Raw genomic sequence first — 1,153,433 nt, forward strand, 5'->3', positions numbered from 1 at the left:
CCTCTTTTGACTTTGAATAATGCCAAGAAACAACAAAGACAAAAGCAAGAGAATTAACCAGACTTTCTAAAATCTAAGACTGAAGAAAGGGACGTAACTAAAGAGCATAAAGTAAATAAAGACTCTTAATTTCCTTATTAATATTGTATTTGTTTTTTGTAGATAAAATCAGAAATTTAAATAAGTTTGTGCTAAATTGAAACAGACTCAAAATTTCTAAAAAATCAAAACAAATGAAAACTAAAAATTGCTTTAGAAAAGTAAAATAAATTAAGTTTTTGTTATTTTTAGGGAAAGAAACAGATGCAGGCTGCCTGATGGAGCCTCTCTAACTAGCTTATACAGAGTCCTATTGAGTTAGAGACTTTCCCTGCATAATGGAAATAACCTAGAAATCAGTCAGCCCTGCACTTGAATCGTTTCCCTGCATTATAGTTCAAAAAGCAACGGCAACTTGAAATACTAGTATACCTGGAATGACCTTTGAAAATTCATTCCATACAAGTTAAACAGATGGGCATAGAAAACTTGCTATTTTGGAAAACATTAGTTTAAATAAAACATTGCCTTTATAGCAAATCCTGATTTTCCAACAACTATACACAGCATAATGGTCCAGATAAGCTCTCTGACTAACAGAAACTGCTCTCTTTCCTCCCATGTTTTCAAATTCCAAAATAAGATGCAGAAAAGAGAAAAGAAATACCTGAAGTATGATGAAAGGTATTTAATAGTCTGCTATGAGAACAGATATCTGTAACTAGGAGAGAAAATAACAGCTGCGTTGGTTTAAAAATTAGGATGATGTGCTGTTTGGCACAACTCTCGTGATAACACATACAAAAGATCTGACATTAAAATGGAGTTGGCATTTCCAGGCTATTTCTATGTTTATACACAGTACTTACAGACATACTCATGCATGACACTTTGAGGTGAAGCCTTAGCAAATGTGTCATTTGCCCAATTTAGAACTAAAGACGTGTGGAAGAACTCTGCACGGAATCAGAATTTCCAGTGTATTGCTTTATCTCCAAGACTATGTTTTGTTTTTTTCCCATCTCAAACAGTAACATCTGTTGTGCAAAAGGTGGAGGGAGGCCTTATTAATCAGCCACAAAGTACATTAAAGAAAACTGTCTAGGCACCCAAATAACTTGTTTATACAAATGATCTGCCTCTCTGTAAGCGATGAGGTCAAGAGTCCCATTTGTTGTGGTGTGCCATTTTATTGATGCGGCAGGATACATTGGGAACTGTAATTTTGTCACGGTCTGCTCTCCATTCCTCCAGAGGGTAATAATTCTTTGGCTGTCAGATGAGTCGAATATCCCAGTGCATGTTGCATATTTGATAGAGCACTACCTTGGCCGTTAATCATGCATGGAGTTAAATTTCCTCTGTCAATACTGTAATTCTGCAAGGACAAGACTATGTTATCAATTTTTATTGAAGAAATGACAACAAAAAAAAAAAGTGGGTCAGTTTGAAGTTTCTTTAAAGCAGTTCCCTAAAATTAATATTATACTCAATAGTTAAAATTCATTACTCATAAATAACATGATTTAACTTTAAAGTATTTTCCATATCCTATTACCCACCAAGTCCCAAGGACTGACTTTTTTTCCCCCCAGAAGTGCCTCCCTTTCTCAGAACGTAATATCACTTCAGGCAGAAAAAGGATGATTTTAAACATTATCCCATGACAAAATCATTGGCTATGGCAATAAAAAAAAAATCTCTAGATTCTGGCAGGTTTTGGAAGGCATTTTAGAAAAACAACTATTATGACAAGGACACTTACAATTCCCCCAAACTTTCAATAGTCATTCAGGTTATCAAACAGAGACAAAGACTAAAATAAAGGAATATGAAATATTTTAGGTAGTTCAACTTCATGTTCCTGTATTCATTCAGTATAAGAGTCAAAAAAGGTTGTGAAAAATCAGATCAACTTCAATAACATCAAAATTCAACTTACAGAATTATGGATGATCAGTATTAACACAAAGATTTCTGAGGGAAGAGACCTCTGATCTAGCAGACAAAAGCGTAATGAGATACTATGGCTGGAATCTGAAGGTATATATTCAGAACAGAAACAAGGGACATTTTTAACAATGAATGTAATTAACATTGGAATATTATACTTAGAAAAACAGTGGATTTTTTATCACTTGACATTTTGGAATCAGTCATTTTCTAAAAGAAACGCATTAGTACACTTTGAGGTTGTTATGAGCTTGATACAGGAATCACTGGTGGGGAGGGAAAAATAGGTGGGTGCAAAGCATCTGTTAGAAGTTGACACAGTATCCTGTTACTAATTAAACATTTATTTTTCCTTGTGTATTCTGCTTATTATAGTGATGAAAGCCACCACCCATTTTGTGTTTTCCTTATTCCTTTTAACTGACATAGCAACAGAAGAAGGGTTAATTCTATCAAAGATACCTCATATTTTGTAGCTAAATTAAGGAGCTGTGGTAAGGGATACAGTTATCTGTAGGAGCACTGTTCCATTGCAACAAAAATAGTAACTGACATTTAGTACTGGTGATGATAATACACAAACCTTAGAGGATGTATTTTTTATTTCCAGGAGAGAGTAACTAGCTTGTAGGATAGGTTTGGGAGGAAGGGACCTTAGTAAATAGGGTAAATGTCATCTGCAGTAATTAAATTAAGGAGTGGAGATTTTGTTCAGAAGAAGAATTGCTTCAAAAAATTGTTGGTTTGTTTGTTTGTTTGTTTTTTCCTCCAAGAATGGTTAACTGGTGCATTTGAAGACCCTCTGCTCATCTTCCTGTAGAACATTTGAATCTCAGCATGCAACATTTCCATTTGCAGTCTGTGAAGTTATGTACAGAAGAAAACTCATGTGAAGCAAATAAAATATTTATTTTGATGTTTATTCTTTCTTACATTCTCTCTGCTTTTACACTGAGATACTAGCCAACGCTAAAGAAATCCCATAGTTTCCGTTAAAATAGGACAATTTAACCCCCCCTGTAGTAGATCTCTCCATGTACAGGGCCATATGCATTTTCATCAGGGTGAGGAAATACTAACAATTGCTGAATTCAACTTGAGTATCACAAAAGATGAACAATACATTATGCTTTATTTAGTTACATAGCTGATAAGAGTTTCATGTATGAGAGAAATACAGAAGTTTTCAAAATTCCTTAAACATAAGACAAGAAAAGATGAGGACTGAATGTGGAATTGCTTATTTTGGGAAGGATTCTTTGTTTTCCTTTGCTTCTTAGTTGCCCCTGTAAATTATTATTGAACCAGAAGTAATACCTGAGAGGGTCGCAGGCTTGAACTGTTTTCTCTTTACATATTCCAGTTAACACTTCTTTGAGTGGGGAAAAAAGTCAGTGTGCTGATCCCAGGGTTGAGCAGGATTAGATTGATGCCTCTATTCTTTGCCCTAGCAAGTGACCTTAATTCACATATTCTATTTATTTTAATAAATTGTATTATTTACTGCACTGACTCAATACAGTATTTTTAAATATTTATGAATGCAGCCTTTACATACAGACCACATGTTTGTCCTTGGACTGCTGCCAGAGAATGAGCAGTGTATGGCTTGAACAATGAGTTCGGATTATGCAGTGCTTATTCCTTTTCTATTTTATCTCTTTCATACAATAGACAGCAGCTTTCATCTGTTACAAAGTACAATACTGTTTTCTCCACATGATAGTATTACTGCCTTACTAGATTATTTTCCTAACCCACCCTGTCATTTCTGCTTTTGAATCTTCCTTTATGCATCTACACATCTTTTTTTTTTGTTAATAGAACACAAATATTTTACTATTTTCTTGACATCCCATGTTCCACTAATATTTTAAGAATGTCACACTCCATTTAAGTATCAGGATGAAGACATCTAGTGTAATCTTTTCTTTCTGTAAGTGCTCCTGACTTCTTTTTTTGTCTGTATAATTCTGTCTTGCAAGGAGCCTTTTGCAAACTAATGTTCTTAAGAACACCGTAGATGAAAACTACTCACCTATGGCATTATAAAGAAATGAAACTAGCAATGGGTGAATACCTGAGGAAGTGAGATATCAGAAAGAAAAAGAGCTAATCTAACAACAGAGAAGCAGTCTAAAAGCCCATAGCTGAAATGTAGGATAATGAATTAAAAATGAGTAATACGTATTTCTTCTAAGTGAGCTAAATTTTGGTTAGAGCTACCAGACTGACAGTTCTGAAGAAATTGTCGGCGAAAAGGATGCTAAGACTAGAAAAGTGCAAGTTTTTCTCCATCACTGAGCATTCGATCTGGCCTAGGAAGGTCTTAGTAAGGGCAAAGGATGCAGCTAGTTTTCTGTGTGTAGTCAGTCTCTCTCTTCATGATTTGGATCTATCAGACACTGATCAGCAATGACCAATCAATTTCACATAAAATTACCTTCAGGTTGTAATTGGTGATGGTTATTTGCATCCTACTGCACGGATTGGTGTCTCCTATGGAATGCCAAATCTTTGTCTAGGTACAGAGAAACAGGAACAGAATAACAACGATATATGGCTTCATCTAGGAAGAGCTTTGGGGAACATCTTCTCAGTGTAATAAAGATCAGTGGATTTTATGTTAGAAAACCATAGTTTTAAATTCACCTATTAATTTTATTTATCAGGCTTGTGCAAGACATTCAAAGGAATTTTGATAATAACACCTCAAGTTTTAACATCTCACCATAAAAATGTAAAAGTGCTTGATACACTACGATAACTTCCTGTCTATGAAAAACAGTATCATAGTAAAGTAGTGATAATATTCACATGAAGGTACCTGTAGTTTTACAGTTTGAAACTGTGGGTAATTATTTCACTAAATTTACAAATCTGTGACTGTTATTATTTAGCAAAGAAAAATTTGCCACTGTGAAAATTGCATGCAAAACCTACAAATACATTTTACATAATTTCCTGGAAAATAATATTCAGTCTTGTTGGAATGTGTTTGTATTTTCACAAGACCCATCAGGATAGAAGTTGATAGAAATACTACTTTGGGCATAGTACTATTCATACACTTCCTTTCCAAAGAAAATAGAAGAGGAGATATTAAGGGTTGATAGAAATAAGCTGAAGATTTGCAAGAAGACATTGAATAAAGCAGGCTTTAAAGAGTGTAATTAAGATAAATTTTGTGTGTGTTTAAACACTGCAGGTAGAAATTATCAGTGAGTTCATCCTTTCATAAATAAAATTTGAAACTAATGAAATAGTAGTAAAAATAATTATATTTTCACAGGCATCTTCGGAGTGACTGTCAGGGATAGGGAGAAACAGGTCCTTTTTTCTCTCTGGTACATTGATCATTTTCAGTGTAATTTAAACCATCTTAATGTTGACAATCTGAGTATGCGTGTTGGAAACATTTCAATCAGCAATGAATAGGTCAGTAATTTCTTACATGAGACCTACAAAAATACTACTTTTCTTCAACATCCTGAACCACACTCTGTACAATTGATATTGTATTGCCCAAAGCATAAAAGAGAGAAGCTGCAGAAACGTATATAAAGCTAAAATCTTGCCCCTACCTCCAGGCAACTAGGTTGTCTCGAACAATGTATTTATAATTGTTCTTCCTCGAACACTGACCCTGACTGATACCGATATTCATCCTATATAGTAAATGTGATCTTATTCCTTCTATCCACAGATTTCTGCTTTTTATTCTTCTGACCCTGGGAGCAGATGAACTGACATCCAGTATGAACAGAGAGAAAAGTATTTTTTTTCTTTAAGTTTTCCCCATCTCTCCCCTTTAAAAAAAAAAAAAGATTCCTTAGGTATTTTTTAATTATTAAAAGCAGCTAAGTAACAAAGTCCAGAGAGCTAACAACGTCTTTGCTACATGAAAGAAATGTTATTCCACAAGGATGCAATAAACATACGTAAGAAATTGTGCAGCAAAAGGCCAGAACCAAAATTCATGGCTTAGGCATAGTAGGATACTTTATTTTATTAAGCTTAAAGCAAATGGCTTCTTTAATTCTAGTTAAATTATAAAAAGAACAATAATCTTTCAGTGATAAATAGCATAACCTTGTAGTTTGTAAATATACATTAACGGAATTCTAAGCTGCTGTTCATTTTTCCTTATTCTCTTTTACTCCTTCATTCTGTTTTGGTAGGAAAGGAATCAATTTAACAGTGGAAATCAATTCTACATTTGCCTAAAATCATCCACCAACGTCATTTTTAATCCTAGAATTAGATGTATCTTGCAGTTAGGAACTGCAGGAAGTATATTTCTGTGTGTAAATAGGTACTGTATAAATTAACTACTTTATGAGTTAAAATAATCAAAAGCAATAAATTGAAAGGTCTACACAGCAGAAATATTTGATACCTCCTATCCTTGTATAACTTCCATCACCATGCATCAGTTCAAGATAATTGCTCTTCATTTTACAAGTGGAGTCATTTATTGCAGCTAGAAGAATAAAGACATCTAGGGGGAAAAAAAAAAAGTCATTTCCATCATCCCAAATAAAAGGAAGGCAAGGTTTCCCCTCTTTTGGCTTACTTTTTGGTTTCTTCCTAGCCATTAAGTGGTTTTTGCAGCCAATACTCCATAGAATGTATCACAGATGCTGCTTTCTACCTGTTAGCCATTGGGAAGAGGGGAATGGTAACAGTGCATCCCTGCACGTTATCCTGGGATGAGATACTTAGGACGTAGCAAGTGATGATCTGGCCAAGCAACTGGGACCTGAGAAACATTTCTTGGTCTCCAGTGTAGATATGCCCAATAAGAACAATAATTGGGAATTGGAGCATACATTTTAAGATTATGGACAAATAAAGGGGAATAAGAAACTAAACAAAATGTTTTCTCAGTGATATTTCTGAAGGAAAAAGGAGAAAAAAAAATCTAGTCTACTGTACAGACAGTGTTAGGTTAATTCAGTGTGGAAATAAGGAGAAAGTCTTTTTAAAAAAATGTATATAATTTATTGTTTTGGGCTAACCCCAGCAGGTAGCTAAACTGAAATTAGTCTTAGAGTTCATGGAATTTATAATTTGAAATGTTTCTATTTAGAAACAATGTTTTAGATAACCTAAAACCAATTTAAAGGCTACAGGCATGCACGGTGCTGACTTGGATGTGCTTTAGATTGTGGCATCCACAAACTTAATCGAAGTTTTCTTCTGTCCTGAAGACTTTGCTGCTTTATTTTTTTTGTTTGTTTGTTTAGTTCTGCTAATAATTAAAATTCTGTAGTGGATCCATAAGCAAAAATCCTTACTATTTCAGATCGTATACTGCAGGCCTACTTGTCTTTCCTCATATAAACACATGCGTGTAACATTAACAAGTTCAAAAGTATATTTATTTATATGCCTGGACCCACACTGGTGTAAATGTGCAAGAGTCAAGACTACCACTTTACCTCCAGGAAGGACAGGAGGAAATGTCCTCCTGCCATCACACATGCTGAACCAGAACTTGTCTCACTGAAATAGGAATGTCTAAGCGGAGTCTCATTGAAACAAGAATGCCTTAGAGTGCCACTAACTTTGAACATTTAACCTAATAATTAGGAATATGTTTGCAAAAAAAAAATACTAAGAACATTAAAAAAGGAAGACCTCAGCTTTTAGTACCCAAATCCTATTCCATCTATTACTATGGTTTATTGACCAGAGGCATGACAATAATAGATTTTGAGCTTTCTGGTGGTACTGTGGGATAGATCTGAAAAAGAAGATATAGCCTGGATTAGTTAGAAAAGTAGAGGGGTACTGGAATATGATAGCATACTCAAGGCAATATCTACTTCAGACAACTTTACTCTCAGATGTATTGACAAGGCAAAGGAAAGGCTAAAGCAGAAGTATTTTCTGTTTTTCTCTTTATAGTTGATAAGAAATGTCACCGACTGTGCAGGAAAGCTTACAAAGCAAGGGATTTTTAAGCAAAATTTTAATAATCAGAAGTTATCATTACCTTGGCTACTATTGTGAAGAGTATCATTACAGAAGCAACTACATAAAAAATGAATAAGTTGCTTTAAATAGAAGAACCAAGCCTTACAATTCCCTTGTCATGTGCAGGGTTACCATCTACACATAAATATCCTACAGGGAAGCACTAAGTGATCTCAGTCTGATCATGTTTTATGGATATACACCATATGGATGAAGGGTAAATGTCTACATTGACAATAGAAGCCACTGAACAAACAAGATGTTATCTCTGGGGCCCAAAGATAGAAAAATTTACATAAGAAATGAGTTGCACATTTTAAGAAGGTTAATTAGCCATTTCAAAAGTTCATCTAAGAACATGATCAGTTCCGTCAGCTAAAGTCTCCAAATCAAGATTAGAAGCCTTTTAAAGCTATATTATCTAGTTCAACCAGAAGTTTTTAAGGTATTAATACAGACATCACTGAAAAAAATGTTTTGAGCAGAGTATTCTGGCTTTAGGGTCTATAAATATAAGGAAAAAAGCTTAAAGCTAGTGGGTGATTTGTCAAACAAGACTCCCACTGATACGGAAAATGACCCCAAAAGGAAATTGCAAACAAAATACTACATAGCCCTTGCCAAATATTTGCTTAAGTTATGTCTTTTCTTTGGAAAGAATGTATTAACATCTCTCCGGGCTATCTTCTACAATTCATAAATAAGTACTCATGAGCTATAGAAATAAAGATAAATTAAGCAAAAATTAATCTGAATGCGCTCAGAGTGAGTGGGCTGCAGCTTTTCATGCTTGCCTATCCCTAGCTATGATTAACGATATAAGTGAATCTGAGAAGGTTTACTGAAGTAAGCATGCAAACATTTGAGTCTAGTTGAACCTATCTGTAACAATCTGATCCAGAAATAGGGTTGGAAGCATGATAAACAAGCTTTTCCATGAGAGCTTCAGATTTCAGTTCCCTAATATATTTTGCCATGCCCTATTTATTATTTTTTCCATGCTTAATATTCAAAATTTGTTCTTTTTTAACTTAGTACTTCTAAAGAGTATTTTTTTTTCTGATATATACTAACAGACTTCTGTATTTGGACATGGAAACTGTATTCCTCCCCCTGGTATTATTACAGATGCATGACAAAGCTATATAAATGTAATCTAAGTCTCAGAGGACCATCTACGCTGGTTTCTTGAGCCTATCTTTGCTCCCTAAAGAAAATCAAATTAGGACTGCTAGAAATGACACATACAAGGAAAGCAAAGAAACCAGCAGGGTCTCAGCCATAAAATGCATGTGAGTATTCAGCACCACTTTCTAATACTCATATAACAGCGCTTTGACTTTGGGATCAAGCTCAAAGCTGCTTTTGTATTTTTACGGCTCTACATGCTTGTTTCAGCCTGCCTCACACTTCGGCTTTGCTGCTAATTTTCCCTGCAGTCCACGCTGATATCTTCCATATTTCTTAGCACGAGACATCTCCTGATTCTTCTACTTTGTAGGATTCTGGAAGAGCCTACCCTAAATCTTTTTAGAGCTTTAAAAGTTGTTAAATCACACAGCCAGATTTCTATATACCACAGACCACTTAACGCCATTGGATTATCTTTTGACTGGCAGCAATCACTTTTTATTCCATACACTTTGCAATTTTGAGGATTTCAGGAGACTGAGAAGTTATCACTGTTTTTGTAGTTTACTGCAATTATTTTCCATGTTAAAGCTTTGTGCTTTGTTTTGAATTTGTATTAATCTTTCTAAATTTCCACCATTACACCTGATTAGAGTAAAGGTCTTTTAGCACTTGGCATTTTCATCAGAGAGTGCATTTATGTGCTCTAATGAGGCCACCTCTCAATCTCCTTGTGAAAAAACAAAGAGACTGAACTTATTACATTTATCACTCTATGGCATTTCTCAAGTCTTCAGACTCCTTTATTTGTACCTCCCGTCCGTTCATTTTTCATCTTTTTAATATCCTACTAAAATCACTGGGCACTCAGTGAATACATGGTATGTCAATACTGGGTTCACAGATGCCATATGCAAAGCTACTGTTAACTCTCATTTTTAACAAACTACTCTGTGCTTTGTACATGAGGAATCACAGTCACATTGCAAAAATCTTGATTTTCTTAACTACTATAATGCTTAAACCCGTATTCCTTCTTACAAACTTCCGACACAGTCTCCCATTCTGCACAACTGGCATTAATTTTTCCACGATCTCCAACACTTTATTCAGCTGTGCTGACACATACTTTATTTTAGAGATCCAAAGTTACCAAGTAAAGCAAAGTTCTTCATGTAATTGGTACACCTTTTTTTTTTTTTTTAATTTAACGTAACACAAATCTTTGCGTCATCTCTGAATTCTATCAGGAGTAATTTCAGATCAACATATTTCATATTGCATAGGAGTATTTGCTGTAAACATCTCCATCTTGGTGTTTCCTTTCACCTCAATCTTTTTGACTGGGAATTTAACCTAGAAGACCTTCAAGATTTCTTTGCTCTGATAGCAGAATCACACAAGAGATTAAACATTTGTTGAGCTCTCTCTCCAGATAACATCACAATGATTGATAACTTCACATTTGCATTTTTATAAAGACTGAGAAGAATTTGGCCCTTTCTACATAGCACTTATCTCAAACCAAAACAAATAAGATCCTTTCTTGACGAATAAAGCTGGAATTCATGTATGAGATCAATAAATACACATAAACACATTTGCTTCACAATTGCAACCTTGGAAAGAATGAGAGAGAAAACTGCATTATCAGCAGCTGACAACAGGTGGAATCACAACACAAGTCTGTTTCTTCTGAATTAAATTTACTTGCATTACAAGTTGATCTAATGCTGCGTCACTGCAGTCATGAGGCAAATCTCAGGCCTGCTACAGATTTTTTTTTTGTTCCATAATTTTATCATTTAAACCTCAGCCATCAGAATCCACAAATGACCTACAAATATGCAAGTCACAGAGAGCATCTGGCAGCTTTGTGCTCAACCACCCTTCACAGCATGCATCATTTGCTAAATAATATAGGCATACCTTAGGGCACTGCTGTTCACACCAGCAGCTTCGTCAATGTTTCTATAAGGAATACAGATTTTCATGAATTTTAGTAGGCTATAAAACTTGCTATACTGATGCAGACTCACTATCATGAAGAAGTTTTTTTAAAAAAAAATATTTTAAAAAGAAAATTAAATTAGAAGATATTAAAGAAAAAGAGCACCAGCTATATGTAGGTATTGATATCAGATAAGTTCTTAAATGCAGTACACAGTATAAAGCCTCAGTTACATGGCATTTTATTGGTTTCTTTTCAAGATGCAGTGATTTATTTATTTTTTTTTTTAATCAACTGTTCTACAATCACAGCACAATTCTAAATTTGCTACAGTGGAGTGGTTCTCTGGACTGCCGTTACACTGGTTTGTCCAGTGAAAGCACAGCCCGCGCTCAGACTAGGACACCCGAATTCACCTCTGTATGTGCAGGTAGTTACAATACTGATAAGATCTGCCCTGGCTGAGAACTTAACAGAGCCTTAAGCGCTATTTGGTGAAGGTGTGTACTGAACGGTCCTTTACCTGAGCTCCATTGGCTACCGTGGCAGCTTAGAGTTCAAGTCATTTGCCAACAGCATCTAGTGTCATTTGAGACACTTTGGGACATCCTGCATGGCCTGCAACTGCCAGTCCAGAGGATGCATGTTTTCCACCAGTCATCTCTCACACCTTCAAAACTTGTTGAGATGCCACAGATCCACTGCCGTGTTTGAAATTGTTCCAGATTGCTGGTTTTCAGCACTGACTCAAGGCTCTCACATATAAGAATCTACATTTGGATGTATCAGAATCTGCAAGCTGACTCCCACCCTTAATTTTCATGTTTCTTCTAAACCAGGAGAAGTACTAAACTGTACAGTGATAAAAATAACAGAAACTTTTGGCCTAATTCTGGTTGCAGCCTGATTTTGAAGTCAGGAAGTGTTTTATATCCACTTTTCCCCACTGAATATTTGGAGCAAGGGATATTCCAGATACAGTCTGCTATTCATTGCTTAATCTTAATTAAGAAGATTCACTCCACAGCGGCTGTGTGTCTGTACATTTTGTTCTGGTTGAAGTAACTAAAAAAATAGTCACTAACAGATAGAAAACACAGTATATTTGGTTTCCTTAAATGAACCATCTTCCTGGAACATTTCTGAATAATCAAGTAGTCACAGTATGTTATTGTGACTAGTAAGAAAGCTGAAGAGAACTTTCATTAAAAAAAAAAAAAAAAAAAAAAAAAAAGATTTATGAGTGAGCCTTCTTTCTGGACTGTTGCATGGCTAGGATCTTCCCCAGAAATTCATTATACAAATGACCAGCAAAGTCACATGTGAATAAAGAGATGAGAGACAAGGTTATTTTAGAGAGTTTAAAGTAGAATGTTGGTCTTCTCTATATAACATCACAGTTCAGCAAATCAAGCTATGGGAATCTGCAGGAAAAGTCTTTCTTTCCTTTCTTCCTACTCTCTTCTCACTTGTCTTTCCATAAAAATCCTCCAAAACTTCACTGAAGTTAATGAAATGTCACCAAAGTAAAAGGAATCAATTTCAGGCCATTTATGTTGTCTCACATTTGATCTTCTTGATGTTTTACTTGTCTTTGTCTTCCTTCCTTATTTCCCAAGAGAACAAAATAAGGAGGGTCAGAGCCCAGTTCATCACTGGATTTTTATGCCAGTAAAAAAAAAACCTAACTTATTTCAGTGCTTTATACAGGTATGAAAATTGATTTATAGTGTTTGGATGTGCACATCCACAAAGCAATAATTTACAAAGGAAACATGCTAGGGAAAAATTAATGAACTGAGATTCATTATGTTATTTTTCAACCTAAAGTTTGTTAAGGATTTTTTTTTTATTAAATGTCTAAGAGGTAAGGTATGAAATTTAAGATTTCAGAACCAAAATATAGAAATATCTTTAACTGTCATGACAACAGCAGATAAAGTATCAAGGATTTCTGTTTTGAATACAATCTAAAATGGAACTTCTTTCATTCCATGATACAGTTCATAACAATGCAAAATAAAACATTCCACTAATGTACATTCCGTATTTCTGAGAATAAATATGATTTCTTTGATGAACAACCTGGAAATTGGCACACTTCATGTACAGAGACGTTAAAGTACGCAATGATTTACAATCAAAGACAAGAACTCCAAATTAAAATTACAGTATTAATACATTCCATTGCCTCTGCCCATTCCTTATGTTATTACCTACAAAGTTACATTTTTCGTTCGTTTTGTATATGCAGTTTTTGTTTATGTTTAGGTACTTTAAAATATAGTTTCAGCAATATGTTCCAAACACAATTCAGCTTTGATGTCCCTCAGAGGCACAACTCCTCTGAAATATTTTTTAATAATTTGTCTTCCTAAAGTATGTACAAACAACGACACATCCACTGGTGTTGGCTGCGTCAGTTACACTCAGCATTGCCAGAATTGTATTCAGAGTAAAGTCATATTTAACCAAAGAAGTACAACAACTATAACAAAAATGACAGTTGGACTTGGAGATCTTAGAGATCTTTTGCAACATTAACCATCCTATGATTCCAACAAAATTTATCTACAGCTGTAACACATCGCTCTATCTTAAGGAAACAAAACTGTTGGATTTAGTTAATATTTTAAAAAAATATTTCAAAGAAAAACACAAGATTCTGGGATGTAGAAAAGCTTAGCCAACATATCCTGAATAGGTTTTTACCTTCAGAATCCAGCATGAAGCATGGAGTTATGCAACATGAAGCTTTTAAGTATATGTGTTCAGGTAGACTTTTGTTGAAGTGCTTTACACTGCATTTTGAAGGAGAAAGAGGACAAGCAAGGTTTGTAACTCTCATCTTTTCACAAAATCATGTTTAAGTAATATAGAACAATCATTTGAAAAAAAAAAATTTAGAGAAATTATCTGATAACATCTAATATTCTGCCACTTCAGAAAGGTCAATAATTTTGAAATTAAAACTGTAGAAAACTTTCTTTGTGTCATGGTTTAGCCCCACTCAGCAGCTAAAATACCACTCACTACCCCCCTCATCCTCTCCCTAGTAGGATGGAGAGGAAAATTGGGAAAGAAAAGAAGGCAAAACTCTCAGGTTAAGATAAAAACAGTTCAAGAGGACAACAGAAGAAAACAAAACAGAAATGGAAAACAAAAACAATAAGAGACTATACTTTAGCACATAATTTACAGTACAATTACTCACAGTGAATCCTGATGCTTGGCTCCCTCCTGAGAAACAGGAACTTTCCTTCAGCACCATCCCCACTTAATATACTGAGCATGATATCACATGGGACGGAACAGCCCTTGGGCTAATTTGGGTAAACTATCCCAGCTGTTGGCTAATTAGTAAACTATCCCAGTTGTGTCCCCAGCCACAGGTGCCACCAGCTCCAGCTCCAGCTCCTCTCCCAGCGCAGGTGAAAATTAATTCTGTCCTAGCTGTAACCACAGCACTTTGAATGTCTGTATTGAACTGGAGGATATGTTTTGTCAAACATTTAAAACTTATCAAGCAAATTAACTCCTCCCCCCCTCCCCCCAAGGAGTAAGGTAGAGTTTCCTTAATTAAATTTATTCTGGCCCTAGGGCAACTTGGCATTTAAACATAAGCATAACTTCAAATACATGTTTAGTCTCCTTAGAGACAATAAGACTTCCTACACGCTTGAGTCCCTTACTAGACTGGGACCTATAGGCCTAGTCCAATTTCAAACTGTCTTTTCATTTATTTTAATGAGTAATAGATTAGATGCTGTATGAATTTATTTCAGTATTGTCATCTTCCAGTACTTTACCCTGGGGCCTGAGTGCAAATATTTGAGATTCAACATGTGTTGCTCATCACTTTTGGTTAGAAAATATGCCATATTTCCTATTTTTCTGTTCTTTGAATGGAAGAACACAGAAGGACTTCCCACAGGATGCCTTCCTGTGCAGATTTAAATCTCACCTTCTGCAGATGCTCATATGAGGCTTTGAGTTTCATTTGCTGTGAACATTTGAGCCAATAGAAGTTTATTGTCTGGATGTGTGCATAAAGTGAACACAAAAGACACATGAGCATCTGAAACCCCTTATTGCTAAATGTTTTTTACATCTTTCACTGTGGCTGATGAACAGATGAGAGTTGGCTACAGGAACCAGCCAGAGTAAGTCACATTTTTTCAATGGATTATCTGAAATCTTGTTAGAGTGCTGAGAACTGTATGAAAGCCAACATAGAATAAAATCTTTCAAGAAGATACCAGGGTTCAGTTCAGAGTGACAAGAGAGATGGCAGTGCCTCACACAAAGGAATTTATGAAACTAATGACAGCTGACAGAAAATGTTTGAATATGCATTAAAGTTGGGAAAGTAGTAAGGCCATTTTCTGTTTAAACTCTCACATTGCATAGATGAGAACTGTTAAATAGCTTCCACGTTCAGCCTTAGTGGTTCAGTTTCAGTGGTGAGAAAAGTGCCTGTCAAGTGTTGTAAGCATGCATGAGTTATATGCTGAATGATTATATTTGATGATAAAACTTGTGAGTAAACACATTAAATGTTTGCAGGAGAAAAATCTGTCTCCAATACAGGATTATATGAGATAGAATTTATATTTATCCCTACATGCAAATATAATATATTATAAAGTTCTATAGAAGTACTTACAAGCCAAAATAATAAGTTAACTTTACGGATGACCTCATAAATCGTGCAGTGAAGACGTTTGTGTCTACAAACAAAGGAAATTCCCTTCACACTTGAATAATTAGACACTGGAGAGTGAGGGCATACGTTAGAAGAAAAGATGAAGATCTATTTCCTGTGGAAATAATATCCTAAAAGCTGGGTTATTAATCCAATAGGACAGATTCACTAATACAATAGCTACCTTTTAAATTAGCACCTGTAAATTAACCAGCTCAACTAAACATTGGCAGGATCTTACCATCGTAATGCACAATAAAGCCTACATTATTAAAATTCCACTAAAGAAAACTTAGTGTGAGTTAAGGCAGACATGAATGATCATTTAACATTAATCCTGATGACAACAATTTCCACTTCGCTATTGAAATTCCCTCCTTCCTACATTTTCATTTCCAAATACAATACAAACAACATGCTCTAATCAATCACGTATACATCCACCATAATTTTTATACAAGGCCTTGTAACTTAGACATATAAGCCATTGAAGATGATTTATCTTCCTTCTTGCTTTGCAGTCTCACTAAATGAAAGGAATGACAGAGAAAGGTAAGGTGGTACACAGAAGTAGCAGGTAAGATATAGAGTTTTAGGAACTGCAGGTAGTTTTAACACTCAATTTGCATTCAGAATTCATTTAATGATGAATCACAGATGTTGGTAATAGTCAAACACAGTCCAGTCCAAAACAGAGCTCTTTGTCTGGCACAGCATCACCTGAATGCATTTATGTTGCTTCCACACTAGGCCTAAATCAGAATGAGTCGTCTTGATCATCTCTGCAACATGATTCCAAGTCTAGATTTGTTTCATATGGTGTCAGCTTGGTGCTCATGGTCCTGAATTCCCCTCCATCCCTACGTGTAAGGAATAAGTTAAGATCTTAGTCATCACAGGCTCTTTGTAGATGGTGGATGTTGGAGAAGTGGTGCCTGCATGGTACAGTTCAGATCACTTGTGGTTTAACTGGTCTGTGACCATATTTTAGTTTGGTGTTTGAGACAGACTAGGATAGCAAAGCTTCTGGTTTATAACATATATTCAGATGGGTTAGATAGTATAAAGATCTATTCATAAATCTGTTACATTTGCATTAAGCAATTGCACACACGGCCTACTTTTTGGAGGGAAATTAACAGTAAAAGTAGTTAGCACTTAACATCTCCAAGAGTAAAAATACATCAGATCACATTGGGAAGTTGCCAAGAGCTGTTTTAGTTGTCTGGGGTTGGAATGGTGATTTTACTAACCACCCAAAAAAAAAAAAAGCTTAATTTGTCTGCCATAAAACACAAATACATATGCATGTGGGTGAAAGCACCTAAGTGTCTTCTCCCACTTCACCCTTAACATTCTAGGTACTCTTATTTCAACACCTCAGCATAATAAAATCTCCAATTTATAACAAAAAATATAGATGAGAAATACCTTATAAAATATGAGTTATTCCTAAAATGTATCTATATAAACAATTTCACTGATCTCTAAGGAGGTTGACATAATGGAGAATAGAAAATGGCACGTTTCCTGAAAACGCTTTTTTTTTCTGAAATCTGCCACAGAGATCACTGTAAAGTATAATGGTGACACCAAAAATTTTGCTTAGAACATGATTTGATAAAAATGTGAGTTTCTTTCATTTTTTTTCTTTCTTTTTTTTTTTTTTCTGGAAAAAACAATTTGACATATCTACTGCATGTAACACTTTTCTAAATCAATATAACATTTCATTCAGTCTCCATGAGAAGATGCAACTGGAGATTTCAAAAGTTAAGCAGAGTATAAAACAAGAAGGAAAGAAAATACATTTTTATCAGAATTCACAGTGATAATAGAAAAAGATGTTATGGAAAATATATGTAAAATGATTTGAAAATTAAGCATATATAAAAATGACTCTGAAAGAAACATGAACAAAGAACTACAATGAAAAAAAGGGAGGATAAAATGCATGCAAAGAAGAACAAGGGTTCAGTCAACTCATGCAAGTGCAAATCAAGACCTTTAACATTTTGAAGAAGAGCAATACAATGCAGCAGGATGAATTTATAGACAATAACACATCCTAGGGATCTGATGAAGCAATTTCCACCTGAAAAGAAATTCACTTATGTTAACCTCAAAAGAAATATTTAGAATGAGTCAGGGCTCCATCTGACTTCTCTGCATATAGAGCAGGTATTGGTAATCATGAACATTTATACTTAAAATATGAAAAGAAATAATCCCTGTCAAAGGTATTCTGAGTATACCTATAAGAAGAAAACTACGCAAAAAAAAAAAAAAAAAAAGAAAAAAAAAAAAAGCACGTGCTTTTACTAGTTGCAGGCATGCCCAGGAATTTAAGTCTTACAGTCTAAGTTCTGTGGTGCCAGAATAAAACCAGAATCAAAATTTTCTTAACACTAAGAAGAGGAAATCGAATGGGGCTGTTATATCTGTACTGTAACCAAATATTAGAAATAAGACTAGGGAACAAAGTGGCTGGTTAAAACAGATCCCCAGGAACTTTCAAATATTTACCTTTCAGTAATCTGCTAGTTATTAATAAACCAATGAGTTCATACAGCATTGCTTTGTGACAAAAAAAAAAAGAGATGATCACCTCTCTTATTAGATAAAATGCCTTTATTACCAAAATAGGATTTGATGCAATTTTTGTACTAGAATAAACAGTTATTATTATCCCCCTCCGTGCCCTCCAAAATGAACAAGGCTGTAAAACTCTCATCTACTTCTGTGCTGACCAAGGCATGTGCAAAAGGCAGACTGAATGTGTGACTTGGAGGCAAAAAAATGTTTTGGGAGAAAGAACAGATGAAACAAATTGAGAAACAGTTTCCGACAGCACATAGGACGGCCAAAAAAAACCACCTACCCAGACCAGGAGTATCCAGATCTTCTTCAGTGAACAGATAAGATCTTATGTCCACATTGACTATCTTTGAGTTATTCAAACTTTGGTCAATATGGTATCATCACAGACTGTGTATATGCCTTAAATAATAAAAAATCTCAGTGTCACAGTTGAATATATCCGTGTCTGCTAACCGTCTCTGTGATATATGCTTCCAGTGGCAGATATATCAGACTATATGCATTTTGTCCGGACTAGCCTCACACTAAGCTGCTTTCTTCTGTAACACCACAAGGCACCTTATCAGTCAGTTATAAATACTATGAGGCTTTTAATATAAATATTATAATGTCCTTCTTTCAGGAAAGGTATGTGCTTTTCAATTCCCTGTCATTAGAATACTGCGAATCCAAGCTTCTTGGTACCGAGTACTCTTCACATTTATTCGGTTTTAAGATCTCATATATTGAGATCTCTTCTGTTACATCATGCCCTTACTCGGCAAATAATGTCTCACTAAATTATTTGCATAAGAACAGATTACTGTTGCACTTGGAAGGCACAGTGATTTAGCCCTTATAAGATATCTACTTTCTAACTAGATATTTTTTTCCTTCCTAATTGTTAGTCACTTATTAATAGTTCTATATAGAGAAGGTATACTTCTGCCTTATTTCTTATGTTTTATGCCTCCTGCCTACATATTCTTCTGATTTTTTTGAAGTTAGCTAATGTCTTTCAGACAAGTTTGGCAAAAAAAAAACCCCCTCATTTATAATTCTTTGCAATTCTTTTAAAGAGAAGACAATTTTTCTTTAAAAAAAAAAAAAAAACCACAAACAAAAAAACCCCTAGCAGTTTCCATGGAACTTAACATAAGGAAAACATTTCAGGCTGAGATACAATTTTTTTTTTGGCCAAAATGTTCATTGATTAAATAAATATATTCATGCATAAACCATATATAATATAAATGCCAGTGTATTTATTTCTTATCTATATATATAGATATAAATATATCAACAGGTATTCACACAAATATATATAGAGAAAAAGAAATAAAGAAACCAACTAATCAGTAATTTGATATTTTGCATACTGACTTCTATGGAAACTGCCTTTCAAAACTTGTTCTAAATCAGACCTGTCTATTCCAGGACAAATATCCAGGATAGAGATAAGTTCATCTTAGATGGTACATATATTTTCTTATTTCTTCTTGTTAAATCATTAAAGTTTTTGTTTTCTTCTCAATGCAGAAAGGATTTTTGTTTTTAAGATGCTACTAACTTTCATGGAAAATAAAAGTATTTTTCCTTTCTCTACTATTGAGCATGGTGCCTATGTGTAGTGCTATGTTAATGGACAGCACAGCAAATTTTGACCCCTTCTTCCTACATTCCTACCCTTTATTCTCATCTTGCTGTTTTGCATTATTATTTTCCAAATTCAGTCAACAGTGAGGAGTGTTATTTAAACTAGGTACTATTTTGACAGTATATTTTCTTCAGCATGTCACTCCGTGAAGCAAAAGGGAAATAGGTCATGAAAAACAAACCAAGCCAAACAAGGATCATTTAACTAGAAATAAAAACTTTCTAAATGGAAAAAAAATATAATTTTGAGTTAATCTAAAATTCGGCAAAACAGGGTTGCAGATATAGCTGCAAACTATGCAAAAATATCCTCGGATTTTTTTTCTGTGTGACAAATTCCTGCACTGTCAGAGAGTGGACCTATCTTGTTGCTACCAATGTGGATGTTCAGTCTTACAGGATGCACGGCAGCTTGCAAAAATGTCAAGATACCTCAGTGTGAGTAAACTAAACTAATCACTGCAAGATAAATTTCCCCATAGTTTGATATTTTATTATGATCCATTAAATATCAGTTAAGTTTCACACTCAGAGAGGTCTCCAGGTGAGTGAACCTAGCACCTTGTTAAGAAACCCAGTAGAGCAGGAACATAGCATTCAAACCCAACTCTAGGAGCCCTTATTCCAGCCTGGCTTCTCAGTAGCTCCGTAATACGTTATAAATACTTAAAATTAATCCATCATCTGGAGCAAAGCAAACTCAATTGGGAGATGATATGGAGAAAGTCAGAACTGCATACAGACTACAGAATTATTTGATCAGCTTATAAATTAACGCGCATAATTTGAGAAGAGGTTCAGAGGTATTTGCTTTACGTGTCCCATAATATTGGAGAATAGCGAGGCTTAAACCATTAAATACATGCAACTAAATGCTATATTTAAGTATTATAGAAACAATTTCAGCTTCCAGCATCTCTTAGGGCTAGCAAAATTCATATCTGCAAAACCACTAAGAAAACTTAATCTATTACAGAAAGAGATGCAATCTCCATCAATAACAGTTTCCTCTCCCTCCTTTTTAACTTCAGATATTAAGGATTACCCAATGGAAAATAAAATTCTTCTCATCAACCTCTTGATGAATATGTATCTTCTCCATCCATTTTATGCTACTCATTTCTCCCATCAAACATTTTGTTGAAACATGTTTTCACATTGTTTTGAAATCAGCATGCAGATATGGAATAAAAAAAAAAAAACCCAGCCAACTACATGCTGTTATTTTTACTGTTTTTCTTTGATCACCTCTCCATGGGTATTTTTCTAGGGTCATGCAAAAGGTTGGACTTGATGAGGAAAAAAAAACCAACATAAAAAGGAGACTATTGTGGCTAAGAGAACAGGAAACAACTGGGACATCCAGTATCAGTTTCCTCTTTATTAAAAGATGGACACATTCCTGTAGGCAAATTCTTTAAATGAGACATTCTACAAGTGTTTTATTACCAGCATCTGGGGACAGACGCTCAAATGTCCTTCATAAATAGAAGGCTATAAACATTTGAAAAAAATCAAGCCTAGAAGTTTTTTGTAACTTCGATTTTTCAAGCTCAATTCTGCAGTCTTCCTGCTTGAAATCTGTGGGAGTTGAGGATACTTAGCTTATTCCAAAATCACATTCTGTCTCTTTGTTTTCCCTATTTGTAAAATAAAGATAAGAAAATACATGCCCTTCAGCACTGTGCAAGGATGATATAATTAAAACTAGGAATGATTTTTAAGATTTTTGTGGATTGAAGGTTCCTATAACTACTGTAATTGAGGTACATATCCAAAACCAGCTGAATTCTCTAAGCCTTCCAGCTCTCTAAATGTCTCAAGGTATTTGTTTGAAATCTCTCTGAGTCTCTTTCAAGGCCTTTGACATGGTCTCACACATCTTCGCTGGTAAATTGGAGAGATATGTGGATCTTACGTGTAGGGCATGTTAACAGTGTCAGAAAAAAAATAGTATTAGGGCTCTGTTCTATAGTAATATTATTTGTATTATTGTTTAAATACAATAATTACAAAGGTAAGAAAAAATAATGTATCTCTATATTTCAGTGTTTAAACCTGTTGAATTTTTGTAGGATAATCCTCTAAAGCAGGGAGTTCTATAACTTATTTTTTACCTTCTCTCTGCTTTTATGCCCTTATTTCTTGCACTATGAATGAAGTACAAAAAGAAGCATGCAAAATTGTGATTATTAAAGTGTTTAGGTCTGTCATTCTGCTTCACATGACATCTATTTGGTGTATCAAGGATATATCAAATCAAGGATAGGACCTCAAGTGAGTCTATGGCAAATAACAGCTAATAGAGATATGAAACGAGTGTCTTACAGCAAAAAGGACTATTATGCATTTCTTGTCCGTAAGAGATCAGAGGTAATATGTGATACAACTTTAAAGCTAACATGAACAGATTCAACTAACATGAATAGATGTTGATACAGGATCAGATGCATTTAGGTCTCCATGCCTCTAAGCATATTTGAGATCCTCTAAATTTTTCATTGCTGTCTTAAATCCCCTATGTGCAGCCCAGCTGAGATTTGAGGTAGTTCACTAGGCCTTTCCTAAGCACTGAGTAATCCTTTGATTAAAGAGAGATTGATAAATGTCAGCGTTACATCTGCACTGTACAATCAGATGTTTCTGATGATCTCTATTACAAAAAACAAAATTCAGAAGCAAACAACTCTGCATGTTGCAGTAAATTTCTGTAAATCCTGTAGGTCACTGTAGGTCGTTGAATACATGTCACATATTTCTTACAAGAAAATTGTGAGTTTATATGTCCAACAGACTGCTAGGTAAAGTTTAGAAGTTTCAATGTCTGTCCAACTATGCTAAACCAGTCAGGTTGTTGTGGTTTAACACATGGGGAGAGAATCGGAAGAGTAAAAGTGAGAAAAATTGTGGGTTGGATAAAGACAGTTTAATAAGTAAAGGAAAAGCCATGTACACAAGCAAAGCAGAATAAGGAACTCATTCAACACTTCCCATTGGTGGGCAAGTGTTCAGCCATCTCCAGGAAAGAAGGGCTCCATCTTGCATAATCGTTACTTGGGAAGACAAATGCCATGACTACCTTTCCTTCTTCCCCCAACTTTATATGCTGGGCCTGACATCATATGGTATGGAATATCCCTTTGGTGAGTTGAGGTCAGCTGTCTCAGCTGTGTCCCATTCCTACTTCTTCTGCAGCCACAGCCTCCTCGCTGGTGGGGTGGTGTGAGAAGCAGAAAAAGGCCTTGATTTTGTGTAAGCACTGCTCAGCAGCATTGAAAACTTCTCTATATTATTAATACTGTTTCCAACTCAAATCCAAATCATAGACCCATACTAGCTACTACAAGGAAAATTAACCCCACCCCAGCCAAAACCAGCACGTATGTTAAAAAAATAAAATAAAATTAGTTGTGGAACAGTTGATTCCTCGCTGTGAGGAGGCACGTACTCTCTTCAGTGCATGGGAGAGATCTGGACTGTTTCCCCTTTCACAAGCTTCACCCAGCAGTTCCAAGGGAAGTAGATGAGCTTCAGCAATACAGACATCTTTTCCCAGAATTACAAGGGCTATCACCTTGTATAGCTGAATTGTCTGAGATAATTTCCCATCTCTTTTTTTATATTTAGTTATCTCTAAAATAAGAATAAAACCCTAATACTTCACAAGCTGCTTGTAAACAGTATATAGTTAGCATATAATGTTTACTGTACTTATAGCACAACAGACTTTTGTGATCACATTATTTTATTCCTTGAATAACTGATTAAATTTGTCCGTGCTTATGAAATAACACTGTCTATAATACTAGTGTACTAATACTAATTAATACTAGTTAATATCTTTAAAGGAAACTGTAGTTTAGTTGGGGGCCAGGATGAGGCATTTACTTTACATACAATAATTTAAAAAGAACCTAACAAACAAAAACCAAACAAAGCCACAGCTTTAGTAATGTTAATATGCTATAAAATATCAAAATCAGTAAGTAATACATGATTGTGCTATCCATTATTAATTAACCCATTTAACCAGTGCTAAACAATGATCAAGCTTCTTCTGCCACCACTCCTACATACCAAAAGAGTTGGTTTGTTAATCAAAAGCACAAAAGTGCTTTTTATAACTTTTTTTTTATGCTTTATTTGAAAAGCTGTAACCCTATCCTCATCACAAAACATTTTGCACTGTATAGCAGTATAAGTCTCAGTATGCTATTTACTTTCTTCAAAGAGAATTTATTAAGATGTAATGTATTTTTTTTTTGCTGGACATTGTTTCACAGAAGCACAGCAAGCAGCAATAAACAGCATACTGTAAACCTACAAGCAGATTACAATGCACCAAACTATGGCCATTCAATCAAATTGTAACAAGATTTGTATGGTCCTTAAGAGAGTTTTAGAAAGAGCAGTTGCAATGTGAAAAGACTTCAGTTTGTTTGTTTCACTGAGTTTTTAAAAAATTGCAAAAGTCTTAGATGTCTTGCAGTGATAAAACAAATATATCAGCATTGTTTTGGGTGCTTTCTGATATTCCCTCTCCACTTTCCTATTCTGCACCAATTTTGTTGATAAACATGAATGTTGCTGTTTTTCAACAAATGAATCTGGTTCAACATATTTTGCTCTGCCCTAGGGAAGATACAGCTCCATATACCATCTATATAGAAACAAAATTAGTTGGGCTTATACAGCATTGTATGTGAAATGTTCAGTTCCTTTCATCCAGATGCAAAGAATTATTCACTAAGACCTGCGAAATTAAAGGGAAATGTACTTGTAAAAAAAATAAAGATGGAGTGAGGCCACAAAACCCATGGAATTGGGGAATGATTTATTGAACTGGTTTTACAGCAAGTATCTTCCATTTAGTCTGTCAAGATGGGATACAGCCTTTTCTGCGGTGCTGCCACAGTTTAGCAACCGCTATGATGATAATTAAAACAGACTGAAACAGTAACCTTTATAAACAAAAGTAAAACAGCATCTAAGCTGATTATATTTCCTCGTTTTATTGTGATTTTGACACAAATGAGGCCAAGATATATTTTATTCATTTTGTGTTTTCTGTTCATGGTTTGCTTTATGACCCTTAGGGATACAGGACTAGGAATGTAAAGAAGTCTATAAATTAAAACAAAACCATGTTTCACAGTAAATACTACCACATCTTTATAATGTGTTAGCTTAATGTGAACAAACAACCGTTTTCATGGTAGTTTATTTGCATTTCTTTCCTTGTGGGTTCCCAGGTGTTTTGAGGTATCAGTACTTAGCTTGTGGAAACTATATAGTGAGGGGAAAATTTTAAAAAGGCACAACAGCATCCTCTAAGCTTTTTCATCTCAACCATTTCCCTTCAAGTCATTTTACATCATTCAGCTATATTTCTTCCCTGCCAACAGGTGGAGATGGAGTCTCTGAATCTTTCTGAAACCCACTGCTCATTTATTGTCTGTTGGAATATGGAGAATCCGTCTGGAAAAAGTCCTGGGTTTGGGTGCTTATTCATAAAGTCATAATGTTTTTAACTCCAGATGTCAAAAGTTATCATTTCATATTCTTAACAGCCGTGTACTGTTCTCAATGGATTATTATAGACAGTCTTAAAAGAGGGAAATCATCTGATGATAAGAAAAATTATATTTTTCCCTTTCTCTAGAACTGTGCATAGAATCTCTGCATCAAGGATGAGGATAGAAAGCTTTTAATTTGGGGGTTTTGTTTGCTTGTTTGTTTGTTTTAATTTTGCAGTTTAATAGATAGCAATCTGTCTATCTATGTCTTTATTCTGCTCTTTTATTTGTTCTCCTTATCATCTGAGCACTTCTTTGCCAAAATAAGTAACAGCAGATGACAAAAGTCTTACCAGAAGTTGCGCAGTAAAAGATGCCAGAGATATCCCTGCATCCCTGAAAAGACATCTAAAGGTCTCTGAATGATGTTTAAACATAATGAAATTGATATTTAAACTCTCACTGACGTCAAAGGGAGAAGGATATCATCCTCTACCTTCTGCTGGTAGACATCATGCTCAGCTACCTAGTGCAATATCCAAAAATGTAATATATACTATCACAAAGAGCTTCTATTGGACAGCCAGGTCTGCGCTTTGTAAGGCAGATTTCATTTCACCTAAGAAGAATGTGCACATCATAAATGGTATGCATGACACGCAGTTATTTAATATATATACTTGTACATCATTGTATAATTCCCTGTAACACTCTAAGACTTAAGCAGTAAATGCAATATTACTTTTTTTTTTTTTTTGTTGGACAGAAGACCAGAATACAGAACAACACTGACTGTTTTAACAGTCTTCCATTATTCTTTCTCATATGTTTTCCTTCTCATTTTCCTGAAAAGAACTACAAATGTGTCTGTACATACACACACATGTACACTGTTCACATGCACACACATGCAAAGATATATATATACATATGTAATACGTCTTACACAAGAAAAAATGGAAAGAAAATTAAAAAAAAATTACTAACACTTTACTGTATCTTTCATAGGTGCATTTCTCTTTCCTGAAATACTCTAAAATTTTCATACACATATTTTTGTGCCAAAACCATTGTCATTATGCCTCATTCCTCCTATAGAGATGATGGAAAGAAAAGCAAATGTTTCATCTCCATATTATGCAGAAATTAATTGAGTGGAAGAAAGTTCTATTGATTCTAGCTAAAAATACTCTTCTTTCAGTTGTTATCCTCAAGTCATATGCTTTTTAGGTTCTCATGCCAGTGCATGAGATTCGTATACACCCCATTTAATCTGATCATGATTGCTTGCTATTTTAATTAACCTTTATTGGCATACCTATACTGCCAAGAAAATATACTTTGAGAAGCCCCATTAATAACAGCATTATTTGTTAGGGGTTTTTTTCAGTTTCACCCATCAAATTTTTTAGACAGATAATAAATCTGTGCAGCCTAGGATTATTGGTAAGCTGTTTGTTTTGTTACGTGTTTTAACAACACATTTAAAAGTTAATTTTCTGAGAAAAAGATGCTTAAGAAAATAATTTCACTCCTACCTTACAGAGAGGAAAACTGAGGCAGAGATTACATGACCCTGAACAGCAGGTCTAATACTGGGTTCAGTCTGTGTTATATGAGAGAGAATTGAGGTAATGAAAATGTTTAATTTCAGTATTTTGTGATCGTAGCCTCCCCACTTTACATCCTTCCTTGCCTCCCGTTGGTATATCCCTACCTGATTATGGATTGGATGATCCTGCCTGGGCGCAGGGAGATAATCGAGATCATTGTTCACTTTCAACTCAATCTTTTTTTTTCTGGCTACTAGGTCTGTATCTCAATACCCTTATTAGCCAAATCTCTGAATCTTTCTGCTTAAGTCAGAGACTGTCTGTCCACAAAAGCACCTTCTGAAGCTTCCAAGACAGGTCCCTCACCATAATGGAGTAAAACAAGACACGTTATTTTACACTCACCCAGAATCATGATACAATTTGGTGCAGCCATTGAGGCACCGTGATGGCAACAAAGCATTTATTTCCTTGAATGGCATATCTACAACTAATCACCACTAACCTGAAGACTTGTCACCAGGAAAAATGCAAGATCAGGTGATCAGTTAATCCTTCTTTCTGTGCTAAGGCAGGACTCTGTGCCTCCCTGTGTTTTCTGACACAGAAAATGAGTACCTGAATGCTGTATTTTGGTAGATTTTCTAAGATCTTCAAGACATCAGAATTTTTCTTCTTTTCTGCTATTTTTCTTCTTTGGCAACAGACTCTAACTCCATATGTTGCTTCCTTCTACTATAAAATTATTAAAGAAAGCTCAGCAGACTCTCTCCCACTCTTAATTGGATCCCTTCCACTTTCCCTGGGAAGACAGAGTGCTTTAGATGATATGTAGCTGGTTAGTTGTTCTCAGTGGAGTTTGAATGAACTGTCTTTACTATCACCTTGCTCTTTATAAGCACAGTCTTAGCTCAGCAAGAGTAACGTCCTCTGCTCTGCATCCACTATGGATTGTACGCTTTAAAGAATTAGCCTGGTCTCATTTCCTTTTTTTTTTTTTTTTTTTAATAGCCCTGGTAAAATACATGTGTTGAATTGGGATTTTTCCAGTTGCTGCCATTTGAATCATAAACACAGCCCTCCACGGAAGTATAAATCACAGCTCTGGTCTTATGGGCTACTCCTGAAACTGCCTTGTGAATGAGATATCACAGCACATCATAAATCCTATTCAATGTTGAAACACGTGCAGAAATAACAAGGAGAGAATGAGTTCTGTTTGTTCTCAGTTATACTATTACATTTTTGGCTGCTTATCCCTTGACAAAAAAGTAAAATATTTTGTACTTCAACCATGATCTGCAAGCAGAAAAAGAAGACATAATTTAAGAGACAGAAATACCACGGGTACCTCTTCAGATTTTCATGGTTTTTTGAGTAATGTTGCTTATAAGCCCTTCTGTTGTTGTCTAACATTAGATGAGACATGAGACGAAATAGTTTGTAGTAAAATATCAAATACGAGAGAAAGCAATATTTTCCCTAACTGCAAATGCGGGGAGAACTGGAGATGACATGATGGGGGCAGAAGAGAAGGAGGAACCAGTGACAGTTCATTTTGGAAGTTCAGTGTTCTAAATCTACTTTGCCGAAGTTATTTCTCAGTTTCATTGTTGATGCTATGAGAGAAATCTAATTAATACGAATGGAAAGGTATCACTTGGTTCAAAAGAAATTTGAATACCAAATCAGCACAAGCCCACTGACAAAGCGCTGAATAACCCTAAATATTTTCCCCATACAAATCAAGTGCCGTATGCCATACTGTAAGAGGAAAAGCAACTTGCTTCTAATGCTAAACAGTAAGTTTATTAGAATAAACTCTGCTCACTGTAATGCTTATGGCTAAAACCATTCACCGGGGGCCTACAAGAAAGATGGGGAGAGACTGTTCAGTAGGGTCTGTTGTGATAGGACAAGGGGTAATGGTTTTAAAATAAAGGGTGGTAGATTTAGATTAGATATTAGCAAAAAAAAATTTACAATGAGGGTGGTAGAGCACTGAAACAGGTTGCCCAGAGAGGTGGTGGAAGCCCCACCCCTGGAAACGTTCAAGGCCAGGTTGAACGGGGCTGTGAGCAACCTGATCTAGTCAGTGATGTCCCTGCTTCTTGCAGGGGGGTTGGACTACATGACCTTTGAAGGTCCGTTCTGACCCTAAGCATTCTATGATTCTCTTCTGCTTGGACACCGCCTACAGCTTTGAAGAAACTGTATGTGTTTTACTTCACGTGCTTCTCTTTGCTGCAATTAAATATACAGGAAAGGAAACCATTAATTTTGAATCAGTCTCCTTCAGAGGGAACTAATTCACAGGAGTCTCCTTATGTGTCTTCTGCCCCTTAATTCTGAGGTTTTCCAAGTACAGCCTGTCCCTACCAAAGGGGGATTTTAGGAAAATGCAATGGGACCTATGTGGTGTACTCAATATGCTACCGCTCTGGTGATACATAAGTAGACATCTGGTAGTAAAGACTCCTTCTGTCTTCTTCCCTAGAAACTGTGACTAGGAGTTCAAATGTCTATGATCATAAATTATTACCTGACAAAGTACTGCGAGATGGATATTTCATGAATTCTGTAGCAACAAATAAAAGTAAGTGTGCTTTCAACAGTAGCTCTTGTGGATCTTGTAGTATCATATTTCTCATTTCATAGACAGAGAAACTGAGATACAGACAGTGAATGATTTATGTAAGTTCAAATAATGTATAAAAGCTAAACCAGGAACAAATCTAGAATGTCTCATTCATACATCTGGGTTTTGATCACCGCAATATGCTTTTCGTATATTTATATTTTAGTAGGAAGAGTATTAAGGCCAGAGAAGACTCCAAAAGGTCACAAATTGGATCAGGCACCAATCCTCATTTTCTTTGAAAAAGTGCCTCTGCAGCCTTCCAGTGCTAGACCACCACAATTATGTGTATGATACTGGATCTGAACCTCTTTAGCAGGGCATTGTTTGAAACAGAGTTAATTAACCATACTGCAGTGCTGAGTAAATAGCTTGTTGTTGAACTTCTTTCTACATGCTTAATTCCAGCAGAGAAAAGATTTTTCATTGGACAACGCCAACAGGACCATTTCTTAATAGCAAGGAATATTGAAGAGTTTCTTGGATGGACCATTACTCAATTAAAGCATCATCATTCACTTGTTCAATTCTCTCTTCTTTCAGCTGCCACTAGCTGTTTAGTGTTTTGCCAAATACGGGTTAACTTCTATGTGTCTGCTGAGTGATAGATGGTGACTTCCAAATAAAAACAGTTTCAGAAAAGCTTGCTCACAATGCAGTGTCCAACCTTATGAATAATTATTGGCCTCATACCAGTAGGTTCACATATAGCAGCCTGCAGAACTTTTTTTTAGTCTGTTCTAGAAACTGCTTTAACAAAGATTTAGAATCATTAGATCACAGAATGGTTCTGTTTGGAAGGGACCTTTAAAAGTCATCTAGCCCAACCCCCCTGCAAGAAGCAGGAACACCTTAACCAGATCAGGTTGCTCCAAGGACCTTGCACTTGGCTTTGTTGAACTTCATGAGGTTTGCACAGGCCCACCTCGCAAGCCTGTCAAGGTCCCTTTGGATGGCATCCTTTCCTCCAGCATGTTGACCGCACCACATAGCTTAATGCCATCGGTAAACTTGCTGAGGGTGCACTCTATCCCACTGTCCATGTCGCCAACAAAGATGTTAAACAGGGCCCATTCCAATACCAACCCCTGAGGAATACCACTCATCACTGGTCTCCACATGGACATTGAGCCGTCGACCACCACTCTCTGAGTGCAGCCGTCCAGCCAATTCCTTATCCACCGAGTGATCCCTCCACCAAATCTATCCCTCTCTAGTTTAGAGACAAGGATGTCATGTGGGACAGTATCTAATGCTTTGGACAAGTCCAAGTAGATGATGTCAGTTGGTTGTCCCTTTTCCACCAATGCTGTAACCCCGTTATAGAAGGCCTCCAAATTGTTCAGGCACGATTTACCCTTAGTGAAGCCATGTTGACTGTCACGAATCACGTCCTTATTTTCCATGTGCCTCAGCCTGGTTCCCAGGACGATCTGCTCCAAACTTGCCAGGCACAGAGGTGAGACTGACTGACCTGTAGTTCCTCAGGTCTTCCTTCTTTCCCTTTTTACAAATAGGGGTTACTTGAAAGCAGATGCCTAAATCATGTATGCTTTTATGGCAAACTCTCTCCCAGTAGAAAGTAATTGCCCACTCAGCCTAAGAAGTTTTTGAGATTTGGTTCCCATATGTAAACTGAACATTTCTAGATTCTGCAGCTAAGACAGCAAGGGTTCCTTGCCCTCTGCCTGCAGAAGATGGAGGTAAAGTAATAAAAACAAGAGCAAGTTCATAGGAAATCAAGTCTTGTCAAATGCTGGCTAATTCTTTCAACCCCCATACGGTTATGCAAGTTCAAAAGAGATTGTAGGAATGTAAATATTTCCTTTTTCCTGCCCACCTCCCCCCATCCCCCCTGGACCTAGAGGATTTATCTAGGTCCACAAAGAATTGCATGAGTGGAGCTCTCCAGCCCTGCTAATGTTGACACTTTATTGACGGCTCATCTGGCTGTGAAATAATTTAGCATTTTATCCTAGTTGCTTTCTAGTAGCACTGATCCAAATCTGGCAGTATGCCAAGGCATAAGGACGGGATAAAGAAATAAATTATAACCTGAGGGGACTCTGGACATAAAAAGCTATATTCTGTATAATAAGCTATTGCTATTGCTGTTAATAGTTTTCCAGTGTCTGGAAATCCTAGCCCTAGACCATGATCACACTCTGTTAAATACCATAGTTTCGACAATAAAAGAGTGAAAGAGAACTAACTTCTCTTCAGGGACAATACATACTATTTTATTTTTTAGGGGACATTTTCTTCCTTTTGATAACATCTACTAATAAAAATAAACCTCCAGAATCTTAATTTGGGATGGAGGGACTGCCGCACCTTGTTTCCCTTGACAGGAACCCTGGGGAATCCAATTTCATGTCAATGCAACGACACACTAAGTCCTAGCCGATTTGTCTGTGTTCCTGCTACCTGGGAGATTTCAGCTTTACAGATCAGGAAACTGAAATAAAGAAAGGAATTACTTTTCCAAGGTCACAGGGCAGGTTCTGGCAAAAATAGGAATAGAAACTGTGGGTGGCAATTCATATCACATGTTCTAAATAAAAGACCAAAGTGTCTTTTCATTCTCCAGCTTTATATAATGCATCTAGGCAATTATGGGGCAAAATTAAAAGGGTATTGTACCTTGATTTAAGTTCTTTGTTATCTTTTTCTGAATTAAAAAAAAAAAGACAACTTTGTTTAGATGTCATTTTTAGTTATGGAAGATTCTTTGTATTTCTTTTGTTCAAAAGGTAAGGAGGGATCAAAACAATTCTATTTAATTACTGCTGTAATTGTGCTTGCTTAGTGTAGAAAAACGGTTTGTCAAGTTGATGGGGAAGGAATTTGTAAACCTAATTGTTGTACTTGGAAGAAAAAAAATAAATCACTTAACAATTAAACACAAAGAAAAGTTCTGAATTCTTAAAATTGTGCAAAAGCTTGAAATACAATGGAAAATAATGAATTATTCCTAGATTCCAATAATGGTATTCCTACTTTTCCATGCTAATGAACACTGAAAGAAAAATATGTCACCAAAGTATAAGAAAAGCTAGCTTATTTTGTAAATCATTGACAACGACAGAAGTAGAATTTGGATTTTTTTTTTTTTCAATCTCAAACTAGTACTTCAGTGAGACACTGAAGTGCACTGCACTAAAAAAGCTAATACTTACCCAGAAATTTTACAAATGCAAATATACAATATGTCTCTCATTTAATTATATTAATATAAGCTCAGTACATCAGCACAGAAGTAAGAGAGAGTCTGTAAACCAAAATAAACAGTTCCAAAATTGCAAAGTAGAAAATACAGGTTACATAATGTATTTATGCTGCTTGAATAATGCTTTACCCTCCATTGGTAGGAGGTGATCGACTGAACAGGGATGTAAGAAATACACTGGCTAATCAGAACCCTCATTAGCTGCAAAGTGAAGTAGACTTGTGAAGGAAATCAATACCACCTCAACATCAGGATAATGACAGTGAACCTTCATCTGTAAATGCTTATTCATGGCAATTGAGGTTTCTCAGACAGCTGGTCCCTATTAGAGTAAAAGTGACTAATATCACAGTAAAGATTTATAGGACGAGATCCACAATGGAGTTTTCATTCTGGTTTTGCCCATAATTAAGAGTCTTGAGTCTCAAGCAATCATTAAAGCAAACCAAGCAGGTGATACCATGAGGACAGCTCATTTTCCTTTATTAAATGGAAAGAATGAGATGTGAAAAGGACGAGCAGATTTAAGGAAAAATACTGGTCAATCAGTCAGTATGATCTCGCCTAAGCAGGTCTAAATGAGAAGCATTAAAATGAAAAGATTAAGAAATTTTCACGGAGGCATCTTGTTCTACTAGTACATACAAATTGGATTCCTGAGGGCTGACAACTGTAAACTTGTCAAGGATAAAAACATCTAAGTATTTCACAAACATAATTCAGATTCATGCTAAGGGAGTCTAGTGTATAACTGATCTCTATAGGCTTGAACTATTAGCAGTGAAGTATATCTATAATTAATTAAATTATTTATTCTAGATCCTGGGATAGTTAAGGAAAGGAACTATAGGCATCAGGTTTCGTCTTGAGGGCTATACATGTTAGGGTGGCATTTATCAGAATTTCATTACAATATTTTAGGTGTGATAACTAAAATAAAATAAATTTCCTTTTGAGAATGAGAGTAACAGTTTACTTTTTTGATTGATACCTACCAAAAAAGTGGTATTCCTCCTTTCTACATCTCAAAGGTAGCATGTGATACATAACTCTGCCTCTTTTGTTTCATTTAGGAACAAAGCAACCAAGATATATATATTTTCTGTAAGTTGGAACTCCTTTATTTGTCACCTCAGAAATATATACCTGGAAAACAAACTGATCTGGGTTTACAGGATTATTTTAATATTGATTTTTCAAAATAATACATTATTTCACAAAAGGATAACCGTATATAATTATATGTAACCTTTTTTTTTTTTCTTCCATCTGCTATCATAGTTTGTAATGGATGTAAGGGAATACCACAAAATGATTTAGTGAATTTTGCGTTGCTATCTCCTTCAGTTTCCATCTTCAGGAAACAGCCATAGGCTACGAAAGAAGGTTTGTGATAGAAATTAATTCCAATCCTAATTGTGCTGCTTCGATGCATAGAATTCTTTACTAGAACTTGTATTAAATTCTGAGGCTCTGTATGGAAAGCTACAGAACAGTCAAAATTTATTTCAGCTTATCACTGACCCACAGTGAGTAAGAATTAGAATTACAGAATTAGAAGTAAAATTACCCAACATCTCTTCACAATGCCTTGTACTTCAGAGACCAATGCTTGTCCCGTACCATATTTTCACTCTGGGTTAGAGGACCTATTGGTTGTATTAGTCCCTATTTCTTCTTGATCACATTGTGTTTTTTAAATAGCAGACAATAGAGCAGTTAGTCCTCATTGGAAAACCAGACCACACTATTGCAAAGCTTAATTCTTTCCTCATCATGCAGAATTAAAATATGGCCCATTGACAGTTACATCTATTTTATTTTAAATAGCTTTTTTATTAACTACCTTTGATTTCAAAGCTAGGTTGATTATAATCATTATGTTGGCTTAATATTAATGAAATGATTGCTTCTAATTTACCTTATTTCTCATAGGCCATTTCTGAAGGGAAATGCAAATATGTCATTAGAAGTTCTACTATATCTGACACCTCAATTCAAATCAATCCATTTTTAGTTCTATAACTTTTTTATTTCACAAGATTCACAAGACTAGACTTACAATATTCAAGGTAGACACTTTCTCCTACCCTACATTAAAAAGTTCTCATTTTTTTGTAGCAGCCTAAACTAAAATTCAAGTGTACAGAAAGACATGAGGTATTCCAAATAGTGAGAAAACAAGAGAGTCCATGACATGTCAGACCAAAGGTACAAATAGATTATTACGCTGTTTGCACTAGTGTGTAACAGTGGATGCTTAGAGAGTGAAAATAAGAAATCAGGCATCTTTAGTATGAATATTCAGCATTATAACACCTAAATTCTAGTCCATGTAGAGGAATAAATGATAGATAACATTCTTTTATGAGTAAAGGAGATGAAGAACTGTCAGAAAACCTTTCTAAGATAGCAAACAGGGAAGCATAAGCTAAAGGGAAGCAAGTCCTGGTGAAAAGCAGTATTTGAAGCAGAACCTAATCTGCCATTTCCATTCACCGAAGAATCAAAACTTCGCCAGCTTTTGTGAAAGATGCCTACAATGCTTATGTTGAAATCCAAGTGCAGGACATGGATGTCTCCTTTCCAAGGAGTCATATAATGGTGAAAGTTGGAAGGGATTTCTGGAGGTCATCTTGTCTTAGGGCCAGAGAACGTCTCCAACGTCCAGAGACTGCTCCCTTGTTATGACCATAACATAAAAGTGCTGCATCTGGTTTCTTCCACTGCCTATTGGAGACTAAGAACTGCAGCTCTCACCCCCTGAGAGAGGACTTCAACCATCACCTCAGGGGTGATTGACACTGGAGATGGAATAATTTATTTTGAATAGGACAGCTACAATCCCTAGACCAAAAAGGAGAAAAGAAAGAAAGGAGAAGAAAGAGCAAATACAACAGTTTTCAAATATGATCATCCAAATTCTTAAAATCCAAGCTTAAACTTAAGCTTAAACTTAAGCTATTTGTGCATTTCAGACATCGATAACCCATTCTAATTGTACACAGGGCACAGACTCAAATGCCTGTATACTCACCCTACATTAACCACTAAGCCATGGAGGCACATTAGAATATGCTCTTTCTTCCCCCTTCCTTGCCAGATGTATACAAATCCTATCTAAAACGGTAAACACTCAACAACGTGCAAAATTTCAAGCTGTTCCCCCATTTGCTTTCAGTTGGAATAAAGCACCTAATTTGTCATGATACCCAAAGACACGGTGAAGTTCCTATTTATATATTGCTTAAAAATATTTATTTATGCCTTAAGATACCTGACTTCCTGTGAGAATCTACCCTTCCTGCTTTTTGCAAGACCAAGGTCTGTAAGAACGTCAGAAGACTGGACGAAAAATCACACACCTGCATAAAATAAATATTATTCTACATTATATTATACTATATAATTCATCATAAACTGCCAGAAAAGTGACAGTTTCAGATTACAGAAACAATATCTTTGTCCTCTAATTTTTTAAACTAAAGAACAGCTTGATATATAACTGGAAGCTGGAAGCAAGAGATGTAATGCCAATTCTGTGTTAGTTTTGTATGGGATGGAAATGTTCCGGGAAAAAAAAAAAAAAAAAAAAAAAAAAGTCTGATATAGTAACCTTACAGGAAATTTCTCATTCTGAATACTTTAGGCAACATTTTTAATTTCACAGAAATCTTAGCATCTGGTCAGAATATTTGTCAGTGTGAAGTCAAGAGGGTGATTATTTTTGACTGTATGATTTTTTGTATTATACAGCACTGTGTAAAATAAAGATGCATTCATGTTACTTAGACATAGATGATCTGAGAGTTCCTTCTTTTACAGATGCAAAACACACAATAGGATTTGTATTGTATGTTGAGGGGAATCACTCAAGAAAATTCACTTACTAGCCTCATGAAATGCACAGTTTAGTGTAAAGATGAGCCCTACACGAAGATATTAAGAGATTTCCTTTACTTAGGAGTTTTCCAGAATGACTCAGACTGGTCATCAGAATTTATCTTGCTGTGCTACCATTCATTGGCTCAAGCTACTTAAATAAGTATTGGTGGAAATTTGTAGGGTTGTTTAACTCACTGGTATTACAATTTTTCTCTTCTATGCAACCTAGATAAGAATTATTGCCTTTGATCTGCTAAACCCCGTTTTATTTTCTTGAATTTTCTTGATGGGAGGGGATAGATGCTTGCACAAATAACACCGTTACATTCGCAAGAAGTTATTTATCTTCCTTCCACCGCAAAGGTGCTTTCTTTGTAACATAATCTGTTTTGCTTCGGATGCTTGTACCCTCTCTAGACGAATCAAAGGATGAAAAAGAAAAAAAAAAATAAAAAGAGACGTATCTGATAAAGTTGGGTATAAATTTCTAGTCAAGGTTGTAATGAGAAAATTGAAGTTTGGATTAATTAAAATCTTATGAATTACTGATGAACTCCTTAGTTAAAAAAAAAATCTTTTCATTGCTTTTCAGAAGTTGAATTCTGACTTTTTGACCTAACAGTGCCGTTTCTCTATCTTCACATATTTTTGTCTCCATTTTTATCTGAGTACAAAGTATTACGTTTTTGTTAAAATGAACAAAATGAATTTCTCAAATGACCTCATAAAATGAGTTTTTAAAGCTTAATACTCTGCTTAAATAGGTTAATCTAAAATTAAAAAACCTCACAATCCTGATTAGTCAATTAAATTAACATTAGAAAAATCTGTTACCAACACAGTTCCAGCTGCTATTCAGTAATAAGTGCATTCTTGACTATCAGTTAGTTATGAAAAAAAAAGAGTTTTCAAATGAAACATTTATTTTGCAGGAAAGAAGAAAGATGTGAATGATCAAGATACTATTTCTTAATTTAAACATGTTAAAATATGTAAAGTTTAAATGATTTGACATAAACCTTGCAGGGAAAGCGATTGTGACTTTAAGTAAAAAAAACACCCATGTTCAATTCTCACTATGATAGATGTAATTTAAAATGTCAAATTCAGGAAATCATGTATGCATAACACAAGCTCATTAAAGCACGTACATGCTCAAATTTGGTCCAAATGTTGATAAAATTTGTTCTTAAATTTTAAATTAGATTATATTTATTAAAGAATTATTGTAAATCCCTTTATTAATTGCACAGCTTCCTGGAATGGATAGATTTCACAATTTAAGGTACAAAACATGTAAAATTCATTTTCTGTCTGATGACATGTTTGTATCTACTGTGTTTTCATCTACCTCAGCAGCATTCCTATTGATTTTGACCATTTTATCCATGAGGAAGACCAAAACAAAGGTCTATAATTTCAAGGCCATTCATTCTGGAGAGATGTGTGAGAATACATATTTCTATTCTCTGCATCTCACTTTCCCCATGAGATGTTACAGACTCAGTTGAGATCTGTAGTTCACAATCATGTTCTCTAGTGTGTTCTCAAACCCAGAAAGTTTTTTTTTTTGGTGAGATGCTGATTACAGGAAGACATATCCACCTTCAGCTCCTGTGCTAAGTCTCTTTCTAGCCAGTATAGTTTAGGTGGATGTATACTGAGCAACCCATAGAAGGAGGGCAGGGTTCTGGGCTTTGTCTGAGAGAGGAGACCATAAAAATCTCCATTTATGACCTACTTGGAGGTGAAAGCAATTAAAATTTGCCTCCAGCATCAAACCAATAACATAGCAACAAATGTTTATGACATGGGTAGGAGATATGGGGGGGAGGGGCCAGAAGAAAATTAAGAGAGCTAAGAATGCTTAATATAATTTTCCTAAGATCAAATCCAAAGCACTCTCTTTCCCTCTTTGTGTCTAGCTGACATATTGTCGGTTTGCTCTACTCCCATGGCCATGTTCTCTTGCCCATTCTGTCTGCTCAGGTTGCTATAACGGGAAACAGGCTCTTGGTAAATTTTGCTAGTTTTTATGTTCAATCCTTTTCTTGAATCTCCCTGGGGTTCCATTTAGATTAAAATCCTCCTTCCTCCCACCAAGTATTATTGATCTTAAATTTATTCAGGAGGCAGTTTCGGCACTCCCTCTCCCAGGTATTGACTGCCCTTACTGCCTTGGAAATGATAATGGCCCTTCAGAAAAATAGGTGCTATTTCTTGTACTTGAGTAGATGTTAGAAAAATATTACCAGCTCTCCCTCATTTGGATAGACAATGAGTAAATCTCTTTGCAAAGCTTTTTCTATACACTGAACCTTGTATTTCATATTAACACGTAAACTTTTAATCATACATAAATGGAACTGATTGTTGTAGCCGGTACTTAAAATGTCTCTTGTTACTGATTTCACATCACCCATGTTTGATTCAGTTGCCCCATTAAAAATGGTTATGAGTGCTGGCCCACACATCTTAGTGACAGAGAAAGTTAAGGTTTATAGTTGCATTCTTAATTTGCTAAGCCAAACATGAAAGCAGCAGATAGAAATCCCACACACCTGTACACGGTGAAGAAGAAAACAAGTATAAGAAGAAAAAGCCTACCTGTCCTACAGCTTCTGGTCAATGTAGCTCATCTCCCCAGTTAAGAACCAATACTACAGACACAGGAAAAAAAAAATAACAACAAAGAAACCAAATCCCTATAGTCTGATATTTTGTCAACATGCAAGAAAAGGTACCTGATCTAAGGAGCTTTAAGTTATGTTCAGGATCATTTTGAGGTAGAGCAGGAACAGGATTCAAAATCATGCAAAATAGGTGAGGAAGGATATTGATAGGATTTTTCAGCCCTGATATTAGAGCCTTTCAAACTGAGGTTTTCACCATTGCAATTTAACAGCTGTACCTTTTCCAAGGGAATAAAGGTGCTGAGCTCATACTCAGTCTGGAGAAGCGGTACATTGCTTCCCACTCCAAATCCCAGCCCTCAAGCTGTCTGGGCTGGGAGATGTGCTGACAGCAAAGCTGTGAGTAGCATAACTTCCAAGATCATAAAATATCCTCAAACCTCCACTAAATCAAAGGCGCTCTGAGAGTCAAGATGGTAGAGGAATGGTACTGAACAAAATCAAAATGCTCCAGATGTGATTTATTGGTTTAGAAAAGAAAAAAATGTCACAACCTTGAAAGAAAGGAATGAGTGCGAGTGGAAGGAGCAACCTGTAAGCTTCTACAGACCCAGGCAGGAAGATATTCCTGTGAATATCCCCAGCCACGGTATCACAGAAGGAACAGTATCGTGGCTTGCACGCAGGGCCTGCAGAATAACACAGAAATCTCACTACGGAATGATGAGTCACGGTTTGAGCCCCAGGACAGGTAGGTATAAGATAAGATGAGCAACCAAAGAGGGAAGTGTCGAGCTGTACAAACTCCAGAAGTGATTACACATGGAAGGAAAACGAGAAAGGGAGATGCTGCAGGGGTTTGGGCATATTGATAATACTGCAAAGAAACAAAGCAGCCTTCCCATAGCCTCTGTTCCCAGGTTCCCTCCTTCTGACATTGAAAAGCATTTCAAGCATTTCAACAATAACAGGGAGAGGACCCAACAAATGTAAGAAAATTTAGGAGTCTAATGACATAAATGATTTAAAGTTAAGTTTTTAGAAATTATCTGTTCTGTAGAAAAGCAGAATTACAGTGCTGAGAAGACAGAAAACTCAAAATAGGACTTGTTAGCTATAGATTTAAGCTTAGAGTCCTTGAACATACCACTTAATCCCAGATCTCAAATCTTAAAACTAAATGGGATTTCCCACTGTAATTAGATGCTTCTGCTACTTTGAAGATACAGGCCTTCGTTTTTTAACTGTAAATTGGAAAATAAAGGTAATGTCCTATGTTACATAAATTCTGAGGTGAATGACAATAAAGATTATAAATAAAATCATGTAGTATTATAGTGGATTCCAAGTAAGAACCGTGAAAAATATGTTTTACAAACTCCCCACTGTATTTCCAGCACAAGCAGACATTATTCTTCAGACTCCAGGTAAGATACTGAATTTCAAAAATGAAAACACAGTATGTAGTACCACGCTGAGGAAAGAGCCTATCTGGACTATAGCATGCAGAAGTGACTTGAGAAGAACATACAGTACAGTCTAAGATAAAATGTTTGTTGTTACCTCCCTGGAAGTTGTAGAAAATCAATATACCCATCAGTACCAAGCCCACTGGTTCTAACAGGCTCAGCCTTGCTGCAAACTTTGATTTTTTACGTTCAGTCTGCATCAGTAGGGAATGAAGCACTGTGTGTGTGTCAGTGGATGCGTACGTGTTCATGTGAGTGAGAGAGATGTGCAGCGAGCTGGAAACCAATTAAACTGTAGTGTTAGATAGGTGACAAAAAGGCCTCTGTAAAAGCAGGATGGTGCCAAAACCTAGAGTTAATATAGCACCTGGCATACAGTGAATAATAATAACATTAAAAATCTTCTGAACTAATTTATTTGTAGGGAGAGTTGGAGTGAAAAAAAAAAGAAGTTTGAACAAAATGTCAAGTTCAGGCAATAAACCTGCAGGAAAAGATAAAGGAATGTCACATTCGATGCTTAGAAAAATCCTCAATAGTATAAAAGAGCAGTTAACAATTAAAGGCTTGCGGACTACCAAATACTGACTGCCAAACCTCCATTAATAACAATTCTAAAATATTTAGTTATTGCGATAAAGACTGCCATTAAGTGTGGTGAGGGGAGTATGAGTCATTACAGCTACTTTGCCCAATCCCTTCAATTTATAATAAGTATCCTCAAAGGATACTGATCCTCAAAATACACTGATCCTCAAAAGCCGGTGTTGCTTTTGGGCTACTGCAAATGAAAGCATGGTACGATCTGTCTAGACTTTTGACTGACTCCACTATACACTTCGAGGCTGCTGCACCTTCATTTCACTTCCCTTCATTCATGGAGAGAAGAGCCACAACTCCTGCTGCCTTCTAGTTAGTGATGTGGAAGGCAATAGAGACATTAGGAGAGGGTTTTACAATTTGCTTTCAGCTACGAAGTCAAATGGCCATGGTCCATTTGCCCGAGGAAACAACTTGAACTGTCAAACCTGGAAGCTTGATCATCAGTGGAGACATGTCAATGGATACACCAATGGAAAGTCACCTCCAGAGGGTGACTGAGGTTATAGAAAACAACTTGATCTTGTTTTTCATATTTTCTCTCTGTCCTTCTACCGTCTCATTTTGCTCTTCTCAGTTGTAGGCCAGACTGGGCTACAACTTTGACACCAAAAGAGCTGCAGCACTGTTCCCAGAGAACATCTTTGCCTCTCGGACTACCACACTCATCAGCTGTATAGCTGGGTCAGGCACATCCACCACTTAATTTTCTGAAGGATAAATAAAATAAGGTGCTATCTATTGCCCCAGACTTACAGGATGGGGAGAAGGGAGGAAGAAACCTTTCCTCAGCATGTTCAGTCCTCATACTTATCCACAGCTCTTGAAAACAGAATGCTCAGTGAAAGCACTCAGAAACAACTCCTAGCTCTGAGTTGCTTATGGTGAGAAGCTGAATAAAAAACTGAACCAGCACAGTATCCCTAAACAAGATAATTCCAGGTCCTTTTAAAAAAAAAAAAAGGCAAAAAGCTAAACATCCCCTTGCACATATGTACAGCCACACAGCTACACTTCCACGCTTGTACAGAACATACAGACATGTGTACACTAGGGAACAAAAATCTCTGGGAATTACTGGACTGAACATTTCTGCCATTAGAACAATTATTTGGAAGCAAAACCACACAATATGCACATGCACACACCAAAAACAAGACAAGAAGGGGATCTTTGTATAGACAATAAATGGAACTGTAACTAAACCAGTTGGAGACCCTTGTTTTTATACAGCCAGACTAATTAGCACTGTTTTGAACATTTGAATAAAGAAAGAGTGGGGGGTGCAGGGAAGTCAGCATCCTTAATTAGCATTCTACATTGAGTAGCAAAGACATTTGCAGTAGGTTGACAGTGGTCATTTTGAAAGACAGAAAGAGGATAAAGGCTGATTGCTTCGCACCTCCAATTGTACCTGTTGCAATCTCACAGGACTGCACTATCAAAGAAATGGAATTAAACACTGAATTAAGCTCAAAAATACTGGCAAAATCAGGTGAAATTCTACACAGTATTGAAGCTTCTCCCTCCTCAGTTGCTTTCATAAACATTAACAAACATTTTAGGCTTTTTAGAAGCTTTATTTCTCTGTTTTTTTTTAATAAGTGTATTATAGCATCTGTGTTCACAGACCTGACAGTATCAGTGCCCAATGGCTGGAAATCAAAGCTCCACTGATTTTTCTTAATTCTGTCCTAGTATTGACACCTGTTACCTTCTGTGCAAGGTAAATAACCATTACTGAAATCAACTGGGGAAAAAAAAATAAATCCCTCAAACCCAGAGAATTTAAAATGAGAATCTGGCCTGTATCAGTGAAATGAGAATTAGTCATCCAAATCTAAATTTGGAGCACTTGCAATCAACAATGGTGCTTCAAACTTGTGCCCGCATGAGAGTGGCTTTGCTTTATTAGAATCTTCCAGCAAATGCACAGGCTTAAAGAATAGTCATATTCATAGGTTTTGATGTGGTTTCACTGGACAAGCTTCAGCATAAGACTGAACAGAAGCAATTAAAAGTAACACTGGCGAGTTGTAAAGGTAAAACACCTTTGCAGGTCCTTGTCTTTTCAGGATGTCTTAGTAATGATGTTCCTGTTGGGATATCCATTTAGATATCCTAAAAAGACAAATCTTCAAAAGCATAAATGACCCCATTTCACTCCCACAGGTTTGCAAGCTGAATAGCTAACTGTCATATTCCTTTGAATCTCTAAAACTTAATAGACAAATATAGGAAGACGGAAAAAAAAATATTCCTTCTAACTACAGTAGAGATCCAGTCACCATTCAGCAATAACTATTCCATGCTGAATCTCTCAGCAAGACAGATGCGACACAACAGGATTTCACCAAATTTATTATAACGGTCGAATAATTGGAATAAGTCTACCAGAACACCTGAAGGGACCGGTGGAGTATAAATACCGTTTCCATCAGGAACTGGGTATGAGTCAAGCTCACCTGCCAGCCAAAAAGCTCTCACATCTGTGTAGGATTTAGCTATGCCTGGTATCTCCTTTTTTATTTTTCTGACAGTCAGTATTATTTCTCCTTACATGACGTGCAGGCTTTCTTTTTCTTTTTTTTTTTTCCCCTTTATTTTAAATGAGGATGTAGGTTATTTTTTATGCATGGTAGGGAATAATGCAGCCACCTTTCTGTGGAATGAGAAGCACAGTTCATGCAATTTGACTGGTCATTATTTCAACATGGTTCATATAGACTGCTATAACAGGCTGCCAAATTGCTGTTCCTTCATCAGCCCCATTTTGCGTAAACAGTAACACGGGAAAAGAATTCAGTGAGGCTTCTCTCTAGCTGTGAAACATTTGCAAGCCAGTCTTCCCGTCCTCTTTTACACACAAATAACTAATCTAATAAAATATCACAGAGCACAACAATGGGGGGGAACTAATTTTGAAAAGAAGTCCCTTTTGAGAAATTTTCAGTGCTAAGACACTGTAAGGATCCAATGCACAAAGCTGTTTAAAATGTTGTCTGGATAGTTAAATACAAACCCTAAGATCTCAGGAACTCACTGATGACTGAAAACTTCTCCTGAGTAACAAAACAAATAAACAACACACAAGAAGAAAGAAAAAAAAAAAATAAAAGAAGAAAGATATCGTAATCTGTTGTCAAAACATCAGCGAACTAAAATTGAGGTGACTGTTTGGGATAACTCATAAAACTTCTCTAGGTCCCTGCACTCCAAGATAGTCCCCTATCCTGCAGGAAAAACTGAGTTCTGTATTCCCAAATGTATTAACGTACCCCAACATATCAGAATATATTTTGGTGAATTGTGATCATTTTCCTGGACATCTTAATCATGCGAGCATTATTTATATTCCAGCAAAGTGTCTGCTGTACTCATGATTTGACAAGACACAGGTCATTAGATATAGGACTGGAACCCATGAGAAACAATTTCTTTAATGACATCTCCCTGTTAAGAACTTAATTTGAGATCTGTCTATTATAAAGTTATTAATCCACCTAATGTTCTTTGTTCATTCTATGTATGGAAAGTTTCTTTTATTCAAGTGTCAGACAGTCATACATCAAATGCTTTAGAGAAAACCAAAGTGTCTCTATCACAAACAGACCTTTTCAGCTAGACCTGAAATTCTGTCAAACAGAACATGCTCTTGTTTTACAAAAACTTCTTTCTTTGAAGCTATACTGACATTAATCTAATGTTTTTTTTTTCTTCTTCTATGCCTTTGCTGCTGGAGTCTGCTTCCATATTTTGCTAGTTATGTTACTTTATCTAGAATAAATCAACTGGTTGATGCAATATATTCTCCATAATATATTCCAAACTATATATTAGTTTTTAGAATATATTCTCTACTTAATTAGTTTTAGCCCTTTTCACTATTGAAATTGTAATCTTCCTAACTTTGGAGTCTAAACTTGGTTACTAACAAACATTCATGATTCAGAGGGTCCCTTGGCTAACTCCTTTAATGCTTATGAATGAAGTTGCCTTGGTTTTCTGGTTTATTAGGGTTTGCAGGTTTTCTATTCCATCTACAAGACCAGAGAAAGCTTGATTACCTTTTGTAGCAGAGATAAACAGCTTGCAGCTGACACATGACAAGGGAACAGCAGCCTATTTTTCTTTCTCACACTATTTAGGGAGGTATCAGTATACGCCTCCATCATTAAGGAACAGCTATCCACTCTTCCTGCATAAGCAGTAACATCTGTTTCTCCACTTCCACCTCTCAAACTATGCCTGAACAGGTAGACTACCCCTTCCCAAACAAAGCAACAGCCTATCTCTGCACCTGCCATCATCATTTGCACGCCATTTGCATTTGACATAAGCTGCTGCCCCGCCTCCTGCATCAGCAGTTGTCTCCTCTTTACTTGCTAAACAAGTGCAAGCAGTCCTCCTCTTCCTGTCATCCCCAGACTTGGGGGAAGGCAAATCTATTTTTAAGATGTCCTCTTTCATAGTTTTTTAGTCTAATGTCTGTTGTAGTTCACCCCTTCCTTTGATTTCATTTGTAGCAATCCCACATTTTGTTCTTGGCCACAGATTCCTTGCACAAAACAAGCCTGACCAGGCAATAATCATGGGTTAGTTGCAGAGTTGCTGTATTTTAAATTAATGCTTAACTTTTTACTGAGAATATAAAAACTATCCCTTGCTACAAGACTTGCTATATTTCTGATGTTTTGAGAATTAAGTAAGTTTTGTTGCAATGTCTAATTAATATTCTCCAGCTAAAATTGCTCAATACAATTTTTAATGCAGTATAGGTCACTCTTTAGAGAGATTAGGTAGTCTATAATAAATTCCTACCCAGCAATTTAATTCCATACAACTTTAATGAATTAGTATTTAAAGTCCTGTAATTCTCAGTGGTCTATGATAATCTGATACTGACCCCAGCAATTCTCCTTGCATTCTGATTCTTGAGAATCAACAGCTCGGGCACATTTCCTTTTTGAGAATGGTGTTGGCAAAAGTGCATACATACTTTGTCAAGAGTAAAGAATTTCCAGTTCAGATTTCATGCCTGAGTATCCACATATGACTCATCCATTTTTAACCTTCTCCCTCTTCTTTGTTTAAAAGCCTCTTGGTTATGAAAAGATTTAGATGAAGGCCATCATATTCCTACAACCTACTTGCCCTATACTTGGCCCAATATTCCTTGGTCAAAACTATCAATCTCTTGTTATTTAAACACTTCATTTCTGTGTCACCTGGCTCCTTTCCTTACTATAAATTTTTCCCAGAAAACCTACTATACTGTAGTAGGTTTTCTGGGAAATTCATGGATAGCCTAGATATTTTTAACTTTCAGCTTTCTACCCAGATCGTTCAAGCTTTCCAGACTCTGAGGAACAGCACCAGATGCTCTGTCTCTGAGTCCAATACAGATGGAGCCAAAGGTACCCTCAGTTTTCAGCCCTACAGTCTTGCTGATCACTGAGTCATGCTGTTTGCTTTCATTCCCAAAAGGCAACAAATTGACTCGATATCCTCCCAACTTTACACCAAATTCTGTCCGCTACTCTTAGCACTCTTTCCTTTATGACAATTGCCAGTTATGGATACCCTGTTAGTCGTATATGCACTTTATTCTGTTTTGAGTTGGGCTGTTTTGCCTATATGTCAGCCATTAGAAAACCTCTGCCAAGAGCGCTCTCAGCATATCCTTCATTAACACAACTGTGCCTTTGGAAGGGGAAACAGGCTATGACTCACTTCAGCATCTGCCAACACCATAAGGAGATCTGAATGGATGGGTGGGTGGGTGGATGGATGGACAGAGCTTTCCGAATTCACCTGCCAAATAGACAGAGGAGTCTTTCATTTCCAGTGTCAACTTCTGAACATGCCATCTCCCAGCTTTCCTACCCTCCGTTGGCAGCTAAGTTGAGGACCTGACCCATCAATATGTTACTTTCACACTGAAGTTTAAGGACAGAAAAAGAACAAGATTGTGGAGCTTTTGGCATTCATAATTATTTTGATTCTAACATCTTCCTGGCGCTGCTCAATGGGAAGTTAAAAGAAACGACACTCCTTGTTCTCAGACTTTCTCTTCCTTGCCCTCCCACGTCAGTGTGGACTGGCATGTAGGACACAAGGATAGTGGAATCTAGTGCAAAGTGCATGAATTTTTCCCAATTATTAAAAGGGACTATTATTTAATTTTTAAAAGGGATTATGAAGAGGATGGTGGATAACAGTCACTTGAACGATGAAGTACGGCACTTTCTGCACAAGAGTTGCACACTTCAGCCCTAATCAACACAGAGCATCAAATTTCAGAGCATCACTGAGAGCCAAACAATAACTACTTCCAGGTCGCAAAGTTTAATGGACTGAAAGAAAGAGTGGGCATCGATAAGACTACAAAAAATATCTAGAGCTATAGTAGTTAATGCTAATAAGTTCTGACAGGTTATTAAGCACCATCCTTCAGTTTTATTACATACTTCAAGTATTAGAGGTTAGCAGAAAAATGTAAATAACAGATTACTACAGTTCTGCCCAGTATGAAATTCTTGTATCTGAGATATCTAGTACTATGCACTGCAGGACACTGGATTCTGTACTGGACATCTCAGGTTTGAGCCTATATTTGCTTGCTAACTTGGCTGTAAATATTCCCAGCTGCTTAAGAAACAGCACTGACGGCCTTTAAAAGGGAATTTCTCTATAGAAGGAAAGGGAATTCCTTTGAAAAAGAATTTCCCTATAGCCCCTGTCTAGAAAGTGCTGCCTTTTGGGGAACCAGGACTCAAACCAAGAAAGGTAGGAGGTTTTTTTGGGGGTTGTTTTTTTTTTGTTTGTTTTTGTTTTTTGTTTTTTTTTTTCAGAATGCGACGTGATAACTGTAAAAGCTGACAGATGTAGAACTGGGAGATGATAGAAAAGGTTTAGAGACATGAAGGGAAAATTTCTTAAAGACTAATAATATTAACTTTTATAGACATCCTTTCTCAAAGCTATTTACAAAGATTGTTTAGACATCTGAGATTGTTGTATCACATACGTCCCTGGGACTTTAACAGCAAGAGTTTTACAGGATTCAGTGAAGACCTTTGGACTCCTGAAAATTTCAGTTAACCTGAGCCAGTCATCCCTGCAATTAGAATAATTATTAACTTAATGATATAGACTTGAAGACTGAGGTAGAAGAGTTGTTTTCCCCAAAAAAGAGTATGAAGTTTATTCCACCCTGCTGTCTTGAAGGCCTTTATTTATTTAACCTTGCCACTATTTTTCTTACTTCTTCACCTGATTCCTATGAGCATGGAATAGTCACTTTTATATTTTAATAAATTCAATCTGTTAAGAAATCCTCTAACAGAAAGCAGTAACACAAATTACAAACAATGACCACATTTTCCACACCCTAAGTCTTGTTGCTGTCTTGGGGTTTACTCTTTCCTCCTAAAACTTGATGGTAATCAACATCAACAGTGCTAGCATAAAAGCATTACATCTATGTTCAAAGATTCAATGTTTCTAATTTAGCTAGACTGTACACCTAGAATGGTGAAAACCATGGATAAATAGGTTCCATATATTCTGATTAGATTTCAAACTAGTCAGAAAGTTGCCTCTTTTCTTAGTGAATTTGAAAAAGTTTGTCAAAAATGAACAAACTGGATATTAATTTTAACCCAAACAAGAGTAATTGTTTTCAATTATATTAACAAATCCATCTTGCACATTCTTTGAATCTGCTAAAGTGTTATACATTTAATATAAAATAAGTGCTTGGTCAGAGCTGGATTTCATTTCCCTTGAGTATGGGCTGCAGGAAACCAGTCATGGACTCTGCTGAAAGCTTTTTATATTATTTGCTGATTTTTTCCTTTTGAGAAACCCACAACATCCACAGGAAATGAAGGAAATAGTGTTCAGTGGAAAACATTTTGAAACTTTTGCATTTTGAGCAGCAAATAAAAATGTCTTTTAACGGCTGATACACTGGGCACATAATTCAAACTGTCCCTCATTACAGACCTAAATTTATCTTCCATCCCACACAGATTTCTACTCTATCACACTTTTTTCTGCTCAAAATTATTCACATCAGAAATGTAGGCTCATGAAATGCAGGGTAGCAAAAGTGTTATTTATGCTAAAGAAACCAATCCCACTTCTTATTTAAGCTTTCTGACAGTGGGCTTATTGTGTCCTTCCTCTTGGGCTAAGTCCCATATGGTATCTCACATTTGCACCCAAGCAGATTGAGAATATGGTGTCTTTGCCACTGAGAGCTTGAATTAATAAACTGGGACTCAGTCATAAAGTACTATAAAGAGCTAGAGGCTTTATTGACTTTAAGCTATCTGGATGCATTTTTGCTATATGAATTAAAGTCCTTTGCAAGCTTCCCTGGGGCCTTTTGAAAACAAACTCACAATTGCCTTCAAATATGCTGTGTCTAGCCCCGCCTTAAAAAAAAAAAAAAAAAAAAAAAAAAATCTTATTTCTCTAAACACCGTGAGTTCTGGCAGCATCTACCCACGTCTGTGAGGGAAGTGGAGTCCAACAGTAAAAAATTTTCAGACCAATATACAGTTAGAAGTAATTTTACTATAAATGACTGGCTTTTTTTTTTTCCAAGATAGTGGATAGAAAAATTTCTGCTAATAAATATAGTTGTTCTTATGGCCTGTCTTACTTCTGTACACAAGATTTATCTTCATAGGGAGTTCATATCTTCATATGACAAGAAATGTTATTTGAGAGCTGCACATGCATGGCATTATGTGGTCATACAAGTTCAAAAATACTTAGTTTTAGTTAACTTGCATTATATCTATTTAATAAAGTCACCATCATTCAGAAATTATTTCAGAATAATAATAAGATTTTCATTACACAGTCTTTTTCAAGAATAATTTCTCCATTAAAATAAACTCAAAATTATATGGGGCACAGGAATTCATTATGAGAGTTCTGATAATAGAGTCTGATGATTACCCCAAACAATGCTTCTGGGGAAATTTGTTCCCAAAAGCTTTTAGCTAATGAATCCAAGAGTTCAGTCTTAATATTATCTGTAGGAAATATAGCAATAAAAAAGCTAAATCACCACCAATATGCAGATGAATTACGGTTCTAATTCTTTTTTCCATCAGATACCAGTGGAAGCATTTTTATTTTTTTTCTGTTCCTGTAAACTGAAGCAACACTATTTATTTATAGCTAATGAGGAAATCATGTTGTAACACATCAGCCACTTCAGGACAGACTGAAGAAGCATCACTACCCTGGTTTATCATCTTTATTCCTCATCTCTGTTCTTCATCATCTGTGATGATATCAGCCCTCATTCAGGCCCAGATAGAACTTCTTCATCTGTCTCTACATGCTATGCCTGCCTTCCCTTTTGCCATTTTCCTTTCTCTTTCTGAATTTCTGTCTCAGGAAGGATTTGTTTAATAAGTTCATCCAAGTCTTACCGGGGAAAACCTGCCTTGACTTATATTTGTTATGCACCACTTGCTGTGACAGTCTCAATAAATAATAAGTATTGATAACACCGCCACGATTACCCCAGCACTTTGCATGAGCTGACAACTGTGACACAAGCTGCTAACAACACAAGAAACCACTTTATTCACCAAACAATCTTGACATTAACTTCTCCAGCAATAAATAATTATCTAAATTATTTGTAAAATTGTCATGTAGCAACCTGCATTTTCCTTTGCAGATCCCATTTATGTGATGAGATTTCCATTTGCAGCACATTACAATATTTAAATTGAAGTGTCTTGGATGTTTATAAGACTACTCCCACCCTGAAGAAAGTTCCTTACCTGATGCACTTAAGATTGCTTTCTCCTTTGAAGTTAATACTAGATAACACTAGACAAGTATCTAGTCTACAGCTTTAGTAGGGCTCGAACTCAACGTAATGAAAAATCTACCTATTGTGTCACAATTAGCAGAATTCTTTCTTCCTTGCAGATAATTCTTGGTACAAAAAAAGTACACTACCTTAAGTAACTGTAAGATAATGATAATTTAATCTCATAAGGGATGTGGATTTTTGAGATTCCTAGATTTTGTGCAATTCTATTCTAGGGCTAAAGACAAATTGTAAAGGTATAATTAGAAATTCAATAAGAAGATCTCATTTCATCCTAAATTGAGATAATCTGGTACTGCTGTCTCCAGAGAATTAGTCCAATGACATCTATTATGAGGAATTTGTTTTCTAGTATACATTTGCAGTAATTTCCATACTCTTCTCTTGAATTCAAGTTCTGATTCAGGAAAACACATAAGTGTGATTCTTACTTTAATGTTGGAATTTTTATCTCAATCAAAGACAAAAAAAAAACGCTGTTATCTTGCAGGTCTATATTTGCTTCAAAAAAATCACTTATGGATTTTCAGAATATTTCTAATAATGTACTGATTCTCAAAACTGTCTTTTCAGTGTTCTGAAAATAATTTATAACTGTGAAGAAAAATCAATTTCTCCTTTATACATTAAAACTAATCATTAGGTAGAAGATTTTGAAATCTTCCAATATTGTAGTTTTTTTGACTGCTAAGATTGTTAGACATTGAGCAAAGAGGTATTAGGACAGGACAAACCACTGGGAAAACATTTCTAGTTCTTACATTCTTCTAGCAGTTGAACTCCACATGTATCTGCAAGAATATACTAATTATTTTTCTAATAATGTATCTGTATCTGGGAAAACTGTTGGGGGAAAGTCTCTCATTGAAAGTAAAAACAATTATAAAAATTAAAATAAAAAACTGCACTAGGAGGAGTGGTTCAGAGGTTATAAAAGTCAAAACACCAAAGTCTGCATGAGGACTTATCAGCCAAGAGAAAAAAAAAAAAAAACAAACAACATTTCCCACTGATGTCCTCAAGATCAACCTCCTTTCCAAAAACCCCAATCTCAGACAAACTCAAATCAGCACTTCAGTGTTTCCAACTGATGTAATCTTGAAGAATGAGTCTTTTTATCAGAAGTTTTCTACTTCTCTCTGTATCCTTTACTCCAAGAACCTACCTAAGTGGGAACCCAGAAGTCTTTTACAAATTCTTTCCCAAAAATATCCAGATTTACCACTTACACTCAAAGGTGCATTATCTGTCAAAAAATTACTTGCACCAAAGTTAGAAAGCAACTTGGTTTGGATCTCAATCCAAGAAGATTGTAAGGAGAGTATGCGTTTCAGACTTGTGAGAAAGGAAAAGCAACATTGCTTCCCAACTTAGAGACAGAATAAACTCTAACTATAGTTTTGTTTTGCTGTTGTCTACTCCACACTTAATGCCTAAACAAGACACAGGAACAATCCTATTCCTTCTTGTGCCTGAACAGTCATATCATTATCTGAGAGCATATACAACAGAATCTGCAACTATTTTGGTCTGTGTTTGCTTAAATTAAGAAAAAACATCTCCAGATATTTCTATAAATAATCATATCAGTTCTTTTTTTTTGTTTAAGTAAATAGGGAATCAGTTCATAAGTTAAATTACTTAAATCTTTCTTCATCATAGAACCTTAATGAAATTAGAAGATTAAAAATCCTTTAAGGTTACAAAAGTCTGATTTAATAAACAATACATTCTGTAACAACATGTTCTAGACACTGTTGGGATCATCTATGCATTGAACTTCTGTCTCAGCAGCGCAAGTGGTGGTCTCTCATTCCCCTCTCTTTTATGGCCTATCATTCACCTGTTTAACTCATAAATAAAACTTATATTTTGCAAACTCTCTACCTTCATTTAGCTGTTCAGTGAGCTTTCACTGGACCTGAACAGCTTAATAGTCTCTTAAGTGATGCAGTATGACAGAACCTGATGACAAATTTGCATATTAAACTGTGAACGTGACTTTAAATTGGAAAGGTACAGAAATAAGTGATCAGAAATTTGGGAAACCATGCTCATAAAGATAAGTCCTGGATCTCTCAGTAAGAATTAACTATCAAATCACACTGAAAATACCTATTGAACAGCATATAATCTCATTACCTAAAAGAGAAAATTATATTCAATTCTTATTCTCCGAAGGTATGAGTTATAATAAATCCTACTGACATACCAATGCATGGGCCCAGGAGCTGGGATCTATTATAATCTACTTACCCTCTGAGAACCTAATTTCCACTTGAAATAATAATTAAAAAAACCCTTTTAAATACATTGACCTCTAAGACATTAAAAATGTTGGAATAAATCAAGTAGCAGAGTTAATAATTGACTCTTTACTAATGTGCTCTTATGAAAAGAAAAGAATTCAATATGCTTAGTGCTATCCCTAATTTGGAGCTCTGTCTAATAGTCCATTCTTCATATTATTCATCCTGCCAATTTCCAAGGTAAACCTTTTTAAGCATTTGCAAGAGGGAACAAAGGTGAAATAAAGGCATAGTTGTAGCTACAGTACGGTGGTTCGAAAGTGTACATAATCCATTATTTTATGTCACATTTCCCACAGCAGATAAACAATATTTGTCGTTTACCTTGCAATATAGAATCACAGAATCATAGAATGGTTAGGGTTGGAAGGGACCTTCAAAGGTCATGTAGTTCAACCCCCCTGCAAGGAGCAGGGACATTGTGGCAAATATTATAACAAGACATCATGTTTTAAATAGGTGAGACATAAGAGCAAAAGAGATCAAGCCACACTCTCCTCGTTTTAGAGGATGAAGTACAGCATGAACACTCAGAAGAAACTGGGAAAAAGTCACATCAAAACCCTGAGACAAAGCAGCAAGTGAAGGCAATATGTTCTGTCTGTTAATCAAGCAGTCTACGTAAATAAGCATCTTCTTTCCCTATCATTTCAATGGAAAATTATCTGCATACTGAATGTAAAATGTGCATACACACAACCGTTCTCATTCTAAAGTTACAAGAGCCACTGATTAAAAAAAAAAAAAAGATAAGCTTATCTGTTAAGTAAGACATTTTCAATATAAGTAATAAACAGTAAGAACTGTAATGTTATATCATATTTATTGTATTATTTGTATCAAGGTGAATAAGACAGAGAACATTTGAATATTTTGGGGAGGAAACTCGCTTTTCATTAGACATATCAGGATTTTGTCCAAGGTACTTAAGAAGGGAGGGAATTATCTACATTGGTTCTTCAACTGAGTTTAATGTCAAAGTGTATTAAGATGCAATACCTATGATATCCTTGTGAGGTGTAACAACATAGCAAGTTATTTGGGCTGGTAACTTTGACAAAAACAAAACAAAACAAAACAAAGCAAAACATTTTTAACATGTAAATGTCAATAGAGGTTTTTCATTGCAATGTTTTCTGGCTGAATAGTAACACAACATACACAAAAATCAGTAATGATGCGTTCCAATACAGTTACTTTTATATTCCTTTTTTCCTTCTCTTTTTTCATTTACATGTATTGCATAGATGAAACAGATGGGAAAATTACATTTCCCCTTGGAACTGGAGATGTTTAGGAAATCATATACATTCAAAATTCTTCAAATTCAGAAACAACTGGATAACATGAAAAATGTCTGTTAAGTACCTGGGATACTATCCAACAACTTCCAATTTAAAACCTTTGTGCATTCATCAAATAAAGGCATTGTAAGGCATGGTAAAATTCTTAACTATGATCTTCCCAATTATGATCTTAATTGATTGTACAGTTGCATCAAAAACTTTATTATATTTGCAAATGCACCAAAAGCCAAGAACAAGGGAAATGCCTTTGATTATCTGTGTACACGTTTTATGATTTTATCATAAGATTTTAATTAAAAGCTTCTGGAAAGCATGTTTCTGCCATATCTGTGAAAGTATATGCATCACCTTGTCTTTAGCTTTTTTTTTTTTCATATTAATTGTCATATAATTCTGTCTAATGTAGCTCTTTTTGACTTTTACTAGGCATGAATAATACAAGCTCCTTGCTTAAGATCTGTAAGTAAGGGGGGAAAAAATATTTCTTTAGGACTCAGTTTCTCATTATTTTTCAGAGTAACTAGGTACCTGTTGATCTGGTTAAAAGCTCTTCCATGGATCTCCATTTGTTCAGCTTTGTTCAACTTGATCAACATTCTTTATTTGCTTACTTACAATCAAATTCTGTTGCCCAACAGACCCATCAAAACCATCTAAGTTACTCCGGAGCTTTGTCAACTTCAAAGAAAAATATTTTGATCCCTAAATCACGGAAATGCTTTCAAAAATGTGATTGCAGAGCCTGATATCTCAGTTTCTGGCAAAAATATTCATTTATTGAGACCAGCACCTATTGCACAATAACCTTTTTATGGTAGTAGTATTTAAGTAACTAAAGCATTTTACCTTCTACTCTGATTTTAACCTTTTCTTCAAAAGACAATGCTTTCAAAGAATGAACAGACTGTATAATGAATTAACGTATTTATATTTCTAACCTAATCTAGGTATTATTTCCTAGATAAAGTGTTGCTCAGGCGTCTACTCCATCATTCTCTTCACAATAGCCACTTGACTACTCTGAATTAAGAATATTTAAAGACATATCAAATTGCTAGTAGATTAATGATCTATGACAAAGGATCACAAAGTATTTTATACCAGCTGGGTAAACCTGCAACTCTGACTCACTTGAGTTCATTAATTATGTCTTTCCCTGGCATATGCTGATATTGAAATCCATGTATTCAGTGGTAATACTGGAGGAGGACTTGTCACATCAATATGCTTTCAAGTTTAATTCTCCCTACACTGAGCAAAAATGTGCACTGGTGCATGGACACGCAGACAATGCTGGAAGGTCTGGAGTGAGCATCGCCTAAAGAAAGCAGAAGTATGAGACAGACCTGTGGTCTTTTCTTTTGCAAGAGTATTGACAGGAATCAGCACTCAAGTCCAGATGCCAAACATTCAGAAGTCAGATGACAGAGACATATTCGACCAGCTCCTGACCTGATGGTACCACAGAGTATAACCTTCAGGACGGACAAGGTGATCAGGTTTGTGAGTGTGTGGGCTTCATATTTGTGAGTGTTGGTGTCCTCTAACAGGTTGATGTGAAGGGACAAAAGAGAGTGGAGAGTAAGGTGACAGTGTTTGTATTCCTGCAGATGTGCAATCTTGCAGATATTTCTGCAAAATGTGGTAATTTTATGCATTTAGCAGTAGGAAATGGGAAGGGAGTAGTAGGTATCCATCCATACCTTTGCTGTTCTGAGTCGCTGGCTAGGTGAGTAAGCTATGTTAAAGTGGATCCTCAGAAACCCCTCAGAAAGTAGGTAAATACTTTCTTTATGTTTTCAAAAGCTTTGACTTTCTGGAGCTTCTTTTGGAAAATAAAAATTATCCCAAAACTCCTTCTTGTGCAAAGCACAGAGTTGTGGATTAGCTTTCCTTACTCATTCATGTAAAGTACTGTTCCTCCAACACAATTCTTTGCACCCAGACATTAATTCCCATTGCCAAGCTGAGAATGTCTATTCCTAATTAAATTAAATCTATTCCTATGTCTATGAGACAAGGTCTTCACTTTTTGCCTTCCTGCTATCTTTGAGGACTGATAAATAAACTTGAATTTGATTTTATACTAACCACAACTTCTTAGAATTTTTATTAAAATTAATTTATTTCTTTTTTATTATTATTTTTGATGCTTTATAGGATTAAATTTCCTTTGCTAAAGCCTGCAACCTCCAAAAATTACAGTAGTGAAAAGGGATATTCAGAAAGGCATTAATTTCAGGTGATTTCATATCCATTTGCCTATTTAAACTCAAAAACTAGCACAGATTAATGTAGATTCAAGTTTGTTACAGTATTTAACATATTGCACAGAGAATCTTGCATTGTTCCTTCCTCTTTAAACATTTAACTTCCTGCTACTCATCCTAAATCTCTGTTGTGATTTAACCCCAGCCAGCAACTAAGCACCACAGAGTCACCCACTCGCTTCCCAGCAACGTGATGGAGGAGAGAATTGGAAGGGTAAAAGGCCAGTTAAAACAGTTACAGTCAGTTAAAACAGTTGCAGCACATCAGCATCTTTCAAGCAAGGACTGATATTTGGAAAAATAAACTGTTAGAAGTATAAATTCAGCAATCTAGAAACATCTTACTAATTACTTGTACAAAGGAAATAAACTATGGCTCTTCAGGGAACAGAAATTCAGAAGATGATCAGTTACACGCCATGTTTAGGATGACAACAGAACAATCTCTTTATTAAATGCTACCATAGACCTATGAACATCGGTAAATATTTGAAAGCTAATTCAGCTTGTCTTTAGAACCATAGACACTCTTTTCTCCGATTGGTGTAAATATGGTATGCTACAGCTACTGTTTCACAATTATCCTTGCAGTAAACTTTTATTATTATGTAAGTCATTATTTTGTAATTCATACGCAGACTTACATCCTGTTACTTTTTAGGAGTTTCCATAATGTAACCCATTTGTTCTGCCTGGATCGATATGTATTTCAGCACATCATAGATTTTTTTCTCCCAGAATTATTCAGAAGGTGCCTAAGGGAGACCAGCCCAAGCACACCAAGAAAACTGAGCAAGTTGGAGCCAATTTTTTTCTCCCCTTTGAACTTACTGTTCCTCTGATGATGCTCTTCCAAACCAACAGGACTGATTTTGAAAGGAGCAACTGAACTGGTCAAGGTTTAGAGGACAGAACTCCCTCTTTCCTTCTTGAAAAGACCTCCGAAGTAGTCTCATTGTAACTGCAGAATATCAAAGTTACTTCAATGAGCAGAGAAATGCTATGATACAGTTCTGATATAAGGTATATTCAGGGTCTTACAGAAAACAGAGTAGACTCTCTGCCCTAAAAGCTGTCCTGAAAAGACTCTTCTGTAAATAGTTAGATTTTCAAGACTTCAAAGCTAAAGTTTGAAGTTAATACAGGACAGACAGGCAATGGAAGACGGAAAGTGAAAATATATATATATCTATACCATCCATTAATTATTTGTAAAAATTGTTGTAGATTAGATTCCTCAAAAGTGTTACAAATGCCCTTTATATAATCAGTGGGAGGAATCTTTGTCACTCAGATACTTTGCAGGCCCTAAAAGTGGCCAGGCAGAGAGCCGCCAAGCAATGACACAAGGAGATGACTTTGTAACGAAGAGTAAGTTAGCTTCATTTAAGTAACTCAGTGATAACATAAACTATATCACAGGCTTCAGCAAGTAGAAGAAACATAAAAGCAAAGCTAATACTCCATACAGGATATGATAAAGTCTCTAGATGAAATTACCTCAGCTTCTTATTGATATATCTATTAAAAACCGCTGATGAGGCTTAAGAGAGGTGAAGAAAACAGAGAACAGACAGTTCTAACCTAAAAAATGTAAGAAACAGCACAAGTGACAGCACTAGGATGCAAGAACATGAGAACCAATACTCTCTTACAACAAAACATGAAGTCTCCTAAGACTTATCTTAGTGCGGCACTAGGGCACCAATGGGGCACATCTAAGTCCAAAATCCAGGGTCTCAGCTCAGGCAAGACCTGCAATGATCTGCTTAAGAATTAACTGAAACTTGTTTGCGTTTGTTCACGGGTGTTGGGCATAATTTATAAAAGAGCAAAACTCTGGAACTTTTGTGATGGACAATATAACACAGTAACTGCTTTTTACCACAGTAAAACAGCTAGAGTGTATTGATGAATCTAACCCACTTCTGTACATATTTTATAACCATCATCTAGTCCATCTGCTTTCATAGACAGATTTTTTTTTTTATGCCAGATACTTTAAGTCTTTATTTGATTTTTAGACTGCTTCCATAGTCCAATAAGCATCCAGCCCAGGAGATGTATTTTTCCCTTCCCTGCATGTATATTTCAATGTGTTTGCATTTGTCATTTGCTAAATGCGTTATGACACACCGTGGCTTTGATTCCCTGAAGAATTCCTCATATGATACAACGATTTGGAAAGCAGCTGATGAAGGCACTAGGCTTATTAAGTTCCTAGTAATAGCTAAATCCACACACTTCAGTAAGGTAACAGCAGATGTTAAAATGTGTTACTGCCACCAGATAAGTATAGTTTGAAAAAATAGTTTCCAGTAACAGGCTTCCAGTTTTCAATTGCCAGCACATTTATTCTGGTTATAAAATATATGCAGAATGCTTTGTAGAAATACGTTCCCTAGGTATGGAGGCATTCCGGAGCCCCTTGATCGCTATTTTACCATCAGGATTAATTTCTGCTTAGTCCAGCTGCCAGACTCTCTTGAGACTATCTGAAGAACAATGAGGCATATCTTCAACTTAAATGAATCTGGTTTTAAATGAGGAGAGACTAGAGGGAACAATTCTGCTCCATGACCTAATTGCACCTTCCCATTCATTACTCCTACAATTAAGCCTATGCAACAGGCAATCAAATTCCGCTATCAAGACTCCAGAGTGTATCCAAAGTGACTCCAAAATTAGTACACAACTACTGCAAAACGGTTCTTGTCTTGGTGAATGAAATCTCAAATGCAGACAAAGATTTATGTGCCATCATACTCAATATTAGAACACCTAATTTTAGGGGACTTCACCTTCATTACCCACATAAGGAATCTACTTGGGCTGCCAATTGAGAGACAGCTTTTGATATTTGCACCAAGGAGAGCTTAAGGAAAAGTAAGCAGGGCATTTTCAAAAATGTGGGGAAATATCTGCTCCAGCTTACTGTGAGACTCTGAAGCACAAATAGAGTAGCATGCCATTTCACCAGTATTTCATTATCAAAGACGACAGGATACAGTACATTTATTTAGCAACTGCTACAAATTAGCAGAGCTATAATTAAGCGAGATACTTCAAATGTTATTCATCACCACAGGGGACTGTGGGTCCTTGTGTTGTTTCTTGATGTTATTAGGTCAGAACCTGCTTCCTCCTGTTTCCTTCTTAATTTTCTTCTCTGATTTTTAACTTGCTACAGACTTACTTCTAGCTGTAAATGTGGAACAAATTTCTCTGTTGGAATAGAGGCACTTTCAAATTCACCTTTGTCAACCTTTTTTTCTCACTTGTGTTTTTGACTGTCACATCATCTGCTCATTTTTCTTGGATTTCCCTGCCTTCCCCTTCCCAGTTTCCAGAGGACCATGCTCCGGCTCTGTAAAAATGGTCAAACAATACAAGTTACGCTTTATTACAGTGTAAGCTTTCCTGCCAGTTCTTTGCCTTCCAGCTCTAAGACTGGATTACTTTAGGTCCTGCACTAGAAATAGGGTGCCTATCTAATTAAAATCTAACCACTCTCCAGGACTTAATTATTCAAATTGAAGAATTTTTTATCACTAGGTATCAACAGCACAAACCTTTTACTAAAGGTAGGCCTTTGTGAATTTTCTTTCAAAATCACAGCAGCAGACATGCCTTATTTTTTTACAGGAAAAAAAAAAATAGAAGGAAATGGTGAGAAAAATCTCATTTTAAATAAAAGCTTATTTGGTTGCAACTGTTGTATAGCGAATGGCGGGAGGGGACTTCTCACACCTCATATTGAAGCTATTCCACCCTTCATGGAATGAGAAAAGTTTGAGTGAAAGGTAGCTTTCCTCTTCAGTCTGCTAAGATATGCACCTATGGGGTTAAGATGTCCAGCCATCGTGGTCAGACAAGTAACAGCTCTCACCCTTAGGTGGTGAGCGTGTACTTCCTATGCTGGCCACTGACTCAGCCAACTCTGAGTACCCAACTCATGTACCCAACTCTGGGTATATGAATGTAAGTCTAATATGAGGCTCCTGATAAGACTTAAATACATCCTGTTGAGTGAGACGCTCAACAAAAAGGGTGAGAATTAAGATAGTACCCGGTGTAAGTTTAGCAAAGATATGTTCTCTGCAGCCAGTATTGAAGCAGATTCATGACCATTAACCTAATGTTTCTCTAAGCCGCACTCAAACACAAAAGGCAAAATAACGCTAGCAGTAATACTTTCTGAAGCAGGATACTATCCCAGAGGTGAGATGTATGCATCTAGGTTGTTGATGACATGAGAGCTTTGGGAGTCCGGTCACACCAGGAAGTGGAACTTCAGGTGCTTGCGAAAACAACATTGAAAAGTAGTTTCAGAGCACGTAGGGTAAAGTGGCACCTGAATGGAAGAGGTTTAAGGATTGCAGTTTTGGTTTCAGATGGCTAAAACTGGAGGTGGGCTGCTGCTTATGAATGAAGGAAAGATAGCAGGAAGAAAAATAAATAGATACTATATATATACGTCCGTGACATTTAATAATTACAAGAATTAGAGTAAGCTAATTCCATCCATCTGTCCCACAAACCACCATTAGTCAGTAGATTTCTTATAACTCATATCAGAAAAGGCTGTTGAAACTTTTTCTATCTCTTTTTTTCGCTTTCCCTTATGGATCACACTAATGAATCACTATTTTTCCAACTATTCTAATTTCTTCTCCAAAGTGACACTTCAGACTTCTTAATTCCAATTTTAATTATCTCTTAAGGAAGAGGCTTCACTATATGTGATTTATTGTACATGTGAATTAGAAAATAGACAAAGTCCATTACTTAATTATTTCCTTCTTGCATTTTTCCTACACTGAATTAAAAAGTGGAAGGTGAAAATTGATAAGAACAGTCTTCCAATACCTACAAATTTGGTGCCAGTCTTACAATTTCTTAATGTACAAATTCACTGTGGCTTTGTGAAAGAATAAGTTAAAATAGTAAATTAGCTATGCGATTGCTAAAAACAGAACCGATACATTGGTAGATGATGTGTATATGCATATTCAAATAACAAAAATACTATATTATCATAAGTCTCTCCCTCTCCTAATTTAATGCAAAATTATTTTAAAGCTAGAAATATGTAAAATTATTAACTATAAATGCAATTGCAGGTCTGATAAGTGGGTAAGTCACTGCGTATTTTGTTCTCAATTAACTTTAAACTGAAATACTAAATGGTTATTCTATCCATTAGAATTTTTTTCCAAACAAATTCAAATTCTATGTAGAAGATGGATCTTGGCAATAAGTAAAATCTTGTCTCGTTCCTAAAACTACAGTAAATGCCTATTTCTGTCATGTGTTGATTCAGGCAGAGGAGATCATCTATTTGACAATAAAAGTATCTTTTCTCACTGTCTTATCTATAAATTATCACAGTTTAGACACTTCATTAACTCAATGTTTTGAATATTTTACTAGAATTTTTCTCCAAGCTATTCTGACATCAAAATTAAAAACTTGTACTTGACCTAGAATGTCTTTTAGAAAGTAATTAATTTTCAATTCAAAGAAGATAAATGATAGAGTTGTTGTCGTAATGACTAATGATACTAATTGTTAAAATTGTGCATTTTAAAGCATCTTACGCTTTTTTTTTTCTTATGGACTAAAATGCTTTTACTTTCAGAAGTCTGCTCTCCATGTGAATTAATTTAATTAGAACATCAGTAGGTCCTCTCTTAACCTTCATTTGCTAAGTTAAATGCTTGAATGTTTTATGTATTTATTCATTTGTTACTGTTAAGCCAATTTTCCAGAACAACTATAGTTTTTTTTCTTGTTCTGAAACTTTCGGATTCAGCAATGTTCATACTTTGTTACTTTATCTAGAAGCAATAATATTTTCAAATTTGTAGTCAGTGTTGTCTTGCTTTTACACACAGCATGGTATTTGCTAACTTAATGATGACCTCATCCTCTAAATTGTGTTATTTGCCTTATACAAAGACAATAAACTTTTTGTAAGAATATACATCTTTCCTTTAACCTACTCCTTCCTGTATCACATCACAATTTGAAATATGTTTTCTGAAATTTCAAAGTTCCCTAAAGTAGAGCAATAGAAAGATACTCATAAACACTAAGTTAAAGAAATGAAGAGTGAGATTTATCTCACAGACTAATGTGCTCGAAAGAGTTCTCTGCAAGATCTGGAAACGACTCATATCTCTTTGGTCAAGTAATTGGAGATCACAGTGGACATCTTAGGGTATTTCTAGTGACACTAGGAAGCTATGTGTGGACAACTGAATTCAGCAACTATCCAATACAGTAAGTGGAATCTAGAAAGCTAGAGAGCTCACCCAAATGTACATTTATTGTGGGAAGCCTGAACACCCACACTGACTGTGTTGGCTAGATCTCCTGCTACTATAGTACAAGCTTAGACATCCTAAACTGGTAGATGGACCCACATTGGCAACTAGTTTAGGTATCTAAATCTTGAAGTTGAACATCATCTGAAATGGCTAAATTGTGATGATTTACAAACGAGAGGGTAGAAGAAAGAGCTATTTCCCTGCTGTTTTGCAAGGGAAAATAACTAAGGGGAATGGTATTTGAAGTACTAGACATTAATGGAACACTTTTTTTTCCTGTCTTATAGTTTATGCTGTATTGTAACCTATGGACCATGCTGTACTTATCTTCACCTTCGAAGCTATATAAAGCTCCTTAAGTAACACTGCCTTATGCGTGTTACAAGGAATTACTCTTTCAGATTTTTGGTCCAAGTATTTATGGTCCAAGCTAAAACTTGTAGGTGAACTTCCTTTTTTAAGTTTACTTTCTACATTTGGTGCACACAGCTGGAACTGAGTTCCATGTGAAGTCACACTGTCCTCCTTTAAATGTCAGAGCTACTGTTACTGGAGTGAATTTAAGGAAGCTGAAACTACATTGCATTTTTAAATTATGTTTTACTGAGAAAATCTGGAGAACAAAAAAAAAAAAAAGATTGTATTTTACCATAGTTAACCAACTAAGCTAAGATTTAAATCTTCTATTTTGCATGGTGGTATTTTTGTACCTGCTTATCTCTCTAATGACAGGAAGGTAACTTCAAATGCTTTTCTTACATTACCCAGAAATCCATTAGAGTCCATGGTCTTATAGACATCTCTCACTCAAATTCCAGGTATAAAGTGACCAGAAATGTGGAATCTGGCTCATAGCAGCACTGCACCTGATAGCAGCTCATCAGTTTCAAACTTTCATGGAATAGCATAAGGTTAAGTGAGCAAAACATTGCTCACTGATCTGGTAATAATCAGAAGGTTGGAATGGTAAAATGTGTCAGGGCGTGGAGCTCCCAACCATTTATTTCCAAGCCTATTGTTTTCAACCAGGTGTGTAATTACCCATATACCACAAAACCAGTTTTAAAAAAAAAATATATATATATATATATCAGTATTAACCCCTGGTGTTCAGCTCAATCTCTTATCCCAATAGTTTAAAATGCTGAAATCCTGAATGACTTTTAGCACCAGGACAGAAAGGAAAGTAATATGTTAACAAAATCACAGATTGTGGGTGAAGAAGTAAAATCACATAGGAAACATATGCAAGAAGTTTGGTCTACAGAAACAGTGAAGTGCAATTCTGTGTGAAGGAGACATGGTTTTGGCATTTTCCTCGGTCCTCCCACAAATCCAGAGGGAAAGCAGCACTGTAAAATGTGCTTAAGTTTCTGTAGATCTGAGAGTGTCTTTGAGAACAATACAGACATCCAAGCACTGCTGTGCTCCAGACACTTGGTAGGGTTCCATAAAATAATGAAATGTCACGCAGATGAAAGATCATAAGAATCACAGTGCTCACAAACTTCATCCATCTAGAATGAGTCACCATCAAGATCTCCAAATGGTAGCAGATGGCTACTTCTAAGTGCAAGTGCTGTGCTTTGTACCTGAAGGTAGTTCATTAATGGAATAGACAAAAACTGAGATCTACGATATGTTATGAAATCTTTCATGAAGAATGAAAACACTCTTTTGTGTCCTGGGTTGAATTGCATTGCTGGCACAAGCGTTATTTCAAAGTTTGGTACTAGCTTCAGAAAAAAAAAACCAACATAAGAATCTCTGTTACCTGCTTTGAAGCTACAATATGGAAGTTCCTGTCATGAACTGAAAAACTTTCCAATAGGTAAGTTCTCTTATTGAAATTTGTTAAAATAAGAAGAGTAGCAATTTAAGTCTTGAAGCTTATCAAATCTGTGTATAATCTTTGAAGAAGGTATTTTGATACAAATCTATTAAAAATTGGATTGATTCATTTTATGAACACACTAGATAATCTATTTGTTCTTTTTTTTTTATGCAGGAGTTCCAACTAGACAGTCGACAGTTAATAACAGTGAGTCATACAGGCTTCAGAGTCTATCCAGTTTAATCACCAGCCTCAGTAAGTGGCAGTTCAATACTGGAATCGCTCTTAAGAAAGTCACCTGTTTTTTGTTCAGAATGAACATGAACTGGGAGTATATTATATTTTTCTCTGACTGTTCAAAAGCCACTTTGTACCGTCCCTGTGGGTGGCTTGTCCAGCTTCTACCTTTGAGCTTCTGTTAGTTCAAAGACCTCTCCACTGTCAGATACTTTCTCACTTGTGTTGTATCTTGTACAGCTAATTATATTGATCTTTATAAAAGTCTCCAAGCTTTTGAGCAATTTCTGTATCTCCTTCATGAAATCTCCAAACCTCTACTTACATTATGTATGGATAGCACAAAATTCACAATTTCATTTTATATTATAAGAAAAGATATTAACAGAATTTATAATCAGATTTATAATTGGTCGCTTGAGGACTGCAATGGACAGACCATCACTAATACATGATAACACATCACTTTCTTTAAAATTGTCTTTTGAGGTCTAATGTCAAGCCAACTTTTAACATGTTTCATGGCATGCTGGACTGAATTATCCTGAGTATTACAAACTTAAAAAAAAAATTAAAAGTGTGCTTTTCTTTGAAAAAGAACTAAATAGTTGTGCAAAAGGAGAAAAACTGCAGTCTTTTATAGGGATGGGATCACAATAAGGGTAGTAGCCTCTAAAAACGTTTAATCTAATGTAGCTCATCAGCCTTGAAATTTTAAACCCTTAAAAAGAAGAATATCAGCTTACAAATGTGAAGCACCTCCTTTGAGAGGAAAACAGCTTTCTGATTATCAGTTCACAGTCACACTTCAAACACAAATATCATTGGACAGGTCTCTTACTTTTAAGTGCTAAGAGCAACCTATTATTCACAATTTCACTTCTAGTGACAGAACTTCCCTAACTGCATTTCTCAGATCTGTCATTCAAAGTGTTCAAAGATCACACTCTTGCCACTCAAGAATAAATTTATCTGGAGCTAAAGACAACTTATATCACAAAGTTATCACATCAAGGTAAACTATTCAAGCAGAGGAAAGAGGCTAAAAAAAAAAAAAAAAAAAAAAAAGCTGGAAGGAGAGCACATGCGAACTCCAAAACAGAACACCTACACATCTGCAGGTACATGTATCAGGATATAAATGTTGGGGTTAGCTTAGAACATAGAATCATTAGGGCTGGAAGGGACCTTTAAAGGTCATTTAGTCCAACCCCCCTGCAAGAAGCAGGGACATCTCCAACCAGATCAGGTTGCTCAGAACCCCGGCCAACCTGGCCTGGAATGTTTCCAAGGATGGGGCATCCACCACCTCTCTGGGCAACCTGTGCCAGTGTTCTACCACCCTCAGCATAAAATAATGTTTTCCTTCTATCTAGTCTGAATCTACCTCCCTCTATTTTAAAACCATTACCTTTCATTTTATTACAACAGGCCCTACTGAAGAGTTTTCCTCCTTCTTTCCTGTAGGCCCGCTTTAGGTATTGGAAAGAATAGGTAGGTCCTTGTGCTTACAGGACTGTAAACACCTACACAGGAAAAATGAGATGATACATCTGAAGCATCCAGCCATTAAAAATTAAATTTCTGTGAACATTAAAACAAATACCTGTATATGTAAAATTTGGAACATAACTCAGGAAAAAAAGAAATATTCCAGGTTAATAGAGAATTTTTTCCTACTGCCTGGGTTGGTTAATTAACACTTTTCCACAGTTGCTGTGATGGAACCTGGAAAGACAAGAAGAACTTCTTTGTCTTGAGACAGCATCCTGATGGACACAAAGAAGATCACTGCTTTGTAATGAAAAACTCTATTTAGGAAGACTGCAAAGCTTGGACATTTAAATATACAAAATCCCCAAACAAACCAAACAAAAAACCCCAACAAAGCTTAGTGGAATCTTGTCTACATTTTACATAAGATGAATTGAAAGGCAAAATCATGAAGTATATTCCCAAGGCTATGCAGATTAGACTAGTAAATGTGTGGTCTATGTAATAAACACAAGTGAAGGAGCCCAGTTTCCTGTGTCCTAGCTCACTCCAGTCACTAGTGAACTGGCATGGAGCAACTCAAGCGCCTTATTTGAAATGATGGAGATGAGGCTATGACAAGGAAATGCACTTTATAACTTCTGCTAAGGAATATATAATAATATATATAATATATATTAATAATATATATTATATATAATATATAATAAATATAATTATATATATTATATATATAATAACAGATATTCATTTTTTCCTACATACCAAATAAGCAAATTTATGATTTTTCTGTTTACCACAGTGGCATTGCATACAATCAGCTATGCAACACATTTGAATTTTGTACTGCTCTAAAACCCAGGCCAACTAACTGACACCCAGCTCCCAGAATCTACAGGCTGAACTTGTCTTCTAGTCCAGAGCTATTCATAGGAGAAAAGTCTTTGCACTTTTACTTATTACCAGCATTCATTTCCCAACCAGTCACACCATTCCCCCTTTTCCTTAGTCAAATATGGAGTCTGCTCATAAACAAGAAAATGCTATTTCTAGACACAGTCCGCATTATCTTGGAAAGGGAAGCACAGAGGTATTTGACAATAAACCAAAGTTGGTATTTCAGTTTCTGTGGGTTCCAATACACAAACCAGGCAGAATACTGGATAAGCTAAGCTAAACAGCAGTCAAAAAACCCAAACATCACCAATGAAGCACACTTAAACTCTATACATTTTTTTGTTCTCGCTTTATGACATACTTCATCCAAGGATCTCAAAACTCCTAAAAATATTTATGAAATCTTACAGCACTCTTGAGAGGCAAATTATCATGAGTTGCCTCTTTAAAGAGCGGTAAACTGAAATTAAAAGCCAATTCAGCACTAGAGCTAGGAAAAGAATTTCACACATCTAACACCTTCCCTTCACTTCTGAATAAAATGTATAAGTTGTGTATAACAGCAAGTACTCAGAGACACCCTGCCAGCTCTGAGAAGACTCACGTATGTTGTCTATTAAATTACAAAAATAGATGTTCTGTGTTAATTTATTTTTCTTCTTGCTATCCCTTCTCTATTCTAAACAGCCAGTTAAATATTACAGTTCTCAAAACAGAAGAGAGATCTACCTCATCTCATCGAATGTCTCATGAGAGGTGGCTGTGAAGTTAAATTCACATAAACTTGAGAATAATGCTGAAAAACAACTATACAGGACCATTCATGTCCCAGTACATACTATTCTGCACTTGCAAAACTGATTGATTTCAACTCTTGTTTCAGTGAGGAGCTTGATTAAACATCCAGTGTCACACGATGATACTTTCTTTATCAAAGAGTCTCCCAGAAAAAGCGTGCAAATGAAATTATAAAGTTCACTGAAACTGAATGAAACTGGGATAACTTTACAATATTTCCACTGATTTGGTTGCAGTTCCTGTATTAGCTCAGAGCAGAATATGGCCAAAAACATTTCATTAACTGAAAAGTTCTAAGAGTACTGATAAGTGAAACCCAAGAAGGAAGAATTCTACTGAGGAGGATGGAATATGCTACACTGTGGCCAATAGTAAGTTAAACATGGCTTTGTGGTGGCTCATTGCAAATGTGATGGAGAAATGAGTAAATCTTAGAATCTTATTTCACCATCACGATTATCCTGCTGTGTTTAACGAGACAGTAGATGTTTAGGAAAGGGACAGCCTCTTTATGAATTTTGCAGATACACAGCCCTGATGTCCATGTTTATCATTGGAACTGCAACATTAACAGCAAGACTCACCCTCAATCATGGTTAAAATACTAAAAATATTTTCAAGTATGCAATATACATAGTCCCTAAAGGGAAGTTTTCATTGATCGGCAATGGTGGGGTTTTTTTTTTTGCTTTTGGTTGCTGTTGTTTTTTTTCCCTCTAGGCTGTTATTTGGACAGATAAATTAATTCAACAAATAGTAGATATTCATGAATTGAACTAAAGTGAAGAAAAATGGGAATGTTTTCATCTAGTGCTTCTTGCTTCCTTGTGCTATTTTAGGTGTGAACAGTGCATAACTCAGAACCAGCTAAGGCTAACTGCAAATTATACGGCTGTGCTTTCATCCATTCTCAGTTTCAGAAAGAACAGAGTGAAAATGAGGGATGGGGTTTTTTGAGAAGTAAATACTTTTGGGGGATTGTTTGGCTTTTTTTATTTGCTTTTTTTTTTTCAGATTGTTTTTCCTTTTTTTTTTTTCCAAATAAGACTCATTCTTTCTTACTGGGTACTGGAAATGCACACACTTTGTCACGCTTTAGCATAGAGTAGGAATCAATGAGATGTGTAAAGTGGCTGGACACAAATTACCCATTATGCAGCTCTCTGATTTGTTATAGTGAAATCTGAGATCTAAAGGTTGTAAAGGGAAAGGATAACGTGCTTTAATTTTTATTTTATTTTTAGGATTTCTTTCCCTATAACTCACATTTAATACTTACAAGGGAATTCTTTCCCTACTGTGCTAGATGTACCTCAGGAACAAAATTACGTATTCTGTCTTTGAGGCTGAAAGTGTTCTCAAAGAGCTGTTCCTGTTACTAAGAGGGGTGGGGGACGATCCTTAGAGATCACAACACTTTACAGTTTATCAATCTCAATCAATGGAGCTAACTGTCCATTGATTTACTGACAACCCTCAAAAAAAAATTTAAGAATGATGGCATATCGTGGGGAAAAAAAAATACTGTTCAGAATTTTTCAGCCCTGAAGGGCATATTTTTTAATACTTTAGACTCTAGTGCACTCCTTACTGTTAGCGTTAAGGCTCAGTCTTAAATCAGACCTGCAGACTTGTGGATATTTTCTCTTTTATTAGCAAATGTGATTGCAAGGTGTCGTGGTTTTGTTAGTGAGGGGGGGCCTAAGGTGGTAGCTTCTGTAGGAAACTGCTAGAAGTTTTTTCCCCTTTGTTCAGTGGACTCGGCTGGGCCTAGGGCGGACCTGCTTCTGGCCAAGGCCGAGCCGATTGGTAGCAGAATGTTCCGTGATAACACCTCTGCGATAACATATTTAAGAAGGGGAAAACAGAAAAAAAGAGAGAGAAGAGAAGATGTGAAAAAGCTGAGCGGGGGGCAGAGGTGCAAAGGGGGAGGCGCAGGCCTCATGGGCCTTGCAGGCCTCACCCTCTGGCCTCCCGCCAGGCAACCGACTGGGCCCGACTCGGTCCAGCCCAGCTGCAAGAAGTGGAGAGGAGATGAGAAGTGAATAAGATGTAAAAAAATATCCTGAGAGACATCTACCAGCCTGTTGTGAGGAACGGCTGCAGATGCCAAGGTCAGTTCAGAAGGAGGGGGAGGAGTAACACGGCTCCTGGCCAAGATTCCCCTGCAGCCTGTGGTGACGACCATGGTGGAGCAGGTTGTCCCCCTGCAGCCCATGGAGGTCCACAGAGGAGCAGAGATCCACTTGGAGCCCGTGAAGGACCCCACACCGGGGGAGGTGGATGCCTGAAGCCAGCTGTGGCCCGTGGAGGGCCCGCTGGGACAGCTGTTCTAGAGGGACTGCACCCGTGGAAGAGATGACCCATGCCGGAGCAGTTCCATGAAGGACTGTGGCCCGTGGGAGGGACCCCACGATGGAGCAGGGGAGGAATGTGAGGAGTTCTTCCCCTGACCATGAAGCAGCGGCATGAAACAACGTATGATGAACTGACTGCGACCCCCATTCCCTCTTCCCCCCTGTGCCGCTCGGGAGGGGAAGGTAGAAGAGATAATGTTAAGCTTGGGAAGAGGGAGGGGTGGGGGGAGGTTGTCTTGTTCCCTGTCTCATTATCCTGCTGTTTGTAGTAATAAATGAATAGTTTTCCCCAAGTCGAGTCTGTTTTGCCCGTGACGGTAACTTTAAGGATCTCTCCCTGTCCTTATCTCAAACCTCGAGCCGTTTTTCTTATATTTTCTCTCCTTGTTCTCTCGGAGGGTGGGGGGAGTGAGAGAGAGACTGCATAGTCTGGTCCTGATCGGGGCTAAAGTAGAACACAAGGTAATCAATTCGTTTGTAGCTCTGCTACTAGCCTGACTTCCTTGGATTGACAAGCTAAACAAAGTCAGGACCTGTTAATATTTAGACAGAAGACTTATAGCTTATTAAGATGCACATATCTACAGGAGTTACCTACAAGGTAGCTGTTTTAGAAATTATTTTAGTTCTGAGGTAAGGATTCATCTGTCAAGAGCTGTGCTAGAGTATATCCTCTTCTTAATTGCTCCTTAGCACCCATTCTTCTCCTACACTTTCTCAATCTATGATAACAAGTTCTGAATATCACATATTTATAGAATCATAGAATCATAGAATGGTTAGAGTTGGAAGGGACCTTCAAAGGTCATCTAGTCCAACCCCCCTGCAAGAAGCAGGGACCCGACTAGATCAGGTTGCTCAGAGCCTCATCCAGCCTGGCCTTGAACATTTCCAGAGATGGGGCATCCACCACCTCTCTGGGCAACCTGGGCCAGTGTTCTACAACTTGCATTGTAAAAAATTTTTTCCTAATATCCAGTCTAAATCTACCTCCCTCTATTTTAAAACTGTTACGCCTCATCCTATCACAACAGGCCCTACTGAACAGCCTCTCCCCATCTTTCTTGTAGGCCCCCTTGAGGTATTGGAAGACCGCTATCAGGTCTCCCCGGAGCCTCCTCTTCTCCAGGCTGAACAGCCCCAACTCTCTCAGCCTGTCCTCATAAGAGAGGTGCTCCAGCCCTCTGATCATCTTCATGGCCCTCCTCTGGACCTTCTCCAACTTGTCCATGTCCTTCTTATGTTGAGGGCTCCAAAACTGGACACAGTACTCCAGGTGGGGTCTCACCAGGGCAGAGTAGAGGGGGAGAATCACCTCCCTTGACCTGCTGGCCACGCTTCTCTTGATGCAGCCCAGGATGCTGTTGGCCTTCTGGGCCGCAAGAGCACATTGCTGGCTCATGTTGAGCTTCTTGTCCACCAGCATTCCCAAGTCCTTCTCCTCAGGGCTGCTCTCGATCCATTCCCCGCCTAGCCTGTATTTGTGCCTGCGATTGCCACGACCCAAGTGCAGGGCCTTGCACTTTGCCTGGTTGAACTGCTGGCTGAACCTTGTACCTTTTGAGAAGGAAGATCTTATCTTTTTGCAAAGAGATGAGGTGACTTGTCCTTGACTGCTTAGACAAAATGTAGACTATAAAGTGACTCTAGAGCTCCTTAACCTGCCACAAAGTCACAATTACCCATGGCTAAACCTCCTTCCCACGTGCCTGCCAAATAATTGTCCTCACATGTTGACCCACACTGTACAGATCCTTTCTTTCCACCCAATTCAATCTCTTACTTTTTTTCCTGTTCTGTCTCTAAATTTCTCTTCCTCTGTGCCCCCTTACTATATGTTCTGCTCTTCCTGATCGTCCCATAAAACTGAAATCCAGACTCCATTATCAGCACATATTCTTTGCTGTGTCAGCACAAATGGCCTACAGGATCTCAAAGACTGGCTAGACCATCACCACACAGCTCAAATTAGTGTCCTGTACATCTAGTGCATCTGCCCAACAAAAGTGGAATAGCTTTCTTGGTTATGGACCCTACTTTTTGAAATTGAAAGAACTGACACCATGATTGGACCTTAATTAATGTCCTCTGTTATGCAGGATTATGGCCATTCCTGTTGTGGAGCACTGGCATTTCATATAGCATGGGTTCTGCAAAGAAGTGGTACACAGACTGCTTCAGCCCTCTGAAACATATGCCAGACCACTAACAGTGATCCACTGTACGGAGCTCATGGCCATCTGTTACAGAGGCTTGTCACTTAAATTAAAGAGACATTTGTTAGCTATAGCTATATTAAGCTGCAACTACTTGAGGAGGACGTGCCTAATGGACTACTCAAAGAGGTGCAGCCACACACAAGCCAGATGTGAAATGGCAATCATGAAACCCCAGAAAGTGGTAGAGGAATCCAGCTTCCCATGTCATCATGGAATTGGGAGAAAATAAGGGAAAAGAACCATCTGGCACCTTTTTTTTCATTGCCCTGGTGAACCTTTAGAAAAACAATATTGTTATATTAATTAGGAAGAATTGTTTAATTTATTGATTCATCTTTAAAAATTATGGTTGATGTTGTGTACCTAGTTATGACATCCTTTCTTAATTTGATGCAGTAAGCAATGTTATGTGCAGTTTCATTAAATGATCTCCCTTAATTATGACAATGGCTAACGATCGTCATTAAAGTAGCGACATTTGTCACCATCAGCAGTGGCAAGGATAATGAATAATGAACAAGGCAAAATTTCCACAGAGACTTTATAGTCTTATTTTCCACCTACCAGCAGGCTAGAAAAACACAGAAACTGGATAGTTCCCTGAGGATAAAAAAGTTTGGGAAAGCCAACAGAGAAGCTTCCTCTTAAAAATACTAAAACAAACTAACGAAGAAAAATATGTATTAATGATGCTGACTAAAAACCACCAAAACTGCAATGCTATCACCCTATATATTCTTTTCATAAAGAAACTCAAACCTGTTTTTAATGCAGTTGAGATGAGAAACAGCAAAAAGACAGACAGCAGAAATACATGTTACAGTACCTGGACACCCTGCAAGACTGGGCTAGCAGGAACAGTATGAAATTTAACAAAGACGCTCAAAGTCCTCCAACTGGGATGGAATAACTAGAGATATTAGTACAAGCTAGCACCTGTGTGGCTAGGGAACAGCCTTTCTGAAAGAGACCTTTGGGTCCTGGTGGACAGTAAGCTGAACAAGAGTCAGCAGTGCCACACTGCACGAACAAAGGTAAATCAGATTCTGGGCTGCCTCTTCAGGGGCATTACTAGGAGAGACAGAGATGTCATCAACTCGCTCCACCTGGAGTACTCAGTCCAGTTCTGGTCTCCACAATTCAAGAAAAATGTGGGCAGATTGGAGATGGTCAAAAGGAGGGCCACAAAGATGATCAAAGGGCTGGAGGATCTGTCCTATAAGGAAAGACGAAAGAAGTTGAGTCTTTTCTCCCTGGAGAACAGAAGGCTCCAGGGGATGTCATCACAGTATTCTAGTACTTAAAGGGTGGCTACAAAGAGGGCAGAGGCTCTCTCTTCACAAGGAGCCACATGGAGTAGATAAGGGGCAACAGGTACAAATTGTACCAGAAGAGGATTCATCTTGATGTATGAAAATTTTTTTACAGTGAGAACAATCAAGCACTGGAACAACCTCCCCAGAAATGTGGTCCTCATTGCTGAAGGTTTTCAAGATGTGAATGGACAGGGTGCTAGATAGTTTCATCTAGGCTGCCTTTCCCACAAAAGGTTGAACCGAATGATCTTTCAAGGTCCCATCCAATCTCTTCTATGGGTTGTTCTGTGATTGTACAATTTTTTGTTGGATCCCAGAGGTCGTTAAAATCCTGATCTTGAACTAAATAGGAACTGAGTTAAGAACCAGGCACGTATTTTGAGACTTAGGAGGATTATCTTTTTGTTCACCTACAAAAGAAACTGACTCGATCTGACAGTCCTACACCTATTTCTGTGATGCCTCCTTATCTTTCCTGCATATAAGTACAATGGACTCCAAATACAACAATCTTCTATTTTATTTTTTACGTGAACATCCAATGCATATGCAGAAAGGTACTGCACATGTGTCTTGCAGTTACACTTTAAACTCTCCCATGAAGGAGGTAGATTTTGATCAGATATAAGGAAGAAATTTTTCACAATAAGGATGGTGGAACACTGGCACAAGTTACCCAGAAAAGTGGCAGATGCCCCATCCCTGGAAATATTCAAGGCCAGGTTGGACAGGGCTGAGAAACCTGATCTGGTTGGAGACGTCCCTGCTCCTTGCAGGGGGGTTGGACTAGGTGGCCTTGAAAGGTCCCTTCCAACTCAAACTCTTCTATGATTCTATGATTAGAAATGCAATATTGCATAGTGTGTATTTCTGTCAAGAGGCATGAGGAAATGTCTAGGGTAAAAAGCCCAGGTAGTCTTAAATTTCGTACTATAAACACCACCAAAACTGATGCTATGCTCATTTTCATCAAAAGGAAAAAGGGTCTAAGCACCTTATTAGTGTTCATTCTCTTTGCTCAGATTCTCCATCCAGCTATAGGACAAGGCAAGAAGCATATCTAAACTGAATAGGAACAGTGACTCCAGCTTAACTATTATTATGCACAATCTCTTCTATTACCTGCAGGACCTATTGTCCATTTAAAAATTGGCAAGGAAAACAATTAAGGCTGCTCTGACATATGCTTTTCAAGGACATGACATAGCTTTGCTGATTTAAAATGAAAGTACACTTTATAATAAAAGCCTTACTAGCTTTTAATCAAATGATGCATTATTAGCAAAGATTAAAAGAACTAATTATGTACAGCTCGGTTGAATGATGGCCAGGGGGAGAGAGAAGATAACTATCTCTGTGTTTTTGAAGACAGAAAGAAAAGAAAGGAATTTTAATTTTTCAGGCAGCAGAGGAGGGATAGATCTCATTAAAACAACCCAAAACAAAACAAAAAACCACAGCTGAAAATTCAGTAAAGACAATTTGGGGTTCAATATCAAAAGGCTATTAGTCTGCAGACTGAAGTCCTCAAAGTGACTATGATATCTCTGCAACTTTGGCTAAGAAAAACTCAACAGAAAGTATTTGAGAATAAATCAAAGGACTGACTGTTGAGTATGGAAACCAGATTGCTTGGATACAGTTTAGACATAATGGACAACTGTGCCAGGAGAAAGGTCACACTCTGGGCAGTGGGAGTGACGATTCCTCACGCTACTCACATTTGGATGTGATTTAGCTGTTATCATGTGGGAGCCCACAGCATATGATATGAAAAAAGATCACATTAGAAGACCATAATATCATTTTCCTTACATACAAATCTGTGAATCTCAGGCTTCTTTCAAGCACAGTTTTGACATCATTTTAAATAAGTGGTTTAGAAATGAAAATATTTAAAGCAGACTTTAAATAGCAGGTGTGACCACTGAGGTAGTCACGTCATCTTTCTATTAAGTGTGCTAGAGCCATACTGAGGCTGTATAACTATATTCTAGAATTTAAAAAAAAAAAGTATGCTTTTAAATGAAATAAATGGCATAAAAACTGTTGAATTGAAACCTAAAAGATTTGAGCATTCAGTGTAAGGATTTTAATCATTTGGTGTGGCATGGATAAAGCATTTCACTAATTTCAGAATGAAGTTTGCCAATTTTAACTTTGCCTGTGAAAGAAGAGGGCTCGGTGCAGTGTCCCAGGAGATCTCTACCTACATCCCATGGACATGTCACATGCAGAAAACCTCTCACAAATGGAGCCTCAAAAGCAATGGGAGTTGAAAACCATCAACTATCTCTTCTGGAATGCAGTATATATATCCCCATGTACCGCTAGGCAGCATGGAGAAGAGGTGGAATAGAGTTTCAGTAAATGCCCTGTTCTCTTTATCAAGGGCAGTAAAGCATTTTCATTCACTGTTTCTTTTTCCCATAAACTATTGTTAGAAACAGGCAAGACTTAACGATGTTCTTTCCCCCTCCTCCCCAGCCTTCTCTCTCCAAAGAGCAGAAGAAAAGTGGAAAAGTTGATGCTATTACACCCAAGGCAGGCTCAGTCCGTTAGGAAATCAAAATCAAGTCTATGAATAATGTGATTAATTAAAAAAAAAAAAAGAGCTCCTTCAGCTTCAATAAAACTTTTTTTTTCCCCACCATTATGAATGTCTTATTCAGCTGAGGACAGTAAACAGTCTTATGTTCAGTGACAAATGTTACATTCAAATGGACTAGAAATGTGACGAACTATCCTGTTTTGTCCCACAAAAGCTACAGGAAGTACTGGAGTGAAACACTGAGAAAATGGCAACCAACCAGCCTAGATTTATGAGCAGTCCAGAGGATATAGGATATGGAACATGATCAAGAACATAAAATATCTGAACTTCTTTAAAATATTGAACCTTTAGAATATTATGTACACTAAATAAGACTTAGTTGACAAAAAAAAAAAATTAACAGGTACGAACCCTATGTGGATTAACTCGGAGATGGTTTACAGATGAGTGAACAGTCCAGAGTACATATTCTTTGCTCATTTGGAACCGAAAAAGAAGAAATAAGAAAATTAATTAGACTAAAATTACTGCTTCACATCACATTAAAAAAAGTGAGTAGCTCAGTAGAAGCTAAATCAGAAAGGACCTTAAAACAAACAAACAGATTATATTTGGTGCGGAAAAGGAGGACTCGTGAACACCTGGGAAAAAAAAAGGTAATATGATCAAAGCAATGAGGTAGGAAGAACATCTCACAGGAGCTTTTCAGGTAAATTGTAGGGGTAAGACAAATATGTCCAGGGCATGAGAAGAAGAGGTAGTGGCAATGAAGAATCCAGACAATGAGGTTTGTGAATACTACTTGCGATTTTCAATCAGCTCTAGCACAAATGCTGTGATCTATGTAAAGAACGTAAGAAATTAAGTTTGGAAGCACATTCTTTTTCCTCTCCTATGGTATGACTGTATTTTTTTCTTTTAATATATATTGCAATAGGCTTAGTGGGTGGGAGATAAGAGGCAATTTGCTTTATTTCCTGACTGTAATGTCCTCTTTCCCAATCAGCAAAGAAAAAACAAAACCAAACTTAACTATTTTATAGCTGGTCTCCCAGGCTGAGAAATTACTAAATCTGAAATCAGAACAAAAGCATACCTTTGCTGACTTTCCTATCACAATGTTTCCAAAGCAGAATAGAGTGAGTATCTCAGTTAAATCTGACTTAGTCTCCATATCAGATACACTCCCACATCACAATTTTTGTTATACATGACAAGAGTTCAATAGTCTTTCAGAAAGTTGGCATCAAAACTAGGAGTTCAATAAAAAAAGTTTAAGAACCAAGGTTGGTTATTAATACAATGGGTATATTTAATCTGAGTGCCATTTGTCTGATTTTAATATGGAGCCTTACTAAAAGCTGACTATTAAAATGTAATCGGAGTTTATGCTGGAAGTGTAAAAAAAAAAAATAAATAAAAAAAAACCACCCAAAAAATCTCAAAAAAAATCCAATAAAACAAGGTAAATAGAATGAAATTGTAAATGAAGAAACATAACAAAACTGGCAAATGGAAAAATTCATGACCAGTGTATTGCCACAAAGACAGAAATATTAGCTAAGAGCAAGATGGTATAGGTAGAAATCTTTTGTGTACTGTATTCTGTGATGTGGTAGAATTAAGATAATTTGGTTTTTTATGATTAATGAAGTCACAATCATTAGCATGTGTTTTTTCCTACAGAGAATGAAGTAGATGGATCTGTCAGGCCTTCATAAAGTTCAAATTAAAGATAAGGATTTTCTTCTCCACTGTTCTCCTTCATTCTATGGAGGAGGGCCGTGAGAAGGAAGAGTAACTGCTATTTCTTTGATCAAATCAATTCAGGATTCTGCATGAATTCTGATTAAATCCTAGGTGACTTTTTTTTTTTAAAGTAGTTGGGTTTTCAAGCACGTTGTTCTGGTTTTGTTAGTGACGGGGGGCCTAAGGTGGTAGCTTCTGTAGGAAACTGCTAGAAGTCGCTCCCCTTTGTTCAGTGGACTCGGCCGGGCCTAAGGTGGACCCGCTGCTGGCCAAGGCCAAGCCAATTGGTAGCAGAATGTCCCGTGATAATGCCTCTGCGATAACATATTCAAGAAGGGGAAAACAGGGAAAAAAAAGGAGAAGATGTGAAGCAGCTGAGCGGGGGGCAGAGAGGGGGAGGCGTGAGCCTCATGGGCCTTGCAGGCCTCACCCTCTGGCCTCCTGCCGGGCAGCCAACGGGGCCCGACTCGGCCCGGCCTGGCTGCAAGAAGTGGAGAGGAGATGAGAAGTGAATAAGATGTAAAAAGGATCCTGAGAGGCGTCTGCCAGCCTGTTGTGAGGAACGGCTGCAGATGCCAAGGTCAGTTCAGAAGGAGGGGGAGGAGTAACGCGGCTCCTGGCCAAGATTCCTCTGCAACTCGTGGTGACGACCATGGTGGAGCGGGTTGTCCCCCTGCAGCCCATGGAGGTCCACGGAGGGGCAGAGATCCACCTGCAGCCCGTGGAGGACCCCACGCCAGAGCAGGTGGAGGCCTGAAGGAGGCTGTGGCCCGTGGAGGGCCCGCTGGGACAGCTGTTCTGGAGGGACTGTACCCTGTGGAAGAGATGACCCACGCTGGAGCAGTTTCACGAAGGACTGTGGCCCATGGGAGGGACCCCACGATGGAGCAGGGGAGGAATGCGAGGAATTCTTCCCCTGACGATTGCACAGCGGCGTAAAACAAAGTGTGATGAACTGACTGCGACCCCCATTCCCTTTCCCCCCCCGTGCCGCTCGGGAGGGGAAGGTAGTAGAGATAATGTTAAGCTTGGGAAGAGGGAGGGGTAGAGGGAGGTTATCTTGTTCCCTGTCTCATTCTCCTGCTAATTTTAGAAATAAATGAATAGTTCTCCCCAAGTCGAGTCTGTTTTGCCCGTGACGGTAAGTTTAAGGATTTCTCCCCGTCCTTATCTCAAACCTTGAGCCGTTTTTCTTATATCATCTCCTCCTATTCTCTTGGAGGGTGGGGGGAGCGAGAGAGAGACTGCGTAGTCTGGTCCCAATCGGGGCTGAACTATGACACAGGTAAACTGTATTTTATTCCTTCTCAATAAATTTATATTCTTATTTCATAATAAGCCATTCCCAAAAGGCTTTCAAGACAGTTGCATTGCAATGAAGCCTTATTGCTATACAGTTGTATTGTCACTAGAATTTAGTCTCTGGCTCAACAAAAGGCCTATAGGCAAAACTAAATCAATTTAATCCTACTTAACATCCTCCAAAGTCTTTCAGCAGAGGTATCACTGCACAGGCATTTAGGATCATTTTATCTTATGCAACTGTAAATCAGAGCAAAATACTCACACTACTCTCGGGATTTCTAGAACAGAAATACTTTCCCAAGACATGCACAGCACACGTGTAGCGACCTTGTTTAACATGTATGTCCAGCCTTCTTAATAGATGCACAATGACTTTTCCCTATCAGATTTACTAATCATGACAATTGATGTTCTGGAGTTTCTTGATATGCAGTTGTCACACTGCTGTAGCTCTTACTCTGTTAAGACTATCAGACTTCCAAATATTTCAAACCAAGGCAGGAAATCCTCATATTTACTCTAAAAAAATTTCTAAATTGAAATAAGACAATGTAAAGGTTATGTGCACATGCAGACTACTTACTCAGACTAATATTAGTGGAGATGCTTTCTCACACTCCCATGGTCTCTGAATTACAAATTGCCTCTCTACAGGATTTTTAATAGCTTCCAGGTTGAGCAGAGAGACAGATATGACATTTGATAAGCATAAATTTGCCTGTCTCTAGGACACAAGCGTCCACATGGCAAACTGGAGACCTGCGATCTAGGTGATGTTCTCAGAAATGCTGTCCCACAATGATGCCCAACATTTCCCCAGTGGAGGCTGTTGCTTCCTGGAGTTTTGGGAGTTCAGCCATGGAAAGGTCACAGCTCATGGAGCCAAATCTTCTTGTTTGTACAAGTAAGCGACAGAATTGCCAAAACCACCTGAAAGCCAGAGGAAGCCTAGTGATGACCTTTTCTATAAAACACAGAGAAAATATTCCTGGAAGAAAGAGCTTGAATTCAGGTTTGCCCTATCTCAAGGAAACAAGCCTTTGCTGTCCTTTGATGTTGAAGTGGGCTAAAGTTGCAGTATGGACTAGGTGTGTAGTGCTCAATCCAGTAGTGTATTAGACAGGCTCAGACGGACAAGATCAGACTCTACAACAAACTTAGGCAGAAGTTATTCAACTCTGCTCTCCAGTAGTGCATCCAGACAAGAATGAGCGCTAACCTAACATACATATTAGTTCTATTCCTGGCATTAATTCATTCACAGATAGCTCAGGGATCTCTCTGCAATACTGCATCAAACCACACAAGACAAACTTTAGTAAATTGGCTGCGAGTTTTGAGGACGCAGGCAGCAAAACACACATCAAGTACGTCAGTACTCTCATGTATATTGCCCTTTATCCTTAATTCAAATACTTATCTCCAGTCATTTGATTTGGAGATCTTGGGTCCCTTTCTGTCACCAGTCTAGAACTGGTCATCATATAGTCAGTCTAACACAAAACTGAAATCTGACACCAGAGACTGGAGTAAATTCAAATTAATGGGATTTATCTGGGATTAAATAAATACTTTGTAGTAATTAGAATGCTTTCCTGGACACTATCTGCTTAATCACACATCAGTCTGCCTGATTCATTAATTGAATCCACTTGATTAATTTTCTACTGTCCACTACCCCACTTTTTTTTTCTAAAAAAAAATACTTCCCAGCAGATTTCAAACAAAAATTGCAGAAAATCTTTTCTAAAACTGTTCTGATAGAAATCATCTTAATGAAAACTTGATACAAAATTTAAGCAAAATATGAACATGAAGATACTATCCCTATCTCCCATTTAAAAAAAAATGTGCAGGTTTCAATGTCATCTCAAGCAGTTATCTAAAGACTTAAAGACTTTGTAGAGATACCTGTCTGCAGTACTAGGCTATGTGTTAAAAGAGAAAGAGAGCCTGCTGTAAGAATATAAACCTCTAATAAGATGAGAGGCTTTTACTGAGCCACACATGCTTGGAGTCTATTGGAAGATAATCTTTGGTACAGTACTTCCAGAAAAGCAGTGAATTGAAATCAATGTCCAGTAAAAAAAAAAAAAACAAAAAAACAGACTAAAAGACCAAACAAAAGAAATAGAAGTTGCTCAGCAGAACAGACACACATCTTAAAGATTATCTTTCATCATGAAAGCACGGGGGCTTTTTAGCTCTTGGGAGAGAACAATTTCTAAGGATGAGACCCTACCTCCTTTTCTCTTTCTCTGAAGGTACAAGCCCTATATATTACAATGCATTTTAAATCTCCACAGTTTAATTCCAAAATACAGTGGGCAAAGCCAAAACAAGGTTCAGAGATCAGCTGGTCATGGGGATAAAACCGATTTCTGTGCAAAAAAAAAAAAAAAAAAAAAAAGCAGCTTCTTTTCACTCACACATTTGAATACGTCTTTGTCTTTTCTCTCTATGGAAAGAGACAATTTATTCTTGAGACGAAAGATGGTCTTGCAGCTGGGAAACTCCATGAACATTCAGCAAAGTGAGTTTATTGCCAACTTCTTCAGAGACCTTTTCCCAATCTAATTACTTCATGACACCATTCCTAACCGCAAAACGTCGAGAGTAGTGGCATGCATGCTTCCTAGTCAAGTGGCCAACGCTTTGGACCTGCCATAAACTCTTACTATGAAAGTAGGTATATAACTTCCTAACACAAAATTATGTGTATAGTGATGGTATTCTATGATTTCTCTTTCAATACATTTAATATTAGGCTCCTACTTTGCCAAGGTGCAATTTGCTTTTGTTTCCCTGCTCTTTGCTGTATGTCAACAAAAACAATTCATATTTTCATTTTCAAACTGTGAAACCTGGGAACACACTTCTTTAACCTTCTAATTACTACTATTAAGATAAAAAGACACAAGACCCAAAGCATCCTAGGGATGTATTTACAAAAAGTCAGCAGTAGAGAAAGACCAAATATCTTAACAGAAATTGCAGGTGGCATGTTTGATTTCATGTCTGAAAGATTAATATCAGCAAGGGAAATAAACCCATTTTAGTAGATAGCATAGTTACTTATTTCCACTGTGGCATAGTTCAAATCCTGGTCTACTCAGGACCTACTAGAAATTTTATATAGGGAAAATACCAGCAGGAATTAACAATAAACTATATTTTGCTCTTCATAAAAGTGTATTTAGTATTGAACATTGTTTTAATATTTCCAACATACATCCATAATTTAAGTCCTTATTCAACAAGGAGTAACTCATAACTCCCAAGTAACACACTTGAAAATAAATTCAGATATGCAGTCCAACTCTACGTGTTTACTGCTGTAAAAAGGAAACAGTCTTTTTAAAACACATGCCACCAAATTTGCTTGTTTTTCTTGTTCTCTGGATTATTTTTTTTTCTGATTTTAAAACTTTCTTCTGACACTTCCTAGAAAAAAAAAAAAAGTTGTTTTTTTTTTTCCACTCTCTTCCCTGTCCTTTTTTTTACCTTTAGAGGAAGTAAAGGTCTAAATATTTAAACACATAAGAGCTGCCCACATCTTGGCACCCTTGAAATCCTCCTTCTGCTACAAACATAGATTGTTTGGGGGTCCAGACATAGATTGTCCATGGGTCCGGATGAGATCCATCCGCGGGTCCTGAGGGAACTGGCGGATGAAGTTGCCAAGCCACTGGCCATCATATTTGAGAAGTTGTGGCGGTCTGGTGAGGTCCCCGATGACTGGAAGAGAGGGAATATAACCCCAGTTTTTAAAAAGGGGAATAAGGAAGACCCAGGTAACTACAGGCCGGTCAGCCTCACCTCTGTGCCTGGCAAGGTCATGGAGCAGATTCTCCTGGAAACCATGCTAAGGCACATGGAGAGCAAGGAGGTGGTTGGTGACAGCCAACATGGCTTCACCAAGGGCAGATCGTGCCTGACCAATTTGGTGGCCTTCTATGACGGGGTGATGGCATCGGTGGACAAGGGACGAGCAACTGACATCATCTACCTGGACTTGTGCAAAGCTTTTGACACTGTCCTGCACGACATCCTTCTCTCTAAAATAGAGAGACATGGGTTTGATGGACGGACCACTCGGTGGATAAGGAGTTGGCTGGATGGCCGCACTCAGAGAGTGGTGGTCAACAGCTCGATGTCCAGGTGGAGACCGGTCACGAGTGGCGTCCCTCAGGGGTCCGTGCTGGGCCCGGCCCTGTTCAACATCTTTGTCGGTGACATGGACAGTGGGATAGAGTGCACCCTCAGCAAGTTCGCCGACGACACCAAGTTGTGTGGTGCCGTCGACACGCTGGAAGGGAGGGATGCCATCCAGAGGGACCTGGACAGGCTGGAGAGGTGGGCCCATGCCAACCTCATGAAGTTCAACCAGGCCAAGTGCAAGGTCCTGCACCTGGGTCGTGGCAATCCCAGGCACAAATACAGGCTGGGTGGAGAATGGATTGAGAGCAGCCCTGAGGAGAAGGACTTGGGAGTGCTGGTGGATGAGAAGCTTAACATGAGCAGGCAATGTGCCCTTGCGGCCCAGAAGGCCAACCGCATCCTGGGCTGCATCAAGAGAAGCGTGGCCAGCAGGTCGAGGGAGGTGATTCTGCCCCTCTACTCTGCCCTGGTGAGACCCCACCTGGAGTACTGTGTCCAGTTCTGGAGCCCCCAGCACAAGAAGGCCATGGACCAGTTGGAGAAGGTCCAGAGGAGGGCCATGAAGATGATAAAAGGGCTGGAGTACCTCTCCTATGAGGACAGGCTGAGAGAGTTGGGGCTTTTCAGCCTGCAGAAGAGGTGGCTCCGGGGAGACCTGATAGCGGTCTTCCAGTACCTCAAGGGGGCCTACAAGAAAGATGGGGATAGGCTGTTTAGTGGGGCCTGTTGTGATAGGACGAGAGGTAATGGTTTTAAAATAGAGGGGGGTAGATTTAGATTAGAAATTAGGAAAAAATTTTTTACGATGCAGGTTATAGAACACTGGAACAGGTTGCCCAGAAAGGCGGTGGAGGCCCCATCTCTGGAAGCGTTCAAGGCGAGGCTGGATGAGGCTCTGAGCAACCTGACCTAGTCAGGGATGTCCCTGCTCCTTGCAGGGGGGTTGGACTGGATGACCTTTGAAGGTCCCTTCCAACCCTAAGCATTCTTTGATTCTATGATTCTATGTTTTCCTTTCCAGGACTGGGGTTTAAATTTGCTATACTAAGGTGAAACTTCTGCCACCATGTCCTTCCTTCCACAGCTGCTTACCTACAGGTTTGAATTTGAGGCAGCTGGTTATAGTCCAAAGCAACAGAATACCCACTCTGAAATGAGGGAAAATGAGTCCCTTGCATCAACAGCTCTCCAGCTGGGTTTTTTTTTTTGTGTGTGTGTGTTTTTCTCCTTGTGCTCTCACGACCAGGCACATTGTCTAAAGGTGACACACCCAAAAGACTCACAGAAGAAGACATGCTGTCTTCACTTAGACTTGCATAGCAGCTCTTCTCTCACTTTTTGACCCAACAGGCTGATGACAGAGGCTCACATCACCATTATGGCTTCATACAAGAAGGGCAAATTCCTTGTGTGTAACTCAGTAAGTCAACCTCATATTGTAGGTGCTCAGCGACAGATCAGCTTAACCTAGCTGCTCAAATCTGGATGGTGATTGATTAAAATGACTTTGCAAGGCAAACATACTCTAAAATAAGTAAACATTACAAAGATCCCAGATAGTACAAACTAAGGAAATTGCACCACATCCTTATGTCTATGTGTATGTGAGCTTTTTTTACTAACTAGCACTCAAAATCATGCACGTACATTTGCTGATGTCAGAAGGTAAAATATTTTGGAGCTTTTCAGCAGGAGACGAGTCCTGAATAGTGCCTGAGAAGGAAAGTGGAAAGCAGGTGTATATAAGACAGGAAGAGTTATGTGTAATCACAATTTAAGTGTTTCTGCTTCGGTACATAGTCATAAATGTCAACTAAAAGTTAACTTTGTTGTTTATTAAATGTATATTAATGATGTCGTTGGAAATCTAAGCGCTCTATTGATTGCAAATGTAAATTGGCAATGCTGTGGTCTCTATCTGCCAGTCAATCACAGCAGTATGAGTTAGTGAGGTAAAAACAGAATAAGGAAGCTGATTACAGAAGACGTTGAAGGAAAAGATAGGCTGCAGAGAATATTTTTGTATTTAGCAATATCATCAGACTCCCTACAATATAACTCTTTATGCAGCAGCTGGTAAAGATCCAATTGTTATAGCCTGTTTCTTTCAATTTAAAGCTCATGAGACACACATAGACCCCCCCACCTCCTTTAGGAAAGAGTGAGAAGTAATGCTGGGTTACAGAAGACAGCCCTTCAGGAAGCACTATCTAGACTTACAATGGCTGGACGGGATTAAGGAATCCAGGAACACTTCTCTTCCCAGCCACACATCTGCTTTCAAGAATGGCACACAACTTTTCATGCTAAAATCAGGACACTTCCAAAGGAGTGATCTTATGCAGAGTAAATACAGAGTAAATAGTAGCAAGCACCTAACCACATCTCAAGAGGGTGATTAAAAAAAAACAAAAAAAACAAAAAAAAACAAAAAAACACTTTCTTTGGGAAGAGAGAAGATAGTCAGCCTTCTTGTAAAGATGGGCTAGAGTTTCAATTTCACTTTTCTATCCAGGATCTACAGAGGTTTTGGCAAAATCCTTGTTAAAAAAATGTAAACTCCTTAGTATTGCTTGGTTTTTGATACTGACAAAAATTCATTTCATATCCACAAAGACCTGTTAAATGCTAGAGTCAACAAGCACTTAAAAAGCCTTAGAATCCCAGCTATCAAACAGCATAACATTATTTTGTAAATAGTCTATGAAAGTCTCCCTATATTGCTTACAATAATAAGGCTTGAAATTCCTTTGAGCTCCTAATTACCAGTGTAGTCTGAGTAACAGTAAATCAGAACCACATTATTGTGGTGTTATGCAGAAAGGGTCATCAGTGCTGTTTGATTGACACTATTTGTTTCCCGTACACAAATGAGAGTTTCCCTCTGAGCACAGCAGATACTGTCTTGAACAATATTGTTATGGATACAAAGCACTGCGGAGACATCTTTTAGAGGAGAATTAAAATAACTCATAAGGAGCTGAACTGAAGAAGCCTTCTTTCCTGTGGATTTGAGTCCTATCTCCTACTGCTTTCCCTCATGATCTGATCCCAAAATCTTTTCCCTATTGCAGTATTTGGTACAGGGCAAGCCACTGCAATGTTCCCTCTTCCTTGTCATGGATCTGGACTATTCCCTGGGGAACTATACCTAGTTTTAAGGTACCCATACATGAAACAGCAAGCGCCAAGCATGTGTTGATTGGTACACTGGCTGGCCAAACAGAATAGACTGAGATTATATAGTTTATCTTGGACTGGAATGACTAGTTTGGGTGGTTTACCTACTCAGACAGAATTTTTGCAAAGCATTCTGGTTTTTATCTCTACAGATGTTGCCACTTCAGACAAATGGAGCAACAACAGCCAACAGATTCAAAAAGCATAAAGAGGAAATTAAGTATCAGACACACAAAGAACTTGATCTGGTCAGCTTCATTTACACACAAAATTATTCTAGGCCTCTTCTTCAAATCTTACGTTTCAAAGATTTATTTCAAACTCCACCAAAACTGCTAAGAGTCAGACAAATATCTAATAATCTGCTAATAATTAATTTAAACAAACATATAATCTGCTAATTTTAGACAAAAGCAGAAAATAACAGCATGCCAGATTTCTAATACTGGAAAAAAAAAAAATCCCTGATACAGAAAAAAAGCAGTTTTGTTAGGTACAAAATAACAATGCTATAAAAAAAAAAGCCTGAAGTCTTAAAATGTCAAGTGACAAATTATTTCATAAATGACTATTTAAGTCAAGTAGTAGTTGATTTGATTTTTTTGAAGAAACTATAATTGAAGTACTTTACAAATTTTTTTTTGCTGCCTATATAAAATAAAATAATTGCATAATTAGCACATAATTGCTTTCAGGAGTGACTAATTTTGGATTCTATTAAGTATGTATTAATTGCTAGGTTGGCAACTGAAAAAAAAAAAAAGTCAAAAGTTAAAAGCTCTCCCTTGTCAAGGTCAGCATTTGCATTACAAGACAATCAAAATACAGTTAAATCAGTCAAATAGTCCCATATTTAATGGCTACAAGGCAGTGAAGTGGAAGGACAATCAGAGGATTCATAAGACATTACTGGTAGAATTCAAATTGACTTCAGACTCAAAGGTCTGTTGTCGCACCGCTGTGAAGACATATACTTCCCATGACCTTACTGGTGCAGGATTAGTTCCATTGACACGTTACCCATTGACCAATATTCACTAGCTATGCGGAGTCCACTTTGAAACCTCTTGTTCATACTCTATCATACATAATTACCTCTATTGGTCAGTCCAAGGAGTTATAGAATCATAGAATCGCTTAGGTTGGAAAAGATCTTTAAGATCAAGTCCAGCTGTTAACCTAGCACTGCCAAATCCACCACTAAACCATGTCCTTAAGTGCCATGTCTACACCTCTTTTAAATACCTCCAGGGATGGGGACTCAACCACTTCCCTGGGGAGCCTGTTCCAATATTTGACGACCCTTTTGGTGAACAAATTTTCCTAATATCCAATCTAAACCTCCCCGGTTCAACTTGACACCATTTCCTCCTGTCCTACCAGTTGTTACTTGAAAAAAAAAAAAAAAAAAAAAAAAAAAAAAAAAAAAAAGAGACTGACCCCCACCTCCCTACAACCTCCTTTCAGGTTGTTGTAGAGAGAGATGAGATGTCCCCAATTCTCTTCTCCAGGGTAAACAACCTCATTTGCCTCAGCTGCTCCTCATAAGACTTGTGCTCCAGACCCTTCGCCAGCTTCATTGCCCTTCTTTGGATGCACACCAGCACCTCGATATCTTTCTTGTACTGAGGGGCCCAAAACTGCACACAGTATTTAAGGTGTGGCCTTGCCAGCACCAACTACAGGGGGATGATCCCTTCCCTACTCCTGGTGGCCACACTGTTCCTGATACAAGCCAGCTATTTTATGAAAGATAATTAAGTGTCTAGCTCTTATTGAAGTTACTGGTTTTATTTCATCTGTGAATGAGAACAACTAATAGGGGAAATGCACTGTGAGTAATAAAATAAATTGGCCCATGGTTTTATTCCCTGAAATCAAGAAGAGACTCTTTTCATTTACTGAGAGCAGCCACTTATCTTTGCTAGTAACCAGCTGCATTAACTAGCAGACTGAATTAATTGAGAGAGGAGCCAGTAACCTAATTCAGCAAAATAAACTATCCCACTAGAGACCAGAATCTAAGAACTACGGGTTCCCTCCACACAATATCAGTGCTTTAACCTTTCTAGATATCCTATTTTTCATTTCAGCTACTTCAGTAATGTCCAGTTTTACAGATCACAACAAATGGTACTGGAAAGGCAGTTTCCAGTACTGTTCTTTCTTTAAGGAAAACAAGAGCTCTAGAAGAAGTTGAAGCCAGATATGACTTGGACAAAAAATGCCCTTGTTTTCAAGAGTAAGTAGTTGCATCAGCCCAGCTCATTTTGTCTTGCAAACCAGACAGGATGCCCCATCAGCCAGTGGAAATCTGTAAATTTTTAAGCAAAAGGCAGAAAATTCCAACCTCCAAAGCATTTGCCAATGATTTAGTTCCCTTTGGTCTCACAGCTGGAAAAATTTCCCATAAATTAAGTGAGCTTTTAAAAAAATCTCACCTGAAACACCTTGATCCCATGCATTTCTTAGATTATAGAGTAGAATAACGTATAGGGTACACACCTTAGTCCAACATGATTGTGATTACAGGGACATGGAAATGAGAAAATTACATAGACTCTTTTTTTCAAAGCTTAGGTTGATGCTCTTGTTTGCAATTCCATTTATAAACAGGTAAGTGTATGACATGTTTTTGACTCCTTTCAAAACAAACAGTAGACAATCTTTGGTCCTTTAGCACCACAAGAACAATTTTTGCACATAAATTTTAGCTTGTCAAAAAAAAAAAAAATCCTGTACCTCCTCTGCCTCAAATTTGACCTGAAAATGCGTTTAAGGTTCTTAATTTTTTTTTCTTCCAATCAGCTGCCAGATCCCATGCTCTGAAGATGTTTCAGAATAGTTACTCAGCATGGGTAGTTCCTGTCTTTTTCACCCCCTTTGCCTAGAAGTTTTTATGTCACAGAGTGCAGGAATAAATACAAGTATGTAACTGGTTTTCCCTTGGCTTTGAATAAATCATGACTGGTGGTTTTAATATGTACAGGTATCATATTTGAAGGCTCATTTTCTTTCAGTTCACACACAAACTGAAACTACTACTGAGTTTGCATTTGAGATTACCTCAACGCTGCTTCTTCTAGGTAGTCCAAATACATAGAGCTGAAAACTATCTGAAATAATGTTAGAGGACATTGATGCATGCTAAGCTTCTAACTCGTTACATATTTGGCTTTCAAAAAAAGATTAAAAAATACCTCAGCAACCAAGGCAGTGTTCCTCATTCACATTTCTTTACCATCCTATGCCACTTGACATTGTGGGCAACAATTGAAGTGTGAAGTTAAATTCACAATTCATTGTTAGAGCCAGGAAAAATTGAGTTAATCACTGGCAACTTCACAAGTAGCCATTTTGAATTTGTTGTTGTTTTTGGGGCTTGCATCTCAGATTTTCTGCTGGTCTGGACAATTGTTTTTTTTTTTTCCAGTTATAATCACTCTGCAATTACATTTGCAATGACAATTTTGAAGGGAGCAGGATCACCCCCACGGGTGATAGGTGGACTAAAATCCCTCTGTCTTCATAATGCAATGCTTTGAAAAAAAAAGGAAAAGATATATAAACTGATCGGGCCAGGCAACAGTTTTCAAAAACAATTATTCTTATTGAAAAGCAGAAATATGGCCTTAAACTAAAAAAAAATACCTAAGCTGAACACAATAGAGAGAGAATTACTTTGAAGATGCTTTCTTCTCATTAAGATATCTTGCATTATGAGAAAAGAGATTACTTCAAGTGCACAGAAAGCAGTGCATTGAACAGTAAAGGGTAAAGATGCTGCTGTATTGAAGAGAAAAAAATAATCCTTTCCCTTCAAGCTGCTTAATTTACCAAATCATATTCTTTAGTGATAACTTCTGTCCTACACAGGAAAAACCTATGTTTGCTATAATTAAGAAGAGAAGGGTTACAGATAAGAAAGGATTTTTTTTTTAAGTGTCCTCTCAGCTTTCTTGATTTGAAGTGGAGTTGGATAGCTAAGTTTGTTATGCAAAGTAGATTCTCTGTCATTTGCAAAACACAGCCTCCATTATTTTTTAACTAAGTTTTAAGTCTCTACTAAAGATTTCAAAAATGTTACATGATGAAGTAAATATGGTAATGAACTCTCTCATTTCTCTGTGGCAACATCTATACATAATCAACAAACATTTTCCTTTGGCCTAAATTAATTCAATTCAAAATGTTACGGAGGCATAAATAATTCAGTCTGATTTTCAAAGACATTGAAAAAAGCAGGACCTTTGCTTCTAAATGTTGGAACTCTACTGAAAACGCTCATTCCTTTATTTATGTTTAAGAGAAATCTCTATTTTTTATGGATGGGGAGTGTGTTAAACTTTGTAATATACATGGAAACAGTCTGATCAGCCTTTCATACTTATTCCTCCATGTTATGGCAAGTTGAAGTAAGGAGAAATGATAAATAAGCAAAAAATTGTTCTACTAGGTGCTACCTTACCAAATAATCTTACAGCTGTTCATATATGGCTCTAGAGTTATGATTCCAGTAATACGATATAAGTAATGGTAGCTGAAGGTGGCCAAATCTTTGAGAAGCAGGTTATGGGAACATCTGACCGAATTAAGTTTACCAAAGACAACTAGGACTTGAAGCTGCTCTCTAAACTAAAAAAAAAATCAGATTTTATAAAGCTGCTAGAGGAGCAGAAACAAGATCTTCCACAGCTTAGATGCAAAATCTGGTATGCTGCAACTCAGGAATGAATGACAGCGTGGATATTCCCTGGACTAAGGGGAAAAGTGAATAAAGGGTGAGAGTTTCAGCACAGTTTCTCATTGTGGCACTATTCCAGCCAGGGTTTATAGGAACATGGTGACTTGGCCTTAACACTCATCAGGAGTGTTACGTGAGCTGATCCTGAAAATCACGTTCCCCGAAGTGAGGTGCCTCATACATTCTGCACCCATCTCTGAATCAGCATTTCAGAGAAAATCCTCAAAAACTTACAACTGACTAGAGACTGAAAGAGTAAAGTTAACCTACCCTGTGGTCTATGCTAGTTTTTCAGACTGTTTTCACATCAGTTTTAACTGAAGATGTGTTTGCTTGCTGCATATTCAGTACAAGCCCATATAAAATACAAGCATGATGTTTCTCTTACGTTGCATCCTGTTCAGTATCTGCTTACACATCACCATTGAACTTTGATGTTTCTAACAAGTGCACCCTCAGCAAGTTTGCTGATGACACCAAGCTCTCTGGTGCAGTCAATACGCTGGAGGGAAGGGATGTCATACAAAGCGACCTTGACAGGCTGGAGAGTTGGACCCATGTGAACCTCATGAGGTTCAATAAGACCAAGTGCAAGGTCCTGCACATGGGTTAGGGCAAGCCCCCATGTCAATTCAGGATGTAGAATGAAAGAATCGAAATTAGCTGTGCCGAGAAGGACTTGGGGGTACTGGTGGATGAAACGCTCACATGAGCTGGCAACGTGTGCTTGCAGCCCAGAAAGGCAACTGCATCCTGGGCTGCATCCAAAGAAGCATGGCCAGCAGGTTAAGACGTGCTTATCCCCCTCTACTCTGCTCTTGAGACACCCCACCTGCAGTACTGTGTCCAGCTCTGGAGCCCCAACATAAGAAGGACATGGACCTGTTGGAGAGGGTCCAGAGGAGGCCACGAAGATGATCAGAGGGCTGAAGCATCTCTCCTGTGAGGACAAACAGAAAGCTGGGGCTGTTCAGCCTGTAGAAGAGTACCCTCTGGGGAGACCTTATAGCAACCTTCTAGTACATAAAGGGGGCAACCGGCTGGAGTGTGTGGAGCTCCACCTGGGGATGGAGGAGGAGCTGACAGAGAGCTTATGGGTCAAGATTAGAGGATGGGGACGGACAGGGGACGTCACGGTAGGGGTCTGTTACAGGCTGCCTGGCCAGGAGGATAGAGCAGACGAAGTGCTCTATAGGCAGATAGGAGCAGCCTCACGGTCACAGGCCCTGGTCCTCATGGGGGGACTTCAACCACCATGACATCTGTTGGAGAGACAACACGGCAGGGCACAGGCAGTCCAGGAGGTTCCTGGAATGCATGGATGACAACTTCCTCCTGCAGGCGATAGAGGAGCCGACAAGGAGGGGTGCCATGCTCGACCTTGTGCTCACCAACAGGGAGGGGCTGGTGAGGGATGTGAAAGTAAAGGACAGCCTTGGCTGCAGTGACCATGACATGGTGGAGTTCAAGATCCACGGGGCAGCAAGGAAACTACATGGCAAGCTCTCTGCCCTAGACTTCAGGAAGGCGGACTTCAGCCTCTTCAGGGACCTGATAGGCCAAGTGCCATGGGAGGCGGCCCTGGAGGGAAGAGGGGCCCAGGAAAGTTGGTCCATATTCAAGGAGCACCTCCTCCAAGCTCAGCAGAGGTGCATCCCGATGAAAAACAAGTCGGGCAAAAAGGACAGGAGGCCGGCGTGGATGAGCAAGGAGCTCCTGGACCAACTGAAAGTGAAGAAGAAAGCCTATAGAGGGTGGAAGTGGAGACAGGTAGCCTGGGAGGACTACAAAGAGGCTGCGCGAGTGGCCAGGGATAAGGTAAGGAAGGCCAAAGCCCTGGCAGAACTGAATCTGGCCAGGGATATAAAATGTAACAAGAAGAGCTTTTATAGGTACGTAGGGGACAAAAGAAAGTCCAGGGTAAATGTAGGCCCCCTCCAGAAGGGAACTGGTGTCCTGGTTACCCAGGACATGGAGAAGGCTGAGGTTCTCAATGACTTTTTTGCCTCAGTCTTCACTGACAAGAGTTCCTGTCCCACCGCCCAAGCTGTAGAAGGTGCAAGCAGGGACTGCGAGAATGAAGAACTGCCCATTGTACTCGAAGAGCAGGTTCGGGATCATCTGAGGAACCTGAAGGTGCACAAGTCCATGGGACCTGATGAGATCCATCCGCGGGTCCTGGGGGAACTGGCGGATGAAGTTGCCAAGCCACTGGCCATCATATTTGAGAAGTCGTGGCAGTCTGGTGAGGTCCCCGATGACTGGAAGAGAGGGAACATAACCCCAATTTTTAAAAAGGGGAATAAGGAAGACCCAGGTAACTACAGGCCGGTCAGCCTCACCTCTGTGCCTGGCAAGGTCATGGAGCAGATTCTCCTGGAAACCATGCTGAGGCACATGGAGAGCAAGGAGGTAGTTGGTGACAGCCAACATGGCTTCACCAAGGGCAGATCGTGCCTGACCAATTTGGTGGCCTTCTATGACGGGGTGACGGCATCGGTGGACAAGGGATGAGCAACTGACATCATCTACCTGGACTTGTGCAAAGCTTTTGACACTGTCCCGCACGACATCCTTCTCTCTAAACTAGAGAGACATGGGTTTGATGGACGGACCACTCGGTGGGTAAGGAGTTGGCTGGATGGCCGCACTCAGAGAGTGGTGGTCAACGGCTCAATGTCCATGTGGAGACCGGTCACGAGTGGCGTCCCTCAGGGGTCCGTGCTGGGTCCGGCCCTGTTCAACATCTTTGTCGGCGACATGGACAGTGGGATAGAGTGCACCCTCAGCAAGTTTGCCAGTAACACCAAGCTGTGTGGTGCCATCGACACGCTGGAAGGGAGGGATGCCATCCAGAGGGCCCTTGACAGGCTGGAGAGGTGGGCCCATGCCAACCTCATGAAGTTCAACCAGGCCAAGTGCAAGGTCCTGCACCTGGGTCGTGGCAATCCCAGGCACAAATACAGGCTGGGCGGGGAATGGATTGAGAGCAGCCCTGAGGAGAAGGACTTGGGAGTGCTGGTGGATGAGAAGCTTAACACGAGCAGGCAATGCGCCCTTGCGGCCCAGAAGGCCAACCGCATCCTGGGCTGCATCAAGAGAAGCGTGGCCAGCAGGTCGAGGGAGGTGATTCTCCCCCTCTACTCTGCCCTGGTGAGACCCCACCTGGAGTACTGTGTCCAGTTCTGGAGCCCCCAGCACAAGAAGGCCATGGACCAGTTGGAGAAGGTCCAGAGGAGGGCCATGAAGATGATAAAAGGGCTGGAGCACCTCTCCTATGAGGACAGGCTGAGAGAGTTGGGGCTGTACAGCCTGCAGAAGAGGAGGCTCCGGGGAGACCTGATAGCGGTCTTCCAGTACCTCAAGGGGGCCTACAAGAAAGATGGGGAAAGGCTGTTTAGTAGGGCCTGTTGCGATAGGACGAGAGGTAATGGTTTTAAAATAGAGGGGGGTAGATTTAGATTAGAAATTAGGAAAAAATTTTTTACGATGCGGGTTATAGAACACTGGAACAGGTTGCCCAGAAAGGTGGTGGAGGCCCCATCTCTGGAAGCGTTCAAGGCCAGGCTGGATGAGGCTCTGAGCAACCTGACCTAGTCAGGGATGTCCCTGCTCCTTGCAGGGGGGTTGGACTAGATGACCTTTGAAGGTCCCTTCCAACCCTAACCATTCTATGATTCTATGATTCTAAGAAAGATGGGGACAAACTCTTTAGCAGGGCCTGTTGTGATAGGAAAAGGGGTAACAGTTTTAAACTAAAAGAGGATAGATTCAGACTTGATAAAAGGAAGAAATTCATTATTGTGAGGATGATAAGGCACTGTTACAGGTTGCCCAGAGAGATGATGGATGCCCCATCCCTAGAAACATTCAAGGCCAGGTTGGATGGGGCTCTGAGCAACCTGATCTGGTTGGAGATGTCCCTGCTCCTTGCATGGGGGTTGGACTGGATGGCCTTGAAAGGTCCCTTCCAACCCAAACTGTTCTGTGATTCTATGTCCGGGCTCCTGGGCTCCAACATACACACACATCACACAACATAAGCCCTGTTCTGTCTTAACATCTATCAGTTAAAATAAAGATTTTCCTGTACATCTTAACTGTGTTTTGCCTTGATGACAAAGTAAGTTGGAGAAAATACATTATCTTTTTTTTAAATAACCAAGTGCTCCATTCACTGAGCCACACTGATTTGTGAATTGTTGTGTTGTTAAAATGATTTGATTGAACAACTTTTTCAAAGAAAAAACCAAACAAGCAACCCACACATGAAACAAGTGTATTTACTTACCATTTTTGCCTCCTAAGACATCAGGAAAACTTAACATGTTCCTACAGTCAACTAAATGTATGAGCACTGCATGCATGTCTGACAAGGCCTTCTTTAAGAGGAGATCAAATACCATCTGGTCTTTGAAACTGGTTCATTTTTCTTTGTTTCAGCTTTGATAGTATCACCTCTCTCATGATCCTGAAATCACCCAAGAGAGTCAAAGCACTGATAGTATCAAATATCCTGTTTTAGTCACCTCTCATTACTATCTCAGTTAAAAAGCCCCAAGTTACTCTTTTTTTCTTTTCAAAAGTTGCAATACAGAGACAGGGTTGTTTTTTTTTTTTTTTTGCATTACACTCATTTAAAAGAAAACAATATGTATTTATCTGAAGTATTAGAAGGTCTACTTGCATATTTTCAGCATGATCCTGCTCATATTAGCACCAACCTTACAGTTACTTGCAGGCAGCTGTTTTTATCTCTGCCATTCCTATATTTACTGCTCTGCATCTCATCTGTATTTCAGGTATCTTAAAACGATAATTAGCTGTACTGGTCAGTCTCACCTGTAGATGGACCACAAGTCATATAACTGGCTGATGAATAATCTAAATATCTCAAAAATCCTGAAAAACAGGTCACTGCTAAAGAAGTTTGGTAGCAATAGAATGAAACCATATGAGTGAAAGACTTTTTGCAAGCCTTTCATGGAGAGAGAACGTCAATGTACTCAGATTGTGCGAGAGAAGGCAACTCCTGCCAATGACATTAAATTGTCAAAGTAAATGAATTTAAAACCTTAGTTTTAACTGTCTACCTATTTACATATCACATGGAGTTGAATGATTAGCAAATTAGACACAAATCATGTGCAAATCAATGCAAATTGCTGGTTCACACACAATGTAAACTTCATTTTTCATGTTGGAATGTAGCCCGTTCCTAGTTAACAAGCATATGGATTTCAAATCTGGGGTAAATGAGCTTCTCTGTCACAAGTCAAACCTTCCTCTCTCTTCCATCTTCCTCCTCCCACCCCATTCCTCCACTTGGCACAAAACCACCAGACTTCTCATTGAATCTACATAATTCAGTCAATACTTGCCCTATGTCAGACTTCATGTAGCCAAGTAATAACTTCTAGAGTAATTAAATTATGCTATATTTTCTCTGATTTGTGCTGTTTGGTTAGATTTTTGTGGTCACTTACACTAAGTAAGAAATGCTTGGTTTATTAACAGAAGGTATATATATGTTGGAAAGCCCCTTAAGATAACCAAAGTGTTTATATGCCCCTGCAACTTCTGCTTTCTTGACTTTGGTACTATGTTGTACATAGCTACTCTCTGCTGAGCTGACAAAAGCCCTTTGAGGGCTTTTCATGACTGAAAAAAAACATTGCATTCACTGCTTCTCCAGGGCTACTTTTTTTTTTCTGAAGGGATCTCCTTTTCCCCAGGAGAGATTACATACAGTAAGAGTCACAAAATTGGTCAATAGTTGTGTCTGGAAGCAATATCAGGAGGTTTGTTGTGCAAATTCTTGCTCAAAGCAGAAGCAAACTCAACAATAAATCAGATTCCTTGGGACATTATGCAGCTGGGTTTGGAAAATCTACAGTGTCTGTGACTCCATTCCCCCATTGCTGTGCTCCTGTTCCTGTGTGTAAATATTGTGATGGGGGGAAAAAAGAACTTCCTAATATCCAACTGGAGTTTCCATTGCTGAAATCTGTGGCCTTTGCCTCTTGACCTTTCATTGTGCAACCCCAAGAAGAGTTTGCTTCTACCTTCTCTCTACGGCCCCTTAAGCAGTGGAAGGTTTCTATAATTACATTTGCATCTTCTCTCATCCCATCCACAAACATCCTGTGCTCCAGCCCCCAGCCCTCTCTGCTGTACTTGCACCAGTTTCCCAACATTGAGGGATCCTTTAAGGTCCCACAGACCCCTCGGTAGCAGTTAAAATCTACTACTGTCCATTGGTGTGCTGCTGCCAATTATCTGTGAAGTCTGAATAGTAAACGACTTATGCAATTACCAGCCACATTTTTTCACCCTTTCAGCAAATCTGCTTAACAGAGACCTTCCTTAAAAGCCAGGTAGAGAAAGGGGCACCTGGAAAACTAAGTGTTTCTCACTGTCAAACTAACTTTGTAGTGTTTCAGATAGGGAAGATCAAATCAAGAGAACATGCCCACTGGCAACTTCCAATCCTTAAAACATCAGTGTGTCTCAAAAAACCCCACACAATATGTATGAGCAGCAGAAGTTGAACTAACCATTGCTGAAGTAGCAACATCCATTAAAACTGCCTCAGGCTGGAGAATCTGACTGGTTATGAGTTATCTCAATCGCTATCAGATGTGAATAGCATAAACTATCAAAGAAATATGTCTTCTCTGACGACCCTTAATCACTGCAAAGAAAGAGATGCTGACCTTGATTAACATTGTGCTGCTGAACTTCCTATGAGAGATCCCATTGATCATGGTTTCAAACAACCAGGGACATCTAGACCCTTTATTTTCTTTGCTGTATTTAGTACTTATGGCATTTAAGGTATGATAGAAACATTATACAGGCTACATCCATAATTTTCTGCTCCCTCCTGAATATGAAGCTCTTACCTTTTTTTGTATGAGATAACAAAGAAATACTTGTATATATAACTAGGGCTCAAGAGGAAATGCCATCTGAGTTTCCATCATAATGCATGTGCAGGAGGACAGAGTGACATTTCTACAGGTAACTCTGTAGGCAACATTTTTATGATTATTGACCATTGCCTCTGTAACGTCTACAATCTGAATTAATGAAACATGCAGATTTAAAAAAAAAAAAAAAAAAAAAAAAGAAGTTTCTAGCCTTAAGAGTCAGCCTTTAATCAAAAAGGTGGTTTAGTGTTCTGTAGAAGTACCGGCACTCTTCTACAACATATTCAGAATTATTAACAATTTAAAAAAGCATACAATTAAAATTAACACCTTTCCCATGAGAATTTTTTTTTAAGGTTGCTCATGTCACAGCTCATCCTTCTCCCATCTAAGTTATCCTTTCTTTTGCTGCTTGCCTTGCTGCCCAAATAAATTAATTCTGTTATGCCCATGGTTTTGCATGTATAAAACATGAGATATCAGTGAGCGTTCTCTGACCTTCTATTTCTTTCAGAAATCTGTTCATTATTCTGTGGCTTCAAACAACCAGGTACTATTCATATTTTTTAGACTTCACAATCATCCATCTGATGCAACAAATGTTTTAAGAGGCTCAGCCAACAAATGTACAGCAAGCTGAAATTTGCAGAAAGCAGTTATAGCCTGAATCTCAGGAAAAAAAAAAAAAAATGTCTACAAATAATTACTGACTTGTAGTGACCTCTCTCATGAGCCCCAGACATAGTCAAAGAGATTATGGTTACAGCAATATTCTAAATTCAGCATTTCTGGTAACACAGCACAAAAAGTGGAAAGGATATGTGGCTGTAGGGTCTGAAAAATGATAGCTGTATGCAAACTCTTGGGAATGACCTCAGCAGTGTCCTCACTCCTAAATCATGCTCTGAATTTGCTTCACAGAAAGCTTGTTAGCAAGTTAGGGTCCAGGTTCAGGTCACCCCTTGGATGTAACCTATGGTCTAGGTCCTGGAGGTAGCAGAGGGATGGTACGTAACGGTTAATGATTTTTAACAGTAGTCAGAAATTGTTTTATAGTGCATTGGAATGTGAACATGGAGTTACTTGCAGCTTTGGGTACTTAAGTCCCTTTTGAAAGCCTGCCCTCCTGCAGATAGTCACTTTTGAAAACACCTCAATGCTTTGGGTTTAGGAATTAACCTACATGGGGACTGCAGTGACAGTATTACTTCCTCAGCTGGGAGACTTCCTCATTTACAGCCCTGCCCTTGAGATTTTTCCCCCTGTTGCAGTATATAATAGAAACTCATTAAATGAAGTGTCTGCGAGCGACTTGCTTTTTATCTCAAAGTAAGATCTGCGCCTTATTTCCACCATGTGATCAATCCAAGAAGATGTTTCTCTTAAGAACTCAAAATGTACCATCATGAACATTGCACATTTTTACCTCAGAAACCATATGGATTCACAGAGCAAGTGAAAAGGTTGCAGTTTTTTCCCCCCTCTTCTCTTTTCCTTCCCTTTAGTTAGTTTTTTTTTTTTTTTAACCTCTTAAGTCTGGACATCATAAAGGAAGGCTGAGCACTAGACTGCATCCACATAGCGCACACAGCAGTACCCAGGTCTGGCTTCAATGCTTCTATTGAATCAAAATAAGCTGACATAAGCTGGATGACAGAATGACTGGTTTTGTGCAGTCATAGCTTTTAAACTGCTGTAGAGCTCAGGCTGCTATCAGACTGAAGTCTAACAAAATAAAGCAAAGAAATCTGCCTGAAACAACTCTCTCTGGCCTTGAATGGATGCTATTTTTCACTGGCAGACTTACACCTTTCTTCTATGTGTTTATTCTCTGCACTTTATCTGCTTCCAGGATTGCTTCATTGTAAAGATGAAGACGAGTACGATACTGCTCTGAGCCATAGTTCCTTTGGGAGGATCTATCAGGGAAAGCCATTGCTTTCTCAGCTTCTGCAGAAAATTCGTTCCAAATATATATCTCATATTAAACACATTTGCTTTTTTCTTTAAAAAAAAAAAAAAAAAAAAAAAAAAAATCTCCCTCTTTCCAAGTAAATGCAGCTTCCATTGTAGCTCAGATGTACAGCCTTGGATCTGAAGCAGGGAGAATGGTGAACAGGCTTACCAGAACACGGTGACTTTGAGAGTGGCTTCCATTCCAAATTAGTTGTTTTTCCCTCATAGCTGTTATTTCAACCTTTTCCACAGGTATCACCTCCAGAGAGTTTTTCAAGTATGTAGTTATTAGTTTTCTGTGTGAGGCATTTGAATTCTGTGTTTCCCTTGATACAGTGTTCTTTAACAGTCTGGTACCAATATGATGTTTGAATGCAAAAATCATTTCACTTGCACCCCAAGTCTCCCATATATGTCTTTCAGTTGCCATTGCAGGTATGCCATTTGTTTGATTCTTTTCCACAGTTTCCCATCTCTCCTGGGAACGGAGGAGCAGGAAGGAAGTTTTATCTCATGCTCCTAGTGACTGTAGGAAGTCTCAGAAAGCATAAGGATGAAATAAAACTGGGGCAGAATTATTAGAATCATTGAATGGTTTAGGTTGGAAAAGATTTTTAAGATCGTTAAGTCCAACCATTAATCTAACACTGCCAAGTCCCCCACTAAACCACATCCTTAAGTGCCACATCTACACATCTTTTAAATATTTCCAGGGATGGTGACTCAACCACTTTGATGGGCAGCCTGACAACCCTTTCGGTGATGAACTATTTCCTGATACTCAATCTAAACCTTCCCTGGCACGACTTGAGGTTGTTTCGTCTTGTCCTATCACTAATTACTTGGGAAAAAAAGACCAACACCCACCTCACTACAACCTTCTTTCAGGTAGATGCAGAGACCGATAAGATCTCCCTTCAGCATCCTTTTCTCCAGACTAAACAGTTCCAGTTCCCTCAATCATCCCTCATAAGGCTTGTTTTCCAGACCCTTCACCAGCTTCGTTGCTCTTTTTTGGACATGCTCCAGTACCTCTATGTCTTTCTTGTACTGAGGGCCCCAAAACTGAACACAGTATTCGAGGTGCAGCCTCACCAGTGCTGAGTACAGGGGGACAATCACTTCTCTAGTCCTGCTAGCTGTACTACTTCTGATACAAGCCAGGATGCTATTGGCCCTCTTGGCTAGATCGTAGGTTAAGAAGTTAGAAAAATATGTTGACTGCAAAGTAGAAGACAGACAGCTTATGGGAGACTTGAACAAAGTAAATCAAGGCTACAGCACAGCCTGGGAGCTGATGAGCTGGAGAGTATCCCAGTAGAGAAGTTGAACACGTGCGAGCGTGTGCCTTAACCACAGTGATGGTAAACAGCATAGGTAACTATGTTTGAAAGAGTTTGACCGGTCTGTTAAGGGAAATTATTATTCTCCTTTTCCCAGCATTTGGAGACTGTATCTGCAGTACTCCCTGGACCTTTGTGCCCCTGTGCCAGTGAAAGACAGATGGAGAAACTGGAGAGATGCACAGAAAAGAATGAGGAAACAGGACTTGTTTAGCTGGGAAGAGAAAAAACTCTAATAAATTTTAAAGTTATCTTTATCTAAAAGAAGGAACATACAAGAATATGGAACAGAATAAAAGCACAAGAGGCAACAATAAATTTGTGCAAAAAAAAAAACAACCCTCTGGTTGGGTAGAAGGGGGAGTGGGGACACGAAGAGAGAAAAAAAAAAAAAAGGTTTTCTGTATGGGACTGATTAAATGCTAAGTCCAAAAGAGGTCCAACAGAGGTCCAAAAGAATGGTTTCAATCTTCATTGTTGGAGATTTTCAATACTCAGCTGAACAAAGCCCTGAGGAACATGCTCTGACTTTGAAGTTAGTCTTTTTTTTTTGAGCAGGAGGTTGGACTACAGACCTCCTAAGGTCCCTCACAATCTTTTTTAATGATCCCTTTTTTAATGATTACGATACATAGACTGTATAAAGGTGCCAAACAAATGTAGGATTAAGTATGTGCAAATTAAACAAATGTATAGAACAACTTCTTTAGACTTTTAATTAACTCTGTATACTGTTCTTGCTCATTGACTTCAACAGAAAGGTGGGCTGAGATACAGGGCAGTGTCTGCAGGTGGTAGCATTTCATTATGCTGTTATTCAGCAGAAAGAAGGAGCTGATGGCATTGGTTTAAGTTCTGTGATTTTAAATAACTGACAAGCCAGGCAGAATCTGTGGATGGGTGTTTTATATTACAGTCAAATCAAAACTAAATAATATAGTTAAGGGGCCACGCAAACTGTTTTTGTTATTGTCATATCATTACATGGTTTCTATTTCTGACAAACGTTACTTACATTTAAAAGCATTTTTTTCCCCAGCTTTCCATATGTCAGCTACTATCAAAATAGACTACTTAGAGTTAAGTGAAAAGAAAATTAAAATGATTATTTTTCTAGTCTCTGATCTTTAAGTGCTCAAAGAAAATCCCAGACACTGCAATCTGTGCTGAGTGGCCAGTTCTACCTACAACTCTGGGACCACTCCTCCTATCTCCAAGGATTGTCTGAGCACTGGAGAATGACAACATCAGCCCTGCAGCAAATTATAAACCCATACCTTTCCCAGGCATTGCTTCAGTCATTCAAAACTCATCTAAAATAGAGAGCTTGAGGTGGGGGTCAAGATTCTCCCATTTTGTGTAAATGCTAAATATATCTGTCTCTTTGGAGAGATAACAAGCTGTTCTATAGCATTAATATACAGAGTTAAAAAGCAGAAAATAAGAAATCAAAAGGAACAATATGTAGTCATATACAAAGTGACTCTGTGGAAAAAAATTAGGCAGAAGTAATTTGCTGGATAATTATTCAGGCCCTATACCTGAAATGCCAAATTAAGTTCAGATCAGTCATCTCTTCATTGTACGTGAAGGTACAATCATAGAACAGTTTGGGTTGGAAAGTACTTTTAACGATTATCTAGTCCAACCCACCTACCATGGGCGGAAGCAACTTTCACTAGATCAAGTTGCTCAAAGCCAAGTCCAGCCTGACTTTGAACACTTCCAATGATGGGGCATCCACACCTTCTCAGGCAACCTGTCCCCATTGATTGCATAGGCAATCTAAAAAGCGCATTTTGAGACCAAAACAAATATGAAACTCAATTAATCTCTAATTCTTCTTGAACTAGCATGAAAAAGGTTTTTACAATTTTTGTAGTCACCCTAACTCAAAGCTTTGCTTACAGTCTCCTTGTAGTAAGATTTCCTTAATACAGTTCATGCAACAAAGTAGCCTAAAATCACCATCCCAAATCAACACTTATCGGATAATTTAACAAACCCGTGGCAGCATCCCAATAATAGGTGCAAAATTTACTTAATTTTAAAGAGAACATTCTATTTTCATTACAGTCACACAATACCTGACAAATTTTTTTTAAGAAAATAAGTACAATGTGTGCTGTGTATGGCAGTATGTCCAAAGAGCCATTTTTGAAGGTGGTAATACATGGTATAAATGATTAGTCTGAGAAGTTACATGAGCACATAATCACATATGGTCTTTAAAGTTTCATAAGAATGAGCAAGAATTGCTTCTAAATTGCTGTTTAAAGCCAATTTGAGGTCATAAGAAGGAAGGTATCCATTCAACATGCTTCCATTTAATCTAAAACCAAGCTCCAGGGAGCATGAACAAACACAATAAGGACAAAGTGCTGAAACTATTGCAGTTTTAAAGAAGAAAATACTTTTTGCATTAGCAGAAAGGATATTATTCTAGAGTTCTCTTGACCTATTATGGAAAATGGTTTCTGAAAATTCAGGTAAGTGGTAGGTAGTCTAGTGGGCATAGTGCTAGGGAAAAGAAATCGCTCACTGTAATTAGCAATATAAATGCAGATTTCAACAGGTGAGTGACAAGCAATTGCTGAAGTTAGATGTACTTTCAGTCTTAAATTCAGATAGTAATATGAGACTATGAGACAGCTACAGCATGTTAATGTAAAAAGCCACTCAAAAAGTTAAGATGAAGGTTAAAGCCTGCTTTGAGTATGTACACTTCAGTTTTAAATTCATTGATGAATACAAATAGAAGAACAGTTTACTCATACAATAGCTTTAACAGTTCCTGATCTCATGTAAGAAAAAGCATTAGTGCCAACCTGATGCTAATAGATTGCAGAGAAACAAAAGCAAAGCAAAAGATTATTTACTTTACTGCAAGACTTAGACTATAATACTAATGGGAAATTTATTTTAGACAGGTTTACTCCATGCAGTTAATAAAGCACTGAGTTTGCAAGGTTGTGCATATGTGAGCTCACAGTGAAAATCTGGCCAACAAATCAGTTGTAACCTTGAGTTTGTCACTAGCTTCCCATGTTTGTTTCCTCTCTGCAGAAGCTTACATTATATATTGTCTCCTCTTTTCTACAAGAGATAACTGGATGAATCTGGGTTTTCTTCAGAGGCAATGTTTCTAGATTCCTTAACACTCTTACTGCTTTCTTCTTCAGCTGATCCACATTAGAGTTGATTATTTCTACTTTGAACTTATCTCTGATGAATCTCAACCCCCTTTTTTCAGGCCATTTCTCCAATTTGTCAAATCATTCTGAATTCTCATCTTGTCCTCCCATGCACTTGCAGTTTCTCCCAGTTTGGTGCAGCCTGAAATTCAATAAGTATTCCATCATCTGGATCTTAATGAAAATATTTAACAGCATCACACTAGGACATATCCCTGCAGAGCCTCAGTCGATTCATGCTTCCATTTCTGCCTGTGACTCATTCTAGATACTCGCTGAAAACAGATCTTTAGCCAGCTTTGCACCTCACAATAGTAATTTTATATACCAAGGATTCACAAATGTATCTTTTATTAGCTTAGAATCATAGAATGGTTTGGGTTGAAAGGGACCTTTCAAGCTCATCCAGTCCAACCCCCCTGCAAGGAGCAGGGATACCTCCAACCAGATCAGGTTGCTTAGAGCCCTGTCCAACCTGGCCTTGAACGTTTCCAGGGATGGGGCATCCACCACCTCTCTGGGCAACATGTTCCAGTGCCTCACCACCCTCACTGTAAAATATTTCTTCCTTATATCAAGTCTGAATCTACCCTCTTTCAGTTTAAAACCATTACCCCTTGTCCTGTCACAACAGGCCCAACTAAATTCATTGTTATTTCCCTCAGGTACAGGTATGAGTCATGGAAGACAGTACTATTAGAAATAACGGTAGTGGATGGCACCAATTCTGGTAGTTACCCAGATCGGGCTTGTTTATGAGAATGAAATGAAATATTGAAAGTAATTTTATGAAATATTGCTGCTTCTTCCTGCTGATACCTCTTTTAAAAGAAAAAAAAAAAATCTGAGAATGAAGCATACAGCAGCCCAGGTTCATTAAACTCAGCCAATCCAAATATGTATGTATTTTTTGCTTCATATCCCTCTTGCAGAAAGAGAACTTACTATCTGTTACAGATGCCAATAGATCCAATTGCATTTTTCCTTCCCAGAACAGCTGAGGCAGAAAAGGATTAAACTTTTGAGCCTACTCCTCCCCTATCTGTAGATAGCATTTCGTCTTCTACAAGTTGTGGACCAACAGCTTCATTCATTTTTTCCTATTACTAGTAATGAACCTCTCTAGAAAGGTATCTTGTTACCACTCCCAAAGACCACAAAATGCCTCTACGTTTGGCTTGGGCTTTTCCAGGCCTACCCTTATAGTCAGTCCTGAATCAACAAGACTAGTTTCCACTTTGTTTTATTTAAAAAAAAAAAACAGGAGCTCTTCACCAGCTTAATAATTTAATTAAGTTAATGTCTCCTGTCCTTCTGCTGCTTTGGACCACTTCTACTTATGTTTGTAACATGGCCAACGCCAAGAACTGAAGGGGAAGAGTGGAAAAGTCTTCCACTAATGATCAGGACGGCAAATTCTTGACATTATTCAGTGAAAAATAGTATTAATGGACTAAAAATTAACACTGTGAAATGCTCCTTTTCTAATTATATATTAATTATATGGAGATTGAGAAAAACTTAAGATTCCTGAGAGGTAAATGACTTACAAGTTACAACTTTACCTTAAATTTAGGCATATCGTTTTTTCCCCCCCTCTTTTTTCCTTATTTTTTTTTTTATTTTAAAGGCTTTGAAACAATTAAAAACAGTTTTAAATGAGCTGATTCAATCAGTCTTTGTTCTAGACAAATTAGCATAGTGCCAGTGTTAAGGGTTTATTTTTATTTTCACGAACAATTACACAAACCTCAACATAAAATGCCTTCTAACCTTGTACCTTCTGTGAGCTAAAATACCTGATGTTTCTGTCAAATACTACTTCCCTCTCCCCAATATATATCTTTACCTATGTAGGCTTTTATATTTACCTTTATCCTATTGCACTGACCCAGCCGAATGAAAGCATCTACGCGTCCTCACGTTAGAAACAAAATCCAAGAAGAAAGAGGTTGTTAATTCACTGGACTTTTCCTAAATCTACAGATTTTCAATACAGTTACAGCTAACCTTGAAACTTTATCTCACATTTGTGGCCTAAGAGATAATGGCAGAAGTGCTGATAGACTAACTAGTGTTCTGGGATATGAATCTTTGTTGAGTTTACTCCTGGTAGCGGTACATCATTCTGTATCTGCAGTACTACTTATTCTAGTACTCTTACCTCTGTCAGCACTATGAGTAGTTATCTCCCTCCATATCATTAAGGGAGAAAAAAAAAACCTGTAGAGTGGCAGGAAACAATTTACACTTTGGAACAAGGAGGGGAAAAAAAAATAAAAAAAGATAACACAATTTGAGTGCAAGTCATAAGCTGTGTTGCAGTGAGAAAGGACTGTAGTCTCAAAGACTGATTGAAAACAAGGGTCTGTTTTTACTTTACTATTACAAGAGATTAAAACAATCTTAAGACGCCCCAAAGGGATATCTTTTAAAAAATTTCCAAATAATTCAAGAAGAACACAGATTATCTTACTCATTTTCTCAAAAACAGAAAATAAGGGGTAAAACTAGAATTTTCAAGCTTTACCTGTATGAAATTAGGTTATTTTAGTGGCAGGTGATGTGGTCAACGTATTTTCAAACTATATAACTTACCCTTTAAAATTCCGAGTCTCAAATTCTTATGAGAAAAAAGTCAGCTGAAGTTCAGTTTAATTATTGGGACCAGATCATGAAAAGAGGCATAGTGATTTGCATGCAGCTATGTCATCACATCAAATGATATACCATCATTTATTGAAAGAGAACAAAATAATGCATAACATATTTTTATAGCCTAGGAATCAACTGCTCACACCAGAGCATGGGCTAGCAAAATAAAATCCCCCCCCCCCCCCCCCCCAAAATAAAAAAAGAATTGTAAACCTCTAAAAGATCATATGGCACTTCTGGATGCTTGTAAGGGACCATGAGTTAGAGGGATTATTTCTGGAGTTAGGAAGTTTGATGTTCATGGCCATCCAGAACTTGACAATTCTGGTAGGAAAACGAGCACAGAAATCCACTATTATCAGTCCCATAATAGTCTGAGGTAGGTATTTGCTATTTAAAAAACAGACCGAGATCTCTGACACTCAGCAGACAAAACTGAGAAAGGCAACAGCTCTTGTACAGAAAGGATAGGAAGCATTTTGTTTAGGCATCTTCCATAAATATGCCAAGATCTAAATAACTGCCTACATTGATTTCCAGTGATCCATGTCTCCTGGAAGTGAAGGAAACTTTTATTCAGAAGATGCTAACTAACCCAAAGAATCTTCTAAGCAAAGGACTGATGATGCTATGAGACCTAAACAGAGGCACAAAGCTTCAAAATTCAGCCTGGAGCAAATTGCAGTTGTGTCCTCCAAATATATATATTCTGTACAGTGAAAACCAAGTATCCAAAATGGGGATAAACAATATTGAAACGAAACTTTGAAAAAATGGACCAGGACATAGAAAATACATTACAAGTTGCACATCAAGACGACCAGGCAGGACAATTTTAAAGCAGCCAATATTCACACAAACCTATGTGAGTCAAGGGAACAGGTTTTTAATCAATAAACCTGTCTGACACACTGCCAAAGACATGTTTGTACTTACAAATATTCTGAGAATTATTTGTAAAAGTTTTGCTACCAAAGTTTGTTTTTAAAACCTATAATATAATCTAAATACAGAGAAAAAAAATAAAATAGGAATATTTGAAATACTCCTCGAAATGAAGCATGGGATAAAAAAGTTAGTTTCCAGATGCTGAGATTAAACTGACCAAGTGTATCTTCATGTTCCCCTGTTTGTGAGAAGCTCATGAGGGAGGACCAAATCAGCCACCCCAGATAGTCACATCGGCTGAGAGGGAGGGAAAAGAAGAAAACACAAGGCCTCCCAGGCCACACTCAAGTGACTTGGGTCGTGGAAAAATACTGAAAACAGTTGTAACTATCATAAACAAGTGAAACTAATATAAAACTAAGTTTTCTGTTGTCAGGCACAGCCATGAGTTTGGGGAGAGGGAAGGTACTCTGGAGCAAAGGAATGGATGTTGCTAGGTAGATGCTCAGCCCAGCGTAAATATGTAGGAGATTGCTACTATCAGCATATGCATAGCAGAGAAAGCAATTGCTAGGAACTATTAAGTAGATTCACAATGCCATGTGGCTAACTGGAAAAGGTGCCCTCTAAATGAAACTGGGCAAAGTTACATATAATGCTAGAATGATGATGGAAAACGAGGAATATGCCAGCCTTCCTTCACATGCTTGATATTATTGTACTCACAAAGCAATACTTTCCCTAGTTCTTTTTCTGACTAAGTTTAGGAAAATTGAATTCTAGCCTATCCCCACACATTAACTCTGTTCCACCAGTCAGATAACTTTCAAACATATCAAAGCACAAATTTTAACTATCCTGTACCATAACAAATCGGATAAGTCTACTGGAGGTAAAGCATAGAATCATAGAATGGTTTGGGTGGGAAGGGACCTTCAAAGGTCATCTAGTCCAACCCTCCTGCAAGGAGCAGGGACATCTTCGACTATCTGCAATCACAAAATAGCTGCTTTGCCAGTGAACAGGCTGTTTAGTCAGGACCCAAGCGTCTCACATTTTACTTTTTGCTTTGTGAGGTGGCCTTGGGCCATTACTTTGTTTCTTCCCCCAACCTCCCTTCCCCATCTCTGCAAAGGAAAATGATCTGTTTCTAACAAGTGCTGCAAGAGATGTAGATATTCCTTGATTGTAAAAGTCATGTAGTCAGGTAATGATACCTACTTAACTGACCCTTATCTCCCAAAGCAAATATTATTTTACTGATAAGAAAACAGTAACGTGGAAAAAGCACCAACAGACTTTATTAACATGGAATTAAGATTACCCTTATGTTCATCCAAGATTGCCGGAAGCCATACTTTTCCAGCTAGGGAACACAAATTATATGGCAATGAAATCTTGACTCTGTGCTTACTGAGAAGCTCAAACACTTTGTGCTTGCAGATTACACACTTTTTATTAAGAAGGTCCATGATCATTATTGCTTACTATGTAAATTCCCTCTCCCTTGAAAAGAGAAAAGCTGTCTGCCTAAATCCCACTGAAGAAGACGCCTGCCATAGTCTGAGTCCCTAGCTTTGTCCCAGAATCACCTTCAAACCTCATTTGCAACCCATTTCCTGTTATTCCATGCTGTGCTCTCCTCTCTAGAACTACAGCTACAGACTGCAAAATTATCACACTTTACCATTGACAGTGTCAATGGCAATACTCAGGAAATAAATTCTGAGCCACCCACTATTGACAAGCATCTTCAATCACAGGGAAAGAGCAAAGCATCACCAGTAGCTGCTGGCACAGCTTTCCTCATCTCACACATCACTGTTTGCCACTCTCCCAGCTTCCATTTCAGCTGCCTTGGACAAAGAGAAAGCAGTTTAGCGACTGCAGGTAGACACCAGGAGTTATCACTAGTTTGGGTGTAGAAAGAGTCTGCATGGCATTAGTATTTATCATTTGGGTATTTTTTCTTTTTCGAATGTTTGAGTGTCACTGCTGATGTTCTGGAAAGGCAGATAAAGCAGAAAACAATCTGAACTCTACTTAACAAACTTGTATTAATGAATAAAAACCGGTCTATAGTGTGTTCTTTTAAATTTAAGTTTTTAATTTTGTTCTAATACCATTGCAGTTATCAGAAAAAAATCTCTTTGTACTGAGAAAATGGAATTCGTATTTATAATCAGATTTGCATTTTCATTTGTGAGCTAGAAAGAGAACAGAGTCTATAATATCATATTGTTGGTGTGCTTCCATATTTACTGCTTACTTATTTCCCAAGAGCCTAGGACATTTTTACTTTCACCCATAAAAAAAAAGCAGCAACTTCCCCTGATATCTTTCAGGTCATACAATGTCCATATTGAGGCCATCATGTGCTGGTTTTTTTTCATCTGAAGTGGATTTTTTTTTTTTTTTTTAAGAAGGTGTGGTGTGTGAAGAGAGAGAGGGAACAGTGTTTGAGAAGGAGCTGTATAACTGAGATTACATCCTCCAGCTGTCAGTCAGCAACTCCCAGGCAAAAAATTCTGCATCCAAGACACTCAATTTTAAATGAAGATTTAATTACTTGGTTTATGTTGAAAGGGAAAAAAAAAAAAGAAGAAAAGAAAGCATGATTAGTCCAAATTTTGGTGATTAATTATTGAACCATAGTATGATTTAATGTATCCTATTCCTGTTTCAGCCTGGTCACTTGCTCCTCAAGAGATTTATATGGAAACCAGTACATAACCATTAAGAATTTGTCTTCGTCTGTCAAAAAAACATACATGCCACATCAAAAGTGATCTTTCTGTCATTCTTTCTGTATATGCAGCTGACAATTGTCACGTTCTGGAGCTTTAAATGGCATAAAGGCTTCACTGATACTGTATTTAATGGATTAACGCACTTCTGCATTCACATTAATATTTACTGCTAATTACTGTTGTCAATACAGACCAAGGAAACAAATCGTGGGATTCATTTGGATTTCTGAGTGAGGCTAGCACTTCATAGCAGTATCTTAAAGCCTCAATATGTCTCGTGAAGTTTTATCAGACTTGTGCCATACAGCATAATGGAAATAAATGCCAAAGGCATTAAAAACACGGTGCCGTACTGATCTTCGAAAAACTGACTCGTGATCACATTATAGCATAGAATGTAACTTTGTACTTCAAATATTTTTAGTTTCTGTCTGTGTGGATGAGTGCATTGATAAGATAGTGAAACATAAAAATAAGATACAACTGAACAGCTTTCCTGTATGTGCAGCTACGCAAGTTGAAAAGATCAAAATCAGCAGCAGGAGTAAAGCAGCCAAAAATCACAGTTTGTGAAGGTCTTATGGGAAGATTATTGCATTTCCTCCAGTACAGAAGAGATACAGATCTGATTTAAACCGATTCCAAATCCATTTGAACTTCAGAATAGTTTGGAATGATCTGGTTTGTTCCATTTTGCTGTGAGAGCTCATCTTTAAATGTATACTGTAAATAAAATGGTTTTAGAGAAGCATGAAATACCAACCAGCCCACCGTCATTTCCCTGGGCTGAATCAGCCCTACCTCACTCAGTTTTGATCAGAGCCACCTGCCACATGCAGTGTTGTGCTGTAGTAGAGTAGAATCATAGAATGGTTTGGGTTGGAAGGGACCTTTAAAGCCCATCCAGTCCAACCCCCCTGCAAGGAGCAGGGACATCTCCAACCAGATCAGGTTGCTCAGAGCCTCATCCAACCTGGCCTTGAATGTTTCCAGGGATGGGGCATATGTAGACCCAATAGGATCTGGATATTTATAGGAGGTGATAGTGGTCAAAGACATAGCTGATCACTTAAAGCAAGCTCCAGAAAAGTTAAATTCAATTTTATGAAGAACAAACAGAAAATCAGAACACATCAAGATCTTAAATTGAAACAACTTGAACCATACATGTTATTCAGTATTTCCTGCCAAATTCAATGAAGTTTTGTCACTAGCTTTCATCCAATTAGCTTTTTCTTTCATACCTCATTTTCCCCCACTTCAATCCTCAAATTCCTCAATCAAGTGGTTAATGGCTGACATGCTTTCAGCTAGAGGAAGCAATGTCAGGTGTGTTACTGATCCTCACATGGATTTCGCTTACGAGCTCACCTTAAGATCACTTCAAGAGTAAAGTTCACTTGCATTAAGTTTATTAATGTAAGACTGACTGCTGAGCTGAATGCATTACTGCAGGAGAAAAACAAAATGATCAAAACAGAACAATGTTTTTTTCTTCTCTTCTTGAGAAACACTGCAGTCTGCTAAAACCATTCCTGCTGAAGTGCTTCTTATCCTGAGAGGTTCACAAATAGCAGGTTTTATTCTCTACGCTTACAAGTGGCAAGGTTGGTCGTTTTCAGATTTCATCTTTCCAGCAAGGTCATTTCCCCTAGTGATTCAGCACTTCGGCATTTCATTTTCTCTCTAAAAACAGGAAGACAACGTCTAGTGGGAGCACACAGACACACAATTTTTTTGAGACAAGATAGAGAAGAAAAGGGTCAGATGCTTTCTGCTGTGCCAAGGAAATGATTACGCTAACTGCTTGCTCTTAATTACATTGACTTTTGAAAGCTTTGATTAATTACAATACAGGGCAAAGGTTTTGAGCAGAGATGCCTATGTCAGATGGCAGCTACAGATCCTGACCAATTTAAGTTGGTGTTTACAGCATTTCACATCCCATAATAAACTAGAGACAAAGCTGTCACTAGCAAGATTGTAGATGTTAAGGAACATTTATGCTAATCAAAGAAGCCCATGATTGCAGAAAACTAGCAATCTCTTTATTTATTTATTTTAATTTGTGGAGCTGAATGAAAGAGACACTGGATCAGTCATTGTAATGAAAATAAAACACATTAGATACATGTATTTAATGTAGAGATGGAATTTTGCTTCCCTATTGAAATTAAAAAAAAAAAATGTTTTGGTTTTTTTTTTTTTTCAGGTTTGGAAAATTTATTCACCATCTGGGGACTGCTTTTGTCCCTGTGCTGAACTGCCAGTATTTGAGAGCCTATGTAAACTGTACAGGCAGTCAGATGCTTTGCATCTCTCTACCGCATTTCCATCAAAACCCTCAGTGGCTTTCAGAGGTTGGTGCCCGGTATCTATGGCACTATTATAAAAAATTATATGCTTTCCTGAGTTACATAAGAAAAAAATTTGCATTAAATTCCTCAAATAGCCATCGAAGGTTCACATGTCCTTGAGAACATCACTTAAAGTGGGATTCATTGAAACCTAACTGATAGTCAGACATTTCAATGGCTTTAGGAAGCCAACAGAGGAAAATTGAATTGCCCTCTGCTGTCTCTCCAGGAGCTATGGATGGGAGCTAGATGACAAGGTTAGACTAGATGCAGAAAGTTAGAGGACCTGTGTCTCTCTGCCTCATTTTCTACACCTTTAATTTCGTAATGGCAGCAATTCCCAGGGCACATATGCCTCACTGTATCAGGGCACATTCATTAACATTTCAAGTCCTGCTACTAATGACAAGCCTAGGTGAAAGATTTAAGAGAGTGACACTGGCTTCTTGACTGATTTTGCAGTGCTGATATTTGTGGCTTCTTAAATCTTACCGTTGCAGCCATTCCTGTCTTCTCTGTGTATAGTGAGTTTTTTCAACCCCCTGATAATTTCTGATACTTTTAATCTCCTTTATCTATATGTCCTTCTCTTTTGATGTCAATACAGTGATTACTTTCTATTTAAATGCCCCCTAGAAAAACACATCCTCTGCTTTTTTTTCCTGATAATCTGATATTGCTATTTTTTATTATATTTCCCTTTAGCATTACTAGTTGAGTTGTAGACTATAACCTGCAGTACTAGTTTCAAGACTGAAATGTAAGTCTATTCGAATTAGCTTTATATGACATTTTTCTTTGTCACCTATACTGTTACTCCATCAGCCTTCAGACAAAAGCTTAGTGGGAATAGACTGTACTACTGTTAACTCAGGCTTCTAAATCTCTCTGCTTGAATTTCAGGCTCTGATTAAATCTGAACTACTCCCCAACTTTTAAACTGCTGGTGGGAAGCAGGTCAACTGAGGAAGAAAATAGCATCTCAGGAGAGCATACATCAGCAGCTTTGGGGGTCAGGCAATATAACACAAGAGACACAGAGAAAATTCAAGAGTCAGCTCATGATGTATTGCTTTCCTTACTGCCTTTGAAATGGGGTTCTATCACAAGCAGTACAGTGATATATTGATGCTGCATCTTCCTTATCCACCCCACCAACTCTTCTCTTCAGATCTGACATGACTCTTGAAACAAGATAGAGCCTACACTTTTTCTAAACTAGTCTCTGGTCACCAGATTGTCCCTCTACTTTAGGGAAAATTTGCCACTAAGAGTTCAAGTTCAGAAAATAATCTACTTGCCCTCACTGGATTTTAGGGCCAAGCAGTCATGGGATACTGCAAAAACAAAGAACAAGTGATGTCCTGATGGGGACCACACCTTCAAGACCTTGTAAGAAGTTGCCTTCAGAGAAGGCATCCGAAGTGTACATTTTCTACCTGTACTGGGGCAACAAACATTAGAGGAGCACAGTCAACACATAGCCCTATGTGTTCTTCAAAGGCTGCATCTCAGGCACAAATTACAGAGGAGTAAAGGGCTCATAGCAATGATGATAATCAAACCGAGCAGCCCTGAAAAAAAACCAACCATCACTCAAAAAATCACAGTCCCTACTTCAAGTCATAGTCATACACATAGCTTCCTAATCTGACATTTAGCATTAAACAGAATATCTGATATTATATGTACTCTCAATGTACGGAAACACCTGTATAGAGAGCCAGCCACAGGGCTCTCTCACAGCACACATAGCCAGGGAGTTACCTGAAGTAACTTGAAGATATGCAAGGACACCTAAGTGAAAGCAGAACTCAGACTTCTCCGCAATTAGACCTTCCCCTTAGCACACAGGATTTTACTTCTGACAATAAAGCTGTAAGCATCTTCTAAAAATTAAGAGGTCCAACCTTTCATCTACAGTCTTAGTTACAGGAACAAATTTTGCAGTTTAACTACAAACATCAAATATAATTTCAACAAGCAGTTCAATGAAAAACAAAACTATTAAAGCTTAATTATTTATAGCTTTGATTTAACAGCCGAATAACAAAACCTACCTCTCTTCCATCTTTCCTTGCATAGACCTTTGCCAGCATAACACCCACGAACTCACCTTCTCCTCCCCCTTCCTTTTACTAGGGGACAGAGCGGGCTGTTTACAGGCCTGCCCATCCCGATTGCTTGAGTAGCTATTTTCTCCCGGCTACCACGTGGGCACTACATACCACAGTTATGTGTGATATATTGCACCTGTTTTGACAAACGAGTCAACTTGCCATCCTTTTGGCAAATTTGTCCAATCTCTTCTGCCTTCTCTCCACAGGGTAATAGGCTCATAAAAGAGAACAACAATTAAAGCACTGAAGGATGCCAGGTCCTCAGGAGTACTGCATCAGAAATTCTCCGAAGGGGCAGAAAACTCGCTTTTCCTGATGGCAATTATCTTTAAATTACTGCCCTAATTAAATATTTCCCAGCCTCAATTCAGAAGTTTTTAACCAGAGATGGGAGTATGTATTTCACGAAGGGCTGTGCTACAGCTGTAGCAGAAGAGTATCCTCCTCTCAGTTTCTTGTGTTGTGTGTAACTTCCCTCCCTACCTCCTCCTGATATTGTTTGTATCTATGTCCCCAAAAAGGTAACTCTTCCTCACTCATTCTTAACCCACTTCTCTCCATTTCTAGAGCAAGGCAAACCTAACCACAACACTTTTTGATTCTTTTTCCTTTTCTATGAAGTTTCTGTATTGACTTTTTGTCCTTACCTCATCTGTCTCAAGCCTCTCCCTCTCTAACATCTATGACAGTTCTTTTAGAAAACTTATTATATTCCCATCAATACTTACCTTCAGTGTGACACTTTGTAGCCACTGCAACAAAGACAGCACAAGTGACCAGGCTCCAGAGAACAAATTCACACAAAATGTTACTCGTGCTTTATTACGAGAAGGACATAAACAAACCAAAAATAAAATGAAGCCTTCTAGGCTGAGATTGTCAAAAACCACCTTGAAAGTGCTGTCGTCCTCCAAGTCTCCCTTAAAATTAGTGAGAGTCAAACATTTGATAACACATTTTATTTTATACTTAATCATCAAGTTCAGCAAAGGCAACGTCTTTTTGCTTTGGGTTTGCACAAGACTTAGCACAGTGAAGTCTAGAATTGCTCCCCCTCTGTGCCACAAATGATGATTATAGTCTGTCTTCTCTAGGAGTAATTTATTTATATTTTTCTAAATGATCATTACTGAAATATTATTGAACTCATAAGAAAAGGAATGAAGGATAAATTATGTTCCACTAACAAAGACATAGTAAGAGATTCAAGTTTTTCTATTTTGTATCTCACATTCCCTTTGTAATTTACCAGAAGAAAGTTTGATGTAATACCTCATTAAATTTTATTTAAAGCCTACATACTAGCATATATATACATGCCATGTAAGCTGAGAAAAGAGGGAAAATAAGAAGAAAATATATTAAATAGAGGTGCAGCAGCAGAAGTAAAGCATCTAACAAAATACCAATACCAATTACGCTGGACCCTAGAACTACTCAAGATTTTCAAGTGCTAATGAAATTTCACTACTAAAAGTAATTATTTTCAATTGGCAGGAAATAATTTGATGATACTTCAGTAAAATTTTCTTCCTTGTGTTGCTTTCAGCTACTTATAGATCTTTCAGATGGCTTTCAAATTTCAGAAAAAAAAGAAGGGACAGTAAACATTTTTAAACTAGGTGTGATTTTCTCCTTTTAACTTGGTCTGCTCTATTAAATATCTTAATTACATAATCTCAAAAGAAGAAATGAAAAAATGAAAACCTGTTTTCTTAATACTGCTGAAATATATAAAATTTAGAAAAGCTGAAAACACACAATGGGGCAAGAACATGCAAAAGAATTTTTTTAACATTTGTGAAATGCTTAAATCCTAAATCTGCATTTTTTTTTTTTAAATTTTAGCTTGTCCCACAGTGGAAGAGGATATTTTTTTCCAAAGTTCTTTTAAAGTAATTTATGTCATGACCAATGTCTTGACTTTGAACTCATGCAACATAAAGAATGGCAGCTTAAGATCTCAGTTCCTGTTTTACCAGCCACATTGCACACTTTGCTTTGATCTCAACCAAATTTAGCTGACCTTTGTGACAAAACCAGGGCAGAATCCATCCAATTGCATGAAAAATTTAGTCTTCTCAACCTAATTAAGGAAGAGGAGGAGAAATACAACCACTTGAAGGATTATTTAGATCACAAACACCACCAAAGACCGAGGAGAAATTATTGAGCTGTAGCCAGTCCTATTCTTAGTATCACCTTATCTTCAGCTGAATCAATTAAATCAAAGGATTTGGTTTTTGTGTTCATGGAAGTATGTTGTCACTAGTGAGTTTCTTTTATGGCACCATTTTTTTTTATCTTCAGGCTGCCCACAATATTGGTTCCTGTAATTGAACTTTTCTTAAAAGTTCATTGCTTTCCATTTTTTTTTCCCTTTTATCAATGCAAATTTATTTCAGAAATGCTTCTTAGCTCTTCCAGCCCTCCTTTCTATATGCTGAAAGAAACTTATTCTCCTATTCTGTGGTTACTTTCTTGCCTCCTGGGACTCTTTCATAGCCTTTTCCGCAAAGATGTAGGATAGAAAGAACTTAAAGCTTTAGTCTCTTTCCCACAAAGCAAAATAATGCATTTACTCTGGGTTGGTTTTTTTTTGTGGTTTTTTTTTTTTTAACAACTGCTTAATTTCTCAGGTGTATATTGCAAGTCATCTTGAAAATGCAGCTAGAAAATCACACCGTTTGATTATATCTTTCCCAGGATAGCCTACCACAGATGTGAGGTTAGACCAAACAATGCAAGTCTGCTCACAAACAGACTTTATTACCATCACCAGGTTTAATTGCATAACCCATACACATTAGTCATTCATAGGAAGTCCTATTTCACTTTTAGACTATGATCTCAAAGTAACTTAAGAGCATTCAGAAATTTCATGTCAGTAGTAATTCTTCTGTAAATTACCAGCTGTGGAGAGCGATATGGGACCTGGACACTGATTCTTCTCTCCCTTCAGTTGTCAGAAATCAGTTTAACTTGGTGGAATTGCATTAGTGGAAAACCAGATAATGGTCCTAACTCAATAAGGCACATTATTTGAGTATATTCCAGAATAGCAATGCTGTGTGAGTTAGGATTGGAATATAAAGCTACTTAGCCTGAATACTTTCCCCCTAACCTAACATAGAACTATATGTTTATAATGCAGGAATCTATGATTTAGGAGAGAGAGAGAGAGAGAGAGGAGGAGAGAGAGAGAGAGAGAAAAAGCTGACATAAATAACTTCATTGATGTGCCTCTTATAGAGGGTTTTCTTAGAAATGGAGAATCATTACATAAAATGGCCAAATTACCAGTCAGTGTCAAAGGAGGAAGCACTGAGAAAGAAGATTCCTAATTAAGAACATCAGTGAAAGATTTATAATTAAGAAAACTGAATTTGGACTGTTGATCATATACTGACTGCTACAAGAAGATACTAGGCTATAAAAGAGACTCCTGGACTCTAGATCAAAGTAAATAATTAAAAAATTGATAGGGGTTGCCTAATCTGGTAGCCTGATAGGCAAGATTGCCATGGGTCCAGCCAGTGAGGCTAAATGTGCATTCCTAAGAGGCACTCATACACACATGATACACTGTATATACATGTAAACACACTTAGACACGCAAATTAACACAGAAACTCTCATGCACACACACACATATGCAAACAGATCTCTCAGTTGATTCCCAGACCCCACAATGCCTCCTATACTTGGCTTTGATCTTTCTGATCCCATTAGTTTTCAACTTGCAGACCCTCTGGTTTCTCTAGTATCTGTCCCAGACTTAGAGTTTCCCTGACAGTCTGGCTCCTAGGTAATCCAGCCTGATGTTCACTAGCAGTTGTACAGACTTGTGCACCTGCTCTATATGCATACATTCCAATTACTCCAGTTACTGGGATCACAGGCATGCAACCCCTCTGACCCATGGTCTGACTCCAGTTGCTGGAACTCAGACCCCCACATACACACACACGCACACAGAAGACACCTTCTTACCTTGTGAAATAGTTAGAAATGGAGTTTAATGAGAACACAAGCCAGATTGCACTGATCGAGTGCAGCCAGACAGACACACTATCCAGTAATCCACTTACAGATCCAGCTCCTTTTATCCCCTTATTACAATGCTTGCTCCTCCCTAAATCACCTTGATCCCTCCCTTTCTCTGTCTTTACTTCTTCCTCTAAACATCGCACAATAAGTCTTGTGCAAGCTCAAATATTCTCATAAAGTGTCCCACATCACCTAGTTAGTAAGTGTTCTGGATGGGTAAGGTGGTCTGGAAAGCCTCTCCTGTTGACTTGCCATGATGGGTGTCACCTTGGCCAACGGGGCTGACAGCTCTTCTGGGGTAGCCCTGGGATGTCTTAATCCTGGAAAAGCTGGAGGTAGTGCAAAAATGCACCAGATAACCCAATCCTAGAGTGTAAACAAACAGTGCTATGTCATGCAGACACAACTATGCAGGTCTCAAAAGAATATCTTATCCTCTGAGCATCCAAAAACACAGTTCACCTGGTTCTGCTGTTTTGCTACGCTTTTGCCCCAAGATTCCCTGAACGTTTCCACTGAACAGTACGGAAATGCCCATGGGAATGCTGGTAATAAAAGGAAATTTATGGTATAGAACCTTTTGTCTCACGTTCGTTTAAAACAGAATAGTCCACTCAAAAGTTTTATGTGTGGTGCAGACAGAAATGCATTGGCTAAATGAGGCTTGGCTTACCATGAAATGCTGATGAGGCTAAAAGTTTTGTTCACATTTCTGTAAGGTGTCTTCATGAGTGACCACAGCTAGAGCTGGACCTAATGTTTAGAGTGTTCTTTCCTTCAAGAAACCCTGAATTAGCTGTAATGGAAATGGAAACTCAGAATGAAAAAAATGCCACCACCAAATATCTGGGAACAAATCTGACTGTCAAGAAAAACAAACAAACAAAAAAAAACCACAAAACAACCATAGTATGTAAAAACAGTGAAGTAAATAGTACATAGAGTGGCAGAAAGCTGATTACTTCAAACACTTTTAGAAACCCTAAATTAAAGAATTGTTGCTGTAGAGAACTATCAGGCATTGAAAGTAAAACTGGCCTACAAAATCTGGAGCATGTTACATTTTTAATTTCAAAAGAGTAAATCCAGCTCTTGTTTGCACCTGTCCAAATCTAACACACTTCAGCTAATTCATCAGGCAAGTTAATTGTGCAGTCCAGAGCAAAAATAATAATCTGAAGAAAATAATATCTTCAATAGTTATTCCTCATCAATTTAAAAATTCCTCTTAACATTATCCCCAAATTAACTGACAATTATTATCAATCTAGAATCTATTTGGGAAGAGTTCCCTTCCACAGGTTGGTCTTATTTCATAAGACTCATAGTAAGTCCACACAATCTTCAAGTCACATGAAGAACTGTGTTCTTTTAAGGCTTTTAAGCCTTCTCAGACAAACACAGCTGACTGCCTTATCTCTGTAAGTACTTAGACTATAATAAATTGATAGTAATTTATGTAGGTGTCCAAATAATGGGATATAATGAAGCGGAGATTAGAACGATGTAAAAACTGTTACATACTATTTTGGATTAATACAGTCTCAAGACAGATTACCAAACTAAAAGAAAAATATTTTTATTTCATTCACTGTGATCAAGATTTTGTCTGCTTTGGAAATGCTGAGCAGTTAAACTGTATCAGTAGAAGCTAATTTGTGAAGGAGCTCTGAAATAATATAAAAGCACAAAAATCAAAAGCCTGCAAGATTTTTCAGGTCTCTTTTTGAAGCAGGGAAAAGAAGAATACATTTATATCGTTACTAGAAGAAGGTGTGAAGATTCAAAAGTCAAACTCACTTTTTCTTTTCCTAACATAAAGCCTTCTTGAATAATAACAAATGCTAAAAAGTACAACTGAGTCTTTACTGTACAGAGGTTTTAAGTTCCCTTAGGACAGCTGGAGGATGGTTTGAGCTTTGCATTACAACTTTTGAGTCTGTTTCTCAACAGACTTTCTCTATGACTTTAAGACCTTATCTCTTATGCCTCAGTTCCCTATTTCTAAAATAAGTATAATAGCATTTTTCAGCTTCTCAGGAACCCTGGGTGGATCAATACATTAAGGATGCGAGGCATTCAGATATTGAGGTGATGTGGGCTGTACATCTTCTAGATGGATGGCAGCTGAGTGGAAGCCAATACCCAAGTTTTCAGAATATCAGAGATTTATTATTCCGGTCTTGAAACAGCATAGAGCTGCATGAAGAAAATGTGACCTTGAAATTCTGCAACTCCTATTTTGATTGCCTCAGTGCCCAGAAAAAGACTGTAAATTAACCCAGACCCCATAAATTTTCTGCTTCATTTGGGATTCCCGTTAAGTGACCATCCACCTGCACTGACCGTTACCCTCTTACTCTGTTAGTTAAAAGGGAAGAAAAAGTATCGTTCCCTTAATATTGTCATGCACCTTGGCCTGATATGATGACAGAGATGGTAACATAGAATGCAATCTGGTTATCCTCTTGGTCTATAAAAAACTTGCAATCTCACAGAGGAAATGTGTGTCACGTACACATTAAAGTATCATTCCTCATTTAGCAGTGGCTCTCATATACTGTTACCTCTCAGTTCCCCATAAACCACAAAAAAACCCTCACACTTAAAAAAAAAAAAATCTTTATTTTCTTCTATTCCATCTTCCTAATCCATCAAGATATTCCAGCAAATGCTACTGCAAACGTAGATGAATGGAATAAACTTGTGAAAAAAATGAAGATGGATATGGTCTTACTTGGTTTAACATTTTCATTGCACTTCAAAACATTAAAGCAAGTCTACCAATAAGGCCTACCAAACTCAGTACATATCTAGTGCAATACCAAATGGACAAAACTCTCTCTTTGAGTTAGAGAACTATTATAGCTGAGCAAGGATTCAGTTGAGGGTCAGAAAGCAAAATTCAGATCATTGATTCCTAAACAGATAAAATGGAGGCAGGGATGTAAAAATCCATTCCTGCAAATACAGAAATATGGCTAGAAACAGCAAGTGAGAACAATATCTGTGAAGGCAAGGTGCTAGAAGTTCAATTTTTATATTCCTAATTTTAACATGAAGGAGGATTAGGAAGTAGTATTACTTTCCTCGTGTTCATTAGCAGAACACTGCTAAATCAGCAGAGAGAATTTTTTTTTTTTTTTTTTTTTTTTTGCACTGAGTGAACAGAAGCTACGCAAACTGAATAGAAGTAGGGTACAGAGTATATTTTGATCTTAATTAAACACTTTCTTATCACGTCCTCAGGACAAAGTTCATCTACTGTCACAGAAATACACTCCTAAACAAAAGAGAGAGGGAATGAGTCAAAGGGGCTGAAATCTCAGATAATACAGCATGAATGGTTACTAACTTCATTTTCTTCATCCAACACCTAATGTATGCAGTGTTTATTGATTCACTTGACCAATACTTACGCTACACGCATAACAAATAAGATGTCAGGGAAAGCAGTATATTGTTGTCTACTGTTTATGCTTAAGCACTCCAAGGATTCTCACAAAGCCTTAGTACAAGATAACTCAAGCACCAACATAGCAAATAAAATATTTTTGTAGTTAAGACTAGCTGGCCTGGCTACCAGAGCATTTATAAAACAAAAACATAGAAATTTCACCAAAGGATTACTAAGGTCACAGAGTCAAAAACCACAAAAATCAGCCAATATATTCTAGTGTGTATTATAATAGATTTTCTAATTACATGAGTTCATGCTAATTCTTTTATGTTGCTTTCCACAGTGGATAGTGCTTAATTTCCTCCTGAGTTTTTCAATGATGCTTTTTACTACAGTAACCAAATGCTCCATAAACATTAATTAATTTTCAAACCATTTCTGGGCAATTAAAGCTGTTTGGACAAAGTTCTGGACAACTGGCTCTATGTGGCCCTGTTTGGGCAGGAGCTATTGACCTGATGACTTCCAGATGTCCCTTCCAACCTCAACCATTCTCTGATTCTGTGAAAAATATTATTGTCCTTATTTTGTTAAAAGAGAATTGAGGTAGAGGGCAATTGCAATTAAGACTTCTCTTTTTGGATCTCCTGCTCAAAACATCTCTGTGTAATGTTTTTGGTATACTTGCATTTGTCTATTCAGACAAACAGCTGTCTCTTTTTCTTCAAGTACCAAAGAACTGATGGTCTCAAAACTGAACCAGCACTCACAGAGGTAGCAGCTAGTAAACTGTCCTAGTATTACCTGAGGTGTTCTTAAGATTTTTCTTGGGGATAATCCATCTCCAACAAGTTCCTAACCCTTTTTGATAATGAAAAAATATAGTCAGCTCCATGTTTCATTTGGTAAATGCATCCAGGAACAGCTTTGGGTTAATTTTACATCTTGCACAATGAATAAATTAGTCCCAAGAAGGTGCAAAGGGGAGTGTCTCCATGTCTTATCTTAACTTATTGTAATTGTAGTACATAAATGCACAGAAACTAATTTAGGGTTGCAGAGACAACCACCGTCCTGACAGTTTCTGGCTTTTGTGCTTGAATTAAGATACAGGATGCCTATGTTAAAATAATAAATAAAATTTGCAATTTTCTAGTGTTTATAGCTAACTATAAACAACAACAAAAAAAACATCCATTGCCAGTATAAGAAATTATACTGACGTTCACATGGTTCACAAGTGTGCTTGGTAACTCATTTCCATCACACAGCTCCCTGCTAAGTAGGCTAGCAAAGTTGGTTACTGACAACCCTAGGGGATATTCATCCTTTACAGGAATCGATAGAAAAGCAGAATGGAAACAGTGCCTTTCTCAGATATTTGCTGAAAATAGAACTCTCCTCAGATGAGGCTTGAAACCAAGCCAAGGTTTAAGATGCCTTACACCCCCGGATACAAATGTGTTTGCTCTCAGACTCGAGTTCTTCTATGATCTCCCTTTTCTTGAATCTTCTTGAATGTTTATTGATACCTTGTTCATTAATCAGGCCATCCATTCCCATTTTTGTTTTCTATTTCACCCTCCTTGACAGATTATCTTCCCATTCTCCAGTCAGCTCTTGTTTTCGAGTGCCGCTCTTCAGGAGATATTAGTCTCCATTCTCTGTTGTCCTGGTTTTGACTGGGATGGAGATAATTTTCCTCCCAGTAGCTGCTGTGTTTTGGCTTTAGTATAGGATTTGGTATGTGAAGAATGTTGATAATAAACTGATGTTGTTGGCTGTTGCTAAAAAGACCACGGACTTTTCTCAACTTCACAGCTTTCACTAATGTGCAGATGCAAGAAGCTGGGAGGAGTATAGCCAGTACAGTTGAACCAAACCGGCCAAAAAAAGTGTTCCATGCCATAAACATCACGCTCAGTATCTAAGTGGAGGTTGGCCTATGGGCTGCTCTTGCTCTTCCTCTCACTGTTAGGGATCATTTTCAGTTTTTATTTCACAATCGCTGCTCAGGATGGGCTGTATTGATCATCCGGTCATCGAGTGGTGAGAAATTGTGCATAATTCATTTTGTATATTTTATTATCCCTATATATTATTATTATTATCATTATGAATATGCATATATAGTTATTTCTTCCTTTGCTATCCTAGTAAACTCTCCTTTTCTCTACTCCTGAGTTTTCTTTTCTTCCCAATTCTCTCCCCTATCCCCTGTGAAGGAGGACCAAGTGGCTGCGTGGTACTTTATTGCTGACTGGGTCAAAGCCACGACATCGGTCCAACTAGTCAGTTCTCAATCCTAATAAAAATCAATCCCAGATCTTTCGTTTTTCTTATGTGCTCTCCAGTTCTCAGGATGCTCTTTTTAATCTACTGATCCTTAAACCTCAGGATATAATCCTATTAAGGTGCTTTTATCAGGTAGTTTTCTCTAAATTAACATGTCAACATTTTGTATTTACCGTAGGGAAAAAAGGCGGAGAGTTCTGGGAGTATCCTTCCTTCTCCAAAACCCACCACAAAAAGTTTAACCAGCAAGAATAGAAAACTTCAGCTCAAAAAAAAGACTAAATCTTGGAGAGTTATAAACACTTGAACACACAGCTTTACAACAGGGAGAGTCAAGACACAGTATTATTGAGTCACTGAAATATAAAACAATACCTCTTTTATTAAATGTATTTTTTGACTGGTAAGTGGGTTATGCATCTGGACGCAAACAGTGCACTGGCTGAATGTGAAGAGCATATTACAGTGCATTCCTCATGTGATTAAGCAGATTTCTGTCCTGCTCTCTCTCTGCTTTGTGTATTGAAGTGAACTTCTTATTCAGTCCACAACACAGGGACTCAGTGCTAGAACCACACCTACAGCATAAGAAAATGGGGGTTGCCTTTTTTCCCCCAGATTGTTGAATCCCAGATGTAGAAAGGTGGCTGTTACTTTCAAAACATACCAGCACCAGAATATCTACCTATCATAACAATCTGTCAAGTTAGAATTGGAGGTCATTCCAATGTGAAGGAGAAAAACGCCAAAGACAAACAGGAGTTTTAATAAGAGGAAAAATATCTCAGAAACAGATACCTAAAAATTAGAGTCCTGTACAGACAGTTTAGTTCACAAGGCATTTAGCTACAGCAGCTTCATGGTAACCTGTTCCCCAGTTAAGTTACAAATAGTCTAAATTAGGATGGGATTTTATACCAGCTGAGCTTCAAAGTTAAAAAGAAGCTTTGGAGTATGAGCCGTTGCCTAAAGTTTGGATTCTCTAGGTGGAATTCTAGGAGCTAATGAACTTTATCTTGCCTGACATCACAACTGAAATAAAAACAGTTGGCATTACACCAAGTAATTCAAGGACTTTAATAGACCCCTGTCAGAGCCGGGCTTCCAGCCTAGGGTCAGAATTACAAAGCCAGCAGCCCCTGCATAAAGCAAGCTCCAGTGTTGTGCTGACTTTTTCTAGCTAGGCAAAGCTTTGCAGGTAGCTGGATCCCAGTGCTGTACAACTCCAGCCATTTGGCAGGCAGCAAACGACTTCATCAAATTAGCCCCATTGAGTCCAAGTCATTAAACCAGCCCTCAGAAACAGCAAGAGATTAGCTATCACAAAGTTCCAAATGTGTTATTTATAGCAACAATGATAGCCAAATAATCATGTTTTTGGGAGTTCGTACCCTAACAAGCGCACTTGTTATTTTTTTTCAAAGTTATGCTCATGCCAGACTGAAAATACAGTAACAACAAGCAGGAAAAGCTCATGTCTTTCCTGTTTAAATCCCTATTTTTCTTTCTAGATCTTTCCAGCAACTTCCTATCTGCTCTTTAACATCCCTGCTTTGGCACCACCACGTCAACTTCCAGCAAGCCCACACTCATAGTGCAAGCTCCTAACCCCTATGACATGCTCTTTCCCATCTACCAGTTTCACTGGGATATGAAGAGCAATTCCATCTACTTTAACAGTTCTCTTCACCTAAAGCATACAGCTGGGTCCAGCCAGCAACATCTACGCAAGGAACCTGGTAGAATTCAGCAACCCAAGCAGAAACAGCTGATGAGATCCTCAATATTTTCTCAAAGTGCTGACGACAAGCTCACAGCTTTGAGTAATAATGCCAGCAGATTAATTAAATGCTGATGAGAGTCTAAGAAGTAGGACCAAGTGAAATAGATATTGTTGCAGAGGGGACAGAAATACAGAGTAAAATGTTTGTCTGGGTAGTTAAACTCCAGACTGCGTGGAGCACATGCCTTATCAACAGTAGAGCCTCTATGGCATCTTTTCTTCCTGCATTGTCACAGGCAAACAAAAACATGAAGAGGAGGGGTAAAAAGAACTTGCACCTGGTAGAAAAAATGAGCATAAAAGTAGCTAAAAGGAGACAAATATCTTATTCGTTTACTGAGTGGTATCGACAGTGTTGGCTGAATTTCTCCCGTGTTGATTGACTATCTACACCATTGTCTCTCAGTCCCTTCTCACTGAGGCCACTCCATGTCCGTCTGTCTTACAATCCTCACAGGATCCTGCTCAGTTCCCATTATTTCCTTGTTCTTAAAGCTATTCCTTGGCATAAATGCTGTTGTTGCTGTTTATGCCTTTACTATTTGCCATGACCAGAGCTTTAACATGCCCTTTACTATTCACTTTGGTCATGCAAGAGCTAGGTACTATATCCTCTGCCCATCTTGTTTATTTAAGTGACAATTCTTCAGTGTGACTCTGGTTGACATCTCTGGGTTTGCATAAAATTTAGCACTAGTTGCCATATTTTTAATGGCTATTATACCACAACACAACAAAATACACAAGCCGTAATAGGAGGACTTCGGAACTGAAAATAAGAAAAGGGCTAGAAGAAAAACCTTCAGGCTTGTTCAGTCTTGAAAACAAATTAAGAATGGAATTTGTGGCATTATTTAGGACAGCAATAAATGTGTGCAGTAAGATCCTATGTTATTTTCATTTTTTGGACTAGCCGTGATTGTATAAAATATTACTTCTTTTACTGTGCAAAGTTAGAATCTAGATAAACCGAAGATCAGCCTGTGCTTTCTTGGAATTCTGTAGAATTATGTGTGATACTGCAAAGCCCTGATTCTTTGCAGGCTTGAGGCTCAAAACTTCTCTAAAAAGACAGAAAGTTTTGGAAATTACATGGAAACTGAGTGTAGCTTCCACTGATTAGAAATTGCAATGAATCAGGTTAATCAAGAGAATGTGTACATACCACATTGATGTCAAATCTGTATTCTATTTCACATTTAAAAACCCCTTTTGAGAAAGACTGACTTTATTATTCCCATTTTATAGACAGGACTGAGTTACAGAAAGAAGAGCCTATTATACTCAAAATCTGCAGTAGGGTCAAAAATTAAAATCATGGTACTGTTCAAACCACAAGACTGTGCTTCAAATACAAATTTCTAGACAATAAACATTTTTGTGAAGTATTAATTGATTATGCAGTACTGCCGAATGTTGCCTTTAATGGACTACAGATGTTTGGATACTTTACACATTAGATTTCAAATTGTTCATAAAACAAATGACCAGGTGTAGAGAACCTCATAAGAATATTTAATGTCTTAGCTATTACCTTTTTTTTCTTGCAGTTTCATACAGTGAAGCTAAGTATAGCAATATATTTAATTTTCTTTCTCCTTTAATGTGCCTTTATAAGTTATTTAATTGTGCAAACATATATGCAGATATACAATATATATGCATGTGAAAAAGAGCTCTATGGTATCATAGAATACTAATGTACCCTGCAGCTTTTTTATTACTAAGATGTGAATTGTACCTAGAGAGACACTGAGATTGTTGATGCAGAAAGCAGCACTTTCTCAACCTAGATCTATTTTTTTAATAATCCGGTGTTAAACCTACCATTTTCTCCAAGGCATTCATCCCTTCTGCAGTGATGTTTTTTCCTTATGCAAAATGTCTTCACAGCTCTATTAGAAATATTGAAACACTAGTCCCATTTGGGATTTTGTGCGGGGGCCAGAGCTGTGTCCAAATCACGGAATAGGGGGCTATTCAGATTACTTGCTCTGCTGCTGACGCCCTAGATGCCCTTTTAGTCACTTCATATGTACTTAAACATTAACATTCCCAAATAAATTTCGATATGATATCAGTTTACCTACTACACTATTTCAGGGCAGGCAATTTCTTGAATAGTTTCGTGAGCTGGAACTGCGGAGTTTGCGACAATCATCTTGTCCTGTCGCTATTGTGAAAAGTGACAGTAGAAGACATCAGAAGATTCAGCAACCCATATGTGTCAGATCTGTTAAAGTTTTGTAATGGATTGGGCTTGGCAGAGAGCCTGTTCTTGATTTGCACATGGAGAGATAAAATATCAGTTCTGATGTTTGGCAGAGAACAGGACCACTCATGGGTAAAGGAAAAGGAAAAAAATCTCCAAGGCTGAAGGAGAGGAGAGAAGACATATGTATGTCATTTCTGTATTTTACCCTGTTTAGATGCTGCACAGAATCATGGATGAAGCAAAAGGATTACAGAGAAAACCCTCCTCCTTCAGGCCGGGGACACAGGGAAAGTATCTTTCTTGAAGTCTGCAGTTGAGCAGCCATTCCACACCCCTCATTTGCTACTGAAATGTAAGAAGTAGGACCAACACAGCAATTAAGTATCAAAAGTCTAAGTGGATCAAAGTGCATTTAAGAACAGAAAGCAAATATTTTAATCTTTAGAATTAAGACTTTTAAATAGTGAATATATGTAAGGATTAGGGTATATATAGAAATCCTCCACATTTCCTAAGGAGCTTTCCTTGATGCTGTGCATAAAATAACTGCCTACTGTACAGTATTTTGCATTATCTGCCAGCCACCAACAAGCACTAGATACTAAAGTAAATGAAACTTCTGTGGTAGCCTGATGGCAATTCCTTTTTTCATAAATAGCAACCCAAATAATACAGTTCTTGAATTTCCATCATGGATATTCAAGTACCTATATTTTGTCATTGTGCGCTAAGCCAGATGAAGACTGAAAAGAAGTGTAGAACCTGCACATAATTTTAACATAATCTTGTTTTCTGAAGGTTGAGAGATAAAAAGAAAGATCTAGTTAAATCTTAAGATGAGAAATAATTATTCCATTCAAATAATCTAAATAGAAGGGTGCAATTTTAATTATTATAACAGGATGTAATTACGACTAAATTGAGAAGTTGATTATTCACAAAATAATTGTGCTGTTCTTCTACAAATAAAAAGAGACAAAGTGAATTTTGTGATTCAGAAGTTTAGCTAATACTAATGCAGTTACTATATTTACTGATGTGAATCTTATTCAATAGTCAAGTGAGTTCCAATCAATTTTCTCATATAAGCTGCATGTACAAATTTTAACTGGCAAATTAGATAGATGTCATCTGTTGGCTCTTTTGGGAAACAAGAAATCCCTCCACAAGATCATCAAATTAGTTTTCACCAATTGTATGAAATTATATGAAGTAATATCAGGCTATGTTTTATTTATTCAAAAGTCTGTGTCAGGAATTGATAAGTCAAACCCAGCAAAACAATCCCAAGTGTAATTTTTATGAAAATGTCTATTTCAAACCATTGAGCGAATGTGACAATTTTTAATTACTTAGGCACGTGTATGACTCACAACCTCTGTAACAGATAAGGAGACAAAGCTAGATTACGTTCCAAGTGAACCATGAGAAACTCAGTGATCTGGAGGTATAACCGGGTGTAATCTGCTCCTTCTTGATGCGAAGCACCAGATTTTGCAGCCATTTTAAATCATCTGATGAGAGAGATTACCACCCAGCAGTAACCAATAATGGAGGGACAAGAAAGCCTCATAGATCTTGCCAGCAAATTTTTGCATCATATAGTACCGCTTTTAAAACCCTTGAATACTTGATTACAAATAAGTCAAATCCTGGCATTTTCATAACCTCAACCAGAATCCTAGACTATCTGAACTAAACAAAAGCTTTCACGTCTCCTGTAGAAACCTAATATAATTTACCAAATTAAGTTGCTGTAAGATATATGACCATGTATGTGTATCTATTAAAAAAACCTCATAAATTACATCAGAATTATTTTTGTGTAAAGATGGAGTGAAATTTGAGATCTAAGTTTATAACAACTGTTTATAACTAATGAGAAGGGAACTCCGCAAATAAAGACTAGGTAAGTAAACAATTTTCTAGTGGTGCGACTAAACCACTTAGGGATTGAATAGGATAGACTTGTTTTGCGGTCATGTAACTAAAAATTATCTTCTTTTCCCACTTTCCATAGTTTGAGCTTTCCCTTAAAATTAATTGTTAATCACTAATATCAATTTATTTTAATGCCTATGCCAATCCAGTAATTGAAGATTTTTAAACTTATTTTGGTTAAAATTACTCAGTTTCAGCCTGGACTCAAAAATACTTTAGTTACTCAATGCCTATTTGTAATACTCATTAAAAACCCAACCAAACCAAAGGAACTAACCCTCCAAAAAAAACCACCCAACCATCTCCCTAAAAAAAAATCTTGTGGATTTTCTAGAATAAGTGTGATGAGTTATCTCTCCATGCAGTCAATGGGGAGAGGTAGGTACCTCCAAAGGAGAAGTCACAGCACAAATTACAGCAGACGTGGATAGTACAGTCCCTCTACTTCCCTGGAAACATTCTAGTCCAGGTTGGCTGGGGCTCTCAGCAACCTGATCTAGTCAAAGATGTCCCTGCTCCTTGCAGGGGAGTTGGACTAGATTATCCTTGAGGGTCCCTTCCAACTCAAACCATTCTATGATTCTATGGGCCAGATCAGTGAAGGATGTCCTGACAGTACCCTCTTGCAGCTTAACCCCCATGGAAAATAGGAGGAGGAATTTGTTTCTCTGGTATGGTATTTCATAAATGCACTATGCATTCATCTAAGAGTAGGCATTCAGGCTATTTTTTTTTTCCTAAGATTTTGAAAATAATATCTATCTATATCCTTCCTAACAGTGCTGATAGATCATTTCAGTATCTGGCACCACTTACAACCTTCTAAGTCTTATGCACTACCAAAGACTATCTAGGATTTTTACAGCGTGCATTAAATGACACTATTCGCTAAGAGTTTGTAGGTGAGGAATGCACGACTGGAATCATGCTTCCAAGGGACCCTGAGTACAACTGACTGTCCACAGGACTGGGACCAAATGAGACAGGGAAGAGCAGAAGGTGTGAAAGAGCCAACTGGGGTAGCAAGAGAAACACCCAGTGGATTGTGTTCCTCTTCAAAGGCTCCAGTTAACTTGTTCTACTTCTATTTTATGCCAATCCCACACAGAAAAATGATATTCACTGTGAACATAATGAATGCATATTGAGAGCTAAGTATAAGTAAACGTGTAAGTGTTTTCTAAAGATACAGCAAAAATTACACAAACAGTGCAATAACTGGGAAAACAAGAGCTATAAAAGGAAATTCTGAAATACAGTTAATAAAAAAAAGTTGCTATTTTTTGCAAAAGTGTTGGTCATACAGCACATAACTAGAGTTCCTCAAATAACTTAAAAGCCATTCTGACAGAATATTCTAAAGGGAGATGACAAATAAACCACCTTTAAAGGAATATTTATCTGGGACAACAGCTAATAAGTAGCAGCAGATATGATCTTCTTGTTCTTAAATTATATCACTGTAGCCTAAATTAGTCAAGGAGATGCGACCGCTGAAGGTATACAACGGTTGGTTTTAAAACATCTTATCTTTGTGTATAATTATGAATTCTTATACAGGAAATGAAATATGTAAGCTGAACCATTTATTCAATAAACTGTGATACATGTAATCCATCTATATGTGGTGAAATAAATCACAAAACTCCCACCAACGTAAATGAAGATATGTATATATAAAAGATACATATATAAATGAAGAAATGTATATACACACACGTATATATGTGTATAAAACACCTTGTACAGATAGCCAAAGCACTGGTTACTAAATAGAGACTTGCTTCAGAGACAGATTTGATACTTTAGTCTTATCCTCCTGCAAAAGGCCTAGGAAGATAAATTTGATGTCACCTTCAACTGGCTTTAGAAAGACTCAAGGAATTGTTCTGGCATAACCCTTAAAGCTTAACTGTGTGCAACAGCTTCGTATCCTTCACTTTGGCAAAACTTACTTCTGCTTGCGTGGATTTAGTGATGCAGCAAAATGTCACCGAGTATTCTGCTTGTATAAAGATTCAGCATTTCAGAGTGAAAAACTGGCTGTGCTACAGTCAGAAGGAGTTTTTCAGTATTTAAGCTTTCTTCCTTGCATTTGAAAGTTAGGCAAAAGACTATGGCTGCTGACTAAGCCCTGGCTTGAGGTTAGGGAAAAAAGGAGCTCCTGATAGCATTGGCAAGTACTTCAGAACTTATACATTAGGCAGAGAAGGGAGTATATCAATCACTAATAAGATTCATCTTTTTATTAGGATATAGGTTTAAACTCATTTAAGCTCACTGAAATTTTTCTAATGATTTTAAATTATTTATCTGAAATAAGTTTTTAGATAAATGGTATGATCTCCAAAAAAATTCTAATTTCGTTAGATTCCAAAGGTTTAAAGAGTTACATCATATTTCTTAAATAATTTCAGTAGGAAAAAAAAAAAAGTACATTTCAGAAAGGCCTAAGTATTTTAGTTTTATGTACTCAAAGCAAACCTATTCAGTTTTGTATGTTGAAACATTCCTTTCCACTATACCCACAATCAACATGAAAGAGTTTAAAAGAGGTAACACACAACTAGATTTTTTAAGGAAGTTACCTGGAACCGAACAGAAACATTTTTTTTTCCCACAGCTCCAAGTATGAGTTGTGTATTCAGGCAGCCCTGAGCAGCAGGCTCAGCAGGAGAAATAAATTAAAGTGGAGAATGAAATAATGACCTTCTCATCATGGTCCTTCCAGATCACTCCTGAAGTTCACAGAAGTTTTTACTGCCTTCATCTATTCAGTACTTGCCTGCTTTGTCATTAAATAGGCAAATCAAACATCACAGGTTCTGAATTAGTTGGAAAAATATTGGTTAGAGGAGCTATGCCAGCTCAAAAGAAAATGGCCCATTGACTTCTCCCTTTCAGTGACAAAGAGCAGTGTTCTTTCAGTAACAGGCAGAATTGATGGCCTTTTCCTCTTGATTATAAAGGTCAAAAGTCTGAAGAAAAATTACAGCAAATGGACAGAGAAAAACTATCTTTGCTAAAAAGCCCATGAATTATCAGTGGCATTGAATGCTTTGCTTGAGTTTGCATTGACACTTTCAACAAAGTTCACTAACTGCCTTCTTCTTGGCCTTATTTACCCAATACTTGTAACAATATATTAAGGATACTGACTCATCTTTTGCTGCAAATACAATTCCAAATTTGAGAGCCTTAATCTGATCCTTTGGATCAATAAAACATCCAGAACATGTTTCCATACATCAGTACAGAAATGCAGCAACAGGAAGCACGGGCTGAAGCACCACTGCATGTGTGTGTTTTCCCCAGGTCGTTTCTGAACAGACATGATGGTCTCTTGCTGCTTGCACCAGATGAGGCATGAATAATCATCCTCTCCTTTTACAAGAGGAACTGACAACATTTTAAGGAGATTGTGGGGTTTTTTTTCCTATGGTGCTGCAGTATGGATGATGCTGAGCACACACTGGAGTCCAGGCTCTTTATGTAGCCTCAAAGCTGCAGACTCCCCATCATTTTTGCCCACTACCTCAAGCACCACAATGCTTCTAATCCAAATTTCTGTAACAGACTTTTAGTCTTTACACTCTTTGTTCTTCTTCTGCCTGGTATTGCCACCTGCATGTCCACACTTGCACTTTAGTTCTGGTGTGCCTTATGACCCAGTCTGACAAGCTGGGAATCACTGCTATGGTAAATATGAACTGTACACTGTCCTTCTTAGTATTTTGAGACTATTTAATTTGGGCTCCTTGTTTTGTACTGGAGAAGCCTGTATATCCTCACAGAACAGCAGTATATGTATGTCCTATGAGGACAGGCTGAGAGAGTTGGGACTGTTCATCCTGGAGAAGAGGCAGTTCCAGGGAAATCTTATAGCTGTCTTCCAGTACCTCAAGGGAGCCTACAGGACAGATGGGGAAAAACTCTTCAGTAGGGCCTGTTGTGAGAGGACTAGGGGTAACAGTTTTAAAATAGAGGGACATAGATTTAGATTAGATACTAGGAAGACATTTTGTAGAGCACGGTCCCATGTTGCCCAGAGAGGTGGTGGATGCCCCATCCCTGGAAACATTCAAGGCCAGGCTGGATGAGGCTCTGAGCAACCTGATCTGGTTGGAGATGTCCCTGCTCCTTGGAGGGGGTTGGACTAGATGACCTTTGAACGTCCCTTCCCACCCTAACCATTCTATGATTCTATGTGTATTGGTAGGCCATGTAAGACTGTATATTTTTTAAATGTGTTGTGGAGCTTATATCAGTTGCTTTTTCTCATACAACTGCTCAATATCTTTTCGGTGCTAACCCTGTGCAGAAAGCACAGGCACAATATGTACCATCCTAGCCAGGTTTTCTGGGAGCACAGAAATTTCCTTAAGCATATCAGTTTATATGCAACTCCAAGTACGTGTTAATCTGAACTGTTTTATTGATGCCAGCCTCTCACTCAGTGCATAGCAGCAGCGGCATCACATTAAAGGATTCATAATGTGCAAATAGGGGTAAATGACTCTGCATCCTGACATCTCTTTTCTCATCCCTGCTCCAGGTATTATCTTCTATGCTAGCCCTTGGGCTCCCCTATCTCAGGGAGTACCACCGTGTCAAACCTGGAGTGGGCTATCCAGGGGGAGCTGGGAAATCTTGTTTGCACTCATCTCCCCTTTCCCTAGCACCCACAGAGGGTCAGGCACAATCAAGCCTGTTGTGTTTGAACATCTCTTCTATTCATTTTTCTCCCCCTGGGAGCTCACAGCTTGAGTAAGAGCTTATCTTTTATCTGGATGAAAAGAATACCAGCCAAATTTAGCAGCTTTTCTTGCATCTAGCTTGCACTAGGGGGTCTGATCTGAAGCCTATGGTAGTTTTTCCAGTTATTTCTAAGAGATTGGGACTGTGCTTTTAGCAACAAGATTATCTTCTGATGAACCCCATTGTCTCGGAGAGGCTGATGAGGCGCAGGCAGCCAAACTGTCCCAGGCTGTCATTGCCACTCACAAGTTGAGCTAGGTGGCCCTGTAAGTACACCTAAGAGAATGAAAAGTGTACTGTGACATTTTTCCAAGCACTGTGATATCTGCAGCCAACAGAAGGATTATTTGATTTACGCAGAGTAAAAAAGCCAGTCACTGGACCAGTGTGTACCGAATCGGTAATTTATTTCAGTAACCTCTTGATTCCACTACATCGAGCAGTAAATAGAAACCAAGGATTCATTTAGCATGTGCCACTCAGCCGCCTTCTAAAATCTACCAGTAATTATGGGTGCTATCCTGGAGATAACATCCTGGAGAAAGCTACTCCACATTAAACAGGTAAGTCTTGATTCAAAGGCAGTTTTTTAAGAGACTTACGTTCAAGTAGCCCCTGCTTTGTGCAACTTATTTTAGGAATATGAGATGACTACTGATTCTCTTTGTATACACAGCAGAAGAGAGAAAAACGTATTAAATTTCCTATACATCCACACGATGGCTTCCAGTTTTAATGTTTGGATGCTTCAGGTCTGCATCAACCTAATATGAATAATTTCTTTGCAGAGACAATTTGGTAGACATTTGGTCTGTACAGAGAAAATTTCCATACCCCTTAGAATAAAAGAAACCATATAAATATAACTTTTCTAAAGACATCTTTTATAAAAAAACATTAGATGATTTAGACACAGGACACAGAAGATCTAGAATATAAATCCTCATTCTTTTCAAGGGACATCTATTCCCTTTGGTTTACTCTCTACTAAATTCTTTAATACCTGAAATTTACTTTGAAGGGAACCTAGCACTAAAGAAATCTAGAAAAATCCCCCGCCCTTTCTGCGGGAAATATCAGTAAGTTGTGACATTAATTCCTTCAACAAGTGTCATAAGGAGAATATAAATCAGAGAAACCACAGTGCCTTCAAAGAGAAGAGCTTAGTATGCTGAGGACATCTGAAAACCAATCCTGCTGTATCCTATTTCACAGAGCTAGCCATTGATTTGTACTTCCCATTCTATAGCACCAGTACCATAAGATTCCTGTAATTCTTTATTTCTATGCCTTTGAAAGGGATGAAGCTCACTGTGGCATTTTTACCAGTTTGTTTATTTTTTTTTTTTTTTGAAGGTGTCTGTCTAATCAGGCATGTAGATATTCAAGGCCAGCTTGGATGAGGCTCTGAGCAACCTGATCTGGTTGGAGATGTCCCTGCTCCTTACAGAAGGGTTGGACTAGATGGCCTTTGAAGGTCCCTTCCAACCCAAACCTTTTATGATTCTATGATTCTATGTCTAAACAGACTTTCCAGAATCGTCTACCTCTTGCTGTATGGTTTGATAAAAGGAATAATATTAAAATACCTGACAAACATGGACACCTACCTGCTTTTGGTCATCTTTCTAGATCCCTTCAGGCACCCAAACATGCTGACAATTCAGGTCTTTCACTATTGCAAGTAGAAAACAATATAATAGATAATATCACTGTATGTTGTAACTATGACAATACTATGCACAAACTTTATTTCCATTCACTCTGATTTTTAGTTCACCCAGAAGGAATTGCATGGCATAAACAACACTGGCCCACTTAATCTGGGATGTAGAACTTAACTTGTATTACTTTCTGGCTCAAGGTAAAAAAAAAAAAAAACACAAACCAAACAACAACCCCTCCACAATTATCTTCAAAGTAGAAAAAGACATCATTACTTTGTATTTGTATAATAAGCCATACTAAATGCAAGCAATGTTGAAAATAAACTGCTTTGGAATGAGTCATTCAAGACCCATCACCTTAAGAATCAGACCTAGAGATTTTCTTGCAAGTGAGAATACTGTTTCAGATTTGTCCTGGTCATCCCTTTTCCAAAGCAAATAGCTTACAGCCCCAGATTCAGTTAAAAAATTATGTCCCAGACTAACTCAAGCACAGTTCTACTATAAGACTAAGTTGCACAGAAATTGTGCTGTAGGCCCTAGGAGAATGAGTAAGGATTTCTGTCCAAGCCATTTGTACAGCAATATAAGGAAGGAAAAATAAAAACCAAAACCAAAAACATTACGTAGCCTTGTAGTGCTTGCATCTTTGTCAGCAGCGTGTACTTGTGGGAGGTTTGGGGGTTTTTTTTGTTTGTTTGTTGTTCGGTGGTTTCTTTTGGTTCTGTTTTTTGGTTGTGTTGTTTTGTTTGGGGTGGGGTTTTTTTGTTTACAGAGAGTGGACAAAATAAATCTAAAAAAAAATAAAAACAAACCAGAAAACAAGCACATAAACTGCTGATTCCATTTTGTTGATACAAAATGGAGCTAAGCCAATCTGAGTGAGCATGTAAGAACTAAGCCATGCCAAATAGAGAGCTGGCATAATTTTCTATCCTCCAGAGCAAGGATGAAGCAAGGACCAAGGTTTTGAACCACTGGAGTTCAGCATTTGGATGCAGCTCTGCTTGCTAGGCAGCAAAAATGTGCATAGACCCAGTAAGGTCTGGCATTGCTTCCATTACCTGCCCCTGTAGTTTGGTTAGCGGTATTTAAAAGCATTTTGTACTCTTACAACTCAGTAGGCAATACCATCTTAGAGAAAGAGTAAGTATTATATTGTCAAATTGAGACTAAATAATACAGAAACGTTAGAAGACATGTCACACATTTCCAATACTCTACGACCTTACATTGGAAAGAGCAGAGCTAATGCAATGCACTATGTTGGTGAATAACAGCTCTGAAAATTGGAACATTTCAGTCTTCAGAAACCTTAAGTCTGATGCAAATAAATAAATGAATAAATAAAAGTCACCTCACATATACCTGCACTTACATTCAGAGGGCAAGACTGACATTTCCCTACACATCAAATACAGAAATTTGTGCACTAAAACGTCCAGCTCCACAGTGAGAAGTCAGACTACTCACGGAAGAGACAGAAGAGTGAACCACAATGCAATAAGTACTATTACCCACAGCAAGAGGAAAGGAGGATCATGATTTCAGAATGGCCCAATTTCAGTCAGACTGCTAGTGACGCAAATTAATGAGGGGATGAACAAGTTGGTTAATGTAAATGGGTTGGCTTATTTGTCAGTAAGAATGACTCATGAGATTAAAAGGTCTTATCCCTACTAAGTGCAGAAACTTTATTATAAGTTACAGAAAGTGTAGAGATCCCTTTTATTTTAATATAATACTCCTTTAATTCAAAATTATTCAGTTGATACACACACATTTCAGCTACTGATGTGCTGTTGAACATTACATTCTGCTGTTGTTCGTTTCTTCTGTTGTGCAAAGAATAAACCTCACATATCTGCCTAACCGTGCTCACCTTTCTTATTACTTTTTATTCCACCACATATATTTATAGTGATTCAAAAAAAAAAATTTCTTACTTCCCCCCCCAAATCTTTCATTTGCTCTCATATCACTGTTTTCTTTCTTGCATTAACATCAAACAGTTCATCTGTGAAGACAGTCACTCATCAAAATCACATTCAATTTCACACTGATCACGCAGATCTGAAACCTCTCCAAGCAGAGATTTTCATCACAAGAGAAAATTTGGTCTCCTGTTGGAGTTGTTGGTATTTCAGCTCTGTCTCTTGTTAGCTCTTGGAATAGATGTGTCATGGGAGCTTACCTACAAAATTGAATTGATTGCAACAATGATTCAGGATTAAAGAAGATTATGGTATTTCATTCCAAGGAGCATTTGTGCAGCTTTTTTTTAAATTTTTTTTTCTCTCTTCTTTTTCATTTTGAAACATGGCCTTTTTGAAAAATATAAAATCAGTTTCTAGATTTGTCCCACCTTCTTACTGCTTCTTTTGATCATCTTCTTATGTTGTTTTTATGTTATTAATTATGTTGCAGTTGCACCTGAAGTTCTCAGTCAAGACCAGAGAAGCAGTGATGACAGGCACTGCACAGATTGTGAAGACAGGTTTCTGATACAAAAACAAAGGCATAGAAAGCAGAGTAGAAATACAGAATGCATTTCTTAGGATCTATAAATGCGCCCCAGCTCCTCTGAATTTTCTGGCCCTGCTCTTCTGTCATACTATTGGCTATACACAGATTTGCAACCATCTTCTGTAGACTGTGAGATTGTTGGTACTGATGAAACCTAGTTTTTGTATGTTTGGAAGCCATCATATGAATACAAATCATTAATTATACATATAGCACAATAACTGAGATGACTAAATTTTATCATAAGAAAATATTTAACTTCATAAAACTAACCCAAACCGATTAAATATGTAAATTGTGAAGTCATTCTTCTCATTAATTCTTCAGAATAGAAGAATATTAAATGGTTTAGGTGTTATACACATTAAATGTTCCTTTAGATTTTGCAGAAGTATTTTTGTGTAACTTAAAACATTTTGGACATCTTAGATACTCTGATAGCAATCTGAAAGAGACACTGTTGATTAGCTCACCAGAAAGATGAAATTCAAGAGCTATCTCAGCAATATTATTTCAGAAAAACAAGTGGATCCTGGAGAGAAAGTATGAATATTAATCTCTCTTCAAAATTCATCAAGAAATATTAAAGGTAAACAATATATCAATTTATCCCACTTTTTAAAACTTCGAAACTGGCACAGGTGAAGTTTAAAAGCCTGGACATTTATTCAAGCTTATTCTATTTAATGAAGTCTTATCTTCTTTTTCATGCATCTCCATACTTCAAGGGAAATCTTCAGCCTCTATTATATTCCAAAGATCTGGCTCTGGTGAGTCTCTCTTTTGCTCTTTTCTGTAAGTTTTCTTTTTTTTTTGAGGGAGGGGAGTTGTAAGAGTCCTCTCTGGACATAGATATGCTGCAAAATAAATTTTGCATTAGGTACAAAACAAAGTTTGCTTTATGTTCAGTTCTTATTTGGCATTTTGATAGTATTGTCTGGAATCACAGGAAATACTGAAAGTTTCTGTAATCCTCTCAGGGATTAATAAATACAGATGACGTATAAAGGTGTCCAAATTCATGTAGGTAAGAATCACAGGGGATGCACACTGCTGAATCCAGACGGTGTGCAACCTAGCAAGCCTTGTACTCTTGAACAAGAAATGGTCCTATGGGTAAGGATACCTTCATTACATGACTTTTGCAGGTAATGACTGTTTATCTATCATAAGGCATGAATTACATCTCTCCTCATCAGATCATAACCTCTGAGAGACTTCAGGTGTTTGGAGAATAAATTAGGAAGGTTATAAATGATTTGGTTTCTAGTCTTGTAAATTAGAAATTATCCCACAGACCAATATAAGTATATTCAAAACCACAGATTGAAGGTGATGATCATAAATTGCAGAAAGGAAAATTCCAATTAGATATTAGAGAAAACATTTTCACCACGAGGATATTCAAACACCAGGACAAGTCCTGTGGAGAAGTTGTGGAATCCCCATCCCTGGACAAATCCCGGGACCAGGCCTTGAAAAACTGGTCTAGCTTACAAGTTAGATGCAACTTTGATGGTCTAGTCTAAGCAGAAGGCATGTCTCAATGACTTCCAGAGGTCCTGTCCAGGCTGCATGACTGAGTCTTTGATGTTGAGTTTATCCCTCAGCTCTTATTCTTACCTACAGAAGAAAACTGCCTTCATTTTCTTTAACAGCTCAGAACTTAGTGCACTCAGCCAGGATGTGAAATACATGCCTAATTTACTCTTTCCCTGGGAGAATTCAAACACACATCTTCCTCCAGGAGAATGCACTAACTACCAGACTACAACTATTCCAGGGTGAAAGGTACAAAGCAAATCCTTGATCCCTTCTGTTTGGGTCTGTTTCATTTCATATAATGCAATTAAAGATTCATTATGTTAGAGGGAGAGAGAGTTTTAATCTCTAGCCTAGTGGTTGATGACTTCATCAAGAAAAGTTCAGATTTGTGTTTTCTGCTCAAAAGACTTTTACTGTATTTTATACAGTAACTGTTTCATTGAGAAGACATCAGTCTTTGGTGTTTAGGTACTGGCAGGAAGAGGAAATTACTTTATAAACAATAGTGCGATTCCAGAATTTTTCTCTTACTTACAATCCCTACCCTCTCAGATGAATCACTGCTTTCTGTATTTCATATGGAAAAGGTTCAAGAAGACTTTAACCTTACGTTTAGATCATGGAGGCATCAAGATGAAGGGCAGAAGGGATTACCTGCCTTTCTTCCACAATATCTTGAGCTATATGCAAGGGCTTCACCTCATCTCCTCTCCTTCAGTGAAGGCAATGGTGGCTACTGTGACTCCGTTAGACCTTGCGATGTGAAGAGAGCTCATTGCAGGGTGACCTCATCAGGGCCTTCAAACAATGACAGGCAAAGGAATTCCTACTCATTTGTGACTTCTGGTAGAGCTTTGGAACATCAATGTTTGATGGTAGACAGCAATTATGAATTGAGCCTTGGGAGCTAAACCTTGCGTAAAGCTACCTAGGAAGTCTTCGGGGAAAGTTGAACCTCACTTTTTACAGACCCACATTAGTATCACCAGTGTACTATCCCTCTACCACCTACTTTCTAAAGTACATGTGTATGGGGGTAAGAATAAAAAGAACAAGATATATATATCTAGTTTAAATCTTCAGACAATTCCTCACATCTCTGTGGTATTTTTTGTGACATATGGCTAATTTCAGCCTCAGATGCACTATATGGGTAAAACAAAACCTTATACCTCCTGTTATCTCTTATTTAGAATAACCGCCTACCAATATTCTGTTACAGCATAATTCTTAATATATGCTCGTCTTCTGTTCCATATGACCTGAATAATCTTCTAGTAACAATAACCTTAAAAAACAGATCTTCAAACCACATCTCAGTATTATCTGATTTCCAGTTGAGAGACTGTTATATAATGTGGTGAATAGGGAAATATTTTATATGTATTTGTGTGTGTACATATATATAATGAAATATTTATCTTCCTAATCTTTAAAGATTAGAGAAGAATAGACACAATCAGGAAGAGAAAAAGCTATATCAACTTAGACTGCAGACTGAGACATATTTGTCCTGTAAAAAAAAATAAAATCAGAAAACATATTAGGAACCATACGTTGTTTCCAAGTGATAAAGTAAGCAGCTCTTTAAATGCTGGCATAGGGCTCTCCTCTTTTTAATTTTTCACACTCCTCTCATCTTCTGGAAAATATTGCACTAAGAAATGTTGGACTTAAAAAAACCACAAAACATTGCAGTAGTACTAATCCTGGCCTCCTTAGCTGTGGAAAGGCTCGAAAAAGCTAAACTATTCTCACAAGATGGAACATACTTTACTCATCTATGTGCTCATCAAGCTTAATTTATCCTTCAGTGGAAGAGTTGATACAAAGTTCATTTTCATCTCAAAACAGCCTTGACAGGCAGGAAGAACCACATTTTTTTTTTTTAAAGTTCTCATATTTCTTATTTAAGATAAGGCATTGTGGTTTTTTTCTTCTTTTCACTAACAAAATAGTATTAGTCTCTCACCTGCCTATGCATTCCCTAATGCTCTCTTTCTAGTGTGTGTAGATAAGAATTCACATCTCATAACTTCGTATACCTTCACACCTGAGCAAATCACCTCAGGTTCCTTTTTATTGGTTAAAGGATAAAAAAAAAAAATTATCTTAGAGTGCGATTTGCTTGACCAAATGTAGATGTCTGCTTTAGGATGTAGTTAGCAATACCCTACAGTTGCTTGCTTGTTTTCTTTCACTATAAGAGGAGTCTGTAATAATTTAAATATCTGCATTGTAGAGGTCTATCTTTGGTCAGAGAAATCTTATCCCCCACACCAGACTCATACAATGCATTTTTAGCCAGTTAAACTCTGAGTATTTAATCTTCTCTGATCATTTAGGCTTCTTCTCGGGACATCAAGACTTAGTATGCTAGGAGTAAATCAGCTGGTTCTATGCTGTGCATTTGGTGTAATGTCTGTCATTCAATTTCTTTGACTTAAATACTCAGGTAATACAAAAAAAAATCTGGAGAATATCTGAATCTATCAATAGTTTCCTTTTCCCAAAATATCACAGGACTTTTTTTGCAGGGGACAGAAGCTCTCTGCAGAATCAATCCCAGTGGTGCCAATATTTGTTCATCTCCCCACGGAACATGAGATAATAGCAGCTGCCACATTCCCACAATACACAAGAATAGCCAACATTTTTCACAAGAGAACAAATCAACACCTTCATAGTGCTGAATGAGCACAGCACTGTGAGGCCCTTTAGAGCCTCTTATTTTTTGCTATACGTTATTAGCTACTCCTCATTGTATAGCAACTTCCTTAAAGGATGTAGTTTCACCAAATCACATTACATGGGCATATAATCTACTTTCATTTCTTTACACAACACCAAGCCCTCATGTGGCTCATGTCTATAGAATCATAGAATCATTAGGGTTGGAAGGGACCTTCAAAGGCCATCCAGTCCAACCCCCCTGCCAGCAACACAGACATCTCCAACCAGATCATGTTGCTCAGAGCCCCAGCCAACCTGGCCTGGAATGTTTCCAGGGATGGGGCATCCACCACCTCTCTGGGCAACCTATGGCAGTGTTCTACAACCGTCGGTGTGAAAAAGTTTTTCCTAATATCTAATCTAAATCGACCTCCCTCTATTTTGAAACCATTACTCCTAGTCCTGTCACAACAGGCCCTATCTGTAAGAATACAGGGTTATCTTTCAATTTTTTTTTCCCTGTAGAATTCAGATTTCCTGTGTACTCCATGTCTCCAACAAAAAGCTGAGCAGAACAATCTGTTATGCTCAAGGCTGAATCCTTTCATTGCTACTGACAAGTGTAAGACTTTCATGATTAGGCAAAAGGGGAACAGAAAACAACAGAAACAGGTCTTTCTGTGGTCAAAAGTATGAGCTACAAATTGCTAAAGAATTAAAGGAATAACTATTTAATGGAAACTTAAAGCTGTAATAGCAGGTCATAAAGCTTCTTTCAGCATAACTAGAATCTTGTTGTCACAAAATCGCACAAACAATTATGACACCATTAAGGGAAGTGATGTTGTCAGAGTAGGTTTGAAAATGTAGTCCTCTGGTTTTCACTTTTCCACTCCTGTCAAGAGTCATTGATTTTTTTCCCCTCTTATCAGCTTTTCTCTAGTGACCTATTTATTAGGTAAGAAAGATTCCTACCCTTTTACCTTTTTTTTTCTTTTAATTGCCTGTGATTATTAGGGCGCCACTCATTTTCAGTCACTATTCTAGCACTCTCAGCTAAAGATTGTGGTTAACTCACTTTATATTACAGCAATTTTACACACATCAGAAATGTCAATAAAATAAGAACAGGTGTTTATAAGCTTCCGTCTGTTTTATCGCATGCTGTATCGATGCACTGTAAAAGGTGTTCTTCCCTGTAAGAGCTGGAAACTGATAAGTTGCTGATGTTTAAAGAGAGGAGTCCACGTGGTCTAGGAGAGATGTGCTTTCAAATTCGAAATGTTGATTAGAGACCTCTGAAGCAATGCAAGGAGTTTTGTTATGTGTTCACAGATTGTCAGTTACCATTAGACAAAAAATCTCAATACACCTCGAAGTATCTAAATTCACCAGATAATTCCATCAAAATCTCATCTGAGAAATCCATTCTCTCTTCAAACCAGCAAAGCTATTATTGAATTTTCAAACTTAAACATCTTATCTTAGGTGATTTATGCCTCTTTATAAGCACCATTCCTTGAAATTAAATTTCAGATAGTTCACATAGTTAAATGACCTGGAAAAGGCAGAAGCAGGACTTGTGAGATGTAGAAGAGCTATTGGAAGAGTATGAAAGGCCAAGAGGAGTCAGAGGGTTTGGGGCTATTAGAGTTAGGGGGCACATAGCTGGGAACCAGGGATTTGACTGCTGTCCCCTTGTCTTCACATTACCTGCCCACATGTGTAACTGCGACAATGTTGGATCAGGGAATTTTATACTGTTTATCCTTATGAAAATACCACCTGCATGAATTGCATCTCAGGGAGGTCCTTAACACTCTCTGCAGTCCTTGACACCCATCAAGGACCCAAATTATGACCCAAAGCATTGAAGCCTTGGTGAAGTCTTCCTAAGTTCTCTTCATTTATCAAACACATCCAGATCCTGGCCATAAACACCACTAGTTTAAACTGGCACAGCACAAGAAATGAAATAATTTAAAAAAAAAATAAATAAAATCAAAATTGTTCTACACAGGGGTGGGGTTAACCTGAGAGCACATTACTATCTCCTAGCCATTCTCCTACAGTGTTTCTGAAGCATGACGTTTTATTCCCATGATCACAAATGAATTAAGAGTCAGGGCTGTACGTGGGAAATCAGCGTTACTGAGAAGGGATTCCTCTGTGAAATTTTCCTGCCAACACACAAGTGCAACCTCAACACTGCTAGCACTGCCAGGCAGCAATGTCAGAGCCTGGGTAGATAAACTGGTAGATTAAATTGAAACCAGTTGAAGCTAATGGAAGTTGGATTCACTTTTTAACTGGCAGAGGCCTTCAGCAATTTGAAGATTCAACTACAGAACTGATATTGATTCCTTAAAATGAATACCAGCAATAAATTTTTTTTTTTAAAAAAAAAAAGACGCATACAAGCAATCAGACAGGATAGGAAGTGCGGGTGGAGCAGATGGGGGATAGGGTGGAAAGAGACCATCTTGAGCAAGAACAAGCAGTTCTGAGGAAGGGGAATGCTAAATTATACATCTTCAGCTAGTCTGTGATGTCTGATAGATGTTTCCTGGGAATTATGTAACACAGTAATTGCTGTTATGTTTTTGATACCACGCTGATTTTATTAAACCATTCAGCAAATGCTAATTTCAGAGTAGCTTTTCCAATTAGTCATGACATTTCACAGGTACTTCTGCTCATGAGCAGATTCTTCAACCTTTGCTCCCACCAAGTAATGTTTTTACCCCCTCAAAGAGTACCTTGTGCTTCTCAGGGTGAAGATGTTAGAATCTTCCCTCGACAGTTTACTTTATAAAAGTCATTTCCTTAGTCTTAGGGTCAATGGAAAAAAAAAGATGACTCTTCTATATGATGCTCTCTATAGTCAACAGGAAAATCCTATCTCCACCTAAATTTTGATAGATGAAACATTTTTGTTTGTTTTAAACCAGGACTTAAAAATTACAATATTTCCAGAGAAATGGAGACAAGAAATTAGTACTTTTCCACTTGAACTAATTTAGATGTGACTCTTCCCAATATGCAGATTTTCTTCCAAAAGCTAAAAAAAAAACCCCTTGGTAATTATCACTATACCAAAAAACTCACTCAAACCCCCCTTTTGTCAGATTGCTGAAAACAAACTTTAAAACAAAAGGTCCAATGGAACATTTTCAAACAGCACCAAGAAGTATGATCACAGCATGCAATTCATTCTTTTTTGCAGGTAGATATTGTACTGAAGAATAACAACTCATCTGGCACAAGGAGAAAGTCTGATCTATTGTATATTTTACCAATTGCTAGTTTATTTTATTCAGCAATGAACATGAATTTCTTTATGATGCACAACACTGTGGAAATGGGATTTTATGATATGTGACTTTGTAATGTAACTGACCTCAATTTCTCCATTTATAAAACAGAGACAATGGTTGTGCTTATTTTCTTTCTTCATCTTTTTTCCCCCTTTTCAAAAGTAAAAGCCCACTGGTTAGAAGTTTTATATGAGAATCGAAGTTCTTACCCCTGAAACATTTTCAGTACAGTTGCATTTTGGTTAAAAAAAAAATCATAATCACTATTTACAACTATTGTAGGACAGGATTATTTTCATAAGCACACTGCATACATGAAATGCTGAGGATTTGAAGTGCATCTTCCTTCATAACATCTCTCAACATTCCAGTAGTTTATCATAAGATCAATCTTATGCCTCTATTACTAGCTGACCCAGCCTCGTTCCTTGTCACATCACAAGAATGACTTGATAAATAAACTTGTATTTCTTAGGGACAGAAAGTCAAGTAGTCAGCTTTACATAGATATTGTTAATACCTAAACTGTGTCTGCATTGGTGTTTTGCTCTGAGATTTAATTGTCTCTTTCCAGTGTTCAAGTAAGTTTAAAATATATTTTCTTGAGTGAAATGCTTTGCTCTTTTTTTTTCCTCCTTTTCTAGTTGATAAAGGTCAATTCTGAATAATTTTCAGACTATTTTAATAAGAAAAAGTAATTTATTTTCACACAGTAACAAAATATTCTAAAAAAAGATTTCACAATAAAATTCCATAGAAAAAGTGGTCCAATTTTACACTTACCTGATTTCTCAGGACAGACAAAAATCTAATTGGTTTTGTTTCCCATCTCATTCACAGAATAGAAAGGACAATGCTCACTTAATGAGCTGCCACTTGATGCTCTCATCTTTTAGTTTATTGGCCCTTTCTTTATCTGCTTTAGCCAACTCTTGCTCCAAAAACATAATTATTAATTTCTTTCTGAACCTTCTAGGGTACTCATCACTATAGAAACCAAGTACTTTATAAATATTAATTACGTTATCCTTGCTGGGAGGCAACAATATCTCCATTCTACCAACAGGCAAGCAAAGCAGAGAGATTCAAAATCAAATACATACAACAATTGAGAGTGTCCCACTTTAAACATCCAGAATGTTATTTTGGGTCTTCCCCCCCTTCCCCCCCGCAAGAACAGTACTCAATAACTTTGGCTGCTACTACAGGAACTACAAGTCCTGCCAAGTCACTATGTCAAGTCTCAAGGTAAGAGACCAGGAAAAGAGGAACACACTATTAATGACCACTTGTGCAAAGTTTGGTTTAAGTGTCTTTCTGTGTATCATGCAAGTTGAAGGCAGAAGTTGAAATATAATTAACTCCCCAAAGCAGCATGCAGCTACCTCACCATGAGGCTATCTCCTCTTTCTGCAGTCTTTTGACTTCTTCAGTACAGCTTCTGACAGAAAGTGAGGATGAAGTCTGACAGACAGCCTCCTTTACTATGCAGCCATGATATATCCCCTAAAGTCCAGCATATATGTGGAATAAGACAGGATCTTGTGAAAAAAAAAAACACAAAAAAATTGTCCATGCTTAAGTAACTAAAGATTTTACCATAGTCTAGACCAACCAGGGAATAGAAATTGGGATGTACAAGAAGCAGACTTCTTAACTTTTGAGTTTTGCCTGATTGTGCAGTGTTAAAGACGTGCTGTTAGCTATGTGTTGTATGCGTACGTCTGAGCTGCAGTTTCCTCCTTGGCAGTCACTAATCACACTACATTTCCCTAAGCAACATTGGTCAGCCAACAGGTTTTGGTCTGCTTCCATTGCCCTATTTACCTTCTTTGAACAATATTTAATTTGAGAAGTTGACAGTGTGGACACCTAGGAGCAAATCATCCTGAACTGCCTTCATAACCAACAGTGAGAATCAGGCGCTTCAGAGAGCTCAGTTAATATCACATATTTCATGATTATATGTTAGGATATAATGAACTTCAGCTCAGCTGTACCTACCAGTGTCATCTTTGACTGCAAGGTTTACGCATCCACACTAGGCAAGATGAATGTCTGATTTCCAATCTTTGAAAAAATAAATCTGAAGACACAGCAATCCTGTATGCCCTGTATCCACATTCTTCAAACGGAGATTGTGTTAGTATTTAGATAAACCAAGTAATTACAGGCACACCAGCCTGACACTAGTTTTGAGGAAAATAATGGCTGACATGGGATGTAGCAGATAAAGATCATAGGAAGGCACTATAATTCGCATTTTCTTCTGAAAGCAGATCTTATCAAGCTAGTTTGATACTTTCTTTCATGAAATTGAAATTGCACATTTGGTTGATTGCAAAAGTTTATGGTGTCAGTTCTGCACGGTAAGATTTCTACAAGGCATTTTTAATGTGATCACACACAATTTGAGTTTAAAAAAGTCAGAATCATCTCACAGGAAGAATATTTAACATGTAGAACACCAGCTAGCCAATAGCCTACCACTGCACCAAAATGCAGCTGTACATGAAGAGTCATCACTGCAAGGATGTGCCCTAATAGAAAGCTGCTCTTGTTTCTATTACCCACGCTTATTTTCTCAGAGCCAATGTGAGCATCTCTACAAAAGCTGTGCTGTGTAAAACTACTGTAGAAGCCATTTGAGTTAATGACACCAATGGCAGATTGCCATGCGCCATTTACACGGTGAAGGAAACATGGCTCATGCTGTGGTCCTCAAAGATACCTACTATTCACAGGCAAAGCAGGACCAAGGATGGTGGGTTTGGCTGCAGAGAAAATCCCTTCTCCAGGGAGACTGTGTTTACCCAGAACAATGCAATACTTTTTTTTTTTTCCCTCTAACCCCATTCTCAGCTGAGACAGAATCGTTCCGGGTGATACCTTTTTTCAGATGGTTCATAAACACACAGGGCAGAAAACGTCAATCCTAAGGGCTATACCTTGGCGAAACAGCCAGTGTTCAAAAAGTAGGACTTTTTATTGTGTAACTGTTCCAGTATGCAGACCCTGGTGAATCCTGCCTATAATACTGCAAGAGGAGAATGCAGTAAACCATCATGTTGTTACAATCCTACCAGGTAATAAGTTATAAGACTTTAAAGAGATTAACTTCTGATGTCAGTGTAGCTATTCTGGCTTAAATCAAATGAGGATCTGCTCTGTGGAAAAGTCTGATTGTCTTCAAAACAGAACTAGTTGGAAGTATATTGTTAAATTTCTCTTCCACAGGAAAAAAAAGTTGTTTGTTTTTTTTCCATAGAGAGCTTTGTTTGATTCAAAATATGACAGCAGGAAGATCAGTTGCTCACTGTAATCCTTCAATGCCTGAGTATAGATTTTTCTTACTGAGAGTGGAAATATCAAATCTATTTTGGGAAACTATAGTTATTGGATTTTTTTTTCCCCCTAAATGAAATGCTCAGAAAGTATTTATGAAATAATATAATAAATATTTTTAAAATGTTTGTCTCTTTTTGTATTTATTTTGAGGTGGATTTGACAAGAGAGAGGGAGAATTTTGCTTAAGTATACAGTATCAAAATAAAGAGGTTTACTCTCCGTTATAGTACTGCTGTTCCTACTAGGAAGATAAGGAGCAAAAAAATTTTTCAAAGCTTGGATAAACAAAACCTTCACCAGTAGCTCTTAAAATATTATTGCAAAATTGTTCTTCTTTTCTATAGCAGAGGTGTTGACATGGCACATCTTTTGAATAATATCTTATTTCTTGTCCTCCTCCATAAAAAAATGAATATCCAGGCTCTGCCTAATGGGGGCCAGAGATTGTCAGGGGGTGCTCCAGAACTGCCATGGAGCACCAGAACCAGATGCTCCATGCCATGCTGGTTCTTGCATGGAGCATCACAAATCTTCTGTAACTATTCTGGAAACACAAAGAGTGGCAAGAGGCTCCTCAATTTGCACTGCTGCTAAAACCAAAGCTCGATATGGTACCATATTCTGGTCCTATTTGCATCAAGAGAAGACTCAATTTGTACAGATGTACAAGTTTACAAGTGTAAAGAAAATGTACACAAAATTGTACATTGAAGTTGGGTCTGATGCTGCGTTATTCTAGTTAAATATCAGTATTTAGCCCTTTCCCTTGGAGAGGAGCTCAGAGTTCTCAAGTTGTTTTACATATGGAGAACTCAAAATGCATAAGACTCATGAAGTTGATGACTTCTTTAAAGAGAGTCATTGAATACATTGCCAGAAAAAAACTGCAGGGCTATCATTTTGAACATGCTCTGCATGCTAGGCATGCCTGCCACGGTGCAAAACAGTCCCTTAGCTACTCCTACCCAACAGCTTCCCACCTTCTTACTCCGGTGTTTCATGGGCTTCTTGCATAGTATGGATTAGTCACCAGGTTACGTAAACTTATAGCACGGCCCTCTGCCCAGCAAGAGCAAGCAGCCAAGCTCCAGTGGCCAAACATTCCCAGGACTGCCTGTGAAAGATGCTAATGGAAAACCTAGGCTAGCATTTTAAATTTCATAGAAAGAAAAAAAAGCAACAAAACATTAGAACTGCAACAGAATTCCAAAAAGGTAATGAGTTGTCATTGATTGATGTTAAATTGAGTGAGGTGAAGAGAGAAACATTCTCTTCTCTAAAAATCAAACAAAACAAAAAAAATAAGCCCCCATTTTGTGTGGAAAAGATGTCCTTGCTAGTGAAAATTTAAATCTGGGTCAAGTCACTATTGTTAGAGAAAACAGATGTTTAAGAACAAGATCTTTATTCAGTATATTATAAGCTAAGCTAATTTATGACTGAAAGGTCATTGTGACAAAATAATTACAGGCAATTTATGCTAAAGAGAGGGTATTTTGAGTTTAATTTGTATACATAAGGGATACAAAGTCACTTTAATATTACTGCACAGAACAAGAATCTATAGTTATGAAGCATTTCTATTACAAAATGATACATGGTTTCTTGAACAGAACCTCAGGCAAAGATAATTAGAATAAAGGATGTTTGTGACAATTTCAAATAAGATTAATACAATCTCCTGATAGAATTATTCACAAGGGGTTGCAGTATTGGCGATATGACTCATTTCTTTAGTATTAGCCATTCTTCACTGGTGTCTAATCTGCCAATGTTTGGATTTTAATATAGAATTAATTGTGGATAAAAGATTTTACAGAGCATATTTCTGAAGTTCTTATTTTTTTTTTATTTTCTTACCTTGATACATATGTGTGATTTCAGAAGTGGGTCTTTTGCAATTTTGTGATCACTTATTGTCAAATTTAAATTGTTTTCTGAAGCTTCCGTGCTCAAGTGGTCTCGTACAGACATACAGTCAGATCATGCAGGTTAATGAGACAGGCAGACAGAAGCGAGAATAAAAGCAAAGCTAAGAGTTAAAACAACCTTCGCCGAGATTCACACTATTACACACAGGCTGCTGCTGGTACCCAGCCCGCTCAGCCAGCTCTAACGCTCTGTGCACTGCAGTTGTGGATTTATTCTGAACACACAGACCAGGCAGCACAAAAACTTCAACACCAAATTTGATCACGAATGGCAACCTGAAACACCTCCATTTAGAGCAGAACTTCTGAGTGTTTTGAAGAGATCAGATAAGCTTCTCTCTCACCCCTACTTTACAATGATGGTTTGGTTTTCTTCACCACCTCCAGCACTAGTTCCCACGTCTGCCAGACTTCTATTTACTTTTTTAAGCAATCTGACACTTTAGGAAAGCATCTGAAAGCTAAGTTGCACCTCCAAATCCAATCCAACCTGATTAATTATGTTAGATGCCCCAATAATGTCTTTTATGCCCTACTTGCAGAAAACAACCCAACAGTTTATTGTTATTCAGCATACATGGTTTTATACTTCAGACTGCAAACAAATTTCATTAAGCTTACGAACAAAGGCATTAGCCTAGAAATGGAGCCAAGATGACTGTATCAAATACATCCGCACTTCAGGGTCTGTCTGTCCTTACAAGAGATTAAAAGCCAAGAAAAATAGATTTACAAGCAAAGTTCTTACTAAGAAAGCCAATGCTGAGTAGCTGGTTGCCACAGTAAGAGTTGTCCCATGCAAGACAATTTCAGTTCAGCAGGAGACACCAAAAAAAAACCACCCCAAAACCCAACAGAGCCCAAGTCAAAGAAAACACAGTCCAGTTTCAATCTTGAAGTAGCTAGAAGATGAAGGCTATCCCATAAGTGTATGGAATTGCAGAGGAATAATAGGCTGCTTCTTTTCTGACATTACTGGCCCACAGTGGGAAGCCTCTTTGGTGTTTTCCTGGTGTATCCCAACCAAGTTATTCTCAGTTACCTGAACAGCACATGGAACAAGACGGTTCAGAAAAAAAGGTCTCAAGGGTGACTGCGGAGTACATTATAACAAGGCAGTACAGAGAAAATGATTAGCCCTTTTCTCAGTGTAATCATCACAGAGTGTATAATTGTGGTTTAGCCCCACTCAGCAGTTGAAATACCACACAGGCGCTCACTCACTCTCCCCGCCTCAGCAGGATGGGGAGAAGAAGCAGGAAAGAAATTCATGGGTTGGGATAAAAACAGTTTAATAGAAGATCAGAGGAATAGAAAACAGAGATGGAAAGAAAAAAATAACAATAGAATATACTTACAAACTTAAATTAAAATACAATAGCTCCCAGTTGATCCTGAAACACTGCTCCCTCCTGAGTAGCAAAACCTGCCCCTTACCACTGCCCCCACTTTATATCCTGACCATGATGTCACATGGGATGGAGCAGCCCTTTCGCTAATTTGGGTAACCTATCCCTGCTGTTGGTTAATTAATAACCCATCCCAGCTGTGTCCCCTACCCACAGGTGGCACCAGCTCCAGCCCTTCTCCCAGCTCAGGTGAAAATTAAACTTATCCTAGCTGGAACCAGGACAATAATACAGAAGGAACATTTTGCTTCTGACAAATAACACTTTGAAAATGATCTGGGATAGCCCTGCTTTGGACAATCATTATTCATGTACCTGTGATGGAGAGGACATCTTCACCCTACAACAGAGCACAGGACAGAGACTCTCAAGTCAGCTTTGAGTAGACAGAGAAATGCTGAGAAAAGTGATGGGGAAAAGCAGATCCTCCCTGGAGACAGGGGGAAAATCATATTCCAGAATGGGGCCAGAAAAAAAAGGGGAAAGACAAGCGAGCGTGTAGTTCAGAGAAGGGCATGTGTGCGATGCAGGTAGTAGATGTGCAGTCCAGGCATTGAAGGAGATAGGAAGGGAGATTTTTTGAGGACTGTGTTTGCTGCCATTCAGAAAACCAGCAATTAATGGAAACTAAGCCTGAATGCAAGGAATCAGCTGCAATAGTGCAATGGACAAAGGAAAGTTGTTCATATTGCTTTTTTTTTTTAATTACTATCCTGTTTGCTCAAGACATTTTTGTATTTTGTTTATGTTATGAAATATTACGGCATATGTTCTAATGAATCTTATGGTTGTTTTGATCTCCTTTGGAAAGATTACTATAGAGAAAAGACGTCATTTCCGTGTTGAAAACATGAATAACTTGGACTTTTTTCAGATAATGCTGCTTATCAATATTTTCCTTATGTAGAATATGGCCGTGATGCAGTTGTTGTACTGCTTCTGGTTTCAGATGCATCTCAGTCACAACCAGTGTCATTATCTCCAAGTCATGCTCTGTGGCACAAGACGGACACACTCTCAGAAAACAACACAGAAAATAAAGAGAAACTAGGCTAAAGCCTAGACCCCTCTGAATGGTGCAAGATGAAGATCCATGAGAATTTCCTGCGTCATTGAAGCCTTTGTGCTGTAGAGGCGCTTAGTCCAAGCTTCCTCTTGCCAAAACATGTGATATAGAATAAAGATATTTGAGAACCTTTCCTGCACCCCAGGCTACTGAAAAAGCTTCCTGATGTTATCACAGAGGGGTATTATAGGATGCCTACCTAATTGTGGATTAGTGTAAATAACGATGCTTTCTCCTGAACACAAAATGCTGAGGTGTGGTGTGGTGGGAAGAACTCATAGTGGCTATACTCGAGACACAATGCTAGAGAGTTTTAAGCCCATAAAATCCTCAGTAATCAAGTATTTATTTAAGCAGGAACAGAGCTTTCAGTAACTTGACTGCAGACCTAAAATCCTGTGGCCTTGGCAGGAGTGAGAAGAATCTGAAAGCAAAAGCTAATAAGAAAAGTGTTCTGCGTGATTGAATTAATAATGTAGAAAGGACTTCCTGAATAAGAAACATCAATCCTGAAAGGAAAAATAAAATCTTCTGCTATCTCAGATAGTTCATCAATAATAAATAAAATTCACTTTTGAATGAGTTCTGTTAGGTCATTGTTTCCTGTAGAAATGCTGTGAATAGAGATTACCTACCACAAGCAACTCTTGGAAAATATGTATTCTGCTTTCCAGCTGAGTTATATCTAACAACCTGACTATGAGCCTTTGAAGCCTCTGTCATCACCTTTGCAGCAAGCAAGCCCACAAACCAAACAGTTTAATGTGAAGGTCTCTCTTACCAATAGCCATACCTTTACGACATACGCTCAGACAGGAAGCACCTTTCATTCAACTAAGCAGGCTTTTACCAGAAAAGTCTCAGGAGAAGCAATTAAATTTAACAGGAAGCACAACTCCTAAATAAATCCATCTCTTAGTCAAGGCATCAGGAAGCAAAGACCAGCTTGCCCTCTGCAGCATGCAAGATACTCTTAGACATTCCCACATCAACTTCAGAATTTCCATTTCTCTTCTGAAGTTTAATTTATGTCCTCATTTCGTAATAAAATGTACTAAAGCAATAAGCCTTGATGAGGAAGGCATTATCATGACACAACTTAGTATGCCCAATGCATGATGCTCTACAGGTCAATTATAAGGTCAATTAACAAACCATATTCTCCGTCAGACATTTTTGGTAGTAAGAACAGTATAAATTAACAGGCTTTGGAACTGCCCTAGTTATTTATTTATTTATTTATTTATTTATTTATTTATTTATTTATTTATTTGAAGTCTGAAAAGCATTTGAGAAGGAGATTAAGGGAAAAAAAAAAGTCATTTAAGGAGTAATTTCTTCACATCTTCATTAAACCAAGGCAGTAGCTTCTGAAAGGGAGACAAATGCCAGTCTTTTACAGTTATATTTGAGTCTGGAAGCAGCTTTCTGCTTTATCTTTCTGTAGCTGCAGGAAAGAACTTAAAAATCATTGTGATTAGTTATGCACTACTACATGATATGGGAAGATAAGTCAGAACATTTTTCCTAAATCTAATTTATATTTTCACCTTGATTCAACCTGGCCAATACGACTCCTAATGTAAAAATCTTTATCCCTTAAGTCAATTTGCATGTGTCATGTAATTTCAGACCCAGACTTGAAAATTTCCCATAATCCACAAAATTTGGATCTGGAAAATTTAAAATACTTTTACTTTGAAAGATGGTGACCACAGAGAGTATATCCCTTTAAGGAGGTGAGTTGCAAGTGTTGTGTGTTTGGTTTATACTATAATATTGGTAGATCTGCTATCTGGAAGAATCGAGAGATAACTAAATATGTATTAGATTGTTCTTTTTGTTTTATTTTGGTTTTCCCTTTTTTTTTTTTTTTTTTTTTCCCTGAGTGGTTTTTATTGACTTAAGCTTGACAGGAAAAGAAAACCACAAATGAATTTTTTAAATTTAAAAAAATACTCTTAGAAATCACACAAGATAAATAAAAATTAGCTGCGAAAATTGATGGTGGTAAAGTAAGGTGTAGTAACAATATATGTCTGAAAATCCAACCCACGATAGTGAAAAAAAAAATTTGTTTTCACTGATGAAAATGTTTAACACATTAACACAGATTGCTGGTTTACATGTGAGTATCTATGTGGGTGTAGACTTAGATTAATACTTGACATTCAGTTTTGTTTTTCTTACCATCAACTGGGTTATGGGGGTCAAGTGGGAGTCTCTGTTATCTACTTCTCATTCAGGGGAGACAGCCACCATGGTGTTTTAGGACTTTTTTTTTAGTCTGAGAATTTATATAAAACTTTTGCAGACTTTTTTTTCACTTTTATTTTCTTATCAAATATATGATAAACCATATTTGCCCTGCCTGTGGACCTGTGCTATTTACACAAAGTCAGATGGGAAACACTGCATCAGCCTAGGCAAGCATGATGTGCTCATCCGACTGCTGAGATCACCATCGAAAATCCGCAGGACAATGCAAAGGAGTGGAGAGAGACACTGAAGATTGATTAAAACCTTATGTTTCCTACATTCTTCCTTAAGCTTTATTACATTTTAAATGATAAAGCCTCTGTACACCTTTACTTCTCTTTAACATCAAATAAGCCACATCCAAATAAATACTGCTCTAAGGTTATTTTAACCTTTTTTTTCTTCACTTATTCCCTAGGAAACAGACAGTTTTACAGGACCCTGACAGAATTTTGAGATTACTGTACCTGTTCATTTCCTATTTTATCTCAGGATTTGGTTTTCAGGCTTCACTCCAGAATATCTTTTCAGAGACGCTAGTGCAAAATTCTTACTCTCCTTCCCCTCCCAAAGATACTCATTTGAAAGTTTTCAAGGTACAAAGAATAATGGCTTTCACACAAATGCTGTCATACAGATATGGAATACAAATGCCTTTTCACAACTCTTCTAAAAGTAAAGAAATTAGAAAAATGATTGCTTTCATTGTGCTAAACTCAAATGCCAGTACCAAAATTTTAATATGTCAAAAAGAAGTTATCCAAGTCCCCTCCAGTCATGAGGCTCACCTCTGTTTCAGACCTCTATATGAGCTCTCCTGTCCATAACAAACACTTGTATTTACACTTGCATTACAGCATCTTTGTGCTGAAGTGATGACAATTTACCTGTAAAAAGAGAAAGAATAGGTAGAAATGGAGCAGTCAAAGTAGGGAAAAAAAAATATAATGAACCAAAGAAAGATAAAATGCAACCAGCAGGGTCTTACCCAATAAAAGTTTTGTGAGTCAATAAAATACCTATGATTTATGAACTTGTATCACTCCTTCCCCTTCCCACAGATATTTCTTTCATATTGTGTAAAAGCAAAATAGGTGCTGAGATTAAGTTCCTTTTTTTTTCTCCACTTAATCATTTGGCAAGTCACTGTTGTAGCTAAAAGAAAAATAAATATGATTTCTATGAGCAATAGAATACCTGAAAACGCATACACTGAGAAAAGCTGAAATGTTTTCCTACGGAATGGTGACAGATATTCAATGTGCAATAGAGCTGATGTGTAAGACATGTGTAGCACACCCTATGGTCTCAGACAAGGAATGGTTCCACCAATCTACACAAACATAAATCTGTAGTTTAAACTGCTCCCAGTGAAAGGGAACTCACGTTAGATCTAGCTAATGTGATTTTTGAGATATCATTGGTAGCAAATAAAGATCATAAATGTCCCCCCTGCCCCACTACATACACAATTGTGTGACCACAAGCAGCTTAGATCAGGGCAGTTGGGGAAACTGGAGGAGCTTTTCTTTACAGGGTGAACAAATGGCTCACTGAAATACCACGGAGCTTCTCTGAGCTCTTAGCTGTGCATACCGCAGATTTAAAACCCTGTCTTAAGGAATAAATGAAACTAAGAGGCATGTAGGCCTCATACAGCTCCATGACAAAGTCTGGCGATCTTAATTTATTCCACAATTACAGTTCAGATAATGGATCTTCCTTATGGTCTCAGTTGTAGAGCAGGGCCTAATTAATAATGAAAATTGTATATGACAACTAACAGGGTCTCTGTCAGCTCCTGCAGGTTTCAGACACCGGGCTGTGTCACCCTGACTGATGCTGGGCAGTATGGCTTCTGGCAAGGTAATGAAAACAAGGAGCCTATGTTTTAACTGAACCAGGCTTGACTTTCATATAGCTAAATATATATATATATATATAAAATCATATATATATAGATACATCTATAGGTATATATACAAATATACTTTTGAAAAGGCAAGCACTGGGATCTTCAGAGAGCTTAAAAACCGATACATCTCATACAGAACGCCACGTGACATCCTTGTGATAGTCCAGCTAAATAAAGGCAACACCTGCTTCCAGGGCAGTAGATTGCTACTTGGTAGATTTTTTTTTGCCATCTCAGTCTCTGTATATCCTGGGAATTTTAGTGTGTGCATGTACACACGCACAAAGTACACATAAATAAAAGCAGACACAGTTAAAGAAAAATCATCAAGTGGATTAAGAGAAAATAAGATTTTGAAAATTGATTTTTTTTTTCCATTTATCCTCTTGTTAGCAGCTAAATCTGTGGTTAGGTGAGAAGATGGAGCCATTAGGACAATTTAATATGATCTCCTGGAAATACAGGCCAAAAAAAGCCCTTTTTAAAAATAATTTCTGCATGAAAACTTTTAGGGAAAAAAAAATAAATCAAATACATCCTTCTAGCAAAGTCATTACCTCTGAATATTCTATGGGGCTTTAGAAACTTTACTTTGTTTCTCTTTCTTCCTTCTACTTAATTTTTAGCATGCTAGGGCAGAGCAGGTTAAGTGTAAACATTTCATGTTCTGCAAAGATTTATCTCTTTTCAAGTCCATTATTATTCAGGAATCACCAAACAACACTGGAATTTTGAAATTTAAGCCAAAGGGAGAGGCTAATATTGGGTAGCAACTATTCACCTATGACACCTCACCTGACATTATCAGAAGAAGGAAACATTGCTCAAGTAATTAAATATTTATTCCTTTAAAAGTATAACTAGAGCACAAAAATACATTTCTATCTCCCACAGCTTTTATCAAGCTGTCAAATTCTCCATAGCTTGGTGTTAACTGAGTCATAAAGGGAAAAATATCGAAGGCAGGAGAAATGTGTGAACCCTCGCCTGAGGATGCACTTGGTCCTTCAGCGAGAAACCATAAAAATTCTTGAGACTATTTCTGATCTATGCAGGTGCAATTCAGCAGGAAGCTCAGTATGTGCTTAACTTCTTCCAAAGTGCTTAACTTCCAAGTTAAGTGCTTAACTTAACTTCCAAGGAGTGCTTAACTTCACTGCTAAGATGACATGAGATTATCTGTCTGTCCTTGGACACAGCTTCAGCTGTGACCTTTCTCTTCTGGACAAACTATTGATGAGGTTTGAACAAAAAAAAACTTCTCCTCTTCCTCTCTTCCAGCTTCCTTCCTTCTCCACACACATATTCATCCTCTGCCTCGCAAAATAACTGCAACCAAGTCTGATCTGAAAGGTTGTTTGAAGGTATATTTATAGAGTGAAAGGAGATACATTGCCTTATTTCCATTATAAGCCTTTAATTTAGGTTCTTATTGGGGGGTCATTTAAAAAAAAAAAAAACAAATCAATCGCACTTGGTTTCTTGTTTTTTTTTTCTTAAAAATCCCATGGAAATCTACATTTTTATATGCAAAAATCTAATTTTAAACCTATAAATATACATCCCTTTTATTAAACTCAAATTTCATAGAGACACAGGAAACTCGCTTTGGCCAGCTTTCATGTGGAGATGTAAAACAACGTGCTAGACAGAAAAATATCCACCTAGTATTTTTGTCTTTGTCGGATTATTTCCCACTACATTTCCACATCTTGGTCCACCTCTTTTTAAGATGTAGAGGAACTGAACTGTCGATCGATATTTCACACTCAAAGGACACAGTAGCAAGAAAATACAGGATCAAAGTGAATCTGTGCTGAGCTTTATCCCCTGCTTCCTTATTATCAAAGCATTTGTTCGAAGCATATGAATAGTATCATTTATATGCAGCCAAGCACTTAAACTCATGTATAAACTTAACGATGTAATTGAGATCACTGGGGATTAAGGATAAGAAAGTGCTATATATGAGTAATGTGCTAAGATATTTGACTATACTCAGGTTTCATTTCTTCACGCCATCCAAAACCTCTTCCTTTGTAATAATATGCCTCGCTGAGTATCGCCTTGACTACTAGCTCCTTGACGTAGAATACGTATTTAGCTGTTTTAATTCTTCTTCCCAATTAAAAATTCTTAATTTAATAAATAAACCAGCACAGAAAAAAAAATAATCTTCAGAAAATGATTTTGAAAGTTACCTAAAGGTTCTCAAGCTTCCTGTTTTCTTTGACTTCTTAATGCAGAAACTGGCTGCCATTCTTGTTGAAGAAGTATATTATAAGCTGAAATATTCTGCTAGCCCTTTTTCTATATTTTATTAAGATGGGAATTAAGCCAAATCCCTTTCTCTAGCCTTTTCCTCACGGCTGCAGGTCAAAAGATACAGCCATTTCTGGAAGAAGCATATAACTCACTCTCGTAAATTGAGCTTCTAGTTTCTCATCAAGAAGAATCAAATCCTGGCATGTGAATAACAAGAACAGTAAACACAGCACGGAAGACCACACTAGGATAGAAACTGCCCCGAGCTCAGGGATGCCTGTGTGGCCTCTACACTGATCTTCAAACCAGTCATTTGCTGGACATTCATCTGCTGGAAGCAAAAAAAATATTTTAAAATAACTACATTGTCTCGTCAAGAAACATATAATTGTAATTTCTAGAAACAGCCATGTAATTGCTTCTCTTGCATTGTGGGTATAATTTGAAAATAAAATTTTCCAGGTTGTATGTATACAGGGATATGTATGGTAACCATACATTTGGCTTGTGACCCAAGGTGATAGTCAGGAGAAACAGATGTGGCTTTCTGATCAAAGCCTGTGAAGGTTCAGCAGTTCTTCCTTACGCTGTGCTGGTGATGTGAGCTCCCTTACGCCAGCGGAGCTCTGGCTGTAGTGAAAATTTCCAAAACCCACACACATTATTTTATGCCTACACTTAATACTTTTGTGCCTAGACTTAATACTCTAAGATTTCAAGATGGAAAGTGCGTGGGTTGAATTCTTGGTTGGTGTAGTCAAAGGAATTGTTATCACTGTGGCAGCTGTGACATTGTGAAAATGAATTCCACAACTTATTTTTTTTTTTAAAAAAAAGGTATTTTTTTTCTTAATATTGAACTTGCTGTTTGAGAATTCATTGTGTCACCCTTAATTTCTGAGTTATAAGAACCAGTGATTACTTGTTCCTAATTTATTCATCTCATAGCCTCACTACTGATGACCCTGAAGAAACTGGCAGCTCTTACCTTATTCAGTCTCTCCTTATTCCAGACTTAGTAACCTTTCTCATGTTTCCATGTACGTTTCCAGCCTACACAGTTTCTTCTTTCAGACGAATTGATAAAAACTGCATGACGTATTCAAACGTACGCACATCCCTGATGTATAGTATCATCCAATATTTTCTTCTTTTTCTATTTAACCTCTTCTCATCAGTTTTAACATTCTGTTGGCTTTACTACATGAGCTGGACACTATGTTATGGTTGGTTTTTGGTTCTTGTTTTCATGAGCATTACATTTCATTTATCAACACTACATTTTATCATGCTACCATAAAGATATTTAGAGCATAGATGGACTCCTTCAAAAGGCAAATAATTCATCCTGAAGTAGGACACTAATTCATGTGAACTAAGTTGCTCAGTATCATTCCAGGTTTTACCTTCACAGACTAATTTTCCTTCACATTTTGCAGTCACCATCACTATGTTGACTGAGTGACTGATAATGGATTCCTTCTATTACAGTCTGCCTCTCTAGCCAAAGAGCCTTAATCAGCGAACACTCTACAAGACATGTTGTCGTGGTTTTGTTTAATGGGGGGGGGGGCCTAAGGTGGTAGCTTCTGTAGGAAACTGCTAGAAGTCGCTCCCCTTTGTTCAGTGGACTCGGCCGGGCCTAGGGCGGACCTGCTTCTGGCCAAGGCCTAGCCAATTGGTAGCAGAATGTCCCGTGATAACGCCTCTGCGATAATGTATTTAAGAAGTGGAAAACAGAAAAAAAAAAGAGGAGAGAAGATGTGAAGAAGCTGAGCAGGGGCAGAGGCGCAGAGGGGGAGGTGCAGGCCTCATGGGCCTTGCAGGCCTCACCCTCTGGCCTCTCACCAGACAGCCAACTGGGTCTGGCTCGGTCCAGCCTGGCTGTAAGAAGTGGAGAGGAGATGAGAAGTGAATAAGATGTAAAAAAGATCCTGAGAGACATCTACCAGCCTGTTGTGAGGAACGGCTGCAAACATCAAGGTCAGTTCAGAAGTGAGGGGGAGGAGTAATGCAGCTCCTGGCCAAGATTCCCCTGCAGCCTGTGGTGATGACCATGGTGGAGCAGGTTGTCCCCCTGCAGCCCATGGAGGTCCACAGAGGAGCAGAGATCCACTTGAAGCCTGTGAAGGACCCCACACCGGGGGAGGTGGATGCCTGAAGGAGGCTGTGGCCCATGGAGGGCCCGCTGGGATAGCTGTTCTGAAGGGACTGCACCCGTGGAAGAGATGACCCACGCCGGAGCAGTTCCACAAAGGACTGTGGCCCGTGGGAGGGACCCCACGCTGGAGCAGGGGAGGAATGTGAGGAGTTCTTCCCCCAACCATGAAGCAGCGGCGTGAAACAACATGTGATGAACTGACCGCAACCCCCATTCCCTCTTCCCCCCTGTGCCGCTCAGGGAGGGGAAGGTAGTAGAGATAATGTTAAGCTTGGGAAGAGGGAGGGGTAGAGGGAGGTTATCTTGTTCTCTGTCTCATTATCCTGCTGTTTGTAGTAATAAATGAATAGTTTTCCCCAAGTCGAGTCTGTTTTGCCCGTGATGGTAACTTTAAGGATTTCTCCCTGTCCTTATCTCAAACCTCGAGCCGTTTTCCTTATATCTTCTCCCCCTGTTCTCTCGGAGGGTGAGGGGAGTGAGAGAGAGACTGCGTAGTCTGGTTCTGGTCAGGGCTGAACTACGACACATGTTCATAGATCTCATTGTCTACATGCTTCTAAACATCTCTAAGTTTCAGCTGGCTCTTATAGCAACAATATAATTTTAAAGCAACTCTTCATTTAATCAATTACTGTTTTAGAGCAAAACACTTCTGAAAAAGTGCTACTTTTATTTGTGGGGAATTGTCTGTTTTCTTTTTTTCATGCACCATGCTGGGACATTGTTATTTGTCTGTTAATTACTACATTTTCTTTAAACTCAATATTTACCTTTAGTCTCTGCAATTTCATTTGTAAAGATCCCAGTTACTCTTGATAGTTTATTGGTACCACAAGTAATACCAGTCTATGCCAGACTACAGAGCACTATAGGGTGTCCTGGTTTTGGCAGGGATGGAGTTAATTTTGCTCTCAGTAGCTGGTGTGTTTTGGATTTTGTACGTGAAGAATGTTGATAAAACACCCTGATGACACCAGTTGTTGCTAATGAGACCAAGGACACTGTCCAGTTTGCCAAGTCTTGCAGATGCAGGAAGCTGGGAGAAAGACAGACAGAATAATTGACCCAGACTGGCCAAAGAGAGTATTCCATGCCATAAACATCATGCTCAGTATATAACTGGGGGTCCCCCATGGTAAGCGGGGCATCCACCTTCCATTTTTCCATCTTGCCTCTTTTGCTTGCTCGCTGGCATCGTTCCCTCAACCTTGCTGGCTCCCTCTCCCTCCTTTCCTTGTTGCTCAGTGTCATTTCTGTGATCGCTGCTCGGGATGGGCAGTCATTAGGACATTGGGTGGTGAGAAATTGTGCATTGTTCACATTGTATATTTTAATATCCTTATATTCTGTTATTATTAGTAGTTTTCCTTTGCTATTTTAGTAAACTGTCTTTATCTCAACCTACGAGTTTTCCTTTCTTCCCAATTTCTCTGACCCATCCCACTGGGGAGGGGGAGGGTGAGCAAGAAACTGTATGATGACTGGGGCTAAACCACCACATAGGGAAAGCTCTTCAAGGACTTCCCCACATCTTCCAATGTATTTTGACCATGTGTACAGTCTTCAGTTCTGATCGGGGAACCTTTTTATTATACAGTACAACTAAGGAAAGCAAAAATAGTAATTTTCTAAAAGGCCTCTGAGAGTACATTTCTTTATATAGATTGTGTAGGAGGGTAATAGAACAAAATTTGGCGATTTGCTGTTCTGAGGAACAACCAGCGTATCTGAGACAAGCATCCAAACATCTCTCAAAGACTCTGTAAGGGTTATACATGTCACTTAGGGTATGCCTCAATGAGTATCACAGTGTTTCAAATCCCTTATGAGGTTATGAATGTTCTCTTAAGTTGCTAGTATTTAATTATAAGAAAAAATAAATACATGCTTATTGTTTTATTTTCATATATACCAAGACCTTTTCATAACAGTAACACAATCTCTGTAATTAAGCCAATTGTTGGGGATAAAAGGGAATAAAAGTAGATAGTGCATTTCTTTGAGTGGTGGTCTTTATACAAGTCTATACAGTATGGCACAATAGATGATTTACAAGGTTCTGAGATGCCAACCTTCTAAGCTTAATAAATTGAACTGTCTTTATACTGTTTCTATGGTGTTGTATTTAAACAAATAACTTCATCCCACACTTGACACATGTCTCATATGTATTGAGGATTAAAACTGTCTCATATTTAAACTCTGTTTTTGACTCACTGACCATGTTTGGCTATCCTGGTTATAAAAAAAAAAAAAAAAAAGAAAAAATGAATATAATGCTGTCTTTCCTTCACCAAACAAAACCAAGAAAAAATAGGAAGCCTGAGGCAAAATTAGTCCCTGTCTACATCAACTATGATGCAGGAGACATCCATGCATTAAAAAAAGACAAACCATTCTGAGGATTCCAAGGTTAAATGAGTTTATTGAGTTAGTGGCTACAATGGTATGTCAGATACCTGTAATCCAAGCTACACCTACATATTTGCCTCTAAATTCTCACATTGTCAGATTTCGTGTCTCTAAACATTCCACCACCAGGTCTTCTAGTACTAATATAATAAGAATAATCATAATATAAAAGGCAATGTCAATCACCATATTGTGCTTCATACTCCACCATAAGGAATTCAATTGGCAAAAGTAAACCTCTGGTCATATTAATGGGTTTAATTGAAATGTGAGCAATCATAACACTACTAGAATATAAAGAATGAAATATGGTTTAAAAGAAGCATTTTTAAGATGAATTAGTTTGTATTTGTTTTAAAAATTCACATACTATAATGAAGATGACTTAAAAGTTATATCATTTCATTATTGGGCCACACATTTAAGCATATTGGCTAGTACATTTTTGCACTGGAACAGAAGCAATACAAGCTTTATGGTCTACCATTACAATTCCACTTTTTTTTTTTTTTCACTTAATATACCTGCCAACCTAATGTTTCTTGCATGCATAAAAATTTCTGGGTTTAGACTTGAATTTATTATTTAACCCACACGTTACCTCCGTGATGCAAATTCTTTGGCCAATTTAATGCTATAGTTGAGTTTAAAAAGGAAGCTTGGAATAAGTTCATTTAACATCAGAAGAGAATGCCCTAAATTTTGGCATTGCAGAAAGTTAGTTACTTCAACAGAGTCTCAGGTTGCATGCAAATTGACACTGCTTCCCCCCACCCCATGCCAGACGCATACAAGTCGGCAGGTATGCATACAAAAAGAATATAAAACCCTCCTGGTAAAGCTTAGTGTTTTAGAATGAATCCATAGCTTTAAATTCACTTAAGGCCTGTACAGGGGAAATATGTTTCTTCTGGGAACCTCTTCTCACTCTTGTCTGATATTCTTCTGGTTTTTCTCGCTTTACTAGAGGTTTCTTCTCAGGGGCCTTCATCTTCCAAGATACAACTGGTGAGTTCACTGCGGCAGTACCATAGACCTTCTGGTATTTAGTAGAAGCCACATATGATGCTTTCACTGTAAGGACCACAGCGTTCATCAGATTTTTAGCTGCCTGGATGAGAGAAGTGGCACTGTCCAGCTACAAATATAAAAGAAAATGAAATACAGCAAGGTTATTCCATGACTGGTTCACCGGACCATTTCCTGACTGAAGTCTGGATACTCTCAGATGTTGTTAAAGATGAAATGCATCCTCTCCCTCAGGATTAATCAAGCAGCTTGCAGTAACAAGCACCGCCAACAATATGCACCCCACTGTAAAGGTAAGACTGGTACCTCACATTAATTTTTTTAATAATTAAAAGGAAAAGTTTGTGTTGTCTGGGTTTTTTTTTGTTATTGATTCTTTTTCTATGGGTGAAGAAGTTGCCTCTTTTTTCACAAAAAAAAAAAATTACTTCTCATTTAAACCTTTAAAAATTTACTTTTACATGACAGAAACTGCAAAACAGGTCAACAGGGATTTTTCCCAAGTCTTCAGGTTTGTTCTAATTATTCCTATTAAGCCCAGGATAAAACCCCCAATGATGTCTACAGGAACAGTATGAGGCCAGTGCTGAGCTTGTTAGAGAATCCCATCTGAAAAGATGAAAAGAGATTTTGAAACCCCTAAAGAAATAAAAAGATGAAACAGTTAACTGGAGGTTTTTGTAGTTACTGTAATATGTGAGCTACTTCTGTTCACAAGGAATATTACTTTGCGATTACCAGGCTTTTCGTACATATACCCTTGTGTTTCTCCCATGCATGAGTCTGTCTGAAGTTCCAGGGTCCTCTGGAATTTATTGAACTTCAAACCATTGGGAATTCCAGTCAGCAAGCTTCCATCATACACTGAAATCAAGTGTATACCCTGGCCAAACGTTTCAGAAGGATTTAAGCATATAATGGGACTCCCAAAGCAATGTCTCAATGTTCCAAAACATGAATCTGGCACTTGCCAAATCCAACTAGACGTCCTCATAGGTGCTAAAAATAGGCTTTTAAGTACTGTAACAAGCCAGGTTACTATTTAGGATGTTCAATTAGCCCTCCCCGAAATACTGACAAAGTGGGATATACTCTTTGTGACAAAGCCTTTCACTTCTATCATGGAAGCTGCCTCAATTTTTTATAAGTCCTTCCCAGTTTGTAGAAACAATTTTGGATGTAGTATTAACGCTTTAATTCCACCCCACTTCCTCAGTAAGTTCTTAGCTATTTTTAATTAGTACAAAAGGCTTGTCTCTCTCCAAACCTTTCCTGCTTCATATTTTGGAAGCATATGATTCCTTAATGTGAATTCTAAGCAAGGTAACCAGGATAAATACTCATAAGGCAATAACAAAAAACATATTATACTTAACCTTAAGCATTTTGAATCATTAACAGAAGAAGAATTCAGGAGAAACCTCTTTCTGGAGTGTCAGTGACTGATGTCAATAAGAATAGATGTTACAGAAAGCCTATGTCTGGAACCACATTAATCTATAGACTTACCTGTTATTTTTTATTTCCTCAGCTGTGGCCTTATACTCATTATGATTCATTAAATACATAAACAGCTACACACAGTGAGGTGAAAAACAAGAAAGCATTTTAATGATTTTCACGTACTTGGTGCCATTCCCTGAAACGCATAGTTAATTGCCTGCCCCCAGTAAATATTTTTCATCAGGACTCATTTGTATTTTCTGTTAGTAAAAGAAACTAAGTTAAAAGATGGAAAATTACATTATATGGCAGAAACATGACTGCTCAATAAGGAGTAATGAAATATAATTCAGTATAGTATTATTCTACAACCACACTACTGCATGATTTATAAGGCAATCTGTACATTTGTTGGCAAATAACAGATCATATTCTATTAAATTAGGATATTCTAATTCAATGCAGAGATCTGCAATAAAGCATTATTCATTGTTAAAATATTATTTCTGAAACACTGGTGGATTGATATTGAGTATAACGTGAAACAATCAAATAGCATTTACTTCATAATCAATGTGGATAAACTGACTGGGATCAAGCCTGCATTGCACGTTCCTGAATTAATTCTACTTGTTGAAGTTTTCTAATAGCTTCACATTTTCCAGTATTTCTTTATGAAAACAGTTCTGTTCGCTGTTTTATGTAGGGCATATATTAAGGAACAGAATGATCAAAGGGAGCATTTTGAAATTAGGAGGTACCTCAAATAGATGCTTAAAACCATACAAAGGATGCAATCTGCATCTTTAAACACATGAGTAATTTTATGGAGTGTATTGATAAGGGTGTGCAGAAGCATGTACTTCTGCAAGAGTGGATGCAGACTGCAATGACGTCTCTTAGAAAACCACGTTAGATATTTTAATGTCATTTTAATTATCTCTGGTTTCAATCTGTTGTTATAGTGGATAAAAGCTCCCTGTTTTCACCATTATTAATCACATTTTAACATGCAGATACTTAGTCCTTGCCCTTAATATCCATTCATATTGCAAAGTGCTTTCACGTCTTGGAAGCAGAATCATAGAATCATAGAATCATAGAATGGTTAGGGTTGGAAGGGACCTTCAAAGGTCATCTAGTCCAACCCCCCTGCAAGGAGCAGGGACATCTCCAACCAGATCAGGTTGCTCAGAGCCTCATCCAGCCTGGCCTTGAATGTTTCCAGGGATGGGGCCTCCACCACCTCTCTGGGCAACCTGTTCCAGTGTTCTATAACTCGCATCGTAAAAAATTTTTTCCTAATTTCTAATCTAAATCTACCCCCCTCTATTTTAAACCCATTACCTCTCGTCCTATTGCAACAGTCCCTACTAAACAGCCTATCCCCATCTTTCCTGTAGGCCCCCTTGAGGTACTGGAAGACCGTTATCAGGTCTCCCCGGAGCCTCCTCCAGGCTGAACAGTCCCAACTCTCTCAGCCTGTCCTCATAAGAGAGGTGCTTCAGCCCTTTTATCATCTTCGTGGCCCTCCTCTGGACCTTCTCCAACTGGCCCATGTCCTTCTTGAAAAGAGACATAAAAACCCGATAACAGTATTAGGCTCTGAGTGTTCTCCAAAATCTCCTGGTAGCCATCCCATGCACCCAATTTGACTACCCAAGCACTTCCAGTGATTTTCTTATTGCCTCCAGCTCCTTGCTTGTATCATGGCTCAGTAAACTGAATGAACATCATTCCAATTAACATTTAGATCTTACTACACCCCCGTGTTACCTCAGTTTTAAGCTGTGCTTTGTAATCAGCAGAGCTACAGCGGCGTAAAGCTGGAACGAGGCAGCAGTGAATCAAGCCCTTGGTACATTAATTCCTTACAAAATCTGGGCACAGAAACATATGGACTTTTCCAAACAGATAATGTTAATAAAAAAAAAAAAAGGAAAATTAGCATTTCATATAAAAGTACCACTAAGAAATTATTGTGCAGTACAGAAGGCAAACTTCACTGCCTAGCAATGGTTAAGGAATTACGAATATAACGATAGCTTTCCATGCTAACAGCCAACAGAGCCTGTGACTTGCTATACAAAGTAATAGCGTTCGGCTACTTAGATCTCTTTGCAAATACATTTGTCTCCATATAGGAAAAAAGCCCTCTTAAACATAAGAGATAAACTTGGGTTATTGGCCCATAAAACTCCAAGAACAGAGAACGCTAGGGAAAACTCAAAATTCATAAAGAACCTAAGAATCACTGCACTGGAGCCGGTCACTTATACAGGTTTCAACTGCCAGATACCCAAGGAAGAAAAAAAAATTAAGAAGATTTTGCTACAAGCTAACTTTGCAATTACTGAATGCAAGGTTGGAACACTGGAGCAGCAGAGCCTATTATCTGCCAAGAAGATAATTTCAGGGTTCCCCCTCTGTTCTCCCTGCATTGTCACACCACTGTAATGGGGAAGAATTATACCACAGTTTCTAGAAAGAAAAAAATTTAATTTCCAGAGGTATCTTCATATTTATAATCAGAAACATACTACAAAAAGTAAGGGAAATAGACCAAAAAAAAAAAAAAAAATCTGTATTTCCAGTGAGCAAGTATATAGTATATGTAGTTTCAAAAGAACTGGTTGTTTAAGAATGTTTTATATTATTATTGTTGATTTTAATGAACCTTGAAAAATTAGGGAAGACATAAAAAGAATTGTAGGTAGTTCCTAGTCTGGAAATATTTGAGCAGTGCAAATAGAATGACCTGTGAAATTATTGGCCAGTTCAGCTGACAGTACTCTCAAATAAAATAATGCAATGTCTATGACAGAATCCACAAAAAAAAAAGGGAGAAAAGAAATGGTTTCATGGGTAAAAATATTTTCAAAGTAAACTACATCATATTTTGATGCGATTAAAATTTGGATTGCTTAAAATAATGCTGTTGATATAATTGGACCTTTTGAAGGTGTTTTGCTTGGTAGTACATGACAGTTTGATTAAAAACTCAGCTGATACAAAATTAACACTGTACATACAGAATGATTCAAAATTCCCTAATAGCTAAGTTTCCAAAAGTATGTATACACAAAAAAAAAATCATTGCTAAACAGTGACTTTTGCAGTGGGCTCTAGGAGAAACCATTTTTCAACTTTACAGTACTAATATTTCTATTAAAAACCTGGGAAAAAGTCACTTAAGTGATGGAATTTGCAGATAACAAAACATTTGGGAAAGTGGTAAATCATAGAGGGCAAGTGATTGACATCTAATAAGCTGGTGAAAGTCAGAAATGCAGATTTAAAGGTCCCTTCCAACCCTGACTGTTCTACAATTCTATTATTTCAGTTTGGCTGAGTTTATAGCAGATGATACCTACTTCTACTTTTATTCCTTACAAGAAGGAATTTTATGCTATGCAAAATCCTAGGAAATCACTCCTTGAGTATACAGTAAGGAGGACACTGATCAAATAAGTTAATTTATCATATTCAGTTTACAGTGCATCCACAGTTACCGACTACTGAGTCCTCAATACAAGACCAACACTGAGGAATTGGAAAGAATTTAAAGAACCTCAAAAACAAAAGCCATGTTTTATGGGAAAGATTCAGTCAGCTCTATTTTTTCCATTAAGGAAATGCATGATTAAAAAATGAGTTCATCAAAGTCAGCAAGTCCATAGTAACAGAATGCTGATAATATTTCAAGCTGAATAGATCTGACAAAGAGAAAACAGAACTTAATGGCAGAAAGGTGAAGCAAGTTATTAGTTAGCTGAAAATTTTTAGCAGCGATATTAATTAATCACAAGAACTCAGGAAAGATAGTGATTCTATCTCTAGAAATTGTGAAATCAATATTGGATGTTTTTTGCTTAATATGTACACTCCAGTTTAAGCAGAACTATTGGACATTTTTAATGCACATTAATTCAGGGAGCCTATGCATCAGTTCTGCAGGGAGAGAGCTTCGATGATAACTATGGCCCATACTGACCTTGAAATGTATGAATACGAAAAATTAGTAATTATTGATAAATAGAATTTAGTCCAGTTTACTTTTTACAGACTGGGAAGAGCAACTATCATTTATTTAACAGGTTGAAAAATAACCTGTAATCCTTTGAACACTCTTGGCTAAGACTTGATTTGTATGCTGTTAGCAGGCAATTAAGGCATTGCCAAGCCCGGCTATCTGTGAATTCTGGGTGCATTCCCCGCTTCTCCTACTTTTCAAAGCAGGTACAGTTGCTGTTATCACAAACCAAAAGTCAATTAACATCCTCTAGAGTAACTAAGGTTACACGAAGTAATTATCAAGCCGGAGGGTGAATCCTGAAAACCATTTTCCCAGCTGACATTCTTATGAAATAGAACATTTTTCTCTCAGCTGTGCTTAATAGTAAATCCAGTCCTACATACGTATGTAAGATACATGTAAGTAAAAGATCTTATTATTAATACTTGTGTCTTACATTTCTGTGGCACATTTCATGCATAAAACATGACGCTATTAGTGACAGCCAATGCAAGAACGGCCTGTTTGCTATTCAGATGCACTCGTCCCTGTGGTAGGAGACATCTGCTATTTCTCAGCCCTACTACGCAATGGCTGAAGCCATATTTCAGTCAGTCACTTGAAAATGGCATAAGGTGTTTTCTAGATATGGGTCCATTGTGAGAAAACTATCCTACATATTTGAAATTCTATTAATGCACAAATGTCATTATTTGGAATCTAACATGGTCATAATGGTGTTAGACAGGAACCTGTGGCTACATAAATAAAATAGCATTGTCTATTTTCACATTTGATTGCAATTAACTTGCTCCTTTATACATGTTGAATATTTAATTCACTCTGGGGGTAGTTGTGTTTTATACGTGGCCAATTCACTGAATAACTGTCCTCATCTGCATTTTTTCAATTACAGGTAAGAAACCCAGAGGGATTCCCAAGCCCGTTTGGTTGCGTTTAACAAAGGGTGACATCTCTGAGGACAACAAAGCACACAAGTATACCAAGAACTATGAGTATCTTCTGTGGACTACTGCCATTTCAAAACACATGTTTAATTTACAAGGTCAACAGGTTACCAACCGCTTTATGCCAGTTTGAAAGGGTATAAACATACAAAAATACTCCCAATACTGACATTCTGGGTAAAAGCTAAACAGATATAATACAGAAAATTTGTAGAGATGCATTTATACAGCTGATTTACTTATTCCAAGCTATTTAAAAAAAAAAAAAGGATAAAAGATAATATGATATACAAGTTCATTTGCTTTGATGAGAATTCCTAATACGAAACTAAAATCAATATAGATATAATCACAAAATACAATTCAACACTGGATATCACTAAAATTGGGGGGGGGCGTATACGTCCTTCACTAAATGAAGAGATTTGAAGAAGTAATCTAAGTTTATAATAAAATAAGAGTATTAACCCTGTAAAATTAAGGAATACCACCTAAATGCCCTCAAATGTACCCAGTACTCCTACCAAAAAAACTTTAATTTTATTGTAGAAAGACATAAAGGCTACTTCACTGAAACACCAGGAGCCCTGCATCTCTTTCGTATCTCCATAAGCATCCAAAATGCTACTCAATCCTTTTTGCAAAATAAAATCATTACTGACTACTCTCCAGCCTGTTAGGTCCCAAAGAATAAAAATGTATTTTGGAATTTCTGATAAATATTAAAGTTTTTCTATTCATCAACTGTATTTACAGTCAAAAAATATTTATCCAGTATGACATTACTGCTATAACACAAAATTTACAATTTTTCTTGTAGATACCAAACACAATGTAGGTTATTTCCTCAATATTTAGTATTAAATTAATATATTGTTGCATTCTATTCAGAATTTAATGGGGGAAAATATGTTGACCTGTAATAAAAAAAAATCTCAGAACCTGTTCTTTTTCTTCTGCTCATTATCTGGCACCACATAGCAGGAAAAAGATGCCAAAACAGTACAATTCATATCATATACCAGAAAAACTCTAAGGACAAGCAATCACATATAGCATTGAATTTTTTAAATAAGCTTGTTTTATCAGTCATTTTCATGCTACAACAATGCCTCAAAACTTTCAGAGTCTGTTACTGAATTAGGATATTTGACATCAGTCTGAATGTCCAGACATCTGGAACCAAGGAAGAAATCCTCAGACAACAAAGTCAAAGGAGTTTTGTAGATGGGAACAGGATTTCACCCCACAACTTTGCCAGCATTATGATAGCATATACTACTTTTTCTTTGCTAATTTTGAATGTAGAGGAAGAAACACTCTCTACATCAAACTACAATTGACAAACCAGGGGATGAGTCTCCTGTCATGATGGCTCCAGGGTTTTTTCATCTAAATCTGCCTCATTCCGCATAGAACTAATGCCTGGAGGATGATGTCTACATTGGAATGTCATGGACAAAAAATACGATTGCCATCACAGTTGCAAAATTAGTACAATCACATTTACAACTTCAAAATCATTCTGTCCCATGGAATGATCTGAATTCTTGGATGATTAACAGGAAACAGAATTCCATATGACTGGTTTGAAGATAGGCTGCTACCTAATCTTCAAGGAGAAGATAAACCGGCTGCAACAAAGATGAAGTCCAAATTATATTTGACAGGATAGGCTAACTGAAACTGTAACTAAGATTTTTTTTTTATATATATTGCCATGAGGCTTACTGAAGAAAATTAGAGTAAGATGTCTGTCAGAGCTCAGTGTCAGGCCTGATAAAAAAGTCATTAATGCAAAACTTTACGTAAGTGGCTTGTGTATCACCAGGATTCTATACACCATTTTAAACAGGAATTCATACGCCAGAAGCCTACACAAGATATGACATTGTCTGGATCTGATGTCACAGATAGAAAAGTGCAGACAGCTCTCTGTCAAAAGCATCTCAGTACAAATTTCCACTTTCATATCCAATTGCAGTTAAATCTGAAAGAGGAAATATAGGATATCAAATTAGTCTGTGCTACTGATCTCCCTACTTCTGACTTGAGTTCTAACTTGTATGTAATTTGAAGATAGGTACCATTTTTAAAAGCCCAAAATAATCTAATGCTCTTTCAAATTGAGTTTTGGAAGCAAACTTTTTGTTCTTTATCTAGAGAATGGGTATAATAACAACAACAAAAAAAGCATGTAATTCTTACAGTCTTACCTGAAGGGAGTCCAAATCATGTTTGGTTGGCTGGAAATTGTACTCTCAGTCATAAAATGCAGGAGATTTTGGCTTAAAAATGTCAATAAAGCATAGAAACACTATATTCTTTACATGATAATGTGTTATTTCCTGCCATTCCTCCTGATTTTGTCACAGTGAAAACAAAAACAAAAGCAGCATAATGCAGGATTTCAGACTGCAATGCTGAGAAATGTGATATTTTCCCAACTTCTTTTTTAATTTGTTAAAATTTCAGAGTGTTATCTGTATGTGATACAGATACTCACGTATCTGTATGTGAGTTATCTCCCTGTCTTCAGCTGTGAGGATCTGCCATATTTTGAGGCAAATTTGTTCCTTCAGGTAGCTTCATATCTCTAAAGTTACTCTGGCCCAGGTCAGCACCGAGACACTTTGAAGATAGCTGCTGTACAGACATAGGTGGCTTTTCTCAGGCAAGGACTTGGAAACAATGCATCAAACAGAGTCAAAATGAATAAAACAAAATCCTCTTGTAGAATGGAAGATAGTACCAGGACCATCGTTCCTTGCTTCCTAACGTTTACCTGCTGTCATTCATGTATATTTTATGTCTCATAAAAGCAGGTAAAGGGCTTGATCATTCAAGATATTGATCACTTCTGAGGTGCTAAAAGGCTTTTACTTCCTTGGAACTGAGGGTCCTTGCAGTGTTGCTCAACTCAATCAGTGAAAACACTCCTTTCTCTGTTTGATTCCCCAGACTTCACAACAGTATGCGATGAAATAAAGAAACAAAATTGAATCTCCGTGATAGCCTTCAAGGGAGATGCCCATTTCAGCTTTTCAGGAAAGTCCAGCACTGACAGAGCTAGCTTAATAATACTTGGCAAATAATTTCTTAAGGAAATTCTAACATTTTATTCCAAATATATTACTCACAATTAACTGTTCTATTTATTTGACCAACTCAATCAAGGGTTAAATAACATTCAGTAAGTGTTCCTTACTAGAGAGTAAATGTTCCTCATTAGAAGGTTATTTCTCTGGTCAATTACTGAATGTACGATTTGTGAATGCATTTGTTCATTACATTTTTAACCTTAGCTAGCACTAAATGTTATTGAAAACTAGCAAAATAGGTAAGAATTACTGGACACCACAAACAAATGAAACTACAAGAAAACAGAAACAACGGTTAAAGCTGTTGCAGTTCACAAAGAAAAAAGAAGCAAAGATGACTGCAAATTAAGGACAAAATAGAATGAGCAAAATCTTGTCCTGAATTGTAAAGGCTCATTTTTATTACTCACATTCTATTATGCAAATATTGATGTAATCGAAGAATACTTTAAGATTAAAAGAACCTTATAAGGTCATCTAGTTCAATGCCCCATTCAAAGTAAATTGAATTAGACGAGGTTGCTCAGGATTTTGCTCAGATTCAGAGAATGTTCAAGGATGGATAGTCTCCCACATCTCTGGACTAGAGACCTCCACCCTGTACTTGAATTTCACTACCCTTGAGGTAAAATGGTTTTTCCCTATATCTAATCGGAATTCCCCATGTTGAAATTTGTGTTTGTTGCCTCTTTTCCTGTCACTATGCACCTTTGTCAAGTCTGGATCTGGCTCTTCCAGATCCTTCTGTTAGGTAGTTGTAGAAAATAGTATCTCCTCTTAGCCTTCTCTTCCGTGTACATTTAAATGCACCTAAGAGAGTAGTGTAGATGATACTGCCAATCTCATTTTCACTGTTACAAAAGCAAGCATCTTATCCGAAGGGAAAAACTGAATAACTGTAGAAGGGAGGAAAAAAATATCATAAATTATTGACAAATATTTAATAGCTCACTCAAGCTGGTTAAGTCCTGTACCACTATCTTCAGAAAATTCATGTTAGGAAATCCTCATTACTCGATCTCTGTTTTCTCCTGCGATTCAGTACTGTAGATAGCATTATTTTCCCTGAACAACAAATGCAAAAGTACTCATAGCCTCAATGATTCATATAACCCAAACAGTTTCTGTGCTTTTCACCTCAAGACAATCTTCCCTACAGAAAAACAAATTAATTCAACCACATCTCCAAATCTTCCCTCTAATCCAGAATTTCTGTAAAGGAGATGAAGGTATAAATTCAGGTGTTATTTAGAAGAATGGTGAAAAGAAAAAGCATTTGCACCGGCTCTTCCCTTACAAAGCTCTTACCTAGCTTAAATACTGTACGTTAGTCATGATTATCTATAGATTTGTCTGTACTTACTTTGCATCAGAAAAATTGTGACTGAATGTCTTTTAATATTAGTCAGGATCCAAGAACTGTTTATAGTTGGTGGCACTAGAACCTCCAGAAGCATTTTTTTCAGATGTCTATAATGGAACAGTTTATCTAGGAATGCAGGCAAGGCGTGCTTATAAAAACCATTGAGATGAGGTGTTTGGTGACCTAAGCAAGGTTTTCAGAGTTTCCATTTCTATAAATGAAGTCTTATCCTGCACTCATCCTACCTAATTCCAGGTGCTGGACGATTGCATTCCAGGCTCCCTCTATGCGTGGTGGAGAAAAGCAGGAACCATGGAGCACTTGAAACCTTTCATGGGTTTATTTCCTATGGAGATGGGCCAGAGTACCTTATCTTTTAAATTATATGTAGAGATCCTAAACTGCATTAAAATCATAAATATAGTACACTGAATCTGGAAGAGGTGCTCAACATCTGAAAAAAAATTGTCCTTGGATTTGACTCAGTAGTCCAAGAATTCAAACAAACTTAATGAGTAGTTTTGAGATTGTTTTCCTTAATTCTTCTCTTTTGGTCCCCAAGTGTCAAATGGGAGGAAACAACGTACTACAAAACATATCAATCTCTCCAGCCTACAGAAAGTAATGAGATTAGGGCCCTGAGAGAGCTACTTTATATAGATAGATCCTCCTTATAAAATAATTTAAATATTTCTGTCTGGGGAAAAAAAAAAAAAAAAAAAAAAAAAGGCAGTTTCCTTTCTCCAGCAGCTAAGTTCAAAGAAAGTTTACATCACTTACATATTCATATATATCCTCAAAAAACCCCCAAGGCTAAACCCCCTGACTCTCTGCTTGTCTGAATACATGATTTAATTCACCTGTCTACGCCTCTGTAATTTTATAAGATGTTACTAATCTAACTGGTTGTCAGCACCTACCTGAAACGAGAATATCTGCTCTCTAGAAATGGCTATTGATCTCTACTAATTATAAAGGAAGCCTGGAGTGAGCGTCTCAGATGTAGATGTTTACACTCAGATAGATGAATCACTCTCCACTTAGCAATGGAGATAATAGGCAAAAACTCTTCAGAATTCAAATAAAATCTTTCAGAACAATAAAGTGCTCAGTTTTCATCACACTATAGACCTGCTCTCGTGTTTTGCACAGCTTGAGTGGGGTAGCCTCCCCCTGTTACTGCAAGATTTCTTCCCAACTCTATCATTTTCAAATCACGCTTCTTAATTATAGTGAACTCTTTCTCCTGGTTTTTTTTTTTTTTTTTTTTAGTTTTTTAAATTTTATTTGGTCATCTAGAGTGGAAACTGGAAAACAGAATGGAAGACAGAAATGCTTGCCTTGAAAATTGTCTGAGCCTTGAAGGAGGATGTATATTTGAAACTCATCATGATTCTATAGATCTTTTCTGCCTTGAGTGTGGCTCATATTCTCATTTGCAGAGAGGAAATAATGACAAAATTTGCTCCTGTTTTCAGTTTTACGAGGGTATACCATCATGTCTACTTTGAGACCCTCAGATGGAACTGATAAAAATCCAAAGGATTATGATTGAACAGAATCATGTTTAATGTCTTTGAGATGCAACTGCCCCAGAAACAAAAAGTCATAGAATCATAGAATGGTCTGGGTTGGAAGGGACCTTTAAAGATCATGTAGTACAACCCCCCTGCAAAGAGCAGGGACATCTCCAACCAGATCAGGTTGCTCAGAGCCTCATCCAACCTAGCTTTGAATGTTTCCAGGGATGGGGTATCCACCACCTCTCTGGGAAACCTGTTCCAATGTTAAGGCAGTCCTAGTTTCCTCCAACCACTGTACTCAGTCCAAATACTATTGAGCATTTTTTGTTGACAATTCTAATGAGCTGAGGTCGAAGTTAAAAAAGATTGCAATCTAAATCAACACAAAGAGTCCTCTAGAATGCTGTGCACTATCATTGCGACTTCTTTTGCTTAAACAAGATTAAACCAAAAGTAATTCATTTGAGTCAATGGTGTTAAAACTGCAGTAAGAGAGGGCAGGGTGATGCACATCTATCTGCCAGCTGACACGGTTTGTGAACAGATGGTGCATTTCACAGCTCTCCCTCACTTCTCATATAGAAAAAGAAGGTAAGAACCAACCCACAAAGTTTTAATTCAACTTGTAAGAGAAATCAGCCTGGCAAATACGGAAAATTTGGGAATTTTATATAGCTATCTTAATCATACTGGAAAAAAATGTTTGATCCCTTTATGTGATCTTACATCATTAAAGTATTGCTCACCCCTTGACAGTATGACTGAGGAACAAATCTGTAATTTAAATGGTGACCTCCTTGAATACATAGGTATAAATATACTAGTTACTGGTTTGGCTTTGAGTCAGTAACACACAGTGTGCTTGCAAACATAAAACAACACAATTCTTAAGAAGCCTTACGGTAAAGTAACTTTCAGTTTGCAAAACACTTATGAGGATTTAACTCATTTAAATTAGCATATATTGGAAGAAGTTGCTCAGATATTTGCTTTAAAAGTTTTCATATTACACACTAAATAAAATCAGCTGAAATCTAAGCCTTACTATATTTTACTTTAATTTATGTGGACGCAAATCATACACAGTTAAAACAAACATCGCAATTGCCTGAATACATATTTAAGCCAAAGCTGTAAAATACAGGAATCCGTGCATTTTAGATATTTTAATTTTTTTTTAATCACAGCTACCAGTACAATAATTTCACAGGGGAATTAGCTCAGTAAATGTAAAATTAGGCTATTTATTCTCACAGTGTTAAGTTGCTCAGGCAAACTCACATCCTGGGGTTGCATGGACAAAAATCTGTTGTCAGATTTGGCACAGGCAGATTCCAGGTTAATTATTGCAATAGTTTATGTCATTCTGAATATCATTCCGTCTACAAACTCTCCTCCACGTATAAGTCAGCCAACTGCTAATTTGCTCATCTTACCAGATACATTTAGAGAGCAAATTTCTCTGGATTGATATCCCTTCAGTGCTGATCACTATCTCTAATTCACCATAATTGCTGAATGATACCAATTCTGATTTCCTGTTCCCAATCCTTATGGCACTTTTAAAAAGTTTCCTTCTCTATGCCACCAACATGCTTTCATATTATTGAAGTGAGTTTAGGGGCACTGTACAGTTGGTCCTTATGTTTCACCAATTCTGTGCAAGAATTAGTCTCCTGTATTATGCGAGAATAATTATGTGCAAAGATAATTTTGTAAACTCATCAGCGAAAGATGTGCTTTACCTCAAAGCATTTGCCTTTGAAAAGAACAAACCTTAAATTGTCTTTAACAGCAGCAATTGCTATAAAGTTTTCCCAGGGAAACATTAGAGATTGACTAATCTGCTTTTCCTTTCCTATTGAAAAGACCAAAGTTTGCAAGGGAAGCTAACTTTGCTAGACAAGCTCTTGGCTTTGCAAAGGAAGATTTGGAGACCTCAATGTTTGGTTCACTAAAGGAATAAGCAGTAATAATAAAACCGCTTGCACACATTATTCAAAGGTAGAAAAGTACCTGTCAGGGAGATAATTTTTATATTCTTTGTCCTTATTTTCTCTCTGACAGGAAGGGAAACAGTCATTGGTGAAAGTTTTCGTAGCTTTGTAAACAAGATTTTCATCCTCCCAGAATTTCATTCAGATTTCCTATGCATTGATACAAAGGGCATCTCTGAGTCTTCAGGGAGGAATCCATCACTACTGACCAATCCCCAATACATGCCACTGACCAGAAGACGGAATGCTCTGCATCCTATACCCAATTCCTCAAAGCCACCTGGTCACCTGAAAATAGAAGTACTTCATCAATCAGACTGTGGACCACCTCTGCTGAAAAGGCTGTGGTTGCACTCCCTTTGTCTTTGTCTTTCACTGAGATATGACAAGACCCCATACGGAGCTGGTAAAGAGCTTTAAATGAACAAGAACAGCAAGATTTGTGGTATCCCCAGGGCCCAAAATCTTCATATGATCTTTCTTCTGCCCTTTAGTATGAGAGCTTTGACATCTTGACAGCTTTAATAGATACCCAAGAGGCAGAATAAGAAAGGAAGATCTTCGTAGTCCATCTTGTCTTTTTTAAAATGCTGAGGGATATTAAAACAGTGAAGCAATAATACTTTGAGTGACAGGAAATAGGTAACAAGATAGTGCTTTAAAGTAAAACAGTAATGTTTAGGTAGTGATATGAGAAAAGACCAAGAAATTCAGTTAGCAATATCCCTGCCTATCCTAAGTTCTTACGACAGAAAAAATCAAATGCTTTGATTTAACATTTCAATGGTTAAATCTCAGTGACATCCCCTGGGATTTGATTTCCCGCTTGATTTTACATCTTCCACAATTTACTTTTGAATTTTATTTCATCTATAAAATAGGCCTTATAATTGGTCTATTGTCAATACATAGCTTCATAAACATTCTAGATAAAGCACATAAAAAAGTAACAGAGAATATAGAAAATAAAAATCTTGTCCTGTATAAGCAGGCATTATCCACAATTAACAATGACAAATATAGAAATAACACCATCTGTCTTGAATCACAAATACTTTAGAAAAATGATGGCCCAGCACTACTGCAATTAAATTCATGGAAGATAAACAATTGCGATCAAGGGGTCCAGAGTCTGACTTTTCAAAATGCAAGATAAACATTGCAGGATCAGTTTAACCACCAGCAAATGGACCCCCTCTGCAAAGAAATGCGATCATTGCTTTACAGATGACATTAACTCTAGGACTTCAGAACACAAAGGAAATGATTCTTCACAGGTGACTAAGACAACACATGCAATTCATTCTGTGAGCCCTATGGTTAATTTAACAAAACCAAACAGCTGACAAAAAATCCCCCATTCTCACGTCTTTTCCCTCCACCCCCAGATCTATAGAGAGAGTTAAAGATATAGATGAGACAGGAGGTTACTCACCGTCGAGGAGTCACTGCTTCCGGTCTCAAGTGTAGCTCCCTCAGCACAGGTGGGTGGGTGGGTAGAAAGTTGACTAGCCCTGCCCCCATCTATGACATCACACTCTACCTCATAAAAGGTAGTGAAAGTGCTCTGAACTCCAGTCTGATTTCCGAGAGATACAGAAAAGAGATAGTGAGAGAGAGAGCAAGAGAAATATTGTTCCGTAGCGTAGAGGTGAGGAGAGAGGAAAACGTGTGCTGAAGGAGCTATGCTTGGTCAAGGAAACAGGGACTCTTCCACGATGAGTAACCCTGCTGTCTGGTGGTTCCTCTCACTTGCTCCCACAGCACAGGTTGAGCATGCAAGCCCTAAAGGGTTTGCTGATAGGGAAAGGGGATACCTTTTGATGAAAACCAGAAAGGAAAGAAAGCTCTGTCCCCATTAAAAGCTGGTTGACATCAAATCGGGCATAAATTTGGTTGATAGACTTCTGTGTAGCATTATTTTGTGTATGGTTTTGAACAGCCAAACTGCACAGAAATATTAACACTGATGCAAGTGGCTGAAATTTCAGTGACTACAACTGGATTTACACTTGTGGCCACCAGTGCTGAATAAACATTACACAATCCAGCCCTCTGGACTGACCCTTGAATGGAGTAAGCCAGAGGGCAGGCCACTTCCACCACTATATGAAGGAGGTCAGGAAAGAATTACATTTTTCTCACATTGAAACTAGGAACTGAGAAACTGTGCTGAAAGAACAAGTGAGGGAAGTATAAAAATTCTAGGCATATATTTATTTACAGAGCACACTTCCAGAAAATATCAACAAAATTTCAAAGAGGTGATGTTTTAAAGACTGTACATTTTTAGACAATTACAGCCTTACAGGCTGAAGCACAGTTTTTAAAAAAAAACTTCCCAAGAATTGAAACCGGAAGGCTTAAAATGGGATATTTGTTCTAATTTATTGTAAATGGAATTTTTATCATCCAAATTCTGGAAAAGTAGGTTTGAGAGTAAACATAATTGCTTATATTATCCACCGGAATTTTCTTAAAAACCTAGCTGTATACTAAATTGGAAAAAAAAAATAGTACATTCTGCTAAACCTAACTCCACTAAATCAAACTACTCAGAGAATGGGGGACTATTCAATGGCAGCAAAGAGTGCTAGCATAAGATCCTACTTTTTGGAAGATGAAAAATGAATGCTCCTTAAATATCTTTTAAGAATATGTATTGTAAGCACACAGAGCTAATATTGACGTTTTCCCTTAGGCTTTTTGTTGCTACAAGGTTCATGCAAATTGCAATCTAATCATGATTATTTTTCCAGTCTTAGTAATGATTAATGTGTATTCTCTGCTCTGTTTGTGTGCTCTTTGTTTTTCTCTCCTTTCCTTCTATTCAAAAAAGAAAGTGTATGACTAATGCCTAGTACCAGTCACTTCACCCAAAAACAGAAGTCAAGTATTTTTCTTCTTAACCTTCAAAACTTTTATCATAATCTACTCCTGCAGTATCTGCAGATGCTACTTTAAACTAGTATACTTGTGGATTTGAAAACTCAACAAATCGGCCAATTCATTTGACCAAATGAAGAACTATTGTGACTGTTAGAGATGATATATAACTTCAGGATCACAATGCGAAACTAGGTTGCATCTGAGCAATGCAAAGCGATGATAGTGCTGTGAATTTCAGTTCATAATTGAATTAAACATATGTCTATCTGATTTCTCATTACATCATCTTGATTTCAAGCTATTTACATGTATGGAGGCAGACGAGGAAAACCACCTCTGGTGCCCTGTATTATATCTTTTCCTTATTAACATGTATGTCTACTAGTCTGCCAAAGAGAAAAGAAAAATCCAACATTTCAAGGCTTTTATGATAAAAGGTACGAGGTAAAATTCAGTTAATTCATGACTTAGGTAACCTATGACTCGCTTATTGCACCACAGTTGTTTTTGCCAAATAAAGTAGGAATATATTGTGAATATATTCATGAAGCCTAAGCAAGCTCACTCATTCTGATTAAGAGAAGGATGTTCAGAAGATATATCCTTAAATATGAGAAATATACACTTGTAGTAGCAGTTTTAAGATCTCCTAAAAAGAAATAAACTGTCTTTTATTGGAATAGAAACAGATGGAAGTAGCACAATTAAATTCCGGAAGACAGAGTATGGCCAAGAACATTCTCCAGTGACAACACAAGATGTGAAATATGGAGAAATATGGTAGATTCCATCATGATAATATGATATAAACAGTTCAATAGATTAGGTAGCAGATAATACCCGAGATGGTATTTTGGACTAGCACTGCTCAAATCTGAAATCTTGTTTTGACCTGCTTAGGTCATATCTATAGATGATAAAGAGAAAATTAAAGGAAGAACAAAAAATAAGACTGATTTGTGAACATACACTAGAACATGTTACTTGCCTAAACAGTCAAAAAGAGCAGAGAAAGAATATACTGAACTGAAAACATTTTAAAAGTGTATATACATTCAAGAAGGGAGAGAAATCTTCCAAGTATTCCAAGGAATATAACTAAGGTTAATGAAATGAATGGATGGAAGTGCAAAGAGATAGTAAATTAAGACTTTAATGCTCTAAAATATTTTCTTAGGGGACATAAGTTAAGCTTAACAGCATAAGAAAACCATGTAAACATAGATTAGGTTTATTGATTTAACCATTTGCACTCGGGCACTAGAAATCAAGTTAAAAAAAAAAAAGTCCATGTTCAGTTTGACATCAAAGATCTGTTGGAAAAAAAACACCAAAGTGCTTGCTTTCTTGCTTAAAAAGATGGACAGACGATGGGGAATGGGCAGGCACCATTAAGGTACCGGTAGCTGCTGTCTATGAAGTTTGGGCACAGTAAGACTGTGAAAAGCTGAAGAGTATCAAGGATGCAGAAATATTATACGTACTACTGGTATACCTACAGAAGGTAAAAATTGATATATTTTCAGAAAAGGAAACAACTTGAAAAGACCATGTAAAAATGCCAAGTTGACACATATCATAAAAGTTTAAGACCCTAACACTGACACGCCTTTGCCCCAAAGATGTCCTGTTGCTGTAGAGGATCAGCTTGATTGATGAATGGAAAAATCTTTTTCATTCATTATCTGTCATAGCTAGGGAGTTATGAAATATGTAACATCCCCTCTCAGACTGAGTAAAGCTGTAACTTCTCTATTTTTTGACAATGGGCACATTGAATCCAGTTGCAGGTATGAAAAAGGATGAAAATGTTTCTGCAGCCTTTTAGATCAGATATTGATGCTCTAATCCAGTTTTATAGAGTTCTAACTGGGTCTTTGATGAGATTTAGGACAAATCACTTGTATGTTTTGTCGTGTTTTCTAGTCATACTATTACCTACCTGGTAACCTAGTTCACAAAGTATTTTGTTGACGTATTAGTCAAAATTAGAAAGGAATTATGTTAAAAGAAAGCATTTGAGAATAACAGAAAAAGGTTAGGATTGATTTTTCTGATACTGGCTACTTTTTCCTTTGAAAATATCAGTGTATTGAATACATTATACAAAACAAATCCCTTTTGTTGATGCAGCTGCTTCTCAGTTATCTAAGATTAATGATGTGATGTAAGAACAGACATATTTTTCCTTTTCTCCTATGAGGTTCATAAATAATAATAATAGTAATAATAATATGTTCCAAGTGTGGAAGAAAATATCTCAGAGGTTAAAGATATCAGGCAACTTTTAACCTTCCTCACTCAGTTTGATCTCTTCCTAAAGGCTATAATTAATGGACATACATTCTCATCGTTAGTTTTATTAAAGACTTTGTTGTAAGCTGTTTTGTTTAGTATTTACAATTGATTCTGCTCATGCTAGGAAAACCTGTTGATGTTTTTTTTTTCCCTTGAGGTTATGTCTCCTTGTCCGTGTTTCTATGTATGTGTTACTCATCTGCAACTCAGGTTGTCAAGAACTATAATTAAAGTGAAAGAAATTTATGAATCTGAACTGAACTTGTTATTCTTTTAACATCTGCAAAAGCAACATCTGATAATAGTTTTAGAAGTGAGATTAAGTGTCACCACTATCCAAATCAAGAAGTTAAATAATTGCAAGAGCCAAAGATGTACTTCTGCACAAGAAACAGTCCAAAAACTCCTATTGTGTCTTAAATCTGTGATTACGCAAATTCAGTTTTCCATATTTGCATGTGGAAGAAACAAACCTGATTTTTATTTAAAGCCACAAGATATACCTATTAGCAAATCTGTGCTATGCACTAAGGAGGCCAACTGAGAATGCCCTAGGGGCAAGGAATTCTTATTTAATACAAAATGGTGAAGTTTGGTCCCAAACCATCTCCTTTAAAGGCAGTAAGACAGGAAAAGAAGTGAACATAAGCTAGCACTGAAGTCCTCTCTTTACAGTAATTTTAGTAGGAATAGTCCTTTAGGACCATACCTTAGGGTATGTAAGAATGCTCTCTAGGCCTTGCTAATTATTGGAGGGCTGGTACAGTTTGTGTATCAGGAAGTCATAATATTCTCATTTTCTTCCCATCTCATTCAGCATGGCCTGGAACAGGAAAACAAGCTGGACTGAAGCCGTAACTACAGTATTAGGTGAGCTTTGGATTTCAGAGTGGCTACTATTTTTAAAACAAATGCGGTATGTAATGAAGCACATACATTAGTATTTCCTTCAATTCTCTAATCTTTTTCTATCATCATATTTGTTTCAAGCCTCAATCTTGAATTCATAACACTCTGCTTTGTTCTCATGGAATTAAACGGCATAATATTATTTGTTATCAGAAATGCTTTTCTTTGCAGAAAACTCTTCTAATGAGAAATTTCAATAAATGTAATCTTCAGAAATTCATTAATATTTGCTACCTGATAAAGCACAAGAGCATGTTCCCTGTAGCCAAAATGCTTTTTAATAAGGATAAAAGTCTGACTTGTCTCAATTTTAACCTACTAAATGTAGACATATAGATGCTGTGCGTGCTTCTTGTCTCCATGGATATATTCTAATGAAGACAAGTGCAGCGTGATTTTGCTTTGCAAATGAAATTCTAGATAGTATCTTTCCATTTACGCAGGATATATAGTTTCACATTTATATGTATGTGTGTTACATGTGCATTTATACACGACATATTTTCTTAGTCCTGAAAATAGTCTTTTATTAAAACACTGTAGTTTCTAAAGAACTGAGATGGTTTCATAAAAAATATTTTCTCATTGAATTTTTTAGTTATGTCTTAAGCTTCATTCAACTACTTTTCCTTACATAATGTAAACTCTGCTCACCACCAATACACCTTCACTCAACTACTTTGAAGAAATAACCATAACACTAATAAAAATAAATCAATCTTTCCAAAGTCTTCTGCGCTGTTCTTTATGTGGGTCATCCATATGATCCCCTGGATGCCCAAAGCTCAGGGTATATACAATTGTCCAATCCAGCAACAGTTATAAAGGCAAAACCATATGAACTCACAAACATAGAAATAAGATCCTATGAGATCTTTCACTTAGCTGAATCAAAACACTGTGCAAACATCATTTGAAAGGGATCTCTGGAGGTCTCCTGTACAACTTCCAACTAGAAATGAGTTGATTAACAACATCAGAGCTGCTCAGTTGCTCCATTGTCTACCTGAGGCTTGAACCCCTCCAAGGATACCAATTGTATAAACTCTCTGGGCTCCTGGTTCGAACTACTTTTGCTGGGAAGCAATAGGTAAGCTTTATCTAATTAACTAAATCTTTATTACTGTTCTGTATTTGGAAGAGGTATTGTAAATGGCTTTAAAGCCACTATAGATACATCTATTTATGTCTTTTTTTTTTTTCTATTCGTCTTTGAGCTGTTTCACAGGAAAATTAGGAATTATTCAGTTTTAACTTTCAGAAAGTTTCCATAAAATACAACATATATAATGGATATATGACCATGAGGGATTTTATCAGCATGCATTTTGATTAACCGGCATAACTCACTGATGCCTTTATACTTCAGGAGTAGTAAATTGACTCAATGTCAGGATGATAAATTTTTTATGTTACCACATCATCAGGTAGTCCAGTTCTTGGACAGTGTATTGAGTGATATAGCATGTGCCAGCAGGAGTTGGAGATTCCTGGATTAGTCACAAAGAAAAAAGCTCAATTTGTTCCAGATACAGGCTTATCAAAACCTATATATATAAGTATAATGTGCTTCATACAGCCATATATTTTGGAACACAGTACACTTACTATGGCTTTATTATGCCCTCTCATATATCAATATGTCTATATACACTCAAACACATATGCAGAGGTTACTTAAATATATCTCCATTCCAAAAGGCACGGCTGAAACATCTCCCTGTATTTTCTTTTGTTTCTTCCAAAGTAGATGACAGGAGCTAGTTGAATATACAGCATAAATCAAGGTCTCTCACTTTCACCACCTAACCCCATCCTTCCTGTCGTGGAAGCTGTCATTTTACAGTGGTATCTTCAGAGCCAAAATAAGGACTCAAAGTTTTTATTTTCTCTCCTTGCTTGTTCTACTGGGAGTATTAGGAGAGTAGAGATTATTGTGGAGCCCAACCAACTTTACGGTCCTAACTTTATCTCAGTCCTTTCCCATCATTACAATTATTTGATTTCATATTCCTATCTTGCTTTTGGTTTGTTGGTTTTGTTGTTTCTTTTTTTTCCCCTGACCCTTTCACATCTCATATTTCAGGCTCTTTGGCTTACTTCCTTATTATTTCCAGTCCTCCCTTACCCACTGCTTTCATTTAACGTCTCAAAACAGAACTCCATCTTAAACAAATATCTTTCCATGAGTCCGATCTTACACTGTTTTCAGAGCATCGTTACATATGATACACTGCTCATATTTGCAAACTCCATTTTCGGCCATTCTAAATTCTTACAGCAGTCTTGTAGGTGAAACAATGAGTAAACATGAAAATCAACTTGCAAAAAAAAAAACAACTCCTAATTGAAAAAGGAAAATAACAAAAGCCAACTTACATTCTTAAGCAATTTAGTAACTATCTATCGGGTTCCTGGGTCAATCTTTTACTTCTCATTACTAATTTGAGTATATTAACTTGTGTTACATCCAGTTTTCATGTATTACCATAACTCAACCCTAGTTTTGCAATGATGTCAGCTTGGACATAGGGCTATACAAGTTCTTTGTGGTACGTAACTCTTTGAGCACTCACTGTCCAACAATGTGAACACAGCAATTATTTAGGAATAACTTCTCTTACCCTCAGCTCTAAGTAAATTGAATCACTAGCAGATAACACACAAAATTTCTATTAGTGTTATCTATTAATCATTAAGTACACCTAGGTCTTAGGTCAGATTTTTTTCTGAGAAAAAAAGACAGCTTGCAAGTCCAAGCAGCCCAGCCCAGAAATATCTACAAACCCTGGTTTGTCAGACTGTTTCTGTGAGCATACTTTATGGAGTATTCTTCCATTTCTTTTATAAATTAATAGCAAAACTTATTTTGTTGCTAGCTAAGCAACAGGCGTAACCTTTTTGCACTCCTGAGAATCTTGAAGAAAAGGAACCCAACCGTTTTGCCAACTCTCCCTTCAGCCAACTTTCTTTTATATAACGCTAAATTCTTGCCTGATTCAGGAGGAATTACAGTACGTTATTTACCAAACTCCATTTTCTCCATACTCTTAAGCATTTTAACCACAAACGTGATCTCTGATTGCCTACTTGAAAACAAAGGAAGAACTCTAGAAAGGCTTTGTGATGTGAGGAAATTACATATCACATCAGTGGCTCTTAAGTAACTGCTTATGCATAGGCTTTTAATCCAAATTCAATGAAAGATGGCCTTACTCACTTTAACAACAGGTGAACTTTAAATTACCTGACTTTACTTTGAGTCTATATAATTCATAAGTAGCAACTTGATACTTCACTGCCCATATGCACACGAACTTGCTTTTACAGTACAAGATAATTTAGGGTGATTCAGCCTTAAATGAAATAAGAAACCTTTAAACCATTTTGTTTTACTAGATGTAAGATCCACAGGTGGAATTGATAGGGAAATTGTTTGCCAGCTCACTTGAAATAACTGCTGGATGCACACTTATTCCATGATATATAATATGAAGCTCATTATTTTTTGATGAGGACTACCTATTTCCAGTTACCTTGTTCTTATCACTGATCAAGAATAAACAGACAGACAGTTATTCTGCTGTCTATCGCACATCTGTTAATATTTTTATGTATCCAGCCTCCCAGTTCAGGTGTTATGGGAATTTTCATAATGTCCTACCCAAGGTTAAAGGGGTGGCTTTCATCTTTCTTCTTCTCCCAAGGTCTTCACTTAAATTCACCAAGTAAGAACTCTCCAAGCAAGAACTAAAGTCACAATCTTAACTAACCTGTCTGGTATCTTCAAAATCTTATAAGAAGCCTTCTCTTAGTATCATAGATGAGCTTATTATGCTAAGATAAATTGGCCTTTGAAAATAATTGGAAATTGGACTCAGCTAAAGTAGGTGTTTGGACTGTGCTTTGGCTATTGATTCAATATTTTTGGACAGTGTTCAAAGGCACATGGCTGTTGCTCGGCATGACACTGCGTATCTATCTGGCTCAGAAGTTTAAGACTCTTTGGGCAATTTTTCTGATAATACAGGTAATTGTATCTGTAGAGTTCTAAGTCAAACCTGAAAACAACAGTGGGCTGCCTTGGATAAGGGATTTTCTTAGATTCTGTTCAATATTGAATCCCTATGGGTAAAGATCAGAGGAAGGGCTGACAAGGCAGACATCCTGGTGGGCGTCTGCTATAGACCGCCAAACCAGGATGAAGAGACAGATGAGGTATTCTACAAGCAGCTGGCACGAGCTGCACGGTCGTCAGCCCTTGTCCTCATGGGGGACTTCAACTGCCCTGACATATGCTGGGAGTACAGCACAGCACAGAAGAAGCAGTCTAGGAGGTTTTTGGAGTGCATAGAGGATGCCTTCCTAATGCAGTTGGTCAAAGAGCCCACGAGAGGAACTGCCCCGCTAGACCTGCTGTTCGCAAACAGGGAAGGTCTGGTGGGAGATGTGGAGGTTGGGGGCTGCCTTGGACAGAGTGACCATGAAATGATAAATTTCTCAATTCATGGTGGAGCTTGGAGGCGGAATAGTAAAACTGCTACCTTGGACTTCCGGAGGGCGGACTTTGAATTGTTCAAGAGATTAGTAGGGGGAGTCCCCTGGCATTCAGTCTTAGCGAACAAAGGGGTCCAAGAGAGCTGGTTGCTCTTCAAGAAGGGAGTCTTAAGGGCGCAGGAGCAGGCGGTCCCCCTGAGCCGCAAAATGAGCCGGTGGGGAAGAAGACTGGCGTGGATGAATAGGGAGCTATTCTTGAGGCTCCGGGAGAAAAAGAGAATCTACCGCCTGTGGAAGGAGGGACAGGCAACTGAGAATGAATACAAGGAAGTCGTTAGGCTGTGTAGAGGTGAAATCAAAAAGGCAAAAGCCCAGCTTGAATTTAACCTGGCCACTGGGGTGAAAAGGAATAAGAAACTCTTTTATAAATACATTAACAGTAAGAGGAGGACAAAGGAGAATATCCACTCTTTGCGGGATGAGGCTGGGAATGTGACCACTGAGGATAAGGAAAAGGCGGAGGTTCTGAATGCCTTCTTTCTGTTTGTCTTTAAAGGTCAGACCAGTTATCCTCAGGGTACTCCTCTCTCTGACCTGGTAGTCTCGGCTGGGGAGCACACTAACCCCTCTGTGATTCTGGAAGAAACGGTCAGAGACTTACTACTCCAACTGGACTGCCACAAGTCCATGGGGCCGGATGAGATCCACCCAAGAGCGCTGAGGGAACTGGCGGAGGTGATAGCCGAGCCGCTTTCCATCATCTATCAGCGCTCCTTGTTGACTGGTGAGGTCCCGGAAGACTGGAGGATTGCCAACGTGACTCCCATTTACAAGAAAGGTTGTAAGGAGGATCCGGGGAACTACAGGCCTGTTAGCCTTACCTCGGTTACAGGGAAGGTTATGGAACAGATAGTCTTGAGGGAGATCATGCGGCATGTGCGGGATGGCCGGGGGATCAGGCCTAGCCAGCATGGGTTCATGAAGGGCAGGTCCTGTTTGACCAACCTGATGTCCTTTTATGATCTAGTGACCCATCTGCTGGATGAGGGAAAGGCTGTTGATGTGGTCTACCTAGACTTCAGCAAAGCGTTTGACACTGTCTCCCACGGTATTCTCCTGCAGAAGCTGGCAGCCCATGGCTTGGATGGGTACACTCCTGGCTGGGTAAAGAGCTGGCTGGAGGGCCGGGCTCAGAGAGTGGTGGTGAATGGAGTTAAATCCAGCTGGCTACCGGTCACAAGTGGTGTTCCCCAGGGGTCGGTGCTGGGGCCTGTCCTCTTCAATATCTTTATTGATGATCTGGATGAGGGCATTGAGTGCACCCTCAGTAAGTTCGCAGATGACACCAAATTGGCTGGGAGTGTGGATCTGCCTGGGGCTAGCGAGGCCCTCCAGAGGGATCTGGACAGGCTGGAGAGCTGGGCTGAAGCCAATGGGATGAGGTTCAACAAGACCAAATGCCGAGTCCTGCACTTCGGCCACAACAACCCCAGGCAGCGCTATAGGCTTGGGGCGGAGTGGCTGGAGGACTGTGTGGAGGAAACGGACCTGGGGGTACTGATTGATGCTTGGCTGAGCATGAGCTGACAGTGTGCCCGGGTGGCCAAGAAGGCCAACGGCATCCTGGCTTGCATCAAAAACAGTGTTACTAGCAGGAACAGGGAGGTAATTGTCCCCCTGTACTCGGCACTGGTGAGGCTGCACCTCGAGTACTGTGTTCAGTTTTGGGCCCCTCACTGCAAGAAAGACATTGAGGCCCTAGAACTCGTTCAGAGGAGGGCTACGAAGCTGGTGAGGGGTCTGGAGCACAGGCCTTATGAGGAGCGGCTGAGGGAGCTGGGATTGTTCAGTCTGGAGAAGAGGAGGCTCAGGGGAGACCTTATAGCTCTCTATAACTTCCTGAAGGGAGGTTGTAGTGAGCTAGGGGTCGGCCTTTTCTCTCGTGTAGACAGTGATAGAACTAGAGGCAATGGTTTCAAGCTGCGCCAGGGGAGATTCAGGCTGGACATTAGGAAATATTACTACTCGGAAAGGGTAGTCAGGCACTGGAACGCACTGCCCAGGGAGGTGGTGGAGTCACCGACCATGGGGGTGTTCAAGAAACGTTTGGCTGTTGTGTTGAGGGATATGATTTAGCTGAGAAGTATTGGTGATGGTTGGACTGGATGATCTTTTAGGTCTTTTCCAATCTTGATAATAATTCTGTGATTCTGTAATTCTGATATAATCCTGCAGGAAAGACTGTAGCAAAGCTACTATCATAAACAAAAAAATTTAAAACTGCAAGTTCATTGCCTAAATGAAGAGTAGGTAAAAGAGCTGATCAGCTTCAGAGCAGCATTAAACAGAACAAATAAATATTTATCCCAGGGTAAGAAATGAATATATAGATGTGTTTCATTGTAACGGTCTAGCTAACAAGAGCCAGACAGGAATATTAAAAAAATAAAGCAGCCCTAGAGTTAAAAGTCTGAATTGTCATCCAAATAACAAATATCATGGTTAAAACTAACTCTATTCAACAAAGGTAGCTACCACAAAAAGCCTATCTATTAGCACGAGCTAAGCATATGTAAATAGTATTTCCTTCACTGAGAGTAGCATATGCTCAGCACCTCAGCACTCCAATACAATGGTGCAACTGATTATGAAGTAAACATACGTTATGTTAAATAAGCGAAGGCAAGAAAGACAATTATTTTGAAGTGCTTTTAGGCTGTGGTTTTACTAAAGGAAGTTTATTCTTAGAGGGGAATTAGAAATTGAATACTCAAATTTAGAAATACAGAAACATTTATCTGTTTATGGACTAAGATGGAAGAGACTTTTATTAGGAACAAGGATATCATCTACACAGATTAGATATTTTTAAAAAATCTGCATTTTTAAATATTAATTCCTTTTTGCTTTTATGTATCTTCCGCCTCACTCATTTTCTTTACTTTCCTCCCTGTAATCTTCTTCAAGATTACAAGGCTCCTCAGTGAACAACAAGCACCATGTGCTTTTTCCTTATTTTAATTTTCAAAATTTATTTGGAATCAGGAATTAAACAGTCTCACCTTGAAACATAAAGGGCCAAGTCAACAGATAGTCTAAATTGGCTTTGCTCCATTGATATTAATGAGGTTAAGCTGATGTATGCTAACTCTCAATTACCAGACCTTACTTATCTGGGGAAAATAATTTTGCTATCTGCATGCAGGGAATTGATGGGAAAGATCAAAGGAGAGAAAGAGTTGGGGGAAAAGGAATGGACGAAAGAAAGGGAAAAAGAACAGTGGGTTCTTTCCTTTACTGAAATAATTTACACTTCAGGAGTTTGACATTTTCTTACTTTTTGATCTGTTTGCAGCAAAGTCAATGATGCCAAAAAGAACTCCTTCATATGCTATGCTAGTATCATATCAATCTATAAAGGAAAAAGCAAACAAGATCAGCTTTATGCTTATTTTGAGAGATAAGCCATATTGAATCTCTGAATCTTGTGGGGAAAAAAGAAACAGAAGTTTCGCCAACAGATACATAGCACATTATACCGTATGTACACAGTATTTCTGAAGCTGTTGCAACGCATTTTTCTCTAACAGAACTATAAGAACTGTGGGGTAGCTTTCATCTGTCTTTTAGGTTTTAATTGGTTTTATGTCTCTTTCCTTTTTACATAAATATACACACGCCCACACATAGATTCATACATACATATGCACACATTCATTTCATTTATAAATATTGATTAATATTCTTAATAATGCAATAATTCAAGTAGAGATTGTAGTCCCCATAATAGTTCTGAATCATAACTCATCTTTTGGATCAATCTGTATTATATTGTGGTTCTTTGTAAACAGAGTAGTAAATTACAATATTGTAATATTCATCCTGGTGCTCAATATTTACTTCAAAACATTTGAAAATAGTGCATTCATATAAACTTACTTCTTTAGTTATAGGTTGGGAAGCTTGAAGTCTATTGTAGTTCTAACATTGTACTGTATGCAGGTTGCCAAATAATGGTATTTCATTTTAATGAAAATAAAATACTGTTTATTTGTAATCGGCTATCCAAGAGGAAATGAAGAAGAAGATGGAAGAAGCAGAAGCAGCAAATAGACAAGCAGATGTAGATGTGCACTTGGATATCAGATCTCTGGATAGCAAAGGAGCATACAGTACCCAGCACCTTGAAGATAAACAGCTTGGAAAACACTATCAGGAAAGCACTGTACTGTGTTCTACCAGCTAATAAGATAACGCTCTCAAAAAGGGATGCACAGGAGTTCAACACTCTGTATCCCCTCCTGTTCAGACCAACAGCAGAAGAAGCAAGCTGGGCAATCTTAAACTTTTCTGTATGTCAGTACTACTGGCTCTTTGGAACAGACCCAAACAATTTCTGTGATTGAAGCTAGTTTTGCCTTTGTCTGCAACTGACTGTAAAAACCCAACCAAACAGAAACACAATGGTGATGAAGCCCAATAAGCAGCAGATGCTAACAATGCCAGACTGGAAATGATGAAGTCAAGCGGTTCGGCCACTTAAATTTCACAACGGATGGTGATGTTCCACTAACGAATAGATGCTAGAGATTCACAATGGCTTATTCAGCATTCACATACACTGAATAAAGAGACTTGAAAAAGAAACACACACAACCACAAAAGCCAAGCTGGTAGAAGCACTGATTTGGGTAACTGTTATAGATAGATGAAAATGACAACTCAATGGATATGAAAAGCTGGACCCAGATGGCAGTAGGTAAGAAAAGATCATAGCATTTACTATGCAGTATAGCTGTCAGCGAAACAAGGACAGATCACTCCATTAATATCAGGAAAAAGGAAGAGGATCTTTTCATTGCTGTGGGAAGATCAAGGTATTAAAATTACATATGTACATATGTCAAGAAGTGAAGACCAATTGCAGGACAGACACAGCAACATTTTAGCAGCTCCTTTTAGGATTGCATATGTGACTTCAGAATGTTTGATCCAAGAAAGCCTGACAAATGTTTAAGATCTTCTACAGTGCTTTGTGAAAAAATCAAAATGTTATGTAGTGGAGAACATTTGCTCTGACTTCTGATACGTTTGAGGAAGGCCAGTGATTTCACTGGGGAATCTTATGGATGAAATGAAGGGCACAAGTTAGTTGTCCTAACAATCTTCGTACTTGATTGGGCTTAAACAATGAAAGGGTGCTTTTGCTAAACTGTATTTGAAAACAATCTTGTTTCCAGTATCTAGAGTCTCACAAATCACCATCATTTAAAAAACACTCTCAGGAGAGTGAAACATATTATACATTCACATACATACGGTCTGTATTTGAGTTATAAGATAACAATGGTGTCATGGGGCTAAACCTAGGGTGATTAATTAAGAGAACAAAACAAGAAAATGATGAAGAGCAGCAATTGCTACTGCTTGGTTATAGTAATCTCCCAGAGGCACAGAGTCCAACATTAGGAGAAAGAAAGAAAATATAGTTTAAAAATGTAGAAAATTAATTGTTTATAATATTACTACTGCTGCATATTCCTGTTTTTATTTCTAAAAAAAATATTGTGTGTAAAAAGTTTGTTGTGTTCATTGAAAATAACTGAAATAACTGGATGGGAATTAGAGTATATAAACACTGTGCTTGCCAATAGTACTTGAAAACAGCACGTGCATCAAAAATTAGAATATTTTGCTGGCCTTCCAGAGTTTTTGCTAAACCTAGTGTGCATTGGAACCTGAGTGAATGGAATCCCATTAGTCATCACCATCTTAACAATATGCACTTCATACAGAGCTGGCTTCTGCACAGAGGAAGGAAATTACCAGCACTAACAAAGGAAAGAAGATTTATAATGAGCAAATATACAAAAGCTCCAAATAATTATAATATTCACAGCTTGGCAATGACTTTCTAGGCTACAAAATTACTTTTCTTTTGGAAGAATGAAGATTTCACAAGGTTAGTATAAACAAAGGGTAATTAGAAAATGAAATTGCTCTACACAAGTTATTGTAAGGTCTGGAATAATGGCGATAACATTTTAAAAAGCTTGCTTATGAATCACTATATTTTTGTTTTGTACATTATTGCCATGCAAAAATGCTCCCTTTCAAGTGCTACATAAGAAACATAAACAGCTAAATACAAATATCAGCTTACCCCTGATACAATAAGTTCTCCTCCCAGGTTCTGAACTTCTGCCTTCACTTTGCTGCAGATATTGAGTTGGTGGCAGTAGAGGGCAATGCGCTGCAGGTAGGCTAGCAGATCCTGTTTGCAGGCTGAGTCTGGGCACTACAGACAAAAGAAACATTTGATTAGATGTAGCTGAGTTTATATGGTTATAGAGAGGTAAACAAAGGAGACAGTGGCAATGCGTGTGTATTAGATGGATCCATTTCACTTCATCTTTACAAGGCAAACTTGATGAAATGTGAAAATTCAAACTCCACCTTTCATTTAACTCAAGACTTATGAATTGTTACCTGAAGATGCACTATACCTTTTTGCAAAAAGAAGAAACCTCTCTGTCAGCCTCTAATGAAAGACAATGAAAATAATATGACTGCTATGTTTGTGGGGGAAGTCCACTTACGATATCAGCTTGCACAGAACAGAAGAACCAAGTGAGCAGCCAAAAGACACAGTTTGACCCGAAACTCCAGGTTGTCTGCTGGGTGTCCAGGTTAAGACACAATACGGACCAGTTAAAGTCCAGATAAACCCAGTTCTGACTGATTACATCCACTCTACTGCCAGCTCTTGACTGTCTTGCCAGCTGCCCTGGCATTTGTGCAGACTTTCAGAGGACTCGGCTCTTCTTCAGACCTGGCAGAAGTCAGGCCCCTTACTGACACAGTAAAGACTCAAAAGGCAGAGGTGAGGCTGCTTGGCTGTGGTATTGACAGATTTGTCAAGCTTATTGCTAATGTATAAACACCTTAATCTGTGCCAGAAGGAAATTATTTACTAAAGTGTGACATATTACAGAGTCTCTCAGGAGATGACATCACTCTTGCAGCCCTTCTCAAGAACACAATGAGGTAAGTTGGTCCCCCTGCATTTCTAGGGATACCTCTTCATACTAGAGGGAAGGCTGTCTACAGTCCTGCACCATTTTGGATCATTGAGCCATAGAATCATAGCACAATTTGGGTTGGAAGGGACCTAGTCCAGCCGTCCTGCAAGGAGCAGGGACATCTCCAACCTGATCAGGTTGCTCAGAGCCCCGTCCAACCCAGCCTTGAATGTTTCCAGGGATGGGGCATCCACCACCTCTCTGGGCAACCTGTTCCAGTGTTCCACCACCCTCAGTGTAAAAATTGAGATGCTGCATCTCAAATTTGTTTTGATACAAATTACATTAGGTTAATCGTGGCAGACTCAGTGACGGTTTGATAATCAATATAACTAGAAAACGCTCAAATACAATTTATTCCTGTCTTTGGGACTCTTAATAGAAACTACATCATCCCCCACAATATCAGCAGCATAAAAACCAACACTTTTGTAGTTCATAATCAGAGCCTTGCCTCAAGAGAACAGACCTCAGTAATTCATTCTGATGAAACATTGCTAAAGAAGTCCAATGCTAACAGCATGTCTCTTTGGGGCTACCCAATAATGTCTGACTGACAATGTTCTTTGAATGTATAGCTTGGAGAACAAAGATTTAGGGACTTCTGAATATGTCTTTTTAGCTTCTTACAAAGTTTATGTGCAATTTTTGTAAAATATTATCAGAGCACTCAAACAAAAAGTGATAGAAGAAAACACATACAAGTCAACAACATCACAACCTCTGGCTTGAGATGACTGCCCTAGCCCCAACAGCTAATGCTGGCAAGGAACATGTTTGTGCTGAAATAGTTGCCTATACTGCCATCTATAACCCTGAAAGCAGTCACTTTGTGTTTTTCTCTCCCTTTAAAACTACCAATAAACAAAGCTGGAGGTTCATTGTGGCTGTTAGGTTTAATCTGCTCTATACTTATGGCAATGCTATAATGCCTCTCTTTCTCAGACAGGAGCCACATCTTTCAGTCATGAATACCCAAGAGAACTCTTCTCCCTACCGGTGACAATTTAATACAGAAATATTTACCCTACTCTTGAAGTCTATGAACCGAAAGAAATGAACTTTAAAGCAACACTTCTAGAGAGCTGACAAGGCTTTAAGTACAAGTATCTCGGAACGAATGAAAATGTAAGATCTGTCTCGTTGGAACAGTAATTAAAAACGCAACTGTCCGTAAAAAGTTTATATTGCATGAGTGTCTCCAAAGTCCTGTAAAATGTCATTAAAGAATAAGCACTAAAAGAAACACTTCATTCTTATAGTGATTTTACTGTTTACTATTAAAGTGTGTATGTTACAGTCTTCTGAAATTTAAAATGTGACTTAAGTCAATACACTCTAGGCATAGCATGCCTCTACTTTGTGTTTCTCTCTAAAATATTCCACCTCTGCAGATATTTTAGACCAGGAATTTCATCAGCCGACAGACAGATTTCTCCTTTCTTATGCTAAAATGAGCAGATGCTATATTTAAAGGATGGGAATGGGTTAACTACAGGGAAAAATGCTTGCTGACAACAAAGGAAACCTAAACCCAAAATTTCTGAGGTTATAGGAAAGTGGGCAGCTTCAGGTTTCTTGCCACTCTAGCTTGCATTCTGTGGCAGGATGTATTACACACTAGTACATGCTTACTCAAAGAAGAAAAAAAATACTTATTTTGAAGAGAAAGACTAGAAGCAAGGAAGTTATAGTTCCCACTTCCAGCAAACTTTTTCCAGATGCCAATGAAAAGAAAAAAACTATAGGAAGTTTACAAGGGAAAAAAATAGTCAAATTTAATTTGCTTAAATTTAAATTACCTTCCTAGAACCTAGATGAAATTTGGCTCTTAACTTTTAATACAATGATTCCTCTTACCCTCCAGTTGGATAGATAAGCCAGTCTGTAAGAAAGGGGCTGAACATCGCAAGTTCATCTTTCTATTTATGACACGAGTTTGGTAGTGGGACTGAGGGGACAGACCCTAGAACACGAGCAGGGGGCCGTAAGGTGTAAGCACGATGCCCTGATGCAAGGCAGAAGAAAGGGAGTCAGGGAATCTTGAAAAAGTGCAATATCAAGTGAAACTGGTGGAAGAACGAGCTGAAAAGAACATAAGGGTTCCTAGGCATGTGGCAAGGGTAACAGAGCATCCAAATCTCAGCTGCTTTCATAAAAGCAAATATATCAGTCTAATTCTAATACAATCTCTTGGGTCCAGAAGCGAGGTCGTGGGACAATTCAGGTATTTCTGAAATTTTGAGAGACTCATTTATGACTTTCCTGTACTGCAAAAAACAAGTTGATTGGTGTAGAAGAAACAACTTCTATTCAATGGGGAGATCAGTGTCCAGGCAGCACGTTTCAACAGGTAATTGTCTGCCAAGTAAAAATAACCTTTTCCTGCAAAAGGCAACTCATTGATAGAGGTTCTGTTATATTTCTGCTCATTTTTGTTGTTACCTGATCAGCTACCGCCCGTGCCAATTTGTCCATCCTCGATCCTGCCTCTGCAATCTTCTTGGCCGCATTAATGACATCTGACGTATTCTTCAGGGGGCCTTTACCTCTGTGAAATACAATACCATCAGACACAATCCAAACAAATCATGCAAGGCAACAGTTTTAGTGACCCTGTTTAGTGTTTGATTTAAAAATAGTAACATGAAGGACTTCTTAATTTGTTACAACTTCACCTTTTAACTACTTTATAGTACACCTTGATTAAGATATCAGTCTGCCATATTTTCTCTCTCTCACAAAATGCCTCACTAGCAATTTAGTTTGATGGTGCCTTCAAGTACACGGATGATACTTTATACTATAGGCATTTTTAAGTGCTCATGAAGCCAACATTCTTTCTAGAATACACAGCTATTTCAAAATTATGTTATTCCCAAGCCAGTGCTAAATATTAACCCTGACATGTCTAGATAAAGAATATCACATTTTAGAAAACTTCTTTTGGTATATTTTTGTCAGAAAACAAAGATACTTGAAGCATAATCCTTATGTTACACTTAATTGTTACAGTTAAAATACATATAATTAGCTTTAAGACTGATATTTCACTCTTAAAATGATGCACAAAACTCATTTTAGTAATTAAAGTTACCAAAATGTATATAGACAAAAAGTAAAAAGTCACTGCAGACTTTTCTGAGTTTGCTTCAGGATTATAACGTTAATCCTGTTTGTAATAATAAATTAGCTACTGCTCCTGAGAATGGCCTAGTTGGAATTGAGCTAATTTTCCTTTTTATTTTCCCTTTTTTTTTTTTTTTTTTTAAATACTATGTGGGAAATACAGCCTCAGACAAGACTGAAAGAAAATAAAAATATGATCAAACTTAGGGTTTTTTAAACTAAGGCCAAAGGCACTTTTCTAAGCACAATATAGCATTATTTTTGCATTTTTTCATTTATAATGCCAAGAGGAACTGAAACGTATTTCCATTTTTATCTTCTTGCCTAACTTTCACTTCCACCTTAAATAGATGTTGAAATACAAAAAGTATCCCACTTTTGTTGAACTTAAACTGTAGCGGAAATCTTTCTTAGTGACCTCGTATGCTCCTACATTAATTACATCAGCAGATCTGACTGTCACAAACTCCATGTATCTGAAAAATTATTCTATTTTAGCACTGCTGAGGATACAGTCAACCAAAAAAATGTGAAACGCTTTGTTCTGTTTTAACGGAATATATTAGACAAGTTTTTATTGAATCTGATGTAGATAGAGGTGCACTTCGATTTTTTTTTTTTTTAATTTACTTCAAATGTGACATTAGTTTGCTCTCATTCTCCTATTAATTCTGTTCGTTTGATGGTAGGAGATGTAATTACAAAACATTCAATTTGATACTCAATGTATCAAATGTTGTCCAGGAGGTTGCAGAATTTGTTCATGCTCTAGGCTGTTGCTTTAGAACATTATTTCTTACTTCCATGAAATGAATGCAAATGAAGGCAGAAGGATCAGAGACCCAAAGACAATACAAATACAAAAGCAATTAAGATTACTTTAAAATATTTCCCTTCACAGGAAGTTCTACACTGTCATTTGGAATACAGGAGTGATGAGTCTACTGCAAAAAGAATAGTTGTAAAAGCACAAACTGAGAGAAATACAAACAAGATGAGAGAATGATTACTTGGAAAGAAGTATAGTAGTAAGCTCATAAAGTAAACAAAATTTCTATATGCATACTTACAGTTTAAAAAATATAAAAATGTTTGCTGTTGCTTATTAGCAATTAACTACCTATACAAGTGCAAATAGTCAAGTTATTTGCAAATAATGGTATTTATACACACTCTCCCCCAGCAAGGTATGCGCAATCCCTATATCTTCAATGCAGAGACTCTCCAAAATGGGTTGAACGCTCCAGACACAAGATGTACACTCAACTAGAGTTTAAGAAATCTATTTTAGTATCTCAGTGAGATAAATAAATGGATGTCTTATTTTAATTCTCAAGAAAAATAAGAACACATTTTGATAAATAACATTTAAACTTTTGAACTATCATTAAAAATAAACACTGAAAAAAAAACTTTAATCTATTATGATGATTTGTAATCCAAAGAGTCTTCTAAAACATTCTCCCTGATGTGATTAACAATATGACTATATTTAAACAAAATATTTCTGTTTATATGATATCATTAATGACTGGCCTTTTGATGCTTTGCAATTCAAAAAGAACAAGACATCAATAGAAAAAAAGAAATGAAAGCAAAAAAAAAAATCATTACTGACAGGCTTCAATAAAGTATCAGATCAAAACAGTTCCATTTCATCTGGGATTTTTTTTTTTTGAAAGAAGTTCAGTGTTCAGAATGATAGAAATAGTTTTGCCATTATTTTTGATTGACACAAATTGTGTTGAAATGTTGAAAGTTCAGAGAGGCACATGCATTTAGATGGGTACTAAACAAAATGTCAGCTGAGTGTCTGTAAGGTCACAGACCACCTTTGCGGCTGAAATTCAAGACAATCTGCAAGTAAAACCAATTTGCAAATAGGACAAAAACTTTGTGTGATTAATCCCATTTGTTGAAATATCCAGAGCAGTCATGTGTAGAGAACTGTATAACCCATCTCGTTATCTACGATGCGTCCATCGCATTGCATCGATGGCTCTACAACACCCAAAACACTGCACATCACCTCAATAGGCTATAAATTGTGATAAAAAGGAAAGATGTGGGATGTCTGAAGAACTCCTCAGCAAAGGTTATTTTGTCTTACCTGGTAAAGTCTGTCATTTCCATCATAATCATGCACATCTGCTTTGCCAATACAATGATGTCATTACCACTGTCATCCCACTTGGCCACTTCCGCATCCAGTTTGCTCTTTTCTTGGTGGAATATCTCTACCTGCTCGGCAATCTTAGCCTTCTCCTCCTGGGGAAGCTGAGCCATGATAGCCTGGAGAAAAAATGGGAGTCGTCAGGCATGAAAAAAGGAAGCTAGAAACTACACGCATTTCCAGTGATTCCAGCAGCAGGCCCAACTTCCACTTTCTTTTTATGGGAGTTGAAGATGCCAAGTAAAATCCAGTAGACATTTGATTTTGGTTAGGATGAGCAAAACCAAATTCACAGGATGTTTATGCCCATCTTATAACTTCAAGAATTTAAAAATTATATATGTGATGGCATGATACATAGATTATTCACCAGTCTATACAGGAAGATTTAAGGAAATTACTGTTAAATCTTAACTTTTAGGAAGAATAAAATGAATGAAATCTATGGAAAAAGGCAGAATGAATTGCCAGTACCTCCCCCAGTCTCATTCTCTGTCAGAAACAGAGGTTTTCTATTTAACCTAACATTAAAATAAGCTATGACATGCAAGATAATAGAATTGAAGTGAATTGTAATTAATGTACCTTTCAATAATATTTAGTGGTCTAATTGACTCTTGGAAGATATGCAAAGAGGCACTAAACAAGTTGATATTAATCTGCCTTGCCATTATCAACAAAGCAGAAAGTTCCCCGCCCCCCTCAGAAAAAAAAAGAAAATCCTACAAAATTATAATAATTACTTTTGAAGATCAAATGGACACTTCCAAAAATGATTTCCAAGTTGAGCTACTATTTGGCTTTAGGGGTTCTAAAGACAGCATTATGCATTTAATGGGGTGTGACACATATTTAAAGTGTCATTACTTTTTTTTCTTGTTTATGTCACTTTCAATCAGCTGAAGTCTTTCTCTACATATTCTTAAAATGCTCTTGGCTTTTAAAAATTCATAATTGACCTTTTCCAAAACTTAAATTAAAAAAGGTTATAAACAGTAGATCAGAAAATGAGAAATTTGCAAGTTAATCAAATTAAAATTCAAGACATGAGCTTTAATTAGCCCTTATCAATGTAACTGAGCAGTTTCAAATGCTAGCATATTAGTCTTTCCACAGAAAAATGCAGTGTCAGTCAAGCTAATAAATAAATATATATAATATATTATTATATATAATTATATAATATATTATATATATAATTTATATGTAATAAATAAATATATAAAATACGCATAGAACATTAGAACAGACGAATTAATTGGAATTAAGAGAATGTGCTATGAGTAGTAAAATTAGGAAAGCTGATCTGTATGTCTTGCATGTAGTTCCTCTCTGTGGGCAGCTTCAACCGCACATCCTTTAAATTGCTATACAGTGTTTTAACATTTCTATTCCAGCTGCTGATGTATTTTCATAGCAGCTATATCCTACAGCAAATGCAGTTCGTATATTCCAGTTTTATTTCTTTTGAAGACCAACACAAATCTTTCTACTGCAACACTAATAGGTTTGTGGAGTAAGCATATTAAACATATCCATTACATTTCACAAATAAAATTCCAGCTTTTCTACAGAAAAGGTTCAAATAAGACACTATTCCGCATAGCAGACTCATTTCAATGAGTCACTCAAGACTGTTGACTGGGCAGCTTCTGCTTAGCATGTTTTCATTTTAGTTTTCATCATTTGTTGCTTCTTGTGACATACTGCATTCTACGTTACTCAGGAATGGGACCGTCTTTATAATATATTATGTTTACACAGTGTGTAGCTGATCAAAGCAGAAGTGCAGCAGTGATAATAACAATAATAAATGCAATAGAATTTAAGACTCCTATGTCCCTAGGTGAACTAGATTCTGAGTAAAAATACTACTGCAGTGTTTACTTGGTTTTCAGACCAAGAAAAGATGAAATGCTACCCAATCCTAGATAGGGGTAAAAAAAAAAAAAAGCCTGTGAAGTAACAGTATTGTATTTCAATACTTCTGTACCTGAGAGTTACTTTAGTAGTCAATTCTTTGAATATATTACACAGGACTTTATGCTCCTTAAAATACAAAAATCCCTCCAAGATACTTAACTGCATCAAGAACATAGTTCTGTCATCATTCTCAGGGTAAGGCACCCAGGTATTATTCTGCAGTTCTCCTGACTGCATGGTTTTCACTGCCAGCTCCTGGTCACCCAGCTCTCTGGGATGGGATCTACAATCCATCTGCTCTTCACCGAGGTGATAATGATACATATACGTCCCTGACATATGAGTGCAAAAGTTTTTGTCCTTGGGATGCAGTGATAGAAAATCGGCTTTTCTGAAACATAGAATGGTTTACTTACCATCTGTACTCAACACTCAAGGAAATTAAGTTAAAAAAAAAAGAAACCTCTGGCCATTCCATTGTATCTGTGTCTTACATTCCTCCCATACCTCTAAGTAAGCTCCATTTAGGTTTGCATTATTCTACTGTTTCTTTTCAGGCTGTAACATACTGTCAGTCTTCCTACAGCAGCTGAAAACTCCTCCTTCCTGGTCCTCTGAACTGATCTTTCAAAGCTTTGTTGTTTTTTGGTCTTCGGGTTTTCAGCTGTACAAATCCTCTTCCAAAACTCAAAGTAAAAAGTCACTGCTCATTAACCAGCTTTTGCTACAGTGTTTGATTGTGTGTGTGGAGGATGCTTCTCATTTAGTCCACTACCTCACTTTTAGCACTTATCAGAAGAAACTGCAGCCACAAAAATAATTCAGGTAATTCCCAGTTCCCCACTGGTTCTGTGACGAAAAAATTTAAAGCTTTTCTTAAAACTCTCTTTCGAGTCAAACATATTTTCTTGATGTCATTTCCTCCCCTCCCCGCAAAATATATTCTGATGTTGTTGTTTTTTGTTGTTTTTTTTTTATAATCTGAGCTGAGCAGCCTATTTAGTAAAAGGTGAACCTTAATCAGAAGGTAGCATAGTCCTGAGTGTTAACAAACTTCACTTCTCCAGCACCTGTGACCCCTGAAGCACTCATCAGCTTAATTTGTGATCCCCATGCACAAGCTAAGGTCGCAAATCACAATGCCTTGAGTTTATCATGATGTAATTACCCTGCTAAAATTGCACTGGCTCAGTTACAAATGTATTCAATTACAGTTAAATTACAGGGACTACTCAGTAGCTTAAATAGATCTTGACAGGTTTGCACACTGGGAAACATGATGAATGTAAGATTTCTCTGGATATGGCACATGGTGTCCTGATGGGATCTTTTTTTTTTCTTTAATTAGCCAACTACTCCCACAGTTACAGTACATTCCATGGCCTTCTTGGAGAAGTAAGGAGGGGGGTTGGCAGAACTGCTACCTGGGACTTTTGGAGGGCAGACTTTGGCCTGTTTAGAAGACTTGTTGACAGAGTTCCTTGGAAGGCAGTCCTGAAAGGCAAAGGATTCAAGGAAGGCTAGACATTCTTCAAGAAGGAAACCTTAAAGGCACAAAGGCAAGCGGTTCTTATGTGCCAAAAGATGAGCCACCAGGGAAGACCACTGGCCTGGCTGAACAGAAAGCTTTGACTGGAACTCAGGGGAAAAAAAAGGAAAGACCTTTAGAAGAAGGGACAGGCCGTACAGGAGGACTACAAGGATGTTGTGAGGTTATGTAGGGAGAAAATTAGAAGGGTCAAAGCCCAGCTAAAACTTAATCTGGCTACTGCTGTAAAAGACAATAAAAAAAAAGTTTCTATAAATACATTAGCAACTAAAGGAGGGCTAAAGAGAATCTCCATTCTTCATTGGATGCAGGGGAAAAACACAGTGACAAAGGATGAGGAAAAGGCTGAGGTACTTAATGCCACCTTTGCCTCAATGCACTTGAGTCACAACAACCCCATACAATGCAACAGGTTTGGGGAAGACTGGCTGGAAAGCTGCCTGGTGGAAAAGGACCTGAGGGTGTTGGTCAAGAGCCGGCTGAACATGAGCCAGCAGTGTGCTCAGGTGGCCAAGAATGCCAAGAGCATACTGGTTTGTATCAGGAATAGCGTGGCCAACAGAACTAGAGAAGTGATTGTGTACCTGTACTCGGCACTGGTGAGGCTGCACCTTGAATACTGTGTTCAGTTTTGGGCCCCTCAGTACAAGAAAGACACTGAGGTTCTGGAGCATGTCCAAAGAAGAACAAGCAAGCTGGTGAAGGGTCTGAAGCAGAAGTCTTATGAGGAGTATTTGAGGGAATTGGGACTGTTTAGCCTGGAGAAAAGGAAGCTGAGGGGAGACCTTCTCACTCTCTACAACTGCTCAAAAGGAGGTTGTAGCAAGGTGGGTGGCGGTCTCTTCTTTCAAGTAAGAAGTGATAGGACAAGAGGAAATGGCCTCAGGTTGCACCAGGGGAGGTTTAAATTGGATGCTAGGAAAAATTTATTCACCAAAAGGGTTGTCAAGCAGTAGAACAAGCTGCCAGGAAAGTGGTTGAGTCCCCATCTCTGGAAGTATTTAAAAGATGTGTAGATGTGGCACTTAGGGACATGGTTTAGTGGTAGACTTGTCAGTGCTAGGTTAACGGTTGACTCAATGATGTTAAAGGTCTTTTCCAACCTAAACAATTCTATGATTCTATAAAACCTGCAAGGCCTTCTCCTACAGCACTAGCTGGAGCAAATGGCTGATATAAGGCATCATAAGCCTAAGGAAGGTCATTCAGTAAAGTCAATGCTTTTTGAATAGGTGACACATGAAAAAACTTTCAACATCTAGGTTAACTTACTCTATCCTTTCTTAAGTGACCCCAAAGATTCGAAATCATTGCATTTGCTTTCCAAAGGATAGCTTCTCATTTGTAGCTGTACAGACACTGAATGTAGTACGTGGGTTTTATACTCACCCTTGCACTCTGGCCAGCAATAAGCTGGTCATCTTCAGTTTGAACACTTGTTCGGCTGCGAACGTCATAATCTTCCTGCTCAAAGTCTGAATCATCCTCTAGCTCTTCAGGGGTCTAGAAAGAGAGAGAGAGAAAGGGAGAGAAAGCAAGAGAGAGGAGATCACAAGCTTATAAAGGACACAGACCTTCATAATTTCCCTGCTCCTTGCAGGGGGGTTGGACTAGATGACCTTTGAAGGTCCCTTCCAACCCTAACCATTCTATAATTCCAATGTATACTAAGCTCTTATTTCACCGACTACCTGCCCAGGAAAATCTGTTTCTCTTTCCTTCTAAATTAACTTGTCTGCCCAAGAAGTTGAGAACCGTAATTGAATTTTCTTAAAAACTAAGTTGTTTCAACTCTAGTTTTCTTAACAAATGGCATTTATCATTAGCTTGCTGCAACTTTTCTTAACTCTGTTAACATGATGAATCCAGTTCCAGGAAAAAATATCCTTTGGAAACACTAACAAAGTGAATACAGTATTTCAAAATAATGTTATTTCCTATATAAATGGATACTATATTACTGGAATCTCCCTGGGATCTTCAAAAGAGAAAGTAAATACCTGGGAAAAAGTAACTAACATCTTGGAAGAAACAGTTAGCAAAGCAAATAAGATATTTCCCCTTGAAAGAAAATGTAAACGATGTCAACTGGTTTTGACACAAATGTAAAGTTTATTGTCTACTTTTGTTTATTGGTTCACATGGTTCTTCTCAGATACAGACCTTTGGAATTTGCCTCATCCCCTATACTGAAACCATGTTATCTCCATTGCTGGTGCTATGCATGATGTGTGTCTTTCTGGGTAGATTGATTAAATCTAGTTACATACGTGCTGTCTTCAAGTTGTTTAAAATGTTGGAGGCAGGGAGAAAAAAAGATAACTAGTGGGTCTGTTTATTTGGTATTTTCACCTTCTAGCAAAAAAAAAAATTGGGAGAAAAAAAAATTCCTTATGTATACATGGAGAGCCAAAGAGCCTATTTTAAATAATTATTTAGTACTATATGTAATATAGATAATGCAAAACAAGAAATAGGCTTTAAAAGGAAGATTATAATGCATTTTGTGCTTGAATAGCATCTAGTACAATGATCTGGCCACTAGTAACTTCTGTAGGTACAATATATGACAGTGGTAATGGAAAAAGAATATCACAATAACTGTGCAGAGAAATCCTCACCTTGCTGGACAGCCATATGCCTCAGCATTAACCTAGAGGGGCAACCACTACAAAAGAAGTCATCCATGCTGGCATTTCATGCTTGGAGGCAACGCCAAGTTTGCTAGCAGAGGTGCTACTCATTGCCAGTTGTCATTACAGCTCAGTCTTGAAGATGCTCAATCACTAGGAACTGGTCCAAACCCTCTAACATAACGCAGAGAAGTCTTTTGGTGATATTTATATTACAGCCTGGTTTCCAACATGAAATGCACATCACTTTGTAATGGAAAATCAGCTGCTTTGCTACACAGTGAAGTATGCACGATGGGGAGAGTAAAACACAGTCATCGTCATTTGGCTTAAAGAGTATGAATCAAATACGTGTTTTGATGCCGAGCAGTGCTGGAGGAAGAAATAACCAAGTATGACCAAGGTCTCAGCTTTTCATCTGCCTAGGCCTTACTGTGAAGAAGAGGGACAGGGTGGAGACTTGCAACCCCTTCTTCAGAAACTAGCTGGCTCTTCCCCATCCTCCAAGTCCATTCAATTGGCCAGTTGCACTGGTCATTGTAAACCCAGCACCCTTTTCCCCACAGGTACACTCTTAGTTTCTTCTGTCTCCATTTTTATAGATCTGACTATAAGAGATAATGTGCGGCCCTTTCCCAGGCTTTCATAGTCAGAGTTGCAGTAGAGTAAGGGCATAATAATAAAAGTATTATATCTCAACATCGTAACCAGTAAGGACATGAGGATGCCTCTTAAAAAGTCAAAATATTCTGAAAATTTTGTGTTTCAGGGATTTATTCTTAAAGAAATATTCATTAAAAATGTATTGCTGTTACTGCTTGACATTCATAATCTTAAACTTTGTGGTCTTTAAAAGATTGAGACTTAATGAGTATATAGACATTGAGCTTTGAGACTTAATGAGTATATAGATATTGAACTTGGAGAAAATGTAATGTAAATCAAAAGGACAAGTTAATGCAATGTTAATAATATACTACAAATGCAAGAAATCTCAGTATTCCCCACCTGTAGAAGTGAGATCTAACTCAAAACTAACTTCCAGATTCACTCACTCAAGGTTCTCAAGTGTGGAGAATTTAACACCCTCATTTTATTTCAAAAATAGCTACATTTTTTGTTAAGATGAAGAACAGTAGTTAACTTATCTATATGCTGCCATTTCAAGCATGCTGCATGCTTTGCACCACTGTTTTGTTTTATCTGATCTCTTAGGGACGCAACCCATATAGAATAAGCTCTCCTATTTCTTTAGGCACAAAGGAGAAAAAAACAAGTATTACGTTGAAGTACTTTGACTTAAAGATTTTTACGCTTAGTGAGACCTTCTAAACATGTCACAACAACTCTAATTTTTGTGCACAACTAACAGGGCCTTGGTATTTGAAACCGAGTTTCCAAGACAACAAAGTCTGGGACTGAAATTATCTGTGTTGGAAGACAGAAGGACTGAATCAGTCTTGCAGACACCTGAACCTATGCTCACACAGGTGTAGGAAACATGGATTTGAGATTGGAGACAGCTTCCAAACAAAACTCTGACAACCACCAGTGACAGGAAGAGCTAGTGTAATTTTCAAAACAAATAGATTTTAGGAACTCATTGATTTTCACAGAAAAACAGACCATTTTCACATTTTCATAATTTTAATCTCCTGTTCTGTAGAACAGGCCACAAGACTTCCCTGGACTAACTTTTTTTTTTTTTTTTTCAAATACAGTGTCTGTACTACACATAAAGCTTATTCTTCACTTCATTCATCCAAGTCAGACAAATTCTCCCAGTGTAGAAGAATCCTTCACAATCCTGCATAAATCACTCAGCAAATATATACTTTCTCTTTTAAGATGTATGTTTTATTTCTAATATGAATTTTATGACTTTCAGCTTCCAGTCATGGGTATTTTTTTTTTTTTTTAAGATCTCTCTGGCTGCTGGACTGAAGATCTTGCTGTAAAAAAATATATCTTCCATCAACATAATTTTGTTTTATCTTTTGTAACTGCCATATTAAAATGGGAATTATGCATGTATAAGTAATAAAATGGCATATACATGCAGATTTATAAATGCTGCTTGTTTAATATTTCACTAATTCAAATATACTTGACAAAGACGGAAACCCCACTATGCAACAGTGCTGTATGCACTTAATAATTGTAAGATGCAATTATAAGAATTTCAGCACTGTAAAATCAAGTCAGGCTAGCCTTGCAACAAGAGGAAAGACTGAAAAGACGTTCCTCCGGTTTTTTTTTACCATGAAAATATATTCTAATTCTAAAAGCTAAGGAGAAAAAAAAAAAAGCCTTTATAATACGGTTTTCTGTTCAACTCCATGCTATTCTGTACATTTGTTTTTGTACAAAGACAGTTGCAGCCTGAGTGACTCAGGCGCTGCAAGGAATATCTGAGTGGCAAAAACAGAGAACCTCTCTCACAGCAGGTCTTCAGCAGTTCAATGACTTATAGTAAAAACTAACGCTCTAAATTAAACCTGAGAAGCAAAAGGCAGTCAACGTAGACAACAGACCCCATAGCTCCCATTGGAGACAGGCTGTTTAAAGAGATGATGGGATTCTGCACCAAGTCTGGTTTTCCAGAGGATCTGAGATGAAACAGCACTTTGGATTTCACCACAGTGGCTACACCATAGGCGACCACAGTTAAGCCTACATTGACAAGTGTGGAAGAGTAGAAGAGCATTCATATACCCAAACATCTGGGGCTAAGGAATCCACATTTGCACTACCCTCATTTCATTTTTATTCAGACTCACTGTAGTCTTCTTCCATGGAGTGAAAGTCCCTCAATGATAGAAAAGAGTAGAATAGAAGTATGTTTAAGATGCTCCTAGAGCGCAACTTCCAGGATCACATCCAAGAATCAAGTTTATATGCTCTAAGACTACTCTGTGACATGAACTAAAACATGGTAAGAGGGCACAACTGGAGGCTGGCTCCAAAAGTGCAGTCCTGATCCAAACCAGCATAAGACATGCTAAGGCAGATGCAACTAACTGCGAGGCTGACAATAGCAAAGGCCATGAGTGAAAAGAGAAGACTGGCCTCAGAGATACGCAAGAATGAGAAAGGTGCCATTTGGATTCTTCCTAACTGTAGAGAGAAGGTTTCTGTTTAATAACTGAGGGAATTTCATAAGTAGCTATAAAAAAAACCAAAGTGTAATTTGATCCCTACACAGTAATATATAAGATGTTGGAACTAAGTTATTATTTTCCATTTTATTTTTAGGTTCTATAATTACACTCCTAAATTTATTAATACTACTTCTTAAGTTATGAAAGAGATTTTTTTTTCTCCTATATAGATCATAATAATAGTCCCCAATGCAAAAATGAGTCTCCTTTCTCCTCCAAAGGGACAATAAAATCTCCCCTTTTCAAGGAAAACAGAAGAACAGAGATTATACCTCTTTCCTTCAGCTTACTAAAAGTAATAATATCAACAAAAATTAATTTAAAAAGTCACTTTATTTCCTCCATGGAATGAGAGAATCATTTCAGATAAATTCAATCCTTCATGGTATGCACATGAACAATTACCGCCTGAAAATAATTGTTTGTGTCAGATGGTCTAAAAAGTTTGCAAGGTTTCTTTTTGTATATATAATCCCACAGGAAGTTTTATAGCCTGAATTAAGGGGGTGCATGAGATTTAATAGATTATTAGATAAAAATATTTTTAAAACTGTCTTTTGTAGCTTAACGCTCATCCTTTAATGATACATTCCACTTCAGTGTGAGGTGTCTGGATGGAAATGGTAACAAGTGTCTCAAACTGAAACTAATTTTGTTTTCTACAGAAAATAAAGTTCTGATTCAGCAAATTTTTGTCTATGTAAGTTTATATATGTGGATTTTCCAAGTTAACCGACAAGGATAATGAGTCCATTTATGTACTTTAGTTCTCTGCCTGAATAAGAAGCACTACATTTAGCTCTATAAATAAGTTAATTGTCTGAATGCAAAAATACATCTTCCTAATCTGGGTAAGCAGAATTCATTAACTCATATCATACAAGAAGCAGAAAGTGGCAATGGCAAAAGTAACCTGGGATGTTTCTAAGGAGACTGCAATGCCTGCATGCTGATCAACTTTCCAGGCTAGTGGTTAATATAACTGTAAGACAGCAATGAAATAAATGAATATGCCTCCAGAATTTAAAATGGTGCATTGTGCTTAGCAGAAACATCTCACCCAGTATGGATGGTCTCATGGTAACCTCTCTGATGTAGAGGGGGGTGCTGGAAGCCAGAACTCTGCATAGGGGACAGGAAAGTGTGGGTCTACAGCAGATCCCTCCTGATGATTATGTCTCATGGAGCAGTTTAAAATGCTCATGAAAGACTATAAAAGATTAAAATGTGCTTAGAAGTGGTTCTTGTCCTAAGAGAAGTTTGGGAACCACTGTTACAGACTAAGGAACTGGATAACCAAAGGAAAAATGGAAATTCTTTACTATGCAGTTCTTTAGCTTCCATCCCAGTCCAGAAGAGTTGCAAATACACCAATGTCGCACACCCAGAAAACAAGACAGGTTTGCCCCCACCATGAATTGTGACTATAATTCAGGCTGAGACTGACGCTGGGTACAGGAATGGAATTTATGTTTTGCAGTTATAAAATTAAGCCTGTCAAAAGCTTTTTCTGTAAATGCTAATACATAGTGACAGATGACTACAATGAAGCCATTTTGGAGTGCTCCAACTGCCTGAAGTTTTACATCAGTACCATCACATACTCACAATTACAAGTGTATGTTACCTGTTTGCTCAAAGGGATGAGTTGTTGTTTTAGCACTGCTTTTTCCTTCATAAGTGTTCTCTGTGATTTTCACCATAGCTTTATTTGTATGTGGCTTTCACTGGGGCAGTAATTCGTGTTTCATATAAGAGTTTCAATTGCTGAAGAGATATCCAAACTCAATTTGGTTTGTTGGGTTTTAAAAAAATATTTGACTGTAGTCTACATTGAAAAGCAAGATATACATCTACTCTAACAATAATTATGTTGTTCTGCAGATTTTTTTTTATTATATTTGTTTGTTTTTTAAAAGATGCCTAAGCAAATTGAATCAACTGGTTAGTCAACACTGAAATTACAGATTATTTACCTCAGTAAACATTCAAAACCATCCCTGCAGAGGTTCACTGGAGCAGCAAGATAATTTATTTATTAATTTAGATTTTAACCAGACTTACCTCACATCCTGTGCAGCACACATACATTAGGAAGAGAAAAACCAACAAAATTCTACACAAACTTTGAAGATCTTAGCAAATTAATGCTATTACTGTGGAAATAGTAATGCAATTTGCATCTATTGGTAGTTGCGATCAAATCTTCTCCTAGGTGATTAACAAATTAATTGTGGTTCATCCCCTAAGATACACTCGTCTCTTTATGAACAAATTCATTTTTACTTGCACATACTTTGGTTTCATGCTTCTTTCAATGTCAAGCTTTTCTGGCTTATTGTGCAACAAAGTTGATTTCAAGAAGCTTTTATATTCTTCTCATCCAATGTGATACTTTCCTGTAAGTCCCAGCTTTCATTTCCCAGGTGCCTTACATACCCTTATCATCAGAACAGCTTTTCTGATGTCACGAACTCCATCATAAACCAAGCGGGAAGCATCTATGAACTCATTCTCTTCAAATGGCTGTGGGACATTCGCACTCAAAGCTTCAATGGCAACTTCAACTTGCTCAGCAAAACGTGGCATAACTAGATTAAACAAAATGAAAGGCAATAAGATTAGACACCTTCTATCGTGAACATTTTCTCTCTGCCCTTGGGCATAAATATTTTCCAGTAGACATGGTACAATCTGTTGTTACAATTTCAAGACCCAGGAAGGCTCATGGGGTGGGTTTGTACCGACTGTACGCATGCAGAGCTCTGGCACATTTTCTGACAGCATGAAAATAGCCATCTTCCTATTCTCTTCTCCAATTGCATGACAAAGAATGTAAAACTTCTTTTAAAAAGTGAGATTTACTAACTTTTGTAAGACTGCAAGCTGAGCTATTAGTAAAGTACATTTAAAAGCTTTACAACTTGGAATTAACACAATACTTATTTATACCAAATGATCACAGCAAAATGTAGCCATTATGCCTACTAATTTCGATAACTAACGGCAGTCTAGCTCAATTTGAATAATAATAATTGTATAAGGGACAAAACATGTTTAGAATGTAAAATCCAGCAAATTACTTTTGTGACGGCACATAAATGTACATTCTGTTTCTTCGCTATCGTCATGTATATAACACAAAAAATAGCCATCGATATTAACTAAAGGTATTATAAACTGCAGTATGAGCTTTTAAAATACATATCTTAAAGCTATTATTTACTTATATAAATAGTTTAAAAGCACCCCTTGAAGTAACCTGAGGCTTTTCTTAAAATTTTATACAAGATTCCTTTGAAGGTATAATCACTTTCTCCGTATTACGTATGCAGAAAGATAAATGTTCCCCAAATCAGTCCTTTAACTACTTAAACCCAAATCCTACAAACAGGAACAAGAATATTAGGTCTCACTAATTATAATGCACCTATACTCCTGTACTTAGTCACTCCTATTCTTCAATATGTTAACATTAATGCTGGAGGATTGGGCTCTCATATACTACAGGACAAATTAAATAAATGTTTCATAGAAACCTGGATACAAAATCCATTGGGATTAATTCTTACAAATTGAGGAACTTGAGTCAAGCTTAAAATTTATAGATAGTCATCTTTTCATTATATTCACATCATTTTTCTTATTTGCTTTCTTCTAACATCTAGGTATCCAAATCATGTACCATTGGCTTTATTATTTTGGCACAATAATTGGAAGAATGGGAAAAGATTGTCCCTAACTCAGACAGTTGCCTTTTTTGTTATAATACATTTCTTTACAATCTTTTCCCCAGACTTTATTTTTAATACACTTTTTAGTAGCTTGATCTCAACTGATGAATACAAAGGAGAATTTCCAGTGTCATTTTCATCCAGAGCAGTGACAACCTTTCCTAGGAAGTAAACTGTCATTGTGGCAGGAAAACACGTTTTCTTCTTGACTTGACTTTAAATACATTTTATTCATAATAAAAACTATGTTTTATGCATCTTACTATCTGATTTAAAGTAAAAAAAACAACAACAAAAAACATTATTCAAGACTAGTTTACATTTTGAAGGATAACAGACAGCAACTGTAAGCTCAAACTCTCTGTTCGGGCTTTTAAGTGTTACTCATTGGATATTAAAGGGGAACTTTTTAAAGGGATCTATCTATTCAAATCTTGTTTATTCTGCCTATATATATACAAATATACAGATATGTTCATGTACACAGGTGAAAGAACAGAATTATATCTTTCCTGCAGATAATGTTCAATAAGTGCAGTGCATGCTTTGGATATATCGGAGAAAACAAGAAAAAGTGCCAGCAACCATAGACTGTAAAAAAACTAAACATTAACAAAACATTGCTAGGTGGAAGGGAAACATTTAAGTGAAAACGGAGTTTGAAAAAGCTGGAAGTTTTGGAAAGAGTATTATTAAATGCATATATCAAATAATCTTAATTAATGGAAAAATTGAAAGTGTAGTAGGAGAGTAATATGATTGCATAAGGAAGTCTCTAGCCTGAGAATCAAAAAGCAATAATTAAAAATACAATGAAAACAAGACAACATACAGAATAAAAGAAAAATTATTTAGGGTCGTAGAGATAAAACAAGTAAAGCTAGAGATGCAAAAATGGGAACAGAAAGGGAGGCAAAGAACCTTAATATTTAGAGTCCTTAAATATCTGTTTAGAAATTCTTAAATAGCAGAGGTAGGTAGGTATTTAATGAAATTAATAGTAAGTGCAATAGCCCTGAATTGGGAAAGGGCAGTTTGAAGAACATCTACATAAAACATAAGGAAATGTGTCTATTAAATATGTTTACAACTTAACAGAGCATAGTAAAATTTACCCTGCAGTTCTTAACAAAATAAGAAAGAAATTTCAGAACCATCTTCGAGAACTCAAGAAAAACAATAACAGTGAATGTTGCAGGAATTTGGAAAAAGAAAAAAAAAAGTACATAGCTATGTTATATAAAGGTAGAGAAGAAAAGAAGGAAGGATTACAGGGTATTCAACCTAATTTCAGCACCCAGAAAGAAAATTAAACATGACATAAAGCAATTAATGTTTAATTATCTTGTAAATAATGAGCAGATGTCAGATAGGCAACGGATTTGTCAAAATTGGTTGCATCAAGCTATTACAATCTTTCCCTTGACAGGGCAACTAACTAGTGGGTTGAGGGAAGCAGTAGATATGATACAGCCTGACGTCGGTAAGATTTTTGACATGGCCACACACGACATTCTTAGAAGCAAAGCAAGGGAAATGTAAATTAAATTGCTATAAGGTGGACATGGAACTCATGAGAAAAAGCATCTCAAGGTGGTACATTGTCAAACTAGAAAGATATGTCAAGTGGATTCTTGCAATGTCTCTAACAATATGATGCTATTGTAAAAAATGCCAGAGGCCAATATATAATTATAAAAATTTATTAAAAAAGACTTGAGAAAAGATACTGTGAAGTTACACAGTAAGGCCCTAGTTGGAATACCATGCCCATTTTTAAAGTACCCGATTGAGATTTTTACAGTTTGTGTACAAGAAATATATATATATATATTATGTTCCAATAATGTAATTTAGTCCCAGTAACATAAATGCTTCTATACTCTTTATCTAGAAGCTATTTCTGATTCATGTTTAAAATACTGAAATGAAGGAACTTCCACCAACTCCTCAAGGAAATTATTCATAGCCTGATAGAGTTCACTGCTCTGATTTATTTCCCAAAAAAAAAAAGTAGATAAAGATGCTTATTTCAGTTGACCATTGCAATTGATTTATCTTCTTGCAATATATAATTAAAATATACAAATAATATATGTATATAAATATACATAAATATAGGTATACATTTTCATTTGACACCTAAAAATTTAATATGGGCTACAATTATTGTTTTCCAATTTTTTTTTTAACCTGACCTATGAATATGAAAGAACACAGAAAAAGCAGGCAGGGATACATGCTGTATTTGTTATACTAGTCTGCTCACAAGCAAACTCTCTGAAGTTGTAGTCTTAGGCCCAGATATCTACAAGGGAAATAAAGAAGTGAAATATTTTAGGAGATTATTTGCTTGCTAAATCAGAACTCCTACCAGTATCACGGAAATTGCTGTTAAAGTATTTAATAGGCAGCTATATGGTCTTTGTTCAGCACCAGATCCTACAAAATGTGCTACGATGAGAAACACTCCTCAGCAGAAATAAACATTTAATTTTTATTAGATGTTTTAAACTCATATATTACTTTACTAATACAATACTACTGGACTTAGGCCCGCATTTTGCTTGAAATGGATGTACAAGAGGAATAAATAGGCAGAGGTCAAAGCAGAGCTCAATTGTCAAAGGATAACAGGATCTTCTATATTTTTCCATCTTCTCTCTCCACAGGATTTTTCCCTTTCTACCTACATTTTAAAGTCCTTCAGCTCAGCCGTTAAGCCTTAAATCAATAAAGTTCTGGATTGAAGCCCCATAGGTCATCTTTCTCACTGGAAAGACGCCAGTGGTCATCACTCCATTTGTTCAATTCAAGTAGCAGCAGTAGGAGATTCATAAGCATCAGGCCATGAGGAGGAGATGGAAAGTTACATTTTATTTGTTTTGGTGACATTAAGTACTCATTCTTGACCATAAGTATTACCACAGTGACTGCCCATTGGGTGTGAAAGTTTCTTTCAACAGTTTTGACCTTGTAGATCTGGCTATAATTTAGTTCTTAAGTTACATTATTACACGTGAACATTATCTGCTGCTTCAGAAGGGAAATATTATGAATTGCTTGCTTGACAACTGCATTTTTTACATGAGTGCTCATTTTTGATTAGATAAGCAAGAAAAAACCATCTTAAACTAATAAGATGCTATTACTTATAGCTTCTCCAAGAATATGTCAGCATTTAATGCAATAAAGTTTCTGGAAATGAGGTAAGAGCTGTATTATTCTCCAGTTAAGATTATTGGGCCACACTTGAGGAGCTCCATGACAGTGATGTATGGGGCAATACCTAACTCTGTTGCACCCACAATACCTCCAACCTTTCTTAGCTGTCACTTACTGTCCCAAGAAGGATATTCTTATCCTGACAGTGAAAGAGCTACAAGCAAAATTCAGGCAAAGGCATAAAATCTGTATCTGAAGTTGAAACTTGTAAATGCATCAGATAGAGACTGGTTCATTTATTACGTACAGAGAAATTGGCTATGAATTTCAGATTCAGAAGCAAATCAATACTTTGGGGAAAAATGAAATATTGGTTTCTTAGTTTGAGCTGTGGTCTTGAAAACAGTTATGCATGCACTTAGACTGAAAAATGTGATCCATTAACACCTCTCAGCCTAACTACACAAATTAATTAGACACCTGCATAAATGTTGACAGAATCAGGCCCCAAGACCATAGCAACACTTCTAATTTACCGACTTTCTAGTTCTAACAAATAAAGATTTTAAAGCCTTTTTGTAGATTAGTTTTCAATGGCATTGAACATAAGATCACTGCCAACAAAATATAGGTTGAATGGCTGCTGAAGAAAAACTGGGAATCAGCGAAGTTAAAATTACTTAAATTTCACCTATTGATTCATTTAATTTTTTTTTTTGTACTATCAGCATAATAGAGAACAGGCACAATGCAGCTCCTCCCGAGCAGCGATCCCGGAAACGAAACCGAGCATCAAGCAAAGGAGAGAGAGTGAGAGAGAGCGCTTGAGCACATGCTCCACCCCCAGCCAAACCCCACTTGTATACTGAGCATGATATTTATGGCATGGAATACTCTCTTTGGCCAGTTTGGGTCAACTGTACTAGCTAAAACCCTCCCAGCTTCCTGCACCTCCACATTAGAGAAACCTGGGAAGTCAGAAAGTGTCCTTGGTCTCTTTAGCAACAACTCATAACATCGGTGTGTTTATTAATGTGGCTTATGTACCATCTCTCACACTAAATCAATTTTTTACAATGAGGGTTGTAGAGCACTGGCACAGGTTGCCCAGAGAGGTGGTGGATGCCCCATCCCTGGAAACGTTCAAGGCCAGGTTGGACGGGGCTGTGAGCAACCTGATCTGGTTGGAGATGTCCCTGCTCCTTGTAGGGGCGTTGGACTAGATGACCTTTGAAGGTCCCTTCCAACCCAAACTATTCTATGATTCTATCTCAAGTAGAGAATCTGTGCTTCCCCTAAATATCACAGTTATGTATTTCACATAAATAAAAAAAAATATCCAGGATGATTGGTGATATTGTAAGCTAAGGGTTATCAGAGGAGATTAATACAGCAAAAATCCACAAGTGACCCATTACATTAAAAAAAACCCGATGTTCTGCTAGGAAAAAAAAGCTCTGCCATTATGCAGATTTAAGAGGTTTCTTTAGTACAGGAAATTTGCAAAGCTATAGCTTAAAATGTCAATGTTTTGAATGAAATTTTGTCTAGATTTTTGGTTTAAATTATTTATATATATTAACCCATTATATTACTTAATTGTGAAAATAATACAGTCTACTACTGGGAAGTTTAAGTATTTTAAACAGATATTTAAAAATAATTCTTATGGGATATCTGTTGCAGATAGCACAGTTTCTCAATTTAGTCTGAAGGATGAATAAGGAATAAATATGACACTTTATTTAGCTTGAAGTGTTTGTCAAAGTCTGTTTCTAGAAAAATTGTAAATTTCCTTATCAGAAGATTCTAAATATTTCATAAAATGTTTGTTAAACCCTGGTTTTGTATAATCATTTACAACATTTCAGTCGTGATTATTATGTTGCTAATTGAAAAGCTTTATAAAGCTCTATTGAAATATTATACAATATATAACAATATTAGAGCAACTGGTTTTCTGAGAAGGAGATTTTATTTAAATATTTTGTTGCTTGGGCTGATATATGCTTCCATCTATGTATCTTTGTAGCTCACTGTGCATAGATATATCATGTATACATATACATATATTAATAATATTTTTGTTGTCATAGATGAAGAAACGCCAACATATAACCATGTCTGTGGTTTACGTCACTGGACTGGATTTTCAGAGGGTTTACCATTCTGTGCTCAGAGAAGCGGTCACTGATTTCTGCTACAGCTAAATACTCATCAGTAAAAACGTGAATCTTATCCTGTGGATATAAAACCCTACGTGTTTCAAAATGACCACTCACGAAAGATGAAAAGGCAAAATTAGGGCAAAATTTACAGCATGCTTATTTAAGTGCTATGGCATAGAAAAGGATGAAACATCACTATCTGAAGCATAAGACTGTCTTTTCTCTTCTTGCTATTTACTGATCAGCTTTTCCCCAACGAAACAGTTAACAGATAGATGTAAAATGATGAATACAAACACTCTATAGCATTTTACAGCAAACACAAGACTTCCAGGAAGAATCAGCCTTCACTGCCAATATACTGCATTACCCATTTAGCAGGGACCGTAAAACCAGTGTTCTCAGGGGGCCTGGAATTTATGGCCAAGTCCTGACCCTTTGGCCCATGTGTTAAGCACGTCTCCTGGCACTTCACAGAAGGCTTCTATTTTACCTGTGGGTATATGCAACTATGCAGGATAAATATGGTAGTGCAACACTTTGAGGAAATGTTAGATTTGCTCATGTGTGGTACAGGTGAGCCGTACATCACAGAAATTAATGGGATGTCTGGTGTTAAATCACCAAGTATTGTGACATATAGAGAAAAATGAAAGAAAAAAAAAAACAACCCCTTCAAACTTTGTCCTAATTGAATTGTCATTTGCAAAAAGATAAAATGTCAGGGGAGAACCAAGGTAAGTGGTGTCTGCAGGGAGGTGCCTCGTGGCCAGCGTAGTAGGCAATCACGTAATGAAAGGGTACATCACAAAGCATACAGAGGAGGATAACAAATGACAGCTGCAGGAACATATGTGCCTCACCAATTTCAGCTGTCTCTCTCATTCTCCTCTCTACTTCTGCAAATAAAGACTGCATACAGTGAGGACCCCCAAAATATTATTAATACTTAAATGGAACTCCCTTCAGGTTAATACTTCAAATAAAAGCTAGCTGCAGCTCTTTGAAAAATCCCTTCAAGAAAACAGTTACATGCTGTTGGACACAAAATGGCTTATGTAACACAAGCAAAACACCCTTTCTGGCTTTAGTTAGAAGTTTGTGTATATCTGTTCGTAGGTGTGCGTAGGCAAGGGGATGCAAGGAATGCCAGTGTTTTCATTTTAAAAGATTATTGTACAGTTCACACTTATAGTCACAACACATTCTGCTGGAGTCAATATTCACTGCATTTTTCTGCCTGTATTTCCTAGATTTGGTATACAATTTTTTTTTCTACCTTCACAACCATCCTCCTTACATTACAAAAAAATGGTTCTTAAGAACACAAGATGTTTTTGAGAAAAGATTTGAACAACAACTAATAATGGTTTATGAAAATGGGCACTTCTATTATACTAACCTACTATTTATTATTTAAGGTATCTGGCACATCCAAAAAAGGTAATCTGCGTCTTTTTAAACTGCTCCTTGCAAGGGGGTCAGACCAGATGACCTTTAAAGGTCCCTTCCAACCCAAACCATTCTAAACTCTCCTGGAGTTAATTTGCCTCCAAATCACCATATTTCTTTAATTTTGTCATTTTTATCTTGACCTTCTTCCATTTCTGGAAGATCTGGAGGTTGTGGAGATCAAAGCCGAAACAACTATTTGGGACATTAGGTGAATATCCTCCTTAACATACAGGCTAGCATCTTAAACACTGATTTGAGGGCTGTTGTGTATGGAAACGGTATCTTTGCCCAGCTGTCCAAAATGATGCCATATTTTTTTTCTGAGAGGATGAACTAGCTCAGAACCTTCCTGTCAGTATAGATAATATAGTATATATATTTTTTTCCTTTTACGTAGAGAAATCACATAAAATTCTCTTCCAGTATTGTCTTTCTGATAAGGGAACTCCCCTACTCCCACCAGCCAAAACAGTATTTTCCTATTGGCAAACTGTGCTTCTGTCTATTCCCCTGCTAATTCATACACCATACAACACCAACCACAGTGCTGACCCCTGAAGCATCACAGGATTTATCTTTCTGCCTGCTGAGAAATGGTCATTTATGCTTTGCTTGCGCTTTGTAACCAGTTCTTAATCCATCAAAGGCTTTAACATTCACCCCATGGTTACCCACTTCCCAAACAGCTTTGTGTGCAGGACTTCATGAAAGCCTTTGAAAATCTAAATCAATTACGATAGAGTCTCCTTTAGTACTATATTCTATGTATAAACTCTAAAAGCAGAGAGAAAAAGAAATAATGTTCAAGCTTTTAGACACCATGGTAATTTATTCATCTCTTATGTGTCGCATTTAATTGCTTTATAATATATTTTAGGTGATTTCTCACTGTATTCCTCTGCATATTGAAGGCAGTCTCTCTGTTTAAAAATTCTCTGGATCAAATAAAGCACTGGTGGAACACACTGTTGGGTATTCTCAATTTTTTTTTTAAAAACACCTTTTCTACTTTAATAATACATTAAATATTTTTTGTTGGTGATACCTTGACCTTTGGATTTCAGTTTAGCAAAACTGCTAAAGAAAATGCTCCAGTACTTTGTAGAATAAAAGCCACAATTTCATCAAAACTCCTGGATAAATGATTGCGTATTCTCTGGATGATGGTACCCATAAGTTGTCTAGAACTACCTGAAACTCCCATAAAACTTGAATTTAACATAATTTAGTTTTTAAACAGGTTCCATTTTGCAATTTTTAGCTCTCCCTCAGATTCAATATGTTTTTTTTTTTATTCTTGCTATGCTTAAATTCATATTCTTGCTTCTACATTTTGTTTTCTTTCATATCACTGCTGAAAAATCCATCTTTCCCACATTTTACTATGAGCTTTGATAATATCATTGAGCTGCCTTTTCCTAGTGATAAATATCTTTAAAGTTTGTCCTACTCACACTGATAAAACTCTCACAGGCTTATTTCTGGATTGCCAGTAGAGCTGGTTTTGAACTTTAGCCCATTCTGATAAAGACAAAATACAAAATCTGAGTCAAAACAGCAGTCAGAATGACCTACTTAAAAACAGCTAGTTACAAAGTTACGAGGATAATTTTAAAACATGCTAAAAGCTGAAACTCAAATTTCTGGTCTGAATGAGTTTATTTCAAATTTTCAGAGTTCTACACAGGAGTGAGTAACCCAAGGACTACCGTACTGGCTCTTCCAGGATGTTTTCCACACTTAACAATGCAAACTGAAGGGAAAAAAAAAAATAAAAAAGGCAGAAAGTTTTCACAGCCCTTCCCAGCCAGTTCTGGTCCCATTTGTTCTGCTTTTTCTCTTTCATTTCCCATTCATTCCCTTTCATTACAACCCTGCAAAGTGTACTCTAGTTTTTCCAATTTAAATTCAACCCTCTGACCTTTAAAGAATGTCACAGCTTTTTCTCCTTCCTGCATCTCAGAAATCTTGAAAAATAATATTCAGCCTCATTGCCTGTTACTTGATTTCTTTCTAGGGATAAATCTTTTAACTTGTTTAGAAACTCATGATTTTTCCCTTCAGTTGTTACAGCTTCTCAAGCAATTGCTGACAAGACTTCAGTCTCCTCCTTACTAAAGTCAATGGGACACTCTCAACTGGCCTGTGGACCATCTGTACTAGGATAATTTCATACTTATGAATACTTCCACAAATGCTGAATTACAGAATCATAGAATGGTTTGGGTTGGAAGGGACCTTCAAAGGCCATCCAGTCCAACCCCCCTGCAAGAAGCAGGGGCATCTCCAACCAGATCAGGTTGTTCAGAGCCCCATCCAACCTGGCCTTGAACATTTCCAGGGATAGGGCATCCACAACCTTTCTGGGCAACCTGTGCCAATGTTCCACCACCCTCAGTGTAAAAAGCTTTTTCCTCATGTCTAGTCTAAACCCACCTTCTACTTTAAAACCACTACCCCTTGTCCTTTCACAACAGGCCCTGCTGAAGAGTTTCTCTCCATCTCTCTTGTAGGCCCCCTTGAGGTACTGGAAGGTCGCTCTAAGGTCTCCCTGGAGTCTCCTCTTCTCCAGGCTGAACAGCCCCAACTCTCTCAGCCTGTGCTCAGAGGAGAGGTGCTCCAGCCCTCTGTCATCTTCGTGGCCCTCTGGACTCACTCCAACAGGTCAACCAATACTAATACAACATTTAACAGGAGCCATCAGCATGGCCCTACCAACCAATCATCCTTGGGCTGTGTCTGATCCTGGTTCCCCTCATTGGGCCTGATCCTGACCCCACCATCCCTGTCCCCACAGAGGTGCCTGAAACCCAGGACTGGGGCTGTCCCCAGGAAGCCTCCGGCCCTTGCACTTTAGGAAACCAAGCTAAAGATATTAGTAAAACTTTATAGTGCTTAAAAAAAAAAGCAAACAAAAATATTAAACCCTGAAGCTCTAGTTTACTCCTGCACACAATTAACATCCACTAAAATCCATGAGTTTTGTGTCTGTTCCCAGCAAGCCCCGTAGACTTTCTGGTTTTATAGTTTTCATCTTGGATTTATAAGAAAGTCAGCAAGTGAGAATCAAGTTTTTATTCTGGTTTTAAAGGAAAATAAAAGTGCGCAATTTTAAAAAGACATTAACCAATACCTCACTCCCTAATACTGCTGACAGAGATAAGAATCAAGCCTTTACCAAGTACTTGGCTATAAAAGCAGTGGGTTAGGCAAGCACAGGCAAGAAAGCACAAAAACATTGAAAAAATCCATCCCATATATTCCAAAGGCTGTAAAGTCAAACAACAAACAAATAAAATTTTAAGGTGAAACCAGTTATTAAAGTAAAGTTTGCACAATTTCAATTTCTCAGAACCTACCAACACAACTTTAATTCAAGATTAATTTTCTCCCCTCAAAAAAAAAAAAACCATTAGCAAGGTGTTTCTCATTCCAAAACAATATATTAATATTTTTTGACCTGTAGATCAAGCCCAGTACTCATATAACAATACAAAATCCCTGGAAAAGTAGGGTTAACAGAGGCTTTCCTTGCCTGAGCTGATAGTTGAAAGGAAATCATAATTATAAGAGAAATGTAACGCACTTATTTCCCTTCCACTGTCATTTAACGAAGTTCTTCCCAGCTTTCAAAAACACTTCATTTAAAAATAAAGATTCAATTAAAAACAAGGAAAACAAAGATGAAAAAGATAAGGCATTCATCATCAAAATCAGAGAGATTTTGATATGTGCATCTGTGGGTGGAGCCTGCCTGTCAGTAAATCACTGTCATTATTCAAAATCTGCGCAGGATCTCAAGGTCATTAATAGAATGAATATATAAATATATGCAGGTATTCACAGACACCTATATCTCTATATCCATAGCTACACACACGCATATGTAGCCAGAGACCGGCTCTGGGGGAGAGGGCAGAATACAAAACGGCAGAGCACAGAAGGGTGTAGTGTGGCCTAAATGCCATTTTCACCACTTTATTCTAAGGTGACAAAATGACTCAGTAAATTCTACCTTTTTAAATCAACAATCGCAGAGAAATAATAATCAGTGCCTTTGCAAACGGCCGGAAAAGCTGCCAATAGAAGTTGTGCTGTAACATTAATGATCCGCACTCATGTTTGGCATAAATTGTTTTAGCTTCATCAGCTCCTCTGAATTTAAGCCCATTCCATCTTCAGAACTTCTGTTGCACAATTTGTACATGATATACAGTTCTTAACATTTAAAATATGTTTTTGCTTTTTGTTTTATTACTCACAAGTTTACTTACCTTTCACAAAACACAAAATAAGTAATACCTTTGAATTTTAGAAACAGAGATTCAGTCTTAAGTACTGAATCCCAGCATTAACAAGTTGATTTTGTCAACTTGTTCTTAGTCCAGAGCTTCCAGAGTTAATTATAAATTAAATTATAGCAAAAAGTGCATTAAATATGGCATTTAAGTATTTACTGTGCCTATTATCGATCTATATAATGGTGTCTCATAACTGTCAGATACTCTGTTGAAAAATTATTAATAAAAATATTACAGAACATTAGGTCAGAATTTTAATTGAATATAAAGCCTGAAGATATGTTTTGTTTTGCATAATAAAGAAATCTTAGTGATAGGAAGAATTACTCAAAATCTCTCCTTTACCAAAACAAGACTTTAACACAAGTTTGCAACAAAATATTTTACCATATCAAATTCAACACATTATTTTCTTTCTGTGAATTCATAATACTATTTTGTAGACTTTTAAAAATAAGCTAAATTTACAGTACTCAATTCCATTGATCTCTTACTGGGTAGTAAAATACAGAGGGACTAACAAAAACAATTTTCAGATCCACTTTTGAGCACTTTTGCTTTTATGAATGTTGCATAAGAAATAGCTGTGTAGAGCCAAATGGAGCATGTACCACAGGCTGAGGACAACGTTACTGATTTCTGACCTCTCCCAAAAAATGCCTGTCTCTGCAGCTCACAGGAAAGATACTGTGAAAGTTAATTTTTACCAGTGCCTAATCATTGGTGTGAATTTACAAGCATTTCGGGTGTTCAAGGCAAAACTGTCTAGTCATGATCACTATCGAAAGCATCCACACTTTACCTATAATTTCCAATAAGGTCAGAAAAAGAATAAATTCTTGATTTTGGTCATTGGGATTTATCCGTGCAATTAGGGTTTGGGGTCCCTTTTAGCATTAAAAGACTATAAGCTGAGGACAACAATAACATAACAAATAATATTAAAACATTTCAACATTTTCTTTTGGCTCAGTGTCGTAGTTCAGCCCCAATCGGGACCAGACTACGCAGTCTCTCTGTCATCCCCCCCACCCTCTGAGAGAATAGGGGGAAATAATATAAGAAAAACGGCTTGAGGTTTGAGATAAGGACAGGGAGAAAATCCTTAAAGTTACCGTCTCGGGCAAAACAGACTCGACTTGGGGAAAACTATTCATTTATTACTACAAACAGCAGGATAATGAGACAGAGAACAAGATAACCTCCCTCCACCCCTCCCTCTTCCCAAGCTTAACATTATCTCTACTACCTTCCCCGCCCCGAGCGGCACAGGAGGGAAGAGGGAATGGGGGTTGTGGTCAGTTCATCACGTGTTCTTTTACGCCGCTGCTTCATGGTTGGGGGAAGAACTCCTCACATTCCTCCCCTCCTCCATTGTGGGGTCCCACCCATATGCCACAGTCCTTTGTGAAACTGCTCCGGCGTGGGTCATCTCTTCCACAGAGTACAGCCTCTCCAGAACGGCTGTTCCAGCGAGCCCTCCACGGGCCACAGCCACCTTCAGGCATCCACTTCCCCCGGTACGGGGTCCTCCACGGGCTCCAAGTGGATCTCTGCCCCTCCGTGGACCTCCATGGGCTGCAGGGGGACAACCTGCTCCACCATGGTCGTCACCACAGGCTGCAGGGGAATCTTGGCCAGGAGCCGCATTACTCCTCCCCCTCCTTCTGAACTGACCTTGGCGTCTGCAGCCATTCCTCTCACAAGACAAGTTCTTCACAACAGGCTGGCAGACGCCTCACAGAATCTCTTCACATCATCCAGCTCATCTCCTCTCCACTTCTTGCAGCCGGGCTGGACCCAGTCGGGCCCAGTCGCCCGCCTGGCAAGAGGCCAGAGGGTGAGGCCTGCAAGGCCCCCTCTGTGTCTCTGCCCCTGCTCAGCTTCTTCACATCTTCTCTTCTCTTTTTTTTTTCCCTGTTTTCCCCTTCTTAAATATGTTATCGCAGAGGCGTTATCACAGGACATTCTGCTACCAATTGGCTCGGCCTTGGCCAGCAGCGGGTCCGCCCTAGGCCCGGCCGAGTCCACTGAACAAAGGGGAGCAACTTCTAGCAGTTTCCTGCAGAAGCTACCACCTTAGGCCCTCCCTCACTAAACAAAACCACAACACTCAGTTTGCTGATTTCTCCTCTCAAAGCCAACACAGAGTCTGTCAGAGCTACAACAATTTTTGCCTTTCTACCTCATAGGGAGATGTCTGGTTGTTTTGTCTCAATGTTACATTTGCCATGTCCTGAATTGGTGCATTCTCAGTTGTTCTTTCTAAAATAATCTTCATGATTTTAAAGCCCAGATGAGCATGTGCAGCCAGAGAGGAGAGGATTAGCTCAAATGTTTTCAGATGTCTACACTACGAACATCTATATCATAGCTGGTCACTTGTCCACTGAGAGGCAACTCAGTCTATAAAGTCAATGAAACTCAAAGCATCATCCATCCAAACCAATGCAGACCACTGCTTTAAGATGAGAGCACTTGATAGTATTGCTTGCACTGAACAATCCGGACGCGTATAGCAACACATAACACTGAGTATAACAGAGTCTAAAATGACCAGCATAGACATAATCATCTATGCTTAGATTAATCCAACTCCTGCTCTATGAAGGCAAAAACAGGTTAAAAAAAAAAAATCAGTGTTTTTTTCCCAGTCTATCCATCTAGCAGACTTTTCTATTTTACATAATCTACTTATTTTATATGATCTATATATTTACATAATCTACTAGAATTTTATATTTTTTTATCAGGTGATATATTTTAAGTTGCTCAAGTGTATTTTCAAGGAAAAATTGTTTTGTTTAGAAACACAACTTCAGTCACTCACAAGTATATTCACCCACAAAGATCACAGAGTAATGTTCGTAATGATTCTCTAGAGGTGCATAATACTTAATCAACCGACTTGGAAAGAATTTGAAGAAAAGGCTGTATATTATTTACTCAAATAATTAAAACTTCGATGAAGTAGAGTAGCCTTGATGGGTTACTGAATCTCTTATCTTATATGACTCTTGTCAATATGACTGCTGCAACAGCATTGAGTAGAGGAAAAAAAAAAACAAAAAAAACCACCACTCATGGTCATTAATTTGTTTGTTGATATCTTGTTTCCAAGCACAGGTTCCCCTCAGAGTTACAGATTTCAGAGAAGTAGCTGAAAGTTTTAATATTGAAAAATATATCAAGTAAGCTTACCAGTTTCAGAGAGCAGTTTGGTAGCTTCCAGTACCTTCTCAGTATAAACTCCAGTTTCGTAGTTTTCCATCTCTGCATTAATGATGTGAATAACTCTGGCTGCACGGCCTCGGATGGCACCCGCCGTTCTGTCCAGCGTATCGACATCCCCCTCTTGGAGAGCAATCACACACTTATTCACATCTTCCAGAATATGGTTTTCTGGAATGTAGGAAAAAAATAAGGCTCATTTCATTTTGTTCTCCCTCATAGCAAAGCTTACTGATTTGGATAAACAGCAAATGTCAGTATGTTAAAAAATTGATATCTGTTCTTACCCAGTTCTGCAAAACAAATACCATTCTGAGATACTATGCCACATAAAAGTAAAAATCTCAAGTGTGATATTTATATTTAAAAGGGACTGGGCTATGTACTGTCACCTACGCTGCAAGTAACAATCTGTAATACTTTAAGAAATGGTCATATTAATTTCAAATATCACACTGAATTTTATTATAATGAAAGTGTAATAAAAATCAATGCAAAAAGGAAAGTGGTTAGATATTATGCAGATGCCTAATAAACAGCTGGCCAATTTTCTGAAGACGAATTTACACATTCCTATAAACTTTTAATGTATTTGGTTCATTTGTGTCTAAATAAGTTAGAAAAGAAAATAAAAATGGCCTTTTAGATAGCAGAGAGCCTGTTTGTGCACAAGCAGTTCATCTCCTTTACTCCATCTATGCCAGAGATTAAATTGTGAATTTTTCATAACACCCAGTACAATCATAGGTGAGTATGCATACTCTGAAACAGAAGTTGACAACAGTAAGTCTGCTCAGATTATGTAATATCAAGTAGGTTTACTGAAGTTTTGGGAGCTGCATTTTTTTTTTCTCAGTTCAGAATCAGGCCATCTACTCTCACGTGCTGCAGTATCAGAGTTTATGTAGTATTCTCACATACAGAACAGAAGCAGATTTTGAAAAGCTGCAGCCAGTACAGTTAAAAAATCATTTTAACAATAAAACTATGACTGAATTTCATATTTGAGCAATTACACTCTGAGAAACTCAGTGACTCTAAAAAGCAACTTACTTTCCTGCCACAGACCCCACTAAACTGAAAATGAAATGCTGTTCTTTGCAGCAGTAATAAATAAACCAGAATCAATCAGTTCACCAACTGCATTTTGTTAATTATCCTTGGCCACAAAGCCAGAATGACACACCACTCTTCACTGTTAAAAATCCCAAGGTTGGTTCATTTGAGGGTTTCAGAAATGTTTTACATGATGTCAAATTTTAAGCTGTAATAATTCTAAACGAGAAATTAAAGTCCCCTGAGCTGTGATCAGAGTAACTTGCAAGGCAAAATTCTTTGTTTAAAAAACTCTCTATCCACATTTAAAAAGCGTTGCTTTGCTAAAATATTTCTTCACTATTTCCTCCTCACAATCTCCATTTTCTTTACCATGGCATAGCCAAATTTTGCCCCACAACAAGTACTTTCTGAATATGAACAGCCACTGCATTTGAAATATAAAGTAACCACTAAAATTATGGTTAGCCTTCTTTGGGTAGCCACTGTATTAATAAAACATACTGGCAACTGTGCCACTCAATATGAAGAGGTGGAGGTGTCATTTTATGAGGTATGTTTAACCAGACACCAGTTCGTTTTGAATGCATCACTGGTTTAACATCCCCCCAAAAAACTACCTGAGGCTTACAAGCTTACAGCTAGCAGCAACAGGCTTTCTGGATACATTACATACACAGGAAAGATGGGGAGAAACTCTTTGCTAGGGCCTGTTGTGACAGGATGAGAGGTAATGGTTTTAAAATAGAGGGAGGTAGATTTAGATTAGATATTAGGAAAAAAAATTTGTACAATGAGGGTGGTAGAACACTGGAACAGGTTGCCCAGAGAGGTGGTGGATGCCCCATCCCTGGAAACATTCAAGGCCAGGTTGGCCGGGGCTCTGAGCAACCTGATCTGGTTGGAGATGCCCCTGCTCCTTGCAGGGGGGTTGGACTAGATGGCCTTGGACGGTCCCTTCCAACCCTAACTATTCTATGATTAGTTATTTTCTCATTTTAATAGATAGAGATGTCTATGGACAGTTTTAGAAAGAAATCTAACACCAACAGAAGAACTACTTCTCCACTGCCTTGAGAAGTTTGGATCTAAGTCAAGACTATGTTAGATGAAAATATGACTTGAGAAAAAACAAAAATTAAAAACACGTCATCCATTCAAATAACTCCTGGTTTTATGGACACAAGTGCTTAGAGTGAACAAAATCCTCAAACAAACAACCAATTTTTGCCATCTCTTTGGCTTATGAACTGCCTCTGCAGTTTACAGCTTGATCTGCCCTTTTATTCTGAGAGTTTATGTTCATTTTTTTTTTTGTCATGGCTTGCAGTAAACACTCTAGCAGTCGTGTTGAACATTGGAGTGTAATTACACTAAACCAAACCATTTCCCTGTTACTAATAATAGCGGGATACAACCAAACACAATAAAGGGGAGGGAAAAAAAGAAAATTAAGATTTTTTTAAAAGGATAAATAGTATTTTTCTCTGAAGATCTTAATTTTTTATTAGGGAACTTAGGAACCAGCAAAAAAAAAAAAAAAGAATGTAGAGTGAAACATAAAATTAAGGCTAAGCTGTCTTCTGAAATTTGGCTCTTCTGTGAGTAAGCTAAGCACACTTGGCACACTCTGTGTCCTTATTCATAACAATTAGATTCACCCTTTTCCAATCATAATAGGAAAATGAGTTTTCTGCAGCAGACAATTAACCCAAGACATACAGCACTTGGCAATTACAGTATTCATTGTGTATAACTAAATTATAACAATACACTGTGCTACAAGTTGTAGCACTTTACAAGGAGTCAGTGACAAGAGTCAATGTCCTTCTCTTCTCCATCCTTTTTTTTTATGCAAGGAGTATGATAACCTGTCCGTTTTGGTAAAAGAGCTTGCTTTGCATTGTAATCCTTCCTAGCAAGGTCAGAGAGATGCAAAGATTTGCTATTTTTTATGCTGCTTTACTGCTTCTCTCCATTTGGTTGCATGGCTACACCCTTAACTCTGGGACCCAGAACTGTTTCCCAGATCTCTGGAAATGTACACACTGGGCATGTGCACTAGCCAAAATCCTACTTTGTGCCTGAGTTAAAAAAAAACTTCTCTAGAAACAGAAGCACAAATAGGATGCTGTTTTCTGGAAGACTGAAAGTTAGCCATTGCTATCAGGGATTAACTGGCATGACTTGGTTGCTCCTCCTGAGTATAGAAGATCAGCATTCCAATAAGGATGGACTAATGGACTAATAATGCTGTAGTAATTACAGCTTTTCTGTGCTCTGACCCATTATTTTAATTTAGCAGTATATTTTTAGAAGAGTTCCTTGATCCCAGTACCTGAAACAGAGAGGAAATCGTCCACCGAAGTGATGTCATCAACAGCTTCAGTGAGAACCCTCACTTGTTTCTCCCACTGATCTTTAAAGACGTCCATGTTGTCCTGTGCTACTTTGCTCTGGGGTCTGGCGGCCAATGTGAGCGCAGCATTTATCACCTGTTATTCAAAATTATTTGTTACAAGGAGTGGCAACACTTTTTTCACAAGGGAAAGAACAAACAGATTACAAACTGTGTTAAAAATACAGCATTACACACATTCGATATGCAGGTCTCAAAATATGAATGTATTTTTCACAGTTCATGGAAAGCAGACAACAATGCAAAATGACAAAGGCAAGGCTATAATCTTCATCTAGGCTTTTTTTTTCCCCTCAGCTAACCGATGTTTTTTAATGCCAAAAGTGTTCTTGAGAACTTTTTAACAGGAATCTTACTTACCTGTGGGCAGAGACTATCAATCTGTGTTGCTGCCATACGGACTAACTTCACACCTTCTTCGTTATTCGAGATGGAACACGCCAGATTTGCAACCTGCAATGAAATCAGCAGGCTGAGAACCAAGTTTTAGGCAATCAGGCCATTTTATACCTTTATTTCTTCTTCTTGAGCCTTGCCTAGAATGAAGGAATTGTACACAAGAGAAATGATACAGCATCTTCTGTGCTGGTGAACAGAAACCCTTGCAGATTATGTCCCTACTAGCAAGATCAACTACCCATCTTCATGAGATGTTTTTCAAAATCTTCCCTCATTGTCAAGTGCTTCACATCCGCTTCCATAGTTGAAAATAATCTTCTGAGAAGCCATACAGAATATGCAGAGCATTCAGATAGTTATCTATACATTTCCCTTCCTTAGTTTCTTTTTCCTTTTATTAGCTATGTCCATTATGAATAACAGTAATCAGGCTCATCCACATACTCTGAGCTTTGCAAAATAAAGAATCCTTGATGTCCTAACAGAGGGAGTTGTTCTTTTCCACCTATAATAAAAACTCTGATACCTTCACTGATACTGGGAAGTTACATTTTTTTCAAGTACCTTCATTGTTTCAGATCTTGATGGTTTCATGGTGTTAAAATTGGTTTAATTCTTAGATGGACCTGTTTATTTCTATGCAATTGTCTGCCCTAGAGTCAAATGTCCGTTAGCAAGAGTGTCATAACTTGGTCATGTGAAATGTTTCTGTTGAAAGTCTCACTCTGTAATGCATGCCTGAATATCTCACTCAGGGGTGTAGGTATCTACATGTGCTTGCTCTGGCACAGCTCTGGGAAGTCTGAACTTCACAAGACTGCAGGCTGTTTGGATAAGATGAAGACAGGGGAGACTTAGAAAGACATCTGAATGAGACCTAGCAATCAGACCATGCCTCCAGACACCACAGAGCTGCATCCCTGTGGCTTAGATGCAAGAGGCAGAGCATGTTCATCCAGCTCATACAATGCTTGCAAAACATCCATTCCCAAAAAGCTTTGTGCCAAGTCTATGAAGCTCCCACGGGTTTGCCAAACAGCGATTCATGTCACAGTGTGCATCATTAACCTCATCACTGATATTTAAATCACAGAGACACATTCTGGGAGGGAAGAAAACAATATTTTTTTTTTAATAATTCAAAGTATGGCTCTTCATTCTAATCTACATTAAAACAAACTTATACAATTTTAAACATGCTTCCTTGATATTATTCACTGTGCCTGAAGGCATAACTATCAGTTGGAAATGATTCATGAATTAGTTCAACCTCCCTCATCTTTCCAATTTTCCTCCAGTCTCCCCTTGTGCTATTAATCTGTTCTCATCTCCAGTGCACATCACTGTCTTAGCCCTGGTCCATCTGTTCTGCACAGAACCTATTTCACTTCGCTGTTCTGTAGAACGCGGTTTGCATATATCACAGTGCCAAAGCCCAGGGAAGAAAAGAACCTAAGGCTTCAAAGAGTCTTGCAGGCATTTCCTAGTCAAGATTTTATCATAATGTTGTGATTTTTATTTTCATTTCATGGTGAGACAAATGAATTAGTCTGTTTGTTAACAGCCTTACAGCGCTCATGTCAAAAATGTTCTCCTAAGCTGACATCTTCCAATTAATTTACCATTTTCTGTAGTCACTTCTTTGCACACATCAAACAGACCACTTAAATCTTTGTGTGAAACAAAAGCTAAGCAGGATAATAATTAGAATGCAGTAACATGAGTGGAAATTACAGGCCTTAAAAACTAGCAAATGGTATTAAGTTCAGCAAAAGCCATCTTCCTGTATTTTAAATAAATGGTTTTTCAGATTGCCCTTTCATTTTGTGATTATCATCATGAAAATAGTCCTAAGGCTCCAGAAGTATCATATATATTACTTATTCTCAGATAGAAGTGAGATATGTGACTGAAAGGGGCTGGGTGTCATTAAATGGTAATCAAATTATTAAGCAGGTCTTTAGACCCAAGAGTTCTCTTGGAAGATATCTTTGAAGGAAAAAAAAAAACAAAACAGTGAAAACAAAACTTATGTCTTCTCTGTCTCTGTTAATTCCTCTTTCAATAGAATCTGATTAAACAATATTTGAGTATTGTAAAGCATCCTGGTTTTCCAAGGAGGGATACAGACATAACCAGAGAAAACTTTTTGTCCTTTTCTGTAACATAATTTAGAGTTCAGTACATTGTTTTGGATCTTACTATCAATACAGAGGAGCACAAACGTAATCTATGGCTACATTAACTTTGCATCCAAAGAGCATTACAGTTATCTGTTGAAAAAAAAAAATGATACGTATAATGTATAATCCTAATCTAAATAGTTCCTGTGATACATTTCAAGTCTTGCACAAATATAGCCCTGTATCATCAGCAGCCAGACAGGAATGCTGCTTTCACAATTCATAGGGAGTATGCCAGCCTTTACCATGGGAAGATCAGATTACATCAAATAAGCACAGAGATAAGCAAATCCTACAAAGGTAGATGCAATCTGGATAAAAATGAATTTAGCAGTACAATCCAGAAATACCATGGCTTTAGCCAAAATTAATTTTTAAAACACAGCAAGAAATAAGTCATTACTTGCAAAAGCTTGCATTTCAGTGCCGTCATGTAACCATGGATCTGTGAAACAGTACAAGTTTTAAGTACACTCAATCACCAGATACAACACTATGTAATAATTTTCATTAACTTTGTTTTCAAATACACAATCAAGTTACCATCAGTTAAGATTTTTTTTTGTGCAGCAAGGTCCACATGCATTCTCGTAGCTGATAGAAACTGTCAGGTAATTGAACATGCTTTAGCCTACTATAAATTCACCAACTTCAGATATTTTTCCTACCTAAAACTATGATTAAAAAAAGCTTAGATCCAATTCCACCCCACTTACCTGAGGCATTTTGCTTAGGTGCTAAACTGATTTCTTTGGATAATGGATAAAATGAGATAAGTACTTCTAGAGACTGTTGTAGGTCTTTAGCTGACTATCTCATCCCCTAGATGTGTCTAGTTTATTACTTAAACTTAGACTATAACTGACCTTGACAATTGTTGAAGAAGGTATTGTTGAAATAAAAGAGGTTTTAATGGCGCATTGTAACTTGTTTTGTATGTGCATATTTAATACAACTGTTTTGTGAAGATATCCAAACTCTTCAAGGTTGGGAATTTGTTTAATATGCCACTCCTGAGTTGGATGGAGAAGATAGCTTGGAAAAGAAAATAAAGAGTTATCGTAGCTGCCAATTAGCCAAAACTTTGATCAGACAGCCTTTAACTTTACGCTTCAAGTGCCCTGTCTCCACCAAAGCATGGAAGAGGAGATTTCACAAGAGGCTGTGGAAGTAACCAGGTAATTAATTTTTCTTATTTTTTCCTATTTTTCTGTTTACTATGTACTTGGAGCATACTGAATTCACTGATAGCCTAATCAGAACTTAAGTTTGTATTAAGATCAATGTGAACCGTCTGAAGAGCACTTATATGAATTAATATTTTAAATACTAAAATCACTGAACTATGAATCATCCTCAAAATGCGTGGAGAATTTAGAAAAAGTGAAGCTGCTGTGTAGACTAACATTATCGTCCAGAATTTCAGGTCTGCTAAGCTACTCTTATACCATCAAAACAATTGCTGAACACCTTAAATCTGTCCTGCAAGAGCAGAGAAAAGTAATGAGCAAAAAAATAAACACTCCAGCTCCAGTGAGGCTGTATTTTTCTGCAATCACCAAAACCATTGAACCAATCCCAGAACTGAGGAGGTGAAAAAGTGTGTACTAACTCCTTCATATTAATTTCCTTTCACTGGCACTGATAGCCCAACATGCAATGCTGTAGCTTGCTAGGTATCTATCCTTAACCATGCAAATAGTCCTGTTTATTTCAATTATTCAAAATATATGCAGGATCAGTCCCAATAAAATGTATTCACATCTATTTGGTTGCATTTCAGCCTCAAGCAGTTTTCTGCTGTATAGCACATGGGAGTAGGGAAGAATTTTTACTATTGTTGTTGAAAGAACATGCCAAGGACAAGATTTATCCTAAAGATACACTTATATGGCAGCTGGAAGTGTCAGCACTGTATGTATAGGCAATGCCCACACTAGTTTTACCCTGGCCAGCAACTGAAGTGTGGATTAGCATTTTTTCATTGCTTTTGCTATGCATACTACCTAGGACGGAAAAACTTTACTCCTGCCATGAAATTGCACTCAAACTTACAAAATTAATCAAGGATCTTTCATACCAATTTACTTTATTTTTACACTGATGAAACGCAGGTCTAGCTACCTTTCATCGTGTATTTAAATTAGATTATTTCCAATTTTGACTTGAGCTCTTTGTATTATTGAAGGTAATTATGACAATCAAAATACATTATCATAGAATCATAGAACGGTTAGGGTTGGAAGGGACCTTTAAAGGTCATCTAGTCCAACCCCCTTGCAAGGAGCAGGGACATCTCCAACCAGATCAGGTTGCTCAGAGCCCTGTCCAAGCTGGCCTTGAATGTTTCCAGGGATGGGGCATCCACCACCTCTCTGGGCAATCTGGGCTGGTGTTCTACAACCCTCAGTGCAAAAAAATTTTCTCCTAGTATCCAATCTAAATCTACCTCCCTCTATTTTGAAACCGTTACCCCTAGTCCTGTCACAACAGATCCTACTGAACAGTCTCTCCCCATCTTTATCTGCTGGTTCAAACTTAAATTCAGAGATTTAACATGACCATTCTCAATACAATGTATGTGAAAAGGTCCAAAACCAAAATCCATTGCCTAGAGCAAAAATGTAAAAAAAGGAAGCAGTATACACTATAGCAAAGGAGCAATATCAATGCAAAGGCTGCAGAATATTGCAGCTAATGTATGCATTATAGTTTTTATTTTTTCTTTTTTTTTTCCACCATAGATTGCTTAGAAGAAACAATACAAAAAAAAAAAAATAACTCTATTCAGCTTCCCCAAGCATTTAATCATTCTAAGGTAGAGAATGCAATCTATTTATATTTTAGTTTTGCGTGTTCTTTATAAATATGTTTTTTATTTACTTTTGTTATACATATCTTTCTTATTTCTGCCATTTATTTTTTCATTTTAATTAACTGATGGAAATATTAGGAAGAAGATTTAAAGCAAGTTATTTCTTTTTTTTTTTTTTTTTAGGGAAATACAGAATAACTTCAACAATCTAAAAACACTGTCAAACTTACCTGTCTACACCACACATTTGAGAAATGGAAACTTTCTGAGTTAATCAGCTTGAGTTGAAGGTGGTTTAAGTAAGAGTCTTCTGTAACATTCACAGTGGACTAAATCCAAGCAAATAATCAGTTACTGTGTTTCAGCTGATGAGTGGTAACTTTCTGAACTGCGGTATTTTGACTATTTGTAATCATTAGTAATTTATCCAGATATTGTTACAATCTCCAAATCTTTGACATATATTAATATTGGAACTGCTGCAGGCAGCTCAGTGATATTCATGGAGCCACAAGTAAGAGATTTGTTCTCAAGGAGAACACAAAGTTGAAGCCAAGTTACCCAATATCTTCAACTTATTTATCCTCCCTCTATTCACTCAAGCATTATATTACAAGCAAAACTCTATTTATCATTAGATGGGATGTTTTTGCACATACACAAACAAGTGCAAAAATCAAAATGTCACTGAGGGCACATATTGCAGCAGATTCCTCTTCCTCTTCATGCAGTGCGTTGCCAGTTGTACCACCATAAAAAATATTGGACTGTGGTCTGTTTATCAGTGCCTGTTCCATACAGCATGGGGGGACTCTCATTCTGGATAACATTGCCAGATGTCCCTGACATTTGCTATGAAATTTTTTTAATACTAAACCCTGAACATATTTAACATAAACTGCTCAGATACTTACAATACCCTGGACATATATAAGCAGGTTGGTAACAGTAGGTCTTTTGAAAGCTACAGAGAATTTTAAGCACAACCATCGAATATTTTATTTCACGTCCTATATGCTGCCCACTGAACCTATGAAAAACTCTTTCCACTTCTCAAAAGGTCAACAGCATATTCATTCATACTTATTACAAGAATAAGGCTTTTCGACTCACTCAAACTCCCTTGAGACTTCCTCCATATCAGATTTAGTTGAAAGGGCCTTAAGAGATTTCTGCTTTTGGTAAAGTTCGAAGTTACTCTGACTTGAATAAATTCAGTGGGTCTTGGACTGAGATTTTTGAGAGCAATTTAAGTGTTAGAAGCCTCGTGTACTGAAAGCTCAATTCAAAATGCAAAAATCCTTGCTTCAGACAATTTCACTGAAGTGATCTCAATGCAATCTGAATCTCCTCAATTGCTAGGATCCTTCTGGTACATGCCATGATTATTGCCTATAGGATGGAATAGAAGTGTGATAAAAAAATGAAACACCTTGAAAAGTCCTTCTACCTGAATATTTTCATAACTGAAAAGAATACATTGGTTCATGCTCAATTGTAGTTGCCAGTGAAGAATAAAAGAAAAGGATATTGCATTATGTCTGATGTCCTTTACCTTAAATATTAGACAATAATAATATTTTAGATAGGAATAAAAAATGTATTCCCTAGGAGTAAACACTTACTCTTTATTTTTTTTCCCCTTTCTCTTTTTACATGGAATTTGACCATACAAATGTCAAGCTTCTACAACCCAGCCATGATAAATATGCCTGGTGGCAAGCACAAGGAACTCCTTGCTGTGGTCCAAACACCTACTAAAACAAGAGGGGTACGATGTTAACATACATCTGCGATTTCAGACCAACTTTCTAGATTATTGCAATTTCTCAGGAGAGTTAGCCCAAGCATTCTCTATGGAAAACAGAGGAAAGCAAATTGACTACAGAAAGGGCAAGTGATTGCATGAGAGCATTTTTCCAAATGACATCTGAGACAAATAATTCTGGAAATCTCTTAAGTTTCCTCTGTAAAATTATTCAAGCAGTACTGTTGGGTGCTTAAAGTGGCGCAGTGCCCAGAATGATCAACCTATATCCTCAGCTAGAACAGGCTCAGAGCTGTTCCAGCTACCATACGTGAAGATCTGATCCCACAAGTAAAAGTCTAGGCATACATCTGTTAGGGGTTCTGCATTCCACCATAACTCTAAATAGCTTGAAATTCAAGGACTTTAGAAAAGTGGGTGCAGATGTTAATTCCCAGAGCTAAAATCAATAGAAATGGTTTCTGCTTTGACAAAAACTCCCTTAGGAATTACAGGCTCAAGAATACAGTTAAGACCAGATTCCTGCTTTAATTTTAACTGGTCTTGAGCAATATAGCATTGAACTGATCAAACGTAGCAAGTCTTTCTCCTAGAAGAAGGTAGCTCGTGAAGCTGTAGGGGATCTATTCTCTCTTTTCCATCTATTCAAGTGGGCCATGAAGCAGATTTCCTGTTCTAAACCACATAGCTAAGACGACTGCCGAGTCTAGGTAGTATAGCTAGAATTGATTAATTTGATTTACTGATTTTCTCAGTTACAGGTATAAATGCATTTTACATTGCAACAGTACGGATTAATTTTCTTCCTTTCACAGAAAGCAAATGTAAAACGTCAGACTACAAGAATTCTTTCTGCACAGGTTGGAGACCAACAACCCATCTCAGTGCTCTTTTACCTTTGCTAGCAGGATCAGGTTACTTTTCTATTTAATTTGGCAATAAGTAAAGGCTTTCTTACACTATTTTTTCAGACCTGGCCTATTCATACTGAAAAAAAAAAAAACAGTGGACAAAGAATATAGAACATTGAAACCAACAGCACCATCTCTGAAATGTCAGACAATAGAAACATAAACATAAACCAAGGCACGCAAAAAAAAAAACCCAAAGCCAAACAAATTTATTATATACCAACAAATGAGGAAGAAATTCAAGGTGTTTGTGTATTAATCTTTTCTGGTCGATCTGCAAAGCCACTGCTATTAAAAATCATAATGATTTATGAACAATGTATACTGAAATACTCAACGGGTGTGAGGGCAGTTGGTGTTCTAGGGAAACAAGATTTACAAGACTGCAATGTGTATGAGTTGATCCCAAAAAGTAATTTTGACAACATAGCCTTGGTAGTGCTATAATTAATAGATACTAATAAGAAGTAGTTACCAAAGTAATCCATCTATCTAATAACAACCCACTATTTTGTCAAACTATTGAGTGACCCTAGAACAGGGATGCATGCCTGACTGCGCTGTGATAATTAAACATTAGTTATATTATCAGGAAGCTCTATTTTGACAGTTGCTGGAAAAAAATGGGATTGTGGTAGGAACTCAAAAAAGTTCATGATAGTAAGAGAAGCTTTAAAGATATTAACTCAGTGTGATATCAGACACCTCAGGGTATAAACAAATCACAAATTATAATTACTGATCCCTAAACATCTCTTGTGAGTTAGATGGAACCAATTTTAGGGCTGAAGTTGCACAGATAAAGAAATGGATAACAATCTATTAGGGCTGCTAGAGATTGATAGCACAGATGGGGTTATATTTAATTTCTATACAAGCATCCAACAATAGCCACTTGTTCACATGAAAACCTGGATATTGGCTACACAGAACTAGTCACCTTGCTATCCTGCATTGCTATCTAGAACACTGCCCCAGGTTCCCCAGAGAGGTGGTGGATGCCCCATCCCTGGAAACGTTCAAGGCCAGGTTGGATGGGGCTCTGAGCAACCTGATCTGGTTGGAGATGTCCCTGCTCCTTGCAGGGGGGTTGGACTGGATGGCCTTGAAAGGTCCCTTCCAACCCAAACCATTCTATGATTCTATCTATGTAAATATGACTTTTTATCATTAAGGGGAAATATAACTCTAGTCCTTGTGCTTCATCCATGACCCTGCCTTTGAGGCAAGGTTAAGATTTGTGACCTGGTCATCCCCTAACTTATATGAAAGTTCACATTGATGATGAGTCTCCCACTGAGGACGCTACTTTATAGTCTGGAAGCACTGGTCAGCACAAACACTTATGCAGCCGCAGCTCATGCCGCGTTTATCCAGACATCAAAGGAAACATAGGTAGGAAACATGGAAGGAGGCTTTGAAGAGAAGATGAGGAAGTAAATGGGAATGAAAGAATACGTACATAGACAGAAACTGGAGACATTGCAATAGCAGAAAGAATGATACACCATCATAAGGAGGGAAGAAAAACTGTAGGTATTGCATGAGAAAGAAGATTGTTAGGGTGAAAAAAAAATTCTGAGATTATCATGGCATATAGAATGCAAAGGTATTTTTAAGAAATCAAGACCTATTCATTCCATTGCTCACAGACAGAACCCTGTAAAATAATATGCCTTCACAGGGGTGACAGAAGAGATTTTTATTTAGAGTAATATTTTAAAGGCTTAAAAAGTCACATTCAGAGAAAGACTGATTTTACATGTATCCAATATTTGTGCAATAATGGTCTATAAAATGTTTTTACCATAATTTAGTAATGCAAAATGATGTCATCTGCCCAGAAACAGAATGTGTAGACAAGGCAACAGGACTAGATGTTCCTTTTTCTATTCCTCCTGTCAGTATGCTTTAACCCTGGCATGGAGAGAGCTCATATTGGCTCAAAACAACATTTAGTTTACTCATCTGCTTAGTAGCCCATTTTTCTGCTAATACATCTCATCTTCTCTTGGAAATAACATATTTATGATAATTATTTTTACAATATGAGAGTCTGACACCAAGAAACAAAGACCCAGAGTATTTAACAGAAAAAAAAAAAAAAGAGTATGTGGATATAAGAGGTATTTTCCTATTTCTGTATTATAAAAAAAAAACCAAAAACCTGATCAGTCAATTACTCCATCCATACTTTTTGTATGATCAGAAACAGAGAGATGATTTACATAGTTGCTTTAACAGCAGCTGCATTTATACCAGTAAGCTAACCACAGTCAAGACACAAATCTGCACACTTTTTTCAACTGTTAGCAGAGTTTTAGCCTGAACTACCTCATCTCTATAACACATGGTGTCTCTTATATCTATTAAAAATATGGGGGCAAAAAAGATGGCACTGAAAAACTTTACATCTCAGTGTGTTCTTACAGGTAAGTGAAGGATGAGGTGAGAAAAACTGCATCTGTATTTAGAGCACTCTCCTCTTCTGACAGGGGAATACATTAAAAAAAAAGTCCCACAAACTACCATTAATTATTTAATATGCTGAAATTCATATCCTCAAATTATACTTAAGACTGCATTCTTATGGGTTTCTTTCATAGAATTTTGTTTTGTTACCTTACTAATAAAAATGTGGAAATTTTCTTCTTGGTTGTAAACTCAATCATATGGTTTATTTGATTAAAAACCATTACATTCTGCCTCAGTCTTACATTTTATCCCAGTTCTCACATGTTCCCAGTTCTATGCTTGAAAATTGATTACCTTTTCAAAGGACTACCATTAGCTCATAACTATCCCAAACCACCTGAACAAAATCAGGATTATATCTTGTGTATTAGAGTGCTGTTCCTAGCTTTTTCTTTGACTCTTCAAAAAAAAAAAAAAAAAAAGTTTCTCATATGAATCCAGCTCACGTGTAAATAGTTTTTAATAATGAGTTTTTATGTCAAGAGCTCTTCATGTGACTTTTAGCATTAAACATAAAATGGGAACAAACATATATCTAAGAAATCAAAACAGATGTCAAAATTCCAAACAGGACTGTAGATAGAGATCTTTAATTCACTGTGCTCTGATTTATGGTCCTCTTGGCGTGCAGAGATCACTATACCAAGGAGATTGTCTCTGCTATTAGACTTAATGGCAATTTCAGTTTGCATTTGGGCTCCTTTGTAAACTGCTAGTTCAAAGTCTGTGATGCAGTCTCTCCACCAGCCCCTCTTAATAATTTTTTAAGCTTTTGATTAATTTAATTCAAAGTAACATAACTTTGTGTCTTCGTGAAAATTACATTCCTAAAATTTTAATGAAAACAGACACCTGTTCTGAGGACACAAACCTTATTAGCCTCTGAATGCCTCCCTGAGGAATGTTTATCTGGTAACCCTCAGTGAGGAATTCAAGCAGGTGGGAGATTCCATAAATTCTGTGGGAAACGCCGCAGCTGGATCCGACACTCGACCACAAAATAAAAATCTCTAAGAAACCAGGATTCATAATAGCTAGTGTTTACAGAACTGCTTGTCTAATAAAAGACATTACTTCTTCCTACAAACTATAGCAAGAGTTGGACATCTGAAAAACCTTCAGCTAGGAAGAAGAAGAGTTACTGTGTTTTCTTGGGGTTCCATGTCGGTTAAGAGAAGACAGAATTGTAGTAAGATCTTGTTTTAGGCTTTTATAGGGAGTCTTGATCTTTATCATACATTTAAGCCAACACTATTAATATAGCTCCGGACATATAAAACCCTAGGCTGGGCTGAGGAGTTGCTCTGCACTTTTGTTTCTTTTTTTTTCCCTAAGAACTTTTCAGTAAATTACCTTTAAAATTAGCCACAGGTGAATGAATAAGTTATTAAACTAGATTTTTTTTTCCCCTGCATTGATCAGGAAGCTATCCTTCATCAAATTACAGGTCATCAGTCAGTTTTCCAATAGCTGTCTTTAGATGAAGTGATTACTTAGATGATATCCTGGGAAGAGGAAAAAACTGAAAAACATAGAAAATGCAAGGACAGATACAATAAAATGGAGCATTACTGAGTGTCCTCTCAGGCCCATTCCATGCTGTTTTAAGCAGCAGCAATTGCACCCATGAATATGTCTAGATAAGGTGATGGACTGCTAACAGTACTTTTTTTTTTTTTTTTTTTTTCTAACCAGTAGATTGTTCATCTGTGGAGCAGATGAGCAATAACACCTCCCTATGTTCTTTAGGAGTAGGTAAATCAAGGTTTGTTTGTTTGTTTGTTTTAATTTTGGGAACATTCTGGCAAAGTTTATTAAATTTTGCCAGGATGCTAGATACCACAGGAACATCCGGTCCACTATGCCAATAGTGTATAGAATATAATATTGCTACGAGTCATGGAAACTGGAGCCGAAAGGAAACTTGACAGATGATGCTTCTGTCTGAAGGCAGGATCAGCTGTAGCTAAACCACACCTGGCAGATGTTTGTTTCACTTAGCCTCACGAGTATGCATTGATACCAATTGTATGGATTTTTATTCCTATACATGAAACATTTAATTAAAGAAAACAAATAACAATACTGTGTGTCGAGGTCAGATCTACTAAACCAGATGCAGTGAGTGTGCACTAATCTGCGCTCAGGGCTCATTCAAATACATATTAAGAGATTAAGTAATGACAGCAAGAAATAAAAAAAACAAAACCACAACAAACCCCATTTTCCTTTCCTTTGCATATTTCTTCTTTGCAGCTTCACTGTTAGCTAAAATCTGGATCTGAGCTATTAGACTTTGAGTGAAGAGAAAAGGAAAAATTTATCTACTGCACAGCAGTCAGGCTATTTGCATCCACTAGAAATAACTTGGCACGCTTCTAAAATTCACACAACTTCAGTACCTTAGAAAAAACCAAAACAAAACAAAACAACAAAAAACCCTTAAAATGGGATCTACCAAGTTTCATACATCAGTGTAGGTGACACTTTTAGCTGAAAAAAAATTTGACATCCCTTCACACTGTCTTTTCTGCATGCACATTTCTGTGCTTGAAACACCACCACCAAAGATTATTGGTTGAGTCTAAACAATTAATCTTGTAAATTAAATTTCCACATATTACCCAGGTTCTTACGATAGCTTTATGCACTTGGAAGACCAAAGGAAAAAAAAATATTAAAACATATCTTTGAAGGATTTTTCTTTCTCTGACAAGTTATCTTCAGAACAGGTGACACGCTGGTTCCTCTGATCTGTTTAACATATTGTTATTGCTGCCTCCGCTCAGATGTCTGCAGTATCTTAGACTCCCTAAATAATGTAAAAATAATGATAATTTTTTTTATCACTACTCGTGTCATGTTTTTTAAAATGCACCATGGTCAACTCAATTCTATTTATTTGAAAACCAATCCCTGTTTCTCACAGTGAGAGACACCTACAGAAGCCCTGAACGCATTGAAACATGCTAGTAAATTTTTAATACAAATTCTTTAAGTTATGTGTGTAAAAGTAAGAGATGGAATGTGTTCAAGTACAGCTATAAACAAAAACAGTTAAGCACTTGCACAGTAGGAACTGCAGACCTCATTCAACATTCTACTCAGTGACATAATTCTGAAGTAGAAACACAAAACTCACCAACTCTAACATAAAATGCTCAAGCCTCTTGATTCAATCCATCCGATGAGACAAAGCTTAAGATCCCCGGCTGATGTACAGCAGCTTTGTTCCACTTTAGCAATGCTTCAGTGATTTACACCAGCTTTGGCTCATATAACACATATTTCGGTCAATAAATTGTAGCTTTGACAAACAAGCTAGAAATGAATTCCACAATCAATCTACCAACGATACACAAATGGCAGTAAATGTTGCTCTGTTTTCACTTCTCTATATGTACAATGGCATTCCAGAAATTGTTTATGGGACTCTGTGTAGGAATGTTTCTGTAGTGCTGGTCCATGTATAGGAAGAGGTAAATAACTGATTGTGAAAGCTTTTCTTTTACTACCATGAAAAATAATGATTGGTTAGCCAAAGAATGTGCTGTAGTCCATATAAAAAAATGTACATAACATTGCTACCAGAAATATTGAGTAATGTATTACAAAAATACATTTTTCCTATATCCTTTTATTCTTCTAACTTGCATCTTTTTAATGGTTAATTTATTATGAATTCACTGAACAACCATCAGCATTTATTTGCACTGCTACAAACTGGAATTTATTCATCTAGCTGCACCTCTGGGACTTGTTTAGTTATTGGGGGTCAGCGAACATGAAACACAGTTTTATAAACTGATATTGAACAGGAAGAAACTGCATTAGAATGAAGCCAGAATAACAACAAGCCAAGGAGTCAGGTGAGTATTTCTTGCTCCAGCTGTTATATACACGTATTTTCTTCACTGTCAGGAAGCTGATGTGGGGGTCTTTGTTATTACCATTTTCAAATCCTTACTTTCTTTCCATCACAATTTTTTTTTAGTTCTTTAAACCCCTTGGCACCTACGACGGTGACAGCCTCCTGCCAGCTGAAAGGGCAGGGGAAGGAACGGCACAAGCAGTCTGTCGGTGCGTGGCTGAGCCCAGCGTACAACGGGCTTTTGTCCCGGAGACAGCGATTCCCAAACGGCAACAAAACGCATTGTAACTTTCTAGTGCTAAAAGCTTTTAATACAGCTTTTCACTCTGTCTGCCTTCAAAAATTACAATTTGCTATAAAATCATTGATTCTCACCTTTCCATACATTTAGCATTATACAGTCACCAGTTTCCGTAGAATTACTCCTGATTTACATCAGTGTGAGCGACATGACAAAGGAGCTCATGAGTTTGAGGATAACAACTGTTGAAAGTGTTTATTTGCATAAACACATGAAACCAATTCCATTTCTGAGTCAATGGAAACATAACCTACCCTAAGCTGTTCCCTTCTGAGAAACTTCCTTTCCTAAGAGAGCGACAGTCAACAGTCTGCAAGCTATTATCTGCTACCCATTATACCAACATTATGCTCTAATCTTGAGAAATACATCAAGAAACGATATAAAATCATACAGTAAAGTAACATGAGTGCCATTTGAATTAGGTTGTGAATGTTGCTGCGATGTGTGTTCACCTCTTTGGTTAAAAACACAAAAAATAACATAGCACACACGGACACAGATACTTACACAGCTGATTCTTTGATTATGAAAACTTTGAAGAAAAAAAAAAATATTTTTCAGCTTATCAATCAGGGCCAAACCTCCTAAATTTTATTTTCCTAGCTGTCAAAACCCTATATAAATAATTATAAATGGACTTGTGCTGAGGATATTTGAATAGAACATACATTGAGAAAGCACTGGTGTACTTAAGATCAGCTTTACTCATTTTAGGAGTTCAGAGAAGAAAGCTGATTTTTATATTGTGTTGTTCCCAGTTTAGGCAAGCATTCCATTTGCAAAGGGAGCACAGAGGTGATTTACATTGAATATCTCGATCTCATTTCAAGAGAATGGCTTAAACGCCAATATAGTCAAGTTGAAAGTCTTAATGTTCTACTTGAATTCACATGATTTATGGGAGGGAAAAAGCCCTACACTGTTTCAATAGGCTGAGAAATGCTAATTTCATCTACATGGATGAAAGGAACTCCAATTCAAACAACAGAAACTCAAACTAACATTTAACACTCCAGCTGACATTCGACACTGACATTCAACTAACATTCCAGCTAAGAATAAATCTTCTTTTGAAAAATCCTAAATATAAAATAGGGCAGATACTGCATTCATCTGTGCTGGTATAATTAGACGTACTGGACTGAATTCATGTTCTTACTCTGGATTTACGCAGTGTAATTGAAGCTGACCCTTCAATCTTCAGACAAATGCCAAATAGGCCGCTGAGAGTGCTCAAGTGACTGTTCTTTCTCCTCAGAAATATTGTTCAAATTGGAATTAAGAAAAAAATGCCCAAATATATCAGTGCAAGCTTTCAGCATTATCATGAAAGATTCTGAAGTATTTTGGAGCATTTTTATCCATTTTCAGAATCACTCGTTGGCTTTAGTGAGCTGTTCTTCACATTTGAACTGCAGTCTTATCTCCAAATGGCATATAGGGAAGTATTGCTTTTCCTTTTTCATTAATAAATCTCTATTTTGCAAAAGATGGCAGTCTCTGCTTTCCAGGTCTTTACATATTCATCTCAGTATATGCAAGGTGACCATATAATGGCAAAAGTTGACAATCCTTACTTGCAGTTCTGTGCTTTCATCTCCACCAGACCCTTATGGTTCCTTGGATGTCTAGGTCAGACAGTGAGCAGGAGCAGTTAGTCCTTGCCACACTGGTATCAAATTGCTAATTACTCACAAAGCCAATGAGTATACACAGACTGATGAGCTTGCTTTCCAGACAAAAGCTAGTATATCAGATCACAGGCTTTCCATAAAGCTCCCTAAATGTGGGTGAAGAATAAATACTAACATCACAAGTTTCAAGCAGCTCCCTGAGAGTCTACCTTTTAGAAGGTGTCTAGCATTCACTTGGCAGAATAGAAGCTCTTTATTTATGAAATAAGTACACAAACTCTAATTTTTTTCCACCTTAATTCTCAGGGAAACTCTTTCCTTTATACAGTGGATAAGCCAATAAAAAAGAATTGCTACTCAACCTAAATAACTGTTCTATCAGACCTGAGAACAATTTGTGAGGATTTGTTGGACAAGATGTTACTGCTCTAGATTGCTGGTACACAGGTTGTTTTCAAATTAACTAAGATAATAATCTTCTTTAACATTCACTGTTAGCATAGCTGCTGCTATCAAGCAGTTTTCTTCTTTAACAAGCTAAAACCTCGAGTCCACTGTAAAAAGGTAGATAATGTACAATTAACTGGTTGAAATGTGGAGAGTATTTTAACTTATCAGTGATGTCTCAACTCTGCTTTACAGGGAATTTATCTTTTGTCTGTAAGAAAAAAAAAAACAAAAACCACCAAACAACCGTACTGATAAAGATGAACCAGAGATGGTATCATAGCTTTTTGCTGCTACATTAGTTTTTCCAAGTTAGTTCAATACGTCAGGTGGTTATGAAGGTCTATGCGAGATCAGAGGTGAGGAGCAGGGAGGGCTCAGCTTCTGTGTATCATAATACAAATTTGAAACTCAGTTGCTGCAGCTGATTAAAAACTTACATACCCAAAAGATATTATTTTTTCTCCAACTTTATCAATTTATTTAACAAAATCTAGAAAATTATTCTCAGTCTCTCAGATCTAGGCTACTATTGCTTTCTGTAGCCAAAGGAACACTTAGGTTTTTAATTCAGCATTAGCAGTGAAAACTGGCTTCAAGATCTCTGAGCAACTTGTAAGAAATCAGCTTTACAGAATCTCAAGCTGTTTTTGCTCTCACAAATGAGTGAACCAAGGGAAAAACCTCTGTACCAAAGGCTCACAGCTGATAACATTTTCCAGGAGGTGAGAATGTATTTATTTCCTCTCCCATTCCACCTTCCCAACAGCAGTGGTGTCTCCTTGATTTTGAAATAGGTTGGGAAGAATGGTTAATACATTCCCATCTTTGTAGAACAACTTAATTTTTAGACACCTTCAACTATTTCTACTCTGCCTGAAGGTGCTCAAACCCACAGCTTTAACCTCTGTAGACAATGCTCAAACCACCAAGCCACAAAGTATGTATACTTGCTGCCTTCATATCAAAATTCTAACACTATGCAGAAAAACCTTAAAGATACAGTGAAAAATCTAACTAAGATTTTATTCTGAACCTAAATATGGTCAATTACACATAATTCAGACCGTCCTTCAAATGGAGTTTTAAATAAACCAGTGTCATCCTTTGGTAAAACTCGGGCTAAAGCATTTAAAAAAGCTAATGTAAGGAAATTCTAGTTCTCAAAATAAAAGTAATCCTACCCATTCATTTATGCCTCAAAAAAGAAAAAAAAAAATAATCAGCATTTCTTTATTGGTTTATTTCTCCAACAGTTAGCAAAACTGTGTTTAACTGAGGACAGTAATTACCCACAATCTTTTATGTCTTGAGTATATGAACTTGCATTAAACTGCTACAGGATTTAGAAATATTAACATATATACTTCTTCTGATCATTATAACTTAATCTTACTTTTTTTTTAAAAAATAAGGTAATGCATTCCTTCAGCATAGGAAAATACATAGAGTCATAGAATGATTTTTACAGGATTTCCTTTCTATCTGAAATTATGGATCATGTATCTCAGTCCATTGACTTCCAAGTAAAAAGGAAAACAAACATAAAAATAGAAATACTTTAAGTTGTTTCCCTTTAATGGTTCCCTTGCTCCTGGCCAACTGTGACTCACTGAACACCTTAAAAAAAAAATAAGTTTACATGAAGAAATAATCAAGATCATGTCATCCTGTTACACTAATTTTCCCCCCTAATGTATGAATTAAATACAGTGTTAAGGTAAATTTTATTTTCTTTAATATCTATATGCTATTTTTCATCAACTTATAGCTAATATTTTTTTTGGTCTTTCCAGAAAAAAAGTCTCATGGCTTTTATAATCAAGTATATCTGTCAATTCCAGGCTTTGTCTTAAGAAGGAAACAAAGGCTATATTAACAAACCAAAAATGAAGGGGATTGAGTAAAATAGTTCCAACAGTAATTAGTCAGGGCACTACGTTTGATATTACATACTACTGCAGGAAACATGACCAAGTTTCTAAAATATGTGAGAATTTCCACACAATTTCAAAAGATATTATCAAAACATTAATTTATCCTTGTGTCTTTCCTCCAGATCATTACTGTTAGCTAAGCAGAATACGTATATGGGTGAGACTTGAGATTTATTATAAACATATATGACAGATTCAGGAAAATTCTTTCATAATAAGAGAATAAAAATACAGAAACTGTGCCAGACAGACTCTGTATGTGAAAAGCATGCCAAAAAATAGAGCTGTTAAAATAATTTTTTTTTCTTCTGTTCAGGGGCTCTAATGAAAAATAATCACAAAAAAAAAAAATGTTCTCATTAGTTGGTTGGTTGACACCAACTATATTTCCATTGGCCAAATTCAGTAAAATTTCACAAGTAGTTTATGTTGACCTAAAACTCCAAGTTTTCCTAGAATAACTCAAACCTGTAATTACACAATATGCATTTCTGTATTTAATATCCTTAACGTATATTTGTTTTGAGGGCTCGGAAGACTTTGTGTTCAGCTATATGGATTCACTGCATCAGCTTCAGAAGGACTCCACCCATTACCACGCAGATAAAAGGACTACTTTTACCTGCCACCTACAAGCTTTACCCTTTATTACCAAGGTGATTCTCTTAGTGTTTAAATTAGCATCTGACACTGCCAACAAAATTTAATGAGCTGTCTTATTTTTAATTGGAGAGCTCTTTTCATTGAAAATTTCTACCGATTTTTTTTACAGAACTGACATTTTGCTGCACTGTCCTGCCATTTTTCAGCCTTATATAGTCACACACTGTAGATGTAAAAGTATATTTATCAAACAATTATCATCAACTACCTGAGAGTTTGAGCTTCACAGACATTTGATGAATTCCCAAGATTTTTCAGGGTACTGACATGACAAAATACATGTATGTATGTTGCAAAACTGTTGAAACCACACAGCCAAAAAAATAAGGTGGAAAAAAAAAAAAGTACAGATTAAGTAACACTTACTGCTGCCATTATCATTATCATTCTGCCTGTGCAGACTGCAACAAATAGTATTCTGGGAAGGAGCCGCTCTTTGCAAGATGTACAATCTCACAAGAGTTTCCAGGCACAAAGTGATTTCCACAAATGATTAAGCATTGTCTCTCTGTCCCTTTAGATTATATATGTTCCCAATAGACCCTTCTTCTCTCAAAATGTAACTCACTCAAGTAACAAGGGATGTAAATGGTTGCTTTAAGAAAGAGATGTTATGCTATGTCTATATTGTTAAAAAGAGAATCCCACTGAATTATCTCAGCTCTTGCATTACCTCTCTGATCCTCTTTTATTCAGAATTATAGATGGACCTATGAGGCCAAAAGGCCTGGACACAGATTACCTCAACATCTATCAGACCAAGAAACTGCAGAGCATGGACAAGATTAATCAGAAAGAGAAATTATACTGCCTGATCAATCATAAGGAATTGTAACAACTCTGACAGGTTACAAGCACAGATGATAATCCATCACAAGAGCCATACTTGTGTAATCAATTTTAAAGACTAAACAGATCTGATCAGAGTCAAAGCATGCAAGACATTGCAGTAAAGATGCTGAAGACAAAAAAAAAAATAGTGATAATTTAACAAAATATATTAAATTCTTAAATACAAAAAATTACAAAACTTCACTTAGAACAGGAGCAGCCTGAACTGCACAAGCATAGAGTTTCTAGGCAGGTTAGGGAAATTGAACATTAGAAACTGCAACAGTGTTTTACAAAGGCATCTGAGGTAAGTGCTTGGATGGAAATAATAACTACAGCTCCACATTCTGATAAGTTTTTCAAAATGAAATTTAGAAGATTTGTGATCATTATGGGAATGAAATTCTGGAATCATCTTCCAAATAGCTCTTTGACATAGAGCTTGAATGTTTCTGGAATTTATGGATTAGAAATCGGACTGGAGTTAGAAATTAGACTACGCAATAATTAGAGAATTTTATCTGATGATTAACCATTCTTGATTGTCTGTCTTGCACTTCATTTCTATAACATTCAGCATATAGGCAGGGTTTTCAACAGGACCAGTTAAGGCTTTTTGACTTTACAGGCAGCCTCCTGCACCTTCATAACAAGTATTCTGCTCTCCTAGTAAGTGCAGGATCTCATACATCCTGTGAGAAGAATTTAAGATAATACTGCCCTAAATGTCTTCTAACACAATAAAAGGTTATCTTAAACAGATATCGAGATGAAAAAAAAAATGTTAATTATCATGTAAGTATGACAGAGTTGCAGAATGAGGTATAAACAAAATTTAATTTGATCACAAGAATTTTTTGATGATTATTTATATAATATACATATATATTATTAACTTTGTAATAAAGTTTCTTATAAAATAAAAGTAGAATTTCAACTCATAATACTTTTCCATTATTTCTCTCTCCTGCAAGCCTTCTACAAATCATCTCAATAAAGATTAAATAATTCCCTCTTGTAGGATTCAGATTTCTATTTATGTACAGAAATACAGATGGACTCTTATTTTTCCAAATCAATATTACAACATAAATGTCATAATTACAGTGTAGGATACGAAAAAGAACACAGAAGAGATTGTTTTTATTTATTATATTACTGAAGGAAAAGGCAAGCAGGAAGAATGAAAACAAGTACAAAAACCTGCGCAAAAAAAAAAAAAAGATATAGAGAACAGGATCAGTGAGTGAAAATATGGATTTCTGCCTCTCCACTATAATAACTGCTGTGAAAGACATCCTTATTATTCAATTGCATAAAACTGTTTTGTCCTTTTTCTTTGAAAACCCCCAAATTAAGCCATCTTAAACAGCATGCTCCCACTTGGTAAAAGAACATCAATTTTACAACATCTGCGTTGTTAGATCATCGCACAGTTACAGTTATATTCGTAACTATGTGTACAACATTTGTAGTTGGTATAATTGAAAAAAAATCATACGCAAAAGCCTTTCTGCAAAGCACATGACATATTCACAGCAGGGCAAAAGGAAGTAAGTTTTCAAATACATTGCTGTGCATCTCAGTCTTTCAGATTTTTTTTTTTAAAAACAAGTATGCCATAAATACTGCACATTTGGAAAGACTGCACCAAACATTTTTCAATATATGTCTAATAATTTGATTATGTAATTTTTTTTCTACTTTTTGAAACCCAAATCACTGTTTGCCAAAACGTGAGTTGATTCAAAGGCATCCGCACTTCAGCCCAAGGAATGGGATAGGAGCTGGAAGGATGGAGCCTAAATTCATGTATGAAAAATGAATCCCAGACATGGGAAGGTGTAATAATAATCAGCTCTAAAGACAAAAAGGTGTTGACAAAGGGTAAAAGTTGTTAAGGACACCTTTATCCCTCTGTCAGAAGCCAAAATGTATGGGGCAAGCATCCTTTTTAACTGCTTTTTAATAACTACTGTCTTCTAATCCTCACTTTATCATAGATACATAAACTTAGTGTTTCTTTTACTTGAGGGGATGGTATTCTGGAGTTTTGCAATTGTGTTCTTGAGTTTCTCCAGGAAGTCTCTGGCTAAAAATAAAACCTGGCCTGATAAAGATTTAGAGGTGGTAGTTAATGGTGTTACAATCCAGCCTAAAAGGAAGAAAAATGACTGGAAAAAAAAAAAAGGAGCATCAGGAACTGAAATCAACAGAACAATGATACTAAAAAGAACACCTTCTGAAGAAAGTGATAGTCTTGAGGTGAAGTATGCTGACCACTTTTAAGCACCATTTTTCAGTTCCCAATGTTGCAAGCCCTGTCTGTCTTCAGTCTCTTTGCAATTATACTGGAAAACAAGAGTATGACTTTGGAAACACATACTATTGAAGTCTGCATGCACTACTAACCGTGTTATTTTGTGTTCCTTTTCCTAGTGAGAGTAAAATGTAAGTTTTCTAGGCATTTCATCCTTATGGTTCTTATTAAAATCAATGGAAGTATCTTTCAATCCCATAAAAATTATGAAAACTGACTTATTCATCTATTGCAATTACAGGATTGCAACAGGCACTTGTTAGCTTGGTCTACAGTGTAAGAAGTTCTTGGGAGTTTATTTTATGGTAATAAAATCAGTTTAGCTATTTAAATACTGAAAGCAGAGGTCAGCCAAGCTGCACTGTGCCCCATCTGTTGTGTTACAGTTACGTGCCAAGATAGCTTTCAACATACATAAGATGGGAAGAGGAGCATCTTTGACAGACCCTGCAGACTAAAATAAGCTCAGAGAGCTCCAATAAGTTAAGATTCAACCGACCACAGGCAGGGGCTGCAGGATATTATTGTTTTATGGCAGCTTAAAATAAAATATTAGAGAAACATACCTTCAGTGTGCATGAGGTGGGAAATGTTGATGCTCCTTTTAGACACATGTGCCACTGGCTGTCTCACATTAAAAGAGACTTGATATTACAGTGTTATTACAAGGGAAAAAAAATGATGTAAATGAAGCATTCTGGGCTTTCATGAAAAAGTAATTATGAGAACATAACATCCCCACTGCAAGTAACTGAGGGCAGAATTAGAAGTACACCACAGACAACAGCAGTGACTTCTACAGTACAAATCTTTTACCACAGACGTGACTTCCATCAGTACAGATAGAGGTTCACCACACATCTCTCAACATTAGTTTTCTAAAAGGCATTTATTGCCACCTAATTGTCTAGGATTCCTACAAAGTTGCACAAGAGAGAGACAGGTATTCAGAGTCAATGTATCCCATGTATTTTGACTGATAGCCCTGTTTGGGATGGCAAGAAACACCTTTTAGAGGTATATCTCTCTACAGCCATGACCCAGAGGGTGTGGACAACAGTCATCTAAAAGGCTAAAAAAATAGTCTAAGGCAAAAGTTGGCTAAAATTGATTTTATCTTGTATGTTAGAAAGGTTCTAGCTATTTAAAATTAATCTTGAAATTATACTATGTTTACTTTTACTGGCTTATATATAGTGAAGCGTAGGCTGTATCTAATGGCTTCTAATTGCTCGAAGCTTTTTGCTCACTTCTATCTAGTTTACTATTTTAACTCATACGTAAATAACAAGTCAACCAAAATTCAAACAATAGTAAGGTTAAAAATCTAGAAATTGGAACAAGGAGTGTGAAAGTCTCACTGATAGAAAATACAGTGATCATGTTCTTTTTCTAGATCCGCCACAGGTCCACTAATACACTGTGGGCAAATCATCTCACCTTCTAGGATGTCATCTACAAAGCAGAAATAATATTAATGATTAAATTGAAAAAGTATTTTGAGTTAAAAAAAAAAATTCTGGTGTAAGACAGACTTTTGGTTCTTTTGAGCACAAAAAAAAAAAAGTATTTGAGGCAAGAAACATCATCCAAATCCTCAGACAACCTGAGCTGTTGCTGTTCTAAGTTCAGTCAAGGTAGAAGCCTTGGATTTACACCTGATTGATGGATTGCACCTGTGCAGATGGAGGAAGACTTATCTTGCACCAGCTGTGCATCTGGTTTTACATGTTTACTTATGGCTTGCAAAATACCAAATATTTTTGTGTTAAACATTACAAAATAAGAAGGAATAAAAGTTGCTGTTCTCCAGCTTTGAAGATATGGGAAATAATTCTTCTCTAAAAGAGAAAAGTCTTTATGAAGGTAAAAAAGGCAGGTAAAGACAAGGAATGGGATCAAATATAGTAAGAATATTGAGGAAGATATTTTTGTATTTGTAACTTTAATTCACAAAAATGATAAATCATTCTAATGATTGCTACCAAATATGGGGATATTTGGATAATATTGGATAATGGATAATTGGATAATTCATTTGCAAATCAGAAAATTAAAAAATTGGGAAAGAGAAGCAAGTTTCTCAGCAGAATTCTGAGTTTTACTAAAAATAAAATGAAAGTAAAAGATTATTCTTGGCCATGATATGGATGAGAAAGAAGGTAACTTCTGCAGAAAATGGCAAAGATAGAAAGATATAACAAAAGACTTCAGGTAAAACTGTACTTGTACACTGCACTCCAGAGCTCCTACTGCTTTCTGGCGTTTTGCCATCTCATTCTCTGTACATCATTTCAGATGGGAAAACTGCTATCATTGACTTTCAGAAATGAAAATACATGGTGTGACTCAGAAGTTCCTCTCTGATCCAAAAAGGGATGGAGAGGCGAAAAAAAGATTTCTACCTGGAGTCAAGGCGGGGAAATAATGAATACTGGAATATTATAGTACATTTGAAAGATTCATTAACCTCAGTTTTTAATTGAGCAGGCAGTAAATAAAAGATAGACTGAAAATAATCAGATTAAAATAATGATTTATGGTCTTAATGCTTTTATCTGTTAGGCTTCTGAAAATAATGTGTCACAAACTAGCATAATTAATATTTTGCACTGATGTAGAACCTTTTGTATAAGGTTGGCAGAGATCTATTAATCCTATTTACCATCATTCAATGAAATGGGCAAAGATTACAGGAATATCAAGATATTTGCTTGCAACCCAACATACAAAATTTCACAACCTCTTGCTTTCTTTTACACAGACTGTGAATGTGAAATCTAACAGCTTCCTGCTTGTGTTAAGTGTTTGACTTTCTTTAAACCAGTGGATGTCAAGGCAACTCAGTGATTAGTTCCAATACTATGTATGATTAGAGGTTTAATGTAGAATCATAGAATGTTTGGGTTGGAAGGGACCTTCAAAGGCCACCCAGTACAATACCCCTGCAAGGATCAGGGACATCTCCAACCCGATCACGTTGCTCAGAGCCTCATCCAACCTGGCCTTGAATGTTTCCAGGGATGGGACATCCACCACCTCTCTGGGCAACCTGGGCCAGTGCTCTACAACCCCCAGTGTAAAAATTTTTTTCCTAATATCTAATCTAAATCTACCTCACTCTATTTTAAAACCATTATCCCTAGTCCTGTCACAACAGGCCCTACTGAACAGTCTCTCCCCATCTTTCCTGTAGGCCCACTTTAGGTATTGGAAGACCACTAAAAGGTCTCCCCAGAGCCTCCTCTTCTCCAAGCTGAACAGCCTCAACATAAACCAAGAAAACTACCAAATATTCTTTTGTTAAAAGGGATGTCCTTTGATATCGTTATTATCTGAGAGGGATAACACAAAGCCTTAGAAATTTTCCTCTCCTACATAAACTCTACTCAGCTTTATTGGCATACTAGGCAAGAATAATTATTCTGCTGAGAAAGTTACACTCTGAGTCAAACAAGGTATCATTACTGCTTCTTTCTCATTTCCCCTCCCCTACCTAAAAACTTTTGTGTGTTAATTTCCTTGTTCTTTTTACTAATATACATTGCTGAGTGCCTTCATCGTCCTTCTGACATTATGTCAATAGCAATTTTAACAAAACCATGGCACTTTTCAGTCACATCTGAAACAGTGGTTTAAGATCTTACGGCTGTTCTTAACTGTTTCCTTGGGCACGTTAAAATTTACAAATCCCTTTAAACTACAGAATAGTAAGCACAGCGTGTTGGAAAGGTAATAGCTGATCTGCTACACATTACATGGGTAAGAATTGTACCTATTTTCCTTACAAGAAAAAACTTCAGTCATTTAACTGATACCCCAAAAAGAAAGACTATGTGTTCATGCACTAGAAGGAGACATGTAACACTGCCATTTTGGGTTCTATGATAAAAAGTTCTCATTATAAAGCATGTTTCCGAAGCAGGACCTCTATCCTACAATCATTTGACTGCAAGAAATACGGGCATTGATAAAATCTTGATTCTTCCTCCCTTCCCTATCTTGTGTTTTTCGAGCGTGACATTGTGAAGAGATTGAGGCTTACAGAACTTCTTTTCCTTAACTTCTGAAGTCTTGGGAGCACTTCAGCATCACCAAAACACAAGTTTTATAACCTGTGTACTGTAAAACTAAACTTACTGTTGAGATTACACTTTCATGCTAAAATCCTTTTCTCGGCTACTTATAAGATTCTTAAGAAGTTGTCCTCAGGCTGAAGTTCCTCATGCTTGCTCTGAAGCCATAGGAAAAGCTTTCTGGAACCTTGAAGAAAATCCACTTAATTATTTAACTCAATTTTCAGAACTCTGAACTTGGAAAATAAACCGATAAAAACAATGACTTTTCATGCTAAGCCATGAAATCAGTCTTCGTTTATTATCACCAGTATCCCAAAGGATTTTCTACTGAGATGTGATCCACATGTTTGTTACGCTATTCTAACAGAGTAGTGAGGTTGTTGGTTTTTGTTTAGAAACTTACCTCCAAATTAAAGTATAAAAACATTTTCAAACACTAAGGAAGGATTATAATATTTTCTTAGCAATATCTAGTTTTTTTTTTTCTGAATAAGTTTAGTATTATATTTAACTAATGAGGTATAACAGGGTAGTACTATAGGTTTTCAAATGTTTCTTTTCCTTCATCACTGAGCTCAAGTTTTTACCTAGGAAGCTTATGACAAGAATACTTACTTTCTGGATTCACAACTGCAAGATGTGTTGAATTCTCTTGTTGAATTCATGGGTTGTCAGTAGGTTAAAAAATATAATAAAAATTTTAAAAAGAGTAAACTCTTAAAAAAAAATGTAATCCCATATGCATTTGACACTTAGCAGCAGCATTACAAATAACTTCACTGAAAAATCACCCCAAAATCTTCTCTTCCCCCAGTAGCCCACACAGATGCTTATTTCTCACAGTCTCCTCTGTGTCCATTCATAGCATCACCCTGATTTTTGTTACCATTTCCCTCATGCTCATTCTGTAGTAAAAGCTTCCAGCAAGACATGGAAATTTTGTCCAAATAGCAACTGTCCTGGAAGAAACACAGATGTAGTTTGTCTGACTCTGCTGGCAATCTTGAAGATGTATTTTGACAGAAAAAAAATATTTTAAAGCCACACAAACCATCCAAGGCTTAGACTATACACGTGAAAACATAATAACAACAGTTATTGAACTTATCTGAAATGGCAAAAGGTGCATTTCATTACTGAAAGCACCTGGAATTCCCGGAAAAGACACAAAATATACTGATGTGACAAGTTTTTTTCATTCAAAGCCACAAAACACTATGCCTATAGGTATTACTTCCATCTAGTAAATGCTAAGAAAAAGTAGGAGATTTTATGTTGGTACATAGGCATTCTAGTGAAATTGCTGAAAAAACAGGTGGTATAGAGATAAGTCACATAGGTAATTAAACTTTTGGGGAAAAAAAAAATGGCTTATAGGAAGAGATCAAAGGATCTCATTTAACAGCCTAAAAGTCTGGGAGTTGTTGGATCAAAATTTGCAAGTATCTATGTGGAGTACAGATTTATTATAAGAAAGGTCCTGCTTAACAAAGATAAGATGTGGAACAAACTGCAAGGGCTAAAAATTATGAAAGACTCATCTTTAGATAAAGTAATAAACTTTAGTATTGAGGGGAATTCACTGTTGAAGTTACTTGACATAATTAATTACAGATGCAGTATCAGTGAAAAGTTTCTAAACAGAACCTAGGATGGAGGAGTTTTAATTTTCCTAAATAATAAATACACTGGAATATTGAGAATATACCAAGGGAAATGGATGCGAGTGCCACTTTGAACACTCAAACACAATTTGTTGCAAAGTTCCCAGCATACCCTTCTGCCACAGGAACTTTGAAAAGCCAATACAGCCAGCATCACTGACCAGGAATATTTAGGCAATAAGGATTATCATTGACGTTCATGCACGACCAACTAAATAGCTATGGTCTTGGCACTGTAGTAGAAGCAGTAGGATATACCTATGATGAATGCATCATCATAAGCACTACACTTGTTAGAATCTAGCTAATAGGATACAGGAAAAAAAACAAAACAACAAATAAACAGGATAGAGTACACTATGAGACACATAATGCCTAAGCTAAAGTAAGACAAACACTCCAGTACAAGTCTAGTGTACCTATGATACTAGTATGTGGAGACGATGATTTTTGCATTTGAATACTTTGTTCTGGATTAGTAAACTTTATCACTCAAGGACCTAGATTTGAAGTTTTGCCATATATATATATTAATTGCAATCTTTTTAAAAATCAAAGCTGTTATGTTTTTTTTTCAAAATAATGAGATTTCTTGATTACAACTTCTTCTTTTACATCACTTTGAAACTCCGTCATTTACCAAGCCATTCTATCCTCAAGTCTTTGACATGGCTTTTCCGTGTGCATCTTCTGCTGATATTTTTAGCATGTCTAAATGCTCTGCTTTATTTCTGACTCATTATTTTCTTGCAAATGCTCTTTTCAGTCTCCTCAGAAGTACTTACTGCCTGTACTGAACTTTTTGGCTTCTTAAACAGGTCTAGCCCCTCTGCCTCTGTCCTGCATTCTGGAAATAGCTCAGTCATGGACAATAAATTTCCTTTCTGTATAGTAACATAACCTCTTTTTTTTTTTATTTCCTACTTTGTTGGGAGTTTGGAATACCACCATAGCTTCTTGTATTTAACAATTTTTTATATTCCCCACCATTCCCCTTATATCTCTTGAATTTCATGCTCAAGGGTTATTTGATTAAACTTTTCCTTCTTAGAGTGAAACTTAAGATGCATATGTAAAAGCACATCTCTTAATATTAACTGATTGAAATACGACCATGCTAACACATCACAGAATAAAGCCCAAGATGTCAAACATTTTACATAGTAGTAAAATGTTAACCTGTCTTGAGTAGCAAAAATTAATCCAAACAAACAGCTTCTAGAGTGTACACTGAAGTACCCATTTTAAAGAAACACAAAGAAAAACATCAGTTATGGTTAGAGCTTGTTACCAGACACACAAATAAAACACCTTGTAAAATAAGATATGAGAGTAAAGATAAAGAATGATGATAGTAAGGTGAGGCTGTCTAGCAAATATCACCTTTGTATAACTAACATGCCAAGGATCTCGTTCTCCCTGTCTTCAAAAGCACATACTCCCTTCAGATCCTCACAGTCGGCAGTTGGAATTAGGAAAGATGTCTCCATTACACAACACATTGAAGACACTCACATGAAATGAAGAAATCAAGAAACCAATGGAAATTCAGTCATTCTGAGTATTTAAAACCAGATTTCTCAAGGTCAACATAGTATTAAAAGAGCTTTGATCTGCATTTACCTTGAAAACTTATCCATTGCTTTTATTACATCCAAAACGGGTTGAATGACGAGGAAGCCAGAAGAAGCCAGCTGTGGCATCAGTTATATTTCTACCCTAACCAAAGGATATCCTGCTAGACCAAACAGATAGGTTTGCTCAAAATTAATCTTTGGCCCTTTTAGCTCCAACTATGTATCTTACTACAGACCGCCCTACCTGCTCTAACAAATCCTTCTTCCAGTTGCTAGAAAGAAAAGCCAGTAAGAGAAGAAAGGGTAGTCTCATATGTGATGCCTAGCTGACACATGAATAAAGCAAGTCATGTCATATGACTATCGGAAGCCAAGCAGTTACCATCTTCTTTTATTAACCTCTCTCAAAGATCAATACCACTTGATCCCACTTTCAATCGCAATTCATTTTGGGAGGTAAGAGATCACTTTTTTTCCACGTTCCCCAAAAACTAACAGGTTGGTCAGTGCAAAATGCCAGTAATAAATTTCATCTGCTAAGTGAAGAGGCTTTCATCTTTGCTGTTCAGCAAAAAAAAAAAAAAAAAAAAAAAAACCCAAACCAAAACAAAACTAAACTAAAAGAAACTGAAGGTAGGTAAACTACACATCTGCCCATACTGATTTCTAGTTGTTAAACAGAGGAGGCTGAGCAGTCATTCAGCTGGGAATTTTACACTGTGTCATCACACAGATGCTATGGATTCATCCTGACAATTTGAGACCAATGCCTCTGATAACTAGTTTTACTTCTCTCATTAATGAAGGAGTAATTAAGGAAGGCTTGTATGTGTCTCAGGAGCTTCCACTTACTTCCATCTCTTCCCTGATGGAAGAGATACATCTGTAAATAAAAATCACATCTATCAGAAGTGTTTAAGTTCAAAGTAAAAGGACATTTAGGTTCCAGAGGGGCCCTTCCAGTAACAGGTTCACGTATTCACTCCCTTCAAAGCAGTCCTGCCCATGGAAGAGTGAGGGGATGATTTCCAGCCTACATGTTGTATGGCATCCTAGTGTACTAAGGCTGCAAATTCAAACCACTTGTTAAGAGGAGCTAAATCCTTAATTTATGTAACGCATTAATTAAAATGATACCAAGAGCTCTTGATTGTATTATTAACAAATTTTATATCACAGACTGCTACGTGATTAGATTGTATGAGATAATAGACATTACTGGATACTAGAGTTATTTTATTTTGGGAAAACGTACCACATGAATCAAGTAGTACATTAGCGTGATTAGACTGGAGCAGTGAGTCGCTAGCTAAGCAGGTGTTATTCACTAGAAAAATATTTAAAAAAAAAATTACTCAGTGGTTAAAAAGCGAGTAATTGGATTTAATCTCTTTTACAGAGCAAGTAAACAAACATGGTTAAAAGCTAACTATCTTTAAAAAAAAAAAAAAAATCAGCTAACTGGAAAATATTGGGAATAAGGTTTTCCGCAAGGAGAAAGCCAGGTATTTCTCATGAAAATCATTATTAAGATGTAAAAATAAAAGATAGTTTAAAGAATTACAAAAAAAAAAAAAAAAGTGAAAAAGTGGCCAAAGTACATTTTCATTTCCAGAAAATCCTCCAGCATTTTTTTTCCAACGTGTAAAAACATGTAATAAAGTAATCTGCTAATGAATGATGACTTATAAGAAATCAGGCAACAGAACCAACACATCACTGGCTCTATGTCTACATCCCAAAGCTAGAGACGCATCTGAGCTGACATGCAGATTCTGCAGGAATTTACCACTCTTTTTTTGTTTGTTTGTTTTTTTCATCTTGTAGTCTCCTTCTGGGAAGGTGAAAAAAAAAAAAAAAAGAAAAAACATTATTACCCATAGGTTGCCAACTTTATGTAAGATTTGCTTATTATGTACGTTGCAGAAATGTGTGTGAACAAATAAAATCAGCCTTCCACCCTTTTGGTGTTGCTGTGAGATGTAGAAGCTTAGCAATCAAAGAATAAAGAAAAAGGACAAATGAATAGAAAATGATTACTCAAGATAATGTTAATAGTCTCAGAGTTTCTGGTGCACTTGTTTATCCAAGTGTTTCAGTTGGAATAAATTTTGGAAATAGAACTATGTTGCCAAAGTGGCCATGAGACAAGGATGAGGATGCTCCTCCCCTTCCAGTCATCCTGGATTACTGGGTTTCACCAGAAACCTGCTAAGGGCAGATGTTGAATGATCAGCATCCAGGGCCTTGTGTATCTGCTGTAGCCAAGTTCTCCATTGCCAAATTGTTTAATCTCATCCATGTTTCTGTCTTAATGATGCAGCCCTGCAGATCACAGGCAGGTTCTGCAACTGCTTTCTCCTACAGTAGACTTTGTAAGCCTCAGAGATGGACTCATACTGCCTGAAGGCAGAGATGGATTCTGGACAAAAGCAATCCTGAAAATGTAGACAATGATTACTTAAATCCTTTAATAACCTATCTTCTTCAGGGACAGGTACACAAGAGGCTCACAAACTCACAAAACAGCAGTTACTTCTGTGCCTCACCTTTTCTATAAGGCAATTTGATTTCATTTAAGTGTTAATCTAGAAACCAGAAGATGAAACTGGCATAGATCCCAGTAAACTACCAATATCCAGTGGCTAATGTAAGTAAAGTCAGCATAAAGAGTTCACCAGTGACACAACATTACCAGAAAGTTTTATCCTGAAAAATATTTGAGTTTGTTTTGCCTCAGAGACATACACACCTCCAAGTTGAAGAGATGGACTAAGTAGATCTGGCTGCAGCAGGGACTGGGAAGAAAAAAATGCAAAGAGTTCAAGCTTTTCATGCTTTCATTGCAGATAATTGGACCCGTGGTTTTAGCTATCGTCAATATACTCATGATGTTTACTAGGAATTAGTAACATCTGTTGACCATGCAGGGAAGAAAGGCCTGAGACGGAAATTAAAACTAAAATGAGCAGATGAAGCACTAGGACACAGAGGTAGCCCATAGCTGTAATTTCAAATAAAATCTCTCAACTTGAAGGGCTTGATTTAAACTAATCTATGACCTTCTTACCACTCCTTGATTAGAACCAAGGATTACTGTATTTTAAATATTATTTCTTATCTATTTTAATGTCAACTAAAAGAAAAATACAAGAATAAAAGCTGATCAGTCTATAAGAGGAAACCCAGGTATGCATACATTTTTCATGATGGAAGTTGGATACAGAAGCTATGAAAGAATATTGACACTTTTTCTTCATTATCTGAGGAAAACAGCTAGTTGTATACTCTGATAACGCAGTGGTGTGCACTCAAACAAAAAAGAATAGAACATTTCAAGTATGGACTGTATTTGTGAAATATATCAGTAGGAACACTCTTTGTTTCTTGAACTAAAGTTGCAGAAAGAAATGAGCCAATTTTTTTCCTCTTAGGCTTCTTACTCTGGGTTTGGTTTTGTCTGTCTTAATTGAAAATCTGACTCAGTTCAGGATTTTATACAATATTTACAAAAGCACAAACAAAATACTGTTTTGTATTCCTTATAAAGGCCACTAGTCCCTCCTGAAACCTGTCAGAGCTCCATCGATCTCAAGTGGGTTGCAGATGCACAGATGATCTTCACTTCCTAATGCTACCTTTGTGTTTCTGAGGGACCAAACACTCTGCATGCTTTTCTGAAACATGATTTTGGAATGACAAAATACTGAGTTGGATATTAGTTCTCTTACTGCTGATATAAATCTAGATTAAGTTAACTGTCGACCACAATAGTAAAATTTTCTTTAACATGTTTTCCTCTCTCCCCTTATCATCAAATTAAGCAAGCAGGGGTCATTGAGCAGGTCCAGGTTCTGGTTTTGTGTGCTGTGCACTCTAGCAGTGGTTTTTTTTCCCCTCCTGTCTTCTGTGTGCAAGCTTATTCCTACATTTATGATGGGAAAACATAGAATATGTGTGAATTAGGGAGCTACAAATAATATAGCTCTTGGAAAATGAAGGGTAACTTGCGTTGTGTCGTGTAAAGAAGTTCAAACACTAACTTTTTTTTTCCCCTTGATGTTGTAAAAGAAAAAAAAACAGACCCCTAAACTCCCAAAAGTAACCCCAGTATCCTCTTCAAAGTGGCAATTACATGGTCAGGAAAAAGTTAATAAAAACTTCTGCAAGCCTAATGGACAAAGAGACTATAAAACAGAAACAGAAATGCCGTGGGTAGGTTTCATCTGCTACAAATTACTGTCCAACCTTGTGATACTATTGATTTGCTTGCACTATATCAAATTTTAATCACCATAAACCATTGCCTAACACAGCTCTTCCACTAGCCAAGTGTTCTTAGAAGATCACTTTGATCATTTTGGGTGTCTCCAGAAATCTTTAAGTTTGTATGAGATGAAACAGACAGATACATGTAGGCTCCACAAAATAAATTAAATTAATAAAAATTAATTCATGAAAAACTGGTAGGGCACTGTCTTTTCAAAAAATTATTTTTATCTGTTTCAAATCTGGTGCTGCATCAGTTCATGGTAGAGAATAAGAAACCCGTTCATTCTAGTCTTGTTGGAAATAAATTTAAAAGAAGTATAATGCAACTGGATTTAACTCTTGTAAATGTTCACTGATCACCAAATGGTGTATTCCTTCCATAAAAATATCAAAATCCCCTAAAACTGAAATCATTAGCAAAACTCTGTTGGACTTTTCTCCATCCTTATGAGGAGAGAAAGCTTGATCCAATTCACTAAATTAACTAGAAGGCCCCATAATCTGAATTTTCACAGTTCTTAATCAAACTTCAAACATGTTGATGTTATTTCACATTATTTCAAATTAAATAGAGCTTGCTATCGTGGCTTTTAAGAGTTTACTGGATGCTGAATTTCATCTCCCAAGAAAACTGGTCAGATATAGTAATTTAGTTTTTCAAGGAACAGTCCAGAGGACTAACAGCAAGTTAAAGCAAGGAAGCTTTACTAAACAGAATAATAAGAATTAATTAATTAATTACCTGACATACAGTGCTTTGGCAGATGCATTGAATGAATCTAAGCTGATTTATCAGTTTAAGTGCTTTGGGTTGTAGGTATTAGAATTATCTGTCATTAACCTTATGCTACAAATGAATGTACTTGGATACAGAAGTTAAACAACTTCCCAAGGTCACATTTGAAGTTGGCAATTCAACTTAGGCATTTACTGACTTTCAATCATTAGATATTAATGTTTTTTTAAAAAACATTAAAGAGATTCATGAGGAAAAGATTATGACCTGGAAAGGCATCATCACTTCTCTAACTTCAGTTTCAGAAGGCAGAAAATTTGAGGGATGACAGCTGAATACCACGACACCATGCAAGGCTGGAATGGTACCATCTACATCCAGGGTTTTCCTTTTTTTTTTTCCCTCCCCCCCCCCACCCCCCTCAAGTATCTGTATGACAATTTGAGTCTTTTTGGATGATTCACATCATAGTTAAGGTAGGTCTTACTCTTGACGTGCTCTGACTTCTTGTACTCTGGAGGGAGCCTGAGACAAGAAGGTTTCTAAACATAAGTACCACAGAAAAAACACCTCAAGTTTCATGGGTTGACACTTTACTCTGGATTTCAAACAATCCATAGATGAAACTTGTCATCAGTGAATGTCTAGAAAAATGAGAATTCATCTTTGTGGTTATTATTCTGAAATGAGGCATATCACAGCAAGTCAAGTGAAAAGCAAAGAACAAAATGTTATCATAAGAGGTGGGTAAGGGAAAACACAAATAATAAAAGCAGCTCTTAAGAGAAGATTTAAGTATTCTGCAATGTCAACTATAAAAGAAAGTTAACTTCAATAAGCCTCATTCTTACAGCATGTTTTTTTTTTTTGGAAATGTATTGACTATGAAAAGAAAATGTTGCCATTTGAATTCATCAAACATCAAGAAATGCATTTTCCTTTCTCAAAACAGTAAAATGCAGCTTTTATATAAAGAAATATTAAAACATGGGTTATTTTTCCTGACCTTTTGACAGACTTTCTATTGAACTTGGTAAGACATCCAAGAAATTCAGATTCTGATTTTAAAATTAATGATTAATATTATAGATTTATCACACTATTGGATTCGCAGTGCCAAATTCCTCTAGCATATGCAAGTGCAACTCCACAGGTTTCAGTGGAACAGTGTTTGCACGTATTACCAAGTGATTCTGGCCCTGTGCCTGGGAAAGGATCTTATATCCCACAGTCACTTGATTACGCCTCATCTTTAAACCACATTTTACTGTTTGCAAAATACTTGACCCACAAAACCATAGAAGCTCATCTGCTGAGACATTCATAGAATCATAGAATGGTTTGGGTTGGAAGGGACCTTTAAAGGTCATCCAGTCCAACCCCCCTGCAAGGAGCAGGGACATCTCCAACCAGATCAGATTGCTCAGAGCCCCGGCCAACCTGTCCTGGAATGTTTCCAGGGATGAGACATCCACCACCTCTCTGGGCAACCTGGGACAGTGTTCCACCACCCTCAAAGTAAAAAGATTGTTCTTAATATCCAGTCTGAATCTGCCTTCTTCTATTTTAGAACCATTACCCCTCGTCCCTTCACAACAAGCCCTACTGAAAAGTCTCTCCCTGTCTTTTCTGTAGACCCCCTTGAGGTACTGGAAGACTGCTATAAGGTCTTCCCAGAGCCTTCTCTTCCAGTTGAAGGCAGTGGGAGTTTTTTGGGGGTGACAGGGGACTATTGAGTTTTTTTAACTATAGTCTTTAATAGCTATTTTTCCTCCTTTTATGTCATCACCTCTTATTATTTTTTTAATAAGATCTACTTAGTTATTTTTAACTTCTTAATAATGCTATTAGACCCGTAATTGCAACACTTAGTTGCAAATCTGTGGAGGAGGAGACTGCTATAATACTAACCACATATGTTCATTGAATAGTATGTATAAGGATACAACCCTGACTGCCACTACAATATAATTGTGAATACTGTAGAGGGGTTTTCAGTTTGCTTGTTTTTTTCTCTCTTTATATACCTACTGGCTATTTTCTTTTTTACTGCCACAGCTCCAGTCAGCAGTAACAAATCTTTGTATAATTCAGAGGAGTCAGGACTGAACGCTGATGACAGTCCTGTGCTCTTCTTGCAGTCAATGGTAATAAACCTTACTGTATTCACAGAATCAGAGAATCATAGGTGACCTTCAGAGGTCATCTAGTCCAACCCCCCTGCAAGAAGCAGGGACATCTCCAACCAGATCAGGTTGCTCAGAGCCCAGTTCCAACGTGGCCTGGAATGTTTCCAGGGATGGGGCATCCACCACCTCTTTGGGCAACCTGTGTTCTACCATTCTGATTGTAAAATTTTTTTTCCCCTAATATCTAATCTATATCTACCTCCCTCTATTTTGAAACCATTGTTTCAGCATTGCACAGAATCCAGCCAGAGCTTTTAAACCCTGGGACCTACCTTTAAGTGCGTATATGTTAAGTACTACAGCAAACACCTCACTCCCAGACCCTGAATGAGGTATCTTGCCCCCTGTTTTGTACATGGGAAGAGTGAGATGCTCCAGAATGGCACCTTACTCCCACTAAAAATAGCCACCCCTCCATTTTGTTAGGGAATTGTCTAGCTTTAGTCAATAGTAACAAGAAACCCTTACTCCTTGCTTCAGCTCATGTACTAGAGAAGTAGGATGATGCCTGTTTTAAGAACAGAAGTCATTCAAAGGTATAGTTCAATAACCGGCAAATCAGAAGTTCCCTAATAGCACTCTTCTCTGCTAAAGAACACATGGCATGGCTAGAGAGAAAGGATGTTGCAAAGGGGCTACATATTCTTCGTAATAATGGTACTACAGAGAAGTTAATGTCACATACTAATATCAAGCAAATCACTGAGTTATATTTGTCTTCAAGAAACACAAGCATTTTTCTAGTTCTTGATCTCTGAAAGGGCAAATTGAGACAAATATTATCATTACTTTATTAAAAGTCCATTCAATGAACATCCAGTTTTCAATCACTATATTTTATACTTCTTATGGTAGAACAGAGCTCTTTCAATATCATCCCTGCCCTGAAGACTTGAAATTATCATTTGACTTTACACAGTAGGTATCTTCAGAAAGAAAAGATACTATATATATATATATATACACACACACACACACACATATATATATTTGTAACACAAATATTTCAAGAGTAAATATGGCTTTAAGGCTATGCCTTGACTGTATATTCTTTTCCCTATTTTAGTTCAGGATGACAGGATCTTAAGTCTAGAGAAACCTTTGGCCAATACCAGACAGAGCAGTGCAGAGCACCTATCTGGCTTTCTACCTAATAGAAATTAAGATCTATAGTACTGTCAGTAAAACTAAAATGAAATTTACTTCTTGTTGCTCATGACTTTTGAAAAAACAATGGAAATACCATTTTTAACATGCTCAACTTCTTTAATGAACTACTGAAGTACAGCATGTGCCCCTCTCTGCCAGTCATCCAGACATTTGCTGTGCAATCACTAGGATAAAGTTGACCAAAACTCCTGAAACCTGTATTACAGAAATGCTACCTCTAAAATTTCAGCCAGTATATATTTTTTTCTTACTTCTCCTAAAGAGGCAAGATGGAAATCTGGCTGTGTCAATAAGGTCACTTACCTCAACTAACTTGTTGGCATGTTCACGGAAGACCTGAGCATACTCCTTCACTTCTTTCTCATTACCGCTTTTTGCAGCCTCAATGAGAACCAGTAATGGGACATTGGTTTCCAGGAATGAATCCGATATATGATCCATTACTGCCTTCCGTAGCTGTGACAAAAGAAAGCAGACCAGTAAATAAAAGGAAAATTATCAATATACATTTCCACTGTATTCATTGGCTCCTTATATTTGAGCATTGACGTGTCGCATCTCACAGAATTATATGGGAGTTTGGGCTTTTTTCTTTCCTTCTTCCAAGTTATATATTTGCAGCAAGCACACAAATATCAAACACTTAAGGGCTTAGCATTGCAAAACCCTCCCGAGATCCATGCTGACTCACACATCTAATCCTACTGGACTGAATGGATCTATATGGGACAACAGTGATTACCCACATAATGCACTGCAAATTGATGAGAGCTGAAAGCTGCACACTACTTTAAAAAACAGTTCTACTCACTTAAAAGCCAAATATGGATTAAGGAGCTTAATTTCAATCAACCATTAAAAATATTAGCCTGAATACTTCTCTAATTCCTGCACTGAATAGCATTCTATGCAATAATAAGTATTTTGTTTGGCACAAGCCTTGTGTTTCATATTCCTTTTCAGATACCTCCAACAGGTATAAACAGAAAACCTTTCTAAGCATTTTCCAGGCAGATTAGAAAACATACCACAACTTATTCCAAAGGAAAAAAAATAAATCCTACAATTTACTGAAGACTGAACACCAGTTATTTCATAAAAAAAAACATGTTTGAAACAATATTACTGTAAGAATGATGTCACTAACTTCTTCTCTACCTTGCTAATAACCACTAATTAATGTCAGGCTTTACTAAAATTTGAAAGAGAGCCAGAAAGATGACTGAAATCTTAAGTAATTCTTCCTAGAAGCTTAATTGCTCTATAGAAGTATAGATCAGAAACATTTTTAGCATGATTTCTCCAGCTTTTTGGTTGTTAAGAGTGAAAAACTGTGGACTCAAATACAAGCTGGGAGCTCTTCAGCCTAGAGGTCTGGCTACCCATTAATTTCCTCAAATCATGCATTTGTAGCTAGATGAAACATTAGGAAAGGTAATTTTCTCTATTTTGCAGTCCAGACAAGAAAGCTCTAGCTAGACAAGGTGTCATCAAAATATCCAATCACACTGAGAACTGGTATATTGTTAGGCACCGTAAATACTTGATCCAAGATGCATCTGCTGTTTCACGGCAGCAATTGTCAGCTCTATTTGAATAAGCAGAAAACTAATATTGAATATTTCCATTCTGTCCCTGAGTGGTGCAGTAAAAACAAGCAAAGCAAAATAGCATATATGTGTTTGCATGAGGTATTCTCTTTATTTCTATTACAACTAAAACAGCCCATGTATTAAGAACAGCAATTCTTTATTCCCCTTAAAAACTAATTCTGCTCAGATTCTACCTGGAAAGTATTTTTCCACTTCAAAAATTATTCTAAAGTACTTAGAATAGCTAACATAGTGATACACACAAATGGTGGGGGGAAGACAAAAAAAAAAAGACAAGAAGAATGTATCACATTTAAAAGAGACCTGCCAACAGTTAGGAAGCTGGTGTGTCCTTGCTACTACCTACCACACTGTCACCTTGTATTCTTTCTGTTTTTGTTTTTTTTTTTTTTTTCTCTAATCAATCTGTTGATATCCACTTGCTGACTCTTATTTTATTCTTATGCTGAAAGGTCTTTCAGGCCGTCCTTTGGGTCTGTTTGTACAGCATCTTATACAATGAGATCCTGATCCATGAATAGTTTTCATCAGTACCATCTCACTACAAAGATAACACTAATATTGCTCCAAATATATCAAAGTATTGCAAAAAAAAAATACACTAAGATATTAAGAGGCACCAGCATAGAACTCTGCATTACATGGCTGATAGATTTCCAATCCCTATGGATATCAGTCCTACCCTACTAAATGAAGGAGTTCATCTACAGCCAGCGTTAAGGGAGAGATACTGCTAGGGATGGTTTGTCTAACATCTGCTTGGTCACCCTCTGCAGACGTCCATCTCCTATCACTTGCTGAGAAGCTCTGCTCTCAAGTTAGATGCCTCACTTCAGTATCTACAGTTAGAATTTTTGAAGTCCTTTGGACTGAAATATGCGAAATTGTGGCGTTTCCAAAGGAACACACAAAGGTTTTAAAATTCCCATGTTGGATCTCATTCTCAGGGAAAACTCTTAAAAAAAAAAAAATCCACTTGGTCAAGTTCATAGAACAATAGAATGGTTTGGGTTGGAAGGGACCTTCAAAGGTCATCTAATCTAACACCCCTGCAAGGAGCAGGGACATCCTGGACTAGATCAGGTTGCTCAGAGCCTCATCCAACCTGGCCTTGAACGTTTCCAGGGATGGGGCATTGTCCACCTCTCTGGGCAATCTGTTAAGTTCAATGCCATTATCAATGAAACCTGCCGTTCGCTGCACTGAAAAAAAAAACAAACTACTTTAAGTGTTAAATGAACATTGACATTTTTCTGTTTATAATGTTCCATGAGGAGGTATCTGTTTCAATGTGTTGTGTTCAATGAAGAAGCAATTCAATTTTTAATCAAGGTTAATGTGGTATTGTAGATCCGATTATAATAATATTCCCCATGGAACTGTAAGAAAAGTCTTAAGGATGTTTAAGTACACAGCTTATTTTCATTGGTATTAAAAACCTTCTGTTTACAACCACATATTAGAAACCCATAACAAGCAGAGAGCACCAGCTAACCAGCAAATTGGGGTTTTTCCATTGTAAATATTCAGTAGAGTTATATCTGAGTAAAAATTAATTAATAAAGCAGGTATCTTGTTTCTTCTGGTAACTGGATGTTGCAGCATCTGAGAAAAAAAAAAAATCTGAATTCTGACTGTCACAGGTTTGATAAACATAAAATTAACAAATTCTTTTTTCCTATGCTGTGTTAATCACAGATGTCAGTAGCATATTTCTGACCCCTCATGTAAACATGAATTATAATTTCTTTAGAAATTGGTTATTTGAGTTTTAGGACGCCCTTGCATTGAAGTTGAAAGGTGTAGTTAACGGGTTTTATATACACAGGAGAGCACAAATTTTGCTATCCATCATCACAGACTATACTATAAAGAATGACTTGACAAAATCGTTTGTTAAATGTGACAGGGGTATGAACATAAGACATTCTTCCAATAGCTGAAATGGATACATGACAAGGTAATATTAATTGCACAAGACAAGACATTTAAAAGTATTAGTTCAGCATTACCAGTCTATTTGCTCCAATTAGGGCTATTCATCAAGGTAAATAACTACTGGAAAACTAATCTTGTACATTCCTCTGCATACTGTAATGAAGTCCAGTCAAAGTGATGACTTATGCATCCACAGCTTTTCCTGTTGCATACAACCAATGTCAGTACAGAAAAAAAAATGGGAGAAGTCTGTGACTTGAATTTAAATGGTCATAAAACATCCAGCAAAAACATGTCAAGTTTTATTCTGAAAAAAGCATGAGGTCTTGCACTCATACGTACATTAACAAATGTCTTCACAAAGTCTTAATTTACCCTGCATTCTGATGTAAATATTATGACACAAACTGTTACTCATAAGACAATGCTTTAGGTTTTTTTTTTCCCCACTGAATTTTTAAGTTAGACATGACTTCAAAGTGTGTGAAACTATTTGTTGGAGGAGAAAGCGCACTAAATAAAGGTCTTGCTTAATTAATTTTGTCATGGAGAAAACTTTATTAATTAACATGTAGCTAAAATAATGTTTGCCAGACCACTGAAAGGATATAAAAGGAAAACATCAAGACCTGCAAATATTTTTCAAGTATGAATGATGTAGCACAAGGCAGATTTTACGTCTTTCCAGTTCCGTCAATTTACCCAGTTTATGGTGCAGAGTCACTTGCTGGTTTTGATAGCATCATGTTCTACTGTCCTAAGCACTATTTAGGGCTTTTTTATCATCGTTGGTTCACAGCTGTAATTGAGCTCCAAGAGGTTAAACTGCCCACTGAAATGATGTTTTCCATGGCTGTATAACAATTTTAGAACCAAAATGTCTCAGTGCTACTTACAGTCTAGTAAAGAATTAAATGTCTAATCCTGACACTGGAAGGTAAAGTCACAGGAGGAGATTAATGACTCTAACAGATAGTTAAACTTCATAAAGACTGGCAGTATAAAGCTATCTCCAACAAAAATTTACCAAGGAACACCTTGTTCACCATTTCCCATTTAAACTGCATTGCAAGCTGAGCCCAACTCCAGTTTGCTGCAGCAGAGCACTCCCAAACAGACATTAATTTAATTGAAAAAGATGAAAAAAAAGCCTTCTCCACTGTAGTTAAAGTGTGCCTCCTCCATATTGCGAAATGGAATTCTGGAGAATAAGACAGTGACTATTAGAAGCTACTGCAGTCGGGTGCTAAAGAGAAAGTCTCAGTTGAATCTGCACGCTACGGCCCATGAAGATGTGACAAAAAAAATCACAGATTGGGGAATGTGGACGCTAATGCCATAAACTATGTCCTGAGACATTAAACAGCAAAAAGATTAACATTTAAAGCATGTACCACACTCGGACATCCCAACAACAGATTTCTGGAATATACTACATAAAAATATTTAAGATAAAAATTCAGGGAGAAACGCTGTTACAAAGACTGATCATACTTTTCCATATATTTTTCCATGCATGAGCTTTCTTCTCTCTAAAGAGAAACTTCCCTAGTCAGGGAGAGACTGGGGACGAATTTACCAATGGAAAGCAACTTGAACTGACAAGTTTTGACCAGAAATTTGAAAGAGAATAAGATACATATACAAAAAAGTTCCTCGTAGTTGTAGGTCACTACAAAAGATTCCTCAAAAGGGTACATGGCCAGAAGCACAGTAACTAGGTACTGAAGTTCGTAGGTACATAACCCTCATTGTGGGTTTTTCTTTTTGTTTGTTTAAGGTGGTGGTTTTTTTTTTTTTTGTTGGGGCAGGGGTGTTCTATCAATTTTTATGACTTAGAAATTTTATGCTGCCTTTTCAAAAAAAAACCTTTTTTTTTTTTTTTTTTTCCTAGAGCAAGCCTCAGACTTGATAACAACATTAGTGTAGCTACATAAAGGCAGAGGAAAAAAAAATACAAGCTTGGGAGAAGACATCCACGTACTCCCCAGACATACGAGTATTATCAGGGCAACAGCTCTGTCTTGGTTCAGATCTAGATAGAACTATGAAATCCCAAGGCCAATTGGAGTCCTGGGATAGTACTTAAATAACAATAAATAATTACAAAGAGCATTAAAAAGGAAGAGGACAGTACAGAGATCACCATCAAAAAATGCTGGAAAAATAGGAGGACAGAAATACTAGCAGGGACTAAACAGTCAGTGGAAAGCATCAGTGAAGTAACAATAATCCAGAAGTGAAAGACAGTGATTAACTTTCGCATTCTGTATGACCTGGGAGGCTACAGTGGCGACAAGGAGAACATGGGAGGATGAAGTTGCAGAACAGGACATTACATGTTGGAACTAAGAAGACGAGAAAGATGGTCAGAGGTTTCCCCAGTAGACAGGACTTTGGAAAATAGCCTTGTGAAAACTGAATTGGACTAAAGTGTCAAAAATGTCACCAAGACTGGAAGCTTAAGTGTCTGATGCAAAAGAAGTGTGACAAAGAGAAGGGTAATAAGGAAGAATAAAACCCCCCATGGATTAAACAGAGAACCACAACAAATTGTGTATCTTCATGTGTTGGCTCTGGTTCTGTTGAAACGATATTTAAATCAAGTTGAGTGGCTTACGGTTTTTAAAAATAGAGTAAATAAAAATAATTGGAGACAAAACTGTTTTGGGGAGGTTAAATAGCTATTTGATCAGAAATGGGAAGGATGTTGTCTATGAAAACCAAAACAGATCCTGCCCCATGGACAGAGATGATTGATATGCAATACAATCAACTATGATCCATGCTTTTCAAAAAGCCCTTACTGCAGTGAGATCACAGCCTGTTGGGGTTTTTTTCTTGGGTTTGCTTTCTTTTGTTGGGGTTTTTGTTTGGTTTATTCTCATTTTGTTTTTATTTTATTTTGTTTTCTTCTCCTTTGCAGAAATTTCTGCAAAGCAAAAACTAAAACCAAAACTTTTTGTATTTCTGGTTGCTTAATAACAAGTAACATTAAAGACATTTTTTAATACTTTAGAGTGTTGCTGAACAAAATTAACATTAAGAAACAAATGCAATGTTGAAATCCTATTTGGAAATTAAATTCTATGTACTTTGCCACTGTTCATAAATCCGTTAGGAGGACAGAATTATAGAAGTCTTTGGAAAAGGACTATGTTTTCCTCTACTTTTATAGTGCTCCCTACCTCATGCTACTGCATTATTGATAATGAACATCAAAATTTGAAGCAGTTTTTATGAATCCAAGCTTTTATAAGTTTCTTCAGTTGATGTGATTATAGGTCATTCTCTGGCTAATGCTACAGAACACTGAAAGCTTCTTTATGTAAAGCTATCGCCAATAGAACGTTCTTTATGTAAAACTATCATCAATAGAAATTTCCTGGAATAGCTTTTTGGGTTATTTTTGTCTTAGGTTGTTTTTTTTTGTTTTGGTTTTGGTTTTTTTTGAGTAGTAGTTTTTTTTTTTGAGTAGTAACATTACATACTTCTGTTGAGTTTCTCCTACATTTACAATGTCTCTCATTAAAAAAAGAGTTTTACAAACTCCATACTTTCCCTCCAATGATTACACAGCTAGGCATCTTCTGAAGTTCCTGGAATGAGTACAAAGATTTGTTGAAATATGTGAGCTTTTAGGAAGACTCATTATTTGAGGAATAATAGACAGACTTTGTGCAGTAATCTACTCTAAAGCAACATAGCTGTTACTGAATTTTGCCTCATAATTCCTCACAAGCCATTTCAAAAGGCCAACTGTGCTCACAACTTCATTCAGATTGAAGAAAAAAAAAAAAAAGAAAAGAAAAAAAAGTCAAGTCCCTATTTCAAAAAGCAAAAGCAGCTATAGCTACTACACTGTTTGGATTTTGCCAGACAAAAAAAAAATCCATCATGAATATTATGTTGCAGATGAAAGTTTCCTTCATTTGATGAAAATGTTACATACTGTAGCCTTACACAAAACTACCTGATGTGGGTATCGTTTCCTGAAATACGGCACCATATGTGCATCAGTAAACATTATGTGTAGAGTAAATTAAACCGAGCCTTATAATTAGGCAGTAAGGAAATTACCGCAGACCTGAAAGAGTAAATGAGCAATATTAAAACACTCTCCATTTCCTCTGAAGCACTTCAGAGCACCATAAAAATCTCAATGTCACAGTGAAAAACATCTACAAGAAACGCATTTTGAGGGAGACAAAGACACATGCATTCAAATAAGTTCAAGTCAAAATCACGTTTAAGTGCAGTTTAAATAACAGTTCATTGCTTCTAACTTTTTAGATCAGATTTCTAGATATTTTTCTAAAACTCCTTTCCTAAAGTAAATATACCAGTTAGTCTATCAAAAGAGAGCAGACAAAAAGTGGATGCAATATTGGAAAGCATGCCATGGTCTTATATTTCTTTCAGTCTAAGCTGGTGAAATTCAGAGTACGCCTACTTCTACTGCTTTAAGGAGTGGCTATAAATTCAGTGGAAGCTGAAAGAACAGAGGACTTTGCCAAGTGCAGTGTTAGTATCTCTACTTTATAACCCGCTATTACACACGATTCTTGTCTGATGCCTTTGTACAAGCTGCCAGAGCAAACCGGTAAAGATGAATTGATGTACATACAACGTGGCACGCCTATGTTAAATGAATACAAGAAATAAACACTCAGTGCTGGCACAGAAATAAATCTGTATTAGCATTTGATAGTCTGCTTTCAGAAAGCCAGCTTCCAGATTTCCATAATCAAGAGTACTAGAGCCACTGCAGGTGAGAACATAACCTATTAAGCAACAAGGAAATGAGTAAGGGTTGATGCCACAGGTGGCCTTAGGTTCAAAGATATTTAGATTGGCTTATGGGTGGCTCCCTTTAAAAATTGCCAGCATTTTGTCAAGAAGCATTTTCATGCAACAGAATGAGGCAATATCACCATTCACACTGCACTTTTCCTTGGGAACAACCGATACCTCATCTTTGATAATACAACACAACCTTAGCAAGACTCCTATGGATCATCTATTTAAGTATGACCTTGCTTCAACTTTAACTTTGCAAAATAAATCTTTAGTAAACATTCACGTAAGACTAAATTTTTAAGTTAAAACCTTCTTGAATGTTCTGCTACAACTTCACACTTGCATGAAGTTCTGCATCTTCAAAACGCTGCATCAACTGTCTTACAAATTCTCAGTTATGTGAACTAGGTAAGGTCCATGACCCTCTCTCTCTATGTTCTTTAGCCCTTCTTAAATTATACATATATTGAATTTTAAAAAAAGCCACCTTCAGAATTTATAATCTTAACCAGTGCCATCTTGTCTGCAACAAAGGGCACCTCACAACTTACTTTTATGGTAATGTGAGGCAGAGCTTCCTTCCCCAAAATTCCAGGAAATGCACCTATTGCTGCAATGTTGACTGGCTCTATAGCGTGAAAGTAAAGGGTTTTTCATACAAACCTACCTTAAGGCTCCTATCTTTTGGGTGCCTAAATTAGGAAGCCATTTGTTCATATATATATATATATATATATATATATAAGAAGAAAGATGAGCTTTTTGCAAAATATGTCCTTGAAACCCCAAACCATGCTCTGAAAGTGAGCTCTCTATCGACTATAGAGGAGATTGAAGAAAACCAGCTTCCTTATATTACCACCCAATTTCCGTACTTGACATCAGCTGGTGTGATGTGAATTCTCAAGGTTCTCTTTTTTTCTCCTCTCGTCCCCTCAATATGAGTTTTTATTTCTTTTGGTGTACTGAAAGGAGCTGAAAGGAATTGGTTATCTAATATCTGTTAAGTTTGATTAGAACTGAGTTCAGTGTTTTCTTCTGAAGATCTTAGTTTTGTTTTGCTTTCTGAGCACTCACACTTTCCCTTGGGCTTATATCTTAATGTGTAGATGCTGTGTACCTCTTCAAGCTGGTAAAACACAGAATATCTAAATTGAGGCAGCTTCACCTTCAGAAGTAACTTTATTTTTCTGCGTTTCAGATTATTCTTCTGCAAACTGGACAATAAATCTTGCTTGTCTTTGTAGAGCATTTTAGAAGAGAGAGGGGATAAACAAAAAAAAAAATTTAAGTCAGTAAATCATGACTCACGGCAGCAAGATTTAATTTCTAGGTGCCACTAGCCTTCCCTACAGCATTTGACAAGTCATCTGGTCTGTACATGAGACAGTAGCTTGGCTGCAAAATGACGATGATAAAATTTCCTCTTTTGGAGGGGGTCCTGTATTTTCTCCAAAGCATTTACATACTGTAAAGAAGCAAGCTATGCATATACTTGAAGAGAGAGAGATTTCAGTCCACAGACTGAAAACAATATGTGAGTGTCTATCCATAATATAATTTGCAGTGTATGAAGTAGCTGTGATAAAATCTGTTCCAACGGAACATTTTTTTTTTTCAGTTTTAGGTGTCCCTTTAGTCTAACTGCATGAGCTAATATTAATGTTCCTTATTCTAGGAGTCTCTCTAGAGTCTACGTCAATTTTTGGCTGATTTCAAAGAGTTAAACAATTTTTTTTTTTTTTACCACAAATAGCACTCATAAACAGTAGTGATACAACTTAATCTAAGTGGAAGTGACTGACATAAAGAGCAAATGGAGATACTCTGCATCTCAAGAGCTAGAAAGAAAAGATATGACAAATAAGCCTAAGAACATTACAAAGCCTGTTATCTAATTCAAAATGTTGTAACCCATATTGAAGAAAGTACTTTCATAGACCTGTGAAGTAGGGAAAAACTGAGTATGATCAAAAGTTCACTCCAAGATCTTTGTTTTACAAATTTGCATGAATAAATTACAGAAGGTGTTTTTTTTTATCTACCTTTAAACTTTCATAAGCTTGACTTGTAGCCTAATTTGAGTCGTGGCAATCCCAGGCACAAATACAGGATGAGTGGAGAATGGATCGAGAGCAGCCCTGAGGAAAAGGACTTGGGAGTGCTGGTGGACGAGAAGCTCAACATGAGCTGGCAATGCGCCCTTGTGGCCCAGAAGGCCAACCACATCCTGGGCTGTATCAAGAGGGGTGTGGCCAGTAGGTCAAGGGAAGTGATTCTCTCTACTCTGCTCTCGTGAGACCCCACCTGGAGTACTGCATCCAGCTCTGGAGTCCCCAACATAAGAAAAACATGGACAAGTTGGAGAAGGTCCAGAGGAGGGCCACAAAGATGACCAGAGGGCTGGAGCACCTCTCCTATGAGGCCAGGCTGAGAGAGTTGGGGCTGTTCAGCCTGGAGAAGAGGAGGCTCCAGGGAGACCTGATAGCGGTCTTCCAGTACCTCAAGGGGGCCTACAAGAAAGATGGGGAAAGGCTGTTTAGTAGGGCCTGTTGTGATAGGACGAGAGGTAATGGTTTTAAAATAGAGGGGGGTAGATTTAGATTAGAAATTAGGAAAAAATTTTTTACGATGCGAGTTATAGAACACTGGAACAGGTTGCCCAGAGAGGTGGTGGAGGCCCCATCCCTGGAAACGTTCAAGGCCAGGCTGGATGAGGCTCTGAGCAACCAGATCTAGTCAGGGATGTCCCTGCTCCTTGCAGGGGGGTTGGACTAGATGACCTTTGAAGGTCCCTTCCAACCCTAACCATTCTATGATTCTATGATTTGATTATTTGGAGTGTTGTTGTAGATAACAGAGAAAACCACAACAGGGCCATAGTCTTGACCACAAAGGCTTTTGTTCCTAGATTGGTTTTCTGGGGGAATAAGGTTTATTAAAGTAACTCTGACATTTTTCTCAAATACATTTTAATCTTTTGGCCAGTTTTAAAACCATCTGACAGGCAGAAAAGGTCTTGAGGATGCTAAATAGTTGAAGTTTGATGAAAAATTGCCTGTGTAGGAGAACAGTGACTCGAATTAGAGTCCTGTGGAGGGAAATTTGTACTGTAAAGTCAGTAGCTGGCTGGCCAGTGTACCAACATGGGTAGCAGCTGGCCGACCACCACGCAGGTACCAGCTGGCCAGTTGGCAGAGCAGGTGCCAAAACCATCCTCACATCTTCCTGCATTTCACGGACCAGCCTGGAGTAACAAGAGAGCTACAGCAGAAGAGGCAGTAGCAGACAGGAGCAGGATAGATGTGAGAAAATGAGAAGAAATATGGAAATCGGAGAGCATGAGAACAAGCACAGGTATTTTGAGTCCAGAAATGTTGATGGGTTTCCATATTCACAACCATCATGCTAACTACTAACTGTGTATAGCTACTAATAGGATGTTGATGTTATTTTGCTTTTTATGGTACCTATCCAACAGGTTGAACTGAACAACAACATATAGTCTGAGGTCACTAAAACGTAATCAGATGGCAAAATACACCTTTTGATACTGCACACATAAACTGAGATATCTAAAAGTAGCATTAATTTCTCTTAGACATTCACTCCGTTAAAACAAAAGCCCAGGACATGAGTTTAAACATTCAAAGTACAAAATGTATTAATCAAAGTGCAACTGGTAATGGTGTTATTTCTGGACTTTCCAGTTCACCGTTACTAGTAATATATTTTATAATAAACTTTTTGCTGCCTAAAACTGCAAGAAGCACCAGAAATCCAACTTTAAGAAACATACAGTACTTTTTAATTTTTGCTTTATCCTACTTTGTAATGAAACCTAAAATTATCAAAATTATCAAAATGCTGTAAAACAATGGAAAACTTTCTTGACAAGTCTGAAAATATGTTTTTAATTTTCAATATGTATTTGTATGTATATATTTATCTTTGAGATGCCAAGCTAAAATAAACTACTAATTTTAAAAATGAAAATTTGAAACTACTGAAAAAATCCATATGTGACTTTTCAACATCATCAGGCTTTTTTTTTTTTTAAATTTTCAAAATTAAATTTCTGGATAATTTCTGATGGTTTTTGGTTTTAAAGAAAATTTTCTGTTGAGCATTTATTTCATAATGCATTTCTAACTTGCTTTAGTAATGACAGAAACCTAAATCTGCAGGAGGTGGATGAAATGTCCTTAAGAGCTATATGAGAGCATCATTTCCAGTATGAACTGAGAATCACTGGTGAAAAATCTTCCTATTTCTTTACCATTCCTTCTCCTTCCATGAAGTATTAGTCTAGCTTGAATGGACAAAAATGAAGAATTACTTGATTTGAGTGTACTGTATAGAATAATGCATACAGGCTGCTCTGCTAAAATCAATAGCAGTTCAGATCCCTACTCTTTAAGAGAAGACTAATGGTTTTGGTTATGATACCCTGTGGGGAAACCGACTGGCTAATACAGACTGAACAAGCTCAACCCATCAACTGGAACAGGACACAAGGCGGAGAGACGACGGCAGCGGGGCAGGAAGAAGCGGCACTGACAGGTGGGCCACCACTGACGGCGACAGCAGAACAGCTAGTGCTCTGCTCACACAACTCCAGATGATCTACAGACCATGTTGGTCCTCGCTAGGCATCCAGCTTGTGTGTTGGCCAAATTCTTTGATGTGTCCTTCCTGCTTATCTTTATTTCAATGTCACTGCAGAGTTGTAACACTTGAAACACTGCGGGTGCGTGCTGCTTTATGATTAGTTGTAGTATTCAAACTATAGGGTTAGTAATTTTTTTTTTTCTCTATGGAGGTAAAACAAACAAACAAAACTGGCATCAAGAAGGACTCTGCTGCTGGTCTACCTTGCTGTACCACACAGTGAAATGTACTTTTGTTTAGCTTTTAGGTTTTGTACTTTTTTTTTTTTTACAACAAACTTGCATACCAGGGGAGAAAAAAAGACCCCATATCCTGCCAATTGGCACAACTTGTTATCAGACACAGAACTCTACACTTTTTCCAAATTGTTCAAAATAAAGTAAGAAACAGCAGCAGTAAGCCATGGGCTGGTGAGATTTGTCTGCTCCTAAGAACTTGTTCAGTCTTACTTAGGTTGATGTTCTTGCTGGTGGTTTATATTAAGACATAAAATTAGGTCTCCATAATAGTTTTTCAATGCCCAGGAGAGTTCAAATGATGAGTATAAAATATGTACTTCCATCAGAATAGGAAATATTGATGTGACTGTAAATTGTGAGATGGAATTTTAGCACCGTGTATCCCAACCGCAATCATTTCACATGTCTGCATGTTCTGCAGATAATCAAATAAAATCTCAGAAATAAAGACCTAAATAACCTCGGGAGAGAGAGAAAAATCAGTCTTAGATGGCTGACTACTGAAGCCTTGCAAGGGAGCCTGACTACCAAACGAAATACATATACCTTCTTCATTACCAAAACATATTTTGTAGATTTTCCAGTTTTATGGTGGTAACATCAAGCTTCATAAATCTGACAAGGAAGGCTGCTTTAAAATGGATTCATTAAAAAAAAAGGCATTATGGTATTCAAAGCTGGTTCTCTCTCTCATGATTTAGCCCAAAATAGAAATATTGAAAAAGTGTAACACTGCAAACTCAACTGGGGTTCATTTCTTCTTAACCTTCAAGCCCCGCTCCCCAGCCACTAAACTAAGCCCTCGGTGACATCCTCATACTCTGAAATGTAGCAGGGGGTGTACAGGCAGGTCTGGGTAGACACACACATGTATATTGTTGATCACACATGTGATGAAGCAGAACATTGATTATGATTCTGAAGGATAATGATTTATAGTCAGAATACACATTGTTGAAAGCAGAGACTCCATCTTCCTCCCTGCTTGTGCAAACCCTAGCATGATTATGATCTAATCTTGATTAGTTTACTAGCAAACTGACAAAATTTAATAAACATTATACCTACGTGATTAACTTTCATAAATATCAGAAACTATATTAAAAGCTTCATCTCCAAGAGTTCCAACCTTTCCGAGATTGAATTCAACACTCACGGGGCTGAATATATATGAGAAGCAGACAGTTTATTAAGAAAGGTGCCATTTTTATATCATGTTTCAGAGTAAATTTGGCTTTAGAGATGAGTAATTCAGGCAACTGCTGAGAGCCTCACACAGAACAGCAACTCATGTGTTAGTCTGCTACTTCCTTCATGCAATAAGAACAGAGGTGGGAGGCAACACATGGTACAAGCTCCACCACAGAACCTAGGATCCCACAAATTTGGAGGTCAGAACAGCGGAGATCTTTCTTCTGTCATTAGCTAAGCAACAGATGTGATGCTGGGCTTTCTACAGGAGAGTGAATGATTCATATTGTCTGTAAGTCCACTGCAACATTTTTATTATTTGGAGAAAGAGGCTCTGGGACAAACACATTTGCTGAGAGTTAAGGAAGCAATGAAACGAGCTGAGTTTTAGCAGTGCAGATTTCAAAATGCCTGTAGGGGCCACTCTTTCTGCAACTATCATGTTGCAAATAGGTATCTGATTAAAGCCCTTACTTGGTCTTGCAGATATGTGGATTTTGGATCATGTTCAGAGAGCAACCTTTAATTGGCCAGGTAGTCTTTTTCTTTTAATTGTTTTACAGAAAATACAGAATTAGGATTATCTCAAAGGGAGACAAAAAGACGGAAAAAGAGACAATCCCTCCTGCCTTAACTCTAAAAGTGTAAAGAGAAACCTATAGAGGGTTTCTGCCTTTTGTTTTCCAATCTCCCTTCATTTTTTTTTCCATATCAAGCTCTTTGAAAAAAACTTTCAGTCTTATAATCTACAATGATAAATGTAATACAAGAAAGTCAACTTTTACAGTTTAAAATATGCCTTACGGTTATTCACAGAATCATAACATAGTTTGAGTTGGAAGGGACCTTCAAAGCCCATCCAGTCCAACCCCCCTGCAAGGAGCAGGGACATCTCCAACCAGATCAGGTTGCTCAGAGCCCCGTCCAACCTGGCCTTGAATGTTTCCAGGGATGGGGCAGCCACCACCTCTTTGGGCAACCTGTTATTTATTAGCCTTCTCCGTGTTTTCACAGGATCTTTATTTAATACTGTACCTTAGAAGTTTTCTTTGAAAATATTCTGCTTATATAAACTTTTTTCATATCCTGCTCATCATTCCTGTTATTTCAATGTGAGTATTCAAATAAATACAAATAAGCACATATGCCAGTGTTTTTATGACTGGGGTTGCTGGGCTACAAAGACAGTGAAGGTCTGCCCAATCCGCCTACACTCCCACATAGTAAGACCATTGGAGGTTACACTTGGAATATGTTTCAGTGTCCCTTTTTTTTTTGGTACAGGAAATACTAGTCCTTTGCTTAATGTCAAGTGTAATGTAGTAGCATATCTAAATAAGGACACAAATTCTTTATACCTCTACAGGTGGCAAAACCAGCCTGAAGTTGAAAAGCAACAACTTCTCTGGAAAGTCAAGAAGCATTATAAAAATCATAGATTACCTGTCTTCGAAGGTCTCGTGTTTTCTTGGTCATCTTGTCAATGGCAATGTTGAGCGGGTCCCCCTTCTCCTTCCTTCCAGTCTGTTAAAAAAGAAATTTTGGAGTTAGAGAAAAACACTCCAGAAAATACACACTTTAAAAAAAAAAAAAAGGTACAGATTTATAAAAGGAAATCTATGCATCACTTTTTGTTTGCTTCCATCACGTTATTTCCACTGTAATATTTTTAACATGTTTACATGTGGGTGGCACAGCAGATTATTTTAGAACAATCCTAAAATGATAAGAAAAAAGATTAAGGTGACTCACTGGAGAGTTCAGAACTTTTCCACCAATAAATTATGTGCATATATTATAGCCCATGCTCCAAAAATCTGGCAAGACCTTTCACTATAAAACGATTATTAAGAGTTTCTAATCTCCATCCTGCCAGGCACTGGGAATGTTAAACATGAAAATAAGCAGCAACACAGCTTGAGGACAGAAGGGAAATTGTCCCTACGCCTGTAACAGGAATCATATTGGCAGACATTATGTGCAGTATAAAGAAGACTTCCACTTAAAACACTTTCCTGCAGGAAGTCTCAAAGCAAAAATCCTCACAAAGATTAAAAAGATTTTTGTGGCTCATAAAGAATTAAAAATTACATTTTTTTTAGGTTCAATGGCACAAAAAAAAACATTAAGTGACTTTGGCAGCCCTATTACCTTTCTCTTAAGAGAAAACCACTTCTTTAAAGATTCGTCACATCTCTTACCCCACTGCACTCTGTTTGATAGCTTTTCGTCAACAATCAAATTGATCTTCCATTCTTTCTGGCAGCACTCTTTTCTTCCCAATGCTGTTTTCAGATACTCCTATTTAGAATTGCTCCTTGCATATGATTAAGAGCGATTTGCTATCTCCAGCTGAGTCTAATAGCACACGTTTCTGGGAATTATTGAGAAGTCACTTTTGGGTTATGATGGGGATTAAATAGACCCTTTCAATCATGATCTCTGAAAAGTACAGCACTGTTATCAGCTCTACATGGCCACCTTGGCAAGTGGAACTACGTTTGAGTCTTTTGCTTTAAGCATTCATTCGAGGGAATGCCTGCTTTCTATTATTGTCTATAATTCTAATTATGACATGAGGCCAATGCATTTATGATCAGTTAGGTATCTGTAAAACCCATCCCCTTTTCTTATTTAGGAATTTAAACATAAAAATATAAAGTGACACCAGAATTAAAAAGATAAATTTACCTATTGGTTTTTTTAAAATAATCCATTACAAATTCTGGAGTTAATAATACAAATTGACATCAGAAAATAGAGAGAGAAAGAACGAACAATGGCTCTTTAGCCTAAGCAATTTCAGCACATGCTTTTATTTTTTGACATCCTGAATTCCATCCCTGGTGTTTTGTGCAAGACAGCAGCTGTCATATGTGCACACAATCTATACTTTCTCAAGCTGGAATTTCACAATAAAAAATGAGGCCGATATGAGTTTGGTACAGGAAGCCTCTCTGAACGGTTGAAATGGTGCAGCGGGGACTCCCAGATGAGCTAGTCTCAGCCAGGTTCCCAGTCTTTTAGACTACAAAGCTATATTCCAAGAAAAGTTTAAATTACTCTGGCTGTGTGCTGTGTACCAGCTGAACCCAGTATCCTTGGTGACATTAGCGTTCTGGGATGCTTTATTTTCCCAGTCAAATAATTTTATCTCTGTAATATTGTTTAAATTCTTATCTTCCTTTTCATTGTTTAAGCTTTAACACATTGGCTTAGAAAGATACCTAACTACACCAAATGTTTTAAGACTTTTTTCGCTGGGGCAAAGATAATTTTTTTTTCTTCCCCATAAAATCAGGGAATAATTTGCTAAACTGTGCGCATTGCAGTGAATACTAACACAATGTGAATAATCAAAAATCAAACACTGTGACACTTAAGGCTACATCGGGATGGCATTTTGCAGCTCTCAAACAAAACAACTAGTTAACAACGCTTCTTCACGGATCTCATGCAGGGCAGATGCATTTTGTGTTCACTACCGACATGCAACATCAAGCACTTAATGTTCGGTATTCATTTAAGGGGTCAGAAAATTGTCCTGAGTGGGAACTTGGGACTTCTTCCAGGGTAGTCAGCTATGGGACACAATGACACTGAATAAATCAGGCACCTGATAAACTGCAGTGTTTGGGAGCAAAGGCTCCTGACATTCCCTAAACAGTCATTGGAACAAAGTAGAAATTTTGAAATTGACTTAAAAGTTTGTAATTTAGGTTCCTAACTTGTGTGTTCTGTATTGCTCACAGGAGGAAACTCTCACTGAAAGTAGGCCCATGGTAGCCTACATCTAGCACCTCCCCTAAGCCTCTCTCTCAAATTTATCCTGTAACTTTTTTAGTCTAGTTTTAAATTACATAAACAGCGGCCCTTAAGGTACATTCTATTGTGAAACACAAGACAACTGGAAACCCTTCTGTGACCCTTAGGCGGGACAACACAAACTGTCAATATCCATCTGGCCAGCCCCTTCTCCCTCCAAAACAGAGAAAAGCCTCATTTGTATGGCTTACTGAAAAGCCTCTGCTCTGTGCAGTTGCCCAAATCATGCCCATGCATGAGATGCTAACTTGCACGGACCAGTCTGTGCTGGAAAACAGACAACCAAACCAAGTGGACAGAGATCCAGTTAAGCCCTCTCAATGGCAATATTTTAATAACACATATGAATATGGATTAACTCATAGAGATGCTTCTCATGTTCCACACAATTTTTTCTTATCTGGGAATTCTGAGTGTCCTTCACTCATTATAAAATGGCTACTGCCTTTTAATCTGGATACCAAACCCCTTCTTCACTGCCCGATTTCAAAGAAGGAGAAATTTGTTTAGTAAATCACATTGTTGCAAAATAAATAGCGTGGCATGTGATGTTACATAGCTTCAGGCAGGTCTGTCAAACACCATCTGCTCTGTGCTGAAAATACAAGTTTATTAAAGTTTATTTATTTAAGTCCTTAAATACTCATATTAATGTTGCTTTGAGATAAATCTTTGGCCTTCATTCTTAGAAGGGATAGAAAGGAATTTAGTGGTTTCCTCTGTTTCCGAAAAAAAAAAACCATAAAGCTTGGTATTAAGCCTTATAACATTTCTCTGTTAATCTTTTTCTGCAAAGGGAAGACGAGATACTTTGGAGATGGGATAAAAAGGAAGTGAAAATTGCTACTGGCATTGGGTTAAAAGGAGAAGGAGGAGAAATGCATCAAATTCCTTGAATGTCAAAGTACTGGTATTCAGAGTTCCTGTGGATAGAAATACACCTATTCATGGAATAATAAAGAGAACTTTACTACAGGAGAATATGTTAACCAGGTCTCTGATTTCTAGTGACCATTAACAGCATCTGCATACTGGTTTTACCCAAGATATTTTCAAATAATTCTCTCAATTTTTGTTACTCCCATTCTAATTTCCTTGGAGCTTTTCCCTGCCTGTTTGATTTATTCTCAGTTGATCAGGATGAGCTGATTTCCATGGGCTCTTGACCAGGGGCTGTGGAGTCCCCCAGGTCAGGAATGGGTCTTCCAGTGCCCTCCTACCCCAAGGCTGCAGTCTCCCTCCCAGATCACGCAACATAAGATCCAGCTCCCTGAATATATTTTTCAAGCATTTTTAAGTCTGATTGCCACCTGGCATGAGAAGTTCAGTCGTTTTTCAATATATCCATGTCCAGTTAGTGGAGGAAATCTAGGTACTATCCTTTTACTCTAGAAAATGCCCCAACTGCTGCCAACAATATCACTTGGATGATAAAACAAATACAGAAAGCAATCATTGGCTTCCTTACATTAAGCAAAGTCTAAAAAGCTTCACAGCTAAAACTGCGTAATATTAAGGTACGCACTTACACAGGGAACTTCACCTTCATTTACTCAGGAAGAGAAATAAATAATAACAGAAAACACTTAAAGATGATAAGAAATTTCAGCGTCTGCTGTAATGATCTCTGCTAAGATATAGCACTGTTTTTCCTTTCGAAAAAAGACCTTTTTCTCTCCCTCCTTTTCTTCTTTTTGTGAGCTGTTGGCGGTTTATACTCTTGGAGTGAAATAAAACATCTCCCAAACTATTTTTCATAACTATTAAGGACATTTATATCCCACAATTTGCTTATTACAGAATTCTTTGGATCAGCAAAGGTACTGAGGTACATAATGGGACACTCTTTTCTTACCCTAGAATATATCACAGAATCAGGACATGGGCAGTCAGGCCAATCAGCCTAGAGACATAGCATGTGTTGGATGAGATGCAGTCAACCGTGGGAGAAGGTGCTCCAGACTCGAACTGTGTTGTTAGTTTTGATTAATTCCAAATATCACCAATATGGAAATAATAAAGCTGCAATTTCAGCACACAAAACAAATAAAATTGCTACTGCACAAATTATTATTATAAAGAGGGCTTAGATATGATGGTAATGAATATCCTTATATTGAAAAGATACGATTACTTGCAGTTGTGTGAGATGCAAACCCACTATTTTAAGCATATTATTAAAATAAAATTATAATCAATGACAGACGAACATGGTCAACAATAGTAACCTACTAAAGAAGGGGATGGAATGCCAAGAAATACACACAAAGTGCAGCAACGGCAGACTTACAGTATGATGTCACATACAAAACCCCAATGTGTATGACAATTAAATGAAGGATGTTAGAGAGAACTATTGTCCATTTTCTCTCAAGTGCATAATTTAGAAACTCAATGTTTCAATTTCCCAGTAATAACGATAACAGCCTAAAACTGTGTAAGAAAATTTGGGACCACTGTTTTCACACGATCTTCTGTCTTCTCTGCTGCTTTAGATACAAGCCAAAATACCTGGGAGAGCTCAGTCTCGTAACATATTACATGTTACACGTCCAAGACATTCTCACTGCCATTAATCGAGTAATTTAGCCTCCAGGAGACAGGTGGAAAGATTGTCTATTGATCCAAAAGCTACCAAACCTTGATATACTTTTATATTTTCATCATCCCCTAGGTAGATGGTTTCATTATTTACAGTTTATTCAGAACTTCAATATCACAATGTTTTATTAAGGCGTAAATTGCTGCTTAAAAATATATCTGTCCTAATATTTTATTTTAAATGTGGAACAACATCACTCTTTAAAAACTATGCTAGTGTTCAATAGCCCTTTTAGAAGTGATGAAGAGAAGCTTAGTACTAAGAGGGAAAACACTTTGAACAGCAGACATAAGCTGCATCAGTGCTTTTAAGCAGAAAGCTAGGTTTAAACAGACCAATACATAGTCTCGTTCTGACAGGTTAAGACAACTAATTTTGGGTCAGGAAAAGGCTAAACTATATATCCCAGCAGAAGTGAATAGAGACTAAATTTACCTGGAAGTTGAAAATCCTGGCTATTCGCTAGGGAGATGGGTCAGGAAAACATATTTTAGAAAACCTGTGTGTTTCCCTTATGGATGAGCTCAAGAAGACATCTTAGAATAAATAAACTTTTTTAAAAAAATTGAATGGTGAGAAGTCTCTTAAGAGCATGGTGTGAACATGAATTACTGTTCCACTCAGCTCAGTGATTTCATCCACACTTGATATTTATTCCTATAAATTATTTTGGTTTTCATCATTTATTCTAAGTAACTACTTTGGAGGCTCTGCAATCACCTGTTTTCCATCTTCAATCTTGCTAGAGAATGACCTAATGTGAAATGAAAATTTGTATGTTCCCTTTTCCTCTTAATCATTCATTTTTTTTTTCTTGAGGGAAAAAAAAAAAAAAGAGAATTTTGCATAAATGAGGGAAAAAAAAAGTTTCCTTAGATATCTTTTTTTCTACTCCAGTTTTTGGCCTTTGTTTATGCAGTTCCAAATGAGAAAGGTTCAGTCACCACAGAGAAAGGACAAGACAGAAAGACCCCAGTATGTATACTCGATGGCAGTAAACACTGAATTACAGGCTTTTTTCATGGTACTTCCACAATACTACTCAGTTCTAGAATGTCATTCACTAAATAACCTGCTCATAAATGTATGTTACAGACAAGAACTTCTTCTAAAACAAAAGAATTGCTTTCAGCAGTTTTTAATTACCTTACAAAATTGTGACGAGATCACAGTGAGTGTAATTGATTCCGCTGTAGGATAAATAATCACAACTACAGAGAAAACTGGGTAAGCCACATCCTTGCAATCCCAGATAGTAAATAAAGTCAATAAAATATAAATGAACCATGACCAGGACATGATATCAGCACCTGAGGTGCACAAATCTTGGCCTTGGCCCATTTCCAAGCAAGTTCTATCTAGATCTGTACATTATTAAAACTAAGTAGTAATGAAATAAAGAAATGAAAATGGAATATGTTGAATAAGGTGATTTTTTTTTCTATTTTATGTGTGTTTTTATGCAGTTAATTGATGAATTAAGTGGTGTGTTTAATATCAACAATATGTGGTTTCTTCTGTCTTCTCTGAAGAGGGAGAACTTTTGTGTAGGGGAGTATTTTATTTTGGTTAATTTGTGGCTATTGCTTTTCTCCATTTTGCATAATTCACTGTTGTAACAACTTCTTGTCTTTTAGCAATAACTAAGGATTTTCAGAAACATTATTAATGACAGCAGTTGATTTGAAAGACCAGTTAGTATTAGGGCTTGATCTTACTAGTTCCCAAGTGGCAGCTGCTACTGTTAATTGATATTTACCCATAATCACGTACTGGCATCTAAGCTTCCCTAAAAAAAAACTGCCTGAAGAATTTATATTTATAATTATATTAGACATTGCCTAAAATGGAGAACTTTTTCAATCATGGGAATTAAGAGAGCAATTTGTTGGGTTTTGATTGTTTTGTTTTTTTTTTAATTTCTATTTCTGTGTATTTTTTAACTCGAGTTTTGAAGATCACTATTGTGAGGATACAGCCCTTATCTTCTAGCTACTAGCCAGGACTGGATTTTACAGCATACTGATGTACCAAAAATGCAGAAAAGGCGACTGGTGGGACTTTCCTAAGTTACCAGCGCAACATACAAATTTCATTGGTTTTTGGTATAGTAAAACACATGCATTGGTTCTTTTTTTTTTTTTTTTTTGGAAGTGGAGGGGGAAGCAATGCATCTGTTATAAGTTCTTGCCCAAGGCAAACATCCTGCCACAATTTCAGATTTGTGTCATTTAATTAAATTTAATTAAATTCAGATAATAATGTAGCACAAACTTCCATTTGAGAAAGCAGCGATAGTTTTCAGGGTAGGACTATCTCATTTAATTTTACCATCTAGAAATACTGAATAAAATCTAGTTATTTTAGCTCCTTCAATATTCAATATATAGTGATAGGCAGTTTTAAAGCACCCATCTGTCTTACATATTTATTTTAATATGGGATACTTATCGCCACATGGGGTTGCTGCTCTTCATTGACAATGGAGAAGGTCTTGCAGTACTAGAGTTACTTAAACAACTGAGTTACATGATATAAACTCCCTTCCTAATAACCACAAAGGTTGTCCAGCCCCTCTAAGCATCAGGCTAGAGACTGCATCTTGGACAAATTATATGTGTTTTGGATTATTTTCTACCAGAGAATTAAAAAAAAATTAGCATTGTAAGGGCACCTTTTTTTACAAGCTTCCCAAAAAACATTCCTGTACTTCCAGGTTGTGATATTTTGAAGTCCTGTAAATAATTCACTTTCTTCTCACTGTCTAAAAAAACTCACACTTTATAAATTTTACATTCAGCACTGGATCTTAACAATCTTGCTTCTTTCTCCGTGCTCATTTTCACCCTTCAAAACCCTTAAAATACAAACATACACACACACCACTTTAATACTTTGGTCATCACTATCAATGGCCTTAGGACAATGCTGTGTAAAAACTGTTTCTTATCTTTGTAATTATAGGTGCAATTGCAAGAGACAGAGAGTTGCTAGTCACAGAAGCTTCACAACCTAATCAAGAAAATAACAACAACAACAAAACAGTTATAGCTGGATTTCTCCAAACTCAGCTTTGCCAGATTAAGACATATGCCAACATTACCCTAACTTGGAACTGAGGTTTGCTGGTAATAGGGGAAAACAAGGAAATATAGTTCATAAAAATCATAGAATCACAGAATGTTTTGGGTGGGAAGGGACCTTCAAAGCCCATCCAGTCCAACCCCCCTGCAAGGAGCAGGGGCATCTTCAACCAGATCAGGTTGCTCAGAGCCTCGTCCAACCTGGCCTTGAATGTTTCCAGAGACGGGGCATCCACCACCTCTCTGGGCAACCTATTCTACAGCCGTCATTGTAAAAAAAATTTTTTTTGCAGTTGGAGGAGCCAAGATTGATAACCCGAGACAGGTTTTCTGATATGTCCTCAAGAAAGCTCTCCAATACGTATGTAATATGATGTACATCACTGCAAATGCAGGTGATACAACTGTTAGCATTCAAGTGTACTTCTAACCCAGAATTCTGCCCTAATAACCCCGAGAACTGATGTCTCTGAAGCCTCCTCTCATTCCTTTCTGTTTGTAACAAGATGTATTAGAATATCGATCTGCAGAATATTTCTTTTAGTTAAAGAGCATCACTTCCTCTGCAAAGCTTACTTAGAGGACTTAAAGAGGAAAACATCAGGGTTTTCATCAAATAAACTGCACATTTCTATTCAGAAGATGTCAGCACACAAAATTGATGCTGTTACATTTAAATACATACAAGCCCCAGAATTTTAGAGGATAGAAATGTGGATGGTGTAAACGGTTATAAAATCATCACCTTCACTGAAGCCACGCTAATTTATACCAGCTGAGAATCTCCCCACTCATCAGTTAAATGAAATCTTGCAGATGTTTCCATTCAGAAGGTCAGAAATGTTTACTCCAGAGTTTCAAATTATTCTAATTTCTTCACAGACATCCACTTGCAAAGGGTCTACTACAAACGCCTCATTTAAACACCAACTGCTTTCCAGCTGTAAACTGCAATCTACTTTTAGATCACTTCTGGATGGCTTCTCTTAGTCTAAAATAACTGGAAGAAAAGGAGATACTACGCATTTTTTCTTTCCCTTCAGATATGGAAGCCCATAGTAAAGCTCTATGTACATAAGAAGTGTTGAAATTCACTCATTCACTTTAATACAAACACTTTACAAATACAAATACTGTACAAATACACTTTAATACATCAGAAAAGTGTATTCTATTATTATAAGCACAATTAATATTACTAAATAATGAAAAAAGTTATTTTTAAAGCCTTCTATTTTATATTAAAATGCTATATGTTAAAAAGTTTAATACTAGGGAACTAAGAGAAGAGGAATGGTAGAGAAGTTTAGGACATCTTACAACATGTGGTGAACAATACCTCAGGCATCTAAAGTCAGAAAAATTTATTGAGTAAATCTTTGTTGATTAGTGGAAATACTTGTTAGAACTCTTAATGGAAGTGATATTGATGTCTGGTATGACCACTGGCCTCGTTTTTATGTCTCATTCACTAGAAAGCACTTGTAGCCAATATCTTCCCAGTTGGTTTTAGATGAAAGGTTACATTATGAGTCACAGGGATGAGTGTTATTCACTGAATTAAATGCAAGACTTCCTGAGATGTCTCAAAAACCCTTGAAAACATCCTTTTAGTATTTTTCAGGTCTCCCTGTTGAAGGAATAGGAGAACTGCATAACGTTATTTGGTTGCAAGCAAAGACGTTTTTGCTTGTTTATGTGTTTAAGAAAAAGGCTCCACTTGACTAAAATGTTGGTTTCTGTAGTGTGAACCTTTATGCATTTTTTTCAGAAAGGATCTTTTTAAACAAACAGACATCTCTGACAAATGACGTGAGCATTGGAAGTACATAAAATAATTCATGTTTACAGGTATTAAAGGGACATTTCTAATGAACATATTGAAGTTCCAAATATGCCATTCTATTTAGATGCAGAATTGTTGTTAATGGCATAAAGATAGGTATTATACAGCCTTAGAGTCCAAAACCCCCAATCTTGCCTGTCTGTAGGAGGCACAGGATTGTCTTGACTGCGCTTACAGTGCTTTGATTATCAAATATCATTGAAAAATAGGATTTCAACTAGCTGGTTGCATATGCCACTATCTAATAGATCTCTTTATGAGACGTGTATCAAGTATTACATCTGCATTTCTTTCTTTTTAAATGCATCACCCTCATATTCCTTGGATGATCCATTAAGAATTAAGGTCTTGTTTATTTCCTGTCATAAATGTCTTCATCAATGTATGCAGCTGAAAGTCAATCCTAATGCAATATTTGTATTTATAATAGATAATTAAGTACTTTTTCAAATTAATTGCTACCTTCTTTTCCCTTATCTTCCCACTTCCCTCCAAATCACCCAAGTGGGTTTTTTGTTTGTTTTTTGGTTTTCTCTTTATCTTCCAAACTTGTCTGAAAACTTTCGATCACAGTCTACTCCGAAACAATAATTGAAACGATGTCGGTTGACGTTTCTTGCAGCCAGTGAAACCACTGCTGCTTTCCAGCTCTGACGCCCTACTTGGCAGTGCACCGTGAAGCCTACACAATATCAGGTTAGTGCATGTGTCAAACTTTTTGAGGGCAGTGACGTGTGTCTGGCAGCAGGCTTTTCAGTCTGGCACATCTCCAGTGAAAACCCCACCTGCAAGCAAACAATGCGTGTTGAGATTTAATTTGACACATACTGTAACTTCAGCCACCGTTCTGAATGAATGGAGATAGAGGAAGGCCTGGGAACAAAAATAACTCAGTCCTCGTTGCAGTAATTAATCAGTCTCTTTGAGTGATGGCTTCTTTGTGTCCACGTGTTCCTTTGTAGCACATCACAACCACGAGGCATTAGTGATGAAATCAAACAAAACAAAATAAAAAAAAACTATTTAAACTCCAACAAGACATTCAAAAGAATGCAAGAGCAAAGGACCAGCTACTTCTATTTTTACAGAGCAAAGCTGTAGTCTATTCCTGTCATCACCTCAGATCAATGTGCTAAGTGATATCCATTCAAATTACTTGTCAGCTTAATCAGAGGAAGTGAAACACAATTACAGGGCATTTGTATAAAAGCCAGCACAAAATAATAGAATGCCCATGTGGGATATCTGAAGCAAAAGCCTGTTGAAAATAATTGTGACATTTTCATCAATAGTTTATTTTCAGAAAAAAAACCCAGAACCTCACATTTGTAAATGCTATTACAAACTAATTAGGCATAAAATAATGCTTAGAGTCTATAAACTGATTAGAATCCTTATTTCTCCTTGTAGATACATATGATTTTTTTTTTTTTGGCTTTTGTTCTATTCTTAGAAAAAACCTAAGTGCATAAAGATAAAGACCTTTACTGAAACAATAACTGGTGCGTTTACAAAGCCTCTCTGTGCTCCCTCTGAAGTCAGCAGGAGTTTTACCATTATTTCCATTGAATGACTGGAACATTCACTTTGCATGGACACTCCAAATTTCCACTGAATAAAAGCTGTATTTTGGAAGCATTGAACGGATGACTTGGATTAAGTGGATGAAACGGGAGCAGGGAAGGGAAGGAACTCTTCCTTCTCCCCCTGAAGGCAGAGATGCAAGACTGGTGGATTCAAAAGGACAAGTAAATGCAAATCTGCCCGCAAATCGTCGCATGGGGTCCCCAGATGGGATATGCTGGAGTGGGCTCTGATGCCTCTACCTTTTCATCCCAAGCTGTACCACAGCTCAGTTTCAGTGGCATAGGTAAAAATATATACCCAGTCCAGAGGCATAAAGGAAATAAAGATCTGTGAATTCCAATAACAGGGAACGAGACCACGGCCTCTTACTTCTGGGGTGATACTCAAATACTAAAAAAAAAAAAGACAGATAGGAGGCAAAATAACCTATGTGTGATTTAGATACAAAGGAACTTCACTTAGTCTTTTTTGAAAAATAACTACCAATACACATCTCCAGGATAGAGTATGAGCTGCAAAAAGCCTTCTCCTTCCAGCCCTAACCTGCTTTTTAAGATGCAGAAAGCATGGAGACTCAGACTGTATTCAGCACAGTTAATCCCCTGGATTGAGATGACTGCACTTTTTTTCATAGTCACAATGCATAGCCCAGGTCCTGGTACCTCTGTGGTAAAAAAAAAAAAAAAAATCACTTAAAATGTTCATATTGTAATTCTGAGCTCATAGACACTGAGGTCTTTAATTGGATTTGGCCCTTTATCTTCTATATTCATAAGAGTGTAATTAATTTGACCATCTCTGCCTGGTCCACAGGGTAATTGAATGAATAGCTCTGCACATCCACATAAATGCCTCTAAAAAGAGTTATTACGATGAATGTGCAATATGACAAGCTAACTCTGCTATGTTGATAATGATGGCATGGAAACTGTTGAGGTAAGTGCCATTGGAGCCCATCTCACAGTTAACGGAAACGGAAGAAAGTATATGAATATGCAACACATAAAACCACTGTAAAATTTACACTCTGCTGAGCTTTTTCAAATAAAAAAATATGAAGGTAATTCTATTTTTAAAATTTTCTTGATATACCTTCATCTTCTGGCACAACTAAAATCCCCAAAATATTGCAAAAGAGGTTAAAAACAAGATAGTTCTTTTGGTAGATTGCCACAAAAACTTCTTGTAGGAAATGAAGTGTAAAAAAATTAAAAAATGTTAAATGAAATCACAGCAGACTGAAACCTGTGGTTCCAGTGCAAGACCTGAAATAACTCTGAAACAGATGCTAATTGGCACCACTTTCATTCTGATGTTCATAAATGAAACTGAATGAGCCTCCCAAAGTGCCAAAAGAAGACTAGTTGCCCAAAGAACATTAAAATGTGCTTGGATTTCGTTTGTAAGCTCCAAAGTTATTTATATCCTACTAAGCTATTTAGATGCTTTTGAAAATTCATCCAACAAGACAAGTGTGTACATTTTCAAAAGAGTTGAATTTCTGAGGAATTTAAATTCTTAAATCAATTCGGATATGCTTGCGTTATCACTTAGTGTTGGCTTTGGAGGTGAACTACTGATCTGAAGTTGTACTGAGTTATTCGCTGCAGGAGATTTTTTACTGGGGAATAGTTCATAGTTTGTACCGAGATAAAGACTGTTTGCTCAGTACAAATCATGCACTATGAAAAGTTATCCACAGACATCTGCAGCTGTTCAGAATACCTTTAATGACAGATGCATACAGAAACTATTTAAAAGTGCCGACTGACCTCTACATTTGGTTTTCCTCTTTCCCTCCTAAATAACTCAATCTTTGATGTTCCAAATTAAATCTATTTTTAATCTATAAGGATATCAACTATTTCAAATAGTATTATTCTAATAATTCACTAATTTGGCTCAGCAGTGATTTCAATCACAATTTCAATAGTAATACAACATAGCATTCCACACTTCCTATTTATTACTTTTAATCAATGCTCTATAATTTCATTGGCATTATCTACAAAACTACGATTAGATAAAGGTTTCCTATAAAAATCAGTGATTTCAATAAAACAGGAACATTTGTAGGCATTCTGCAGGTTCCACATGGTCATGATGTACACCAACAAGATAGCAACTGCCTTCACAGTCTATTGGAACAAGAGACTACTTCCAATTCCCAGGCCAGTTCTGTTTCTAATAAACTATATTTTAGCCAACTTTTCTTTAGCATGGCAATTAGCATTACGGGTGAGTCAATTCCATGATGATCAAACACCTAAATAAATTTTAAAAAATAAACTAAAGGCTGGCAGGAGAAGCTCTGCGGCTTGCCACACGGCATGATGCTTTTCTCTTCAAAACTACTAAGGAAATTACTGAGAAAAAGTTACTGTGAATAAAATGGGCTGCACTGTGTTAAGTAATTATTTCTAAAGTGTGAAATGGGTAGGAAGTATCTCATCTTAAAGTAGTGCCACGATGCATTTTACCTCTCTAGTATAAAGCAAACAGTTGTGGGTTTGGGTTTTTTTTTTTTTTTTTTTTTTTTTTTTCCTTTATCTTGCAGTAGCAAGCACAGGAATGAAAACTTTATTTTCTAATGATCTTTCATGTGGGAGAGAAGTGTAAAGACTCAACCTGTGAAACTCTGCTGTGCTCCGCTATTTGTACCACACTAATGTCTCTGGAAGAATCTTCTAGATTTTCACAAGTTCTCAGGAAACGCCCAGCAAATTTTAAATACATTTGGTTAATGATCCCCATATTTAAGACATGCACGATGGAGACATGATCTCCTATGTTAAAGACCAGCATATCTGGGATGCTGGTCTAAGAGATGCTCCCCAGTTAGGATGTAATTTGTGGAACAATGAAGAACGCAGCTCGCCTTTAAGTATATCTTGCAAGTAGGTCATACCGCACACCCATGTTGTTCCTTGGTCTTGAAAACCCATGGTAAGAGAAGGTAATTTTAACAGAAAAGCTATGATCACAGCAAGAGTTAGGAAAATACCCTTATGATGCTTCTGAGAGAACAGATGGATTCTTGCAATTAATACTTAGACGCATAACAACAGGCTATTTCGACAAGAAGAAAAAGTTATTCTTTCTCTTGTTCTGTTTTTTTGTTTTTGTTTTTGTTTTTGACAACCGTTATTAAAAGTTGCAGGGACTAAGAAGAAAGACAAAAACCTCATAAGAATCAAAAAAAGAGCTTTCCCTAAGACAAAACGTGACGTAAATTGATAGTAATGAATTGTGTATATGAGTTGGCTAAAATACTGCTGTCCATTTAAAGGATAATTACACACACAGTTATGCAGAGTTCATGTGAAATTCAGTCCCAGATCAAAACCAAGAGGCAGAAGAGATTAAATAAGAGAGTATTAGTCTGGGTTTAATGGCAAAATTTAGAGAAAATTTTTTTTTTAATAATCCCTTTCAATTACAGGAAACACAGGCGCTTTTTTTTGTTTGTTTTTTTTTTCTCATATACATAAGCGATTCATTCCAAAAAGATTTGAAAGGGTTATTTTCTCAGATTAAATATCATACGGATATAAAAATTATGCTTTGCGAGGGCATGACTTCTGAACATACACTGAGCGGCTTAGTGACCCACTCAGGAGAAAGACCAAAAGTGTATCTACAAAGCGTAAACTTATTTTGGCCTCGGTCCTGAAACTATCTTTGAAGTTTGACCTTCAGAAGAACATGGCATAACACAGATGGGTTGACTAGGGTTGGCCATGGGAAAGTGTTTAACAAGTCAGTGTTGCAAAGTGCTCTGTAACGATGCAGAACAAGCCTCTAAATATATCAAGTGAGGTCTCCTCTGCTGAAATATCTACATGTTCCTTTGCGATCAGGAAGTGTTACCTCCAGGAGGGGAATGGATAGGATACAATAATTCAATGCAAAGCTTCAAAATTATATTTTATAATTAATTTATAAATAATTTATCATTTAATTAATTTAATAATGTTATAATTTAATTTAAGATTTTAAATAATTTTATAAATTTCCATACTTTCAAATGCAATCATTGTAAGGTGGGGTTAGTCTGTACTTAGAGGTAAACAATGGCCAACGCCAAGTGATTTTGGAAGCTTCCCTATAACATGGGAAAATCAGGCAAAGGCAACAATACCAAAGTAGGACAATTGTTCTGGCCACTGTGTTACACTCTCTGATGGTTGCAGCCTGTGGATGGATAAGCCAAGGAGCAGACAGCCCTAAACCCATGACCACATCAGGTGAAGTACTTACAAACATTTCTGGTGAGCCTGTTTTGCTGATATCACATGCTCACACAAAATAAAAGGAACTGTGTTTACAAGATTCATATTTCGTAGGCTTCTCTTTAGACAGAGAGCTACTTCTTTTGTTGTTTCAATACTTTAAATGCACAACTATGTGCACACATTTACAGATATTTTTATACTCAAGGATGAAAATTAATTTTGTAGATAACTTCCTAAACCAAGATAAGAATGTCCATCCATCACCTAATACATCTAAACAGTAGAAATCTTGGGTAAGAGTAATTTTTTTTTTTTTAAATGAGGCTAGTTCATTTTGACTGATGAATTCTAGAGCAGTTTATTACAACATATAGCATCTCCTAGTAAAATTCTCTACTACTAATATAATTATGCTCTCCAAAAGCATATATTTTTGACACCAGAAACAAATTGCAACAGCATGCAGAAGAACAACCTGTTGTCTTAGAAAGCTATTTCCCATATTCCACATAAATTCAAATTTTATCATGGCAAAAAGAAAGTTGGATGACAAATATTTATTAATTTCTACGTGCATATGTAATATTTTATCCACTATATTTTACCTTTATACAATCAAAATAAATCAAAATTCAAAATAATAATGATTTCTTGACTGACATATTTACTGTTTTCAATGCTAACAAGGGTACTGCCCAATATTATGCATTATGTTAAATACTTTATTTCAACTGCCACTTCTTTTTTGAATGCCAAAATTTGTTCAAATTGCAGAACCACACACTCAAGAACAAAATACTAATATTACAGCTGCCTGCTCAGTTAGAATTTCCCCTGATTTTATTCACACATGTTATTGTACAGTCCTCAATTACATGATCAGATCTTAATTTTTCCACAGGAGCTCTGCTAATGCACACAGGATAGATGAGCCTCATTTGTTGCTCAGTTGTTTATGTAGCTAAAATATGTTGTTTGCAAAATTAATGTAGATTAATGTAGTAGTCTAAAAATGTTGCTGGATATTTCAACAGTTTCTTATAAAACCAAACCCACAATTTATCTGTGAGAAAACATAATATTTAAGATTGTAGGCATAGCAGAGGAGAACAACTTTTCCTCTTGAAAAATCAGAGAGGATGTTTCTATAGGTTGGCATTAATATGGGATTTAAAAAGTAATGTGAAGTGTCATGGTGATGTTCAGATATCATGTTTGCTCAGACCTGTTTGCACGTTAGAACAAAAGGATGGTCCCCAGGAGTGATGGGGAGAGAGTGTGGCTGTAGTGATGCTGGACTGAACAGTATCAGGAACGTATTTAAAACTCATGAAATTATAAAATTCATTCAGTATTTAAAAGTAATGAAATATTTTACTATTAAGTAAATATCTCCAGAGAAATGCTGTAGCACAGCAAAAAAAAATTGGTGTGGAAAAATATTTTCTTCTGAATACAGACTATCACAAAACATTTTGGTTTAATATCCTCATGATTGTGACTTAAATTGAATTATATTCACTTAACTGGCTTTGCTATAATTTCTGTAAAAAGAGAAATATTATTATAATTGGTTCTTTTTGCAAATCTTGAATCTAGCATGTTAAATGTGACCCTGATTCTTCCCTTCAGAAATGTATCCTAATAACCCAACTGTATTTTTATCGGCCTATTACATAGTAGGTTCATGAACATAGACCAATTTTCAGTTTCTTGGACTAAAAGTCATGATCATATCTAATCTCCTGTGCCTCACAATAAGTTTATGATGGTGAGTGGAGAAGCTTGCTGACTTCAGAGGTCACTGAATGAGATCACAAAATATTTTATACAGCATACCTATTAGTAAAATAAATAGATAAATATACAGTAGTAAGAATAACAGACAAATGACACGCTGAAATCCAATACAGGATCTCACAGTAAATGGAGGTTGTTTTTCTTTTTTTTTTTTACCCCACAAGTATTTTAGAAATATTAAAACTCAAATTTCAAAGTTGGACACCCCACCCCTGGGGTTTTCCAGGCCAGATTGGATGGAGCTTTGAGTGACCTAATGTAGTGAAATATATCCCCACCCATGGTAGAGGGTCTGGACTAGATGATCTTCAGAGGTTCCTTTTCCCCCCAAACTATTCTATGATTGTACAATTCAGCAAGACTTTTGTATATATTTTTATTCAATATTTTTTTTCATAGTCAGAATCATTGACATTAATCAAATTCTGCCCTTTCCATGACCTTAATGAAAATTAAATAACCAATCCAATGAACAAAATTTATACTTCTGAAAATGTCTTAAGTTTCTTGTCTGTATTCTCCTATACTATATGGAGTATTTGTGTAGTAGCTGTGAGATCCCACAGCTGTGAGATTCCCACAGTGGGAAATGATGAACAACAGCGGTAGGATCAGCTGGGTAATTCAGTGAATTGGAAGGAGAATTTGGCCACCAGTAAATAAGAGACTTATCTCCACCTAAACTGTAAATAATATGAACAGCTACTTTGTGATTTCCTGTGTAGATACATATCATAAAAATTATTAACTTTGAAAGTAATGCACTGTATTTAATTGAATACTGTAAAATCAGTATTTAGATACAATAATCTTTGTAAAAGCATGCACTGAAAATGAACAGACATGTTTACTGCTTCATAAATAGAAGGTGAAATACTCTGTTTTGTAAATATGATCTGCAAATATTCATTTTAAAAAGCCAATAACCTAAACATTCTTCTACCCAAGTCTGTTTTAAAAAATGTCAATTACCATAGCATCAGAAAGCAATCATACAGCTAAATGACACTTCAACCAGCTTGCTCTGATAAATGTTCTATGACGGCAATACAGTATCTATTAAATGTTTTACATTTGATCCAGTAGTAGGTCTTGTGTTGAACTACCAAACCAGGAGAAGTGGAATAAACTTCTGTACTGACTCCTAGGACACATAATATAAAAAAAGTAGGAAAATGTTAACAAATTTTGTTATTTAATATCTTTCCATAATTCTTTTCTGAGCACCCTTGTGGAGTGACTCCGCTCTTTATATCCCTTGCAGATAGCATTAGCATACTGTGTGGAACATAATAAAGATATGATCCCCAGACATTAAAGTGTCAGTCTGAAGAGTTTAAAATCATAATATGAACTATGAAAACAAAATAATGCTGCTGAAGGTACACAAGCTTATAAAAAAATAATACTTCTTTTGTGTTATGCTTATTTGTCTTCTGGCTTTATGTTTTAAAGAATGGTGTTTCTATGCATGCCCATTGGTTAGAAGTTTCCTTTATTAAAACAAAATTAAGAACACTTTGCATGAAACAAAGATACGAGAATTTAGAGAAGAATTAAATATTTGGAGGTACAGAAACAGAAGAGTTAGCTACAGTAACTACAAAACACAAATAATATTTGCAATCTTAATTATCCTCCTACTCTCTCATGTCTTCAAACCTCTTCCACGTTCTAGGGCAGTAACCACCTACTCCCTCTAAATCAATTCAGTGAAGCCTGCAAATGCTATCTAACATTTATCTTCTGTTACACAAACATATGCAAATGCTTATCCATAAGTATAAGCATATAGACACACCTCCAGAATAAAACTCAAATCCCTTCATCAAGGTCAGTGTCTGTAGACTCGTAGCTTCCATCCCAAAGACTCTAACTGAGATGTGCATTCCAGTGAGTGGGAAAGGGCAGGGTGAAGGCAGATTAAGAATAGTAATAATAATAACAATAACAATACTACTACTACTACTACTACTACTACTAATAATAATATTGTCATGAAGGCTGGTTACACGCATGATAGTTCGACGGTTTAGTCATTTGTCTCTTCAGTTCCTAGATTCTTACATCTCCTCTTCTTTTTCTTGGCCACATCAGAAGTATGATTCAAGGTTTGTTCTTGTTAATGGCACTTCTGTTGCTTATTGTTTAATTTATTTCCACAGAAACAATCTCAAATTGACTGCCTACCTAGCGTTATGACTAATTTGCCTTACAACAGAATAAAAATTATCTTCATGGTCCTTATCATAATTCCATTTTCTCCTTTCCATACATCCACCAAAGAAGCTGGGTTTTGTCTGCTAGACAATATTTTGCAGAAGACCTAAGTGTGCTCAAGAATTTGCTTCAATGCCACAACAACGTGGTTTTGTTCCCTGAGTTGAGATGCTACCATGGTTCAGTGTGCTTTCTTATGCCTCCTTGCTCATCCAAGTAATTCTCTTTCGCCCATGAAATAGTTTCTGGATTTGCGACCTGCCAACACCTAAAGACTTCATGAGGCTTCGATGGAGACACCTCCTGGTTTGTTAAACCACTCTGCTGAAAATGCAGTCCCTCAAAATATCTCAGTTAAAACCCCTCCTCTGCCTTGTTGCTTCCATTTCTTTACTCCAGTGGTGCCCCAAATTTTTGGACCAACTGACTATTCAACCTTCAGTCTCTCCTGCCACAGAATAAAGAATTATTTTGAATGGCAGGCTTGAATGTTGTTCAATGACTAGTATGACTGCCTTCATAGATACACGAGGGGAAAGGGAAGGAAGCAAAAAAATGTATGGAAACATTCACAGGTCTAGGAAAATATTATTTTAAAAATTTGAAATTCTATATATTCTTTTCCAGCTATTTAGTACAGCGATTAATATTACAGATGTTTGTATTTGTGCAAATATAATGAAAATAATTGAAACACAAAATGTAGCAAACTAAACAAAATAAAAGCATCAGTCATCTCTGAAATCTTTATCACACTTGAGAAAGATCATAAAATTCAAGCGTATGGGACTTTCCTGGAAATTTCCCACACACTTTTTAAAGACATCTGTTCAAAGTAGAAAAGTAGGGTAAGTTCCTGGAGGGGAAAAGACAAAAAAAAAACCCCTGTATCTCCCTTATTCCCCCTATAGATTACACGATTTAGAGCAATTTCTTTGGGGCATTGTATGACCTTTTCCGCTTCCATGAATTTCTCCTAGGCTCTGGGGCGCTCACAGAGAAGCCCTGAATCAGCTTTATGAAGCTTTTCCATGAGAACAGAAGTGGACTTTTAGCTTGGCTTTCTGTGTCTACAGACACGGACCCATATTTAACTCGTTTGTCCCACTTAAATCAAGCGCTTGTTGTAAAGGGACATCCTCCACCACCCACAAGAACCTGATGCTCACTGCACTGTGAATAAATTTCCTTTCTATGCTGATATAGGGACAGCATATTGCACTGATCAAAACCACATTAAACACTGCCAGATTTACAAACACAGGCAAGGATTTAATTTAAATGTCATTTTAAATTTCCGCTATTAGACTTCCTCACTATTACTACTCTCTTACCCCCCCCTTATTCCAAAGCTACTGAGTATGTTTATGTTCACAGATTTTAATTTTAATTGCGTACTCGACTATCCCAAATTATTAGGCAACATAACAAGGTAGCAGCGAATTGGCATTATAGCGTTTTCTCCATATGCTAAGGAAGGTCAGACTGTATCACCCATATGCTATATTCCTCTCTGCTGTTTTTAAACCCAATGAGTATGGTCTCTGCATCTCTACAAAAGACTGCGGAATTGCTTCAGCAGATCTTGAGGTACCAGCACCAGTTCATAAATCAGTCGTATTGGACATATTTTTCTCCTAAGATTACAAACTTTAGATCATTAGACATATATATTCATATAGCTTTTGTCTCCAAAATTAAACTGTTTCTACCAATCCCATTAAATTCCTGCAACTTTCTCACAATATCAGTACCTGTAAGTATATGGGGTTTTTTTCCTGCCTTTGTCCAATATTGTATTTTTCCATATCAATAACTTTCTGTTTTAAATCCTTCTGAATCAATTCTGCCTCTATTTTCTCTCTTCTCTCATTACTCACAATCTTGACCTCACAAATTGGCAGCCTCTACCTTCCTGCCTTTAAAAGCCAGCTGCAAATTTGGACTCTTCATTTATAAGCCATGCTTTAGCCCAGCTCCTCACAAAAAAGGCAAGGAGCCTTGACTAGCTTAGGTTTAATTCTGGCCACATGAATGTCTGAGATTCACAGGAGAGGAGAAAGGGTTATGAGTGTTTTCAGTGGTGCCTGCCTTAAAATTGCCAATTTACAGGTGTTTTGTCCAGCTCTAGCTCTGAGATTCCATTCTGGGCAGAAACAGAAGCATCTCAGGTTGCCTAATTTGGGAACAAAAATACAGGATGCAGAAAAGGGAGCTTAGAGAAAGTACTGAGTAACCCATAAGGAAGGAAGTTCATGCCCAAAATGCACACTCATCTGCAGGGAAAAATGGTCCTTTTGGAGGTGGTGGTGGCAAAACTCCTCTCAGCCAAGCTTTTCCTATGTTTGTGACACAGGTAGGTGAAGCAAACAAAATACAGTGCAGAGATTTGCTTCTTTATCTGTAATTTGTGACAGTGAGTGAGTACAAGACATGATGCATATGAAAATACTCAGCTGCCATCCAGGAACTGGTCTACTTCCCTTTCCTAGACCAGTCAAGCAAGACACGGTGCAACACGAGACAGTCTGCATTACCTGTTTCAAGGGATATGTATTCTCAATGCCTTTGGGATTGCTCCTGCAAATGCTTCTGCATAGCTGATGCTCAGGTGCAGAAAAAATACCACCTCACACCTGTGGCCACGTGGCCACCTCCCACTGCAACCCCCCAAAATAAAGCAGTAGGATTGGCTCAGGCCCTATGGGAAGGAGTAGGAGCAAGATTAAATTAGAAGAAAATCACAGTTAGTAATAGAGATGATAGATTTTACCACATTGGGGAAAAAAAATTCCCTTAAGCATTTAATAAGGGACATGAGATTTGAGGCTGCGCTGGGGAAAAATTCATATTATACAGAGCATTCAGAAATTGTGACATGATTCAGCAAAATACTTCTGTAGAGATTTTAAGCCTCTGATATCAAAAGGATTGAGCAGAATAGCTCAGAGTCCACCTGCTGCCAGCTGTTGGCAGACCCCATGGTGGAAATGTGTGCCTAGAAGACAGCATGACTTTTTTGGTCTACCAAGGGCTGACAAGATGGGGCATGTGAGTGCCTGCATGTTGGGATGGTCAATGAACCAGCCCATATGGGACAATCGACCTCTTCTGAGAGGCAGGTTACAATGAAACAAAACCTGAGACAAAAGTAAAAGATCGAGAAATTCACAAGCATAGACCAGGTCTGGACAAGCTATTCTTTTTTTTTCTTTACAAGGCTCATTAAGGCCTTACGACCTCAGAGGCATGAAAACCAAATCACTATGTGGCGATGAGCTGAGAACCATGCGTTTTATGCAACAAGCTACAGAAGAAAGAGGTTGGATGCCTGGGGTGCCAGTTTATTACTTCTGAAGCACAAAATCTCTGCTTCAGCTCAAGATTCCTGTGTGGTGTTTGTCATGTTACTTTAATCTCTGTCTACCTTCTCTATCGATTTATAAGCAGGAATATTTCACACAGATAGTTTGAAGATTAACGACATAAAGAAAAATACTGGCGGTGCAAAAATACTATTGTACTGGAAGCTACAGAAGTACTTAAGATAGCTAGAAGTGTCTAGTATCGGACAATTGTCAAATACATTGAAAGTAATAATATAATAGATTATTCCATATGAGCCAACGCTTTTAATATATTCCTGTGAGAATAATGCTACTGAAAAATGTAACAGAAGCTTTATTTCAACTCAGTAAACTGAAGCTGTAAAAGAGAGTCTCCTCATCAAATATATTCTGCAAAAATGAGGGTCACTAACTGGGATGACATCAAGGTTTTACAGTCTAAGGCAGGCAAATGCACATGCAACTCGATGGATATAATATACTCCAGGACTTGTGGAACACCGGCACAGGCTGCGCAGAGGTGGTGGATGCCCCATCCTTGGAAACATTCAAGGCCAGGTTGGCCGGGGCTCTGAGCAACCTGATCTGGTTGGAGATGTCCCTGCTCCTTGCAGGGGGGTTGGACTAAATGACCTTTAAAGGTCCCTTCCAACCCAAACCATTCTATAATTCTATGACTTCACTGAAATAGTTAATACCTTTGAGAGTCCTCAGGGGCACAGCTGTCCAGCTCCATGAACTTTTACACATAATGCTGGTAATCAGTAATTAAAATGTTACATCGAGCTCATAGAGACAGGACATATGAATGCAGTACGCCTTCTCATAGAAACTTTACAGCTAGAAACGAGATGCGTTTATTTCCATAATAAAACATTTACAAAATAAATAAAAAAATCTTATTCCATATTAAAATAAAAGTTAAGAAGATACATAATTCTGCATAAAGCGATTTGTGCATTTAAAGTGAAAGCTTAGCATCATCCAGCTGTATGGGAAAGGCTGTTACACAATCAAAACGTCAAAGATGGGGTTGAAAGAAAATTCCATTTATTTTGAGTCCTTGCAGGTTTCCTTATTTAAATTACAGAGTTTATTCCTACTCTACAGACTTTCTGGGCAGGCAGAGGAATGAAGTATGTCTTACATTGCTTACAAGTGCTACCAAAACACAGGACTCTAAAGGCCCAGCTCAGCCCTAAAGGGTGAAGGAGAAAAACAGTTTTGTTTTTCCTGTGCCCTGCCTGTGAGCTTTAGATGGTAAAGAAGCAAAGCCAGGTAACTTCAGCTCAGGTAAAAATTGAGAGGAGGAAAGGAAATCTTGATGTAGGAAAGTTCTTCTTGCGTCATCACTGTTAGATGCGGATACTTCCTTACGCTACACTGTTTCATTAATATAATATAATTATCCATGCCATATAATTAGTTTGCTACCTAAAAGCAATTCTTTGACTCACTTAGAAATGACACAGAAAGGTCTTTTCTGGGTCCATCAATGTTTCATATTGTCATTAATGACCTAGGTGATAGAAGACGGGATACGCTTATTAAATTTGGAGGTGACACCAAGCTGAGAAGCACTGAAAATACTCTGGAGGGCAGAATAAAAATTCAAAATTATGCTGACAAATTGCACTTATGTCCTCAAAAAGAAGAAAAAAAATAAAAAAGATGCTATCCAACAAGGTCATCTGCAAGATGTTCACTCAGTCAGGAATAACCAGCTATAAAACACAGAATGAGTAGTAGCTATGTAGAAAATCTGCAGAAAAGGTTTCAGGGGCTTTTGTGCATCACAGACTGAAGATAAGTCATCAATGTCACCCAACTGCGGAAAAGGCAAGTGTCGTTCTCAGGCAGAGCAACCCAACTGCAGCCAGGGAGATGCTGTTCTCCAAACAAGCAAGGCCTCAGCTCGAATACCATGGGATTTTTTTTTGGCACCATGGTGTCGAGAGAATGTGGACCACTTAGAATGGATCCAAAAAAGACCAAAAGCAGTTCCCAAAAATCAAGAAAAGACGAGCAACAGTAAAAGCTTGAATGCACTGGGCTTGCTACAGTCTCAGAATTTGAAAAGTGAAGCACTGGAAGAGATTTCCTTGAGAAGTCTTCAGTTCTGGAGTTTACAGGAGGAGCTGATGTGTCAGGAATGACAAAACTAATACTGCCTTAGAGAAAAAAGACAGACCAGGCAATTTCTTAAATCTGTGGTCCTTCTATGAACTCAGAAGGTTTATGTCACAATGACTTGCTCAGCTATAACCTACAGAAGGAATCACATTAAACAGAGCAGAGGGGCTTTTTAACTCTTTTTCGTACTGGTTTATGTCTTCATTTTAGTTTACAGTCTTTAAAACTGGGATAGATGGGAACCTCCAAGTAAAAGATTAATTACGAGGAGGCTCCAAAGTACTGCTGGGTCTGAATGTCAAAGTTTTAAAGGTACTACGACATGATTGTGGTATGGAATCCATTTCAGGTCCATAGGATCTTTAGAAGATTAGAAAAAAAATATATTCTTAAATTTTGTCTATTCTCAATTTTTTAAAATAAGAACACCAAAGTTTAACTTATTTTAGATTTAAAGTAAAAATATTTTTAGAAGAGAAAAATAAAATAAGCATCTAAAATAAGCTCCACTATTGCATCGGACCACTACTGTTTAAAGTGGAAATTAAATGGAGAAAGTTCATGCAAAAGGTGATGTCTCATATCTTGCCTAAAACTCAGCATTTTTTTTTTTTCCCTGGGGATTAAATGCAACAGAAGAGAAATGGATCAGAGGGACATGGTTTAGTGGAGGAGGACTTGGCAGTTTTAGGTTTACGGTTGGATTCGATGACCTTAAAGGTCTTTTCCAACCTAAATGATTCTATGATTCTATACATATTGCATCTATACTTTTTCCCCCTATTTCTTAATATTTTGATTAAGCTGACTGGATTGTAAATTTCACATGAAGATTTTTTTTTTTCTTCTACTATGTGAAATGTTGTTTCAGCCTTACAAATTATTAAGAAAAGCTTACCTATACACAAAATTTATCCTTGCCATGATGTTGCCTAAAACGGTATTCCCTAAAATTCCAATACGGAATAAACACATTGTAAGAAAGCAAATATATTTTTACAGTCTGCTGTAGTTGCTAAACCAAGTCTATTCTGTTTTGTAGAGAAATATCTGGAAAATCTACTTTGGAATGAAAAGTAAGGAGAGTGATGTATGGTATACAGCAAAAGGAGAAGAATTTTTTTTTTTCAATTCCTGCAGTTCTTAGGATGGAAATAAACTGTGGAAATGGTTAGAAGGAAAGAGTCACTGTATATATAAAAATAATTATTTATACTTAATATTAGGCTACAGACATAGCATTTGAAGTGCAATATCCATCGTAACAGTCACCATTTAATTCAGATTTTAACGGCAACTCTTAGGCAATATTGCATTTGAAATGTCTGAACATTGCACTCGGGGAAAATCCAGTCAGCAAGAAAAAATAAGATGAGAATGTGAATGTGCTTGTGAGCTATCCAAGTAACGTGCTGGAAGACTTCGTCCTTGACAAGCACAAAGAAAAGCCAAACACCTGTCTGCCTATTATCCATTACCAATCTCTTTTTAATATCAAACACCTCTGCATTTCAACAGATACTTCAGCCTGTAAAAACACTGAAAGGAACAAATGCTTCTATACTACTGTATTTTGTAAACTTCACACGATCAGTTTTAAAAACCAGACCAGTAATGGGAAAGCCAGGAGTTTGTTTTTGGGATCATAAATCCAAAGTCTTTTCTAAGTCAATATTTTATCTTACCATCAATGTGAGCAGATTTTCCAAACCTAATAATAATAATAATAATAATAATAATAATAATAATAATAATAATAATAATAATAATAATAATAATAATAATAATAAAAAAGTTTGTTTTACTTATTGAGAAACTGCATGTTTCAGAAATACTTGCTCATATGAGCAGGGTAGAAATTTTAAGGAAGAAATTTTTTATACTGAGGGTGGTGAAACTCTGGCACAGGTTCCCCAGAGAGGTGGTGGATGCCCCATCCCTGGAAACATTCCAGGCCAGGTTGGACGGGGCTCTGAGCAACCTGGTCTGGTTGGAGATGTCCCTGCTCCTGGCAGGGGGGTTGGACTGGGTGGGCTTTGAGGGTCCCTTCCAACCCAAACCATTCTGTGATTCTGTGATTCTATGTTTCTATGATTCTGTGATACAGTAACAGGATAAGCAACTCTGATCTTGATCGGATTATTTACGAGCAAGGACTTGCAGGAGGAAATGGTATTTCCACGCTACTTCTCTCATAAACACAGTGCTCACACCAGGAAAATGAGCTGTAGGATTTTAATGGATTTCACCAGTAGGACCACCACAGAAGTTAGCTCAATGCTTTGGTTTTACTCTATATTTTAACTGGAAATAAGTGGCAACTATCTCCCTGATGCACGAGATCCTCAGCATACATTTCCAAATCCTGTTTTTCACTGATGTGTGTGGCAATTCAATGGGTTTGCAGCGGAGAAAAACATACAGTCATGTAGTTTGGGTGTGGGGGAAGATCTTCAAATATATGGTCTGCATTTACTAATAGGAGCACAAGGTCTTTTCAATACTGGAAGAGAATTCTTGATGAAGTGCCTGGTGGCGAATTTGAAATACTTGCCTAGGGGCCCCAATGAGACATAATTCATTCCAGTAGCTAGAACAAATCTTGCTTCTACATCCATTCCTCTAAAGTCATTATTGACCCAAGGGAAAATGCTAGCCTTAAGCAAGTTTTAATAAAGACTGGTGGAGTACTTTCTGCAGCACTAAATGTGATAATGAGAAACAAGCCACTTAGCTGCCATAGACCCAGGACCTGTATATAACCTGAAAGTCAGTTTTCTGAGGTTCTTGGGATTATTTCCAGAGATGAAACAGGCATCCAAAAGAGATTTAATTACCTTGCTCACTAATTTGTTACATAAAAATCAGTCAGGCTTAAATGGACCAATATTCTGCTTGTCCTATATGAGCATAATTTATTTTAATACTGTTTCTGTGAAGTAAAAATGCCCACAGACTAATCAAGTCTGGATTCAAAGCCAGGGTTTTTACTAAACCAATAAAAATGTGAACATCTAAATCCGGCCTTAAACATTGCTCTGCTGTAGAAGTTTTTACAGCTTGTTTTAAACAATAAAAGCATGTATCTGTTTGTGACCGTAAGATCTAGTATCAAATAGCATCACTGATGCTACAGACTGTGGCAGTTTGCGTTTCTTATGTAACTACTGAAAACTCTCTATGGATGAAGGAGGCAAACACCACCAACAAAACCTGAGAAGTAGCCAATATTCTTCTGAATATAAAAATTAACTGTCCCTCACTCTGCCCCTTTGTAACCATCAGCTTCAAAACAGAACCTTGATAGATACAGTGGAAATCATTTGAAAATTGAACTACTGTCTTGACACAAAGATACAGAGAAAAGATCCTTTGTGTGACTGTTGTGATCATTAGCCTCCAGCCCAGGCAGAGCAATCACAATCTTTCATGCCTGTTGTTGACAGGTGGCATTCATTCACAGAGAGATGCTTTGTTTTGTGTCTTCAAATTCTACAGGCAAGTATTTAAGTTGTGAAAGTCAGCAGAGGAAAACGGAGAAATAGACTCCTCTGTGTTGATGCTTTGGTAATACAACTGATGGGATGGAAGAAAGAGCACAAATAATATCGACTGAATATAGCAGCACTTTGAGCAAAACAGGGAATTTGAGAATATTCTTATGTCTAATAGAATGCAGTAAAGCCCTGGTCCCACTCTTGCCCTCACCCAAGAGAAGCCTCATCTACATATATCATTATCAAATTCACAAAGAAACATAATTTGGCACTTTTTAAAAAGTCTCATCAAGTATTTACTGTGCTTAGCAAAAAAAAATCCTTAAACACTAAGGATGGGGAGGTATGGACTACACGCTTTACAGTCAAACCATCAAACTTGAAGCCACTATGCTGTATTTGCAGCCAACCCATTCATTTATTTCACGTAAAGAGAAGTTTTGGGTACTAATCCTTTTTATGAAAACTCCTAAAGTATTTTTAAAAGTTATGGGGGAATCAGTGTGTGCTTTATGATCCAGGAGGACTGGTGCTTACGGGGCTCCTTTTTTTTTTTTTTTTTTTTTTTTTGTACCATTTGAGTTCAAATCAGATACTACGTGGTGATTTCAATAAAAGCAAAATTGAATCACGTTTCTGTGAAACTCTTAGCCATTTATATAGATGAGATGTGGGGGGGGTGGGCACAGAAAATATTTCTAGTTTGAATGGAGATTAAATGTCAAGAAGACTGGAGTTGCCATCTACTGGAGTCTGCAAAGAATGACAACTGACATGCAAAAAATCCTGAACTGAAAGCATTATAATGGTCTAGGTACATTGTATATTGCTCCATAACTAAAAAAAAAAAAAAAAAAAAAAAAAAAAAAGCAAATCTCCAAACACAAGGAATTATTCTCCACTCTTAGCTTTTGAGAAGTTAGAAGATGCACAAGGAGGCTGTGTCAAAACAAGCTCATTTGCCTACGCCTTTTACCCGTGTTCAGCAAAAGATTATATTTATCGCTTCTCATCAGAACGCAGATAATTCCGCTTTCCAACTTCAAAAGCACAAAACAATGCCAGAATCTGAAAAGGAGAGGATTTTAAATTCTTCAAATATGAGAATGTAATCACTGCTGCATTTTCAAACAATCACTTTTTAACACAAGGTAACATTACAGGATATCCTCAGCTGATCAAACACTGACAAACATAACAAAAACCTTCCTAGAGTTGCTTATCATCAGTGACAGTTACTCAATATTCACTTTACAGTTCCAATAGTGTGTAATAAGTCCACACTCAAGAAAAAAAATATTGATTTTTATGTTTGCAGATGATCTAGAGTTTTTATTTCCTACATACAGGTCTTGCAAAAGACCAATTATTTACATAAGCAAATTAATGAAATAAGTGTTTACAACAGGACAGATAGACAAATCAGACCTCTCCGGGACAGTTCAGAGGAGAAAATGAAGGAAAAAAGTCCTTGAAGTGTTACAAAACTACACAAAATTAGCAGGAGATGTGATGTTAATGACAGTTACAGCATGGAAATTCAGTGCATTTCTAAACATGTCTGATCTCACAAGACCGAAACCTAGCTAAAAAACTATACACACACACTGGGGTTTTTTGAAAGCAGTTTAATATTTAGCATATTTAGTGAAGATGTTTATTAGTCTCTTGCTAAATGTAGAGTATGAAGTGACTGGACAGAAGTAGCTGACGTGAACTATGTTCTGATTAATGGAGTTCATACATAAAGGGTTATTTCTCTGGAAAACGTCAGATTGAATAATTACTGGAATTAATCCCAAAGGGCTTTAGAAAATTTTCTGCCCAGTTTCCAGTCACATTTTTATCACATTTTTCTTTTGACTAGAGGGCGATCATTAATTGCAGTTTTAAGTAAAACAAGTCCTGTAAGCAATTCATCAAACATTATGAAAAACGATGTATTTCTCTAACAGTCCTTGGAAGTAGCTAATTCACTTTTACCCTCATCTCTAGGCAATAAAGCAAAACCCAATCAATAAATAAACTAGTTTTGTTCTGCCACTGAAACAAAAAATAATACTGCCCCAATTTTTCATGCATCAGGCTAGGTGTAGAATATCCTAGAACTGATATATTGGAATATTACTGGCAATATTATTAAGATAAGTAGGGAACAGATGATAGCATTATTTGGTCTCTTGGATTTCGCAAATCTAATCAGTATTTAATGGATGTGACGGTGCCAGAAAGTCAGAGAACACATCTCAAAAGACTCAGAGCAGAATGTGTTTCAGGGAAGTACCCCAAGGTCAGCATTACTTTGCAACGCTGCAGGTGCATCCGACAGGCTCCATGATCCAGCAGACTGAGGACCAAGACCAAGCAGCATGTATCAAAGGGATTTTTTTTTTTTGTGATAAAAATACATTTATAACTGCTGCCAATGTGATTTTCTTTGGGCAGAAGGCAAGTAAGCAAATACCTCACAACTTAATCTCTCTGGAACTAGAGAATCTTCTTCCCACTACATCTTCAGTGTCTTCTGATGCTCAGTGCCTTCATGGCCCTCACGGCCATGAAAATACCTAGAAGTGACTTCTGAGGACCTAATATCAGTGCATGGTCCAAGCTCAGTTATCAAAACAGACTGCAGAAAGACAACACGACCAAACATCAATTGTATATATTACATATCTGGGACAACTGTAATTCACTAATTCTTGTCAAATAATTATTGCCTCAAACAACCAAGCTGTGTTGGTTCCCTGTTGATTTCAGGGAAGAGACAATCCCTGAAATTAGGAGCTGGAAATAGAAAAAAAAAAAACAAAAAACAAAAAAACCCAACCCTATATGTAGGAAGAACAAGGACATAGAACAACCCCAAAAATTACAATTAGAAGAAGCAAAGTGAGGATCAGGACACATAGTATTGCTTCTAAGATTTTTTTTTTTTAAACTATGCATTTTTAATGCCTCTCTGCTCAGACACTGCTAGTTGCATTTTTTTTTAAGATGTCCATTTGCCATTCTTGCTCCCCTTCTGATCTCTGTTGGCATATTTGGCAATGACTACCGTAGCTTGCTTAACCAACTTTTCTCCCCTACCTGCTGATTCCCCAAATGCGACCCCATGGAGCAAGGCACATGGCGATGTCAATACAGGTTCTGGGGGCTGAAGAAGGATGCTGGGGGAGATCTGGGAACAGCTCCTCTGCCCACCATCCACAGGGCTGGGGACAGAATTGGGATTACTGGGTGAAGATGCCACGGGACATGAACCCTCAGCCAGTGGGACCACACCAGAGGTGCATAACTCAAGAGTTTCACAGCAATGATTGCCCACATCTTTAGGATGCCTGTTAGGAACATTAACAATGCAATTACCAAGACCAGTTCTTCTTCCACAGTCATGCATGGAACATACAGTCTCCACTTAAATACAGAAACACCTTTTCACAGACAAAAATCTCTGAATAATGGGGAAAGAATTATAATATATCTTGAGCCACAGGCATTCCACAGATACTGACCTTTGATTTTGATTTAGAAGCTCTAACTAATAAAGCTTGGCTCTACATCAAATCTGAAGAAGAAAATCAAGCACTCTCTTGTCAAATTATAATTAATTTGCACTACAAAAGAAAAAAAAGAGTAGAAGTAAGCCAAGTGTTCTTTAAAAATGGTCTCTAGAATTCAAAACACACAGTAAAATGCCCTATATCTTGAAAACCAAGCTGATCTTTTCCTGTCTTCTCGAGTTGATTACGCATCTTTCCACTCATTTAAAATATAAATTGAGTCTTTAGAAACAATAAGTTCTTTGTTTCACATGAATATTAAAGATTTAGAAATACAGCGGTAGGAGAGGAAATATGATTCTGAAACATATCTGAAATGAACCTTCCAGCTTTGTTAGTATTTGCCCCCCAAATCTATTGTTTCACCTTTATAAACATACATAATGTGAGGATAATTTACATTCATATTATTGCATGTATGATGAGAATGTGGTATACATATGCTTTCTATATCTTTGCAGGTAAATTCAGGATCTTTGGATATATTATTAAAACTGTCTACACCTTTCTACACATTTATTGAGAGTAAAGGAACAATACAAAGTTTCGATTCCACTGTACGTTTCTTCCTTATAAGACACAAAAAGTCTTTAGCACAGACACATAAATACATCAAAATAAAACCGAACAAGAGCCAGGAAGGGACATTTCAAAGACTGCCATTGGATCTCATAGAATTAAATTAGCTGTTGAGCAAAGCTGGGTTTCTAAGATTACACATACACCACACACAAACCACTCCTACCATATGAAACTGTTCAATATTCTTTCAGTATTTTTAAGTTGGGTTTGTTTTTTTTTTTAAAGGTCAGGTTTTTCTCTTTTTTTTTAGAATGCATGACTATCTTTTGTAATGCCTTTAAATAAGTCCTTCTGAGACTCCTGACCCGTGATTATTTCTTGTAGACATTACATCAGTTGCAAATAATACGCAATGAAGCCATAAATTTTTCAGGTAGTCAACAAAGCGTCTTCTTTAAGTCTGCAAAAATCACAATGACTTCTAGCTGAAATATGAGTCTTCAACCTGGCTTCTACATTATTACTTCTGTGTATGAGGTAATAATCCAGATTTTCTCTAATTTCCCAATAAGATGCAGTACAAGAACAACCATGATTTCAATCAATTTTATCCTAAGTTTTCCTTTCAGATTACAGATACCGTCAGAGCAGAAGCATGGAAACACAAAAATCCTGCCTTTTCTAGCTGCCAAAATATACCAAGAAGCACACATAACTGAGAATAATACAGTCTGCCAAAAATCCGATCTCCTGTTTGCTATAGGCGCTCTGCTACAGTCCAATACCTATTTCCATGACTACGTAATCTAGCTCATCTCATTCAGGTCTTCAGTAATTCCAGGAGTCCCACCTAAGAATATTTCCAGTTATATGATTTCCAGGTAATAGTATCCAAAAGCAGAGTTTCCCTGTAAAACTCCCTTCGCAGTCAATTCAAATGGTACCTTCTGTGGTGGAAAAGAGTTCAATAAAAGTCTTTATTCAATTTCAAAATACTAGCTTAGCACTGAATTTACCACCACCTTATATTTCCTGCAATAAAGTATCTACAAAGACCAGCATGAGGTTTATTATCTTTTCTGATTGTGCTTTAAAACACATTTGGAAAGCAGCAAAAGAAATGGATTAAGAACAACTGATTGTCTAATACTGAGAAGAATGGATTTTCTACTCTGGGAAAACTTTCCAAGAGCAGTGCATCCATTTGTAAAAAGACTTTCCAGGAGACTGCCAGGAACAGCTCTTAACTTGCTCATCCTAGCTTTAGATAATTGATTTCATAAATTCCTCCAACTCTCTCTACTTCCTGCACCTTAAAGTCTGAAAAGTGTTTACTGCCACTAAAGTTATGTCGTTGATAGGAAGAGTGAACTATTTTGCATCAGGAAGGCCAGCCCAACATAAGACAAATGGGCCATAACTGATTTGGCTACAGGAGAGATTTTTCACAGTCCTAACAAATCTTGCTATTCTGTAACTTTGTAGTGTATTCATGGTTGAACCATCATCCAACCTCTAGCCGGCTTGATGAATCTGAGTAAATACACCAAGATAACACAACCAACCAACCAACACAAGATGTAGTGGTGTCAATAGTCATCTTGGACTAGCTATATCCACATAAGAACCTAACCCCTTCAGTGAAGAGGAGACGTAAAACACAAATACAAGACCATTTAGGGCTATAGTTGATCCAAAAATAATCCTTACAGATGAACTATGAATAGCAGAAGAGGACAAAGTATTTAAGTGTATGGATAAGCTGTGGCCATCTTTGCTCTTAAGCTAATTGGAAATCAATTACAGTTCATTCGCTGGCACCTCCAGAAGTGCTTGGGAAGGTCTTGAGACAAACCTTTCCGGAGTGTCAGGCTTACTGTTTATGAAAATGGAACTAACTGATTTCCAATTACATATGACTAATTAAAACCTTTACAATTGCTAATCATTGTACTCTACACATGCTTCCTTCAAGACTTCCCAAGACATTTTTAGAGATATAAATTAGCAAGAGTTAATTGAATACCAAGGTTTAAATTTCCACTTTCCCCATAAACCAGACGTTCCAACAACCCAGTAACCTGACCAGTCTTTGCTTAACCAGGATGCTACATGATCTTCAGCAATGTGTTGATTAATCACAAAAGGATAGATTTTACTTGTCATTTTTCCACTGTACTTGGACATTCACAACCAGTAACACTGTCTACAGCTTTGACAGCACATCCAGAAATCCATAGGCAATTTCACAGGTACTTAAGAGAGTCAGTAACTCTTTAGCTTATTTAAGTATTCTACCAGTAATGAATGGAGGAGAGAGACACTTCATCTTACCACTGATATATTTTCCTAAAAATTGACATTTCCACACTGCATTGACAATTCTGCACATAGGTCTTTATAGAGCTGTGCATGGCTACCTGCTATTGATGCTGAGAATGGAGTCACTGTAATGAGAGAGAAAAGTGTTTATCACATTGTCAAAAACAATAAGATGATTTGCATAAGAATATCTTATTATTTACAGGTAGTAACAAATCCAATGTGTCTGCTCTGCGCTGCAGTAATTTAATGGTAGTCATCACTATTACTTTGACATCTTGAATCACCAGAAGTATTTTGGTCAAAAGCTTGGGTAATATAGTGCATTTTTATATTTACTAAAAAACCCCGTTATATAGGTGATGGACTTCTTATCAGCAAAAACTCTGAATTCTATATAGAAAGGACAGCCAAGCAAATGCCAGGGGTGACCGACATATAAGTGCTAGAGAAAGAACAGATTTAATTTGCTTTACTTGAAGTCACGTCTTTTCCTTCCCTTCTCTGTTTTTAAATGTTTCTGTTATAAAAAATGCCACGGTTCAGTGCACTTGAAAATTAAAGACTACAATGTAAGATCAAGGTTTAAGTCTGTCCATTCATGAAAGGAAATTAAAATCACCACTAAGAGTCCCACTTTTTATTATACTGATAGAAACCACTCAGAAAATACCAGAAGGAAGAAATATTATTATTATATTTAATATACTGGTTTGCCTTTTTGTATTAAAATATATATGCACAGTTAGACATTAGTGGCCAGATTCTGATCTTATTCACTCTGTCCTAACCTCTGGATTGCAAACTCAGGTGGGTTAAATATCTAGGTAGAAAAAGTAGTGTCATGCCATACATTAGCTAGTATGAAATGATTCTGAGGCTGGTTAAACGATATGTGACATTAATCTGAACACAATATTAAAAATATGTAGACTAAATACATTGAAAAATGTTTTCCTTTGTCAATCTGAGTAATTTTGACAAGCACTGCAGGGTGTTGCCAGTGAATTACACTTGCCGTGACTCCAAGGAATAGCTTCCCAGCTAAACTTCCTAAAACTTTACTCATGTTGTTCTTCTGTAACCTACTTTACATTGATTTAATCAATCTCCCTTAAACACACATAAACTTAGTTTGCGCTTCTTAAAGTGTTTTATAATAGCACATTTAATAAAGCTAATTTAAATCCGCTAATTTATAGAGATTTGCCAGAGGCTTTGAAACTTCAGAAAATGTGTAAACTTAACAGTTTGGCTCTGATAACAGCTCAGACAGTGGAAATTAAGCCCTTTGCATTACAGTCATGTTCAAAGTGTTTTCCTAGTTTCATTGCAAAAAAAACCAAAAAACCCACACATTTAAAAAATATAGAAGAAAACTAAATTTTTAAAAAAGATATTTCAGGTCTAAGACATATATTCAACCAAGAGTGTCTTTTCAGATCCATGTGCCATAGCTTGAGTTTGGTCACTACTCTGCCTCAACTTCATAGCCCCAAACCTACATTGAGGTGTCTCACCTTAAGACTACCTGGATTCTTTTTTACAAACAAATTTTGGACAAATAAGAGCAGAGTCTCTCATGCAACAGACCTCTGCCAGAGCTGTGAGATAATGTGCTCAGGGCCATTAATTCTGGGTCTCTAATTCTAGTTGTCAGTCTTCCAGCTGATGTTATATGGCTTTAGTGCTGTCTGCTCTAATTTCTACCTCTGGAAACCAAATGATAACAGATTATATGCCAGTGTGGGAATAGGCAGATTGGTTAGGATCCCAGCTGAATCCCAGGTGATAGCAAGAAGAAGCAGTAAAAAAAACAACAAAACAAAACAAAACAAAAACGTATTCATGTCTTTGCAGTGATGTATCAAGGAGTTTCATCTCTGCTAGAGGAATTCCTCACTTTACACATAGCATTTAGATGGTAACTAAGTGCTCATTGTCATCACCTGATTTGCAGAAAATAGATTTACTTGAAGATATAGTTGAATTTTTTAGGGCTACTGTTGCAGATCTCTCCCCAATGGGAGAGGGTATTAAGATCTACTCCATGAGGACTCACAGGGTGACTGTCTTTTAAAGGCTACAGCCTTATCATTTTGAACCTTTTTTTCAGTATCTGTAAAGTTCAAGTTTGGTTTTTTTTTTTTTTTCCTGCTAATTGCATCAAAATATCTGGTAATGTAACCTGGGATATATTCTCAGAGCAGGTTTTTTTACTCTTTTCTCCTGCTTCTGGGCATTTTCTCCTGGTTCTGTCATTGCTTTCCCTCCTTCTTTTGTGTACTGAGAAACAGAATTAAGGTGGACTGCAACCACTGGACGCTTGCATAAACAGCCTGCTTTGAATAAACCAGCACGATCCTGGGAGGGGAAGAACACGTTCAGCTTTCTTGCTCAAATGCTAAAACATAGAAGAGGTTCACATACTATGAAAGTATCACATTTTTCTTCGAGACCACTGAAATTCAAGGGCTGTGAATAGCAGAAAAATGTTAATAAATTGAACTGGGAGCATAAAAACAGCCCCCCCGCCCCAACCACCCCAGTTCTGAAACCACAGTCAAAAGTGTTTTGTATCTGAAATTTATTTAAGATTTTTTTTTTTGCCAAATACATTTGCAATGAATCTCCCTCACACATTTTCATGCACAAAAGCTTAAGTTTTCCAGGACTTCTGTAAAACAACTTTTACTGCATTAAATGACTGCATTCCTTCATCTCTACCAGCGCACGCTCGCTAGCCACGCTCAAACACCATGAACAGCTCTGGGACTTCAGAGATTTGCAACAGATACTTCAAAAAGAAGATTTTTTTTTTATTTTTTAATTAATACGGTTGTGATAAAGAAAGCAAATGTAACGGTTTTGCCCTGCCTCCAGCATTTCACAGCCACTTTTGACGTGAAATTAGCACAATCTTCTGCAATGCTTGTATTTCCATGTGAAACTTCTTCAGAGAGAATTCATGCAGAATCGTGAGCTGTCAGCTCTGATCGCATTCACCAGCACACAGGCGTTAGACTCTGTTTCATAATAGGAAAAGATCGCCAGCGTTTTCCTGACAGAAGTATCGTCTATTTTTCAGTCAGTAAAAATTACAGAGAGAGCTCATTGTCGATGCATTTCCCATAGATAATGAGGACTGCAAATCATCAGGCACGGATTTTTTTGGGTATGCGGAACAAAAAGCAGCACAATCTGCAGAACTTATTAACGGATTGGGTTTTAAACCCCTTCTTTGCATGCTGCCAACATGGTCAGAGTAAACTATAGGTTGATCTTATTCCAAAAGCACAGTAATCTTTATGCTGCAAGAATGATAGTTTTGTGTGCTGTAGCGCACACTGCAAAAAAAAAAAAAAAAAAAAAAAAGCCTTTAGGAAAGGCATGTGCTGAACACACAAAATATGCAGGATGGAAAAAGACCAAATGTAATTAAAGCTTATATGAAACCAGACATTCCTATTTGCAGAGCTCTGGCTGCATTTCTATGAGAAAGAATGCACAGAATTTCAAATCATGCTCAACTTAGACAATATCAGAACAAAACCACATTCCCTCCCCACTCCCCCACCCCAAGACTCTAAAAGGCAAATCTCCTCATCAGAATTAGAGAGAAAAAGCAATCCAAAGATACTGGTTTACTTATTCCTTCCCAAACCAAGAAATCAAGTATCTCCCTCTCCCGGCTAATAGCTTATAAATTCAGACTTTAAACAAAAGCGGAAAAAAAAAAAAAAACAACCCAAAAAAACCCAACACCCCAGAATCCTAATTCTCCAGCTTCCTACTTAGCACTGCCTCGCTCTTGATGATTTGCGCGGCTGTGTGTGCGTGCCCGTTTGAGAAATGGCGAGATAGGCTTAAAGTCTTTTCCATTTCATCAAAGAGCGGCTCTTACTTCCCTGGTTCGCCCGACTGTTGGTTTTATGCCCACCCCTTTTCAATCTGCCCATGTCTGAGATGCACGGTGCAGGCGTACAATCATGAGCAGCTTACGACACTCAGTGAACACTAGGTGCCTCTGCATGCTCTAGCAACATACTGCTCAGCTGAAGGGAAGGGATTCTTGCTGTCTCTCTCTGCTCTAAGCATCATCTAACAAGCAAAGCGAACAAAGAATGGGAAATAAAGCCACCCTTAGCCGGTCAGTGAATGAATGGTAACCTCTCTATGGAGTAAAGGTTGTGGCGGTCAATGGTCGTTGCAAATGACGGACATAAACCAGACTGACAAATCCTGTGGAGTCGTTAGTAAAGAGTTTGGAGTTTTTTTCACGCCACAGTGTTAACTGCAGAGGAAAGGACAGAGGGAGAAGGAGAAGATCAAGCTCATGTACATAGTTCTGAAACTTGCAGGTCCTAGGAGTCAGCTAAAAAGCTAGCTGGACAAGCCTTTCGCGCGTTGAGCAGAAGCGAAGTGAGACATTGTGAGCTTGCCAGCCTTGCACAAAATTGAAAGGGACTGAATTTGTAGCACAGAGGGGTCTTTTTTAGCTCTGCATATAATTAGTCCAAACACAAAGGAAGCAACTGAATGGAGGTTGTCACTCTCTGGAAAAGGGTGGGTAAGACACTTTTTAATTAAATTCTTTCATGAAGAAAGATTTTTTTTTTTCTTTGCTGCAGCATTTAACATGAACGAAATCACTATCATTTTACCTTTGAATGTCTGTGAACTTTAATGCTGCACAGCTCCTGCATGCTGTAAAGTGAAATATTTGCCTCTGTGTTTGTTCCGTTTGCTGTTTTGCTTTGGTTTTCTGGCTTTGTTTTTTTTTTTCTTTTTTTTTTTTCCTCCTTAAATAAAATATGATGTAGAATTTGAAAAGATTCAATGGACATTCTCAAGCATATTTGGAAATATTCTTGCTAATGGATTTCCTTCTTATTGGTCTCTGTTTAAACTGGCTGCTGAGGAAGCCCCCGGGGTTGATATTGTGTACGCTGGGTATCTTTTCTAAAATGCTTCCAGCCGTGAATAGTGGGTGTCCACAGCTATGTCGGTGTGAGGGCAGGCTTTTGTACTGTGAATCACTGAATCTTACAGAGATGCCTCGCAACCTGTCGGGCATGATGGGCTTGTCTCTGCGGTACAACAGCCTTTCAGAGCTGCATGATGGACAGTTCACAGGGTTAATGCAGCTCACGTGGCTCTATCTGGATCACAATCACATTTGCTCAGTGGAGGGGAATGCCTTTCAAAAATTGCGGCGAGTTAAAGAGCTCACCCTGAGTTCTAACAAAATAACCCAACTGCCCAACAACACTTTCCGACCCATGCCAAACTTGCGCAGTGTGGATTTATCGTACAACAACTTACAGTCTTTGGAGCCTGACCTGTTTCACGGGCTGAGAAAACTAACAACTTTGCACATGCGGTCGAACGCCATCAAGTTCGTGCCGGTGAGAATTTTTCAGGACTGTCGCAGCCTGAAGTTTCTAGACATAGGATACAATCAGTTAAAGAGCCTGGCTCGAAACTCTTTCGCAGGCTTGTTCAAACTCACCGAGCTGCACCTCGAGCACAATGACTTGGTGAAAGTGAATTTAGCCCATTTTCCCAGGCTCATCTCCCTGCACTCTCTCTGGTTGCGAAGGAATAAAGTTACCATCGTCGTAAACACTTTGGACTGGATATGGCAACTTGAAAAAATGGATCTCTCCGGCAACGAAATCGAATACATCGAACCTCACGTTTTCGAAAGCGTACCTCACCTCAAGTCCCTGCAGCTGGACTCCAACCGACTGACCTACATCGACTCCCGAGTCCTTGACTCCTGGAAGTCCCTCACTAGCATCAGCCTTTCTGCAAACGCCTGGGATTGCAGCCGTAATGTTTGCGCCCTGGCCTCCTGGCTGAGCAACTTCAAGGGTCGCTACGACAGCAATCTGCTCTGTGCCACCCCTGAGTACGCCCAGGGCGAGGATGTTTTGGACGCCGTCTACGCTTTTCACTTGTGCGAAGACGCGGCAGACCCAACGAGCGTTAACACCTTCTCCCCAGTAACGAACAACAGCGACCAAACGTTCAGCTACGGCTCTGCCACCGCTACGTACGACGTACAGGACGGCGAAGAGGACCAAACGACCTATGCCATAACTGTGACCATGCCCGGCGAGAACTCGGAGAACGCCGTTCAGATTCACAAAGTGGTGACGGGGACCATGGCACTGATTTTTTCCTTCCTCATCGTGGTTTTAGTCTTGTACGTCTCCTGGAAGTGCTTTCCAGCCGGCTTAAGGCAACTAAGACAGTGCTTTGTAACACAGCGCAGAAAGCAGAAGCAAAAACAGACCATGCATCAAATGGCTGCCATGTCAGCCCAGGAGTATTACGTTGATTACAAACCCAACCACATTGAGGGAGCCCTGGTGATCATTAATGAGTACGGATCTTGTTCCTGTCACCAGCAGCCAGCGAGGGAATGTGAGGTGTGATTTTCCTTGGGGATTTAAACAGTGTGCAACCAAATAACAGCGTGCAGGCAGACGGTGGCACGGGGGGGGGTTGCTGTGCTTTGCTGGTGGTTTCTGACGTGCTCCTCTGCCGAAATCGTTAAGAGGGGCTGTCTAAAAGACTTGATATTTTAGCTTTATGGTGTCTTAAAAACCTTCAGGACAGTCAATCTTAAGATTTCATATGCTAATACTCCCTTTGAAGATCTGTCAATATTCAGGAATCTGAGAGTGTAAAAAGGTACCAATTATTGATCTTTTGTAAACTAAAAAAAACTGTTTAAAATAAAAAAAAAATAGCATTCACAGTTTTTACAGACTGGTGTATATTACATGAATTGTTCCCTGTATACAAAATGCAACAGTTTAACCTCTTTTTTTTCTCTTCATACTGAGTGTTGACATGAAAGTCTAGGAGCAAAGAAGCCACGTAAAATAGCAAGCTTAAAATGAACCAGAAGGCTTCACATTGTAATTAGCACACATTCACTTACATCATGTTACTGAAGGTATGAAGCATGACACTGGAATTATATTTTTGTTAATGTGCTACCTGTAACTGGATGTCAGTACAACAAGGAGCCAGTGCACCTCAGAAAGGCTCAAGTTTTGCCCATGTCCCTGGGACAGAGTTTCTGAGGATTTTTAAGTACAGCTCACTTGTTAGCTGCTGTAAGATCCATAAAAACTGTATCACGACCCCTAAAAATATTTTGCATCAAAAGTGCTCACATTGCAAAGTCTCACTAAAAAGAAACCTCAATCAATTGAAACACTGCCAAAAAAAAAGTGCTTATCATAATTTTCTTGAAAACAAACAACACAAAAACCTGAATTTAAGGGCTTTTACTAGTGTTTCCCACTTTTATGCTTGTTTTGAGCTAGGCTAAGGGCACAGAAACCCTTGCTTTGTGCACTGTGATGCCATGGTGAATGGAGAAGAGCAAAAGCTATTCGGTTCTCAGTGGTGAAACCTGCATGTGTTTCAAGAGTAAAACCTCAGCTGTAACATTCTCAGAGTGAGACAGAGAGTTATTAAAGCATACTTCTGGGTCCTGTAGTAAACTGCTAGCAAAGCCAATCTCGTGTCCCTCCCTTACACCACCAGCCTTCCATAACAAACCAACTCTAAAATCTCTGCAGAGGCTGAAAGTAGACGAACCCTCCTCACTAACCATTGATAAATGGGATTGATGGATATAAGCAGTGATTTAATAATGTAGAATCACACAGCTCTTTTATCTGACTGCCCTTAAATAAAGGCTTCCTTTCCTTGTATTCTGGATTTTTCATTCCAGTATCTGAACAACCTACTGATTGATTTTTTTCAACAACTCCTCTCGTACTAATGAAGAAGAGGTAGCTTTATAACATCAGGCAGAGCAGCTTGAAATTTTCTTCATACAGCATTACATGCTAATTAAATGTTACTGATAATGTATTGGGTAACATTTCTAGGCTTTGTACATACTCCTCTATCCTTAAGTTACCATCAATAGAGGAAAATTTGAAAAATCTAACATATATGTTAATTTAACACAGTTTTTTTTTTCTTTTTTATAGCATCAAAGTGCCATCTACTCTTAAAAGGCTACAACAGACTTATAAAGCAGAGAATAGGCACAGAGCAAACAATTTTTTTTCCTGCATAGCAGGTTTTAGCCATTAATTTTAAACATAAAGAGTGAATTTTATTATTTTTTTTTTTCTGGCTGATGCCATTTTTAAAGAGTCACAACTTCTTTTCCTGTATTTGGTATACCTCCACCTGTTTCATTTTAAATATGAGACAGCCTCCTAACCAAAATTTCCATTTAGTGAGACTACAATTTTAGCAGTGAAATCAATGAGAACACATATTGGGAGAGGACTTTTGTCATAGAACATTTAATGAAAATCAACTGCTTCTTTACTAAAGCCACTGAAAATTCACCCACAGTTTTGAAACAAGCTAGCACTGTTAAAACTAGGCTTTTCTCTCTTTAAACAAATGCACATTTCTGTTTCTATGCCTCAAACCCACAAAGTCCTGATCCATCCTGAAACTCCCAAGTAACCTGAGAGGCTGGGTGTCCACGTAGGAACCTAACAGTGAGGGCAGGGAGTAGGAAAGGAGGCCCTTGTCTCTTTGGGTGCTTTTAAGACAAAATACTCAATGCCATGCTAACTGAGGGCCAAAATATATCTATTTTCCCCATTAAATCCTTCTCTGAAATCAATAAGATATTGAACTCTGAAAAACTGGCTTTCTAACTTTGGACTACGTTCTGTGCTCCTCAAATCAACGTGCAGCACTGCAAACAGAAGGACTGATTACAAGTAGTTGCCAGGAAGCTTTCAAATCCACCCAAGATTGTTACAATATTGTCTGCCTATGCTTAAAAAAAATAATGAATTAGCTTTATTTCTATAGTGACCCCCTGTTGCTATAAGGAACCGTATTAGTGAAGTCATGGTTTTGCCCCTGTAAATCTGATGCAAGACTGATACCGACAATCAATCATCCCGTGGTTGTATTTCTATGTATTTTTAGCATATTTGTGGGTTGTATTTTAAACACAGTAGTGATTGCACCCTTCTGGAATTATTCTTGCTGTTTATTGGTGTTAGCAACCTCAAGCTACGTTGGTAAAGACGTGAGTAATTCCGCCTTTGGAATTTATTCACCTCTGTGCTTCATGCATCTCGCATTGACAGCTGAGGGAAACTGAACAGAACATTTTTCTTTAAAGGTGCAGTGATTTCCTAAGTGAGAGCTGATTTCTTATTGCCTGTTGCCATTTCTCCTGAAGAGAGGTAATGACCACCAACGAGTCGCCACCCTTAGCAGGATGATGGATGGACCCTCCATGTAGAGCACAGCAATTACTAAACTTCAGAAAATTAAATATTTCAAAATCTTAATGCAGAAATCTTTTCTAAAGGTAATATCTTCTACAGACAACCTCCTAATAATCTCCAGAGGATATCTGGAGATCTGGATACTCTCTGAATATCCACTGGTGGAAAATGGGGTGTCACTGCTATCACATGGCACGAAGGTACTCCACAGGGTGCCCACATCTATTCTGAAAGTTCCCATGACAAATACATGGACTGTACAGAAATAAAGAAGCAAGTATTTCATTTCAATCCAGGTATTGCAAACCCAGTTATCCATCCTGCTCCAGGCTGCTTGCATTGGTATAGATGAGAGTTGTTAAATTTATATTGCATTTATAGCAACTGCAGGGACAAATTTTCCCTGACTCTTTCTTCCAAATTTCATGTTCTCCAACTGTCCAGAGATATGTCATTCCCTCTCTTTTGATGCCCTTATTCTGGCTTTACGAAATGGCTCCAGAAAAAAAAGAAAGAAGAAGAAAAAGAAAAAAAAATGCTTTAGGGGTTATTTGTGACAGTTTGTTGTTCAGGAGATGCTTGGGGAATATCAAAGGAATGAAAATATTTTAAATATTTCCCTTGTAATGTTCCACTTAACAGGTCTAATCTCCCTTTTGTACTTAAGTCATTAACATTATTTTCTTTTTATTTAAGTGTGTTTTAACATACAAGACAAGGTGGAAGGTGAGAAAAACAACTACCATTTCTGAGAATGGTTAACACTACCAGTGTTAGAGATCTCTAATATGCAATCTCTTGCTGCTAACATCAATACACACTCACAGTGCACCCAGTGATGAAGGAACTGTTGCTGTGTATGCTTTGAATGTATATAAGGGATGATTTCTTTTCCTTTCTGTCTTTTTTTTCTTCCTTTCTGTACTACTTAAAAAACAAAAAAGTGATATGAAACCACAGAATCAATGCTAATGTACCACATTCTGTTTCTGGCCTGAATATATAAAAATACAAAGAAATTCTGTGTTAAAGCTGCCAATTCCCTCCTTTACCATGCTGTTTGAGTGCTGCAGGGGGTTAGACCGAGGGGATGACCTGTTCCTCCACGCACACAGCAATAGCCGGATGCTCCGTACCAGTCTGAAGATGCAGTCCCATGCCTGGTCCCTAACCGCCTCGCATACGTGTGCCAGAGCAAGATCATTAATGATACCTAAGGATATTTTTGTATGCTTTAATATCTTCTGTATGTTTTTATGGTCAAGGCATCGAGGGGTACTTGAAATGCACCTATGTGATATTTTTTTCTTTGGTTCTGACAAAAAGCCCCTCATTTGCCTTTGAGATGGACTAGATTTGTTTGTTGTATGTGTCTCATTCTGCTTTAATAGCAAGACATTCTGAATACCCCTCCCCTTCCCCCCAGCTTCTCCAATGGTGTTCAGAATGGCAAATAAGGAGTATTTCATCAGGAAGCTTATTTCTAGTGCTATAATAGCAATAACAGTAACAACAAAATAAATTAAGATGAGGAAAAAGATGAGAGAAAAGATGGGAGTTACGACAACTAAAGCAGGTTGTTGCTGCTGGCTCCCTTTTTCTTTTCTTTTTTTAAAGACGGTAAATCTAAAGGACTAGCACAGATGTAAAACCAAGACCGAAGGTGGGTGGAGAAAGCAGTTTTAAAAACTGAGCAAGCAGAGATGAAACAGCTTCTGGCAAGGAGGGTATAACACTAAATAGCTTCATTGAGCAAGAGAGAGAAAAGGAAAGGGTGAAGGGACAGGATGAAAGGGAAGATGAGAACCAGTGAGAAGGCAAGGGGACCACTGAGCACACAAGGGAAAAGAGATTTTTCAGTGCCTTCGCCTCCCACATCGAAACTGTGGCAAGGACAACAGCAGAGATTTAAGAAAGATACCCAGCATCTCTCCCTGCCTCTCTTTTTCTCCCTGTCTTTTCAAACTCACAGTCACACACACTCTCTCTCGTTTACAGAGGCGCAGCCGGACACGCTTTCCCAAACACACGCGCACGCAAGCCCGTCATTTCCTCTGCCACCTCCCTGTTCCCTGGGAGCACAATGTCCCCCTCATCCATCATTTTGCTTGCTAAACTCCAGCACCGTGCCTCCACCTTTTTTTTTTTTTCTTTTTTTTTTTTTGGCTGGACTTCTTAGCTATCCTAGTCACAGGTCACCACAGACTTTCTAGAAAAATCAGACTTTTCTGCTTCTAATATATCTTTTTTTTTTTCCCCCATTCTTTAAGAAACCCTCATTTAGGGAGAGGGATGATCTTGAGCTACAGCAGATTCTCCTGCTAATTATATCCACACTCATTCTCCCTCATATTCAGCTTTCGTATTCACAACTATTATGACAAACATATCTGAGATATTTTCTGTGTTCAACTTTTCATTATGCACCAAGGTTATAGTTTTCCTTGACCTGCTCAACCCTGGCTAATATTAACAAATTGAGCATTTATTCAGATTCCTTTCCAAGCATGAAGTTGATTAGGAATTTAGGAAATGCTGGTGATTTAAAGATTAACCTTTCAGATAATTACTGACATGAACCAGAGCTATTAAGATATTAGAAACAACTATTCAGAGTATATTCTATGTAAAAAAAAATTAAAAATCACATTTAGAGCCATGCAAAACACTTTCCGTACCAGCCTATTTTGATATTTTTTTTTCTTTTACAGCAGAAAAACCTGGTAAAAGGAAAGGAGTAAGCGCAGTCTACCTCTAAAGTTATGCAGAGGAAAGCAAGGCTACAAAAATATTACAGAAACCAAGCAACACTCTTCTGCTGGCAAGACACAGCCTGTAATTGGGTGGGTGGCTGTGAAGATCTGAGATGAATGCTGCAGAGCACTGTAATTTTATTGCAAAGTGTCTGCTTTAAAGCGAACATATTTGCAATGAAATCTGTATTTCCGTGAGAACAGGGCAATTGTTTTTGCTAGAGAGATAACGTCACTTGTTGGCATTCAGACACAATTATTCAGCCTTTAAACCAATTGCTGTTCTTGGTTTTTGCTGGTGCCGTGCTGCGGTGAGACAGTCGGATGTAACAGGCTGCACTGAATGGAGTTTGCGTTCGAAGTGCCCAGATTTGCATTAAAGGAGAAGAAATTCAGTTTAAAATAAACATCAGCTTTTCACCTTTTCCAAAATCCAAATATGTACATCACTTACAGAAATTAGAGATAACTGTCAGTGGCTAAAGGACAAGATTATGTGCGCCTGTGCTTGGCAAACAGCACATACTCTTCTGCTAAGGCACTTTTTATTTTAAACCATTTTGCTGTTCTCATGTTCTTCACATCCTCACCAGACACAGTAACCGCCGCCAGAAAGATGTCTTTCAACACCGGTGCTATGGGAACATGATCAATTCGGTTCCATTTCTGAGCTAACAAAAGACTAAATCCAAGATTTCAAAGGTAATAGGTAAGTACAAAAATCTACTTCATCACTGACTTACCATTTTTAGCACAGCAGATTTCTCTGACTGACATGCTTAGGCACGAAGCCTGCTCGTTCATTTATTACAAACTTTGTTCTGGCCTTTTTCATGATGTACCTTTTTCCTAATAGCAAACCAGAGCACGACACCAAAGAGAGGACTAAAAATCGTGTTTTCAGTCAAATCTGAGATTAAAAAAAAAACATGCACGGACATATCAAATTGATTTAAGGGCTTATCCAATGAAGGCGATGCCGCTTGTATATATGGAATCTCCCTGAGCAGCACACCTCTCTACTCTACGGCATGAACAAAATCCTTCTAATAGCTGGGGGACTCCAAACTGAAAACAGATTAATGAATACCTTCTACAATACATACTTCCCCTCTATTTTTTATCCCTTCTTACACCTTCTCCCATTTTTCATTCCCAGAACCACACAGGCAGAGTGAATCAAAAGAGGGAAGGGGGGGAAGAGAGAACCCCCGAAAATCCCAAACTAAACGGCAAGAACAGTGCACAGCTACTGAAATCCAGAGGTTTTGATTCTTTTAACAACTGCCAGCCCTTTGAAACACGTCTGCTATCAACCCTCTTTGCAAGACGAGAGGTAAAGTGAGCTCCCAGGAGTAAACCTGAATGTGCCTCTGTAGTTCAGTGCCTCTACTGACAGCCTGGCTTGCTAAAAAAAGCCAGGTAAATATTAAAGAATGTTAATAATAATGAGATAAACCATCTAGGGATTTATTCCCTCTCCTTTAAAAAAAAAAAAAAACAACTTGGCTCCATACTAAAGTTTATCTTGACACAAGATTTACTTCTCCTATCCAGATTATTTCCCAAAGCAATTTTTCGACAGCAAACAGAAATTCGTGGCTGCTGCTAAAGGTTTGCAAAACCCACGCTAAAGAGGCCACCGTGTGTCAGATGTTTACCTTAATTTCATGCAAATGTCACTCCGTATTGGACATTCTGTATTTCTTTACCGGCATACGCACCTGCCCCCATCTTCACCAACCTTCCCCTTGTGCCATAACTACCTTTCCAAACAGCCCAGAACCCAATGTTATTGTCAGATCACATTCCCAAAAAACAACTGGATGTAATGGATTTACTATGTAATTGCTGTAGTCTAATAAATGGAATGTGAATCCTATGGGTGAAAGACAGAGAAATAATGGAGACAATAAATGAGTAGAAGAACTGCATCTGACATACTCTCTGTTGGGAAAAAAACTCCACAAAACAACAACAACAAAAAACCCACCCAAACCACAAAACAAAAAAAAAAAACAACCCACTGTGTGTGACAATCCTTAAGCTTGCAGAAGGTAAAGGGCATTGAGCATCAACTGCAAAAAGGTGAATTACGTGAGATAGAGAAAATCATCGCTACAAAATAAAGGGAAAAATTGCAAAAGGGACAGTGCCTGTAGCAGATTAATCAGAAAGAGAATTAGGTGATAACTAACATAGGAGAAATTCGTCAAGGGACAAAAAAGCACTGTGCTGGTATCTGACAACAAAATGAGGATAGTCAAACATTTTGCAGTGGGGAAACAGCAATCCATGAAGTCCCATGAAGCTGAACCCTCAGCCGATTCCTCTGTCCATCTTTGCTCCATCAGGAGGGGCTTTTTGGTATGTTTTTTTTTAATCTTAATTATTTTATTGCTGTTACGCACAGAGTTGGACCCTTGGAGACTGTGCTTTTACTTTATACGAAATATGCTAAACCAATAGTTGTTTTTTTGATGGGTGGCACTTCCAGGCTGAAGTAAACCCTACTGTTTTGGGTTTGCGTATGTATTTCCCTGATTCCAGCAACGGTTAGGAATTACATTAGGTTATTCTACCTGGCACAATGAAGATTTTCCCAAAAAGTTCCCCCTAAGTAGTTTTATGAAGTTACACTGTGCGTTTTTCATTAAAAAAGGGGGTTGAAAATTTTTTTTTACGCTGGTTATGTTTTCCCATCATGTAGAATACTCTAGCCTCAATCTGTCATTTTTCATTAGCAAAGGAGTCAAGCTATGGCTGTTAATGATAACTCTTAATGAGGATTTGATGACTAAGTCCTGGAAAATGAAACTTGAAACAAATACTAAAATCGATCTCAGATCTATTGTGTCCAGGTAATAGAGATGTTAGCAATTGGGAAATAGAAGTGAGAGTGTTTAAAGCAAACTAGGGCATTCAAAACAACAAATCAGTAGGTCCAAATAGTGTTTATCAAGAACTTGGAAAAAAAAAAAAAAGTGTATAAGGAGCTGGTAATAAAAGCAGATTTCTAGTAAAAGTAACTGTTGTACCAAAATCTGAATAACTAAAATTCACTGCAGTTCCCCTAATTAAGAACTGATTAGAAATGATCATAATGGACCAGTAAGTCTTACACAACAGGGATAAATTGACTGGTCATCTGTGGTAACATCATGCTTCTCTAATGACCTGCAGTCCTGAACTACCATAAAAATATAATTTTGTATTTGGACTTTTAAAGAGCTTTTGACAAAATGCCTTTTAAATATATTAAGTCGCTCATAAATAAGACAAGCTCTATGGTCATAGAAATCTAGCTCAGCACCCAAGAATACAGTGGTCTTTTACTCAATACAGCAAAAAAAAATGGAGCAGAGTACGGTCCCAAGGCCAGGGCTGCTGAATCATCCCAGCTACAATCAGGAAATAGATGGCATTTTTCGAATGACAGATTATTTATATTGTAAAAAGTAATGAAAATCATAAGGATGTGCAAAGGGACTTCCAAAGGCTGAAGATTATATAAGCTTTGATGGACGAATTTCTGAATTGTCAAATACAAAGCAAAAGACAAGATATAAGGAAAATTGTTCATCCACGCCTCGGAAATGCAAGTTATATGCGACAATTGGACAACTATCTGTCTGGATATTGCACTGATTATCTCAGCTCAGTGTGCAGAGAAAAAAAAAAAAAAGAGGAAAAAAGAAAAGAAAAATAACATCTGAAATGTGTATGTAACAGAACAAGAAACTAAACACCTTGATATAAATCACTGCTATGCTTTCAGTTAGAAAACAGTCCCAGTTCTGTTAAACACAAGCCAGGGAAAGGATATAGGTGCTAGATAAGGCTTAGCTGCTGACAAGTGAAAGGCTGAATGATTTGGGGAAGTTTGTGTGTGAGGAGAGAGGCAAAGCAGCCGGACCTGCAGCTGCAGCGCCCCAGCAGAACGTGCATCCACCCCCCTCTAGTGGCCACTGCACGCAGGGCCACTGCAAAAATCAAACCACGGACGGGAAAGGCAATACACTGGCAATGGATTTCTTTTTTATCCCCCTTACAATTTTATGTTGCTTCACTTTATATTGTTACTATTTGCTATTCGGCATTAAACTGCCTGCTGTAGTCCTTTGTTGTTACTTCCCACTACTTAGCACAAAAGCTGTTTTACAGCAGGCGTCATTTTTTTGGCGATATGCTTGTCCCTACCTGCAAAAAGAGCGTATGAAGAAATAATCATAAATTTAAAAAAAAAAAAAAATTGGAACTCATTGGAAAAGAGAAAAAAATAGGCATTAAAGAAAGGAACCATGGTACAGAAACGGGAGCACTGAATTCATTTTGTACATAGATCCTTAAAACCTTTTAGATTTAAAAAGATGCTTTTTTTAGGAACAGCATGTGGGACAAAGCATACCATGCAGTGCAAGTGGTCTTTTTAATCTTATACTCATGGACCAGTCACTGAATTTCAGTGTTTCCAACCACCTTGCACAGCCACAGTCACCTGGAGAAACTGAGGCCGGATGAACCCTTCACAGCCCAATGTTTCAAATACACACAGGTTCTTCTTCATCAGGCACTCCTGCTGTCTTCTGTAGGATATTTGCTAAAATGGGAAGAATCCCCATTTTTTACTGATTTCTCCAAATAATGCAATGTAACAGACCATTTTCTGTTCTTATCCTTTAACAATCCTACCCTAGAACATTTTGTGGTCTGAAGGAGCTGGGATGCTAAGCTGGATGCACTGAGCGGTGCTGCTGAGGACTGAAAAAAAAGAAAATCTGGTGGCTTGGAGCAGAAGTGAACATCCTTTGGTTGCACTTCCAGGGAGCCTACTACATCCTCAGGCTAATAAACTGGTTTAACAGGCTCTGGCCATAGGGAACACAAGATGTACTAAGGGATTCAGTTCTTCTCTTTTAAAATCTTACCATCACTTCAGTTTTCTTGATCTCTGCTTCAAATGCATCCCTACTAGTGTTTTTTTTTATATATACGTTAATTTATGTATCAGACAGACAAATTAAGCAACCCTTTCTACAAGTGATTTGCTAAGAAATTGCCCAAGAACGCGTTTCTAATTAAGGCTTGCAGCACACTATGCATTCTTGCATGCATTTTAATAATTAAAGCAAGGTTACTGTCCTTCTACAGGTTATTCTGAAATTACCTGCTAACCAGTTAAGACCGTGCCTTGTTGTATCTTACGATAGCTTTTGTCGAAGACCGAATACCAGTTTAGATGGAGTTCAGAGCTGGCACTTTTCTGTTAATTTTAATATGTTGTTATTAATTTGTTCAACTGAAACTAAAGAATACACAGTAAACAAGGCACAGTTTGACTTCTCACATCTTAAATTTAAAAAATGAAGCCATTTCTAATGTGACTTAGATTTTACCTAATTAAAAATATTTAGAAAACAGAATATTCAAATGATTTGTAAGCAATTTGCTCTTCCAGCATAAAGTCAATTCATTACTATCCACAGTCAGAGTAAGTTTGATAGTCTGTCCCTTCCTGATGCAATTTCAGACCACACTTGTATTCATAATGCCTGCTGTCAAGAAAGTGTCAAGAAAAAGAATATAAATAACTGTACAGACAATTTAAATAAATAAAAAATGGCACTTGAGTACTATGGGTGCAAGCAGAAGGAAAAGCTTATAAGGAAATCTAAAGAAAACTGATTCTCTGCTCAACATGGAAAGAAGACATCCAGACTGATCCACTAAAGACATTGATTTTTCCATCAATACTTACATGAGGCATATATATATTTCTGGCAATTACAGAAGTGATTGCAAGTGAGTGACTTGGAGCACTTTGTGTTGGGTGAGAATTCTTGACCTGTTGCTTAAGTGCAATGATACGCTTGGTTTCGTATAGGAAATGCATATTTTCATATGTAGAACATACTCTTCTCAGTCTTACCCTGCCAAGTAATAATTTTTTTTTCCTAGGTTCCTCCTCACAGAAGACAAATACAAACCCTGATTTTTAGCTGAAGAGCCATAAGTTTCTACAAATTGAAAAAAAAGGGCTTCTCCGGCATGACAGCCTAGTGTAATCTGTGATTCCCCTTGAATGCTACTACTGGGGTATATTAAGTGTCAGGTTCCAGACTAATTCATCACTTACTAATTAACAATATCAATGATTCTTTTTTAATTACAGATAACACATTTTACAGATTACCAGAAGCACTTTTTATTACTAAAGTTATCTCAAAGGCTCTTCCACAATATCTACCACAATTAAAAAAAAAACAAAAAAACCCAGAAAACATTCAGCTGTAATTTTAATGACAGATCATTTTTCCCTTCACTAAAATTAAATCTTAAAAGCCATTTAATTAAACTGAATGATAACTGAATGACTTTAACCATGCAAAGTATTAAATCTAAGGATGCCCTCTCCCCAGACACTAAAATATGTCATGCCAATGTTTTACCACAAGGAATCAAACCTTTACAAAGCAAACTATTCTGAGCGGGTATTTCGTATTTATAAATAAGACTCTTCTTCAATAACCTAATTTCTTTGTATTTTAAATTGTAAATTTTTACCTGTGTCTTTCTGTAATGCCCAGAATGACAGGTTGTTCAGGTCTGATGATGTGCTCTTAACAACAGCAAAGAGCAAAACTTCCAAACAAGGTTCTGTTTGATGTCTCACTCATTTTAGCAAAAAAAAAGGACTAAGTTTTATACCAACTACCTGCTTAAATCTCCTGGTGTGCCTTACAAACACTACTCGTCTTACGTTATTAAATCAGCCTTGCCCCAGCTGCAGCTTTACTATTTATAGATAGATGAACATTTTTTTGTGCATCATCCTTAAAGACTGTTTGCAACCAGCAGCAAACACTTCATTGGAGCAATTTCTTTTTCTTTTTAAATGGTTTATCTATTTGCTCCTACTTCAGTATTTTTAGCTAACCTATAGCTAACCTTGCATGAGTTTGTTTTTCCCTTCCAGGAGTTAAAAAGAGAAAGTTTCTTTATATTTCAAATATAATTTGCTAAGTCTCTTATGTGTGTATTTTGTGCTTCCAGAGGATTAAAGAATAAATTTTATCACCGAAAGAACAGGAAAATAGATTTGCAGATGTAGCAATCTTGTTAAACCCAGATATCAGAAAAACATTCGCACAACCATCAAGAGGAAAAAATCATCTCCCAAAATGTCCCAAGTCTCCTCCTACAGAGACTAAAAGGACAATGATGCAACTGCTGCGTGACTCCTTTCAACTGCTTGTAACAACAGACCAGCTTCAATTCCATTCCTGTGATTATGCTCTCAAGATTCTTTCATGCCTATTTCTTGGTTCCTATATTCGTCGACGTTGGGCATTTTTTCCAAGGTGAACACAAGTTATTTTATTCAGAGGTGTGAAGAACTGGTCCTTGATGCATTACTCGGGTTTCCATCACTACAAAGTAAAGCATCAGTTTGGATTAAAACTCCAAAAATCACATTTTTTTGAAACTTTTGCCAACTACCTAATTATGCCCCAAATGATTTTGTGCCAGGTGGTTTGGCTAACAGATGGAATGGTATATTTGTTCGCTCTTCATAAACCAAGCTCCACTCCAAAAACTGAGAGCCAGAAGTATCTAAATTATTGATTGACAGTTACATGTGCCTAATAATTAATTAAACTCTAGCTACAAATTGCAATGAGTCCTGTGAGCAATTTAGAAAAGAAAAAATCATACAGAAAATGTGTGATAGTGTCTTTACAGTAACATTTTTAAATCATGGCAGCTAAAAATAATCTGCACTACAGACAAAGGAGTTGTGATATGAAGCATCTTAGAAATGCTTAAAGCAGGATATGTTATATAACATTAAAATTTGTTCATGTAAGATTATTTTTTACAATTCCAGATTTCACTAAATGCTTACTGAAACCAGCTTGGAGTAGTGACCAGACCTAACAAATGCAGTCAGGTTCAGAAGACTCTTCCCAGACAACGTATACACTATATAATCACCTTTAGTCATAGAATAATAGAAATATTAATGCTCTGGAGGGAGAAATCAAACTGAGATCAAACCATGAGACAGCCATTACTTCATACATCCTGAATTAGGAATTATCTGAGGCTCATGTATTTCTTTCCTGCAAATCTCAGATGGAAATATGGACACCTTTGTCATCCAGTGCATGGCCAAAGAGTCCATTTCATCTGGAAATGTCAAAATGATTGTGCATGTGCTCAAGCAGCAATGAAGGCAAAGACAGTAAATCCAGCGTGGTCTGAAGGTGTTGGACTTCCAGCATGCATGCAGATTACTTGTGCTGAGGATGCATGGCAGGCATTTCAGATTGATGAATGGCACATGTCATCAGTCATTTTCAAGCTGGAAACAGGATGGATTTTCTGCTCTTGTGTCGATCAGCTGGGCCACAAAGGTACAAGAAATCTACAGCAGAGTTGACCCTGTCCCATTAAACATTTTCCCTAAATGTCTGCAAACATCACTGATTTTCCAGCCCATACAACGTCCTTCACCAAAATCCCACAGAGCTGAGAGTAACACTGGATAAATTTCCCACCCAGCCCCCTTCCCATGGGAAAACAGTAATTAATTTTAAAAAATAGAAAATGGAAAAGCTTTTTGTCCTAGGATATTAATATCCCTACTTTTGCTATCACAAAGCTGTGCCAGAAGCACTGATTTAATAGGCACTGCAAAGCAATTACCATGCAAATAATATTAGCCAGCAATTTATTATTTTCTAAGTAAAGTCCTTGTTTTGGCTAGCAGACCTCGGTAACAGATTCCAATAAAACTGGGTAACTGAATGAAATTTAAAGTATCAAAATAGCTGTGACACCAAACCTATGAAGCAACAGTTCTCAGACTGGCCTGTTGGTTTGCTTGGGACTTCAAGTAAGGACTAGCTGGGGAGGTGACAAAGGAACAACTTAAACACCAAAAAGAGAGCGTTGAAGCAATGGGAAGGAAAGATATTCAGGAAAACCCTCTTTGACTAGTGACATTAGCAAGAGGACATCAGAGAATAATGCAGAGGGTTTTAAGCCACTTAGAAAAAAGCATTCCTGCCACAACTCCTTCCTTTGCCCCTGGTCCTCACAAGAAACTTTTTATTTGGAGGAAGTCAGTCTATCATTTTAAGTAACATATACTCATCTATTTCTAGCATAGGATTGGAAAATTGCTTAGATTCACTGAAGTGCTAAGCTCCATGTCCAGCTTTAGAGGAGGGCTTCTGCAAGAAGCTGCTAGAAGTTTCCCCTTTGTCCCATGGACGCAGCTGGGCCTAAGGCAGACCTGCTGCTGGCCAGGGCCGAGCCAATTGGCAGCAGAACGTTCCCTGATAACGCTTCTGCCATAAGGTATTTAAGAAGGGGAAAAACAGAATTTAAAAAAAGGAGAGAAGATGTGAAGATGCTGAACATGGGCAGAGAGGAAGAGGCATGAGCCTTGTGGCCCTCACCCTCTGGCCTCCCGCTGGGCGGCCAACTGGGCCCAACTTGGCCCTGCCTGGCTGCAAGAGGTGGAGAGGAGAAGAGATGTGAAAAGATCTTGAGATGCATCTGCCTGAGCCGATTGTAAGGAATTTCTTGTGAGAGGAACGGCTGCAGACACCAAGGTCAGTGAAGAAGGAGGTGGAAGAGTAATGCAGCTCCTGGCCAGAATTCCCCTGCAGCCTGTGGTGACAACCATGGTGGAGCAGGTTGTCCCCCTGCAGCCCATGGAGGTCCACGGAGGAGCAGAGATCCCCCTGCAGCCCATGAAGGACCCCACACCGGGGGAGGTGGATGCCTGAAGAAGGCTGTGGCCCATGGAGGGCCCGCGCTGGAGCAGCTGGTTCCTGAGGGATTGCATCCCATGCTAAAATGACCTGCACTGGAGCAGTTCAACAACAAACAAATAGTTTTCCCCAAGTTGAGCCTCTTTTGCCCATAACGGTAACTTTAAGGATCTCTCCCTGTCCTTATCTCAAACCTCGAGCCTTTTTTTCTTGTATTATCTCTCCCTATTCCCTTGAAGGCTGAGGAGTAAGAGAAAGACTGCGTAGCTTGGTCCCGAGTGGGCCTAGAATACAACAATTTCACTACCAAAAAATGAACTAAGTTGTTCACCACACACCAGAGTGCTGTGACATTCACTGTGAACATTTAATCTACAGTGAGTGGACAAAACATGATGGTTCTTCATCCTTCTCACCAACATGATTTTGTTTAATCAAATTAGTGAAATAACAGATTTGATTGTGTGTTATCTCTGCAACTAAGTAAAAGTTAATTAAGATTCAACTTCCAGATACATGGCAAGACTAAATATATTTTACTGATTCTGCTGATTAAATAGCATATAAAAATACAGTATAAGAACAGATACCTTTGCTATGTTTCCCTGACCTCTTTAAAATTCAGATGCTTCTTTTTATCAACAATCTAAATACTCCAAATATAGAAACACATTTCTGTGTACCTTATGAGGAGAAAAATAAAATCAACACCAGCATGTGTCCTAAAACTTCTAAATATTTTGGGGAGGAACAAAAGAAAACTACTTTCTAGTTAAACTGATGAATATACAAATATTGACATTGTTGTGCTCAAGATCAAGTACAAATTGAATCTGTGGTTTCATTTATGGAAATAGGTAAGCTGGGAAATGCAATTACTATCTATAAATCATTTTGCTATAACCTTCTACTTCAATATCCTTAAATAGCAAAATGCAACTGAAGCTATTTTAGTTAAAGCCTGAACAAAATAAATCCTTGTGGCAACACTCATCTGTCAGGGGATTTGATGTTCTCCAAAGCACTTGTTGGTATTAAGCAAGCAATCTCTCACTTCTAACAGACTTTCTTATTGAAATGTATGAGCTAAGTAGTTTATTATTTATAGTTAAGTGTGAAGTGATATGTCAAAGAAAAACACAAAATTAAGGAAACTGCATATTACAAGATCTAAACTATTTAATTCTCATACAAAATAGCTACTGACAGTTGTGTAGTTGGAGACATAATAACATGGCTAACAATTAAATAACACCTCCTAGGAAATCTGGGATAAGAAAATATGTCACGGTCAAGTCTGTTATCCCTGGAAAGACCTATGAAGATGATCATATATGCACACACTTTTATCCAGGCCCAGCAGAAGCCGGAAAGATCACTGGAAAGCTACTAAAAATGCCAGTAGTAAAATAGATAAACAGTTTTTACATAAAACTTTCAAACTATTTGCTAAGGTGAAAATCTCATCAAATTTCCAGCACTCCCTTCACTACAAGACTGAATCAAGAAGCAAGGTAATGATAATGGGAAGATCCTACATTGTGTAATGCAGGTTTATGCAGAAGCTCGGTGCCTTTTACTGAATCCATTTTAATATAAGTGAACAAACATGAATGTCTATAAAAGAATATGCCTTCTTTGAAATAAATACCAGTCTTATTAATTTATTTATATCTCTAATAATCTTACCTTAATCTTATCTTATGAGGATACCTCTGCTGGTTGATAATTGAATTAAAATCAATATCTGCCTCATTTCCTCAACAGGTCTTCAGGCTGCATGGCAGCTGACATGACAAAATCAGGCAGGAACACATTTGGCATTTGCCACAAACCTATATCAAGATAGATAGTCTTGACTCCCTAGCTTTGCCAAGGAGTAGGAGTATTCACAGGCAAAGATCCCAGTTTTAGACACAAGACTTTAAATACAACATTAGTGGTTAATAAAGCAGTGTCTATACCTAAATTCAATGCACAAAGCTTCTACGTATTTTCAAAAATTGGTGGATCGTATTGCTGGACTGATTCTGTCACTGTTATTTCAGACTTTTTTTTTTTTTTTTGAGTATAACACCAGGGTCATTGATGAGAAGCTGCCATTAGCATTGCTGTTTCCATCTAATGTGAACAGCAGGACGTCTCCCTATCCAAACATGGATCTAGTGCTGTGGTTTCCCAAGGAATGGAGGTTGGCCTAGAAATGCAGTAGCATTAACGTCTGAAATCACAATACCTGTAGGGGAGTTGATTACACTCCTTACCCCAGGAGCCTTGTAGGAAGCCAAGCTAATTGTGCATAACGGGAGCTCAATTGCAATCTCCCTATTTGGTGTAGGTTTTCATAACCAATAGGTTATTTCTAGACCTGTCCTAAGAAGTTGGTAGCTCAGCTGAGTTAATTTCAAAGTCTGATTTTATCACAGGAATTTAAAAGATTGACAATTACACCAGTATCATGGAGAAAACCAAACCTCTTTGGTTACAAAGCTTTTTCCCTTTGCCTCTGGTGGGAGTACATCTCACTTCTACGGATGGGAGCTTTGTGTTGATGATGCTGATTAAACTGGAGCACGTCTGGATGGATCCAGAGAAAGATTTATTTTTTTTTTTTATTAGGCACATGACTCCATCAAGGGCTTGGTTAAATCTCACATCAGTCTTTAATTCTCAGCTATAAATACTGTGCTCTTAAATAACATTGTTGTTGTCTTGTTTCACTGTCAGTGGCTACCTTTGTTAGTGCTTCATAGCTAATAAAATATAAATGTGGATGATTTGACCATTCTCTAAGAACTCTGTGAAAGAAGTTGATTGTGGCATAAAGACATTTTAAAGAGATTTTATCAGAGCCATCAGTGAAGAAAAAAATACGATTTTTTTTTTTGCTGTTTTACTTCTGCCATGTTAATGAAAAGGCTTGATTCTCAGATTACAGGCAGTCTGGTTAATCCAGAAGGTTTCCACTTCTCTAGTGATGTTACAGCCTTCATTTTGCTGGAAGTTTCTGCTAAATTTGTGAATTCAGCTGGCTGGCTTCAGATTTTTCAAAGACGAGCAAAGTTTCCCAAGAATTATGCTGGCAAGTATCAGCTGCTGAGTACCAGCTCATCCCTCCAGAGATCTGGAGGGTTCTTGAGAGTATGAAGCCAGGATTATGGACACAACACTTCCTCACACAGACAAAATGCATGGACTCCTATTTCAAAGCTGAGGAGGAACAAGTCTACAAGCCACACAAGGACACACATGTCCCAGCAGAGAGGACAACAGTTTGCTAAAAGTTACTTTAAAGAGCTGCTTCCAGAAGTAGCCATAATTTTGACAACAAATTCCACTAAAACAACTGAAATCACCTCCAGCAAGGTCCTTTATCTCTGACTGATTGCATAACACAAGGTTCCCCATCAGGGCTCAGGAATTGCTGCTCTCTAAATTCACACCTTACTTCTGAGTAATTGTTTCAGGTAGGTAAGTAATGTCATTTGAAAACAGATTTGCTTAATGTCAGGAAAGAAAAAAAATAATTTATTGTAATAAGGTACTGCCATGGGCATATCAAATGGCTGAATTAAAGCAAATTGAATACTTCCAATTTCAGCTAGTCCAAACAGCCAGTAGAACAGCATCAGATGATATTCACAGGATAAGAAACTATTCTAGATAAAAGCAGCTCTGAAAAAAGACACAAGGTTTTCAAATCTTTTGTAACGGAAATGGTGTTCAATTGTCTTCTATGTCTACGTAGGGTAACATAAGAAGTAATCACCACAATTTGTAAGAAAAGAGATTTGGGTTACATATTCTCTAACTGTAAATACAGCTCAGCATAGAAGATGAAATAACTTTTATTTGTGCCAACAATTTGGGCATTTTAATCCTTTATTGCAACTGAACTGTATTAAGAAACTTCCAAATAACTGTTCATATTATATTGCTTTAGGAACAACTAGAGCACGTTGCATTTTAATTTGCAAAATTAAGACCTTTTTCATTTACTGTCATCTCAACTTAAGCTTATACACACAGATATTTAAGTGAAATATACATATGCAGGGAATAACTAACCTTTACCTTACAGCTAGGGTGTAGAAATCCATACATTTTGATTAGTACATATATCTACACCATTTGGAACTGTGAAATTACTGAGTGGACATCAACCTTCAATCAGGAAAGCAGGCAGCTGCAGTGAGAATCTTACAGCGACGTTTGATCTAAAAGGTGGCATCACTCATACAAGCACAAACTCCCGCTTTTCATTGTAAGTGCATCTACATATTGTCACTAATACAATACAGTTTATTTTCTTTTTTAGATATTCAGGACAGACTTAACACTACTTATGCATAACATAAAGGTGGGGTAGGACAGAGGTGTAAGTCCCTAGTTTTATTTTATTTAACTGCAAGTTTATAAATTGGACTACGTTTGATCTCTGGATTTTTCATTTGCCTTTCTTCTTTTGCAGTAGTTTAAAGAGGAAAGACTGCCAGGAGAAAGAACTAACTCAGATTTTTCATAAACTAAGGTTTTTCATATTCAGGACAAGACTAAAATTTGAATAAGTCCAGAAGGGTTCAACAACAGAGATATGGTACAGTTTAATTCAGCAATGATTTTATACTTTCATTTTCTAAAATATTGTAAACAAGTGTACTAAATATTGTCATTTAGATGCTAAAATTATGGAAAAAAAATCATTGAAAGCATTTTAAGAAGCTATTTAGCTCACTTTCCTACAACAAGGCAAAATCAATTGTATCACTCCTGAAAATATTTGGCTATTATGAAAGCCCTCCACAGATAAGGATTTTGCAGCATCCTCAGGTGATATTCTTCTGTGCTGAACTCTCTTTACTCCTAATTCATTGTCCTTGATTCTAATCTGAATCTTCCTTGCTGCAATGTTATTCCAAAACTATTTATATTGTCCTTCAAGAAAATGAAACCTGGTTATCCCATTCTACTTTGCAGCAACATTTTACGTAGTTCAGGACCTAGAGGAAAAATGGCAGCAATTTTCACTTCTCCAGACAAAACAACATCAGTTCACTCAATCTTCTCTCATGAGTCATATTTTTTCTAGGTCTTTGATCATTATTTTTACTTTCCTTTTCAATCAGATTTAATCTCCCTTGCAGTCTGTATCCCAAATTGACACAGCAAAGGCCTTACACATGGGGTTAGGTAATACATCCCGCTTACACGCGGCTGGCCTATGAACAGATGATGGTGTACTGTAACTCACCTACACCCTTTTCTGCAGAATCTCTGCTGCCTTAATGAGTTGTTTCTTTCTATAAGATGCATATTTTGTTATGTAAAGATATTTAGGGATAATAAGTAGAAGATCAAGAAAATATATTTAGGATTTTGCTTTCTTATGTATAAATACTGAAACTATGCATATCCATGCTGACAAAAATTAAAAAGAACATCTTTATTCCTCACTATAGTCTGTGCTTGTTTCAATAGTATCTCAGTTGCATTCATAGTGTATGAATATACTATGCAATAGTATCTCAGTTGCACTCATCCTCTGGTGAGACCCCCTCTTGGAGTACTCCAGTTCTGGAGCCCCCAACATGAGAAGGACATGGACCAGTTGGAGAGGGTCCAGAGGAGGCCATGAAGATGATCAGAGGGCTGGAGCACCTCTCCTATGAGGACAGGCTGAGAGAGTTGGGGCTGTTCAGCCTGGAGAAGAGGAGGCTCCAGAGAGACCTTATAGCGGTCTTCCAGTACCTAAAGGGGGCCTACAAGAAAAAGGGAGAGAAACTCTTCAATAGGGCCTGTTCTAACAGGACTAAGGTAATGGTTTCAAAAGAGAAGGAGATAGATTTAGATTAGACATTAGGAAAAATTTTTTTACACTGAGCGTGGTAGAACACCGGCACAGGTTGCCCAGAGAGGTGGTGGATACCCCATCCCTGGAAACATTCCAGGCCAGGTTGGACGGGGCTCTGAGCAACCTGATCTGGTTGGAGATGTCCCTGCTCCTGGCAGGGGGGTTGGACTGGATGGGCTTTGAAGGTCCCTTCCAACCCAAACCATTTTATGATTCTATAAAGCTCAGTTCTCTCAATACTGTGTACTTACCAAACTACATTCATTTTAATGAAGCAGCTCATTCACCTAAATTGACCACGCATAAATACATCTGGACAAGCAGGGCAGTTAATTTATCTGCCTATTTCAGCCAGGAACTTAACCATAGCTTTAACTGGAGATATACTTTACGATGACCTAAAACTGGGAATAAGCCAGTTATTCAATATAAAATAATAGATCATTCCTCTCATAAACTACAGTCTGGAAATATATTATATTGGTACTTTTAAAAATTATTTGAAGGCAAAAAAAATTGTATCAGAAAATAATTTACTCATCAGAATTATGATATATTGGACAATACACTACTAAGCAATATTCTTTTTAAAAGTATATTGAGATTTTTTTTTTTTGGCATATGAAGACAGGGGTTTCATTTTCTTACACCTTCCAGAGAATGGCAGCTCTCCTGACAGCACTGCAGTGCTGCTTCTGGATGTGACCCAAGTAAGCTGACATTTGAGAGACACCACAGAGCTGAGAGGAACTACATTAATTACTATGAGAAGTCAAAGCTGTTTTCAGAACATCTCAAACACCATGTAATTCAGTATTGTGCAAAACACGCTGGGATTAAATTACAAGCCAAATATTATCTTGAGCTCCGATGTTTGTTGTACATAATTAACCACACATCAGGAATAATCCTTTCATGAGAATATGAATATTTGGAGGGGACATGTGCATCTGTTTACCTGATGGGTACCCTAAAGTGCTTTAATGTCCTGACTCAAAGCCCATTGAAACAAACAGAAAGCCTTCACATATCAATCAGCCCAGGATCAGCCTCAATGGTCAATAAACACAAAGGTACCTCACACAGACTTCTGATTTTTGTCACAAATTCTGTGCACACACAAATCTGCCCTTCTCTCTATCTCCAAGGCTAATGACTTTGGGTTCTTCACTGTTCTTATGCACCTTCCCATTTAAACAACGTTCATTCCACTACATTTTTCTTGGCTGATTTTTTTTTTTCTGCCCCTTCTTGTGTGTATTCACACCTGGCACCAGCATCTCTTCCTTGACTCTATCGTCTCCAAGTCTATCCTCTTCCACATTATTATTAGCAAAAACATCTTCATATGTGCTCTTAAGAAAAAGCCTCTCACTATGCATCTCCCTTGGCTACAGACCTGATTTTTAAGACTAATTTCTCATATCTAACCACATCCTAATTTTTTAATTTTTCTCTACTACAACCCTTCCTCTTTTTTCTTTTTTTGCTAATCTGATGTATACATTCCCTGCAAATGCATCACATCCTCAAGGCTCACTGTTACTCAATGTGTATATTAAGCTAGAGTGACTTCCAAATATATCAGCTTTCCAAGCATATCTGTGATATCAGATTTCCAGGCATTTGATCCAGTTTCTCTTTGAGTTGCACTCTCTTCGGAACATATTCTTTGTCCTCATTTGCATTCTGTACATAACACTTGATAGATTATTGTTTAAAAATATTATTTTTGTTGTCAATTGTGGCTTGAGCATTAAAACTCTATCATAGCTAGTAGATAGAAAAGTTCAGTCTTTAGAAAGTTTCTATTCAGTCCTAATTCAGGCAAAATTTGACTGGATTTAATGAAATCCCTGACTAAGTTCAGACTGACGTAATACTTAGATCTGTGAACACTGGAAGATTTCCATTACGTAAAAGAATCCAAAGAAATAATGGAGAGACACATTATGAACAAGAATACATATATATAGAATTTATTGCTAAAAACTATCTGATTGGATATACTTTTTTTTGTACATGCACATATGAGTAACCATAGCCTGGTACTTCCTGAATTTTACCACTTTCTCATTACCATTATTCCTAAAAATGATTACTGTGTTGAAGCAGACAGAAATGCTGATTACCACACATTAGACATTTTATTTTGTATATTCAGGATTAAATATATTTTTAATGAACATTATTTTTTAACTACCTCATTTTCAGACTTCAGAACAAGGACTGCCAAGAGTTTGAATTCCATCCATTTATTTGGGAGGTCGCGTGAGAAATTTGTATAAACCATTCTTATATTTCACAATGTGAAGAATTCCAAGACTGTTAAAAGCAGCAGTTCATCTCTTAGCTCCAATGCAATCACTGGCTGAATTAATGAATTCACAGCTTGGCCTTGACACTTTGCTATTTGCTTTAGCACAGGCAGGGTAAGCACTATATATAACCTCTCCCCACCACCTCCCACTCTCTATAGGAGTATATATAAACTTATGGAAACTATATATACATACAGAGAGGAAGAAATGGATATATATATTCATCCTGACCAATATTTCTTTTCCAGTCATACTATTCACTATTAGTCATTATAATCTCACAGAATCTTTTAAATTACTTGTATTGCATTTACAATAATTTAATATTATCAAGGAGTTAATATTTATCAGGTCTCTTTGGAGCTCTTAGAATTAATCTTACCAGTGAAGCTAAGAGACTGCCCACCCTGCTAAAAATACAGATGCAGTGAAGAGAGCGAGCCGTTAGGAGAGTCTCTATTGTAAGGACAGAGAAGATACTTCCTTTATTTTCTTCTTATTTATTTATTTATATTTAATTGATTCTATTGTTTTGCCTTTTCAAAACTTATAACCTTAGTGAACGCCCACCAGTGATTACTAGTCAAAATTTGGCAAAGGTCCTAAAGAGATCTGCAATCTTATCAGATAATAATGCTGCTGCTCAAAACAAGCATCTGCTCATTTACTTGGATCATTACATGGCTTTGCTAAAACATTTTTCTTTCTGACTTGTCAGCAGCCAAACTACCAAGACTTCAGTGACAAATGATCTATTTAACCCTCCAGAAAGGAATCCCGATTTGTTTTATTTTTAGGACAGTTTTCATTTTTATGTCTGAAAGATCAGACAAAGACACATTACCTTTCAAGGAAAGCGATGATGCAACCTCAGCATTTGGAAAATAATCTTATTCCACTTAAGTGTTTTTGTCTTTTCGTTTGATTGCTTTTGGAGAAGGAAAAGGATATATGCAGAACGTAATAAAAATCTGATCCTCAATAGCAAGATTGTCCTAAATTTCTGAGATGCTATTTCCCTAATTCAGTTGAACAAACAAATTGTCTATGTTTTTAAGAGGCAGGGTCTGGAACAACCACATATCTCCATAGATCTTAAATGTCATCAATGAGTTGATGCAATGACAGAGTCAAAGCAAATAGATGTAGATGAGATCCCTAGAGGTGATCCACTGTTTCCCTTTCTCCTTGGCCATTGTTTCATAACCCTATGCAAACCAGAGGAATTTTTTTTGTTTTGAATTTCAGACTTGTAAATAAAGTGAGTTTGCTTTAGTTACTAGCTTTACACTCAATGAAAGGCAGAGAAAAAGATTTGATAAAGACTTACTTGGTAAGAGATGTCTTTCTATCAGGGAGACTTGTGTAAAGCAGTCAATTTTCACAGATGTATAAAAAATGTACCAGGAGATATCTTCAAAGTCATCTAGTCTTTACACAACTCCCAGAGAGGGCAACAATATGTTCTTACTGTATTAATTCCTTACCAGGAAATTATTTTTACCCATAAGTAAACCATCGAGGGACTCTACTCATTACTGTTACTGAGCATGGAGTAATTCCTCATTTGTTTTGACCCTCTTAATCAAGACATTGCTGATCTTCAGCCTTAATCTTTCTTGGATTCATCTAATTTCTTTTCTCCAAGTTACACACCACCGGAACTAACAGTTACATAATGAGCTTCAACAATTCATCTTTTCTTTTTTTTTCATATCCATGCTTTTCAAACACCTACATACATAGCACATCCTCCTTAGTTGCTCTAGATTCAATGTTTTAACTAATTCTTCATGACAGGATGTCAATGTCAAGTATTATTGAGCCACAGACAGAGCCAGGGATTGCCAAATGTAATATTCAGGCATCTTCCCAACCACTTTAGAGCACACAGTTGAGAGCTGACTGTAGGGAAGGCTTGATTCAGCTGCACTTACCTACATTTCCAAGAAAAGCTTTTTAACCTCTTTTTTTTTTTTTTTTTCTGTAAGGTGTGTTTCTGCTGCTTTGTTCTGAACAGTGCAATAGTCTATTGCTGGAAGGGCTTACGTGCAAATTATGTTCTATTTTCATTATTGGAGCAGAAGCGTCTATGAAGCCAAGGCACAGCAAAGAAGCTCTTGACAAATAATGTGTGGTCTTGTTTCCTTTTCCTTTACAAACAAACCTAATGGAAATGATATGATGGTGCAGTTCACAGGAATTTCTAATGAGGTCTTTAAAAATAAACATGAAGCTTAAATATGTCTTCAAATTTTGAATTAAATGTCCTTTAACAACCATTGTAAAGGTGGATGATTCATAAATGCATGCTATCACAGGAAAAGGAAAACAAAATAGTGGAAATTAAGTGGATTTATTTTTAAGATTGCTACCATACATTGCCAAACAATTTTTACATATACCTCTTAAGAAAATAATAACAAAAAATCAAGCCAGGCCACTGAAATGGAAATCTGGTATAATTATTACTCTTTTGACAACTGTGAAATTACTATTTTCAATTTGTAATTCAGCTGAGCTGATGACAGATTTCTCTTCATCATCATTGATTTATGAGCTCATCTTGTCAACATTTTCCCCCTTCCCACATTATTTACACAAGTTGAGGCAGTTTTTTTTTCTCTCAGAACAAATGGCAACATTTCCAGAAACGCTATCAAATTGTGTAAATCCATAACTGTGAAATTAAACAGATTTTGTCTGGATGCTATAGCTCAAGTACAACACTAGGAAATAATCAGAAAACAAAACTAACACAGCACCATATAAAGTCCGAAAGTCTTGAATGTCTTTCCTTTTTTTTTTTTCTCACTCTGAAGACTATAGTGGCTCCTACCACAAGCAACTTCACTAGGACCGAGTAGATCACAACGAGGATGAAAAACACATCTGAATAAAACAATACAGTCTTTCATTATATGAAGATTTTTAGTTTTGGTTTGTGGTCTTGGGTTTTTTTCCAGATGAAATCTAATAATGTATTCCTTTTCTATTTAAATAAAAGGATTTTTATGAAAAGCAAGTGAGTGGTTGGGTCATTAATTAATACACTGCTATTGAGCATATATGTAATAAAATGAGCAATAATTCATCTGTTATATTATCAATCCAAAGAAGAGCAGTGTTCAATAAGTATCTATCTCCTGTATTTATAAAATATTAGCCGCTAATGAAATATTTCACATTCCACAGTAACAATGAAGATATGAAACAGGAACTCCAATGGCAGTTGGAGATTGTAAATCAGCAGTTGGAGATTGTAAATCAGCATGTTTAACTGATTTGCATTAAAGAGTCTTAAAAGAGCTAGATGGTCAGTGCTCTGGGATGTAAGTGGAATAGGTACACGAAGAAAAGTGGTCCTACAAAATCAAAATGAACTTCAGAAGTCAAACCAGGCAGAAGAGGAAAGGGGATTTCTGGAACATAGTTATTTTGGGGCTGGAATTTTTAGAATTTTACTTTTCAGGCAGTGAAATCTCACTGAACATCTGAACTTCTTTCCAAACTTTTCAAAATCCCACCAGTTAACTTCTCAAAATAAAACATATCACCCAGTTCTTCTTGTCTGTCCTTCTGCAATCTCCTACAATTTATATAATCTTTTTGACCTCACACCTTCAATATGAAGGATAAGAGTTGGAAGACAGAGTGCAGACAAGTAATTACAATACTTGTGTTAGTAAATATTATATGTCCTTGTGTGAAGTTTGGAAATGATAGAAGGTAAAAGTGCCTTCTTGATTCTTTTGATTAGCTGAATAATCAAGCTGTTGTTTCTTCAAATGACCTTTCCTGTTATGATACAGCTTATTATCAGCTTCTCCACATTGCCTGTTCTCTCTACTGTAATTTCTTTCTTGACTCAGGAGAATATATTTTCTCCTTTACTTTTCTTCTGTTGAAATTGTCAGCATCTCCCACAATGCTAACTCTTTGACCAAGATCAAGATATTAGATCAAGGTAATTGAATGCTTATCTTATATTTAAATGTTACTATTTAAAGTCTCATATTAATATCAGTCTTATTTCATACTACATATAATATACACAAACTTCTGTAACCCTGTTAGTGTATGAAATTTCTTCAGAAATTCCAGGGTTGACTAATGCTGTCAATTCACTTGCCACGAATTGTACAATTTCATTTTGCCTGAAATACCTACAGGAATTACATACTGTTAATTGTATTCAGATGTCAAGCTCTACAAAAACCTTGTAAGAAGGATCTTGTGTGAGACTTTCTTGGGTATACGGTCTGGTAACAGTGGCATGGAAAGGTCCAGTGTCTTTAAATAACAGTACTTGAAAAGAACAAGTATGAATAACTACCAGGTCCATCATTTGTATATTCTCCTTTTCACTTATGGTCCTACAGACAATTTGGTTTACTTGTCTCAAATTCTGGAAAAAAAAATAAAAAAAAAGGTGCAAATAGTTTTTCTTGATGTAATTCATGGAGTTAGTTTAGAAAAAAACACATAATGTCAGCAAAGGGAGCTATTTTTATCACAGTCTATTGTTTAACAACCCTTCACGGTCATCAAATTTAATACACCTATAAAATGCAAGGCAGCTGGAGAGGATGAACCAGCAGTTTAAAAATATTAAAAAGCCAGAAATTATCCAATTCCCCATATCCTCGACCCACTAATACTGTTAGTTCTGCACAGAAGTGATGTGTATATACAGTATTTACAAAAAGTTACCAGAGTTCTAAAATTAGACAATTTGAGGAAGTAATTTAAGCAATTATTAAAATTAGGAGAGTGAGTGACTGTCCAGAGTTACAAGCTGACTTAATTTCCTCAGAAATACTTTCTTTTGAATTAAGCAGTGAAGTTCTTATAACCCTGAGGTAGGATTACCACCACTGAAGTCCACAGAAGTACACTGGTGTCAAGCCATATGCAGATCACATCTAGAAGGCCAAATTCGCACTTAATGTGAGCTGCTGAATTTCATTAACTTCTGAGGAGCTGTGCTAATTTCCCTCACAGTAACACAGAAACCAGATGCATAGCTGCTAATGACCCACACACTCATAAACCAATATGTTATAAAAATAACATTGTGAAGTTTTTGATCTTGGTTTTGCTTTGATCTCTATCCTGATGACACATGTAACAATTAATCATTGTGCTCACTCTCCAATTTACTGGGGAAAAAAGAAGGCATTGCTCAAAAAAATCCTTGTTTGTTTGGGGTTTTTTTTTGCCAGTTTCTTTAGCTTTCATCTAGCCTCCCAATACTTGGCTCCGCATTAACTATTCTTGTCTTCTCATTCAATTTCTGCTGCTGTCAAGCCCATATCCATTCTTTCCCCCAACAAAACCTCCACCACCAGTTCTGCCCTTCAGCCTCCCTACCTGCTCCTCTCCCCATCACTCTTTCAAGATTTCATCACTTCTCTTGGAGTCAAAGACACAGCTCAAAGATTCAGGAAGAAAAAAAATACTGCTGTGAAAAGTTAGCTAAAATCCTAAGGAAGAGAAAAATCACAAACAGGAGTTGGAAGACTGTTCCAAGGAGCAATGAAGGAGAACCTTTCCACACTTGGCTGAAAACCTCCAAGCCAGCACTGGGTATGGCATTGGGGCATATTAATGCTTAGCTGAGTAGTATCTAGGTTAGCAATCCACTGTGTAGTAGCCAATAAACATTTGCTCTGGTTGTTCTGTACTCTTAAATTGTGTGTATACTGCTTGCAGAGTCTCCCCATACATGGCAAAGTATTCCCAAACAAAAGTGGTGCAAAGAGGCAAAGATACAATGGCAGCCAACTAGGATTTTCCTCATCACGGCACGGCTAAATTTTCCCAAGGATTTTACTAGTGATAGAGCTGGTGACCCATGATCTTATATCACTGCAATGATAATCCAGTCCCAGCCAAAATCCCACCATTCCAGAGAAAGACCACATCCATTGTCAACATCTTGCAGCAGCTTGATAACTACTCACTGTATTTATGCAGACTAACAATTCAGTTTTATTTTCTGAATGCTATTTTATCTTCCATTTTGTGCTGAAACCTTCAAAAAAAAGTCACAAACACCCTGCATCGACCACAGCACAAGATGTAAAGAACAGTAAGAGTCTGTGAGATGGTTGAGTTTTCATTCAAATGGAAACAGCATGGCACAACGAGCTGGCCACCACACCCCGAGGAAACAGTCCTGCCAGGTTGCTTTGTAATCCTTCACTCAAAGATGGATCAGCTGCTCTGCTTTCGGAGTCATTTTCAGCGAACGTTCCCTTATTGCAAGGACCCAGGAGCAATTTTTAATGGTCCATTGTACTTGTAGCTTTTGGTCTTTCCCAATGGACTGAAATTTCTTCGAGGGTGTTCAAAAGCACGTCTTTGAGTAGGTGGCCTATGAATTATCCTCCTGTGGATAATTTTGAACTCTGCCAAGAGAAAGTGGTTTTGGTTGTACTTTTTTTTTTTTTAAAGAATAGATTAAAATCAGGAGGAAAAAAAAAAATCAGCAGGAGAAGTAAAACAGGAATATCTTAGTTCTTAAATGACCTTCCATAGCCTGATTTTGCTACAGAAGTCTAATGCTAGTTAGTCATATACTCCACTTTTTTCCTTTTTTTTTTTTTTGAAAAGCATATCAAAGTGACAAAACCTATTTAAATCTGACAAAAAATATAGCAGACATAAAGTGCTATTATACAATGGTGTGCAGTTAACTCTTCTCCTCACGTCTCCCCTTTGGCTGTAAGTGGGATTTCTACATATTGGAACCCATTATTGCTGCCTTTCAGATCTTAGATGTCTCTTCTCACATTTTGCAAAGAGAAATTTGTTTTCAGCTCTGAGGGCACTCTAAAATCAATCAGCCATTGTTGATAACCAAAAGCCAGAAGTTTTCTGTGTCTGTTGGTCTTTGAATTCAAAACACCTACATAAAAATCAGTCTAAAAGGAACAGCACGGAATTTCACTGGAATTTTTCAGGTAATTCATCCAGACAATGTCAGCCAGTTATAGTATAGATAGAGACAGAAATATTACCAATTAACGAGTGTCAAATTTACACATATATAAGCTTTGGTCTTATCATCCCTGAATTATGTAGTCATCCAGACCTTTCAAAAATGTTGTATTTCTCTCTGTCTTCCATGCCACAAGACAAATAAGTCTTTTCTATTAAGGAAAATATTTTCCATATATATAAAAATACTACAGTTAATAGTACATAAAAACAAATGGACATAAGAAACAACAACAACAAAAAAAGAGAAATCCTAGCATAAGGAATTGGAATATAGGATGTTCAGGAGGAAATCTGGTCTATTGAGGAAAGGGTTGATGTCGGCTGGTAGCTGATATTAGAATGGGACGGGTTTCTGTAAATCAGGGAGCCCTTTCCTGCTCCCTACTTTCTAATCCTGTGGTCTTGTAATGGGTTCAGGAGGAATATTGCATACAAGCATACAACAATATGCTCACCAAGATTGTAGATGTGGATGCTCAACAGCAAACACTTCACGTAAGACTGCAGAACAGGATCTGCTACAGTCCTGTTTCCCCATACTCCTAACTGCTGCAAACCTTCATGCTCCTCATATTTGTTTTTGTAAAGAAGAGATCTCCACTTCTTTGTGTGGAATAAGTAGTTGCAATAAGAACATAAAAACCAATGACAAAATAAAATGAAAACAAAACCAGAAAATAAACGTAATGTAGCTCAGCATTATAGCTGAAATCAGCCTGTGTGTGAGAACCAGAAGGGACACAGTGTGAAAGTCCTCTGAATATAGCGACCACAGCTTTGAAGATAAATTGAAATCATGACTGTGAGGAAAAAGAAGTGGTTTCTTCACATTTTTTCAGTGCTATGAAGTATTCTATAAATTCAAAGTGTTCCTGAGATAATTTCAGAGTTAGCCCTGCAAAGCCATGTGCAGTGGAATACCCATCTGAAATTAAAATAATTTAATTCACTCATTAAAATGGGCAAGATCGTTACAGCAGAAAACCATTATTCTCAGCTTCCTCACTAGCATTATTATTTACTTTTTCTAGATGTGTCCATGATACTCCATCTCTCAAGCTAACAGGTGACAATAGAGCTCGTCTAGGAAGATGAATCGATCTACAGACACACGTTTTTTTCCATGCTAATCTTCTCCCTCGAAAAGACACATAAACAACAGTGCTGAGAACGCCTACATAAATCACACGACTCAATAAATTTTCCACCTGCATATTTTTCTACTGTTATCTGAAAAGATGCTGTGATCTTCCATAGCAGAAAAAGGAAGTTCTTTGTCTCTGTAAATGATTTGCAAACAGAAAATAAACACCAGAATAGATTGCCTAGAGTCAATGTTTGGGAATTTTTTTTTTTTTTAAATAATTAGAGAATCCTAATTCATCAATATTTGACAATTTTGTCCAGACTTTTCTTCACTCTCCTGAACACACTCTCTGGAAGGAAGAAGACAGACATAAAATCATTCAGACAGACAAAGGGCAGAATAAATAATTCCTCTTTATGTAGACTAATGAATCTTTAATTCTGTATACAGACAGAAAGCTGCAATGGGAGACACTAATTCCACACTCTTATGGTCCTGGTAATTCTTTTGATTGCCAGGCTCAAATTCTTCTATCAATTCCGGTGCAGCAAAGCCTGTGTTTCTCAAGTCTTTCATTTATTCTGTGTTAAAAAAGTGGTATAGGTCCGTGTTTCAAAATACCTTTTGCATTCTATAAGAAAGCTTCATGGCATAAGAAATAGCTTTTTACCCTAACTTTCAGCAATTTGTTCTGGTATATAGATGCACAAACACACACACATGTGTGTATTTACACGTAGATAAAAGAACAAATGCACTATGCAAATGAAAGGCATAACTGAAAACCACAAAGAACAATTTATGAAATGATGATTTGATTTAAAATTATTATTTTCATTATTAGAACTAACAGTCCACTAATACTAATTTAAGCCCAAATAACTGCAATGCTTAAGTAATGCTTAATTAAACTAACTTAATCAAGCAATGAGCTTTTCTTGAATCCTTTCAATAAACTATTCCAGACCATCAAGGCTGACATCTCTCATGGCTGAGATGTTAGGACAGCAAATCATGCAGAGAGTTGGGTTTTATTTTTCCTATATTCTTTCCTCAAGGCTGAAAATATGTATTTTCAGAAGATGGGGAGAAGAGCACAGTGGGAGGCAATTCTGGGAAAAGCAGGCTAGAAAACTGTAAAAGTGCAATGTTACACACTAATGAATATAATTTCCTTTTAATTTTTTTTAATAAGGTGTATGCATTTTGCAACATAGGCATTTTAACGTTAAAAAGAAACATTACAAGAAAAAGCTTTCAGATGGTACCTGAGCTGAGATGATGTGTAACCAAAACAGAATCTGATTGAATTGATCTAAAAGACTTAACGGTTCTCCAACCTACGCATTTCTTTTTCATTTAACTCTGCTTGGTGCCAGGTACCAAAGGGATTATGGTTTTGCACCTGTTAGAAATAATGGATTTAGGATAAGCAAAAGTCTAATTCTAAGCATAGCAGTGATAACCAGATGTGGATGCAGTCCACAGAGAAATACGTGTTCTCTGTATGAATAAACAGTGATTTAGGGAAAATTAAACCTGGACACTGATTCTGAAGCTGCTGAGAAAGATGCCCAGACATGGAAGGGATACATCAGTGATATCAATGTCATTCTTAAAAGGAATTGTAAAAACCTAAGGATTTTAGGGAAGGTTACAGAGGGAAGTCCTCTGTCCATACTCAGAAGGCTTTCAAAATTGTTTAACTAAGCCCTAATAAAGCGCAGACACTAGTAGGCATGTTTAGGCTAAGCAGCACAATAAACAATTAGAAGGACAGAAAATTCAATATAAAGTGTATGCTCTGAAAACCACACTCCCAGTAGTTCACTGGTGCATACCACAGAGACCATCGCTAAATGTGCTGATAAAGATCGAGTGTCATTGAACCAGATGCACAGTTTCTTCCTCTCACCCTCCCTCCACCTAGGCTCAGCTTTTATTTCCCATTCTCACCACCCCTGGATCTTTAGAGGCTCTTTTCTCACCCCTTAATTCCATATAAATATTTTCCAGGGGCTGATTCAAATGTGAAAAAAAAAAAAAAAAAGAAAAAAAAAGGAATACTTGCAAATGGAGCAAGCTAACCAATCTAAACACTAAATTTAACCATTTTATTTGCAAGGAAGGCATTTTTTTACCCACACTGACTTACCTAGTGTAACTTAAATGCTTCATGGCAGAGGCTGTCTCACATCCTGACTGCCTATTGCTCCCTGCAAGACGATACTTCATCTCAGACCGTCTCCTGGTAGCTTTTTTATTGCCAAATAAGTAACAATAATAGCTGAAAATAAATCAATCTATTCGCATTGATTGAATGAAGAAGGATATAATTGAATTAAAAAGAGAGTTAATGGCTTCTAGTCAGTCATAAGAATGAAAAAGAAAATTCATTAGAAAAATTTCTGCAAAGAGTCACAATTTTTAAAAAAAGAAGTTTGATACACATTTCTGCTTCAGAAGCCTCATAAGAAACTTATACTCTACAATGTATTTTTAGTAATGATTAGGTATCCAAAGTGAATGTGATTTTTTAAAACTTATTTAGAGAAAACTATTTATATACTAAATAGAGATTACTAATTTAAGAAACTAATTTGAGCACTTATTTCAAATAAACTCAGATTTAGAGGCTAAACCGAGCTTCTTACTGTAAAGTTGCAAACTGTTAGGAAATCTATTAAAAAATGGGTTTTTTTTGTATCCTATATAATATCTATCATCATTAATGAGTCATGACATTCAGTCCAAAAGACTGAAAACTAAAAGGAAAAGAGATTTTGAAACAAACAACATGACCTTCCGTTCCTTACCACTGAACAGAAGTTAAAGTAAAATTACATGTTCCTAATACCCAGATAGCAATAACATTTTCTAAAAACTACTGAAAGCATTTAAAAGAACTCCAGAAGAATTTGATCCCTTAAATTTTTAGAATCCTAAAAGTTTGGATGATAATATAGGATGCTTATCAGAATTATATTAACCCAACATACTTTAAAAAATATGTAACTGCAGAAAAAAAAAATCTTTTTTTTTGGCATCTATGACCTTCAGTAACTCAATCAATAAAACATCATAAATACACCAAAAAAAATCCCACCTATTATCAGTAAGAAACAATGGTAAACACCAGGTATGGTAATTTACAACCTTCATGCTGTCTAAGGATAGATTGCAAACCGTCACCCTATCAAGATCATTTCCCACAGAAGTACTGGTGCATCAAGGCTTGAAATCAAATACCGCTCCCGTGGTCAACACACCATTTTTCTTCCTAGTGTATAATTTGGTGAGACTGTAGAAATGTGATCTCAAAAATGGGAAAACCTTGAGTCGTAGATTATTCCACACCTTTGCCAACTGGATAGGTACTAGAGCAGCTGGAAAGCTTAACTATTTAATCCAGTTTAATGCAACAATGAAAGCATGTTGACATCCCTGAGCCATATATAGGTGCTTAGCCTGAACTGGATGACTTTACAACTATGTTTTCTCAATATGCAATAGTAACAGAATGTAATAAAAATGTTAATGAGTTAAATTAAGTGTAAGAAGTTAAATGATGCTGATAATATCATAACTTTGTGTCAGCTATCTTGTGCATAACTGAGTTAAAGGAAGGAGGCGGTGTAAGCTATTCTTTGTATCAAGCATGACAGTTTTTGAAACCTAAACACTCTTCTCAGATAATGAATTCACAACAGAAAGCCAGGAAGAAAATATTTTTTTCAGTGGTGTGGAATATCCTTTGTTCAGACTTTAATTTTCCATTTGTTTTAGACCTATTAAAATACAATTTAAAAGAAAGAGAGGAAATAAATTAACACAGACAAATACATGCCAAATAGAAAATAGATTGGATATGTACTGGTGTCGTAGTTCAGCCCCGATCAGGACCAGACTATGCAGTCTCTCTCTCACTCCCCCCACCCTCCGAGAGAACAGGGAGAGAAAATATAAGGAAAACGGCTCGAGGTTTGAGATAAGGACAGGGAGAAATCCTTAAAGTTACCGTCACGGGCAAAACAGACTCGACTTGGGGAAAACTATTCATTTATTATTACAAACAGCAGGATAATGAGACAGAGAACAAGATAACCTCCCTCTACCCCTCCCTCTTCCCAAGCTTAACATTATCTCTACTACCACCCCCCCCCGAGCGGCACAGGGGGGAAGAAGGAATGGGGGTTGCAGTCAGTTCATCATATGTTGTTTTACGCGGCTGCTTCATGGTCGGGGGAAGAACTCCTCACATTCCTCCCCTGCTCCATCGTGGGGTCCCTCCCACGGGCCACAGTCCTTCGTGGAACTGCTCCGGCGTGGGTCATCTCTTCCACGGAGTACAGTCCCTTCAGAACAGCTGTCCCAGCGAGCCCTCCACGGGCCACAGCTGCCTTCAGGCATCCACCTCCCCCAGTACGGGGTCCTTCACGGGCTCCAAGTGGATCTCTGCTCCTCCGTGGACCTCCATGGGCTGCAGGGGGACAACCTGCTCCACCATGGTGGTCACCACAGGCTGCAGGGGAATCTTGGCCAGGAGCTGCATTACTCCTCCCCCTCCTTCTTTACTGACCTTGGCATCTGCAGCCGTTCCTCACAACAGGCTGGTAGATGTCTCTCAGGATCTTTTTTTACATCACTAACAAAACCACGACAACTGGTGATAGCAATCCAGTTTCTTTCTTACTCTGTGCTTCCCAACTATTTTCACAGAAACTTGAGTGTGCTTGAATTGCCATGTACCTAAGTTGTAGGATACAGTAAGACTCCTCTCAATGCCATAATTCTCCTTTTGGTTCAGTCCTAGAGGAGTAAAATGACAGGCAGAAACTCCAGATCCTGCTGCTGACTCCTCTGCGCCTCTGCCCAAGCTCACACAAGCCCAGAGGAATATCTGAATATCAAAAGGCTTCAAATTCTGCTTGTAAAGTTGAAAGTAAGCTGCCTCTGATTTCTAGAAATGTGGAGCACCTCAATGGTCCCAAATGACTGAAGTTGTCCAAAATTGGAAACTCAAGAAAAAAAAAAAAAAAAAAAAAAAAAAAAAAAGGCACTGAAAATATTCACTCCTACTGAAAATGCTAGCCAAGAACTCTGGGTTGCTTCAATGTACTGTAAGAATTTTTGCAATTTCACAGCAAGCATCAGCTTCACTGGACAGAAGCAAAATTTACATTTTATAGCAATAAACTGCAAATTTCCACTTTCCAACTCTGCTCTAAAGTATGTATTATTGATAGTTTAAGCACTACACACCTTGCGCTGGGTAATTTCTTGATTCTACAACTAGACTGGTTCATTAACAACATAAATACTGGCATACATTCCATAAGTGTATAATGCAGTATATACTGAAATGCTGTATCTACAGTTCTACTGCAATTCTATACATCCCAGTGTGTGTATATATGTGTATAATTTTTTTCCTTGTCTTTGTTTGATACTCTACTCACTTGCAACCCAAGTTCCTTCCTCTTAGCTCTATGCATGCCACTGCACCCTGTTTTATCCACTTCCACAGTTAATATTCCTTGCACATGTACATTTCCTGACCTGCGGGGCACAGGGTTATCAGTACAGAGTTCAGCACAAAGACATGCTACTGACTGACATCATATTTTAATTTATTTCCTTTCAAGAGCACTCAAGTGGCTCTCAAGCAAGAATTAATTCCGGTTTATTTTTTCATGGTTAGATGAGGCTTGACTTCACATTGATGATTTTTCTCCACCAGAAAGCAGCCTAGAAGGTCTTTGAACTGCTTCTCTCTAGTTTTATTTGACTTTCTTGCACCAAGCTTTTCTATACCTGCCTGGCTCTAACATCGGCCCCTCTTTAATTACCATACTACTATACTTCTTCTATAGTTCTCTACTAGACTTAAGTCTGCTCTGCTGTCCTAGGTCTATAGTTGCTCATCAGAGCCTCAGCTGCTGTCTTTCCCAATCTACGTGACTTTTTGAGGGCTGAACCATCAACTTGTCCATCTCAGTTTCTTGTTTCCTTTTCTGTATTAGGCTGACAACACAGTCTCATTGTCTCTTAGCAGGTTCTGTCTCCTTTTTATTACTTCTATGTTCTATATTTCTGTTATTCTAGTATTGCTCTTTCTTTGTTATTCTGGAATTTTCATCCTTGAGGATATTCAAAACTTGCCCAGTTAAGACCTTGAGCAACCTGATCTAAGATGATAGTGGCTCAGACCAGGGACCTTCATGGGTTCCTTCCGACCTAATTATTCTGTGATTGCACGTCTCACTATGCAATGGGTGACTAAATGGGAAGCAGAAACCAGAATCTGGGTTGTCCAGTCTGTTTCAGCACTGAGTATTATCCCTGGAATTTGTATAGTAATACCCAACTTTGCTCTAGATTTTCTTGACTTACTTTCTTTTGTATCGAAGTCTTGCTTACTTTTTTTCCCTTGGTAGCAACGCCTTTCGTTACTTTCTGGATATTCAGATGAAGTCAGCCTGTACTCAAATTCCATGTATAGTGCTCTGTCCTTTTATTTGGAGGTGCTTCATTTGCTCGGATTTGCTTTTCTCAGCAAATGATTCACAATTCCCATGAACACTCCTGCTTCTAATTAGAGATTTGTTCACCATTTCCAAGGCTATTCCCAGATATCACAGTTCTAACACTGCAATGACTACTCTTTTACTTTTTTATTCCAAGTAAGCTAAAATGTATAGAGCTCACGAACAACGATTCCAGCCCACCGAGGGCAAGAGCCATCAAAACACATAATAATTCCTTACCTTAGTGCCTCTAAAATTTCTCATCATATTTTCTCCCCAAAATAGAGTAAAAATTCTTAGTTCTGAATTTGTCATTTTCATTGACTCTACACACTCAATGCATTTATATTGGAGGCCTGACCGGTGACCCTGGTAGCAATACTTATGGAATCCGTTTGCTTGTTGGTCACACCTTCCACATTTTATGATTCACCAGACAGTGATCAGTTGGTTTAGCTTGTTTCGGTCGATGGCAGTTAAAAGACTCCGCACAGGCACAATGAAACTCTTGCTTCATAAGTGGGCACTGGCAGATATTCTTGAAAGTTGCCTTCAAGACTGACTTTCCTTTGTCTTCTTCAAACGTTTATTTCCTATACTGGACCATTTCTCCAGCTTTAAGATAGATCATTGTAATTGCATAATTTTAAAAGATGTTAAAAGTTTGCACAGGGAATGTTGGGGAGCAGAGATTCACAATACATTGAGCTTTAGAATATTTGGATTAAGAAAAAAAAATCCTCACTTTTGGGAAGGACTTTTTTTTTAATTAACTGAGTTTTTAATTCAGCCTCATATAATTTCACTGAGAAGTGCATCTGGAGGGCAGCTTTGCACAGCATGAGTGAATATGAACAACTGAGGAGAACTGAAACTCTTGATTTTTTTTTTTTTTTTTTTTTTAACCAGAGAGTCATGTGAAGCTCTCCCCTAAAGGAAATTCTTATGCAAACCAGAGTGGATTACCAGCATGGCCCCAGCTGCTCTTTTATTAAAACATGTATCTGCAGTTGCAAAAATTAGAATCACCCGGAAATCTCCTGAAACTGATATAATTAGTATGATGCTATAAAGGACGCAATCTCAGAACCACATGGTCTGATCAAAACCCTACCTATGTCTGAGAAGTGTCTTACTGATTTTTATAAGATTTGATATACTTTTTATTGTAATAGTAGTTACTTTATTGCTAGAGGAAGACAGGTTAAATTGTTCTGCACTTATCAGTTAGTACCATGCCTTGAAAACTTCCATTAAAAAAAAAAAAAATCAGTTACAAACAACCTTCTGTTGGCTTATCCCACTTTAATTTCATATAGATCATTCAGCAGCAAAACCTCATTTACTGCATCATTTTTTTTTCCCCCTGATATTTTCCTAATAAGAAGGCAAACTCTGTAACGGAGTTGGCTACTTTCACTATCTGACTACGAAGTTGTAGATTTACACTTAGGGTTTGTGTTACAAGCAGCAAATGAAATAATATTTAACAGCAGCAATGGAAAAATCACAGCTGAACACTAATTTTCCTTGCAGCAACACAAAAATAAAAGAAAAAAACAGAGGAATAGAAGTGGAGCTCAGCCATATAAGGTAGTTTAAGAAGAATATTTCTGGAGTAGTCAAGTGAAGTTAAATCTTCCCTACTGAAATGAAACAACGAAAACTATGATTGCAAAACATTCCTGACTTAAATGCATTCCTGAGCATACTTCAGCTTTAAGTAAGACTCTCAAGAGAGAAATACAATTTTGTCTATTAAAAAATCTCATTTTTAATTTCCAATTACGATGAAAGATGGAGAAAGAAGAAACATAGGAAAATATAGATTAAAGAAAAAAAAAAAACATCTTGGGGCTTAAAAATAAGATACAACATCTGTTTTCATACAGTTTTTCTGTATTACTATTGCACATCGCCCACACAGGTTTCCTCCCTTTCGCTTTTTTTTAAATTAGCTTTCTCAACTCTATTCTTTGCTTCTTCACATATACCATCCTTCACTCTTCTGCCTCACATATCGTTCTCTCCTCTCTGTTTTCTTTTCCCTGGCAGATAATCATGTGGTGTTGCCCTTATGGCCCAACCTACACAGCACTGCTGCTACCCTTCTCCATCTAGTGGGATTACTGCTGCAGGTTCTCCAAAACCCTGTATCACACTGGAAAAGAGATTAAGAGAACAAAAACCACAAAAACGTGGCTAGATTTAACTCTAAAGTCCATAGCTTATTTAAAAAAATGTGGAGCACATGCCAAAATGACTACTTGTATTACCTGAATATCATAGCAAGCGTTGCACTTCTGACCACCTATGGATTTTGACAGCACATGGCAACTGGGTTTTTATCTCACTTATATCAAACAAAAGTAAATGCACATCCACAGCTTAATATTAGCGCCTGAAGAGCCAGTCCTGCCTCAAGATTTATGACTATAGGAAAGATGGGGCCTACAGGAAAGATGGGGAGAGACTGTTCAGTAGGGCCTGCTGTGACAGGACAAGGGGCAAGGGTTTTAAAATAGAGGGAGGTAGAATCAGATTAGACATTAGAAAAAAAAAATACAATGAGGGTGGAACACTGGAACAAGTTGCCCAGAGAGGTGGTGGATGCCCCATCCCTGGAAACATTCCAGGCCAGGTTGGCCGGGGCTCTGAGCAACCTGATCTGGTTGGAGATGTCCCTGCTCCTTGCAGGGGGGTTGGACTGGATGGCCTTTGAAGGTGCCTTCCAACCTAAACCATTCTATGATTCTATGACTGAAAGGGAAAGGTCTTTAATTTGTTTTCACTCTAAATATCACGACCAGCACCAGTGCCGGAAACTTGATTTCCAGTTATGCTTTTAATATCAAGGCTTTTGTGATCTGGTGGACCAGGCAAGACTTACACCTTCTGCTTCTTGGTGTATTCACTACTCTTGGAGCCCCGAAGCGCTGACTCGACAAAAGTCTGCCCTTAGCACACACTAAATAAATACAGATCCCATTGTCGGGCTCAGATTTACTCGTGGTGGTGACAGCTGAGTCAGTGTCTTGGGTGAATTTGGAATTTAAGTTGTTCAGGTTTGAAGGCCAGTAGAGTGACCTCGCCTGCCTCTGTGCCCAGCCAGGAAAAGGTCTGCAAATGGATTTGCAGAGCCACCTCTTGGAAACTGACGGCAGTGTCTTCTACCAGGTAATGTGACATTCAGACGAGATAAAAACCTCAAGAACATGATCCTGATGTTACTGAAGCTGGGAAGACTTGTGAGGATTGAACACAAACCCCTAATTTTAGATTTTGTTTTATGGACCAAGCTCCTGGGACACTGAGGCTGCCTCCTCCATCTGATGTTAAACACCAACTCACTCCTGGGCACATGGCACACATACACCCACTCAAATGCAAAATGGCACAGAAATAAAGACATTTATTCACCAGTGCAGTATATGCAACTGCTTTAAGTTTGTGGCAACTTCCAAGTCAGACACGCTGTAGTGAAGACAACACTCATGGCTGCCTCTTGAGGAGAGATGAGGTAAGTTAACAGTTCTAGAAATTATTCAGCAGGATGATTTTGAAAGTGTTATAACCTTTTATCAGTGCTAACTACATATGGTTGGTACTACCAAACCCTGACATGGAACATATAAATGGGTATTTGCCATCTAACTTCAGGCATGTAATATACCTTGTGTTCCTCATAGAGAATCATGGAATGGTTTGGGTTGGAAGGGATGTTCAAAGCCCATCCAGTCCAACCCCCATGCAAGGAGCAGGGACATCTCCAACCAGATCAGGTTGCTCAGAGCCCTGTATAACCTGGCCTCCAAGGATGGGGCATCCACCACTTCTCTGGGCAACCTGCGCCAGTGTTCCACCACCCTCATTGTACAGTTAATGGAGAACGGGAGGTGCTATCAGAAGGCCATTCAGAGCAGAAATCAAATTATTGTCTGCCATATGTGCTCTAAGCCCTCCCAAATTAGGTGCTGAATGTAACATGACTACCCATTGGTGCTCTCCATGAATGCTTTTGTACAATGCAACTTCTGTGCCTCTGAAAGTAAAATCAGCTGCCTCCGTGAGTGTCCAAGTGTATTATTATCTCAAAGCAGCCCATCTGCTCTGCATTCACACCCAGTAGTATGTTAATTTGGAGTCAGAATAAATCATATCTGTGATGCGGCCATGATCCAAACCAAGTACAAACCCGGTTCTGTGGTGAGCCTGCACAGCCACACACGTTCCTTGGGGATGGCCATCGCATATGGCCATGAGTGCACTGTACGGCACAAGAGTACACGCCGTACAGTGAGCAGCACCACAAGGGATGGCGGCTGTAGTCACCATAACTTCCTCGGGATACACTCTGCCTGTATGTTAAATGGCGTTTACTCTTGGGTATCTAACAATCTGTGGTTTGCATTTTGATTAAATGACTGAAGTTCCTATAGAGTCAATTAAGCACACTATAATGAATGCAAATCAATGGATATATTAAATTCTTTCCCTTCTACTGCATCAGAATGACTTTTTTTTTTATTTTCTGAGCATGCATTTTAAATCAACCATTTCAAGAAACTTGAGAAGATACAGATGTGCGAACACCATCACTTTCCAACTGTCACATTTACCATTTGCAGAGTAATTCAATATTCTTGTTAAATTTCATTATAAAAGTTGCAGCACATCTACAACCACCCCATAACCAGAAGACAGAGCATGGCAACTTGGACTGTTCTCTTGAGTTGCCTACTGATCTAAGTGGTTTTAAGCAGTTTTGGAAGCCCATGCTTGTACTGAACGCAGTATCAAGAAGGATACATGGTGAGACCATAACAAAGCAGAGACTACTGGAGTCATCGTTTTGCTGTGGTGCATACTTATGTGTTTATTTAATAATTCCAGGAGTTATTCAGACTTCAGCACCCTGCAGTCCCTGACCCAATATGCCATTCCACTGGATATAAAAGCCACATTCTCAGCCACAGATTGGCTTGCAGTTCCTGTTAGTAGTAAAAAGAACTGCTTTTGCAAGTCCCATCTGCTGGGAGGTCAAGATTTCATTATCAGAACCAGTAAACGAGAGATTAAAATGGACTCTGGCCAATTTAGTACATCTGCCATGGAGGAACATCAGCCACCAGTGCTTTCAGGGGAGATGGGTTATGAAATGAAGTTTCCCCAGAGATATAAAAAGTATGAAATACACAATAATGCATCAGCTGCCTCTCTCTGGGACAAATCTTCTTCCTGATCCACCACCCCCACAAACATCCCTGAATTATAACCCTGTATGTTCACTGAGGTGACTGTGCTCCCACATCTACCCTGTTAAGAATTACAGACGTAACTAAATCAATACAAAACTTTCTGGCACATACCTGCTCACTTGACGATCAGACCCAAAACATGAGTTTTCAACAAATTTTTCAGTGTGGCCCATGAACAAGTGAATACAAGAGACATGAGTTAGACATATACTAAATTTAAAAAAAAATGGAATAACATCCCAAAATAGTATAATTTCCAACATAAACCCAAAACAACTTGGAAACAGAAACCAACATATATCCACAAAGCCAAGTACATGCATACTGGTGAGCATCTGACACTGCAAAGGGTGGTTCTAGTAATTTGTTACTTCCATTTTCTTCAATAAGATTAAGAACTGAACCGTATTTTTATTCGGGAACCAAGTTTGCCTATAAGATGCTTCTTTCCTTAACCCTGACGTATCTACAAAAAGAAGGAAAAGGTATTTCATATTTTTCTTTCCAGGTGTCATAACGTGGCAGTAAAACAACACTTAAGGCTCCCAATAAACGCATAACTTAAAAGAACCCCTATAAAACATCTCCTCAAACTGAAGAATAACTGAATTTTTTGGTCAGGTGAAGCCCAGTATAATTAATTTGCTATCATTTGGCGTAATGGCACTACACCTTGAGAAAGACTGTGATAACAGCCACATACAACAGATACTCCATTCTTTGTCAGAAAAAAAAGCTTCTATTTTTTTCCATAGTATAGTTTGGTATATTGATTCCCTCGTAAAGATAAATCTATTTTTTTTTTAGCACTAAAAGTAGCTAAAAATACTGTATTTATAATTCTAAATTCAGCAACCTCAAGAAGCAGAGCCTGTTGTAATAAAACAAGGGGTAAGGGTTTTAAAATAGAGGGAGGTAGAATCAGATTAGACATTAGAAAAAAAAAATACAATGAGGGTGGAACACTGGCCCAGGTTGCCCAGAGAGGTGGTGGATGCCCCATCCCTGGAAACGTTCAAGGCCAGGTTGGACGGGGCTCTGAGCAACCTGATCTGGTTGGAGATGTCCCTGCTCCTTGCAGGGGGGTTGGACTGGATGGGCTTTAAAGGTCCCTTCCAACCCTAACCATTCTGTGATTCTATGATTCTAAGTATAAAATAATACTGAGTGGAAAAGTATAGAGGCTGAAAGGCTCTGTGCTCCATCTTCTTACAGTCCCATTGTGACTATAATTGTTTAACAGGAAGAAGAATTCGGTAATGACACAAAATTCTCATATCTGTAACTATAACAAGAGGAACAGTCAAGTTCAACAGCTCCAGGAATATTTTTTTTCTTCAATCATGAAGAGTTTTGCAGGCCGAAGTACATTCCTGTAGTTAATGCCAAACTCCACTAGGTGTCATCTACTACTGCATTTCTACAGGGACTAGGAAAACGCTGCGGCCTAAGATGTCTGGCGTTAATATTTCTATATATTAGTCATTCCTTGTGTTAAGTTCTTCGGATGTATCTATAAATTCCCATTCTATATATTACTTGTGCACACATTATTATTGCAACCACTTCTGCTGCTCTTAATTAAGCTTATTTGGTAAGAAAATGTACCTTCTAAAAGGTATGGAAAGCTGTCACGTTTTCAGAAAAAAACATATCCAAACTAACTCCAAAAGGAAAACAAAACCTGTTCCATGCCTTTTTATATGACATTCCTTATGCCTGAACAGTGCTGTTTCTGGATGTACACACCATTTCTGAGATACAGCAAGAAATTATTTCAGTCTTGTAATAATACCACCATGGATGGTGCTGAGAGCTTATCATTCAATCTATATTTTTGAATATTCTGACAACACCATTAAAACTGTGCTGCTGAGAGCCTGATATTCATCGAATAAGTAGCTGAAGCAGGCTAGCTACTGTAAAACCCACATTAGTCCAGACACACTAAACTATTTACCTTTAGCATTGACTTTCTATACATTAAGACAATCTTTACAAACCCGCCTGTATAATTTGAATCTACATCTGGTCAGAGTCAATGCAAATAAAATGTTCATCCGAGACTTGAGACCAGCAAATAGCAAGATAAATATGGTTTTCAGATGTATGATGGAGCTCATGTATAAACCAGTATAGAAAGGTATCATTACTGCTGTGTGAGGCATTGATATTGAAACACAATAAAAAATTCCGTCATTCCTGTTCAAACCCCAAATATAAGTGCTGAAAGAAAATTGCTGCCGGAGCACTCGGAAGTACTGTCTAGGAAAGGAATGGGGCCCCAAGGAACTTGCTGCATTTAGAAGAGCAAATAAAACCAGAAGGACATAGTATTATCAACAGCCAATGCCTGTAGAAGAAAGAAGCAGCAAGGAGTGATTCAAGCTAGAGGGCAATTCTGGCCCAAGAACAATTAGATATGATAATCAGTTAATTCAGAAAATATAAATAGCCATTAAAATGTTATGGTTTCTGAAATGACTTCTCACTTGAGAATAGTTGCTGGCCATCTATTTTTAAGGTGAACATTTCTCAGTTTATCAGAGTTATATGATACAATTCCTGTTGGAAGAGGTTAGGGGAAAAAATAAATATTAACGAATCAATGTTTCTCTGAAGCAACTGAGCTAATATTAACTTTTTATTCACATTGTTGACAGAAGCCATGGAAATAAATGCATACAATAAATTTAATTTGATTTGACTTTTATTATGCTCAAACATTTTGCTATCTCAAAACATTTCATGGATTTTCTCCCTCAATGAAACACCACATTATAATGTAGTAATAATTTATCTGTGATAAGGAACCAGATGGTACTAGTCAAGAATAATTTTCATTCCTTCTTACTGTATTATTTGTTAGGAACTTACGTGTGAGCAGCTACCAGTGGGGTTCTAATATATGCTAATGAATTTATTTACATTTGTATATACAACACTGTATTATAACTTATCTTTAAGTATACTGTGTTACTAACTAGATGTCATAGCAATATCATAACAGGTTTATAATCCTAGGCCCGTACGCTACAGTTTTTAAAAAGTTGATTTTAAATACTGCAAAATTAATAGTTACCTTCTTTCACACAAACTTCATGCTATACACCTGACATTGGATTTGCAGGATTTATAGGTCAATATAGCTCTTTTGTGATTAATTTACTCCTCTAACTTCCACATTACCTTAATGCGTGGCACACACACTGAATAGTTAAACTAGGAGATATCTTGATTTGTGCGTTATGCGGGTGCTAGGCACTTAGAAAGAGGAAAAAAAAAAGGTAAATAAAATAAAAAATAGTATTAATATAAAAAGTATTACAGGCAAAATTCAAACATGAAATCTTGAGGTTGAAATTTAAGTATTGGTAAAGAACAAAGACGCCCAGATACCAAAGATGGAAAATATTCTATAAAATTAAGCAGAATTTTCCCTGGCACTGTATAAGACTGACTAGCTGTGTTGATGGGAAACGGTGCAACTCCAAATACTGTCACATCAGGAGCTTCAACACATGTGCGCCCCACCAGATAACGTTAGTGCAGGCAGGAGAAGGCAAGGCTGCTCTCTCCTCCCATTACACGAGCACATCTGCTGTCACACTCTTGAATCACAACAATTTATTACGAACACAAAATCTCCAGCTATATTTTTCCATGATGTTTCACAAAAGAGGCAAACTGGTAACTTTTCCGAAGTTTCCAACTTCACAGTGACTTCTGGGAATCATATTTAGTAAAGTAACTCAAAGAACAGAAGCTTGGGGGGGGGGGGGAAGAAAAGCTATCTCTGTAGAGATTTAATTTCTTATTTATTGTAAATTAATCCATGTAATCAGACAATGTTTAACTCAATGGAAAATGTTTCCTTTATTATTAATAAAGGTGCTGCCCGCCTGGGTGGCTTTCTATACAGGTCTCTATTGCATTTCTATTCCTATAGTTTCTCTTTACCTAGCAACAACTTCCTTCATTTCAGTCTTTGTATCCAGAACGCCTGTAAAATATTGGTGTGTTGAACAAATAATGCAGTGTCACACCGTATATTTGTACTTCAGATTTCGTATGCTAAATTCGCAAATGAATTTTGCAATGGCCTCTCTCAATACTCACTGAGCTTTCTATAGCCCACAATCAGCTTAAACTCCTAATATTATGGAAAGCTTTCCCCCCTCATCTCCCCTGTAATTTCTTTGTATGATTTCCATATAAGTAGTGCTTTACAAAAGATGCAGTAGTTGGGCTGCTGAAAACACTTGCCTTTCAACAAAATCACACTGTTACCTGTGATTTTAGTAGGAACAGCCAAGTCAGTCTTAAAAGCCACTTTTTTTTTCCTCACAATAGCCCTGCACAAACTCCTCAGGATGGGAAACCCACATCCTAATTAATGGCTGGTCTTGTACCGTTCCCCCTTTTCCCACTTAATCAACTCACTAGTAGCATTAACCAAAAACATCCCAAATATACTCAGTATTTTGCCATTTCCCAGGCAAAACCCAGAAAATGCACGTGCTTCCCTCTGATCTTTGGGAGACATTGGGAATTTTGAGGTGTGAAGACCACAGTCAGTCTCCAAAAAGAATGCAAGAACACACAGGAATATGTAACAAATTTGAGTGAACCACTGAAAATCCAAATTATGAGATAAATGTAATGGTCCCAGATGAAAGTATAAAGAAAAAATTATTCTGTTTGCAGCTTGGCCTTTCATGCCCTGCCTGCCTCTCAAGTACAGTATTCACGTCATATCCATGACTGAGACCATGTATTTTTGGTATGAAGTTGTACATCCAGAAAAAGCATGTCTTGCTCTAAATACTATGGATTGGTTTTAAAAGGGAAGAGAAAGTGCACCTTGAAAGATATTTTTAATGAAGAAATGTTTCCACAAACCCTCATGTGAACCAGATCCTGTGATACCTTAATGAGCAACACTGAGGCCACAAACTGAGTGACGGGTTTTCTTAACATGGAGCATGAACGATGAAACTTTACTAGAACAGAATATCATATCAAGGTGAAACATTAATCTTGTATGGTGAAGACCTGCTTGTAGTTGATTCTCCAGACACATTGTACACGGTCTACCAACGTAATTATCAAGGTGCAAGAATTCTTTACACCCCCTTCCTCGTTGAACCCAAATCCTGCATTGAGAAGGGTGAGACTAGAGCAGACACCTAGAGCAACAGGCTAACAAAAAAGAGAAAAAAGAAGAGCAGTAGTTATTTCTGTAATTAAAAAAAATATATGCACATCTTTAAAAAGTTAAACCCTAGGTGTGCCATTACAGAGGGAATCTAATGGAGCTTCTGATTTCTCAGTTAACACTTTCCATATGCAATGGCAAGGGCAAAATTGCAAAATTTCTGCTTTGCACTGAAGACACCACTCTGTCAGCTTTGTAGCTATCCTCAAAAGTTCTGGCAGCTTTGGTCACAGAAATAGTTCAAACAGCCATTATTATGGGGCTTAGTCTGTATAACAATAGCTAGATAATGGTAGATTTGGTCCAGGAAAGGTTATAAGTTACACAAAGAGATTCCAGACCTCCATACTGCCGCTCACATGAAAATGTCCGTTTTATTTTTGTAGATAAATACACAACAGCATTTGAAAAGTTTCCAAATTATTTTATTTTCTGGGGAGAGAGAGACTGTAATTGGGTGGGCTGTGCAAGCTCATTCTTCCTTCTGCTAGTCTAGGCACAGACATTCATCTTCTCACAAAAGAGCCCAAATTGTTCCCATCTGCACCGTATGTTTTGTTGTCTCATTTTAACTGACCTATCAGAACATAAAGAGCGGAACAAGGCCTTCGCATCTCTTAATTGGTGTCATTAGGAGCCGTTTCTCATTTCCCATGAAAAGGACTAACATCTCCTAGAGAAGAACTGAAAGCCTTACAGGCGACCTCTCAGATTTGAAGTCAGGGCAATGCTGATTAAATATAATTCTTCATTAAAAGATACGAAGTAGCTGGGACTGGCTTTTTGAGTATACAGACATTTCTTACTAAGGTTCAAACAAATAAATATAGTCTTGCGGTTTTCTTTACCCTGCATTATTCCCCTCTCAGCACAGGCTGCCGGCTCACTGTGAAGGAGAGCAGCAGAATTATATTCACATGACTCTGAAGTTTCACCTACATCTCCCAAACAAAATACTTTATTTCCAATATACCCGCTGTCAAAAAACCATATATCAGCTGAATGCTTTGAAACTTCAATTAACAAATGACCTGTAGGCAGCGTTGCCTCACCGTGGTCTGTGAACACACATAAAGCAGCGTATTAAACCAGTTCCATTAAACAGCTTCACAGAGCACTGAACACCTGAAGACGCCCTGTTCTCTTTCTCCTGTCATAAAATACTTTGCTCCTTCACCAATACTGCATGATACAAACTGTTCCTAGCAAGATACTGTGATGGCCAAACACAGCGCTGACGTGAACTGATGGATGCTGCAGAAGGACGTTAATAAAGCTGCAATCCAGTTACAAGTATTTAACAAGGGTGTTATTTGCCGTGAATAATAAGGTCATCACTACTTGCCTGGTGTTATTAATAAAGGAAACTCATGCTGGCTGAATCAAGGTGGTTCGAAGGATGCAGAGGGAAGCCTGGGAGGGGTGAAGCCCTGATTGCTACGGCCAGAGCCTGACGGCTGTACGGACACAGCAAAGCGGTGGCCAAGCTGTGCCGCCAAAGGGGATACAAGAGCCAATAACAGACTTAGAGATATTTGGTGGCAGCAGTGAAAAGGCCTAAATGTAAGATAAATTGCCTACCACCAGGCACATTTTTCAACGTTTTCCCTGAGACTTGCTTTACCAATTTTAGCGTTTATACTGGGGAACAAAACAGCAACTAGAAAATCCCATAATGTATTCAAGTACTGGATTAAATTATACCATGTAACAATTCTGTTGGATTTTCCAGGGCTGGTATCGGGCACTATATAAAGCTCTTTCATGGAAACATACTGCAGCTCTAAAATTATTCATTAATTCTCATTCCAGAGGTGGTGGGATCTATATCTCTAATGACTTTCAGAAGCGTATCAGGAGCCTGCTTCCTGACTATCTTACTAATTTTTCTAATTTAAAACAAACAACAACATAATTTTTGTTGATATTTGGAGAAGGAAAGCTTTCTCTTGGTTGCTAATGATGCAAATAATAAAAACAATCTGGAGTTTAATTTGCCCTCTGCACAAAACTCTTGCAGTCACAGACATTTTATTCACTCAGTTAACAGCAGAATTTCACTTTCAGTTAATAAATAAAAGCACTTGTATAATATAATCATTGAACTAAAAAAGTTGTAGCACTTCTGTATGTCTTTTCATCCCATGCTATATTTTAACAGCTCTTCAAATAAGACTGACATACTGTTCCTTGCTAAGGGTTTTTTTTTTGTTTCAATAACCATCTGATGGACCACAGGCACAGTGAAATCCTGAATATCAAGGTGATTTCTGTTCTGTCTTGTCTTGTCAACTTTCTTGCCCCTTCACTGCCCGGCAAACTTCCCAGGAATCGATGGATAGCTGGGTCATCAGGTCAGCTAGCTCCCTTCAACATCCACATCCTACACTTTAAAATATCAGCCAGTAAAGGAACATGAGGGGTCATCTAGCCCAGGGGCTGCTTCTGCAGGAAGACTAGAAATAGGGGAGATGGCAAAAATTCCAGGTATATGTGGTTCACACCTTGTTTTTCTAATAGGCATTTTCAGTGGATTCATTATCCCTTAGCAGAGCTATTTAAGAAAATAACTGAAAACAACAGTCCCAAATGTGAATGTCCTTTCCATTGACCAGGCTGGGAGTTGGCCATGAATTTAGGGAAGATGCCTAAATTTAAATGGTTGAGGCCAGTTAGAGTAAATGCCATGCATTACAGAAAATTTAACACCAAGATACACTGAGAGAAGAAACCAGCATGAGTATATTAATATGCTTTACATATATTTAAAATAGCTTTTCAGATTCATTGATGAAAAATGTCTTGATATAGAAGGGTCCATTATTACACCAGAATAATTTACTAGTCTTATCTCTGATCATAATAGTTGTTCTGAACACATTTTCAGCATGTCTTGTGAGTAGAAAAACTGAACTTACGGGCTGCTTGCTGATAAAAGCTGTAGTCCTGCTCCTGTTAACATCAATGCAACTTGATTTGGAAAAAACTTAATTCTATACCAAAATTTAATTCCCTAAGAAGAGAGAAAACTAACTCTGTAACAATTTTCTTGGACTTGTTTTAATGACATTTGGTAATTAATCTCTGGAGAGAGGCAAGTTAGCATTAACAGGGATCATACATCCCCATACAGATTAAAAACCAGAAAAAAAAGGCTCTACTGAATAGCTGTAGGTAGAATTGAGGCACTGATAACTCAGTTGCTTTCCCCAAGACATTTTATAATCTTCCGGTGGAATATTTTGGATATTTATTTTGACAGATTGACTCAAAAGCAAAAGCCTACATACAGATAGACTCATCCCAGATACCTCACACACTTCAGATGAAATGCAAACAGCGTGTCCTTCTGATCCAGTGTCATCTTCAGTTTTACCCCCTCTATAGGAGGAAAAAGATTCTGACTCCACCTGCAATGGCTGATAGAGATATATTAACAAGATTCAACACCTGCCTATAGGAGCTAAACAAATTCAGAACACCAACAATCTCTATAGTGAGAATAACAAATTCAGAAGAAAACCGATCAAGACTCAGTGAAATCATAAGATCAAAGCTGCCTGGGAAGGGTTTGTATCAACTAATTTGAGCTACTTAAAGTACAAGGCCAGTCTAAACCAGAGTACAGGCAGTGGGGATAGAAAAGATCCCCAGTGGGTAACTCAATTTATTAAGTTTTAAGTAACTGAACACATGGGATGCATCTTTCTTTTTTCCCACTTCCTTAAGAAAGCTGAGACTATATGACTACTTTTCCAGAGAAGTGAAGTTAGGCGAGCCACATTATTCATCACCTTTTAAAGAAGCACTGGCTTAATCATCAGACCTAATGCAGGTGAAAATGTATGTCATATGTTACGCCGAAGGTCAGATTACAGCTAATCAGAATGGTCCTTTTGACTTTAAAATCTATAACCGTTATAGATTAGGAACAGCTCCCTTGAAGGCAAGGCAGTTACATGGATGGGGAATTGATGTGAGATGAAAGTCACTCATGACAACTCCGTTATATTTCTTTTCAATAATGGATGTTCATAAAGAACAGCTCAGTTCATTTTTAAATGACTGAACTTTTTGAAGCGATCTGCTAATGGCTCCAATGACATTGACAAAAGCTGAACAACATTTATCAGGTACATAAAGCTGAGAACATGGTTTGTACCTTGCATCAGAGAAATTTATCCTAAGCTGTCCCACACTGGCTGACATCTTTTTTAAAAATGGCTTTTTTACCCAATAAATATTAATACTGTCTCAAGGGACAGATGATATAAAATTCTTCAATTTCCCAACAAACCAATATATTTTATCTGATAGAATATTGCTTTTTCCCTTGTGTCTGGAAATAATGCAAACAAGCACTTTAATAAACATAATAACTCCATTGAGTGTGTGTGGCGAAAGATGAGTAACCTCAGATTTACATCCTTTTTAAATAAAGATTATCTGACAAGGTTATAATATTTTACCCCATTTAGTTTGGATGTTTTCACTGGGATTTGCCAGATGTGTGCACCTAAATAAGCAGGAATGAGATATAACTGTGTACAGGACTGGAATTTACTGGTAAAATAGATACATCACATTAGAATCAGAGAACATATTTTCTTAAAATGTGTCCTATAAACCCTTCATATTTTGGCATCTTCATGACTCATATTTAAATATAATTATTTTTCCCAGTCAGAACAATAAAATAGATTCTCTTTCTCTCTCTCTTTTTTTTTTTTTAATGGCAGGAGTTCTCTGTTGACAAAACAGAATGATGTACAATAGCCATATACTGACATTTTTATTAATACACTGACATAACAGAAAGAAAATAATAAACCACAAGAGAAATGACTATTTAGCATGGCTGCGAAGAGTAGAGATGCTCAGTGGATAGTAGAAGAGAGATCTTATAGCTACAATTTTCTCTGAAGTACTGTAAATATAATGTCATTTCTCAGCTATTTACTTATCTGAAGATCATCAAGAAAATACTATAAAACAAAAATTAGACTCTCAGAAGAACTTCAAAATTTAGAGTTGAACTGGACCACTAGGTAGCCTGCAACTGCATCCTCATGGATTATAAAACACTTCAAAAAACTCCCTACAATTAAGTTAATGTGTAAATTCTGAGTGCAAAAGTTACAAGCAAACTCAACAGCAGGTAGAAAACATGGCAGCTTACAACCATCACCATTGTCCTGGCTCCCTTAAACCATATGGATTACAAGAAACAAGGCGGTTCCAAGAAGCAGACCAGACAACTCAGCCCCAAAAATCCTTGTTATTTTTTTCTAACAGAGAAAAAAAAATTCTTACTGAGCCTGAAACTGGTGACTTTAACATCCTTAAATAAAATAACTTAATCTCAGTTCTTTTACAGTTCTTGTTACAGACAGGAGCATCCTGTCTGTAACACATGTCTAGGTGAGACTCTCTAATTGCTTATAGCAGGTCAAACAGAGACAGAGAAATGATGAAAACAAATTAGGAGGAAGAATAAAGTCTTAAAGCCTTGGGTTTTAAGATGAATACAGTATAAAAACACTCCAAATCTTTAGTATATCAAAAGGTTGTATTTTCAAGATAAATGTTCTCTGAAAATAAAAAGTCATCTTATTATTATAATCATAATCACTGCTAGGAAAATGAGTAAATAAAGTACTTTAATAGCCATCTTCAAATTCTGATTAAATTTATTCAGATTTAGGTTCTGTTTCTCTTCCACTTACTATCAAAATTTTATTACTTGATTGTACCAATGAAGATTTTTAGTCTGTTAATCTCTCCATATTTTAATGTATAAAGTTAGAGATTTTAAGATGCAGCTACTGCAAACAAACACATCACCAGGCACGGGTAGATGAGCAAAGTAAAATTAAGATTTTTAAGGCAGTTGAACAGCACCACCACATCGGTAGGATTTTGTAACTGATTCCTTAACAAAAGTTCTATAAGAAACTATTTGGTACAAGGGAAAATTCCCTCATAGATTTGTATCCTGCTAACAGATCAAAACCAGTCAATTTTTCCAATGAGGGCAAGCTATCAGCAGAATCCCATGGGGATCTGCTTTAGCTCTTGGCTCATCTTCATGTCCATAATAATGTCCATAACACTGGAACAGGTTGCCCAGAGAGGTGGTGGAAGCCCCATCCATGGAAACGTTCAAGGCCAGGTTGGATGAGGCTCTGAGCAACCTGATCTAGCTGGGGATGTCCCTGCTCCTTGCAGGGGGGTTGGACTAGATGACCTTTGAAGGTCCCTTCCAACCCTAACCATTCTATGATTCTATAATTGATCTAGAGCTGGTGAGGCCATGAAATCTGCTTATAATACCAAAATATTCAGCATAGTCAAAACTTATCGACAGCATGAAAGGTTGAAAAACCAGCTATAATGTTCTTGGATGATCAAGAACACAAACAGAAGGAACAGTTTTGAAAGGGCTGGAGAACAACACAGACCACTGACATGAAACCATAGAGACGTGGGGTGCACCTGTGCCTGCAATGCCACAGGTGAACCAAAAAATACAGACAAAAGTAATAAAGGTATAAAAAATCTTCCATTCAAAATGAGCTTTGTGGAGAAAGTAGGGGAAAAAAAAAAAGGTAGATCTTATGCATTTATAAACTCATTGTTCTCATTATACAAGTCCTTGAGGAGAACTGCACTGAATGATTAGACAGAAGAAAATAAATACTTTCTCACATACAAACATTTGTCATAGATATCTTGGAGCCATATATAAAAGGACTCAAAAAGCAATAAAACAAATTTAAAAATTATTACACAAGATATCCCAGATGCAAGTCTTGTCTCAAAAAAATTATTGAATACAAAATACAAGGATCACTCAGTACTTGCTCTGCTTTATTGTTTACTTAAGCCGCTGTTAACAGCTACTCTCAGAAACAGATCTTTGGTCTGTCTACCTCTGTAGATATAACTATGTTCTTACTCTGTGGCAAACACTAACTTCTCTCCACTCCAACATTCTTTACTCTGAGTTGCCAACACGTCCCAGCATCTCAAATTGCTCTCCACAAAGAAACCATGACTCTACGCTGTTCCCAGATCCTCTTTCTGTCATTCTGCCATCTCTTCCCATTCAACATTCTCAGCCTACGATGGAGCCTGTCCACCCCAAAACTTTCCAGACAGCCCTGAGCTCTTCCCACACTCCTGTCTCATGTCCCTTAACCCAGAGAGCCCTTTCTGGCTGCTCTGTTTGATGAGGCCCTAAATTGTGCACCAACAGCCACCGCTGTTGGCTACTCTCTGATGCTGAGTTCTCCTACAAGTTTCACTATCCCTGGAGAGGTAAAGCCCTTGCACTTGCTCTCACAAAGATCAAAACGCAACAAAACCCCTCAGGCAGAAAGCTGTTATCAAAAAATGACTTGACTCTGGAAGCCAAACAGGAGGACATAAAGGACAAAACCAGGTATAGCTTGTTTCCAGGCAGAATAGGCTATGGTGACTAATTTTCAGCACATTTGTTTCTCTTTTCAGTGCTCCATTTGGAGGGAAAAACATCCTGCGTCATTTACGAACACAAAATGCTCTTCTGAACTGTGAATGCTTAGTATCTTTAACAATCAGCCAATTTATTCAAATGTCTAAAAATGGATATAATAGAAAAATATTTCCTGTCAGCTTAAAAAAAAATAAATAAAAATAGTACACCGAGATTCAATGGTTTATATACTGTTGTATCTTACCCTACAAAGGCTTAAGAAAAAAAAAACAAAAAACAAAAAACTTGAGAACTCCACAATAAACCTGAAGATGGGTTAGACTTTTGTGTTAAAAATGCTTCTTTTCCAGAAGGCATAAATAATTTGTGGGAGAACGATCATAAGTCTCATCCAAAGTCAGTAGGAAGACTCCTACTGCCATCCTCATACCTGGATCAAGCCCAAATTTGTATTATAGCTTAATGCATTTTTATACTGGCAACAAATTCCAACAAAAATAAAGTTTTAAAATGTTAAAGGGGAAAGAATAGGTTACACTGCTAAATCCAGGGAAATTGTGAAATGGATGTGCTTCCTACACACAGACCATCAATTCTGCTCTTCTATTCCTGTCTACAACAACATAAAAGTCCCAGTAGGTGTAAAAATCTTCTCATAATGCTGGCTCTTTTTCAATACATACAAGACAAAATGCACTCCTTAAACATATTTCCCTTCAGAAACTGTTAGTTAAATAACAATTTCATCTTCTCTCCTCCTCCTTATTTAACTCCCATACGCGCTTCCTCTAGCTCTAAACATTTAAAGAGCTTTATACTGCTGCTGATCCCTCTTTGATTAAATTTGCAAGGCTGCTGATTTCTTGCAGTGATTTGAGAAACAATCTATCAATGGAGGTCTGAGCTTCTCAATAGAACATACTTGGGAATATACTTGTAGAATATACACATGCTCCTTTCTTTCGGGGATAAATCAGTTATTCAGATGCCACAGCTTAACTCAAGCTGAGAGGCAACTAAATCAATGGTACCAAAATCCTTTCAGAAAGTTTCTTACTGCAGGGAGAAGAAAATGTTTTGATAAAAGAAGTTGTATCTTAAGGCAGAAACCTTTACCTACAAACACAAACTACCACCAGACCAAAAAATTAATCCAAAATTGAGTATGTTCCTCTAGGGATTATTAGGGATTTCATATTTTGCACTTTCAAACCATGCCAGGGGAGAACTGGTGAGCATATTTACAATAATTGATTAAAGCTGTAGAGATGTTATGATAGAGAACATGGGAATTATTTCATCAGAGAAGAAACAGCAGTGAAATCTCATTCCCTCACAAATGTCGGGTCAGCTGGGATCATGAATCTTGAATCTGAGCACTGTTTTTTCTTACAGCACGTCAGAAGCAGCTGCTGGAATTGGGATGCTGTAGTTGGTTTGTGATCCTGTGCTGGACATCATGAATTTATGAATTTCAGAGTGGATTGTTGTCTGAGAGATGAAAGACTGCAGGAATAAAAGATTAAGGGCAAGAGGGTGTGAACTCATCAATATTTGTACTTCTAGAGGATCTGAACCTTGGCCACACACTCCTGCAGTGTTACTGTACGGTACATGATGTAAACAGCACTTTTTTTTTCCCCCTTGCTCAGTGAAAAATGGTGGTAATTATATAAAACTGCATAGCCACAAATAATTTAATTTTGTGCTTTAACAAAACAGAAATTAGGCACCAGCACAGCTTTTCTAAATGAGATTCACTTCATTTCCCTGTCTCCTAGACAGAATACTCCCTCCTTCCAGAATAAAATATGCAGAAAACTACAATAGCCCAAGGGACTCTCTCTCAACAACGGATCATCTCCAGAACATGGGCTCATGTAGAGAAATAGAATCATAGAATCATAGAATGGTTAGGGTTGGAAGGGACCTTCAGAGGTCATCTAGTCCAACCCCCCTGCAAGGAGCAGGGACATCTCCAACCAGATCAGGTTGCTCAGAGCCTCATCCAGCCTGGCCTTGAACGTTTCCATGGATGGGGCTTCCACCACCTCTCTGGGCAACCTGTTCTAGTGTTCTACAACTCGCATTGTAAATTTTTTTTTCCTAATATCCAATCTAAATCTACACCCCTCTATTTTAAAACCACTACTCCTTGTCCTATCGCAACAGGCCCTACTGAACAGCCTCTCCCCATCTCTCTTGTAGGCCCCCTTGAGGTACTGGAAGACCAGTTGGGAGGCTCCAGATAGCAGGATGAAGGAAACCCAAGTCCCCAACCAGTTAATCTTTCCCTTTCCACAAATTTGAATAGAATAAATTTTCATCTTACCCTAAGTCTACTAATTCCTCATCGGCTTAATATAAAGTTTCTTCAGATGTAGGTTAAATATTTTTCAGCTGGTGAGCTAAGGCACACCTGTAGATCACAGTGGGATCTCTATTTTTGCTGGTAAATGCAGCAAACTGAGCCCTGTGGAAAGACTCAATGGGTAAGAGCATTCCGTAAGCAACTCATAACTTCACCAGTAACGTCAACATGCCAGATTATGCCATATTTAATTGCTAGACACAGAAGTAGAATATTTCAGTAAAAAAGGGCTTGTAAATAAGGACTTAAGCACCGGAATTTGGGCTAGTTTTGGACGGAAGACCAGGGGAGACTGTTGTTTTGTTTTTTAACTTGACCAAACCCATTATACTCTAAGTGTGAAAAAAAATACAGAAAAATTACTGAATGTGTTACTGAACAAATCTAATAAAGGGGATCATACTTTAATGTCACTATTGCACTGTATTTTAATTTCTAGTGTCTCAATAAAATCATCTGAAATGCCTATGCTTTCTCACATAAATTATCTTGCAGCATTTGTTTGCAATGAATATTAATGGCCTTTGCTGATCTGATGTCACTGATATCAGCATTTATTGCAGTTTTTGATTAGCTCTGCTATTGCAATTCTCAGAAAACAAGGCACAGCACAAATAAGTAATGCTGTAAATTGCTACAGAAAGCAGAAGCAATCAAGTTCCTACCAAGGCAAGTATTTCAGGCCCAGTTATAATAAAGCACTTTGTTGTGCACATAGAATAAGCCCATCTATATGTGTTAGGTGGACACAGAATTTTACATGCTTCATCACATCAAACCCAAACTTCCAGGTATGTGAATGGAGGAAAGAGAGGTTATTATTAAAAAGAGACTTTGTGCTACAGTCAGCACTAGGTTGCATGGGAGATATGGAAGCTCACCTGGAGTACTGCGTCCAGCTCCGGAGCCCTTGGCACCGGAAAAATGTGGACCTGTTGGAGGAGCTCCAGAGGAGGCCACAAAGATGATGAGAGGGCTGGAGCACCTCTCCTGTAAGGACAGGCTGAGAGAGCTGGGGCTGCGCAGCCTAGAGAAGAAAAGGCTCTGGGAAGATCTTACAGTGGCCTTCTAGTACCTAAAGCAGGGAGAAACTCTTCAGCAGGACCTGCTGTGACAGGAGAGGTGATAATGTTTTAAAACTAAAAGAGGATAGATTCAGACTCGATATATGGAATAAATTTTTTACACTGAGGGTGGCAAAACACTGGCCCAGATTGCCCAGAGATGGATGCCCACCTGGGCATTCCAGGGTGGATGCCCCATCCCTGGAAACATTCCAGGCCAGGTTGGATGGGGCTCTGAGCAACCTGATCTGGTTGGAGATGTCCCTGCTCACTGCAGGGGGGTTGGACTAGATGACCTTCAAAGGTCCCTTCCAATCCGAACCATCCTGTGATTCTGTGATTCTATATCAATGTTATTTGGAGCAGTCTAGGAGTATGATACCTCCTGGAGACTGTTCACGTTGTTCCAGTGGCCAAAATACATCTACTTATTGAGAGAAGTCTGAATAATACATATCTATGTAAAGTAGCTATGTAGACTGATAAATCTCCTGTCAAATCTAACCGAAAAGGAAACTAAAATCTTGCAGGTTTTGGCAGAGCACCTGATTCTATAAAATAATAATAATAAAAAAAATCATGACGTAACACATCCTGAAGTTTCAATTTTTTTTAAACAGAGTGAGTATGTGGTGTGTGTAAACCTTTTTTGAAGACCGGCATTTGTCCCAAGCTGTGTCAATGTCCCAAGTTGTGTCAATGAGCGCTGCAAGCAATCTGAAACGCAGCGCTACTGCTTCTCCACCCACATCGAGGTTTATGAGGTTTTTCAGACAGTCGTGCGTGCTCAGATGCCAAACCCATTTGATTTTTCTGTCATCAAGCTCTGCATGACGCTTTAATTATTCATTACATGGCAGGCATAGAAATATAAGGGTGCTTAACTTAGTGACAGAATTATAATGCAAGTTATGTAAAATTTATTCCCCTTTTAAATGCCACAAGTGTAAATTATCAAATTATGCTACAGGTGACTTGACTTCAAGTATTTATTTACCTGTTTACTTATGGGCAGAAAAGAGGAGTGACTGGTAAATTTATAAAAACAAAAATTAACCTGACATTATTGCCATGTAAATATTGAAGAAGTTCTACACAGGTTTAAAGGAAGATCACTTGCAGAACCAGACTCATTCCGCATCTAACACTGGTGATATTTGGTACACTGATTTCTGGAAAATGTAACTTAGTGTTAGAGAGATTTCATTTAAAACTGTTATAAAGAGCTTGGTTCATAATGAAGCAGACAGAAATTGTAGGGAAGAAAAGACCAGAAACCAGTATGTGAGACTGATTAAACATCCTGTAGAAGTCAGTTTTATATCATAATGGAGAATCTGCAAGCAAATTTCCACTGCAAATGTCATTTATCTATGAATATTAATGCTTAAATAATAGCTACAGCTATTTCGTACAGCTAACTTAATGCAACTTGTATATCCATGTTGTAAATAAAATAGTTTACTATTTTCAATTTTTTTTACTTGTCAAACAAGATTTCTGGACACATTTTATGTAGCTAAATTGCATAATTAACGAAATAAAATTACAACACCATGTGCACAGGATGGACCATGAGATTCATCATCACAGGTCTGCTTACACTTCATAGGAAAAAAACTGTGACTGCATTAAAGATAGTAATAAAATGTAAACTTCAATGAACAACATCATATTGCCTCTTAACATATACAATTAAAAATGTTCTGTAGATAACTATAATACTATATAACACAAGTTATTACTATAAGCATAATATTGGTTGAAGCCCATTCAAAAAGATGCCTAAATCTTCCCAAGCTCTGCCAAGTGACGTCTGCTTGGAGGTGGAATGCACTCCCAGGATAAGAGGTAGGAGACCTTGGCAAACTTCAAAACATCAGAGTAGGAGAAAAATCCAGATTTTGTAGGACAACTGAATTAATTACCTAAACCAGCACTTCATTCATCCTTCAAAAACATTCTCAAGAGATGGAGCAAAATTATTGCCCAATTTGGTAATGCTCCCCCGTAAGTGAACAAGAGTGGGTAAGAATAAGGAGTTCTCATACAGATTTGGGATGGACATTCCCACAAAAGAGAGCACTGAAAGCAGGACATCCAGTACGGACATGAAGGCAGGGGAAGGGAAGGGGCACAAAATTTATCTCACCTGATGTGAGCCACCCTAAAATTGTGCCTGTAAACTACATTAGACGGGAAAGAGAAATGGATATTCAGAACCTAATTCCTCCCATCTGAAGACAGGCACCTAAGGCAGTGGATAAAATTATCCTCTTGCCTCCTTTTGCTGACAACATGGAAAAAATAGAGATGCTTAATTTTAATTGTCTAAAGAGCGGGTGAAGTGCAGAAAGGGCAGAGCCCTGGCTGTGTACCTACCACAGCCCAGCTCAGTTGAATCAGCACTGGCTGGAGATTAAGAAGAATGGCCTATAAGCAATATTTTGATTAATTTTCCTCGTGCATGTAAAGAACAACATAGGTAAATTTCATCATAACTTCACTCCTGAAATAGCACAATTGCAGGCTGCTCCTTTTTCTGGGTGAAATACCTGAGTCTGCCCCAAACATATGTGGTTGTCATTCTTTGGAACATGCATAACAGAAAACAAATATAGGAAAGAACCGTGGCAGCTTTTCCTGTATGGCATGAACCGAACAACACTGTCACACTGTGGAAGCTGGTCTAAGCGCCATGTTAACTGAATTAGGAAAAATATGTCAGGTGATCACTTGGCATTGATTTGTGTTTGATTCAGTCTGTTAGAAGAAAAAAAAAAATATTAACTTCACTCTATGTATGGTGTACAATTAAGGAATACATTTTTACCTATTTAATGCTTTTCACTGTAGACTGTGTTTGTTAAAACCAGATAAATGTACCAGCGGAATACAATGTACCTCTGTGATAAAACCAAAGTCTAGGTGTTAACCTAGTCTTTGCAAATAGTTTAACAGACAGGAATTGCACATAAATGACCAATTCATTTCATGCATACTTAGAAAACGCTTGAAAGGAAACCTACAGGAACAGCAGTGACCAAAAATTGAAATAATTCCAGATGAGAACAATTCCTTCAAGCTGAACCAATCAGTTATTTTCCAAATCATAACCACAGCATAATATTAACTAGATTTCTTACTTACTTGTACCTTGTACATGGAGACCACAACCTGACTAAACCACACTCTAATAAACATTGTATAAAGTTGTATTAACTTGCTTACTCTAAGAACATACAGAAGTATTTTCCAGACTGCTGTGGAGGGTGGCGTCCAATATAATTTAATATTTTTCCTATCATTCATTAACCGTTATCTTCTTAATTGTGGACAGGGAAAAAATGAGGGGAATTTTCTACAACAACCAGGCCAAGTGCAAGGACCTCCACACGGATCAGGGCAATCCCAGGCACAAATACAAGCTGGGCAGAGAATGGATCGACAGCAGCCCTGAGGAGAAGGATTTGGGTGTGCTGGTGGATGAGAAGCTCAACATGAGCAGGCAATGTGCACCTGCAGCCCAGAAAGCCAACTGCATCCTGGGCTGTGTCAAAAGGAGCGTGGCCAGTAGGTCGAGGGAGGGGATTCTGCCCCTCTACTCTGCCCTGGTGAGACCCCACCTGGAGTACTGTGTCCAGTTCTGGAGCCCCCAACACAAGGAGGACATGGACCAGTTGGAGAGGGTCCAGAGGAGGCCACAAAGATGATGAGAGGGCTGGAGCACCTCTCCTGTGAGAACAGGCTGAGAGAGCTGGGGCTGTTCAGCCTGGAGAAGAGGAGGCTCCGGGAAGACCTTATAGCGGTCTTCCAGTACCTAAAAGGAACCTACAGGAAAGATGGGGAGAAGCTCTTCAGCAGGGCCTGTTGCAATAGGACAAGAGGTAATGGTTTTAAATAGAGGGAGGTAGATTCAGATTAGATACTAGGAAAAATAAAAATCCAGTGGTGGAACACTGTCCCAAGTTGCCCAGAGAAATGGTGGATGCCCCATCCCCGGAAACATTCCAGGCCAGGTTGGATGGGGCTCTGAGCAACCTGATTTAGTTGGAGATGTCCCTGATCCTTGCAGGGGGGTTGGACTGAATGGCCTTTAAAGGTCCCTCCCAAACCAAACCATTCCATGATTCTATGACAATAAAATATCAAATAGTGAACTACGCACTGGTAACCCTAAGGCGGACCCAGTTTTAATACCTGGTAATCTCTCCATTCCTGTCCCTTCTGGGGGATGCAGATAGTTGAAGCATCGTATCCTGCAAATCCCCCAGAAAATGAGTGAAAAATAAACTTATTTTATTTAGTGTTTATTCAGCTTTTTCCTACTGTAACTCCCTATTTCACTAATGAGAGAAATGAGATACAAACAGCAAATTCTGAGAAAAGCTGGGACTATCTAGACCTATGACTGGGGTTAGCATTTTTATATGCACTGTGCCTGCCACTGGTACTGTACTTTTGCAAGCGGCTACTAATGAAGAATTTCCCATTGCCTACACAGGCAACCATTTGCATGATCCAAGAAATTTAAAGTCACAGTCTTAGCTATCTTATGATAACTTTCTAGAATCCAAACAATTCCACTGAATAAATAGCTGTGAAATAAATACCACCATTTGATTAAGAAATAAAAAATGCAACAGCAGCAAGATGCATCCAAGATTCTGTTTAGGAAAAATACATAAATGAAGCTATTGCTTTAGGGCAGGAAACGTAATTTTCTTTCAGTACAGAGCATTTAGCATCATGGGATCCAAATCTGGCTGATAATCACATCTAGCCAAATAAAACAGTCTTTTCCAGTAAATCTGAATACTTTTAATCAACTTGTTTATCACAACTAAATATTTATTTACTAATTAAAATCTTAAACACAGGGCTTTTAAACTTGAGAGAATTAAACACGGTAGATCTGTGTTTCTTGAGTATGAATCCTATGCTGTTTGTAGTCAGAAGTCTCATGCAGCTGGCGTTTGTGCACTCATTTGTGTGGCTCGGAAACCATCTGCAGGCTTTTGCATATGTACATGAATTGAAACACTATCCTAGAATCATAGAATGGTTTGGGTTGGAAGGGATCTTCAAGGCCCATCAAGTCCAACCCCCCTGCAAGGATCAGGGACATCTCCAACCAGATCAGGTTGCTCAGAGCCCCGGCCAACCTGGCCTTGAATGTTTCCAGGGATGGGGCATCAACCTCCTCTCTGGGCAACCTATGCCAGTGTTCTACAACTCTAATTGTAAAAAAATTGCTTCCTTCTATCTAGTCTGAATCTACCTCCTGCCCCTTCTTCTTCACTGACCTTGGCATCAGCAGCCATTCCTCTCACAAGAAAAATTCTTCACAACAGGCAGGCAGACGCCTCTCAGAATCTCTTCACATCACATCTCCTCTCCACTTCTTGCAGCCGGGCCAGGCCAAGTTGGGCCCAGTCGGCTGCCTGGCAGGAGGCCAGAGGGTGAGGCCTGCAAGGCCTCGCACCTCACCCCGTCTGCCCCCGCTCTAGCTTCTTCTCTTTTCCTTCCCCACCCCCCCCCGCCTCCTCTCCTAAATACCTTATCTCAGAGGCGTTATCAAGGAACATTCCGTCACCAACTGGCTCGGCCCTGGCCAGCGGTGGGTCCGCCCCCAGACCTGCCAAGTCCACTGGACAAAGGGGAAACAACTTCCAGCAGCGTCTTACAGAAGCTGCCACCATAGCTTCCTCTCACTAAATAAAACCAGGACAAATATTCACCAGGGAACACAACCACAAGCTCCCCATATCCCTAAGAGGCAACTTCAGTAGTTCTGTTTTCCACAGAAGTGTTTATTTTTCCTTCAGTCTAGGCTAGATTTAAAAGTAGACAACCTATGATGTAGTTTACTTAAGATGAGATGTCAAAAATCTTTCAAATTCAACATGGCTAATTAATTTTGCATTTAGGAATGAATTCTTGTCTGTCCAATGATGCCAATAGTAAACAGAAAAACAGAGCTTTTAGTATTGGGCTTGGTCCAGTTCCCATTAACATCAACTGAAATGTTGCAATTCATTTTCCTTTATGGAGAATCAAATCTCACTTCATTAGCTGTACACTAACCACCATACTTTTTAGCATTTTTTTCCTGTATTTTGTCACTGCAGATATTACAAAAACCTGTTAAATACTGAAATAATATCAAAAGAATAAAAACTGTAATACTGAAGTATCTTCAGTGGATTTTTGCTTCCTCTTCCCAGTTTTGCAGGACCAGTCAGCGCTTGATCCTGCTCATAATTCTGAATGGCTCTTGGAGTTGCTGCTGTTATCTCACTAATTTTTATTAGAATGAGAGGAGGTTTTTAAATTAATTCCTCTGTTTATCAGGGATATGTTTTCTTGGGTAACTTTAGCTGGTCCAAAGCTTGTTGGGCACATTTTGAATCAGACTTAAGTGATCTTAAGTTCTGCTGGTGATTTTCACTGTCAAAGGATTAGTGCTCAAGCCATTCAGTTATGCAAAGAACATTTTCAAAATTCACGTGGCTTGATTTACAGTCAGAGTAATGAGCAGTAAACCAAGAAACTATATTAGAACAGGAACAACCAATAGGTCATCCTGGTTTAATTTTTTTCCTAGAACCTCCCTGGCTAAACAATTAGGAACTGGTTTATCTTTGATTTTCTACTCAGTCTGCTAAATCTTGTCATTTTCTAACATTTTTAGCCACTACTGTGGAACAGGATTATCAGATTTGATATACCAGAGTATTATCTTATGAATGGTACAAAACATACCCAATACTTCATGGAGAAAGGAGGATGAGTGACTCTGTACTGGCATTTTCCACGCCGTGTGGAATTCTCTCTTCACCACTCCCCTCTTTTCCCCAAATACCCTCTATTAAACCCAATATTGCACATTCCCCCCAAAAAAAAAGAAGAAAATGCAAATCAGAAAAAGATCAGCTTTTGAAAAGTGTATTTATTAGCCAGGGTAGAAGTCATCTTATGCAAAGTTGATTTAAAAATGTACATAGAGGAGAATCAATATACGAGCAGGGAAGTCTTTCTATAATATTTTCCTTAATTCTGAAAACATATCTAAATATACATATACAGAGAGAGATACATGTGTATTTCACACACAATCGCTTAGCTCTGAGTGCACTTCAAGCTCTTAATAGCACCATATGATTTTGTTTGCCGAAGCAGTAAGGTAGTCGGTAGCAGTAAGGTAGACATTCACTCTGGTGAATGCCATTGCTCCTAAGTTTAAAGACAGGTATACATTAAACACCTTTCTGGTAAGAAACCTGAATAATAAGAAACTAAATATGCTTCTGGTGCCACATATTTTTGCCACAGTTCAAATTGTTTACCATGCAAGATTTATACAGTCATGCCCCTGTGTTTCTCTCTGATTTTTAAACAACATGTGCACTTATAAGTTTGATGCTAAACTATACCTTGAACATGCAATTCAAATGTAACCTAATGCCTCCTTCTTTTGCTTAAATTTCCTTCCTGTGCTTTTGATTCATCCCCTAACCTCTCTTCTTTTCCTTGGAAAAAAAACTCCCTCATGCTTGCACTCTGTCTGACTTCGCAGATTGTACAGCGGGGAGATCTCAGCTTTACTGTCATGAAATTATTTAATACAACAGCAATATATTCAGAGAAGCATTCCCAGGGAAAAAAAACAAACAAACAAAAACAAACAAAAACAAACAAACAACCAAAAAAAAAAAACCCCGAAAAACAGTCCTCCTTTACTCTTTCTGGAATGGGCTTCTTGCAGCACCTTAACAGTTCTTTGCAAAGGAAACATTTCAAGTGGGGCTTGGGGAATACACTGCTACTGAAAACAAGTGGAAGCACCATATCTTGCCAGATCACATACAGAATCACTCATACAAACAACGTTATTATTAAAAAAAAAAAAAACAGATAGGTAAAATTAGACTGCCAGGATCCCAAATTCAGAAATGTAATTAATGTGAAAGCTTGAAGAAAATCACCCAGTCATGGAAATCCAGTTTCCTCTGGGACCCGCTAACGTAGATGTAGAAAAAGAAAATAATGAAAGAATACTACTAATAAAAAACATCCAAATCTATGCTAGTTGAAAAGGCAAAGTATGTTCAGAGCTATTACTGTCCATTTTGTGTACATAAAATGGCTGATATTTTCATATTCATGCAAGCTGCAGCATAATGCAACTCAAAACGAGAACCTTCCTAAACAGGTAACAGCAAAATCTCTTCTTATTAGGTGGGAATAAAATTTATCATGTAGAAAATGGTTCTTACAGTTTTAATTCCCATAATACAAATATTCAAAACAGATATAATTATAAGACAGCAATTAAGAGAAGGGGAAAAGAAAAAAAACAAACATATTTCAGAATGTTATTTGAAATAACTTCATCCCCATGTTAAAACTGAATCTTATTAAGTTTATCAAGTCTTTTAATGAGACCTTCTTCGAGCTAACACAGAATCGATGTCTGAAGCGAAGTCCAGCTCATCAGGCTGCGCCAGCAATACTTGCTGACATATTCTCCCCTTAATAATGCATTACCTTGACTTATACTGTATAGGAGTTGTCTTGTCTTAACAACAGTAAATACAGCCAGAAAGGAATGAGAAGTACCAGCAGGATGATGACGCTAATTGAACTGTCTTGACTTGAATTAAAATGGTTGAACAGTAAATGAGATTACTAGCCTAAAGATAATCTTAATTTAAATGTGCAGCTGCATTTATCTCATCTTGGATGCAATTTTCCAAAGTGCTTACAAAAAAAAAAAAAAAAACAAAAAAAAAAAAACCCAGGAGTCACCTAATAGAAACATTTATTTCTGAAGGTTTTAAAGATAATTAAGTGTCATTATATGTTTTGTTCTATTGCTGTATTTTAGAAGCAGTCATCTGCAGGTCAGAATACAAAAATCAGGTAATTTCTTAAATTTCTGTAACTTGTCCTGCCTTTGGTACTGTCTTCTGATTTTTGTTGGACATTTCCAACATGGAATGTCTTCGACAAATAGAAGATCAAATAGTTAAAATAGGTTAAATTTCACACACTCATGACTTAGAGGTAGTCTAACCTGAATCATACAACTTTCTTGTAAGCACTGTAAAGCATTAGAAAAGCTTTGTGAAAAATAATTTAGAAATATTACTTAGCCAACCAATTCTAAATAGCAGTTAATGTGCCATTTTTTTCTATTAAATGATTATGCTGACAAGCTTAATTAGAAGATTCACAAACAGAAATTGTGCTTTCATTGTATTTGCATAAACGTCTGTCCCCAGGATAAATGAGACTTCTCTTAAAACATATTATTTCTTTTTTCTTTTTTTTTTTTTAATTAACACTAGACAATATATTGAATATATGCAATTAGTAAGGGCTCCTACACTCTGCCACATATTTGCAATCCAAGTTTGTTTGCAGATACTTGGGCAAGAGGGAGGATCCCGCCTGACACACTGCAAAGCCTCAAAGTAAAAAAAAAAACAAAAAACTAACCCAAACAAACCTCAAAGTCATCCAAGAGAAATAATTCTGAATGAATAAAGTCTTGCTTTAACATTTTAAATGGCAGATTTTCATCAGATAAAAGAAATAACATCTTTGTGAAAACATCTCATGCCTTCTTCATGTTCTCTTCCAAATTTCCTAAACCCTTCTCACTCTGAAGGAATATTTATTATTAGTTATGTTACTTTACACTAGTTAGAGAGTATTTTCTATACTCCATAATTCCTCAAGCACTTTTATTTCCAGTGTAAATCAGCTCAGGGCTGCATGTACCCCCATTTGGAGTGGAAGATATTATTTTCAACTGCAAAGACTCCTTACATAAAACTACCTGGAGCACAGATGGTATATTAAAAGTTTTAAGGGGTGTGCAGACTACCATTGCTTGAAATTTTTTTCCACAGATAAATTCATAATTGAATTTTACGTCTGTTAGTGTGATAATTTTTCTCACACTAAACACCAGCTTGAAGAGCAACAATCTAGGAGTGCTAGAAAAAGGAGTGCTATAAAACAGTGGAGGAATGCAGCATTTATTAATAAAAAAAAAGGCATTTTAATCTGAGCATAGAAATATATTAACAGCGTAGATCTTTACTCTGATAGATGTCTAAAGTCCCTATACAGGGAATAGGGACTTTTAGGGCACTATAAACTCAGTTTCACATAAATGTGTAAAATGCATGAGCTGAACCACCCACTAAAATATTCAAGTTTTCCCACTAACTACTGGAGTGTTATAACCAACTTGGACTTAGGTTTCCACACAGCGAAAGTTGAAAGTACGGTGCGAAGACTCCTACTTCTCTTGCAAAGGACTGGTGGCTGTGAGTTTTTGGAATACTATATGACCTAACATCTACTTTGGGGTCAAGTATGCTACTACGTATCCACTAAACCTTGACAGGTGAACTTCACTGGTGTAGTTGCATAAAATCCTCAAAAGATGGCTTACGTCATCATCTTATCCCAATATTCCTTTCCTGTTAGCAGAGCTAGAAACTACAAATATTCTAGTGAACGTCTGCCTTTCTGTGAGCTACTTATCTCCCAACAGGTTGCAATGCTCATGCACAGTAGAAAGTGGCCTCCTTCACCCCGCCCATTGCTCGTTCTGTCAGAATACAAATACTTCCCTGCATTCCCGCATTTGAACGCTTTTGTGTGTAGCCCTGCTTGTCTCAAGATGAGAATTTGGATTGATCTTCATTTGAAAGACAATTCTTTTTATAATTTATAATCTTTCATGCCTTCATAACTCCAGGCTGGCATTTAAAAACAGACTCCAGCAGACTGTGAAAGTGCTGAAACGTAAAGGTCAAGGACAAAACAGAAGCTTTCATGAGTCGCAGCTCTCACACCATGTTCCTTACAAACATGTTTTTTGAATTAGCAAGATCTGTTGATGCTGATGTAAGACAATGGACCTGTTTTGTCACCTGAGTTACATTAAATAAGACATCTTATTCCACCTAGCTCAGAACACCTTACTGTTCTGTCCATCCACAGTGCTGGCCTTGAATTTGCCACCTCTCATACAACACACATCCCAATTCTGAAACATTTACTTCTCATAACTTGTAAAAAGTAGATGTCAGCTATATTCAACATTATGGTCAAATATCCCAAGATGGATGAATCAAGGTCTGTAGCAAAAATTTATGTTCCTTTCTCTACCTTTGATGTTAAAAGTGGTTGGAGGTTTAATCAATAGAATCTCCTCTTCTCCAAATGTACACAAACATTGAGGTAAACTTATCCCTTCCTCATGACAACCCACCACCATCCCTTGAAAACTAATAATAAATCCATCTATCTCACCCCTCCCGGGCAGATTCAGGTTCTCTCCACAAGGATCAATCCATTTGCAGTCTAGATTTACTTTTTTTAAAAAAACCTCTTCCCTCTGGGTAGATAAAAGCAAAAAGAACTAAACTAAGAAATTTTTCCAGTAAAATATTCAGTTATTAATACTGTTTGCTCCCTTTTTTTCCCATCAAAACATACATTTATAAAGTATAATCATTATTCTTTAATTCTACTAATATTATGACATCCAATTATATGTTCTAAGCAAATGCAAGCAGTCTCTTAATTCAGCACAACTGCACAATATCACATGATTTATTAATGCTAGTGACTTTATATTTCTCCACTTTTTTATAATGATTCCATGAAAGTTATTCTACTAATTTTAAAAATGTAAATGTTTGAAAGTAATCCTTGTAGATATTATGACTTACGTATAAAACTGATATAAGACTGATGTTATCTGTTTACAATTTATGGAATTCGGTGTGGAATTTGAATGCTTGCATGCATTCATATTTTTTCTTTCTTTATATTTCTATTGTTGTTATACATTTCTAAAGTCTCTTCTTTCTTGCTCTTTTCTTAATTATGAGGGGAGTTTTTGTGGATTGCTTGGTTTGTTTCCTTTTTTTTTTTTCTTTAATAATTCCTAGCAGCATTTTAGTATAATATATTTAGAAGACTCCTTCCATTTAGAGATCTAGCTTGTGGTCTTTGAATAATTCTTTCATTCCTATTTGTAAAGATAAACTCTATGGTGAATCAAGTATATGAGTAATCTAATTAATAGGCATAAAGTGTCATAATAAAGAACTTAATTCAAAACACAGAGTCTTTCAAACTGACCTCCTTCTGTACGAGTAACGTCTCTAACATATGGGGCAACTGGGAGTTGCTAGAAAGAAGACTAACAAATGGAAGGATGGAAGAGGAGATGTAAAACACAAACAGAAATATAAAAATCTTTCAATTTCCTTGAAAAAAAAAATACAAGACTAGATAGTCTTTTATTATTTTCTTTCAGGAAACGATGGAGGCTATATTGAGTACTTTTGGTCATTACAATTTCTGAAGTGTAAAATGTAAAATACGATTATACATAAACGTTTTTGCTTTCTGTTTCACTAATTACCTATCCTGTTTCTCTTCTTTATGACTCCTGAAATCCTATGTAGTTGTAATGTTGCAACACAACCAGCTCTCCGTGATGCTCCTAAGACTATAGAACCTGGCTAAGGCAGAATCAACAGAGTATTGGTCTCACGAGTCCTTTACCACAAGAACCTTTCCTGGGCAGTCGTATGACTCAAATGTTTTCTGTAACAGACAGACCTAATGCATCACACAGGACAAACAAATAGTCAATTCAGTTACCAGAAATGGCATTTCCCAAGTAATTTGGCTAAGTGGACAACACAGTTGACCCATGTAGATATTTCACAGAACATGGTTGATTTGCAGAGATATATAAAGTACTCAGAAGTCATTCACTCACAAGCCATCACGTATTGAGCGTACAGACCTGTATTTAGCTGGTAGGACCCCACATTTCATGCTTTCTTGAGACTGAGTAGAAAATGTGAAAATAAAGTTCCAGCTCCCCATATAATGTGGTCAAACTTTAGGAAAAGTTTGGAAAAGACTGAAAAACTGTGGAGCTTAAAAAGAAAGAAATATGTTTTGTTTTGTTTTTTTTTTTTTTCAATTTTATGACTACTTGTATATATCCTTTACCAAGAACAGTAGAAAAATGGAACCTCATTTTTTTTTATCCTTTCTTTTTTCTTAGAATTCCCTTCACACGTGTTCTTTTTTTTGATTGACCCTATCTATGTCTGCAATGAAATTCAGGTTTCAAGAACCTTCCTCTCTTTACCCCAAAAGTTTCTAAAAATCATGGTAGAAATCTTCCATATCCACTGACTAGAGTACTCCCAAATTGTTTTTCCACAGTGCTACTTTTTATTAAAAAAAAATACTTTAAAATACTTTTTAAAGTATGCTTTGTAAGAAAAAAAAAAGATGCTACTTGTTTAATAAGGTCCATTATCCCGTTTGAAGAGCTAAACATAATTTTCATGGTATGTGATAAAAAGTATCATGGCTTAGTAGATATGCATTAGAAATTGTAGATGAATCTTTCATGAGGATCTTGTGTTGCAGATGAAAATTTTCAAAAACTGTTGTTTTGATTACATTGACTCATGGAATTTCATCCACTAACATGCAACTGTAAAGTAGAACACGTGTTATAGAAATAACACAGATATAATAATGTCCGAGTCAGTCAGTTACTGAAGTGAAGCAGAGGTAGGCTAGGCTCCAGAGAAAAAAAAAGGATTCTCTCTGTGCTGACACTTCTGCAATATCCTCTTGTATACTTTAAGTTATATGACACATATACTCTGATCTTGAAAAATAAGGGATACTCTCTGGACAGTAAAGGCAATCTTGAAGAAAGAGCATCAAAAACAATATTACATGGACTTTGTTTCCTTTCTTGCTTGAGGAAGAAGCCCCCATCAAAGACAGTCTTCACAACATACATAAAAACACATGCTTCCCTGGGGCTACAAAAGGCAAGTTCTGTTTTACCTTTCCCTTTACATCAATTTTCTAGCACTATTTTGCTTTTTTTTTAATTTTATTTCTTCTTTTTCTTCTTTTCTCCAAGCTCAGTCTCCTGGCTGCCTTTCTTTTCTCTCGGTTTCTTGATCTTGAACTAACGTAACAGTCTTTCTTTTATATTTTATTTTACAATCTCCTCTTGTGACTTCACAAGCTCACCTACTACTACAGTTTTGCTGAGTCAACTACTGCGAGACATGAGATGGACCAAATGTTCCTCTACATCTCTCATCTTTACGCTATTTTATTATGTCTCTCATTTTTATACTATTTAAACTGTTACCTCACTTACATACCTTCATATGAGAGTGAAATGGTCTATGAAAATATCTTACATTTTCCCTGTTATGCCCTGAGCTTTGACTGTATTGAGATCATCTTGTTTCCCCCACATATCTTTCGTCATTCCCATGCCGTCTGTAAACACATGCCAATAATACCCTATGGGTCTTCTATTTTCAAATCCTATTTCTATTTACATGCACTCTGTCCAGGTTGTGAGGATTTCTCCTGATTCTGTTTGGCACACTAGACTCACTGTACAGGAGGGAACAGATTCACCACCATGCCTTCAACTACTGCATACAGCAAAGGCAAGAGTGGAATGTCACGCATGCATGGAGTAGCCTAGAAGCAGTCAGTACTTACACAGAAAGCCTCGAGAGCAATCAAGGGCGTTGCAGGAAACGATGGTGTTGATGTGAGATTGCAGCTGGCCTGCTTCTCTCCATGCCAATAGTAAACTAAAGACTTAGCACAAACTGAGACAGTGGTGAGCTAATACACGTACTACTATCAAATAGCATAAAACCAAATAAAATCTGAACAGCTAAAGGTCAATGAAGATGGCAGGGTAAGTTTTGCAAGAAAAAAAGACAGAAATCGTGATGGTGTAATTAAGATACTCCGCTGATGAACAGATGTCTTGTGTGACTTGGGATATCTCATTAGATCTCTGAAGGAAAGACAGTGCTGTTCAAGTTAACTGTGATTCTACATGATGGAAGTACTTGTGTAGTAAGAAGTTATTTAATGGGACTATCAGCAAAACGTCTTCTTTCCTGTAGCTTAGCTCTTCATAATTAAAGTTAGACTGATAAAATATCCTTTATTCATTGTTTACTTACAGCATATGCTCTTTAGAGCAGAATTCTTTCTTTAGGATGTCGTGATGTCTATTGCCATGGGCCTCCAAAGTGCTTCTGGTAAATCCAATAAAAATCCCTATTTTCACAACATTCTGATTTGTTTAATTATTTTTCTCTATCTGCAATACTTCTATATTTTCCAAATGCTGCTATATCTTTCTGACACTGCTACAGCCTTTTAAAGGATGGCTGTATTGTGGCAATAGCTAAAAAATTACTGCAAGTGAAATGTTTTCTATGTTTTGAAGGGAAAAGGGATGCATACAACTCATCTTTTTTTTTTTTTTTTTTTTTTTTTAAGTACATCTTAGGAGGCACATGGAGATATTCTTCTGCTGTTGTTTTAAACCTAAGAAGAAAAGAGAGAGGGAAAGACACAAAGAAGGGGGAAAGGAAAAGAAGACAATAACAAAGAGAAAGAGAAAGTTAAGTGAAATAAATAACATGAAGGTGACTGAAAGTGGCAGGAAAATACGTGAATCTCCAAACATCACTTCTAAAAGGAGTATAAACCTCACTCCCTTTTTTCCAGACTTCCCTTTCTCAGTTTCTTTTTTCGCTTTTTTTTTTTTTTGGGAAAAAATCCTAAGCTTTTCCTGGTTTGGAATATATATCCTCACAACTTAATATTCCATCCTCAGTTTTGCATGATGACTTTAATTTCTTTCCCATTCCCCCCATTCCCCAGTTCTTGAGAATTGTCAAAGGATATAAGGAAATAGTTACAATCCCTTTATTAAGGTCATTTAACAATCCTCATGACATTAATTTCCCCAGTTGTTTTCTTAATAACTGTAGTACTTTTATAATTTGCAATGGCACTTTGAAATTTATCCAAGAGTTAGCAGCCACCAAGGAGATGTCCTCACGCTCACTTGTTTGTACTGGGCCAAATAATAAGTTTCAGAAAATCATTATTTGCACTCTTCGCTGTAAGAGCTTGCCAGCAGCATGCTGCTAAAACCTTTCAAGTTTATCATAAGGTCTATAATTTTCTGCCAACTTGATGTGATTAGACTTTGTTTGTCAAAGCACTTATTGGTGGACTAATCTTCCCAAACTCCAGAAACTAGAAAAAGAATGATGTTTCTAATATAAGAGCAGTGTGTCATGCAAAAAACTATGTCCTTATAGTTTCATGGTAACTGAAACGCCCATTTAAAAAAAAAAAAAAAAAAAACAAAAACAAAACCAAAACCAAACCAAAACAAACAAAAAACAAAAACCCCCAAACAAACAAAAACAAAACCACCCAAAATAATGGACATGCAGAGGAGAGTATTTTTTAACAGATATCACATTTCTCATCATGTGGAAATGCCACAGTTTTTAAGGAAAAGTCAAGTCACCATTTAATTATAAAATATTTTCAGTCTCCCAGAGTTATCAGAAGTTCTCTCATTGTGAGCAAGCACTGAAAAAGTGACCAGGGAGCTGGGACACCTCATGAAATCAGAATTTAGCCAAAACTAAGACTTTCAATCTCAATATTTCCCAAGTAAAAGATGTTACACTGGGAAATTTCCAATCAGGTTGGGTTACCTTCTTTTCAGAGAGCTCAGTAACAATGCAAACCAAAGGGGAGACAGATCTAGAAGTCATCTTTCCTTCGGATCACACATAAAAATCAGAAGTAACCATATTATCATTTTCAAAGCAGTTGTCAGGATTAAAGGACCTCAGTCTGGGTACTAAGAAAAGGCTGCACACCTTGAAATATCGCACAAGAGTTTTAAGCAATTATTTACCATCAAAACTGAAGGCAGGACACTGAGGCTTACCCATAAAGTATCTTACAGTTTTTCTTTTGACTTCTCACTGACTATTCCTGTTTCCAACTATTCAACTCATACTGTTAATGAAGCTAGGAGCCCACAGAAGCAACCTCATTCATTATATAACACAAATTTCTCTCAAAATATAAGCCACTTATCAGTGGTTATGATCAAAAGCATTAATATTTAACTAAAAGACAAGTTAGTCAATCAATCCCTGTCATCTAACCTGAGAGCTGAAAATCATCCTTTATATTCAGCCATTCACTTGAGGAGTTTTCTGGGTTTAATTTTTGAGGCCCCTCCTCCCAACTTAATCTTTTGTCACATATATTTTTCACAGCCAGGTCTTTGTAATTCAGCTTTGGTAGGGTGGAAGAGTGAAATCCTGAGATCTTTCCAGCTTGTATTTTATAATCATTGAATTTCTTTATGTTATCTATTTAATAAAAACAACGTTAAAAAAACAAAACAAAACAAACAACTATGGCACTGGTTTGAAATCATAAAAGCAGAACTATTTGATGATAAAAAAATCAAATATTTATTTATTCTGTTTAGTATATATTCTTTAAGCTTAACTAGAGAGCCTGCAAGAGAAGAAAATTAAATAAAATTGTAGAGACTGTAAAATCGAGAACTGAAACAACTGCCAGCTAACTGCTAAACTCGCCTAACGTACAAAATAGACAGACATCACTATTTTAGATCAAAGGCAAAGACATGTTGTGTAAAGCAGTATTAAAAAGTGAAAATGGGACATTATCATTTTGCATTGCTTTACCTTAGGAGCATTCTATACCAACTTAATAGTTGCATCCTTTCTGTTAGGAAAAGAATAAAAAATACAACAAAACCCAACAAAAACCCAACAGGCCATTTCTGTACAGCACATACACGGAGAAGAGATGGATGATTTATAAACTTGAAATCCAAGTCAGCGGAGGGAGTTTTTATAGAGCAAGTGTAAAACTTCACAAATTCTTGTTTAGTCAAGTCTTTCTCCTACAGCATACAAGTTTTTAGCACTGTATATTTTTTTCAGTTTCTTCCTCCTACATAATAAATCAGCAATATTTTCTGGCATTTTCAAGGGACAACAGATGCAATGTTTACACTGCTTTCAGAGAATGCTGAAAAGTACCTTAAGCAGTAAATATTCAACTCTGCTGTAAAGCACTCTGATTTTCTATTTTATACATATATTTGTACTTTATGTACAAAAATTTCCTCACATACACACACACATTTAGATACATCTATGTTTAAATATTTATTGAAAGATAACAACCCAACTTTTAAATGTTTATTTGTTCTTGTTATAAAATGCAGACATTTAAGAAAATATTACTATTTTCTTAAAATATTTTTTAAAATTTCAATTTTTGGCATGATTTATACAGTCCTGTATAAATCTATGGACTGGAAATCTTTTCATACAGTCTCTCAACCAGTTTGATCTGGGCTGCAAATTTTCACAGTCTGCCACTCTAGCCTGGAGCTGATTATGCAAAATGAAACCAAATTACACGTTTCAGGTGATGCTTTTCAGATGCAGCTCTGATCCAGTTCTCACTGTAAGTAGGACAGATGAGTTGTGAAATCTAACTTATGAGCCTCATTACCCTGTTAAAACTGTTATTTTTACTAGCAACTTGAGAACTTTTTCGTTTCTTTTTTCCCCCTAAACTGTAGCTATTGATCTTTTAAAACTATTTAAAGAGTTTGAATTCCACAGAGATATCACAGTTCCTAATGATTCACAAAGTGCTGGATAAGCGATGTGATTAGGGAACATGAAAAATCCTCACAGATAAGGATTTTTCCAGAAAATAAAAGACACTGCAACTTCACAGGAAGGCTTGATTAGGTGATACATGTGTACAGACTGTTGTAAGAAGATTTAATACTACATTTTGTGAGAAGAATTAAGATTCTCTTGTGGTCAAAGTAAAGATTCTTCTTGTAAAATCTGGAAGATTTTAGGGGAATAAAAAGTACAAAATAGGGTTAAAGCATGATAATTTCTGTGATAAGCATCAAAACACTAACAAATATCATGAGAACCACAACAAATGCAAACCATTAAGATGAGTACAAATTTATCTTTTGCTTTCTTTCTCTTTTAAAAGTGCCTTCTCATTTTTAATACCAAAATGCCTTTGTAAAATCTTTTCTAGCAAGTTCTGCTTATTGCAGTATTTGCCCTTCAGTTGCAGAGTACCAGAAGAAAGGAAGTTAAGAGAAATAATTAAATACAAAAGATATTTACTTAAATGAAAGATAAAAAGAGGAAAAACTCTACAGCTATCACACAAAGCACCTTTGATAGTGATGAAGTACAAATATTAATTTCACCTTTTAAAAAGAGATGAGTAAATGTTTCTCTAGGACCAGGAACAGGCTAAGCGTTCCTGGCAAGAGGAAAGGGTGCTAAAAGCTCATTCTTTCCTTCTTATGCTGAAAAAAAAAAAGCATGAAACAGTAATTCTGAAAAGCATCGATTTGAATGTGACCCTGTGAATGAGAAAGCCATTTAGAATTTATTATTTTTTTAAAAAAAGAGTGCTGTAGATTTTATACGTGGTTCACCCTAAAGTTATGAGTGGTAATGGAAATCCAATTTGGGTTGAAAAATTATTGGAATCAGCGTGTTCCAATGAACAGGGCATCAGACATGGTAAAATAAGTTGGGATATTACTGTAGTCTTTCTGTAGACTTTCAGTAAAATAACAGACAGTACTTAGTTTCCCTATCTGCAAAATTCAATAGTGATACTTCTTATCCTTTGTCAGGTATTTTGACATCTCTAGATCAAACGCATAAAGGAGGATAAGTAATATTAAATTCTTTATTTGTAATGAATATAATTATCTTCATCCACACAACTTCTATGACTTCTTTTTTTTTTAAAAAAAATGAGTAATTAGCTATAGAGAGTTTCAAAATCCAACTTTATATTATGCTAAGTGATAATACTTTAAAGAAAGAAAGAAAGAATAAAAGATCATTCCACTTGACAGTTCCAACAGATAATTCATCCCATCACAAATAGGTGTCTTAAATAGTCTATGACTTTTTTTTTTTGCTCTGTGTATCTCCCCATTGACTACAGAAGAATGATTATCTTGCAGTAGGTGCAAAACTTTTACATGGCTGCAAGAAGAACCCTATAAAGACAGAAAATCAGAATTTAGGGTGAAATCTCACAGCTTTCGGTTTGTAAACTACAAAAATGCACAGTGTTTATAATAAGCAATGTTGGAGCTAAACACATAAAAAAAAAATTTAAGCATGAGCCCTCTTTACTTTTCCAATACAATTAATGTGATGATATGGGGAATTGAATTTTACTGCTGCTGTGTTACAAAATCATATATTTTAATTGGAGGGGGATAAAAGCATACTAGAGATGATGATGTAGGGTCTTGATCTGTGTATTTTAAGAGTTCATTGCCAATATTTCATTTTGGCTATGGATTAGTCCTCTCTCTTAGTTATCTAGAGGAGCTATTGATCTCTGAGCCACTGCTCCAGAGACTTCTGTGAAATCAGTGTGCCAGTTACTTTTTTTATGAGAGGAATAAAAGTAAGCTTGATATCATTATTTGTGAGTGAATCTTAAACTATCTCTAAAAATTCCATTGCTTTATGTTCTTTAATTAAGTTATAAAAAACACACAAAATCCCCCATATTCCTGTTTCTCTTCTTACATATAGCATTGCGGCTTCTCTTTAAAATCATTAAAAAATCCATCTGCATATAGGTAGGTACTTAGGTACCTATATTACGTCCCTCACTATTTAGTATCAACTCACTTCAGTGGAAAAAAAAAAATGTTCAAGTGAACTATCTGGATATAAACCCTGCATACTAATATATGCATAGGAACTCCTTTATATATAAACCACACTTTTCCACTCGTTTACAAATATACATAATTGGCCATGCTTAGAGTTGTCTTCCCTTTCGAGCTGAAAAGCAGATATAAATAGTTTTCTCCATACAGTTCAGCTACTCAAAATAACAAAGACATTTTAATATGGCTAATCTGGCTAAAGCCAAGATTTGTTCTGCAGCAATAGCGTATGTTGTTTTCTTCTCAACATTATTTTGAGCTGTTATAGAGACATCTCTGTATTAAAAATAATGGATTTAAAATTAATTCAACATTTATATTCTGATCACATTTTCTATCATATATCTGAAAGGATGCATTCTGCTGATGATAAAGGGCTAGAGGAAACAATACTGATTATTTTGAATTAAAATGGCTAAGTTGAAGCTGTTTTAGGCTGAAAGGAGCTTATTGATGCCTTTATTTGCTAGGTACAGTCAAATCACCAATACGTGAATCAAGTGGGTGACAACTCAAGGTCTAAGTGCCGCAGGACTGGGTGTTTGACCTTCCCAGTGCTGAGCAAGGGTGGACACAAGTCCTCGTGCCTCTCGCTGCTCCCCAGGGGCTGCACTTCCCATGGGGTTAAAGTCATCGCTGCCAGAGTTAAAAACCTGTGCCTGCCCCATTAGCATGGTCCTGACTTCCTCCTCCCTTCCCCAGCCACCTTTGCACAGCAGCTAGAAAAGCTCTGGAAACTTCATTCTCCTGTTTTTAATTAGACCACTGCAAAGATGATGATAGTAAATAGCTGTATCTGAGAGCTTTGGGTTAACTCGGTCTCATATGCACTGCCCCTACACACTGGCAATCAATAAACTTTAAAAGGACACATATACAGGAGGGATAAATGATGAAATCATAGAATCATAGCCTTTTTTTCTCCCTACAGATGACATTTTGACAACTCTTTTCAAAAAGTATAAAAGAGGATTCGAGAACTTCCACTTCAGAAATTGTCATGTCCTTTTATTACTTCTGAATTTTTCTCCACCACAGAAGATTTGTAGTCTTCTACACTGCTGAAGGTCATGGATGGTTTTATCACCCAGCCAAGCAAATAACCAGAATTTGGCCAGGCAGCAGAAAGTCATTTTTCAAGTTCTGCAGCTGCCTGCCACAGAAAGATGATCAGGCCTGGAGACTTCATTTTAATGAGTCTGTCTTCTCCCTCAAGCTGATCTTGTCTTGATTCAAAAAGGCGCAAAAACTGACCTCGACCATGACTGCAGAAATTGTTTGGAAATTTTAATAATTCACCTGAAGGTGGGATTAAGTGCCTCAAATCTTCTCAAATGTCAACTACATACTTTGTATTCAGTTAAGTGGGGGGAAAAAAAAAATTAAAAAATCACATTATCTTTACTTTTTAAGCTGTTCTTGCTCCATGAGAGAAATCTGCTACATATATATCCCTTCAAATAAATGTTTGTGTGACAGTGAAAGTCAGTGATAATATAGTATTTTGATTCAAAACATATATCTGGTTTACAAAATCACCTCCCTCAGTTAATTTCCATCATCTAATTATGATTCTTATGACACATGCTCTACTTTACGATTAACAGACTCATCTAACAATGGCAAATAGCCCACAGTGACTATGGACTGGCCTTCCACCAGGTGCAAGCAATGATCCTCTACCAGAATAATGCTTTTCTAGGTCAAAATAAAACAAAGTAATGTGTAATTCATCCCTGTGCCCCTGCTAACCAACTGAAACACCTCTAACTGTTATCAGCTCTTCCCCACCATCCAGCAAGGTTTGACTTTCAATTATCGCCTACAATTGTAATTGAATCAAGACAAGTATCTCAAAGCAATAACAAAAAAAAAGTCTATCTAATTAAACTTAAATAGAAGTAATTTTCCAGTGAGTTATATAGTCTAAAACTCATGGGCAGCTATTAGTTCAGGAACTTAACAGTTATTTTTCCTCTGCAAAACCTGTAATGAACTTTCTCCCTTCTTGCCGGGCAAGAAGCCATCACCCTACTGGAAGCTCTAGCTAAAGGAGAGCAGCGTAGTGACCAGCACTGATTTCTGGGCTGCAGAGGGAACAGCAAACCTGTCCTTCGCTCCTGTAACAAAGGTAAAACTCTAAACTGCAGGAGATAACTTTTTATCGCTCAGCTTGAAACTATAGGGGGAAAAAATAACCACAGAAAATAATACAAATGTCTATGTTCATTAAAAATATAGAGAAGGCTAAAGAATATATGAAATACACAGAGATAAAGATTAAGCTATAGACATAGGAAGATGAGGAAGCAGATATGGAGAAGAATATAATGAAAATTAAACATTAATAATGCAATGCTTATCTTACAGACAAAAGTATTTTTACTCTGAAAAGGATCAGAGGAAGGATAAATAGTTCATTGCAGCTGTTTGACATATCACTAAATATACAATACTGGAAAATACTCCACTACAATGGCAGTGAGATGGAAGAAACAAAAGCTCATAAGCATAACAGCAAGAAAATTTAGGGATTTCAACAATTGGTCCTGTTAAAAATAATTGGCATTTGAAATTTGACTGCATGAGTATAATTTACTCTTTCAAAAAAGTATTCATTACGACATTGGTTGCAAAATTCTCAAATGCAACAGAGCTATAAAGAATTGTCATTTTGAAAAAAAAAAAGCCAAAACCAACAAACCCACCTGATTCACAACAAGGTATTACATATGCCAAAAGTAAAATAAAGTGGTTGAAAAAAAATATGCCTGTGCCATTGTCGTGGTTTTGTTAGTGGGGGGGGCCTAATGTAGTAGCTTCTGTAGGAAACTGCTAGAAGTTTTTTCCCCTTTGTTCAGTGGACTCGGCCGGGCCTAGGGCGGACCCACTGCTGGCCAAGGCCGAGCCAATTGGTAGCAGAATGTTCCGTGATAACGCCTCTGCGATAACGTATTTAAGAAGGGGAAAACAGAAAAAAAAAGAGAGAGAAGAGAAGATGTGAAGAAGCTGAGCGGGGGCAGAGGCACATAGGGGGAGGCGCAGGCCTCATGGGCCTTGCAGGCCTCACCCTCTGGCCTCTCGCCAGGCAGCCGACTGGGCCTGACTCGGTCCAGCCCGGCTGCAAGAAGTGGAGAGGAGATGAGAAGTTAATAAGATGTAAAAAAGATCCTGAGAGACATCTACCAGCCTGTTGTGAGGAACGGCTGCAGACGCCAAGGTCAGTTCAGAAGGAGGGGAAGGAGTAATGCGGCTCCTGGCCAAGATTCCCCTGCAGCCTGTGGTGACGACCATGGTGGAGCAGGTTGTCCCCCTGCAGCCCATGGAGGTCCAGGGAGGAGCAGAGATCCACTTGGAGCCTGTGAAGGACCCCGTACCGGGGGAGGTGGATGCCTGAAGGCAGCTGTGGCCCGTGGAGGGCCCGCTGGGACAGCTGTTCTGAAGGGACTGCACCCGTGGAAGAGATGACCAAGGACTGTGGCCCGTGGGAGGGACCCCACGCTGGAGCAGGGGAGGAATGTGAGGAGTTCTTCCCCCGACCATGAAGCAGCAGCGTGAAACAACATGTGATGAACTGACCGCAACCCCCATTCCCTCTTCCCCCCTGTGCCGCTCAGGGAGGGGAAGGTAGTAGAGATAATGTTAAGCCTGGGAAGAGGGAGGGGTAGAGGGAGGTTATCTTGTTCCCTGTCTCATTCTCCTGCTAATTTTAGAAATAAATGAATAGTTTTCCCCAAGTCGAGTCTGTTTTGCCCGTGACGGTAACTTTAAGGATTTCTCCCTGTCCTTATCTCAAACCTTGAGCCGTTTTTCCTTATATTTTCTCTCCCTGTTCTCTCGGAAGGTGGGGGGAGTGAGAGAGAGACTGCGTAGTCTGGTCCCGATCGGGGCTGAACTACGACAGCCATACATTACATGGTAAAGAAAATCCAACTTACAAATCTGAGGTTAAAAATTATCTGAATGAAGCACTGACATCTCCAGCAGACACTTGACCTTCCCTGTCTTCACTTTGAGTTTTATTTTTTTTAAACCCCTTACTGAAAAAAAAAAAAAAAAGAAATCGGTGAGTGACTTCAGGTGACTGTAGGTGTAAGCTGAGCTGTGAACTGGCTGGTTCAGCACTTCTCATTGTCCTTTGGGTTGGTTTTTTGTACCGACCTTTCTGCCCACATCCAGAATTTCATCGGCATAGCTGTGCATCAGACAAGGCTGCTGCTTTTCCACTTCTCTTTGGCACACAGGCCTATCTTTTACACCAACCCCAAAAACAGAATCCAGACTGACTTTACTGGAGTAAATCGCTTATTCTACCTGGCTAGCAAGCATTTACTGGCAGTTCAGACACTGGTGACTGGGAGCAAAGGACTAGACTCGTGTTCCAGTTTTCCCTATAAGCTGTTTGAATTAAAAGAAGCTGTTTTCCAAACCATACTCTTTCATCATTCAGTATAATAAAATCTCATTCAAAAATACATCATTTTTGTTGTTTTTTCTTAATCTGGACTCCTAAATGAAGTCCTCCTGCAGTTAACTCTAATTTAAATTATCTTTCTAATGTGTCATAGGATTCATCTACGTGAGAACACTGTTTCAATTTAACCATTCACAATTTGATTTAGTTGAATACAACCTTGCTCTATTTCAATTTATCTTGTTACAGTTTAAGTTAATGGGGAATTGACTGAAGTATTGGCTCAGCTGCACAGAAGCAAACAGCTGCAGTGATTGAAGATGTTCCTGTTCTCCAGCTGCTCACGCTGTCCCTCTGCCAGATAATACTGTCCCTAGAAATTCGGCAAAACTGAGCCTGTGCCCAAGCCCTGGCTGCTGGAGCTGACACCTGTGCATATTGATGTAGAATCATAGAATCATAGAATGGTTAGGTTTGGAAGGGACCTTTAAAGGTCATCTAGTCCAACCCCCCTGCAAGGAGCAGGGACATCTCCAACCAGATCAGGTTGCTCAGAGCCTCATCCAACCTGGCCTTGAACGTTTCCAGGGACAGGGCATTCACCACCATGTAAAAACATCTTCACACGTTTTCTCTGCTGAATCTACTAAAGGAGCAATAACCTTCAGAGAAAGGACACAACAGTGTGGACACGGTCACATTTGAAGATGGCTTTCTGCTGCTCACCTCTTGTTGAACAGCACTGTTTAACACCCCACACAGGGGACTTCACTGAAACTGTCCTTCCACTGACATGAGAAAAGTACTCACATTGCTAAGTCTCCCAAAATTTTCAAATATTTTGCATATTTAATAGATTTATCTGCATGCACTGGTCTGCTTGAATCCCTTGCTCTCATGGAAACTACATGTCTCATATCTGCCAGGCTCATTTCAGCTCTTTTCAACACCAAAAATGTTAATTGATTAAAACAATGGTGTGAGATTAAATTCTTGATTCCAAAAATGGGAAACAAAGTTACAGAAGATAAACACTTAGCACATTGTCATGAACCAATCTCCCTGTCAAGATGCCAAACGGGACTTCTTTGTGAACTCTCCAGAGACGGGAAGGCAAGGGGATGGAGCAGGACTCCATCTCTGAGCAGCTACCTTTCACAACTGGAAGGAAGAGGGTTCTCATGTACTCAACACTAGCTTGTTTTGAAAAGTTTTGTGTATCTGTATCCTTCTTTGTTTCCTTGCTCAAGACAAAAGCCCAGAAACACATTGGTAGAGGAATCATTTTTAGAATATTCTTCCTGCCCTTCACATTTTCACGTTTGCTGGTGTATTTTTATAAAGTGAATGTGTATCTCTCCCAAGTTATTTTGCTGTCAGATCCCCCAAAGACTAGTCATGGCATAGTACAGGTGATAGCTTATGCAGGCCAAGTATTTTCTCCAAAATCATCCTCCCACCAACATTTTGAGGCTCATGATGTCATAGCAACTACCTAAACTTCCGCACAGCCAGATCTGCCTTAGAGCCCATCTGTTAAAACTCCATCTAAAATTAAATTCGTGTCTCTTCTGAGAAAACAAGACAATGTGAGACGTTGTAGCATTTAACAATTCCATTTTCTTTAATAGATGCATTGACTGTTTGGGCAAAGTCGTAGGAAAGTGGAACAGAAGACCTAAAATGTCTAAAGATTTTTATATTGATTCTAGCAACAGGTGACTTGTGAAATGCAATTAATCATCATGGTTAAACATGCTGTTAATCACTACCTACCAAAATCTCCTGATACTACAGTAGGCTTCAGGTTTTCTTTGCTTCTTTTTCCACTTATTTATATTTTTGCCTTAGAACTCAAAGGTTATTTCATTTTCTACAAAGCACCTTCAAGTTATTCTAGGCATCCAACTGCACTGGGGCTCCAGCGTCACTTCACACTGGAGTCTGGAAAACACTTGCTCTCTGAGGGCTATTATTATTTAGGTTTTACAAAACTATTTATTGCCTGGAGTTTATTTTATTAACTGATTATGTGACAAAACTATATTGTTCAGAAAAAAACTCAATCAAACAAACAAAAAAACCCACCTAACCCTCCTACTTTTGCTTTCAACTATTTTTAAAACAAAGGTTATTAAACTTTAATAAAGGTGTTTATTACTGTGATTCTTCCCTTAAAAGTCCAAAAGCCAAACTAGAAATCCTTTAAAAGCATCTCAACATCCCTAATATATTTTTTTAATCTTCCAGCCCTGAACATTTGCTTATGTTAGATATACGAGTCCGTAAAATAAAAAAAAAAGAAAAAATAATAAAAAACCCCTTTTTTAAAAGATATTTAAGACAGCAGCCTTTTGTGAGGCGAAGAAGGAGGAAGGTTTATCTTTTGTCTTCTCACTCCAACAATAAATAGTGCTATCCCAAGGACTTGTTCCAGCCTTTCTCTCATTGCATGGTTTATTAACCTATATACAATAAATCAAGAACTATCTCTATCCAGCACTTTTCTGCTGACCACACTAGACTCAGAGTCAGAGGAGACTTTGTTTTCTTGCTTTTATCCACCACCTTGATGAGAAAGACTTTTCCTAAGGTACTAGCCAAATTATTTAGCAGAAAGTTCTTCACGTTGTTGGCTATGGCACCTCAGCATAAGGTAAAATATCACAAACTGCATATCTGCATTGAATAAATGCACAGTACAACAACATCTGAGTTAGCGTGGAACCAAGCTGGAACATTTAGACAGTGAAATACAGTAAGATACAAAGGTGTAGTTGTTTTTTCTTGGGTGGATAAATCTTGCTCCTTAAACTGACTGACTCCTACTCAACATAGAACTCTGATAAGGTCTATCTGCATAATCCCAAATTATAGAGACAGGAGCTTTGATGAGAAAAAAAAAGCCAAACAAATAATTTGCAACATAAATGGAACCAGTGTTACTTTTGCATTAAACCACAAGTGCACTCCTTATATTACAATGTGCAAATTATTTAATATGACAGGTAAAAATGACAAAACATTAAGGATATTATATAGTGCATATGTCTGAATAAATATATTTATGTACAAAAGCACAAATTCCTACTGAAAATTCAGGTTTCCAAACAATGTTTCAAAATCATTCCATCCATTCCGCCTGTAATGTCAAAAACCCCTATAGAAATGCTAGGAACAACTGGAATTTAATATCCAAAAAAAGGTGAAGAAATCAACTGATTTCTTCAACACATCCATGCCTACAGATTCGCCCTGCAAGAAGACAGTTCCACCCTTCCTCTAGCCCATGTATTTCATCTTCTGGTGCTTTACTTGTTGCAAGCAGAAATGAAGACGGATTGCCAACGCTCAAAATTAGGGAGGCTGCCCACGTCTTTCTACTACAACATGCTAAACGGACTCTTAGGTAAAATGAAAATGGAAACGAACACCACCACAGTGTACCACTGAGAAAAGCAAGTTCTGTTCAGCTTTATATAAAACAGAAGAGCAAACTGACAATTTAACATGAAAGACAATTTACTGAGAAAACTGATGCAATTTCATGAGTGGCTAGAGGGAGGAAACAGTCTGGTTAGTGGACTAAAAGACCAACTGTTTTTCAGGAATCTGACAATGTACAGCACTAGATAAATGTTTAATGCTGTTCAAAGGAATCAATTATTTCCAAACCAGTAAATACGACATAAGGTTTTAGGTTAGATACACGTATTTGCTTTATATGTACTTCAAGTATTTTCATAGTAACTTTTTCTACAGCACACAGGTACTTAGATATTGAAGACCAAACTTCATCCCAATTCCCCAGGATAGTATTAAATCCCTAAGTCCTCACCAGCCATCACTGAATTTCATTGCACTTCATCCAGGTTTGCAACTGGGTGTAGAGAAGAGGGAAAAAGAAGCAACAAGGAAGGAGGATGATTTCTTTAGCATCTCCCCACCACCTCTCTTCCCACCTGCACTCCTGAACTCCTGGAATGGTGAAAACTTATTCCAGACCACAAAGTTAATGAATCTTTTCCTCCTTTTGTCAAAAAAGACAGAATCTGATCTGCAAAGCATTTAATAATTTTGTTTTCCTAAATGCAAAGAGAAAATGGATTAGATACCAATAATTGCTTAACCTTGATTTTTTTTTCAGGGGGAAAAAGAGAAATGCATCTAAAATGAGAAACTGTGATTGAGGGGAAAATAAACACTACAAATCATCTCTTCTAATGTTTGGTGCAGCATTTCAGCCATCTGTAAACCACCTTATAGCCTCCCACTAATCTGACTTTTCTAACATGCTGCAGGTTGAAATCTATTGGCACCAGACTTTAAAAATGCTTCAATCAAGATCTGTATAATCCTCATAACTAAAATGTCTTCGTTCTGCTTTACGATCAAACATTTCTGAAAACAGAGCCACCAGTCCTAGCAAGCATTCAAGATTCTCACAGGTGAGTTCAGGCACAATAAAAAGCAGTAATCTAACAAATCTCCTTGGAGAATGTGTTGTTTATCACCGTGCCTGCAGACTCTTGTGCTACAAACGGATTGGCAACCATTTCTAGCGATCATATACAAAGACATGAATGCAATTTGAAAAGTTTAGAGATGCACAGAAAAGCAATCAACAGCCTCAATAGGAAATTTCAGGGAAAAACTAAAATGATTTAGTAAACATGAATTATTTTTAAGTCCTTCAGATGAAAAATAGGGGAGAACTGAAGAAGCAATGACCTTTTGTACCCATCCTTCCAGTAGTAGTTTTCAGAAATTTTTGTATTGCCCATAATATCAGCTGGAAGATAAATCTCACTATGGTGATTTGCTCTTTATAAGTCCAAAGCCAACGTTCTGAGTTCTCACTGTATAATTACTTCAATATAGATAAAGCATGAGTCATCTGTTCTACTCTAACCTTTGCATTTAAATTTGAATTTTATTCTTGCTTATCTTCTCTCCTAAATTGATATTACTGCCTCCTATGTTTATTAAAAACAACTCAAAACCACAGTGCATGTCATCTCTGCACTGAGGCACTATTTTTTGTGTTATTTTAATTAACGTGTCTCAAGGAGATTACAATTCTAATCATTTCTATTAACTATGTTGAAGTTTTCTTTTTCTTAAATGTCAGATTTTGTTCCCCATTTCAGATTATGACTTAATATCCAAGAGGCTTTTAGTAAATGCTCTGCACACCCAGGTATGAAACTCAGAGGCACTGTCTTGTTTTCCTGCTAACTCAGAGGCACTGTCTTGTTTTCCTGCTAACATCACAACCATGGGTGATGAAGCAGTGTCCTTAGCAGCTTCCCAAATTTGCCCCCTCTGGATCTGTTCCTCCTCTCCCATTCTTAGTGAGAGAAAAATTCTATGATGCAGAATTCAGAAAAAAAAAATATAGGTGGGAAATAAAGCACTGAATGGTAACTCTAGTATTTTCTAAAACCCAGGAAATACATCCTTGACACAGAATGAGACCAGCTGGTACCTCCTCTAGTTTCATTACTGAGATCATCCTAGAGCAGGACCAGACTGAAATGGAAATTACAAAGTCTCCCACATCTAGACTACAGTGACAGCAGATTTTAAGGTTAAATACTTGGTTATCTGTACATTTTTGCCCAAAACTTACCACAATCCTTCAAACACATACTTGGGTTGCAAACTGGACCTCAATGTACTTAGGATGAGCTGCTTCAAGGACGAAAGATTCAGTGAATACCTTGTTTAAGTGAACTTCTTAAAAAGCTTGGCCCCAGATACCTATCAGCGGCTCTAAGCCTGAAAGAAGAAGAAAAACCCCACCTTCTTACACTTCAGGGGGTTTTAGTGTTTTTTAATGATTCCATTTTTAACCCTCTCCCATCCTTTTCAGCAACCCAATCATGGCATCTATTATTTTTCCCCAGCCATTTTGTAACAGCATCGTAACACTTTCTGCTGATCTGAATAACTGAAACCATGGCATTTATTCAGCATTTTGATTGGGATTCCCTTACTTCCTTAAATACTCTTTTTTTTTTCCTATGACCGATGGATATGAGCTGATGGGAAGAAGCGCTACTTCGCAGTGAAAGCTCCGTGCTCATCACAGCTGTCAGGCTCCTCTGCAGGGAGCTGAATCTGGAGAAGGTTTTGCAAATTGCTAGCAGAGAAAGCAGACAAAGGCACATGTCAGTCTCAAAGACTCCCACGCACCACACTAAGACACTACATTAATAACTTTTTTAATGTCCTTTTTTTTTTTAATTAAAGAATGAGTGGTCTGTTTACTACCATCAAGACAGTTTCACAGCCTGAAAGACTACAAGTCTTTAAGCTCTTGGTTTTGAGGCAGTGGGATGTACTGACATGTGCAATCTCACTACGGCTAATTAAATTCAACACGGCTGTCTACCTGTTCCTTTAGAAGTCTAAACAAAATTAATTTACTTTATATTATATATTTTTTTTCTTAGTCTTAAAAAAAAAAAAGAAAAAAGCAGATAGAGATTTGGTAGTAAAGTCAATCTTAAGATAGTCTGCTTAACTACTGTGCAAATACGCAAAAGTAGACTGTCCTCTGGAGATTTTAGTAAGGGTCTTCTGTATAAGCAGAAGTTGGGTTCTTTAAACTGAAAGCGGGTAAATTTAGATTAGACATAAGGAAGAAATTATTCGCTGTGAGGGTGGTGAGGCACTAGACCAGGTTGCCCGGAGAAGCTGTGGATGCCCCATCCCTGGTAGTGTTCAAGGCCAGGTTGGACAGGCCTTTGAGCAACATGGTCTAGCAAAGGGTGTTGGGGGGGGTTGGAACTAGATGATCTTCAAAGACCCTTCCAACTCAAACTATTCTATGATGATCAAAAGACTGAAGCGTTACCTATGAAAGAAATCCTGAAATCATTACACAAAGCTACAGTCGTGCAATGCAAGAGAGATTTCAAGAAAAAGCCCATTATTATGCCTCTATCTGCATCCTTCAGATATGTTTAAAACCAAACAAACTCCTTTAATTCTACCCATCTTATCTTTTCATTCTTACTTCAAAGTATGGTATACTTTCAATACTCTTAATCATTTCAATTTTTTTTGCTCAAGTGCTACAATCCATTTTCTGTTGTTCTCTGAATTTGCTGAAATATGCTGATCCAAATAATCAGAGCCCTACCATTATTAGGAGGAGTCTAGATGGGCTTTCACAATTATTTTTCAGTGCTTTCTATATCATAGTAGGTATAATCTGCTGAAATCAGCAACATAACACTGCAGAATTGTTTTTCCTAAGAACCAGACTCTCACAATTTTAGTCCAGATTTTGTTAAAACACAAGAAAAGTCTTTACACCTGATCAACAAGTAAATCTTGCACTTCAGAAGAGGTTAAGGTAAAAAAAAAAAAAAAAAGAAGGAAAAAGAAAAGAATATTAAAAAATGGAACAAAAAGAAAAAGCTTTCAATTCTAAACTTTTAGGACAAATAACAAGGGAAGCATAATGCAAATACTGTAAAGGCTCGTGTTTCAAATCTGTTTGCAGAACAAGAGCTGAATGGGAACACGGGAACAGAAGAGAGAGAGAAGCTAAGGAAGAATTAATCTAGGCAAATTATTTTCTGCCCAAATCCCTCAGTTTAGCCTTCAGTGCATTTGTCCACGCATGACTTTACCAAAGCTTGGAACATGATGTAGCACAGTGAGACTAATAAATAAGTTTTGGTGTTGTTTTTTTGTTGTTTTGTTTTGGTGGGTTTTTTGGTTTTTTTTTTTGTGTCACTGCTGATCCTGAAGCAGTTTCCAGATTGGTGGCACTGACCTGCACCTACAAGGTACAGATAGATTTTGGCATCCTTTCAACACCAAGTTAATTCTTGCAAAGGAAAGGTAAAACACTGCTATAAGTTGCCAAGTTTGGCAGAGTCATATAATTAATGCCTTGTTGCTTTTCCCTATTTGGTCAAAGTTTTCAAAATAACGTGATATGAAATGAATTATTTTTGTTTGTTTGGCAGCTGTACAGCATTTAAATAGCAGGGTGGCTGCCGCGCTCAGGGTTGAATTGTCCCAGCACATTATATTTGTACAATTTAATCTCTGTAGTACACCATCAGGCAAGGGAATAACAAAAAATGTTTTAATATTCTGTCTTTACAACAAGCAAACAACCCAGAAAAGTGGATTTCAAATTTTGGCTGGGGATTAACAAACAAATGTTCTGAAAATTAAGAATGTAATTATGTGAAGTCAATTACAATTTTCAATTACATACTTCCTAAGGCTTTATATTAAGCAGTGTTAGGCATCCTGGGCTTGTAATTCCTCTCAGTCCTTTGCATCATCTATCAACAAAGAAATACCACAACCAAGTAACTAAAAAAAAAGTTGTTAACAAATTAGCAGGTAAGCAAAAGGAAAAAAAAAAGTTGTGAGTCTCCACTTAGCAAAGTATATGGGGTGGTCTTGGGGCTCTTGGCCATCTGAAGTTTTCGTTATGCTGGTGATAGCAATAGAAAACTGAGGACTCAGATGTATTTTTTCATTCTTGGATGTGTTTATTTTAGGGTTTAATTGCAATACAAAATAAAGTTGGTGATTAATACAATAAATGTGTGTGTGCATCTTTCTCAAATTTTATTCACAGTTCATAAGTAATAAGGAAGTGGGAAGTCAATTAACTGTATTGAATGTAATCACAAGGCCATGAATTATTTTCACTGTATTGAGTTATGGTTTTGCATAGTAATAGCTCATATTATTTTTTTATTTTTCCCCTAGAAGTTTTCTGTGCCACATGGTAATTTCATAAAATGTAGCATTCTTTTTCAGTGGCTACTGGAAAAAAAAAGTAGTTATGGGTTTTAAAAGAATCATAGTTTCTTTGCTTTTAAGAGAGTCTCACATCTGTACACCCATGCATCAGACATTCAAAGGGAGCACTGTAGGGAAATATTGGCCATTTCCAATTACTAGAGAAGTCAATTCAAGTATTTTCTGGAATTAGAAGAATCAACAATAAAGACAAACAATGACAAAGGAAAGGTGACAGTGGCTGGGGAAGAAATTATCAGATAAAGCACTGAGTCAATTAGGGCATAATATTTTAAGATAATGGAAAATTTCTTGGAGAATGTGCAAATGGAAACTGCAAGCATGTTGAAGAGCTACAGGAAACATCCTACGAGAGAAGAGTCTTTGTTGACTCTTAAGAAGGAAAAAAGGATGGATAGTTACACATTAGTCAAGTACAGCATGAATAATGTCAATCTTGAGATGACCTTAACAGGCTAAAATATTGTGTTTTGGAGAGGAACTCTATTTTATCCTGCCATCAAATGAGAAAAAGGGACAGAGTGGTTTCTTTAGGTGTCTTGTAGGCAATTCCATGATTCTTTAAAAAGAAGATGAAAAGGCAAATCTGAAACTGAAAGAATCCTTAAACTATTCCATCTGTGTTTTTAAGTTCTACAAAATCTTAATCAACTTCCATTTCTAGGTTACATAAACCATAATTACCTATATATTTGTTACATGATTATAAATATGAGAAAAGTATTTAAATTATGCATGGTGTCGTGGTTTTGTTAGTGAGGGGGGGCCTAAGGTGGTAGCTTCTGTAGGAAACTGCTAGAAGTCGCTCCCCTTTCTTCAGTGGACTCGGCCGGGCCTAGGGCGGACCTGCTGCTGGCCAAGGCCGAGCCGATTGGTAGCAGAATGTCCCATGATAACGCCTCTGCGATAACGTATTTAAGAAGGGGAAAACAGAAAAAAAAGAGAGAGAAGAGAAGATGTGAAGAAGCTGAGCGGGGGCAGAGGCACATAGGGGGAGGCGCAGGCCTCATGGGCCTTGCAGGCCTCACCCTCTGGCCTCTCGCCAGGCGGCCGACTGGGCCCGACTCGGCCCAGCCCAGCTGCAAGAAGTAGAAAGGAGATGAGAAGTGAATAAGATGATGTAAAAAAAGATCCTGAGAGACATCTACCAGCCTGTTGTGAGGAACGGCTGCAGACGCCAAGGTCAGTTCAGAAGGAGGGGAAGGAGTAATGCAGCTCCTGGCCAAGATTCCCCTGCAGCCTGTGGCGACCACCATGGTGGAGCAGGTTGTCCCCCTGCAGCCCATGGAGGTCCACAGAGGAGCAGAGATCCACTTGGAGCCTGTGAAGGACCCCGTACCGGGGGAGGTGGATGCCTGAAGGCAGCTGTGGCCCGTGGAGGGCCCGCTGGGACAGCTGTTCTGGAGAGACCGTACTCCGTGGAAGAGATGACCCACGCCGGAGCAGTTCCACGAAGGACTGTGGCATATGGGTGGGACTCCATGATGGAGCAGGGGAGGAACGTGAGGAGTTCTTCCCCCGACCATGAAGCAGCGGCGTAAAACAACGTATGATGAACTGACTGCAACCCCCATTCCCTCTTCCCCACCTGTGCCGCTTGGGGGGGGAAGGTAGTAGAGATAATGTTAAGCTTGGGAAGAGGGAGGGGTGGGGGAGGTTATCTTGTTCTCTGTCTCACTATCCTGCTATTTGTAGTAATAAATGAATAGTTTTCCCCAAGTCGAGTCTGTTTTGCCCGTGACGGTAACTTTAAGGATTTCTCCCCGTCCTTATCTCAAACCTTGAGCCGTTTTTCTTATATTTTCTCTCCCTGTTCTCTCGGAGGGTGGGGGGAGTGAGAGAGAGACTGTGTAGTCTGGTCCTGATCGGGGCTGAACTACGACACATGGCTATAAGAATTGCTGCATTTCTCAAAACAAGTTACTGAATACCCATAGCACATCTCATAAATGTCTCTATATACTAACAGCCAAACTCATTGCTAGTGTTACTTCTGCTACTTGCTCATTATAGTCCAGTTTCAGTATATAAAATGTGCTTAATAAAATAAGGGTTTTCATCTGTTATGTACAGCCAGCTAGAAAAGCAGAAAAAAAAGAGAAATTGGCCATTTCTATTTCATATTCCTTAATATCCATCACTTTAATGGAAATGAGATAAAGTAGATAATGATAATAAGAATAGTATTAGCAGCACATACATATATTATGTATTTCTCAGAAGTACCATTGTTGTACCATTTACATTGTTAATATTAAAATGTCTCGAGCAGCACAACCCAATGTAACCAATACTATAAATATTACCTTTCATATAAAAGAGTTGAATGAGCTTTTAACCTTGAATTTGATATAATGTTGAAAATAACTTTTACACTTATATGACTTAGCTCGTGTGAATAGTTAAGTACTTTTTTCCCTCAAATAAATCTTTCTTCAAACAAAAAATTCCCTGGACTATTCTTAGCTGTAATACCTGTTGCACATTGAGCAATCATAGACCTTTTCTGTACTTCTTGTAAGTGTAACTCAGAGCAGAAATGTCAATTTAGATGAAGCCTTTGTAGGTAATATTAAATAGAAAGAAACACTTTAAGAAATGTTCCATTTTAGGGTTATTTCATTAAAGAAAAGTGTTCAGGAAGGTTATCCACAGGTTCAAACATCCTGAGTCCAAGCAGAAATGTGATTTTAAATGGTTTCTGAATCCAAACACTTTACCAAAAAAAAAGAAAAAAAAAGAAAAAGGGAGTGGGTGGAAGACAAACGGAGGAAGTGTTGATTCTTCAAAATAAGCAGCATTCAGATCTTAGAAACATTCAGGTTGGAAGAGCCCCCAGGAGGTCACTTGTCCAACGTCCTGCTCAAAGATCAGCTCTGAGAGATCAGATCAGTCTTCTCAGGGCTTCTTCCAGTTCATCCCGTGTATTTGTGCTCTGATAGGCTAAACACTGGGGAGAGGAATTAGAGAAGGAGAAATGCATATTGCATGCCAAGTGTAGTTCTGTGCAAGCAAGCCTGTGAGGGAGCACATCATGTCTTCGCTTTGCGCATCCAAAGGCAACAAGGTCAGGAACAAGGAAAAAAAATGGAAGTCTGAGCACAAAATAGTAACAGCAGGGTTAGAAAGAAGGCAATTGTTGGATCCTATCTGCAGAGTGTTGCAATATGACCGAGGAAGAAATGGCAGAGCTTGGGCAATGAAGAAACAGAAAAATCAGGACAGGAGAGAAGTGAACTCACTGCCAAATGCTACGAGCAGGAGATGGACATAGAGAGTACATGCTATCACCTGACCCAGGCTGCTGGCCTGATTATTTTTATCAAAAGATGGTTGAGAGGTTGACATGGCATATTAAATTTCCATTTAACTAAGTAACTATGGGGGAAGAAAAAAAGGAAAAAGATTTTTTTTTTTTTTAATAAGCATAACACACCTCAATTTAATGTAGATGAGACTAAGCAGACAATACTGTCAGGTATACATGCTGCCAGTATTGAAATTTGATGATGCTGAAAAATTTGACAGAATTTTCAATACAAATTTGAATGACTATCACTGTGAAGAACTGGATAACCATGAGGTTTAAATATAAGACATAGGTTAGAAATTAAGAGTATGAAGCTCAACTTCTTACACCAGGGACTACTGATAAGAATTTGTTGTAAGGCAGATAATCATTAGGTGCAAAAGGTAATGGAGACAAGACTTATTACTCTAAATAAGTACAATCTACCTGTATAATGTGCCTGTGAATAAGGCAAATGCAATAATAGGAGTGTCAGGCAACGGGACACAGGGAATATATTAATGGCATTGAGTAAGGCACCGTGAGTTTTCATTTGGAAAATTGTGCACTTCTCATCACTGATGTTAAAGAAAGGAATTTAAAAGAGCCAGGCAGAAAAACAAAGGAGTTAGGACAGCTGCTGAAAAAAATAAAAAAGCTGGGATTGTGTAGTTTTAGTCAAAGGAAGGCTGTGAGGGGACATTGCAGGACTGCTCTGTTGAAAGATATCATGAAATGAAACTGTACAGAGTAAGATTTATTTAAGATGAAGGATATTGTTGGCAGAAAATTAATCAGGTATGAATTGGTTAGGAATAACTACAATCCAAAAACTATAAAGTGTCTGACAATAACAAGGTACAGGTTACAAAAGAGCCCTTCAGGAAGCGCTAGGGCAAAAACAACCCTTGATTTTAACAAGAATCTTCACGGACTCACAAGCAGGATTAAGAGACATGTCTACAATAGTAGAGGTTTGGTCATAAGAAATGTAAGAGGTTTCTTTTTTGGCTAGTATTTCCTCTCTTCCAAATCTATATATAGGTATGGATCAATTGTTTATCAATGTGGTGCTTTCACTCCTGAGTTGAACACACGCTGAGAGAAAACTTCCTGTCACCGTGGTGCAAGAGGAAGAATAGGAAGTCCGCTATCGAAAATACAGGTGCCACTTTATTTTTCATAAAATGCTATGATGGAGTCACACAGCAAGCAGGAAAAAACATATTCAACTTCAGATCTCCCAAAAATGACATTAAAATGTTAAGCAGCACTTAGGCTCCTTTAAGATGTCATTTCTGCTCAGTGTAACTGTTTGACACTTAATCCAGATAGATGGGCTAAGCAGAGTCTGCAAAGACAAAATTTCCTCCTTTCCATCCATTCTAAAAGCTTTTAAAATCTCTCTGTCAGGAACAATTTGACTGCATATCAATTGCATTCCCCTACTACTGCAAAACTTACAATAAGGGAACATCACAGGGAAGAAAACCCACATTTTGATAACTGACAGTAAAATGAAACACTGTCAATCTAATTGGCTGGAAAGCTGGGACCGTACATTAACCTCACTTTGCTCATTAAAGTTCTCATTCAATTAAAACAGCAGCTGGGATACTTCTGAGTGATGCCACACTGCCAACAAGTTCATTTCTGGCGTTTCTCTATTAACCTCGCGAAGAACAGGCTCTGGGACTTGAAAGTTTTTCAGAGTGTCCACAGGGTTTGTCATAGAGATCAGCTAACAAAATATAATCTGGAATAGGTCTTCCTACCCATTCTTCTTTTTTTTTTTTTCTCTGTTACTTTTCTTTCACAAATTAGAGAAGGAGAAATACAAAGTGCAAAATTTAGCCTGGAGTTCTCAAAAGAACAACAACAAAAAAAAACAAATTTATCCACAATATATATCTATCAACATACTACAAGGAGCATAATTGAATCATCCTCCATATATATCTATAAGAAAAATCAAGGTGAGAGGCATCATTTCCCAAATGCCTATATTCTATGTATCAGTAAAATTATATTTCTCCTCATATATTCTCCATTTAGCCCATAGTTTTCATAATGCCTCTAATAAATAGCAGCGATGGTGGATATCTCCAAAGGACAAACTGGTGGCTTCATTCTCGGTTCACAATAACCACTTAAGCAAAAGCAAAGGTAAAATACACCCTAGACATGCAAGAAAGACTGGGAGCATCTCCATTAAAGTCAATAGTTGCACATAAAAATACATAAAACTGGGGAAAGAAGAATATGAAATGCCTTTAGATAATGCATGAGAATCGCAGTGTGAACCCTCAGCAGAGGTACATCTACAAAGAGAAGTTAGTCAGGAGAACCAATTTTTAACTTGCCATTTCAAGCTAAAGGGGAAAAGAATAAAAATTTCATAGCATCAGCATTGTCTGAAGAACTCTTTTGTGCTTAAACAGTATGTCCTGAACAATTTGAAGCTCAAGTATGGAAATTAGGATCACAATCCATTGCATCTACTGCTTTCATTCGTGAATTGAGGTTGTTATTTAGTAGGACTGTCATTTTGGCATCTTCAGCGACCAATGCATTGCTTAAAAAAAGTAGGTCTTATTAGCCCAACATAAAGTATTTGCATTGTTTTCAAAAGCTTGAAAAAGTGATATTTTTTTCATGGTTTAACAAATTTGCATCTTCAACTTTCACCCCTGGATCAACTCAATTTAGTTAGAAGGAGTAAAAAAAAAAATTATTTTGTCAAGATTCTATCACAAGTTTTATTTTAAAGAGATCGTTTATGAAAATAACATAAAGTTGCAAACAATCAGGATTAGCAATAGCAATGCTGATAAGAACTGCAAGACATCAGTGACACTTGTAAAATACCTATTTTGACACACTCTTCCACCTTCTGAGGAATACATGAGAGACTACATGGAGTTTATTCAACAGAAAATCACCATAAACCCTTGGACAGGAAAGCTGGGCTGGAGGAAGGAATCTACAAGGACAGAGCAAACAGGGAGACCGATTTCCGAAATTAATTAAATGCTGCACTATGCCCTTTGAATCTTTTCTACTTGTATGTTTAAAATTACAATATTCTAGTTTAGTATTTTGTGTTCTTAAGGAAAAAAAAAAAAAAAGAAAAAAAAAAAAAAACAAAGCTTGGTAGATTAGAAATCTCCTGGTATATCTCAGCATACTTTCACTCAATACAGGTAGTGATCATACAGCTGTTGCCAGCTCAGCATCTTCTCCATTTTACACCCTTATCTTGACAGCAAGTAGGACTTATCTAACCAAATAGATGTTTCCAACACAGACATGTCTATATTAGAGCCAGCTGTCCAAGATCTCTTTACACTCAAGGAAAGGCAAACAAAACATTCAGGTTACAATACCCAAGTGGAGACCGGTGACAAGTGGCGTTCCACAGGGGTCAGTATTGGAACCAGCCCTGTTTAACATCTTTGTGGGCAACATGGACAGCAGGATAGAATGTACCCTCAGCAAGTCTGCTGATGACACCAAGCTATGTGGTGTGGTCGACATGCTGGAGGGAAGGGATGCCATGCAGAGCAACCTTGACAGGCTGGAGAGGTGGGCCTGTAAGAACCTCATGAAATTCAACAAGGCCAAGTGCAAGGCCCTGCACATGGGTCGCAGCAATCCCAGGCACAAATACAGGCTGGGCAGACAGTGGAGGGATTCAGAGAAGCCCTGAGGAGAAGGACTTGGGAGTGCTGGTGGACAAGAAGCTCAACAAGAGCCGGTAGTGTGTGCTTGTAGCCCAGAAAGCCAACCGCATCCTGGGCTGCATCAAAAGAAGCGTGGTCAGCAGGTCAAGAGAGCTGACTCTGCCCCTTTACTCTGCTCTTGTGAGGCCTCACCTGCAGTACTGGAGTCCCCATAGGTACATGGACCTTTTGCAGTGAGACCAGAGGAGGCCACAAAGATGATCAGAGGGCTGGAGCACCTCTCCTGTGAGGACAGGCTGAAAGAGTTTGGGCTGTTCAGCCTGGAGAAGAGGAGGCTTCAGGGAGGCCTTATAGCGGCCTTCCAGTACCTAAAGGGGCCTTGAAAGATGGGGAGAAACATTTTAGTGGGGTCTGTTGTGATAGGATGAGGAGTAATGGTTTTAAACTAGAGAGAAGTAGATTCAGACTTGATGTATGGAATTTTTTTTTTTTACAATGAGGGTGCTGGCACAGGTTACCCAGAGAGGTGGTGGATGCCCCATCCCTGGAAACATTCCAGGCCAGGTTGGATGGGGCTCTGATCAACCTGATCGGGTTGGAGATGTCCCTGCTCCTTGCAGGGGGGTTGGACTGGATGGGCTTTAAAGGCCCCTTCCAACCCAAACCATTCTACGATTCTATGATTCCAATACTTGGCTTTCTAAAATATCTCTAAGAGAAGCAATGAGACTATTTAGGTCCTTAAGAAAATTTATTTTCTTCTTTGCCTAGACAGTAAGCCTAAGGTGAGAATAATTTCAGGGTAGACGGATCTCATCCAGAGTGGCTTGTAGATGCACATCTGCATGAAAATATGGGGAGTGTCCTTTCTGTTCCATTTTTCTTGCCAAAGACAGTGGGTAGCATTGAGAAAAACTGCTCTACCATAAGCATGACTATATGTGATTCCTGGATGAGTATACTCACGTGGCTCTAGCTGTGGTCTACTAACAAGGTCTGCTTCCCTTCTCCAAGAAAGGAGAGAACATTTGTATTGCCTGTGACGATCTCCACTGCTCTTCCATGATGGGCTTCCATGTCAGTGCTAGGACAGCCTCACGAGAAGCATATTCTTCACCAGTAATAGTGAAGAGCTTCAGACATCAGGGGGAAGATGAATAGATTTTTTACCACCATGACAGAATCATCAGATACTACAAGGAATAAATAGAATTATAAAATGATTTTAAAAAATAAATACATTTTAATGGATTTTGGTTTTTAGGTCCCAAAAGGTTTTTAATCTTGGAATTTTAATCTTCTGTCTCCTTAAGAAGATGAGAGCTACACAAAAGATGTTTTAACATAACATGACTCTTCCCTGTTTTGTTCCATGTGCACGATTTGATCTCATACTTGGTCATCTCTCTTTTTGATTTATTTGTTTCCAAGGTCTTTCCCTTGGCAACTAGTAACTGCATTCACAACAGCTCTTCACTGTTTGTCAGGCACTGCTACTGAAATGCTGAAAATGTCAGACCTCATAAAACCAAAATCTTAGAGCAATACAAATTATTTTTGCTAGAGAAAAGCCAATTTAGCTTGGGAACCATGTGCTGCATTGTCTCTTCTCTCCAGCTTCCATGTAACTACCCCGTATACGAGTCCCAGTTTCTTCTCTCTCCTCCATCCACCTGCTCTACCTCCTCCCTTTGCCAAATCAGCTGACTGAACTTGAACAGGAAGAGGGACATTCTCCACTGTTACATCACTAGCACAGTGGATCAATTACAGTAGATTGCCCCATGCAATGTTCATGAGAGTGCAACTCAAGGTACAGAGACCCTATTCCCAGTTCTGTCATTTGCCTCATTTCCACAATGGAGTTATTAATACTCAATATTTTATAAAGTAATTTGAAGTCTACAGCTGAAATAAGATACTTTTTTTTTTTCTTTTTAATCATTGATCCCTCTGGTTTTCTAATTTATTTTAGTCCCACTCTTCATTCTAAGTTCGGTAGCATGTTGAGTTATAGTCTTTCTTTCTGAGCCTTTAAGATGTATACTCAAGGTTCAGGGTCCAGGAAACTCAAGGAGTAGTTACATGGTGAACCCAAACTGTTTAACTTTAATGCATAGATTCAAGCTTTATGGTGCTGCAGATGCTCATCAAATAGTTGCTTGCTTTTAAGCAAGACTTTTTAAAAATAATACATAGACTGAATTAATAAAATGCCATCTCTTGCTGCATGTTTTTCACAGCTCTTACCTAGCAGTTCAAAATATTTAATATATTTGTAATGAATGAGCTGCATGATGCTTTTACATCCTTTCACACCTGATCCCCACCATCTGCACATTCAAGATTCGACACGATCCCTAGTGCACCTTGCAGCGAACGAGCCTCCAGCTCAGTGGTTCTGATAAATTTCTCTCACCAGTCAAACACATCCCATGCACCTACCATCACTTCATGGCACAGAGACTCGGCTGAGTCAGAGAAATGCATTAATATTCCTTTGCAATTATTCAGTACCTGGGAGAATTAGACTTTTAAATTACTCATAAATTGTTATCATATAGATGTTACAGGTTTTCAGGTATTTTAAAATTTTATAACTACAGTTTAGTGTCTGCATATCACCATATTAGCACAGGGCCTGACTTCTTATGATACTATACTTAGAATTTAAAATAGAAGTTAGATTGCTCAAAATAATCTGGGTACAGAGTATATAGAAATATCTTTTAAAGGTCAGTTCAGAATGATCATTACGGTTTTGGCGTTTTAGATTATTTGAAATCTTAGTCCTAGAGCTATTTGCACAGAAAAACAGGCAATGCAGTTCGACAATTCTAAATTGTACTGTATAATTCACCTTTCTCATAATTCGAAGATACTTCTGCAGCTTTCATTAATATTGCAAAGTTAGCAGCGGTATTCTTGGCTATACTGCCTTTGAAGTCATTATTATCTCTGGCTGCAGAATCAAACAATAAGCTGGCATATCGGCTCATTAAATGCTGTCTCCTTCATTGTTGTTTTTTGGGGTTTTTTAAAAAACATTTTTCTAAGGAACAGATTCTACAGTCCTTTTTGTGTGTGTGTGTGTGAGAATTAAAGCCTGAATAATGCAGTCCAGCATTACTGCCCATCTGATCGACACCACAGTCCAATTATATAGCTACTTTTGTATGTAGAAATTTAAGAAGAAAACTAGGGTTACCAAATAGTGTGTTTGTTTTTTCTTATTGAACGTGTATAATTCAACTGAAGAGCACATGAAATAATGGTGATCCAGCCCCAAACCTAGGGTTTTATCTACATAAACTTAGATTACCAGCATAGAGCCACTGTAAGTCAATATGACAGCATCCTTTCAATGCTACAACATCAGTAGATCCTCCCTAACTTCATGGCATGTTCCACACCCCAGGTGGGACTGGGACAACAGTTTTGCACTCCAGTCTCCATCACAGGACTGGATTAATTCAAGTGGTCACACAAAGCCAGGCAAAAAGTGCTTGAAGCTGGTCCTGATAGGCAGTTAATGCACAGCGGACGTGGATCTGAGGGATGGAAATATTCCTGCATCCTTCTGTTTAGTTACATCTTTAAGTCTTAGATATCTTTTCTGTCATGTATTGTTGTTACACTGGAGTCCCAGGTGCACACTGAATGGGGAGTTAAAAGACAAGCTCTGTCGTAAGAACAAGCTACTATTAGAATAAGAAATACAATTTTAAAAACCTACAGGAGTTTTCAATTAAATGTAACAACTCCCTTCCTCTTTAAAAATTCTGGCTCTCAGAGAAGCTTGAATCTATGGGAAATACCCATTTTGTCCTACGGTATTTTTCTTGTTACTTTCTAAATAGTGAATACTTTTAAACAAGAGAGAAAAGAAAATTGTAATTTCTGCCCTGGGAAAACACCTCTATTTTTTTTTTTTCTGAAAAGCAATGAGCATGGTTATCTTCTCCTGAAGTACAAGAATAATATATATTAATAATGGCACTTCTGCTAATTTCATAACCCTTTCACCTAGGTGAGTGAAACAGACTTTAATCAATGACTTTCCATGAATTCAAGCATTTGAACACCAGACAGTAGCACCACTGCCACAGCACATCTAAACGGTGCAAATATATATATTTAGCTACCTGCAATACGTAATAGCTTAACTATATTTGCACTCCTCAATAGAAAAAGCTCTTTAAAAGAAAATTAGCTTTTAGAAAGAATATTTCAAAAGAATCAGTAAGCCCATATAGCTTGGGAAAAGGTGACGCAAAGTCTGCAGTAATGTATCTTGTCATTCCCTTTTATTACCTTCAGTGATTTTTTCCACGGATTTCCTCATCCCTAATTTTAGAAAACAATTCTCAGTTTCTTTAATATAAAAGAGTGATTCCTAGGAACGTGAAATATGGATGTCAAAACCCTCCATGTACTAGACAGAGTTATCCTCTCTCAGAAGTAATCATAAGAAAGCAATGAGCAGTGACAAAAAAAAAACCTGGTTCATAGATCTGAAATTTAATAGGAATTGTTCTAACAAATGGGAGTCTTCTTATTCTTTGACCTACGTAAAATGGGTCAACTTACAATCTTTCTCAAAGTCAATGTGCATCTGTTCAATACCCATACAATAACACTCAAGGTACCTGAAGCTTTACTGTACCACTCACATCCCAACTGAATAAAACTTTCTGTCAACTTTCATCCTACATTTCTGCAAGTCAAGCTGGAAACTGGTTCCCTGGAAACATTCAAGGCCAGGTTGGATGAGGCTCTGAGCAACCTGATCTACTTGGAGATGTCCCTGCTCCTTGCAGGGGGGTGGGACTGGATGGCCTTTAAAGGTCCCTTCCAACCCAAACCATTCTGTGATTCTATGTATCTGTAATCAGGAAGACAGTGCCACTGTTTTCATACAAACATTGGTCTGTTGAACACCAAGGAACTTTTCTTGAGCTGTCAAGAAAAAAATACCTTGGCGTAACTATTTTTTCAAGAACTTCCAAAGGACATTAGGGAGATGTGGAATGGGAAAGGACCTGGAAACAGGAGAAAGAAGGACAAATGGATGGTGAAACAGAGTGGTACCAGAGACAGCTGGCTAAAAGAGGTGGATATTTGCAGCTGATGTGAAGTGAATGAGACAGGCTTCCTGCCAGATGAGAGCATATGATATTATAATTAAATATTTACCATAATGAGGGTTCACAAGGGAGTATCCATATGCAAAACTCATATTTCCTTCTGACTTCTTGGCCTCGCAACCCTAACAATGTTCTTTTAACAACAGGGTATATGTGTGTGCGTATTAAATGTAATTATACACACACCCACTTCACACCACACATCAGTTTTCATATGGGGATATCAACATTCCTTACAGATTAATTAAGCCTAACAAGACACCCATAATTAGACTGCTAAGCTGTATTATTTCTGTTTTACTATTGGGAAATAGACCTAGTGAGATTAAGTGCCTTATCTAAGTAAATGAAACTCTAAATTATGGTGGAAACACAGTCCAAGGACCCTGATTCCCTATCAAATAACTGCTTAAACGCTGAAGGTCCTGTGCATGGGCATAAAACAAATTTGTCTCCGCTAAGTTTTGAACATGTCCTTTTCCAGACGAAACACTGCTTCTAAAATTGGATATTAACAGTAATAGTTGTGAATTATTTCCTTAAAAAATTAAATCAATTGAACTCCTTTCTCAGCTTCCTCTCATGCTCTTAATTTGTATGTGTTTGCTTTCAAATGACTTTCAGCAACACATAGTCCATTTTCACTCAACTCTGTGAGATGTGGGAACAGTGTCTTTACTAAGCCACCGGTCTAATTAATTTAGATGTTTTTGCAGATAGACAAATACATTAGATAAATTACAGTTTTTTCCATCTAGCTGTCTGATCAATTTAGACAGGAGCACATACATGCATTGAAGCATCATCAGTGTGTTTTTTTTGTTTTTTTTTAACCTTCAGCTATACACGACTTGGTAAAAAGCAATGAGTTTAGGGAATTATTCTTCTTTTAGATAACAAATAAACACTAACTAAAGTACTGAAATATGACCTTGAGGTGACCATCATTTTCATAGAATATTTCTAACAACCACAGACTAAGATACAGAGAATTTTTTTTTTACATCTATAAGTAATACAAGTTGAAAGACTACAGAGGACCTGAAAGATCATTAGTCTAATCCTAAGTAGCAGTTCCGACATTCCTAATTAAAAGAAGCCATATAACAATCTAGACTCAAATCTATTAGTAAAAGTAATGACCTACTGACCTCAAATCACATTTTCTTACTCTCCGTTTAATTGCAAGATCAATGAAGAACAGCGATTTCAGATCATCTGCATCTATCTCCTTATAAATCTTGTACATACAGGTGAGCCCTAACTGGTCCTCCTGATGGATCCCGTCACAGAACATGTCAACTTACCTTTGCATGCCATTCCAGAACTTGAAAGAAAACCAGACAGTTGTCTTTTCAGGCTTGAAATCCCTCATTATCGATCAGTGGAACATTAATACATTTGATGGTTTGTTTGTTCCATAAAAATAGTAACTAGATTGTGTTAAAATGTCACTTTTTAAAGAAACAACAAAACACAAAACTAAGACAGACAAGCCTCAGTGAGCAATTAGGTTCTGCTGATGTTCTTGGAAAAGGTCAAGACTGTCAACTTCCACTTCAGAAAAGTCAAAGTAAGTGATTCCTCTACAGCCCCACAACACTGAAATATTTGTCTCAGCTCTGGGCACCAAGTAGACTCTTCAAAGCATATAGAAACATTCTCCGCTTTGTGGGAATCTCATGTTTCCTTAAAGCTCCAATTTGAATGAGTTCTGTTTTTTCTCTCCCCCACATCTACAATTTTCCCAGTGCACAAAACCTGTCCTGGCCTTTCATGTTGCCTTTTTAGATTCCCCTGCCTTCTGCCAGATAGTGACTCTGCACTGTTTCTTTCACAGTGACCAAATATGACAAAATGTACAAATAATGCCTGTATCACAATGATTCCAGAAAGAGAAATCTGAATTTGTATGCTAAGTAGCTGTATCAGCAATTTTATTTTTTTATTATTATTTTTTTTTCCACCCCATTTTGTATAACTAGCCTTGATTTCTCCTGCTGCCAAAGTGGTAGGCACTCCATAACCACTCTGTTGCTCTCTTCTTGCCAACGTATCTTCAGTCGTGACTTACTGCTCTCAAAAGAGCCTGGCTGGAGATGCAAACACACGGGAACTCAAGAACGACCTCCACCAGCAGTACCGGGAAGCAGAATAATTTTGACAAAGTGCAAGCACAGCATCACCTTGTCAAACACAACAGATAATGAGCTTGGAATCAGCCTCTAAGCTACTTGAACCAAAAAAGATGAAAGCTGGCCAAACGCTGCTTAGTTATTACAAAGTGTTCAAAATCTGTCAGTCACATGGGAACTTTTGGACAGGTTATACCTTTTCCCACTCCTAAAAATGGCAGATAAAATGTAAATATCAAGAGAGAAAGATTTTGTTTACTCAGCTCTCCAACCTGTGAGTTGACAAGGAGTGCCTGGAAGTCCTCGGGTTTCTCTCCTGATCTATAGAGCCCCCTCAGAAAGGCTCCAAAGTCATCTGCAGACATCAAGAGTTATCAACCACTTCAGCTACTGGCTCCCCTAGCCTACTGCTCTAATTCTGGCCCCAGAAGAGGAAAATGGGCTAAGCAGTAGACAAAAGTATGAGAATAAAGAATTACTGAATGTTGAAACTATCAAATTCAGACAAGAAATAAGTATATTTTTTAAACAATGAGAATAATTACTTGTTAGAAAAGCCTGCTAATGGTTATGCTACCTTCTTCATAATGGGCCACTTTAAAATGAAGAAAGGATTTCTCTCTGGAAGACCGCTCTACTTTGAACAGGAACTTAATGAGGGAAATTCTTTGCTCTGTGTTATGCAGAGGTCAAAACAGATGATCAAAATGATCCTTCCTTGATTCACTGTCTGTAAATCTCTGTCTGTCTTCCACTTCAAATTGTATTTATGTGCTTCTGAAGGAGGATGACAGTGAAAGATAATTCACTAAGGCAGAATGAATTAAAATCATAAGAAATGTTACTTGTGCTGCACTGCACTCCACACCAATGACAGCAAAGTAACATTTTTTTGTTAAGAAAATGTACTGTGTAAAGGCTATAGTGCATTTACTATAGTCAGTGCCAATTAAAGTAAAAGTAGCCTAAATTTGGAAAAATAATTTCAAACTGTCCATAAATCCTTAGCTGTTGAAATAGCAAAGGGTAAAGTGGTCTTTAACTTAATGTGGTATGCAACGGTACACTAAATAACACGATTGTAAGACATACAGAAACATACAAAAATAGAGTAAACTAATTGTAGACGTAATATGTGGTGACCCGTTTTATAATTATAAGATTTATAATATCTTTATGATGTCCATTGAACTTGTGCATAAGATAACACTGACTCCTACATTCTGCTGCATGCCAACTCCCCAAATACACAAAAGTGCATTTATTTTAGAAGTTAAATGTAATTATGGCTTCTTAGTAATGTGGCACTGGTACTGCTTTGAGGATTTTTTCCCCACCTGTGGTACCTGGGGTACTACTGGTTTGAGGGTTGTTTTCATTTGTGCAGTTCTCAGTGAATATAATCTCAGACATTATATTCTACTTAGCCCTCTAAAATTTTTTTCATAGAATCAGAGAATGGTTTAGCTTGGAAGGGACCTTCAAAGCCCACCCAGTCCAACCCCCCTGCAAGGAGCAGGGACATCTCCAACCAGATCAGGTTGCTCAGAGCCCCGTCCAACCTGGCCTGGAATGTTTCCAGGGATGGGGCATCCACCACCTCTCTGGGCAACCTGGGACAGTGTCCCACTATCCTCAGCATATTTTTTTTTTCCTACTATCTAATCTAAATCTACCTCCTTCTATTTTAAAACCATTATCCCTTGGTCCTCTCATAACAGACCCTACTGAAGAGTTTCTCCCCGTCTCTTAGTGTAGGCCCCCTTGAGGTACTGGAAGGTCAGACTTATTGTGGAAAAGCAGAAGCCAACAGTATCTTTCTTCTCTGCTTGCTAACAAGCTTACTTCTGAGCAATATTCTGCGTATTGATATTTTTTTTCCATACTTGAAACAAAAAGCTGTCAGAGCTTAAGTTTTACAAACAATGTGCATGACATTCTTCTCATATTCCCCTTTCTTTTATTCTCCTTCCTCATTTCCCTTACTTTAATTGCACAACCTACATTTTTTAATATATCCACTCTCCTTTTCTTTCTCGCTGTCTTTACTTTCTCTAGCAATCCCTTTTCACCCAGCAGGCCGGCACTTGCACTGTGTGGATGGAGGGGTCAAATCTCTTGGTCAGTTTATCAAAAGAAATAGAAATACAAAGTTTTTTAGCTGAATGATGACGCTTACACCAAGAACAAAAGCACTGTAAGTCACAGAACTGAAGTTCCTATTTTGGAAGAATTAATGTTGGAAAAGAAAACCTTGAATTTCCTAAACAAATAAACAAACAAGATGAATTTTTGATTGTGGGCCAAAAATAGTGTAGGGAAATATCATGCAGAGTGAGGATTTAAATGCTGTGAGATTTTCAAAACAACACTTCATTCCATGATCTAGAGCTTTGATACTCCCTGTCTGAAAATTCAACTTATGGTGGCATTTTCTTCTTTCTCTCCCGGTTTAGTTCAGCTGTGAATCACCTGTTCTGCTGCTCCTGGGTGCAAGATGCTGTTAACAATTTGACATTCCTCCCGCTGTGCACTAACCGCATTCCAGCTCCTGCTCCTACTGACTGCAAACAGAGCACAGGGATCTCTCAGCTAAAGATATTTATTATGCTATCACAATGCACAATTACACTTATCTAGCAATAAAAATCTTCGGAATAAGCAACTCTGACACAGAGCACAGAGACAGGAGATGAACTATTTATATCTAAAATACAGAATTGTCTACCAGTGGATTCGTATTTATTGCATATTAAATCCAGATGTTGTAAAGGACAGTAACATAGTTTTATCTCAAAGTGCTTACAATCTGAAAGACAAGAGACATGAACAAACACAGAGTGGTGGAGAATGATGACACAATAAATGTGATCAAATTATAATTGCAAATATGAATGGTAAATGAAATTATGTTGTTGTTAGCTAGTCTTCATGTCTTCTATCAAAAACCCGGCGTTCTGAACAACAGACCGGATCCACCAAGTAATTCCAGTATATCTAATTCTTACTTAGTTATCTACTTCTACTTGCTTCAGAGTTTAAATAAGTTTGTCTTCAAATTCCTGTATTATGTCTTGCTTAACAAAAAAAAAAAAAAATCACATGAAATCTTTGCCTCGGTTTCCCTACTACACACGACTGGAACAAAAAATAACAGCTCATTTCCACTGCACAGTTACGTTCATTCTGCAATCATCACTAATGACCACCTTGCCTTCTAAAAGATCAAGGGTGGTGAAGGTGCGTGATATAAATATACCTGGAGGTGTAAAAAAACTGGCGGAGAGATATTGCAAAGCAGATGGAAAAAAGAAAAACTTGACAGTTTGGCTTTTTTTCTGTCTTGGTGGGGCGGGGAGGGAAGTGAAGACAATAAACAGAATACTAAAATTATCTTGTTTATGAAAAAAGGGGAAATATGCATGTGAAAGAGGTGACAGTGGCTGGTTTTGCCTTTGTATAATTCCAAATAACTCAACACTTGGAGGAGATTTGGGTGCATTTGTTTTTTTTTTTTTTCCAATTCCACCCCTTATCTCTAGTTAAAAGACAGACTAAAAAAACCTGTCGCTGTTAAATGTATGGAAACTTTAATAATGATCAGAATAAGTGTGCTAAGTATAGATACTAAATTAAATGCTAAAGGATAAAATAGAGCTATTTATCACCCTGCTTTTACTTTCCCATTCACAGACACTACATACATACATACTTTTTTTTCTGTATTTTTTTTCCCATTCTAACAAACATGGGGATTTTTCCATGCTCTGTTCTGTGCTGAAGAACAGAAACATTACACTCAAATCTATCATTCCATGAGCTGATTCTGCAAACATCACACCATTTATAAATCATGACCCAGAAATCTGTCTTTAAAAAAAAAAAAACAAACAAAAAACCACAAACAAACAAACAAACAAAAAAACCCCCACAGTATAGAGGGCAGCAGCTGAAGGAAACCAGTCTACCATCCACATCTCTTTATACCAACTAAAACTGTCCACAAGGAACATCATTTCTCTTTCCCGGACAAGTTTCCCAAGCGCTGGAACCACAGCCATCACACGGCAGACACCACACTAATACCATAGCTGCAGATGTTGACAATAATGGGTTTTCTTTAACCTGTCATGGAGAAAATGCCTCATTTCTCCCCATCTCTCAAAATGATTCTCAGTTTCTTTAGTCAGACATGATGATGCCATCATGCGTGACACCATTCTTACAATTTTGAAGGGAACTGGAAAAAATTCCATAGCGTGAAGAAAGGGACTCGGCTTATTATACGCAAGGAAAATAAATCTCTAATTAATAAGCAAAACATTGCTATTTATTTTCACAGGCAGGGAATCGGGAGTCAGAGATGACTTTAGCAAAATCATGAGAAAGCTCAAAAAACAGCACAAGCATTACGTTCAGTCGTCACTGCTTCAAGTCCTACACAACAGTCACTGACTGTTATCTCTTCCCTTGCTCAGTGTTGCAGGAATATAGCTGCTTATTCTACAAAGGGCTGGAAACAACCACCTAGATGATGACATTTGGATCCATTTCCTGCTGGACATGGTAACCCATCCCATTCCCAATGTTACAGTCGGCTGACAGCACCCCGAGGGCTGCAGGAGACACCGACGGCTTTGCACGTCTCTGCTGCCAGTGAGCACATGGCTGGTGAATGTAAATTAAAAGCTGATAGTAACATGAAATAAGAATCCTGTAATTAGTGATTACAGGAGAGGACTCTGCCTTGGCACGCACTCCTCCTACTCAAGCTGTGATGCTCCCTTATCTCTTCACGTGCAGTCATAGGGTTCAACTTACAGAATTTGGAAGAAGAGATTTACCTATCACATAAGGGAAACGGTGGCTTCTCTTATTCATTTAAACCCATTATAATCCAGATATTATTTATCTATGGGCTATTATCACACAACTAGAAAGAAAAGTGCTTCAGTGCATAAATGCTATAGCTACAGCTCTTCCTCACATTCCTTCTTGTGGTTTTAATTAGTTAAGAAATTTGCGTGAAAATTTAAGAGGACACCTGATTCACATGTACAGACACTTACTTTTTTTTTATTTTACCCCATTCCAGCTGTTGCTTAGTGAAATGATAGCATATATAACAAAAGCAGCAAAGCAGTAGATGGTTACAACTCCACTAGTAAGAGGACAGATGTGAACAGAGGACCCCGAGTGCAGAACATTATAGCAGATATGTTTTAATCACTGTTTGTGTTGTGGCACGTGCTTCAGACTACACCAAAACCAAAGGGTGGATCCCTACCTATTATTCATTAAGCCTATTTCCTTACACATAATAAGCTATTAAGGTAATAACAGAAAATCCTACAAAAGTAATTTAAGAAAACAGGACAGGACAGGACTAGGGGTAATGGTTTCAAAATAAAGGGAGGTAGATTTAGACTGGATATTAGGAAAAAAATTTTTACACTGAGGGTGGTGAAACACTGGCACAGGTTGCCCAGAGAGGTGGTGGATGCCCCATCCCTGAAAACGTTCAAGGCCAGGCTGGATGAGGCTCTGAGCAACCTGATCTCGTTAGAGATGTCCCTGCTCCTTGCAGGGGGGTTGGACTGGATGGCCTTTGAAGGTCCCTTCCAACCTTAACCATTCTGTGATTCTATGATTCTGAAACAGATCAGATACATACCGCAGTCAAGCCCTTTACTGTAGTACATTAAACTTGTTTTCTACTTCATGGGGTATCCACAATTTTCACTTTTTCTTCCACAATGAACTTCACAAGGAAGCCAGAGTATTTATCCTAACTTCACTCACTCTCTCCACACAAACATAGACAGAAAACTAAAAGTGTCTGCTGTGGCATATTTTCTTCTTAAAAACCAAATTTCTGGCAGTTTCAGCAAGAATGTAGGTTCTCGTGGAATGCAGTTAACCTCTTGGGCAAAACAGTAGTTCTAAGTATACCTCCATAAAGTTGGAGACAACAAAAAGGCAGTATAATTTTGTGCTGGCTTTGAAATACACAAAAATATTTTATTGGACCAACGCAGCTTTTGGCACTTCCTCTCTGAAGTACCCAGAAATGCAGAAAGAAGAAAAGAGGCAAAGCTAGAATTCATCTGCTCTAGCACCATAGATGGGCTTCAGCCGTTTACATGGAGTATGGAGTTCAATTTCTTTCAATTCACATGTATAATTATGTTCCATTTTTGTGACACAGACTCCGTAGGAAGGATTTTGTTGGTGGGTGCTTTTGTCCTTTTTTCTTCATATCTTTCGTGGCTCACAGGAAGACAGAGGTCATTATGAGAAGCAGTAATAAGACTTTTTTTTTTTCCCCAGACAAACTTTTATCACATCAAAATAAAATGCAGTTTCTGTTTTTAAGCCTTAACCTGTGTTGGCATGAGATATAGTTAAAAACTAACATTCAACATGTCTTGCAGGATATAAAGATGCCAAGCTAAAACCTTCAGACATCAGGTACTGCTTTAAAAATGCACATTTCTACCTCAAAGAGCTTTACCTCCTGTTGGCATTTAAAGAATCATGGAATGGTTTGGCTTGGAAGGGACCTTCAAAGGCCATCTAGTCCAACCCCCCTGCAAGGAGCAGGGACATCTCCAACCAGATAGATCAGGTTGCTCAGAGCCCCGGCCAACCTGGCCTGGAATGTTTCCAGGGATGGGGCATCCACCACCTCTCCGGGCAACCTGTGCCAGTGTTCTACAACCCTCAGGTTGGGAATGGGAATGAAGGTGGGAATGAAGCTATGGCTTCTGCAAGCTTGTTCCTCAAAGGCAAAATCCTACATATAATTATAGCAATACAGCGTATTAGTCCATGGGATCTACCCTACTTTTAAAGCCAGGTAATTACAAAATATCCCTTCCCTTTCTCTTTTAAAACCAAGTAATTAAAAAAAAAATTCAAAAGTTAGCAAAGAGAATCAGAGGAAGATATTAGCCATTCCATGTTAAAGATGAGTGAAGAGAGACTTCTTGTGTGACCAGGTATCAGTAATCAGTAGTTTTCACTGACTTGATCAAATCATGCGTTTTTAACATTTATTTAGTTCAAACTCAACATCTGACGCATGGTTGCCTTTGATTCAAGACATTCAGAGTGACAAGAAAAAAAGTTTACTGTTAAAGATTAATCATGTTCTTCTGTTCCCACTCTCCTTCTGCTCTTAGTTTTAGGAGAATGCACTCAACTGTAGCTTTATTTTCACATTGTAAAAAAAAAAAAAAACTGGTTTAGATTCCATTTATTTGTAATTTATTCTTCCACGTTTCATACTCAATAGACAAAAGCATACATTTTGCATGTAATAAACACTAATTCCATTCATTATTTTTGTACTTGACTGATAAAAATGATGACTACTTGCACAAAGTCCTTCTGTTTATCCATGATTCTAAAATGTGTAGTTTGTCTTTTTCTTCTTTGTTCTTCGCGCCTTTGAAATGTCCTTATGGTCATTATCTCTCAATTTAGTATCACTCAGTAAAATTCTTACTCCTGCCTTCCTGGTTTTGGTATGGCAGGCATGGCTACTTAGCCTTCCTCACCTGTTTTAAGGCACAGCTCCAATCCTCATCATGCTGTAAGAAAACTGCATGTGCTCTTTAACATACATGATTTTTATCCTCAGACTAGATATAAGAAAGATTTTTTTTTTTTTTTACATTGAGGGTGGTAGAACACTGGCCCAGGTTGCCCAGAGAGGTGGTGGATGCCCCATCCCTGGAAACATTCCAGGCCAGGTTGGCCGGGGCTCTGAGCAACCTGATGTGGTTGGAGATGTCCCTGCTCCTTGCAGGGGGGCTGGACTGGATGGGATTTGAAGGTCCCTTCCAACCCAAACCATTTTATGTTTGTGTGATTGTATTATTTTCTCCTTTACTCTTCATGTGAATCTTCATTATGTATAAAGTCTACTATATTAGAATCACATGATCTGTCATTCCAAAATTGACCACGTTTATCCAATCACATTCATTAATAATATAAAAAGGAAACAAATCCCATTTTTTTGTGTTCAAAATACCGGGTGCATTTCTTCTCCTAAGCTTAACAAAGCCATATTTTCATGGTAAGTAGCAATACTTCCCACACAATTCCCATCAATGTCTACAGAATTCTAGCTTTTATTTTAAATTATATTAAAAAGGAGCTTCTGTCATTTATAGTCGCAAAGATAACTGCTGAAACATGAAAGCGAGAATATCAATGCCATCGCTGCCTCCAAAGCCTGACAGCTGCAGTGCCTCTGCTACTGCTCAGAATGAGCAGCTACAGTGAAATTACAAAAAAAAAAAAAAAAAGAAAAATAATTTAAAACAAAACACAAAACCAACTTTTCTCACTTTTTCTGACTGCCTCCTCCCCACTTGCTGTTGCTCCTAACGAACTTGCAAGCAAACTCCTTTCTTTTCTGCTGTCTAATATGCCACTTTCTGATGATAAAAAGAGACAATTAGAAAGAACCGGAATTGAAGAACTTTCCTTTTTCTAAAGGCAAGCATAGTGTCCTGCACAAAGGAAAAGAGAGAAAAAGATGAGATCAGAGGGGAAAAAGGGGAGGGACAATGGATTGCTTAGTTCCACCTTTATGTTCACTCTGCTATTGCAATGTTTTTTATCTTTTCTGGGCTTTCACTAACAGAAGCCCATTGCCCCACGTGTAGTTTTTCAGCTGCAGGCAAGTTAGCAGGTACCCCTGACCCGAAGGATGGAAACACATTTGTGCCACCTCTACATATGGCACCCACAGTCATCTGTTCCACCGGTGAAGGATGGAATGGCTGTGACACCAAACGGTAGCACTCTTCAATAACGCAATCTGCCCCACTGAGAAAATGGTAACTCATCCGAATCTAAGACTTAAAATTCAATTCTAAAAGCATTTATTTCACCAAAAAGGGTACATTCTCTTTCAGCATGGAGATACTCACTTTGGTTTCAAAAGAGAGGGAGATAGATTTAGATTAGATATTAGGAATTCTTTTTTTTTTTTTTTTTTTTTTTTTTTTTTACAATGAGAATGGTGGCCCAGGTTGCCCAGAGAGGTGGTGGATGCCCCATCCCTGAAGATATTCAAGGCCAGGTCAGACAGGGCTCTGAGCAACCTGATCTGGTTGGAGATGTCCCTGCCCCTTACAAAGGGGTGGGACTAGATGACCTTTGAAGGTCCCTTCCAATCCAAACCATTCTGTGATTCCATGATTCTATGATATGTCTGCTGGTGGGTTTTACTCAATTCAACTACCATTAGGAGGACAGGTAAATATATTGGTGAGTTGAGACTGTTGAAACAGTGCAACATCATAAAAACATCCTGTGTCACATATCAGAAAAATCTTGACAGTCAGTGGGTTAACAGTAATACTAAAATGAAAGATATAAAAGTAATCACTTGTTATTGTCAATTATTTCCAAATGTGTAGGTAAGTGAAGTAAATTAATGTAGCATCTCCCTTTCAATAAACTAAATGCTGGATACCACATGTCACCAGTAATTAGACAATTTAGCTTTATATTAAATGAATGAAGTAAATATAGCAGTATGAAATACAATACCTCTTTAAAGAATGAAGACAGTTTAGTTCCTACAAAAGGAATAGGCAACAGTGGAATTAGAAGTGGGAAAACCTCTGTTCTACAATTACAGCAACCCTACAGAGTTAGTTATTGCCCTATGATTGACTAAATCTTTCTGTGGTAATGGGCTTTGCATTCAGAACTGAAGGATGATATTTTATGGACTGCTGGAGGCTTTTAATTCCTTTATAGCACATTAAAATATAGTCAGTCTTTTAGCCATTTTAACCTTGTTTAGCACAAATGGTTGAACTTGAAATTCATCGACTTATATGGTCCATGGAAGATATCGTTAAGAATTGCTGTACTGGATTTTTTTTTTTTTTTTAATGCTTGTAATGTATTTAATTATTAATGTCCCTCTATCATTTATGGCCCATTGTTTTTCAGATTTTCCACATCTTTCACCTTATCTGCTCAAAGAGTTACAGGGGCCATAACATAATATTCCAGATATAAAGACATTCACTTGTTATCACTAGACCCTGAATTAGTCACAGGTGTCTGTACTTTGAGTTCTGGTGATTATACAAAAATCCAAGGTTAAGCTGAATAAAGAGCTGAGGGCAAAGCTACCATAAACACAAGTCAGTCAGTTTAGAGACACTACATGCTTATACTGCATAGAATATATTTTTCATGCATATATATATATATATATATGCATTATTTTAGCTACTATTCCTTTATGATAAGACAATCTCTGAAAATAATTTTATGTACGTTTCTCTGATCTACAGTACATATTCAGGAAAACAGGTTAGCTATCTGATTTCCAGTAACAAGAGGGCTTGTAACCTTCACAGGTTATTAATTTTCATAAGTTTGCCTTGAACAACTCCAGGGTTGTTAGATTTTAATTTGCGATCTGCAAAAGCTGATCTCCTGTCTGCAAAATTCAACAGCAGAGTGACGAGCAGGACTTGCCTTTAAAACAGGAAAAAAAAAAAAAAAATCCCATACAAACCAACCCCATTAATCTAGCCAATACTTGTCTTTTACTTCTATGTGTGCTAAAACAATGATTTCTTTTGGACCATTGCTGAAGGATTCAAGGATAGTCTTTTTTTTTTTTTTTTTTTCCTCTGTACAAGAGGAGAACTGTATCAATAAAACACTAAACAAAGACTTCTTATTCGTCTTTCCAGGAATCATTAGCTATTAGTCACTGTTTTGTAAATGAAACTGGACCAGATCTTATGACAACCCTCTTCCCTTTTGTTGCTATTTCCCAGTTGCACACTAAAACCTAAGTTCTTGTCTGCCCTCTCAATATAATGTACCCCAGGCCTATAAAAGCAACCCCAAATCAAGGACAGTGCTATGAGCCTCACCACATTCTGATGACCTTCAAAGGGAACAGTCAGAGCCCATAAGTGGATCTGGAGAGAGTGAAATTGCTGTAGAAGGGAGCAACTGAGCTGAAGGAGTAGTTGAATTTAAAATATATGTGTTGATGTTCTCAAGGTGACTGATGGCCATGGAAGTTCAGGTTAAGAGGGCTATTGTAGAAGGTGTCCACAATTTTTTCAAACTTGTGTCAATGCTACATAACCCATTTATAGCCACAAACACTATTCCTTTGGGGAAAATAACAACAAACCAAAACCAGAAGGATGACATTGGAGGAAAATAAGGGAATAGTAGAGATAGGAGCCCAAAACTCTTCATATTTACAAAGTAGAATCACAGAATAGTTTGGGTTGGAAGGGACCCTTAAAGGCTACCCAGTCCAAGTCCCCTGCCAGAAGCAGGGACATCTCCAGCCAGACCAGGTTGCTCAGAGCCCCGTCCAACCTGGCCTGGAATGCTTCCAGGGATGGGGCATCCACCACCTCTCCAGGTAACCTGTGCCAGTGTTCTACCACTCTCAGTGTAAAAAAAATTTCCATATATTAAGTCTGAATCTATCTCCTTCTATTTTAAATATTAGGGGTTTTTTTTTCCTTTCATTTTTCTTTTTACCTTTCTAAGTTCTTTATAACTTGTTTGTGATGCTGCTCGATAACCCAATGAAACAAATAAATCCACTGACTCTTATGAAAGGGAAAAATCACATGAATACGTGAAAAGCAACAGAGCAGAGACATTCAAAAATATTTCTCATTGCACAGCTCTGTACTTTTATGACCTATGCCTTTCAATAAAGATATTTTTTCTACTAAAAAAAAAAAGCTGAGATAAGAGTAAAATTTAACTTCAGGACAAACAAATCTAAATCTGCTTAAACATTCCAAATATGACACTAAGTCAGCATGAATATGGGTCTCCTTTTTTTCTAAAAACACATGTATGGAACCACCTTAGCAATGAAGTAATGAAAATATTGTTTTATGCATCCTGCTACAAATTTGGAATTACTTACCAAAAAATACAATAAAGAGTAACAGTAGGAAGTTAACCACAACAGCTCAGAGCTGTGCACATTATATACACTTTTTAAATATCTGTACAAGAAAGTATTGGAAATAAAACTTGTCCCTGAACTTTTAACAAATGTGTTTTCATTTTCAGTCTCATCTTACTTCACGAGCTGTGATTTAGCACAGGCTGGGAATGCATTCTAGGGATCCATCAATCCACACTTCTTCTAGGGATGTATTTTTGTCCTAGGCACCTCCTGTTGCCTATGCTGTTCTACATTGTCACAAAGTGGTAGGAATCTTATTAAAAAATATTTTCTGAAGAAGCTATGCAATTCATTGGGCATATTGAATTACAGAGGAGGTAAAAAAAAAAAAAAAAAAAAAAAAAAGGAAATGCAAGAGTCTAGTGCTTTAGGCTTCTTTCAGAGCTGGGAATACAGAGGCAGCAGCTTCCACGTGTGAAGGCTGCAATATATGTGTGTGTATATATATATACACACATTTATATATAAAAGTCTGGTAATTCAGTACAAACAGAACAGAATGTATTTTCTATCCAGGAAGTCCAAAATCAAAACATAAGTAAAACCTGCACAGTATGGTCACAGAATAGACAAGTATAGTTGTAAAATTCCTGCATAGTAACAAAGAGAAACTACAGCTTTCAAAGTAAAAGAACAACTTTAACACAATACTTTTCTTCTTTTACATTCAGCATCACATTTTATGTCCACGCAGCACTATTATAACAATACCAAATCAACAACTAGGGCTGCTGACACCACCCATTCCGATTTTAGAAGAAAATACAGCTCTAATCCTGCACGTCCTCAGTGAAGAGTGGGTAGGCTATATATTTTATTGCTAGGATTTCTTCAATAAATAATCCATACTGATCAATCAACACAGAATGATAGGAAGTGATCTAGAATACAGACAGAGCATTTCCTTCAGTTTTTCATTTCTGAAGTTTCATTGGTTTGTGGCATAATTGCTCTGTTACCTGTATTTATCTCTCCTACTTGTATCTGGTAATAAAAATGTAATTACCAAGATATCTGTATTTAGAGTTTGACATCTATATCTAAAATGGCTGCTTATTCATTACTTTACCTAAATAACACATTACATCATAAAGAAACTCATCTGTAACAAACAATGGAGACAATTGGAGACAATTTTTCCTCATTCCTCATTCATTTTCCACTTATAATGATTGTCATGCAGGAAAATTTTAAATCCATTGAGAATAAATTGTCTCCAGCTTCCCAGGGGCTTAAGATTAACATTTTAAAAATGCATGCAAGCTCATTTCGATATGTTATGGTCCTTAACAATAAACAAGTCATATTGTTTCTCAAAATTATAATTAAATTTATTTTCTGGTGTTTCTGTCATTTAGGATATTCCTATAGCATCTCAACAGACTGCCTAGTACAGTAAACACTTACTCAAGGTATATCACCCTTACAAAATTCTGTTATTCAAGTTCACAGGCCTAGGAATGGTTTGCCACATTACTCACAAGTGTGTGTACAGCTAGTATGTAAACTCTAAATTTAGACAGGTCCAATATATCATGTGACATAAATATACATATACAAATAGGAAAAAAAAAAAAAAAAGAACGAAAAGAGTAAACGCCTTGTCCAATGTTCCTAGTACGAAAAAAAAAGTCAAATTGGAGAAGGAAGGAAGCAGTGATTTTCCTTTTTTCATCCTAGATGTTCAAGCTGTATGGATCATCAAGAGTGGCTGCAAACTCCAGTAGAATAAATTAATAAATTATTTTTACTCTAAGACAGGAAGAGTAACAAGCGCAATGGTTTTCTGGTTAGATTACTGTATGGGTAGTTAGGAAGCCCAACTCTGCTCTATAGGAACATGGAAACATAGGAACTTTGGGAAACATACTTCTGCATGATCTCAGAAGACAATAACAACTTAAAAACCATTAAAGGATATGGATAACTTCAGACTTGCTAGGAACAACAAAACTTCTTTCCTTTTTTTTTTTTTTTCCTTCCCTTCTGCTGTACAGTTTGATGCATCAGAGATTTCCTATGTTTTGGATTCTCCCAGTTCTAGAAGTCATCCAATTGCAGATTACTCTTTTTTATTTCCAAAGGGATAACAAAACAGAAGAGCTGCCTCATCACTTGTACTGCAAATCAGTTATAGCCTATAAGAAATTTCAGGTAAATTTACTTTCTCATCATATAAAAAGCAAGAAAGCCAGGCTATATGACCACTAGCGAGTCCCTTTTCCTGTTACACTTATTGTCACCTGAAAATTTCTCCATTTCTCTCAATTTCTCACCTAAACTGTCTTGCTGTTGCTGAAGTGTGTTTCTGAGAGGGAAATTACTTGATAGTTCACATCCTTTGGTCAAAATGTGAGATAAAGATTTTCACTAATGTCAGTGAGATTACTTGGGGTTATAGAAATACTGTATTTTGTGTTTCAGTCATCCAAAGCACTAACCTATTGACTTGGGGTGAATCAGCAATGACAAATGCCAAGTTTCACATGTCCTCCACAGAAATTACAGGCCAGGTTATGTAGCACATGGAACTTCTCAATTTAGTATTACTTAAGAATATCAGAAAATAGCATTTTGGAAATGCAATTTGTCCACTCTCATCAATATTAACAGGAGTTCCTCAAAGCAAAGCATTACAGGCCTTGCGCTGAACATTTCCTTTCTCTTGATTCAACTCTTAAACCAAAATGAACTATTAGTTTTTGTACATTATAATCCAACAAAGGCATTATAATCAGGCTCATTGTGTGTGTGTGGGAGGGGGAAAGAGGAGCGTGCTTGGGTCTGAGTATATTTAAAGGAGAGCCGAGAAGTTTTCTACTGAAAGGCTCTGTTGATAAATGGTGGTTAGGAGGAGAAAATTGGTTATTCAATGAACAAAGTGGTGTGTAATTTATTTTACTTCATTAGATGTTGAATTCTTCAAACACTGCTAGGAATTAAAATGCTTTGAAACTAATTATTGTGAGTACATTTAATCATAGCTTTGAAGTTACTTTCCACATAGCATGCTCTTTTAGATTAAATTATATCTTTCTACCATTCCACTGCAACTACCCTGTTCAAGGGCAGAAGAGGAGCAATCAAAAAACCTGTTAAATGTTATCAGTAAACATAACTTTAGTTTTGCCTTGTTTTTTCAGAAATATTTCCATAATCTCCTGTTGCTACAAGTGTACCAGTTCCCGCAGAAATTTGAGTACAATTTTGAATACATAAACATCATAAAATGAAACAATTATGTTATTATATAAAGTGTAAATAATTGCAAGTAGAGAAGTAAAATAGCAGGGAGCACAAAGATGAACAAAAATGCACTTGCAAGGTGCATGGATTTGCTGGAGCAAAAATTAAAAGGGTTTAATATACTGTCAGGTTATGAGATGCTCCAAACTGATACATTTCTTCCTCACTCCTTACAAACTGACAGAATTAAATGCAATAGGAAGCATTTCTGCCGCAAATACCAAAATCAAAACGCCACATAAAAAGGGACTTGAATTCTGTTTGCTGTGTGTCATGTAATTAGGAATATGATTTTAATAAGATTTTAATTCCTAAGCCTCTGAAACTGCTAAGTTCTAAAACAGTAATATACCACTTTTATTGCTTCCATGCCATGTTTTTAAAGTAGCAATATTCATGTAAAATATGCCACTTTATACATATTGGTATTAAATGAGTTTCTGATTTATCCTCTTTATTTTTTTTTTAGTTAACTACATCATATTTACATTTTACAAAGCCAACTTCTCAAATGTATCCATTTTAGATAGCTAATTGTAGCAATTGCATATTTCTAAATTATATTGAGGTTTAACACAAAACATAAATTTAGAAAACTTATGGTTATACCTAATATTTTTTCTTAAAGTCTTTATAAATATATGATCTTCACTTTGTTTTGGTTCCCTTATATTATGGTGTGGGAAAGCAGGATGAGCTTTTTGGACAGACTTACTGGAGTCTCACTATTGAAGATCTTGCAAAATTGTAACTTAAAAATTTCTACACTAGATAACAAAATACTCTGTTTAGAACTGTAATTACGTTCCTTATTGCAAATACCTAAACTCAGGGTTTTTTTCAGAAGCATAAGCATGGAGAAAATGGGTACTAAAACAACTCCAGACAAAAAGAGGAAGAGAACAGTAGTAAGCTGCAGTAATTTTAGGATGTCATCTACAGCCAAGTAGATGACAATATATAAACAATGCAAAAAAGGTTTTAATAGTTGGGGTAATTTTCAAAATACATATATCAATGTCTGTAAAACTTAGAAAAACCCAAAACCTTATGATCCTTTTAAAGGCATATGTAGCACTCCCTATAATTACGATCAGCATTAATAATAATAATCATCCTCTTCCTCCAATCTATTTTCGCTGATTTCACACATTCAAAATTTTTGATATTATTCTGATCTGGATTTTCTTTTTATTTCATTATTATTCGTGAGGTATTCTTCAATGTTTTGCACATTCCAAGTTTTCATATTTTCTATACCAATTAGTATTGTCATATCTAGAGGTTTAATTTCCCAACATAATTATAATGGACTGCTAGTCTGCTAAACCAATCTTGCAGAGAATCATCAACAACCAAATAAAGGTAGTAAAAGAGATTTCTAGTTTAAAAAAAAAACAGAGAAAAAAAAGGAAGAAAGAGTTTAAGACATGTAAATTCTTATTGTTGATGGAATTAGTTTAATTTTTTTTTTAAATATGTATTTTGTTTGTCTATCGTGTAGATTGATATTCCAATACTCTAAGAGCTCTACAACATGGCATTATGCCTAGGAAAAATTCACCATGTTAGGAAGCCTGACAATTCAGTCTTTTACTCACTTTGGGGAAAAAAAAACAAAACAAAACAAAACAAAAACAAACATCCTAAAAGTATTATAAACAGCTGTGGGTTTTAGTCCCACACTAACTTCAAGACTATGACCTTCATACAAAGACTCAGTACAACTCATCCAGGATACCAAGAAGACCCAGTGATGGTCAGCACTGATTAATTTTAAAATGACTGATTCCATTCAAAATACAAAATCAAATTTTCACTGTGCATTTTCTTGCGCTTTCCAAGGTTCATAAGCTAAATTCTCTTTGGTAATTAAAGAATACAAACAACGTTTTAAGAGACACATTATCCTACAGTAACCACGCCAGGTAGTTTACAATCTGGCTTAATTTGTAGCAATGATGTTCTTACTGTCACTGTAATGACAAGAGTAAGAATGGAAAGAATAAGCAACAAAAATGAATAAACATGGCAGTGTTAAAGGAAGACTTAACAATAACAACATTGTATGAGGTGAAATGTTAACGTTATAAATTCAGCTATTATCTTAATTAAACATAGTACCAAGAAACTTGAAAATATATAGCAGAAAAGTACAATTAAGAACAGCGTCATATGTTGTAATATATCTATGATGGCTATGTGAAATAATCATATTTTTTAAATTGCCCTCTTTGATGTGGCAGTTTTTAGAAGTCAACAAAACCAAAAAGAGTACAATCTTATCTGGAAATAATAAACCCCTCAAAAATATACTATTAAAGGCTTAGAAAAGAAAATAGCCAGGAAAAAGTTTGACTTGGTATCAGATACGCCATTATACTACTGTGTAGGGGGAAAAAAAAAAAAAAAATAAAAATAAAGCTATTCAGCTTGCTCCTAATTTATCATCTGGAGTATGGCAAACTGACCATACTCCGGTGCCTAAAATAAACCGTTTGAGGGATATTTTGGTTTTTGATTTAAAAATACATTTGTGAGAAATCAGAAGAAACATAAATATTTAAATTCCCGTTAGGGCTTTACAAAACCTTATCTTACTTCAGTAGAACAAAAGAAGGGATTGTGGGTACGAAGCAGTGCTCAAGCCCAAAAACATGTCCAACCTCCATGCTTTCGTGGAAATTCACAGCAACTCAAAGAAGCAAGACCCTCAAAGGGACCAAGCCAACATGTAACCACACTACTGCAAATTGGATGAACCAGGCAAAAGCCATCACTTAATTCAGCCTCAAATATCCTATAGATGTTGCCAGTTACTGACAGCTCTCCCTACTTGACACCAAGGACTCCGTATAAACTTTGCTTGTGAATAAGCAGTCTTGTGATTAAATAAAAAAAATAAAAACAAACAAACAAAAAAACCTCTAAACTTTGCAAAATATATATAATATTCACTCATATAACTAACATTTTAAATTACTATGGTCAAACTTGATAGTATAATTGTGCAACAAGGACCGTCACTTACAAAGACTACTGAGATTTTTTCATTCTAATATCTAATTGTAACTCTTTAATGAAAGTAGAATCATAGAATCATAGAATGGTTAGGGTTGGAAGGGACCTTCAAAGGTCATCTAGTCTAACCCCCCTGCAAGGAACAGGGACATACCCCACTAGATCGGGGGGATTCAGCTGTCTAAGGTGAGACTGTTATACAGACACTCAGCCAAAAAGAAAAATCCAATTTTTCTGCCATGCTCATCAAAAAGAAATCCAAGTGAAAAAGATCAAGATCACCTGGCAATAGCAGATGGTTTATGATAGCTCTTGTCATAGAGTTTTGCAGTATTTTTCCAAAAAGGGGAAAACCAGAAATAAGGTAATCACTACTGATTATTCTCTTAATCATTATTTATACTGATCTATACTTTTTCATCTTTCACATATAGGAAAAAAAAATAAATAAATCCTTCACTGCCGAGAATCAGTACACTGCAGATTTATGAGGGCCTCATATTTCTACAGAAAACATCAAAAATACTTCACATACCAAAAGTTAAAACACTGTCTACCATCTACTCACTTTAACAGATGGGCTGTTTGTAGTACAGAAGAAGGGAAGGAAGGAAATGAATTACATCAGAGCACAAACTACAGCATTCGAGTGCCCGGCTGTTCGGTGGCGCATTGAGTTCCAGATAACATACACATCGCTCCTGCTCGCGTTCTAGAATATTCAGGTTTTTTCAGAACAGATTTGCCACTATTTCTGGGAAATTATTCTATGAGTAAAAGGAACTTCTGCTCTTCTATTGTCAACAGTTTTCATGCACAAAGAAGAACATATAGCTTTGCACTTCCAGTCCCTAATATCTAGTTGTAACTCTTGTTTTTATGTACATCTTCTAACAATACACATGTTAAAGATCAGTGTTTCAAAGTAACTAGTTTACTTATTGCTTATTTTCATGAGTAATGTAAAAAAAAAAAAAAAAGTGTTGGTATGTAATTTTGCAGTTTAGACACAAAATACGTCTCAGCTGGTGATGGTTCTACTGCCTCCAAGAGCCGATCAACAGCAGCATCCGAGCTGCATGTACACTAAAACCCGTTTGTGCATCCTAAAAATTGCTTCCATGATTCCAGCGCACTGTGTCACACAGAGATACCTTCAGACTCACCATATTTGAGAGCATCTGTGAGTCTGTCTCAAAGCTCTCTACCACAACTGCCTCAGCCTCCTTGCTCATCCCACAGGCTATGCATGCCCATGGTTCCTGGTTTTCCCAAGGTGGAATCGGAAGAAGGACCTGCAGAAGAAGCTCAAAAGCACCTAAAAGGGTTACATATGTTCCCAATCAGGACAAATTCAAAGGTGCCCAGCATCTAGAACAAGCTTTGTGGAAGAAAAATAAAGTTTTGTAACATTATAAGGGGGGATAGAGCACGCAGGTGTCTAGGGCACAAGAACTTTATTCTTGGCAAGTGCAACTACCTTGGGAATGTTCCATAAATAACCTCACGAAAGAGGCAGGCCAGCACAGTTGTACTAAAAATAACATTTACAGAGCCCTGACATCCTTTGACAATTTAGGAAAAACAATTCCATTTCTGAAGCTGCCTTGAAGTACTCTAAAACTTACGTATTAAAGGGAAAATAACAGCCTGCAACACACCTCTGCAAATTGCAGTAAGCCACCACTTGATAGAACACAACCTGAACCAGGGGTTAGTCTTGATGGGCGCTAAGAAATGCTCCTAAACTTCAGAGTTTGTTTCTACTGATAACGTTCATGTCTGCTGCGTGGGTCTAACTTTTTCTCATAGCTTCGAAAGTTCCTTTTAAAGCAGATCATTAACCGAGAGCTTCAGAACTACTGTGATATTTCTTGAGCTACTTAACATCTCACCACACAAGCTGATAAACCATCCAAAGCCACAAGAACATAAGTAACTGTGATTTAAAATTAAATGTCCAAGAACATTGTGTCATATCTACTTTAATAACAAAAGCAGATTTCTTTGTCCTAAGTTGTTTTTTTTTCTTTTTTTTCTTTTTTTTAAAGCACAGCCTCAAAGTACAAAATAGCATTGGGTCACTCTCCGGGCTTTCAAACCGTGCTGCACGCTGCTGTCAGACCATCAATAAACTGTACCAGAAGAAAATTATAACGCTTTAAAAAAAGTAGCTTAAGGAAAAGCCTAGGCTGCTGACTGTTCTATGCAAACTCTGTTCCTGAATAAACAGCCTATGACAGCTTTTTTTTTCAGGTTTAAAGCTACCTTACTAATGAGAAAAGTGTGACTAATTGGAAAGTCAAACTTCCCACTTACTTTGCTTTACCTATTGCCTTTCTAATTAATTTCTAGATTTTCACATTTCTATTTGCATTACTTAAAATGGCAAAATGATGTTTGTGATTGGACAAGTGTCTTTCTTAATATACCATACAATGTGGTATAGTTTGACAATATTTAACAAGAAAAGATCTGCTCATTTCTGCAAATCCCCTGTTGTCCAAGACCTTGTTAAGACAAAACATTTCTGTGAAATTCAGTGATCTAATTAGCCTGTTTGATTATTTGAAATAAAATTAAGTCTCCAAAATTATTAAATCACTGTGTACTTTTCCATCACATTAATTTGCTCTAAGCAGAGAAAATCTGATCACTTCTGAGCACACAAAAAGAATGACAAGTCTATGGATCTACACCTGTTTGCCCATTTAAAACATCTCTGATAACTTGTGATGAGTGGTCCATACCCTACTTAAGGCAATGGGTGACAGGAGATTCCTGTCACATGAGGGTCGGGGACAGACTGAAGCCTGGGACATCTCTACTCTCAGCTCTTTACTCTTCCATCTCACACAGGGGGCCAGCAAAAGCACCTCATACATAGAAAGCTTCCAGAAGCACTTGCAACCCTTCCTCTTTACCTCGCACTCCTTCCTGCTCTTCTTATGACAGTCATTCTCCAATGGATATACTACCATCTTGATAAGGTTTTACCTTATAATTTATTTTAGGGCACAGCCTCAGTCTTTACCATGTTCAGAAAGCATCGTGTGTGTGACATACTGTTGAGTGTTTCTTGCCCATGATCTCTCTTCACTGATTTTGTATTTTCATGATGCTCCGAAGGCACTACACCATGCAGTCACTCACAGGGAGGTTTCATTCCCTGACCTCATCTACTTAGCAACTGCATAAAGCCATAGGAAAATCCATTCACACAATGGATTTTTTTTTTTTTTTTAAGAGGAGAAGAATAAAAGATGGCATGTTCCAAATAAATCCACTTTGCTCTTCCATATTAAAATTCTGTTGGGACTCCCTCCTACTCGTGATTAATCTCATTATTCTTCAATTAATTTGGGAAGATCAGCAACTCATTTTACACTACCATAATTATTTCTATAAGGCTAGCAAAAGCAAATTGCCTTAATACATTAAAAATAACATACGATGGCCAAAATTAAAGTTTTTTTCCTCTAAAAAAGAACACAAGGATTAAAGCAATTTAAGCAATGTGCTTAATACTGCAAACAAATCTAGGCAAAATGAAGAGAATGCACGTCAAATCTGCAAACTTATTTTCCCCATCATCACATCCCATTAAACAGCTAGCTGTAACTTTATTAGTCTCTCTCATTTTTTTCCCAAGCATCCAGTTCTTATTTTGATCCCTTGTTTATTGTTAAAATGGCAGTAATGCTTTACAGAAATAACCTAAAATTAAGGCACTGTGCTTATTGCTGCAAGTTTTCAATTCCTTCATTGACATCCTTTTCCAACATCACAATGAAATCTCCCGAAAATCTAATTTCAAGAGTAATTAGCAAATTGTATTAAAAACAAATTAAACCAATCCAGCCTGATTTGTCAATATTATTCAGCTGTAGCTAGCTGTCAGCCAAATGTCACTCAAAGACAAAGAACTGGGTAACATCAGCATAAAGTTGTCATGTTGTATTGCAGGGATGCTCTTGGCAGATGCGAACACCGGAGTAGATACTCTCTGGATACTCACCACCCCAGTCCGGTAGCATTTTCTTACTAACAGCACGGCCAATTCTAAGAAAAAAAAAAAAATCTACCAAAATGCTTGCTGACAACGAGCTCTGTAGAGATTTGGATTTGACCTCGTTCTTTTCAATTCCGTTAAGATGCAAAGCAATTCTCTAACTGCCCACTGAAGGTTAATAAGTTGTACTGCACGACTTATCACAAGATCTTTCTTCAAAGATATTATTCAGTTCAATACGAGCACTGCCTCCACATTTTTAAAATCTACTTATTAAATAGCACCAAGTTACTAAACATTATATGAAAAAGGATAGGTTAAAAAGAAAATCATAGACACATTGCAAGACCAGAGTATTCTTTCTTTAAGAATAAAAAGACAAAACAAAACATATATTTGAGGGCTTGGCCTCTCTTTAGAGACTAGTCAACGCAGCAGTTCAGGTTCTAAACAATGAAAACAGTCATTAAGTCAGCAAAAGAGGGAAAGGGAGAGATCATTATTTTGTAACTTGTCCACTAATCAATAAATTGGGAGATCTAAAATAGAATAATCAGGTAGGATATTTAAAATGAACAACAATAATTACTACTTCATATGATATCTAATTAATTTTGGAAACTCATTGTTGCAGGGAAGCTCAGACACGAATGTGTTCAATAAATCATTAGAAAAATGGGTGGATTATAGGTCCATTGATGGCTATTAAAACAGTGATTCAGATACTAATTGCAGCTCAGGAAGTTTCTAAATCACAGCTGAGTGGAAGCTTGGAGGAGATAGCAGCAAAAAACTCACCCCACGCTGTCCTTGCTCCTTGCACTCTGCCAGAGCCTCTGCTACCGGCAAATATCAACAACAGGACAGTGAGTTAAGGTCTACTGGTCTGACCCATTCTGACAGTTGTGTACTGGTTTTACTTTTTCTTTTTTTTTTCCCCCTCAAAACCTCATTTCTCTCTTTGCAACTTTTTTTTTTCATTGTATATTTTTTCCTTTTAAAGATAAAAGAAATATACTGAGCCCTTTGTCTTCTAATAGCAGGCAAAACCAACATGTTCTCTGATTCTCTCTCTCTAAAAAAAAGTCTGCTTATTTGGGTTTTGGTTGTACCTTTGGAGTTAGCTGATGAACAAGTATTTTCTGCTTAATTTGACAGGTGGATACTCTCTCAAATATTTCCCAGACATGGTTCTCAGTTTTCAAGCACAGACTTGCCTCCTTCTGTGGGACGCTCCTGGCTCACGTGGTGGTGTATATAAGTAGACAGATTTTTATCATTTTCCAAATACAACTCTTATGATCTTCCTAAGTAGGAATCAAGGTTTCAACAGTAAAGGTCACAGACACACAACACAAAATTACTAAAAAACAAAGTCTTTTCTTGGGAGTGAGGTGGGCTTTCTGCACATTTCTCCCATCAACAGCAGTGAAAAGTATATTTAAATCCAAAAATTCCACTGTAATTTTCCACTCTAACTCTCCTTTTCAAAGATATCTTTTGTCTATGTTATTTTACCAACTTTGACATTAAGTTGACAGTGATGCTGACAATTTCTATCACTTTTACATTCATTCTGCGGTAATAAAATGCTGAACAAATTATAAAAATGTTTACAAAAATTCAATCTCCTCTACCGTTTCATCCTATAAATAAATATTGACATATCCAATAAAGTGGTAATAATGACTTTTCAGTCTGTGTGAGAGAATTATTACCCTCCAATTATATAGAAACTCATTTTAGTTTTATTTATATACTGAATGTTGGGTAGCCTATAGTCGGTAAGTGAACCCTAAATTCACTCTGGTTTAATTAAACGTTGCAGTGAACAAGAATGACACACAAGATCTTTGTTATAACATGTGAGATTGTAATTTTGTTTTGAACACTTGAATTAACACAGACAATATCTGCTGTTGGTGATAGTAAAAGTTCTCACAAAATCACATTCAATAAATGAATTAAAATAGTATATGACCTAAATACTTTTTTTTTCAAGAAAACATAACAATCAAAATGCAAAGCACTACAAGTAAATCTTTACTATAATAAATTTTCAGTACTTTGTTAGTGTGATTAAATTCTCTGGTTAAGATGGAAAAATAACTATCCATCAATACCAGTGGTTTTTTCCTGCATGCATACTCCCATGACAAAGTAGAGTATTTCATTTAATTTTGGAGAAGACTACCACCTACCAAAAAAAGAAAAAAAAACCAAAGAATATAAAATGCAGTAAATCAAATTATGAGCAATAACACTGTCTTTTCTTTTTTTTTTTTTAAGTATTTTCTATCTTTTTTTTTTTAATTTTTGTAGTGACAGCTTTCTAAAATGTAATTGTGTTATTTGAACATTTAAGAAAAAAAACACCTGGCACTTAGAATTCCATATTATTTGTGAATTCTTTTGATAATAACAATGATTTGATTCATGGGCATCAAGTGAAAACTACTAGTCATAACATGACAGCAAAGACAAAAATGTTTAACCAGATGAACAGAGTTGTAAGTGACTACAAAGCTGGAGTGGGGTGGAGATTCATCCGCCCAGATATCTCTTTATAGATAAAACTCCACAGAGGAAAAAAATTGGGAAGCAAGATTGACTCTACATCTGTGTTTTAGGATTGTGCAGCTGTTGGTTCCCATTTACTGCACACTGGTTCGTACCATGGCATGGTCATTAGATGTATGGACTGCACTAATTCCAGATAAAACCAAACCAGCTGGTGAGATCCAGGAGCTCCAGCCACTGCCAGGTGTTCACACCATGAGTTCAGACTAGTCCTAGGTCATCACAAACCCTTCCAAAACGAGTATGATGCAGACGTCAGGTCCACAAATACACTCCTTTTTCTACAGGTTTGCTCCTATCACACAACTTTCCACCAAGTTTTTCTCAGCTCTGACACCAGTCTTGCTCTACCCTAGAGTAACATGAATTTTATTTTGTGATCAGTTTGGTGAGGTGAAATTGGTTCTGTGACTTTGTCACTCCAAAGGCACAAGGAAATTCTTTGTTTTTTATACAATCTTACCAGCAATGCTCTTAGAGTAAATCTTGAGACTGGCCAGATAGCACTTTGAGACCTTACACTTTCGGTAAGGTTGAAGTTGATTTATACTAGCAAAGCTATGCAGAGGAGTTGTTAACCCTCACTCTATAAATAAGTATTTAGCTGACAAAAATTCAAAAATATGAGTAACAGATTTACCAAACTGTGTTAAATTCTTACCCCAATGCTCAACAAATAATTGTATGCTGCTTACTATCACCAAAATATACACATACATACTGCTTCACACATTTTACAGTATTAGCAAATGGAGATAAACAAATAAGGCAATAGTTAAAAAAAAAAAAGTGTTGGGTTTTTTTTTGTTTGTTTGTTTTTTGTTTTGGTTTTTTTACCATTACATAAGTTCTGCGCCATTCTACTGTTTGCTTGCTAACAGCTCAGTTTATGTTCTACGTCCTCGTTCCCTTTCCATGATGTCTCAATTTTTCATTTCCCTTAAGGTTCATTTCAATACGTCCTTTTCTTTTGCCACTGACTCTTTCTCCAGCTTTTGAGGAACATAGGGATAATGAAGGAAAACAGACAACCTAATAGTACTGAAGGAAGCAAAGGAATCAAATTAAGTAAGGAGAGGAAACTCTCCCTTAAACATTTTACTTAGAAGAAAGGCACTTCCAAAGAAAAGTACATTTAGTGATACCAGTATGGCTGCTTTCTATTCTGGGGAGAAGTAAATTGAGGAAAACCAAAGAATGGGAAATAAAAAAAAAAAAATAAAAAAAAAGTCAAAGCAAAACCCATAAGTAATATACATGAGGTTTTGAAAACAAGTGAGGAAAGACAAGCAGGAAGCAAACAAAACAAGATATTTCAGTGAAGAAAATAACTCAGTTAAGCATTTCATTTGAAATGTGAAGTACGTACAAATAATAAAGCCTGTATCCTGATCTTTGAACAGTTTCAAAACTAGCTATTAAAACAACCTTGAATGGGTTACAAGTTGCACTTGTGAAATCCGAAGCTCCATTTTGAAGGCTAAGCAAAGATAAAAGCAAAATTTGTTTCAATGCATTGCTTGTCCACTACTTCTGAACCACCGTAATTGTGCTTACTCTGAATTCCTGCATGCAACACTGAATCCATCAGCCTGCTGCCAGCTTTTCTTTCCATATTGTCTATTACTGAAGTGCAAAACTGCTGAATGTGTTCCAGTGCAATTTTAATCATCTTATAGAAAATGTTCCAGCCTGATGAGATCAAATGCCTTTAATTATGGCAATCAAATATATTATCAGTTTAATATTGCTAACCCATAGTTGGTACACAGAACCCACCCTGAACGACGCATAGAATAGAAGGGTCCACTATTTAGACATGACTTATTTCAACCTTATGGCTAAATGCCTCTTTCAGTTTAGGTACAAATATTCCTGTCTCTCATTATTACCTTAGAAAAAAATTACTTTAATAGAATTGTAGACTTTTTTAAATTTTCAGAAAAAAAAAAAAAAAAGCTAATTTCATGGAAAATTCACAAAACAAAATTCTTTATCACAGATTCCTGAATACAACACCACCCAGTTCTCGTACAGAAGTTGCCGTCGGTACATCTCCATGCATCCTAAACAAGAGACCAACACCATGATCATGCTCATGCATATCAAGCCGAAATGGCAAAGGGAGCTGTCTTTAAGTGCTTAGTGATGCAGCGGTCCTGGAAGCAGCAGACGTCCAGGTGCCTGTATGGGATCTACAGAGACACATTAACTCTCTGATAGAATAGCTACTGCAGTTATCCATACTCTTCATGTTGTGTTTTTACATATTCTTACAAAACACAAATGAAAACAAACAAACAGAAAGCTAACGATGGGAAAACTACCGAGACAAATTTATAAACTCAATAGTGAAGAAGCCACTACAAATCTGTAGGGAGACAGGGAGAAAGCATCTCTGGAGAGGACTGCGCCAAAACTTTTGAGGCAAATGCAGAGCCAAGCACCTCCTCACACACTGGACGAAGCTCCAGTAGCTAAATTCACCCCATCAACAACAACTGAGTTTGAGTGATGTCCGTGTAAAGCTCAAGATATTACTAAGCTAAAGTTGTCCAAAGAAGCTGTAGCGTTTCCAGCCTCAAAGATATTCTAAGTGCGAAAGGACAATGCCCTGAGCAACCTGCTCTAACACTGCAGGCAGCTTTACCTCAAGCAGATTTGAACCAGATGACTTCCAACGGTTCCTTCCAGCCAAAATTATTCTCTGATCCTGTATTACTGCAATAATGGTTGTTCATAAACCTCAATTCTATGTGCTCACGTTGAGGAAAAAGAACCTCTAATGTTATTATGTTATTGAGAAGATAATTCACAGTAAGAACTTCCAAGAGAGCATTAAGCTTCCTTGTTAAGTACATTGAGTTTGATTATTTAAATAAATCATAATTTCTTACTAATCAGACAATCTTTGCAGCACAATACAAGAAGAAGCTGTCGTAGTTACATGACTGAATCAGTTTGAGGGGGCTATGCAAGTAGTCATGATATTAGGAGTTCTATTTAGAGAAATAATTATCCACACATGATGAAAATGATCAATCACCTCAGAGTTAGTAACAAATGTGCACTGTTATATGGCTCATTAGTATCCATAATGCAGATACAAAAAACAGAAAGTTTCTTTGTCACTGATAGTTATAAGCACTGCAATATGTTTTTGCTTGATTGAAATAGATACGAATTCTGCGGAAGAAGGAAACATCCTCCTCTTTTATCTCCAAAATAGCGTCTGGAGTCAGGATTCTTGCACTGTTCCAAGGCTATAAAAGGAAAAGCCTCACCACCTGTGATACACTCAGAATATCTGGCAGTATTGTGAAGGTAACTGCCCCCTCAGCTAGCATGAAATAATAGACGTGTCTGGCAGGACAACTCAAAACGTATGGGTGACACAAGCACTGGAATATTCACAATAGGATAAGATCAGCAAGCCTCTCTGAGGACCTAGTGCTGGATAATTTTAGCATTTCGAAGACAGGAAAGGGATTCATTGACAAGAGTGACATGAAAGACTGAGTCACTGACAAGGACTCAGTCATTGACAAAGATTTTTAACTATCTCCCCAGTTGCATTATGCTCTGCAGTTGCACAGTTTGAAAAATCATAGGTCAAGAAGAGAACTGAATTTAAACAGATTGGGATAAACCTTGGGATATCGGCACCTGAATATAGAAATAGCATGGTTACCGGTGAGAGGAGCAGTATCTATTTCTCTTCTTAGCACAGCCAAACCCCTGTCTTTAAGAAATTATCTTGTTTGTTATTAAAGTAGTTACCCAATTACAAAGACAACTGTGTTTCTCTGTAATGGTCCTGATTCATCACATGAATTGACTTCAATCCACAATTTATTGTCTTAATTACTTTTTTAAAGTGTGGGAATAGGTATTAAAACGTGGCTACTGAACATACAGTACCTCTTCCAGATTCAGAACCAGTTTCTCCATGAGACATTAGATTCATGTTTTCCTTGAGGGAGATCGTTTTCTGGTGATTTTCTCCAGAGCTGGCTGTGTCTACATTAGTAAGTAGTGTAGTGTAATAGCAAGAGGAGAAACTGAGACAAATGCAAGATTTCCCAAGGCTTGTGAAATCCTGAATCGAGTAGAGAAAAACTTCAAAATCAGGGTCTTAAGAATTTTAAAACAGGATATTTGAAATCCTAATTTATTTTTTTAAAAACAATTACAACTTGTCCAAACAAAAGTAAACATAACAGTAACTTTTGGAGAGGGAAAAAAAAATGCCATAGTTGACTTGTCAGCAAGATCAAAACCTGTTGATACACAAGTTTTTTGGGGTTATGTCAACATCAGAAGAAACATAGCATCCTTACTACTTGCAAGTTGGACATTGGCAAACTTTACCAGAAGACAGATCAGAGTTTACATGGAACTGTCCATGTAAACATCCTTAAAAAAAATCAAATTCAGGCCTCAAAACCCTAAAAAACCCAAAAATAATCATTGATCCATGCCCCAAAGTTGTATTTGGATTTGTATGCTGGGAAGAATTAGATATTGATTCTGGACTTTTATTCTTACCTCCAAGAACTAGCACTGCTACCACTGCTGCTGAAGATGTTATTGAAGTGTGCTCGTTAGAAAAATTACAAAAGCTATAATGAAAGATAACAGCCAAATATATAACTTTATGAGCTCAATTGTTTATGAAAGAATGTACATTTAAATACACTACCTTAAGGCAAGATTATCACCAAAAGGTCAAGCATTTCAACTCAGATGTTTGGCATTTCTGAATTTATCAGTTGGTATTACTTAATTTCTGGGTGACAGTCTGCACCTCAAAATGTTGTCTGCTGAAATGTGTTTAATGAAAATCTTTGGACTAGATTATCTGACCCTGTACTCTGCAAAGTTAAAAACAGAAGTGTCATAATTTTTTATAAATACCATGAGAAAAATGAAAGAGGAAATGCAGTTTAATAAAAGATCACATAAATTAAAGCTCCTGCAACCACAAGAATATCTACAACTGAGCAAGGTGCAGTCCAAACTTCCAACTCATGAAAAAATAGACTCGAGAAAAGAGAGTGAACTGGAGATCAGCAGTGGAAAGAAATGAGCACCAACCAGACTTGTTATCTTCAGCTTTGACTATAAAGCATTTTTTCCTTTAAAACACAGAAGAACAAGTCAGATACAATCTGAAGAAGATAATAACTTATCACTCAACATATTATTTCTGTTTTAGTAGGAGAAAGCACAACGCAGCTACCCTTTGAGGTAAGCTGCATTGAAATGTAACAAGGAACAATGAGAATTTAAGATAGTTTTTAGACTTTCAAATATTTTCCTCACAAGCTCTTTCCCTTAATGTTCATTAACTTGCTATTCGTTAAAGAGTTCTACTATTTGCAGACTGTCTCAGAAAACTCATTAATCACCTCCTAAAAACTCTGCGCCAATTAGTATGTATGGCACCTACCATAACGGAGCTCTGAACTGTGGTGGTGTTACCTACTTCCTTCTGTAATAAACTCCGCTGTCATCATCATTACTTGTAACGGCGACCAGTGTAGACATTTTACAACACACTGGTAAAACAGCAGGCTTTAAAACTGTCACCTCTTTAGGAAATGATTTCTTTGAGATCCAATTAAAAGAGGGGAAAAAAAAAAAAAAAAAAAAAAAGATATAGGTTCACCAAGTTAATAAACGAGTTCCACAAATTTAAAACTCAGTGCTGTTTTTCTCTCCTTAATAGAACTAGCTAATATAAAGAGGAACTCATACATATCCAAGAAGATATCTCTTTAAATCTTGCTTTAACAAGCAGCATTGACATGTAGGAGACTCATATGCAGCACATCGAAGAAAGAATTTCTCTGTTTTGCAATTAGTGTGAGTTTGGTTTTTTTTAGAAAAAGAAAAAAAAAAACCTAAAGATTTAAAAAGGATCATTTACTGCAAAGATTTAATTCATTTAAAGGAATAGACTATAATGCCTTCGAAATAAAAGCAAAAATCCTAATACTAAGTCTTAGTTCTAAAGAGAAATACAATCTGTATTTATTATATTATTCACAATTTCTTATATTATTCACAATTAGTAGTGACCTACACTACCATCACAATTGCAATAAAGCCTTTCTTTATGAGAACATCTTTCATTTCCAACTAAGAATGTAAAAATATAGTACCTTAACTAAAGTATGAATTGCATCATCTCTAAAAATATAGTGGTATCTATAGGTGTTCCCTTCACAGAAGAAATTCTTAGTGATATAACCAGGCAGTATCCCAACAGCTCTTTCAAGAATTAACAGGACGAAGAAAGGGGCAAAAATATCCATTTCACTTAGGTCAGGCAGCTTCACGTAGCATTGTATGATTTCTACAGGCTGCCAGGCAACAACACACTGTCAGGCAATTCTTAACTCCACTTCCTAAATTTCTCAAATTCAAGGAGCAGAACAGTAGGAAACGTGCATTGATGAGCAGAGCATTCCCATTTGTGTACCTTCCTCCCCAGTTCCTCCCACTGGTTCTCTCCTCGAACTCACTTGTTTCAATTCTTGCAGTTTCTGTACTTTTAAAGGTTAAATTCTTGGAGTAAAAATAAAAAGGGAAACATAGAGAAAAATTCATGAATACAGTTCAGTAGTAATTCAACTGGTATAGCCCAAAGGACTGTGAACAGGTATTCACTGCTTTCAAAAGATCTTTAAGTGATTTGAATATTGCTTAGCAACACTAACACTATTTAAAGGGCTGTGACAACAGCACATGTATGAGTAGGTCCAGAGAATAACGGCTTCATCACGTTCATACCAATGCTTTATCCAGAAAGCAAGGTTCTTCTGTGTTTTGTCCTTCCCTTGAAGGAGCAAGTTCTCATCCCAGAACCCAAATAAGATTTATAGCATCTGTAGTTAGACGACTAAAATAACTTTGCCCAGACCATGCACTTCTGGCTTTAAAATGGTTAAGAACACAGTTCTAATAAACAGGTTATCACTAAACTTATCACTTCAGCTTTGGTAGAAGAAATTACCACATTGTCAGGCTCTGTCTGTCCTGTGATTATTAAACCTGAGAACATAGTTTAAAATGGATAAAGTGAAGCTTTGCTTAATAGATAGAAATAAATAAGGAAAAAAAAGATGCAGTGGGACTCCTGTTGCTATATCAGATTATGAAGAGGGGACCGGAAAGGTGATACAGAGATGTTCAGGCCACCCTAACTTCTCACAAAAGCCTACTTCATTCCCACACAGAACTGGACTACGCAAACAAGATATTGATTCCCCAAAACATAACGGTGGCAGCAAGTCACGTAACATCCGTTTTTTAAAAATAAAGCAGAGAATGGGTCTGTGTACACTGTGTGGCTTCATCAGTTTAATGCACTGTAATTGCTGCATGTGTTTTAGAGTTAACTCACAAAATGGGATTGAAGAACAGATCCCAGCAAAAACAACAAAAAAACAGACATACATTTTACTACAGAATATAATAGCAGACATCATCATAGGACAAAAAATATATAGAATGGAGATTTGGGGACATTATTCTCTCCAAGTGGTAAATCACAGGCATGAAAGGGATGAGAACTTCAGAATTTTTGCGAAGAGTTTTGCAAAAGAAGCCATTTGCAATGCACAGTAAGTTTTGTTCATCCTACAAAATCCACAGCCAATGCTGCAGGGCTGCCACCTGCTGGGACTCCGTCAGATACTGGTATAAAGACAGGGCTGATAAATTAGTGACTGCTGGGTGGAGAAAAAAAAAAAAAGAAAAAGGAGAGTGGCTGGTTGCAAGGAAACTGTGATATTTATAGTAAGTGCACCCAGATAAAATTGGATTAGATCCACGCATCTGAGAAAAAAACAATGATGCACTCTCTAAGTCCTTCAGACCAAATTACATTTAAGGATCCAGACTTCAGTGACTTCTCCACACTTACCGGGAAGGTCTTTTTTTCCAAAGGGTTTGGGCAATGGTCCAAGACATGTAACAAAAGACAGAAGAGTAAACAGAATGCACATCCTAGCCCAGAAGCATTCACCCTAGTGTAATGCAACTCAGCTGTAAACCTCTGCCATGATCAGAGCTAGAATACTATGAAAACATCAGAAAATACATGGATTGAAGTGGTTTTTTTAGTATTTCTGGTGAATGAAAAAAAAAAAAAAAACAACCTCTTATTTTTATACAAATTGATCAAACTAACCTGCATGCCAGGACTAAAAGGTATGGCTTTTCCAAACGTGACAGAATTTCTGAACCAAAACAATATCTAATTATCGATTGTCTTACAACTAATGAACTCTCGCATGCCTTCTTTTTCTCTTTACTGTTCTGTATCTCCTTCTTTGTCTACCTTTTCATCTTCTTCCTACAGTTTCTCTTACTTTTAGTGTTTCCATGGCAATGACAGTAAAAGATTATGTATCGTTTGTGTATTTCTATCTTTTTTTACATAAAATTTTGAAAAATGACAAAAAAAAAAAAACAAATCACAGATCCCTCAGAGAACGATGCAAGAGCCAGGACAATAACTCATTATGCAATTGCGAAGATTTAATAGCTAAGAGCTATTTGTAAGCTCATCTTCACAAACATTTAAGCTAAGAATAACAGTTCTAAATATATCACGTTAAAAAAATGAAGGGAGAGAAACTAAGAAAGTATAATCGAGTGGAGAGCAAAAGTTTATCTATTTAGCTAGAGCTCTTCAGCGTTAGTGCTATCGTGTACCTTCAGGATAACCTCCAAAGTGCATTCTTATTTTTTTTTGCTGAAGTCCTTATATTATGACAAAAAAAAAAAAGTTGCAGATCCACAGTTAAGCATAAACAGAGTTTTGCATCTGAAGTTAAAAACCAAGGAATTCACTTGGAGGAGCCTATCCAACATCTGATTTTATTTCTTTTTTTAACCCTTTTCAAAGCATAAAATTGTCCTTTATTAGCTCATTAGTTTGAAAGGGATTTCTGCCACCAGGCTGCAATTGCCACAGCTCAAGAACCTGGCAGATGTACTAAACTGAGATTGTATGTTACAAAAAATTTAGAATTTAACAAGAATGAATTCATTCTATTTTTTTTTTTAAAATCGTCTCCTGAAGCACCCATGGATCAATACAAGATATTCCCAACACTTTCATGTTAACAAAGACACACCATATGTAATCAATATAACTCTTAAAAACACATACAGATGTGTATGCCAATGTAACCTAAAAAGAGAAAATACCATTTGGGGAACTCCAACTACAATACATTCACATTTGCAAATGTGAAAGTTCAGTAAATCTGAATTTTCCTTCCCTCTGTCCCACAGCCCCTCTGGTTTTGTGAATATATTTCCTCTGAAAATGGAAGGTGGCATACACCTAAACTATTTGTGAAATTGCGTAAAAGTGAATAAATTGATGGAGTTTAGCTGATTTTTTTTTTTTCAGTGAGATAAAAAATTCCGAAATTAAGACACTGACTGTAAAATGGTTACAACATTTTGTTTCAGGGTTATGCTTCACTTGAAAAGATTTCAGAGTGCTAACTGGATTTTCAAAATATTTTTAAGAATTTAAATGAGATTACTTAACCTCTAAACATAATCCAGCTTTTAAGTGTTGTAAGGAAGAAGAGGAGGCTCCGGGGAGACCTGATAGCGGTCTTCCAATACCTCAAGGGGGCCTACAGGAAAGATGGGGAGAAGCTGTTCAGTAGGGCCTGTTGTGATAGAACAAGGGGTAATGGGTTTAAATTAGAAGAAGATAGGTTTAAATTAGACATGAGAAAAAAATTTTTTACAATGAGAGTTGTAGAGCACTGGAACAGGTTGCCCAGAGAGGTGGTGGATGCCCCATCCCTGGAATCGTTCAAGGCCAGGCTGGATGGGGCTCTGAGCAACCTGATCTAGTCAGGGATGTCCCTGCTTCTTGCAGGGGGGTTGGACTAGATGACCGTTGAAGGTCCCTTCCAACTCTAACTATTCTATGATTCTAAGGGACAGAAACATCCAAATTACCACACTTCTCTGTTTACATTAGTTAAAAACGGCTTAGACCAAGACTAATTCAGCTCTCCCTCAAGCTCTTCTTCTATATATCCACCTTAAAGTCCTTTGGTCCATTTTTTAGACAGAGGAATTTACTGCAAAGCTTCTCTTTCCATTTCTTCTATCAGTATTCAAACTCTGGTAAAGGCTGGTACCCTGTAATTTAGAGAACTGGTCTATTTTCAGAGGAAAAAGATATTAATATTTCTCAGGAACTTCAAGTACCAAATATATGTATGAGGCTGTACAATATATACAAGGCTGTAAAGTCTAGAAATTCCAGTTCCATGATTTAGATGAACTATTTCCCTTAAGCACTGTTAATTTAATCACAGTTATTGTACGTAAACAGAACAGAAACCATCTTTCAGAAATTCAGATGGGCTTGGAATTATAAGGCAAATTGGTTATTTCCTGGCTATGCAGAACATGTCTTAACTTGAAATGTTCAAATATCTTTTGGGCTATATTTGTCTTCTCTACCTCTAGGCCATAGAAGATCCACCACCACTTCAATCAACGTGAAACGCTCCAGTGTTTTACTCTTGCAAATTATACTGACCAAATAGGTTTGAGCGTGAGGTTTTTTTAAGTTTTCAAGATTACCGCAAAACCAATTTGATGCTTGTATATACTTAGGGCTTCAAATACAATGGAGAACACTGATCAATTCTTAGATAATCTTCTGATCCACAGGGAATTTATAAAAATAACCACAGAAACCCAAGTTTTCCAATATTAAAGTTCTGATGACATGTTTAAAGCAGCCCTTTATAAGAAAAGGATAAATATTAGAAAAGTGAACATTACTAGTGACAGATTTCCATCCCACATCTACAGATGCTTACACAAGTAACCTATTGACATGAAGATTTCTTATGAATAAGAACTTATTACTATTTCATTAATATTAATTAATTTATCTCAAAAAAACCTAAGCATAGTGGCTTGTTATTACGTATCTAACCACCTATTTCATGTGCATAATATAGTTCTTACAATTGGAATAATCCATCTTCATAGACATTTTGTGACTAATTTCATTGTTTTGCCCCCACAATTACTCAGCCAAGTGACAACAAGTACTTTTATATGGGGGGAGGGTGGGGGGGGGGAAAGATATACTGAATTCTATTTCAGAATGTAATATACAACATCACATATTTTTCGTAATCAGTAAAGTACATCTGTGTTTCTTTTTAGGTTTGGTGGGGTTTTTTTCTACACCTTGACTGTTTGTGAAGGTTATTGCAATTTATGGACAGCTTAATTTTGAAACCTTTCAGGCCTGCTTGCCCTCTGATATGAGTTTTCTGTAGATGGAACTACACAGTTCTATCACTCCTACTCGGAAATCTTCACAGTCAGAAGTCACATTAAGGAGTTTAGACTGAAGCCTGTAAACACTCTTCCTTTAGAAATCTGTGAAAAAATGCATTTCCACTAAACAAAACTCTTATTCCAGAAGCAGTTCTTTCCAAAAATAAAGCAGAATTTAATTGCAAGGCAAGCGCACCACTTCAGAAGATGAATCTTTCTTTCTTTCTAACATGCATACATATTGTCTTGGCTGTTTATTAACTTGTATACATATAATTCAGCCTAGTTTCAAAAATCTGCCTTTTGCACCCAAGAGTCTCTGCTACTCAGATCCACTCCCTAATCTGTATTGACACATGTGTCACTCTGCTCAGGCAGTTGACAGTCCTTTCTCCAGATCCCATCCCTTTTTTGCAAGATGAGTCCCTCAGCTGTCCGCTGTTTTCTGATTGCTTCCTTTGCCCCTTTTTCAAAGCTGCCACTTAAACTGTTGTGCACTTAATCAGCATCTTCCTCATAACTCATTACTCTGCTAACTCAAGTTTAAGTGTTTGCTTTCCTAGATCACTGTTTTTCACGTTAACCCATTTTGATCTGACATTACACAGACTAGATCATCATAAATAGGTAGCCAGAATGGATAAAGATAAAATATTAATGAAATAATGACACAAATATATTCACACAGGCATGGAGCTGGTCTTTGCTAGTTGGCCTGTCTTTTCTGACAAGATAGCATACAGGTCTTCTTGCACTGACAGATCTGAAGCTTTACGGATATAAATAACTGGAAAAATAATTATTCTAGAGGCAGAACAATCTCAAGCCCTTTCCTTCGTCCTTCTCGTTACTCAATATTTTTTGGTATTCATTTCTCTCTTCCCTTGGCACTCAGACTTTCACTTATGCAGGTCCACCACTTCTCTGCTCATTTATTTAAACATTAATTTTAAAACACTGTTTTATAACACGATGCAATACTATTCCTCACCTGCCAACACATTGTCGTACTGACTCCCAAAGAGACAAATAGCACACACACCTCTTAAGGCTGGGAATACGGACCCCAGCATGTGTGATGTAGCTCCTAGGATAATTTCCTCAAATAAGCTGGAGGCCAAAGAAACTCATACTCCTGTGAGAAAAGAAGTAAAGAGCTAGGAGTGAGAAAAGGCCAAATACCTATTAATAGGAAGAAGGGGATGGCTCAGCCCTAGCTGCCCAGAAGCTGAATACAAGCAGCTTTATGTGTTGTAATTCCTACCTGACACGTTATAATATCACCACGGTGGTATCAGTGATGAGGACGGATGCATCCACCAGTGAAGATAGTCATTTTGGATTATTTTAACCCAGAAAGGCTGACAAACTGATAAAAGGAAACTCTCTGACAGTGGAAAGTATCAATTTGGTCCATCATGTTCTTAGGGTATTATAATGAGTCTGAATTATTTCCCACATAATTTTTTTGAACAGGGAAATAACCTCTTGCGATAAAAATGTGTTTAATATCAGGGCACTTGCAAATAAAAAAAAAAACCCAAACAACAAAAAAAAAAACCCAAAACACAGAGCTGGGAGTATATAACAATAAACTAAGCAGAAAGAAAAACAGGGAAAACAAACATTTTAGAGAAGCCTGTATCATTCCAAAATGAATTTATAAAGGAAAACTACACATAGGGAGGTTTAAACTGCTAATTTAAAAAAAACACGTGAAGGTTGTCTATTAGAAATTATTCTTAATGCTATTTGTGACAGCTTAATTTGCCTATTTAGAATAAATATACTCCAATTCCTTTTTCAAATGTTCTTCTCCCACTCTCAAATGATAGAAGCTCATTTAACTACTGGTAGTCAAACATGTTCCAACAATAGCAAAGCAAACTGCTGAGGATTATTACAGGCAAAAATAATTCTGCCATTCTAAAAAAAGTGGCTGGCAATTAGTGATTTCAGTTGGCCTTTTCCCCACAGTGTTTAGCAGAATGTTATATTTAAGCCTTATTAACATGTACAGAGATTCTAAAATCTTAAATATAGATTTCCTTCCTAATTCTCTTTCAAAGTCAAATAGATAAAAAAAATAAATGTGGAAACAATCTTAGACAAAAGAAATGGAAGGGACATATTGGGTTACGAAAGAAACCCTTCTATTAACATACCTACATTGTATCACCTTTTGATATTCCAGTGGAGTACTTTTTTGAACAATGAGGTGAAAACTTTTTTTTCTACATAAGAGTACCTTGACACCTAACAGGGTCAAGAGAAAATGAAAATAACCACTTTTAGAGTATATTTATACATATTAAATTTAAGCTGCTGGCTTTTTTCCCCTCTAAGTTTAAACTCGCAACTCCTCATGCATCTTTTTTATACACCAGAAAATCCACTGCTTCCTTTGTAAGAAATAGTCTACTCATAATTGAGGGCCTGGAGAAAATATGGATGAACTAGAAGATTACCTGAGATTTCTAACTATATTCTCAATTAATTTCTATATTAATCTCAGCATTTATTTATATAATGTCATGGCACTAAAAATAACGTTTACTTGCTTTGTTTTTTCATCAAAATGAAACGTAGCATCTAATTCTGATTTTGCTGCTCAATCATAAAGAAATGGAAGTGGACTACAGAATGTAATATTTTTTACATGTTTTTGTCAAAAAGGAAAAGAAAAGGCAGTGAGCTAGGCTATAGTCTTAGAAGCAACTAGCACAGATTGTCACCAAAGGTTTTCATGTATGCAAGAGGAACTGGTGGGGGGCATAAAAAAAATTTCATAATCACCTTTCTACATTGTTTCCAGATTAAGACGGTTTATATGGTAGGGGGAGAAAAAAAAAAAAGTCATTGTTAATGACCCACAACTATATTCCTTGGGGCTACGCACAGGCAGTTAAAAGCCAAATACACATTCTAGTCTGTCTTCTGTGTGCCCTTACTGCACAAAGAAAGACGATTTAAAGCACTTTTTATGGTAAAGCTCCTTTAGATTCTACAAACTATACAGCCTATGTGGAATAACGAAACAATGACTGGATCCAATTAAAGACTCGTATGATATCTTTCTTTCTGATATCCCTGACAAGCTGTAAAAGAGGGAAATACCTAGCTATCTTGCACCACTTATTGCAGTATTGTGTTTTAAGAGTTTTATTACATTTCAACTCTAATGGTCTGCAGGCACTGCAGCCCGTGCTGCTCTTTACCCCACCTGCAGGTCCTTCACCCCCGAGCCACCCATGACCATCTTGTCCCTCTTCCACTCTCTCTCAATCCAGTGTGGAAACAGACCCAAACCTTACTTGTCTTCAGTGCTTCTGCCTTTGCTAACAGTGACTGTTTCTACCAACGGATGGGATGCTCATTCCCTTCCCCACTTACCGCCTTCCCCACCACTATGTCAAACTGTGGCATAAATATTAATGTAGAGAAAAGTATAGACCAGAGGGAAAGTCTGTGTCATTAACCAGTGATGAAGAGATTGCCTTCTGGAATACAAGGATGCAAAGCAATCACTGGCAAATACTTAAAAAGAAACATTTTGAACAAACTTGCAAACTTTACTACATAGAATCGTCAGCAATGAACCAATTGCTTCAATCTTTCATCTTTCTCCTTCAACGTCCTTCTCCTTAGTCTATCCTTGAACTTTGCAGACACCTTAAGCACCTATGGATTTTATTCCCCACAGAAGATACACTGCCCATCCTCTCCTCCTGAAGATGGAAAAGAACTTTTTTTTTCAGCTTCCCTGAGGCTATGGCTATGTCCTTTTTCTCTCTAGCAACGTCATTTTCCTTACTCTCAGCACTTGAAGGAACATTTTGCTTTCCCTCTTGCAGTCCAGAGAACCCATTTCCCAGACTGCTAGGCTATAAAGCATTACATTTTAGCTTCTAAGTTACATATCTTTAAGACTACAACTGCATGTTTTCAGGTGTGATGAAATAGTACACTCTCTGCCCTTTTCTCTCCTCCACATTTAAATCAAACAGACTCAAATACAACATGAAAGTCTACTCTTCATTTTGAAAAGCACAGGTAGAATTTATACAGAAGGCTTTCATTACTATCTGGGCACTTGTCCTCAGAAGAGATCCAGGTTGACACTACCCAAAGCAAGTAAGACACCTCACATTTCTCCCTGTTCCCCACACTCTCCGTGGAAGATGGAGGATCTAACATATGCAGTTTGGTATGTTTTCAGAATTGATCTTTCTCTAACAAAAAGAACCACAGTTACTGTTTTAAAGAAAACTTCTCCATGTGGGTCCAATGGAAGAATATTTCAGTGAGACATTACCTGCAAGAAAGATTTAATTAAACAGAATTGATTTCCTCCCAGATGTTTGTTCCTACTTATGGTTTAGGAACTTCACTAAACTTCACTGCACAACAGACCAGTGAAGCAAGAAAAAAAACCTCCAAGATGATATATTTGAATGGCAATTATTTTCTATTCCCCAGCTGGTTCTAGCAGTTATTTCAAAATGTCAGAGAACTCATTGCATTTTGATGAAGGCACTTGTTATTTCTTAGTTGTGAACAAGACAGTTCAGGGCACAAAGTTCAAAATATAGCATTCACAGAAGACAATAATTAGAACTACTAAACTACACTAAGATGCTATTGCAATTGAACAGCTCTGTCTGCTAGCAGTAGGGTCAGAAATTTAATGTTGCACCATTTGCTGTAATGGCTATGATAACGGCTTGCTTATTTTCACACCTAGAGTGGAAGGTAATTAAAGTAATATAATTTTATTTGTAATTAGGTGGCAGTACTCATTTAAGCTGGGAAAAAAAAAAAAGAAAAAAAAAACAAAGAAAAATAAAGGATCAGGAAACAGAAGAAAGTATCAGATTTTATAATTAGCTGGTCAGTACCTTCCCTAGCCTGAATTTATGTCAGACAACAAAATTATTTAGTAAAGGCCTAAGAATTAAATGCCTCTCGACTTTATTCTCTTTTCTTCAGAATATCAAAAAGAGTAGAGAAGGAATGGCATGTGATTTATATATTTTTAGATAGAGTTTTTCTATTTTACTCTTTAGGAACTAATTGCATTAAAACGAAAGTATAAAAAATGCATTTTTTTGTTTGGTACCTCTTAACAATTTGAGTCCACTCTCTCCCTTGGGATAATGGGTGTATCCTTCAGCATACACAGAAGAGAAACAGTCTCTGATGCACAGACCCTTTTCTGTATTTGCAAGAAGTTTCCTTTAACTGTTGAATTTCATTTCATAACCTTCCTGGCCCTCTGATGAGGTGAAAGCTTGCACTGAGATTAGAAAGGGAATCAGCATGATTTGACAAGCCATTTGATGTATTTGCCTGTAATAACTTTGGCATTGCAACCTTCAAGGGGACGGAAAGCTGACAGCCAAAGAGAGGAGACAAAGAACTTAGTTCTGTGACTACAAACCAGTCTCTAACAAAAGGCTCTGGGTTTTTTGTGAGGGAAAAAAACAGATATATTTGTTAAGCATTTTTTTTTAAACATCTCTCATCCTGAAAACAAAGAACATTTGATTGCCAGATCAAGATCAAAACTGGTAATAGTTTGAGCATAAAATAGTCAAAATGTTCTGCACACAAAGATAGTTAAGAATATCTGAATGCACAAATCAATCGTATATATCTGCTGGAGGTGTTTTGACTTTAAAATCAGATAAGACTGGAGAAAGAGTCTTAAAGAAGTGAAATTGTTTCATTTGTAATGAGGCAATGCTAGGTCACCAGAAAAACCTCAAACGCTGTTTCTTATTACTCTTCCCCCCCTTATATTAAATTGTGACAGTAAAATTTAAATTTTACTGCTTCTTATCTTGACCATGTTGAGTACTTTCAGCTGTTTGCCCTCAGAAGTTCTCTCAGAAAGGACTTCTGTCTGGTTCATCCAGCAAACACTGAAGGCAATAGCACAGAAATGTGGAAATCCCTGTAGAAGTGCACATATCTCATGATAAAATACCTTTGTTTAGTTCCTGAAGTATTTTATTCTGCATGTAATCCTATAACAACTGGCAAAATTATATGTGTAATTAAGCATATAAAGAAAAGTTCGAAAAACAGCCCAAGACAACCATTACAAAATCCAGAATAACTCTGGATGGAATTTATTTATGCATTCTCCACTCCATTAATTTGAAAGGAAAATATAAGTATCAAGACACTGAAAAAATATATTTCTTATATACGCAGATGCATCTTCCAGAATTTCCAGTCTTGAGTCATACAAGCTGTATATAAACCTTAAAACACTGAAACACCATAAACTTGTTAAGAGGGAAGTTTTTCCTCAATGAATTGCAGAAATGAAGATATATCAACTAAATTTTCTCAATTATTTCCCATCTAATGGGACTTGAAATTCTTTATATAAGCTTGACTGAAGACAAATGTTAATTCTGGAGAGAACTTCTTGAATAGAGTTACCCTAGGAAACATTAAGTATTCTGTTATCAAGCAACAGAAAATTCATGGACCAAAAAAAAAAAAAGAAATCTGTTGTATCAGCGTGGCACTTCCATAACTAGAAAAGCTTTTAAATGCATATTTAAGGAAGGATCATTTATTTCATTTAAATGGTTAGTAACAATGCTGGAATTTTAGCCAGATCTTCATATACCAGGGCTAAAAAGGGTAGTAATTTGGAATAAAAGAAATAAAAAGAAATAAAAAAAAAGAAATAAAATGGCTACCAAGATTATTTACCAATTCAATTGAACAACTAATGAAACGCTTTAATATTCACACCACTTGAGTTTATTAAAAATTGCAGTGTTACTGATTTTCATTTAAAAGTCGCAACCTTTGACAGTACACAAAATGTATGAGGCAACTTTTCTCTACAAAAAGCATGATTCCCTGTCTTTAAACACTTCCCAACTGAAGTCACAGGCTTCCCTAAACCTGCTTCCACAGGTAAAAAATCAGGTTAGAGTCAAAACATTATACAAAGAAAGATAAATAGTTTCAGAAACTATTAATCAAGTTCTTGTTTTTTCCTCTTACGTTTTCAAAACTGCAATCCTCTCCTTGAGATACAGGCACAGCTATGTTACCGAGAAACAACAAGGAAACTACTTCATAAAATACTATTTAGTAATACTGTTATAAAAACCTGTTTCAGTACTAGTAAATATCAAGCTTAGGAACAGTAAATGTCAAAGCTCTTGCAGTCTTACAGCCAGTAGTAGCTTCTGTAAACATAATTTATTCCTTCCACTTAGCATGATCTCATTTCTTACCTGATTTTGCCCAAGGAAAGAGAATCACACACTCCAGGTATAACTGAAATTACTGTCAAGACTCAGGAAAACGATTGCAAAAGTAGGGCACAGAAATGATGATGAAGTAAAAAGGCAGGACAGAACTCTATAAAAGACTGAGTCATGCAGAATGGGAATAAAAGAGTATTATAACCCACCAGTTTTAACCCAGTCTCACAAAGAAATAACAATTGGTACATAACTGGCAGTAGGATTGTACAACAATGTCTTTAGAAGGAAACATTCTGGGAGATATTCAAAACCCTACTAGACACGGACCCGAGAGAACTAAACTAGTTGGTCCTGCTTAAGTGGTGGGGTTGGACTAGAGGATCTGCAAAGGTGCCTTCCAACCTCAACAATTCTGTGATATCAGTGAAGAATGAAGAATGAGTCAAATTTACCCTATAAAACTAACTTCCACGGTTTGGTTTTTTTGGGGTTTTTTTTTTTTTTTTTTTTTGGAGTAGATGTGGGATACACTAAGGTCCAAAATGAGTTCTTTGGAACACGGAATGTTGATAATAACTCAGAGTCTAAAATTGTTGACAATCAGGTTACAGTAGATATCCTCCACCTTTATGCTGTTGAGATGACACTGTTGAGATCTACTTGGGCATTCACAGTAGATTCCTTCCCTATGTGTGAAAAGAAGCCACTGGCACCGAATTTTTTCAAGAGTCCTTGGTTTCCAAAGCTAGCCTCTGACCTTGTTGCGTAGCCCTGTGTTCTCCCTCTTCTCTAAGGTTTCCCTAAACATACTTCTTTCAGAGTAGGCTGATATATTGTAGGAGCAATCTTTTGTTCTCTCATTACATTTGTCATAGAATGCTCACATAGGTGTTTATCCTTGCATTATCAAAATTTTGAAGGAAACAAAAATAAAATATTGTTTTGAGCTCTGATTATTTTTTCCCAAAGACTAATGAACTAATTAAACAAAAACAAAACACCAGGAATACATATATTTTAGTAGATCATAGAAGAAGAATAACATCCTTGTAACTATTATTCCTCCTTACTCAATAAATGGTCTCAGTAACATTCATCATTCATTAAAAATGATTCATCTCCCTTGATCTTTATTCACTACTTAACAACTCTAATGAACTTAATGTAGCAAGTGATGTAATGAGACAAAAGCATGGTAAGAGCTCTTTCTGCCACTATAGGCACAATCATATTTCATTAAGAATTTAGTGTTAACCAAAGGTATTAGTTAACTATTGCAAACCCAAAATATTGTCTACTTTAGAGAAGTACTTTCCTCATTAACAAATAAGAGCTAGGATTTAATTGTGATCTAAAGCGACACTTGGTAAGAAGCTGCAGAAACTGGTATTATACTGCTAGTTTTAAACAGGCTAGGCTTATATTTATTATTTATAATAAAACCGAATCAGTGTTCTCACAGACATTTTTCTGGTGTGCTTAGTATTATTAAGTTACTTAGAAATTACTAAAAAAAACTAAAAATCACACAGGTTATTAATAATGAAGTTCTATTACATGATTGCGACTTAATAAAATTCAGATTCTTTAAGACTGACTTGCAATCTGTTCATCTAGAAAATAAGGCCCAACTATATTTTTAAAAGCATATTTCCTGTGCTTGAGTAACACATTCTTCCAAGTTAAGATTTTTGGTATGCTGTTAAAAATGCCCTAACATTTACCTCTAAAAGTATCCTTTAAATATTTCTTTGCTATTGTTATAACATTAAAAGCTGGAATAAAAATCCACCTTTTGCAAGACAGACTGAAAATTCTGAAGCCTATAATATTTGAATTGCTAAATTGCCATTTTCAGCCTTTTCTCTGCCCCTTACCCTCTCAATTCCCCACTATTGTGTGCATCTCTATTAGAAAAGCTTTTTCAAGAGTGAGAGTTCTGTTATGGTTAGAACAACTCAAAGGAAACAGCATAGACAAAAATTAGCACCTTAATGATCTAATGGTTTTATTTCCAAAAAAGGGTCAAGAGATAAGTATTTACAGCACTGTAACCAAAAGTTGGGTGACAATATGACTTGTTATTTGTGTGCAGAAAATAATTACTTTCCTTTAACATTTCATACCATCCTTGTGCTTTGATATGAGTTCCAGCATGAACGTGAAATGTTATAACTGATTTAATACATACATTTAATACTATTAGCTGAGTTACAGCAAACGTTTATGCCAATCTCCTGCCTGTGCATATTAATTCTGTTGAGTATTTGATAAGTCCTTTGTTCAGGATAGTTCTTGTGTCATGTCTCAAGTGCCCATGGAAATAAATAGAGGACAGAAGGCAAAATTAAATATCACTAGTGCTTGAGTACAGCTGAAGGTAAGACACTTAAGGGGTTAGATTCAGGTTTCAGACTTCTGAATTTATCTAAGGAGAAGACTTCTTGTTAGAACAAGAGAATCGAAGCAATAGATAAAAGTAGTTCTGCTGCACGGTGTCAGGGACTTAACTCCCAGTATGATGACAGGACGAGGGGTAATGGTTTTAAAACAGAGGGAGGTAGATTTAGATTAGATATTAGGATTTTTCTTTTTTTTACAATGAGGGTTGTAGAGCACTGGAACAGGTTGCCCAGAGAGGTGGTGGAAGCCCCATCCCTGGAAACATTCCAGGCCAGGTTGGCCGGGGCTCTGAGCAACCTGATCTGGTTGGAGATGTCCCTGCTCCTTGGAGGGGGGTTGGACTGGATGATCTTTGAAGTCCCTTCCAACCCTAACCATTCTATGATTCTATGACAGGTTATTCTACTTTGCAATATCCCAAGAAAGCAAACAGAAAAAGATTTTAAATACAGTATAGAGAAGGAAAATGATAAACAAATATTAAAATAAAATGAAAAAAAAATCCAGTATATTACAAACTAACTTTGAAATCCACATAAGTGAATATGCATTCAATATGCTCGTAATTTCAAGCCCATTAACTGCGTTACTGATCAAAATAAGTCTGTTAAATGTATATCAAGATATGCAAAAGTATACTCAGGTGAATAAAGAGAAAAAGAACACATGCATATCTAAGGATTCTCACCTGCAAATTCCCACAAAAAGACATAGCTCTACCCCTTTGGAAATGCATTAGATTCCCACCGACAAAAGGAATTTTGATTTACATTCACAAGTAATTCTTCTGTGTGCCTGTCGTGGTCTACACAATGTTTCCTGTTTCTTACATCAAGTGAGTTACAATAGGATGGCTTATTTTGCATAGTCATAGCACTTCATCTCACTGTGAAATACAGTGTAGATCAGTTCTAAGGAATTACATCAGTCAGCTGACAAAGAAAATGCTGCAGTTGTTCAGTGACTTCTTTCTGGTTTTGCAGGGTTTTTCGTCTGTTTATTTGCTTGTTTTTAAGAGCAAGGCAAGAATTGAAATATAACAGAAAAAAAACCCACAATATTTCAGACATTTCAGCTGAATTCACTAAAATCTCTGAATAAAATTAAACAAATTCTTACAGCACAATAAATTGCGAAACTTCTGCAGAAGGATAAGTTCCCTCGTATGACAGAAGATCTCTAGGTATTAGCTCTACACACCTGAATATCTTCCCTCTCACTACTTAGAGCACCTGTGATGATAAAACATTCCTCCCTCACATTCTTAATCACCAAGTTCTGTTTCCCTCCTTGCAAATTGTAGGGATTTGCAAGAGCTTGGTTTCTATGTCAATTGTTCTGCTGGACTTGAGAAGAACAACTTGTCTTCCTTAATCTTGAATTCGACAGTGGAAGATTCAATAGGAAACTATTCTTTGCAAATTTTCACATATTTAAAAGATCAAAAATACAACAGGTATTTATAATTAAAGCTATGAAATTAAGCTATGAAATTAAAAATGTTCTTCATTAACAATGCTGTTAGTTGCAGTAGTCACAATGTTACAGTTTGCATCCCTTATTAAAAAAAAAAAAAATTTAAGTAAGTGCTGAACTATTGTTCTGATTGTGTAATAAGTTTTATGCCTTCTTCCATGTTCCATAAAGCTTTGAATTTCCTTTCCTTTTCATCTGCCACACTGTCTTCATCTCATTTTTCCAAAAATCCTCTCTAATCTCAACTCTTTCGCTTTACAAGCAGTGCTTTATCAGTTGAAATGTTTTTTTCCTTATTTAATAAGTGTGGAACCATTAAATTGCGTGTATCTTAATAACAATGATCTCTCTCTGTCTGATTATCGGCATTTAAAGCCATGACACTGTTGTTAACTGATTTGCAGGATTCAGTGGATATTGTCACTAGATACAATTTACATGAACTATCAGACATGAAAATAAATGGTTTGCTATGCTTCCATGTTTACTTGGATTTTATAATATTTTTGCAAAGTGTTATCCTCACGAAATAAGTGCAAACCAGTATATAATAAAATCTATCATATTGATGGTAGTAAAGGACAAAATAATAATAAAAAAAAACCCACCTCAAAATCTTCCTGTTGCCTCCTAAACAAGACGTATCAGCTACAGAATCTACTAATGAGGTAAACCTAACACAAGGAATCTAAAAAGTTCATAAGAAGCCTAATAAATGTGTATACAATATTTTGAAGATGGAAAAAGATTAAGGCAGTGAGGAATGGTGAATAACTAGCAAAATGGGCAATGAATTACATGTCCACTTTATGCTTACAGTTGCTCTTTCAGCCTATCATGTCACCTTCTTTTTTCAGTAATAACTGCTGGTTACAGTGACATAAAAATAACTATAAATAAATGGGACTTTGACTTAACACGCTTTTAAAAAGAGCATGCAAATGTTTTATTATTACTTTCTTTTATCTGGCTACCTGTGGGAAATCCTTATCAGTATAACACAGTACCCAAATTACACTGTGTATTTGCCTTTTTCACAGTTAGATTCAATGTCAATGAACTCCAAAGGCTTTTTATTACTGATTATGTATGGACAAGATGTCACTTACAAGCTCAATTAAAAAAAAAAAAATAGAAAAAAACTTGCAGGTTAAGATGGTAAGTAACACACCGGGCATTTTTCAGATATACATAATAAAATATTAATCCTAAATAAATACATATTTATAGTAGAAACTTCGATCTTATTTGGGACAGAACTCATGCAAATGACATTTTCCTTATATTTTTTTCAATCTTTTTAACTGAAGGTTATGCCAGGGGCAGAATTCCATAGAAGAAAAACAGGATGTAACCCTTTTACCATCTTCTTTAGAAAATGGTATAATAAACATATACTGCACACACAAACACACACACTTTAAAACAGTAACAATGCATTGATTTTACCAGTGTTTAAGAATACTTATGAAATGTGGATGACCATTGGATACAGAAGTGGAAGAACGTAAGACCTATCGAGGAAATGATGTGATTCCTCCTTAGCCTGTCTCCGTGCAGGTTAGAATCTCTTGAGGTGATTATAGTGGACCATCAAGATTAGACACCACTAAATGTTCTACTCTCCTTGGATTTATATAATCCTCCTTTGGAATGATTTAAATATCTGCATTCAAAACATCTAAAGGCAAAGAACTGTACAAATATGACATGCAAAAGAAATTACTTATGTCTCTTTTGCTTTAAATCTGATTTCTTAAACTTTTCTCTATTTCTTTTTGGTACAACAAAGTGAATAATCATTCCCAATTTACTTTTGCAATAACATTCTTGGTTTTAGCAGATCTCCAATAATGTCTCCTTTCAATCATCCCTTAAGCAAGATCAAGAGTAACTTCTCTTTCCTTTTCATAATCATCTCTAAGCATAATTTCTATTCATCATTGTCAATCTTCCTTGAACCTTCTCTGTTCTGTTTAATATGCAAACAGAATTACATTTATTATTCAAAATACAGGTGTACTATGAATTTGTACAATGGCAACAAAACATTTACCATGTTGCTGTCTCTTCCTTCACCAATCATCCCTAATACTCCCTTTGCCTCTTGAGGTCACAGAGCACATGTTTATCCTCAGTTACTCTATTTCTTCTCTCCTTCCTCTCTGCTACCCAGGACTGAGTCATAACAGCTAACTTCCAGTTTGCAACGGGAAATGCATATTGGGTAATTTTCTCTTTAATCACGTTGCACCTCTACAACACTGAATTTACCACCACTGATTTACATCCATTCTGTTGAGCCTCTCCGTACAATGCCATCCTGACTGTTCTAAGCAATACTGCACCTCCTGCAAATTTACTTACTTTATTACTTACACATGTTCTAAATAATTTATATATATACACATTTAGCATGTCAGATAGTCAGACTTGCTACTCCTAGGTTGTGCCACTTACTCCTTAGGCCTGTCTTTAAAGCCAAGTCATGTTTGTCATCTTCCTCTCCTCTAGCACCAATGCCAAATATGCAAGAGGTTAAAAAATCAGCAGTTCAACAATTTCACAGTTAGGCTCCTTTTAGACATTCCCATGCTTACGGCATATTTGGTGCATTAGTGTTTAATACAACACAGTATCTTCTACTGAAATTTCAAACTGAGATGCTTTCATCCATTCACCCACTGTAAAGAACAGCTCTGGCATGGGAACCTCCCTGAGCTCCTATACACACAATGTGAGAAATTAGTTTAAAGGTACTCAGGTCTTCTTCTATCTCATAATTCATTTACTATCGCAGAGACATCTCCTTCATCTGCTATATTTGAAATCAACTTGTCCTCAGTAACATGCTACCCCTCTCTTGTGGTTTTATGTTCAATTTGCCTTTCAGTTATCCATTTTCCTCATTAGCATCTGATCTCAGCTTTTTAAGGAATGTTCTTTTATTTATGGGACACTTTTTCTTTGCTACAGAATAATGCAGGTGTGTATTCACTCAGATTGTGTCCTGAGAATTTTCCGAGTTGCACTTAGCTATAGTTCTATCCGTATACTGAAAAGTTCTACATAATGTAAACATGCCAAATAATTTTCTGTTCTTGTAAATAATAAGTGATTTTTTTTTTAAATGAAAATTTGAAATTTGGAGGGGTGCGCTTTTCAACCCTTTAAATACGTTTTGGCAACCATTACAAATCAACTGGCCAGTAGCAATACTTGAACAAGGTCTGGTCCCTAAGAACAACCAGATAAATGTTTTTTTTCCTCTTCTTGCTGATTTCTTAACTAGTTGCTCCAAGAACTAATGATTTTGGTGTCTAACACCTCAACATGATGTCCAGTCTATATAGAAATAGCTAAGGTCATTTCCAGAGGCTCTAATTGCCTTTTCTGATTACAGACATTTTCGCCAAAGTGGCTGGGAATTCAACAAAATAGGTCTAACACTGACAGTAGTTCTGTACCGTAAAATTCCTCTTTCGGCACTGAATTTCATTCCAGAGCTTCTATGGCAAATTTTTGTACAGTAACTCCTTTACCTGATTTGACTCAAATGCTTCTTTTCCCAGTCAAAGTGCATGGCAAGACTGAGCCTGTTATTCCTACATAATTTCCACCACAGCATTACAGAGTTCATTGTAAACTGTAAGCCCTATTGACAACAGCAGAAACTGTTTTCCAGGTGAGGAACCAGGCTAATACTCTGACAAGTTAATATATACTCGCTGATCAATAAAACGCAAAGCCAAAGAGGACCATGAGATCACCTGGAGTGATACCTAGTACAACTCACATGATGAGACTTCATCCAAATATGCTACGTAAAGACGACTTGAGCTGGGTTAAATATTTCAAATCCTCCCTGCCTTATCCTCCCAAACAAACAAAACACACCACAGAAATTAAATAAAAGAGAGACAGACAACTGCAATGGCAGAGAACTGATTAGTAGAGAGACGCAAAAGTTATGCTAGCAAAAGTGTGCCAGAGAAAGGCAAAAAAAAAAAAAAAAAGCAAGTATAGAAACTTTCCCTGCTTACCTAATCTGGAAGAAGATTCAATTACATTTTCATCTCTAGAAGTTGGCCCTGTAAATGATTTGGGAGTTACACTACAGGAGTTAGGTTTTAAAGGTACATTATTACTAGAAGACTCAATCAAAAAACTTTAAGCTTTTAGGGGACAAAGCAGGTTTCTGGCAGTAAAGTTAAAAATAAACTTTTTTAAAAAGTAATACTTAAAAGTAAACTTGAAATTTATGAATATTAAGACATTGTATATGACTTCATCCTGCAATTTGATAGCCCAGCTCCCTGGGCTATCCCCAGGAACCCATCCTGACTCACCAGTCCTCCTGTACCCACCACCTGTACTCATCCACTTCCCAGAATCCCACCGAAGGCAGACGCCTCATCGCTTTCAGTCTTATCCCCCAGGACAAACACTACACAACAAGGAAGCACATGGGAATACACAGAAAGGTTTTACATCATCGCTTTCAGTCACTGAATAAAATACAAGCTGTTACAGATAAGCAGAAAAAGCTGAACACACCCTGTCCCTTTTGGGAGTTCTCCAATTCCCTTGGGTGCTCTGAGAGTCTGTATGCACCGGGGAAGGGCAGGAGCCTCATCCACCTCCTGTAACAAGCACCTTACCATCATCTTGTACAGCAGAAGAGGACCAAAAAGAGAGGAAATAGCTCAGAGATCCCTTTTATCATTCTCTTCCTCTGTCAAATCACTGATTAGCTTCTTTCAGACAATAACAGAAGATTTTGTTGCCAAGGTGACCTAATTTCTGAGAGCCCAGATCTCTTCCAAGGCGACTACATTTCCATGCTACAGCCCTGACGGAAAAAAAAAAAAGCTTACATGCTTGTATTTATTTTAATCTCTGTACCGATCTATAATTTTTAAAAGAGAAATTAGTTACACATTAAAAAATTAATGTCTCATTAAATACACGGAGGATCGTAACGTCCCACTACATTTATAACAGAGAGGCATATTTTTCCAAACTCATGCAGGACAAAGACAAGACTCTGAGCAACAGATCAGCCAGATGCTGCTGAATGTCACTTACCTTCACCTCCGTGAAGGCAGAGAACAAAGAAACAATTCCATACATTTCAATTTACCCACTGCAGAACAGAATCTTTGTGCCTTAGACACTCACCTGAAGTGCTTGCTTTAGATGATTGGATAACAATTATTGTCTTAAAGTTGAGTGGAAAGTATTGTAAGAATGTTGAGATCCATACAATAAAACTTGTTTTTCCACAAAGCCCAGGGAAAAAAGAGGTAAACAAAGAATTTGTGATCTCTCTTACCACATGAATATGGCTTTAAAAAAGTCTTCCAGAAGCTAAAATATAATATTAATTTTATTTTTCTAAGCCTTTAAAAGTCTGTAAAAACATCACTGTTTATCTTTTGGTTTTTTTCAATAAAAATTAAGAACATGACACATACAGGAAAAGGAAATGTAAGAACAAAAGATCAAAGAATGATAGACTGATATGGGTTGGAAGGGACGTTCAAAGCCCATCCAGTCCAACCCCCCTGCCAGGAGCAGGGACATCTCCAACCAGATCAGGTTGCTCAGAGCCCCGTCCAACCTGGCCTGGAATGTTTCCAGGGATGGGGCATCCACCACCTCTCTGGGCAACCTGGGCCAGTGTGCCACCACCCTCATTGAATTTTTTTTTCCTAGTATCTAATCTAAGCCTACCTCCATCTATTTTGAAGCCATTACCCCTTGTGCTGTCACAACAGGCCCTGCTGAAGAGTTTAAAGATGTAATCAAAAAACCCCACGTTGTGCTGGAAACAGCCCCCTGCCCCAAAAACACACATAAACTTTCTACTGAATTAAACTGGTTTCAATATAAAAGTGAAAAGTGCTTTCAAGTCCACCCAAAAGAAGGGTTCCAGGTTAGCACACTGAACTGTAAGCAGGGAGGCTGGATCCTCTCCAAGCAACTAATTTTTCCCCCTCCTGGCCCCATATTCAAGTGGTAAGGAAGCAGAAAGAAGGGATTAAATGACATTACTAATCATCAGTCACCCTCACAAAAAAAAAAGAAAAAGAAAAATGAAAGGAATAACAGAGAATGGGAGCCTCTGTTTAGAGCCTGGGTTGGCAAAAAAAATGCCTTTTGGATTGAAAATAGAATTTATGAACACAGAATGAAGAAGTTCTTATTCTTGACAGTTATTTAAAAATCAAATGTTCTATTCAACATCGTGGCTCCAGTCAAACCTTATCAGTGTGGTTTGTTACACAGGACAAAAGCAGGCACAACTGTATTATTTCTATTATATATCTTTGAATGTATTTTAAAATGTGATAATTCTTCTCATCCTTGCATGGAACACCCAGACCTCTCATAATGTGCAACACATGATCAACATCTAAAGAATGTTTCAGGATTTTTATGTTCCTAAATGAACCCCTACAGTATTAAGTGATTAATTACTTATAGTACCTCCTTTACTAATTAAATACATACAGCTAGTAAAGAAGTTAAGTATGCAAACACTCACATAATAATTTAAAGTTATTATACTGTGGCTTTTTTATGAAATTAAAATTAGTGACAGTCTAATAACATGTCAATTCCACAGTAAACATTTATTAAATTAGTTTCAGTAATTTCTTTAAAATAATAAAATGTGAATTGGTTTCTTAACTAAAATTACACTCTTTTCCAATGCCACTAAGTCCACTTTTGTTTCAAATACCTGAGTCCTTTAGAAAATACTGTGGGAAAGACAAATAGTATATTATGGGATAGAGCTCTTTAAAAGCCTACTGATTTTAAACTTGCATTCTTTTTGCATGGGATTGGAACGCTCCTTTCATTTATTTTTCTTTATATGATGTTAAATTTGGGAATTTTGTTATCTTTTAAAAATATTTTTAATCTTTTTTTTCAAGGCTTACCTCACCAAAAACGAATAGCTAAAGAAAAGCCTATATTCTCATAAATCCCTTTTTTAAAAACCTGTTTCCTACAGCAGGCAGTTTCATTTTCATAGTTTGAACACAGTTTATGTGACAGTCAATGTGGTTTAATTAGGTTAACTGAAAACGCAACTCCCAAGGTACTGACACAGAATTCAAAGAACATTAATGAAAAACAAGCAACGACAAGTTGTTTTAAAGGTTCTTGATTTATAAATTAGCACGATCGAACGCAGTCTCATGCAAATCACTGTTTCAACAGCTTTGCTTTACAAATAGACGTACCGAGAAATCTGAAGCATTCACAAGGAATCTCACTTTATTCTCTTAAAAAAGATGGCCCTCATTAGTCTTTTCCTTCATGAAATACAGAGTTTGCAAAACATCATTTTCCCTAGAATATGAATAAATCAGTCTCTATTGGAAATTATAACCAGCAAAGACCTTATCTGGCAACTTTCCTTATGTTGTAACGACTTGGGTAACATAAGTTAAAAATATGTTACTTTCTTGGCTTGTAGCATTCAAGCTTCAAATTTAGGTAATTAATTTGCAAACTGCAATCATACATTTGGAGAGGGAAGAGCAGTGTTAAACATCCTTGGCAGGAACATGAATCTGTTGATAACTTTTAAAAGTAACTACAAATTGACATAGTGAAAGTTTGTACGTGTGCTTGGGCCTCATTTACACATCATTTTGTCTCACAACACGCAAAAGCAAACTTATACTCATAAGCAATGACAGAATAAATGTAACTCGCAGGTAAAACAACAAAAATCACATTGAAAAGTCTAATAAACACTTTAAAAATAACTTACTATTGCATATTTCCATTCTTTTCTTTTTTTTCTCTAAACAATTTAGAATAGAAAAAGAAATCCCCAAGTAGATAAATGAACATAAATGTATCAAGACCATTAAGCCCCAAAGTAAAGTCTGTTTATGTTAAACATAACGAGTCTATACTATTTTTGCAAAACTATGTGTCTTAAACTTTGAATAACATGTCATAAAAAACCATTCCCAATTCCTATACAGTAGATTTTAATTATTGGTACCTTACAAATATATTGAAATATATTTTTGAGGACTAGAGGACAGAATGACAAGAACTAACATATCTAGTTCCACTAGAGAATTCCTGGTTAACTTCAGCAACTTAAGACTCTCTGAGATAAAATATACACAGCCATAAAATACAAATATACATAGAGAGAGTCTTTCAGATTGGTAGAGTGATTAATGATTTTCAAGTAAAAAATCATAAAAAGAAGGTGCATTTTGTCAGGTGTTTTTAAATAATGTATATTATACTGAAGTGTATTTCACTTGTAGAAGTCAGGGTCCCCACAAAGAATGAATGCATATTTCTTCTGTACTGAATTTACTTCACACCATTGTGACATTGGTTACAGTACATGTAGTAAAGATTTTTTTTTTTAATTCTTCCTTATTTGAGAAAAAAAAAAAACCAAGATGCTACCACTATGATCTTTCTCCATTATATTAATCAGTAAGAGGAGCAAATGTCACAAAAGTACTCAGAATCTGCTTTTAGCTCAAAAATTGGCAGAGGCATGCGAGGAATCAGCTGAGAGTTAAGTGTACCTTCCTATCATCCTTCTACAAGAAATTAGTATCCATTTTTAATTAATATTCTACTTTTGTGCTGCTTCGTCAGCTGATGGGAATGCCAGTTCTACCACACTGCAAAATGCCAGAAATACAAACTGCTCTCAGCTGCAAACACGCAAGTACTCTGAATGTCAAACAGGCTGTTGCTATGCCCAAACTCTTAACTACTGTCGTGAAATAATTTGGGCTGGAAGGGACTTCACAAGTTACCCAGTCCGACCTTCTGCTCCAAGCAGGGTCAGCTATGAGGCCAAACTGGGTTGCCCAGAGCTTTATCCAGTCTGGTCTTGAGAAGTTCCATGGATGGAGACTGAACAATCTTTCTGGGCAACCTGTTCCAATCCCTGACTGCGCTCTTGGAGGAAAATGGATACTCTTGTTAAATGCCAAATTTCTTCACTTCACAGACCAAGGAAGCAGTCACAAAGAGAAGTTTACCACATTTCCTTAGAGTTTCCTGCTAGAAATTATGGGTGCTAGCTAGCGACTCAGTAAGGAAATCAACAACTGGATGATCAGCCCTTCCCATAGATGTAGACTTCTTAGGGGACTTTCCTGCTTCCTTTTCTTCAAATTCATTAGTAAGTCCAAGGCACTTTTAGCTACAAAAATTCCTTTTACCAGGTCAACAAAGCATGCACATATGTCCCTTAGCCACCTTGGTACAATAACAATGAAAAACAGATACTGATTTCCGACCCTTTACAATGCCCTCTATCCACAGAACAGCATTTTAAAAGAATTCATTCAAAATGATTTGAGGTTTTAAAAGAGACAGGAAGAAATCGGATTTTCCCGATAGCCATGACTCACTTCTGTCCCTTTACTTAGTTAACAAAACAAATATATTAAGATAGGAAGAAATATTATTTCTAGAACCTGGAGGAAAATTGAAAATATTTATAGGTCCCCCAAAACCATAACATTTCAGATATAAAATTAAAAAGAAAAAAAACCCAACACTATCATAGAGCCAAACCAGATCGGTTTATAACTTATCTCAACTACACTTTTTACCATCCTCCTCAGAGAAATGTGATCACAGGTGCCAGACACACTTCAATATCATAAAGTGACAGGCAAAGGTTGCATTTCATATCCCAGAGTCAGGTTGCTTCTGCTCCCTTTCAGCTGGGGTCTTCGTGCATTATGTTCCAGGTAGATCTTGTCATTTATACATCAGGAAATTTGGAAAGGAGACAGGGAAATGAAACGACTCTACTAAGAGTAATACAGACATCAAGATCGAGATGGAAAGTGTAAGAATCGTCCTGAATTCTTAATAACTCTTTCAAAAGGTCATTTAGCAACTCTGAGCTTAGGTCCTTCTACCAGAAAAGGAACTGAATAAACTAAAAAAGACAAATTTTAGTATTTTTTTAAAAAAACCAACTTACTAAATTAGCTAAAATACGCCCTTTTGCATCATGTGTTACATATGGCACAACACACATACAGTATATAATGTGTTTTGCAATGACACGTCACTAAATGAAAAATTCACCATCTTCCCTCTCTCTCAGTAAAGCTTTTCAGTTCACAAAAAGGTGTGCAAAAAAACAATAATGCTGAGAACAGGAACTGAAAAATTGAGCACTATAACCATCCACATATTTGTTGTGAAGTCCAGTTCTTTAAGTAGTCCAGTAGTACTTGTTTTTTCATTAGGCTATGATGTCCCCCTTCTTTCAATTCACCAAATCCAATTATAGCAACCCTTAGCAGAATGCCACGAATCAGATGAGCTATAATAAATACCTTTACAAAGGCCTTTGGTATCCAGCAAAACAATGAAACAAATGTTTGGTAGAACACTGGAATAGGTTGCCTAGAGAGGTGGTGGTTTCCAGCCCTGGCAATTTTCAAGGCCAGGTTGGAGAGGGCTCTGAGCAACCAGATCTGGTTGGAGATGTCCCAGCTCCTTGCAGGGGGGTTGGACTGGATGGCTTTTAAAGGTCCCTTCCAACCCAAACCATTCTGAGACCCTATGAAAGCAAAATTTTCATCTCAAGTGATGATTTGGATGTTCAGAATGAAATAATAAACTTCCTTCACCTGGTATTCAGGTAAAAGGTCAATAAGGAAGCCAAGGGGTTCTCCTCCCCTAGAAGATTAGGCTGTTGATCAAGGATAAATACCATGCTTAAAGAAGAGTGATGAGGGAACCAAGGAAAGACAGTAATTTTCATTTTCTTTGAGAAAACCATGTCATAGTTCAGCCCCGATCGGGACCAGACTACGCAGTCTCTCTCTCGCTCCCCCCACCCTCTGAGAGATCAGGGGGAGATGATATAAGGAAAACGGCTCGAGGTTTGAGATAAGAACAGGGAGAAATCCTTAAAGTTACCATCATGGGCAAAACAGACTCGACTTAGAGAAAAAATACTCATTTATTTCTAAAACTAGCAGGAGAATGAGACAGGGAACAAGATAACCTCCCCCCACCCCTCCTTCCTCCCGGGCTTACCATTATCTCTACTACCTTCCCCTCCCCGAGCGGCACAGGGGGGAAGAGGGAATGGGGGTCATGGTCAGTTCATCATGCATTGTTTTACGCCACTGCTTCATGGTCGGGGGAAGAACTCCTCACATTCCTCCCCTGCTCCAGCGTGGGGTCCCCCCCACGGGCCACAGTCCTTCCTGAAACTGCTCCGGCGTGGGTCATCTCTTCCACGGGGTGCAGTCCCTCCAGAACAGCTGCCCCAACGGGCCCTCCATGGGCCACAGCTGCCTTCAGGCCTCCACCTGCTCTGGCATGGAGTCCTCCACAGGCTGCAGGTGAATCTCTGCCCCTCCGTGGACCTCCATGGGCTGCAGGGGGACAACCTGCTCCACCATGGTCATCACCGTGGGCTGCAGGGGAATATTGGCCAGGAGCTGCATTACTCCTCCCCCTCCTTTTTCACTGACCTTGGTGTCTGCAGCCATTCCTCTCAGAAGAAAAATTCTTCACAACAGGCTGGCAGACGCCTCTCAGGATGCTTTTTACATCTTATTCACTTCTCATCTCCTCTCCACTTCTTGCAGCCAGGCCAGGCCAAGTTGGGCCCAGTTGGCTGCCTGGTGGGAGGCCAGAGGGTGAGGCCTGCAAGGCTCACAAGGCCTCCGCCTCCCCATCTCTGCTCCCACTCAGCTGCTTCACATCTTCTCTACCTTTTTTTCCGGTTTTCCCCTTCTTAAATACGTTATCTTCAGAGGCATTATCATGGGACATTCTGCTACCAATTGGCTCGGCCTTGGCCAGCAGAGGATCCGCCCTAGGCCCAGCCAAGTCCACTGAACAAAGGGGAGCAACTTCTAGCAGTTTCCTACAGAAGCTGCCACCTTAGCCTACCCCTCACTAAACAAAACCAGAACAACCATTAAATCAAACAAGAAATGTGTCTAGGTCAAGGATCTTTTTGCCATTACCAGGAGATGTATTAACACGGGAGCTCATTTCAGTCTCGTACCATAGAGTCTGCCGTAAAACTACTTGCCTGTGCTTGCCTGTGCAAGTACTAAAACCCAAGCACTTAAGCCTAATGCGTTCAGAGACTTCATCTGCTGCCTCTGTCTCTGCCCACTTGTCTGTTCAGGCTCTGAATCACATAAAACACATACACATATATGTCAGGATGTATGATAATGTTAAGCTGCTGCCTTAAGTAAGTTACCATACTTCTTCTGCAACCCTCTATTATTGCTATTTTCCAAAGTCGTGACAGCTGCAGCAGGGAAATAGCATTTTCTGACAAGAGCACAAGCTTTTTGGTCTAAAGAAGGGCTATAAAGTAAATATAGGTGGAAGTTTTTTGTTTGGTTTGTTGATTGGTTGTTGTTGTGTTTTGTTCTTTTATAGTTCATTATCTAAAAAACCAAATGCCCTCAAGACAATAAACAAATGACATTACTCTTCACAGGTCTCACTGCTAACCAGCGATACAACTGATGGAAATGTTTCATGCAAAAAATATTTCATACAAAAATTTTCTTGTGCCAAATTTCCAGCCCCCACTAATGTTAATTAAGTTTTCTTTCCAATTAAAATATATCTTAGTTTTCTTTCTTTTTCTTCATCTTTCTAGCTTCAAATCACTTTTCAAGTTATCCTTCTCCCATTCTCATTATTGGTCCTCTTACACAAGCCAAAATGCACACAGGGATCTGAAAATATGAACCTACTATCTGTTCATATAGTGACAGGGTATTAAAGACAGTTCTAAATAATAAAATAGAGCCTGAAAAAGACAAGGTAATATATGCAAGGACAACATATGAATTATGAAAGCTTTAAGAGTCAAACTGCTCTCAGTATCTTCATATTTGCACAGGCAGTAACATTTCAACCCTATGACTGCAAATACATAGAGGTTTGTTTTATTCATTAATTTAAAAAAAACTTACTATCACTCAGTGACTATGTTGCTTAAATGTTTAGTACTTCAAGGTCTTGAAAATTCCAGAGATACTGTAATTGTATAAGCATGAAAGCAGGGCTGGGTTTTATTTTTGTGTGGATCTGTCACCAAAAACATGAAGATATTTAAGAAACCGTGTTAAATATTTTGTAGAATATTAATTTCACAATAGTAGGGTTGGAGATACATTTTTTTAGGAACTTTTTGTTGAGAATCAAAGAGAAATTAGGTTATTGGATTGTTAGCTGATATACAACAAGTATTGCTACAGCAAACATCTACTTTTTATTTATAGCTTGTTGTAATTGAACATTATAAAGCTAAAAAACTGGTTTGTATTCTATTCTTCGTGGACGTCACTTCTTTATTACTGAAGATAAGATTTAATTTCATTTCCATCAGATGGTGTTGCACTCCAGTTATTATAGTTCCAGTGGGTCTAATGAAATGTCACTGCACTGCGATACGAGAGTCAGGAACAACATAAAAATCAATGCGATGGTTAAGCTATTCTTAGCATTCAGAATACTTATGGTTTATTTTATAAAAATAGTGAGTGCTAACCATATTAAGATTTCTTCCCCTTATATCCTTCTAGTTTTCAATTTCCTATGATACTGAAAAACTTCCAGTGTTCAATAGAATTCTGCATATTTGACTAACCTAGTGTTAGTTTAGAATCATAGAATGTTTAGGGTTGGAAGGGACATTTAAAGGTCATCTAGTCCAACCCCCACTGCAAGGAGCAGGGACATCTCCAACCAGATCAGACCCCTGTCCAACCTGGCCTTGAACGTTTCCAGGGATGGGGCATGCCACCACCAGGGCAACCTGTTCCAGTGCTCTACAACCCTCATTGTATTTTTTTCTTTTCCTAATATCTAATCTAAATCTACTTCCCTCTATTTTGAAACCATTACCCCTAGTCCTGTCACAACAAGCCCTACTGAACAGTCTCTTTCAGAACAGTTTGTTTCAGAAAATCTAATAGTCACCACCTTTTTGAATAGGCAAGACAGAAGATGCAGAAAATGTTAAGTTTAACGCAATATAACCCCTATAGTATGCATTACTGAAAGTTCCTTCTCTGTCTTTCATCGGATTCTTATTTGAGGTTCAATAATGACAATCAGCCAGGTACTCAACTAGTGCTTGAGTGGTCTGGAAAATGATTCAGCCTACACAAAGCTCTACCTGAAATCAAACCTTAATGTCTCCTTCAGCAAGCTCGCCATGCCTTGTTTCTGCTGAAAGCTGGAAATTTGGATCACCAGCTCTGTACAGTCAGGGACACATTCATGGCTTGCAAGAGATGACGCATGGCTCAAGCGCTGCAGCTCGGCACCAAAAAGGTTACCACTTACACACAGATAATGGAACTGTTTTGCTCCTTAACTTCTCAAATATTTCAACTGGCAGGTTCTTTCCTCCAAGGTAAAAAAACATTCAGGATTTGCCCGCAAAAATATTAGGCTTAAATTTGATAAAGATGATGTACATAATTCAAGGCACATACTCATTATCCAATGTCATCATGGTCTGTGACTCTATACGTTCAGGTGCGTGTGTGTGTGGGGGAGACAACCTTAAAGATATGATACAACTCATTACTGGAATGCATACACAGCCAAGCAAATGCAACCTAAAGAGCTCCTGCCAGCTTCTCAACATTATCCACAGGTTATTATCTGACTGTTTCTCTCTAATTCTCAACTATCAAGATTAAGATTGCGTCTACTATATTTTAAAGATGTTGCCATGGCAAAAAGATTGGAGTATCTCATTAGTAATTTGGACAGAAAAGGTAGAGGTCATGTTTTGACATAATAGACATAAGCAAAAGAGAAATCTCTTACTTTAATTGCTATATTTTCTTCCTCCTTATTTTCCTAGATCCACTCTAATGAACATAAAATTATAATCAACATATTAAATAAACATTCCTCCTTTTCTCCCTTGATCCAAGTTTTAAAATGACACCACACAATGAGAAATTATTTTAACAACTTCAGTACTGAAGGTCTTCTAAATCTATTTTAGCATCTTCTGAACAGATTCTCCTTTTTTAAGCATAGTCAGTGAGATTACGAAGCTGCACTTCACACAGTCACTCTGGTCCGCCTCAGATCAGAGCATGCAGACCACCACCCAAACACCTGTATGCCCTGGCTAAATGTCAATGTATTCTGTTAAAACCAGATTACCTTCCACACTAAATTATTCAATGTCATTATCCACGTTGGCCATCTGCAAGCCCAATGCCCTTGTGTTCTAAAATTTTGAGTGCCTGCTGTATTATTTTTGGTTTACATTCCAGCATAAATCCATTAAACTCAATATGTTACAGCAAACTCACAAAATCAAATGCAATCTGCTGGTCTATAAAACACCAGTTACTGAAAATCGAAAGATTTAACATAGCAACCATTTAAGAAGTCACTAAGTAGTCTTTGTGGGCTGAAGGTCGAACCACACGCTAAGTAACAAGTTAGATAATCCATGCTGTAAAACAAGGTATGTGTTTGTTATACATAGCGTGGCCTTGAACTCAGTCGTGTAGTTCATATCTAATAAAAATCTGAACAGTTGGTCTGATTGGATTTTAAGTGATGCAAATTTGGAAATCAAATAGGCAGACTCCCTTTAGATTTGCTCTATTTAAACTATAATTGTAAAGAACTGCAGTTACATTTACAGTGCTGCTGAATTCTCAAGAGATTCACTAAGATTTTTACAGAAGGAAAAGTATTTATCATTTTAAATTTGTTATTAACAAATAAAAATGTACACTGCATATGACGCTCCATCATTTTGCTTACATGGCAGTAAAAGTGTAACCACTCTTCAGTGAATGGAATGCTCTTTAGTTTTCATAGTCATTTAATTACACGGTTTGACAAAAATCAGTTATATTATTGTTGTTCTGTTAGTCTGGCAGTGCTAAGCAAAAAGAAAAAAAATACCACTTACATTTCCCAGACTACAAATTAAGGTATGATTCGGAGCCCAGATTCACGTTCTCAATTAGAAAATAATGGTTTCATCTTCACAAATAAATCTTAAAAGCAACAGTGGACTCGAATATAACTTCCTACCTAACAACACCCAGTGAGAGATTTAATTTGTCTTTGGTTAAGAGAGACAGAAGCTAAAAATATGAGATACAGGAACACATATGTCCCAATACATTGTGAAATCTGAACTCATAGAAATATGAGCTCAAATCAGGATAAACCAGAAAAAAACACCTCCTCTTTTTCACTGTGATTAGTATCTCGTCAGAAAATGACCCGCGTCCTAGTTCTTGCAGACAGGAGATTTATGAGCATTGGCAAATAACAACAGTGTTAAAATTTTCTTGCACTATCACGTCTAAAATTCATTTATTTTTCTCATGTTTTGACACTGTTTTTATTCCTCCTTTCCAGGGAAAGTTATATTGTTAATTTTTGGCCCTGATTCTGACTGTGACTGCTTAGAGGAGAACCCTTTTATTGAAGTAAAAATCCAGTAAACATTTTATAATATTTTCTGACAAAGAAAATGCATTGGCCATGGTTGCATTTTGGTCACACAGTGAAGCTATGCTGAAGCTGCTGTACTTTCTATCAGGTTTTCTTTGACCACGGCTTGTTTAGGAAGCACGTAGTAAGACTACAGGGTTCCAAGACCATCTCCCACTCCTTATCTTCACAGCTAATTTTAGGCAGATTTCCCACAGCAAGAAATCACTCTTCTTTCAAAGTTACTGGCACCGTGAGAGGCAGGTACAGGAGGACAAAGAGTAGCAGGTGGAAATCAAGCAAGCAAATCTCAATATCTTAGGCATGACAGATTTAAAAGACACCATACAGCATGTTCAGTTCTGTTTCAGTATTTGAAGCGGAAAATGGCTGCAGGTTCAAGTTGATCATGTCTACAGAATGTGGTTCCAATGTTTTAAAATATCTACCAAAAAAAAAAAAAAAAAAAAAAAAAAATCAATCTACCAAAGCGTAACAGTTTTGACATCTCTCCTTTACTTACTGACTCAATTTCTCCCCTTCTTAATTCATCCTGGACTAAATAGCTTGCAAAACTCAAGAGGGGGCAAAAAGGATTTAAAAAAAAAAAAAAAAGAAAAAAAAAGGCAAAATGATGCAAAATAGCTATTCTAGAGACTACTGTAAATCCCTTTGAAATCTTAATGCTCTACAGGCTGTGTAAGTCAGGATTCTAGATTATTCATTTTTAAACAATAAATATCACCTTTGGTTCAGGAACTCCCTGAACCATAAATTGCTGGAGGCTAAGATAATAAATTTTGCAAAGGAGAATCACAATCTCAGTATCTTTGTCAGGTTCTTAAACTCTTCTTTAGTCATCCCCCGTGACCATTGTCAGAGATAAGATACTAGGCCAGTTAAAGCTTTATTCTGAGCCATTTGTCTTATTTCCAGAAATGTAGCCATCTTCTTTGAAGAGAAGACCAATTTTCAGTGCTAAGAACCTATATACAATTATCTGACATCATCACAACAAACTCCCATAAGATATGAGCAAATCACCACATGAAGATATTTGCAGTAGCAGACACTAACAATTTGCTACAAAAAAAATTTCATTCAAATGTGGAATAGCTGGAAGGACCATAGGTGTTCATCTGCACCAAACATTTCAAATCCACTTTCAAAACCGTCTTGCTGATGTTGTCCTTTAAAAATGGGGCTGTTTTAAGTACTCTTCTCTTTAGGCCTGTTCTCTACACAGATTTTTACGTTCTTTCTGAACTTGCCTTGTGTATGATTTAGTCAACGGGGAGAGAAAGGCATCCTCAGAAAATAATCCAGGTCATTTAAAATCCGGTGTGCTTTGAAGGCATCAATCGCCTTCAACTGACTTGGGGGAAACCACAATGACCCGGTTCCTCAATTACACACCTGAAAACGGTTTCTAGAGTGATAGGAATCCCGGACAAAATGAGCAACTGTTCTTCATCATAATCATCTGACACATCTTAAATTCATAAAAATCAAGCAAAAATTGTATCAGAAAGCATATATTAAAAAGCAAATATTATTCCGGCACTGACACCTGTGCAGAATCATAGAATGGTTTGGGTGGGAAGGGACCTTCAAAGCCCATCCAGTCCAACCCCCCTGCAAGGAGCAGGGACATCTCCAACCAGATCAGGTTGCTCAGAGCCCCGTCCAACCTGTCCTGGAATGTTTCCAGGGATGGGGCATCCACCACCTCTCTGGGCAACCTGGGCCAGTTTTCTACCACCCTCAGTGTAACTTTTTTTTTTCCTAATATCCAGTCTAAATCCACCTCCCTCTATTTTGAAACATTGCCCCTAGTCCTGTCACAACAGGCCCTGCTGAACAGTCTCTCCCCATCTTTCCTGTAGGCCCCCCTAGGTACTGGAAGATCATTCTTCTTTTGCATTTTACATGTAAGTACTTTCACGCGTACTTACATATGGGGCAATAAAAACAGGTTTGATTATCTGTATTGGACTTTATTTCAACCAGTAATTAAAGACAGTCAGAAATAACTTTCTACTGAAAAACAGCTTTCAGGGAGAATAGCAGCTAACAGACTGATCATTACAAATGATAAAAAAAAATAGAAATTAATATAAAAGTCTAAGAAGTACAAGGTACCTTAACCGTTTATCTTTTCAGGCAAAATATACAGTTCTAGAGAAGGATGTCTCTCTAGCTTCTGTGTGTAAAAAACACAACAAAAAAAAAAAAAACCAAAACAAACACTTTCTGTGGAGTTAGTCATCTGGCTTAAAGGCTCATTAGCAAAGAAATGACCCTTACGCATAAAACACTTGGGTCATTCCAAGCTAATGAGTATTCAAGTTTTATTGCTTGGTGCGTACAAATAGTTGGTTGTAGATCTACTTTGTAAGTCTAGTCTTACACACTTGCAACCAAGCATAACTTTTATTTATTAATTCACTTGTTTATTTATGTATTTACATTGAAAGGGGAGAAAGAAAAACGCCTGAGGAGAGAAATAAAGCTTATGTTTGTCCAAGGTGTGGGTAGATTTCTTTAAACAAAATTCCTCAATAACTTCTGGAAATATATATATGTAGAATTTCTGCTTCAGAATACATTTCACTAGATAAACCACGATACAAAAAAAAAAAAAAAAATACAAAATTGCAAAACATTAACTTCCTCTTGCTTTGTTTTTTAAATACTTAAATAACTTAAATTTAAATTCACATTGACAAAGCGCTTCTAATTGAACACTTGGATCAATAATGTGATGGCTTTCCATGCAGAACACACCAGGACAAACCAGCTCCCATAAAACCCAAGACTCAAGCCTAACAATGTATATAATTAAGTTTTAAAACTTAAGAGTTAGCCTTACTACCTTTCCTGAGGATATCTACATTCTGGAAGTCAGGCATTTTGTATTCCGGACTGAATCCCTTACGCATTTGTGAAACGATGAATGACTCTTCAGTGACATGACTTGGCTCTATGGTTGTCATCCTTTATGCAGAAATCAAAAATATTGCACGAGGCATAAGGGTTTGTGCTCACCTACCCAGTCAGAAGATTTTGTAATGAATTAATGTGTTTAAGACTGACATCAATAGGAAGAAAAAATCTGACTGTGTCTATATAGAAAACAAAAGGAAGTTATCAGAAAAAAAACGTGATGCATCCAATAAAAATAAATATTCCACTGAGCCAAACCATCATAAGTTAAGTTTATAGAGAAAAGAAATACACAAGCAAGTGTTCTGGCCACTTCACATCGCAGCAGCTTCTGTTCTGCTCTATAAGAAACAGAAACCCTACCACTCAATAGCCTCAGTAAATTCCCTGGATGAACGGTCCCCGCCAGCTTGGGAAAACTCGGATTTGGACATTTTGTTTATTTGTTTTCTTTCCCTTCAAAATGCAATAATAAAATACAACTAATGCCATTTTCTCCAGTTTCTTGAGTTTAGGGTGCTCCAGATAATGTGGTTATGTTATTATGTGTTTATGTGATTACGTTAGACACCGCCGCTCATCTTACTCATCACTGTCAATCTCTCCCTACTCTACCACGACGTCTGTTTTCAACAAGAGAAGGCACGGTGCTTAACACAATAGCTTTAAGAGAATCAAAGGTTTCATTACATTAATATGTCTCTGGTTAATTCTGCTTTATCTACTTACTCAGCTTACCCTTAAAACCCAATTAAAATCTAATTTATCTGATCCCAGGATTCAAATACTATCTGGCAATGCATTTGACAGCCTTATAGTAACGACATTACTACACATCACGCCCCAAGGTATTTTAGATCATGTCAGAAAAGAGCTCAGTCATTGCCCACTTAAAGCTACAGAATTCTATTTTGGAGATCTCTGATTTTCCATTGAAATATATACATTTCACTGCAATGTTAATGCATCATTACAATTACAATGCATCCATCTGAGCTGTCACTCTCCTACTATTCTTTTCTTTTTTCTATTAAACTAATTGCTTGACAAATTAAAGAATATATCAAGGTAGCAGTCAATTAATCCAACGAACATGTAAAAAACCTACATTACACTTATTTTGAAAATGTGTGGTCAATATGTTACCCTAAACTTATTGTAGCTTATCTTATAAAGCAGATAAGCTTTACTATAGACAAATTAATTTCACAAAATATTTAATTTAATTTTGTTGAAGCCAAATACATGCTCAAGCATTTTGAACAGCTGCGATATCTGTTTAAAAGAAGGGTTCTGACAAAGTTTCCAAATATTAATAAATCTTATGAAAACTAGATCAATGCTTACAATTCCAAAAATAATTTGAACTAAAAGCAAAATTACTTATTCCTTCAGGTCAGTCATCTTAAAATAAATGAAACAATCCTCTTCTCCTCCATAGTATTTCACTGAGGAAGTTTCAGGGAACTGTTTACAGTAGCAATGCTGCTTCTGTCTTTCATTTCTCAAGTCATCATATAAAAATAAAGCACACATGCTGCCAGTGTCTGGCTAAAACACAATTCTGGAAAAAAATGACCAATTATTCTGTCACAGGGCATGGTGTCCTTGCATTTCTACTTTATTTTCCAAGTTGTAAGATAATTTCCCAGGTCGAATAACAAATCTCACTAAACACTGATGTATCTCATTTCACATTATCATACATTTGATTGCTGTAGAAAGCAACTTGTAAATTAACTTGTATTACAATGCATATGTTCTTGAGCTCTGCATCACACATCTACATCTGAAATAATTTCAAAAAGGCAGGAGAGGCTCTTACCCCCTGCCTGCCAAATTCCTTACTGAAAGGAAAATATCAATGCCTTTTAAAATGCAAGTAGAACATAGCATCTAATTTCTACTTGATAGTTCATACACTTACTATTAATTTCACTAAATATATATTTTTTTCCCAAAAAATAACCTTTTGAATCTATTTTTTTTTTCCTAAAGATTCTGTACCTACTAACAAAGTAACCTCTTCATTGTCTGTATTATTACGTTTTCTTTGATTACAGCTATAGCACACCGGCATGCAGGTCCTCAGTGATGCTCAAAACATTTCTGGCATGCAAGCATGCCCTCTTCTGGACATCTCATACCATCATTGCAGAGGACAGCTCTCTAAATGACACCGAATCCTTTAATCATGAACATGCAATGCCTTGGTTTCGTTTGTAAAAAAAAGTCCTCATGTAAACAAAAAAAAACCAAATAATGCAAACCAATACAGGACACAAACTGCAGTTTTAGATAAGCTACTGTAATTTTTCTAGTTTTGTAGTTTTGATTGCTAATCAAAGTGTGAATACTGTAATATTACTAATATGAAAGGAGTTTTGAGATTTGCCTGTGCTAAAGTGTAACCTTGAGTATCAAAATGATGATCTAATGTACTAAATGAGACAAATTTCACTTGATATCCTCCTATCTTTCCTCTATGTTGACGTGACTTCCTACTAGCTTTTAATGAATCATAGAACTATTAGGGTTGGAAGGGACCTTTAAAGGCCATTCAGTCCAACCCCCCTGCCAGGAGCAGGGACATCTCCAACCAGATCAGGTTGCTCAGAGCCCCGTCCAACCTGACCTTGAATGTTTCCAGGGATGGGGCATCCACCACCTCTCTGGGCAACCTGGGCCAGTGTGCCACCACCCTCAGTGTAAAAAATTTCTTCCCTATATCTAGTCTGATCCCACCCTCTTTTAGCTTAAAACCATTACCCCTTGTCCTATCACAACAGACCCTACTAAAAAGTTTCTCCTTGTCTTTCCTGCAGCCCCCTTTAGGCACTGGAAGGCCACTCTAAGGTCTCCCCAAAGCTTTCTCTTCTCCAGGCTGAACAGCCCCAGCTCTATCAGCCTGTGCTCATAGGAGAGGTGCTCCAGCCCTCTGATCATTGAGAATGGAGAAAGACAACTACAAAGTCCTCTGAGCTGACTTAATATATACCATGATGCTAATATAGTTGGCTATGTCAGATTTTGATAACGCTCAGAGGAGTTCCATAGACTTATTTCCTAAACAAGGACAAACATCCACTTAACAACATATCACTAATAGGCACTTGCACCCTTATAGAACCTAAGCCTGTGCACCGCTACTCACTTCACTGCACACCTGCAGAATAACAATATCTCAGAGAAAGAATGTGGAAAGCTAATTTACTCTTTATGTTTCCATTGCTGCCTTCAGGTTTTGCACGATTATCAGAATCTGGACATATTGTGCATACCAAAAAAAATACCCCAACCTTAAGTGAACAGAAAACGTTATGTACGCTCCAGGAGACAGAGATTTTTGATGTAGTTTTCTGAAAGCACACTAATTTCAGTAGGTCCATGCTTATTTTATTTTGATGCATTCCCAATAACTCTAAACACATAGGGAATATTTTTTTCTTTGCTTCCAAAAGAATTCAATGCACAACAATGTTAATCTGGACTGTGCAAATACTGAAAGTAAGATCCATACACCAAAAGCACATATATAGAGAGCTAATAATCATATCACCATTGGTATATTATAAAATGCATGAAAAACTTCTCTTATACTGATATTGACTTGCAGACATAGAAAAACAACAAATTAATGACCCATAAATGCTAACTTCAGTACAAAGAAAAATTACAGAGGTTATGAATCACACTATATACATAAGATTGATAAAGACCATTTCTACAGGTGAACAAATAGTTTCAACACCATTATTTTCAGATAGCCTAAGTCTGGCAAACATTAAGGCAATGCTTTCCAGCATATTAAATGCACCAATGCAGAAGTTATTATTTCTGTAAGAACACACTTTAGAAAAACCAAAACTAATTTATGTAAAATAAAATGAATGAAAAAGTGAAAATCACCAGAAGAAAATGTTTTTTTTTTTTGTTGTTGTTGGATTTGTTGTTTTGTATTAAAAAAAAAAAAAATGTGTGAATACACTGAGTTTAAAATGAGCAAACAGTCTGATAAGGTGTGAGAAGTATAGCCAGACATTTTGTATGCATACATATATATATATATATATATATATGAGGTAGAACAAAGAGTAATAATAAATACATTTGTCAAAAGAAGGCAAGTCTTCTGGAGGCAAAGCGTTGATGAACTTGGGGTCCACTTCTTAAATCATTTATTTCAAACTATGGCATGTAGGAAATTAATATCATGTTTTGTAGGAAAGCAGTTTGGTTTGTTGGTCAGGAACAAATAGAAAAATCATAAAAAAGAAATCCCATGTAATCTTCCCCACAACTGTTGTGCCCACTTCATTCTGCCCCATGCCATTCTTCTCCCAGTTTCCAGTTCAACAGGCAAACGAAAACATTTCATTATTTGCCCAGCAAAAACTCAGTACAAGCGCTGAGGAGATTCAAGTAGTCTCTAAAGAGGAAGAAATTAAATTGAGAGGAATCCTACGTCTTTGAACAGACATCATGCGCACCCTCCAATAGTCAAACACTACAATTACACAAATATTGCAATATTAGTACAGGGTTTTAGAATGTGAAAACAGCAAGGCACTTAAATTTGAATGAATTAAGACTGACATGACCTCAATTTCAATGTTGGAGTAAGAGGTCCAGGAAGACTAAGCAATATATGAGCCTAGAAAATCGGCGATAAAGGGAAAATCATTTCACTTCCAGGCCTGTGCCTTAACCACTAGCCTTTCCTTCCTACTAAGATAAATAGCAAAGAAAGGAGCAAATGTAATTTATAGAATTCTCCTGTATATTAAAATTATTTACGGGACTGAAACATCCAAACTTACATTAAAATAAAAAAAAAAATAAAAAAAAAAACAAAAAAACAAAAAAATCCTCAGTATTTCCTGATTAGGCATCCAGTACTTTTAAAGGCAAAGACAGGAAAAAGAAAAAGTGGAAAATACAGAGAAAAAAAAAGGTTTGATAGAAATTTAGACTATATTAAAATATTAATTATTTAAAAAGGTGATATGACACACCAAGCAAATAATTATTATTTAATATAATTCTTAGAAGTTCAGTTAGCTAATGCTGGATTAACTTTTATCTTCTTACGTGAAATGACAAGAATATGGAACACAATACCTCTGGCTGAACTGGTGGTTTGGAAGTTGTCAGCCCTCGTGACACCACAGAAATGGGACTGTTGATAGAATAATCTTGGGCAAAACATTTACACCTGTGACTAAATTCCACCACAACTTACCTGACTCTTAATTTTAAACATGTATAGGACATATTTTATGAGTCTATCCATATTGGCATATACCTATATATATTTTTTTATATTCTGTCCAGTGGACAGAGCTTACTCTTGCTGAAAAATATTACTGATCCTTGGCTTGTTTTTTGTTTTCGCTTTTCTACTAATTTCCAATAAGGAAAGTGGTTGTGGGATATAAAATACAGAAAAATCTGAAAAAAAAAATTATCAGCAGCAGCTGAGAACCAAATGGTTCAGATAACAGTCCCAATTATAGTATCCAAAGTAACACCAACAGGAATATGAAGTGGAACAGAAAGGATAAACATGGATGTAGTTAGAAGGAGCTCCTTCATATCTTATCAGATCTACACAAGGTGGTTTACTCTGCAAAATCTTACTCAGAAATTATTCCGAGACATTGATGTCTACAGCGTTTTTTACCCACATAAATGGAATAATATACCTGCCGCCCTTGCACCCTTTATCTAATATGATTTGAAAAGTTAAATTGGGAAGTCTGTTAGCTTGATGACCCACCATCTACTGAGACATCTGGACAGGAAAAAGTATTGGAAAAGTCTACACACATCAGTCTGCTGCAATGTTCGCAATTCCAGGGAAGTTCACCTTCTCTCCTCAGTTACAGAAATACTAAATGCATGGTTTCCAGTAATAAGTTTGTTTAGATTTATACAGATCCTTAAAAGTGCAGTTCACTTAATAACAAAATAACAATAAAGTGATACTAAGAAAGAAAATTCATTGAGGCACTGGAATGTAACAGGATTCAGACCTTTTGCCCCAGTCCTTTAGGTCAATCACTGGGCTTCATTTTAAAAAGTAAGAAAATAAGTCCTCACATGCAGGCACTTAACTGGATAAACTGGAAGCCTAGAAAATGTCCACACTAATTTGCAGGGAAATATCTTATCAGAAACATCACTCAACCTAATATAGCAATTCAGCCTTAGATTTCAAAACCCTTATGCAATTTATTTACATTTTAACAAGACATACAAAACTTTTCTCATGATATATCATGGTCTGCCTTCAAAGACAAAGAGGAAAAAGGAGGCATCTCTAAAATGTTCTTCAAGGGACAACACCAGGAAAAAGCTATCAGCACTGTGATTCAGAAACATTTATTCCCACAAATATTAATTCAGTAAATTTAAAAAACTGCTCATCTAACCAGATGAAACACCACAGGGATGTGTAAATCTACAACCACCAGAACCTGAATTCCTGAATTTAAGAAAAATGGTTAGCATATTTGTCGTTTCCAAGCCACAAAGTCCCACTTTCTCACAGAGCTTTTCTATCTGTTTCTGATGGAAAACATCAGTGTGGTTCTCTGGATCTGCTAGGAAAAACAAAACAAACTCTGAATATGGACTTGCAAAATGAGAAAATACAAGAACGAACAAATAAATCAAAACTAATTTGTGTAAACAGTGCAGCATTTTCTGTAAAACTGTCAAAAAATACTGGGCATTCCCTAAAAGGCCCTGATGATATCATCAGAACAGAAGAGAGGGAAGGTTTCTTACAAGGTGGCTCAAGTTATATTGTAGATACCATACTTAGACAGTGATTTATGTACAGTTATGAGAAATCAAGGCACTCAGGAGGGACTCGTAGATGCAAAAAAACCTAAACTGATTGAGAAGCAATGCTGTGACATCATAAAACATTTGTCCATTTGGGAACACGTCCTATTTCTCCAGTAATACCTACTGTGTTTCTACTGGGTTCTTCCAAGTTAAGAAAGAAAAAAAAACTGCTCATGTAGCCTATCAAAGAGCAAAGCTAACAGTAAAATAGCTTCTCTCCAGCTTGAAATACAGTAGGATGCTTTAAACAAGCTATTGTCCTCTAAAAATATTCAACAATGGTATCAATGGAAAAATTGTCCTGCTGCGCTGGTCATGTCTAAATCAGTCGATCCGGATGACCCAGCCGCCAATTGCTTGTCACTCATGCCTGATTACTCATCTCAGGACAGCTACGGACATTTCTCTGTCTCATAACTGTAATTTGCTGCTCACTGTCACCCAGATTAACCTTATGCAAGTCAGCACCAGCACTGAAAGGCACACAAAAATTATTACTTTTCTCTTAAATATGAATTCAGATGGAGGAGTTAAATATGGAAGCTGACAGTATCTTGAGAGTTGATAGATTTGCATTTGCTATCATGTTTTTCATTCTCCAATCAAGCGCAATAACTTCAGCTGTCCACTAAGGACATTTCATTTTCATGTATTGCAGCACTATAATTTTACTTTGAGCAATTCATATTTTTCACTGATACATTTGTGAAGAAAAAAACTGCCTGCAGAGTTGTGTTTTCTTGTTTGTTCTTCTTGTATTTTCTGTTTTCAAGATAAAACATTTTCTTCTCTGTAGGAAACAGTAATTAGAGCCTATAGCATCTCGGTTATAGTGAACAGTTATCAGGAATAGGTAGGAACTTTAGCAAAGAAGAATACAAAGAGCAAATGCTAAGCAACGTTATTTTTATGGTAATATCAGTGAAATATTAACGAAAAAAAAAAAAGCCTAGCCTGCAGTGCTCCAGTCCTCATGTCTATATGTTAAATCATCAGGAGTAATACAAGGGCTTCACAAAGGACTATTCATTCCACTTGGATACATAGAAATATTCCCTGTCCCAAACCCCAATTACAATAAAAATAAACCCCAGGCTCTTCTGAAATGTTGACAATGGCTGGGAGCAGGAGCACTGGGTGAGAGGAAAAGGAAGGTATGAGAATGAAGGTTGGCTTAATAATGAGCCCAAGGGTTTAAGAAGATATCCTTGTATTTGAACCAGATAGGAAATGTCTTTCCAAATGTGGATTTGAATTATGCCAAAAGCCAGTGTTCAAGGGGTCTTTAATGGTCATGGCTTACTCGTCAGCTGCTTTCTGAATTTCTCGTTGATAGACTGAATTTTGAGTTTCTGGAGTGTTTCTCCACTTGGCACAAAAGCCAATGATCTGAGGGAATTCAAAGCATCCTTTTTAAAGCATATTTCTCTGAGGATGTAATTTTCTTCCTTTGTTATCCTAATCAGACATTAACACAGCAGCACCTTGACGCTTTCTAGAAAGGGTGCGCAGTGTTGGGTTATATGAGTTTGGCAGTGTACTTATAATCCAGGAGTCTGAGCTTAAGAGCTGGAACTCACAGGTTTCTAGGATTTTTTGCTCCTTGACAGCCTGCAATACAAACCATGAAGTGTCCAGGAGAGTAAACCAGCAGGAAAGTAGACCACAATCAGAACTAACCATCCCCTAAATATTTTTTTTTTCCATTTAGACAAATGGAAAACAATTATATTAACAGCTTCTATGGAGCTGTATTTAGTTGTTCTCTGTAAGACAGAAGGCTAGAAATGTAATTTTATTTTGAAATAAATGATGAGATTTATAACACATACATAAGAATCTGAACAAAACTCAACCAGCTTTATGTGAGAGATGGGAAAAAAAAAGTCATATGGCCCAGCAGACTGAGATTCCTCCTGCCCCTGCTTACCAGAAATAAAACGTTTTAAAGTTCAGCTGAGTTCAGCACAGAAATAATAGACATCATGCTGGGAAAATGTTTTGACGGAGTTACCAATAAGACAAATGAAACTAATATATATTACTGGAACACAAATAATAATAATGAAACAGTTTATATCTCATCTCCATAGAATTTCTTGCAGAGGGCTTATTGTACTGTGAGACGCCAGTCAATGCAATATACCATACAAATGCATGAGTATTCATAGAACTGGTAAAGATCCTAGGGACTAATTTTCCTACAGCAATAATAAATCAAAAACCTCCCACAACAGTAATTGTGCAAATAATCTGAACTGGGAGCAGAATATCGGGATATTTGTGAAGATAGCTTAAAAAAAAAAACAAACATTAAAAATTATCCTACTGGACAAGTAGGAAATGGAACAGACTAACATTTATCTGAGAAGGATAGAGGAACCAAAACACACCTCTCCAATCACCTCTTTTTTTTTTTTTTATTTTACAGTCCTCTAAATTCATGTATGTTATGTTTCCCAAAATATTTATAAGAGAAAATAATATAATGGCAAAACCAGCATTATTTTTTACTCATCTGCATTGGAATATACCCTATCCTTCTCTTTACTGAATTGCTTTTCATATTTTTCTTTGGTTGCCAAGATTTTGAAAGTGAGTATCTGCATTTTTTTATTATAACTCATCTCTCTCTGCCTCACCTCTTGAAGCTGGGTTTCACCAATCTTGTGTCCTCACCAAACAAGATGACGACCTGTGTATCTGTCTATCTAGTTTGCTGAAGTGTAAACCAGCTTTACCTTACTTGGATAAAACTCTGGATAACACACAGAAACTTTTTACCCCTAGCCTATAACGAATTGTAAGAACATCATTATCTACTTGTTAGTCTGTGATGAATCCATAAAAAGGCAGATGAATGGGGAAAGCAACATTCTTATGTATGTTAAATTTTCCCTTCCTACATAGCAGAGAATATTGATCCACCAAAATCTGGTAAAGCATCTAGGGACAAAACAGATCTCAGGTACAGGGAAGATACCTGGAGATACAATAGATCTACTTAAAAAGCTCTGCAGGAACACAGAAGATAAGACACATGCCTCTCTACAGGGAACTTTCTAAGAAAGAGGTGGGCACAGGGAGGTGTCTGCAGGTGGAGGAGGTTTTTTTTGTACATCTTATACCACTTAAAAGGCAGAAGTTTCTACATTGTTCAGCTGGAAGCGATTTCCTTTTCTTGCACACAAAACCTGGCAAACCCCCTTTTTCTCCTTGCATTGCCTTCAGCATTCATCATTACAAACGCTAGAAAGTATGCAGCATCGCATAGCCAACCTTGTTTTTCACACAGCTGCCTGTAAACCTTTCCGTTTCCAATTCATGCCTGCGATAACACTCACTGGTGCAAAAGCAAAAGATCAGGGAAGCTTCAAGAACAACCTCTCCATTCTGAGTATGGTTTTTTGTACTCAATATTTTACTTAGCTTCTACAAAAATTTAGTGTAAGACAGAACATAAACCTCAACCAATTTCTATGGGACTTTGCAATGTAAATGCCCAACAGGTAAAAGGGAATATCTACTTTACAACCAAAAAAAACCATAAATATTCTTGTATACAGAAAGAAATTCCCCTCTGAACCCAAATCGTAGTAACAGATAACTCGAAAGAAACAATTTTAAGCTGGAGAAGGACTGAACAAGCATTGACTGTACAGCACATTGCCAATACCCTGCAATTCACTGTCTGTACCCTTAAAATACAACCACACAATATTTCATTTGTTCTATATTCTTTGTATGTCATGGAAAGCATGAAAAAGCAGTACACACATTTGATCAACAATCATCGGCCAAAAAGTGATCAGTCATTTTCCAGATATCAAACAGCAAAGAAACCAAAGCATTAACGTCTGATTAAATTTCACGAGCTTTAAAGCAAGAGCAGGATTGCAGTGATTTAAGGCTATATGGGCAGAAGATGTTAAAGATGCCCATCTCTGTCAAATCACCTCAAAGCTAACGCACTCTGACAGTCTAGCCACCTCTTGATCAGACTTAAAACCGTGTCATGTTTGGCATACGCCTTTCAGTTTTACCCTTTTGAAGCTCACTCAAGCTTTTAAATTTTTTTCCAAGTTAAATCTTCTGTCATAGTGAACATGCTTAGCATTATTTTGAACTCACCAAATATCCATCCCCAGGTTTCAAGCAAAACTTTAAATACTAAAGCAAACTCTGCAAAATGGGTGAAATTCACCCTCTAGATAGATGCTTAAAGAGGAGCTGCCTAAAAGCTAGGTATCTAATCTTCCATGGATTAATTAAGATTAATGGAGATTTAGTTAATATAGTCAGAGGAGTCTAGAGTTATTTAGCTTATCCCATATTGGATTATAACACATCTGAATGGCTCTCCAGGTTCCCTTGGCACTGTTGGTCTGATCTCCATCAATTATAACCGGAGCTTAGCAACTGAGGCTCAAACGATTTGATAAAGGTTGGAGTCTGGCCATTTGTTCTTCCCTAGAGCGTATAAAGACATGGAAGTGGGGCTGGCAGATACGACACAAGACCCATGGTAGATCCACGTGCTTCTGAGTGACAGATTGAGGAGCCTCTGCTCAAATGAGCACTGGACCATGTAAACTGGTAGTTTAAAAGGGTGCTAGGCATCTTTAGACGACTGAATTGCGGCTCTGAATTTACCTGTTCATACCTATGTACAGAAAACTAAATTTAGGTGCATTAATCTGTAAATTGAATCCCATCCCTTGTATCGGCTAGGATCAGCCTGGGAGATAACATTTAAAGAAATATTCTCAAAATCTACCATGTCAGATGTGTTTCAATTAGAAGTATTTCACTTTTCAGTAACTTAAGTAATATTCAGTTCTTAAAATGTTTACTCAATAGCTGTAAAAATAGCTTACATTTATTACATTGCAATATAAAGCAGAGGGGAAAAAAGGAATTGTGTAGCTCACACTAATCAGAACAGAAAACGTTAAAAAAAAAAAAAAGACAAATACAAAAAAAACATAATGTGGTAACCATTAAAACAGATGCTCCCACCATGGTGTGTTTAAGTAAAAATTACGAAACTATGGTAGTAACCTTCATTGTGGTCATAAACACCTACAGTCATTTAAAACTCTCATTCCTCTGTAAATGTGGTCAGAAATAAAATAAGAATGTTTCAAGTGCAAGGGCAAATTGCAACCAAAAACACCTGTGTACTTAAAAAGAGGCACCACAATCCACTCGTTCTCAGGTTTTTTCAAAGACCTTTAAAAATTTCACCTAGCAGTAACAGTTCTACAAAGCAAGATTCTGTAGGAAGCAATCCAGCAAGTCCTCTTCCACCAGTCTCATCATCTGTTATTTAATGCTCTTTTTATAATTTCTAACCCATAACACAACAGCATAACTTTACTTTCACTCACAGTACAAGCAACTTTCAGCTCTCACGTCATAAAAACCAAAAAAAAAAGCAAACAATATGTTTTTAACTTATGCACCACCAGAAACAGCCATCCCTTGAAGTGACTCTACTATATGCAATAATATATTTAAAAACATCATATTTCATTTTGAACTGTACCATAAAATGCCGACAGGATTGAAGTTTGCGCTAATGATACTGCATTGTATCACTCTAGCATGTAACTATAACACTACCAATGAAAATAACAATGTTAAAGGTTCATCCTTGAACAGTCTCTTCGACATTATTTTGATGATTCTAGCAAAATAGGATCAAAAATGTGCCGCCTGATATTCTAGTAGCAACAACAGACAAGAAACAGCAAAATACAGGATGCTCAGTTTGATATCTATTCGCAAGCATTTCCATTTTAAAAAAGATTGTTGATGCCACTTATGACTTTTTCACATATCCTCCAAAGGACACAGCGATAGTACTTACGAGTTTTAATGCACAATGTTATGAGGAGAGAACTTTCTGGGATAGGTTATGCACTATAGGTTAACACCTTGTTGAACAATTTAACACCTCTTGAAACTCTACACAGACAGCTGTATGTAAGATACTGCAGAAACGTTTCCTTCTGTGAACAGCACCAGTGCTAAACTCACTGCTTTCACGACAAATGAATAGTTAACAGCTCCAACAGCAAATGAAGAGCTTCAGTGGTTTAACTCACAGAGCAAAACCAGCCAACCTCACATGAGCATCTATAGGTAACATCCTACTAAACAAACACAATGACGAGCATCACACAGTGGAAATCACATTGGAAATTAACTGTATTCACTTTCATTAAGAAAATAATTCTCAGTCCATTTCTTACATGGAAAACCATTATTTTCCATTACAAAAAGTATTTTACCTCAAAAGGAACACGTGTTTGCTATTTGTTATCAAATAAGAAACTTTAACGCCGAAGCTATGTGGAGAACGGAGTTCCTTTGCAGGTAAAAAAAAACAAACAACATTCCCTTGAGCTTCTGATTGTACCACACTTCTGTCAAACGTTTGCAATATATCAAAAAGTTAAATAATTCAAACAGCATTCCCATTAAAAATTTAAATAATTCCAGTGGCACTACCTTTACTCCTGATATAAAGACGCATTATTGTTTGCATTCAATATTAAACTCATCACATCACCTTCAGAAAGGTTTAATCATCTCAAAAAGAAGGCATAGTAAGAGCAAATCACTTACATTATTCATGTACTCGCTGAGCAGATCCTGGAGGGCCTGCCGCACGGCATTGCACTCGGCCACGATTCGTTCCCGGCGGTCGTCTCGCGTGCACGAAGAGTCTGCCATCAGCGCTGCTCCGCTGATGATGCTCTCCAGCCTTTCTTCAAGAGACGGTCTGAAGCGGGCCTCGCTGAAAGTCATTGGGTCTAAAATAATTTTGTTCTAAAAACCAAAATATGAGTAGAAAAATTAGAAGCATGCATGGGTCTTTGGCATTTTTTAAGTGTCTCTTATCTCAGTGGTTTTGTGGGATTTTTAGGTTTTTTTTTATAAATAAATTAGCTACCAAATTCCTGAAAAATCAGTATTACAGAAATATCTGGTAGCAATGAAATTGCAATATATAACTGAACTTAAAAATAATTATGTATACAAATAATTTACAACCTATAGTTATAAAGGACTACTATTGAGAGCAACACAACTGGTTCCAATATGTACTTAGGAACCATAGAATAAAAAACTAATCAACACAAACTACTGTAGTATGCATGCAATATGCGTTTGTGTCTCTTGATCTCTATATGTTACATGTATATATTTCACCTTGAAGCAAACTAATATTATTCTGTCCTGAATCTTCTGAAAATTTCCTGGATATTCAGGAAATTCATATAAAAGGTGCAAGTTATTTATGATTGAAGAAAAAGTGGAATGTTCTGTTAACTAATTCCTTCATTTTGATTATTTTTATTTGTAGACTACACTGCTAAAATGCTACTAGATTACCTCAATATTAAATGATAAAAAATTGATTAAATTGTCATTAAGAAAACCATTATTAGATAATCACACTTAGATAAAAATACAAAATATCTCTGATTCCCATTCTGTAGTGCATCTTTTAAAAGTGTTTTTCTAAAAGCTTTTGCAAGCTTTCTTGTGTTTGCTTTTAAATCGTGAAAAAGTGCTGGATTACTTAACTAAAAAGTGAGCACTAGAGGAAGACAGCCTAAAAATGTCTTTAATTTGTCAAATAGCCTACTGGTTAGGAAAATATCTTGACTCCACTAGAAAAAAAAAAAATATTTTCCATGACTTTTTTCTATTAAAGACATTTTCATTCTTAAATTATGACCATTGCTAAACACTTGTGTACTTTATATATCAAACATATTAGCAAATATCAAATAGGGCTAAACCACATAGATTCTACCGCTCTTAGTGAAGAATCTAATATAATATTATGAGTTCTGAATCACCGCTAGATTATATTCTGACCTGCTTATCTCCCTTTTCCATTTCAAGATAACAAATATAAAGGAAATAATTGCCTGCTCCCAGGCACATTAGCAACACTGTGTAATTCAGTAGCCTTTTGCTGCAATCATGGAAAGAAGTTTCATAATTGCATATTGTCTAAAAATGCTTTGTAAGCTATGCACTTCATACTTGACATTTAAAAGAAAATAAATCATGAAATAGGACTATGAGAGGCAGATTTGGAAAAGTTTAAAGCATCCTGTTTTCTAGTAATCACACCTATTTTTTAAAGCACATCAGATTTTTGTTAACGAACCACTTTCAATTTTCACAACATTTTGATAATATTCCTTTAATTTCCAAGAGCAATCAACAAGTGCAAGCCAAATGATACAGTTAATTTGAAAAAATACAACACAATGTCTTAAAATGTAAATCAGAATTCAGGGTCATGATACATAACCAACATTTACCTTTAATATTGAAAACTGTTATCCATTTATTACGAATGTGAACATCCTCAAATAAACTTATTCCAGGACAAATTCTGATCCCAAATCAATACATTTTCTTTAATTCAGCGAAACAAGGCTTTTATAAAATGTTATCTTATTTCTCAGCAAAACTTTCAATTAGCAGTTAAACAGTAAGAAACATAATGAAGTCAGGATATTTATGAAACTCATTGTTTAATAAAAGGGAGAAATAGATTATTTTTAACCAGATAGCATGGGTCCAGCTCCAGAAACTGCTGACTTAGCAGGAATAAATGCAGCATTACCCAGAACGTAGAAAAACGTCTCACATAGATCTTCTGGGATCTATGTTTCATAGCAGTAAGCAGAGCAGTTTTACAAGTATCTAAATTGAAATGACTTATCTAAGAGTTAGCCCTATGCATATTTATGTAGCACTGCTTCTCAGTCACATGATAATACTTGGGATTTTCAGAAATTAACTATATAAATCCATTTCCACAACCCTATGTTTAATTTAGCAGTAGTAGACTGAAATTTCATCAAATGAACTATCTGAGCAATTTTCATGTTTCAGTTCTAGCAACACAACCAGTCCTTCCAGAAATGCCTCACTTGTGCTCCTCTTCCTTAAAGTCATACATGTAAGGCTATCTACCTACACAGCAAATTTCAAACAGCAGATTTACACCTTGCAGCAAGTCATGAATCAATTTTTTTTTTTTCTTCTTCGAAGTTTTTGAAGACCCTGCACTCAGTCTTCTATGAGACCCAAGGAGCTACCAAGAACGTAATTCCTGGAATATTTCCATCCTTTTCAAGCCTTGAGGATGAATGATCTGCAGATCAAATATCTCCAAGTACCTCTGACCACTGAAAGCGAACTCTCTATTTTCACAAGCAGTTATGTCATACTCCATGAACAAATTTAGGAAAATCTGTACAGGCTACATGCAAACATCATTTATAATTTAAATAATAAAGTGTGTATCATTGAGGGTGTAAAACTAATCCAAGCCAGCTTTCCTCACTGTAAAACACAGAAAAGGAGTACATTTGTGGTTTTTTTCTAAATAAGAAGATATCTTTATGACTATCAAGTGTTTGCTCATGAAGAATAAAAGCCACTGAATTGCCCCCAGTAATTATTCATCCATGTCCCACAAAACTTTTCATTTATAATTCATTTCCAGGCTTAAGAAGTCAGTTAAATATTTGTTTGAGATCTTCAGATAATGACAATTCAGAATCACAGAATAATTTAGGTTGGAATGGACTTCTCAAGGTTATCCGCTTTAAATAACTCCTTATAGCAGAGTCAACTCTGACATCAGGCTAGGTTTCTAAAGGCTTCATCCAGTCAAGATGAGACCTCTATCCTTGGAGATTTTCCAAATCTCTCTGTCCCCTGTTCCACTGTTTGATCACCTTCGTGATGTGTTGTTGTTGTTTGTTTTTTTTTTTTTTTCTCCCCAATATCCAAACAGAATTTTCCTTCAATCAGCTTGTGCCAGTTGCCCCTCATCCCAATATCATGAATCTCAAAGTAGACTCTAGGTCCATTTTCTCTACACCATTCTACCAGGCAGTTGAAGATACCAAGATTACTCCTCAAAGCTTCTTATTCTGCAGTCCAAAGAACTCCCAGCTCTGCCAGCCTCTCCCAATCTGTTGTGTCCTACAGCCCCCCCATCATCTTGCCTTCTTTTCCGGATCTGTATGAGTATGTCAGTCTTCCTTGTACTGGGAAGCCCCAAAATGGATCTGGAAGGCCTGATGAGTTTCGTACATATGCAAAAGTCACTCTCCTTGACCTACTGCCTACACTCTTACTAATGCAGCCTCATAGGTGCACAACTGTAAGGGTGCACCGCTGACTCAGGTTGAACTTGAAGCATTAAATGGGGGTTTTTTGCCCCACTGCTTTTTAAACCCTACTGCCACACAAAATGACTAGAACTAATTTTTGGACCTCTCTTAATTCACTTTTATAACAAGAACCACTGCTGTGAAAGCAAGCCTTAGAGGTTCTAAGGAAAGAAATAGAACAACTATGCTTTGTTTAAAATATTATAAATAACAATCTAGTTACTTTCTGATGGGTGTTTATAAATAAATGATATTTTAGATGTTTAAACTCTAAACATTCCTCAACTATCTTACAAAGACAACAGCTTTGGGCAAAAGAAAATGAGGATGAAAGCCTGCTACATGACAGCTCTCGCCATTCAGTTCCCAAAGACACTATTTTTTTTGCTTATGAAAGGTTTTACTCCTTTTCAAAAGAAAGCTTGGTATCAAAATGCAACTTCAGACTATGTTATTGACACATACAAAGTTCTTACGCACCTATTAACGTTAGGTTAACAAGGAAATAATGTCTTCTTGGAAGGAAAAAAAACTTAGCTGCCACGAAATCCAACTAAATAAATTCCTTCAGAGATCTCAAGTTACTCTCACTTCTTTGTAGCCAGTCAATGAACAATGAATTTAAATGAACTGGAATATTTTACATTTCTAATTAGTTAATTAGCATTAGAGTCATACATCAAGGACTGACACCATAATTCCAGCCTTAAAATTAAGTGTTTCAACCTTCTCAGCAATTGTAGACAGATTTGTGTAAATATACATCATTTTTGGCTGAAACAAAGTCCAAGAAAATTAATTTAAATATAATTGGAGACTTATTTGAAAATTGTTAAATCTGTAATAAAATCTTATTTAAGTATATAGTTAACTATTTTCTCTTGTATTCCCAATTTTTTTTTAAATTATATAAAGGTGTGTTTATACAGTAGTTGCAATGTTGTCATAAAGTATAAAAAAAAAATTACAGAAAATAGACCTCTTCACACTTATTAGTATTATAAGTCATCTTTTTCTGGCTCTAACAGGAATAAACGATCGTCAACACAAATAAAATACAGGGTACCACTTCTCAAATTTAAAATATCTGACAAATTATTCATACTTCAACTAAAAATAGTGAAAATAACCACACACCCTACATAAATGCACTGTTATTACCCCAGATTAGAATACTTTTTTCAACAATACTAAAAAAATCAGTTTTAATTAGAAATACAAAGTAAACCAAACCAAAATATTTAATTTAATTAATCATTTAAAACAATTTTATAACTCCAGAGGAACTGTCATTACCTTAACATTATGTTCATGAAAACCTGCTCATCTACTGGTTTCTGCAAGTAGAAAGTCTTAAGAAAATCTCAACAGCTTCTTCAGAAACACAGATTTGTTTACTTTTTAAATACGTAAGTAACGTAAATTATTTGGGAGGCTGGAGGGGGGGAGCTCCAGTTCTGAAAAAGCTGAAAATCAGCCAACATAAAATGCATCTAAAGTCATTCCTAACTCAACAGATAGACTCATGAACTTTGGTATTGCTCAGCATTTTGGTAAGCTTGAAAAAAAAAAACCGAAAAAAACCACAGAAAGTATCAGTTTTTCAAAGTTCTAAAGAAACTACTACTACTAGTACTACAACCACCTTAGAGCTGGTAACAGAGAGATTCTTGATTTAGAGCTCGGCTGTAACTCACTACGACAATTCAGAGAGGAAAAGGCTTGGATAATTTTTTTTGGGAGGGAATAAATTAAACATAAAAACACACCAGCAAACATGTCTACACTGTTCTCCTGTTTATATAGCGGAGTGTATGTGTGTAACAGGCATTTTTTTTCTAAAATACCCCAATCAATTAACTTCCATTCAACTACTGACTGAGAGAACAAGGAATTAAACATTTTTTCAAAGACAGGAATGGCATCTTTGAGGGAATAATAGAGTTGTGAACCTAATATGAGAAGTTGTGAGGAAAAAAAAAAAAAAAGTCGTAAATGTAAAGATTGAAAAGTATTCATAGAAGAAAATATAATAGCATATGATAAAGTAGCATTTATAAAGATACCACTGTCTAGCTGGAGCTCTGCAAGTAGAGGAATTATCCTAGATGGAACAGAAGTGTCTTTCAAGGAAGAAACTTCTGTATAAGAACAGTTCCACAAAAATTTACATGTAAGACAAGCCCAGTAAACTCAAGTCTTGCATTATGTACCATAGTACGCAGCACGGTAGAGTAGAAGAGACAATTGGAATTTAGGGCTTTGCGGGTCCTTTATTGACCCTTGTGTTAACCTGTTGTGTGACTCTCGCCACATGATTACTTCTTTCCTCTATTTCTCTTTTTACACTTTATTAATTCACCTATTTAGCATGTAAAACCATCAGGGCAGAGACACGCTTCTTAGTGATTTAGCACAATGAAAATACAATTTTTAAGGCAAATGTAATTGCCAAGTGAACAATATATCAGAAGAGGGAACCAAAACCTCAGTAACAAATGCCATTAAAACCTCAAATTGATAGATGTCTTAAATAAACAATGTCACATCCACGAGGCATATGAAAAACTACCTTTGTGTAAAAAAAAAAAAAAAAAAAAAAAAAAGCACATAATATACCGAAGGACTCAGTTTTTCAGAACAACCTGGGAGACAAGACTATAAATAAGAAGGCTGGATGTATTTCATCGTCAGAAGCGCCTGCACAACCATGAAAACAAATGCAGAGCGCTTGCAGGCTTGGTTTATGTACGCGTCCGTGTCCCCCAAAATGCTAACAAGGCTATTTAATTTCTGTTTAGTGATAAATCAAATGTTTCTACCCATCATCACTACACTGTGTTTCACAGACGTACCACACAGCTACAATATGAAGAAGCACGAAGAGTGTTACAGTGCAATGCCCCAGGGAGGAGGAGGGTCCCCCCCTTCCTTTCCCTTTTCCAGCTCCCCAAAACGCACTCCTGCTCGCTGCAGCTTTCCATGGGTCCATCTGATGCGTTACAACAACAGAGAAATAAGAGAGTATCTTTCCTTCTGGGACAGTGGGATGACTGAATTAGTAGTAGTTTGATGAGTATCACACATAGGTAGAAGTTCACAACCAAGAGCAGACAGGGTTGCTACAGCCCCCAGCAGTCCTTTCCTGACCTGTTTCTCTAAATGTAAATGGAGATATTGTTTCCCTGAAGTATGGGTGGTGTTCACTTATCACATACTTCAGTCATATAAACACCTCAGAGGTGCCAAATAAACACACTCAAAATAGAACCAAATGTGGTCTCCTTGGAAAATTTCACTTAGTGTTATTTTTGAGCTACTTTATGTAACCTGAAAAAAATTAATATATTTTTAACAGTTCAGATTTTCATACTTATTTTAACCATTAAATAAGAAACCTGTAATAAACTGAATAATAATGGAATAATTGCATTGCTACAGAAAAAAAAATATTTCTCTATAGAATTGTCAATCAGGTTTTTTTTAAAGTGTGTTTCCTTTGTGTGTTTCTACTATGTCTAACAAATTTGTTCACATTGAGGGTTCGCTACAAAAACTCCTTTGCAAACAAACTGGTTACCGTCCTACGACAAACAGGTAAAATGCATTTGACAGGAAAACACACAAAGCACCTGGTGTGTCGTCACACTGCTTCTTCTGACATCGAAAGAAGTGGTAGCAATGTGGTACGATTAAAGTTACAAACAGTAGTTTTGATTTCTATATCTTTTTACAGTACTAATAAACCACACTAGTATTTAAGGGGAAAAAAAAATAAAATTAAATAAATAAATTAAAAAAAAAAAAAATCAAGAAACCCACTAGGTGGTGCTCCTATACAGCAAATACAGCTGAGCAGCACCATTCTCACTGCTGAAGATGAATGAAGGCAACACGCCCCTAACCGCTTGTAAGGATGGGTGCTTCCCTCTACAGAGGTCACATTCTTCCTATGCACTTGATAACAAAATCCTTGCATTTCCTGTGCTGCCCCTCACACTCTGGAGCTGAAATTTCCACAATAATATATATACATTCCCATACATACACAAGCACAGATAAATATTAACCATAATGTGTCATAAAGCCACCTACTAAGATTATAAGTTGAATGAACTTCTGAAACATGTGGATTAAAACAGCTTAGAACCATAGAATCACAGAATGGTTTGAGTTGGAAGGTACCTTCAAAGGCCATCCAGTCCAACCCCCCTGCAAGGAGCAGGGACATCTCCAACCAGATCAGGTTGCTCAGAGCCTCATTCAACCTGGCCTTGAATGTTTCCAGGGATGGGGCATCCACCACCTCTCTGGGCAACCTGGGACAGTGTTCCACCACCCTCATTATAAAAAATTGCTTCCTTACATCTATTCTGAATCTTCCCTCAATCTAAACTTAGTTTGAGTTTCTTGCTGCTAAACTACTCCCTTTCTATATGGAAAACTATGGGGATAAAAAAAAAAAAAAACACAAAATTAACACACAGAAGGAGTTGCAGTTGGCAAGAAAGTGCAGCAACAGCTTGGAAGAAAAAGCTTGTTCAGACCCTTAGCACCATCAGGACCCTGAAAATCTGCTCTGCTCACTCTCCTCTCTTAAAAGGTCAGTTCAGCATTCTCAAACTTTTTTTTTTTTTTTTCCCAAACAGGTAAAGTTTTCAGGTGTAGTGTGAAATACAACATTGCACTGCTCTTCACTGTTTTCTTAACACACAAAGGATGCCCATCTGCGATTTTTCCCCACTAAGGAGAGATCCAAGGAGTGCACAGAGCGCCAAAGGATCTCACTATACTGAGTAGGAGCTTCTGCAGCATCAGGATGCAGCCTTACTGCCTTCACATGTGAAATGATCCACTGTATTTTATTCAAAGTCATATATGAGGTTACCTGAATTTGCAACGCACTTAACAGAGGCGTTCCTGTTGAAATTCAGTATATAACTGCTACTTCACAGAAACAGCCATTTGGCTGCGCTGCCCTAGACACTACAGCTCAACAAGTCTGGTTTCAAATTGCTACGTGGGACGTGCAGTAGTAATTTTGCAGTTGTTTCTTACAATTTCAATACTGAAACAAACACATTTGTATTCTCATTTTGAAGCTCACATTTTGTCCCTTTACCTCCAGCATCACAAATCACTTCTCCGAGGAACACATTTAGAAGTAAAGTGAGATTCCATAAATATTCTGCAAAATCCATTCTCAGACTGAACATCTACTACAGTTATTTGTCCAAAAAGCAACAACATTTTCAAGGTAGTCTTTTAATGATACAGCATCTCTTCTGTCTGGTACTTTTATTTTGCATTTTGACTACTGTTAATTTTATTACAAAAAGTAAAGTATATTTTGTTATTGTTAGACCCAAGTATTTTGTCTTTTCAGTTTCTATGTGACTTTTTTTTTTCTTTACACACTTATCAGACGTTTCACTCCACTTGAAGAGTACTGCATTCACTAGCCCTGCAAAATATTCCCAAGGAATTATTAATAAATCTTAAAGAAATGTTATGATGGTCTATTTATTAAGCATGAACTTCATTTTACAGCCTGGAGGACAGTAACCAGTGTCACCAGACACTTGCTTTCTCATCACATGTAGTCACCTCCCAAATGTAGACTTGTACTCTTCAAAAACTTATTAAAGACTGAGTTACTCTGCCTGGAGTTTTTCTGTTCAAATCCTCATAGCAAAAAAAAAAAAATTGTACATTTTCAGTACTGTGGGACCTATCTCAAATATAGAAACACCTCCTCTATCAAAAATCATTTTAACCATCTCTTTCAATTCTCAAACAGATCAATTTATTTATAAACCAAACGGTTTTCATATTCATTCATCACTCAATGTGATTTTGAAATCGGAGAGTAAAGAGGAGACACACAGGCAATTCAACATAACATGGATCGATGTTGTTGGTAAGCAAATTTAAAGACAAATTTATGTATGCACACACACAGAAACAATAAATCATTGCAGTACTAAAATAACATCAAGTATAGGATGTATCTGTTTGGATTAACATGTATTAAAAAGAAATTACTTTTATCACAAATACATTTTCAGAGATACAATATAATTTTACTCCATTGACAGATGCAGAACTTGCCAATTTATTACAAGCACACAACAAAACTCACACAACACAAAACTCAAGGAGAAGGTCAGCTAAGCAGACTCACCAGTTCTGATATTTTCTTTCTGGAGCAATACAAAAGATGAAATATATTTGCTTTTAGCATCAATGGAAAGCAGGTTTTTTGGTCCTTTTTTTTTTTCCTTTAGATTTCTCTTCTCTTCCCTTTCTAAGTCACAGGCTCTATTAATTTATTTTATCCTTGACTCATAATCTACCATAGACAATCCACGTCTTGCTCCAAACATAGAAATACTCCTTTTTATAGGTCTATACTGGATGCATAGTAAATATTTTCATATTTAAAAATTGTTCCAAATAATGTAAACAGTACATGACTACTTATTTTTTTCATGTCAAAATATAAAACAAAATGTTTAAAATTGTTTAAAATGTTAAGAATATTAGAGTGCCCTGTTTGAAACCCCTAGAATTTGAATTTCCGCAGTGGTTAGCACTTCTAAATTTCTGTCAGCACATCCCACTGACACAGCTATGTTTCTAGAAACTAAAAAATCACAGTCTCAGTCCAATATTCTGAATGGATTAGCTAATCATGCTAATCACCCCCATGGGTGGGTCCTGTCTCTGGTAAACACTATGACAGCTATGGGGAGAGCATGGAGGGTACCGGATGAATCAATTCTGTAACACTCAACATGGGACAACATAGCAGTTTCTTGATAACCCAAAAAGCTGAGACCTATGCAGACTTACCAGACCAAAACTCCATTTCCTCAGCACAAACAGAATATTTTCAGAATTCACAATGAGTTCTTAAGAAAGCTCTCTATGTAACTTGCATAAATTTGGGCAAGTTTCATGAGAAGAGTAAAAGGTGCATCCTTAGTTGCTGCAAGAACCTAGAAATATACCAAATTTTACTAATAAATTACTTTACTAATAAATCCAGGAATATATGGATTTTAATGTTCTAAAATTAAAGCAGAAACACTTAAAAGACAAAAAAAAAAAGAGAGATTAAACACATACTTCTGTAATCAATCAACTTCAAACAGTACTCTAAAGTAGAAAATATGATAAGAAACAGATTTGTGAATTTTCTTCATAAATTTGTGAACTCTCTTCATAAATTATCTCTGAAAAGCAATAGATAATAATTCTTTCCAAAACTTTGCTGCTAATAACTCACAGGTGACTTTATACCACAAGTCATCATCGTGTAGAGTATGACAATTAACATGACTCCTACTTAAACACAATAGCTGAAGTGCTTAAAATAGGTAGAATAATTATTTCTATTACATGTGATGATATTTTGATTGATAAAGTATTCAGATTATTTACACTGCAGTTATTTGAAGTGTTAAGGCACAGAATGCTGATTCTGAAAATTAAAAATAATGACACCTGAGAAGTGTTAAATATTATGGAAAAACCTGTAAACTTATTTTTAATACTGAAGAATTATCTTGTCATATAATACAAGGCTTACTATGCACTTTGTACCAAATACAAATTGATCTCAGTCAGTATGACTGATACTGTAAAATAAATATACTGTAAAATTATTTTCACTAGAAAATATAAATTTCCTTTCCCTTGCTGAAGTAATACATTGCCAGCATAAAAACCAAACTTCTTTCTCCACCATCTTTTTACCCATGACAGTTTCACTAGTTTGGTAATTTTTCTTGCACGTAAAACATAAGGGTAAATTCACAATCATCTCAGCATTGCAGCTCTAAATTTCAGCTTTCCGTGTAGTTTAGGGAATGTCTGTTACAAAATTAGGTGTGAATAAATCTCATTCCATGCCTAAGCAGTGAGGCAAAACAGGAAATATAGTTACAAGGTAGATAAAATTAGAGTTTCAATCTCTGTATCCTCAATAAGTCAGAGAAGAAAATCTTTCATTTCATTTTTTAAAATTAGAGAAATTTCTCAAAAAAAAAGACAGGCTGTTTTCCCCCACGTAATTGTGAAGAGAACATGATACTATGGCTATACATCTCACACACGCGCATTCATGACGCCTGCAACATGACGTAAAGTGGAAAAGATTTTACCTGAGGAGTAAAATGATGAACAAATATTCTCAGAAAGAGGCAGGGGACAGTATCAGATGTCTCGTGTAGCCTTCACTAAATTTACTTTCACTAAGCACAACAGCTCTCTTTGCATTGAACGGCAGCCTTTTCCAGAGAGCAGCAGTATCATCAGTTTGTCACATGTTTTCTCGTACTGTTTTTCAAACCTCTGTTGTCCATAACATGCAAAGTGCCACACAAAAGTCAGAGTACAATCAGACCAAATGAGATACTATTCTCAGAATCTTACCAGTAAGAGACCTGTGAGCTGAGAAGGCCCTGAAAACCATGCAGAATTCCTTATATCTTGACCCACAATAATTTTACAGGAAAAACTATAGATCTAGAAACACAGGCATTAAAGATCAGTATAGCTGATGCAGGCAGTATAATTTATTTTGTTTGAAAAGTGTGATGGAACTGGAGTCAACCTCTGGGTCCCACAGTAGTTCGGAATGGCTTTACCAGTGTTTCAGCTCCGTGTTTGTCTCTTCCTACATCAATCCACATTTTTTCTGCTGTCGTGTTTCCAATTCTAGCCCCATTTTCCTTTTGCGGTTATTTGTATACTCATTTTCCACCTTTTTTCAGTATCTTACTCATTGACCTTTCACCGATCCTATAACATCTGCCCTTTCTTCTACTGCCTCCAAAGTAGACCCAAGGACAGAGAGCCATAGATGCAGAGAAGCAGCCCAGTCCATCACGACATGAGATGAATCACCTATACTACACCTCCACTTTCAGCCCTAAATACAGAATGATCAAGTAGCTCCTGACAGATGCTTGCATTGCAACATTATGTATCAAAGTGAAAAGGGCACCATTTTCTAATTATAATTTTAACAAACCCTTACCTAAAAGTCAGAATGAAAGAGAAAAAATATATTTTCAGATATTGTCTGACATGTTTGGTTTTGTTTTTTTTTTCACTTTCTGAAGAACAGTCCTCAACTGTAAGTTAGGGAAAAATCATAAGATAAGACTGGTAATGAAATTAACAGTGAAACAATTAAGGAAGTTGCTTAAGCAAAACTGTAGCTATTTCTGAAATAGAGGCTGCAGCACTCTACCTGCAGGTTAAGTGAATAGCATCAAGTGTATTTGAAAGATGCTTTTTCCATATCTTTGATCAATATAATTCATTACGGAAGTTCAATGTTAATGTTTCTAGGTGCTTAGCTCCATCACCATGTTTATTTTCTCGTCCTGACTTCCCTTCTAACATGATTTCACCATTCAAAAAAATCACAGATCTTGGTCACAGAACTACAAAGCCAAATTAATCAGACTTTGTATTGTTTGGAATGACATAGCTCAATTTTTCAAGGACCCAAGGGCAGAAGATTACTTCTTTCTATCACAGCCACTGCAAATGAGCACAAATAACTCCTTATAATTCACGTCCATTAGCAGCAAACACTTATTCCTCATTAAGAATAACACAAATCAATGTCTGCATTTGCCTCTGCAGTTTGAGGAGATGGATCTGAATGAAAAAGGAAACTTAGTATTGTTCAAGACCCACCTAGTTAAAAGCACTGTAGATTTCATGGAGAAGCACTTCATTTTCCATACACTTCCGATACTTACATCAAATTCATTTAACGCAGCAGCCAGCTCTCCTATGCCAGTGTGCCCCTTGTTCTCATCAGTGGGTGAAGTGGCCTGGGCAGCATTGGAGATACCAGCAATTGCTTCTTGCACTTGCTTGAAGACATAGTCTCTGTTGGCCCTAGTTGCTGCAACGTCAGGGTGACGGAGAAATGCTTGGGATGCAGTGTACAACATAGTGGCGTTCTTCTTCAGGGCACCTCGAGCTGCAGCCATTTCATCCCTGCAGTGAGGATCTTTCAGTTCCTGTACAAAAATATGCAATTTTTATAGCCGTAAATGAAAGTTTTCATGTTAGACTGTGTCACCTATATGGCTTAAATATCTATGCATAAATACCATGCAGTGATTTTGGAGAGATGGAATCAAAGACAGAATCTACCACAAATCACAGAAAAAAAAAAATCCCCCTCCTGCATAGCTACAGCCGTTACATTTTGCTCACAGTATCTTCTTATCAAAGAGTCTATATGCTTCCTTTATTCAAAGACCCATAGAAAATTTATATAAAACATTTAAAATTACTCTTCCCAATTGACTGGATTCACTCTGCTGATTCCATAAAGGCAATGCAAATGCAACAATCCTGCTGCAGCAAATGTCGTATTTTTGTAAGTACTCTACCTATGTCCTTTATAAAATAATCACAAGCTGGACCTTTAAAAAAAAAAATCAAACTAAAAATATTACATTGATGAATATGCTTTTAAGTTCTTAAAGACCTAATAAATATGCCTCTCGTTATTTTTAGCCTCTCCTTCCTACTTTGTTTTATTCCTCATCTCATTTACTGTTCTCTTTAATGACATTTATTTTCTTTTGTTTCCCCTGACAACAAGCATCATACACTGTGCAATATGTTACCAGAATAAGATGACACTGTATCATTGCTATTTAATCCATTAATTTATTTATTTACTGGATATATCACTCTGTCCATAAAAGCCTTTCAAATACTGGTAAGATAATCCTAACAGTACTCATAACAAGTAACAAAACATTATTGCTTCTGTTTTAAAACGATGAACAAATAAGCCTGGAGAGATGAATAGTTTACTCATGTTCACACATAGAACCTATGGCAAAAATTAAAAAAAGAACCCAAGTATTCTGGATTTATAGGTTCAACCCATTAACTAACTTCAACCACATATGACTGACAGATAACAGTTTTCCAAGTGAAATAAATTCCTCAAAACTTTATCAGGTTGTAAAGCAGAAGAGATGAAAGGAAAATGTACAAACATCTAAGTAGTGAGTTCTAATGCTGCCAAGATTTTCCAGTTATATGGGAAACCTTACTGGCATTATAGAAATGCACCTCTTCTGGTTTTGTTTAGTGAGGGGAGCTATGGTGGCAGCTTCTGTGAGAAGCTGATAGAAGTTTCCCCTTTGTCTGGTGGACTCAGATGGGTCTAAGGCAGACCTGTGACCGGCCAGGGCGAGCCAATTTTTGACAGGGATAACACCTCTGTGATAAAAAGGGGGAAATTAAAAATAAAAAAAAAAAAAAGAAAGGAAAAGAAGCTACAGCAGGGGCGGAGAGGGGGAGGCGGAGGCCTTGTGGGCCTTGCAGGCCTCACCCTCTGGCCCCCTGCCGGGTGGCCGACTGGGCCCAACTCGGCCCGGCCTGGCTGCAAGAAGTGGAGAGGAGATGAGATGTGAATAAGATGTAAAAAGGATCCTGAGAGGCGTCTGCCAGCCTGTTGTCAAGAATTTTTCTTCTGAGAGGACTGGCTGCAGACGCCAAGGTCAGTTCAGAAGGAGGGGGAGGAGTAATGCAGCTCCTGGCCAAGATTCCCCTGCAGCCCCATGGTGATGACCATGGTGGAGCAGGTTGTCCCCCTGCAGCCCATGGAGGAGCAGAGATCCACCTGCAGCCCGTGGAGGACCCCATGCCGGGGCAGGCAGATGCCTGAAGGCGGCTGTGGCTGATGGAGGGCCCGCTGGGGCAGCTGTTCTGGAGGGACTGCCCGTGGGTGCGACTCCACGCTGGAGCAGGGGAGGAATGGGAGCGGTTCTTCCACCGAGGAGGAAGGAGCAGCAGAAAATGTGTGAAGAACTGACCGTAACCTCCATTCCCTATTCCTCCCCTGTGTTGCTCGGAAGCAGGGGAATGAGGTAAAATAGTTTGGACTGAAGTTAAGCCCCAGAACTGGGGAGGGGATGGCAGAAGTTGGTTTGGTTCTCTCTCAGTATCTTACTTGGTTTTGTTAATAATAAACTGAAATAGTTTCAAGTCGAGTCTGTTTTGCCCGTAATGGTAACTTTGAGAATCTCTCCCTTTCCTTATCTCAAACCTCAAGTTTTTTTGTTATATTATCTCTCCCCCATTCCCTTGGAGGGCGGGGGGGGGTGAGTGAAAAAAATCTGTAGCTTGGTCCTGATCAGGGCTAAATTATAACAGCACATCAAGATAAAAATTTTACAAGGTTTATAACTAAGATTTTCTGTTATGTTTTCATACTTCCAGTAAGAACTTAAGAGACATATACCTTCATTAGCTTTCACATTTTTATCTTTTTCCCTTATTTGTAGCCGCATTTCCACAAGTGAAGTGTCTGAGCATACAGAATAGCACTGTTCATATAGTGACTAGATTTTACTTTTTTTTTTTTTAATTTTCAGTATAACTCTGAAAATGTTGGATTTCACTAAAAGATACAATAGTGATATAGAAGTTAATTGTCATTACTGTAATGCAGAAAATAAAGTACATGGAGGCATGAATATGGAAAATCTGGTGTGCTGTGCTATACAAAGACTACATCCCCGTAAATGATTGGTGATATTCAAACAGAACTGAATTTGGAGAGGACTTCTGCAACTCCACAGTGACAGCATCATGTGGACTCATAAAAGAACACTATTCTGGAGAAAGTTATCTTTACTGCAAAGTTGTATAATTGTAGTCATTAAATAAATGTTATCGTGACTTTCTGGTCTTTTTTCCATCTGCATTAGTAAGGAATGAATTGAGTACTTGCTTTTTTTAAGTATCTGAAAATTAATAACGGAAGTTTTAAACTCAATGTAGATTTCTCTTTTTCCTGAATTTTAATTATACTAGACTATCAAAGCGCTCGTGCTCTACCAGCTGTCAGAGTGACCTCAAATCGGCACAGGTTAGAATTAAATGGGAATAATCATCAAATGAAAACTATCCTTAACTTTCTGAATCACTTGCCTTTTCACCCTTCATTCTGTTACTAATTGAAGCCACTGGGAAAATATTATTAAAGAAATGGCATTTTTAAAAACTTCATCATATTAAAAAAAAAAAATCCATGTGATTGAATTATACGCCAAGATATAGCAATTACTTATTTTACATTTTAAACCAGACATAAAACGCAAGATCTTCAGAACCAAGACTTTCTCAACCACTGCTTTAAAAGGTACTCACCTGTTGTCGTCGAGCAGCTACATAGTTCAGTTTTACCATCTCTTTTCCAAATTCTTTAAAGCGATTTGCTAAATCTTGCTCATTTGTTGCGTTTTTCACTGCTTCTAGTGCTTCCTCTACCTAGAACATAATACATCGACTGGGTTAGCATTTTAATCCGGGTGCACTCATTGACAAAGTCTATAATTATTCTACCCAATACTTTCTATTATATGGACCAAATTTAGCTTTCACATCCATCACTGTACAGTGGCTTTATGATTGTCCCACTAACTTTAATTAGGTTTCTTAATAAAGAAGCTGTCTGATTGTCATTCTGCCTTACTTTCCATTTACCGTACTTTGGTATCATGTGAAACGAATGTAACAGGCATAACTATATTAATTTCCCCACTCACATTTATCAGATGAAATGTTTAATATCTGTGGGTTTTAAAACAAAACAGATGAATATGTTCTTAAGGCGTGCTACAGGCTTTATGGGAAAACAAAGAGACGTTAGTAATTGTGGACAAGAAATAACTTTTAAAAAGGAAACTCAAGCTTACCACTGAGATTTCAATTTCCACTGATATATAGAAACACTGTATCTTTGTGAAATAAATGAAACAACAATAGATTCAACCCAGAATATATTTATTATGTATTTTTTTCTCAGCTCTCAGCTTTCCTTTTTCTGTAACTTTAGAACTGAGAAAAAATCTAGCACAGAAAACATACCTGCAGTTACTCAGTCATCCTGTAGCTAACACTCAAAGATATAAAACCCCAGTTATACCAACAGGTTAATCTACAAAATCTGTTGTGAAACTTTACCTTATGTACAGCAAGAAAAAAAAAATGAGTGAAGGGATAAAATGTTCTTTTCATACAATAACTGAAGGAAATTTTCCTGTGGCTAGATAAGAATTCGAAGTTGTAATTCTCGCCCTCACAAGAGAAAAATACAATTCTGAGAAAAAAGATTGAGAACTGAAAAGCTGCAATTCATCCTTCTAAAACCTATTGCTTCAATTCATGAGGACCTGTATAGGCTTTCAACAACAGAGAAATTTTCCCCTCAAAGAGAAACAGCCAATTCTGATGGGGACCTGCTCCTATGGAGGAGGACAGGTTTGCAGCTTACTCTCCCCAACGCTGCTGGGAATCCATAAATTCAGCAGTAGCTGGTGTCTAATGAATTTTAAAAGGCACAATTATGTGCAGAACCTGCCTTTTTATAATTTGTGTTGCTCTGTGTTTTCCTACCAGTGAGAGAGAATATTTTTATTGTGAGCTTTTACCTACTTACTGCAGATTTAAGAATATCCACAAATTACAGGTCAGTAGAGTAGCAAACCCAAACATTTCTATATGGAAAGGCATAATTCAAGCACATAAATCCATAGTTGCTAAGTTGGAAATTTTATAGTAAGCTTGAGAGTCCCAAGCCACACCTCTTCAATTATCTCTTCCTTTACTCTTAAAAAGAACAACTGTTTTAAAAACTGAACTGACTGCCTTAACCATTAACACAAATTATGAAAGTGTCATTGTATTAACTATTTTTTTTCTTGAAGGATTCCTTGCAAAATACAAACATCTTCCTTTCATATCAAGAAGCATTTATATTAAAATACCTGAAACCTTCATCTTTAATATGTTTGCAATGCCAAGCACAGGCATGACAAACAGGTACACATTTTGGTAAGTCCTGCCAGCCCCCCATTAAATAAAATTGCTAAAGGATTTGTTACAGAGTCCACTCTGATAATCAGAGTTCAAAAGATGTTGATCATACTGTATAGTGTCAGTCTGGGCTCAAGCCTATGAAATTCCAAAATGAAGGAAGCGGTTATGAGAAGTATTTGAAAGGACATGACCACAAACTCCTTTGTTGTTATAATTTCTTTTACAAATTCACATTGGAGCAAGTCCTCCATACCTCAAAAAAACCACAGCTGCCTTCAACTGTACAGATGTGTTCCTCTGATGAACTGGCATGTAATTCATTACAACAGACTCCTAATTCTCTATGTGCACACATACTTTATTAGTATATGCTACTTTGAGTGTTACTAATTTTAGTAATGCAAAAGAGAATCTGAAAGAAATGACCGAGTGTCCTTCTCCAGAAAGCATCTGCATACATTCACTCTAAAACATTAATTAAAATGCACTATTTCCCATGAAGTCTGAAGCGTAACTCACTCCTGTGACATGCTTTCAGTGAAAATTGATTACAGTACCTTTCAGTATAAATCAGGCTTCATAAATCTGACACGTAGAATGCTTTCAGTTTATTAATTTTATGGTTAACTTACACCAGTCTTTGAATGCTACCTTTGAATGTAAACCACAAACAGTTTTCCCCCCCTCTAAGAATTTACTTTTTATTTATCTAAAACTGATTTGCGTTGTAAAATGGTAAGATATAAATATTTACACTGTCAATCCTCAGAAATAAATTATCCTCTCTAATTTGGAAAAAAACCAAAAACAAAAACAAAACAACAACAAAAAAAAAAAAAAACAAAAACAAAAACCAAATTTAAGGTCCTTAAGTTGAATTTTGATAAACACAGAGATATCTGGCTTCTTGGAAACAGGATTCATAATAACATCTGACAAATGCAGAGATTACAAACCACATTGCCATATGCTGCCCTTGCAAATCCAGGGTGCAAACTGTGTAAGTAAATACACCCACTATCAAAACAGTATTGGACATTTCTGTTTTAAATAACATAGCACACTGCTGTAACAGAAGGAAGAAAAATCTCTGATCTGAGAACAATGTTTCTCATTGCCGATGAAAGAGCTTGAATCTGAGTTTTAATCATAATTTTTAGAAAAATCTATTGTTTATAATATTGAAGTGTTAGTCTCACTAGCAAAGGATTATTTGAATTACTGTTGCAAGGAGTATTATAGTGGGGAAAAATTAAAAGCATAGTCAAAAGGGACAATGCTTGCACTGCACATAAGCAGAGCCACGTGCTGACAATCACAAGAGCAGCATCCTGCTCGTTAGAGCAGAGCTCACCAGAAGCGGTGGAGAAAAATCTGCCGTTTTCATTATGAAAACCGTTTTCAAGCTATTTAGCTTATCTGCACGGTTTGCAAGCTGAGGGTTCTCATTGTTCTTCCAGAACATAATATCATTGTACAGTTACACTGTTAAAAAGATAAATAAAAAAGAATAAAATACTTTTTGAACAGTTATTAAAAAGCAGTAACTCTCCTCTTCTGCTAAACTCATACATGGACTCGGGCAGGCTTTAAATATTTTGTATATGAGTTGCTGCTAAATTTTATTTTGTTTTGGACGTTTTTCTTTATTTGTGTGTGCAATAAAAGTGAAACGTCCAATAACTAGGAAAAAAAAAAAATTACATTCCCAGTTTCAACTGCAAACTCCTTTAATACACCTGTATGAAAACATGGATGGTGGCAGCCAGAAGTGAATACAAATCCATCCCAAACTATCTGGTAATCTTTAATTCATCATTATTCTATTTTTTTTTCCTCTTTGATGACTGATTAGACACTTGTACTAGTCTTTCACTCCAAATTAAAGATTCAAACTTTTGATACATTCAGAAGTAATGCAGAGGAAAAATAAAAAGTAGAACAACTGTAGTACCTAAACTCTGCCACAAGATAGCAGCACTCCACAAGTACTGAGATTAAAACCCTTGGATGAGAGGTGAGTGCATCTGTTCAGTTCAGAGAGAGCTGCTTAACAGCAGTACCAGGCCAGTCATTGAAGACATCTGAAAATTTTTACTTTAACTCTCCAAAAACTAGTTGCTGCAAAGCTAGAAAATGAATGAGATTAGTGTATAAATGTGTTATCTCCCACTTCATGCACAGTGCTTTTAAAAAAAGTACTGAAATAAAGCAGGAAACGTGAACAGTGACATCTATTACTGATTTGTTCCCTATTTTTCTACACACAAAACTTGCAAAAAAACTCCATAACATTAAAAATGCGTACAATTTTCAGGTGTGACAGAAGCCTCATGACGTCAGCCATATCAGCCAGGATGAGCAAGCGGGTGACGGCAGAAAGCAAGGCACGAGCAGCCCGCACCATGGTGCCCCGTTTCACTGAAGAGCATGGGTCGTCAGCGAACTCCGAAGAGGCAATTCTCATTGTTTCTCCTAGAATTGGAGGGAAAAAAAAAAAAAAAAAAACAAAAAGGTAGTTAAAGATAAGTTTTACACTTGCACATTTTTTCTGAAAGTAAAAACAACTCACTAAATAAATTAATTGCTGTTAGGAATAAAAAATAACGGCTTAGTTAATGAATATTGAATTCCTTAGGAGAAATATTTAAAAAAAAAAAAAAAAAAAACATGTGCAGATACTGCCGTGATACACACTGTCTTTTTTATTTTATTCTCAAACCGTTGTTCTTCTAGAGAAGTCACTTGTAACAACTGAAAAGGAAACCAAACCACTAAGACAGAACGCCAAGCACAATCAGCCCAACATATGAAAACCAGCAGTGTCTGTTACGGAAATACAGAACTCTCCTGCGCTGGTAGAGAGAACAGAGCACCCCAACAGCATCATCCCAGTTGCACCCCTCTACAATTCTGCTTTCCAACTATACCTTTCTCCTTCCTTCCTGCTCCTCAGTCATAGAATCATGAATAGTTTGGATTGGAAGGGACCTTCAAAGGTCATCTAGTCCAACCCTGGATGCAAGAAGCAGGGACATCTCCAACCAGATCAGGTTGCTCAGAGCCCCGGCCAACCTGGCCTTGAATGTTTCAATGGATGGGGCATCCACCACCTCTCTGGGCAACCTGTGCCAGTGTTCTAGAACCCTCAGTGTAAAAATTTTTTTCCTAATATCTAATCCGAATCTACCTCCCTCCATTTTAAAACCATTACCCCTAGTCCTGTCACAACAGGCCCTACTGAAGAGTTTCTCCCGTCTTTCCCTCCCTTTAGGTACTGGAAGGCTGCTATAAAGTCTCCCTGGAGCCTCCTCTTCTCCAGGCTGAACAGCCCCAACTCTCTCAGATGCAACAGTATGAAAAGCCCAGCAAGACTTTAGCTTATTTAAGCTCTAAATTGGATTCAGATGAGATGGAAGTGATTCTGAGCATCCAGCAACAAAAGTTTTGTATGTGAAAATACTGGAATTTTAGGTATATCCAAGGTGAAATCACAGGCAAAGCAAGCTTGGATTTTGGAATCAGATATCTACAAACTGCTTAACTTCCATTTTGGTACAGAAGAGATTTTATGGTTTTTCTGCCAAATTACCAGTCTGTAGCTTCAGACAAATACTAATATTGAACTATGAAAGAAGGAAATAATATTTGGTAATTGGCCACTGGCATCCGGAAAGCAAGCAGGCCAATTATCTTCTCAGGCTTGACTATTCGAGGAGATACAAACAGCAAATATATTCTAAAATCGGCACTGCGGACTGAGGGAAAATACCTGGAGGGTCAAAACAGTTTACACAGTTTGGATTAATTATTTAATTTTAGAAAGCTAAAGTTAGGTGAAATAAATCTTCTCGAAAACAATTAAATAGAAAGTATTAAACTGACAAAATCAAATCATCAAATCAAAAAAGTATTACTATAAAAGTTCACAGTAGGTTATTTAAAACTGATAAAGAACAAGTAATTCACAATTTAAAATCTAATAACCTAGAAAAACAGCCGTTACTGGGGAGGAAGGATTGTCTATCTCCGTGCCAATTAACATATTTCTGTGCTTGTCCAGCAACGGCATCAAACTGCACGTAGGCCAAAGGTAATACTGGAACTACAGCTAGTCAAATTATTTTTCAGAGCAACCTTTTTATCTGGAAAAAGCCAACTGCACTTTCAGTTCTACATTTCTTTCTAAATTCATTTCAAGTTATTCTGTAATCTATATTAAATTACTTTCAGTGAAAATTAGGTCAATGCAAGAAACACAGACATCTTGAGTCATCAGGTCTGCTTCCTTGCAACTGCAGTCATGTCATAATATAATTAATAACCGTCTTGATATGATAATAACTACGCTCACAAATTTATCAAGCTTCAGTCTCAGAGGCAGCTCAGACATTTAACCTCAATTAATCCTACTGCTAGGAGGAAACTCATTCCAAAATGAACTCCAGAATCTGACAGGTTTTTTTCATTAGAGACACTTTAATTCTATATTGACTGTGTTTGTACATAATTTATATCCATTTCTGCTCACGCCCCATTTGTCCTTCAATTTAAGTTAGTATTCTTCCGCGGTGTTTCCTATCGTCCCTTCCTCACTTCATGCATTTTTGCGATGAACCATGACAGATTAAAGGCCGTACTTCAGTCTCCTCTTACTGCACAGAATATCCATTCCTGTAATCATTACAGCAGCCCTATAAAACAATTAGGTTTCTGGACTGGATGTGATAAAAACTGCAGTTTTCTAGGATGTATCATTTGCAGCCATGAGAACTACTTCACCCGATACCTTGCAGGATTCATACTTTTTTTGCTAGACGCACAGCGTCAGTCGTGTTCTCGCTGTGACCCACACGCTAAATTCTTTGGTACCTTGTCTTGAGATAAAAGCATGCAGTTAATTTACATTTTGTAAATGAAGACTCTTAGTTGGGTTAGAAAGTGATTTTTAAAACCTGGAACCTTCGGTGGAGAAAGCCCCTTTTCGCCACATAAGAAGTGCTCAGTATAAAGAAAAAGCAAATGAAAATTAAAAAAAAAAAACAAACAAACAAAAAAACACACTCCCTCAAAAAAAACCCACCACCACAAAACCTAACAGTGAAATTCAGCTTAATTTCTGAATTCTAATGATCACTGATAGTACTACTACCAGGAAATACCTGGAGGGAGGGTGCAAAGAGCATGGAGCTAGGTTCTTCCCAGTGGTGCCCAGTGACTGGACAAGGGGCAACAGGCACCAACTGGAACACAGGAGGGTCCCTCTGCACATCAGGAAACACTTTTTTGCCTGTGACTGCGACCAAGCACTGGCACAGGCTGCCCAGGGATGTTGTGGGGTCTCCATCCTCGGAGATGTTCAAAATCTGCCTGCACATGGTCATGGGTAGCTGGCTGTGGGGGTGGCCCTGCCTGAGCACAGGGGTTGGACCAAATGACCTCCAGAGGTTCCTTCTAAACTCAGCCATTCCATGAATCTGACAAGAGCCACACAATAACCACTTTCCTGTACTTGAGTAATGCCTAGATGATGCGTCCAAAGTTATTATTTAGGTTCTGGGATCTCATGAGCTTGAGAAGGTTCAAACCTACAGTTACCATCTCGCAACAGCACTATCAAACCACTTAGCTTGCTCTGATAGAACTTAACTGGGGACCCTTCTCTATTTATCCTTCCCTGAGGGGTAATGCCAGATTAGGTTTAGTCATACTCAGTCACTTTCTTCTAACAAAGCTACAGCATCTAGAAATTGAGTCTTTTAGACCCAATTCTCAAAAAAAAACAACAACAAAAAACAACCCAAACATTTTCCCTCAGATTTTCCAAATAAGATGTCATTTCAGTAACAGATCACTAATATTTACAAAACTAATAACTAGGCTAAATAACTGGCCTTTACAGGCAAGACTTCTTTTTGGGAACCCCAGGCCCCTGAGAGTAGTGGAAATGAAGGAAGGCAGGCTTATCCTTGGTCAGGGATCATTTAAATAGACCAGACATGCCCAAGTCCATGAGCCCTGATGGAGTGCACCCACAGATGCCAAGGGAGCTGCCCCAGTTCACTTTCAATTATCTTTGAAAGATCACAGTGATTGATTGGGATAGCTTCCTGAGGACTGGAAGAAAGCAAACGTCACTCCTTTATTTGAGAAAGGAAAGAAAGTGGATCCAGAGCCAGTCAGCCTTACCTTGACCCCTGTAAAACAGATGAAGCAAATATTCCTGGAAGTAATTTCGAAATTTATGAAGAGGGGAAAAAAAAAAAAAAAAAAAAAAAAAAAAAAGCCCTGTAGAGATAGATGCATTTCATTTATACACCTGAACATTTGCCAATTTTTATACACCATTTGCTATGGAAATCATTGAGTGGACTTATCACTGATAAAGAAGATATGATCAGATCTACATCTTCCAATAAGCAATTCCTATTTTAGTCTGGCATACAGGAAAAGAGTAAAGAGTGATTGCGAGGTGTTGGTTAGTGGCATTTTAATTTTTTGTAGAAGTGCATAACAATGCTGTGTTGAGCTACTAGAACTTTTAAAATTATAAATAAACTTAAAGGTAAGCATCTACCTATTAAGAAAGGAAGCTCTTAATGGTGAGGAAATGACATTTCCATGAGAAAATGACTTTTTTCCAAAGCCTTGAAGTCTTTATTAAGAGACAGAAGATGGTGGGCACAAAGCGGCAATCTAAAGAACAGCTATGATCAGTAGGGGACGCTGACAATACTCCAAGCACCTAGAAATAATTAAGGAAACAATGACAGCTTGATCGTATGTACCATTCCTGAGCAGTTCTCAAATGGAAAAAATTACTAAAGCTATTGGTCTAATTAATTCATCTCTTTTAGATTTTTTCTTTTTGTTCTACATGTCCAAGATTAAAAAAAAAAAGACATGACAACTGATCCATGATCTAATTAGAAGTGTTTTAGAGCAGTCACTTTGTAATTGAAGCAAAAGTATTGTTATGAAGCTACTCTAAAATAAAATAATTTATAGACCCAAACTGAGTTGCAGGTTCCATATAGAGCAGTGCTGACGACACTAAATGATAATGATAAATATGAATAACCCATAAGTGCTAGTAGGGTATATTTAAATTATGTAAGCAGGTTTTTAATCCTTTCCTCACGGATGCTGCCTCTTTTTGGAAACAAATAAAACCAAACCCTTCAGGATGCAAAGATCTGCAATTTTATCCTCTTTGGACTTGTGTAGAAACTCACCAAATAGTGTAGGGCCAATTACTGTCCATTCCAGTATATTGCCAACTGTCAAGTTTCTGATTCAAGAATAACGGACTAAATCCTCTCTTTGCCAGTTGGTTTCTCACTGCCTATAATCCTCCTACTTAACAGACTCATAGAATGGTTAGGGGTGGAAGGGACCTTCAAAGGCCATCCAGTCCAACCCCCCTGCAAGGAGCAGAGACATCTCCAACCAGATCAGGTTGCTCAGAGCCCCGTCCAACCTGGCCTGGAATGTTTCCAGGGATGGGGCATCCACCACCTCTCTGGGCAACCTGGGTCAGTGTTCTATCACCCTCATTGTAAAAAATTTTTTTTTGTAATATCTAATCTGAACCTACCTCCCTCTATTTTAAACCATTACCCCTTGTCCTGTCACAACAGGCCCTACTGAACAGCCTCTCCCCATCTTTCCTGTAGGCCCCCTTGAGGTACTGGAAGACTGCTATCAGGTCTCCCCAGAGCCTCCTCTTCTGCAGGCTGAACAGCCCCAACTCTCTCAGCCTGGCCTCATAGGAGAGGTGCTCCAGCCCTCTGATCATCTTCATGGCCCTCCTCTGGACCTTCTCCAACGGTCCATGTCCTTCTTATGTTGGGGGCTCCAGAACTGGACACACTACTCCGGGTGGGGTCTCACCAGGGCAGAGTAGAGGGGGAGAATCACCTCCCTCAACCTGCTGGCCACACTCCTCTTGATGCAGCCCAGGATGCGGTTGGCCTTCTGGGCCGCAAGGGTGCATTGCCTGCTCACGTTGAGCTTCTCATCCACCAGCACTCCCAAGTCCCTCTCCTCAGGGCCAGTCTCAATCATCAATCATATTGATTATTTACCCCATATCTTAAAATATTATATTTTGGTTTTAGTACTTGAAAATCCATTCTCCATAATAAGAAATAGTTCATTTCAGTAGTAATCTCTATTTGACACTGTACAATCATTTGTTAAAATTAAGGAAGTAATTTGTAGAGTACTTTCATACTGAAAAATGCTATATGCTTAGTAAATATAAATATGCATTAGAAACACTATTCAGAATTCCCAAAGTTTCACACAAATTGCTGTTAAATCTTCATTTCCCCCCTTCACTCATACTTTTCATCTAAATCTTTACTACTATGTCCCCTAAACTCATTTCCCATTTCACTTGCAGTTGGGATTTTGTTCTCTGTCTGTGGAAGAATGACCACTGTTCTCATCGTATTAATAGATTTCAAGGCCAGAATAGGCCATATAGGATCTGGCCCAATCTTTTCCCATTACAGTTCAGCTCCTAGAGCTATGTCTCTCTGGAACTGATTACACAGACAATCTCGTTCACTTAAATTTGACTCACTTTATGTTTGACATTTAGATAACGTGATAGATGATGAATCACCATGTATTTTAAAGCACAATGGATGTTCTTAAACTTTGTATGTATTTTAGATTCAATATTCAATATTCACATTTAGATTCAATAGCACACCATTTATTCACTTCATTTAATTAAACCAACTACTTCTTTCCTAAGGGACAGTAAAATACCAAGAATACAGTACTTTAAGATATTTAGGCACATATCTATGACAATTTAAAATCATTATTTCACAAAAGTTAAATTTTAGAAAGAACTTTTCTAATTAATAGTCAGATGAATATTGCATTTAAAACATCACTGATACACTTAAGTACAATAAAATATTCATTAAATTTCAATTCAAAAGTAAATTATTTTGGATGCGAGAATACATTACCATTTCTAATCCCTCTTTGTCTGCAGCTCTCAGCTGCTCTGCAGTTTAACATCCTTCAGGGATAAACTAAACAACGGATTAGCCTTCACTGAACTGGAGAGCTCATGAACATCAACAGGAACATTTTAGATGTTCAACATAGGACAAGAGGAAATGGCCTCAAATTGTGGCAGGGGAGGTTTAGGTTGTATATTAGGAAACACTTTTTTACTGAAAGAGTGGTCAGGCACTGGAACAGGCTGCCCAGGGCAGTGGTGGAGTCACCATCCCTGGAGGTGTTCAAAGAACATGTAGATGTGGCACTTCAGGACATGGTTTAGTGGACACGGTGGTGTTAGGCTGACAGTTGGACTTGATGATCTTGGAAGTCTTTTCCAACCTTAATGATTCTGTAACGGTGGTTGGTGGTAGGGAACATGAAAACACACTGGACTAAAGATATCAATAAGCACAGAAGCAAATTTAAAAATTCAAACTGAACTAAATTATAACGTGGTCTTTTCTGTATCCTGTCAAAAGCCATGCAGCTGAACTTCAGTGTTCTACACAAGAAAAGGAAAATGTGTCTTTTTATCTCAGAGTAGCCTCTGTGTTGCCAACTTGGCTCTCTCCTTGCTTTGTTCCAGCGGCCTGATAAAACAGATGGTCCATGGCTGCACACAGGCTAGCTTGCTCTCACACTCCAGCCAGGAGGGAACCCAATAACATCTTTTCTAAGGAAACTTGGGTGCACTTGTTTGAGTAGTTCTGATACTGAAAGTGACAGTACTGTCCTTCAACAATCAGTATGAAGCAGAAGATATTTTTGCCATGCAGAAGACACTGAGGTGTGTGATTCAGCACTGCAGGAAGCCTGTTGTTTCTTTGTTCAGCTACTAGTTTTTCTGCAACTTCTATATTTATTCTAAAAAACTGGGATTTCTACTTAAAAATAAGAAGCGTTCCCTTCTTTACCAGATAGCTGCAGAGCTAAGACAAGAAGCACATTCAAAATGAGTAGAATATTTCATCACATAAACAGTACAAAACTATTCAATTAACTATAGTGGCAATTGCTAGAAAAAGTTGCCATCTTTTTAGTGACCTGTGCATAGCAAGTTATTAGAATAATTATTGTAAAAAAGGATTAAAATGAATGTAAGCGACCAAAAAAAAAAATGAGTCCTAGCAATTAAAGTGTTGAATATAATAATTTAATGAGTTTCTGCATAACAATTATGAATTGTAAAGAGAATTGTGATTAATAAATTTGAGTGAAACACATCAGGTATAGAAAGGAACAACAACTGAAAAGCACACACAACTTCCTAACAGGCATGGCAAAGGATTCGCTCTAAGAACACTACTGTGGCATTCTCCATTAGGCAGACAGATTCCATCATTCTGGATATTACTTTCATTCCGGGGCTTGAAGAAGCTTACAAATACTGTATAGCCAAGCAAGTTAGTGGGTAGATTATATCTATGCCCTGGGCACTGTGAACTAAGTTAAAAATCATAATTAGAATCAGCTCCATCCTTCTCTATTATCAGATTAAAAAAAAATTGCCCAAATAAAAGTTTAGTTGAAATTGATATTTTTTGAGATAAGCTTCAGTTTCAAAGGGTTGATATTTTCCAGCAAGCCACGTTTTCTGAACAAAGTTTATCAAAAATTCCCATCAAGCTCTGAGAACAGAAGGAGCAGCAAGTTATGAACGTTATGGGAAGCAGCAGTGTGAGGAGGTGGGCAGGACTGATGGTGGGCTTGATCAGTCTTGGGGACTGATCAGGTCTTTTAAGGGGTCACTTTTGCATTGCTTTATATATCTGATAATTTATGCTTTTTCTTATACTTGGTTCCTATTTCTGAATGACTTGACAGAAGCAGCAAGAGAAGCAGGGACCACCTGGCTCTGAGCACGTTTCCAAGCCCACTGTAGCCTGGGGATTAATACAGCGAGAGTTACTGCTGCCTGCTGACCCCCCGGCTTTCCAATGAGCCTGAGAGAAAGGAAATGGGGAAACTATGAAAATGAGAAAGGCATAGAGCATATTCTTAACATCATTATTAAAAATGTGGGAAATAAACATTGCTGAAAGTAAAAAAGGCTTTCCCCAACACCCTGAGTGGGATTAAGAGAACAGGCATCTTAACGTCAAGACAATTTAGGGTTTTGTGGTCAAGACAGGAAAAATTTAAATAGAAAAATGGAAAAAGGTACTCCAGTATGAGATAGCATGAGAATGGAGAAAAGCAGACCAAAGAGGGTCAGGAAAGGTCTATGGTACAGGTTTACGATAAGACAAAAAATACAAAGGAGAGCACTTACAGGTTTACATAAAGCAAGAGACAGAAGGTACAACAGCACTTTTAAGTAATTAAGTTATTTAATCTCTACTATCTGTTCATATAATCTGCACACATTATGTATGGTAAGCTATATTTGAGACCCAATGCAGTTATTTTTGCACCATGAAAGAACTTATCAAGGATTTCTGAAACCATGCCCAAAAGCATCAATCTACATGAAAATTAAACCTATCTTTCCAAACTGGGAATTAGACCAAAAAAAAAAAAAGCTAAAAAAAAAAAATTCCACAGGCTATAATGATCTTTTATCTAAAGTTGATTTGGAAACATTTTCATACCCTCACACTTCATTGCCAGTTTCAACTGGAATTCACGTATCATACAGGTGTCAATATAATATAGTGCCTTATATAACTACGTACGATACGTGACTGTTCCAAAACTGCAAGAGCTTCTGTGCAGAGATAAAGAGATTCCTGAACTTCGTACAGTGAAATTACACTCTGGTGCAGGGATCAAAACACAAAGCTGACCTAGGGACCACCACTAACACACAGAAAGGCACCTCAGTATGTTTTGTACAATAAAAGGTTCATAAACAATACATGATTATTGTTAGATTTTTAATGAGAACAGAAAAAAAAAAAAAAACAACAGTCATTACTGAGAGCTGCAAGCATTGGTGTCACCATGGAAGTATATTAATAAATAGGAGAGACCTAAAAATTGTGCTTAACTGTCAGGAATATTCATCAATTGCATCTACTCAATGCATTTGTCAGCAGGTGTATTAATCCATAGAGATTTCTACACTACCTTAACTAGAGCAGCTCTGCTCCTTACACTTGCATATTTAGAGGTAATTGAGTATTTCCACCTCTCATTGAGCTAAAAAAAAAATACAAAATAAAAAATAAAAAAAATTTTAAAAAAAGAGAATCATAGCCAAAATGCGAAGGGAAAAAAAAGTGAAATAGGAAAAACAGGAAAAGGAAAGTGGAAATAAAGACAAATTAACAAGAAAATAAAAATTTTGTCCTACCACATAACCTCAAGGTATCTTTTGGACAGAATTAAAAATGGGCCAAAATGACTTTGTGAGTGCTGTGTATGGTCCTTACATTCAACCAGATCATGTTGTGTGCAGGAGCATGGGACTGGAAGGATTCCTACACCATCACATCTCGCTACTTGCTTCCCCCTGCAATCATAGTGTAGTCCTCCAGTACGCGTCACAAAGATTTACTCTACAACTCCCTCACCACCTTCTACCTCTGTTATAACCCTACCTGGGTCATTCTAGAACCTCTTTCCTCTAACTTTGAAACTTTTATTTCTTAAAATACAGTATTAATGATGGATTTATACCTATTTCTTTTTGTTTCAATGTTATTCTACAAATTCATCATAATTTCTGCCACATGCAGGTATCTATGCAGGACACTCCTCAGTGTGCTCACAGTTATTTTATGTACTAGCTATGCCGACTCGGAACACACACAAAGAGCGTTTTCCTGCATGGAAAGCATTCTTGGATGTAGAAGCAATAGGGAAAGAGCACAATACAAGACAACTGAAAGGAGAAAATGGAAACTGCTTCAGTCAGTGAGAAATATATAAAGATTAACTGAACAGCAGTTTAATTCAGGTAAATGTTTGTGGACAATCATATCTAGCAAGTTCGCCATAAACTGCATGATCAAAGTAATAAAATTAAGAGGAATTTAGAACCATAAGGTCCAGAAGGAACAGGTGAAAGGAAGATAGAGTTGATACATTTGCGTGTGGAAAAACAACATATGTTCCCTGAAATACTGTAAAATCACATAATAATGTAAACAGAGGATATAAACTGGATTATCTGTAATTAAAACAAACATACAAAAAACCCAAGCACAGCTCTGAAAGTCAAAGTCGGGACAATTACGGATAATGAGATTTGTAAACATCACAAATCAACATGAGTGAATAGTCTAGACTTTTATTTTTAGTAGCAATAAAAATAATTCTAAATTCCATAGGCACTACAGAACAGTCTCCTTTTCCAGTTTTCATATACAAACATCAGCCATAAGAACTTGCAGACTTAAAGTTTAAAATCTTTGTCCCTGATAAAGGGACTAAAACTGAGAAAATGAGACAGCTGGTGATCAGAAAACAATGATTTGACACTTCTCAGAGGAAAGCAGCACATGTTATTTGATTATAACATTTTATATTGCCTCACTCTAAAGTATTACTCAGAATACTGCCCTTGTAATATGTAAAAATGTACTCCAGACAAGGACTAACACCTTTTAGGATTCAGACATTAGGAAGTGTATTTCAAATTTTCATGCTGTCATTTTTATTACTTCTCTCATCTACTACCACTTTCTGAAACCCATATCCAAAATTGAACCCATATCCAAAATTAAACCCTAATCTGGATGGGAGAATGAAGCTTCTTCACAACTGCTTTTTAAAGCTGGATGACTGCCATGGAAAATGCAGTCAAAAAAAAAGAGCACAGAAGGAAATATACTTTAGGCAAGGAGGACCCCCAGAAAAAGTTTATTGCTCCAAGGATTGCTTGCATCTTTCTCATTAAATGTGTCTGGGTACGTAGCAAAATAATCCTGGTAACATGGATCAGAATCCAAGGTTCCCAATTTTTAGGTGAATTACAGCAGTATTTACAATTACATTCTGAACAAAGAAAATCTTGCTTTTAAAAATTGAAAATATAGTTTACTGCCTCATTTACAACACTTAAAAAAAAATTCATTCTACTGAGTAAGTTTGTTAGTAACCAACAGGACAGGCTAATGGTGGCAGTGTAGGAGAAAAACTGTCTTTCCCTTTGGCTGAAGGTTGGCTTTGTAACACCTCCCATTGTCCACCATCTCTTCACTACAAGCAATGTGACTGAAGCATGAAGTAATGACCAAATCTCAAGCTTATCTCCTTGACTTTCTCCCTTGGATGGACAACTTCCCAATTCACATTTCCAAGACAATGTCTCTGCGCCACTCCAGATCACCCTCCCACCCAGTTTCCCTAACCCTATCCATTGTGACATTAGACATCTGGTGAAACTCATACCTTTGCTCAGTTAAAAACTTCCATCACTGGTGCTGGAAGTTTTAGAGGGCACCTACACACAGTCATCTGAGGTGACTCACTGCCAAGTCGAAAGGAATCTCCTTCCAAATACTTTTAGTCTGACTGAGGCTGTAAAATAACTGATTTTCCTGTTCAAAGGGTATATCAAACTTTCTCTTTAATGTTGGGTTGAAGAAAGAAATTTGTTTCAGAATTGCTGCCCAATGAATTAATAGTGAATTCAAGCAATCAGCTGTGATCCAGATGATGTTTCACTAGCACGCAGCTTTAAAAAGCTTCAAAACGAGAGGCCGAGATGCTCATCCCATGGTGCTCTATAGCGTTACGGTAACAGCGTTCTTCTGAGAGGTCTACATTCAACTATGCACAGAGAGAACTTAAATACAGATCTCATGCACGTCAAAAAATCTTCTTGCAGAACATTGTATCGCAAAACTTAACTGAAAAGGTCGTACGTTTAATACTGCTGGGAACTAACTGACTGCGGACTAGGCCTACCCACTTTTGGAATTACTGCTAGGAGACAGAACGGGGCAAGATAACGTCCTATGGCACCTCTTCTAATTTGTTAGACTCTGGGGTTTTTGTTTGGTTGTTTTTTTAAAAAAATCCTAGTGAAACTATTTTCCATATTTGACCTGGATTCAGAAATTTCATGCATACTAACACTACACTGTGATGGGTGGTGGAACAAAATGTTTACCAAAAAATATGCCATAGTTAAAATCCCTTGAAAGATTATTTTTTTTTCTTTCTTTTTTTTTTTTAAACTGTGGTATATTTCTGCAGTCCTTTCTCAAATAAAACCTTTTTTTTAAACATAAATATTGCTGCTAAAGAAACAAGCAGTAATTTTAGGATCTGATTTTAGAAATCAAGTCAAATATTTCTGGAAGAAACCCCATTTCCATAACTTTCAATTTGTGAGTATAATTTAATTTTTGACAACTGTCAGAAGTTGACATTCTAAAGCAATTTCATTCTTCCCTGCTGTAGCATCACAATACTAATAAAATCTTCAATACAAGAAAGCCTTCAAGACAATAAATATACCATGAAAAAGGAAAAATCACCTAATATATTAAACTTTTTTTCAAACATATATCACTGTGCTTTTGTAAAATTTGTCTCACACTGTCATATTTGGGCAATATATCAAACACCAACCACCTTTGAAAACAAACATTTCGGGGAGATGTAAGTCGCTTAAGTACATTTAAACTAAGAGGAGCTTAAACAAAACATTGAAAAGTTAAATGAACACTAGAAAAGCTCCAACCAAGGCTGTAACAGAAATAAATCTTTTTAAAATGGTGCAAAGAATAAACACATGCTCTCAGTCCTCAGCTGGCTTTAACAAGAATCAGTATCATCTTCAGTTCAAGAGCTCCCCAACTACTCGAACCATTACGGATGTGTATAGAAAAAAAAAATCACCTCTATGCATTTCATTTTCCCTCTATTTTTAGCTTCCTGCTCAGGGATATGGGACTCACTGTGGGATACAGGGGAAGTACATTGTAGGAGTGCATAAGATTTTTAATAGGATGTTGAGGGGAGGAACCAAATATGGGGAAAAGGGAGGATCAGGATGATTTGAGGAGGAACAAGCATGTGAAGATAGAAGCATAGGGTAAGAGGATAAAAGGGACCAGTCATTGGTGATGGAATTGCTGGTCAGTGTACTTGTCTGGCCATGCCCTGGGCCAGATTTCCTAATTTCCAGCTGCTGGAGAGACCACGGTGTCTGTGGATCAATGAGGCACTATATGTACCAATATAGGTATTTCCCACTGATGGGCCTTCAGTCCTGATCAGGACAAGATGCTTGGTGCTGCTGGGCTTGTGCAAGTGCAGCGTGTCTGACGTGTGTGGTCAGTCGTGTATAGATGTCCATATGAGCTGCACATGCGTGTTTCTGCACATATGCCTACTGGGAATATGTGCTCAGCCTCGCCACTGCTTAGACCTGGGGCTGTGAAGTTGCAGTAGCCTCACCGCTGGATTTGGGACCCCCTGACACTAGTTATTGGTATAACAACTCTTTGAGATTCTGTACAATGTCTGCGTTTTCACTAGATGTGTTTTAAATCATTTTAGAAAAGGAACTTGAATGTCTTTCAGAAGCTAACTTCTCTGAGAGCTGAAAGATAATTAATGGATTTGAAAAGGGTCTGAAAGAATTAGCATTAGAGTAATTGCATAAAACGACATTTAGCATGCCATATTTCTTCAGATGAGCACTACAAGCATGAATAACAACTGAAGTCGCTTACAAATGCAACAAGCAATTCAAAACAGATTCTGAATATTTTTGAATAACAAGATAGAGTTTTCAAGCCATAGCTTCAGTGACTTTTTGAATATAAGACTTCAAATCTTCATACTCAAAGCTTCCTGTTGGACAGGTGTGAGCCACCAAAGACACTGTGTTACTGGCAACTTGTTTTCTTCCAGAATCATAGAATGGTTTGGGTTGGAAGGGGCCCTCAAGGATCATCTAAGTCCAACCCCCCTGGAAGGAACAGGGACATCTCCAACCAGATCAGGTTGCTCAGAGCCCCATCCAACCTGGCCTGGAATGTTTCCAGGGATGAGGCATAGACGCTATTGACAAAATAGTAAATATGCTTATTGTACACACAGGTTCTTTCAAAGGTGTAGACCAAGACTCATTCTCCCATCAGGCAGGACTGACCACAAGCCTCACCTCATCTTTCAGAAATGGACAGAAAGTCTGGTTTGTCTAAAATAACTACTTTTCAGTAATTTCCTTCTACACATACACACTTTTTCCTCTGTCTAGAAATAGTGGTCACTAACTTCTATAAGAAAAAAAAAAAACAAAACAAAAAACCACAACCGAGAAGTTCTCATATACTTCAGTAAAAAATATTCTACATAAACGTAGGTGCTTAAGTGAAAATACTAGATAATATTTTTTTCTACAAAATATTTCTCTAGTCCCTAACTCAGGTGAGAAACAACAGCTCAGGGTGTGTAGACAAATTCTAAGTGATAAAATATTAGTATCAGGGAGTTTTGAGCGTTTTTTTAGAAGAATTCATAATTCCTCCTTCATACTTACCAGATTCTAACCCAATATTCCTTCAGTTCATTCACTCAACTCACACTTTGGGAATAACAGTCAGCCAGAAAGACTGAAAAATGCCAAAAAAAAGTCCTGAAGTATTCGGTGCTTAGTTGTTACAGTAAGTGATACCTTTAAACACCTCCAGCTGCAGATCAACTCTTCAGTTTGAATTCTGCCACTGGGACTCAGAGTTGAAAATGGATGCAGAAATCAGACAATCCTTCATCATTAATATATTTTTTATATGTAACTTTAAACCCAAACTATGCCAGGAAAATACAAACTTTTTTTTTTTTTTTTTTACGACACAAACAACGAACATCACTATTTCCCTGGTCTCATGTATCCCCCGTTTGGGAGATCTTTGACACAGCTCTGACAATGTGGGAATAAATACCCATGCAGCAAAGTATTCAGTGGCATAGCAATTGGATAATTGAACTTAGATAGTTTTGAACTAAAGCTTATTTTCACTATTTTGGTATTTTTAAGACCTATGAGGCCAAAGTATTCCTTATCATGGAATTATTACAGGATATATACACACAATCATAGATACACAGTTATGAGCTTTATGCACGAAGTATTTACTACTTTTCATAACATTATGTGAAACAAAACACAACTCTCTTCTTGTTGTTAGCTGTTTTTTTTAGAACTCAACTTTGTAAATCAAAACTGTCGGTCAGCAGTTTCATACAGGTACCTAAATCTACTTCCACATTGTTAAAGTAACAAGCATCGTAAAGCTATATATACTTTGCATTCATGTTTATTCCAAAGTATTTTGCAAATGATAGGGTCTATTCGTTTCATACCCATCAATGGAAAGCAACTGTCTCCAGGATGAATTACAACTGTCTATGGTAGCACACAACAGCACACAGCAACGCAGGGAGGGAATGAGGAGCACACCAGAGCCAGCTGGAACTGCAGGGGACGCTTTGAGGTTGACGGTGTCATTACCCAAGCTGGGATTTTGCCAGAGAAGCAACTAGCAATACTCTGGCAAAACACAGTCTCAGTTCATTAATCCAGCTCTTTATGTCATTGAGCTAAACATATCATTTCACACCGCACCACGCTGGACTAGCTTCCACGGCTCGTGCGTGCTAATAAAGGTGTTTGGTGTCTCCTCTCTCCTAATTATGGACTCAGGTTGTATAGACCCAGAAAAGCTGTTCCACTTTTCTGACAGACTTTTTTTTCTGGCCCACAGTGTTGACAAAAGATGAATGGCTATATTGTTCTGCATAATATTAAGATTTTCTCTCTGCTTCATACATTTTTTTAAATACAGATAAAAAAAAAGAATAAAAGACTTATTATCAATTAAAAAATCACCAATTCAGTAGAGATGAAAACCAAAACTCTCCACAACAAATCCTCTCAAGATGCCTCTAGCTTTACAAAGCACAGATCTACAAAGACATCACTGTTAACTAACACAAAGCTCTCATGATAAAGAAAGATAATGAGGAACTCTGATACCATGCGAATCAATGTGGTATATTTGCCTAGATCAGAGAGCATGAAACAGTTTACATTGATGAGTAACTCAGGAGAATGCAGCAAAACTGAATCAGGATCACAGCCCCAAAGGAAGCGAGCTATAAATTCAGAGGGAATGGGGGCATTCGCCTCAGCGCTGAAGATGCCGTACTAGGATCTGACATAACACAAAATAAGTAATGTAAGCAACAGGAGACTGAAGTAGCCAACAAATTAAACTGAATGTCAGAACAACTAAACATCAGTATCAACATTCTAAGTTAAAAAAAAAAATCCCAAAGCCAGCAACAACAACAATAAAACCCAACCCACTCCCCCCACCAGAATACTGGCATAACACTGTACATAGCATATTCAGCAAATACTCAATTTATTATGATGTACTGGCAATTCAATATTAAAAAAGCCCAACATATAGCAACAGGAAAACAGTGACATTAAATATATATGTAGTGGACAGGAGGAAGAAAAAGCCTCAGGACAGAACAGACTGGAATATATGCAAACCAGTGTTTATGAATACAGGATTGTAACCCTGTCTCCTATGATCACTTAAGTCCACTTTTCTGAATTAAAAAAAAAAAAAAAAAAAAAAAAAATCATGAGTGCTGGGGGTCTAACTCACTGAAAATCAGTATTTTATACCTAAGTCCTTTAGACTCCTTTTGAAAGCTCAGTTGGAGATCTGCCAGTCTTGTTCTAAATCCCAGGACTGATGATACTGGCAGATGGTATCAGATTATAGGATTTATGATGGGAAAAACCTGAAAGGTACTTAATTCTGCTGCAATAAAGATAATTACAATTGAAGTCAATAAAAGTGAAAAGTTTTGATATGACTATATATGGAAAACACATTTTTCCCCTACCGCACATGTAAATTTTAAAGCATCTGACATACATTTTACCTCTTGAAAGAAAACCGGCAGATGATACTCATGGTATCATGTATATCCATGATATTTCTAAAATTTCAAAGCCTTATTTGAAAGTAGTTTTCCTATAAGACCAATTTAAACTTCAAATATTAAATCATGCAGGATTGCTCAATTTTAGCAAAGTGAAAAATCATGTCATTTTGTTACACAGCAGAATAAAAAGCAAGTTGAAAATGAAACAATAAGCTCTGGCACTGGGCAGCATGGCTGCTAAGTAATATTTGAGTTTACTGTTTGGTGACAGAACAGCTAAAAAGGGGAAAAAAAAACCAAACCAAAACAACCCACATCTTTTTACTAGAGTTAGGAGATTTTTTATACATATTACCATTCACAAAGGTCAGAAATACTCTAATATGGGACACAGTTTTAATTACATTATCAGAGCAGTTGATACACTTGTTTTGGAAGAAATCTTGAAAAGCATCAAATAAAAGTTGCCCACATACCTTGTTTGCGTACATCCTCCACAGCAGCAACCAATTCCTCCTTCAGATCCTGGCTCTCTTTGGCGATTTGATCTCCTTTTTCCAAAAAGTTCTGAGTGGCTTGCTCTACTGAAGCAGCCAAGACGTGAGCCTTCTTGGAGCGTCCTTTCTTTTTGCCAGATGGTCCTTTATTGCTTGTGTTAACAAGCGTGGTTACCTTTGGGAAATAAAAACAAGTTTTTGGGAGTTTGAACACTTTTTCAGCTATTAATAGCACAATAGACGGTCACCTAATTCAACACTCCCACTGTTTTCTTTACCCTTGCAATGATGTAATGGTCACATGTATTGAATAAATAAAACTTAAAATTTAAAATCCAAAGCATGACAGCACATAGAAAAAGTTCTTCCTTTTAACCTCTATTTAGTCTGGGGTAAACAAATCACAGTCAAGCAGCAAAGGAGAAAAAGATAACAGACAGAAGTGGAAGGGCATTGGTGCTAAAGCATCATTTTTGTCACTGTTTTTCATTTTAAAATGAAATGAATAAGCCGATAAACTGAAAACCTAACACACGTGGGTCAGAAAGCATTCAGAAAGCAATCATCCCTTCAGATGAGTACTGTCAGTTACATTCAAGTGGCGACAAAAACACGGTGGCTTTTTTCCAGCCATTAATGAGTGAATAGGTCCTGCGGCAAAGATTATACAGGGTAAAACTCTTCAGTTCAGTATTGCTCAGGAATATGTATCATGTATTGGCATAAGACAACAGCAGATAGTGAAATCATCCCACTTTCTCTCCAGTATTTAAAAAGAAAGAAAATCTGCTTCCATGTTTGTAGAATCTCGTAAAGGAATTCCGTACTGAGCTGTCCACAAACTAATTAAAAACTTTTACCATAAAGCTTTAAAATACAGCTAGGTGTACACCACAGCTTTTCCTGGACCAAAAAAAAAAAAAAAACCCAAACAAAAACCAATAATAAAAAAAACCTTCTATCACTCCACCAGTAGAAGGCTGCCTTTCTGTAAGACACGAATATTGAATCAGATTTTCAGATTTCATCAGGTGCTAAACACAGGAAAAACCAGAACCGGATCCGTAATGCTCAGGGATGCAACACGCCCTGACCAGGATACAAACCAGAGGAGCTGAAGTAACACAGCGGTGTGCTAACCCTGAAATTTCCTGTAAGAAGAGAAAAATCTTTGCAATAGAGACAGTGCAACACAAAGCTAAAATTTCAAAACAAAGTATAAAAATTCACTGCCATCTCATCCCTATTACAAAAAAGTGTGACAAGGCTTTTGGTGCAGTTGTGACCAAAGAGCCTTGTGTTGTACTCTTTGTGCTACTTTTTTTTTTTTTCTCTTCGAACTTTTTTTTTTTTTTTTTTTTTTCTCCTCTCAACTAAGGATTATTTCTCAAGTCACATCTAAAAACTATACACTATGGAAGAAGAAAAAAAAATATTATCAGGGCTTAAAAAACACCATATGCATGGATGTATTGACTGTGGCGGGGGAAGGTATTCCAGAGCTTTCTTTCAGGAAGGAGTCTGCCTGGCTGCAGGAAGATAATAGTCTTCCATCATTTGTTTTTTTTTCCCCACTATTTGTATCTATAAATAATATTTTCCTTATTAGTTTTCCCTTGAAATTATTCTTCATAAATGTTCCTGAAGATCCTTTTGTGGTTGATCATTGTCAATTCAAGAATTTTAGAATAAACAAACCAGGCTGCCTCTGTAACCTAACTCAGGTTTAGCAAATGGAACGGATTTGTCCAGCACATCATAAGGATGACTAAGAAAAGCTTTCCCATACAGCAGGCAATCTAATTGTTTCAGAATATGCTGAAATTCACCTGAAGATGAAGAGAAATTTGGAACTTCATCTTAACTATTTGGACTTATTGAACAAGCTCGAATTAGATTGCCAGAATAGTTCGGATAGTACAGAGAAGAAAAAGATTTGAGGTAAAGAAAAGGCGGTCAATAAATCAAGTCAAGTCAGACTATTTCATAGATCTTTATTCAGTAGATGCAGGGGTCAATACCTAAAAAAATGCTTGAAATAGCACAAAAACAAAGAAGTTGTAGCTGGAATAAGAACTGCCAAAGTCCTGTGAAGACACAGGAATTACTTGGACTGAAGACTTCTTTTGATGCTCTAAAATTTCCTAAGATTCAACAAAATCAGTGTTACTGGATTGTAAGTCTGCAAGTTTGCTTCTGTGCATGATTATCTACAGGGTGGGATTCTTTTCACCTAACTTTACCTACAGAAAAGTTCCACATCTACTATATCATCTACAAGTACTCAACTAGTGCAGCCAACGAACGGGAATAGGGACCACAGCTGTCGCAGAATAAATACGATAAATTTGTGCCTACAGATAAACAGCCAGTTAGACGTCATTGATGAGGAAGGGAACCTAAAATATCAGATTGAGAACAAGCAAATAAGCATTAGATTGCTAAATTAAATGAAATAAATCCTGAATAAATATTTTACCACTATAATCTCCAAAATATTTTCCTGGTTTATCTTCATATGTATTTTTAGATCTAGATATAGCGAGTGTGTGTGTGCACTTTAATAAAATGTTTCTACATGTTGGATTTAATAGCACAACAATGTTCTCAGAAGAGCCAACAAACCGTTTTACATACAGCTCTCATAACACAGCAATTATCTCCAGGCAATTCTAAATAAAACTTACTTAGATAGAAAAGTAAGTATCCTGATTTAATTTACACCAACTGCATTGAGTGACAAGAGACATCTTCCTCCTGAAACTGGTAAGTATGAGCCAAGTACTGCAAAATGCATTTCTTGAAAGGATAAGCATGCACCACGCAAAGGAAAAATAGTAATTGGTTGAACATACAGTAATTTTAATGCTTTTTATTTAATGGGAGGTGACTGGTCATGAGTTATCACTGTTTAGGGTTGTTTTTTTTTTAAAGAAAGCATAAGGACAAACATTCTCTTTCATTCTAGGTTAGGGAAACACCAGCAGGAACAGTTAGATTTCTCACATTACTATTAAATAATAATAATAATAATAATAATAATAATAATAATAAACTGAAATGTTTGGAACTTTAAGATAGATCTAAAATGTTTTTCCATAAAAACAAATTTCTTAGAAAGAGGGAAAAAAAAAAAAAAAAAAGGACTCTAAGATCAAAGAAAAGGTTGATGTAGATTAACGAAAAAGTCTTTCTTAATAGAAACTACAAAGAAAAGGAAAACTAATATAAGCTTCAGTGTGCACCACTGGAACATCTGAACATCTCCAGACATCTATTCTAGTTCCAGCATTATCACTCCAGTCTCTGATCTTGTACACATCATGTCTCCCATCTATGATTTAATTTCATTTCTCTATTCCAGACGCTTCAGTCTGCTGGGAAAATTATTCAATATCACATCCACCTAAATGAACTTAATAGATAAAACTAATTATTTTGCTGAATCAAGGTCCCAAACTAATTTGATCAAAATAATACTATTCATTTGTTTCAGAGACAGTCTAGAAGCAAACATTGGAGGTTAGTTTTCCTCAGGAAAAGAAAAAGAAAGCACACATTTCACCCAGATTTAATTTAACATATGCATCTTCCAGCTACTTTTAACAGAAGTATAAAATGAAATCTCTGCCACATATTATAATTGAGCACATGTAAATACATGTCCTTCAAAAAAATCTCCACATTCTGAATTTATCAATCATTGCAAGTACAGGAGTAAACATAAGCAGAATGGTGTGACCCAACAGCTACTTTCAGTGTACAGTTTCAAGTAGTAATCAGCATATCAAAACCAGATAATGGGAATTTATAAGCATAGCAAAAAAGTCTAAAAACTTCTATTGTCAGAAACTGCATTTGCAGCTCCAATTCTGAGTGAATGAATTGTATAAGCAGCTCCAATTCTGAGTGAGGTTACTGTAAAAGCTTATACAGTGACATATACAGTAAAGAAAGCATTGAGAGCAGACATAAAGAGTGTATACACACTTTCCAAAATGTAAGTATTTTCTAAAGAACATGACAAAAATTTCTAGTCTTGTACCATGAGCTGTACATCCCTACTGTAATTGCTACCGCTATGACCAGAAAGGTGAGGACCTTATTCCATGAACATTCGTGGTCATCCTCCTTATGATGCATTGAGTCAGAGAAAACTGTCATGGACATACTATACTACTGAAATAATTTTATAGTATGTCTTTTGTTCCGCTGTGCTTCTTTTTCGATGATTTAATCTACATACGAGGGCTAGCGATGACCTGGTGCTAGCGATGGAGTGCACTCCCATCAAGTTGCAGATGATGTATTGCGGGGATCAGTCAATATGCTTCAGGACAGGGCTGGCACTCAGAGGAACCCTGTAAGAGTCAAGGAGGACAAGTGCAAGTGCACCAGTAAAGGAGGAACCTGTGGCGATAAGACAAAGGAGGGATTGACTGGATGGGGAGCAAGTCTCCTTCAAGGGACCTCAGGGAGCTTCATAGATTGCAAGCTGTCAGTGTGCCCTGGCACACCCGGAACGTCATGTCCAGTTTTGGGGTCTCCAATACAAGAAAGATAGGCACAAGTTGAAATGAGAGATTCGAACTGGATATAACGAAAAACTCCTGCAATGATTTCTACAAATACAATGATTTTCATTTATCAAGCAGATTTTATTCAAGGTCACCTAAAATATTCTGTAAAATTTCATATGACAACCTAACAAAAAGAGCAAAGGAAAGGAGAAGTCTGAACTCTCCAGATGCAAAGGAGATGTCTCCCTTCCCAAGGAAGTATAGTAATCAATAAACTGTACACTAACTGGAATGATGGGATTTTCTTCTCTCTAAAATAAAACTGAACTATCACACAGGAACAGACAGAAGATTCGTGCGACCAAAAGGCAACAAGCAAGGAGAGGAATCGTTCTCTAACCTGGGGTTGGGAAAGGGCAATTCTAGATTCAAGCCTTTGCACTAACGGGTTGGGTTCTGCAAAATACACAGCCCTTACGGAAAGAAAACCACTCATAAAAACCGGAATCTTGGCATTTTGCCTACCTTTTATAAGGTTCTTTTAAATTACACTAAGTTACCAGTTTGAAATGCTAAGAAAGCGATCTCTTCCAAAATTAGAAGCACCACTAAGAAAAGTCAGTCATATTGGGGGAGGAAGACTTCTTACACCAGTAAGAGAAAAACCCAAGGCATATTAGCTACTTCCCCCTTTAAAAAAAAAAAACAAAAAAACAAACCAAAAAAACCAAAATACATCAACCTATACCTTAATATAAGTTTTATGATTAACAAGAAAAAAAAAATAAAATAACCTGTTATCTTATCACTAAGCTTGAGTTTTTCAGAAGTGTCTACCCAGAACATTTTAACTGTATTACTGGGGGGGGGGGCAGGGGGTGGAAGAAAAAAAAAAAAATAAAAAGTCAAGAACATAGCTCAGCTTTCTGGTAGAGCTCTAAAGCTAACTGGTTTATTTTAAATATCTTATCCCACCTACTCCAGTACAAAGGGAAGAATGTCTCTATCAGCTTGTATTACTAACTACTGCAGACCTCACCCAAAATTTTGTACAGTTATCAAATATATCACTTGATAATTGCCATAAGCTCATTTGGCAACCCTATAATGATCCTGGCTTTGTGAGCACACTAGGGAACCTCGCTCTCTTATTTTATTAAAGCAGCTTCACACAGTTCTAGCACAGATCTCAGCTGCAAAAACAGAACTTCATTAATTAATAGTTCAGTCCCATCCCGAATTAAGTCCTCCTTACACAGCTGCAACAGCACAAAAGAAAGGTGAGGATGTCTTTGCTGAAAGCAGAAAATTCTATTAGCATGGATTTCCCTATCGCAGAGGTCACGTGCGAGCAGGGATGCCAGAAGTGAAAGATCACACGCTCATCAAATGAATCCCCAGGCAGCAGCTCCAGCTCTGAAACACATTCCTGGCTCTGCGAATTAAACTGTCTTCCCTACAGATTCCTGAAATGCATGGGCCAAAAGTTTAACAATTGTAATACTTCCCCCCTTCTCTTTCCTCAATATCTGCTTGAATTGCATTAGGTACTCAATATTCTCCATAACATTACAAAATATATCGACAGGTTTTTTGAGGATAATATTGATATGATTTTTATTATACTACTAATCCATGTGGTTTGTCACTGATCACTGATGCCTTGTTATTATTTTTTTTTTCAGTACAGACTGGGTGATGAAAGAACTGAGAGCAGCCTTTCAGAAAAGGACATGGGGATATTGGTGGAAGAAAATTTAGATATGAGGCAGCAATGTGTGCTCTCAACCTAGGAAGCCAATCGTATCCCAGGTTGGATCAAAAGTGCAGCCAACAGGTTGAGGGAGGTGACTCTACTCCACATTTGTGAGACCACACCCAGCTCTGGAATCCCCAGCACAACACAGACATGGATCCATTCAAGCTGGTCCAGAGGAGGTCACGAAGACCATCAGAGGGCTGGAGCACCTCTCCTGTAAGGACAGGCTGAGACAGTTGGGGCTGTTCAGCCTGGAGAAGAGGAGGCTCCAGGGAGACCTTAGAGCGGTCTTCCAGTACCTAAAGGGGACCTACAGGACAGACTGGGAACTCTTCAGTAGGGTCTGTTGCGATAGGACAAGGGGTAATGGTTTTAGAATAGAGGGAGACAGATTCAGACTGGACATAAGGAAGAAAATTTTTACAGTGAGGGTGGTAGAACACTGACCCAGGTTGCCCAGAGAGGTGGTGGATGCCCCATCCCTGGTAACGTTCAAGGTCAGGTTGGACGGGGCTCTGAGCAACCTGATCTGGTTGGAGATGTCCCTGCTCCTTGCAGGGGGGTTGGACTGGACTATATCATCTATAAGGCTCCTTCCAACTCAAATCATTCTGTCATTCTGTCATTCTATGATTTTTAAATATCAATGACAGTGACTCTTAAGAGTTTTTCAGAGGGTGAACAGCATTTATCTGTTTGCTTGTTCTTAATAAGTCAAAGTAGGTAAATCATCTATGGCTATGCAAATCTGTACATTATGAAAACCATTCACACAAGTACTTTGGTTTAGTTGTGACAGGTGAAATCAATGTAAAAATTTCTCTGGGAGATCATTAATTATTTGGAAAAAAAGTCACTGTTCTCCCCTATGTCCCTTCTATTTTCAGTAAATATTACTTGGTCTTCCCAGTGGCATTTCTTGAAAGTGAACATCTACAAGTTATTCCTTTATTCTCATACACTCATATATCACCAAGCTGCTGGAAACACTCAATGACCTGAAAAACGACAGCCCTGACATTTTAGTGTAAGGGCCCTTTTACTTCTAGATACAAGGCCACACTTCCACTCGAATGCACCCTCTCACTGCCTCACTGGTTACACTAATGGTATCCCCTTCAGCGTTGTTTTTCAAAATCACCCTCTTTCTGTCCGAAGTTTGTATCATCAAAAAGAAGGGGGGGGGGGGAAATCACAACTGCCTTGAAAACACAAACTTAACTTTCCAAACTGTCTGAGGGCTGGGTTTTCCTTTTTTTACTTCCTTTGGCAGCAGAATGAAATGAGAGTGAGATCTTTCAAAACAGTTTGGGAGAGAAACGGATTGCGTTGTAGGTTAAAGCACCAGCATGGGTTAAAGCACTGGTATGGCTGTAGGAAGATTTGATTCAATTCCTTGGTCAAAATGAAGTAGAAAACAGACCTGCATGCTGTGTTTGTGACCTCCTTCACTTTGACCATCCAGAACCAGAGGAAAAACACACGGGACTTTGCTTTACATATTCCCAACTCTGCATGCCGTAAACTTACTTCATTATATGGCTCTCCGCAGTAGCTCATCAGGTAATCCTAATCCAACCACAAGATATTATTGAGCAAAATACAGTAGAAAATATTTTCAACACCTGCTGCTTCTCCGTTCACATACAAAACAGAGAAGCGGCTAACTTGAGTTTTTTTTCCATGTGTGCGCTTACTCTCTAGTACCACAAAAAAACCCCTGGGTTTTCTTCCTTATTACACCAATATAATTGTGAACACACACTTCCTGCTGAACACAATTCAGTACTTAATATAATTCCTTTATTAAATAATAATCGTTCTTCAATTTTCTTAATCAACTTCGGTAATTTGCCACTGTCCTTAGCCCATAAATCATAACTTGCATAATTAACTCTTCTACTGATCTCTGCACAATTAGCACCAGCTGTCTACCTAATTCATAAAACTAAAATTATTTTTCTATTATATATAGAAATTTGAATTTTCCTTGACAAATATAACTTTCACTATCCACACCTTCCAGTTCCCTTCAGTGTCTGTAAATACCTGGTGGTTAGAGGAATAAGAAGAATTAATAAATAAGCAGACTATTCTCTCTGATGTATAAATTATTAGCTAGGATGTAAAAAAAATGCCAGTGACACACCTGCCTTTTAGATGTGAAGTACACAGATAACTCGGGCAACACCGATTACAGCCAGTATATTTTAATCCAATGTAGCTTGAGGACAGCTAGCTGCTCTGATTCACGTTTCCACTGCCAAATACAAATTCCTGAACAAATTTGCATATTTCTATTCTGTCTACATGATGTACCTTTAGGATGTAATTTAGAGATAACACCACCCTTACTGTTAATTTATATTCTTCTTATCAGTGTTCACACCATGGGAAGAAGCTTATAACCCAGCCAATTTAAATGAATATTATATAACGAACTTTTAAAGTTCTTCAGCAAGTATTTTGAAGTTCTTCAGCAAGTATTAATTCTCTGTGGAATTTCCTACTACTTGTTATATTAACAAAAATAAGAAAAATCCAGTAATACCTCCATCACGCTGCTTTTCCTCTTACAAATCTTACTGAAAAATTATCTTTTATACAATAGACATACAAACCTGCAATATGTTTTCACTGACTCTCCCACTATTGAAATAAGAAACAGTATGTTAGGCTAATAAAATGTGTCCCTCAAATATTTTGCCTATAATTTGTAATATATTAGAAGCATTTTTTTAATTCTCCTTTTGTGACAAAGTTCTTCTGTTAATTGGTATTAAACTACCATGATGCTACTTAGAAGGCCAATATTAATTCCAGCTTCTTTTCTTATAACTCCACCATATGAAGAGTTACTTGACAGACAGGAAAAAGGATTACGTTAATATTCCACCCATGAAAGACAGCAGATTTATATTCCTCAAGTTTCCTATGGATTCATTTGCTCACGTACGTGACTCGAGCTTCCACACACCACCCAGCCAACTTGCCTCGACTGTGACCCCAGGAAAAGCCCTAAAGATACAGAAACAGTTGTTCAATTGATACCGTGCATCCAATCTCCACGCAGAGCCTGGCGAGAAGAATGTCAATTAGTGCCAGTTATGGTGGTGCCACACTGCGGCGTGGACACTTCTCAACTGGTAACAGCACTGGCACCAAGACCATCTCATGAAACAGCATTAATTACAAGATAGCCTCTCTGCCTCTGTGCTGTTAGGATTGCAAAACCTCTCTCAAGAACAAAATCACCTTCCTGCATACAGATTTCTAGTATCTTGTTAGGAATTTTGATAATTCCTGCTTCTGCCAAGCTAGAAAAGCTTAAGGAGGTGTTTAATTGGACCAATCACACAATGGGTTACTATCACTTTTGAGAAGTCTTGAATGAAACTATTGGCTTAATCCGACTCCTAAAAAATCTGCTCAATATCTTTAATGCAAGTAAAATATAAAAGTCAAATTTTAAGGCATTTCTCTGTATTTCTAATTCACTGCGGTGGTTATAACTGCACAAAAGGGCTTGCTCCCAGTCAAGTGCAACTGCCAAGACAGTATAAAATACAGATTCCCATTATTTCAGCTTTTTAGGTTACAGCAAGCAAATCGGGCTGTGCCATTTCAAAAATTCAAGTTTATCTTTACTGTTCAACATGCATGTTCTGTCGTCTATTTCTTCATTATGAATAAGAATAGCTGATGACTATACTAAGATGGATAGATGAACAGAATTATTTCCCACGTAATGGCATACTTCTAACAGGAAAACTACTTTATGTAGCCTTGAGACCAGGCTACGTACCCCAGGTGGGTACAGCATTGTTTTGGGGGGTAAGAAATGTGGGTTTGAAATACACCTCAGGCTCAGGAGACAAGTGAACACCTTAGCATCTAGAATATTACACAAGAAGGTGAGCTGCAACACTAGTGTGCTGGGTTTGAAAAGAGAACAATGAGCCCTTTTTTCACCTTGAAGGAGGACTTAGACTAACTCCAAGCAAATTTGCTGGCTAGTAGTCACCATATGACCTAAGCCCTCCTTTCCAGGCTCAGAGTTGAGCATGTAAGCTCCAGGAAGGGACAGAAATTTGAAAAGTCCACTTTCATTGTCATCACTTCCACTTGCCATCTTGTAAACCTTACTTCTAAGCATTTCTCCTCTTCATGAGTTGAGCAGGGCACCTAATCATATAACTTCAGTTTATTAATTACACTCCAGGAGCTGGGTGCCTAAAAAGGACTTGGCATCTCCATACCTTTGAGTCTTCCAAAGCTCTAAATCAAGGATGCTTATAGGCTTCATATAGCATAGATTGAATTTTAATTGGAGCAACATTTTGATGTACCAATCCTCCCCGCTTGTGATCTTGTGACCATCTTCTTTCTGTTTACCATTGTGCTAATGAGACAACATCACACACCCATATGGGAACTTAAAATATTTAAACCAGTAAAGGCAAGTTAGTTAGCTCCAAATGATCATCTCTGTGGTCACCAGTGGTCAACAGGCTACAATTTGAAAAACATTCCCTTAAACAATAAAACATGAGTTTTATCTTACATCAACTAAAATTAATCAGAAAGCTAGAGTCTACCTGATAATCAGTAAATACACATTAAGCAGTAGTGACCTCAAAGCAGACAGAAATGTCCACTTTCAGGGCTGTGTCCAATGGTCTCAGCAACAACTGAGCAGTAATTGAAGTAATTTTTTGCATTCAATAACTTTAATTTATTTAACTCCCCTACTTGCATCTGTTGTTTTCCTTGTTAACTAAAAAACTAAGCATCACGGATGCATGAAGTGCATTTTCCTGTTTTTCTCCAGTTTTACTGCTTTTTAATTCGGGCCAAAACTTTGTTACAACACTTTCATAAGTGCAAGAAAAGTCATTATCATACGCAACTTGCTGTAAGAGCGTGAAGCCCTCAAGAAAAGCTGCTAGCAATCTATGTGAATGATGAGAAATGAAATCTAACACCTCATTAACTCAAATTTCTTCAAAAACTGAATACGGAATTAATAGTCAAGCTTACAAATGCATAACATCTATGATATAAGATACGTGGAATATCTAGCTAGGTACTATTGCCACAAAGTTAAGTCTTGTGGTACTCAAATAGTATTAAAAGACTACAGGTATTATATATTATATGGGAGAAAATCAAGAAACAAGTTTCCATTTCTATACTTAGAGTTATCAGTACCAACAAATCAGAAATAAAGCCACTTTGTGCTAAATATTGGTAAATGGATTCTCAAAAATCTCAAAAAACAAGACAAGTAAAATGCACACATCTGTTCCTGAACCAGAACCAAAAGCTAACTATCTCCCATCTAGCTAATAGTCTTTTTTCTCCTAGTTCTTTAGTAGAATAGACAATAAATTCAAAGGGTGACGGACTCATTCAAGGAAGATATTTCATTTAACCACACGAGGGCACGCCACACTAGAGGAACAGAGCAGGCTGCTTGGGAAATCCCTTGTTACTATAAACATCACATACTTTCCAAAGTTAAATTCGTAGTTGATATTTAAATTATCATCCTCTAGATAACTATTTTTGGTGTGAAATGCTATTAAAAATTTCAAAGGCAGCATTATTTAAGATTTAGTTTTTGAAGGAACTCAGCCACAAAGCAAGTAACAGTTGTATTAGTTAGGAAAAAAGGAAAAAAGAAAAAAGGCAAAAGAGATGGCAACATCCTTAGTAAGGTTTTACAGCTTTTTCTAACTAATTCTGGGCTTATTTATATTGAGGGGAAAAAAAAAAAAAAAGGTTTTATTTCCCAACTTAATAGATATTGCATCTAGAATAGAAGCTTTAATATTATCTGTTTGTTTTTGTTTTTTTTTTTCCCAAATGTCTAAGACACTGTATTAGAGGAAATACCATAAGAAAATTTAAATAATACTTAACTGGATACTAAACTAAGATAGCAGGCAACTATCAAGGCAGGTAGCACTAAGTTTCTCACAGGCAGGGTGATCTCCCCAGGCTCCCACCAGCCAAAGAAGAGAAGCTGGCACTGCTGGGAGTGCCCACCATTAGCTATGGATGGAGCCTGGGAGACTGGCTCCCCTGGAGTAATGGGATTATAATGTTATTAACTCTCCTAACTGGCATTTAAAACAATGTTATACATCACTAAAAACTTAAGAGAAAAAAAAAAAAAAAAAAAAAGAAGATTCCCAGGAGTTTCAGTTTCAGCTAACGTAAAGCACTGGAAGGGAGGGAAGTAAAAATACTCCAGCCATATGCAGCCAGTTAGTGCTCTGGTTTCTCTGTTACAAGTAATAGATCTTTTTTTAATGAAAACCTTTCCCATAAAGAACAGCAGGAAACAGAAGCAAACAATCTTCCACTCTATTTATAGATCAGATTAAATCAAAATCCCCCCAAATTTGATATTATTTAATTTTCTGGGGGTTTATTTCCAATAGTATAAAGAATAATGAAATTAACTTAGTCTTTGAGTCTTTTTTTTTTAATAAGAAACAACTGGGGAAAATTATTTAAAATTACTACATAGAAAATGAAGAAAATATTTTTTTCCAAGAAGATTGTACAAACTTCTTTAGGGCAAAACGTGGACAGGTTAAAGCCAATACTATTACCATGTTATTTCAATCCTCATAAAGAATAAATTTATTTAAATGAAATCATAACTCTACAAAATTGTAATATCTGAGACAGACCAGATGAGACCAGACTATTGCATATTTTATTTTATTTCCTCACTATTTTTCACACCTACTCAACCAATAAGAACACACTCAGGTATCCAGTTTGGAGAAAGAATGATTTGAATTACAGAATTTGAACAAAATAACATTGCTGATCACAAATTTTCATATCCTGGCACATTTTACCTCCAGTCACCTATTTCACAGTGACAACAACCTCTAGGATAGGTGCGAGTACACAGGCAGAAGGAAAGAACTGTTTCAGTCTTTCCATTTCAGTTTGCCAGTTGTTTCAGTTCTGAAATAATTTGAATTGCAGTCTTGAAAGAATGGCACAACAGCATCAGTAGCCACACCTCCACCATTCCATCGCAGCCACGCTAACATTACAAACAGTGAAGAAAACACTGCAGAGCTTGCACAGAGCACCTACAAATTCTCACTCAGAAGTACAGAAGAGAGTATTCCCTGAATGAGGGATTTTTAGGCTACTTTCTTTTTTTTTTTTTTGGCACATTTCACACTGTATAAAATCTCCTTTAAAAAGTCACATTGTTATATACATCATCATAAGTTAATTTTGGCTGGAAGGGACATCTGGAAGTCTCTAGCCCAGCCCCTCATCAAAGCAGGGCCAATTTTGATATAAGAGAATGACTCAGTCCAGTGTAGCAATGTCTCGTGAGCCCCAAATAGGACTCTGTACTACAAATGTGGTCTTACACCTACTGATTACAGGGGGACAATCACTTACCTTGACCTTCTGTCTACGCTTATGTCAAGCCCACCAAAACAACTCAGTATGAGTGCAGCCTTCTTTCCCACAATGTTGCTCTCTAGTCTTACGTTCAATTTGTTGTCTGGCAGGACTCTCACATGCCCCGACAGTCCATCTCCAGCCCATGTCATGACATTAGATTACTCCATCCCACTGCAGGACTTTGCATTGGCTTCTGTTGAGCTTCATTAGGCTTCTCTCAGTCCATTTCATCAACCTGTTGAGATACTCCTCATGGCAGCCCTAGCTTTTGAGCATATCAACCTTCTTCCTAAATTAGTGTTCTCTGGAAGTTTATTGAGAGTGCATTTCACCCCATTGCCCAGATCAATGAAAAGACATTAAACAATATCAGCTTGACACCAAGCCCTGTAGAATGCCCCTGGTAATTGCTGGCCATCAATGTCTGACCACTACTCTTGAAGTCCAGAAGTCTGACCAGTTTTTGACCTGCATTGTAGTCCACTTATCCCTATACATTGCACAGAGGCTGAGAAGGCAAAGCGTGTATTTTGCCTAGGGTAAAGATCCATTCCCTCAACAAAGCACTTAGTTTCTCTCTATTATGTACCTTTTGCACAGCAATACAGGAAAGAAAGCTATATGTTTAAAAATAGAAGAATACAATTGCATTATTACAAAAAAAAAAAAATTGTGTGAGAGACTTGAATGAGTTTGTTGAAAGGTTGCTTTGTTTCTTTTTAGGGTTTTTTGTTGGTTTTGTTTTGGGTTTTTTTTTGTTTGTTTGTTTTGTTTTGTTTTAATATCAACTCACTGAGCTTTCAACTTATTACTATTCAACTAAAATGAGATCCAATGATGTCTTTAGATGGTCATATACATGGTTTATCTGCCACTACACAACCACCACCTCATCCATTTGGGCTGGGGCAGGGTCGGGAGGAGGCGAGGGAGGATATTACTCTTCATTAGAAAAAAATTCCATAAATTAAAAGGGTACTGTGCTATGCTCGCACACAAACATACTGAATTTTATTTTAAAATTTCATCACTGTGGACCTGCCATGGTAGTACAGCCTCATTCAAATAGCCTGTTCAGAGAGAAAATTCTAGACAAAGAGAAAGAGAACCTTTCTAGAAATTACCTTTGATCAAACTAGAAAAGTACTGGCTTTCTCCCAGGACTTATCAGGAACAGAAACAATCTCTGTATTCCTTCTGCTGATTTTGATTTTTTTTTTTTTTTTTTTGGTCAGAAGAATAGAGAGCAGCAACATCATCCCACACAGATCTAACAGCTACTTCTGTCCCACACGTTCCACAGATAGATCTAGTTGAGTAGATAGCAACAATTTTTTCATTGTTTCTTTCAACAAAACCATGAGTAATACATCTAATTATCCTGCTGCATATGGTACCTAAACCTTTCTAATCACCATAGGACTAGGCATTTGTCTGCCTACCTGATAACTGAATTTAGGTTTCTGGTTTTTCCCCCTATGTTAAAGAGATCAGATTATTTTCCCCTCCTGCTGCAAATGAAATAGTCCTTCCTAACCCGCTGTCTCTCACCATTACCAATATTGGCATCAATTTTCTCAATAGTAACGCTGAAACAATAGCTTTGGATTAAACTTCGCCATATGGAGAAGGAAAGAACAAAATTACAAATTTGAGGGAAAATAACCCCAACTGGCAGCCACAGCCAATAAAAGTCTTAGAGAAGTAAAAGAAAAGAATCTGATCCATATATTCCCAGCAGTAAGTGGCAACTAGCAGAACAGAACAGCAGGTGCCAAAAAGAACGCGTTATGTCTGAAACACAAAGTGACATTCAGTCAGTTGGTTTCCAACTCATTCCGGCACAAGCAACAAAGGCACACTAAACAAGCTTTTCTTAAGGAACAAATGCATTAATGAACATTAAAGTATATGGACTTCAGGCTGTATTTTTAACAATAAGCCAATTTAACAAGGATGTCATCCTTAGTAATACATAATTCCGTATTACATTTTTACACCAATTATCTCCGTGGGCTATTAGTACTGAAAAATTAAAAAAAAAAAGTAGAATTCTTTCCTCAGTTTCCTAACAAGCACCTCAACTATATTTTCTTTAATTATGAAAAGCCTTTGCAAAATGCCAAAATTCTCTAACATAGGTGGTACAGAACAGTAGTTCTTCACAAACACCACTAGACATCTGAAAAATCACCCAAGAGTCTTCGAGGATGCAGTTTCGTTTCTTTATCTTCAGAGCAATGCATAGGAGTCAGTTGAAATTTGTAAGTCTCCAACTAGAAAAAGAAAGGATTAACTTGCAAAATATTAAAAATTTTTAAGCAAATACACCGGAATGAACAATATGGAAAGTTTCTGGTAGTTAACATAGGGAATGTAAAACAGCTTGTAAAAATATTAGCTGATGTATAACCTAGGAGACTCTAGAGATTGGGAACAGAACTGTGAAGAACAGTATCTATGAGTGGAGATGTTTGTTAAGCACCACAATGAAAGCAGAGCAAAAGAACGATCATTTAGTCACACCAAACAAAAATTCTTCCACCCTGCCACTTGAAAGATTGCACATTAGGCCAAGTACTGCTCCGACTGCTGTTTCAAGGAGCGTATTTGTACTTGTCTTGGGTATTGTGTACTTTTATCTTAGATACAATGAAATAGAATTTCTTTTTTTTTAATTAACCATGTTAACTGATTGAAGTTACATTTAAATATGAATGTATCTCCTGCAGTGTTTCTAGATAACTTCTCATTTTTGCTATTTGCTGTAAACTATATGTACACTATAATCAAGGAAAACAAACAAACAAACAAACAACCATCTTTTTATGAAGCACATGGTTCTGAGTTGCTACAGAAAACATTTCCTTATAAATAAATATAAAGGGAATAACATTTATATAGTGTAATACGTAGATTATCCTAGGTACATTCTGGAAGGAGCTAACAAAAGGTGACTTTGCCGTGGAATCACAATACAACATAATTCTACAATACTGAACATCACTTTCACTATGATTTATCTATCAATGCAAATTCTATAAGTTTTGATTTATGGGAATTATCCACAAGGATGACAGAATGATATCGTCCATCTGTGACCGAAACCAAAATATTTGTTTATTGATAACATATGAAGTTCTGAAGGTGTCACCAGAGGTTCTTGAAAAAGAAGGAATAAAAGAGATAAAAGCCTAGTGTAAACCAACCCTGTTTATTTTGGAGTGTTATAAAACAATTACTTGAGGCTACATCTGTACTAGGATGATTCACTGCCAGAGCTGTTGCTGATTGCTGAATCTCCTCTTCCACCAGAACAGCTGCTTTGCCCTTTGTAGCCTCAACAGGGATTTTTTTTTTTTGGTTTTTTTTTTTTTTTTTTTTTAGGCAACAGCATTGGGCCATCATGAACAAGAGTCTATGACATAGAGCTGGTGATCCTGCTCCACCAGCAGACCAGAACCATACTAGATTTTTCACTTGGCTGAAATAAATTGTCTTATTCACAAATCCGTCGAATTAAACTGGTACCACTATGATCAACTACTGTGAATTTAAAATCAAGCATATTTTGCCTTATAGTTTTGCCTGACTACAAATGGCTTAACATACACAATAATATAACATTAGTCAGTGATATAAGAGCTCTTATGCAAATACTGATTGTATTACTTCAGTGTTCAGACACTGCTTAGGATTTAGCTAGTAAAAATTACGATTTTTCCATTCAATATAGAAAGTTCAAATCTTGGACTTCAAAGCAATTTTCCTTGTTCAACTTGACATTTAAAACACAATAAGGGTAGGAGGAGCTAATGAACTTTCTTACATATAGTACAGGACAACACACTCAGACTATTTTTATCCATTATAACACTACATTTAATATTTTAAGCAGGATTCTACTGAAAACTAGTTCTGCTCTACTATTTTTTTTTTTTTTTTTACTTTGGCTTACTACTTTTAGCCTCAAGTTCTCTAATAAAAATCCATGCAAACTATTATCATACACATAAGTTTTCATGATAGAGCATTAACTAGAAGGCATTTCATGAGTATTAGGACTAAAGGTTGAAGATTACAAATCATACTTATTTGGTACCACTTATTAAGATAAACTTTTACTATTATAAATCCCTATTTTTAAGTCTGAAGGCCTTTTTCCATCAAATTTTAGGCCAAATAAATGTGATTCACTGTGTTGACAAACTGTCAAAAAGGTGGAAAGAGATTTTAGAATTAGAAGTGGGAGTACGATATGAAAAGCACACGCCTAACAAATGTTGTTGGGGGCAGGAGGATGTTTGTTTTTAATATCTGAACTGTAAGAAAAAAAAATACGGAATGCATCTTGTGGAATACTGTTTGGAAAAGCTGGATCAGTTCTACATTATATAGTGCCAGTTACCTGTATTCCTTTGACAGCTAAATGCAGGTTAGATTTAACTAGGTCATTAGACTGTATTTGACATCATTTCATTTGCATTCTCAGTTTCATCTTATCTCAAATCACAACTCCCAAGGAAGAAGGAAAGGAACTGCTCAGTGCATACATTTCAGTCAAATAAAACTATTACCACTCTGAAACTCCAGAAATTATGAGATTCCTGAAATCTCCATGCTTTACCATGAAAACAATCTGCATTTCAATACTGTCCCAAACTTGCTAAGTAATTATTTTCAGCTGGTTGATCAGACTGTTTTTAAAATAAGAAAACACAATATCCAGAAACAAAAAATAATTTTAATTTATACTTAATTGTTGAGAGTTAGTCCACGACTTCAAGAGGACCTTGTAAAAAGAACAATCTCACTGCACTCATCCCAAGTCACATAGATCTGCACAGTGATTGTGTTCATAAATATATTAACAGAATTATTAAAGTTATTAATTTGTGAGGAAAAAATAGGAAAATTTTGCTTTAATTATTTATTTGTTAGCTAACAAGAAATTTGTAAAGCTTGACGAACATCTTAATAAACACCTTGACAACATCAGCAATTAAGAAAGAGGAGTTTAAAGAGAACAAATGTCTGTCTTGGAAGCATTTATACAAAATTAAGAAAGAGATTATACACTCTGAAGAGCAGGAAATGTTTCTTTTCAGGAAGATAAATAGATCACTGTGCCATTTAAGAATAATTAGGAAGATTTACATTTCCTGAGTGTCATCCTCTTATCTAATATTCCTCTGTGTATTCTGTTATTGTTGTTTTTAACAATTTGAAAAATTTTCGCCCATGACTGTGAATACAAATACTGTGGAAATTGATTAATTCAAACACGATCAGCAGGAAAGATTCCATTCTTCAGTAACAAAATCAACCTAAGTTAACCAGAGATATCCTCCAGTATTAGGCAGAAACCACTTATATTAATACACTCAGATTTTCAGAAGAGCTAGAAGCTGTTCAGTACTGGAATAGATATTGGTATGTTTATTCTCTCGCAAAGTCTTATTTGGCAATTCAAAATTCACAGAAAGTTTTTTATATTTTTTAATAATATTGACAACAAAGTAGGTAAGTAAGACAGAATTAAATTACATATAAATTAAAAATTGATAGAGTGTGAAAAGAAGTTACAAACAAATCTTGCCTCTAAATGAGGCAGGATATGCCTCTAAATTACAGTGGTTTGGGATTTATTTTTACAAACAGAATTCACACATAGATCTTGAATATTTCCAGTATATATCACCAACAATCAAACCTGAGGCCTAAATTTATGTAATCTGATGGTATTCTACATAGGCAAATGCCAGAGGAAACCAGGTGTTTAAGAGGCTGAAATATTCACTATTATTTCATAAATGAAACTGAAGTCACAAAAAGTATATCAAGTTACACAAATTAGAAATCCACTTTACATTTGCTAAATATTTTTGGCCAGAATATGAATTCAAGTAGTTAAGTATTCATGATCTCTTTAATATAATCATTATGAATGGAAAATTGATTTGTTTTAATGTTTGCTTGCACAAGCAAAGATTTGACATCTATTAACTTTTCAAAGCCAAAATATTTCCTATTTAACTACAGATGCTCTGAAGGATGTTTTCTCTCCTCTATTTCAACATCTTTGAAAAAATTTGTAGCTTCAGTGGCAGCCTTGCCTTTTTGTTTCAAACAATCCATACTTAAACAGCTTTAGAAAAATTCTCTACTCTGAATTTGAGAGAGATGTACACAGAATTAACAAAATCGGGAAGTAGCATAGACTAAGCAAGCAAAAAGCTCTTGAAAGTTCAAAATGTCACTTTGCTGTGAGTTTGTACAGCACGTGTGAGCTCTGATCCACAGCGACACAGGGTAGGAGAGCTACTGAAGCCCAAATACACGGCGTTATTCATTAGGCCTACAACGGTAACGCCTGAACGTTTTGTAAGGAATCACAACTCCGCTTCACTATAACTCAGGGCCACAGCTTGCACTCAAAGATAAAGTCCCCGTTTAAAATCCTGTTACCACAGGAGGAATGTCTGCTGGTTTATCTCTGGCTGATAAATTCCCCGATTTTTAAGAAGGCCATAGGTTGGTTATTAGTCTCAAACTTGAGCACTGGCTGCAGGGGGGAAGTCAGAACTTTCTTACCAAGAATATTAGACTCTTTCAGACTAAGTGGAAGGGAATAATTTATTACCAGAGTAAGAAGCCCCAGAGCAGACCTGAAACTATGCAGTCTCTAAAAATAATTTTAATTAAAACCTGCACACGTAAACACACACACTCTCTCCAGGACCACATTCCCTCTTTGGTATTTATACAGAAAGAAGAATTGCTCTTTCAAAAGATAGCAGAGAATTTTCACTGAAAAAAAAAAAAGGTAAAAGACCATGAAGACCTCCACAATATTTAGTTAAAATTTGATGGCTCCTTATTTTAGATTATCAGTCTCTGAGTGAGGACAACCCTTGTAGTTGTTTGTTCTTGACCCAGTCCTTGATCTCAATCCCAATACTTAATAAAATTCTTACAACTTTCTTAGAATAGTAGAATCTGTCAATCTTTTTCTTCTTAAAGAAAAATGTCTTGAGAATTGAAACGAGAAAGGTCAAAAAAAGCACTGTGACCTTTCCTGCTTTCTCTATGACAAAAATCTTAATATTATGCCTTGTGTTTGTTCACATCCTTTTTTTTTTTTTCAGAAAACTGCTCAAATTGTAGTAATAAACTTTTACAAATCCCAGAATAATATAACTGAATAATAAAAGTAATTAAAATGTGACAGCTAAGTTCCCTTGACCCAAGATCTTACATGCAGAGTATCTCTGTTCATCAAAGGTCTCCACCAGTTTTCTTGCTTCCTCTTGGGCCTGCGGTAGAGATTAACTGATATACTTCAGTCTTCAAATTTAGCAAAGGAGGATTCAACAGTAATTCTGGCTTTTCACATACAAATAAAATGGAAAAGAAATAGATGACACAGTATGCATAAAATACAATATTATGTTATCCATTCCCATTTTAAAGACCTTGAATATCATCCATTGCATTACTTCCTTGAGAAATCTATTTCAATGCTCCACTAGTCTTACTATGAGAAAGCTTTTTCTGATATCTTTCCAGAATTTAAGTCCGTTGTTTCTCATCCTATCCACTACAGGCATGGAGAACAAATTTCTCCCATTCCCTCTTCATGCATTTGAGAACTGTTACATTCCACTTCCGTCATGTTTCCTTAGAATAGCTCCAGTTTGTTCAATTTTTCACAGAGGGTCATGTTTTCTAGACTTCTGATCCTTGTTATTGCTCTTATCTAGACTCCTTGTTCAAATCTTTCCTGAAGCATCATGCTTAAGCTGGATATCATATTGCATCTTACTTGACCAGCACAGTCCTCCCAGTGCAGTAAAGCGTGGGATGATTATTTTTCAGGAAGATGTATTTCTGTTCTACAGCCAAATTTAGCGCGTGCTTGTTTAGTAAGTCACGACACTCTTGACAGGCTCAGCTATGATCCGCTACCATTCCTTATCTCTTCTACTGTGGCAGATCACTGATATGTATTTACGCAGTTAATTATGCCTGGCCAAGTGCAGAGCTTTCTAATTGCTAGTACTGAATTACATTCTATATTTTCAGATTATCATCTGCAATTTGCCAAAGTTACGTTGACTCCTAATTCTGTCTACCAGCATGCTTACAGCCTCCACTCTAGCTTCATGTTCTCTGCAAAGGTAGCAGGCATCTCTCCATCATCTGGACCATTAGCTAAAATACTGAAAAAAATTAAAACACCATTCAGTTGAGTCATCCATATTGTCAGCAAAACCTGATGGTAAATCTCATTTCACAGCAGTTTCACCTAAACCATAACTTCCTCCCAAGAATGCCATTTCAGGCAGTATTAAAAGTCTTAATGAAGTGAAGATACATCACCAAGTTCTCCTTAGTCAAGTCTAGTTCCTGTTAGAGCAGGTCATTGGAAGAACCCACAATTCCTGCACCCTTGTAGAAACCGAACAAAAAGCATTGCTGACTACTAGCTGAGATTCAAATCACTCCCTCCAAAAAAGATGCAGTGGGACTGGAACAAAAAAAAATGAGGAAGAAGAACGACCAGAGTGAGCAAGTCTTTCTCCCTGCACACACACCTTCATGAGACCCCAGCTGCAGTAGTGTGTCCAGCTCTGGAGCCTCCAACATAAGGAGGACATGGACCTACTGGAGCAAGTCCAGGGGAGGCCATGAAGATGATAAGAGGGTTGGAGCACCTCTCCTATGAGGACAGGCTGAGAAAGTTGGGGCTGTTCAGCCTGGAAAAGAGGAGGCTCTGGGGAGACCTTACAACAGCCTTCCAGTGCCTAAAGGGGGCTTATAGGAAAGATGGGAAGAAACTCTTGAGCAAAGCCTGTTGTGATAGGATGAGGGGTAATGGTTTTAAAATAGGAGGCAGATACAGACTAGAGACAAGGGAAAAAAAAAATTATAATGAGAGTGGTGGAACACTGGCACAGGTTGCCCAGAGAGGTGGTGGATGCCCCATTCCTGGAAACATTCCAGGCCAGGTTGGCCGGGGCTCTGAGCAACCTGATCGGGTTGGAGATGTTCCTGCTCATTGCAGGGGGGTTGGGCTGGATGGCCTTTAAAAGGTCCCTTCTAACCCTAACCATTCTACAATACCTGTGAAATCCTCATGAACTCTGTGTTCTTCTCCCTCCTCTCTGCCCCCAAGTCTGAGGCTCAGAAAGTCTTGGCTCCTGCCAGTCGGTGGTTCAAAGACAGTACTCTCTACACATTTACTGAGCCTTACATTCTCCTGTAACTATCTGCTGTTGGACACTGATGAAGACAGAAGATATGGCAAATCACAGCTCAGCCTGACAGCCCTCACAAGCATCAGATGCTTCTCAAAGCATCTGTCTTCGAGACTTTTTGCTGGTTATTAATAGGACTTTGCATCTGAAAGGGGCTGCCTGGATGTGGCAGCTATCTCTCAGCACTGATATTTCCTGTGTCAATGTGTTATAATGTTAGGAGGTTTGAGGAAAATTTCAATAGAAGCAATTAGATCTTTTTGCCACCTAAAAATTATTTCTTGGGTACGCGAGTACTAAAAAACATATTCAATCCCACCTGAAAAATCTGTTTAAAAATTGCCTACCAACTGATCATCCAACTCCACTGACTCGTTAACAAATGGTAATGTATCTGCCCAGGTCTACTCTTGCGTTTAATAGTGACGAAAGCAAAGACAGGTTAGAGGAGCTGAATGAGGAAGGAAAATATTACTCATATGTGCAGTGGCAGGATATGGCAACAAACACCTCATCTGCAGCATCATGTTTTAATTATCTTTTATGCAATCTCTGCATAACTGTATAATTTTTATTCTAACATCGAGAAAAGCAGAATTTTAAAGCTTGAATAACCGTTTTAGTAAAATACATAATTAAAAAAAAAAGATTTCTAGCTATAATGCTAGTCCTTCACGAAAGAAAGCACTTCAATTTACTCAGTCTGAATAACTTGACTTTACATTTCTCTGTAGGAATCAATTGCTGAAAGCATACGTGATTTAAAATAACTCTAGGGATACCTAGAGAACCTACACGACAAAACTTTTATCAGCCTTCATTTTTTAAATTATTTTTATTTTATATGAGATTTACTGTCAGATGTTAACAACAAAGTTAATGTCAATCTTTCAAAGCTTGACACACAACTATAAAAAGAATTAAGATTATATAACTTAAGAAAAATGTCTGTTTATTTACAGGTACCAAAAAAAAAAAAAAAACTCAACCCAGACCAGACTTTTTTATTTCCACTGTCACAAGCTAAAAGGAATTGGCTTCTTTAAAGAAAAAAAAAAACACACCCACCAAACCAAACCCTGACACTTGTCTTGTACATAACTAAAAAAGAGTGAAAATTAATCAGGTGACTGAAAGTTACAGTTCTTATCAGGAAGCCAAGGAAATACCTGTAGTCAAAAAGGCTATACTTAGCATTGAACAACTACTTAACAAGAGTTTCAATTGTTTTCATAAATCAAGTGAATAAGAACAAACCAGCACGTTGCACACAGTAAATCCCAGAGTCACGCAACAGAACGTCAAGAAACCATTGTAAATGGTTGTAAATGAGAAAGATAGCTTCTTCATCACAATATTTCTAACAATACAAACTTGTAAGAACTAGAAAGTAGAAATTTGAATTAGTCTCAGCTCATAAACAACTAGGTAGTAAGTGTTAGACCTGAGACAATCTACTACTGATAGTCTGTTTTCAAGTGTTTATAAATTTCCATGAAATACTGTCTTCCCTCTTGCTCCAGTTTCCCACTCTGGATGTACATGTCACGCTTCATGTTTGTGAATAAGATCATCAACACTGGTTTTACCATTTCCAGACCAATATTACTCAAAACACGTATTTTGCCAGTGTCCTACAGTCCTTTTGTTAAGACCACCCAGTGTCCTCATCTCTTGTAGATGTACAATTTATGAAGGCACAAAGGAAGACAAGGTTGCCTGAGAAGAACGTGGGGATGCCTGGTTTTGCTTTCACTGCCACGTTGAAAATTTTCTGAAACACAGCCGAGTGATTTCTGCACCTCTCTACTGTGGAAGTCTCAAAATGAACAATCAGCAGGAAAAATTCAAAAGCTCACAGGATCTTTTCCTAACTTCTCAGTTTTTCATCCATATTTAAAAAATAAAAATTTCACACTCCAATATCAAAATACAAGAAACCATTGCTTTAAGTAATGTAGATCTTAAACCAGCATGTTTTCACAAATCAGTAATAACAACGTAATGCCTGCAAAGTATTCTGATTTTGGATTAGCTGACAAACTTTGGCCAAAAAGAATGTATAACTGTATCCCATAGCTGAGTAACCATTCCAGGAAAAAAAAAAAAAAAAAATGCTAGTAAAAGCCTATGGAACAAACACCAATGTACCAATGTTTTTCAGGAATTTTATTTCAAAGTGCATTGGTATAACATCAGCGCAGTACCACAGCACCTCAAAACAGACCTCACAAAACAGCAATCTCTCTTTTGAGCTCAAAAAAATTCAAATTGCCTATGGCATTCTCAAAACACTTAAGGTTTTCGTTAGGTTTTTTCCTGCTTTCAAGAACTCAGAAAACTGCTCATCTGTCTCATCTAGGATTTTTTTTTCCCCTTCAGACATTTAGAAAGCAAGGTGAAAGCAGGTCAGATTTTCATTATAACTAGACGGTGCTAATCTTTTATACAAGTCTGGTAAGAGACTCAGGGACAACTTTATCATTCCTAAATTTACCTTGGGAGGATGAGTCTTAAAGTACTTTATTTTGGATGAAGTCTTCAGAATAAGTAACACGAGACTGTTCTGTGAGCACCTGTTCTATGAACATTTTAGTCATGTTTTGTTTTCCCACGTCCCCATCACTTGCTTCCCAGTACAACCAATCCACATCCCTCCAGCTGCAGATGGGCTGACCAGCTCGCTACTGCTCGCATGGGAATTGATCAGCTGGTTTATGACTCCCTGCGTGGAATGACTTGTAAAAATGAAGTATATGTTAAATGAATAAACATGATACAGCAAACTGAAATACCTCAAAAATAATGAGCAGTCATACGCACTTCATCTCCAAATAGAACTGATTTTAGAATATAAACTGTGCTGGGGAATACAACATAATATAAGGTCTTACATGGGGGGGGGGGGGGAAAAAAAAACATACAAAACTTATTTTCCAAATTAATTTAGGACCAGAACCAAACAACCTGATGAAGTAAAAATTTTCTTTTTCCTTTTTTTTTTTATTTTTTTAATTTATGAAGGGGATGACAATGACGGATGACAAAAAGGCCTCCTATAAAAGAAAAAATATTTGAGTAATGTGTGACTCTTGCCATAAAAGTAATTGAATATTCAGGGCTAAGGTGGTTAATCAGAATTGATCAATATGGTCAACAGAACACGTTGACTTGATCAATATGGAAAATGTAATGTAAATTGCTAGTATTTTTTCATATATGCACTTTATATCTTTACTAAACCAAGAATCTATTAAACCTAGATCTCTACTAAGTCTCAGAAACATTTGAAATAGAGATTTAGTTATTTAAAAGACATGTCAAACAATAATAAAACTCAATTAAAAAGCCTCTGATCATGTTATTTATGTAAAGTTTTTCAATATCTTGTATGAGATTTACTAAATTAAGACTGCAGTAAATAAATTTACAAGGACAAACAACATCATAAAAACTCATGAAAAGGAAAAAATGAGTTATGCAGTAGTATAAAATGTAATTATAAATGTTAATAAAGGGTTTATGAATATCAAGTTGCCCACATACCCTCAGTGGACAAAAATGGAACTTAATGAATCTAATATAAGGCACATCTTGATGAAACATTTGGCTTTTTGATAGTTCCAGCCTACATAAATAGAAATGCAGGAATCTAGCATAAGTTTTGCTGTTGGACTTGTGTGAAATTAGATTCTGATTGCACATATTCATTTTCTGGCTAAAGAAGCTTTTTGCAGAGTGTTCAGATAGCACACTGACAAATATATCATCTCATAGAGAGTGTGCACAGTGATGGTATCACATACCTGCAGAGCAAACCATGTAACCTCAAATTATACGTCATATAAGCTTGCAGCAACCACCAACAAGGAAATCGGTGAAGATAATGGCCTACACAGTATTGGGTAGTGTGATGGAGGAAAGGAATATAATAAAAAAAGGATATATTACATTTTAATATATATCTTCTTAGTATGTGGCCTTTGAAGCCTCAGCCTTCTGATGGCCACATCCATGAAAGACATACACACGTTAGAAGAGCACTTGACTCACTACAACTGAGTTGGCTCATAAAAAAAAAAAAGTATACACTACCTAAGTATTTCCCAGCAGTTTAATTGAAAATTTGTAATTAAATTTGGAGTTCAGACTGACAAGCATACAGAACATCTGTAGCATGACTGATTTTCCAATGAATGAATGAGATTTTTTTTAATGAGACTTAGGAAACTCAATATATAACCAGCTGATTAATTCAAATCCAACATTCTGTTAACCTAAAATAATTATCTCTAAAACAGGAAATTCTAAACCAAAAATTGCAACCCTGCTGGTTCTTGCTCGTTTCTGTAATAAAACCCCACTAGACCAAAAGCCGTGCCAGAGCGAAGAGTAAAGAAGTATCTAGGAATCAGATGTTGCCATGGGAGCATTAAGAAACTACTGACACACAGGCTGTAAAAGCAAGGACCTACTAAGAGTTTAGCAGAGAAAAAACATGGTCCCACAGAGTGTGGCCTGAAGATAAGCACAAGAATTTCTGGGTTAAAAAGAGAAGTAATGACTTTAAAGAAATTTTTAAAGAATCTAGAGGAGCCAGATATTATAACCAGGAAGAATAGGGAGGAATTAAAAAAGAGAAGAAATTATCATAGAATAATAGAAGGAGAGAAGGAGAATAATATTTGAAGGAGTAGACAGAAACAATCTGGTCAAATAGGAATAGTAAGACAATTCTGCATAAAATTACTATGGGAAGCTAAAAACTGAAATTAAACTTCTAGAACCATCACCTCCAAAGTTCTAAAACTGCTTCTCTTTACAAAATTTCCACTCCATAAAGAATGAGAGCTTAAATATTTTCAGTAGTTTGCCTTCCAGTTCAAAAGTATTTAACTACACTTTCTTCACATGCAATTCATGAGTTTTATTGGTATCTTGGCACAGAATGGTGCCTGGGGACAAAACAAAGTAATTGGCAAAAGGAAAGGTTTTGAGGGGAGGCCAGGGGGACAAGGAGATGAGAGGACTACATTACATAAACGTAAAGATCCTTTGGCTTCCCTGTCATGGCTTAGTATTTGGTATCAAGTCCAGTGAAAGCTCCAAGCTGTAGGAGTAGTAATTATCTGCAGTAGTAGATAATTATTTCATGTCAAGGTTTTGTCCTCTGTAGCAGCTCTGCAGTTGCATGTGATTCTAATATAGGAGAGAGAAATACTCTGTAAAATGATGACTTCTCTGCTATCAGAATACACATATCTGAGAAGCACAAAGGTTTTTGCATTTTTTAAAGCATTTTAGCAAGCCAAATGCTTCTTCAAAATTGAGATTTTAGAAAAAAATACTGCTCAAAACTGAAAGAGTTTGATTGTTTTTCTAAGGATGCTCAAAAAGCATACTGTGGGCACGACCATTGGCTATTCTAGTGCCCTCTCTTTATATTGCTTTACGTTGGCTGACTCTGTAAGCTCACTTGGATGCAACTGTGGTATGTACCCACTAATAAGTTACTCAACACTATGCAAAATTTTAGAACAGAAATAAAAGGTAACGTGCCAGAGAACAGTAGTCCAGATAAAAGTGCAAGTGCTGCAGTCACTGAAGTCCTTGGACTCAAGTTGCAGGACTGTAGTGAATAAGGAATTAAGGGAGTAACATGAGAACAGTGCATTAGCATGCACCTTCTTCAACTGATGATTTTTAGATACACAAGACCAAAAAGCTCTCTTGGCCAGCACTCAGGCCATGCCACTCATAGAAACTTGTACTCCGATTCCTCACAGGAGCAATGATCCCCTTTTTAAAAGGGTTAAGTGCCAAATTATTGACTACTTAATACTACTTCTATGGGCGTCTGCTCACAAGAGTATTGACAGAGACATTGCAGATCAGATCACAGCTGTCTTGGTACAATCGGTGGTGGCTTATATCTACTTCCCCAGAGAGAAAAACATCCGTCTTGTTTCCCTCACTTCCCAGCAGACTCGGAGGAAAGGCTGCTGACAGAAGACCTCTGAAGGATGCATCCTGCTTCAAGGCAAATCAGCATTAAGAGCATCACTGTTCACTGTTCATTAACAGGGAAGCATCATGTAAGCATCTTAATTTATTCTGACTAAGCTTCTGACATAATTGTTTTAGAATTTCTCTACTGACAAAAATACGTCTAAAAATACACCATTCTAACTATTTGATTACACACAAAACTCACGCCGCTCAGTGAAAACTGATACTCTGGGTCTCCTATCTCGTTTCTATGAGAGATGTAATATAAATGATATCTAGATGTTTAGTGTCCTTGTCGGCTCAGGCAGCTTAAAAGGCTATTTCTGAGTTGTAAAAGCAATAAATAAATAAATAAATAAACCACAAACAAACACCACAAACCCAAACAAACAAAAAAAAAAAAACCACCACAAAAACACACACAAAACAAACTAAAGAAAGAAAGAAAAAAAAAAAAAAAACCAACACACAGAAAAACCACAACCAGAAAAGGCAAAATCCTTCACATTAATTGAAGATACTCTCCTAATTCTAAAGAGAAAATTGCAGGGTCAATTACTTGAAAAGAGAACACAATCTTATAACTTGATTATAGCAATTTTACTCTTGAACATTTTTACTTCACTGAAAAAGGCTGAGAGGTGTGAAGAACATAAGCATTACTAAGTTCTCATTAAAAATGTATAAAATATTGTGCAGTGACTACTACATTGAGCTCAAAATTTCAGTCTTCACTTTCAAAGTGCTTAGGAACTTTTGTTCAGTAAAATTTAAACACCCACAAAAGCTCTAGGATTATGATATGATTGCAATAATAATTTCCACTCTTCTAGTTCATCTACTGCAAGAAGTCAATTTTTATAAGAGACGAAAGACCCTAAAGACCAGTACAAATCCTGCAAGTTTGTTAGCATTGCAAAGTACACACCCCATCTTTTTCTGTAACAAAAATCTCTCACTACTTTCTAGATAATATTCAAAACAAATTAAAATATGAATAAAGAGAAGCATTCACAATATGCCCTTTGAGAGAGAAAAAGAAATAGCTTTGAGTTGCATCAGTCCATTCTGTATATTATACCACAGATACCTCCTCTCTTGTTCACGCAAGCTAGCAAGGAAGTAGAAACTTCTGTCTCTTCTTTCTCATGCACATCTGCTGCATGAGAAAGCACATAGATGTAGCTCACAGCCTAGACTTTCTTGTTCTATGTCCAAATACAGACACAAATTCTATTTCCTGAATTTTTGACACTTGCAACAATGAAATTAAAAATATGCTGTGGATGAGAAGGCACGTCTACAAAGTGGCATTCATTTCTGGTTGGAAATAAATGATGTAACCCAGACACACCCTGAACAAGCAAGCTAGGATGCCATTGAATTGAGAAACACCCAAATAAAGGTACCGATTTGAGAGTGAATTTATTCTTCACATAAGTGGGTCAAAGAAGGCTTATTTTACAGGGCATGGACCACACTATAGAATGAACTAACCAATCATGATCAGTACTACACCAAGAACACACCTGCACATTTTCAGTTACTCCAATAAATACTTCAGTTATGTTAGACAGGAACTTCTCAAATAAAGCCCCTTTCCTTCTATATAAAGGACAAAAAACACTACCACTAACTTTTAAAATCCATCACATTCCAATGGTCAACAATATCACATATATTTCTTGTATTTGAAAGCACTGAGTCCCTCAGTTTAAAAAGAAATTAAAAATTTAAGTAAATTTAAGTATTATAGGTTCATGGAAGCATTCAAAGATCTCTTATATAGTAAAGGAAGCAGATTAAAATAATATGGACTGAGTAGAAGACGAAGGAAAAAATAAATTATATATATTCACATATATATGTTTGTACATACTTATATATATGTAGTGCCTTATTTTCCTCAAAATTTTTGAGCCAACTGCTTCATTAGAAAAGTGAAAAACTATGTGGCAATTAAAGTATTTCAAGCAGAGTAGTAAAAGCTTAATCGTTCTGCACCAGAGTGTAGATATGTGTAATTCATTGGGAAAAATTGAATAGCTTAATGCGTATCCCCTGGAAACAACTCAATATTCAATAGCCATTCACTACACCGCATTCATTATGCTTCTATATGAATACCTTCTAATAAAAGAACTTACTATTAGCATAAGTAGATACAATACATTTTCATTACCATAGAGCAAAATGAAATGAAACGGGAAAATTAATTCCTGCTGCAGATCTCACTTCTCCAAAATCCTTCTCTGAAAACTTGCAGTTTAACTGTTTGTACAAGCAGATAGGTTTAGAATGAGAAAGCAAACATGCCTAGCAAGACGATGCTCACAAGCAGAGGGCTAGCTTGTGACTTCCCAATTTGAAAGGCCAGTATATTATTGTATACTCTAAGGATCATAAACTGACTTTGAAAAGTTGACTGATTTCCAATCCGGTTGTTGGTTTGAGAAGATCCAGACCCCATGCAACAAGTGCCCCCTAGTAACTCAGAGAAAGTACACAAGCGGGTCTGTCAGGAAGACAAAGTCCAGAATTTGTCACTTCCTTTCCAAATGCATGCTGGCAGGCAAGACAAAGTTTGTGGGGAAAAAGCAAACAAATAGAAAAATGAAACATAAGTTGTCAAGAGTTTTCAAGGTGGGACCAAAGGTGGAAAAGTCTTCACATGTTGGATCAGATGATACAGGCCAACAGAAGCAGTTGAAAGAGTCATAGAATCATAGAATGGTTGAGGTTGGAAGGGACCTTTAAAGGCCATCCAGTCCAACTCCCCTGCAAGGAGCAGGGACATCTCCAACCAGATCAGGTTGCTCAGAGCCTCATCCAACCTGGCCTTGAATGTTTCCAGAAATGAGGCATCCATCACCTCTCTGGGCAACCTGTTCCAGTGTTACCCTCATTGTAAAAAATTTCTTCCTAATATCCAATCTAAATCTACCTCCCTCTATTTTGAAACCATTACCCCTTGTCCTATCACAACAGGCCCTACTGAAGGGGTACCCTTACATCAGTCAGGTTACATGAAAGCTGTGCAAGACCGCAGGTCAACAACTAAAGGTCCTTGGCTGTATGACAGAGCAAGGGGCTACAAAGGCTGCTGCCAAGCAATGGACAAGTAGGAGGCACCAACCTTGTTTGGGTGCAGTGCAGAGCTCTGCCACAGCTCTTCTACTCCGGGATCCACCACCTCAGGCACAGCCCAGAGCAAGGGACACAGCACAGGATGCTAAGGCACACATACCAAACATCACTGCTGCGGCAGATGATTTGGAAAAAGAGATCAGATCGAGCGCAAGCTGAAGAGTCATGTCTGCAGTAACTTTTAGCAGGTGAGGAATTATTTTGAGTTTATCCTCTTCCACATTAACAGTTTATTAAGCTAAAATTAAGCTGTATTTCTTGGTTTCAAAGGGTATGTATAATCAATTCCATCTATTTTAACCTTTAAAACTAATTTCTAAAGAAAAATACTCTCATAAAATAAGGTGTCAGGGCTACTTTGTTACAATTATACTTTTTTTGCTAAATGGCCTTTTATTTATGAGCTACTTATTGGCCAAGAGTGAAAATTTGAGCAACTAGTCCCTTGCTCCACACTGACCCAACAAACTAAATGAGAATTAAAATTATAGTAACTGACTTCATTTAAGATTTAAAGAAGACCTACTCTAAAAAAAAAAAAAAAAAAAATAATATATATATATATATCTACAAAACGGAAATTTTCTACTCAGTAGAGCAATATTGCTTGTGTATTTTCAAAGGTCACAATATCAAACGCACTAAGCATGAGTTACATATGCTTAATAATCTCATTACATAGCAGTAAAGGTTTAAGAGGTCTCATCAATGAGTCCTGAATGACTATAGTAGAACATAGAAATGTATTAAATAAGAGACAAACTTCAATACATCAAGGGCAAAATATTGATCCTTCCATTGAAAGAGACAAGTAGAAGAGGACATTTCTTCACAATCTGAGTATTTGCTGCTCAGACACATAACATTCAATGCCACCAACCACTTATGAGGTTGTGGGAAGAGATACTAAAAATTAATTTACCAAACAGGAAACTAAATATGGTAATTTAGACCATGTGCATAAGGCAAAACTACAAAACTACATTTCTAAATTTCTTCGGCTGAAAATCAATGTCTTGTTTAAAATACACCAAAACCTCAGATCTCCCTAGTTGCATACTATTGCATTTTATAAAACAAAGATCTCTAAAATGTATTTGGATATGTTTAAAAGTGCACACCTAATGGAATCAATATTGCAAAGAAGTCAACATAGGAAAGAAAAAAACAAAAGATTAAAAAAAAGAAGAAATACACCTATCCATGCCCTCAGTTCTTTGAACTGCAAATAAATAAGTCAATTTTCAGAAATGCGTACTGAAGGGAAATGGAACAGAAATTGCCATTGCTTTTCAGAACATAGATCTGTTATAATTAGGTTAATTAACACCTCAAAGCAAAATCTTGTAATTAGCGTATTCTTTCTATAATCAGGCTTATTTTGTAGCTTTCTAACTTTTGCAGATTGATGACACACAGCAAATTAAGTTAATGAAAAGTAAGAAAGCGAATAAGATTTTTACATCATTCTCCAGAACGAAGCTGAGATGAATTACAAACTTTAATATCCAAATTGCTGCCAAAGTCATTAGCAGCATACATATTTAATCACATACGTTATGTATCTATTTTCTCTTTTTCCTGGAAAATCTGACCTGTGAAAGAAAGCAAGCAATCCTACTGCTGCTTCCTCCCCAATTCATAAAGTGAGAAGCCTCATTATTGAACCAAAGAGGTGGTGGATACCCCATCCCTGGAAGCATTCAAGGCCAGGCTGGCCAGGGCTCTGAGCAACCTGATCTGGTTGGAGATGTCCCTGGTCCTTGCAGGGGGGTTGGACTGGACAGACTTTAAAGGTCCCTTCCAACCAAAACTAGTCTGTGATTCTATGAACTATTACAGTTATAATAAATTACTATATTAGCAGTTATATCTTCTGCAATAATTTTGAAGTCTTTTATTTTAGCCACTGAGGGAAAAAAAAAAAAGTGTCAAACACTTTCAATGAGTATAAATTTATAACAACAAGAATTTGCTTGTCAGTCAGAATAAAAATCCATTACTTCTTTTGTAATAAGGCTACCAGCTATTAACTATGCAATTATCTTTTAAAACAGAAGTGGTTTTGTTTGTTTGTTTAAGTTAAACTGTGATGAAGATTATTCTGTCCGTATCACATAGTGTCAAAAATACTTTCTGGTAACCCTGAACCACTAATAATTTACTAACGATGACCAAGATTGGAGAGTTTCTCAATGGATGGAAAATCTAGCATGTAACAATACAAACAGTTACTCAGTAGAGTAGCCATAAGCTTCTTCAGTCACCATTTACCGCAAACCTATGATAATCCCAGTATAACTTGCATTTCCAGCTCTGATACACCAGTAACAAATTTTCTCACCATCCCTCCATATTGGCTTGCATGGGATAAAAGAAGAAAAAGCAGCCATTGCGTTTCAGTGCTCTGAGATGAAGAACCGTTGTTCCATAAAAACAAAACACGGCAGTAATGAATGAGATCTAAAGCTCTCCGAGGCTTTGTTCTCCCTCAAGCAAATACTAAGCTGCATATGCACAAATTCAGAAGTACGAATACATCTATAAACACCTTTAAATAGTGAATAAAATCACTGTAAGGCCAACAAACTGATAAGGTCCAGACCTTACAGGACACTACATACTATAAATAGTCTACAGTTTTCAAGCAAAGGAGAATAAAAATGAAATATAGAATAAAATTTAGTTGAAAGTTCTCTTAGCCAGCACAAATGTCTCTATGCTGAGAAGATCCCAAATAGAACTGGCAGAGAGGCAGATGTTAGTGAATCCAATGGCAAAGAAGAAAAAGTGATGGTCAAACTGCAGCAGACATTTTTTGCAGAACCTGACGGATGAAAACCACCCTGAAGTAAATAGGCACCTGCTAGTTTTTAGTTCAGAAATTATTTTATGCGATACATAGCATAATGTTGGAGAAAGTAAGATGGATTCTGTTCCTATTCAACAATAGAACTTCATAAATAATGTTTAAAGTTCCACTTCTATTAGAAAATAAAAATTCCAAATTAATTTTTGGATAGGTTTTGGCTCTGACTCCCTGACATGAATGGCCATCACCTAAGTAGCCCATGTCAGAGAATACTAATGTGCAGTCCAACCTCCTGCACCCCCAGAAACGCCACAGATCTGGGAGCATTTTGGTAGAAACAGAGCTAAACAGAAATTAACTTCACAATTTGGAAAACAGTTCTGATCAAGTAAAAGAAAAATAAAGTAAAATATTATTCACCTTATTGCACAGCTGCGTTGAGCTTGAATGATGCAAAAATATTTGTATTTCTGATAGTAACACAGAAATCAGTCCATTTTCCAAATATACTCCACAAGGGATTAGTTTAGGCACAAGTTCTCCGAGAAGAAATCATGAAGCGTATACAATTATTATGACTTCCTAAATAAATTGCACTAATTAAAACTATTTGGAATTTTATCTAATAATTTGTTTATTTTATAGATATGGGTTACTTAATTTTACTGAGTGATACTTTATACCAAAAAAAAAATGCAAAATCACTGTACAATTATTTTTGTCTGCCTTAAAAGAGCATTTTTTCATTCTAAGCTACTAGAGCAGGAATCTTAAATTTACTGGGGAAAAAAAAACCCAAAGCATGCAGTGCAATTCAGAATTGTCTCTTCATTGCAAACCCAGAACAAAAACGTGTCATACTGAAGGGAAACATGATCAGTCATGAAAAATCTGCAAGAGGAACACTCACTATTATTTGTGTTATCCGCACAATTCTGAAATAATACATAATAGTCCAAAAATTAATAATTTATATATTTAAGCACAACTGTTGCATGGATCTGGTAATAAAGGCACATTTGTAAAACAGCCACGCTGCTGTTTGAAATACTTAGGAGAAACTACTGAAAAGAGCCATAGTTCAATACTAGCAAATTGAAATCTCATCAAAAGAGCTAATCTCATCTTCAAAAATTATACAACTACTTCATCTTTTCATCCATTTGTTTATACATGAGTATTTTTGGTGGTTTTTTAAAAAAAAAATTATTAATGTTGCTGTTTATGGCAGTTAAGCCCTTCCAAAAAATGTAATTACTTTTTTTTCTTATGAAAACCATCCACAGTCTGACAAATACAATTGTAATTCATTTTGGTCACTATGCATGAAAGCAAGAATGAGAGGCAGTATCCCTTGAGGACATATTTTAGTTATACATTTCCTTATAAAAATTTATATAATTAAAAATTAAGAGTTATAGTAAAAATTATTAACCATTACAAGCTTTTGGAAAATAAAACCAGCAATGAATACAATTACCTTCTACTTTTAGCTAATTGTGACATAGAAGGCAGAGAAAATAAACATGTTTCAATTATTAAGTAAAATATTGTTGAGAACAGAAATTCTAATAAATTTTTCAATCACGTATTTCTTACAAAATCTCAGTAACAGTACTGTGATAAAAGACGTGTGGCACGGCATATCTGTTATTCTTGAAACATGACAACAAGCACGGGGAAAAGGGGTACTCCAGCAAGCTCCAATACTCTGACATCTCTGACAGCCAGAAAAAGTTTTAATTAGTTTCCTAGTTCAGGGCTTCCTAGAATAAATGCAATTCTGTAATTTCTAATGCATTTTCATGATCAGTTAATGGATTTTTTTTTTTTTTTTTCCTTCTTTGGCCTCCAGCTCAGACAACTTTCCTGTTTTATAATTTGTGCTAAATCAATTTATAGGTTATCCATAATTTTTTTTTCATCTGGAACACTAATGAGCTTGACTAAAATTCAGTAATGCATCATTCTCCTGACTCACTGAGGCATTCTTTTTCAAATTTACATCACATTTCTGTATTACTCCCCAGAAGTTCTGTAGAAATCGGTGGATGTGCCATCATTTGAAAATCCATCACTCATGTGACGTGCCTACATATACACTGAATTCAGAGTCTCAGTCCCCCCGCCGCCCACACACAGAGACACAAAGGCTCGATTAGCATTTTTGGAGCCCAAAAACTTGTGTACAACTTTTTCTGTTTTTTCAAGCATTCTCCAAAATCATACAGAGCCTGGGTAACAAGAAGATATTCTAAAAATTCATGAGTGAATGCCAAAATAAAACACGGATTTGTCTTGGTGGTGCTAAAAATCACAGAATCAGACAAATTTTGGCTGGACGGAACCTCAGGATGTTAACTACTCCAAACTCCTTGCCAAAGCAGGGCTGCCCTCACAGTCAGATCAGGTTGCTTGGGAACTTGTGCAGAACAGTTCTGTCGTATTTTGTGGCCAATAAATCTCTCCCTTCTATACAGTGACCTATTTTTAATGACTTACGAAAGAACTTCACATCTCTCTGACTTCTGTGTTAAGCAGTTCTTATGAAACTACAGGGGACTTCATCGTTCAAACTGAACAGGGATTAAATATTTATGTATTTATTTACTTGCCAAGATAAACTCTCAAATTAGATGTTCTCTTTAGTGCTTTGAAACTTTAAGGAGGTCCAAATCTTTGCATGTGGAATGCACACATGGTATCTTGTGGAGGTTGTCGCTGCACAGGCAGATTGCAATCTCAGCCCAAACAGAGGTAAACAAGATACTATTCTTGACTTGACCAGACTGTACATGCAATTTTAAGCAGAAAAAAGAAAAGCCTTTAAACTGGGATGATCATTAACTTATCTAAGAAAAACAGAAAGAGCAGCTGAATAACGTAAGCTAAAGATGCAACAGATAAACACAATCTGAAGGTAGCATATTCCTCATCACGTGAATCTTTCATTATTATGTTTGTGCGGCTGACAAAAAAAAATATGCTTTAGTCAAAGCATACTTCATTGGATTGAAAGTAGAGAAAAATAAGTAAAACTACTTATTTCTCAAATACAAAAAATTAAATTACATGTTCAAAAAGGTTTTTTATAGGGCCATACAGTCTAGAAACCTGTGAAATGAAGACATCAGAATGGAAACGATAGCTCATCATTTCTCTATACCCTCTGGATTGCATTTAATTTTCTGTAGTCTTCTTGACATACTGCTAAAATAGAAATTACATTGTTCCTCAAAATATAGAGATAAGAACCTTGGGCACCTTAGTTTCAACTGCTGAAGAAATCCATGCCGTGTAGTTCAACTTGTAGTTTATTTATTTATATTTGCTGAGGCATGCTATCAAACATAAAACTAGCTAAACCAAAAGTTAACTCAAGCAACTTGAGAAACTATGGAACTAGAATGGTACTTTCACTTCTTGACTGATGTATTCTCCTATCTAGGCAAGGTGTTGGAAAATAAAACAAAGTGAAAGGAAAACAAGACATTCACTCACAGAAAACTCAGTAATTTGCTCTTTTCACAACAGATCATGGCTCACAGCAGCTTTGTTTCCTATGCCAACACCAGGATCAAAATAACAGAGAGCTCATAACCTAATTTTCAATTGCTGTCGCAATGAATTCAGGATTTCAGTCCATCTTCCATATCAACAACAGAATTATCAAGGTTTATAATGAAAGCTAATTACCATGTTATCAACAGGTATGTGAAATGAAACATATATCTCTTTGCCTTTGAGTCTGTACAGTTGTGTATGTTGTTAGAAATAGAACACATCCTTTTTGAAAAACAAATAAAGTAGAATAGGTGAAATTTCTTTGGGAAGTGACTCATTTTAAGGAGTATAGGCACCATACAAAGATATCATTTTTAGGGAATTAAAGAAGTAGTGATTTAGATTTTACCTCTTTTATTTTTAAAATAAAAACATCAATTCTGGTCTCACACTCAAAAGGCAGCCTGCATTTCTAGCCAGCAGACCATTCTCAAGATCCTCAATGTCTACGAGAAAATTGTTAGTAACAGGTGGATGGACAGATGGGGTTAGCTGGCATTCATTTTAAAAATAATGAGCATTCCTAGAAGAAAAATGACTTGTGTGTGTAATAATGGAGCTGCCCATCTTGAAGCTTACTAGATTAAAATTATGTAACCAGCATCCCATTATTAATGGCCAGTCAGGAACAGAAAGGCACTAGGCCACACAGCAAATCACACTGATGGTGACAGAAGTTTGATGTCTACTGCCATATTTCTCTGGACCACACAGCTCCTGCCCCTGTGCAGGCACTCACACAGCACATGTAAATTTGTACAGATGCAGAAAACGTGATACACAGATATACAAAGATTTTCTCTGACAATAAAGAAATCAGCCTACCAGGTTAAAAGCTGGATACCACTAATATGTATATATTATACACGTTACCTAGCACCACTTCCGTCTTCCTCTCTTGCAACTACTGGACAGACGTTTTACAACTAAGCAGTTGTTGCTACTGTATCTATGCTCATACTTGGAGACTATAAATTATTTAGAACAAGAACTTCTAGACACGTTTGAATAGAGCTTTCCACTAAAGACCATGAACAAAAACTGCTCAAGATTTATGATCAAAGACTAAGATAATTACATAAAATAAGTAAATATAGCATCAGGTAAAAGGAAGAAGCAAAAGAAATCAAAAATACTTGCCTGGGTAACAAGTGGCTCCAGTAGCCTCTCTACTGTGAGAGTCCTGATTTCCAAACTTTTGGGGTCCCATTTCAAAATGATAGGTGACGTTGCAGAAGTCATACTCCCTAGAACAGACAAAATGACACAATATCCATGAATATTATTAAGGTAATAACCAAATATTACATATAATTTATTTAGAAAATAGCATATATGTTGCTGTGGTGGGTCGACCCTGGTTGGACGCCAGGTGCCCACCAAGCTGCTCTTTCACTCCCCTCTTTAGCAGGACAGCGGGACGAGAAATTAAGATGGAAAAAAAACTCATGGGTCAAGATAAAGGCAGTTTCATAAAGCAAAAGCAAAGGCAGCATGTGGAAGCAAAGGAAAACAAAAGATTTATTCTCCAATTCCCATCAGCAGCTGATGTCCAGTCACTTCCCAGGAAGCAGGGCTTCAATACTCACAGCAGTTGCTCTGGAACACAAATGTTGTAATAACAAATGTCCCTGCCCCCTCCTTTCTCTTAGCTTTTATTGCTGAGCAGATGCCATACAGCATAGAACATCCCTTTGGTCAGCTCGGGTCAGCTGTCCTGGCTATGTCCCCTCCCAACATCTTGCCCACCCTCAGCCCACGGGTGAGGGAGGAATGGTGGAGAGCACAGCCAGCTGTGCGAACACTGCTCAGCAGTAGCCAAAACACTGGTGTGTTATCAGCATCTTTCCAGCCACCAATACACAGCACCATGAGGGCTACTATGGGGAAAAATAACTCCATCAGACCCAATAAACCTCTTTTCATTCTCCATAATCTTGCTGGTGTTCCTCTACTCTTGAGAGCTCCCAAGCGCACACCTGACACATCCACTGTTTTGCCCGTGACGGTAATTGGTAAGAGATCATCCTGTCTTTATCTCCACCTATGAGGTTTTCATCCTATTTTGCCCCCCTGTCCTGTTGAGGAGGGGAAGTGAGAGCACGGTGGGCACCTCACAACCAGTCAAGGTCAATCCATCAAAACATTAAATACAACAAATTCAACAAGCCTGTTCAGCTTTTTGAGTAAAACTTTCCCCCAGCATTCAGGATTTCTTAATTTTCACTGTATTACTATCAGACAAAAAAAAAAAGAGAGGTATATCAGAACTCCCTAATCAAGCTATTATAAATCATATAGAAAAGCAGCCCTCAGTCTCCTCTCATTTGCAAGCATTTGTTAGAAGAATTATCTGGTAATATCTGGTGTGTGCTAAAGTCGCTATTACTCAGTTTCCAGTCTTATGCGAAAAAAATCATTAGGCTTCAGGCTTTACAATGCTGAAAGCACACATAACCGTAATTAAAAAAAACTATAACAGTTTCTAGTTGTTGTAAACATGGTTAACGTGTGAGGTACGCCCATTTTTTTAAGAGATAATGTTTAAACACCTTTCAGAATATGTTTCTTTTTTATATAAAGATGGTTGCTACTCCAGTTGGCCTCTTGTATTCAAAAAGTAAGTCTAAAGTAGACAATTATTTTAGTCAATAATGCATGAGTTATGATACTTTTGAATGTGTCAAATCTAAGTTCTTTCTTTTTAATAAGCACGTTTTTCCTCACTAACTATTAACATGGGTACACAAACATACATTTCTCATTATACAAAAATATGTTCAAAGTTGTAACATAGTCCAAAGCCTGCAAAAGCAAACTAGTTTCAGTGGATGAGGATCGTACAGGTGACAAAAGATAACCCTGGATGATCAGTGGTTTCCAGAGTGCTGCCTCAGTTTCAACCTTTACTAAGAAATAGAAAAAAAAAATATCCTTCAAGATTCAACACGAAAGGGTGAGCAATGCTTTCTACTTTAAAAAGGATACATACAAGAAAAAGTCTCAATAAAAACCTACACAAAAGTTTTTCATTTGCAGTAAAACCTACCACACAGAAGCAAGCAAGTAAAATTAAGAAGTCAAATTACTGCATTTTCCGCACCATTTCTCCAGCCACTGTCAAAACAGCAATTTGAAATGGCAAAAGACTAAAAGAAGTTACCTGCCTCAGTGTATGTATACGAACACATGGCATATTTCTCCCCTGCCATTTCTACAACAATCTTCCTAGACTGAACAGGTTAAGAGGGACTGCTCAGCTGCATAAAGGAAAGGATCCTGACCATATCTTATGACTCTTTGGCCACATCTTCCCCAAACAATTAGCTTTAAAGTACTTCACTGAAAACATGAACTGCTTCTTAGATTACACCTGGCTTGGGTTGCGCAGTACCTGTGAGGAAGACAACCTGTGTGAGCAGAGGATAATGGCATAGCTTTTTTCTTATAAACACGTGTTATGATAGAAGAAAAGAGTAGTAGCCACAAGTAAGAGAGATGTCCTTTCCTATTACCTTCTACACTAGATTGATATCCATTATTTTCCTAAGTAGCTTAATTTTCTTGCTTTTCCCTGGAGTTCCCAACCACTGTCATTTTTTTAAAATACCCAGCAACACACTTGGACAACAATCCATTCTTTCTTCAAAATGTGAAATTAGGTTTCTCATATGAGTTCCAACCTCTGTAATTTAGAAACATGTTCTTTGGTATAAATCTCATTGAATGCTGTTCTTACAATTGCAGAGTTAAGAAAACATCTTTAACAGAAAGTTTCAGTGAAACTTATTCTTCGCTGTTCACATATATTATCAACTGGCAATGTGTGTTTGTTAAGTTTAAACTTGAAATTTGATATTATCAAACAAGGAAAGTAAGTTAATAGCACTGTTAATAATACTTCTACGTATACAGATTATTGCCATCCTATTCCTGAAACCAGCTCCACTTTTTTTTCAAGAGTATATTTAATGAATTCTGTTGCCTAACTGTACTTTTTCTTCCTAGAACATGTGCCAAAATATGTCCACCTCTTGTTTTAAGCTTTTACCTTCTCCTAAATACAACAAAACAGAAATGTCTATACTCAGTTCGTTAAGTATTGTTCGATGTGAACATATGTTTAGGCAATTTGTCTTCAAAGCCTATCTGTGAAGAAAGTAAGTCTTGACTAAAGTAAATAATTCATTACAATACGTTCCTATATTAAAGCCAAATTCTACCTACATCACCGGAATTTTTCATTAACACAACAGCAACCAAAAATCTAACCCTACAACCACGCTTATCGCTAACCTTTCCAAACAGCAGAATTTTACGGTTTGAAGCCCTCTACAAAATCAAACTATTCAGCAGGTGAAATTACTTGTTTGTCTATCACACTATAACAGTTTTCCCCCACAATAGTCCTGCTTTCCTTGCGACTTACACAAATGTACATTCTGATGGTCATGAACAAGTGGCAGTGCATCTCATTTCTATGCTGCAACTTAAATGTAACAGTAAAAATATTTTCATTTTACATGAGCAAAAGCAACATTTGCTGAAGCAAATTCCTGATTTTTTAGAAATATAAGCATTGCCAGCCAAGAACAGGCCTTCAGTTCTTAGTCCAGTTCACATCTGAAATGCAGAACACTGCAGACATAAAGGACAGATGTTAAACATTTCATATTGAATAAAATTCATTCTACCTGATTCATGGAAAATCTTTACAATTAATCTGGTGTAACACTAGATTGGCAATACTAGCAGCAGTTCTGTACTTCCAACAGTATATCAACTGATATATTCAACCTGATCTGGTTGGAGATGTCCCTGCTCCTTGCAGGGGAGTTGAAATAGATAGCCACTAAAGGTCCCTTCCAACCCAGACATTTCTATGATTCTATATTTGCCACTCAAAGGCAAAATATGACCTTCATCGGTGAAAATGAAAGATGTCCATCAAGGTAGAAAGTCGGTAAGTCGAGAGAAGGCAAAAGGCAAAATCATGACAATTCAGCCCTTGTTTCCAAACACTAAATTTATCATAGCCCTAATACTTCAAGGGATTTATATGGACTACAAAAAAAATAAGTAAGATTTTCAAATGATTCTCCCACATCAGTTACCATCTTGGCTTACAGTCCCCATGTCCCGACTAACAGGGCCCTTCCAGTCTGATCTTCCACAGCTGAGAGGTCAGTTCAGCTCTTTCTTCATGTTTCTATCCTTTGCACTTTGTAACACTGCTACAAATTCCATCAAGAATATAACCTGGTTGCACGCTAACTAATCCTACAAAACAAAAATGAGTTTTCTGTTCCCTGCTTGCCTTTGAAGCCACACAAGTGACAGCGCCAGGAAGAAGCAAAGCTCCGAATACGGCAGTGAAGGTGAAGGGGAGAACAGGACTGCCTTTTCAGCAGCAGCACAGACACAAACTGGCTTAAGATGACTGAGAAACTGAACGACAGACAGCTTGTGCTTTCTTGGTTTGCATCCTTAGATTGAGAACTGTGTCAAAACAAACACCTTGCTACACAGAGCCAGGCTTATGTGAAGAATATGGAATTCCTTACAGCAGGATACACAATCTCTTGAGACAGATGAAGAAAAATTCTGACTGCCTTCACAAATGTATTTATGTGCCTCACTGGGAGCTAGAAATCCAAATTCTTGAATGGCTACATCCTTGAGCTATACTCTACAGAGTATAGCAGCAGAAACAGACAATCCTAGAACCCCACCTCTTGGCTGATGTGCCTGGCAGAGGGCTGCAGTGATACCTGCTGGCATATATAGCTGAGATGCTGCTGATACCTTACATTTATCTGCATTATTCAGCAATGCAGACCTACGTTGTAACCTGACCTGAGCAGCGTAAAGTGCCATTGGAAGAGCTCTGGTACTCAAGGGAGCCTGGTTTCCAACAGTGTTCTCAAACCATTTGCCCATTCTCGGTCTCTACTATTAGAAAAACACAAGTAGAGACAGAAGGACACAGAGAAGAATGAGCGCATAACAATTGCAAGGAAGGGAAAATGCTAAGATGATGTAGACTAACAATGAGGAGTAAAAGAGCAATGGAAAAGGGAACAGAGAACATCCTTTTCTACAAATAAAAGCAGCTATCATTAGTCAATGACAGCCCAGCACAGCCCCCAGCAGATCCGGCTGAAAAGATCAGAATTGACACAGGCAGTTCCCATCATCTTGTTAAGAGAGAGAGAGGAAGAAATAAGGAATGAAAGGAAAAAACAAAAGGAAAAAAAAAATTGAGCAGGATGGTTTGGACAAATACCTATCACTGCATGTTTGAACAACAAGTTTTTTACATACTTATTTACATTGTTTTATAAATACTACTCTTATCTCTTCTTTCCTAAAACTTAGGCAGGGAAGAACAAGCCAAAATAAACCTTTAGGCCCCACTTCCAAGCTTAACCATGCAGAGAAATTTTAATTTGAGCTTTTCTCAGCTCTCAACTTCCTTTTGGATTCACAGCCTTCTCCCCTTCTGCTAACCCTCCACCTCGGGTTGAGATTCTGGTCTGGTGTCAACAAAACAAAGTTCTTCAATGGAAGCAGCCCATTATGAAAACTCAGACTCCTCACCAATAAAGCATTAAGTAGGGAGGAAAAAGGCCTTGAGGAGGGGAGGATTACCTTGGTAACAAAACCAGTGAGATGGTGACCATGGAGTGCCCTGACACAGAAACAGGAAAGCTAAAAAAAGGCAATAGCTGAGTCGTTCACACTTTTCAGTCACATTAACCAGCTCAGTCTTGGAAGCAACTGCCTACACCAAGACCTGACTTAGCCAGGAGGGCAAATTGCCTTCAGAAATCAAAGAGGCCAGGAAGAACTTACAGGGAACGTGCAAACTGCAGCGTAAGGGTCAGCGTAACAGAAAGGGTCCACCTACACCCATCCGCAGGACCTGCTTCAAGTAAAGCAGTGATAATATATTTCAAAATTGTGTGCAAAGCCTAGCTGTATGCAACATCCAAGTTGTTTTTATCCACTCTATGGCTTAGAAAAATAATTCTAGTTTAAACGCTCCCGACCTGTTTGAGCTCTCACATCAGCATTGCCTGAGATGGCCTTGAGGAACATAGTACCACGATCTGTCAGTGGTTGGACAAACCTGCATCCCCTTCGGTCCAGCACACCCACGAGCTGCATCCAGTCCCTAACAGGCCCATTTCTGAAAGAGGTTTAGACAAACTATAATACGAATCTGAGGACAACCTGTGGACACCGGGATAAAAAGCTGGACTATGAATTCAACTCTCTGGTGAGGTTTATTACATTGATGATCCTCGCTCTAGGAGGATGTTAGATAAAATATCCAATTCTTAAAACACTTAAAAATCTAATGCTTGGTTCTCCAATAATAACTGGGTGATTTCGTGAGGACTATTAGGAAGGATGAAAACCAGGGGGATTCACATCTCTTTGCTCTAATAAGTAATAGAACAGTTTGATGTGAAAAGTAATTTACTCCAATGAAAGTGCTTGAAAGCTGTTTTAAACAGCCATACATAAAATTCCTATATTCAAATAATCTTGCATTATTCATAAGAACATGCTTTTTTTTCCATTAAATACCTTTTACAGTGAAGGTAGTGGAGTTTCCTAAAATGCTCATTAAAAGAGAAAATTTTAAGGAACCTATACCAAAAGGGAGCTCAAGCCCCAGCAAACGAATTCCAAGTCACTTCTGTACAATCAAAGATTCTTCCACAAATTTCTCTGTATTCACACAGCTCTTCTGTGCCTCCTGCTAAAAGTCTTCTCAGACCTCTGGACATGATCAAAGCCTCTGAGCTCATTGCTGCTGGGATGCTGGTTCACACAGGGTCACACTGCAAGCCCAAGAAAACCAAATGATTTTAAATCAGGTCCCTGGTGCAGATCCTATGCTCTGCGTTCTCTCTCTCCATCATATTTCCCGCAAAATGACTGCGGATTTCTACTTACAGCAAAATAATACCTCTATAAGATATTTAGATTACTGTAAATATTACAAACTTACATAAATTATCCTTCTTTTTAGTAATAAAGCCATAACTTTAAAAAATTTTTCAAGTTCTGTTCCTTTGTAAGACAAACACTAATCTCATGTCTTGCAGGAAAAAAAATTTTAAACCGAAAAAAAAATCACTTTTACTCAATAAATCTATTTACCCTCTTGTTTTTTTGTATTAACTGTATTAAACTGGCATTAGTAATATAAGTTTACATTTTCCAAGAGCAGATAAACATTAAGCATCTTTGGTTTCAATAAACACACATTTTCTCCCCTTGTACCACAGAATTTATATCTCATATTCCAACAGTTCCTCACAAAAATGCTCTTAAACTGAGCTCTAACCATGGCTTTGTAAGCTTCTGCAAGTAGGGATCATCCTTTCACTGAAAGTATCCTATTGTCATGGTTTAGCCCCACTCAGCAGCTAAAATACCCCACAGTCGCCCTCTGCTCCCTCAATGCCCCTGCAGTGGGACAGGGAGGAAGACTGGGAAAGAAAAGAAGGCAAAACTCATGAGCTGAAATAAAAACAGTTTAACAGGACAGCAGAGGAAGAGAAAACAGAGGCAGAAAACAAAAATAACAAAAGAAAATACTTACATGCATAATTTACAGTACGGTTGCTCAAGGTGGATCCCAACACCCAGCTGCCTCCTAAGTAGCAAAAACCTGCCCCTCAGCACCATCCCCACTTTATACCCGGAGCGCGGTATCACATGGCACGGAACAGCCCTTGGGCCAATTTGGGTAACCTGTCCCAGCTGTTGGCTAATTAGTAACCTGTCCCAGCTGTGTCCTCCAGCCACAGGTGCCACCAGCTCCAGCTCCTCTCCCAGCACAGGTGAAAATTAACCCTATCTTAGCTGGAACCAGGAGAGCTATTTACAATTCCTCTCTCATAGTTTGGCCCCGCTCAGGACCAAGATACACAGTCTCTCCCTCACTGCCCCAGCCTCCAAGGGAATAGGGAGAGATAATATGAGAAAAAAAGCTCGAGGTTTGAGATAAGGACAGGGAGAGATCCTTAAAGTTACCATTACAGGCAAAACAGACTTGGGGAAAACTATTTGTTTATTATTAAAAACAAAGCAGGCTAATGAGACAGAGAACAAGATAACTTCCCCCCACCCCTCCCTCTTCCCAGGCTTAACATTATCTCTACCACCTTGCCCCCACCCCGACGGCACAGGGGGGAAGATGGAATGGGGGTTGCAGTCAGTTCATCACTTGTCGCTTTACACCACTCCTTCCTCCTCAGGGGAAGAATTCCTCACATTCCTCGTCTGCTCCATCATGGGGTCCCACCCACAGGCAAGTCCTTCCTGAAACTGCTCCGGCTCGGTCATCTCTTCCACGGGGTGCAGTCCCTCCAGAACGGCTGCCCCAGCATGGGGCCTCCATGGGCCGCAGACTCCTTCAGGATCTGCCTGCCCCGGTGTGGGGTTCTCCACGGGCTGCAGGTGGATCTCTGCTCCTCCATGAACCTTCATGGGCTGCAGGGGCATAGCCTGCTCCACCATGGTCGTCATCACAGGCTGCAGGGGAATCTTGGCCAGAAGCCACACTACTGCTCCCCCTCCTTCTTCACTGACCTTGGCGTCTGCAGCCGTTCCTCTCACAAGAAAAGTTCTTCACAACAGGCAGGCAGATGCCTCTCAGAATCTCTTCAGATCTCATTCACATCTTATCTCCTCTCCACTCCTCGCAGCCGGGCCGGGCTGAGTTGGGCCCAGACAGCCGCCCAACAGGAGGCCAGAGGGTGAGGCCTGCCAGGCCCATAAGGCTCGCACCTCCCCCTCTCTGCCCCCTGCTTCTGCTTCTTCACATATTCCTTTTTTTTTTTTTTTTTTTTTCCCCTTCTTAAATACGTTATCACAGAGGTGTTATCAGGGAACATTCTGCTACCAATTGGTTTGGCCCTGGCCAGTGGTGGGTCCACCCTAGGCCCCGTCGAGTCCACTGGACAATGCGGAAACTTTTAGAAGCTTCTTACAGAAGCTGCCACCATAGCCCCCCTCACTTAACAAAACTAGCATACCCTCATACCTGGAAACTACAATTAACATTACCTCTGTAGTTCCCTGCAGCTTTTCTTCATTTGAAAAAGAACACTTTATTCCACAAGATCAACTGTTACTACCTTCAAATGCAACAATTTACATTTTTTCCTATGGAGAGTCAAAGCTTTAAAGCTTTTTGCACTTTTTTTTTTTTGTTTGGTTGGCTTTTTAAGAAGATATTTCCCTGCTAGTTCCAGTACAGTAGCAGTACTGCTAGTACCATCTCCACAAGTCTTTCTCCTTCATTAAGCTTTAAATTATCTAGCTATTAATTATTTTAATTAAAAGGTTTTTGCTCTTGTTCCTACAGATGCAACACTATTTTCCTGCACAGAACAGAATCTTCTAGTTATCTGAGCCACACACAAAACCAGCCCAAAGCCTGTACGATTTCACTGTGACATACTGGATGAAAACAGTCTCCCCTCGCCCTTGGAAAGTCTACAAGCTTTGATGCTATGGAGAAGGAGCTGCTCCATTTTCCAACTCCATAATTAACACATTAAACAGGATTGTTTTCTAACAAAGCCGTGTGGGAGCACAGTTGACATTTTCCTCAGCAATTAATATTAAGGGCCATTAATAACCTTTCTGAATATTCCCACCAGCTTCTAGATGTGCACACTGTCTTGTTGCTCGTATCCACATTTGTCAATCTGTTCATTAACTGCCTCTGAGAAATTCCTAAAAATCTTAAGATAAATTTATCATCTAACTTTGTATTCACTACATCTGTTCTTTCTTTAAACACATGAAAGAAAATTGTTGTATCCTGAGTAAACCCATTCAGAATAGGCCCCATTCTGACAGAAGCTACATGTACCATTCCATAACTATTTACCACTGTTCCACTAATCCAAAAAAAAAGGAAAAATCTCTAATGATGGAAATAAATTTATGAATAAAAAGTAAATTGTTTCATTCTGCTTGATCTCTTATTACCAAAACTTTTCCTAATGTTATTCTTTTGCTGACGGATGGTTAAAACAAAGCACAACGCATAGGTAGCCATGAATGATGGTATCAAAAAACTTTTCTCTTCCCTCACTGTGCGTTCACTGGATTTGCTGCAGTTTTGTTAGTCTGGAAATACTGACATACAATGTGGCATAAGAATCACATGACTATTATACTCTCAAAGGAATTAATTTAAGATAATAAAGACTGTGTTTCCTATTCAGAACAGTCCTTTATTCAAAGGAAATAAGTAATGTAGACAATCAGAGAAAACGTACAATTCCTAATGTAAAAGATTACACTCAAAACCATAACAGTGCAGATGACAAGCTTAATGAAAATAACTTTTTTTTTTAAGGAGCAGTTCCTCTCAAAACGTACACACAATTTTAGAAAAATCTAATGGAAAGAGAGAGATCAGAGCTCCTACAATGTGTCCTCTCTCTTTACTCTATTATATTGTTGGACTAGTTTTGATTTTTCCTTACTTTTCTTTAAAATGTGGAGTACTGAAGACATTTCAGAAATGTAGGAAAAAAAAAAAAAATAAACCAAAACTTGTGCCTTTGTTTAAAATTCATAGACAGAACAACCTCAGAGTAAGGCTGTCAGTCCAACATCAACTTCTCACAAACCAATGGGAAAAGTACGCACTTGAATCTGCTACCAAAGTATTACACTGGGGTTACAAAATTACTGTTGGTATAATAGATTTATGAATTTTTAATTTAGAGCATTTTACATATAATTTTAAAAAATAAATTATTGCAACAGACTCCAAGGTATACTAAAACTCAGTGAATGAAACCTGAAATTAAACAAGTTCTTAATAGAAATAAACAGCTTTTAAAAGATTTTTAACGAGGGAAAGTATTTACAGGAAACAATATGAGGATTTTCCATCACTGCTTATTTTAAATTCTGAACAACACTGCCTCAGAGGAAAGGATTACTTTAAATAGGCCTGACTTCATTAAAAGATATGTTGTGCAGGTGATTACACTAATCGCATCTCTTCCTTCCAGCATGCCGTTCTGTCAATGTATGAAAACACACTGGTTAAAGTTTTACAGAGGGGATGCTTGCTTCAATCAAAATGTAAAATTATTACTGTATTGCACCTGGAGAATCTTGCTACTTAACCTCAAATGCATCACGAGCCATAAAAAAAACACGACAAAATAAAAGCAAAGGATGGGATCTGGCTTCATTTCAGCAAATTCTGTACAGCCACGTGAACACTTTGAAGGTCATTTTATGGTACCCAACAAATGACCAGGTTTCCAAAGAAGCCGATTCACATGCTCCAGCTGTAACTAAATTCAGCTTTTATCAAACTGAATTCCAGAACCCTTGAACTCTAGCAGTGAACACTGTATACAATCTACAACACTACTTTCCATTAAGATAAGAAGCATATAGATTTAAGGGTTCCTGCTAATTACAAATTGCCAGTACGGGTCAGACAGACCAGTAACATCTAGAGATTTATGCCCCATGGCAATGTAATCTATATGGCTGGAAAGCCACTGGCACTGACTGGTACAATCCCCTATTTCTTTAAATCTACTCATAAAACACAGAAAACTATTTGATGTGAAGACTGAACATGTTGGAATTTGTTTTAAGGAATGTTTCTCCAGCTTTAGCTAAAGGGATTACTTAGAGAAGCGAGAGATGGAAAGATAACAAGTGACAGCTGATATTTACAGTATACATACAGAGCAGTAGCATTAAAAGTTACTGTAATTGTAGCTAATTTCCTAACCACATCACTGTTTTAAAGTTTCTTCCTTTATATCTTACCATGAAAAAAGCCAATTTCAAGACAGCAAATGTATTTTATTTGGCTCACATCCATGTCTTTAATAACTTCGGTATACATTGCCAGCCATCACAATGATACACAAATGTTCCTGGGTTTTCCTACGGTCCTCAGAGTAGAATTGAAGAAAACAAAGATAAGTCAATAGCGGCAAGTGTCATCATCATTTCTCTTCATCGCACAGGCATGGAAAGTATCCAATATCACCATCTGTCCCTGGTCGTGGTATGTTCACTCTTTAAGCCTGAGTAGTTTTTTGGGTTTTATAATGTATTCAAATATATCATCAACAGATGATTCTCCTGGTCTTGCTGATCCAGAGCATCCTATCACTTCTTCTGCTGCCACGTACAAAGAAAGCTCATCCCTCGTGGCTTTTTCATTGTTGTTCAGCTGGTTTTTACTAAATGTTTACATCTCAATCTTTAAATTCCCTATTTGTTTTCACATAATTCCTCCGTGCCATACTATTTTTTTAAGAATAATTCTTATCACTGAAGCTCCAGCTTTCTAAGGCCATATATTTTGCTTTCTGTATAATATTCATAGCTATTTTTTTTTCCCCACCTCATCCAAGAAGGAAGCGTAGGAGGAGGGAAACAACCATCCCAAGGACAAACCAGAGTCTATTACTTCTATTATTTCCCTTTTCATACATTTCATGACTTATTAATTCCTTTTTATCTGAGCTGTAATTGTGTTGTCCTCTTAGCATTAATTTGGAGTCCAAGCCAACAATACCTGTAACACCTGCAGAACATAAATGGCCCTTCAATAATATTGTGCTTTTCAAAGGCCCAAGCCTCATATTTTTAAAAACAATACTTTCCTCAGATATGTGTTATTAACCAACAACTGAAATATGGGGAAAAAAAACTTGGAAAAAACCCATAATGGCAAGCCAAATTTGAAATTTTCTAGTTTTTTTTTCAGTTAATTGTCATATACATGGATATGTTATCTATAATACTAACTTCTACCATCACTTTTCTATAAATTTTTAGAATTTTTTTTTTTTTAGTTAGTTGCTCATATCTTATCTTTGATATGAGCACAAGTGAACACAAGACAGTTCCAATAAAATTAGTGGCCAGTCTAGACTACACCTGCAATTGCTAACAGATTGAGAGAATTTCTCAGATTCATCACTGTGACTGTAATTGGGGCCTACATCAACCACTACTTTGAGCTGGACCAATTTGTAGCTTTTCTTTCAATTAAGCCAACCAAAAATATTACAAGGGCTTTGAATCAATAAGACTAGATTTTATTATAACACAGCTTGGCCATTACAATAAAGAAAATTCAGAAAGACAGAATCAAAATGAAAGTAATTTATGAACAATTCTATCTCCTTTCTACTGTGTCCTTCCTGGGTAGATCTTTTCCTTTGGTCTCTCTCTCAGGTCTAGCACTTTGTGGAAGCTCGTAGTATGTCTTTGATAGCCTGAAAAAGTCAATTTTCAACACTGTTATAATATATCTTCTTGAGCATCTATTAATTACTTCTTAAGCAGGTATCAGGTTTCTGGCAATGCTATGGGTTCCAGATTTGATTCTGTGTCTCACGCCGCGTCACTCAAACAAATTATCAGTGGCCCAAGTTTTGTTACTTTCTTTTACTTTCACATCCTTTCAGCTTCCTCTTATGTTTCTGAGAAACTTAGTTACTGACAATAAATTAACTGATGTCAGGACTGAATACAACAGCTACTGATGTGCAAAATGCCAGCCCACAGAATCCAATCATTTAGCTGTTTCCCCTTTTTTCCTTCTTTCCAGCCAAACAAGAACCATGGAGCAGAATTGCTTTGAGGTTCTTCAAATGGCTATGAAAAAGATAGATTAAATTTAACTTTGATAAACCTAATGTGATAAAAAACAGGAAAAAGGACCAAGATCCTCATTACATACATAATGATGGACTCTAGAATGGGTTATTAATATCCAGGAATGCAGTCTGTGCATTATAATAGCTTTATGTAAATTCCAGCTTAACACAGTAGCAACCAAAACTAAAGTGAGGAATTATTCTAAAAGGGAAAGTGAACAAAACAGAAAATACCATTATATATCCATATAATGAATACTATTTGGCCATCACTTTTCTACAAAGGATACTGCAGAACTGAGAAATACACAGTGGCAATAAGGTCTATCAAGGACTTCAAGGAACAACTAAATAGATTAAAAATTTTCATTATGCAGAGGAAAAAACTGAGGGGGAATACAATACAGCCAACAAAATCTGAAGTGTCATGCATAAAGTGAAACTATCTTTTGCTTTTGTCTTAAGAGTCAAATAAAAAACCTACATATTAAGTTACCAGTCAAGGTTTTGTAACTCCTTATCATAGGGTACTGCAGGTGCTAGAAGTTGACATAGAATCATAGAATAGTTTGGGTTGAAAGGGACCTTTAAAGTCTTCTCCAGGCTGAACAGCCCCAATCAGCTCATAAATTAACTCAATACATTTATGAAATGGAAAGGAAGGAAAAAAAAAGGCACAAAACAGACAAAAACAACCAACAGATTGACCTGATGCCCCTGAGCTGCAAGCTGTCTGAGGCTTGGAGGGTAGTCCAGCAAAGTATCACTGAGCGCTTTCTCTACACTTCTGCTCTGAGGAATCAACCATTTCATCTCCCTGTTAAATGGAGCCTAAAACTGTTAACATTCTGGCTTACTGTCTACCTTGGTAAAAAGAGAAAGACAAATTACTTGGAGACAACCTCCAGGGAGATAAGGAAACCTCAAGGGAATAAAAGATTGGGCCAACTTTTTGGAGTGAGATAAATCTACTCCCTTTCCTATCCTCACACGACAAAATAAAACAGGGCCTGTTGTGCCAAGCTATTACAGCAGGAATAGCTTTGCGCTGACAAGGCAGATCAGGAATCGCGTAACCCAGTAGATAGTGAGGGTAAACACAGAGATGACAGCTCCAATTTGCCTTTGAAGCATGAGCAGCTTCATTTTAGTAAAAGAGGCGCATACAGGAATCACTCAGCTTAGCACACAAGAACTCAGAAAAAATGACTTCATATCATAGATCTCCAGTGGAAGTGAGGGATCAGTACTGAGAATGACATGCAGAGAGAATAACTCAAGTGTTGAACTGGTAGTGACACGGTGGTAGGTTACATACAGTACTGTGGTTCTGCTTTCAATGGCTCTCACACCACTAGAAGTCAAGAGGGAGGCTGAGACAACCTTCTATGGGCTGTTGGTGCCAAAAGAGATAGAAAGCGCATCAGAGACAACATATATGTAGACCATGTAGATGTATACACAACGTATTTCTTAGTCAAGACAAGAATCCTTTTCTTTGTCTTGTCCATAGAGGTAATGTACGTGCCCTTCTCTTCCCTGTGCTTTGCTTCAGCCACAAAATATAAAGACCCCTTGTTAGTCCATTTCAGAGTGATCAGCTCCTTACTACTATTTCAATTTGACAGTAAAATGTCATATTCAATCACATATTCACATTATTTTTGCACTTCTTCCCTTCTCTTGTCCCAGCTTTTAAAGGACCCTCAGTAGTTCACGCATTCTCAAAAGAAGCAATATAGGTTTAAATCCTCTATAATACTTTTAATCTATTATGATCGTGCACAATTATTTAATGGTAAGATAGTAGCTAATGAGAAAATTCAAAAGAAAGTGAACTCATTTCAAGAAATAGGATGCTATTTAACAGCATTTAATTACTTCCTTAGATCACAGAAAGGAACTCAAACATTCATACCAGCAATTAATTTTTTTAAATGTAACAAGGGCAAACTCTTCTGAAACCAGACATTATTAAGAAAATACTTTCCTTTTGAAATATTTTTTTTTTTCATTTCTTTGTGTCATGGATAGAGAAATATCCCACTAGAATATTGAAAATAATATAATCTGACAAATCAAATAGATGCCTTAGCAATAATTATTCCACTTCATTTCTGGATGATTTGCAATTGTCTTTCATTTGTCACGTACTATAATGTGACTGTAAAAGGCACCATTTTTCTCCAAATACAAAATTATTACCAAATTAACCCTTCAATTTCTTTTTCATGAACTGTTTCAAAAGCAAAAGACATTTTTTCTGTAATGTAATTCTAAAAAACTCCCAATATGTAAAACACACTACAATCAAAAAGACATTAATAACTACTACTGTTTGATATTTTCCTGCGCAAAAAAAACAAACAAACAAACAAAAAAACCCCATTCTTAAACTCTCACAGTGGGGGGAAAATTAATAACCCATGAGGTCATATTATGAAATCCTATCAAGTTACCCTCAATGTTTCTGTTTCTATTTTCTTTCATTCTGTTAAAGTGCTAACATGTTTAAATCCTACTAAGAAAAAACAGCTTGTGCAGTGTCCAGATAAGTTACCAACTCCGGCTTTGTTACAAGAAGAACTGTAATATAAATGCCACAAAAAAAATACAACAAAAGAAATTCTTCCATACATTTCTTTTTATTTATCTCTCCCTTAAGTCATCTCTAGTGACAGCATCTACGACATTAAAACTTTCAAAGAGTAGTAGCATTAAAAATTTACTGGTTCTTAACCAATTTTGTTCTTTATATCATTTTGTTAGAACCAATCCTTCAGTTCATCATGAATTTGAAACATTGAACCTTCCATAGCTTTGAAATTCCATGTTGTAGAAGAGCTAGATATGAATTTGGGAACATCACCACGCAGTTGGCATTGTAAGGAAACTTTTGAGCAAGGATTGGTAACCACTGATGTAATCTGGGGAGAAAAAAATTAGTTCTACATAATTTCACTAGTTTATTGCAAGTAAGCAAAGTAAATGAAAATATTAACTGAAATTAAATCTTAGCTATGTAAGCCTTGCAACAATATAATTCATCACAACAAAGATCATGTTTAATTAAATCCATAAATTAATCAGACCTATTAACATATGCAAAATTCAAGCCACTTGATATTAAAATAAATAATAAAAAATAAAATAATTTAAAAAATAAATAAAAAATTCAATCCCAGAAATCTACCGTTATTTTGTTTATCATTATCTTGTCTATCTCTATGTAGCAAAATTTGTTTACAGAAACACAGGTCTGAAATCTAGAACTACACAAGGTAATTTAAGGTAATATTTGCTAAAAATTAAAATACTGGAAATAAGATTTATGAGCCAGAGGCTTTTGCCAGGACTATCATAGAAATACATATGAGTGCACTGTTTTAAATTGAGTTAGATAGGATTTCAATTTCCTTAATATTTTTCCTATCAAAATAATAGGAAAAAATAAAATTTACAAAGAGGAAAAGCTTAACTTTTTTTTTTTTCTATTGCCACTATAATATCACATTGAAAGCCTAGGCTCAAGAAGATCAAATAATGCCATTATGGAAAATATTTCACGTTATCAGACATCTCAATAGTATTTATTTGGGAAGACTGGCATAATTTATCACATGTCCTAGTCTTTCCTCTCATCTGTACTCATCTCAGGACAAAAGGAGCATTGCCTCCAATAATATGATGACCTAAAGGGAACAGACCTTCAGCATTCATCTTCACTTCTATAGTTAGTGTCACCTTTTGCAATTTCTATACAATTGTTTTCAGACTGGGAACCACAAACTTCTTCATTAATATTTTGTGACGCTACATATTTTGTTTAGAAACACAGCATTCATCCCCAAGAAGAAAGCATAAATTCAAAAGTGATTATCTTGTGGGAAAATCAAAAGTGCATATTTTGTGGGACTAATTTTCATCCTGTCATCAGTGAGACAAGTGCCTAAGATGGAAAAAAAAAAAGACAATTTCTTAAATATTCTTGGTACAATCAATGTCCTAATCACTGCTGCTGCGTCTTGCTTTCGTTTAGACTTACCTATTCATCACCCATAGTTCCATTCTCTTAGAATGCCTTAAGATATCTGTTTCTTTTTACTAGCAAGTAACAGAGGAGTGAAAAATAGCTCAGCTTATCCTGGTCAGATAAAAGCCATACCCTGTAAGGACCCAGCTACTTCCAGTTTCATTAAAATAAACTTCACTTAATTTAAATGTAACACTTTCAAAATAAGCTTTGTACAGAGTTGACCTTGCTCTCTGGAATGAGAGTGTTACACCATCCTGTTTGAATCGCATAAATTGTCTCCTTTGTCACTTCAATTCCCTGTGGTTATGATTTTTCCTTTTCATATCCTGTCCTTATCAGTTGCTAACTACCAATACACCTCATAAATTACACTGTCTCAGAGGAATATAGTGTAAGTTTCTCCTGTTGTTGTAAACTACTGCTTAAAATTACAACTAAAAATGGATGGAAATCTTCAGTTATACAATAAATATTTAATTCATCTTCTTGTGAGATAATATTAATATACTTCTATGGCTGAAAGATTGCTGCTGGTTTAGGAATTATTTCCTCATTTTCTTCATTCTCACTCCCCCTCCAAATATAAAACAAAGTAAGTACTTTAAAATAACTTCAGAAATTCAAGTTATTCCTTCTAGGTAAAAGAAAAAGAAAAGCATGTATAGTTGTTACTGAAATTAAAAAGATCATTTTAAGAAGTTACTCTTAATTCCCACATTCACCACAGAAGAACATAATATATGGATAGGTTTTATTAGGAATACAAACCGCACAAAACCAACTTTCTAATACGAGAGACAATTCAACATTTTTGTGCCTTTCATTGTTCAACAAGGAGCACTAACTTATTTACCAAACATTTATACACTCTCCAACTCCTTCTCCTCAAACGTGGCAATTGCTGAAGTGTTTAACCATAAACAGCTTTAAAATTTTATATAAATCTTTTCACTCACAACTCTTTTTGCATTCAAAACCAGCAATTCCCTATGACTGCTGGTCAACAAAATTTTAAAGTAATTTCAACTCCAACAAAGTTTTTTGGGAGGTTCCATGCATTACCTGCCTTTCCCACTGTCCACTTTCAGCTTTCCAGTGTCTACTGGTTTTCCAGCCAGAGTCCATTTCCAATCTCATCTCTCTCAGGGCCCTGACTCGCTCCCACTTGCCAAGCCAGACAATTCAAGCTGAAATGGGATTTGTCACATGGGAATTTTTTTGTGTAGTACACAGAAAGCTTAACGCTGCACATTGCTGACCCAACAGAACATTGTAGCATCTAACTACACAGAAGCTTGAATCCAAAAAATCTGAATCATGGCTCCTGTTTACAAGCATCTGATGAGTTCTTCATGCATTTGCCTATAAGTAACCATTTCCTATTATGCACCATTAGGCAAAAGTGGTTAATTAGCTTTTCCCATATGCCAGCACATCCCTAAATTCCAATTATTAGCAGTATTAGATCATCAGTTGACACAAATTATCTTTGAATCCAATATTTGCATATCTTCCACTCTTCATATCCTCCAGATGACAGCATATATGTTTTGGAAGATTTTGTTAGTTCTTTCAAGAGATATCTGCTTCCTGATATTTAAATTGTCATCATTTGCATCGACAAGATCTTCATTACTTCAGCTGAAAAACTACAAAATTTGTCCTAGGCTCACCTATAGTAATTGAAGGGCACAATGGTGCAGTCTCACATATAACATTATTTCTGCTCAGTGCAATACTAAAATTCAGGAACATGAGAGCACTGGATGGAATTTCCAGATAAGGCTGAATGGCATTTCCAATTTCACTGAAACAAAGTAAAACGCATAGCATTCTTCCACCTCAAATCAGTGAAATCTCCATTTATTGAACTTTTACGCTTCTCTTGTGTAAAACAGACAAGCAAAAATTGTACGTCCAAAAAGAACCTGGTTGAAGGAGAGAAAGAGAGAGGAGGAAACAAACAGTTTGCTAACGGTAAACCATCCTTTGTGGTAACGGTAGTAAGTACTACATATTGAACAGTTACGGCATGGCCTACATTTCAGTCCAGCAGGATCTATGGCTGGTCCCAACGCTGTTTAGAAATATTAGCACCTGACTGCATGGTCATACCACCTGGAGTACTGCGTCCAGTTCTGGAGCCCCAAACATAAGAAGGAGATGGACCAGTTGGAGAGGGTCCAGAGGAGGTCAAAAAGATGATAAGAGGGCTGGAGCACCTCTCCTGTGAGGACAGGCTGAGAGAATTGGGGCTGTTCAGCCTGGAAAAGAGGAGGCTCCAGGGTGACCTGATAGCGGTCTTCCAGTACCTCAATGGGGCCTACAGGAAAGATGGGGAGAGATTCTTCAGTAGGGCCTGTTGTGACAGGGTAATGGTTTTAAAACAGAGGGAGGTAGATTCAGATTAGATATTAGGAAAAACATTTTTACACTGAAGCTGGTGGCACACCAGCCCAGGTTGCCCAGAGAGTGGTAGATGCCCCATCCCTGGAAACATTCCAGGCCAGGTTGGCCGGGGCTCTGAGCAACCTGATCAGGTTGGAGATGTCCCTGCTCCTTGCAGGGGGGTTGGACTGGATGGGCTTTAAAAGGTCCCTTCTAACCCTAACCATTCTATGATTCTATGAATACGTTTGCCCAAGCAGAGTCCCAAGTTATGACAATCTCTACCATTTTGAGATCAAAAGTGTATCACCACTTCCCATCTAGAAAATGAGCAGTGCCACTGGGTGATTACATCTTACCCCTTGAACCTCATCTCGAAATGTGTTCTGGCTTACTGTCACGTTCAGCATAATCAACGTGGAAGAGCATGCAGAACACAACATACAAAGAGTTTTTTAAAATATCATAATTCAGACAGATATACTACCTTAACAGTTTCATCTTTATCAGGAAAATAAGGAATGATGTGATTAATGACTCCACTAGCCATGGTGCAATCCTCCAGACACAGAACACACATTTGCCTTCATACTGGTGCCATAGCTTGGTTTTGTACGTAGCTACTTTTTTATAATCTGGGTATTGACCAGGTAGTTCATACATGATAAAATGCTCAAAACCAGATTATAAGTAAAATACAGAGTCAGATTCTCTACTGATTATTTTCTTTAGAAGGTATAATAGGAAAGGAAAAGTAGTTAAATACGCCAGCCACTGTAGGAAAGCTAAATGAAAAATACCCATTGACAGCCACACTATGGTTTTTGAGGTTTTTCATGAATGGTCTTAGGGGAGAGAAAAAAAAGCTGAGCTTTATAAAATAATCAGCAGAACAAACCAAGGTAAGATATATACATATATCATTCACTTAGGACTCTAGTATTATAAACCACTTCAGTTTTGCCTTATGCTGTGTAACTCCTACAGAAACTATCGAGTCATTTTCCTGTACTGCAGCAAAATGCATTCATTTTTCCCAACAAATCTGCTGGTTTTTTTTCACTCTGCTTTGCTAACTATGGAAGCCTAAGACTTGGGTATCAAGGGGACACCCGAGCAAGGTTTTGGATGCAAAGAATTTCAGTATCAGCCATGGATACACATATGCTTAGTCATGCCAAAGTGTTATAAAAGCATTCACTATGTAACACAAAAGAGGTAATCCTCTGAAATAAGGACCACATAGAAGACAATCTTGTACCCTAGGAAACAGAACAGCAAAGTATCTCATTTTTCACACCAGATTACACAAGCAATTACAAATTTTAAAGGTAGTATGCTAAAATGGCTACTTTCCATTAAAAGAGAAAGGATATGATTTTACAAGCATAATATTATGTTTTCACTCATAAAATCTGGGAACCGGGCCAGACCTGACTGCATACGTTCAATTTGACCTTTCAGGAACAGTTATTTCACTGCAGAACCTCCACACAAATACGTAACTTTGAATTATACCACTAATGCTGGTCACAGATATCACCTCCCAGTGAAGGAGCAGTTAATTATCAAATCCTTCTGGGATCATCACTGGTAAAGTATCTGTCCTACAGATTACACCAGTGAGCCTGGCTGTCTAATGCAAGTGATAGCTTTGGATGCTAGTGATGCAATTCACTAAATTGTGTGGATTAACACAGAATCTTGCAGTAATGGTACTGACTGCGTCCAAGAAAATCAACTCCACTTTTCTATGACTGTTCAGTTCAACGGTGCCCAAATTTTTCAGCTTACCCTATTGACAGGAGGTGGCTGCAACCACAGCAAGAGCATAGCACCCTACTTGTAGATAGACATCATCGTAGATAGGCGTCATGTAGTTCACCATGACTATTCGTACAGAACTCACATGCAAAGATGTATCCAAGACTGCGATCCTTCATCCTGACCGAATCCAGAAGCTTGTCACAAACTGTTAAGGGCAGAACACCACATGTGCCTCACATTTACCTTCTCATTTCCTCAGAGAGCTTTTGAGGGCAATCTCTAGCACGGGTAATTTTCCTTCCGTTCATCTGTTAGATACTTTGGGGTGTAACTGACACAGAACTGGATTAGAAAATACAAAATCCTATTTCAATTCCTTCCTCAGCTCTAGACTTTTTTAGTAACTTCAAGATATCACTTCGTCTGCGCCACTCTCTTTCCTAGCAATCAATAAATACAGTGCTTCCTCCAGTTCACCAAAGTACTGAAAAAAATATTTTCTGATCATGAGACGTTCAACATTATGATGCCATAACCATACTAGCTATATAGGTATTGTATTATGCAAGGAAATAGATTATATACAATTTAGAATGACAACTTTGGTGTACTCAGAGTAAGTAGACTTGGCCACTTGCAGTGACCAGCATCTCATTCATCCAGAAACTAAAAGAGGGCTCTACGAGGATTAATTTTCATTATATTTCAGATTTTCTAAACATCTGAAGCTTTGTATAACTCAACATCTCTAATATTCAGTTTTTCACAACAAAGAAATCTAGCACCAATTAATTTTCTGATAACTTTCCACTAGTAAAATCAATGAAAAGTACCAGAAAATTGGAAACTACCTATTTTGAGACACTTTCTTATTCTTTTAAATGTATCACTTTTTAATGTTACCAATTTATTGGCAATAACTGAAACAATGCACATAATTTATTAATCTTCTGAGCTATGCCATCTGAGTAGATTTATTAAAAACCTTCGCAGAATAAAATTCAAAAAATCTGACCACTTACATAGTGTACAATTTTCAAAGACTAACTAGACTTTAATTGGATTTTTTTTTTCAGATTTTTGATCATGAGCCTAATGACAAACCTAAGACTCGAATCTCAAACAATACTTTATCATTCTTCAGAGTGTTTGAAGTACTTTTAGTTTTTCTTTTTAGGCTATACTTGCTGGTAGTGCAGCCAGTCCACCACATTTAAGTTATAATTACTACTCTGAGTGCTGCAGATTAAGATAGCATTCATCAGTAGTTTGGCAATTGAAAAGACTGTGTCACACACAAAGGGATTGTAGAAGAGTGGAGATATTTTTTTTCTCCTTATAGACCATGATATGGGCTCCACAACTGTTTTATTGAAACCATTAGCAATTTTCTCTACTGCCTTCAATGGGAAAAAGATTAGAGTTCCTATTATGTAAGATTGATGATGACTACATGGTGACTAAAGTATCAAAAATTCTCAAGCATGAATTACCACCATAATCTTTTTTAAGACAATATTTTTTTTCCTTTTTTTTTTTTCTTTTTTTTTTCCCCTGTTTCCCATTCCTTTTCTATTGCATGCACATCTCATTGCTTTATTAATAACTTTTGGAGAATATTTCTAAACTTGGTTTTTCAGATGACTTTTCCCAATTCTTTGTCTCTTAGTAACTCTCAAAAACTTTTCTAAAACCACCGTTTCCCATCAATGTAGTATTTAAAAGATGTAAGTTACTTTCTGTTGATAGTTTCTGATTATCAACATTTTATTTTTGTTTGTTTGTTTTAAAGTCAAGTATACACTGGATATGGTACATTTAAGTGTTTGAAAACAAAATTCTGTACATACTAAAAAACAAAGAGATAGGAGGGCAGATAAAATTTTTATTCATTCTTGTCCCCTTTTATAAGTTGATATAGAACTTAGCAGAACTGATGTATGGATTTCAAATAATCCTTCAAAATAATCAGAAGAAATTTCTCCCTAGTTACAACATCAGACATTTATGAACCAGTGGTATGAGCAACAATCACTGTTAAATTACAGCGTTAGAGCTTTGTTTACTAACTTTTCTGGAAACCTCATAAAGTTTTAAGAGCTCATTCAGGGAAAGAAAACAATCTATTTATGAAGAAATATGCATTCCTGAGGACACTTGACCTAAATCCATTCATTTTAAAGGCCAGGGATGCAACTGGGCCTCGAGGCCTACTCCTTGTGTTGGGTCAATAGCAACTTCATTCTTCCTAGCTTTGGTAAAGCAGATATAAAAACACGAGCTATAAAGCTAATATCTAATATGGCTGTTTATGCTATTTAGGCAAAATTTCCTGGAAAATAACATATTATACCAGTAACACTGAAGTGTATAGTCAATTTGTGAACAGAATAGATACAGCAAAAAGGAATGGGTCTGTGCTAGGCAACCTAGAATTCAATAATTATTCTGAATACTCCCACTAAGAAGTTTACTTCTTTTTTTCAAACTTTCTCTGTAATTTCTTCTGTTATTTAAATGCCTTATCGCATACATAACAAAAACCCAGCATGAAAAGAATTTCCATAGCAACTATTCCATGGAATACAGTTCAGCAATTCATACTATAAAATTTTATGTACTTTGACCAATGCTTTTCTTTATCTAAATGGATTTCTTTATCTATCTTCAACTGGCAATAATAACATTGTTCATGAAGGGTTTCATATTAATGCATTATTAAAAGCTAAATTTTATCCTGAAGAATGTTCCATGATCTCTAGAGAACCTGTGATGCTAACCTTCCAAAGTTTAGCTTTTCCAAAACTCTAAGGTGATTCTAAAGACATTTCAAGCAAGAATTTGCTTTAGTATTTGAAATGTCTACAGTGACATCACATAAAAATACAAAAGGTAATTTATATAGATTTTTACATTAAAGAATTACATTTACATTAAAGAATTTTCCACAGTAAAAAGACACAGAAGCAAAGTTCTGATTAAGAAGCCAGAATCTATATTTAGGTAATTAAGTGCAAAGTTTTTTATTTTGTTTTTTCATTTAGAAATTTTTTTTTTTTAAAGCTTGGAGTAGATTACTTTTGCAAATATATACACATTGTCCTTTTGCTCTCTTATGGCAACCTATTAATGCCAGTGTACTATGTAGTATATAATCATTCTTTTAGATAAACAAATACAAAGAATTATTAAGCTACCAGCCTCAAACACCACAGAACAGATTCCAATTGTACTGTGACCAGAAAAATCTTTAGTATAATCTTAGTCTCAAAACTGGGGATTTTTAGGCTCATAGCAGCAGAGCTGTCAACACGCACATTCCAAAACAAGCTCATTTAAATGAGACTACTTACTTAACATATACCTGGCTATATTCTTCCCTATTACAAAATATATTTATATTTCTTTTCTTGATTAAAAAAAAAAATGATAGCTCTTATCAGGAGAAAATTCTTATACAACAAAATATCATTGCCTTTTCCTACTAGAGGATTCCTCTAACTTAGGGATGAAGGCACATTCCAACTATAATTATACCTTCTCTTTCACGAGAAAATTCATGCTAAGTTGGTAAATCAGAGTGAAGATAAGAAACAGAGGACTGCAAACACCTCACACGCAATTGCTTGTTTGTTTTTACATAACACACGTATGTTCTTCTGTGGAAGCCACCAGATTCATGTAAGAACCTGTCAAAAACCTCCTTATTACCAAGGAAAGTCTCATGTCATTCTTTGTTGCAATATTGAACTTTTCTGAAGGAACCTACCAGTGGAGTCCTGTATTTAAACTGCCCCTGTGATAAACAAAGCCTCAAAGAGCCTTGGAATTAGCCATGCTCGGAGCAGAATGCTATCTGAAATAGCTATTTGGAAACAGAAAAGAGCTTATCTTAAGCAGACTTTCTCTTCAAGGCTTTAGGGCTTAGCTCCATATGGACATCAAAATTCAGAACGGGCAGCCCTCTCCTACAGTAATCCATCCCATCCAAACAGGAGCAATGGTCACTCTGAATTGAGAGATATAAGAAGCAGTCCTGGGGTCTCATCACTCAGCTCAAGGTTACAAGTCTTAGAATTATAGAATCTTTAAGGTTGGAAAAGACTTCCAAGATCATCAAGTCCAACCATCAACCTAACACCACCATGCCTACTAAATCAGGTCCTGGAGTGCCATGTCTACACTTTCTATGAACACCTCCAGGGATGGTGACTCCACCACTTCCCTGGGCAGCCTGTTCCAGTACCCGACCACTCTTTCAGTAAAGAAGTGTTTCCTAATACCCAATCTAAATCTCCCCTGCTACAACTTGAGGCCATTTCCTCTTGTCCTATCACAAGTTATTTGGGAGAAGAGACCAACACCCACCTCCCTACAGCCTCCTTTCAGGTAGTTGTAGAGGGCAATGAGGTCTCCCCTCAGCCTCCTCTTCTCCAGACTAAACAACCCCAGTTCCCTCAGCCGCTCCTCATAAGACCCGTGCTCCAGACCCCTCACCAATTTTGTTACCGTTCTCTGGACATGCTCCAGCAACAAAACATCCTTCTTGTACTGAGAGGCCCAAAACCGAACACAGTATTCGAGGTGTGGCCTCACCAGTGCTGAGTACAGGGACACAATCACTTCCCTCATCCTGCTGGCCACACTGTTGCTGATACAAACCAGAATGCTGTTGGCCTTCTTGGCCACCTGGGCACACTGCTGGCTTACGTTCAAATGGCTGTCAACCAGCACCCCCAGGTCCCTTTCCAGATCTTCATACTGAATGGGAGAAAGCTGTCTGTGATACTTTCCTCAGCCCGGAGTCCCTTTTCCCTTGGAAAGTGTACTAAGCAAAAGACCACAGCCTCCTTTCCTCTACGCTCCCTCTGTCTTTTTGTCCTTGCAGCAGTAGCACTCCCCAACAATCCTTTTACAGCTGTGCTACTTAGAACAAAACGTCACGAAAAAGTTATTTAAAAAAATCTAATCCAAAAACCAAATTGCAATTAAGGATATGTAATCAATGTGATTCAAAGTACCTCAAAATTCATAATAGTCAGTCTGAGAATTTTCCGGTTGTAAGACGCTAAAGAGTACTGGTGGGTGGGTTTTTTTATTACATTCATCAATAGATAGTGACACTCAAATGCAAAGATGTTCCAGTGACATCTGAGGAAACATGCAGTAATGCTGAAAGTTTTCCAGTCTTTCAGTCTTCAATCAAAAAGTCTTCAATCAAAATCAAGACAAAGAGTATTCTTATAACTGAATGACCAGAGAAGCTGTTTGATTGTCCACAGACAAACGTGTTTACAGTTTAATAAATAATACTCAACGGTAATTAACTTCAGAACTGGTAGGGATAGAGAAGTGACTACAGATATCCGAACCTTTGCTTTAGGCCGCCTTATCATTATGAAATAGTTTTACAGCATTTAAATGGGATGTGTTAAACACAACAGAAACTCATGTAAACTTCAAAAGAAAGATCAAATAAAGTCATGGTAGAAAGGAGAAAAGGAGAGTTTGCAACATGTTTATCTGGAAGGATCACAAAGTCACGGAAAAAATAAAAGGAAAATTACTGATTGAAGGAAGTACAGAAGCTTTACAAAGAGCAGAGAACAAATCAGAGAACTTGAGAAGAGGATGCTCCAAGGTGTCCATCTTGTGTTTTAACCATGGATTAAAAAAAAAAAAAAAAATTAAAAAAACACAGAACCAAACATATCCCAAGGTATTAAAGTCCAAAGGCTTTGAACTGTAAATTATTCACATTAAAAAAGTCTATAAATAACAGTGACATAAAGAAAAGGAGAAAAAAAAAAAAAGAAAAAATACAGAAAGGTTAAAATATGAGAAGGCTAAATATAGAAAGCACAGCTTCTATTCTCGTTAATCGCATCAACCTCTTAGAAAGAATCAATTACAGGAATGCATGAATGCATGTCAAAATTAAACAAAATCCGACTAGCCATAACTTCCATAAACTGAAAACACCAGGACCATCAGCAGCAACACTGAGGTCTCCACAAAATGCAAAAATAAAAGCAAGAAAGGCCAAAAGGCTCATTTGATTATGTAAAATGTCTCATTTTAATCAAGCAATCAGCTGATTACTCTAGAGAGGTCACTTAAAAATAAAACAAACCAGAAATAAACATCAACCCATTAAAGGAGTGGAGAGGAGAGGCAGGACCAAATAAAAAAAAGTTTCAAAAAAATGCTTTGAAAACTTCTGCTCACCAGTTACCCAAGTGTGTTTTCAACAAAGGAATGCATACTTTAACCTAACGTGGACATTTCTGTGCTTCAGAACCGTGTATATACATATTGGGGATGCTTGGAATTACTACCTTTCCAATGTGTTTCGACATCTTTTACTCTGCCATGGTCTTGTTTCAAGGGAGAGCTGGTCTGCAAAAGCTTTTCCCCAGAACCTGCTACAGTGAGCTTCAACAGAAGAAAGTGAACAGATGGTTTCTTGTCAGCAGGGAGTTTATCACGGCTGATTTGCAGGTAAGAGCAGAAAAACATTTTTCCACCGATACATTTCCCTCCCCCCCCCAAATAAATTATAGAATCATAGAATCACAGAATGGTTTGGGTTAGAAGGGACCTTTTAAAGCCCATCCAGTCCAACCCCCCTGCAAGGAGCAGGGACATCTCCAACCAGATCAGGTTGCTCAGAGCCCCGGCCAGCCTGGCCTGGAACGTTGCCAGGGATGGGGCATCCACTGCCTCTCTCGGCAACTTGGGCCAGTGTTCTATTTATTATCACTATTTGTCATCAAGCTTCCCAATGTATGGAACTTACATTCATCATATTTTGGGAGGAAATAATCTTTTTTTACTAGGAGAAGCTGTTTATGGTCATAAGGGCAGCTAAAGTAAGGAAAAAAAAAACAAAAAACCTTCAAACCTTCTCCAGAGTCAACTGAAATATGACTGATTATGTCTTTTTTACTCAGATACATAAATAAAAAAAAAAAAAATCTCCCTATGGGCAAGTACCATACTGCAACTGCATTTGCTCCATCTTCTTCATTTTTGCGTAACACAGTTCTGGAATTAAGACTGACTCCACACTTCTGAGAGACAATTTTAAAATAATACAACAGGGAGTATTTGTTAGCAGGCTATCAATATTACATTAAATTCAATCTAAAAAATTAAAATTTGTAAGATGTGATGTGTCACTCAATGTCCTTGATGCCTATTCCATAACATAATTATTAAATCTGCATAGATCTCATCCATCTGAGCAAATTAACAAGGCTCTATCGTAATTTGAAACAGAAATCACATCAGAGATCAACACATTTTGGTGTTATCACATAGTACTTATGGTTTTTAATCACACAGGTATTAGAACTTCTGATCAATACAGTGCACTTTTAGCTCACAAAGATAAAAACTAATGAGCAAAACTAATTTAAATTTGCAAGTTCATCAATTCATAATGAAGCTGAGGATAAAAATTGTGGGGTTTTTTTAATCACATGTCTTCGGAAACAAAAATTTTGCTTTCAGACAATGTATGACTATCTTGTACAACTTAGCTACTGGATGTAAGAAAATACATCATTCTAAAAATTTAATCAATAATTTGGTAAAGGAACAGAAAGTTGTCAGACCAGTGAATGGAAAGAGTGAGAAGAAAAAAGGTAGAATAGAAGAATTATTTACTGTAAAAGATTTTTCTACATTTCCTCATTTTTCCAGGAATACTTTTTAATATCATATTTTTTTTTGGTTTTGCCATAAATACGATATTAAATTTTAAGCCAAGCCTCAGTATATTTATTACTCCCGTGCAAAATAATAAGCTAAGTAAAGTGTAAAACTCTATGCAGGAGTTACCACGGTCAGAACTGAAGCTCCAGCTGCATTTTTCAGTGCTATGCACATACTCTAAATCACAAGTTGGTTGTATGTTTCTACTTTAGAAGATACTTCATATAGAATAAACACATACGACACCAGGCAGCATTATAAAATTGGTAAACTATCGGAAGACAACCATCGAGGCAAAAAAGTCATCCGAAAGGAGTGATGGGATGGAAAGAAAAGAATATCTAAATATAACACAGTCCCTACATGCACCCTAATGAAAACCAAACTGCTAAAGTGGGGGAATTTGCTGGATAAATATCTGAAATAAAATTCTGCTCCTGAGGCTAGCCTTTCCAGGAGGCGCAATGATAAAACTGGTTTTGTTTCAGTCTACCTGTTTAGATTAACTCTACATCTTTTTCATTCAAAGTTCAGATAATGCTGGAAAGCTTTGTTACTTCTACTAATCTGAGCAGGCCAGCAGGTCGAGGTAGGTGATTCTGCCCCTCTACTCTGCTCTCTTGAGACCCCACCTGCAGCACTGCATCCAGTTTTGGAGCCCCCAATATGAGAAAGACATGGACCAGTTGGAGAGGGTCCAGAGGAGGCAACAAAGATGATCAGAGGGCTGGAGCACCTCTCCTGTGAGGACAGGCTGAGAGAGCTGGGGCTGTTCAGCCTGGAGAAGAGGAGGCTCCGGGGAGACCTTAGAGCGGCCTTCCAGTGGCTGAAGGGGGCCTATAGGAAAGACGGGGAGAAACTCTTCAGCAGGGCCTGGTGTGACAGGACTAGGGGTAATGGTTTCAAAATAGAGGGAGGTAGATTTAGATTAGATATTAGGAAAAAAAAATTTACAATGAGGGTTTTAGGGCACTGGCAAAGGTTGCCCAGAGAGGTGGTGGACGCGCTATCCCTGGAAACATTCAAGGCCAGGCTGGACTGGGCTCTAAGCAACCTGATCTGGTTGGAGATGTCCCTGCTCCTTGCAGGGGGGTTGGACTACATGACCTTTGAAGGTCCCTTCCAACCCTAACTATTCTATGATTTAAAAAAAACCAAACAAACAAACAAACAAAAAATCAGTATAATAACCTTAAATCTACCAGAAATCTACCATTACTAAAACTGAAAGGATATGATGAACACATACACACAAAATAAATAATTTATAACTACAGATACCATTTAAATCAGTATAAGAAATGTTAGAAATATAATATATTCAGCCTGTATATACATTTTATTAAAATAAGAAACATTTAAATGCCAGTTGCCTGCATTTTAATTACAATTTCCATTCAAAAGTTCAACAGAAATATCAGTCTATCAAATAACATTATTCAGCACTCTTTAAATGTGAATTATTTTAAAAATAAGCAAAAGAATTTAAAGAGCTCATAAGCAGACAGCCAAGGTGAAAGGCCACAAAAGAAATTTAGAAGATAACTACGTTGCGTTAGTTTGTCTTCTGCATGAAAAATACGTCTCACTGATATGCATTTCAATGGTAGTATTTTCCATAGCTATAATCTTTAGAATATTTTTTTTTTACAGTGATAGACAAAAACTAATGTTTAAATATAAATAGTGTGAAGCTTTTTGGCTTTATTTTTATTAGGAATGTAAATGACTGATTGTATTTAAACGTAAATCAACTAGTTTTAAAGGTCACTGTTCAAGAAGAATGATTTGCCTCTTAGAAAAGTAACTGATAAGGAGAAAAATAGAACAAACTTCAACTATTTTTTTTTTTTTATGACAACTCTTTAACATGAATGAGAAATAAGACAAGGAAACCACAGAACTGGAGATACATTATGTCCTTCCATTGGTGATTTGCATTTAGAAACTGTGGAAGAGACTTTTGGAAAAAGCATTTGTGATGAGAACAGGCATAGATATTCGAAAATACGGTTTAAGGGGAAAAAAATCCTGCGTTGTCAAGAAAATAATCTGTACGAACTTGACAGGTCTTTCCCCACTCTAATTGCTGGGATTTCAGGACTTGCAGATCATACGTTCCCCCACAGCAAAACAGACTAAGAAGTGTTTAGGACATAGCTCCGCTGCCTAAAATGTCAGCAATAAAATATCAGAAAAGAGATGATCTCCTTTCAAATTTAAATTGTGTCTGCCAGCAGCGTGTGCTTCTGGCGTACAGATTCACTTGTAGCATTCTTGTGCCCTTTTAAACTATCTAATAATGAAAAACAAAAGCACATAGATATCTATCTGTTCTTACTCACCTTGAAATTAAAAAGCTTTATCCACTGTATCCACTCCATACAGAAACATATGTAGAGAAATAAATACATACAGTGAACTAATAATGATGCTATAACCATTTCCAGATAGGTAAGACTTCTTTATTATTCTTTAACTACCTAAGAATACCTCTACTAAATGAAACTTTCAGATTTTCAAGTAAAAGAATTGCGTTCATGATTTATTTCCACTATTTCCAAACATTACTCTACAATCCAAACTAGTGTTTTAGGCTATTTTCAACCTTTATCTTCCTAAAAAAAAAAAAAAAAAAAAAAAAGGAAGAAATATTTTACAACACTATAAACATAGTTTTAAAGCAGTCACTTGAAGCCATTCTGGATTTAAACAAGTTGAAGTGTAACAGAACTTCTTGGAAAATATAATTGAGATAAAGATGAGCAATAAATTAAAAGTAAGTGGCTAAGCATCTTTCTCATATACGGTACCTCCAAAGCAAAGGTGGAACTAAATATCTCACTGCTGGCCTTATAAATCTGAGCTTGGCCACTTGGCATGACATTAGTTCTTTGCCCCGTGTTGATTGTGGTTGGTTTGCATCGTTGTTTCAGAGAGTAAGGAGGAGACAGATTTTTAACAGGAATGACTCAGTGATTTCAAGGCCAGGTTGGCCGGGGCTCTGAGCAATCTGATCGGGTTGGAGATGTCCCTGCTTCTTGCAGGGGGGTTGATCTGGATAGCCTTTAAAGGTCCTTTCCAACCCAAACCATTCTGTGATTCTATGAATTCCTAAAGCAGAACCTGGGGGAAGGAGAAAGAGAACTATCCATCTACCTTCCAATCATAAGAGATTCAATAATTCCAAAGGCTAAGGCAGAAAAATCCACATGTCCCAAAATGCTGGGTATGGGGAAAATGTCCTTTGGGGAGATTTTTCACAGGTCAGTAGATTCAGTTAGGGTATAAGTAATATTCTTGGATCTGAAAACTGAGCTCCATGTGAGGTACAAATTTAACCTCTAACTTTGCTTCAAAGAAAGATTCTCCTACCTGTTTAAGCTCTTTCACTTACTGGAATAAGGATGGTAATCTTGGCATCTCTTACAAAGCAAAAAGGTACATATGATTTCTCCAAATCCTCACCTCGATCTTCCATATCTCCCTATTTAATAACATCAGTCTCAAAGTTATTTTTCTACACAGAAGAAATGACAAATCCATGTAAACACACAAATGTTTCAAGAGAGTATGTATATCTGGCCCCACGTTCTTCTGCAGTGCCAAGCTGCATTCCAGAGCACCTAAACCCAGCGTGCAACAACCAGGTACCGAGCAGCAATATAAACCATGGAAATTCTTCCCAACGTGTCCAGAGAGGATGGTGCAGTGGGAGGATAACAATGGAAACACCTGCTCTTTCCTGCTTTTCTCCGACCTCAAAAGGTGGAACTCCATACAAAGGATCTTAACATTGCTGGTGCTGCCTCACCTCCATAAAGACCAAAACCAATTCATATGAGTTATTCTTTTACTTTTCATTTTTATCTTTGTGAAATCAAAGCTACTGGATTTTTTTTTCAATTTATTTTACCTTTTTAAAAATATTTCTACAGCTATTTCAGACACTCGGAGGTCAAGAAGTCGCAGTATTGAACCTAAATTCAATCCCAAAATTTCCATTTCTGAAACTCTGGAATAATACAGGAATAATCAAAACTAAAGGAGTGATGACTAATTTTTCCTTAATATATGAAAATCACTAGGCATCTATAAACTCCATATTCTACAGAACTGCCCATCTTTTCAATAAACAGTCCAAATGAAGAAAGAGAAAGCTGTCAGAGGAGAAATCGGTTAAAATGCCTGACAGAAAACCAAGGCTTTTCATTTTAATACTGATAATTACAGAAATGAAATAATGCTGGCAATGGTATGATAATAATTATACACAGAAAAGGAGCAGATTAAAGGGGAACAAAATAATTTTAACATTACTTAGAAAAGCTGCCTCATGAAAATACATACTTTCAATTTTTTTTTAATGTTTTGGCAGGAAATGGTGATTTTTTTTTAAATATACGTGATTATGGTCTATTTCATTTAGAAAAATCTATTTGTGACATCACTTACAGATTTCCGATCTACGTTTTCCAAAACCATTGGCTTCACATCCACAGTAAAACAGCAAAATCTTACACAACTAAAATAACCTCAAGGTTAAGAAAACTGCTACAGCCCCAAACTTAATCTCAATTAAAAAAAAAAAAACATTTGAAGGCATTTATTTTTCCTGAAGCAGAACTACCTTGATGTGTTGTTTAGAAATCTAAATAGAGCTCTAGTTTTATTCCTGTTGATAGTTCAAATTTATTACACACTGACATCTCAGCAAGAACCAGTTCAGCAGGGCCTGTTTGCACATAGTAATACTGCCAGAGCAACATCATGGCGCAGGAGCTCCCTTCTCTTCTCTTCTCTTTCAACGTTTCATCCCATCCCAGCTCTTTCACCATATTTCTTTACTCCATGAAGCTAGGCTACTCCAACATCCCCATCTTCTGCATCTTTGTAAGGGAAGCTCCAAAAAAACCTTATGCTATTTTGCAGGTGCTAGCAGGAAGAGGTCTACTGAGGGGAAATCTTGATTTCCTGCTCTGGCACCCACGCTACTGCTACGGGTGCCCTGACAACGCTCACCACCCACTCAACCAGACCTCTCACCACTGAGTTGCTCCTCATCGAGTAGAAACACCGGTGTGAGCTTCTTATACATCTCTGATGTGTGTTCATGTTGGCATGGATGTACTGAAAAGGGAAACCAAAGGTCTTTTCTTTTATCTCCTGCTCCCACTTCCTGGGCACAGCCTGAAGATCGCTTTCATCCTCAAGGCTGCATGTCCTGAGCCGCTCCCATCGCATGCACCACGGACAACTGCACATCAACTACAAACAGTGCCTAAATTACAACAGCAAAATACAGTGACTACATAGCTGAAACTGCACATTGCAACTTCCAATTTTTTAATTTACACTTTCTGGCATGCGCAAATTAACAACCTGTTACTAACCTGAGGCAAAACTAAGCTGGAAAGAGGGAAAGAAAAACCCAATGATTTTTTTTTTTTTAAATAAAAAAAATGGAGAATGGATCGATAGCAGCCCTGAGGAGAGGGACTTGGGAGTGATGGTGGATGAGAAGCTCAACATGAGCAGGCAATGCACCCTTGTGACCCAGAAGGCCAACGGCATCCTGGGCTGCATCGAGAGGAGTGGGGCCAGCAGGTCGAGGGAGGTGATTCTCCCCCTCTACTCTGCCCTGGTGAGACCCCACCTGGAGTACTGTGTCCAGTTCTGGAGCCCCCAACACAAGAAGGACACGGACCATTTGGAGAGGGTCCAGAGGAGGCCACAAAGATGATGAGAGGGCTGGAGCACCTCTCCTGTGAGGACAGGCTGAGAGAGCTGGGGCTGTTCAGCCTGGAGAAGAGGAGGCTCCAGGGAGACCTTAGAGTGGCCTTCCAGTGCCTAAAGGGGGCTGCAGGAAAGATGGGGAGAGGCTGTTCAGTAGGGCCTGGTGTGACAGGACCAGGTGTAATGGTTTCAAAATAGAGGGAGGTAGATTTAGATTGGATATTAGGAAAAATTTTTTTACAATGAGGGTTGTAGAACACTGGCCCAGGTTGCCCAAAGAGGTGGTGGATGCCCCATCCCTGGAAACATTCCAGGCCAGGTTGGCCGGGGCTCTGAGCAACCTGATCTGGTTGGAGATGTCCCTGCCATTTGCAGGGGGGTTGGACTGGACAGGCTTTGAAGGTCCCTTCCAACCCAAACCATTCTATGATTCTATGATTCTAAATTCCAAATTAAAATATTTGAATACCTCCAATAAAATTATTTCTTGTCTCCAATAATAGGCCCATAATAGGCCCAGGATTTTCCTTTACCAGTCTCACAGTTCTGATTCGCCGTGAAAGGAAACAAGAAATCCCTCCCTGTCTCTAAGAACAACTGTCTTTTTATTCCAGCTTTGCCTTTGCAGCCCCCAGATCAGATTGCCGAACCACTTAAGACTTCATGTCACATAAAGAAGTTCACCGTACAGATGGGAAATTCAGCATTTAGGCAACTCAGGAGCTCTTTTCAACCCAATAAAAATCTATTTTATAGAGAAAGAAGTTCACAAAAATATTATACCAATTGCCTCTCTAGTTTTTTTGTCATTTGCTTATTTTTTTTTTGTAAATCATGAGCACACTATGCTGACCTTAAAAGTATTTGAGAATAGTTTTTAATACTACAATTTCACCACGGAGGAGCTTGACTGTATTTATGTCACCTTGTAAATGGAAAATTAACTCTCCTAAGCGTGCTAATTCATATAATGGTTCTAAATTCTAATTTTTTTTTAAAGGCAAATTTAGACTGTAGAGATATTTTCAGCCCCATTTAAGCTAACATTTAAATTCTACGACCTTTTTTAAAGTTCTGCAATGATTCTAAGTTCCTTCAGTCTCTGAGAGCATCACACAAGCATATCCTGCATGAAATCTTTCACAAAATTATACCTACAGCATGTCAGACTTGGGGGGTGGGGATGGAGGGTTTGAATATCAAATATTAGTTGAATATGTTCTACCTGGTGACTTTCTGTGCCAATTTACAAGTATAACTTAAAGTTCCTTCAAAAGCATGTATGAGGGCAAAAGTTAATATATCTGATGATGTATTCATACTTTTCCTCAGCTTTCTACTAAGACTATGAATGCAGCAAACAACAAACAACTGAGGTAAATTATTGAAATTATTGGCTACTCTTTACACACATATCCATTCAAATTCTGACTTAAATCTGACTTCAACTTTAATCTATGCAGAAATCATGCTTAGCCTTGCACGTAATTTCAAGAAAACTATTAAGTAATGAAATTTTCACTTGTTCCAAGGTATCAATGTAGAATATATGAATCTAATATTTGACCCCCTCAAAAACAATAACTAAAAAAATCAATGAAAATATCTTTACTGCTACCAAAAAAAAAAAAAAAACCCAGAAGTGTTATTTAAGAATATCTGCACATCAAAGTTTAATGTGGAGCAACTGGCAGAGGCTTACGTCAACATTCAGGTGACTGATATAAATGCTTTCCTGCTTTACCTTCCTTTTCCCATGACTAATGAGCAGTGATCAAATCAAAGGCTTTAACTACCTGCTACGAGTCTGTTCCAGCACAAATGTCTTCCTGCCATAATCGATTTATCTACCTGCCTCAAGAGAATCAGTGTAGATGTTGGTATGATTTCTCAGGTAGAAGAAAATTTTTCAACCTCTGCAGGCTGGTGATCTATTACTTGAAATAAAATATTTTCCGAAGCACCTTATATTTTCTACAAAAGAAAGAATAAAATAAAAAAAAAAAAAAAGGAAAAGCAGGTAAAGTAATAAAAACTGCAAACACCGCAAAGATAAACAGACAACAGTGAAAACAGTTCAGCCACAAAATCTGAGTTTTTTGGTAAATTGGGATGGTCCAAGGAATCTGTTGCAATATTAAAAAAAATGCAAAAGCATAAAGCAAGAAAGAAAAAAGAATAGATACTTCTGAAGAGAGTTGAAATAGTGTGAAAAGGAATAACTAAAAGGTTTTAAAGGTCAGATGGAAAGCAGTAGAACTGCCATAGCGCATTCAATCCTGATACTCAGATTTTAGAGCAGTTACCAATTAACTAGAGAGGTAAAGAAAGAAGTCATGCGGCTTCTACACCTTGTGTCTGAATAACCATATCCACAGTCAAAAATGAAATTATTATCTCTCTGTCCTGATATACAGGTATTCTTTTTGGATTTCTGTCTTCGAATCCAAGCTACATCTAAATCTTACAGATATTACACCTTTACAACTTTGATTCATTCATATACCTGAAGCTAAGCTTTCTCCCCTCCTCTTCTTCATATTATCATCCTGCATCTCACTTTCTGTGCTTTCTGTTAACGGCAATCTTATTCTATCACACGCACTCAGGAAGCTATTTCAAAGAAGCTTTATGGTTTTTTTTGTAAAGTCAGTGCTTTCTCAAACTTCTTCCACTAACTAAATCACCTTTCTGCATCACACTGCTCACCTTCCCTTTTAAAGCTTTTCAAAACTTTACCTACTGGGCTGTAGCTTAACGAGCCTTTCCTTCCGCAGCAGTGGTGGTTTCAGCAGCGTCCACCTGTTCCTCACCACTTCTTCCTATCCTGGTGCTCTGCTCTGAGTTCTGCTCATACAAGTCAAGTACTTGCTCAGGTGCATAATGAACCAGATGAAACCAAGAAAAAAAAAAATCCAGGTTTAAAATAAGCTTTTTTAAAAAAAAAAAAAATAAAGTTAATTTAGCAGAGATCAGCTGTGCACAAATATTACAGCATAGCCCAGGAGGTAGGTGGTGCAAAATGAGAATTATCAACAGCAGGCGCTGAAGTTCACCTTAGAGCTGAAGAATTACTGAAAATAGGCCTTCTGCAACAGGAAGTTGACTTCAGCTATAAACATCCCATAAACCAGCCAGCTACATTGGTAAATAGGTAACTTTGCACCTTCTCAAAAGCTGCGCGTGACACCTGCAAGGAAACTCTTCCAAAGATCTGTCTGTTCATGGCTGTCTTTCAATCCCCTCCTAGTACTTTTCTCAGCTAGACCATGTAAAGAAACTCAACGGCAGTTGGGTTGGGATGGGTTGTTGTCACCAAGCCTTGCCTTGCTGATCAGTTCTAACTCAGTCTGTGTTTGCGCTCCATCTGTCTAAATCCAGCTGTTGTCTTCCATTTTGAACAGAGGGACTGAGTCTGGTTTTGCTGGGTATTTACATAGCACTTAGCACGAACAGAATGAGATCTTTGTCCGAGACTCAAAATCAAAGGTACTAATAAAATATATGAAAACCAGCCTCCCTTTTCCTTTCAAAGAATCATAAAAACCACCACTACCCACATGTGTATGAGAACTACAAGGTGAAGTTCTCTTACTTCCCTCTCTTCATTTTCTGAAACAGAAATTAAATCTGGAAGTGCTAGCACTATGGATCAAGTTCTTGCTATATGGACACTGATATAGGAAGCAAAATAAGTAAATGGACAATAATGAAAAATAGAGAAAAAAAATCTTTGCAGGGATTACTAAATAGATGTTATTGTTCAACTTAGATTGAACTTAAAAAAAACCTAGAAATATATGTATGTCTCTACGTACAGAATACTTCTACAATTGTTGCGCACTTTAAGCATACAGATAGAATTCAAGGAAGAAAAATTACTGAAAAAATATTTTTGCGTTTATAAGCTAAACTCATTTTTTCTCATCAGACAGAAAACTTTAATCTGGCATTTTCTTCTTACTGAAAAAAAAAAAAAAAGAGTCTGGATATTTTTTTGTACAATTTTTGCAAACTGCATGTCTTCCCGAACAGGTGGAAACGCTGTTTGGAGAGCATTTTTCCGCAAATAAAATTTGATTGGTTCAACATGAACCTTCCATGTAATGTTCTTATAATGAGTAAATTAGTAGGTGATATAAAACTCTGAAAGTGGAAAGGCTGTAATGAAAAGCTTAATACACTTTTTACAGTAATGCTGAAAGAAGTGATGGCATGTTTAAGTCGATCGTGTTTTTATTCACATCCCCAGGCAATCCAGCAAAAACTCAATGAGCGGTGTGATTTTATTAAAAATATTTATAATGAACAATTTTCTTCTCCTTTGAAAACAACTGACTTGAAGGAACGCTGTAGCACAGTGACTGCCAACTGACCTCTGGGTACTACAGGCTTTTCAATTCACACAGGAATTCCAATTATTGACTGCAGGTGAAAGAATCACGAACACAGAAAGAGAAGAGAAAAACCAGTCTTAAGAAGCCAGGAGCACGTGAATTTTAAACAGATAAGAAAAGTACAGCAATTTCGTAGGAGTTGGTGGGAAGCCTGCTACACTTAGAAAGCTCTTCAAGAATCCCTCTGCTGAGCTGAAGAAAAGGACGTGCAGGACACTCATTGACTTTAAAGAAATCTGCAGTCATCATAACAACAACATAAGAAGGACATGGACCAGTTGGACAGGGTCCAGAGGAGGCCACAAAAATGATGAGATGGCTGGAGCACCTCTCCTGTCAGCACAGGCTGAGAGAGTTGGCGCTGTTCAGCCTGGAGAAGAGGAGGCTCTGGGGAGACCTTATAGCTGTCTTCCAGTACCTCAAGAGGGCCTACAGGAAAGATGGGGAGAAATTCTTAAGCAGGGCCTGTAGTGATAGGACGAGGGGTAATGGTTTTAAAATAGAGGGAGGTAGATTCAGACTGGACATAAGGAAGAAATTTTTTACAATGAGGGTTGTAGAACACTGGCCCAGGTTGCCCAGAGAGGTGGTGGATGCCCCATCCCTGGAAACATTCCGGTAGGCCAGGTTGGCCGGGGCTCTGAGCAACCTGATCTGGTTGGAGATGTCCCTGCTCCTTGCAGGGGGATTGGACTGGGTGGGCTTTAAAGGTCCTTTCCAACACAAACCATTCTGTGATTCTGTGATTATGGATTAGAAACTGCCTTGGTTACATCCATGTGTACCAGAAGCAGGACAGCGCTTGTGAAAGCACATTACAAATCGGTAGAGAGAATATACTTGGCTTTCCAGATAAAAAATGCTTCTTGAGAAGCATAGAGCAAAGGAGTATCAGACAAATATACAAAAGTAACTCAACTTACTCGGTTTTGTTTTAACTCCACAGAGTAAAAAAAAAAAAAAAAAACCAAATGCCTGACCTTCTTGAAAACTCTGAAAGATCTATATGTCAGAAAAAAAGTAGCATTTAAATATGGGATCTTTCTCTCTCTCTTACATAAAGAGGTCTGAAGAACAGTGCTTGATCCTTAAAATATCTATCACTCTACATCTGTACTTTTTGAACCAGCAGACATATATAAACACACATGGGTACAGACTGTACAGTTCCAGCGAGAGAGATACATTGTCAGATATTTAACAGAAAGTCCTCAAAATTCATTCAGCTGGAAAAGTAACAGCCATATCCATACGGTCAGATAACTTAAATCTGAGATGCTTTTGGTTCTGCACTACCAAGTGCTGTAAGTAACCATTTAGAATCACAGAATCATTTGGGTGGGAAGGGACCTTCAAAGGTCACCCAGTCCAACCCCCCTGCAAGGAGCAGGGACATCTCCAACCAGATCAGGTTGCTCAGAGCCCCGGCCAACCTGGCCTGGAATGTTTCCAGGGATGGGGCATCCACCACCTCTCTGGGCAACCTATGCCAGAGCTTCAACACCCTCAGTGTAAAACATTTTTTCCTAATATCTAATCTGAATCTACCTCCCCTGTTTTAGAACCATTACCCCTCGTCCTATCACAACAGGCCTTACTAAAGAGTTTCTCCCCACCTTTCCTGCAGCCCCCTTGAGGTACCGGAAGGCCGCTCTAAGGTCTCCCCGGAGCCTCCTCTTCTCCAGGCTGAACAGGCCCAACTCTCTCAGCCTGTCCTCATAGGAGAGGTGCTCCAGCCCTCTGATCATCATTTCAAAACCAATGCGAAAATTATTTTAACAAAAAAAAAAAAAATTGGAATTTCAAACATTAAAAAATGCAAACTTTATTATATGAGATTCTGTGCAAGAACACTTTAAAGAATTAAAAGCATTTTTTCACTGATTCTATGGTGCTGTTCTCAGACAGAAACTGATTTCATCAGTAGTGGATCTGAGAAGAATCTGGAGAAGGGAATAATATCAGCTCAGAAAAAAAAAAAAAAAAAGAATATATAGAGATACATAGGTATTTAACAGCAATAAGTATCTTCCACGCCTTCAAAACCAGGACAAAAAGGTACAGTAACGGCAGGGTTGTATTTGGAATTATTTGCAACCTGTCCAAGCAATTACCATCACTATGTGGCCTGACCACAGAGAAAACCAATATATCCAACCTGTTTCTTTTCAAGTCTTCAAAACACCTTTCTAGTCTGACTATGAGATGACCCTTGCTGCAACTGAGAATCCCCTAAACTGAGCAGAAACAAAGAAGGAAAATGCATTTTCTTCTTTACCAACATTAGAACATGAAGTAACTTCTTGCATAAAAAAACATAAAAACCTGCAAATTATGACAGGATTAATTAACAAATTACTAGTATTTGCAGGCTAAAGGAAAAGCAAGAAGTAAGCAGGTGACAATGAAGCGCTAGTCTTCAAAAAAAAAGCATTTTAGTTAACGTCAGATTAATTTTTCCACATAACTTTTCTTTTCATACACAGTTTCCATCTTGATAGTGAATCTTTGATCAGTGTGCCTGAAAAAATAATCTCTGTGAAGATTAAGAGAACAAAGGAACTCAGATAAACTCAATAATGGCATCTAAACTTTTGGGGTCATCAGGTAAATAAACTACTACAGGCACCTCAATGGAATACAAATAGTTTTCATTTAGGATTATAATGGAAAGTAGTTTTAAAAAACCATGCTGAAGTTGTCACCTTATATACCTTTTCAAATAAAATAATGCATTAAGCATTAATAAAAATTGGGAAAAATCAGACAAGGTCAATCCATGGTATGAAACCAAGCACTTAAGCCACTCTTTGTATCACACAGCGAGCAGCAAGTGTGGGGCCAATCATTAAAAAAAATGAATACATGGTGATTTTACAAAATAATTCCATTGTAGTGACCTGATACTATTAATTGTATCCATTTCCTCTACAACACCTTAAATTAACACTTCAGTCTCGGACACTTTTCCTGTAAGCTCCTCTGTGAACAGCTTAGCAAGGATGCACAGAACCTCCCTGGCTTTTCTGCTGGACCTCCTGCTCTTTGACTCTGCCTTTTCTACCTCGATTGTCTCCTTCCTGGCTACCAACTCGCTGGAACACTTCTTCCTTCCAAAGGATCTGAAAGAGATTCAGAACTGGTTTTCATGTCTTGAACATTTCTGCACAATTATTTTTGGCCTCTCTTATAATATTTTTTAATACTTTCACAGTATGATACATTTAAAAAAACATTTACTGATCTAAAAATAGCTTCCTCTACTGTCCTGATTCCTCATTATCTTTTCTTCATTTTCTATTTTAATGAATATTATTTGTTTTCCTTACTGTCTTCAAATTTGTTAAGAAGAAAAACCCAAAAGAAATGAATATCATTTAGTGTTCTTTTTAATTGCTTTTTAAGTATGTCTCCCTGTATGTGTAATTCCTTTTGGTGATTAAACACCACTACAGTGAATTTAACTTTTTTTTCCCCACTTCTTAGAAGTCTTTGAACCAAAATGTCTATCATCATTGATTCAGATGTTTTAGTCCTAAGCCCATTCAAAACCAACAGTCTTCCTCTTCTGTGATCCCTGACTACAGCTCAGTAAAGCTGTCTTCAGACAACTTCTGCCTCATCGTCCATAAGCTTCTCCTACTTTCGTGCAGAACTGCCATCCATAACAAGATAATTATATTGCCTATTGAAACAGTTAACTTGTTTATCTGACTGGATTCTAAGCTTACTAGAAGGTAAAGCACAATCTCAGATCCTCCCTACATAATTTGTAGAATACCACCAGTCTGCAGGTTGAATTTCTGCCACCACTTGGAAAAAAGGAGATGAGGAGTGATTATTTGCTAATGATGAAAAAAAAATAATAATAAAAGCAGAATACTGTAGTATAAATCTCACTACCTGAAACTGCAGATCTTACCAAGCTCAGTGACCAGGGGCAAATGATGGCAGATGAAAACGCATTTTCCACCTCTACAAAATATGGGGAACAACTTAGGAAAACATGGGGAAAACCAGCCCTACTTTACATGAAGTTAGCAACTGATCCTGGAGTCACAGTTGGAAACCCTCTAAAACTAGCAGTTCCACACAGCTTTGTTAAAGAAAGAAAAGAGAGGTTGGGGAAGAATACTTAAATGTCACAGGATAAATCTATTACACATGTACATCTTCAGTGCCATGTCCCCTTCCACCTCCAGAAAGGTCTGGTAGAACTAGAAGAGGTATCTATAGAGTCTCCATGATCAGAGGCATTGAATGCTTTCCACAGAAGAGAGTTTAAACAAACTTCAGTCTTCAATTTTCAATATAAATCACAGAGAAGAAATACAATTAAAATCATGTGAAGACAGCACAAAGATGAAGAGAACGCACAATACTTCCCATGATACACGAACTTAAGTGCACCTCTAATCTTCAGTCATCAGGTTTCTATAGGTACCAAATCGGCAGCGCTTCTTCCCTCAGATTTGTGGGACCAATTACAGCAGGATGTTTCAGAGATGAAGGGAACGTTAACGAGAGAAGTTATCAAACAATAACACATCTGTCCTCCCTTAAAAAGTAGTGTCCAGTTGCTTCCCCGAGATGCAGGAACTCCAGGAACAGCCGGCTCTTAGAGGCTAGGATGGGATAACCAGGGATGAATAAACCAACACATCTTTGTTTCCCACTACCGTTACAGAAAGAATACCAGATTTTGTTATTAACTTTGCCTGTGATCACCATGTTTTATATTTTCTGAGTTGCAGAAATCTTTGTACAACATACACTTGGATTATGCAGACTTTGGCATTTCATATACATCAGCAGATCAACTCACGTTTCTGCTAAAATCCTCTATTTGTTCTAACTCAAGCTAATTCATAGCCAAGGAGCTTTATCCAGCTTTTGGCGCTCAGTTCACTTTCAAACTTTGTAGGCATCCTAGTGTTCGTGTGTAGGTTTAGGAATCGAATTTCCTTAAATAGTGTCAATGAAGGCATCTCCAAAAATTATTCAGAACATCTCAAGCAAATATTCCTACTTCTTGTAAACTTCTTGTTTAATCAAGTCCTACTAAATCAAATTCATCCCAATATTTGCAGATTTACAAATGTGTAAGACAGCACTTCCCAAGTCCAATTAAAACTTTCCTAACTTGCACATCTATTAAAAGTAAAAATATTAAAAAAAAAAAAAAAATCCCTCAAAACACAATAATAACAAATGCCATGCTCTACTTCACAAAGCCGGATTTCATTCACAAATGCATCGGGTTTTATTCTCAACAGAAGATGACTCACTGCATGTTCGCTCCCTTCAATCTTCAAAAATTTGTTTATGTATGAAGGAAACAGAGTTGCAATAGTTTGCTTATGAAAAATGAGGGGTTTTTATAAACTAAGACCTTGCAAAAGACGGAAGAATTCTACTTGTACAGAAAAGAATATTTAGTATACAGTAGAATATTTAGTAGCAAAGACACTTTCATAGGGATTTATTCATATCTCACAGAATAATGAAGAAATAATAATAATGAGGAATTATTGCTATATCAAAGAGAAATTATCGAGTAAGTTTGGCCCAAGCCTAGAGGGAAATATCAACCAATTTTTTATAATGATTGACTACGATTACCATTTCATTGGCCTGAGAAATGAACAGAAATAAAGCAAGCCACAAAAGCTTACTTTTAGTCTGAATTTTACAACAATACACTACTCTTGGCCAAAATGTAATGGAGAAGGTGAGAATGCTGAGAACAGTAAAACCAGAATTTACTCTCAGGCTTTCATCACAGTCTATTTTGATGGTATTTGACAGGAAACCACCCTAGCAGCCCCTAAAAAGTAAGAACATCACAAATCTTAGTTTTATTGCCCTTTTTATAGAAAGTTCTTCAAAAGCTCATGTTCCATATGTCTCCTTACTCCACATTTTTTTACTTTAATGTTACCTTTTTAAACATACAGGTATTTTGAACTGCCACCCTTGTATTTCCCAGTTGCATGTAACAGCATCTAACCTCTCTTTCGTAAGTCAGAATTCCTTCTACTCATTTTTATTTCTTAACGCAAGCCAGAAAAATGCCTCAACTGCTTTTTAACTCCCCATTCTGTCCATAGCAGAAATCTCCGATTTCAAATCCAACAAAGGAAATAAAGACAGTTGTAAGAAACAAGACAGCTCCTCGCAATAACAGGCAAAATATATACCGAGATCTCAGTTTTTCTCAAAAGCACTCTGACAAAGACCTATGATTTTACCTCTTCTGGGGAAGAAATAAACTCTGCAATTCCCCTAAATCAGGCCATAGGCTACAGCCTGTATTATCAATCATAACTATTACTCAAATCCAACTTATTCCAACATCCACAGGATTTCTCTTCAGGCACGGCTAGTAAAAGCAGTAAGACCATTTTTCAAACTGAAATACTGCTTAATGCTAACAGTATCAGATAAGAGAGAAGAAATTAAAATCAAATAAGTAAAACACACAATACAATACTACAGGTCCTACCATCCTGTGCTAACTGATAAGGCTGCTCTTCCTCCTCCTAAATCTTCAATAAACTCAAAGTTTACTTCTGCTGGCGCACAGAGTTGGCAAAAACAACTCATAAATGGGAGCATGGAACAAGGATGTTAAAATTCAAGGTTTTTCTGTAAGTAGCCTCCACCATATTTTCATAGAATCAGAGAATGGTTTGGGTTGGAAGGGACCTTTAAAGGCCATCCAGTCCAACCCCCCTGCAAGGAGCAGGGACATCTCCAACCAGATCAGGTTGCTCAGAGCCCCGTCCAACCTGGCCTTGAATGTTTCCAGGGATGGGGCGTCCACCACCTCTCTGGGCAACCTGTGCCAGTGTTCCACCACCCTCAGTGTAAAAAATGTTTTCCTAATATCTAATCCAAATCCATCTCCTTCTATTTTAAAACCATTACCCGTAGTCCTATCACAACAGGCCCTGCTGAAGAGTCTCTCCCCACCTTTCCTGCAGCCCCCTTTAGGCACTGGAAGGCCTCTCTAAGGTCTCCCTGGAGCCTCCTCTTCTCCAGGCTGAACAGCCCCAGCTCTCTCAGCCTGTCCTCACAGGAGAGGTGCTCCAGCCCTCTCATCATCTTTGTGGCCTCCTCTGGACCCTCTCCAACTGGTCCATGTCCTTCTTATGTTTGGGGCTCAACATTTTCTTGAAGGCTGTCCTTCTAGAGCTACTTGGAATAAAATGGGAGACAGATTCCAGCTGACTCTTCCCTTATTCTTACTAAATGAGTTTATGATCGTATTCTGGTCCAATGTCCTTCGGCACAAAACCTTTTTTCTACAAGATCCGTGTTTCCCCACCTCAAAAGCAGTCTCAACTAAGGCAAGATATGGTAGCTCAGCTGCAAAAGAGAGAACCTGACATTTAAGATTATTGTTACGTTCTAATAGCCTGAACCAATTACTTGATCTCCACAGGCCCAGATTCAGATTATTTTAAAATATTCCGGTAGTAAACCAAAACAAACAAAAATCCCTCTAAAAATTGTCAGAAAACTGGTCACTTGAGCTGCAAGTAATAAAAATCTGATCACAAAGGGCTCTCATTTTCGTTGTCTCTTAATTACCTCAGTCTTTGAGAGAGATGCCACACAACTCTCAGTGAAGAAAGAGACTTGCTGTGCTGTGGGGAAAACTGTTTTTCCCTTAAAACCAGTTCAAACCATGTAATCATTTTTTAAAATATATCTATTTAGCTGTTTCTGGTTTGTCACCTCCTAGGTTTAAACGGAAGTAGAAAGAGGGGCTCTTTGATCATTACAGAATGTTTATGAAACCACACAGCAATAATTCACAGTGGTGGACTGCGCCAGCAAAGCTGTTGGGAAGCCAGCAATAAAGGAGACAGTGATTTAATTCCAAACACACCTCAGCAAACCGTAGGTGGTTGCTACCAGAAAAAAGGAGAATGATCTTTGCTGACAAGACTGCTTCAAGCTCCCCGTAATCTTGGGCGCTGATTTGGGCAGAAGGGCTATAAAAACCAGGAGTCATGGATAAAAAATGACATTCTTTTTAGAGGACAGGCAGCTGTTGCTTAGAAACTGTTTACAGACAGATCTTGCTGGTATATCTAAAAAAAAAAAAAATAGGTCATTCTTCACTCGAGGTAGGGGAGATCTTTATTGATGTAAAATCCTCTACACCTTCTCTTTATGTTTACTGTCAATAATTAACAAAGCTTTAGGAAGGCTGCTTGGATGCTCTTTTTACCAACGACTGCACATTCCCAATGGCAGAATTACCAATTTTGAAAAAATCTCGTGGCTAAACAGCGGGGATTCACATCACAGTGCACTCAGGGGGCTGAGCCCAGGCATAGACTGGACGATCTTAGAAGACGACTGGCACCAAAAGTGAAATCAAAAGAGGGGGGCAAAAGTGTAGTTCATCTTCTCATCCATCTCTCAACTGTTGCACAGGAAAAAAAAAAATACAAAAATTAAGAAAAGAACATGTCAATAGTACTAGACCAAGAGAAATCTCAGTTCTACTTTTTAAATGTGTGGTGAAACCAGATCTGCTAAAAATGGAAAGGGAAAGGCCATAAGGCTTCTCTGAAACCATGAGGGAACAAAGTTTGCCCTGAAGAACAGAAAGTAGGGTTTGAATCGGATCATTTTATCAAGCGAAATGGTACAAGGAGCTCCTAAGTGTCTAAAACAAAGGTGCAAGCATATCAAGCACTCACCGCACGGAGAAAATAAATTAGTTCAGAGAAGATGGGAAAGAAAAATTATATCAATCCAGAGCCAGTTTTCTCCCCTGCATAAATAACCCATGCTTGAACAGTTTTTCCCCATATAAATAACTACCTTTACAAGAAGCCCTTATATCATTAGTCACTTAAAAACCACTCCAAAAATTCAGAAAAATCACTGCTTCCTAACTAAAAGAAAATAAAATGCACAGCTTGTGGCAATAAACAGCTCATTGTCATCATTCCAGAGAAAGCAATTTTTTTTCTCTTCACTTAAAAATAAACGTAGTAGGGGCTTGTTTTCTTATATTAAGGAAATCACACCAGGAGAGAGTCAGTACCACCACACGGCACCTCAGGTAGCGACCGTCTAGATGCAGTAGTGATAACCCCCAAAACCAAAGCTGGGGTTTTAGAACAAGTGCTCTGGTTTAAACGTCAGGGGCAGATCTCAAAGGCAGTTAACAAAGCATACATTCTCTGTGGCGTCAACATCAGGTCACTCTTTAGGCAGGAAAAATAAGGATCACGAAAGCACGCGTAATTTAATCACCGCTGCTTAATTCATGGGCAAACACAACTCTGTGTTCTGACCCCAAGAGTGATAAAGAAGCTCTCTTAAGATGACTTGTGGAAGCTATAGGTGGGGTTAACACACAAGATACACGTTTGGGTTTCGAGGGTTATCACAACGCAACGCAAGTTCAAAGTCTGTGAAACCTGTTTAACTCCCTCCTCCAACACACGGCTTCCCGCAGAAGGAAGGTGGCTAAAGGGGTAAGATCCCACTCTCAAATGCTAGAAGTACAGACAAAAACAGCAAAAAAAAAGAAAAGCCGCTTAAGAACTACAACTATTATCATCTACAAATTAATCTAGAAATATACGTTTGATAAAAATAATCACACGGAGAATGTTAATTATTTACAAAATTGAAGATAACGTGGTCCATTTCCCAAAGGTTCCTAAAGCCACGCAGGAGACCTCTGAAGCGTGGAGGAGAGGCCAACCTGATTTGTATTCATGTATTTCTGTGCTTATCTACATGGAGAACAGAATTATTTTCTATTTAGCCCTCTGTCAGGTTTTTCAGGTTTTAAAATAACCGTTAATGAAATCACAGGTCTTCACCACAAAAAGCAGTAACAGAAATAGCAATATGACAGCAAATATTGGACTGTAGCAACACCAAGCAAGCGTGTAGCAAAAAAAAAAAAATCTCCTTACATTCCATTGTCTTGCAATAAAACACAAGGAATAATAGATTACACATTACTGAGGCCTCCCTACAACGACAAGCATTTGCTAACGGCTTTCGCACAAATACAGCTCCTAAAAACTACTGTTTGCCGTTGGCTTAACAACACTACCTAGCATGAAATAGTTCCACGCTATTCGTTACAGTACCACATATCACATAAATTAGAGTAACTGCTCATTACATTAACACATAAGGTATCCAGAAATCACTCGATGCTTACATAATTTATTGTAATAAAAAAATAAAATTATCTATTTTTCATCTTTTCCACAGTATTCTGCAAAATTCAATTTTAACACATCCAAATGTTTTTAACTTTAAAAATACTACCAACACATAATTTCATTAAATTAGTTAGAACTAGAGAGACATGTACTTTTTGGACTGAAGTTTAGGATTGACAATAGACAAATACTTTATTTAACAGAAGTAAAATGCGGTAGGCTTTTTGTTTTGTACTTTCAAATGAGAAGGTCTTGATAAATATGGTTAAAAAACCAACACTTTCTTTAGTGGTGATTAAACATGTGCAAGGACTGCACATGGTAGTATCACTATTGTGACGAAAGAAATCTAAGTGATTACAAACCTTCATCAGATTCATCTGTTTTATTTAGAGAGATCCAACAATGAAAAGGCAATAGTCGTTCTTCAGACACCCAAATTTCCTTGGAGAAACAAACGATGAAGCGTTTCCAACCTATTGACAATGATCCTTGACATATCTTGCATCTCACCTTATAATATTTTCCATAGTACACTCTGTATTTAGTAACGCAGGCTCACAAGAAATTTAGATTCTTTATACAGGATACTCTGCATATGAGATACATACACCTAAAATACACATAATTTATAAACAACATTCATAATTTTCCTTATTTCCACTTATCCAATGGATCTCTGAAATTCCAGCACTCTCACCAAACTTCACAATTATTTAACGCATGTTGCTACACTAAAGACTAACTAAGAATTGTGGTTCCTCCAGTGGTGCTCTTCCACTCACGTTAGAACCATTTGAGAGAATCTAATCAAACTCATAAAGTAACAATGCTCTGATACATTTCAGGTTGGTTTTTATCACTGAGATGAGGTATAGAACCGTAGAATCACAGAATGGTTTAGGCTGGAAGAGACCTTCAAAGGCCATCCAGTCCAATAATCCCCCTGCAAGGAGGAGGAACATCTCCAACCAGATCAGGTTGCTCAGAGCCCCGGCCAACCTGGCCTTGAACGTTTCCAGGGATGGGGCATCCACCACCTCTCCGGGTAACCTGGGCCAGTGTTCCACCACCCTCAGTGTAAAAAATTTCTTCCTTATATCAAGTCTGAATTTACCTCTTTTAGTTTAAAACCGTTACCTGTTGTTCTGTCACAACAGCCCCTGAACCCAGGATATTGTACAAAAGCAAGGCAGCAGTGACGGATACAATACTGGACCTGCATGAGACCCATGACCGAAGTGAAGAGCAAGCTGAACCCTGTCAGGTGTCTACAACGATGTCCTACGAGCTCATGTTCAGCAGCTGAGTCCATCTGTAATGTTTTGTTCTAGTGGCCCAACATGACAGAGCGAGTTTCTCACTTCAGAGGAAAAGCTGTCTTTAGATCAAGACGGGAACAGAAAATAGCTCATTAAAATAAAAATTTGAGCAGGGTGTATTGTATATTTGCAGCAGATGAGAAATCAGATGCAAAGAAGAGCTGACGCACTGGACGCTTGTTACATTATTTTCTTTTTAACTGTTGAAATGTTAAAAAAAAATCTGCTTGCATAAATCATCGGCCTTCTAGAGCACGTAACAGACAGAGTTAGTACTCACAACAGCTCTGCAAGGTAACACAGAGAAGCATTTGAATTTCCCAGAGATTTAAACAACTTACCAGGTAGCGTTGGAACACCACACAGGGCTGGCTCCTGCTACACTTTGAAGACACAGACACAGTCCACAGCCAAAGGCAGAGCCAACTCTAGAAGTATTGGGTAAGAGCTTTGCAAAATTAATGGAAATTCTGTAATTAACGTTAAAGGATCAAGGATTTGATCTTGCATAATCTGAATATTCAAACTAGTCCCTTAGCTAAGATATCCAGAAACCCATCTGCCATGCTGGAAGTGACCTCCCGTAAAATAAATCTTTCTGCCTGGTCATTGTGAAGTCTTTCTCAAGTTTTGCACGTTTCTTGAGATCAGAGAAACATATTTCAGATTCGGGGCACTTAATTTCCTACAAAAAGAGTATTACATGAAGACAATTCAATATGGGTGGGGTTTTCTTGGTTTTTTGTTTGGTTTTTTTTAATGCATAAAGGAAAACCACCTACTCAAGACATAGGTTTGAGTTTGGGTTGTTTTTTTTTTTTTTGTATTTACATACTTTCCTCTTATTTAAAGGATCTCTAGGTACTTGAAGCTGTTGGAAAGTCTTCCTGCAACACACCTTTCCCACAGCAGCTATACTTTGACTGTATTTCCCATACCCAAGACCTAATAGCTGAGAGGTGACTTCAATTCTAAGCATTTTTAGTAATTTCTAATTAAAGTTAGGTGGAAATGATTAAAACTACATTTTAAAAATAATTATTTCAAAATTCTTTTCTCGCTTACATGATCTTGGTTTCACCTTAATGAAAAAAACTACTTAATGAAGAACAGCAATGGAAGAGAAACATCCCAACCAGTGCAGCCAAGAGCTGAGTGGACAAGGTCACTCAAAATCTTAGAATCATAGAATCATAGAACGGTTTGGGTTGGAAGGGACCTTCAAAGCCCACCCAGTCCAACCCCCCTGCAAGGAGCAGGGACATCCCCGACTAGATCAAGTTGCTCAGAGCCCCGACCAACCTGGATCTTGGAGATCCAGGTTCAAACTCCCAGTTCAGACCACTGATTTCAAGCACACTTGAGGTGAGTTTAAACTCCAACATCTTATTTCTTTGGGGAACGTGGCTTTCAGTTCTTCTTTAGAAGCTGTTTCCCTTGTGTAATCAGATAGTAATCACTCTGATCCACCCATGTCCTAATCATTACAGAGTCCATCTCGCTCATGCCCTGTTTCAAGTAATACCTAATTATTGTGGATTAGCTGCCAAGGGTCGATCAGGAGAGGCCTTAGCCATCACAAGGCCTGCAGCATCCTTAGTGTACAACAAATCTTTCTTCTGGATATCATGGGAACAGAACGAACCTCACCATCTCCAACACTTTTATGGTGCAGAGAATGTGAAAATAAGAGATTCCAATTTTTACATCATCGCGGAAAACTGATTTTAAAAAGAAAATAAATAGCCACCTCTAGTGTTTCGCCTTCCTCCTAACTGATCTTTTTATGGAAAACCATCCAAGAAGCTGGGGTATGTAATTTTTTTTGTTTGTTTCTTTTGGCTGACTGTCAACCACCCAGCAAAAATAAACTCATTAAGCTGACAGGAGACCTGAATACCCTCACGTTGTCAGTGCATCTCAGCATCATCCTCGTAAACCCAAAAGCCATAAAGCAATTAAAACAAAGTTAAGCTGACTCCACCCTTAGGATGCAACAAAGTTATGAAGGATCTGTCAATCTGAAGTCAGTCTCTCCCAACATCTGAGCTAAAGGGTACAACTTCAGCGCCTGTCAAGCCAGAAAGGTCCTAAAACGAGCAGCAACCAAGGAGAACACAGAGTGTGAAGCCTCAAAAAAGCAGCTACATTTGTGTCATCATTACAGCTCTCAGCCTAATTTTGTTTGCAAGCTGGCTATTTTTGCATCCAAACCATACTGCTTTTCACGTGTTGAATCTGTCCACGCATCTAGGATTTTCTCCCGCTGCCACCAAATTTGTAGCTTGCTGAATGGATACCCATCTCGCATGAAGGCTGGGAACCAGGGATTCTACTTAAAACAAAAAAAAAAAAAAAAAAAAAAAAACAAAAAGTCACCATGCCTACTATGGTCACACAGCTTTCTCAGCTACTTCAAGGCATTAATTCTGAAGGTTTTTTGGCCATGTTTGCACAACAGGTATGCTTCCATATTACTGTCATGTAAATTAGGTTATGCTGCAGCATTTGAGATCACCTGGGACCATACGATGCCTCTGAGCAGCATTCCAAGATGACTCCATAAGAATCATAGAATCACGGACTGGTTTGGGTTGGAAGGGACCTTCAAAGGCCATCCAGTCCAACCCCCCTGCAAGGAGCAGGGACATCTCCAACCAGATCAGGTTGCTCAGAGCCCCGTCCAGCCTGGCCTGGAATGTTTCCAGGGATGGGGCATCCACCACCTCTCTGGGCAATCTGTTCCAGTGTCCCACCACCCTCATTATAAAAAATTTCTTCCTTATGTCCAGTCTGAATCTACTTCCGTCTATTTTAAAACCATTACCCCTTGTCCTATCACTACAGGCCCTACTGAAGAGTTTCTCCCCATTTTTCCTGTAGGCCCACTTTAGGCACTGGAAGGCCGCTCTAAGGTCTCCCTAGAGCCTTCTCTTCTCCAGGCTGAAGAGTCCCAACTCTCTCAGCCTGTGCTCTAGCCCTCTGATCATCTTCATGGCCCTCCTGGACCCTCTCCAACTTGTCCATGTCCTTCTTATGTTAGAAGCTCCAGAACTGGACACAGTACTCCAAGTGGGGTCTCAAAGAAGGAAACGTCACACGAAGGAAATTATAATTAAATATATTAAATATAATAAAAACTAATAATAAAATGCTATTTCTTACCCTGCCAACTGAAGGTAAATATTGAGCGTAGATACCCCTTATATTTTCTGGTTCGTAGGCTGAATTTGTAAACAAAAATACTGTTGATAGTTAGAGCAAGGCAAGCCGAAATGTATTTGTAAGGCTGTAGAAAATGTTCTGGAAATGCACTTATGTTATTTAGAAGATGAGGAAAGCACGCAGGGGACTGGTAATATTTATATAAGGTTTGTTACTGGTTTTCACAGACACAGACCATCCTGCTCAGGACTCACGTCCTGACTGCTCTTCAGCACCCATACAGCTCCATTACTCTGATCTGCACTGACCCCGTATTCCCTGGGCTCAGACCTGAATGCAAGGGTTTGAATTTGAGTATAAAAGGAAAAAAAAAAAACTTTGTTCAAGGGTGCAATTTGGAGTGCAAAAGCAGGTAAAAGCATCCAGGGATCCAACGTGCTGGCTGCCGTAGCCATACACCGAATTCTCCCACAGCCACGCAAGTAAAATTAAATCATAACATAGCAACAGTTTCTCTCTCTCTCTTTTTATTTTTTTTTCAAATGTTCCTTTTCTTGCTAGATATCAGATGTGACCCAGAAACAATATTTAGCAAGTCCAAAAGTCCAAAACATTTTGTCGGCTGAATGAAATAGGCTGGAATTTTAAGGAAAGCCTGGGCAGCCCACCCAAGTACAAGCGACAGCTTTGCGTGCCGCTCAGCCCTCTCACTGGTGCTCCCAGCCGCCTAGAAAATTTGTTTGAATCTATTTATTCCTATTCTACCCCTACACAGCCTCATTCTCCTTCATTCACAGGCTTCCTCACCGTTTATTTTTCTTAGAAGTATTTTTGTGTAGCATCTAAGCACTGGAAATGTAGATGACAGGGATAATAGATGCGTTTAAAAATAGACAAGGCAGCTGTAATTCTGAATTTGAATTTCTGACTCGATTATAGTAAGCACTCAAGACTATTTGTGTAAGAACTAGCAATGAGTTCTTACGCTGCAATAAAAATACATGGATCTCTCTCACTTTGACCCCAAACAAAAGAAAACTGGGTAACAAATGGCAGTGGTTTCTTTGTTCTTTCTTTGCAATTCCATAACTTCATTTTAAAGATTCACCTGGGGATTTCAATTGCAAGAAGTAAATTAACCGTCTTTCCTATATTTTACAAACAGAAAAACTATTCTCCTCCTTCCAGATGTAATCTGCTAAATTATTTCAAACAGGACTGCTAATGCTGATGGGTGATAGTCTACTCTTAATCAATAACAGGAAAAATAAATGGCAATTGTTTAACGCCCAGCTTGGCTACGTGCAAGCACCGCTGGCCCTGAAGACAGAGGTATTTTTTGATCCTCATCTGTAAAAAAGCAGAAGAGAGATGCTCAAAACATGCATCCTTCCTACTCTGGATGGTTCTCGCTTGACATTTTAGTTGCTCTCTGTTTTATACCGTTCCTTGAAAGGCTGCACGGTCTTTTGTTACCTAAACAGTCAATATTTGTAGCCATTGGGTAAACATTTTTTAAAATTTTTGATAAATTCTCTATCAAAATCAAGCACAAATGATACAATTTATTTTACTGAAATATTCTGGCACAATTTTAAAAAGTTAGAATTCTGGCACAATTTTAAAAAGTTATAATTCAACCTTTTTCTATTTTGGTAAAAACAGAAATAACCATTTTCATGATAGGACTTTTTTAGGAAAAAAAAAACAAAAAGTCACTGGCTTCTATATTCAAAGTTTCTCAATAAATATGGTGGCAAATACTAAAGCGACTGCAGCTTTTGCTTCCAGGAGTTCAAGCAGATCTAGTCATCTTAACAGGAAATACCTATTATGTTTCTTTTATCTAACAAAATAATCAGATGTTCGAGTACCCAACAGGGGCCATAAACAAATTTCACCCCCGTGCATTAGCCCCACCTTGCTTACAGATGCAATATGGCATCCAGTGGGGACAGGTGATGGTCAGGTACGAACTCACATGAATTAACCCTGGGTAACTTCTCACAGTGGATCACAGCATCATAGAATGGTTTGGGTTGGAAGGGACCTTCAAAGGCCATCCAGTCCAATCCCCCTGCAAGGAGCAGGGACATCTCCAACCTGGCCTGGAATGTTTCCAGGGATGGGGCATCCACCACCTCTCTGGGAAACATGTTCCAGTGTCCCACCACCTTCAGTGTAAAAAAATTTTTCCTAATAGCCAATCTAAATCTAGCTCCCTCTATTTTGAAACCATCACCCCTCGTCCTGTCACACCAGGCCCTGCTGAAGACCCTCTCTCCATCTTTCCTGTGGCCCCTTTTAGGCACTGGAAGGCCGCTCTAAGGTCTCCCCGGAGCCTCCTCTTCTCCAGGCTGAACAGCCCCAGCTCTCTCAGCCTGGCTTCATATTTTATATCAGAAAGAGAGACCACTCCATAAATGTTCAAGGAAGACAATATTTAATGACAGAGGACATCACCTCTATTCTTAGTTATCTTCCTTAACTTAATTATTCTCTATTTATTTATATTCATTAACTTATTTATTATAATCTCTAAATTGACTCAAAAGTTACAGAACACTCAAGAGGGCATCTTTATTAGACCAAGCCACAAAAAATAAAATGTTTTTCCACAGACAGCAAAGGAGGAAAAACAAATCTCATCAGATAAATAAACCTGCCTCAGATTATTTGAGCAAGTTAAAACTGCAAATAATTTTTATGCCTCTTTTCAAGAGGTTTTATTAATGTTTGTTAATATGGTTCCTTTGGAAAGGATACAAATATTCCTACCAATATCCTGATATTACATTAGAAATAAAACCGGCGCTTATTAAAATTTTGTAGCAGTATTTCTACTCCATAATCTGACTTGAAAGTCAAAACTTCAGGAAGAGGTCTTCTGGAGTTTCTTTTGATGTTAGGGAAGATTTAGAGAACTGATAAAAGCGGTTTTCTCAGCTCTGCGCAGGACGGACATAGTTTCTGCATTTAAAATATGAGGAACAAAATATTTCCAATTGATCCATTTCTAACAAGTGAAATCTAGAGAATGGAGAGATTTATCTGCCCCTGCTGTGCTGAATGGGCTTTAATGGAGAATTTCCATAAAGACATCAATGGAATATAGAGAGTGGCTTTTGTTAGTAAACAATAGAGTATTAAAAATTAAAGTTGATTAGTTTAGAAAAGGACAAACTGATTAATCCACTTACAGGAAGCCTTAAGTAACTTAAAAGCCTAAGTCCCATTTGCAGAAGTCACTCAGGCAAGTTGGAGCCTGGCCTGACTGAAACCACCTCTACTTTCTACTTATAAAAGTGTATTCAGAATTTAAGTTCCACTTACATTCAAATTTTCTTCTGTTCTAATATTCTTGTCTATTTTAAACATAATGTAACATTTACGTGTTTTTAAAATGCACAGCTTCAAAGACAAGGACAAGTACACAGGAGAGAGAAATGTCACGTAATAATTATTTACCACCGGTGACAACAAGAGATTGGACTGCCTATAAAAATAGCTTTTGAATACTCTGCGTACAGAGATTCTTTTGTATAACTTCAAAATCTACTATTTTTCTTACCTCTCAAATGAAAACCCTGTGAGATGTTCTTACTGTTACAGGATTCAGCTTCACTTAACTGAATAATTCTCGTTACTGAAGGAGCCTGAAAAATTGGGCAGTCTCTCTCTGCAGCGATATTGAAAATGTTTCTCTGCTGTTCTCAGTACTGGAATACTAATGCAAGGGGTGATGTGACTGAGAAGTGGAGCTAGCCAAAAAAATATTCCAAAGGAAAAAAAAAAAAAACCCAAGTCGCTCTTAGAGAATGCTGATTCAGCAGAGTTGAAGTACTTCAAGGAAAGGTGCGCTTTGTCAACCCATCCAATGAAAAACTATTGAAAGCTTCCCCCCTGCTCCAAATAAAGCCCAAATGCTTTTTCTGATGATAGGGTATGAAATTTGAAACAAAATATGTGTATTGGGGGTTGGTGGAGAGTGGTGATATTCCTACTTGGGGAAATAGAAAAGATGCGGAGAGACCCTTTAGCAGGGCCTGTTGTGACAGGATGAGGGGCAACGGTTTCAAAATAGAGTGAGGTAGATTCAGATTAAATATTATGAAAATTTTTTATACACTGAGGGTTGTAGAACACTGGAACAGATTGCCCAGAGAGGTGGTGGATGCCCCATCCCTAGAAACGTTCAAGGCCAGGTTGGCCGGGGCCCTGAGCAACCTGATCTGGTTGGAGATGTCCCTGCTCCTTGCAGGGGGGTTGGACTGGATGACCCTTGAAGGTCCCTTCCAACCCAAACCATTCTATGATTCTAAATAATTTTCATTTTTGCTGGAAGTTTTAAACTTCACCACCTTGTTCCAATGGAAAGTAAAATACTATTCCCAAAGACAAGGATTTTCCATAACATGAAAATCCTGACTTTCCATCAAGTCTACTGGTAAGTGATGCTCACAACAAGTTCATTTCCTAGGGCAGCTGATGTTTTGTTATGTAAATAGGACTTCAACATATCTTACTGTTTGAAAGCTTTCAAGAATGTCTTCCTATATACAACCATTGTTTGGAACCCCATACCTTAGTACTCTCTGAATGGTTCATGTATGATGTTGAGGAAACCATTTAGAAAACTGAGATGTAGCACTTTTATCCAGAAACCTGAGACAAAATTCATTTGCATCCATAGAGTGCTGAGCCTCCCCAAATAAAGACTCACTGCAATACTGTTCTCACTCTTTGAGCTATATTTAGATGTATTATGAATTCCCATCAGATAATAAGAAGTTGAATACAAGAATAACTTAGTTGTTAACCACTTCTTTCAATAGGTCAAAACTTTATTTTTGTTCCTTGTAGTCATGTCTTCAACTTATTTCTTACAGCAGTCTTAAGCAGTTTTGTCTCTTTAGCTTCCAACAGTGCTCAAGGCATGCTAGACTTTGAGGCAGTTTGATCACAGGCAGGTTCACGGTGCTGTTGACACAGCTGGAGGACCTTACCCATCACTAATGGAGATCCACAGAGGAACTGGAGTCTTGGCCACCTCTGTTTCCTGCAGGAGCCTGCTGTGTTGGAAGCCGTGCCTTGGGAAAGTTCTCTCGCTGGTCAAGTGATACACTTCATTGTTTATCTAATTCCTCAAGAAAGTTTATCCTAACAAATATTATGTTTATACAAAATAAACAAGTTTATTTTAGTCAAGAAGCAGCTCTTAGTTAGCCTCTAATACACAACTTTCTTTTTGTCGCTTTCATCTTCCCCTCCAATCCTGTTCTTTTTAAATCTTCTCCATGCATCCTACCCCAAATTAGCTTTAAAGGAATAATTTCTACAGACTTGGGGCACAAAAACTCCAATCAAGTTTTGACCTAATATGCTACTGTAATTACTATTAGTTTAATGTTGTTATTCTTTATTCCTGTATGCCTGCCCTTAATATTTCCAGCTACGTATTGCATTGTTGTGGCTTCCAGTGCCTAAAGAGGGCTGATAAGAAGGATGAGGAGAAACTCTTTAGCAGGGCCTGCTGTGATAGGACTACGGGTAATGGTTTTAAAATAGAAGGAGGTACATTTAGAGTCAACATAAGAAAGACGTTTTTTACACTGAGGGTTGTAGAACACTGGAACAGGTTGCCCAGAGAGGTGGTGGATGCCCCATCCCTGGAAACATTCCAGGCCAGGTTGGCCGGAGCTCTGAGCAACCTGATCTGGTTGGAGATGTCCCTGCTCCTTGCAGGGTGGTTGGACTGGATGGCCTTTAAAGGTCTCTTCCAGCCTAAACCATTCTCTGATTCTATGATTATTTATTTCTGTACACTTGTCCTTCATACTTCCACTACCATTTGGTATGATGCCGAAAGTCAAAGTATGTCCTATGCTTTATGCTGCCTATAAACAAAGTATGGAGAAAATAAGTAAAGAGCTTAGCTTTCTTTAGCCAAGCCCTGAAACATGCTATATTAAAAGCAAGAGCCTACTCTGCTCTGAAACGTAATAAATTGTATGGCTGTGTCACTGTACACAGAAAAAAAAAAAAAATTAAAAAATCTCACACTGGCATGTTCAGACAGCATGTCGTACCTAGAAGGCATTGTCATAACTATTACAATTTGGCAGCAAAATAGATTTCAATAAATACTGCTATAAGAAGTAAGAAGCCCTACACAACAAGAAAAAAAAAAGCATTAAGGGATAACAAATTACACACTTTTTGAATCAGTAAGTGTAAAAAGTTGATAGGTGAGAACGAAGACATTTCTCAGCAACAGGAAGAAAAGGAGGGGGAGGATTTGTAAGAGCAAAAGAAATCTTAGCCCTCACCCAGGTGTGCTACTGAACAGGCACTCCGACCTACACTAAAAGTAGAAAAGAGCAAACACATTCAATAAGTAATTTGGTGTTTGCAAAGAAGTGGGATGATTTGCTCGTACCTCCTGAGAACGACGAATTACAAGTACAACGTTAAAGCAATATTGCTTTGCAACAAACATTTTTAGTCAGCAGGACCAAAGATCACCATGGAAGAGGATTCTCACAGAAGCGTCCAAGGAGATGTCTATTCCACCAACAGGAATTCCTAGCAATTCTGGAAATCCCGGGGAAATTTCAGAAGTCTGAATGAACTGTACTGCGACAACCACACTCTAAAAGAGCTGAGCTACTGAGGCAGCATTTAGAGCTGTAGGAGGAACGATAAATAATAATTTTTAAAAATGATATGAGATTCAACTGATACATCAGAGCTATATAACAAATAATACAAAGTAATGAAAATAGATGTTCTTACATTAATCTGGTTTTATTCTTTGATATAATTGACACTTCCACTTCCACTACCTGTATGCATGTGTAAACTTTTACGGCACTTGGAGTAGTATTCTATGACAGCCCTATGACAAAACACCGCCAATTAAACAGGTTAAGAACTGTTAAGTGACATCTCAAAAAGAAAAAGAAAAAAAAACCTTTAGAGAAGACTGCATTACAACACAACACAGAAGAACATGGAGTTCCCCAAAGGTGGAGCCACTGCCACAAAACACTTTTTCAAATATTTGTAAGTCTACACGACCAATCTTGCCAAAATTTGCACAAGCTATAAATTGATGGAATGCAACAGAACTGAGATAAACCAGTTACAAAAAGTGATCAGGAGTGTTTGGTACAGTCAACCTACACTAGAAACAAAATTTTTTTTAAAAAAAAGCCATGTACCAAGTTATAAAGCGACGATCAAGAAACACATGCTTGTCTACAGAACGATGAACTCCTGTGGAAGGACACAGTCCTGCGAAGGGTTTGGCACAGGGAGCGTACCCAGTGAAAAGGAGATCAAAATGCAGTGCTGCAGGTGAAGGGTTAATATGTAAATGTGATGTATAAACAGGAGAGTAACACTAGAGTGGTAATGTTTAAACTCACAAAACACTCTTGAGCCAAGGCACCGGCATGCTGCATCCAGCTCACGTCTTCACAAAAATGCTGAAAAAGTGGATTTGGAAAAAAAGCCGCAGAAACTGAGGTGTAAGGAAAATGTATGCTGTGATAAATTTAAAGTATTTCAGTCCACTTTTTTTTTTTTTTTTCCCAAATAGAAAAGGGAGGGATTACTAGGTTACAGCAGGTAAATGCCTCCATGGTAAGAAAATACTTTGAGTTCTTTAGCATTGTGGAGAAAGGCACATCAGTAACCAGGGACTGGAAGCTGAAGCCAAACAACTTAATAAACACCAGATTCTCTACCTCTTACTGTCTTCGGACCAAAATTCCAATTTCTCTGGAAAATACGTTTCAGCCAAATGCAAGTTATTGGACTCAAAAGGAACTGGATAAAATCCAACTGGTTATAATAGCCAAGGGGTCAGAGCAGAAGATCTAATTGCTTCCTTTGGCTTTAAAGTTGTGGTTTTCAGTGGTTCAAAGCATTCCAGCAGTACCATACCCGACCAACACTAATATTAAAAAACAAGCCTTCCGAAATCTGCATAAATGAGAGTTGCATTTCATGGTAGGGGCTCAAGTGACGCTTGGAGCTTTCCCGTGGAGGCTTTTGTCATCCACAGAGCCCATTAACGGAATTACAGCTACCGCGTACGCAGCTGAGGTGGTATTTCTGTGACAATGATTTACACCACTGAGCGCAAAAGTTCATCCTTCAGGTCAGTACTTTTTCTCCTCTAGAAGGAATTCTGTTCGACCTGGAGTATAAAAAGCCTGGTACAATAAATAGTATCAGTCACAGACGCTATAGGTAAAAAGGAAAACCCAGCAGTGTTGTAAAAGCCACCAAGCCAATATGATCTGTTGTTCGCATCAGCAGAGATCATTTAAGACCACCTCTAATTATGCTCCTTATTTACCTTATCCTCCAAAACACGCAGCACTCGCTGCAATCTTGACAAGTTGACAGAATTAACATTTCTTAGAGAACACATGCCAGGATAGCGTACAGCATGCGCGTGTTTATATTATTCAGGCTGAGAGAGTTTTGCTGTAGTATCGGCAGCTATGGTATCTACAGATTTCTAAAATAACAGGGGTCTTGAAACATATCTATCCAGATGAAGTACAAACAAACTTCTAATCCAACAAACAGAAGCTTGAAAAGGCTGAAATTATGAGAAGCGTGCGAACAATCAAGTAAATGTTCTGCCACTGCACAACCGATGAAGGGAGAAACACAACCACCAGCTGATCATTGCAACCGAGGGAGCATCACCTTAAGAAGAAAACAGGCATCGCACACAACCGGCGAGACACGAGGGAGCGCGTTCACCCCTCCGATCGACGGAGAAGCAGGTGCGTGCTCCCTACTCCTCAGGCTACATCGCACCGTAAATACGTAAAAGTTGCTTTCCCGAACCCACGGGGTACAGATGCTCCCCTAAGCATCCACAACGCCAACTCCCAAACGGGCAAGGCAGCCAGGGAAGTCTGGCAGCAGCCACGCTGCTCCCCACCACCACCACGTCAAAGCAAAAAAACTTCTTCCACTCCAGAAACCGTGCAACGAGACGCTTTGGCCGTCGCCTTTCAGCCACCGTCCACGCAGCTTTTCACCATCCCCAGCGCGCTCCACGTAAAGACAAAGCCGCGTTTTAAACTTTGACTCTTTGCCACCGGAGCAAATCCTTTGACGGGAGCTGGTACCTTTCGGGCTGGATTCCGGCTGGGACGCGAAAGCGGGTGATTCGAAAGGTCTCACACCCTGGAAGAGGCCTAGAGGGAAGGGATGGAGGAAGCCGCTTTCTGCCGGCGCCCACCGCCCCCTCCCCAGCGCACAGCACCGCTCCCCGCGCCCCTTCCCCAGCTGAGACAATCGGAGCAGCAGCGACTGGAAATTACAGAGACGCGCAGTGGATGGATAAAAGGGAGGAAGAAACCTCTGATGCCTGAAGAAAGGAGAATAATTTATTTAAAAAAAAAAATTAAAAAGACTTATAATAATACAGAGCTAGGTTTCACCTCGAAGTGATGCTGGGTATATAGATGAATGAGTGAAACAACACACCTTTGACCCTTCCTTTTCTTCCCTAAATATAATCCCCCTCTTCCCATAATACACACATCACAAAATGACCATTAATTCAAATCCATTCTTTAAAGGAGGGGGGATTATCCCTGTCTGTGACCGACCCTGTCTCTTTCCCTCTTTCACTGGCTGAGAATTAAAATTGCATTTTAAAAAAAGGAAAAAGAGGAAAAAAAAAAGAAAACCAGACATGATTGTTATTTCTGGTGGGTGTGAAATGTGGGCACGGGGAGAAGGAGTCTGGGGGATGGGGAGGAGTGGAGAAAGGTGGCTTAGGAGAGAAGAGAAGAAAAGAAAGGAGGACCAGGAAACACAAGGAAGGATGAGGGGAAGGAGGATAAGGAAAGGAGGAGGATAAGGAAAGGAGGAGGATAAGGAAAGGAGGATGAAAGGAAGGAGCTGGGGCGGGGGAAGGGAAGGATGAAAGGGAGGAAGGGATGAGGGGAAGAAAGGAGGATGCTTTGCCCCGGCCTCACCTCAGCTCGGTGGGTGGGGGTGGGAGAATCTCTCGCCGCTGCCGCCGCCTCCTCCTCCTCCGCCGCCGCTGCCGCCGCCTCCTCCTCCTCCTCCTCCCCAGCAAACGACGGTAACCGGCTGCGCGGCGCGGCTCCCCTCACACAGCGCCCGGCCCCCCGCCGCCGCCGCCGCCGCCGCCTCCCGCCGCCGGCCCGAGCCGCGCTCGCTGGGCTCTGAGGGGACCCGGCCGCCGCCGCCAGCCTCCCCGCGGCAGCCACTAGGGGAGGAGGCAGCGCGCCTGCGCCGCCGCCGCCGCCGCCGCCGGGCGCGGGGAGCTGCCCGCCGAGGGGGTGACGAGGCGGGGCGGGGGGGGGGGAGGCCTGGCTACCGGTCCCGGCGGAGCGGGTCCTCAGGCCGGTCGCCTCAGTGCGCAGTTGCTGTGAGTATGGAAACGGCGTTACCAAGCGGCCGGGAGAAGGAGGGAGGGAAGGAGAGGGCGGCGCGGAGGAGGAGGAGGAGGAGAAATGGGGCTGGGGGTGTGCGGGGCCTGCGGGAGGCGCCCCGGGGGCTGCGGGGTGGTGGCTGCTGGCTGGGCCGGGGTCAGGCCGGTAAGGCCTGGAATAGCGGGGAGGTGAGGCGAGGGCAGGCCGGGAGCGGAGGTGGGGGCACCCCGGCAGGCCGGGAGCTGCGGGGCTCGGCGGCGATGCGGGTGGCGACCCTGTCCGGCGGGGCCAGGTGCGGTTCAGTGGCCGTGGCGTGTCCATGTTGTGCGGGGGGTAAGGCAGAGCGGGCCGGGGGGCAGCTGCAATGTGCCTGGCAACGAGGGCTTCGCGAGTGCAGCCCTAGGATGTGACAGGAGGGGCCGGCGGACAAAGAGCCGAGGGGGGTGTTTCGGTGGGTTTATTTGCGAAATGATCTCTCGGGCTGCTTCAGATCCCGCACAGGGGGAAGACAAGTGCTGTGTGCGTGTGCCATCCAGGCCGACTGCCAGAACTTCGGTTCTCCTGTTCTCTTGCACTGCAAAAACTTGGCTTACAGCTTTCCTGTTACTTGGGTGGTGTACAGCCCTACGTTTTCTGCACCAAATCTCAGGGTTTGTCCCTCTCTCCAAAGCCTTCTTTTTTTTCCATTACATCGCTTATATTGCTAATCTTACCGAGTTTAAGCTTTTTTTTTTTTTCACAACGCTACAGCACCTTCTTCTGCTATTTATTTTGGATGGAACATGCTGCCACCATCCTGCTCCAAAATCGCTGAGCCTGAAGTCCCGTAAGCCCCAGTGCTGGAGGATCCCTGTGGAGTAGGTGTCGCTGAAGGGACTTTGCGATTTTGAGGCAGTGTGAATCCCACTTAGGTGCTGTTGATCCACTCATCCTTCGCACTTCTTGTGGCATCCATCTGCTTTGCCAACTTCTACGTAAAGTCACACGCAACAAGGAGGGGAGGGGGATGAATCCTTCCACACTTTTACTTTTTCTTGCCTGTTTTAGGCTTGGAGGGAACTTGCCAAAACAGTTTCCTTGCCTCAGGCTGTAAGGGGATGATGTTAGTAGTACAGGTATCTATCAAACCTGAAATAGAGGCAGCAGTTGCCAGTCTTCTCTCTTCCGCAGCCTGACAAAAATATTGTCAGGATCTACATTCATTTTTTACAATGAAAAAGTAAGGAAGGGAGCTGAATTTGAACCTTAATTCCCTTTATCAAGGCACAACAGAGTTCAGAGGAGAGTTTGAAGCACAGGAAACAATTTATAGAATCATAGAATCATAGAATGGTTAGAGTTGGAAGGGACCTTCAAAGGCCATCTAGTTCAAACCCCTGCAAGGAGCAGGGACATCTCCAGCCAGATCAGGTTGCTCAGAGCCTCATCCAGCCTGGCCTTGAATGTTTCCAGGGATGGGGCTTCTACCACCTCTCTGGGCAACCTGTGCCAGTGTTCTATAACTTGCATTGTAAAAATTTTTTCCCTAATATCCAATCTAAATCTACCCCCCACTTGCCCTTTCTTAGGCAAGAACTCATTTATATATGAATTTTAATATGGTCAGATTCATCATGCCACATACTTGGTACAGCCATATAACAGATGTAAGTAGTCACAGTCAGTAGTATGCAGAAATATTCTGAAGTATTCTAACCTCACGGTATCATTTAGGACTGAAACATGACCTATTCTGCATGTGTAAACAGAGACCGTGCTAGGCTGGCCCGCCCTTTATGAAGATGTGTAGATTTTTGCTGTAAGGCAAGCTAGGCATTTAGTTCATGTCTTTCATAGGCTTTCAAGTTGACTCAAATTATTTGTCAAGGTACTGGCATTGTCTTTCCCATCCTACTGAATGGGGTCGTGTGATGTTAGGAAACCTTTACGTACAGACCTTCTGTGTATCACAGTGCATTGCATCACTAATTGAACGTCAGGTAAATAATTCTCCAGGCACTTGACTAAAATGAGCATGAGCTATAGTGTACATATAAAGGCTACAAATATTAAATAAGCATGATTATGAAAAATTATATAGCTGCTTCCCTTCACCAGTAACTAAGCTGCAAATGCATCCCTTGTAAATTCAAACCAAAGGACCCATTCAACTATCCCTGTGTGTTTCTGTTTAAAGTGTGTCAATGGAAGAAACAAATCAGATTACTTACCTAGTCCAGGTTACTTTTATCTAAGACAGAAGACATGGATTGCTGGACTGTTGCTAAGAAGCCTGCTAGACTGCGATAAAGAAATCTGAAAATCTGGAAGAGCTGTATGAACTTATTTTCTTTCGTGGGCCTGAAAAAGGGGCTCTGTCCGCTGTTTAGACATTTCTTTCTTTCCTTTAGGTTATTAACTGATTTTTTGAAACTGCCCTTGTTTTTTATCACTGTTAACTGTCTCAAAGAAAAGGAAGAAAACTGAATTTGTTACCACTGTTTACTAAAAACTGAGATGAGCTGCTCTGTAAATGAGTGTAGCCCTTACCAACCAAGGGAGACCAACTGACGGCTCCTAACAAACGCTTGCAACTGCTGTGGGATCTCCCACTGCCAACATTCAGATACGTGTAGAAAAGAGACATCACCAAAGCATTGGAAATATTCGGCACTTTGATTAGCAAGACAGACAAAAAGACTATTCTGCTTAAGTGAAACATGCATGGATGCTTTTTGTAAATACACGTTGGGTTTTTTTTTAGTTCTGTGCCAACTGTGGAGCTGTCTGTCACCATGTAGAACCCAAATATTAAGCACATACATGGAAAATAATAATGATTAGAGTAAGATCTATAGAAAAATACGGAGTATGCTTCACATTTATCAGTGAGCCTGGTCCCTCTTGGCCATTTAATCTTCACCTTTGCTTTACTTATTTTCAAGTTGAGTTCTGCAATACATCGTTACTCAAAGGAGTAACTAGTCAGATACAAGTTGCATTCACTGTAGCTTCTGCTGGGAGCAGCTGATTGAAGTAGAAAGGAGATGTGCACAATTCAGGGGGAAACACACACTCAGAGATGTATAAATACACAAAAGGTCCCAGGGGAGCTGGGGTTCTTGAAGCAGCATCCCACAGCCACATCCTGCCATGTGCTAGATGAACTCTTTGTGCCCAGTCGCTTATCTCACGTGGGTGTAGCAGCTCCTTGCTGCTTTTGAAGAACTCAAAGTTGCGTGGTCCCTGGGTTAAAAGTGGAGGAAATCAATGGGTTTTTAAGTTTCTCTCCTTCAGGAACTATATGTTGGCATTAGTAGTTACATAGGCAGATTGTTGGTTCTAGGCATAGCAAATTTCAGCACATGGTAGCCCTTGAAAATTGACCTATAGTTTACTGATGCCCAGACAGATTTGAACTTGACTTTCTAAGTCATCTGTTGAATATTTATCTATAATTTCTTTTTTTTTTTTTATGACAACGTTAGATAGCAAGAACCTTGACATGATGTAATGTACTGGCAATCATTTTATTCTGCATACCATTTAAATCTGTAGCAATCAGGCCATAGACTGTTACCTATAGTAACAATAGCTGTGACATGATATCTAGCAAATACATGTCTTCTCCGTAAAATTACATGTTACAGGTGTTTTCTGACTAAGTTATTTTTGGATAGTGGGGATAATAGTCCAGAATTTTTATATTCTCTGGCATACAAAAAGAATTTACACTGAGGGTAGATCTAAAAGTAATATGACCATATTTATACATATAATCACAATATTATATGTTAATGCTAAATCCAGCTTTTTTTTTCATTTTTTACTTTTTTTTTTAATGTAGCAATCAGTTTATCTTATTTTTTCTCCGCGTTTGTATTAACTACTGGGCATTAAGCTTTTGCTATAATGTATCTGTCACGTCATTTAGCTCTTTTTCTCTACTTCTATTTTCCTAGTATTCAAATACTGTACAATACCAACTTCTTCAGTAAGACCTAGTGTTTGACATGTTTTCAGTCTTGAAATAGGTTAGTCCACTTCTTGAAGTATTACAAAGTATGTTTTTATCTTTCCATCTAGCTCTCATGAAGCAGGAATTATCCCCCTTACCCTGGCATAAAGTCTCAGCATTGTGTCTGCACACACAAACGAAACCCTCCACACCTTTTGCTCATCTTTTCTCTTGTAGAACATTCTTCTGCATGAAGAGAGATTATTGCTAAAAACAGTCTCGATTGTTTGCTTCAAGAACGTGAACTTTTTTGAGCTCCTCTTTACTCAGTTGTGATCTCAATACGTCTTTGTGTCTAGATGGACTTTGTTTCTTTCACCACCTAATCCTGAACCCCTATTCCTATTTGGACAACATCTGTGCTTTATTGAAAAAGAGAATTTCTGAGAACAGGAAAGCTAAGACTAGCAGGGTTTTTAATGGAAAGAATCAGTTAACTAATATCTAGGTGAGAGAAATTGAGGAGGATCTCTATCTCTTAGACAACTCGAGCAGACTTTGAAAGCTGCAGGTGGAAATTAGAATGCTTTAAGCTTCTTTTAGGCTCAGTTATCTTTAAAGACAAACGAACTCATAGGTTGTTTCTTTGAAGTAGATTGTTGCCTGGCTATGCCGGAGGGAGATGGTCAGCAGCTCTGAAAGATATTTCAGTGCCTTATATTAATAAGACGTTACCTTTTAGACTCGATTGTCTGAGTGCACATAAATATACAAGGATTGACTAAAATCATTTTGGTTTAGATATGTTATTTTTGGCATGTTTGCTTGAGCACTGGGTTGCGAGTATTTCTTGCTTCTCTGCAGCAAGGCACTTCTGCGCTAGATATTAGCATGAGCAGTGCAGTAAGCAACAGTAAAGCCTTCACACCCTGCAGGTCATTTAAATTGGATATTGTATGAAGAGTTGTATGCAAGGTGAGTTCTGACACTAAGAGTCTCCTGCCAGCCATGCCCTCTGCCACTCCTTTTGACTGTTTTCTCTGGCTCAAAAGAATCTGCCAGTCAGAGCATCCAGGGACTTAGCCTGACTTGTACCTCTGAAGTAACTGGAAGGCAAGTAGCAGGTGCATTTATTTTGGAAAAAAAAACCACAGGGAGTATGTCTATCCACTTTTTTATGCTGGAGAGGATGGGTCATCTACCTTTAGTTCTTTCAGAAAGCTGACTTTAAAAATTCGAAAGAAATGTAGAAAAGACGTCTGCTCTTTGCTGTTGTGAGACTAATGTTGACTAGATTAATGACCACCACAGCAGACTATTATAAGGGCTTTTCCTTAAATGGTTACTTGTCAAAACCACAGGAATAGATTTTAATTTTTGTTAAGATTTTATTTTGAACTTCAATTGATGGCACCTATTGGCAGGGCAGAGGTGTGCGTGTGTGGAGGTCATCTCTCATCCTTTACTTGCAAGAAGGGCAATGTGTGGTAGATTTATTGCACCTCTGTATTTTGTAAGGTGGTAGAGAAAAAACAGTCTAGAAATCTTGCATATATTCAGAGAATGTGCTATGAACTTTTGAATATTCAATTCAAATGCCATAAAATCTCTCTCTCACATTTATAAAATGAATCATGTGTTCTACCTGGACAGGGGTAGCAGCTAAAGAAAAAGAATGGGACTCGGGAAAATGTACCTTCTCAACTTTTCCTCAAGCCTCCTTGAATGATTGACTTGACTTGTTTTAAAGCTGCCTTAGTTTCTCTACATCTAAGTTGTCTTAATTATACGTATATCAGGAAAAAAAAGCATTTTTTATATCTTTCCTTAAAGCTCTTTGCTCCTACAAAAGCCTTGATCGGATAAGCACCTCTTAAGGGGAGAGTGCTGCTTTTCATGTTGACCTCCACCTCCTAGCAGTTTCCCATCTGTTGTTTGTAAACACTCCGTGTCTTGTGCTGCTGATGTTGTTAGCTCCTTGGAAAACAAGTTCTGTTTTCTTGTGTTTGCACACTGCATCAAAACAACAGGAAATCTGTCCATGACTGTATCTTACGTGATGCCAGAATGTATTTTTTTCTTGCTAGGGATGTAAATTAGTGAAATTTATCAGAGGTAAAGAATCATGTTGCAAACTGTAAGGCAGTGTAGTTCATATGTACACAGAGTTAGATGTCCAAGTAGTTTTGTCTGCGGGGGAGAACAAGACAAGTGAGAGGCAGACCAAAGAAGGGAGCTGGGCTGAGCGTGTGAGAGAGGGGGCAGGAGATGGCAGAGGAACTAGGCAGAAGGTGCACCGATTAAAAACTGCAGTATGTATTTTTGTCTCATGCCTTTGCAGAACTAATTGAAGTTGTCTTCTGGAACTGCTCTGTCCCGAGAATTCCTTTCTTTTCCTAACCAAAGAAGGGCCTAGGGAGAAGCATTAATATCCGGATCCTAATAACTGTCACACACTAAGAATGACTCTGTCCAAAATTTTCAGTCTGAGGAACAGAAGTGTTTTCTGTGCTGCCATGGCTCCAAATGCAGTTCATTAAGTATTCTTCTGTTAAAGAAAACAACCAATGGATTCGCTTTGCTTAAGGGAAATTACTCTCCTCAACTTTCCGCTTTTTCAGTTATTACATCCTGTTGTGCTTTCTGTACCTATGAGGTGGGATGGAAAGCTGTCTGGTACTTCCTCATTCACGTGGAAATTGCTGGATTCCTCCACTGGATCATAGTACTTCTCTGCAATGTAATTTAAGAGTATTGGGCTAAACTTAGGTCATTTCTCAGGCCTTATTATACAAGCTCCTGTTGTCTTTAAGAGACTTTTAGTAGACAAAACGTGACAGGGAATATCCATATCTGACATTGCGTTTTGGTAATCTAGAGGTAACTAATTGCAGAACTTTCGGTCTACAAGAAAGAGAGACTTGTTTTTCTTTTAATTAGTCTTTCTTTTGGTTTAGTGTTTCTTGTTTGCACTACATTAAAGATTCTCTGTACTTAATTAAGGTTTAAAACAGATCCTTGTGATATATTACTTGTTAAACAGTTTTCATCAGAAGACATGCAATCCCTTATATATATTTTCTGTCTTGTGGGCACAAAGCAGTGGTGAGATAGAATCATTATTTGTTTTAGACACAATAATGTTTACAGAAATTACCTCCCACATTCTGAAGTATGTAAAATTTCTAATTTTTTTTTCTTTTTCTATTGACAGAAGCCCAAGACGATGCATCTTTCCATTAACATCTGTAAAAATGCACAAAATACTTTTAACTAAGACACGGCCTGAAGAAAGTTAATGAGGTTGTTAGTAGTCTGCGTCACAAATGAAAAGACTATGGATGATTCTGGTCTTTTCCTTCAGGCCTTGATGAATCATGAGAATGACAGAAAGCTGATTTTTCTAAAGGAGCAGCAGCTGTAAGTAAAAAAGAAGAGAAAAATCATTAAAAAAATTAAATAAAGGAAAGCTGATGACACGAGCTACTGTGACCAGTTTGTTGCAAGCTGAAATTTCCTTGCATCTTAATGGACCTTTTGACCTAATTTACAGAGTCTTTCTTGTTACTTAGCTTTATTAGAAAGGTCAAACCTTTTTTTTTTCTGCTAAAGATCATGTACTTCAACTAAGAAATCTTTTATCATCTACAGTAGCAAAAAACTACCACCATTCTGTTTTGGAAATGTCTCTGACAGGCTACTAGGATCCATTCCATTTCATGATTTCTTCCTGCAAACTACATAAAATACTTTGTAAAACTGAATAATTTCCACAACAGAATTTTGGCAAATTAAATCAAAACAGGTTGCATGACAGTTCCTACAAATATTTCTATTTTAGCTTTGGTTTGTATTATAAATATGTCACAATGAAGCCATTTCTGCCAAAACAGAAACTTTTCCTCTTGGGAAAATTTTCCAGGCATTATTTCAGTGCCCTAATTTTCAATATTTGTCAAAGTCAAGATGAAAGCTAATTTCAAATGCTCTAACCTACATCTGCATGATCATAAACCCAGGAGAACAAAGCTTTAGTCTTATAAATGAGTAATGTCATTAGATACAGTATCATTAGTTTAATTGACTTTGTTTACTGCTCTGTGTAACAAGTGACTGAAAAATAAACGACATTTAACATTAGCTAAACCGTTTCTAGTGGTTTCTAAAATGGAAGTCAATGGTATAGATACGAGCCATTGCCAGAAGATGTTAACAGTTCTGGTTTTTGTTCCTTAGCACAATGCCAAGTGAAATCTAAGTGGATACAGGGGATTGCATCTAATCCTTTGTAAAAAAGAAACATAAGAAACTTGTTTAATATTGGTGCCAGTGGACCACTGTAAGTGTTAGACAATAGTACAAGTAAGGTTATATTAGAAAAAAAGAAGTGTATTTTTATGTCAGTGCATTTATCTATGTCAGTGCATTTACAGCAGGATAAAGAAGAAGACTCAAAGTTTTTGTGAGAGATAGTTTTTACCACATTGGGAGCTGAGTCCTCACGTTCAGATATATAGAAAGAGCTGGGTATTTTCAAGTTTTAGATTTTTTGACATTAGAATATAAGAACTTTAGATTGAAGAAAGAACTGCCAAACATAGAGCTCATAGTGTAGGGCAATAAAGTTGATAAATCACTGCTAAAGATATTTCTTTAATTAAAATACACAGATATGCCTCCTTGAAATTAACCCAGGTGTGTCCTATACACGTGAGTTAATCACAGGCTTTAAAGCAAAGGGGTTTTTTGGGGTTATGAATTGGTTGTATCTCCTAAGCACGGCTGACATCTATATTGGTTTATGCCACAGTCTCTCAAAATGTGATCCAAGAACTACTACATGGCAGCAATGTATGCTTGAGTTCTGTCAAAATATTAGAAATCGTTTGATTAATGGCAGCTTATTTCTGGTGCTCTGAGGTTTCTAAGAAAGAAGGAAAAGGAAATGTTCTGAAGCAAGGAACAAGATAACTGGAGTACATACTGAAAAGGAAAAAGGGGACCGGCAGAGGGTATAATATTCTGAAAAAGCGAGCAGAAAAGAGCTTTTTTAAGGTTGATGAGCTGAGGAAGTGCAGGAGCCAGTGCAGGAGCCAGTGTTACCTGCTTTTCCTTGACATACATTGAAAGGCATTGTGCTTGAAGGGTTAGAACACAGACTTTCCTCTTGTTCTTTTCTCCCTTAAACCATGGAGTTGTCTCAGAGATGTTAAGCAGTTGGGAATGGAAGAGAAGGATTGTCTATATAACTGTACATGAGATGTTACGTGGTCCTTCGAAAAATTATTCTTATCATGAAATGTTAGAGAAACTCCTTTTTTTTTTATATTCAAACACTACCTAACTTCACTCTTTCCTCCCTCAGACACACGCTAAGATTAATAGGACTTTTGCAGTTGACTTGCAAGGAGCAAGATAGATTTATTTTATGCTTTTATTTTAATGCTTCAATGTTTTTGTCCTGTTAGCAGGTTATAAATGCGTATGGTTTGGGAGAGCTTGTAGTAATAGGAAGTGAAAAGGAAAGTGCTCCTGGGAAGTTGATTATTTGTTTAAAGCTGATGAGAGAACAAGTGCTTTATGTGAGGGCTCTGACTCTGTTAAAGCACATTTGGCTCTAGGACAACATGCTTGTTGGCACACACGTTCAGGTGTCTCTGTTATTACACTATTTTCTACTGCACACAGAAAACTAGCATGTATCAGATGCTTTTTGTTATGTATCCTTGCTACACATTTCAGCATATATTGGGAATATACAGACTTCTGCTGTTAATCAGAGCCACCGTGCTGTAGTTTATAGGGAGGGAGCATGAAGGGAGTAAGAGGTAATGGTGTTAAACTAAAAGAACATAGATTCAGACCAGATATAAGAAATAATTTTTTACACTGAGGGTGGTGGCACACTGGCCCAGGTTGCCCAGAGAGGTGGTGGATGCCCCATCCCTGGAAACATTCCAGGCCAGGTTGGACGGGGCTGGGAGCAACCTGATCTGATTGGAGATGTCCCTGCTCCTTGCAGGGGGGTTGGACTGGATGGCCTTTAAAGGTCCCTTCCAACCCTAACCATTCTATGATTCTATGCATTCACTCAGGTTCTAAAAATGGAAAAACCGTGTAAAACTGAGCGTCAGGATGCGTAACACAACTTGTTAAAGACTCAAAAGGTGTAAATTTATGTAGTTGTAAAAAGGACGTAAGAACTAAGAGCATCTACAATTAGTACACCTGCTATGAACATGTTTGAGGGAGCACAATCATAGAAATATACCCATCGTAAGAGCCAATGACAAAATACAAATGACAGTACAATGTGGAAAGGTAAAAAAAGAGAAAGTTTATCATTCAGTATCTGATTTTCCAAAAGTTTTCCAACACGGGCCATCCCATGAAGGGCACTCCACCTGTATGTTATAGATAGTTTCTCAACTTACTTAACAGTAAAAAGCTGTCAGAGTAGTTCAAATCTAAGATTTATATAACTCCATAAGCTTTTTAAAAGTCATACTGATGATTTCAGAAAAAAAGACTTGCAAACAATCATGAAAGATCAGCAGTATTTAAAAATAAATATAGGTGCCTCGACCCATTTAGAAGTATTATTAAGAAGTATTCTACATTAAAGTATTGAAGATATATTTTCATTATTTATTGAGCTGCCAAAAATATCTTATGTGCCTTTTAGGTAGTGTGCAATAGCACCCCTTTCCTAGAAGTGAGTCAAGGCTTATGTAGCTTGCCTTCCCTACATGAGTGCCTCTTAAAAATCCCAACCGTAGAGAAGGAGCTAACACCATGAAGGGTCCAGATCTTGTACGTCTTAAGTGAGTATCTCCTTTGACCTTGATATGCCTAAGCAATAACCACAGGATGTGGTCTAATATGGATTAATGACAAACTGTCTTGAATTCTTTTTGTCCTCAGTGCCGCAAAAAAAAGCCATTATACCGGCTCCTTGGTCTGCCTCCAGATGAAACTCTTGCATTTCAAGAACAACAGGGAGGGTCTGGTGGTAGGAAGGAGGCTGCCAGGTTACTGCCTACAGCACAAGATTGTGTAAGAACAAAGGAGTAGCACAATCTGAATTTGACATAATGAAGCACAGAATGCTGATAACAGCGGTGAAAAGGGAAGGAGTGAGCAAAGGCTGTTATCACAAGATCCTTTATTTGTGCAGTTAAGACCTTAATTGTTGTACCTTTTATTAGTCAGAGGGAATTATAAAGATGTAAATTACAAGGTAGTTTGATGAGTTATAGCTGGGTGGACATCAGATCTAAGCTGAAACTGTAAAAGTAAGATATTGAGCAAATCAGCTTTAATACTACTGTATTATGCATCTCACCTCTCCCTCCCAGAGTTTTTTGTAATGTTATTTCCAAACAGTATGTTTCAAGAATATTTTCTTAATGAGCAAATATTTAGGTATTCCAATACATTTGAATATGCTGAGGGCTTTTATTTTATAACAATCTTTCTTTACCTTTATAAGGTGACAGTGGATCTCTCTTGAAAAATTGCCTAATCTCTCTTTTATCTCCAGATTCTCTCTGAAAACTGTATCATTATACGTTATAATGAAACTCAGAAAGTGACCAGAATAGTAATTGAAAGAACATTTGGCATCTTCAAAATGAGACTTAGATGCTTAGATAAATGTGGTGGAAAAGAACTGAACTGCCCTTCAAGAAAGTTCAGAGTGGTCCTGGTAGGTGTGTGTTATGTAACACAGCCATTAAATACAGTTCATCTGTAAAGACAGAAAGGAAGGAAGCAATTTAATGAGTCAATCCAAATTACTGAAGTAAATGACCATAATGATGGAAAATTATGTCCTGATAGGACAGAGGAAATTAAAAATAAAGTGCTAGCTATGTGGAACCAAAGTGTAAACTGAAGTAAAACTGCTGCCTTTATTCTGAAGCAGCGCAACAGGAACAGAGTGCTTGGACGTGGGACTGCAGCACAGGAGAGGAGGTGCTGTTTTTGGCTGTTATGCAGACCTCCCGCGTGTTGGCTCATATGCGCCTTCTGAGCCTCCTGCGTCTTTACATTTCATCCTAAAAGCATTTTAGTGTCAGGAAAATGGAAATTAGAAATACCATCTTTCCAATGCTAAAGGAAAAGTGAACTGCAGACCAGTAGACTACACTTTCAGGACATAAATGTGTTCCAGGTTCTTTACTTCTCATACTAAATAGCAGAACTGGGGGCTGGTCCCCTTCCCCTCACCTCCTCCAATCTACTCAGTGAACAAGAAGCCTCTAGCAAATGCTACAAAATTAGGGTTCCTGACTTTTTTTTTTTCTTTTTCATTTGCAGAAGTCCCAAAATTATATATTTCTGTATGTATGTGCCCAGGTTCAGCTACAGCAGAACAGGCACTTTCAACAGTTACGACAGCACTTCCAGCTTTGTGCCCACTCCTTGGAGTGGGAACTGTGGGTTTGGAGTCCCTCGGACAGCCTGGCCTGCAATCCACATCTTTCCAGGCTCTTAAACAACAAGTTGGCTTGGCTTTGCCCTTTTACCAAGGAAAATGGCTGTGACTGATTGCTGCTTCTTGTCCCACCCATCCTGTGCTGCAACACATCCACCAGCTCAGGTTCCTCAGGTAGTCCAGAGGTACGTTTCTGAATTGAAAATAGCCTTGGGCTGCAAATAGCCGCTGATGCGATCGGGATGATCATATTTTGTAGAGTGTAGTAGAAATTTAGGTGGTTTAGTAAGTTCTCTAGGGCGAGGATGTTTGAACTTAGAGCTTCTTAGGAACCAAAGTCATTATGCTGTAGCAATATCCCTCTGTAGGAATTGGGTCTTAAAATTAAGTAAACATGTAAGGCACCCAAAATCTTTATCACCTCTTCTTTTGCCAAATTCTTCATGGTTCTATACAGGCAAACATCCTTTCCCAGACAAAAACCTGTACTAATATGAATGGGGACATCATTTTTTTGCGCTGCAAATGTAAAGCAAAGGAAGAAAAAGTTTTCAACCATGGACTCCTCTGTACTTACAAAACTAAACTCAAAATTATTTAATTGTAAGAGATACTAAGATAGGCAAAATATTGCAGCTTCTCTAGGAAAGCTTGTGGTAAAAGGACCCTAATATTCAGTTTAGTGCAATAAATTCTTCCATGAATAGAGTTAAAAGACTTATCTTTCTCTGAATTTCTGTCCTATATTTTCTATACATGCTCTTCAAATTCTTAAAGTATCCCCAGCTTTTGTTCTGTCCAGGTTTTTGACCCCCTCGTTGCAAGAAATGGCGCATGTTACATAAAGCTTTGCGTATGCTGGTTGTCCTGCTGGTACACATATCCTGTCAGACCAGCTGGCTGTTGGCAAACAGCAGAGGTAAATGTCAAGTTCTTGTCTGTGCCCCTACTATGAGGACAGCACAGAACTATTCCTCTGTAAACAGCACAATATAGCAATAGTCCACTGATTCAGTTTTGTTTACATAATTTACAATATTGCAGAAACTAAACAGCACTAAGAGGGTCAGACACGTACAGAAGGAAGCACACTGCACTTAATTTCTCCTGAGAAATTTACTTTTTTTTTGGTTTAATTAAGTTTTCCCAACTTAATCCAAGTGATGTTACAAAAGAACTGATGAACAGACTTCAGAGCTAATTTTTTTTTCTCTGTGTCTATAAAAATGTATTTATTTCTTACTAATGAGAAACAAAGGACCAAATCATCAGATGGGAGAAAGCTGTGTTACTCCACTCAACTAAAAAGAGAGCAATTTGTACCAGATTTATATCTGGCACTTATTAGTTCTGGTCTGCTTATATACCTTCAGGTTTGAAAGGCAAATAAATCCTCCTACATGATTTTGTCAGACCTGTCTTGTTAGGGATGAATTTGACCTCCTCCTCCACCATTCACATTTTGGAGTTTTTAGCCAAATCAGGGCCATCAGCAAAATGAGAGAGTTATGGAATAGTCAGGGAGTTGTGCTCTAAACATTTTGGGGGGTTGTGCACAGCTGCAGGATGAGCAAGGACAAATGTTACTGCAGTGTTAATCGTGGTTCATAAACCTGGGATAGAAAATGTGTTGAAAATATTTGTTGTAAGAAAAAAGAGTCAGGAACGTTCTTGCTCCCGTGGACTGGATGCGCTGTACAAGACATTCAGAATAAATGTGGTTGTTGAGCAGCTAGTGACACTACATGAAAAGAGCTTTAGCAGGGGAACAAAAGCGATACTGTTTTGTCTTTACTGCTGATTAAAGTCTGTAAGTACCGTATCTACAAAATTATGCACATTTTAAACAAAAAGCTGCAAGATGTCACACACAAGAAAAGCGAGTCACAGGGTGCAAGGCAAAGCTTTACTCCAAGGCACTGGTGTTTAATCGGTCTGCTGTTACTGTCCCTCTCTCACAGTGACTGCAGTGTCATCTGAGTTGTGAGCTTACTGCGTCGTGCCAAACAGTTGCTATATAATACAGCTGTTTATCACTTTCCGATGCGATAAATGCTAAGTCTGGAGTAGACAGAATGGTTTTTAAGGGTTTTTTTTTTTTAAGGCTGATCATTAAATAACTCACCCTACCTAACATCCTCTCCAAATATGAAAAAAAAAACCAAAACCATACGACCAGGCGTAAAAAACTGTGAAAACAGAATGTCCTAGGAAAAATAAGAAATGATATATTGTTAAAGAAAGTCGCTCTGTGGAACGGATTTAGTATAGCAAAAATCAGTCATAGTTTTAAACAGAGGAGTACATAACATTGAAGGAGATCCGTAGAAACTCTGGAGAGATGTTTACTCAGTACTAAATGATGAAACATCTGTACATTCCATCCATCACTGATTATGTGGAAGAACATTTGATTCGGTAAATTATACAGAGGCTTAACCCTCCAGCTTTTACAGAGAAAAAAAAAATAGAAGGAACAGGTTATACAACCTTGAAAATATCAAATTTTTCTTTTGTGTACACAGAAGAAAAATGATGTGCAGTTTTTTGTATACTAGGCTGCTTCTGAACAGCTAGTCATTAAAAAATCAGATATGTTCTCCTAGAACGAAGAGCTTTCAAATATACCAAGGAAATCTGTTTTATGTTTTTTAAAATATTTATTTAAAGATAAAACAGCATGTTCCAATCCTTACCTATAAAGAGCTTCAGATCTACATTGCCAAACTTGAATCGTTCTTACAGTTGTAGTCCCAACTTCTATCAAAAACTGTTTTTTTCCATCCATAACATTGACCCTCAGTAAAGTCTTCCCTATCTTTATCCATTTCATATTACTCTGGTCACATTTATTACCTTTTTTTTTATTAAATCATTTTCCAAAAGCATCTTTCTTTACTAGTTTTCCACCAAAGCAATTTGATTATGACATCTGGCAACAGACCCTCCACTAGACAAGGCGACTACAAAGTACCACCTAATTCTGTAAGTTTTCAGTCTCATTCATAAAGTAGCAATGGTCCTGAATTTTAAGTTAGCCCACAGCCAAATCTTTGAACATTACTCAAAAAGCAGTCCTAGCCTAAATATTACTTTCCTTGGTCTGATCTGTAATGTAGTGTTCCTATCCAAGAGGAAAGTCTTACAAGTTATAGTATGACATTTCATAGAATCATAGAATCATAGAATGGTTAGGGTTAGAAGGGACCTTCAAAGGTCATCTAGTCCAACCCCCCTGCAAATGGCAGGGACATCCCTGACTAGGTCAGGTTGCTCAGAGCCTCATCCAGCCTGGCCTTGAACATTTCCAGGGATGGGGCCTCCGCCACCTTTCTGGGCAACCTGTTCCAGTGTTCTATAACTTGCATCGTAAAAAATTTTTTCCTAATTTCTAATCTAAATCTACCCCACTCGATTTTAAAACCATTACCTCTCGTCCTATCGCAACAGGCCCTACTAAACAGCCTTTCCCCATCTTTCTTGTAGGCCCCCCTGAGGTACTGGAAGACCGCTATCAGGTCTCCCTGGAGCCTCCTCTTCTCCAGGCTGAATAGCCCCAACTCTCTCAGCCTGGCCTCATAAGAGAAGTGCTCCAGCCCTTTTATCATCTTCGTGGCCCTCCTCTGGACCTTCTCCAACTGGTCCATGTCCTTCTTGTGTTGGGGGCTCCAGAACTGGACACAGTACTCCAGGTGGAGTCTCACCAGGGCAGAGTAGAGGGGGAGAATCACCTCCCTCGACCTGCTGGCCACGCTTCTCTTGATGCAGCCCAGGATGTGGTTGGCCTTCTGGGCCGCAGGGGCGCATTGCCTGCTCATGTTAAGCTTCTCATCCACCAGCACTCCCAAGTCCTTCTCCTCAGGGCTGCTCTCAATCCATTCTCCACCCAGCCTGTATTTGTGCCTGGGATTGCCATGACCCAGGTGCAGGACCTTGCACTTGGCCTGGTTGAACTTCATGAGGTTGGCACGGGCCCACCTCTCCAGCCTGTCAAGGTCCCTCTGGATGGCATCCCTCCCTTCTCAAATACGATAGCCAGTGGCTTGGCAACTTCATCCGCCAGTTCCCTCAGGACCCGCGGATGGATCTCATCAGGACCCATGGACTTGTGCACCTTCAGGTTCCTCAGATGATCCTGAACCTGCTCTTCGACTACAATGGGCAGTTCTTCATTCTCGCAGTCCCTGCTTGCGCCTTCTACAGCTTGGGCGGTGGGACAGGAACTCTTGTCGGTGAAGACTGAGGCAAAAAAGTCATTGAGAACCTCAGCCTTCTCCATGTCCTGGGTAACCAGGACACCAGTTCCCTTCTGGAGGGGGCCTACATTTACCCTGGACTTTCTTTTGTCCCCTACGTACCTATAAAAGCTCTTCTTGTTACATTTTATATCCCTGGCCAGATTCAGTTATGCTACGGCTTTGGCCTTCCTTACCTTATCCCTGGCCACTCGCGCAGCCTCTTTGTAGTCCTCCCAGGCTACCTGTCCCCACTTCCACCCTCTATAGGCTTCCTTTTTAACTTTCAGTTGGTCCAGGAGCTCCTTGCTCATCCACGCCGGCCTCCTGGCCTTTTTGCCCGACTTGTTTTTCATTGGGATGCACCTCTGCTGAGCTTGGAGGAGGTGCTCCTTGAATATGGACCAACTTTTCTGGGCCCCTCTTCTCTCCAGGGCCGCCTCCCATGGCACTTGGCCCATCAGGTCCCTGAAGAGGCCGAAGTCCGCCTTCCTGAAGTCTAGGGCAGAGAGCTTGCCGTGTAGTTTCCTTGCTGCCCCGTGGATCTTGAACTCCACCATGTCATGGTCGCTGCAGCCAAGGCTGTCCTTTAGTTTCACATCCCTCACCAGCCCCTCCCTGTTGGTGAGCACAAGGTCGAGCATGGCACCCCTCCTTGTCGGCTCCTCTATCGCCTGCAGGAGGAAGTTGTCATCCACGCATTCCAGGAACCTCCTGGACTGCCTGTGCCCTGCCGTGTTGTCTCTCCAACAGATGTCAGGGTGGTTGAAGTCCCCCATGAGGACCAGGGCCTGTGACCGTGAGGCTGCTCCTATCTGCCTATAGAGCACTTCGTCTGCTCTGTCCTCCTGGCCAGGCGGCCTGTAACAGACCCCTACCGTAACGTCCCCTGTCCGTCCCCCATAAGCTCTCTGTCAGCTCCTCCTCCATCCCCAGGCAGAGCTCCACACACTCCAGCCAGTTGCTGACGTACAGAGCGACACCCCCTCCTCGTCTCCCCTTCCTGTCTTTTCTAAAAAGCCTGTACCCCTCCATGTTGACGCTCCAGTCGTATGTGTCATATTTCTTCATGCCTGTGCCGTTGTCCTGTGAAGGAACTAAGCCAACACAGAGAAGTTTGATTCTCTTTCATTCTAGGATGGCTTAAGTCAAATTAACTTGCCTTTGCTATGGATGCAGGGACTGTAAACCAGAATTCTGTCGTACGTGGCTACATGCTGAGAAGTTGGTACCTTCACCATGGAGCTTCACTAGATGTCTAAGAAATGGAAAGCTAATCAGCAGAACATCGACTAAATGTGTCTGTATAACAGGCTTCCCTAAAGAGCATCTTCAAGATTGAAAGTCTGATTAGTCTTTACTCAATCTGACATGAAGCTGCGTTGCTTGAAATTGCTTTTTGACCTGAATAAAGGCTACGATACAAGAGCAATATTGTAGCAAAGACATTTTGGAGGAGCGTCAGGAAAGCATCACCTCAAAGGAATTGCCAATTATTTTTTCCCACTTCTACAGTGTACAAAGTTCAAGACAAAAGTTGCTTTGAGAACTTGAATCAGGTTGTAACATTTCCAAAATGCATGTATAAGCAAGAAATGTCATTCACTCAGGCCATCACCGAAATGTTTCTAATTACACCCCTGACTAATTACATTACGCTATACCTTTTAAGTAGTAGTTTTTAAATTACAACACTTGGCTCAAAATTGATTCCTTATTTTTAGGCAATTCTTCCTATCAGCATGAACCAACAGTGCTTAATCAGATGATAAGTTTTCACAGAGAATTGCTGATTATAGTCCCAAACCTGCAAAGTGCTGAGGATCAGAAGAGAGTTGGAGGGGGAGAGAGAAAAAAAAAACGAAAAGAAAAGAAAAAAAAAAAAGAACAGGATCACTTCATTCTATAATTCAGCCAGGAATAATTAGTACAGTTATATTATATTATATCCTAAGGACATGCTAAAACTCTTTCTCCTTTGTGTGATATCAGGGAAGGACACTGCGGATTGAAAATAGGCCAGAAATTTGAGATCATTGCTCTCCACTATTTCTGCCATTGAATGGGACATTCCCATAGAGCTAGGAAGTCCTGAGTCTGCAGAACACGTCATATACTTTAGCTGGGGAGCACAGGAGACAAATCTTGGCAGGCTGAGAGAGTTGGGGCTGTTCAGCCTGGAGAAGAGGAGGCTCCAGGGAGACCTGATAGCGGTCTTCCAGTACCTAAAGGGGGCCTACAGGAAAGATGGGGAGAGGCTGTTCAGTAGCGCCTGTTGCAATAGGACAAGGGGTAATGGTTTTAAAATAGAGGGAGGTAGATTTACATTAGACATTAGGAAAAATGTTTTTACACTGAGGGTTGTAGAACACTGGAACAGGATGCCTGGAGAGGTGGTGGATGCCCCATCCCTGATAACATTCAAGGCCAGGTTGGATGAGGCTCTGAGCAACCTGATCTGGTTGGATATGTCCCTGCTGCTTGCAAGGAGGTTAGGCTAGATGACCTTTAAAGGTCCCTTCCAACCCAAACCATTCTATGATTCTATGATCTAATGCTGTGCCATTATCTTTTGTTTCTAAAATAGTCAGTTTGGCTATGATGGCATGAAGACGGTAACCATCATTCCAGAAGCCTACAACAACTTTGCAGTGTCCAGTTCCCAGGTACAGCCCAGGAGTGAGTGCAGAGCACCAATGGCTTTGGATAGAGGCAATCTGTGAGAGCAAATCCTGACTCAGCAGGAATGTTGTCTTTCCAAATGCCAATTAAAAAAACAAACAAATACATATGTGTATATATATATGTCCTCTACCCATTTTCCATCTGACTGCACTGCATCCCAAGGTTGATAGTGGATTGCTCCTTGGTTGAATGTTTTGTTTTCTCTTTTACACACATCTCCCAACAGCAGCCATGTGCAGTCAACTCAGTACTCCACGAGTAATTGCACACTTGTGCCCAAGGTTTGGCTTTGAAAGCTATTCAAAGCATACCAAAATGTGAATTTTTCTGTCCAAAGCTTCTCTGAAAAAGCATTTTTCAGATCTTTAAGCTGACACCTTAACTAATTTTCTGATGTTGTCTTGCTAAAGGTTTAAACTAACGGGAACAGATAAATCCTATAAGGAATACATAATCTCTTGCCAACATTCTTGGCAAAATTTATCCTCTTATTAATAGTTTTATACTGATAAATTAAACAACCCTTAAGTGCTTCCACTTGGCTATAAAAATATGATTACTTTATTCATGTGAATATTTCTGTTCAGTATATTTGTGGTGAGATACCTGATCTAAATCTAAATCTGGAAAGCCAGGAAAGGAAGGTCATTTCCATCCCTTACTGGGATTTGATTTGGACTATAAAGAAAAAAGCCGTACTAAGGTCCAGACTTCTTTTTTGGCAGATGTTGCACAGACACTAAATGGAGGCATCATTGCTCAGCAAACTTTACAGATTAAGACACTAACACATGAAAGAGGAGAAGAAGGCTGAATTTGCACGTAAGTGAACAAAGCAAAGAAGTGTTACGATGTTTTCTGTTCCATTTATGTTTCTGATTATGGAGAATTTTTCCTATTGAATCTTTTTAATGAAAACAAAAAGAAGCTGAGTCATGGTAACCAAAATATATGCATACTATTTGAAAAAAGGAAAAAAAAAACTAGAAAAAAATCATTTTTAAATAACAATAGTGTTTCAAAAAGTCAATTCCTTTATGATAAAAAAATGGACCTTAAGAAATGATTGCAATTACTTTGTTTAGGGTCAAACAAAAACTTTTTCAATTCAAAATAATTTCATCTTTGTTTTTCATTTCTGCCAGACTGACTATAAGTTAAAGCAAAATGAATTATCAAAATAAAATATTGATTTTTTTTTTCATTTCAGTCAGTGGACAATAACAAAAAAAGAAATAAAGTATTTACACATTTCTAGTATTTTTGTTGTTGCTAAGTAAACAAGTAACAAAAAAGGAAGACGTGAGTAGGTTACAGGAGAGATATGAACTGTAAATCAGGATTTGAAGAAAGATAAGGTAATGGATGCTTGGATTTTAGTATGGAGCTTTTCCCGTGTTTGAACAGTAGTACAAGGGAAAGTTGACAGCCACAGAGTAAAGTCTGAGAATATTTGGAAAGGTCAGCGTCCTACCAGGTTAACGAGTCAAGGAGGGTGGAGCTGACTAACGAAGGGGGTGACTTTAAAGACAAGAAGCTATGATTTGATATAGACGTGTAAATGGAGCTCACATCTGAGTTATTCGAATATTTGGCAAGCTCCCTCATATAAGAAATGAAAATACAAAATGTTGTGGGTTTAAATGTGCTCCATTCGTTTTCCTCCCTTACTCTGGCTTTGCTGTCAAAAAAACCCAGTGGCATTGTGCTCCCCAGGGTGCTGTATAAGGTGTATGGTTTCAACTGGCTTTTCGAAGTAGTTCTTATGTGCCAGAGGGGAGAAAGTTTGTAAAAATCATATTTCCAGGACTGTTTCTATAGAACTAGAAATGTACAGTGTAATCTGTTATGTCCCATTGCCACCAAGGTCACAACTATCTGGCCAAAAGCCTGGATTAGAAACTATGTTACCTCACATATTTTAGCTGTTCAGAATTAATGATTGTTTTGCTGTAGTGTGGACAAAGATCACAGATAATTTATTTATCTTTATTACAGTAAATTTATATATTGATCTTTACTTCTGCAGCACTGGGGCAGTTCACTGGAGAAGAGGAGGCTCTGGGGAGACCTTAGAGCGGCCTTCCAGTGCCTAAAGGGGGCTGCAGGAAAGATGGGGAGAGATTCTTCAGCAGGGCCTGTTGTGATAGGACAAGGGGTAACGGTTTCAGAATAGAGGGAGGTAGATTTAGATTAGATACTAGGATGAAATTTTTTACGATGAGGGTTGTAGAACACTGGCCCAGGTTGCCCAGAGAGGTGGTGGATGCCCCATCCCTGGAAACATTCAAGGCCAGGCTGGATGAGGCTCTGAGCAACTTGTTGTGGTTGGAGATGTCCCTGCTCCTTGCAGGGGGGTTGGACTGGATGGCATTTGAAGGTCCCTTCCAACCCAAACTATTCTATGATTTTATGGTTCTCTGTTTAGCATCCGTACTCTATCATGCAGGGCTCTGTGCAACTATCAGGGAAAAATGCAGGGTAGGTAATATAGCACAATATATTTATATAGTTATATATATAACATTTAGAATGATATGTAATACAGAATTATATATGTATGAAGAAGATTTTTTTTTTCCTAGGATCCCATTGACTGTAACATTTAGAAAATACTTTCTTTGGAGTTTTTTTTTCCTCAGAAAATTTCTACCTATTATAAGTAAGTCTCTAATTTTTTTCTTCTTTTTTTTTTTAATATTCTCACACTTTTTTTGCGTTTGGAAGGATATCAAAATACTAAAGCAGCCATGCTACTTTCACTGGCACTTCCAATGAAGAAAAATATAGTCAGACATAATAAATATATGTAGAAGAAAAATTAAGTACTATTTCTCAGAAGAACATATAAAAAGTGAGCCTATATATATAGGTTCATGGCATAGATAAATGACTTGATGCATATTTTTATTTTAAGATTTGCAGGAAGATGGATACCAGCCCATTAAAACTAAAATTTCCAGAAAGACAGGCACTCTGAGATATCATCTGTTAAGGTAAGAGTACTGAGAACCACTAGCTGACTGATATGATGGATTTTCACTTTCTTACTTGCTTTTAGAAGGAAGAAAGTGTGGAGCTGAACAGCTGGTAACATTTGCTAAAAAGATTATGGTGCAGAGATTCTCATTTAAATTTGACTCCTTGGCCATAAACACATGAACAACACATGAAATGTTCCTATTCCTTAACGTATTTTCACTTGAGAAGAATTACTTCAACTGCTTCCTATGTAAAAACTGATTAGGACTAAAGAGCAAAGAGGTCTCCAACTGAAAAAAAAAAAAAAAAAAAGATGTGTTTCCTGTAAAAGGAAGTCGCTTTAAAGGCACAAAGCTTTTTTTAGGGTAGCTGCTACCACCTTCTGTAAGACTGTTGAAACACATGTAAATGAGAAGAAAGGTTAAAAAAAAATTAAAAAATACTTGGCAATATAGTAATACTCTTCCCTAAATTGTCACCTTTAGGCTTAGAGCTACAAAAGCCCTTCCTCGTACATCTGACAGAGTAACCAAGTCAAACTATCTCTGACTACTCCACTGTATAATGTAGCTTGGAAATATTTTAGAAAAGATGTGAAACTAGCCCATATGCTGTCATAAATACTGTTAGCACCTCTCGTATGTGCAAGTAAAGAAAGTAGTCTGTGGTATTTGCAGCCTTTGACCAATCAGTATCTAAACTAGCTATTTTGGTAAATTTTGGAGGAAGGTATTTGTTCACTATAACTAGACTAAGACCTCTAAATCTGTTTAATTAAAAAGAAATTCATTAGTAAATCAAGTCATAGAATCATAGAATGGTTTGGGTTGGAAGGGACCTTCAAAGGTCATCTAGTCCAACCCCCCTGCAACAAGCAGGGACATCTCCAACCAGATCAGGTTGCTCAGAGCCCCGTCCAACCTGGCCTGGAATGTTTCCAGGGATGGGGCATCCACCACCTCTCTGGGCAACCTGTGCCAGTGCTCTACAACCCTCATTGTAAAAATTATTCCTAATATCCAATCTAAATCTACCTCCCTCTATTTTAGAACCATTACCCCTTGTCCTATTGCAACAGGCCCTACTGAAGAGTCTCTCCCCATCTTTCTTGTAGGCCCTCTTGAGGTACTGGAAGGCCGCTCTAAGGTCTCCCCGGAAGTCGTAGTAGTCTCCAAGCTTTGTCATCAGAAGTTGTCTATGAAAGCATCCAGAAATGAAAAGCTGAGCCAGTATGTGGAATTGTGATAAAAATATATACAAGGAAGAAGACTTTTATATTTTCTTGAGAGGAGTCTTTGCAAGCATAATGTGAACCTAGTAGATCAGAAATCTCTAAAAACCTAAATAAAATCCTAATCATAACTGTACTGCACTGTAGGCATAAGTGATCAGACGGCATCACTACACTAATTATCAATGAGATCTTTGAGTTACAAGAAATAATTACAATGAAGGGCTGATTTCACAGAGCATTGTGAATCATGTGATAAGGTGGCCTGATTTAAGCTACAGAAATTTCAATAAAACCAGAAAAATCATACAAATAGAAGCAGAAAATATGTCAGATATTTCAGATATGAAACCGCATCTTGCAAAGAGGAGAGTCTAGGAGAGTGTTTGGATTTATAGAGGTCTGGAAAGACTTCTTTGCAGTCAAAGACTAAACAAGATCAATTTATTTAGTTTATCTGAGAAAAGATTATGATTAAGTCACCTTCTAATCTGTAAGCAGGAACACGGAGAGAAGACTTCTGATAATGCAAAGCTCTTTAATCTAGCTGACAGATGCATGGCAAAAGCCAATGGACAAAATAAGTGAAATAATTTTGGAAACAAAATACACATTTTTAAACTGTGGGGGCTCTGTGTAACAAATTACTAAGGCGTGTTACTGATTCCCCATCATTTTAGCTCTTTATGTTGGAATGTTTTTCTAGGAGAAGAGTCCTAACGCTGCCAAAAGTTACGGCCTTGATGCAAGAAGTGCTCAGGGAAAGTATGTATCATGAACTGTACCGAAGGTCAAATCAGGTGAACATAGGGATGTCTTCTGAGTTTGTAATCTATAAATCTTCAATTTTAGACCACAGTTTATGCAGTTCTGTAGCATCTGTGATAAGTTGCATTGTCCTTTGGGGAACATTAAAGTAGATACTTCTATTGTTTTCTTTTCCTTTTCATTTCATGGCATCTTCTAATCTAGCTGGCTGGTTTGTGCCTGCTGAAAAGGAGAGCTGGTATCATTTAGCACTTCACAAACATGTGGCATATGTTCCCGGGCTTCATTTTCTACAGTACAGCTCACTGACTCTAAGAATTAATATCTTGTGTCCTTCATTCTCCCACGCACCTCACTTTTTCTTTTTGTTTGTTGTTGTTGTTGTTGTTGTGTCTGATAAGTAAGAAAGCCAGAAAACTTCCGGCAAAGCAACTGCACCTAAATACTCTTATAGGCTTCATTTCTGTGATATGTTGTGTCATCTCTGCATCTATTGCCTGCAGCTGAAGTTGTGGATGCGGTTTTAAAAGTCTTGAGATGGAGAAACATGTGTGGGAATATTAGAGGAAGTTGCTAAGAAGAAATATATCGACCGTCAGATCAGTTTATTGAGCAGCAGGCAAGAATTTAACAAGTTTGCTAATATCAGTAGTTTATAATTTTTTTTTCATAAAAAAAATTTAAAATAAGCTCTTTCCATACAGCAGAGTAAATGCAGATATTCAGCTGTACGGGGGTGTGTGGAGGGTGTCTTACATTAAGTCGTGCTCATCAAACATTGAAAGACTTTGTGGAGTGGAAGTTTGGAAGCAGAAGTCTTCAGAGAGGGTACAGCAGTGCTAGTAAATAGAGCTGGTAAGAAGCGATTTTTAACAAATAATGCAGGAAGTGGCAATAATTTTCACAAACAGTTCTGCTGGCCGGGACTGACTCACTCCAACATAGGAAAGACTTTGTTGTTAGAAGTACTTTTCCTCACATTAGGTTCCTGATTACCTGAAATCATTCCAGAAGTAATGGACTGCTTTCAAAGAGCAGGAAGCATTAAATAGATTGGCCAATCCAGGGCAAATAACCATACTAAAATTTATTGAAAGTCTATTCACCAAATAACATATTCTGCAGTTAAATTTGGTGGCTTTTGGTCTCCACGTACCTGGACTCCAGCCGGTGATTTCAACTCGGTAGTATGATTCTGTAAAATATGTCTTTGAAAGACTGTAAAAGCAGTAGGCATTTTGGGGCAAGGGCTACATAAAGACAGCAGCAACAACAAATTCTTGTTCTATAAAGAGAAGGGAGACCGGTACACCAACAGTATGATTCATCCTCCTTAACTTTAGCCATGCAAAAGGTAGGTGTTGAGTCAAAGTTAGTCATCCCTTTTTTCTCACTTGTGGAGGAAGATATATCCTGCCTGCTTTGGGAGCTGCTCTTTAGAAAGATTTCCCTCTCTCTTTTGCCGGTGGAGGACATCCAGGGGAGCAGCATCTGGAAAGCTACATCTTCCAACCTAAATCTAGACAAGAAGTCTCCTCATAAGGTCCACTCTGAGCTGAAACCAAGGATGTGGGGTTCAGTCTGTTCAAGGTACGCTTACAAGCGTGCATTTATTTCAGTACATACACAAGTTTCAATTAAAATAACGAAATAGAGGAGAAAGCAAGGGAGAGCCAGAGGCAAAGTAAAATTAGTTAACCACAAGACCTCAAGGATCACACTTGCCTCTTCAGCCTGTAGCAAAGATAAGAGTGCGATCCTAATCTCGGTTAATTGAGACAAGGAGAAGAATTGTGTCCAAGTGAGGTGATTCAAACAATATACTGTCCTGGTATTGTTGGGGGTTCATAAAAAGATAAAAATCAGCAGAGAAAGTATAATAAAGCAGTGAAAGAGGAGTTTGGATTGGCATTTCACTTTTTAACAGCTCTCTGCTTCAGAATGATCTACTGCAGGGTGTGTATTGATTTACAATTATTAGACAGTTATTGTAATGTATGTTGATAAAGCAATAAGAGAGTACTGAAAATATTTATTAAATATGAGAAACTCTGTAGCGCTTGGGCGTTAATCAAAGTTGATCATCTACAATATATGTGCTAATAAACCATTAGCGAATATTTAACCTGCAAACACAATATGACAAGCTGATAGATTACCTCTTTCAGGAACAGATAGACTTCATGGGAATTTAGAATTATTTAGCGTGTGACACAGCACAGGATTCAAGGGTGGGAAGCAAGTTTGCTGTGCGATATTCTTCTTTAGTGTCCAAGTTCCTTAAGAGTGCTAGAACTAATTTTATTTCTTCTCGATTTAAACATCAGCTATCCAGGGTTTTGCAAAAAAAATCTTAAAGATATTTATAACGGTGAGTCAGATACTCTACTGTGTAATGTAATCAGATGGCCTTCTTTGTTTTTAATGCAGAAAGTGTAATAAAACTTAGGTATGAGAACAAGTGCATGAGAAAAGCCCAAAGGACCTGAGGCTTCTCAGCACTTTGTTGCGGGTGTCAGAGAAAGAAGTTCTAGGGGTCAGTTTAGCACTTACGTAAGCGTCCTGATTAATCAGAGATTAAATAATCATTTGTTCAGCAAATGGTGCAAGAGACTGGGCAGGCTTTTCTGACCAGCTGAGCCAGTCTCATGCTAGGCAGGTCTTCAAGTTAGGGGACAAGTTTTCATGCTCGCCCTGTCCTTGAGATGGTGGAGGGGTGCTGGAAAGGAGTTAATCCATTAACGCCTCCTGCTTGATTCATGTTCTGCTTCGACTCATTTTAATTTTCATTCTCCTTTCAGGAAAGGCATTTGTAGAAAGGTTGTCAGCTTCTTGGAAGGACACACCAAAGCCACCAAGCACAAACGTAGCCCACTTTTCTGAACGAAGTGAGGTTCAAGCAGCTGCAGACACATCCTGGCTTCATTGCTATGAATGGGAGTTTTCCCGTCAATGAAGACCAGAATTTGGCCCTAAGCTAAATGTTTCAGCTCTGTGACATGCACGTTGCAAGCATTAAATAACAGTTGCTTTTAAATTAGGAATAGGGAAAGAAGGAAATGGGATATTACAAACCATATTCAGTCATGGCAGGCCATATAACGAGAAGCCAAGGGTAGCAGCAGAGTGCGGTTACCAGGGGAGCATAATATGGGATGTGAAACATTAAGCTTTATAGATATGCAGACTCACTACGCAGAAGTTAGAGTTATAATTACCAGAGGAAATGATAACATTAAGGCAGATACCGAGGACATGTATGATGCATTTATGAGAGAGAAATTACTATGAATTGCAAAGGTTCCCCTTAAACTAAAATAAACGCCTTTCAAAACTCCCATTAACACCTCTTCTATGCAAAGGTTCACCATGCATTAAAGATTTCTTCTGCAAAGTTTCAATCTGTGAACCATTAAGATTTCCTTTAATTTCGCTTGTGTGCTATTTACCCAGCAGAACTGACAGCCTGTGTAAACAGAGCTGTTGCAGGTAGTTATCCCATTATGCGGAATGATTGCTTTTGTTATTCCCCACCACACCCCCCCCCTAGTTAAAACCGCCAGACGATACGGCTTATTCACAGGAATGAGTCTTCATGAGGATTTTTGTTTCCCAGCCACAATATTGATACAAAATATATTCAGTTCTTAGGTGGTATTCACGGCGTGCACTGTAACGGTCCATCTGTTACTAACACCCCGCTATGCATAATGTTTAAACTGTGTGGCTTAGGGATAAGAATTGTTTGTTTTGGGGTTTTTTTTTGAACCATACCTATTGTTTGCTTAGCACAGTGGGCGTGGGAGGAAGGAGAAGCTGGCTTGGCTGATATGTAGGTGCTGCTGAACTGTGTGTTTTAATATTATCAGGATGAGGTGCCATAGCATGTAATACATAGTACATGTAATACTAATATAATCAAGCGCAGCTGCAGATTAGTGGAACTGTTAGCAGAGATCTGGTTTTAAAGGGCAGAGATGTTCTTCTATAAGGTCTCTGAGGACCCTGCTCACAGCTGTAATTGATGGTAGATGTACAACCTGTTTGTCTTATTATGTGTATGTCATGTCTAGTGACAGCAGCGCCAGTGGTTCCCAAGCCTTTTCCTACACCATGTTTGTGTTCATGATTCTTTCACTTTATACTATTTAGTAAATAGATTTATAAACCAATGCAAAGCTGCAGAAGATTATTTTTTTTTCCCCCGGAAGAACCATTTATCCAGAGCTTCCATCTATGTCTCTAGATATGCTGGGGAACGGTGGTGAGAAAAGACCATGTAGGTACATCCAATGATTTTTTCCATGGTGGCATTTAAAAAAAGAAAAAAAAAATTAATCCAATACATACTTCAATATGGTAAATTTTAAACACAAATGCTGCTTGCCCCCAGTGTTTTTATGAGTTCCAGGTGGAAGTCCTATGGCTTCAATGATTCAGCAATATCTGGAGATAGCGCAAGCCCATCAAAGGTACAGGAATTATCCCAACCCTTCCTTTCTGTTGCCAGTAGAATATGCAGCTAGCAATTCCCAAAGCCTCCCTCCAGCGTTTCTCTGTTGGATTCGCATAACATGTCAAAGAAATGATTTTTCTCTTTGATTACTGCAGTAAAATAAAAAGCACTGAAAAAGCAACATCTCAAAAAACTTACATCGCAGTTACATGAAAAATCCAGCTCCCTGTAAAAAAAAAAAACATAATAACTAGGGAGTCGCAGTTGTTACTCCTTGTTACAGCAGTTTATTATTACCATGCCATTTTGAGACCCTTACGGGATGAAAGTAAGAAAGGGCAAGTCAGCAATCAACTTCACAGGCCAATAGACTAAGATGCATCAACTCCAGCTTTAGAGTAGTTGGACTCTGTGGAAGTTCTCTTTGTCGGCTGAACTGCGGAGACTGGAGGAGAACAATGTTTTTCCTCCCTGTTGGCTTTTTCTACCTCATTCCATCCTGCAGTGGCACTTAGTAGGTAAAGCAGGAGATGGAGTTCTGGCTGTAAAGGTCTAAGATTTAGTTATTGTCTTCTTCAGTATTCATAGAGAAATATATAAATACATCTTCAAGTGTATTTAGGTGCTTAAATCTTACTAAAGCAATTTGGAATTAGGCAACTAAATACCTTCCAGAGGCTTACAGATCCTTTTTGAGTTCTGCTGCTGCCTTTTTTCCCTTCTTTTAAATTGCTAAGACAACAAGAAACATCTGTGCTACAGGCTTTATTTTCAGCGCTGCCAGTTATGTGCTGTTCTAATTAGAGGCAATGAGAGGTGTAGGCTTTTACTTCCCCTGTAAAAACATTATCAAGTGAAACAGGGCATTTTATTTCAGCCTTCACACTTGATTCAGCGCGTCACAGGTGCAGGGTGGTGAAGATGCGAACACAGGATTTGAAGACCTGAGAATGAGGAAAGCAGGAGGAGCTGATCTTGTGCGTTCAAAGCACTGCTGCAGCCCTTTGATTACTCTGGTTTTACACAGGTAAAGGTGGAACAAGGACATGCCGACCCAGAGAGCACGCTGCTCCCATGAACTGTGCAGGCTTTGCTATGTGGGACCATAAATACAAATAAAAGCCCTTAAAGGACTCAAGATAACCTTAGCCTACATTTATAAATAATAATGCAACAACTTTGCAATTAGCATGGTATTTTCAATGCAGAAAGACATTTGAAGTCAAGATCTCAGTATCCCCTCTTCAACACTTACAGTTTCTCATTCTCCCCCCAGCTCCCATTGCTGCTACTGGACTCGGCTGGCTCACACCACACTGAATTGGTATTGTTTTTCTCTTTGCACTGAACCACAAATTCAAAAAACAGCCGTGTGTATAATGGATAAAAAGGCAGGGAGAGGATTTAAATCAGCTGGGAAATTCAGAGATTGGAAATGCTTGTTTCTAGCACAGGGAAACTAATGGGTCTTACTGAGCAGAACAGTGTTCCCCTCTGCTGTCTCATCCCTGTTACCCATCAAATAGGACTGGAGTTACGTATTTATATGAAGAAACTGTGAGTAGAAAACAAAGAGCTTGTTACAAGACAAAGATTAGCTCATGTTGTAGCCCAGACATCTCCCTGGAAGCAATATAGTCAGCAGAGCGTAAAACTGTGGTTTACTGTTCAAGGTGCATCCAAATACTGTAGCAATAGCAGAAAAACACACAGCTTTTAACAAGGCAGCAGAATAACTTAGTTTTCTTATTTAGCTGAGAGATTAATATACCCACAGCCACAGTTTGCCAGATATTCAATAGGAAAGCAGATTCCTCCAGGGAGTTGTTTGTCCCATCAAAACCCAAAGGATTGGATTACCTTTGGGAGGCAATCCTCGTCCACCTTGGTGAGTGCGTTGTATTCCAGATGCCTAGTTTGGAGATTGATGATTAACTTGAGGAAATACAGCATCCTTATTCTGAAACAATGGTGAAGTTACCAATGGAAAAAGATCTGGCTGGTGTTATACATTGGAAAATGCCCAAAAATGTAAGTCACTAGTAGTACACATGGTTAAGATTTGACATAGAGTGTCAGTAGAAGAGAGAATGCTATAAACGATCATGCAGTATTATTGATTTTTATGGCTTTGGGAGGATTTCTAATTAATTACCCAGAAAAAAAAAAAAGTAGAAGAAAACTACTCTTTCCCATTGGAAATACAGAACAAAGTTATTTAATGAGCCACCATAAAACGTAAGTTCAGTTGGCATTATGCAGATAAACTCAAAGAACTTTTTCAAGATAATGGTTTATAAAAGGGGCATACTTCAGAAGTTATAATAACATTACCTCACAGTCCAGCTGTTTACATTGTGCTTTCATCTTCTTTGAAATGATGCCAAAATAAAATAAATTTGAATATTATCTGCAGAGAAGTTCTCCATGGAATAATCACCAGAATGCTTTTCATTATAACACAATTATATCATCAGCGTCTAATGATCAGAATGCAGAGCCGCTGATTATTTTCATAATGCAATTACTTCATAACATTTTAGAAAACTCAGCTGCATGCAAACAATTCTCTCCAAATACCTCATTTGTCTGCTTAGTCGTACGATGGGAACTCCTTTCTCTTGCCCCCTTCTAAACGTTCACCTGTTTTCACCATGCTTCCAAGAGAACTTGGTCACTACAATAACAAACACTTGGGAGGAAGGAGGAAGATGGGTTATTTCTCAAAATACACAGACCAATCCTAACGGGCAGATTTTCAAAGTGAGGCAAATGCAATTGTTCACAGATCTTTGCCGTTGCCGTTTTTTATGTGTGCAGACCCCAAGGTATGAATACAAATCAAGTATTTCTGCATGGGTTTTATTAGCTCACAAATGCAGATAGCTGACGTGATGCTCCATGGTATGCACACCCGAGTTCTTGATGGGTCTAGTGGGTATTTTTATGTACAGACATCTCCAAATAGCTGACTTTAACCCTCTGGTCCTCGCTGTCAATACGAATCTCCAAGGCTTTTGCTAATAACTGTTGTCTTTCATGTATTTTTTAGAACAACTGTAATCCTAGTGGAACCAACCACAGAAGAAAATATAAAAGGCTGCAGTATTTGATTGTTCAGCAAGATCATTTATACAAAGACGCTGGAATAAAGATAATTAACACTTCTAGGGACTTTCAACCAAAGATCTGAAACCTTATGTGTAAAAAAAAATGAGTTAGTCTTATATTTAGTCCATTCCTTTTGCAAAACTCACTGATTTAAATAGAGAAGATACATGTGGGCCATTATCCTGTTTCACTATTGAGGCTTTTTTTTTTTAAAGGTGCTTTGCTAAAGTTAAATGAGAAGGCCAAGAACAGGACTACATCTCCAGCCTCTCAATCCTTCTCCTAGATAGATAACCATGTTACCTCTGAGGATCAACAACATTCTCAGAAGGTGAAAACTTATAGAAGAAAAGATTTCAGGCAAGTCTATTGCAACCTAGACATAATAAGCATGATATTTACTTCACAGAGAATCTGAATTAAATGCACATGTGAGAAACAGACTTATGAGATTTTAAAAAGAAAATTATTGTAACAATTATAATGGTAATAACAATGCTATTAGAGATAAACTTCCTTTTGTAAATGCCTCGTGTCATTTTGGGTGAATAATTTATCCGCTTTCATTTCCTTAGACTGAAAGTATGCAGATTATCGGCTGTACTCAAAGGAGTTTCTTCGTCATTTGGAAGGGGGAGAAATTTGTAAAATTGCAGCTACTTAAGCTTAAAACCTAATTACAGTTAGAGAATCCCCTCTGCCTAACATTTTATGCCATATTGATCCAAGTCACATATTCCACATCTGGATTTCTCTACAGCTATTACCACCTCTGCATTTTAATCTCACTAGGTAAGTGGTGAACAGCAAGTCTAGGCTAGGTTTTTAAGCAGAACCTTACACTGAATGCGTTATTACCATTTCCTAGTTAAGAAAGAAAAAAAAAGCCAGTGATAAATATTCCTGCCTATGCTTTATTCTGAGAAGTATGGACCTGACTTAGGAAAAATAATTTGTTTTACAACAGCTTACACCTCCTCCCTGAGCGTTTCTGAAAAAAACAAAAAAAACAAAAAAAACAAACACTACTTGTCAATATCTAGGACAGATTTTCCCTGCCTCCCACAAAATCCCCTTCACTATGTGACACATCGTTCTGCCCAGTGGGGGACATCACATCAGGAGCATAAAACCAAATAAACAGCTTGTTTTATCTGCTGCTGGGATTCCAATCCGATGCATTAAACAAGTTGAACTGTCTCTTTATACAATTCAGTTATAGATCGGAAGAACCTCTGTAAAGGGGTTTACCTAAAGCCAATGTAATTGGGAAAAAAAAATTGCAAAAGAGTAGGAAAAAAAAGAAAGCCAGATAGAGTTCAGAGGGAGTTTTGTCTGTGCTGTAGGAAGATATGTAGATCCTTGCTGGGTGGCTTTTAATGGATTATTAGGATGCAGAAAAGCATTTTAGGGAGCTTTCACTAAAGCTGGGGATGCTCATGACTAGAGCTGTGGAAGCTACAATCCTTTTGTCCTCAATGAGTCCGTTGCTGGGTTTCAGGCACACATCAGGAGCCTTGCCTATGGAAAACATGTCCTGTTGAATCAGTAGGACATACACAAAGAATCATGGAATGGTTTGGGTTGGAAGGGACCTTCAAAGCCCATCCAGTCCAACCCCCCTGCAAGGAGCAGGGACATCTCCAACCAGATCAGGTTGCTCAGAGCCCCGTCCAACCCAGCCTTGAATGTTTCCAGGGATGGGACATCCACCACCTCTCTGGGCAACCTGTGCCAGTGTTCCACCATCCATATTGTAAAAAATTTCTTCCTTTATTTTTCTAATCTAAATCTACCCTTATTTATTTAAAACCATTACCCTTCATCCTATCCTAACAGGCCCTGCTAAATAATTTCTTCCTGCCCTTCTTGTAGGCCCCTCTTTAGGTACTGGAAGACAGATATAAGGTCTCCCCAGAGCCTCCTCTTCTCCTTCCTAAACCTGGAGCCAGGCTGCCTCTGACCAAGCAGTAGGCAAGATGCTGCCTCTTCCCTCCATGTACTGGCAAGCAGATTTGGTAAATATAGAAAGAAATTCTTCAGGATTCTCCTTCTTGGGGTTCTCCTTCTCAACTGCTCTTATTCCTAGCAGCTCTGGGAGGTTGTTAGTTGAACGCCTTCCCATTTTCTTCAGCACTTCAAATCAAGCCATTTTGTGTTAGTCATTTTTTACACTGTTTTTTAAACACATTTTCACCAAAAGACTGGCTGAATTTGTAAGAGAAAACCTACATTTGTGGCAAATAAAGCATTTAGAATATCATGTTGAAAACATCTAAATTAAAAGTACATGTTATTAATAGTTTGAAGGGCAGAAACTTCTCATAACATTTAAGGGAATCGTAAAGTCTTTTGAATCTTCCCAAAATAATGTGGGAAATATTTTAATGTTATGAAGTAACTTCACATCCTACATGACAGGCTAACATACAGTAAGAAAAAAAGTGTCTATATCCTTCATTAAGTACAGTATGTGCATGTTGTTTAATGAAGCATGTCACTGCTCGTGTACAAGGGAAACAGTATTCCATGCAAATCTCTCTTTTCACTCAACTGGACTTTTGCCACTGGTTTCAAAGACAGCATGTTATCTCATAATTAGAAGAAGCCCAGCAAAACCAGAAAAATAGGTCATCATGTTCAAAACAACTATGATTCGATGCTTCTGGCCAGTTATTTTTGTACACTGTGATTAATTTAAATTAATTTAATTTAGCTTGTTTTAATAATTGCATAACTTTTATCTGGATGCCCATGCCAGATGGCTCAACCAGTCTGAAAACAGGAAAGAAGCTGTAATTGTGGCAGCGTAATAACATTTATTTACTACGAGTCTGTGCCTCTGATGCTCATCAGAGCTCTGCAGTACTGTACTTTGCAACATATTGCTTCAGTGCCTTTCACTTTTATTCCACACAACCTTTTTCTTCTTCAAAATTATTGGAGTAAATTTGTGGGTTTAATGCACTTTTCCCTTTTCTGCTTCTTGTGACAACTCCACCAGGTCTCCCAGTTCCGGATTCCGCCTGCACACCACTGCAAATCATCAGCGTTACTTCAGGGTTAAACTGATGTCAGACTCAATTCCTGGGCTAATCATTGCCTCGATGACGTCTATGCTTCAGGAATTGTCTCGTAACATTGGACGTTTAATACATCTTCAGGTTGTTAATTCGATGATTCTGAACCTGGGAGGTATTCTACCTCTAAGTTCTTATACAAAATCTTTCATTTTTAGAGCTGGAAAATCAGGAGCTTTCTGCTTCCAATCAAGCAGCATTTCCTTTGGCTTATTTCTGCTTATTTAATTTACATTTGCACACAGCAGGAAGCAAAAGGCATTTTTAACCTCAGATTGAACATTCGTGATTTCCAGCGTTCCTCCTCTCAGACTTACAAGTGCGAGTCTCATTTGCCCATGTGCACCCCAATATTCATGTCAAAACTCTCTCATCATTGTTCAGAGACTGAGCAGTGATGTGGGAAAGATGGAAATGTAACCGAATTAGCTCTTTTGAAGGGAAATGTCTAAATTTTGGAGCAATCTTTGTCCATTCAGGTTAGTTTCTCTTCGCTACTAATTCTTTGTAATTACTGCACCGCAGATCATCTGCCCTGGTGCTGTGCTGACCCATCTGGATGCTCTTAGGCTGAGAGAGGACGGGCATCTCCCAAGTGCACTCATCTGCCAGACTTATGCATTTGTGCAAATTACCGGTGGCTCTTGTCTTGGAGGAAGTCATATATCAAGTCTTTGCAAGCTATGTAGACATACCTGCCATTCCTGCCCTCAGAGAGGTCATGAGAAAAACCAGGATCAGGAGCCCAATACCCTCAACAAAATACTGATTCTATCAAGCCGCGTGCAAAAGTTATAGATTTTCTAGCAAAATCAAATGGTGCTGCTGGTTTGCTATGCTAATGGAGAAAGAGAGAGTTGTAAATACATATCGTTGAGTAGGTTGATGCAAACCTTTTGTTTAAATAAAATAAATCCATCAATATGCACTTATTTGGCCCATTTGATGCTGTCATGCCCATCTGTGTTGTGCTACCAGAGATCCAAGTACTTTGGCAAAAACAGAAACGCACATCAACAGGTCCTGGAGAGCCAAGAGCCATAATTTTTTCTCACCTCTTCTGTATGTGACAATTTCATACTGAAATAACGGATCATTTTAATGAAGGTTTTTAGGTAATGAGGCCAGTTTTTATTGGTGAAGTGAACCAAATGCTTTCTTCAGGAGAACAGAAATCTGTTGATTTGAGGAGAGAATTCATTAGCATGGACCAAAACCTGTTTTCACTGAAATCAGATCAGTGGGAAATTTGCTATGCATGATCAGGGGCTCACATTCTAATTACAATTAATCAGTTATCCGGTGTATTTGGCTGCTTTTTTTCTGTTCACAAATAATCTGCAAATCACACTGATTTTCTTGCATACTTATTTCTTGTTTGTAGTTGTTCAATGACTAATTTAAGCAAACACATTTCAGCTCATGCTGTGTTCATGCACTCTTTATTTAGATTTCAGCATTTTTTGGTTATTTGTGAATGAGACATGCTACTCTTCTTCCTTTGAATAGATGTCTGAAAGTTTCAATGTGGGGATGATTAAGAAAGAAATGATCATAATTCATTTGGAACACTTGTTTATTGAACAAACGAAATGTATTTGGGTTTTCATTTTGTTTCCCTATAATCTGTTAAAAGTCATGGAGGAAAGAAAGATAGGGAAAAATAAAGATGACAATAATCAAAAATACTAGTGTGTCTTTTTTTTTTTCCTGTTTGAAAAACCAGTGGCTGCAAAGTGCTGGGCAAAGTGAAAAATAGGACTCTTCGAGAAATGGTAGTTTTGTAAAAAAAAATGAAAAAAAATCAGTGATGTCTCATGGGAAGATAATGAATAATGAATGGCAAATAACAATAATATAATGTTGTGCACATAAGAATATAGGAGCAGAGCAGCTGTTCCTTGGGCAAATACTTGATTATACAGTTTTCAGTGATAAAACAGGACAGAGGTTTGGCTGAACTGAACAACCATTCAGAGTCTAAATGAACGTTTGTGAATGCTGATTTTCCAACAGTTAGGCAGCTCTGGGCTGGCTTTCTTGGGAACGGATAAATTGAGATGTGATCCAACGCCAATTGAGTGTCAGTGGAAAAATTCCCTTTGATATGAACGGAGTTTGGGTCAAGAAAGGAAATATTGAATGTAAAATGAGAAGAGTTAGTAATATGGGAAGCAACTGTTGGGGCAAGTAAAGCCAGTCCGTAGATGGGCTCCTGTTTATAGATACACAAGCCCCAATTCGCTAAACACCATTTGGAATAGGTGTCAATGCTGGGGGACTGGCATCCCATGAACGCTTTGCAGGGCATGAAGAAGAGACCATTAGGTTTTACATTTTAACCGGGCTGAATTCTCTCACCTCCAGTTTACTGCATGAAGCATGTCATTTAATAGATCACCTTCGTTCCTGGCATCTTCACACTTTTTATCTAAGTCATTCAGGAAAATTTACAAATGAACTTTCCAAACCTGCTATATCAGATACCCCATTTAATTTGTCTTTATGGTGTCCCAGGCTGCTTAATTATCTTCTGTAAGTGCTACATGTGTCTCAGACTTCTGTTTTACTGAATTTTTAGTGTTACCTCTTTGTTGCCTGAGTGTGCACCTGCTTCTAATTATATGCAGATGATATACAATTAGATCTTTAGAGGGATTCAAATGACAATGTTTCCCTGAGTTTTAGTGCTGCCTTTCTGACATAAAGCTCTGGTTTAGTACAGGTATTAACAAAGCTAAAACCAATTAATCATATGCCTTGAAATACCTTGGCTTAGGCATTGCGAATAAAAAAAAAAAAATTGAAAGCTAAGACCTCTTAATTATGTTGGATAAGTATCAGGGGAAGATTGCATGAATATTTTAATTCTAAGTGCTTTTAAATCACTATGGTATTTCCTCTTTAATAATTCCCATTCTCACAGACAACTGTACCAGCAGAATTTTGGAAATCAGCTTAAAAACTAGTAACAGCCTCATTAGAAACTTAATTCTCTGATTTACAGTCATCCAAAAAGTGATTTTAAGCATATAAAATGAAGTCTTTGAGCATCACCGAGTCTTTGAATACAGAGCCATTACAATCAAATGTTGACTGATAAGCCATAGAAAATATTCACCTATGGATACAAATAATATTTTCCAAAGAAATCATAACATGGGTAATTCAATAAACAGAAATAGATAGAATTCAGAAAACACCTTTTTTTTTTTGCTTATTTATTTCTTCTTATCCTTTTAGTAGATATCTAAGTATTTTCTGCATGTTGGTGGCATGTGTAGAACTAGGACATGTCAAAATGTGTGTGTCTACAGAAGCATTTACTCATTACCTACTGTATTACCACTGCTACTCTCAAAGCAGAAATGCATCCATCCTACGAATACCTCCTAATTCTCTCCTCCTGCCAGGTGTCTTCATCCACATGTTGCCAGATCTGCAGGCACGGTGCCAGGACAATATGTCATGCCAGCAAATATTGCACTTCCACTTGCCATCTCAATCTTGACAAGTAGAGATTAATGGATGCTTCAAGTCGATTTTTGATTTACATAAACTATTTTTGAGTGACTTGATTAAAGACAGCAGTTTAGCCAAAACCATGGATAAGTTTTTGTTATTTGGTAGCTCTGCAGTATCCTTAGTAACATCAAAAAAATTAAGGTTGTTAAGAGCATATGTAGAATGGTAAAAGACATCCATTCCTGGTGCAGAACAACAAATTTACTGACAAACTAAAAATACCTGTTGCACTGGTTTTGGCATAACTTATTTATACTTTGTTTATTAGCTAACACAGAAAGATAATTATCTTTCGTGGCTACCCTAGACATGAGAGAGAGATTCCTTTACTTCATTCAACTCAAACATGAATATTTATCTGCAGGGTCTCATAGCTCACACAGACACTACAGGATTGATCCAAAAATTCTGGGTGAGGGTCTTGTCTTCAAGTGGAAAGAGGTTGATGAAATCAGGTACAACAGCCACAGCTTAGTGGAGCCTAGATAGCGAATTTTGTACTGTGTGTTACATTAATACATATCATTTATTCTGTTCAGCTGGGAAAGACATGCACAGACCTGTGCTTTAAGAGGATCTGGCTCAAATGAAGAAGGAAATGGTTGTTTCATTATACAGTGGCTTCTGTCATTTCATGCCTCTTGGTGAAAATGCTTGCAAACCTCTGGGCTGAGTGATTGCTAAGTGATACTTTCTACATCTGCCTTTCTATTACACTCTCTGTCCATCTTTTCCACTTGTCACAAAGTGTAGCTGAGGCTTTGGAGTTATTCGTTATTATTTTCAGTGGAACACAATTGACCTTGTATTTGTAGAAGGCTTCTTTTGACCCATCCACTTTAAAGAAAAAAAAAAATACCTCCAATCAGTTTATAATGGAGAACCAGAGGGAGAGATATATTGGCATTGATGAAATGGATACAAGAATACGTAGGATGAATTTTAATTCAGTCATGGTATGGTTTGCATCTAATAAAATTCCTCTCAGGACATATTTCAAGCTGACCTCTTCAACGTAAATCACAGCATGGTTCACGGTACACCACACAGCCAGTTTTTATAATCACAGTGTGTGGGATGAAGTAAAATTGCAGTGAGGCATGCAACTAGAGGACAATTGCGAACTATGATCCCATTAAAAATGAGTGGAGAAATTCAATTAATGTTCCACTTTTTAAGAAGAAATGGTGAGGATGCAGTGTATTTGTTCAGAATAGAAAACAGAATTCAGAATTTCAGCATTCAGGTCCTAGCACTACCACCATTCCTCCAGAGGTGATCTTTCTAATGGAGTTCCTCTTTAGCTGTGGACTTTTGTGGTGGTCTATGGCCATTGCTGCATTGCCAAGTAGTGTGATACTCTAAGAACAGATCTATAGCGTGAAATAGTTGGCACTGAGCACCCAGTGTCCAGCTGTCTATGTTTTAGGTGTTTTCATGCTGGAGTAACTCCAGTCCTTCAAACACAATGTGCAGCAGCTGCTCCAAAGCCAGTCCACGATATCATAGAATCATAGAATGGTTAGGGTTGGAAGGGACCTTCAAAGGTCATCTAGTCCAACCCCCCTGCAAGGAGCAGGGACATCCCCGACTAGATCAGGTTGCTCACAGCCTCATCCAACCTGGCCTTGAAGGTTTGAACTAACATGTGCTGAGTGGGCACTGTTCAGCTCTAAATCCAGTGGTTATCCAAACTAGACATGCAATCTTTTTGGGCCTGAGCTGAGAGGATAAGCTGATACCGTCCATGGATTACAAAACATCCCGTCACATGGCAATGCTTAAACAATGTTCAAAGTGCGCTTTTTGATTCTGTAAACTCTGTGTGAATTCCACACTGGTGATCTGAGAAGAAGACATGAGTTTTAATGCTGAGTTTTACACCGTAATATGATTTGCAATAAAACCACTTCAAAGAAGAAACAGCTTTAAAATCCTTCTTAACTTAAGCTCTTCTTCCTTCTCCTCAGGATTAATGCAGTTTTATTGACTTTTTAGACAAGGATCCACTTATAGGATGGTATTGGATGGTTGCCTCAGACGGGCTCTGTTGAAACTATATTTGCTTGCTGCATATGCCATGTTACGAGGCTTAAGACAACTTTTAAAGGAAGAAAAATCAACTGCAGTTGCTGATATTTTCAACCGTATGGTCCTAATTTCCTCAGATTCAGGGATAAAAATGCGGAGGGAGAGAATTCTGAAATAGCAGACTAATTTATAAATTTTATAACAGCAAATAAGAGATAGAAAACAGATCCTCACCCGCTAGAGGTCTGAGTGCAGGCAAGGCAAATAAATAGATGTTGAATACAATTTTCTTCTAGTGAAACTGCATAGACAAAAGGAAATGAGAAGACACAGATCCTTCTCTTCCTCACTCCATTCAATCCCTACCCAGGTATCACTCCTCACCTTGATGAGAATGGCTGAATCCTGCTTTTTGCAAGGAAAGGGACATCGCTTCAGTTCTGTTCCACATCAAACTGGAAAATATCTTTTGAAACTTGAAATTCCTTCCTGGGTAGCTTGAATTGATTACAACTGGGGCTGCTGACATATGTCAGTTTTCTTCACATTAAAATCAGACTTTTTTCCACCGAGACACTGTGGGAAATACGCAAAAGAGCCTGTGGGAGTACAGTCAGACTCCAGAAAAAGAAATGAAAACAACATCATAGTTATTTATAGGGAAGTTCCCGATGAGTCTGGAGTCATGAGTTGGACTGAATCACTTTCTCGTATTTTTTTCACATCTTTGCTTAAGTTCCTATTGCCTCATGTCCAGTTAGCTACATCTGTGACAGATGGTAAAGGTGTTTGATTTGTCCTTTCACAATTTGCTCTACTAGCACATGTCCACTTTTCAGTCTGTTTAAACACTGAGAGGGTGGGCGGTTGAGGAGAGGGCTGCTGTTCCTCTCCTGATGGCAGCTGAAGATGTCCAGGCTGGAGAAACAGGATGGAGCTGTGACAGAGATTAAACTGTGGTTTATGGTCAGAATGAGAGACCTCTGGGAAGCATGATCTTTTTGGAAGGGACCCAAAGTTAAGCTTTGCAGTTGGTAAGAGAAGGAAGATTCCTAAGAGAACAGTTTTTCAAAGCAGGTAAAAAAATCAAAGCTGGATATTAGTACTGGGGAAAGCAACCTGTCCTGCAAGGACATAAGGAACAAGGAATTTTACAGTCTTCAGTATCACATATCTCACCCAGCAATTTTGAGATTTCTCTATGTATGGAATTATCTTGTTCTAGTTTATTTGGTTTACATTACAATAAACATAATAGTAGCACTTATAAACTTTTAGGGTCTCTTCTTGTGAGTATGATGCAAGCGTGTCCATGTATTTGTGTAAGTGAGTGAGAGAGGAGATGAGTTTCAGCTCAGACTAGAACTTTGTAGATAGCCCTCAGCAAACCCCTGGGAAAGGAGGAGGTCATCCTTCCAATTTGCGTGAGGTTCGTTCTCCTCTGTACTCCTTTAAAGGTAAGAACTGCAACAAACACACAACAAGGGAGAATCAATATCCTTTGCCATTTTTCTTATTTATTTTTCTTGTAGTTTGGTTGCATTCCTGTCTTTTCAGCTTGACTTCAAAGTACTTTTTTTTTTTTTCAGAATAATTAGTTAACATCTAGCACATGTGTAACATTGCCATAGCAGCTAGTGACATGAGATAGAAGAATGTAGAAGACAAACAGAATGGGAAACGCAAGACTGCAGAAAATACCCTGTCACAGGAAGAAATCCTGATCTGCGCAGGTGACTCATCACAACACAAACATTCTCCCACGGGAAAATCGGGGGATGTGAAATGATGGAGGGAAAAATCCACAAACACACCTGCACACATAGACTTGCAGATACGCTGGCCCACACTCTTTATTTTCTTGAAATATATATTCATTTACCGTTGTGCAATGTGTGGATAAATTGGTAGCAAACCAGGATGGCTCCCCGAGTCACCCCTGCAAAGATGCCTAATTTGGCCATCCCGGTATTCTACCAATTTCTCTGTTTTATTGATCCTCTCTTGCCACGGAAGACACTCACATCATTGTTGATGCCTTGCAAAATTATAACAATGCCAAAGCTGCCCCAGAAAAAAGACCTGGAAAAAATTAGGTCGTTGCTTTACAGCGAGTTTTTATATTAAAATAATTCACTGGAAAAACAAAAATTGTGAGGAATATAAGCAGCCACTAAAACATCCAACACTTTGTTTTTGTAATCTGTAGTGCTACATACTCATAGAGACCCTTAAATGTTTCAGATTATTGATTTTATGCTTATTCTTGTCAAAGTGGTTGTGCATAACTGAGCTTTCATTAAAAGCAGAATTTCTTTCATTGTGAGCTTTTTAACACTTTGACTTGAATTTGGAAATCTTTATATGCAATCAGCACAGAACCTGTTTTTACCAAGGCTTTCTTATCACTAATTCTTCTTTGTATTCCTCTTTATCGTGATGGTTACAAATCTCAAAAGAACAACGTGGTGAACGCTTAGCTGCCACTGGATGTGATCACAATTTAAGCAGGAATGGTTAGCACGAAGATCTTCATTCTGTGTAGAAAATAAATAAATTTCCACATCCATTTCAGTGCCTGCCAGAAATCCTCTTTCTATTTACAACTGAATGACCTGAATTACCTTTTTATGCATACAGGTGAAGCAAGGCTCTGTAGGTAATCAAAAGACCATTGCACAATTTTAGAGGCTGATCTCTGAAGTAGAATGGCAAGAAGTCTAGAATTGTGTTTAGTGGAAAATTCAAGTTTCAAAAGATATTTTCCAGTTTGATGTGGAACAAAACTGAAGTTTTGCAAATGTGTTACCAGTTTCATCCACAAAATAACCCTTTGCCTTCCCTAGAATAGCTGACAGCCGGGTGTTTAGAGCCCTGGTCTGAGGTGTGGGATGACTGGATTCAGATTCATCATCTGCTCACATGGGATAGAAAGAAGTGATCCTGGGCATTCACGTTCTCAGAGTCTCGTGGATTATTCTGTTATTATCCTATATTGAACATTGTCAGGGTGAACACTAAGAAAAATTTCATTTGGGTGCAGTAATTTTTTTCACTGAAGTAAATGCATTCCTTGTGAAAGTTTTCATTTGGACAAGTGATTTCAAGTTTTGTGTACACATGTGTGTGAAGGTCCTCCTTTCCTCATCGCCTTTGTGCACACACTCTGCTTTCTGCTAACCCAGTGTATCACTCTGGGCTTCTGCTGGCGCGTTCTTCTTCAGACAGAGGCAGCAGTGGGGCAAACCACTCATGCTCTCCCCAGCAAGGCTCACTAATGACTACGGCCTCTGTGCCTTCATGAGATGTGCCTCTGAGCTTGAGAAATTCTCATTAAAATTTCAGATATCCACCACACAACTGTTATTATCTGCGAATTCCCCAGTCAGCTCCATTCCGACAAGTTTCGATATCATGTAATGCAAATCACATATTTATCCTTTTATAAAAAAAAAATATAGCATATTGACTCCCATCATCAGGCCATACTCTGGAACTGATGAGATTGCAGCTGTTTGTGGCATGCATCACCTAAATTTTATAGATTGCCTTCCACTCTTGATTTTCAATTGCAACAACCCACCCAAGATGCACTGTTTCACAGCTCGGGGCTCTAAGTCACAGGAGTTAAAGTGCATATTGGAAGAGTAAATTGGGTTTTTTACTTTAAATTGAAGGAAAGTCAGAGTTGGGGTAGAAAAGAAATAGTAAATCTGCTTTCTGGAACAAATAGCAGCTCTCATGGTTTCCAGCAATAAAATCAAGAAGAAAGGCCTAAAGACATGAACATTTAAACAAACAAATTGAAGATCTTAAAGAAGAAATGACAGTGGGAGCTCTGAACACTCTTGCCAACTTTCCAAGAAAGCCTCCTTTGTTTGTTTGTTTGGGCTTCTTTTTTTTTTTTTTTTTGTAGAGGAAGAGAGAAAGCATTTTAAATAAGGACTTCCTAACCCCATGGGTTGAGGTAGGAGACTATGCTTTCATACTGGCTGCATGCAGAGAAATAGTTATTTTAAAATTTTAAAGGGGAAGCTGTTAAAAAAATGAACAAGGGACAGAAAAACAGAGAGTAGTAACAACCTAACAGCAGAACCTCTGAAATTTGAAGCTTTGGGGAAGAGTAAACAGCCAAAAATATGTCACTAGTAGATGTTTCCCTACCATAAAAAAAGTTCAGGAAAAGGACATTGCCCAGATCTCTTATTCATGCCTTCTGTACTCCCTGGTGTCTACAGACTCAACTATATCCACAGACGTACCTGCATTTCTCTTCTGGGCAACATGAGCTTTGGTTCTTGGAGTCTGTGCTTTATAACCTGCAGTGCATCTCTTTCCTTCATGCTCCTGTGATAGCCAAAAAGCCATGCGTAACCTTCTGTCTTGGATGTTGATCAGCCTTCCTAGGTTAAATGCTTAAAGAAGGAAAATACAACTATATTGCAGGGGAGGTTTTGCCTCTTTGTCTCTCTTTGTTTAATTTATGACCATTTTGCAAGTTTATGCCAAACTTTTATCCAACAGAGGTTCATCAGAGACATCTCTGTTAGGGACAGGGCCTGTCATGAAACCAAAAACACTTCACAGATGTGTGACTTATTTTTCACATCTAATGTACTTTATTTGGAGGCTGAGCAAAACGGACCAGACTTCACTGTAATATTACATTAACTTTGACGGCGTGACACCACTCCTTTGGTGTGCTATGTTATTTAAGATTTAGCCACAGACTCCACTGTCAAATGCCAGCATTCTTTCTAGAAAAAACACTATTCATGTTAAGAATTCACATCGCCATTTAATTATTAATTGTTCTTTAATTGGCTGTCATAAATTCATTTGCCCTTTTATCTGCAACAATGATTCTTTGGAATTATTATGACTGCCTGCAAGCATGAGTAATGAGTTTGATTTCAATGCAAAGGTGTCAGAGCAGTGGTGGTGTTGTTTCAGCTGCGGTGACTGAAGGAAGTTGAATTGTGGAGGCAGTGAGAGAATGGAGAAGCTGCAGTCTTCTGGCATTTCAAATCATAATTATTCCACATCAGAGAACAGGTAGGTGTAGACCAGCCAGCCAGAATAGTGACTACAGTCTACCCAAGCATCTATTCATGTAAGTGAAAATTAACAGAAAATAATAATTAAAAAAAAAGAAAAGAACAAAGGAACTAAAAGGTGCTGCCTATGGAAAAGATGGGTTAAGTTAACAGAGAGCTTGAGGTAAGCTGGGAGGTTGTTGTGCCTCGTTGAACTTTCAGGCTGAGCCATAAATCTGAGATTTCTTAATGCAATTTGATACTAACACATAATATAAATCTTTCAGGTAATGCTTTATAAAAGCTGCACATTTTCTGAGTGTATGGCCACAGCACGCTGGAGTTAGCGAGAAGAACAATTCAGAAAGCAATCCTGGAAGAAATGCTCTGTGCTCAGAGTCCAGTTCCCCCAGCGCGGGCAGTCTGGCAACAGATTCCTGAGCCCAGCAAAGTCTCACATCCTTTCCTGTCACTCCCGCACATCACAAGACACAAACTCCTCCATGAAACACCCTGTAACAAACACAGACACTTGCACAAAATCCCAAAAGCCACAGATCTATATCGAGGTGCATAAAAATAAATCTTTTTAGCTGTAATATGTAACTATGTATATATAAAATTTGTAAAATAATATATCATTCTCTGATTTCCCTAATAAGTTTTCCACTGGAAAATGCATGCAATGAACAAAATAACGTGTCCCAGGCCAGTACTAGAACCAGCTGCTGAATTCTGTACAAGCAAGTTGGCGGCAGATTTGATCCAGGTCAGTAGTTAGAGCAAGAACATCCAACTGAATTACATAACTTGGCAAACTCCTTCCTTTTCTGATCTCCTGCATATTCAATGTACCTTACTCCTAGCAACTTGAAAGTACAGGCTTTGGGGGAAGATTTAGCTTTAACTTTGAATTTTCTACATCCTGCTCTGAAATAACCTCACCTCCTATCATTGTGTCCTACACGTTCCCTTGAAAGAAGCTCCTTTTACACACTGCAGACTTTTTCCTTGCATGGACCCAGCCAAGCTGAGGGCCAGATGATACCTGGCTCTGCTTGTAAGAATGCAGCTTCCCCTCACACTTGCTGCTACAGACATTGCTCTCCATCTCCGAGGAAACAGGCAGGGAGAGACGCTTTCATACTCCAGCTGCTTTCCAGCGATGCTGCCCAGGAGGGATGGGGGTCCTCTCTCCGGGGTAACGAGCGGAGATTTTCACATTCTTTCACCAGTGTTGCTCCCAAGCTGTTACGTGACCTTGGGGTGAGCCATTTCCCCCTCTCACTCTTTGGCATTTTTAATTTTTAACTCACTCAGGAGACCTCTTCCTCCTTTTTTTTTTGTTTCTTATTTTCCCTTATATTACATTTTTTAAAAAAAATTCAAAACACTGTAATTTTACGGCATTCTGAAGTTCTGCTGCTGTTTCTTCTTAAAAGTGAAAATGAAGGGAAAATAATAAACTCTCTAATGTCTGTCATGGGGCATCTTCAAAAAGCATCCCTGGTATTCTAAAGGAATGAATAGATCTAAATGCCAGAGGAATCCAAAGAAAGAATGAAACTCCATCCTGCTACAGGATTTCTCTTTCTTGCACCCAACGGTACTGAAAAAGTTCCCAATTTCTTTATGCGTCTATGTGTGTTGGGGGTAGGGGGGAGTTGTTTTTAATTTCATCTTTAAACAAGAGGGTCAGCTTGACAGAAAAGATTTGGAGTTTTTCCTCCTGAGACACCTTACCGGGTGTGTTAGGCAGCTTCTGCCTCCAGCCCACCCGCCCGGCACACCCCTGTGCACTCAAATAAACGGCGCTCACCATTCTCATGCCTCAAAGTGTCGCGAGGCTTCTCTCCTGGCAATGGCAGAGCGGGGGATTCATACCTGAACACCGCCAAATGATGGGAAGAGAGAAAAACCCCACAGAAATACCAATAAAGAAGGAGCAAGAAATCCCCCTCTGACCCTAATCTATTGTTCCAGTCCCAGAAGGAAAACAAGAGATGTCAGACAGCCCAAACCTCCTATTTCTGGCTTGCCTCACCTTTTAAAACCTTGATTCTCCATGTAGAAGATGGAGATGATCCTCAGACCAAGGGGATGCAGAGAATGAAATGATACTCAAAAGGTGCTTGCAAGAATGTCAAATATTTGGAGCAATGAAAAAATAAATACAATCTTGCTGTCTTTTGCGGGGGATACTGAATTCATGAGGTAAAACTGTCAACATCTGTTGGGTGGGGTAGCTCTTCTGATTCAGTCCTTTCCCCTTTCTACTTCTACTCTGCATTGCATGTGTGAGAACACATTTTCACATTTGACATTTTCACATGTCCCCACTAATTATGACTGCCTCTATTCTGGGGCATCTATTGCTTTTACTGGGTTGTGAATATCTGCAGACTTCACTGATTTCAACTAAATTTGTTGACCAAATTGAGTATCTTTGGAAACTGGCAGCCTTGTCAGTGTTTCATGGCATCCAGGACCAAAAGGTTTTATTCTAGATTTTTACAGGTTTAATGATTTGATCAAAGAAACATAGAAATGATGGTATTATAAAGCAGGATAAAGAATCCAGAGTCCAAGCTCCCTGATTTAAACTCAGAAAAGTATTTTTCTGAAGTATTTCTAGTGGTATGGCACATTTACTATTTTATTTAAAGGAGAGACAGCATATTTTCATTACCAATATTAAAACTTTTCAAATTAAAAAGAAGCCACGAATGCACATCCTTCTCCCCCGAAAACTCCCTTCATTTAAAGCAAGTTTTACATAACCTAACTTTCCTGTGCTGCTGATATCTGACTTTATTCTTTAGTAATTACTGGAAGTGCACACAGTCATTAAGCATTAGTGCTTTTTCATCTCTCCAAAGGACTGAAATTTCCATGTCTAGGATAAGCGATATTCTTTGCCTTTGATTCATTGAAACGCAAAGCGTTTTGCACTCAGAGCAAGTGCAAGAATTTAAACAAAGTGCTTTTTTTCTCAGCTAAGTCTCGGAATCACTGGTTCTGAAAGCCTCAGAGATGCACGCTGTCTCAAGCAGCAGCTCATATTAGCATCCCGTGGTCAGTCACATTTGCTTGTGTTATTCTCTCTTCAGTTTAGCCTTACATCACCTCTTCATTGGGAGCCTGTGGGCGAACTTGGCTGCGAGTCGCCCACCAGCAGCTGAAAGCTGTTCATCTCCATCCCAGCCTTCACCCTGCTTAACCTTTGTGAGCTTGGAGACGTGGAGAATGGGAAGCGACGATTCATATAACTAAAAATGAGATTTCGTATAGTTGTACAAATGCATTTGAGTTTACATGGATTTATTTGCAGTTTGTCTTCACGTTGTGTCAAGCTTCCTTCAGGTGCAATATGTACTTTTTGACATTTCTTTTCAGGCCAGATTTAGCTGCCCTCATTCCCATCATAGAATAGAATTATAGAATCACGGACTGGTTTGGGTTGGAAGGGACCTTTAAAGCCCATCCAGTCCAACCCCCCTGCGAGAAGCAGAGACATCTCCAATCAGATCAGGTTGCTCAGAGCCTCATCCAACCTGGCCTTGAACGTTTCCAGGGATGGGATCACTACATATGTGTTGTGGCTGAATTTATGGGATCGGTTTCCAGAATAAAGCACTATTCGGTGTGAGGAAAATGGGCTGAATGACACTTGCACGTGCTCACTCACTTCAGCCCTGCATCGTTCCATCAGTAGACGAAAGCCCCAGGGTCAGTGCTGTAAGCCTCAGCGTTGCCTCTGCCAGCTACAGATTTTCCAGCCTTAAACAGATTTGTAGCAATCAGCAGTTCCCAGTTTCCAGAGGGATAGAGCTACATGTTCCTGAATCATTGCTAGTTTTTTCATCTGAAAGCTCTTCCCCACAAAAAAAAAAAAAGAAAAGAAAAAAGAAAAAGGCAAAACCTTACACACTTCAAGAACTATCTCTTTTCTCAGATTCCCCTGAGCCTACCCAGTGTCCGCCAGCCTGTTATCACAGCTGCTCAGCGTGATGAGCCCTCTCTGAAAAGTAAGACCAAAACCAGAAGAAATGAAGCATAAGGAAAAAAAAAAAAAGAGAATGGACTGACTATCCCTTCCAAAATTTGCTGTTGCAGAATCTTAATGCAAAAGAAACTTAGATATTCCAAAAACTTTACAACAAACTTGGTTTGTATTCTTTTTTTTTCCCTTGTGGATATAACGTATTTGTTGAAAAATGATTGGTTGAAAAAAAATGCTTCTGCGAAAAATAATGCTTTTTGAATTTATTGACTTTTACGATGTGACCTGTATTTTTAGTGCAAATATTTTTAGTGCAAATATAAGGCTTATTTCTTACAGGAAAATACATGTCACTGCAAGCACATAAGGATGTGAGAAGAAGAAAAAAAAAAGTATATGATTATTCCACACAATAAACTGGAAACCATTTTAATTTTCAGGAAGAAAAATTCCCTGTGTTTTCACCTGTTACACGTAGATATGTTGAACAATTGTAACATATAAGTTCTGGCACATTTTTGCAATTCCAAAGCCTAATCATAAGCCTGAGCTGCCAGGTTATATAATGCAGGAGTGGGAACAGTTATAGTCAGGCAAAATCTGATGCTTGTAAGGCATTAGGATTATCCAAATAAAACCAGCACTTCTGAATTGCTCATTTTTAATAGTCCTGGAATACACATGGTGAGAGAACAAGTGTATTCAGGAAGAAATAATGCTCTAAAGTAGCTGACAGAATATAAAAGGCAAAAGATAATACTTACAGGTATTTAAAGTCAGAAGCATTAGTTGGAAATTGATTTGACTTGCAGATAAAAAGAAATTCTGCAAATCTTAAATATGCACAGATATACACAGAAAAGAAAATCACAGATATGCTGCAGGAATGTTATTGAAGCCCTTTCCATTTCAGGCAATTCCACTGATTGATCACTACTGCCTTTTGGCAAAACCCACATCTAATACCCAGCCACTGGCACAAGAGCCTGGAGACCCTGGTGAGGATGACTCCTGATGTGGATGATGCAGGGCAGATCCTAATGAAGGACAGAAACTCAGAGAATTTATGTAAAATTAAGGAACATACCTTACAAATTATGATCCATGCAGTCCCCAGCTCTGTTTCTAACTCTGCTTAAAAGCATCTCAAACATGCATGTCCTCATCCAGATCCATCTGCTCTGTACTCCACCTGCAGTACTGTGGCCAGCTCTGGAGCCCCCAACATAAGGACGTGGAGCTGTTGGAGCAAGTCCAGAGGAGGCCACGAAGACAATCAGAGGGCTGGAGCACCTCTCCTGTGAGGACAGGCTGAGAGAGTTGAGGCTGTTCAGCCTGGAGAAGAGGAGGCTCCAGGGAGACCTTATGGCGACCTTCCAGTACCTCAAGGGAGCTTGTAAGAAAGATGGGGAGAAACTCTTTAGCAAGAAACAGAGCAAGAAACTCTGTTGTGATAGGATGAGAGGCAGTGGTTTTAAACTAAAAAAAAAAAAAGAGTAGATTTAGATTAGATGAAAGACTTTTTTTACACTGAGGATGGTGGAACACTGGAACAGGTTGCCCAGCGAGGTGGTGGATGCCCCATCCCTGGAAACATTCAAGGCCAGGTTGGACAGGGCTCTGAGCAACCTGATCTGGTTGGAGATGTCCCTGCTCCTTGCAGAGGGGTTGGACTGGATGGCCTTTAAAGGTCCCTTCCAAGCCAAACCATTCTGTGATTCTATGATTCTAATAAGAATTTTAACATCTGTCTCTGACTTAAGCTGAAATAGAATCAAGGAACAACAAGAAATGTTAAGGACCTCCAACTAACAAACACTTTCATAGGATACCCAAGGACAAATATGACTGTGATCTTTGTCTTAAAATCCAGTAACTCGGTGAACAGTGCATTCATCTAAGAGATGTGGGTCCTGAGCTTAAATCCGTTCTCAGCCTGAGAGCTTTCAATCTCATCTGTTCCACCTTGCAAAGATCAACAATAATCAACAGCTGATGTATGTGGATCATGTGGCGTCCTGCAGGAATACTACAGGTGAGGTACCTGCCATCATCTTATTTTGAAGATTCTACTCTTTGCAGCCAAGAATGCAGAAGTCAGGGAGCCAGGAAAGATAATAATGTAAAAAAGAGATGACTGCGAATTTTTGCTGACAGATCAGAGAAAAAGGTAATTCTGGGTTCTCTCCATCTTACCTGGACAGTTTAAGCATGTTATATGATGACTCTTAAATTACAGAAAGTGTCCCAGGAAGCAGCTGCAAACCAGACCTTCCCATGTCAAATGAAGCCCTAGGCTAGAGAGATGCGTTTATGCAAGGCCAGGTTAAATATTTGTACATTCTTAATGCAAGGACTCGGCGTATGTATCTAGCTCTGGCATTTGTACAGGCAGTAATCCTCCAGTGCATCAGGTGTACCCTGTCTCCTAACAAGTCCGTACAAACTGAGGCACCATGCTAAATGGATAGTACTGACTCCCTAAGGCTGAACTGGTCAGGGATGTCAGAATATGATGAAGACAGCGAAAGAACCAATGGAAGAGGTTTTAGAGAGAACCAATGCCACATTTAAAATGTAGCAGAATTGCAGCCATGGACTAGCTCATCATTCATGAAGTAGTTTTGTAGACAAACAAACAAATCTTATATTAAGCTTGGAGCTGCCAAATAACTGGTTCAGTGGGCACAGTCATCTCTCTGTGGTCCTCCTGTCCTCTAAACTACAGGAAACTTGCACAAGACTGAGGTGACTTGCAAGACCATAAAGGTGCCAAATGCTAGAAAACAGAGTCCCGTTTGCTGTCTCTCTGCCCTGGAGCAGGCAGAAGCTGAGCTCTGGGATCCTTGGTGTTGTTGAGTAGCAATAGCTGGAGCATGGACACCCAAGCTTGGGCACCTCTACTGCTGCGTCAACAGTTCAACTCCTCCTGTCCCCACAACAGTGCATGTAACACCTCTGATGTGGCCATGTTTCAGCTCTGATGCAAACCTCACAGGTGGGAACCAAGTTTTCCAGCATTTTAAGGATTATGGGAGACTTCTGTTGAATATCCTATCCCTAAGAGAGAGTTTTATATTCCACCAGTTCATTTTTGTCAAAGATGCTCTGTATTTAAGGGTACCCAGATTTAATCTCAATGAGTTTAATTTTGTTTTGATACTTGTGGAATAACTCTCAAATGATTTTTCAAAGGGCATGTTTGTTTTTTTATTTCGTGTTATCCCTCCTCTTGTGTGCAGTGTTGTGTAACATAATGACTTTGCCCATTTGCCATGCTCAAGTGGTTGGTACAATTTTGCTGACTCTCAGTGTGTCCATTTGCTTAACATTTCTTATCCTGAAATAAACTAACATTGTATCAGACACAGTTCTCTGGCAGATTCACTAGGTCAGTAGTGGGACACTATTATATCAGATTGCAATATAATACTGAATTGCATTTGCTTAATCATGTTTTCTCTTCCAAGGGCTAAATTCTCCCATTTTCTCCATTTTTTTTTCCAACTATAACAGGCTAAAAAACATCAAGTTAACATGGCTCTGAAAATACATATAAACATAATGGCCCATTTCAGAATTACAAGGTAACAAATCAGATTTTTTTTTCCCAGAAAAATGGATACAAGAAATACACAGAATAAATGAAACCAATGACCGTATGCATTTATTCCGAAAGAAGTTTCATTGCAGCATTTTGTGCAACAATAATTAATTGTAGCGTTGTGCAACAGAATGGGACAAATAGCAGAAAAGTATTTTGAACATTTATGCAAATAAAAGGCTGACCAGTTTGTTGCTGAGATATCTGTAACCCGGTTTTGTTCAAGAACATTCAGGTGGATGCACTGATATTTATCACAATGTGTGCAGAAAACAAAAGCTTTCCAGATACTGTAAGCTTGCCAGAATAGTCTCAATGGGACTGCTCTCACAAACATTTTGGAAAGCTCTCTTTTCACAAAAATCACTTTGCTAGTGGATTATATCGTGTTGTGGTCATGTCTTATTCTTGCATGTGATTCGATTTAGTGGGTCAGTGAAAATTATTTTGGGACACACAGGAGTTGTGCCCTGCCTGCGCCAGGGAATGGTCAAAGGGGGAACAGAGGGAAATACAACAGTAATCTGAGAAAGAACACACATGATCCTCCAAGATTGGAGCCTTGATTCAATTCACAAAAAACAGCTGATATGGATGCAAGTCCACACTCAGGGTAGCAGGCAAACTCACTCCTTGCCCACCTCGCCTTCCCAGGTACCTCTGTACAATAGGTATGAGGTTCTGGATGTGGAAGACAAGTCAGTGGATGATGTGGGTGATAGTGCATCTACACCAGAAGTGTTGTCAGGATCAGAAGGCCTACCACCCGTATCACAACCACCTCCACGAGAAAGAAAAAAATGAATTACAGTTGCAGAAAACTTCCTTCTGAAGGGAATAATATACCAGACAGTGTGTCCTCTTAGGGAAGTCTGCTGCCTCCCTGAGGATCGGGTTAAAGACATCGCTATGAAACTTCCTAGCCTGGTACGGCCCTGAGACTATTACCCATTACTGCTTTTTAATGTGAGTGGCAATGAAGCCGCAACGTGTAATCCAAGGGTGATCGAAAGAAACTTCAAGGCCTTGGGACGATTGGTAAGGGAAACCAGAGTAGAGGTTATTCTTTCCTCTCTCCTTCCAGTTGTGGGCAGTGACACTGGAAGAAACAGGTGGACCCAGCCTATTAGCACATGGCTCCATGGCTGATGTCACGACCATAATTTGGGGTTTTTTAATAATGGGATGGCCTACACAGCACCAGGCTTGCTGGCATCAGATCAGATTCACCTTTCTCGAAAGGGGAATAGAGTCTTTGCTCACAAGCTATCAGGGGTCGATGACAGAGCTCTAAACTAGACTTGATGGGGGAGAGGGATGATATTAGGCTTGCCCATGGCAATCTGTAGGATGGCACGCCAAGGTTAGAGGGACAGGGTGCTAGCAAGGGGCCTCAGCCTGTTGCTCTGAGTCATGCTGGCTACACTGCAGCACACATAAAGTCTTGTACAGATGAGCCACGGACCTCTGAGATAATAGGAGCCAACACGGAGTCCTGAGGGAGTTGCCAAGTCACTCTCCATGATGTTTGGAAGGTCATGGCAGTCAGGTAAAGTCCCTGCTGACTGGAGAAAGGGAAACATTGAACCCTTTTTTAAAAAAGACTAGAAAGGAGGATCCTGGGAGCTACCAACCTGTCAGCCTTACATCTGCGCCTGGGAACATGATGGAACAGGTCCTCCTAGAAGCTCCGCTGAGGCACATGGAGGATAGGGAGGTAGTTTAAGATAGCCAGTATGGCTTCACCAAGGGCAAGTCCTGACTGACACACCTAGCGGCCTTCTGTGGTGGAGTGACTACAGCAGTGGACAAGGGAAGAGCTACAGATACCATCTATCTGGACTTCTGTAAGGTCTTTGACAGGATCTCCCACAGCATCCTTCCCTCTAAATTGGAGAAATATGGATTTGATGGATGAACTGTTCAGTGGATGTGGAATTGGTTGGATGATCGCATCCAGAGGGTAGTGGTCAATAGATCAATGTTCCGATGGAAATCAGTGACAAGTGGTGTCCCTCAGGAGTCTGTATTGGGATCAGTAGTGTAGTGTTTAATGTCTTCATCAATGACAGTGGGAATGAGTGCACCCTCAGCAAGTTTGCAGATGACACCAAGCTAAGTGGTGCAGTTGACATGCCTGACGGATGGGATGGCATCCAGAGGGACTTGGACAAGCTTGAGAAGTGGGCCCATGTGAACCTTATGAGGTTCAACAAGGTCAAGTGCAAGGTCCTGTACCTGGGCTGGAGCAAACCCCTGGTTTTAATATAGGCTAAGAGATGAAGGGATTGAGAGCAGCCCTGCCAAGAAGGATTCGTGACTATATAAGGAAATCTGGGGGGAGGGGTGGGAAAGGAAAGGATTTTCTTGGCTTAGAAATATGCCATACAAGGATGGTGATACATTCTACACAGAAAGGCCATAGATAATCTGCTATGTTCTCCTTAAGAAGATAAGTCTAGCAGTAGAATAATCTTCCTAGTAAAGATAACTTGGTATCAGAACAGAGAAGATGAATTCTTCATCATTATGTATTTTAAAGTAGTGGTTAGACTAATCTTTGTCAAGAACAGTTAAAACACATTCAATTTGTCCTCAAAACACTGGTTTTACCTCTGTGCCTAGATCGTATAGTAAGATCCACATAGAATTTTCCAAATAGGATTTCAACTTCTAGAAGGTGCAAGTGGACTCAGAAGGGAATGGGAGCATGGATTTCAAGCTGAACCAAGACAGACAGTGTAACACAATTCCTTTTTTATTATGCAGTGCTTGTTCCACCTCTGAATGCCTCATAGAGCAGATATTGCATGGAACGCTTCCCTCATCCGATTTATAGCTGTATGGCAGCTTGGTGAATGTCACATCTTAAGAGCAAGAACTGAGGCATTTACAAATGGATGACTGTGAGCATAAGTTTGTCAATTTGTAATTAATGCCAAAGGTGTGAAGGTTGTTTTCAAAAACAATGTGATTTATATTCATCTCTTGATCAGGAAGGAAGATACACCCGCTAAGATAAAGGATCCATTTAAGAATTTAAGGGACTTGCTTACCGTTATTATAAAAAATGTGTTGGTCACTCAACAAGATAGCAAGTCTATTACATAGTGATTAGTGAATAAAAGTAAACAATTGTCTCCACCCTCCAACATCATAGCCAGATAGGACAATACATGGATAACATTCAAACTTACTGCTCCATTTATTTAAGCACTTACAAAAATATGCATGATTCATAACGATTTAGGAAAAAAAAGTAATTGCAATCAAGAAAGCTCAAGCTAAAAACTGATTAGTAGCCTCCTTTATTCCCTTTCTTCTTTCCTTCCTTTCCCTTTTGTGTGTAAAAAAAAAAGACAATGGAAAATGAATCCCAGTAAGCCAGCACCAGGAGATGTTATGTATATAAATAAGGGCAGTTGTCTATAAAAGCAGTTGTCTGATTTGTCACACTAATAAGCCAGAGGGCAGATAAATGTCTCCAGGATACCAGGAATCAAGAGAAGAAAGAAATGGTGTAAAGGTTAATGAAGTGTAGTCCATGTGTTATTTGGCTCACATATTTTCAAAATAGTAGGAGGAGGGCAACTTTCCAGCCATCTAAATTTGAAACTGTCCTTACAGAGCAAAACCTCGACTTCCTGTTTAATGGCTCTCTTGAATACGTTATTTATGTACTCTTTTAAGGACTGTATGTAGTAATGAGGTAATCACTGCTGCCAATAGCTGCTGCTAGCTTGGGGTGCAGGATGCCTTCATAGTGACTGCTTCCCTGTCACGCTGACCTTCAGCTGAAAGATGACACGAAAGATGGATAGAATCGTAGAATAATTTAAATTGGAAAAGACCTTTAAGATCATCAAGTCCAACTGTTAACCTAGCACTGTCAAGTCCACCACTAAACCATGTCCCTAAGCACCACATCTACACGTCTTTTAATTCCTCCAGAGATGGTGACTCCATCACCTCCCTGGGCAGCCTGTTCCAATGCTTGACAACTCTTTCCATGAAGAAATTTTTTTCTAATACCCAATCTAAACCTTCCCTGGCACTACTTGAGGCCATTTCCTCTCATCCTATCACTTGTTACTTGGGAGAAGAGATCAACTCTCACCTCACTACAACCTCCTTTCAGGCAGTTGTAGAGAGCGACAAGGTCTCCCCCAAGCCTCTTTTTCTCCAGACTAAACAATCATGCTTCCCTCAGCCGCCTCTCATAAGACTTGTGCTCCAGAATCTTCTCCATCTTCATTGTTCTTCTTTGGACATGCTCCAGCACCTCAATGCCTTTCTTGTACTGAGGGGCCCAAAACTGAACACAGTATTCAAGATGCAGCCTCACTAGTGCCAAGTACAGGAGGAAAATCACTTCCCTATTCCTGTTGGCCACACTATTTCTGATAAAAGCCAGGCTGCTATTGGCCATCTTGGCCACCTGAGCACACTGCACACTGCTAGCTCATATTCAGCTAGATGTTGACCAACACTCCCAGGTCCTTTTCCACCAGGCAGTTTTCCAACCGCTTTTCCACAAGTCTGTAGTGTTGTATGGGGTTGCTGTGACCCAAGTGCAGTACCCAACACTTAGCCCTATTGGGCCTCATAGAATTGGCCTCAGCCCATTGATCCAGCCTGTCCAGATCCCTTCCTACCCTTAAGCAGATCAACACCCCAATCCAACTTGGTATTGTCTGCAAACTCACTGAGGGTGTACTTGATCCCCTCATCCAGATCACTGATAAAGATATAAACAGAACTGGTCCCAGTACTGAGCCACAGGGAGCACCACCAACTGGAGTTAACTGCATTCACTACAACTCTTTAAGCCTGGACATCCAGCCAGTTCTTTATGCAGCAAAGCATACATTCCAAGCACAAATACTGGCTGGGTGGAGAATGGATTGAAAGCAGCCCTGAGAAGGACTTGGCTGTGCTGGCGGGTGAGAAGCTCAACATGAGCCGGCAATACATGCTTGCAGCCCAGAAAGCCAACCACGTCCTGGGCTGCATCAAAAGGAGTATGGCCAGCAGATAGAGGAGGATGATTCTGCCCCTCTACTCTGCTCTCGTGAGACCCCATCTGGAGTACTGCATCCAGCTCTGGCGCCCCTAACATAAGAAGGACATGGACCTGTTGAAGGGAGTCCAGAGGAGGGCCGTGAAGATGATCAGAGGGCTGGAGTACCTCTCCTGTGAGGACAGCGTGAGAGTTGGGGCTGTTCAGCCTGGAGAAGAGAAGGCTCTGGGGAGACCTTATAGCAGCCTTCCAGTACCTAAAGGGACCCTACAGGAATGGTTTTAAAACAGAGGGAGGTAGATTCAGAATCGATATAAGGAAAAAAAAATTATGATGGAGATTTAGGAAACACTGTCCCGGGTTGCCCAGGTGTAGATGCCCCATCCCTGGAAACATTCAAGGCCAGGTTGGACGGAGCTCTGAGCAACCTGATCTAGTTGGAGATGTCCTTGCTTTTTGCGGGGGAGTTGGACTAGATGACCCTTAAAAAGCCCTTCCAAACCAAACCATTCTATCATTCTATGATAAATGGCACTGCATTAACCACAGTATCATCAATTCTTGCAATATTTCTAGAGGGACCTACCTGTACAAACAGTAGTTACCTGAAGAGGCTCTTGACCCAGCTTACAGCTTCTAGATACTACTGGAAATGTAGGAAGCAAACACTACAATAATTGAAGTAAATAATCAAGCATTCCATGGGCTAGAATCAGGTTCTTACACAGTAACTTTCATAAATTTATTTCCGTCTTACTTTAAGTACGGTTGCAGAGTAGCTTTAGTTTTTAACACTACATATTTGGTACAAAATAGTTTATATTGGTGATGACAGTCTGTTTTTGCAGAGAAGTGGTCTCATAACTACTGAATGCACTGAAATATAACTCTGCTGCTTAGCTTTATGTGCAGGACTAGTTACCATGTGGACATGGAGACATTATGAGTCTGAAAGAAGAGCTGGCTAGCAGTGTATTTCTATACTGTGCACACTTTTAAGGCATGGTAGATCTCTTTAAAGAAAGAAAACAAAGTATTACCCAGGGCTGTTTGGGACATTTCTAAGAAATTGCCTTTTATTTGGTAAAATATAGTTTCATCAAAACCTTTATTTTCTTTTTTTTTTTTTCTTGAGGCAAACTAGATATCAGTTTTCTCAGAAAAGACATTTGGGTGCAGGCAGAATTTCTTGTCAAACCGAAGAAGAATGGGGATAAGGGGCACAGAAGCACCATCAACTGTTCCAGAGAGCCATTAGTTCAGTGGAAAAGAAATATCATGCACTGCATCTTGTATTCATAAGACAAGTAGGTAAATCTGTGTGGTGTAGATGCTATAAAATAGCAACATGTGACACGACTTGGTTTCCTCTGTCTACGTTTTTCGTTTGCACCAGTTTGTAAAGGGAGTTCAAGAGGAACCTGAGCTCCAGCAATTTCCCCTTGAGACAGTGTCTGAACCACTCAGGTGTTAGTATAATGAAATCTTTTGGAAACATTTTGGAAATCTTTTGAATTTTACTTTACATAAGATCGAGTGAATATTTGTTAGAATATATTAGGACTTATCTTTCAGTCTGTTCCTTTCCAATTTTCTAACCAGCAGACTTACCTGACAGATAAATCTGTCTTTCTCTCTTTCTCTCTCTTTCACAATTAATGTTGTTTTGAAGTTTGCCTCTATGCACACAGGTACCATTCTTCAAATCGCAAACATTTTTGCAAAGACCGAAAAACTGCTTCCTGCCCTGCTCTGATATTAACTGGCTGGTACCTCAGTTTTGATCCCATTGTTGCTCTCTGCACATAAATCTTGTTTAGTCAATAGGGTTTGGTTGCCTGAAGGAATGCATGATCAACTGCATAGAGAAGCACAAAATAGATTTTTGTGCTTCAGATCCTTAAAATGTTTTTGTCGGGAAATAATTCCCAAAGCTATATTTGGCTAATATTTCTTTTCCTTCACTGAACTTTTCTCTAATACTTTTTTCTTGCTGAAGGATATGAACTTTGGTCCCATTTATGACGCCTTTTTTTTTCTAAGCTTTACCTTTCCTTCTGTTTTCTGAGTTTGCTGTATTTTAACTTTTGCATCTTTATTTTAACATTTTGGCATGATGCTTTCTCTTGCAAGAAGTTTGTATAGAATAATGCGAATTCACCAATCATTGATTCAGGTAGGTTATTCTAAAGTAATCCAGCACAAAGATATAATATGCTATATTGAAGCAATCTGTCAATACACCAACAAACTTAAAGTAATGGAATATAGTAATAGTATTTAATAGCTAACAGTGTAAAAAATGTGTTAGTATACTCTGCCAGTGATGTACCTCTGCATGTGTTAGCTATGATCCATCTGCACGTGTGATACTTCTGTTGCAAATAGGAGACACTAGGTAAATTGGAGAATCTGAAGAGTAAAAACCAGAGAGATCTTTAATGAATATGAAATATATTTAATAACCTGGCCAGAGGGGATGCTTTCTCCAAATGTCCTTATCTGCTGTTTGGCTGGCATGGTTTTGGTTGGTTATGTCCCTTCTTAGTGATACCTGCCTCTAAGTTTGGATGAGTTGACAGTTATTTTTGAAAATGGTTAAGCTCTCAAACTGAGATTTTGTAGGAATTGCTTGTGCATGTTAATCATAAAAAAAAAGTCTCAAAAATTTGCTTCATTCAGTCCAGCTTTTATATAGTGGCTAACCCCATAATGTGTGCTGTAGGAGAGTGGAAACAGTTTTTCAATTAATACATTTGTGTTATTTATTTTAATGTTACTCTCATCTAGAAAATTTCCTCGGCTCTAATTTAAAGGTGATCCTTTTTTTTTTTTTTCTGAATCCTTTTTTTATTCCAATAAATTACTTCAAAGGGAGATGACCATGACTGGTCACAATGTTCAAAGTGGCTGCACACCAATGACTTAGGCCATGGCATTATAATGCTTCCAGCCTTAAACCCTACCCTCTCTTAGCACATCTTGACATTTTGTTTGCTTCTTGATCACTGCTGTGCACTGAGCAGATGTTTTCATGGAGTTGTCTACAGTGACAGCAAGATCTTTTTCTGGAGTGATGACAGTTAATTTGTAACTCAGCTATGTGTATGAGCCGTTCAATTGTCCTTTCCGGCGTGTATCACCTTGAATTTATCTGCAGTGAATTTTATCTGTCATGAATGTTGTGCAGACAGTTTAGTCTGGCCATCTAGAATTCTCCAAAGTCTTATTTAGTCTTGGCTGATCTAAATTATGTCACATAAAATACCCTTTTCCTGGTGAAAAAATGTTTTGCTGCTAAAGGCCTTGTTCCAGATTATTAACAATACTTACTGCTATTTGTCACAGCTACTGCACAGACTATGCAAGATATTTTCCAGGTTAAAAACAAAGCAAGAGCTATCCTCCAAGGAGTTCATCTATTAAACACAGTATTGAGGCAAGGGATCCACAACCTAACTGGAATATTCAGGATGATCATTAGCTGTACTTTGTTAAAAAAACCCCACAAACTACAATTTTTAATAACTTTTGGGAAAAAAACCCCAACTGTTCCCAAATACTTTTCAGACTACTCAGTGCACATAGCTAGTACCCTGTAGGCAACATTACAGAATTTCATTCCTGTTGTGGATTCCTGTGAGAATCAACATTCTGTGATGAAATGTGACTATCAAGTCTGACCCTTTTAAATTTTTTTACCAGTTTTTAACCGCAGGCAGAACTTTACCCCATGATAGATTAGTTTCTCAAGCAGCTTTTTGTAAGAATGCGGTTAAAATCTTTTAATAAATAATGTTAACTGCATCTCCTCTAACCACTATTTTAACAACATCCTCAGGGTCAGGTTCAGCAGTCAATCCATATTTAGCAGAACATTTCGTCACAAGCTCAAAACTAAACACATGCCATAGTACTTTGCTGAAGAAAGTTGGACTTAAGCGTGTTTTTGGCTTTGCTGAACAGGGGAGTTACAGAGTAGATTAAGCAGAAGCTAAGAGACTTTTACCATCAAAGTACTCTATATCGTTGTCTTAGTCTCTCAGCATTTCTTTTTTTTTTTTTTTTTCCATCGCAGCCACTTGGTATGTATGTAATACATTGATTGTAATCCTCCTTGGACATTAAGTACTTTGCTTTGATACCTGCCTGTATGACATCTAGTTCAAGAAAGTACTTGTTCCCACTTGGGTTTTCTAAATGACATGTTGTGGAAATCTATGGTACTACTGCTAGTAGCCTAGTAGCTAGTAGCTTTTCCAGTAATTTCAAAAGGCAGAGAACCCAGCTCTGTGCTTGAATACTATTTGTAACTATAATATCTTTATGGAATTGAGATTGCCACATTCCACTCTTGTATAGCCTCGGCGGAGACATGGCTATCCATTTGGCCTGAAAGCAAGATGAAAAGTGTTCATTCTTCTGTAGCTAATTCCCAGTAAGTGAAAGCTTCAATATGTCACTTGCGCCTGCAGATGTCTAACATTCATGGTCACCCACAGATCACCAAAACAGCTTTCAGCTGCAGTTCTGTTTCTTCCTTCCTTCCTCCTATTTATGCCATACCGATATTCTGCAAATTATTTCAATGTCTGGCAACATGGAAGATTGATGTAGATCAGGGTTCTCAATTTCCCTCATGACCAACTTGGCAACCATAGCCAAACAGAAGAGCCTTTTACAGAACCGAATGAAGAATAAATCTATAAAAATGTAATTAACCTCTACAGAGCTTATTGAATCCTAACCGGGTTTAATCACAGTTTTTGTAAGTTAGGAAATGTTTGGCATACTTTTGACTCTTGTACAATAGTTTGAATTGGCTATATATACAAAGCAAATTTCTAAAATGAAATTAATACATGCTATTATTACGATCTACTGGTGTAGAAATTGCCACCTACATGTACAAGCAAAAAACCATTTCTGCTATAAATCCAGAGTTTATTTATTTTCCTAAAATACAGATAACTAAAAAAGAAGAAAAACAAAATTAAAAAATGATGATACAACTCAATGCATGGAAACAAAATAGTAACATATATTATTTTCTACTCATGAGGCTTAACATGGCTTGTGCTCTTTTGGTCCCATAGATGCCATTCTGAGTTATGTCAGCTCATGCTGAAAGAGTGGATTGAAAATGAGTTGGTCTCGATTGATCCATCCCCCTCCTCTGTTTCAAGAGGATTAAGTTAAAAACTTTTACTCCAGAACTAAAGATCTATCAAAGCTACCTTTCTTCTTTGTAGATTTTTATGGCTGTCACATCTCCATCTCAAGGTCATTAACCAAGACTCCACTGAGCAAAGTAATGCGTACGAAGCAGAGTGGGGGAGAAGTTTTTTTGGCATTGAGAGATGAGCTCTGAGAATTGAAGAAGACAACTGAGTCAGAGGGAAATATGAGGAAGGGATGAAATAGTGTTGATCAGCCTGGAAGAGGAAGCAGCATGGCTCTACTCAGCTGCTGGAAAGAAGTCAGGAGGCAGCTCCTTGCTATGGGGACAGATATAGATAGGCATAGATTAGCAAAACCTTATTTTCTACGTGCATTCTCTCCCCTTCACCCAAGCTGTAAGTGAAATACAACTGCTTCTGATGTATTGATGACACTTTTTAACAAAGTGGAAAGTATTTCTTGAACTTGCTTTTCTTCCTTTACAATTAAATCCTTGTCCAAGTGTTTTTCTCCTTTTCTAGAAGCCCATAGGAAGAATCCTAGCCTGCCCCACACTGCTGACATAGAATCTTAAATTCAGACAGCAAAGTCTCATGCTTTAAAGAAGTCTCATGAAGAAGCCATCTATGACAGTCAAAGTGCTGTAGGTTTAGAAGGTCCTCAGGTGAGCTCTTAGTCCTCTCTTGGTGCCAGTCAAATGCCTGGTTTTCTGCAAGAAGGAGAATTTCTGTAGAATGACCACAGAATAGCAGTGCAAGAACCACAAAGGGAATCAGTCAGTCACTGCCCATTCAGTGTTGTCACTCCAAAGGACAAAACAAGACATTTTTCCAATTAAAAATATTGGGCAACGTATTTATCTCTTCCCTCCTCAGGGATATAAGGGAGCAAAATATTTATACTTCTGGAGGTGGTCTAATGGGACCAACTCTTCAATGGACATCTGTCCCAGAGGCTCTCAAACACAGTTTCTGCATCTGATACCCACCTTTCTCAGCTCGTTCTCCTCTCTCTTTGTGGCTCTCTCTCTTATGATGTTTTTATCTTTTTTTTCTCACTTTCTTTTCTGCAGACCTTTTACCTTCTCTTCTTGATTTCTTTGAGTATGATTTTGATAGTAAAATAAGGATATATGAAAGCTGTTATTTTTCTCCGTTCTCACCACTGAAAAGACTTTTTGTCTTTTTAAAGGAGCTCAGCTTTTTATCTAAGATAGATTAATCATACATTTTCTATTTGTTTAAAGATAAAACAAGACATATTTCTTTTCCATTCAAGAACTCACTTGTTAGCTTCAAGACTTAGGATGTTGTCTCAGAATATCAAAAAGACCACGTAAATCTCCAGGGTAAATATGATGGCCAAAAAGTTCATTTCTTTGCCACACTATGACTTTCTTCACTATAGTAAAAGGTCAAGGGTGCAGTAAATTCACTGAGGCCAGGACACTATCCTTATAAATCTTACTATCTTCATGTCAAAGTGCCAGATACTTGCTTTTTTTTTCATGTTTTTTTACTCCTTCATAAAAATACATCAGTTTATTAAAAGACACTCAGCCTCCACATGTCCTAATTAATGACATTATAAAAAAATTTTTAAAAACCCCCTGACCCCATAACCCTTTGAAAGAGAGGCATGTCACTGCATATGCTTGTCTTGCTACAGAGACAGGAGAAGAACAAACGTGACAAATGATATAATCTTGCTTGGTGTGCCATTGGAAAGTGTTCAGATGTTATGGAGGTGATCTCAGCATGTACATAAAAGACTTCAAAATGGAAGAAAAATAATTTTGAAGTAGTCCTGCAATTTCAAGCCTACTTGTGAAACACAGATAGCATCTTTTCCTCATTGTAACTTCAAAATACTTATTTCAAGAGGTGCTGTTTACATCATGCAGTGTTTCTCTTCTCTGTCTAATGAGAAATGAAAGATTTTCAATGCTGAAATATCTTATTTCAGTCATCAGCTGGCAAAAATCACTCAGTCTCCATTGTACACCTATTTGCAGCAGCTGAGGTTCTGACCACAGATGTTCTCCTGTGAGTGAATAGGAAACAAGCATTCATGTGAAGCAATAAGAGTAACCTGAAAGCTAGAGAGCCCTCTATAAACTATTCATGGCTGGAACAAGAAAACGTTATATGGAGAAGCTCTTAACTTTTGGACAATTCTCTAACAGGGGGAAGAGGGAAGCAGGACCGTCCACACTTGCAGTACTGCATTACTCGTGATTAGGGAAAACAGATTAAATATGACTCAGAGCTTTTAGTGACTCATTTTGCATTCCATATGTGCAGTCATATGCTTTAGTTAGTATTAGTCCAGCTAGAAAGGATGAAGAGATAAGAGAAATGTAAGCTAATGTTTGAAAACCCTTTAGTGTAAAATAAGCTCAAACAGTGTTTTCCGTAATTGGAGGGCAACACACATTATATTTCATAGTTTGGGATCTAGGTGCAAGTGCTGGACCTGTTATGGAGCTGGACATCTTCATTTTGCAATGACAAAATTCCACTACTTGCTTATAGACTCTGTACTACAAGATACTTGATTTTGAGCTGGCATAGAAACACTATTGTTCCTTCTGCATCCAAGTGAGAGCAACCTAATCTCAAGAAAAAAATATTCCATGTTTAGGCAAAATGGAGAAAAAGCCCCAGAAGCTTTACACAGTTATGTTTGAAATAATATAGCGGCTGTGTGAAGCCATTCAGAGATTTTGAAAGTTGGAAGGAACTCAGGGAAAGAAATAAACTAAAGGGTACAGTGCAGGTGAGGAAGGAAAAAAATGCAATTTATCACGTGCTTGTGAAGTTTACTACATGAATACCAACACCAGGTGGGTTTTTAAATGAGACATACATATTCCTCAGCCTTTCCAGCAAAACATCGTTAGCCTTCACAGTAGCTTAGCACTGGCTGCAAGTGCATTAGAATAGAGAATACTGGCACTTCACGGTATATCAAATATATATACTCACATTTTGCAGTAATGGTCATTATCTTGGGCTATAGGACAAATAGGTTTCAATGGGTCTTTTAAAATTCCATTTTAAATACTGCCAGGAAATGACGAATGTGCTATCTAGTTGTGGGGAGAGCTTGGGAAAGGAAAATGAATTATCCAAATATGCATTTAGCTCAGCAAGGGCATTGAATACTCCTAACATTTGTGAGCAATACCATGAGATTAGCTCAATACAGGCTGTCAAGGACCTGTCAATTTAAAATGCTTAATTATATGTATCTTATGTTAATTACACCTTGTTAACAGCTTTGGTTGTTCTATTGTCAAGGCATTTTAATGATTCTCATTTCCAGATAAACCATAACCAAATAAAATTTACCTATTAAGGTTATTATCTTTGCTAGGAGAAAACAATTTAGCCCAAATTAAATTTTTTTAAGGGCTGCCAATTATTTATTATTTTCTGCTTACTTTAACAGGGCTTTTTCACTGAGAGAAAATGTATTTTCTCTCCTTTCTCTTAGCCAAAGAAAGGAAAAAGCTGGAGGGTAAAAGGAGAGAGAACCTTGGTCATCGATCTGTAACCTCCATGGGCATAAAGGCATTATAGTTATCTATCACTTTGTTCTGCATTCCCCAGGTAGGGAAAATGGCCAGTAGTAAGAACAAGGATTGCCATACCTGGTGATACATATCAAGTATAACGATTGCTGTCAGTTGGCTCTCATTACTAAGAACAAGATTCCTTTCCAAGTCAGACTTAATTTAGTTTTCCATAGGTTGGAACTTTTCCCAATTTTCTTTTGTTACTCAAAGCACCATAACTCAGGATTCATAGGTTGCCTTTTATTGCCTCTTAGTTACTTTTTTTATGGAGAAAGGCACTTTTACTTTTAGATGCTTTATTTAGAAATTAAGTGTTTAGTCTTCATTCCACATGTAAGTGATGGAGAGAGGCAGATAGTTAGCTTGGATGCTCTGCTCTTTGGAGTCCCAATGGGCCATAAACTATACATTTGTATACAAGAAGAGTAAATTTATCTTTTATAAGGGCTTGCCAAAAGTCCTGTTTAAGATCAAAGCCTTGCTAAGCTAAGTACGGTGTAAACACACAGGAAGAGATGGGCCTTGCTGACCCAAAGAAGAAACAGGTACAGAAATCTGAAATGGCATGGCTAGTTTCTGACTAAACCTTTTGCTTGGATCTTAAGACTGTCCTCTTTCTGCCCCCTTTGGCTTTTCTCCACAAGTCATTGTAGGGAAAATAAGAATAAAGTTGATAAGCATTGCCGTTAGCACCAAGAGGAGACTCCAAAGCCTGCTCTAGAAACAAATTGTCTTATAGAAAAGTAAAATAAAACTTCCATCAAGAAAAGTGGGTAATTATTAATCAGCACTCTTTGTTTATACTATGGTGGTCCTTTGGATGTATCAGGCCCTCTGCAAATGCACAGAGAATCACATCAGGTACTCAAATAGTGGAAGTTGTTATTGCTTTCAACGGCTCTTGGGATTTTTACTTCACAGGAATTGCACTGATTAACACCAGAGCTAGGTGTGATCCTTTTCCTAGCTGGCATTCTCATCAGTGATATCTCACCTGTTCAAATGGTACTGAGGGCCTAAAATAGATGCACTGAGGTCACATCTGATCTGCACGCAGAAAGGATGGAGTGGAAACTTCAAGGTAATATGAATAAAAGGGGATTTGTCAGGATCGTGGTGGCTATCAGTGGGAACTCTGCCTGTCAGCATAGCATCACTGTCAATAAAACCTCATTATATGATAAATTTTCACAGGTTTAGCTAAGCCCTGTCATGAATGAAGTAATGAATGAAGAAGTGTAAATGAAGAATGACAGTGTTTCGGCTGCATCATTTGAGGTTTTGGGAGGCTTTGCTGCATTATTTTTAAAGGTAGCTCCTGCAGCTGACTGGAGCTTTTCCACTGGTTAAAATGATGGCTGGGAGCCAGAACTTCAAGACTGTGATGAGGATGTGGATTAATTTAAACTGAAGCCTCAGGTGGAGGTGTTGCATGGCTCTTGTGTGGAGTTGAAGTATATAGAATGGAAATAGGAACTAGGACATAGCAAGCATAAGGTGGGACAGAGGAAGAAGGAACAGTGCTTGAAGTTTCTTTTAATTGTTTCCTCTCTGCTTGCTTATATTGCAGAATTTTGGATGTGAAAAAATAAGCTCAGTCTCTAGAGTTGTTGGGAGACCCAACTGAGTCAGGCTGGTAGAAGAGAGAAAGATCTCTATCTCTGTACAAACTCATCCCTATTGCACTGCTCCCCTCCCTTGCACACTGTAAAAGCACAGCCAGATCTTCCTCAGGATAAATTCCTTTAGGCCCCACAGTCATAGAAATTGAGACGCAACTGTGTTTTGGAGCCACACTGGGGCATGTATATGTTTTCAGTTAAGTTGGGTTCCAGCCCGTTCCCAATGCCAGACGTTTTCAGGAGCAGGGATGTGGCACAGGCCGTGATTTCTTTTGGGGAAGCCTGTAGACATTAGTGTGCACCCAGGCTCTCATCCACGTGCTCTGGACATCCTTCTGCTCACCAGCAACTGGTGATTAACAGGGCTCTAGGCATAAGGTGTCTCTTCTGAACCCACATTACAAGAGGATAGCTCTTGTGTCTCAGGCCTCAGCAGGATCATATTGGGGGCTGCTTCTTGGCTTCTGCATAGGGCCAAGAATCAGCCACTGCTTATGATACAGTCTCCTATTAAATAATGATGACTCACTCTCCAGACAGTAATTTATTTATATGCCTTCTTTAATGTTTTGCAAATCACTGCTTTAAAAAAATGCCCAGCTGGAAGACAGGAAGGCTTGGGAGACAGAGAATCAGCTTGATAGAGAATCAGATTAAATAAAAATGACATGGAATTTGACAGCGAGCGCATGTGCTTGGAAATAAAAAAAAAAACATAACCATCCCCCAAGCAGAAATGCAGCCTCATCGCTGGGACTGGTTGCCGTAGCTTGAGAGATCAAGTTTTTACTGTATCTAGTGAAACAAAAAATTGAAAAAGATAGGAAGAGGAAAAGGGACATTGACTTATATTTAGTAACAACATTTCTTCCAGTATGAAACACCAATGAGATTTTTTTTTGAGCCAGAAGGGACTACTTTGATATCATAGTTTGAATTTTGAAAAATGTGGCTATGCCTTGTAAGGATAGCCCAAGCCCAGTGGAACCAGTAGAAGAATTTTTTAATGTGCAATTAATGTTGCAGAAATGTGTATAGCTCACAGATAAAAAATTAGCATACAGACCACAGGGAAGGCTTCAGTGCATGTTGTAGTGGGTGGAATAGTCTGGGTTTGGTGCCTAGATTGGCAACAAAGCAAGGACAAGTGGGTGAGACAAGGCTAAAATTCCTCTCTGATTTCTAATTCTGCCACTGAGGATTTCCAGTGCCTGTGTGCCTTGATTCCCCTAAGAGTGTGCAGAGGGTAACGCCTTGCTTTGTAAAGTGCATTCAGCTTCGCAGGTATAAACTGCTCTATAAAGGGCCAAAGCGGGGATTCCCAAGGGACTGACTCTGTTTCAAGGGCAATGGGGCTGAGCATCACATGTACTATTGGTGCATTTGAAAATCTCCCCTAACTGCAATTAATATTAAAGCACTTCAGCTGATGCTCTCAGCCACTTCCCCAAGAGATTCCCCCACTCCCTTCATGCCCATGACTTGCTGGAAGTTACTCCAGCAGCTGTGGGCAGCTTGGAACAGCTTAGCTCCTCTTGGCATTTTGTTTTGTGATGATTATTAACTGTAATATATCCTGCTTTTATTGACGCTACTTCCATATCTATCCACCCGCCTTCCCCCGTGCCTGAATGCACAACCCGCATCCTGAGCTACTCTCACTGTTCAGAGCTGGTGCTTAAATCCCAAACAGGGTTTTTATTGCTTGCTGGGCAGCAAGAACTTGGGGAACAGCATTCACTCCTTTATAAGCTAAATTACAGTTGCTTCAACAACGTGGCCAAACAACGAGGCTGTCTGTTGTCCCTATTTAAAAGGGGTCAGATGCTTCATTGCAGATTTACATGTAACCCAGGTCATGCATGGGTGGTGCAGACAGTCCCAGCCTCCTGTGCCAAAGCTCTTAGCTGGCTGGGTATGAGCTAGCTTCTGTCAGGAAACCATAAATCTCCCAAGTTTTACGTAGTTATTCTTCTCCAGAAGTGCTGATGTGCTGATGTGGTTATGCAACTTCTGGACAGGAGTGCAGTGAGAGAAATTCAGGTTTTGGTGCATGTTGACGTAGTAATGCTTTCTCCTCAAGTGTTCACATCCTGATGTTTCACTTAGTTTGTGCTTTCCAGAAAGCTACTGAGAAAATCTGAACCCCTATATGTTATCTTCCCTCCCAGCCACTGGCATTGAGATCCCTGCTGCCTTGGTTCACCGTCTCTGCATGTACTTTTTTTAGGGGTACCCTGAGCTCATCTGAAGACTCGGAGGTCCTTTGGTTGGAGGCCAAGTGCAAGTGGAAAGAATGACTCATTATCATCAGAATTCTCTTAATTACAGGATAATAAAGGATCACAGAATGATGTATATTCATGTTAAGTTAGTATTTTCCATGTTGTTTTACTTATCAGGAGGGCACAATAACAAACCAGTTAAAAATATTTTTTTTTTGATAAATCCAGAAGTGCAAAATCAAATGATGCTCTGGATTTGTGCCAGAATCTGTTCTCAGGTGACCTGTTTTTCCATGGGTGAGTGGTTGTCCTATCTTCAGCCTTTGCAAAATTTGCCACCTTATCTCAGCAAGGCATGTGTTTTTAAGGATAAAATGAATGCATCTCTGGAACTACTTAATGCTCTCCATTGAATACCTAACTTAAATATCTACGAAGTGACTTTGAGCTTGGCCTTTGGCCTTTGGTTACTGGACACAGATGTGACATGAGGCTCCGATGTGCCACTTGAATTCAGACTTCTTTTATGATTAATGCTTATTTAAGCACTGTTGTTTGAAAAGATAATTAACCACAAAATTAGGAGGAAAGCACACAGTAGCCAATTATCTTCTAACATCACTTCTTTGCTGCTGTGCCTCTAAGCTTGTTGTTATTTTTGCTGAGCTTTTTTTTTTGTGAACTTCAGTGATGGAGGAGTGTTCACTGCTGTAACTGCTGCACAAAACCCGTAGCTCCTTTTACACATTGAGATAAGTCAGACCCCATTCAGGTCTGTGGTTTTTTGTGCGCAGTGATCTATCCCAGACCACAGCATAATTCAATTAATGCTGCATTTCTGTTTAGCGTGTCCACCAGCAATTCGCATCAAACCCATTCCATCAACTGATTGTAAAGTGCTCATCAATAAATCCTAGCCTAGTGGCTACCTTACAAAGAGGAAAAACATCTGGATATGCAGCTGAACTGTATGTTGAAGGCACCACCTATGGAAGGCAGGGCAGTACGTGGAGGCACAGCACCATAAGGGAGGGCTGTGTGCGCTGCAGCTAAAAGTGAGATTTCCCCAGGAGATCTGCGATAACGTAGGTGACAGCGCCCTTGGGAACAGCAAGCATGGATTGAGACAGGGGCTGTGTATGGAGGGGGTGGGTCCTGCCATCTGGATTTTTGTACAAATACACGCACCCAGGGCCCGCATGGGATCCAAGTAAATGTGACCTTTCAAGGTGCAATTCAATTGCTCTCATTATGATTATTGCATCAGGTGCTGTTATCCTCAATTTGTCTGCTTTTCTGCTTGTTACTATCTTTTTATTTTTTCCCTGCTGTTCTTCTCTTTGGCTGGGTGGCTGTTGAGAGCATTCAGTTCCAGTTAGTTTTCATTTCAGTGAAACACTTTTTGACGTACAGAAAGAGCTATGTTGGGGATTTTGTTCTCTGTCCTTTTTCTGGGGTATGTGCGTTTGCCTCTATACTACCGTATGGACTATATACAGGCTTTGCTCCTCAAGAGAGCGGGAGAAATGTTGTTTTGATCTCCAGACACTTTGCAATGTCATAATCTCTTTGTGCAAGATGTTCAAAATTTAACAGTAACAAAAATTAGGAAATGTCCAGGATGGACTATACACCATAGCAGAGAATGCTTGTAATTTTCCATCTTAAATGTGACTTTCAAAATAGTTTAATTTTTCTTTTCCCTTCCCTTTGCTCCAGAATTCATATTGAGACTACAGCATTGTTCAATTCCTGCTTGCCAAGCCTATTTTCATTTGAACCTGGAGCCAAGATCCTGAATTTAGTGGAATTACCCCCATATAAGACCACAGTGAAGAGGGAATTGCAGCTTTTTCGTCTTGGCTTTTTTTCCTAGGCTCCTCTCTGAATGTTTTCTCAAGGAACAAGTACACTTGAGGTCTTTGGTGGATACCTGCTAATACACTTATGCTATGTGACTCAAAATTTTGCACAAAATATGATGTAGATCATAATATAGGCTTTTTGATGAATTTACTGGTCTCTGGTGTCCTACCATTTTAGAGCCAAAAATTAAAATGTGGAACCTACTGCAATAGATAATGGTCAAGAAAAGATCTGAGTTATAAAAAGCGCAGCATTTCAGCACAGACTGCTCCTGTTGGGAAGGTGATCTTGACCTGATATTTGTAACTACTGCAACAATTACAAGAAACTTACCTTCCCTCATCTTCCTCCAAGGAAACTGAAAGCATTATTTTCATCTGTGCCTATGCCAGAGCTATTTTGTTTTGATTTTTTTTTTTTTTTTCACTCTGATAGGCATTTTTTCCTTTCACTAATCTTGGCTCTGTTTAAATGCAGTCTAATAAAATCTAGATTGGTGGTACATTCTTCTCTAATTTATCAAAATCCCATCTGGCAAGCTTTAGGCCAGGTCACTTATTTACTTTCAGTCCCAGTTTTAATCTCCAGCTTCCTCATTATCTACCTGGAGTCTTCTGTGTGCAAAACTTGATTTTAAAAATACGCAAGTCCAGACAGAAGGATTATGACACTTGTATCACCTGTTCTACCAGTCCAATCCTCATCTTGAGCACAGTGACACCACTAGTAACTTAGAAAAACTCTTTTTCCTGATTTTTTTTTTTTTTGTATTCTCAGTTGTCATTTACCCTGAAAGGACAGAAAAAAAAACTATAGGAAAACAGAAAAGAAACTAATTTCCAAGATTTCACAGAAAATCTCATCTTGTTAGGTGAAAAAAAAAGTATAAATTAACTTAACTGGGAAATATGACACAAGTCTCTGTGGGGTATGTTTTTTTGATAATCTGAAGCTATTCAGCATCATGAGATGTGTCTCCCATAGCCCCCCAAGATATTTTTGGCAAATGGCACATTAGTTGACATCCTATCAGAAGAAATTATTCTCTGTTCACTGTTTGACCCACACTGGCTCTTGCAGGCTAGCTAGAAGCGTGCTCCGGCTCCTTGCATCCCCAGCATGTGCCAGGTTGCAAATCCCACGGATCCATGGTGGATCAGCCTCCTTTGAACCTAAAGCTGCAGATGAAAGAATATATCCATGCTTGTCAAACTGACTTGGGCTCTCTTAACATCAGACAAGCTTATAGAAGAAAACATCTTATTCTAAGAAAATAAAGTTTTGTTTTTCTATTAGAATATTTGTTGATGTATAATATTTGTAATTATGTTAAAGAAGGAAGGACCAATGAAGTGCCATTTTATATCATGCTTTCTCAGCTGCTCAAAAACATCAGAAATTTAAAGCCTGGCTGTCTGCTTCCCCTTAGTTCCAATCTCAGATCTTCCAATCTGAGACTTCCAGTCTCAGATTATATCATGAGTCAAAGTGGAATAGCTCTTTCTCTCTTACATCTCATTTTTAATTTCCTTTTTCTACCAAACAAGACTGTAATATTGAATGTTTAATATCTCTGTTGATCAAGAGTGGCCTGAACAGTATGCACAGCTCCAGATGAGAAAATACTATTGCTTTGGAAAGCACAATTAATACTTCCTTGTATCTACTTGATGTATTCCACCTGATACCCCTTAGGTTCATATTTGTCTTTTCCATGGCCATAATATGTTGATAGCTCACAGCCATATGCTGATTGAATAATATCCCATGTCATATTTTCCCACCAGCTCTTTGCACTGTAAAGGTTGAAGCTTTACTAGATAAATTGTTCCTAGTCTTGAAGTGGACACCTTATAACTTCAAAGTACTAAATCGCATCCCATTTCTGTTATTTCAATTCGTATTCAATTATTTCACTAGATTGCACTCTTCTGTGTCAGTGATGTCTCCCAGTTTTTGTCATCAGTTTAATTAGCATACTCCTAATTTTGCCAAGTTTATTAGTGAAAGCATTGAACAAGATCATTGCCAGTACCCAGGACTTGAAAGTCTCCTCAGAAAATCTCTTTCCTTCTACTTCAGCCCAGTCCTCTGACATCCTCTAATTGCCTCTCATCCTCTTACTTACCTTGTAGCTACTGCTCTTCCCTTGTTCTTCTACTGAATTAAACACTTTCTTTGGAACAGCTTATTAAAAATTTCACTTACATTTGAACGAGCTAAGCTAACGTGTAAATCAGCAGTTTCCAGAGGATGAATGTATGTGACAACAAAGAACTCTTTTTCCGTATCAGTGACAAAGGAGAAAATGCTTTTCCCTTTCTGATATCAAGGTTCATAACTAGTGACATATGCCATCAAATGCTCTAGCCTCTTGGAAAGACGGCATATGCTTTGAGTAGGAAGTTGGACTGTATAAAGCCCTGAGGTCTCCTTCAAAAGGAACTTCTTCCATGATAAGAAATCATACTTGAGTGACAAGGAAAGGGTAACAGCTCCACTGCTGGGCCATGAGAATAAGCTTCCCAGATGGACTGCACAGTCTCCAGCCTTTCTCCAGGCTGGACCATGCCCTGTGCAACTTGGTCTGACCTCAGAGCTGATCCTACTTTGAGCAGAGACTTATGATGGCTCTTCCAACCTGAATTTTCCTCTGATTCTATGAAGCTACATCTTACTTTGCTTCATTTATCCAAAAATGATACACCTAAGCTCCAGGTTACCCACATCATCGACAAACATATTTCTCCAAAGGCGAAGCTTACTGTGTATATGTTCTCAGTTGGAATGAATTGTCTATTACTCTTAACTAATTCTATAGAGGAAGCTTAGAAGAGCCCAGCTTAGATTAGCTGTGACTTTACACGGTTAAGGTTGGTCAAATGAATTGTGCCTCAGTGTAGTCTGCTGTACCATGTGTCTCACAAGTTGCTAAGTTAAACAAGATGCATTAGGCTGAGTTTGGATTACAATTATATCCATGTAAACCTTCACTAGTGTGCCTTGACTGACTTTTTCTGGATGGATACATTTTTTTTTTTACTTCAGAACTGAGAATGTGAACAAAGGGAAAGGTCTCTGAATATCTTCTGTTGTTTTTTACTTTTTTCCCCAGTATCATTTGATATGAGAAACTCCTCTTTACCTACTCTGTCTAGAATTATTATGAAAAAGCTTTCTGCATGTATGTGTGCAGAGAGCACAAAATAAAGCTGCCTGAATTGTTAGGAACAAACCTGATGTTCCTCACACACACACAAACCAAACCACCACGTGCATATAACATACCACACCGGCTGCGCTCGCTCCCAACCCATCAACAGTGGCTGCGGAGGGAAAATGTGGTAACACGCCGCCTGGGGATAGAGGGTTCCTGAGGCTATGATGCAATGCCTGAAGCTAAAGGCTGAAATTTCTTCATGTAACACTGAGGCAGCTTTTTTTTTGTTTCTTTTTATCTTGAGGGCAGTATTTCTCTCTGCAATTCCTCGAAGTGAAAGGCCAAAGAAATATTGCAAAGACTCCTCTTGGGATTTTTTTTGCCACGTGAGCATGTATTGCCCACATGGTTTCATTTCATTTCCTTTTAAACACCAGCTACTAATGAATAATGTGCAGGTTGAATGTGTTTCATATAGGTAATAGAAAATAACTAGAAGAAAAAAATGTTTAGGCTGTAAAGTCAATTAAGTAAAACTCAGGAAATGCCGCAGTTAAGGCTGTTCACACAACTTGACCTTGACTCTCTTGTGGTTCTGCCCCAGGTTGCAGTTATTGCATGTTTTTTTCCAAAGGCACACGTTGCAATTACGCTATTTCAATCTGCTTCTTTGTGCCCCCACTGAAAGGGATCGCATTTCCAAAAAGCTCTGACTCCACAGCCTTCTTATTCTCGCTTTGAATCTTCAAGCCTTCTGTCCCTCTTGTCCTCAACCTCTGCCCTTCCTGAAAAAGAATAGAAAACAAAATAAATGAAGAAATCAACAAATGAAAGTAGGGCTAAAGTATGCCTTGCAAATTTTTTTTACTGTGAAATTAGGAGAGCCATGGAGAATTACTTACTTCAGCATTATTTTGGCCCTTGCGTGAGAAAGCTCTGTTTAAAATTAAGTGGAATGTGGAAGTAAAAATCTTTGCATCCTTCCACAGGTCCCCTTGAAAAGAGCAGTGTTTTCCATTGGGTTACTGGGGGCTGGTGCTGCTTTGAGGTATTCAGAGCTCCAATAACGAGTCCGGTTTCTACAGTCTATAGAAAAGTAACTCCCAAGGTTACAAAGAGTGTTTGCTGTCGTAGAGGTAGGAAGGGGACAAGGCACTGAATCACAGCTCAGCGCCTTAATTGCAGGACCATTCTGCTAATTTTCCCGTACCCTTTTCCTTAATTCCTACATCAAACAGTGGAATTACCGTAGGGATGAGCATGATACAAATGCCCTGACAAAACGTCTTACACTGCTCATAAGATGGTTTGCGAATATCTTGCAAAATTACCTCTCATAGATTTTTGAAAACCACACTTCTCTCTTTGTTAGTTTTCTTTCTTAGCCTTGTAAACACATATGGAGTGAATTAATTTTACACAGTTGTTGTCTGTCAGTTATTACTTTAGGTGTCATGAGGCTTATTTGGAAAAGAAAATTAGGGTGCTGCTCCTTCAAGCATTAAGCAGATGTTCAATGCCAGCAGTGAAAGCAGCCCCCCTTGAAATCAATTAAACTATTTGTATGTGGGAGGCTAAACAAACCTGCCTGCATTTACAGGAACGGGGGCCTCTTAGTTAAAAAAAAATGTGTGTTTTGGGTAAATGTCCAAGATTTACAGTTAAGACAGCTGGTCCAGAACTAGTCACAGAAATATTGCTTTCTTTTTTTTTTTTTTTTCCCTACTGACCTCCTTATTAAATGTGTACTGGAAAAAGGGCAGCAGGAAGGACTAAACACAGAAATAGAAATGTTTCATTGTATTTGTCTGTGTATTTTCAGACATCACCAGCATATGGCGGCTGTACCTCCACAGCCAAACTTCTCCTCCAATCTAATTAAAATTAACTGAGAAGGGAGCTGTGGATGTTTCTCTTTTTTTTTTTTTAGCATCAGATATTAAAAGGTGGCAGCTTCATCATATCACAGCACTGAACCTCTGCCTGATGCCTGAGTCATACCACATTTCTCCAGGCAGAGAAACTTGTTATTATTCTTGCACTTTCAAACACACGTGGCCACGCTGTATAGCGCATTGTTGCTGCAATATGTTTAGGCTTTTGTGCTGCCTGTACTTTGTTTACGTAATTTTAGACCTATTTCCATTTTTAGTTCCTTAGAACGAACTGTAGAATCATTTCAAATGTTCATATTAAAGCCTACCAGTATTTTCAGATACTTGAAACCTGTAAATATTTACATGTCTTTTTTTTTTATTAAGTTTTTTAATAAATAAATAAATAAATAAATAAATGCATATTTTTAAAAATAGTATATTTGGTTCTTTATTATTTAAAAAAATATTTAATATCACTTTTATTTTCTTTCTGACATAGGGAAATATGGGATGGAGTTGGAGGAGACTCCAGATTTTGTCCCATAGGGAGAATCGGACAGTATCACTTAAGTGCTTTGTGCCTCAGTTTCCTCATTTGCAAACTAGAAATATTAATGATGTTGATTTGGAGAGACAACTCATATTAAAATGATGTTCAAATTTCTGTTAATACAGAAGAGGAAACTTGCATAACTTCAACTCTGACCAAATGTATTGAGAGGAGCGGTGAAAAGAGCATGTAGCCTTCTCTCCCCGGTTTAGGAAGGGTAAAGCACATTAAACAAAGTGCACTCCTGCTCTACCAGTACTGCATTTGATTTTACCCAGAGTATTTCTAATTTCTTTGATGAGTGCAAGGGAAGTTCATCTGGGAACTCCTCCTTGTGCCGTGACATGCTTGAAGTCTCTGATGGTAGGATTTTTTTTTTTGTTGCCTAATAGTTCCCATTGAAATCACTCCTTGACTTAAGGCAGTGGCAAGAGCTTTGCAAATCCCCCTGCCTTTGTATCCGGGAGCCAGACAGCACACTCTTCCTTAAACCTTTGTGTTTATCATGAGGACAGAAGAAGCTGAGGGGCACACACCCACGCAAATCACAGATCCTGAGATCTTCACATCTCTCTGCAAACTTCAGCTCCTTCGACAACAAGCTGCACATTCTAATTTCTCATTAACAGCAAGTTTCTGGCCCTGAACTGCAGTTGCAGATGTAGAAGCAACTGCAATAACAAAACAAAAAAAACCCCAAAAACCTAAAAAAAACCCCCAACCAATCAAACAACAACAACAAAAAATTAAAAGAAAAAAAAAAAGGAAAAAGAGAGACCATTGTAGTTTTCCTGCAGGCTTATAGACCTCTACCTAAGCTAAAAAATTATTGACTATTTAGGTTACATTTTGTTTAATGCCTTTAAAATGAAGGAGGTAGAGAAAGAAGAATTTCGGAAGGAAAAGGGTGAGGAAACAATGGAAAAAAACTGATTAATATTGTAATAAATAAATAGCTTCCTTCAGGGGACAACAAACTGGGTTGATGTACTGTGCATACCAGAAGCTGTAAAGATTTGCAGAGCTTGGGAATTCATTTGCTTTTTCTAGAGGAATTTTTATTTCCTTCCTCTCCCCGATTCGTAGTCAGGAAAACAACCTAGTTCAGAGGTTTGGAAATTACTTCTGCTACCTGCTGAAGTAATTCATGCAGTAATATGTGTTAAATTTTTGATGAAGAGGAAAAAAAGCTTGCCTTAAATGCCAGGCATTTCTTTGCGTATTTACGTTTATCTCAACCTGTTTCTTCAGTTTGTCTACCAAAAATCAAGGGCCTGATTCTATACAACATACAAACCAAGAAAACAACATACACTTATGCAAAGCATTGCAAATTAGGAGGCAAGAGCTAAACGTAAGGCTTATCACTCAGTAGCTGATCTTGCTTTGGAGACATCTGAACTCCTTCATCAGAGGTCTCAGTGTTCAAGCTGGTACAGAATCAGGCCCAGGAAGGTGAATTCAACTCTTAAGGATAGGACAGCACCTTTAGCTTCTTTGGTGTCTTGGCCTTGTTGTCTCATTTCTTCCTTGACATATTGTCATTGGCTTTTATTGAGGGCTTCAGGCAATGACAAAACTCATAGCAGTGAAAAGTGAACTATTTTCCTGCATACACTTTATTTTTCTTTCTATTTTTGTATTTCTCTCTAAGTGATGAAGAGGGAAGCTTTGAAACAAAACAAACTTCCTCCAAGCCAGGACACTGTAGAAGCTGATATACACAGTTAATGAGATTCATGAACCGCTGGGTCAAATTTTAAGCCTACCCTGTAAGGTGATGACCTTTCTAGGGCCTCCACCTTGCAGTCTCTTCCCAGACGTGCCTTCTGCAACCAACTTGTCCTCCTTATACCTAAAGGTTTTTATTCAAACCATTGCCCATTAAAGAGAAAAATGAAAAGGGAAAATCAAAGTGAAGCGGAAATGAAAGATTTATTCTTGTGAAGTGGCTGATGTGATTAGCTTTATTGTAAAGAAGAGCTGGTGGAGCTGTAGTTTTGATCTCTCTCTAGCTTGGGAGCTGTAGCCATGTTGTACAGCATACTTTTAAGATGCCAGTGCTCTGGGCAAGGGGACCTGCCCTTTGAAGTGATTTTTTTTTTTCCTTCCCTTTCTCTCTCTCTCTCCTTTTTTTTCTTGGGTGGACAGGGAAACTACAGAACATATTTAGACAGCCTAGATTTTTTCACAGTCTATAACTGATCCCTGGGTAGGGACCGTCCTCACAGTTTGTGCTGTGACCACCAGCAGCGGGACTGATTGTTTCGAGCTGTTGGTTTTGCGTTGAATAGAGTGATAATAGTCCCTTAGGTCCCAAAGTGCTTTATAGAGGTAAAAGCACAAGCTTTGTTTCACAAATGGGATATTTGAGGTACAGGGAGGTTAAGAAACCTCTTCATTTACTGCAGCAAGTCAGTGATGGAGCTAGGAATACTTACCACGTCTTCAAGCTCCCATCCACTTTACTTGGATGAGAAGTACAAAAGTAGAAAGTACACAAAGAAATAAATAGAATCATAAAATAGCCCTGCCACCTCCATTACCAATATGTTAAGTAAAGTACAAGTTTTCTTTAGGAGCTGGAGCAACTTCCACTGGTCCTACTGTGTGCAGAATAAAAATATTTTTTTTAATTTATTTTTTATTTTTCTCTGGAGTGCTGTTGTCACTGTTGCTGAACTTTTCTCTTTGTTTTGCTCAGTGTTATGACAATGGTTGTTGCTTTAAACTGGTATTGAAGGGCTAAAGTCTGTGCTTTGCCAGGAGGTTTGTGCTTACGGCATTTGCTTGAAGTCAGTGAAATTCTTACAAAGAAAGTTGATAAATGCAGCTTGCTATTAACTAATTAGTCAAGACTAGTTATTAGTCAAGAAATCTGCCTTCATCAAGATCAGTGCAAGATACAGTCATACCATCATGTCCTTCTGTTCATGTACTGTGTGTGGGGAAAAGAAGTGAAGAACAGAGACAGCTCATCTGACTTTAGGCATTTATAAGACAGAATTTTGCCTCTAAGCTAGCTGTTGAACATCTCTTTAAAGTCAACAGAGAGAAAGAAATGCTCCTACAGCATGCAATCTATCTCACCACAAGTAGATACCTAAAACACGTACTGTGATGGTCTGTGCTGTGAACTCCTGTGAGACTCATTGAAACAGCCAGCTAAGGTGTGGACACCAACACTACCTAAAGTCAAAATTTAGAAGGAAGGTGAATTCCAACCAAAATTCCTTTATCTACACAACTTTTTTTCCTAACTTTATTTCTTGCCTTGTCATAAATATTTTCTTTTTCCTGAGTTTATGTAAATTCTATAGATGTCTGTGTATTTGGATAGAGAAATAATTACAGGAAAACAAAGGCCAATAAAGGCCTTGTTTGTGGCTGAGAAGGTAGTGGATGAAATTTCCCAAGGAATGATAAGCTTTGGAGACTAGTGTGATCTACAAGAGCTCATAAATTCAGGAACAAGAGGACAATGGTAAAACTGGAAAGTTGGATGCGAAAATAAGCATGTGCAGGCAAGTAGCTCATAGACCACACCACTGAGGGAACATGAAGGTTCTGGAATAGCTGGCGGAGAATGGTGCAGAACAGTTAACAGAATAGATGAGTAATCCATGGGTAATGCAATATGATGTACCTGTGCCCTTGAATTCTCCAAGGCAGAATGCCAGAGGCTATGAGATAATGAACCTTGCCTTTAAGCCAAACTACATTTTGATGCAAAAGGTCTCAAGTGTTCTGTCAACTGTTGACAAGGAAATCAATAAGGCAGCATTGCACAGTAGACCCGATGATTGCAAACTCTTATTACTACTAATTCTCAAGGAAAACGCAACTTAGTTATTACTAATTATTAGCCTTATAGTTATCTCCTAGAGATCCTACATTGTTCACAGAGACAGGCCCTGTCCATATTGACAGTAAGAAAGTCTGTGCCTTGAAGACTTTATTCAGCCTTATATGAGCATGAGAAATGGGTGCAGAAACCACTTGTCCAACAGAAGATTAGAAGCTGTCCTTCCTCATAAGCAGTTTAGTGTCCTTTTTGCTCTTTATTACTGTAAGAGGTCTCTGTGTTGAAGATAAGAGCTTGGTGGTACATGCTTCCTTCTGTATGTTTTATTTTGCTAACATGGTTTTCTCCTTGAGTCTAACAAAGTGCAAAATATCAAAGTCCTAGTTTTATAAGGACAAAGTTTCATGCAGAGTTTCATCACTGAAATACAAGGTAAAAAGACCTTACAGAGCCTCTCTGTAGACTAAAAGTTAAAAATAAGGCTGTAAGAGTATATCTTATTGGTGTCCACAGCTCGCTGTTTCCACCATCAACATCCCTGTTTTATAGAATTTATAAATCAGCTTTGAAAATTTTCTCCAGGCTAAATTTTGGCATAGAAGGTCACAGCCAAGATTTGGTTTCACTAAAACTCATTAAAAATGGTTTGATGTTTTAAATTACACTGAAGCAAGAGAGGAAAAATTCTATTTCTGTGGCTTTCAGCATTTCCTCCCCCGCAGTCCCATCCAATTTGAATTAAAATGCATCTGAATAACTATGTTGTGGTACTACTTTCTTTTTTTTTTGTGGTGTTGCCATCCAGTCTTTCTGTGGGTAAGACAACCCCTTTTTAACATCCAGAATGTGCAGCTCAGCTGCTGAACACGGTTGGAAAACATTTCTATTTCAGAAGTGGTTTTCCGCTTTGAAAATGTTGTAAAATCTATGGCAACCTAACACCATCTGGGTCCAACTGAAAGCCCATCTAATTCTTTCTACTGGCCTCAGTGGACACTGAAAGAAGCAGTGTAAGAACCAAACGTCTCTTCTTTAGGTATTTTTTAATTTAAATTATGATATGGCTGACTGGAAGAGGGAATGACAGGTGAAATTAAGCATTGCTAAATACAAAGTGACCCAAGTGGAAAGAAGCAACCGTAAATATCCATTCTCATTGAAAGGTTCTACATTAATTATTGCCACTCAGAGCAGGAGTCTTGGAAGCACTACAGACTGGTGCAGCCCTTAGAAGGTGTTTAGAGGTGGAAGCGATGTTAGGGATTGTTTGGATGGGAATGGAGATCCAAACCACTACCACAATTCTATGTAAACCCACATCTGTGGTGAGTGTCTCCTGAGAATTACATTATCTCAGAATGGAAAAAACACACAAAGATGGCCAATATGGCCAAAGGTGTGTAACAATTTCTGCAGTAAGGAAGAAGCCTATAAAATAGTCTCTTTACCTTGGCAATGACTGGGATGGACATGATCAGAGACATAGAAAGCAATGAATGACCTTGAAAAAGTGAGCACTAAATCATTATTCTTCCTTTCTTGAAATACACAGAATAGGGGACATGAAGTTAAATTATTAGGTAACCGGTTCAAAACAAAGTGAACAGCTTTATCATATGGAACATAATTAAATTGCCTCATAGAGCTGTGGAAATTTGAACAAATGTCCTCAAAAATGGATTAGACGTTTTCAATGAAAATATATCAGTTAGGAGCTACTAACTGCAGTGGCAAGTCCTTATACAACTGACTGCCTGAAGGATTTGTCAGGGGAAAGATTCTGCTATAAATGTCTTCTTAGTTATACGCTTTCCCTAAGGATCTGCCACTAGCCAGTAACAGAGATAAAGAATTAGCCTAGATGAGTTTTGTATCTGGCTCCATACAGCTGTTTTTAAGTTATTTTCTTATTTTATTTTAAAGCTTATAAATTCCAGCACTGGAAAAATGTGTTTGGTTAAGGTTTATAGCCTGTGGGAAGGGAAGTCTGTTCTGAAATGCCTTAAAATACACATAAATCTACCAAGGAATTTTCCGCCTGGAGAGACTATAGAGACGGGGAGGGTCAATTTTGAGCAATAATTGTAATTGGATACATCCCGTTACTCATTCGCTTAGCCCTCATCCTGCATCTTTGCAGGCAGTTTCTACATCCGCACTAAAACCTGCAACCATCCTTGGCGTTGGATGGTCGGGATGATGAATGCGAACAGCTTGTGTATCCCTGTTAAAAAGGAAAGCAATATGTACATTTATGTCGACTTTGGAAGTAGGATGGGGCTCAGGGTCACACATTTCATAACCAATTATTGCTCCTGAAAAACATAAAGAGTTTATTTATTAGGTATGACAAGGTACTAAATTGGTTTTGCTAGCTCTTGACCTGTTATCATTTTTAATGTCCCTTCCAGCCCTAACTATCCTCTGATTCTATGCTCTCATTCATTATGTCATTATGGGGCTGAATCTCAGTCATGTCATGTCATTATGGGGGAATCTCAGTTTGCACTTAAGAAAAATAAATGTAAGGATGAGATTCATCCTACCTATTGCTGAACAGCTAGAAATATTGTGCTCAGCCTAGGTTTCCTCAATAATCAATGAAATCATGAAGTCAGCGAGTCCTTACAGACTTTACCTTGTGAGGCTGTTGGAAGTGCTTTCTTTCTATGCAGAGTAAGCTAGATTTCAGCTAGACCTCTAACTTTAAGAAAGCAGAGGTAAAGCCTACCTTAAATTCTAGTGGTTTCCAAAAAAAAAAAAAAATGCTGAAAAAAAATTACTCAGAAAGGGCAATAATACACTTGAAATCACCAGGTAAAATAGCAAGACATAGAACTCATAAGTCATTTTGTTTTTTAAAGGGTTGAAACTGTTTAGCTTTGTAAAACGTGCATGACTATCTTGGGAAAGGGATATCGGGAAAAATAAAGTCCCTATAAACGGAGAAGCTCAGAAGTGTTGTGAGTTCTGTAAGCATGATAGCTGTGACTGCACTATTTTTGCTCTATGATCTACACATTAACTTCAGTCAACTCGAATCCAAAACGATGACAAGTAAAGAGAATTAATAGTTTGCAGTAGTTTGCTTGGTTTTCACAAAGTGTTAACAAGAGATTCTGCTCCAGTAGCATAGGTTCCTCAAGAGTTTATTTACTGAAGCAAAAAGCCTTTCTAAAACCAGGTTATGAGTTATTTCTTGAGTCCCATCACGTGATTTACAACAGCAGGTTATTGTTTTTTCTTAGAACGTCAAATTGTGGAACGTAATGGAGTTTTTGAAAAATCTCTTCTTTTGCCTGGAAAGGAACTGCTGTTCTCATAGTAACTGAAGAAAAGCCTTGAAGTGACAACCTTGCAATAATATGAAAGCTCAGAAAATAAAAAGTATATTGGAATTTTATGTTCTAGAAAATTCATGCTGTAGGGGCCAGACTTTGGGTTTTTAATACCTTTAGAAACTTTATCTTTCCAAACTTCATTCCTTATTTATTCTTTTAAAAACTTCTAATAGTTATGAATTATAACAACAAATTCTGAAGATTTGGATTAAATGGGAAGTCAAATAAGGCAACATCAAAATCCTTGCTGTGATTCTGTTCTGGTTTTGTTAGTGACGGGGGGCCTAAGGTGGTAGCTTCTGTAGGAAACTGCTAGAAGTCGCTCCCCTTTGTTCAGTGGACTCGGCCGGGCCTAGGGTGGACCCGCTGCTGGCCAAGGCCGAGCCAATTGGTAGCAGAATGTCCCGTGATAACGCCTCTGCAATAACGTATTTAAGTAGGGGAAAACAGGAAAAAGAGGAGGAGAAGATGTGAAGCAGCTGAGCGGGGGGCAGAGAGGGGGAGGCGCGAGCCTCATGGGCCTTGCAGGCCTCACCCTCTGGCCTCCCGCCGGGCAGCCGACTGGGCCCAACTTGGCCCGGCCTGGCTGCAAGAAGTGGAGAGGAGATGAGAAGTGAATAAGATGTAAAAAGGATCCTGAGAGACGTCTGCCAGCCTGTTGTGAGGAACGGCTGCAGACGCCAAGGTCAGTTCAGAAGGAGGGGGAGGAGTAATGCGGCTCCTGGCCAAGATTCCTCTGCAACTCGTGGTGAAGACCATGGTGGAGCGGGTTGTCCCCCTGCAGCCCATGAAGGTCCACGGAGGGGCAGAGATCCACCTGCAGCCCGTGGAGGACCCCCACGCCTGAGCAGGTGGAGGCCTGAAGGAGGCTGTGGCCCGTGGAGGGCCCGCTGGGACAGCTGTTCTAGAGGGACTGCACCCCGTGGAAGAGATGACCCACGCCGGAGCAGTTTCAGGAAGGACTGTGGCCCGTGGGAGGGACCCCACGCTGGAGCAGAGGAGGAATGCGAGGAGTTCTTCCCCCGACGATGATACAGCGGCGTAAAAACAACACGTGATGAACTGACCGCGACCCCCATTCCCTTTCCCCCCCCCCCGTGCCGCTTGGGAGGGGAAGGTAGTAGAGATAATGTTAAGCCCGGGAAGAGGGAGGGGTGGGGGGAGGTTATCTTGCTCCCTGTCTCATTCTCCTGCTAATTTTAGAAATAAATGAATAGTTTTCCCCAAGTCGAGTCTGTTTTGCCTGTGTCGGTAACTTTAAGGATTTCTCCCCGTCCTTATCTCAAACCTTGAGCCGTTTTTCTTATATCATCTCCCCCTATTCTCTCGGAGTGTGGGGGGAGCGAGAGAGAGACTGCGTAGTCTGGTCCCTATTGGGGCTGAACTACGACAGATTCAGAAGGTTTGACTTTGTTAAAATACTCCTCTACCACCTATCACGCTTGAGAGGACTGAAGTAGATGTACTACATCAATATAGTATTTAATTTGTGAGGAGATAACACCTGCTTAACTTAACGCACTAAGAGTAGTGGAATTAATGAAGTTAATCTTCAAGATAGTTAATTATCATTCTGAAGATTCTACTTTTTCTTAAAATTAAGAATATAAATTTGCTGTTAAGGTTTTGTTTTTGTTTGCCTCTGAGGAGAAATAGCATTTGCCTTTAAGGAGAAATAGCCGCCAAACATCCTTTAACATGCCCAAAGAAAATGTATCATATTTTGAAACTGGTCACCTTAATCCAAATCAGCTGTTGAATACAACCTTAAAATATATATTAAAAAAAAAGGAGATGATTAACTCATCTGAAATGCTTTGTCCTCCTTAGCAATTATATAAAGTTCAGAGGCTTTTTTTTTTTTCTGGAAAAAAAACCTCAAAGAGTATATATGAAACTCAAGAAACCTACTATTCATCAGAAATTCTAATTAGTCAAAAAATTGGTTTATACCAGTTCTGTGAAACCTGTTCCAAAAGATTAATACTTGAACAAGCTTGTCGCCATGGACTTGGTTTCTCATTTAAGAGCACAAACTGCTGTTGATTTTGATTTAAAAAAAAAAAAGAGTCTTTCAACACATCAAGCATTTCTAAACCTCTCTGTGAGAGTTTTAGGTAGAGGTTGTCAGGTATTATGCTGGTTGCATTTAGTCAGAGCATAGTGAAGAAATTTTACACGGTGGTGAAAGTCTATCTGCTTTTGTCCTAAAATTTCCTGGCTTTTTTTTTTTTTGCCCTAAAACAAAGCAAAGTCAAAGTAATGTAGTGCTAGACATAAGTATTTTATGGCCTTTTTTTTTTTTATTGCAGAGCAGAAAAAAATATCTAGCTATCTTGTGTTTAAGAGTTGCTGGGCACCTGACCAATAATTATGAAAAGATGCATAAAAAAACCCCAATATGACCTGAAATGCTTCATTGCGATCTGCTACAGTACCTGCAGCTTGTGCTTTATAAACCATATTCACGAGGATTTAAGTGCTGAGCCCAAGTAATATTTGTGTGAGTGTTCCCCGAGGAAAAGTCAGACACTGCAGTAAGTGATGTTATCAAACAGTTAGCAGCGCTATTGATCACACCTACTCAGGATAAACCACTCTCCACATGGTGTAAATGTTGCCACCTCAAAATTATGTTGAAAGTACAGAGAATAACTAATACTATGACTGGATGAGTGAAGACAGTGTCATATAAAAGGAAACTAAAATAGCTTCATAACCCCAAAATGATTGTGCAGCACTCTACCTCTTCATAGTTCAACAGTGGGATGTGGAAACAGCTGTTTGAGCTGCAACACAAATTAATGCCTGACATAGGAACTAACAATTTTCATTCTTTACGCTACTGGTGGGCACCTGAAGGTTTCCCAGTGGAGCTGCGAGTACTACAAAGTTAATACATATCCATTGAGTCTGTGCTGGCCGAGAGGCCTCTAGAAGCTCTCTGTAGACTACCCAGTGCCTGCAGATCATGGGCTGAAAAACATAGTTGTTTACTAAAACGTGAATAGATTCAGAATGGAAATTAGAACGAAGTTTTTAATGGCAAGAAGACTGTGGTTGTGTGTCAAAGCCTTCCAAGAGCCTTCTAGTTGGAGATGTCCCTGCTCCTTGCAGGGGGGTTGGACTAGATGACCTTTAAAGGTCCTTTCCAACCCTAACCATTCTGCAATTCTATAAGAGAAAGAATGGAAGTATGAATCCTAATTGATATCCAAGCTTGACTGATTTATAAATGAGGTGATAAAAGCCCTAAGATTTTAATTTTCAGACTCCTTAAGAACTGTATTTTCTTGTATGTGTCCTTAAAATCTGCCCTTTGGAAAAAAAATGGTCAACATGTGAAGCCTTTTAAAATTTAGCTTGAGTTTTTTAACATTTAGCAGTCCTAGAAATTATTTTTCCAGCTGCTGAATATTTCCCTGGAGGAAATTTTAGATGAAACTAGAGAACATGTGCTTGGTCATACATTTAGAACTACTTCATAGTTAAGATTGGTTGATATGTGGCAGCAAGCTGGAGCTCCTATACCTCCATAGTGAACATACAAGCATATGCCATAATTCTGATGATTTTGGAAACCATCAGTCACCACACAAATTCTGCACAATGGCACGTGCCTATTGTATGTGAGTGGCCCATTTTTCTCCATAGAGGTCTTCACTATATCCAATACCATACTTCCATTTCTAGATAACCTTCACTAGTTTTATACAATACTGAGATATATGAACATAGGCTGTGATAGGTCTGGCTTAAATCATAAAGTACTGACTGGAAAAAAATCAAGATATTTGGAAAATTAAAAGCAATAGAACTAATGCTTATTGAGAAATCCCCACATACTACATGAGACAGAGCAGATGAACTTGATCTGATTTTAGTATCACTCATATTTTGAGGTAAAGACAGTTTATCTTAAATAATCCGAGGTTTGATTTACCTAACCCGTGTTATTGCACAAGTAAAGTGACGTGAGCATGACATGGCCAGGGTTACCCTCCCCGGCCACATCACTAACTGTAACCACCATTAGACACATGAAGAAAAATGTAAATTCGTTCATGTGGACTTGCAATATTTTTTAAACTTGTTAGTTGTTTTAAAGGACAATTTATTTAGACAAGCACATTTTAAACACATGTAATACATTCTTTCAAGGCCATCCTTCTGCTGGCTTGAGCTCTGCTGCCATTTTTAAATTCATATAACCTGAGATCAGGCTTTTTGCCTGAATTTTTATTCTACTGAAGGAAATGGCCACTCACTTCAAGGGGAAAAAGATCTGGCGCTAGCGAAGAAGCTTGGCTAAAGTGCCTTTGCCTGCAAATCGCTCTCCTGAGAAGTAATCCCTGTTTTGCAGTCTGTTTGGATCACGTCTCAAGGATCCATCTGTGTGAAGTTTATACTTAAATTATGTGGCTAAATTGTTAACGATGGCAGTTAAGCTAAGGTCCTGTTTTACAGAGCTAACTTATCTTATTCTTTACTGATTAAGCTGGGATTGAGGGACACAGACATGTTACATGAAGCCTGAGCTCCTGGAAAAAAAAATTGTTACCTCTGAAGCAGATTGGTGCAATGCAGTGCATTGACTCACTTTTAATATTGAGCCAGAAAGGGTGACCCTTGTTTTTCAAATATCATGTGTTCCTGTTTGGCCTCTAGGATATATTTCTGCTTCAGCAGGGTCCTGTAATTCAGACAACTGCTGCTTCTTCCCTTCTTCCACCTGTCCTAAGCAGTAGGCAAAAAGGTTTTTCTTCATATTAAGGGATCTCCCTTCATCCTGGTGGCATTAACACTAAGAGGAAGAGGGTACTTGATTCCTTGCAAAATATCCTATAAACTGATGCTTAAAGCCCGGCTGTGGAAAGACACAGCTTTTATTTCCTTGGGCTAAGGTGGAAAATAAAGTTATGTTAGCTGTCTCCTGGGATATTTATCTAAACACTACTGCTGTTTGAAGACTGCTGAGGTGCAGTTTTTGCATAGATGACCTTAGTGATAAGTGTACTCAACCAGAGCCCCTTTCCAGTCAGCAAGGCTTGCTGGATTCCCATGGACAGGAGCTGTGACTTCGTAGCTTGCTGGCTAGGACGCTTGAGTAGGGGTAAGGGAAGCAGGTTTGTTTCCTTTGGTCTCCTTGCACTTTTCTGCTTCTTTAACCCAATAATTATCTAAGCTAAAGTGTGTAATCAGTTGCTGGAGAAAACAGTGGCTTAAGCGTGCTGGTTTTGGATGGGATACAGTTAATCTTCTTCATAGCAGCTAGTATATGGCTATGTATTGGATTTATGCTGAAAAAGGTGTTGATAACACAAGGATGTTCTAGTTATTGCGGGGCAGTTCTTACGCTAGGGCAAGGCCTTTTCTACTTCTCACATCACCTCACCAGTGTGTAGGCTGGGGGCGCACAAAAAGCTGGGAGCAGACACTGTCAGGACAGCAGATCCCAGCTCACCAAAGGGATGTTCCATATCATACAATGTCATGCTCAGCATGTGAAGCTGGGGCAAGAAGAAGGAAGAGGAAGACATTTGAAGTTATGGTGTTTGTCTTCCCAAGTAACCATTAAGCATGATGGAGCCCTGCTTTCCTGGAGATGGCTGAACACCTGTCTGCCGTTGGGAAATAGTGCATGAATTCCTTATTTTGCTTTACTTGCGTGTGCAGATTTTGTTTTACCTATTAAACTGTCTTTACCTCAACCCCAGAGTTTTCTCACTTTTGCTTTTTTGATTCTCTCCCCATCCCGCTGGCGGAAGTGAGGGAGCAGCTGGATGGTGCTTACTTGCTGGCTGGGGTTAAACCACAACATTTAAGCAAACACAACATTTAAGGCTCTTTAGGTGTACATTGCAAGAATGCACAGCTCTATAGCTTCAGCCTTTGGAGACAGGTCCTCAGCCATGCAAGAGACAGGTTGAAATGCAGACAAAGCACCTCCTGTTGATATGTTTTCTTGGCTTGTCATGTTGATGTCATGACTCTCAATGAGGATGTTAGTGCTCACCCAGAGCTCATGTAGCTGCATAGGTACTTTGCTCTTCTGCATGATATTTACTTGCTGAGATGGTTATCTAACTTTAAACAGTAGCCAATGTTGATGGTTTCAATGCCAAATTCCTCTTGTAATTCAGTGTCTACTCTCCAATGGGAAAGTACTATTTTGCTCCCACAACTTCTTGTGAGGCTGATGCCATCTTGTGAGGAACTGGTCAAATTAGATCAGACTGCTCTGGGTCTTGTCCAGTTGAATTTTTAGTATCTTTAAGGAAATTACTCCACCTCTCTGGGCCCTGGGCCAATATTTGTCAACCTTCATTGTGGGAAAAATGTCCTTATTTCTAATTGGATAATAACTTGTGTCTGTTGACTTTTGTTCTTGCACTGTGTACCCTTGTGAAGCATCTGGCTCTGTCTTACCTAAATCCTTCCATTATGTAGTTGTGGACAACTTTAGCATCTGCCCTAAGACTTTTCTTCTGAAAACAGAGCAAATTCTCTCCTTGACGCTCATATATGACAGATGCTTACCTGACTATGGGATGACACATGAATATATAAAAAGAGAGGGATTGATGGAAGGGCTCTGAACAGGCCTTCTTGTCCCTCCCGCTCTCCCCAGACCGTGACAACTCTTTCCATACCATTTCAGACATATTTATTTACCCTGTTCTAAAAATGTATCCTGCAGTGGCCGTTTAGCTGTCTCCCTGAATGCTGAAGTCCTGTGATCACTCTCAGTCTCGGCCTCCTCTTCAGCTTGACTATTCAGTCAAACAACTTGATCACTCTCAATTCTACTTTCTGGATTCCCTCCAGCTGGACCGTATTTTTCTTCAGCTATGGTGTACGTAACTGGACACAGTGTTCAGTGGAGCAGAAAGGCCTATTTATGCCTCCCAGAGGGTGTTTGTCTCTGCAAGTGCCTTTCTCCTTTCTAAGTCTTTCACTAATCCTGGGGTTCCGGCCAACCGGCAAAGTGTTTGCTTAGGAAACAGCAGGATGCAAATATGTGGCAAATCCTTGCTTTGGATGAAGGAAAATGTGTATCTTAATGTTTTGAGGTTTTCAACGAATAGTGGTGTCCACCACAGCTGCATAGAGAGGTCACTTAGCCTGATATGAATCAGAGTATACTCTACTGTGCACTCAGACTCCGCAAACGTGGCTCCATCTCTGCCTTCTCTCTTCTGGTAGGTACCAGGATGTGTTATTCTCCCTTGATGTAAGGAGCTTTAACATGCTGAGGTCCGAAATCTGAGGCTTCCACTCAGATATGGGTTCATCATATCAGAAGATCATAGGGTTATATTTGTGTAGATAACTTTAGAAGCTGTTGGAGGATTTGGTTTGAAACAGTTCCTCACAGTGAGTCAACAGCAGCCTAACAGATCTTTATGAATGTTTCTCTACCCATTCTCAGCTTTTTTTTTTACTTGGTTGCTTGTTTGCCCTTCACAATAGTAAAGTTTCATAATCATAAGCTCTGACTAGAATTCAGTCTTACTTGCTGAAAAAAATACTATACCTATAATTTTAAGAGTTAATACCTAAATAGAGAAAAAAAACCATTAAAATTAAAAAAAAAACCAAACAACAAAGAGTGATTTAGAGATAAATTAATAGTCTTTTGTGGGATTTTCCTTGAATTTTCCTGCCATATTTGAAATCCAGCCTCTTTGTGACAGACAGCTTGCATCTCTAGTGTGTATAGTAGACTCCAGGATCTAAGCTGAATCATGTCTAACAATTTTGATTTCTTTATAAAATATATATGCTCACACCTGATGTAATAAAAGACAGTTCATAGGAGGCAAACATTTGTTCACAGATAAAACTTCTTAACTTTACGTGACGAAGATCTTATAATCTGGGAGCTTCAACTTAGGCAATTATATGCAATCATTTAAGGAAATGTCTTTGCTTTCAAGAACAGTGGCTCACATGGGGATTGGTTTTCTAGAAATTCTCTACAAACTCCTCACTCATGAATTACCAATTTGTGGGCTGTTAACATCAGGTGTATAAATATGAATGTGAATAGTTTGAAAACTGAGGCTGACTTTGCTTAAATCTGAAGTTTAAACCAGCATTTGATAATACTGTCCATGTCAGAGATACTTATGTCCAGTTCAGCCACCCGTATCTTGAAAAAAAGACTGTTGTTTATCAAGTGAAGGATTTAAATGTCCTAGATCAGGAAAACTTATGAGTTTATATAACATCTCGGGAAGCTTGCCAAAGCTGTAATGCAAGCTTGGCCTTTTAAAGCACACTGAATTGTATTATTAACCTTGGAATAAAAAAAAAAATGTAGGACCATTTGCAAATCTTATTTTGATAATTAACATGCACAAGAGATAGAAAGCAAACAGCAACCTTCCCCTGGACACCTACTCCTCATTTGCACATGCTAATTACTTACATTTGCATACACATATGAAAACCAAGTACTTTCCCATTAGTACTGATCACATTCCTCATTAAGTTAAGTAAATACCCCCAAAATACAAACACAGTTGTAGCTAAATTTAAAATTATTTTACATAGATTAGCAGCCAATGCATTCTTCAGGCTTTTTGGCTATCCTGGAGAGTAACTTTAAAGGAAAAAAAAAACAACTGCATGCTTTGATACTGCATGCTTTTTATCAGAAATAGTATGGCCAACAGGACTAGGGAAGTGATCTTGTCCCTGAACTTGCCACTAATGAGGCCACAGCTTGAGTATTGTGTACAGTTTTGGGTCCCTCACTACAAGAAAGACATTGAGTTGCTGGAGTGCATCCAGAGAAGGACAACAAAGCTGGTGAAGGGTCTGAAGCACCAGTCTTATAAGGAGTGGAAGAGGGAATTGGGGTTGTTCAGTCTGGAGAAGAGGAGGCTGAGGGGAGACCTCATTGCTCTCTACAACTGCCTGAAAGGAGGCTGTAGTGAGGTGGAGGTCGATCTCTTCTCCCAAGTAACAAGTGATAGGACAAGATGAAACTGCCTCAAGTTGTGCCAGGTGAGGTTTAGATTGGATATTAGGAAAAATTTCTTCACCAAGGGGTTTTCAAGCATTGGAACACCTATCCAGGGAAGTGACTGAGTCACCATCCCTGGAGGGATTTAGGAGATCTGTAGATGTGGTTCTTAGGGACATGGTTTACTGGTGGACTTGGCAGTCCTAGGTTAATAATTATACAAATCTGTATAAATCAAAAGACTCTTTTACCTTGAATGCCATGTGCAGTTCCAGGCATCTAAACTCAGAAGTGAACACAGCAGAAATAGAAATGATTCTGTAATTTGTAGCAACAACTATTAAAAAGTGAGATCATTCACCTCAGAGAGGAAAAAATCTAACCAGACCATGACAGATGTGTATAAGCTGTACAAATGAAACAGCTGGAGAACTCCAGTTAACACTTTCTTAAAATGTTGGAACACATATTATTTCCTGAAATTGAGAAGCAACAAATTTTAAACTAGAAAGGAAAATCACAATTAGCCTTTGGAATATATTACTACATGATATTGTGGTGATCATAACATTAATAAGCCCAAAGATATTTTTTAGTAGAGCTAACAAACCTGAGATTCCTGCAGATTTGTATCTTAAATCTCTCCTCTTCCCTTTTCTCACTGCTGTCCCTCCTACCTGCTGGATTATGAAAGTGGCCTGTGTCCTGGGTAGGACACACATAGGGTGTAGTTAATAGGTATTTCCTCAAGGGATGGGATCAACACGTAAACAAAACCTTCCCTGTTTCTTTCTTTGTAAAAGGCCGGTGGATCTTGACAGCTTGGAGTCATCTCTGTTTGAGAAGCTTCTCTAGGCTGCAGTTCAGTTTTCACCCTGGATCAACTTCTAAGGAGAATGATCTCAAAATCGCTAGGTCTGGGATATTGCAAAACTTTTGTGAGCATTTCCAGTATTGGCTAAGCATTGCACAGTCTTGCAGTATTGGCTGGATGGGGAGCCAGGAATATGCCAGTGATGAGGATGGATCTTCTCTTGCCCGCTGTGTGGCTTCAAAGTCAGCTGGAGGGGCACTGTGAGAGATGGAGAGCCAAGCCTGGCTGAATGCAGAGGAGAAGGATCAGTAGGTCTGCTGGGGGAGAGCCAGGGCTGAAGCCCAAATTTGACATATGAGAATTTGAAAAAGTTGCAGAGCAGATAGATTAGGAAATTTTGCCAATGTATTTCTGTTTGTTGAAAGATCATGTGTCAAGCTAAGCTTGCTAACTCCTTCCTAACTGCAAGAATTATATCCTCTAGTAGTTTCAGATATTTACTTTATATATTGCATTCAACTTTGGGGCTCCCACATATGAAGGATTTTGACCTGCTGGAGCAAGTCCAGAGGAGGCCACAGAGATGATCAGAGGGCTGGAGCACCTCTGCTATAAGGACAGGCTGAGAGAGTTGGGGCTGTTCAGCCTGGAGAAAAGAAGGGTCTGGGCAGACCTTATAGCAGCCTTCCAGTACCTAAAGGGGGCTACAGGAAAGCTGGAGTGGGACTTTTGACAAGGACAGGTAGTGATAGGACAAGGGGTAATGGTTTAAACTGAAAGATAGTGGATTTAAATTAGATATAAGGAAGAAATTCTTCACTGTGAGGGTGGTGAAACACTGGAAGAGGTTGCCCAGAGAAGTGGTGGGAAGTGTTCAAGGTCAGGTTGGATGGGGCATTAAGCGACCTGATCTAGTGGAAGGTGTCCCTGCCCATGGCAAGGGGATTTAACTAGATTATCTTTAAAGTCCCTGCCAATCCAAACCATTTTATGATTTTATGTTTCCACATTCAGATAAGCTTTTTATTTTCTCTGACCTTTTCTCTGAGAAATATAGTTGTTTTGGTTCTGACATTCCTTTTTCAGGTTGCAGTAGTAAAAGTGCATATTCTGTTTCAAGAGAGTGAAGAGCATGGATCAAACAAAACTATATGCAAGAATAAAATTGCAAGATATGCAAGAGTCGTTTTATTGTCCCTACACATCTCTTCTGTACAAACATGGAGCACTTTGGAAGATAAAATATCTTGTGCCATCACATACAGGTTGAGATTCTTCAAAATCAGAAAGCACAATAAAAAGCAAACAAAGTTTTCTAGGCTGTGGAATATCTTGTGCAAATAACCTAGTTCTTATCTTCACCCTACTATTACTTCCGTGTTTAAGTGGTACGTTTTGATATAGAGCCCTTTGCATCCTCTAGTTTACACAGAAAACTTTTCCATTAGTGCTCCTTAAGCCTACTGTGAAACAACTTCAGGAGCTGAGTCTGCAAGCCATGTTGTATCTTCTTGATCTGCCTCTACTATAGGGAGACATTAATAGATTGGGTGCTGCAATAAGTTTTGAGAAACAGGTATTGTGGGGGTCCAAGTGAGAACAGATTTCCTTGAAAAAGCCCCATTTGTTACCACTGAAAAAATCTATTTGATGAATTTAAAGGTAACTGTACTCTTACTGAGTATCTGTACAATATCTGTAAACTTACTGAGAGAGTCCTTTTGTGGGATTTACATGCAAAAAAACTCATAGAAATGAATGAGTTTTACTAAGAGGTCAGACATATTTGCAGCTTATTCAAGAGAGATTAAGTAGCAAGACTTTGAAATGGGAGGTGTAGAAATGCATCCTTGAAATTCTCATTTTTCTGTCATTTTTAGGAAATGTGTGTGTGTGCCAAAGTATCTCGTTGTTCTTCTGATGTTTTTATCAGATGCATGCAAAATGCAGTTGGTTCCAGCCTTGAAATGCAAATTTGTCTTACACTGCTCTTGCTGCCAGTAGGAAGACTAAAAATACATATGTAATGATGTTCCTGGAACGCTTGCAAATGCCTTTAGGTGATGATTCCAGGCTTTTTTTTTTTTTGGGGTTTTTTTTTTTTGCTGCTATCCAAAGTAGTGTTAATTTCAAAAGCTCATTTTGGCCAAAATGTATAGACTTGTATTTAAATTAAAAATTCTTCTGAGGATAAAATGACTTAACTCTTAGAAGAACTTTGCCAAGTAGGTAGGTCACCAAAATGAAGCCTGAAAAAAAAAAAGGATTAGGTTTTGCCAATTTATTATGCTTACATCTGGTTTCATGATTTTCTTGTTACTTTGAACATTCTTTGCGGTATTAGAATCCCAAAACAGCCCACAAGCCTGGTAATTCAGGAAGGCTTATAATTGAGGCAGGTCTATTTAATTTCATTGAACAGAGAAAAATGAGAGAAGTAACGAAAAAGTTAGAAAAAGAAGCATAATCATCATAACCAAAGGCAGTTGTTACAAAGGCTTCTGACTGATGCCAACAAAGATTTTGAAAGTGGGGACATTTTAAAGCTGGTGCCTAAAAATATGGATTTAGGAAAGTATACAGAAGGGACTATTTAAAACTTGGAGTCGGGAGAATTTTTCTGCTAAAACCATATTTAAAAACTGGCCTGAGTGGAGGTAGAACTAGATTGATTTCAAGAGCCAAGATACAGCTTTTCAAGGAGACTGTATGTCCCTGTGTTTATTTTGATGGGAACCAGAGCACTGAGACCTTCTGAAAAACAGGCATTTTAAAGATTTTGGTTGCATAAACCTCGAAGGGGAAGATGGGACACATTTGGGTTCAGCCCAATGTCATATTTTTAAATACAACTCTAAATGTGGAATTCGTCTTGCCAAACTTCAAATACACAACCTGTATGTTTCTGCTTGACTTGGTTGTCCACTTTGCCTTCAGTCAATGGAGAGGAGACACATGGCAGAGAATGAATCATCTCGTCCTTAAGTAGATATCTAAAGCTGGTCACATGAATCTTCCCGTATAAGGGCACACTTCTCTCCATGCCTCTAAAAGGAGTGTAGGATGGGTATCAACACCACAGATGTCTGAAATTTGAAGAGATACATCTTGTCCTGGATACTAAAATCCAAGCACCAATCTTTGAACATTTAATCTTTATTCTTTCTTTCACCACTTTTAATGTATCATATGATGAGGCCTCTTTGACGATTTCTTTTCCACGGTGTGCACAGGTGGAAGAGATTTATGTTACTCGGTGAATTTAACTTCATACTTGGTGCAGTAAAGAAAGTGAAAGTGTACTTAAGAGTTATAAAAAATCTTGGCTCTCAAACCATAAAATTTCTGCCGTGTGGGTATTTCAGATGTCTTATTGCTGAAGGTGCTTAAGCAAGCCTAAACGGTCATTGATTATAGGAAATCAGCATCAGTAGTGTAGTAAATCTATGTGTTGTCTGGATAGCAGTGAGAAGTTAAATACCAGAAGCGATGATATCAGCTAATGGTACATAGAGAGTTTTGAGAAATACCACATACAAAACTCTGGAGAAAGAGGCTTTAATGTAAAGCTAATAAAACAGATAATGTGGCTAACCTGGAGTGATTCAAGATGAAATTCAATTCCCAGAAAATTCTTGGTCTTTTGACGAGAGTACACTTTACTGTTCTAACTACAGTGTCAAAAAATGCTTGACAGTATCACTCAGGCTTAAAATTAAATATAGTTTGATAATTAGCTGCAGAAAAGGATTTTAAATTATATAAGGTATCAACAAAGAAAATAAGTGAAATACTTACCAAAATTACAAGTTTTTAATGAGAATCAACTCAGTTCTATTTTAAATTACTCTAGAAACTGAAGGTCATTTCAGTCATCAGACAGTCATGATGTATTCCCTAGAAACCAATATGCACACTCCAAACCTAAACAGAAACGAAAGATTTGCAGCATATTACAGTATTACGTGTTGGCACTTAGGAAGAAGGTTTCTTGCATGAGGGCAAATGACTTTTTTTAGCATGGTAATTGTTTGAAGAACAACAACAAAAAACCAACAAAAAAGTAACAAGTTATTTCCGAAATACAATGCACCAACAAAATAAGAAATGGAATTGAGCAAGAAAAATACATTTGACAGGAACAGAATCAGACGAGAGGAAGAATTTATAGCCCTGTGCTAATTTCATAATCTCAGATCATGAGCTAGATGGAAGAATGACAAAAAAGGTCTTTATCTAATAGATGTGACAGAAGTGATGAGATTGAAAGATGATATTCTTCATCTGAACTGCTACCAAGGATTCATATTCATAGAGTTAAATGTTAAACTTTCTCATAAAAATGAAGTATTTGCACTTAATATATTTAGAAATTAGAACCAGGGAGAGCTTCTCCTTTCATTTAATCCTCTATAGTTTTTTTTGCATAGATGAAATGTCTTAAATATGCTAGGGAAATCAGGTAAGTGCATGCTGAGCCTGCTTGCTCATTCACCCACATTACCAAATTGAAAGAGCTGTAAATGTGTTTGTAAACAGTAAGTTATGGGTTTATGAATTTGCTGTGCTTCAGAATTATGCAAGTCACGTAGTCTTGTACATTTACTCTTGCAGTGTTTTCAAACTGAACAAGATCAGGGACGGTGTCTAGGGGAATGAGAGCCTCGCTTGCTGAAAAAAAACCTGTTAGGGTCAGTGTTTCAGTAGCTGGAAATCTGCCCTTTAAAAGAGTAGAGCAACAGGGAATTAATCATCTCTACCAGTGTTTAAACCTCAGCCTTTTACTTAACTGTATGAGTGTAATTTGGTCTGTTCTGCTTAAGCTTCTGAAAAGCTCCGGAAAGCTTCTAGGATGCCTGAATTACAGCATGGCTTGAGGGTTTCTCTTGCCTTCAACTCTTTGATGCTCTTTCTGTTGTTGTAAGGTCAGCCTAGCCAGCAGCAACTCATCTTCAACATGACCTGTGGCATTGTCCACCTGAAAGTTCCTGGTGGACCTCAAGTGGTATATTCAAAACTGATTTTCTAATTTCTTCCTCTACCAAACATCCACCCATGCTACTTCTTCAGCCATGGGGAAATTGTGTGTTCTTCTCTGTTTCTCTGCTGGATAGGTTTGGTTTGACTTTGATTCATCTCTGAGCACCCCCAGCCCAGCCAGATCTGCACTGTCTTTAGGACTGGGCTTGCCTACAAGGGAAATCTCTTATTCGGGTCATTCTCATCTCATACCCTCATTTCTTCCTCTTACCCCTGTCAACCTGTTCTTCATACACATGCCTTATTTTAAAATAGAGGTGAAGTGACTATTCCTTTAGTTTGTCGTTTAATGGGAATAAGGCAAGTTGTCCCTTTTTGGCATTCCTTCACTGAAAATCTCCTGCTTATCATTCAGCACAAAGCACTAGTGCACTTTCACAGACCTCCGCAGCCTTTTCCCTTTCCCTGTCGATTGTCCCCTACACCTACCGAGGTGTTGCCACCCAGGCACAGCCTGCAGACGTCAAGACTGTCTGTTGAAAATATTAGCTACATATTTTCTTCCTTTCTTTTCCTCAATCTGTTAACCAGAGAAGGGGAACTAGGCTAGGTGACCTCCTCAACTCCTTTTCAATCCCATTTTCTCTAATTCAGTAGGTAAAACCCACATTCTGTTCATAGAGCCAATTCACTACTCATCCTCACATTTTGCTTTAAAACCCTTTGTGGTGCTGTCAATGAAAAAGGAGCCAACCTTGGTAATGATTATGCAGACAGTTTAATGAGGCTGCTGCTTTTCAGGCTGATCAGATTGTTTGATGATTCTCTTTATGTCTCCCACCTTCTACAAAGTCTCACGCCTGAGCTCTCTGTGGCAACTACTCCCTTGTGGTCACATATTTGCACAGCACCCAATGCAGTGATGCTCTGGCTCCCTAATGCTGCCAGGTAAAGATAAAAAAGTAGAGATAATGGTTCTGAGTGGACATAGTTTGAGGCTTCACACCAATTATGAGGAAATGTAAAAGATTCTGTCCTTTCCAGCACTAAGAAGTTCTCACTTACTGAACTGTAGCTTTTGCGGTTTATGATTACTCATTAACTCAGTCAAAGAATGTGTATGTACTGCACAGAGTAACATAAATGACGTAGATTAACAAAATGAACCCAGGAACTAGATTTCTCCATCAAATACTGATAGTCAAGACTGCAGAAAAGAGTAACTACTGCTGCTCTTAGGGGTGTCTGTGGTGTTTGGTAAGCCCTTTTAACACCATCATACTTATGGAATAAAAATAAAACCCTGCTAGCAATGTCTTAATGTGAGAACTTGACATTAACATGTTACTTTTGATAGATAAAGACTTGTAAGCACAAACAACACAATCAGACACAGGTCTGGAATATGGGCCTAACACAACCGTATTTGTGTTGATTATTAATGGTAGTTCCCATCACCATGTCTGTTAGGGCACACAGAATGTCAGCTCAGGACTAAGTGTGAGACTTGAGAGCAGAATTCACCTTCCTGCTCGATTTTGCATGAATATAAACACTGATATCAGTTTTACAGCATCCAGACTCTTTGCTGGCTCATTTCTCTACCAGCGAGGAATCACACTTTCCAGAAGTTCAGTTCTTCTTAAACTTCTCAGAAGCTGGGACAACACATTATCTAATGGAGATTCCATACCTTCGTCACATCTGAAACCATGAATAAAATGAATTCAGCCACCCAAGATGTGTGATTACTTCTGCATAACCATATTGCTTGAGGCATCCTGCTGTCTTTATTGCAAACCAATCCTCACACTTATAAGAATATGACACATTTATTTTGCAATGTGAATGTGACTAAACATTTTTTTTTTCCTGATTTGGAAGCAAAGAAATACAGAATAAGTGGCTGCTGCACCACAGATCAGCTGATGTCATGACGATGAACAAAGGTATGAAATGGAGAAAAAAATATTTTGGCTGAAGGTAAGGTAAAGACTCAGAGTGACATGACCTGTTTAGCCGTTGACTGATCAGAAGAGAGAAGTGCAGAGACTCCTGGCAAGGCAATAAAACAGATGGACAACTTTGCCCAAAGTAGAACTTTTCCCTCTCAGAGAGAGAAATGCTAGAGAATCTGTGATGAAGGAGGTATAAATGAATATTCTAGGAAACCAGTAAGTTTTGGACTGCATCTTTAGCTGGTGCAAACTGGAAGGTGATGGAGCAGTGAATCAGAGACTGGACCTGTTGTGCTTGTGCTATATCTTCTTTGAACAAAGTGGTTGAGAAAGTGTTGCCCTTGCCCACGTCTGTGAATAATAATGTATGTGCACGGTTATCGGATAACTCAGCGGCAGAGCAAAGGGAATATATTCCATGATATATGCAGCATATGTGGCAAGATAAATCGGGACACTACATTATACTTTGAAATGTATTCCTAGCCTTAAATAAAACATTTGCTACTAAAAGGACCATTTTAAGAAGGTAACCCAGAGCATGACTGTGGCTGCAAATCAGGGAGATAATCACACGGGAGGGTTGCCTGTTGGAAATTTTGGGGTCCAAATTCAGCCCCTGTGCAAACCAGGGCAACTGCTTTGCAAGCCTACACTGAGTATGCATCTGGCATCCAGATTTTGTGCTTCCACTACATCCAGGGCACGCAGACACATTAGTTCCCGCGCCATATGACATTTTATTGCTTATGGGCTGCTAAAGGATTATCAGTAATTCAGGCGATTTGCAGAGAACTCCAATAACAATCTTTCACTGAGCCCTGTGCGTGAGATAATGATGAAAACGCATTTCAAGCTGGAAATATGCCTCCTATCTCTTGCCCGGTCAAAAGCAATTCTACAGCAGTGAGGTACTGTACTCTGAGATGGATTTTAATCTCCCTTACACCAGTGCAAATTAGAGAAAATTCAGGTAGAATCAGTGGAGTTACAGTAACATAAATCAATTCCTTTTTTCAGCAGTGCATGAGGGGAGAGAGATTTTTTTTTCCAAATAAAGAAGGATTGAAGGGCAGGATTCTCTCTCCTTACGTCTTCGTCCCTGTATACGCTGATGAATTTCAGGTAGAATGAATCAAGGCAGGGTGAAGCACAAAGGAGATCAAGTAATGTTGACAAGAAGTAGTTGGTGACAACAGCAGTTAATGCCAAGGAGGCTGAGAGAGGATTTAGTGGTTAAGGCACTGGCAGAGGAAGGGAGATAAGGCAGAGACAGTCAGCAAAGAAGCAGTGAGGACGGAGTCAGCAAAAGACAGAAGGAAGGAAAGGAGCAGCTCAGTGATTAGGAGAGTAAAAACCACTTAGAGGTATTTGTCCCCATCACGGCATGTGCTCAGCTGCCATCGCAGTACAAGAGGACTGTGTCTCGACGGGAGAATTGAGCCCTTTTAGTGGGAAGGATATCTGCTGTTATCTTTACAGTCAGATAGTGACCCGGCCCCCATTGCCATCATTTTTGACAGCAGAGACAGCACTAAAACCCAAATTACTATAGGCAGATGAGTTTACCCATTTTGCCCTGCAACCTCATCACGTTGGTGAATCAACAGAGGGAAGGTTTCACCCAACAAACCTATGGTGGGCAGATACCACCAGCTGGTGAGCTGAAAGGCTGTCTTTGCAGCTCTATCATTTGATTTGTACTACTAATAACATACATAAACTTTGGACTTTAATTTACTCCTTTTAGCCTGTGTCAGAAGATTGTTTTTTCATAAGGTCAGTGGCATTTTTCAAAGAGCAAAGCAGCAATTTTTGCAGGCTGCTGCTGCAACATCCTGAGCACACACTTAGAACACTATTCCCAGCCAAGCAACGGGGTGCTCAGGGCATCTCTGTACCAACAAGAAGGGGAAAAAAAAAACTAGAAAAGAATTTCTCTGTGCCTTTAAACTACTTGGAGCATTCCTTTGGCTAACAGATTCAAAGCATTGGAGAAAACATGCACAAAACAGTGGTGACCAGGGATAAAAGAAACACAGATTCAATGCTTTCGTCTGATTGAGTGCATCCTGCTGCAGCTTTCTGACAACATCCTGGTGCTATCACTTGGTGTCTATACAAAAAACGTCTCTAAAGCCCTAACACTGCTGACTGGCACATGCTTGCAGAGAGGACAAGCTGCCAGCCCCTAGCATGTGTTCAGCCCAGAGGACTGATAATTGTAATTTTTCTTGTGAAATACCCGGAGGTAGTGATCATGGTCCAAGATGCTCACAGAACTGGGTGTTGATCTACCTCAAAGAGCAAAATTGTACTTATTAATAAGACAAAGCAGGTTGAAGCTGGCAAATTGTGACTTTTATCTAGCAGAACATCTCTTTTATCACTTAAGTGTTTAATTAAATGCACGCATTTATAGAGTACCATAAGAGAGGCACTCGTCCATGTGTGCTCTGCTGTCCTTTGGACAAGGAAAAATTTGAAAGCTTTCACCTTGCAAGTCAAAATTTCACCTCCAGTACCCAAATGAGAATCTTCTCTTCCTCCATTACAAGAAAATAGTTTTCAACATGGTGATTTGCAATGTAGAATATCAACAGTAACACCAAAAGAGATTAAAAAGTGTGGACAATACCCCAGTTTAGCAAAGACAGTGAAAAACAACATTCTGCTTTTCTCTTTGTGCTTTTAACTTATGCCAACTGCCCCAAAATCTGTCCTGGCAGCTGGGTACCAGCAAGCCAAATCTAGACATGTGCATTTCCAACAACAGCCCTTAATCCTCAACCACATCTCTTGTCCTGGTCAGGATGAAACCATTACTGTGGCCATGCAGATTTTTAGGATTGCGGCCACAGTCCTCCCGTGATCACAGTGACCTTGGGGTTATTTTGTGCTGGCAACAAGGTGCAAAACAGCTCTACTACAGCTGAGGATGAGGCCTGTGGATTTGGTCAGTGTACTAATTTACATTTGGTACAAGCATCACCCAGCTCCGAGCAAAGCTGTGCCAGAACAGTGGTGAGAGCTGCATTGCATTTAAATGAGAGCTTGAAAAGTGTATTGAGCTGTTCAGATGGTAAAGACATCTGCATCCACATCCTCAGTCAGTGTTTCTAAAAGGCATGTATCTCTAAGTACCAGTGCATAGTTTTAAGTTCTCCAATGGCCTGCAAAAATTAACACAATACAGTCTTGGCCATGGATCTGTTGAATTTTTTACCAAAAAGAACCCAAAAAAATGCCCCAAGAAACCATTCAGCACAGATGACTTCAATGAGACTTGCCCAGTCTCCTGTAGCAAGTTAATTTCCCACAGAAAATAATTGACAGAGAATGGCAGTTGCAGCCCTTGTGTGTGAGAGAGACTGTCTCTGTATCTCAAAGCATATTTTTGTGAGGTTCTGGAATGGAGCTGGTCTGGGATAATTGTTGCTGGAGACACGGAAAGGCACTGAAAGCACCAGCAGGCGTTTTTGACTAAACCCAAGAAATTCTTAAAATGTAAAATACTGTGCAAAAGAAAAAAAAATAAAAAGAGAGAGAAGAAAAGAAAAAAAATCTACTAACCTCCCCCAATCCCTGCTGTTGTGAAGATAAATGAGTTCTCTGAAGAGAGGCAGTAAAGTTGACTCCCTGCAACTGAGAGTTCTTGCAACCAGAGAAGACACAAGTGTGAATTTTTCTTTCCTCATGCCCGGGAAAAAAAGTCTTTGATACTCTGGAGGGAATTAAAAAAAAAAAAAAATGGAAAGTGAGTGAACTTCAGTAACAGCCTTCTCCCCTTCCCTGCCCCTTGGCAAAAGCATTGGTATTAATTTCTGGAGTTGCTGTGTAAAACTGGTCAGATATTTTCTGACAGAATGTTTTTCTGCTGGAAAATGCTGTTTTGCCTGATATTAATTATTTTTTTCTGGAAGTTTCTTATTTCCTTTCTAAAGCCTGATTGGTCTGATTTATTCATATTTCTTAATGTCCAGAGTTTTACCTTATAGGTACCACCCAGATGAATCATGCAGCTGTGAAAGCGGCCTAGAAATGTGTGATGCTTGGCTGGGAGTGCAGTAGATCTGTGGACATCTTTTAAAAGCAACATCAGAAATCAGTAATGCACTTGCCTCAGTTGCTCCTGGTAGTTTATTACTTAGCTACAAAATTCAAGAGTAAGTTTAACTCTAGTACCTCAAGGGGGCCTACAGGAAAGATGGGGAGAGACTCTTCACTAGAGCCTGGTGTGACAGGACTAGTGGTAATGGTTTCAAAATAGAGGGAGGTAGATTCAGACTGGACATAAGGAAGAAATTTTTACACTGAGGGTGGTGTAACACTGGAACAGGTTGCCCAGAGAGGTGGTGGATGCCCCATCCCTGGAAACATTCCAGGCCAGGTTGGACGGGGCTGGGAGCAACCTGATCTGGATGGAGATGTCCCTGCTACTTGCAGGGGGGTTGGACTGGATGGGCTTTGAAGGTCCCTTCCAACCCGAACCATTCTGTGATTCTATGATTCTATGACTCTATTAATTCACTTGCCCAGTATACACTTCAGTCATCGTGTTTTTCCCTGCCTCCAAAAGCTACCAAGAAGAGGATTTCCCTGCATTTGAAATCCTTTGCCTTATCATATGAAATACAGGTGGATTTTAAGCCTTTCCTCCGTAGCCCTTAGCAAATGAGTGGTATATGCCATGTGGGGAGCACAGCCGCTCTTTTCCTATATAAGGAATGTTATAGAACAGCACAGGGGGATTTTTCCTCTCTGTTTAGTTATTCCTCCCATATAGTTACTTTTAAGGTCCCCTTTCAATCCCTGGCTGGGTATAAGACACCCCAAGAGTGGGAACGCCTTCCTCATGGGATGTGAATAGTTCCCCAGCACTGCTCTCCTCATGGCTGATTTTTGGATCACACATTGAAACAATTAAAACTGACATCAGCTGCAAAGATGGCTGCAGTTTCCCATTAAAAGTGATTGATTTTCACCTCTATTAAAAAAAAAAGTACAAAGGATTTTGCATTTGATTTTGCATCTTTGGTCTGTACAATGAAGGCTCTTTTATGCACCTGTCAGTAAAATAATATTGCCTCAAGAATAAGATTTCCTCTCAGCATCTGTTTCAGCTGATTGAATATTCTCTTACTGTATAAGAGTAGTCCATTGTCTGATGAATACATGTTATTTAATTTTTGAACAACATGTCAGGGACTCCTATGGCTTATGTATGCAAATTCTTCACCGCTATAAAAAAGCAGTCATTTTTGCATCTCGACAGATCACTTTTAAGGGATAAGTCAGATAATTAATTTATTGTATTTAAAAAAAATTACAAAAGCGTGATTTAGCACAGAGAACAATTAAGTAGATGTGAAAAGTTTGCAGAATTAAGAGCATTGGCAATGCAGATCGGTCTTACTCACAAAGAGCCTTTGTTGTGAACACATTGATATTCTAGATAAGTCCTGACACCTCCAGTTTTTTGTTGTGGCTTTTCATTCCTGGTTTAGTTTGCTTTTTTCTCCATTCCTTCTTTCTTTCTTTCTTTTTTTTTTTTTTTTTTGAGGTTGTCTGAGGTTTTAGAGTAGCAGTTCTGAGATGTACAAATTACAGTGCTAAATACAAAATGAAGTGGAAATGGGAAATTAGTGTACTGCACAGCAAAGTCTGGCTGATAGATTGCTGCAGTTCGCTTTAAGCTTGCTTTGAAAACAATGCTGCTTTAAAAGTCATCTTTGTTTCCTTTTCACCTAGGAAAGAAAAAAAAAAAAAAAGACTTGTTCTTAATTTGAATTAACTTGGCATCATTACTTTGAAATAAAACCCCAGCAAAGACAAGGCAGGTTGGCACTTTTGCACAGGTTACTGCTTTAAATTAAAGCCTTCTTGAAGAGACAGCCCCAGGCTGGTGTAAATCAGGAGCAGCCAGCCCAGGGGCTGCGAGACCATCCTCTGATCCAGACGGCGTATGCCAGTCTCATGAGGAGGTTGCTGTGGCTACAGAGGGAAAAAAAAAATGAGTGACTTCTCCAGGAGCTTTCCCACAAATCAGCGATGTCCAGCACTGACGGATTTAGCAAGTGTGCTTCAAGCTGACACATAAATATGAGTGACTGGGCAGGAAACATGGTATGAAAAAGCCCTAACAAGCCCAGTTTATCTTGGATGCAGTCTATTAGCCTGCCTACCATCCAGTCCTTTAGTGGCGGTGGAGTTGAAATGTTGGCTATGATAGCTCTGAAATGGCCAGAGGCAAAGTTTCTCCATCACCAGTGAGCAATTCATGGACCGCATGCACCGTCCGCAATAAATAATCAATATTACTGTAAACCTGATACAACCCTGCCCTCACTGAGCCCTTTCCCAATGGGAGGAGGAATTATCGCTCTCAAGGCTGTTTGATAACGCTTTAGACCTGTCCTGCATGTCTATGAGGTGACATATTTTCAGTGGTACTAAAGAATAACTCTGGCTGCAGCAAAAGTTACTAATAGCAGTCACTTAGGGCCCTCCAAAGAGAGATTTTTTTTTTTTTTGAACTAGTATCAGCATTCCTACAACAACCTCCCACAATGTGGAATAGTGCAAAGATTTTCTTTCTCATAGAGCTGCATGTACTGTGAACAGGCTATGCACTTGTGTTTTATTAAAACTAGGGAATTTTTTGTCTTATGCTGAGTCATTTAGTCTTTTTTTTCTGATGCATAGAAAAGCCAAAATGCCAGAAATAATTTTGGACCAGTCACTTGCAGGACTGGTTAATAACCTTGTAAGCAACCAGAATGCAATCTGGAAAATGAGAAACCTGGAGGCTCCTTATTCTGCAGCATAGTTCCCCTCATGGAAAGCAAGGGCCTCAAGAAACGTTAAAATACGGTATGTGAAAATAGATGTATTTTGTAGTCATTAAAAGGAACGGCCACACTGCATCTTTTCTGACCTGTTCATTGTAATTTAGTAGTAATTGTAGCAAGACTCTTTTTGCTCATGATTTAATTTATGTGAGGTGTAAGTTACTGCCCGGGCACTGACAGATTCTGCAAAAACTCACTGCTTCATTAGTCAGGTCAGTGGTCATTCTGATGTGCGTGATCCTGCTAAGAGAGGATAGTTACCTACCCCTGCGTCACAGCTATATGTCCCCAGCCTCTCCAGGGCACCTCTGGCCTACAAATCTATAGATATAGAGAGTGTCCTCCTTCCTTTGTAGTCCCTCTTCATTTGCTGCATGTCTATTTTCTCTACTTGATGCTTAAATAAAAAATTTTCAGGGTGATGTTGTTGCTTGACAAGCTTATGCCATGCCTACGCTCCTTTCTGCCACACCACTGATAACAACAGTGACACGAGCACAAACTACGACACCAATAACTTTATAGAGAAGGAAGGGAATTAAGGGTGAAGCCAACGCTATCCAAGATGACTCTGGGTGTATGAGATACCCAGTAGGACTTGCAGATGTATCACAGTGTCCTGGAAGTCAAATGCCTCCCTCTGGGGTGTCTGAAATAGCACTGGACACTTCTATGTCTTTAGACAGCTGTACAGTACACCAATGTGAGTGACTTACCTGAAGACACAGATTATAACCTGCCTATCCAAACCCACCACCTTAACCTCGTAGTCCAACCTTCATCTCAAATCCCCACTTTTCAAAGGTGAAAAGGAGGCTCAGGTCTCTGCTGCCAAATTGCATCTTCTAGAAATATGTAATACCTCTCACTAGTGGTAGCCTAGAAGGTTACAACCAAGCCCCTGGTAAATGTAACTGGGGAAAAAAAAAAAAAGGAATGGCAGCAGATTGTTCTCACATGCAGTAGCTCATCATTGGATTTGCCAAGGAGAAGGTTAGCAGGAATTGTGTATCCACATGGGAGATGAGGTAGTGCAAGCAGAAGCACTGAGTTTCTGCGGGTCACATTTTCATAGCTGATGGCACAAAATGCAATTAGAGAGGAAAAGAATCAGATTTAGTGGCTTCCCACCTATAAACACAGGCGCTCAAGCTCCATTTTATGCCAGTTGCACAGTCAAATGCAAAGTACTGAGTAACAGTTTAATTTGAGAGACCAGCTCCTCAAGTCTTAGGCCAAGACAAGAAATCAAGGCCAGTTATCTCAATGTGGAGGAGTTTAGAGATTAGAGATATTCTTTTAAATATTCACAGAGTGCTTGAGGCACTCCGTGGATATCAATTAAAAAAAACCCAAAACACAAAGAAAAACAAACAAACAAAAAACCCCTCAGTAGTCCTTGAGTAAGATTTCATTCTGAGCTACAGGCTCTTTGGAGATTTTATATTCTGACTTTGTCAGGACCAGAGGAAGACGATTCTTCTATTGTAGGTAAGCCAAATTCTGTCTGAAATTAATGTTGTTTTTTTTTTTCTGTAAACTTGTTACATCATCCCCTTCCTTAGACACGGTAGGACCTATATAACTTTTTTAATGACCAGTACCGAGGTGCCATCTGACTTTATTCTTTAGTTTTAAAAGGAAAGAAATTGTTTAGATTTCTTATCTTGGACTAAGATTTTGAAGAGTTGTGGTCTCCAGGTTGATAGAGTAGTTTGTAAGACAAGGCTCTAATTTCTGCTTGAGAGTCTAGGAATTACAAAAATGCACTCTTTTGGATAATGATGAGGAAAATTTTTTTTTTTTTTGTCTAAAATTATCAAGGAGAGAGTAATTGGATTGTACTGATGCAATATTTAATTTTAGATAGCTCTATTTTAAAGTATTTGCACCCATTATAATTTTTAAAAGTGCAAAAATTAAGAAAATAAATGTACAACCCCATTAATGTTTTTGTGTGTGTTTGTTCTTCAGTGTAACAGAAGAATCTGTAAATTCTTTGTTGGTCCTCTGGTTGGCTGCCATTGAGAAATGAAATATTGTAAGGTATTTCTAACATGGTTTACGTTATGTCTAGGGTAGTTGTGAGTTCAATTGTGTTACCTGAAAGGGTGGACAAGGGGAAGAGATTGCTTTAACCCTTGGTTGAAACCATTACACTGAAGATTTCTAACTGAACTTTAGCCATATAAGAGTTAAGTGTTTGATCCAAGGTAGTTGTCTGTAGTCTGTAAAGTGTAATATATTTTTACAAGGCTATTTGTCTTGCCTTGAGATAAATAAGCAAACCAGTAGCCTGAATCCTATCAGGAGAGTCTACCTGTCCCGAGTGAAGGAGTTACTCAATGAAATATGACTTAATTAGTTTGTATCTGACGTCTGGCTGTCAGAGAAATCCTACCAAAGTGAACAGATGGACTTTGAACAGACAGGCTAAAACCACATCACAAAGAATATTCACATAGATCGGAAGGCATACATAAATCAGACCACTTCTCCTCCTTCATAGACATCATCACTGAGAAATCATCTTCCATATATGATATATGCTATATGTGTTATAAAAATAATTAATGGTCCAATTCTAACTTTTTTTTCCCCCACAATACTTCAGGCATCTAATGTATGTAGGCATGCTCAGAAAATCTGAGAAAGTTTCAATCTGCATCTGCAGGAGTCTGAAGATGTTTGAAAACCTAGTCCTAAGAGGATTTTAAATTGCTGCCCTCTGTTTTAGCCTTTATTATGTGAACTTTTCTGCTGTCATGTTCATCCCGTACACTAATGAAATGTAATGTGGTAGAAAGAGTAAGTGTTTTTTCTCCAAATATGTTTGGAAGCAATACAGTAGCTTTCACAAACTGCTTTTTGACTGCAAAGATGCAAAGGCAGAGATTTGTCAATTCCAGTAATATACGTACAAATCTGGTTTGTTAAAGAATAACTTTGCCAAAAAAAAGTCACTGACTTCAACAGCTTGTAGTAACCTACTCAGCATGTACGTGTTGCAGGGATGCTAAACCTTGGACTACTTACTTAATAAGAAAAAGATGCTAGTAAATCCCCATAATATTGCTTTTGTCTTCAAATAAAATACAGTGTGAATTCAACACAAAAACAGACATCGAGCATGCTGCCTGATAATTTGACTTGGATTCTAATCAACAGTATGTTTACTCAAGTGAAACGTGGTGATAAATACACTGAATCAGAGGCACATTGTGGTTCACTGCAAAATCCTCAGTGTTAAATTGTCTTTTTTTTTTCTTTTTCCCTAATTGCAACTCTTTCATTATTTGAACAGAGAGAATAGAAAACAATTTCTTCAAGGAAACTTGTCAGTCAAACTCCGTATTTATCAAAGTCTACTCAAGCAGCCTGAAGCTTCTATAACATTACTTGTAGAAAAAGAATTATTTAAAGAGGATTTGTGTTGAAACTCCTGGGTTTGGGATTTTTTTTTTTTTATTCCTTTAAAAAGAAAGTTTGTCTTCAATGCCTTCCTTATTACTTTCCTTAATATAGTTTACATGATTGAGGATCAGAAGTGACACCATGGAGTCATGGAGAAGCAAGAAGGGAAGAAGTCTTTGTATGAGACTTGTTTAGATTTATTTTGATAGCTGCAGTGAAGATTCAGATGACTTATTTCAGAGCTATTGCATTTTATTTCTTGGTCCTTGAGGTAAATATTCCCACCTTCCTTCCTTCCCATTGTCCTTTCTTCATTCTTTCCTTCCTTGTCCTTCATTCCCTTTAAATCCTATAAATGTGTAAGAAACAAACACTTCTCACAGCAAACCAGCAAAAATACAAATCCTGCTGAACATACTTCCCCAAGTAAGCACAGCCTTTCTAATCGATCGAGGATCAGAAAGAAAGATGAATCCCTGATGAAAACACCCAGCGTGTTAGGGGACTATTGTTCTGCTTTGCTCTGCAAGCAGTAAGTCACAAATTCAGAAGTGCAGAAATCTTCCTGTGACATTTATGACCAGATTTTCCAGCTTAGTTCACTGTCTCATGCCCAATGTCCCGAGGAAAATCTAGCCTTTAAAGTCATTCTTCTTGCACAACTTTCACTAAAGTCCATATGTTAGTGGTCTCTCAAGGCCTAGAGCCAGCCCAAAGGACGTATCAGGCTGAGGGATGAAGACAAAAGCTAGACTAGAGGAATTTGGACTTATTTCACTTCCTAAATTGAAGCTGAGTTCTGTAGAAAACCTTGTCTTTAATCTCAGTTCTCCAACTGTATGAGGCAGACAGCAGTCCCACCTTTCTTTTACTGTTTGTATATCCTGTATACTCTAGGCAAAAACTCTTTAAGGCAAGGATAGTCTTTTGTGAAGCACAGTGGAGCCTTGATCCTGGTAAAGTTCATAGGTGCTTCAGTGATACAGAGAGTGCAGAACCACCTCAGTTCTCACAAAAGAGTGTCGTGCATACAGCGTATTGATTTTTTTTTCGCTGTTAGTGAGTTCCCCTTTCCTTTTCTCCTTTATTCTCTCATCTTTTTGATGGATAAAGAAGATATAGGTTTATGAGGTCAGAGGCCTGATAGAGAAAGAACAATTTAACTGTGCAACAGTAAAAAATAAATCTGAGCAAAATATCATTCTGCAAAGGAAAAAAAAATTGAAAGATAAATAAGCTAAAGAAAGGCCAAATTTGAAAGAAAACTCTCCTCTAAAGGAGGTGGAAGATGAAAGGTAAATGATTTTTAAGATTAAAAAGAACTATCCAAACCAAAGTCCAATACGATTTTGTTCTAAAGTAGTAAAGGGGAGAAATAATTAAATAGACTTAATAAGAAGATGGAGAGAGAGATGAAGGGAATTATGAATCAACAGAAAACAATGATAGGAAAGAGAAAAGTAGGGCGAGCTGGAATTAGCAGAAAGGGAAGAGACTTTGCAGGCTAAAAAGCCCACACAGCAAGACAGTATTCTGAAGAGACAGGTATCTACTTCCTTGAAGCTTGATGGAAAAGCTTGCTATGAAAGTCTCAGCTGTTTTTCTTACATATCCGCTCTGCGATTTTAACTGACAGCCCACTTTCCCAGCAAAGTTTTGCCCCCACTCCCCGTCCTGCAATCTTCTGTGTCCATCAGGGGTCTGCTGATACCCACCTGCCTCCTACAGCGCAATAAGGGTGTCAGGACAAGCTGTAGAAAGCATAAACTCTGACAAACTGTCACTTTATTAAGCTTCCCATTTTGTCTCAAGGTCAGAACGTCACACTTGAAAACTGTGGTCAAGTAGCTTACTACTGCAAGGTAAGAATGAACTTTCTGACGTTAAGTTTTTTCCTAGCTAAAAAGTAATCATTTCAGTTGCACTTTCTATTACACTGTCAAATTCTATATGTTGGGCTCTGAAGAACGAACACAATTTTTGTTATAGTGCCAAGGAAGGCTCACGTGTGCTAGTGTTCATTACTGAGCTGATGAAACTAGGCTCTTGGTCCGTTTCTTACCAAAGGAAATCTGGACAGCAACATCTGTGCAATAAACGTATTTTCACAGCAGAGTTCATTTTAGTGGTGACCCTACATGTGAGCAGGTGCTTGGCAGTACGCTAAAATCAATTTTTAAATGGCATCTTGAAACATCAGATGAAAGAAAGCTGGGCATACACTACTAAAAATGTAGGACAGAGGTAGCTGGGTAATTTTACTACTTTGAATTTGACATGAGGAATCGTACTCACTGACCTTCCAAATTAAACCTGTGTATGGCAGAATACATATAAACCTAGCTGCAAAATAAATGTATTGCAGCCACCCTCCCCTATGCACAGACGAATACGGGATTTCTGTATACATATAATTCAAAGCCATTTTCAAGGAAATTTCCTCTCTTTTCTGTCATTCACAGGATAAGTAAATGTCCCAGCAGTGGGTAACCCATAATCCTTATATTTCTATGGTGAGAAAAAAATTCCCATTTCCTTTTGTAAAATGTTTGCTGAAGACCTTGATTTATTCTTACACAGACATGGAAAGTGAAGACCTGTCTATAACCTGTGAAGCACAAAAAAATGAGTGTTAAAGAATGCATGATGGGTCCCAGTTAGCATAAAATATTAATAATGCCAGTAAGGCTGTGTGGATATTGCAAGCCTGCTGCCATCTAATTAGAGCACATTGTCTTGTAGCAAACTTACAATACAAATGTTTTTTTTCCTGCATATTTCCAAACTCTCTTCTCCCCCACCTCCAAAATGCCTGTGAAAATTTAGCATATTTTGTTGGGTTTTTTTTTAAAAAGAGCAAGTCCTTTTCTCATTAAGTACCAGCTAGAAGGGAACGCTGGAGGTCAACACTCCTGGGAATTCAAAATACAACCCTTAGAGAGTTTCTTTTTTTTTTTTTTCTGTTATAACCTAAGGTGAATGAAAATAACTCTTGAAATGCAGAAGAAAAACAGGATACTTTCTAGAATTGGTATCTTTCTAAGCATCCTACTTACTGAGAGCAAAACTGCAGAACATGCTAGTATATAGATTATTAGCAAAACTATCTCAGGACCTTAGTCCTGCAGGATGCTCCAAATAGCAGAAAAAAAGTTTGGAATTTGGACTGATGCCTTCTGTCATGGTTTAACGCCAGTCAGCAACTGAGTACCACAGAGTCGCTCACTCATCCTCCCACTCTCCAGGAGATGAGGAAGCGAATTGGGAAGAAAAGAAAAGTTGTGGGCTGAGATAAAGACAGTTTACTAGGATAACAAAGGAAAATATAATAATATATTATTAATAATAATAATAGGAATAACAATAGGAATAATATTAAAAAAAAAGAGGACGAAAAAACACACAAAAAAATTACGCACAATTTCTCACCATCTGATAAACCAATGTCCAATATAGCCCATCCTGAGCAGCAATCATGAAATAAAAAAAGAAAAAAACAAACTGCAAACGATCTGAGAATGTTTCTGAACATCAAGAGAAAAACAAGAGCTCACTGGCCCACCTCCTCTTAAGTACTTAATGTGAAGTTTCATGCCATGGAATACTCTCTTTGACCAGTTTGGGTCTACTGTTCTGGCTATGTCCCTCCCAGCTTCCTGCACCTGCACATTAGCGAAACCTGGAAAGCCAGATAGTGACCTTAATCTTTTTAGCAATAACTCCTAATATCGGTGTGTTCATCAACATTCTTCACATACAAAATCCAAAACATGTCAGCTACTGAGAAGAAAATTAACTCCATCCCAACTGAAAGCAGGACACCTTGTCAGGTTCAAAACCATCTCAAGTTTCACTTGACTCACACAAGTCCTTCTCTTATGGTTAGTTATTAATATATATTAACAATTTTAGATCTTTGGACACGTTCCTTTGAAAGGGAGAATTAAGGACCTCTGATTGGATTAGTCCACACCTTTCAAGTATCTCTTGATTGATAAATAAAACACAATCAGTGGGCAAAGGAAAGATAGTCAGTCTTTCAACATCGCTCCTACATCCTTCGCTGTTGCTGATTAAAGGAAAATGTTCCCAGTATGACCTGGTCTCATCATATTGACCTAAATGGGAGTGCCTAAAATGGAAGATGAGGTTGGGAACACAGACTCTTCCAAAATCTGAGCTGTCACCAGAAAATGCCTATTTCTCTCCTTTGTCTGAATAGGAGTGTACAGATGAGAAGATTTTTTTCTGAACTTCTCAGTTACAAATAGAAAGTTAGGTAGAATCTGGTGTCATTCTTCCCAGGCCAAAGAACTGAATGCTCTGAACTCACCCTAGGGTATGGGACCATCTATAAAAAGAGTGCTTGTGAAAAGAGAACGATCTAAGAACTTGAAATCCAAGATTTCACTTTGAGTACTGACAACAACTGGTGTTGAAAAATCATGAGCCAGCCTCAAAGACACAGCAAACTTGGCTCATAAATAATCTGTTACAGTGAGATTTTTTTTTTTTTCTAGCCCTGTAAATGCATTTGAGTTACATTTGCAGGCTTTCTTTCCCATGAAAGTATTTTTTTATTTCCTCGGTGTCAGACTTAACATGCCTTGATTTAGCTGGCTAGTATCCTACTATCAAAAGTGCCAAGACCTCAAGAGTGTGATCTTACATAGGGCACTGTGGGACCCAGGATGAGAAATGCTTTATCAGTGTAAAATCGTAATTACTGCCATCAAAGGTTCCTGCACATCTGTCAGTGCAAAACCTGCATCCAACTTTTTTTTCAGAAGGTCATTTCCCTTTCATCACCTCACATGAGCATTTCACACAAGACTGCCTTCTTCTTTACAAGGTACAGCGGGGAATGTTTCAGGTATTGCCAGATGGCCACTACTGTAGAACTGGGAATACTTAGATGATAGTTTCTCAGTTAATTCTATCTTTATATGAGTTCTTTTCAGCCACCACAGTCAGAGAATGACTTTATCCCTAATAGTGGTATTCAATTACTTTAAAACATCTGACTAGACTCTACCTTCACTACAAAGTCTGAGTGCATGTAATAATAAATCACAAGCATATTTTTAGTTGCATCTTCTATCAGAGGACTGCAAAGGGTTTCACAAGAAATCTTGTGTTTGAAGCAGTGCTCATGAAAGTGTTAACTTAAAAAGGGCAATCTTAAAAAAAAACCAACTGCTGGGAATTTGCCTATGGTGAATATAGGGCAAGATCATCCTTTGAGATTTTACAGTATCTCTCACATGGTCTATTAAATGTGGTTGTCATGTCCCATCTGACATGATCTCACTTATAACATGGATTTTGTCAGGGATAGTTAAGACTTTTCACACAAGTGAAGACAGTCTCAGCCCCTGGCACTGATTGTACCTTCTAGGAAAGCATCCAGCGTTTTGACTGAAGATCCTGCGTGAGTCACACTCAACTCTCACCTGTGAAGGATTTTGTTGTATGAATAAACAAGAATGTCCTGTTAACAGACTCAGATTATTAGACCTCCTTTTTCTAAGTAACAAAACAAAACACTCACAAATGATCAGTTACAATGTGTCATATGAAGCACTCAGGCCCCAGATCTTGCCCAGAACATCCCAAACCTTTTTGCACTTACAGATAAAGAAAACGTCCAAATATCTTGTGTTCACAGCTTTTGTTTCTTGTGATCAGGGACCCTCTAATTCCAATGGTGAAAAATAGCAGTTCGGCTGTCTTGTTCTCCAGGCTGATCTAGGAACACTTTGCAGCAAAATATGTGACGTTACTCATCAGCATCCCAGTCATAAAAGTCATCTTTCTAATTATCATCCTGACAAAGATATTTGAACAGGTGTCTTCTCTGAGGGGACATGATGAATCTCTGTCCCTTACAGATACAATATTCATTAGACATTTCTTTTTCATTCAGCATTGCATTTACCTTCTGTCATGGACCAGCAGTTTTTAATTCCTGATTTTTTTTACAGCTCTTTAGCTTCTTAGAGTATGTCAGCATAGCACATTGCACTGGAATACATGTCTCCCCGATCTATCAGAAGTTGGTCTGTCTAGCGAACTGGAAGAAATATGGCTAAATCAGAACTCAGCTGAAATGTAGGACTTTCTATAGCTATTTCATCACTGCACTGGTTTTTTTTTATATATTATTGGGAAGACCTACGACGGTATTTCTGTTTGGTGCTGTACTGTTTTGTACAACATGAACCAGGCAAGTCTTTGTTTGCCACCTCTGCTTTCAGCTCAGATGTCGTCTGTGCATCATACATAAAAAAGTGTTTTTCCTCTTCCTAGAAGAGATCAAAATAACTATAGGTCTTGGTAGTCTACTAGGAGTGTGAATTTCCAAGGACATAAGCAAGGCCAGGTTGGATGGGGCGCTCAGCAACCTGATCTAGTCGGGGATGTCCCTGTTCCTTGCAGGGGGGTTGGACTAGATGACCTTTGCAGGTCCCTTCCAACCCAAATCATTCTATGATTCTATGCTCCAGATGACGACTCATGTTTTTGGCAGAAGTCGTTCTTTGTTTTGACCTTAGGTGATGAAGTCCCTAATGTGAACACTTTTGCAAGTGCCCACAGTCAAATGACATGAAGTGTGGTTGTTGGGGAACTCATCTTGCCTGCTCTGGGGTATTCTAGCCATTTATCTTAAGCGTGCTTCAGGGAACCAAAGATCAGAGCCTGAGTTCCCAGATGTACAGATCATGGTAGGGGTACGTCACTTTTTCACTCCATGTGTGACACTGAGTTACTAGTGGTGAAATTCATCCAAAGCAGTTTGAAGGATATAATAGTGGGTGTAGAAAACAATCTGACATGCATGATCTGAATGCCCAGCCCTGCTTTATTCTAAGATATTTTTCCACCCCCAAAGAACGGACCTAACACTAGTTAGAAATTAAACGCACTTTTAAGTTCATAAATACTTTTAAAGTTCTGAAAATCTGAACAGACAGGCAAAATATAGGAGTAAGATTCCAAAGTTGTAAAAGAGACATTTGAAGCACATTAGAGACCAAGGCAGGAAAGGAGCTTGGTCTGCATTTTTTCTTCTTCATTGCCTGCTTTCAGCAGGTAGTAAGAAAGTTCAGGCTACAGATTCACTTATATCTCTTTTCCTTTCCCCATAGTCTCAGAAAAGTATGTACTCCTTTTGTGTGTGTGTTCAGTTAACATCAGGCTTTTTTTTTTTTTGTTATTTCCTTTTTAAAAATCTGTGTTTTTACCTATGAAGATGAAAAACCACTACCCCTGTGGAGGTAGCCTCTTGCAGAGCCTAGTGACACCAAGGTGGAAGCAAGGTGGAAGAAGTTACACCTCAGGCACATCTTTTCTGATTGAAAAAGAATTTTAAAAGCTGAAATCACTAAGCCACCTGGGAGAATTAGACTTTAATAAGGGCATAGATTCAAGTCTACCAGTTCCCTGCCTGAATTTCTTTCAATATCAGCGTAACGCATTCGTGTTGAACTTTTTCAATCACCTTGAGTTCAGTGCAAGATTAGTCTTGCGCTTATCTTTGAAACTGGGAATGACCTTAAAATTTACTGGTAGATGAACTCAAGCACAAATACAAGAATCATTTGAATGTCATACAATTACCTCCATTCTTCTGCATGTGTGCATACATATGAGTAAACAAATAGGGTCTTACTTTTTGTCCTGTTAAAGAGCCTGTAGGAGCTTTTTTTTTCAGTGCTGGGCTAACAAATTGCATGTTTACTTTCATACAGAGGCAAAGTTTGCCTACTTTTAAATCCCTTTGCTCATTTTCAGCTTCCTCTCCTTCACTTCACATTTCACAGATGTCATGTAATTATCAGAGGTCTTTACAATTGTCTCCAAGTAAACACAACATATTTCTGTCTTCTGCATTAGATTATGTATTGAAGCAGGAGAATGTAAGATATATGAAGGCCAAACAAAGAATTCAGTAAGTCTTTCCATGATCTCAAAAAAACCAACCAGCTCGTTATTGTGTCCTAACCATGCTTCAACATTCTGTTAGCCAACAAACAGCTTCCCAAAAGTGGGGAATCTATTAATGCATAAAAAACCTTATCCTGACCCTTTCAGCTTTTAGCTCTAGCACTACCAGGCCTTCTTCATGGCTCTGCAAAAATTTCGGTATCTGCATTGATCACCTTAGAAACCCCAAATCTTTCCTTATTAGATATTCCTAGTGACAGTATGCCATTGAGTAGGTCCAAAAGTAGCAGGAATATATCTAGTAAGTCCAATAACCTGACAATCAGTCTCAAATTCCTCTGGGCATATAAGAATATGCATAATTTCTACTTCTGCCACAAAGGTCTTAATCATATACTTAACTTGGAGTCCCATCAAAGACAATTACTGTTAAGTGTGTGCTTGGATACTCGACTGAAGGCTCGTGACCTTCAGAAAAGAAACTTAATTTCATTTAAGGCATTTTTTGCTTTTTGGGAGTGAGAAATGATTTGTGACATGCAAGTTAATATCAGTGCTTACAAATTAATTAACTACAGATAAATAAAGATAATTCATGCTGCAACAGAAAGTGAATGCTTATTGAATCAGCAGCTCCAGCTCCTTCTTTTTTAAGCACTTGTGTGAGTGTTTGTGTCATATCCTTTTTTTATTCTTCTGAAGTATCTGAGCTATTCTTTCTCAAAACTCTTTCATGAAATCTCCTTTTAGTAAGGATAATTATTACTGCTATGTAACTCTAAAAAAGAATGGCCAAGTACTCACAATGAAAGGTCAAATGTTTGTTTTTTAAAACACCAACACAATATTCTGGTTCACTCAGGGGTGAATAATGAATATTGTGAATGAAGTGAATTTTAAAACACGTAATAAGGAAAGAGAAATTCGAGGGCAGGGGGAGGGAGAGTGGGAAAGGACAGTACAGAAACGATGGTGGCTTCTGCTTGTTCCCTTGAGACTCGATCACGACAACAATAGTTTTGTACTTGCACAAAGATGATGGTCCCAGCTTGGCAACATTTTCCAATACCTCTTAACTTTAAGCTTGAGTCTTCTTTTTTTTTTTTTTCCCTCCCAATGAGCTAGAATAATCACATATTAAAGCTGAGTCAGTGCCTAACTATGAAAACTTGGCCATATAATGTGCCCTGGTATGAGCTCTGAGGAGACCATTTCAGATTTCTGCATGCAGCTCATCTACACTCTTGGTACTAAGATAAGCCCTTGTTCAACGTTTTCATTAACACTCAAATATTAACAATTCTGGGTGCAAATCTATTTGACAGATATAGAGAGACTTGGTTTTCTCAGTTACAATCTGGTTAGACAAAGCAGTCCAAGTGAACTTGCATCAAAATATGTTAAACGTATTTTAAGGTCTTCACAGCAAACTGCAACCATTTATTAAATATCAGTGTAGTCAAAGCAACAACTGAGTCAGCTATGGGAAGCAACCTATAAGAAAAATGGTAGAACAAGTACCTGTCAAAGGTAAATACATCTATACAGGATTATATGTGTTAAAATAGTACTGTTTAAAAACTATTATAACAAAAATGTCCTGTTAATTAAAATGCAGTATAAATGAAAAAGCAAAAAAAATATTGCCACAGTTACTTACCTCTGATAGTTCAAAGAGGACCAAAAGAAAATTGGGTGTTAGGAATGAGTCATAAGCTAGATTCATCCTTGACTACATATTGAGGTCAGCGGCTTTTCATGGAAAGTTTCTTACATGGACTTGTGCGTTCTTGATCCTACTCTTATACCTAATTAATTATTATTTATTTGCCTTATCAAAGTACCATGAAGCTGCAGTGCTAGAGCAGAATTCTCCAGTGTTAGGTACTGTGGAAATACACACTGAAAAGGCAGATCTTCCTTAAAGAAATTAAATATAATAAAAAAGACTGAGGACAAATGAATACAATTACCCTGGGAACTAGAGGAAAAGAAAGGGATAGTACTATTCTGTATGACAGAACACAGTCTTAACAAGACTTCTGAATTTTCAGAGGAAGGAAATATATCTAGGAATACATTTACCCATCAAAGCTACATTTAACCTGACAGCATCCTGTCTTCCTGTCTGTTTAAAGAATAGGAAAACATAACCTGTGGAGGATTCCTTTATCTCCTCACCAGCTGCTCAAGGAGCTTAGATCATGAGCTTAAACTAGGTACCGGACATGCCCAAACATACCTAACACAGCTAAAGCTAGAGAAGATTAATCCGAAGTGATGAGAATTTAAATGAGAATTTTGCCTTTAAGTCAAGTAGGAAAGGCTGAGGGTTTTGCATTTATTTTTATTTTAAGGTATGTTAAGATAACTCTTCCCTACATTCAACTAAGTTTCCTTGCCTAAAGGACAATACAAGCAGAAAATGTCTGAATTCATGGATGAGCACAAGAATGGCTGTAGAGAATTACGACAGCCCAGAGGGATCACAGGAAAGGATTATAAACTCTGTTCTAACCTTGCTGAGCCTGGTACATAATCACACACAAGATAATGTTAGTTTGCCTGGAGGGCGATTCTGGAGTAGAGAGATCAATCTGTGAGCTTCCTGCTTAGAAATGGTGAATATTTGTGTGAGATTTACCCACAGGTGAGTGGCAGATTAAGATCAAGAAAGCCCAAGAAAAACAATCTTATGAATTCCAGGAAATATTTAGCAGATGAGAGGAGGAGGTAGGTCGGAAACTAGAAACAGGACTTATTGCCTGATTCTGAGCTTGCTTGATGACACCATGGCTACAGCTAAACTTACTCTGGTGTAAGTTATTGTGGTCTTTGTAGAAGGGCTCAGAGATGCTGCAATGCAACTTCTAGCAGACAGATACTGAGAGGTCTTCCTGGGATTTCAGGGGTTTCCAAACATTGTGAAAAGTTGATATCCTACTTGCACATTGGAAGCAGAAGATACTCTGATTCAGTCTGATTAAACTGTTGAGGAAAGTGTCTGCTTTCATTCTTGGAGGTTGTGTCTCTCCTGCTAAATTAAATGGCAGAAGGAATTTCATGCAGACCTAAGGTGCCTTCATGAGATGTGGTATGAGGTCAGGTAAGTGTGTTTTCCAATGAAAAGCCTACTGGGGTGGCTTTGGAGGAGAGTAGAAGGTGGAAAGAAAACATTCACACCATACTCTCCACTCAGCCTCCAGAGAGCCATTCTGTTCCGCAGACTATGCCTAGGCACTGCCTGGGAGACCACTAGCTGATGCAAAGACAAAACTGCACCAAAGAGCATGTAAATAATTAAACAGCTTGGGAAGTCATGCGTTAATACTTTAGTCAATGTCCTGTTGTATTTGATGCCTTGCAGTTTGAGAAACTGTAGTAACATCCCTACCTGGCTTTCCTTGCTGTTCTGACTTGGTGCTTCAACAACAGGTTAAGGTCACTTTGGCCAGAGGTTGGATCCAGATATGCTTATTCTCCTGTGCTTTATAAAGTGTCACATTCTTAATTCATTGGTCTGCTTATAGCATTTTTTTTCTCCAGTAAACATGAGGAATAGCAAAACCACAATGCTCTTGTGTAGGAAACTTGAAAGAGAAAACAAACCTCAGAGCAAGTGTAAATCAAATTCTTCAGTGAGAGTCACGTGTTTGCTGTGATCTCTTATCCACTTAAAGGCATCCAATTGAGAGGACTATACTAAGACCTGAGTGATCTTAGGTTTCCTTCAATGTCAAAAAGAAAAAGGAAGAGAAAGTCATTGTTTAGGAAGTTTAAACTCACCCTTTGAGAAGTGCCTTTTCCATAAAATATTTTGCATATTTGTTAGGTGTGTAATCAAACTGTAACACATTGTATCGTGTCAAAGCAACAAATTTTTTGCTTATTTCACCAGTGATTAATATTTTCCAATTATTAAACAACATCACTTACAAAATATTAGTTGTCAGATGACTCAAAAGTTGGGATAAAAACTGCTAACCCATAAGGCAACACTTAATGGCTTTCAGAAGCAAGCAATACAAGTAGGTTTTGACATTCACAGCTACTGCTCGCCTTAAAAAAAAGCAAAGGAAAGAGGATTTGTATTACATGCATGACATAGGATAAATATTGGAAAAGTGAGTAAATATCTTATGCAGAGAGAAGATCAAATGTTCGTTTGGCTGTGGGTCATGGGACAGGACTAAAAGCTTAAATAATGGCAATAATAACACAACTAATGCATTTGTAATAAAGGGTAAATCAATATTAGCAGAGGTTGTTTGCAGGGGAATAGAATTTTACTGTTGTGGAAAATATTAGAAAGAAAAAATATGACAACCAATACAGAGAATAGAGAGGAACACAAATGAATAAGGAGAGAAAGGAGCTACCTGGTAAATCAAACTGCTGCTTTGCTCTTGGAGGAACCACTACTACTGTAACCAGGTGGAAGAAGGTGATATGGCTTCCACTGTCTGGAAGTGAAGACATCTTCTCCACGTAGTAGCAGAAAAGCTGTCACACCTCATCTCTCCTACAGCACCATAAAGGCTGGGCATACCCCAATTTAGCACAGTAGTATCCCAGTTTCCACAGCATGGGTTGCAAGGTGTTCTGTACTTGTAGCCTACAGCCACATAACCCAGCCGCAAGCCACTTGGCTGCCATCAACCATGGAGTGGCTGCAGGCACTACCAGCAACAGTGGCAGAACTGCAGATAACAGCAGTAGCTACAGACACTGGAAGCAATTCCCACATCAAAGCTTAGAAAAAAAGCAAACAGAAAATAAGGGAAATCTCTACTTATTGTCCCCTGCCCTTGTAGGCTAACCACATCTATCTAGCGCATTGTCTAGTATATTGTTGTAGTTCAGCCCTGACGGGGACCAGACTACGCAGTCTCTCTCTCGCTCCCCCCACCCTCCGAGAGAACAGGGGGAGATGATATAAGAAAAACGGCTCGAGGTTTGAGATAAGGACAGGGAGAAATCCTTAAAGTTACCATCACGGGCAAAACAGACTCGACTTGGGGAAAAATACTCATTTATTTCTAAAACTAGCAGGACAATGAGACAGGGAACAAGATAACCTCCCCCCACCCCTCTCTCTTCCCAAGCTTAACATTATCTCTACTACCTTCCGACCCCCGAGTGGCACAGGGGAGAAGAGGGAATGGGTGTTACAGTCAGTTCATCACGCTTTGTTTTACACTGCTGCTTCATGGTCGGGGGAAGAACTCCTCACATTCCTCCCCTGCTCCAGCGTGGGGTCCCTCCCACGGGCCACAGTCCTTCGTGGAACTGCTCCGGCGTGGGTCATCTCTTCCACGGGGTGCAGTCCCTCTAGAACAGCTGTCCCAACGGGCCCTCCACGGGCCACAGCCACCTTCGGGCCTCCACCTGCTCCAGCGTGGGGTCCTCCACAGGCTGCAGGTGGATCTCTGCCCCTCTGTGGACCTCCATGGGCTGCAGGGGGACAGCCTGCTCCACCATGGTCATCACCACAGGCTGCAGGGGAATCTTGGCCAGGAGCTGCATTATTCCTCCCCCTCCTTCTTCACTGACCTTGGCGTCTGCAGCCGTTCCTCACAACAGGCTGGCAGACGTCTCTCAGGATCCTTTTTACATCTTATTCACTTCTCATCTCCTCTCCACTTCTTGCAGCTGGGCCGGGCTGAGTTGGGCCCAGTCGGCCACCTGGCGGGAGGCCAGAGGGTGAGGCCTGCAAGGCCCACAAGGCTCACGCCTCCCCCTCTCTGCCCCCCGCTCAGCTGCTTCACATCTTCTCTCTTTTTTTTTTTTTTTCCCCTGTTTTCCCCTTCTTAAATACGTTATTGCAGAGGCGTTATCACGGAACATTCTGCTACCAATCGGCTCAGCCTTGGCCAGCAGTGGGTCCGCCCTAGGCCTGGCCGAGTCCACTGAACAAAGGGGAGCGACTTCTAGCAGTTTCCTACAGAAGTGACCACCTTAGGCGCCCCCTCACCCAACAAAACCAAAACACATATCCCTTTACCATTTTACACCAAGATCACTGTTGCACATCATTTATCTTCCCCTCTGTTTGTCACCCAAAGTCTCATCTCTCCATTACCCTAATTTTGTCGTCCACCTGCAAAAAAATACACCCTAGTCTCATCACCATCCCTTTATGTACTTGCCCCAGACCCTGTCCTCGCACCCTCAGAATGAAACACAGGTGCTGGCACCACTTGTGTCCATCCCACCAGTAACAGAATGGACTGGGAACTAGTGCAGTTACAGCTCATTACTCCTGATGGGCTGAGCAGTGTCAACCCCTGACTGATCAACGTGTTGAGGAGTTCACCCAATGGCACCTCCAGGGAGATGAGCATTAGTACCAGCTTTCTGCCTTCCTTCATGGGAAATGTCACCTTGCAGCTCCTGTAAAAGCCTCCCAATGGGCTCCTTCAAATTTTTCATTAAGGGTTTTATACCCCCCAGTGCTGTGCCTAACAGTCTAGAAACGCTGAATCTACAGATTTTTGTTCATGTTACCCAGTAATAAACATCCACAAACACATGTATGTACCCATGCATGCACGGAATAGACACTGGGGTGCTTTAAGCCACTCTAAATCAGATTTATTGTCCTACTACTCAGTCCCATCCCTTTCCACATGGTATCATTCCCCGACTTGCATTATCAGTACAGGATAACAACGTAGTTCGGGAAAATGGGCTGGCCAAAAACTAGCCCGAGGGGTTTCCGACTGCATCAGCTCCCTAAGCTAGCTCGTTGAAGGACATCACGTAAAATATTCACCTTTATAACAAATCTGTTAGTGCCAGCTCAAAGATGTAGGCAGGAACACGAGTCTGGGGTGAAGGAGAGAAAGTGAAGGCAGTAGCTCTGGTTTAGGTTAGCTAAAGCACTGTGGAATTGCACTCTTGCAGTGTAGTTAGTGTTGTACAATGATTTATGGACGTCCTAAAGCACACACATGCTCAGGAGCGTGTGTGATAATAAATGTCGCTGAAAATCTCAGACAGAAAAAAAAAAGTGCTGTTAACAAAAGCTTTAGGGAATGACAGTACCTAGTCTGTCTGCAAAGTATCTACCACACAATAGCAGTCAAAAAAAAAAATTAAAAATAAGCAGGCCTCTAGAACCAAGGAGATTGGCAAGGGAAATGTTCACAGCCTCAGAAAGTTCACAGCCTCTGTGTGTGGAAATGAGGTGTGAGCCCTGCCATCAATTTGAATTGTAGCACAGCTGATCGAATACAGTGAATGTGCTCATGTTAGGGCGGCAGAGACAGACTCAGATGATTCACAGCCTCATGATTTTCATCCTATTAAATGGAAATGAAGCATCCCCAGCTGAGGCGCCAGCTCAGGGGAGGATTGAGGCTGAGGCCATAAAATAGTAATAGATGAGTGATTTTCCAATTATTCAAGCAGCGGTGAATGAGAAGGGCTGCCCTCCCGCTCAGAGATGCCATGCATGCTGTGGCCACAATCACACTTTGCGAGGAGTTATTTACAAACCTCTATAAGCTCCCTCAGTGCAATGTATGTTAAATCTTGAACTTTAGGCCTATGAGATATATGGACTCATCTGGATCCATGACAACCTCTCGTCTCCACAGAGGAAAAGTCTGATCACACTAGCAACCCACGCTGAGGGTCTCCTGATAGAGGTCCAGTCTTCCAGAATCCATGAAATGTTCATCAAGATCAAGGGAAATACTTCCATTGTCTTCAGTCATCTTTGGAGTAGGCTCTTAATGAAACCACCTGTTCCAATCCATCTTCACAACAGAAAGCACAATTTCAGAGAAAATTTGAGACCATTGCTCTTCTTTGCCTTTTGTTCTTCATCCTTTACCATCTGCCCTCTGTTCCTCAGGTGAGTAATAAGAAGTCCTTGGGTGCCCCAGAGAGATGACCGATGAGGTGCAACCTGAAAAGTATGAATGGTGCTTCATCTTCTGGCTTTTGGCACCTCCATGGAAAGGTTTGTGTCAAATACTGTGAGGATCCTGTGGGTTTGTGAACACAGCCTGGAGCTAAAGCTGACACACATAGCTGGACAAAGGTGACCAAACAATGGAGTTTGCAGCTCCTAATGGTGGTATTGCACCACATCACAAACTATTTCTGCAACTCTGCAAGTGTCAAGATATCTCCAGGTTACCATGTTTGCAGGGAAGATGAGCCACTCTTCTTGACATCTATTATTGGAGGAAGAATTGTCGCCAATAGTGGGGACACACAATGCTTTGGCAGAGGCTGTTGTCATAAATTAGGCAGTCTTTACAGGGGTCCAGGCCTCTAGAAAGAATCTTCTCTGCTCTAATGGCTCCAACAAAGAGACAAAATTAACCTCCTTACTTACATGTTGTTCCTGGAAATGGTATTGATGCTCTTTCCTGATATGAATGATACCCTTCAAGGGATGTGGAGTTTACTGAGGCAGGAAAGACCTTGGATAGAAATGTCAGATTTAAATCCTTTGAGGTAACGAATTACATGATGAAGTAGAGGAAGCAAACATCACATCTGACCTCATCTCACCTCAAGACAAGATGTAGAGTGGGGCAAGGAGAGGTGAACAGAAGTGACAAAGTAGAAAAATGGTTAATGCACAAAGCAATGCTGTGGTCTAAGCTGGGTATCAGGAGAAACTGTGAATATGGAGCATGCACCAGCCCTACCAGGATGGGTAAATATGTGACGGCAGAGGAGCAATAAGTGTATCCTAAAGCTATTACTGAGGTGTTAAATTCTTAGCAGCAGTGTGGGTACAAATACACTAAGGGAAATGCAGGTATAAACAACCTACTTCTTCGACTGCATCACCTGGCCAGGTGCAGGGCAGTGCTGAGTCAGTTTTCTATGAATTTTGATCTTCCTTAGAAAGCTGCTGCCAAAACACACACACCTTCAATAAACAGAAACAAGATGCCTTGTTTGTACAGAAATAGGAGAGCTAAACAAAATTAAATCAAATGAGATAAAAACTATACAGAAACAAAACACCTCCCACAAAGCTTGACCATCCTGAATTCATGATTCGTGTAAGCAAGAGAAATATTGTGACTTCTTTTTCACAGCTCGTTCTACCCTTCTGTCTAGGTGTGGCAAACGTAATTGCTGTAGACTTGTTGCTGCTGTTTCCTTCTGTGTGTATTCTCCCATCTTTGCTGATTGGATGACACATAGGATTTTTTTTTTTGGAAATGGAAACACTTCAGTTTTTCTATCTGATGGCTTGATTCAAAGCCAACAGGAGTCATTCAATGGATGAAAATATTTTCAGCCTTTTATTTTATGGTCTATTTCATAGACCATCTAGGATGGCTCTGATAGGCCAACAGATGCCCTGTTATCTGTGAAGTTACTGCATAGATACCAAAATACGTATATCGAGATCGTATTATTGCCTAACATATATCATCTGCTTTCAATGAGAGAGACAACATCCCACCTATTTGAAATCAATATCTAAGGGTGGGATGACTCATACTTCCAGAGGTGCCAAAATCCTTTTCCGTTAACTACTGAGAGAACCCAGCCAATGACCTTAGATTGGGCATTGAAATTTTAGATGCGTCTACATAAATAAGTGGCCTTTTCTGTAAATTCTCAAGGCTGTTACTTTCACTGCTCAAGGGAGAGCTATCCCTTCCTCTGATACTCTCTGCAGGTGAGCCTTTGAATCGAGCCACATACTGCTTCACAGATATAAAGTGATAATGTGATTATTTTTTTTTTCTGCATTCCTGGAGCAGGAGGGGCTGTAAATGCTGTCCTTTTTGCTTTTTCCCTTGAAGCTGCAGTAGGTAAGGCAGTGAGATCTTAGCAGAGAGGAAATGAAGTTCAAGAACACTCAGTAGAATGTGTTTGTCCAGTCATGTCATGTGGGAGCAATGCAAAGTCAAACTCTCCCTTGCAGTGGAGATAAAAACTTGTCAAGTTGTGGCATGGACATACATTCCTGTTACCAGGGGCATCATTTTCAAGTAATATGTGTTGCTCTAGGTCATTCTTAAATCACACTGGCTCTTGAAATGACTAAGGTGTATAATGTGAACTCAGGGACTGATGGATATTCTTACCGACAGCAAGAACATTACCGTATTTTTTTCTGCTTTAGTAGTCAAAAAATAAGTTAGGATTGTGCTAAGAAAACGTGAATTTTTGACTTGGATTTCACTTCTGGCTCTTTTACATTTACCTGAAATAATGCCTAAAGTGCCAGTAGAGCTGGATTACTTCCACAGTTCCCCTTAACATGGCTAAAACATAGATAAAGCATGCAAATTCATCACAGAAAAAAATGGATTTGGAGTCCCACTAAAGTGAGCAGGAGTTTTATTCACTGGCTTAGATGGTTGGGAGAACGCCCTTGATCACTTAATTTCAGAAGTAGTCAGATCCTTTCCAGGTTTCTGAGTGAAGAAGGAAATATTTTTACAGCCTGGTTGGTTAGAAAAGTGGATGAAAGATTTTTAATGTGTTTTTACTGTATGCTCAAACCTGGCTCAAATCTGCAGAAATCACACCTGAGACCCTCTGTCCAGTCAGTACATTTCTGTTTTCTGTTTACTGTGATCCTCTGTTAGGTCTGCCAACCTACTTTCCACTGCTGTGAATTGAAATAACTTTTCTTTAAAGCTGATAATAAAATAAATGGAAGTGTAACAATGCAAAGACTGTTGTATTAAAGTCCCCAAAATTTAACTGGTTTTGCAGTTAATTGGAAAGCATAACGAAGTTAATATGCTGTCAACAGTTAGCTTTGAAAATTCATCTGGAATCTAAAGATAACAGACCAAAAACTGTCACTGAAATCAAGGGCACAATACTGCTGGCCAACAGACTGACCTAATATTTGCAGGTCATTTTAAACAATGACGATGGCTGGATTCTCCCCTCTGATATGATCCCTTTGCAGCGAGGTTGCTTTGCAAATATCCTGAATATTAACCATACGTCTCCATCTGATGTAAACCTTCTGCTCATGGGTAGCTGGCATAATTGGATGATAGATCACCTTCAACTGCTGGCTGTGGCAGAAAGATACATGAAGACGTGAGATAAGGAAGTCACAGGCAGAGCTCACTGGACAAATGAATGGTTCCTTAAGGACCTTTGCAAGCTGGTATAAGTCGTTTGTCCCAAGGGAGAAAGAACATTCACAAAAGCCGCAAACCTAAGTACCATCAGAACAAAATGGCACACGTAAGGGCTTACATGTTAAAGAGTTTACAACCCATAATTGGACTCCGGGCTTTTAATTTACGGGGCTGGTCAGGCCAAGCAGAGCTGCTGGAGGTCTATGCGCTTGCAAAGGGTGCCCCGACCTCCTCTCAAATAAAATATCCAAACATATTTATTGTTGCTTGTATCTACTAATACAAGCTCCGCTAATGCTATTTTAACTACAGTTGATATCAAAGGTACGGATAGTGGGTCATGTAAGTCCCTAGGTGCTTGAAGACATCAGAAAAGTGGAAGTGCCTTTTATCTCTTTGCAATGCATGGCAAAGTAATCGTAACAAGATTAAAACTGAAAGGCACAATTGGTAAATTTTTATGTGTGCTGAAGCAAAAAATGCCGCAGTAGGGCAAGTAAATGTGCTGTGCTATGCTGTACTCTACCTATCTTGAAAATTATGACAGCAGAGATGGGATTTGGACTGATATTATTTTTTTCAAAGCCTCTCAGGAGTGTGTCCTTTGCCATAAGGACTGTACTCAAGAGCATTAACCAGGCCTAGCAGATGTGAACTTCACTGTAATTTCCTTCTATGGTTTAGCTGTTGTCAAGATGCCAAAAGCAGGTGGAATAGGGTAAGCTACTTTGAACTGAGTGACCCAAAAGATCCAAAAGGTTAAGAAAACAGGACATCTTGACAAATATATACCTTCTTGTCAAATACAATCATAACTCAGTGTAAAAACTTAATTCATTGCTTGAGTAAGATTGGACATCCTTAGAGGACCTTTTGGGAATGCGCTTCAACAATTCATGAAATACATTCAGGAACACAGCTGCAGTGGAGGAATAAAACATTGGCAATTATGCTGAGGCTTCAAAAAGATACAAACTGGTTATATTGTATGAATGCAATTGAAAAAATCTCAATTTGCATCAAATTATTCACTATGTGCTAGCAAAATGTTTAAAAAATAAAGAAAATTTTTTTAAATGAGTGTTTAGATATGGACTTAGGCCACAGAAATGCGATCCCTTGGTCCATCCATCTAAACATTGCATAAATTTTGGTTGTAATGAGCATGTGGAGATTCCAGAAACAGCACTAGGATTTAAGGATGTTCAACACCTCTGGAAACAGTATCATTTTAACTGTGTGCTAAATATAGGAATTGATGCCTAGCTTTGTACATCGCTGTTGAAAAGTTTGGCCTCAGGTCATAATTGCTTATGCAAAACACAATCTAAGATTAAAAGCACACAAAACAATGGGTTTTAATGACAAAGATAACTAACTGATTTGATCTAAATTCACAAGGGCTCACCATTTCTAAAATGCACTGACTCGGACACTTAACTATGAAAGAAAGTGCAATTAGGTCTGCATATTTTCAAATCCTAATATTAATTAATGTAGAAGTTTATATATAATTCTATTTACAAATGAGGGGAAAAGAGTGCAAGAGTTCTCAAGTGTTAAGAAACAGTTTTCTCTCTACTTTTTGAGATTAGAAGATGGTGAGAAAAGTGAGGGCTAGAGTGGAACGAAAAGAGAACATAACAATGATTTATTAACTAAAAACGCTGAAACTACACATACATCTGGTTCTTCACCATCTGAAGCACTGAATTAAGTGTAGCACAAAGCTTGCCTTGAAAGATAAAACACATGCTAAGAATTATGTTTGATAATGTTATCTGACATCCAGAATCTGTGCCGCATCGCTCTGCCCTTGCCAGACATTACCCTTTATGTTGTGGAGTGTCAAATCTCTTTGACTGTGTCATCATAAGGATTTTCCCTTAACTGTAGCCAACAGAGGGGATGAGTCTTGGAGTAAAAAGGGAATAAAAGGAAATCTAGATAAAAAGCAGGAAGAGCCAGGATACAGAGTGGGAAGAACAGATGAAACGAAAAAGTAGAGGAGCGAGGAGAGGAGTGACCTTTTCCACGTTCCCAGGGCTACAACACTGCAGGGCAGCAGCTAGATCTTAAACTGTTATCAGGTTGATAGAGAGAGACCCAGATTCAGCTTCTCCTACTTCATAAGGATTCCTAAAGGTAGGATCTGGCGGAGACCATCCCACAACTTGAATAACATGGAGATACCTATAGAAGAAGAGGTACTTCTCTTCCTTTGCTAGTTTTGAGCACGGAGGTGTATTCATGTGGCAGAGTTCAGCACTGATTTTTGAGGCATGGATCATGACTTGTTGAATATATATAATTGTCAGTACTGAGACAAACCTGAAAGGATTGAGAGGCTTTCAAGACAGGGTTGAGGTCTCTTTTCTCATTACCAACTTGTGTACTGAGGGCTAAAGTGTCGCAAGTAGCTACCGGAAGGTGACAATCATCTTTTCGGTGAGAGGAGGAAGAATACTCTTTGCCTGGAACGACTAGCTGACTCATGCCAACAAGCAAGTGTAAGACAAGGACAATCTAAGACAGAGCTTAATATCTACTGGGCTGGGAGGAAGAGGCACATTCAGGTGGTGATTCAGAATTGAAGAGGTTGCTGTGTGCTGGAGATATCTGTCTTGCACTGTGGCAGGAGGGGATCCCAGAGTGACTGGCCTTCGTAATGATGGGAAAGTTAGATGAGAGCAGTCCTGTATCCACTCTGACGGGTTGCACGTAGTCAGCTCATCACTACTACCGAGGCATAGCAATACAGAAAAAATCCAGCAAAGTAATGTTGGAGACAATACTTGCTGTAAAGTTAAATTATCTAAATAAAGAAGACAGACAAAGGGGCTTTTTACCTTTTAGCTGATCTCACCCCAAGGGAGCTGAAAGAAGACAGATAGATGCTCAGTGGGCAGCAGATACTGAACTCCATGTTGCCATGACTACGGTGCTACCCAGGGGAGATGCCGGTATCCACACAAGGTGGATTTTTACTGCTGGTCACAGAGTGGACAGACTTCAGTCTCACAAAAACCTACACCTGGAAGAGACAGAATGTCCCTTTGTTCAAACTTGTCTTCTCCATCATATTCCCAGTCTGAGATCCAAGGTGGTAACCATCCCAGTTGTGTTTCAAGCAACATTTTTTGAAAATAATTCATTAAAGATTTGTAAATTGGCCCTACTACCCCAGAGCTGCTGAGATGCTTAAGGAAACATCTGATACTTATGTGGATAACGTTAGTGCTAAAGCAGAAAGAAAGCACAGATCCCTGAGGGATCAGGAGCACCAGGAGAAGAAATCCAGACAAGCAAATCCTATGGGAGCACACACTCCCACCCCACAAAATCCCACGTCTCTTTGGTGAGAGCTTTGATATTCCCGTGTTTCCAATCATGACATTTTGTGACAATCACTCCATATGCAATGTGCTGCTGATAGAAAAATGGAAACAGAGCAAACTAAGGGAGAAAATAAAATTTTCTTTAAGGGCTGAATTGTTGGTGGTTGACACTGCACTCAATGGCAACTAGGACCCACGTCAAAAGCAAGGAAGGTAAAATTTAGAAAAAGCCTTAGAAAAATCTAGGCTCATCGTTTTTCCATTATTTTTGTCATACACTTAATAGTTCCGAAATTGACAATTTTATGTACAGATATTACATCTTTAAGTTCATTCTATCTGAAGGGTGCGAGGGACATAGAAATCAATCTGAGAAGTTAATTTTAGACTTAAAAATCCAAGTTCATTTTATATAAATTCCCAAGTGGATTCCTCTCTCTTACTGTCAGGAAATTAAGACAAATGATACAAGAGGGTAAGCTTAATATCAGGACAAAATGTAGGCAGCAATAAGTCTTTCAAAATTATGGTAAGATTTCCATAAATCTTGGGCCAGACTTTTTTAGGAGAGTAAAATCATACTGTGTGTCTTGAAAGGGTACAGCTGAGTGTAATTAGGCTTATCTGAAATAAAAGGGATATGTATAAAAAATGTCAGTAGCCAAACAAATATATTGTGTAACAGCGCATTATTTGATGATTGAGTGGTTAATTCTAGAGGAGAAATACAATCCTGATGCCAACAGGGGAATTAGACAGATCTACCCTGCTGGAACAGATCACAGATCTGTCAGAGATGGTTCTCTTTGACTGGAAAATGGATGGTTTAAAGGAAAAGTGAACGCACTCAAATACCTATCAAGGGATTAGAGTGACATTTGCATTTCAGCTTTTACGTTAACCAAAATGATCCATGTTTGGATGTTTAAAATATTACTCTTCAGTAGAATAAATGCTTAAAACAAAACACATAATATAGCCTTTTAGGAATGACCTTTCAGTCCTGGTCTCTATAAAATTCCAACCCAAACAATAGCAGCCCAACAAACAAATAAAACTCAAATGGCTGATAAAATAAATCCATCCACTGGAATTTAAGATTCAGTCCTTGTCAGAGAGCACCAGGAAAGCCAAGATTTTTGAAAGCTGCTAATTATATGCAAAGCACAAAAAATTCTGAAATCCAGCCTTCTTCAAGGTGTCCCTGGCTGAGCACCTAACACCTGAAGCACCTGCAATAATTAATTGGTTTTCCAAAACCTGGACTAGGACCCAGATTACAGTATTTGCTCAAAGTCAGGACAGCAATATCTGGTCCTTTAACGAGATTTCTTTCTCATGCAACACTCTTCTGAGATGCATGGAGGCGATGTAATGTACGCTTTTCAGAGAGATGCTGAAACTTATACTGAGTTTGGAAAGCTTCGAGCGGTATTTTAGATGCTATCACAGTACAAACAAATCCAACAGTAACAAACCTCGTTTGCTATTAGATATATTTTTTTTAAATAAATGTGGAGGAAAAAATTGTCAGCAAATTGGACCATCTGAGGCTTTTTACTTTCCTCCTAATTTATAGCTCTAACGCCCCTGCAAATTTTAAGCTAGTATCAAATCCCTGCAGAATCTTTATCCGTCTTAAACCAAATAATTGTCTTCTGCAGTAATACCAATTTTCCTGTGCCTTTAGGCTTGCAGGCTTTGATAGAAAGTTCTTTTGGATGCTAATTTATTTGGTTATATTACAGTGAGATAAATCTGTTTGCAGCCACTTTCTGGTAGAGCAAAGGAATATAAAACCACATCACCAGCGTATATTCCAGAAACATTATGAAAACTAGAAACAGGAGGAGGAAATTATAGTAAAACGGTTCTCCTGAATATATGAGATCACCCCAAGTAACAGGATTTTTCACTTTATATGGCTGTGTTAAGGGCTACAAAGGACAGAGTGAAGACTAAAGAGTAGGCCAGGGAGACTCAGGGGATCAGATTTATTCTCGAGCAGTTGTAGCCCTCTAAAAATTTGGCACCTTGCAAGGTGGTTGTCTGGACTCTCAATAGGTGCCGTAGAGAAGTAATCACCTCTGGAGGATTTGCTTCTCATCCTAAGGCAGAGGTCTGTGATAGGTAGATAATTTTTCTCCAGAAAATAAATCCAGCTAACAGTATTCTCATTTCCAGCTTGTTTTTCATTCATCTTTAGTTTACACATGATTTAAACATTTCTTTCAATGAAGAAGCTAGTGTTGGGCCAAAACTCCAGTTGCAGCTCAGCTGTCACGGCATCTGAGCTGAAATCAGGACACCAGCCCAAACACGTTTCCAGACTTTTCTCTTCCCCCTGCCTCCTCAGGTACCTCTGCAGCTTTCAAGGCTGAAATAGCAGCAACATCCTTCTTTCTTTTTCTTTTACAATCTGCTGGAGAAACAACTTCGTCGGTAGGGTTTTGAGTTTCACAGCTTTAGTTGGTTTCTTCATGTTTATATGTATGGATGTAAAGTTATCTGCATAAGCATTAGATGATCAGTGCAAAACTAGGGTATTAATTAGCACGTCTCTAATCTTTTTCCTCTATATGACACTTTTCCAGGACTAACAAGTTGCAGATTGTTAGAGCCATCTTTACTCACATTGATCAGTAAACTTGATTTTTAAGCTTGGATTTTTGCCCGCAGATGTAGACAGGTCCTACTTTTAAAAATCTGTCTTTAGGCAATCTAAATTCCACTGACACAGGGACGTAAACTCAGAATTCCCACAGGTTTGCTGACAAAGGATAATTAAACTCTTAAGTTACTACTGTCAATTTGGACCAGTAGAGTGACACTAACGTCTAGCTCCTGTCTGAGTGGAAAAGGAGTTTGTCTAATCTTAAAAAAAAAACCCAAAACCTGACCAAAATTACTCCCTTATCAACATACAGCTATAGTTGTATAAGCAGTAAAATATCCGTATCAACAAGACTTAGGAGCCAAATCCTTAAAAGTAACCAGGTGCCTGACTCCATTAGGGGATTGGCTCTTTGTTGCCTTTGGAAAATAAGCTTATATTTTAAAACATGTGGATTTAAAAAAAAAAATCCATGTGTTATTTATGCACCTTGTTCTGATTAAACAAAGGAGGTCCAGACTGTAAATCTTCAGCCTACTGGGTTATTTGTGTTTCTCTTTTACAAGCCTTTGGACATAATTGCAGCGAGTTCATTGTTCATCTGCAGACATTTTGGAAACAAGTCATTGTTCCTGGAACTCTGCAGGCTGTGGGAAATCATATTTTTGAAGCCATATTGGTCTCAAGAAACCAGTATTTCAAAATCTTTATTAACCATAGGTAGCTGCTGGTCCAGGAAACCTATTGAATTCTCCTTCTCTTTTGCTAAGCAACAAGACAATTAACTTGACCTATGTCTTCATTAATTTAAGTCAGATCTTCAGCAGTTAATTACAGCAAAATGATAGCAACGTTACACTTAAGGCTGGGCAGTTTTCATTTCAGTAGGGGTGATAATATTTTCTGAAAACCTGTATGTGCTGAATTATAGCACTAATTTGAAATGGTTATTGTAACCCGTGTAATGATTAAAGTTGCTAGGACAATTTGAAGGTAAAAGAGAAACCTCAGCTGTATTAAGGCAGAAAAATATTTAAATGAATAGTCTAGGTGGCAGACAGTTTGGCAGAGAGATTATGGGCCGTGTTCTGTACTGATTGGCCTCCCTCTAAGTCAGGGAAATTTTCCCACATTATCTTTCAGATACAATAGAACACAACACTCAAGGCATATTGTTTAAAATTCTCCAGAATTTTAAAGTTAAAATCATGTGATTTCATAGTTTCTCCCTTTTATGAATACATCATAAAGCAAGTTTTTGTCTTTAGGATTTTCCTCTTGACACACATCACACAATTTGCTGCTGTTCTGATTTTGCAGCATGTCTACTTAAAAAATCCCACATCATTTGTGAAATGAAAGCAGGAAGTGGTTTTTTTTCTGTAAAACTAGTTCTCAACTGAGAACTCAGGTGTATATTCTCACTCATTTAAAAAGGAAATCGATAATTTGGCCTGGTGGCATATTATTTAATTCATATATTGCACAGTTGTCTCACTTTAAACAAATATTAATAAAATATGCAAGTACTATTTCTCCTTGGTAAGTACCTGTAAGTTGATCTATGCAATGATGTGCTGCTGTGGCTACAGACCATCATATACTGAAGGAATTTCCTGACTTTTTATTGAAATAATCTTGGAGTTGTCACTACTTGGACTACTACAAATACAGCTCAGCTTTGCACATTTGAGTTTTGGTTGCCCTTGGCTCTGCAGAGGTCCAAATTAAGGCACACCGAAGATTTGGCTTTGAAACAGAAAATGCAGCTGCGCTGGTGTGACAGTGCCAGTACAAGCCCTCGTTACCGTGGAGCATCAGACGGAAAGCACTTGAGGGTACCCACGCAAAACCACTTTCTCACTACTGCAGCAGATCTATATCATGTGGGTTTGTCTTTATGCAACACAGATGCAGGCAACACCGTTACATCAGTGCAGAAGCCTGACACAGAGGAAAAGCTCTTCACCTCTGGAAGTCATTGTTCCTCGAGAAGGTGATGTTATAAAATCACTTAGGGGTTTCTGTGTCCTCTGTTATAGTCAGTGCTTGTGGAGTAATGGTTTTAATCAAGGAGTAATGGTTTTAAAATAGAGGGGGGGTAGATTTAGATTGGATATTAGGAAAAAAATTTTTACAATGCGAGTTATAGAACACTGGAACAGGTTGCCCAGAGAGGTGGTGGATGCCCCATCCCTGGAAACGTTCAAGGCCAGGCTGGATGAGGCTCTGAGCAACCTGATCTGGTTGGAGATGTCCCTGCTCCTTGCAGGGGGGTTGGACTAGATGACCTCTGAAGGTCCCTTCCAACCCTAATCGTTCTATGATTCTATGATTCTATGAGAGTTTAACTCATCTTGAAGTATCTCAGAAAAGCAGCTACCATAAATACAGCGGATAAAACTTCTAATTTCTTTCTCTTAAACCAACAGGCATCTTAACAGTGTTGACCTTCTGAATGTGTTGGTGCACAGATCAGCTCCCCAACAGGCGCCAGTTCAGTGCCACCAGTGCAGATCAGAGACTGGACCCAGTTTTCTCCCTGTTTCCCATATAGGCATTGGGCTGTATTGTCAGACAACTTTGTGAAACTAAAGTGCTCCTTTCCAGAAAGAACCTTTTATTGGAGCTGTTTTTCCACCCTTACGTAAGGACTCACCATAATGTCTCCTTCCAACCTCCTCTCTATCAGTTCTGCAAGGCTTGCTATGATTTAGACCTTGGTACACCAGCAAAATAACTTTGCCTCTAGCTGATTACTTTCTGCCTGTGATTTCTTTGTTGTGTGATCTTTCCTCCATGTAAGTGAAGCACTGGTGCTTCTGACAATGCTACTGCAGGGCTTGTGAAACCAGAATGTGGGGGAAAAAAGCTGATGTTTCACAGGGGAGAGCAATAGGGGAATGAATTCACAGCAAACATCGAGCTCTTAAAGGAGGGCACGTAAGATCTGGAGCTTTGCAGTGGCTGGTGCATCCAGTGTAGAGCTCTCAAAAATACATAAAACTACATGACTTAAAACGAGGGAAAACACAATTCCCAAATACTTACCTAGAAAGAAAGAAAAATATTTTAAAAGTTTACCTACTGGCTTTTTGATCTGTTGTTCAGCAAGGATTCACTCTTCATTTCATTGTGCTGAGATATATATCTACAAAAATCCAACATGGGTAGGGCCAGCTACTGACCCTGGCTGAGAGTCAGGACCAAAGTCCTATTTCTTGAGAATACAAGATAATATAATAGACATGGACTTTTTATCTTTCAGTGATTTTTTTTTTTCCCCAGAGCTTGAAAAACAAAGATATGTATTATTCCATTAGCTTAATTGATTCCTTCTTCAGTCCTGTTTTCAGTCATTATTGACTTCCTAAGAAGACATAGTTATATCTACTAAGTCCAGCTCTCCTCCTGGTCCTCCCTCCTCCTTCATGACTTCTGAAACTCATTAGTCAATCCCAATCAAATTTGAAGGGGAAGAGGTAGGGGATTCGGAGAGAATTCAATATCTGCGAGGGTGGTGAAATCTGTTGCTGGGTGGAGGAAAGAGAAGGGAATTAGCACTCTCTAAATTGAAAAGACAGGAAGAACTCACATTAGCCGATTTATTTGATGGCAGCTGGCCAGCCTCGCAGGTACCAGCCCACTGTCTGGCACGCATAGCTCTGAAATACGTGTAACACACATTGTTCCTCACCCAGCAAGACACTGAGAGTCTCAGAGGGAGAGCTAGAAGTAGTGCTGTGAAGGCACAAACCTGTAATGAGGCTGGTTTTGTTAGCTTCTCTGCTCACAGAATGACTTCTTTCATCCTCTCTTTGTTTTCGATCCAAGAATCGCATCCATTTTCATCAAACGGAAGTTACTGAACTTGCTCAGGAGAAATCAGGTGGAATTTAGGAACCTGAAATTAGATGACCCCAGAAAGCCCTCTGGCTTTAAATCCTGTGAAGCTACAAAAAAATATCCAGATCAAAAGTGATGTATAAAGTGAACTCCAAAGTGGCTTGTGCCAGTGAAGGCAGAAATTGACTGTTTGGCTGGTTATGGTCATCCAGGTGATGCATCGAGGCCATGCGACTTCTACAGCCAGTCATAAATACACGACATGGTTTACATTTTAATATTCCTGACCAGACTATGGCATCAAATTTCAGAAAAGATAGCTGTGAACTACAGTAAATTCATTGAAGTCAGTAGTTATGAAATAATTTGCTCAACTCTAACGATTTCCTTTTCCTTTGTGCATAGGAATTACAGGATTTCAAATGCAATGAATTAAACTTTTACAATAGGAAGCACCTGGGAGAAGCAAATAAGACAAGGTAGCTATTGCACATTTGTGCTTTAGCTTCTCACCTCTGGAGACTTGATTTCCAGCTTCTCTTAGATCACAGCGGGGAAGAGGAGAGAGAAGAAAAAGGGGAAAATTGGAGTCTGCTGTTAGAGTCATTGTACGATAAGCATCCCTTGAGCTGTACTTGCACCCAAAGACCAGTCCCATCAGACACTCTGAGCCTCATGCCCCTGCGTCTTCCCAATAGCAGCGTTACCCCTGATGGTCACTGGGGCGAGAGAGAGGAGAACCAGACGCTCTCTGTATACAGTCCCTTGTGAGATGCCAACAGGGGACAGAGTGTACCAAAGAGGATTGTGCCTGACACAGCTCTTTTAAAGAGCCGTTTAGTTTCCCAGAGAAGTGGAAATCTTGCCTAATCCATAATGACCCAAATCGTTTTGCAATACGTTTTTTTAAGTGAGTTTGGCCATGTAGTTTCTCATTGACAAAATCCCTTGAATTTCTAGGGGTGTAGAGAAAGATTAGTGCATAAAAGACCATCTGTCTCCTTGCTGCTGACAGGCTAAAAAATGGTCTTTTTCTTCTCTGTGGAGCAGGTTGCAACCCTCCCAATCTGGAGGCAGCAAGCATTTGTTATCACTGTGAAGCACTAGCCTGCAACAAGCATTTCCTTTTCCTGCAATTTGCTGTCCTGGGATAATCAGTTGGCTGCTCAATGGACTGACCTGTGTGTGGGCTCCGACAGCACCTCACACCCGAGAGACACAGACTCATTTATCAGGTATTGGTGGTTTGGCTTCAAGATTGGATATGATCGTGTCTCTTCACCAGGTACACAAGCTGGTCTTCCAGCAGGAAAGCTTTCCTTCCTGATTGCTGTTTTGGGAAAGAAGTGAGATTTTTTCCACTTGTCAGGGGAAGCAAATCAGAGATTATTTCCTCTGTTGTGGCCAGTTCTGTTTGATGAGAAGCAAAGAACTGTTTGACTTTTATTACTGCTTACACTAGTGTAGCGTTTGGAGCCTAGGGCCCTTCCATGCAATGCGCTTTGCAAACTCAAAATAAAAACCACTTCCTATCCTGGGGGACTATAGTGTGGATGGGTAAGCCAGGCAAAGAAAATAAAGACTTATATTCCTGCTTCAAGATGGAAAACCAGACATAGAGAGACAGAGCAATCTGTTCAGAATAATATGGGGATATAAAGTCAGAGGTGGGAGACACATTCAAGATTTTTCCCAGTCCCTTTACTGCCCTGTTTCTCTGCAACTTTCCAGTTGAGGTTGTTCACATCCTTCCACCCCAGGCGTGTGCTTATACTTGTGTCAAGAGAGTACAAACACATTTGATAGTCTTTAGCATTTACAACAGAGAGGTACAGGAAGCATAATCCACAATTGTAGGTTACTCTGTCCTTGCTTTTGGGTGTCTCACCCAATATAGTTACTCCCCCACTTATACATAACCCATAGAGTGAGCTAGTGTGATATCACGTTAGTATTTCATAACAAAATGGTATGCTATCCTCAGGGAAAGATGCTTTCTAAATGTAAAGTGTAATCTCATATTGGGTGGATTTGAGCTTTGCACGTGTCACTGGATCAGCTGCTGCTACTACCAGATAGGCTTATCTGGATACTTACAGAGCTCAAAAATTACTTATATATACCATTTGGATTGTGGTCTGTATGTGCTATCAGCCACGTTCAGTTTCTTATTTCTGAGGGTCATTTTTATTCTTGGAAAGAAGACTCAGTTTCTTGCCTTCTCCCCTCCTCGCACGATTTTTTGGCATCCTGGTTATGCTCATTTCCCCATCCATAAAGTATGGATAATAAGATAAGACTGAGTATGGTGTGAAATTGAAGTCCCTAACTTAATCATGACATCAAAATGCAAGCCACTGTAGCATTGACATCCCTAGTGGGCCAGTCAAGGCAAGAGAGTGCTCGCAATACTTTCTTCTTGGTCGATGTATTTTAAGAATTAGGACAGCTTCAGTCATAAATTTGTTAATGAAAACAAAGGGGAAGTTTTTAACTAGCAAAAGAAAGGCAAGTGCAAGAAAGAAGTGAGAAGCCAGGAGAAATGTTCAGCTCCCTTCCAGGTGGAGAAGGGAAAGAGGGTCTAGTGCTGGATTTTTCATCTGGTGTTTCTCAGAGTTCACACTGCTCCTTAGAAAATACACCTCATATGGCAAATCTTTCCTAGGAGAAGGTAGCTCTAGCTTTCACCAACCAGACCTTCCAGGCTCTCCAAGAGAGAGAGGTTTAACAGTGCTTTTTGTTTCCACCATGTATGCCACATAATGCTGCGTCAGAGCTCCCTTCACGCCAGCTGCCGCGGCTCAGGGCCATGCCGGGTCTCTGATTTGCTCGGAAAAGCAGCAGAGGCACGTGGCTGTGGCCTTGATACTCCGCTGCTTTTCCCTACGGCTGCCCAAGCTCAGACTCAGCGTAGTGGTTTTTCAGCTCTCTGGCTGGCTGTTTCTGCCCAGTTTGCCATTAGCAGGAGGCTGTGAGAATGACCAGCATCCTGTTTCAGACAGCAATCAACTCTGGATGAAGAGTTGGAAGGAAGAGTTGGATGGAAGAGCACAGGAGCAGACATGCATGTTGTCCTGCTTCCTCAGAGGACGTGTTCAGTCTCTATCAGCTTCTGGCTTACAGCTGTGCTAGATGAGAGGTGGTGTTTTCATATTTGATGGATCTCAATGGAAGAAATGTTTTCCTATGAATCTCTTTATTTTCTTCATGCGCCTATGTAAATAAGGGTTGCCCCATTGCATCCTCTGCTTACTCAGGCTGAGCACATCACAACTACTCTTTAAATGCTTAGTCAAATGTGGGAGAGGCTTTCTGCTGTCCAGAGAAGATGAATGAAGAAAAAAAGTTCTGGTTTTTGTTGAGAAAGCCATACTGCTTTACAGAGAGTACCATCCAGGATCATGCAGCCAGGAAGGAGGAGACGCTGAGTTTTAAATGCCTGCTGACAAGTGTGTGAAATGAACAGGTTTTATCTATATCACTTGAATTACTTGCCTGCTTCATTTTGTAGAAAGGGTTCAGGTCCATTTCACATACTTTTGTTGCCCATTGTATGTCTACAAATTCAATACACTGTCATACACTCTGTCTCCCCAAGGGCTGTGCTTCCACCACTCTTACTTTAATTAGTAAGATTTGTTATTGTTGTAGAGTTGGCAGAAAGAGTAACGTATCTGCAAACTTGTGTGTCTACATTAATCCAAGAGGGGCAGCTGTAGCTCTAATATGGTGTTTCTTTCCTTGCCAGCAGATTAGAAAAGGATTATGAAGAAGAAGGATACCAAGGGGGGGCATCATTTCGTGTCTGTATGGAGGCAATATTGCAGCTGGCATCAGTCACTATTTACTCTGTGTTTTACACATGAGATCAACAAGGGACAGGCAAAAAGAGAGACCAGGAAAGCCTGGAAGTAGGAAGCGTATTGTGTGGCTGTTTTCTGTGAGTCATCTCCTACGGCAGCGAGGAAGCGCAAAGCAGTGCAATTCTTAAAACTTGTTAGAGAGCAGGGCATCGGCATCAGAGAAGGCATTACACAAATGGACATGAGATGAGGTAATAGGTCCTTTTTTCCTCCATTTGAAATATCCAGAAGAAAATATGCAAACATCAAGGCCACCTCCTACTGCCCAATTATTCAGAAAGGATAGAGCCCAGGCTCTGCCACAGAGAAGCACTTAGACTTTATCGTCAAAATGTGACTCTCTGGCAAAGTGAATACTCTGGCAGGTCAAATGCATTACCACTCTCTGCAGTATCACTTCCAACAGCCTGAATGAAGGATTAACGAAGATGATTTGACATTTACCTACGTTTGTGTGCAGCTAATAGGGTTGATAAAAGTGCTCCATGAATAATTTATATTGGGTAATTCACAGATAGAAAGATTCATCTCCTTCCCATAAGCAGAAGGGAAGGGGGAGGGTAGGACGTTAGTCAGAAAAGATTGGTCTCTAGCTCCGTAATGCCCTTATCAGTGGAAAGAGAGGTCAAGACTTTGTTTTTAGTATCATAGTTACTTCCATTAAGGAATTAATTTTAATTACACAGAAAGTTACAGCCCCTTCTCTTTTTTTTGGAGGGTGGAGGAGGCTTGTTTGGAGTAATTAGTAAAATACACTGCAGCTGAGGTCCTCATTGTTGGTACATGGAGGGGCTGAGCACAGTATCACAGAGTCACAGAGTAGTTCAGCTAAGAAGGGACCTCTGGTGATTGTCTGCTGCAGCACCCGTGACCAGAGAAACACCAGCTACAGCAAGTTGTCCAGGAAAGTGTCCACTTGGGTTTGAAAATCTCTAAGGATGGAGACTCCACAAATTCTCTGGGCAACTTTTTCCTGTTCAATAACCTTCACAGTAAAAATATTTTTATTATTAAAAAGTGTTTTAATTGATCTTTGTATTTAATTTGTGACCATTTTCTTTTGTCATTCTACTGGACACCACTGAGAAGAGTCTGGTTTCACTTTCTTTACTCCCCCGTCAGATATTTATACACATTGAAAAGATTCTTCTGAGGAAGATCTCTCAAATCAACTTCAGCCAGCTCAGAGCCCCTGGACTTAAACATGTCTGGTTTCCTTAAGTATTCTGTAACCTGTTCTTCTTCCACCAATACCCTTGGTGGAAGAGGTCCATTGATCTTTATCTCCATACACTTGAAGTGAGCCTCCTTGTGTTGATAATTACAAAGTCCACATCACCCTGCACTCTGCTTGCCAACCTTGTCCACCTCTTCCTCACTTCATTGCTTGCTGTTATTTCCCAGAAGAACACTGAAGAAAGGCAGAAGGCATGCTGACCTCCTCAAGCCAATGCTGTCATCATCTGTTGTGGTGGAATTTGGACCATGGATAGAGGGAGTCCTTAATTTCACAGGGAAAGGTAAATGCAAGTCTTTGGGGGAACACTTTCATGTTCCAGATTACAGTTAACAGGAGCAGTCATCCACGGTCTCCTGCAGTTCATGGAAAGGGTGACAACTACCTGGCACTGTGTGTCTGGTGTTCTTCAAACTTCTTGTTAAACCTCACAGCTACTTGTAAGAGAGGCTTAGAGAAAAAAAAAATGGCTTGCCCAAAGCCATCATTAATGAGATTGATTCCTACTTGTGGCCACAGCACTCTGATGCAGTTTGGAAAGCATTGCTGTGGGGTTTTCTTCACTACTGTGATGGGACCACAAATCAAGCACAAATTTCAGAAGGTTGTGTCTGGATAATTTAGTAATATCCCCATGAAGACTGCGGTGCCCTTTAAACAAAAAAAAAAAAATTGGGTTGTACGCAAACTAGAATAATTACCTTTTTAATTAGGACAACTCAAAGCAATTAAGTAAAGCAGAGCAAGAATGAGTTTTTTGAACAAGATACTGTGTCCTTGCTTCTCCTTTTGATTTCAGTCAGCTCGGTGATTTTCTTGGTTTCAACAAATTCTTCACAATTACTTTGTTCTCTTCAGTGGGTTTCCAGTCTCGACCTGTAGCCTTCCAGGTCCTTGCTAAACTCTCAGTGCCTGCATCTTCTTGTTCCTGCCATATCCTTCAGTACTGAAGCCTTCTTGAGAAGGTAAATTTAGTCCTAGAAGAACAACTCCCTCTCCCTCTGCAGATTTTCATCTGACCCACTCACTTTTTAAAGGCGTGTTGCACATGTTACAACTTAAACAAACCAGATATCCCTTGCCATCATCAGTCAGCTGAGAAGGCTCAGTTCTGTTGATGCAATATGGCAGCAAGCTGAGTTTCACTGGTGATAAATTATCATTTCACCATAGCTGGGTTGGTTTGTACTTCAGTGCGGTGTAAGTACTCCAATGTAATGTCCTTGAATCAACTGGCTCCACATTTCCATTCATCTCTATATTAGAACTGAATTTCAGTTCCTAAGGTGCATTTGAATGAGTGGCAAAATTCCTCCTGCTTTCAACAGAAGTAAAACTTCTCCGCTTGTGTTGACTTTTACTCAGTCAAGAGTTCACACTTGTCTTGGTAAATAGGAAAAGACATAACCAAGCTAGTGGGAGGCATTCTGATCAAACTCCCTGAGGCTGCACAGAAGGGTTAAATCTCCAGGGACCTGAAGTCAGGACATCTGCCTCCAACACTAAAATCTGCTTCTAACTGTGTAGTAGGGCTTGGGCTTAGAATCACAGACTAGTTTGGGTTGGAATGGATTTTTAAAGGCCATCCAGTCCAACCCCCCTGCAATGAGCAGGGACATCCCCAACCAGATCAGGTTGCTCAGAGCCCCGTCCAACCTGGCCTGGAATGTTTCCAGGGATGGGGCATCCACCACCTCTCTGGGCAACCTCTGCCAGTGTTCCATAACCCTCATAAAAAAAAATTGTTCCTTCTATCTAGTCTGAATCTACCCTTATTTAGTTTAAAAACAGTATCCCTCATCCTATCACAACAGGCCCTGTTGAAGAGTTTCTCCCTGTCTTTCCTGTCAGCCCCCTGTATGTACTGGAATGCCTTGACCTTAGTGGCACAAAGTGCACACAGCTCTCATCAACACGAGTGATACTGGCCCTCCTCTGCCACCATCGCGGGACCTCAAAGAATAGTGGTACCACTGCTGAAAGTGACGCTGTTGGAGCTCCATAAAGAGGGTGAACACTGCCTGGGTTGTGCCCACAGACTTGTCGTGAGTAGATAACATGAATATTGCTAAGAAAGGGAGGAAGCAGCACAGCACAGTAAACACTGTTAAACCACATTTTTCACAAAAACCTCTGAATTATGTAGCTTCTGAAGCGTGGTATTTAATTAGGGGCTGTTCTCCTTTTCTAGAACAAACTGTTGGAAGTACAGAGTCTTTTATGTGGTGTTTTGTACTGCTTCTGTCAGCTGAAGCTCTGACCCTTTTTTTCAGCAACTATGCGAGACTGTGTCTGTCTGCATGTGTGACGGCCACTGGCAGCTGCATCTCCTCGGGGACATATTTGTGGAATATCGGCTATTATTGCCATTTTGTTCGCTCTATGGGCAAAACAGAAATCACTATGGAACCAACCCAAAACAAGCCTTTTCCTCTCCTGGAAGATCTGATGGTGACGCAACTATCTTATCTTGCTAGACCACCAACACAAGGAAGGTGAAATGACAACCTGAATGTCCTCGGGGGACTGAGCCGTCTTGCACTCTGTTGGATGTGTTGTATCCCAGGCTAGATTTTCATGCTGCTGCGATACTGCATCCAAGGCAAGGATTATTGCTTTTCTGTAAATTATGGCTGAATTTTAAAAAGAAGTAACTTCTAGTTCAAGACTGAATTGCTTCTGAGTGCATAGGACCAAACACAAAGGGACCTGAGATTTAGAAACCAGAGTGGAGAGAGAAATGGTGGTGATATGGGAGAGAAAGGAATCAATTTGTTAAAAACAGGAATAAATGAGACAACAGGAACCTGTTCATTTCATGCCAAGTGAAAAATCTTCTTGCTGAATACAAAAATTAAGTATTTCTAATTTGGAACACCAGGAAGAAAAACAAATAAGAAATGAAGGACCATATTCCCTAACTGGAGAAGAGGGGATGTTTCCTCACCCTGGCTGCCAAAGCACTGACTCAACGCAGGAGGCACAGATTTCACACCTACATTTGCTTTAGTGTATGGAAAAGCCACATCTCCATATCTTTAATCCTTCTGTTATTGGGTGCATAAGGCACAGTTGCTTCTCTTACCACTTTTCCAATTTGCTAGTACCTTCTGGGTGTAGACATCAAGAGACAGGTATCTCGCTTCCCGTGTGAGTGTCCCAGCTTATGCCTGGGTTCAGAAATCATTGAACACAAAATGGGACCTCTCTGACAGGAGAATTTAAGGGAGAAAGTGCCACTACAATACTCACCTGCAGCTGAAGTTTCTGAAACAAGCAGCACGTAGATGTGAAGCTAAGACTCCAGCCTCCAGGGAATAATGGCGTGGCCACAGAGGTATCGGCAAGTCTGAGCTGAGGCTTACTAAATTGCTATTTTATTTTCACAAAGGCAAGGAAGAGGAATGAGTTTAGTAGTCAAGACAATTAATAATCAACCTCATGTCAGGTGAAAGTTTAATTAGCGATGCCAGATGGAAGTGCATCAACAGAAAGCATTGAATGCACCCTCTCCCTCAGGAATACGCCACATCGCAGCCGCAAGGGTGCTCCTTCTCCGGGACACGGAGGCTGAAATCTTTTCAAGCAGAAGATGGAATTGGATTTAGGTTTGTATCTGTAAGATGATGCCATAAGCCCTGGACCATTGGTTAACATCTCCTGCTGTGGCTATTTTGCGAATGTAATGCTCTTCTCTCTCCCCTTTGTTTTTTGTTTCTGCTGCAGCTATTTAGTGAGCTGTATAAAATCCTGAATAGTTTTGGGGAAAACCTATATGATGTTTTCTGTTGGTAAATTAACTTCTTGCCCTTACATTTCCTACTCAGTTCTCAAGTTCCTTCCATGGAGGAAACATCTAAGTAGTTTTTTTTTCTTAAAGCAACTCTTTAGTAAATAAACTGCATCACTGCAGACTGCTCACTTCCATATTGAGGAGGTGGAACTCATCTAATAATCATTACAGTACAATACTTCCCCTCGAAGCACTCCCTTGAGGCTCTCTTTATCTGGGAAAGGGTAATGGAATATTCACACCTAATCACCACGACGCAGAAATACAGTTCTTTAAATGGCAAAATCAATTTTCCCTTAATATTTAAAATACTAACAGTGTACTTTTCTGGCGCTAGGCAGTGAGATAAAATTATATATTCAGTGCTGATGATCAGGAGCATAGTGTCTGAAAGGGAGGTAGGGAAAAGGACACATGCTCTGGAGTTCAGTAATTATAGCTGTTTGCAATTAAAAAGCAATTTATTTAAGAAAAATTTAAAAAAAAATTAAAAAGGCAAAAGAAAAGTGTGAGATGACTCTCCCCTCAGTTCAGTGCCACACGTAGTTAGCTTCAATTAAGATTTCTTCCTACCATGTCAGTGCGAAAACCCAAGAGTGTTGATCCTTCAGGTTAAAGGCCTGGCTTGCCATCCTTTCTGACATTAACAAGGCTTTTATCAGTCAGCAGTATCTGCTTGGATCCGTGATATACAAACAACTTCTCAGCGCTCACTTGGGATTCCGGCCTCTTTTCCCTTCACCTTACCCGCATCATAACTTTGTTTTGTGACTCACGGCGGTGGCAGCAATTCCATCCCTTGAGACCACATTAGGAACTTCCACAGAAATTCGTGTGATAGAAAACTGGATTGTCAGCTAAACATTATTTTTTAAAAATGAAATGTATTTCCTTTCTGTGCGGAATTCAAAATTTGTGTTTAAAGAAACAAAACAAAACCCTAAACCTAAAAATATTTCCAGCTCAAATCTTTCATTTTCTTCTGTAAGAAAATCTATAGGGTCTGTTTGTTCATTTGTTTGTTTGTTTTTCTGTTTAAGAAAAAAAAATCTGTTATCCTACTAAATGAGACTATATATAGAGGATAGCTGAGCAATTCCAACCCATTTCTTCTGCACAACATCCTTGTCTCCTGAGAATTTCAGTTATGTCCCATTTGTTCCTGCAATCAGCTCACAGTGCTTCCTTTCTTCTTTATTCCCTTTTGTTTCTTTTTCTTCCTTCCTCCCATCCTTCCCCTTTTTCAAGGTCAGTCTAAAAAATCCAGCCCTGGAAAAACATTGGAAAAAAAAATTAGCATTCGGTATTATTGTAAGCCTGAACAGAAATCAGATTAAAACCTGAAGCTTAGTGATTCTGTGGATGTCTGCATGTAATAGGTAGGATTTATCGGACACGTCAGGGGTCCGTTTCGTCTTTAAGTAGGAAAGCCATGAGATGTAACTTGATGACTTATTAAAAGAATGTCACACTAACTAAAAAGAGTGACACTGTAAAATACTTAAACATACAGCAATTTCTGTAGAGGATCTTGTCAGAAAAATATCCCATTTAATGGAAGAAAATAATTATTCACAGATTGTTAGTTTTGCTTTTTACAGACAATGAGTACAGTCAATTTTGTCGTATCACTTGCTTGTGTTTACAAGCTTCAATCACTCCTTTAAAACAGCCCAGCCTTCCCAGGGCACACGGATTGAAAAAGGCATCGTTTTAATGGGCTTGTAGCTAATTAAAAAGTGTGACATTCAGAATGCGGCTGGAACATGGCATAAAAAAGTAATTACAGCACAATACATCATGTCACGGACAAGTGGCTAAATGTGAGCATGTGCTGGCAAATGCTGTGTGGGAAAATCCAGCTCGAGCCAGGCTCTTGTGTGCGATCAGGACCCTGCATGTTTCAACTGGAGACAGGAGCGGGAGGTGTTTTCGTTCCAGATAATTTTGAGATCTGTTTTGCCATCCATCCAAGGTTCTACCTTTGAGGCCGTGATATAGATTGATCTCCATCCCAGTGGCAGGCAGGCTTCTGGTGAGCACAGCATGGCAGACAACTTTTGATTCCCAAGGGCAGCATTTTATGCAGAGAGCAGCAAAGATTTTTGTTCTTTGTCTGACGTTCTGTATTGCAGGCTGCTCGATCTCCTTGACTGCACCTACTAAGTAAATAAATACGTTGGGCTTGACTAGTCCCCATTTTTACAGGCCATGCAAAATGTGCTTTTCTAAGCTAATAAGGGATGCTGAGCAGTACCAAGGGTCATCACCCACAAAACCAGTCTGAATGAGAAAGGCTACTGGAAAAGATTTGGAAATTATAATATTTTTCAGGATAAGGTCCTGTGTGTGATGCCTTCCTGTGGCAAGATCTGCAACCCAATCATTATGTTAATTTTGAACAGTGCCTTCTCACCCGAGCTATCTGTATCATGATAACAGGTTGCCCAGAGAGGCGGTGGATGCCCCATCCCTGGAAACATTCAAGGCCAGGTTGGATGAAGCTCTGAGCAACCTGATCTGGTTGGAGATGACCCTGCTCCTTGCAGGGGGGTTGGACTGGGTGGCCTTTGAAGGTCCCTTCCAACCCAAACCATTCTATGATTCTATGATAGCTGTATATAGCTATTTATGTAGATCGCTATAGCTAATCTTTACATTGCCATAATGACTCTGAGTCCGGAGATAGAGCAGAAACATGGTACCTGCACGGAGCTGGTGGCAGAGCTTGCTGCAGAGCAAATGGGAGGAGGCAGGTAAGCTCAAGGAAAGGGTAGGTCAGCTGGTTGGGAAGGAGACAGAACAAGGTTAGTCTTATTTATTTGATTTCTAAGAAGTGTTACAGAAAAGAAGGATTTTAAGGAGGGATTTGTCAAAAAGTTACTAGCTTCAGATGTGGATCATCGTAACTGAGGTCTTCAAACAGATGATGAAAGGAAATACTCCTGTATGAGCTGATTAAGTTAAATATTTCTGTGTGCTGACTTTCTTCCCTCCTGCTTTATAAGCTATTTCTATTTACTGCAGAGAATGAATTCTTTTTCTTTCTTAGCTACAGATATTGGCTTGCACTACTGTAAATATTAAAGGGTTTTTGCTATTTCCATTTAAAATCTTGTTAGAATTAACCCCAGATTCATAATTTAGCAGTCAAAATGGACTCCATGCTGAACTCAGCAATTCATTTTTTTTAAAAAGAAAATTAAGAATATCTACTTGGCTCCTTTTCAAGGAGAGTAATGCAAGAAAAAGGAAAAAAAGGGAATAAAGAAAGAAAACAAAATGTACCTGTATTATTAGATTTATTTATTTTATTATAATTTCTTTGGCTTATGTAAATTTAAATGAAATTTTTCAGTCCATTAATCCATAATATAGACCATAGTCCTCTTTGTACTTAATTAAAAATGAATAGATTGATACAAAAAGGATGAGATTTTTCAGAAGAACTCAGTGTTGGTCAAACTCTGCTTTGATTGAAATCAGTGGTGAATCTCCCCTAGAATTCACTAAGAAGGGAGAAGAGCACGGTTGAGCATTTCTGACAACTCTACCCAAACGGAGTGCAGTAAGGGATCATTTTCAAAGCACTGCAAAGTGTTTAACATTGTGGTTTCCATTAAGTTAATTTTTTTTTCCAAAAAGTTACTTAAGATCTTTAAAATTACATCCTAAGTAGGTTTTATGAACTTTAAAGGATTCTCTTGAGCTGTTGTGTGTCGGTTCAGAAATTCAGACTGGCTAGCAGGAAAAGGCATTAAAAGCATACATGTAGAAACTGGGAGACACAGCAAATAGCAATGTTTGGAGACTGAAACAAATAAATATTGTAAAAATGGATTTAGAAAGTTTTAATGGACACAAGTCTCTAAGGGCAGTAGTAGCTTCCTCACCTTTGGCCTCTTGAAATTCAATGTGAAAACAAAAAAAAGCACAGATGAACCAAGCACGACAGGTGAGTTCTGGGGCAGACCTGGGAGTGGGGAACTACACCACAGTGCCAGAAAGGACAATCCAACCAAAATCTTAACAATTCATAAAATCCATGCTTAGTCAAAGCATCAGCGCTTTGTCAAAATTTCAAGCCAAGATGGGCTTTTTGCCTTAGAGGCCCCTTTGATTTATCTTTACTATTGGGGAAAACAGTATCTTACAGAGCATTTGTTCCTAAGGGACCGGATTGAGAAGAAGATATAAACTAAAAGAACTGACCTGGCAGTTGTCCCTAACAGGCCAAATGCCTATGAAACATAAGGCCCCTTTGCCACCGCAGAGGTTATAAGAGAGGCAGTTTAATGGGGCTTTCCAGAAATTTTAGAGCCTTTCATACCACAGATATAAATGATACATTTCATCTTTATGCCACCCTTCTAAATCAGAAAAAAAAAAAAAGTAAATGCAGTTAATGCTGAAAGGCAGAAGCCCTGAGCTGCTTCTCTGCTTTGCTATTTATAGTCCCAGGGCCAGCTCTGGCTTAATCTTCTGGGTGTAGTTCAATATATTTCTGACCCAACCAGGTAGAACGGAAGCCTTGGCTGTATTTCCAAGCTCTCGGAGGTTTTAAGACAATCCCACAGCTTTTGCTGGAAGTTGTTTTTTCAGCATACTGACAAATAATTTCAAGGAAAGTGTGATTGTCCACAAGAAAACATCAGCTGCGGAGTGGGAAAAAAAAAAAACAAAATCCAAAAACCACAAAACAAAACAAAACAAAAAAATACAAAATCAGAAAAAGGATGTATTGACTTTATTTTTCCAACAGATGTATTTGCTGAAGTTCCTCCCTTCCCTGGCTCCATTTCTGCCATGTTAATTGTCATAACCATGCCCTATAGTTCCTTGGTAGGAGAATCGTTACAATTAGCCCATGACTTTACACCAGCTGTCTTGGCATAGACGAGGCGATGTGCTTTGGACTCCGAACACCTGCAAGCCCAGTACATGGTGGATGTTTGGATGCTAAACCAAACAGCTGTTGCATTTCAGGCTCATTCTCTTGGGGGGCTGGGAAGACAGAGATGGAAAAATGTCTATATGCCCAAATACCATAATTTTCCCTTTTTGAGGTTTATTCTTTGCATTCTCTTCCAGTATGCCGCAGCTCGGCTGATTAAGGGATGACCCTAGCAGTTTTCTGGAGATTATACAATCTGTAGGGTTCCATATGTTACCAGGCTTTGTGAGTAGCTCTAAGTAGTTAAATATAGCAAGGGGAGGGGGAGAAAGAAACGACCCCACATTTATTTTGATTTATTTCCAATTACTCCGTTTTCAGAGCTCTTAAAGGACAGTTCAATTTGGTTTGTACACTTCTCGATTAGTGTAATCTGGAAGCTGGCAGTTAGCACTTTGGCAGTTTTACCCCAGTGAATTTAATAACCAAAGGAGAATTGCTGAGAACAGTGGTACCGTATTCACAGGGAGAGCCGTGAATGCATTTCTTTTCCCCAGTAACTGTTCAGTGGCATTATTCAAGAGATTTAAATGTGGGTGGCATCAATTTGAAATGCAGATGGTGTATCTTATTAAACACCATTTTAGCTATTTGTAGTGCTCAGAACAGTATTTGCCCTGAATTTAAATAACGATGTACAGTATTTGTTAAAAAACATGCTTGGGCATGTTTTGTTTAATTAGCGACTTGAAATTTCCTAGCATATGGGTTGTCGTTTGGTAAAAAGATACGCAATTATGAACTTCCTTGAAGTTCTACTGTTTAAATGTAGAATTAACTTACTATGTTCAGCAGTTAATAGCAGGCCATTAAATATCGTATTTACTAAACAAAAGACATATAGGAGCCGCTCGGTATGCCTATGCCATCTGCACCTATAACATTGTACATCTTTTGGTTCACAGGAGGTGGACTGGACCCAGTTTGCTCCCACAGTTCATTACCAGAGTTTTTGCATGTCAGTGCAAAAAATGTGTCTGTTTATTATCTTTAAAGGCCTGGATGCTGCTTTAGAAACATCAATTTAATTTTTATTCTTCAGGAAAGCAAACAGACCATCTGCTTAGATATCCAGCACTTTCTGAAGTTCTGCAGATTTTTTCCCTGTCAGATTTTGGTTGGCCTTTTAAAGTTTTTGAAACTAGTTGCTGGCCTGTTCATTTTTCATTAGGAAATGGAAATGAGTCTGGAAGACTGAATGACGATGCATTTTTTTTCCCCATAACTTAACCTGCTTAGCTCTTACTCCTCATCATGACAGATGACTAATGCAGCGTCTGACTCTCTTCCACCATCTCGAACCAGTTCCTCCATCCACCACCTTCATCATTCCCCAGTCCCAGCAGAGCTGATGAAAAGACTTGCCTCAGGCCTCTCAACCAACCCGCATTGCAAGCAGTATTATACACTCAAATGACTCACAAATTGAACAATTCTCATTTTTACTCTTGAGAATGACTTATCTCAGAAAGGAAAATAAGAAGCGATGAAGCCTGATGAAGAAGTGTGAAGGGAATGACCCCCAGACTGGCACATTAATTTCCTTCACAAGTCTTATTTCCTGGCTTTAAAATACACTGCACTTCTTCAAACACAGACAGCAGGATTCATCTCGGTGTATTACGGACATCTGCATATGAGCCCAACTCTCCTAGGCTTACTGTTTATTTATAGGAGAGAAATAGGCTCTTTCAGGATTTTACCTCTTCTAACACTTCCCTCAGGAAGAGGTGAATGACAGCCCTGAAACACCTGTTTCTCTTCATTAACTATGAAGGGAATTAATGTATCTGCTGCCCAGGGAAGTGGTGGAGTCACCATCCCTGGAGGTGTTAAAAAACTTCTAGATGTGGCACTTCAGGACATGATTTAGTAGGCATGGTGGTGTTAGGTTGACAGTTGCATTTGATGACCTCGGAGGTCTTTTCCAACCTTAATGATTCTATCTACGTCGTACATGTCTGCTTTTGGAAATACAGACTGCAGGTGCAAAGTTCACAAAACATCATGGTTGAAATCTCAGCTGCTGACATTAGTGACAAATTCCTGTGGATTTTGGGGAAGCTGAGGTTTCACTTTATTTCCTTTCTTGTCATGACTATATCTTGGTTCAGTACAAGCAAAATACTCAGCACCATCAGAGGGACAACCAAAGCTGTCATCTTTTCCAGGATAAGCTGTGAAGTAGATGAAAGAAGAAACAAAACAAAGAAGAAGGGAAAAAGGTGGGAAATCAGAAGCATTAACATCTATCTCTGTTTCCCTGTGGGTGTTATTTAATCTTCTTGCTTTAGCCATGGTTGCTAATACCTTTGCTTATATTTTTTCCATCTTTCTTGCCACAAGTCTGACCATGGTATCCCACCATCTCACTGACTTACTCTGCTCCCTCTTAGAGGGAATTGTTCAAGTTTATTTTTATTGTTTACTTATAAATGACTCCTGGCTTTAATCCTGTACTTCCGTCTCCTCTCTCTTCAGTCTGACTGCTTCACTCCTTTCTGTGATCACTCGGTTGTTTTTCTACCCCAGCTCTGTGCTTGTGTTCCCCATTGATTTTATATTACTGTAGCTTGATCTTCCAAGCCAATGAACAACTTCCCTGTCTCCCAGCTCTCTCCTGATGAGAGGAAAGACAATATAATATAGCAAAATACATTCATTATACAAAAAAAATAGGTCCATAACAGGGCCACGGTTTCTTCTTCTGCAAAGGGAAGAGAAAGGGAAGGTGCGGGAAGATGCGGGAAGGGAAGGTGCGGGAAGGTGCGGAAGGGTGCGGGAAGGGAAGGTGCGGGAAGGTGCGGGAAGGTTCGGGAAGGTGCGGAAAGGTAAGGTGCGGGAAGGTGCGGGAAGGTGCAGGAAGGGAAGGTGCGGGAAGGTGCAGAAGGGTGCGGGAAGGGAAGGTGCGGGAAGGTTCGGGAAGGTGCGGGAAGTGAAGGTGCGGGAAGGTGCGGGAAGGTGCGGGAAGGTGCGGGAAGGTGCGGGAAGGTGCGGGAAGGGAAGGGAAGGGAAGGGAAGGGAAGGGAAGGGAAGGGAAGGGAAGGGAAGGGAAGGGAAGGGAATATCTATATCCAGCTTGGATTCTAATTTATCCTCCTAATGAAGAGCTTTTTGAAGTACAACATCCTCCAAACAACAACATCTAAAACCCAGCCAAGATTAGACAGGCTTTTCCTGAGATTTTTCCAAAGTTCTAATGACCACTTCCATTTGGCATGGTCATCATCCAGTCCCTTGGCACTTCTGAATATCCTGGTCATGCCTTCCTGCATCCAAGGTGCCTAAAGCCCTTATGGGCTGCTCCTCTGAAAAATGCAACCTCCGACCTTTTTTTTTTTTAAAAAAAAAAAAAATGCTCCGTCAAGCATCATGGAAATTCCCCATTAAGGAGTTGTGACTGAGAAAAGACACCACTGAAAATAGTTCACCTTAGGGAATATTTTTAAGACTCTAAATACTGTTATTGAAATATAGGAATAATTAATTAACCCTCGGATAATATTTCTGTTAGATGTTAATACAATATTATTTTATCTTTTGGTTTTTGAATTGGTGGATCTTTTTTACTTGTTTTGCTCTACAGAATACTTATTTTTCCATTCAAACATGATTAGATATTGTTTTTTCCCCTCATGATGTGTTTGTTGCTGGACAAAGGGCCATTTTTTTCTACAGACAAGAAAGGTAAACAAAGAAATTAAAAAAAAATGTGCTAGGTCATCCATCCCTTATGGCTTCAAACTTTCACTCCAGCAGCAAAATAAGACCGTTCACATCAGAAGAAAACAATGAGTCTTGACAGCAAAACATTAGAGGAATGATGGAGTGAGGAAATAATTCAAACTTCAAAAAATACAAAGAGGTTCTAAAAAAATTTGAAAATATGACTTTTCAGCCCTACCTTCCCACAGCCAAATGAGATTCAATGTGGTGCATTTTTTACCTGCTCAGATGCCGCAAAGTCTAAGCAGTGTTTATGCCATCAGGTCAGAGGCAACTCCAAAAATACAACCACTATCAAAAAGAAATAGTGCTAGTGAGCTTTTTCCTCTGAGTTACTGGAAACCAATACTCAAGTGGGAAGTTGGGGTCACTGCGTTTCCGGATGTCATTTCTTAAAAAGGAGACATAAAAAACACCTTGACAAGTTGTCATTAAAGATTTCATGGCAATATCTGTAAGTGCAGGGATGCCTACTCTGTTGCTGTGGCAAAATTCACATTCAGATGATTACATTTTGCCTACTTACACTCAGCTTGCATTTTCAATTCCATACGTCATTCTTCTTGTCTTCTCATCTTAAATTGCTGCACAGTGCTGCTCTGCATTATTAAACAGTTGCCACATTTCACCCCAGTGAATCTTGCATTTAAATGATGGATTTACAAAGTCTATGCTACTTTGTTAGGTTTGCCTGTACAGCTGGGTGATTTTTTTTCTGAGAAAAAAAAAATTCCTTCAGAAACAAACTTGGAAAATTATTGTTTTTCATTAAAGTTGTCAAAATCATTTTTTCTTTTTAATTTTTTTTCCAAAAGTTTCTGGCTTTCTGAATTGAAAATTAATTTAAGTAAACACAGATAAAAGTAATGGTTTTTAAAAGTTAATGTTATTATTAGCAACAAAAAAAAAAGATTTTCCAATTAAATACTGAAAGTTATTACAACATCATTTTAGACATCTGTTTTTTGGATTTTGCTGTGAACTGGAAAAGAAAAGAAAGAAAGGAACCCAATTTAAACAACTGAGAATTAAAACAATGCCAGAACTGCAAATATCACAGCAAAAATCTTTCAATTGTTTCCAGCAAGTTCTTTTTTGCATCATCCTTTGAAACTTGCAAAGTGTCGTACCATTCAGAAAGAAAAACTGCCTTTAATTCCGCTTCTCTGTAGATGCATACATAAATGAAACTCAAGTGCAATTTACTTTTTAGATCAGAAACTCAATAAGACAGGGATCGTTGCTCTATGAAATTAAGCACGGCATGTGTAGGCTAGAGAAATGTTCCTGAAAAGACAAAGTATTAGAATCTGTCCCAAGGAGGATACAGTGGCTGTCTAGGGGGGTTGAAGAAATTGAAAAGTCAGTGTCGGGCAATGAAATAAGAAAATATATATGTTAGGGAGGCAGTTGAAGTGAGATACTGATGAGAGGTGTTAGCTGGTGATATCTGTAATGCTTCATCTGCTGTTCAGTAGTTTCAAACAAAGAACTTCGATTGATCGACCTAGTCAGGGAAACCATCGCAGTATGTGCATGTTGTGTTATCTTGGGAATACAACAATCCCGAATGCAAAATTAGAGCAGTCAATACCCTCAGAAGAGAACTTAGACTATTTTAAGACACATGGAAAGATCCCGAAGGACACAGATTCCTTAGAAGACTTTAAAAATCTTTAAAGCTCCTCTTTTGATCTATAGACAACTTCATTAATTCAGCTGGTAAAATGTGTTAAAATAATCTATGTTGTAGAATCCTTTTAGAAACAATATCTTTCTCAGGATCAGACTTCTAACAAGGGCTGAACATCTCGCTCTAAGCTTGGTATCTTCTATGGCTCAAAGTGTTGACTGCAGAGGGAGCCCTAGGCAGATGCTGCTTGTAGAAACAATGCTTGCTTGCAAAGCAAGAGGAAGGTCAGTAACTGCCATGCGTTTAAAAGACTTTGCTGTGTCCTACTTTAAAAAAAAAAATAAAATTTCCCTTTGTATTTGTTAAGACCATACCCACCTTGCCTGACCATAAATTGTTTCCTTCAGCTCTGAGAACAGACAGGGATTCTGCCTTCAGGGTTTTGTGTAGGTTTGTTCTGGCTACTAGTAAGATGTCAGGAGTTATGTATTGCTGAGGCAGAAAAAGAGAGGCCTCCCATCACTATCTGTGGAGCATCCAGCCTATGTTTTAAAGGAAAACTGAGATTGCAATCAAATACTACGGGTTCACTAGCTGGGGCTCCAAGCAAAACATCTCAGATAAAATAAGGAGTGAACATGTTAGAGTTGGAAGAAAGTACCATCCCTCATCATACTTGCAACACCATGTAACTGGTCCCTCATCACGTGGCCCAAAGGGGAAACGGGCAAGGTTTTACCAAAGACAGTAGTTTCAGAAGGAAGGCCAGTCCATAAATACTCTTTCCAGCTAGGCACGAGTAGTGGTTTATGAATAAGCTCTAAACTGCTTTTTTTTTTACATCAAACCGGATTAAGAGAAATTGCCTCACAAATTAAAGGTAGCCTTGCAGATGAAGATGGACAACCAGCATATAGAAGGCTTTTGTGTTACTTTTGAGGGACTGATGCTTTTTGCATCCAAGTTCAGTAAGCAAGGCAGCACCTACACAAGCTACATCTTCAACAATTTCAAAGCATAGCCATGCACAAGGGTTTTGTGATTGTCCACGTTAGAGGTGTGGCTAAATGAGACGAGGTTTCTACCGGACAATAAGAGTTGTACAGATGAATTCCAGCTATTTAGCATGTTTTATTTTCAGATCATTCCATGAACATTAACTAGTTAATCCTTCTAGCACCCTGGAGCAGACAACAGGAAAAGACAGTCGCGCAGACATGTCAGTAAATATTGAATTTCTTCTTTTGTTTTTTTTTAATGGACTATTTTCAGGGAGTAATTCCACAGATGGACTCATTGATATCAGTCCATTAAAAGAGGGAAAAACTGTGACATGATACATAAGGCATATTTAAAAAAAAATAATCCTATGAGTGATGTAATGTTGCAAGCAGAAACCACTTACAACAGTGAGACACTGCACAGAACAAACGAGACAGTAAAATATACAGTGACACAGATGCTCGGGAGACCTGCTTCTGAGACTCCCATTTAATCTTTAAGTACAAAGGCAAGATTGTCCCTTATGTTCAGTGAAGATGTGCCAGAGGAGGGTTGCCATGGCAGAGGATAACCGCATTAAGTCTCCCAGCCCCCAGTATGTCTGCTCCTGCTTCCACCCACTCACCCATCTGGCCAGGTTGCAGCAAAGGTGCGATGTCTCGGGGCCCGGCACGCAGACCCACCAGGGAATTCTTGTCTGGGCAATTTGTGGCCGGATTACAGCATTTCTCATCACCACCTGCATTAAGGGACACAGGCACAATCTATGAATCTGGCTCGATAGATTTTCCACCCTGAATCATGCCCTGGCCATCTTCCAGCCGTACGATTTGGAACTATGATTTTGTTAAATCTGTTTCCCCTGCAGGGCCAGGATTGATCAACACAGGACTTTTCTTGGCAGTACAAAGGAATGTGTTCTTTGGCCAAATCGTATACCCATAGAAGATGAGAGTAAATCTCCCTTTGCCTTCCTAAAGGTCAGCTTTTCAGATCACTCTCATACATGTGCTGCATCAGGGCATACAAAAACATGATGAGCACCCTTGTCACGTTGAAAAGAGGGAGGGCTAGAGTTAATACAGCACCTTTCAGGAGCAGTGCTTCAGGACTGTTTTGTTCAGCTTGAGTCAGGATGGAATCCGTACTCTAGCTTCATGCTAGAAGGAATCCTGCCTATTTCTGGTGGCTTTGCTTCAGAAGAAATGTAAAACCGGTCTGCTGGCTAAATTTCAGTTTGGATAATTACATTTTGCTCACATAAATTACTTTAATAGTTTCAAGGAGGGGAAATTACTCTCTATTTACTCTTCTAAAGCTCTTTGGTAGTGTTAGTAGGCAAGATGAAATGGGCCAACCCACCAGAGAGGTGGCTGGGTTTTAATGGGAGATGAAATTCCCCACCCCGCAGAGTACCTATTTTGTGTGGGGAACTTCTGTCCACGTCCAGCCTATGTGAAATATGGAGAGTTATTAGCATCTCTCTGAAACCACACAACTGTCTATCTGTAGTATATCTCCCTCAATCGTACTCTCATGTATCAGACTACTCTCTGATCGCTCTTCTGGGATGGCTCTATAACTCCTAATTTTCCCACTGTAAGCTTGATGTTTTCTTCCTTTCTTTCCTCCATCACTATCCTCATCTCTTCAAGATACACTCTGTTGCCTAAGCAGTTTTCTCCTGTTATTGTCCTCTGACATCCAGGCTGGCTGCAAGACTGCTTAGCTTTGCATTCATCACGTCTCGAGGAACCAGGTTTTTGTAAAGAAGCTAAACCTCTTGTCGTTGACCTATGTACCCAGTTCTGACTGCCGGTTCAGCACCATCCGTCCTCGCCTCCGCTCGTGACAAACTGCAGCTCCCAAATTATTCCTTTCTTCTTTAAAAGATCCCTCTAAAGCCTGACTGTGGGAATGATGCTTTTAGCTGACTATGTTTATCCTTACACCTTTCTGATGCAAGCTGATTTTTCCCCTCTGTACCCAATCCAGTATTTTTATATTTTGTCTTCAACATCAAATCCATTACAAGTTTCCTCTTTGTTATTCTTTCTTGCCCTCCTTAAATTTCTTCAGTGATCTCGTCTATCACATCACTCATTCGAGCCTTGATATTTCCACTGTCGTCGCTTTGTGTGTCATTCTCATGCCTGCAATGTCCTAATTTCTCACATCCTTTAAGTCTGCAACCCAAAATGACACTCTTCCTGAATCAGAGAATCAGTTATATTATCTTTATGATTATTCATTAAGCAGAACTTTTAGAACAGCTAATGAATATGCATGAACTTATTGTTCACAAGATCTGATTGTTCAAACACTCGTTCTGTGAATTTGTTATCACAAGCTGAAATTTCTTCAGTGTATGAACAACAGACCAAAAAGACAAACATGTAGGATAGCGACATTTTGAAGTGCAATGTGCAAGATTTTAAAGCAAAATAGATATATGGAGGTGAGGTTTATGCTGCTAAATCGTAGCACATGACACTCGTTCCCAGTTTCTTCTTGCAGGGAAGCACTTACATGTACCAGTACGGTGGATTAGATGGATTATCCCATCTGCTCAGTTGCAGAAATCCTGACCTCCCTTCTCCCTCCCATAACCTCCCTCCTGCCACTTGTTGAGCTTATTTATTTGGTCAGATCTGACATTCTGCAAAGATTTACGCATGTCTATTCTGAATATTGCCAGTAGTCCCACTGATTGTAACTGATACCTGTAGGAGTAAAATACTGGTCTAAACCATTGCATGGGCTGGACTTTCTTTGGGCAAAGATTGTAGGTAATTCTACTCACTAGCTGTGAATTGATCTCCTTTTACGTGCTAAAAAGATTCTTATATTACTCTTTTTAATCTTAGATTTTGCAGTTTCTGGATGTTCTAATGGGTTTCAGGATTCTGACCTTCCACTGTTATTCTGAGAAAGGCTGAGAGAGTTGGGGTTGTTTTGCCTGGACAAGAGTCCAGGGAGGCCTTATTGTGGCCATTCAGTACTTAAAGGTGGCTTATTTGAAAGATGGGGACAAATTTTTTAGTAGAGCCTGTACCAATAGGACAAGGGGCAATGGTTTTCAACTAAAAGAGGACAGATTCAGACTGGATATAAGGAAGAAATTTTTTACAGTGGGGTTGGTGGAACACTGTCCCAGGTTGCCCAGAGAGATGGTGGATGCCCCATCCCTGAAAACATTCCAGGCCAGGTTGGACGGGGCTCTGAGAAACCTGATCTGGTTGGAGACGTCCCTCCTCCTTGCAGGGGGGTTGGACTGGGTGGCCTTTAAAGGTCCCTTCCAACCCAAACAGTTTTGTAACTCTTTATTTTTTTTTTTTAATTCATGCAGAGACGAACAGATCAATGCTGAAAAAAGCAGAAATATATTCCCTGAATGTCCTTATAAAGTAGAGAAATAAATAAATGAAACAGCGTATAAAAATTTATCAGGAAAAAAAATATTTTTCTATGCTGTTCATTTCAAAAACTATGGGTGTTCAGTATTTTGGACAGGAGAAGATATTTCTCATGAGTCACTGGGTTTTTTAGCTACTAATATACACAGGACTTACAATTTCACTGCTTTCTTTTGAATATCCCCATATCATTAATATTTTCTCACTAAATATTTAAATGCTTTCCTCATTTTGTGAATTTTTTCTGCCTCAGACCTCCCATAGGCTTAAATGTTATATTTGCATATTTATGTAATATCTTATGAAAATCTACCAGGCAATCTCCTGGAAACCATGCTAAGGCACGTGGAGAGCAAGGAGCTGGTTGGTGACAGCCAACATGGCTTCACCACGGGCAGATCGTGCTTGACCAATTTGGTGGCCTTCTATGACGGGGTGACAGCATCTGTGGACAAGGGACGAGCAAGGGATATCATCTACCTGGACTTGTGCAAAGCTTTTGACACTGTCCCACACGACATCCTTCTCTCTCTAAACTAGAGAGGCATGGGTTTGATGGACGGACCACTCGGTGGATAAGGAATTGGCTGAATGGCCGCACTCAGACAGTGGTGGTCAATGGCTCGATGTCTAAGTGGAGACCAGTCATGAGTCGCGTCCCTCACGGGTCTGTGTTGGGCCTGGCTCTACTCAACATCTTTGTCGGCGACATGGACAGTGGGATAGAGTGCACCCTCAGAAAGTTTGCTGATGACGCCAAGCTGTGTGGTGCCGTCGACACGCTGGAAGTGAGGGATGCCATCCAGAGGGACCTTGACAGGCTGGAGAGGTGGGCCCGTGCCAACCTCATGAAGTTCAACCAGGCCAAGTGCAAGGTCCTGCACCTGGGTCATGGTAATCCCAGGCACAAATACAGGCTGGGCGGAGAGTGGATTGAGAGCAGCCCTGAGGAGAAGGACTTGGGAGTGCTGGTGGACGAGAAGCTCAACATGAGCCGGCATTGCGCCCTTGCGACCCAGAAGGCCAACCACATCCTGGGCTGCATCACCAGCAGCGTGGCCAGCAGGTCGAGGGAGGTGATTCTCCCCCTCTACTTTGCCCTGGTGAGACCCCACCTGGAGTACTGTGTCCAGTTCTGGAGCCCCCAACATAAGAAGGACATGAACCAGTTGGAGAAGGTCCAGAGGAGGCCACGAAGATGATAAAAGGGCTGGAGCACCTCTCTTATGAGGACAGGCTGAGAGAGTTGGGGCTGTTCAGCCTGGAGAAGAGGAGGCTCCAGGGAGACTTCATAGCAGCCTTCCAGTACCTCAAGGGGGCCTACAAGAAAGATGGGGAGAGGCTGTTCAGTAGCGCCTGTTGTGACAGGACGAGGGGTAACGGTTTTACAATAGAGGGAGGTAGATTTAGATTCGAAATTAGGAAAAAATTTTTTACAATGCGAGTTGTAGAACACTGGAACAGGTTGCCCAGAGAGGTGGTGGATGCCCCATCCCTGGAAACATTCAAGGCCAGGTTGGACGGGGCTCTGAGCAACCTGTTCTAGTCAGGATGTCCCTGCTCCTTGCAGAGGGGGTTGGACTAGAAGACCTTTGAAGGTCCCTTCCAACTCTAAACATTCTATGAGTCTATGATTCTATGTAACAATGTGATTTGAAGAAACACCAGGATGCAAGAAGAACCGTGGGTGCTGGACAGCCTATGAGCAGAAATTCAAGACATCTACCATAAATCATAGCAATGCTTTGGGTTCCTGTACTCCAGGAGAGCTTTGTTAAAGTCATATATGTCCCATGCCATTGACAAGAGCTACCTGGAAAAGAAAACTCAGGTCGCATAGATGATTCTGAAGTCTTGGAAAAATTTAATTCCTACATCGATAGCAAAATGGAGAATGCATCGCTTTATTTTTCCTCAATGCATTTTTGTGCTGCAGAACTTAAATATTCCAACATTTCATTCGAAATCCACCAAGATAGTCTGATCACACCAAGACTATTCCTGCTTCTCAAAAATCAAAATGTGCATCCTACTGTCCCTGCCTTTTTGCTGGGTTGAGCTGGAGAAAGGGAATCTGCACTCTCCTCTGTGGAAAATGGTTAGACACACTGCCAGGGAACTGAGAGCTTGGAAACTGGGCAGGTTTGCTGCCAAATGCCTGGTGGGCTGGGAAATTTTGGTTTTTACTCAGAGGACTTGAAGTTCTAGTGTACCTCGTCTGTGCAAAGAGGCCAGATGAGACTTCGACACCATGGAAAGCTTGGAAACATCTGATCCTAAATCATCCACACTCAGAGCTTCTTGAAAATCTACTAGGCAATCAAAGAGCCCAAGTTCACTATTACTTGTAGGCATAATTTCCATGGTTTTCACTGAAAATAGCTCCTCTAACGGAAGTTTCAGCTCTACAATTTCTATTGGAGAAGCATTTGGTCTGAGAACTCCTAACTGTAGTTAAACAGAGTCTATCCAGAGCTTCAGGGATATGTTCCAAGTCACAACCTTTACACTGGGCTTGCAAGGCAGCAAGGTAAAGGTCGACTGCTTCAGCTGCATTCTTTTGCACTGGGAAAATTCCCTTTCACTCACTGAGACAGACTCACAGAGCTGAAGAGAAATGTTTTATTTCCCCCAAAGTTACATTAAAGTCCCATAACTTCTTACTGTAGTAAATGCATATTTTGATATTACCTTTGCAGCACTGAGACTCATATTTTAAGAAATCTTACTTTGGCATCAGTTCCAATCTGAGGAAACGCCAAATGAATGTTGGAAGGAACAAAGTGAAAAGGAGAGTGCTGAAGCATGGATGGAGGCTGATGAGATGGTGAGTGCTCAGATGGACACCAAAGACAGCACCGTCTTTTACGTGGGCTGAAAGTAGGGGACATGAGCTCAAGTGTGGTGGAAAGAAGGGATGGGATCTGATGACAATGCTACAGAGTGTGTCAAGACTGAGAAAATGTGTCTGAGAAAATGCAGCCAGCCAATATGCCAACAATGATTAGGTGTCATAGGACTTTTAGTATTGTTCTTGAGCTAGAAGTCCTTAAATACCTGTATTGCACAACAATTGTCAGTTATTAGATATGTCTTGTAATTGGTTAGAATGTTATTAACGACAACTTGCTTCAAAACCAAACAGCTGGTTCTGTGAACCTCTAGGTAACAACAAATGCAAGAACAGAAGGAACAGTAATAATTTAAATCCACAATATATATTTTATAGGTATCGTAGAATCATTAGGGTTGGAAGGGACCTTTAAAGCCCATCCAGTCCAAGCCCCCTGCAAGTAGCAGGGACATCTCCAACCAGATCAGGTTGCCCAAAGCCCCGTCCAACCTGACCTTGAATGTTTCCAGGGATGGGGCACTCATCACCTCTCTGGGCAAGCTGGGACAGTGTTCTACCACCCTCAGTGCAAAAAATTCTTTCCTTATGTTCAGTCTGAATCTACATCCCTCTGTTTTAAAACCATTACTGCTAGTCCTGTCACAACAGGCACTACTGAAGAGTCTCTCCCCATCTTTCCTGTAAGTCCCCTTCTGGTACTGGAAGGCTGCTCTAAGGTCTCCTTGGAGCCTCCTCTTCTCCAGGCTCAACAGCCCCAGCTCTCTCAGCCTGTCCTCACAGCAGAGGTGCTCCAGCCCTCTGATCATCTTTGTGGCCACCTCTGGATCCACTCCAACTGGTCCACATCCTTCTGATGTTGGGAGCTCCAATATTTCAATGATAAACTAATCTTGACACTTTTTCTGTTTAAATATGTAGCAACTGAAAAGGTGTGGTTTTGTTTGTTTTTTATTATATCAATGCCAAGCTAGCTTAATTTGGTGCAACAGTCCCCATTTGTGTCTTAAAAAAACCCTCAGGAACACTTTGTTCTTAAGCTCTTTGCTCTCATAAGTCAGTATAGCTGCACTGATTTTAGAAATGCTGCCATGATTTACATCAACTGTAGATCTTGCTCTCCATTCTTTGCTGCTGGATGCCAGCACAACAGTTCACTGAGGTTTACTTGAATGTTTCTGATCAATAGGAAAAAATCTCCTCACTTCTATTTTTTTTTTTCATGGTGAGAATTTCTTCTTTTTTTTTTTTTTTTTTAGGATTCTAGTCCTGCAAGGTAGCTGAACCCACGTTTCCTGCTATTTGCAAGGGCATTTCATTGAGTTCAGTGGTAAACTGGGGCTCTTGACCCTCTGCAGGACAGGATCCTAATAGTTAGAAGGAAATTGCCTTGCATCTTGTACAACCTGCTAATGTGCTTGTGCATTCATGCACAGCAATTGATCTTACAAGCTTCTGAGTGTTCGCTGGACTTGCCATTATACCATGAATATTTTATAGCTGCACCACTATAATAATAGTAATTACATTTGCCCTTTTACAGAACCTTTTATCTAAGGATTTCAAGGTGCTTTATGGATGTTAATTAAGCCCCATGGTCTTCTTGTGGAGTAAGAATTATTATTACCATTCGACAAATGGGGAAGCTGAGGTACAGAAAATCTGAACTTGACCTTCTCTAAGGTCATATCACAAATTCCTGCCAGGACTAGCAGATGAATTCAAGGGTCCTTGCTCTAGACTAACTGTAGTTATTTACTTGATTTGGAATATGCCACCAGCTGAAGAAATATGTTTAAAGTTGAAAATTTGGATATTTTCCTAATATTTTGAATATTGTAATTTTTTATTGCACTGAGGAATCACTGTCCCCCTCAATGCACCCTCACAAAATAATCCACATATCAGAAAGTACTCACTGAAATTAATTTGAGGTGCTACATCCAGAGGACCTGATCCTGTATCAGAGATGCCAGTGGAGACATTTCACTAAGTATTAACCCAGTCTTGCGGGTACCAACACAAAACTATTTATGCCGTCATGAGCTGTCAACAAGCTGTGAAGACCATAGTTGAAAGGCACTTCTCTCAATTGCTCTGCTAGTAATGAAAAGATGTCCCAAAATATATCGTAATGTCAGTTCTTGTCATTTAGATGAACGAAAATGACTCACTGTGATTGCTTCTTTGATAAACTTATTTACTATGATACTACTGGCCCTTGATTGTTTTGTAAAAAAAAAAAAAAAAAGTGTAATTATTATATAATGAGTATATGGTTAGTCTTGTGTCTAAAATGAACATGAAAATCACCTGTTCACACAGGGAAAATGGGCATGTTTCCTGAGTGGAAAGGTATTTTTATGTACCTTAACACAAATTGAGTGCATGCTCACAGTAACAGCAGGTCACAATAGCCTTTAGGAAGGTAAAGTTTTGGAAAGAAATTCCAGAGCAGCAAGCCCATACACACAGCAGAAGCAAGCTGCAGTGTTTTTGTGTCAGTCACAGCACTGAGGGAACGTGAAATGTCTCCACTTTTCCATCTTCAGACTTGATGTGACCAAAACCATACATGGGGTTTCCCTGCAGCTGGGGAACAGATGTGTACCAGGTGCAATATGGGAAGTGGGGACAGTGGTCCCATGCCCTGAGCTGCTGCTCCCCGTGGCACTGAGCTAGTTTGTGGCAGTAGAACCCACAAAAATTAGTATGTAAATATAAAATGCTCTCCACGTCCTAAAGCAAACAAAATTCTGGCTTCACAAAATGAACTGGGAGACGATCACTCACTTCTGTCCATTCAGGTTGTCCTTCAGGGAGTTCAGAGATACCTTTACCAGTTAAGAAGACACTGTAATTACTGTAAATGGTGTAAAATCCTTTAAGCTGTAAGAGATTTGACTGGTCTAACCAATACTTCACAATAAAAAGGTTTAGCCTGGTAAGAACTATTGTGCATTAATAACATTATTTATGATTTATTTTGCTTACCTTTCAAGTTTTCAGTCCACCAAACCTATGTTTTTCAGCAGAAGAGTATCACAGAGAAGTGCTAGTGGGCAAAGGCATTTGGATATCATCACAAAAAAGTACTGTGCTCCTGGCCTGGGTGGAGGTTGAATGGGGATGAGTGGGGTGCTAGCACACCCAAAGTGAGCAGATGTAAAGCAACACCACCCTTACCACAAAGAAATGCCTGGTGGAGGCAACACACCTTGAGAAAGGGGTTATTCTCTTAGCACAAGTTTCTAATTTTTTTTTTTCTTTTCTTTTTTCTTCCTTGGGGATCTATGTATGGATTCCATCCTAAACAAAGGACGGAGTTTCCTGTCCCTAGCAGGGCTGTATGAACAGCTTTCCCTTTCTTCTTTGTAAAAGGATCGTTCATGGGAAAAACAACCAAAAGAAGCTACTCACTAAATCTTTGACTATAACAACTCATCTGAAATAAAACACTGGACATAGCAACAGAGTAGTGAGTAATGTTCCACGGATTCTCAACAGCAACTCTCTGAATTGTACATTGTGTAATATTATTTAAGTTCGAGTTCTGATTTGCAAACACCTCAGTATAGCCTGACAATTTCACTGTTGCCTTTTACTTATTCATTTCAACTCTGCTGCCCTACCACCTCTCAGCTTTGATGCATTGAGAGTCATTAGTAAGTAAAGCACATTTAATCTATGCTGCTGAGTTTATGTTTCTGAACAGAAGAGAAAACTCATACCCATTAATTATTTACTGAGCTGGAGACTTCTAAAATGTATCTCAAGGAAGTGCATGGATTTATTAATTTCAGTTCATCTTATTTGGAGCCCTGTTAATGGGATTTTCAGCAGGTGAATAACTGTTTTATTTTAACATGCATCATATTCAGTTTAAAAGGCATTTCATTAAAGCTGTTTATGAACAAAACACTTGAAAGTAAGTGTGAATTGCCCAAAGTATTTTTCCCCGTTGCCTCTGCTTAGGCTGTTCCCTGAAATCAAAGATTTCATGGATTCTGGTTTTACTTGCATCACAAGTTTTTATTCCACACATGTAACAAATTAAAAACACAAATCGGAGTGGACATTGCATTTTGAAAAACACAAAGCACTAGGTTTACTCAAATTATGTTTACATAGGAATTGTTTCACCCATCAGTGAAACACAGCTGCCTCTGGCTTGGAACATGTCAGTCTTTAAAAAGAAACATTGCTAAGCGAAAAGAACTTTATCTAATATAAAACTTGAGGGGGAATGTAGGCTTGCAGAAGATAATTACTCATTTGGATCTTAGCCCAGACACCAAAGCTATCATTCCCTCTTTAGCAAAAGTAACTTGGAATCTTAAGTGGCTACAGATAATGAAAGCCTTGATTCTGCAACATTTCTGGAAAATAAAAATAGCATTAGCAGTATAATGCTTCCCGAATATTTAGATGCAATTCTATTTAACATTTAAACAGCATTTTAATTAAGACACCTTAAGCACTCTATAAAAGTAAAGGTGTGTTTGATTTTCAGGGAAGCCCTATTCACTATTTTTGGTTCTCCACGTTTCAAAGCCTGAGCTACGTTGTTGCAAGGCAAATAATTTGAGGGTGGTAGAACACTGGCACAGCTTGCCCAGAGAGGTGGAGGATGCTCCATCCCTGGAAACTTTCAAGGCCAGGTTGGATGAGGCTCTGAGCAACCTAGATGACCTTTGAAGGTCCCTTCCAACCCAAACCATTCTATGATTCTATGATTCTATGATTCTATGATTCTATGATTCTATGATTCTATGATTCTATGACTCTCTTCTGGCCTCTGTATTCATGCAGAACTTCTCAGTGTTTCTGACAGGGAAGTTTTCTGCATGGATCATTGGCAGATGTAGGTACAAGGATGTGGTCACACAGTAGTGACTGTGACAGCTGGGGTTGGTTTGAATGATTGGTTCGCCTTCCAGTTTATTGATTTTGGGTTTTGTAGCAGCATATTTAGCACTAGTGTCAAAGTCATGGATGGGTTTCTGATAAAGCTTCCGTGGTATTTTAAAAGCAGTGAGAGTGATATTCTGGAGTGGGCACATTCATTTTCTGTATGATGTGCAACATCCATGCAATCATTTCTATCTGCAGCAAAATGTAACCTATCAGGTGAGCATGCTTCGGCAATGGAGACGTTATCTCTTTCCTTCTTTATCCTTGACATTTTCATCAGTGTCCCCAAAGGATTCATTGTCTTCCCTTCCCAGATTTTGAGCTATTGCCAGACTGTCATCTCAAGATCTGTGGTTTTTTACATTGTCTTGGGAAAATATCTGTCCCGTAATTGGAATAGAAGGGAAATATTATCCAAAAGGTACTAAAATACATATTTTCTGTACTACAGTTGTTTCATAAAAGCATTGGGAAGAGAGGAAAAGAGATTTTATGCAGAAAAAAAGAGTGGAAGGTTGCAAGGAATGACATATAAATGAAAAGAATGAGCGTGTGGTTTTTTTTTTTCTTTTTACAACAAGGAGTCTACATATTATTAGAATTTTGTGAAACTTATCTTACAAGATATTAGAGAGTCTGTTATGTGAACTCTCTGTAATAATAAGTAAAAAATAGTTCCATACAGTTTATGATGTATCAATTTATTTATGTGAAACTTACTGTAAAACACCTTCCAACTGATCACATGAGCATTAGAGATTTGATAGGAAATCTTAGTGTTGGGTAAATTTGCCTTGTCCCTCTCTGCGTCAGAGTGATAGCATCAGGATTTCCTGAAGAGTGATGCTGATTAAGACGATTACAACTACATTACCGAGTTTGGGGGCATGTAATAAATTTTGAAGGTCACATACATTTCTCTGATGAATGAACTTTTCTGTGTGTGCAGAGGAGAACATAGAGGAGAAAAACCTTCTTCTATAAGAGGGGTTGGTTACTCCCACACTTTCAAGGCAGAAGTTGTAGTTGAGGATAAAGGCAGTGAAGAATTTTGGCAAAAAGAGCTATTGTGATCTCAAAAGAAGTCTTTGTAGGTAAAAATCCTGACTTCTAGAAATACTCTTCAGTCCATAAGTGTCCCTTCAAAAGGTCAGGAAGTTCAGTAGAAACATTATCTTGGGTGGATGTAACTGTGAATGGGAACTTCATTTAATTCTAGGGAAGGATTTCCTCGTGGTACTGAGGTACTGAACACTTTCTTTGCCTCAGTCTTTACTAGTAAGGCTGGCCTTTAGAAATCTAAGGACCTAGGAACCAGGAATAAAGTCTGGAGCAAGAAAGACATCCATTTGGTAGAAGAAGGTCAGGTTAGAGAATACTTAAAGAAATTGGACATGGGGAAGTCCATGAGCTCTGATGAGATACACCCGTAAGCACTGAGCCAGCTGAGGTCACTGCAAGGTCGCTCTCAATATTCTTTGAATGATTGTAAGAAGTGCCTGAGGACTGGAGGAAAGCAAATGTCACTGCTGTCTACAAAAAAAAAAAGACAGGAGGAGGACCCAGGGAACTACAAAGTGGTCAGCCAGTCTCACATTGATCCCTCGGAAGGTGATGGAGTAGCTAATCCTGGAATACATTTCCAGGCACAGGAAGGACCACAGAAGTAGTCAGGCAGATCCTCAGAAAAGTTGATGAAGTATGGGCTGGATGAGCAGAGAATGAGGTGGACTAAATGCCGCCTGAACCACTAGGTCCCGCTGCGGTGCCATCCAGAGGGACCTCAGCAGGCTGGAGAAATGGGCTGACAGGAACCTCATGATGTTCAACAAGGAGAAGTGCAAAGTCCTACACCTGGAGAGGAACAACCCCAGGCATCAGTATGTGCTGGGGGCCACTCATATCCCTTTGCAGAAAAGAACTTGAGGATCTTAGTGAACACCAAGTTGACCATGAGCCAGCAAGGTACCCTTGCTGCAAAGAAAGTCAGCATTGTCCTGGGCTGCGTTAGGAAGTGTTTTCAGCAGGTTGAAGGAGGTGATCCTTCCCCTCTGTTCAGCACTGGTGAAGCCACACCTGGAGTACTGTGTCCAGTGCTGGGGTCCTCACTGCCATAGACACAGAGTCACCAGGATGACAAAGGGACTGAAGCATCTCTCCTAAGAGGAAAGTCTGAGAGACATGTGACTGTTTAGCCTAGAGAAGGAGGGAAACTCGTCAATGTCCATAAGTATATGGAGTTAGGGTGCAAAGAGGACAGAGCCAGGCTCTTTCCAGTGGTGCCCAGTGACAGGACAAGGGGCAATGTGCACAAACTGGAACACAGGAAGGTCCCTCTGAACATCAGGAAACACTTTTTGCCTGTGAGGGTGACTGAGTACTGGCATAGGTTGTCCAGGGAAGTTGTGGAGTCTCCATCCTTGGAGATATTCAAAATCTGTCTGGACACAGTCCTGGGTAACTGACTGTAGGTGGCCCTGCTTGAGTAGGGAGGTTGGACCAGATGATCTCCAAAGGTCCCTTCCAACCTCAGCCATTCTGCGATTCTGTGATGCAATAATTCTGTGATTTTAAGTCTGAATAACTTTCAGCTTTATGAAACTGAAGATCTTGAAAATAAAACGAGAGATGTAAAAACATCTGGGTTTACAAATGCCCCCCCGGCTGTTAAAAGAACATGTTCTGCTAAGTCTACCAGGTGGTCTGAAAATCCCCTTTTAAGTGTTTGAAATTCTCTATCAGATTTGAAACATCCTAAACCAAAAGTCTTCTAATTATACATTGCCCCCGGGAAGGAAAATTGCAGGTTTCCTGGATCCTACTGTTGGATTTCACCCTGCCCATCAGAGTCAGGGGTAAGAGATAGGAACAGGTTAGTCTGTGGTGGAGCAGAGAGCAGCAGGCAAGAAAGGATGATAGAGGAGTCTGATAAATTGATGGTAATTGTGGTCCAGCCCTTGAAAAATTTCTATCAAGAGGCAGCACCAGACATATGCTATATTTCAGTAGCCTGCGAGCTTCCCATGATAATGAGAAAAGCTTGCTTTCTTTTTTTTTTTCCCTCTGCTCTGTGTGCATCTGTTTGTGGCCACACTGCAGAGGTAAGAATAAGCTATTCATTTCCTTATGAAATGATATTTAAAATCTTTCCCTTTTAACAAACTCATCTATCTTCACAGTACCTTTTTTGCTAGGCAATTTCTACAAATCATGCTGAGCGTTTGATCTGTGTTGTTTTTAATGATCTTTCGTGCCAATATTTATAATGTGCCTTGAAAGCCGAGGCAGACCATGGGTTAGATATTTAGTATTAATTAACATGCCGTTCCCCAGAACACGCAAATGCTGAGGAAATTTGTAGCCATGTTTGTTTCTACCGGAGAGGCACTTGTAAACTGCTAATATATTTAAAAGGTGGTCCTCCCTACCTTTCTTTGGAAATTGAGTTTACTTCTTCATGCTCTTCTCTCCCTTTTAATTGCTGCAATCTCACTTCTGCAACCTGAATTTCACCTGCATCTTGTCCAGGCTCCCATTGCCTCTGACTCCTGCTATCTTAACACTCATTCTAGCGTGGTCATTACAACTTTTTATAATTGTTCTCAGTGACTACACAGTAGCACCCAATGGGTTAGATGGTAGTTTTTTAAAGGTAAGAGAAGGCTCTGAAGAAAAGGATCCCAAGTGCGGAGAGGACACAGAGGTGACTGTCATGTCCAAAAATGCATGAGTTATTTCTACGCTAATGTATAAATGAACTCACTGTTCTAAATGACATTCAAGAAAGACCAAAAAATGTTCTGCCATGCATTAATTGTGAGTTAACACTAGGAAAATAGATAGAACATATAGATATTAACAGAACAACAGATAAGACAGAAGAACCTCAATGAGACAATACTGGTCAACGTGATAAGGAAACTGTATTAGTACTATGGAGCCAAAGATGATTAGAAAATCAGCCTTCCTTTTTCCATAACATAACTACCACTTTTCCTTCACGACTTTGTAGCCTACAGCCTAATGAACGGAGGTCCTCTCTTCATCTGTGTGAGTTTGCCCTGGTCACTGAGGGGCTCTGTTTACCTTTTACCTCTGAATTCAACAGGATCTGCAGTGATTAGGGGTAACACAAGAGGTTTTAGTCTACACTCAGAGCATGTAGGGTCAAGCTGAAGCATGGTGGCTTTCTTGCAATAATATCCTGGGTGACAAATGACCGATGCAGTAGTGATTATGCACATATCTTGCCTGTCTCCCATGTTTATTTTCTGTTTTCCTTTTATAAAGCAAAATGTCTTCAGTGTCCCAGTGGAAATAAAACAATTCAAATGGAAGAAATGTGAGGTAAATTTTTTCCCCTCTCCAGCAGCTTAAGTCTGTTAGAACCATTGTTGGTTGGATTTGTTTGACCCTAGCATTGTGTAAAGCTCAGTTCCTGTGATTTTCCCGTGAAAGCAGGTGGGAAAATGCAAAAATTGCATGTTGGAATTATTAGTTTGTATGTTAAATGTCATGCAAAATCCATTAGTCTGAACTAAATTCCTAATTTAGATTGGCTCTTTTCTGCCTTTGTCTTTTTTGGGTGGATCACTATCCCAATGTAGTCTCAGACATTTCCTAAATCTTTTCCTTAGGCTACAAACACCCCTTCATATACTCCTTCTTCTCTATTCCTTCTTCTCTCCAGCTCCCTTATTCCTTCTTTAATTCCTTCCTTATTGTCTGAAGAAAAAATGAGTGCATTTTTAAGGTCTAGTTTCCCCTTTCTGGGTCAGTGTGGGATAAACCTAACCATAGTTGTTATTGGGAATAATATTATCTCATTGATGGAATTAATAAGAAAGGCATAATAATATGTTTTGAAACTATACTTACTTCTGTTCTAGAAAGTCCTTTAGACGGGCGCGCTCAACCCCCTAACCAGACTGATGGTCGTTTGGTGCAGGCTTCTGAGGAGGTAAAGGCCTGAGCCATAGCCGGGCCAAGAACCACTGTCTGATTGAAACACCGGTTTCAATACGTTCTCTGAAAACTCACAAAGGAGCACAGGTGCACAGTAAGCATCAATGCATATAAGCTTGGAACACTGATCATGCAATTGAGACATAGCTTTTCCAAGACTCATTTATCAAGGAAAAAAGAAAGTTGTGGGCACACGGAATCTCATGCATACCTTTACTCATCACATGCATTTTGACTACAAGCCAACCACTTTATCCTATAAATATGGCAGCTTAAGAGGACATCCTTTGAGCTCTCCTTGCTGGGCAGTGTGGCTGCATGGTGGCGATCTCCCATTGAGCTGAGATGCCTCTCAAGTTTGCTCCTCGAGGTAGAGAGACCTTTTACCAACGTCAGATCTTTGGTAAGCAACCGATATCACACATAACCCTGCCGTATGGTAACTTTGATTTTGCCTTGGTAACTTTGACTACATGCTGAATTGATGCTAATGAAACAGGACACAAACCCTGCAAATATAATCCTTAGGCATAAACCGTCAACCAAGTCTGAGACTAAGTCTGAATCCAGCTGCACGTAGACTCCTCTCTGAGAAGTTTAGAAAGCAAGGGGGTCCTTGAATCTCTAACTCAACGTGAAGGCCCACCCTACTCTTTGTGTCTCCAGTCTCTCTCTCTGCAAATCATTCTAACTTGAGCGTAACTCATTTCTCCTCCTTAGGCTTTACCATGTACTAATTAATAGAGTGAACCATGCCATTGAACTTTCATAGAATCATGAAATGGTTTGTGTTGGAAGGCACCTTCAAAGGCCATCCAGTCCAACCCCCTTGCAAGAAGCAGGGACATCTCCAACCAGATCAGGTTGCTCACAGCCCCGTCCAACCTGGCCTGGAATGTTTCCAGGGATGGGGCATCCACCACCTCTCTGGGGAACCTGTGCCAGTGTTCTACTGAACTTTTTTCAAGTTGCACTTTTACGATATCACATTAAAATCACTTTAGCTAATACCTTTGATAGTGGTTCTTTAAGAGTCTAAATCTCTCTTTCACAACATGGGCACAGGATAAACGCACTAGGTTTAAGAGATATTAACAAATCTCAATAAAACAAACTGGTTTTCACAGAGCTATGTGTTTCCTGACCTCACTCAACGTACCTCCAGCGTATCAGTGACATGCCAGCAGATTGAGTTGCGAAATTTCTGTCTGTCTTTATAACATGCTATAAAGTACTTTGTGGGACCAAAGACAGATATATCCCTGTCTTAGAGAGCTTCCAAATTACTGCTTAATTAAAACACTGTGGGATGCAAAGGGAAGACAAGGGCACAAGACAAAAATCAAGTTGTTATATTCTTGCACAATGGATTTCCATTACCCTAAAAAGAATCATACCAGGGAATGTATGTTTCTCAGCAAGATATATTTTATGACACTGTAAAAACAGCTAGTAAATGCTAGAGTTTTCATTCTATTGGAGAAGGAGAAGCGAAGGTCAGTCAGAAAAGGAGAAGGGAATCTTTGATGTGTAAAAGGGTCCCTGGCATAGTGTGACAAAGAGCCTCTTCAGGTAGATTCTTAGCAAAAAGTCAGCAAATCTGGGTGGTGGCAGCCAGACTAAGGCAATGAAAAGACAAGGGAGGAAATCTCTGTTTGTGCCAGTGGAAGGACCAAAGTAATCTCCACAGAGCAACAGTTTCTCCATCACCCTCAGAGTCTCACTGTCGCAGGAAGGGGCTGTTTGTGTTGGTTTAACTAATACTCTGTCCATCTTTAGGTTTGGGTGCTGGTGCAAAACCTATTACACAGAAAGCACACAGAGTAGAGAGAAGGATGATAAGCCATGAGATAAAAGCATGTTTATGTCATTACATTTTGAAAATGTGTTGCTTTTATCAGGGGAGCGACAGTCAAAATGAAGGCCTTTTGGATTCAATAGCAGAACACCCGTTTACTTCAGCCTGGCCCTAAATGCTTACGAGCGATAAGAAACACTTATTGGGACATGGAAAAGCAGTACCTTACTACGTTTTAAAGATGTGAGAGTGTTTAGGTGAATCTAAACTGCCAATAAATATTAAAGCTGTTTGTTAGATTCAGAACTGCAATGCAGGAAGATTAATATTCCTGTCTTAGTTCAGGATGCCTGAATGCGAGGAAGAGATAGAACAAATGACATCCAGAAACAAGCAGGAAAAAAAAAATTATTAAGGTGAAGGGTCTGATTTAGAAAGAAGAAAAAGGTGAACCTACAGTGATGTAAGACAGGTTGCTTTAGAGTTTCTTCTGCACTGGGGACATGTGATGCTGGGGTCCCACCTTGCAGGTCACATCTGTAATGCGAGTTGGAATTCAGTTCCAGATTAAGACCCCATATTTAATCACTCCTATGTAGGGATAGTGTTTGGAGTCCACATCATTGCATAGATGCATACATTGCATACAAAATATGCATATAAATTGTATCCTTGAGCGGGAAGTATGGGGTACTGGCATAGTTTGGATTAATCAGCTAGGATTTTCTACCATGAAACCTTAGAGAAATGAAGCAGTACAGTTCTTTCAGAAGGTTATATCACACAAGGTCATCCTGAGGAGTATAATGTGCTGGTTTAATTCACAGCCTCATAACAAAAGCTGGAATATTCTTAGCTAAACTGAATTATGTAGCTAAAACACCACAAAGGCAGTGCAAGCCAGCATGTTTTATTTTGCAACCGAGATGGAGTGAGAACCCAACTGGTGGTTTTCAGGGATCTGCCAGTGAGCGATAATTCAGTGCTTTCAGTCATGTGTCCACTTTCATAGTATTTGGGAACTAACAGAGGGAAAAACAATGGAAATTTTTGGCTTCAATATAAGGAAAATTGCAAACTGCCAAAGTTTAACATTAGCCTATTTGTACTTGTTGGGCTTTGATATTAGAGCTCTAGACTGGGCTCTAAAATGAAAGGCTTACTTACTCCTTGTGGTACATGTTACATTGCAAGAAAAGAGAGAAAATACTTAGAGCAACACATAATTTGTTAATACCAGAAAATAGTCTTTCTTTGTTAAAATCATCAGCTTGTGTGGAGATCCATATGGAGCATCCTTCTGGGCATTGTTCTTTTAGCAATATTAATTGTAGCTGGTGATATTAATTGCCTTTTGCATTTGTATGTTAAATATGGTAAGAGTTATACTGTAAATGCAATCTCTTCCTGATCTTCATTTTCAGAAATAAGGTTGGGGAAGACTGAGGAGAAGATGCTTAGAGACATACCAGCCCTCTTTGAGGAAAAGTCTCAAAAAAGTCCCCAAGGAAACTTTGTGGTATTCATTTTCAAACTTTGTAATAATAACAGGATTTAATTTAATATTTTATGGAGGGATTTTTAAAATTGGATTAGACTTCTGCCTTAAGTCTTCATTAAAAAGACATCTCTCCCCACCATGCCTAATTCTCCCTGTGAAGCTGTTGGTGTTTCTGATTTTGTCTGTAGGATAATAAAACATCAGAGGTGCTCATGGGCAGCACTCATTTCACATGTATTAACATAGGATGTGTTGCTGTGTGGGAAATATTAAGTCCATCCTATACAACAGTTAGGAGGGGAGCACAAGTTCGCATATTCAGCCCCAGATGTGGCTGCGTTTGACGGCGTATGAGCCAGCACTTAAAACCGAGTGCTGTAAGCCTGACCCATAGCATGAAGTCTGTTACAGGGCTGTGATCTGCATCTCTGAAATACACGTTGTTATAGCTCAGGAGTCTATAAATGCAAAAGACAGAAAGTCCTAGTGCAATAGTTTTCCGTTATCTCTTTTACAACCTGGGCAAGAAAAGCCATCACGATTTATCATGGATCCTGCAAACACAGAGCCTGCCAAGGATCTGCCTGAGAGGTCCTAACTGCAGTCACCCTATCCAGGCCTGCATAGGACATGGGGAGAACATTGCATAAACACATGAAGAAAATTGCATCGGTCGTTACTCAAGTTTTTCACTGCCTAGAAACTTCTGCTGTCATTTATAGATGCACTGATTAAATCCCAAATGGGTTTCATATGGGACCAAACAGGATACCCTACAACAACTCCAGTGTGTTCAACCACACAAGGGGGAGAGGCAGACTCTACTCTTCTCATCCATTTTTACTTGCACTTGCCAATGTGGGAATTTGCCCATGCAAATGGACAGACAACAGCAGAGTAGCAAGCAGACTCTACAAATGTAAGCCTCACGTTTATCAAAACTAAAATCTACCTTCACTTGCCTTTGCACAGGGCTTTTATCTTCCCAAGTGAAAAGAAAAATCAACTAAGTTTTAACAATTTTTTAGATCAAACTGTAGATTTTGTTTAAGTCATGCTATTTTATAAAGATGTTTGTTCCCAAATTTGGGCCAGTAATCAGTGATTTCCAAGATGTAATTGGAATAGCTGAACTGGCAAAAATATGAATTTGAGCACCCATCTTCGAAAAATGAGGTTTTGTCATGATGGCAGCTTAGAAATGAAGAACAGATGAATCTTTAGTGACAGCTGAAAAATCTGGACAAGCATAACTGTGTCTTTATAGTTAAGGACTTTATTATCTCTAAAAGTTTAGAGTTTATTATCATAGAATCATAGAATAGTTTGGGTTGGAGGGGACCTTTAAAGGGCATCTAGTCCAACCCCACTGCAAGGAGCAGGGACATCTCCAACCAGATCAGGTTGCTCAGAGCCCTGTCCAACCTGGCCTTGAATGTTTACAGGGATGGGATATCTGCCAGCTATTTGGGCAACCTGGGCCAGTGCTCCAGGACTCTCATTGTAAAAAATTTTTTCTGTCCAATCTGAATCTACCTCCCTGTAGTTTAAAACCCCTTGTCCTATCACAACAGGCCCTGCTAAAGAGTTTCTCCTTATCTTTCTTATCAGCCCCCTTTAAGTACAGGATGACCATTATAAGGTCTCCCTGGAGCCTTCTCTACTCCAGGCTGAACAGCCCCAACTCTCTCAGCTTATCGTCTTAGCAGAGGTGCTCCAGCTTTCTGATCATCTTTGTGGCCTTCTCTGGACTCACTCCAATTGGTCCATGTTTTTCGTGTGTTGGGGACTCCAGAGCTGGACGCAGTGCTGCAGATGGGGTCTCACCAGAGCGGAGCAGAGGGGCAGAATCTCCTCCCTTGACCTACTGGCCACTCTTTTTTTTGATTCAGCTCGGGATGTGGTTGGCTTTCTGCTGCAAGCACTCAATGGTGGCTCACGTTGAGCTTCTCGTCCACCACCACACAAGCATTTCTCCTCAGGACTGCTCTTGATCCCCCCTCTGCCCAGCCTGTGTTTGTGCTTGGGATTGCCCTGACCCATGTGCAAGACCTTACACTTAGGCTGGGTGAACTTCATGAGGCTGGCACAGGCCCACCTCTCAAGCCTGTCAAAATCCCCTATGGATGGCATCCCTTCACTCCAGTGTGTTGATCACTCCAAACAACTTGGTGCGATCAGCAAGCTTGCTGAAGGTGGACTATGTCCCACTGTTCATGTAGCCAGCAAAGACGTTAAATAGGGCCAGTTCCCATACCAACCCCTAAGGAGCGCCACTTATCGTGGATCTCCACTTGGCCATTGAGCCTTTGACCATAACTCGCTGAGTACGGCCATCCAGACAACTCCTTACCCACCAAGTGATCCGTCCATCAAACCCATGTCTCTTCAGTTTAGGGATAAGGATGTCATGTGGGACAGTGTCAAATGCTGTGCACAAGTCCTGGTAGATGACATCAGTTCATCGTACAATTTGCCCTTAGTAAAGCCATGTTGGCTGTCACCAGTCACCTCCTTATTTTCCGTGTGCCTTAGCATGTTTGTTAGGAGAATCTGCTCCCTGACCTTGCTAGGCACAGAGGTGAGGCTGACCTGTAGTTCCCCAGGTCTTCCTTGTTTCTCTTTTTAAAAATTAGAGTTATGTTACCACTTTTCCAGTCAGCGGGAACCTCACCAGACTGCCACGACTTCTCAAATATGACGGATAGTGGCTTGGTAACATTGTCCGCCAGTTCCCTCAGGATCTGTGAATGTATCTCATCAGGTCCCACGGACTTGTGCACTTTCAGGTTCCTTAGACGGTCTTGAGCCTGCTCTTCTCCTACAGTGGGCAGTTCTTCATTCTTCCAATTCCTGCTTTTGCCTTCTGCAACTTGAGTGATGTGGCTAGAGCCCTTATCGGTGAAGACTGAGGCAAAAAAGTTGTTGAGTACCTAAGCCTTCTCCATTTCCCTAGTAACAAGATCTGTGATAATGCAGCTACTTGTCCAGCAGGCAGCGCAACCTGGAAATTAAAAATCAGCTCTCTATTTGTTGAAGTACTGATCCAACAATTGTTTTCTGCAGAAGGGCTTGACATGAAAATTAATTTTAATAAATACTAAAGAGATATGTTTCAAGATTTTCTAAGTGAAACTATAATCCATGATAAACCTGGTATGGAGAAAGGAAGAAAAAGAGAGAGAAAAATAGAGGCAAAGACAGAGAAATACAGAAAAAGGAAGGTAGGAAGGAAGGAAAAGAGGGAGAGAAAGAAAGAAAGAAGGCAAGAAAGCAAGCCTGAAGCAATGGGAGGTAGAAAAATAAACTCAGAGGTAGACTGTTAAACTCATTTAGCAGCCAAAGAATCCAAAGATACCGACTCTCTGTTATCAATGTGAGCTGTGCTTCAGGCAAAATTTTCTTGGCGCATTGTTGACCTTTAAAATTACATCCTACTCCCAAACATTGCTCCATGCTGCTGTCTTTTATTATACTTGGCTTTCTTGCAGCGATTGTTTATCAGTCTGCTCTTCTGTGTTTACCTTAAGCCTCTCAGAAGCAATTACATAGAGGATGGGCATAACCCAAAGTAACGGGTATAACACAGAGCAGAAGGGAGACTAAGAAAGCTCATGATGAGGGAAAAGATGGGGAAGGAATTAAAGCTCAAAGAAGGAGAAAGTAAAATAAATAATATAGAAGAATCCCTTCATCTCTCATTTGCTTAGAAGCGAATTGGAATTTGACAATACTGCTGCATAAAATAAAGAAAAGAAAAAAAAATGACCACCTTTGATCAGATCAGATGTCAGGTATATAATCTATGAATAAAATAATGCTGAGAGATGCTGATTTCATGAGACCAGAATGATTCTGTGCTAAACTAAGACCCTTGAGTTAATCTAAGCCACAATTTCATTAAGGGAGGCTACTTAAATGCTGCCTTATTAAATATAAAAATAGATGGGCCCATAGATGGTACAAGGAATCATCCTACTGCAGCCAGCCAGGGTTTCCATGTGATTTCAGACACCACTGACATATTGAATATGGCTCAGTCTTCCATGCTTGTTGAGTTTTGTCTTGAATATCATGGTAGATACAAACAGAATATAATTTTCTCCTAGATGTGACGTTCTTCAAAGATTTTTCTTTCTGGGAGTGTTCCCAGAACATAGCTATGCAGATAAAACCTTCATTGCTTCTGTTCCTGTGAACATTAGTCTACAGATTTCTCCTGATCTTTGATCAGAGAGATAAAAATAATTCTATCTCTCTACATAAAGTGTTCAAGCAATAGACCTATAAGTGACAGCAAAGGGGTGAGAGCGCTACTCTGCTTTACAGAGTAATTTGCACTGCCTCATGAGGTAGAATAAAACTGCAAAAAATAAAATAAAATTAAGAAAAATTGAAAGGCTGCAAAAAAATGTAACTGTCCTTGAACCTTCTTTAGCTTGGTATGGCAACTTGCTGATTTGTCAAGTCTGATTTTGCTGTTTAATTGCACAGGGACGACACACACACGATGCATTTGCAGCAGGTTGACCTTGGTGACCATTGGAGAGCTCCATACAGCTTCATAGATGACAAAACCCAAGCAAAATGTTGTAATCATACCGAAGGGGAATCTAAGCTCCATATATCTCCTACATATTTTCTACTTTGTGTTCTAAGCAACTCTTCACTTAGCATGCTGGCATTTCTCTCTCGTGTTTCTCTCAAAACTAGGCACAAGTTATCAAAGAGTTAGACACTGCATGGTTGAACGCAAGAGCCCTTTACAGAGTCATCTCTAGATCTACAGGGACCTATTTACATGACCAATCTTCTCCATCTCTAAAGCAGGATGAAATAGCCCATCACTGTCTCACAAAAGTGGTGTGCAGATAAACACAATATAAAGATTACAAGGTGCTTGGAGACCAAGAAAGTATAAGCATTATTAGGAGATGATGATGTAGGATTGGCACTGAGATCCCTGAGCTCATTTTTGTTTAGACCTAATAGTTATTTGACAACAGCTAATAACTTTACCTTCACCTGTACAGACTAAATTCTAAGTTATGGTGTAGAGTTCATTTGCCAGTGTATCACAGTCAGATCCATTCAACTTATGGGTTACTCCAGCCTTGGAATCCTGTTTTTCCTTGTATTCAAGGAGGGCAGATTCAGACGGCACAAATAATCAGATGAGTTGCATTTTCTGTTTTCAGGCTGAGTGAATTCACACTACGGTATTTTCCATGTGATTTTTCCATATAATAAACAGATGTAGTTTTTAAGGTGACAAGACACTTCTTCCAACACACTACCCAGTGCTGCTTTGGGATGAGGAATTTTTTTTTTTTTGCGAACTTGTAATCAAAGTTACTCATGAATCACCAGAGAAGCCACTGACTACAACAGAAACATTTACATAGATTTTAATAGGCCTTGTGTTAGATCTGTAGTATTGTGAGATAACATGGTTTATTTTTACTTCTTCATCTAATAATCTCACATAGAGACGGCCTTACACATACTACGTTGCTTTACAAAATAAAATTAGCTACTTGATCAATTTAGCCTCCATGCTTATTCTGTCAATTAATTTGCAAATTTTTCATCTCCTCATGATGACTAACATCATAAACCTAATTTCCATTTATTTTCAGATACCTGTGTGGAATGTCTGAAGTATACAAATCCTTTTTATCACACCAAACCACAATGGAAAATATATATGTGTTGATGTTTACATCTTTGTGTGTTATATTAGGAATTTTGCTCATTTTGCTCTGATATCATCTTGTATGCATGTGTTTTAGGACTCAGAAAATGGCATTTTTCCATGGTTTCATTAATCATGTCAGACCTTCAGTTAAATTTAATTGTAAGTGCCAGTCTGAAGAAATTCATTTTCTGGCTATTATCATTAGGCAGAACAGTTAGTGGTTTAATACCGCCCTGTAGAGGAAACCCACAGAGCAAAACATGAGAGCAGTAATAGCTATTCCTTTCTCATTTTGAAGCAGGAATTACTCATCAGCTGATTTTTCTGCTTTAGGCATATTTTCTCTCAGTTATCCACGCAAGGGAATTATAAATTTGGGGAAAGTGTATCTGAATAATCCTTCACCTTGTGAAGCATTAGACACAGCATTTCGCTCTGATGCTGACGGTGACTATGGTAGCATGCTGGCAATATACGTGGGCAGCATTTTGGTTTACCCTCTGGTCTAAATGGTTCTTGAGGAGCCAGGTGCACGGCAGCTGCGTTGGTTGCAGTCCAAGACAGAAGGGAGCCTCACTGTGTTAGGGATCTTCTCCAGAAGAACTCTTCTTTCTTCACACATGGTCTAACTCTCATGCATGCTAAGCTCATATTTACCGTTTCAGCTGTGTCAAGAGGCTTTAAATTTAGTCTAGATAAAAACAATGTACCTCAGGCCAGACCCCAACCCCAGTGAGAATAAGAGTCAGGGCAAATATTTCTTTTAACTGCAATTAAGAAATATGTTTGGAAGTAAGGTTGAATTGTTGCTTGTGTTTTCAAGATGAATGAAAACTTTTCTACAGAAAAGTGTGTGTTGGGTCAAAAGTCTTAATATTTTTCCATGAGTCCTTTTTCATGCTACATTCGTTTCGCCCTTATAATGGCAATGAAAATTATTTTTTTCCTTTTATATCACTCAGCTTCTGCTTGAACCTTGGACAAGGATGTAGCTATCATTTACTTGTGGTGTTATTACGGAGCTCAGAGCCCCATCCAACCTGGCCTTGAATGTTTCCAGGGATGGGGCATCCACCAGCTCTACCATCTGCCAGTGTTCTACCATCCTCAGTGTAAAAAATTCTTTCCTTTTGTCCAGTCTGAATCTACCTCCCTCTATTTTAAAACCGTTACCCCTCGTCCTATCACAACAGGCCCTGCTAAAGGGTTTCACCCTGTCATTCCTGTAAGCCCACTTTAGGTACTGGAAGGTCACTATAAGGTCTCCCCGGAGCCTTCTCTTCTCCAGGCTGGACAGCCCCAACTGTCTCAGCCTGTCCTCACAGGAGAGGTGCTCCAGCCCTCTGATCATCTTCATGACCTCCTCTGGACTCGGTCTTTCGACTTCTCTGAAGTCAAAAGCCAAAGCTTCAAATTTCTCTTCCTCTTTTCTTCTTTTCTCCCGGCCTGTGTGATTTGGGTTTGAGAAGATGCAAGGTAGGACAGGACGCTAGACCTCATGCTCCCAGGCCCTTGGCAAGTGCTCCAGACCAGACAGAGGAAGGGTAGGGTGGTTGACGTTCCCCTCCATCACCAGCTATGACAGAAAGGAAAGCCTTTCCATCCCTGTGTGCGTCTGGAGCCTCATCGAGCCACACATGCTTTGTGTATCCTTCCCATTTCAACTCCCTTGGGCAGCTGGGCAGAGGTGTGAATAGTTCACAGGGCTGGAAGGGTTTAGGGCTCTGAGGGGAATCCAGATCTGAGCCATCATGGGCCTAAAAGCTGGATAAATGATTAAACTGTCAGCCTGGTGAGAGAGCTGTGATGCGTTGTGTTTGCACATAGCATTTTCCCCCTACTACTGCAGTAGTAACAACAGTGCTTAGGGAGTAGTCACGTTTCCACAGGAGAATAATTTGAAAAAATTGTATAAATCAACAGCATTTATCCAAAAATATGTTGTTTCTTGCAATGGACCTGCAGCTTGACCTCTGCCTGCATCCCGCATGCACAATTTTTGCTGTACTCAGACACCTCTGTCAGACATTTCTTACTGAAGATTTCTGTAGGGCATCTTTCCTAACAGAGCTAAACAGCCATATCTTCAATTGCTTCCAAGTCTTCTTTCCAGATCATTATGTTAAAGATTGTTTTCCTGTGTGAAACTAAAGGAAGGTTGTTACTACTACCTACAAAGCTTGCTCTACCTTGACAGTAATCTTGTGCTGCAGATTTTTAACACAAAGTATTCCCCTTTTCAATTTTGGTTTGGTTTTTTTTTTTTTAGTGCTTCTTCAGTGCAATCTGAGAGCAAAAATCATTCTTTATGAACAGTGAGACAGAAGCAAGTAGTGTTAAGTTTGAAAGCCAGATCTTCTTTCTAGTGCCTCTATTTAAGCCACATAGCATCATCTTCACTCACGTAACACACCGTGCACCAAACAGAGGGGCAGGAAGCCTAACAGAGCTGGTGCGATGCTTTGCACAAACCTGGCAAACCCTATCAGTTGAACAACTGCAGAAGGTGTTATTTTCACACATCCAGCCAACTCGCAATTTCTTCCCTCTATCCTTTTTGCACAGAAAGAGCAGTTATAACGGTGTCTATCCCAGAGCAGAAGCTCGTTGGGCTAAGCCTTGCTAAAGAAAAACATCATCAACGCGTTACGGCTAACTTCTCTATGAAACACTGATCCGGCTGTCTCTCAAAATTCTTTAACTCTTTCGGGATCTAACATACTGGATCCAGGTTACCAGTTTACCTACAGGCACCACTGCTGTAAATACAACCGGTTGAGCTAATTCTGAGTTCTGACATTTTTCTGAATATCTGTAGATCTAGACCATGGAAACTAGATAACATAGAATCACGGAACAGATGACTAGATAACATATAGAATCATAGAACATATATCCTGCAAAAGCCAGTTGGTTCCCTTCCTGGATCTTTTATGCGTGAGTATCCTGTCAAATCAGAGTCTTAACATATCTGCTTTTGACAGTTTGGTAATCTTTTGAGATACGTAGCAACAGAGAAATATGGAAGCTAAAGAAGAAAAATTTTCAGTATAAAGCTCATGTGACAAGACAGAGGATATTGGCGGAGCAATATCCTTTCCAAAAGCTTAGAAGGTGCAAGGGTGAGAAACAGACTGCAAGACCAAGTTATTACACTTTCTTACTTTGTACAAGGGGTAGGCATGTGGAATTGTGGGAGACAGAGAGACAGGCAAGGAGCCACTGGAACAAAGTGCAAGTTTGGTAAAAAAAATTACATCTTTTCTAGGGAGGCATAAGGGCTAATCAAAGGGCTCACTGACCAAGGTGTGGAGTACATTTCCATCCAAGATTTGCCCCTGCAATTGTCCAACACACTCCATATTGTGGTACATGGTTGGAATATAGGAGTAGTCTTCTAAGGTGTTCGTGATCTAAACACTATTATTTATGTCCCCAGCTGTGCCAGGCTGATATCTTTATATGACTTTTTTATTGAAGAGGTAGAGATACATAACATCTGTTGTTTCCAGTCTAATTTTAAATATGTCGAGCAATGGAATTTCTATTAGTTTCCTTATAAAGCTATTCTGTAGTCTAGCAGATCTCACTGTGTTGGAACATTTTTCTTGATACCTACCTTCTTCTTCTCTATGTTCATACCATCGCTTGTGAAAACCTACACAGAGCTTTTCATGATGAGAATGACTGTTCCCAGGATAAATGTTCGTGCTCTGCTCCTGACCAAGATTAAACAGCTTTATCTGCGCTACAGGGAATTTCACAGTTACTGAGTCAATATTTTTTAGACTATCTGGTGCTATTTATAGGCCTCCCCCCATTGTCTGGCACTTTTCCTTAAAGGTTTCTTAAATCCTTCTTAGCTTGGTAGAGATTTACGGCAAGTTCCCATAACTCCTAACCTTATTTTCTTTATAAATTCAGACAGCAAAAACCCACTGACATAAGGGGAAGTGGATTGGGGAAATAGTTACAGAAATCTCAGTTAGTGGGTGTTGCAAGTTCTGTTTTCTTCTGATTTGGCAATCTACCCTGCAAGGGTATCCTTAACAGAAGTTTGCTGTGTGTAAATTGATGACAAACGGTAGTCAATTAAGAATGCCTAAAAAATCTCTCTTTATTGACTAACAGCATGCAGAATTGCACATTCTTCCTTCCTTAGCAGCAAGACTCTTCAGCATGATTAATTACTTTCAAGTCTCCATAGGTTCATAACAGCAAGATACAAGATACGTACTATAAATCTGCCAACAAAGTATTTATTAGGGAAAATAAGAAGACAAACATTTCAGCTGTTCTGCTGAAGCCACAATCACATGCAAGGCTACCTGGCTCAACTAAGGACTAAGTTAACCCTATGTTTTTTTAATTTTTTTTTTTTTCTCTTCCCTCTTTTCCCCTGTCCCCTGGACTACAGCATCTGCTGAAAAAAATCTATTACCTTGCACCATTCTTCTACACCTCCGTGCTCTGTCTGGAGCGCTGGCTTGAAATAGTATGTCAAATTTAGATGTCTGCTATTTGCAAAGCATGAAGACAAGCTGAAAAGGATTTGGAAAGGAACTACAAGAAAAAAAATCCGATAAAAAGCGTAGCTAAAGAAAATCAGATATGTTTTCAGAACTGATGTAGACAGTCTGAGTTAAGAAAGTAGCAAGTTTGTACCTTGAATATAGATCACAAGTGTTCTGTCATTTAGAAACAGTGAAAAAGTCGAACTTTGTATCTAGAAGGTGAATTTTGAGAAATAATGTATATATTTCTATTTAATAATTCATGTCTGGAACACTTAACTTTTGAAGAAGGGAGTTCCCTTTAAATTGGAGCCTTTCAGTCATGGGTAAATAGTTTTGCGGAGTATAGGAAATAGTTCCGAATAACCAGGAAGTTACTGCTGTCTTTTCTATTTCTCTGAAAAAAACGTGATGAATGATCCTCTCTCCACCTTATAACTAGCTGACATCTCTCCAATGTCCTCCAGTTATCCATAGGCAAGGAGGTCCTTGAAGCCTGGTGTCTAGGCACAAATTTCTTGTGATACTAAATGTTAACCTAGGAGCTGCACCTTCCTCGATACAACTTATGCTGGAGCTGGGGAATGCTGGGAACTCAAGTCTTGTTCTCGTACTGACAACGACGTTTGGTTGACTGCCTAAATGCCTAAAGATGGTATGGACTCAACGGAAACAGTAAGTTTGCATACAACGGCAGCTTCCAAGAAAAAGCCTCTGTCAATAGTAGAATAAGGAAAAGGATCAACGGGCCAACAATCATAAAGCGAGGAAGATTACCTATGAACTCGGAACTCCTAATTCAGTATTTCTTGCTGACACTGAAGGTTTTGGAGAAGACGTGTCCATTATCATGTCTACAAAGAACAAAAATAAATAACACAGAAGTGTCAAAAAAAAAAAAAAAGGATGTATTCAGGTAAGGATCATTTTGCAATTAAAGGTAGAGAATTTGAGTGGAAGAGCAAGGCATGATTGCAGCAACACTGCAACAATTTCATCGTTGACATGGCACTGTGCAGCAGCATGTTTTGAGGCTGGTTGCTTCATTCAGCAGGTGTGTGGGGTGGAAGTTTGCATTTTTGGCTTTTCTTCATGTCCACTATTTAGCTAGAACTAGGACTAATCTTAGGAAAGGAGGTGAAGATTAGTGATGATGTATTAGAGTTACAAGATCAAGGGAGAAAAATTAAACATGGAAGGAACAGAAGAGGTGAAATGACAGAAAATGATGTTAAAATGAAGGAACATAGCATCACACAAATCCTAGCATTCTATTCTCACTCTTAAATGACTCTTACTAAGTTACTTTTTATTTAATATAACACAACAGTGACAAAGCTTTGGGACATCAGTTCTTTGTAGACAGTGCAAAGCATATATGTGCACTATTGCATTTCCGTTCCCAAATAAAGGGATATTTTCTGATTCCTATTAAAAAGTAAACATTCTGCTACTTTTATACAGGGCCACAGTAGTGGCTATTATTAGTTCACTCCTGTTAATTGCAGGATGTCTTCTTTCTCAGTAGGTATTGACCAAATCTAGAAATGATGAGAAATATTTTCCATTAGATAAATGGTAAGTCATTATGCATTATCTAGGCTGATGGTGTTGCAAAATATTAAATCCACGTTATGTCAAAACAGAGGAGATGGAGTTCTAACCACACTGATGAATGACACACAATTAGGAATGTTTGTAAATTTGCATTTATGAATAAAATTCAGGTTTAAATTGATATTCTACAGATATTAATGAGGTTTTAAGGACACAGCTAAGGTATGTTCATACAATATAAATCAATGAAGCATGTGTACTGAACAAACACGTGAGCATGGATAACACATTTCTTAATGAAAAAGTCAGAAAAATACTGGCAGGGTTAGTGCTTTCATCATCAGCCTTCATGTGCTTTTGAAAGGACTAAATCCTGGCAGCAGGACTTGGTATTGGATCACCTTGAGGGACAGTAAATATTGCTGTGCTTGATGAATTGTGAAAACGTGCACGAGTTTCTCATAACTCTTCCCATGTCTGCTTGTCCCCAGCATGGAAGCCTTAGCTGTCCCTCACTGTTTACCAAATCAATTTTCTTTGAGATTGTGGGTGAAGGAGGGTATTAGAGCACATACGACATTTGAATGTGCTGGAAAATGTTGGTAGCTTTTATCTTTCTCTTCCCTTTTCCTATTTGATGACCCTCCAGCGTTTTTCCTTGCAATATTTCATATAGACAGGTTTGGCTTTATTACAGCCTCAGGCATCTACACACGCAGATGTTCGTGAGTGATGTTTGGAAGTAGCAAGTACGTGTATTAAGTTTTTGCCTTAAGCAAATTTGACGAATATTTGAGTTGGGCAAGATCAGGTATTTTAGTGAACACAGTAATGTAAAATATTCAGAAACTATGAAAAGGTTTTGGAGCATCCAGGATACACGCTTTTCCAATTCATGTCTACAAATGAGCTACCTGCAATTGCTCTAGAAAAAAAAAAAAAAAAAAGAAGGGCTAAACAGACCTTTGCCAGCTTGAAATGTGTTTCAAGGAGATTTGTAAAGCAAAGAAACCTGAGCCAAAAATGGTAATAGCAAGAAAAACAGTAAAAACCAGCTATCTATGAAAGGTAGCCATTGTCACTGGCTTGTAATTTAACATAGTATTCACTTCTTAGCAGCTCCTGCCCAGGCAAACATTGATAAATTGGAGGTAAATCTGAGAAGAAAAATGATTAGTAGAAAAAAGGGACTGACTTTTGAGAGAAGATCAGAAGAACTAATTAGGTAGAGCTTGGCTAAAGGAGAGCTCAGGAAAGGGACATAAATCTACCAGTGTCTGTAAGCTGAATACTAAGTCATTAGCGGAACTGTTTAAGCAGGATGGTAGCAAAATTGGGTGATCTAGGAGGAAGAATGGGGAAAACAGTTCAATCACTAGAAAATGCATGTTGGGAGTGGAAAGGAAAATTCTCACCAATTTTGGTTGAATCTCATCTATATCAGATTCCCTGCCCCAAACTGTTACCTTTGAAACACTTCAGTTCACTGTTTTTAAATGCCATGTTTTGACTTTTTCACATTTCAAATGACTCTTTAAGGTTGCATATAGCTACACTTCATTGTTTACAATAATTAGAAAAAGAAAAGGAACAAAAATATCTTGGTTTAAATTAAAAGAACTATTTTGTTTGACCTGAAAAATGCCAGGGAGGAAGGCTTCTTTATGGTGAGAAAAAAAAAACAAATGTTTTTCATTTCCAATCAACCTTGAATAATTCCCCTCCCCCTAGTTTGGCAATGAAGCAACAACAACAACAAAAAAAATCAATTATTCACAGAGCTCTACTCCTAGGGGCACAATTAAGAATAATTGGAAGAAATTAAGCGAGAGAGAATGTAAGCTTCAAAAGTAGGAGTAGCTTTTCTCTTGGTGAGAAATACAGGATTGATCCTGCAGGATGCTGTGTGTTGCCTGTGAGATGCTCAGTCTCATTACAGCATCCGTTGGGAGATGTCAGCACCACTGGCTAATGATTAATTTCCCGAGGGCACAGTTCAAAATGGCACTAGTCATAATTGCTTGGAAATATTCTTCAGTCCATCAGACATTAAGGTTCATTCCTATGTTGTCCAAAAATGGAGATGACAACCCAAAATCTCCACACCTGTGGTCACCTGCGTTTTACTCTTGTAATCAGCAGAGCAATTCGTGTTTGTATCAACGATTTTATATTTGTTTCCCAAAGATGTAATTTCCTCGTAGGCAAAAAGTGTCAGTTAGGTGGCAGGGTATATTTGTATTTTGTGGTGCTGTATTTTTGGTCGGAAAGTTGCGCAACATCAAGGCAAGAGCTTTAGGAAAGACTGCTACATTTATCAGTATGTTTTCCAACCAAAATAGTAATCTCTTTAAAGAATGAAATCAGATTTGTTTGACAAAGCCTGTTTTCCAGAGACAGTTTTGATTGGCATTAATTATATTCACAGTCTTTACCAAGTGAATCCCATATAAGATTTTCCATTATTTCACTTGAGAATGATAGATGTCAGGTCGTCAGCTTCATATTTGCCTTACACAATATTATCTCACATATAGCCTTTCCATCCTTTGAAATTTCAGCAGAACGAAGAGATTTATTAACATTCACAGCAATACATCAACATTCTCCTTTGCCAACTCTATCAGAGTCTTCTGAAAGTTGTCTGAACTGGCTGATCATGAAAAGGGGTGTTTTTGCTAGGTTGGGCTATTTATTCCTTGATTTACTAAAACATTTACAAACAGAGCTGTCATCACTGAAAATAGGTAATAACCTTTTGTCATTTTGGGGGATGGAAGGGTTTAGGGAGTATTTCTTGATATTCTGTGATATCATTCATAATTTTAGCCCTGTCTCCTGTAGTATCTTTAGCAAAGATACTACTGATACTACTGATAAGAATTCTTTTGCTTTTAATATATTTTTAATTTTCTATAGTATTGCTTCCAGTGGCTTTTCCCCTCATGTCATCAGTTTCTCTTATCAATTATCTTAATCATGTAATTTCTTGGTGATAGCAACTGCCACTTATTTTCATCTCTCATAGTTTTATATTTTGCTCATTTTTGTTTTGATCTGGGTTTTTCAATTTCTGCTTTTCTTTCACTTATTGAGATGAGAGTGTTCTTTTGGGTAACCAATTTTTTTTTTCTTATTTGATTTTGACTTGGTGGGGTTTTTGGACTTTGAATCTATTTGCTAAAAGAAAATCTGGGTTTTTTTCTATCTCTATTTTCATTCCCACCTTCTTTGACTCGTGATTTTCCTCAGTACTGGGAAACGGTCCTTTTGAGCCACTGAGTAAAAATATTACTGCTTAGGACTGTCCTCTATTTATCCTGCATATAATCAGGTCGTGACCACTGGTGCCTTAGCAACCATCATCTTCTAGTCCATCGATTAATTGGGTTTTAGTTATTATACCCAGATTCCAAATAGAGTTATCTTGCCTTCTGTGTACTACTTTTTCATTGAAAATGAAAGCTAGTCTGGTGGAAGCAGCCTGGAGGATATTAAACTAACAGCAAAAGTGAAGGCCCTAAGGAGGAAACTCAGTATATAGTTAAATCTGCACTTCATAGAGAAAAATAAAAATGTGGAAAAAATTGAGAGTTTTGAAGCGCTTAGAGTGGGTGCTGAGAGTGGAGGCCAAGCAACCCAGCAGAAATACAGCAAAAAGAACCTGAATCATCTTCTCAATTGGCCCACACATCAGTTTGGGAAGGTACACGAAAATTAGCAATGAGGAATGGGTAATAAAGATGGTCCCGAAGGATCTGGAAAGCCCTTTCATTTGAGCAAGCTATTGTGAGGTGAACGTGAGTTTATTTGGTCTCCCTTTAAATACTCCCAAAGAGCAAATGCTTAAAAGTCCATTTTAAGACAAAATCCATCTGTTTCTCTGACAGTTTGAAGAAACAGTTTATTTTGTCTAAAATTAACTTGTCTGACACATTGTCATGCTTGGTTACCACAGCAACAGTGGCAACAGCTACGCCACGTGATATTCATTTTATCTGAATTTAACCATCTTACTTTTTACTTGTATATAAGCACATGTATATATGGATGTGTACATAACTCACCATTATATACCAAGCTTTCATCCAGCTGAAAATATCCTGTTTAGCTGACAAGCTTTAACAACAGTGTCCAAAACAATATGTCTACCCTGAGATTTACTTTTTTTTTGACCTTGACACAGCCAGCAGTTTTCATAGTTCTCTAAAAGGAGAAGATGTAAGGCTCTTTCATTCAGATGCACATCTCGGCCCTGACATCCCCAGAGCACTTAGAGCAAGAGCATAGGGCTGAGGAAGTAGAAAAGCATGTGGATGCCACCAAAGCTGTGTAAGCAACACAGGTTGACAATAAGGATGTTTTTTGACAACATTTTCCCAACACATTCACCTACATTCCCTGGAAAATTTCAAAATAGGGCCAGTTCTAAAAGGGTCCTAATATTATTCATTTATAATGGGAGCTCAGAGGTTTCGTCATTGTAACATCACTGTTATAACAGAGCAGTGAAACTGTGAATTTCAACAATCTGCCTTAAAAAATATGTGCGAGACCTTTTCTTGTCCTCTGTTCCCCCTGTAATTTCACCACCTGCCATCCACATCCACAGCAAAGCAAACACAGACTGGTCATATTCCCGGTCATTTTATAGAACTGGAGCTCTCAATGCAGGCAAAGCAGGGAGAAAAATCTACCATGGCTTGTAAAGCCTTGTAAAGGTAAGCTTAAAATTTCATTTTTGTGACAGAGAAGGAAAGGATATTTTTGGCTTTGGTCTTTCAAAGCTGCCAGTCTGTTGGATGGCCCTAGAAAGCCTCAACCTGCAAGAAGTTGAAGCTAGAAGGAAAAATCAATAAAAAGAAATTATGCTGGCAGTATCAGAATCGATAATTATTTGAAGGATCTCTTCCTTGCTCAGGAAAAGTGCAAACCAAAGAAAAAGAGGGACTTGGGCAACCTGCCCAACACAGAAGAAGTGATAAGAAGCGGAAAAGCTCTTTAGATCCCACAAGCCATCCATCACAGCTCAGAAAGCTTTTCAGTTAAGTGCCAGGCAAAGCGGCTGTGAATTTAATTCCTTGTGCATAAGTTACAAAGTGATGTTAAATAAATGCTTTTATTGCTTGCGTAGCCTAATGTAAGTTCCTTCCTAGGTCGTATATATATTTTGTGCCTTGAATCAATTATATCAAGGACCATAATCTTAATGGATGCTACTGAAATGAAAGAAAATTGTGCTGATTTGCCCCGCTTATTGATCAAACCCCTATCTCCTACAAAATTACTCAGAATGCCTACCTACACAAATAGCTTATCCTCTTCACCAGTCCTGTGTGCTTTACCAGTGAGGTCCAGGAGGAAGGTCAACGTTAGATACCAGCTGGGACACCATCAAAATGTGGAACATGTGTGAAGTTGACTAAATCATGCATTTATAGAGAACAAACACAAGAGGGTGCAAGAAGCATGTCCAGAAACCCTACAGCTGTCATGGAAACGGGCTCAGAAATTGCAGCTCTGATGTACATTCATTGATTTGTATCTGTTATTTAGAGGGCAGTTGCGTCAGAGGCACTGCTGAGCGCATCAGCATTCCAGGTAGAAGATGCGGCACTGTGAATCTGGATTCACCAAGCACATGCAAAGCAGTCTCACTCTGCAAAGAAAAGGTGGTGCTCTGTCTGTGTGGGGACCAGAGAGAGCACATCAAACAACATCCTAATGAATAAAAAGAAAAATAATCACAGACACATTTGTACAGAAGACATAGATCATGTGTAGAAACTCAATCTCTTCATGGACCAGGTAGCAAGGATGCTCCCTAGGATCTCACCTATCACAAAATGATAACTCGTGTGCTCTCTGCCATGGAAGCTGATGAAACTCACCCTGTTTGTTCCATAGTAGTCAGTTAGCCCCCTGCTGAAACCAAATTCAACCAAGACCAAGAGTTCAAATGTCCCAGGTCACACAGCCAGCTGGTGTTATAGCTAGATCTCCCAAGCACCTGTCCTCTGCTCTAGAAACCAGGGAGAACTTGCTTTTTATCGATGTCTGCCTCAGCTATCTCCCAGCTGTGTTGAAAGCCTTGCAGACAGATTTTGAAATGTTCTCTGATTTCCCTTGAAATCATCAGACCTTTAATATTGTGCTTCGAAATCCCAGTAGCGGTCACAGGACTTTTCCTGTGATGCAAATTGCAGGTCCCTTATGTCAGCGAGATAATTCTTGGATGCCCCAAAGGATGTCATGTTGCCACTGGAGACAAAACCAAAACTGAGTCATCATAAGTTGTATGGAATTTTTATACTACAGCCTGTAGCCAGTATGGATTTCCTGAAAATTACAAATTTTACTTTTATCCATTTGACAGAAAGACGGAGCTCAGCTAGCATAAGTGAATGCAATCCCACCACTGTTAGCTGAAATCACTTGTTCTATGCAGCCAAGGATCCAGCCTATTAGCTTCTCCTGCCTACAGAATAAGGTTAATGTTTAAAAATCCGGTTGTAACTTTCTACTTGAGAACTTTCTTTAGCTGAGCGCCTGGCTCAGTAGTTTTGTATTCTTGACTTAAGTAGTACGAGAACTGCAAATCGATTTTATTAAGTTTTAATTAAATTTGTGCTGTGACCTGCAATGCAGTGTGATTCACACAAGTAAAACCTCTGATTGAAGCGAGGCTGAGGGTGCATATAAGAGCTTGTTATCTGGACCTTCTTGCAATCAATAGGGCCCAGCACAAGTCATTCTAGTTTATCCAGTATAGTCCTGGGCAAACGCAAATTACTTCTTTAGTTGCAGCCTGTCCACTTCAGCCTGAGCACATGAATAAATAACATCCAGAAACCCAAGTCATCTACATCAGCCTCAGGCTCAATTTCCTGAGGGAAGTTCTTCCGTGGCAGGATGAATATCAACACTGCCATTCTCCACAGCTGCATCATCTTCCCACACATAAAATTCAGTGAGAAATCAATGGGTTATTGGTGAATCAACTGATGTGAATCCTCTGGAATTGAGAATTTGATTTTGCAATGCAAGCCATTGACTCCTGGCTGCATGCAACAGTAATTATTTCTGTTACCACAACTGTAACATTAAGAAGGTACTTTAAATGCCAAGATAGTGGTTTGTTTTTTTTTTTTTTTTAAATTGAAGTGTATATTATGGCTGCACACAGACATGATCGACATTCAGTACAATTCACCTTAATTCAAAAGCACCAATAAGTCAGAATTCACATTCTCAATTCACTGAATTAATGTTCTTATGCTTTTTTTTTTTCCACTTGCTTTTCAAAAGTCAGTCCACTGCACAAATGTCTATGCTCTCTTTTGGAGGAAGTTTCGTCTTCAGAAGGAAAAATAAGTTTCTAATCACTGTGCTCACCCTGGAGCGCACAGGATGTTTCCAATCACCTGAGCCACTGAAGAAGCAACTTGAAAAGCAAAACTGATGCCCCTGGGCTGGGTCGGTATTGTGTGGAAAGATAAAGTAGAAAGCCAGGAGCAGACTCTGTGTAGTGATGTCCTTGAAATGTTTTAGGCTTTGATGCTTTAAGTCTAAATATACTGTAATCTCGTTATTAAGCATGAGTATGTGGAACTCAACTACCCCTGGCTAACCAAAGGTCACTGGAAGTTTTATTAATAGGTGGTATTACTACAAATTTTAGTGCCAAAGTGGGCACCAGGAACTCTCCTAAGCATTTCCCCAGTGTTGAGGCACAGTGGCTGCTACAAGACTCTAGATACAGAAGCTTATGGGAAATATGTGTCAGTACATTTTTTTTTTTTAAGAGCTTTCAGTTCTGATAAAATTCAACTCCCAAACTATATTGCAGATTGGTTACTTGAGATGCATGGGCACCTACTGGTAGGGAGACAGTTGTCTCATCCCAAAGAGTTGACTTGGCTCACCTTTGGAGATACCTTCTCCTTCCCATCAGCTATGGAGGGAACCTATATTATACTACTGTATAATGTACTGTATGTTATTAGTATCAACCAAAGAAAGGAAAATAAGAATGAAAACCATGACAGATTAGCATTATTACATCTCTTGATTGAGTTAATAAATCAATGATTTATCAATATCCATAAATACGTCCATAAATATTGTCTCATGTGGATCATTACGGTTGTTTGCAGTCTAATGCTTACAAAGCATTGGAGTTTCCACAACATTCAAAGGAAAAAGTATAATACTGGAAAGCTGAAAGATATTTTCCAGCAGAGCTTTTACTCCTAGTCCCTGATAACCAAAGAGAATCTGAGTTGGAAGGATGTTTTCAAATAGGAAAATGGGAAGCTGGTTTACACAGTACCTAAAGCCAAGATTTCAAAAGTTTAATGCTGCATGATATGCTTCAATATGGAATTCATTGACCAATTTCAGGCATTTCACTTTGAAAGCATTAAGTGAAATCTACCCAGTCCCAAGAATGCTTAATTAAGAACAAAAAATTCCACTGAATAATTCACAAGAATTTTGTGCACTGAATAAGGAAAAACAATTTGTGCAGGTCTAAGTTAAAAAAAAAAAATGTTTTAAAAGTCTTGCCTGAGAAGTCAATAAAAAAACTTCAGTATTTACCCACAAGCTTTTCATTTAAAAGATGTGATCAAAAGAAACCATCATACCATTTTGTACATAAAGATATCCAGAAATAAAAATTATGCTAGGACAAAACCCCTAATCCTTGTGTAGGGGCATTTGCCATCTATTTTCAGATTGTCCCTAAACCTTAGCTGACCTTTAATGCCTTTGTGCTTTAGTGTCTCTAGCTATGAAACAAAAACAAGAATGTTTCTGACTTACACATTTGAAAACTCGTTTATCAATAGTTTTAAAGGATTTGAGGATCTCCATACAGAAAAGCAAAGTATTATAATTTTCATTGTGGAATAGTCAAACCACATCCTACACTTTCCTATCTGCTTATACCAAGCACAGTTGTAACTTTCTTGAAAAAAAAAAAAGTTTCTAATGTGCTATCTTGGTATAAATGGCTTTGCATGAGCAGCTGATCACAAATTCCTGTCATTGCTTGGTTTGACTGGGTGGTGAATACTTGAAGAGTCACCATAAGCCCAAAGTAGAAGACAAAACATGTGTAACTCCTTAAAGGTAACTCCTTATTAATCCATACCCCAATGGTATCGACTTGTGGTTTGCAGAAATGACTGCTGCATTCCATATATGACCTGACAAAAGACATTGTCCATTTGTTGAGAGCTACTGGTGTTACTGACGTGTGCTGGAGAAAGGTACTAGCCTGAGCACCAGTAATCAGAGCTACTGAGAAGGCCAGCTCAAGCATTTTCTCAGCTTTTTTCTTGACAATTTTGGATCCAAAATCTCCTCAGAGACTCTGCATCTATCACCTGTGACACTGATTTAACACCACTCAGTCCTTTAATTATCAACATCAGGCATGCAAGTTCACTTTCAGGGAGCCCCTTATTTCCGTATCGTGCATATTTTGGACTGGAGTCTTTGTTTGCTTTAGCAGAACATGTGCTTGTGCTAATGCTGCTCTTCACATCAGCTGTGTACTTTGGGTGATGGATTGCCATTACAAGCTGTTGTTTCTCATTTATTCTTTAAACAAGAGCTGAACATTGACCATAACAGTTTTAAATGTATTAACACTCCTGATGGCATTAGTCTGCTGAGAAAGTGCTTTAGACAGGGGATATAATGAATGTCATCAAAGCAAACTCTTTCTTGTCTTGTTCCCACATAATTTTAAGCCAGTGTTTTCTGTGATGGTTACCCTCTATTTGGTGCCTGTGAGACTGCATCTGGAGTGCTGTGCCTGGTTTGAGGCTCTCCAGTGCCAGGGAGACACTGTCACACCGGAGTGAGACCAGTGGAGGCCACTGGGATGGGGTGAAGGTGGTGGAGGACAGAAAGTACAAGAAGAGGCAGAGAGAATACGGTTTGCTTAGCTTTAAAAAGAGGAGTAGAGGACAGAATAATTGACTCACACGGAAGTCACTCAATCCAACCTATTCTGGGATTCTGTGATTTTATTCACAACAGAAAAAAAAAAATCAAAACCAAAACTTGCCCACTTGGGTTTAACTTCATCAAACAGGCAAACATCTACATGTTTTCATACAACTCCAGCTTTGTCTGTGACAGTAAACCAACCTTTTTTATGTCCCAGTTTCCACAACTGCAATTTTCAGGCAAAGAAACCTCTGTACTGGCACGCCGCTGAGGTCCTCTTCCACCTCACGTTTGCTGACTGACCACCACTGGAATTTGGGGAAGTAATCAAAGCCGAAGGAAGTAAAGGCTATGTACGTGCATTGTTTTTGGGACTATACTATTTTTATAATATTCATTCTGGCTTTGCCAAATGTAAGAGTCCAGGCTCTGGTTTCCAGAGTAGCTCCAAGCAGCAACACACTTTCTGCGTGTCTGGTCTTTTGCAGACCAAATAACCTCGTCTCCAGGTTCACCAGCCTTCTGTTCCTTACCTCCAGCCCCTACAGACCTCCCCAAAATCGCCCAAGGAACTTTTCTCCCCTGTTCTTTCTGGACCTTCAAAAGCTGCCTGAGACCTGTTTTTGTTGGAAGTGCTAATGCAGTTGCTGCAGAAACCGCAGTTGATGAAGTCCACCTCAACTCCACTCATCAATTTATTGCACAGATTATGGGAAGGGGGATCAGGAGATAAAAGCAATACCTGCCCCATCAAATGGCTTCTCATCTTTCTCTGGGAAACGTGTGCCAGCATTAAACTCGCTGTCTAGTCAGTAGGTGACTGAGAGGTTGAGAGACAAGAAAAAATAAGTGAAAAGGGGAATTTCTCTGCAGGATTTCTCTGCAGGATACAGCCTCCTTCCTTCCTCTTACTCTGAGTGGTGGATACAGAAATACCCAAAGCAGTCTTCCTATGTTAACTTGAGCTGCAGAAGCGAATATGTTTATTACACTACACTCAGTGTGAAAAGCTCTTTAGGAGAAACCAGGAGAATTAGCTCAGGAAGACTGCCTCACTGGCATGGCCACGCTCTCATTATCCTCATAGCTGGGTATTGCATACCCAGGTGTACTCTATGGTAATGGTTCCACTTCAATCCAAAGATCCCAAACCCAGCACTGTGACATGATTTCAAGAGAGTTTTTCTTCTCCACATTTTTAACATTATGGTAAGTTAACACAGAAGGGATTTTTTGTAAAACATAGCTTCTGAACAAGGCTTTTAAAAGAAGTGGACTAACACTGAGAATTCTGATCGATAAGGAGTTCTGTAGAGAATAACGGATAGGAAAAGTAAATGTGTCTCTGTTCTGCTGCAGGTCAAGTGGGTAAGATATTGGTTTTTGTTCTCAGCACAGTATGACTTAGGAGTGAATTGTATTAGGTTACAGATCTCTGGAGCTCAGACCTCACTTTGGATGCTGTGCATTTTCCAGCGGGTGATGGCATACGAGTGGGAAAGTGAGTAATGAGTACTGAAAAAAAAAAAAAATCAGCAAAGGAAACATGTCTAGTAGCAAATACCACTTCTCCAGAGTGTCACACATCTATCTGAGCAACATCCCCCTCCAGAACTAATCCTGCAATTACATGAATAGTTGCTTAACTAACCACAAAATGCCTTTCTGCTGAATCCAAAGTCAACGAGTGGAGACGAGAATTGCTGGACTTGTACGTTCAGCAAAGAGAAAGTGAAGCAACATGGCCAAGCACAATAATCTTGTGGTGGATATATTCAGCAAACAATTCACTTCTGAATAGTGTTTACCACCAGCCTCAGGGGTACATGCTCTGCAGGGTTGAGGCTTCAGGCTGCATCATTAAGATAAAATAAACTCAGCTGTGGCTTCTTACATCCACTGTCTTCCTTAATGTTTAAATACTAAGGGGAGCAGATAAACTGCTAAGAAGCGGCTGCCTCTTTGAAGCTCTTCTAATGCCAGGAGGCTCCAAAAGACTGCAGGAGAAAAGGTCTGCAGGTGAAGGAAAAAAAGAAATAGGTACTTCAACCCATGAGGAGACAGATCACAGAGAAGGAGCTAACATGAGCTAACACTTGACAGCAGAAATAAACCACTTTTTTTTTTTCTTGACAATAGCTATTGTATTTTTTTAAGTATTTTCTGTAAAGATAGGCTTCTTTTTTTTTTTTGATACATGAAAGAAAGAAATAGTCCTTCTTGTTTATTTTCTTTTTCCTACAAAAGCCAGTTCTGGTACAACTTTGAAACACTATTTGCATTCCTCCCCAAGGTTTGTGGCATGTGATTTCCATTGAAAAGCATGGAAAAATTTCTACCCCAAGTGGATAGATTTACGTTTCTAAAATACTCCTTAAAATGTCACCAGCAACAAACAGGTGTAAACATCTGTGGAATGAAACGCAGGGGGTGGGGAGTGGAATTAAAAGGTCTTCTGTTCCTTTTGGTTCATGGAAATCTCACAGGAAGATGAAGGGGTCTGCAGATGAAATACGTGGATAGCCATCCTCAAAATAGTAGCCAAACCTTTTCTTTTCGGTAGGACCTCCTAGTCAGAGTTTTAACACCATATCTCCTTGGTTTCTTTCCAGGTGTAGATTTTTTTGCTTCACTGTGTCCAGGTTGAAGCAGAAAAATTTCACTTTGTATGTGTTTTATCCACTTTTCAAGGCATTTCCTGAGCAGATCAGATCTCAAGCTAAGGCAGAGACTGTTTCTTGTGTTTGAGAAAGTATAATTTACGGACTCTCCACCTCGAACATGGTATATTTGCCCTCCATTAGTAAGCATGCCAGTTCTTGCTGAGAGGTCTGTATACTTTTACCTGGGCTTTTGCCTTTTTTTGAGATTGTGCTACCAGTATCTCCTATCACGGGCAGAGGGGCAAACCATTATTTAAGAGGGCTCTTCCCCATCTTGAATGGTGATGATCTGTCACTACTCTTTAACAGAGCTGATCTTTAAAACCCCCCTCAAATAGTTGTTACAGCCAGCCAGGGGTAATTATTTCTAATCAAGCAGGATTAACATACAAAACAGCATAACAAGATTTTATAACGTGCTCACTCTGTATTAGTGTATCAGAAATACTCATCATTAAATAATTCATTCAGAACTGGACTGTAGAATTTTTGCAGAGTTGGCTGAAAAGATCAGGAAGATCCTTATGTAGTCTTTGACTTAAGGACAGTCTATATAAAATTCCGATTAACTGGACATTGGGAACTTTTAATACTGTAGGTCTGACAATTCCAACCACCTTGAGTGAGAATTACCGAGAAGGGAAGAAGAGACTCCCCTTCCACTAGCAGTTCCTGCAACAACTACCTCTATAAATATAGTGATACGCTACGTTACTCAACCTAAAGCAATTTTAGAAAGTCAGTTTTCCTACAAAAAACACTTCAATCTGGTATATATTAGAAATGTTAGAGTTAAATCCTTTCCATCACGTGAAGTTCTGATACAGTTATTGTGACAGTCCTCTCCACTTTTTCCTCTGTCTAGCTGCAAGCTATAATAAATGTAAAGATTTATAAAGTTAGTTCTTCAATTTTATGGAGGGGAAGTTCACAATTGTGAGCTATGAACATCAAATTCCCTGTGCACTAATAAGGGATATGTCTGGTGGATTTTTGCCATGCATGAAACAGTAAGAAGCCATCTTTATTTTTAACACTTATTTTTTACTGTCTAAATATATTAGAGATAATGTCTGAAATAATCATACTTGGAGAATCTCAAAGACTTTGTGAAAATAGGCAAAAATATGTTTCAGTTCTGTATTTGTGAATGAGCATCCAGCATTCATTCACTACAGAGCTTAGATTACACCATTTTACTCCCTCCTTAAGCTAGCTTAAATAACTAAATCCAGGAATCTACATCTCATTGATTTCTTCTTCACTCAGCTCCACAAAACTACTTTTTTTTTTAGACCAATAAACAGAAAATGTGAAACTTCTAAATAAAAAGTTTGACACAAAAAAGCTGTTAGAAAATGACAGCTAAAATGCCACTTCTCTATAAGTAGGCCTGCTGGGAAAAAAAAAATAAATAAAAGGAGTGTTTTCATATGGTGTGTACATATGGAACCCTCACCATTAGTGCGGAGGTTTCCCAGAATTGCTCCTACAGCAGTTAAAGGCTATTGCATAAGCTGAGGGAGTGATAATTTGAGGTAAGAACATTAAACTCTGTTGATGCAAAAAATGATAACTTCTCATCATCTATGGCCTGGGCACAGAAATTTACTCTTTCTTCAATAGAAATCTGTTCCGGACTTTTGAACTCAGTTTAATGTACAGATTCAGCCACAAGAGCTTGCTTTTGATTTCTAGTGGATTAGACTCTAGCGGTCCTCAAATTTTAGTCAAGAAGGGCAAGATCTGCCATGTTAATATGGGCAGGTGCACCATCTTTATAGCAGAAAACCCAGGGCACAGCTCAGCTTTTATATGCTGGTTTTATTTTTCATTTTTCATTCCTCACCTGCAAGAATCCGTTAGGTGAGGCTGATCTCAAGTTTAATTGCCAAAGACAAAACATGCACATTACTTGTTATCCCGGTTTAGTATAAAGTGCTTGGGTACTAAATTCCTGTGGAAATCTGAGACATGCCTCATAAAATGTCATAAAATACCTTTTATAGGCTAGTGCCAGTTACTATCTAATTATCTAAGTGGACAGTCTCTTCCCAAAGGTGTTATGTATGGAGAAGTTAACCATGGAGATGGAAAAGGTTCTTTTACAGACAAATAAGATTTCATTTAAATGTGACTGCTGTTATTAATGTGGTAGTTTCCCAACTTTTCCTACACTAAGCTACTAATGATTATAAAGTCTTTCAAAGTCATCTCGGTAACTGTGGATCTCTGTTTCCTGAAATATTAATAATTTTGTTAACAAGGATTTCTTTTTAATTTTTATGATACCTGGTAATATTTTCCTTGTTAAATTCTTACACCTCAGTGACCTACTCCAGGTCTCTATATATACCATAATGCTCAGTTTTAATTAAATCTTTGTGTTTTATCATAAAATTATTATGATTTTTAGAATATGATTTCCACCTCTTCTGTCTTAGCAACATCAGAATGCTGAAATGCTCTTTAATATAGGAATCAGTTCATTATCTTAACCTGCCTCATGTATTTTCTCAGTGTTAAAGAAGGTTTCATATTTTCTTCTCAACGTTTTGTTACTGAAAGGAATCTCAAGACGCAGGCTTGCAACAGTAGATAGCTGGGACATCTAAGGAAAACATATAGAGGCAGTAATGAGGCTTGGGAGCTGTACACATTTTATCACATTTGACTTCACCCCTAAGACTGAAGTTTTACAGATTCATCTGGGTCCTATTTTGTGTTCCAGAATTGGGCCAATACTGTCTTTCAGCACGTCCTTCAGCTCAACACTCATACAAATATCCCTTTTTCATTTCTCCTGCTGAAGCACAACATGATTAAGATACAGTCTTACAGAGAAGAAAAGCATTTCTAAATTCTAGGAGCCTGTTTTAAGCTGTTTCATCTGTGATTTCCCAGTGACAAACTGCTTCCAGAAGTTTAGGCATTTCTCTGCTGAGTTCTGCACGAGCACCACGTGCTACCAATTTACTGCAATTGTCTCCCCTCTTGAGGACTGATGCAACTAACTGTTTTGATCCCAATGGTAATTACAATCCTGAAGTCAATAACTATTTTTTCCATTGATTTCAACAGACCTTGGATGAGGTCTTGATGGTTCCTGAATGAAATGAGGAACATAATGGAAGCAGCCTTGTGCAAAAATATTGGGGTAGGGGGAGGAGGAAAGAGCCAGAAAGACAGAGGAGGAAGTCAACCTCTGATTTAGTAGGGTTAAAAGATGAACTTCTGAAACATTCCTGACATCTCTGAGTTTTTGTCAGAATCCTTTAAGGTATGTGCTTGAATATGTGGCAGCTGAAAAGTATCATTGCTTGACCCCATCAAGACCTCTGCAGAGTCCTTGTCATGTTTGACAAAGTCTTCTTTGAAATGTCCTCAATAACAAGCCTAATAGTATTTGGAAATAATTGGGCTTCATCTTACTTCTTACTTTTTCCTACAAGTCAGCCTAGTTTTCTTGTTACTTCATTTAGTATGGGTATTCATATTTTTTGCTGTCCCGAATCACAATAGAAACTCTTTTTAATACTAGCAGCATATGAAACTCTCCTATCAGTAAGAAACTTGTCTATGAAAGAGTCATTGCAGTAATCATCTGAGAACCACCTCAAACATTATCCTGCTCTTCAGCACTACCTTGTTTCTTGACCAAATCCGTGATACTATGAGTGTTGCTTTTCATATATAAAAATGTTCTTTCCCATTAGGAGAATATTGAGACACAAGGTCTGAAGAAAAATGCTCAATGCAAAGTTTCTCAGCGCTATGGGAGAGTATCAGCGTTCCCAGGACTATTCTCACAAAAAGTCAAGAAAAAGGTGGATAAAGTTATAAGTGATGAGAGAAAAACACTTGGAGGGTAATTTCTGTAGGGCCTTCCACTCACAGTAGCTTGTTCTGCAGGTACCTGTTCCCCATCAGTGGCACCAGCATCCAGCCAGCTTTTCCAAGGCACTGGAGCATCCAAAGCCAATAGGTACATGCTCCCAGATACAAAACTATTTACTTTGCTTACAACTAGAACCAGCCCTGTGAAATAATAACTCATAGCTTAATCCTGATCTCTCAAGAGGAAAAACCTCCACAGAGCTGAATGGGATCTGAGCTGACATCATTTCTCCTCGCATAGCAATGGAATACTGTGGTAAATTACCAGTCCCAGCAGTGGAGGACACCAGACTGACAAACCAGACTTTAATCTTGTTTTTCCTCAAGTTCCTCCAGCAGTGTTTTTGCAACTGTTACAGGGAACTGTTTTCTCTTATCACTTTTGGCAGAAATGACAGGCTGGTCTTTTTTCCACATCATTAATATCGTTCTCGCCCATGGCAGTATGCGCTGTGCAAAATGAAACTTTCCTTAGTCTGGAGTTGGAGGACATACATTTTCTCACATTTTATGCAGAAGTGGGGCTGGGTTTTGTCCAAACCCATCCATAATGTCCTGTATCCTTTTGTCACAACGTGCCCTGGCTTCGTGGATCTATTTCCAGCTGCAGCTATCACAGCTCTCCATTCCCAGCACATCCTGCACAACTGCTTCTTGTATTGACAGGGAGATTTCACTGTGAAATGGGAGAATGACACATACGCTCAAAATAGGCTTCACATTCCTATTCTGTTTTTTTTCCACTCTGCGTGTGTCGTGAACATTTGTGATGATTTTTTTTTTTTTTTTGTATTGCAGCTGGATCTGCAATGTGTAGGTGAATTGGGGATTCCTCAGGCTTGCTAGCAATGATGAAAATGAATTCAGTCCTACCAGAATGAAGTAGGTTCTTCATTCTAAAAATAAAATACCTAGCTTTCATTTTGAACTATATAAAAATTTTATAAAGTAAAGCACAGGGTCATTTTGAATTGGAAGATTGACACTGTTTCCATTTAAGTAAAATTAAGAGTATAAATTTCAAAACAATTTTTATTTGGTTATTTTATAATAAATGCTTTATTTTAAACAGTGACAAAACAAAAAAATATTATTAGATTTTAATTTATAAACAAATTATTTTATAAAATTAAAATTGCTTTGGGCAATGTTTCTGTACAGGTAAGGCTGTACTCTTAATTGAAATCAGTTGTCTTCATGACATACTTCTTTACAATTCTGTTTTAAGGACCCTGTTATGCTGACTTCTGAGGACTGTTATGCTTTTACCTTAGTAAAGCATGGTACCATCCTATCCTGGGACGTAAATATTTAAACAGGAAGGTTTATTCTCCTAGTCTTTTACTATCAGGGAAATGAAATGGAGAAATTAAGAAACTGTTCAATAAAAATCTTAGATGCTGTAAGTTTGATGCTGCTGCACATGAATTTTAGAGGTATGGTCTGCAAAATAGATCCCAGAAGAGAAGCATGTTAGGTATATATAGTTCCTGCAGCAGAAAGTTAAATCCTCCAGAACGAAGCCCAAACCAAACAACCTGATCAGTTCAGAGAAGCTGAAAATAAGAACAGCTAATAAGCAAGATAAAGATCTGTCAGTTCCTTCAGGCAATTGAATGGAGGCTGCCAGGAGGTATCTTTCTTCACATGGGGATGTCCTCCTTGAGCCCTGAGATGGAAGGGTTCATGGCTACACCTATAGCACCAAGGCCCAAGCAAGCACTGGATAATCAGTTGTTGTCTGAAGTGTAGAAGCCAGCAGGCAATGATGTCCTTTGTCTGATAGGTTCCCAAGGGGTGGCTGTGTGGGCCTGCAGTGAGTATTTGAGGAGCTGCCTGTAAGATGAGCACTCTGGGTTGGAATCCCAGAAGGACACGGAGGGACCTGAGCCCCAGTTGGGATTAATATGGTAATAAGATTACTTTTTCTGTAAATGAGGTCAACACACATTTCAAAAGAAAGTGAAAGTAACTTTATACTTCAAGAAATACTGGGTTCTGCCAGTGTACAGGTCATTCTGCAAGACCACCTTTGCTCTGATTGCTCCTCCAAAGACTTTTGTGAAGGAATGCCTCAGTTTGAGGTGCTTGGTAACAAGAAGACGTTCACTGAGAGGCTAAAATCCTTTACATGGCCCAGATGTCTGTCTTTCATTTTCCCTCCTTTCTTATTCTGTGTTCTTTCTTTCTGTCTTTATTTCCTTTTCTTCTGGCTCAAGGCCTTCACAATTTATGCAAGCTTAGTGTAAATTACTACAGGAATTTATTTCAGATGACTTAGTCTGCACACCTAGTTGTGCTTGCCAAGGATTTCTGGTGAGCAGATTTGTGTGTGTGTGTGTGTGTGTGGAAAAGGAGACAGAGTTTTGCATTGCAATAAGTGAAATAGGGCTAAGCCAGACCTCTCTTTTCAACTAAAAATGAGCAGCAAGGAAAGATTTAATCTTCTGAGCGCAAAAATATAGCAAAGAAAATGAAGTGTCCTTACGTGTATATGTCCAAGGTTTGGGACTATGGAGGAGACTGGAAACATTTCCTGTGCTCTACAGCTGGTCAAATTTCTAATTTAGTATTTTACAGGAGTGATAAACTGTTGCTTAATAAATTATCCCATCGTTTCTCTGAAAAATTGTTCTGAATAAAACAATTTTTTAGCGCCATGCCAGTTAGGATTTCCCAAAAACTTTACATCATTTCTCTAATAGTTGAGTTTCATCCCCATTTTCCTAATGAATAAACTGGGACCTAAAGATGCTGGATGACTTGTGCTAGAAAAATTTGCAGGTTAGCAGCAGATCAGGGAACAAAACCTCGTGAATGCCATGGCCCATGCAATAATTAGTAATTAATATTCAGGATGATCAAGGAGGAAAAAAATAACCACTTACTTTGTCTCAAAGTACAGGCGTGTCTTTCTGTGCACTGTAAATATTTATATCGATACGATTCTCTTTCCATCAGGACAGATCTTATTTACCAAAAGAAAAAGAATAGGATTTATGTTTATACTCACACTCAATGAAGTAAGCTTTCACCATCTGTGAAGTTAATGTAACAAAACAACATTTTCACATGTCATTTACTTTTAATTTCTTTTCTGTTTTTAAATATGTAGATGGGATTGTACAGGAGAAGAGCAGGAGATGAAGAAATCTAAATGCAGGGCTTGAAAGCACCATATTGTAATTTGGGATTAGAAGAGGGAGAGATGAATTTGCATGACGATGTCTTTCATATTTATTCAGTTAGAGAAGTGTTTATTGAATGCTTTAGGCAGAGAATAGTGATTACAGACACGCTCACAATCTCAGCCACTCAACCAACTAAAATATACTCTCTTCTTCTTAAATGGAGTAAGTTCAAAAGTCATAGGTCCCCTTGCACTTTTCTCAGATCATATGCTAAAGATGTCCCAGGAAGCACCAAAATCTGTCTTGTAATCATTCAAATGTTTCTTTTCCAAAAATACTTTAATACATACCTTATTTAAATGTATTGAAGATAAAAATTAATTAATGTGTATTGTTAGACAAAAGCCTTTGTTTTCTACAATTTGACAAGGAAAATTGAATCAGAAAAGCAAAATCAGAAAGGTTAATGTGCACTATAAGGGAAAAACAGCTAGAGCCACAGAAGTGTGATCTTGGCAACAGTAAGGTTCATTAGTAGCAAGAGAAAAAACAAGGACAGTTTTCATCCTGATTCAACAGAAAACAGGAGCTGTCAACAGATGATGCCAAGAGGTCATGATGCTTATTTTTTTTGCTCTAGCCTTCACTAAAATAATTAGCCTTGGCCACATACACTAATACAACTCGCACAGAGCAGAAAGGCCAAGCCAGCTAATGTAAGACATATCTAAGACTAGAAGTTGAAAACAGGTAGACAGTGATAGGAGATATTAAAAGTTCCCATCTAACTTTATATTGGTTAATTACTTTTGTATAGAGAACTGGTTGAAACTTCCAAAAAGTTGGTGACTTCTTTTTTCTGGAGAATGGATACCTGAAATCCCAATAATTGGAAAAGAGAAAAAAAAACAAAAAACATATTGACTGTCTTTTTAAAAGAGCTAAGATCAGCGCTAAGGAATTATCATCATCCATCTCAATCTCTAGGTGCTAAAAAAGAAAAAAAGAAAAAAAAAGCTAGCACAGGATAAACAATTGTCAGACACCTAGGAAATCACAAGTTTAGAAGCTAACATGAATCTAACACGAAAAAAAATTTTAAAAATCAGTCCAATCTATTTTCCTTTAGAGATACAATAATGGTTCTTTGGGGGAAAAAAAAACAGTTGATTTTGTGTCTTGACTTTAATGAAACTTTTTGTGCTATCCTATATAACATCCTCACTTGTAAGATATGAAAACCCTAGGTGGGTGTACAAAGAGTGTAACTGCTCTATGGATGATACAAAAAGAGCTGAAAAACTGTCCTCTGATTATTAAAGGTTGACTGCCAGTTTGGACAAAGCTGCATGGCACTGGAATTCTCTTGGGTTTGGTGCTATTACTTATATTCAATAATGTTGACTAAAAAAAAAGTATTATTGTAGACAACCAAAAATTTTGTTGCAAAGAGAGACTGTCAGCATAGTGGAGGGGATAAGCAGAATTCTGAACATTCTTGATAAACAGGGAAATCATGGTACTGTTCATTACAAATAAGTGCAAGTTTCTACATTTAGACGATGATAATCCTCTTTATAAATCCAGAATAAGTAAAACTGGTTAGACAGCAAATCCACTGAAAAGAGATTTGCTGAACTTCAAATAGACAACCATTAAAAAAAACTTCCCACTAAAAAAAAGTCACATTTCTGGAGAAGGACAAACTTTACACTGGGCTGTATATACATGAGTGGCATCTGTAAGACACAATAAATTATCCTTCTCTCCCTTTATAAATCCTAATCTGGAATATTCTGACCTGGATTTGCCACACCTCAGTAAAGCTATGTCTCTTCACTCTGTGTCCAGAGGAAAGCAAAGAGAAAGATCAGAAGTTTTGAAAACACACTCCAAAAGAAAAAAAAATTGAAGGAAATGCAGTGATTTTGCTTAGAGAAAAGAAAAGTAAGTGAGACTGTGGTGAGGATCTTCAGACACATAAGAGGAAAATTCAAAGATAAAATATTGTTTTCAATAAACACAGAGATAAGATATTAAGAATAAATTCCAGCTAAGCAGATCCTTGAATGCAAAAGATAAACTAAATCATCTGTTAAGATCTCTTCGTATTTTTATTTTCTATTTCTGCTTCCTAGAAGAGGGGAGAATTTTATTTTTTGGAGAGTGTGGTTAAACATGTATGTTATTTTTCTTGTTTGGATGGTTTTGGGGATCACTTTTGACAGAAAACTTGGTGAGGTGCAACAGAACTGCACCACCATACTCTTCTCAGGATTCCACATCGCTTCTTTCAAACATGCAGAAAATTATTCTAGCAATTATTTCAGACCTAACTATTAGTCAGCTTGCTTTGTAAATTCTTGCACTTGCCTCCTGCTTGAGTTGTGGTGGATTTCTCCAGGGCTTGCAATAAATCCATAAACGATAGCAATTTGACACTGGGATGCGTTGTTAAACAGTACGAAACCCAGGGCGGTTACACAACCAACAGCTTTCATTCCAGGCATCACACGGCATAAATGATGGCCATTTTATTCTTAGCAATATGTAAACCAGATTGCAGATGCTTTTCTCACAATTTTGAATGCTAACTCCCATGGGCCAAGGCGTTTAGAAATCTGGCACTTCCATGCTAGTATGACATTTCTACCAGGCTCCTCAGGAAATCTGACACTGTGTTTTGCGACGTATCTTGCAGACAGCATTTTGCTTCTCAGTTGCTCACCCAAATGTTCACTGCCTGTTATACACAATACGATTTAATATTGCAAGCTGCTTCTGTTCCCTGTTGTTGAGCTGTAATTTGTTCTTTGTGTTTCTTCTGTAAAGGGCTGGTGACTCGCCTTTCTAATTAGAGAAGAAACTCACAAGTGAGGTTTAGAGTTAGACTAGGAACTTGATAAACATCAAAGAATTAGAAGCAGCTACTCCTTAAAACAAAAGCTCAAAAGATATTCTAGAATGTGTATGGGCTTGAATAACCATTCCTGTGTTCATAGTGAATGTTTCTGAAATGATAAACAAGAGAAATATCTAACTGCAGAAGAGTCTCAATTACAGAAAAAAAAAATTACAACTGTGTAAAAAATTTTAAATCAATGCAAATACTGCCTAATGTAGTCACCATGACAAGAATGGAAATAAATGCAGATAGAGTCATTTCAGTTTAAAAAAAAAAACCACACAAAACAAAACTATTTTCATCGTTCAAAAGCAAATGAGCAAATGAAATTTCAAGAGAAACTGAGAATTAAAAAAAAATTAGTTATAACTTACAAGAATACTATGAGTCAAGAGGAACAATTCATTTGTCTGGAACCAAAGAACCCCTAATACAATTTTCATATTTGGAATTGTTCTGCTGCTTTTTTGTTTTAGTCACAGCAAAGGGATCTTTCTGGGAATTCTCTACACTTTGAACACTAGGCATGAAATAAGAAAGTAAATGCATGAAACAAAGATTTACTTGTCAGGTGACAAAACTATGTCGTTTGATCCCATGTCATTAAATCCCTTCAGCTTGTAAAATACACTAAGAGAATCTGAGCACAATTCATTAATCTGTAATTTATTACTCATCCATTGTCTATGTCAGAACAAAGCCAGATGCTGAATCCGGCGTCCTCCTTTCCTATTCTAGATTATACTGACTATTAATTTCCATTTACTTTTGTTGCTCTAAAAAAAAAAACCTAATCATCACAGAAAAAAAGTCCTGAATGCCAGTGAGGGAGGAGGAAAGGGTCAGGGCATGGTGATTGCACTACCGCTTACTTTGCCCGCATCCTGATCTTCATGGGCATTGCCCATCACAATGTGGCTGGGCACACAGGAGATGACAGAAGCAGGACTGGCTTTGCTGAGAACGGGCTGTCCCTCAGTGACCGTCCACCCTCTTCAGACATTTCCAAGCAACTGGAGCCATGATAAGACCTTCAGGCTCATGATTTCACATGACATATGCAGGCGTGTGCAAACAATTATGTTTTGATCTTGCACTACCACATACCCCAGACAATTAACCTCGCATGGACATGAGGCTATACCACAGGTACACCTTTGCACTGTTCCCAGCCTAAATCCCCCGCAGCATCCAGCCCAGCCTCTCAGGTCAGCAGTCAGAGGACGACATGTACAAAAGAAATTATGCATTTTTCCCCTTCAGTTGAATCAGGTAGTAAATTTATCTCCAGTACAGGGAGCTCAGTTTGTCTCAAAGCAGGAGTGTGCTCCCAGGTTTCTCATAGAAGCCTAAAAAAAAAAATTATTTACTAGACCAACTAAAGACTAAGATTTGTTCTGCAACTCTACTGCAGACATTTCTTCTACGCAGCAGGAGGTTCCAGCACAAGTCCTTTTGCCAATTAGTATTTGACTAGTTCTAACTGCAAGAGGAAAGACCAAGAGATCCCCATGTCAAAATAACAGGCAGCCGACGGGCTCAAGCACAGACTCAGCAGGTAGGAGGCATCAGCACAAGTTCACACACTTTTTTTTTCAGCTGCAGGAGTTAAAAACGAACCTAGCTTTGCACCAGTTTTCAGATTTGAAGTGCTGCCTCTGCAATAAAATCTGGCAAGATGATAGTCTGGGAAATTTTAGTGACTTTTTAATACAATCCTTTTGTAGGAGTCTGACACCTGCCACCTTCTCCCTCGGTACTGTGTAGGAAGCTCAGACACTTAACTCATGTTTGTTGAATCTATCAGATGACTGGAGGCCTAACGGACAGTGCTGAGTTTAAATCTTTGTGGATCTTGCAGAAAATACTTGTTATCAGAGGCTTTTCCCCTGGGAGAGCTCAGGAGTTCTTGTTACCAGTGCTTGTAGCAAAGAGAAGTCTACGAGTTTACTTAAAGAAATAAATAATGGTAAGATGCTTCATTTCTGCCACTTATTCCCTTTACCCACTAACCTGGCTATTCTGATGAATACATTATAATAGGTTTTGGCGTCACAGCCTGACTCACTGTACAGAGATGTGGAATAACCATCCCCGCTTCCAAGGTTTTACATTCCCAGTAGGAAAGTGTTGGTGCTGCTATGGCATAGAGGTATACTATAGACACACAGGAGCCATACGTAGCAACATCAGAAAAAAAAGAAAGGATGATACCCACTGGTCTCTACAGATTTTTTCTAGCTAAAATGCGTGTATGCCCAGAACACTGATCTGAGTGTATACAACAGAGGACGGAGGCACTAGAATGATGAAGCACATGATGTGGGCTTTTTTTAACACAACAATCATTTTTATGGCATCCTGGATGTCCAGCAATGTAGATGAATCATTTCCTTTCTCCACAACAGGGCAACACGTGACAGACAGAAGCAACAACCTGCAATTGGAAATAGGCATGTTGGAAGACAACAGGAGCGGATGGTGGGAAGTGCAGTCTTTCCTATAGCGGAGCAAAAGAGGTTTGCAAAACCACTTCAATGCTCTGGTGATGAAAGTCTCTAGTGTTCATAGCTGTTTCAACAGTTTCTTTGAAGTGGGATTGCAACCTGGCCAGCAGAACACGTTATGAAACTTCATAAAAATGCGATTAGCTGGTCAATTTGTCAGTAAATGAATTATTTTCCCATGGAACAGTCGTGGTCAAGCTATATGACCAGTGTATTCAATTACCTTCCAGAGTAAATGTAAGCAATTTTACAAGACTGTTTCCCAGAAATAAAAGAAAAAGTAATTCACAGCTGAACAGAACACAGTGCTCTAGCTATTTCAACCTAACTCTGAGTCTTCTAGGCTCCTTTGTAGCACTTTTCAGTGCTAATTTCACTGAAATTCAAATCTTCCACACTTTTAAATACCGATGGATGTCTGATAATGAGAGCAACTTGGAAATTGCAGAAACTCAGGGCCTGAATATGAGTCATAAACTTGAGAATGGAAAGGATTGTCTCAGTCCCATTTGCAAATAAAACATCTTTTGCAGAATCCAAATGAACCAAGGTGACTCACAGTGACCAAGGGTCCCATACCCTTCCTAGCACACATTACTTTGAATTTAGAAAGTCTCATCGGAAATGAAATATTGACCATTTCTCTAGAGTTTCTAGGAGAAGAAACATGATTAAAGTGCTTTTTGGACCAGAAGACAGGTTCTGGGGTTCTAGACAAAGTCCTTTTGTTGGATAGGACTGCAATTTTGGGCCAGCACTTAGCAGACGTGGAAGTCAGCATTTCATACAGCTTCCAGGAAAAACTAATGATGAGCAATCATCCAGCTGTTTTCTCTGACCACAGAGGTACTCTTTGTTGGAAGATGTTTACTTTATGACTGTCCTTGCTTGACCACATCCTTAAAAAGAGATACTTTCTAAAGGATCGCTTGTCTCTTGGGAAGTACTATTTGATTCTTTCCTGATCCTGGTGTTTGAGTTTGTCATTGAATCCATGTCCATACCACAGAAAAGCCGCGTGCAGGAGGAGCTTCTATGAAACACTGATGGTAGCCTGGAGTGTCTAAATATGTTTGTGTCCCTTCTGTAAACGTAAAAAGACAACATGGAGACAGAATAATTTTTCTAAGCCACTTATTTAGGAGAAAAAAAAAAAAGGACTACTACTTTAAACTTAATACCTCAATAGAAGATTTTTATTATTTCTCATCATTAAGTACTTTAAATCAATAAAAATAGAAGTAATCTTTACTACCTAGATCATACCTGAATCTTAGTCCCCTAAAAGTCACACCTGTAAGGTAAATCAATGGGAAAACGTTTTCTAACAGACTAAATTTTTCAGAATATACCAGAGAGTTTGCAAGGATGGAATTTCTCTGGGAATTTTGAACTTATGGGTCTATTCTCACTGGAGAGATTAAAAAAAAAAAAACAACAAACAAACAAATCAAAACCGACTAAACAACAAAGATGAAAGAAATTGAGGGAAGGCAAGGATTGAACTTGCAAAATACAGCACCAGGTTTCATATAACCACACATTTGTCAAGGAAATGTTTTTAATTGGATTCCTCTGAGATTCCTTTAGAGACTTACAGTTTTGGATTTCAAAAATAATAACACATAGAACTTCAAAACTGAATAAACTTTTTTTTTGTGTCAGAATCCAGTTCTAGTCCATTATTAGCAAACGTCAATTTCTTCTTCTAGACACACAAAAGTTACTAAGAAATATTAAATTTTCCACAGGCATAGAAATGGGCAAATATCATGGAAATTGATTTGTTTTAATTTAGTTGGCTCATCTCTAGTGGGAGTAATGCAATATTGACAGTGTATCCTCCCCCTGCGCATGAACACAACTGGTGTTATGTTCGAGCCAAAAGAGAAAATATGAACAGACTCGCTTATTGCAGCATTTTGGCAAAATTAAAAGTCTTCAAATGATTAAGGGAGAAAGTGTTGCGGTAGAGATATTAGCAATTCTCACAAGTAGTACAGCCTGAGCCTGCATGAAGTTGGGCTGAGTTGACTGTCCTCTGTGACCAAGGTGCAAGAAGACATTTTAGCACTCCAAGCTGAAAAGTTTGCCTCAGGATAGAGGTTTTTCTTTCTGTGCCTGTGAGTGGAATATAGCAAAACAGAAACTTGGATGCAATTCAGTTGGTAGCACAGATAGCAAAAAGTGAAATCCGATCTCCTTACCCCTCATAGAGCTTTTCGTGAAATTTTACATGCTCTTGATAGTACTTGCTTGGATCAGTCCCGTGGCCCATTATATGCATAATGATAGTAGAAACAACATAAAAACACATCATATTTCAGCTGTTTGTAAAGCAGTCTAGCTCCATTAAAATCAGCGAGGATGTAGCCAAAGTATTATCACAGTTCTCCTTGTAGCAAGCAAGGAGCACACAAATTTCCATGGTATGAATGAGAACGGAGTAGGAGAATTTGGGAACTGACTTTTAGCATGCAGACACTAGCAATGAAGCTGCAAGATTTTCATCAGCCACACTGTTTAACATGTGCCATGCAAGTCGTTTGCTTATTTTGGGAACAGCTCATTACTTTGTCTGGTCTACTTTAAATGTTAATGCATGTAAATGCTAATCAAAATTCTTGCTCTGGTTTCCCACCTAGCCTAATTGGATTGCATTAGAGCTTGTTTGAAAGTTTGCATTGAGAATCACAAATGGGATTGGATCACATCTCCCTTGTCTCAGCACGGTGGCAGCTGTGCTGCAGAGAAAGTGTGGAAGGTAAGAGTAGCAGGGCCAATATCTCAGTGAAGCCAAATCCCCTTCTTTTTTATGCAAATAAATGTCCTGTAGAGTTACTTGGAAATGGTCACACACCTCACTGCAGAGTGTCTAGCAAAAGTAAGGAAGTCTATTAATTTCACAATAAACAATATAGGATTTACAGTCACCTCAGGATTTAGATGTACGTGGGACATGCAGGAGTCTATTTATCAAAATACAGCATATTCCAAACACTGTGACCAGGTTTAGGGAAGGGAGCAGTATGAGGTTCTTCCTTCTGCTACGGTTTGGCTGGTGTTGAAATCTGAGCAGCAGCTCCATTAACTACCATGTGGCTCCCAGTGAAATGTTTGGACTTAATGAAAGCAATCACTCCTGAATCACGGAAAAATAAAAACAAAATTTACCTTAGCCAAAAGTCTCTCAGTTTTAACGTGCAACCACTTCTCCAAATGGGAGAGTTCTGTAGATGCCAGAGCCATCACACTCATTTATTCATTTTTTTTTTCACTGTCTAAAGCCTGTATCCCCAGGAACTTTACTTGAATGATGGATTCAAAGTTTTCTGAAAAGGGAAGCAAAGTGACAAGGTCTATTCCGGAAAAGAGGATGCTTCTTTCATCTTTAAGGTTTTTTTTCAAGCTTTTCAACGCACGAATGTGATTGGAAAAAATATCCATGAAAACTACTCAGATAGCTGGCTGCCCCTGGAAACTTTTACTTAACAGTCAGAGCACTTTATGTAAGAAATAATATATGATATCTAGATTATTTAATTTATAAAAATTGTCACAAATATTGCTGGTCAGAAATTGTTTGGGATAAGAAATCTTAATCGAAAGTGAAACATTTGCATCAAATACATGGTAAAAATGTGCCAGTTTCCTAGCTGAAAACAGTCTGAGTTTCTGACAAGTCTTCTAGGGGTCTAATTGGACCATCAGCTTTCCAGGACTGGTGGTCTGAGGACTGATTCTGCTACATGGAAGAGAGCTGGTAACTCCACCCTTCCCGCAGCAGAGGCAGGAGTCCTGTCTCCAAGCCCTCAGTGCATTCATCTCTTCCAAAACTCCATTGCCTAGGCTTGCTTCATTAGGCTTGGTAAGAGCTGGAAACAAGACACCTTTAAATGCGTGAATTTGAAGTCTTCATTTAATTTTTATTAAACAGCTCCTCCTCTGTTTTTTTCTTCCTTCCACAGAGAATTTGAAAACATTCTTTTTTTTTTTTTTTTTTTGTCCAAACAGAAACTCTAAATTGTAAGAATGGTTTGTGCTCTGTCAGAAGCAAAATAGGAGCTCAGACGTATTAAATGCTTTCCAGTCTGTATTTCTTAAATGCTGCTAAAATTCCTGGGCCTAAATATCACTTCAGATTTTGGCCCCTGTATAAAATGTCATCCTCACTATTTTTCCCCGAATACTTAGCTAGCTACCAACAAGGAAATCTGGCATTTTATGTATGTTAATGTCCAAGCCAAAGTGTTTTATTACTGATGGAGCCCAGCAATGAGAAAGTACCAGGAGTCCCAAATGTGGGGTATACCCGTTCTTTATTCCAGCACTCCAGCTTACTGACATACACTTTGTCTTGACTCATCAGTGCTACAACACTGCTGTTACATTACAATTTGCTTTACATCCTGGGCTAGTGGTAGGAAAGAAGCCTCAAGAGGAGGACTTCAGATCTTCACAAAGAGAAAGACTGGATGACTCCTCTTAGTGGGAAATGAACCTCATGAAGTTCTCCAAAAAGCTAATTGGAACTCAATTGTGAGTTGTGCAGAGGTTCGTACCATGGCAAGTTGATTCAGAATGGAATGAAGTAGACTTGGAGTGAATTAATTTGTGGGTGGAAAAAAAAAATAGTCTTTCCATTATGTGTGCCCTCTACTAGATTCAAAGAGAAGGGTGAGCACTAGAGAGAGGGAAAAAAAAAAACAACAAAAAAAAAACCCCAGAGATACTGAAAGGGAGTTGTTTTGCAAGAAGATTAAGGTGTAATAACCCCAATATATAATTGCCATAGTCCTATTGGTTAGTTGTATCTTACAAGTTTAAGTTCAGAGACTGTACGGTAAAATACCCTCTGGCTTTCTTATAAATCAACTTCCCTGTTTATAATAAACACAACCTGACTTGGGAAACAGCAATGACAACGATGAAAGAATTACCTCTGCTCCTCCAAGAAGCTTGGCAGCTTTCCCATCGCTAATGCTTCCTCTTTGCATCTCCTAACAGTTCCGCCTTATTTGCTGCAATCTCCATTGTAGATGCTGAATACTCAGAGTCTGTAACATCTTTGCAAGTCTGACATTGAGTAATAGCTTCCTAAAAATGCCTTGAAGGACATTTTAACTGCGGCAAAAAAGTCTGTAGCAAAATAGGCAAATATAAAAATCTCATGGGATTTATACACAAAGCCCTTGAAGAAGGGAAGGAAACTAATTGCTGTATGTGTGCAGCTATTTTGTTAAAATACCTTTTGCTTCAATACTTTTCATGGATACAATACTAATACACTTTTTTTTTTCCTGGGGAGATACAGCTTTTCTCACGAGAATCATTCTCTCTGTATCACCCAGAGGATATGATATTATTCAGGTCAAGAAAAAAAATTCAGAAAAAGAGTATCACATATGGGAATCATTTCAGGTACTTGATTATTTTCCCAGATACCGAAGAGCCTCATGGAGGATCCTTCCATGTGTCAATCATCTTTACAGACCCAGATTCTGATTGAGATGTGTCATCAAATCTCTGGGAAAGCTGGTAAATAACAACAAAGATAAAAAAAAAAAATCTTTAGTGGTTTCAATTACTTCTGTCTACACAAACTTAACTATAATTGTCTGTAGTAGATTATATGTGGAAGGTTATCCCACACTCATAAGTGCCTAGGATTGGTAGCCATCTACATAAGATGAAAAAATAGTCTTAAATAATTAATTTCTCAGTAACCAGCTTCCTGAGACCAGAAAGAAACAATACCTTTAGGATGAAAAAATGATTGTATAGACAATTGCCAAAGAATTTATGTTTACATAACTATCTTTTTCTGTATCCACTGGAACAGAAGCAAGGTTGATAAGCTTCAATGAGACACATTTTATGTTTTGTTGTGAACATTACACACAATCTCTGTGAGCTGTCCAAATACTTTGTCAAGGTTGAATGGAGATAAGGATGCCACTGAAATTCTTACTTTAGGTAGAAAATAGGACATTACCAACATGTTATGGCAATGGAGCTGAGCATGCAATGAGAAACAGTGACTTGGGCACACCCTTGTAAGTAAATACATCCATGATCCTGATATATGCTGCAAATCATTCATTTTAGAAGTCAGAATGACATTAGTGGTGGAAACTATGGTGATAATCAGGTGACCATAGTGGAAAAAGTTTTCATGGAGTTGAAAATAATGTAAGCAACAGTGAACATTAAGAGAATCATATCATTTGGGTTGGAAGGGACCTTTAAAGGCCATCTAGTCTAGCCCCCCTGCAAGAAGCAGGCACAGGTTGCTCCAACCTCGCCTTGAATGCTTCCAGGGATAGGGCGTCTACCACCTCTCTGGGCAACCTGTGCCAGTGTTTCAACACCCTCACAGTAAATAATTTCTTCCTTATATCTAATCTGAATCTACCCTCTTTCAGTTTAAATCCATTAAACCTTGTTCTGTCACAACAGGCAAAAGTCCCTACAAGCTTTCTTGTAGGTCCCCTTTAAGTACTGGAAGGCCACTCTAAGGTGTCCCCAGAGCCTCCTCTTCCCCAGGCTGAGCAGCCCCAACTCTCTCAGCCTGTGCTCACAGGAGAGGTGGTCCGGCCCTCTGATCATTTTTGTGGCCTCCTCTGGACTTGCTCCAACAGCTCCCCATCCTTCTTATTTTGGGGGCTTCAGAGTTGGACACAGTACTTCAGGTAGGGTCTCAACAGAGCAGAGGGGCAGAATCCCCTCCCTTGACCTGCTGGCCATGCTTCTGTTGATGCAGGCCAGGATGTAGTTGGCTTTCTGGGCTGCAAGAGCAATTGCCAGCTCATGTTGAGCTTCTTGCCCACTAGCACACCCAAGTCCTTTTCTTCAGGGATGCTCTCAATCCATTCTCTGCCCAGCCTGTACTTGTGCTTGGGATTGTCCCGACCCACATGCAGGACCTTGCACTTGGCCTGGTTGAACTTCATAAGGTTTGCACAGGCCCATCTCTCCAGCCTGTCAAGGTCTCTTCCCTCCAGAGTGTTGACTACACCACACAGCTTAGTGTCATCAGCAAGCTTGCTAAGGGTGCACTCTATCCCACTGTCCATGTTGCCAACAAAGATGTTAAACAGGGCTAGTCCCAATATTGACCAGAGGAATGCTACTTATCACTGGTCTCCGCTTGGACATCAAACCATGGACCACAACACTTTGAGTGCAGTCATCCAGCCAATTCCTTACCCTCCGAGTGATCTATCTGTCAAATCCATGTCTCTTTAATTTAGAGACAAGGATGTCACGCGGGACAGTGTCAAGTGCTTTGCACAAGTCTAGGTAGATTATGTCAGTTGCTCATCTAACACTATATCCTTGGAGCTGCCTGCATGGGAGCTTCTCAATTACTTCCCATCTCCCTGGGGCTCCTATGACTCTTGCTGGTTTTAGTCACCCACCAGCCACTGTGAAGTGCACATCAGACATAAGTCCCATCTGTCAGGAGTCCAGTCACTACCCACAGCTCACAGGTATGGGTCAGCAACAATATTCTTGACCTGGGGAATGAAAGAAGACATGTGAGTATGTACTACTCTCCCTACCACAGTGAGGAGTGCTGTAGAAATGCTTTTAGCAAAGAAAACAAGCACAGAAAGAAAATCTGGCAATCAACCTGGGACCTTTCACTCAAGTGAAACCATTATTTCAATCAGCCACATACTTTTTCCTAAAGTAGAGACTGCAGGGTGTAGCTTGAGATGTCCAGACTTTATTTCATAACATTCTGCTTTATATTTCATTTGGCTTAGTTTTATTATTTTTACAGCCTACCAAAAGCATTGCAGGGGTATAGCAACCATTTTCAACATCTTCTGTTTATCCTTGAGGCAGTTCCCTCCTGCCTGTTACTAAACTACTTTGAGTAATGTAGTTATTAAAAAAATAAATACATTTCTGTGAAATGCTTCTAAACGCAGTCGTCTCCATTCGTGACTCAGAGGTTTGAGGATGTTTCTTTAATCCCTCTCCCTCTCTAGCCTTTCAGTCACAGATGAGCTTTCCAGGAATAAAACTTTAAAGAGTCTTACACATGACACGATGAAATGACACAAACTTTTATCCCTCTTCTGGGCTCAGATTATTTCAAGAAATGTATTCTGCTCAAAGTACCAGACATGTTCCTCTGCTGTTTGTGGTTCTGAAGTAGTCATGGCTTTCATCACTTTGCATTTAAGAAGTCTTACACTATTTCTCTGTATGCTGTACTACAAGCAGTGAGGACCTGTCAGCTTGAATTACTTTCATTCTCATACCCATTATCAGGAAGGGACTAGAAGAAAGTATTTTAAGAAATAACATCCTCTGCTTTTCCATGTAATCATCAATTACGTGTTAAAAACCCGAAATCTTTGAAGACATCTGCTTTGAAAGGCATTCTGAAATTGGTAAAAAAGGGCAGAGAAAGCAGATAATCTTCACAGTATCCCAGCTGCATCCACTAAATTTCATAACCAAAAGCTCTACTGATTTCAACCAAAAACATTAAAAAATAAAATAAAATAAAATAAAATAAAATAAAATAAAATACAAGCATAGCTCATTCAATGGAAAAGGTAGTGTTCTGAAGGAAAAGATTTCAGTTAGCTGACTGCTCCAATTTATTTCTCTTCCTACAGCCACTCGTTTTACTGTGACTGCAACTGTTGTTCACCAAAGATCGATCACCCTTCTCCGCAACCACTTTTAGTAAGCTAGGCTTCTGCACCCCCATGTTTCTAACAGTTTGTTGTGTTGGTAGGGTGACAATGCTTAAGACGAGAAGACCTTGCACTCACCCTCCAGTGCTGCAATAGTCTCCAGCAAGTGGGCATCACAAGGAGATGGCTCTGGGCCAGAAGAAAGGGTCTGCAGCCCAGCACTGTCCTGCAAATACAGCCGTGGTCTTGGTTTGGGTAGAAAGAGGGTGACATGCAATGATAACAGGATAGAAAGCTGTGCTGGAGAAGTAAATGTTGTTTTAGGTGGCCAAACTCAGCACCTTCTCTGCTTCCCAAGTCTGCGTACATAGCAGCTGAAACTATTTCACAGTGGAGGGTTAGTGAATTCATTTCAAATACTTGTTTTTTTTTTTTTAAATAATCAAGCCGGGCTGAAGAAAGCATGCAGAGGTATCAGGAGACAATTCCCAAAGCCCATAGGTATGTGGCTGCTGAGGCAGTTAATTTTACCTGCTAGAGGACGAAAGCTGCTGATAGAAAATATTGTGTACACTTGTAAGTTGCAAACTTCACTTTCTGGCAACAGTTGCACAGGAAATCTTTTCCACTGTAGTGTACTATCTGACAGAAAAGTGTAGTTACTGATGGAGTAAATGGTACATGACCAAGCAGAAAGGGTTTATCCATCTGCTGCCCACTGCTAATAAATATCAGATTACAACGGAGAAGGTCTAAAACTATTTTGAAATCTTTGATTAAATATACAACACAAGGCACTACACAAGATTTTCTGGGCACTCCTCCTTGACTTTTTTTTTTTTTCCCAGGTGTAGATTCATTTCTTTTAAAGGTTATTAATTGCTAGAATAGAAATATAAAAGAAAACCTGACTATCAGAGACAGAGTTCCTCTGTAATCCTATTAAGAGCAACTCTTAATAACACCTTATGAGAGAAATGAAGAAAAAAAGGTATTAGAGAAAAAGCCATGAGGTTAATAAAAAGGTCAACATGACACTTCACATTGAAATGCTGATCCAGTGTTAGGAGAAGAGTGAGCTGGGAAAATATACTGCTTTTGGCCCACAGAGTTAGAATTAGAATGATCCCAGATAATCCATCACCGACTTTTAATTGAGCTCTACGCATTGCTGGGACAGGGCTCTGGGAATTTAGTCATTTCTGCATGATTAATAAACACCAAGTTAATGGCCAAAAGGGGCCAACAGATCAATCAGTCTGACACCTTACAAAAAAAAGCTCATGAGATTTTACCCATTTGTCCTGCACCGCTTCCAGAAACACATCTAGTCTTGGTCAGCAGATAGCCAAAGATGGAAAATCTGTTGCCTCCTTTGGGAGCCTGTTTAATTGTTGTAAGTGTATGTCCTGCTGGCAATTTGAATACCTCGAGTTTTATTCCTCCAGCTATTGTTTCTCACTAATACTAATACTTTCCTTCCTGAGTTAAAGGTCTTTTTTGTGTTTGGAGTTTTCTCCCCACTAAGTTAAGCAATACTGAAAATCAAGATTTCTTTCTCAGATTTCTTTTTGATAAGAGTCTATTAGCATATGGCACTTCTCACAGCCCTCAAAAACTTTTTTTCAGATTTTTTTTTTTCAGAATCATCCCAGGAGATTCTGCATAATGTGGAGACCAGCCTGGTAATCCTCCAAATGTACATATTAGCTAGAATTTAACAAATTTCAGATTCTTATTTGAAGGGTTTCTTCATTATCCTGAGACATAACAATGATTTTTTTTTTTTTTTATGCTCAGTGTTATGAGTGTTACACTGCACGCTTTCCAATCTCTTATCTTTCTGTTTTCATGTGGCTAGATGCTATATGCCTGGCACTTAAAAGCTTAATATAATTAAATGAACTGCTGCATTATTTCAACTAAACTAGTAATTTAAAGATCTAATGGGATGCATTTTCTCATTTGCATTGCATTTGTAACATTGTACCAGGTAATTACTCTAAGGAAAATCAGTTCTGATTTAGAGCTCTGCCTCCACCTTGGCTGTTCAACTTGTATTTACTGATCACATCATCTTCCTCGAGGATAAGAGGCTGTTTAACAGAGGCTTTACATTCTGATTTAGAGTTGACTTCTGACACTGCAATCACAGTTCTCATTGTAAGAGGTAAACTGTAACTTGCAGTCGCACTGATGGTGGACTGAATCACGTTACCTGTTGTGCATACTCACGCCGGAGTTTAAACACTCCCTGGCTATGGGTGTGATGGGTAGCCTAGCCGTAGATGTCCCACTGCACCTCTTTCTCGGCCTGTTCTGATCTTCCAGAAATAGTCTCAATTGCCATAAGCAAAGCATTATTCCCACTTCTGCTTTGTCATGGTTTGGATAACAATTATTGGTAACATTTTATACAAATGCATTCTATCTGCCTGTATTTTCTGAAAACTAGGTAATTGGAATCTGATTCTTTCTTCTCTGCAATTTTCTCACAGGGTTCATCAAATCTCATTGCATCTTCACTGAAGAGGACGCTTTTCTTATAAGTACTGTGAGACCATGCCAAAAAGGTGACAGTCAGGGGAAGATCAGAAAGAGGAATACCCACAGGCATGTAGGAAGGGAGAGAATTAACAAGAGAAGTTTCATAATATGAAAGAGACAGTTTATCTATAGAAAACCATTTTGGAGACATAAAGTCAAGGAAGTTACGGAAATGGGCAGCTCATCCCAGCTCACTATTTCCTTAAGGTGTTTTTCCTCCCAGTCTCTAGTTTAGACATCCACCTCTAACACGCCAAAATCTAAGATGGCTGCCTTATCTTCCTTAATGTCAACAGGAAGAGGTAAACAACTCCAAAGTAAGTCATGGTAAGACAGGTGGTTTGCTTTTAGAAATGCATATCTCCCTCCTTTGTTAGAAACAAAGTCAGGGTAACTAGGCTGGACTTAAATGCCAAGTTTTCAGGTGCTTAAGTTAGGGAAGAGGCATTTGATCTTCTGCATCCCATGTTGTTTCAGGTCTCTTTTTGGATATATGGTGGCACATTAGGACAATTTGGCTTGTTAAATCTCAGTGCCCATAAGTTCCCCATGAAGTTGCTACACGTTATGACTATCTCCAGTATTCTGGCAGGCCCTGTACGTTGTTAGTGCTCTAGAGGTAGTTTGTAATTGTAGAACATTGTCAGGTGAAAGAGGGCTGGCCAGACCTGTGACTCACATTCTTGTCTAGTCGTTTCACAGATGCAGATATGAAGTCTTCCATCTGCAGTTGGTTAGTTTGGCAAATGGGCATCCTGTTTGGAAGATTTAGAGAGGAGATTTGTGCCCTTTGTTCATATTACCACCCTGTGAATTTATTCTGCATAAATAGCCTATAGGAGTGGCAAATAATCTCATTTCTTGTAGAAAAACTGGCTGATGTTCCTGATCCTTAACTACCTAATCACAGGCTTTCTAAGGTCATCTTAGCTTTTACCATGTGTACTACATCCCCAAACAATTACTCTTACATGTTAGATCATAGTGCCTCAAGTGAGGCACTCATGGTCTCAAATAAAAATTTTAAAGCACACTGAATATTGCAGAGTGATTATAATCAATAGACCATCTACAAAATAAAATTGAGGTTGCATTCTGTCAGAGAGACAAGCCTCAGAACGTTCTTTCATATATGTCTGATGATGATACCACGTACATGTGTTCAACTGATCCAATGGATTTGCTCTTGGCTCTCTGCCGTTAGCAGAGATACACAGACATCTCTACTTGATAATTAATCCCTTCCTAAAATAGGGAGAATAAATAATTTTGTTGCACATCTTTCACTAGCTATAAAGCTACTGTTGATAAACATGTTACAAGGTTACAGCACACAGATGACTTGAAGTTGATTAGTATTGAGGTAAATCCTACCTAATATTTGACTGCAAACAATAAGAATTGAGGAATGACCATACTAGGGGAGATCAACGATTGTCTGTCACAAATAACACCTAAAAGCGTCTTTCTGTGGAAAAGTCGTACAAAACCAACTGAAAGTGGTATTTCTCCCAAGTAATATTTCTCTAAGCCTCCAGACTTCTCAAGCTAGACACAGCTTCTGTCTGCAGAATTTATTTAGGGTTAATAAAAATACAAAACTATATTATAATCTTTAATAGATTTCTGTTCTATGAACTTGTCAAGTCTCCCCTTGACTCCTTGTAAACTTTTTGTATCCTCATTCCACATCTTAATAGCATGTTATTGTTTCTATCCATCCACCTCACACCACTCACGACTTTATTGATCTATATCGCACACCTCCTTAGCTGTCCCTGTAGTCAGAAAAGTCCTACTTTATTTAACTCTTCCTCATACTAAAGTTTATTTTATTCCATGCAATTGTCACAAATTTAAGAGAATGTGAAGGCTGTTGTTTGCTTTTTTGTTCCACATCTTTCTCTTACAGGCAATGCAGCACCCCCCAGATGACTCGTTTGTGAGTGTTGTTCCCTCAAACTGTTAATTCCTGATGCTGGAAGGAGCATAGAAAGTTTTTGTGAATCAGAGCAGACAGATGACACAGAAGTACACACCAAAGCTTTTTAAGGTTACTGAGATTTTCTGAGCAGATAAATGCTTCTATGAACATTTATAGTAAAGTCTCAACACTTATTAGTTGTCATTCTGAAGTACCTCTCTATAAAATTACCACATAAATTTTTGGAAATACTTCTTATGAAAAGTGATAAAGCAAAACAGATATTTGCAAAATTATCCTGTTGTATATTAAACATTGATATAGATGCGATGATATTGTGTGTTTGTTTTGAAAAAACAAAACTCTAATAGTTTCTTACTAGAAATTTACCGAAGAGAGAGTGTATGTAGTAGACACTCATTAGCCAGAGAGGAAATGTTACTATTTGCAACAGAAAAAAAAAAAACCAAACAGTGTAATGGTTTATCTCCACTTAGTAGCTAAAATACCACAGTTGCTCACTCGCTCACTCTCCCCCTCACTAGCCCTACAGTGGGATGAGGAGAAGAATCAGGAAAGAAAGAAAGGCAAAACTCATGGGTTGGGATAAAAACAGAGGAAGAGAAAACAGAGATGGAAAGCAAAAACAATAACAGAATGAACTTATCACATAATTTACAGTACAATAGCTCACAGTGGATCCTGATCCCCAGCTCCCTACCAAGCAGCAGGAAACCTACCTCATACCATCCCCATTTTAGATCCTGAGCATGATGTCACAAGGTACAGAATGGCCCTTTGGCTAATTTGGGTCAAATATTCCAGCTGTTGGCTAATTAGTAAACTATCCTAGCTGTGTCCCTCAATCACAGGTGCCACCAGCTCCAGCTCCTCTCCCAGCTCAGGTGAAAATTAACCCTATCCTTGCTGGAACCAGGACAAACACTATTTATATAACATTTGCAAGTTCCATAATGAAATCACTCCAATTATATGATAATGGTGAAGAAAAATCAGTCATTTGCAAAAAAAAGCAACCAGGACACTTTCCTTTTTCAAATTGTGTTTGGTTCAAAATTGATTTTGTTACTGACAGGTTTTATGGCAAGGATTTCAGAAGTTGTGCACACCTAAAGACATTGCACCCTGAACTCAGTGGCAGCACCTGCTAGTTCCAGTGAGAACGTGATGTGCTCAATACAAACCTATTGAGATACCGACCTTTAGATATTTACTTCTTTCACATATTTATACCTTATTTGTCCTCTGGTTTTCTTACCCAAGTCACTCTAAAACTGCTCAAAAGCACTCATGTTTCAAAGGATTACTTACACTAAGCCACATTCATGCACATAACACTGCATCGTGTGTCTGTACTAGACTAAATTAAGGCTTTTGGCATCAAGCCTCTGCCCACAAGAATTCCCTGTATCTGTATCTCGTTAAAAGCTGCACCCCATCCAAAGCCCGTGCTCAGCTCATGATTCCACAATCCCTTTGGGTAAACACAGTGGAAAATGGTTATTTTGTAGAATTTTGCTATAAATTTGGAGAAAATTTTGCTTTTGGAGGTTTACTGATCAACGAAGCTTAGAGGATTGCTCAGCCACATGAATAAAACAGAAATTGTTTACCCAGAACTGTCCTGTTGAAACTATCATATTTTTTTGCATATTGTTGGCTTTTACCAGAGAAGTAACTTTTTTTTTTAAATGACAGAAGCATTTAATAAAGCAGCTGAAAGTCTTGGAACCAAAGAGAAAGGTGCTTTTAAGCAAAATAGAATTGCCATTAAATATTACTTCATTGTTATTTAAAGATTTGTACATTTAACATCTACCTGGATTAAATTGTCTTTCTGCATGCCTTATATCCCTAGTGGGCCAAAGGTAACCCAGCTGGCTTTTGTATTTTATGAGTTCAAAGAGCCTTTGTTAAGTATCTCACAAGAAACTAGCTGGTTAATGAGGTCAAACCAACACATTCGTTGGTCAAAAGCAGTCTTGTTGTCAAAGTGGTTTTTTGGGAATTCAGAAAATGTAACCTTAGGTCTGATTCTGTCTCAATATAAGTGGATTTAGAGTGGATTTGTTAAAGTAGTTAGGCGTCTACAAATGCAGATTTTTATTCACGTTACACAAACGCCAAGGCTGGCTTTTACTGCCAGCCTCAAGATTTGGCTTTGAGATCCAAATGGCTCTTCAAAGCCAGGCTTCTTCTGAAGGCAGCTTTTGAACTAGAAATGAGCTGTGAAGGACAACCCTGAAACTTCACTGAAAGACCACCTCATATAATAGATGTCCTATGGCATAGTTTCAAAGGAGCTGAACAGGGTGGTCAGACTCCTGAAGTCACTCAGCGTTGTGCAAACATGGCTCAGTAGAGGAGACTGGGGAAATGGAACGAAGGATGCCAGGCCACGTCACACATCTATCATCTACTCTCACAAACATACCTTCCATCAGCCCACTTTTTCAAACTTTTTCATCCCTGCATTCATGTTTGTTTTTTTTTTTTTATCCAGACAAAAATTTGTCTTTAAGCACTGCATGACTGTCTGCTGAATTCAGAAAACCTTGTAAGAGGGAATAGTTGCAGCTGTTAGTTTTTTAGGTTGTAAGCAAATGGTAAATACCAAGTAGTGTTTGTGGTTTGCTTGGGTTTTCTCTCTCTTCTGATTATCATTTAACTCTCTGCTAAAGAATGACATGCACATTGATATTATAGGAGGAATAAAAATCTATCGCTTGCCCTGGCAAAATGAAAAAGTAGTGTCTATCTCTTATGGAATGCTTTTAAAATTCCCATGAACTGAAAGACTAAAATTTAGTTAGAAATCCTGCCTGAAGAATATGCTTTGTTTGTCTGCATACAAGGAGCTGGAGAGATAGCTTTCTGTTCAATACAGGACACTGCTGGCAGAGGTATTAAATATCTGTCAATGGACAGCTGACAGGAGAATGACTCATATTTTCCACAAAAATAAAATAAAAGTGGGTGGTGGATATAAAACGGAGAATAAATAAAAGTTTCTCTCTGTAGAAGTTCAATGCTTTTACCTGAGGAAGATGGAGAGATGCTTTCACTCAGAACGGAGAAGAGCCAAGGACGTTCATTAATCAGGAGGAGAAGGATGTTTAGTATTGGGGTACTTTAAGTAACAGGCAAATGTACTCTGATTCTCAGTTTAAAAATTTGCACTAAATCATCCTTGGGATATCGAGGACAATAAAATAGTGGGAGTTTAAGATGGTCACAGAAAGAACAAAGAGCTGAAATAGATGAGCTGAGGCAGCGGGAGCACCTTCAGCCTCAGAGGTTTCTAAGAGCAGACACTGTCTGACAGGACGCGTTTACACAAAGCTGAATCCATCCTGAAGCAGAAGGAGGGACAAGCTGACCTTCCAAGGTCCCTTCTAGCCCTTTTGCCTCTAATTTAATGTTTCTTGTATACAATACAGGAATGGATTCTTTTAAATACACTCATGAGAGGGTTTGAGCTGGGAGCTGAGAATCACAGGTCTGCCAGGCTTACTGCAAGGCCACTTTCTTGCAGGACTTTCTAGTGCTTTCCTGCACAGCATTTTGGGGTGAAAGGATTTAATTCGGCCATTAAACAAGAAGCTCTTTGCATGTGCCATGCATTAGCTTGATGCTAAACATCATCTTTAAAGTTTGCAGAAACATACACAAAAATAATAAGCCGACTTGAGGCACATCTTCCTCCTCTACCATAAAGGTTATGGGGCAAGATGAAGGAAAGCTGGATGAACCAAAAAAGGTGGTTTAGTCAGAGTCTTGAAAATAACGAATCTAGTAACTTCCTAGCATTTTATTTTCTCCATACTTGAAGATCTTTATTAATTCTAGTATCATGTAATTCTATTTTCAGGGTCACATTTAAAAAGCCCAAAGACCCGTTTTCATCTGCTGCACACATTCATTCAGTCAGTGTCAGTCTCCTTTCCAATTATGATCCTCTAGATCCTTTTGCAAACAAAATCAGTGCATGCAACTAGCTGTGAGACTTTTGGGTAACGATGAACAGAATGTGGTCTCGATGAATAGGTCAGTCCAAATCCACATGTGACATCTTTCTCTCTCTGTTCTGAAGCTGCTCTGAAGGGATTCAAAGACAAACTCGAGTATGAAGTCTGACTCTTTCTTTGGGTGATATGAGACGGCAAGTAAGGAAAGATGAATAAATTAAAACCCTAGTCATTTTTATGATAATCTGGTAAAAATTTATTTGCAACCAGAAAAGCTGCATATTTTTTATTTATTTTATTTTTTCTTTAAGGATGAATCTCAGCAGATTAACATCCTATGAATTAGGGTGAAGTGTCTTAACGACATGCTGTGAGAGCCAAAAAATTATTGGATTTGGACCTGATAGGAGCACAGTGGCAGGGCTCAGTCACCAGAGAGGGTGCATTTCAGAGACACTGAGGAACTGGGACAGCTCATCCTGGAATTGCTGATGCAAGGTAATCACTGAACTAGCAAAATATCATGAAAGGTAAGATCTTTTCTGCCTCAGTACTCAGTATTTTTTTTTTTTCTGGATTTTTTTTTTTCTGCAGAGGGTTTAGTGTGTGGATATATATATAGTGCAGCCCCAGTCATTAATTTAGCCCCCATCCCACTTCTCCCTTCACTATGGGTCCATTTGCTTGCAGATCTCATTTTATTATTAATTGATATCACATGTGCTCATCTACACAACAGAGAAAGGCACAGTCACTGCTTAATGGAGCATACAATTGAAAACAGACAAAATGATGGGTTGCAAGGCGTGCAGTTGAGGATCCACACTCAGTGATATGAATTTTTATTATTCTGGTAATTTTTTTTTTCTTTCAATATAGACATTGCTTCTAGAATTGGACACTGTTAAAAAATTTCATGGAGACATCAGAACATAACCAGCTGGATGTTTTCAATGAGATTTATCTCCCTTCACTTTAGCTATATACCTCTTTTGCATTGAAAACTGAAGAGTTATGGACCTGAGCTCCACCATACCACCTACAGCGTGGTCTCATACAAGATGGGCAAAAGCAGAATCCAAGACAATATCTAAGGAAAAATGCAAGATCAACACACTAAGTTTTGTGAAAATTATTCAGTGAAGACCAGGCATCTGAATCACTCTCGAAAAGCCAACATATTTTGAAACATGGCCTTTCTATCTAAGAAGTAGGAATGAGATATATCCGTATATATTTATATTGAGATATATATGGAGATATTTTGAGATGACCTTTTGCCATCTGGTGGCTTTTCAAATGAGATGCTTACAATAAAATCCTAAATCCCAGTAGAATTGTGAAAACCATTCAAATCTACCTGGGTATTCAAACAACTCTGGTCAATTCAAATCACAAGGTAGCCTACTGCAGAATTGCGATGTTCTGGAGGATTGCAGGCTCTTGATGATAGCTTACAGAGTGGGGACCTATATGAAAGCTTTCACGGACTTTGCTGATGTTCTCCCAGAGTTGTAGACAGAGCGATTTGATCCCAAAATTTCTATTTGTCACGGTTTACTAACAGTGAACTATACTACTGCAAGGCACAAAGAGACTACTGCAAATCCAAAGGAAAGGGATAAATAAGGAGTAATTATAGGTATGTGACTATTTTAACAGCCCGTTTGGGAGGGTAATACTCAAGCAAATCTGGTTTTTTTTCTGATCTTCAAGAAGATCTGCACCGAAACAAAGCAGTGTTAATAACTTAAAAATAGTGTAATATAAAAAAAAAAAGAAAAAGATGGAACTTAATGAAAAATGTCAATAAATTTAAGTTTTAAAAGGACAGCACTTCAGAATCACGGTTTGGGGTTTTTATCTATTTTGTCAAGGGGAGGATGTTGTTTGTTTGCAAAACAGCATTACATTTTCCAGCTCTGTTCAAAACCAGAAACATCGAAACAAAGATTCAGAAAAGTTAACATAAATTGACTTACATCATGTATTAGTTTAATTTAACAAGAATTCAGCATTGACGTTCTTTTCTAGCTACTTTTATGCTGCTTTTCACGACCTAGCCTGATGTGGACCAGAAAGCCAGATGTGCATGCTGTATGGACTGCAATGTTTTGGAAGTCCATGCTCGGCCACGTGCAATGAGTTATAATGCTCTCGAGCCTCTAGATTGCCTAGACACTGTCCAAGGAAGCAAAAAAAAATGCAGCTGGGATGTGAAATATGATGATCTGTGGGACAATGTTGTACCCATCCATAAAGGATGAGGTCGTATTTGTTTGCTTTTAAATTATATGATCACAGCCAGGAACTAGTAGGAGGTGAGGATCCAGCTTGCTTGCTCATCAAGGACAATGCCTCAAGTCCTGCAGCTGGTTGGTGTCACTGTCTGAAGACGTACCGTTGCAGCCCTTTCCACAGCACTCTTGGACACTCACCACGCACTGAAATGTGGCTACACACACACTTGTGACCTGATTAACTGTATTTACCCCAGAAGTCTATTCTGAAGCTCTTGGCAATGAGGAAAGCACTGCCTGTTTTCGTTATCCATCTTTTTAATGGGGTGCTGACTCCACTCCCTGGTGATCCTAAAAGGGCAAAGGGCAGAAGTCACCAGTTTCCCTGCTGAGCTCAGATATTGAGGCATCTGAAAAGAAAGCTCCAGAGAGCTTATCACATCTCTTACTGAAGATTTATTGATTGCTGAAATGTAAATCCTGTTCAAGAATTCTTACTTGGCTCTTCCCGTTGCAGATATTTGTGAGCTGTGCTGGTGGAGGGGGGAACTGTTGACCTAGAAAAGACTGCAACTATGAGCATTGGGAAAGCTAACAGCCAAACTTTTGACAAATATTATATGGAAAATCTCTTGACCTGTGTTTACGCAATGGCTTTAGCTGTGATTAGCACTGAGCTCAGACCATTCTTGCATGAACTGGCAGAATTTTATGAGTGGTGGCTGCAACAAACGCACATCCTTTATCCCTGGACACAGAGATGGATGTGAACTGCTCACTAAATAATGATTCACTTCTCTGAGTGTCCCTAAATGACAAAATGTCCACATAAGATTCTCTTTCCTGCAAGATAACTTAGTTTACTGGAAGCTCTGGGAAGAACAAGTAAACAGCTTAAGGTCCCTTTTCCCATCTTTAACATTTATTGGTCTTTTTTCCTTGCATTGCAAAGAGAAGTACTAAACTAGAGGATCAAGTCTCTGAAATGTAAGTAACACCGGAGAGGGCAGAGCCAGGCAGGGACAGGGACAAGGTTACTGCAGGATCTTAATTAGCTGACTGCTTGACCCCATCTGCGACCCAGATTGAGTTTGTGTATTTAATTTACTTCACACATGACTTGCTCACACAATCCTTCTCCCACGATGCCAATCAGACTATACGGTAACCTTGGGGTCTGCTTCTGATATCAACTGCTCTGCAGTCTGCTAAAGTCCGTACGAGAAATATGTGTGTGCATGCATGTGCACGGTGAGTGGGATAGGAGCATCCTTTGTTTAACTGGAACAGCTCATGTTTCCGAGGCAAATTGTGCCTTGTCGATGGATTAACAGGCAGGAACTTGACGACTTCTGGGTCTATCCCTTTACAAATGAGGCATAAACACCATTCCCTCTGTTACCATTAATCAATGCCCACAAAACTAGAGTTTAGTACCACATGCAGCTTAAAAGCTGTTGCACTGAGCATCTCCTTTAGATATCTAGGAGCCATGGGAAGCAACACTCAATAAGGACCTTATTGTTAAAACAGCTTGTGCTGCTGAACAGCGAGAAAAGGAGCTGCGAGTGAACTGTGGACCACACAGCAGCCAGTCAAACAGCAGCGTATGGTGTGGTGCGGGAGTGGACATTTTCCTTGCTGGGATGGAGAGGAGAGGTAGGTTTCCTCTGATCCTTGCAAAAAAAAAAAAACAAAAACCCACAAGTCTCAAATCTTAATGATACTTCCAAAACTTAACCACTGAGAGGCATTAAAATAACTTTCCTGAACTGCAATACATGTGCATCATGTGGAACCATCATCCAGGAGAGATAACACTGCACCTTGCAACTCTTCTACAACTTTTCTGCCCTGGATCCCTTCCAAAGAGAAGCGTGCAGTGGGCAGGGGGTATGCAGAGCTCTCCCTGTTACACATTCAGGTTTGGACCAGAGTAAGCAGGAGGGCCACAAAAATGATCAGAGGGCTGGAGCACCTCTCCTATGAGGACAGGCTGAGAGAGTTGGGGCTGTTCAGCCTGGAGAAGAGGTGGCTCCGGGGAAACCTTAGAGCGATCTTCCAGTACCTCAAGGGGGCCTACAGGACAGATGGGGAAAAACTCTTCAGTACGGCCTGTTGTGACAGGACTAGGGGTAATGGTTTTAAAATAGAGGGACTTAGATTTAGAGTAGATACTAGGAAGACTTTTTTTACAATGAGGGTTGTAGAGCACGGTCCCAGGTTGCCCAGAGAGGTGGTGGATGCCCCATCCCTGGAAACATTCCAGGCCAGGTTGGACGGGGCTGTGAGCAACCTGATCTGGTTGGAGATGTCCCTGCTCCTTGCAGGGGGGTTGGACTGGATGGCCTTTAAAGGTCCCTTCCAACTCTAACCATTCTATGATTCTATGGTTCTAAGCTGCTCCACTCAGAGCAGAGGAGGACCCTAGTGAGGACAGTGGGGTGCATGTAAACACACCCACTGACCCCTTTCCAGGCTCTGATTTAGTGGCAATTTTGTCTGGATACTTTAGTATCCAGAACCAAACATCCACAATTTGCGTGAAAACAGGAGCGAAATTCTGCCACCACACACTCAAATATCCGTGCCTCTCACTTAGATTGTTTTACGGTTTTGTAACTTCTGACTCTGAGCACAGTACCACTGTGCGGAGCTATACAAATATAGAACAAAAAGATGATCTTTTTTTTTTTTCTGATCTAAGTACACTGAACAATAGGCAATGAACAATAGTCAGGTATAAGAAGGAGAAAACACTGTGATGGTATTGCTCAGCATCTAAGGGAAGAGAAATGCCTTCTTTCTTATCACAGCAAAGGGGAATTGGCACAAACAAGAAGTGATGTGCTCAGATGGTCTTCTCCCAAGTCTAGCAAGTGTGGGAGGGGAAAATTGTGCAGGTGTGACAAACTGCAGCCTTCTCACTTCATAATAGTCAAGACACGAAATTACAAGAGTTTTAGCTCTCGTGCAGTGATGAAAAGGTGATTTAGAGATATTATACTGAAAGCACCAGCAAGTTTCAGGTGTGACCTGGGTTGACACTGATGTGGAGATAAGAGCCCACATGTTTTATCAACTGTTACTCTGCTTACAGCATTCCCATGCAGCAAGAAACAGCTGTAAAAAAAAGTTAATGTAGCACAAGGCTCATCACAGACTGATCCCTAGGTCTTTTGCCTTCCTGAAGAGCAAAAGGCTCGTGAAGTGTGTGGGTTTTTACAGAAAGGAACATGGAATAGAGACATCAATAAGTAAGAATCAACGTCATGTGATTAGTCTGACTACAGCACACTTTTTTTTTTTTCCCCATAGCACAGAAAAGCATTGTGTTTAGGTGAATCTGTTCTTGCCAAATCAAGCAATCAAGTGTCTATTTAGCTGGGCTAAATAGAATGGGTCTAAAGGAAGCTTGGAAAAGTTAACTTGCAATAGTTATAATTTATTATCTTAATTGGTTGGGCACTTTTCAGTCAAACAGGGAGACACAGTCTCTACTTGGAAAAGACTTTTTTCATGTCACAGGCTTTTTGGTGGGTCACTCTTTCACCTACATGAAAGTTTATGGTTCCTGAATTTAAGAATCTCTGAAGTATGAGTAAGGAAATACAACAAGGTTTATGACGTCTAAAAAAAAAAAGAAGATAGTGTTTGTATGAAAGGATAAAAGCAGTGCCAAAAGAGAGAACTGCACGTGGCTCTCTAGTAACAGCGATGGTGAGATTGTAGGAACAGCATGCAGGTTAAGAACTGCTCATTAGGAAGTTGTGTTCGTTATGATGAATTACCACAGCAGTGCCTAAGGCCCTTAAATGAGGTTTCACTTTGCCATGTCACCAACAGAGAGAAAATACACTAGGTCATGCAGAGAATAATTTGGGTCATTTTTATGGAAAAGGTTGTTTCCTAATCTGCTGAAAACTCATACTGGGTGCTTGATGGAATACAACAGGTTATGAACAAGAAACATTTTTAGTTTCAACCAAAGGCGGTGACTGGGGTCAAATAAGACCTAGGGATGTGCCCCACAAACCTCTGACATTCAAAGCCTCCAAATTAAACAAGAAGTAGCAAAGAATATCTGTTCTAAGGCAGTTCTAAGTTCTGTTCTGGTGTCCAGCACTCCCACTGCCATTTCTGTCCTTAAAAAAAATTCCTCCCAAGTCTCTAATCACATCTTTAAAGTAACAGGATGCGTCTTGTAACCAGACGAAAATTAATTCCACTGAATTGTTAGGAAGACATCACTCGCAGACAGCTCTGTATCTCTCTTAAGTGCTTTGCAAACATCAGAAGATTACGAGGGTTTAAGACTAACCTCTCTGGGCTGAAAGCAGCTTTAGGAAGGCATGCTGGGGGGCTGTGGTTTTCTGAGCAAATGTATTTGTGCACCAGGTGTCAGCACAATACAATACTTAATTTCTGCTGGGATCAAGTCTGACTAATATGACTCTGGTTACTCAGTTGTTAAATTGGTTCCTGATGTGTGTTTAATGCAGTCTGTAACTGCCCCTTTTTGCTATAATTTCTTTCATTAGCACTCAGTTGTGTTTTACACTGTTGAAATGGTTCCTTGCCTTATTAGGCTGTGCAAGTGCTTGATTACTTTTTTCCATCATTTTCTCTGAAAAAAAAATATTTAATGTTGCAGTGAGAGCTAAGGCTGAAAAGAAATTAATGCTGTACCGTGCAACCTGGAGTGATAAATGTCTTAAAGACATTTAGAAACATAATTTAGCCCTTAGATGATATTTTAGTTATTGGTGTTCTAGTCTTTACTGTTTTAAGTCTGGTTTTAAAGGCATTTAGACAACTGATCTCCAATAAAATAAAAAAAAAATGTGCATCTAGTATCTATCTTTGATTCAGATTTTCATCTCTGAGCTGGTGTTGAATGCTGAAACCAGACCTGTCTTTACCCCCGCAAAAAGATAGGCAGGCAGGGGGAGAAGGAAGATTAGAGATACCACTTGGAAGGTAGAAGACATGCTCTTAGATCTCTACTCTGCTCTACTTGGAAAGTTTTCTTAAATCCCAGAAAAGAACCATGAGTCTCAGAACTTTCTATAAAGACATCTCTTAAAACCTCCGCCTGGAGCTCTTCCATGCGTGTAAATAAATATTCGTTGGAACAAGTGCCTGACCTTTGGCTCCCTGCTCCCTGTCCCTGGACAATGCTCTAATGACCGGCGAGTAACTCAGGTTTTGCCTTGTTTACTCTTAAGTGTGTTGGATACCGAATTATTTATACAAAACAGAGTAACTTTGGTAGGATTAATTTATCCAAACTGATCCATCAGCCTCGTGATTAGGCAGCAACCTTTTTGACTGCAGGAAACCTACAGTTAGTTCTCTGCTTTAAATGGAACAGCAAGGGGAAACAAAAACAGATTTTCCAAATCTCAGATGAGTCCCCTAATTACTGACCAGTGGAGCAAAATCAAATGAGGTCTCTGTTGAAAGGGCTTATCCCAGACTTTCTCATTATGTACAGTGATGTCTCTGCAATATCCTTGAGAAGTCCTAGAAGATGAGATCTTTCCAGGACTACTGGGGTGTCGCCGAAGTCTTAGAGCAGCACGAGCAGTTGGATGATGGAGTGCGTGCCCACCGGCAGACAGTAGTACCTGGAAAAGACTGTTGACAGAAAATTCGGTACTACAGGACTACAAGTCATATGGGAAAGAAGTGAGATCTCAAAATCTTGGCTGTATCTGAACATCAGACTTTAGCATCTAAGACAGCTGTTGGCTATCGCCCTCCCTTTGCCATACCCATTGCGATCAGGTGCAGCTTTTTGTTGTGCTTGTATCAACACACTGTATGTCTTAGACTGATTTGGCACCAGAATGCTTGTGACTCTGGGCCTAGTGACCCAAATCGTAGTTTTCTACATTTTATCTGAACAGTTTGTTTGTTGATAGTCAGCCTTGCAGTCCCCATTGCAAGGAGAACTTTACGTTGTCTTGGGCTTTTCTTTTGTTACAAGGCTGCTTATTTACAGAAAGCGCAAGAGCAGTCCTGTTTCTCTCCACTCAGGAGAGATTTAATCTTCTTTCTGTGATTCCTGAAGACCACATGCCAGCACTCTTCCCGTAAACGTTCTCCAAATTGTCTCACTGATCCTTCTGGAATGATTTCTGCAAATCCTCTTCTTTCTGCTGTGTCCTGTATTTGCTTGTGGGCTGCTCCTAGTTCTGCCTACTCATACACCATCCCCACACCTCTATAATAGCGTTCATCTGTGATTTTGGCTGGTGGCTCCCATTGCTCAAGATAACTGACTCTGGAAAAAGTTTAGTGGCTTGCATTTCTGCTAAAGGAAGGATAGCCACGGCCACGTGCTTCAGCCAAGTGCTACCCAATGCTCAGCATAACTGCACTTGAAATAAAAATGACACCAGAATAAAAAACACAACAGGTGAGTCTGCACCTTTGTCTTTCAATGCCTCTTACCAGCATTATGCAAGATATCTAACTTTCTTGGGACAGGCTGTAAAGAGAGAAAAACCAAAAGAACTCTATTTTTTGAAAGCATTTTCCAGGTTTTATCAGGAGGAAGCTAGAACTGTTCTCTTCAGTACACTCATGGCTATATGAACACATAAAATTGCCTTTTTGGACAGCTGGAAATACAGTCTGGAACCGACCAGGTCCAGAGTCCGCTCTGACACAGGGAATGCTTTTATAGATGCCAGTGGATTCTGGGCAAGAATTTGAGAATGCAGGTAGAAAATCCAAGCATCTGCAAGGAATGTAATTGAATAGGATGGAGGAAATTCTGCTCATGAATATCACACCTGGAACTGCTGTAAGAAAGAAACTTAGAAACATTTTTTTTTCCCCCAAAGTTATCCCTCAATGAGGTCACAAAAGATTCTCTAATGTTGCCTCAAGTTTTGAAGCACTTTCTTGTTCTTAGAAATGTCCAGATAAATCTTGGCTGAAGTCTAGAGCAGCATTATGGGTAGTGGGATGTTTCTTTTTTTATTTTTTATTCCTCTGAGAATGCTTCACTATTTATTTTTTTTTGTAATGACAAGGGAATACAATGCTGCATTTCTTTTGGAGGTGTCTTTCTTTTTTTTTAATGCTGTTTTCTTTTTCAGGTGTAGTGAAGGCTGTAATAGAGCTCAATTTCTGCTCGCTGCTGCTCTGAGATCCTGTCTCATGGGCTAGGAAATAGTGCATGCTGTTTCCATTCAGATAACTACAGATACTCCCACATATAATCCTGAATGTGCCTAGGGCAGCTGATGTGCTAGGACAATATCCTATCATACTCCCTTACTACAGAAGTCATCGGATCTTTGCTGGCACTTAGAGTCCCTCCAAGCAGCCACCTTCTGTCCACTCTCATGACAAATCTACTTAGACTGCAGAATTTAAGTGTCAGCAGCTTTCTTTTTGTTATGTATTTCTACACCGTCCACTACAGTGGGGCTTTCATCCATTTTTGAGGCTTCCAGGCTTCGCATAACCAAAGCTGTTACAAATATTAAAAGTTTACAATATAATCAGCAAAAGAATAAGAACGCGTATGAAAGTATGTACAAATCAAGAGAAAGCAGGTAATTCAGACTCAGAAAAGTTCAGATATTCACAGCATATAAATGACAGGAATATCTTATCTTGCTGAGGTCTGTTTTCTAGTAATGCAGAGAGTCATACGATGTAGTCTTGTTAACAAACACATCAAGCTGCATCTTAAGACAAAATAGGTTTCTTGTACAAGCATGTAAGTTTCCCAGCTTTAAAAATAAATATTTATTAAGATCATTTTGCTATATTTCTAGGAGGTTTTACAGGCATTTTGTGTATTTGGCAATCTTGAGCATTTGAAAATGTCGTGTTAGACCTTGTTAGGGTCTTTTCATAGAATCATAGAATCATAGAATCATAGAATCACATGGTTGGATGGGGCCTATAAGATCATCTAGTCCAACCGTCTTCCCACTACCATTGCTGCCACAGCTACTAAACCATATCCTGTAGCTTCTCATCAAGCCGCCTCTTGAACACTGCCAGGGACGGAGACTCCACCACCTCCCTGGGCAGGCCGTTCCAGTGCCTTACCACTCTTTGAGAGAAAAAGTTTTTCCTCAAGTCCAATCTAAACCTCCTCTGGTACAACTTGTGGCCATTTCCTCGGGTCCTGCTTGTTGCCTGGAAGAAGAGGCCAAACCCCTGTTCATCACAACCTGCCTTCAGGAAGCTATAGAGTGCAATGAGGTCTCCCCTGAGCCTCCTCTTCTTCAGACTAAACAATCCCAACTCTCTCAGCCGCTCTTCATAAGACTTGTGCTCCAGACCCCTCACCAGCTTTGTTGCCCTTCTCTGGACACGTTCCAGGGCTTCAATGTCTTTCTTGTAGTGAGGGGCCCAAAACTGAACACAATACTCAAGGTGCGGCCTCACCAGTGCCGAATACAGGGGGATGATTACCTCCCTGCTCCTGCTAGCCACACTATTTCTAATGCAGGCCAGGATGCCGTTGGTCCTCTTGGCCACCTGGGCACACTGTCGGCTCATGTTCAGCTGAGCATCAACCAACACCCCCAGGTCCCTTTCCTCTTCACAGTCCTCCAGCCACTCAGCTCCGAGCCTATAGCGCTGCATGGGGTTATTTAAAGTTAGTGTGGTTGCTCAGCTCCAGGACTATAGTTTGTAATTCCATAAATTAGAGTCCATGCAGTTCCAGAAATTGCAATCAGGTTTTCCTGTAAGACAAAGCGAGCAGGGGCAGAGCCAGCAGTGAAAGGAGCTGGCTTCTGGCTTACAGCATCCTTGGTCTCCCTCTTCTGGCTCAGCTCGAAGGAGCACACCGCATCCGGGATGTGATGCAGCTCAGCATCACCGCTGCTGCCAGGTGGAGAAGGGGACATTTGTGAAGCGGACATGTCCAGGAGCGGTTTTCCAGCTCGTGGCTGCAAGGACCAGCATGGAGCACAAGGCAGCAGGCATTTTCAGTCTAGCTCTCCCATGCCCCCTCACATTTTTTGGGCACCAGCTTGAAACTTTGAGAAAACAACGTTATCTCTTCTATATACACAGAGAGGGGGAAAGAAGGAATTAAAAGGATTTGGAAATAGGAGTATGTAAATATACAAAGGTTGTGACTCTAGATGTTCTGATGTAGCCGTTAACACTCAGCTCTGGCTAACTCACACACTCTACACGCTTGCCAGCACCAAGGGCTTAGAAACTCTAAAACTCAGTTACTAAGTTACAGTTCATTAAAATATCCACAAAGCCTTTTTGGCCACATTCTTATATTGTTACATGTTGTTCTGTCAGCAAAACCAGATGGGAATGTGAATTTCCTGTAAAACGATTTTGACATGAAGAGCACATTTTGGATTTTTTCTCTTTACCTTTGGCTTTCTGAGCCTTCCTTTCACAAACCAGCCTCTTAGCAGTTTTATTTCTCAAAAAAAAAAAAAAGAAGAAGAAAAAAAAAAGAAAAGGGAAGGTCACCGCTGTTAACATCTATTTTTTTTTTTATAAAAAGCAGTATCACATCTCTGTGCCTCACAGTACCTAAGGTTTTGTGTGTTTTGAAGTTCAGCATGAAACTATGAAAAATAATGTGACTCATTTGAATTGGCTTCCTTTTCCCAAAACCTGCCTTACAGATACATGACATTTAGAAGGGAGTTTGGCAGTAGATTACAAAAAAAAAAAAAAAAATGGATGCTAGTAGGGAGCATAAACTCAGAGACACAGAAAGATAGACCAGCAGGGAAATGTTTTTTTTCTGTATTCTGAGATTGCCATCTATGAAAGACAAGGACTTGTAACCCACTGTTTGGCTGTGGCTGGTCCAACAGGCCTCTTTCTGTAAAAATAGATATCTTTGGGACTTTTTACTTCAAATGGTATGCAACAAACACCCACCTATATATATAATAGCAATATCAGAATAGTTGGACTTGTATTTGTTGTGCTACCAGTTATTGCATTTGATTTCTCTTTATTACGCGTCTCCTCGCTGATGATTAATGGGTGAAAGAAAAGCAAGACCTCTGTAGTTTGGAAAAGAGCCTGTTCTGAAAGTGTTGTGGTTTGAATTGCCTATCAGTTTTTCTGTCTTTCTACTAATTTGGGCTCTGGGGAGATGCGTGGCATACATGGAACAGTCCTGCAAGAACCCGTGTTTGACAGGAACTACAGCTCAACCCTATCTTTGCTGGACCAGTTGATTTTTTTTATGCCATTATTGGTATTTCAGAATAAATTTTAAAAAATCAGGATAGGTAAGGTAAGGCCATTTTCAGCTTAAATCTGACAAGTAACAAGCCACCAGTTTCTAGGCACAGCTGCACACTGATACCTAAAAATCAATGCCACTCACTCAACTCCCTACCTATTATAGAGGGACTCCCCTTTGCTACAGCCCAGATAAAAGTTGGTAGTAACACCAGAAAATAGAAAATTAAGAAAACACCAAACCCATAGCAAGATTGGAAATGGGTGTCACTTTGTTAGGAAAGGGGAAAGTTCACCTTAGGACAAAATCTGGTTAAGTTGAGAATTTAGGAGCACAGGGATGTAAATTGTGCCCTTTACAGAAGCAGATTTCTGAGTAATTGTATCTGTAGGCAAAAGTGTTCGTGTCCAGCCAGCCAACTGTGATGTGGCACAGTTTGCGTGCTGTTTCTCGTGATTCTCTGAGGTCTAATTAGAGCAGCACTCAGTGCATGAACTAACCCTAGAGGGCTCTCACGACTCAGAAACAGACTGTTCATCGGAAAAAAAGGATTGGAGTATGAGAGGAAAGCCTTTTAGTTCAAGCTGTAAATTTTCTCCTCTGAAAAGGAAACACCTGCTATTACTGTGGGTGTATCTTTATACTTATATGTATGTAGTGGGAAGAGTTGTGGTGCAAAATTTCTGAATTTGAAGCATAACTAGGAAGTCTTTGGGGTTTTACTAGGCATTTTTCCTTCTATTTTTTTTTTATCCAGGGACACAATTTTACGAATCAGTAAACAGGAATTTGAATACGTTTAGCAAACCTGCTGACCATTTCATAAGAAAAGATTAAATGTCTTTTGGTGAGCTTCAATTGTTGAAGGCTTTTTGGGGAATTATAAAAAAAACCTGTGAATTGGAAGATGCAGAAGTAATACCTCTTCCCTTTGTTCAGAAGATCTTGATACTAAAAAAGGCAAATACAAATATAAGATCTGTGATAAAATACCATGAGGGCTGCAGACTTTCAGAAATAGCACAATACGTGCATGATAAATTCTCCGAAGCAGAGCCGTTAGCTCAACCTTTTTAGGCTTTTTGACATACAAAATTGTACAACTCAGGCTCTAACAACAAGAATGATGTTTGTCTGCATGGGCCATGTATTTAGTAGGAAGATTTACAGCTGGTTTATTTTCGAGCCAGCATAACAGCTGCTGCTGTTACTTGGAGTACAGTATGTCCTTGTTGCGAGGGGCTGCATGAGCGGATGATGTAGCATCCCATTACAAGGATCCCAGAATTTACAGGTGTAGGCATGTCACTGGAGCACAATTACTCCAAAATTTTGCCAGGAAATGTGGGTTAGTCAAGGACCTTTCTCATTCAAGCAGAGGCCTTCATGCAAGGGACACAATGGCTGTGTTTTGCCAGTTTGCAACAAACGATGGAAGAATGCAACATGTAGACAGGACTTCATAGATGAAGCCTAAAAATGCTGCTAAGTTTATTGGTTCAAAAGGTGGCTCACCAAGTAGAAGTAGTTGCCAAGGTCACGTCATTGTAGAAAAAGACAGTGTGGGACTATCAAGGAGGGTAAGTTAAGATTTGGTGTATCACCTCTGACAGTCCAATAAAACTTGGTGTGCCCCAGCTAGATACTTATCAGCTTTTTTCTTCCTCACAAACATAGACTCATAGAATATTGTAGGTTGGAAAAGGCCTTTGAGATCATTGAGCTCAACTGTACATCTAACACTGTCAGGCCACCACTAAACCAGGTCCTTACAAACTAAAATATTATTTAATACATCCGTACTAATGAACTTGTGGGGCCAAGGATAGGTCCCATTAATCATATTTACATTCTCCATAAAATTGTCTTAGCTGTTTAATTTGCTGGGCAATTTTTCCATATCTGCAAGTAAATCCTTGAACTTAAAAAGTGCTCAGATTAGGGAAACAGTTCTGTTGCATTAAGAACACTTTACATTAAGGGTTTTCAAGTGAGTATTTATAAACTAAAGATTTTAATCCTAATGAAGACATTATGTTCTGCTCCTCCAGAAGAGAAAACCCTGGTGTCAACACTAAACTAGTTGCAAGCTTTTATTTTTTGTGACATTTTAATTATATAAGAGAACAAAACCAAGACAACACTCTTGGCATCTCAGATGGAAATTCTGCTCCTTTTTTTTTTTTAAAATAAAAAGATGGCAAGAAACTGTTAGCAGCCACGCTGCACAATCCCACATTATTATTCAGGAATTGTTTGTTTGTTTGTTTGAGAAAAAGTAGGAAAGTCTTGATGCCAGGCATATTACCTTGATTCAACTATATTGGCTGATCAGAATACATATTAATAATATTGTTAAAACATTGAAGATAACATTGCTTGAGTATCACTTCACCAAAGCCAAGCAGAAATATAAAATAAAAATAAAACCGTAAAACTAATCTACGAGATAAATAGATTTTTTTTTTCAGAAATATGACAAATTCCACAGTAATAAGAGTTGTCTTGTATTTTAAAACCTGGAATAATGTACCCATAACCCTTTTGCTTTTTCAAATATTAGAATCATAGAATGGTTTGGGTTGGAAGGGACCTCTAAAGCCCATCCAGTCCAACGCCCCTGCAAGGAGCAGGGACATCTCCAACCAGATCAGGTTGCTCAGAGCCCCGGCCAACCTGGCCTTGAACATTTCCGGGGATGGGGCATCACCCTCAGCCACTATTCATAGGCATCAGAAGTTGTATAGCGCTAGTAAAGGCAAAGAGGAAAACTTTTCCCCTCTGTGGCAATTTTCTCCTGTCAGAGTATCGCACAGAAAGCAAGAGGAGAAGGTAGCTGTTACCATCTCAAAGGTAGCTGAACCAAAAGAGAATGACGCTGTTGCTGCTGGACATTAGTGAGTTGAACGTTACTGTGATATCCACTGGGGTACATCACAGCATTAAACCAGAATTCCTATAAGCATTCCTAAGCATTCCTATAAAACACAAGGATTTCGTCTGAAATAACAGCTGGGATAGGAAAGAACATGCAATCATAGTTTGTTCTTTTGAAAAAGGGAAAGGAAATTTGATGGTGGAGATATTATTTCAGATCTTGGGAAGGGCTGATTGGCAAAAGGAGCTGATTCGTATACATCGCTGCAGAAGTCACGGTTTGAATACGCGCTTCTAAAAACATCAGCCTCTGCAAATCCCATGCAGTGGAAAAGAGCAACCAAAATTAAGCTAAAAAACTTGCAAGTTGCAATGTTGTAGCTCCTAAACAATGGAAGAGGCACCATGGAACAGCTATTGCTTGGACATTTATTTGTTTTTCTTCTGTTCCACTATACATCACCTTCCAGCCTCCAACCCTGCCTATCTTCCTGCAAGACAAATAAGATACAAAAACTATCCACTACTTAAAATGCTACACACACACAGACAAAGAATGAGCAGTTACAAACTAAAGACTTTTAATTTCTGAATGGCCCAAGTTAAGCGTCCTGTGCAGGTCTTACTTTAGGCCTGAAGAATTACAGTATTACTGTAGGAATTACAGTGTGAATCATATAATCTCAATCTCAGCCAGAAATCCAACTCTAGAGGAAATCCTGCTCCTCCTTGTAACTCCAGAAGAGGTCTAGTAACTTTGTTCTGTAAATATAAAATAACTATCTTTAAAGAGACGGTGAGGACATAAAGGATACTCAGTAGAGGTTGCTGTATTTCATTGCTAGATTCCAACTTATCTTTTCTGAACAGGAAAAAAAAAAAAAAAAGGAGTTTTCAGAAGCTTGTAACAGCGTGAATTTGAGAAGAGCAAAAAACTCCCAGTTTGATAGATATCAACTATTTGCTTCAAAGAATGAAGTGAGTAACAGTAAAATGTATTTGTCTTTGGTTTTGACTTTTTAAAACACTCTTTCAGACTAGGCAAACAGAACTTTCTAAATTAATTTATCCTGAAGCACACATAGAGCACTTCAGAGAAAATTAAGGGAAAGAAAGAACCAACTGTCCCTTACTCATCTTATCCTTTCTCTGCCCCTAAGAACACAACTTAGAATAGCTCAAGGCTGCTGGAGAATGCCAGCATAGGAAACTGCAGCCCGAACTAATTATAGTTCTTAGTTTAGACGACCATTAACTTTTTGAAGATACTTTCTGCATGCCTGTGTACTGACTATTTCAATCTCACTGTGGTAATATCTTCCTACCTACAATGATTTAACAAACTCCTCACAAAAGAACATTATTGGACACCAATGGTACTGCAGAATATAAATGAAAAATTAGCAGGCTTCTCTTTCTCCCTCTCAAACTAATTGATCTGTTTGGTAGCTGTATTCAGGTACTAGAGCATAGGGTTTTTCGTGGTTTTATTAATTGTTAGAGATTTTAGGCATTGTGAAATTTAAACCACATCTGCCATAAATGAGTTTTGGGAACTGGGATCAATTTTCTGCTTTCCTGCAACGTTTTCTCACTGCACACCCTTTAATTTTGTGCAAGTACTCCAAGATGAGGCAGATATGGCTGAAGTCCTTTGTAAAACTGAATATTTTGGCATGGAAAACAAGATAGACCACATAGTAGGTAAGGAGAGTAACTTCAGGTAAGACTGAAAAATGAAAAATGCAAGAGAGGGTTTTAATTAAAAGTAAACTCCTTTTTATTTAATGAAAGAAGTATTGCTTTAAAAATATAGAACAAACTTCCCTGTTTCTGCATGCATCTGCTTTAGCTGCAACAAAGCTGGTGGCTTTCTTGACCCATGAGGTCCACAGACCGCAGCATACCTGGAGGACTGTTTCTGGTCTGCAGAGCAAGCTGATGTTGAGAAGCAGCTAACCCCACAGACGCCCAGGCTGCAAAGTCCTGGAAAACCAAACAGATTATTTCTAGTCTTAAGGGAGAAGCAGGAAAGAAATGAGTGGTCACTTGTGCTTAGAACACTGAATTGATCTGCAGAACACTTGGGCTTCCCACTTTGATTTACAATGAGCAGCCTGTGAACACAGTTTATTTTGGGTCACCAAAGTATCATCATGCAAAAAACCTTGAGATGTTTCATAAGATGAGCTGCACATGATGTAAGGCAGAGACCTGAAGGGACAGTATAAAAGACTGTATAGCCCTTTTTAGCATTTTTCAATCGAGGCAAAATAACACTGAGCGCCTTTTTTCCAGTCACCTCCATCAGTCCTTGTGTGTGACAGTTTCCCGGTAATAAATGGACACAACATTCAAGTTGCACTTACTAAACACTCTAGGGAGGGACTGGCTGTTTTCCACAACAAAATTCACTCAAAGCCTTGGTTGTTTTACCTGAAACCTCACTGCATTTCTCTAAGGCAATGTTTGATGAGATAACTCCTTAGCGAAGACCTCAGACCAGTATCTCCTCCACAGATCCTGCCACTGTCTTCGTCATTCTGCCTTTGAAGCAATTTAATTTCCCTTATGTACAAATCTGTATTTTATGCTCACTTTTTTGTTCATTTCAGACAGCACTATAGGTAAAAGTGGGAAAGAAACAGCAAATATGTGCCCTAGCATGAAACAGTTCTAAAACCAGGCAACCTTGGGATAGAAATAGAAAATATATATTAAATCAATCAGAAGTCATTTTGGTCAACAAGAATGAAAAACAACTATTCGGGACTGTATCTGGGATACTTAGAATCATAGAATCGTTTGGGTTGGAAGGGACCTTCAGAAGTCATCTAGTCCAACCCCCCTGCATGGAGCAGGGACATCTCCAACCAGATCAGGTTGCTCAGAGCCTCATCCAACCTGGCCTTGAATGTTTCCAGGGATAGGGCATCCACCACCTGTCTGAGCAACCTGGAACAGTGTTCCACCACCCTCAGCGTGAAAATTTTCTTCCTAATATCTAATCTAAATCTAAGTCCCTCTATTTTAAAACCATTACCCCTCGTCCTGTCACAACAGGCCCTACTGAACAGTCTCTCCTCGTCTTTCCTGTAGGCCCCTTGAGGTACTGAAAGATCTCTATAAGGTCTCCCTGGAGCCTCCTACTTGCCTATCTCTGATTCGGCGTAATGCTTTTTCACGACACTTACTCTAACACACTTTTACAGCACAGTCAGAGGTGGCATGAAGGGCTCGTGTGAACTTGCAGCAGTCTTCATGCCTGCAGTGAACCAACACCACTTGAATATTTGGCCCAATGACTGTGTTTTCTAGGGGTAAGTAATCAGATTTCAAAGCATTCTGTGGAAATTAATTTCAAAGGGTGTTATTTTTGTCCCTTGCAATGCAAAACTATGCAGTTTCCTTCCCCCCTCCCCCGCCTCTTTTAATGCAATAACAACAATCCTTGCCGTCGGGGACCCGTTTTAATTAACAACATTCTCTGGTTGCACATCAAAGAGCTAGGGAAAGAAAATGAGTCAAAACCTGAGCTATTGGACCCTAGGACTTTGTCGATCCTGCTAAAATTGAAGGAAATGAAAGTTGTTTATTCTTTTTCCTTTTGCCCATAAAATATTCCAGAAGCATCCAGCTGAATCCGGTTTCTTGTTTCAGACAGATCGTTAAGAACTATTTAAAAAAAATGCATAAGAAAGTGGGTAAGTACAAGTAACTTTTTCCTGGCTGTCTCCAGCCATTTTCCATCAATCCACAACTAAGGAAGATCCAGGAATATCTGTTTTTCTGCAGCTGCTGAGAGCAAAAGTAGGAAGGCAAAAGGATTCAGTTTGGTGCTTCTCTGTAGCACATGAGCCAAGGTCTGGCTGCCACAACCCTCTCTGGGAACATCATATTAATTGCAGTGATTTCATTTCCACTTTTTCAAAACCGAGGCTTTTATTATTGCGAACAAGACCATTTATTGTTCTTCAGAACATAATGATTTCCTGATTCTTCCTTCTCCTTTTCCCAGGTATAGGCCCTGTAGGTATCCACCACAGCCACCTTCTTCTCCAGAAAGGCTTCTGAGTAACCCAGCATATTTTGCAGGTCATGGAGTGCCCAATGTGCTTCCTCCTACAACCTGAGATAGGGCCATGGCCAATGGTTTCCTTCCATGCATTCACTAGTGGAGGAATTGTAATTTTCAAAAACTCAGCTGAGAATATTTGATCAAATTTGAAAATCAGATTTACTTTTCTATTTTATTGTTACAGTCCTCTTCAAGCAACTTAATATCTTGAAAGTCTTTTTATATAATCTCTGATAGAGGACTTCTTATACTGACACTGACTTTTAACATACTAGCTCTTCAAAAGCTGGAATTTCATGTCAATAAGATATCAAACACACACTCAATCTGTACTACTGAAAATCTTGATTCATTTTCAGGCAGAAGGAATTTTACATGATTAGGAACAAGAGAATAAAAAAGTTCCTTTTGGCCCTGAATTCTGTAAACATCTATATTTTCTGTGCTAATTTCTTTTTAACTTACAAACATTGTTACAAGCTTGTCAGAGGAAACAGATCACTGCAGCTTATAAATAGCTTAAAGCATGCAGTGAACATGGCACTGTTATCAAGGCAAAGAGAAAAGTCATATTCAAAGTAGAACTTTCAGGATATTTAAGTGGTCATGCTTCTAATTTGCACCCTACAGCCATGAATTCTGTGAAATTACAAGGAATTAGGGACTTGCTTTCTTTTTCATACTGTGCAAGCAATTGAAGCTCCATCAGCTACAACTGAGTAATAAAGCCATTGCTGAGCAGACTACCTGTCTCTCACGTTGTTCCAAGAAGCCAAGAACTCATTGCATCCTAGGACTTGTCCAGAAATCACATGGTTAAACACCTTTTCTTGCACAGCACAAATATTTAGATTTACACCAATCACAGACCAAAAGGCCAGGACATCAGCTTTTTAGGGACAAGCAATACTTCTAACTGTCCTACGAATCAATCACTTGCTCACTTGAGTTTAGGGTCTCCAGAGACACCTTTGTGCAATCTTGCTCCCAGTGTGCTGCAAGATCCAATGGATATTTTTTGACTAGAAAAGCTCACAGATATCAAATTACTGCACCTCAAAGTGAAGACATACTCCAAAGAATGAGTAATCATAGTTGTTTTAATTCTTTTTCAGGGCAGGTGAGCACAATCTCTTTTTTTTTTTTTGTTATGATATGGCTACAGTCAAAGGTAGTCAACCTCAGCAAGAGAGATAAGGTGTGATAATCTCTTTACTTTTGGCCATGTGCCTTTTAAATAATTTTGGGATGATTTTTCCCTATTATGAGAACTGGACAGCCTGGACTTTTGTTTTGTGTCATATTTATATAGGACCTCTGATGTGAAATATTCACCTCAACAATTAGTTTTCTAAAACTTATCTACCTCTGTGTACAGATAGGCATAGGTGCACATGTTTTATACCACAAACACACACTCACACTTCCAAAAATTCCAGAAATAGATGCAGGCATAGTGGAAATTGCAGAATTGCTTTGGATTTAAGTGTTCTCAGGGGCCAGGATTGAATCACAAACCTACTAAAGCAGATGATGTTGTTGTTGTTTGTTCAAAAGAACAAGACCATTTATTATGCTAATTACTTGATAAAGTTTGTGCTGCCAGGCAGATTACACGTGTCCAACCAGTCACATGTTCTTCTATTACCTGAATAGAGTCCTCCAAAATCTGAACAAGACATCATACAGTTAATCTGCACCTCAGGAGAGTGCCTGCATGAATAAGGCTGATTGAGAAGCTTTATAACGAGAACAAAAGATTCTCATTCCGTGCTGAAAATCTTTTTTTAGCTGAGTTTCCTTTCAAACCTCTCAGAGAATGACAGTTAGATTCTTTTACCATGAAGAGTGTTTTCATAGCTCTCATCATAACTAGGAAAGACAGCGACACCCAAACCACCTTATCCCAGTTTCACCTCTAAAATGTTTGCAGAGTTTTTGCCAAACTAGTTGATGCTCTTTCTGTATTCTGCATGAAACTACATGTTTTTGTCCCAAACATTACAAAATATTTCCCTCATGGATGTTTCCGTATCGCTATTTAGTTTCTGAGCTCTGTCTCTTCCCCCCACCCATACATTTGTGAGTATAGGATAAACCTGAATTTCATTCCAAGATTTTTGTAAAGCTGGTTTTCCAGCATGTTCCCACCATTTACCTTCACTGGACAACAGTCTGTCCTCCACTATAACACCACTGGCATGTCTCAAGAGCAAGCCAATTATTGACCTTTGCAGCCCAGTCATCTTCAGTAACATTCTGATATTTGCTAAACATTTTTCTCCATGAAGACAGATCAGATTAGAAGCATGAGTACAGCAAGCTCATTGTTTCATTTTTTATTTTTATCCAATGGAGCAGGATCCTGGTGTTTAAGCACTTTAAGCTGCTAACAATTTGAAGTCGTTGGAAATACGTACAATATCTTGAAATGTTAATAAGGATGAGACAATCTCTGGCCTGTTGCTATGATGTCCCACAGTGATACATTGCCTAAAAAAAAAAAAAAAGAATGGTTGCTTACATGGAAACCATTGCTCTCCTTCCAAGTAGTGCAGAAGCTTGAATCCCATCTTTCATTCCATCATCCTATTTCTCAGTCTTTTACTATTCTGGGCTTCAGTTTAGAAGAGAACAGAGAATAAATCACAGCGGGTTCATTCTTTATGGCTCTAGTATCATGTGTATATATATAAGGACTATATATTTTCCCTTATAGAACTATTCACCTGACATTCTCTATTTCTATGCCATGATCACATGGTCATCAGCCATGGGCTCCACCCTGATTCAATGTCTCAAATAGACTCATGTTCTGCAGAAGTAATTATTCCTGGCTTTTCCCATCAGAAGTCAGAATTTTCCATTTTCCTTAACATTTGGTTTGAATTGTATGCATTTGAAAGAACAACTGAAATCCTATGCACTCCAGTGAAAGTCAACTCTAATACATGATAACACTGTTTGTATATTGATGTTTTAGTAACTTTCTCATTCATAAGCCATAGACAACCAAATTTGTCATGAACTAAGCATTTTTATAAGCTTAATGCATTGCATAAGTGAAACAGGATGCGAGTCAACGCAGAATGTGATGCTTTCAGTGCTGTTCGTTATAATTTTCGAGCTCCTAGCAGCTTTGTAAATTCTCTCAGAAATACTGATGTTCCATTTTAGAACCCCAGCAACTTCTAGCTATCTATTAAATGAGATTCTGAGGGGAAGGGAAAGAAAAAAAAAAAAAAAGGAAAATTTTCTAGCTCAGCTGTTGGTATAAAAAAAAAAATTGACTACATCCTGAAAATGCCACTGCTTCCTAAAGGTTGAAAAAGATCTTCCAGGGCTTGCATCCTGGAAGATGCATCCTTGTGACAATAAGAAATTAATTAAGAATATGTGCAGTTTTCTAAAAGTGTAACAAAAAGCCAAGTAAAGTCTGTAGAATCTAGTATTTTCTGGAAAGGGACCTTTCCAATTAGTATGTTAGTGTTAGTCCAGCTCCAGTTGTTATGTTTTTTCTAATGTCAAAAAAAAAGAAATTTCAGGATTTGCCTGACCCTCCTCTATGTACTACTCATTTTTCACTGATTCCACCATTTCCAGTTCTGGATCTAAAATTCTGCATGCTTCATCTTTAATTTTCTGTGTGGGTAAGTGGTTTAGTTTTGGTTTTCACACTGTAAAAAAAAAAAAAAGTCGCTTTTAAAAAATTCTAGCCTCATTCAGTCGAAAGGTATGTGGTAACCAGTCCATATCTGAACACTCCCACTTGACTGCTATAATTTTCCTTAAGGCCTTGGTTGCCACAAAGTACCTGTTTGTTTTAATTAACAGGTCAGGAGTGTTGAAAAGTGTGTTCAGAAAAACATCACAAGGTTTTCCTCTTTAATCAGGAAGTTGTGAGGTTAAGAAAGATGCAATATAATTTCAGAGTTTGTCCAACAGTTCAGTTTTCACCTCAGGCTTCTGCTGTTGGAAGTCAAAGGTTTTTTTTAATCAATGAGAAAAAAAAACAAATTTGTGGTTAAATCAGTATGAAATAGGATTATTGTAACTCATGCCCTTTCTTACTCTTGCACCTACCTACCACATACTGAGGTCTCTTTCTTCTTTTAAGTACAAAGTTGTATTCTCACCTAATGATTTTAAATAACATCTCTTTCCCTTGCAGAGCAGTGCATCCTCCTTGGAATACAATCATGGCTGCTGTGGTTTTTGCCCATTTGTTGGAAGGTAAGACAGGATAAATGCAAGTGATAAAGAAGATACATGTTTAACTTCAAGGATGACAACTAAACAGTAGTGAATTCCCTATATGAAGAGCCGATTCCTTTCTGGAAGGTAAGCTTCAGCCAGAAGCAATGCAACAAAGAATGGGTGAGATTATCCAGGTAATGCCATACCAGAGCTCAAGTAGGATGATTAATTTATTCTCTTCTGCTTCCCCTCTGACTTATATCCATAAATTTTGCAAGACTTAAGCAATGGTGGTAATCACCATCTACATAATCCTTTTCATGTATTCACTGCTCTGAACAATTTTACAGCAGCAGATGGCTTCCTTTTACTGCTTGTCTGCAGAGTTCACATGCAAATGCATCACTTACAGTATTGTCTGTGTTGTCTAAGGTCATTGGAATTACATAAATAATCAGTTTGTCATATATTCTGCGAAACATTCATCATCTCGTGAAAGAATCTAGGATCTTTGCCTTATGGTTCCTGAGTCATGCTGAAACCAGGCTTTGGGATAGGAGCAGAGTTAGCATAAACTGCTGGAGGAACTTGCTGAGAACTTATCTGAAATTTCCAAGGGTGGCATGAAATAAAAGTCTAGACCTTCATTTCTATTACACCAGCTCTACTGTACGGTTTATCAAGGGCACTGTTTGACCTTTGCTTTTGGCAGCACTATAAAGTGGTCCTCAGAGGTCTGCATCTGAAAAGATACAGTATTTTATTCCATGTGCATAGCAGTGGAGAGGACTTGTCTGAGGGCTGGTACAATTAATTAAGCTAAAGGAAATTTGTTTTAGACGTTTGGTTCATTGGTTTTCAGAGTTGAAATGAAGGATAAAATCAGCTTCTTTACGCATTTGTTAGGAAAAAAAAAAAACACACCTTTTTCTTTGTGTTAAAGAAAACTTCCACTCTGGCTGAATTAAGAAGTGTGTTGCCTTCATGTGCTCCTTTACCCTCACTCTTTCACACTTGTATACAAACGAAAGCTGTTTCCAGATGGAAAAAAATCTGAGGTAAGTTTCACAGTTATTTCGTGATAACCATTTTCTTTTTTCCCCACGTGATTAGTTTTCTTCAGAGGGCATACGCTCACCAAAAATAAAAACGAGGACATAAATATATATTTGCCTGCAAGGGAATTATGAGATTTGATTTTCTGTTAAAATTGAAACTTGGCTGGGGGACATTCAAGCAAAACTGAAAGACTTATCAATAATGCAGAAAGCCAACAGAAAGACATTCCCTTTCATGATTTCAGAAATTGTTTGGCGAGAACTACCTGCTTTAGAGTTAGAAAATGCACTAGATATTATCTCAAAGGGTCTCTCTCTCTGCTGGCTTTCAAAGATTATGTGTCTCTACTGAAGTAGTGCTGGGGTATGACTTGAGAAAGAGCTGCTGAAGAAGACAATAGCATTTGGTTAAGATGGCATACGCATAATACGAAATATTGTTGGTCAGAATAAGATCTTTAGACAGATGTGCATCTGTTGTCTATATTCGATATGTTTATGTTCTGGTTTTGTTAGTGAGGGGGGGCCTAAGGTGGTAGCTTCTGTAGGAAACTGCTAGAAGTCGCTCCCCTTTGTTCAGTGGACTCGGCCGGGCCTAGGGCGGACCTGCTGCTGGCCAAGGCCGAGCCAATTGGTAGCAGAATGTCCCGTGATAACGCCTCTGCGATAACGTATTTAAGTAGGGGAAAACAGGAAAAAGAGGAGGGAAGATGTGAAGCAGCTGAGCGGGGGGCAGAGAGGGGGAGGCGCGAGCCTCATGGGCCTTGCAGGCCTCACCCTCTGGCCTCCCGCCGGGCAGCCGACTGGGCCCAACTCGGCCCGGCCCGGTTGCAAGAAGTGGAGAGGAGATGAGAAGTGAATAAGATGTAAAAAGGATCCTGAGAGGCGTCTGCCAGCCTGTTGTGAGGAACGGCTGCAGACGCCAAGGTCAGTTCAGAAGGAGGGGGAGGAGTAATATGGCTCCTGGCCAAGATTCCTCTGCAACTCGTGGTGAAGACCATGGTGGAGCAGGTTGTCCCCCTGCAGCCCATGGAGGTCCACGGAGGGGCAGAGATCCACCTGCAGCCCGTGGAGGACCCCACGCCAGAGCAGGTGGAGGCCTGAAGGAGGCTGTGGCCCGTGGAGGGCCCGCTGGGACAGCTGTTCTAGAGGGACTGCACCCCGTGGAAGAGATGACCCACGCCGGAGCAGTTTCACGAAGGACTGTGGCCCGTGGGAGGGACCCCACGCTGGAGCAGAGGAGGAATGCGAGGAGTTCTTCCCCTGACGATGATACAGCGGCGTAAAACAACACGTGATGAACTGACCGCGACCCCCATTCCCTTTCCCCGCCCCGTGCCGCTCGGGAGGGGAAGGTAGTAGAGATAATGTTAAGCCCGGGAAGAGGGAGGAGTGGGGGGAGGTTATCTTGTTCCCTGTCTCATTCTCCTGCTAATTTTAGAAAATAAATGAATAGTTTTCCCCAAGTCGAGTCTGTTTTGCCCGTGACGGTAACTTTAAGGATTTCTCCCTGTCCTTATCTCAAACCTTGAGCCGTTTTTCTTATATCATCTCCCCCTATTCTCTCGGAGGGTGGGGGGAGTGAGAGAGAGACTGCGTAGTTTGGTCCTGATCGGGGCTGAACTACGACAGTTTATCATAAAGCAAATATTATTTTCACTCAACCGTGATCCCCATGGAGTTACATTTGAGACCTGGATTGTCCTCCTCATGCTGTATTATATGTTACTAATGTGATGAACGCACAGATTCATCGTATCTAATTTTAGGCAAATATACCTAAATATATAGCTAAATATAGCCAGCCAAATTATGGTCTAGGTGATCTGGGTTGCTCCCATAGCCAATGGAGAGAGGTAAGTGCCAGAAGAACTGCCACATCTTAAGTGAACTGAATTGCTCTCTGTCTGTCCACCAGCCATAAAGGAACCCTGTGACAACTGGGCTCTAGTGTAATTGTTTCTGGTAACTCTTTAATATTAAACAGAACTTTTACCTTAGGTTGAGAATGTGTGTTTGTTTTTCTTAAAATGGCTATGCTGCTTCCAATATAATTTTTATGTGTACAGTAGGTCCTTTGCTAGTTCCCTCCTCTGGATAAATATTAATTGCTTTTCTATAACTTGTCTGAGATTAGCACCTAATTCTAATGTAAAATGTGTGAGCTTGGAGGCAAAAGAAAAACACAGAGAAAGTTCTGATAATTTCTGTCAGTGCCTTGGAAAAGTCTTCGCTTTTGGTTTGCTAAGCTAATTGCAGCTTCTACCAATTTTTGAACTAAGATTATGAGAAAAAAAAATCTTAAAAATTAGAAAATAAGTTTTGTGGTAATTTGTGTCATTACAAGTGCAGTAGTGTTGTGCTTCAAATTTAAACTCCCTTTCTGCAAAAAAAAGTGTTGCTTAAGTTATGGTATTTAGCTATTCAAATCAAGATACATTACTCCTCCACCTTCAAAAGGTATGAATATATTGGTGACAATATTTAAGGAAATATCAATTTTTGAGCTTTGCCTATGGTGCAAGATATGCAAATTTTATTTTAGGATATTAGTTGTTTCCTTGCTGTTAAGTTTTTGAGGTTTGCAGCTGATGGAATTAGATACTTTGCTGTCTCTAAGAAACTTCCAACAACTAGTGCAAAAGGTCTTTGCTGTGGATGTAAGATCAGGGTATGTTTTTTATCTGGACTCTTGAACTTGCTATTCAAGCTAGCAGTTGTCCTCAAACAGCATGGCACAACCCAGCCTGCTAGCTCCTACAGTGCTTCAACAAGCAATTTTGTTAGAGTTGAATAATTCATTGTAGTGTAATTTAAAAACATAAGCCAAGAAATGCTTTGCATTTCTATAGCATGGTCTATATAAAGAACTCACAGTTTTTTCATCAAATAATATCAACTAATTTTAGATGCTGTATTTAATGGACTAGACGTAATCCAAATATGATTTAGCATCAGCAAACTGTATTTAAAATTGGACTTACAAAGCTTCAAGTTGGTCATCCAGACAGAGCTTTTTAGCTAGCAGACGAAGACGCATTAAGACTTAATGTCTGGAAACTAAATCTAGGAAAATTCAGACCTATATATAAGTCTGAATATTTTTTTACAGTTATTTCTATTAACCATGGGAACATCTTAGTAAAGACTGTGTGAAATTCACTGTCACTTGAAGTCTTTAACTGAAGCTTATGGCTCCAAGTAAACCACATGATGTGGGTTTGTTGAAGGGAGCCATAGGATAAACATCAGATGGGATGATCTAATTTTGTAATCTGAGAAACATGCGATCAAATATTAAAATATCATTTAATTAGTTGGTCTAATAAATCAATACTGAAAACTTGCCAAAATTATGTATCTCTTCTTCTTTATCCTGAAAGAAAAACAACACCTACAGTGTGTAAAACATATCCAGGGCAGCAAAGAGTTAAAATTGAACACCTGTCTCCATGTCTTTAATGTCTGTGCTTTTCCATAAAACCTTAATTACTCACTGTGTCAGAAGTCTGCTAAAATTAACAGGAACTGCCATTTATCTCATCTAACACCACTACCCACAATGCCAGCCCTTCTGTTCTGCAGCTAAGAAAAAAAAACAACCCAAAATCCAAGTGATTCTAAACCTACTAAAATTTTTCCTAGTTTGTTATAAAATAGCAGAGCAGACTGAAAGAACAGGAATACACACTCTCCTCAAGTCACTGCAAATACTTGTGGCTTAGCAGATCCCGAAACCAAGAGCACCAATTACCTTCTACTGTCATTTATTAACTTCCTCTGCCATCCATGATGTGAAGATTCGTGGCCCTGTAAACCTCTGCTCGCCTTTGCTGATCACGCTTTCACAAGTTCTATCAGAAAGTAACTACAGCAATCCTTTTTATTCTATTTTTCATCCTCCCCTGCCACAGTACAAAGACCTTCCTACAATATAATTTTCCTGACCATAGACAAGCCACAGAACATTATCTTCATTTTATGATCATTTAAAAGGAATTTATCAATGATCCCATTAATTAGTACTCTTTAATTCAAATAGATCTTCCCCTCATCGCCATCAGAGGGCTATATTCCAGTGTCATTGTCCCTTAATAAAATTGTGTGGGACTATTCCATTTAGTCTTTATGAAATGCAAACTAACCACATAAAGTCATTAAACTGCTATAACGACTATTTTGCAAATGTTAAAGTGTACCTTTGAATCAAAGACAATACTTTAGATTTCCTGAAAGAAGGTAAATGGGGGATGGGAGTGGGAAGAAAATGAGGAGTAATACACAGCTGATCTCATCTCAGAAGGTGATTCATTATCAAATACAGTGAGGAACACGTCATTTCATACCAAGTAGTTGCATTCAAGGGCACTCTGAAAAGAGCTCTTATAAATTAACAAAGGTATATTAATAAAAACCATTTTTAATAGATCCTTTGAAGTGTCATTTACCATCAATAGCACTTGGAGAGGTTGAGAGAAGAGACTTTAATAGAAACCCCCTCCAAATGACACTGTTTGAACAGAAGAATACTTGTGAACCATGGCTTGGGTCTCTGATAAGCCTCATAATGCATACTCAGTAACCTTTGGGAAAAAAAAAAGTGTCATGGACACTTTGAATCTGTGCTTTCTTATTTCTCATATATTCCTTCCAGCTTTGTTCCACTAAATGTAGACCTTTTGTGATTCTAGAATAAATTCCCAACTTTCTTGTAGGTTGTGTTTACAGCATGCCCAACTGACAGACTGGGAGCACATTGCTTTTGAAGTAGCAGAGAAGAGAAAATAATGTTATGAGACATCTTTCACTCATTCTGCCAATCAAGACAAAGCAAGTATCACGGAGGCTTGAGGACATTTACCCAGAGATTTTCAAGAGCTGACTTGAGAGGTGAAACCCTCCCAGGTACATCTCGGTTAATGTACCACTAGCATGGATGAAGAGGCAACCCAGCAACGAGAAGCAGCAGGAGAAACCCATATTGTCAGCATAACTGCCAACAGAGGCTTTAGCCCAAATTGCCCGAATGTATATGCTGAAAGACACATCTGGAAGATGTTTTCCATTGGAAACACTCTGTTATTCCTCTCTCCTTGAGAGATCATCTCTTCTGCCCAAGTTGCACAAGAAAGTAGCTTTACCTTGAAGTGGAGCTTTACACCACTGCAGACCTGGCTGTATCAATACAGTATGTGTTGTGATGGTATCTCATCTAGGCATCAGAACTGTAGGACCCTTCACATAAACAATATTCAAGGCCTCCAGCTTTTGATATGTCCCAAAGGGCTTGCTTTCTTCCAGTAAATTGCTTTGACTATCACAGGAAGAAAGGTGGAATAAAAATTTAAGTGAAAATGAGTGACTCCTCATTCATTGCTACCTGACTAGTGGAATTATATGCTGTAACACCTGTTTGATCATTGTTAACATTTTCGGGAAAAAGAGTATTTTGATGAAATGAGAGTAATTGCTTCTCTGATACTTTGGAGACATGCGGTTAACAAATATAAAAACCAGCCATGAGTAAATGGGATATCCTGATCAGTTTCCTGAGGTTTTTTTTTTGGCTGAGTACTGCCTTGTCTTTTGAAGATGTAACAGTGGAACTGAAGATGATGACAGGAATAGAAACAGTGGAGAAGAACAAACTATATTTGCACTTATTGCTCATTTGCTTGGCAAATCTGATGGTCATGTTCTGAGGATTTAATATTACAGCTTTGGATTTGGCATAGTAATTTTTTTTAAGTAAATATCAGACAAAGGTGTGCAAGGAAGAAAAAAAAGCCATATACAGAGAGTGATTAAAAAGAGTTCAGCAGCTGTCTCTCTGTCATCCCTGCACATACATACATATTTTTATACATATATTTTTTCAGCTCATCATGGAGTCAGTCCAAAAGCCACATTGATATTGTGCATTGGAACATCCCTAGGGCGTTCTTACCACCAGATCTGTGTGTCCACCACCTTATTCAGCTCGTGAAGCTTTTTTTTTGGTAAGCGCACAGCATTGCCATTCCAGCTGGAGCGTTGCCTTGCCTGTTTCTCACACAGCCCATCAGCACACCTCTTGGGTTCTCTGGTTGCCCCTACACCAACAATTCCATCTGAAGCTCCTGGACCCATCTGCTGAAGAAAGCCCCCTGCATCCCTACGCTTGTGTCATGCCCCAGATCTGTCATGTAGGACACGTCTCTTAAAATACTCTGGAGCTAAGCCATGCTAGCAAAGCTGCTGCATTACAGAAAGTATGTTCCCTAGGCTAGAAATATCTATCCCTTCTCCAGATGCACTTGAGCCCCTGCTTCAGTAACATTCAGCCATCCCTAGGCTGACCAAAGGCTGAGTGTATCAATGATCAAGGAGACACCAACCCACATGACAAGCCTGAAGATTTTATTCTAGAAGAGAAAGAGTGAGCCTTGTACAAGATTATCAGAGGATATTTTTTGTGTGTTCTAGAGCCGTTTAACAGTTCCTCGACTAGTGCAGAAAGGCTTGGCATTGCTGCACTGAGTATCAGCCCTTCTGACACTTGGGGTGAGTTCAGTTTTCAAAGTAAATTTTCCAAAACCAGCTACTTATTTGGAGGATCCTATCATAATTGAATGTCAAGTCCAGCTGGTTAGCTTGAGCTGTTGTCATGGCTTAGCCCCACACAGCAGTGGGGCTAATACCACACAGTTGCTCACTCACTCCCCCCCACAAGTGAGATGGGGAAGAGAATCAGGAAAGAAAAGAAGGCAAAACTCATGGGTTGAAATAAAAATAGTTTAAGAGAACAACAGAGGAAAAGAAAATAGAGATGGAAAACAAAAACTATAACAGAAAACACTTAAGCACATAACTTACAGCACAATAGCTTATGGTGGATCCTAATGCCTAGCTCCCTCCCAAGCGGGAAAATCCTGCCCCTCAGCACCGCCCTCATTTTATATCCTGAGCATGATGTCAAAAGGTACTGCATAGCCCTTGGGTTAATTTGCATAAACCATCCCAGCTGTTGGCTAATTAGTAACCCATCCCAACTGTGTCCCTCAGCCACAGATGCCACCAGTTCCAGTTCCTCTCCCAGCTCGTGCGAAAATTAACTCCATCCTAGCCAGAACCAGGACAGCTGTGTTAGTAAGTACCTTGCACCGGACTTGAGAGGGACCTGATTAGATTTTAACTGATGACAGAGAGAAAACAGTGTCCAGAAGAATATGACAGCTTTCTGAAGCTGCTCAGATCTCACTTAAAGTAGGGATTACAAGACAGAATTCAGATGTCATGGCAGGGGGTAGAGAGAGCATTTCCTTGAATGCTACATTCAGCAGATGTGTGGTTCCAGGGAAACTGATATTCATTGAACAAAATTAGAATTTAAAATTAGTACTAACAAAAATCTTTCTGTGGAATACGCTTTGGTAGGAAAATAAGTTGATTATGGTCTCAGGTCTCATTCCAAAAAAAGTGCTTAAATGCTTAAATTTTAATGCAATTTAAATGCAACTTTTTGATTGTGGAGGGAATAAACATTTCAATGTTTTGTTTTTTTTTTTTTACACTGACTTATCTCAGAATGCTATTATATAAAAAGTTATTTTATATTCCAATTCTTTTATCCAGAGATACACATGAATTTTTCTATAAATACATATATGCAGATACATTATATGTATTACACACATACATTTAATAATTCTAGTTAGTGTTAACACGTTAAAAAAGGTTTATTTTCCTCCCACTCAGAACAACAATGAGCAGAAGCAAATTTAAAACTAGAAATGAAATCAGATAGAATCAAACACTTCTCATTTAGATATGACACATTCTTCCGCACAGCAGCACGGTTCAGTTCAAAGATAAAAACATTGTCTTCCTGACAACAAAAAGAGTTCACATGCTTGGAACATCACCTATCTTTCCTCACTACAATGATCAGCTTATCAAGCCCGTTCACTGTCCTAACAAATGGGATGGACTGAAGTCAGTTGTGGGCTTGCTGAAAGCATTTTCCTCGTATCTGTGCTTCAAGCTGCAAAGAGCAGATCTGTGAGAACTGGCGCCTTTTGGACTATCAAGAAATATTTCTGAAGTGTTTGCCAGCATGCTTCCAGCAGGAAAACCACCAAGCAATATTAGAGATAGATGTCAGCAGTCTCTGAAAAAGGACTTCTCTAACCTAACTGAGAACTCCTACGTTGCATCTCCAATTTTGCATTGTTAGGCTAGATTAGAATCCTCCTCTCTCCTCTGCTCCTTCCCATGCCATCCATAGGTGAGAAAAACCACCCATAAATGAGTGAATCCTCCCTCTATCGCATGTTTGGAAGCCATTTCAGGAGCTTCATGAGAAAAGATGTCCCTCTGCTTTCTGCAGAAAGGCACCTAAAGCTCAAAGATGGGTGAGAAGATGCGATGGGGCAATCAGCTGCATTTACTCTCAATGGGAAACGATTCAAGAGCTACACTTATGCTGCATGTCATGTCCTAGAACCTAGGTTTTGTTCTCTGACTTGCTTGTAAAATTACAGCATAGCCCAGGGAAGGCTGAATGCATCTCAGAACTTCAAAACTCACTGTTTCCTTGGGATCATCAGCATCAGTAATCCAAGGTAAGTTCTTTTCAAAAGACTGATCAGGACTCCTCTTTATCATGTCTTGTGATGCTGATCCAGAGGAGCCTTAAATAGTCTTCCAGGAAGCATAGGTTGTGGTCCAGTGTCCTCCAGGTTCCTCAGGCATGTCTTGACTTGCTTGACTCCCAAACAATGAGTAAGGCTAGGAATGGAGCTGCTGCCATTTTGGGAGCTACCTAAGAACAGAGGTGGGGAGGATGCTGGATCTTGACACCTTCTGGGGACCAGTCTTTGATTGATGGACTAGTTTACAAGTGAGTGATATAATTGTTAGTATATTAAAAGATTAGAGACCTTTTTCTAGGCCTACAGCAGCACAATTCCCTTTTGCTCCTGCCATATCTGTGCTGAAGCTGATGCTGCAACAGCCTTCTACTCTCAGGTGCTTCCAACCTTTATGGACTTGCCCCAAATACCCTCCTCTTGCAGAAGATGCAGAAGCTCTTGTGTTGGGAGGGCCAATTGGGATAAAGCTCAGCTCCTCTTCTGGAAAACCACTGCTGTCAGTCTGTGCAGCAAAGTGGCAAATACACCACTCTGGGTGGCCAGAGACAGACAACAGTGGGCTTGGAATATGCATTTGTTACAAGGTTAGAATTTTACTGAAGTCCTCTAGACTTAAAAATCCAACATCAGCCATAATGCCACTGGCACAGTTGAGCAACATCCCTGGATAATGCTGCAGTCAGTTTGCTATTACTTTGAAGTGCTCTTACTTCCATAACTCCATTTTGCTAATAGTTATGGAACCATGGCAAAATATTTGCTTTGCCACCCCTGGCAGGTGTTTTACTGAAGGATCCAAAGCTGACTGCCTCATCTCCTGGAACAGGTATTTTGTTTCTCCTTGCTCTTTTCAGATCAAGGTAATTTGTAAAGTACGTGTGGGCTGCCAGCACAGGTACAAAGTAAGGTCTTTAAGTTTCCCTCCGTGTTCACCGCTTTCACAGGGTTCAGAAGATACAGTACTTGATGTTCACACTTTGTCTGTGTCTCTCTTGCTATTTCTCATCCATACAACACATGCTGCAGCCATATCTAGTGTCAAAGCCTCTGTATGGGAAGGCTGTCATCATGCTTTGCCAAGCCACTGTTAGTTCCACTAAACCCCATCTCATTAGAGGACTCTAAGGAACTTTATATTTTCTGACGGCCACTTTTTTTGCCATGTAGCTTTAGGCAGATAGAAAGTCCTAGTTGATTTTCTATCCGTTGAAACTTTTGATACCCTCAACTGACATGTCGTTTGTCTTTGTCTCTCTCCCACTATACCTGTTATCTTTACCTGATTTTCATTCTCATTATTCCATCTTCTCAAGCCACAGGAATGCATAATTTATGACCTGAGTTGTAATAAGTGAAAGGACAGAGGTGCTGCCTATTCCACTTTGATTAACAGATGCTGAAGGTTTGGCCTCTTGGATCTCTGCTCCACGTTATTTTAGAAGCTGACATGTCCAGGGCCGTCATCTCTAGGGAACATTCAGCCCTAAAGACAATGGCAACTCCTGCTGCCTTCACTGCTGTAAAAAGACGGGTAGAGAACTGAACAGGACATTACATACAGATCACCATTCCTGTGGGCTCATCTCCTGGGAACTCCAGACTTTTGCCGGGCTCCACCACTTTCTTCTGAAGACCTCACATATTTGGCCCTCTCCCACTCACTCAAAAGTAAAATGAGAAAGTTTCAGCCACAATACTGATGCTGACGGTCATGTCACACACACATCTGTATCATTTGGCCAGGCACAAGGGCATGCTGTCTTCTCTAGTTGATTTACAGCTGTCCTGATTCAGCTGCAAAGTGTGGAGATTTGATCTTCACAGGAATGAATTCACATATTTCACAGTGCAGCTGTGGGAAGAAAGACTCAAGGATAATTTTATATCTGGCAGCACCATCACTCACTTGTTCAACATCAATCTGTGCTGTAAACAACATCGTGATTCCCCCTATGAGTTTTCAGGCTTCTTGTGGATTACACTGACTCGTCAACCAATTAATCTGATGAGTTTGTTGCTGAAACACCTGTTTAGAGTGAAGATGTCTGGTTGTAAGACAAACAGAAAATAAAAACATTTCTGGGGCTGTGGGTGACAGACTTGTAGATGCATTTCACACAAAGTGAGACCAGAGTTACCAGCCTTCACTCGGTGGTGGCAGGACCAGTTCGCTGTTGCTGATCCTTAAGTAAAGCTTAAGGTGCTGTAAAGGCACCCAAAGGCACCTAAAGGCACCCAAAATTTTAGCACAGTACGTATAGGAGTTTGTCAGCTTTATCATTCTTGTATACGCTGCAGATTGTTGTTTCCTCTCCATCATATTCTTCTAGACAGACATTTCTGCTGGAACTTGGTGAGTTTGATCACCCTTAACTGCAATGAAGCTACAGCTTGGGAAAAAATGTGTGTTGGAATGGGGTGGTGAAGATTAAGAAGTTATTTAAAGCTCACTGCCTGAGGCAAGCACCCATGGACAGCACGGGCTGACTAGAAAGGGCCTGAGATCACTTTCTGAGGACACCATGAGGGAAGAAAAACAAATCTCTCAGTCTAGGGACTGCCCTAGTCCCTGCTGCATGAAAAGTCTGAGGAATCTCTCCTTTAAAACAAAATACAAAGGACTGTCTGTGGTATGCACTGGATTAAAAGCTACTTCTTTTTCCAGAGAGAGTCCTCTGTGTGAGCTGGTGCTAGTCACGTACAGTGCTATCGTGATCCCCAAAGAGGCAAAAAGAATGGCAGTAATTTCAGTTTTACTTTTAGAGAAAAATAAAGGAAAGGTGGTGACATCACCTGGGAATATTAACTTGTACCTTTAGAAGCCACTTGATCAGAGTGCTACTGAAATCAAAATAACTTCCTAAATTAACATTTGATCTTGCAAACAATCTAATTTAGATAGATTTAAGCTAGAGGAGATGAAGTGACCTTACTTGTAACCACAAGACACTGCCTAAATGGGGCAGCTTGAAACTACGCCACCCGTGATGAACCGTTTATACAGCTGTGTGCCTTTGATCCGAGAGTCTTGAATGCCTCAGAACATGGCCGTGAGGTGGGAAATATTCTGAAGGTCAGTAATGTTTACTCTATTAGATAAAAAAAGGAGCGTTAGTCCTGAAAATAAAGCAGTCATATTTTCACAAGTTCATGGGATATATCAGATTCATTTTGAAAAGAATTAATTTTTTTTTAAAGAATCTGAAAGATATTTATAAAATCTCTAGAACTTGCCCCTTTTCCATTTTTTATACACTTAAGGCTAGAATCATGGGCAAAATCACTGTGTGTGGCCTCTGGAGATGAGCTAGTATGTCTTTCTGTCCCAAGGCAGGATCATGTATAATTTCTAACCCTATCAGGTGTTTTGTCCAACCTGCTTTCAAAAGAGTTCAAAGATAGAAATTGAGCAATGTCTCAAAAAAATAATTTAAACACTTTAATATCCCTACCTTTAGAAAGTTCTTCTTAATGTATTTTTTTTTATTGTTGCTATTGTTGTTGCAGTTTATGCTTCTCACTTCTATATATGACAAACATGGAACCAGATTTCTACCTTTTCATTGCCGGACACTTTCCATATATGAAAATTCACAGTTTATGACAGAACATGCTGAGTGGTGAACGACACGAGGATGCCAGCTCTGGATGGTCTTTCCTCTACGACACATTGTACAGAGCTCCTGATGTCCTAGCATTAGTAAATGGCTCACACAAGAGACCCCGCTGGTCCAGGAGTGGATCAGTCTGGGGACCGTAATTTTGATGCTTTCCTCGCTCTTAGAAATGTTAAGCTTTTTCACTGAGAAGTTGAATTGCACAAAAAAAAATCACACCTGTGATAACATTACATTGTGCAGCACTAGGTAGGAATTGCAAATGGTTACCTGTGTGGTTACAGTGGGAGGTTTTATTGTGGTAATATCCTTGTGATTGTATGTGAAGCCGGATAAAGGTGATCAAAAAGAGACAACAAAAGCATCCGCACAACACCCACTGAGGTGCAAGAAGGGAAAAAAAATAGACACAAAAGACATTTAAGATCTCACAGGCAGAATCTTTACCCTCATATGCTCTATCAGGAGCCAGCTCCTCATACCATTACTACTTTAAGGTCAAGGTCAACAGTAGCTGAGCTGCTGAACCTACAGATGACAGGCTGTCATGTGGAGAATAAAGATTGTTGCTATAAGGCAGGAAAGGCTTGTAGGATGGCAGGAATTGCTGCTAGTGCTCATTAGATGGCACCCTTCGTTTATGTTAGGAAGGGAAGTAACAGCTTGGCTAGTTTTGAATTGACTACGGTTTCTCTCGCAAGCATAAAAAAAAAAAAGAAAGAAAAGATTATTCCCACTTGTTGTCATTGGCAAGTTTTTATATTAGTTGCTATGTCAACCCACCACCTGCAGTGAATTCACTTCACCCACCCAAGCTTTCCCTGCAATAGCAATCCGAAGCCATTCCCCCTTGCAGCTCAAGTATGACTCACAGCGACGCTGTAAAAAGCAAAAGGTGAGCATATTCCTGCCTCTGAAGACACCTCCAAATCACTCTCAAATGAAGCAATTCCTAGACAGAGAGTTATGTATAAAGTGCTCGCCGGAATATTTCCAATGCGAGAGACTCGATCAATGCATAATGATATTATGTAATTTGGCAGAACGATACGCCGTGACTGAGAAGTGTTTCGGTAACGGGAGAGAGCCCTGGATTGGAATGCAACAAATTATGTCAGTGGAAAGGGCCAGTGTCATCTTCACAAAACATGAAAATAGTCTTGGTGGCTTTGGTTTGACATTTTGTCATTAGACATCAAACTCTGCTTTCAAACACTTCATAAATTTTAAACTTGTATTAAATAAATGCCTTTAGGATGGCCATGCTGACTTTTGTTTTCATCCTTTTTTAGCAATAGGAAACATTCTCTTTTCATTAGCTGAAGATTTAAGCTCTTTTAATTGATTTTGGCATCCATCACACCTTTGATTGACTCCTCAGCCAGCTCATTATTTTAATACCAAGTCTTTCTTTTTTTCCAGGATATCCCTTCTATTATCTACCTTTGAAAAGCAAATTGTTGTCTTACAAATCAGCTTTATTATTCTTCTAGATCTGAGTGAAGAGAAGTTTGTTAATAGAACAAAAGCTAAAACAAAACAAGCACCATGATCTATTAACCACCAACACTTTGTTCAAGACACACAGAAATTGTGTTATAAATTGCTATGAAACGAATTAGGATGGGAGCAAATCACATCTACCTGTCTAAGTTCACAAATGAAGTAGAATTAATGATATCTGAGGGTGGTAGTCCATGCTTATTAGAAATCCAAATGGTGTGCTTTGTAAATTTATTGGTGCACCTGATATGATGTTAAAACCAATAAAGCAGCTGACATTTACTAGTTGAAAAGGTAATAAAATACGACATTTCAGTACCTGCATTTTAGCATTTCTCAAATTGGTGCTCCCACCACTGTAAATTACTCTGAATGATTTAATTCCTCTGAACACCTGCTCTGCAGTTTATTTGCAGACATTTTGCCACGTGAAAGCAGAGCTGTCATTCATCCGTGTTGCCGTTTGTGCAGGTGTGAACCTTCCAGCTCACAAAGACCAAAGGAAAAGGGAAGCTGGCTGACCCACTCACTCCTTTACTGCTGCTACTGCTTTTATTGTGTTTGTACTGAAGGATTTAGAGGTCCCTGTTGTGCTTGGCATTGCACTAAGAGGAGTAGACAGTGCTTCTTCTAAGGAGCTTGTAATTTAAGTAGAAATATTACAGCCAGGATGGAGGGAGACTTCCAACACTCAGAGTGTGACAGTAGCTAAATTTCTCTCATTCCTATCTGTCATTTCTTAAAGTAAAAGTTTTTTAACTATGTGTGGACAAGTAGATGGCGAGAAACAGAAGGAGGCTAAAGGATCAAGTAGAGAAAAAGGGAAGGAGGGAAGGTGATGAACTGCAAAGAGAAAGAAGGACTGAAGAATCAAGGGAAGAATTGGGGGAAAAGAGCAAAAAAAAAAAAAAAAAATCAATTGCACACTGCAGACAGCTCCCTGGACGCAGAGGTCTCAACTTAGATGGATTCAAACTAATCAGTCATTTCACCAAGGCACCTTATTTATCTACCCCATTGCCTTGTGTTTGCTACAGTTAATGAATGGAGGTGGAGGCCAAAGATATCAGTCTTCCTTCAGAATTTCCTCTCTGTCTCCATCGATGAAGGACCAGATCCAGAGGGACTATGGTCTGCCTGGCACAGGTGCCTCAGATGGATATCTAAAGTTAGATGGCATCAATCCAAGTCTTGGTGTTTCCAGAGGGTGTATGGCTTGGCTAGAGATCTCCCCAACGTCATCCTACACCCATTGGCGTATTGGGAAGAGGGAAGACCTTAGCTAATCACCTTTAAAACCTTATTTTTCCACTGAGTCTTTGCTTTACCTGCTGCTATTTCTGTCGGTTGGAGGATTCTGGTGCTTCTTTCTCTAGTCCTTCTTAATTTCCCAATAGCACATGGTGAAGTCTACTGGAGCTGGAACAGTGTCCTGGTGTAGTGTGGTTAATCTGTTCTTCCTACAGCATCAGCTGCAATTCAAAATGAACAGTCAGTTCACAGAGAAATGAGACAGAAATGGGGGTTGATGCTGTTTGTCAGAAGTCCTTAATATCATACTTGCCTTTTAGCCTCACTCATCAACATTCAGAGGGAAAAAAAAAGCCCCTCTAAAACCAAGAAATCTTCTGATTAAATCAGATTTGGCAGAACTTTCCTCAAGAACAATGGCTTTAAAACCTGCTAGAAAAGTGCTTCTAAAAATAAACCAAATTGATCTGTCACCTTTGAAAAAAAAAAGGATGAAAGAAAAAAATTCTATTATTCTCCCTTCACCTTCTCAGAATTATTTTTGAAGTCTGAGTTACAGAGTTCCTCCACTCTTTTATCTTCTTTCTTTCTTTGGTATGGCAGCATGGTACACAACATCTTTCATGTCTTTACTGAAACAGATAATGTAAACCTAAGTTCCAAGACCAAGGAAATGTCATGAGGAAGAATCTGAAATTAAGTGTATTCCTACTACTGCCAAACAGATTACTGGAGTTACTTTCATTTTCTTACATATTCATTTACTTTTTAATCTCCCACTGGCTAAACAAAATCAAATGGAGTAAGATATGTAAAGAAACTTAAATTAACAATCACTTTTCTGTCTATCTTGGTAAGCTCAAAGCAGATATATACATCACCACAAGTCCAAAATATTCTCAATAGATGTGGTTTAGCCCCACTCAGTAGCTAAAAATACCACACAGTCACACACCCTCCCCCCACTCCCCCGACCCCACAACACCTGCAGTGGGATGGGGAAGAGATTTGGGAAAGAAAAGAAGGCAAAACTCATGGGTTGGGATGAAAACAGTTTAAGAGAACAGCAGAGGAAAAGAAAACAGAGACGGAAAACAAAACCAACAACAGAATATACTTACACATGTAATTTACAGTACAATAGCTCACAGGGGATCTTGATGCCCAGCTCTCTCCCAAGTAGCAGAACCTGCCTCTCAGAACCATCCTCACTGATGGTGCCTGATTACAGATGGTCTTTGACTATAATGGACTTTGAAGAAGATTCATAGTTGCAAGCTACTGCTAACTGTACCTGCCATCTGCCAAAATTGACAAATGATGATGAGAGAAGTTTCCCAGATCCCAGAGTCAAGCTCACAAGGACATACGAATCCTTATCTGAAAAGGTTTTGGAGAAAACATATTGACACACACTGGTAGACTATTAATACAGTCTTATTATTGTGTCCCAGCTTGTTAGTTGCTCAGAAAAGGAACTAATAACCATGGCACCAAAGATCCTTGATGCCTGACTTCAAGCTCATGAGTAACATGGCCTTGATGAAGCATTGCAAGCTGGATTGGAAGCTGAACCAGGCCACTCACTCATTTTTTCTTGTAGCTTTGAGAACAGTCAATCTACCTGTTTCACAGGTACAAAAATTCAGGATAGACTTTTGCATGAGAAAATTACAGAACAGACTGTCTCCTGAGAAAGCCTCTTCCTAGCCAGAACATATGGAAGTTGCTCCAAATCCTGAGTCATTCTGGGGATTTTTTTTTCACTAGTATAACTCATTCAATCAAATTAATCTCTCTCTGCAGTTTAAGATACACTTTTTTCAATGTTTGTTTGCCTTCTTTGACAGGCTATGTAATGAGCCCTCTATTACTCACAATGCAATTATTACATTAATCACCAGCTGAATACATTAATCATCAGATGACTGCATGACAGGGAAGCCTTCCAGACAATGTAGAACTGTGATTTGTCTGTCTTCTGTGCTGATACAAGTTCTCACAGTTTGGGTTAGGATTTCTTAGTCTTTAGGATTACTTTTATTGTATCCCTGATTCTCTACCCCTTTCCTTTTTCCCAGTTCCTTTCCCAGAGTACATTGGTACACACATTACACTCTCATCCCTAGCAGCTTTTTCTGCGTCCCAGGATAAGGACAGAACACTGAATAAATCCTAGTTTTAAAGATTTCTAATTAGCAGGCGGAATTTATAGAGGGATGCAAACTACTGTATGTTTATTCATCAGTTCATCCTTCATTTGTTCTTAACATGCATGATATCTTTTCCCTGATTTCATTCAATTTCTATGTCACTCCGAGTGCATGCAAACACTTTTTCTCGGACACTGCTATAAAAGTGACAGCTTACACTATGCAACGTCCTCTTAAATGTATTGCTTGTTTAGCAGGCATGGATTTATCCTGTGAGTAGAAAAGGTTGGCAGAATGGATAAGGATTTTAAGGTGGCCTTAGTATTGACTGATGTCAGATTGACTGATGTGACAAATTCAGACCTGTAATTACCTCTAGTATACAGCTTCTCATCAAGCATGGTCAACTCCTGGAAAAATTCCATACATGATTTGATGAACACAAATTCAAGCTTCTTGTTGAGCGGCAGTGTGAAGTACTATATATGTGAAAGACTTACAGCAAAGGCAATATCCTCAGCAACTGGCAAATGGACAGTGGCTCAGGCAATCCCCATCTGCATGACTTCAGAGGAGCTCCTTCACCACCCTGTGCCGGTTTCCATTCCGGTGATGCATCTATGGTGTGGTGGGAAAGTGTTCGCCTCCCTCGTGGCATTAGGTGGGACTGATATGAAAGCACCACTAAATTTCTTATAAGGGTCAACATTTGATGGAACTAGGGAAACCATGTTGTAGAAAGCAGAAAATTGAAATGAGACTTCTGGTATTTTTGTGTGTACGTGTACGTGTGTATTTCCCCACTCTTTCGATTTATCTACATCTTTCCAGGCTATTATTTGGGATTATAAGCTTATTGACCCTAGCAGTAGAAATAAAGGGATAATGGAAGAAATTTTCTGCAGAATAGGTCTATTTCTTTGAGATAACTCTTGACATTTGCATCTTCTGACTCAAAACCAAAACTGCTTGGTCATTAAGAGTGCGCAGGTGTGAACGGATGGATTCAGAGCACATACAGATTTTGATTTCTAGATGCAATCAGCCAGTCCTTTGTGTTTCTGACAGGACTTAAAGATGTGAATACTGAAGCAAGCTGAGAGCAACTCACATTGATCAGTAGTATCAAAGGAAAAGGATTTAGTAACATTAACATGGTAATGTTATCTCCTTTATGCTTAATTTCTAAGAACTTTTCAGGCAACAGTCTTTCAGGTAGTGATATTAGCCTTCAACTTGCAGAGAAACGCAAAAAAAACCCCCAAACTTTAAATGCTAAAGAGCTCAAACACTTTGGATGTTATGAATGAGAATAATATTTCAAACACACAAATATAATTGCAAATGTAGCTATCACCAAAAAAAAAAAGAAATCACAGAAAAGATGTATTTGTGGGCAAGACTGTTGAAATCTTTGAAAAGCTTGCACCTAGACACAATTTTGGGTGAATTATGTGATTAAAAAATGTGATGGACTGCATTACGCTTGTCAGGCACAAATGTCCAAAATCTTAGGGCTAGGAGAGACTTCACTGCACGTGGGATTTGCCATTCTGTTGTTATTGACTCATGTCCAGCATAATGCGGAGCTTGTCCAGAAGCTTATTATGGTTTAATCTGGTTGCTACCCGTTAGTTCATACTACTTTGTTTGCCTATAATGTTTACAGTCCCCATTTCAGCAAAGGGCACAAATGATCACCACCTTCCTAGGAGGTCTCAGGGTTGCAGTTGTTGTCCTCGTTGTTACTTTCAGAGTGAAAATAAAGCACAAAAGGCAAATCATAGAATATGAGTCTTGAAATTAGTTTCTGGAACGAGATGTTTGAGAATTTTTTGTTTTCTCACTTTCACCAGAAGAATTAGACTTGTCCAAATCAAAATTATTACCTTACCTTCTCTGGTTAATTTTTTTTTTCTCTCTCTCTCTCTTTTTTTTTTTTTAAATCATTGACTGTAACTGGCCAATATCTTCACATTGTAACATCTTCACTGGAAAACCATCAAAGTCTGGTCTCACCATGTCCATATGCAGATATTCTTTAAGAACAATTTTTATCTGACATTATACAAATATTAGGGACATTTTCCTCTAGGGAAGGAAAAAGACGAAAGTGTAAGATGACTATGAACTTATTATTCCAACATGCTAAAAATTCATACTTAGCTTTATGCATTATTGAGATTTTAATACAATTTCCTTTAAAGAAATAACTCACCGTTTTCACTGAGGCTGTGTTTAGCAGCAATGGTGTTCAGAGATTATAATTCCTTCTTTGGCTGGAAAAAAAATGTTCATCAAATATTCATTATAAAATTTTATGAACCAAATACTTAATTGTGAGTATATAGTCTTGTAATAGCAAAGTAATGATATAGTTCAATATAAATTTCCTCCAGTTTAATTTTAAAGTGCAATTTGAAAAAAAAATAAACTTCAGGCCACACTTATGATCAATATTCTAAACACAAACAGCATTTTAACCAGATGTATTTCCTTGCCAGCTCTAGCAAACATGTAATCTCAGGTAATATTATAAACTGATTTAAATTAATGCAACACACTCAGTCTGGAGTTTGAAGCATTAAATGAACCAAAGACTGTATAGGAAGTTAACTTTACAGAAGGAATACAGGGAGACCTGAAGATATATTGTATTGATCAATACCTCTTCTAACTCTACACCTCTGAAAGGGATTTTTTTTTCTTTTTATTTTGCTGATATAACAAACTGTAGTTCTGCTACTGAATCACATATACAGTAAGAGATTGTTTCACAAAAATCCTCTAGTCATTCTGTGAATAAATATTATGGTTATTCTTTGTCTGCCTGAAAGACTGAGTAGAAAACTAATTTCCCTGTGGAGAATAAATCAGAAGTTGCATTGAGAAAAATGAAAAAGGAATCAAGACAGCACCCACAAGATGTCAGAAACAAAATTTAAAATAAGAATCAAACCATGTAGAACACACTGCAAACTAATTAATCAAAAAGATTGGATAATTGGCTCCTAAATGAAAGAGTATCGATTCTCATGCAGTGCATGTTGCATGGATAATAAAGACAGGTTTGCAACAGTGAAAAGCCAGGCAAGCTGCCTAGGCATTAAAATGTGATCCCAGGGAATATCCTCTGGGTTAAATTGGTAAAGTATAAAAGCTTCTCTTTGATATGTTAAGAAAAATGGGAGCAAGGAGATGAAGACAATAGAAACTACTGTGTCAATATGTGATGAATACAATTGAAGCAAAAAGAGAACATTTGTAGTTCCGGCTTACAAAAGATCACCCTTGATTCCATGTGTGTTGGTTTTGTTCAGTGGCGGGGGGCTACAGTGGCAGCTTCTGCAGGAACCTACTAGAAGTTTCCCCTTTGTCCAGTGGACTCGGCCAGGCCTAGGGCGGACCCGCCGTTGGCCAGGGCCTAGCCAATTGGTGATGGAATGTTCCCTGATAAACACCTGCATATTTAAGAAGGGGAAAAATAATTAAAAAAAAAAAAGAAGAGATGATGTGAAGAAGCTCAGCGGGGGCAGAGAGGGGGAGGTGCGAGCCTTGTGGGCCTTGCAGCCCTCACCCTCTGGCCTCCTGCCTGAGGGTCACACCGCAAAGACACACCATGTCTTTGCTTTAACTAATATTTGAACTGCTGATCATCACAAAAACAAAGCAAGCAAACAAACAAAACCCGCTCTGGCCTAACAGGCACTTCTTTCTTTCCCTATGTTCCATTTTTCTTGGCACTGAAGCTCAGGTCTGGGTGTAACTGCAGACTTAAATGTTTTGCTGATTTGGCATGTGGGGTTATTTTGCCTTCTGTTTGTGGTATCAACCTCACTTTAGCAATTCAAAATTCAGGAAAGGCAGTTTCCTTAGGCTGAAATGGTAAGTAATGGGTAGAGAGAGGCACCTCCATGATATATTGAAAGGTATGTTGACATTGCCATCTAGAGAGCTTTGGTGTTATTAGGGGATTTCATGTAAATAAATACTGACAGTGCAGTACAGTGTTGTGGCTCTTTTGTTCACACTAACTGTTCTCCAGATTTTCAGAAAATTCTATTTTGTTTCTGTCTGTAAAACCAGTTCTTTTTCTCTTCCACAACTTTAGTCCAATTTTTTTTTTTCTGACTTGGTGCTTGCAAGCTCCATTTAATTTTATTTTATTCTTTGATAGATAAGATTTTCCATTTATCTTTTCTGGGAAACAGGTACAGCTTGTAGGGGGGAGAACAAGACATACTGATTGAGCAGTTTTGCAGTCTTCTTATAATTGTTATACTGTGCCAGTATGTAAAGAAATGATGCAGGAAAATGCCAAGCACCTTCATTATTTTTTATTTGTGATGACTTCTAGGAACCTGTTGTGTTAACGTACAAGCATATCATAACAGTTTAAATCAGCAGTTAAGTTAAACCCAGAAATATAAACTTGGGTTTCTGTTCCGGGAAACATTTGGGATTCCAGTCCTGTTTTATCAAAACTCCAGCTCCAGCCAGAGTGAGGTCAAATGCATGTAACTTTCCAAATGTTCAGATGTGAAGTATTAACTAGTCCTCAGAAGCATGATTACAAAGACAAGACATTAACTAGTCCATGGAAGCATGATTATGAATCCCAACTGCAGCTGTAGTCCAAGACATGAAGTAAATCCCTCGAGTTTTGTAGGAGCGGGAGTACCCAAGGAGGCAGGAAAATGTTCACCTTCAAAATCTGCCTCTGAGGAATTACTTTCAGACTTATTTCAAGTTCCTTTTTTTCGCTTTCATGTCAGGTAAGGTCAGTGCAAGTTAGTACAGGAAGGAATGCTACCACTGAATAAATTGTAAGCGTGCCTCCCACCCCTTGCACCAATTTTACCATAAAACCTGCAGAGGTTAAAACAAGACCATGGCCCTTTACAGGCCAAATCTGTCCAAGATAAACCATCAGTACAGATAAAAAAGTATTTCCTAGTGTAAAAGACATAGAGCAATCAAACTCCTACCCTCCAAATTTGATTTGGTTTTGATTTTGATTTTTTCTTTTCTCTCAATTCGCAATCTGTAAATAACCTTCCTTAAACTTTAGCATCTTTTATCTTGTTCCTAGGCTGATGGAAGTTCTGTACATTTTTATTGCCTCTAAATGTAGTTCTTGTAATCACAGCCAGCTCTGAATAAATCCAGACAGCTCTGCTTTGCACTCGTAAAGCAGGTTTCTGCCTTCTGCCGTTCTGATATCTAAGCCATGAGAGGCATCATGCCCACCTGAAGGCTCAAGCAACTATTAGAGTTCCATCAAACTCTGGAAAATAACGGTAGAAATGCCTAGCACAGAATCACACAAAATGTGTAAGCTAGTCTAGATAGAAAGTCAGATGCCCTAAAATTTCTCTGCATCCTTGGCTGCTGGGTACTTCTCTTGTCTCCATCTGAGCTTCCCAGATTGAAGTCAGTGGGCTACTTTGGTTTATTTCCTTGACTCTTGTTTATTTTAGAAGTTATTTTAAGAGTGTCTATATTTAATATTGTTAGGTGTTCATTTTCAATATGCATATATATTTAAATTTATTCATAATCCCTCACCTTTCAGTGTAGTGGCTGTCAACTGTGTCTGTAAAACCTGTCAATTATTGTAACTTACAGAACAATAACAGTCTAATTAACAGGCGAAGTAAATGGAGGAGCAAGGAAGAGATAATCAGCGCCGGCAAGCTAGTCAACAACACACAAAGCAATCATCAAGTATTCTCCTACATTAAGAAGTTCAAAGCAGTTAATAGAAATTAATATTAAAATGCATAGAGAAGAAAATGTGTGATCCTACTTGCTTCACTAAGGTTTAGCAGTGTAGACCCCAAAACTCTACATGATTTTAGAGCCTAATTCACTTTTATTTGAACCACCCCAAGTTTTATGAGGAAGGATCTTATAGAGAAGGATCTCTCAGAAAAATTTTCTTGAGCTGTGTAGCTCTATATTACCTTCAACAGCAGATGAAAAAAAAGTACATACACAAATACTCCAAGTACAGAAATACCTCTCTTACTCTTAAAAAAGACATTAGATAAATAAAAACATAGTTGCCCAAGACGAAGTTAGATGGCAGATCAATTCTTTTATTGTCTTCTGGATGGTGGGCAGTTGATTTCTACTTTCAGTAGCATCTGCCTCCTGCCTTTTTGATATGCTGATGGATTGATTTCACAGGCTGCAAGAAAGAGATAAAGTCCTGGATAGAAGATTTATGTAACTTCTGTATCACAACTAATTTCTAAAATTTGAGACAAATAGCATCCTCAAGACTTTTTTTGGGGAATGCTAGAGCATTGCAGTTGCTAGAGGCTGTGGACCTGAATCGGTTTGTCAGATTGTGTTTCATGTTACCAAATGATACTGTTATATATATGCTGTCATCTTGTTTTACTTCAATTACAGTTTGAACTCTTTTTTTTTCTTTTTCTTTAATAAAAAAGGAGGAAGATTTTAGGACAGTAAAAAGATTGCTTTGCTGGGTTATTTACACAAGGTTCTGGTAGCTGATATTTCTCATAGGAGGCTATGCCTATCTTCCCCCCAAGACAAGCTCTATTCCAGAACATATATAACTATATAAATAAAGAAAGTCAGACTTGTAATATACCCAGACACTACATCATTGATTTCAGGATGAACCATATGCCAATTCCCTGCTGTAAGGCAGTGTTAAGTGTCAGAAGATTTTAGATCTATTTTAGCGATAGAACAGTTTTCTAGGAGAAAAAGAACGCTAGTGTCTATTTCTTTTGAGACAAAAGGAAAAAAAAAGTAAAAGAGAAGCTGTCAGAAATCAAAGCATCCTAGAAGGCCAGGGAGATGAATCCTTAAGGGTACTCAGATACTTGTTTTGCTGTCTTAGTTACTGAAGTTCATTACAGTGGAAACATTACTTTAGTGTATTTGCAATCTCATGGACTCCTCTCTAACGGAAGATGTTATGTGCCAGCTGCTGCACGTGGAAATTCACCTCAGCACTGCTTTATGCCTGAACTTTTTTTTCCCAAAGCTTTATCCCAAATAACACTCAGATTGTTGAGCTGGGGAGACATCATCATTGAAGATTATAAAAGGGCTGGAGCACCTCTCTTATGAGGACAGGCTCAGAGAGTTGGGGCTGTTCAGCCTGGAGAAGAGGAGGCTCCGGGGAGACCTGGTAGCGGTCTTCCAGTACCTCAAGGGGGCCTACAAGAAAGATGGGGAAAGGCTGTTTAGTAGGGCCTGTTGCAATAGGACGAGGGGTAATGTTTTAAAATAGAGGGGGGTAGATTTAGATTAGAAATTACGAAAAAATTTTTACGATGTGAGTTATAGAACACTGGAACAGGTTGCCCAGAAAGGTGGTGGAGGCCCCATCCCTGGAAACGTTCAAGGCCAGGCTGGATGAGGCTCTGAGCAACCTGATCTGGTTGGAGATGTCCCTGCTCCTTGCAGGGGGGTTGGACTAGATGACCTTTGAAGGTCCCTTCCAACCCTAACCATTCTATGATTCTATGATTCTAAGATAGACCTGTGGGGAGCTCCCTCAGCAGCAGACCGAAAGGACAACACTGATGTGGGTAAGGCTACCCCAAACCTTGAGAAAAATAAATAAACCCACATAGGAGCAAGAAGAGAAAAATACTGACAATAACAGCGAAGAGAGAGACAGCCACCTGCTAAGTGGCTCCACTGAATTACATAAAATCAACGTTATAGAAAACCTTGGAGAGAGAAGATAAAAACACTACAGCTTTTGAAAATTATTAGCAGTCTCTGAAAGGCTATAACTTTGATTGTTTTCTAATGATCTTGTCCAGTCGTAAAACAAGGTAAAAATTACAAAGAAGAGCAATTCACCAGGAAATGGTCTTAGTTTGTCAATAGAAAACATGGATAGTATATAGAAATTTACACACTGAAGGGACAATTTTGGTAGCTATTTGATGTAGTCACTAGATATAGAACAAGACTAATAATTCTAAAATAACAATAATAATTATCTAGCTCTTATATATCCCTTTTCATCAGAAAATCACTAAGCACTTTACAAAGGTGGTCAACATCATTACCACTATGTTAGTTTCTAAAGAACACCTGAGAGGATTTTAAGCAGAAATCCTTCAGTAGCCTGCTATTGGAATTTTCTCATGATGCTTTCCTCTGTTGTCCATCAACAGTTTTTGCAAGTCTAAGCAGCCTGGCAAAATTGTACCAGATTTTTTTTTTTCACTTTTTAATATGTGAATGATATTTCTTTTCCTTCACTGTGACTCATCAGAGCAAAACTAGGAAAAACAATTTTCGTGTCTGCTCTTACACGTTTCCAGAGTAAGACAACAAGGTTGCTTTAAGATTTTTCCTTGGAAGATTTTTCCTTTCAAGTAACGTAGAGTGGCACCATGTTCTCCATCCTGAAGTGGTTCCAGGTAGCTCAGGATCATTCCTTGACCTTATAACAGCCTTCAGCCCATGGCTTTTTTACCTAGAAATAAGCTTGAATGTGATCATCCTAAGACAATGGTGCCTGCAATTCAAAAAATGAAACAATGATGAAATCAAATTAATTCCCTCCATCATTAGCTGTGGTCACTGGGACATTTTTAGCCAACTGAAAAATAGATTCTTTATTACAATATAATTGGCTGTGTTTGGCTTCCAAAATTTTTCAGAGAGGAGAAAATAACATTTATTTTATATTTTCCAAATTTTCTCCACATGTTATAACATCAGTTATGATCTAAAATTTGAAATTAAGTTTTCATCTCCTGGATGTAGTAAAACTTACTAGGTTTCTGTACCCACTTTCTCTGTACAGTGTGACTGTGTGTATCTGCAAACACAGATGGTTGCTTTTGAAAGTTTCAAGTTAAATCTGAAACTTGGAGAATACCTGACATTTGGAATTTAATTTAGCAGTTTACAAAGATAATTTTTTATTTTTTAAAACTCTTCCAACTTTTGAATGCTTCTCACTCAAAAAAAAAAAAGTGGAAAAAGCTGATAAAAATCACATCATTGCATTATTGTCACTCTGCCCCAGCAGAAAGAGAGTTTGTGAATCTCAAGAGTTTGCTTTCATACAAAAGAGCATTCCTAGAAGGATTTATAAAATAGTCTTGTTGTAGTTCAGGCCCGATTGGGACCAGACTACGCAGTCTCTCTCTAACTCCCCCCACCCTCTGAGAGAATAGGGAGAGATAATATAAGAAAAAACGGCTCGAGGTTTGAGATAAGGACAGGGAGAAAATCCTTAAAGTTACCATTACAGGCAAAACAGACTCTACTTGGGGAAAACTATTCATTTATTACTACAAACAGCAGGATAATGAGACAGAGAACAAGATAACCTCCCCCCACCCCTCTCTCTTCCCAGGCTTAACATTATCTCTACTACCTTCCCCTCCTGAGCGGCACAGGGGAGAAGAGGGAACGGGGGTTGCGGTCAGTTCATCATACGTTGTTTCACGCTGCTGCTTCATGGTCGGGGGAAGAACTCCTCGCATTCCTCCCCTGCTCTGTTGTGGGGTCCCACCCCTACGCCACAGTTCTTCGTGAAACTGCTCCGGCGTGGGTCATCTCTTCCACGGGGTGCAGTCTCTCCAAAACAGCTGCGCCAGCGTGGGCCCTCCATGGGCCACAGCCTCCTTCAGGCATCCACCTCCCCCGGTGTGGGGTCCTCCACGGGCTGCAGGTGGATCTCTGCTCCTCCGTGGACCTCCATGGGCTGCAGGGGGACAACCTGCTCCACCATGGTCATCACCACAGGCTGCAGGGGAATCTTGGCCAGGAGCCGCATTACTCCTCCCCCTCCTTCTGAACTGACCTTGGCGTCTGCAGCCGTTCCTCACAACAGGCTGGCAGACACCTCTCAGGATCCTTTTTACATCTCATTCACTTCTCATCTCCTCTCCACATCTTGCAGCCAGGCCGGACCGAGTCGGGCCCAGTTGGCTGCCTGGCGAGAGGCCAGAGGGTGAGGCCTGCAAGGCCCATGAGGCCTGCGCCTCCCACTCTGTGTCTCTGCCCCTGCTCAGCTTCTTCACATCTTCTCTTCTCTCTTTTTTTTTCTGTTTTCCCCTTCTTAAATACGTTATCGCAGAGGTGTTATCAGGGAACATTCTGCTACCAATCGGCTCGGCCTTGGCCAGCAGCGGGTCCGCCCGAGGCCCAGCCGAGTCCACTGGACAAAGGGGAGCAACTTCTAGCAGTTTCCTACAGAAGCTACCACCTTAGCCCCCCCCTCACTAAACAAAACCACGACAAGTCCAAAGAGTAGGATGAACCCTTAGTGGCAGCTCAGCAGAAGTACAGAGAGATTAAGAGAAATATCCACTTACGTGGATAACTTGTGTGTGTCTCCATCTTGCAAAATACTGTAGAGCACAGAAGAACCCAAGCTACCTTTGGACTGGTTTATTCAGATTTCAGAGCGAATCCAAACCACATCATCATGGACCAAACCCTGTGTAAACCAACTCCACAAGACCCAAACCGTAAATGTGAGCTGCTGCCCAGTAGATTGCACTCGTGTGCAAGGTTCAAGTTTACATATACAGGAATCTGCTGACCCTGAAGTGACTTGAGACCCTATCAGTTAGTCCCCACGATACCTGAAATTATCACTCTTCGGTTTCATCAAATAACTATATTTTCTTAAATTGGTCACGTTTTGGAGGTCTACACCTGCTTCCAACCTGTTTTAATTAGGGGCTGACGTAGAGGAAGTCTGCATGTTTGGGAGCTGGACCAAGGTTTCTTGGAAAGCAGCTGAGAATTCTCTAAGAAAATAAGGACTGGAAGATGATATTAAACTTCAGGTCCAGGTGAAAAAACATTTTGCTGGTGAAAAAGATCACTTTAACATGTTTGCTTTAAAATGGAGGAAGATGGGGCCATTGTCTTCACTCATGGCACCCAGGCACAAATCAGGCTGGGCGGGGAATGGATTGAGAGCAGCCCTGAGGAGAAGGACTTGGGAGTGCTGGTGGATGAGAAGCTTAACATGAGCAGGCAATGCGCCCTTGCGGCGCATCCTGGGCTGCATCAAGAGGAGCGTGGCCGGCAGGTCGAGGGAGGTGATTCTCCCCCTCTACTCTGCCCTGGTGAGACCCCACCTGGAGTACTGTGTCCACTTCTGGAGCCCCCAACACAAGAAGGACATGGACCAGTTGGAGAAGGTCCAGAGGAGGGCCACGAAGATGATAAAAGGGCTGGAGCACCTCTCTTATGAGGACAGGCTGAGAGAGTTGGGGCTGTTCAGCCTGGGGAACAGGAGGCTCCAGGGAGACCTGATAGCGGTCTTCCAGTACCTCAAGGGGGCCTACAAGAAAGATGGGGAAAGGCTGTTTAGTAGGGCCTGTTGCGATAGGACGAGGGGTAATGGTTTTAAAATAGAGGGGGGTAGATTTAGATTAGAAATTAGGAAAAATTTTTTTCACGATGCGAGTTATAGAACACTGGAACAGGTTGCCCAGAAAGGTGGTGGAGGCCCCATCCCTGGAAACGTTCAAGGCCAGGCTGGATGAGGCTCTGAGCAACCTCATCTAGTCAGGGATGTCCCTGCTGCTTGCAGGGGGGTTGGACTAGATGAGCTTTGAAGGTCCCTTCCAACCCTAACCATTCTATGATTCTATGATTCTTACAGGGAGCAAATTGTCTTGCTATTTTGTGGTTTAGGTACAACTACTCTGAACATAAGATTTTTTGTATCAATGTGTCTGCAGCACTTATTGCACTTGTTAGTAGGAAATATGACAAAACCATAGGGCTGACCACACCTGGGGCATCACAGGTCTGCCTGGAGTCTGGATCAGATTCTCATTCTGCAAATGAGAAATGTGTCCTTTAACTACGATGCCTTTGACACATTGCAAGTAAACGAACTGAAACTTAGGAAAAAATCTTCTTAAATCTCATATCTATAGCCTAAGACAAGGTTATGCTTGTTAAAAAAAAAAAAAAAGGTAAACCCTAAGGATAAAGAAGACAACAGTACCTGAAACATAATGTGATATAAAATTTTGGATATTTTGAACTTAATTTTAGCCACCATCTCCCTTCCCCGCAACACCACACATGCTTCAAGATATCCTGAGATGCCTCTGCCTGTCTCAGCTTTCACCACAGCTCCAAACTCTGTTCTTTTGCTTGTCTATTGAGAGCAGAATGTGGGAGAGGACTCCGAGCAGGTTGATACGGTACAGCGCAAATAAAATTCCCTGGCAGAGATCGAACTCTAATTTCCCCATCATTCACTGCAGAGGGTGCTGTCTGCTCACATTCCTGTTTCTCAGGAAACAGGTGGGGAGAAAAAGGCATTGTGAACTGTTTAAAAGTTGAAAAGGCAGGTCACAGGACATTATCAAAAGACACGAAACATTTGCACAGTTGAAGACATAACCTTACCTTTCAGAGTCATGACAACGTAAGCCACAGTGGAGCAAAGCCTCTGTCATACCCTGTCTGGTAATCCAAACAGCACAAAGCAATCAGCCTTGATTTTTAATGGAAACAAATGAGGCTTTCCTCCCTACCTTTGATAAGTTTTACTCTTTCTGAAACAATCAATTTAGGCAGCAGCATTAAACACAACTCCTTCCTGGCAAAATCACAACGTTTTGGAAATGTGTTTTCATAATAAGTTTTCACTCCAATTCTGGAAACCAGTTAAAACATCAGAATTTTGTTATGAAACAAGAAATCCTGAGAAGATATTTTCTCAGTATAGTTGCAGGGTTTGGATTCAACAACAATGAGGTTTAATTTGGAAAGTAGCACCCAGTCGGTCAGTCGTCTCCTTTGCATGTTTGTGGGGATGTCAGGGGAGATCTTTCTTTCAGCTTAAGTCATTCATTTCTTTACAACAGAAATCAACATTTTGGTCCCTGTATCCAGAGGTGTTTATGTGTTGTTTTGTTTAATCTGTAACAGTGTTATTTAAAATACAAAATGAGGATCTTTGATATACAAGAAAGATGTCAGATTTTCTCCTACCAATTCCTTTAAGTCTCATGCCTCTCAAATTCCCAGCTGTGAAAACAGGCTGCTATGTCAGCAGGGGTGAACAGTGACCACCCTTCCCAAAATCCACCATCTGGTGAGAAATGAGTGCTCTTGGATTAGAGGAAAAGACCAAGAAACCAGTTGTCCCATGCCCTAAGGTATGTGACCATGGACCACTGTGCAACTACGCACAAAAGGTGAAGTGGCATCATCGTTAGGATACAAAAAGGAACTGGCTCTGTTCCTTAAGGTGGTATCTAGGAAGTTTGTATGGGCTGGATGTTGGCTGGAGGGAAGCATATAGCATTTTCTAATGGTTGCCCCTACGGTCAGGGGAGAGACAGAATAGATCTCCCTTCAGCAGTCTCTGTGGTGCTACATCCTTCTTTGACTTCTTAGGAAAAGCATGAGGAGCATCTTTAGAGAGGAGGTTGAAAGGCAGTTCAGATCTAATCATGGGCTTCCGCACAAAGACAGCATGGACTTTTGTGGTCTTATAGTCTCAAGTACTCACATCAAGTACGGAAATAAGAGTCTTATGCGGACACCGAATCTTGGAAAATGTGATGAGGTAGATAATACTCCTTCCCAGATAAAACTCTCTGAGAATTCACTTCATTGGCTTTTTTTTCCTCTTTTTAATTAGTTGTGACACTTTTATTTTTCCAGATGCAGGTAGACATCTTAAAAGCTTTAGCCATTCCACAGTAGATCTGTAGCTATGCTTTGGCTCTTAAGTACCTTTACATATCAGGTCCTTTGTGAACAGAGTCCTTCATTCAGTGTAGCCAGCAATTCCTTACACTGGCTTTGAGTCTGACTATTGCCTGCCTAGGAGCAGAGCGGATCAGTAAATCTGAGTTCCAAGAAATACAAAATATGATAAAGAAAGTCTGACCCACATCATCAGGAGAATCTTTTGGCTAGCAATTAGTAGAAAGACGTAACACAAGAAGGAAGTGGCCATATATAACACAACAGTAGGCAATTTGCTACAAAGAACTAAAGCAAACCAGCAGCAGTCATGGCTCTAAAAGAGAACAACCACATTAATGTTGTGTGAACGATATAAGACCAACGATCACGAGAATCATCTTTAACTTTGTTAAGAGAACCAGGTTAAAAATGTCACCGTATCTTCTCAAGTCAGAACTGATGACTTTGAACTAGAAGCTGAAATGTAGAGGTGCATAGGATGGAGTAAGGCAGCAGGTTTTGGAGTCCTTTTGAGAAGCAAAGAAGAAAATTATAGGTGGAACGCAGGAGCACTCTGGAAACTACAACTCCATCTGAAGCCTCCTCTTGATCAGCAATAGACAGAAGGATTATGGAGACCACAGGAGGGATATCAACACAGCGGCAGGGTAGAGATCATTCCTGGAAAGACAGGAGCTGCACTTTGGTGAATAATGAATAAGCATGGCTGTTATATGTGGTAGGGAAACTTTGGCACAATTTGTCATGCTGAACTTGTCCAAGCGAGCAGAGCTGAAATGGACTCTTTTTATCTGGCCAAACTGGTCATCAGGGTTCAGCAAAGATTCCTGTGCTTTGCCTAACAGATAATTTTTCACTTTGGTCTTTTCATATTCATGTTGCTAAAGGAAGATGTGTTAACACAAAATGTCATGCCATAATCTGGAAAACGTGGAGCTATGAAAATGTTACGAATGGGGTCCTTTCCTGCCATTTGATAACAGTTATGCAAGTTGAGTCATAGTGTAATTGTTCTCCATCGCTGAGATACATCATCTTTAATGAAAATTCAGATTCTTTGTTCCCAAGTATACAGCATTTCAAAGCTTCATCCTGTTGCCAAGGCTAAGTGCTGTTGAAGTGGTGGTTTCCCTGTGTGAGAGGAGAGCAGTGAACACAGCGAGGGAGGGCAAGATTTAAAAAGGAGAATAGCCTTAACAATCATGACAGCTAAAATAAGGACAGGAGGAAAAATGAGTAATTCTGACTGTTGTTATGCCTGGTCTTTGAGTCTTTTCATAAGAAATGGTTGGATTCTGCCTGCATGAGCCTGAGGACAGAAAAAATCAAGGCTTGACTAAGAAAAAAATTAACTCCTTGAGTACAGTGTTAAAGTTAGTTATTTACTCACCTTGCATATAAGAAATTTGCCTTGACTGCTTAAGAAAAGCCGATGAATCTTGAGTTGAATCAGGTGAAGAATCTCTTGCCTCTATACCAATTAATTTTTCATTGCATTGGGCTAGTAAAATGAAATCATAAAGATTTGGAACCCTTACCAGATCTAATAAATATAAATTATATATTCAATGATCAGTACCAGTTCATTGAACTGTTTAACAGCCTTTCCTCAACTGAACATAGGTATAAATCAAATTAAATCACTTAATCTTTAAAAAATTTAAATGAAATACCTTATAAAAATCCACAGTTTTAGTCATTACATACAATAAATATTCCTCATGAAAACACAACAAATGACATCTCCTTGGGCATTTGCCTTTCCAAATCCTTGCCAGCAAGAAGTTATTGAGCTCAGTTGGGGATTTTGCCTGAGAAAATTTTCTAGATTTGAGTCAGAATCAATCCCAGAAAATCAATCAAGCAAAATGAGAGTAAACAAGTCGTTATCATTACACTCTGAATGCCGTGGTGCTAGCTCATGTTAACAGTATAAGTGCTGGTACTGTGTCTCCTGAAGAAATCATCACACTATTTTAGTTAAATTTTTGTATACAATTCATTATTTGGACTATTCAGACACATTCATTCTGGAAAAGTATTTTATGTTTCTTTTTGCAAAGGCCACACTCTTCTCTTTCCTTGTGTACAGATGACCTGTGTACTGCTGAATCATCTTTATAGCCAAGAATATTACGAGTGAAGATACTGTGCAGTGGAATCAGTCAGATGCAGTGTGCATGAACAGAGTATGTTTAAACTGGCCAGACAAAAACACTAAAACCTTCAAGACCTGCAGGAGAACAGAACTGCTAGTTAATAGCTGTCAGAAGATAGCAGGATGCCCCACACCGTCAGGCAGAGCCCTGTTCTCCACCAGCACATCTGTGAGTTACAGAAATCCTTTGCCTAAGGAAACATCCACATTCTCTCAATATCACGCTGCTCCTTACCAGCGTGGCATGACAAGAAAGCAGACCGAACCTGCACTGAAGTCATTTACACCCCTGAAACATTAGGTTTATGACTCATTTGGAGATACCTCACATAAACCAAGGGCCAAAGGGAACTTTTCTGAATACGTAAAGCTGACAGACATCAAACATGTCATAGATCTTCACCCCCTTGCCTGCTGAGCAGCATGTCTAAACATCCCCTGAGAGATATGCCCCAGTTCACCCAGAAATATCATCTAAGAAGCAGCCACTGTTGTGTAAACATAGCCATGCAACCATTAGAGATGCACCAGGATATCTCAGACATCGGCACAGGCAAGAGGTGACTCACAGGGCCAGACAAGATGCTCCAGGCTGTCTAAGATTTGAAATTAAGTGTGTAAAAATGAGATAGAATTCAAGTAATACATTTTTCTTTTTTAATGTAAGCTGTTCCCAAGACCAATTAACCTCAAATGTAACGAACATATAATAGAACATTCAGTCAGCTGAACTCTTGGAAAGTTATAACTCTCGGGAAATTTTGAGAAGATACAGTAGAAAGTATAGTGCTATTCTCAACTTTGGAGAATTAAAAAAGAAAGTCACAGAATAACGAGTATTTTTGTGACACTGCTTTTCACAAAATAGCTTTTTCTAGACAATGTGCACTCCACAATAGACATACAGTAACTCATCTTCTGTATCGTAGACTTCTAGTATCTTTAACTTTAAACTAAGTAATTTCATTAATATTTAATACTTATTGATATCCTGATAATAGCAACTCTAGTACCCTCTTTCTTCTTTTTCCTTTTACTTTTTTTTTGTCTTTCTGCAGAAGGCAGAAATATTCTCCACTGAATCAGTAGCAAAAATCCTTCCTTTGCCTTTCGTACAAATAAGACTTACAGATCTTAACGTATCAACAAGAAAAATATATCTTTAAATATTTTAAAATTAATGGAATAAGTATGATAAGTGTATTTTTAGGTCTGTGCTATTTAATGAAGAAAAAAAGTATAATAATTTATCTGTACTTTATGGCAAGAGATAGAAAATACCCAGTGAAATAAAGAAGTTTACAGTAAAAATAAGTATCTACAGAAATTAACACAACAGTATCTGAAAGATCACATGCGGGAGGGAGAACCTGAGTCTATCTTTAGGATAAAAGATTATGATTTTCTCTAGAGAACTTCAATGGGCCAGCCAGCATCATAGTAGTGCAATCATTACAGTTGCCTGATTGTGTACCAGAGGCAAAATTTAGGGGACTTTCTGTTCTTTAGGTGATTTTTTCTTCTAAAGTTACAATGCAATCTGCACTTTCCTAACTGGTAATATAGGAAGAATTAATGAATTCATAGTCCTAGGCCAAAGTAATTGCAAGAAGCAGTGTCTCAATCTCCTGCTCTGTGAAAGAAAAGGTTTTAGCTTTATTACAAGCCATAAAAACCATCACCTACACAGAAGTTTACTCTATTATCTTTGGACGTACTAATAACTATGAATAAATAATTTTGCTACTGAAGTCACTATTTTGTCAGTGAAGCTGCTACACCTGAGCTAATGATGCTTTCCCTTAGACCTAAATTTTCATGTCTACTCAGCAGGGTAATGTCTGTACTTCTGGTTCAGTTTGGATGGAGTCGTGTCAAATCTTTTAGATTTAACTTGCTTCAACCACTTAACTTTGATCCGCTAGCATACCTGTCAATTTGAAAAAAAAAAAAAAAAAAGGAGTTTAAAAGGAAAAGCAACTAACAGCAATGTTATAAGAAGTGTTTCAGAATCAATGCCCATCACACATGACGTTTTTCGGTGGACATTTAGACAGCTGAAGGAGTTGAGCAGAATCTAAGCAAATGTGTCTCAGTGATGGACATCAAAGATATAGTCTTCTATATAGGAACTCTCCTACTTTTGGTTATAACAGTATGACACGAAAATAGCTGCAGCCAAAGGTTTGTCTAACCCTTTTTTTTTCTATTTTAGAATGTGTCCAATAGTATATGCCTAGAGATACATATAGATATACGGTGATACTAGTTTCATCTTCCAGATTTTAAGCATCTACTTGTTTTACCTTGTTCTCTATAGCCAATGGTCGGTCTTGGTGATGCTTGTCTTGCTTCCAAGATTTGAACTTGAGGATGGGTCAATTGCTTGGTACAATTTCTAGACCAGTTAGGATTGATAAGTAGTAATTTTCTCTCTCTGAATATTGCATACTGCCCAAGAACTGTCTACTCTTCTCAGATGACAAGTGATGCTCCATTTTATCCGCAGTCATCACAGGATATGCCCTTCTTCAGTGTTTCATAAATGAACAAAGAACTTCTGGGCTTAAATTTGGTCAGTTCTGGAATCCCAGCTGACCTTTATCTGGTGCAATTTGTGCTCCAGCTATCTTTGTGTTCTTTTGCCTTTGTATTGTATTCTCTTTTCTGCCCACTGAAAGTGAAGAAACAGGTCTCATTATATTATTTTCTAATTGGGAAGTATCTTTCACTAGCAAAAAGTCAAAACCCATGTTAACTAAAGCCCTGAAGGCCAACAGAGCTATGCAATCTATTTAAAGAGGACAAATTAAATAATAATTAGAGATGAAAGCTTTGTTATGCTTATGTAACCCATAATAGCACAATTTTCCCATGACTTGCTGCTTACAAGATTGCTGACCTTCTAACAGTTAGCCACTTCTTTACAAATCTGCACAATATGCTTTTAATTAAAACTTGCCTTTGAAACTTGGTCCCAATGAGTGATCCTTCAAAGCAAAACAATGAAATAAGACCCATCTTTCTGGTTTTACTCTGAACCAGATCCTGCATATTTTATTCCCACCATAAATAGCATTCCTCTCGGTGTCATCCTGCTAAAACAAAGCTGTAAGTTGAAAGTTGGTTTCACCTGGAATAACAAAGACAAGAAAGGGTTCTTGCTTTGTTAAGGTCAGTTAGCAATCACGGCAGGTCCTCCTTCAGAGATGGAGAAAATGATGGAAACAGGATAGTGATTGGTGAGGTTTTTTACTTTCTCAACCTGCTTCTGAATATTCGGATTTTTCCAATTCCTTATCATCAGGAGATACGGGCACACGAGCAGGGCTTTGAGCTTGTCAAATAAGGAAATGATAATGGAAAAAGAAAAGGATCCCAGCAACCTCTGGTAAGGTTACCTTGCACTTTTCAGAGGTACTTGCAACATTATGTGTCATCTTAAAAAAACAGGTGACAAGACACGAGCAGCTCCAGGAAAATGGAGGAGGTGCAACAGATGCAAAGTAACTTTTGAGTGAACAGCTGTCGAAGTGTGCTAGATTGACAAGCTTCTCTCCAACTAATAAAAAAAAAATAATCTAGATTAGTTATTTGTTTCATGTTGTACTTGTTTGAAAGTAGTAATGAGAGGGCATCCACACAGTCCACGTGAGAATCTCCAAAATTTGTCCCAAATGAACAGTGCCATGGAAAACATCATGTTCTGTTCCTTGTCCTAAGGAAAACTCCAAGGTCACATCACAAAGCACTTTCTGTACTGGACATCAAAAGCTTACAGTGACAATCTTCATTTAAACGGAGAAGAGGCAGCAGTTAAAGGCAGGTGCAGTAGCATTTTAAGGGGCAATGAGCACTGTCTAAAGAAATTTAAGGCAATGAGCTTAAAGGGAAATCCCTTTCCCTTTTCAATTAATTTCATTAATTAATTGAATGAAACAGCTCCACTCAGAAACAACTAGGAGCTAAGCACAACTGAAATAATACATAGGGGTTTTTTTTTCCCAGAGGGAAGAGGGTTTATGTAGTCAATTTTTTTTTTTTTTATGAAAAAAGTGTCTGAAATTACAAGATCCTAACAGTAGAGCAATGCTTTTAAATTATTAGTGCTTGTCAGTAGTATAAATATCTGAACTTCCTGAATAGTTTAGAGAGGAGATCTCAATCAGGGAGCATTGGTCAGGGTCAGCCACATAGGAACTCATCAACATGTGCAACCATCTCCTGGGCTCATGAGAAAAGTCTTTTCTCATCATGCCCTACTATAAGAAGATAAAAGAAAAGTTCTAGAGATGCCATTATTTTCCATGTTGTAATTTGTCAAAACAGAAATCAGTGTTGCATTGCTCTGCAGATTCAGAGATACGCATTTAGCCAGAATTTCCTAAAATATGTAATAGTACTTTGCTCAGAAAGACCTTCCTGTGTTCTTATTGTGAGAAACAAAAACTACAGCTGAATCTCACATTTCTTTCAAAACCACTTTTTTTTTTCTTTCTCTCCTATTCAAATACTATTCCAAAACTTCACCAGTCTTGTAGTATGAAATCTTTCTGTTAGCAGCTCAAAGGTACTCGTGGACAGTTAAATCCAGTCGTTCATATACCAAGATTTTTTTTTACCCTCAAAAGATGTTTTCTTTCCCCGGAATTTGGTCCACTGAGGTACTAACACAGGAAAATCACGTCTCTTCTTAGCCTTCCTTTTACTTGACATACCAAGGCTGATTTTCCCTCTCTCCTTCATCCCACAAGAGGGTTCTCAGTCCCCCTGATCAAGACAGTCTTTCCTTACACCTCTTCAAGACATAGTCTTTCTTGAGTGTGAACAGACAGATTTGAAGACTGCCTTTCAAATGAGATCTCTTCCATTTCTTGTACCAGGGCATCAACTTTTCTTGAGTCTACTGGAAATAGTTTTTTACAGTTGCATTCAACTTCCTCTTTGCTGGCATCACATCAGCATTTTACCGTCACCATGCTGTCAGATGCGCTATACCACTGTCCTTTCTCACTCATTTCCTACTGGTAAACCCACAGCTCACAGCAGAAACGTCTATGGTCAGTCTCCAAATATCCAATCTCACATTTTCTTCTATGAAATTCCTTTGGGCTTTCTTTTAATTCCAGTCTTCAAGGTCATGCAGCTCTTAGGATTTAAGGTCCTGACTTTTCTGTTAATAGAAGATGCTCTCTAGCTTCATGTCAAGTTAACAGAGTCTCATTTTGTGCCAACTTGTGAAATAAACCATGAAATGAGATGAGACCTGAGTCTTATTTCTTGGGGAACTCCAACAGTGACTTCTTTACCTGCTCCTGTGATCTTCTCCCCTTTACCTGCTGTCTTCTCACCACAAAGTTCTGGTCTCCATGGCATTGCATCAGATGCTATACCCACACTGAGCTAGATGAAATGTGGAATAATTTTCCTGGAAAATGTCTTCTATTTCCAGAGAAAGCTGTCAGGTTTTCTGGCATTATCTACCCATGGTAAATGCAGCTTGCATTTTATCTTGCTTTTCATTTGTTTCTATCTATTCACAGACAATGCTCCAAAGACGACTCCAAAGTTTCACTCAGCCTAAAAGTTAAATTTTCTAGCATGATAAAACTTTTTATTTAGAGAAAACTTGGTATCAGATACATAATCAACTGCAAATTTAGTGAAAATCCTTGCTCATAAACTTTTGGGTATTTTTCAGAAGACTGGAATGGAGATTGTTTGAATCTTCAGCTTTAAGTGAGCTCTTTGTACTCCTCAGGATGCTAATTTTCTCCTTTTGTCTGGCTCTTCCTGTGTTTTCCAAGCTGTACACTAAACACTTCAAAAAGGTTAGTCACTTAGCTCATGACATAAAGTGGGTTGGAAAATGACAGTTCTCCATTGATTGTGAGGTACTTAGAGATACAATAAAAAAGAGCTTTAGACATGGAAATTGTTCTGTTCATTGATGAATCACAGTCTTTTGAAAGAGTTCTGGCTGAAGTGAGTATTAGATGGATCTGCAGCCTATTTGCTTTTAAATTTGCACTGTGCTCCATCTTTATTGATATAAGCAAGTAAATATTTTGTGAAATAACTTTGTATTACTGTGATCCATACAGGAAAGTGTTTAATAATACTTTTTAAAAAGCCTGTATATGGATGTCCAAATTGAGTTTCTAAGTGAAAATAACAAATACATACCCAGGCAAGTAGAAGAAACTGTATTTTTTTCTGAATATCTGCATCATTCCCACAACATGACAGTATCTACTCTTTTATGAGATTATGAGCAGATCCCTACTTTTCATCAGGGAACTCAGCAGCAATAGTGTGTGTTTCTAGCAGGAAATACCAGATAAAAATATCATATCCAAGTACATGCAAGTGTTCCAACCCATTCAGGATATGTATCTGCTACAGTAACATCTGTCTAGCTGAAACTTGCCACTATAGCTTTCAGAGATTATTTTTTTTTTCCTTTTTTCTTCCTTCTGAGAGGCCCTAGTTCACTTTGGGAGACCCTGAGGAGTAGATGCACTGAGGCAGCATACAGCATACGTGACAGTCACCTTCATTAGGTACTGCAAAGACTGAAGATCAAATATTTTATTTATTTCCTGTTTACCACTGCATCCAAGCTGCAGCAAGTGAAACAACAACATCAATGGATGCTAGATACCCAAATACGAAAAAAGCTTTCTGTCCAAAAAGTGCAAAACCTTTTTTTGGGGGGGAGTGGAAGGCTGCCTGTAGAAACATATATTCTGCATGCATTGATGGTTCTCCCCAGTTTTATGGCAGCTTTTACCATCTTTGAAAGCTCAATCATCATCCGTAAGGAGTCAGAAATAACTTCTAATGTATCTTAGTTCTGTAAGTGTTCTAGAGTGCAGTTAATTTAGCTCAGGCCATTTGAAGACATTTAATGTACAAAAGAACTGCTGAGTGTATTCCTTCCTTATCAGAGGCTGAATCTTTCCTGTATGATAAAATGCTCCAGTACAGGAAAATACTATTTGATAGAAAAATGTTTCTGAAAGCTTTCTCAGAACATTTTGTCCTACAATTAAAAAAAATAAATAAACTTTTTTGTTTCAACAAATTTTGAAATATTTTAGTTTCCTATCTAATATTGTTCAATGCCGAGCATGACTAACCGACATCCATACGTTTTTCTGGTTCCCAGGAAAAACCCAAAGACATGAAGAGGCCTATGGGATGGGCATAGGGCTGAAAAAGTCAGTGTCACAGTTGTTCTGTGACTGATCAGTGTAGACAGGTCTTTCTTCTCAGTCACTTCCAACAAAAACGTATTGCATCAAAAATCACCGCTATTGACCCTGTAAGCTCAAAGCCTTCATTTTTTACTATTAAATTTTGTCCTGGTGAGTCTGCTATTATCGGGCTAACTTCAGTTCCCTTCAATCAATAGAAGTGAGATTGAAAAGAGATAACACAGATCATTATAGCATTATAGTATTGAATGTTTGAATGAAAACTTTGTCCTGGCCACTCTTTAAAGTAGTGCGACAAACACTGTCTTTCGTAGTTGGGGAAGATGGTTATATTTAATTCCTTTAATTTCTTAGTTTAAATTAGTATTTAATTATATTCAGGTGATTTTAAACTCATAGTGACAACAAACTGTAAAAGATAAAAAATAAAAAGCTGAAATATATTGAATACAAACATGGTCAATGTACCCGAAGATGAAATCTCAAAATCTGAAACCACAGAGGGTTTTTTTTTAACTGCCTTGTTCTTCCTTTTCGTCTTATACAGTAAAGTAAAATTTCTACCTTCTGCAAGAAAAATTAGAAAATAATTTTAAAAATTTCAGTCACTTGATTGTCCATCTGCAATAAGATAAGAATCGTATAGAGAGCTCTGAAATAAGAAGATTTCTTGAAATATATTGATGCAGGTAAGGACAGCAAAATACTAATCTCACTTCAGAAGGAAAAAAAAAAAAAACAGACATATGTAAACATCACATATATTCTATCATATTTTTCCTAAATATATTCAAGCAATGAGCTAAATTCATGTGGAGCAAATATAAGTTATTATTCCCTGGCAATGACTCTCTTTTCATCAGAAACTGTGCTCCACACCAGAGTATTCTTGAATGTGCTAATTTTACAAAATAAATAGTCGCTAGATCATACTTCTCCTTCCTTCCTTCCTTGCAAATCAGTTTTAACCACCGAAGCCTTGCTGAAATCTGCAGCATCAAAACACTGCAGCACTGTTTAATTACCTCTTTTTCGGCTCATTACTTGGGACACAGTAGCATCTTCAGTGCCAATGTGCTGGAGGACATCCACACAATGAAAAATAATACAGAAGATTGAAAAAAGAAAAAGCAAATCCATACATACTGACAGGCACATTCCAGAGTGAAGGGCAGAAGACAAACCGGACATGCGGAAAACAGAAAACAAAAAACTAAAACAGGTTTGCAGATGACTGTATAGGTCACTGGCCCTTTTGCAAGTGTGTCCAAACATGCAAATAATCTCCCTAGAAGACGGAAAAAAAATAAGTGAAGTAGTTTTTTTCTATATTTACTAAGCTTCTACATGAAACAACTTGTCATTTTGACTGCATCAATAAGATGGAAGAACTGAGTGTTGCCTGAGATGAAGTATCAGTGAAGGAACTCTCAGTGACCACATATGCACCAAAAAATGTTAGGTAGCAACCTAGGATAAAACAAATACACGTAAAATAAACAAAAGGAAAAGGTGACAAAGAAATTTGGAAGTGCCACTGCAGTTCTTTAAAAGGAAATTAAAAAAAAAAAACAACAAAATTTGGTTCAAGAAGAAAATAAATTAGCTTGAAATGGGTATTTGCTTTCTAAATACATCTACAAGCGGAACACAATGAATCACTGATAAGCTACTGATTAGACCATATGTTAGATCATATGTTCAACAAGTTAAAAGGAGGGATTAAACGGTCATTTTGCATCTTGGAAGATCAGACTGCTGGTGATTTACCGTTATTTACCCATTCATATTGTTTTGGTTATCAGTTTTCGGAGATGATGGCAGTGACAGTAAGCACGTAGGCATACATGTCTAGCAGCATAATCTTCCAAAAACTGAGATGCAATTATTTCTAACATAATCAGAGCTTTTGTGCAAACCCAACACTTCTCTGAAAAAAAAGATTGGTTAAACATCAGCAAAGGCACGTTTAGCAAAGGAAACATGAAGCTTGTAATTAAATATGACAAGAAGTAAAACTAAAAGCTATTTATACACCATTAACAAGGAGATGTTTAAATGAACACAGTCAGGTGTTGTGAGAAGTTGAGAAGTGATGCAGTAAATAAGAAAAAGGTCTGTAAAGTGAGAGAGAGACTTAATGCAACTCCCCAAAACAAGGAAAGACCAAAGAAACTATTTCCATTTATTCCAGAAGAATCTGGATAGGATAGCAGTTCAGAAACTCATTTTCTACCTTATTATGATATTTCAGAAACTACATGAAAACCAAGTAATGAATGTGATTATGGTCAATTCTGTGCAAAAGCAGGTCTGAAGCTTATACAAATAATCAAATATTTGCACTGAATTCATTAATATTGATTCACAAGGCACAGGACAGGGAAGCTACAAGGATTTACCAAATTCTACTATTCTTATTTTCTTCCCCTTAAATATTTCAGAGGATACCTAGACTAAGACATGTATAAATTCTGGTTCTGGGGAGACATAGATATGTGCTTAACTTTGCAGATAAATGCCAGGGGACCATCTGTTCATATGGTTTTGCTAGACTGGAAACTTAGTGTGCCATATAAGAACAGCTGAAATAACTACCTTTCAAGAAACAAAACATGGAAGTGTGTTCCCAATAGGTCTATTTTCCTTAAAACCTACTGTCATTTACCTTGAAGAGTAAAAAAATAACTCATTGAATATGTATTCTCAGATTGAAAAATTAATGGCTAGGGTATGTTGCATATGTTCTTTCATCGTATGAAAAGAGCATGAAAACACTATTTTGTGCATAAATCTGGGGAAACATCTGCTGTGTTTCATTAGAACTAACTCATGGGCTAGTTGCCTCGTCCTGAGTTTTTCTATCCCAGTTTCCACTACTTGAGCAAACAGATAACTTTTGATTGACTGTCAAAGTACAACACTTATCTTTCCCAGCAGTATCTTTTTCCCCGGTTACTCTTGGACTTTTTCCATACTAAGATTGCAGTGTTTTTCTTTACCCGCAACCCAGTTAGTGATGATGATGAACCTGCACAGTCCATTTGTTCATGTCTTTGCCTGTTCCAAATGATATTTAATTTATTTTTCCTTCTGTGGCTTTCAGCTTTGTAAGTACATCTCCAGTGATTCTTGGAAACTTATGGTATTGGAATGAGATTCTATTTCTCTGTCAAATAATCCAACAACAGGATTTCCAAGACATGTACTGCAACAAGCTCATGCCTTTGCTTCTCACATTTGGGAAAGAATTTTTTTTTTAAAAGATGTTTATTTGAAGAGTATATTTATTAAAATATTATATTTACAACAAAAGGCTTCATGATTTCTGTCTTTCAATAAGACCTATAAGTACGTAAAATTTATTTCTTCTTTCTAATTATGAACCTTGAAAATTCAGGTTAAAGATGTGAATGAACACTGCTTATTTCACAAGAACTAAAGGGCATCTGTATCTGTGACACAAGAAACGTCATAAATTCAAACTAAAGATGTCTTTTTGAGCAACTTTTTTAGATCAATACTTACAAGCAGAAAGCAACAGTTACAATTTCCCTTGGCTTTAGATCCGTTTCTGGATCACAGGCTACTTTGCTACTTACAATGCATTGAAAATAAGTGAAGTGGCAGAATTGCCTACTGTCCAGATTTTATTAGAGATTTCTTAGCGTTATAAACCATGCTCCATCTCTAAAGATTCCTGATATCTTATAAGAAATATAAATTTTCAACTGTAGAAGGTCTTGAAATTGGAAAGAAAAGTTGAAAACATGATTTTGCAAATGTTAGTACAACTCAGAATAATATTAAGCCAAGTCAGTAGGTCATGACTTCTGAAGATTTGAAGTTGACTGGACCAGAAAGATTAAATAAAATTAAAATAATGTTGCTGCTTTATATCTGCTTAAAATAATCCAGGATGTAGGCTTAATCAAGATCAGGATTTTAGGTGATGAGTTTGTGTGTGTGTATATATAAGGCAAAAGAAGATCCTCAGACAACAGTACCAAAGCTGCTTTGAGGATTCACTCCTACTTCTCTACTATGTACATCTGGATGCACTGTAAATACAAATTAAATTCCACTGCCACCTCGGTTCTGGGGCAGTTGTTTTATTCCGCTCCCCCCTCCCCTCCCGCCTTTTTTCCAGTTGAATAGCAGTCCTAATCTAATCCCAAGGCCAAATTCCAGTCCAGGAAGACCACTGTCAACCACAAAACACAGATTTTACACTGGGAACCTGATTATAGCAGTAATTCACTCATTTAGCTCAGGAGTTAGACCCATACACTTTGGCTCATGCATCTGTTTAGGGTTAGCAAACACAGCTGCATTTTGGTCAAGGGAAGAGGAAATGGGGTTGCTTTTCAGCTACATTTTCAGTAGGAACCCACTTAGGGCCAAACTGCAAACAGAATAAAATAAGAGTTGCAATGAATTTTTTGGTTAAGTACCACCAAGCTATTGTAAAATAGCACACACTGCCAGAGAAGTACTTCATCCAAGCAAAATGTCTCTCTTCTTGGTGGCTCTGACTTGGATCAGAATAGATAATTCTTATTTATGAATTTAACAAGTATTATTAATGAACGTCCAACACATGGAGGATTGAATAGCCAAAACATGAAGGGTTTCCAGTGACATTTGTGCATTTGCAATTAACAAATTTACACAGTGAGAGTTTCAAAAGGACCGTTTGGTCATCTCAATCAGAGGCAGGCCAGCTTTTCAGTACTTAAATTTTCCTGTGACCACGAGAAATATAACATGTATTTCAGAGAGCTGAGGGGAAGGAGAGTGCCCGTTAACCAGTGCAGCTGGATGTACATGGTCCTAGAAGCTCTTCCTGGATTTACTCCTTATCTCAGAAAGTAATTAGCCAAAAGTCACTTATCAGTGTCAGCCTACACAGTCCTGACATAGGGCCTGTGCTTCAAACTGCTTGAAAGCCTCATGAAACGATCGTGAGATACCACTTGGATCTATCTACATAAACAGATCCCGTGATTTCCCTCTTTTCTTTTGTATAGCCCTTGATTAATACTTATTTTCACGAAACACAGCCAGTCTTCATCTGAAGTTGATGTAGCTGCTGTCTTCCTCAGTAGGTAATTCCAGTTCCTGTTACAATACATACTGAAATTTTCTTTTGAATTTACCTATAGTTCACTCTGTTCAGATTTTCTCTGGTTAGTTGAAAAATATTTTATTAGCTCATGTTACATCCCTGTGCAGGTACTTACATACTTTAACCGAAGCAAGTCCTCTGATAAACCTAAAGGTCTGATCTTTTCCCCTTCTCACTATGAGACATTAAAATAATTTTTGTGGCTCTTTTCCAAATCATCTGCCATATTTTTTTCCAAGACTTTCTGGTGCAGAAAACCCACATATCACAAACTGTCAAAGGCAGTATCTGTAAGAAAGTCAGTTCAGTGTTTAGAGCCAAATTAAGAAAGCTCTAAGTTGTTTTTAGAGGAGACAGATTTCTGTAAATACAATACAAAAGTCCACTTAGTGAAAATAGATTTAATACTGGGAAAGGCTGTTGCTTTTGCTGACAGCCACGAGATTCCAGATGAAAACAGCAAATGAATACCAATAACAATAATAAAACAATCTTGCAGTGCTCCAAGCTGCAAGATAGGTTTACATTCTTTTTTTTTTTAACAGCAAAGTTAGACATGTGAAGAAACAAAAAAACTACAGGAGATATGATACTGAAGAGCTAATGGACTCAAAATCCAAAGTGAAAAGATAAAGTAAAAATAAAGGATCTTAAGTTTGCAAGTTGGCTTCAAACTGAAGTTTGAGCTGCAGTTCAAAGTGAAAAATGCGGATTTATCTCAAGAGGCCACAGATTAAGATCTGCCACCTGCCCTGAAGACTTTACACTCAAAGTAAATCAAGATGAGAGTGTCTCTGGGGATGGCTTAGTGCCCCTAGAAGGAGCCTTATGATAATAACAAAATACCATGGGACATTTTGAGTGAAATCCTAGTTTAGAAATAAATGATCCAAACTCTGTTTTCTGTTATCTCGCAACAAATCCATCATAACTCTCCTGATAAAAACTTGGCTCATGGGTCTTCACTGTATCTAAAATGTTAACAAACTATGATATTGCCAGATTATAACAAAAGTTGTAGAAAAATCCTCCACTGGCACAGTAAATCTAGGAAGATTAGCTGACAACTTTAAATTGTTGGCCTGACAATTTCAATTTCTGGACAAAAAAAAAAACAAAAACAAAACAAAACACAGAAATACAGAAACTGAGGCAAAATTTCCAGCTCAATGAGACTGATTTGTGAGCCCTCTTCTCTCCCCACATGGTGAAAAATAAAGATAATTTGCTGGATTTTGAGAAATGCAGATTTTTTTTTCCTTCATTAATGATTATATAGCTGTCCTGAAAATTCCCAGTTTGACAGCCCTGAGCACTATTTATTCCCAAAGCACTTTAATCACTCACACTCATTTGTTCTTCACAGTTCAGTTCGCAAGACACATGTAAATTATGGGCTGCTGCTCTTGCAATACTAAAGGCAATGAGAAGAGAGGAGGAAGCACAAGCGTGTGTAAATAAAATTTATCCCAAACCATAAATTTTATTTGCCATTAATTTTTTCCTATCCCAAACTTCTTCTTAAAATGATCCCTGGATTTGGAACAGAATCCCAATAAGACTGAAGAGCAACGAAGAGGAAGGATGAATTTTGACTTAAAGATATAAATTGCTGAGTGCCATCCTCACAGCCAACTGACAAGCACTGGCTGAGCCTGGTACCTGTGTGGAAGTCCTTCTTCCTGCTCAAGAACTGCAGAAGAGTCAGGCTGTGATTTGGGATCTTGCAGTGCCCAGCAAGGCCTGAGCTCAGGGGAGAAACCATCTCAAGCCAAAAGGAAAGTTGTTCAGACAAGTAGTCCCATGTTCTGTCTCACTATGCATGGGAAAATAATCTGTGAAGTTTTTTGACTCAAATAGCTATCCATCCCTTTGTGTAATACTAGTGCTCGCGTTGCTCAAAGCTTCCCTCCCCCTTGTAGAACTTTCTCCAAGCCGTAAAACCGTGTCTGCATGTGGCCAGTTCCGACGGCTCAGCTGGCATGCAGTAACTTGATCTTCACAAGTCAACACCCCAGGACCCACAAGCACCAGCCTGAGCTCCCAATCCAGCTGCAAGTTCCCTTGAATGGTTCACTGAGTTTTCAGCCGTTATTTGTAAAATGGAAACAACAATACTTCCTTTCTCCTACTCCCTTCCTTCTTAAAAAATTATTTCAAATTTATATAAAGACTGTCCCCATAATATCAGTGCTATGGATCCCTTTCTCAGCTTTTCCAGGGTCCTACTGTGATGGCTAATAGAAGCAAGGAAGAGCCATTTAGCATCAAAACTGTCTTTACACTAATGAAGCCTCACAGCAAAATGTAATTGTCAAAAGGAAAAACAGAAGGAACATAAGATCAGCATGAACGGGAAAAAAAAGGAAAAAAACGCCAATAATTATCAGAAAAATAACTTATTACCATAAGCTCTACTATGGCACAGAGCCACCTGAGCTAATGACTTCAAAAATTAGCAAGTGGGCAGGCTGCAGGAGAAGTGTTACACTTGAGATCATTCAAAATGAAGCTTGTAATGATTTAAAGATTCCAAAACTCCTCAGAGGGAGAGGACTTCAGAGTATCTTTTGCAAAAAAAAAAATTACTTTCCATTCAAGAAAGCACATATATGTGTTTTTGGGGAGTGAGGAGTGAGAACTGATAATGTGAGGAAGATACAGGTACCCAATGCCAACAGGCAGCTCAGTCACACACAATAATCTCTGAGGTATTAAGTCTACAGGTTAAAAAACCCATTTACTGGAGACTTATTTTGCACACAGGATTATTTCCACTAGGGCACCGTTCATTTTTTGACAGGCTGACATGAGAGGCACCAAAGCAACTGGCAGAGGAGATGCTCGGCAACAACAGGTGTGGAGCCAGGAGATGCTGTCAGAGATTATACTGCCTGTCTCACCATGCCCTCACCGCCTCTCCAGAGAGCAGGAGACCATTAGCAGAGGAAGATGTGTTGGGAAATGGCTCAGAAGAGACAAGGATACTGTATTAAAACCTCAATGCAAATCAAGGGGGGCAGACTCTGTATTTCTCAGAGGCAGTATCTTTTCCCAGTCTGACATTCCTTTGCTCTGGCATGCTGCAGGTACATTGTGCCATGTGCACACTTGGCTCTTCCTGTTCACCGAAGCACTATGGGGAGGAGTTCTAAACATTAATTCACTTGAAAGAAAAATAAGGACAAACCGAGACAGGTTTCAACAGGTATTTTTGCATTATTTTCATATCTCATCTTGGACAAGAGGAGTCTGTGGGCTGCCTTTGCTTCTAGAGGATACCACTATTGGGTTCTCATGCAGAGTGTTAAGATATACAGTACAGTATAAGGCAGTTCAAGAACATCAACAAAATCTCTTACCAATGTGTTTGGTGAAAAGTTAAAATTGGGGCTGAAAAGTGCCTCTCCCTAGGATATTTTTCTGAGTCTTCAATGAATATGGTAAATGATGGGAAAAGACCATAGAATCATACAATCATTACAATTGGAAAAGACCTCCAAGATCATCAAATCCAACCACCAACTCAACACCACCATGCCTACTAAACCATGTTCCAAAGTGCCACGTCTACACATTCTTTGTAGGTGTAGGAGGATGGTGTAGGGATGGTGACTCCACCACTTCCTTGAGCAGCCTGTTCCAGTGCCTGACCACTCTTTCAGTAAAGAAATTTTTCCTACTATCCAATCTAAACCTCCCCTGATGCAACTTGAGGCCATTTCCTCTTTTCCCATCACTTTTTACCTGGGAGAAGAGACCGACCCCCACCTCACTACAACCTCCTTTCAGGTAGTTGTAGAGAGCGATAGATGTTACTCTGCTGTTACTCCAGCACAGGTGGGAAGGGATGTACAGAGGAGGTATGGAATGATAAACCAGACATGTGGGAGGTGCCACTTGTTCACAGTTAGGAGTGTTTGAGTAGGTGATCGAAACGAAGAACAAATATAGAAGACTGAAATAAGTGTTTTGCACATCAGTGACCTGCAAGAAAAAAAAATGGATGGCACTTTGTGTCAGTTTAGATACAAATCCAAATTATAAAACTGAAAGTCTTAAATATTTTTAAAATAGAGTTTATTCACATTACACGAAGTGTAGTATAAGGAGGTTGCCTGGACTGGAAAGTCTCTGCTGTGCCTAAAAAACAAAAACTCATAAGTTGCAGCATGCCCAAGGAATCCTCTTTGGGGAAGCACAGAAAAGAAAGAAGGATACTGCAAATTTAAACTGAAAAATCAGAAAAGTTTATTGTGCCTATTTAAAATAACACACTGTTGGGCCTCTGTGTGACATGGATTTGAAGTGACTTGCAGCAGTGGATATCTGCTAAGTAAAATGGTATTATTCCTAAATATATTTGGATAAGTAAACAACACAGTCATCACAACTACAGGACCCAGAGTGTTTTCTCACTGTCGAATTGCATCCAGAAAGGCTGCACAGAAAACACTGAGAAACAGCTTCAGCCAGATGAGAGCAAAATAGCGACAAACGAAGGCCAGTAAAATTGGAAGATGTAAGCTTCATGGCAATACAACTGTTCTACTTCCCCTTGCCTGCTCATCTGCAAAGCAAACTGAAAGCAGATGAACCTGGGAGCAGAGCCCTGCTCAGGACTGTGAGCTTTGCTGCAAGTCATGAACCACCTCCCCAGGGAGATGGATAGAAGAGAGCAGCTCCATCAACCTCCTTCTCCTGGCAAGGACTCGCTGTTTTCCTCGCCTGGGGCTTTTCGAAGGATTTAGGCACACTGGATCTCTCCATGCCCCTACAAGGTAGGTATTTATTTTATTCTGTGGCTGACAAACCAAAGCACGGGGAGGTCGATTGACTCCTGACAGCAAAGCTCCTCTTTCCTGTATAACGTAGCTCCTCTTCCAGCACTCTATTCTGGAAAGTTAGCCAGGAAGATGTAAAATTAAATATTTAACAGAACTAAATATTTAATCCATCTTAACACACACCTCTTCTCTCCCGTATTCCATTTCTTCATACCTTCTCTATTTCACATGCTACTTTTGCCTTTTCTTTTCCTTCTCTTCCTGCATCCCCCCTCCGTGGTTTATGCCTGTCAGTTCTACTACCACTGTTTCCTTGCCTCTTTTATCTACAACCCAAGTAGTACGCATTGTTTTCCATCACACACTAATTTTATGAACAAAAATTATTGAGGTACAAAGCCTCTAACCTACACTAAGTATTCCTCCCCCCCGCTCTGCTTTCCAATTTTATGGCTCATTGATCCCTACATATCTCAGTGCTGTAAAAGGGCCACGAGAAACTACTGCATCTCATGTGATGGGATGACCACGCCTAGCCAGTTGCCATAGCAGCTTGGGAGTTGGGTGACCCAAACGCCACTGCAGCATTGCCAGATGGACCCACTCCACGTCCTGAGTTAGTGGAGACGAGAGCACGGTTTTGGGAAAAAGGGCTGGAGAGCTGCTGCTACTTGAGAGCCACTTCTGAAGACTGACATCTTGGTCTCTGCTGGTGCCCGGTGATGCTAAAAGTCCACTTTGGAGATTTCTACGTGTCCCTCTTCCCTACAGGGCTAATAAGATAAGAAAAGGATGAGGGGGAATGAAAAAGCTCATCCATCTTCCAGAGCACGCAGGAGAAGGAATCAATTTGAATGTATAGAGATGTCAGGTCACGCAAGTGAAGTACTACTGGAAGAAAGGTGTCTCCATCTTCAGTCAAGCCAGGAAATAACCCCTGACACAAAAGTGATCTGAAAGCTCCAAATTTGCTATTTTTGTAAACACTCTGGAGACAGTTAAACTTTGGCCATTTCATGTTTGTTAGCATTCTGCAAACTTTCAATTGCGTTCTACAAACATCCCAGAGAAAAGGGCTAGTGAGTTGTCACTTACGTGACAATGTCGATAGTTATTTCTCTTTTATTCCTCTGACAGTTATCCTATAATTTTTGAAGTTGTAAGCTGGTGTCAATAAGCTATTTGTTCAGGGTTTTTCTATTCTCTAAACTTCTGCTCTGTTCTCACCCACTCAGAGGCAAACAAAGGCAGAAGTGTCCTGGGTAATTGGATATTAGTCACCTTATGTTATGTTTCTGTTCCCTGGACTTCTACACGGAAACACAGTGAATAGTCAGTAATGGACAAAGACTTTTCTTGCTTCCAGCTAAATCAGTCCATCCACAGCTGAGCAAGAATGTTCGTACGAAAAACAATTGTTCCTTAACCCCCTGATTTAAACAACAACAAAAAAATGTATCTACGTAAAGAATTATAGCAACAGAATACTGAGCAGAAGCAAGTTTGACCTGAGCAGCTGTTAAGAATTGAGGTATTGTTAATTTTGGACATTTGCAACCAAGGCATGCAAAACTCTCCTTTTTGTCCTAGATTTTGTGTCAAAGAGAAACGCAAGCAGGCTTTACTGGGAGATTCAAAAACATTTCTAGTGACATTGGAGTCAGATTTTTGGCCCATGGGTTTGCTTAACTTTTCCACAGAAGTAGGCAGTGTTAAAAGCAAACCAAAACTAACCCTGGAGCTCCAAAGTACAGTGCAAAACAGCTTTTTTTTTTTTTCTTGAGCCAGGGCACTGTGCAGGGTGTAAAGCATCAGGCACATGCTGCCTACTGGCTCCAATGGGGACGGTTAGGGTCCTCAGCTGTCTTTAGCCCACTAAACCCCATAAACGTGTTTAGTATTCACCCTGGAGTATTTCAGATCCCGATATGAGTTTGTAGTCAAACATTGGTTTTACTTCCCTTGGACTCTGGGAAATTTCCCTGTGTCTTCAAGTATAAAATTTAAGTTTCTTCCAGCAGGGTTAGTCTTTTTGCTCCTGGTTTTTATAGTGCTGCTCACCCCTGGCTTCTGAGTAGGCTGCTGAAGTCCTACAACGCTATTGATAGTTGTTACTGTCAGTCCCATTCCTGATTCAAAGGGGACGTTCGCAGGGAGGTTCCTCTTTCATTTCGGTGCAATCATTTTGGAGGTGGAAAGGATTTTAAAAGGCACACTGAAATCAACACGCATGTGAGAAATCAACAAAGATGACAGCCAATGCACAAAAAAGAGATTGAACTTGTGCTCTAAATAGTAGGACACTAGGGGGAGTGTCTGTCCTTCTCCTGCCAAAGACCTCTAAGAATACTAAAGGGAAATAATTTCCTGCAAGCAGGGAGTTAAATGCAATTCATATTTAATCACAGAGAATCATTCGAGGTGCAGAAGACCAACACTGAGTCATCATGTTGACATATCACCATGACCTCTGATCTGCTGCACTGTTGCTTTTCTCACATTCAGTATGTGGCTCTCTTTTTTACCCCTCTTTTCTGTCTCCAGGTAGGATTGTAACCTGGCTGGGCAGGGCTGCCTTGTTCTCAGTCTTCTGTGCTGCAGTAAACTTCTTTTTCTGCGTTAAATAACCATAACAAGAAATTGAGGTGCTAATGTATTCATCTAGCCAGTAAGGTTAGCTGATAACCAAAAATAAATCTTTAAATCAACAGAAGATCATAAACTGGTTGAGATGCAAAACTTATAACTTTCCACTTACAGAAAGTAAGTAATAGTATTTCAAATATTAAAGGAAGACAATTGTATATACTTTTATTTAGAAATATTTTATATACATGTGTTTCTAAATCTGATTTTTTTAAATATATATATGTATATGCATAAGCACATAAAGTATCTAAATTATATCCAAAGAAATATAAAGGATATTAAGTAAGACTAAGGATACATTTCCGTGTGTGTTGCCTGTCTTAACCCGATGCATGGCTAAATTCAGGGTGAAGCAGATATTTATCTCCCAGTAGCTAGACGACTATCATGCTGAATAGCTCTTTGACCTCTACCTTGTGATCTTGCAAACAACGCTCAGAGGAGAACCCATTAATAGAAATGGAGAGTAGCAGTGTGTGGGCCATGATTTGCAAGCTCACTATCAAAGGGGCCATGAACTCAACAGCTATGTGCATAGGAACTGAAAGATAAGAGGAAAATTCTTAACAAGCACATGCCGGTAATTTGAAAGGCTAATTGCTGTAGGAAACAACATCCCAAAAGTTCTTGAAAAGATTACATGGAAATTAATTAAATTGATTTAAAACACTTTGAAAAGTCATCTGTCATAAGTGGCAGTCTTGGTTGGACCATAAAATAACCGATTAAGTCGAAATAAATGCAATTTGATTTGGATAACTAAATCAAGACAGCCGAAAGGGGAGGGATTAGAAAGTGATTAAGCTAATCTTGAAGGGCAAATGAAATGAGAGCAACTTTCCAATCCTTAAATACTGCATTACCTTTGTTAATGTGGACAGTATTTGGCTCTGAGAGAAGGAGGGCATAAGAAAGAGGTACACAAGCTAATAAAATATTTAGCAGATGAAGGCAAGACATCCCTATATGCCCCCTGTCTTACAAAAGGAAAAGAGAGGACAGCAGAGGAATAAGAAGACAACAGATGTTTCCTTGGAAGCCCTAGTTCACTGTATCCTTAGCTCTCAAAACCTTGCAGAATTCCAGGAAGGATTAGATGCTTATACAGACACTGCAAGCAGGAAACTGCTTGAGGGGGAAAAAAAAAAAAAAAAAAAGTGTTAGAGGGGACCTTAGAGGTTAGATAATCTATTCTTCAGAGTTAGGATCAACTACATCTATCTCATCGTCCTAAATTGCCTGATCTCAGAAACAGCTTACTGGTTTCTGTGCAACAAAGATTAGCATGTTTTTTTTTCTGTACAGTTCCATGTTATAGCTTTCTCCAGCCTTGAAAGGAATAAAAACTCGGTAATGCAGGACATTGTCCCTTGTTCTGTCCCACCTGGTGATTCCTATATCCTGAGACCAGATACATGTCTAAAGGTGTGTACAGAAATGGAGATAACATCCCTTTGGATATATGAACTGGAAATTCACAAGGCGGTCATATTCATATTTTCTGTCATTTAAATTAAAAAGGGATAATGATACCCATAAAAGGTTTACAGCATTTTTAAATATGGCATAAAAAGTATTAGGGAGCATGCAAATCTTATTGCAATAATTCAATGTGAGAGTTATCCCACAACTGCTTTTGGAATCAGCCTTGGAAAATACACAGGCTTTCACGATCATGTCATGTTCCCTCTTCTTTCCCCAAGATTTGTGACTGTACACAGCCGCTGCAAAAGAAAATGTAGTAACTTGAGTGTCATTTGAGAGCCATTATTCAGGACTGAAGAGTCAAACCTATAAGAGTACTACACATTTCAAAAGCCAGGAATACAGAAGGGGAAAAAAAAAGAGGAGCTGAAATGTGATGCTCTTCAAAATGGCTCAAAATTCATAGCATCATATAATCATAGAATGGTTTGGATTGGAAGGGACATTTAAGTTCATCTAATTCCACCTCCTCTGCCCTGGGCAGGGACACCTTCCACCAGGCCAGCTCACTCAAAGCCCCAAAGTCCTATCCAATCTGGCCTAGAACATTTCCAGGGATGGGGCACCCACAGCTTCTCTGGCCAGTCTGGTCCAGCACCTCACCATCCTCACAGTAAAGAATTTCTTCCTTATATCCAATCTAAATCTACCCTTGTTCAGTTTAAACCATTACCCCTTGTCCTATCACTATATGCACTTGTCAAAAGTCCCTCACCAGCTTTCTTGTACTAAGGTACTGGAAGGCCACTCTAAGGTCTCCCTGGAGCCTCCTCTTCTCCAGGCTGAACAGCCTCAGCTCTCTCAGCCTGTCTTCACAGGAGAGGTGCTCCAGCCCTCTTACCATGGCCTTCGTGGCCTCCTCTGGACTTGCTTCAACAGGCCCATGCCCTTCTTGTGTTGGGGGCTCCAGAGCTGGAGGTGGAGTCTCACAAAAGTGGAACAGAGGGAGTGAATCACCTCCCTTGACCTGTTGGCTGTGCTTCTTTTGATGAAGCCCAGGATGTGGTTGGCTTTCTAGGCTGCCAGTGCACATTGCCGGCTCATGCTCCTTGCAGGGGGGTTGGACTAGACGACCTTTGAAGATCCCTTCCAGCCCTAACCATTCTATGATTCTATGATTCTCATCCACCAGTACCCCCAAGTCCTTCTCCTCAGGGCTGCTCTCGATCCATGCCCCGTCCAGCCTGGTTTTGTGCCTGCGATTGCCCAGACCTATGTCCAGGACCTTGCACTTGGTCTTGTTGAACTTCATGGGGTTTGCATGGGCCCATCTCTCCAGCCTGTCAAGGTCCCTCTGGATGGCATCCCTTCCCTCCAGCATGTTGACTGCATCACACAGCTTAGTGTCTTCAACAGACTTGCCGTGGGTACACTCATGATCACTTACGACTTAGAGGCTACTCAGAGGCTTCAGTTAATGCCAAGATCTTCCCACGCTCAAGTAAAGAACAAATAGGCACACAGAGCCTTCTTCAAAGGTGTAAAAACACAAGACGACAAGTCAAATACACAGCATGTGGTGGCACTGAGAAAGAAGCCTACATCAAGTACCAACATAGCTTGCAGACAAGCAACAGTTATTAATTTAGTGTCAATATACGACCTGCAATCTCCATCTCTGTCTCTGGAGCCACTGTTAACTTTTAAAAACTCACAGATGAGTAGTGTAGAGAGAAGTGATGAAAGGATTGGCCAGTGCTTTGCACATTGCGGATGAAGATGAGCCATCCTTGAGGTGCAGATCATAACAAACTCAATTAAACATTCACTGCCCTTCTTCTGACTGTATCTCGGTGTTTCACCTTTGAGGACCATGTCTTACCTAGGGTGTCAGTTCTCACATCCTTCCCCCAACCTAACTGCAAGAATACCACTGTGTGGCTGCAGGTGTAGTTAAAAGGTTGAATGAAGAACGTACTGCCACTACTTTGCATGATGAAGGATCCAGCCTTGAGCAGCTAACACTTCTGGAAGCACTGTTGCCTACATCAACACAAAGGGTAAGGGCGGAGTTTTGAAGAAAGTTAGATGAACACTTTTTTTCCACCCTATTTCCATCAGCAAGGTCTTCACTTGATATGTAACTTGATGTAAAATCTAAACAAAGTGACGATAATGCAGTATAGAGTTCTCACAAAATATAGCAAGTAAAACCCCAGGCTTCTCTGGAGTCACAGCTCTGCTTGCAAACACACATTAAAAAAAAAATATATCTTCTTGGTAGAAATCTATCTGACATTCATGGTTTTGTGTTAAAAATGCTTGATAAAACTTGAGTGAAGTGAAGGCCATTTTCATAGTTGTCCGTGCTGAAGGTGGTTAAGTACGGTCACAACAGGTGACAACTATAGGAAGTGGGAAAGAGCATAGATGGGAGATATTCCATTGGAAGGAGCTTGAATAATAAATTCGGGGGAAATAAAAGGAAAAGGTTTTCATCGTGATCAAAATCAGAGGTGTCAGGAATTCCGGGGAGGAAACCATTTGGATATAAATTCAAAGCACGTAAGAAGAGACATATGCTGCCTTCATGGTTCTGTCTGGTTTGACCTCACTTTAAATGTTTGGGGGCATAAAAATACATAAAAATCTGAAGGAATAAGCTACACTTCTTTTCAAAGATCAAAAAAAAAAAATGGAAACAATATGCTAAACAATTATTTGTAAGTCTGATATGATTTTAACTACAGAAACAGTAGAAAACAGTGCTGTCAGAGATCCAGAAGATCATCTCAAACACTACCTGAAAACTGCCAAACTCTTATCTAGCTAATCCTGAAAGAAACGCTTTCACACTGTTCCCAAGGCTTTTTGTGGGAAGTGGTGCAGTTTCCCACAACACAGCCTATTCCAGGGCTTAACTCTCCTTACTGCTAGAAAAGTCTCCTGGGTAGCTAATACAAATCACTATCGCTGTAATTTAAACCGTTTCTCCTTTCCCACAAACAGTGAACAAGGAGAGCATGTTTCTACATTTGCTGCCTTTAACTTAGTGGAAGACTCTTGCCACATCTTCTCTCCATCTTCATTAACAAGCATGGCTTTAGGGTAATTCCCTAGATACTTGCATTGATTTTTAAAATGTTTGAGAAATGTTCAGTCCAAATGCAGCTCATCTCATTCAACTGCACAATGGTATCTGCATTTCAGCTAGTTGTTCTGGTATTTCTTTGTGTTCAGGAGAGAAAAATACACATCTCTGGAATTCTCTCAATACACTTGTATCATTCTTGACACCAAGAGCTTATCATTCTTTGCTGGTCAGTCCTTTTTTTCTATTCCTTTTAAGCTCTTTTTAATTTTTTTTTAGATCTAATTGTTCAGAGAGAGAAGCCTGAGGGATTCTTCTTTACTGTGCTTCTTTTTGCTTAATATACAAATTCCTTATTATTTTTGCATCTTTGACTTAAAGAAACTCTAGAAAGCTTCTACATGCAAATCTTCAAACTTTTCAATTGAGGTAACACCACTAGGCACTTCTTTCAGCCATTGGTAGTTTTGCTTTGGAATTATAAATCTACTTGCAGTCTATTTTTATCCTTGCATAAGTGTCCTAATGTTATATCAACATCAGGTTTTTTTCTAAATTATTTTTACTGAAGCAGACTGTCTTTCCATTCCAATGCCTTCATCAACATTTTTTGCTGGTAATATATATTATCCCTATAGCTTCTTGCTGTAGGTCTTAACTTGTAATTCATATTCTCTTTTTTCTTCCTTAGTTTCCTGCATAAATCTGTTTTGAAGAGACCATCCCCGATGACATAAGCGAATCAATGACATAGAAACAGCTCTCATTAAAAATCTTACTCTTTACTCTTCAACCAAAGATTGTCATATCTCTCAAATGATATGACATTGTCATATTATTTGCCTAATTTTTCTTCTCTGAAATAATTCCAAACTTCTCCCATCCTTTCTTACTCTAAAATTCCTTGTCAGCCAAGTTTCTCTATTCCCAAGAAACCTACTATTGTAGGGCCAAGTATGAGTTGAGAAAGTCCCTCTTTCCAGCAGTGACTGTCCCCAAACCTTCCTGAGAGTGCCAGCTCTTGAACTATCTGTCAGTAATCACCTCACCACTTTCTTTTCCTCTGCTGTGAAGTGCAAGATTGCCACAATAACGCCCCAAGACTCCAATTGCTAGTATTTCTCCCAGAGATATACTCTGAGACATTATTGGCACTGCTCCATCTACCTTCTTTCCAGTGTAAATAATTCATGAGTTATTTTTTTTTCTTAGCCTTTTGCTTCCTTTGGCCTTACAATCATACTTTTCCCTAGGGCACCACTGTCAGTTAGGGGTTTTCTCCACCCTAGCAGGATGATTCAGTGTTTTTAGTTTCCTGGGCAATTTCCAGATGGCACTTCACACATATGCAGCTTTTACCAGCACCTACTCCCTTGGGTGCAATTTTGCAAGCCCCACAGCTTCTACACCCAGTTGTCTTTTAAGAAGGAAACACTATCCCTCTTGCAAGCTCTCAAACACCTTTATTGCTGTGTGAAAACAGCAATGGCATTTAAAAGTGAAAAGGGCAATTGAAATAAATTGAAATAAACACTCCCACTGTACCCTTTACCTTAACAGCTCCATGTAGAAATAAACATCTTTCCTTATGCAAAGGAAGAAATTGCTGGAAAGAAAAATAAGTTATAGCTCATGGTGTTCTCCAGGTAGAGCGTGGATGATCAATTCACCCAATATTTTCCTCTGTAGCACTAGGTGCTTACAACACTTCACTCTTAGTAATTCTCCTTTTCCTTACTTGCAACAGAAACAAGAACTATGGCAGGCTGGCAGGGGATCTACACAAGAACTTCCCTATTTTCTTCTAAAAAAAAATAATATTAAGAATATCAAAGTGGCAGCCTGAGGGGACAAACCACCTACTGCCTCTTCTCTTTTGCCTTCCTTGTCTGAACATAGCAGGTTTCAACGTAGCCCAGAGGAACATTGTTTTTCCAGCAGAAGAACAAATAGGGACAGATGGGAGATTAAATAAATAACTAGAAAAACAGAACAATAATATGGTTAGCATGTACCTGCTGGTTACCTCTCAGCTTCTCCAGAATGTGCATACAAAAAGCAATGAATCTCCCAGCCGGTAACAAGATTATGGAGTTTCAACAGTGCTCATTCGCAAGTTCTCTCTAGCCCAGAAGAAACCCTTTTCTGGATTTATTTATTAGCTGTAAAGTTAAACAGCAGACTCCAGCAAGGTGATCTCAGCTGATTTTTCAACTAGTTTGGATCAGAAGTGCTTGTATCGTTAATACATATGAAAACCGATCCACGCTTGCTCGTCGTAGGATAAATGTAGACAAGCCCCTGGAGTGCTTGAGCGTGCAAGCTGTCCAGAGTCCGCTCAGAACCTTCTGGTGCCGATTCACAGACCAGTCTGGAAAGTAGGAAGAAGGGCTGGAGTGGCTGTGTAGTGCATCCTCTCACCCAACATAAGATCAGGTTTAACTCTTCAACATTTGTCTAGACTGTTCTTAAAAACATACGGTGATAGACATCATGCAAACTTCTAGGCAAAACCAAGAAATAACTCAGCAGGTTGTTTCAGACTTGTGCCTTGGTCCAAATGAAGCACTGCTGTGTTGCAGCACATGCTATCTTGTCATTAATTAATGTCACTCTTTCTAGATAACATCTTAAGTGAATTTCTGTCACACTAGGCAATGGCTGAACGGCACTGCTTGGTCGTGCTTGGTGATACAATCTTCCATACATCCTAAGTATCACTTAGTTTGTTCTCAATTACTTTAAGCTCACAGATACTTCAGTACACACTCTCTGTTTGCTGACAAATTTTCATTTTCACCACAAAGGGATTTACAGTGTCTTAAAACGCCATTCATAACACTTGTTCAAGACCTGCTGCTGCCGTCCAGTCAGAGCAATGGCCATCACCACGCTGCTTAAAACACAATGTATTCAGGCTTAATTGTGAATATTGTATTTTGTTTAAAAGTTTTTAGGTTTATACTGAGAGGTAAAAGAATAAAATCAGTCAGAAATTGAATGGGCAAAGGAAGTTTCATAATCATCTACTCTGATGCTTCTAGAAATCTCGTGATTTTGACTGGAGCCAGAACATCCTTGGAAAAAAAAAACAATCAATCTTACAGAGGTTTTGGTAAACAATTCAAGTCAAACAGTATTTTATGGAGAAAAAGTCTTTCTGCGTCATAACGGATGGATTATACAGAGGGATAAGACCTTGTAATTCAAGCACAGACTTCTACTGTTTGAGTTAAGGTATTAATTCTTTTTGCTAATGTCAGAAATGTTAAGTTCTTAATCTGCATGTAGACCAGTTGCTAGAGTGAGTTCACATTATTTTTCAGAGATATTTACCAAGTGAATATAGTTGGTTTCATTAGTTTTTGTGAAAATTCTTAATCTCTCCATTCACTTTAAGCAATACTTAATTCACTTTAGTAGACGAGTACAAGCCCTTGTATGTACTATAAACCTATATGTCCAACATAAATCAAACCTGATGTGATTAAAATATTTCATTTTCATTCCCTAATCCGAGCAATGCCCGGAAATGAAAAGACAGAACAGCTTTTTATATAAGTATGTGACACAGTCACAGAACTGCCTCAGATCTATTTGCTGAAATGCTTTTTCTTCTACTTAAATTCTTGCAGTATTTAGCAAAAACATTTCTCACTCTAAATTCCGAATGTCTTCAGGGAATATTACCAAATGTAACTACATCCCAATGCAATTTAGAGTTGCTTGACACTTGTCAAATTTAATTATTTCACTTGCATTAGCTTTCCTGAGCTTAAAATTTTATTACCAAGATACAAATCAGTCATTTATACTCAATATATTAATTTAAAAGAACAAAAGAAAATATCTTTGCTTGAACTGATTGAAATGTTTGGGGTTTTTTTATGGCTGTGGTTAGTGCTCACTAAAGAAATCATAAAGTTTTCCACATTTGGGAGCAGAACTTTGTAGACTTCCTAGAAAATGTAAGTCAAGATTTACTGGAGAAGAGATCAAGCAATTAATTGAAGAAAAAAAAATTAATATTCTTACAAGCTGAACACTTTCTAGAAAGATAGTGGATGTCTTCCACTACCTGTGATGGAAATCGACTTTGTAAGATACCATGTGATTTAATAGACCTGTGATAGGATGGAAATATTCTCTCTGACATTTATGAACAGTGCAATAGATGCAAAATTACATGTCCTCTTTGGCCACAGAATCATCTTCCCACAAGGCAGTAAAATCATAACACAAAACAAAACAATTTTAAGCTATATTCTCTGAAAAGACACAAACTGATAATTTTCAGCTCAGAAGTTCAAGATTTATGCACCAATTGAAAATTAAACAGCTGATTTAGAAATTCAGATACCTGCTTTGTTTCTTCAATTTACATACCTGCATTTGAAAATACAGTTCTGGGACTGAAGAATATGCATTTCTTCATTTGATTTCATAAGTTCCTCCCAGCCGGCAATATCAGACACTTAGCAGTGAGCCATCTCATTATTTACTGCTATTTTGTTCACAGGCCGTCAGCTTCTTTTCATGAACAGTTCATTCACTCCTTGTTAGGGGCTGTCTTGACAGCTAAGTGTGACCAAGGACCAGGGATAGCTTTCTAAGGCTTCTCTCTTCCAAACCACATCCCTATTAGTATTATCCACTGTGCACTTGCTGCCCTTCCAAGTTGTAGCAAGACAACTCTACATCCCTCACTCATGGTCTTTGACAATGTGCTACCAGGACCAGTACCAGTCTTGCCTACTGTTGAATATACTTTTTGCACTTCTCTCTTCCCTCACCTCAAACTCTTTTTTTAAAGTAATGGTGATAATGGTGCTTTCACCCAAATGACTCCCTGAGGAATCATCCCTTCCCCAAGGAAGCTTACTGAGAAAGTAAAGTTTTAGTCCTGTTTTCATTCCTTTTGTCCTCTCAGAACTCAAAGTGTGTGCATAGATTAAGGCGTGAGACCAACCTGGACTGGGGATGCCAGGACTAACTCTGAATGATGTGAAGTTTGGTCTTGGATAAATGAATAGCTGAAGTTCTCAAGTAACCCTAAGTTGGAGTATTTCTTCTGTGTCCTTACAAACAAACGTTGCCTTAGCTTCTTATCATAAAGACAGCCACTAAGCAGAGAAATCGAACTGGTTTTTGAGGCTAAAAGAGGATGGAAGATGTTAGGAGATAGTGCTTGAGAAATCTCCTGGACATTCTCTTACAGGTAGCCATCAGGGAACTGTTGTTCTCAGAGGGGTAACACTAAGATAAGAGACTGAAGCAGATGCACCTGCCTCCAGAAGTCACAATATTAATGTATTTGCCTATATTTAATTGCTCCTACAAACACATACAGAAAAGTTTTAAAGCAGGGTTGTGATCTAGCAATTCTCAGTTTAAAAATCTAGTCTCATCATCAGCTGCTCATGATGCTCAGCAAGAAAAATCACAAGAAACACAGAGTGCATGTGCAGGACACTAATAATCAACATCTAGAGACACAGAAGCAATTTCCCCTCCTAGGAATCTGGCTAAGATGGATGGGATGAATCAGTTTCCAGTTCTATCTCTCTCCTTCTCTCTATTGAAACTAAAGGAAGTTTATAAAAATATCTTGTAGCAGACAACAAAATTTTGAAACGGGAGAGCTTTACTCACCCCCTGTTGAAAGCCATGAGTAAATGAATTGCAGTATTACTACCTGGCAAAGATATGAAGCCTAATATTTGACAAAGTGCTTTTCAAAATGCATGAAATAACTCAGCATGCAAACACCTCTATGAGCCAAGATCTATTAAATCAAGAAGGAAGATGTTCTGTCCACAGTAGAATAAAACTGCACCACAAGCTTAACTTCTCCAAACTTTACAATACCTGAGAAGAACCTTCCATGTAAACCAAAGCAATATTTTGCTGAGAATAAACTGAGCAGTGAAGATCATGGTGTGGAATGTAAAGCTGGTTTTGTTTATTATAATCTTCCCACATGTCATATCCAGCATACAAAGGTGCTGTAGTAGTAAGACACATTGATCTGGGCCATTACCGAACATTTCAAACTCACTCACTTTCATCTCTCTCTGGGCTTCTTTTGTGCAGTCCTTGAAATTATAACCAATGCAAGGGTAAAAGAAAGTTATAATTTGTGAAGGACTTAGAAACACCAGTTACACCGCTCAGGAAGCAGCAAATCAGTCATGGAGTTATGTCATCTTATTCTTTTTTATTGTTTCTTTAATATTCTTATTTTGAAGTTCAGATCCAAACTGTGCTGGTTTTGTAGAGTTGAGCGCTAGACCCATTTTTATTGACAGCTTGTGTGTGTACAACCAAAGGGTGGTGTAGCAGCAGATAGCCAGGGTATAAAAACCGTATACAGACAGCTGAATTTTGCCATTGTTGAGTTGCCAATCAAAACCCACATTATGGTACAAAAATAGGTTGCTGCATCCACAAAGATGGTACTTGTCTGTCAATCTAAAGTATTATACATAGACACAGCCTCAGACCAAGGTCTAAAAATGTTTTGACTGACAACTGTACTCTGTAGCAAAAGAGAATTCTCCCCTCCGGGTTTTAATTACATGTCTCTTGTATATACATATATTTAAAAATATTAACTAAGATGCAGCTGTGTTTAACTGTGATTTTCTTCTTAATCTTCCAGAGAGTTCCTTAGCATTTGTGCAAGACTTTGAAGAACTGCATGACATGGTAAGTATTGTTGTTAAGCTGTCTGCCTCTCATGGAAAATTACAGCACAGCTAAAAGAAGCAAAAGAAGTTCCGATATAATACAGGACTGTTAGGTGCTGAAAACTTTCAGAAAACAAAAGGTTTTTTAAACATGAAACTTTTCTTGTCACTCTCCAAGCTGAGTAGTTTCAAAGAAAAATATCTCTTTTTTTCACTTGACATTTCCATTCCAAGGCATTCTCTGACTTCCTTTCTTCTCATGTTGGCTCTAACCAACTTACTTTCACAGCCATGAGTGCAGCTATGGTGTCCTGACTCTGAAAGTCTGTGTACATACTTATAATTCAAGTACAATTTTGGCAGAAGACCAATTGGATATAAACCAACATGGAATACGTTTAGTCTGGAAAAGAGCAGAATTTCTGCTCGTTCTATATAGTGTATGTTTTTCTGTGTTAGCCAATGAGATATATTTGAAGGATGTATAGCCAATGAGATATATTAACAAGGATAGTTTATAAGGTTAAAGGACTTTTCTGTCTTATGCAAAGCTGGAAACTAAATTTTCATGAAACTTTGTGTCATGGAGACTAGCCACACTTGTAAGAACTTTTGCGAAATATTTCTGAATTTTTTTAGTGATTATTTTTGCTGAATTGTTTGCCTTAACTTTTTACATTTCTATTTTTACGATTGCCATATGGATACCAGTTACAATAATTTGTGTCTGGTACTTAGATATTTTTGTACATCTGCTTTTAAAATAGGCAGATGGGGTTTAGTTGAATTCTGCAGAGCTATAAACAAGTGGGTATGAACCAGGAAGTATGAAACAGTGCGCTAAGCCTGCTCCATTTTGTTTCCTTAACTGCAAGAAAAGATCAAAGCTTCCTTTGGGTATACTTGCATCACTGATTGCTGAATAATACGAGAAGGAAAATAGACAATTTCTTGAGGTTGCATCATAGCAAACAACCTGTACAGATACAAGAGGAGAGCCTTCTCTATAGAGGCTGCCTTCCATTTTCTTTTCATCAGTCACAGAAGTTTGCAAGCTTCATACTAGTCATCTACTGAGAAGTGTTTTGTAGTGTGACACATAAATTCAATGCTTTAGGGATGTTGCAGGGCTTAAATTTTGCTTGTTAGCATTTGTTACCCTGTGGCCAGTACCCATCAGGGAGTGGAGCTAATAACCGAGGTGGTTCCTTGTGATTTTGCCCCTCCAACCGCTGGATTTGGATATAGAGGAAAATGTGCCATCATAGGCTTCCAAGTCACCCTGTGCATCCCTTCACCCACAGAGGAGTGGTGGTCTCCTCAAGGCTAGCCATCTCCCATTTCTGAGCAGCAACTAGCATCCCTTCTTCCCTTGTAATTAGGTGCTGGTGGCCAGCTCAGGATTTCAGCATCAATTTGTGAAGTTGGGAGGTTTGCACCCCAGCACTTACCCTGCTGTCTGGCTTATTAATACTGAGAACTCTGTGGGATAGCAACCATCCTACCGTGTTCCTGCAGAGCACAGATAGAGCAGGCCACAGCACCAGCCAGGGCCCCCAGACAGTGCAGCTATGTATACATATAAATAAATCATTATTTCAAGTACCTAGAACTATTGGTGCAACTTATATCATTACCCTTGATCAAGTGCTTACTAAATGCCATAGCCTTTTAATACAATTTCTTGTGTTCTTGTGTCAATTTTTGGAGTGTTTTAGGGCACTGAAATTCATCATAGATATGGCTACAGTGACATTTGGTTTAATTAATTTCTCTATTATATCACAGCTTGAATGAGAAGCAATCACACATTATTAAAAAACGAGAGCATTGTGCTTCTTTTACACTTTGGAAGAATCTTCAATTTGCTTATGAAACTACCTTGGAAGTGAATATGTTCTCCAGTCTCTGAGCAACCTGTGCCAGTGTTCTACCACACTCAGTGTAAAAAATGTTTTCCTGATAACTAATTTGAATCTACCTCCCTCTAGTTTGAAACCATTACCCCTTGTCCTATCACAACAGGCCCTGTTGAAGAGTCTCTCCCCGTCTTTCAAGTAGGCCTCCTTGAGGTACTGGAATGCTGCTGTAAGGCAGCAAAGGCAATTTCTGGATAGTGCGACCACATCTGCATTCAGCACATCTGCTGCAGTGAGGAAAGGTGAGTTTGGTCAGGCTGCTGTCTGGCAAAATCATGCCAAGACAATTGTAGTGAAGCCCTCAGTTGGTACTGCAGCCCTTTCCTCAATCCAGACTAGCAGAATCCAGATACAGGTGCCTTAGGGAACATTAGCCCCTCACCATTCTGAGTCAGCCTCTAGCTGACATCTAGAATGCCAAGGAATTATCCAAACACACAGCTACTCTACAACAAAATTAGATTTCTAGCAGAATGCAGTGGCTGTTATTTTCTTTTAAGACAGGGGCTGAACTCTTTTTTTTTTTTTTTGCAATATGTGAGAATGTGGAGCATTTGCCTAGGAAATGTAAAGCCTACATTCAGCCCTTTCTGTCCCTGAAAAATCTGTAACCTGCAGGCTGTACTCTGGAGAGTGATTCAACAACCTAGATATGCAAAATAAAGGAATAAAAATCAATATTTCCCTAAGACTTGTAGACATATCTCTGTATTGCAATCACTGGAAAACCCAGCTCTCGTGGGACTCTTAGAGGCTGTTCCCAGCATCTGTTTTACATTTCACTTTTTAATACAGAAGTCAAAACACTAATATTTCCCTTTCCTTGCCATAGGTTGGCATATCCGTGCTCCATGGTGATTTATTTAACCTTAAAAAGTAGGAGGTAGAATCAAGTAGAAAAGTTTTAAATGGTAGTGATAAATGGCAAATATTTATTGGATGTGAAGTAATTAAGATTGTGGTGATACATTTAGCTCAGAAGGTGGGGAAAACAGAAATAACACCTAGTATTTGCAGTCATTAAGCACTGAAGTATTTTGCCAATTAAAATCCTACAGTGAAGGGAAAGCCTAAAGTACTTGCAAGGTGATGACTCAGTTTGTGCTCAGACAAACCTGCTAATGAAGAATTTTGCATGCTTTCACAACCAGATTTCTTCTGACCTGAGCCCCATGTAATAATATCATATTTAATTTATGATGAATTAAAATATCCTGGGGAGATAAATAATCAAAATTCCTTTCAAAACCCACCTCTACCTGGACAACCATTCCAGTGTCAAAGTTACATCATCCCAAAAGTTAGGTGATGTGTTGATGGATATTTTTAGGAGACACATGGGTAGGTTTTGGTGCGGTTCAGACCATACTGTGAAACCTACATCATAGGCTGGGCCAGTCTGACATTACTGCTAACATAAACATCATAGTAAAAAAAAAAAAAAAAAGAAGGGAAAAAAAAGACGTAAAGGAAGGGGGAAAAAAAAAAAGAAAAAAAAAAGATTTCTTGCAGCACAAAAGCTTTGCAGTAAACAGAGAATTAATATATGCCATTTGTGGGTCATTCTACATGAAGGAGTGAGCAGCATGAAACTTAGTTTGACTCAAGTCTGATGCCTAGCCCAGTTTCAGATTCTTTGATTATTACAAACACTTTTTCACACAGACAAATATTTCCTTGCCTTAAAATTGCCTATCCCAAGTTTACTAATATTTTTGAAGACTCCTAAAAAGTATTGCCTTTATGCTTTGTTTCTCCTCCCGCCTAGAATGAAATTTGTAGAAAGTTCCTAAGCAGTAGTGCAAAAGTGAGAAAGATAAGTGTGGTAACTCGTATTTTAGACCACTGTTTAAGAAAAAAGTAGGTTTTTAGCTGCTGAGGTTCTGCAGTAGTTAAGCAAAATGAGCATAACATTTTACACTCTACTTGTTTGCGACATAGAGTTTTAGCAAATTAATCAACCGCCCTCTATTTATCGTAAAGCAAGATATAAGAAACTAATATTCTGGTTTTATCTGCAGTTTTAAAACTTAGAGATAAAAAAAACCAGCAAAAAAACCCATGACAAAATACATTGTAATCAACAGATAATAATAAAAAAAAATCCCTTAAACAGATTTTTAAGACATTGTGGCAATATAAAGGTTATATAAACTTCAGCTAAGCTTCTTAATGTAGGCATTTAAGCATTATGGAAATTTGATTTTTAATTTAGTGTAGTAGAAAAAGGCCTTTATCCTAGCAAATATGTGAGTTAAATTTGAATTCTAAACAGAGATCTCCTGTTATTAAAGTCACCGTAAAGTACAGATATATTGGTAGCTAACATGAGTCACCCAAATTGAAGACTTTGGGCATACATTTCTTTCAAAATATCCATGTTTCTAGGAAAAAAAAAAAAAAAAAGTAAAAGTAGATTAGCATGTTCCTGGAATAAAAATGCATTATCTACTAAAATAGTTGACAGTAAAGTATTATATTTAGATAATGTAGAGTGCCATAGAGGGAAGGATATTACTGATTCTTCTCTGACCTACAGGGTTTAATCTTTCCTTGTTAAAAAAAAAAAAAAAGTCAATAGACCATAGCATCTCTGCTATCCACTATATCATAAAGCCTTTGTGAATAATTTTGTTTAAATAACCATCCACCAACATATTGGAAGTGGAGATGTCTTTCTCTTATTTCAGAGGTGAGACCATATCGTATCTGTTAGCAATCAGCTGATCAGGAAGACTAAACTTTAATCTTTTAAGACATTATTTGGCAGAATAACAGTTTGTTTGTTTGTTTGTTTGTTTGTCCATTTCTCATTGATGTTGAATTCTTTAGAGGTGTTCTTAGAGTTTGTAATACCACCATTACATGTCTTAAAAAGAGTATTTTGAAAAAAAATAAAGGAAGGAAAAACCAACTGCTTTCAAGCGAGAATCCAAGTATTTCAGAAGAGACGAGATAAGAGAGTCACTGATCACTGCACTGCAGGAGGATACATGGTTTACTTTGATCACAGACTCTGATCAGCAGGAGATTGGTACAAATATAGAGAAGATGTTTGCTCTTAACAACCACTCAGTTTCCAGTCCTAATCCTCCAAAAGGTGACAGGCAAGAAGGAGCATCAGGAGCTGAGGACTAACATTGACCTTGCTGTGTATCTTCCCAACATAATTTTCCTATTTGATCCTATTTAGACTTCATTCTCAGGGGGATTTAATTATCTATGATCGTTGCCAAATGAAAGCACTTAAAGCTGTTATCAATGAAAATCTGTTTATTAACCTTTATGGTCCTTCCTAAGAAGTTTCCAGCTTCTACAGCTATTGAACTGTAGGGAAAATAATAATTTTTAAACCCAGGGTCTTTAAATATGCTCTTGGTTTCTTTCAACTATGCAATGCTCCTGCCATGGAGATTTGTGTCATTTAAAAGGCCATCTATTTACCAGTAGAATTAGATTTCACTCTTTACTGGTTTTGTGTTGCTAAAAATGCTGTTTGTCCTTTTGCAGCTCTTTCTGCAGAAATATTGTCTTGTACAAGTTGGGTAAACAATACCTTTAATTGTCTTTGTGGTGCCAAGCAGAGCATAAAGTCAATGTGGGGTAGCATTCATTGCTATCAAAACAGCTCTCTGGAAAAGATTTCTATGTTGTTTCATGGTACATGTCTTCTCTCAAAATGTCATTTGGCTTTACGAGAATCCTGGATTGTAACTTTTCAGGGTAATGAATAAAAGATATGAGTCATGGCTATTTTTTTCTTTTTTTTTTTTTTTTTTTTTTTGAGGGGCTTAATACAGTCGTTTGAACTATGATGTGTTTATTTAATCCAACAGGGACCTGGATAGTAAATCAATATTAATCAGGTGATATACCCAGGGGAAATTGGAACCATTGTCACATTTGGCACGCTTATTTGTTACTTTTATGAGCTCATCCAGTTAGTTACTTATTACAAAAATCCAAGTGTGTCAGAGTGGGACCCTCTAAGGATTTTTCTCCTGTCTACAATGCATCTGAAGTGTTTCCCACTTTATAGTAAAGGTACAAAAGTCATGTGATGCTTCCAATTCTCAGTCAATACCTACACAAGCTCCTGTTTCAAATAAGCATCATGAGATAAGATCGAGCCAGAGAAACAAGTTACTACAAAGCAATTACACATTATTTTTTCACCTGTTAGTTACCTTGCAATATCTGTTCTCATGCATATTTTTTAACCAAAACAAGCGTGCCATAATTTGGAGTAGGTTACTGGGCTCTGCAGGACTGGTGTAAGCACTAGAACAACTACAAAGGGAACTAGAGAGCTGTAGATCCACACCCTATAGAGCTTATTTTATGGGGAAAAAAAAAAATCTACTTGACAAAATAAGATGAAACCAAGTCTGGGCACAATCCTATCTGTATTCTGGGGAAGTCAGGACCTGGATCAAGTACCTCTGCAGCACCCTTCAAAGGCTTCAAAACTACATCCAAATAAAAACTTTCTGTTCACAATCTGCTTAGGTTCCTATAAGCTCCTAAACAACAGCTTGAACTATATTATCATCACAAGATATGTACTATTTTGTTGCATAAGGGTGCAGTTCCTTCTGAGTTATTAATAATAAGAAGTTTTGAATACCGTTGCAGTATCTCGAATGATAATTAGATTGGCCAGAGATGAGTCACAAGTAATGAAATGCAAGGAATAAAAGTTTGATGCTGTCTTGTTTGGCTGAAACAGAGTCCTATCCCTTCAGGTCAAACCAATTCAATAATTATGTCTGGTACCTTCTATTCTTATGATTTTCTTTTTTTGTTATTTGTTTAATATAATGGGATTATGCATTGTAATGAAAGGAAAACATGGTTGCTATAAGCTTGTTCTAAAAATATAGCTATTTTTTGTTATGACCTCAGAATTATTTTTCAAGTCAAAATCAATTCACTGCCTTTTTGACATTGTTACATTAATATCACCTGTAAGATTTATGGAAAATATCAAGTAATAAAATAGGACCCTTCTGATATCAATCAGCCTTCACAAAAGATAATACAAGAAATATGTGTGACTTTCACAAAGACAGGAGCCAAAATCAAAGTTTTTAAAACCAGACTTAAGTATATGCAAGATGAAATAAATGAAGGGAGAAACCCCAGCTCTGTACTACACATATATAAATATCAGGGATTCAACTGAAGAGCAGGAAAGATGTATAGAGTGTAAGTAGAAGAAGAGAATCATACATACATGGTCTATTTTAAGAACTCCTTCCCAATTCAGTAGGACCAATTTCCTACCCAGCAGATAGGTATTGGGAGCCTCCAGGAGCTGGGATTCCTGGAGCAGGACTGAGGGTCATCATTCCCTGTGGCACACGCTACCTCTAGGCAACCTTGACAGAAAGACAGGGCAGTCCAAAACTTCCACGGTAACTCAAAAGCCACCTCTTTGCCATCTTTGCTGACTCAGAGCCCTTGGCACGGTGCATCAGCCAAAAGATGTTTGCTGCATCATAACCCTCTTTAGCAATGCCAGGAAAACATAATTTTTTATTACATGAGGTGATTGCAAGCACTTGTCACGTTAATTATAGACACAGTCTTTAAAATAAAACTTCAGAATGTGGAATGTTAACAGTTACAAGTCTTGGGAAAGTTCAAGATGTAGATCGTATTCTTCAATAATACATTTCATGTCCATAGCTTAGTGCTGCCTCACAGGCCTCTCAGTGAACCTGAGTAATTAACAGAGTGGTTTTTATTGGGTATAGCCAGCTCTGTGATGCGTAGCTGGACTGTCTGTGCCACTGCTCAGACAGTGTTACGCAAAGACAGCAGCTATTCATCCACAGCCAGCCGATGTCTGGAGGCTTTCACATGTCTCATATCCTGAAGTCTTCAGCCCTCCCAGGTCTAAGCTCCAGGGAAAGGAGCATGCTGGGCTGCACCCATCACAGAGACACCCAAGGAGCTGGGGCTATTATTTGTCAGCCAATAGTTCACTAAACTTGTTAACGTAGACTCGACACCAGCCCTGCCATGGTGCACATAGGAATGGGGGCAGCAGCCCTGGAGGGGAGGAAATCTTGGTGTTTTTTCCTCCTCTCTTCAAATGCCACTACCTTTTGGGGTGTAACATGGTAGGCTAGTTAAGCAAGGCATAGAATATGAAAACTGTATGTTCAAACTTCCCCATTACTGTATTTTTTTTTTCTTTTAACAAGTAAGAAAGATTTATCCTACTTACACTCTGTTCAAGAGAAAACCCAACATATTTGTGCTATCGAAGACTCATGGCATTTTAAAAACCTTGACAATAAATCTGTCATGTTTATAAGGCTACATTCTCAACAGTGTTTAACAATGTGGGTCTGCTGTGTATTTATATGATGGATAGAAAGAATACTTAATGAATTGTCAGGTCTCACTGTGATACCTAGACAGCTCTCGGTAGCTGTCTGTTCAACCTCGGTCACTCTTTTTCCTACAACACTCTGAAGCACAGTGGTGTGAAGATGTAACAGAGGGTGCCACGAGGTCAATGCTGAGCTATTTCCATTTATGTTCTCATCTTCATCCTTTGCCCTTTGATACATATTTTCATTGTGCAAATTTTATGACCAAAGCCTGCAAGATTTAAGCTTCTTACCCTTTCCGTAGCAGTTAGACTTCTCTGTTATACTGCCTACCTCAGAGATATTAGTACAGCACAGATTTTTTTTTTTTGCTAGAATCTCTCAAGATGAAGCCCAACAGATGCAGCAGTGATTTATTCTCATTTTTTTAAGAACGAGGTCTTTTCTCTTTTCTTTTTTTTTTTTTTTTGGCAGAGCTCAAAAAGCAAACAGCAGAGTCATAAAATTTCCAACTGATAAAAGTATAAGCAAAAAAAAAAAAAAAAAAGGAAGTTAAAATTTTACTGTAGTCCAAGGTGATAGCACACAGGAACTTTGATGTGTGACAGCAGAAAATCTGCACAATGGATGAGGCCTTCTACAGTCAAGCCAACAAAAAGATTAAATTAGAAAAAAAAAAGGAAGATTTTCTTTACCTCATGATGGAAGTACATATTTATGGAATTGAGAAATTGGGCTGCAGTTTCAGCTTCACATGTGATATGCAAAGGTTTATATTGCATTTATGTCCACTGCTTGCAGGACATAAGTTTAGTTCCAAGCTGAAGCACTTACATGACCATGTTCCCTGTGATTAGTCCCTATGGAAGTGAGCCTACATCACTTCATGCTTCATGAAATTTTTGTACTTCTCAGGACTTTTTAAACTTCATAGTCCTGGAAAGCAAGGTAATTATAGCAAACCACAGTGATAAGGACAGGTTTATGGAGAGAGAGTGCTATGCTTCCTTTTTTCTACCATTAGAAGCCAAATTTTCCTCAGTATGCATATTCAGCTCATGAGAACCAACACTGGCATATAAGTTAATTAAAATAATTATACAGGAGTAGTCTAACTTCATTTCCCTAGTAATTTCCAGAAACTCGTGGATTAATATACACGGACTTGCAAGACCTCAATATGCGATAGTTGGTTGTTTCAGATTAACTTGGGGAGCATTTGACTGATAAGAATCTGCCAAGAGGGGTCAATGGCTTTATTGATGGATAGCCAAATACCTCCCTCTTTCAAGGATGTGCACGTGTGCATGCATAATCAAAGCCTCACTATACCAAATGCTTTGAAAACATAGTGATCAATGAGACCAATTTCACCTATTTGCAACATTTTTGAGATGCATTGCTTGACAATAGTGAGCTAAACCCTGCACTTCTCAAGCTTAAGGCACAGCTTCTCCAGGAACAAATACACAAAATGATTTTGTGGAAATAGTTTAGGAGATGATTTACATCAAGCAATTCTGAGCATGTCTGTGTAGTTTAGTACTAACATCAGTCACAGTGAAAAGGTCATATATTGAAATGCTCAGAAAAGTTTCCACATGGAAAGTATTTTGTAGAATTATTATAGAGGTAGAAAATAACAAAATTACTTGTTTTGTGTTTTCAAGGAGACTGGGAAAGGCTTAATTTATCCTAACCAAAAAAAAATGCCAGGATTTGAGCCTTATTCTAGACCTTCTTTCTAACCATTAGGAAAGACTTGACTGGTAAATCCTGCCTTGGGAGGAACTGAATTGTGCGCTGGAGATGTCCAGTTCTCTCTGCCGTGTAATGACAATCTAAGCTCAGATGCCTACACGTACATTACAGACAGGAAGAGTTTGATGAGATGAACCACACCCTACAGATCATGAAAGCAGGTTACCACAGCAACACTCACCTAACTTATCTCTTTTTACTACTAAATCAGTGAATATTTACTGCTCCAATTACTATTAATTTTATTTCTTTTACTCTTAAATTATGTCTTAATATTGTATCATTAACTACCATTTATACTGTTGTTGATGTTGTTCATGCTAATTATTAATATTTATTAACTTAATAAATATTTACTACTGAAGTAATACAAAATATTTGTGTGGAAAAAGACCCTAGATCTTGTAAGTTTCTTTACTCCTAAAGGAATTAGCATCCAGAGAAACTTATTGCTGGCTATTTTACAATATTCTGAGATCACAGCTTATTTGCCCCATATCAGAGGCATCCACAGCATGAGTCACAACTTTGGTAAGAGGCCCAACATATGTGATTGATGGATGATGAAACTAAGATTGCAGTCTGTTCGACAGTGCTGGGATCTATCATTCCAAATAGGAAAGCCAGGATGCATAAGCTTCATAGAGATAAAAGGGGAAAGAAGAAACTAATTTCATCTTGTTATTACCCATAGAAACAGCATTTGGAAAAAAAGCATGCTACTGATGTAAGATGAATAAGATGATGTTAAGTGAATATCAAACAAAGTGAGGACAATTTAAAATACATTAATAAAGTATTTTGACTGGCAGCAGAGTATAAGGCAAACTAGTCCAGATAAAATGTTATATACTGATCTACATGATGCCATAATAGTTCATACATTCTCGGTTCCAATGTTCAGGAGTCACTGAATATGTACAAAATACTCAAGAATCAAGAACACAATATTGTACCCGGCCATCTGCAGCATCATAAACATCAACTCGCTTCGCTTTGCTGAAGCAAATTAAAAGAGATTAGAGTAATTGGAAAGACATTTTTTTATAGCTTGAATGCTGGCACAGTGAATGTTATCAAGATAAATGCTCTGTTCAGACTTAGTTCTCTCTGTTCTGCCTGCTGATTGCCTTCAGCAGAGAGAAAACATTATGAGATCTCCAAGTGGTAATTGGCAAATTTATCTGGAGTGAAAAATTCACTGGATTTCAAAGGAGAAATCAACCCCTAGTCATCCCACCCTCGCTCTCCTCAGCCCTCCCACAAGTATCAAAGTGCAGATGAACACGAATCAATGCTGCCTGACTGGGTGGGAGTGCTGCAGCAAAGGCCCAAGCTACATTGATTCTCAATGGGGTTAAGTAAAGTTGAGGGAGTTCGATATCTCTTGGCATCAGCACCTTCAAATGAGAAATAAAGACCTTTCTTCCAAGTCAACATCTCCACTGTAGCTATTTTCAGACCCATTCTCTTGATTTGCTCAAATAATTGCTACAATTAAGAACACAAACTGGGGAACTGCAGACAAAGAAAAGCCAGTTTCAAGATCTTAGTTTGATTTACACTTACCGTTAAGAGTGACTCATCTTAAGGATGGAGAAACAGCAATACTAAATAAACAATCCCATTTAAAGAAAAATCTATAGTTCACCTGGTGCTTGCAAGAAGTAAGGAGGTTTTTAATGCTTGGTACTTAGTAGATAAGTTAAGACTTACCTTGGAAAATAATAATAGTGTTCATTCTTTCTTCTCTGTATCTGAAAGGAATTAACAAGTTTGGAGTATTTCTGCAGATGAAAAACAAAGTGTCAAGAAGAAATGAAACTTTGAGCTGGGACAGTCTAGGAAATCTTAGGCTGGAGATCCTTTCCTGAGAAGGTTTCTATTAGCAGAGCCACCCATTGCTATTAATCAGCACATAGTGATTACCCCTGAAGCAAAACTCCCTCTTTTGGTTCTACTGATGGGAAGCTTAACCATTGTTCCAGACAACGGTTAAGAATGTGAACACAAGAACAAGAGTTAGCTGTCAGCATTCCTTGCAAATTCTGCTAGAAAAACATCAATACTGTTCCAATAACACTACAGGGGAAAAAAGTAACCAAGTTCCTCTGGAAACTTTTACAACCATTGACATTCCCATTAGGGGTCAGAGTGGACACAAGGAGAAGGATGTCTTGGACTGATATCTCAGATTGTTCATATCTAGGTCTGTAGAGATTACTTAAGAAAAAGTATGTCTGAGACCACCCAGCTGGCTAGTATTCTGCCTTGCTTTCTAGTGGTATCAGGAAGAGAGAACCTCAAAAGAAGCACTAGGTCCAAAAGCAAATCTCAGAAATTTAAAATACCTCATCAAGCATTGTTTAAAGGCATGCACTGGAGATGTAACATGACAAATTCATATCACAAGCAAGAGTTCAGTCAGAGCTTTGCTTAAGGCTGTCTCTTCAGCCCCACTTCAAATTACTCCAGAGATTAATGTGATTTTCTCCATCTGCACAAAAACTTGAAGGCCTACAAGTAGTAGAGAAAAGTCTTTCTCTTGGTATAGGCACAGGAGACCTGGCTGAAGAGATCATTTTCCTTTTTTGGGGGCTGTTGGAAAGAAACTTGGCCATGACATCTCTGGTTAATATAAAAACTGATCATTATTGAAAGAAGCAAGGGTGCATATTAAGATATCCAGTTCTGGACACATAGACATCTATAAATATGGAGGTAATTGTGGATACAGACCATGAACTAACTTTCTTCTCAAAGTGAACCCTACCACTGACCCTACGTCCATAACTTCTCTGGTTAGCAGCAAGGAAACTCAATATGGGCTTGGAAAATGTCATGGAGAGGACCAACAGTCTGGTTGCTAGCATTCTACCCTGAAGGCACTGAAATGATGTCAGAAATAACTGATTTCTCTAACAAAAATAGAGTAAGAGCCAAAACACACCAGTAAAGCAGGCAAAAGAAAATGTTCGGGACAGAACTGAAAAAAAACCTAAACATTATTAACTCTAGGCTATTTATGTTTTAAATAGTAATCTTTAATCGTTTTAGTCAGCACCAAGAATAAATTATTTGGTGGCTCATTATACTTTTCTTTTTAATTGTAAGAACAGAGACACAAATATAACATGGCAGATTTCCTCTTAAAACTCTGTGTTTAGGTAAGAGTTTTCTCACTGACCCTAATGTTAAGGTTTCTTTTTCCAGCAAACTCTCTTATTAAATGGGAAAACTTGGATGCTTGTATGAGGTTTCTACAAACAAATTATGTGTTTGTTTTGTTGGTGGAAAAAATGATCCAAACTTAGAAGCAGAGTGATGCCTTGTAAAGGAGGAACCTGGGCTCCAGGATGTCCTTCAGACCTCTTAGCTCTGTTCCAGCAAGTTGGCAACACCCAAAGTGTTTGAAATGGACACATTGCTGGTAGATCTTTAGAAGACCTCTCTTGAAGGCCTTACAAAATTCCTACCTTACCTCTCAATGCTTTTAAGATAGCCTTAGGAGTATATCTGATCCTGCAATGACTCAAGTATAGCATGGATTGAGGGAGCTAGGACACCACCATAGCTCTAAGCCATTGAGGTTGCTGCTTTCTTTCACTGAGCTCTCAAGGCACTTATGAAGATTTACGCTGAACTTTTATAGCCTGGAGCAAGCCTTGTTGCTCCACCTACTGTGCCACTAGATCTCCAGTAAATAATGTGAAAACTAGCATAGGTAGAAATGTCCATGTCTACATTAATATCGATGAAGTTGCACCTTCACTCTCAGGTAAGGATTTGAACTCACAGATGCCAGGCTGAGCTCTCTTATCCTTTGCAGTGTTTGTGTGTTGATTGACTGTTGGGCTTAAGCCTGGAACGAGCCACCTGGACAAAACCACACCAGGGCAGACGTGACAAGGCTAATACAGATACAGACCAGCACTCTCTTCAGATCCAGCTTCATAAAATTCTCGTCCTTCACCTCCACTAAACCTCAGTAGAGGAATCCAGTCCTTCCTGCTTCCTTTCTTCAGCTGCCCAACATCTGGAGCATCCCCACAGAGTCGCTGAGCCCCATCTTTACCCTTCTGCACAAGTCCCTCTGCCCTCATCTCTGTGTCCACTTCTGTCTCTCCTCAGCACAACTCGCATTGCATATTAAGTCTGCCAGCATTTCTTCTCAGTAAGGTATAATTCAGGAGCAGATAGCAAGATAATTCGGCAGATAATAAAGACAGCCCCATTTTGCACTGGAAGACAATGGAAAACTGATTGTTCTTCACAGACCAGCCTGAATAAGAGCAGATAATTAACAGGTCAGTCTGTCAGCAAAAAGCAGATAAACAACCTGTGCTACCCACACATTTCTTTTTTTACGTCTTCCTTGTGATTAAGGTGGAGGCATACGCTTTACAGAAGAAAGCACAGATAGAAATCTATATTGGTAACAAAGAATACTGATTAATACCAGAGAGGTGCTATTACCTTTGAGGAGCACATTGCCGTGGTTGGAATGCAGCGTCCTGTCAGGCATTTGTGTTTTGACATTCAGGAAAGTAATGAAAATTATTCAAGATGTGAAAAGCATTCCCTGGACTGAGAAGTCGTTTAGTCCCATAGTTCAATTGGTGATGAGTTTAAGAGGAGAAATAATTCTCTTTAAGGAGGCACAAGGTGTGTGACACTAGAAGGCTTCCAAGACAGCACACAGCAGCATCACAAGGTTGAGAATTTGGAATTAGAGGCAGGAATTTGCATCAACATGCAAATCTTTTAGGAAATTAACTAACGACCTAATTCATTCACCTGATTCATTTGGGATCTTCAAGTGGAGATTGAATTAGGGGAAAAGGTCACTGAAAGTAATTGTTTTACATTGTGTTTGTTCCAGCACACATCTCAGTTTAAGCCTAACACTGCCCAATCAATATAATTGAATCAAAGACTGAATAATTACTTCAAACCGTATTTTTAAATTAATCTTGGCTATAAGCTAAGTTCTTTGGACTAGAGATGGAACAAAATATGCCTGCATTGCCCTCAAAATGCTCAGAGTACTTTCTGCTGAGCGGAAAATAATGATAATAATGAATATTCATGTTTCACAATTTTGTATCTCCTGGGTGAGTTGAGCAGGATTTAAATTTCCCTTGATACAAAATTGGGCGGACGCATTTAGGTGTCTGTGATTTCTTTTGGCTTGGTTTCCTTGTCTGCAGCTGGAGGCAGGGCAGGGAACAGCATAGGTCAGCGTGCATTGAAGCAGACAGAGAATAGACCTTCTCAGAAACTTCACTCACGTCTGTGTTCACAGCATGCATCATGCTGGGATTCAGGAAGAAATCACAGGGATTGCTGCCATCCACCCTTTACACCTTTTTTTCCTTGCTTATATCCCACGGGCATCCCCCACCTGCTCCTTTTCAGAAGCAGCCCTGGCTTTCCCCATACCCTAAGCTTGTTCCAGGTAAGCCTTTGGAGAAGTGAAAAGCCTCTCGTTCTAAAGCTACTGGACAGATAGGATGCTTGAAATCATGGTGCATGGCCAGCAGACCAAACCTGCCTTCTTTCAGACTGGCTGGACTTGAGGAGGCCTAATTACAAATGCACATGGCTTCTATATTCAAACTAGTGTAATCTGAGGACATCGCTGCACAGTTGGATGTGGAGCTGGCTTGTATCCTGCCAAGAGGGCTGGAGCACCTCTCCTGTGAGCACAGGCTGAGGGAACTGGGGCTGTTCAGCCTGGAGAGGAGAAGGCTCCAAGGAGACCTTATAGCGGCCTTCCAGTGCCTAAAGGGACCTACTTGAAAGATGGGGAGAAACTCTTTGGCAGGGCCTGTTGTGATAGGACGAGGGGTAGTGGTTTTAAAATAGAGGGAGGTAGATTTAGATTGGATATTAGGAAAAAATTTTTTTACAATGAGGGTGGTGGGACACTGGCCCAGGTTGCCCAGAGAGGTGATGGATGCCCCATCCCTGGAAACATTCCAGGCCAGGTTGGCCGGGGCTCTGAGCAACCTGATCTGGTTGGAGACGACCCTGCTCCTTGCGGGGGGGTTGGACTGGATGGCCTTTGAAGGTCCTTTCCAACCCAAACCATTCTATGATTCTATGATTTTGAACTCTATTCTCTATACATAGCAGTACCCAGGTAGGATTTAATAAACAGCCTTTTTCATAAAGTTAAAGACCAGAAGAGACCATGACGTTTTTTTCTGAGCTCCACGATATTAAAAGTCAGTGAGCATGCCAAGTTAGTTGATACATTTGACCTTCATATTCCCGTGTTTCAGTTTCTCACGTGCAAAAGAAGCCCAGTAATAAGGAAGCCTGTGTTCATCCCAGTTAGGTGTTGTGAAAATTAAATACATTCATATCTGGAAGGCAGAGCACTATATCAACGAGGCTTATAGTAAAATCCAGGAGAAAGTTGATGATTTTGAAGCATACGTTGTACATAAAGCAGGAGCATCATTCATGGTGTAGGGAGGGAGAAAAATAATGAATAGTTTCTCTTTTAGGGAGTGCTGTCCAACCAAAGACACAAATGAGGCAGAGCTCCTTCAAAATGAAAAGCAAGATGTGATTCTCTAACTTCAAAACACAGGCACATAATGGATGACAGAATTAGATGACCAGGGAATCCTCCCTTTGTCTTTTTCCAGTTGCAAATTTGTGCCTACAATGGCATTCTTTGAAAAGTAAGAGAAGGAGGGTGCATGTGTTATTATACAAAGACTGTTGTGGTTTATGTGGGTTTCTTCTCTTTTCCCGGAAATCTTATGGCTGTGAGTATTACTGACTTTTCTACAGTTGTTTTCAATCCTCTCATGATTTTCAGGTCTGCTTCTGCATCTCTTTCCTGGGCATATACAAAGCTGCACGGATTCTTTAGTCATAAAGACCAAAATCAGGGAACACAAGTTTAGTTTGCATTAAATACTTGTTGCAGAGTCTATTAAAGATCATCAGGTCAACATCAGCTGTTAGTTAGATCAACGTCAGTAATACTGTTACTAGGTTTTGCAGCTATATAAGTTATTTATCCAGTAGAGCACGTACTATCCTAAATAGCTATTCCTGTTGAATTTCAGTTAGTTTTGGCAATTCTCTAATACTGCAAGAAAAACAAAGTCCATCCCTGGGGTTATTTCTACGGTGCCTAAACATTTCACCCTAGCAGTGAGTTACTGTTTGCACATGATGGCTCTCTCCGTGGCATTTTGCCTAATCTCCAAGACACCACAGAAGGTCTCAGACAGAGGTTCTGGTGCTCTTTCAGTTCTTCCAATTGGGATTTTGGCACAAAACAGGGAGTAGAGGCAATATCTCCAAGGCCTTTGGTTTCCATCCAAGGCTTTTCCCTTGCCCAACTGGGAAATATGTTACTAAATGTGTGTTGCTAAAAGCATGTGTCGTTTTTCCTTTAATTTATACATATCCACAATGTAGATTATTTTTACATAAAATACCTCCTTCTAGGCTGCAGATTTGGTATTTAAGGCCTAGATGGGTTAACTCATGAGCAAAAACCATTGGATGCATTTGCTTCTTCAAAACATTTCTGTCAGACTAGCTGCAATAGTTATACAGCTAACATACTTCGTGTATTTGGAATTAATTTTCAATTAATATCCTTCTCTGTGAAGAAAAATATCTTAGTAAGTGTCAATTAACTCCAAAGGAAACTTATGAATTTAATTCTATTTTTAGTCACTAAAGAACTTGGTACAGCTTTAAATCTGCCAAATATTCGGTATTTGAAGATATGGTCTCGCACTACCTCAGATCAATCAATTACCAGCACCATCTTGATTTTTTGACATTTGAAAAAATGTAAAACCTACGGACTAATGAGAATTTCACTATTATTTAACTGAAAAAAAGGCAATGCGTAGCTACCATGGAAGTGAAACACACATGTCACAACAGAAGATACAGACAGGATGTGAAGATGAATACATATATGCAACTTAAATATATGCTGGGTATATATATTAGTAAATGCAATGCACAGTCCCACATTTGAATTTCCAGATTGCAGGAAAAAGTAATCCAGTAAAAACCAAACAAAACATGCTGTTAGTTTTTGATGAACACAAGAAGAAAGATACTTTGACTTCTTGTCATTTCTGAATAATAGCACTGTGTCCCAAATCTCTAGGATTTATGTCTTAATCATTATTAGCACCCACAGACACACTGGAGGGCAGAGACATCTCTTCTCTGACACACAGAGGAAAATGTTCTTGCTGTTAGGATGTTAACCCAGGACATGGGAATCCTGCATTTAGTTCACTTCTCAATTGCTGTCTTCCTGTAAAGCATCTGACAAGTTACTAAGCACGAGTCTGATTACTCTCTTGAAATCAATAGAGAAAAACAACGTTCTTCTGCCTTCAAGAGCTGTTGTCATGATAAATGTTTTTTAAGTTGCACGGTAGTTTTGTAATAGATATTCCCTACAGTCACTTCAGACAAATCTGCTAGCTGTGAGGACAGCTGAACAACTACAGGAGAACAATTCATAATAAATATACTTACTCAGCCAAAGTTCGCTTTAAAAATTCTGCCGTAAAACCAAAAGTCATCACAAAACTAGTACCTGAAATTCATCTTTATAAAGAAGATAGAAGATAATTCTTCAGACAGATAAAAAATGTTTAGTCCAAAAGGAGTTTCTTCCATTCTATAGACAGAACAAAATGGTCAGAGGCAGTATTAATTTATTCTCAACTCCTCTATTTTCAGTGATGACTGATGCAATAGATGCAGAACATTAAAAAAAAAAAAAAAGTAATATAAGCCTTTTTTCTTGAGTGTACTTCAACACCACATTCTCACTTTTCTCACAAAATCAACATTTTCTCTCAAGTGCTCTTCAAACTATTTTATTTTTTCTGACTATGTTGATTTCCAATGGAAAGTCAATTGGAAGTCAATTGGAATTGACATTGGGAGGAATGGTCAGGGTTTACACAATGTATTTACCACTGAATTGACAGAGTCATAACCTGGAATCAAGGACTTGCTCTGCAAGGAAAGAGTAGCAAGAAGAGATTTTCACTAAAATCCTTGTGTCTGTTTTACCTAATTTTTTATTATTATTTTTCTTTATTTCAGAAGACCCTTAGAATATTCATATTCTAATAAAAGTGGTTTTTTTTTTTTTTTTTTTTGCTTTAAAACCTTATTAATGTGTGAAGGCATTGGTCACAGTGAAGGAAACTGTCCAAGCAAGTCTCATTGCCAGCAGTTAAATGGTGAGAGTAAATCTTGTGTAAGGAAGTTTTGACATTGCCATGGCAGTAGTCAAACACTGCCATAGGTACCCACAGAACTTCCATCCTTGAAGATACTCAGCTGGATATGTCTCTGAGCAGCCAACTGTGACTTTGAAACTCATCCTACTTTGAGCAGGTTGGATTAGAGAGCTCCAAAGGTCCATCCCACCCAGAATCATGCCATAATTCAGTATGAAGTTGAGCACAGATGGCCTCCAAGACAAGCCTTGTGCTGGCTACCCTTTGAGTAGACCTTAAATTGCCTGAGGTGCTGGTAGTGTTTTGTAGTGCCAGCTTGACAGTGGAGCAGAGATGGATGTGCACAGGTTGGATGTCAGAAGAGCTTTCCCGAAATGCTCTGGGACAGGATGGTTGTCATCACTTGCTCACTTTTGCAGCTCCCCTTTGGGCATGAGAGTGTGATAGGAAGAGTTTCTTCTGCGGAAGGGCACACAGAGCCAAAAGACATTCATCAAATCTCCAGAAAGCACATTTTATCCAAGCACCTTGGCATCATTCTGTTTTGTTGCCCCAAGCCTGTTGTTCATGTCACCTCTAGAATCTCATTAAAATCAGACCTCGTCAGGGTCTGGGTTCTTCAGAGCTACATGTAGCACTAAGCACCCTTTTGAAAGCTATATAAATATCACTGTCAGAGCTTGAATGAAAAGTTAGTAAATTGAATACGTTATCCTCTGTGTAACAGAGGGAGACTAAACGCAGCATCCATTTAAAGCAAATTATGATGAGTGATCTGAAAATACGCAGCATTAAACATAGTCGTATTTTAAATAGTAAAAATCACTTTCACAGGACTAGAGAGGTTAGAAACCATTTATTTTGTATTCCAGAAGGCATTACAAAGCTTTGTTTTGAAAGCTTTGTATTAACTTGTAAAATCAGCTCAGCAAAAGTAATTGTTTTGTCATTGTCACTACAACAGTGGCACCTACTTGCCTGCCTCTGTGCCTTGTTCTGTTTATAGTGAGAAAAAAAGGTCCCACATGCTTTCTACTTATTCTTCTTACAGGCAGGGAATGGGATGCAGACCTCCCAAATGGGAATGACAGTAGTTCTCAAAAAAAGTAAAAGGCTCTGGAAAAAAAAACACCTCAGGATTTTCCCTCTGACAAAGCAGGTCCTTACCCTGCCCCCAGTTCCTTCTCAGCTGTGACGTCTTGCCTTGAATCCCACAAGTGAAAGCTTCTCAAGCGCTACTTGATGTCAGCAAATTCTGGATACCTGCAGAAGGATTATTCAGTGACTCTGAGCTTGCACATCTTTTTTTTTTTTTAAATCAAAGTGTTCTGAAGAAAGCAATTGTGAAGCTGGCTGTTTGTGCTTACTGGCAATGTTTGGTCCTGGATTCCTAAAACTTTAACCAACTGCAGCCTTTGCAGTTTATCTATGCAAGATTTTTAATTGATTCTTCTGCTTCTCTGTCACCTTAGCAAATTTTAAAGCCAAGGTCAAAGCTATTTTACTACTCTTATGTTCAGTCTTTGATATCTTCCAAGTGCTCAAAGTTGTTCTGGGAGAGAAGAACTAAAACATTCTTTTAAAACATTCACAAAATTGCTTAAGAAAACAAACAGCAAGATTTATTCTTCAGATCACAAAATATTTGGTTTTACCCACTGGTGTCCTGGAGGACAGGAAGAGGTTCCTGGAGGAGACGTTGTCCTCACTGGACACAGCTCTTGGGAACCTTTTTACCTTGCTATGTTGCAAATATCCAAATCCCTTCTAGCCAATGTCAAAGTACAAAAAAAATACCTCTTATTTTTCACTTTCTCCTCTCTAGCATATAGCTTTAAAAATTGCATTAGTTCTATCTTTTTTGTAACTTTGCATTCTGGAAATAATATTTTAAAACCCCAACCTCCTTTCAGCTTTGCATTTTGTCAATTATATTAGTCTTTTAGTTCATAACCAAAAGACTTGCTTTTGTTGGCGTTGGGGCTTGGTGTCCGTATCTCCAGGAAGGCTAACATCAAGCCCAAGGGAGGGTTTAATGATGACCCAGCCTGGGGCAGATGAGGGGAATATGTGGATGCTTTTTTGCACTTGAATGAGGTCCCTAAACTGGCAGCCCTGGGACAAGGATGCTGCTGCCAGTGTCAGCATTTTCAAAGTGCCAGCCCTTGGAGCTGACAGATGAGGTTAATCAGACAGATTTGCAGTTCCATATCAGTAGAGAAATCCTCTCCAATATCACTGGCAAAAATGTTTCCCACTCAGCGCTGAGCATGGCACTGGACAAGAGGAATTGTTCTTGAGGGCCAGAGAAAATCTGGTAAATCTTCTGATAACAAAAAATACACGTGTTAACAACTCAGATTTGTTGATTTTGGAATACCACACCTGACACCTCTTAGTTTCAAACAGACGTCACTACAGTCTCTTTTTTTTTCATGTTTTGTTTTGTTTTGTTTTGTTTTTAGTTGAGGAACTTTATATTTGAATGAGTTTAGATTTGGTAGATAACTTTAGGCCTGGGAACTGGATATTTACAGCATTTAAATTTCTGGGTCCATCATGCCAGGTTGACTCGCACAGAAATGACGACCTTCTCCCCAAACCAGTTTAGCTGGCAAGGTGTGGCACTGAGGAAAGACAAGTCTGAAGCAAAGAAACCTTTTCCTAGTGAGGGTAAAAGTTAACTGCTCAACATTGGAGAAAATAGTAGCATTTTAATATCATCTTACATTGGTATCAGATTCAAATTAAGCTGGGCTGAGCCTGGAAGGAAGCAGACTGGACAAAAATTGAAGGTGAACCTGTTGGATTATTTTGGGTGTAGCCCCAGAGCAGGGGCTCCATTATTTCCAAGAAAATTCCCTGGAGAATTTCAAGTACTCCTGGGTTTTATCCTATCCAAATTTTTGTAAGTAAAGTTACCTAAAGACTAGAAACTCTGCCTTCAGCTCCTGACACAGACAGGCAGCTCAGGAAAGGTTGCACTGGTTTATTAAAAGAAGAACACAGGTGTCCTCCTCACATACACGGGGACATCAGCTCTCTGCCCCCATGCCATTTACCCTGACTACAGACATCTTTTGTAAAACAATAAAGTTACAGGTTGTAGTTCAAAGTTTGCTGCTCTGGTCACAACCAATCTGTCTATGGCGACGCAGAACCTGAAGGGCAATGTGTAATCTTTCGTGCTATCTGGTTAGCTCCACACCAGGCACTTTCATGCAAGGAAAGGGGGTGATTTCACAGTCCCAGAGACTCCTCTCTTTGCCCTGTAATTACTGCAGCATGTTAAGAGCCAAAGATCACGAAGCTTTCTGACTTATGGATGGACAGATATGCAGCCAGGACACATCTGTTTAAGCTGTTGAACGCGCTTAGTAATTTGCCGAAGGCTGCATGGGGAGGATCAGAAAGGAGGCAATGCTACCGCTTAAAGGAAAGCCTCTGGTTATTGAAATATTAGCAGTGCATTAAAGTTCCCCAAAGCTGCACAGACATACCTCTCACTGATGGACACGTACCACTGATGCACTCTGGGGAGGATCACAGTGCCATTTGTTAAGTTGTATCTATACCCAGGATGATGGAAAATACATTTAATGGACAGAATGGAGCTGCTTTTTTTTTTCAAAGCTGAAAGTTTGCTGTGTCTTTGAGACAGATACACCCAATCCATGCACAGTTTCCATGGTAGGATAGTGTGCTGGGAAAAGTGCAAAGGTTCCTATTGACATTATCCAGCCTTTCTCTTCCCTGTCTTTTAATCTCAGGCGTTAGATATCTTCCCATCCTCCCCTTTCCCTCTTAGAGACACATCTTCTGCATTTGACTACTGCAGATATTCTTTTTCAATCTTATCTTGCATAAAATAAAATGCTTCAGTTCTTTCAGAATTTCCTCATCGGAATTTTTTTTTTTTAGGAACTACTCTGTATCTTACAAAAGTAATTTTCTCAAAGATAAGGGTGTCTAAATGTGTATTTTCTCTGTAGACACCTAAATAGCAACATAGAGCATAACCTGTTAATACTTTCTTCCTTTCAGAAACTGTTCTGTATAATTAGTTGTTCACCAGAGACCTTCCTAAGCCAGATATCCATCTGCAGAAAAATTGCTTACGATTGCTACGGCATGAAAAACAAGAACAAAGAAAAGTTCCTGGATAATAATGTTTTCTCATGAGACCAAGCTTAGCTTTATTCTCTGAAACCACTGAAAAGGCACTAAATTAAGCCTGAAAACTGAAGAGAATGCATCTGGAAGTGACTAGAGGAGAAAAGGAAGAGGTAGTGCCAATGGGCTGATCAACAGATGTTTTCATGAAGAGTTACCATCTCTTAAAGGACAGTATATAATCTACGTATTTAAGCGTCACAGTTCTAGAGGTGTACTGAAATTTGTCATCTTTACACATAGCTAACTGGATACTGAACATTTTTTTTGGTGACATGGCTCCACTGGACTTGATTTCCAAAGGAACTTCATGACTCCACAAGGCACTTGGCCTGAAATGCAGAAGAGACTCCAGAAGGGCAACAACACTGCTTACTACTGTGTATTTATGCTTTACTGATTTTCCACTGTGTTCTTTTTCCAACTGAAAGGAGACTGATAAGTCTATCTTCTTTGTGTATTCTTTGCACTTACTTAAGGAAGGACATATGGCCAGCTATAAGTGATCAACTCTTTCTCTGCTGTCCACTTCTCAGACTTATTTCTTACCTCATTAACCTTTAACCTTGAGGTAAAAGGGCTTAGTGACTTATTTTTTTTTAACAGGAGGTGAAATATTTTTTAACCTGGTTTTGTAATCTCAGTGGTGAAAAAAGATTAGTATTAGCGTCCTTATAAAAAATCAGGTGATCCTTACAATGAAGAAAGACTCAGATTAGCAGCATTTCTCTACAGTGGAAAAGTGTCAGACCCGTCCAGAGACCTGACAGTGAGTCACAGTCTCAATGGGCAGAAGTCACAGCAGTGGTATTGACTGACTTTAGTCATGATGCATAACGCATTAGTAAGACTGTCATTAACATTCATCGCTCCTGGATAGAACATCAGTTACCACATCAAGTGCTCACGTAACCTTAGATTCTGCTGTTTCGGAGCCTGAGGGCAGTTTAAGCCAGTGAGTGTTCCTTCCCATTTACAACAGGGCTGAGAACATGGCCACAAGCATTTGCTGTGGCCCAGAGGAGGACAAGTGATCCATTAAACTGAAGTAATTTGAATGCTTATGGCCATAAACCCATTAATTTAGGTTGGAAGAAAAGCAAAAATTTTCAATTTCTGTATATAGCACAAACTTACTCTGGTTTGACAAAGTGGAGTTAGATGATTGCTGGGATGTCCATATAGATATATAACTCTTTTTTTTTGCACTCATTTCAATCCGAGAGCTGGAGTAACGCTCCCATGTTACCCCATTTTGTCAAGCCAGAGTAAGTTTCTTTGCTGAAGAAGTCTGTAAGAAAAGGAGCCAGTCTACTACTGCAGCCTAGATTTATGTACTGAACTGAGAGGTACATGAGTTTATTTACATTAGGCTTCCTTATACAATCGCTGGAGGAAGTCAGGCATCTCCAGAGACTTAGATCTTAGAAGAGCCAAATCCATCACTTGCCAGAGAGATATTCAGTGGAGAGAAAAAAAAAAGGAGACCAGCTTCCAAATTTAGGCATCTAGAGTTGGATTTGGAAATATGAAGATGGAAAATGCATTGCTTTCCTTGTTGGTTTGCCAGAGTAACTCATCGCTCTGTAATGAGTTTCATAAATCCCTGCAGAGCGCTGAGGCAGTTAAAGCTGAAGGCAACTGCACAAAGGAAAAAGTTCTGGATGCTGGGAATAAAAGAGGACGGAGTACTCAGACCAAGGTATGAATGAAGATATTCAGATCTTAGTTGCCTTTAAACTGAGAAGTGCAACTCATGAAAGTAATAAGAATCTCTACTTCATACCAACCTTCTAGCTGGCCCAATTTCCTCTGATTTTCCCCCAAACCTGAGCAGAAGCGATAGAACAGAGTTCTTCAAGACGAAGCATCTTCAAGAAGACCTTTTATTTCAGCAGCTGTTTTCCAGCAGACAGTGTCCGAGCTACAGGGCCACTGGTTAGGTAAGTCTGACAGTCCTGAAATGAAAGCCCTGGATAACTGGGTAAGTATTAAAACAGAGACAGTGGCTTACGTAAAGGTAAGTCAGTAAGTATAATTGGCTTGAACAGTATTTATTAAAAGTCCTCTTTTTTTTTTTTTGTCTTTGAGACAAATTCCTCTCTGGCTCCAGTGGTTGATTCAAAGTCTCACAGCTTTCTATGTAAAGCATATTTATTTTAATATTGCTAGGGGGACTTTAAGGAGATAATGAACCAGTATTGCACACACAGGTAAACTCAGAGACTTTGTATTAGTCATCACAAATACTTCATTTTCTTCATTCAAATCCATTCGCAACATTATTACAATGAAGGTTTTAACATTTCACGTTCCTGCTCAGAAAACTAGATTAAAACACTACAGCTTCCAGACCAACAAGAAGACTTTTCAGCCCGTATGTGGTACATGATACATGAAAAATAGGAAATACAGTCTTGTGTCACTTTTTGACAGTTCAGAGTTTATGTGCTGGAAGAAGTCCTCGAGTTTTCAAGCAATTTCAATAGCCTGCAGTCTGCTCGAAATTCCCATTCATGAAGGCTTTTTTTTTAAACAGGAAACAAAAGTAATGAAGTGGCAATACTAAATTTATACTGTGCCATGCTAAGGAAAACCCTAACTTCACACAATATTGCCAACTTAGCCCGCAGTAGCAGCAAAAGTAAGTAAAAACAAATTTAAACTTGGACTTTCTTTTGGAATAGGAATGCAGCCTGTGGCAATTTTATGATCTGGTTCACTCGTTTTCTTAAACCAAAATTTGTAACTCAATTTATCTTACAAGTTGTAACTTGTAAATTTTTTTTTCAACCGTATGAGAGACTCGTGCAGAAAAGGCTGCACAACATACAGAAGAGAAGGACAAATCTTTGCCTAGAAGTGAAATTCTTTAGTCCCAAGAAAAAGTAAGCATCAAATCACAGTTGCAGGAAACATATGGAATAGATGAGGGGAGATTTTTTAATTCCTTGTGCACAAACAATATGACTTTAGTCTTGTGTCTCCATGATCTTGTACAAAACCTTTCATCAAGGTACATTCAAAGGAGGATAGCAACAGAGTGACAGATCCCAATCACAAAATGCGGAAGAGGAGCAGGGTTTCATTCTGCTCTCTCACATTTAATAAGCAGGTTTCCACAGCTGCCATGTGCCCTCACAGGGGAGGAGGCAACTAAGACAACTGATGGGTGCTGCTGTATGTGATGATCTTACCATAGGATGGAGATCTGGAGTTAGGCGGAGCTCTGAAGAAAGTTCACACACAGTGGAAGACGAAGTCAAGAGCTAAATTATTTTTGTATACCTGTGTCCCATTTGTAGTGATTTGATGCTGCAGCTGCCAATGGGAATTTTCCTTCTGCCCTGCTGATTTTCCTAAAAAGCAGCAAATGGATATTCAGGTAATATCAACTGACCCAGCAGTGGGACAGTGCACTGGCAAGCACGGCAGGGGCCACCGAGACACTACCATTTGGTCCTTACAAAGAAGGGATGATGCCTGTTAAACATTCATAGATCTGCAGTGTGACATGAAACCAGCAGCCGTCGGAAATCTGACCCCTGGGCATGAATAGGTCAGTCTCTCAATGAAGAGATCTCTCACAGAAGATCACCAAAGGAGAAGACGGAGCCAGTGAGGAGGGTACTGCAGCGCACTTTCAGCAGTCCTGCGTTGCTCCCTGCACAGGACATCTGCTCCTCTCTTTTCCTAAAAGAGGACAGCCATACAGAACATATACATGTCTTTTCCACTGCAGACTCCGTACTGGAGACATTAATTCAGTATCAGAGCAATAAACTGATAGATTTACTACGAGTTTTTAAATCTGTTAAAAATATTTTAAATTCCGGTCAACACTTAATCCCACTTGGTCTCAATCTTAAACCAGAAAAAAAAAAGATCTTATCCAAGTGGATCAAGAATTTGTCTTTGTGATTCTGCTAAATCTATGCTCTTAACAGTTACCTTACAAAAGACTCTGGAATCGGCCATGACCCATGCTGTCATTAAGCAACGTGTTGCGAGGTCATTTTCAGGGATGTGTTGCTCTTATGGACTTTATAATGAGCGTGTGTGACAGACAGAATAGGTGTTGGCAGATGACAGCATGAGATCTTTAAAGCCTGTCAGCGAATTATGTGTTTTACCAGCCGTTTTCTACTCTGAAGGATGTTCTGTGTGTCTAATTATAGCAAGACTGTGCATATTGTGTCAAAACTGCCCACTATTATCCAAGCTGTACCAGCTACAGCTGACAAAATATGCACATCTCCTAATTAAGAACACTTTAAAATTGACTTATTTAAATTAAGAAAACTCCCCAATATTCACTTTTTGACAACTTACTCTGAGATTTTTGTAGCAGGAGGAGAAGGAAGGCAATAATATTTTAGATTTCTTCCCTCATTTCTTAGCTGTGTAGAGCACTAAAATAAGTTGTTATGTGAAAACAATATGTCAGAAAGAAAGTCTTTAGCTTGACAGATTGCAAGGCACAGCATAAAATAAAATTGTGTTGTTCTGAAGATCTGAAGTACAGAATGTAACATGCTTTAAATACATCGCTATTTTAAAGATCTCCAAATGTTTGGACATCCCAAATGACAGCTTAATTCATTCATTCGTTTAAGTTAACAGCGTGTTTCTCTTGCCGAGTTCTTGTGTAAGCGAGCAGAACGCGCCTTTGCTACCAGCGCAGGAGGACTTGCAGCTTGGCTTTCTGAAATTGCCCTGTGTGTGCTGGGAATAACGTGAATATAGGGAGCAATTCCATCTGGCTACCTTTTCTAAACAGTGCAGCTCACTTTCATTTTGTGGTTATAAATGTGCTTTCTGAGGTAGGCACTTTTTCAAGCACTTGCAATTTTGTTTTCCAACTCTGGTTTGGAAGTCCTCACTTCCAATCGGTTCCAATTTGATGACGAAGAAGGACCAAATTCTGTGCCTAAGAGGACTTAACAATTCCAGATTACGTATGTGTGTTCTAATTCTCCAGGAGCATGCCAAATTTGTGCATCAAATACATAAACTAAGTGGAAAATGGTGCTCCACAGAGAATATAAATGCAGGTTTTTTGTGTAAGAACTGATGAGAGGACAAGGAAGGGAAGACGCTGTTACTTACTGCGAAAAACAAAATGGATTGAAAGATTCTATTGAGCACCAGAAATATTTTTACAAACATTGAAATTATTTCACAGTGTCACTTCCAAGTCAGTTGAAAGACAGACACAAAAATAACAAAACTCCTGACCTGAGAATATCTCGCCTTTTCACAAGGAGGCAGAGGAGATACCAACCCGACATATTTTAAGCAGCCACTCATGAAGTGCTGAAGTTAGATGCTAGAGCTCAACTCCTGCCTCACTTGTGGGCAAGAAACCTCCAAAGTGCACAGTCAGGCAGTGCATTGCCTTGGTGCAAGGCTTTGGGACAGGCTGTGCCTAGAGAAGTCAACAACCATACCCAGAATTTGTTGCACGCTTGTGTTTTAGGCTCAGTCTTTTCTGTCATTTGTGAACTCTTCACAATCAATGAAGTTCTATTCAATCTTTGAGTCCAATTGAAAATAGTCAACAGTGACAGCATGACTAACTGACTAAAACCACCTTCCCAGGAGTCTCACAAAGTAGTATACTAATGAATGCTGATATCATTGTTATACCAATGGAACATCCTCCATTTCCACAATCTTGTTCTCTTTTTTTTTTTTTTCCTTTTTTTCTCTTTTTACTTTTGACTTTTGAGCATTTTGATGGAACCACGAGGGACTGACAGGGATAAGCAACTAATGACTCCAAATGTTTTGGATCCAATGCTGGATGTATGAAAGAAGAAAACTCCTCTTGCTCCAGAGTAGGTATTCACACCTGAGACGGTCCTTCTAGGCTCCCTTTGTTGACACTAAAGGGAAAGAAGTGCTTTTTGGCCTCAATTTCCACAATATATTGATCAGGAAAAATTACTTTCCAAACTATGTTTTTCTAGTAAGCTCTTAGGAATTGAACATTTCCCACCTGAAGAAGGAGAATTGATTTGTGAAAACAACCATGAACACAAGATTTCAATCTCAGCACACAATACTGCAATAGTGTGGTGACAGGAACCTGAAACACCACACATCTCTTTCCAGGGTGCTTTATAACCCCTAGAAAAAAGCTTTAAATCCTCTAATCTAATAAATCAGCATTGGTGGTTTGGTTGCAGGTGGGGTAGCTTATGACTGGACTTGTCTGGTACTCAAGATATCTTTCTCCTTCTTGGGTGATTAATCCTGATTAAGGTTCCTTATGACAGAATGGTGTGACATTTGTCAACAGTTCAGCCTACCAGCTTGACAGGAAAGCCAACATTGCAACAGAGTTCCTGGACTTAGATTTCACAGGATGAGCCCTCATTGGTGTTAATTATGCCAGACTGAACCAAGTAGAACTGAACTTCATGACACTTGAAGACCAAATCTAGGCCTTGTTCTGTAAAAGCTACATTAGTATCTTTGAGCATCAAGGATCTTTTTTGCCTACCTTTCACAGAAGTCACCACACTTCCAAGTATAACCCACAAACCACATGAGTATCAATACATGGGTTAGTGCAGCTCTGTAAAGCTCAAAAAAAAAATGTTAAACATTCGCTGAAACTAGCTTGTGTCAGAGCTTATACTGCAGTTTATAATTCCATCATTTTTCATATCACTGTAAAACCAGTAAAATCACACAAAGTTAAAGCAATCTGATCAAAGAGGCCAAAGGAAGGAGTTTTCCTGGATAGCTTCCGTGTCACAGATACTTTGAAACTTAGTTACATACAAAGAATAAGGTAATTGTCTATTTTAAGTGGCTGAGCAACGTGGGATTTTTTTTATGGGTGAACAGCATAAAGATCTCTGTGAACTGACACGCCCTGCAAATTTTAGATTGCCTTTTCTGGTAGAGACGCATCTATGTTTGGGTCATCCAATTTTTTTCCTGTCTTGTGCAAAGTGGGTTTGGGGCTTGTATACCCTTGGCTGTTGCAGAGGTTATCTGCCGAAGGAAGAAGTGATGCGCTTTTCTCCAACATCAAAAGCTAATTCAAACAGCAATGCATCAGCAAACCAATGGAACATAACATGATTGGACTCACCCAAATATTTTCCCTCAAGAAAAAAGTATTAATTTCAAAATCTCCAGCTGAAAAGACTTCAAATTAGATTTCTGGTTAAGGTTTTCAGTGATGAAGGAGATCAATATAGGCTTCAGACAAGCACTCAGCAGAAACAGATTTAGAATGAAAATCTCCAGTTTGTTGTCTTCTAGAACTTGTTTCGGTAAGAGAGAAAATGTCAGTTTGAAATGTTTTGCTGAAGGGCAATTGTCCAACTTCAAGCCTGTTAGTATCTTACTGGCTTCTACAGGTTTGTTTTTCAGGCCTTAAATATGTGGAAATCCAAGTACAGAGCACATGAAAGAGATAGCTGCTGTAGTAAACTATTATTGTGAATAAAAGTAAAGCTCCAAGAAATATTTAAATTTTAAAAACTACAAAAGCCAGTGTTCCATGATACACAAGCAGAATTTGGAATGAGTATTGCTCAGCAATGAGAAAAGCTACTTTTTAAAGAAAAAATTCACATAAATGTATTTTAGTGATAACCCTATAATACTGATTAAAATAAGTCTATTAAATACTAAACTGAGTAGTCTCTGAAAGTATGTGATCAATAATGCTTTTTCATTGTATTTTCTGGGCTCTTGGTCTGTGAAAACTGGATATGTCTACCAAAGAAATAATCTAAGAAGAACAAGGTTAAAGGAATTTGATTTTCAAGAAGGTAAAAGTATAGGGGAAAAAAACTATAAAAATTCAATACCCTTCTGATCATGTTTTGACCTGGAAATTAGTATTAAAGCAATTCAGAAGTGTTGATGAAAACCATTTTGAGATCTAGGTGAACAAATTTTCCATTTCTGAGATGGATCAAAGTTCATCACAATTAAAATGAGCGAAAACATGACTTCTTGAAAAAAAAACCCTGCCTCATTCGTTCAAAGACTGGCACATTGTTTTCATCATTTTCTCTCATTGTTCTTAATACTGTATGGAGTGAACCTGAAGTTTGGGAAGAGTGAAAATAAGTGTGACACTGAGACTGTTTTTGTAAAACACAATGGTTTCTAGTCACAGACCAAGCACTAGTAGAGCACCAAGTGCTGCAATTTCACTGTATCTGCAATAAAATTTATCTAATTCTCTGATGATGGCAAGTGTTAATGTGTCATCCGGCAAATTACAAACCCACTTTATTCATTGTCATTCTTTCTTCATACTTTGAATAACCAAGAAACTGCAAAATTAATTTTATGTAGTCTCGAATACTTTGAGAGGAACAAAAGGTATTTCATGTAACATATTTAAGACATTCTTTACTCAAGGAGTCATGTCTCCAGTCCTCCTTGCCCTGCTGTTTTCAGATGAAACGCAGTGTCGAGCTGTTCTTTAGTTTTATTTTATTTATTTATTTTTTATTCTAAGAATCAACTAGGCAATCTGTTTTGGGGCTCATAGTATGTTGCTTGCCAGTTTCATGAGTGTACTGGTTTTGAGCAGTTCTCAGTCTTGCATAGGCTGATGATTTTAACACTTACATTACAACCACTGAAATATGATGAAGTCTTTTAGCTGTTATTCTAGACTATTGATTTACTTTTGTCTGAAGAGAAAGAGCATGACCTTAAACGCAGAAAGGAATTGTTTAATGGATTTTATCCAACCATGTAATATCATCCCATAAGTAGATATTAAAATATCTTCTTGAAGGATGGAATCTGATATCTGGAGCTGGAGATATTTCCAATGTTTAAAATGTCAACTCTGTTTTTTCTTCTCATTTGCACCTTGAAGCATGGCTGCCAGGCTCACAGAAACAAATATTTCCTTTTGATTTTGCATATCTCTTCTTCAGGTGCTGATCCATACTAGTACCACTAATGAAACTGAAGGTTTTCACAACTACTACTAGCAAGCATGTGGAGGAAGAGGTGTTTGCATGACAATTTGCCTTGTGAACTGCAAAAAAAAAAAAGAATTATAACTTCTTTATCTAGTTGTTCCTGGATTAGCTAAGCAACTGGTCCTCTCAACGGAGCCTCTCCATACTTTTGAGGTACTTAGAAGCAGGAACAGCTGCTCCTTGGGTAACGAATACAGGGAGTCTGAATTTTTCCTCGATTGTAACCTTGCTTCTGGGAGCTACATGCAGCATTCTTAGGAAGGTGAGTGCTGCCTGACCTGATGTCTTGTCCCTACTAGCTATCATGGATAGAGTTGACAGTCCCAGCCGCTATTAACATATGTACTGCACAGAGCAGGTCAATAAAATCAGTTGTATCATCTTAAAGTGACGTAAGTTGAGAACTAACGATCAAAATCTTGCTGCTTCCTCTTAACCAGAAAATGTTTTATTTTCTTGATGCATCCAAATACATTGTTCAGAGGCCCTGAGAAAAAATGAGTACCCTCCTACGTAGGGGTTGGGTTATGGGTCTGCTGAGGGTCAGGGGTGTACTAACCGTGTTCAGTATGGTAGTTCATAAGGGCCAAATACTGAGATATTGACAGGCACAATCCTTATTGTAAAGAGATTATATCTAAGAGAGGAAAAAAGAAAAGATAGAAATTGCAAATAGAATAAATAATGCAATGACAGTAGATGTCACATTAGTTGCATGGGTCTCTTTAGAAAGTGAGAGGACATTGAAGGCAAAGATGTGATCAAAGCTGAAGCCACAGACCAGCTCTGTAAGCACGTCATTGCCTGTACTGGTTTTCCAATCAAGGGTTTAGTTTTCAGTGCTGAAGGATATCTTACACCGAGAAACTGAGACAATGAGGGGTTTGACAGAAGCCAGGGGTGTATCTGAGTTGAGATGGCAAGCAGCTGTCCAAAGCAATGTTTGTACTGGTCTGAGCTATGAGATCTGAGCTGCTTTGTCAGCAATCATACCAACTCACATTAAACAAGGTAGGTTCTTAGCTTAGGGATTTCATATTCAATTGGTTTAGTGTCAGTTTGGATCATCCTTTTCTCATTATGCTCTCTTTCACAGTGCCAATACCAAGTGGTGGTGTCAGCTCTGGATAATTGATCTCCCCTGTTCAAACTTCAGCTGGGTTGCTCCAGATTGCAGTAGGGAAATCTTGCAAAGAATATGTTACATTAGAGAGCTGGGAAGAAGGATTTAGAGGAGACAGCACCTCATCATGAAAACGGCAAGACATTAGCTGCTGTAAAAATGTCTGGAGGCTTATGCAGCAGATTGCATATTGCTATGGATCCTGTAAATCTGAATTCAGAATCTAGATTTAGAAATTGAGTCCCTTGTTGAGAGTGCTTTTGGAATCACCGACTCAAAAATATAGGTAGACACAAGCTCAAATTACAAGCTTGGGGCTTCTGAATCTTCCTGAAAAACTTCAACATGAAAACCACTCTGTCCCTAATATTTCTGACAAAACCTCATCATTCCGCATGTTAAACAGGTAGTCTCTATGGAGAATTGGGTTGCAACTCTGTTATTGAAATTTGCAATATATTGCAGTAAATGCTATATAGGAGAGTAGTTTAAAGCAGGAAAGGCAAGCATGGCAAATATTTCAGAAGAGGAAATGGCCACAAGTTGTACCAGAGGAGGTTTAGATTGGATGTGAGGAAAAACTTTTTCTCCCAAAGAGTGGTCAGGCACTGGAATGGCCTGCCCAGGGAGGTGGTGGAGTCGCCGTCCCTGGCAGTGTTCAAGAGGCGGCTTGATGAGGAGCTACAAGATATGGTGTAGTAGCTGTGGCAGCAATGGTAGTGGGAAGACGGTTGGACTAGATGATCTTATAGGTCCCATCCAACCACGTGATTCTATGATTCTAAGAGCATTCACAGGTTCCTCTGTGCTCACAGGTAACTGGCAGTTGATACTCCCCTGCTAACAGAGATCCCTGTGATCGTAATTGCTGGTCTTCAAGATCTCAGGAATCCCAAACATGTTTCTAGTTTGCCCAGTGCCTGCGTCCTACAATTATAGTAATAGAGAAGTCTATATTTTCAATGTCCTAATGAGGAACTGCAAACTACAGTGACGGGTTTCTTCTAAAATGTAAGGTGCAAGGGATGGTTCAGGATAAAAAAGAAATTTGTAGAAATCTAGAATATACGCAGTGGAGATAGTTGACTCCTCTTCCTGTGCAGTAATATAGATGGAGCATTCTTTTGTGTGATAAGTGATTATAATCTACTGAAAGTGTCAGAAATTATGATATTTTGCATTTATAAACCTATTTTTGTTTTTCCTTTTCAAAATTTATTTTTACTTCAGTTAACTAAATGGAACTTTAAACATGCAAGCAGACAATGTGCTTGTGTCTAACCTGTTACCGTCATACATTGATAGTTGAGAAGTTGTTAAAGGTAGAGAAGCAGCTCAGAATCAAAAATCGCTGCTTAAAAAATTAGGAAAAAAAAGTGAGAAGATCTCCAGGTGAAATTAATCTAGTCTAATCAGTAGGTTTTTTTCTTTCCAGACAGTCATAAATGAGCTAGTCACCCAAGGCTTTCTTAAAAATTAAAGAAGAGAACCAGGCAATTTTAAATCATGAATCATCAAACCTGCTTTACACACTTGCATCATGAGCTGACTCATCCCTTGAGTATATTTACTTAATTCCCACCAGCTACTAAAGCATCTTGCAGTGATCAACTTTGATGTAGATATTTACATTGCACATGTCCCCATATAGTTTGACCATTGTGTCTTTTCTTTATCAGGAGACTGATTGCAAAGCTGAGATTCCCACCACCCAAATGTTGATGTTTTGTGGAAAGGGCTGAAGAGGAAGCGAGAGGTAGTTATGAAACTACTGAGGAGAGGAAGTACGTTTTTAATATTTGACTTTTCTGGTCACTGGTAAAGAAAAGCTCTTTCTACCAGAACTGAAGCAGAAATTCCTCTGTAGAAACATTCCTTTCCCTCCTGAGAAACCAGTCCAGTTTGTAGAAAATACTTTCAGTGGTAAATCATTGAAGTATCATCTTTGTAAAGACAGGGAAGGCATAGTCATATTCCCTCTTGTGATAGAAGAATTCCCGTATCTACTCGCTAAGTTCCCAAGTATGGCTAGGAAATGCCTTTCTCAGGTTTCAACTCTGTGGTGGTCTTGGTATCATGAACGCAGCTTTAACAAAACCTCTTAATCAGTGGTTATCTTTTCAACCATCTATTCTGACACTGAAGAGTTTTTCTACGCTGTACCCATGTAAGATGGTGGCATTTCTCATTTTATAGAAGTTTCTTTAACAAATGACAGGCAGTTGTATCAAAACACTGGTTAGGCACTTTGATGTCCCAGATGCGAGAATGAATCTGAGAGTTGTTTCAAGTCCTTGGTGTCTGTGACCAGAAATTTGGTGTGATAGCAGCATGTTCACACATTTACTGCTGATCTTCTCAATCCCAACTTCTCTAGACTAAAAAAAAAATCGTATTCTCTTTTTTTCCTCAGTCCTAGAAACATCTCTTTTCCAAAGACATACGATATCCCATAATCTGATTAAAACCCAAGCAGATGTTTAAATTACAAGGAAATCAGTTTACCAGTATCATTTTGCATTTCTCCTTTGGTTTTTAATGAAAGAATAAAGGAAGTGTAAAATGAATTAGGACTATATTGAGGACAGCAGTTCCCCTCTCTAGACAAAAGGTTTATTAGCTGAGTGTCTTAAGTAGAGTCAAACTGCAGTAATATCGCAGAAAAGCCTAGAGATTTCCAAGCAAATTTGATTGGCTCATGAAGAAGCTATAAGAAGCTATAAGACAACTTGCTTTTTCTTTGAATCTAGGCAGCAGTTTGAAGCACTCTGTACATTAGTGAAAAAAATCCACATTTTTGAAACTCCTAAATTGGTAAATTTTTAAGGCCATATTTGCTTGGTGTGTCAAGTAAGTTTAGAACGCAATAGAAGTATTCACTTTATTTATTAAGCATATGCAACTCAATGTTTTTCATAACAAACTTCAGGTTTACAAAATTATGAGCTTTCTTGCCCCAGAATTCCTCATCAGTAATACACTTTCTGCTACGGTCAAGAATATATAACATATCTTTATGAAAGTAGGGCCCACATTGCATCTTTTTAAAGCCCCATCATAGTCAGGTCTGTTAATTACCATTCAAGAGCAAATAAGGAATAAAGGAGAAGCTTATTTAATCAGCTTTTTGGGAGTGTGAGTGTAAAGAATAACTCTGGGAATCCTAGGGAACTACCTTGATGTGAGATTTTTCTCACATCCTACATGAAGAAGTCTCACATATTGGAAAGGGGACTCTTGGTGAGACTGAGCAATATAGCCAAAACTACCAGTTACGTCAACTTGTCACTGCCTTCCTCCACTGCTAGGTTTGGCTTCTTAAGCCTCGCGCTGGAAGAGTGGACATCTGACTCCAGAGATGAAAAGAGATTAAGGTTCAGCTATTAGGAAAAACATTTCTCCAAGACTTTGACCAGTTCTACCTAAAAGTAGAGTTTTAGAAGATTAACTAGCATGTGTGGACACTAGGCAGGAGGATATCTGTTGTGTCCTGTATAGGTTGTCTCTCGTAAGGTATGGAGATCCAGCCACCAGTAGAAGGAACTCAGCACCTTCTCAAATCCAAAGATCAATAGCAACTTCAAGCCAACAGTAACAGGGCTCTTCCTCCTGTGCTATGTATCTTCTCTTTCAACATTTCAATTATGATCACAACTTCAAAGGACATGAAAAACACCCTCAATTTCTGCCCAGAGGGTAATGGGAGTGCTTCAGGGACAAGACTCAGCCTTCAAAAACCAAATAGCCTAGTGAGATGAGAAATATGGGCTGATCTTTCCCTGATTGCACGGTCTGCAGAGCCTGCAGTGCTAGCTCAAAATGCTGGAGTTGGACTTTTGCAAGGGAAAATAGAGAGCTTCAACTAGGACAAGGTGCTGGAGACGACAGGTTGTAGGAAGCCGTAAAACTTGGCAAGTTTCACACATCTTCTAAGAAGCAGAGGCTACTTGTTAGCCTGCTTCTTGCACTTTGAACTTGCTTAATTTTCCACCACTGGACTGAATTGTAAAGGACTTGCTGAATTTGAGGAGTTTTGTGTGTCTACGGGGACAAAGGAGAAACCATTATTTTCTGATTAAGTAGGTCTTATTCCATAAGCCGAACAAAGGGAAGTCTGGAATTACAGCATAAGATAGTCTAGAACTTTGGAAATCAAACTGTAAAAACTATCAGGTGAACTTTCAAAAGATATTTTGTAGAAAGTAGGCAGAAAAAAAGCATCCGTTCGTCAAGCTTGTTGGGTAAGAACAGATACTCTGTAGTCACGAGTCTGTGTTCTTCCTTCAGTCCTCACTTTCCGATGTGGTGAATGGTTGATGAATAGCAATGACAAGGATAAGCATTGTGCAGCCTAAAAATCACCAGAAAAGAGTCTCCACTGGGGAGAAAATAAATTTGATGCTAGGATACAAGGATTTTTTTTTTTTTGAGGTGGTATGATGCCATTATACCTGGGGCTGTGCAGATCTTGAAGTTATTAATCTTCCTTTGCTATTTCTGTACACAAGCACTTAGGAGAATTAACGATGTTATTGCTTGTAATAACCTGTAAGCCTGTGGATTGCTCTGACTTAATCGTACTTGTGTACTGCCTATATGTTTCCTAGGATGTAGAGACTTTGAAAAGCCTTAATAAAAGAAACCAAAGCCTCTGATGAGTCACAACAGATTAGTCATAGGTGGGATTGGCTTCTAAGGGTTGGTTGCCCTCTCACAGACCTGCTCTTCAAAATTCCCAGCAGTTGTCATGCTTTCTCCCACGCTGCCCTCAAGAGTGGGAAGGACTCAGTAAATACCCACACAGTCACCTTGCTGTCCTCTAAATCCAGCTCTCAAAATACCTAGCAAAGAAGGAAACAAACTCAACTAGGTGAGCCCATCGCTGCATGACAATTGTTATATTTTATTACAACAAAAGCGTAATTTTGCTTATACTGTTCCTGCTGCTTATTTTGTGATATGTTCTGCTTTGTCTTGGGTGAGCTTTCTGGGACAAGGACAGCCATATACATACAAAATTGCATTTTGCTCAGCAAAACGGTGCCATCTTAGACATAAATAGCAACAGGCAAAGCACCACATTAGTATGCCACTGTTAAGTTGTGAGCATATGTGACGAGTATATACTTTAATTAAACCTGGATTATGTCTGAGAGCTGTATCAAATCTTGCAGTAGATGAAGAATAATGTTTCTTCCCCTGATAATGGCCTTAGCAGCTGTTTGGAATTGAGCAAAGAATTCTGAATTAAAATAACGATCCAGGAGAACACCACTGGTTCAAAAACTATCTGCACATACTCCAAGAAAGAAGGCTTTGCCAGTGTCATCAGCAGTGGCCAGTCAGACTGGAACAGAGACAGCTGGGCCACTGAGACAAATAACCATTTTTCACAGTATCTTCAAATAAGACTATTTCTCCTTAAATTTCCTTCTACATTTAAAATTGAGAATGTTTGCCAGTAACTTCTTAAATAGGTACCTAAATCTTTGATGGGGATGGAGATCCTTTCAGATGAAGGGACAGGTAAATTACTTGGACATAAGCCCATATCTAGTTTGATTAAAAATATCAGTATTCTTTTTAAGAAGTGAGACTGCTTGCACAGAAACGGTGGCTTCAGCTGTTAGCTGTTGTAGAACATAGCTTATTTGTACAAAAAAATACATGGCCATATATTCTTCTCCAATTATACTACTGCTGCATCCCCACTAAGGAGATTAAAGATTCCCTTAGTGATACTCTCCAATAATAATCCAGTTCATCCAATATGCTAAGACTTGGTGAGCCCTGCCTTGGCCATGGACTCAGAAAAAGAGTCACTGTGTTGGGAGAGTCCACTATGTGGGATAGCTGATGATCCGATGTCTGTTACATGGGATAACTGATAAAAACTACCATAGCTTCCTCTGCCACCTCCCTAAACATAAGGGAATGCCATCAAAAAGAGTCAGCTGGTAGCTACACATATATGACAGAAGGTTCAACACACAAAAAAAAAAAAAAGTTGAAAAAAAAAAGCCCAATTACCTATCTACAACTATTCAAGTCAAATTCATCATATATATGCCAAATGTTGCAAAGAGCTTTCCCGAAGGAGGGCACATGTAATGACTCAGAACCTAAGGTTCTGAGATAGATTCCTCAATACCACAAGTCAAAGAGGGTCTTCAATATAAATGTTTTTGAAAGACTTAACTATAAATTTGTAATAAAATCACAAAAAAAAAAAAAAGGCACTGAAGTGTTGTTGGCATACAAGTCCAGCAATCAAGGCTTTAATCATAAACACATATATCCACATCTAATCTGATTTCCTTCAAGAAGTTATTCTGAAAAGTGTTGTAAAAAAAATTCAAAATTTGACCTTTACCTTTTGAGATGAAAACACAAACCAACCATTGCCTCTGAAAGGGGTTTCTTTTTTATCATGTGTAGAAATTTATTAAATAGAATTAAAAATCAGAGAAAGCAGTAACATTTCAAGGCCTAAAATTGTTTTGAAGTAGCGATGTAGTTGATAATTTGGGAATCAAATCTATAATTACAGCAAATTATGGGAGAAATATGTAAAAATTCAGGACAGAGCCATCTTTAAAAATCTATGTTAAGAGGACCCTAAAGGCACTGTTAGCACATTTATTCAATATATGCTCAACACTGCCGTAATTCCTAACAGCATTAAAGGGTGCTAATCCCCAAGAAAACGGATACATAAAAAATAAAATACATTCATAACTAGAGACAAATCACAGCTACATAGTGCTGCAAATAGTTGCATAGATACTTTCTATTAGGTTGGCAAAGACATACCCCATTAACTTTTGACAAAGAGGGATTATACTGCTCCCCAGATGCTCAGAAAATAAAGATCTTACAGCTCACTATGCAACGTGTCAAGAAAAAAATACAAGCTATTGGCTGTGTAATTTTTTACTTAATAACATATGAATGTCTCTCCTGGGTGTGAGAAGGGAAATGTTTTGACCAAGACATGATCATTTTCATGGAAAATGCTTATCAAAATATTTTAATCGAGATATATCAAAATATTTTGATCGAGAATGTTGAGAGGACTGTACACAAGTAGTATATATCAAAGCTGGGGTCAAATAAGGAGACCCAGTGTCACTATTTTTCCATCTGTCAATAGATCTGCAATCTCTAACAAGAAAAGGATGGCAGAGGATTATTTGCTTTTATTGGGCAAATAATTTGAAGGTTTGAATTATACCATGGCAACTGTTGTGTCTTCTTGCTACATGACCAGCCAAGACCTGTGTTAAAGGGGCTACATGTTAATAAGTCCACTCACAATTTATTTTCAACCAGTGACTGTGAGGCCTAGAAGGCAAACGTTGAAAGATTGACTATTAGAGCTGTAAACAGGTCTGGAAAATACCTGAGACCGTGGTTGATCCTGAGTTGAAACAAGCAGACTTGGAAAAAAATTGAGACCTGCTTGATGAAAATCAGAAGGTTACTCTTGAAATTGCTGGGGAAGCTCTTGCTGTTTCATGTGTTCACAAGCCCAAGACTCACTCATCTAGCTGATGCAAAGCTGATTCAGATGCAAAGGACACTTCCCAGTAGTTAGGACACCACCAGTAGTTAAGAAGCAGTAAAGATACCATCCCCTTGCTTGAACACAAAACAAGCTTCCATACACCATAGCAGAGATGAAGACCTGTGAGTGATGCAATCTAAATTTACTTTTACTTTGAAAGCTGCTGCTTACATGTGTTAGCCCACTCTGGTGACATTATGATCCACCAGCCTTTTTACGGGAGGTATGAGATTCGAGAAGAATATAGAGAAGCTACTTCTGACTGCTGGAGACAGAGAAGGAGAGATGTGGTATTTCTGACCCCAAAGCACTTACGGAAAACTCCAATCCACCTGTGTGTACTAGTAGTTCTTTTGATTTAAACCAGTTTTCCCAATACCTGTAAATAAAGAAATAGTTAATTCAAACAATAAACTGAGTGATGAAGATAAGGCTGCAAAATAGGGTGTTTTGAAAATTGTCTGATTAGCATTGACTGGATTGTGAATCACAGCAGGATACTTGAGTTGCAACTGCTGAGAGTCCTTCAACTTTGGGTAACATACATCCCACCAGGTATTTTTGGAGTTGGAGCAAGGATGATGCTAAAGCGATTCATAGACAGTAACTTTCACACGTGGCGTATTTTAGGCATCTGCCAAGCTGTGAAGGATGCCTATATTAAAACAATAACAAACTGTTCACCAAGAAACTAAGAAAGAGGTACGGGCATACTATGAAAACCCTCAAGGATGAACACGAAGAACTCAGTGCCTGGCTTGATATTTACAAAGGAAAAACTGACCCAGTTGGTGGACTTTGTTGTCTGCTTTGAGAGCAAACCTACTGCAGCCAGGGATGCAGCTGCAGAGAGACTGGTTCTCGTAGTCTCAACCAATCTGATGCCTTCTGAGAGGACAACATGGTAGGGCACAGCCAATCCAGGAGGTTTCTGTAGTGTTTTGGGGAAAAAAAAATGATGCTGGAGTAGGATGGCTGACTTAGTGGAGTGCTCTGCTCGATGTGCTGCTCACAAACAGGGAAGCAGTAGCCAAGGATGTGATGGATGATGGCAGCCTTGGCCTGAGCTGCCAGGGTAGGTAGGTTACACTTTAGAAATCAAACCCAGAATTTTTGGGTCCAGCAGTATCTAGGCATGGGAACAGGTTCCCTAAAGGCATGTTGAATCTCCACCCTTGGGGACATTCAGAATTCAGCTGGGCAAGGTTAAAAGCAACTCAATCTCACTCTGCAGCTAGCTTTGATTTGTGCAACAGAGGAGGTTTCGGTACGGATGTTCAAAGGTTCTTCCCAACCTGATTGTTAAATTACATCTATGAAATGTGATGGCATGAGGAGAGAATACATACATTTAAAAATAATTAAAATTAATTTCCCTTTAAAACACTATTTTTAATAACTTTAGTTTCATAGTTATTACTTGATTCCACTCTAAATCACATTTAAGACTTTTTTTCATCTTGATCTCTTCTGTTTCTAAGTGCATTCTTAGCTCAATTTTCCTGATTTTATTTTGTTTAATTTTGGATATCCTTATTATCTTTTTACAGTGTTTTTAAATGCTGTTTATACTTTCAGCCTCAGTATCATCTTAATTTTGTTTTCTTTGAGAATTAATGAAATTTAGCGAGTTAATTTTGGTTTTTAGATTTCAAGGTTGTAAAAAAATATTACATCATTAGACAACATTATTGGTACCCTACACAGCTACAACACCGCTATGAAGAAGCAAATATATGGTCATGTTTGTTCTTGTTCCTACTCTGTCTTAATTTCACTACTGAATTTTGGTAGAAATAAGCTTCTTTTATTTTTGAAAAACAACAGTAAGAGGCCAAGCAAAAAAGCAAGACATTGTCTTTTGCGGCTGATGTTTCCCTCTTACTCAAGACGGCTTTCATCAATCTATTTTACTTTTTCAACTTTTACACACATTTCGTGTCTGTGAAGTGGCTTTTCTCTCCCCCAACACTTTTCCCAGAAAGGAAGAGCCCAGACTTGTTAGGGCTTTTTCACAAATTTCCTTAGCATCAGTTTAGAAGAGATGCATTCTGAGATCAGATTTTACACATTTACTTCCTCTAAACATCTTTATTTTCTCTGAATGAGAACTACAGGGAGAGAGAAAAGAGAACCCAGAATGTGTGTTCAAGAATAGCAGAGGAGAAGTGAAGGAGATCCTTCAAATTCCTTTTAATATTGCCTATTCCGCAAGAGAAGTAACCAGAGATGGAAACACAAGCTGTATGTTTCCATATATGAGATCCATCAGCCAGATTCACTCTATATCTGTATCTCATTCAAAATGCAAGCCCCAGAGATGGTTTATCTGAACAAAGGGAAAGATCAGTAAATAATAGCACTGAGACTGGAAGGCTGCTCAAAGAAGCCTTGAAATCATTAGTGTTTCTTCTCTGTTACTTTGACTACAGACAACCCAGAGGGAACTTCTTTAGATCAATAACCATGAAAGCAATAGTAGTTTTGAGCGGTTGGAGTCTTGTTCTGGTATTGCCTCTTATTTCTTTCACTTACTGAAGTCTATAAGTCCACACACAGGAGGACTGAGCAGTGTGAGGTGTCTGAGTGGAGGAAAACAATCCAGTTTAGCAGAAACTGCTGCTGGGTTTTATGGTTGAACCATGTCAAGTGGATGGAACAAACTCATCACTGCTGAAGAAATTTGGGTGTATCTGAAATGAGAGGAAGGACTTCAGAGTCCTGGAGGCTCCACACATCAGCTGAGGACCAGAAAGTATTTATCTCATGTAGTCTTTGAGTGCTTCCTCTTCAGCCTTGTTACCCATGATGTGAGCAATTAAGAAAACTCCTACAGCTGCTGCTCATGCATTTCTCTAAGAACAGAACAAGGACTTATGTCTTCAGGGGAGTCTTCCTATGAAAAAAAAAAAATTGTACTACTGGGCTCTAAAAGCCTGTTAGGAGGAGTATACTATGTGTTTGCCAAAAGTATCAGAACAGGTATTGAAAGTCTACAAGCTTCCATTCCGGTCTGTCTGTGCTTTTGTGTAAAAAAACTGCATTTCCTGACCCAAAAGAACTCTATATGGATTTCCAAGTGTTATATACAATGATCTACTTAATCTACAAAGTGGATTTAGAGAAAATTAATCTGCCATAATCAACTCCATGAGATACAGAATAATTGATTTGAGTGTTTTGTTTTTTTTTTTTTAATAGACATAATTCTAGAATGGATGTGTAAGTGTGTAATAAGTTACATGTAAGTGTTGACTGCAATTGAACATACAAGAACAAGCTGCTGGGTTTCAGGAGTTACTCTCTCAAGATCAAGAAAAATCAAGTTAAACTGGAGGAGGGTTTCAGAAGGGCTGGGAGGAGGTAGACAGAATGGAAACCCCACCATGGGAAGAAAGAAAAAAAAATTCTGTTTATTGAGTCTATGAAAGTAACAAGCTGAATGGAAGGTCTGATTGCCATCCATAAATGCATTGGGCTAGAATTGAAATCACTAGTGAAATTAAGAGAAGGTAGGAACAAGAACAAACATGACCAGTAATATATTTGTGTTGGAAATTAGAAAGGCTTTTGCAATTTCAGTGCAATGAAGTTCTGGAACAGCATCCCAATAGGACTTGCAAAAGCAATTAGTTTGCAAAAGATAATAAACTGGTAGGTCTCACAGATCCCACAACAACTGTGAAAGATAGGCATAACTTTCAAATTTATCTGAGCAAATTAAAGATATGGTCTGAAATAAATAGGATGTGGTTCAATGCAGGAAATTATAAGATACTACTTTTAAATGGGAATAATCAACTGTATGGAAACAAGATGAAAAATTCTTTGCTATGAAGTTCTGAAGAAAACACACATGGACAGTAGAGTGGGTAAAAGAAAGCATGAGTCAATTGTACCAGGAGAATACACGCTTCTTACTGGGATGCCTGCAACATTGATGTCATTGTAAGATACATGAAGAAAAGCATCCTACTGGTCTCAAGCACAGGAAATGTCCCAGCACCAGTTCAGACACTGTAACAGCATAAATACATGGGTAATTCAAAGTCTTTAAAAAGGTAATAGGGATTATGAAAGTTTTGAAAAACAGAGCTTCTAAATAAAAAGCCAGAGCAACTCAGTCTAGTTTTAGGGAAACCAGCATTGTTTCAAATAAATGTAGTCGATGAAGGTTTGAAAAATATGATTCATCTTTTTTTCTCATATTATTCAGTTAGGCATCCTGTTATTAATTTATTTGGCACTTGTGCCAAGTAAATATTTTAGAAAATTTCAAAACAAAAATGCAATGTTTCTTAACCAAATTGTACACATAGTGGGCATATATTTTAGATCATGCTTGTGATGCAAATAAGAGAGAGTCATATGTGGAGTAATGTATCAAACTTTATATGCATCAAAACTAGCATAAAACTACTACCTGAGAGATTCCCAGAAACTGGACAGTCATAATTAATGAAAACATGGGTTGGTATTTATTATGCAACAACAACAACAACAAATTTGTTGTTTCTCAAGCTGGTCTAAAACAGGAGGAGCCCTGGAGCTCTTGTGGACATTTCTACACAGTAACAAGGAGTTATCTAGTCATTTCTAATTAATAACATGGTGTAATGTACTTAAGAAGTTCAATGGCATGATGATTAATTACCACAAAGTGAAAACTCCATGTGTAATTGATCTCTAAGTTCCTACGCTAATTGCAAACCTGCCACTTGAGGGTGTTATAAATGTTGACTTCTAGCGTAATGTCTCTTTCAGCTTTTCCATTTGGACATTTCAGTGTTGTTCATTATCATGGTATTCAAGTGTACAAGCACATAAACTTATTCAATGAGAAAAGTTATGATACCGTTAGGAGGAGAATTAGGCATTGAAAGAGCCCTGAAGTGGCCCCACAGAAAAAAAAAAATGCTATTGTTAATGTATCATTTTCTGAGAATGGAAAAGCCTGGAAATTAATCACTGATAATAGGAGGAAATTTGAAGCTAGAAATATATTACAGGTAGAAGTGCTATTTTTCAGTATGCAGCAGTAAATACGTGGATTTTTTCACTGTTACACTTTCTGCTTTAATTTGTCAAGCAAGCAGGTCACTGGGGAAAAAAAATCAAGTATTAGAGTGAAACAGAACAAGGGTGCGATTGCTTCACGTGCAGATGATGTCATATCTCGCACCTTCCCCAGTCACCACTTTGTACTCAAAATGTGAGCATAACCAAAGCTGTGCTGGGAGGAGATGTGGCAGCCCGGGTGATTCTGACCCTACCGAAAGCACAGCAATTTGTGTCGCGGTTGGCATTAGGGTGGGTGGAGCGCTGGGACTTCGCTACGTTGTTCTGCTCAGTGTGAAAGGAGCAGAGGTGATTTGAGTGGGAAAAAGAAGTTCACTCCAACGTCTGAGAACTAAGTATGTATACAGATTAGCAAGAGGATTGACAGATAATAGGATTAGAATGACTCAGAATGGTAAAGCTTATTAAAACTTTATATTCCACCCACATAAAGGGGCAAAACAGCTCTTTCACTGGGAGGCCAGAACACTTGCACAGTTAGAGATCAAAAATCTTTTTTTTTTGTGCATCTTCTGCAAAACTTTTGAGATTTAGGTCAAGATGCTCAAAAGAAGAAAAAAAAAGTAAAGTTTTCAGGATTGTCTGTTTGTTTTCCCTTTTTTTTTTCCTATCTGTTTTTTTGCACTTCTAGAAAAGAGTCTTCACTAGCCTGCACAAATATGCTCAAAGCTTTAAGCAGGTGGATGAGAAGAGTCAATCCCAGTTTGCATTTGAGTCTGGCAATGGGGCAGTTCAATTCAGAGCAAAGGTTTTGCAGTTGCTCTCAGAAGCATAGCTGTAAGGAACAGATAACCATGAGGAGAACCACACTAAGGTCAGAAGGTACCTTCACGTGGCTCTACAAGATCTACAAAATACAATCAGAAAAGTTCACCTTTGCACACTACGCCCAGTTCTTTGCATTTATTTCCAGCTAGAGAGTTTAGTCTTGAAGTCTTCATTACAGAGGTATTCTGTCATAACCTGTCACTTTTTTTTTTTTTCCAGTATTTTTTCAATATTTGGTGTTCAAATGTCTGGAGTTGGTTTTACAGCAGACAGAAAACAGGAACAAACATATTTTAAAGCACTCAATATTTCTAAAATTAGAATTAAAATTGGGAAAGGATGGGCATTTCAGATGTTACAGTCTGAAAAATTACAGATTAAATTGAATTTTCTCTAACAATAATGAACCCATTGCTGCAATTTGTAGGTTTTTTTCAGGTCCTCGACCTTTCACAGTGGATTCTACCACGCAAGATGCAACTGTAGACACTGCCCGCTAGCAGAGAAGTGCTTTGTCTGATATGAAGTTAAGGAGAGGGAACAGAAGAGGGCTAGGAAGGAAAAGAATATAGTGCTTCTGCAAAACAGCTCCTGAGAGACAATGATCCCCAAGAGGTAACTGATGAGTCTTCAGCTGCCTTGCAACAAAAATCAGTCAATCATTTCAAACTGAAATATTTCAGTGGCAGTCATATTGACCTGGAACAAGTACTTTTAGTATTCAGGACAGAACTGGGAAATTTTGGTTAGAAAAGTGAAAATACTCAGCAAAAATATATTTTTCATTATCTGCAACTGGGGGAGGAGGGAGAACCAAAACCCAAGGAAAACCCCTCGTCAAGTCTTCACTTTCTAACTTAACAACAGATTAGAATGAACTTTCCAGTATCAATTACTGTCAAACATTTTTCCTGTCATAACAGGACAAAATATAGCTGCACGCATTCACCCTGAGGCTTCTCAGGAATGTCTGCCTTGTTTTCTGTTATGTGGGAAGGGAAGAGAACTTCATCTCTCACCTGTGAAAAAGGGTTAGGATCTAAGCAGTTACCTGTATTTTGCCTGTTATCTTGCTTATTTGGCATTGCAAGTTTTGTATATAGCTATTCTGTATACTCCCTTTCCTTCCCTTTCCTTTCCTTCCTTTTCCTTCCCACGCCTTCCCGCACCTTCCTGCACTTTCCCACACATTTCCTTCCTGCACCTTCCCTTCCATTTTTTTTTTTTTTTAAGGAGGGAATAGTTTGTAGAACACACCAAAAAAAGATTTAAATATTTAAGTGTTTAAGATTATTCTAAGAATATTCAGTTTTTGGGTCTATAACCTTTTCCTTGCTGAGGGCTATATAGGCCTTTCAAATATATTTTGTGGGTTTTATGAACATAAACTTTAATGTTAGTTATATAATAAAGAGAAAAAATTCACTTGGCTGCAGGCTATAAGAAATGAGGTCTTAGATTTATGCGAACTACCCTTACACGTTGATTCATAGCTGAAGTCTCCTAAGAAGAGTACTATGCTAACTGCGTTTCTGTACTAAAGATTTATTTTTAGTGAGGATTTTTATTGCACTATTAAATTGTGTAAGACACTTCTATATAAAATAAATATGTAAGCAGACCAAAAAAAATCCCTTTCATTTTAGAACAGACTTTGGTTTCAGCTCGAGTGCTTAAGATTTTGGAGACTGTAGTGATATTGAAGAGTGTTACTGACAAAATTAACCACCTTTCAAATCTAGCAAGTGTTTTTAGATCAAATTACACAGATGTTAAATAGAAAATGCTCCAAAATATGATTGCTACACATTATTATTTGACCTTGTTATTTACAGTAAGGACATTTATAATCTAATTATGCTGAAAATCCTTGATAGTCTGTTCCTGCATCCTTCCAACACCAGCTAGTCATTAGAGGCATGTGGACTGACTTTCTGGAATAAACTGAATAAACTTCCTTTATCCTGTCTTTATTCCTCCCTGTTTGTTTAATGGTGTGTTGTAGAGCTTTCCCAATAAAAAGAAATCATGTGAGAAATATTAACTTCAGTGAAACATGACCTCAAAACAGAGCAACAGGTATTGCCCATAGATTAGCACTGAGCAGACAAAGAGATGAAGAAATAAGGTGGAGGTGAAGGTATTCTTCTTAGCTTCGTTTAGATGAGGTCTTATTTATAACCCAACCTAAAGGATGGATTATAAAAAGGAGGAAGTGTTTTTTATGGATGAGGCTGTTTTTTTACGGGGAGTGCATAATACATGTTAATTTATTACAGTGTATGTTAAACCAGCTGCGGTATTTGTAAAGTCAAAGAAACTATCTGATATTTAGTGTGGAAAAATGGCAATCTGTTTTCCCAGTTTGCAAAACCTACTTTTAGAAGGTCACGTAAGGTGATCAATTATTTTTAGGACTTTTTTCCTCTATGAAAGGAATAGTATTTCTCACCAGTTGCCTTTAAATTGTTGCCAGAAATGTTCCACGATAATAGAAAGAGATACAATTACATGTCTTTGTTATTATTTATAACTTTCTTATACTCTTTAATTTCAGCTCAAACATCTCTCACATTTTATCTTCAGAAGCTGAGTCATTTCTGCAACTGCCTTCAAGATTTATACCTCTCCTGACACCAGCAGCCTAATTTTGCCTCCATGAGAAATAAGATTTACATAGAAACCATTCTCCAAAAGCATACCTCTTCTCAGGTTTTAGGCACATCGGGCTTTCAGAATCTTTTCTGACCCTGCCTTCAAGACACCATTTTGTACAGACACTTTAGAAAGCTGGGTCAATAAAATCTGTCCTTAAAAACTCATGGTTCATGGGAGAGAGAGGCAAATTCAAGAGAACAAAAACATAGCAGTATGCGTTAAAAATGGCATCAGAAGTACCTCAAATTCCTAAGCTTCAGTTTCTGGAAATAGTGGAATTAAATTATTAAACATTTCATAAGCACTTACATCATAATAAGGTGATAAAAATAAGACCAATGTGGAACTGTCAAGAACAAATTATGTTAAACCAACCTAATCTCCCTCTCTGACTGATAATTTAGCCTACACAAATGGAGAGAAAGAAGAAGGGGCAATAGGTCTTGAAAGTTTTTCATACTGGTCTGGTATGAAGTTCTCAAACTAATTAGGGAATACGGTCTGTATTCTACATTTAAATCAGAAAATCACTGCCTAAAATCTTGGAGGAGAAGAAAAGGATATCCTTTTGGTTTTCTGTAAATGGGAGGATGTTTCAGGTGGAGGTCCTACAGAATCTGTTCTGAACCTGGTTTTGTTTAATATTTTTGTTGGTGACTTGACTATGCGGATACAAAGTAATCTGATATCATTTGCAACTAACATGTTAGGAAAAATCAAAGAGAACTAGAATTTTAAGTCACCTTGGTAAATTTGACAGAAGTTAAAAAATCTTCCTGGTGACACGCAGTTAAAAAAAAATATAAAGTGATGTAAGAATGAAGCAAGGGGGATCATGCAGAAAAAAAACCAGGCCTTTAGAGATGTCCCCTGCCCAGCAGACTGGGGCTGAACACAAACAAAATAGAATCAGCATGGATCCTGCTGGAAAAAGTCAAATTCCAGCCTGGACTGTGTTAGTATAAGGTGATTACTATTCTCTATTTGTACAGTGGTGGCCTCAGCTGGAATATTGCCTTCAGATTTGGCCACTGCAATTGCAAATGTAGTCATACTTGAAAGAGTTCAGAGAAGTGTTCTAAAAATGAGAAGAGGTTTAAGAGCATGACTTATGGAGCAAGGAACTGAGTTTGTTTAGTCTAGAAAGGAGAGGATTAAGAGGAAAGTTTTATATATGAGGTATTGTTATATGGAGGAGAATCTTCAACATTCTTAGGGAGAAAATGTGTGAGAACAGTTTAATCAGCAAAGGCTGAGGTCATAAGGATAGTAAAAAATCAAAAGTGCAACAATAGTAAATTAATTCCAACACTCTGTGGAGGGTCAAAGCACTTTCCTTACTGGAGAGTTTAAAACAGACTTGGCAAGCACATCAAAAGTAGATCCAGCTCTTCTTGCTTCTGCCTCGGAGGCGATAGCGGGCCTAGATGACCACCCAGTGTTCCTTCAAACCTTATGTGTGTTCGGAAAAAAAAAAGGCGTGTGAGCACTAAATAACAGGTACTCAATGTCCCAGTCCAGCATGTCGTGTACTCCGTGGTATGATGGTATCAAAGAGCTGAGCTGAGATATCAGAGCACAGTCCAAGCAATAATCTATGGAGCTGAAAACATTCAGAGGTTTTTGTTATCTAGAGTCAATGTTTCCATGAAGGTGGTTTTGAATTCTTAGAACTCATCCAACCTCTTAATTTATCATTTTCTTTGAAAGCAGCGTGCTCTCTTCTGTGCTGTGGGACCGGGATACTGCAGACCTGGATGCAAAAGTCAGCTGTAGGGCCTTGCACACCACAGACCTTCTTTGCTTTGAGAAGTATGGGTCCAGATAACTTTCCTCTCTCTGATGGTCCAGTTTGGAGATGTGGGAGGGAATAGTGTGTCCCACTCCTGAGTCAGCAAGCTCTGCTCTGGGTCTCTGCATGTAGGAGGGAGTGAACAATCCACAAATGCTTGATCATCTACCACACAAGAAGATCATCATCAATGTAGATCTTGTAGGCGTTTGAAAACTTACATGTGCACAAGTAGATATTTTCTCTTCAGTACTTGATGTAGTAAGAATTCAAAAGCCTAAGATGAAAAGGGGACATATCTATTTCTGTTATTATAGTGTTAGGCACATTAACACCTCCAGAAATTATGCTCTTTTTTTTTCCCCTGAGATTGAGCTGCTAAACCGAGGTGAAATACCCCATGTGAGTCAAACCATTCATTTAGCAGTTCCAGCTCTTGAGGTATCATCCTTTCTTGCTGCATGTTCAACACAAGCCCATGCTTTTTCTTTCCCTCAGAAGATTTCTTAAGACACCCGCTAAATGATCATTTTAAGTATGTAACCAACACACAACTCATCAGTGCTTCAATAACCCTAAAAGATATTTGTGAAACAGTAATCTTATTCTGTTTATGATGTTATTATTTATGTAAGAAATCCTAAATTTAAGAAAGGGGAAGTTACAAGAACGCAAGCCAAGCATTCAATGCAGGTTTTATTGGGAAGATTCTCCTGTAACAAAACCTCTGCTTAGATATCATATTCTGTACAGACAAAGTTTGCTGCTTGACTGAGACCACAAGAAGTACGGCACATCAAAATCCTGAAATCACTGCCTATGTTCTCAGGGTGTAGTCAACACACTTTTACTTGATATCTCTGCAAACTCCCACTTCCACACTCTCTGTTGAAGAAGATGTCTAGTAGATAAACAGAAAAAGAAAGTGATCCAGACATGAGCTAAATCATGTTTGGGATGACACAGGAAAAAGAAAAAATCACAAAAATCTGATTTTTCCTTGTGATTCAAAACTACGTAAAAATATTGAATATTTCCCACGTTGACTTTGCCTCCTGAACCTGCTACTGTAGAGCTCTACTAGAACCACTCCCAGCTTCTCTTTTCTGGCCATGGGAGCAATTGCAGCATTTTACAGTTCAGCTCCACCAGAGAAGCTGCTGCCCCTGAATGCTCTGGAGAACCTTCTCACATCTACCCTTGCCACCTCAGCCCCTGCACTAAGCAGAAAGTCACCATCCTTTCAGTAGTGTCTTTGCAAGTTCTTGCTTTTCTTTTACCTTGTAGCTTTTCTCTGAAAGAGAAGCATGTTGCTGGCTAGCAAATCAAGGGCTTCTGGATTTGCAAACAGCTCATGTAGACTATTAGCAATCCATAATCTAATGCAGGGGTCAGAAAGGTACAACAGACGTCAGTGGAGGTGGATGTTGCAGGGTGGGAGTTGAGACATCTGTTTAGGATTCAGCAGGAGCAAAGAGGAGATGCTGCACCAAAATACGATGTCATAGATAAGCTGATGAGAAGTGAGAAGCATCTAAACTCTGAAGTGCAATACCTCCTGACCCTATTGGATTTCTACCAGCAAATTTCTAATTTAGAAAGAAAACTATCATCTGACAAGTGTGTCTGAAAGCTTGTCAAATTCTTTAGTGTCAGTGACTCTCCAGTATCCTGTCAATCATAATGACCTTGAATTTTGAATTGCTTGGAGTTTCTTTTTCAATAACAGGAACATTTTATCTGATTTTGCCATTTCTACATACACAGGGGAGTCTGTCATGCAGAAATATGAGTTCCTCTTGCCAAAGAACAGTTATGCTGTCACATCTTCCCAGGGGCTTGGGAGAAGGGTATGGAAAGCCACAGTATATTTTTTTGTACAGATCAAACTGCATAAATGCAATTATTAGGATGCATTTTGCCATTATTTTTCTGTCCCATAGAAATGATTATTGGCATAGCCAAATTTCTTCAAAAGTTCTTGAGAGCTCTGGAGATTCACCCCATTTTTTCCAGTTGGGGCTCTGCAGTTGTACATACTCTTTTAACTGGTTACAGTTAAAAAGAAAAAAAATCCACTGTTTTATGCCAGGAGCAGTTCTGCAAAAAAAAAAAAAAAAAAAAAAAGGACCTGAAGGTCCAATTGGGCAAAAAGTTGAATGAAAGGCCTGAAAGTGTGACCTTGTGGCCATAAATGCCCAACCACATCCTTGGCTGTACTAGCAAGAAGGCAGCCAGGAGTCCAGGGGAGCAATTCTTTCCCCCTTTTCCTACACTTTTGATACTGTCCAGTTTGGGGGCTCCAGGTAGAAGAGAGATGTTGTCAACTGGACTGTTTCTGCATAAATTGTCTTCTGCATGTAGATAAGATCATGGTTTGCACAAATTAAGGCACTTTTGGCTCAAGTTTCCCCCAGCACAGAAAAAGAATTTAAGCCAATGTCAAAACCCCAGGTTTTTTTGAGCTAGTCTCTTGAAAAATTGTCTGCTTTGGTACCATGAAATGCATCAGTACAAATCCTCCACTCTTACAGATCCCTTGTCCAGGGAGAAATGCATTTGCTCATTTAGAGCAGCACACAGCTAGATCAAGCCTTCCTGACGTGTCTGATAGTGGGACATCATTAAATCACTTCCCTTAAATTTCTGTGGTTAGTTCAAATGGCAAATATTTCCTCATTTTGCTGTAGCACAATCTCCTTTCTGTTTTTACTGAAAGTCATCTGCCGACACTTCTTCACGCAGCCTGGAAAAGGATAATGCTTCATGGCTCTCAAACACAGCTGTCCCTTGAATCTGTGCAGGCATTTCAGGAGATGAAAAGCTGTTGATGTTCCCAGTACCTCTCCAGCTATGTATGCACAGTGAAAAAACTCCAGAGGAGTTTGCAAGAGCTATGCAGGCTACAAAAAAAAAAACAAAAAAAAAAAACAACTCCAAATTCAGCGAATGTTTCAGATCCCCAGATAAGCAACTCTACCCACCAAGCAAGGATGTTTGCTGGTTGATGCAAAAACTCAGAGACTGTAGTTGCAATATCTTTTGCAGAAGAACACTACCTCAAAAAGAGTCTTGAGCTGTTCAACTGTGCCATGAGAAGAATAAGAAGGAATTTCACAAGTGAAGTTCAGCAAAACATGTTTTCTCCAAAGACTGGAGCCACATCTGAGATATAAGCTAAACTGTGCTCTGGGCAGATAATTCTCATGTTAAGAAACCATGAGCTTCCTAAACAAAGGTTCCCAAGGGTTTATCTAAGTGGTTTTTTGAGGGATCAGTCTCACAGTGCTCTAAACCAACTAGAAATGGTGCAAACAATTCTTAGTTTAGACTAAGATCTTGCACCTTTGATAAGAGGTATTAGTGGAGGCTCTGTAATGTGTCTGAAGCTACATGTTTTCCAGCTATCAGACTAATTCTGACTTCCTATTCCATATCTACTTGAGGAATATTATTTGCTCCAAGACCCAAATTACTCAATTTTTTAAAAAGACTTGAATATCTGCAATTAGTCTCTCAAAATTTCATTGCAATCCAAAATTTTGCCAAGAAGATAGAAGGAAGGAACTTCTGGACATCACATGGTCCAACCACCCCACTCAAGCAGGGCCGCCCACAGCTGATTGCCCATGGCCATATCCAGATGGATTTTGAACATCTCCAAGCATGGAGACTCCAAAACCTACCTGGGCAACTTGTGCTCGTGCTCAGTCATCCTCACAGTCAAAAAGTGTTTCCTGGTGTTAAGAGAGATCCTCCTGCGTCTCAGTTTGTGCTCACAAGCCTCTGATCCTGTCACTGGGCACCACTCGAAAGAGGCTCCACCCTAAAGTTGTCTTTCAAATTTCAATGTAACTGAAGTTCAACCCCAAAGAGAGATGAGTTAAAACTACTAAAATATTCAGTAATTTATTTTTTTCCACTTCTGTTTGTGTATCTGATCAGTGTTGCTCTGAACAACACTGGTATTTCTATTGCTCTGGTGACATCATCTTTCTTACAGTGCACACCATAATATCATTATTTTTTTTTTTTTACTTCTCAGAGAATAAAATTTCCTGAACTTTTATTATCTTTATGTTTTTACATTCTTCTACAAGATACTGAAATTATTTTTCAAGTTTTCTCCATTTATCTTTAAATGAAACCTGAATTTTTACTTTAATATCCCTCCCATCACACAATGTCTTCCATTTTTTTACTAAGTCTTACTGGTTCTTAACTTTTTTTTCTATATATATTACTAAGATGTACAGAAATGTTCCCTTTTCCTTTAAATAATTTGTCCTATGACAGATTATAAATTATGTCTTAGGATCACTGCCTTCCCAACACCCCAGCAATCTATCTGCATTTCTAATGCACTCAGCACAACATCCAAATGCCAGCAAGGCATTTAACCTTGTCATTTTACCTGAAATTAGGTATTCAAATATTTTCTCTTTGTTGTTTGTTATTTTGATTTATTAGTGAAACCTTCTGGTTGCAAGTTACCATTTCCAGAATTGTCCCTGAAGGTGTTTTAAAAGCACTGGAGATGCAAAGGGGTATTTTCTGCCCCAGTAAGAGCTTCCTGGAGATTATCCGTGTGCCTAATTAATCGATATTTGGGTCAGACCCAATTTAGAACATTCACTTCATTATTTTAAAGGTGCATTTAAAAATCCCACACTCATTTAATTTATTTTATTGCTTTAGAAGAAAGATACATTACAGGTTATCTCACCCTTTGGCTAGATCCATAAAGAGATACAATGAACTCTTACCGCCTACAAAATCCTGACAGGCACAGGATTGACAGGCGTTCAGAGAACCTGTGGTGAACGGCTGTCAGTCATAGCGACCACAAGTTCTTGAATGACACGAGGAACGAGGATGGGTCTTTTTCCTTTTATTTTTCCATCTTTTTTTGGATTTTGTGATCCCATATGCAAACGAGAAAATACTTCTCCTTGTCATACAAGAGATAAGTTGATATATTTTGTAAAGGTCTCAGTATTAATAAACAACTGGCCATCTACTTGAAATTGTCATGTCAGCTCCTCTTCTTTGTTGTTTATCCTTCTTCTCTATATTTATTTATTCATTGGTATGCTGCAAATTTTTGAATGATGCTTCTCCAAAGGAAGACCTTTTATCAATCTGTTACAAGAGCAAGATTTCCCATATAGAGAGGCCATTTCTTCTTTGCCATTGAAGAACTGTCTCAGGAGATAATTCTATCCTACAGTGTTATAGACCTCTTTAGAGCCCAATAAGATGATTGGCATCATTACCTTTAGATTGACTTGGTTTAGATTCCTTGTGACTCAAAAAGGATGTTGAGTCTTTCTGTCTAAACCTTGAGTATCATTTTATGAAGTTCTGTTATTCACAGACAGTAGTGAGTTTTGCACATTTTTGCAGAGCTCAGGTAACTCTGGTGAAGGCCTTGGACTCTGAGCGATTGTAGTCTATGTTACAAAAAAAATTACTGAAGGCATACATATTAAGGTTGTCAACTGTAACATGCAGGTGGTCTTCTCTTCAACCTTGAAAGCTTTCCTAGACCATTTCTGCAAACTCAGGAGGATCAAATCATAATCCCACTGAAATCACATGAAGCTTGGCATCATCAAAGACCAAAGCTTCTCACTTGTACTTGGGAGAACAGACAAGTTAGGTGTTCTTTTTTACACTTTTTCATTTATATCCCTAAGCTACGTGCTATGTCCATCAAGGTGCTCTCAGGAGTGACATAGCTTACAGAGTTAGGGTGAAATTTCCAGAAATATTCACAAGAGGCCTGACTCTGCCCTGCTGTGAAGGCACTAAGGTACACCAAAATACAGTCACAATCTGAATATATGCAGCTTCCTTGCCAAAAATTACCCAGTAAGTTCTTTTGGCAAAGGGACATCATTTTCTTAAGTAGTTAGTACGGCACAATGAAACTCTTCTTTATTGCTAGCACTCAGATTTTGCTGTATTTGAATCAAGAGCAGCCCTGAGGAGAAGGACTTGGGAGTGCTGGTGGACGAGAAGCTCAACAGGAGCAGGCAATGCGTCCTTGTGGCCCAGAAGGCCAACCGCATCCTGGGCTGCATCAAGAGGAGTGTGGCCAGCAGGTCGAGGGAGGTGATTCTCCCCCTCTACTCTGCCCTGGTGAGACCCCACCTGGAGTAGTGTGTCCAGTTCTGGAGCCCCCAATATAAGAAAGACATAGACCAGTTGGAGAAGGTCCAGAGGAGGCCACGAATATGATAAGAGGGCTGGAGCACCTCTCCTATGAGGACAGGCTGAGAGAGCTGGGGCTGTTGAGCCTGCAGAAGAGGAGGCTCTGGGGAGACCTTATAGCAGTCTTACAGTACCTAAAGGGGCCTACAAGAAAGATGGGGAGAGGCTGTTCAGTAGAGCCTTTTGTTATAGGACGAGGGGTAGTGGTTTTAAAATAGAGGGAGGTAGATTTAGATTGGATATTAGGAAAAATTTTTTTACAATGCGAGTTGTAGAACACTGGAGCAGGTTGCCCGGAGAGGTGATGGATGCCCCATCCCTGGAAACGTTCAAGGCCAGGTTGGCCGGGGCTCTGAGCAACCTGATCTGGTTGGAGATGTCCCTGCTTCTTGCAGGGGGGTTGGACTAGATGACCTTTGAAGGTCCCTTCCAACTCTAACCATTTTATGATTCTATATGCACATGGAAGCAAAAGCGCAGGGAAAGTCCATACTTGTTTTATTTTACCGAGTGCGCCCCTGGTTTCCGAGTGCAGCAAAAGTCAGTGTCCAAAATCTTCCAGTTTCACTTGACAGTAACATCCACTGTGTATTTTATAAAAACCTGCCAGCTTCAGTAATTTTGATATCTACAAGTGAGCCAAAGCCAGAAGTCAGTAACACAGCTTGAGGCTGTATAAACCACACGGGACGTGCAGGCACTTAAACCCAAGCAAGCGAACTATGGATCCTTACTCTGTTGCTTTTCCTGAAATCTAAATGTACATGTTATTTACTTTCAGAACTGTTACCATTTGGATTTAAACTCTGTACAACTCCTGGCTAGATTTTTAACAGGCTATTATAGAGCCTAAGAAGGAAACTTTCGTCTCCCACTGTACAAAGATTTCTGGCTATTGGCACCCACTCCTACAGTTGACGTATCCCAAACAAATCTTTTGCTAGGCTGGGTAGAACAGGCTGATCTGTGTCTTTCTATCCATCTGCACTTGTGCCAAAGCAAATTAGGACTTTGGTTGGGTCCTTCATAACCCTTATAATAATCTCTTCTTGCTGATTCCCTGTGTGTGCCAACAAATCTATAGTGCAGAGAAGCCTGACGCTGAAGTCTCTAGTTAATGTGCCTGTCCCCAGTGTGTTATGTCTCCTGTCAGGGTGAGAATGAAAACCTTCATGAGCCTTCACCATTTGTTTTCGTGCTGCAGCAGTGGCACAAGAACTTAATCCAAAGAACTGATTGCCAAATAAATCAGCAAGCTTCTCCGACGACTACCAAGAGCAAGCCTTTGAGGGAGGACTGGAACTAAGCTATGTCAGCTTGAGGGCTCTGAGGAGCTTTACACTACAGGAGCTGTTACGCATTTTCACCCTCCCAATTATTCCTTGCTCTCAGCCCTTCCCCACATACTGTTGTTGTTCTAAGTCTCTGTAATTAAAATACAAAGTAAACACTCTTCGCCAGCCAGGCATTTCCTGTGCTAAGTGAGGCCACTGGGCTTCATTCCCATTTTTCTCTTGTTCTTCCCCATTCCAATGTGCTTGGTTTTATTCAGAGTTGATTTTTCTGGAAGAGGGAATAGAAAGAGATGACTTGGTTTTATTATGGGCATTCTTGCATCCATCTGATGTTTTCTGTAATCTCCAGACAGGGTTCTCCTCAAAAGCATATATGCATGTTGTACATATCAATCACCCAGAGTATTTCCTTCTGCCATCATTTTCAAAAGTCAATGACCTTCAGCTGAAAGACATCTGTAGGCAAATGCTCTGCCATGGGGGGGGCAAGAATATCAGAGAGATTAGATTAGAGGAGGACAAAGTGAATCTAAAAAGCATTTGAAAACAAGGGCAGAATGCGTGTGTGAACAAAAGAAAATTGCATACAGCTAATAGCATGCTCAGGATGTTAGTCGATTATGTCTACAGCGGCATTTGTCAAAAAAAATTAAATAATCATATATCTCCAAACTTTTTCCCCTGCTTTAAATCCCAGTCACATGCACTTTTGCTGTGCACCAAGATTCATTATTCACTGCATTGTCATTGCCTGTTGTTCACTGAATTCTGACCTTTTCTTTTAATTCAAGGAAATGCCCACTGTAGGCTAGGAAAAAAAGTCCCTGTTCTAGCAGATGACTCATTTCTTTGCTGCCACATCAGCTTCCATAGCATATTTAACTTCAAAATATTATCAGAACAGAGGAAGAGAAAAGAAAAATAGGTAGATCGAAAGGTCATTAGTAACAAATATTCTAGGAAGGAACAAGTGAATGTTGTGAGACTAACGTTAAAAAAGGGACATAAAAATGTTCACTGATGAAAATTGAAAGGGTTAGCAGTAAGAAATGATTGGTCATCTTTAGGGGAGACCAAAAAGTAGAAAAAACAATATGAACATGTTTAATGGAGAGAATTAGTGGGGTGACCTATAGTAATAATGTTCTCCCAAGTCCAAAGAGATCAATGTCTAGCTCACACTCCTTGGACAGCACGTATGTAAGTGATACTCAGGAGGACGATTATGAAAGAGCCACAAGACAAACATAAAATGTACCAAGGGCAATGAAAGATGAATATTAACACTAAAACCTCTTATTATACAAAGCTTTTCCAATATGTGAGGGACCAATCCCTCCTCCTCTCCTTTTCAGCTGACCACTATCTAGAAATTAATGAAAGATGATGAGCTTCTAGAAGCAAGGAAATGGTACTGAGTATTGATCAGAACTATGCCTCACTGGCACTGGAAAGAGAAAGATGAAATTTTAGTTCCTGAAACTTTCTAGTCTTATATTTTTATTTCCAAGAATTTGTATGTGGAGAAAGGAAGAAGTTTACTTGTCAACTGTAGATTCTATCCTACCAGACAAAAATACCCATAAAGTCATAGTATCATAGAAACATTTAGGTTGGAAAAGACTGTTAATATTATTGAGTCCAACCACTAACCTAACACTACCAAGTCCACCACTAAACCATGTCCCTAAGCACCACATCTACACGTCTTTTAAATACCTCCAGGGATGGGGACTTAATCACTTCCGTGGGTAGCCTCTTCCAATGCTTGACAACCCTTTCAGTGAAGAAATTTTTCCTAGTATCCAATGTAAATGTCCCCTGGTGCCTCTTGAGGCCATCCCCTCTCCCTGCGCTTGTTATTTGGGAAAAGAGACCCATGCTCACCTCATTACAACCTTACATTGTAAGACTGAAGTGCGATTAAAATCCCAGTGAGAAGTTTAGGATTATGTTCATACTGGGAAGTGTGAAGATGACACGAAAAAGTTCCCTCTATTTGTGGTGGTTCAGTCACCATATTTTATTCATGAAAACAACAAAAATAACTTACATAAAGCCTTCTGAAGCTGGTGTTGGAGGTTCATTATAACTCAAAATCTAAACAGAACCAGCCTTAGATAGGAAAAAAAAAAAACAACATTTTTTGTGTCAAAGACCTATTTTAAAATGTTTTAAAGTGTTTGCCTACTGACATTTACAGGCATTACCTGCGCTTCTTTACAAGAATAGGTATAATATGAGCATTATTATCTAGATTTGTTGCACAATATTCTGAAATAGTAAGTTAAAGCTCATTAACTACACAGCCAAATGAGGTGGGTCCCAACAGCTCTGACTTGACAAAAGTCTGCTATTTGTCAGCATAGAGCCTGACTTCATCAGGAAATAGTATATCTAATACAAAAATAGAGCCAAGATAATAACATTAGTCTTGATAAAATCTCAGTCTGGATGATCAATGTCACAGACACGTAACATCCCAAGCAGCAAAGTAATCTCTACACCTCCTTTTAAAATACTTCGAACTTGGGACACAAGGCAAAGAGGGGGAGCACATCCATGAGTACTTAGACCTACCAAAGTCTGCTCAAAAAAAAAAAAGCAAAGGCACCGAAGTGTTTTTTCAGCTGAATAAAATACCACCAGCTGAAGCAGAAAGCATCATCAGGAACAATATCCACTATGGCAGAGATGAGTGCAGATCTTTTTGTGGACTTCAGTGTCTTTGGGAGCAGCTCAACATAGCTTTGAGATTTGGACAGGTCAAAATCACAATACTATGTAATCTTTCAGTTTAGCTCTCGTGTGCTGCCCTTGCTAGTTTCTTCTGTTTCTGTTAATTTCTCCTCCTTCTGTCTTTGTCTTGTAGACTTTCCAGTTTCTCTTGTTTCGAAAGAGTTCTGGTTAATTAGCATTTGCAAAGCAGAGTATGTGGTAAGTGCTATTATATCTCTTTGGCAAAACTACCTGATCAAGATTCAAAGCACAGCCCAAGCAGCTGTCAGAAAAACCTCTTGTACTGTTGATGTCTTAATACTGCAGATGATGCCACTGGATACAAATTCATCAGCAATTAGTTCTTTCTTGAGCTTGCAAAATAAATTCTAAAAATTAACTCAATAAAATTATTTTCTGTATATATTTTCTCTCAGCAGATCCATTCAGTAAAGACTAGCATACTGCTTCCTTGTATAGTTTTCATCTATTCAAGACAAATAGTTAGCAGAAGTAAGTGTAATCAGATAGATAATTAATTAATTTTAACAGCTACTTGCTGCTTTAAACACTTTCCTGTTAGAAAAGTCATTCTAGGGCAGGCTTTTTCATTGGTGTACAAAGAATCAGCTGGGCCAAAGCCCTAAGTTGACATAAAATCATTGTCTCCCATTGAGTTTAGATTTGTGCTGACCAACACCAGCAGAAGAATTGTTCCATTTTGTTTTCCAGTACAAATTAAGAAACAGGAAAACTTGCATCTTTTGTCAGATAATAAAAATCTCAACTTTTTTTCCTCTTTTTCCCCTCTGTTACTTAAAAATGTATTCATTCAGAACATTATTAACACCATTCCAAATTAGGTTTTGTTTTGGGTTGGTTTTGTTTTTTTTTTCATCCAACTTACCCATGCTGAAATCCTAAATCTAATCTACTTGGAAGTTTTGATTGACATACTTTTGTCATGGTTTCTTTTTGAAATTTCTGTGAATAGCAGAACAGTACACAGCTTGAAGAATCTTGAACTGATTCATGACCAATGAAATAATAACCATTATTCTAATCTTTAAAGATATTTTCAGAAGAAAAGCTAGTCTTTATAGAATACAACCATTCCCTGTGACCTTGAATTAAATTAGCACACTTTCCATGGGAATCTTATTCCTTAGGCTCAGTCATTCCTGGATGCCTCTACATTTATTTGAAGTAGCGCCTGGAGTCTTCAGTCAAGTTCCCATTACATGTCTAAGTGCTGTAGCACCATATAATAAAGAGTAGAAGTACTTGAGAGGCTGCAGAATAATTTCAGGATAATGTGTTTAATTAGTGAATGCTTACATTAAAGGCAAATGTCTTTTACGAAGGTTGTGCATAAGCATAGATCTAAATATCTAACCAAAATTAGTGATGAGGTTCCCCTTTCTCTTTAAAATTATTTTCTGATATTGTAATTGCAATATTCTTCTTACCCCCTACCATGGACACATTAACAAATTTATTTTTCTCTTCATTTCATTTCACTGAGCAGAAGGGAATTTAACCCCTCTGATAATTCAGGAGCAATCTTCTTCAAGACAGGTAGAGAGTTGGAGTATTTTTTCATACAGGAAGATCTGAAAGAAGTTTGAGTCCTGGGATTTTTACAGTTGCTTTCTATATTACAATATTTCTGTGGTTGCTGTTACCTGAATGACTAGATTTCCAGCTAACTCCCTCTGGGACATCATTATCTTCAGTCACATTTTAAATACTGTAGAGACTCCTCTCTGGTCTTCTCCTAGGTATGTCAGAAGGAGCTAGCATATATATGTCTCCAAGCATGAATAAATTCATCTATAAGGTAAAGAAAATGAAATTATTGGTTTACAGAAAGAACTATAACAAATACTTGCACAGAGGGTTTTTTTGTTGTTGTTGTTTTGTTGTTGTTGTTGTTTTGGGGGTTTGTTTTTTTTTTCTTTTTGTTTTTAATTGCTCACCTGAACTTTTTTCAGTGAAGACAAGGGCGTCTTTCATATTAGACGAACAAAGGCTCTGGGATGCTCCAACCCCGTACAAGCATAACAACCTATTTTTTCTCCTAGAGAAGGTGGAAATATCTTCTCAGCGGAATCTGCTCAATTCTGAGCGAAGAGAGCACTAGGGTTTTCAAAAGTGTAATTGGAAATAGCTGCATACTCCCTAAACTTGATTCTAACCTTCCTCAGATTGAGGACTGACCAGAGAATAGAGATAATGTTTAAATCTTGTAGTGAATTCTGCTATATATATTATTAATATAATTTTACATATGATATAATTCTCATTAAACTATTAGCACAAATATTGAGATTAAGAAAAGAGTGAAGGTTTGATTCAGTTCTATTTGAGTGAGTTTTCACTCTACACCGTGGTTGGGAGCACATCATGATAGAGCAAGTCACCCCCTTGTACAGCCAAGAGATTTGATGTTTGCCAAGCTCGTTTGATTCCAGCCATGTGGGATTTGCAAAAGTATAGGAATAATTGTCAGGTCTCTACCTGTCAATGAAAAATGAGTCACCATTTAACTCATTCAGTCCTGAAAGAAAAGGGATAAAAATTAAGAGTAGAAAGATGAATTGATTCCTACAAGACAATTGAAGAAATGTATTCAGGAATAATCCTTCTGGTTTAAGGAAAATGCATCAGACATGCAAGCAGTTTGCACAGACATCAATGAAAAGTAATAAAACTCTGGGAAAAAAAGAAAGACATTCTGTCCTTGGACAAGGTTAATGCCTTTTTGATGCAATTGAAACCAATGTAATTTATTCAGGGATCTGTTATTCCCTTGCAGTTCTCCGTTCTCTCTACACCTTCATATTTTTCCCCTTTCTGAGATATTGTTTGGAGGTTTAGCTTTCTTCACTCTCAGTAGCATAAGAAGAAGAAGCAAGAAAGATGGGGAGAGACTGTTCAGCAGGGCCTGTTGTAATAGGACGAGGGGTAATGGTTTCAAAATAGAGGGAGGTAGATTTAGATTAGATAGTAGGAAAAAATTTTTTACAATGAGAGCTGTAGAACTCTGGCCTAGGTTGCCCAGAGACGTGGTGGATGCCCCATCCCTGGAAACGTTCAAGGCCAGGTTGGATGAGGCTCTGAGCAACCTGATCTGGTCGGGGATGTCCCTGCTCCTTGCAAGGGGGTTGGACTAGATGACCTTTGAAGGTTCTTTCCAACCCAAACCATTCTATGATTCTAAGATCCTTTCCTGTGCTGTTCCAACAGCCAAGCTTTTGCTCTTTCACTTTTGCCATCAGAACCCTTTTAAGGAAGCAAGAGTCTTTGCTCGAGATCATCTTGAAGAACAGATTGATATACTTTCTGAGAGTATCAGATGACAGGACAGTTGAGCTAGAGACTACTTACATGGATTAATTCCTGGAACAGAACGATTAAGTGATAGAAAAGATCAAAATATACTCTCTGACAGTCTTTGTGGCTGGAAATAGCGTGTGATGATCCTAGTGCCGGGTATAAATCTCCTACGGAAATCCTAGGCTCTCTACAATCATTTCCTTGATGGAAAGACCTGGGAAGTTACTCAGTTCTGATTATATCACGCTGTTTTTTGCACACAGACAGATTCAAAAGCGTCAGTTCACTAAAGCCAAAAACTTTGAGGTTTTCTCAGATATACTCATATGATCTGCAGATTGTTTAGAAATGTGCCGTACAATCTAATTCTTTGTAAGAGAGATAAATGACGTGATATTGGGCGAGTTACTTTCTTTTTGGTCAGTTTTCCTGCTAGCAAAATAGCAATAATTAACCTGCTCACTTTGTGTCTAAACATTGAGCTCTGCAGAGGGAAAACTTTATGTCACCAAGTGTTAGCGTTAGACTGAAGCTTACTGTAGCAATTAAAGATAACTACATTTCCATACTTTCAGATTGTTGCATTATTTATCTTTCAGTTATACGAATTCACTCTGAACTGTATAGTTCACATTGAACTTGTGGTACAGTCAGTATGGATGCCTTGTGCTGTCTTATCACCATTCCTTCATTATCTAAATTTGAAACATAAATGAATATGCTCCTCACCACTTTCAACATCTAGAATCCATCTGATGTAATAACAAGACCACACATTATGAGATTGAAAGCAGATAGTTTTCTAAAGGTGATAAAATCTGACAAATTAAAATTGCATGTATAGGATCAAGTGAAGAAAGTACTTAACTTTTCATATAGCTACTACAGCATCAGATACAATTGAGAAAGAACAAATCAAAAACACCTGGCTATATCTGATGTTTTCAGATACGCTGTATGTAAAGAAAATAATTCTAAGATTTCAGGTTTACCAGAACAATCACAAAGTATTTGTTGGCTCTCTCAGGAATGCAGAGCAGATGGGGGAGATTTGTGAAGGCTGGGAAAGAAGTAACGTTGGTCTACCTTAAAAACAAGGAAAAGAAGAAATCACAGACTGAGCTTTTTTAACTTCCATTCCCAGTAACATGCTGGGAAAAAAAAAAAAAAAACTCAACAATTTTTTTCTAAATATCTGCAAGACAAATATAAGAAAGTATTGAATTGTATTTCGTGAAGGGAATGTCAAGTCTGATTTATTTCTGCAACAGGTTAAGTTGGAGATGACTTATGAAGCAATGCAATATTTATCTTTAATTTTTGAAAGATTGCTGTCAAGACAGAACCTGTTTATGGCTATTGAGGACATTGTAAAAGCAAATATAAAAAAAAATGGAAAATAGGAGATTTGGAGAGACAACAGTTAAAAACTTCCAAGTGAACGTAGTTCAGCAGCTAAAAGGGGCAAGTTGTGCATTTAACATTGCAAGATTTTAATAACAAACATCTAGAAAGTCATCTGCTAGAAAGTGAGGTAAATAGAGATATCGTGTCTTGGAGCAGGAAAAACGATAGACAGTCCCTTACGGGTGCTTTCAACACTGGGCTCTCGGCACCAATTCTTGAAACTTAACATAAGAAATCTTCAGAATGCTAAAATTAAATCAGGCTGTATTGAATATCCCAAATGTTTTTCTCCTGCTCCTAGCTGTTAATAGTTAAACATCAACAGCTCCTATTCTCTGTTCCGCTTTCCTGATACCACATGCACAAAATATTTTTCATCTTAAAGTAAGCATCTTCGGCAATTCCAGAAGGTAAATTTATGTAAATTGCTCTGACTGTAACAGCAATTTGGAGATATCTAACTTTAAGATATCAGCAGTAGCTGACACAAATTCTGTGTTGTACTTAGAAATCTAGAAAAGTATGTGCCAGACAAAATAAGAGTAAAACGTCATGTGTAGGTAGTGAAGACCGAAAATGCTTTGACCTTGGAAGGCAGATTAAATATAAACAACAGTTAAATTATCTATTATTCTACTTCTCACAAAAAAAAAAAATACAAAAGAACTTTCTGAAGTGTATTACAGCATCACAAGGGGTTCAGAAATTGGTTATGAAAATGATCAGGGTCCTGGAATAAAAATTTCATAAAAAGAGATTGAAAGACTGTATGATTGTTTGCAGAAGAGATGAATACAAGGAGTTATGATGAAAATATATTAAATTTTTAGAAGTCAGAAGAAGAGCGTCTTATTCTTCATTTTGCCATCTCCAAAAAACTCTAAGAGAAATTTCCATAAAATCCTCCAGATGATAACTGTCATTAATGGAAATGTTACTTCCTGAAATAAATAAACCAGTTATGGAACTCACTGCCAAAGTGTAGTATTGAGGATATCAGAAAATAAATATTAAATACTTATTTAAATAATTGTGAGCTAGCCTAATGACAGTTACAGTAATTGTTACTGTAGTTTGCATTGTGTTTTCCTAGAGATAAGCTTAATTTTGCATCTCTGTCTAAGAATATGTGAAATGCAGCACACATCCCAGTTACAGTGGACTTCACAGGTATCCTTGCATACAAATCACGACGGCCATCTGTGTGCAGATGAACACAATGGACAAATTAAAATGTAGCTTGGTTTTCGCTTTTCCCTCCTCTGCTATTACCACTGTGTGAAACAATCCTGGCCAAGTTCAACATTGGTTTGATCTGGAGTGCTAACCTGTCTGCTATTCAAAGCAATATCTTACTTTGTAACATGTTTTATGCCTACAGGACTCTCAAAGAATAAGTAACCAGATAAAAATTGTTCAAGTGTACAAAATGAAAGTGAATGAAAACAAGAAGTAGCATAGGGCTCCTTTTTATTTTAGAAAACCATCCCAAGCTGTTTCTCCCGCCAGCTGTCAAAGGCTCCCGGTGCCTTGCCTCCTCTATTTCTCTCATATTTAGATTGCTGAGTTTAGGTAAGTAAAAACTTGAATCAGATTAACTGAAAATAGCAGCACCAGTAGCTGTTTAATTTTCTAATTATGCACTTTCGTAAGAGTAAACGTGGTGGTGATATACTGATTTGCTTTTCCTGACACCTTGATGTTCAAACTATGGGAATTCCTATCACCACTGGCTTGTTCCTGGCCTCAGGTAAACTTACTTATTTCATTTTGCAAACTTCATCCAGTCATCAGGATAAGACATCAGGCAAGGAAAATGAGTCATTGTTCCTTTTCTTCAACTGCAGCTAGTTTCCCATGGAAATTTGTGATGCAGTGTTCATTGGAAGTGTGGGTGGTTCTGCCCACCTGGTACCACTGCTGCAAAATCATGAGCAAAATTAGCAGAAGCATCTGAGAGTATCAGCGAGTAACGAGGGTGGGACAGGGATGCTGAATGAGATAGAGGTCCTGTTGATATCAAGAGGTTTGAGCACACAAGCAAAAGGGAAGTCTTTTCCACGGTGATAACAAAGAAACAGATGTTTGCGTAGTGCCCAAAAGGTGGAACGGTCATGCAAAACGAACAGCACCTGTATTACTAAAACCAGAAGTATTTTTTTTAGAAAAAGAGGGATGTTGCTTCTGTATCTGAACATTGACACCCAAGAAGGTTACCACCCAAACAAGATCCTAGGCTGCAAGGTCAAGCCTTGGCATCCTTGTTTGAACCAGCCATGCCTCAGGCAGGAACAGTAAGTGGTGTAATTATATGCTGACGGTGTGGAATCAAGCCTTACAGCTTTCTGTAGTGATTTACATTACACTGATTAAATTATATTCATCTACAAGATTATGGAATAATTAATAATATTATTCAATAAGCAAAGGAATTTAATACTCAGGAAGGCTTGTAGGTGAACAGGTAGAAACATTAATTTGGGTAATTAATGACAAACAAGATAATTACACAGAAGCAGTTTAAAAATTACAGCACTTGAGTGTTTAGAATAATTTTAGTAAAAGATTCAGTTCCAAAGCCTTTGGAGTTGGACTAAAGCTCAAACTGAACTTTTAAGAGCATGAATGCAGTTTGGAGATAGTATTTTCCTTAAGAATCAAAGTTATGAGATTGGCAGCGCTTTTCACTTTGGTTTAGGATTTTTAACCTTTGCTACTGAAGGATTTGGGTAAATCTCTAGGAAAGACCAAGAACTGAAGAATTTCTTGTTCTGAAGTAGAAGTCCAGTTGCTGTTGCACCTTGAGAAGATACTTCATCCTAAGAAATGTGCAGTTTTTCAAATGCATCTGAGATGGATTGTTAGAGAAGGTTATCCTTTATGAACTGGTAGAACACAAATACAGAATTAGAAGAGCTGGACAGTGTGCAAATAGCATCTAATGCCGTAGGAGAAATATATGCGTCATGAAGATTTTAAGCTGTGCTAGAACAGCTCTCCTGAAGGGCAATTTTAGTTGACATATATCAGGTCATTGTTGTCACCATTCACAGTTTTACTGCAAGGCTTGTAGTTTGATATTTTGCTTTGAACTTCAGCCCTTGCAGTAATACATACATGAAAAAGTATTTCCAACTGCAAAGAAAAATATAAAATGACAAAGATACTTACAAGAAAACCTTGATGAATTTTTAATAATAAACTGTGGACATCTGAAAACTAGACCTGGACATTCTACATTGGGCTAAATTTATCCCAGGCTTTCAATAACGATAACATTAATAAAAATTCAGTCTGAATCCTAAACAGACAAGACCATTTACTCCAATCTCCGGCATTACAGAGACCTTACTGCTTCATTTGTACTATGACCATTCCTTGGTTGTTTTTGTTTTTGGTTTTGGTTTTTTTCCCCAAATACAGCCTGAGACTAGCCAGATCCTCACTGTATCTTTTATTACAAGTTCCATAGGTTTGCTTTAGTCAGCTCTGCACATCTGCATTTTACCCTCCGAGAAGAGCACCCTTACACAGTCGCAACATGCTCACTAATGGCAAAGCATCAAACGTTAAAGATTATTAATGTTTTTTGAAATGAAGAAGGCTTGAAAATTTCACAAAAGCTAGAAACTGAAGTCATTTAATAGTTTAAAAAAAAAAAGCAAAAGAAGTGTGAGAAAAAATGCATATCTGCAATGTACAGTATGCCTAATTATGCTAATTATATTATGCAAATATAACTAGGGAAATACAAATGTAAATAATAAAACTTTTTTCAAGCAACATAGCAATTCTTTGTATGCATTTGCCTTTAGTTTCAAGGGACTGATTTCTAAGAATGAGCAAACATATTGGGCTGTGTCTTTTCTTTTAATGATCTAGATTTTTCAATGCTTTCCAATCCCAGCTCGGTAGAAAACCACCTAGCAGATCTGGAACCAAGTTTTGAAATTCAATGAATATTTGTATATTGATATTTAATATCTTAAACATAATATCTACCTTAGGGTATGCGAACAGCTGGAGAGGGTTCCCCCCCACCCCATTCTTTCTCTACCTGGGATGTGAAACCTCTTGTAGTGGGACCTGCAGCCAAGGTGCTCTAGTACTGGAACTCAAGCACCGAAACAGAAGTACCTGCTCTTCCTCAATTCTTTGGTCAGATTAAATAATTCTGGTTTGAAATAATTCCAGGCGTGTTGTAGCCAACAGGCTACATCATGATCACTTCATGTCTCACAGCATCTGAACACCAGACCTGGAATGAGTACACAGTAAAGTAGGATAGTCTGTACCTAAAAATACTTTTTCTTAAGTGACTTCATATTAAAAACTATGAGCAATAAGGCATCTAGCTCAACTAATATTGGATAAAGAACTTTAGACCTAAAGTATGAAAAGAAATTATCTTATTATACTGATATTTAGTATTAAAACAGTATTTCTAACAGGCTAGAAAATAACGCCACATAATAAGATGTGTTATATGCAAGAATTCTTTGCTATCAGACAAGTAAAATAAATTTCTGTTTTAAAGAAAATCCTGTCTCAGCAAGTTGGAAATCCTAATTTCAGCCTAGAACTCAGAATATTTCAACAACTTTGCAACACTTACTTCCCTTTGTTGTGCTTGCAGCAAGAATTGTGCAGTATCACTGAAAGATCTGACAAATTATGAGTTGATTGTTATCTGCACTAAGTGTTTAGCCTTACCTTGATAACACACAAAAGAAATCTGTCCGCCAAAAAAAGTTATTTTAAATTTTTTTTATTTAACAGAATTTATTTTCCTTGCTAAGATAGAAGTACTGAAAGAGCTTAGCTCTTTTACTAAAACCTCCGCCTAAAAGTACATGCTCCCTTACTTAAAAAAAAAAAAATTTAAAAGATTTATTTTAAATAAAAAGTGCTTAGCTGATGTGAAAGTGAATGGAAAATATTATAAGAAAGATCAAACCAAACTTAAACTGCTCCTTTTCTTCTTTCTTCCACTTCAATACATCCCAGTCTATCCTGAGTACCTGCAAAGAACTAAAATATATTACAGAAGGATTATTCAGACATAAGAACTCATTTACAAAATAAAGCCCTACTAGGAAGAGCTCCATTAATTGGCAATTCAATCAGGTCATTATATAGAGAGAGAATACCTGCAGCTATTTGCGTTTTGGTGGTTTTTTTTTTCTTCTTCTCCCTAGATAATCTTTCAGCTGTCTGCAGAAGGGGGTAAGCAGAAAAACAGTACTTTTGTTCAAGGCTTTTTTAGAATTTAAACAGTGTTCCTGAAAAAAAAAAATCAAATGTTTGTAATCGTTTGATAGCATTAGCTTTTAAGGATCTTTTTGTAACTAGATGTCTTAGTCTTAAATTTTTCTTTCATAGTAGTTGAGCTTTACAGTAATTGAGGAAAGGAGAAGTGAGATGGTACCTATGATACAAATAACTTGTTAGGATGGCTAATAAATACTGGCTTTCTGTTAGGATATTATTTCTATTCTAATTTTATTTTATTGGTCAACAATATTTTCTTTTTACTACCCAAGTGCTCTATAGGCTATCTGAATTTATTCTACTATCTAGTTCATCTTGTGGCAACCTGTGCAGAATTAAATGGCTTGTAATTCATGAGCTTCTTTCACAAATAACATCCCTTAGCTGAGCGCTCTGCTATTTCGATATTCAAGTTCTCTATCCTGAATCTCGGAGTACAATGAGCTTTCTCTGGTTACCTTCAATGTATGAAAGGGTATAATGCTTGTGTAGGACTTTTCCAGCTGGTGTCAAAGTTCTTTAGAGACTTCTAGGTTTTACACTTTTTTTTATAAAGTCTTTGGGAGACAAAGTAAGAAAAAATAGATCTCTTTTCACACCTTATATCATTAGCTTTTTTTCCTAGCTGGTATAGCTTCTGTTGGTCGTAATGCCCTTTTCTATTTACTATAGTAGAGAAACGAGTATCTGTTAGTATCACAGGATCCTAGCCTAGAAATAACATTTTTAAGCTGGGAAGGAAATACATTGCTATGTATTTGTTCATCTCCTGTTAGTAAGGTGAAAGATATGCTGTAAAATAACTTTCCGGTATTGGCATAAGAGAAAATACTGAACCTCAACTTGTTTCAACTAGAGTCAAATTAAAAAAGGTTATTTTTCACCCAGTTAACTTGTTGCAGGTGTCTTCTGAAACTACTTTGTTAGCTGTGCTCCTCCCTTGAACACCATATCTCAGCTTGCATCTAAGTGAAGTGAGACAGAAGCAATTTGATAATTTAATTTTACAAGCACTTGGAAGCTGCATTCTCCTTCAGCATAGATATTCTCTCCTCCTCCAGGTGACAGGAAAGCTGTTCAGACTAACAAATTCTGGTTTACTTTTTGGAAGTACGAATGCCACTGAATAGCTAAACTTCAATTCAAGCCATCTCCCATTATGGTTTAAGGCCCTTGTATGAATTTGCATATGTATCAGACTGTCTACCTCTTCTTCTAGATTCGGAGGAAATTCCCCCGAGCATCAGACTTGGGAAATAATTGAGCAGACTTTGGAGAAATGTAGAACTTTTTTTCTTTCAAGGTTCAATTGAACTGTACTATACACACTGGTGGTAGCAATTAAACTAGTCATTATCCAAAAATTAACGTGATACTTCACATTCCACCCTTGGCTGACTGGAAAAGATAAACATACCAGATAACTTGTGAAGGACTTGATTAGTAACAGCCTTCATCTCATAAAGGTTTTCTTCAATATTAGTGAGAGTGAGGGAAAAGGAAAAATCACTTTCCTGCTTACTGGTTCTAGATAGTGAACTTGTTAGTGTCCTGCCGCTTAAATATAAATAAGATTAAATATGAATGTGTGTTGGAGGAGCCTGAGCTTATAGAGTTAAGTAAAACATGAGATCTGAAAATGTTCTCCTATCAAGTTTGTCTGGAGACTTGAGAAAAATACCACTTTGCTGATTTGGTGTTTGGTATTGGGTGGTTCTGCCCTGCTGATGTTGAAGTAGCTCTCACCGGGTGTGCAGAGGGGAATTCAAGTTTAGGCTCCTGGGTACAGCCTTGAGTCCCCAAAGTTAAAGGCAAGTGAGTAGGTAACATGGCACTGCAAGTCTCAGTTTTACATGAAATTCAGGTGCCCGATTCCTACTTCAGCCATTGTTTCCAAGTCCTTCCCATGAGTATTTTTTTTTCCATTAATAGCTGAGAAAATAGTTGAGCCATCTTCTGGTTAACCAGGTATCTTATATTCCAGGGAGTATTTTTGTTCATGTTTATATTCAGTTTAGAAACATCTTGGGAACTGAACACAGAGTTTAGAGTAGGGTTATTTCTTACTAAGATTTTAATTGATCACTGTTTCATCTGAACACACAAAGTGGGATATTCCCTGGGGACTACTGACTTGTTGAACCGCAAACATAAGAAATATTTTTTCAAAGCACCTTAGGTCCTTCAAGGAAATCTGCATGCAGTGTTACTGATCAGATTGCAGACGCAATTGGCCACCTTGTGCTCTGGGGTCTTGCTAATTGCTGCCTCTCGATGATGCTTTAAAACCTTGTTTGTTTGTCTGTCAACACATCTACCAAAACAAGATTCAGTTCGCTACGTACCTTTAGAAGAGGGATGACAGACAGTGGGGAAACAGAGGGCTTATAGAAAGAAGCTGTCACATTTTGGGAATTAGACAGTAGACCTGAGGTACTCCTTTGCTAGACAATCTCCCCGGACCAGAGATTCGTTAACAGGTCATGTCCAATTTCCCTTGCTGTACAGCTCTTCTGTAGGAGAAACAGACTGGATTTATGTTAGCAATCTTTTCTTTGTTTTTTCCTTATAAAGAAAATATTTGCCTAAAATTCTTGAAATTGCTGCACATCTCTGTCTTCAGTTAAAGAGGGAGGCAATATTTCTCTTTCTGTGGTTGTTTTGATGTCTCCCCACAATTCTATGTTTGATTACTCCTAACCTAAGCACCTATCCCACAACACTGCCCATCCAGCCGTGGGGTTGTTTTAAAAGCTACCTGAGCTCGCTGCCATGTGTAAGTCTACTGCAACATGAGTACTGTGTATGGGCTGAAGGCCAAAAGGAAGCTTTTGCATCCTGCACCACTTCACGTTCATGTAGATTAAATCAAGGAGTCAGGCTTTTATCAGAAATCACTTAATTCCAGTTAATACCTGCAATATTATATTCTTATCCCTCATACTTAGATACACTGAAAACTGTTAAGGGTGATGTTTAGAATTTAAATCCCGCACAGGTGATGTTACGTCTCTCAACAAAATCTAGGTATTTGAACCCAAAGTCAGTGTTCCTCTATACAGCATACCATGTTTAATAGTGTTTGATCTCTATCACTGTGTGTCTAACAATTCCTCGGTCAACTTCCTGAAAACAACGGTTCGGTGTAAAGCTGCACTGTTGTTGACTTAAGGACATTGAATCAAAGACTTCCATTTATTTGTGGTAACAGCAGTTTTAATCAAGTTGGAGTTGGAGCTTTAACTGCTGTTTTCCTACACATCTTATTTTTTAAACCTACTCTTTTAAACTTGACTATTTGCACTGTTGCATCCTATCTGGTTTCATAGGTTATTCCTTATTATGACTTTAAGCTTCATTTGGAGAACATACCCACTTGAAGGGCATATATAGACCTCACTTTGTTCCTCCCTAACAATAACAGTGGCTGATTTCTCAAACTGGTCTCACTAATCTCTGTTTCAGGAGCAGAGCATACCGCCCTTTAAATAGGTGCAGATTCCCCTCCTTACACACCCATCCAAATTGGAGATGTGGTGCTCCTGCTTTTGGGGTACCCCTACTGCTCCCCACAACCCATTCATGCCCATGTTTGTGAGAGCTCCTGTGGAGTCTCATCCACAAGCTGAGGTGTGCTCCATACGCTTTGTACCAATACTGGCAGGTAGGATGTTCGGTTGGGCATCAGCAGAAGGTGTGGTCCTGCAGGGGCCACATCTTGCAGTGCCAGACCAGATTCCTACAGCTTTTCCTTCCTTCACAGATTTTCATGTACCTTTTATACTTTTGAAGCTGACTGCTGTATTTTAGAAGTTTATTTGTAATTCCCTGGCTGCTGTTTAATCATGTTTGTGGTCATCACCTTTAGCTTGATGAATTTTGGGAAAACACCCTCAGGCAGTTTTGAGTGTCCTGTTCATCCACACAGGTTACACCCACATTCCTGTCTTCCTCGCTGTTATCCAGGCCACCTTGCAAAGGACAGGTTGTGCGAACACCCACACCATATCTTTCTGAAACCGTGACCAAGGGTAGAAACAGAACAGGAGAATGGAAAGGAAAGCAGTCCTGTAATGGCTCCTTGCAAGTTACCTGCTAATAAAAGTGCTGTCTTCAGGCTGTGGCTGTGAGGCAGGGTTGAAACTGCAGCATTGTATTGCAAGGCAACACACTGTCATCTTGTAATGCACAGCATTTTGGGACAGGTGGGCAACTCAGTGAGATTCTTGTGAGAGATGGTGAATAGGCTCATAGTAACACGTTGTTCCAGTGCACGCTATCTGGGTGACAATAATTTACATGATGTAGAGTGTCATGCAGAAACTCTCATATAGCTCCAAGCCTTGCAAAAAATGAACAATATATCGGCATTTTCATCAGCAGTGTTTTATCTGAAGTGTGAATCTGGTGCTGCTGTTTAAACAGAAGCTCCCATGTAGTAGGGCAAATCAGTGCTCAGGGCTGACAGCCATACAATTGGGTAACAACATCAGGCTGCAACTAGGAGTAGGATCCCTCTCATTGTTCCTACACACACCCACCCAAATCCCACGTATAAATGAAGATGATTACATCTGGAACACTGGCCCAGGTTGCCCAGAGAGGTGGTGGATGCCCCATTGCTGGAAACATTCCAGGATAGGTTGGACGGGGCTCTGAGCAACCTGATCTCGTTGGAGATGTCCCTGCTCCTTGCAGGAGGGTTGGACTGGATGACCTTTGAAGGTCCCTTCCAACCCTAACCTTTCTATAATTCCATGATGCCCTTAATCCATCAGGTCCTTAAACCCAAATTGTTCCTGGAGCTTCAGAAAAAAAAAACACCAGATGGAGTGCATATGGTGTTTGGCCTTTCACAGTGCAAGAAAAAATGATGCAAGGGTATAGCAGAGTTTCATAGTTTAAGAGCCTTGTGGTGGCACACACATTAGGTGAGTTGCTAGTGACTCAACCCACACAGAAATTTGGGACCTATTTGTCGCATAACAAAACATGCGTGACTTGCAGGTTCTTGTTTTACTCCATCCAAAAGGAATCCAGTTCCAAAACCAGGGTAAAGTAACTGCACCAGTAGAGGATTTATAGCAGAGTTTAAATCTTCCATTTAGTTCATTACAACAAACATAGCCCAGAGTTAAACTTCATTGTCAGTTACACAGACTAAAACGGTGATTATGTGAGGAGATAAACAGAAATAAACACTTCAAGTTGGTGTTGAACTTTGCAACTTAAAACATTTGGAGATTAAAAGGAAAAAAAAAAACAACCATACCAACACAATGATCTTCTATTCTATGACAAGTCATCTTCAAAAAACAGCCATTCCTAACTATTAGTCCTTGAATTACTGTGTGGTGCCATGAATACGTTCTCCCTTCGGGAACAGTGTTAGTGATACCTTCTGAAAGCATTTTAAATCTCCAAGCAATTATAAATAAACCTTGTAAGCACTTGGATTTTCTTAAGTAAGATGCTGAAACCCTTGATGTAGGCAGTGTGCTGGAGAAAGTAAATCAGACACTGGCACCAGGCTGATTTCTGTGATAGCCACAGCCTTGCAGAGTAACTTAGATTAGAAAGTGTCTTTGGACGTCATCTAATCCCTCGCGCCCCCCCCAAAAAACCCTTCAAAATTCCATTAGGTTGCTCATTGAGTTTGGACAGCATCCAAAAATGTAAACTCCACGGCTGATGGACAGACTTTTTCACTGTCCCCATTGCAGAGAACTTTTTCCTCTTAACAAATGAGAATTTCCCTTACTGATGTTGATTTCTGTCAGCTCATGGCTCCCGACTGTGAAGGACTCTTTGAATTGGAGCCATATGGTGATCTAGGGATAGCTTACATTCAAAAAGAAGAAAAGAAAAGAGTTGACACCTTTGTCACTGACAAGTTTTCCCACAGTTGAGAGGTGCTGTCTGAATAGTGCATGGAGGATGCTGCTAGTGCACATCTATGACCAAAAACTGTCATGGAGGCTGTTAAAACTTTCAGTCAGTCCTTTTTATCACAGACCACCTTCTATATCTTCACAAGAGAACTGGTTTCCATCCATCCCTTCTTATTCCTCAAGATAGAGCATTGCTCTACCATGACCTCCTTAAGGATGTCACCATCTGGATTTAGACTATAAAATAACATGAGGTCTCTCAGTGCTTCAGTACTGATGTGGGGTTTTTTTGCAGCTGTTTTGCAATACATTTGAGAGACTATGAATCACTGTCAGGAAGTGAGGGGTGATCTGGCACAGATGGAGCAGCAACCCCAGGGACCAGTTGACTGGGGATGGGCTGGTGTCTGAGCCTGAGCTTATGTGGGCCTCCTGAACCCACAGGCAGAGGATGTCATGGGGGGCTCAGGGGAAACTAGTCCAGGAATTTGAGCTTATAGGTGCTCTCAAGGCTCTGCCAAGCTGTAGAGATGCGTATGCTGTTGTTAAGCGTACAATGGAAATGTTGTTATTGCACAAATCCTTTGGGGTGCTTCCAGAAAACTGGCTCAACTTTCCCACTTCTGGTGGAGGTGAAGCTCTTAATTGGGGAGAGGAAAAAAAAAAAAGTGTTCTGGGTAGTAAAATGACAAACCTCTTACTTAGATTAGACATAAGAAGAAATTTTTTTACACTGAGGGTGATGAAACACTAGACCACATCCCTGGAAACTTTCAAGGCCAGGTTGGCTGGGCCTCTGAGCAACCTGATCTAGTCAGGGACGTCCCTGCTCCTTGCAGGGGGGTTGGACTCGATGGGCTTTGAAGGTCCCTTCCAACACAGACTATTCTATGATTCTGTTTCAGAAATGCTGCAGCCCTTCTCCATAGTGTTGTTCAGTTCTGGAGTGCCCCACATACCTATAAGGGCTCTGTCTTCATTGTTACAGGCAGAGCATGGCTGTATAGGTGACACATGAGACGCGTTAACTTGCTGTTTATCCACATGGGAACTGTGGGGATGGTGTCCTTGTTACTGGAATGGTTTTATTTTGCCCAGCTCTAAATAGATCATCAATGTGCCCAAATTCTCAAAAAGAGTTTTGGGGTGCCTGATAGGCAAGGTATTGTTTTCTGATGAAGACATGGGTGCTCATGGTCATAACCCCATCCGAATATCAACTCTCTTCTAAGAGGTGAAGAGCAAGCTGCTTTCCCATGAGATGGCATTTTGGTGATAGAGGCAAAAGCTCCTGTCACGGCACGTGATGCTTCATAAATGTCAAAGATGTTAACACCTCGAAAAAAGAAATCTCTTCTCATGAGCAGGGGTCTGCTCTCACGTTTTCTGCAGATCTTTTTCTCCCTTCCTCCATATGTAGAAACCGCAGAGGACAGATGCCAAAAAGAATGTACACCAGATTCACAGTCGCTGCAATGTAAACGCTTGTCAAACAGCCCGGAGAAGTGAAATACAGTCAAGGGCTTTGTGCTCTGATTATTTACTCTGAGGCCACATGCCAAGCAGTTCAATAACACTGAGGAACCCAAACCATGGGCTGTATAAACCCAGAATGACCTATTGAAAGAAAACTTGTTGAGCTTGCTCTTCTGAAGGTAGAAACCAGCTGAATTTCTGAATTCATCTAAACCAGCATGTTTTCACTAATCTTAACTATTTTTCCTAAAGGCTAAGTTGATTTTTCTGGTTTAAAAGGAATCTAGGAAGAGCATCTGAAGTCATTGATAAGAAAAATTAAATTAGGGATTAAATCAAGTTGGTGATGAAGTATCTGAATTTTGTGAATGAAATGAAACCTTCTTATAGACAGTAAAAAATGGACTTCTTATCAGAATTCCAATTGTATTCTATTATTTTCAAGAAAATTGCAGTTTCTCTCTGATAGAACAAGATAATGTTGAAATAGTTAATTCCTGGTTGCAAAAACTACAAAGGATTTCTCTCTTTTCCCTACAATACTTTGAGCAAGTGTCAAATTGTGTTATCAATTAATTCTCTTCTCTCCTCTTATCTGGATTGCAGATAATTCTAGAAATGTGATTGTGTTTCTGTTCTTGCAGGTCTCACGACATCTACAGTGCAAGTCTTGGCTCCTGTGACTTCAGTTCTAATGTTGAGTTGTTCCAAAATTCCGTAGTCTACAAATAGTAGTCTACAACAAAATTCTTAAGAAATAAGAAAAGATAAAATGAGTGCCCTAGAGTCAGAGGAGTAGCTTATCCTTCCCTTTGTCCCAAATCTTCCTTTACCTGTATTTTGAGATGTGTTTCCCCAAATATGAATATCTGACTGATTTTTTTTTTTTTTTTTTTTTCTTCTTCCTTGCCCCCTCTGGTGGCTGTAAGTACAACTGTATTGAGTGGGGATTGGCAGCTTGGCAAAATAGTCCTCTGACCCAGATTATATTGTCAGATCTCTGCCTTCCTACCTGTAGCCTTACACACTCCAAGGAACTCTTGAACACGAGCTAGGATCAAGGAGGGACATGCAGGACTACATCCGCAGGTTTAAATTCCCTATGGCCCCATCTCCTTTAGAAACAGATTCCGGACACCTCAGAATCACAAACAAGGTCCTAAAACATAAGTAAGAGGTGTCTTTGCCTCTCCAGCTACAGATAAATTTTATGAAGACTGGGGAGTGAAGCTTCATTGACTTCAGAGTTTGATTGTACAGCCTTTGCTAAGCAGGATTTTTTTTTTTTCCTCCTGATTCCAGTGGGAAATCTTTTTTTTTTCTTTGCTTTTAGAAAGGAATGTAATTGACTTGCAGTTTTAAACAAACACTGCACATACATGCCAAATGTAGTATGCTGGATGTGAATCATAGCTGTCAGTTGCTCTGCCAATACTTTAACAATTAATAAATATATATGCACACCTTTTCATGTAATGTTTTGGTGAAATATTTTTACTTTATGGAAGTGGCAGTCTGTAGTGACTCAACTTCCTATATGATCTGCTGCAAGTACTGACAGAAAATACTGTACTAGAGCTGGGTAAAGCCCGTGGGGGTTAAAAGTTAGCTTAGCAAGGCTTAACTAAATCTGTTATTCGGAAGGATTTTGTAACCCAGCCTGGCCTCCACTGTAGCCAAGCAGTCTGGGTGCCTTAGCTATTTTTTTTTTTTCTGTATTTGGCAATTGCTGCCAGGATCCGTAATTGTTCTGAAGGGCTCTGCACGCAGCTTCCTGTCCTTGCACACATCACTGCAGCATCGCTTTGGCCTTGGGTTCTCCTCACCTTCTCAGACAACACCAAGAGCGATGACAAGTGGGAAGGGTCTACTGGGTTTGTGGTAGGTTGCTTAACTGGTTATCCTTATTAAAGCGACCTAGAGCGGCTTTAAATTCCTTCATTAAACTGTTTGGCTTCACTTGCAAAGACAGGTTATACATCTGCCTTTGTTGTTCCTACTTTTGGTCTCTTCCTAGTTTCCTAGTAGAACTTCTACCTGGCAGGGCAGACGTCAGTCCTCCTTTCACTCTAAGCTGAGAAATGCTTGATTTACTCCTGCATGAACATCTCAGAAATAGAAAGGTTTCTTGCCCTCATTAAGGGAACAGACAAACTTGAAAGATAAAACCATATCGACTTTCTGTGTTATTGCAATAAAAACACAAGGAGCTGTGAATTTCTTTTCACATGCGTGGGTGGATTTCTACTGTTCAGTTTTCAGCTTTATTTTACCAAAATAAAATATTCAGAATTTTCTTCCCCTAAGAAAAGATGCACAACATCAGACAGAGAAATTTGTCCATTTTTCTCCTTTCAGGGAAGCAGTTATGTAAAACGGGGAAGGTGTATGAAGCAGTATATTTCTGGTTCTTTAGACAATGAAACAGACACTAGCTTTTAGTTTTGTCCCCATAGATTTGTGGAGCAAAAAAAAAAGGTAAAAGGCATGTGAGGAAATGTTCCTGCTGTCTGTTTTAAAAAAAAAAAATAAATCCATAGCTGCAAAATTATTGAGAAGATTACTAAAACCTGCAGTTCTCCAGTTCAAAATTAGAAATTACAATAATATATCTTACATTTAATAAAGTCCAATGATAGTACTCAGAAGATCCAAATTTGAATTTCCTTCTGTTGAGCAAACTTAAAACACTTAGGCTGGAATTTTCTGTGGTCTTTTTCTGCCTTGTGTCAGATTTCTCTTGTGTAAAGCTTCAATAGTTTCCTATAACAAAACCATCCCTTGTGTTGGTGCTCCCAACACAGGCTCCCTCTTCCTTTTGCAAGCTGGAAAGGATGCAGCTGCTGCCTTCACAGAGATGTATAAAAACCGAGGCATCGTAGGAGGAGAGGGAACTGCTATGATCACTAAATATTGCCTGGGAGAACTCCATTCCTGTTGCTTTCACACACTTGTTGTGTGGTGGGTGTTACTTTTCCCACCAGTTGCTCTTTGTTATTCATTTTTTGGATGTTCAGGATCAAGGGCAGAAGAACACTGGCCACCGCTCCTAAGGCCGGTTAGCTGCTACGCTCTGGTGGACTTGTGATTTGAACATAGAAAAATATTATCGAAACATCAAATACTAAAGAAAATCAGGCTTCTGAGTTCAAGCTAGATGTAGAAAACTGTACTTTTTTATATATGTGTGTCTTTTGTGTTACTCTGTAGCTGTGAACTCTGCAGAAACGCTCATGGAGATACAGACACATTTGAATCAATTAAATGGCCTCACAGGCACATGGAAGTGAAAAACATTAGTGAGCTAAATCTGGTGGATGGTAGGACACAGAGATTCCTCCCTGACTGGGCTAGTGAGATAAGAGTTTGCCCCTGCCTCTAAACACCTCATAACGTCTATACACGCTCAAATTTCTCCATTCCAACCCCAAATTCTCTTTGTCCCTGCATCCTATAATAAGTCCTATACCCCTGTAGGCAATAACACCTGTTATCTGGTACAGCACTCTGGAGGAAGGGTTTCTTTGGTTGACTTGCTGTGGTGGGTCTCATGGGAAGGACAATGGTTGAATCGCTCTCCTTTGGTGGTCATGGGAGTCACCGATTTGGCGCAATCTGTTCTTCCCGGTGTCGGTGGGCGCCTCCACCAAGCATCCTTCCTCTGATCCTTACAGGGCTTTTGTTTAGCTTGACTCGCCTCTACTCAAATAGTACACGAAATAGTCTACGAATAAATAGCTATGCGTTAAAGGATGCATTTGTTCTGTGAAAGTTGTAAACACTGTTAAAAACAGTTTCCTAGTGCGTACGCAGAGGAGGGTGGAATAAAGGTTTCCTGGGCAAATTTTAGTGTTCCTTATTATTGATATTTTTTTCTATAACCCCCATTGTGCAGGAAAATTTTCTCCTGATGCTGAAACACATTAGCATTTAACCCAGGGCTCTTTATTTTATTTTTCACCTGCTCCATAAATACAAGCAGTCTTTCCTTATTTCAAAAGCTTTAGTTAGCTCTCAGGGAGAGGAGGGGCAGTATTTCTTGAAGCAGGAAGGAAACTGAAAGCCTGTTGAATGAGAGGTATTCAAAGGCATTATTTTTTAAAAAACTAATCATCTGATATATGCCTGAATCCTAAAACCAGAACTGAATTGTAATTCAACACTAGCTCTTCATTAAGCTTCAGCAATATGGTTTAATTTTAAGAAAGGAAAAAAAAAAGTCACACTTGTTGCATATATGACTATATCACTGAACTGGCAGGAGTATTGTGAGCAGTGGAAGAAGTGGGGAAAAAGATAGAAAAAAAAATCAGTAAGACTTAACCAGAAAGAAATTATACTGACAGCTTTGAAAGACTTTTGGCAGATACTCCACGTGTCACTTCGCTGTCAGAAGAGGCATCAAGCACTATTTACATAGAGCTCTGTTCACGTCCTGTTGCACAGAAACAAATTTTCCCAGAATCTATTTTTCACAAGAGAAAAAGAAATCCCTGATAACTTTTTTTTTTCCTCAGTGGCCAAAAAGCATGCAAGATTTTCAACAGGCCACAGAATAAATAAAACTGTAAATAGTTTGACAAAACAATGTGTTCTGTTAGACCCGCTAGAACACCTTTCACATTTTCCTATTTTCCGACTTGTTTCTTCTGGTTTTGCTCAAATTATTGTAATTATTTTTCCATCTCCTCCTGTAAAACTGCCTATATTCTGCATCCAAGGAGGCAATAACTTGCTCAGATCTCAGCAGTGGTAATCCTTTTAATAATACATGACATTAGCTGCATAAAGTGCTAGGAGGGACACCTGGGCACGTAATTATGTAGTTAAATATTTAACAGTTGTGAGCAGAAAAATTGTTTAGACTTCACATGTTGGGTCCTTTTCAAAAATACTCATTTGTGAGACCTCCTAATAGGAAGAAACATACCTAAATTTTCAGAGTTTTTAATTTATTTTTTTTTTACTGTTTATACAGTTGAGCAAGTGAAACTGGAGCAGTCAACTGATGGCCATCTAACCCTTTGTTTCCAGTAATGATAAATAGGATGCTTAACCTTTCAGCAAAAATGTGCTTCATGCTGAATAGCTTCCCTTGAAATAAAGCTTGTGCTTTGTTTTATTTCAAGTTGATTAAGGAAACATCAAGTTAGACTGTAGTTTCACCCACTTCAGGAAAAAGTACTTGGCCGATCTTGACGTCGGAGCATAGACCATAGGATAATTCAGGTTGGGAGGCACCTTGGGATGTCACTGATCCACAACCTCCTGCTCAAAGCAGGGTCAACACTGAGTTCAGACCAGGATGTTCAGGGCTTTATCCGCTGTGGTCTTGAAAGTCTCCAAGGACAGAGACTGCACAACCCCTTTGAGAAATGAATTCTTTTCCATTAATTTGTTATTGCAAATACCACAAAATGGATACTACTGACCTTTATTAGTATATTAAGAATAATGTGTGACTAAGGTCACCCAGGTGCATGATGTTTCAATGCCATCAACTTTTAAATCACTGAGTCATAATGATGTGATATCTCATGATAAAGAGAAACATAAATTATTTTTATTTTCCTCCTTAAAGGTTTATTAGTCAAATATTTACATGGGATTAACTTCTCCAGATTCCTAAAAAAGATTATTTGTTGCTTTTACTCAGCACGGCTTTAACACATTTATTTCTCTTTCGCTAAAATTTGTGTGTGAAACTGCTCGGATCAAAAGTAAATGTTTTCTTAATAAAAGTGAGTGATGTCTCAACTGGTGAATAAACGTTCAGTAATAAAAGTAGTAGAAGAATATATTCTTGCATTTTGGAAAATAATATGGACTTTTTCATTAATTTAATTTTACCTCCAGTGAAGTTTACAAAATGAAAGCTCTTCAGAAAAATAATCTTTTATAGGAAGCTTTAGTTATATTACAAAATGTCAGTATGAGTTCCTTGATGAGATGGCAAATGATTCTCTAAGAACAGTTACAGTGTAACTCTAAAAAGGCTAATTACTGCCCCACATTAATTTTTTTTGTGTAAGCTGAGGGTGTTATTCAATACCCCAAAAGGCTTTTTGGTTTTTTTAATTTTTTTTTTTATATATATGTTTACAGGATACTGCATCGCAGTTAGGCTTATTTATCTCTGCCATTTGTTTAGGCATTGAGTTGCTCACATCAGTATTGCAAGATCACTTTCTCTACTTTTCGCAAAGGGTAGGAAACACAACGGTTTTATATAAAGCTGAAAAGACTCTCCCAGGTTATTGAGCCCTGTCATTCATTCCTGTGGTGAAACCATGCTGTGTAACCATGTCCATAAATCCAGCAAAGTGCCTCCTGGTCTGTCAAAATAGTTAAGGTGTGTGTCACAACTGTCCTTTACAAAATTTTTTTGGAGTCTTACTCATTCAGCTGGCACAAAAGCTTTTACTTCCTGGGCCAACTCATTCAGAACAAGTTTATTTTATCTGCTCTTGTACCAACTTTCCCCTTAGTTTTGTTTCTTCATTCGTGATATTTAGTTAGTCACTGCATATTTCGCAGGCTGTGATATACGTCATGTACTTAAAATTAATGGTAGGACTTTTTGGCTCTTGCTTAGTACATAAATTTTAGAGACTCAAATCTAATCTAGTGAGTGATTTTTAAGTTAGGTGAGATTATTTGCTCTCTGGAAGTATCCTTGTATTATCTTGGCCTTACTGGTGACAGAAGAAGCTTATGTTGCTCAAAAAACTTTAACTTGGATGTAAATATGTAAAAGGCAAGTGAGAGGACCTTCATCCTTAACATCCCTTTGTGTGCCTTGTCTCAGATAATGGATTCTCTCCTGAGTGCAGAGAACATCAAATGGTGTTCAGTACTCCAGACCAGGTCTCATCACAGTCCTGCAAGACCTACACTTCTCTGGGTATTTCTACTAATTCATATTTCCACAGCAGTGTGACTTGCTTCATCCCTTGGACTGCACTTGCAGAACCACCTTTCAAGAGTTTGTATGCCTTCCCATGCCACCTCCGATACAGAAAGACGTTCAGATGCTCAATGACGAGGACATAACCCACTGAATACTCTCACTAAGCTGGAGCAGCTATGAGGCTGCTCTAAACAGTAACTTCCAGTGAGACCACTGCAGATTTAAAGTTAAAACATTTCAGTGTCCCCTTTCCTTTATACCTGTAGAGGTCTTCTTTCACACTCGAAAGTTTTGTGACCAGTGCTGGCTGCCGGAGCACAATGTGGTCCCACCACAGCAACCTCCTCCTCTGAACACAGAACCTTCAGGTAGCCATGAGCAAAGCAGTTGCAACAGCAAAGATACCCACAAAGTTGTTTTTCTTTCTGCTTCTTCCCAAAACTCCCAAAACCAAAATCCAGCACCAGCACAAAAAATCAACACAAACACTCCACCTCAAGGAAAAAAAAAAAAAGGGGGGGGGGGGAAAGGAAAAGAAAAGGCAAAAATCTAGGAAAGCAGAGGTTAGCTGAACTAGACTGCCCTCCCAGAACAGTGGCAAGGCTTCATAAGAGATTATGAGAGAGAACAGTTTTAGTTAGAAATTCAAACTTTCAACCTAGTTAGTAGCATGTTTAATACAAAGACTTCTTATCCACCCCTGACATCACTGGGAAATAAAGGCATTCGTATGAGGAGTTTTGAAGCAGGACTGTAAGTGAAGTGGACTGATTATGGAGCTAATCCCACATTATTCAGCAGGGGCAGCGAAAAGTAAAGGATGGAATAATTGCAGGGAAGAACAATGAGCTCTGGCTAAAGATCACATTGAGTTCTGTGTCAACGGTCACAGCGCAGGATGGGAATGACAAATACGTAGGCACTCTAAAAAATTAGAAGACATTTTCACACATGTTAACAACACTAGAATAGTCCTTTTATTACAGAATAATATTTTTTTTTTATCTAGATGAAGATGGTTATGCATTCTTTCAGCATTACTCAAAGGAGAAGTCCTCCTGTTTATTGTTCTCACTTTACAAGAAAGTTCTGAAAAATTAAAAGGTTGGTGTAAGCACAAAGAAATAAGGTGCATTCAAAACAAGGGTTTTGGGAGATGCTTTTGTGTTGATCAGCAACAGTGTTGATGGAAAACGAAGTTGCTCACTGGGCTAAACTTTCAAATGACAAGAATCAGTAGATCCGCTCAAGTAAACAACTGGTTGTATAAAAACTAGAGCTTCAGTTGGTGCCATCTCATTCATTTGATAGCTTCACTGCTCAAAAGACATGTGTTTACACCGGATAAACTCATGTTCGTGTTCAAGTATATTGAATTCTTAACGCAGTTGAGCACAGGAGTGAATAGGAATAGATCTTGGTGTTAAGCAAAATAGGCCAGTTGTCCTTCTGATGCAAAATGAATGTGTCAGCATGAAAATGGTGTGTTAAATTTGAGAGAAGAGTTGACTGCTTTTGTTTTCCTCTCTTGTGCCTTATTAGAGTTTGGGGATCACTGTTGCATTTAGAAGATGACTTAGACCAGGGATGTGATGCCCCTAAAGAACTGTCCTCAGAGTGGGACCACTGGCCAGCTCACACGCCAGAGATGAGAAAGGCAGTGAATATTACTAGGAAATGTGAAAAAATATTAGGAAAAATAGTAGCTGATCATGTTCATGATGTGTGACCCAGTGGAAGGCTGAACGTGTCCGTGTTAAAAACACAAGGGGAGAGATGGAGTAAAAATGTAGAAGTATAGAACCTCCTTAGTTTCCAACATACACAGGTAAGATATATTATTGTTTAACTCAAAGACTGAAAAAAACCCACAGTTAATATCTGGACTATTCCCCCATATATGATCACAGAATTTCTTTTCACAAAATTACGAGAAACTTTTTGAGGCAACTAGCTAAATCTTTTGTTTCACCATAATTGCAGTGATAAAATCACCTTGATCACTAGAGTCGCATTATTTGATTCTTCCTGTCAAAGTGCTCTAACCACTAGGTATTTGCCTAAAAGACTGGGATATCGGAACAAATACGCTGGCCTTACAGTGAACACGTTGTACATTCAGGTTTTTTCCTTTTGGTTTCTTTCAGCTGCTTTGCCTTGTTGTAGTGACCTACTTCCAGGCTTATGGGAAAGATAGGATTTTCTACTAATTAACAGTACTCTTATTCAAGGTAACACGTTATCATCATCTCTTCCAGCTCAGTGAAATCAGCAACTTCTTAATAATCCCTGTATGTTTCAGCTAAATGTTGACTCTCTGAACTCAAGTCACAGTTTCTCTAAATTAAACTTCTAGTAATGTTCTGCCTTCAGAAAAAAAAATGAATAAATTTTTATTTAGGGGAAGACAGTTATGCTTTCTTCCAGCATTACTCAAAGGCCATCATATTTGAGAAGTCATGGCAATCTGGTGAGGTATCCAGTGACTGGAAGAGAGGGAACAGAAACCCAGTTTTTTAAAAGGGTATCAAGGAAGACCCAGGCAACTACAGGTCGGTCAGCCTCACCTCTGTGCCTGGCAACTTCATGGAGCAGATTCTCCTGGAAACCATGCTAAGACACATGGAGAGCAAGGAGGTGGTTGGTGACAGCCAACATGGCTTCACCAAAGGCAGATCGTGCCTGACCAATTTGGTGGCCTTCTATGACGGGGTGACAGCATCAGTGGACAAGGGACGAACAACGGATATCATCTACCTGGACTTGTGCAAAGCATTTGACACTGTCCCGCACAACATCCTTCTCTCTAAACTAGAGAGACATGGGTTTGATGGACGGACCACTCGGTGGATAAGGAGTTGGCTGGATGGTTGCACTCAGAGATTGGTGGTCAATGGCTCGATGTCCAAGTGGAGACAGGTGATGAGTGGCGTTCCTCAGGGGTCTGTGTTGGGCCCGGACCTCTTCAACATCTTTGTCGGTGACATGGACAGTGGGATAGAGTGGACCCTCAGCAAGTTCGCCGATGACACCAAGCTGTATGGTGCCGTCATCATGCTGGAAGGGAGGGATGCCATCCAGAGGGACCTTGGCAGGCTGGACAGGTGGGCCCATGCCAACCTCATGAAGATGAACCAGGCCAAGTGCAAGGTCTTGCACCTGGGTCATGGCAATCCCAGGCACAAATCCAGGCTGGGCGGGGAATGGATTGAGAGCAGCCCTGAGGAGAAGGACTTGGGAGTGCTGGTGGACGAGAAGCTCAACATGAGCAGGCAATGCTCACCTGTGGCCCAGAAGGCCAACGGCATCCTGGGCTGCATCAAGAGGAGTGTGGCCAGCAGGTCGAGGGAGGGGATTCTCCCCCTCTACTCTGCCCCGGTGAGACCCCACCTGGAGTACTGTGTCCAGTTCTGGAGCCCCCAACACAAGAAGGACATGGACCAGTTGGAGAAGGTCCAGAGGAGGGCCACGAAGATGACAAAAGGGCTGGAGCACCTTTCCTATGAGGACAGGCTGAGAGAGTTGGGGCTGTTCAGCCTGCAGAAGAGGAGGCTCCAGGGAGACCTTTTAGTGGTCTTCCAGTGCCTAAAGTGGCCTGCAGGAAAGATGGGGAGAGACTGTTCAGCAGGGCCTGTTGCAATAGGACGAGGGGTAATGTTTTTAAAATAGAGGGAGGTAGATTTAGATTAGAAATTAGGAAAAAATTTTTTACAATGAGGTTTGTAGAACACTGGAACAAGTTGCCCAGAGAGGTGGTGGATGCCCCATCCCTGGAAACTTTCAAGGCCAGGTTGGCCAGGGCTCTGAGCAATCTGATCTAGTCAGGGATGTCCCTGCTCCTTGCAGGGGGGTTGCACTAGATGACCGTTGAAGGTCCCTTCCAACTCTAACCATTTTATGATTCTCTGAAAGGAGAAGTCAATCTAAGCTAGAAATTTTCCTGCTAATTATTCTGCCTTTAAAAGAAAGGCATGAAAAATTAAAATTTGATGTAAACACAAAGAAATAAGGTGTTATTGACACTCTGGAGTGTGTTCTGGTTTTGTTAGTGAGGGGGGGCCTAAGGTGGTAGCTTCTGTAGGAAACTGCTAGAAGTCGCTCCCCTTTGTTCAGTGGACTCGGCCGGGCCTAGGGCGGACCTGCTGCTGGCCAAGGCCGAGCCAATTGGTAGCAGAATGTCCCGTGATAACGCCTCTGCGATAACGTATTTAAGTAGGGGAAAACAGGAAAAAGGAAGGAGAAGATGTGAAGCAGCTGAGCGGGGGGCAGAGAGGGGGAGGCGCGAGCCTCATGGGCTTTGCAGGCCTCACCCTCTGGCCTCCCGCCGGGCAGCCGACTGGGCCCAACTCGGCCCGGCCCGGCTGCAAGAAGTGGAGAGGAGATGAGAAGTGAATAAGATGTAAAAAGGATCCTGAGAGGCGTCTGCCAGCCTGTTGTGAGGAACGGCTGCAGACGCCAAGGTCAGTTCAGAAGGAGGGGGAGGAGTAATATGGCTCCTGGCCAAGATTCCTCTGCAACTCGTGGTGAAGACCATGGTGGAGCGGGTTGTCCCCCTGCAGCCCATGGAGGTCCACGGAGGGGCAGAGATCCACCTGCAGCTCGTGGAGGACCCCACGCCAGAGCAGGTGGAGGCCTGAAGGAGGCTGTGGCCTGTGGAGGGCCCGCTGGGGCAGCTGTTCTAGAGGGACTGCACCCCGTGGAAGAGATGACCCACGCTGGAGCAGTTTCACGGAGGACTGTGGCCCGTGGGAGGGACCCCACGCTGGAGCAGAGGAGGAATGCGAGGAGTTCTTCCCCTGACGATGATACAGCGGCGTAAAACAACGCGTGATGAACTGACCGCGACCCCCATTCCCTTTTCCCCCCCGTGCCGCTCGGGAGGGGAAGGTAGTAGAGATAATGTTAAGCCCGGGAAGAGGGAGGGGTGGGGGGAGGTTATCTTGTTCCCTGTCTCATTCTCCTGCTAATTTTAGAAAATAAATGAATAGTTTTCCCCAAGTCGAGTCTGTTTTGCCCGTGACGGTAACTTTAAGGATTTCTCCCCGTCCTTATCTCAAACCTTGAGCCGTTTTTCTTATATCATCTCCCCCTGTTCTCTCGGAGGGTGGGGGGAGCGGGAGAGAGACTGCGTAGTCTGGTCCTGATCAGGGCTGAACTACGACAAGTGTCAAAGCTACTTGTATTATTACTGGAGATATTTCTGCTCCTTCTCAAAATATTACAAACATAACACAACCTTACTGGCCCAAAAGCTAGTCTTTTGTTACTCTTATTGATGCAAATAAAAGAAAATGTGCATGTTAACAGAAGAAGAAACTGTCTTTGGAAAACAAGCTCTGCAAGATAAAAATAAGGGTAAAATGCAAAGGCTGATCTGAGCTACATCTTCAAGAGAGAAGAGGAAGTGACAGGTGGACCTCATATACCCAGATGTATGTGACTACAGAAGTATAAAATTATATATAGGAAAACAGATCTCACTCACGAGTGATTCCCCTCTGAACTCAAAAATTGCTCTAACAATGCTCTTAATAGGGAAAGAGCTTATTTGCTGCAGGAATTCATCACTGGAGAGCAAGCTCTTCCCCTCTGTCAGCCTCGTCCATTTTCCAAACACAGTGCTGACTGTTATTTTAATCTTCTTGACAAGAACTTGTGTTAGCACATGTAGTTCCAGGAGATCTTGGCTTGCCAGGAGCTATGGGTTGCTACACTGGGTGGTCCTGGATTTTTCCTATGCCCTTGAGGGTAGGGCCCTTAAGCACTCATATTTTTTATTTCAGGCTCATGGGCAATGCAGGAAAAAATACTGTTACAAGAGACCTGAGTCATTTATGTAATTCCAAGGGAGAAAGCCATCAATTAATTCTAATTCTAACTATAAATTGGTTAAAATGCTACTGGAAAACTCAGCAAAGAAAAAGTGTGAAACAATGATTTAGCAGTAGCCTAGGGTGTGTGGTACGGAATATAAGTATGCTAAAAATATTCTGTCCTGTGTTGTTCTGACTCAATGGGAAATTGTCACGGATTTGTTTTCTTGTTGATACAGAATGCCAAACTCTCAAAACATCTGCCAGCATCTTTTAAAGGCTTGTGTAATTGCAAAGCTATATTGTATCTGACATGTTCCTTGGTTGGGAACAGTCAGAAATAGCATGGACAATGCTTCTTCCTTGCTATGGGTTTTGATTTCCACTAATAAAAGTTATTTTGCATGTGACACAGAAATGTTCACAATGCAGAATAAAATATCTAATATTATAAGTTTATAGTTCTTTCAGCAACACATGCCAGCAAGTGAGCAACCATGTACAAACAGACCCTTCCTATGCTTTTGGGACTGAGTTGACCTAGGCTGCTCCTAGACCAAATTATGCGTTGGTCAGACAGAAGTATATGGTCAAACACCTCTTAAGTGACTTACATGTGCTTTCAGAGGGAAACTTTGGACTGTTTCTACTTCTTGTAACAACTTCAGGGGCATGTAATCCCTGGAAACATTCAAGACCAGGTTGGACGAGGGTCTGAGCAACCTGATCTGGTTGGAGATGTCCCTGCTCCTTGCAGAGGGGTTGGACTGGATGGGCTTTGAAGGTCCCTTCCAACCCAAACCATTCTGTGATTCTTTGACTCTATGATAATCTGCCATGCCAATAGACCTAGCACCCTGTCTCATCTGGCCAACATCACCATGAGGTGAGATTGGTAGAAGCTTGCTAGTCCTGGGACATTTCTTCATGGGTCCTGACAGTGCTGAGTGCCAGGTGTAACCTGTGGGCTGGCTGCCTTTGGGGACAGCACAGGTGCATCAGGCTAGGTGTAGAAAGCATCCTAGGCCTTGAGAAAACCATGACCTGCTTCCCCATGTGACTGGCCTGGTGAAGTACGTGACTTATCTTCAAGTCACAGGCTGCTGAGTCAGGGTTTGGATAGGCTATCTTGAGAGGAAACAGCAATATTCATGTTACACTCGCCTCAGAGCAGATGGATAAGAGGTGTTGTGAGCAGTGTGTTTATTCAATTATCTGAAGTAACAAAAATATCCTGCAGTAAAACCAAATGTCTGCTGTTCAGGGAACCAAAACACTCATTTTGCAAATGAATTTTCTTTTTTTTTTTTCAGTGGCTCCCAAAGGAAAAGTACCCTGCAGTCTCTTTGTAAACTGTTCCCACACGCACAACAACAAACAACTAACAAGCCCACTAAGAATTTCCTTTGCAGAGAGTGTAACTGACTCTTCCTAGGATGAGTTAACTGCTGCTGAAAAGGGCTCAGGGGAGTGATTAAAAATGTTCAGTTGAGAGCTGGTTCAAGGGGCCAATGGCTGCCTTGACAGCTGGAATGCGCAGGAAATTTGGTTTACCGAAAGGCATCCAAGCCCTTGATGACCCGCTGGAATTGAGCAGTCATTGGTAGCTGCTCCAATCATGGCTGCAATATTTAAAGAATTCCCTTCCACTTGCTCAACCAACTGGCAGAATTTGGAACGCCACACCGGGAAGACATGTTAATGGTGAATAGTACCAGAGGAGATTACAAAAAGAGTCTTTGAAACAAGAAAAGCAGGGTTTTTTTATGAGAAATGGTATGACAAAATTTTGAGTACTGAATTAGCTTGATTGTAATAGTCTAGTAGGAGAGGATGTGTCCCATCCTCTGGGGTGGGACAAATGGATTTTATAACAGTAGCAAAAAATTAATAGAAACTAACACGAAAGGGAACCTCTGTTCACAGCTACCATTTTAAGGAACTAAATTATGGAGTTGTCCATAGGAATCAAAGTGCATGCAGGCTGTGGCATACCCAGGCAATCTTATATGATCCACAAAGAGAACTGCAACGTGGGTCTGTGGAGGAGGTGGCCAAATACCAGTGTAAACAGGTGTTCTCCTTCTGTAGAATGGGGAATTAAGCTCAATGGAGACATTTTCCATAGCTGAAGGCCTAGGTAATACTAGAGTCTTCAAGGTCTCTCTTCAAGAGGTCTCAGAAGAAATTCTGGCAAACTATGGACCAAATTATAGCTTGCAGTGAATCCAGACAAGTTCTCTGGGTTTACAATAAGGAATGTTAAGTAGAGAGAGGAGGAGATCAAAAGAAAATTTGTCACAATTTGGACTGCTGGTGACAAGGCTGCAGCCCAGATTGTGTCTCATAAACAGCTATGAAAATACCTCCCCGTCAGTACTCTGTAACCAACTAGAAGATCCTTAATGAAAGACCAAAAGCCAAATAAAACATGGTGCAGAACAAGAAAAAAAGAGGACGACCTCACACTTGTGTATTTTTTTCTACTTGGGACAAATTTTATCGGTGATCCCTTTGTAATGAAAGCCTAGGACCTGGACAAGAGCCAGGGCTCAAAGGTAGTGTTCCAAATGTAAGGTGAAGATGGGGGGTTGATGATACTTGGTGCATCACATCATACCTTTTGCCTTCTGTTCTCCATAAGCCTACCCATCTTCTATGCTAATCTCCTAGTAATATTCAAGTACGAGGTAGTTCCTTCTCATTTCTTGACCAGCAACCATGTATTGTATTGCTATCACCAAAACACCTTTCCTCCTTTCCAATACCTGTTGCTTGGGCACTGAAGATAACTCTGTGGCACCTCCAGGTGCACCTGGCTAGTTTTCACCAGACTCTCAAATGTGTGCTCAGCCCTGTTCCTTTAATCCTTCACACTTCCGCTCCCTATACCTTATTCTGGTTTCTTGGCCAGTGAAAGCAGCTGAATCACTTGAGATAGAGCTAATGCTAAGAAGAAAACTGCCATCTTATCTCATACATCAATTTTCACACGGCCTAAAATCCCCAAGTCTGGTGTTTTCTGTTAGCTAGGCATTTATGAAGGCGCATTGAGTTAACCAACAGGAAATGCTAAATAAAGGACTTGTGTGGAATTGGAGCCGTATTCAAATGGCGCAGTGTATCTATTCCCTGACCTTGTGCTCCGCTGTGCCCTGTCATTGATCCCGTCCATACCACTGTGCTCTTGCGTGCTCAAGTGCGAGCTTTCTCACATGGCTTCTTTCAACAGCTTTTCCAGGGTGAGTTCTCACAGTTGGTGCTTCTCCCTGGCCAAAATCCCTCAAGCGACAGAACTGTTCTCTGCAAGCAACTGTCTTAGAAATTTATTTGCTTGAAAATAGGCTGGTATGCTTGTCCTGTACGGATTCTTGTACTCTTTCAGTAAGGCTAGATGATGTGCCTACTACGCTACCACCTGGGATGGTGGGCATTCCTTAGTACTGATGTGTTAACACAACATCAGTAACTCATACATCTTGAGAAGAAAAAGAATACTCTTCATCTTCAGTTTCACTCCTATCATTGCATGTGATGAATTTAATCTTTCTGACTAAAGGCTGGTTGCATCACTTAAATGAGTTCAACCACTTAGATACAGTGTGAAATCTTTCCGGTGTGTCTGCCACATACTCTATATTTGAATATCGTGCAATAAAAACAAGCACAATGTTTTTTCTAGGCTTGTGTTTAGATAGAGAGCTACTGCTGAGGTTAATTTAGGAAAGTAGTCCGAAAAAAAAATTGTCTGCCTTAACTACTACTCCAACCTGCTCATCAGTGCTTCTTCAAGCCTACTAGAGACATATGAATGGAGAAGTTGTCGCCCAGTAATGTGAGTTATTCCATGAGCAGGTGCATAAAAGAGTAAATATTTAGCATGTTGTGGATCTTACTACTGCCTATGGCATTGCAGTAAGAAATGTGTTTCCTCTTACTCACTGTGAAATTACTGCTGCTTTACTACTTGTTTTATGATTTAAGAGTAAAAGGATATTCCAAGAAGGTGTGCAATTTGGCGAAGTCATCCCTTCACTTCCGCTTTGTTTCATTTTATTCAGATCAGTTACAGGGAAAAACTCTCTGGGAGTTTCTTCAATCCTAGATTACTCTCCTCAATTAGGATTTTGTAGAACTTTTTTTTTTTCGGATGAGGTGGTCAAAATTATACAGAGCATTTCAGAGTTTTAGTACAGAAATTGTTGTACGACAATTAACGTATTCCCCAACAAGCGTACCAGTAGTGTTTGGGTTTAGATATGCACAAAAGCAGTTCTCTCTTCCTCAGAGCGTGTCTAAACAGATGCATGTAGACTCAGTAGAAAAAGTGACCTGTTGGTGGCTCTTCATGCTTTAGGTGTGGTGTTCATAGATGAATGGTCTGTAATGCACGGATGAAAAGCAAAAGGTTGCAGTGAGTCTTTCATTGCTCACAGCTGTGACAAACAAGGAAGTGGTGGAGTCACCATCCCTGGAGGTGTTCAAAGCACGTGCAGATGTGGCACTTCAGGACATGGTTTAGTAGGGATGGTGGTGTTAGCTTGACAGCTGGACTTGATGATCGTGGCGGTCTCTTCCAACCTTAAGACTCTATGATTCTATGACGCAGGACCCATTTCTTCAGGGTGACAGGGAGATCAAAGGATGATCTGCTTCCAGCATACTGCTTGCTCAGTATCACTGTGGGCGTATGATGGCTGAGGAGGGACCATTCATATAGCTTAATAACATATAAGTTTTTCGGAATAAGTTTTTGCTCAGCGTTTTAATAAGTTTCAAGGTCAATGCACAGCAATTCAGTAATTAGTGCAGGTCAGAGTATGACTAAGGCTAGAAGTAGAAATTTCTCCATACCTAGTTTTTCTGCCCCTGCTGTAATTTCCTTTTATATGTATAAAATTAGTTTTTATATATCTGATGTTCACAGAACAAGTAAAGTAAGGACACTTTACTGGGACACTTGTAGTTATTTTCCATGGGAGATGTCACCTTTTCCTCGTGCTAAAGGAGAATAACTTTCTTCTGAGTATTTTTCCAAAGATGTAACTTTACCACTAACAATAAAATCACACTGCTTGGTTGTATTTCCTTTCATTCTCAGTTTCTGGGAGAAAAAGATTTTTACTGTGACTGTTTCTAAAAATGAGCACTTCACTGTTCAAAATATGAGTGACCTTCAGGATTAGTCAAACAGAAGAACAAGAACCCCTGTATAGATATACAAACAGCTTTTGTTTTTATCAACAATTAATTTGTGCTTGGAAAGAATGGAGATAAGCTTGCAGAAAAATTCTCATAAGCCTATAAGAAAAAAAAAAAAAAATTAGGGAAGCAGTATGTGAAAACATCAGGCCAGGTTCCAATCCCAGGTGTGTGAGTGTAAATTTGAAGTAAATATCCTAAAATCGATAGAGGGAGTCTGAAGTAATTCTGTATAACTTCAGGAAGAATATGATGCTCGTAATGGTTAAAGCTTTTCTATATGACAAGTTACTTCTTTCTGTTAATTTATTGCACCACATTCAGCAGAATTTACCATTAATTGTCAAGGGTGTATTACCAAAAACCTAAACAAATCAGAGATACGTCACACTTGTATGTTCTTGCTGCTTCACTACCTGTGAAAGTAGATAATGTGGAGAGAATCTCACCTGTATTTGTAAGGCACTTTTCTGCTTTGGGAGTATAGCAAAAGGCCTGCAGCAAGATTTGACTGCTAGGAAAACATGAAGTGAGGATACGAGCGTTTCGCAAAGATACTTGTATTATAATGCCTGAAGATGCAATGATAGTATGTCATGCAGCACAGGGAGAGATATGAAATGCGTTCTTCATCTCTTTTGTGTCTAGAAGATCAAGGAAAAAAGATGATATGTAGAACTCAGTACAATGCTCTTATAAGGCAAGATTGGGCAAGACAAGAAAATATAATTGATTTTGGGGATGTTTTAGTTCATATACTAAGATTTATTTTCTTGGAAGTGTTGTACACTTTGCCCTCTTGATTCTCACAGTGAAACCTGGGAATGGCAACAGACCAAACTCCCTTCTTACTTTGTAAAAATTTTGTGGTCATTTGATTAGTTCTGAAAGTCGCATTTCTTTGCTCATTCTCAAGCTCATTCTAACCACCACATAGCACAGGGATCCTCAGAAACTCATTGCTCTTTTTGGACAGTTGTTCTCTGCCTACATGGAAGGATGGAACTAGACTGGTACCTTGGAGCAGTTAGTGCTGAAGTAACTCAGATCTCCAGTGTATGTGTTTTGGGGTGATCTGAAATTAAATACAATCCATCCTAGTGCATAAAAGGACTTCATACAGTGTCCATGCCCTTCCTGCTTTGTGACAGGCCATGAACACCCTATAGAACCCCAGCTTCATTGGCTTCTCACTTATAAAATATTTCAGCCCTGGATAATGCCCCTGCCTTCACACATCTGCAGAGCTTAGAGGTCAAACTCTCTGTGTGGTATAGAAGGCATGGCACGCTGTCTGTAGAGAGACCAAAACAGTCAGTGAGCTGGCATGTGAATATCTGAGAAGATTGCAAAGCAGGAGAGAACTGGCTGCTATGGATTTTTTGTGCTAGGTATCACTACTTCTGCGGAATGAAAAAAATCAAAGCAAAGATCTGACTGTCAGGGACAGTAACTCGCTCTACACTTCAGATAGATGCTAGCAACCTCCTACCACTACTGGTGTGCATTTGTGCCCCTTGAGAAACTTTGCCTGGGACCAGAGACCTCCAGAAGTTTTTTCCAACTAATATTTATGTGATTTCATGCATTAAAGGCATATAAAAATCCTTGATCTGCTCATTTCTTACCAGTGCTTGAGGATTTAACTTTAAAAGTAACAATTTTTTTCCAATTTATTTTCCCATCTACCTCTTATAGTAGTGTAATCAAGAAGTAAAATTCTTCTTCATGCTCTCCAGTGACTGCAGGTCTGGGTGCAAGCCCTGTAGAGTAGCATGACTGATGTCCAGAATTATGTTCATTGTGGCAAGGGAGGGAGTGAGGCAAGTACTTGCGGATGAAAGAGGGAATACAGACACCAAGCAAGCAGATATTCTCTCTGTAGGTAAGCTGTCATGTTATAGAAGCTGGCAACATAAAATGCTTTCACTACAAATAAATGGCCTCTGAGATGTCATGACAATTCAATATTCTCACTCAATTTTTCCTGCTGTTGCCTAACAAGAGTGGAATCTGCAATTAATTGAGCCTTTGACAAATGATTGAGGCAAAAACAAGTTGATCTGAGGCCAGTTACTAGCCATGGGATGCTCATGACTTCGGGTCATTGTATGGGATTTTTTTAAACTAACAACGCATTTAAATAAAATAATAGGAAACTGGAAGTAGATTTTTTCTGAGGGCATTTGGGATCTCTCCAGTAGGGTCGGTTTGTGAACTGTGACCAAAAAAGTTTGTGCAATCAGACGTCCTAGCTGGTGGCCTCCGACCCAAGTCTGGACAGAAAATGCATAGTTCAATACACTGGTAGCAGCAAACAGGAAATGTGATTCTTAAGCCTGCTTTTCAGCCTTTGCAGAATAAGGGGTTTTGAGAACTTTTTTAGTATATTTTTAATGAAATAGACCATCTTGTGGTGGAAGTATGTTGAAGTGTGGACAGGAAATCTGTGTAATTAACATCTGTTCATCACCCCTTAGCCGTTGTGTATCTATCACATTTTTCACGAGGTCATTGTTCTCTAAGGCAGTCTCACGGTGTACCAGAGGTTTCTCAGAGGGTAAAATGTGGACTATAGCTTTGGCATGGTAGTTCTTGCTTGGAAATCAATGACTTAGAGAAGGCCTCAATGATGCTGGAAACAATTGTCACTACGTGCATAAGATTGTTGAGAAAAGGGCTGATGTGGTCGTGTGAAAACTGTGTGGTGGAGGGGAGGAATTGGAAGTACAGAAATGATCAATCTTGGTGCAAACTGGAGGAGAAGTCTTAGGATTCTTAGGATGCACTTCATGCTGCTTCAGTGAAAAGGTTCTGCATCAACTGGCTTAAAGATAAGTCCTCATATGGCATGCTCAGATTATGCAGTAGATGCACCTTGTAATGAGAGTAACCATACGTCAGGATATTTATTCAGCAGTACTTCATTGTCCTCTAAATGGGGTTGTTCAATTGTTCTTGTCAGCATATTCTTCAACAACGAATGTTTGAGGGACTTATTCGACCTAAAGATCCTCTACCATGGGTAATGACAGGTATATACTGAACAGTATGCAAATGTAGAAACTACCCAATATAAATAAATAATCTTCTAATAAGCTGTCAACCATATGGAATTAGAAAACATAAAAATGCAAATTGTTCTTTTTCTTCTACAGAGGTCATGATAAATGAATCTCAGTTTACACACTAAAGCAAATAGGTGTAAACACAATTTTTTCAAGACATGAATTTTTACTTTTTTTTTCTGCAAGCCTAAATTGTATGCACTGTCCAGAGTTTACAGGCTAAAGTAAAGAAATCTAATGGTAAATGGCACACACTGAAGAGGGCAAATCTATATTCAAAGTCATGTTTTGAGGTCTGGTTTTAAATCAGTCCTTCCATAATCTTTGGCGATGGATTTGCCCATCACCGTTGGCAATGGGTACTTTGTCATCCATTGGCAGTGGGCACAAACTGAAAAGCAGGAAGTTTCATCTGACCATAACGAAACCCTTTTTCACTGTGAGGATGACCAAACACTGGCACAGGTTGCCTGGGGACGTTGTGGAGTCTCCCTCCTTAGAGACACAAAAAAAAAACCAACTAGATACCGTCCTGGACAACTGGCTCTAAGTGATCTTGCTTGAGCAGAGGATTGGATCAGATGACCTTCAGAGATCCCTTCCAAACTTAACCATTCTGTGATTCCGTGATTTTTCTTGAATATGGGAAAATGATCCATTGTCCTCAATGTTCTTCCTTCTGAAATTAAACCTTAGCAACACCACACGTAAATACCTTAATGGTTTGCAGGGTGTAAAAAGTATTTTGTTTGAAAGGTTAATGTAGGTATTTTGTTCGCTACCTCCAAACGCCCATAACTGTGAACTTCACTCTGTCGTACAAGGACAACACAACATCGTCTGCCAAGACTGAGCAGTCAAGTGTATAATTACCTCAACCTGCAATTCCTGCAAGCTGTCCCACTCCTTTTCTGTAGCTGAGTGGTTCTTGGAGGGTTATGAAGGCTTCAATACCCTTGCAGATGTCAGGAGGTGGCCCCACAAAGAAACGTCAAGAAAAAAAATCTGAATTTAAGTTCTTGTTGGCAGGAATGAAACTTGCCATCAAGATAAATCCATTTTTCTATTAAAATATGTTGGAATTATATTGAAATTGTCTCAGTTTGTAAACAAGTTTAAAATGTCACAAAAGGCTTTTGAAGTGAATATTCCATGATTCATTTTACTCTTACCTCAGCATTCATAAACTGCTTCATTCTTCTCAAATCATAGGAGTAGCTTCAAGTGAGATTTGGGGAAATTAAACTTATGGGAGCAATTAGAAATTAGACACATCATTAACAACTCTACTGCAAAAGCAGGAGAAGGCGTGAAGTGGAGGGTTTTACAGCAAGCATTAAAAAATTGTAGCTTCCCTCTTGTTTTGCTTTTTCATTTCTTTACATTCCAGAAAAGGGTAAGTTCAGACTTTAAATGAGCAACACACAGCTCCCAGAAACACATAAACACTCATCACATAAATGTTTTTCACCCTGTCTCTACTTACAAAGGTAAAATAAGGACCTTGTGTTTGAACACTGGAATAGTCTAAGTTAGAGATAACAGTACTGAAGGCAGAGATGTAAAGAAATCAGGAACATATTACACAACAGCTGCCTGGTGGAGGGGAAAAGGACCCTTGATCAAGAGGGCTTGGAGATACGGCTGAATAATAAATGAATGATTCTCCTAGGCAGCTGGCAAAATGTTATCACCCTTCAAATCATACCAAAGCTGAATGTGACGCTCAGAATGTGCTTTCTTATCTCAGAGTCCCAGGGGACAATATATTCCAGGTGCCTGATAAAGTTTTCTCTACTGTTGAAAGGCTGCACCACAAGACTGAATGAATTTTATCATTAAATAATAGCCTTGGCCTTTTTCATCTTTATTTTTGGAATGAGAGCATAGCTTTTCCTAGTAAATGATGCAGATCCACCTTTTTCATAAACAGTAATGGCCACTCCATTTTAACAATGCAATAAGAAAAGGGTTTAGGCAAGTTTTTCGGACACCTACAGCTATTTGACCTTCTACGCTTTATCCTTTAGCAACAGGACTGTTGGGGAGAGGAGGGGGAGAAATTAGCCTCAAAGGGTTGATCTGCCTCTTCTGATGTCAGCAGTGCTTTTGTCACAGAAATAAAAAGCTCTACGGGATGCGTGTAATGAATGGAAACAACAGCTCATTAATTGCAAAACAAGATTCCAGGGACCCTTGAAGTTTCATCGTTTTGTTAGCGTTTTGACTGGTCAGATCAAGTTTGATACGGTATTAGCGTTTCACATACTTGCCCATGTTTCTAAAATTAATCAGCTCTTTAAGATAATTGCATCTGAATGCTGAAGCTGACAGTCCAGACACAAGGATGTAGGCTGGTTCAGGAGTGCTTACTCTGATTTCTGCCCATCTCCTAGGTAATTCACTGAGGGCAGAGAAGGTGGGACAAATTGTGTTGCTGTAAACTTGTTTACCTCTTTCAAAGGCAACATATTGACTTACACATCAAAAGGAAGATGAGCTTTATCTGAAAAACTCAGTTATTAATAGCAATATTCCACATTGTTGTAAATTTTTGTGTTCTAGTAGACAAAATGGCTTCATCAAGAATTTTACATACACGTGAAGCACTCAGCCGCAGACAGTTGCTTCTTTATACTTCTAGCTACTGTAACTGACAAGACTAATCAAACATATCAACCTTTGAGATAATATGTATGCATCCTTATTTAAAGCCAATGTTTCTTATTGATGAGACTTACCTCTGTGGCTTTATGACACCTGACTAAAAAAATTCTCGCTGGTGCTAGAAATGATCTGGCCTTACTGGTCATAATGGTGCCCGCTATCTTCAACAAGATTTATATCACTTCCTTGATTCAGGGAAAGTTGCAAGTTAACATCCATGAATTGAAACAGCCTGCTCATCTAAGATAAAAGCAGATGTCTTCTTAGTAACCTTGCTGTTATTCCCTACTATAAATATCAACAGTTAAAAAAAAAAACAAAAAAAAAAACCAAAAAAAAAACATTATTCAAGTCACGCTCAGCTAGTGAAGGCATTTTACTGGCTACACTCCGAAAGCACAAACAAGGTGTGAAGTGGATTCACTGCGGAAGAACGGCTGGCTGGTCGTGGACTTTGAACAGACTTGCTGGTGCATTTCAAGTCAAATACTTGTGGTCCTGCAGACCCCAGTAACCTAAAGAAAGATTATCTAATGGCTTTCCTAAATTCTGGGTCGTGCTAGAGTAAATCCTGGTACAAAGTACCAATGATCTTGGAAAGGACAGAAAAATAAGTACCAATCTCCTGCGGGCAAGATGGTCTTAGGAAAGGATAGAGGTTGTAAGAGTTTTGCACTAATTTGATAGAATCCACATGGCACGCTCCAAAGATGTTCCAAAGATGTAAGGAGGAAACAGCTTCTGAAAGGTGCACTGCTGCAAGTACTCAGCACCTTACGGCAGGCGTGACTCCTAGCTTGTGACACCTGGACAGCCTGGGCATAGGTAGAGTCATGAATGACCAGGGCTCCTTAAGCATTATGTGGAAATTCTGAAGCCACAGGACAGCCCAGAAAAGTCTATGCCCAGGAAGTACTTTGGTCATGAAACTCAGCATGTTTAAGCCTTTTTGTTTTGGTTTTTTTTTTTTTGGGGGGGGTGTAGTTGCAACCAAGCATACATGTTCTTTTGAGTCTCCAGTGGCTATTGCTATTGACACTACTTTATCCCTATCAAAGCTTTCAAATACAAGAGGAAAAGACTATCAGCATCTCTCCTCCTTCCCCATGTTCAATTCCAGTAGACAATCCCATGCAGCAGAGATATTTCCCCCTTGTCAGTAAATCTGTCCCCAAAAGGGAGCTCATCAGTCATCCTAGCCTACACGAGCTTTCTCTGTGTTTTAAAACCTTTGCCTGAGATACATGCACAGCTCATTTACTTTCCCTGAAATCTATCGGATTAAGTTACAGTAAACTCCATAACTGCGGTGTGTTGAAATATTGCATGCTAAGACACTAGAAGGAGAAGAGGGATGGCATGTGTCTCCTGCAGTGATCCTGTAGAAGCATTACTTTGAGTGATACCAAAGACCAGCAATCCTAGGAACAGGAAAGCTTATAATGTACAAAAATCAATATTTACTCCAGGAGTCATAATGGGCTCTCCACATGAGTAACTGCAGTATCTGTAATGCTATCTGTGATGCAAAATTACTCAAGAATCTATTAAACCAGAGAAAATTTGCTAGAAGGGGCAATAAAATTAAGGATGAAAATAAACTGGAGAACGAGTGAGCTGAGGATGTTGGAAAGACCTTTCGCACAAATCAGCAGCTGCAAAGGAAAGACATCACAGACAAATGGGGCAATAAAAATAGCAGCTCTGAGGAATGGCTCTATATTCAGCTTTTTGAAAAAAAAAAAAAAAAGCCACTACACTGGAGATGATAGCACTCCAGATTTGAGCAAGGAAGTGGGAAATATGAATGCTTATGACACTAGTGGACTAAGATGGTAGTGTGAGTGCAAGTGACAGTAGTTGCTGAGAGCAAGTGAAAACAACTTAACCTCCAGGAGGAATACCCTGAAGTCAGAATCACTAGACATAGTGAATTTATTGTCTTCTTTAACACCTCTAGGTTTTGTTGAAGTGCCCAAGAAATTCTGTAATTAATGACATTACTTTTTTTTTACACTCATTCTCCTGGCTGCATTACCTATTCATTAGGTTTGGTGACATATTTTTCATTGCAATTTTTTTATTATTATTAGGCAGAGCTTTGGTTTTCAGCTGAGGAAATGGTCTGCAGAAGATCATTTTTGTCCACTATGTCCTTGGGGAGTGGTGATGGTGTATATTGCTTTCATTCCTCTTTAGTTTACACTGCCACATTAAAGATCTCTTTGGGTTTTAGAATTACACAGGAAAAAAAAAAACCAAGAAAATGTTGTGGAAGTTATTTTCTTTGCTTACTTCTGAAGACGGCACTCACTCAGTTTTCTAGCCCTGTCCTTTCTATCCCTTCTGCTAGAAATCAAAAGAAACAAGAGAGATTTAGGTTCCAAATAATACATAGTGAATGGTAGGACTGTCTTGTCTGAACAGATTTCTCTGTAATTCATCTGTTACAGATGTTCTCTGTAATTTTCTGGTCTTAATGTATGACTCCATAATAATACGGTCCTATGCTATTGATGTTTTGCTCTTCAGCTTCATCCTTCATCCTGTCTCTGTAACACCTGCAGCATGGTTATTGCAGAACTGGGACTTTCTCGTGTTTCGACACAGTATGATCATCAAAACTGTTACTGTGTGGTTACTTTTCTTTTGTTAATGTACCTATTGGATCTTGGCTTGAAGTTCCTGCAAATACAAGAGGTACATCCTTGTAGGTTCTGCCCTAAAATACAAAGGATATTATGGTAGGAAGTTTTAGTAATTCTCCAGATATCTACCTTTCTATTTCCATCTCGCAGTTCAGAAAGATTGACAAGGCACTAAAAAGATGGTACCTACGATGTCTATGGATTTACACTGCATATGCTCAGTGGATGGGAGCCTTGGGCTAACCATTGTAATTGGAACAGCTCCATTGACTTTGGTTTAATGCCAACAAGAGGAAGCTCGATCCCTTTCATTTCCAGAGCTGATAGTTGATCATGTGGAAGCTAGATTAACGTCTTGATTTCCGTGGGGGTGTGCTAATTTGCTGGCTGCATTTAATGACCCTGACAGCTTCTGAACCCACACAAAGAATCTTGAAAAAGGAATTCACACTGTTACTTTCTGAGGAGGTCTGTACCTTCTCTAATGACTATGTCCTAATTAACTCTTGTAATTATAACCAAAGTTTTGACACTCCTGAGATATATAACAAGTTTTAAGCTGAGCCAAAAGTACATAGAGTTCTTTCCTTGAAATTGGGAGTGTCTGCAGATGCATTATTGATGAGGATTTCTATAACAGTCCAGGTTAATTCTCCTTAGGACAATCTTCTATTTCTGTGAAAAATGAAAGCTGGTCTTATGAATACTAACTTGTATTGTCTATGTAATTAAGAAATGTGCATATAATTTGTTGACAGGACACTAAATATCTGCCTTATGAGTGACTGTGTTGTTAAAAAGTAATTCAAGACCTTCAGAGTTCCCTTTCAATCAACGTTACTGTGACTGTTATTTAATAATGTAAATGTGGAAGCTGTGGAATGACTGTGTTTAGAAAAGCCCACAGTTAGACGTGATCTCTTGACTCATGCCACCTGCAGGAGTCAAGGCTAACTTTGTCTTTTGAGTCTTATACATAGCTGGTGGAGTGCCAAATCTAAGTCAGGTAACACAAAAATACTCTGTACAGTCTATAAATACCCTCTGTAATACTTTAGTCAATATTATTTATTGCTTTCTGAACCAAAACAGAATGTAGCATTTCTTCATAATCTCACACAGCTACTCTGTTCTCCTGAGTACTGGCTGTTTCACAAATAAATATCTTTATTCATGGGTAAAATATCCTTATTGCCCAGCTCAGCTCTGTTTCGTGTAGATGCAATACCTGCGAAATCTTCACTGCTCATCCTAGGTCCATCATTTCATCCCATCCCATCCCATCCCATCCCATCCCATCCCATCCCATCCCATCCCATCCCATCCCATCCCATCTGTTTGCCTACTTTTATGGAATGCTTTTAATCTCTTAATGTTGCCTACAGCAATCCCTTCCTCCCTTGGTAATTACTGCCCTTCAGGTATCATATGGCAATATCCGAATTTCTAGTGTCTCTCACTAGTAAGCCCTGTGTCAGAGAATTACTCGGCTGCCAGCTCATTCAGAGCTCTCTGTGGTTACCCCAGCTGCCCATAATGACAATGAGCTGGAGCATCAGGCCAAAAGCCAGTCGTTGGAGACACTGCCAACCCTCCAGGAGCTTATTGTGATATTCACTTTATACACTGCTGCCAGAGAATAACCAGCAGGAGGAGATTATGGATCAGACATGCTACTTACCTCGTCATTAAAGGACAGGCTGCTTTGTACACTCAGAAATCTCCATGCAGAGAAAAAAAGCAAAAGCATCTGACTGCAAACTCATGATCTGGATGGTGCAATAACAAGGATGTTCTATGCTACCTTTAACAGAGGGAGAGCAGTCTTCACTGGATGTAACGTAAGGTGAAAAGATCAGCACCCTTGTGCAGTTATGGCAATTCATCCTCAAGTGGAGATTCAGGACTGAATTTCTTCTGGAATGAGAAAGAAATTGAGAAATAAGAAAATCCTTTCCTTTGCAAGTGGCTGGATCTGGGCAGCATCTGGTGCTAGCTTCCCCAGACCTCATGGAGCAGTCAGGAGAGATTGAGGGATGGAAACCTTCTGGCTACACTGCCCAGTCCACTGAGCCCTCTCACCCCAGTCAGCTGTCCTGACTGTTTCTGCATTTGTTGGTTATCTTCTGGTCCTATTATTTGGACCACTTCTGTTTTTAACGAATTACATCCTTCTGCATTAAAGATGGTTAATAAATGTAGGATGTTCCACAATACTTTGTTAAACTCCCTGCCTCTGCATGGAGCTCCCTGCCTCTGCATGGAGCTTAAGCTAGTATATTTTTGCAAGACTTTGTATCTTCTGGGAGAAGTTCTGTTAGTCCATCACAGTACAGTGTCCTGCATTGTGGAGTTTCACCATTCAACCACTGTGGTTGGATGTAGGCTTTGTATCCACCTCCAAAGCAAAAAAAAAAAAAAAACAAAAAAAAAAACAAAACCAACTGTATTTTACTAAAAAAGGAGCAATTTGGGATCTGCTTGAAGAGGATTCCTAGAAGAGACAATTTCTCACAGCATGAACAAGGCTTTGAGGTCAACCCAACTGATGTAACATGAGCTCCTGAAACCTGAATACTCATGCCAGAACTATCACCTCATCATGCAGGATTTGCTTCAAGTCTAAGTATGGCTAGAATGTGTTTTAATTCTTTGTATTTCTGACTTTTCATGGAAACTCTCCAAGAACAATCACGCTATCATGTGAATCAAACTAGAGCAAGACCTTAAAAAGAACAGCAATAAATTTACTGCCAGATTTCTGCAGACTTCCAAAACTGTAACCCATGCTAATACCTCATTGCCTTTGTAAAGATGGTTGCGCCAAAGACTCCTTGTGATAAGTGCTATAGAGTGAGTTCCTATTGTCTTCCACATGTCTGAGGGGACAGATTCAGATTTCTCTTTCTCAGAGGCTAATCCTCTCCAACTGAATTTCATTTTTGACCAGAAGTGTTGCATTAAATTTTTCTGTGATAGTTGTTTGTCTGCTAGTTCAGTTACAGGACAGCGATGCTTTGCCTGTATGAGGCCTTTTCTACTGAGCCACTGAGGCACTCTGCAATGTTGTTGCAAAAAAAAATGTCACTGGTTTTGTAATTCGTAAAGATTGCTGCAAATGTTATCTTAATTTATTTCTACCTCAGACTGCTGCCAGCACAACTCTGTGTGTTAAAGACAGGACATAATATACCTGTCAGCTGGAAAAGTTCTGCCAGAAGACGACACGTCATGAAATGCAAAGCTGTTTCAGCAAAACTGTACTATTATCAGAAAGGTTTACTCTAAAGCCCTACACAGTATGACTTTTGCTGGGTTAACCACAGCCTCATTTATGGGAGACTGACTCTGTCAGTTAAGCCAGCTGTCAAGATTATCCTTGAAATCAAGATAAATACTTTTTAATATGTGCCTTCTATGCTAAAACAGGTGGAGAGGGAAATAACCTCCTTCTTCTTCCAACCACAGAAGGACCTTAGAGATATTAAAGTTAAAATCTAGAATAATTTAATGCAGGATGAATCTGGGCCTGGACATGCTTTGACAATGTACCTGGCTGGTGAAAATTCCTCTGCGTACATGTGCTGTTAGAGTAAGAAACTTTCAAGGAACAGAGTGAGGTGGGAGAAGAAAGTGGCAAAATTCATCTCTAAACCACAAACTGCCTCCTTCCAGAAACCACAAGAGAATTGGTTAGTTAAAGATTTCCTCACGATTTTAGCAAGTTTAGCAAGGATAAGAACCATTTTTTCTACACAATCTAATGAGCTACTCTAAAGGGCAACAGGAGCCACTTCAGATATTTTGAGGATAGTTCTGCTATTCTATCTGAAAAGAGGAACTGTCCAAGTATGCCAGGATGGATGGTCCTGATAAGGTTAAAAGATTGGAACTGAATGGTATGAGTAAATGAGTGGCTTCCACAATGGAGAGAGGTAACAAAAAGGATTCTGTAGGAAACTGCGCTGCTGAACGCATTCATTAGTGACCTGGAAAAAGCACTAACAGTGAGGCTGACAAAATTTGCTTCTGATATAAAGATATTCCAGAGCAATAAGGAAAAAGACCAATTGCAAAGAATTGGAAAAACACTTTACAAGATTGAATGAGAAATAAAATAACAGAATAGATTCACTGTGGATAAATGTGAAGTGAAGAGGGAGACAAATGTAGAGGTGGATGGCGGAAAAAAAATCTAATGGGCTCTCATCGAACCATTATGACTCAAGTGAGAGCTTGATATTATGGCAACAATTCCATGAAAACATTGGCTCAGAGCTCAACAGTAATCAAAAAAATACTAAATCAAATGCTAAGAATCATTAGGAAAGAAATGGAAACCAAATAGATCATTATGATACTGTACAAATTTATGATCCTTCCAGACCCTGAATACCATGAACCATTCTGCCACTCTTTTACAAAAGTGATATATTATAAATAGAAAAGCTACTGAGGACAATTAGGACAGTTAAAGACGTGGAGTGGTTTCCACACAAAGTGCAATTGTATTGACCTCGTCTTTTCATCCCAGAAAAAAAAAAAATATATTAATTCAGGGACTGGACATAAGTCTACACTCATGTATATCACGACAAAAAAGACAAGGGAATAACTTTTATTTTCTTATTCAATTCAAGAACAAATCTAGCAGGTGCTAGGGTAGGAAATGCAGTTTTCCCACAGTATGTGGGAGACCTGGGAACTCATTGCCAAATAACGTCTTGAATGATGAAAGTTTGGACTCAAGGAGGAAGACGTCTATTGTGAATTATTAAATTATCTCAAGGAACCACTATTTCCATGAAGATTGGGTGGCTCAGCTGGGAGATTTGTCTCCCTATATCCTTCCTTTTGTGGATCAGGTATTTCTAAAGATCTTTGAAGTCCTGAGGATGTCCTAGTGAAAGACCAGCAGCTCACACCCTCTCTTTCAAGGAAGATCTTTTGGGTCACTGGTGGAACTGCTGGTTGAACTACTGTGCTTGGAAGCAGCAGAGAAAGGTACATACCTGCATACTCCTGATCGCTGTGAGCCTCACAGGGCCTTGCAAGCACCACATCCAGCACTCAGAGAGAGGACATCAGTGTAGGAAGAGCCTTTACTTCTGAATCTGCAAGCAGGTAGTGAATTTCTTGATACAGTTTTTATGTATTGGGAATCTCTTGCTGTGCTTCTGAAATTCACTGTGGAGGGACTTGTTGCAAAACTGTGTGCAAGGCACCTCTCCAGAGTCCCCTTTGTGCAGTAACAGCTTCAGAAAAACATGTACTGGTCATATTTGAAATAATTTCTTATTGGAAATCTCTAATCCAACCTCCAACTTAAATGAGATTATTGGCAACACTGGATCAGGTCAGATGTGGTTGTTTTCTAGCTGAGTGTTTCCAAGGATTGCAAGAGTCTTTGCTGCACAACTGTGGACATCCCATCCCAAAAGAAAGATTAGTTTTTTATAGAATTTCATGAAGTTTGCTTCAGCCCATTTGTTCAGCCTGTTTAGGTCCCTCTGAATGGCAGCTCAGTTCTCCAGCATCTCAACCATTCACCCCAATTTGGTGTTGCTCACAGACTTGTTGAGTGCTCATTCCATCCCATCATCCAGGTTGTTCATAAAGAGGTTGAACAGCATTGGCCCCAGTATCAGTCACTGACACACACCACTAATAACTAGTTGGTAATTGGGTTTTGTAGCACTGACCACCTGATGGTCCAGCCAGATTTGCACCCACCTTGCACTCCCCTTACCCAGTCTCTATCTCACCAGTGTTGCTACAAAGTGCTATGGGAGGCTGTGGTAAAGGTCTTGCTCAAGTCAAGGAATAAAACATTCACTGTTCTCCCCTTACCCATGCAGCTTCATCATAAAAGCCATCAGGCTGATCTGGCATGAATTTTCCTTATTAAACTCACATTGGCTGTTGTCAGTTACCTCCTTGCTGCTCAAGTGGCTGGAAATGGCTTAGAGAAGAATTTGCTCCATTACCTTATCAGGCATGGGTGGTGGCAGAGGAGGTTGTGGCAGTGGTCTCCTGTACCATATTACATTCCACAGCAGAGGAGAAGCGTAAGCATGGACAGTGTCACCTCCTGCTGTGTTCAGCACATCCTGTTTGCAATAATAATCTGTTTTTCTTCTCTTGTCTGTTGCTGAGGAAAAGCAAGATCCTTAGAGAGGACCTTTTGATCTGAACTGCCATGCCTGTTTTTGTGAGATGTTAACTCACAGGGTTCGGCATAGAACTGACATTGAATCTTCTGCGGTATTGAATCTCCCAGGAATACCTCAGCCATGGTAGTGGCTTGCAAATAGGCATGATGAACTGCCGGGAGTGAGCACAAGGCCTTCTTTGAGTGTTTGGTGGTGTCTTCCTTGAAAAAGTGGCAGGTGGGAAACAAAAACTCAAAGTTTGTGGGTCAAGCTTGGTAAAAGAAGAGAGGAAGAAAGGAATGAGATGCTAAAATAAGCTTTTCACACTAAATAATTCAGCGTCTATCTCAGTCCAGTAGTCAGAAAACCAATTTCCTTGCTACAGTGATAAGATAGAGATAGCTCCTGAGAATTTTACTGTTAGCACATTAAACACTAACAATAGCTATCAATGCACAGTTTCAACACAAATCCCCCATAATGCCAGTTTACGGATACATGCCCTGGGAAGTGCTGCAAAGGGCATGCTGACATCTAGAAGGACTTTCCACTTTGCCAGTCAAGCAATTAAATTCTCTCCTCATTCCTGGTCTGTCTTACAAACAGCTTGGGGGACCATGACCCAACCGTGGACGCCTAATGGTCCCACTAGCTGCAAGCCCCAAGAGACAACTCCTCACCATGAGTACAAAGGTTATCTAAATGCACCATGAAAAACAGCAAGGCACTTAGTACTGTACAAGAAGATCAGTAAAGGAATGCTGTTTCTGAGCTGAGTGCCGCTCCAGCTACATGCGTCACATGCTTTTCAAGGTTTTCATGTAATGCCATTGAAGCGGATCCGAGATGGAGGAATTTTGTTTCAGCCTGAGTTCTAGATCTTCACACCAAGTCGGAAACTCCACGTATGCAGCAGAAACTCGAGCTCCACTCGCTCATCACTCTGGCACGTTCACAAAAATTCCTTGGATCATTTGCGCCGAGCTGCGGTGTCTGCCCAAACAGCCATCTCGCTGGAGGGCAGGCTCTTCACATCTTTCCAAACTCCGGCTTTGACTGCTGCTCTCTCTGGTGATGGCTATAGAGTTTTAAGATGCTCTCTCACATAATTTAATTGTTACCATCTTTCTGTTGATGGTTGACTCCCTCTAAAGCTAGCTCTTCAGTTTACGCTCGTTCCCATAAATTTAAGCCAATGCATTCAGCTCTCAGTGGGAGAAGCTCCTGTATAGGCTCCCATTGTTGCATTTAACTATTCTTTAACAATTAATTAAGCCCCTTTCCAGCAGTGGCCTTTGGCATACACTTAGAGAAATGTACAGAAATGAGTTAAACTTGGTTCTTCTTCCAGGAATCCTACCCCAGCATTTGATGTTTCAGGAATTTCAAACAAAATCTCTGTCTTTATATCTAACAATTCTCAAAGACATCCCCTTCTAGGGATCTTACTGATTTTAGAGTCCACAGACTTCTCATATCCAGCAAGAAACTCTATAGGTTATCTACAAGCTGGTAGGTAGACCAGCATTCACCCTCCAATTTCACTCCAGATTTAATATTCTAGATTTTATATTCAATATTTCCCTTTCTGTTGGTTTGGTTTTGTTGTTTTTTTTTCTTTTAGCTTAAACTTAAACAACTTGGTTGTTCCTTATACAGAAGCTGTTCTGCAGGCATTGCCTCCGTTTTTTGCTCCTGAATCACAGAGAAAATGAGTTTGTGAAAGGTGGCTCACCTTTAGTGGTAGAGAGCTTGAGTAACAGAATTTATTGCATATCATCTGATCTGTGGTATATGGCAGTGTGCCCACATTTGGCCTAAGAAAAGTGCAAGGCAAATTATCTTGCATAACTAGTTTAGCTTTGTTTTTTACTAACATTTATGAAATAGCAGGTTTGTTCTTTTTTAAATTAGGGCTTGGAACTCCAGTCGATTTTGAAGCTGACTCTTAGACCTTACTTTCCAACACTGTGACAGTCCCCATTTTTCTGCTGGAATGTCCTTTCACCCTGTAAGACACTGAAAATTGTGTTACAATTTGTTCTATTTTAATTCATTTAAGCAACCTAATCGTACTTCCAAGATTGCTTTACTTCATGTGTACAGAGTAATATTTCTTTGCATTGCAAGACTAACGCAAGGGCACAAAGTTCTGGTGGGAAGGAAGGGAGAAATCATTGAACCCTGTGACTACAAAAGCAGAAATCCCTAGGGCAGTAATCAGAACCATCTTAAATGAGGGAACTAATACTCATCTTGTCAAATAAATTTTCCATTTAATTATGATTCTGAATTTTTTTAAGGCACATGTATGCCATAGTACTAAATAGTAATAAACAGACATTCTTAGGTTCTTCTCCACTTGCTTTTGTGCATATATGAGAAGAGCCTGGTAATGTTTGATTTTGGGGCTGCTAATTCCTACACTAGTAATATACCTAATTAATGATGTGTTAGAGATTTTTAACACTCTATTTTACCTCATCTTTATTCGTCTAGCAGGAGATTCTCCTGACAACCTACATAAACGTACCTACTTGGTGGGATACATTTTTTAATGAATTCTTTAGAAACAAAAAAGTCTAAAAGAATAGAGCTTGGGCATTACCTGTGTGCATATCTATCTTAGTGACTTTTATGCGAGCATCTGTAGGCACTCAAACTACATAGAGGGGAAAAAACCTTTTTCTAGAAGGATGATTGATGATAAGAGAGTCCTAGAAGGATCTCAAACTGAGAATCAGAATCAATGGATATACAGGAAATGTTTTAGCCAGCAAGGCTACCAAAACCAAAGAAGAAAATGAACAACCAAACGGGGAACGAGTCTAGGGGACAGTGTAAAATACAGAGACTGAGACATGAACATTTGTCTTTTTCCCCTGGCCGTCCTACTTGTAGCAACAGTTTTCATGCCCTTGGTGGAAATGGCCAGTCAAAAGAATTTCCTCCTCTTGAACCAACTCTCCAGGGAACAAGAAATGTGATTTAAGTGATCTTCACTAATCCATAATAGAACTTGCTGTCCCTCTTGAACCTGCCCTCTGTACTGGCAGGGTGCTCTGGCTGCAGCACAGGGAGCAAAAATCGAAGCAGTGCTTGAGTGTGGAAAGTGTTTGTAGCCACAGAGATAACTGTGGTCTGGCAGAAGGGTTTTTTAAATGTGAAAGGGCAGACAGGTCACCTTAGGTTAGCTCTGAGGTGAGGCTTGGCTTCTTTTTCTTAAAAAGTGAGATTTTTTTCATTTTCATTCTCTCAATATTATCAACATTTATTCATCTCAGACCTTTTCTTTTTTCTTTCTTGTGTAATTTAATCCAGTAGAAGAGAGGTGGCATGGAGAATGAGGTAAAAGAGGTGGTGTGGAGCAGAAAGATGACGTGGGGAAATGAGGCACAGACTCTGGCACTCTTTAAGAAACACTGAAAAAAAAAATTCAGAAAATCTTTTATGTCTTAAAAATTAACTTTAAGCTCTGACATCAAACCACATTCAAAGTTACAGAGTAGATTAATTGAATCCCTTGATTTCTGTGTTCCATTAAAAAAAAAAAAAAGAAGAAAAGAAAAAACAAGCTCAAAATCATCATAATGCTCACTGGTCACTTTGGTGTTGCTGTTCATTTCACGCAGAAAACAACTTTGGTCACTTTCAACTCTAAGATGGCTACTAAAGAGTCTGGTTGTGGTTTTGTCCCAGGTTCAGTAAAACAGCTTTTATTGTTTCTGAGGTATGCAGACTCCTTATTATGTGCCTAACTTTGTCCTTATGATATCTACGATGTCTCAGTTGAGGAGAGCACTTACCAGCTCAGGTCAGGACCCATCGAACACTGTGATATGCCAGCTGCCTCTGAAACGAACGGGGTGAATGCTGAACTAGGTGTGCATTGTAGGTTGACTAATGATGACAGAGTTCAAATCAAGTTCTATGTACAAGAATGATCCTACTGTATTTTCAGCCTGAAAAAGCTCTAATGTGTCTAATCTCAGATACCTTGAAAACAAGAGCAAAACAGTTGGAGCCATCCCATGGAGAAGCCTCACCTTTCCCCTTTCTACAGGGACCTTGGATGACACACTTAGATTAGATATCGAAGTTCCAGACTTCTAAAATTATGGAAGACAATTCACACCTTTTTCATTTTCATTTTTCCCCTTTGCAAGAAGGGAGCAAGTCCCTGCTGTAATATATCCTTAGAGCACACACGCTGCTTTGCCAGCTCTCTGCTGTCAAGATCCTCTCTGCAAAGATGCTTGGCTGCGTTTCTTTGCCAGGTAACAGGACAAAAGGCAGAGGGCAGTTCTCCTTCTGTTGAGCAGCAGTGCTGCACATCAGGGAGTAGCACATTCCCTGTTTGGCAGCAAGTTAATGCCAACTCAGTTTGCGGATGGGAACTGCCTCTGTCCCAAGAAGAATACAATTATTTTTTCTCCTTTTTTCTGCCTTCCACCTCCCTCTGGCCTCTTTCCAGCACTTGACAAACAAGTGTGTTCTGTGCTTGTTTGGGTTGCTTTCAACAATATTAGGTTTCCAGGCAAGCAGACTTCCCAGGCTGCACTCATGATTTCTGTGAAGATGAAGACATGGTGGTGACACTATCATCCTATGTTCAGTCCTCCAGGCTATCAGCTCTCATACTGTGGAGAAGGAGAAAATGACCTTAAAGAAGGTGTAAATAGATGTGGTTTGAGATTTACTCTTCCAACTGTAACTTTTCCTTTTTTTTTTCTTTTTCTCCTTTTATTTTTCCCAGAGAATCTTCTGTTGGATAAAAAACACAGATTATTTCCACAACCCTGCTAAGTAGTATCAGGAGCAACAAAGAGGTGGATTTAAATAGTCAAGTCTAGCTGACCTTTTACTGTTAGCAGACATCACTCTAGGGTGGGTTTAATCCTCCCAAGATGCCTGAGAAAACCAGCGTATTCCTTGTTTAAGAAGCACTTATGCTAAATGTAGATACAGTCACGGTGTGCGGCCAAGGCAAGGGGGATTGTCTAAATTTTAATTGATATTACAATGTCACATTGTTTTATAGATAATTGATGAAAATTTTGTAGCAGTTTTTCAGGACGTCCTCTGTGCTAAGTTGAAGTCCTGAGAAGCCGAGTATATCCACAGCCAGGTTACCCCAATGTTAGGGGCTGTTATAAAAAACACTTCTTCAGTGGTTGTTTGCTCCGACCACCCCAAAATATAGCTTCTGTCAGCCTTGTCTTATATAATCCTGTATAAAACTTGCAATGAGTCATAGGAATTTATGAGAAAACTGCAAAGGTCTTGCATAGAGGGAGGGAGTTCTACTATCTGAATGATTTCTTCTTGTCATACAACCTTTGTATCATCTCTATTGTTTTCAGTCCAGGTTTTCTCTCTTCTCTTTTCGCTTGACAAGTGAAAACTTCCCCTTTTATTTGAAATGATGGGAGTCTGGAGAAGAGAGACGGTGGAAATAATGCATTTCCACTTTATATGCTTCTGGCAGGCTTATTTTTTCAAGCACATCTTCCTGATATTTCTCTGAAATTCATTGTTGAGATTTCCTACCTATTGCCAGTTGTGGCTGCAGGTATTAAATGAAATGAGTATGATCCTTCGTTGGTGGAAATCAGCACCGCCCATGAAACATGTAAAAAGGAAAGTGACAGTGTTTTTGTCAGCTTCTAGGCCAGGGTACGTATCAATTAGTCACTCCAGCTTCTAAGCCCTGAGTTACTCAGAAATCCCATCCAGTGATCCTTGCAACAAGCCAAATAACCAGCGGCTTTACAGATGTCCATAGCCTTACCTAAATGCTTTGCAACACAAGCATTTTATTTACCAAACAGGTAATTAGAGAGCTCATGACCAACTTTCAAATTTTTTGGTTCTTTCAAAAAAGAAAAGGAAGAAGAATGGTTACCCACATACTAGACCATTATGATTGTGGATCATGGAGGTACAATAAACATGGAATTTCCCATAACCTGCTAGGCCATGGGATATACTATTTTTTATTCGCCTCAGCCGTAATAATTTAGCTTTCAGAAGGCAGAACAAGGAACCCAGTCACTGGAAATCTCTTCCTGACAATGGTCAGTCACTGCAAGGCCACATCTACTCACCAGCAGCCTTTCATACCTTTTGTTCATACAGTTTGGCTGATTCACTCTCCAGCAAAAGTGATGGATTTGCACTTAAGCGAAATTTTCCCTCCTGAGAAACGTCAGAGAGCAGTTATCAGTCAAACTACTTGTCTTTGCTTTAGCGTAACTTGGCTTGGCTCCCATTTGCCTTGCCATGGCTGTGACAGAGGATGTCTGTCTACAAGACACGATCGATCCTGGTCTTTTGTTCTCTGGGTTAGACAGCGTAACTCCTCAGCTTTTTCATTGCCTAACTTGAGGGAATGTATTTAGAGCAAGTTGGCACAATCTCTGCCTAGGAGCAAAGGAGTACCAGCTCTTCCAGGCTTTGGACTGAACTTAACACTCATTGCAATTTGGGAGACAACCCTAACAGTGCTCAGAGCAACCCAAGGGAGGACTTGTTCCTTCAGTCTCCTTGACATTCCTTACCATCATCATGAGAGTGTGCAGCCCCATCCCACCCTCTGGGCCAATGCTACCTTGTCAAGATGTCCCTAATCCTTCCCCACAAGCCCCTCCACATCCTCAAATTTAATGCAGACTAAGTTTTACTTTCAGTACTTATATGGTCCCTGCTGCCGAGAGATATGTTCGTTGATCTGAATCTGATGGAAATTTTTAGTACTCTCAGAAAACAATGCCAACTGGAATATTCACTCTCTGTGTGTCCAGCAAGCCGCATTTTCCATTTCCTCAGTAAAATCCTCTTGGCTACAGCGAGTGCTGCAGAAACCTACACACTCATGCAAATGAGGACTGACGCAGGTTGGGGTCTTGCAGATTGGATTGCAGATTTGAGGAGAAGGAAACAAAATTTGAGGCTTCAGAAGATGAGGTTCATCGCCTCCAGGTGTCAGTCAGGTCACCACCACTCAACTTGATGACGTTATACAGCAATATCACAGTATATGTGATCTGTGCAGGCAGGCTTTGCAAGCAGCACGCTTCCCTTTATCAGGCAACTGCTTTTCTTGGTGCAGGCTCATGGATTTCCAATAGTATCTATGAAAACAATCTTGTTTTGGAAAAACTTTTGAAGTAAAAGGTTTGAGGCTTTCTGGGTATAACACTCAGCCATTTCTCAGTTGTTGACAGAAATAACTCATTACGTCATTTAGATATATTTCTAATTCATGGCTTGTCATTTCCTGTTTCCTATTTTAGAAAATCAAATGTCCCTGATTTAGAGACATGTTCTCAACCCTTTTGTTACTGAAGATACAGTAATTTGCACTAGTTAAGAACACAGCATGTATATTTTCTTGGGTTTGGACGGGGTTTTTTTTTTTCTTTTAGCTTTCTGTGTAAAACATATTTTGTCAAAGAACCACCTGGCAGTGAGATATATCCTTACTGAGAGTCGTAGTTAGGCATACTATGCCATCCAGCACTCCCAGCTGCGCACTCCCTGTGCTCTTGCACATGAATGCGAAGAACCTGGAAAATGCTCAGTGTATTGAAGTCTGTTATTCACTGCTGGAGCTGATGACCCACATAGACAAAACTGGAATCCAGGACAATGATGCTAATAACCAAGCTATTTTTTCAACATAGTATAGTTTGGACTGAGAGAGACGCTATTCTAGTTCTGTGCAATAGATGACACTGAAGATCTAGGTCCCAGTTTTTCTCAAGCAGTGCAAGATCTCCAAGATGTTGGTAGAGATCAGTACCACCTTCAGCAAGACACTATCATCCTGGAAACCATGCTAAGGTACACGGAAAATAAGGAAGTGATTTGTGACAGCCAACATGGCTTCACCAAGGGCAAATCGTGCCTGACTAGTTTGGTGCCCTTCTATTATGAGATTACAGCATCAGTGGACAAGGGACAAGCAAGTGATGTCATCTGCATGGATTTGTGCAAAGCATTTGACACTGCCCCACACGACATCCTTATCTCTAAACTGGAGAGACAGGGATTGGACAGATGGACCAGTCGGAGGATAAAGAATTGGCTGCATGGCCACACTCAAAGAATTGTAGTCAACGGTTCAATGTCCAAGAGGAGACCAGTGATGACTGGCGTTTCTCAGGGGTGAATACTGGGCCCGGCCCTGTTGAAGATCTTTGTCAATGACATGGACAATGGCCTTTAAAGGTCCCTTCACACCCAAACCATTCTATGATTCTAAACCCAGGTGGATATCATGGGGGTATGAAGTCTCTCAATCATCAACAACTACTAGAGTTTTACACTTATGGCTTTGGAGTATCCAGGACTTTTCTCTACACCTCTTGGTGGGCTTCTGCCCTTAGTCTACCTCAGCTTCCCAAATGCAAACTCATGACATTAGCATACATCTATTGTGCAAGGATACTTTAGGGATCTCTTCAGTAATGCAGGGTGGTGTAAGATGCTTGGAAAGAAAGGTGTAATTGGGTAGTGAGACTAACACCAACTTCTGCAGACCAGCAAGGCTGAAGGATATCTCACAAAAATCAGTATGATCAAGGAAACTCTGTTCAGATACCTGCTTAGCCATGCTTGTTTCTCAGTGTGGGTAGCAGCCCCCAAAATTACATGGGTGCTATAAACTTGTACTCCAAAAACTTGAGAGAGTAACTCAATAAGCACTCTTGTCTGTGTTAGCAGCAGTGACTATGCTGTGGACACCAGCAAGGATGGCTCTCTAGGGTGATAGTCTTCAGTAAAGGAGCACTTAGAGTGTTACTTTATCTCACTTCCTAGTAAAAGTTTCAAAGCCACATTACAGCAAGGAGTTTTCTAAAAAGGATCTGGACCTGATTCCTACCTGGTGACAGCTGCTGTAGAGAGACCTCTGTTCAGTTTACCCTGCCTCTGATAAAGACCCTGCCTCATCTGCTTCCCCCACTTCAGTCAAAATCAGTTCCAGGAACGGTTTGCTAGTGAATATGTGACAAACCTTCAGTGTTCTTGAGTGTTGTTTTTAAAATATAGAATCATAGAATGGTTGGAAGGGACTTTTAAAGGTCATCCAGTCCAATCCCCCTGCCAGAAGCAGGGACATCTCCAACCAGATCAGGTTGCTCAGAACCTCATCCAACCTGGCCTGGAATGTTTCCAGGGATGGGGCATCCACCACCTCTCTGGGCAACCTGGGCCAGTGCCCCACCACCCTCAGTGTAAAAAATTTCTTCCTAATATCCAATCTAAATCTACCTCCCTCTATTTTAAAAACATTGCCCCTCGTCCTATCACAACAGGCCCTGCTGAAGAGTTTCTCCACATCTTTCCTGTAGCCCCCTTTAGGCACTGGAAGGCCGTTGTAATGTCTCCCTGGAGCCTCCTCTTCTCCAGGCTGAACAGCCCCAGCTCTCTCAGCCTGTCCTCACAGGAGAGGTGCTCCAGCCCTCTCATCATTTTTGTGGCCCTCCTCTGGACCTCAACAGGTCCATGTCTTTCCTGTGCTGAATGCGAGCGTTAACATTGGTATCTACTTGCAAACCAACCCAATGCAACCCCAGTTGCAGATTACGATCTGACAAAAAGACAGAGTTCTGCCTGTGCTCTGCCTACCTCTCCAGAGTGCTTCAGGGAGCCTCATGTACGTACCCAGAATTTTGTGGGTGAAAAATGCTTGGGAAGCACAAGGCATTATTGTATTCTTTACATATGTTTTTCCAGGCCTTGACCTTTCAGACTTTTGCTGAATGTCTCCTCCTTCCAAGCAAGAGAAAAGAGTTAACATTTCACTCCCATTTTTCAGCCTCAGCAGAATAATTTTTAACAGGGCATGAAAAGAATAAGCCTTGCCACTTCCTTCCTTTAACCTTTAAAGAGAGTTTAGTCTTTCCATGAACTCTGCTTCTGCTTTGTAATTTGAACTTGCTATTAGGAAACTGGCATTTTAAAACTGATTCAGGTTTCTGATCAAAGATGCTGATGGTTGAAAGGGCCTATGTCACTAAGCCTTCTTCCTGGCTCAGCTGGTGTTATTTGCTGAGGTCTCAGGAGATTTTTCTTTCTTGGTTTTCTCATTGATCTGTCTCATTCCTTATTTCAGTACCTTTCTCAGTCAAGGGTATACATGTCATCTCTCTCATACTCCCACAGAAAAAAAAATCCTCTGAGTCCATGGGCTCTGTACTGATCTCAGACCATGATACTCCTCTAATTTTCCACTCTGCACTCACATCTTACTGTAAAGCAGTTAGGATGAGAGATAGAGAACACTCTCAGGAACATGGGAACGCTTCTGTTGTCCAGCTCCATGTGTTTTTGTGGTATTTAACTAATCCTTACAGCAAGTCACCTCTTCCTTGAGTAGTATTGCATGATTGAGCAGCTTGAGGACTTTTGAAAGACTTTTCTATTTGCATCTCTAGGTCCTTAAGCACCTTAGAAACCTGATCTTTGCTTACGTATGTCACATGCTAAGATACTGTGCTTTAACCTGATTGTAGAAATTTGCAGTCTTTAATTTTTTCTTTGATTTGCCTCAGATTTCAAACTTATCCATTGACTACTGATTTACACACGTGGAAAAAAAGACTTGGATTAGCTCCTACAATGATAGATTCTCCTTAGTAACTAAACCAAATAGTCTAAACTCTTCTTTCAGCTATGTCCTTCTAAATATGAGTTCACTCTCCAGATCCAAGTGGGGTTCATTTGGATTTGGGCTACAGCAGTTCAAAGCAGAGCCTACAGAGCCCTCCTATATGAATCTGAACACCTATTGATGTAATCAGTCAGATTCTCCTTTACTTCAACAAAAAACAGCAGCAATCGATCAGTGATCCTCAATGAATACAAATGGTAGCATGTCACGGATTTCAACACAGTTGCACTTATATATATCAAGCTGGATATCTGGGCTTATTAATGTCTTTAAAAGAAGTTGAAGACATCACCTATTTACTTACAGTTCCCTGCAACTACTTTCTTTGGTGCCAGAAGGTTAACACTGACATTGACGATCATGGTCTTTCAAGATGATCCTCTGCCAGTTGTACACGGTGTGCAAGACGGTAGGAAGGTGCTAGCAACTTTCTTCTGCTGCTTGTCCACTATAGATGGAGATTAAGACCACATCCCTAACTGGTGGAACTTCTCAGCTGCTTCCTTCTCTTGGTCATCAGCCTTTCTAAAAGTGGCAGAACACCAGTAAGAGATCGTTGATTGCTGTTTTTCCCTCCAAAGGGGTAACACTTCTACTCCTCGGCAAATCCAGGAGGCAATAGAGACAAACCAGGGATTGAGGCAGCTGTCTTTTGTCTCCAGATTAGACTTCTCCACGAAAGAACAGTTTGAAGCCTGAACCCTTCAGTGCAAAGACCATATGTCTTTGAAACTGGAGGATGGTAGCTCTCGTAAATGAGTGATAATATTTGAATGGAAGAAAGACAGAAGAATAATCCAATTAGGAGAAAGTGGAGGTTTGGATGATGAAGAGAAATAGCTGGGAGAGATGCACTGAGGTGCTGAGGGAGTGAAGTCTGTCAGGGTGGCAGATCAACTGTGATGTGACTCTCAGAGACAAGAAAAACACAGTGACATAGTTCTCACTTGCCTGTTTTTTTTCTAGAAGTTTATTATATTGAACAGGGCCCTTTCTCAGACCAAACTTCATTTAGATTCTTGGAAATTTGTCAAAAATATCTCCTGAGAACTGGCCTGTTTCCTCTCTTTCCAAGCTGACCTTTTAATGAGGTCTCATTTTGCTTCCATGAGCTGAGAACAAAGTGTACGAGACCAGCACGAGATCTGCATTGTCTTTCTAGGATTTAACATCTGGTTCATTTTCCTGCACATTTCCACCTTCTAGGGGCCAAATCCCAGAACAGTTGTCTTTGCTCTTCAGTGAGAGGTGATATTCTTTGAGGAAACAACAGAATGAATACACTTACTTTTAAAATTACTGCTGTTCTTGGAGGTCCTAATATAGCCACCTATTCACCTTGTCTTCTTTCATGACTTAGCAAAAGTCTTTAACTTGGAAACTTTTTGTTTGTTTGTTTTTGTCCAAAAAAAAAACAAAGGGAGCAGAAGTATTTTATTGTGTTCCTGAAATAAGGATCTCAAAAACCTTTTGATCTGATTCATAACAAAGTAATACCGCACTCTGTGGGGTCTTTTGCAAGTCCTAATCCCCGTATTACTCTAAGGATGCATCAGCAGATGCTAGAAGGAAAGACTAAATCAAAGGCTGCTGGTGTACAGATATTTAGGATCATACTAGGAGTGAAGAGGATCTGTATTTACTCTGCTTTATCCCAGCTTTTATAGACACAGCAAAAATAGAATAGCAAAGTCCCGGGCCCAAAAACTTCAAATGATAAATGGAGGAGACTAAATGGGATGGAAAGTTAGGTAGACTCATTGGTAGAAGGATTTGGGAGTCTCTTTCCTTCTCTGAGAACTGTTTAAACACGCCAAGAGACTATGAATAAGTAGCAACAGCACAGAGTAGCTTTCCTGTCCAAGGTCTGGATAGAGAAATGAAAGAAAGTCACCTTACGGTCAACCTGAGCTTCTGAGGAAGAGAGAGTAGTGAATAAATCTACGCTCACTATCTGATCTCCATCCTGAACACGTTGTGGCTACTAAAGGCATGTGCCAGAGCTAGGAACTTGATAGCAGAAGGAAGCTTTTTTGTCCTCTGTCAAGCTCCTGAACAGAGACTATTACACCAGGGGACCTGGAAAACCCACTCTAGTCCAGACACTCACAAGTTGATGCGCAAGAAAGATTCCTATGCATTTATCTCTTCTTCCATCTAAACTACCACAACAAGATCCAGTGGTTGGAATGGAGGAGAAGAAACAAGGTAAAAAATTTTGTTTAAGCAAAAGCTCATAGCCAACATGTATATACTTTCTAACAGTTCCTTGCAGCTTAGCTCAAAAAGACATGGAATAGAAAATAACTGCTTGATGGGAGACAGGGATTCATGCTTCTGCTCCTCGTGATAAGTGACAGAAAGTGAAGTGTTCATACTCCTGCTAATCATGATAAAGCAGAGCTGGAAGCTTGTGAGGTTGTAAAAAATGGAAACGATAGTATTTCATAGATGTGCTCACACACATATAATCCTTATTATAGGACCACTTCTTAAACGGTGTTTTGGTCTGTAGATCTCAGCAACAGCTTTAACTGAACAAAATATATTCACCTGAGGAAAAAAATAAATATCTTGGTACAACAGGATGGTGACCTGGCGTATTCCAGGCTGAGATAGCAGACAATTTATGATTTCTTCCTAAAATTTCCTCCCAATATCTAACACGGCAAAAATATGTGGATTCAGCCTGGCAGGTCAAAGGAGATAGGACATGCCAACAGCAACTGCACTAGCCTGATGTGTTCCTAGGTTTGAAAGAGATCTTTACTATATGAACGTCATGTTTGTAAGAGCAAACCAGCAAATGCTTGGTAGGTGTCTTCAGACAGAACTGCAAGGATAGTTGAAGGTCATGAGGCAGCCAGTGAAGGTAGAATCTGCAGGGCTGCTCTGGCCAGAGACTGGGCTACCTGTGGCTTTCCAAAGGTGGCTGGCACATCTTGCTAGGTGAAAGAGAAAATGGCCCCCAGATAAACCAACAGCTCAGCGCTGGACAAATACAACTCCCAGCGAACTTTGCAAACTGGATTCTAGTGTTGTCTCATGTCAACAGCTAATTATTGTTCCGTATAAAGTTCCTGAGATGGTAAAATATGAGGGACTGAGACTATCAATCTTCTGGTCGCTCCAGATAAGGATCATAGGCTTAATAGAGTTGGTACTGAGTTACTATATTTAGAGATGCAAAAGTTTACCCACTAAAGACATTTCTTGTGCATATATTTTATTGCTTTTGGTATGCACTTAAAATAGAAAGTTTATGATCAGTGCTTTTCTGTGGAAGAAATAATTAAATCGCATCTATAATGACTTCCCTCCTTCTTCTATGAGCCTCTTACATATTATTTGCTACAGGAGCAAGAGAGACTCATTTGATTTTGCAAAGTATGTTCCTACAGTCTGTAATTTTACTCTTTGCTTTTGTTCCTTCTGATGAATAAACATGGCAATTTACATATACGAAAACACTACCTCTTCATTCTCTTCTTCCTTTCTTCAGCTGAAGCTCATTGATTTTCCCTAGACAGCTCCTCTGGGAGCTGCAGAGAGATCAATATTTGAAAAAAATGTCAGGTAACTGCAACATCACCAAGTCTATCCAAAAGAAATAATTCAGTATAAACTCAGACAATTTTTGCACATGGTTGACACAAATGGATATTTTTAAAAGTTAAATAACTATTAATATTTTCAAACATAGATTACAAATAAGAGATAAACACACAAAGGTACACCATACTAGCAAGAGATACTCTAGCCAAAATCAGTTAACACAATGGCTACGGCCCAGACTTGTAGATGTGTCAAAGAATTTTTAACTTTGTTAAATTCAATGCTCAAAAGTTACATTTCACTTAATTTGTTTTTAATTAAAAGCATGTCTGGGGAGGTTGCTGCTACAGCCATGGACATCAGATTGCCTTCATTTTGAAAGCTTTGTAAGGTTATAGTGCCAAAATTTTCCAGAGTTCAACTTCAGAGAAGTAATTCTGTGCTTTATTACAGTTGGGGTCAGGAACTGGAAGAGGGGGAGGCAAAAACTCTTGACACTTGTTGGATATCCCAATTTTCTGTGCCATCTGAATGCAGAGGGTCACATTATCATGAGGAGACTGATACTACACTGATTACTTTTGTGTATGGATTATCTTTATTGAGTATAAAGAAAAGGACTGAAGAAACCAAAGAACGATAGAGACTGAGATGTGACACATCCCATGAAGATCTGTTTCACCCTTCTTTGATATGTTTAGAAATCAGTAATAAATATTTAGGACATGGAGCAGTCACCTACAGATTTTTATTAATTACTGGCAGAAACAGATAGATATAGTGATTTCGTCATCATTGCAAGATCTCTTGTGATCCCACCAGTATGTCATCCCGGTTGTGAATTGTCTCACTGTCAGCCTCGTTGCCTGAATGGTACAAACACCCTTGCATTGGTGGCTTTGAGTTCATGCCCTGCTTCCCTACAGTCACTCTCCCACTGTGAATGTACAATTTTATTTCAAAAAGTGTATCTGCTGTGAGTTTGACATAAAAATAGCTGGCAAAAGCTGCCTGGTTCTCTGTGATACAACTGCAGGGAGTAGGAAAACTTACTTCAGTAGTAAATTGACAATAACAGAAGAAACTGCTATGTTTTCCAGGAAATCAGGTCATTAGGCCAGTAAACATGATTTGGCCAAAACATAGGTCCACAGTTGTACCTGCTCCGCAACACCCACTACAGGAGCTAGGACACTGATCCTTCATTAAAGACACTAGAGACTTAAGGAAAAGTTTTCTGTGAGAGGGCAGCAAAGAAATAAATTTCCAAATGAAAAAAAAAAAGTCAGATGTTTACAAAGGGGAGAGTTTCCTCCTTAGTTTGTGAGGGCAAAACTCACTGTACCTTTTTTTTTTGTGATATACACACAAGTATTGCTGAAGGAGATTGTGAGAGTTTGTCTAATGCCTCTTCCTGCCAGGGAATGGAACCACTTTTACAAACATCCAAGCATATCTCATTCACCTTACACTTAGTGATAGCTAATGATAAACACTTCCCAAAGCCAACTAGATTTAATATTGCAGTTAAGGATTTGGCTTCTAGAATCCACTTTCTGGCACTCTTAGTTATCTCCTGGCATCCTTCAATCCTTTCTTCTCCCATCAAATGTTGAATATTTTGCTTTGAAATATGATAATTTAAAAATATTTAAGCTGCTTAAACATATTTTGAAGGTTATCTTAGCTTTTATGTAGTTAGTGACATTTCATTCCACTATAATATCAATCTAAGACTACAAATTTACAATAGGAAGGGATCAAGAAGAAGTTTAACCCAGCAGAATGCAAAAAAAAGAAAAAAACAAATAACCAAAATGTAATAATATAAATTATTTTAAACAGGGAATTTAATATCCAACCTGAAGAAGACAGCCTCAGCATCTTGCTGCCTAGATGAAATCAAAGTGTACCCCAACAGAAGTGCCAGCTGTGGGTTTTTAATGTAAAAGGCTTTATCAAAGGGATATTTTTTGATACTTTGCCTTTTAATGAATGAATAGATTCCCTCTTGACCTCTCTTCTTGCCTTCTCAGGTGTACTACTCTTGACTACATAAGGAAGGGCTAAGGCTGACTGGCATTTCTCAAAGTCCCGTGCTGATTAGTATACAGAATGATGTATGCCTTGCCAAGAAGAGATTTTAATTTTTTTTTCTGAATCATGCAAAGGAAGCATATTCTAGTTTAGCCATACGACTCTTGCCCTGAAACATAAGGGTTTTCTCCTCATTGTTTTCCACCTGTATGCTGTGACTACTTCAACAATATCCACTTTCCTAGCAGTTTACTGGGTCAAAACTCTTCCTTACAGATGTTCGTGCTCATGGTCAGAGCAGCTAAATTATCTATTCTGAGTCATTTGCCCAGCAGAAGACATGAATGCATAAATTATTGGCACCACCTATTGGTGAAAAAGTCAAATTATACAGGATTTGTAGGTTAGATTAAATATTTTGAGTAAATATGGCTTCAGACATTCCTCCTGTTTAACGATACTGCTCAGTAAGGCCACTCAAGCTTTGCATTTCCCTGTCACAGAGAGAGCTTTGAGTTCGATCATGGGGATATGTCTGTCACAGGGGTCACACCACAGGAGAAGACAGGGCATGAAGCTACAGGAGAAGCAGGCCTCACCAAGCTGAGTTTCAGGTTTTTCTAGGTACTTTTCCCCCAAGACACAAGCACAGCTCTCCAGGATTTTTTCCACTCCATCACCACACGCTCTAGCCACAGCTGGTCAATGAATTATGAATCAGAGTGGCCTTAGCTGCCTTTGACTCTTGTGACGTGGAAATAAGCTGTATGATACAGAACTTGCTGAGACAGATGCAAAATTATGGGAGTCTCAAGAGCAAAGCCCAAAATGGCCTGGTATCTTTGCAAAAGATGATGATGTGAAGGTAATCACAAAGATCAAAACCATGATTTGGAGGCAGAAGTATCTGTGGTTTTAGTTCTTGTGCTCATCCTGATTCTTGAGTCTGTGATAAGTTGTAGTTATCAAATATAATAGAATCATAGAATCATAGAATCATAGAATGGTTAGGGTTGGAAGGGACCTTCAAAGGTCATCTAGTCCCACCCCCCTGCAAGAAGCAGGGACATCCCTGACTAGGTCAGGTTGCTCAGAGCCTCATCCAGCCTGGCCTTGAACGTTTCCAGAGATGGGGCCTCCACCACCTTTCTGGGCAACCTGTTCCAGTGTTCTATAACTCGCATCGTAAAAAAATTTTTCCTAATTTCTAATCTAAATCTACCCCCCTCTATTTTAAAACAATTACCTCTCGTCCTATCGCAACAGGCCCTACTAAACAGCCTTTCCCCATCTTTCTTGTAGGCCCCCTTGAGGTACTGGAAGATCGCTATCAGGTCTCCCTGGAGCCTCCTCTTCTCCAGGCTCAACAGCCCCAACTCTCTCAGCCTGTCCTCATAAGAGAGGTGCTCCAGCCCTTTTATCATCTTCGTGGCCCTCCTCTGGACCTTCTCCAACTGGTCCATGTCCTTCTTGTGCTGGGGGCTCCAGAACTGGACACAGTACTCCAGGTGGGGTCTCACCAGGGCAGAGTAGAGGGGGAGAATCCCCTCCCTCGACCTGCTGGCCACGCTTCTCTTGATGCAGCCCAGGATGCGGTTGGCCTTCTGGGCCGCAAGGGAGCATTGCCTGCTCATGTTAAGCTTCTCATCCACCAGCACTCCCAAGTCCTTCTCCTCAGGGCTGCTCTCAATCCATTCCCCGCCCAGCCTGTATTTGTGCCTGGGATTGCCATGACCCAGGTGCAGGACCTTGCACTTGGCCTGGTTGAACTTCATGAGGTTGGCATGGGCCCACCTCTCCAGCCTGTCAAGGTCCCTCTGGATGGCATCCCTCCCTTCCAGTGTGTCGACGGCACCACACAACTTGGTGTCGTCGGCGAACTTGCTGGGGGTGCACTCTATCCCTTTGTCCATGTCGCCGACAAAGATGTTGAACAGGGCCGGGCCCAACACGGACCCCTGAGGGACGCCAGTCATGACCGGTCTCCACCTGGACATCGAGCTGTTGACCACCACTCTCTGAGTGCGGCCATCCAGCCAACTCCTTATCCACCGAGTGGTCCGTCCATCAAACCCATGTCTCTCTAGTTTAGAGAGAAGGATGTCGTGCAGGACAGTGTCAAAAGCTTTGCACAAGTCCAGGTAGATGATGTCGGTTGCTCGTCCCTTGTCCACCGATGCCGTCACCCCGTCATAGAAGGCCACCAAATTGGTCAGGCACGATCTGCCCTTGGTGAAGCCATGTTGGCTGTCACCAACCACCTCCTTGCTCTCCATGTGCCTTAGCATGGTTTCCAGGAGAATCTGCTCCATGACCTTGCCAGGCACAGAGGTGAGGCTGACCGGCCTGTAGTTACCTGGGTCTTCCTTATTCCCCTTTTTAAAAATTGGGGTTATATTTTTTGACTGTGAAACAAAGCTGAGTCAAGGTTTTTGTGACAACCCCTGTAGAGGACAAGTAGAGGAAGGTATCTAAAAATGTTTCAGGTGTTTTGAATCATTTCCTATCAAGAAGTTCTGACTTGAATTATGCATATTAGGCTAAAAGAAAAGTGATGAAAAACCTCTGGGCCATGGGACATGCTGCTTCTTTGCAGCTACTGGTGAATAGACTTGTTTGAATGATTTGTCTTTTCACTGAGTAAAAGAGAGGGGAAAAGAGAGAATGATGTTTTGCTCCAGGCCTCTTTTCCTCAAATCCCAAAGAGTTGTTTTGTGATTATATTAGTCCTAAGTTGTCTACTGAGAAGAATTTTTAGCTCTTGATGTAATAAACTATGTATTCAGGCAAGAGCATTGGATTTTCACTTAGCTAAATTAAATGTGGAAGGGGTCTGCTGGATACTTTAGCACTACCACAACTTATCCTCTGAAGTTTCCTTGAGTTTTGTTTCTTTTTGCATTCCTAGACTTGGAAGAACACTGGTATGGGTAAATGTCTCTAACTTCTCCTTCTCCCTAAAATCTTCCAACTGGAGGATATCTACCTCAGCATTCTGGTTCTCTTGGGGTTGCGCATGAGTTGATCGTCTCACATTAGCATGGACAAAAGTCATCCTTTGCTGTTACTAGCTTGTGTAGCAGGATAGGTTCCTGTGCTCCAATTCTCAGAAACAGTAGGAATAAATGAGAACACTTGATAGACACAGAAAGACTCAGACAGACTTTCTGAAATGTATAAAGCCCTGCTTGATCTAGACACTGCCATGACCTAACCATTACAACATCTGAGTAGTTATGCTCTGTTGAGAAGGGCTGACTACGATACATAACAAATAGCTAAGGTCATATACCTTCATTTATTTTTAAAGAGAATACTGTTCTACATGTCCTGAGACGAAAAGTGATTGTGGTCAATTTTAGCAAAACTAGCACATTCTGCTGATGGCAGAACAATTTTCATTTGCCAGTTGATTGTACTTACCTGGCAGAAAGAACATGAATAAAGATGTCCTGTTGTGTCTGATCATCTGCCTTGAGTAAGTGAGAGGGCAACTTCAGTTTTTGGAAGATCAGTTTTCACTTGAAAATACACCTTTATTTGGGGACTTCTGCTGCAAAAAAAAAAGCAACCCGATTATTTATTTATGATGAGTTTCTATTGTCTTTAGACAAGTTGTAGATAAAATATACAAGCTTGGAGACTGAATTTAGAATGTGCCAACTTACGTTACTATTATTTAGATTTATAAGCCAGCCACTAAAAAGATTACCACCGTTGTGTGGATCCTGTTTAAGTGAACTGAGAAGAAAGCAGGAATTTAGCATTTCTTTGATCCAGCAAGTAGTAGGATACCAAGCCCTCTTCCCATGCTTAGGGAGACCGAGGGCATCCTGCATAGTTTGCACCCATAACATACAGCAAAGTATTAAGCTTGCAATGACCAAGCAATGATGGCTTGTTGTTAAAGTCTGCAAAGAAAGGAGATGACTGTGTAGTGGTAAAGTGCCAACAAAATCTATTTCTCCAACTCAGGTCTGATCTGCAATGAGGACGTTCAGGGGGTATGTATGGCATGGATGGTCTCTCCATCCCAAGAGAATGGACCTGCCACGCAGAAAGCAGCAGTTGTTCAGGTGGATGTCTTATCTGATCTGGACTGGGAGGGTCCATCTTAATTGATTTTGACTGTGGGCAGCCAGCTCCAAATCTTTCTGGTCAGATGGTGGCAGATGAGTTGTATGGATGGCCTTTCCCAGGAGCCTGCAGCTGTTTAAATAGCCACACAGCTATGTTTGACATTATCATACCTCGGAGGGACAGGGAGAGCCATGGGGACAAGGAGTCCTTCCCACTTCCTGGCTTCCATAGATTACTTTAATTGGTAAAACTATGCTCCAGTCACTGGAGAGGACATGTCATAAAACAAAATATGAACAAAATCCTGAGCCTAAGAAACCGTTTGCCCTGGGGCTCAGCAAAACCCTTCTGGGCAAAGCTGTGTCTATGGGCAGTCAGAGCACCAGCAGCGAGAGGAATCCCTTGGAAAGGGGACAGGCTTCTCACACCTCTCAAAGGGGGGCATAGTAAACATTCTCTCTGACTTCATGCCAACCTTTTTTTTTTCCCCCAGTGATTTTTAGCTTTTCCATCTGAATGAGTATTTGCATCCTCAGTGTAGAGTCATTGTCTTTCTAGGGTGAGAGAAAAATAAAACAGTTTCTCTGTGTAAGTGTGTGTATGCACATATATGTGAAAGTAAGAGACAATATTCTAATAATGTGCCTTTTAAATGCTTTTACATCAAATTCCGTTTTTACAAGGCTGAATGCACTATTGAAAGCGGTACTTCACAGCTCTCGCACATTCAAACAGATCTTTCCTCTTAATTGATAAAATTTTTACAAGAACATAGGATTCTGATTTGTGACTGAACTTTAACAGGTGCTATTAAACAGGCTCCTTTAATCTCAATCTGTTTATGTAAGCCTGTTTTATTAGTGCTAGGGATGGACAAGATACGCTTTACAATTTTAGGAACAGAGAGAACTAGGATTTGGAGATAAAGTGTACTATCCCTACAGTAAGCTAACAATCCCTTAGGTAGCGTGTTTCATACAGACAATATTAACCCCACAATAGGTGTAAGATAAAAATCATCTTTAGTTGCTCAAAAGATAATCCTAAGTACAATCCTTATATTGCCTACAATTGTTCTAGAAATATAATTTAAGCTTACTTTTCAGCATCTCTGCAAGACCTTTAGTCATTCTGTATAAAATCAGTAAAGAAATTCAGATCTTTTTGCCTTTAAATTTGCCACTGAGCGATAACTACTGTTCTCCTGAGCCTACCTGCCTGATTCCAGACCAGCTGATTTTCCTATCTAATGGGCCTTTGGCAGAGTCCCGTCCCCCCAGACTCGTCCTCATTCCCCAAGCTTCATCACAGCCTGGGCAAGTTCTCGCTTTCAAGCATCACACTGCGTAGGGTGAGAGGGATTCTTCCACTTGTTTTCCTCCACAGTGCCCAGACTTTTCCCCCTTCCAAACACAAAGGGAAAAAAAAAAATATTTTTCCAGTTTCTCCATGTGGCTCTGAGACCCTTTTCCAGTCTCGCAAAGATCCCTGCACAGCATGGTAAGACAGTACAGTAAAGATGCCCTCCATGTACACACACTTGTGTGGAAGTTTCCAAGGACCTCAGGCAAGACCCCGTAACCTGGAATCAGAAAAAGTTCAGTAACAAATATGCTTTAAATCTTAACTTTCATCTTGCTACTCACTGAACATTAGCAGGAAAGCACACGTGTCAGCATGCATGGCAAACATTTTATATCTGTGAAAATGGTAATAAATCTTTCCAGAATTTGGTTTGGATTGGCTTTTCCCCGTTAGCAGAGACCCGGAGATGAAGCAATCCTCATGATTTTTATTTCATTCATGCTTTTCTCTTTTTTTTAGTTTAATTTTGTTTAAAATTTTAGGTATCTTCAAGATGAGTTCACTTAAAGCAAGATTTGATCAACAGTTGCTGTGTTCAGTGTTGGTCTGATAAACTTGGTTGATGGGTTTCTAATTTTCCCTCAGTTACAAGGTAAACAAAGGAGAAACAGAATGGTCTTTAACATCACAGGAAGATGACAGCCTTTAGACTGCAAACCTATGTCACAGAGGCATAGGAGATGTCATCCCATCTCCATGTCTCCCACTCTATAAGAGTTTACTGTATAAGAAGTTCCCATGATCAGAAACCCAAGTTTCATTCCATAAAGGTTTACTTTGGAAACAAACTTGTTCTTGCAGCTTGAGTCCATGTGATCTCTTCCAGCCTCTAAGTGCAACTTGGTTTTATTCCAGAAAATGTTGCTAGATTGAAAATCCAAGAGCGAGAGATTTCCTGCCCCTCTGTCACATAATTACAGTCGGATGGAGACAGAATCGGTGTTTGATTTCCAAGCTGGCTCCAACTTCTGTCTCTGCATCATGGACCAGCCGATATCTTAGCTCCAGGCCTTCCAACCTATTTGTGGAGTATAGGAAGGACACTATGTAATCATAATCAATCTTTTAAAAGTTACTATTTAAAAAGGTATAAATAGGCCCTGGAACAGGAACTGGAAACCAGCCTCTGCATTTCAGGTGATGGCCCTATTTCTTTGACTAGTAGATGGCCTTCCTGCTACCCCTCTTTGATCCAGAAGAGATTTAATCACAGATTTGCTGCATAAAAGCTTGGTTTCAGCATGATAGATGAAGAATTCTCTCCCCTGTCTCCCCAACACATAGGCTGCCTGCTGACAAAGCCATTAGCAGAGCCTCATGGGAGAGTTTGAACCTTTACAGATAATAGGGACTGGAAGGCTTTCCACTTTCCAGGCTATGCTTGAAAGGGGACAACAGTTATCGCCTTTCTGTTATACCTGAAAAGAGCAGAAAGAGCCCATTTCATTCTTTTAAAAGCAAAAATGTACACATCAGTGCTAGAAGAAGTGGCCTAGTTAGTAAGGGTCTCCCTGTGTGTAAGAGCCACACACTAGGCCTACGGAAAGGGAAGAGTTTAAGACACTTAAGAGGTTACTCTGATGTCTACCACCCCATTTCTGTCAGTCCTTTAATGTCCCTTTCAGGTCCTTTTACTGAGCACATGAGTGCTCTGAGGTTGAAGGGATCAACGCAGGGGTCAGGAAAGTTAGATGTTGTGACTGTTTGGCACTCATTTCACCTATTCAGCTCCTTTTAAAGTACCCCTTCTGTTAAAGACTGTCGTCTAACCTAAGGTTTGTGTAGAAAGATGCTCTTCCAGGGTACAACTGGTTGTATCTTAAGTTAGGTGAAGCACCGCTGCTTTCTAGAGGTTTCCCTCTCTAACTCCCCCCTCACCCAGCCTCTCAAAGACAATATCAGACCCAGCATCTTACAACAAGAAGTTTTTCTTAAGTGATATAAATCCTATCGAGAGCACCTAACTTCTGCTGGATTTAACCTTTTAGCTTCTTGAGTGAGTGAGGCTTTTGCAAAAAATGGAAGAAATTCTTAAGCTCACACAGATTTTTGTCTATTTTCTCTATTTCAATAGCAATTTTCCCACGGTAACATTGCCTTTTAGTAAGTGTGTGTCTAACTTGCTGCCTCAGCGCTGTCTGAACCTCAGAAATATGACAGATGGAGGTGTGCATTGGTCCCTTATAAACTCTTTTGTTTTTTAAAAACAGACATTTTACTTTTAGCTTTCCTATACCCTTTAGTTTGTCTCAAAATTGATACATCCACAGTCTTTTGCAGCAGGCATTTTAATAACAGAAATGACACGTTATCCAATGAATAACGACAATGGCTGTTCCCAAGCATCCTCTCTCTCCATTATTTGTTGATTTGCTTTTCTATTGACGTTCCCGTACCAGTTGAAAACCACAGAGTTCCTTTGGGTGAATTTTAAATGGGTGTATCAGATGGAAAATATTGATTTCCAATCAATTTAAAAAAAAAAAAAAATAAAAAAAAAAAGCCACAGCAGACATTTTACAAAGGAAAAGTTCACAGAGGACACAGGAAATAGAGAAAAATGTTTCCTTCCCACTTCAGTGCAGGAGTTACACAGTGTGATCCAACTCAGAGAACACGCAAACAATGTTCAGGCTTCAGGCAAGGTCAGCAAAGCAGATGTGACTTTAAGTTTACCGCTTGCATAGCGTGAGAACAATCCCCGGATAATGGAAAGGCTTTATGGGGAAACCATGGAGTTTGCTAAGTGCCTTGGCTAAACGCACCATATGATTCGCTGTGTGCCATTTCCACATTGCTCAATGCTCTTGGGGCTGCTGGAACAGCAGCGATTGAAAAAAAAAAAAAAAAAAAAAGAATCACTTTGAGATAAATATCTTTAAAGATTGTAGGGGGAGGGGAGATGAAAACATCAAGACTTCAGGGCTACCGTTGCAGTCCTCCGTCTCCTATTGAGTGAAGATCACTTTGATGGATGTCTTGCTCTCCATGGACCAGTTGCATTACTAAAGAGATGTGAAGTTCATCCTAGGGTAAGATACATCCTAGTCAACTCATAGATTTTCAGCCTCTCTTGGCTCTTCCATTGGCAGCTGTGAGCTAAGACCGCCAGTATAAAAACTAAATATACGCATGGCCTTTTTGTTTGTTTAAGTGATTTCAGGTTCAACATCTACTTTATTGGAGTCTTGATCCTTGACAGAGATTTCTATATTGTGTTTCAGAGAAGACAGGGAGATGAAAACAAATTGATGTAAGAGCAAAAAAAGCAGGACATTTTCCTTGGAAACTTCCCGCAGACATTTCAAAAAGTGAGACCTGTCCAAATAAATATGCAGTTCACTGACAGCTGAAGATTATCTATTTGTAGTTCATTAGTGTTTTATCATAATAATAACATTAAGGAGATTATATTCCCTTTCAAATTTGTTGGAGGGGTAAGAGCAATAACATTGTCAAGTGATGTATGTGACAGAGTAAGTTAATCTTTGCAACTCTGACCAAGGTCAGAAAATAAATTTTAATCCTCCTGTATCATATGGGTGCTAGGATTTGCTGGCTCTGGATCTCACTAGTACACAGATGCGGACCAAGCTCTAGCTTTCTGCTGATCTGCTGTTCTGTAAAGCAGTAATGAATTGGAAGCTGAAGTTAACAGAACTCTTACGTGAGATTATATAGCTGGGTTTTTTTCTCTAAGTGTACTTAATCACTAGCACAACCAGCCACCAAACGTAGTTACATTCTCCTTCATGCAGGAGTCTCTGAACCGGTAGTCTACATTTTCCTGGAAAAAAAAAAAAAAATAGAAAGAATTAAAGAATCATCGGCTATTGCTTGAGGTCTGTGTTTTGTTAGCCTAACTGCTTTAACAGTTTTATTCAGGATTGCAGAAAGTAATGGATTTAAATTAATTTAGTGAAATGCATGTACTTGCAAAGTAGTATAGAAGATTAATTAGCAATGGCCCCTTATCCAGGACATACGTCATACTTAGAAAATAATTTTACCTTAGTCCAGGTTCTGAAGCACAGATATCCACCTTATAAGAAAATAATCATGGAAAAGCATATGACAAAAAACCTTGCTGATAACTCATCACATCTTCTACTGTGCTTATCTTCTAGCCTGAGCTGATATTCCCAAGACGGGATGCTGAGGCAAGCTGGCAAGGTAAGGTGGAAAACTAGCCAACTTGTGCATTGCAGCCAACTATTCTGTGGAAAAACAGGCAACTTAAGTCTTATATAGCTCTGAAGAGCTTTCAATTAATTTTATTTCTTTCTTTACGCATATAAATTTTAACAGAGGGATTGGTGTTCAGTTGCTTTGCTCCCGAAGGCAACTTGTTCAGCAGTGAAAATCTGCAGTGTGCACGACCTTGGCTATACCAGCAACTCTGCATGGCAGTGCTCTCCTTAGTGGCCTTCGATGAGTTGGTGCTGAAGTTATTGGTGAAAAGTGACTTCTCTACAAAGCAGATGAGACCATTGTACGAGTGGATAAGGAATTGGGGAATATTTCAACGTACAAGCCAGTGGTGATGGAGGATGAGGCAGTGGGTATCTTGCACACTGCTGATTTTTGGGGATCTGATGGACCAAGTTTAATTGTCTGAAGATAAAGAGAGACATGAAGATATCACTTCTCAGGACTGAGCAAATAGGTTCATATTTTTCTATTGATTTTCCTACTTTTATGTGCAATCATAGAGGTATAGGCATCCTCATAGGAATGTGTGTCTCATTTCAAAGGGTTTTAGTGTCCAACTTCAAAATCACATTCCTGTATGTCTGTGCTCTATGTAAAATTGCCAATAGCAGTGAAGATACAGTGACAGATCACTTTCAGATGGTTAGGATGCTGGGGGAAAAATTGGAAAGAATAACAATATTGGGAAAATAGTTATGGTGAAAGTCATGGTCTAAATAAGTTTTAATGTGCTGCAATAGCTATTCTTATGTATTTTCTCTTAATTTCTCTAGATGTTCAAATGTCATTCAAGTGCATGGATGTGAGAGGGTACAGATGTTTAATTTAATTTATCCAGGAGAGAGTTACAATCCCTCCTGATACCAAATCTTTGGCCAAGCCTAGTAAAGATTTCTGATACGACTGCACACTTTCATTTATCAGAAAGATTCACAGCAAGATTGAATATCTGCCAGGCAAGCTGAGCAAATTCAGATGGAAGATCAAGACTCTCATTTTTGCCTTCCAAAGTAACTGAACATTATGTCAGTTTACCACAGGACATAACAAAGTCACTTTTTCTTAAGCCTTTAAATCAAGACAGGTTAGTTTTCTAAAACAACATGACGTAGCTCAACCATTTAGTTCTCTTAAAACTCAGTTAAATTCTCCCTCTTGCCTTTGTTCTGCAAGAGGTCAGTCAGTCCAGATGACTCCTGACCTTAAACATAAAAATCTTTGAATTTGAGTTTGAATGTAAAAGGGACAGAAGCACGGCATTTAAAGCACACATATGTATTTGCTGAAAATACATATTCAGTAGTCGTCTGCTTGGATGATCGCTTCTCTGCACATCACTCTGTTCCCAGATGATGTGATCTTTCTGCCTCGTTTATAAAGAAATTTATTGCATGTAATGATTTTTTCCTTAAAAAAAAATCTAGCAAGACATGGTCTTTAGGCAGTAATAAAAAAAAAAACCCATTTCTTATGAAAAAAGTGTACAGGTTTTTACAGTTCAGTGTAGCAGCATTGCCCATTGGGATGAGTTTCTCTATCACAGTTTCTTCACAAAGAATGATATTTCTACTGAAGCATCAAAAGCCTCACTGTAAAGATGACTAAAGAACAGGAGAAATGAGATAATGAGTCTGATGTCCACATTAACACTTTATCCTCCATGGTCAACCTTACCAAAAAGTCAGCTCTTCCTCTACCTCAAAACTGTAACGAGACAACTGTCCATGCAGGAAGGGAAATGCTGGCCCTGGAGGCAACTGTCTCACACTCCGTTTCTGTCCTTGCAGGCAGTGTGGACACCACACAGCCAGGACAATTTATGTCCACAGGCAGAAACACCTGGCAACAACTGTGGATAAACTTTCCAAGGCTATCACAGGAACAGTCCTCGCTTTACCAAAAGAGAACTCTCCCTGTGGTTGTGGACAGGGGGTATCTTAGATGCTTACACCATTCAAAGAAGCTCAAGAGAAGGATTTTCAGTCTAAAACCCTAGAGATAAATTGCTACGTTTCCCACAATGACTTTGCATTGTGAAGATGTAATGAGGTGCTAGGGCACACAAAATATGCCTTTCCTGCAAGCACCCATGTCTAGGAGGTGTCTCAGAGCAGGGAGTGATGGGCTGCCTTTCACATTGCACGGTCCTGCCTGATCTGCTCCTCATAGCTCTTACAGAGACAAAAAAATGAACAGAGTATGATGGCAAGATAGAGGAAAGCTGGAAATGCAGAAGGGAAAGCAAAGTTGAAAGTTTAAGAGACGTTCAAGAGAAGACATCCTAGCTTCTCTCTACATCTCTTCTTTCTCTTCTTTTTGCCGGAGGTAGATTTAGATTAGATAGTAGGAAAAAATTTTTTACACTGAGGGTGGTAGAACACTGGAGCAGGTTGCCCAGAGAGGTGGTGGATGCCCCATCCCTGGAGACATTCCAGGCCAGGTTGGACAGGGCTCTGAGCAACCTGATCTGGTGGGAGATGTCCCTGCTTCTTGCAGGGGAGTTGGATTGGATGGGCTTTGAAGGTCCCTTCCAGCCCACACCATTCTGTGATTCTATGATTCCTGAACCTTCACTTTCTTCCCAACCCCTTTCAGCACTTCATTATCCACATATGAATCCTGTGCCATTTGCACTTTTATTTTCCCTTGGTGTCATTATCCTTGAAGAAATGAGGAAATTTTATATTTGTAGGTCCACTGATAGCTCTTCATTTATGGCCAAAAGTGCTTCTTTACAAAGGTTTCTCTATACGCGCATGAATAGATCTGTATGCACGCTCCCTTCCTTGCTTAAAATTCTCTTTGAGTCTATAATTACACAGAAAGTCTTTCAAACTCTCTTACTCCTGCTGTGCTCCACAGCGAACACTTTTTACTGGTTTTGTTTTAATCTTTTCTATTTCCTCAGCAGATTGACGGCACATTTTTACAGTTTCAGCGTTTACACAGGAATAACGATGTTCTCACACTGTCCATTTCTATAGGTGACGCTGAATCCTGATGATTGTGCACCACAGTGCATTTTTCACAATGTTCTCCAGGCAGTCATAGCAGTGACTGATCATCAGTGGGCATGTTGGTGTACCCAGATCCAACTCTGCCCCCGCCCAGCTGTCGAAAGGACTACCCAAAGCACAAAAACCATGCTCTGAAAACCATGAAGTGAAAACCATGCAACGGTCTTGGAAATATCTTTAAAACCTTTCACTCAAGCTGCCTGGGGACAAAATTGTCTAGTCCTTAGTTGAGGTTTTTTTCTAACTCAGAAATGTAACAGTGATGTGAAACTTATGAAAATTAAGAGATAATCTGTTTCTTTTTCTTTTATACACGGCTTAATGCAATATTAAACTAAGAAAAAGCTGCAGCTGTGTTAGGGAAAAAAAAAAAAAGTGTTTCTACTGATCCTGCATATCTCTGGAATAAATGCCTCAGAGCTGTCAATTCTTCAAGCCTGGATTAGACACTGGAAAAAAAGACTTGTGGAAGCCCAGCATGTGGATGAAACCAACAGAGACAGACATTCCCACTACGCTACAACTCTTGAACCTCTAAGTCAACTTCACTAAACTGCTGTGGGTGGAGAGTAGTCCCAGGTACATTATGACTTCTTACGCTCTGTAATTACGTGACTACATGGAAGAGGGAGATTCTGTTTAACATCCTTTCTGAAAGAAAACGCCCCTCAAGAGCTCACAAAAAGCCACACATCAGCAAGCCAAGCTCCATGGTTCCTTTGCTCATGAACTGACCTCTGCATCTCACTGTAGTTTTTTCTTAGAGATACAGGTTTCCTGGCACTCAGGCACGACTTGTGCTAGAGAAAGCGATCTCCAGCCCTGCAACTATGTTCTACTTCACGTAGAGACTCTACTACATGTTTTACATTATTTTCTGCTAAAAAAAAAAAATTCATTAGCAGCCTAGAGGGGAAAATATGAGGCTGAGTCTCTCTCAGAAAGAGAGCACAACAAAGCTAGAGTCAAAACCAAAAATGACAGAGGTCTGACACGATGCAGTGGTGTTTTTGAATACTCATGATTTAGATGAAGTAGACTGGGAATCAGACCGCAGGACTCTTAACGGTTTGTGGCAGGTGTAATGCTAAGAGGTGCCAGGCGTGTAATTTTCTCCAATTAAAATAATTACATGATCGGTGTTCAATTACTGCACTTCTGAAAAATAACCGGGAATCCCTCATCCATGGATATTCTGAATGACTGTTTAAAACTTTCTGTCAAAGAGATATGATAATCACTGCTCTCCACGGAGCATCCTATTACAAGCTCTCTCATACCCACTTGTCTTTTGGCAGGTTGTTTCTAGCTGTACTAAAATGGCCTCACAAATGTGAAAAAGACCCCCTTCTCAGGCATTTTTCTAACTACTTCCAGAAATCGGTTAAGATGATCAGGTTTCCAAGATGTAGGAATGGTATACTGGGATAAATCCTTCCTTCCCTATCTGTATGTGCCTTTGAATATTTGATTGCAATGCTGAGATCAAGCACCAAAAAGTAGTCTGAACTTCATTACATGCTAAGCCACCAGTAAACCTCTTCTCTCACTGTGCAAGTGACTTGCTGGAAATTTTTTCTGATAGTTTTTTAAAAGTAAAAGAGATGCCATAAGGAGCCTCATCCTCTCAGATGGGGAGAAAAACCTCAGAAGGTTTCTGTTAGGAAGGGGATCTCAAGGGTTAAGTGTTCTATTTATGAATCCTGACAAGATTTTGCAGTGTTTCAAATACATAGGGTTATTTATAGACAGAGAATTCTAAAATTAACCATTCGGCCTTCCTAAAAATACCCTGCCACACTTCAATAGTTCCCATTGATGAGACATGAATATAAAACACATCTTAATTTTCTACAACCAAACAGAAAAAAAAAGGAAAATGTTTCTTCCTCTAAACAGAGGGAGATAATATTTTCCTGAAGTGGCAAGTCTCACATTCAACCCTGCCATCTCCAAAAGCCCCTGCTTGGTGAACCATCAGGTTTATAGGGGAAGGACAAATAATCCTGAAGACCTCTGCACTTAAGACTTTATATGGAAAGCGCATCTTTTGTGATCAAAGCATCTCAAAATCAGACATAAAAGGAGACATGTATTGTTGGTTTCATAAAGGATTTGCTGTAGATTTGCATGATAAAATCTGGTTTTTGCCTAGCATATCAGAGGCAAAATCCTGTCTCCGTGGAAGTCAGAATTTCTGAAGGACTTCTAAATCTTTAGAAATTCATCCATTATCTTGTCCTTTCTGTTTCTTCTCCAACTTTTAAATAAAGAGTGCTGTGTAATAACAACCAAAACCCTCAGCTCCCTCAAAAAAAAAAAAAAAAAAAAAAAGGCATCTGTAACAGCTTTTCTCAGATGCTCAGCTGGGTTAAATCCTTCAATTTCACCCAGCTGAGCTTGGATAAATTCCATCAATGGTCATAGAACTGTGATTAACCTTGACTTGATTGAGGCTTTCAGCCTTCCTCTGGCATCATCAGAGCTTGGTACTAATTGCAAACATAGTCCAAGCTCAGGCACTGGGACTACTGCAGTTGACATTTGGGTTGAAGATGTATGGGCGTGGGAAGACAGCTCAAATATCTCCAATTATCAAGCACCTTCCTTACTCCAGATCACATTGCACATTGCCATGACTGTTTTGGGAAACAGTCTTGCAGGACACTGAGACCACCCTTAGCCATTTCTGTCAAACAGCTACACTCCTGTATTAGTTTCAAAATTCCGTGTCTTTTTCTGTGTGAAATCCATTATAAAGCTCTTATTTGTTCCTTGGAGACACTATTCCAGCTGATTTTTGGAAACCTTAATGATTTCCCTGGTAAGCTATCATCTTGCTGAGCAGAATAATAATCACAGTCAGTTTTGTTCACATCCATTCCCAGAACTGAGATTCCAGAATAATTTAAAAGTAGGCTTCATTTTTCTTGATAGAAAATGTCTTCTTGAATACCCAGAATCAGCTTGTTCCCCACACTAATCACTCTCTGATCTCCTACAACGTTATGACAATCAGGGATAGGTAAACTGACTGCTCTTTTTAAAGGTGACTGTCATTTCAACAGTCAAATGGAGCAGTGCTTACTGTGGTGGGGGATTAACCCCACACATTCTAATTACTTTAAGTGTTGAAAGCTATTTTACCCTCAGGATAAAAACTCTCTTAATAAATCACTTTTAGATGATGTTTCTTAGCCCACTTGTGTTTCTGAAGAGTTCCAGCCAGACCAGGTATAGAACTATTTTTACAATCTGATTGAGAACACTTTAAATGGAAATAAACTGACTTTTAAATCTCCGTCTCAGGGAGGTCTTCTGGGACTATCACTTGTTTGTGCATGCAGGATCCTACGCACTGGCTGATGAGTGAGTCATCCTGCCTGCCACCTTATCTGCACAATGCCGGGCAATCTGGAGAGTGTGGTCACATCAGAAAGTGATTTCACTACTCCTGGCTGCCCAGGCTAAGAGCTGAAGCAGAAAAATGAGACTGTGTGCTTGTTGTGCATTATGAAAGCCCAATACATTTCTTTTTTAATTTTTTTTATTTTGATTTGCAATTAAAAACTGCCGGCAAATAAACCTTCCTTTTCTCTGTGGCTCTTTTGCTCTTTCTTGTCTTAGAACTGCATCTCTAATTTATTCTGGTAGTCAGTCTTCCCTCCCTCCAAAAAGTAAAAGCTGGCTTTACATATTTGAAAGGCAATGCAAAGTTAGTTTCGTACTCTTATCTATGCAAGCAAAATCAAGGCCAGGTCCCACTCAAGGTTGGGCAAAAATGAGCAAAACTCTCCTAACATCAGACAAAAGTCACGCTAACATCTTTGCTGCTTCACACATGACTACTTCTGGATCACCCAGTGCAATTTCTGACTTGTGCAATCCCTTCTGTATTAAGAACCCATATCTTTGTCAAAAACAACACTGCCTGACCCATACCAGGTAATGTAAGCAGGTGACAAGATGCCTACAGTTTCCCTTTGAGTGAATGCATACCTTTTAAAAAAAAAAAACCACCAAAACATTTCCCTTAAGATTTAAAGAAAGCAACTGATGAAGAATCACAAACTCTCCAGGGAATTTGTTCCAGTGATTAATTTCTCTCACTATTAAAATATCTGTTCTTTATTTCTAGTCTGAATTTCTCCAGCAGTTCACTCTAACCTGACCTCCACCTCTCGCTGTGTCCTTTCCTCCTAGATTAAAGAGCTGTATTCTCTCAGGAACGGTATTTCTGTAGAGATACTTGCAGAGATGAGACCAAGTCAACTCTTAACTCTCATGGTGAAGCTGAAGGGATAAAGCTCTTAAATCTCTTGATTAAAGGTGTTATTTAAAGACCACTTGTTGTTGCTTTTTAAAAAGCCCTTCATATTTTTTTCAGTGTTCTCATTGAAATACAAATATCAGGCTTGACTAAATAAATCTGTAATTGTTTAACTAAGATTGCATTCAAGATAATGCAACCTATCTGATAATTCTCTATTCGTATGTCAAAGCATGGCATCAGCCATATATGAAACAGCTCCATGTTACTCAACTGGTTCTCCACCACGGCCTTGTTGTAACCCTCAGGAGATGTTATTGACCCCTTTAGTGCTTCACTTTTAAATCCCCAGAGGGAAATGGTTTTACCTTTGCTATTGCAGTAGTTTTGTGGGGCCTCCTTTATTTTGGGTCTAATCTCCTAGATGATTTTGATTCAAAGAATGGAAACTTAAAAGATGAACGCATAGAGAACAATTTCCACTTTCCCTTCTTGATAGCCTCCTTCAGTCTGGAAATGCCTCTGGACCACTCAGGAACTTGGTACAATTAAAACTTTTTATCTCACTTCTCTATTACATTTTCTGTCTAGACAGAATCATTTTATACTTGGTTGTAGCACCTAATTTAGACAAATAAGTTCATTTTGGTAGAAGTCAAGTCATAAACAGCACAGACATTGCTTTCTCTGACCTTTAAACCTAAGGCATCTTACTATGTACCTATCGAGGTCTCTGCAAATGAGGAATTCCCCAGCGAAGGCAGATGGTACACAAATAGGAGGGAATTTAAAGTCACGCAGCACCTCCACTGTCTGCAAGATAACAAAGAAAATCCATTCTCGATGTAACTAACCTGTGGAGGCTCTCAGAAAATCCCTTATTTTCTCTTCTCCAGGCTCTTACTGATGTTGTTAGGCTTCGTTCTCTGATCAGTGCTATCTGCTTCAAAGGAAGATAAAAACCTGCAATGAGTTGCACCTAATTCTAACATCCTGTATTACGGGATGAATTTATTTTCACACCCCTGTGATTGATTAGCAAAAGGCTAGGTTGCATATGTCTTAGTACACTGCTAATATTCTTTGTCCTGATAAAAGACCAACACTTTCTCAGGGGGCAGATGCTAAAGCTATTTTCTTTTCTAATATCTTGCAATAGCACCACCTCTAATCCCTTTGTGCCAGCCTCTCCAAAATGCTGATCAGCCCTAAAGGACCTGGGAAGAGCAAACGCTCAACTCTTTCACTGTGGCACAGGCTGTGTTGGATAAATTATGATGTATCTGTAAACAGAAGTTAGGGAAGAGAGTGTGCCAGGGCACATAACTAAGCTCTAGAATGAGTTTGTTAGTGGTGCTCACCTTGCACTGTTGAGTTGGATCGGTCCACTTGAGCCAGAAGCTATTTCCATTTGATTGCACAGAAAATGTTTGCACAGGGTCCCCTCCCACCCCAAGCATTCTGTGATGCCATGAACATGATGTAACCTGGAGGTGGCTACAAAACACCTATCCTCCATGTTGCTGTGAAAGTCTTCCCAGTAAATACGGACACTTGGAGGAGGCTTGCTGGTTGAAACTGTGCTAGGCCATGGGAGAAAGTTGCTGAAAGCAAGACTGATAACTCACAGGTAGGAACAGACTGAAAGGAACTCCTGCTCAGCATTGTCTACTCATAAATCCTGGATATATTAACAAGATAGGAGATGGTTTGATTTGGTTTGGTTTTCTTCCTCTCCTGGAGGTTTTTCTCCTAAAGTATCCCTATCCCTCCATCCGCACCAGAACTAGCTGTTGAACATGGTCTGTGACAACCTGCAGTTGTTAATAAAGTGATGGAAATATATTCATTTTTTGTTGACAGCTCTGTCAAAGCCACTGCTTACAAAAAAAAAAAAAGAAAAGCATATCCTTTGCTCTTGGATATGGCTTGAAGGAGAGGGGTTGTGGCTACTGCACGTCGCTCCACTCAGTGCTCTCAGTCTGCACATGCAATGTGATCACATCCATGGGGCAGGCTGGGCAGAAGGATCTGGTCTGCAAATCACAGGAGTATTTTGGTTTATATAGTTTTGAGGAGTTCCTCAATCACATCTCCAGCTAGTCTGAGAAGCCAAATTTAAATTGTTGAAGGCTTTCAGAGAAAAAAAAAAAGTCCCCTATGGTTACGTAAAAATGCAAAGGTAAAATTTAGGCATGAACCTCTGGGAGCCAGGGGCTTTGTCTTTGCTTTCTGTATTACTCAGTGATACTTCTGCTGCAGGTCTTGCTCTGCTATACGTTACAGGAGCATTGCAAGGATAAATGACATTTGAGTGCTGGTCATGCCCATCACGAAGAGGATCCTGTGAGGTCCGAGGATGGATGAATGGCTTCTGAAGCAAGCCCTAGGGACATGAAAGAACACCTTGCACAGACCATATCTTCTGTTAAGTTTCTCTTTTGACAAACTTTCAATTTTAGAAAGGCATAAGGACACCAACTGAATCTCTCGTGTTAAGAAAAAAACATGAAAATTATTCAACTTGAGGCATTTAAGCAGCCACACTGAAAGGTTAAATCCAGCCAGTTTCAGTTTCTGTGATTCGATGATTCAGTCTCCAAACTTTGTCTTTCTCATTTTTCTGGAAAAACAGTGGCAGACAATATACCAAGCTCTGAGCCTTTGTTTGCAATACATAATGAAAATGCCTGAAGCTGGAGAAGAAGGAATATAAGAAGGCAAATTGCTGAATATAGGACTCCTGTCCTATCACACTCTTGCTTGACTGCTTATGCCTCACTTGCTGTACAACATCATTCCACAAAAATGGGCATTTCCTCCTCTTCAGGTGAAAGCTTCATGATGGGACAGGGTCAGGAAGACCCTCTAAGTGAGCAGAGACCATCAGGAGTACTGATAGTACCACCATTCATCAGTCAAACCTCACCCAGACTAAAGGTCATTCTAAACCTGTTGCAAATGGAAAGACATTTTTGCTCGAGATTAATATGAGATCTTTTGCATTTTTTCTTGTCTTATGACTGTCCTGTGAGCTTTCAAAAATTGTACACAAATGCTCATTTTGGAGTTGAATGAAGCATCTGATTTCATCACTTCCCACAAATTGCAGGGAGGAGAATAACGAGCTTGCAAAAGCACAAAACTTACTATTCGCTGAAGTTCAGTATTTTTTTTTTTTTAGAATCTTTTGCCAATAGCCATTTCTCTACAGCTTCTGGTTGTTATCCATACTGGAACTGCTTAGTTAGAGCAAGGGACCTTCTAGCTATATTTGAGGGACTCAGAGTAACTCTGCCCACGTTTGGGGATGAGGCTACAATCAGTTAGCAGCAAGAAAAGCTGTACAGCATGCAAAGAAGAGAGAGTTGTAGGACATTTGCGGAAGAGGTGTCCAGCCACCCAAGAGGACAGTTACTGCAGCAAGGCGACAGCTCCCACCTTTAAAACACGTTTGGTTTTTTCCGTCTTTTTTTCTTCTTCTTAAATTTATCACTGAATTCATACATACAACCTGTTCTTGTTAGCTGAAAAGCATTGCCTCCCAGAGGCACTTCTTCATCCCACTCTGCAAATTCTGGCAGGTTCCCAAGGCTGCGTCGGAAGGGTACACTGTGAGTGGCAGCAGAAGGCTCTCCAAACGTCACTGGACCTCTTTGAACTGCTTTTGTAGGGGGATTGTGACTTGGTCTGTTTGCGATTAAGCTTTGGGACTCGATCTGCTTGTGGCTTGATCTGTTTGGGCTGGATGTGCTAGGGGAAGTACATTCACAAGTCTGGCAAAGCACAAGAGGAAGGCTGGGTTGCTGTTATGGCTCTTTGCAGCCCTTGCGTTCATACAGGGCCTTTTCTTCCCTGGATGCTGGTTTGATTTGTTTAGTGCCATCACACTAAACACGATCAGTAATATTGTTATCCAAAGTGTGTTCAGCTTGTGCAGCCCCATGCAATAGCTTGGAGACCCTCCAAGAGGACTTCCTCTGGGAGCCGGCTCTGCAGCCAAAGAGCTTTCACTGCTAGGAAACGTTTTCTGGTACTCTGCGTGTTTGTCCCCAGGAGACACCCTCCCCATTTCCTTTCCCGCTGATATCTGCCCCCTTCACACGCTTTGGATGGATCCCTCGGCATCCTCAGGCCTGTTGATTTGGTGACATTTCTTATGCCATTTGCGGTTTTGGAAGGATGGGTCCCAAGCTCATATTTAAGTCATTAAACAAACAATCTGCTTAGTGCTGGTGCTGTGATGAAAATTCCTGCTGACGGATGCAATCACATGCCCTACCACCACCTTCTGCATTTCTGAGCTGTGTATTTGTCCCCTCACAGAAGCATAAGAGTCCTGTTGCTGTATTTTTCCTTCTGATGCAACACAATCAGAGGCAGAGAAGGGAGGCAGAAGGAGCACGTAGGTTACCAAAAGACGTTAGGGGTCGTGAAGTAAACTTCCTTGCAACTCCATGCAGTCTGCACTGTTGGTGAAGAGCAGGGGTTTATTTTTAACAATGACTATTTTTAACAATGACAAAGGGCGGTGTCATGGGACATCATTTAAGGAGAAAGCTTTGCATGGTCAGAGCACGATAAATTAGAATAGCAATGTACCTGCCCTGACTGAGGGCCTGACATCCAGAATCCTGGTGGTAACAAGGCGTTTCCTCTGCTTTCCATCAGCTTTAAATCAGTGGAGATGAGGGCCAGCACAAGTCCCAGGGCACAGCACAACACACCACGTAGCCTCTGCACATGGAGTTCTGTGAGCTCGTCCCCTCGACGCACTAAGGTCAGCAGGGGTTGGAGTTTATTGGGATTTTTTTTGCTCGGTTGGGGTTTATTTGTATTTTTACTTCAAATTGTCAAATAAAACCACAAAAACACTAGAAAATGATGAAAGGATGTGATATCATTTAGGCTAAGAAGTTTTCACTAATTAGCTTAATTTATTTGAAAAGATGGAGGGGGGGTAAGCTTCTCAGACAATGTTAGCTCTTGAAGAAGAATAAGATATTTCAAGAAATAACTAAACCAAAAAGTGTGAGAAAGATCTGTTGCCATGGTAACATTGTGTATCAAACTGATATCGAACGTTCTCTGAAATAATCTCACCAAGTTTTAAGATGCCATGATGAAGCAGACTACAAAAGGAGTCTGTCAGTGTTTTATTTATACTATTTTTTATACACCTATTTGCCTGCGTGGTATGCATCTATCACACCCACAACACCACGCACAGCACACAGCTGTCCCTCTGAACTGTCTTAGCTCTGTGCCAGAAATTCGGGGGATGATGGGGGAGGAAGGACAAGGAGGAGAAAAGAAAGGAAAATAGCATTCAGATTTTGAGAGGAAAAAAAAAAAAACAACACTTTTAGTGATTTAGATCTTCTTAGTACTAGGTGGACATTAGTTGAACATACAAGATTTGATTCTCATCTCGGTTATTTGGTGTACAAGTTTCAGTAGCATAATTCCAGACTTGTGCCAGTGGAATTGAGATCAGAATCAGCCTAATATTTTCTGTGTTAATGTCTTATTATGTTGTTTGTGCGCTCTGGAGATGTGACTGCACAGACAACAAGTCTGAAGAGTCAGGGTTGGGGATGTTGTGTGCAACTAAAGTCACAGAACCACAGAATGGTTGAGGTTGGAAGGAACCTCTGGAGGTCATCTGGTCCAACACCTCTGCTCAAGCAAAGCCACCCAGAGCTGGCTGCCCACAACCATGTGCAGACGGATTTTGAGCATCTCCAAGCACGGAGACTCCACAGTCTCCCTAAGCAACCTGTGCCAGGGCTCTCTCACCCTCACAGACAAAAAGTGTTTCCTGGTGTTCAGAGGGACCCTCCTGAGTTTCAGTTTGTGCCCATCACCCCTTGTCCTGTCACTGGGCACCACTGGAAAGAGCCTGGCTCCGTCCTCTTTGCACCCTCCCTCCAGGTATTCATGGACATTGAGGAGACCCCCAGAGCCTTCTCCTGTCCAGGCTGAGCAGTCCCAGCTCTCTCAGCCTTTCCTCATAGCAGAGATGCTTCATTCCATTTACCAACTTTGTGGCCCTTCACTGGACTCTATCCAGTCTGTCCATATCTTTTTTTTTCACTAGGGATCCCAGAACTGGACACAGTGCTCCAGGAAGGATCACCTCCCTTGACCTGCTGGCAATACTTTCTCTAATGCAGCACAGGACACTATTTGTCTTCTTTGCCACAAGGGCACATTGGTGGATCATGGTCAACTTGGTGTCAACAGGACCCCCACCTCCTTTTCTGCCAAGCTGCTTTCCAGCTGGGTGGCTCCTAGCATGTGCTGGTGCCTGGGGTGCATGAAGTTGATTCTCCTCAGATGCAGGATTCTTTAGTTAGGTGACTGAACAACTGACTTGTCTGCAACCCTCATGTTGCAAAACGAAAACCAAAAGCTGCTGATGTACTTTTGTGCTTGTAGACACAACGGGCCCAGTGAACTCCTCAGAGGATGAAGCTGAGGCTTGTAATTACTAACAGTAGTATTTCTGCAGTTGCCAGAAGCAGCATCTGGGCCTCCTGATGGGATCTTGGGAAATCAAAAGTAGATACCATGATTTGCAGTAAAGCAAGCAGAAGACAGAGAGTCATCATTCCTGGAGGCTGGAGGGGATTTGGAAGTAGGTAGCAGTTTTAGCAGGCGGCAAGTATTTTTCTGAGCAAAATAAAAATGTTTGGGTTTTTTTTTTCCCGTTTGGCCCACACTGACCTCTATGTATCTTGCACTTTTTGACCTTCTGTTCCTTCCCTAACCAGGTATAGAGGTGCAAGCACATACATCAATTCTACAGAGTCTTTCTAAACCCCTCTGATATTCCCTTTCCACTTTTCTGAGCACATTGTTTAGCTTCATTGATGCAAACCCTTGGCTTCAGTGAGCAGTGGTCTCTCTGTTACGAGAGTGTTACCTTAAATCTGCCATATCCCCTTGACTGACCTTTGCTGTGCTCCCAGACATGTTCCTCCTTGTTCATACATCCCCTCTGCTGCCTTGTTCCATTGCCATCAGCTCTCATTCCGTGGACCCTAGTACACCTAACCAACTTCTTCAAGCTCGTTCTTCTTGTCCTTCCCATGTCCTTGCATGGACCACTCCTTTTCCACAACCTATGCCAACCTACATCCCAGAAATTAACTCCCTGGCTGCCAGACAATATCCCAGTTCACCTCGAAACATGATCTACTAAGAGGTCTCTGCAAAGGCCAGACACTTAAATTACACCATAAAGCCGTGTAAGAAAAACATAGATGGATGATATTGTAAATCCGTAAAGATAAGAACAAAAGATTATAGCTGCTGAAGATCTGAGGAGTCTCCTTATTCCAGGTGAAACCTTGGTTCATTGCACGTCTACAGGGGAAGCACTGTGCTCCTTTAAATTACATGATGCCTCCTTGATGACCTCACCTAACTACCAATTGAGTTGAACTAAAACATTGTACAAAATTATTCAGATTGGTCGTTTATTGCTGAAGCAGGATTTTGTTCTACACAAAACTGAGTGGCTTTTTTTTTTTTGATCCTTTATTCCATGTTTCAGTTGATCAAATTTTGCCAAAGACAACAATCTCACTGGATAAAAGTAACACTATTTTGGATTTCTTTTCAGGAGTACACCAATTTTGTGCAATTAAAACTGTTTACAGGAAGCACCTGATTTCAGTTAATTTCCTGGTTTTTAAACAGAAAATTTGTGAGAAAACAGGAGGAAAACTGCGTTGTTACACATTCCATCTTTGACACTTCCGCAAGAAAAAAAATGACATTTTCTTATATGGAGCAAACTTTCATGACAAAGCAGCTTGCTTCATACAAGTATCTGCTTTTAAAGGTTGAAACAAGGACAAACAGAGTCACCTTTCCTCCTTTTGTGCAGTTGGCCTATGATTTGTGAAGTCAATTTACAGCTTTGAATGATATGCAGAGAGTTGCACCAGTAAACCACTAGTAGATCTATTCAAGACCCACCTTTGCCAGGAACCTCAATCTGAAATTAGAATAAAACTCACTATACTATACGATGTTTTGTTCTTCCATCCTTGATCTTAGGATTTAACTGGACAGGTTTATTGTAATTTTCCCCTCTGGAGTTCCTAGCCCTGGAGCATCTGCATTTCTGCACTGTTTATAGCTTGCAAAATAATTTAGGGTCCTTCAGAGGAAAAAGCATGGTGTCAACCTCCTTAGCCCTTCCTGCCTTCCCTGTCTCTCAAGGCCCTTCATGCCATGCTCACCAGTGCAGTATAAATAGAATCACAGAACAGTCTGGGTTGGAATGGACCTTTAAAGCCCATCCAGTCCAACCCCCCTGCAAGGAACAGGGACATCTCCAACCACATCAGGTTGCTCAGAGCCCCGGCCAACCTGGCCTTGAATGTTTCCAGGGATGGGGCATCCACCACCTCTCTGGGCAACCTGGAACAGTGTTCCTCCACCCTCAGTGTAAAATTCCTAATAAGATGTTGCCCATGAAAAGGCAATGCTAATCCAGCGGTAAAGCTGTGGGATAAGTGTGCAACACTCAGGAGCACAGAGATAAGTCCTCTCAACCATGAACGGGACCATCGAACATCTGTCACTGAACCATGACGCTGGTAACTGAACTCCCTCGTATGTGGTGGGCTTGGGTGGCAGGGCTGTATAAGCGCCTGATCCCAGCTGATGGTCTGGAGCTCCGTGAGAGCCAGGGGGATGAGGGGCTCAGAGGAGTTTCAACCTTCTGATGAGGTGCTCCAATAAGTAGGTCTTATACTCTTCCAGACATCTTCTAGGAGATACCATTTTTATAAGCTGAAAAAGCTGGGCTTTACGCTTTGCTTTTATTATGTTCCTACCGAACTCCATGTGAGGCAAAAATAAGAGAGAGCCCATTACACCTTCAACGTAAAGTTACTGGGACACATGGAAGAGCAAAGAGTATTTGTGTCCCCTCTGTATTATGTCTGTCACATTCTAACATCTGCTAGAAAGTCTGGAGAAGAATTCAGCCCTGAATATTTCAATGCCTGGGATTACAGAGAGGATGGGTGGAGCTTTCTTGTTTTATTTATTTTTGGAGGGGTTTTTTTCTCTTTGGAAACAAGCTGAAGTGATGAGCTATTATTTGGAGCTGGCCCTTCGCCAGGCTGCGATTTCAAAGCTCCAAACAGCCTGGAGGAGCTCAGAGGAGAGTAAATCTGGTGCTTGCACTCAAACAAATGAACACTAGTGCCATTGCCTGGCTTCCTGGTTTCCTGAGGAAAACAAAAAAAAAGAAAAGGGGAGAGTAGGGGAGCAATTTAGTCCGCAGTTGCATTGCAGTCAGTAAGATCACGTTTAAGTGAAGCCTTCCACTCCCTGCTCTGCCGCAGTTCAAATGCCACTGCTTTGAACGCAGCACAATATCAAGGAAGAAGACGGGTCTTCATGATTTAGAGCTTTAAAAATTAATTTCAAGAGATTGCAAAAGGAAAAAAAAGAAGACTTTAAAATCTCAAACAGCCCTAGGCCAATTTGGTGAAGAGCCCATGAAAAGCAGTGAGATGGTCTAGGTGGAATTTAAGCCCTTTGAGCACAGTCCTCTCATTTTATCCAGTGTCCCTCTTTGAGCTTGAACCTGGCAATAGCAGCAGCAGTAACATAGGGGCAACTCTACTGCCTAACAGGGGTGTTTCTTGCCCTTCATTCTGGGGTTTGGCAACATCAAAGTCAAAGTTTGTCCTCTGTGTCTGACATCTAGCACTTGCCACATCTGATCCAGTGAATTTGCAAGTAGGTACACTTTAAACTAGTTGTGTGGATGTGGAAACACCAGTTTGGATGTTACAAGCCTCCCCCCAGACATCACCTGTCGTTGTGGTCACATCACACATTGTTTGCCCTTCATCTTTTTATAAGCATTTAGGTGTAGATTTACTGCAGAAGATTAAGCATACTTTAGCCCACTGGCCAGCTGCTTTTTCAGATGCTCCTCTAGACATTCCTGCTCTCTTCCCATGCATCCCCTTTGCTTCAGACCCAGGCAGATACCTTTTCTCCCTCTTGGTTAACAGGACTCAGATTTGAGGGGCACCGAGAAATGTGATCACCTCTGTACCCTAAAGATCTTCAGCAAACTGATAGGGACCTGGGGAATAGATGAAGAGGATCTGGAACTGAAACACAGTCTGAAAAGCACTAAACGATGCAACAAACATCTCTTACATCACAAATACATCCTGAAAGTACAGGATTTTTTGTTAAGCAGATATTGTGGCTTTTCTCTCTACCCCTTCACACTTCCCTGGTGATCACAGATGAGAAAAGCCATAGTGACCACGGATGGGAAGAGCTTTGGTTCCAGAAACAAAAGAGGGATGTGATGACTTGTTGTTAATTATTGAATGCTGATAATAAAATAAGATATTAAAACCATACCTAGTTCCCAGAGTGGCATGTAGAATTTGCATTGCAAGGAGGTGACATGCTAGATGGGGTAATGCCTACAAAAATTTCCTTGGGGTCTTCACTTTGACGAATGTATTTAATTAAACATTTTGGATATATAAAAAGATCAACTGGACTAAAAATACTCTGCAAACAAAGAGCCATAGAAAATAATGAGGTTTAGTGTCTGCCTTTGTTTACTCCGGGTGAAATTGGAAGTCTTCCATTTGTTTGGATTATTATTAGTGTCAGTGGAAGCAGAGAAGCAGAGAAGCAGTAGTCTTGACTTGTCAGCGGTTTCCAGCTGCAGTTCATGAACCTCTCCGATGGGTGTGGGAAAGATCCTCACCTATTGTCAGTCAGCTGAAATTCATAACCCAGATGCTTCTAACTCCACTAACGTAATTTCACAGCTGTGCAAGCTGGAGAAGGTTGGAAGTCACAAGGTCCAGATGCTCAGCTGGTGAAAGCTGATAGCACTCCGTTTCTACGTCAGCAGACTTGGCTGTCTCTCCCTGGCTGTATCAGGAAAGATCTCATCATTCGCCTTCATGTACTATTTTGTGCTCACGGCTACTCAGTACAACATGTTTAATCAAGAAGCCACATCTGCCAGGCAGACAAGACTCTGCAGCAGAGCTACAGGGCACCTAGGGTCAACGTTACCCCAGCAATGGTCAATAAATCAGGCGATCAAGGTGGCAAGCCTGACTCTTACAGCACCAGTGAAGTCCATAGCTTTTTGTACATTTCAGTGTTCAAACATCCAAAGGGCTGAGTACAAAAAGTGTGGCACAAAGCCAAATGCTCTGCCTTTTTTTGGACAAAAAGTGTGTGAGTGAGAGAGGGAAGCTGGAGGATGTTTGAGGATTTCTCCCTTAGGCTACCCTGAAGCGCAGACTGAACAACTGCACGGCCTTGTTCTGAACCAGCCAGACTAGAGTCTCTCCAATACTTTACATCATTGTTTCTGCCACAGGGGCTTCTGCAATGGAAAAATATACTTTAGTGATTTTTTTTTTTTGGTAGAACTTTCTTTTTCCCCAGAAAATTTCTTTCTGGTGAAGAAACCTCCTTCCTGGGAATATTCTACGGAGCCCACTGTAGGCTTTTAATGAATGCTGGTAGTGAGTTCCATGTTGTTTGTGGAAGAAAATTGTTCCTCAGAATGAGGAATTTAGGAGGATCATAGTCTGATTCATTTGCCCTGAATCATCAGCTGCAGCCCTTTAACCACCCTCCACTGGCTAGAAGAAGTTAGTTTCCTAATTATGAACCTAACATGAAGCAGCCCACAGGTATTGGGGGGGGGGGCACAAAACAAAAGATGATCTCCAGCCCTGTGTGTGACCGATCTCATCCTCTGAGATATGAAGCAATATAAAAGAAAATAGTCAAAACAAAAGTTGCTGAGAAGAGACAAGGTTGCATCCCAAGTGGGCTGTAAGTGGGCTGAGCAATGGTCACCTTACCCACCTTACATTGGGTGAGGCCATAGCCGGTGGATCAGTTCCTACACCAACACCCAGCTTAGTTCAGGATGCATCATCCCAGAACCAACTGACATTCAAATCTCCTTTCTTATATCCTTCAGGGTTTGTGGGCAGGGCCACATACCTCCAAAAAGGTCTCCTTGCACTGCAAACAATACTGCAGTCATCTTGGGCAAATGCCTTGCTTGAAGATTTGATGCACAGAAAGCTCAGGGACATCCTGGGGAGGAAACGGCTTGTGAAGAGGATGATATCAAATCAGGCAGCACATGGCTGTGTTTGGAGAGAAGATTGTGAGTACATGCCAGTCCTCCAATCTGATAGACCAGAGACCCTGGGACCTACACAAACTGGCTACTGCCCCCAAGAAAATGTAGAAATGATGTAGGATAACTGGAGCTATGGGACCTAATGGAACCAAAAGAGTTGTCAAGCATTAGAACAGGCTGCCCAGGGAAATGGTTGAGTCACCATCCCTGGAGGGGTTTAAAAGACGTGTAGATGTGGTGCTTAGGGACACGGTTTAGTGGTGGACTTGGCAGTGCTAGGTTAATGGTTGGACTCAATGATCTTAAGGATCTTTTCCAGCCTAAACAATTCTATGATTCTGTTATTTTTTGATACTATGAAAAGGTCTGTGAAAGCTGCCTGTCTCAGAAACTTCCCCTCCTCACCAACTCCAGGGGTGTCCTGCAGACGAGATGGGGCCCAGGCACCCAAGACTCCAGCCCACCTCAGAGACAGCTCTCAGCAGATTAGCTGAAGCCCGGTTTTTAGAGCAACTTCTCACTTTACCATTAACCTGTCGATGGGAAATGCTACTTGATGAGGATGGTGCCTTTGGCTCATCTCTGTATTTCTGCACTGCCTCCAGGTAGAATCATAGAATCATAGAATGGTTAGAGTTGGAAGGGACCTTCAAAGGTCATCTAGTCCAACCCCCCTGCAAGGAGCAGGGACATCCCTGACTAGATCAGGTTGCTCAGAGCCTCATCCAGCCTGGCCTTGAACGTTTCCAGAGATGGGGCCTCCACCACCTTTCTGGGCAATCTGTTCCAGTGTTCTATAACTCGCATCGTAAAAAATTTTTTCCTAATTTCTAATCTAAATCTACCCCCCTCTATTTTAAAACCATTACCTCTCGTCCTATTGCAACAGGCCCTACTAAACAGCCTTTCCCCATCTTTCTTGTAGGCCCCCTTGAGGTACTGGAAGACTGCTATCAGGTCTCCCTGGAGCCTCCTCTTCTGCAGGCTGAACAGCCCCAACTCTCTCAGCCTGTCCTCATAAGAGAGGTGCTCCAGCCCTTTTATCATCTTCGTGGCCCTCCTCTGGACCTTCTCCAACTGGTCCATGTCCTTCTTGTGTTGGGGGCTCCAGAACTGGACACAGTACTCCAGGTGGGGTCTCACCAGGGCAGAGTAGAGGGGGAGAATCCCCTCCCTCGACCTGCTGGCCACGCTCCTCTTGATGCAGCCCAGGATGCGGTTGGCCTTCTGGGCCGCAAGGGCGCATTGCCTGCTCATGGTGAGCTTCTCATCCACCAGCACTCCCAAGTCCTTCTCCTCAGGGCTGCTCTCAATCCATTCCCCGCCCAGCCTGGATTTGTGCCTGGGATTGCCATGACCCAGGTGCAGGACCTTGCACTTGGCCTGGTTGAACTTCATGAGATTGGCACGGGCCCACCTCTCCAGCTTGTCAAGGTCCCTCTGGATGGCATCCCTCCCTTCCAGCGTGTCGATGGCACCACACAACTTGGTGTCGTCGGCAAACTTGCTGAGGGTGCACTCTATCCCACTGAAGGTGCTGCTCTGTTCTGGTAGGTCAAACAGTGACTACCCACCAATTCTCCAGCTTGTCATTATCAGCACACCATTCACTTGTGTGTCAGAGAAAGTGACCGCACCATAAAAACAGGATCCAAGCCAGCACTTGGCGCTGCTTCCTCTGAAAGAGAACTGTCACATTTGCACACACAGAGCAGAAAATACCATGCTGTCAAAAAACCAGCGCCAGATTGCAACGCCTTTTACATGCAGAGCTTTGGTGCACGTCAAACAAAAGCTACAATTTTTGGGTGGGCAAAGTTGGTTAAAGCTGATTCTCATTTGTTTTGGGCTTAAAAAAGAACACAAAGCAGCACAGAGCCAGAAGAGTCAATAGTAAATACAGGCAGGGTAAGCATCTCTGTGTCAAGGGAGGGAAGGGGCTATGGAAGCAATTCATGGGAACACGAAAAGGAAAGCTCCATGTCTTCTTCGGTCTGCACAGAATCATCACTGTGAGGAGTTCTGCTGTGCTTTAAGGGGAAAATAGGAGAAAAGGGCATCAAGGTGGGAGTGGGCAAATCTATCATCTCATCCCAGCCCCTCCTTCTTTCAACTCTGAGGAGATCTTCACTATCACACGTTCAGCCTCCAGCTTCCTGCAGTGCTTTGGTTCTTTCCTGAAGCCATACCGAAGGCACAACACTACCAGAAAATCACAAAATCTGTATCAAGATCTTACCCCGCAAGCCCCTAGAAAAATTTGGCAGGAAGGACTGTGCTCTAAAGACCTTGCAGTCTACTCGAACAGAAGAGAGTAAGGAAGCATGGGCATAGAGCAAGTCATCAGAACAAGCATGATGCTCTCCTCCCTGACTGATGCACCCTAGGGAGATCGATTTATAAAGCTGAGCTTCACTTATCAGGGTAGGACAACTCATCCCTAGCTGGTGGGAGCAGTTGCACCGACCAGATACAACGGGAATAGCCTCAGTCTTTGATTTTAACTCCCAGCTGGTGTCAGCATACTAACACTGAAATTTTCACTCAGCTTTAATTATCGCTAATCAATTGGGCTCTGTGCAGTAACTGTAAGTTGACCTTGACAGATCTTTGTGTAAGAGCAGAGTTTGCATGCCCTGATGTAGGCCAGATGTTTTCTACAGTGCACAAAAGAAAAAGAAATACTTCTCCATCTACTGAAAGTATGTTTTGTCCACATCTGTTGAAAATATTAATGAGTCCTCTTGAACTTGGTGTACTGTGACTCAGATTTGTAAATTACAAATATTCCTTTTTTCCCAAATACGTAACAAATTAAACAAAATAGTGTTGAGATTTTAGAAGTAGTAAAACTAAACAGCTTAAAACAGGAAATCTGTCTGAAAGTTAAATTTAGGGAACTTCGTAAAAATCAAAAGTTTTATTCTAGGGCTCTCCAGGTTAATCCGTATTTTGATGTTTTCAACATTGTCATTTAGAAAATGCAGAAGTAGAGCAGGGCTACAAAACACTCCTCCGGCTGGGAAGATAGTGGGAAAACGTGCGTAACAGTTTGCTTTTCCAGGCACACTACTCAAGCACTCAGCCACGGCGTCTGTCACCTTTGCTGGATTCCAGCACTTCTTTCATTTCAAGTCTTTGTCACTGAACCCTTGCCACCAAATAAAAATATTTCTGCTGGACTTGCTGATGTCCTCGACCTAACCCAACCTTTAAGGGCATTGCCTTGTGCTTTTACATTGTCTCCAAGTTCCTCTTTGCAGTGATTCCCAGTAGACTTCAGTTAGAGGAAGATGGAACGGTTGAGGACGAGCAGATGTTATTTAAATTTCCACATGATTTGTCATTTTTGGACCATGCAACCACTGACTATTTAGTTGCAGGGTTTCTATGTCTTCATTCAATCTATCTACTCTCTTGAGCTGTTCTAACTGGAAAGAAGGTGCAAGGTGCCCATATCAAGGATTAAATTGTCTCTTTGGTTTCAAATGATCCAGAGCTAAGTGCCAAGGCAGGAAGCAAGCCAGCACAGCAGCACGGACATCTCCCACCCCTGTGTATGGACACAGAGGGAGGCAAAGACTTCTGGAGTGAAGTCCAAGCTAGTGGGAGAGAAGGATCTGGTAAGAATCAACAGTAACTTCAGGAAGACAGACCAGAAGCTGGAGGCAGGCTGTAAACAATGAGGCTATTTAGGAACTGGCTGTTATTTATGACCAAATCAGACAGAATCTGTCTCTCATTTTGTTACATCTGTCTGGCTGGATCTTTTTTGGGGGCTCTTTCACGCTCTCAAGGCCAGATTGGACAGGGATCTTAGCAACCTGATGTAGCTGAAGATGTCCCTGCTCCTTGCAGGGTGGTTGGACTGGATGGGCTTTAAAGGTCCCTTCCATCCCAAACCATTCTGTGATTCTCATAAGAAGGCACCCCTGAGGTCACAGCGGTGATGGAGACATCCAGGGGATCCTGGCACAGGTACAACGATGCCCCACGCTGCTGGAAGAAGGGAAAGCTTCCAGGTCTGCCTCTGTCAGGCCAACACATCCCACCAAGCAGAAGACAGAAAACATAAAAAGGCAAGCACGTTCCCTGTTTCTCTTTCCACAGTGAATAAATCCATGCTTCCCTGCAGTGAGCCAAGTGAGTATTTTGTCCAAGCTAACAGTTCCTAGGTTTTGATTTAACACGAGAGGCTGTGTCAGATCTCAAAGAAAAAGCAGAAAAACCCCATCGTAGTGCCAGTAAAGAAACCAGCACCAAAGCAGAGTGTTACACTGACAGAAAGCATAACTGTTCAGCCGTGTAATAGCAGGTGCTTTCTGTCGAAATAAGTTCTGTTTGCTGTGGTTTGACATAACACTTGAGACCACACAAATCCTTATTCTCCGTATTTCCAGTATTGTATCCAGTTTCATTTCTATTAACAAGATAAAAAATGGCCATTGACTTCAGTCAGCTGGGAGCAGAGCCTAAATGTTAGTCTCAAATCCTCAAGCATGACGCTGACACGAAGTTGAGTAGTCCTGGAAAACAAGGATGAGGATTTAGGGAGCTCTTACGTTTGTTCCAGACTCAGCAGGTGAGTCTGGGTGAGAATCATCAGTTTGCGTGGTGCGAGTTAGTCACCCTCAGATCACTTTAGCATCCATGAAAAGCCATATAGACATCGTAGAGGGTGATGCATCTCCTCCTAAACTGGGTTATCGTCAGTCTGTCAGACGAATTTTCCCCTGGAGGCACCAGTTTCTCTTTTTGCACTCTAATGGAAGGCCACAATGACTGGCTTAGAGCGAGACATCTCATTTTAGATTTCTAAGAGTTAAGGGAGCTGAATACCCCAAAGTAACCTCTCCTTGGTGCCATATCTGTAAAATAATGATTCTGTGCAACTCAGGGAAGCTTCAGCAGTGAAGGGTTGAAGAAAGCCTCATGGAAGAATGTGAAATTCTTGATAATGACGTATGTCACTCCAACTTTAATAAAGACAGACAAATCTTTGCTCACGAGGTTTCATCTCATCAGTAGATTTGCAAAGCAAGATACCCAGGACTGCAGTGAACAGGAGTGGTTGGCCAGGAGACTGGAACTGCTGAGCAGTCATGCTCTGGTGCATTGTTCAGAGACCAAAACTTATTGTCAGATGGATGGTGGGAGATGGCAGGGAACTCGCAGAGCAGGTCTTCCCCAGGCAGACCCTACCTCTGCTGCCACACTCCCTGGAGCTGGTCTTCAGGGCATCTTCAAGTCCACCTTTAATTATGACCCTAATTTAGGAGATCAGCTAGCATTCATTTTGCCCTTGTTGGGACATCCTCCCTCCAATCTTGAACTCATGGAGGAGAACCACAGCAGTCCACATGTCCCTTCACCAGTTTGGTCACCCAATCCCACTGCTGCCAGGGGTTTCTGCCTCTCGGCTAGAGAGCAGTGCATTTGGTGCAATCAGCGCATTTTGTCTGGAAATTGAAGAATGCAGCTGGCCGGACATGCTGAAGATGAGTTGGGTTGCAGTGGGACGAAGAGGTAACCCTGCTCTTGGCCAAACACACTCTGCTTCAGCTGCCTTCTACCCGCAACAACCTGCAAGGTGACTTCACTAACAAACATGTTCCCTTGGAGGATGCAGCTGCAAGTTTTCTGACTTTAGAGCCGCTCTTGTTTATGCCGTTGTCAATGCAGGGAGGCAGGGATGGCGCAGACGAAGCTCAAGGGAAACCCTCTGCTCATATCCTACCCTGAAATGACAGGAAGGTCAGAGCTAGTTTCCTTGCATCTGCCAGAGTCACCCGCCTTTCCCATCCCTCCCCCTGCTCTGGGGACCGACGAACCACCCATGTCAAAGTCCCAGGGTTCATCAAAATGTTTCTGAATAACACATTTTCTGCTGCAAGAAGCCAGATTGCACAAACAGGCAGATGTTTGCAAGCAAATGTCCCAAGGAAGATTGAAATCCCAAGACACATTTTTCTCGAAGCTCACATCTCAACTGCTTGTCGGGATGCTCAGTTTGCTCACTGGAAACAAAATACAGAGAAATGACCAGCGGAGACAACAAGAGGTGGAAAATTCCAAATGATGCCTTTCTCCATGATGAGAGATGAGGTTTGTTTACAGGGAACAACAAAGGAATGCTCCTCATTGATCAGTGTAGGAGGCCAACCGACCAAGGCCAACTTGTGACCCCCTGGAGCAGGGAACTGCTTTGTTCAGAAAAGCGTGAACAACATCAGGAGGAAAACTTGATAAGGGAGTAGAGGGGATGAAGATACCCAGAGCCTTTAAATCTATCTTTCTCAAACATTCACAAAGTGAAACGGTTATCATGACACTGCAACAGGATGTGGCAGGAGGATGGAACATTTATGGAGCTTGGCCTTACCTTAACCCATTAGCACATTTCTTACATTTCTAAAGATACCGTGTCCACTGAGTGAACTTTGCCTCATTAATGCCTTATTAACACCGAAATGCATATTCTGAGTGACATCCTAGAGAAGGAAAATGAAGCTTTAGGAGATCACGCTAAGTTGCATCATCCACAACCCAGCCTAGATCATACTAAACGTCACCTATGGTAGGAGGGACAAATTACCTTGACAAAAAGCATGGGGTCCTAACAGTGAGCACTCCTACAGTCCAGAGACTCCAATTGGCTGGACCGACACTGGAACCCAGACCAGTGATCTCTTTCTTTCCCTTTTCCCTTTTTCTCCTTACTCTTTTACCCTTTTTCTAGTAAGCAATTCAAAGCATAAAACCCTCACATCCGTGGTAAGCAATAAGTAGTTCTTCTACCCAATTATTTACTAATGAGCCTAACTGTTGAATAAAAGCCTCTGTTTACCCATGGCTCAGTATTGTACCCACCTTATTCAAGCCAGGGGAATCGGCAAATCTGAGTCACCTCTCCACTCTTCTCACCATTGTGTGCTGCGATTGATTATATTGAACATGACATAGTTGAGGGCAAGAATTTGGGAAGTGACACTGTTACCTTCTCCTTTCTTCTCACCATTGTGTGTTGGGATGGAGTAAATCGGACGTGATGTAGTCATGGGTGAGAAGTTGGGACGTGATGATCAGGAGTGCAGCAGTGCTCTGAAATCCCACCAGAGACTGGGGCCTTGATATCTATAGGAGCAATTAAAGTCTGCTCCTAATCTGAGAACAGGTAGATAAAATATCTTCATCCAGAAGAGAAAAGGACCTTGCTGCGGTCTTGCATCTGATTTGCATCTGATTTGCATCTGGCAGCGGGGACAACTCGCCTCTGCCATCCAAGATGGCTACAGCCAGTTGTGTCCCTTTTCGACAACCCTCTTTTACTTTTGTCATGTATCCTTGTTCAAAACAACACCCGAGCTTTTCTTTGCTCAAAGGGAGTTCTAGGACACACTTCAAAGTGTTTATACTGAACCATCTTTTCTTTGTAACCTCCAACGCAAAGAATTATCTGTCAATAAATCTCTGCAACACAGCAAACTGGAACATCATTCAAGTCTCCAGGGTTGACTTCCAGATTGGGCTTTGCAGCATGTCCTGAAATCCAGGAAACCAAAGCTGGAATAAGTGGCTAAAGGCTTCTTCTAAAGACCTGTAAGCCTCTTGTAAAGGCATAGCTCTCCTCTCCCATCATCTACAAAAGGGGGATGACTTATACAGATCCTACAGACAGATGAACAGGTAGGCAGACACAGATTTACCAGGATCTTACCACATCTTTGTCCTTCCCCTTCTTGTGGGAAATCATTCAAGTCTGTGCATCCAAGTAATATACAATCATCCTCACATCCTAACATGTACTACAAAAATAGCATTTTTGTGATTTGCAAACACATTTGCACGGCAGTTATTTGACTTCAAATATGCTACAAATCTCTCTTCTGCAGAAGTTCTCCACTTCTGTCCTTTCCATAGGATTTGGAGTTCCTCAGCTTCTGTGCGTTTCTTTTTTGCACCTGATGCTCCCATCCCTCCAGAACTGCAAAGCTTTCCCATGGCTTCAGGCAGAAGAAATTGCAAAAATATTTTATTGCACTTCTGAGGGAACTGGCAAAAACTATATCCAACAAAGATGGCTTCATAAACAGGGTCAGAGAACAGTTGTACCCGATAGGCTAGCCTTGGCATAACTATTTATTTCAGCACACATGAGCCTGCGATTCTAGTTATGTAGTCATTACGCAAAGGACTCCGTGAGACCTTGATGACTCACGCTTAGCACTTTAAATCACCCCATGAGCTAATCTCTTGATACCATTGCCTAAACAAAACTAGTTTTCTTTTCACTGCATGTAATGCAATTCATTAATATCACTAGACCACACATTGGCCGAGGAAACGGCTCCCTTGGATTTTGGAAGGAACTCTGGACTGCAGTCTTCGGCTTGTCTGTCTACCTGTTGTCTTTCCAAACAAGCCTGGGATAGACAACCCAGCCAAGCAATCAAGTGCCCAGTTACTGGGGCGAGACTGCCTGGAGCCTTACATGAAATATGCTTGGGAGGAGTTTGAAGCTTGAAGCCAAGGCTGGTTAGGGTAAAAAAAAGGTCCTATTTTGGGTGCTCTTGCTAAACATTCCACTTGAAGGAATTTCCTCCTTTTAAGAAGAAACGTGAAATGGTCAGACATCGTTAAGCTGACAATTTTATGTTTTGATTTTGTGTGTGGTCTGTTTATAATCATAAATTTGCATGGCAGGTCAGGTGATGAGGTATGTCCTAAGGTCAACTTCTAACCATATCATCCTTGTGCATTTTCTTGCTTAAGAAAACAAGGTCTCACAACCTTGATAGACAGGGATGGAGCGTTAGGTTATTATTTTCTGTACCTATTGCAAGAACTTCCTCAGAGGTTTTCAAATGCAATCTCTAAAGGGGAAAAAAAAAAAAAAAAAAAAAAAAAGACGAAAGATTTTCAAGCCTCCAGGACAATAACAGCTCCTGCTGCTGCAGGTCATTATCTTCCCAGGATCATCAGTCTTTTCTGAAATGCTAAACTGTATGTGGCTTAGATTTCACATAGCAGCTTTCAGCAGCATCACACCAGAATAGCTAAGTAACCACAAGACCTTTGCAAAGCCCTTGCTGTTTCACCTTTTATAATAAATAAAATAAGGCAAGACTCATCTAAGAACCTACTGCCCCAAAACAGGTGAGGTTTATACTTTCCCCAGTATTATACAGAAGAGTCTTAGCTGGCATA

At 38.5% G+C, this 1,153,433-nt stretch overlaps 2 protein-coding genes and 2 long non-coding RNA genes across 5 annotated transcripts; 3 read left to right on the forward strand and 1 right to left on the reverse strand.

Annotated features, from left to right (window-relative positions):
* Positions 1 to 167,578: 167,578 nt before the first annotated feature.
* On the reverse strand, positions 167,579 to 663,508 carry CTNNA2 (catenin alpha 2). Its single transcript, XM_086747020.1, has 18 exons — positions 663,440 to 663,508; positions 599,127 to 599,233; positions 559,443 to 559,638; positions 541,370 to 541,536; positions 537,391 to 537,510; positions 533,964 to 534,230; positions 520,592 to 520,795; positions 290,937 to 291,017; positions 275,345 to 275,497; positions 237,157 to 237,249; positions 236,716 to 236,872; positions 233,292 to 233,492; positions 217,707 to 217,858; positions 210,863 to 210,976; positions 205,939 to 206,120; positions 203,145 to 203,250; positions 199,781 to 199,915; positions 167,579 to 168,723 (listed from the first exon to the last, which is right to left on the reverse strand). The coding sequence occupies exons 2-18, from the start codon at positions 599,226 to 599,228 to the stop codon at positions 168,436 to 168,438; spliced, it is 2,718 nt and encodes a 905-aa protein (XP_086603146.1). The 5' UTR covers positions 599,229 to 599,233; positions 663,440 to 663,508; the 3' UTR covers positions 167,579 to 168,435.
* Positions 330,160 to 332,847, forward strand: LRRTM1 (leucine rich repeat transmembrane neuronal 1). The gene has a single exon (XM_010117811.2). The coding sequence runs from the start codon at positions 330,953 to 330,955 to the stop codon at positions 332,516 to 332,518; it is 1,566 nt and encodes a 521-aa protein (XP_010116113.1). The 5' UTR covers positions 330,160 to 330,952; the 3' UTR covers positions 332,519 to 332,847.
* A 238-nt stretch (positions 663,509 to 663,746) lies between the features above and the next one.
* LOC147601042 (uncharacterized) lies at positions 663,747 to 692,312 on the forward strand. Of its 2 annotated transcripts, XR_015258559.1 has the most exons (6): positions 664,380 to 664,512; positions 664,613 to 664,719; positions 671,014 to 671,219; positions 683,885 to 683,981; positions 686,077 to 686,155; positions 687,256 to 692,312. It is a non-coding gene; the product is annotated as an uncharacterized LOC147601042 (long non-coding RNA). The 2 variants fall into 2 exon arrangements; XR_015258560.1 differs by lacking the exons at positions 664,380 to 664,512; positions 664,613 to 664,719 and adding an exon at positions 663,747 to 663,858.
* A 3,990-nt stretch (positions 692,313 to 696,302) lies between these two features.
* Positions 696,303 to 700,450, forward strand: LOC147601043 (uncharacterized). The gene is made up of 3 exons (XR_015258561.1): positions 696,303 to 696,499; positions 697,583 to 697,725; positions 699,313 to 700,450. It is a non-coding gene; the product is annotated as an uncharacterized LOC147601043 (long non-coding RNA).
* Positions 700,451 to 1,153,433: the final 452,983 nt, after the last annotated feature.

Source organism: Chlamydotis macqueenii, chromosome 4 (genome assembly GCF_036417535.1).
Source record: "Chlamydotis macqueenii isolate bChlMac1 chromosome 4, bChlMac1.mat, whole genome shotgun sequence".
Classification (NCBI taxonomy): domain Eukaryota; kingdom Metazoa; phylum Chordata; class Aves; order Otidiformes; family Otididae; genus Chlamydotis; species Chlamydotis macqueenii.

Bases quoted from the DNA above. Each gene is read 5' to 3' on its own strand.
- LRRTM1 (XM_010117811.2), top strand. From the start codon at position 330,953: ATGGATTTCCTTCTTATTGGTCTCTGTTTAAACTGGCTGCTGAGGAAG.
- CTNNA2 (XM_086747020.1), bottom strand. From the start codon at position 599,228: ATGACTTCTGCAACGTCACCTATCATTTTGAAATGGGACCCCAAAAGT. The intron at 236,873-237,156 runs GTAAGTAAGATT...TTTGAATAACAG, and splicing joins TTGATAGTCTCTGCCCACAG to GTGATAAATGCTGCGCTCAC. The intron at 210,977-217,706 runs GTATGTAAGGCA...CTCTCTTTCTAG, and splicing joins AAGCTGTTCTGATGATAAGG to ACCCCTGAAGAGCTAGAGGA.